At 41.7% G+C, this 1,012,603-nt stretch overlaps 4 protein-coding genes across 7 annotated transcripts in view; 3 read left to right on the forward strand and 1 right to left on the reverse strand.

Annotated features, from left to right (window-relative positions):
* Positions 1-8,113: 8,113 nt before the first annotated feature.
* LOC126235083 (juvenile hormone esterase-like) lies at positions 8,114-181,911 on the forward strand. The gene is made up of 11 exons (XM_049943816.1): positions 8,114-8,139; positions 8,257-8,377; positions 45,360-45,503; positions 79,298-79,454; positions 91,819-92,004; positions 108,834-109,045; positions 120,093-120,276; positions 134,408-134,574; positions 156,669-156,819; positions 168,420-168,555; positions 181,644-181,911. Exons 1-11 carry the CDS (start codon positions 8,114-8,116, stop codon positions 181,804-181,806), a joined length of 1,647 nt encoding a protein of 548 aa, XP_049799773.1. The 3' UTR covers positions 181,807-181,911.
* A 109,607-nt stretch (positions 181,912-291,518) lies between these two features.
* On the forward strand, positions 291,519-577,972 carry LOC126236320 (zinc transporter foi-like). 2 transcript variants are annotated; one of them, XM_049945534.1, is made up of 10 exons: positions 291,519-291,732; positions 486,373-486,538; positions 501,541-501,645; positions 532,010-532,231; positions 562,300-562,469; positions 562,556-562,660; positions 562,782-562,854; positions 569,421-569,696; positions 571,423-571,610; positions 576,094-577,972. In XM_049945534.1, exons 1-10 carry the CDS (start codon positions 291,607-291,609, stop codon positions 576,232-576,234), a joined length of 1,572 nt encoding a protein of 523 aa, XP_049801491.1. In that variant the 5' UTR covers positions 291,519-291,606; the 3' UTR covers positions 576,235-577,972. The 2 variants fall into 2 exon arrangements, with proteins under 2 accessions (XP_049801491.1, XP_049801492.1); XM_049945535.1 differs by lacking the exon at positions 532,010-532,231.
* A 5,225-nt stretch (positions 577,973-583,197) lies between these two features.
* LOC126236323 (T-cell activation inhibitor, mitochondrial-like) lies at positions 583,198-939,820 on the reverse strand. The gene is made up of 10 exons (XM_049945539.1): positions 939,677-939,820; positions 908,640-908,796; positions 870,503-870,635; positions 779,916-780,156; positions 750,920-751,140; positions 708,094-708,185; positions 661,137-661,237; positions 611,020-611,163; positions 599,744-599,875; positions 583,198-583,681 (listed from the first exon to the last, which is right to left on the reverse strand). Exons 1-10 carry the CDS (start codon positions 939,697-939,699, stop codon positions 583,447-583,449), a joined length of 1,479 nt encoding a protein of 492 aa, XP_049801496.1. The 5' UTR covers positions 939,700-939,820; the 3' UTR covers positions 583,198-583,446.
* A 40,992-nt stretch (positions 939,821-980,812) lies between these two features.
* Positions 980,813-1,012,603, forward strand: part of LOC126236321 (uncharacterized protein CG7065-like) — an 85,793-nt gene continuing 54,002 nt past the window's right edge. Inside the window, exons 1-3 of one of the 3 annotated variants that reach the window (XM_049945537.1) lie at positions 980,813-981,028; positions 988,843-988,948; positions 989,294-989,455. In XM_049945537.1, the coding sequence (XP_049801494.1) occupies positions 989,345-989,455 (111 nt within the window). In that variant the 5' untranslated portion in view covers positions 980,813-981,028; positions 988,843-988,948; positions 989,294-989,344. The remainder of the gene's footprint in view (positions 981,029-988,842; positions 988,949-989,293; positions 989,456-1,012,603) is intronic. The other 2 variants (XM_049945536.1, XM_049945538.1) reach the window with 2 other exon arrangements.

A 1,012,603-nucleotide genomic window follows, 5' to 3' on the forward strand; every position in this document is an offset into this window, starting at 1 on the left:
GTTTTAAAGAAAACTACAAAGTGTATTGCGAGTCCACTAATACTGCTGGGATCAAACTGACAACAAAGAGTTGTAGGCCTTCTCCATTTTGAAACATCATCTGCTTGGTTTAGAACTTATGATAAAATGATGTAAGAACTCACCAATAACACTGCAATCAAATTCACTGCAACAGTTAATTAGTAAACACACATATGTCTCAAAATTTCAGAAGTCAGCTACACTGATGACATGAAGCCCATCAACTGCAGTGGCACTCAACCTCAGTCAGAGGGATAAGAAACAGTTCACAGAAACATAAGTCCTAACAATTCGATATAAAAGTAGAAGATAATTCTATCTGGTCACATAATCATCCCATCAAAAGATCTGTGGGGAAGGTAGACCAAAATATGAGACTTTAGCAGACCTTGGGGTCTGCCTTACCACAACAGTTGGCAATTATAGAATGAAAATTGTGCTTTTTATGTTTCTTCCTGACAGCTGATAACATTTGTACATGTATCTCTCAGAAACTCTCACTTAGCAAACACTCACACAAAATGAAAAACAACATTAGGACAACATGGATTTGATATAGTAACACAGTGAAATCTCACTTTGATGATTTCTGCTGTAGCTTTATGTGTATGCCAAAAAAATGAGCTGTGTGGGGGTGCCATAGTGATCAAGAAATGTGCAAGTACAGTCAAGTGAGTAATGTTCAGGGGAAGACCAATTGGCATGTACATGTAGCTCATCAGTTTGTCATGCTGTGCTAGGTGTCTTCACAGTCCAAATTGGATGGATGTGTGTTTTAGATTAGATTAGATTTACTTTCATTCCAATTGATCCGTAGTGAGGAGGTCCTCCAGGATGTGGAACATGTCAGAAAAACAACAATACATGACAAATATTTACAATTAAAACAAATAAGCTAATGTACCATTCCACAGGTCCCAAGTGGAATGATCGTCATTTTTTAATGAACACTAAGAGTAATTTTACAAATACTAATGCACTGAATTTAAAATAAAAAAGTTTTTTATTTATTTATAAGGTAATACAACTACTGTAATACTTATTTGCAATGAACACATTACTGCACTGAAATGGTGCAGAAGTTAGATTATACTAACACACACACACACACACACACACACACACACACACACACACACAAATTTTCAATGAACACATTACTGCACTGAAATTGTGCAGAAGTTATGTTGTACTTATATACAAATCAGTTGGTTTTACTAAGAAATTCATCAATGGAGTAGAAGGAGTTGGCCACCAATAAATCCTTTAGGCTTCTCTTAAACTGAATTGTCTTGATATTATGCTTTTTGGTTACAATTTTCTTAAAAAAGTACCAAGCTCTCTCATAATGGAATGTCAGTCATACAAAAAGAGAAACTAAAGGCATGAGTTTGAAACAATCTTCTCTCTCAAAAGATATTCAGCTGCAGAAAGTCTGGATTACAAAATGACAGTGAAAAGTCCACATCAGTGTTTCAACATTTGCCATGTGTTTTTATTACACTGTATGCCCAATGGTTATGTTCATGGTGAGTGAACAGGAATTATTAATCTACCAGGAGAAAAACTCTTAACTACAGTTATCTGAAGCAAATATATTGATTTGTCTCCAGAAGTTATCAAATTATGTTAGAGTGAAAATTTTCATCCACATGGAATTTCTGAAGTAAATGATGAAAGTCAAAAATGCAGCAGCAACTCAGAAGAAGAAATACCACCAGCGAAACATTTTATCCACTAACAAGAATTTGCAAAAATAATTTTTATGTTATTGTTATTGTTGTGGTCTTTAGTGTGAGTACTGGATTGATGCAGTTATCCATGACAGTCTGTTCTATACAAGCCTCTTCATCTCTGCATAACCATAGCAATCTATAACCTCTTGAACCAGATTACTGTGCTGAAGCCTTGATCTCTCTTCATACCTTTTACCACCCACATTCCTCTCCATTAGCAAATTAACTATTCCTTAATGTCATAGGATAAGTTGCATCAACCTATTCCTTCTTTTAGATGAGTGTGCCATAAAGCTCGTTTCTCTTCAGTTCAGTGCCTCTTCATTAGTAACATGATATACACCTCTATTTTCAGCATTATTGTGTAGTACCAAATTATAAAAGCATCTAGTCTCATATTGTCTGTGCTGCTTGTCATCCATATTTCACTTCCATATAAGGCTAAACTACAGATGAATACTTTGAGAAAAGACTCCCTAACACTTAAATTTATATCTGATTTTAACAAAATTCTCTTTTTAGAAAAGCTTTTCTTGCTACTTTCGGTCTACATTTTTTATTCTCTTTACATTAGCTGAGGTCAGTTATTTTTCTTCTCAAATAACAAAACTCATCTACTATTTTAGTGTCTCATTTCCTAATCTAATTCCCTCAGAATTGCTTGATTTGATTTGATTACATTCCATCACTTATGTTTTATTTTTGGTAGTGTACATCATTTCAACTCCCTACTCATGCAGTTCATTTGACCTACAAAGTCCGTTGTTGTCTCTTACAAAAAATGTCATCATTTCATTTTTTAGATTTCTCCTTGGTTTCCTGTACTGTTCACTCTATGCACAAAATAAATAATACTACTGCATGCAACTACACAAAGCAAGAAGTAAGCTAGAAATATATTATGGCTTCTCCAAGGAAAAAAGAGGAATATAATACTCTTTACAAAAGAAAAATGAGAATAGTGTAGTTTCATCAAAGAAAAAGAAGACATTATTAATTGAGGCAGCTGTAGATAAAGAAGAGAATTATTCAACAGACATATGAAGAGAGAGGAAAAGTAACAAAATGGACCAAGGACATCTACCCACTGAAAGATGGCAAAAGTAATATAGATCCTCTAGAAATAGCAGTTACTCTTAACATATGTTACATAAACATAGCAGATGAATTAATAAGACAAAATAAAATAGATGAAGTAAGTACAATGTCAAAAATTTCACATATAAATCATACCATCACATTCATACCAGTAACATATATAGAAGTTTCAAGCCTAATATAAAAAACTAAAAGTCAAACATTCATGTAGCTTAATGTAACATCACTTCTCATAAAGGAATATGGGGAAAGTAGGGGCACCTTCTGGGGCAGTGTCACTGTGCTGTGACACCATCTGTATGGAAAAGAAAGAAAGGAAAGTGTTTCAGAATTGTGCATAAAACATTATTTCTGAGTATGTGTTCTCTTATCTGAAGAGGTGTGTTAAGAGATGTGTGCTCCTCCAGTAGTCTCCAAAGTTAGGAGCCAATTCCAGGTTGACACGATCTACACTCACAAGCACTGTGAATAAAAGCTAGGGTCTATGTTTCTACATGATTCTTATGGTAGAGGTGGAGCCGAAATTGTTCTGACTTGAAGCTTATGTTCCATCTATTAGAGAGCAGTAAAACACAGAAGCTACAGAATCACAATTCTTCCCTCTAGCAAGAATGGTAGAATACATTCTGTATTCAATGTTTCTTTAATGCAATGTTTCCATCTTGCTGCAAGTTAAAGATAATGCATTTGGAAACACAGATTAATTCTTAATAGAATCAAATACAGAAATAATACACTTAAATATCCTTGTAAATAAATATATATGATTCTGAATATCATTATGCCATTAGATTTTGAAAGAAAGTGGAATTATTTCAATATTCATATATTTTAAAGCATTATTGGTACAGAAAAAAGTAACATATTTACCATGTGTTGAGCATGTGTTACACATTTCTGAGCATGTAAATCACCACAACATTATGATTTGAAGCTCCAGGAACCCACACAACACACATGAACACATTTGTAATAGCTGTAATATAATGTTTGGTGTGATGTAATACATGATAGGGTGACTGGCTCATTTTTTCTTTGAAGATGAAACCATGATGGGGAATGTTTACCTGGACATGCTCAAACAGCTCCTGCAATCACATATTGAAGATCTGCAGCCATCCGTGACCTACCAGCGTGATGGTGCACCTCAATGTCAGATTTGGAATATGCAGGATGTGCTGAATGACTCATTTCCTGAGAGGTGGTTGGGTCTTGATTGTCCCATCGCATGGACCCACACTTCCCTGATGGCATGCCATTAGACTTCTATTTGTGGATAATTATGAAGGATTGTGTGTACACAGCATTGGTTACTGACATTATTATCCTTCATGCATTGGTCACTGAACAGAACTATTGATTCTGCCGTGCTGACCCTTACATGGCCAAAACTTCAATATCATGTTTATGTTGTAGAAGTAATGGGTGGGGAACACACTGAAAGAACTCTGAGAGATGCTAAACATTTTACAAGCAACCACAACACTTTGCCTCTGATAGTGAGACTTTATGGATAAACTTTATGGAAGAGGATATTACCTTAGACACAGCTCCATTAAAGCCTAGCTGTTTCTTTTGATACGTTGGCCACATGTTTGTATTCGGCCTCATGGATGTGAGGAACTTAACGAGTTCTTGGACCACCTCAACAGCATTAGTAGTAACGTGCAGTTTACCATGGAGGTAGAAGAAGACGATGTATTTCCCTCCCACAGTGTCCTGGTATGCCGCAAAGGAAATGGATACCTTGGTCATAGTGTCTTTAGAAAAGCCACCCACACGGATCTGTACTTGCACGCCATCAGCCATCATCACCTGGCACAGAAGTGCACTGTTTTACAAAAATTGGTGCATTGTGCAAGAATGATATCAGACACTGGTAACCTGCCCCATGAACTGAGCCAACTACAAAAGGTCCACCGGAAGAATGGCTGTAACGTCCATCAAATAAAGGAAGCGTTTCCAAGCAAGACTCACAATAAGACCACCAGTGGAGAGCAGGAAAAGAAACTTGCTTTTCTGCAGTTCTGTGGAGCCATATAGAGCAAGCTAAGCCGCCAGCTGAAACGATAAAAGACCAAATCTATCTTCACGCCTTAGACAAAAATCGAGACCAGTTAAAGACACGGCAGTCTCAGTACACCTGAGGTCTGCAAGATACCCAGCTAGTATGGCTAGTTTTATGTCAGACAAACTGTACACTCAGTGGAACAATTCAGGAAGGAGCGTGAGAGGTTATATCATCTATGCTACCCCGACAAATCTGCTTTAGCTGAGCATGCTTTAGAAAATGGACACCGGATTAAATTTGACGAAAAATTCGTCGTGGCTCGCACTAACGGCTTCTGTAATTGTGTAAGTAAAGAAGCTATTGAAATGAAAATGATGGATAACATCCTAGACAGAGACGGGGTCCTTGCAAGTCAGCAAAGCTTGGGATACAGCGATCTCGTGACTGAAGTGGGCACATCAAACGCCGAGACAATGTATGCCCATATACGATGATGCCGCAAGCGCTAGTGACGTCTCATTCGGCAGCTAGTGTATGTAGGGGTGTGCGAACGGGCCACTGGCAGTCATACCACTTGACAATGGCCAAAGAATGCTTCTCCGAAAGATTGTGTAATTTTAGTCACTTGACAGCATGAAGGTGGTTCATTGAACCCTCTGCCGGGCACTGAATAGCAGAGTAATCACATAGGTGTAGATGTAAATGTAGACGCGGTTGGAAACCCGAGGAGTTTTATTCAATGTTACCAACACGAGATTCTGATTCTTACACTTTATTGGTAAGTTCTGTGTTCACCTCTGTAGCTGAGTTGTCAGCTTGGCTGACTGCATGTGGGGAACCCCAGGTTCAAAAAAAAAAAAAAATGGTTCAAATGGCTCTGAGCACTATGGGACTTAACATCTATGGTCATCAGTCCCCTAGAACTTAGAACTACTTAAACCTAACTAACCTAAGGACATCACACAACACCCAGTGATCACGAACCCCAGGTTCGATTCCCAGTATTGGCAGGGATTTTTCCTCGGTGGGGTGGCTGGTATTGGGTGCACTCAGCCTTGTGAGGGCAGCAAAGGAGCTACTCGACCGATTAGTAGCGATTCCAAGGTCAAGAAACCTGATAAAGAGGGGGAGAGCGGTGTGCTTGTGCCCTCTACACCGTATCGGATGACGCCGTTGGCAGAAGATGGCAAGGTGTTTGCTCGGGCCCCATTGAACTGTTTAGGGCCAGTACACGGAACTTTACCTTATCTTTACCTTAATAAGTTCAATGGTCTCTCAGTTAGGATGAACAGCATAAAAATGGTTCAAATGGCTCTAAGCACTATGGGACTCAACATCTGAGGTCATCAGTCCCCTTGACTTAGAACTACTTAAACCTAAATAACCTAAGGACATCACACACATCCATGCCCGAGGCAGGACTCGAACCTGCGACCGCAGCAGCAGCGCGGTTCTGGACTGAAGCTCCTAGAACCTCCGGTCGAGCAGCATAAGACTCATGTCTAAAATCAAAAACTCTGTTTAGAACTTGCGATATCCTTCATTTAAATACGGCTAAACCATTGTGCTCCAGAATAAATGTGAAATGAATGCGATAAAAAAAGACTGCAAGTCTACACTGGCGGGAAAAAATCGCATGAATAAGAAGTTGTGCGACATAAACGAAAGTTGGTAGGTGTGTTTCTACATCTAAAAGACGATGTCTATTGAAATTTCGTGCCAGTCGCATAAGACTGGCTGTAGCAGCGCCATTACGAGGATGCAAATCAAGTGTGCTTTAAATAAACGTTATAACAGTTGTGAGCTTTAGTTACCTTTGAGACTGGAAGTAATGAGTTGCTGTTAATCGAGAATGCCTTTAAGGCGAGAAAGACGCCATTATCAACACCTCACTGAGTTTGAAAGACGTTCTGTAATAGGGCTACGAGAAGCTGCAAAGACTTGGCAGGAATGTAGCTACTCTATATGACTGGTGGCAGCGGTGATCACGGTCGCAGGAAGACTGGGCTCCAGACGGCTATGTGGCACTACGATCGTGTTCAGCGTGTGTCTCTGGCGCATCGTATTGCACCTACAGCAGCGATTTCAGCAACAGTTGGCATCACAGCGACACAACAAACCGTTACAGATCGGTAATTTCAAGGACAGCTCCGGGCCAGACGCCCTATAGGGTGCATTCCATTGACCCCAAACCATCGTCATTTGCGACTACAGCAGCGTCAAGCGAGAGCTCATTGGAGGGCAGACTGGAATTCTGTTTTTTGATGAAATTTGGTCGTGCCTCAGTGCCGATGACGGCTGTGTTGTTGATTAGGAGGAGGGCAGTTGAGGGCCTGCAACCAACCTCTGTGTGTGCTAGATACACTGGGCCTACACCTACAGCTATGGTCTGGGGTGCGATTTCGTATGACAGCAGGAGCACTCCCGTGGTTCTCTCTCGCACCCTGACTCCAAAATTCTACATCAGTCTGGTGATTTGACCTGGTGTGTTGCCATTCATGAAGAGCATTCCAGGGGTCTTTTCCAACAAGATAACGCTCGCCCAAATGCCGCTGTTGTAATCCAACATGCTCTACAGAGTGTCGACGTATTGCCTTGGCCTACTCGATCAACAGATCTGTCTGCAGTCGAGCACTCATGGGACATCATCGGACTACAACTCCAGGGTCATCCACACCCATCTGTATTGACCGACCACGTGCAACAGAGACGGAACCCCACCTCAATCCGACATGTGTACAACACCAAGCATGGACGTTTGCATGCTTACATTCAACGTTCTGGCGGTTACACTTGTTATTAATGTAGTAATGTACTAGTATGTCACATTTGCAATGGTTTATGTTGCGCTTACATTAACCTTAAATACGTTACCTAGACTAAGGTATTCCGGAAAATTCATTTTTTTATTGTTTTTTCCATTGGTGTACACGTAGGAGATCGCCAGGGACGTATGGATGCGAAACAAATAAAAAATCTTCCTCGCGCCGGGATGAACGAATATTGAGCTAAGAAGAAAGCAAGTGGTACATTGCAGGGTAAACGTAAAAATATAAAAAGTATAAGAGGATTCGTTCCGTATATTCTGTCGCCAAGTGAGAGTTTACGTATTTGGTCATTAGCTAGTTATTGCCATCTGGGTGTAATGGGTGTCTGTATAGAGGACATACGAGCCAAGTGATGTTCCGGTGATGGAACAATAAAAAACGGAGGCACCGGAGCACAACGCTTCCTGTGCGGCTAGCGGATGCATGAAAATGGCGAGAGTGGCCAGTGTGTGTGAAAATTGGGAGCGAGAATGTTGTGGCGGCGGCTGCTGCTGCTACTGGTGGTGGCTGCGAGCGCGAGAGCGGCTCCCGAGGCGGTGGGCGGCAGCGGGGACGGAGGAGGCGACGACGGCGTGGTGGCGCTGCGGCACGGGGGCCGCGTCGCGCCCGTCAGGCTCGCCTGCTGCCTCGCCTATTTCGCCATCCCCTATGCCAAGCCGCCCCTCGGCCACCTACGTTTCAAGGTACGTATCCAAAAGGAGCAAAACGAAAATAGTCAGATCGCTGCTATTCCTACTTTTATCGTAGGAGAAACTGCTTCAAATGGAGAAGAGCACAGCCACCAAATAGTGTCAGAACAAGACTGACCTTAAATAGTGTTGCAGATCCCTGGTCTGTGATTTGGGCTAATGCCTTTGGTTAGAAACAAGATGTCCAACACTGATATTCTTGAACTGAAAGCTTTTAAAGCCTTACTTGTACACAGCCACAGATAATCTTTTATCAATTAGTGGAGCTGAACGTTTATTTTCCACAGTAATATAAGAACAGGATTTTGTTCATATCGACAGCTCTTCTATTCGAGAAACCAGATCACATGGCAGAAAGGAAAAAATCAGGTGTGACTGCCTTACCGGCACTGTCAAGCACAATGAACATATATTATATCAGTTGGTTTTACTGAGAAATTCATCAATGGAGTAGAAGGAGGTGGCCACCAATAAATCCTTTAGGCTTCTCTTAAACTGAATTTCATTGGTTGTGAAGCTTTTTATGGCTGCTGGCAAGTTATTGAAAATGTGTGTTCCTGAATAATGCACGCCTTTTTGTACAAGATTAAGTGACTTTAAATCCTTGTGAAGATTATTCTTATTTCTAGTATTGATTCCATGAATTGAGCTGTTGGTTCGAAAAAGTGATATATTTTTAATGACAAATTTCATTAAGGAATAAATATATTGGGAAGCAGTAGTTAGTATACCTAGTTCCCTAAACAGGCTTCTGCAGGATGTTCTTGAGTTCACACCACATATAACTCTTACTGCACGTTTTTGTGCCCGGAAAAATTTAGCTTGGCTTGATGAATTACCGCAAAAAATAATCCCATATGACATTATGGACTGAAAGTAAGCATAGTATGCCAGCTTTTTCATTTTTATATCCCCTATGTCTGACAATATTCGCATTGCAAACGGAGATTTGTTAAGACGCTTCAGCAGTTCTGTGGTGTGCTCCTCCCAGTTGAATTTATTATCAAGCTGTAATCCCAAGAATTTAACACTGTCCACTTCTTCTATCTTCTTGTCATCGTACGTTAGACATATACTCGTGGGACACCCCTTACAAGTTCTGAACTGCATGTAGTGTGTTTTTTCAAAGTTTAGTGACAAGGAATGGGCTAGGAGACAGTGGTTAATGTCCAAAAATATTATATTAGCTGTTCTTTCTAAGACTACACTTGATATGCTATTTATTGCAATGTTTGTATCATCGGCAAACAAAACGAACTTGGCATCTGGTAATGTTACCGATGGAAGGTCATTGATATACACAAGAAAAAGTAAGGGGCCCAAGATGGAACCTTGTGGGACCCCACATGTAATTAGATCCCAGTTGGATGATGACTGATAGCTTGATACATGTCTCTTTCCTAACAACACCCTTTGTTTCCTGTCAGAGATATAAGATTTGAACCATTTTGCAGCATTTCCCGTTACACTATAATATTCTAATTTACTTAAAAGGATATTGTGATTTACACAGTCAAATGCCTTTGACAGATCACAAAATATACCAGTAGCCTGCAATTTTTTGTCTAATGAATTAAGCACATTTTCACTGTAGTTTGTCTTGGGGGGAAGGAGGGATACACTTGTGGGTATGGAGTATTTTTAATATTTTGAAGGCAGATGGCGACTAGTAAGTAGCCATAAAAAAGTTTCAGTTTGAAACCTCTTAAAAACCTGCTTTATACCGACTTTTAAACCATTATCTTGAAAGAAAAGCACCTGACTACAGTATACCTTTTTCGTTCCGCTGAGAGCTAAAGACGGGGGTGGGCGGGGGTGTGGCTCGCTTTGCTTCTGAGTCTGGGTGCCAGTGGCTATCAGTACATGTAGCAATGCAGTCACTCGAGTCCAGTATCTTGAAAGAAATTGTCAACAGCGGCAATTACATCAGCTCCAGCGTTTATTGTCCCCAGTTCTCGACAAAACAGATGTCGATCAATAATTTCTGATCCGTAAAAGAAATCTCACAAAACATAATAATTGAGCTTTCCCGTAAATGTTAATGTTTTCAAATAACTGTTGTGCAAACTGCGTGTTTGTTAAGTTTTCTGTAGCATTACTCTGAATATCAGCTGACATGCCCATAACGTGCCGATGAACTGTATCATTTGTCAGAGGTACTTTCGAAATCTGCTCAACTACTTCTGGCCTCAACATAGTAGCAACAGTTTCTTTACATGTCGCTAAAATAAGCTCGTCGTTCCAGAAATTTTAAATGATGCCAAAAGAACAGTTATAGAGCATTAAACGTTTCTCCGTCGTGACGGAAAATACTTGAATGGAATTATCAGGCGCTGAAAGTACTCTCGCGGTTTCTGAAATACGCTGTGGTGGTTGCGTTCCAAATGCATTTCAGTTTGTTACGTACCACTAACTCACTTGACAACACTGTGCCACACACCAAACATTTAGGTGTGTGCTTTCCACCCACACCTGTTCACGTGCTTTCCACCCACACCTGTTCACGTAAATCCAAAATTTGTACGAGTTTATTCTTCTTTCTAGTAGCAATTATGTTGGACATCGTTTGAGCCTGGATTTATGTTTTTCCGGTTAGTAGATGACGAAGACGGATCGATTTCTGTTTTCCAGAATACTGATATATTCATTTTCAATCTCCTCAGATGAGAAGAGCTATCGACATCTAAGGCTTTCTTTTTCCTTGTTACAAATCTGTTCATAATGAAAAGAGCACGCTAACAACTAACAATCGCACAAAATTACGGAATGTATTACAAAATTTTACCCATCAGCGAAACAAAAGGCACGCGGCGGCTGATTATCAAATAAGGATGTTATAATATTCTTGTTACCAAAAGATAAAACGACTGGGAAGTTGATGTCGGCCGTCGTATACAGGGCGGTCAGAAGCAGTCTGAAAAGCTTGTAAGGGTGGCTAAGGGTAGGTTTTGCTGAGAAATGCCTGTTAAGAAAAAAGTTCGACACGTTGCGCCATTTCCGAATTAATTATCACTGAAGTTAGCCAATCAAGACGCTGCGCACGCAGATTCAAGCGGCCCGCTGGGTACGGTGTCGCCAAACGTGTCCTTCGTTTGGTTTCCGCAAGCCGAACGAGATACCGATACAAAAACTGGATTTGAGATGTTAGTAACGATCTAACCCGAGCCAAGGGCTGAACAGTCTCATGCGCTACCATCTACGCTATGAGAACAACTGCCAATTTACTATTTCTGGCAGGTTTCTTGAATTTGCGCACACAACAGCCTGGTTGGCTAGCTTCAATGCTAATTGACTCGGAAACGGCGTTACGCGTTACGTATCGATTTTTTCATTAACAGTTATTTCTCACCGAAACCTATATTGGAACATCCTTACAAGCTTTTCAGACCGCTTCTTACCGCCCTGTATGTACAGGGAGTTACGGGTGTAAGTGCAGATATTGTGATCGTTGCCACCTTAAGATGTACCCACTTCAGTGTGTTAGTTGTTTTTTCTCTGCACCTAACAGTCTACCCACAAACACATCATATAATTTACTGCCGGATGTTTTCTACACAGACATAATTGCACCACTAAGTGAACTACGCCTGTCACTATAGACTCTCCTTTTTGCGTCCACACGTCCATACTTCAACACATGACACGCTGAGCAGGGGAAACCAAGGATTGATGACTTGCTCTTGCCACGTGTACTTGGAGGTACTAACCAACCTAATAACATGCTACTCCTAATAGCAACTATTATTAGTCTGCAAATTAAGTAAATACTGATGTAATGTTGTTCATTAGACTGACCTAACCACGAAAAAAAATATCTGTTTTATGCCCCTAACACCTTCTGCAGCGAACTGAAACAGGAATAATACAGGATTTCTAGAAATACGCTTTGAGTATCCACCGACATTTTTTACTGACGGAGCTGAAAATGCCGCCGGAGAGACAAAGATAACAACGGCCGCTCCCACAAAGGGTCACAGATACCGCACGCCGCAAAAAATGGGATTCTTTTGTGAAGATTATTTATGGAATGAGCGATCGTACGTTCCAGAGTCGAACGCAAAAAATATATAATTATTATGACATAATACATGTTTAAATTCGTATAATCCCGTGAAATAATGGGTTGTTCCAAGAAAATATATGGTGAACTTTGTTTTATGTTCTAGATATTTTATCTGCATTAAGAATCTCGCGACACATGATGTGTATTCGTGCCATACCAATGCGTCGCGACGCGGCGATTGACAAATACTGCTCTAGATCATTTGTATACAGTATACTGTAAATAGTAATCGCCCTGTAATATTCCCTTAGGACAGTCCAGAAATTACCTTTAGATCTGTTGATTTCATCCATTGTAGAATAACGAACTGAAGGAACAAATCTCGTCCAATACTAGGAAAGTTCGTACTTTGTTCACTAAACGCACTAAATAACAGTACAGTGTATCGAATGCCTTCTAGAAGTCAAGGAACACGGCATGAACCTGCGCGTCAGTGTCTGGGAGCTCTAGAGTTTATGGACGAACAGAGAGATCTGTGCTTCCAAAGATCTCTCTCCCCGGAATCCATGTCGGCTCTTGTAGAGGAGATTTTCGTTCTCTAGAATCACGTTTCATAATTCTACAGCAGACTGACATTTCCGATATAGGCCTTTAATTATGTGCATCTGTTCGATGAACCTTCATGAAAACGGAAATGACATGTGTTTTTTCCAATCGCTTGGTATCCTTCGTTGTTCCAGCGACCTACGATATGCTGTTGCTACAGGGAGAGTAATTTCGTTCGCGTAATATCTGTAGAAGCTCAAAGATATTTCATCCGGAATGTGTGCCTTTACACAAGTGACAACGAGCTATTTTAGTTTATTTTCTGTTCCACAGTCACATTTCGGCGTTCGTGAGATGATTGAAAAGAGGAACCGAATCACAATCGTCAGCCGTGAAACAATTCGGAATACTGACCCCAGTAATTCGGCCTTCTCTCTGTCATCTTCCATTACGACCACTGATTGACAGAACAGATTAGTTCATTCCGCTTACTAACTTGACGTAAGACAAAAACTTCTTAGAATTTTGTCAGATCGGTCGACAAAACTTTACTTCCGAATTCATTGGAAGTTTTTCGCACTGTGTTCTTTACGCTCGTTTTGACTTCGTCCTACTTTTGTTTGTCAGCTGATTTCGTTTAAATCTGTGATGAAGCACTCTTTACTTTCGTTGCAACTTTCTATCGCGGTTCTTATCCCATGGTGGGTCTTTGCAGTCCCTCACAATGTTGCTCAGTACCTACTTATTGAAAAATGCCTTTGAATTTTTTTCACTTTAGCTCTACACCTTCGTCCTCAGAGCTGAAGTTTTGTTGTTGAGCACTCAAATACTTTGTAATGTGTTTGATATTACTCTTCCTAAGTAAAAACGTTTTCCTAGTTTCCTTAACGTTTCATGTAATGCCTATATTCAGTGATACTTTAACAGCCTTATGATCTCTAATGGCCTTCTCTACACTAACAATTTCGAAAGGTCTGGTCTATATTACGTATTAGGAGGTTTAAGACATTACACTAACGAGGCTGTAGTTTCTGGTCGAAGTAATTTTCAGATATGATATTCAGAACGATCCCACACCTATCCCTGTCCCAAGCAGCAGTTTTAATAGCTTGATTTCTATACTTGTCAGATTGAAGTCTCCCTCATGGTCGGGATACGTACTTTTGGTATTCATGGTTTTCATGAAGCGTTCTGTCACTAAGGCTCCTAAGTCAGGCGGTCTATAAAAGCATCTGATTACCATGTTTAGCCTACCTTTACTGCTTACCTTTACCTACATTATTTCACATTTGGATGCTGTGATAACCTCGCTAGATATTATAGGGGTCCTTAAGGCAATAAATACTCAACCGCCGTTGGCGTGTAGCCTGTCCTTTCGATATACATTCCAATCGCAGTTCAGAATTCCGTTGTTATTCACTTCTTGTTTCAGGCAGCTTTCTGTCACTGATATTATGAGGGAATTATTACCTCTAATAATTCTGGGATCTTACCGTGGATACTCCGACAGTTTATTAATGTTGTATATTATTCTTCCTTTTCGATCTGCAAGAACAAAAGTCCTTCTCTAAGTATAATGTTACTGATCCCTCCGCGTTTCCGGCAGGCAACTCATCACTGTCGCTAAGTAGGAGTTCCTCAAATCTAAAAGAACCGTGTGTGCACGTCGCACGTGATGTGTTGCCCCAGTAGCAGCTGCTTGTGTGCAGCACTACTGTGACCTATTGACGGGGACCCTGCAATTCTTCAATCGGTAGCGTAGGTCGAGGTTCAAATGGCTCTGAGCTCTATGGGACTTAACATCTGAGGTCATCAGTCCCCTAGAAGTTAGAACTACTTAAACATAACTAACCTAAGAACATCACACACATCCATGCCCGAGGCAGGATTCGAACCTGCGACCGTAGCGGTCGCGCGGTTCCAGACTGAAGCGCCTAGAACCGCTCGGCCACAACGGCCGGCGTAGGTCGAGGAAATCGCATCCGAGATTGACGCAGAATCGCCTGAGCCTCTGGTTTACAGTTCTAAGTCGGCTGCAACCACAGGACCGTGATCGTTTCTGGGTACGATGGTGCAGGTAGAGAGCCGTGTTTCTAACTTGTGGGCAAGGCTAGCTGTCTTCACCAATTCAGACGACCTTCCAGAGGAATCGAGGATGGCCTCAGAATCTAGGCAGCAAGTGTTATTCGTGCCGACATGAGCTACTCTTTACAATTGGTTACACCCAGTGCCTTCAATAGCCACCGACAGAGCCCCCTCCACATCTGGGATGAGATCTCTCGGCAAGCACTTCAAGTGCACTCTGGCATTCTTTTTCGAACTGTCTGCTATTTGCCTGAGGGGATCCTTCACCTGGGTAATGATTGTGTTCTCAACGACCATGAAACCCACCCTCTTTGGATTCGTCCAACAGGCGAGGCACCTCTTGCTGGCTCAGCACAGGGCAGCACCATTTACCTGTTGCTATGGCGTAAAGGGGCAGCCGTCAGACCAGTTCGACATCGCCTTCCGCACATCGATTCGCGAACGCATCACTTTTTTGTATTCAACCTCTAACGAGGACGAATTGGCCAGATGTTATGCATCTGAAGACACAGTGACATCGAGGTTGCCAGAGGACTGTAACGGTACCAGAAGTGCCTCAACGTCCCTGGACTCTTCTTCTTCATCGCCTTCGTCCCGTTTCCCTACGGGCTCGGCATTGATATGCGGTTTTTGGCAAATGTTGGCGACATTTGGAAGTTGGGTGCCCTTCCTGATGTCACCACTCCCCCTGGGAAGGAATCTGTGTTTCCCATCTGTCTGCGTCTAGAGTTAGTCTCATGTTCAAGTGTGAGGACGTTTTCGAAATATTTGCGAAGCCTGTATCTGAGTCGGTAAGTAGGTACCAGTCCAGTGTTTACCTGACTGGCTGTGGAAAACCACCAAAAAAACACATCCAGGAGGACAGCTCACCATCTCTTATAGTATCCCGGGAGGTGAATTCACTCCAGGGCACTCTCACCTCCCCGATTCGTGGAAGCTGCTCGTTAACACGCTCGGCTATCCGGAAGGGTCCTCTGTGTCGCGGAGTATGTCTCGAAACTTTGATCCAACCGGAAGCCTACGGGTTACCAGATTTTAGTACGATGCACATTACGTTTTAAAATGACCTGTAATAATCTATAACATGGACAGCACAAAAACGTCAGGCAACTATCAGTACCCAATACTTGCCCGTAATTCGAGCTGAGTAATATTCTGGAATAATGCTAACCTTATTCTATCATTTAGTGGAAACAACAGTAAAAGCACGCTGGTCACTTGGACAGTGTCAGAGCATGCCGGGCCTTTGTACGTACCATCAATTTTTTCGGTTTTATTTTAGGGGAGATGTATCCACTAGCACTGATTTTTCTTCGCTGTGTGAATGAAGCTAATAAGAGTCCGCTGTGACGGTTAGTTTTAGTGTCTTGAGTGATGTTGCTTTTATTGGTCAGATATAGGTGCAAAAATCAAGGCGCATAGCTCATGTTATCGCTTAACTAGCTGACAAAATCGGCATTGCCCGGGTATTTATTTTTCCGACTTTCTTTTATAAAGGAAAACAAAAAATTAACTGTATTTGTAGTGTAATATCGAAAAAACTTCTTTTCTGTGTATTCCCGAAAACACCTTTGAAATTATAAACAGTCGTATGTACAAGTATATAACTAAAGTATCCCGGACGGTTTCTGTACGCTGGAAGCAGATACTTCAGGTGTCTACAACGCGAGCTCATAAACGTCTCTGCGGCAACACCTCTTCAAAGCTCTGTAGAGGGCTATATTTCTCGCCTACAGCCGTTTGCGTTTCGAAGTTGAAAGCTGTCAAAAGCGCTGCCAAACGTCAGGGATTTCCTTAAATTGACTCGAATGTAGGAGCGTATTATTACTAAAGAGAAAATGTATAAAAACTTCACTCATGACGTGGCATTCTTTTATGCACCTCAGCGCTTATGTCGTCATATCTCGCAGACTATGAGAAGTAGGTTGTTGTTGCCTGCCAGCAAGTAAGCTGTTCCAAGTTTGGCTGAAACCGGTCGAGTGGTTTAGGAGGAGATGTGGAACATGCACAAACATACACACACACACACACGCACACACACACACACACACACACACATATAGCGCGCACATACGAACATCCATTTTTATAATACACTCTGTGATCAAAAGTATCCGGAGACCCCCAAAAAATACGTTTTTCATAGTAGGTGCATTCTGCTGTCACCTACTGCCAGGTACTCATCAGAGACCTAAATAGTCATTAAACATCGTGGGAGAAAGCAGAATGGAGTGCCCCACAGAACTCATGGACTTGGAACGTGGTTAGGTGACTGGGTGTCAGTTGTGTCATACGTCTGTTGGGAGATTTCCACACTCCTAAACATCCCTAGGTCCACTGTTTCCGATGTGATAGTGAAGTGGAAACCTGAAGGGACACGTACAGCACAAAAGAATACAGGACGACCTCGTCTGTTGACTGACAGAGACCGCTAAAAGCTGAAGAGAGTCGTAATGTGTAATAGGCACACATCTATCCAGACCATTACACAGGAATTCCAAACTGCATCAGGATCCACTGCAAGTACTATAACAGTTAGGCGGGAGGTGATAAAACTTGGATTTCTTGGTGGAGCAGCTGCTCGTAAGCCACACATCACGCCGGTAAATGCCAAACAGCGCCTCGCTGGTGTAAGGAGCGTAAACATCGGACGATTGAACAGTGGAAAAACGTTGTGTGGAGTGACCAATCACAGTACACAATGTGTTGATCCGATGGCAGGGTGTGGATATGGCGAATGCCCGGTGAACGACATCGGCCAGCACCTATCCAGGCCAACAGTAAAATTCGGAGGCGGTGGTGTTATGGTATGGTCTTGTTTTTCATGGAGGGGGTTGCATCCCTTGTTGTTTTGCGTGGCTCTATCACATCACAGACCTGCACTAATGTTTTAAGCACCTTCTTGCTTCCCACTGTTGAAGAGCGATTCGGTGATGGCGATTGCATCTTTCAACACGATCCAGCACCTGTTCATAATGCACGGCCTGTGGCGAAGAGGTTACACGACAATAAAATCCCTGTAATGAACTGGCCTGCACAGAGTCCTGACCTGAATCCTGTAGAATACCTTTGGAATGTTTGGAACGCCGACTTCGTGCCAGGCCTCACCGACCGACATTGATACCTCTCCTCAGTGCAACACTCTGTGAAGAATGGGCTACCATTCACCAAGAAACCTTCCAGGACGTGGTTGAACGTATGACTGCGGGAGTGGAAGCTGTCATCAAGGCTAAGGGTACGCCAACACCATATTGAATTCCGGCATTACCGATGGAGGGCGCCACGAACTAGTAAGTCATTTTCATCCAGGTGTCCGGATACTTTTGATCACATAGTGTACGTGTAGATGTAGTGAAATAAAATTTTATTTAACGTTATCTTTACTTTTTTTTGAGTCACCAGTCTTCTAACTGGTTTGATGCGGCCCACCACGAGTTCCTCTCCTTCATCTCAGAGTAGCACACTTGCTACCTACGTCCTAAATTGTTTCCTGTATCTGTTCCGAACTCTATCTTCATCTACAGTGTTCACCCTGTACAGCTCCCTACAGTACTATGGATATTATTCCGTGACGTCGTAATACGTAGATGTTCTACTGTACTGTCCCTTCTTCTTGTTAGTGTTTTCCATATATTTCTGTCCTCCCTTATTCTACGGAGAGCCTCCTCGCTCCTTACGTTATCAGTCGACTTATTTTCAATCTACCTATTTTCAACATTCTTCTGTAGCACGACATCTCAAATGCTCCGATTCGGTTCCGTTCCGGTTTTCCCACAGTCCATGTTTCACTGTCGTACAATGCTGTACTCCTAACGTACATTCTCAGAAATTTCTTCTTCCAATTAAGGCCTATATTTGATACCAGTAGACTTCTGCTGGTCAGGAATTCTCTTTTTACCATTGCTAGTCTGCTTTTTGTCCTCCTTGCCCCGTCCGTCATTAGTTATTTTGATGCCTAGGTAGGAAAATTCCTCAACTACATCTACTTCGTGATCACCAATCATGATGTTTCTCGCTGTTCTCGTTTCTGCCACTTTTTATTACCTTCGTCTTTCTTCGATTTACTCTCAGTCCATATTCTGTTGTCATTAGACTGTTCATTCGATTCAACAGATCCTATAACTCTTCTTCACTTTCGCTGAAGATAGCAATGTCATCAACGAATCATATCACTGATGTCCTTTCCCCCGAAATTTTAATCTCACTTTCGAAGCTTCTTATATTTCTGTCATTACTTCTTCGATATATAGAGTGAACAGTAGAGGTGAAAAACTGCATCTCTCTCTTACATCCTTTTCAATCCAAGCACTTCGTCATTGGTCTTTCTCTATTACTGTTCCCTCTTGCCTCTTGTACATCTTGTACGTTATCCGTCTTCCGCTATAGTTTACCCCTACTTTTCTCAGAATTTCGAGCATCTTGTCGAACGTTTTTCCAGGTCGACAAAGCCTGTGAACGTGTCTTGCTTCTCTTACCAACAGCAACGGCAGAATTGCCTCTCTAGTGCCTTAAGCCTAAAGCCAAACTTATCGTCATGTAAGACATTCTCAGTTTTCTTTTCAATTCTTCTGTGTATTGTTCATGTCAGCAACTAGGATGCATGGGCTGTTAAGCCCATTGCACTGTAATATGGAACTAAAATAATACTTTCCTAGAAAAAATGGCATGCATTGCTGAATGCAGTCGTAGATCGCTCGAGCAACGAAGGGTACCTAACGACTGGAAAAAAGCGCAGGTCACTCCCGTTTTTAAGAAAGGCCGTAAGACAGATACACACAATTATAGACCTATATCGTTGACGTCAATCTGTTGCAGAATTATGGAACATGTTTTATGCTCAAGAATATGACGTTCTTGGTAAATGAACATCTCCTTTATAAGAATCAACATGGATTCCGCAAACAGAGAACCTGCGAAACTCAGCTCGCTCTGTTTCTCCATGAGATCCACAGCGCAATTTACAACGGTGCTCAGGTTTATGCCGTGTTCCTTGATTTCAGTAAGGCATTTGACACCGCCCCGCATTGCCGTTTAATGAAAAAAATACGAGCTTACGGAGTATCGGAGTAGACTTGCGATTGGATTCAAGACTTTCTTGCAGAAAGAACTCAACACGTCGCTATTAACGTAACTAGATTAGATTAGATTAGATTCAGTTTTCGTTCCATAGACCCAACAAATGAGATGATTCTCGTAGGTGTGGAACATGTCAGAAAGCATAACGTAAAAACATAAAACATTGGAATATAATACTTACTACCCTGATCATTTGTCGGGAGGTTGTCGAAATAGGTGAATACAATGCGGTACACTGGAACAGCTAATGTTTACAGAATTAACACGCTGTCGGAATGAAACACTGTTATGCACTATTAATAAATTTATCACGCACAAAATACCTAATCTTCACTGTTGTGACCAAGTGTTGTCAAAACTGAAATCCAACAGATATTTTTGCTTAATCTGGCTTAACAGTCTCTTTTAAGATATTCTTCTATGGAGCAGAAGGAGTTGCATGTCAAAAATTCTTTCAAACTCTGTTTAAACCGTGCTTTATCTGAAACCAAGTTTTTAATGGTTGCCGGAAATTTATTGAAAAATGTGTGTTCCTTAATATTGGACCCCTTTTGGACCAAGGTAAGTGATTTTAGGTCTTTATGTAGATTGTTCTTATTCCTAGTATTGATACTATGTATTGAGCTATTGGTTGGAAATAGAGATGTATTACTTGCAACAAATTTCATTAAGGAATAAATACACTGAGAAGCAGTGGTTAGAATACAAAGTTCCTTGAACTGGTTTCTACATGATGTTCTTGAATTTACGCCACAAATGAATCTTATCACACGCTTTGGAACCCTAAAAACTTTTGCTCGGTTTGATGAGTTGCCCCAGTATATGATTCCATATGATATAATAGAATGAAAGTAAGCGAAGTATGCAAGTTTTTTTTATTAATATCTCCTACATCTGACATCATTCTCACGGCAAATACAAACTTGTTTAGGCGCTTAAGTAATTCTGTGGTATGCCCTTCCCAACTGAATTTATTATCGAGTTGTAATCCCCGAAATTTAACACAGTCAACCTCTTTGATCTGCATGTCATCATTTGTTATACACATACTGGAAGCAAATCTCTTACAAGTTCTGAACTGCTTATAGTGGGTCCTCTCTAAGTTTATTGACAGTGAATTAACTTTAAACCACTTATTAATGTCAGTGAAAATTTGATTGACAGCTATTTCTAAATCTGTACTTGACTTGCTACTTACTGCAATGTTTGTATCATCTGCAAACAAAACAAACTTAGCATATGGTGATGTAACTGATGAGAGGTCATTAATGTACACAAGAAAAAGCAATGGACCCAAGATGGAACCCTGAGGAACACATGTAACTAATTCCCAGTCAGATGAAGACTGACTGCTTACTGCACAGATATTTCGCAGCAACACCCTTTGTTTCCTGTTAGATAGATAAGACTTAAAACCATTTCGCAGCATTTCCAGTGACACCATAATATTCTAATTTACTTAATAGAATGCTGTGGTTCACACAGTGAAAGGCTTTTGACAGGACACAGAAAATGCCAGTAGCCTCTAATGTATTATCTAATTAGTTAAGTACATTCTCAATGCAAGTGTAAATAGCTTTCTCTATATCAGAACCCTTAAGAAATCCAAACTGTGACTACAACAATATATTATTTGCAATCAGATGCTTAAGGAAACGCTTGAACACAACCTTTTCAAATATGTTTGAGAAAGCCGGCAAAATCTACAGATGTAAAGGTAATATCCGGAGTACCACAGGGAAGTGTGATAGGACCGTTGCAGTTTCCAATATATATAAATGGCCTAGCAGAAAGTGTTGGATGCTGTTTAAGGCTGTTCGCAGATGATGCAGTTGTCCGTGCCAACGTAGCAACGCCAGAAGATAGTAAGAATTTGCAGAACGACCTGCAGAGAATTGATGAATGATGCAGGCTCTGGCAGTTGACTGTGAACGTAAATAAATGTAACATATTGCACAGACATAGGAAAAGAAATCCACTACTCTACAGCTACACTATTGACGACAAACAGCTGGAGACAGCTTGTGCCGTAGAATATCTAGGCGTAACTATCCAGAGCGACCTTAAGTGGAATGACCACATAAAACAGATAATGGGAAAAGCAGATACCAGACCCAGATTTATCGGAAGAATCTTAAGGAAATGTAGCTCACCCACGAAAGAAGTGGCTTATAAGGCGCTTGTTCGCCCGATTGTTGATTATTGTTCATCTGTGTGGGATCCCTATCAGGTAGGACTGAAAGAGCACATACAGAAGATCCAACGAAGAGCAGCGCGTTTCGTCATGGGGTCGTTTAACTGGCGGAGAGCGTTATGGAGATGCTAAACAAACTCCACTGGCAGACGTTACGAGAGAGGGGCTGTGCATCGCGGAGAGATTTACTATTGAAATTTCGGGACAACACTTTTCAGGAGGAGTCGGAAAACATATTACTTCCCCCCACATACATCTCGCGTATTGACCTTGAGGAGAAAATTCGAGAAATTAGAGCCAATACAGAGGCTTACTGACAATCATTCTTCACACGCAATATTATTGAGTGGAACAGGGTTGGAGGGATCAGATAGTGTTACCTAAAATACCCTCTCACACACCATTAGGCGGCTTGCGGAGTATGATGTAGATGTAGATAGGGGCCCTATGTCACCTTAAACCGGCCCTAGTTCAGAAAAAGTTTTACCTTGAAAATGACCTCGTCATCATCCTGGAATTGCCTGCCACCCAGAAGAAAGAGCAAGACGTCACTGGGTATGCCATGTCAGGAGAATAAGGGGGACGGCTGAGGTAAAATTTGAGAGCCCAGAGAACATGTGTAACCGTGTCCTGAGAAGAATGAGTTGGGCTGTCGTCATATAGCAAAACTATCTCCTTAGACCGCATTCTGTGACGTTTCGTCTCGACAGCCTCCCATAATCTAGCCAGGCGATTTCGGTTATATGCTTCTCTTGAAAGGTGTCTCAGACACATTTCATGAAAGTATTGTTTGTAACGACTGACTTGGCTTTACCTGATGGAGCAGATTTGTTTTCTGCTGTTTGCTTGGCCGATACGCGCTACCCCTACTAAGTGAGGCTGCACCAGAGCGCAGCGTCGGGGATGTTTCAGAAAGTTTTTCGGTTACAGAAATCGCGGTCTGATAGTGTGGTCAGTAACACTTGCTGCTCTTGAGTGCAAATAGAATAAAACTTTTTGCACTGGAATATGGTTAGTCGTTTCGTTTCGTGTTATAGGTAATCCGTGCAGTCGAGAGAGTCATGCAGCAGAATTCTGCCTGTGCAAATTTAACCTGTTTTCAATTTAGTTTTCGGAAGGGCGACTTGCTTTTCAGTGATCAACTCCATTAGGATTTGCCAATTGAACTTTGCAGATTTTCTTGAGAGGACTGAATGGTCAGTAGTCAGGTTTGAGGTAGCCAATCGCTGTTTTTAGGAATTATTGGTGAATTTTTTTTTTCTAGTGTCTCCCTTCCACGCTCAGCGAGTGCTAATATTTTCACAAGAACAGAGTCCAATATTTCCGTTGGCACGATACTTCTGCTGACAGAATGATGTTCATAGCATTTGCTAAGACACTGTAATTTTGATGAAAACGGCATGCAGAACTGGTTTCCGTGTTACAAGCCGTCTAATCCATTGGGTGGACCAGGCATACAGATAGCAGCAACATTAAAGTGAGCTATGCACGAATAGCTACTAATTGTACTTATACCGGAGGTGAAAATGGACATGGCAGCCACTACAACAATTTTACGAGTGCAGCAGTACAAAAATTCTGACAGTAGAATCTTTCCTTCAGTGGTCACAGTGTACCAGCTTTACATAACGAAATCGCCATTTCCGCGCATTATTCGGACCATTTGAATGTTTGCGGAAGACATTCTGTTGACTTCATACTGGGACAACGTAACATTACATTTGATGAGCCTGTGAGGACGAGAACCACTGAGTCTTCAGTAGGCAACAGTGATGTAGAATGCGCAGCAGAGGACTCCTTTCCTCCAAATGCTAAACGTGACGGTAGCACACAGTGCGAATAATTCATTGGCACACACAACCAGTTGTGCAACCACGTAAGCTGATTTTTCTTTCATACTGTACGTTTTTGGACTTAGTGTTGAAGATGGTGCAAACTGGTGCACTAACGTGTTGCCACCAAGGCAATAAATGTCTGAAGAAACTCACGTTGAGCGAACCTAGTCAAATAAATCAAATAATATGCGACATGTGGCAATTTATCTGTACATAATTACAGCTGTCGCTGGGACACCTGCTAGTGAAAAATTTGAAACTTTCCCCTCTCCAGCCAATCACAGCCTTGTATTTTAGAGGTCATTAAATACAGCCAAGTAAAATCCAATACGGTGGGACCAGCTCATTTGTCCTAATGATGAAAAATCCAAGGCAGTGGAACTAGCCCAACTGTGGTTCGTAGCCCTTCCCCTCTTCTTCAATAAGCAATCATTAAAATTAATGAGCCACTTACTGTGTAACGTCCATCTTAGCAGTACTCAAAAATATCCGTGTAACCTAATTACTTGTCAAAAATGCCATTTACAGTATTTCCACATCTAAAATACATCATCAATACACACACACATTTAAAAAACACTTAATCTGCGCCAGAACTGTGTAAAGTAAAGGTAGGTTAGAGAAATATTGTGAATTGTGTTTTCATTCCTGACTACTAGAAATTGTTTATGGACTGTCTCGCCAGTCACATCCGCAAATTTCACTGCAAACTACTATAGTATTCACTATGGAATACGAAAATGTGTATAAAACTTACTCTCCATAAATAGCTGAAAGCTAACTTTTGCTCATGCAATTTAATTAACAAATTAGTAATACATATCTGACGAAGATGAGCTTTACATTAAATACTATTCCAAAAGCTACTAAAACGCGAAATGAAATCAACTGCTACTTTATGCTTCTATTGGTTAGCTCCACTGGTAAACATCCATAGTTCGATTATATTACCACAGTGGGTTTAAAACACAACAGAGCCTTGAATCAATTATTTTACACATCTGTGTTGCTTATCAATTGTCATAATGTTCCTTTGAAGTCTAAAATGTATGCAAAAATCCATCAGCAACGAAATACAGTACAATGTTTACGTCAAGTATCGATATCTTATTTCGACATACACACATATTCGTGAAGTTTGTTTTGAGAACATGATTGTGAACAGTAAAGCATGCACTGCTGAAATGCCCAAACCATCTTCGCCAGTCCACCTGCTTCAGTATGCTGATAACGCTGGTTTCTTTACTTTCTACCTTACACTCCAGAAACAGCAACAATAGCTCCAAACACTCCTCAAACAGTTCAGTTTCTTGTGCAGCTAGCGACTCCTCAGGGTCAACCCCTAAAAAACCGAGACAACATTACAGGACGAACTACCAACACCTCCTGTCTCCATGAGTTTTACCTTACCATTTATGGCCATCCCACTCAGTTAACTAACATACTAAAATACCTCGGAATAATCCCTGAACAGCAACTAACATGGAAATCTTACCTATTGACCATCCAACAGAAAGCCCACAGTAGACTAAAACTAGACCAGGATTCCACCACTCCACTATCCTCCACACCTACAAAACTTTGATACAACCCATCCCCTCCTATGCAAATTTTGCATGGATATTCGCCCCACCGAAGGTCAATAAGTCCTTCCAGATCCTGAATTTCATGCACTCCACTTCACTTTCAACATTCGTTTACCTCCTCAGTGTGGATCTTCTATCATCTCATCATATTCCCTCCTCTCCTCACCCACATTGGACAGCTCCGCAAATTCGATTCTGTAACCCTTTTGTCTCCCCCTCATCACCAATCTCGGTATGCTGCTACAACAATACAAACACATCCATGCTGCCACTACACTTATACTTACACATACACTCCATCTCCTATCCCAATGTAACTTTAACCAGCTGTATCGCCCAGACAGACAGACCTCTCCTCACCCACATCGGGCAGCTCTGCAAATTCGATTCTGTAACCCTGTTGTTTACCCTCTCATCACCAATCTCAGTATGATGCTATATCTCTCAGACAATGAGGCCCATCTCAATATTTATCCATACTGCCAACTATAACTCTTGATCATACAACCCACTCGACATCAGGGCTCCTGCCTGTCTTTCCCTTTCCATCTCCACCCTTCCCATCCCTCTTTATACTACTGCCCTAACCACACCACACTCCTCCTCACCTTCTGTCTTCCCCGCTTTCCACCTGAACACTTACACACTACTCCAAATTTTTCTACATAACAACCCCTATATTTATCCATCCATACCTCTCAACCAAGTAGAACACATTTTTCTCTCCTCAAATCCTTTTCTCCCAGTGCAGGTCCTTCATATTTTAACTGAAAGTGTAGTGCAGTTTCTAAGGGGAATGCCACATTTCTGCACTGTGTTTCTAAATTATACAACTATTTTTGTTTTCTTTTTCTTTTAGTACTATGATTTTAATTTAAAAAATACAACAGTCTTAACATTTTTATGTAAACACCAACAAAATTAATCCTTTTTATAGATTTTTAATCCATTTGTACACTATTCAGTTTTATTAGTATTTGTTTTCATCTTCGTTATATTTTTTAAAAGCTCTTGGCTGAAGTCCAGAATTTATGTATCATTTACAGCCCACACCCCAAACATAAGGGGCGAAGAAAATGAAATAACAGTGCAGGAAAGAGGTGTAAAGTACACCCCTTCAAATTACGGTCTTACTGACACTCCCAAAGACTCCTCAATTCCTGTTTTCCAACATCCATTTCTTCTTCATCAATACAACCCATCAGTTCTCAATCCTTATAGCCCCACCCTCCTACCATACTCAGTGCCCAACATTTCTCTCCTTCAATAGACGACTTTCCCAGTGTAAGTCTTTCCAAGTTTAGTGGTTCAAATGGCTCTGAGCACTATGGGACCCAACATCCAGGTTTAGTGACAGGGAAGTACTTCCTTTTAAGATCAGTATTTTATATCATGTTTTAAATGTATTCCTATTATTTTCATTTTGCAGTATGCAAATGTTGTCAAGCATAGAGGGATATAACAATAACTTGCCAGTAGCCATAAAAAGCTTAACAACCACAAATCTCAGTTTGAAAGGAACATAAAGAATTTATTAGTGGCCAACTCCTTCTACTCCATTGATGAATTTCTTATTAGAATCAACAAATATGTGTGTGTGTTACTAATAATATCAGACTTCTGTACAAATTCAGAGCAGTAATGTGATCAGTGTAAAAAAGTGTTGCAAAATGATTTTTCAATTTGGTAGTATTTATTACTTTTTTAAATGATAATATGTTTAAAATTTTTTGACTCATTCGAGATCCATGACGATCATTTCACTTGGGATCTGTGGAAGGTACATTATCATATCTAATATTTTAATTATAAACATTTATTGTGTATTATTGTTTTCTGATATGTCCTCCATCCTGGACAGTCTCTTTATAGTGGATCAATTGGCATGGAAAGTACATCTAATCTAAAAATAATTTGTTAACAGCATTGTGTAAGCAAATGCTGCTTTTTTAGCTATTTATGGAGAGAATGACTTACATCTGTTCTCATCTGTAGGGAGCTAACCTGCCTGTTTAGCATGTTATTTTTCAGCTGTAAAATAGCATTGGACACATGCTTTACATTTTTTCCTTTTTTGTTATTTCATCACTCTATTCTCATTTGGGCAGTGGATGCATTGGCAGCGGTACATTCAGCTCGATCTTCAGCCAAGGGACACATAGCCTTTATACGAAAAAATCACTAAATTAAAAAGTGAGATATTTACAAGAGAATTTTTTAAAAAATGTAAAGGTGGAATTAATAGACAGTTTCATAATAAAAGAAACTTGATTTTCTTCGTTTTTAATTTAAAACAGGAATAATAAAAAGCTAAATTGAAAACATCAAGAATACATTTAAAACATGATATAACACACTGATATTAAATAGAAGCACTTTACTAAAACTTGTAGGACCTGCCCTGGGAAGGTCTGTTGGTGAAATGGAAAAAGCTTGAGTGTTGGTGGATAGGAAGGTGGAGGCATTAGATTAGATTAGATTAGATTTACTTTCATTCCATTTGATCCGTAGTGAGGAGGTCCTCCAGGATGTGGAACATGTCAGAAAAACAACAATACGTGACAAATATTTACAACTAAAACAAATAAGCTAATGTACCATTCCATAGGTCCCAAGTGGAATGATCGTCATTTTTTAATGAACACTAAGAGTCATTTTACAAATACTAATGCACTGAATTTAAAATAAAAAGTTTTTTATTTATTTATAAGGTAATACAACTACTGTAATACTTATTTACAATGAACACATTACTGCACTGAAATGGTGCAGAAGTTAGATTATACTAACACACACACACACACACACACACACACACACACACACACACACATACAAATTTCCAATGAACACATTACTGCACTGAAATTGTGCAGAAGTTATGTTATACTTATATACAAATCAGTTGGTTTTACTAAGAAATTCATCAATGGAGTAGAAGGAGTTGGCCTCCAATAAATCCTTTAGGCTTCTCTTAAACTGAATTTCATTGGTTGTTAAGCTTTTTATGGCTGCTGGCAAGTTATTGAAAATGTGTGTTCCTGAATAATGCACACCTTTTTGTACAAGACTAAGTGACTTTAAATCCTTGTGAAGATTATTCTTATTTCTAGTATTGATTCCATGAATTGAGCTGTTGGTTTGAAAAAGTGATGTATTTTTATTGACAAATTTCATTAAGGAATAAATATATTGGGAAGCAGTAGTTAGTATCCCTAGTTCCCTAAACAGGCTTCTGCAGGATGTTCTTGAGTTCACACCACATATAACTCTCATTGCACGTTTTTGTGCCCGGAAAACTTTAGCTTGGCTTGATTAATTACCCCAAAAAATAATCCCATATGACATTATGGACTGAAAGTAAGCATAGTATGCCAGCTTTTTCATTTTTATATCCCCTATGTCTGACAAAATTCGCATTGCAAACAGAGATTTGTTAAGACGCTTCAGCAGTTCTGTGGTGTGCTCCTCCCAGTTGAATTTATTATCAAGCTGTAATCCCAAGAATTTAACACTGTCCACTTCTTCTATCTTCTTGTCATCGTATGTTAGACATATACTCTTGGGACACCCCTTACAAGTTCTGAACTGCATGTAGTGTGTTTTTTCAAAGTTTAGTGACAAAGAATTGGCTAGGAACCAGTGATTAATGTCCACAAATATTTTATTGGCTGATCTTTCTAAGACTGCACTTGATTTGCTATTTATTGCAATGTTTGTATCATCGGCAAACAAAACAAACTTGGCATCTGGTAATATTACTGATGAAAGGTCATTGACATACACAAGAAAAAGTACGGGCCCCAAAATGGAACCTTGTCGGACCCCACATGTAATTAGTTCCCAGTTGGATGATGCCTGATAGCTTGATACATGTCTCTTTCCTAATAACACCCTTTGTCTGTTGGTGAAATGGAAAAAGCTTGAGTGTTGGCGGATAGGAAGGTGGAGGCATAAGGATGGATTACTGCTTGGCAATATTAATGATGAAAGAATGGATCTTGGAGAACAGGAAGGGAAGAGTTGTAGAGGTGACTGTAGGGCTGTAATGTGAAGAGGTATACTTTAGACTTCACAATCATGTTTTAGGTACCAACTTCTTGGATATGTGTGTATGTGAAAAAAAATTCTTATTCTTGAATTAAACACTGCACTTTTTTCCTTTGGTGCCACGTTTTTGCAATCATTCTAGACATGGAAGAAACAAATTGACACTTGGCAAACATCATAGACAAGGAAAATAATTAATTTAAGCGTCTTAGATCCAGCGAGGTACAATAATCGAACTTTGGATGTTTACAAGGGCAGCCATCTTTTATGGCAATGGCAACCAACAGGAGCAGCAAGCAGCAGTTGATTTTATTTCTCATTTGTGGTGTTCCTGGATTAGTATTTAAACTAAAACTACATATTACTAACATGTTAATTACATTGCATAAGGAAATTTTGACTTTTACGTATATATGGAGAGTGTGAGGGTATAGAATTTTTCATAATTAATGCAGTAACCAGAACTTGACACAACCAGAAGACACTGGCCGACCAACCAAGGATGTCGATGATGAGTCGCTGAAAACCATGGAAAGACAACAACAATGATGGACAAAGAACAAAGGCAACACACCAGAATGACAACTTGGAGTGTGAACTGAATCAAGGGCCTAAACATAGAAGTATCAAGAACCAAGCAACGCTGAGTGCAATGAACAATATGAGATGCTGTCGGAACATGACTGAGGTCTTTATATTGAAGCCATGTGTCCAAGTAGTCTGGTGCATGGGGAGTGGCCCACACCTAGTGCTGATGCAGCGACAGCAGCCCCCACAAATATTAGGAACGCTGCCTAGCAGTTTTTGTCTAGGTCGATGTGTCTGGTGCGCTTTTAGACTCGTCATGCCAGGATACCAGATCCCTACCCTCCAAAATGGGCGCATAGGGCCTGAAGATCCCTGGGCGATGTTTTGCAAGGTGAGTCATTGACACAGTTGGTGTCTGGCACAGCAGCCAGCCAACTGGGAGAAGGAATATGGGTTGTCAAGCAATGTGCTGGAGAATGGAGGTATGGGAGACTACTGTTGGGCAGATGGATGCTGAGGTGAGGTCTCAGGCACCATACTTGCGTCCACAGGAACTACTGATGGTGTCCTGGAGCACAAATTGTACGTATGTGGTTGAGGAATATGCTATGACAGGCACTCAAACTCTGAGTGACCCATCTGTGGTGCAGTCAGTAGATGGAAATGGAGATGGTTGGTTTGCCAATGCTCAGAGTATCAGCTGTCACATGGCCACTGCTGTAGTTGGCACCTACAAAGGTTTTGCTCCATATGAACAGGCCCATACCACTGAATCTGGAGGGTACCTTCCAGCATGTCAGATCTGGGGTTCCGTGGGCTTTGGTGTCAAGAGGTGAAGGAGATAATGAGGCTGCCACCCAAGGAGGAACTCTGCCAGGCTGTGATCATGGGCAGGGGTGGTCCTGTAGGTACTCAGGAACATTGTGAGTGCCGCTGCGGTGGTGGATGAGCTCACTGCTTTCAACATTTGTTGTTGAAATGCCTGCACCATCTGTTCCCTGCCGCCATTCGAGGATGGGTGAAAAGGAGGGGTAAACAGCTGTTTAATGCCATAGCGGTACGTCATGGAGAAAAGGGCATATGGCAGGGGGCTGACCATAACATGTGCTTCAATTGGGTGAAAGCATGCTCACAGGCAGCCGACTACTGGAACTGAACGCCCTTCTTCTGCAAGAAATTGGGTGCATAATGTGGGCTGTTTGTGGGAATGACTTGAAATAATAAATCACTTTACCCTAAAAAGCCTACAACTCATGAGGTTCTTGGGATGTGGTAGCTACAGCGTTGTTGTGGGGGACTGAATCCCATCTTTGTTGAGTAAGCATCTGAGGAATTCCACTTGCTCCTGAAAAAACCGGTATTTGTGTAGGTGGCACTTGAGCCCTGCATCATAGTAAAAAGGGCACAGAGTTGTGCAGATAGTCTTGGCGCATAGCACCTGTAACTAATAAGTCATCCACGCAAATGGTACAATCTGGAATGTACATGCTTCAAACTGTTCCAGGTGTCTCTGGAAGACTGCCAGAATGGCAAAGATCCCAAGGGCAAACATTTGTATTTGTACAAGCAGAAGGCTGTACTGATGACCATAATGCATTTTGCTTCCTCATCCAATGGGATTTGTAAATAAGCATTGGCAAGGTCGATCTCAGAAAAATACTCACCACCAACAAGCATTGTGAGGAGGTCCTCCAGAAGTGGTATGGGGTATGTTTCCACATAAGCATGGGAATTGATTGTCATCCCAAAATTTCCACGGAGCCGGAGGGAGCCATTTGCTTTCTTAACCACCACCAGGGATGCGACCCAAGCACTAGTTTTAACAGGTTCAGTTACTCACATCTTCGTGAAGCCGATTGAGTTCAAGCTTAACCACCAACGACAGGGAGACCAGAAGTGAATATAACTGACAGAAACGATGTACTGCATTTGGATGTAGAGAAATATGCACCCGAAACTGGTGGCGCACCTCAGATGAGGTTCTAACAAAGATGTGAAAGAGGCACAAAGGTCATCAAGTTTGTGGAAGGGAACCGTTTCTGAGACGACATAAACTTCATCCATGATGGAGAACCCAAACAATAAGAAGGCATCCAAACCAAAAAATTTGCCAGCCAAGTGATTACTGTCAACAAACAGCGTTATCGGTCATGTAATCTTCTAGTATACTGCCGTACTTGTGCAATACCTCAAGGGGAACTGAGTTGTCACCATATAGAACCATCTTATGGGAAGGTGGGCCCAAAGCTGGGTAACACAGACGAGCATATGTTGCTAAGTACACCAGGGAAACAGTCACTCCCCTGTCTACTTGGAAACGAACATCCTGATGTGCAACTGTGAAATCAAAAAATAACATGGTGATGGAGGCATTGCCCTGGGGAACAATGGCCTGGATTTCATTCACTGTCCCTTGATGTAACTGTGGAGTGGGGTTCGACTGTTCCTGTGCTTGACAGCAGACAGTTTGGAGATGCCCAACCTTTCGACAGCGGATGCAGTATGCCCAGTGATTTAGACTGTCTGTACTTTTGCGGGACGTGAAACAGACATGACATAGTGGACGATCCCACTGCTTACGCCATCGCGGTGTGACTATCTGCTCTGAGGCCATTCACACATCCGAAAGTGATGAATCACGACGTTGCCGTCGGGAAAAGGATTTGCGAGAATTTCGGCACCTTGGTAGCTGTTGATCCGCTGCAGAAGCAGCTGTTTTTGTTGTTGTTCCACGAGTTGCACAATTTTCGCATCCATGAGATACTGTTAACCTTTCTCCTTATTGCCATTTCTGGCAGCTGGACTCGGACACGACCAGAAGACCGAGGGCGTCGATGGTGAGTCACCAAAAACCTCATAAAGATAACAACTGTGATGGATGAACAGCAAAGACAGCACGACAGAATGACAGGTCTGGATAGTGAACTGGACCAAGAACCTAGACGCAGCAGTATCAAGAACCAAGCAACACTAAATACAATGAACAATACGAGAGTGTAGTCGGAACACGACTAAAGTCCGGGCCCCTGCGCTGCAGCTTTACAGCAAATCCGGGAAAAATCGCAAGCAACCCTCCACCTATCATCCAATTAGCTTGCTACCGAACATTAGCAAGCTCTTCGAGCGACTACTTCTCAGCTGGCTGCAACGAATCATCGCACAAGAGGAGATTCTGCCGCTGGAACAGTTTGGTTTTAGAAGTGGACACTCAACCACCCAGCAGATACTCAGGGCAGTGGAGTACATCACCACTGCATTCAATCGTCGAGAATACTGCGGAGCTGTGCTGCTCGATGTTACTAAAAGCCTTTGACAGTGTCTGGCGCTCAGGCCTCATCTGGAAGCTTCGCCGATTCGGCTTCCCAACCAAGTACGTGAAGCTCATTGCCTCCTACCTAGAAGATCGTACCTTCGCTGTCAGAGTTGAAGATGTGACCTCTGCTGCAAAACAATACAAGGCCGGCATACCACAGGGATCCGTCCTTGGACCTGTCCTATATACCATCTATACCTCCGACCTGCCTGCAATTCCACGAGTCGAACGTGCCATTTACGCAGACGACACAATGATCTTTACCCGCAGCCGCTGGAATGAAGTACTTGTGCCACGCCTTCAACGTGCCTGCAATGCACTACAAGACTGGGCAGCAAAGTGGCGCATCAGCTTTAACCCGGCAAAAACACAAGCCATAATCTTCACATGAAAACGTACGATGCCTCAACGCCGACTCCACATATACGACACGGAACTCCAGTGGCAAGAGACTGCGTGCTACTTAGGAGTCCTGATGGACAGGAAACTCATCTGGAGACAACACATAGAAGAAGTCCGGCAGAAGATAAACCAGCGCATGGAGGCATTCTACCCCATTATCAATGAACACTCTGCCCTATCCGTCGAAACGGCCTGCTGATATGCCGATTGTACCTAAAACCACTGTTTGCTACGCCTGTGAAGTGTGGGGTGGTGCAGCGAGAACGTACATACAACGACTACAGAAGCTGCAGAACAAGATATTACGACGAGTCTATCACGTACCCCCGGAGTTCCCGCACTGCTATCTGCACGAAGCAGCTGAAGAGAAAGAAGTACTTCAGCGCCACCAACAAATCGCCAGAAGATTTTATCAAAAAGCGGCAACATCCACAAACCCCCTTATAAGAGCCCCTTGAATAGCGAGGACCACATAGACGTCCTATCGCACTCCTGGATAGGTAAGTATAGACATCACAGAATAAGCATAACCAACTTCCCCATTGATGTTTAAAAACACGTCCCACAAACACCCAAGCCAAACACTAAAATAAAGATGAACACAAACACCCATAACCATCATATGAGGAAGGAAATGCTCCCAGAGCAAAGCCATCATTACTTAGCTTGAAGAAGAAGCCAGAAGACTGTGGACGGAGAGCAGCCGCGGGCGTCGATAGGCTGGCGGGTGGGGCGTGGCCTGCCACTAGCGCTGAGGCGGCGACAGCAGCGCTCGCAAATATTATGCCATTTTTACACCATGAACGAACTTTTAATCGGTTGACAACCAGCTGCGTGAATGGCGGCCGTCTATCGTGTGAACAGGCTCACTATTATGATCGCGTTAAGTAGTGATGCGCGAAAATTCTAGGGGTAAAGGAATAGGGCCAGTTCTAAATTTGGTACTAGTGACATCACTGCGCAGGCGCGAGCTAGTAGCTGCCTGTTGTAGTCACTTCTCAGTTGAGTGCTGAGTCTGCCATGTTGCTTTCTAGTGCACTTACCGTATACTGAGTTTTGTTTCTGTTTATAGTCGTTTCGTTATCACAAGGAACCTTCCGAGCAAGTGAATATAGCGCACTTTTCGTGAATATTTTCACATAAATTTTTAAATCTTTGTAAATTCATAAATAATTAATGATACGCTAATGTGAAATCACGACTTTGGCACTGTTATGCTTGTAGCGGTATGCTGTGTTCTTTTACACGCTGCGACAATATCTTGTACGAGTTTATCGTTCTGGCCTAGTATGCTTGGAGCGCTTCAGTAGACTATAATCTTTCTTGAACAATTTCGTTCATCGTGTAAGAAGGACTTTAGGAGTGTCGCGTAGCAGCTGCTATCTAGGTCCATGTATTATGGCATGCTGTCGAACATGTTTGGCCGTTATACCAGAATTAAATTTTGAAACTTTCCTTTTTAAGTCAGAAGTGCAAAGTTTTCTTTACCCTCGTCATCTTATATAGATGAGTAAATTTTATATGGGTGTGTATAAGAGTGCAGAGGTCCATGTTTGACGTATAATGTTAAGTATTAGTACATACAGTCTGTCTCTATTGTTGTTATTATCTGTTTGAGGTACGGCTTGGGCAGCGTGCTGCATTTGAAATTAGTCAGCAGATGCCTATAAAATCACAGAAAGTGTGGCTCAATGCTTCCAACTCAGCACTGGTGTCATAATGAAGACCTCGGAATAAGAGGTTGAAAACTTCTAGGTTCTTTTAGTACTGGAACTGTTATTGAATTATCCACACATACAGTCTGTTGTATAAGCTCACAAACAAACGCAGAATGATATTAAATCCTGGAGATAATCATTTCAAGATAATGAATACTATTAATAACAATAATATAACAAGGAATATACGAGTATATTGGAAGGCAAGATACTTCAAGAATTACATAGTGTGATTTCGTCAGTCACTGAACCCTCTCAAGAGCATGTTTTTCATTCGTTGTAATATTCCACAGTGAATACTATATAGATTCCATTAACATTTATGTGTGTGATTTGGAAGACAGTCCATAAATAATTTTTAGCAGTAAGGAATGAAAACACAGTTGACAAAGTTTTTAACCTGGCATCACTTTACATTATTGAGGCAGGGATTAAATCTTTTTCAGTGTGTTTGTGTATATGTGTGTGTGTGTGTGTGTGTGTGTGTGTGTGTGTGTGTTTGTCGACGTATTTTAGATGTGGAAATACTTCAAACGTAATTGTTTGATAACTAGTCGATCAAACATTTTTGAACACAGCCAAGACAGGTGCTCTGGGGCTACATTACAATTAGTTTTTTCATTTTAATGATGGCTAAAATACTAGACTCTGATTAGAGAAAATGGGAGGGGTTACAAACCACAACTGGGCTTGTTTCACCATCATGGATGTTTTCCCACTAACACAACTGGGCTAGTTCTGCCATATTGGATTTTGATTGGCTGCTTCGTTTTAATGCCTCCTAAAATACTAGGATTTCCTTGGCTGAAAGAAGGAGGGGGGTATGTTTTAAATTTTACGTGAACACAACTGGGTTATTTGCGCCATGTTTGATTTGGTTTGGCCATTTCATTTCAATGGTTCCTTAAAGTGTAGGTCGTGATTAGCTGGAGGGGATGGAAGGAGGGAGGGGAGGCGGAGACAGATGTGGGCTGTAGTGAAGTGATGATGACGTCGTTGATAAGGAGGGCACGGCTTACCAGTTATTGCCTCCATATCTAGGCAACCCATAAATTTTGAAAAAATGGCCTCAATGGGTCCCAAAGCCAAAATCTCTAGATTCAAACTTAGGGCTAAGTGGAGCACTGGATTGCTTATAGATGTACTACTTACATAGTTTGCTTAACTGTTGGATACATACTTTAACCATGTGGGACCGCTGTAATTTATGATGATGAATATTTTAGTTTAAACTGTTGAATGTTTGTCGCTGGACTCGTAGCTCATCACTTGCACCTCCTACCGGCTATAACTTGTGTTTGCATAAGGGTAGGATGCCCTGAGGCCATCAATAGCACTTGTTCATGCACTTGCATGTATAAATAACTTTAAGTTCATCCTAGTATTGGAATACTCTTAAATGTGTGTTACGAACATCAGACAAGTCAACCATATTAGGTCCTGTTAGATTTTTTCTGTAAACTTGGTCTTCAGCCAGCTGAACCATTTATTGTTTCATTAGTGTTTTCTGTTTTATATTAACATATTAACAAGTCGAAACAAGGCCCCAGGAGTAGACAACATTCCATTAGAACTACTGACAGCCTTGGGAGAACCAGTTTCTGTAAACTTGGTCTTCAGCCAGCTGAACCATTTATTGTTTCATTAGTGTTTTCTGTTTTATATTAACATATTAACAAGTCGAAACAAGGCCACAGGAGTAGACAACATTCCATTAGAACTACTGACAGCCTTGGGAGAACCAGTCCTGACAAAACTCTGCCACCTTGTGAGCAAGATGTATGAGACAGGCGAAATTCCCTCAGACTTCAAGAAGAATATAATAATTCCAATCCCAAAGAAAGCAGGTGTTGACAGATGTGAAAATTACCGAACTGTCAGTTTAATCAGTCACAGCTGCAAAATCCTAACGCGAATTCTTTACAGACGAATGGAAAAACTGGTAGAAGCCGACCTCGGGGAAGATCAGTTTGGATTCCGTAGAAATGTTGGAACACGTGAGGCAATACTGATCCTGCGACTTATCTTAGAAGAAAGGTTAAGGAAGGGCAAACCTACGTTTCTAGCATTTGTAGACTTAGAGAAAGCTTTTGACAATGTTGACTGGAAAACTCTCTTTCAGAATCTCAAGGTGACAGGGGTAAAATACAGAGAGCGAAAGGCTATTTACAATTTGTACAGAAACCAGATGGCGGTTATACGAGTCGAGGGACATGAAAGGGAAGCAGTGGTTGGGAAGGGAGTGAGACAGGGTTGTAGCCTCTCCCCGATGTTATTCAATCTGTATATTGAGCAAGCAGCAAAGGAAACAAAAGAAAAGTTCGGAGAAGGTATTAAAATCCATGGGGAAGAAATAAAAACTTTGAGGTTCGCCGATGACATTGTAATTCTGTCAGAAACAGCAAAGGACTTGGAAGAGCAGTTGAATGGAATGGACAGTATCTTGAAAGGAGAATATAAGATAAACATCAACAAAAGCAAAACAAGGATAATGGAATGTAGTCGAATTAAGTCGGGTGATGCTGAAGGAATTAGATTAGGAAATGAGACACTTAAAGTAGTAAAGGAGTTTTTCTATTTGGGGAGCAAAATAACTGATGATGGTCGAAGTAGAGAGGATGTAAAATGTAGACTGGCAATGGCAAGGAAAGCGTTTCTGAATAAGAGAAATTTGTTAACATCGAGTATTGATTTAAGTGTTAGGAAGTCGTTTCTGAAAGTATTTGTATGGAGTGTAGCCATGTATGGAAGTGAAACGTGGACGATAAATAGTTTAGACAAGAAGAGAATAGAAGCTTTCGAAATGTGGTGCTACAGAAGAATGCTGAAGATTAGATGGGTAGATCACATAACTAATGAGGAGGTATTGAATAGGATTGGGGAGAAGAGAAGTTTGTGGCACAACTTGACTAGAAGAAGGGATCGGTTGGTAGGACATGTTCTGAGGCATCAAGGGATCACCAATTTAGTACTGGAGGGCAGCGTGGAGGGTAAAAATCGTACAGGGAGACCAAGAGATGAGTACACTAAGCAGATTCAGAAGGATGTAGGCTGCAGTAAGTACTGGGAGATGAAGAAGCTTGTACAGGATAGAATAGCATGGAGAGCTGCATCAAACCAGTCTCAGGACTGAAAACCACAACAACAACAACATTAACATGTTGGTGATGGTAGTAAGCCGAAGCCTGTCACTATTGTGAATTACATAATAACGTGTAACGCGCAGCGCATTATCATGCGAGACAGGGAGGTGAGTCAGACCTGGACAGATTAACGACTGTATACTTCTAGCCTGAGTGCAGTTTTTAGGTTTTCCACGCTCGATTAGGCAAATACTGGGGTGGTCCGATCTTTTCCATTTTAGAGATTTGGATACACAACACACAGAACATAGTTATGCGACTGGCAGATAGAAGGTGCACATTACTTTCCTCCCTTAGGTTCCTTGACGACTGTGGCAAGTGGAAGGATATCTGACCACGAAACTGAAAAATAAATAAAATTTGTCAAATCCTGGCAAAATGGGCCACATACTAGAAGGGATAAATGCTAGGGAAAAGAAACCTATTCCACGCCTACATCTTTGATGGTGATGCCTCGTCGTAAGACCAGTTAAAACTATTATTTAAAACTTAAAAGAAATTTCCAAAGACACCCTGAAAAACGCTGTGACAACAAGACCAGACCAAAAACTCGTGGCAGTGTGTTCTACAACCACTGGAAACCTTTCTAAAACAAGCTGGTGCATAACTTATGTAAATATACTCTGTTTATTGATGTCCTTGCTTAGAAGCTGAAAACTGAATTGGTGAGAGATCTGCTCTCGCTAACGGTCACGAACAATCTGCAGCGCTCTAAATGACTGAAATTTTTCTTAGGTAAGACCTAACGCACTTGAGTCCACGCATCGAATCAAAATCTGGGTCGGATAATGTACTTCTTATAAGGCCCATTCTCTAGATCAGGTCCGGTTAAGTTATGATATAAATTATAATCACTGCTGATATGTCTCGTAAACAGACTGCCCGTGCTGTGTTTAGTATCGACAAATGACGTACATTTTGGATGTACTGAGCGCCACGGTCGACATATTCATTGGAGGGACAAACAATTTTTCAAACTTACTCAAAGATTCCAGAACTAAGAGGAGCGAGATGTAGCGATTACACAATACCTCTCAGAGGACTGCATATTATGTTCCATTTGCTGATAATACGGCACACTGTTTGTGCGATGACGCTGCAGATCTGTGCCGCTAGAGGGCTCCGAATTGTAGTGGCATAACGTTAACTATGTCGGTGCGTGAGAAACAGCGTACTATAATCGGGTTTCTAACCGCAGGAAACGTACCTCCAATTGAAATCCTTTGAAGAAATGCAAGCTGTGACGGTGATGATTGTGTCGACATCAGTAATGCTCAACGTTGGGTTGTCTGTGCTCATAATGAAGGAAACGGTTGTGCTAACCTGGACATGTGTGACAGAGCTGGCATTGGACGACCGCGTACGGCAACTAATGAGACTCGTCGTCAACGGGTTGATGAACTCGTCAGAGAAAATCGTCGACTAACACAGACACAGCTCTCAGGTACGAGGATAAGTCAATTATTATCCGCAATTTAGTTATATTTTTGTTTATTTTGGTAGTACTGTCGCCTTACGTCGATGACGCAGGCTTTGTTTATTTGTTGTTATATCTTTGAAATTTTCAGGCTGATAGGTTAATTTCGTTATCGCTGCCATTCTGTTAATCATGGCTGCTCCGCTGTCTATTTGCACCAATGAAGAGCAACGTTCAGTGATCCGTTTTTTGTGGTCGGAAGGCGTATCAGTGCCGAAATTCATCGAAGAGTTTCGGTATAGTACGGGAACAGCGTTTTGCCACAACGGAGTGCCCACGAATGGATTGAAAAATTCCGAAATGGTCACACAAGTGTTACGCACGATGAAAGAGCCGGACGACCGTTTTACCGCCACAAATGAAGAAACCATTGAGCGTTCAAATGAAATGATTCTCTTAGACGACGATTAACTATTGACGAAGTGGCACATCGTCTCCAAATTAGTCACGGTTCTGCCTACGAAATCATCCACAGCAGACTTGGTTTTCATAAAGTTTTTGCCATATGGGTCCCAAAACAACTCGCACAGTTGCGCAAACAAACGCGCTTGGATATCTTTAAAAAAAAAAACATTTGGATCGCTATGGTAACGAAGGGGACAACTTCTTAGATAGGATCATTACTGGTGACGAAACATTTATACATCACTACGAGCCGTAGAGTGAACGGCAGAGTATGGGATGGAAACATCCAAATTCGCCGTGCAAGAAAAAGTTCAAGACCCAACCGTCCGCAGGAAAACTAATGCTTATGGTTTTTTGGGACGCACAAGGTCCACTACTGGAACATTATGGGGAAAGGGGCACAACAATAAACAGTATACGTTACAGTGAGATGCTCACTGCCAGGATAAAGCCTGCAATTAGAAGCTAACGCCGAGGATTGCTGTCAAAAGGAGTTGTGTTGTTGAACCACAATGCCCGTCGGCATACTGCTGCCCACACTGCTAAAACGCTCCAGAAACTCAACTTTGAAGTACTGGATCATCCTCCATATAGGCCCGATCTTGCCCCTTCTGACTATCACTTGTTTGGTCCACTCAAACAGGCATTAAGGGGCCGTCGATTTGCCTCGGACGAAGCAACGAAAGAAGCGGTGCATTCCTGGCTCGCAGGTCAACCGAGAACCTTCTTTTATGAGGGCATCAGGAAGCTTGCACAACGATGGACCAAGTGCGTTGAAACGAAAAGAGACTATGTCGAAAAATGATGTTCTTGTAAGTTTCCTATTTGATTACAATAAAATTTTATAACTACTTTTCGGATAATAATTGACTTACCCTCGTACGTGTGGTACATCAGGAGTGCGTATACAGGCCATCACTGCAGAACTGCAGTACCAAAATTGTGTGCGTTGTGGGTGCCTCGAATGCTCGCTCCTGACATGAAACAGAGACTGGACATTTGTCATCAATTTCCTTTGCGTTTCCAGTGTGAGGTTTATGGGCTCCATAACAGCATTGTGACAGGTGATGAAAGATGCGTACACCATTTGACCCAGAAAACAAGAGAGCATCTCTTTCCAAAACTTAAACACCTTCTAGTACTTCATTCTAACAGTAATGAAGCGGTGCAAACGGAGGTGAGGTTGTGACTCCACCAACAAAATCACACATTCTACGGTGACAGTATCAACAAACTGGTCTGATTGAGAGAAATGTGTTCGTCGCATTAAAAAAAAAAAAAAAAAAAAAAAAAAAAAAAAACTTCAAGAGTTTTCACATAAAAATTCGGAGGCATAACTTTTCTGCATGCCCTCAACACTAATGCATGCCTTGGTTTAGGATGTAAGATCGAACAGTGCCTTCGCCAGTTAACCAAGGAACGCATTGGCTTTATATATCGAGATCTATCACCACGATCAGTCCTGTGATCCTAGTTCCAGCTGCTGGCCACACAAGACAGAAACTTGGGATGATATTTAACTTACATATGCAACTAAATATATAGCTTGGCGTCAGTTGTAAGTTTCTGGTCCATGATCTAACGTGCGTCGAGTCGAGTTGACAAAACTGTAACAAAAGATGATACGTTCCCCGTTTCAACAGATACAATTAAGTCATAAATATGCGGCGTAATTTTCGTCGAGAGAGCAGAATTACATTCTACGATGGCAACATCGGTTTCAAGACACTGACTGTTACGTAAGAAGGAACCCACTACCGCCTCCCTCTGCTATTTCCAGACCCGGGGCGCATTAAACAGAGTTTTGTTCGTGGTCCGCAGAATTGGGCTCGTCGCGCCAGTTGAGAGTTGGTCCTTGCTCGTGTGTCCGTCTGGGACGTTTTGCAATAACGTATGTGTTTCCGATCCTGTAGGGTTCAGTTGCTACAAGCTCTTCGTGCTGGTGATAAGCAGCATCGTGTAGTGATGGAAAATAACAAATTCGTTTCGCGTTTAGTGTTCAGTGGTGAGGCTACGTGCCATTTGAAAAGAAAAGTGTACCGCCACAGCGGACCAATGCGGGGATCACAGCAACGACATACCGTAGTCGAGCACCAGACTGGCTCTTCAAAGTTTCATGTGTTTTACGCTGTCTCCCGAGAAAAAGCGTTTTCTTATGGCTTGTTCTTTGGTGACTATTACTGAAATCCCGTACCTGGTTATGATGGAGATCTGACCTTTTCCAGAATGGCGAGTACATGCCGAAAATTTTATATTTAACAGGAGAGATGTCAACGTAATGGTGTCTGCTTGTGAGAGAGCCTGGTAACAGTGAGCTGCCTACACGACGAATCAGTCGTTAAGGGGGCTACTGATCTTTACAAACTGTTGTTTCTTTGCTAAACAGACGATTGCAGCAGTCTCGTACCTGATCTCAAGACTTTTTATTTTCTTTTTTTTGTGAAAGAATCAGTTTATGCGGCTCCCCTGCCAATGACTTTGGGACGAGTTTGACTATCGTTTGCTTACCCAGCACATTGTGGAGAGCAAACTGAACGTTTGTGAAAGATAAACTGTTGTGTACATAGCTCCGCGTAGTCAGCGCGTACACAACTTTCTCACTAGAGCGTGCCCCGCTAAGCACAACAGCTCAGGCCAGCGCTTGTCCGTCTCCACACTACGAGATGGCGCTGCCTTAGAGACGGACCAAATTCTGCTTCCGCTGATCCGCGTGTAATATGTAACGCACCCAATGAGATTGCTGCTAATGTAGAACCTTTTCTCCTCGCGGATCACACTCACGCAGTGATACATGAACGTGCGAGGTATTATAACAAGTGTACAGACCTCTGATTAGTTAGTCTGCACTTGTCTGCACTAGTCTACACCAGTCTGTACCAGTCTGCATTAGTCTGTACCAGTCTATAGTCAAGTTTCAGTCTGCACCTAATAAGATTATCATATTCCTGTACATATCCATGAAGAGAAATGTATAGACACTTTGTCAAGTATCAGAGATATTTGAGAATAAGATTAACGTACCAAGACCAAAGGAACTTCAGATTGTCAATTGTAAACAGCATCCAGAATCAAGTTACGTAATGTCTATGCCTTTTTATTATTTTAATAAATGTGTGTGAAAATTAATCAAGTTCTGTTTAAAGTTGGTCACCGTCAATCTGCTACTCTAAGCGTGCAAGTGGCATTTCTATCATCTGACCTAACGACAGAAGATAAACACACCACGATAAGAGCACGAGACATATTGCTGACACTCGCCTACTTCGTTAGAGCGAAAAGTCAAATAATCTGATGGTGTGTGTACCGAAGGTCTTACAGTACGCACACCACATAAACAAAAACAAACGAATTTTAACTGTGAATCTCCAGGAAATGATCTGCTAGACCGTGACAGTGACATGTTGGTGGAGCCAGTCCACAAAACAGGGTCGTATACATCAAAGAGCGTGTACTGGATCATGCGGTTTGACTATAGCATGGCATTAGCTTCATACTGCCTGCCACGGCCTTAACGGACCTTACACAACTTGTACGTTCGCTTGACATGTTATCCATTAAAAATTAATTACAAATTCTTGGTCGCCAACTAATTCTCATGGTCTTACAGCAACCATTGCTTTGCCTTGTGGACTCTCAGGCAAACGGCGTGAAGTAAGAAATCACAAGTACATATCTGTGCACTCTTTTAGTCTATTCCATGTTTAGAGTCTCCCATTTGCAGTAAGTGGTGCTCCTTACTCACACTGAATTTTCATAAGTCAGACATCATGTACAGTTCTGTAATTCTAACTATTCGTGTATCGTCATGTTGCTGTTCTATTGCATAAAGTTCGTTTCAGTCGTATGGGTCGTGGTTAGTGTAGCAGTTTTCATAAAGGTTAATGTACAACCTTCCAGTTGCTATACGATTCATTGTTGTAAGTTACTTCGACTCCTGCTGATTTATTTGAGTGCTCTGTTGTACCCTGATTACTTCACTAGAATACCATTCTTTTTCCACATAAACCAACTTTTCGGCTACTGTTGCGCTATGGAACAGATCTTTCTGCACCGTACAGACCCTTGACATACTTCCGTCTGCTCTTTTTTTTCCTCCCCGCAGAGATTTTCATTTGTACCTTGTAGGTTAGCGCATTTTATTTTTTTCTTCTAGCAACCAAATAACGTATAATCTTCCTGCAGGCTGGGTCAGCTTTCTCTTTGACCATCTCACTTTACTTTATTTGTTATGTCTCACTCATTGGTTTTAGTCCCTGTGCACCAGCTGTTTATTTCTTTTTTCTAGGCAGCCTGGAATACTAAATTTATATTTCATCTTTTGCATTCTCACTCTGTCCTAAATAGTAAATAGTTTTCAGGAGGAGATATGCATTATTGAATACATGATTGTAATGCATTAACCTGATGATATATTTTTTTTAACAACAGTTTTTCAAGTTTTAAAAATATTTCTTCAATTTTGTGGTAACTTACCGTTCAATTTTCAAAGAGATCGTTATTGTTGTTAGTAACCGAACATGTGCTTAACTCTGACTAGGGTGAGCCCTTGATTCCTTGCTGTTAGATTTGTCATTACAGAGAATTTGGAGGATACATCTGCAACTTTGTACTGTAGGCACCGCAGCCTGTGGAACCGTGGTCCGGGGTTCGACGCCCAGAGCGGGAGGGCAACAACTGCGTGCAGGACTCGTTCGGCCTGCTACTGGGGCCCCTCCCGACTTCAGAAGACTGCCTCTTCCTCAACGTCTACACCGACACGGTAAGTCGAGACGAGGGAATTACGGCGTTGTTTTCCCCCCAGTTTCGATACGATATCTGTATTACAGATCTGTAGCAGTGGGGGAGTGAAGTTTAGTGCTGTAGATATACAGACCACAGGTAAATACTTTTATTGACTATGAATGAACAACAGTCACTTCTCGAATGATGTTACTGAATAATGTTTCATGGCTATAGTTCACAAATATATAAAACGTTTTGAAACACCTCATCGTCAGCTTTGACTTCTAAACTATTGGTTCATAAAGTCGACTACCACATGTTGTAGTCAATCATTAAACATGTAAAGTGTCTTACTATTATTTATGCAAGTGATGACAATAGTAGTAACATGAAATACTTAGCTAGCCTGTGGATGTGATGATGACAAATGCATTCTAGATATTTTGAAAATTTTGTCAATTCCTCAACCACAAAATATTTACTGCAGTCCACTTGAAAATTGCTAAACGGCCGCAATAGTAATAGTGCATAAATTGCTTAGCAATGAAACTATCAAAAAGATGTTAATGACTTACCAATTTGTTCCGCAGACAACATGATATCGTTTGAAGTAAAACTAAAGACATGTGCTGCTAGTAACTCAGAACATTATGGTATGTGTTATGCAAAGTGCCGCGTAGCGTTGAACAAATTAAGCTAAGAAAGTCTATTTGCTGTGGACATACCGTCGTACTGATTTTAAAGATTCGTGTAATGGAGTTTTATGAGAACTACGATGGCACGCTGAAAAGTAATGACTCCGAATTTTTTATGTGAAAGCTCTTAAAGCTTTTTAAATAAAACAGAAGTTTTTAAGTCTACATCTTTATTCTTCATGTCTCGTATTTGCAACTCCGCGCCACTAAAGGACCCCGAGCTGTAGCGTGTAACATGGCCGCGTATAACATAGCTACGTTGATGCGCGAGAAGCAGCGTGCTGTGATCGAGTTCGCCCACACATGGAGCTACCACTCCTTCAGCATGACAATGCCAAACTACATACGAGCGCTGCGACATCTGCACCAATCCTTCGCCTTGCGTTTGCTGCCATTGATCATCCTCTATACAGTCCTGATTAGGCCCCATCCGATTTTGCTCTGTTTCCAGAGCATAAAGAACACTTTCGAGGACTTCACTTTTATAGCGATGAAGCAGTGCACACAGAGGCGAGGTTGTGGCTCCTCCAACAAAGTCAAACATTACCGAGTGACGGTATCAACAAACTGGTATCTCGTTGGGAGAGACATGTTCATTACCAGGGTGACTACGTTGAGAAATAAATATGTAGACATGAAGAATAAACATTCAGAATGTTAATAACGTTTTGTTTAAAAGGGCTTGAGAGTTTTCCCATTAAAAATTCGGAGGCATTAGTTTTCAATACCCTGTCGTAGATATTTGTATTCTCGTGATCGCAGACTGAACGTAGGACCAAATTCCAAAAACAACATAATTAATTTCAACCGTACTTACAACATATCAAGTCAGCAGCATATTTATTTGTTCATCCATTCTTCACAATTACAGCCCACTGTCTGAAAAGCTAAAATAGGCCTTAGAAAACACATTTTCTTGGATAGTAATAAATAATGTATTAATTATTTATTTCTGATAATTTTTTCAGTAGTGTAACAATTAAAAAGACAACTCGAACAATAATATTAGAAGAATAAGGGAATAGATACTTACGTCAGCTGGTACTTGTACAGTACTGGCCTTTAAAACTGCATCATTAGGAAGGATAGCAAAAAAATTTTATATACTGTGCGTGTACAGTACTGTTTGAACAAAACATGATCGAATTTGTGGCTGATTTGAGATACAGAGGACGCGAAATTTAGTGCACAATTCCGGCAAATGCTTCTAACCAGCTGGGTATCGAACCGAACTGAGCTTGGACGCACATACGGGTGCGTCATTCCATGGTCCTACAGCTTCATGCCAGAGTTCTTCAACAATAGTGAAAGGTGCTTGCTTGGTGGTTGCCAATATTTCGGCAACGCGTGAATAGTTGTTTATTGAAATGTAGCGACAGTGAGACCCCGAAGACAAGGAACAGCAGTCTATAATAATACGTCATAAATATTTGGTTGTTGCATAAATTATTTTGCTTGCTGGCATTCCGATTGCTATGGATTTATTTATCGATTGTCACTTTTGTGTAGTTCACTGTTGCTATTCGAGTTTAGGCATTGTTATTTTGTCATCTGGAGGTAGTCAGCGGAGCTGTGGACCCTAGAAAATGGAGTGCCAGGTTGAGAAATCGGAACATTTACGACATATTCTTCTGTTTGAGTTCAAGAGAGCGGTGACACCAGCGGAGGCAGTCAGAAATATTTGCGCCTTGTCTGGGGATAATGTTACTGGACAGAGCACGGAAAGAAAATAATTTTCTCGTTTTAAGGAGGACCGTTTTGACAAAAATGACTCTCAACGTTCAGGAAGATATTCGGCGTTTGATGAAGCTCGTGTAAACGCATTAATCCGCAATGATTCACGCCAGTGTACTCGAGAACTAGCAAATGTCATAACTTTAATCATTCCACCGTCGTGTGACATTTGCATGCAATGGGGAAGGTTAAAAAATCGGGTGTATGAGTACCGCATTTTCTAAGTCAAAATCACAAAAATCAGTGGATGGCCATAAGTGCATCTTTGTTTGCTCCTGAACAACACCGACCATTCCTATCCTGTATCGTTATTGGTGACGAAAAATGTTGTCTGTATGTCAACATAAGGAAAACAAAGGGATGGTTGAGCCCATACAAAGCAGCAAGTACCCATACAAATACCTGAGAGCGTCTACAAAAGATAACGTTATACATCCGGTGGAACAGTGACTGTGTGATGTACTACGAATTGCTTCCCCGAGGTGTAACCATCATCGCTGGCGTTTACAGTCAAGAACTGAGACGTCTTCAAACGCAGTCCAAGAATGACCAGGAAGACTGCGTGAAGTGATGCTACTCCACGAAAACGTCTGCCCACCTTCTGCTAGACTGAAAAAAGACATTATACAGCACTTGGATAGGGAAGTCATTCAACATACACCTTATTCACCTTATTTTGCGACCTCAGATTTTCATCTTTTCGGCTCCCTATCGAACAACCTTCAAGGAACGTCCTTTCGGGATCAAAATGCGCTCCGAACATGGTTAGACGAGTTCTTCGACTCAGAACCACCTTATTGCTACAGTCCTGGAACCGAAAAGTTACCCCAGTGAAGGAGAATACATTACTGATGACTTACGTATGTATTATGTGTTTGTGTTGTGTTTATTAAACTTATGGAAAAACGCTACCAACTTATGCACCAACCCAATATAACGCCGGCTATGCGAACCAGAGGTGATTATGTTGTGTACCCAATGGTACCCCATACCATCGCATCGCTTGTTGGGCCCATATGGTGATGACGAATCGAATACTGTAATGTTCCTCCCCTCAGAGCTTCACATACAGATACGTGCATGGTGATGCTGTACGCAGAACTAAGAGTCGTCTGAAAAGACGGATTGGAGTCAAATGGTTCAAATGGCTTTGAGCACTATGGTACTTAACATCTGAGGTCATCAGTCCCCTAAAACTTAGAACTACTTAAACCTAACTAACCTAAGAACATCACACACACCCTGCTCAAGGCAGGATTCGAACCTGCGAGCGTAGCAGTCGCGCGGTTCTGGACTGAAGCGCCTAGAACCGCTCGGCCACCGCGGCCGGCGACTTGGAGTCACTCCTGTGTTGTAGACCTCTGCTGCTACCACGTCCATGGAACCCCAACAATGGTCGCCGTACTGACAGTCCGTGGTGTTCCAGATGTCATAGCATAGTCTGTCTGGACACTGGTCTGGCTGCACACAAGCCTATTTCCCCACAGAAGGTACGTGACGTGGCTGTAAGGAGGTGCGTGACCTCTCAGGCGCTAGTCGCGTCGGGCCTCGGCGTCCTGCATACTGTTGTGTATGACCTTCCTCAACCCAGTGACACCATATTATGATGACAGTCGTAGAGCCCCAACCAGCTCGACAGTAATCTTGCTGAATGGTAAACCAGATTACCGAGCGACGGAAAAATGCTCCTATCAGAGCACAAAATAGCCGAATATGCTCCTGGTTATTAAAAGAGTCTTTCCTCAGCACCTTTAAAATTTTTCCCAAAAATTCTGGGATGTGAAGATAGTTGTGCTCTTCTTAACAAGTAAGCTGCTTCTTACTCTCTCAAGCTCACCTAACTGTAACTCTCACTCACTAGTCTATGGCTCTAAGTCGCTCACGCCCATCCGCTCTCATTAGTCCATTTCCTTGACGGAATTTTTGTTCTGTCGTTGCAACTACAATAATGCCTGATTATTTTCACCAGACGCGTTTCACTTTATTGAGGTAAAGCATCATCAGTGGTCTGTAATTAAGTTATTTACATTTTTATTTGTTTTAAGATCGGTAAACAGTTCGTTAAGAATATGTTGATTTGTAATTACACCTGGTTTTCGCTTGATTTCTCGCTTACATCTGGAAATGCTTTCTGCTGACACATCATTGTTTTTCTGCGTTAGACACTGATAATTGTGGTCTAATTTTTAGTTGTTCTGCTGCACTATGCGTTTCTTATGATGATTTACCTCATTAAAGCGAAACGCGTCTGATGAAAAAAAATAACGCATTTTTGCAGTTGCAACGACAGGACAAAAATACCCTCAAAAATTGTAATGCAACTGTGGACAATATGGCCACACAAATGAAGTATAGTCCATTTTCACTCACTCGTTCAACCCAACTGTCACTATCTCCTTGTGTCTAACTGTCACTGTCCCCTGTCTCAGAGACACAGTCTCATTTGTTCTGGGCAATTAACACTATGTCCTGTCTCTGTTACTGTCTCCCTCTCGTTCTTTCTTGCTGCTGCTAACTCATTCATTCCTTCCCACTGCTACTCCCTCTTCTCAATGTCGCTATCTCTCTCTTCCTCGTTGTCATTGAAATATACCCTCTCTCTCATTATCACTGACTCTCACCCCCCCCCTCCACTTTCTCCCTCTCTTTATTCCTCTTCCACAGGCAATGTCTCTGTCACTCTTTCCCCAGCACTGTTCGGTCAACTACGTTCCACTGCCACTGTGTCCCTCTTTCTCTCACACTGCCATTGCCTCTTTCTCTCTTTCTATATCACAGCCACTGCCTTCTATTTTCCAGTGTTTATCACTTTTCCGCCTCTTTCCGATTTCCACTGTCTCCTCTCTCAGCGTAACATTGCGCGAATGTGTTCGCATGCCAATTTTTTTGGAAAATTTTTTAAAGGTGCTGAGGAAGGTAGAATAAGACAGCTAGTACCTCCCCCCCCCTCTTTTTCAGTCAGAATCTTTTAATAAACAGGAACACATTCGCATTTTTAGCGCTCCAACAAGAAAATTTTTCTGCTGGTTCCCTTCTTTCACCTGATAGAGTCAGGCATATCACTCATATGAAAAGAACTACATGCATCAGAAAAATTTTCGTAGTTCACTTATACGAAAATGAAATAAAGCAAAGCTAATTTTATATCTCAGATAGGATTTTAAGTGCCCAAAAATTCTGCGAGTGCTTCAGTACTTCAACAACATTATGTTCCCAGAGTCCTTCTGATAATAACGGAGACACTTTACAACTTATTTTTCCGTGCTATGTCACATTGTAAACTAAGTTTTCGCGTCACAGCGGATATTACATGCGTATTTTTCGTGCACAAGTACGGCAACTTTGAACCTCTTAACTCTGAAGCGGATAAATATATCAAGAACATTCTCATGGCTGTTCGAGATCGGAATCTTACGAACATCTCGTAAAAATGTCATCCATTTACTGTGTATAACGGTCTTGGAGTCTGCGGCTTGGTTTTAGTACCCAAAAACCATGTTTTTCTGATTTTCTTAGAAACCGCCCACGAACAAAACTATGCCGCCATAAGCCCCCTTAAGCCGCAGCGGAGACTATATTTAATACAAAAAGAACCAATCGATTGCTTCATTTGCCTAATCTGGAGGAAGTATGTGATATTCAGAGTTTGGCCCTGTGCTGTAAGACGGTCCTTCTGTTGGATAGTGAAATGGTCCGTAGCTCAAGGGCTATCCAAAACATTCACTCCTACCCTTCTAACACAAATGGAACCTGAGGTATGATCCTTGGAAGAACCCCATTATTATGAGCAGCGTTTTGGAATATATTTGTTGACGATCCTTCATCCTACAGCTGCCAAATTCCGATACGTGCTGCAAGACGTTTGTACCTGCACAAGGCATGACACGATCTCCTCACAAACAAACGGGATTTCAATACGATTTCCGAAGAAGAAACACACTGCTTAATGTTTCCTTATGCACAAAATGCAGATTACGTTAACTCTTAAACCGTGGAATTGCACTTTTAATAATCTGCATCTCCAAACAACGCCTTCTTCACTGTATTACAATTTTACTGTAAGCACAATAATTTTATAATAACATTCAATACAAATTTTACGAAGACAAGCAAAGCAATGATCAACAGATTTTGATTCTCCCATCTTGCAACACAGTCTGTTGACTATGCATTCATGATTGCTTTTTGTCAAGATACCAGGCACTTATTGCTCAGTTCTCATATCCTGAATATCACGATATCCTCTGTTGTACAGGTACAAAATTGTTTTCAATGTCCATTTGTTCATGCAATAATGTTCCCATTTTCCTAAACAAGCATCCGAACGATACATTAACGTTTGGAAACAATTGGAGTTCTCAAACATAATTTAAATTTAAAAAAGAATTTCTATTGTAGCTGTAGCTAATGCGACAACAGTTGCAGGTAGTTGTACAAATGCCTGTCTTCATGTACTCCTGCAGATAAACTCTCCAAAACCTGGATTATGGATCCGGTTGTCCAGAGTCTCCATAAAGTTCAGCTATCGCTTCAAAAAATCATACCCATGCAAACTCTTAGAGGCTGACATTTTTTGTACAACTTTAGCAGCTCTGATATTTTTTTCTGTTGTGCCTGAATTTCACTGTATGCCCCACTATTCGTTTGTAGAACATCTATATTTATGTCTAAATACATATTCCGCAAGCTACAGTACGGTGCATGGCGGAGGGTACCTTGTACCAGTACTAGTCATTTCCTTTCCTCTTCCACTCCCAAAGGGATCGAGTTTGTAAATGGCTCCGCAATAGCCTTAATTTCTCTTTATGTGCTTGGTTCTTACGCCAAATGTGCGTTGGTGGCAGTAGAATCGTTCTGCAGTCAGTCTCAAAGGGCGGTTCTCTAAATTTTCTCGATGCAGTGGGACCTCGCATAGCGAGCATAATTCGTTCCAGAATCTTACTCGCAGTGCGAAACACTCGTTGAGCAAAACAATTTTTCCCATATAAATTAATGTAAAATACGATAATGCGTTCGATGCAGAAAAAGTACTAGAAGTTTTATCTTATTCATGCATTTATCCTAACAAAATTATACATACTGTATTATGTACTTTATTAATCACGATATGTAACTAATTCTTTTTTTACTAGGAAGCTATCTATAGTCATTTGTTTCTGCGGACACTTCAACACTTGGCGAAAATGCGACATAGCATTATCGTATATAAATTTGTAGCTCGCATAGCCATTGCTTTATTGGGGTGATGATTTTCAGTGTAAGATGTAACAGACTCTCATGCTTTCAGCATTTCTCTTATTGCGCCAGAAGATTGCTGCTTCGCTGTTGCCGCCTCCTCCTCCTCCCCTGAAGAACTCCCCACCACAGCTTCGTGCCGTGAAACACACTGCTACTCCATAAGCTCTTCAGCGGTGATTTCTTGGTCGTGATCTTCCACAAGCTCATCGATATTATTGTTATTCACTTCTACACAACCTCGTTGACTATAGGCTCGACAGTCCTCAGAGTCACTTTCGACAACGCACTCCGGCCAAAGCTTTTCCAAGCAGGAGTGAGAGTTCTCTTGATAACACCCTCCCACGCCTTTTCGATGATCTTCACGCAGTCAGCGATGTTGAAGTTATATTTCCAAAACTCTCTGAGAGTCAGATTGGTAGCTTTAGTCAACTCAAAGCAATGCTCGGACAGTGCTTTCGTGTAGAGCTTTTTAAAGTTAGAAGTAATCTGCTGGTCCTTAGGCTGGGAGACAGAAATTGGATTGATGAATTTCAAGGATGTGGTCTTGCACGCCTGGAGAATGGACTGGAGCGTTGTCCATAAGAAGCAAGACATGGAGTGGCAGATTCATCTCCAGCAAATATTTTTTCACCGAAGGACCAAACACTTCATTGATCCAATCACATGAAAGATCACGTGTCACTTATGCCTTGTTGTTGGACCTCCACATCACAATTAACCTACTCTTCTGAATTTCACACTTATTGAAGGCTCGTGGAGTTTCTGAATGGTAAACAAGTAGCAATTTAATTTTCAAATCACCGCTTGCATTGGTACACAATAACAATGTCAAACGGTGTTTCATTGGCTTGCGTCCGGGCAATGCATTCTCCTCTGCTGTTGTAAATGTAAGCTTCGGCATCTATTTCCAGAATAGACCCGTCTCGTGACAGATAACCCTCAGAATCTAGAGCATTTTGAAGTTGAGAAGTTCTCTGCTGCCTTTGTGTCGGAGCTGGCTGCTGCGCCATGTCTCACAACGCTGTAGATGCCGGTTCTTCTCCTAAACTACTCGAACCATCCGGGGCTTCCCTTAACACTTTTTCGGCCAGGGATGATCCTGGCGTCTTCTTAACGAGGTCGGCGAAAATCATTCTGGCGTTCTCACAAATGATGTTTAGATAGTCTTGTCACTCCCTCCGAAGAATCTATCGCCTTAATCTTGTCCTTGTTCTTGAGGATAGAGCAAATAGTTCATGTAGACAAATTGTATGTGCCTGCTAAATCAGTAACACTCGCAACTTGTTCGAGTTTTTCAGTGATTTCATATTTGATTTCTGAGATCATTTTCTTTCTCTTATGGTCGTCTTCTAGCGGCTTTATTTTGGGGGACATTTCTACACACACAAAAAAAAAAAAACACTGAAACACATATCATACACACAATAGTGTTATGATCTGTCGCTTTGAAGGTCTCATGTTCCTTATGTCAATGATTCGACCTTTTTCTCAAAGTCAGAAAGATGGCAATAAGCTGGACACCCATCTTCTGCGTGTGCTATGTTGCGATTTCCACATAAAAAGTTCCAGTGGCGTTAGACACACGCGATAGCCGTCATGTAATCAGACTATGCTTGATCTGTAGGAATGGCTTTTTTCTGTACTGAAAATAAGTTCACGTGAGGATCAAATGCCGGCCGCGGTGGTCTCGCGGTTCTAGGCGCGCAGTCCGGTCCCGCGCGACTGCTACGGTCGCAGGTTCGAATCCTGCCTCGGGCATGGATGTGTGTGATGTCCTTAGGTTAGTTAGGTTTAAGTAGTTCTAAGTTCTAGGGGACTTATGACCACAGCTGTTGAGTCCCATAGTGCTCAGAGCCATTTGAATCATTTTTTTGAGGATCAAATTTTAATCAACACGTCCCACAGGTAACACTTGAATATCGCTATGGTAGCATTTGACGAATATGTTCATGGTGTAATACTTTCCATTTCCGTCAGTCTAGTATACATACTGAAATCTACTGATTACGACGTATGTAAGAAATGAAAGTGTCATTGTCATGTTGTTGTTGTTGTAGTCTTCAGACCTGAAACTGGTTTGATGCAGCTCTCCATGCTACTCTATCCTGTGCAAGCTTCTTCATCTCCCAGTACCTACTGCAACCCACATCCTTCTGAATCTGCTTAGTGCATTCATCCCTTAGTCTCCCTCTACGATTTTTACCCCCCACGCTGCCCTCCAGTACTAAATTGGTGAATTGAATATGCCCTACCAACCGATCCCTTCTTCTAGTCAAGTTGTGCCACAAACTCCTCTTCTCCCCAATCCTATTCAATACCTCCTCATTAGTTATGTGATCTACCCATCTAATCTTCAGCATTCTTCTGTAACACCACTTTTCGAAAGCTTCTATTCTCTTCTTGTCTAAGCTATTTATCGTCCATGTTTCACTTCCATACATGGCAACACTCCATACAGATACTTTCAGAAACGACTTCCTAACACTTAAATCAATACTCGATGTTAACAAATTTCTCTTCTTCAGAAACGCTTTCCTTGCCATTGCCAGTCTACATTTTACATCCTCTCTACTTCGACCATCATTAGTTATTTTGCCCCCCCAAATAGAAAAACTCCTTTACTTCTTTAAGTGTCTCATTTCCTAATCTAATTCCCTCGGCATCACCCGACTTAATTCGACTACATTCCATTATCATCATTTTGCTTTTGTTGATGTTCATCTTATATCCTCCTTTCAAGACACTGTCCATTCCGTTCAACTGCTCTTCCAAGTCCTTTGCTGTCTCTGACAGAATTACAATGTCATCGGCGAACCTCAAAGTATTTATTTCTTCTCCATGGATTTTAATACATACTCCGAACTTTTCTTTTGTTTCCTTTACTGCTTGCTCAATATACAGATTGAATAACATCGGGGAGAGGCTACTGCCCTGTCTCACTCCCTTCCCAACCACTGTTACCCTTTCATGCCCCTCGACTCTTATAACTGCCATCTGGTTTCTATACAAATTGTAAATAGCCTTTCGCTCCCTATATTTTACCCCTGCCACCTTCAGAATTTGAAAGAGAGTATTCCAGTCAACATTGTCAAAAGCTTTCTCTAAGTCTACAAATGCTAGGAACGTAGGTTTGCCTTTCCTTAATCTTTCTTCTAAGGCGAGTCGTAAGGTCATTGTCATATCAGTGCAGTAATCCAAACACAGGCTTCGAAAAAGGTGTTCTTCTTCTTCTTCGCTTCTAATCAGCAGGTTGTAGTCTTGTGGTAGCGTAGCTGACTCTCGATCACGTGGACCCAGGTTCGATCTCATCACGTCTGGTATTTTCTCCTTCGAGACTGGGTGTGAGTGTTCTCTCGTCATAATGTCATCATCATCGACATACAAATTGTCGAAGTGACATCAAATAAGAGGACTTGGACCAGGCAGCCGAACTCCTCAGAAGGCCACTCTTGTTAAAAATGCTGTATGCACATTTCAGTAATAGGGAAATGGGAATCTCACCCCACTCTCCATTGTTGCCTTATTTATTCAAGATGGCGTATGCAAGATGGCGACCATAGATACGGCAATGTCGCACTACGTCATGGCGAGAAATTCAAATTAGGGCTGAAAAATAGGTCAATAAAATTGGGCTACCTCCACTAACTTAACTCCATCCCCTCCCGCCCTCCAATCCCCTCCCCATCCGCATCTGGAAATTGGCGTGAAGAGGGGCGGGAAATTCGATCAGTCTGCTTTGAGCTGCTGGTTTGGGAGTACCTCATGACGGCAGGCTAATATAGCATGCACAAGTCATTGTTTAAACAATTTGTTTAAGAGTACTGTTTATTTTTTCTGAAATACCAATACACCTCGAAACTGACGCTAGTATTGAAACAATTTAGAAGATGTTAAACAATTGAGATACTATTTTTTTTTATTCGGATAGCAAAGGAACCACGTAAGTACACAGTTACAGATCGCGCAAAACATATCTGGAAAACCTTTTCACAAGCACTCTGTGCACCAGAGTCATGGCCACTGTAAGGAGCCACGCGCTGAACTGCTCCTTACCGGCCTCCAGCCACCGGCAACTGCAGGGCCATGCTAAGCACTACCTGTCACGCTGGAAGCACCTCAGCCTTCCTCCTCATCCCTGGTGCACTTTCATTCCTTGTGGCACACAGATACCACTTGTCATTGAACACAAACTGTTTCAGGATTTATTAAACCTGGTGTTCGAGCAATGTGCGGAATATTGTCACATATATATCTTGAAGATGTCACAAAACTCTGCAAGTGCTGCTGCTTCAGAAGGTGTGCCACAGGAAATATTAATTAAACAATATGCTTCACAAATTGAACATACTTCACAAGACTACTGCACGAAACACACTTGCATCCAAAGCACTGTGAAAGCTATAGTTAGAGCTGTGACCGTCTCCAGACTCTGGAATAACATGAGTATTTACTTTCTAAGCTAAGTCAGTGAGAAATGATTCAACAATGGCAAATTAGTTTACCTATCCCGAAACCGATATCAGCTGCAATATCCGTTTTTACTCAACAACACACAGATATTTGGAAGTCGGAATAAAAATCTCTGTAACGCTAAACAGGACGCTCAGCACTTTTCGAGTTTTAGCTGCTTGTTTAAAGTCATTGCCAGAAAGACAAAAATTTCTGAGTCCTACTGCTGCTGCAGTGTTCAACACTTTTCTGAAACGCTGAACAGGGCTTAGTTTATATTTGCTATTGGAGTCAAGAATGTTGGGGCTCTTATATTTTATTTTCCTCACTTCTCGGAGCACACTGGTGCCTAAGCATAGACTGGACAATAAGAACAACTAAATATCTAAAAGTTCATGACATGTTTTGAATCCCACAAAAGATGAAAAAAAGCAAAAGACAAAAAACAAAAAAAACAGAATTCGAAGCACTATCCTACAAGCGAGAGTGGTGACTGGAATTTTCGGTGAATTCTCGATGTCCAACGGCTGCCTGTCTCGAGATGCTGTAAGCCACAACAGTTTGTGGTGGACAGCATCCCGCCTGTCCCAACCGTGGGAGGCTGGTCTGTTTGGACTTGTCTCTGAACACTCTGACAAACAAGACATCACGTGAGCCTCAGACGTCACAGAACTTTCCGTAGATACCTAGCCCCTGTCTTGTTCGAATCAGTCTGTAGAGGCTCCTATGCCCCGCACAAGGAAGTTTTGTGACTCTCTGACATCATGGAACTCCCACGAATGGAGCATTCTTGTTGTTTTTTACTGAATTTACCCACCAAATTGCTGCTGCCGGTGTGGGAGCATTGTCCACCACTTTCTGCAGAAGAACAAATTACTAGAATTTCAGCAGCAAACTATTTTGTTCAGATCGAAAAACATACAGCACTCATATTGCACTGACAGTTAAACCCTGACAAAGTGATCTACAGATCACGAAATATGGAAACTACCACCAAGGACAATTCCTCAATTACACTGCTTGCTACTATAGAGGAAAGTTTGAATTTTTCGGCGCGAAACCGATCTCCAACCAGGCTATATCACCACAAACTATTGTACTACAAATACCGTATCGATGTAGTAAACACCATACGAAATCATCACTTCTGCATCCTACATACAACTATCGACCACCAGACACTCGTACTTATACCCTACAGACAGACAGATCCCCAAAAACATAATCACACGCACCGTATGTAGTCGCAGCACTAGATATTTCCCAAGAGGTCGCTTGGTCATCCACCGCTGCCAACGGTCACAGGCAACTGTCCCAGCACAGCTGACCACATACGCGATCAGAGCGCCCTTGGCGAACAGTCGCTACTCTTGGAATTGGTGTACAAAGGCTAGGCTGGTGCCCCCGACACAAAGGCGTCCGCTAACGGTTTGTTTCCGATCTGGCCTGCTTGCTGAAGTGGTTTCTGCAGTGTGTTGAAATGATCTCCAGACTCTGAAAGTACAAGAACATATGTATTTACTAATGGTTTGCAAGTATATCGTACCATTTTCGCGATAGTTCTCGGTATCAACAGCATAGCAGTAAGCTACCGATAACTTGCACAGTATAATTCCGACGATAAAGAATGGAAATTACATCTCTAGAAACCCAAAACCTCAGCAGGGTCATTATGTGCGATGTGCTGCATACCACTAAGTAACTAGAAAGTTATCTCGTCTCCAGAGATCTTTATGTGAAAACTCGAAAATAGAGGGAAGTGCTAGTTCCACTCGTATTTTTGAATGAATACGGATATCAATAAATGTGCTGTGAGTAGGGCTCCCGTCGGGTAGACCGTTCGCCGGGTGCAAGTCGTTCGGTTTGACGCCACTTCGGCGACTTGCGCGTCGAGCCGATATCAATGATATAAACAGATTCCAGAGAATCCCTGCACTTTACAAAGTTATCTAAGGTTTTAATAAATACAGTCGTACACGTTTCAGCGACAGCTCCCGCCGTAAGCCAGAAATGTCAATTCGTTCCAGCCACCGACTACCTCAGAGACGAACCTGCACACCAGGCAGAATCATCCTAGAAAACCAGCCACATACTTATCAGTTTAATTACAATTGAATATTACGGTAGTAGCGCCAATATGGCGACATTCGACAATAGGTGAAGAATCGGAAATACCTTCTCCTGACGACAGCGGCTCTGGAAACATCAGTATCTTTACTGTTCTTATTACTAGACATATTTTCTTCACGTTAAAGTTTTCATTCCCTCTCACGGCTATCGATGCGCAGGAAACGCAATTTTCTATGTCAAATCCATACCTCTCTTACGACAGGACATAGTCATTTTGTTTGCACACGTCAGAACACGACCACAGTAACTTTATATCCCAACACATACTTTATAAGCCTGCTGATAACAGCGAATCTATCACACATCCCCTACTAAGTGTAATATTTAGCCAATAATTGAATGCTGGTTATACCAAACAATAATGAGCGAAAATCTGCGGTGGATGGACATGCCTCATTTGGTTTTCTTGCGAGTGGTACTAGTGTGTTTTAGGAAGAGAGGCATAATCGCCTTATAATCGACAAGCTATTAAAAACACGATCGCAACGATTGTGTTACTGTCACCCTGCATAAAAAGCAGTCTTGATTCTACAGGCGCACACAAGTTCAAATGGTTCAAATGGCTCTGAGCACTGTGGGACTTAACTTCTGAGGTCATCAGTCACCTAGAACTTAGAACTACTTAAACCTAACTAACCTAAGGACACCACACACATCCATGCCCAAGGCAGGATTCGAACCTGCGACCGTAGCGGTCGCGCGGTTCCAGACTGTAGCGCCTAGAACCGCTCGGCCACTCTTGCCGTCCGCACACAAGTGTCACTAACGATATCCATATTAAAATACTATACAATCTTTATAAATCCAGGTACGATATTGTTTCCAAATAAAGTGGTCTTCCACACAAATACCGCGATACTGGATACAGATGATGATCGCTGGGGTGTGCACTACCAGACCAAAAGCACAGGTACACGTCGTCGGCGGTGTAACCTCGTAATCCAACACCATTCTCAACGAATTTAGAAAGTGATTCTGCTAAGAAGCGTAGTATTAAGCCCACATTTGCAACTCCCTCATGCCGCCGTTAGATATTACCCAAGGTAACAAACAGTATTTGTAGCGCATTCTATCTCGATGCCATGTCAGAGGTTCCGCGATATATCCACTAGGTTCTAGGCGAGGGAGGATGATAGTTGATTGAGAATGATCACATAAAGTAGATGGGGCCCAATGTGACCAATCACATTAAAAGAAATGCAACGCTACATTGAGGTCGAAAGAAAAGTAGAAAATCCTACGACCAATTGACTGGTTTTGGGGACACAACTGGATTTGTGATCCAACATACATAAATTTATTACTCTATATTTGGTGGTCATCCACGTTAAATATTCTATTCCAGCCATCCCCCCGATTTCCACCGAGTGCAACGAAAATGTTTAACTAGTGGCTGTAATCATTAAAAGACATCTGCATAGGATCCAATGCATGCATGTAGTTGAATGCAGAGATTTGATTCCATATTGCAGACAGCATATCTACCAGAAAGCGTAATACTATAGATCTGGAAAGCCAGTGCATTGGTCATAGGATTTTCTATACTTCTTGTGACATCAATCTAGCGTTGCATTTTTTTAAGTGACTCGTCACCATCTATTGTATGTGATCATTCTGAATTAACCATCATCCTCCCTCGCCTACAACCCACTGGATATATCACAGAGCCTCTGACATGGCATCGAGATAGAATGCGCTACAAATACTGTTTGTTAGCGTGAGAAATATATAGCGGCGACATAAGCGAGTTTCAAATATCGGCTTAATACCACGTTCCTTAGCCGAATCACTTTCTAAGTTCGTTGAGAATAGTGTTTTATTATGAGCTTACACCACCGGCGACGTGTACCTGCGCCTTTGGTCTATTAATACACACCCCGGCAATCATCGCCTCTACCCAATGTCGTAGTATTTGGGTGGAAGACCACTTCCTTTGGAAGCAATATCATATCTCTATTTATAAAGTTTGTATATTTTTTAACATGGATATTGTTAGTGATACTTGTGTGCGCCTGCAAAACCAAAATCGTTTCTCATGCAGTCGTTGCGATCGTGTTTTTAATAGTTGGTCGCTTATAAAACGATTATGTATCTCTTCCTAAGACACACTGGTACAACTCGCAAGAAATAAAATGAGGCATGTCCATTCATCACAGATTTTCGTTCAGTATTGTTTGGTGCCACCAGCATTCAATTATTGGCTAAGTATTACACTTATTAGGGGATTTGTGATAGATTCACTATGATCAACATGCTTATAAAGTATTTGTTGGAATATAAAGTTACGGTGGTCAGTGTTCCGACGTGTGTAAAGAAAATGACTATGTCCTGTCGTAAGGGAGGTAACGATTTGACATCCAAAATTGCGTTTCCTGCGCATCGATAGCCGTGAGAGGGAATGAAAACTTTTACGCGGAAAAATTATGTCTAGCAATAAGAACGGTTTAGATACTGCTAATTCCTGAGCCACAGTCGTCAGGAGGAGGTACTTCCGATACTTCACTCATTGTCGAATGTCGCCATATTGGCGCTACGATCGTTATATTTAATTGTACTTACATTGATAAATATGTGGATAGTTTCCTAGGACGATTCTGCCTGGCGTGTAGGTTCATGTCAGAGGTAGCCTGTGGCCGGAAGGAACTGATATTTCCGGCTTCCGGCGGGAGCCGTTGCAGAGACGCCCAAACTGGACAGGCTACAATACAAACGTGCAGCTGAACTAATGTGTTGGGCAGCCTTCGTGATCGCGTGTGTGTTGCAAGTATTCTCTGTGGAAATTTGAGAAGATTCAATATGCGTGAGTGTTTGCGCTGGACAATTATTCCCTCCCATGTAAATTGAGCCGTTGACTGCTTGTACTGCCATTCTACATATTTCCCGTTTTTATTTAGTTGAGAGAACATCGATTATGATGTGTGTTGTGTGCATCCTGATGGTGAAAAATAGGCGGAAGACATTTGCTGATTCTCTATACATGAGAGACATATACGTTTATATGTATTAAAACCTGAGTTGACTTTGTAAAGTGCAAGGATGATCTGGAATCTGTTACGTCATTCACATCGTCTTCATTATAAAAATGCGAGTAGAACTACCACTTCCCCCATTTTCGAGTTTTTATGTAAAGATTTTCGCAGACGAGATAACTTTCTAGTTTCTCAGTGGTATGCAGCACGTCCCACGTAATAGCCGTGCTAATGTTTCGGGTTTCTAGAGATGAAATTTCCACTCATTATCTCCCGAATTATATTGTGCAAACGATCGGTTGCATACTGCTATGTGGTTAATATCGACAAATATTGCGTAAATGGTGTGATATTATGGCAGAAAATGAGAAAATAAATGTGTTCTTGTAATCCCAGAGTCTGTAGATGATCGCAACCCCTTGCAGAAACGGGAGCAGCAACCAGGCCAGATCGGAAAGTGAACACTGTCCGCGGAGGGCACTCTGGTCGCGCATCTGGTCAGCGTGTGCAGGGCTGTTGCCTTGTGATCGTTGACCACAGTGGATGACCGAGCAACTTCGTGGGAAATACCTAGTGCTGCAACTATATACGGTGCGTGAGTGAGGGTTTTTTTTTTATTTTTTTACCTGTCAGTCTATGCGGTATATGTGCGAGTGTCTGGTGGACGATAGCTATATGAAGGATGCAGAAGTGCATTTTGTATGGTGTAGGATACGAATTGCGTATACTACATCGACATGTTATGTTGGCGATATAGCATGGTTGGAAATCGGATTCACGCTGAAAAATTGAAGCAGTAGCAAGGCAGTATAATTGAGGGAGTGTCTTTGGCGGCAGTTTTCGTATTTGATGTTCTTTAGACCACTTTTGCAGGGTTTAACTGTTAGTGCAATATGAGTTCTGTATAGTTTGCTGCCAAAATTGTAGTAATTTGACCACACCAGCAATAGCAATTTGGGGGGTAAATTCAATAAGAACCAACCAGAATGTTCCACTCACAGGAAGTTCCATGACGTCAGGAGTCATAAGAGATCACATGTGCAGGGCGTAGGAGCCTCTACAGGCTGGCAGACACAAGTGTGCTTCGAGAAGTGAGGAAAATAAAAAATAAGAGCTCTAACATCCCTGACTCCAACAGCAAATATAAACTAAGCCCATTCAGCGTTTCAGAAGACTGTTGAACACTAAAGCAGCTGTAGGACTCAGAAGTTTTTCTCTTTCTGGCAGTGCCTTCAAACAAGCAGCTAAAACTCGAAAAGTGATGAGCGTCCTGTTCAGAGTTACAGAGATACTTATATCGACTTCCATATACCGTCGTTTGGTGTGTAAAATCGGATTTTGCAGCTGATATTGGTTTCGGGATAGGTAAACTAATTTTCGATTGATGAATCATTTCTCACTGACATAGCTTAGAAAGTAAATATTCCTGTTATTCCAGAGTCTGGAGATGGTCACAGCTCTAACTATAGCTCTCACAGTGCTTTGTGTGCGAGTGTGTTTCGTGTAGTAGTTTTGTGATGTATGTTCAATTTGTGAAGCGAACTGTTTAATTAATATCCACTGTGACACACCTTCTGAAGCAGCAGCACTTGCAGAGTTTTGTGACATCTTTAAGATATATATGTGACAATATTCTGTACATTGCTTAAACACCAGGTTTAATAATTCATGAAACAGTTTGTGTTCACGACAAGTGATATCCGTGTGCCACAAGGAATGAAAGTGCACCAGTGATGAGGAGGAAGGCTGAGGTACTTCCAGCATGACAGGTAGTGCTTAGCATGGCCTTGCAGTTGACGGTGGCCAGAGGCCAGTATCGAGCCTTCCAGCGCATGGCTCCTTACAGCGGCTGTAACTCTGGTGCACGGAGTGCCTGCGAAAAAGTTTTTCTGATTCGTTTGGTAGGATCTGTGACATTTTAATTACGTGGTTCCTTTTGCTATTGGAATGAAACAAGTATCACAATAGTTTAACTTTGTCCAAATTGTTTAAACACCAGTGGCTATTTCGAGGTGTGTTGCTATTTCAGAAATAAATAAACAACGTTCTTAAACAAACTGTTTAAACAATGATTTGTGCATGCTATATTATCCTACCGTCATGTGGTCCAGCTGATGTCCATCCTATCTGGCCACCCAGCGCAGAATGAGTCCTTTTCCTGCCAATTTCCAGATGGGAGAGGGATGGCGAGGGGAGGGGGTAGGTGAGTGGAGTTAGGTTAATGGAGGTATCTCAGCTGATCTGTTTTCCCACCAAAATTTGAATTTCTCACGATGACGTCAGTGAGATGTTGCCACATCTAGGGCCGCCGTCCTTGGCCCACCATCTTGAATAAATTCGCAACACTGCAGAGTGGAGTGAGAGCCCCATTGCCCTTTCATCTCTACATGTCATGGTCTGTACAAAATGCCTGTTCTGACTGCCACGAACTTTTCATCCTCGTGGCTTCTAAAGCCTTATCTGCTTTTGACAATCTATCTTCATTCGTTCTGTTAATATGTTATAATCTTGATGAAGTATGGACTTTTGCCAGTTAAGAGAAAAACTATCTCAAAGTCTGCAATAATCATGGAAGATTCTGCTGTCTCAGTAATATGTCATACATTAAATGTGGCTAAAGTGCAGTTAGAATGTCTTCATTCCATAATACAAGATTCATTAAAGGATCTCTCCGTATGTGAACATGGCTTCAAAACATTTAGAATATAAAAGTGAGTGCCTTAGTCATGTTCTACTTTATTAAATTTAACAAACGGTTTCACCTTTGCAGCCACATGACATCTAAAAATTACAGAAGTGACAGATAGGCACACAGTCAGTATTGTCAACACTTAATGACTAAGTGCCTACATATCACTTATGTAATTTTTAAATCTGATGATGGTCGCAATGCCAAAACCGGTTATCAGGTTTATTAAGTAGCATTTGACCAAGATGCTGTCTTTTATAATCTAGTCCGTGACTTAAGATTTCTGTTTCCTCCACAGGTATAAAAAAGTCCTTTGACTGTGCCAGAATTACAACCTTCAAGTGTCCACCTAAATAGCCCTTTTAAAACGTTCAGGTACCACCCTGTCCCAATACACAAGAAAATCGAGAAAAATATTTAAATAAAATAAACTCAATAATTACTCATGGAGAGGCACAGTAGAAATCCATACAACTTCTCAGAAGAACACATCCCGAGAAACACTGTATGAGCAACTATGTGACCAATAAGTAATTGTATGCTTGATCAAATTGATAATTGTATCTTCCAGTACTACTGCACACCTTCGATTAAATGAACCTTATTTAGTTTAAGCTCATGCATAAAAAGAAGCCATCACTTATAATGGAGTGAGTGCACAAACCAACTCACTATTAATGAAGCTTCTGCTTGACTATAACACTCATCAGTGATATTTGAATAACACAGTAATTGACATTAAGTTGTATCATTTACATTACTCTACGGTTTTTTGTGAAGAATTCACTTGGTATATGTATCATATGTACACAAGTTAGTACACAGCAATAATCCCTTAAATAAATTAAACATCTTTTCTCCCATTGAAATGTGAGCTTCAATATTGTGGTAGTTAAGACATAAAAACATTTATATACCACCAGTTTCTTACAAAACCCTAAACTGTTGAAAAGTTTCAGAATTAAAGCATTTTCGTAATATATTTTCATATCAAATTCCAGAGATACAAATTGTTACTAAAAGAACACAAATAAACTTCTTTAGACACCCTCTCTGGTTATTTGTATGGTTACTCATGAATGTTTAATATAATCTTTAGATATATATTAGTTCAATCCCTTGGCCAACCTTTCATAAATATTCTCGCCAACTCTAGTAACTAATTAATCGCAATATTTGAGCGTCAGCCTCTTATGAAATTGTTTTAAAGTTTCAAGCCATAAGGGGCTAGTCCCTGAAATGACGCTCTTCGGTTCAACTATTCTCAATTCAACTTTCTAGAATCAATCGCTGGCTTGAGTATGCTTACAGTACTTGCTAAATGCCAGAACTATAACTTTTGCTTACCATTTAAACTCATTCCTTTTCAAAATCAGCTACTGAAAGATACTCGTGGTTAAATGATAATTCAGGGACTAAAATTTATTTTTACCTAATGGAAGTTGATGTTCTTCCCTTTTTAAATTTAAGTGCTTTACAATGATCAAACATTGTTTGTTAAAGAGCCACTTCCAAAAAGCTAACAGCCCCACACTGAGATGAAAAAAAAAACTCAAAATAAATCCTAGGTACCCACTAGCAAATTCTAAATGTAAAGTCACTACTCATCACTTGTGTACAGAAATAATAGCTTCAGTTGGATTTTCCGTTTTAAAATGTTTCAACTAGGGCAATGTGGTTACGGCATTAGCAATACTTACGGGAAAAATACACTGTCTATAATAATTCACCTCCAATCCGTGTTTTCCTATGCTGCATTCCCAGATCTAGAAAAGCTTTGAGAATAATGCTGGGTGAGCAATAACTCCAAACACGCAACAACGTTTTAAACTGTAGTATGATTCTATACTCCAAAAAAATACAATAATGGTTGACACTTAACTACGTTAGAGTGTGCCTTCATAAATCTTCCCTAACAATTCGCAACTCCCAAATCTAGTAGCATGTGCCCTAACTAGTATCAATTGCAGCACAGCACGGACCACTTCAGACAAACTATCTGAAGTAAGAACTTTAGTATCATCATATTTTAACTACCCACGAATTCTAATATCAAATACTGATATAGCGTACAACGCACTCTTCAGTAAGTCCGTACCAACTTAAAATCGCTTGACCTTTCGTCAAATAATACGCAAAATACGAGGAGCCCGACAAAATCAGAAAATAATTACGCTTTCGTGCCCTAGACCAGTTACTGCACTCTTCAAACCTTGCATTTTAACCACAACTCCACCCAAGAACAGCTTCCTATACTCTTTAAACAAAATTGCGGAAAATTCCACACTGACGAAATAATCGACACAATTTTGCGCCAGGTAGGCATCGATCACGACACTTGTTAACATGCACCAACTCACATGCAGTAACACATATTTCATCTTACCAACCCAAATTCGCCATCTGCCGAGCTTCTCGATAGCCACTGACTGAACCCTCTTTCAGCATCATAGTTGAACCATTAATTCAGACGAACGTAGGGCGCTACCATTATTACTTAACAATTAAAACGGAAAATCTCGTGGCCGTCGGTTTATCTTGTAGGGGCCTGCTCGCGCAGGATCATCTCTGGTACGCCAAAGGTCTACTGTCAGCCAACGAGGCACGGATGATCTCTGCCGTCTCTGCACGAATACTTGCATGGCTGGATACAGCACGGATTTTTCTAAAACATATGCATCAACTTAGTTTTTAGTTACAATGAAATGAAAAATATCACTTACTTTTCCTTTCCTTTTCTTACTTCTTGGCTTCTATTACAACATATTGAAACGATGGAATCGTATCGTGATGACACGAAAAACGATAAAAATAATTTTGATCGGTCACATCTTCATTTCGCTTCAGTAAGTCTCATTTAATGAACACAAATCCTTTAATCCACAAAAAAGAATAGAAGTCCATCACAATAAAAAATCTGAGGCTGTGCAGAAGTGAAGTCACAAAACGTCACAAAAAAAGAAATAACAATCACTCAGTATAATGAAAAAATGGAGCATTTCAGACAAAACAAGCAAGTGATGCAGTAAATGTCGGAAGTTGTATCAGAAAATATAATCCATTTTGTGTTAGTCTTACTGCATCCTCAAGAATCTACAACATAATAAATTCTCTTAAGCTAAACTGTCGTCGATTTGTTAAACTTTCAAGCAGACTATTAAGTCATGGTCGTTTCTCAAAGTATTTGTGTGGAGTGTATGGAAGTGAAACGTGGACGATAAATAGCTTAGACAAGAAGAGAATAGAAGCTTTCGAAATGTGGTGCTAAGAAGAATGCTGAAGATTAGATGGGTTGATCACATAACTAATGAGGAGGTATTGAATAGAATTGGGGAGAAGAGGAGCTTGTGGCACAACGTGATTAGAAGAAGGGATCGGTTGGTAGTACATGTTCTGAGGCAGCAAGGGAACACCGATTTAGTACTGGAGGGCAGTGTGGAGGGTAAAAATCGTAGAGGGAGACCAAGAGATGAATACATTAAGCAGATTCAGAAGGATGTAGGTTGCAGTAGGTACTGGGAGATGAAGAAGCTTGCACAGAATAGAGTAGTATGGAGAGCTGCATCAAACCAATATCAGGACTGAAGACACGACAACAACATTAAGTCATGGTCTCCTGGTACCGTCGCTATACTCATTCATAAAATAATGTGTTACTTTCGCTACATACTTCCATTACAATATTGGTGACTGTTGTTGTCAGATTCCCTAAATGATAGGATATGAATAATTATGAACAGATTAATTATTGAGCACCTATCTCTGAACTTTAAATAATATAATGCATTCCATAATGGTCGAACATCACTGTGGCTCTATGATTATTGCTTCTCGGCAGTAATTTGCACTGAATGGACACACCCACATTTTATGTATCACACAATAAAATTTATAACTGGAAATTTCTGTCATTCATCAAAGCCTTAGATTCTAATGCATTTCTGACCAAAACAACAAAAAAAACAGAAAAATAAATTGATTCACTATAAACTTAAATTTAATTGCAACAAAAACCCAAATATTAATTGATTAACGAACTAATTAACTAACAGACAGCAGAGAGTCTTATTCAGTAGCTCTCAGTGTGGATCACAGATCGTTTTCTGAGTGGAGCAAATCATTGTTGATACTGAATACTGTACTATTAATATTACTAATAAATAACCTCTAATATTACATCAAAAAGCAGAATGTTCTGTTTACTGATGATGAGAGCACTATAGCGATATCAACAAAGGATTCGCAAAGGAGAAGGAAGAATAGGGGGCACTATTTATAAAATGTTTTACTGGTTTTCAGTAAATGTATGTGAATTAACTGAGAAACAGTATAGCTTCTATAGTTCAGTACAATGCATGACACTACATCAACGGTACTGGCAGAATACGGACAAAAGGTGACGTGTAAAATGCAGTAACAAAAATTTATATTTATGCATGGCAGAACTTCTTAAACGTGCCCCTCAGTATATGAAAAGCATAGAGCTTGCAGCAGAAGAGATATGTTTCATAATAATGAAGATGAAGAAGTGCTCATAGCCTTTAAGATATACTTTCTAGAGCCCATGTCTGTTTCGTATGATCTTTCCTGTCATATTCCTGAAAACTGACCATTCCTTCTGAGACATCCTGCATAAATACGCCAGGCAATGGGATCCAACATTTGCTGTACAACTGGCGCTTGTTACAAAGACCTTCAAACAAAGATATAACAAACTTTGCTCAGAGACATTACTAGTTTTTTCATTCTATATAATACAGTCAATGTGTCGGCAAATACTTTGATCAGAACTGGTGTCAACATGAAGACTCAAATATAAAATAAAGTATTTGTAGAGAATTACAGACATTTAGATATACATAAAATTTACATTTAAAAAACAAAAACAAAACTTCAAATGAACTGATATCTTATTTCTGTTTTTACATTAAAATGGTATGCAATATTAGGAAAACCAGGTTGTGTTAATCGTAGTTAAATAATAATAATTATAATTGTCTTTTGCTTGTATCGATTGGGATATTAAGCATGTGATTAACAACCATTCTGAAGAACGCTTTTTACGTTAGTCTGAACTTATTTTAACAATACAACACTTCGATATTTAGGTACACAATACAGGATTTATTCTGTGGTAGGTTATTGACATTAACATGAATGTAACTGGGATGTAAAGTGAAAGATAGAAGGGACAGCATGAATGGGGAAGGTGGACTGGTTGGCTGACTAGCTGTTTTCAGTTAATAACTCTTCGAAATTCTAAAGAAATCTGGTCATTCAGTAGGTAGTCTGATGCTGCGTTTCTGTTGTTAAGGATTTCAATTATTTAAGGAACAACAAGTCCCATAGCTTCGTTAGCAATGTGAAATATCTGGATGTTATGATCTATGCTGTTTGCAGCTGCATTTCTTCAGGCTGCTAAGATGGAGAGCATCCATGTGCTCTTGAATGTTGTTGCGAAGCTTCTGCCAGATTGTCCTTTGTAGCAGCTAGGACATCAGCTGCAAATGAATTTGTACTCACCTGATTTTTTTATTTTGTTGCATACTGGTTCTGCTGCTGTGAATGATTTTATTTTGTATTTTGTTGTTATTGAATAAGGTTGTTCTTACAGCACATGTCTTAAAGAGCTAGGCAGTTTGGTATGAAACCTTTTCTAGGAAAGGTTGGCTTATGAAAGGGGCTTCCTGTTTATGGGTGCTTGTTCAGCAATGGGTTGATTTAATTGTGTTGTATCGATTGGTTTATCTATTACAGCAGTATTTTACCTATAACTGGAGGCAATAGATGTGATAATTTTTGTTCCTTTGTCTTTTGCTTGTATCGATTGAGATATTAAGCATGTGATTAACAACCATTCTGAAGAACGCTTTTTACGTTAGTCTGAACAGCAAGAAGAGTTATAAATGGTAACAATGGTAGTTGTTGGTTTCCTGAAAATCTGAAAATTATGCTATTGATTTGTAGCTGAGACTTTTAAATCAAGGTAGTCTTGTCATCTGGTGTCTCGTCTCATATTCTGCATTGAATTGAATTTTGTGGTATCATTTATTAAGTTCTTTGGCTAGACTTTCTATTTCTACCATTCTTACATTAAATACAATTACAGTATCATCAACATAGTATCTATGGTAAAGCTGTTTATCTTCCACTTCTGTTTCACATTTAAAAAGTAGTTTTCAAGACTGTTAATATACATTTCTGCCAGAAAACTTGCAAGCTAATTTTCGATGCATTCAGATAATTCATTCATGGTTTGTTGTTCTATTTTGTCTTAGTGTGTAATCATGTGTATGAGTATTAATTTATTTTAACAATACATAATCCCTAATACGGGATTTAGTCCACTGTAAGTTACTTATGTACTTGGAATACAAAGAGAGGGAAAGAAAGGAGGGATAGGGGTGCTGTTTGCTTAACTGATGAGCTGCTTTGAGTTATTAAGTCTTTGACATTCTGAAGGAAAAATTTGTCTCTCAGTTCAGTGTGACCATGGAGTATGTCGCTTTAATTCTTCTGTATGGATTGGTTTATCTAATACAATAAAATTGTAACCATTACTGAAGGTAATTGATTTCATAACTTTTCTGTTGTTATAGCTTTTGCTTGTATCGATTGGTATATTAAGCATGCAATTTACCATCATTCTGAATAATGCTTTTTATGTTGGTCTGGATTACAAGAAGAGTTATGAATGGCAGGAATGGTAGTTGTTGGTTTCCTGGAAAGATTATGTTTTCCATGCTTATTTGAGATTTTTAAATCAAGATAGATCATGTCATCTGGTTTTTCATGTTCTGCATTGAATTGAATAACGTGGAGTAATTTATTAACCCCTTTAGCTAGACTTTCTATTTCTACCATTGCTCCAGTAAATACACTAACAGTATTATCAATATAGTATCTCTGGTAAAGCATTTTATCTTTCAGTTCTGTTTGAAATTTAATAAAGTTGTTTTCAAGACTGCTAATACCCATTTTTGCTAGCAAGCCTGCAAGGCTACTCCCCATTGGCAGTTCATCTTCCTGAATGTAAAACTTATTATTCAACTTTTTCAACAGGAAGTAATTGTGTATTATTCTAAGTTCCAGAGTATCTTTGAGATTGAAGATTTCAGCTCTATCTATTATTCTATTTTTAAGTACATCATTTCTTATTATATTTATTGTTTCATTGACAGGTATATTCGTATACAGGGTGTCCTATTAATCTTGACTGCCCTAAATAACTGTTTGTCCAGATGCAAATTACAAAATGTTTCAAGCAAATTTTCTTTAGCCATCAAGAGGACATCAATCAGCATGATTGCCTTCGTTGTATCTTTGTTTTTATTTTCGGATGTGAACAGCGGTATGACTTTTTTAAATGGCACCCTGTATTTTTTATTTGGTAATTCATTTCCTCTCTTAAAGACCTATTCAGAAATGTATCACAATGTACCATTCACTAAAACACAACGTTATTAATTACATAACACTACACTGACTTTGAGCCTGGGATTAAAAACCCGTCCACTTGCTGGAGTTGTCAGAGAACAAATGGAAACCAAGTAAAAACATTTTACAAAATTTACTTTGACTCTCCTGTACCATTGCCCAGGAGTAGAACATTCAAAGGTGCTCAAAGTGGTGACCCTGGACACCGATACACTCGTGCGCTGGTGAATTGTTTATTGCTTCCAGTGTTGTCTGATGAAGATAATTACAAGCGAGCATGATACGTTCCTGCATGTCCTCTGAAGTTGTTGTAATACCACGACAGACAACGTCTTTAATGCATCCCTAAAGAAAATAGTCCAGAGGATTTAAATCAGGAGACCTAGCAGGCCAAATAACTGTTCCTCCTCGACCAATACATCTGGCAGGATACCTTCGGTTCAGAACACGACGTGCACGCAAGGCATTATGTGCTGGACATCCACCGTGTTGATACCACATAAGTATTCTGGTTCTTAGTGGCACTTCATCCAGAATAGGAGGAAGAATTCGTCTGAGGAAGTTGGCATACGCTGTGCCGTTTCGACTACCATTGATGAAATAAGGGCCAATAATTGTAATGCTAAGCATCCCACACCAGGCGTTAGCTCTCCATTGACGCTGATATTCCACCTGTCCAAGCCATCGTGTGTTGTCGCTGGACCAGTAACGCATATCCCTCTATCGGTAAATAGAACACAGGAGAAGAAGTTCGGGTTGGCGAGGATTTGCTGCTGTGCCCACTGACAGAACTGAACACGATTCTGGAAACCATTCCCATGCAATTCTTGATGTAGGTGTACATGGTAAGAATGGAACCAGTGATGTGTAAAATTACGATGTACACTGGTTTTAAGAATGCACTCTCGTGTCCAGGCTGTCGTGTGTTCACCTATGGATTCATAGCAACGGAAGCGAGAACAGTAACTTCGGGAGCTTCGTCTATACGAATGCCCCGACGATTGCGTTGTCGGGGGGTTGAAACTTCCTGTTTCCTAAAGCGTCGCAACAAGTCGACAAAACATCCATCGGGAAGGTGGGTTCTTGTCAGGATATCGCTCTCTGTACAGTTCCGCTGCCTGCGTTGCATTTCGCCTACCTTCAACAACAACAACAATAAAAGAAACGTTATGTCGATTCAGTTTGTATGAAGGACAACCTTTACTGTATGCCTACTGTACACAACAGTATTTTAAAGGACTAAACTACTGTACTAAATGTACCCGTACATCAGAAAATATTGAAATTACTGTTCTGCTAACTTACATTCCCCGTAGATGAGTGCCATTTCTACCTTCCGTTCGTTGATGTACATTCTACTCACACAACTCCTCCACTGACGATGGTTGACGGAAAGACGCGTGTGCATTCTACTTAAGTTTACATTTGTCCTCTGTCAACATCAGCAGGTGGATGTGTTCCATTACGCTGAGTACCTGCACTAAGCGCTGGTAGCGTCAACGTCACTGTTGTGTTATGTTATTAATAACGTTGTGTTTCAGTGAATGGTACACTGTGATACAGTTTTGAATAGGTCTTTATGAGAGGAAATGAATTACCGAATAAAAAATACAGGGTGTCATTTAAAAAAGCCATACCGCTGTTCATACCTTTGTAAAAAAAACAAAGCTAAAACGAAGGCAATCATGCTGATTGAGTTCCCCTGACAGCTAAAGAACATTTGCTTGAAACATTTTGTAATTTGCATCTGGACAAACAGTTATTTAGGGTGTCAAGATAAATGGGAACACCCTGTATATGTTGACTGTATCAGAACATTCAAATTTAGCTGTGGCTGAGATAGGGAAATCCTTCATGCTACTGACGAGCTCGTAACTGTTCTTGATACAGAAGGTATTTTCAAATATGTATGTCAGCCAGAAAGCAAAAAAAAAAAAAAAAAAAAAAAAAAAAAAAGATGTGAGATCATTTGGTTAAAACAGCTATACAACATGCACCTATAGGTAAGCCATAACCTTATTGCTCATGTATTCATGCTTTTTCTAGATGTCAGTCAATATGACAACAAGGAACCTACTGTCATCTCACTTTGACATTAGGACAAGATACATGCCCTTACTCCAAAGAATGCAGTGAAGTCCCTAACAGTCTCTTCTCAAGTATAATATAAATTGTTTGACAAAGTGATAAATGCGATAGAAATATGATTAAACAGTAACGAATTAAAGCTGTTAAACAAGGCCTTGCTCCCATAGTAAATAAAAGCAATATTACAGATTTAATAGTGAGCACAAAAATAGCTTGGACAACTGTCAGATGAAAACTAAAAGAACAAAATTCTATAGCTCATAAGGTAAACAACATTATTATGAGAAATGTAGACCACAACAAAATGTGCAATAGGATGAATAATGAACAAAGGACATTATATGACTTAAACAAGAAACTTTCAACAAAAATGCTCTTGTTGTCAGAGCAGACAAGGGCAACACAGCTGGTAACATATGAATGAGCTCATATTAACAACACTCATGAATTTTTCGGAAATAAAACATAAAAGGAATAGGATACAACCCTATGATCGAATTCCAAGACAAAGTTAGAAAACTACTTAAAAATGGAAACTCCCTCTTCACACCAACAGAAGCGAAGCACTGTATAGTGATGAACTTATCAGCACCAAAATTGAAATCACAATCTAAAATTCACAAACCAAACTGCCCCACACGTTGCATCATGAATTCCATAAATGTTCCTAGCTATAAAATCACACAAAAGCTTAATGACATTACCTGAAAGGCATACGTATTTGAAAATAACTTCTGTGTCAAGAACAGTAATTTACATGTAGAGACAAGCAAATGGTTACAATTTTAGAAAAAACTGGGTGATTTATTCAAGAGAAAAAGCTTCACAAATTGAGAAAGTCAATAACGTGTTGGTCCAAGCAGTTGGTCAACACGGCATTGATTGATAGAGCTGCTGAATGTCCTCCTGAGAGATATCGTGCCAAATTTTGTCCAACTGAAGCGTTACATTGTCAAAATTCAGAGCTGGTTGGAGGGCCCTGTTGCAAACGTTCTCGATTGGGGAGAGATTTGGCCAAGGCGGCGTTTGGCAAACACGAAGACAAGCAGTAGAAACTCTCACCATATGGGGGCAGCAATATCTTGCTGAAATGTAAGTCCAAACTTGCTTGCCATGAAGGGCAACTAAACGGGGCATAGAATATCGTCGATGTACCGGTGTGCTATAGAGGTGCCGCGGATGACAACCAAAACGTTCCTGCTATGAAATGAAATGGCGCACTGGACAATCACTCCAAGTGGTCAGGCTGTTTAGGGGATGGCCCTGGATAATCACCCAGATTGTTGGACCATATAGGGGGTGACCGTCAGGTTGGTCTCCCGTCGCCCACTGGGGCGTTTCCAGACAAGTCTTCTCTGGTCATCGGGACTCAGTTCAGAGTGACCATTCCAGTCCGGTCAATGAGATTCCAGGTCGATAACGTGTGCGGAGACGTCCCAGCTAGCAGTAGGATACCAACCTGACTGACGCTTGCCACACGGTCCGGCAACCAGGAGTGATGGTCTAGGTTGCCATATCATTTCATAGCAAGACCCTTTTGGTTGTCATCTGCAGTACTCTTACAGCACAGCGGTATGTTGTCGATATCCTGTGCCTCGTTTTATGCCAATGGGATCACCAATCAGTGGCCTCCTAGCTAACATACTCATGAACAACCTGGAGAACATGATCTTCAGATACGTAATAAAACTAAAGAACTACAAAGTTATATACTGGTGCCGTTATGTCGATGATATAATATGCCTAGTTGATGAACCACATACACACATAGAACAGCTACACGATGAAATAAACAACTTACACCCAAAAATTAATTTCACATTAGAAACAGAAACTAACTGTATCACCATACAAAAAACGAACAACACACACAACTTCACAATAATCAGGAAACCGACAACCACAAGCAGCACCATTCGCAACCTATCAAACCACCCAATGACACATAAGCATGCAAACTTCAGATTCATGCTCCACAGATTAAACAGAACACCCATGAACAAACAGAACTACACACAAGAACTAAACACAATAAAACAAATAGCAGTAGAAAATTGTTATACTACCCATATGGTAGACAAGTTAAATAAAGAAATATGCAAACAGTATAAAACTGAACACACCACACAAACACAAACCCTCACCCAGCACAGAACAATACAAAACACAATGACCACACACAAAACACAACAGAACAACAACACTCACACAAAACGAAATGTCACGTACCCACCTACAATAACAAGATTGTTCACAGAATAGGCAACGTATTAAAGAAATAGGGACTCCAAATAGGATACAGGATGGAGAACACAACACAGAAAAAGATCAGAACACAAGAAACACCCATGGATAAATTAAACAGATCAGGAATACACGAACTCACATGCAACACTTCCCAGTCAGTGTACATAGCACAAACAGGCAGAAACTTCAAAACAAGATATTCAGAACATCTCAGAGCTTTAAAAAGCAACAGATTCCATAGCACGTTTGCTGACCACCTTGTAGCCAACAGTCACCACCCAACCACAATAGAAACAGAGTTAAGAATACAAAAATCCAGCCACAACCTATACAGCAAACTGACAATTGAGGGAAACTTCAATATACAGAAGCCAATAGCAGAAGGAAAACAAGTATTGAACGAATACACTACACTCTGCAAAGGCACGCTATTTAACACATTATAGGAACTTTACAAATAAAAACAGCATAAACAGATAAAGTCTACACACACGCACACACACACACACGAAAAAGATACACTAAAATGTGCAAAGACGCACCATTTACACACGAAAGGAATACCATATAAAAGACAACACAAATAGCTAAATACCACACAGAAAACACACACACAAAGATAAAATGCAAACGAAATTCACATTTGGCGCCGAACTCTCTGGTGAACAAATGAACACTGACTTTGCTGGGACACATAACAAACCACAATCACACTGTGTTCTGGTGTAGTGAAAAGTGTTTTACTACGTTATTTGTGGAAAATACTTGTTATAGTTGCGTGTACATCTCAGCATGATGCGGAGAATGGAAGTGCTTGCCACACGAAAACGTAAGTAAGTACGAAAATAGGCGCGAAAACATCGCGAAAAACTAAATTACATTCTAGAAGATAAGTTAACTCCCAGCAAAAAACTTTCTCATCAACATCGTTGCGTTGCAGATGACAAGCTAACTGTAGTAATTAACACAAAAGGGATCCTGAAAATTCATGCACACCAAATGTAAAGGTTTTTATAAGAAAAAAAGATCTGTTGTTTGAACTAAAAATGCACATAATTTTATAATCATTTAACAAAAATATTCATATTGCAGAATAAATAAAAACGAAAACCCACTGATGATGGCACAGTGGTGCCGAAACATGTTTGGGTACTGAGAAAAACGGTGTTTTGCATAACTGGCGGACCTCACATCCAACAATTTTAATTAGAGACAGTGAGTTTCGAACCAGAGAGGATTTTCTGCTGTTAGTGAATGTACGTCTATCTCAATGTGTTTTCGAGTGAATGTTGCAAAGGGAACGGCATGAAATTTAAATTTGGAGTCGGTTCCTTCGAGAAAGATCATTGGTTACAGCACCACATAAAGTTGCGTATCTTCAATGGGCCAAACGATATAGACAGTGGACAGGTCGTTAACTGCAAGCATGTTGTGTAGTCTGAAGAGTCGTGATTTCGTCTCTTTTCAATTGATGCAAGTGTTGAGTGCACTACTGGCCCAATAAGATGTTTAACTCGTAGTGTGTGGAGGGTATAATTTCGGCTGGTGGTGATACTGCGATGTTATGGGGGTGCTCTTTGCAATGTGACTTATTCAGGTCACAATGAATATGAACTAGGTTGATAATTTCATTATCGGCGAGCAGGTGTTACACTTCTGCCTGCATTCTGCCCCCAATCATCATCCGACCTTTATCCTATAGAAAATTCTGGTACTACTTTGAAAATTGGTAGCTCTGGGTATCTAATAATCAACGAGTGACCTCAGATGGCTCTAGCACACTTGAAAATCTTGTGGACCCTCTTCTACTCCAAACTGAGGTCATTTTCAAGTAGCAGCATGACGTCTCTTTGGGGTGACGAAGCCATTGTCTGGCGTGTTTCAGCCGAGCTATTAAATTTTGAGTTTCTAAGAGCCTTTACTAGTCATATTTCTTCTGTTAGTGATTTGTAGAGCGCATTTACAACCTGTTCATTCAACGTATACTGTTTTCTTCAAAGAGAAACCGGACTTTTGCTGGAGATTCTTCAAATGTTTTGGGATGTTACCCAAATACTACCAGAAACTGAACGTAGGAGGGAAGCCATAGTGCATGCAGTATGAAAAAACAGCTTAAGCACTGTGGCGACTCTTTTGAAGTGTTCCTCCCCCACAGATGCCGGAAGACGTGGAGCAGCCGCGGCCGGTCATGGTGTGGCTGCACGGCGGCGCCTTCGCCATCGGTTCCGGCAGCCGCTTTATGTACGGACCCGACTACCTGGCTGCTCGAGGGGTCCTGCTCGTCACGCTCAACTATCGCCTCGGGCCTTTTGGTACGCCGCTACCATCATAATAACTATATAACACGTTTCTGTGGGATGCTCAAAGGAAGTTTAGCATCACTTACTTATCTGATAAAGAATGTAACCTTAGATTCAAGAGGACAGAGTCTGGATAATTTACCCTTGTCATTGTTCTGGTCTTCAGTCTGGAGGCTGGTTTGATGCAGCTCTCCACGCTAACCAATCCTGTGCAAGTCTCTTCATTTCTCAATGCTGCTGCAACCTATATCCATTTCAATCAGCTTACTGTAGTCATGCTTTGATCTTTCTCTACAGTTTTTATCTCACAATTTTCACATCCATTACTAAACTGACAATTTTTAATGCCTCAGGCTGTCTCCTAACAAACGATCCATTCTTTCAGTCAGCCTATCCCATAAATTTCGTTCCTTCTCAATTCGTTTTAGCATTCGATCTAACCACGTAATTTTCGGCATTTTTATGTGGCACCACATTTCAAAAGCTTACATGCTTGTCTTGTCTGATTTGTTTATCTACCATGTTTCACTTCCATTGAAGGCTACACTCCACAGAAAAAACCTTCAGAAAAATATTTCTAACATTTACATTTATGTTCGATGTTGTCAAATTTCTATATTTCAGATATGATTTTCTTTCTATTACCAGTCTGCTTTTTACATCCACTCTGTATCACTCATCACCAGTTATTTTCCTTCCGAAAAAGCAAAACTCATCTGCTACTTTTAGTGGCTCATTTCCTAACCTAATTCTCTCAGCAACAACTGATTTAATTCACCTACATTCGATTACGCTTGTCTTTCTTTCGTTGATGATCACGTTATAACAACCCCTCAAGACATTATCCATTCTATTCAACTGTTCTTCCAAGTCATTTGCTAGCTCTGACGGAATTACGTCATCAACAAACCTCATACTGTTTTACGAAACTAAAACTTCCAATAAAATAACAACAAAAGCACAATTAAAATAAAAGCAGTTTGTTTGAAAGTACGCATTAGGGTGGCTCTTATTTTACAAGTTTGACTTTATTTATGTGTTAATGTCCCCCAACCCCCCACCTCCACCCCGCCCACCAATCTTGTAGTTTGATTCCATTGGACAAAAAATAAGTTGTGTCTGATCTGCGCTCAATACCAACACGCACCTTGCCCCTAACTTTTTCTGTATTAGGTGAAACAATACATCTAATAAAACTGCAATATACTGTGTCTGTAAGGCAAATATGACAGAGAAATCACATATTAATTTAAAATTGATATTCTCTCTTAGTGTAACTTTTTATCACCTGGAAATTTGTGGTGATATTCCTATACAACGTGACGCACATACTGCTTTGTTTTCCTTTTTTTCTAAATTATTTCTTGTAATCCTCAATGAAATTGACTCCTCTGTCACCCAGATCATACACTTTTCAGTTTAATAAACAGGTGCAGAACTTTCCATATCACTGAGAAAGATCTGTCTTAAAGGACTTGCCACCTGTATCAGTGTGGTAAGAAATTCTGATATTATATTAGATTCTATTATTCATGATTTCTGATTGTGATAGAGTCCTAAGTGAATTTTTCCAGTTTTTTCTTCGGTAGGCTTTGCTCATGATTCAGTGAACTGAGGATTTTAGTTTGTGGTTCAGATGACTAATTAATATCAAAGGTAGTAATTTGACAGAACGGAAGGCAGGACCCTGAAATAATTTTTAATTTTTTTGCAAACCGATAAGATATAATGATCAAATACGATCTGTAAAGTTTTGAAAAAATACTGAACTTTAAACACGATGTTCTGGCTTTAGAAGCCGCACAGAAATGTGCTCTGAGATATTAGTGATAAGGAAAATATAAATACACCAATATCAGTTCTCTTATTGTGGTCATAATTCAAATTCATCACGGAACACACATATTTTCAAGCAATAAATAGCTCTCACCACCTATTTTGCACAATGGCTTGACCTCCCAGCATGGGAAGACACTCAACAAGACAGAGCCTGCAGTTAATCCCAGAAATTCTTTATATTTCTCTCTAGGCTGCTATTCGCTCGAAGTAGGATCCCAGACACATTAACTTAATCCAAGTGTTACTTGACATTTCCATGCTGACTTCAAATTTGAATTTTGTCAACATTGATTCCAGAACAGCCGTTTAGATTTTTTTTTCAAGATTCATATTTTCAGGCGTGACACGTAGATCTGAATTATGATAAAAGTAAATGGTAATGTGTTCTTCTTGCTAACTCTGGTGGATAAATAATTGATGAATGGTGACGCCAAGCACTGTTACTTCCACCAAATAATGACTTGTGAGCCCCGAGACCATCATCATTAATTTAAAAAATGAAAATCAAGAAAAACTGTTGCTAGGACCACCTTAATGCTTCTATGGGTTTGAAAAATGTTGGCTACGTTTCCTTCCAGTGGTCAACCAACCAATTTGTCACTTTAACCCTAAATAATTCAGTCACAAGTTCATTATATGCAAGCAGCAAATTGGCAGTAAATTAATGTTCACTTCTCGAAGCATTTTAATGTTTAACAAGCTGAGTTTATTGCAGAAAAGCAAGGTACAATTTCACACAATTCCAATCGTTTGCTATTGAACTGTCTGTGCGAAGGTTTAAATAACTGACCAACATCACGCATTCGCATAAACTGCCGAAACTCCACAAAAAATTAGCTGAAGCTGCTTTATCAGAGGTCTAAAGTGGAAGTACCATGATCATGCACTAACGGAATTCTAAGTGCAGATCACCTTATATTGACTGCAGAAAAGTTTTTAAAGCTTACGCTAATTCGCCTAACCCGAAATATTCAGAGTCCGCAAGTTGAAAATATTTCAGATTATTTACCGACGGTACATCGAAATATTACAAGTCCACAACCAGATAATTAGAAATAATTCTGATACACACACAAGGCGACTTACCGCTGCTTACACACTGTGTCACTTACAGGTCCCAACCCTGACTGCCCGGACGTATGCACTGCGCCAGACCCGTTCGAAAATGGGCGCTGTTATTTATACCCTCGCATTAACGTGAGTCAAAATCACACACTTACGACTTCCGAAAGCGTACTTAAAATATAAATTTAATGTTATATTTACCTATTAGACATGAATTTTGACGCAAATTTCATCAGATTTTGTAATGTTGATAATATTTTTTCTGTATCTTTAATATTTTAATAACAAACAGTGTTTCTGTCCCTGTGGACGCTAATTTGCGTCGTTATGTCATCAACAAAAATAAACAAAATTAATTACAGTCATACATCCCTATTATATCTGTTTACTAACGCTGCCACCATATTCACTATTTGACGTTTCATTTACGAGAAAATTCACTTCTTCATCTGTGGAATATACATTCCTGCCTGTAATTTAAAATACATAATATTCACAAAAAACCTGCCATAATAATTCGATAGTACTCAGTGAGACGTATCCACAGTCACTAAATTTGTATTAATCGCTTATTGCGTTAATGAGTTATCAGTTTTTAAAGATAATTTTAAATCGTAAACATTTAACAATGAGTAACTTGAAAACTAAATCTCGTAGCGAGGGCGCTTTTTCACTCACGCACTCGTCAAAGTTATAAGTTTTAAACCATGTTACTGTCTTCTCTGTCACTGGCTGTATCTAGTTTTCATTTGAGTTTATCTTTTTTATATTTTCTCTATTCAGCCAAATCAGCCATGTTGATGCTCTTTGAAAGCCATCTTAACGGCCTGGTTTTTGCTACTATATGTTAAGGTCGTCCGACCCAGCATGTCCCTCGCAGCTGTCAAAACATGCTCTCTTGGCTGTCGTAACACTTGCCAATTCAGCCGCTAACGTTACAGGAAGACGTGCGTGTACGACCGCGTCTGTTGTTAAAGTTTCTCGTAGCCATTTCCGGGATGTACCGTTTCAGTACCACTGCCCACTACTCCATAAACGTAATGAATGGTATTGCACGTAGCACCAAACACTGTGATGTACGCACAAAATGTTGTGCTCATATCTTCTAATTCAAGAAAAACTTATCCAACTTGGCAGCATCTTCTATCCTAAACATTACCTTTAACATATTCAAATATTTGTATCCCCCTGCATACCAGAATTCAGTAGAAGTCTCTAAATGAAACAAAAAACATACGTCCTAGTAAATGATCTGTCTGGAAAACACAATAAACAAAATGAAAAAAAATTAAAATTAAACTTCTGTGGACACTGTCCCATTATCATAGTTGCTTAAAGCTCTCTGAAAGTTCCTTTTATCTTTTCCTAATAGCTCATCAATTAGACCATTTCTATCGTCTCACCTTTTATATACGCTGATTGAAAAAAATTGGAACACCAAGGTAGAGTAGCGTGACATAAACGGAAGTTAGTACATGTGTTTCTACATCTGAAAGATGATGTCTATCCAAATTTCGCGCCAGTCACGCAAGTGTGGCGCTAGTAGTGTCACTTTGAGGATGCCGCTAATAGTGCCACTATGAGGATGCACTTGGAAATTTGTGGGAAGGTCTTATGGGACCTCACTGCTGAGGTCATCGGTCCCTAAGCCTACACACTATTTAGTCTAACTTAAACTAAATTACGCTAAGGACAACACACACCCATACCCAAGGGAGGACTCGAGCCTCCGACGGGGACAGCCGCACGGTCCGTGACAAGGCGCCCTATACCGCGCGGCTATGAGGATGCAAATGAAATTTGCTTTAAATGCATGCTTTTACGGTCATGAGTCTTAGTTACCTGTGCGATTTGGCGCGGTGAATTGATGGTAGTCAATAATGCCTTTAAGGCGACAAAGACATCACTATTAACACCTCACTGAGTTTGAACGAGGTCGTGTAATAGAGCTACGAACAGCTGGATGTTCCTCCTGCGATACTGCAGAAAAACTTGGCAGGAATGTAGCTATTGTGCATGATTCAAAATGGTTCAAATGGCTGTAAGCACTATGGGACTTAACATCTGAGGTCATCAGTCCCCTAGACTTAGAACTACTTAACTCTAACTAACCTAAGGACATCACAACATCCATGCCCGAGGCAGGATTCGAACCTGCGACCGTAGCAGCTGCGTGGTTCCGGACTGAAGCGCCTAGAACTACTCGGTCACAGCGGTCGGCTGCGCTTGATTGCTGGCAGTTGTGGTCACGATAACGTACGCTCTCAAGATGACTGGGCTCTGGATGGCCACATGACAATACTGTGAGGGAAGACCGTCGTGGTCAGGGTATGGCTCTGTCGCACTGTACTGCATCTGCAGCAGCAATTTGAGCAGTAACTGGCTCTACAGTGACGCAATTAATACTTCAAGGACAGCTCTGTGCCAGACGCCCTGTAGCGTGCATTCCAGTGACCCCAAACCGCCACCTTTTGCGACTTCAGTGGTGTCAAGTGAGAGCTCATTCGAGGGTAGGATGGAGACCTGTTGTGTTTGCTGATGAAATCTGGTTCTCCCTCAGTGCCAGTGATGGCCGTGCATTGGTTAGAAGGAGGCAAGTTGAGGACCTGCAACCAACCAGTCTGCGTGCAAGACACACTAGAACTCATCTAGAGTTGCAGTCTGGGTGTGGTTTTGTATGACAACAGGAGCACTGTTGTGCTTATCCCTCGCACCTTGACTTCAAATTTGTGCGTCAATCGGGTGATTCGACCTGCTGTGCTGCCATTCATGAACGGCAGTCCAGGGGGTGTTTTCATCGCTCGCCCACATAGCGCTGTTATAGCCCAACATGCTCTACAGAGTGTCTACTTGTTGCCTTGGCCTGCTCGATTACCAGATCTCTCTCCAATCGAGCACATATGGGACATCATCGGACGATAACTCCAGCGTCATCCACAAACCGTTCCTTTACTGGTCGACCAAGTGCAACAGGCATGGAACTCCATCCCACAAACTGAGATCTGGCACCTATAAAACACGATGCATGCACGTTTGCATGCTTGCAGGCAACATTCTGGCGGTAACATCGGTTGTTAATGTACAAGCATTTCACGTTTTCAATTGTTTATCTCGCGCTTACATTTACCTGTGATCTTGCATTGTTAATCTTTTGAGTGTATTGCTTGGACAAATGTATTCCCGATATTTCATTACTCTACATTAATTATCATTTGTTGTTGCGATATTTTCCTGTACTTTTGCAGCACAAACGAACACTGATCTTAATACTTCGATGTCTTGCTATGTGCATCCAGTCTCGTAACAAAGATACAGTTTATACCAATGGTGCTGTTTCCAACTCTCCTTAGCCAGTTGACATGCCATCAACGAACAAAAATCTCTCAGTGAGTCATCTGTTATTTACAAGCATCTGAATACCAAGAACCAGACAGATCGAAACCCACCCCCTCTGCTATCCAGATTCGATACAGTCAAAACTACAGTGTCTGCCAGAAAAATGTATACACTCCTTGTCAGGCTCTATCGTGATATCGATATTGTAGTTCGATTTGAGTTACGATAGTGTTGTAGTATGGTCTTTGGCTCAATAGGCGTAAATACTTTCATCTCGGTATTGCGAAAACAAGATGGCTGGAGCACCCTTGACAGTCGAGCAACGAAAATGTATTGTGAAGTGGTTTTTCAAGTTTGATAATGCCGTTGAAGTGCAACGTCAGTGGAGGTGGGAGTTTGAAACAGAAGCGTCAACCCGCCTGACAATTAAATGCATCGTTGATAAGTTTGAACTGCATGGAACGATTTGTCATATTCACAAGGAAAGTCAGGAAGGCAGCATACTATACAAGTCCTGCTTCATCGGCAGTTTGAAACGTTTGTTAATTATTCATAGAAGTCTGCTACGCAATGTACATATGAAGTGGGCGTTAGCAGTACAAGTGTGCGACGAATTCTGAAAGCTGTAAAGTGGAAAGTTTACATTCCACGATTACTGCACGCGATTAACGATGACGATCCTTATTGCCAAAAGCAATTTTGCGAATGGTACCAACAAATGGTAACTGATGACGAACAATTTGTGAGGAAGGTTGTGTGGAGTGACGAAGCATAATTTAAACTTAATGTAAACGTGAATCGGCATAACAGTGTGTACTGGTCACCGCAAAATCCGCATGTTTATGTGGATAAAGTGGTCAATCTACCAGGGGTTCATGTGTGGTGTGCGCTATCATCTTGGGGCTTAGTAGGACCATTTTCTTTAATGCTACTCTCAATGGAGAAGTGTACCTCTAAATGTTATGCACATCGATTTTGCCAGGTATACGTGCGCTTTATGGAGCTGATGAAGAGTCTTCTGCCAATAGGATGGGGCGACACCACACTACCACCTAGTCATACGAGCTTTCTTGGATGACACTTTTATGGGGCATTGGATTGGGCGAAAAGGGCCCATTTAGTTCCCTCCACGGTCGCCAGATCTAACACCTATGGACTTTTGCCTGTGGTGAACTGTGAAAGATAACATTTACCGACGTAAGCCACGCACGCTGGAGGATCTACGCCAGGAGATTACAGCGACATGTGCAGCGATCTCCACTGTAACATTGACTGATGTAGTTGCAGCGACTGATCGTCATTCTGTTATATGTATAGCAGCCAGTGGTGAAGATTTTAAACATTTAAAGTAACCATGTGCTAAACTGTAGGTTGTACAACATGTGTGATCAATTATTAAATGTAAAATAAACACAGGAGTAATACTTTTCGTCCCTTAATGTGTGAATACATTTTTCTGGCGGACTCTATATACCTTAGAGTGAAACCCGACACAAACAGACAAATTGCAGTGTTCGCAAGATATGCTTGCTATGTACAGACTTTTCATTTCTGTAGCAACGACTTTTTCCACTGAAGTCCTGAATAACCCAAGCCATTGCCACTGAACTACATTAAGACAAAGGTTTTCCAAGCAAAATGAACCCAAGATGTGGCGTAAATAATTATCAGAATGCTAAACAGATGAATTGTGTCGTGAACAAGCATCAGCTAGCAAATTAGTCCTTCCTTTAGCGAAAATCCAAAAGAAACTGACTGATGTACCTTAATAGTTTACCAAAGCTTCAGGCCACCAATTAAAACATATTAAAGAAAACTGCACACTACACAGCTAGAACCTAATCAAGCCGACATGAATAAACAACCCCAAAACCAATATAACATCTTATGCAAAAAAAGATAGCTAATACATTTCATGCTACAACTTCATGCCACTTTAATTTCATTTTCTAATAATTAGCTGACTTTTTACCAGTTAATAGCTGGAGCCTCATGCACCAAGAGAAGTTTGGCGTGTGACCAAATTAAAATCAGCACTCTTGCAACAACTGTGTATAATATCAAGACTTTCATATTACAACTCATCCCCTTTGCTTATGCAAAGTATCCGCATTCAGATACCATACGATAATTGCAGCTGTTACAGCTTATTGAACAACACTTTTTTTGCCGCTTGATTTGTAACTCATAGTTTCAGTTCCCACATTCAAACAAGAATACGTATAGTTAACACGTGCAAAATCCTTAATCTAGTAAACCCGTAGTGAATGCACCCCTAAAATATTCATCTCGACAGCAGAATACCCTTCAAAAATTTTAAAATAAACATACGTAACATTCACCCATGACAATAAGAACCCCCACAAAATTCTTAACCAAAACACGAGAAAATTATTCAGTTCATATATATCTTCTCAATTTGTCACCATTGCATTGATTCTAAGCAGCTGCTGCTTGAAATAATATGGCCTCTCACTGCTTCGCCAAAAATGTTATCTCTAAACGCGTCTACATAATAATGTTCAAAAATAAAGCAAACAATAAACTCACCCTTAGCCTGCTATATACACTTATGTAATGGCCTGTTTTAGCTTAATCTATTCCCTCTTGCACTGTCTCCTTTCCACTTATCACTTACTCACATAAGCTGACCACCAAGTTCTTTCCAGTCAAAGTGCCCTTAATCTTAACTTTCTTCCTATCACCTCTACCATTTATTTCAAGTACATCTTCTTAACAGTGTCAATGGCCTTGCCGCAGTGGTAACACTGGTTCCCGTCATATCACCACAATTAAGCGCTGTTGGGTTTGGCTAGCACTTTGATGACTGACCATCCGTGTCCGCTGATTGCTGTTGGCAAGTGGGTTGCACTCAGCCCTTGTGAAGCCATTTGAGGAGCTATTTGATTGTGAAGTAGCGGCTCTGGTCACGAAAGCTGACAACAGCCATCGGCATGCTGACCACACGCCCCTTCATACCCACATCCAATGGCGCCTATTGACTGAGGATGACACGGCGGTCAGTCGGTGCCGTTTGCTCTTCCGATGCCTGTTTCGCCCGAGTTTAGCTCAGATTTTCTCTTTACAGTATATTCTTGGCTCATATTTACTCAGACAGTCTGTGCCCTGTCTCAAATTTTACATCTGAAACAACTTCCTTCTTTACTGGCTTACTGTAATTCCCAATAGAATTTTTTGTTCTTACTCCTGTAACTGAAAATTCAATTGTCACAAACAGAGCTCCCATTATCTACCAAAGCAGTCTCCCATACTTCTACCACTCTAAGATTTATTAGAGGCTGAACTTTTTCAAGTAATCATGTTTCAATTCATTTTCAGTTAGCAGATCCGCCCCTACCTCATGTACACACCATGGTCATACCTGATTTACACTAAATGGTTCTATCTTATGATACCATGCAAAGCTTAAATTAAAAGCGTCTTTAAATTCTGAATTTTCTACACATAATCCCGCTAAGTTTCTGACAACTTTATATATATATATATATATATATATATATATATATATATATATATATATATATATATATTTTCCCCTTCCAAGTTTCTGGTATCAATTGCTAGCGAAATTCTGCAAAGCCTACTGAGTCCTTGACTCAATAATTACAATCATCTTCCCCCCATCCATTCAGTATCTATGTATGTAGTTTGTAGAAATCTGAGTAGGTCGCAAGGTAATAAGTTATTCATTGGATGCAAAATGACTTTATAGATCGAAAATGAAGCGTTTAGGCGTATGCCATGATCAGATAGTCTGTCGAAAATAGAACATTATGTACAACTATACATGAAATGATAATCAAAAATAGTTACAAAATTAATATGCATTACTCTTCCAAACGTTTAGACATAAGGCATTTACCCTGGCACTAAAGGTAATCTTTGGACCTGATAATTACATGATATTAATGTAGCCAACATGAACAGATTGAACAAGAATGCTGAGCTGAGTACAAAGTAAATAAATTTTGACACCAGATGGTGTTATGTGCGTGGCTATGAGATATTAAAGTAATCTCAAACTTTGTGCAGACTTTATTATGAATAACAATAATTCAGCGCAATATTTCAAATTTGTAATACAAAGAGACAACAATATTCAGAACAAAAGACTTTTTGAAAAAAACTACAGGCTGCCTACAAGGTACCATATTGTTTCCCAAACTAAGGATGTAGAATATGTTTAGTACATGCAGTTGCATTCTTCTATAGTGTTTCAGTTTTTATATATGTAGCGCAATCCACGTGTAAAATACAAAAGTTCGAACAACAAATAAGAACAAAAACATAATTTTCTTGACCAAGCACTCTCGGTAGTGCACTTACTTTAGTGTGACGTTGGGTTCTCTCACCCCATACATAAGATCAGTGATCTTGTAGTTTAGGTCACATGTATTACATCCAACATTTTAATGATTATGTTTTTATTCTTTTTGCTGTTAGTGCTTCTGTATTTTATACATGGTATGTGCTATATACAAAAATTGTAACACAACAGAGCAATGCGACTGCATGTATAAAACATATTCTACTTCTTTATTATGGAAATAGTAATGCATCTTGTAAGCAGCCTGCAATTTTTTCATAGATCTTTTGCTCTGAATATTGTTGTCTCTTTCTATTATGAATTTGAAATATTATACCGCACTATTGTTACTCATAATAAAATCTTCACCAAGCTTGATGACACTGTAATATTCCGTAGCCATTCATGTAATGCCATGTGATGTTGAAATTTATTTACTTTGTACACAGCTCAGGATTCTTGTTCAGTCTGTTCATGTTGGCTATGTTAATTTCATGTAACGATCGGGTCCTCTTGCTTCCTTTAGTGCCAGGGTATGTGCCTTATGTGTACAGGTTTAGCAGAATTATGTTTATTGTTTTTTTTGTAGTTATTTTTTAAATTTAATTTAATTTTTTTATTATTACATGTGTAGCAGTATGTAATGTTCTATTTTTGACGGATTTTCTGATGGTGGCATACCCCGAAATGAATAATTTTCGATTATTGCTAAAGTTATTCTGTATCCAGTGAGTGACGTATTACCTTGCGACCTTCCGAGCTTTCTAGAATCTACAAGTATGGTTTACCACGGTCGCTTTGTCATTATCTAATTCAATCTCATCCATACCCAAATACTGTTCATCATTATAAAACAATAAATTTTTGATTTCATCATCATCTTCATCATTTCCACTAATGGACTATTATCCACACTACTATCATTCCCCAAATTATGTTTCCCCATCATAAATACATATTCGGCCACTAATAATTCAAAATCTTTATCACAATTAGATATCTGTTTGGAAACATTTTTGTTCTCAAGATTCTCCACACTTCACTCCCTGCTTTTCCCAGAAAAACCATGCTTACTAAGCTCCCAATAAGTGCCCGCTTCTGACACCACTTTGTCCCGGCTATCCATTCACTAGAATCAAATCTGTCTCCCTAACTTTAAGGAAATGTGCGTTTCCCACTTCTTAATTCATACAATTTGCAACAGAATTTGCATCATTAGGAATTAAACTATCTCTCACAGCTTCAAACAAAAAAGCATGATTATCTGCAGCTATCTTCTGCGTATTACAAAAAATAAAAAATAAAAACAACAAAATCACATGATTCAGCAAAACTTGCCTGGTCAGAATTAAATTCACACGTATCACTGGAGCATTTACACCCTTGCACACCCTCATTCACACAAACACTAGGTTCAGGCACTATTGCCTCTACACATTTACCATTGACTTCTACTGAAGTAGATGCCATTCACCTAAATCAGTATTATTTCTGTTGCAAACTGCTCCCTCGTTTTCAACGCCTCAATACGCATTTACTTGCTAAGGTTCCACAGTTGATCTTAATTCATTTTTAATATAGATGCCGCGAACCAACACTGTTTTCTTTTACGTTCATAAAGCTATCATCCCCTTCATTAAATCGATCCCCAAAATTAGTTGCAGGCCTTGCGTTCTAAGTTCTTTGCAAAAATTTCTCCAATAAGCACTTCTTTCATTATTCTCTTCAAACCAGCTTTCCAAATAAGTTATCGTTTCAGGGAACTGCCTCGATCCACAGTACCCCCTCTTCCCTTACTTCTTTGCGCAGGCTTCCTGAGCACGGCCGACGCTGAAGTTCCGGGCAACATGGGCCTCAAGGACCAGGCGCTGGCGCTTCGCTGGGTGCGCGACAACATCGCCGCGTTCGGCGGGGACCCACACAACGTCACCGTCTTCGGCGAGAGCGCCGGCGCTGCCTCCGTGCACCTCCACATGTTGTCACCCGCTAGCACAGGTAGGTCAGCCACAGCTACATTCTGTGTAACGAGACTGTGCAAAGACTGGAATGGCAGTGCATCTACTTGTCCTGTTCACAGACAACGTCCACTTCATGCATTACATATCTCAGTGCTACTATAAGACGGGATTATGAAAATAAAACTTACCCAAAAAGTGTCTTACGCATTTCGTGACAACGCAGTTGAACAGGGAAGAAATCACTACAGAAAAAAAATTAAACAAACCTAACCTAAACGAGTACTAACACGAGATACGGTTACTCAAGGGACAGATAGCGTACAGAAGTGTACAATAAGATTGCATTGGTGGTTGGTTGTAGAACTGTCGTGCCGGAACATTATCAAAAACAACCTGCATTTTCACCCTTACATATCCTATGTTATGCTTCAGTTAAAGCTTCCAGATCAATAAGCATTTGTTCAGTTCCGCCGTGATTTCTGCATGAAATAGTATCTACATTGACATGTAGATTTATACCCTGCAAACGACCTTAAGATGTGTGACGAAGGGTACTTTGTGTAGCCACTGTCACATGTACCTTTCGTGTTTTAACTGCGAATGACGCGCGGGAAGACCGCTTTTAGGTAAGCCTCCGTGTAAACTCAAATCACTCTCATCTTACCCTCATAGTCTTCCCACAGGATAAACGTAGGAGCAATCAATGTACTGACTTGCGCTTCTAGAAACGAACGATCTCGAAATTTTAACGATAAAGAAAAAAATCTTTATTCTTGATCTTTATGTATTATACGTAACTACCCACCACCTCGCATGATTAGTGGGTCCTTGAATGTTACAATATTATTTTTAGCAGCTGATTTACAGTGTTTAGAAGTGAGCTTACAGTACAGTACAGTACAGTACAGTGTATTACAATGGGCAGTTTATTTACTGTTGTTGATAATCTACTTATTCTGATGCCTACTTAATGGCTAACCTCTACTGCTTGCAGCGTCACAGGTGTGTCAGTGAAGTGTATAAACCTACTGCACGGCCTTGCCCACCGAGCTAATCCCGATGAGCGTGACCCTGACACTAGGCAGGCCGAGAATGACTTAGTCGCTGCAGGTTCCTACTTTTGTTTCCTAGTTCTATGTCCTACTAACTAGATTCTATCCTATATCAAGTCCGGTGCATGTCTCAGTTCGGTATTGTTGTACCCCACTCCCCCCCTCCCGCTAGTCCTGCACGTGGCGGATTCCAACTGTGATATTAGTCGACCTATCCATGCATGCACAGGCGGTACATGATCGGGGTACTGGGACACATTTGTTTAGTTGTTACTGTTCACGAATCGTCCCTCAGAAATTCTAATAGAACTTTCCGTGATACCTCGTTAGCTAGATTGTTTAAAGTACGAAATGTATCCACACGCCTCAATAGGAAGTACGTGCCATTATTTGGTAGTTGTCATAATGCGGCTGCTACATCACTGAAAAGGGGACACTCGTAAACCACATGGTCGGGAGTACCCTCCGATGCACCACAGTCACACGCAGGCGTAGCCCTCTTCCCAAACCGACATAGATATGTCGGATAGGGCCCATGACCAGTCAGAAAATGAAACAGTCCCCGAGTTGCCTCAAAGTATTTCATGCCCAACCTTTCTTTCACGCCTGGTAAAAGTTGAAATGTTCTTCGGTCAGTATATCAGCTTCCCACGATTCCTGCCATCGCTCCTCGCCTCTTCTCATAATCGCGCTCTTATCCCCAACCCGAAAACCCAGAATGTCCCCTGTTTTCTCGATGTTCCCTTTCTTGGCCCAAAACCATGCTGCTTGCTCTCTAATTTTGACTGGAGATGTCCTGTAGGCCCCCACTGACCTTAATATCATGTTTCTCAGTACCCTTCTCACTGTCATGGCGGGCACCACCCTCGTGAGCCTGTACGCCCAGGACGGCCGGAGTGGCCGAGCGGTTCTAGGCGCTTCAGTCTGGAACCGCGTGACCGCTACGGTCGCAGGTTCGAATCCTGCCTCGGGCATGGATGTGTGTGATGTCCTTAGGTTAGTTAGGTTTAAGTAGTTCTAAGTTCTAGGGGACTGATGACCACAGATGTTAAGTCCCATAGTGCTCAGAGCCATTTGAACCATTTTTGAGACTGTGCGCCCAGACTCTCGAGCCGTAACCCACTATTGATTTTAATATGCTATCATGATATAGTTCTATCAGATGAGGGGGAAGATGGAAACTTTTATGTTCAATGGAGATAAGGTTCTTGTGTACTTGTAGGGCTCTTTGTGTTACTGTTTCGATGTGCTTTCCAAAGTTCAAATGGCTCTGAGCACTATGCGACTTAACTTCTGAGGTCATCAGTCGCCTAGAACTCAGAACTAATTAAACCTAACTAACCTAAGGACATCACACACATCCATGCCCGAGGCAGGATTCGAACCTGCGACCGTAGCGGTCACGCGGTTCCAGACTGAAGCGCCTTTAACCGCACGGCCACACCGGCCGGCCTTTCCAAAGTTCCGCCTTTCATCAATGATGACTCCATTAGTAGTTTCGTAACATTTCTGTGCTAACTGTGCGAAACAGCGACAAAAAGTGCTGCTTTTCTCTCCATCTACAAACGCTATTTGATAACGGTCGCGGACTGACGAGCAAAACTCAAGTACCGGCGAACGAGCTAGCTCTTTCGTGCGTGGGCTACACAAAAGGCCTAGTTTAAGGCCCAGGCGACACAAGCGGCCGCTTGGGGCGTACATGTCCAAAATTCACATACAAGGTGTATCGCAGTTAATGGCGAAAACGGACACGGGTGAAAGTATCCGATAACAGAAGCAAAAACGTTCCAGTAAACACGGCTCCGCACGTTAACCACTCGAGAAGTAATTGTGATTGTACCTACCAGGTTAGCCGAGAGCGCTAATGCGCTGCTTCCTGGACTTAGGTAGGCGCACCGGCCACGGATCGAATCCGCCCGGCGGGTTACCGTCGTCGGTCGGTGTGCTGGCCAGCCTGGATGTTGTTTTTAGGCGGTTTTCCACATCCCGCTACGTGAATACCAGGCTGGTCCCCACGTTCCGCCTCAGTTACACGACTCGCAGACATCTGAACACGCTAGCACTATTCCATTCATTACACTCGACGCAGACAGCATTGGTACACTAATTCCGTCCCAGGGGCTACGGGTGGCGCCATGAAGGGCATCCGGCTACCCCTTTCCCTAACCTTGCCAAATACGTTCCTAACAATGCCGACCCTGCGTCATCGTGGGACATAGCACCAGTGAAAGACAGAAAGTAATTGCGAATGTGTTGAGTGTGTGACTCCAAGCTGTCACTGAATTCAATAACAAATACTGCCCTAGTTGATGTAAATGTACACTCCTGGAAATGGAAAAAAGAACACATTGACACCGGTGTGTCAGGCCCACCATACTTGCTCCGGACACTGCGAGAGGGCTGTACAAGCAATGATCACACGCACGGCACAGCGGACACACCAGGAACCGCGGTGTTGGCCGTCGAATGGCGCTAGCTGCGCAGCATTTGTGCACCGCCGCCGTCAGTGTCAGCCAGTTTGCCGTGGCATACGGAGCTCCATCGCAGTCTTTAACACTGGTAGCATGCCGCGACAGCGTGGACGTGAACCGTATGTGCAGTTGACGGACTTTGAGCGAGGGCGTATAGTGGGCATGCGGGAGGCCGGGTGGACGTACCGCCGAATTGCTCAACACGTGGGGCGTGAGGTCTCCACAGTACATCGATGTTGTCGCCAGTGGTCGGCGGAAGGTGCACGTGCCCGTCGACCTGGGACCGGACCGCAGCGACGCACGGATGCACGCCAAGACCGTAGGATCCTACGCAGTGCCGTAGGGGACCGCACCGCCACTTCCCAGCAAAGTAGGGACACTGTTGCTCCTGGGGTATCGGCGAGGACCATTCGCAACCGTCTCCATGAAGCTGGGCTACGGTCCCGCACACCGTTAGGCCGTCTTCCGCTCACGCCCCAACATCGTGCAGCCCGCCTCCAGTGGTGTCGCGACAGGCGTGAATGGAGGGACGAATGGAGACGTGTCATCTTCAGCGATGAGAGTCGCTTCTGCCTTGGTGCCAATGATGGTCGTATGCGTGTTTGGCGCCGTGCAGGTGAGCGCCACAATCAGGACTGCATACGACCGAGGCACACAGGGCCAACACCCGGCATCATAGTGTGGGGAGCGATCTCCTACACTGGCCGTACACCACTGGTGATCGTTGAGGGGACACTGAATAGTGCACGGTACATCCAAACCGTCATCGAACCCATCGTTCTACCATTCCTAGACCGGCAAGGGAACTTGCTGTTCCAACAGGACAATGCACGTCCGCATGTATCCCGTGCCACCCAACGTGCTCTAGAAGGTGTAAGTCAACTACCCTGGCCAGCAAGATCTCTGGATCTGTCCCCCATTGAGCATGTTTGGGACTGGATGAAGCGTCGTCTCACGCGGTCTGCACGTCCAGCACGAACGCTGGTCCAACTGAGGCGCCAGGTGGAAATGGCATGGCAAGCCGTTCCACAGGACTACATCCAGCATCTCTACGATCGTCTCCATGGGAGAATAGCAGCCTGCATTGCTGCGAAAGGTGGATATACACTGTACTAGTGCCAACATTGTGCATGCTCTGTTGCCTGTGTCTATGTGCCTGTGGTTCTGTCAGTGTGATCATGTGATGTATCTGACCCCAGGAATGTGTCAATAAAGTTTCCCCTTCCTGGGACAATGAATTCACGGTGTTCTTATTTCAATTTCCAGGAGTGTATTTCAGATGTAAACTATTCGATTAAGTCCCCATATATTTGGGATAAAATTTCATCCTAGGCCTACCTTAACAAGAAGTGCAATACTCCTCTAGCATGTGACGGGTTACAGTTTAATATGTACTTATATCTGTGAACGGAGGTTTCCCACGTGTCGTCCTCAAATTTAGATGAAATACTGCTGGTCTCTCCTCTGCAGTGAGTTACGAAATCTTTCGAACACCCCCAGATCTTCTCGTAAATCTTGACAATTCTGAACAGTTTATTGTCCCAGTTCTTCAACCGTATCAGTAGGTGAGCTATACACTTAACTTTTCAGATGACTGAAAGTTTACTACCAAAGCATATTTTTATGATTATTCTGGTGAATGTCTTTATTATAAAAAGTTATTGTTAATGCAACAGACGCATAGAAATGTGTAAAGCTCTATCTCTGACAATATTATGGTTATCTATAATTTTTCCCTGAAAATTGCTAGACTATCTAGTGAAACTTTATTATCATTATCATAAAATCTGATATGTAGCCGTACAACTTGTATTATGAAAACCCTTATTGCAGTATGTCAGTATTCAAACATTTTCTGGAACTTCCTACTATCGGACATGTCAGTATTCTGATAGAGAACAAAAAAACCGAAATTAATCACTGTTCTTATAAATCATGAAAAATCAATTCTCTTGTATCTAAGATTCTTAAAATGTTCTCTAACATCTCCTAACAATTATACTGTAATATTCCTTCACGCAACAAACAACTTATCTCGTCTTGCCGCTGCAATATGCTAAAATAATTCAAATGAAATACTGCGATCGATGCAAATTCCAATGCATAGTCACAACTACTCATGCAACTTCTCCTAGTTTTTTTTATAGAAATTAAATATTCAGGAGAGGTTTAGTCAACAAGCCTAAAGTGGTGGAAAAAAGTGAAAGGAATTAATAAAAAATTTTAATTTACTATATTTTGGAATTGACGATTTACACACTGACAAATTCTACTCAGACCTTTCTTTTCCTTGTACAGTTTGATTAGCAAAACCTTTCATTATACCACGATGTTCTTAATCAATAATCATGTATCTGCTCACAACAAAGATACGAATATTACTTTCAATGTACGCATATACAAGTCTGACAAAATTGCCCCAGGGCGCAAGTAAGCAACAACTACGCGCAACAAAAAGCCAAATCACCAAAAATCCTCGATTAATAGAAAAATCTCCTTTGGCGCCACTCTCACGGTCAGAGCGGGCTGCGAACTGTCAGCTTATCTCCACGCTAGGCTGCGTCCAACTATCCTCAACAACTGCTCGCTCGCTACCACTCGTAATAATATCTAAGACTCAGAGTTTGTGTATGCATGCAGCAGCAGAACCAACATCCAACTTTCCAAAAAAGGATATGACAGTCCGACTTTGATGACTCCAGACTGAAAAATCCAAAGGAATGACGTCAGGTGGCCGTGGAGACCGAGGTACAGCCCGTGCGCGGCCCATCCATGTTGGACAGTATTGGCGCGTTAGATGCCGTCTTGTATCAGCAACAAAATGCGCCATTGCTCCATCACACCTGCACCACATTCCCCAAAGTTCCGCAACGAAATTTGAACCCAATTGAAAGGGCACTTAATCGAAAAGTTAACCTTTCAAACACGGCTTTACTATGCACTGTATCCAATGTGGCTGATTTAAATTGGCCATTTGTGTGGATATAGTATCAAAGCAATCTCTTTCGCGTGAATAAAGAGCTAATTGTGTTTCACAAGAACAATATTTTCTGAGTCCTTGATAACTATTTGTGAAGAGATCGTTTTCTTCGAGGTAATTCATAATGTTCAAACGCAGTACATGCACTAAAATACGACTGCAAATCTACGTCAGTAATTTAGGTCTGTAATTCAGCGGATTACTCGTATTTCCTTTCTTGAGTATTGATGTGATCTGCGCAACTTTCTAATCTTTAGGTATGTCTCTTTCGACGAACGAGTGTGCTATATCACTGCCAAATATTGAGCTATTGTATTAGCATACTCTAAAACGAACTTAACTGGTATAGCCGGGGCTACAGCAGGAATGCCAATTTTTTTCCTGAAAGCAAGTTGGTTTTATTCAGGATTACAATACATTATATTATTCCCCTACTCTTTTGGCTACAAAACCCTGTTTTTCAACATAATCACCGTCCAATGCGATGGCCTTACGCCTGCGCACTGGTAAGGCCTGCGTGCCCGCATGGTAACACTACTGGTCGACCTTGCTGCATCAATAACCTCCCCATCATTCAAGCACTGCTTCCCATGGAGTGCATCCTCCATTGGGTCAAACAGATGGAAGTCGGAAGGTGCGAGACCCGCGCTGTAGGGTCGAGAGAGGCCAAGTGGTGTCATGGAGAAGTTCGTTTGCATCTTCGTGGCGACGAACACGCTGAAGTCGTTTCTTCAATTTCCTGAGGGCAGCAAAATACACTTCAGCGTTGATGGTAGCAGCTTGAGGGAGGATACCAAAGACATAACCCCTTCAGTGTTCCAGAAGCTCGTTGCCACGACTTTATAACGGCTGAGCGTGCGGCTTTGAACTTTTTTTTTTTTTTTTTTCGGAGGAGAGGTGATGTCTCGCCGCTCCATTGATTGCCTTTTTGTTTCCAGTTTCTAAGCGACGAACCAATTTTCCACCGCCTGTAACGATGTTCGACAAAATATTGTCACGATTAGCCTCTGCTTGGAACGCACCTCCATTACAGACGCCATTTTGATGGCTATATACAGCGTCGCCACCAACTGAAACTTCAACGAAACCGCAGAGGCTGGAGCAGGGATATTCCATGATGTCCAACAAATCTCGGAATTTTTAAACCGAAATTGGCCAAGAAAAAAAAGTGTTGCGTTACTTACAATATGCCCCACGTACAATCTGGACCGGTTTTATTAAGTGATATAAGCTACTTCAGTACACCGTGGTACATACTTCTACGTTACTCATATTGGCAGCCGTCTTGATTGTGGAACTTTTGCTTCGTCTTCCTTGGTGAAGACATTTCGGATAACCGTGCACAGTAGCTCAACTTTATTGACAATGTCATCAGTAACATTAGCATTAGCATTTGGTGGTCAGGGTAGGCAGCAATCTGCAATCTTTGCTGATGACGCTGTGGTGTACGGTAAAATGTCGAAGTTGAGTGACTGTAGAGAGATACAAGACGACTTAGACAAAATTTCTAGTTGGTGGGATGAATGACAGATAGCTCTAAGTGTGGGGTAATGTAAGTTAATGCGGATGAGTGGGAAGAACAAACCCGTAATGTTAGGATACAGTATTACTAGTGTCCTGTTTGACACAGTCAAGTCATTTAAATATCGTGGCGTAACGTTGCAAGGCGATATCAAATGGAACGAGCATGTGAGAACTGCGGCCGGCCGGTGTGGCCGAGCGGTTCTAGGCACTTCAGTCTGGAACCGCGCGACCGCTACGGTCGCAGGTTCGAATCCTGCCTCGGGCATGGATGTGTGTGATGTCCTTAGGTTAGTTAGGTTTAAGTAGTTCTAAGTTCTAGGGGACTGATGACCTCAGAAGTTAAGTCCCATAGTGCTCAGAGCCGTTTGAACCATTTTTTGAGAACTGCGGTAGGGAAGGCAATGGTCGGCTTCCGTTTATATGGTGAATTTTAGGACTGAGCAAATGAGACCGCATAAAGGACGCTGGTGCGACCTGTTCTTGGGTAGTATTCAAGTGTTTGGGATTTATACGGAAAGCATCGAAGCATTTCAGAGGTAGGCTGCTAGATTTGTTACCTGTAGGTTCGAACAAGAAGTATTACGTAGGTGATTCGAGAACTCAAATGAGAATTCCTAGAGGGAAGGCGACGTACTTTTCGAGAAACAGTATTGAGAAAATTTAGAGAACCGGCATTTGAAGCTGAATGCCAAACGTTTCTACTACCACCAACATACATTGCACGTAAGGACCACTGGGATACGAGAAGTTAACTCTCATACGGATGCATATAGATAATCGTTTTTCCTGTTTGCGAGTGGAACAGGTTAGGAAATGACCAATAGTGGTATAGGGTACCCTCCACCACGCACCGTTGGGTGGCTTGCGGAGCATCTATGTAGATGTAGATTACTATCGTGCAGTGAAGATACTGATTGTGTCTTTGCGCAGGCGTATTTCACATACGATCAGAATCTCTTTGGATTTTCTGCCAGGTTTCAGAACAGTTTCGTTCTGGAACCTATTAAAAGCATCTCGATTTGAAGTCCTCTCTAAATTTCGAACTTTAGTGAAACATTGCCAATCTTGGATATATTGCGTGAATACCGGATGGTATTCAGTCACATACTGAGCAGAGGTCTACACTATGACCGAAAGCACTAAAAACATCAGAAATAAATGTACGTTATTGCGACTGTTTTGTACAATGAAAAATATGAGATTGCAAAAGTGACGAATACACCGTAGTCTCGAACATCTGGTTCACGAAAAGAGGTTTGGGGGGGGGGGGGGGGGGAGGCCAAATGATATGTGACTAGTGTGGAAAAATGTACTCAAACTGTACCTGACTGTATTTCCTGTTGATTCTTCAAATGGATGTTAATCTGGCATCCGTCCCTCCTGCGACTAGTTCTATGTCGTAGTTTCTCTTTAAATCGATTCATACGCCGACCCCTTATATTTAACCGATGTGACTGCTCCCACTGATTTTTCGGCAATCGTGTAACCACACAACTCGTCCCTCCTCCGATGTGTGGACCGTATGTGTTTTTTTTTTTTTGTATGTTGAGAGTCAACTGTCAACTCGAGCAATAAGCTTCGATCCTCTCCAGGTCTTCAGCATTTAACTGATTTTCCAGCGTCGCGGCAGCCTTATGTCATTTACTTACCATACTGTGTTCAGTAATGGTCCTATAAAGCGCTGTTGAAGTACGCCCGAAGCTATTTTAACGTCTGAAGAGGTTCTCTCTTTGGAGTGACGCGATGTATTATATTTGCTAGGACGCGCTGGGCAGCCGCGCGGTGTAGGCGGCTTGCCACGGTTGGCGCGGCTCCCCCCATCGGAGGTTAGAGGGCTCCCTCGTGCATGGATGTGTGTGTTGTCCTTAGCGTAAGTTAAAGTTTACATTAAATAGTGTGTAAACCTAGGGACCGATGACCTTAGCAGTTTGGTCCCATAGGGACTTACCACAAATTTCCAAAAATATTTGCTAGAAAATCTTCAGTAAAATTATAAACCAGGACTGATTTTCCGTACGCTGCTACTTTGTTTATTAGGTGACAGTGCGGAATCGTATCGAACGTCTTCCAGAATTCACGATACACGGCATCGACCAGCTTACCGATTTATTCTGCTTTCTGGGCTCGCGGACGAACAGATTGAGTAGGATTTCACACGATCGCTTTTTGTGAAATCCCCATTGATTCCTACAGAGGAGATTTGTGGTCTCCAAAAAGTCTCTAAAACGCATACATATTAGAGTAGCCCTTATTTTTCAGCTTTCTAAAAGGTTAGCTCCCACCCTCCCCCCTATTTTGTTCCAGTCAATGAAAGAACGATATGCGCAAAATTTTACCTCTGTCACACAAATACAGGACGACCCTCATAGACCACGAAGTTTAGAATTTTGCTGTTCGTGTTGTGCTATGCCTCATCATTATAATAATAATAATTATTATTATTATTATTATTGTGGTGGCACCGCCAGACACCACACTTGCTAGGTGGTAGCTTAAATCGGCCGCGGTCCATTAGTACATGTCGGACCCGCGTGTCGCCACTGTCAGTGATCAGACCGAGCGCCACCACACGGCAGGTCTCGAGAGACGGACTAGCACTCGCACCAGTTGTACGGACGACATTGCTAGCGACTACACGTACGAAGCCTTTCTCTCATTTGCCGAGAGACAGTTAGAATAGCCTTCAGCTAAGTCCATGGCTACGACCTAGCAAGGCGCCATTAACCATATCTGGAGAGAGTCTCACTTGTATTATCAAGAGAAATGTACCACAAAGAATTAAAGTTAAGTATACGAGAAGCTCCGTTCTTTTCTTTATAGCTTTCATCACGTATCCTGTTTCAGACTTAACGCAAGACGGCTTGAGTTGACGCGTGCCCTTTCGGCTACCTCCCTTGTGTCTAGACTGTCTTGTCTAGACACAGCAATTATTATATAAAATTTTATTACAGATACTTATATTTAATAGCTCTGCTTTAAGACTTTAATCCTAATATTGTAATATACAGGGTGATTCACTAACTATTACCACCTAGAATAACTCCGAAAGTATGATAGTAGCTGAAAAGTTTGTGGGACAAATGTTGCATGGGACAACAGGGGCTATAATATGACGTTGGTTTTTTGTTGCTAGGTGGGATCGCGTTAGAGATATGAAGGTCAACTCTGTTTTTGTTTTAAATGGGATGCTATAGTTTGGTACTTACTTTCTGATAGCGGCTATCGAGACGAATCCAATGATGTGTAACAGTAAGGTCTTTGAAGGTCAACGAAGGTCAAAAAGGTGGCATGAACGTCCATTTACAGAAGCCGTTTGAAGTAATGACCATTGGTATCAATGCAGTGATGCAATCTTCTTATCATGGATTGAGTGGTATTCCTTATCTCTTCGGCACTTACCGAAGCACATTCTCTGACACTTCTCTCCCGTATATCATGCAAATAGTAAATATTCTCCGAATACGGCATATCCATCTAACGTGCCATTGACATGTAAACACCATTCGACGGTTTCGCAGTACGACACAAATAGGAACGGTAAGCCTAATATCGTCGAATGAAGCGAATGTGAATGGTGTATTCCTTCGAACAACAAGTCTATATGCTTCTCATTTACGGAGAACGCCAACGAAATTCAGTGAGAGCTAAAGGCTTATACGCTGAAAGATATCCTCAACGTACTCACCCTACACGTCGTACATTAAAATGTGTGTGTGATAAATTGAGAACAACTGATCTTTAACGTATCGGAAACATATCTGGCAAAGGAAAGTTACTAACAAGGAAACGGAAATTGATACTCTTGCCTCTGGGGTTCGAGATCCATGTGTTAGTTCTCGTCAAATCGCAAGGGAATCTGGTATGAGCCAGAGTAGTGTTGTTCGTGATCTGCATCGCCATAAATATCATCCTTACCGTATCAGTCTCCACCAAGAATTAACTGTTGCGGATTGTATGCGTCGCATTGAATTCTGCCGATGGGCTCAACTTCAGATTCAGAGGGATGACACATTTATTAATTTGATTTTATTTATTGACGAGGCAACAAGCACGAACCACGGTAATGTTAATTTGCATAATATACATTATTGGGCAACTGAAAATCCATGTTAGCTGCGGCAAGTTGCACACCAAAAACCGTGGTCGGTGAATTTATGGTGTAGGATTGTGGAAGACATAATTATATGACACTATTTCATCGAAGGAAATCGTAATGGTACGAGGTACACCACATTCCGACAAGAAACATTAGGTCTGTTATTAGGAGAAATACCTTCAGGAACAAGGAACAGAATGTGGTATCAACATGGTGGGTGTCCGGCACATTTCTCGCTGATGGCTCGAAATGAGTTGTAGAGACAATTCCAGAATCGTTGGATTTGACGAGGAGGAGATGTCTCGCAGCCAGCTTGTTCGCCAGACTTGACACCTCCTGGATTTTTTCTTGTGGGGATTCATAAAAGACATTGTTTGTAAAGACGTTCCAGCTACACCCGAAGATATGCGAGAGAGAATTGTCAGAGCATGTGCTTCGATAAGTGCCGAAGAGATAAGGAATACCACTCAATCCATTATAAGAAGTTTGCATCACTGCATTGATACCATTGGTCATCACTTCCAACACCTTCTGTAAATGGACGTTCATGTCACCTTTATGACCTTCGTTGACATTCAAAGATATTACTGTTCCACGTCATTGGATTTGTCTCGATAGCCGCTATTAGGAAATAAGTACCAAACTACAGCATCCCATTTAAAAGAACAAAGTTGACCTTCATATCTCTGAGGCGACCCCACCTAGCAACAAAAAAACCAACGCCATATTATGTCACCCGTTATCTCATGCAACTTTTGTCCCACAAACTTTTCAGCTCCTACCATACTTTAGGAGTTATTCTTGGTGGCAATAATTAGTGACTCACCCTGTATATTATATATCACATTTTTATTAATAGTAAAACATTAATATTATGATTGTAGGTAGTTGTAGTAGCCAATTGGGGATAAAAGCGGCCACTTCCTTTCACGGATTTGAAGAGCATAAATTTAATCTAAGTAGTACTGCACTGGGATGGAAAGTTGCTTCCAGAGCTCAAAAGTACTGAAAAGGTAGATAAACCGGTAATATTAGTAATCTTTCAAGTCAAGAAACAGTTGTTGGGAGTCCCTGGAATCCTAATATCTTCTGTAGAAGATCAACCTACGGCTGTTTACCAGGCGGCGCAGAAATGGGGTATAGCTGATAAAATTCAGGCGCTTCGCTGTGGTAAAACAGCAAGCAGTACAGGTAGAGTAAATGGCAGCTGTACAAATCCAGAAAAATTCTTCAATCGTGAGCTGTTATGCCCCCTTTGATGTCATGACACTTCTGATTTGTTGTTGAGAACCTGTTTTGACTCACTGATGGGGGCAGCTTGTGGCACACACATGGAACTTTTTAAGAAATTTAGAGTCACTTGGTTGAAATTCGACAAGAATGCTTACACTACCGGCACCAGTGAAATGCCTGACGATGTTGAGTCCATTATTCTCGGATTTCTTGAAAAACCAAGTTTCTATGCAAAAACAACTGTGAGATGATTACCGAAAACTGATGGAATTAACGGTGATCTTTCTTGCCGGCTTTCCACAGACTGGATTATCGTTTTCGCACCCCAGGATCTGTATCTCATTCTTATTGGATGGCAGAGGCCATGCATGCATTCAAGTTACACATGATTCAGGATCAGTTTCACTTTTGTGATATGGAGAAGAACTCACTAAAAAGAATATGTATTTTAACTATAGATGTGTACGTCGGGGTCTGGTTTCTATCAACAGAAGCAATTAAGGCTACCTACCATGATATCCTATTCATGAGCCAACTAATAAATTATCAGCATGTTGATCCAGCAATTAATAAGACTGCTCCAAAAGAAAAATCAAATCACCTCTAGCACTTAGCTTCTGAAACTGTGGATTCAGCTTTGTTTGATGACTATGTTCCAATAAGGGTCAAGGGGAATATAGAAGTTATATTGGAATTAGGAAAAAGGCGAAGAAGGAGACAAAAAACTAAAAAAAACATCAGACAAAGAAGTGACCTTTACTCTTTTAAGGATATTGACTTTTCATCATCTATAACACCTAACACGAAAACTTTCGTCACGAGGTTTTTTTTTCAATACCGATTTTCTTCTCAAAGGCACTTCAACATAGAAAGATGACTCCCTTTACAAATGTGCAATTCAGAAACTTCAGGAGATGGTGGTTGGAATGATGTTGCAGAAAGCGATGTCAAACTCATTCAGGACTACAATAACATTCTCACAAAATATGAAACTGAGAAGAAATTTGTTTTACTGATTGTTGCTGGAGACCGTAAAAAATACCCAGCTGCTACTAAATCTTCTCTAAGGAATAAATAATGATCAGTTTTCATTCAATCAAACTATGATTCGAAGAGACTTACCAACTATCGTTCTCCCCGCGAACCATTCGCGAATGGAACAGAAAAATTGGGAACTAACATTGTTACTTTCTCCGCGTAGTGTAGATGTAGTTGTAGATGTTTACGACAAAATAGTTTGTTATAAATGCAGTGCTAAAACTTTGCAACACGATTACAATTTGACCACTTGTAATTGTTTTCCAGACACAGTGTTCGAAACCGAATATCGAGCTTTTGCGAACGATCGGTTTTCCGAATGTTTTTCTCTTTTCATCATTTTCTTTTGACCTCATTCGTTCCATTTCAGCCCACCTTCCAGCCACCATAAATCACCTTTGTCGGTATTGGCACGTGACCGAAGTAAATCTCTTCTCGTGGAAGTTTTGTTTATGATAGCGGGAGTAATGAGCTGTATACACGATCATAAAGCATTAAAAACCAAACTAAAATCCTCCATCAGAAGTAGAATCCTTCTTGAAAACGAAAACTGTTCTCGGAAAATTAAAATTCCTCTCGGAGAAAATAGCGATTATCTCGTTAGCTAAAGATGGTTTCGAAAGCTAAAACCCCTACTCGAAACTGAAATTCGTTCTGTAAATTAAAATCCCTCTTAAATACAAAAAAAAGCTTTTTTAAAATAAAACATCTTCTCCAAAACAAAAAATTCTAAGAAACAGAAAATTTCTTTGGCCAAAGGTGGGTAAATGGGCTGTTATTATGGTGTATTACAGACTGTGTAATCCCGAAGTAATTCTGGAATGTTTTCTTAAATTTCTTGCCAAGGCGATTTTTCAAAAAAAAAAAAATGGTTCAAATGGCTCTGAGCGCTATGGGACTTAACTTCTGAGGTCATCAGTCCCCTAGAACTTAGAAGTACTTAAACCTATCTAACCTAAGGACATCACACACACCGATGCCAGAGGCAGGATTCGAACCTGCGACCGTAGTGATCGCACTGTTCCAGACTGTAGCGCCTAGAACCGCTTTTTTTTTATTCCACAAAAACAGTAACAAAAATGGCTGGCTACAATGAAATGATATAAATTAGGTGACAGATAATTGCAGTCATTAATTACAGCATTCAAAGAATGAGTCTTTCGCAATAGCACAATTTAGCATCTTCACTGTCACCTTCAACTGGTGGCAGTTCAGGATGCACATTTTCTTCTTCTGCAGCCGGTTCCTCATAATCATTTCCCAGACACCAAATTAATCATTCAGTTAATCCTTGATGTGTGTTCCTTCCAGGGTAAATTACGTGGACAGAAGAGAAGTCCCGAACAGCGACATCGCAAAATACTTCACTGCCTTGTTATTTTTGTCAGTTCCAGTTCCTAACCTATACCCATTCTGTTGAAGACAATTCGGAGCATGTTACCATATTTCTTATTGTGATTCTGATATTTAAGTGTTTTCTCGAATTTATTTTCCATATACATCTTGTATTCAATATGTTCATCGCTCCCAATATTGTTAAAAACATAACTTGTATATTTTCCCATTAACCAAATCACTGCGTTATTTTTTGCCTGAGGGTAGTAACTTTCCTCTGGTCTGAAGAAAATGTTAGTCGGTACATTGTTTGCTGAAGTTCTTGTTATTTGAGCAATTTTCTCCCTGGTCCACCTCCAGTTAATAATCCGATCTCCATATGTGTAACGATGAGGCACACTATCAACGAGGTTGCATTTGCTGCAGAGGTTAGTGTCACTTAAACCGATGGCAAAGGGACGCTCATTAGTGCTGATGATGTTATTGACTACTTTGTACCACGCTGTTCTCGCGTCAGACGAAAGAACATCACTACTGATATTTTTCCAGACCACATTCCATGCTATTCCAGCATATTTAGTTTCTATGTTATTTTTCCTTTCATGTTTCTGTCTTTCAGCTAAAATCGCCTTTGCTCGGCTATGCGGCCGGCGTGATTTTTCAGTTTGCACTGCTGTTGAAGTAAATAATGTTATCAGTCAGTCATTTTCAGATTTTTTCGTGTAAGTTACGAAACGTCGGAGATTAATTATTATATTTCGCTTCGGCAAAAATAGGTTTTTCACCTACCATTTTTCCTTCTCTTCCTTCCTTCAGTTTCTGCTTTCCACTCGTGTCCTGCCTAGGTTATCTGTACATATCGAATTAGGTCCACGTGTCGGAAAGCATTCCAAACCGAAAACATGCAGTTTTAACAGCTGTATCCAACCATAGCAATCTCGTGGGATCTTCTCAGTCCGTTCTTAACGACTAACCTAAAATGCACTTCACCCAAAAAACCTCGCACGCACAGTTTAATGGAAAAAGTCTCGTACGCTGGGTTTGTGACTGCTTTGACACGCGACGCCACGAGAGGCCACTGATTCCACAGCGCCGGCTGTACGCTTTGAGACAGGGGCGTTTTTGGGCGTGTTGCAGGCCTGTTCTCGCGGGCCATCTCGCAGAGCGGCAGCGCGCTCAGCCCGTGGGCCACAGTGGACGCTCAGCGGGCCAGAGAGGCGGCGCTCGCGCTGGCGGCAGCTGTGGGTTGCCATGGTAACCAGTCGGCGGCGCTGGTGGACTGCCTGCGCGGCGTGCCCGCCACCGACCTTAGCACCGCCGCGGCGCGCGCCCTCACCAACCGCCGCCCCGTGAGTTGGCAAAGTCTGCTCTCTCTACTTCAAGAGCTCACATAAAGTAACTTTGCGATGCCACATGGCAGTGGTGTAAAAAGGAGAAGGGGAGAGGGGAGCTTTACAAGCTGCACGTGCAGCCTCTAAGGCGTATATGATAACTAATACCGGAAATGGACACGGGTGAAACTATGCAGTATTGTTCCAGTTAAAATGGCTCCAAAGACGAGACTCTTGCAAGAGACTAATAATAAGCAACTGTATAATTAGACGAGGTAGTGTGGGTCATTTTCGGCAACTTTTGCCAAGCTGTGCAAAGTTTATTTGCCCTTTCTGTCACACCACGGCCGCGTGAACATCATGTGGATCGGTCACGTACTGTACACTTCATTTTTCTGACGACACCAAACAGCCAGAGGATTGAGGTCCAGTCAGTAAAAAAATATGTTTATTGTTTTAAGACATCACATCACATTTAACGACAATAGCTAAATAACTAGACAAATAAAAGCATCCTATAAATATTTTTGATGCTAGCGCGTAAATGTATATGCAGCTAGGCCCGCCCGGTTAGCCGAGCGTCTAACGCACGGCTTTCCGGAGTGGGAAGAGGCGCCTGGTCCCCGGCGGACTTGTGTCGAGATCCAGTGAACTGGCTAGTCTGTGGATGGTTTTTAGGCGGTTTTCCATCTGCCTCGGCGAATGCGGGCTGGTTCCCCTTATTCCGCTTCAGCTACACCATGTCCGCGATTGCTGCGCAAATAAGTTCTCGAGGTACGCGTACACCACCATTACTCTACCACGCAAACATAGGGGTTACACTCGTCTGGGCACCGGGGGCCTAACCACATAATAACCCTGAAAGAGCGGTTCGGTGTGGGGCGGCGGAGGGGGGGGGGGGGTTGGACTGCGGTAGTCCTCGTGGGGTTGTGGAGCACTGCGGCTGCGGTGGGGACGGTGCTTCTCCGTCGTTTCTACGTCCCCGGTTAACATACAATACAATATGCAGCTAAGCCTATGGAGTGTCCATCGGTGCGACTGCACTTCCATGAGACATAATGCAGGGTATCCAGTTTCAAAATGCTGTAAAAAGAGAACAATTGCTCAGAATGACGTCAAATTTGAACAAGATGTTATTAACGTAGGGGAAACGTCATGGAACACAAAAAATTTAGCGACAATTTTTACCAATAGTTGGTGCTGCAAGCATCTTAACTTAAATGGGGTCGGCTACAAATGACAGATGAATCGTAATACGACGGCTATGGTTGAGTTGCACTTTACACCGTCCGTACTGTTCAATGTGCATGACTGCACAAGTTCGACAGTCGACAGTTGTGGCATTGTTAGTTAGGTAAACCATCCACCTCGGCAAGACCGTACAACATCGGATGGGAAGAATCTGTTATTAATTTCCTGAGGTCAAAAACGGCATAAAAATCAAAATGATACCTGTTTCTATCGTTAGATTGTCGCAAGACATTTACAATATGTTGTCCGCCGTTTCCTGCCTCTAGTTGAAGTCGAGAAACAGCATGTTCCACGACAGGTCATAGTATCTCGGCGGTCACGTTCAGAATGCGTTGCGCAGTGCGTTCCTTCAACTAAGTTCGTATCTGGAGCACCGAGCACATCTTGCAGATAACCCTCCAGTCAGAAGTCACACGGATTAAGATCAGGTGATGTGGACGGCCAGGCTGCAGGGAAATGATGGCTGATTATTCTAACATTTCCGAAATGCCTCTGCAGCAGCCGCTTCACTGGCTGTGCAATGTGCGAAGGAGCGCCACATTGCATAAAAATTATTCTATCAACATATTCACGCTGTTAAGGGGTTGGAATGACGTTGGTATGCAAATTACTTTCATAGGGTTTACCAGTGAAGTGTAGGTAACAGGACCCTCAGGACTCATCTCCTCAGAAAAATACTGTCCTACAATAAACGATGCCTTCAACCTGCACCTTTGCGGAATGAAGTGGCACCGGTCGACATGCATGCGGATTTTCCGTTGCCCATATACTGCGCATTGACATGTCCTTGTAGACGGAAATGGGCTTCGTCTGTTCATAGAATGTTCCACGGCAATCATTATCCACTTCCATGCGAGCAAGAAATTCCGGAACAAAAGTTTGTCTTGCTGACAGATCAGCAGGAAACAATTTCTGAACAAAGGTGATTTTGTGTGTATAGCAATGCAGTATGTTTCGTAGGACTTTATGCTCCGTGGTAGCAAGCATGTCCAATGTTCTGGCAATTACCTGTGCACTGCACGTTTGCACCCATCCTCCAATACAGTGGCCACATCTTGACAAAGGTGTCGGATCAGCTACTTTCCTCCCTCTGGCACAATGCACTTCAAAAGAACCTTCTTTTTCGAATTTTGTAATCACTTTCTTCAGACCTTTAGCAGGCCTTGGACCAATGCCTTTTATCATATCCTTGAGTGTCTGGAACTTCTGCAGGGCTACTGGTGTACAGTCATCGTTCTTGTAAAGGAGCTTTACTAGTAGTGCGTGACTCTTCATGGAGACAGCCATGTTCGGCGTCTCCGACGCGAACTGAGAAACAGCCGTGCGCCGCCCAGCTGTTGGTGGGCATATTATGACGCATACAGCGCCATCTATTGATCAAATTTTCTTTTTTCCCATGTCGTTTCCCTTGCGTCAATACTATTGTTATAATTTGACGCCTTTCTGATCGGTGGTTCCCTTTCTATAGAGTTTTGAAACTCGAGCTTTAATTCTGGACAATCTGGAGTGGAGCCACTCCTGTTGCACGTCTGACGCTTCTCGTAGTTCTTCTGAGTGAGCTAGTGGCTCAAAATAATGAGTAGACGTGCTTTCTGTTGCCGCCGTCAAAACCCCCATCCAAGTCAGGCCTCTTTCCTTTGTACAGGGTGGGACAGACAAAAGTGGCCCAGACGAGTGGATACGGTTGGACGCAAATGTAAGCATATAACCACACCGCGTGACGCGCACACCACGTATACGTTCACCACGTGATCCACACCGGGTCAGACCGTAGTGGGAGATGTGTCAGTGTGAGGGGAGCAGTGAAAACGGGCGATGGTACTCACACTAGAGCAGCGGGTGTTCTTTGTGGAAAGTTATGTGGCAACAAAGTCGTGGAAACGGTGTGGTCAGTTGCTTTCTGAGAAATTTAATGATCTCAAAGTTCCAGCAGAGAGTGCCATGTAACGCGTAATAGGAAAATGGCGTCAGACAGTAACTGCTCTGAAGAAGTCAACAAACATGCCGTAAAGCGCCCGCGTACTAGTAAAGGTGGATACAGTTCACCGAAAATGCTTCAGAGTCCTACCAGATCAACCTGATACCGTCGCAAGAGACCGGTATATCACCTCAATCATACGGATGAATGCTCTACCTGGAACTGCACATGCATCCCTACCTACTGTCCGTTTTTCATGCATTAAAATCAGCAGATGCTCCTCATCGCCTCCAGTTTTGTGAGTGGCTGTTCACTGAGATAACAGTGAATGGCTTGGACATAGACCTGTTCTTTATGTCTGATGAAGCCTGGCTCCACCTGAGTGGTTACGTCAGCTCACAGAATGACAGGTTCTGGGCAGCGGAGAATCCGCATAAAACACCATGGCAGGATCAGAAGGTTGACGTTTGGTGTGCCACATTATTGGTCCCATCTTCTTCCACCAGACGCTGACTTTGGCGCGTTACATTGCCAAAATTTTGAAATCATTTGTGGCAGTATTAAGTAACCTACAATTATTTCCAACTGCTCGTGCAGCTGTCAGAAACTTGGACACTTTTACACAATCCTCAATTAAAGAGTGTTAGTAGAGATCAGTCTGGTAGCGGCCCTAGCTAGCCACACAGGTCACCTGATCTAACAGCGCGCTATTATTTTAGGTGGGGAGCCCTCAAGTCTAGGGTGTACCGCAACAACCCTCGCAGTCTTATAGAACTGCAGCAGAACACTTCGGATGAGACTGCAGCAGTTCCAGCAGTCCAGCTTCGATACGCCTTCATCAACTTTGATGACCAGGGCCGAAAAGCGACAAGACTACTTCTCAGTAAATGTACTCATTGATGTCCTGTGTCATTTCCAACATGTCTCTTTTTACACAAAATAGTGCAAAACATGGTTATAATACCAGAACCAAAAACAATCTGTGTAAGGACTATAAAAGCTTAATATTAGTACAAAAAGGAGTCAAATACATGAGTACTCATATATTCAATAACTTACCAAAGCATATAAAATGTCTTGTAAGTGATAAAGATCGGTTTCAGAGTGAATTAAAGAACTTCCTGTTGGCCAACTCCTTTTACTTCATCGATGAATATCTTCACAAGGATTATAGCTCATAACTCTGTCTGCGCCGGCCGGAGTGGCCGAGAGGTTCTAGGCGCTACAGTCTGGAGCCGCACGACCGCTACGGTCGCAGGTTCGAATCCTGCCTCGGGCATGAATGTTTGTGATGTCCTTAGGTTAGTTAGGTTTAAGTAGTTCTAAGTTCTGGGGGACTGACGATCTCAGAAGTTAAGTCCCATAGTGCTCAGAGCCATTTGAACCATCTGCCTGCTTTAGAATTGCAGACTCCAAGGGATCGATGGAAAACGATAAATGTAATGTAATGTAGTACAGGAGATCCACACTAGCAGTCCATAGGAAATGTGAGACTGGAACAGTCCAAAATATGTCAATCTGAAATAGTTAGGAGAAACTAAACGCCTCAGTTTCCACATTAGGTATGTTACCCTTGAAATTTTTTTGGTAATGTGACTGATGTGTTCTCCCCAACCCAGTTTGGAGTCAATATGGAATCCTAAAAGTTTAACTGTACTAGCTTCTATATCGTTAGATAGCCTTGACAGAAGATGCTGGGTCTTGTCAGGATTAAACAGCAGTTTGTTAGAGGAAAATCATTTTACTACAGGCTATAGTGATTCCAGCGACATTTATTGTTAAGAATATCAATATCTTCCCTAATAGCAACACTTGTGTATTTTGTTGTTATATCCATGTACACACATTTACTGATAGGAGCGACTATAAACATTGTATAACAACAACTGAAATACAGGAAAGTCTCAGACACACAAATAAACGAACTCTCATCCATACTAAAGTTAATCACAAAACAAAATTATTTTACTTTGAACAACTTCTATTTGCAAAAGGAGGAGCTGCCTATGGAAACCACGGTCAGTGGAACTTTCTTGGGTCATATAGAGGACATAATATTCAACAGCATTGTGAAACCGGAAGAGTACAAAATACGAGGTGCGGCTAGAAAAAAACCGGACTGATGCTGGAAAAAACATTTTTTTACAATTATTTACAATTTCATGTTATCTCCTTCAATGTACTCTCCTCCTCGGTCTCTACACCGCTCCATACGAATTTTCCACTGTTCATAGCAATGCTGCAGATCATTTTCGGTAAGTCCATACATTACTTCCGTCGCTTTTTCTTTTACTGCTTCAACAGTCTCAAATCTAGTTCCTTTCAAAGCTGACTTGACTTTAGGGAAAAGAAAAAAGTCACAGGGGGCCAAATCAGGTGAGTAGGGTGGATGATCTAAGATGGGAATGTTGTGTTTTGCCAAAAACGTCTTCACTGACAACGCACTGTGAGCTGGGGCATTGTCTTGGTGAAGGATCCATGACTTTTTTCTCCACAAATCGTTCCGTTTTCTCCGTACTCGCTCACGTAGGGTAGCCAGGACGCTAATGTAGTAATGCTGATTCACTGTTTGTCCCTCTGGTACCCAATCAATGTGCACAATCCCTTTGATGTCAAAAAAAAAAAACACAATCATCATTGCCTTGAATTTCGATTTTGACATTCGTGCTTTTTTTTGTCGTGGAGAACCAGGAGTTTTCCAATGCATCGATTGGCGTTTAGTTTCGGGATCGTAAGTAAAAAACCACGATTCATCGCAAGTAATAACATTTTGTAAGAAGGTGGGATCACTTTCAATGTTTTCCAGGATGTCAGAACAAATCATTCTTCGGCGTTCCTTCTGTTCAATTGTGAGACACTTTGGAACAATTTTTGAACACACTTTGTTCATGTTGAAACTTTCATGAAGAATCTGCCTAACACTTTCCTTGTCAACTCCTGTTAACTCAGACACTGCTCTGATTGTTAAACGGCGATCTTGTCGAACAAGTTTACCGATTTTTTCAATGTTTGCATCAGTTTTTGCTGACAATGGTCTGCCAGTGCGAGTGTCATCACTGGTGTCTTCGCGGCCATCTTTAAACCGTTTAAACCACTCAAACACTTGTGTTCGCGATAAACAATCATCGCCGTACACTTGTAACATTACAAACGTTTCACTTGCAGATTTTCCTAGTTTGAAACAAAATTTGATGTTAACACGCTGTTCTTTCTGTACACTCAACATTTTCCGACGCACAGACAAAACGTCAGCTACTTAAAACAGACGCCACGGGCAGACTGAGTGCAGGAGGCATATGAAACTCGAGCAGTAGGCGGAGCGAGAGTCACGTGATAGGCCACGCGACTTTCAGCCTTATTGCATTCGTTTTATTGTTTCACCAGTACTAGTCCGGTTTTTTTCTAGCCACACCTCGTAATTGATTGTTTCTGATATGTGGATGACGTAATTTACCTCATAGATGAAACACAAGGTAAGATACGTAGAAACGTTACACAATAACATCAACATATCCCACCCACAAATAAGCTTCAAAATGGAAACTGAAAAAAAAAACAAGATACAAAATTTTCTCGACCTCACGCTAACAATAAACAACCAACGCAAATTTTCCATCTACAGAAATTCTACAGGCACCAACAGTGTTATCCGTTACACATCAAACCACAGAACAGTACAGAAAATCTCAATTTCATACAAATGCTCCATGAGTTAAACAGAACACATCTCAAACATTGTAATGACACATAAACAAAGTAAAGATAATCAAACAAATTGTTCTTGGAAACGGATACAAAACAAACACCGACAATAGGCTCAGCCAAAAGATAAAAATGAAGCATAATCAAAGTGGCTGCTCACGTAACTGCACAAGTAAAGAGTCTCAGAACACCGAGGCAGGGCACATCACATATAAAAAACGAAACAAAATGGAAACACTAACATACAATAATAAAGTAATACATAGAATTGCAAACACAATGCAGGAGAAAGGGATCCCAGTGGCATACAGAACAAATAACAGAATATAACTCTATACGAACTCAGCAATGGGGGGATGTGCCAGTTCACAAGCAACTCCTGTCAATTCCAATATATAGGACAGACATGCAGAAATTTCCGAACAATGTACACAGAAGACTTGAGAGCTCTAAAGAGGGACAGGACACTTCGAGTTTCGCAGAACCTTAATAAATGAAAGACACCACTCCCCATATATCGAAAGTGATGAACACAATCTGAAACACGGAATTGTTGAACTCAAGAATTAGTCTCAATGCGTGCTCAGCCTACAAGTGACGAGCTGAACTGCGAAGTTTTTAGTGAGTGTTGTTAGTAGTGATTGGAGCCGTGTTCAGAAGGCCTTAAGATCGTTGTTTTCACAGTGAACTTATTCTAATCTTTTGTTTCATCGATGACGAAAAAAGTGGTTCTCCTACACACTCGCGCTTGTAACGTGACGATCACAAAAGTTTTACCTTCATCTTTGCGACAGAGTTAGTTTGCTGTATTGCATTCATATATTGCATGACTGAGACGCTGTCCATTGGTCCGGTTGTACGTATTGCCCCTTAAGATCGCCCCAGCTGAGAGACAGTAAAAAGAAGCATTTGAAAGGCAGAAGTATAGAGCAGAGGTAAGAAAGGGCACTGCAAGTAGCGGAAAGAAAACTTCAGCGACAGTCCAGATGGGTGGCAGAGCTGCTGAAAACAGCGACAATTCACGATAGGGTTCTATTGCGATCGGTGCTGAGGCACAGGTTGGCAAACCGTTGCAAGTTTCTTAAAAATAAGCTTCAGGTACACTTCTAGATTCTGAAGCAGTGATAAGAATTGAATGCAATAGCAATCTTCTTGAAGTTTCTCTCGATGGAACATTTCAGACTGTGATAACAGAAGTACGAATTGTTTGTCTTGCAGAATCACTACTCCACGGAAAATTAACAGAAAATCTAAGCACGGAAGGCCACACAGTAGAATGACAGTTTCAGGATCCACATACATTAGTTGGACATGATGCTGTGTCCAGGACGCCCAATAGTGGAGGCCAAGTCTGCGTAGCAATGACGAGAAGGCTAGTGGCTCCAAGTTACTATGAAGGAGGCAGTAGGTCGGCACGCTGGCAGCACATCAGCCCAAGGTTGGCAGTGGAACTGCAGGATGTTTTACGGAGAAACACTGAGGAACGCGGCGGCGGTCGGTGTAATTGACCAGTTAGCTCGTGGCGTGAACTACGGTTCAGTACTGCACTGCAAATCTCTGGTTACATCTACCAGGAGTGAGACAGGCTAAGCAGCGAAGCTGCTGTTCCTGTGTGGACCTCAAGAACTATTGTTTGGCCTCACGGTTAGGATTGGCCTATGTGAGCGGCCGCGTGGGGCGGACGCTGCGTCAAAAGCGGCATAGGGGCTGCGGAAGAAACTACTCCCGCAGCAGATCAGGCCAACGCGTGGTCGGCCTGCGGTGGACTTGGTGTCCCAGTCCGCGTATAAAACGACTGCCAGAGTGTTCTGCAGAGGCATAGAACACCCTGGCGGACTGCCTGAACCGATCCCGCAACAACGGGACGCCAGCTTCCTCATGAAGGAGCCTCGTGGAGTAACGAGGCGGCTTGTGGAGAGCGAGTCGCAGCGCCCGATTCTGGACACGCTGGAACATCGCAACGTGCGACGGAGCGGTATACCCCCACACTACGGCGGCGTACTCGAGTACCGGCCGGACGAGGGCCAAGTACACGGTCAGGCCGTGCCGAGGGGGGAGGGTGGACGTGGGGTTCAGCAGCGGGTAGAGCGCCCGGAGACGCCCCGCCCCTGATGTCTCGGATGTGCGGCAGCCAGGTGAGATGCCTGTCCAGCGTCACACCGAGGTATTTGCCGGTTGGTGACCACGGGATGGGGCCTCCCGAGATCGAGACAGGCGGCAGGGCAGGAGGTAGCCGTCTCCGAGTGAAGACTACCGCCTGGCTCTTGGCGGCGTTAAATTTGAGGCGCCACTTGGTGGACCACGCCCCCAGGACGTCGCACGCTAGTTGGAGTCGGCGGCACATCGCGACCACGTTCATGCTGCGGGTGAACAGCGCAGTGTCGTCGGCATAAAGAGCCAACTCCACGCGCGCCACCCGCGGTGCGTCAGCGGTGTACAAGGTGTACAGCAGGGGCCGAGAACCGACCCCTGCGGTACCCCCGCACGAATCGGCCGGTTGGTGGAGGTGCCGCCGGCGGCCCGGACGTGGAAGGTGCGGCCCGCGAGGTAGGACCGCAGCTACGGTTCAGTGGTTGTGCACCGGAATAAATACCGTCGCTGCGCAAGGATACGATGCGACGTGACATTGCGTAGGTAAAATAGTGCCAGCACTGTGGCCATTGTGTGCCCTGCTGACAGCGAACCAGACGCCTCTCGTGGCAGCTGCCAGAGATTCTGTGGATAGCAAGTCGGCCTGTTGTCCACCACAGAGTTTATTACGGTGCGGGGCTAGCGGGGATCGATGTTTCGCTTTCAGGCGTTTGTGCTGGTCGCAGCAGACGTGCCTAAAGCCTGGCCACTGAAATATTACTGTATCTCATTGGTACCTATCAGAACCCCTCGGAGAGCATTAAAGATAAACACCAGTCCTAATTGTCCAATTGTAAACTGACCTGTTTCCAAATTACATACAAAAATAACCACTATTTCAATATACATATAATTCGAAAACGATGCTTTGCTGAAACATGTGTATTTTGAATGTGCCAAAAGCATTTAACATTGTTTTCATGTGAGAAACACAATATAAATGTGAAATTAATACTGTAACTAATCGAAAGAAATTTAGCACATTGTCATGATGTACCAGTAAACCTATCATTATAAAATTACTACAGCAAATTAAATAGAACATATAAATAAAGCATGTTAATTGAATCTCCGATATATGTTAGCACTAAAATTCAGGCACTAGTTGATTTGTTATAAACAAATTTAGAAATGTAATTGTTACCTGTAACATAATTAGTCAGAAAATGTTATATTAACTCGTAACTAAGTTGAACATAGGTTCACCTTGTTCAGCACTGAGATTGTAAATTTTTAGCAATGTGTAGCTCATATTCGGTTTAACTTTTAATTGTGATTTTACATAAAATTTTAATTTTCATTGTAGGTAATTGTTAACAAAAGTATAAATAGAGGTCACGCAGGCACCTTGGAGCACTCGTTTTTTGGCTAGGGTTGCGAGCAAATGTATTGTAGGCTCACTCGTTTGCTGATTGTTGTGAACACTGTGTCGTTTGATGACAACTTTGGGTACAGGTGATGTAACCGGTACAGTTCACCAGGCTCGGACACCAGAGTCCTGGAAATATATTGGTATTAAAACTGCACTGTACTTTGGAATTTATTTGGGAGTTTTCCGCAATCCTTTTCATAGGCTGCACAGCGACGAGACATGAATTGGCCACCCACTGGACATGGGCGTGTGGTTGGCGAGTACACGAGACATTGTCGTTGGGCGCTGAATGTATATCGGAGCCCACCACACCGGTCTAGGCCCTGTAGCATGCCAAAATCATCTTCACAGAGATCAAGCTCTTTATAGATTCGACCACTCTTTGTAGATTCTCGTGTGGATTTTGTTTGTCATCTGTTTGGTGTCAACTTCCCAATGTCAACCTGATATTAGGCTGTAGTTGTGATGTTAATTTCCCAGATTCAGGATAAAGGGGTTATAAGACTGTCTAGAATTCCTATGTAGTAGTGTCATGAGTTTCTTTGATACTTCCAAGAGGTTTTGTTTTCTTAGATGTGCCCAACATGGTACAGTGAGGGCATTTGGTTTGTAGGGCGACGTGAGCAGCAACGTTAGTATTTTTGTATAGAGTTTTAATGCGTGTGTGCTGACGGAGACGTGCCTTAGCACAGGACCAGCTGGGGTACAGCCCGTTCCAGTTCCTGCCGGTGGTGGAGGACTTCCTGGCAGCGGGCGACCGTGAGGACGCGTTCCTGCACGGCGACCCGCGGGAGCTCATGCGCCTCGGCCTCTTCGCCGAAGTCCCCTTCATCGCCGGCATCAACTCCAACGAGGCGCTGCCCTTCGCTCGCTTCTGTGAGTCTGCGCTGGTCTTTCACGTATTATTACATACAGTTCATTACTCCTCATATTTTTTCAGTTTTCAACCCTTCTCTAATGACCTCTATGTCGACTGAATGTTAAACCCTAGTCTACCACTTTCAATTTAAAAACAAAATTTAAAGGCCTTTCGAGAAATGTCTTTATGCTTCTCTGTGTTACAAATAACGCCTAAAAATAGGGGTCTGCATGGATGCGGATATCCGCAGTAATAATGACCAACTCCATTGCAGATATCCATGGCTGCTTCTCAGGATGTCCGTAATTACAGTTACCTAAAAAGTTAAAGGACGGTGTGAATAACATGTATTACGTCTATGTTTAACACATTGTTATTACTCGTTTGTGATATAATGCCGCTATACTGGCTTGGATGCGTAGCATCCTGAAGAGGATAGTGCGTTCTCTTGGGACTGCGAGTGCTGAAGATGACGACTTGGCCATCTTACAGTTTTCTGCACAGTTACACGCACACCCTGCTTCTGCCATACCACCATGTGGCTTACGTAACTGCTGTTTCATTTGCATTAACATAGATCGCATACGTAACTACAGACAACTGCCACAATGCGACATGAAGGCTGTTGCAGGGCACTCCATCCATCGGAATTTTCGTTTCATGGTCTGATTCCTGTTTGTATGTCACACATATCACAAATATTATTTCTTACAAAGTCAGTCGATCTATTAACGTTTCTCATAAATGATTTAATAGTTTGGCGAATTGATGTATGTTTGATAGGCTATATGACTAAGATTTAATAGTGTGCTAGATGTGACGTCAACTTGCAAGATGACTTCAGTTGACTTTTCAATATTGAGAAAATATTCTGTAGAAAATTTCACACAATCGGTTTCATAATATGACAGATTACGTTGCATTAAATGTGGTCATGATCCGCATCTACATTCTTTGTCTAAGGAATATAAATCTGGAGCTCCGACTTCAGCAGAGGAAAGCTTATATCAAGCCCGAATCTACGGTCAGAGCTCCTTTGTTACTAAGACGTTAAAGCACTTAACCAAATTTTAATATGCGGCTAAGACATTTTGCGGATGCGGTACGGATAGCATATTTCTTGTGCTGTTAGAGACTTTCTCGGCGTAATAACTCCCTGAGTGGTCCACGGGTGCCACGCTGGATAATGTTGTGGCAGTTGCACAATATTTCAACGAAAGAGGTGCTCGTCATCTTCAGGTACTTACTGACGTGTTGCTGCACTAGCTCGTCCACATACGCGGGGCTCGCTAGAAAAGTGTAGGCGACTAGGCGTGGGGCTATAACTTCATCACAGACGAATCATAGAGGACATCGACACCCGGAGCCCCCTGTTGGAGAAACTTTCGCATGCGCTAAGCGGGAAAAACACGGGTGCAAATCCAGACCAGGTTCTTGAAAATGATTCTCTTGTACACTTTTTAAGAATACAAGATCCAGTTCCACCAGGACTTCGTAGGCTGCCTAAGATACGTAAGGAGTCCTACTTTGCCCAATTGTGAACAATATAGGAGCCACAAAACGTTCCTAGCAAAACATCAGGCTTCTCTTCTGAACCTTTTGGTAAGAAAATGTGAACACCATACTCAAAACTCTGAAGATTTTATACAGTGATTGAAGAATCCGCGTCTCGAACCATCTGACGTATTAGTGAGTTTCAATGTAGGCTCTTCGTTCACACGAGTACCTCTGTTGCGTTCACTCATAGGAGCTGAGCTGGAAAAGGACATCGTACATCTTTTCAACATGTACTTCCATCGATTTACTTTCTATTTAACAAACAATATTTCAAGCAAACTGACAGTGCTGCTATGGATAGCCCTATGCCTGCCATAGTTGCTAACTTTTTATGGTAGACTTTGTGGAAAAATCACTTCAGTCAGCTGTTTTGAAACCCAAATGTTTCTGGAGGTATTTTGATGACAGCTTTGAGGTATGTACACATGTGGCAGGAAAGCTTCCTGCATTTCTGGAACACCTTGACTGTCTCCATCCGAACACTTGCTTCACAATGAAAGTGAAGAAATGTGGAGACCACCCGTTTTTAGTTGTCTTGGTCTGCAGAAAAGATGACGGTTTCTTGGGCCACAGCGTGTTCCGTAAACCAATTCACACTGACCTCTATCTACGAACTACCAGCTGTTATCACCCACCCCAAGGTGGTGGTGTATTACCGACCCTCGTTCATTGGGCTACAGTTATCTCAGATCCAGCGAGATTATCAACAGAACTTAGCCAACGGGTGCTCTGATAAGCAGATTCGAAATACATTTCAACCTGCATGCATTAAAACCCAAAAGCAGTCAGGAGAAGCGGAAAACTGCACGAGGATGGTTTTCCTCTTCTATTTTGGTGGCTTGTCCTTTAAGATCGGTAGGCTGTTCAAGACACATCGAATAAAATGCGTCTTCCACCCTCTAGCGCGAGTGTAAACGATGCTGGGTCCTGTTAACGACAGGTTTAAGGAGACCAGGGATATTTAACATCCAGTGCCAGTGTCGGAAATCATATACTGGCCAGACGTGTCGCACTGTTAAAGATACACTGAAGCGCCAAGGAAACTGGTATAGGCATGCGTATTCAAACATGGTGCTGCGGTCATCAACGCCTATATAAGACAATAAGTGTCTGGCACAGTTGTTAGATCGCTTACTGTTGATACAATGGCAGGTTATTAAGATTTAAGTGAGTTTGAACGTGGTGATATAGTCGGCGCACGAGCGATGGGACACAATATCTCCAAGAGAGGATTTTCCCGTACGACCATTTCACGAGTGCACCGTGAAAATCAGGAATCCGCTAAAACATCAAATCTCCGACATTGCTGCGGCAGGAAAAACATCCTGCAAGGAGGAGACCAAAAATGATTAAAGAGAATCGTTCAACGTGACTGAAGTGAACCCTCCGCAAATTGCTGCAGATTTCAATGCTGGGCCATCAACAAGTGTCAGCGTGCGAACCATGCAACGAAGCATCATCGATATGGGCTTTCGGAGCCGAAGGCCCTCTCATGTACCCTCCATGACTGCACGACACAAAGCTTTACGCCTCGCCTGGCCCCGTCAGCACCGACGTTGGACTGTTGATGACTGGAAACATGTTGCCTGGTCGGACGAGTCTCATTTCAAATTGTATATTCAAGTCTGTAATGGTGTGGGGCGTGTGCAGTTGTAGTGATATGGAACCCTTGATACCTCTAGATACGACACCGACAGGTGACACGAGCGTAAGCATTTTGTCTATCACTTGCATCCATTCATGTCAATTGTGCATTTCAACGGAATGGGCAATTTCAACACGACAATGTGACGCCCCATACGTCCAGAATTGCTACAGAGTGGCTCCGAAACACTCTTCTCAGTTAAAACACTCCCGCTAGCCACCAGACTCCCCAGACATGAACATTATTGAGCATATTTGAGATGCCTTGCAACGTGCTGTTCAGAAGAGATCTCCACCCCCTCATATTCTCACGGATTTATGGACAGCCCTCCAGCACTACTTCAGACATTAGTCATGTCTATGCTACGCCGTGTTGCGGCACTTCTGCTTCTTCGCGGGGGCCCTGTACTATATTGGGCAGGTGTACCAGTTTCTTTGGCTCTTCAGTGTAGATAAGTTGAACATAGACGTCACACCAGATTGGGTCAGCCAGAAAAGTCTGCTGTTGCTAGCACTATCTAGTCACGGGACATGTCATGGAATGCGGAGAGACAACGATCCTTTCGTCCACCTCGAAATACTTGTACTACATCATTAAAGAAGCGTTCGAAATACTCATAAGTAACGATCTGATTAACAGACACACAGGATTTCAGCTTAGACATGGGAACCTGCATTGGCTGTACTAATGCATCATCGGCCGCAGACGAACGAATCCAGCGAGTCAGCATAGACGGGGAATAGAAATCAGGAGACTGTGGCCAGTTTCTCCGTCACGGAGCTTTGGATGTCGATTTCTCCTGTGATTCGTCTACGATGACCCGTTGGTGCCTGCGCTTGTCTAGGAATCCAGAGCACATACTGGCGAGCCATTGCAATAACACTAAATATGGAGCTTATTATAGGTCCACAAAATTTCGTGAGAAATTAGATCAACTCAGACATGTCGTGCAACACATTCGAGAAATAGGCAGCAGCAAAGCAGAACGCCGCCATCGGTACAGAGTCCCCAAGGCATTACGGAGGAGATACTTACGGATCTGTCGCCTTTACGTGTCCTCCCCAAGTGCAATAAATAAATAGGTGAAAATTAAACCTTACCCTGTCACCGAGAAGCAGAAATCGCTGAAGAAGTGATGGGTCTTTTTTTAAAGAATAAAAAGCAACACTTCAGTAAGCACCCGAAGATGACGAGTATCTGTCTCGTTGAAGTATCGTACAACTTTCACAGCATTATACGCCACTGAAGCAGCATATTTCTTATCTCATTAGCATCTATATTCATGAGAAATGATGTGCCCGCCGAAATTTAGTGTAAGATTATAATGGTGCATGGTGTGGGTTCTTGTAGTCATGTCCTAGTTCATGAACCACGGGAAACGTATGAGTGGCCAAGTAAGTGGTCCCGACAGTCGGGATACCAGTTACTTTGGAATAAGGCTGGGCATCTCGGACATATTCTGAGTCGTGGTCACCTTTGTGCTCATACGGCAAAGACTACCAAATCCACCGGTTAGTCCCTCAGCCGTTAGGGGTAAAACCCAATGGGACTCGGGGCAAGTAAGGCTAGCAACCTGCTTCCCTGATACTTTAAATATGATGCTGGCAACAATCAGAGCAAAATGCCTCGGACCTTTGGAGGTGACGGAGTCCCACCTCTAACTACAAACCAGGGACTCCTAAGATACGACTTGGCAAACAAATGGTAATGAGATGGGGAGCTATTAATATCAATGGGGGCTACTCTGGGAAGAAGGTAGAGCTGGCAGAGGCTGCAAGTAAGATGGGGCTGGACGTTTTAGCTGTTAGTGACATTCGGGTAAGTAGTGAGAAAGGAGAGGAAGTGGGAGAATACAAGGTCTACCTGTCAGGAGTCAAAGCAGGAATAGCACAATGGGGTGTAGGGCTTTACATCAGGAAAGAAATGGAACCCAGCGTAGTTGCAATAAGGTATGTAAACGAACGACTGATGTGGATAGATTTGACAGTGTCTAGCAAGAAAATTAGGATTGTGTCAGTATATTCACATTGTGAAGGGACAGATCAAGATAAGATGGATAGTTTTTATGAGGCACTCAGTGATGTAGTTGTTAGAGTAAAGGACAAGGACAGTGTTCTGCTCATGGGTGATTTTAACGCCAGGATTGGAAATCGAACAGAAGGGTATGAAAAGGTTATGGGTAAATTTGAAGAGGATATGGAGGCCAACAGGAACGGGAAACAACTCTTGGGTTTCTGTGCCAGTATGGGCTTAGTAATCACAAACTCCTTTTTTTAAACATAAGAACAATCACCGGTATACTTGGGAAGGCAGGGGAACCAGATCTGTCATTGACTATATAATAACAGATCATGAATTCAGGAAGGCTGTGAGGGACACACGTGAATTCAGGGGATTCTTTGATAACACTGATCATTATTTAATCTGCAGTGAAATTGGAATTGTGAGGCCGAAAGTGCAGGAGGTCAGGTCCATATGTAGGAGGATAAGAGTGGAGAAACTTCAGGATAAGGAAATCAGGCACAAGTACATAACAGCGATCTCAGAAAGGTACCAGTTAGTTGAATGTAGTCAATTACAGTCATTGGAAAAGGAATGGACAAGGTACAGGGACACAGTACTAGAAGTGGCTCAAGAATGTCTTGGAACAGTAGTGTGTAAAAGTAGGATGAAGCAAACAGCTTGGTGGAATGACACAATCAAGACAGCCTGTAAAAGGAAAAAGAAGACGTATCAAAAATGGCTACATACTAGAACTCAGGTAGACAGAGAAAGTTATGTTGAAGAAAGAAACAAAGCCAAACAGATAATTGCAGCATCCAAGAAGAAATCCTGGGAAGACTTTGGAAACAGGTTGGAGACTATGGGTCAAGCTGCTGGAAAACCATTCTGGAGTGTAGTTAGTAGTCTTCGAAAGGGAGGTAAGAAGGATATGACAAGTATTTTGGACAGGTCAGGAAAACTACTGGTGAATCCTGTGGATGCCTTGGGCAGATGGAGGGAATATTTTGAAGAGTTGCTCAATGTAGGTGAAAATACAATCCGTGATGTTCCAGATTTCGAGGTAGAATGGGACAGGAATGATGATGGAAATAGGATCACATTTGAGGAAGTGGAGAAAATGGTCAATAGATTGCAGTGCAATAGAGCAGCTGGGGTGGATGAAATTAAGCCGGAACTCATCAAATACAGTAGAATGTCAGGTCTTAAATGGCTACACAGCATAATTGAAATGGCCTGGGAGTCGGGACAGGTTCCATCAGACTGGACAAAAGCAGTAATCACACCAATCTTTAAACATGGAAACAGAAAAGATTGTAACAACTACAGAGGTACCTCTTTAATCAGCGTTGTGGGTAAAATCTTCTCAGGTATTATTGAAAGGAAAGTGCGAGTATTAGTTGAGGACCAATTGGATGAAAATCAGTGTGGGTTTAGGCCTCATAGAGGTTGTCAGGACCAGATCTTTAGCTTACGGCAAATAATGGAGAAGTATTATGAGTGGAACAGGGAATTTTATCTATGCTTTATAGATCTAGAAAAGGCATATGACCGGGTTCCTAGGTGGAAGTTATTGTCTGTTCTACGAGATTATGGAATAGGAGGCAAGCTTTTGCAAGCAATTAAAGGTATTTACATGGATAGTCAGGCAGCAGTTAGAGTTGACGGTAAATAGAGTTCATGGTTCAGAGTAGTTTAAGGGGTAAGACAAGGCTGCAACCTGTCTCCACTGTTGTTCATATTATTTACGGATCATATGTTGAAAACAATAGACTGGCTGGGTGAGATTCAGATATGTGAACACAAAATAAGCAGTCTTGCATATGCGGATGGCTTAGTTGTGATGGCAGATTCGATTGAAAGTTTGCAAAGTAATATTTCAGAGCTAGATCAGAAATGTAATGACCATGGTATGAAGATTAGCATCTCCAAAACGAAAGTAATGTCAGTGGGAAAGAATATAAACGGATTGAGTGCCAAATAGGAGGAACAAAGCTAGAACAGGTGGACGGTTTCAAGTACTTAGGATGCATATTCTCACAGGATGGCAACATAGTGAAAGAACTGGAAGCGAGGTGTAGCAAAGCTAATGCAGTGAGCGCTCAGCTACGATCTACTCTCTTGTGCAAGAAGGAAGTCAGTACCAAGTCTAAGTTATCTGTGCACCGTTCAATCTTTCGACCAACTTTGTTGTATGGGAGCGAAAGCTGGGTGGATTCAGGTTACCTTATCAACAAGGTTGAGGTTACGGATATGAAAGTAGCTAGGATGATTGCAGGTACTAGTAGATGGGAACAGTGGCAGGAGGGTGTCCACAATGAGGAAATCAGAGAAAAACTGGGAATGAACTCTATAGATCTAGCAGTCAGGGCGAACGGGCCTAGATGGTGGGGTCATGTTACACGCATGGGAGAAGCAACGTTACACAAGAGACTCATGGGTTCAGCAGTAGAGGGTAGGAGGAGTCGGGGCAGACCAAGGAGAAGGTACTGGATTCGGTTAAGAATGATTTTGAAAGTAATAGTTTAACATCAGAAGAGGCACCAATGTTAGTACTGAATAGGGGATCATGGAGGAATTTTATAAGGGGGCTATGCTCCAGACTGAACGCTGAAAGGCATAATCAGTCTTAAATGATGATGATGATGATTATAATTTTACAACTTCTTGACACGCAGATAAACTTTCTTCTCACCAGTATGTGCTTGTTTTGTGTGGACATCCTTGCACATCCTGTGTATCACACTTTTTTTTTTTTTGCTCAGTTTATGGGATTCCGCAATTATCAAGTAATGCAATTGAAACATGTAATATAAAATTGTCTTACAAAATTTTACCCTGTGAATATATCTTTCACTATGATATCCTTGTCGTAGCTCCGATTACGGGTCCCTGCACCTGTACGAAACACACACTATGCAGTATGTTCTAACACGATGGGAGCATGAAGCAGCCACAACGTGGTTGTAATCTATCTCAGGGAAGTACTAGATGAACAGACAGTGCTATTTCTCTCCAGGATAAGAAGCAACCTGTCCGTGGCCAGTCAGGGCCAGGCACGCACCACATTGTCTGAATAACTGTGCGCCTTTGTGTGAAGGGAATGCATGTGGTAAGTAGCTGACCATCCAGAACAGCCTCTATGCAGACGATAGACTGCACGAGAGGAGATATGTTTAGTACTTTCAACATTGCAGCCCAGTCAGCAGTCATGATAATCTAATATATAAGAAACTATCAGCCTCGATTGCGGTAATGAAACCAACCTTTACCTAGGTTTCAGATCAAGTAATTGAGCCTTTTTCAGAAGATATACCTGAATCTATAATATGTCTACGAGGGCATGGTCTAGAAATAAAAATGTGACTACGCCTACTCAGGCTGTTTTAGTTTTATTTCTAGACCATTCCCTCTCAGACATACACTCCAGGAAATTGAAATAAGAACACCGTGAATTCATTGTCCCAGGAAGGGGAAACTTTATTGACACATTCCTGGGGTCAGATACATCACATGATCACACTGACAGAAACACAGGCACATAGACACAGGCTACAGAGCATGCACAATGTCGGCACTAGTACAGTGTATATCCACCTTTCGCAGCAATGCAGGCTGCTATTCTCCCATGGAGACGATCGTAGAGATGCTGGATGTAGTCCTGTGGAACGGCTTGCCATGCCATTTCCACCTGGCGCCTCAGTTGGACCAGCGTTCGTGCTGGACGTGCAGACCGCGTGAGACGACGCTTTATCCAGTCCCAAACATGCTCAATGGGGGACAGATCCGGAGATCTTGCTGGCCAGGGTAGTTGACTTACACCTTCTAGAGCACGTTGGGTGGCACGGGATACATGCGGACGTGCATTGTCCTGTTGGAACAGCAAGTTCCCTTGCCGGTCTAGGAATGGTAGAACGATGGGTTCGATGACGGTTTGGATGTACCGTGCACTATTCAGTGTCCCCTCGACGATCACCAGTGGTGTACGGCCAGTGTAGGAGATCGCTCCCCACACCATGATGCCGGGTGTTGGCCCTGTGTGCCTCGGTTGTATGCAGTCCTGATTGTGGCGCTCACCTGCACGGCGCCAAACACGCATACGACCATCATTGGCACCAAGGCAGAAGCGACTCTCATCGCTGAAGACGACACGTCTCCATTCGTCCCTCCATTCACGCCTGTCGCGACACCACTGGAGGCGGGCTGCACGATGTTGGGGCGTGAGCGGAAGACGGCCTAACGGTGTGCGGGACCGTAGCCCAGCTTCATGGAGACGGTTGCGAATGGTCCTCGCCGATACCCCAGGAGCAACAGTGTCCCTAATTTGCTGGGAAGTGGCGGTGCGGTCCCCTACGGCACTGCGTAGGATCCTACGGTCTTGGCGTGCATCCGTGCGTCGCTGCGGTCCGGTCCCAGGTCGACGGGCACGTGCACCTTCCGCCGACCACTGGCGACAACATCGATGTACTGTGGAGACCTCACGCCCCACGTGTTGAGCAATTCGGCGGTACGTCCACCCGGCCTCCCGCATGCCCACTATACGCCCTCGCTCAAAGTCCGTCAACTGCACATACGGGGCATGCTACCAGTGTTAAAGACTGCGATGGAGCTCCGTATGCCACGGCAAACTGGCTGACACTGACGGCGGCGGTGCACAAATGCTGCGCAGCTAGCGCCATTCGACGGCCAACACCGCGGTTCCTGGTGTGTCCGCTGTGCCGTGCGTGTGATCATTGCTTGTACAGCCCTCTCGCAGTGTCCGGAGCAAGTATGGTGGGTCTGACACACCGGTGTCAATGTGTTCTTTTTTCCATTTCCAGGAGTGTATTATAGAATCAGGTATATCTTCCGAAGAAGGCTCAATTACTTGGGCTGAAGCCTATGTAAAGGTTGGTTTCAGTACCGCAATCGAGGCTGATAGTTTCTTATATATTAGAGGAGATAAGTGACCCAGAGACTGCTTTGAGGTTTTTAGCCACGCTAAGTGCTGTGCTGACTGGAAGTCTTCAGGCGGTTAAAACAAAATAACCATCCTGGTACTCTGTTTAGGACGTGGCCAACCTTGCACATACTGCTGTTCAAAAACTTCTTCTCCCTTGCATATTTTCCAGAGCCGTGTAAGAGTGACAGAGGCAACATTCAACAATGGATAAACTCTTTCCGACTGTCGCTGGTGTTTAGACTGCCAGTGACTCGTCAACTTGTAATACCTCCATATCTGTTCCCTGTGCCATTCTGCTTCCCTCGTACTTGAATACTTTTTGAAAAAAAACAGAAGACAAAATACAATAATCATATAGCCGAGACATCTACCGACATGGACTGTTCAAGCCGCACAATTTTCACTGGCAATGTAAGTATCTCACATGGTTTAGGGTTGTAGCACAATGTCGCCAAGATATAGTGCTGTTTAATAGGTTTTGAATAGTTCTTTATTTACTTTAGGGTAATAACAGGTTCTAACAAATTACACGCAGTTTCTTGACATCAAACCCGCCATAAAGTCACAGTAGTTTAGTGGCACTACATCCTCCGCCCTCAACAATGTATTTTACAGTTTCTGATCCTTTTACGCCTTTGCGTTTTATATTTTCTCTCTGTGCTATTTTCTAGTGTAACGTTGACTGCTACTGGAGGGTTCTGGACATACCTCTACAGCCTGTTTCTTCATGTGTTAAGGGTTGTCCATAGTCGTCGCTTCTCGTTTTTTCCTTTCTTTCCATTTAGTGCTTCGCTTCTCCACCTATTTTAAAGCAGCGCCACTTGTGAAATATTTCTAATTTCTTCCACTCCGATTTTTCCACGGAGGATGCTTCATTTCTTTTGGCTTTCCGTTGTATATCCTTGACCACCAGTTGGAGACTAATACAGTTGTTCACTTTATTCCAGACCTCTTTTTAAATTTCCTTATTTTCGTTCAGAATGGAGCATTATGCATATCTTATCATTGTTAAACAACGGTGGCGATACGTTACTAAGCTTTCTTGCACTGTTCATAATATTACGGTATGGATTTTTTTCCTCACGAAACGGTAGCTGTAGTGGTGGTGGTAAGTTATTATAGGACCAAACTGCTGAGTTCATCGGTCCCTAGGATTACGCACTACTTAATCTAGCTTAAACTAACTTACGCTAAGGGCAACACACATACACACCCATGCCCGAGGGAGGACTCGAACTTCCGACGGGGGGAGCCGCACGAACCGTGCAAGGCGGCTGAGACCGCGCGTCTACCCCGCGCGGTGAAAAGATAGACGTCTAAATGAGAAGTGGAGACGTCGGCACTCAGCCTGTTTCTTGTTGAAAAAGTCTTAAAATTTCCATTCGTTTGTCGTCGGAGCTTCCACGCAGACTCACGAAATCACACTCGCGGCCGCTGCCAGAAGCGACACACTCTTAGCAAGGTGCACGACTTAATTGGAAACGTTTACACGCAATCCCGGATTGATTCTCTGCTCTGCTTGCATTACCAAATCAGTCTAAGGTCGTCAGCGTCGCTTTGACCTATGTGGCATGGTTAAACAACTCACTACTCGAACGTCAATAATCAAAACCGTCTAGCAATCCAACTACTTTGCCGGTAGGGTTGCCCGTGCGGTTCTAGGCGCTTCAATCCGGAACCGCGCCACCGCAACGGTCGCAGGTTCGAATCCTGCCTCGGGTATGGATGTGTGTGATGTCCTTAGGTTAGTTAGGTTTAAGTACTTCTAAGTTCTAAGGGACTGATGACCTCAGATGTTAAGTCCCATAGTGCTCAGAGCCATTTTGAACCAACTACTTTCAGAAAGATTCCGAGATTCGACAAGTGCACGAGGATACGTACACCGTCTACAGTTCCCGTACCGCCCGTAACAGGTTTCTATCAACTGCCTCCGATAACCGCAACACTAACCAAACAGAACTAAAGTAAAAAAAAAAAAAGGGGGGGGGGAGAGTCTCACAAAACTCAACATTTACATTTTCACGAAAACAAATTTAATTTATTGGCTTCAGTGAAAATCTCGCTAAGCCCGCCCATTCACCAGACACCACCATCCAGCTAGCTCGCTGACGCGACCATCTAATTTGAGAGTTTTGCCTACTGAGCGAATGTACACACAGTAAATGGCAGCACTCGGCTAGAAAACCGAAATATTTCTACCCGAAAGTCACGCCCGCGTACGGAAACGCACTTCTGGAGTCCCTCGTAGTAAGAAAGAATTTGACTGATCGCGAAGGAGCACCTTCTTCCGACTTCTGAAACACACTGCGAAAACACCTCCTCCGCCCTACAGGGGACGCGACTGCTGTACCCCGAAAGAACTGCCGGTAGACTAGCCAATTTCGGAAGCTCCGCACTGCTACACGAAATTATTTAACATTGAAGGCTTTCTGAGTCTGTAATGCTCACGCTAATCACTCATATGCAAAATACTGCCAGGGTTTTTCAAACGTTTCTTCCCAAGCATGAGTTACTAAGCACCTGCCATCATGGGAGAATCACTGGCTCTTGAGCCACACTTTTCGGATCCCTTCTCTAACATTTGAGAGCAAAGACAGGCCCATAAACTCCAGGCCGTAGAAAGCTTGAAAGCTTGCTTCTACCAGAAACCGACCCTGACGTAGACAATAGTCACAGAAACAGCGCACAACAGTGATCAGGAGATGTTATGTTACAAGGAATATGGTTTTGTGACGAGTGGTTGTGGGTGGGAGGGAGGGGGGGGGGGGGCTAAGGCTTAAACTCTGGTGACACAGATCACGCCGAGAACGGTTTTTGAGCGCTGCCTTGATGTACGGGGAGAGGACAAAAATATGGAAACAGCAAAAACATAACACGTTATCATTCCTAATACTGTGTAGGAAATCCGTTGGCATTCAGAACAGCTTCTAGTCGTCTCGGACAGATTAAATGCATGCCCTGCATGGTTTTCAACGAAATCCTCCTGCAAAATAGTGGTAGATTCAGATGATGATGATGGAGCTGGATAGCGATCACGTATCCTTCTATCCAAAGTAGATCATAAAGGCTCAATAATTTTGAGAACTCTTGACTGTAGAGGCCAGGGAAGATGCGACAATTCATCAGCGTACTCATAAATCAGTGCCGGACGATACGATCTGTGTGAACAGCAGCCTTGTCTTGCAGCGCATCACCATTGGGGAAACAACACTGTACCATGAAATGGAGCTTATTAGCCAAGATAGCCATGTAATTCTTAGTAACGCAACCTTGCAGAGTAGCCATGGCCCCATGGGATACCATGATATGGCTGCCAAAATCATCATCGAACCCCCTCCACGATTCACTGTTGGGCTGGAGACTTGGCCAGAAGTTGCGAACAGTGTGAAACAAGACCCATCCGATAAAATTACTTTCTCCCGTTGCTCCGTAGTTCAGGTTTTGTGGGGTCGGCACAACGTTTTTCTGTTACGGGCATTTGCATCACTGATGAGCGATTTCGAAATTCCAATTCGCCCTGTAATTCCCGACATATAGGGCTCCTTTCGTGTTCGTTTGGTGCTGACAGGTTCGCGAAGGCAACCAGCAGTGTCTTTACAGCTGTCGTCCTCTCATTTTTCCTCACAATTCTCCTCAACGACACACTCTACATACACTTTTGTCCACGCTGTGGTTTAATGGCTGATGTTTTCCAGCTTTCCCTGTATGCGGTCAAATCTTCGATACCCTTCCCCATGAAACACAAAACACTTCGGCTACCTTGGTTACTCACCATACGAGCACCAACAATTTGATCACGTTCGAACTAACTTAGCTCCGACATAAGGTATTCACAATTACACAGAACACTGTTGTGACCACGAATGACACCGTACAGGTGGTGTTCGTGGTCAAATACAACTGCTCAACCTGCAGGTTTGCTTATCATGTGCATTTATGTTAAAGCATACATTTCTCGTGGTGTCCCCATATTTTTGTAGTTTGAAGTGTTGTTCCACTGCAGTGATGATGCGGCGGTCCTCCTGGGCGCCAGGGGGCAAGGGTTATCCCGGGCTGCTGCCGCCGCGTGTGCGGGAGAGCTGCGAGGGGCCGCGGCTGGAGGAGGCAGCTGACCGGCTCAGGAGCTTCTACTTCCACGGCGAGGACCTCGACGAAGACAGGTTCACCGAGGTACGTAACAGCCGCTCATTCCGTGCAGTCACAGCTAACACGCACGATTAACTGAAGAAACAGTCTGGTATCTAACAGTTCTCGAAATTTGAATACAATGTAGTTGTAAGGTGTCAGGCAAATCCAACACCTTCCATGAAAACCCTGACATGATAAGCAAATCCGGCAGTATGTCACATATCTCCGAATAAATCGTGACATTAAATTAACCAAAGTAATACGAGTAACGAGTGAGCAAATGGAATACCACAGACTAACACAAGAATGCCTAAATGCATGTCATACCTTCCCACCATGAGACAGACGCAGTTCCGAGGGGAGAAACGAGAACAGAAGCCGAGAGCAGAACCGTGTTAAGCTGGAACGCCCTATGATAAGGGACGGACACCCACGTCGCCAGCTAACCGCTAGGACCACCCCAGCCGCAAGTTTTAGCGTGAGACTTTTTCACGTCTGTTACGTCAGGACCACCCCCCAGCCCATATTAAAAGATAGAGCCCTCCAGAAGAACAGTATAGATCTTACTATAACACTAAAATGACCAGACCAGCTGCAAGTTTTAGTGTGAGACTTTTTCGCGTCTCTGTTACGTTGCAAACTTAAAAAACATTGCCCCACCACGAAAAGTATAACGTTTCTCATTGGATAGACGGAATTTTTGTAGGCGGAGCTTAAGGTTAACATTGAGACCCTGATTGGTCAGATGAAAACACAGCCAGATAGTTTTTTAAACCAACTTCGGTAAATTGTAGTAAGGAGAAGTTAGGAGATAGTTTCTTCCGAGACGGCGAGGTGAGCGGAGCTGTGCTGCCCGCTGCCCCCTGACGAACACCGACAAGGTAATGAACGCACGCGATGCCGCATAACAGCACATAAAGCTTCACTCAGAACTGCAGAAGTCTCATCTGTTACACCCCCATTTTGCGTAATACTAGTGCCGATCGTCAATTAAAGCTCATGGTGTTCACATTTGCCACCTGAAGTAAAAATCTGAAACGCGATGATTTTTCTGTTATATAGTTATTGAGAAACCACATCAGTCACTGTAATTTACGACAAGTTAGATAAGTAATTAAAGATAATTGAGGGTCACTGTAGACCATTTTGATAGTTTTCTCTTTTGTGAAACTTAATTTAAACCTAGATTACAGATGTGATATGGCATAGGTCATCCTTAGATCCATTGTAGAACTTGGAAACCCATTCAGGGAATATTCGTTCACATTTTTGTTGAACACAGTTGGTTTTTACCATCCTGTATTAAAACATTTCCTTTTATCAATAGTGCAATTTATAAACAATGTTTTGTGAGTAGAATAAAATTTACAATGGTAAACTTAACTGCTTTTGCGACGTTATTTTACCAGCTAACTAAAAATAGGAAAGCCTTGAACCCCTTCCACTAAATTTAGTTAGTCTTAAGATTCTTTTACAGGGAGTGCAGTGGAGCTGACGCTGAAATCATTAAGTATTTGGTTATATCATCGCTAGTCTCACTGAACTCTTCTGAACTCTACATGTCATGTGTGGTCTGGCGTCTCCTTACCAGCAACAGGTCCTAGGTTCAAACTAGTCAATTCCCTAAAAAACACGCTCAGAGCGGCGTTGCGCGAAAAGTGGTAGGGAGACACGATATAGAACAGACACCACGCAGAATGTTAGATAATATCGCTAGGTGTCTCTTCACGTATCCTCCTTGGTTTAATATGGCAAGTGGCTGCTCGATTCGGTTAGTTGTCGGTGTTGACGTGTTTCCATGACTGTGGTTTTGCAGTGCCTCCTCACCTAGAATGCTAATAAGTCTCCGTAATTTTTTGTTTTAAACTTGGGAAAATCGCTGAAAATCGCTGTAGACATTTACGAAATGTTGAAGCAGTCAAGGTTTTAGGTCACTAGTAGACATACGACTAGTAAGAGCATTCTATAGACGTGATCATGACGGCCGTTCAGGTCGGCCGTCAACTGGCATCAAAACAGAGAAAGTGAGGGACATGATACTGCGACAGACAATACAAGACATCAGTGTCATCTTGGGCATACGTTATCGGTATACGTGCCTCGGCATGCGTACAAAAATTGGATTTTCCCGTGCTCATACCTCGGGTTCTGTTGGCGATAAAAAGGTAGGGTCAAGTGTTTTCGATAGCCCTTGGGCTGGGAACCATTTGCATACTCTACAGAAGGATCTTCTGCGTGTCACTATCATACAGTACAGGATCGAAGTGTGGATATTACACACTCCCTCTTACTTAGGCAAATGGACCGAATCGGCTAGCTCTTTTTGCATTTGATGTGGTCCACTGTGGGCTTGAGGCACAACTTATAGAGGTACCATTAGTTTATGGGCTGTTCATCGGAAAATCCCAAGAAAATCGAAATTTTCGCCATCACCAGAGGACCAAAACCCAGCCGGGGATCCCAAGACGGATACCCTCAGCAGATAGCTGAAATTTTTATAATAATTCCTAAGATCCTGATCTCGAACAACCTTGAAAATTTTCTTGATATCTTCATACGTTTCCAAGTGATAGAGGTTCAAAGTTGCCGTACTTCTACACGTAAAATCCGGTATGAGAGGAAATCTAAATAATAAATAACGTCAGAAAATTGCTCAAATTGTAACAGTGTATTCTCTATGCATTTATCTAGAAGAGCTATCTCACTCTTTTCAAAAACATTTATGCGTTATCGAAAAACATCCTAAAAACTTGTTTTTTGTTTTGTTTTTGGTACCAAAACCCATCCGCGAATTCCTATACGGCTATGCACAGCAAATGGCTCTAATTTTACGATGTGTTCCTAAGATTCCGATCTTGTACAAATTGGAGATTTTTCTCCATACCTCTATCCGTTTCCGAGATACAAGGGTTCAAAGTTACCGTACTTGTACACGTGAAATACGCATGTAAAATCCGCTTTGAGGCGAAATTGTAGTTTATAAAGTGACATAGCACTGAGAAATACACTGTAAAGTGTCTCCATTATAATCTGGGACCCCCATGTTGTAGTACTAAAGCACATACAAAATTTTTATGCACGTAATTTCAATTTCACATAACTATCTAAATTTTACTGATCAATACATTTCTTTTCATTTGAGTTACATTCGTTGCTGCAGCAGGGAAGAGGAGCAAACCAGTGAAAAAATGCTCCTGTCGGAGCATAAAAAATTTTGGCATGCGAACATATTTATGCTTTTTTATGCTGGGAGAGAAGACAGTGGCAGTGACAAATAGACGGAAAAGTAGTAAATACTGGAATATGGTAGACAGTGGTTGTATTATAGGAAGAGCGAAGAAGACAACAGTAGTTTGAGAGGAAGAGAGGGATACAGTGGCAGTGGAACGTAGTTGACAGTGACAGAATAATGCTAGGAAAAGAGTGAAGGAGACCTGCTGGGAGAGGAGCAGGAATAAAAAGAAAGAGGAGGGGAAAGTGGGGGATAAATGCCAGTGATAATGAGAGACAGAGTATATGAGAATGACAACGAGGAAGAGAGAGATAGTGACAGTGAGAAGAGACAGAGGCAGTAGGAAGGGCGGAATCAGATATTAGCAGTATGAGACAGCAAGAGGGAGACAGCGACAGTGAGAGGACGCTGTAGTAGTAGGACAGAACGAAGAGGACTGTGGCTGTGACACAGGAGACAAAGAGAGAGAGAGAGAGAAAGAGATAATTACAATGACAATGAGCTGGGCTGAATGAGTGAGTGAGGAAGCTCAGCTGACAGTGGATGGGTATGAGCTACTTACAGCGATGCACTAGAGGTGTGAGTGATTTACAGTTAGGGAAGCTTGTGGGAATTTGAGGTGAGCTGAATGTTAAAAGAAGCACGAATATTCGCGCGCCAAAATTTTGTGAAAATTTTTGGAGGTGCTGAGGAAGGTAGAAAGAGGCAGCTGGTACCCCACTTTTCAGTCAGAATCTTTTAAATAAGCAGGAACGCACTCCCATAGTTTTTCCGCTCGTGATACATGTGAATGTGTTCTGTCAGAAGAATTGACTGCTTCAAGACGATCTGAAGTGACATCGCGTGGAAGTATGCAGGGAACTTTGAAGATAGTCAAACCTTTCGTCCAAAATGTGTCACTCGTGACGAAAACTGGGCTTCTTAAGCAGCAATTATCGCAATGGAAGAATCCTCCGTTGTTCATAATGAGTTAGTCCCTCCGGGTCAGGCGGTCGCGATATCTTAAGACTTCTGATGGAGGGCATGAGGAGAAAATATACACAGACGTGGCGTAGGGACGATTGGGTACTTCACGGTGTCCATAGAGGGTTGTATACTACCTACATTACTCAGGAACATAACACACATAAAAAAAAGTTTTGCATCACCCTGGTTCCCAGAACTCGTGAAGGTAGACGTTGACTGTGGATATTGTATTACAGACACAGTCCCTTTGACCGTTGAGAGATGTCACTAAACCTGTCCAAAGATGTAAACAACCATGCATGAGCAGCGCCTATTTGACGGAGGGGGTCTGACAGCCAATCAGTTCCAGTCACTCCACCAGGAAGGAGGTACACGGCACGTGTTGTCTGTAGGTCAACCATGCCTACACGGTCAATACCGCGGTTCGATCGCGTCTGCATTGTTTCTTTGTGCCAGGAAGGGCTCTCAACAAGGGAAGTGTCCAGGCGTCTCGGAATGAACCAAACCGATGGTGTTCGGACATGGAGGAGATACAGAGAGACAGTAACTATCGATGACATGCCTCGCTCAGACTGCCAAAGAGCTACTACTGCAGTGGATGACTGCTACCCACATATTATGGCTCTGAGGAACCCTGAGAGCAACGCCACCATGTTGAATAATGCTTTTCGAGCAGCCACAGGACGTAGTGTTACGACTCAAACTGTGCGCAAAGGCTGCGTGATGCGCAACTTCACTCCCAACGTCCATGGCGACGTCCATCTTTGCAAACACGACACCATGCAGCGCGGTACAGATGGCCCAACAACATGCCGAATAGACTGCTCAGGATTGGCATCACGTTCTCTTCACCGATGAGTGTCGTTTATGCCTTCAACCAGACAATCGTCGGAGACGTGTTTGGAGGCAACCCGGTCGCTGAACGCCTTACACACACTGTCCAGCGAGTGGAGCAAGGTGGAGGTTTCCTGCTGTTTTGGGGTGGCATTATGTGGGGCCGACGTACGCCGCTGGTGGTCTCTGAAGGCGCCGTAAGGGCTGTACGATACGTGAATGCCATCCTCCAACAGATAGTGCAACCATTTCGGCAGAATATTGGCGAGGCATTCGACTTCATGGACGACAGTTCGCGCTCCATCTTGCACATCTTTTGAATGACTTCCTTCAGGATAACGACATCGCTCGACTAGAGCCTGGGATGGATTGAAAAGGGCTGTTTATGGACGACGTAACGCACCAACCACTCTGAGGGATCTACGCTGAATCACCGTTGAGGAGTGGCACAATCTGGACCAAAAGTGCCTTGATGAACTTGTGGATAGTATGCAAGGACGAATACGGGCATGCATCAATGCAAGAGGAAATGCTACTGGGTATTAGAGGTACCGGTGTGTACAGAAATCTGGACCACCACCTCTGATGGTCTCGCTGTATGTTAGTACAACATGCAATGTGTGGTTTTCATGAGTAATAAAGAGGGCGCAAATGATGTTTGTGTTGATCCCTATTCCAATTTTCTGTACAGGTTCCGGAACTCTCGGAACCGAAGTGATGCAAAACTTTTTTTGGTGTGTAGTAGTTCTCCTCCCGCTGTACTGGCCAGACTTAGCTCTGTGTGTCTTCTACACCTTCCCGAAGATTAAAATAAAGTTAAATGAGCGAATATTTGATACAGTGCTGAGGACTCAAGCGTAATTACAGAAGATACAAAGCACCTTAACAAAGACGGATTTCCAGGATTCTTATCAAAACTGGCAGAGACGTTGGGATTTTCACTCCCAAGCGGGCTACTTTTAAGATTATGATGCAGGATGAAATCAAGGCAAGACATAGTAATTTAAATTAATACATTTCGGGAACATTTGGATACCACCTCGTACAGAATGATTAAAATTACTGGACGATTCCACGAGATCATATTTTCAAAATAATTGAATTATAAATACGTGACCTTACCGAAACCATTAAGAGGAAAGTTTTAAAAACTTTTATCATTCTTAAATGCAATCAGTGTAAGCCACATGGTGAAGGTGAATTACTCTCATTTTCATACGACGCCTCTGAGCGGGCTAGGTGTGATTTTCAGCTTACCAACAACGCGAAGAGCTGCAAACTTTGTCCTCGGCCAGACTATGCTCTAAGCAGCCATATTCGTGGAACAGTGAGATGCAGAGACGAGGAGGTAGTCTTTCAAAGTGGTACCATCAGTGAGCGCAAGAAGCTTAGGTCGAATCGAGAATATACGGAACTGCATAAGTAATTCCTCGAGCACGACTGGTCGATTAAACTTTTGTTCGGTAATCTTATTTAACACCCTAATTCCCTAGTAAAATAGAACGTATCCATCTCTATTCGTAACCATCACTACCTTTTTGTTTTGTTTTAACTGGTGACTGTGTCAATCATTCAGCTTCCTAGCGTTCTCCCCAACTCACCTTCAATATATTCCTTCTTGTTGATGGGTCTCGGATACGGATATAGGGATACTGGACGATGCGACATAACTCTGACAGGGTAGGCCGTCCCCAGTGCATGGCATGTGGTTGGTGTAATAGTTTCGTGCCTCAATATACCTACGAAGGCGTGATGAAAAATAGTGCATCCGAGTATTTTTAAGAGAACTCGGAAAGCTTTAAAGAATAGAAGCGTAATTAACATTCTAAATTATTATTCTTTGTGTCTACATATTTTCAGCCCTCTGCCGCTAGAGGATCCAGAATTGTAGCCTGTAACACGGCGGAGTATAACGCAACACAAAGTGCTGAGCGCTATTGACAAAGAATTTCAAATTGTTTCTGTATTTGTAGATTTCCAGAAGGCTTTTGACGCTGTACCTCACAGGCGGCGTGTAGTCAGATTACGTGCTTATGGGATATCGTCTCAGTTATGTGACTGGATTTGTGATTTCCTGTCCGAGAGGTCATAGTTCGTAGCAAGTGATTTCTGGCGTTCCTCAAGGTAGTGTTATAGGCTCTCTGCTGTTCCTTATTAATATAAACAGTTTAGAAGACAATCTGAGCAGTCATATTTGGTTGTTTGCAGATGATGATGATGTCGTTTATCATATAGTAAAACCATCAGAAGAACAAATCATATTGACAAATGATTTAGAAAAGATATCTGTTTGGTGCGAAAATTGGAAATTGACCCTAAATAATGAAAAGTGTAAGGTCATCCACATGAGTGCTGAAAGGAGTCCGTTAAACTTCAGTTACACGATAAATCAGTCATATCTAAAGGGCGTTAATTCAACTAAATGCCGGCCGAAGTGGCCGTGCGGTTAAAGGCGCCGCTGCAGTCTGGAGCCGCAAGACCGCTACGGTCGCAGGTTCGAATCCTGCCTCGGGCATGGATGTTTGTGATGTCCTTAGGTTAGTTAGGTTTAACTAGTTCTAAGTTATAGGGGACTAATGACCTCAGCAGTTGAGTCCCATAGTGCTCAGAGCCATTTGAACCATTTTTTTTTTCAACTAAATACTGAGGAATTACAATTACGAAGAACTTAATTTGGAAAGAACACGTAGAAAATGTTATGGGGAAGGCGAACCAAAGACTGCGTTTTGTTGGTAGAACACTTAGAAGATGCAACAAATCAACTAAAGAGACTGCCTACACTACGCTTGTCCGTCCTCTTTTGGAGTACTGCTGCGCGGTCTCTGGTCCTTAGCGGATAGGATTAACCGACTACACCGAGAAAGTTAAAAAAAAACAGCACGTTTTGTATTATCGAGAAACGGGGGGGGGGGCGAGGGGGGGGGGGGAGGGAGAGTGTCACTGACATGATACAGGATTTGGTACGGACATCATTTAAACAATTTCGTTGCGGCGAAATCTTCTCACGAAAGTTCAATCACCGACTTTCTCCTCCGAATGCAGTATATTTTGCTGATGCCAACCTACATAGGCATAAACGATCATTATATTAAAATAAAGGAATTCAGAGCTCGCACTGAAAGATCGTGTTTCCGTGCGCGCTTCGAGGTTGGAATAATTGGGAATTATTGTGGAGGTGGTTCGATGAACTCTCTGCCACCCACTTAAGCGTGATTTGCAGAGCACTTACGTAGATATACATGTACTTGTAGATGAATATGTATGTTTGTGCGTGAGAAACAGTGTGTTGCAACCATGTTTAGAATTCGAAAAGTTTGCTCATACGTGGAGCGCCCTCTCCTTCAGCTTGACCACGCCAGACCACACATGAGCGCTGTGAGATCTGCGACAATGCGAGGCCTTGGGTGCACTGTCATCGATCATCTCTCCACACAGTCCCGACTTAGCCCCGTGCGATTCTCATCTGTTTCCAGAACAACTTCGAGGACTTCATCTGTTAGTGATAAGCGGTGCAAGAGGAAAGATTGTGGCTCCGTCACAAAGTCAAACGTTCTATGGTGACGGTATCAGCAAACTGGTCTCTCGTTGGGAGAAATGCTTTCGTCGCCAGGTGACTATGTTGGGAAATAAATATGTAGACATGAAGACTCAAGATGTAGATGTTAATAACGTTTGGTTTAATTAAAATGTTTTAAGAGTTTTCCCACAAAAAATTATGAGGCTTTACTCTTCAGCACTCCTTCGTACATCTACATCTACACGACTACTGAAAAGTTCCCACTTAAGTGCCTAGAAGAGGGTTTTTTGAACCGCCTTCTGTTTCACTACCGTTCCACTCTCTATAAGTGCGTGGGAAAAATGGACACGTAAGTCTTTTCATATGATCTCTTTCTCCTATTTTATTACGATGATAATGTCTCCCGATGAGGGATGGCGGCAGTGGAATATTTTCTCATTCAGAGGAGAAAGTTGGTGATTGAAATGTCGTGAAAAGATCTGGCAGCAATGAAAAACACTTTTGTGTTAATAATTGCCACAGGAGCTCGCTTATTATATCAGTGACTCTCTCTCCCTTATCTCACGATAATAAGAAATTCACTGCCTTCTTTAGAATTTTTCGATGTCCTAAATACTTGACATAACCACGTCCTCTTCCGCTCGGGGAAACGTGCTCGGTTTTCACACACGTGCTCGGTTTTCATACAGCTTCGGTGTAACAACTTAATTGTCAGCGACTGTGATCTGCGCCGCTTCCTCTTCTCTTCATTACTGACGTCCATAAACTTTCAAGGTGTCGAATCTGTCCATTTTCTCATCTTTCCCAGTACTCCTGTTTTACGTCATTCATGAAATGTTGCACTAACCACAAGGCGTAAATGTCTCTGCTCCTCTTGTCAGTTGCACTCAGATATGACGCTTCCTGCGCGACTGGGAAATGTGTTGTGTGATGACTGCCTGTTACTCTCTGCTCGCCCGGTCCCCCAGCGTCGCTTTCCGTCTTCAAGTTACCTTCTTTTTCTCGCATTTCAACGTTGTTGGTCCGTCTATATTGACTTCCCAAACAAGTACAAAATCCTTGATTTGGCGGAGTCATAATAATCGCCGAACCAACATTTGTAGCTACACTCCTGGAAATGGAAATAAGAACACCGTGAATTCATTGTCCCAGGAAGGGGAAACTTTATTGACACATTCCTGGGGTCAGATACATCACATGATCACACTGACAGAACCACAGGCACATACACACAGGCAACAGAGCATGCACAATGTCGGCACTAGTACAGTGTATATCCACCTTTCGCAGCAATGCAGGCTGCTATTCTCCCATGGAGACGATCGTAGAGATGCTGGATGTAGTCCTGTGGAACGGCTTGCCATGCCACTTCCACCTGGCGCCTCAGTTGGACCAGCGTTCGTGCTGGACGTGCAGACCGCGTGAGACGACGCTTCATCCAGTCCCAAACATGCTCAATGGGGGACAGATCCGGAGATCTTGCTGGCCAGGGTAGTTGACTTACACCTTCTAGAGCACGTTGGGTGGCACGGGATACATGCGGACGTGCATTGTCCTGTTGGAACAGCAAGTTCCCTTGCCGGTCTAGGAATGGTAGAACGATGGGTTCGATGACGGTTTGGATGTACCGTGCACTATTCAGTGTCCCCTCGACGATCACCAGTGGTGTACGGCCAGTGTAGGAGATCGCTCCCCACACCATGATGCCGGGTGTTGGCCCTGTGTGCCTCGGTCGTATGCAGTCCTGATTGTGGCGCTCACCTGCACGGCGCCAAACACGCATACGACCATCATTGGCACCAAGGCAGAAGCGACTCTCATCGCTGAAGACGACACGTCTCCATTCGTCCCTCCATTCACGCCTGTCGCGACACCACTGGAGGCGGGCTGCACGATGTTGGGGCGTGAGCGGAAGACGGCCTAACGGTGTGCGGGACCGTAGCCCAGCTTCATGGAGACGGTTGCGAATGGTCCTCGCCGATACCCCAGGAGCAACAGTGTCCCTAATTTGCTGGGAAGTGGCGGTGCGGTCCCCTACGGCACTGCGTAGGATCCTACGGTCTTGGCGTGCATCCGTGCGTCGCTGCGGTCCGGTCCCAGGTCGACGGGCACGTGCACCTTCCGCCGACCACTGGCGACAACATCGATGTACTGTGGAGACCTCACGCCCCACGTGTTGAGCAATTCGGCGGTACGTCCACCCGGCCTCCCGCATGCCCACTATACGCCCTCGCTCAAAGTCCGTCAACTGCACATACGGTTCACGTCCACGCTGTCGCGGCATGCTACCAGTGTTAAAGACTGCGATGGAGCTCCGTATGCCACGGCAAACTGGCTGACACTGACGGCGGCGGTGCACAAATGCCGCGCAGCTAGCGCCATTCGACGGCCAACACCGCGGGTCCTGGTGTGTCCGCTGTGCCGTGCGTGTGATCATTGCTTGTACAGCCCTCTCGCAGTGTCCGGAGCAAGTATGGTGGTGTTCTTTTTTCCATTTCCAGGAGTGTATAAGAGTCGAAGAACATGAAAGAAGGAGCTGAGAAGGGAGTGAAACTGGGTTGTATACTATGAACGATGTTATTCATCCTATAATTGAGCAAGCTATGTAGAAAAACAGGCAGAACCATCGAGAAGACAACGTATCGCAGGGAAAGTCTAAGAGAGTAAAAACTAGGAATAAATTTTGAAACAGAATGAAAATTCAGGAAAAGAAGACGAAAATTTGCCACTGACCTTGTACTTCTGTTAACGATGACCGAAGATTCGGAAGATAACTTGAACGAAATCGATAGTACCTTGAAAAGTGGTTAAAAGATGAGGACCAAAAGAAGTAAACAAAATTAATGGAATGTAGGCGAATCAGATCAGGTGATACTAAGGCAATTAGATTAGGAGAGGGGAGGGTGTCACGAATATAATAGCTGAAAACAGAAAAAGTAAAAATGGTACAAAATGGAGACTTACCATAGCAAGAAATCATTTTCTGAAAATTAAAACTTGTTAACGTCAAATATAAATCACTGAAACTTTCATTGTGATGTCACTAGTGTAAGGCCTTGAGGCGTCATCAGTTCACGTAATGGTTAAGGCGACGGCTCACACAAAAAAAGTAAATGCGTATTCGAGGCCCGAAGTGGCACAGATTTTCGATTTCCACTACATATTCAATAATCTGTATATTCAGTGTATATGGAAGCTTTGTAGTGGTATAATTTCATGCCAGTGCGTCTTCATTGATAAAATGTGTGGAGGTCGGGGGGGGGGGGATATGAACTGCAGAAATAGACTAAGCTTGATCACAGTAAACTGGTTGAAGTGGCTGAAGTTTGCAGTACTTACGCAGAAATGAAGAATCTGTAACAGAACAGACTATCGTAAAGGCCTGCATCAAACGAGTCTTGTGACAGATAACCACAACAATAAGACCTTTGTACATTCATCTTAAAGGCAGATCGTGGTATGACAGTTGTCGCTATATCTTTATAAGTAAGGGGAGGAAGTTCGTTTCCTGGTCTGTTGTTATTGTTTTAGGCACTCCAAACTTCAATATCCAATTATTCACAAGAACTTGTGTCACTCTTGCTACCTGCTGATTTGACATTGAGACCTTTTCTGCGTATCATGAAAAATGATCTATGGTTGTATGTACCTATTCCCTGAAGGTGTTTTATTGAACGGAACTAAAACATCAATCCCAGAAATTCGAATGGTGCTAATGCTTCAGGCAATCTCTGCAATGGTACTCTTGTTCGACACAAATCCTCTCTCTGCGCACATTCTATGCAATTCTGCACATACTGGTTTACGCATGTCTGCCTATTCCTCCGTCAGTACCTTTCCATTACCCTCTTGTCGGTAGATCTACAACCTCCATGACCGGTTAAAATGAGATCATGAGCTGGGCGCTGATGACCCCGCTGTTTAGCGCCCGTAAACCACAAACACACACACACAGATCATGAGCTTCTTGTAGCACTCTATTCCTTAGCTTCGCTAGTACCACTACCCATGGTCCCCACTTGATTTCTGTGCATCACAACCCATCCTGAATACAAAACTGTGACTGCTTAAAATATTGATTACATTCATCATCCGCTCTTTGTGCTCCTTGCCATTCCTTATGATCATTACCCCAAATACGTAATACTGCTGCATTGCTACTTAAGCCATCAGCATCACCATGCTTCTTCCCAGGTTTATGTGTAACTTCGGAGTCAAATTCACGTAGTCTTACTGCCCATCGAGGCAACCTACTCGAAGGATCCTTTAACCCGAATAACCATTTTAACGAAGAATGAATTATTATTTTAAACTTTTTACCGTTCAGATAACATTTGAAACATGTAATTCCATAAATAAGGTTTAACATCTCTTTCTCTGTTGTGGAACAACTTCTTTCTGCAGAATTTAGTTGCCTTGATGGGTAAGCTACTGGATGTTCTACGTCTTCTACCTCTTGTAACAAATCATAGCCAAGTGCGTGATTTGGTGCATCACATGATAAAACAAATTGTCTATTAAAATCCGGAAATATCAAACTCAGACTTGATGTTTAAGCTTCTTTTAGCTCCTCAAAAGCAGGCTGGCACTCTTCTGGCGATAAAAATTTAGTTCCCTTTTTCAACAATTTTGTGTCAATGGTCTAGCGAAATCTGCAAATCCTTTTACAAACTGGCAGTAATAGTTCGTAATTCCAAGAATGGTTGCAGTTCCTTTACAAATTCTTGAAAAGGAAATTCAAGTACAGCTCTAATTAATCTTGAGTCCGTCTTAACCCCATCTTTACTTGTGATATGACCCAGGTATGCTACCTCTTCCATCACAAAATAATACTTTTCCATACTCCGTGTTAACTTTGTTACTTTTAACCTTAGGAATACTTCTCTTAGTCGCAACATAGGCTGTTCCATACCACTCCCAATTATGTAATCGAGACACACTAAGCATTGCTATGGTTTCAAACGTCTGAGTACTCCGTCCAGCAGCCTCTGAAACGTTGCACGTGCATTTTTCAATCCGAATGGCATTCTTCTTAATTGCGTGCCAGGAACGCTGTTTCCCGTCGATCCTGTGGGTCAGCCTCTATTAAGTGATAACCATTCTTCAGATCGATTGTTGAAAAATAATTGCATTGCCCTAAATGACCCAATGTTTCTGTGATGTTTGGCAAAGGGTAAGCACCCGTTATGGTTTTCGCATTTAGGTGTCTGTAATCACAAGAAAACCTATATTTTCATGTTCCATCCATTGGTTTTTTTTTTTAGCGCGACGACTATTCTTGGCCCCCATGGACTATTACTTTCTTCAATTATTACGTCTTTCAGCTGTTGGTCGATAAATTCCTTCAAAATTGTCTGCAAGTACCTAAGTATTCTGTATAGTTTGCGATAGACTCGTGGTTCATATTCTGTTGATATGTGGTGCTGTGTAACATACATGGCTGGTAATGGCCCTTCTGGAAAAAATTAATCCTTAAAAGTGCTTCACTTTCTTTTATAAAACAGTTTCAATGGTGTCCAGCTATTGTCCGGGGCTGACACCCCTCGTGTCCTATTCTTCTTCGCCGGCCGCTGTGGCCGAGCGGTTCTAGGCGCTACAGTCTGGAACCGCGCTACCGCTACGGTCGCAGGTTCGAATCCTGCCTCGGACATGGATGTGTGTGATGTCCTTAGGTTAGTTAGTTTTAAGTAGTTCTAAGTTCTAGGGGAGTGATGACCTCAGAAGTTACGTCCCATAGTGCTCATTTGAACCATTTGACCCTATTCTTCTTCCTCCAGGATGTTCATATTAGAGATTAACAACCCCTTTGTTAATACTATGTTATCTGCGCTATAATTATTTATAAAAACAGGTACCTTTTTTGGACCCCTTATTTATCGTATGCATACAATACCTCTTTTTAAGTAATCAACCTGCCTGATTCAATACTTCATTCTCTTCTAATGTTTCCACTACACACAAAGTTCCTAACTCCAAGCTAGACTCAACAGTGACCTAAAGTGATTTCCCAGTAGCCCTAGATTCACAGTTGCACAAATTAAGTTTTAGTGTGATCGTTCACAGTTCAATCGGTTTGTCTTTCGCAACAGAGACCCCTTGTGACATTGCAGCACTGGAAATGGCTTCACCTAATTGAAACATTTTTCCATCAGGTTCCACCGTATGTTTCTGATGATCGATTATGGCACAATGTTGAAATAAGAAATCTAATCCCAGTATCATGTAGCCTCAGTCACACGTGGCATAATCTCTACAGACTGTTTAAATTGAACTGTATCCAGCAAAAGTCTATGTCCGCCAATCCTAATGGTGTGACATCTTTATCCCCCACTCCATGCAATCTGTACCAGTGATAGGTCCCACTGCTTATGTTTCACCTGAACTCTACTGGCAACTGACACACGCGCCCCTGTGCCTAATAATATCGTGCAACCCTTTTTTCGTACTATTCCTCTTATCGCACAGTCCCACCTCTGCATATAGTTTTGTAGCACCCAGTCTCACTGGGAATAACCGCAGGTGGACCTGGGGTTCCCGTTGGTGTTTAAACCTTATCCCTTCCTGGTCCTCTACTTCTAAAAATATCATTTCCTCTTACTTTATTCACATCACCGTGAGACTGGCGACTCTTCTTCCACGCCTTAAACATTTTATATTATTTGCAAACACTGTACGTTTACCCTGCATTCCAGTTGACAAAGCAATCTCCTCACATTCTATAGCTAACTGCACTGCTGTGCGAAATATCCATCTGACTCCCTGACCGCACATCTCTTGACATTTCTACAAACAACCCTCTTAAGGAAGCATCGACCGCCCTCTGCTCAGATTCTTGCAAAATAATTTCATTAACTGCAGCATCCTGTCCTAATTCATAGATACATTCATTAATTTTACTTATCCCATTTGCAAATTGTTCCACAGTTTCGGTACTTTTTTAGTTACTGCCCCCAATGGTTCCCTGTAGTGCATGGCACTACCTCGTTCTCGTTTCGTATATCTCTAAATTAATCCCTCTTTAAATTCTTTGAATGTGTTGAGTCACTTAAGAGCTTCTGTATATCGTACGTAAGTTTTCGCTTCCCCTGTTAGTCTCAATTCTGCAACACCCAATAATACCTTATCAGCCCAAACTTCCATCTGAGCCAGATTTCAAAGGTCTCCCACGAAGGCCTACATATTCTCGGTTGCCTTACCAGAAACAGGAGAAATTAAACTTGCGACTTACAAATCTACACTCCGTTGTGACGATCGCAATTCTACCAACCCATGCAATTCTGTATTATCTGCTGTTAATTGTGCTACCTTTTCAAACAATATACATACTGCTTCCGGCTGTGACTCAAATTGCGTCTCTGGTTCCGCTTAGCTTTGTCTTTGACAATACTCATTTTGAAAACTAACATTCACAAAAAAAAAAGAAAACGAAATATATCAACCTAATTCTTGGGTCTAATCATGAGGCGTCTCGACTCCCGGCACTGCCTAGCCATGTACCCCCAACAATTACAAGTATAACATTTTACTGGAACGGAATTCGTTCATGGTTCCGAGTGAACCTCAAGACTACACTGTGCAAATCTAACAAGCACTAACTTTCCGTCATTCCCATTACCTTTAAAATTAGGCAAATTCACTCGTTCTGAACACGCAATAAAATCTACTTTACAAAATCCTCGACAGTCAAACTTCTTCTCCATGACCACAATATATATATATATTTTTTTTTTTTACTCATTGTACTGTAGGCTGTAGGTTCAGACATTTCTCTAAGAAGGCAACGTTAATGTTCTGACACAAGTGTTGAATGACCATTGGTTGTCACACATGGAGAGTGAAAGGAGACATCAGGATGATAGTAGATTTGTTCAATTAATTTGCCTATTCTGACCCTCAGTTGTAGTACATCATAAATGGCTTGTTGGAGGCGTCCAGTCGCCTCTCACGCGAAACCATAGACGTCTGGCCGAGTGTGGTGGCAGTCTAATGCCACTGTCAGCAGTGTCTGCGGCTGCGAACATGATGACAGTGTGGTGGCGCAGCTGACGATGGCCATCAACTTCCTCCAGCGAATGGGCGGCTCCCTTATGACTCAGGACAGGCTGCTCTGTCTTGTGGTTAAACAACGGACCCGGTATTGCATTCCGGGAGGTCGCTCCGGGTGTCACAGGCTCGTGGTGTAGGCTGTGATACTGAGACAAGAATCATTTAATACACAGATAACTGAGTACTTATACGCTCCAGACTATGTTCATTTACGGCTTAAGACATGTACTCTACATACTTCCACGGTGGCAAGTGAGGAAAGGCTTCTGTCCTTCTGCTAACGTATTGCAGTGTCGACTGTTGCTATACTGCACCCATCTGGCTCTGCTTTGCAACGCCAGTTTTTTTCGGCAGTGTTTTGCTTTGCAATGCATAACACACTCCCCCGTCTGTGGCTGGCTCTGTTGCAACTCACTTCCGCTCTGCCGTAGTTTTTGTCCAAATATGGTCGATCGACTATATCAGCTTCAGGCCCCTCGATGACACCATGTGGACAGCAGATAATCATCGCTATGCACTGCCGGGAAAAAAAGGCAACATCCACAAGGACTGTGTCCCTGGGCACCAGGGGGGGAAGGGGTGCGTTGGATACTGAGAGTTTGGGTATTAGTGATTCATTTGTCACTGTCATTGACGATCAGATGTCGATCAGGAAGCCTGTCCGTTTTAACTATGCAGGCAGTAACTGTGTTGAGCTTAAAGATGAACAGTGTTTGCAACATTCATTCTAGGGTAAACCATGTGCACCAACGTGTACGTGCTTCCTGTTGAAAAGCTACAGCCATATGAACGGGATGACATTTTGGCCTGCGGGAGACTGGATGGACGCTTCGATGGGTTGCTGCCCATGATGGGCACTATGCATCGGTATTGCGCCGTTGCTTCCAACAGTGTTATGTGAAACATTCCCTCAGCTACAGACCAGGTTCTGGACGTCCAGTTAATACAGACGCATGACAAGATAGACGCAATGCGCGACAGCAGCGGCCGACCGCAGGACGAAATGCAGGCAGATGTCGCCCCTGCTACGTCACCAGGCGCCACTGGGAACCTTCTGCTTGCAGCAGAATTAGAATCACTTGCGCGTCTGCTCAAGCTGCCACTGACACCACGGCGACGCCAAAATCTTCTATGGAGACGTGAAAGAGTCGACTGAAGCTCAGAATGGCGATCTGTTGTCTTCAGTGATGAGAATAGGTTGTGTCTGCATGTGAAAGACGGATGTACACATGTCTGGCGTAAACCTGGTGAGCTGCCTGTTCCAGACTGCATCCGTCCACAGCACACAGGTCCCATCCCACGCTTCGTGGTGTGGTGGGCAGTCAGTACAGCTAGCACTCACATCTGGTGTTTCTGCATGGTAAAGTTACCAGTCCCGCTACATTTCACGGGTTGTTATCGCCGTAATACTGCCTTTTCCGGTACAGGAACGTGGTCTGCTCTTACAGCAAGACATCGCACATCCACATACGACTTCTGTGGCGCAGCGTGCTCTCCGTGGTGTACAACAGCTGTCCTGGCCAGCAAGGTCACCAGATCTCTCGCCAGCTGAACACAAATGGGACATGGTGAACTGCGTGGTGACTCGTTCTCCAGGGACTTTTAAGAATTATTGCCGAATTGCAACAAAAGGCACAAGCTGCTTGGCACAACCGGTCACAGGATCTACTGTGTACTGACGCGACACTTTGGGCGTCCTTTACTGTAACAGCGGTGTTTCATTTGGTCGGAATTTGTTTTCACATACTCGTACAATGATTAATTACCTGCACCTCACTTGTCAATAAAATGACCTTGTTACTGAGGGTATCGCTTTTTCTTCCAGCAATGTACATCTCATAGAGTGTACAAAATGTCGGTGTCCGCTGAGATGAACCTTCTGTCCTAACATAGTGTGATCGGGCACCTCGTTAAACGACCTCCATTGTTTCTTTCCATAACATATGCAAGTATTTTCCTCTCAGTTAACACTTAAAAAGCTTGATAATTACTGCACAAATACCTTAATATGCGACTATGATACAAGATCTCGACCGAATAAATACGCCAAGGAAGAATACACATAAATGTAAAAACAGTATTTGTACTAAGGAATAAATTTTATAACAAATTACCTAAAGAGTTGAAAGATATTTCTAAAAACAAACTTCTTTAAAAAGATAGTCAAAAATACATATTAATCTTTAACTTATGTATAGTAAAGGGTTATTTAGCCCTTTCAGCCTAGTGATGCATATGGTTCAAATGGCTCTGAGCACTATGGGACTTAACATCTGAGGTCATCAGTCCCCTAGAACTTAGAACTACTTAAACCTAACTAACCTAAGGACATCACACACATCCATGCCCGAGGCAGGATTCAAACCTACGACCGTAGCGATGATGCATATGACATCATCATATTAACAGCTCCTCAAGACCAGGCTATTCTTCCAAAGATTGTAAAGAACATTGCAGGACTCTCCAGAATCATTGTGATTAGACTGGTTACCGTGAATTCGATAAAACAGATAGCATCAGGCTGAATTGCATTGAAAAACGTAGTGTTGCATGGTGTCTAAGCTATAGTACATGTAGCAGGACTTTCAAAATATCGTATCAAGGCAAAAGAAGCAAATAATTTGAAAATTATTATTGAAGGTGTAAATTAACTAGTAGACGGTTTGAAAATTGTCAATTTTGTTAAATTGTTACTTGGAAGTCATTGGGAATTTGTTATGATATCTAACGCAGTACACTATAATATACTAACTGATCATATTTATATTTTAATATAATTTACCAGTATTTTCCTGCTTTAGTTCAAATGGTTCAAATGGCTCTGAGCACTATGGGACTCAACTGCTGTGGTCATTAGTCCCCTATAACTTAGAACTACTTAAACCGAACTAACCTAAGGACATTACACACATCCATGCCCGAGGCAGGATTCGAACCTGCGACCGTAGCAGTCGCACGGTTCCGGACTGCGCGCCTAGAACCGCGAGGTAGTCCAAATATCTTGCTTGGTTACTAGATGATTCGCAACGATAAATCACCTTCAGTGGAATAAATATTGTTACTCCTCAAAGGTGATTTACCTGATTTGGACCTTGATATGTTTGATGTGGAGAAAGATACTGAAACCGCTAAGCGGCAGGCCCGTATTGAGTCAGATACACGGTTTGTTCAAGGGCTGGGTCTCGATATGGTTGAAATTCTGGACACCTAAGGCAATGTTGAAGATGATATTCCCTTGGCTTCGAGGTAGTTACTTGTTTGTCCCAACTGTGAAGCACATCATTCGGCTCAGAGAATTCAATGCAAGAGACGCCGGGAGCTACGATGGAGAATGAAGGACGTCTAAGGAGTGGCTACATCATGTACCGCAATTTTCTCTGACCCTTCAAAAGATGAACTGTCACCTTTAAATAAAATCTATACTGTACACAGAAAACTGGTGCATCTTTGGATACAAATGTTCGTGAAACGGAAAAGTATCTTGGGATACACACCCTTTCAGGTGTTGTGAAAAAGCCTAGATATGGAATGTACTGGCCAGAGGCTACAAGATTTCCTCCAATAGCTGACTCCTTGCTTAGGAATAGGTTTGATAAGCTAAGAATTATTTACAAGTGAACGACAACACTGCAATCAAACAAAGAGAAGCTCCTGATTGTGACAAGTTTTCAGAGGTGTGACAATTTGTTGACAAAATCAAACAAAAATTTTCACTTATTGAACCTGAGTATAATTCAGTGGACGAATTAATCATTCCTTTCAAAGGTCGTTCATTCCTGACATAATATATAAAAAATGAACTGCGCAAATGGGGTATAAAAGTTTTTGCCCGTAGAATTGTGTACGATTTTGAAATATACCGAGGTAAACGAACCATACCTAAAGAAGCTGATCTTGGTATAAGTGATGTAGTGATAAGGCTTGTAGAAGGACAATATGAAGCGTTTACGGACAATTGGTTCACCTGTTACAACCTTATTTCTGTCGTGGAAAACTATGGAATGTCGGATGTTGCCAATGTCAGCTCCACAACACCTCAAGATTGCAATCCAAAAATGGACAGAGAGCTGAAAAAGCAGGGACGAGGATCAAATGATTACAGAACTGAAACAGAAAGGAACATCATAGCGCTGAAATGGTATAAGAAGTCTGGCGTCCTTGCATCGTCACACAAAGTAATAAATCCAGTCGCATCTGTGAAACATTGGGCAGTGACCGACCGAAAATATTTTGATGTTGCATGGCCAGACGTTGTTACAGAATGGAAGTGCTATATGGGTGGAGTTGACTTAAACGCATGCTGATTATTATGTATAGGAGTTATGTTGGCGTGAATACATTTTATCGAAGAATGATACTCCATCTCATTGATATGTGTGTCGTGTATGCATGGCTCCTACATTGTCGATATTGCAGACAAAGAGGAATTGTGGTTCTGTGCTCACAGTGATAGATTACAAATGGGAAGGTTTGGGTTCAAATCTCCTGCGTACCCAATATTTCTTTACACAAAATTACGAACTGTCCGTCCGGTCATGGACGTGTTTTCGTTGTATTCAAATTTGTGTACGTGTCGTAGAGTAATGTCCGCATGCAACAACGACGTGTAACAAAGGGACCTCCAGACGTACGTACCTCCTATTTCTTCTACACAGGTACCACATGTAATGCCGCTTGCGTTCCGTTTTGTGAGTTTTGACTCTCGAATTCCTTTGTTGTAACATAGTTCACATCCGTTAATTTGTTGTTTTCATTTCGGTGAGAGGTCTATGCGACGTCTCGCCTGTTCTCACTACTCATCACCGAATATGAGTCATGTGCTAAGAATATGTTACCCTCGCAAGCAAATACATAGTTCACATCCGTTAATTTGTTGTTTTCATTTCGGTGAGAGGTCTATGCGGCGTCTCGCCTGCTCTCACTACTCATCACCGAATATGAGTCATGTGCTAAGAATATGTTAACCTCGCAAGCAAATACAAAGAAACCCAAATGAATTAAGTTTGGAGACCTTACTTTTGCTTTATATATTTCATCAGGATTTATTGGATGCATTAACTAACCATAAATCGATTATATGTCTTAGTTTTAATGTTTTCAACTGTGAGTAAGTAATCTAGATGCCTAAACCAGTGCACTACTTAGATGCATAAATGAGATATTAAAGAAAACTATTGTTAATACTTCACCTCCATAATATATTTATAATCTAAAATGTATTTCTAAGTGTAAACATACATGTTTTCACTTAAAAAAATCTCGTTAGTTTTGCGGTTTTTAGCATGCGGTGTATTACCCATAGCATAAGGAATAGACGCCGCAATGTAAAGATGTTATCATGGTCAAATATTATTTTTAAATGTTACATTGAAAAGGTCCACAGAATTTTATGAATGGACAACTGGTGCGTTTAGTTGTTACAAAAAAAGTTTTGCTTAAAGTGCGCCATGGTACATACGCGATTTTGAAAATGTGCGCCATCTCTCCTGGATTTCCCCTGTAATAGAGAATTACTGAGGTGAGCATCTTTTTTGCCTACAGATGATGACCGACGCCCTCTTCTTCGACGGCATCCAGGAAACCGTCGAGTTGTTCGCCGCTTCATCGAGTTCTCCAATATACGAATACCTCTTTGAGGTCGACGGAGAGCGAAACTTGCTGAAGAGACTGATGTTCAACGCAAAGAAAGCAGGTCATTTCTTGATGCCTTCAAACTCGTGACAATTCTGTTTTCAATTCAAGGAATCCTTGTACACAGTAGAAAATCATATGAGCTGCTGCGCTGTGCTGGAAAACGGAATACCTGCAAGCATAGGTTAGGATTCCTCATCGTGGGACTTTATTGCTGATAAGGGAATAGTCCGACCTGTCGTGTCGAAATCTTGAGAGTTACTAAAAACTAATGGAGCATCTTACATTTGCGCACATTATGTGTGTGAGACTTGCTGACGGATAGCCCTGAATTTTCGCTCTTCACGACACCTTGATTTTTCAGTACTTTGTTATGCTAAAGGCTGAATTCTCCGATTGAAAATAGTAAAATATTATTAAATTTATTTAGATAAGTACAACATATATGTCATGTACAACTTTCTTAATTTGTTAGGAGACAGCACAATAAATATAATGCAGTAACGGACGAAACTTGACAGCCATGTCAGCCACAAACATAATTCGACGATTTTACGCAAAACGAACTGTCAATGAGTCTGTATATGTCGCTAATTGTTTCCTGTTAATGTCCTGTAAAGTGCCTTCGACTGACGAGCTAATCTATGTGCATCGCATCACATAGAATCTGAAACGTGCGCCCTTCTTTGTCAGGGCAAGTTCGAATCACTGCACACAATGATACAAAAATCTTGTTCTCTGACAAAGAATCTAAATAGATAAAAGCGATTTGCTCCCATAAAACAGAAGAGTGAGATGAATGGAAACAGATATCTAATTCACTAAAATTCGTTGAGTATACCATCAGATTTTTGCACAGAACATTTTGCTTTTGAACATGTGGCCCAATTTTCCGGCCGACTATTGAAGATAACCGTATTCATTCATTAGTGAGTGTGAGTGTGCAGACATGTTCTGGACTTCTCCCCTTTGGTTGCCACCTTTCTTGTAGCGCGCATGTCTTTTTTGAAAATTATATTCTTCTGCATTATGTAGGTGAGATTTTAGTGAACCATACGTTTTGTTCTTCGCATCTGGAACAAAAGCTTCGATCGTTTTGGTTTAAATTTCTTTTCTGATTTTAAGTATAAATTTATCTTCGTAGATCCAATTTTATGTTGTTTCTAAATTTTTCGCACCTATATCTTTGGCGATATCGAAGGTCTAGTCACGTATCACAATATCGTTGGCTCTTCACGTGCCTCAAAAAAGACGAATTATTATTTCCCTTAAATGCTTACATCCATCTAAACCTTCATTTCTACGGGTGTAAAATTCATATTTAGAACACATGGAACTCCACTTACCACTTACATATCATCTGCATTCAATCAATGCACTATACAGTACAATCTTTCAAAAAATATATATGAATAATTTGAATGTTCCTTTAAAAAACCACGTTGTGGCACATCAGATAATATTCAAGTGTATTTTCTGTTGGTGGTGTCAGCTAGCGTCAGTTGTAGGTCTCCACAGCGAGTAGAAAATCATTCACACGGCTCCCTGTGAACTCTACTCTGCAAGATTATACATTACACAGAATATTTTTAAGGCCGGTGTATTTCAAATAAATACCTGAAATTAAAAGAAAGAAAGATAAAAAAATCTTGTTCACTTTAGTTTTTAACACAGTCTCGAAGTAATATTATTTCAAGGTAGAAAGGAATTAATGACATTATCTGCCAACGAGCACTGATCAACGAGGAAAGTTGAAAATTACTGGCAAACCTGGGCCTCCTACTTATTGGGCAGATGTGCTGGCCACTGCGCCATCCACACACAGTACTGATAGCAGCTTTATGGACTGCCCTAGACGCCTCCCATCAGACCTGTTGAGACTTTGGGTCCGACTTTGGCGAGGTAGGATAGTCCATCCAGTTGCGATCAGCACTGTTCAGGGTGGCGCAGTGGTCAGCGCATCTGCCCAATAAGCAGAAGGCCCAGGTTCGAATGCAGGTTTGTCTGTAATTTTCAACTTTCCCCATTGATTTAAATCAAAGCCCACCAGCAGTTAATGTCATTAACTCCTTTGTGCTTTGGTTCATAATGGCTGCGAGATGAAAATTGTGTCTGCTCTTTAGGAGATGTCCGAAAGAACAGACATCACATATACAGGTTGAACATTAATAAGACCGACAAACACCAGGGACGGATTCCTGCCTGGAAATGGAGGTAGACGGTCCTACGAACTTGGGTCTGGAAATGCATCGTTGGCTCGTTAGATGGCGCCGACGAATGACATTTCCTCTGGCCACGTGTGGTGTGTTCTATGTTGTGTTGCAGGCTGTATTATTGACGCAGCATACTGTAGGCAGCAGAATGTCGGGAACAAGCCAAGATGGTGTTTGTGTACGGTCAATCAGATGGAAACGGTCTAGAGACAGCACGACTATACCAACGACATAATACAACATTTCAAGCCCATTCTGGGCGTTTGTATAATCATGTATCTTTTCAGACAGACGAACGTGCAGGGAGGCGGCAGATTCAGCGTGCACCAGATTTGGAGGACCAGGTTCTATAGGATACTGATGCGAGCCCTAGTACAAGTGAAACGTCCAGAAAAATTAATGAATTACTGTGCTGATAAATCTCTTACATTATTTGATTTTCAAACAGCTGAGCAAACCTGAACGTACCCAGACATTTCGCTCTTTACCCACTCTCATCAACACTAAACTGACACACAATATTTGTAGCCCAACGCAATCTGACTTTCAATAATCCCTACAAAAGAATGGCCCTGACTAACATTAACCTATACCTTTCACAAATCACTTACCTCACAAAAATCTTCGTTACTCGAACTACTGCAATACAGCGAGCGCAGCTACTGCCAGCTAAATAAAAGATTCAAACTACCGAAGGCACTAACTACTGATAGGCATAGTTAGCAAATGAAAGATTTTGAAAGAGAACAAACAATGTATACCTTAATAGTGTTCAAAAGTCATTATATATATATATATATATATATATATATATATATATATATATATATATATATATATATATATATCAGTCCATGATGTCCAATATTACAAATTTACTCTTTCTGATGGACACACGTCCAGATCGTCCGCTCTCAAAATTCCGCCATCTCTCTCCCCACATCCACCACTGCTGGCGGCTCACTTCCAACTGCGCAACGCTACGCGCTGTTAACATCCAGCTGCCCAACACTACAATGGCAGACAACAATGCGAACTAGCCACAGACTGCACACAGCACAGCCAGTGATTTTCATACAGAGCGCTACGTGGCGTTACCAATAAGAAAACCTAAACAGCCTACTTACACAAGCTTCAGGCAAGCTGCCCACCGATGTGAGCCAAAGTACGATTAAGTGTCCTGAATGACAACCGCTACTACCTCCATGACCTGCTACGAGAGCAAGGATTATCAGCAGAGGTCAGAGGAACTTTCATTCGCCAGCGCCATCTACCGTGGCAACGATGCAGTTCTGGACACACGTACATACGACCTTTTTTCCTCGATTTCCAATCAGGAATCAGTCCCTGCAGTTTGTCGGTTTTATTAACGTTCACTCTGTATAATATTCTTCTGCAATGAGCATTGTGATGACAGTGAAATTTCCGCACATTCTCGACCATGATTGCAACGCTTACTAAAACAACTGCCGCGGGTTCCTAGCGTGCGCCACGTCGATAAATGAGTTACGTTTCTGAGGGATGGGGGGTGTGGAGGGATGACTTACAGTAAGAGTACGTATAGGCAGTTAACTTTTGGACTGGTACACTAATAAATTTAAACTAAAAGTATCAAAATAAATACGATTGGTTTCCACGTGGCATGACGGACCTCTCCCCTGTGAGCACGATTTACCTATCACAGAATCAGGAAGGTCGTTTTCTACATGGAAGGCCTTACAATTGTGAACTCAGAAACGTAAGGAGCATCACTTTAATGACGTTATCATTGGGTATTCAAAGAGCTTCATAATTAACGGTGCATTCTACCGTACATAAGACATCATCTGAGAGGTAACTACTTAAGTACAGCAATGACCCACAGGAATTATTTGCATGCCGGCTTTGGTTCTTTTTGCGATATGCAATTCAGGTTGCTTTGTGTTGCAAACAATGGCACCCGCAGAAAGGTCGGTTCCGTGTGAGTGAATTTTGAGAGCAATGCCAAAAGACTTACGATTTCTATTTTAAGTACCGTCCTTGGCGCCTCACGGATGCGCCGCGGTGCAGTATTTACCAATCTTTTTGTGCCTTCGATGAAACAAATTGCATCGCCGAGGCAAACGAGCTATTTTTTCGTTTCTTTTAGATTTCATTGTGTTTAATCATAGCGCTGTTCAATACTACATTGAGTACAGCTTACACGCAGATTGTTCTAGCCGTCTTTCAATCAACATTTCAGTTAGCGTTAAACTGATATGCATCAGAGACTAGCTGTAGACTCACTTTGGCGAGCCGGCCGCTGTGGTCGAGCGGTTCTAGGCCCTTCATTCCGAAACCACGCGGCTGCTACGGTCGCAGGTTCGAATCCTGCCTTGGGCATGGATGTGTGCGATGTCCTTAGGTTAGTTAGGTTTAAGTAGTTCTAAGTCTAGGGGACTGATGACCTCAGATGTTGGGCCCCATAGTGCATAGAGCCATTTGAGCCATCACTTTGGCGAAAATTAGGTATTATTGTGAAGACTTGAAATTTGTTTTTGGATTCAGACAATAAAGGATTTTTTTAAAGAAATAACGATGTGCTGTGTGATTCGAAACACGTTGTTATTTCGTACTGAGGACGCTATCAAAGTGTTACTGCGGTTCTCACAGCTGGGCTGCGACGGTGTGAGTAGTCACTCCATTGTTGTCATTGCTGGAGGACGCTGAGGAGCCAGTTTCTGTTCAACTGCGCCCCATACGATTAAATAAATTGTCTGCCTTCATCCTGTTGGACAAACACGATACGTGCATTCTGTAGGGTGTGATTTCCGCGTCAATAATTTTGTCGAGGATGTAATATAGCCGTGATCAGAGCTGCTCAATCAGAATCTCTGAGCACAGTCTCACAAGCAAACATAAAATACTGTCCGACTAAACAAAAGTTTTGTCCCGGACTGCTACATAATGGGAACATGCAGTTAAAGAGGCTGTAGGAATAAGAATGTGCGACAGGAACTTCAGTCGTGACAACTGATATAATTTGAGTGGTGTATGAAAGCGCGCTGTCGATACAGAGATATTCGTCGCAATGTTTACACTACTACGGTAGCGGTAGCGCCAGCAGCGCAGACGTTGATACCATCTGCGGCAGCGTTACGTAATTACGGACCAATCAGAAGTCGTTTATGGACCATATAAGGTCACCACAGCAGCAGTTAGACCATCAGTTGCTCCTGACAAAGACGATCGAGTTAATCGTCGAAAGCTTGAGATTCTGCCCTGAATTGACGAGGCAAGAAATCAGAGAATGTTTTATGCTACACGTGTAAGCTGACTGTCAAATGTCTATCTGTATGAGGGTGTCTTTCCGACGGAGTGCGAAGATAATCAGCAGTAGGTAGGAACGAGAAATTGGACGCTATTTGTCCCTTGCACACCTCTGGCGCCAGGGCTTATTTATGAGACACGTTAGATCTCCCCCTCCTCATTCTGCTTACTTCATTCAGTTTGCTCTGAGCTATGCACAGTTGGGGTACACAAAGAGGGCATCTAGGCGCCGTGCTTGACTTGATCTGGATTTTTATTTCGCACGTATCGAGTAAAACCACTAGAAGTAAATAATTCATTTCAAAATTATTAGAAACCATTACAACAGCCAAGATCGCATAAAATATTTTTTTTTAAATTTAAGACAACCATTTCAAAAGAGCATGCTATCATCTTCATCTCTTAAAGTCTTTTGTTGTGTAATATCTTCATTGACGCTGACCATGTAAACATGTTCTAAAAAAGATTATTTTAAGACCTGGAGATGACTCCATAGTCTGTTGAATCCGGTTGCCTTAAACAAAGAAAAAATATTTTATGCGGTCTTGTCTGTTGAATGGCTTTAACAATTAAACAGATCGCCCTTCAGTTCTCTCAAAATAAGAAAATTAAATGATTTCAAAATACATAAGAAACTATCAGCCTCAATTGCGGTAATGAAACAAATCTTTACCTAGGTTTCAGCCCAAATAATTGAGCCTTCTTCAGAAGATATACCTGAATCTATAATTTGTCTAAGAGGGCGTAGTCTAGAAATAAAACTAAAACAGCCTGAATAGGCGTAGTCACATTTTAAAAATGCAGTACATAAGTACTAAGTCAACATCAACACTTAAGCTCTAGCGCGCGCGCCTCGTCTCCATGGACACCGTGCGGTGGGCCTTGGGAGCTCACGTGAAACTAAGTAGGACTAAATCACGCGCTGCAAATCAACATGGAGGGGAACATTGCACATGTCTAACTGAGACCATGACTGTCAAAAATAAAGGACCAACGTGGTTATATCTTAAAACAAATAACTTATAGAAAGGTTGAAAATCTTAAACGAAAGCCTGTGCACTAGGTTATGACTAAAATGTAACAAACTATGCATCGATTTATACAAGTTCGAACACACTACCCCGACTTACACTATTAGAATACATCGGCCCTTTCACAACGAATGCTGCATAACGCATCCATCGTTATTAATGAAAGATGAAATAGGACATAAAACAGCGAAACTGCAGTATGTAAACGCCATAATGCAATAATCTCGGTTAACCTGTACATAGATGGTCGAGTAGGTGTTATATCAGTTGATTTATATATACTTCTTATTGCTGACACGCACTGAATGAAGAATATTATCAAGATTAATATTTTATCTTATTACTAAAAATAACGCGTGAGTGAACGAACAACGCCACTTCACCGCCATGTAAAAGCAAATGACCAACATAGGTCAAATTATGTTTTACGTGTAAAAATATGGTAATTGCACGTCCGTTCACGCAATTACCATATCAAGTTAAGTCTTAGTGTTGACTTAGTATTTATGTACCGCATTTTTAAAATGTGACTACTCCTATTCAGGCTGTTTTAGTTTTATTTCTAAACCATGCCCTCTTAGACAAATTATAGATTCAGGTATATCTTCTGAAGAAGGCTCAATTATTTGGGTTGAAACCGAGGTAAAGGTTAGTCTCATTAAAGCAATCGAGGCTGATAGTTTCTTATATATTAGATTATCACGATTGCTGACTGTGCTGCAAAGTTGAAAGTACAAAAATCATTTCAAAATGCCTTTCAACACAGTAGCACTCCTCTACGTTGATAAATTTTGCGAGCATTGAAGAGCGACCACGAAGAAGACGCCAGCAGCTGTAGGGAGAATCCGCCACCAGCTACAGTCGACGTAACCCAGCCAGCAGTGCGTTCTGGCTGTGCCTGACACGTTCGCATTCCTTCTCACTCACTTTACTCATATTTTTGCAGTAGCTGCGTTATACGGTTCTGCATTAACTGGACAGTGTTCACATGCAACAAGGAATTGGGCAGAGTAAGTCGGTTACAAGTTTTCAGGCTCTCATAATAATCTTTATTTTAATATTTAAACTTCATGATTGCAACTCGCAATTTACCTCTAGTCACTTATTAGAACAGGCTTTATTAATAGTGAAAACGAGTTTAGTAATTGGTACGCGGATGATTAAATTTGGAAACTTGCTATAAATGTACGCGAACTATTAAATGATTTAATTAAGATGTAAATTGCTTAGGGATTTCAACTCTCGTTTTCAAATGACAAAAAGGTCACTTTACAACCAATGGTTTATGTAACAGTTTATACCGAGAGCTGAAATTTTGAAATTAGTCCTGTCATTGATAAATGGTTTGACTATGTCTGTTTAGAGTAAGTTCATATCAAGTTTGTACATTTATTATACTGGAAGTTTCATGTCAGGTCACTGTCTGAAGAATTGTGACTTTTTGTACATCATGTTGTGGCAAGATGGGAAGCCCTTACACATTCTCCGTACAATCCCCAACTCTCCCTGTGTGATTTCTACATTCTTGGAGCCATAAAGAAAGACATTCGTGCCGTCGATTTGCTTCGGACGATGCCGTGCACGTCTGGTAATCGTAGTTCCGTAGGTAACTGCAAGCATTATTCCATGAAAGAACTGGTGGTCTTGTATCAGAAGGAGATAGACCTATTAACACTAGTAGTGATTACTTTTGAAATGTGTTTGGTTAGTTTTTTTCCAACTATGTCGTTTTCATATAACTGTACCTTATATAAGCGACGATCAAAACGTTTTCGTTCGAGAGCATTCCTGCAACGTAGTGCGATACGTTGCAGGTATGTAAGCAGCGACGTGTAGGCAAGGGATTAGAGCAGCATTCGTGTCATTCCGACGTGGGTACGGTGAATGCGGAAATGTGATGTACGGCGTCATAATTACCATGTGCGTCCAAACAGGATGGAGAATGAAGAATGTGTATAGGGCAGCACGTATGTCGAAATCACCGTTGTGGATGGTTGTGGAATGGTGCGCCAAGCATTCATGCTACTTCATGATAAAGCAAATGTCGTAGATGTTACGGGAACTCAAGACGGAGACACTGCACCATCTGCTCGATAGTACCGTTCTCTCCCCCATACGATTTAGGTCTCTTAAAAATGACGATGATTGCAGCTTAAGGGTACGGACTTCTTCACGCAGCAGGACACTGTTTTACCAAACGTGTATCTCCAACCTGGTGCGTTGGTGGGGCAATTGCTTCATTGCTCAGGACGAATTTGTATGACTGGCGTGTCGATTCTGGAGTGTACAGCTTTCTAACGGGAACTTTTTGATCGCCACTTACTTTTTCCTTACCGACACTTGCCTGCAACGCCAGCAGGCGGCATCGAGTCTTGCGGTGGACAGTGGTCGTAGTGTTTTACTCATAAGTATAAATTCCATGTGGGCTGTTAAATTATTGTTGATGTTGTGGCCTTCAGTCCAAAGACTGGTTTGATGCAGCTCTGCATGCTACTCTTTCCTGAGCAAGTCACTTCATCTCCGACTACCTACTGCAACCCTCATCCTTTTGAATCTGTTTACCGTATTCGTCTCTTTGTCTCCCCTACAATTATGACCCGTCACACTTCCCTTTAATACTAACTTGGTAATCCCCTGATGTTTCAGAATGTGTTCTGTCAACCAATCCCTTCATTTAGTCAGGTTGTGCAACGAATTTTTTTGTTTCCCCAATTCTAGTCAGTGCCTCTTCATTACTTACATGATCTACTCTTCTAATCTTCAGCATTCTCCCCTAGCACCACGTTCCAAAAGCTTCTATTCTCTTCTTGTCTATACTGTTTATCGTCCATGTTTTACTTCTCTAAATGGCTACACTCCAGACAAATATCTTCAGAAAAGACTTACTATCGCTAAACTTTATATTCGATGTTAACAAGTTTCTTTTCTTCAGAAAAACCTTTCTTGCCATTGTCAGCCTACAATTTGTGTCCTATCTACTTCGACCATCATCGTTATTTTGCTGCCCATATAACAAAACGTATCTGTTACTTTAAATGTTTCATTTCTTGATCTAATTCACTCATCATTACCTGATTTACTTATAATTCAACTACATTCCATTATCCTTGTCTTGCGTTTCGTTGATGTTCATCTTGTACCCTCCTTTCAAGACAATGTCCTTTCCGTTCAACCGCTCTTCCAAGTCTCTTGCTGTCTCTGATATAATTACAATGTCAGCGGCAAACCTCAAGGTTTTTATTTGTTCTACCTGAACCTATATTAGTTGCAAAAAATTTTCTTTGGTTTCCTTTACTGCTTGCCCAATATACAGATTGAATAACATTAGGGACAGGCTACAACCCTGTCTCATTCCTTCTCAACCACTGCTTCCCTTTCATGACCTTCGACTCTTATAACTGCCGTCTGGTTTGTATACAAGCTGTAAATAATCTTTCGCTCCCTCTGTTTTACCCCTGCTACTTTCAGAATTTCAAAGAGCTGATTCCAGTCATCATTGTCAAAAGCTTTTCCTAAGTCTACAAAAGCTATAAACGTAGGTCTGCCTTTCCTTAACCTATCTTCTAAGATAAGTCGTAGAGTCAGTATTATCTCGCGCGTACTTACATTTCTCTTAAATCCAATCTGATCTTTCCCGAGATCGCTTCTACCCCTTTTTCCATTTTTCCGTAAAGAATTCCTGTTAGTATTTTGCAACCATGACTTATTAAAGTGATAGTTCGGTTATTTTCTCACCTTTCAGCAACTGTATTTAAACATCAGTCAGTCAACTGCAGTGAGCAACAGCAGTTAAATTGCCTCACTGAATTTTCAGACAGTCCAGGCAGAAGTACTTTGGCAAACCGTTACTGCATAGCATAAAGGTAGTCAGTTGGCCTTTACCTTGACAGGCATGAACTGTAGGCGTCCCGGTGGTCCTGGTCGCCTACGGTGGACTGGAGGCCGGGCGGTGACCTCTCCAGTTGTCAGGATGCTGGGAAATGACTGTGGACGCACCAGAAATGCCAACGAAACATTATTAATTCGTGACGCCTTTATTCCTGGTGAGTACAATGTGGCCCGCGTAACACAGGCTGGCTGAGGTTGATGATATCAACAACCTTCCCTGAGTCCTCGCTGACTCGGAGCGATGACAGCACCGGGCCGCACCAGTCTTGCTAGCGCAGCGCCGCGTGCTGTGACGTAGCGATGGAATGCCCTCACTTCAGCCGCGTGTGGCTGGCGGCGCCCGGCAGGCTGGCCAGCTCGGCGGCGGACAGCAGGCCGCTGCGCGTGGGAGACTCCGGGTTGGAGTCCCGGCGATGTCGGCACGAGAGGCGTTCTCGTAGTGCGGGGTGTACTCTGTCCCACCCCATCTTCTTCCCTGCTCCTCCTGGTGGCTCGTCCGCGGTGGACGGGCGGAACGGGCTGCAGTCCCCCAGTGTCGTCGGCTCACCCGGTTGTGACGGTGGATGCACGGGGCCTAGGCCCCACACGATCTCGACGACAGCTCAGCATTGGCGGCGAGTGAGTCTGCCACGATGTCTGCTAATCCTGGGTCGATGATTGACAGCGGCAGCAGAGAGGACCAGAGCTGGTACTGTCCCCTCACGTCTGCTGAGCGCTACGCAGCGACCCAGTACACATCTAACTGCAAGTCTAACTGCGAGTGCCTTGTTGCTACCAAAGCTGGCGTATTTAAAGGAAGCACGAGCGACGTCCTGATGCCATGCTCGTTTGTAATGAACGCATTCGTTCCACTTATACTGCTGATTTCTCTGTCTTACTCTCCCCTTAGGTGTTCTTGTGACAGAGTTACGTGTTGTTACGGCAGACTTACGCGAAGTTGTGAAATGCAGTACAGCTGACGCTATACCTCTGTCTTACACTCTACGAAAGTCTCCGTCTAACACAAACCCGCATGCTAAGCAATTCTCTCTCGCATGTTTTGTGTAACCAGGCCACTGCACCCTGCGTGACGACACATTCCGATACATGTGCAATCCTCTTACCTCTTGGCTAACCTACTGCCTCTCGCTCTCGGCATAGGCAATGAAACTTTGAAAATACTCCACGTTTCCAACTCTTTACCATTCCGTGACACTACAGGACATAGTGGGCTGGAGTGCAGGTTATGTCGGTGTTCGCAGGCGCGTGCCACGCGGACGACCTGGCCTACCTGTTCTCGATGCAGCTGCCTCTGCTGCCGGCGCCGGCGCCATCATCGTTGGAGGAACTCACCATAGAGCGCATGACCACCATGTGGACCGACTTCGCTAAGACTGGGTGAGTTATATTCATCGGTTTTCAGCTACTTTTGATGCTCTGCATGGTAGTGTTCTTGCGTTTTCGATTATTTCATTAACTCACCAAATCTTTCTCGCGTGTAGGCTGGCTGGAAAGATTGACTGTGATGTGTGAGAATTGACATGGTAGCGACCAACACTATCGATGCTGAATTTATGGGGTCACATCTTTTTCAAGACATTGAGAACTATATTATGTGCCTGTAACTCTTGACGTTAGTCTTTCGTTCCCTACCTTCAGATAAGCAATTTCCCACCTCCAGGGAAATTCTCGTTTCACCATGTGGCAGTGTCGGACTTCTCGTCGTACTGCAGGTGTTTCTGCCGAAACTTGCTGCATGAATATACTGGGACAAGTGAAACAACTACAAACAAGAAAAAGTTACGAGAATTTTAATGTAATTTACATATATTCTTCAACTCAAATGAAATTTGAGGAAGTCTTTTCATTACGGGAGCCACTAATTCATAAAGATGGATGGTCACTGTCAGTAGACCAGTTACAAATGAAAAAATTAATTGAAAAATTATTAAAGAGATAGACAAGTCCGCTTACTCCAATTGTAGTATTACGAAACGGAACCGTAAGCTGGCAGTATATGAAGTAACTACAGCACTCAAAGAAAATAATTCGAATTTCAAATACACTCGAGAAGAAACCACACACATAAAGAAATGCAGTTTTTATCTCGGTATGAGAGGCCTTAGAGATTCGTCGCAGAGCCAGCATAGACCACTGCGCTTACCAGCAACAGCACGTAGACGGCCAGGTTCACATAGAGCCGACTCCAGGCGTTAGACTTGCAAAACTACCGTAAGCGTAGACTACGGTAGTTTCCCTTGTAGACTTGGTCAGTTAAGACCGTAGCCTCATTACCTATACTTCAGGTGTGTTGCAGACCAGTCGGGCATTGCCTCGTTTCAACCGCTTTGTTTGCGTTTGCGATCAGTATCTTACTATATTCCCCTAGAAACCAAATCGGGAAACCGTCTAGAAACTGAGTGAGGATCTATCAACGAGGCTCCAACACTTCGTCGAGCTTATATAACATATCTTTCTGTTACCCAAAACAACTTCCCCACTAATCATTAATAACGGGCGACTCTCGCCTTTCATTACGATCAAGAACGTTCTGTTGAGTACGAAGTAACAATAGTTACTACACAGTAGTCTTTATGTTCATGCATGTAAGCTGTACTTGCATCAAAAGTAATTCCTTTATCAAAAGCGCAGAAGTTACTCGATCAATTTTATGACTTATAAAATGCAGTTTATATTTTGTAATGATATGAAATGCACAATGGACTAACACTGAATGATCTGCGGTTCTGCCGGCCGGGGTGGCCGAGCGGTTATAGGTGCTACAGTCGGGAACAGCGCGACCGCTACGGTCCCATGTTCGAATCCTGCCTCGGGCATGGATGTGTGTGATGTACTTAGGTAACTTAGGTTTAAGTAGTTCTAAGTTCTAGGGAACTGATGATCTCAGAAGTTAAGTCCCATAGTGCTCAGAGCCATTTGAACCATCTGCGGTTCTAATTTTGTGAAAAGCAAAAGAACACACGAACGAAACAAAAAGAAGTCTTCGGTTCCCAGTTTCTCTCTTACCCATTCATTTACGTTTCTTGCCCTACAAATGCTACCTGTACTACTGGTAACCCTATCATTTACTACGTCATTTATGTACTGTTCCAAAACTATCCCGAGCCGTAGTTTTCGTGGAGCGCAACTCTACCAGGCGTGCGTGGCCACAATTCTGACGTCCGTCGATATTATTCTCGCTCCAAAATAATGGAGGACAGAGTGTACAGTTACCCAGCGGGGGCAGACTGCTGCGTCAACGTTCACGTTAACAAGGAACGAATAAGTCGGGAACGAGAAACGAATAAGATGTGACAGAGTAACGAATGAGGTGGAGCGCGGTATCTCCGACCGTTTTATAACTTGGGTAAAGTGCGCCCGTGGCTAAAGTCGTAGTCCACATTGCCGTATCTGCAGGAAAGCTGCACTGATCCACCTCTGTTGCGACTTTATGGTGGGGACGAGAAACTACATAGTTGTAGGGTTGCCCTCTCCACGTGACTCCAGCATGAAGAGAAGTAGACGACCGTTTCTCTACGCAGCCGCATGGACCACGAACAAAATTTGAAAGGACACATCTTTTCCTAGTGGCCAATACGATATTGAGATTTTTAATAAAAGTGATTCATGGGAATTATATAATCATTCTGACACCACTGCCCGATAGTCCTATTCTTCTCCAACATATTCAGAATTTCGCACATAATTAGTTTATTGGGAGGTATTTGCACATTAAGTTTATGGTCTTGATTAATATACGAGTACATGTCATAGATCTATGCTTGTCGTCATTCGATTCGTAATTTCATCAGTTGTCAGAATCTGGGATCAAACTTTAGTTGTACTGATTCATAATATTCTGTTTCTTTGTACGGACTAGATGTAGTGGTTTACTTGGCCTTGGTAACGTATGAACCGCTCTGGAAAAGTCTGTGTCGTAGATACTCCAAGCAAACAAATAATCGTGAAAATAGCAACTCCCAGGAAGAAGGATTCAAATGAATCCAAACTCTGTGGATGTAAGTAACAGTGTATCATAAATTGTAGATCACTGTTGCAGAGAGGTGGCGCACATGCTGGCGCAGCAGCGTTCTCTTTTGTGTGACGTTGAAGGTCAATATTACATCCCGCTCAGTCAATGCCGAGCCTCCAAACAAAACAGAAGCGTGAAATCAACTGCCGATGTCCATTGTTTCTGGAACACCCCATAATCATTTGTGGGCTGACACACCGAAATGTTGCCCAGATTTTTATGTGACACATCAAAGACGTTTCACAGTGTGAGAAACGTCTTTCAAACAACTTCAAGTGCCATAATTCAGTAGGACTATGCCCACATTGGTGAGGAAAGCCGAAGTCGTCTTCGAAGAGCGACAGATATCATTGCTTCTTTGCCTCCATGTTCGCCTGATGTGGGTGAACTGTGTTTGCTCGCGATCTTGTTAGTCATAATGAACCATCGGCCACTGTCGATTTTTTTGAGGACTGGTGTACAAACCACAAAAAAATGTTCAAATGTGTGTGAAATCTTATGGGACTTAACTGCTGAGGTCATCAGTCCCTAAGCTTACACACTACTTAACATAAATTATCCTAAGGACAAACACACACACACCCATGCCCGAGGGAGGACTCGAAGCTACGCCGGGACCAGCCGCACAGTCCATGACTACAGCGCCTAAGACCGCTCGGCTAATCCCGCGCTGCACAAACCACATGAAGGGAAATTCTTTGGGAAAATATCCTGGCTATCTTTGATTCGATGTTAAAAAATTTAGAACTTGTAATTGCAGAATGTTTGAATTCTTTAACTCATAGAGCATATATAGTTCTGGAATCACAATAATTTATGTATCATCATGCAGCTAATTTGTGTTATAATATTCATTCCAGCCACGTGTATCATCTTTGGTCTTTTAGTTTCCACGCGAATGTTAGTTTAAAATGATCATGTAGGTCACTACAACCCTCCATCCAATCTCCCATCCACGCGAAAGAGCTGTACTTTATCGTGGCAAGGGTTTTACAACTGAAGTTATATTCCAAAAGGATCCAAGTACAGATGACACACTTCTTGTAGGTTAGTAGGAGTTAGTTTTGGAATTGTGAAATGCCTTAGTAGGCATCCCAGACATGAACGATAAGCTGACATGTGCAGAATTTCTGGTGCTATACAGGGTATTCAGAAACCGTCTGAAAAGCTTGTAAGGATGTTGCAGGGGAAGTTGCGCTGAAAAAATAATTGCTAAGAGAAAAATTTGATACGTTTCACCGTTTGAGTTATTCAGCACTGAAGTTAGCGAATCATGTCGGCACACGAACAAATTCAAGCAGCCTGCTAGAGACATTAATCGACTTATCTCGCAATGGGGAAAAGTGTATCAACAGTAATGGCGATCCCTTTTGAATTAATAAGGAGTTTACTTACCTTTTTTCCATCTGTCTCGTTTTCATTTGACTGCCCTTTATAGTTTCTAGATTCCAGTCGCCAGGTAATCTCAATCTGTCCCATACGAAATATGCTATAATTATAGCTTTCCCTATCTGCGTATACTCTATCGGCTGAATTATTATTTTGCATTCATGAATCAGTTACACACTTTTTGCGTCACGCCATGACTCTTTCACGTGGATTGGGAGTTCTTTTGCGGTTTTTTTATGCCTTTGTGCTTAGCAACAGTCTCTTCAAATATAGAAAAAAGAGAGGAGAGGCAGATGCGTCATCGGACAGCTCAGTCTCTAGAGTATTTTCTGTAAAACATAGAGATTAAGTTCGACGTACAGTACAGGGCGAACATTAATAAAACCGACAAAATGCAGGGACGGATTCCTGACTGGAATGGAGGAAAAAAGGTCCTATGAACATGTGTCCGGAAACACACGGTGTGAATGCGACGAAAACAAATTGTCCCGGAACACAGTACAGAGCTGCAACGCATCCACGTCATAACAGACGTTCAAAATAGCCTACAAGGGATTGCAGATGACAGGGATAGTAGCGCGGTTGCCATGCAGGGTTCACAGAATCGTACTTTGGCATATACCATGTTGGCGGGCCACTTGCGTGGAGGTTGTACGAGGGTTCGTCTCAATATCCTGTAGAACCTGATTCTCCATATCTGGTGTACGCACAGTCCGCCGCCACCCTGCATGATCACACAAACGCCCGAAAAGGGCTTCAAATGTGTGATGTGGTTAGTGTCTGTGAGGATACTTGTTTTGCTACGGCGGTGCTGCTTCACGATCGTTTCAATCCGCTTGACCCCACGTAAACACCATCTCGGCTTGTTCCCGACATGAAACCGGACCATTCTGCTGCAATTTGTCGGATTTATTAACGACTTTAAAATTTTGATAGTCAGGGTAAAAAGCGATTGCTCAGCTATCTTTCGTTCATACTGTAACGTAAATCTGTCCTCAACCTGAAAACTGGTTTTAACATCGCAGAACTTGCCTAGACATGATCCTGTTGGATCCTTGTCTTTCTCCGACCTTCGAATTGTCTTACCCGGCCAGTTTGAGGGTACGTGGTCTACAAATTATGGTGCAACCTGGTATTTTCTAAATTAGCCACATGTCGCTGGCAGATGTCAAAGAAATAGCTGCTATTGATTATACAAAACCCAAAACTTATTTTTAGTGAAATGAAAGGTGAGATACTGACCCTGAATTTACAAATTCATAACATATATAAAAAAACAGGCTTGAACTGGAAGTTAATTTAAAAGGCAAACGAGATATAACCATGCTGGATTCAGTGTTGCTGATTTTGAAACCGATATGAACGTGTAAAAACGGTCTGGGTATTTTTTTTTTATTTTTTTTTTTTAGATGATCGGTAACGATCACATGAATCTTCTGCATATCTGATTGTATCGCTTACGACTCTAATCCGTCCAATTTCTATATAAAATGTTATCCTGTGAGCAGCCTTACCAATTTTGCTGAAAAGTAGGATGGATTACCCTTGCAACCGGTTCAACCAGCTCTGACGATGGATCAAATCAACCAAAACCGTTTTTTTCTTTTTTTTCTGATTAAACCAATATAGATGGGCAATAAAAAAATCTGCTTTACAACAAGTGATTGTTGTTCTCCTAGAAGAAGTAAACATTTTTAACTTCAAACCACATTTTACTTATATCTCGTGTGCATAAGAATTCTCTCCAATGCCTTGAACGCTTTTTTTTATACATTGCCTTCTGTCAGTAATTTTAACAGTGCTGAGTTGTAAAAGCGTTGTTAGATGTCACTGTCGCCCAACCGTCATCAAAATTTGTAGTAAGGGAAAAGGAAGAATTGTTGTATGTGCTGTTCCACTTCGAACATTACTGTTGAATTGTATCTCAACACTCATCTAGCCTCGCGATTTTCAGGTTTCGAAACTACTGAGATGTTAAAATCTACTACCGACTCGTAAAAAGTTAAATGCTTGGTAGGATGTAGAGTGTGATTTTACTAAGGATCTCTTTACGATTAGAACATTATTTTCTAGGCTCTTCTTTTATTTGTAATGTATATCATTCGACAGGCAACTTGACTTTCAGATCACGTCATTCACTGATAACGCATTTAGTAGTAACAAAGGTATGTTATGAGGATGGTATGTGTGTAATTACGAAATTAAGTATCAATTATATGTTCTTCGTACTGTAGTTATCTTCCTCTGGCCGAAAGTAAAACAAATAATAGGAAGAACATGTTTTTTACTTTGCTTAATCATCATGTAACCACTCTGCTTAGGAAATCGCTTTCGTCTGCGGTAACGCACATAATTTAAATATTTCAGGAAAAGGAAAGAAGAAAAATTAGTCTTTATCTCCCGCTGACAACGAGATTATTTGGGACGGAGCGCACACTCGGACTGCAGAAGGACGAAACAGGAAGTCCCCTGTCGCCTTTATAAAACAACCTTCCAGGAGTGACTGAAGTTCGATTTCTAAGAACCTTATCAGTCGTTGCATGCAAACTGAGGCAATTAAGACGAAATGTTGGCCCATGTAGAGCGAATTTGTAAGCTTCACCCGTAATATATTGTCCTTCATCGTTTACATAGCGTGTGCCACAGATGAACAAGAAATTTTAAAAAATTAAAGACCAATACATTTTAAACACCTGTGGCTTAGTAGTCCCCAGCATGTATGTTACAACACTAGGTCATTCAACATCTTATCAGACTTACTGACCAAGTCTTTCACAGTACATCTGTAATGTCGTGGTGAGTGACAGCGATCGCAGCAGCTAACACATAATTTTTGCCAGAGCGATTGCAATGTCACTCAGCCAAGACACTGGAATCAGGTCAAAGGCGGGCCGACGTTGCGAAGCGGCACGATTTCCGTCCGTCCTTCAGTGTCCTGTCAGCGTGGACGAAGTTCCAATCCACTGTAAACATTCGTAAGAAACTAAACTCCTCTCGAACAGGCCATGAAGACCCAACGGTGCCGACCAGCCACCGTGTCATCATAAGCCCATAGGCGCCACTGGATGTGGATATGGAGGGGCATATGGTCAGCACATCGCTCTTCCGGCCGTTTGGCAGTTTCCGAGACCCGAACCGCTACTTCTCAGTCAAGTAGCTCCTCAGTTTGCCTCACAAGGGCTGAGTGCACCCCGCTGGTAACCTCACTGGTTGCTCGAATACATAGGCGCAACAGGCAGTCCACTCACTGTATACATTACTGCTGACCAAGGCACGTCGATGTACGAAATTTCCTGTCCGATTAAAACTGTGTGCCGGAGCGCAACTCGAACCTAGAACCTTTGCCTTTCGCAGGCTAGTGCTCTACCGACTGAGCTATCGTGTGCGCCTCAGAGCCCGTCCTCACAGCTGTATTTCCGCCCGGACCTAAGGGTCGTGAATCGTACATGGATAGCTCAGTCGGTGGAGAACTAGCCCGCGAAAGTAAAAGGTCTCGAGCTCGAGCCTCGGTCCGGCACACAGTTTTAATCTGTCAGAAAGTTTCAGATCAGTACACACTCCGCTACAGACTGCTAATTCGTTGTAGATATCTAAGTACTTTTTACAAATGGTTTCATGCGGACGACTTACATCCAGCTGTGTCCGTGATACGTACCATTTAAATAGCATCAGAAAAAAGCGTTCTAAATGAGACAGACTCTATAGTAATTTGGTCCTCAAGCATCGTCACTTAGTTTCGGTTATTTACTATTCTACATCTTTGTATGGAGTGGTGGATGTCTTCTAAATAGCAGTCTTGTATGCTTGCTTCCAGTTTATGAGTCCACCATCTTCAGTTCTGGTTGTCGAATATAGACAGCGATACATAGCACTGATTCTCATACTAACAAAAAACTTCAAAGGTTCTATTAGAAGGAAGATTAATGGTAACGTCTCCTCCACGATGAGGTCGTTAGGCACAAAGCATGAGTATAGACGGAGGGAAGGAAATAGATTGTGCCTTTTCAAAGGAATTATCCTTGTATTTGCCTCGAGCGATTTCTCATTAGTCGGTTTACTCATTGCTGAGTGTCGTGACCTGATTTCTTCATTCATTCTTAGGTAGTTGAAACTTCAGACAGATGTCTCCATCCACAGCGATCTTCCGCCTTTCTTAATATGATGTGAAGAGGCAGGCTGGTAATCTCCTTCGCTTGATCCAGCCATCTATTTGCTGCTCTCCCACGTGGTCTTCTGCCCTCAGTTTTTCCCTGCACGATGGTCTTCTCTAAATTATCCCCTTTCCTTCTCAACATGTGCCCAAGGAACTGAAGCTATCTTTGGCTGACACGAGAACAATGTTCTCTTCTTCGATGTTGTTTACTTTGCAATACAGTGTTTCACAGTGTTGTTTCCACCTAGCTATTTCTAATTTCTTGTCGCTAATAATAGTGCCATCTATGTCTTCTACCATCCACGTGCGCGGTTTGAACTCTCGGGTGATGCTGTTTATCTCCTTGAATAGGTCATGTGTGGCATTTAGTTTTTGATGTTGTTCAATGTCATCACAAATTCTGATGAGATACTGTGTATTGTCAATTCGGTAGCTGCGCTGTATTTTGCGCCAAAGTTCTTTGCTTTCCATATTTACAGAGATTATTGTACGGACCAAAACAAAAACAAATTCTAGTAAACATGGGCTCTAAAATGCATTCGTTAAGAGTTATGATCACTTGTTCATCTTCGCCACTGTAAAATATATCTCTTCTACTGAACGAGTCTTAACAGCTCTCAAAGTATGCATTTTAGAGCCTATGATTACAACTCTTTTTTCTTTTTTTGTCCATATTATCACTTCTCAAAATATGGAATGTTTAGATCTCCCAAAATATGGAAAATATGAGGTTTCCGTTGAGCTGTTTAGCATAGCCTTGAGATGCTACAGATTATACCCTTGGTGACGTTCGGAGATGGAATTCTCCCCACAAGAACATGCAAAAATTTTTTTAGGAAAAACAAGGTCTCGTAACAGATAAAGACTTAATAAATGAAAATTGTTAGAGGTGGCTCAGTTAAGTATGAGAGTATGGGCACCGCCATCTCACACACAAATCGATACCGGAACCATCAGACTATGAAAGGAAACAAATGTCACTATAAAAAGCCGATTTATTGCCAAAAGAAATTAAAGCTGTTTTACCCACTGAATCAAAAATACAAAAATTAGTAAGTGGACAAGGGATTATAAATAGCCTTCGCACTGTCGGGTGGAGTCACGAAACAACGATATAAAGCTGTGTCGTAAATATGCCTAACGATTATCTAAAAGGTTAATGAATTAAAGACAAGCCCCACATAAGTGTGGAAGAACACCAGTACTCATGCCGAAGCGCATGGTAGATGCAACTAGCTGACTGTGAAAATTTGATCAGCAAAACGATACCCTGATGCAACCTCTTACTTCATACTCACCTCGTGTCGATGGATGTAAAGACGGCCCATGCTTATCACGCTAAAAATGTGTGAGGGTAGATGACGGCTGCAGTTGTGGCTGATAATTCTAAGCACAGCACAGCCTCTGTGTTCTGCTTTAAGCTGGAGACATCTCGCCCTGCTGCTCGCTGCAGTAACCTGTAGTAAGCATCTTCTATGGTGCCCTGAGGAGAAGTGTTCTCTTACTCTCCGCTATGCAATTAAGCTCGTTCTGCCAGCGTTGGAATCTCGCCAGCCAACTGCAGCAGACTTTGTTAGTTCCGACCAGCGATAATGTAATAAACAAGTTTAACAATTTCCTACTCTTACGGACTTCGTTGTGCTTAATCAGCGAGGTATATTTCTCACTTGGTGTGGGGAAGAAGAAGACAGAGAATCTCTCCCACTATGTAAAAGATTTCAAGTTACGGCCAATGTGAAGATGTCCACATACACATGCGTGGGAATTCTTCCCTGCTACCAAAGCAGTTAATTTGAGCCAACTGGAGAACCTGCCACTAAAATTAGAACAAACATTCCGGTTTGCTCATCTGGGCTTAACAGCTCTTCCCTTGCTTTGTAGGCTCGTGTTACCTCAAGACTTTCAGATTTTTATCTCTGCTAAAAAGCTCTCCTTCCATCCCTCACACAATGAAACTTTATAGCATGCTAACCATCCTCATTCCATGCCCCTGCTGTGCTGGGCCAGCAAACCGCTCTCCCTTGCACTTTATCTGTACAGGACTGGCTTTGAGCAGAAAACATCCTTACAATTTGTGTCATTCCCTAACGTGAATCCTGTCTTTCAAACAAACAGCTAAAAACATCAAGACTGTCGTCATTACAAGACTCCTTACAGTATCCGGTCAAAGAAAACCATCGTAACGACCGGGAGAGTGGTGTGCTGACCACACGCCCCTCCTAACCGCATCCTCATCTGAGGATGATACGGCGGTCGGATGGTCCCGATGGGACACTTGTGGCCTGAAGACGGAGTGCTTTTACAGTATAAAGAGGAAAAGAGGTGTAGAATTAGAGATGCATTCATTGGCAGTTGTTATTATTGATGGCAGTCTTCTTGCAGCGTTAGAGATTTTACTTAATTTACCAGTGACAATTTTTGGAAAAAGCTGTACATAAGGCAAGCAAAGAGACTGCAGTAGAAGAGATTTATTTCACAGCATCAAGGATGAAGAAGTGTTCATAACTCTTTAGGTATGCATTTCAGAGCCTATGTTTGAGGGACTGTGTTTTGCTTCGAATGATTGTTCCTGTCGTATCCCTGAAGACGTCCATTCCTCCTGTGACACTCTGTATGCACACCAGTGGACGCCTATGCATCTACTATGTGCAGTGTGCAGTGTGCAGGCCGTGAGTTGCTCATCCCCAGCACAATGATCCTGTACCGGCTGCTGATGAAAACCACTAAACTACCCCAGTAACAGTCTGCCACTCTGTTCAATTTGTCCGAAAGTCATACGAAGGAAAGCAATCCAGAAAGTTTGATTAATAGAATGGACATGTCATAATTTTTACATCTTAGTCTGAGATGGAAAGATGGGATTTTTTTGTTTAAATTCTTCAGAGTAAGGTATTAATTAATTTTATAAGTGGTGTCCGCTATCAATCTAGCTGTAGGCAAAACTGTTGACTTTAGAGCCGTACACGTCTTTAAAGCCCATAAGAGCGAAATATACTATTCGAACCAGAGCATACAGTACTGGACGATCACCTTGACATTGTGGATCTTTTGGCTGTTGAGTGATTTTCCTCTTAATATCGACTTATTTGATGGTCGTTTTAGGCTCTTAATTTTTCCAGGATGCCAGACAAGAGGATTTTATCTCTCACTCACAGCTGGATGATTCCTCTGCAGCTGTTTTTCATGCTGTCTTTCTTAAGTCGGATGCGTCATTCCAGTTTTTAATCTTTGGATTCAGTTTCCCTGTCTCAAAATTCCTCTATTTGCTCTCTGAAAATTTCCATTGCCCGTCCCTACGTTGAGGTGGTCTTAAAACCCCAATCTTCCTTTTCTTCAGTTGAAACTTCTGTGGTGTTCTACCAGAATTCTGCAGCTTTTAAGTAAGATTATATGGAGCTTGAGTTCATCTTCTTCTGAATACATGGATATTGATCCCTCTGTCTTTGAAGCTATTGTGGGCCTTTTCCCAAGTTACTAGGTTCGCAAATTACTGTGAAAGACTTTAAGTATCTTTTTTTGCGGTCATCGAATCACGATCTCTTCGTTGAGAGTGCCTGACTAAATCCTGTACGCTATTACATTCCTTTTATTGGTCCTGTTGTACTTCCGGTTACGTTTCTCAGAAGGCTTTGTTTCACTTTCTTTCCAGTCAAGGAAATTATCATGTCGATGTTTGCCAGTTCGATTCACACTCTTAGTTTGGGCTCGTAGAGTTTCATAAGTTTGTGACTAAGTCGTTAATATATTCTAATAGTATTGTTTCCCTCTTCAAACATACCGTTTAGAAACAGTTCGCAAGTGCCTTCGACTGATTTTGCCGCTTCCTCAAACTGCACAACATTTGATTTCAATTTGTTTGCACTAAGGAGTGTATCTGCTTTAGTAATTGCGATGAATTTTATGTAGCATACTTAGCGAAGTTGTTGTGTAGTGCCGGCCGAAGTGGCCGTGCGGTTCTAGGCGCTGCAGTCTAGAACCGCGAGACCGCTACGGTCGCAGGTTCGAATCCTGCCTCGGGCATGGATGTGTGTGATGTCCTTAGGTTAGTTAGGTTTAACTAGTTCTAAGTTCTAGGGGACTGATGACAACAGTTGAGTCCCATAGTGCTCAGAGCCATTTTTGTTGTGTAGTGATGAATTTCTCGTACCATCTAGCTTAGGAAGCCAATGTTCATGAAATGCATTTATTAATTCTAAACAATACCCTTATGTGTGCTTACAGTCAATAAAAATATACGGAATAGTTGTGCCAGCTTCAGGCATATAGTTCAGTTACACTACAATCGATTTTGTTTCCACAAGCTGCATCTATTTTGGTGAATGGCAGTTATCACTGATAATTACTTACTGCGAATTATTTGCATCTTAACCCAAGATAAAAAAGAAAACAATAATTTGGTTATTCTATTAATTATAATCTCAGAGTTCCTTCCCAGGATTTGAGAAACTACACTGAGATAAATGGAACGTTGGCAGGTACACATTTACTTAGGTACGCTGGTGTATTTCGTTATTAGGTACTGGTGCTGGTGTTCAGTTTAAAACAGCAAAACATGAGATGGCAGCGTATCGGATTGTTTGGTGTTGGTTTGAGTGGTTCCAGCGTGGCAGGAATGCACTTTCAGCAGTGACTATACACGATCGTCATCAGCTATTTTTCCATCGAGCAAATAGACAAGGCTACACTATAATGGTAATACTTACCACATTTAAGCTCGTGGGTGAATCACGCCACGTTCGTTTTGAAAGTGATATCCCCATTTGTCGAACCCGCCTGAAGCGAACACGCTGTTACGTACGTCGCGTCAGAAAAAAATATGAATCATTACTTTTAATGCAAACCCTGATAGTCCAAAAATTTCAGTCTGTCGCTTCCAGAGGCGCCGCCTGAGACCTGTGTTGTTCTCCACAGAGACCCGACCCCCCGAGCCCGCGAGGGGGATGGCGCCGTAGCCACCCCGTGGCTGCCTTACGACCCCACTTCGCAGAACTTCCTTCGCATCAGCCGGCAGCTCAGCCTGGAGCAACACCTGTGGGGCGATCGCCGTCACTTCTGGAGAAATCTCACCTGCTGAAAGCGTCGCTCAGCCAGGTCACTCTGTGGAGGCTACAGATTGACTGTAATAATAATCTATTGTGTCTCCCTGTTCGGAACGTCGCATGAAAACATGTTTCTGAAATAAAATGGTTTGTATATAACGTAAACATGCCATTTCTTAAAATATGTATTTCCACATGTCCAGTCAGGCTGACTGAGAATATACCGACACTTTGATAGGAATTCAGATTCCCGTTTGGTCATCCAAATACACGTTTTCTGTAGGTTTCCTGAGTTTACAGGGCAATTTTATGCTGTAGTTACAGAACTGGACTCCAGTTTAGCAAGAGAGGGACACAAATGCCTGTATGAACTTCCTGATTTGTGTTTCCAACGATTAACGAGGGTCCGAGCACACAGAGTATGTTCCCAAATATGGGAGTGGCTTGAAGCCTTTTTAAGTGAAGGAATCCAATATGTTGTTCTTGAAGGTGATCGGTCATCAGAAACAAGAGTATCTTCAGGACTACCTCGGGGAAGTGTGATAAGACGCCCCTGATCTCTATATACATAAACGATCTAACGTGTAGGGTGAGCAGCAATTTCTGATTTTTCACTTGTGACACTGTGCGTAGTATATGGGAAGATATAGTTGTTGACTGACTGCAGAAGGATATAGTAGGACTTAGAATTTCTACTTGGTCTGCTGAATAGTAGCTTGCTCTAAATGTAGAAAAATGTAAGGTAATGCAGATGAGTAGGAAAAAAAGTCCTGTAATGTTTCGTGTAATGTTTGAATACAGTATTGGTGGTGTACTGTTTCACATAGTCACTTCTATTAAATATTTAGGCTTAATATGACAAGGCACATAGGCACGGAAAAAGCACATAAAGGTGGTAGCAAGGAAGGCGAATGGTCGATTTCGGTGCATTGGGAGTATTTTAGGAAATTATAGCTCATCTATAAAGGAGACCCCGTATAGGACGCTAGTGCGACACGTTCTTGAGTACTGCTCAAGTGTTTGCGATCCTCATCAGGTCGAATTAAAACAAGACATCGAAGTAATTCACAGCTGTGCTGCTACACTTGTTACCAATCCGTTCGACCAACATGCGAATATTATGCGGATGCTTCATAAACTGAAATGGTAATTCGCGGAGTGAAGACTACGTTCTTTTCGCGTAACACTGTAGAGAAAACTTAGAGAACCAACATTTGTTGCTGACTGCAGAACGATTCTACTGCCGCAGACATACACTTCGCTTAAGGGCGGAAAAGAGCCCGAAATGAATACTGGTACAAGGTACCTTCCGCGATACGCCATACGGTGGCTTGTAGGGCATGTATATAGGTATAGGTTACCCCACACAAAACGATAATGCTGAAGTGGCTGTTTAAAGTTCCATTCCCCATCCGTACGCCTTCCGAGCTGGTGTACTGCCTTTACGTATTACGACAGGACGTTAAATTCTAAATTTCCTTCCATCCTTACTCCTGCGAGGCAACGACCCTGCTGCAGTGGATACATCGGTTCCCGTCAGATCCCCGAAGTTAAGCGCTGTCGGGCGTGGCCGGCACTTGGATGGGTGACCATCCGGGCCGCCATGCGCCGTTGCCATTTTTCGGGGCATCTACTCAACCGAATAGTAGTGGTTTCGCTCAAAGAAAACCATCATAACGAACGGGAGAGCGGTGTGCTGATCAGACGTCTTTCCCACCCGCATCCTCATTGAGGATGACACGGCGGTCGGATGGTTCCGATGGGCCACTTGTAGTCTGAAGACGGAGTGCTTAGTGATTACCCCTGCGAAATTATTCTGATGAACATTTTCTCGATAAAAGAAATGGTGAGAGGCTACGTGATAGAGATATTCGATAAAGTGCGCGGATGTTAGGTACGAATCCCATCTGAATCTTGAGGGGAGCTAACCAACAACTGCAATTAAAAGCGTCACCACTGACGAAGGCTCTACGGAGTTGATTGCTGTAGAATTCGTAAAAATTACAACCCTTAGGCGAATTACAGCCTATTGTCCAATGGTCATTGCCGAAGAGGGTAGGGGTTTTAATTTTTGATATATTTTATTATTGTACAATTACCGTTGATGGCGAATAATCTTCAGAATATGGAGCGAGTTATATTTTACGGGAATAATCATAATCACGCAAGCAAAACGACGCTTAACAGAAACATGTACACTGTTATTTACATTTAAAACAGTATAAGTAGAGTGCTTCTGCTGTTATAAATCACGACATAAGCTATTAAATTAATTAATAAATCTTAAAACTTCACGTAATAAGCTATAAATTACTTGAGACACGTCAGTTTTCCTAAAGTTACAATTTAGTATGTGGACTAATGTGACATTCCTCTAACACGATGGTTATCTACTCTTAATCATTTACATTGAGGAATTTACTACGCGACCAAAAAGATTTTACGAGATTTTTCATCACCTGGCTCTTAAATTCTGATGTACTAGAGGGTAAGGCGCTTGATGTTCATTGAACATTTTTGTGCCCTCAAGTAACGTACTCGTTGCTGCTTAAGACCCTAGAGGTTCCTTCTCTTCTTTAATCACTACCCAATACATGATTCAATCTCATACTGCAGCCGTGATAAGCACGATTTCTTTAATAGAGAGAGCTGTTCTTATCGCCGAAACGCATTAGGGGCAAGGTAAACTCCGACTTTATTGTATCTGTGTTATTCGGAAGACTCAGCCGAATATGAAACCCATCAGTGGCATTTCAACCCTTCTAAAGCTGCCCATGTCCACTGTTGGTAATGTGATTGTGAAGTGGAAACGCAAAGGAAATACCGCAACTAAACCAAAACGAAGCAGACCTCATGTACTGAAAGATGGGAGCCATCGAGCATTGCGGAGGATTGTTGTAAAAAAATCGCATGGAATTAGCTGAAGGCATCAGACGTGAGTTCCAGAGTGCTACCCGCAGTCCAGTTAGCACAATGACTGTGCGGAGGGAGTTAAGAAGAATGGGGTACAATGGCCGAGCACTTCCTCATAAGCCACACATTTTTGTAGTCAATGCTAAGCGATGCTTGAGGGTGTGTAAAGAGCGACACCACTGAGAATGGATGACTGGAAACGAATGAGTTGGAGTGACGAAACACGCTATATCCTGTGCCAGTCGTATGGGAGGGTTTGGGTTTGGTGAAAGTTTGGAAACGTTACTTGTGGAAGCCAACAGTGAAGTACATAGGAGATGGTGTTAGGGTACAGGGGTGTTTTCCGTAGTTAGGGTCTGGTCCCTTTATTGCGCTTCAGAAGACTGTAAATGGGGAGGATTATCAACACATTTTGAAGTTTTGTGTAGCCGAACGGCTCAGAGAAGAAGATTGTATCAATATAACAATGCATTCTGTCATAAAACAGCATCTGTGAGGGAAAGGTTTTTTGACAGTAACATTTCTGAAATGCTCTGGCTTCCCCAGAGTTCAGACCTGGATCCAGTGGAATACCTTTGGGATGATTCAGAATGTCGACTTCCCTCCACTGTCCAACATCACTAAGTCTCTGTTTTCGGCTCCTGAGGAAGGATGGGATGATGACATTCCTCCACAGACTTGCAGATACCTAATTAAAAGCATCCTCAGTAAAGATCAGGCCATCATAACGGCGAAGGGTGGCCCAACTCCATATTAATGTCCACTAATAGGCGTCCAGATACTGTTCAACAGAAAGCGTGAGTAGTAGGGAGATGACAGTATGAGCCCACTTTTGATATCAAATTGATATGCAAATTAATTAAATTGCTCAAGTAATTACCCCAACCACAAACACCCACACTCCAAAATGACATCATGTGTCTTCCTCAGCCTGCAGATGACTCCCTGCAGCCTCCCCCTCCCTCTCCACTACCTACCCTATTGGTGGGAATTCGAGTTTTGGTGGAAATTTCAAACTTTGTCGGGAATTTCTTTGTCCCAGAGCTGTACAGACATCAAACCTCACCCACCACCTGGGAATTGGTGGGAAATAAAAAACGGTGGTGCCCTTTCTGGGACATGAACATTGGTCCTTCCTGACAGAAAACCGAAGTGCACTCCCCAAACATATGGAAAATGCCCAGATGCAGGAGAGGAAGGTTAGGTTAGTGTAGTTTATTTATTTTGGTTGGGAAACTGAAGTATAGATCGGCCCTAATTATGTAATTAATCTCTAAAGGTCAGCCATAATTACTGGACTATTTGCATATTGGTACACAAGGGCTGCCTAAAATCGCAATACAGCTCAAAAACTGACAATGTCATACAATTGGTGTTATCCTGCTCAGAAAACAAATTAGAAAACCCCTCGAAACTAGTGGCAGACACACTCAGACTCTAACCTTCACCCACAAGCTGGTGGGCAAATGCAGGAGTGCAAGGTACTACCTTTTTTGTGGGAAATATATTCAACTGACAAGATGCTGGTTTTGGACAGAGAGGAGTTGAATAAGACTATTACCTGTAAGCATAAAGCTGAAGACTGTATCTATCGCTGTTTGACGTCAGAGTTCGCTACAGACACCGGCTTGACCATCATCCAGCAGCACAGACAATTGAAGCCAATACACACTACCACGACTGATAGAAAAAATGCATAACTGTTCTAATAACACTTCGAAATTATCATAAAAAAACAGCACTTCCAATGAACATGTCATAATGCAACACCTGTACTGGGGTAAATTGTCGTCCCAGAAGATTGCAGAGAGGGCGGTAGTTGGACGTGCGTTCTTATCGATGTGTGTTCATAAACTATCCGACTTGCAGAGAGTCTTACCTCCCCCCCCCTTCCCCCCTCCTCCTTTTCACTGTACGTTAGAGGCCTGTTCTATCTTGCTGCTGGTGGCCCACAAAGAGAGCCATCTGAGGGCATTGATATACTATCTCCAGTCTGCGTAAATCAGTCACAGATAGACAAAAGACAGAACAAGACACTTCTTGCAATCTGTTAATCTCGGAAAGACTTGAACCCCCTCTGTAACAACAACAACTTGGTAAACAGGAAGCCCTCCGCCTAAAACGACCACAGACTCCGCCATATCTGGGAACGTATCATCCCTCAGTCTGCAAGGCGTGATACGAGCTCTCCATGGTCGCTGACTACCTTGAGGTGACGGTACTTTGCCAACACAAAAGCGTATATAGTCAACTAAACAAACGTGCTGCCTCCCTGGTCAGGGCGCAGCTGCGTCGGCGACCTCACACAGAATAGGCATGCCTTTACACCTACACTAGGCCTGTTGTTCTGTGATGGAGAACACTTATTTAAAATCAACGTATCTCTTATAATCAAGTATCTATTAAAAAGGAAAACATAATTGCGACGATATAAAAGTCCTCTTTCCACAAAAAAAGGCACAGTCCATGTTCTTTTAATTTTAAGAGAAAAGTCTGTACAGTTATTACACTCGACTGCAGGGTACAATTTTATCTTATTATTTTGCGACTTCCTACATAGTGTACCACCGTCGATTACATTCAGATGTCAAGCTATACACCCCCATACATGTTCACCCTGAATAAAACTGGGGAAAAAATCCACTATTTTGCTGTAAAAATTACCGATCACTGCCGAATGTCCTCGTTATTTCGAAACAATCATCGGAGTAAAGAAAAAGCGAGAATATATACGCTGAAAAAAAAAATCTGTATTAAGCAATTTCTTTCAAATTGATGGACAAATTACATGAACTGACAATTTCCTTCGCGTTAAAATGAGTGTCTGTAAATAAACTTTCATGCATGTGTGTATTACAGACGTTTCAGACATGTGAAATAACATTAGAGAATACCGTCTTTCACGCCATCAGCTCACATGACAGAAAAAAACACGTCTATAGTGTCTTTCCCATCCCATCTCTCCACTAGTACGCTGTTGATTCCCGCATAGTGACTGACACTACTTGGTGGAGACGGTGGGAGCCTTGGCGGAACGCTGGATATCTGCCACTTGTCACTGTGTAGCATGGTATCAAATGCAGAGGTCATCACCTTCAGACAGTTGTTTGGAAGAGTTCCTCAGTACTGCAGACTCTTCCTATTTCCATATGTTGCGATGCCCTCCACATGTTTTTATTTATTTATTTATTATTTATTTATTTATTTATTTATTTATTTTTGCCACTATGAATCAGTACCTCATTTTATTTCTACTACCTTGCGTGTGTTGTGAACGGCGTCTTCCAGCGATGACAATACCAGAACTGTGATCATGTGCATGAGTGAAAAATGAGGAAACAATGCTCTTCGAAACGGAACACCGAGACATCCGCTGCCCCATCACTGTGGAAGATGAGGTTAACTGTATAGGTCACCACCTTCGAATAGCTGCTGCAAACGCTCTACAATGCCGCAAACGCTTACAGTTTCCATATGTTGCGATGTCTTCCACGTCTTTGTCACTGAGAGACATAGCCTCTGTGCTTTCTTTCTACAGAGCTGCGTAACGTGAGAGCTGCATAATTTACACTATGCAATGTTCAGCTTTCTAAGAAAGCCAGACGATTGAAACGTGTTAATATCGTTTGAGCACCTGACACGGACCCCAAAGTTGTGGTAGAAAAACTGATTGTATGGCGGTGTACATAACTGTATTCGTATACAGATGAAAAAACACTGTATTGAACTGTTTATGAAGGACCAATACAGGAACCCTTTCCTGTGACTGATAGTCTATTGGACATGGTCTTCCTCCAGTACAGACAACAAAACTTTATGCAGATCTGTGCAAGAGACTTCGAGCACTGGCCACTTGCTCCAATGGGGCTACATGTGTGTATGTAATATGCTCGATGCCAACATGCAGATGGTATTTTTTTTTATACATCAGAAGAGAGAGATGTGATAAAATCTTATAGCAGGTTCTTATATAAGGAGTGATGTAACTGGTTAATGTTTGGATGCAGATTGTTCTCTCAAAACTACACCGATTTTGCTCATAAGACTAATAGAAATCGAATGTTTATATTCCCGTGGAATCATGAATGTTTTGTTATTATCGTCACAATCGCGTTTTTAAAAAATAGGTGCAACCACTGTTGTGTTGGAAGAAGAGCCAACACTGTGTTACGAATGGAGGCCGAAATGCACGCGTTTTAGCTCACGCAGGCTGGCGTGAGTAAGGAAGAACTATACTGACGTGAGGTCTGGAACATGACAAGGAATGAGAATTCAGAAAGTGGACGAAATTAGTTTCATACTTAACTTTAATCCATTAATGATGAACGTCGCTCTTGGCGGTAGATGATTCACAATATTATCTGTTCAGAATACATTCATAGTAACTGAATATGGCGCCTTGCTAGGTCGTAGCAAATGACGTAGCTAAAGGCTATGCTAAACTGTCGTCTCTGCAAATGATAGCGTATGCAGACAGTGACCCATCGCTAGCAAAGTCGGCTGTACAACTGGGGCGAGTGCTAGGAAGTCTCTCTAGACCTGCCGTGTGGCGGCGCTCGGTCTGCAATCACTGATAGTGGCGACACGCGGGTCCGACGTATACTAACGGACCGCGGCCGATTTAAAGGCTACCACCTAGCAAGTGTGGTGTCTGGCGGTGACACCACAACCACAATCCTATGTTATTTCATACTTTATAACCTCTAATTATATGGTAGACACCACTTAAATTATAGCTCGTTGTGGAACCTAGAAATGATAGCGCTTTATTTTCCGACAAGTGAGTGGATTGCGTGAAACAGGCTGTGATGATGAAATTGCTTACAAAACTATAACACAAGAATCTACTGAGTGACAGAAAAGTTACAGACATGTCAGTAGAGGGAAGTTATGGAGCAAAAATGTCAAATGTAAGCACGCAGATGGTAACTGGTTTCAATGTAATGGAAGAGAAATACAGACGCAGTAAAATCTTCTAAGAGTTTCTATTACGAGACGGGCTCTCACGATCTGTTTTGTAAACGCAAGTGTGGTATAGCATCTCCTTGGTAAAATCGGACTTGCCATAGTGTACAAAAGAGCAACGTCCTCTTGAATTATAGCATGCTGGTTTTGAATGTAAAAATGATAGTCTCTTTTTCCGACGTGTGAGCTAATGGTTTGAAAAAATTGTATCATCTAATGTTATTTCACGTGTCTGAAACATTTTTAATACACAAGTGCATGACAGTTTATTTACAGACACTCATTTGAACGTGAGAGACATTGTCGGTTCGTGTAATTTGTCCATCAATTTGAAAGAAATTGCTTAACACAGCATTTTTTCTTAGGAGTTTAAATTCTCGCGTTTTCCTTACTCTGATGACGTTTCGAAATATCCGAGGATATTCTGCACTGCAGTGATCGGTAATTTTTGTAGCAAAATAGTGGAATTTTTCCCCAATTTTATGCAGGGCGAATGTGTATGGTGGGTGCATAGCCTGACCTCTGAATGTAGTCGGCGGTGTTGCACTTCCTAGGATGTCGCAAAATAATAAGATCGAATTGTACCCTGCAGACAAATGTAAAAACTATAAACTTCGGTCTTAAAACTAAAAGAAAATGGACTGTGCCTATGTTCGTGGAAAGAGGACATTTTATACCATTGCGATTAAGTTTTCCTTTTTAATAGATACCGGTACTTGATTATAAGAGAGGCGCTGACATTGAATACAAGTGTTGTCCATCACAGAACAGAACAACAGGCCTATTGCAAGCGTTGGGGGCGTCCCTTGTCTGCACGTAGGCTCGCTGACTCAGCTGCGCCCTGACCGGGAGGGGGAGGGGGAGGGCTGTGTCGCTATGTTTTAGACGAGCAAGTTGTACTTAGGGCGGCGCTTCATTTATCTCCTATTGTTTAATTGACTGTACATGCTTCTGTGTTGGTGAAGGACCATAGCCTCAAGGCAGTGAACGACCGCGGTGTGCTCTTGCCATGCCTTACAGGCTCCTCCAACCACATCTGAGGAACACTGTGCGGTATCTGCAGTCGCTTTAGGCAGAGGGCTTCCTGTTTTCCAAGCCATTGTTGTTCCGAGGGGGGGGGGGAGGGGGAGAGTCCAGTCTTTCCGAGAAATACGCCTAAAAGTTTGCAAGAAGCGTCTTGTTCTTGTCTTTTGTCTTTCTGTGCCTGATTTCTGCAGACTAGAGATATATATCAGTGCCACCAGATGGTTCTCTTTGTGGACCAACAGTGGCAAGATAGAACAAGCCTCTAACCATACCTACAGTGAGGAGAGGGAGGGAGGGAGAGGGAGGGAGGTTAGACTTTCGGCAAGTTGGTTAGTTTATGAGCGCCCATTGAGAAGAACACAAGACCATCTACCAGCCCCTCTGCAGTCTTTTGGGACGACGATTTGTCCCAGTACATGTGTTGCATTATGACCTGTTCATTGCAAGTGCTGGTTTTTCACGACAGTTTCGAAGTGCAATTAGAACAGAGATGAATTTTTTCCATCAGCTGTGGTAGCATGTATTGGCGTGGATCACCTGGGCTGAAGGGTGATTGTCGAGTAGTGAACTCAGACGTCAAACAGCGATAGATAGAGTCCTCAGCTGTATGCTTACAGGCAATACACTTATTAAACTCCTTTCTGTCCAAGAGAAGCCTCTCCTCAGGTGAATATATTTCCCACCAAAAAATAGTACCCTACGCCCAGCCTTTTTCCCGCCAGCTTGTATCTGAAGGGTAGAGTATGAGTGCGTCTTCGACTAGTTTCAAGTGGTATTGCGTCATTTTTTGCCAGTAGGATAACACCAGTTGTATGGCGTCGTCAATTTTTGAGTTGTATTGTGTTTTGGCAGTTCTTGTGTACCGGTAAGCATATAGTTGTGTAATTAGGGTCTATCTTTATGATTAATTACATAATTAGGACCTATTTTTACTTCAGTTTCCCAACCAAAATAAGTACACTGACCTAACCTTCTTCTCCTTCATCTGGGCAGTTTCCGTGTGTTGGTGGATGCACTTGGGTTTTCTGTCCAGAAGGACCAATGTTTGTGTCCCTGAAAGGGCACCACCATTTTAATTTCCTGCCAATTCCCGGGTGAAGGTGAGGTGAGACGTCTGTATAGCCCTGGGACAAAGAAATTCCCACCAAACATCGAAATTCTTGCAGAAATTTGAAATTCCCATCAAAATTCGAAATTCCCGCCAGTAGCGTAGATGGGGGAGAGTGAGAGGTGAGGGTGCAGGGACCCACGTGCAGGCTGAGAAAAACACATAAGTAATATTGGCGATGCAGGTGTTCGTGGTTGGGGGTAATTAATTAATCAATTTGATTAATTTGCATATCAATCTGATATCCAAAGTGGTGTGCCATCTCACTACTACTACTACTACTACTACTACTACTACTACTACTACTATAAAATGTACACTACTACTACTACTACTACTACTACTACTACTACTACTACTTAACGAATGATTACACAGCAAGTTTCTCATTCAGAAACATTTGTATCTCTGTTGCTTGCGAGAAAACTGTCTCTTATTTGGCGTAAGGAGAAGCATCTAGCACCACATGAAGTTCAACTATCGGAGGATCATAGCCTATTGAGACTACAATTTATCAGTCAGCGATGTTGCTGTTCGAGTTGATCAAAATCCCACTGCTGCCGTGCGAATATGTAATTAATGGGTTGCAAAGGGTCATACTCAACGCTATGGAGCATCTGAATGGCCTATGCCTCTAGCACCCAAGAAGACAGACACGTATTATTCGCTAGGCGTTGCAGGATCGTGCAGCAATGTCATGCATCTTCAGTCAGGAAATGAGTTCGTTTGCAGCAAGACAAAACAAGACGGCTTCTGGAGCACCATGGATTAATCTTGATCATGTTGAGCACCGCAGTTTGCAACCATGTTAATGATTAACTCAAACCACCTCAGCGGTATTATTGCATATTTATTGTGGCGACCGGTTTCGTTCGTCAATATCTTCAGATTACCGAGTTGTCCTCAAGTCATGACAGATTGTCTAGTTGACGTAGATAATGTTAAAGACCAAATCCAAGAATAATGATCATAAACATTCAGCCATTAGCCTGACGGAAGTATGGCGAGCAGCCACAGCATGCTATGTACAGACAGAATCGTTGCTTTTGGATTTAGCCTTTAACATTACCTCCGACAAACAGACCATTTGTGTCATTGCCTTAGTACAACTCGACAATTTGAAGCTGTTTATGAACGAAATCGGTTGTAAAACGATAAGCGAGTAGTAATATAGTGGATGTGGTTTTCATTAATCATTAGCACCACACATCGTCTACACTGCGATCATTATTGCGGCTTCCCTTGAGAGGAAATGAGAAGTACTCGCCGACAGTACCGCACCCAATGAGAACAATGGACGCAGGGGTGACACCACATCTTCTTTTCAGTCGAGTCCTAGTTCTGCGCACCCATGACGATGGACATCCACTCTAAGACAAAAAAAAGAAAGCGACGCACCGCGAAGGAATTATTCGAATGGAAGGGAAATCGGTAGATATGAAGTAGAGGGTGATTATAATTAAAGTTGATCTTTCAAAACACTGTAGAAATAACATAACTGGTCAGAATCACGTCAAATTGCAACGGAATATTATTGGAGAAGGGGGAAATGTATGGCAGAAGAAAAAAGTAGTGTGAAAATTGATCAATAGATGGCGCTGTATGTGTCGGAATAGGTAAATGGAAATACCTGTCATGCGCCGAGCGGTTCTGGGCGCTACAGTCTGGAACCGAGCGACCGCTACGGTCGCAGGTTCGAATCCTGCCTCGGGCATGGATGTGTGTGATGTCCTTAGGTTAGTTAGGTTTAATTAGTTCTAAGTTCTAGGCGACTAATGAACTCAGAAGTTGAGTCGCATAGTGCTCAGAGCCATTTGAACCATTTGAACCTGTCATGCGCACGACCATTAAAGTTGGCATAAACACGCCGGGTACACGGCTTTTCCTCCTTTGGCGTCTGCAACGTTCGCCATGACTCTCTCAATGCAGGATCGCGCTCTGCTTGTAAAGCTGTATTATAAGACTGATGACTGTGCACACGTTGCACTGCAGAAGCTCGGGACACTGAAGGGTTTGAAAAAAGGCGTTGGTCCGAAGACTGCCGTGGGTCTGGAGAAAATGATTCGTAAATTCGAAAAGACTTGTTCTTTTGGTGTGCAACCTGGTAGAGGGAGGAAACGAATTGATTCGACGTCAGTGGAAGCAGTGACCACAGCAATGCAGGAGGAGACGAGTGGTAGTGTGCAAACGTGTAGTGCACAGAGAATTGCCCAAACATTGGACATACACGTGAGCACGGTGCGTAAAAACCTGAGAAACATCCTTTGCTATGCATTCAAAATTACCCATGTGTACGAGGTGCTTCCTGTTGACCTGCCAGCAAGAGAGATATCTGCTTCAGAATTTCTTGCTCGAAAGGAAGTGGACAATGATGGGCCGTGGAAGATTTTGTGGACATACGAAGCCCACTTCCACCTGACAGGATATGTCAATACACAGAATTGTCGAATATGGGCAACGGAAAATCCACACGTAAACCACCCAGTACCACTTCATCCTGGAAAGGTCACCGTGTGGCGCGGGTTTACGGCATCATTTATCATAGGGCCATATTTTTTCCGTTCTCGCTTCCCACGCCCGGGTTCCCGGGTTCGATTCCCGGCGGGGTCAGGGATTTTCTCTGCCTCGTGATGGCTGGGTGTTGTGTGATGTCCTTAGGTTAGTTAGGTTTAAGTAGTTCTAAGTTCTAGGGGACTGATGACCATAGATGTTAAGTCCCATAGTGCTCAGAGGCATTTGAACCATATTTTTTCGAAAGGACAGGTGCTTCCGGTCCTGTTACCGGTACCGTCACTGGTAAGCGCTATAAGTGTCTTTTGAGCAACCACGTCATTCCAGCTCTCCAACAGTGTAGATGGGATCATTTTTATGCAAGATGGCACACCTCCGCGCATTGCAAATCCAGTTAAGCAGCTGCTGAAGTGCCATTTCGAAAATGTTACAATTATCAGTCGCCATTTCCCTACAGCCTTGCCGTCCCGATCACATGATCTTAATCCGTGTGACATCTGGCTGTGGGGCTATCTGAAAGATGTTTTGTTCAGTGTTCCGATTGCAAACTTAGCTGCATTGAAGGCACGCATTGCGTAACACATTCTGAACGTGAGCCCGGAAACACTTCGATCAGTTGTGGAACATACTGTTTCTCGATTTCAACTTGTTGCGCAAACGGTGGGCAGCATATTGAATATGTTTTGAGCCAGTCACACGGAAATTAATAAACCGATTTGATTTTAATTGATGCTTTTTGTGTGCTTTTGGCCTTTGTACAATAAAAAACCGGTTTTTCCCAACCCATGTGATACGACCTTGCCATGGTGGATGGGCTTACGTAACGAAGAGTATCACACCTGCACACCCATGCACACTGAGTAGTACAGTTTGTTTAACATCAAACGTACACGTTAGGCATTCCTGTATGATTCATTTGTCATTTATAGTCGACCACTGTTAAATTATGATGCGCACAGCTACATTTTGTAACTATTTATTTTTCTTCTGCCATACGTTTTCCCCCTTCTCCGATAATATTCCGTTGCAATTTGACATCATTCTGATCATTGGTGTTATTTCTACAGCGGTTTGGAAGTTTAACTTTAATTATAATCACCCTGTACATGTACAGACAAACAAATGATTAGTATCGGAAGAAATTGATGATTTATTCAAGAGAACGATCTTCACAAACTGAGCAAGTCAGTAATACGTTGGTACAGTTCTGGCCCTTATGCAAGCAGTTACTTGGCTTACCACTGAGGGTGACAGAGTTGTTGGGTCCCTTCCTCAGGAATAACGTGCCAGATTCAGTCCAATTGGCACGTTAGATCGTCAAAAACACGAGCTGGTTGGAGGAACCTGCCCATAATGCCTCCAGCATCCTCAACTGTGAATAGATCGTCGATCTTACTGGCCAAGGCAGGGTTTAGCAAGCACAAAGACAAGCAGTAGAAACTTTCATCGTATGAGGGAGAGCAATAGCGTACTGAGATATAAGCCCAGGATGGCTGGTCATGAAGGGTAACAAAACAGGGCGTAGAATATCGACAACGCACCTCTGTGCTGTGAGGTAACCACGGATGACAACCAAAGGGAACCTGCTATGAAATGAAATGGCGGCCCAGACCATCACTCCCCTACTTGTCGGACCACATGGCGGACGACAGTCATATTGCCATCGCACTGCTCACCGGTGCTTCAAGACATGTCTTCGGTCTGGGATCTCATTGACTCGACTATAATTGTCTCCAGCGATGAGTCTCGCTTCGAATTGTGTCCGGATGACCAGTGAAGACGTGTACGGAAATGCCTCAGACACCACTGGGATACCAACATGAATGTCGCCCGCCATATGGCCCAGCACCAGGAGTGATGGTCTGGGGCGGCATTTCATTGCATAGCAGGGCCACTTTGTTTCACCATCCTCCTCATTCTTACAGCACAGCGGTTCGTCGATGATATTCTATACCCCATTTTGTTACCTTTCATCCTGGGCTTACATTTCAGCAAGATAATTCCCACCCGCACACGATGAGAGTTTCTTCGTGCTTGTCAAACGCAATCTTGGCCAGCAAGGTCGCACCACAACTGAGTAAGGTCGGAGCATTAAGGGCAGAGCCGGAATTTTTACGATCTAACGCGCGAATTGGACAGAATTTGGCATGATATCCCTCAGGAAGACGTCCAACTACTCTCTTAATCAATAACAAGCAAAATAACTGTTGTATTGCATAAGGGCCAGAGCTAGACGAATACGTTATTGACTTGCTCAATTTATGAAGCTCGTTCTCTTCAATAAATCATCAAATTTTTCTGAACTCATTTGTTTGTCCTTGCATGTACATAATATCTACCGATTTCCATTCCATTCGAGTAATTCCTTCGTAGTGCGCCATGTGTGTGTGTGTGTGTGTGTGTGTGTGTGTGTGTGTGTTTATATAGAGATTCCATGGAGAAGGGATGTTGCCTATTGCATTTGTCCTCTTTATGAGGGTCCAACATGTGGCGTGATGGTTTGGGGTGATGGTTACATGCCATCTTCGAAGACTTGATGAGTGAGATAACACAAGATCGCGTGCTTACTGTGTTGTCCTGACCTACGTCGATATCGAGGGTGTTTGTCTGGCCAGCACACGATCCATATCTGTCATCTATTGGCAACCTATGATCATGGGTTGCCGAGAGCGTGGCACACCACCACTGGCCAATCACTCTGATGAACCCTGGCATAGAGTAGTAGCAAAATGGAAAAGCGTACACTTATCTGTCGTCCAAGCCAAGTCTGACTGATACTCTCCCGGGTGGAGCTATCAATGCTTCTAGTGGTGGCAGCCATTTGTAATTATTTTGGCACCCTGTGTACGCACAAGTTACCTACAAAGTAATTCATCTGTTTTTAGACTGTAAGAGATGTGAGAGAAAAGTTATGAAACGTTTTTTTATCTACCAAAACTTTTATTTTTTTGCAAACCACAGTACTGTCCCATTCAAATTAGCTGCGTTCGGCAGCTATACACTAGTGGATTCTTGTCCTCAGTCTTGGTAGCAGTTCTGAAAGACTTCAACTGGTAGAGCTATAGGGAGGCTTTCTAACAATAGGAATGGCCTTTTAGGTAGAAAATTCCGTGATCTAGGTAACTATGTGACGAGGAACGTTCTCGGAGTAGTGAAGCAACTTAAGTCACTTAATAAAAGCAAGTCTTCTGGTCCACATTGGATACCAATTAGGTTCCTTTCGGAGTATGCTGATGCATTAGCTCCATACTTAAAAATCATATACAACCGTTCGCTCGAAGAAAGATCCGTACCCAAAGACTGGAAAGTTGCACAGGTCACACCAATATTCAAGAAAGGTAGTAGGAGTAATCCACTAAATTAAAGGCCCATATCGTTAACGTCGATATGCAGCAGGATTTTAGAACATATATTGTGTTCGAACATTATGAATTACCTCGAAGGAAACGGTCTATTGACACACAGTCAACATGGGTTTAGAAAACATCGTTCCTGTGAAACACAACTAGCTCTTTATTCACATGAAGTGATGAGTGCTATTGACCATGGATTTCAAATCGATTCCATATTCCTGGATTTCCGAAACGCTTTTGACACTGTACCACACAAGCGGCTCGTAGTAAAATTGCGTGCTTCTGGAATATCGTCCCAGTTATGTGACTGGAATTGTGATTTACTGTCACAGAGGTCACAGTTCGTAGTAAATGACGGAAAGTCATCGAGTAAAACAGAAGTGATTTCAGGCGCTCCCCAAGGTAGTGTTATAGGCCCTTTGCTGTTCCTTATCTATATAAACAATTTGGGAGACAATCTGAGCAGCCGTCTTCGGTTGTTTGCAGATAACGCTGTCGTTTATCGACTAATAAAGTCATCAGAAGACAAAAACAAACTGCAAAATGATTTAGAAAAATTTCTGAATGGTGCGAAAGTGGCAGTTGATCCAAAATAACGAAAAGTGTGAGGTCATTCACATGAGTACTAAAAGAAACTCGTTAAACTTCGGTTACACGATAAATCAGTCTAATCTAAGAGCCGTAAACTGAACTAAATACCTAGGTATTACAATTCCGAACAACTTAAATTGGAAAGAACACATAGAAAATGTTGTGGGGAAGGCTAACCAAAGGCTGTGTTTTATTGGCAGGAGACTTAGAAAAGGTAACAGACCTACTAAGGAGACTGCCTACACTACCCTTGTCCGTCCTCTTTTAGAATAGTGCTGCGCGGTGTGGGATCCTTACCAGATAGGAGTGACTGAGTACATCGAAAAAATTCAAAGAAAGGCTGCAAGTTTTGTATTAACGCGAAATGTGGGAGAGAGTGTCACAGAAATGATACAGGATTTGGGCTGGAAATCATTAAAAGAAAGGCGTTTTTCGTTGCGACGGAATCTCCTGACGAAATTCCAATCACCAACTTTCTCCTCCGAATGCGAAAATATTTTGTTGATACCGACCTACATAGGGCGGAACGATCACCACGATAAAATAAGGGAAATAAGTGCTCGTACGGAAAGATAGAGGTGTTCATTCTTTCCGCGCGCTATACGAGATTGGAATAATAGAGAATTGTGAAGGTGGTTCGATGAACCCTCTGCCAGGCACTTAAATGTGATCTGTAGAGTATCCATGTAGATGTAGATGTAGATCTAGACGTAATGCAAGATCCACTTCTCTACAATGTCCAGTCTCACTCAACTCAACAAATTCACCCTTTTCCTGAGTATTTCGAGGAGATCTTTGTAAAACAATTGGTTGACAGTTGATGCTAATATTCTTTACGCACGACACACGTTCGACGTTTTCGTCGGTGCCTGAAGTTGAAGATCTCTCTGAGCGAGGTTCATCTTCAACTCGTTCTCGGCCTCCCAAAAATGATTTGTGCCAGTGGAAAAGTTGCGCTGTTGATAAGGAATTTTCCCCATATCCCTGCTTCAGTTATTCAAATATTACACTCTCGGATTTCCTAAATTTATCACAAAATTCTATGGCATAACGTTGCTGTAAATTCCGCTGTTCCATTTTCGTAACACACAATAAAAACACAACTTGATTGATGGCGGTCTAAAAAATCACGTGATGGCTGTACGGAGCTGAAATTCGGACTGAGCATCTGAAAGGGAAGAACATGTCGCTCTACAAAAGTAGAACAATACAGCGTTGCCAGATCGCTCGCAGTGTTCTCAGGATCACTACTATTCTCACTCACCTCGTGTACTCACACTAAGTCAAATTTCGTTGTTTGGTATGCTTGCTGCGTTGCATTCTGATGAACGGCCAGCAGTGTATTTATCTTCACCATAGATGTACCAGGTGTACCGGTATGAAATGAGCGTTTTTTTGTGAAAATGAAACACTAATTTTGAATTGAAAAGTAAAAACATTTTATTCAAAGTACTGACCATTGTTTTCTATACATTTTGACCACCTTTCTGGCAATTTGTGGATACCATGCCAATAGAAATGTTCGTCTTTTGAAGCAAACTAATCAGACACCCAATTTTCGACTTCTTCGTAGGAATCGAAGTGTTCCTCAGCCAATGCGCATCCCATTGATGAAAACAAATGGTAGTCGGAAGGTGTCAAGTCTGGTGAATACGGCGGGTGGGGTAGCAGCTCCCAGCCAAGTGTTTTGATTGTATCCTGAACCAGTTTTGGTTTGTGTGCAAGTGCATTGTCGTGTAAAAAAAATTACTTTGCCATGTCTTCTGGCCCATTCTGGTCTTTTTTTGATCAATGCATAGTTCAAATTGATCATTTGTTGTCTGTAGCGATTAGTATTCACAGTTTCACCGGGTTTTAGAAGTTCATGATACACCACATCTTTCTGATCCCACCTAACACAGAGCATTGTCTTCTTGCTGGTCGATCTGGTTTTGCAGTCGATGTTGATGTTTGTCCCGGATTAACCCATGATTTTTCAGGTTTAAGGTTCTTAAAATAAATCCATTTTTCATCGTCAGTTACAATTCGATGCAAAATTGATTTTATTTCATGCCTTTGAAGCAAAATTTCCATCTGTTTTCCATCTCTCTTTCATTCAATTCATGCGGCACCCATTTTCCTCACTTTTGGATCTTTCCCATAGCTTTCAAACGGTCAGAAATTGTTTTTTGTGCAACACTTAGCATTGCTGCCATTTGCTTCTGACTCGAAGTATCATCTTCATCCTATATTGCTTGCAATTCGGCATCTTCGAACTTTTTTGGTGGTCTTCCACGCTCTTCATTTCTCACATCAAAATCATATTTTCTGAACCGTTGAAACCATCTTTTGCATGTCGCTTCTGATAGAGCATGATCACCATATGCCTCGACAAGCATTCGATGCGACTCTGCAGCACATTTTTTTCAAATGAAAACAAAAAATTAATGCTTTCCGCAAATCATCACTTGCTGGTACAAAATTCGATATTGTTAACACGATGAAAACATACGATGTTGTTTGTTCCATGACTTGATGTATACTAAATATCTTTGATAGATGTCATACAACCAAACAAAAAGGAAATTAAGGCTCGTTCACAACAAATGTTCCCTATCGACACATTTGTATCTTAACGCTAATTTCATACCGCTACACCTGGTAAATATCGTCCAGTAATTTGTAATTGTTTTTTCTTTTGATATAAACATCAAAATATCTTGCAATTATGCTGCAAGCTGTTTCCAGGAAAGAGATCTGGCGAAGGCTCCAGACGGCAACGGCCAGCAGCAGCCGGTGCCAAACGCCGAGGCTCCGGCGGGGATGAGCACATAATCCCCTTTGTGGGCGGCGCCTGTCGCCGCAGACGCTATGCAAATGAGCCGCAAAGCAGTCCAAGTGCTCTCGTCCGTCCTGAGGTCCGCCGCTGACACACCACCGAGCACATTCTCTGCTGTACACAGCTGGCATTCAAATTGCCACACCAAGAGAACAAATACCGAAATTTTACTTATTTGCGCACGCAATAATGTAGCAACAAAATTTTACGTATTTGCGCATACGATAATGAAGTGAGAATACTTTATTATGTAGGTGATTAGAGGTTTACAGAGTGTGAAATTTCGTGCACAGAGGCTGCCATCTCTGGCAGCGACAGTGGCTCTAGTCTGGCTGGGCAGAGAGTCAAAATGAGGTTGGATGGCAGGTACGAGTAGCCCATTCCGTCAGTTCTAACGGCTGACGAGAAGGGGTGTGGTGGTGTGACCAGATCTGAGAGATGGTGAGAATGTGCTCGTCAGGACAACAGTCGAACACCCTGTGTATCGAATAGGGCAGTACAGCACAGGCAACAAGTGGTCTTGCGTTATCTTGTCGGAAGACAACGTCACGGAGACTGCAAAGTTAGGGTGCAGCCACCACCGTAACACAGCAGAAGTATAACGTCTGCTGTCCAAAGCACCAGGTGTGCGAACCAGAGGTTCACCACCCAGTGTACCCAGTAGGGTCCCATACCATAGCATCAGATACTGGGGCCATATGACGATGACAAATGCAATCTAGCAATATATTTTCTCCTTGGAGCTTCTGCACACAGTAACATCCGTCCTGATGCTGCGCGCATAGCAGGAAATTGTCTAAAAAGACGACGTGGAGCCTCTCCCGTCTCCAGTGTTGTCGTCGGAAGCGTCACTGTCGGTGCGCCTCTCTCTACTGCCGTATCAAGGGAAGCACCAGCAATGGTCACCGTGGGGCAAATGGCTCAAGCACTATGGGACTTAACAAAAATGGTTTAAATGGCTCTGAGCACTATGGGGCTTAACATCTGAGGTCCATCAGTCCCCTAGAACTTAGAACTACTTAAACCTAACTAACCTAAGGATATCACACACATCCATGTCCGAGGCAGGATTCGAACCTGCGACCGTAGCAGCAGTGCGATTCTGGACTGAAGCGCCCTGAACCGCTCGGCCACAGCGGCCGGCGTCACCGTGGTGACAGTCCGTAGTGCTGCATTCGTCAGCGTACTACCGCTGTAGGTATTTACCTTGCTCCAAACAAGCACATTATCTAAAACAAGGTACGTGTCGCGACTGTAGGATCCTGCACGGTCGAACGAACAAAATGCATGTCTCTTTAGGCGCAAGTCCATTTAGATACTGCATGACCTCGAGTATAACTCTCCTGAACTCACTGATGCCATTTTCGCATCATAGTCGTGCAATATCGACCAATGCGAGCAGCAATTTCACGCGATAAACTGCAGACTCGATAAACCGCAACCCTGCCACTTTTAGATTCCGACATGTGCTGGTAGTAGTTTATAATTCTTACTCGATCTTCTCACAAACAGTAACGTTAACATGCGATTTATAAATGAGAAACGCGTTGTACATTCTGTTGGGTTGGCAGAAGAGCCAACACCGTGTTACTAATGGAGGCCGAAATGCACGCGTTTTAGCTCACGCAGGCTGGCGTGAGGAGGGTTGAACTATACTGACGTGAGGTCTGGAACATGACAAGGAATGAGAATTCAGAAATCGGACATAGCTAGTTTGATACTCAACTTTAATCCATTAATGATGAACGTCGCTCTTGACGGTACATGATTCACAATATCAATATCAATACTAACTGAACATGGCGCCTTGCTAGGTCGTAGCAAATGACGTAGCTAAAGGCTATGCTAAACTGTCGTCTGTAGTCAGTGAACCATCGCTAGCAAAGTCGGCTGTACAACTGGGGCGAGTACTAGGAAGTCTCTCTAGACTAGACCTGCCGTGTGGCGGCACTCGGTCTGCAATCACTGACAGTGGCGACACGCGGGTCCGACGTATACTAACGGACCGCGGCAGATTTAAAGGCTACCACCTAGCAAGTGTGGTATCTGGCGGTGACACCACACATTCTTTGCTTACATACTGAATGTAGATGACGTTACTATTATCTACATTGTCAGGCTGTGCTGAAACGCTGATCACTTGCGTAGCCAAGTAAGTGCAACACTTCGCAACAGTTTGACGTTCTCTACATGCCACTTTCATGGTGTTCCATCGTTAATGGTCAGCAGTGTAATGATATTAATTTCTACATCCACTTCTACATGATTACTCTGCAACTGACAATTCAGTGCCAGGCAGAGGGTACATCCAACCACCATCAAGTTCTTTCTCTACTGTTCAACTCTCTTGCAGAGCGAGAGTAAAACCAGCACTTAAATATTTCTGTATGACGTCTGTTTTCTGTTATGTTATTGCTATGACTATTCCTCCCTATATAGGAGGGCGCTACCAAAATATTTTCACATTCTGAGAAGGAAGTTGCTGACTGAAATTTCATGAGTAGAACCTGCCACAACGAAAAACGCCTTTGTTTTAACGACTGCCATCAGTTCGCGTATCACATTCGTGGCAGTCTATCCCCTATTTCGTAATAATAAACGAGTTGCCCTTCTTTGAACTTTTTCGATGTCCCCCGTCAATCCTGTTTGATGCAGATCCCACACCGCAAGACAACACTCCAGAAGAGGACGGATAGGCAATTTTCTAAATGTTCTGCCAATAAATCGCAGTCTTTGGTTTGCTTTCCTCCAGAACATTATCTATGTTAGCAGAAATTTAGCGGATTCCTTTTAGAGCTCACTGTGGATGATTTAATACTTTTCCTTGTTTAGAGCTGATTGCCACTTTTTGCACCATACAGACTTCTTGTCTAAATCATTTTGGAATTGGTTTTGATCTTCTGATGACTTGGCGAGAATGTAAATGACAGCACCATTTCCGAAACATCTAAGAGCGCTGCTCACATTGTCTCCTATAACATTTATGTAGATCACGAACAGCAGAGGGCCTATAACACTTCCTTGGGGAACTTCTGTTCTGGTGTGACCTTTCTCACAGGAAAACACGAATCCAGTTACACAACTGAGACCATACTCTCTAGGCATGCAGTTTGATTAGAAATCGATTGTGAGGAACGGTGTGAAAAGCCTTCTGGGAATTCAAAAAAATGGAAACAATTTGTCGATTGCAGTTATTACTTCGTGAGAATAAAGAGCTACTTGTGTTTCACATAGACGATATTTCCTGAATCCGATTGGCTCTTTGTTAATAAACCATTTTCTTCGGCATAATTCATAATGTTCGAACACAGTAGCTGTTACAAAATCCTACTGAATCGACGTTAGTGATATGGGTCTGTAATTGAGCGAATCACTCCTGTTTCCTGTCTTGGGTATTTGTGTGACTTGTGCAACTTTCAACTCTTCTCGTAGGATTCTTTCGACTAGCGAGTGCTTGTATACGATTCCTAAGTTGGGAGCTATAGTTCAGCATGCTCTGAAAGGGATCTGATTGGTATACAGTCTGGACCGGTGGCCTTTCTTAATCAACTGACTTAAGCTGCTTCGCTACACTTCTGAGTTACTTATGTTGGCGGCTGTACTTGATTCGAATTCTGGAACATTTATTTCGTCCATTTTGGTGACAGTATTTTGGAACATTGAGTTAGTAACTCTGCTTTATTGGCACTGTAATCAATAACACTACCATCGCTGTCGCACAGTGGAGGTATTGACTGCTTCTTGCTGTCACTGTACTTCACATATGACCAGAGTCTGTGTTTTCCGCCAGATGTCGAGACAGGCTTTCGGTTATAGAAACTATGAAAAGCATCTCGCATTGAAGATTGTGCTGAATTTTTAGCTTCTGTATAACTTCGCCCATCGTGGGGATTTTGCGTTCTTTTAAATTTGTCACGCTTTTCTCGTTGCATCTGCAACAGTACTCTGATCTGTTTTGTGTATCATGGGGGATCAGTACCCTCTCTTGCTGCGGGTACTGTAACAAGTAATTTCCGAAACTGAAACTGTCCTTTTCACTGCTCTGCACTTCATTAACCTAGAAAAACTTACTGTTTATTAGACCGCGCATTTTTTTCTGGGTCGTATATTTCTGTAGATGTTTCCGGACTACTTCTTATATCAAAGTGCTCCCCCGGTCAAGCCGACACCTATTTAAGAATTCTGAGCACGAATTCGGTACCGGTATTTCAAATTTGAGCCAGAAATGCGCATCATTTTGTCGCGGAGTTCGTGCTGTTTGTGACTCGTGACAGGTTTTCACTGCTGTCAATGCTGCAGACTCTCTGGCTCGTCCGCTTTATTCGTCTTACAGGTGTGTACAATAAAATGAGCGCTGACACACGTCTACCGTTTCCGCTAACACATGATCTTACTTACTGTGTTACTTACATCTCATTTTTTCCTTGACGGCGAATAAATGGATGATTAACACCACAGGTCTTTCTATCGAAGTTCACAATCAATAGCTTCTTCGAACATAGTTATGTCAATCAACATCTCCGATCTACAGCATTTAATCATCAGTGAATGACTCCAGAAACTTATGGCGACCCTGCAGAAAGTTTTGGACAAAGACTAAAGGCGATGTTGCACGATATTAGTGTGACATCTCCTGAAGGGTGTCAAATTTTTTCTTTTCAATGCATATTAATTCTTGCCGAATGTAAATGACTTCTATAGAATCCGAAAGACCTGTGAAAAAGAACGAAATATTTACATACCTGAGGACTTGAACCGAACTGTATATTCAACAAAGGAGGATAAGCTCAAATTCGCTGCGTGTTTTCCTTTAAATAATTTTTTACCCAAGATTCCATTATGAAAAATTAAATTCAAGTATCACTTCTAATTGAAAAAATCTAGAAAATTTATGATGAACCTGTAAACTTCATAACAAAGCCACTACTGTGAACTTTATTCGCTATAACTCTGAAAACAGTTTACTGGATTCCTGTCAGAGGTCTAATTATCAAGTATTTTTATTAGCCGCCACATTTAATGAGCGGCTTTGTCATTGGTGTACAACAAAATTTAGCAAGACAGTCAATACAGTTAATAAAAATACTTCCTAGATACAACAAATAATTTCGTACTATAAAATGGTTGGGTTCAGTATCTGTGTTTACACAGTGTCTGTATCTTCACTTTACAATGTCCTTCAGACATGCATGCTCGTATGAATGAAGAGACACTGTCTGCACGATTAAAGCTGTGTATTACGAAATGGGTTCGCATTTCCCGAATCCGGATTGGTGTGACGTATCCTTGTCTCGATGGTCTAAAATAACAAGCAAATATTTGTCTTTCCCTGTGCGGAAATCACGAAATATGTATGCGTGGGGCTTGTGAACTGCATGACACCTGGAAGTTTGGATCAATCCTGGAGGTGTGCTCGGGTAGCCGCAGCATTTAAGGCGTCCGCTACGATAGACGGGATATCCAGGTTAGAGTTCCGGTCCGACACAAAATTTCATTGTCGTCATTCCATTATTGAGCGGTGACATGTCCAAAGGAACAATGCGTCGTAGTTCGGAATAACACAGGCACTGCAATATTGTACGAGTATTTATCTGCGGACATCGCGCAAGTGACATTCAAGTACAATGCCTCGTCTGCACGGGAATATACATAATGGATATACGAGTACAGATGTAGACACACGGTTGACGACATAGGTAGTTTGTGTGTGGCCATAATCTCGTGCTCGGATAGCCCAATGGTAAAACGACCTCTCACGATAAGCTGGAGATCCGCGTTCAAGTCCTGGTCCGGCACAAATTTTCACTGACGACATCCCATTGTACAGCTGATGGTTGTCCATACTCGCAGTTGTGAATACATTTCGTGTATAGAAGTGCCCATCTTCTTCAAAGTCGGTAGCATTTGGTAAACAATACTAATAACAGTGGCTTAGAAAACTCGCAGAATAAAAGCTATAGCGATACGATGCCAGTAATACAGACCGTTAAAACCTATCACCGCACTAAAGGCAAGAGATTACACAGCTGAGTCACAATTTTTATTTATTTATTTATTGTTCTGTGGGACCAAATTAAGGAAAAGTCTCCATGATCATGGAATGAGTCAATACATGAAATTATAACACGATATTAGAAACAGATAAAATGAAATATAAAAAAACATATATAGGTGACAAGTCGTAAGTTTAAATAAAGAAAATCAACAACGTAACACTGGAATTTGCTTAATTTTTCAGCTCTTCCAGGAGCTCCTCGACAGGACAGAAGGAGTGAGCCATGAGGAAACTCTTCAGTTTAGACTTAAAAGAGTTTGGGCTACTGCTAAGATTTTTGAGTTCTTGTGGTAGCTTATTGAAAATGGATGCAGCAGAATACTGCACTCCTTTCTGCACAAGAGTCAAGGAAGTGCATTCCACATGCAGATTGGATTTCTGCCTAGTATTAACTGAGTGAAAGCTGCTAACTCTTGGGAATAGGCTAATACTGCTAACAACAAACGACATTAAAGAAAATATATACTGTGAGGGCAATGTCAGAATTCCCAGACTATTGAATAGGGGTCGACAAGAGGTTCTCGAACTTACACCACATATAGCTCGAACAGCCCGTTTTTGAGCCAAAAATACCCTTTTTGAATCAGAAGAATTACCCCAAAAAATAATACCATACGACATAAGCGTATGAAAATATGCGAAGTAGTCTACTTTTCGTGTTGAAGTGTCACTAATTACAGATACTGTTCTAATGGTAAATAAAGCAGTATTTAAACAAGATCCTGGACATGGGCTTTCCACAACAGCTTACTATCTATCCGAACGCCTAGGAACTTGAACTGTTCCGTCTCGCTTATAATATGCCCATTCTGTCTGATCAAAATATCGGTTCTTGTTGAATTGTGAGTTAGAAACTGTAAAAACTGAGTCTTACTGTGATTTAGCATCAAATTATTTTCCACAAGCCACGAACTTATTTCATGAACTACATTATTTGATACTGTTTCAATGTTACACACAAGATCCTTCACTATCAAGCTGGTGTCATCAGCAAACAGAAATATTTTTGAATCACCTGTAATACTAGAAGGCATGTCATTTATATAAATAAGAAACAGCAGTGGCCCCAGCACCGACCCTTGGGGAACGCCCTACTTAACAGTGCCCCATTGGGACTGAACATCACTACCACTCTGAAAATTGTGGAGAATTACCTTCTGCTTTCTGTTCTTAAAGTAAGAGGCGAACCAATTGTAAGCTACTCCCCTTACTCCATAATGGTCCAACTACCGCAGTAATATTTTGTGGTCAACACAGTCAAAAGCCTTGGTTAAATCAAAGAAAACACCTAGCGTTCGCAACCTTTTATTTAATCCGTCCAAAACCTCACAGAGATAAGAGAATATAGCATTTTCAGTTGTTAGACCATTTCTAAGACCAAACTGTACATTTGACAGCAAATTATGTGAATTTAAATGCTCCAGTATCCTTGTATATACAACCTTCTTGATAACTTTAGCGAACACCGATGGCATAGAAATAGGTCTAAAATTGTCAACATTATCAATGTCTCCCTTTTTATAAAGTGGCTTCACTACCGAGTACTTTAATCGGTCAGGAAACCGACCACTCCTAAAGGAAAAGTTACAGATATGGCTAAGTACTGGGCTAACATACATAGAACAATACTTCAGTATTCTGCTAGATACCCCGTCATATCCATGAGAGTTCTTGGTCTTTAGTGATTTAATTATTAACTCAATCTCCCTCTATCATGGAGGAGCATTTCAGGTAACAGTCTCGGAACACTTTTTTCTAAGAGCGCTATGTGGTTCCCTGTTGAGACTAGGTTTCTATTTAGTTCACCTGCTATATTCAGAAAGTGATTATTAAGTACTGTACATATATGCGACTTATCAGTAACACGGACATTCCCACTACGCACTGAGTCTATATCCTCGACCTGTCTCTGCAGACCAGCCACTTCCTTTACGTCTGACCATATGGTTTTAATTTTATCCTGAGACTTAGCTATTCTATCTGCATACCACATACTTTTTGCCTTCCTAATAACATTTTTAAGCACCTTACAATACTGTTTGTAATGGGCTGCTGCATTTAGATTCTGACTGTTTCTAATGTTTTGATATAATTGCCACTTTGTTCTACAAGATATTCTTATCTCTCTAGTCAGCCACCCAGGCTGCCTGTTTGTGCTAGAGCTCTGTTTTGAACGTTCTAACGGAAAGCAACTTTCAAAGAGCACGAGAAAAGTCTTGAGAAAAGCATTATATTTATCGTCTACTGTATCAACGCTATAAACATCTTGCCACTCTTGTTCCTTGATAAGGTTTACAAAGGTCTCTAGAGCAAGTGGATCAGCTTTCCTAAACAGCTGATGACTATATTTAACACGTGTTGTTGTACAAAAATATTTTAGAGTTAAAATTTGTGCATCATGATCTGAAAGGCCATTCACCTTTTTGCTAACAGAATGCCCTTTTAGTAATGAGGAATGAACAAAAGATGTTGTCTATGGTTGTTCTACTGTTCCCTTGCACTCTCGTTGGAAAGAATACGGTTTGCATAAGATTATATGAATTAAGGAGGTCTAGCAGCATCCTCTTCCTTGCACAATCACTTATACGATTAATATTGAAGTCACTACATATAACTAACTTTTTTTATTTCCTATAAAGTGAACCAAGAACCACCTCTAGCTTTAGCAAAAATGTTGTGAAATCGGAGTCTGGGGATCTATAAATAACAACAGTTAGAAGTTTAGCTCCGTTAAATTTAACCACACCTGCACAACATTCAAACACCTTTTCAGTGCAGTACTTTGAAACATCAATTGACTCAAATGGGATACTGTTTTTCACATACATGGCTACTCCCCCACACCGCAAAGAGCTCCTAGAAAAGCTGCCAGCCAACCTGTTTCCTGGTAAAGGAAGCCTCTGAATTATCTCCTTATTTAAGAAGTGTTCAGATATACCAATGATTTCAGAGTCAACATCTATAAGCAGTTCACTAACTTTATCTCTAATACCTTGTATATTTTGATGAAATATACTAATTCCCTCATTACTCGGATACCTAAGCTTTGTCAAAAGTGGTTCCTTTGTTAGAGAGACTTCCCTTAAGCAGGAATACCTATCAGCTGACTTCAATCTAAAAAAGGTGCAGCTGTAACACCCACTACTGCAGGAATTTTCCCATGAGTGATCCCACCAACCCCACCTATGCTGTCACCTATAAGCTTTGCCAACCTCTCCTTCCCAAACCTGTTGAGGTGCAGGCCATGTCTAGTGAAACCCGTCCTGCTGATAGACTCCACCGACACCACTGAAATGTGACCCATGCTTTCTGTCATCAGCGCACCCCGAAGTCTCATGTTATTACGCCTGACGGCTGTATTAAGATGAGGCCGATCGTGACGCTGAAACAGTTCCACGAAATGCACATTCGTGTTGCCAGTCTGAGCGGCTATCTTTTCCAGGTCACCATCTATGTCGTACTCCCCATCCCTATCAATACTATTACCAGCCCCACCCACAATCACTACCTGATCCTCTTTAGTAAAATCCCTACATAACCCCCCTATGTTAACAGTCACCTGAGACAATCCTGCATTAGGCTTCACAATGCTGGTGACCTGATACTCACTCCCCAGCACTTCCTGCAACTGCTGGCCTACACCTCTGCCATGAGAACTACCTAACAGCAGAACCTTCTTCTTCCTCTTCGACTTTGCAGCTGTTCTAGCCACCGTAACTACTGAGGTCTGCTGCATACTTCCTACATCTACAGCTACTAGAGATTCCTCTCCACTAGACTCTGACAGTTGGTCATATCTATTGTAAACACCAATAGTAAAACTATCTGAAAATCTTCTTCTCCTAGCAGATCTCTTGCCAACAGCCAGCTCCCATTCCCCAACCCCTTCTCCCTCCTCATCCTATCCAGCTCTTCCTGTGCGTTTTTCAACTGCACCTGAAGGGCACAGATCTTACGCTCCTGCTCCTCTATCAACTTACTCTTGCTACATAACCTACAGTTCCAGGAGAGGATCTCACCAGAATTCCCACTGGCTTCCCCACTGCATTCCCCCCAGTGAAACTACTTCGAACAAGTCTCACACCGCAATCCACTACTCACAAACCTACGGCAAAGCCCACTCTTCTCACTCATGGTAAAATTTTACTTTTTCTAAGTTCCGCTACTACAATAAGAAGATGTTAAAAACCTGACTACAATAATCACAAACTTACTCTACAAGGGAAGTAACTACTATTATTAACAGTATTAATAAACAACAAATGTGAATATAACAAAAGACTAATGCAGATAGAGAATCAAACGTCTAATGACACAGTAACGAAGCTGAAAACAGTTCCCAGACGGTTCTTCTGAAATTATTTCACTAGAAAACACAAAAAACTCCGGTTGAAGACTACTAAAGTTCCTAAATAAACCACTATACACAGACAATTAATTAGTACTTAGCTTTCGATGTGCCGCTACAGCTGCAACTGGTCAGCGCGGAATGTAAACACAGGTAAGAGGTTACGTTGCTCGATACGAAACACTCACAAATATCAGGTCACAACACAAGAAAGGCAGAGGTGAATGACGAAACCACTAATAAGTCACTTATATAGTAAATATTATCACAAAAACCGTTAAAATATGTATCTGAAACCTAAAAATATATAAAAACTTGGATAGCGATCTCACACGCAGTCACTCGCTTATGACGTCACACCCGTTAAAAACATGCGTAAGTTAAAAAAAATTAGGGATATGAGAAATGTAACAGTGCCACAAATATAAGAAATAAAAATTAAATAAAAAATATAAAACGAAGACTCGAATAGAATGGAATGGGCAGTAAGCGAAGCGCACAGAATTCGATGAGGGAATTAGGTGAGGCTTAGGAGAGGGGAGATGGTAAGCTGTATTTCGTCACTTTAAATCAAGTGAGGACTGCGTACCAGATGTTTATTAACCTCAAGGGCTTCCAACAGCTTCAGCTTCCGCCCTTTGTTTAACAAATGTTGGACATGAGACTATTTGATAGCCCTCAACTTCATTCAACAGGTGCAGCGTTAGATTTTTGCAATCACCAGCTACACTCATCCTCAAAGTAGCTGCTATAGCGTTGTATAACTGTCCAATATAAATCTTACCACAGCCTGGACCAAAAATTGTATATAGTCCGCTCTTATCCAGTAATTGTAGGCAATTTTTTTTTTTTTGGTTGAAAAGGTAATGAGCTGCAGTGTGGTTCCCACAAAATAAAATTTTGTTTGTAGTGGAACGACTCTGAATTTACGAATACTTTGAACTGAATGTGTCTGAGAAATACGGCTTCAGAAAGTAATACAGAATCTTTAACTGCAACGTACAGCACACTGAACTTTGCCTAAACGATCTGTCTTTACTACTAGCTTGTCTACAAAATATACTCTACGGAAAAAAGACGCGCAATTTAGGTATTATCTGAATGGGACGGAAATCTGTTGATTTGATGTACACGTACAGGGAAACAAATGATTACAATTCCAGAAAAATGGATGATTTATTCAAGAGAAAGAGGTTCATAAACTGAGCAAGCAAACAACACGTTGGTGCACCTCTGGTCCTTATAAAACAGTTATAAGAGTTGTTTCATGTCTTCCTGAGGGATATATTGCCAAACTCTGTCCAACTCGCTCGTTAGATAGTCAAAATCAGGAGATATTAGGAGGGCCTTACCAATAATGTTTTGAACATTCTCGACTGGGGAGAGACATTGATGACGTTGCTGGCCAAAGTAGGGTTTGGTAAGCACGAAAAAGAGCAATAAAAACTCTCGCCGTGTGCGTGCGGGCATCATCTTTCTCAAATGTATGCCCAGGATGGCTTGCCAGGAAGAGCAACAAAATATGGGGTACAATACCATCGACGCACCCCTCTGTTGTAAGGATGCCGTGGACGACAAACAAAGGGGTCCTGCTGTGAATAGAACTGACACCCCAGACCATCAGTCCTGATTATCGGGCCATATGAAGGGCGACAGTCAGGTTGATATTCCACCGCTGTCCAGGACGCCTCCACACATGTTTTCGGTCTATAATCTCTTTTACTGGAGTAGAATTGCCTTTAGTGATGAGCCCCGCTGTGAAATGAGCCCCGCTGACCAGTGAAACTGTTTGGAGACAGCCCAGACAGCGGTAAGATACCAACCTGAATGTCGCCCGCCATACGGACCAGCAACCAGGACTGATGGTCTGGGATAGCATTTCACTTCACAGCAGGACCCCTTTGGTTGTCATCCGCGGCACCCTTTCAGCAAAGCGGTACGTCGACGCCACGTTTTGTTGCCCTTCATGGCAAACCATACTGGCCTTACATTTCAGCAAGATAATGCTCGTTCGCACACGGCAAGAGTTTCTGCTGCATATCTTCGTGCTTGCCAAACCCTAAGTAGGCCAGTAAGCTCTTCCCAGTTGAGAACATCTGAAGTATTATGAGCAGGGATATCCAACCAGCTCGGTATTTTGTCCATCTAACGCGCCAGTTGAAAGGAGCATGGCACGATATCCCCCAGGAGGACATCCAACATGTCTGTCAATCAATGCTAAGCCGAATAACTGCTTGCTTGTGGGCCAGAGGTGGACCAATGTCTTACTGACTTGCTCAATTTGTGAATCTCTTTCTCGTGATGAATCATCCAATTTTTCTGAAATTGTAATCATTTGTTTGTCTCCTTATGAATATCACATCTGCCGATTTCCGTCCCATTAGGATAATTCCTTCTCGGTGCATTGTGCGTTGTTTCCTCTCTCTCTCTCTTTGTTTGGGTGAAAGGAGAAGAGCGCGTAAATTCTATATGAGAGACAAACGCTATGAAGATCTCACGGCTAAGTGGTGGACCCAGCATTTTGACACATTACGACTAAGATTAACTGACTGAATGTTAACGAGGACATTACATAACCATAAAATAGTAAGGAATGCTCCTCCAAAATATATATGAATTAATTTAGTAATTCAAAAACATTGGCGCAAAATGTGACAGACACAAATAATAAATCGCTAAGTTGAATAGTAGCATACAGGTGGGCCGGCAAGTAATTGAAACTGATTGCAAATTGCTGCTTGAATAATTTTAAAAAAATTGATTGCAAAAAATAATTGAAAGAAATTGGAAGGTAATTTATAAATCTGTACACATATCCTGGGTGAACTTTAGCTGGTACTAATATCAACAGACCTTCAATGTCAATACATTTAAGATCAATATTCAGATATTGAGTTGCGTACTGCTTCACATTAGTTCCATTGAGCGTAGTGCTGTTTATGACAATGCCGATACAGGATCGCCCCTCCACTGCTCGGCTAATTCCACTTGTCTGCTTCGAACCTCCTGATGCAGGATTCTCGGCGCTGGCGAAATGATGAACAGATGGGTGTTGTGTGATTGGTGTAAATATATGAATAAACTTGGCCTTCCTAATAACTTTTATAATACTTCTTAATATACGGTTGGAATACACATTTTTATACAATACTGATGCGACGGAGCTACGTCCGCCGCTACCACTTACAGAAACAAACAGTTGAAGATACTGGAATTTATCAATTGAAGAGTGCATCTCTCCTTTGTCTCAAAATATTGTCTTTGCTACAAAACAATTTGTTACTTTACCTTTCGCTTTATACATATATAGCTTACATGTATGAAAAGAAATGAACGAAGAAAGAAAAATAATAATATGATTCATCATAGAGCACTAGAACTCGATGCTGAATAGCAATGCTATCACATCACACAGCGCACCTCTTTAAAAGCGGCGAACAGAAAGAAAAGAAATGCTCTTACTCCCACAATTGCAACAGCACACCCTCTCTGTACTCAGACACAAAGCTTTACCAGTCTCTACAATCACAAAATGATAGCTCAACTACGGTTATCGAAGTGGCCGCTGCCTGCTTTGTGCAAAATAATTTAAATAAGCTGTTCAGTGCAAAGGAAAGTGAAACAATACTTAAAGAAAGTACTTTCAGTTCACCTGTAAATATTTGCAACCTTTCAAATGGAACTTCTATCAGTTAACAAGTGAAATAACGGTTGCTTAATTAGTCAGCACAGAGGAACTGACTTTAATGAACAGGGAAGTACTAACGAAATAGAAAACGTAATTGTTAATTGCTCCGCAACTGTAAATTCTCGAAACGTTGTTGTAATCGAGTGGTTCAGTGTCACAAACAAGATACCCTCGATGTGAAGTTGCAGAAATGACGAAACTTGTTACCAGAGTAGAAGTGTCGAAGAATGTGATGACCGAGCTGTCCTCTGTTCAAGCACCTTGGAGGTGTTTAGTAGGCCTGGACATCAATAACACATCAGTGAACTTTTCCAGTGCACTAATCGCAGTATTTGGCACAGAAATTTATTCTCTTAATGTTGTTATTTACTGGTGAAACGGGTCTCACACGTATCAGCCCGTAATTCGTAACTTTCTTTCCTTTCTTTGCTGTTGATTTACTGAGTTCTTGCATATTTCTCAGCTGTAGAGAGACAAAAAGTGAAATGCCCACTTCTGTCAATATCTACGTCTTACAACACACACCACTGAATAGTACAGCTGAGAGGATATGAGACATCAGTAATATTTCCCTCCGTTCCGCATCAATCAAAAATTTCGTGGCTAACAATATGCTTCCGTATTTAGTCAAATCTCTGTAACATTTTCACTGTGTTCCCTCCGATATGCTGGGTGTTCAGAAACCGTCTGTAAAATTTGCAAGGATGTTGCAGGGGAGACTGTACTGTGCCAACTTCTTCATCTCAGAGTAGCTCTTGCACCAGCGTCCTCAATAATTTGTTGGATGTATTCCAATCTCTGTCTTACACTATAGTTTTCACCCTTTACTCCAATCTCTGTCTTACTCTGTAGATTTCACCCTCTACAGCTCCCTCTAGTACCATGGAAATTATCCCCTGATCTCTTAACACATGTCCTATCATCCTGTCCGTTCTTATTGTTAGTGTTTTTCATACGTTTCTTTCTTCGCCGATTCTGCAGAGAACCTCCTTATCGAATCAGTCCATCTAATTTTCAACATTCGTCTGTAGCACTACATCTTAAACACTTCAGTCTCATCTGTTCCGGATTTCCTACAGTCCATGATGAAGTAAATTAAATCAATGTGATAGGGAAACAACATGGAAAGCGATTCTTTGCTTCAGTAATGGGCCAATGACGTATACAGACAACGAACCTTGATAAAGAAAAGGAGGAGCTAGAAATCAAACAGAGGAATACCCAGGACTGGAATGAGTCGAATTGTTGTGGGTGCATAAAAACGTGCAACACACGTCGAAGTGTGAAAGTGACTAAACTGACCAACTGGTTATCTACGCAAAGTATAAATCCAACAGACATAATGGAAATCCTGTCAGTTGACCTTATGAACCTTTACCAAACCCAGGAGCGTTTATTACATTTTTATGTGGGGAAGCCGCGGGGTCAAAGGCGTCTTGTCACGGTCCGGGTGGCTCCCTCCGTCGGAGGTTCGAGTCCTCCCTCGGGCATGGGCGTGTGTGTAGTCCTTAGGGTAAGTTAGTTTAAGTTAGACTGAGTAGTGTGTAAGCTTAGGAACCGATGACCTCAGCAGTTTTGTCCCATAAGACCTTACCACAAATTTCCAATTGTTTTCCAAGGTTATCAAAAAGGTTTAAATGGCTCTGAGCACTATGGGGCTTAACAGCTGAGGTCATCAGTCCCCTAGAACTTAGAACTACTTAAATCTAACTAACCTAAGGACATCACACACACCCATGCCCGAGGCAGGATTCGAACCTGCGACAGTAGCGGTCGCACGGTTTCTAGACTCCAAGCTTTCCAACCTGCTCCTTTAAAAGGGTGATACTCAGTGAACTGAGACGCCAAAGAGGGTTCCCTCTGATGGTGAACCACAATTTATTTCGAGAGTTTGGAAAGAGGGAATGGAACAAAATAAAGTAGAAGCAATATAATCACATATCTTCACACTACCTTGCTTCAAAAACTGTGGAACGATGTATGACGAAGATTGGGCAAGTATGTACGGCTTCCTTTAGTCGTAAACATAGTGTTCAAGCAAATTTCGTGACAGAAATCGAAGATGTACTGGACAATGTAGTACATGAGAGCACGAATTTCATGTCTCAAGAGATTATGGTCGAAGTTCAAAATCTTAATTTTATAGAAGAATAAGAGTATTTTTTTCTAGAAAGAAGGTGACTATATATGAGAAGAGAAAATTACTGAAAAAAATGCTTACGAAAAGATAAGAACACAGAAAGAGTGGTACGATAAGTGGGTTAGGTCAACTTCAAAGTAGGAGATTAGGTCCTGGTACAGAGAGGTGGAAAATTTGAAGAGATCGATTTGGAACTATCAAAATTCTTAAACATCTGCCATGGGGTATGCGAGATTATAAGGAGTCCACATCCAAATGCGTATTTTTTTGATTTACCCAAAGGCTAAGAAAACAAATGAGAACCAGAATGTGGTGAAAGTGATCTGGTACATTGTAAGGGTCAAGAAACTAGACAGAAAGAACAACCACTGTTCAAATCAACACAAACACACTAGAGGCAGAGTAAATAAAAGATATCGACGCTGGTCGCAAAAAAGTTATGACTGGTTCTATACCTGGAAAGAAGTTGTGGATCTACTGTAACTGTCTATAGTAGACGTAGGGTAATTGGAATATCCAATAGGCACTTAATCTTAATGGTGTCGCAGTACTCAGACCACTGACTGGTGGATTGCAAATCCACCACTCTTACCCAACGTAGGATGCTTAATCACTAATCGAGGAGAGATTTTAAATATTTCACGTTAGATTCCATTCTTTGGCAAAATGAAAAAACTGATTCCTTTGTTTGCGGGAAATTTAATGTGTCGAATTCGTCTCGGTTGTAGCTCAGAGTATTAACTAACGTAGATGGCAACTAAGCAACGTGAGAGGCTACTGTGAATGGAGAGAGTGTGTTACAGTTAAACAGGTCAGTGCCTGTGGAAGCAATTTTCCCACTGTGAAGATCATAAGGGTGTAGGAAGTGACAGTGACAGTGACTGAAATTATTTACCAACTGTGATAGAGTGTAATACTGTCAATGTGATGGTTGACAAAAACTGATGAACCGAGAATATTGTATAGCAATTGTTTATGAGTCTCTCCAGATTAATAACTGTTGGTTCTAATTAATCCCCAATAGTCCTTTTACAGCACATTTTTTCCCCTGGAACCACTTAATAAAAAATTTTACTTTCAATAATTAGTGAATGATCATTTTTTTTCAGAGCTCAGATATCTTTTCTGTTTGGGCTTAATTAACGTCCATATTTTTTTAATAATTTGTGTATAAAAGGAGTGAAGTAACTGTTTAAATGTCTGTAGTATTCAGTAAGTTACTAATTTTGAAAAGATGCATTGTCTGGTAGGGAAATGCTATGGAACGAATCTAGTTACAGGTCCAAAATACGTTCCTTCTCATCATTCTTCCTTGTAATGTGAAGATATTTGGGGCATATATTATGGTTACGACGGTTAAATTGCAACTAAAAATACACAAGATGTAAGACCTTCTACCAGTAATAGATTGGATGGCAGCAACAATATATAGATTTGTTTGTCATATTTCGATAAAATTTGTCCAAGAGAAGTATCAGTTTTCAAGAAAAACGAGATAGTGATTTCATTTTCAAATACAAATAACCTTCAGCATATTTTAACTAACAGTTTTGACATAAGAAGTATCTATCTCCATTCATGTGTGTATAACATTACTTGTTCAGATTGTGCCGTCTGTTGTGTGGGGCAGACAGAAAGAAAGAAAGGTAGGGGTTAGGCTTGTTGAACATGAGGCCTCTTATAGACGTAATATAGTTAAAAATTCAAACTTCGTTGCCCATCTAATAGCGTGTGGACGTAATATTCTATCCTCGCAGTCACATGTGAATTTGCTTCATAGAGCGGAAAAAGGCAGTTATTTGGACCTCCTCGAGGAAATCGAGATACTTTACCGTCCTAGGTCTTCTGGTATCCGCTTGCGCCATGAGATGGTGGTGAAGAGAAACAACGATTTTTAGGAGCTTGTCAGCGGCCACCTAGTTGGGGCAGAAGACGTCACGACCCAGGAGGAATGCAGCATGCCTATTTTCTTCATTTTCTGTTATTTTATCCTCTCGCCCCATGTGGGAGGGCTGTGCGGGGGTGGACTGTCCATTCTTCAGCCAAGAGCGTTTTTTAAAAATATAACCAAAATGAGAAGAAATGATATTAAGGAGAAATGTTACCCATGATTTTAAAATATATTAAATACGATGAATTTTGTTGGCGTCTACACAAAAACATTAAGATTGTTTTCGTCTTTAAATTAAAAATCAAAGGACTAAGCAGCTAAAATCGAAAATAAATACTTATGAAAATACCTCGGAAAAAGATGCAGTTCTTCAAAGAAAAGCACTGCACTTTCAGTTACAATGATGAGCCAAAGAAACTGGTACACCAGCCTAATATCGTATAGGGCCCCCGCGGCCACGCGGAAGTGCCGCAACACGACGTGGCATGGACTCGACTAATGTCTGAAGTAGTTCTGGAGGCAACTCATTACATGAAGCCTGCAGGGCTGTCCACAAATACATACGAGTGCGAAAGGGTGGAGATCTCTTCTGAAGCATCTAATCTGGGGAGTTTGATGGCCAGGAACACTCAGAAGAGTGTTTGCTGGAGCCACTCTGTAGCAGCTCTGGAGTTGTGGGGTGTCGCATGGTCCTGCTGGAATTGCCCAAATCCATCTGAATACACAACGGATATGAATGGATGCAGGCGATTAGACAGGATGCTTACGTGTCACCTTCAGAATCATATCAGACTATCACGGATCCCATATCACTCCAACTGCACACGCCCCACATCATTTCAGAGCCTCCACCAACTTGAACAGTCGCTTGCTGACATGCAGGGTCCGTGGATTCATGAGGTTGTCTCCATACCCGTACACGTCCATCAGCCCGATACAATTTGAAACGAGACTCGTCTACCCAGTCATCGTCCGACCAGTCATCAACAGTTCAATGTTGGTGTTTATGCGCCCAGGCGAGGCATAAAACTTCGTGTCATGTAATCATCAAGGGTACACGAGTGGGCCTTCGGCTCCAAAATCCCATATTAATGATGTTTCGATGAATGGTTCGCACGCTGATACTTATTGATGGCACACCATTGAAATCTGCAGCAATTTGCGGAAGGGATGCACTTCTGTCACGTTGAACGATTCTCTTCAGTCGTCGTTGGTCCCTTTCTTGCAGGATCTTTTGTGGCCGCAGCGATGTTGGAGATTTGATGTTTCACCGGATTCCTGATATTCGCAGTAAACTCGTGAAATGGTCGTGCGGAAAATCCCCACGTCATCGCTACCTTGGAGATGCTGTGTCCCAACGCTCGTGCGCCGACTATAGTACCACGTACAAACTCACTTAAATCTTGATAAGCTGCCATGTAGCAGCTGTTACAGATCTAATAACTGCGTCAGATGCTTGTTGTCTGATATAGGCGTTGCCGATCGCAACGGCGTATTCTGCCTGTTTACAGGGTGTTTCAAAAATGACCGGTATATTTGAAACGGCAATAAAAACTAAACGAGCAGCGATAGAAATACACCGTTTGTTGCAATATGCTTGGGACAACAGTACATTTTCAGGCGGACAAACTTTCGAAATTACAGTAGTTACAATTTTCAACAACAGATGGCGCTGCAAGTGATGTGAAAGATATAGAAGACAACGCAGTCTGTGGGTGCGCCATTCTGTACGTCGTCTTTCTGCTGTAAGCGTGTGCTGTTCACAACGTGCAAGTGTGCTGTAGACAACATGGTTTATTCCTTAGAACAGAGGATTTTTCTGGTGTTGGAATTCCACCGCCTAGAACACAGTGTTGTTGCAACAAGACGAAGTTTTCAACGGAGGTTTAATGTAACCAAAGGACCGAAAAGCGATACAATAAAGGATCTGTTTGAAAAATTTCAACGGACTGGGAACGTGACGGATGAACGTGCTGGAAAGGTAGGGCGACCGCGTACGGCAACCACAGAGGGCAACGCGCAGCTAGTGCAGCAGGTGATCCAACAGCAGCCTCGGGTTTCCGTTCGCCGTGTTGCAGCTGCGGTCCAAATGACGCCAACGTCCACGTATCGTCTCATGCGCCAGAGTTTACACCTCTATCCATACAAAATTCAAACGCGGCAACCCCTCAGCGCAGCTACCATTGCTGCACGAGAGACATTCGCTAACGATATAGTGCACAGGATTGATGACGGCGATATGCATGTGGGCAGCATTTGGTTTACTGACAAAGCTTATTTTTACCTGGACGGCTTCGTCAATAAACAGAACTGGCGCATATGGGGAACTGAAAAGCCCCATGTTGCAGTCCCATCGTCCCTGCATCCTCAAAAAGTACTGGTCTGGGCCGCCATTTCTTCCAAAGGAATCATTGACCCATTTTTCAGATCCGAAACGATTACTGCATCACGCTATCTGGACATTCTTCGTGAATTTGTGGCGGTACAAACTGCCTTAGACGACACTGCGAACACCTCGTGGTTTATGCAAGATGGTGCCCGGCACACATCGCACGGCCGACGTCTTTAATTTCCTGAATGAATATTTCGATGATCGTGTGATTGCTTTGGGCTATCCGAAACATACAGGAGGCGGCGTGGATTGGCCTCCCTATTCGCCAGACATGAACCCCTGTGACTTCTTTCTGTGGGGACACTTGAAAGACCAGGTGTACCGCCAGAATCCAGAAACAATTGAACAGCTGAAGCAGTACATCTCATCTGCATGTGAAGCCATTCCGCCAGACACGTTGTCAAAGGTTTCGGGTAACTTCATTCAGAGACTACGCCATATTATTGCTACGCATGGTGGATATGTGGAAAATATCGTACTATAGAGTTTCCCAGACCGCAGCGCCATCTGTTGTTGAAAATTGTAACTAGTGTAATTTCGAAAGTTTGTCTGCCTGAAAATGTACTGTTGTCCCAAGCATATTGCAACAAACGGTGTATTTCTATCGCTGCTCGTTTAGTTTGTATTGCCGTTTCAAATATACCGGTCATTTTTGAAACACCCTGTACATGTCTCTGTATTTGAATACGCATGCCTATACCAATTTCTTTTGCGCTTTAGTGTAAATTCTGAAGGGCCTTTATTGGAAGAGACGGATATCCCATGGGCCGAGGGGTGTGGTACAAAAAATTAAGGATCTGTTAGGAAGAAAACTATTGATATGGCAGATTGTGGAAAAAGCGAAGGTGGGAATGGCCGATGGTGAGGAGGGATTCGGTGTGTGGGTAGGGTAGTGATATCAACAGGAAAGAGACGGAGGTGGGTGGAGAGGGAAAAGTAGAAAGAAGCTTTGATATAGTATGGGATAGATGGGGAAGAGTTAAAGTTGGTAGGAGGGATATCAGGGTAGATCTCATTGCCTGGGAGTTGGTTGAAGCTGCATTGGGATGGAATACGGAGTGTGTGTAGGTGTAGGGATGGAGGGATGTGTTTGTAAAGACATGGCAGCATACTGTAGTTGGTGATCTGAGGGGAGGCAATGGGGTTATTGTAATCCAGTTTGTGGGTAGGTTAGGAGGCGCAGAGATGTTCATTGTGCGTGAGAACGGGTGGGAATTTGATTAAATGGTAGTGGATCCACGTGAGGAAGGTAAATGGATGCAGAAAGCGAGATGGAGTAAAAACTGTTCGAGGATTTGGAGGCACTTTTACAATTTTGGTTTAGTTTTGTTTTAGTTATGTCGTGTCCCGTAGATCATTTTCCCGATTATTTTATCGATTGATGTGGAACAAAAAAAATGGTTCAAATGGCTCTGAGCACTATGGGACTCAACTGCTGAGGTCATAAGTCCCCTAGAACTTAGAACTACTTAAACCTAACTAACCTAAGGACAACACACACATCCATGCCCGAGGCAGGATTCGAACCTGCGACCGTAGCGGTCGCACGGTTCCAGACTGTAGCGCCAGAACCGCTCGGCCACCAGCGGCCGGCTGATGTGGAACAAGTCAGATTACAAGATATACATACACACATGAATAGTGCTAATATTAATATTACTGAAATGTATAGTTCTACACACGCAACTACATTTAGAGATACAATTTCTTTCTTTTTTCCATTTCTGAAACGGAAACTCGTCCATGGAGCAGAAGGAGTTATCCAAAAGAAATGATTTTAAGCTAGATTTAAAACTTGATCTGCTACCTGCCAGACACCTTATTTTGTTGGGCGAATGATCAAAGATTTTTGTTGCTGAATAATTTACTCCTTTTTGAGCAACTGACAGCTTCTATAACGGATAGGAAAGGTCATTTTTCCCTCTAGTGTTGAACGTATGAACATCACTGTTCTTCGCAAATTGAGATGGCTTATTTGTAACAAATTTCATTAGCGAATATATGTACTCTGATGGTGCAGTTCAAATACAGAACTCTTTGAAAAGATGCCTACATGACGTCCTCAGGCGACCACCACTAATTTTTCTCACTGCTCTCTTTTGTGCAATCAATACTTTATGTCTAAGTGGTGAGATACCCAAGAAAACTATTCCATAAGACATCATTGAGTGGAAATATGCAAAGCACGTTAGGAGGCTGATCTGTTTATTACCAAGACTAGCGATTATACAAAGAGCGAAAGAAACTGAACTTAGTTGTTTGAGATGCTCGGTAACATGCTTCTTCCAGTTCAAGTTGTCGTCATTGTGAATACCCAAAAATTTGGAGAAATCTACCCTGTTAACTGAGCCCTGTTGATATGCTACATCAATTGTCGGTATGACTCTCACAGTGTACAGAACTGAATATAGTGAGTTTTTCAAAATTAAGGAAGAGTCCATTTTCTGAGAACAACTTAATAATTCATTGAAAGACATCCTTAACAGTATCTTCAGCTGCTTTTTCTGTAATGGGATTTATTATAACACTCGTGTCATCTGCAAAAAGTACTAGTTCAACTTATTGAACGTTAAGTGGGAGGTCATTCACATGAATAAGAAACAGCAGAGGACCTAAAATTGAACCCTGTGGGACTCCCTTTGTGATAACTCCCCATACAGTAAAATTTACCACCCTCCCAACATTATTTGTGCTATTCAGCACAACTTTTAGCTTTCTGTTCATTAAGTATGATTCAAACCAGCTTTGTGTATAGCCTCCAATTCCATAAAACCTGAGTTTTTTTTAAAAGTGTGACACGATCCATACAGTCAAATGCCTTGGAGAGATCACAAAAAATACTAACTGGCGATAATTTGTTATTTAGGGCTTGTACTATTTGATGGGTAAATGTGTAGATAGCATTCTCAGTCGAGTAACCCTTCCAGAATCCGAACTGTAACACACTGAGTAAATTATTTTCAATTAAATGTGAGACTACTCTTGAATACATAACTTTTTCGAAAATTTTAGAAAATGAAGTCAGCAATGAGATTGGTCTATAATTATTTAAGTCACTCTTGCCCCTTTCTTATGAAGAGGTTTGACAACTGCGTATTTCAATCTGCCTGGAAAAATTCCCTGTGCCAGTGAAGCATTACATATATCGCTAAGGGCTCAATTTATTAAATTAGAACAACACTTCAAAATTCTGTTAGAGACTCCATCTACACCACATGAGCTCTTGTTTTTCAGTATATTTATAATTCCATTAATTTCAGTGGAGGATGTTGGTGCTATGTCTAAAGGCCTAAAGTCCTGCAGAATGACATTCTTAACATATTTTTTTGCTTCTTCAGCTGAACCCTTTTACCCTATTTTTGCTGCTACAGTCAGAAAGTGATTGTTAAAAATACTTGCAACTTGTGAATTATCACTCACAACTCCATCATTTAGCTTTACTGCTATTGTATGCTGTGTACTGTCAGGCTGCCCTGTCTCCCATTTGACAATATTCCATATAGTTTTAATCTTATTATCTGCATTAGTAATTTCTGTTAGAACACATAAGCTTCTCGATTTATTAATGACTTTCCTTAAAATATTACAGTATCTTTTGTAGTAAGAATGTAAGGTCGGATCCTGACTTATGCTGGCCTGTCCATATATTCCCCTCTTCCTCTTACACGATATCTTAATTCCCTTAGTAATTCATGGCTCACTTGTCTTTGTAATGGCTTTTTTGGATAACGTTTCAGGAAAGCAGCTCTCAAATACTGAGACAAATTTACGGTGGAATACACTGAATTTGGCATCAGCATCATTTTCTAGCGTGCACTTAAAGCTCTGTATCCTGTTCGCATTAATAAGCCTCCCTGCCTTGTATGAACCTGCCTGAATCCTGTAAGGTGCTATATGTGTTATTTCCATTAACTGTTTATCATGATCAGATAGCCCATTAAGAACTGGATACACATGAATTGTTTCTGCCTGAGCACTGTCTATGAAAATATTATCGATAAGTGACCTACTATCCTGCTGCGCACGAGTTGGAAAATTTACAACAGATACCAGATTGAAACAAAGATCCTAGCTCATTTTTCCTGTCCATATCTTTTAAGAAATCTACATTAAAATCACCACTAACTGTTTCTTTTTGTCTGACAGGTAGCTCAATAATGCCTCAAGATTTTTCAAGAATACTTGAAAGTTACCTTGAGGGGATCTGTAGGTCGCTACAACTACTACAGAAGTATATTGCAGTAGCAATTCACAAGCACATGCTTTAAGGATCTGTTCTACACAAAAACTATTTGTTTCAGTATTTTGACTGTGTCCAGTTTTTTATATAAGTAGCAACTCCTCCTTAATCCATGTTGACTCTACATGAATAAGATACTAATCTGTAATCCCTTAAATTTAACTTCTCCATCCCTGCGGTTGGTTAGGCAAATATCTATGCAACATGTGAATAGCAGAGGATGAGTTGGACCACGATTACGTAGATGTGGAGAATGGTGGAGGGGTTTAATCTATAATTTCTACCAGTTAGTAGTTTGTCTATTGTGGGCTTCCTGTTGAATGGCTAGTGGGTGAGGTTACCAGTTAGTTCCTAGTCAAACGTCAGTCCAAGATATTTTAATGTGTTAGTTAGTTGGATAGGACAGTCGTCAATGGTAAGGTAAATGTCATGGAGACAGAAGGTGTGGGGTGGTTCATCCTATAATTATTGCCTGGCTTTTGGAGGGGTTGATATTAAGGACTATTGGTTACATTAGAAGGTAAACAGTGAGGTGGATTTGGAGGGTTCGTTGCGTTTCTGGAGTGTAGGACAGGGGGCAAGGAAAGCAGTGTCATCAGAATACTGAAGGAGGTGGACTGGTGGAGGTGGTTTGGGCATATCAGCAGTGTAGAAAAGACAAGAGAAGAGAGGACAGACACTTGGGCCACTCCTGCAGTGAGCTGAAAGATATGAGAATTGGTATTGTTAATAGTGACAAAGGAGGGGCGATTAGATAGGAAGGATGCAATAAGACAGACACAGTTAACTGGAAATGCATGTGTCTGGGGTTTCAAAATAGACCAGAATGCCAGACATGGTCGTAGGCGTTCTCCGGTGTAATATGACGTGGCAAAAATGTTTTTGTGGTGAAGTTTGGGATGTGTATCGTTGTTTAACACAAGGAAAACAATATACCACGTCTCCAGAATGAGATTTTCACTCCGCAGCGGAGTGTGCGCTGATATGAAACTTCCTGGCAGATTAAAACTGTGTGCCCGACCGAGACTCGAACTCGGAACCTTTGCCTTTCGCGGGCAAGTGCTCTACCAACCGAGCTACCGAAGCACGACTCACGCCCGGTCCTCACAGCCTTACTTCTGCCAGTATCTCGTCTCCTACCTTCCAAACTTTACAGAAGCTCTCCTGCGAACCTTGCAGAACTAGCACTACTGAAAGAAAGGATATTGCGGAGACACGGCTTAGCCACAGCTTCTGTAAAGCCAGAGCTTCTGTAAAGTTTGGAAGGTAGGAGACGAGATACTGGCAGAAGTAAGGCTGTGAGGACCGGGCGTGAGCCGTGCTTCGGTAGCTCAGTTGGTAGAGCACTTGCCCGCGAAAGGCAAAGGTCCCGAGTTCGAGTCTCGGTCGGGCACACAGTTTTAATCTGCCAGGAAGTTTCAATATACCACGAGTTATTACAGATATTCTCCACCAAATAAATAATACGTATCTTGTGCAATCCGGGGTTCTGCCTCTTGATGCTGCCATAGGTTCATATTGATGTACGAGGTGCATTCAAGTTCTAAGGCCTCCGATTTTTTTTCTAATTAACTACTCACCCGAAATCGATGAAACTGGCGTTACTTCTCGACGTAATCGACCTGCAGACGTACACATTTTTCACAACGCTGACGCCATGATTCCATGGCAGCGGCGAAGGCTTTTTAGGAGTCTGTTTCGACCACTGGAAAATCGCTGAGGCAATAGCAGCACGGCTGGTGAATGTGCGGCCACGGAGAGTGTCTTTTATTGTTGGAAAAAGCCAAAAGTCACAAGGAGCCAGGTCAGGTGAGTAGGGAGCATGAGGAATCACTTCAAAGTTTTTATCACGAAGAAACTGTTGCGTAACGTTAGCTCGATGTGCGGGTGCGTTGTCTTGGTGAAACAGCACACGCGCAGCCCTTCCCGGACGTTTTTGTTGCAGTGCAGGAAGGAATTTGTTCTTCAAAACATTTTCGTAGGATGCACCTGTTACCGTAGTGCCTTTTGGAACACAATGGGTAAGGATTACGCCCTCGCTGTCCCAGAACATGGACACCATCATTTTTTCAGCACTGGCGGTTACCCAAAATTTTTTTGGTGGCGGTGAATCTGTGTGCTTCCATTGAGCTGAGTGGCTCTTTGTTTCTGGATTGAAAAATGGCATCCACGTCTCATCCATTGTCACAACCGACGAAAAGAAAGTCCCATTCATGCTGTCGTTGCACGTCAACATTGCTTGGCAACATGCCACACGGGCAGCCATGTGGTCATCCGTCAGCATTCATGGCACCCACCTAGATGACACTTTTCGCATTTTCAGGTCGTCATGCAGGATTGTGTGCACAGAACCCACAGAAATGCCAACTCTTAAGGCGATCTGTTCAACAGTCATTCGGCGATCCCCCAAAACAATTCTCTCCACTTTCTCAATCATGTCGTCAGACCGGCTTGTGCGAGCCCAAGGTTGTTTCAGTTTGTTGTCACACGATGTTCTGCCTTCATTAAACTGTCGCACCCACGAACGCACTTTCGACACATCCATAACTCCATCACCACGTGTCTCCTTCAACTGTCGATGAATTTCAATTGGTTTCACACCACGCAAATTCAGAAAACGAATGATTGCGCGCTGTTCAAGTAAGGAAAACGTCGCCATTTTAAGTATTTAAAACAGTTCTCATTCTCGCTGCGTGGTGAAATTCCATCTGCCGTATGGTGCTGCCATTTCTGGGACGTATTGACAATGAACGCGGCCTCATTTTAAAACAATGCACATGTTTCTATCTCTTTCCAGTCCGGAGAAAAAAAATCGGAGGCCTTAGAACTTGAATGCACCTCGTAACTGCATCGCCACATGGGAGTCATGTAATGGTGTAAATAAGTTTCGGTACTTCTTGTTCACAAAGAATTTTATTTTGCACACTATATTTTGCGAACTATATGCGTGAAACTGACCTGAAGACTGACTTAAGACTGCCTCGTAGCGGCGTACAAATAGTCTCTATTTATATGATTTCAAACAATTACTGTTGTTGTTGCATTCTGAATTTTGCATATTTAACAATTAAAGTTTTACATACATCTTCACAAATTACATAGAAAATTACATGGAATAACACTTAATAATTTCATATAAAGGCAGGCTAGAATCTGATTCTATTAAGACTATAAATTAAAGTTTTATCGTTATATTTCGTTAATTTGCATATAATATTTTACTAACTAAAAGGAGAAGTATCCTATCATTTACAGGTGAACAAAGCGATTAGTTTTATTTCATGAAAGGCCTAGATTCAATTAATCAAATTTTGTACAAGAAAAATTTTACATTTTCTATATGGAGTTACGTACAGTTCTATTGACTAACATCAATAAGAATTTGACCATGTTTGATCCTGACTGAAAAATCATCGTGTCATATTTCTATTAGGGACACAAATAATTTCTGATTCAACAAAACATAAAAATAGCTGTCTCTCGATGATTTGAATTATCGAAACTTTAATCGTTAATTATTCCATAATTACAATAGCAATTTTATTCCTAACATGTGCCTGCAGTTTGTATTGTGTGCAAATTGTGATGGTACATTAGTTTTTAACCCCACATGTTTCCTTCATCTATATACTGGTGAGGCCCAACGTAAACAATGTGAAAGCAATGGTTTAAATTAGTATAAATTACTAACTTGCTGCACGAAAAATCTTCGGTGTATTCGGATCCAGATAACCAGAAACGGCAAAGTCAAAGCAGCAGTTTAAATTGGTGTCAATTGCTAATATTACATATATGCCCTCTTTCACAGAGTGGATATGAGACTGGATTAGGATACAGGATCCCAAAAAAGAGTTGTGGTATTACAAGATCGAGGGATACAAACCTAATAGATTCACAAGTGTTGACTTGGTTGGATAGGAGATAGATCATATGATGGAGCTGGTCGTATGAGGAGAAATATGGACAGAAGCAACACTCATTTGTGGGAAGAAGGTTGTGTCGATGCAGGTGATGATGGATGCTTCAGGAGAGGATGTATCTCTTGACTGGTTCAGAAAATTGTGTACATTTAATGTTAACAACCTGTTGTTAGTACCTACCACTTCCCTATTTTCAGTCTTAAACTTAACAGTACAATGACGTATGATATACTACAGAAAATTGCTGGCTGAATTTCTCTTGGTACCTATACGCCCCTCACAGGTTTCTTGCTTGTTGCCGAGTACTCTTTCCCCTCCCCTGCCTTGGTTCTCTACCCAAAAGCTATAAAGGCGTCCATCTTCTGTCCCATGACGTCACATCATAAAATATAAGTAAATTTTACAAAAAAAAATTATTCTAGCAACATAATCGTAATCGTAACAATATAGGTACACGGAAATGTAAACTCTGTTCTCGTAATAATGTCTAACTCCCAGCTTGAAAATTATTCAGTCGTGCCGATACTAGACATGAATACTGACAGCATGTATTATGAATACAGCAAGAAATGTAATGAAAGCTGAAACATATTCTTATTTGATAATATATAATCTTTTTTGTGCAACACAGTTCGTACTCTGAGTTAGAACATGACAGAACAAAACATTAGTCACAACTAATAGCAACTTCCAATATCTCCTAACATCTTGGTACATTGGTACAAAATGGATCGATTGTCAGCCTAGGAGGGGGGGGGGGCTGTAGATTACTGTTCAGAGTATACGCATTTCGACACAAAATACTCCACAGTTCATATTGTTTCTGCGCGTTCACAGTCTTATAACAATTTCTTACTGAATTCTCATACAAAATCACAAAAACAGCACTTCTGCTGCGGTACTGACTAGCGCCTGTGAATCAGTACATTTGGAGGTCTGCTTCCGCAGCTGCGTTATCTGAGCGACTGATTGTCATGTGGAGGGCTTGGGTACGATTCCCGATACATTTTCCGTTGGTGGGAGACTGGAACGCGTTGCATTCACCTCATGAAGCAAACTGAAGAGCTACTTGACCGAGCAGTAACGGCTTCCTCTCACGGAGAGCGACAACGGCCGGAAGGGTGCTGTGTTGAACCCGCGCCTCTCTATACAACACTCAGTGATGTCATTGGCAGATGGCGATAAGGCAGTCGGTCGGTACCGATTGGTCTGCCAAGGCCTGTGCTTTTACAGTCACTTAGAGAGACCTGGTAAATTTGATTGAACCAACTCCGTGGTCGCCGTTAACCCACCCTCACCACTGACGGACCCAACGACTACTAACGCAGTACATGACACAGACTCCACCGCGGCCAATGCCCCACTTAGCGCAAAGGCAAAAACTATATAAATTTCTGGAAACTCCCGAGATGAGTCACTAAAACGACCGAACGTAGACCAGCGAGTCAATACTGTCACCATTAAAACAATCGAGATAGCTAACGGCACTTAACAACTAAGTAAATTTATATGTCGATCATAAAATTGTCCATGATTAAACTGACTCTAGGAAATTCGCAGCTAATCAAATCAACCAGTGCAGCGGAGATAGCTGAGACGACCAACTGCGTTGGAGCTACAACTGAAGCTCGCCAGTTCAAATATTGGTGGTGGAGGAAGTTAGCACTATTTGATTATGGTTGGTGGCCTGACCGTGTGTACGTCCTAAGTTAAATCCAAAAACTCTCCGCAGTGTTGCACTCTGACACTGCTGCCTGCTGTGGCCAAGCGGTTCCAGGCGCTTCTGTCCGGAACTGCGCTGCTACAACGGTCGCAGGTTCGAATCCTGCCTCGGGCATGGATGTGTGTGATGTCCTTAGGTTAGTTAGGTTTAAGTAGTTCTAAGTCTAGGGGACTGATGACCTCAGATGTTAAGTCTCCATAGTGCTTAGAGCCTGTAATCTCCCCACGGAAAATTACCCTCTACCAAGCAATAATTAATAATTATCCATCAAATCATCCACATTTATTCCCTTTTGGAAAGTGTCTGATCGGATTTTCTAGTAATATATGCGCCGACAGCTCGTCGACGCCAAGGTATTTTTCTAGTACGTTTATTCTTGGGAAGAACAGAGATACACGTATTCCCCATGGTTGTTAGGGAGGAATAACGAGGACAGCTTCGGAAGTATTTGTTGGAAGATTATCGGGCTGCTAAAAGAGACATATTTGCTCTTCTTCTCGCTAAAGCGAGCTATTAACGTTTGTGCCACTAGCGGGTTATTTGGAGAGAGAGAAAAACTGTAAACGCAAATTAAGTAAGACTTGGAATCAACAGAAAACGGAACATGTACTGGAGATGGATTGAATATACAATTTTTCCTCAGAAATAAGGTTTGTGACCCTTTTATTCTAGAGTGCATGACGAATGAGTTCTCTGTCTGAATCATTGATGATTGTCTTGGCCCTGTAATTAGTGGGGAAGTTTCAGTTGTGACGAAGAGAGCCTGCAATCACCGCTATTTTATAAAATCGTCCAAAAAGGCTTCGGACACATCTGAAATTCTAAATCTGTCGTAAAATGAACGAATTGTTCAAACGATCGATTTTCCCAACTGAATGCAGCGCTTAACAATAATAATAGATATAAAGATCTTTTACAGCAAGCCAGCCGCTGAATATTAAGACGAAGGGCTCCACCAGAGATTCTATTGGGCTGAGTTCAAGTAATTAAACAATATATTTAAAACTGTATATAGATAAAGGACAGAGAGAGAGAGAGAGCGAATGAAATTAGAGAAAATACGCAGAATCCTCCATTAGTATAATTGTTTGCCTGTCTTATCACGGATCAGCCTAAAGATAGAAACAGGAGGCCCTTACTTTGCTGTACAGGTTCATGTGCGAGAGACATTACACCAAGTTAGCGGCAAGCTGCATTCACATACTTTCATCATTTACAGTATAATCACATTATAATGGCCAATCCGTGACAGGACACGTTTTTGGACGTTGTTAAAATAATTTTGTTCTCTGTTTCATGTGAACTACGACGAGCCAACTTAACTGACACTTGAAAAAAAAAAAAGAAGAAATACTCGCAGTCACATTAAGTGGATCTACAAATAAGAATATAAAACAACACGCTGGGCGCTGAGAAAAGGCCAGATCTATAATTTTATTATTATAGCTTGCTAGTATAGATGAAGTATACGCTTTTCTATTTAGTATTATTGGATATTTGAACATTGATTAATTGTGTTCATGCTAGATGTAGTTTGATTGACCTGCCCCAGTTGCATTTATCTGTACAAGTACAGTAAGAAACTAGCCACAGAAGTACTCTTGTGTGAACGGAGTTACATATAGTGACAGTAGAAGGGATATATATATATATATATATATATATATATATATTTTTATCCCTTCTACTGTCACTATATGTAACTCCGTTCACACAAGAGTACTTCTGTGGCTAGTTTCTTACTGTACTTATACAGATAAATGCAACTGGGGCAGGTCAATCAAACTACATCTAGCATGAACACAATTAATCAATGTTCAAATATCCAATAATACTAAATAGAAAAGCGTATACTTCATCTATACTAGCAAGATATATATATATATATATATATATATATATATATATATATATATATATATATATATACGGTAGAACATTTATATGGTTTTAACTAGGGCAATGTTTAAGATGAGTCAAGCAGAGCAGAGCAGCACGCAACAGCCTTCAGCTGTTAGCACTGATAATAATGATGTAGTAAGAAGTGTTGTAGAACCGATCGCTACAGATAGCGCAATAGAACGCCCTGTAGATATGGCTGGAGATGAAACGGCAAGTACGCAACATGGGTTAGATCCATTGGTCATTATCATGAGACAGATGCAGATGATAACCGAGAGCATGAATAATATGAATACAAAATTAGCCTCAGTTACTGAAGGGCAGGAAAATCTGAAAACCGACATTAATGCGAAATTAGCCTCAGTTACTGAAGGGCAAAATGATTTGAATACAAAATTAGCCTCAGTTACTGAAGGGCAGGAAAATCTGAAAACCGACATTAATGCGAAATTAGCCTCAGTTACTGAAGGGCAAAATGATTTGAATACAAAATTAGCCTCAGTTACGGAAGGGCAGGAAAATTTGGAAACTGAGATTAAGCAGCAGTTACAAGACAGTTTTTCCGAATTAGAGCAGCGGATAGAGGCGAAGACAAAGGAACTTAAAGATCAGGCCGAAGAGACGGAACGAAAATTAACTGCACAAATAGAATTGGTGAAAGCTCAATGTGAGGAATCTACTCACCGCGTACGTGTAGAAATGAAGGAGTATGTGGCTATTAAGATAGATACCGTACGGGAACAGGTGGAAATGGTTCCGCAATTAGTACAAAAGCAAGATGCCATGTCATGTGCAATTGCGCAACTTCCTGAATTGGCACGTACGCAGACTAACCTAAAGGAAAGTGTTGAACATCTGACAGAGCGTCAAGATGTTATAGACCACCAAATTAATGTATTAACGGGTAAATTATCCGAAATTACATTAGAAAACAAAAGGCTAATGTGTGAAAACGTTGAGCAAAATGTTAAGGCAGCATTCCAGAGTCTATCTGGCAAACAGGAAGAGAATTTGTTTGCGAAAGGACTTGAGGAAGTGCGACAGCAGTTAGGTGCTGATTTCGAGCATTGGAAACAAACGATAGAAGAGTCGATACGCGTTTCACAACAAGGCTCAGAACAAATGAATACAGGCCAGCAGCAGAAGTTGCCAGCGACTATAGAGCCAGTTACTGCACATTCGCACACGATACCGACTTGTGCAAGTAACTCAAACATGAAATTGCCTCGAGCTAGTTGTTCGCGTGAAGTCTTATCTAACGGAGATTACGAAAGCCTTTGCCATGCCGAAGAAAAAATGATAAAGCATCGGCAATTCCAGATTTTTAACACTGACAAAAGGGGGTTCCATCCAATTGTTTTTATTCGAAGTTTCAGAGGAGTGCTACCCAGAAATTGGTCGGAGTGGCAGAAGATCAGTTTCGTTACAGGATATATACAAGGTTCGGGGGCGATTTGGGCCTCGGACATGACTTCTGTTTGCTCGACATATGACGATTTTGAGAAGGCGTTTTTAGCAAAGTTCTGGTCAGAAGGGGTACAGGAACGCCTAAGGCAGGAGGTGCTCTACCCAGAGCCTTTCTCCTTTTCAAAAGGAAGCCTTAGGACGTATTTTGAAAAATATATAAATAAAACTAGATACTGGGACAGACCTATGCCATTGCCAGACATAATAAACATACTTAAGGCAAGACTACCAATTAGCATCCGGAATCAATTGATTTATGGCAATGATAAAGACTTGGAGTCGTTCCTTACGACGTTAGACCATATAGATATTATTGAAGAGAACAACCAGAAAGCCCGTAATAACAGATTCCAATATAGGGAGATAGAACCTCCGCCAAACGGTAGGCAAGGGAATGGACAGAGATTGTTACATAGTGGAGAGACACCTCAAAATCTCAATAGTAATACCGGCAATAGTCTTCCGAGGGGCTATCCAAGGAACAACAGGAATGGGAAAAGATACAATCCTGTGTGGGGGAACGAAAGGAATTTCAGACCTCAAGCCTGGAATAATAACAGTAATAGAAAGTGGAATCAACTGGGGGGAATGAACTCAAATAACCAACATCAGTGGGGACGGACATCTGCGAATCAACCGGTAATTACCGAAGTGACGGATGATGTCAACCAGCAGGCAAATCAAAATCCAACAAACTTGTAAGGACCCACTCGTGCCCCGGAGGAGCGGTCAACAATTGGTTGAGGGGCAACAGGATATGTGTACCCATGCTAACGTATAATGATGGACGATTACTGGCAGATGAACTGACCGAGGACTTAGAACCACAGGATGAGGATAAGGAACAGGTGGCAGTAGCCGAAGTGCAAGTCATTTTGGAGACTGTACCTATAGTGGCGGTTTTAGACACAGCTGCAACCACAAATGTTATTTCGGAGGCACTATTCAACAAGATCAGAAATATAAGACGAGTACCAATTTTTCCAGTTCAAAATTGCAGAATAATAGGCGCCGTTGGGGCTAGATCGGCTAATGTAAAAGTGCAGTCACTACTTAGTGTAGAAGTCGGAAATGTAGCAATATTAAGCACATTCCTTGTTGTGAAAAATTTGGTGGTAGATTGCATTATCGGAGTCGACAGCCTACGTCAATACGGATGCAGAATAGATTTTAAAACAGGAAAAATTTGGTTGAATGTTAATAAACAAGAAATTGAGTTGGAGTTGTTGAAAAAAGAAAGCCTTACGAGAAAATATAATTGTGGGATCAGTGTGCAAGTAAGCAGGACGGCACAAAATTCTAAACAGCATGTAATTAGTGAGTTCCAAGTCAAAGGAGATTTCGGTCGATTAGTGTACGAGAAGTTAAATGAATCCGACTGCATTACTGAGGATCAGAAGAAGCAGCTAAAAGAATTATTATTAGCGTATAAAAACGTGTTTGATGAAAGGCCAGGAGTTATTAAGGGATACATATGCCATCTCTACGTTAAGCCGCACGAAACGTATTGTAGAACTTTCTATCCTGTTCCCTGGAGGTTAAAGGCTCAAGTTCAGAAAGAAATAGATCGCATGTTGAAATGGGGTTTGATCGAACCCTCTACAAGCCCATACTGCTCCCCATTGTTGGTCGTGCCAAAAGCAAATGGGACTGTGAGACTGGTACTCGACGCCAGAGAAATAAATAAAATTATAATTCCAGTGAGAACACATCCGGAAAACATAGACGAACTTATACAACGGTTCCAGGATGTCCAATATTTGACAAGCATTGATTTGCGGAGTTCTTATTGGCAAGTCAAGCTGGATGAGTCATCAAGGAAATATACGGCTTTCATTTATTCCGGAAGAAGTTACCAATTTACTGTAGTTCCTTTCGGACTCAACATTAGTGCTAGAATCTTTATAGCAGCTCTAGATTATGCACTAGGCCCAGAACTAAGAGCCAGGATAACAGTGTTTGTTGATGATTTGCTTATTGCATCGAAGACTTGGGAGGAGCATATTACCTTACTGAGCCGGGTGTTGGACGTGTTCAAAACCATGGGAATAACTGCTAACCTACAGAAATCCCAGTTTACAGTAAACAGAATCAAGTTCCTGGGGCATATAATTGACGCAAAGGGAATTTTACCAACCAAGGAGAAGCTAATTGCGATTAGTAAGTTTCCAACACCCAGAAATAGGAGGCAATTAAAAGGGTTTATGGGTCTTGCCTCATTTTTTAGAAGATTTATAACAAATCAGGCCATGAATGCAGCAGCTCTAAATAGTTTGCTGAAGAGGGATGTGCCCTGGCTCTGGACATTAGAGTGTCAAGAAGCATTCGAGGAGATAAAGAAGCAATTAGTAAATGCACCGCTTTTGTACCATCCGGACATGCAAGAAGAATTTTACTTGTCAACAGATTCGTCAAATGTGGGTCTTGGAGCGTGCCTTTTCCAAGTACGCAAGATAAATGGACAACTCACCTTCTGTCCTATTGCGTTTGCCAGTCGTGTTTTGTCCAACTGTGAACGAACTTACACGGCGACAGAATTAGAGGCTCTTGCGGTCGTCTGGGGTTTTAAAAAATTTCATTATTATCTATATGGGTCAAAGACTATCGTATATTGCGATCATCAATCATTAACGTTTTTACAAACGTGTAAACTGTTGCACCCCAGACTGGCTAGATGGACTCTCGCTCTGCAACAATACCAATTTAAGATCGTGCATGTCTCAGGACAACAAAACATTATTGCTGACGCTCTATCAAGGTCACCGCAGGGTTTAACCAAAGAGATTGAAGTAAATAATAACTCAGAATTCCCTGTATTGCTGCTGCAGGAAAATCCATTTAAGACGTACTACGTCAATTTGTGTGCGCATATGGCACAGTTACAGAAAAGAGATGCTCAATGGAGAAGTGTCATTCAGAGGTTACAACAGCAACCTTCGGATCAGATGGCAAATTATTACAAACTAGTAAATGGCGTATTATTTTTCCGCTGTGGAAGGCCAAACAAAGTCCGTTGGGGTGTTTTTTTATACCTGAGGCGCAAATAGAGAAACTTGTATGGTTCACTCATTTAACCTGGGGGCATTTTGGTGCGACAAAATGTGCAGACAAGATAAGTGGGTACTGTTATTTTCCCAACATAAAGCGCAGAGTGCATGAGGTTTTAAAGAAATGCATAATCTGTCAAAAAACAAAGACGGATTCAAAAGGGAGTAAGCACCCATTATGCTCTATATTAGTCCAAGAACCAAAAGAATTAATTTCCTGCGAACTTTGTGGACCGTTACCTACTTCAAGAGGTGGTGTTAGATATGTGTTGGCATTTCTCGATGTGTGTACGAAATACGTAAAGCTATACCCGATAAAGGCGGCTACAGCCAAAGTAATTGTATTAAGATTGATAAGGCATTATCTTCCACATGTTGGTACCCCTAAAGCGATCATAACAGACAATGCCAAGACATTCACGGGACTCCGATGGAAACAGACTTTGTCTCAAGTCGGTGTGAAACACATACTAACATCATTTTACCACCCACAAGGCAATTTGGTTGAGAGGATTTTTAGGGAGTTCAATCGATTTATGAGGACGTATTGCCATAATAAGCAGACTGCGTGGGCAAATTATGTGGAAGAGTTTGAGCAGATATACAATAACATGCCCCACTCCTCAACTGGATATACACCTCGTGAATTGATGTTCGAAGCAAAAGAGGAAAACTTCTGGACTGACCATATCCCCAAAACTCAGGAAACTGAGATGCCTTGGGAAGAAAAAATAAGACAAGCTATCATAAATATGACGAAAAAGGCTGATCAAAGAAAACAACGATATGACAAATTAATCAAAAGGGTACAGACATACCATGTCAGAGAGAAGGTACTAGTCAGACGACATACCAAATCATCCGTAATAAAGAAAAGTATCAAGAAATGGGAGTTACTATATACTGGCCCATACATTATCCTACAAATTCCGAATCCTGGGGCTTATCTATTAGCATACCCGGGATCGAACAAAATAAAAGGGTTATTTTCCCATAATGACTTGAAAAAATTTAATGAAGATTAGAAGATAGGGAGGAATGGTGTTGCGAGTGACAGAGATGAACGCTCATAAAAAAAACATAACAATAAATTGTGAGTGTAGTGTTAGAAAACTTTAAATTGAAATAATTAATCAGTGACATAGACTATAGAAATAGTGACTAACTATTACTATCGAGTGTTGCAAAGAAGATAGTGAGGATAGGCTTCACCTGTGTTTGGGTGAACATGGAACTTTAGCATTGCTAATGTCATCAAGATTTATAAAGGATCTAACTGACCTTCAAGAACAATGAAATGTTTCCCGTAAATGACGCTGAATAATCAAAAGAGGTACCGAGTGAAGGTTCATATATAATTTCAAGTGCACTCTTAGATGTGTAAACGTGTGAAGGGATGTGTTAAGGCAGTGAATCATGAGTGACGGTGAACGCCGCAAAGATAATTTCCCGCGCAAAACAGTTGACGTCGGCGCGAGAGTTAGAATCGATACAGACGACACAGATATGCTTTGTAAGAGACTCGCACCAAACGCGAGGGTAAACTGATTCATGTTGAACTTTAAAAGGAAAAGGTGTTATAATTAGAAGTTAAGAGTTTTTAATTTATTATTGAATGTTTAAAGAAAGTAATATTCATAGAATTAGTAGTTATTTAATGGATCGTGTTCGTTTGGAATTTTTGTTTGAAAGAGAAAAATCCATTTCCATATATGTGCATGTGTGAACGCCGTATGAATCAGAGAATAAATGAAAGAAGTGAATCCGCATTCCTTAATGCTAATAACTTTTACATTTCAGCAATCAATTGGAGAAATATGTGTATTTAGGATAAAAAGTTTTGGAGTATAGATAAATTATATGACTTTCAAGGAAATGAGGGATTATGTCTTTGTATAAAATGAACCACACTTTCCATTATTCGATTATTTGAATCCAAAATCTACTGTAAGTTGCATGAATCCTTTAAATTACGAAGAACAAATCACTGACAGAAATGTGTCAGAACTTTCGGACTTATAAGCACAAGTGGGGATGCAAAGTCCGAAAGAGTATTCAAACTAGAATAAATATGAGGATGTTTTGGCAACAGCATTAGTTAATGGTGAAATTCCTTGAAGTACGTCGTAAGAAAAAGGATGCATGAAGCCATAAGGATTTTGCTTTCAAAAAGGAGAATCTTGGACGGTGCAACCTAACCAGTTCTATTACAGGAAGAGTTTCTCCTTTGGTCATTGCTAATTCTTTCGGAATGAATGTTGCATGTGAAATCGGGTATCCCTGTTCCTTCTACTCTTCCCATTGGGGGCCACGTAGAAGACCGACTACAAAGTGGGCCACGTAGAAGACCGACTACAAAGTGGGCCGCGTAGAAGACCGACTACAAATGTGGACGTCGGGGACATGCAAGACCCGGGGGGAGTTTTAGCACCGCAAGAGATTGTCCTAGGAACAAGATTGTAAAACGAAAACTTACGTTATTTATTGTAAAATGTTTCTTTTTTTTTGCTAGAGGCACAAATCACTCTTCTCCAAAGCGTTATATAAATCGATCCCTATCTTTCCTTTAGAGATCTATTTCCAAAATTATTTTTTTTTCCTTCTATAGGCTTTCCTATCTTCTATGTACCGTAAGCTGGGGGTCTAGGCTTAAGAGGTTTTATAAGGTTTCCCTGCTTAAGAAAGTTCACGAATGGGTAGACCCTGATAACAGTTTCATGAAAGATCATCTTCCTTGGTTGTGCACAGCAGACATAACACCTTGATGCACGTAAAAGCAATACAGCCGCGGTACCTGTCTCTTCATTCCTTCTGTTTTCAATATTTCTTTTCTTCGTCTGTCTTAAACATAAGATTCTTTTTCAGTCGGAGGACTGACAATTATCACTTCCGGGTTATCCACACTAATAGATAGCTCGCGAAGTGTGTTCGGCAAATAAAAATTGAGCTCACAAACTTCGCTCGCTGCGAGGGGCGTTGTAATCTCCCCACGGAAAATTACCCTCTACCAAGCAATAATTAATAATTATCAATCAAATCATCCACATTTATTCCCTTTTGGAAAGTATCTGATCGGATTTTCTAGTAATATATGCGCCGACAGCTCGTCGACGCCAAGGTATTTTTCTAGTACGTTTATTCTTTGGAAGAACAGAGATACATGTATTCTCCATGGTTGTTAGGGAGGAATAACGAGGACAGCTTCGGAAGTATTTGTTGGAAGATTATCGGGCTGCTAAAAGAGACATATTTGCTCTTCTTCTCGCTAAAGCGAGCTATTAACGTTTGTGCCACTAGCGGGTTATTTGGAGAGAGAGAAAAACTGTAAACGCAAATTAAGTAAGACTTGGAATCAACAGAAAACGGAACATGTACTGGAGATGGATTGAATATACAATTTTTCCTCAGAAATAAGGTTTGTGACCCTTTTATTCTAGAGTGCATGACGAATGAGTTCTCTGTCTGAATCATTGATGATTGTCTTGGCCCTGTAATTAGTGGGGAAGTTTCAGTTGTGACGAAGAGAGCCTGCAATCACCGCTATTTTATAAAATCGTCCAAAAAGGCTTCGGACACATCTGAAATTCTAAATCTGTCGTAAAATGAACGAATTGTTCAAACGATCGATTTTCCCAACTGAATGCAGCGCTTAACAATAATAATAGATATAAAGATCTTTTACAGAAAGCCAGCCGCTGAATATTAAGACGAAGGGCTCCACCAGAGATTCTATTGGGCTGAGTTCAAGTAATTAAACAATATATTTAAAACTGTATATAGATAAAGGACAGAGAGAGAGAGAGAGCGAATGAAATTAGAGAAAATACGCAGAATCCTCCATTAGTATAATTGTTTGCCTGTCTTATCATGGATCAGCCTAAAGATAGAAACAGGAGGCCCTTACTTTGCTGTACAGGTTCATGTGCGAGAGACATTACACCAAGTTAGCGGCAAGCTGCATTCACATACTTTCATCATTTACAGTATAATCACATTATAAGCCATTTGAACCATTTTTTGTAATACGTGAATAGGAAGCAAATGTTAAGCACAGCACACCACCTGTTGATATTTTAGCAGAATAGTCCACGTACCATTACCACTTTCTTCTCTATCTGTCTAGACCATTAAGATTGTAATCACAACATTGTATTCTACACTGATGGCCATCAAATTTCCAACACAAAGATAGCTGCAGTGCAACAAACCGAAAATTGGGTGAAATTTACTAATTGCTTGAATATGCAACTGATTATCATTTCAGAGTTAGTAAAAGTACGTAAGGAAAGGTTACGCAACTGGTTTCTAATTCAGGAGTCACATTTGGATGTTGGCGGAATCATATTTATTGACTCTGAGGTCGTACTGAGCTGTAGTTGTCTGCAAGATACAATAGGCAGCAGCAGGAAAGCGCTCGAAACAGGTCAACAAATAGCACTCTCCATCGATTCAGCTACTCCCATCAGCCATCTCGCCGAGGATATGTTTATAGTGTAAGCAATATACAAATTACCAACACGATATACTTACAGTTAAAAAATTACATTTACTGTTCGTAAAATACAGATTCCGACTGAGATGCGAATAAAGACAAGTATCCATATTTAAGCGGCTGAATCCCTAGGCGAACAATGCCAAACGGACAAGCTAGTAGTCCTCTCACATTCATTTCTGATTCTGGACACTGATGAGTCATCTGTTTTATTTTATTACTTTCGACATACTGCACAAATGCGCACTCGACTCTGCATAACAATGGCAAAATATAATTACTTCTTCATTTACGTAAATGCTCGTAGATGTGGTATTTAGGTCATGGAACCAATATTAATTAATATGTCCTCACTTTAATTTTTCGTATTTAGATTATTTACTTATGTTCGTCCCCCCCCCCCCCCCCCTCCCCCAAGAACCATGGACCTTGCCGTTGGTGGGGAAGCTTGCGTGCCTCAGCGATTCAGGAGAAAGAAAACTGGTGTTCTACGGATCGGAGCGTGGAATGTCAAGATCCCTTAATCGAGTAGGTAGGTTAGAAAATTTAAAAAGGGAAATGGATAGGTTTAAGTTAGATATAGTAGGAATTAGTGAAGTTCGCTGGCAGGAGGAACAAGACTTTTGGTCAGGCGAATACAGGGTTATAAATACAAAATCAAATAGGGGTAATGCAGGAGTCTGTTTAATAATGAATAAAAAAATAGGAGTGCGGGTAAGCTACTACAAACAGCATAGTGAACGCATTATTGTGGCCAAGATAGACACGAAGCCCATGCCAACTACATTCCACGCTCCGATCCGTAGAACACCAGTTTTCTTTCTCCTGATAATGACGTCCTCCTGAGTAGTCCCCGCCCGGAGATCCGAATGGGGGACTATTTTACCTCCGAAATATTTTACCCAAGAGGATGCCATCATCATTTAATCATACAGTAAAGCTGCATGCCCTCGGGAAAAATTACGGCTGTTGTTTCCCCTTGCTTTCAGCCGTTCACAGTACCAGCACAGCAAGGCCGTTTTGGTTAGTGTTACAAGGCCAGATCAGTCAATCATCCAGACTGTTGCCCCTGCAACTACAAGTTTATAAGCTAACTAGCTCTGCAGATGACAAAGAAATTGAAGAAGTGTATGATGAAATAAAAGAAATTATTCAGATAGTGAAGGGAGACGAAAATTTAATAGTCATGGGTGACTGGAATTCGGTAGTAGGAAAAGGGAGAGAAGGAAACGTAGTACGTGAATATGGATTGGGGCTAAGAAATGAAAGAGGAAGCCGCCTGGTAGAATTTTGCACAGAGCACAACTTAATCATAGCTAACACTTGGTTCAAGAATCATAAAAGATGGTTGTATACATGGAAGAAGCCTGGAGATACTGACAGGTTTCAGATAGATTATATAATGGTAAGACAGAGATTTAGGAACCAGGTTTTAAATTGTAAGACATTTCCAGGGGCAGATGTGGACTCTGACCACAATATATTGGTTATGAACTGTAGATTAAAACTGAAGAAACTGCAGAAAGGTGGGAATTTAAGGAGATGGGATCTGGATAAACTGAAAGAACCAGAGGTTGTACAGAGTTTCAAGGAGAGCATAAGGGAACAATTGACAGGAATGGGGGAAAGAAATACAGTAGAAGAAGAATGGGTAGCTTTGAGAGATGAAGTAGTGAAGGCAGCAGAGGACATAGTAGGTAAAAAGACAAGGGCTAGTAGAAATCCTTGGGTAACAGAAGAAATATTGAATGTAATTGATGAAAGCAGAAAATATAAAATTGCAGTAAATGAAGCAGGCAAAAAGGAATACAAACGTCTCAAAAATGAGATCGACAGGAAGTGCATAATGGATAAGCAGGGATGGCTAGAGGACAAATGTAAGGTTGTAGAGGCTTATCTCACTAGGGGTAAGATAGATACTGCCTATAGGAAAATTAAAGACACCTTTGGAGAAAAGAGAACAACTTGTATGAATATCAAGAGCACAGATGGAAAACCAGTTCTAAGTAAAGAAGGGAAAGCAGAAAGGTGGAAGGAGTATATAGAGGGTCTATAAAAGGGTGATGTACATGAGGACAATGTTATGGAACTGGAAGAGGATGTAGATGAAGATGAAATGGGAGATACGATACTACGTGAAGAGTTTGATAAAGCACTGAAAGACCTGAGTCGAAACAAGGCCCCGGGAGCAGACAACATTCCATTAGAACTATTGACGGCCTTGAGAGAGCCAGTCCTGACAAAACTCTACCATCTGGTGAGCAAGATGTATGAGACAGGCGAAATACCCTCAGACTTCAAGAAGAATATAATAATTCCAATCCCAAAGAAAGCAGGTGCTGACAGATGAGAAAATTATCGAACAATCAGTTTAATAATTCACGGATGCAAAATACTAACGCGAATTCTTTACAGACGAATGGAAAAACTGGTAGAAGCCGACCTCGGGGAAGATCAGTTTGGATTCCGTAGAAATGTTGGAACACGTGAGGCAATACTGACCCTACGACTTATGTTAGAGCCGTCCGGAGTGGCCGTGAGGTTCTAGGCGCTACAGTCTGGAACCGAGTGACCGCAACGGTCGCAGGTTCGAATCCTGCCTCGGGCATGGATGTGTGTGATGTCCTTAGGTTAGTTAGGTTTAATTAGTTCTAAGTTCTAGGCGACTGATGACCTCAGAAGTTAAGTCGCATAGTGCTCAGAGCTATTTGAACCATTTGAACTTATCTTAGAAGCTAGATTAAGGAAAGGCAAACCTACGTTTCTATCATTTGTAGACTTAGAGCAAGCTTTTGACAATGTTGACTGGAGTATTCTCTTTCAAATTCTGACGGTGGCAGGGGTAAAATACAGGGAGTGAAAGGCTATTTGCAATTTGTACAGAAACCAGATGACAGTTATAAGAGTCGAGGGACATGAAAGGGAAGCAGTGGTTGGGAAGGGAGTGAGACAGGGTTGTAGCCTCTCCCCAATGTTATTCAATCTGTATATTGAGCAAGCAGTGAAGGAAACAAAAGAAAAGTTCGGAGTAGGTATTAAAATCCATGGAGAAGAAATGAAAACTTTGAGGTTCGCCGATGACATTGTAATTCTGTCAGAGACATCAAGGGACTTAGAAGAGCAGTTGAACGGAATGGATAGTGTCTTGAAAGGAGAATATAAGATCAACATCAACAAAAGCAAAACGAGGATAATGGAATGTAGTCGAATTAATTCGGTTGATTCTGACGGAATTCGATTAGGAAATGAGACACTTAAAGTAGTAAAGGAGTTTTGCTATTTGGGGAGCAAAATAACTGATGATGGTCGAAGTAGAGAGGATATCAAATGTAGACTGGCAATGGCAAGGAAATCGTTTCTGAAGAAGAGAAATTTGTTAACATCGAGTATATATTTAAGTGTCAGGAAGTCGTTTCTGAAAGTATTTGTATGGAGTGTAGCCATGTATGGAAGTGAAACATGGACGAAAACTAGTTTGGACAAGAAGAGAATAGAAGCTTTCGAAATGTGGTGCTACAGAAGAATGCTGAAGATTAGATGGGTAGATCATATAACTAATGAGGAGGTATTGAATAGGATTGGGGAGAAGAGAAGTTTGTGGCACAACTTGACTAGAAGAAGGGACCGGTTGGTAGGACATGTTCTGAGGCATCAAGGGATCACCAATTTAGTATTGGAGGGCAGCGTGTAGGGTAAAAGTCGTAGAGGGAGACCAAGAGATGAATACACTAAGCAGATTCAGAAGGATGTATGTTGCAGTAGGTACTGGGAGATAAAGAAGCTTGCACAGGATAGAGTAGCATGGAGAACTGCATCAAACCAGTCTCAGGACTGAAGACCACAACAACAACAACAACTTAAGTTCGTAGCTTTATCTCAGTAACGCTGCCACAAGAGAAATCTTTCCTCCGCCATAAAATAGAAATCTGAATTTGTAAATTCAATGCCACGTTGGCCTCATCACCATTTCAGTCGAAAAATCACAGTTAATTATTGGCACATTAAAATTTCAAGAAGAAGCTTGCAGTTGTGTTTGCGACAGTTTATGTGCGAAATGTTTGCTGGAAGCCCTTGACACTGCGCAGCTTGGATAAATAAAGAACTTTGTTTTCCCTGAACAAAAATATGGAGATTTCTTCGACTGTATGTGAAGAGTTACAGGAAGTGGCGGCTGTTGTGTAAGAGCACAAAACACGTGAACACCCTAACTTTTGACACCTTTCGCATTTTTGTAATTTTTCTTTGAATGCTGTTAAACGTAATGTCGATGCGGTAATCTGAAATACGCGTTACTAAATCTACCTCGCTATGTTACATTGCTACCACTCAGACTGTGAAACTTGGCCTCAGGGTCGCGAGCACAGCTTCAGTTGCACACGTTTTAATGAGCTTTTGCACATGCGCAACTGGCGTGTCGTAATTGCTTGCGGGCCAAATACATACGGATTAGATAAACAACGTGCATGGTTCGCGGCGTGGACAGTTAGCTCTTATCACTCAACAACAGGTTTACGTCAATGCCACAATGTGGTAGCATACTGCCGGCCGTTGTGGCCGAGCGGTTCTAGGCGCTACAGTGCGGAACCGCGCGACTGCAACGGTCGCAGGCTCGAATCCTGCCTCGGGCATGGATGTGTGTGATGTCCTTAGGTTAGTTAGGTTTAATTAGTTCTAAGTTCTAGGCGACTGATGACCTCAGAAGTTAAGTCCCATAGTGCTCAGAGCCATTTGAACCATTTTGGTAGCATACTGCTGCAGACTTTCTTCCCAGTCACTTCGCATAAATCGCACAAGACGGTAGTGTACTCCTTAGTCATTTCAATTCACTCACTAGATAGTAAAATTAGATCGGACATCAATATATGTTATATTTATAACGATAGAAGAACCTATTTTGTGGGATTCTGAATGAGATATAGTATATGAAGTTTTGGATTTTATCACACAGTAATCCGTTAGAGACGCTGAGAACCATGAGACAGTAGCATTTTTTGATGCTTCTGATATCTGTTGATCTTATGGTGGGTCAGATTTATCTATGCTGTAGGCCAACATTGTATACATGAACATTCACGAAAAGCTGTTTCACTGATCTTTTTTTTATTCACTTGAATGTGTGATCAACGACGGCGTGTTTTTGGCCCTTACGGTTCTCAGCGCCACGTTTCTGTTCTAGTCAAGCGATCATGTTGACAGACAGTACTACTTGAATTTAATCACTTCCAAAAACGGCAGTTTGTGTTTGGAGTTACTCGTTTACTGTGCAGAAACCTGCTTTCGTGTATGGTGTCAACACGAAACCTGTTGAATCTGTTATAAGTGATAACAGAAAAGAAATATATGAAGAAAAGTTAGCCGCAAAGGAACTAGGGCCTCCAAGGGCAGATCGGTTGACTGAGAAAGTGACGAAATCAAGAAGCGAACATAGCAGTGTATAATAAGCATAAGTTGTGTGGGTGCAACATAAGAATGTCTGATTTTCAGCCAGTAACTTAATTCGTTAAGCAATACATGTGTAAGGGATATTGTACATTTGTCCGAAAAAATAAAAAAGCATGAAACTCCCACCTACACAGAAATGCGAAACGGGGAGTAACTAAAGCTTAAACGTTATTTAATTCTTGCCCTAAATTGTACTTAATTATGTACAAAACAGCAAACTTCCCCAAAAACAACTCTTTCTTTTTTCAGACAAGTTATGCATATTATTACTATTATTATTACTGTTATTATTATTATTATTATTAGTAGTAGTAGTAGTAGTATAGGCAGCGGCTGTAGTTGAATAAATATGTTGATAAGCATAATTGTTATACAGCGTGTGCTGTTAATTACACAGGCTCATATTTATCTGAATCTAAAAATTTCTGAGCATCCAGAATGTATACTCAAGAGCCGCCACTGGTTACAGCCTGCTATTTCTTCAAGAGCTGCTACGTGGATACGATAACTAATGATATGACATGTGTCTTATATTTCTTTCAAATAGAATATCTTGACTTAACTACTGAGTATGAAACTGATTCACTAATTGTAAAACGATAAGAGATATAAGATTTTTGGGAGAAGCAACAGCAGACTCTCATTGACATTATTTTCGTGTTAGAACATTTGTTATTCTTTTTCGGGGCGTGGGAGTCAGTTACTCTCTTCTTCTCCGTGTTGGGTACGTTCTTGTCAGTATAAAGCCGAGATAAAGAAACAAATATATCTGTAATTAGATATGCTGTAAAATTTCCTATGTAGGGTTTCTCAGAAGGCATGGTCAATATGCAGGCACATGACAGGAATGATCATTCGAAGCAAGAAAGTCCACTAAACATGGATTCTAAAATACGTTAAGAGTTATGAGAGATTAACAAATGTTCAGAGCTCTTATGGTATGCACTTTAGAGTCCATGTTTGCTGAACATTTTTTTCTTGTTTTGGGCCTTACTACCAACTCGCAAAATATGGAAAGCAGAGAGAGTGCAGTAGAAGACATTTGTTTCACACTGTCGTAGATGAAGTTCTCATAGATCTTAAGGTACCCGTTTCAGATCCAATGTTTACTAGATTTCTTTGCTTTCGATGAACGTTCCTGTCATGTCCCTGAATACTGACCATTCCTCCTGAGACTGTAGTTCGGGTACACAGTACCTCAAACATAGATGAAAACTCCGGCCTTACATGGACTACATATCGTGTTTACATTTGCAAGATGTTCAGCTAGAAACCTTACAAGTTTTGTTTTGACATCTTGAATTGCTTATGAAATACAAGAGGAGAGTGACAAATGGTTCAAATGGCTCTGAGCACTATGCGACTTAACATCTATGGTCATCAGTCCCCTAGAACTTAGAACTACTTAAACCTAACTAACCTAAGGACATCACACACATCCATGCCCGAGGCAGGATTCGAACCTGCGACCGTAGCAGTCTCGCAGCTCCGCACTGAGCGCCTAGAACCGCTAGACCACCGCGGCCGGCAGGAGAGTGACCATTACGCGTTACACAATCTGTATTCTAAGCGTAACTGGTTTGGAATAACACCTGCCGCTAACAGTGCGTCGAAACACTTTGCGAGTGACACAGCACGTGGGTTTCGGCTACAAAGTAATCTGTTCCATTGTTCTGAAGCAGCTGAGCGAGAGACCGAAGATGGAAATAAGCCGGATAGAGGATGCTACACAACTTTGTTGCCACGACTTCACTGTCTGTGACGCTTGCTCCATAAATACCGTCTAGAATGTGAATGCCTAGTTTCTGCGGAAACGCATCGCATCAAGCGCATACTTCTTTGTTGACGCTATTTTGCGATGTTGTTCAACTATGTGACGCTTGCTCCATAAATACCGTCTAGAATGTGAATGCCTAGTTTCTGCGGAAACGCATCGCATCAAGCGCATACTTCTTTGTTGACGCTATTTTGCGATGTTGTTCAACTACTCCAATTGCTGGCCAGTTTCGGCAACCAAAGGGTTCAAGTTCACAATATGGATTTTAATAGTTGCGTCCTTCATCGAAGTAGTGGTTTGTGCTGCCTTCTGTCGGCCGCTTTGTGATATGTCCAACACGTTCCTTAAACATTTAGGGAGATGATGGCAAAGCGTTAACAGTGTGACGGGCTAACCCATGTTCTTTGTAAGTGTCAGCCACTCGCATTTCCCTGTGCTGTTATTTTAGTTCCTCAACCGTTTTCTTTATGTTTGAATCCCAGGTTTAGCCCCTTTCACCCCACCCCAGTTGTCTTATGCCATGTGAAATGGAGTGACTGTGTGCGTCAACGCGTGTGAGTGAGTGAGTGAGTATGATTTTGTAGGTTTACTTCTCTTGGCGTAATATTTTTAGCCCTTCTCTCTACATTTTTTTGCTTTAATGTTTGTAAGGACGCAGATAACATTTCCGTTGAGACAGTGTTAGATTTTAAATTCCCCTCTTAATATTTTAGATAATGTTCAACTATTGCAACATTTTAAGCAACGTTTATTTCAAATGAAGTGATCATATTTTAATGGCATTCGTGACACAGCACTAACTAACGTAGACGGGGACAAATAGCTGTCAAAAAACTGATTACATCTGCAGCAAAATATTTCTCAAAAACAAACGGGGAGCGCACTAAATATTACAACGAACATTCCCAAAACTGCGTATACATACTTCCATTGCCGAGTAAATAATAGCGTAATCTGCAACTGTTCTGTGGTGGCGGACCTCGGCGTCAGGTTTAGCGCATTTAACGATTTTTTTTCTAAACATTTAATATTGGAGGTAACAAGCGACTGCGAGTGTTGAACACGACTAAAACTTCGGGAGAAGTAGGTGCTCAGCATACTCTCACGAAATGTGTGAGCAAAAGTACAAAGAGTATCTGTTTTTTCTTTCTCTCATGGGTCTAGTGTAGGGTCTTTGGTTTAATCAAAATGTCTTCAGTCCCTGGTTCGTACGCCGCCGCCGCTTAAATTTTGAATAAAAATCATTAGCAGTGGCGGCCAAAGACTTCAGCATAAGAAGTCATCAAAAAAATGGTTCAAATGGCTCTAAGCACTATGGGACTTAACATCTGAGGTCATCAGTCCCCTAGACGTAGAACTACGTAAACCTAACTAACCTAAGGACATCACACACATCCATGCCCGAGGCAGGATTCGAACCTGCGACCGCAGCAGCCGCATGGTTCCGGACTGAAGTGCCTAGAACTGCTCGGGCACCGCGGCCGGCAAGAAGTCATCCTCATTCAGTCAACGACCTTGTCAAAGAGGGCGGAGAAGCGCTCAGATGTTCCGTGCACTCTCTTTCCCATAGGGTGGGAATCTGTGTACCTAAAGGCAAAAGAATCAGCAATGATCAACGGCATGATGATGTAGAAGGCTATGGAAATCACTGCATTAAAGACACATAATGTGTTCCACAAGATATTTGGCCTGTAATTGAAAAAGTGTCATGATGATCTCTCCATTGGCAAAAGATTCCGGACCAGTACCCTATTCAGATCTCTGGAAGGAGACTGCCAAGGGGAAGGTGACAATGAGAAAAAGCTCGAATAACCGACGAAAGGATAACGTTGTACAAGTTGTAGCGTGGAAAGTTCGAAGTTTGAACGCGGTAGGGAAGCTAGAAAATCTGAAAAGGGAAATGCTAAGGCTCAGTCTAGGTATAGTGGAAGTCAGTGAAGTGAAATGGAAAGAAGACAAGGATTTCTGGTTAGACGAGTATAGGGTAATATCAACAGCGGCAGAAAATGGTATAAAGGAAGTAATATTTGTTATAAATACGAAGGTAGAGCAGAGAGTGAGTTACTGTGGACAGTTTAGTGATACGGTTGTTCTCATCAGAATCGACAGCAAAGCAACACCAACGACGAATGTCCAGGTGTACTGCCGACGTCTCAGGCCAAACATGAAAGGACAGAGAAAATACCGGGTGATCCAAAAGTCAGTATAAATTTGAAAACTGAATAAATCACGGAATAATGTCGATAGAGAGGCACAAATTGACACACATGCTTGGAATGACATGGGGGTTTATTAGAACCAAAAAAAATACAAACGATCAAAAAATGTCCGACAGATGGCGCTTCATCTGATCAGAATAGCAATAATTAGCATAACAAAGTAAGACAAAGGAAAGATGATGTTCTTTACAGGAAATGCTCAATATGTCCACCATCATTCCTCAACAATAGCTGTCTGTAGTCGAGGAATAATGTTGTGAACAGTACTGTAAAGCATGTCCGGAGTTATGGTGAGGCATTGGCATCGGATGTTGTCTTTCAGCATCCCTAGAGATGTCAGTCGATCACGATACACTGGGAGGCCAAGCATGACGAAAGTGGCGGCGGAGCACACGATCAACACCAAACGACGCGCGAAAGAGATCTTTCACGCGTCTAGCAATATGGGGTGCTTTTTTTTGTTCTAATAAAACCCCATGTCATTCCAAGCATGTGTGTCAATTTTTACCTCTCTATCTACATTATTCCGTGGTTTATTAAGTTTTCAAATTTATACTGACTTTTTGATCACCCGATATGTGATGATATCGAACTGGTAATTCAGTATGTAAATGGTGATGAAAATCTAACAGTCATGGGGGATAGGTATGTGGCGGTAAGGGAAGCAGTAGAAGAATGGGTTACGGGAGAATATGGGCTTGGTACTAGAAATGAGAAAATATAAAGACTAATTTAGGTCTGTAATAAATTTCAGGAAGTAATAGCGAATACTCTGTTGAAGAATCACAAGAGGAAAAGATATACTTGGAAAAAACCGGGAGATACGGAAAGCATTCAGTTGGAATACTTCCTGGCCAGGCAGAGATTCCGAAATCAAATACTGGACAGTAAAATCTACACAGAAGCATATATAGACTAAGGCCATAATTTAGTGATGATGAGGAGTACGCTGAAGTTTAAGAGAGTAGCCAGGAAGGATCAATGCGCAAAGAAGTGGCATACGGAAGTTCTAAGAAATGAAGAGATACGCCAGAAGTTCTCTGAGGCTATAGGCACTGTGATAAGGAATAGCTCAGTAGGGAGGTCAGTTGACGAGGAATGAACATCTCTAAAAGGGGCAATCACAGAAGTTGGAAAGAAAAACGTAGATACAAAGAAGGTGCCTGCGAAGAAGGAAGCGGTAACAGAAGAAATGCTTCAGTTGATCGATGAAAGAAGGAAGTTCAAAAATGTTCAGGGAAATTTAGAAATGCAGGAATACAAGTCACTTAGGAATGAAACAAATAGGAAGTACAGGGAAGGTAAGGCGAAATGGCTGCATGAAAAATGTGAAGAAAACGAAAAAGAAATGATTGTCGGAAGAAAGGACTCAGCATACAGAAAAACCAAAATAGCCTTCTTTGAAATTAAAAGCAAGGGTGGTAACGTAAAGAGTGCAGTGGGAATTCCACTGTTAAATGGAAAGGAGAGAGTGGATAGGTGGAAAGAGTACACTGAAGGCCTTTATGAGGGGAAGAATTATATGAAGACTTGTCATAAGAAAAAACAGCAGTCGATATAGAAGAGAAAGGGGATTCAGTATTAGAATCAGAAATTAAGAGAGCTTTGGAAGAGTTAAGATCCAATAAAGGAGAATGGATGGATAAAATTCCTCACACTTTCTAAAATCATTGAGAAAAGTGTCAACAAAACGACTATTAACATTGGTGTGCAGAATATATGAGTCTTGCGATGTACCATCTGACTTTAGAGGAAACATCATCCACACAATTCCGAAGACGGCAAGAGCTGACAAGTGCGACATTTATACCAGAATCAGTTTAACAGCTCATTCACTCAAGTTGCTGACAAGAATAACACACAGAAGAATGGAAAAGAAATTGAGAATGTGTCAAATGGCGATCATTTTGGCTTTAGGAAAGATGAAAGATAAAAGCAGCAGAGGGGTAATTCCGACGTCGCGGTTGATAACAGAAGCAAGACTAAAGAAAAATCAAGACAAGTTCGTAGGATTTGTCGATCTGGAAAAGCGTTCGGCAATGTCAAATGGTGCAAGACGTTCGTAATTCTTAGAAAAATAGGGGTAACTTCTTAGGTAAAACGGGTAATATACAATATGCACGTACAAGAGCCAAGAGGGAGCAACAGAAGTGGAGGACAAATAACAAAGTACTCGGATTAAAAAGGGTGTGACAGAGATGGAGTCTTTTACCTCTACCGTTCAATCAATACATCGAAGAGGCAATGACAGAAATATGAGAAACGTTCAAAAGTGAGATTAAAAATTCGGGGGAAAATGATATAAATAAAATTAGCTATCCTCAGTGAAGAGTGAAGAAGAATTACATAATCTGCTGAGTGGGATGAACAGTCTAATGAGTACAGAATATGGATTGAGAGTAAATCGATGAAAGACGAAAGTAATGAAAAGTAGCAGAAATGAGAACAGCGAGAAACTTAACGTCAGGATCGTTGATCACGAAGCAGATGAAGTTAAGGAATTTTGTTACTTAGGCAGCAAAAGAACCCATGATGGATGGAGCAAGGAGGAAATGAAAAGCAGACTAGCACTGGCAATAAGGGTGTTCTTGGCCATAAGTCTATTAGTATAAAATACTTCAGGAAAAATTTCTGGGAATGTATCTTTGGATCAAAGCATTGTACAGTAGTGAAACATGGACTGGGGGGAAACCGAAACAGAAATGAATCGAAGCATTTGAGATGTGGTGCTAAAGAATAATACTGGAAATTAGGTGGAGTGATAAGGTAAGGAATGAGGAAGTTCTCCGGATAATCGGCGAGGAAAGAAACAGATGGAACACACTGACGACAAGAAGGGAGGGATGGCAGGACATCTGTTAAGAGATCACGGAGTAACTTACATGGTACTAGGAGGGAGATGCAGAGGGTAAAAACTGTAGAGGAAAACAGTGATTGGAATACATCCAGAAAATAAGTGAGGACGTAGGTTGCAAATGATATTCTGAGATGAAGAGGTTGGCACAGGAGAATAATTCGTGGTGGGCCGCATCAAACCAGTCAGAAGACTGAGGCTTTTAAAAAACAAAAATAGGAAAAATTGTGGGCTATTTTTAAGTTTACTTTTAAAAATGTTTGTGGTTCGTTTAATATACCGTTTCTCAGACAGGAAACTCATCAGAAGTGACTTTCCGCACTGGAGAACACCCAAGAAGCTTGGGTCAATAGTGCAATTGTCAAACGAGCCTTTGCAGCATCCCTGTAGGATTTTTAAGGAACCCTCCAAGATTCAAAATCACTGCTATCTACAGGTTACTAGTACAACTCTTCAAGACTGTAACGTTGCACTTAATGGAATGGTAAGTTGGTCTTTTTTGTTTTTGTAATTATGAATTAGGTTTGAAGTAGACACTAGAATCATATTAATGGATCATATGACAAACAGTACAAGTCACGTCTGCTTAAAGATGAAAAGCTTTTATGAAACATCAGTTTATCCAAGTTTCGGTAAATCTTCTGAGTGATATCAATGCTGAGGATTAATCGGCATGCTTTATCGACACTTCTGATGTATCGGTCTCTTTGATGTATCACAATCAATAATTTAAATTTGTTGGTTGAGTCATCTATAGTTGTTGATTTACACACTATTTTTGTCAAGAAATTTGTTTGTTATTTATAAATAAACGTATTAACGTCTTCGTTAATTTTAACGTAAATACATTAAGAAGTAGTTAATTGTGACAAACCCATAATAAACAGGGATGAAAATGATAACAGAGCACATAAAATAAAAGTATCTGGAAGTCATAAATATAAACTTGTTTTACTTTCTACCGAGTCTTGTAATGTGTTGCCACTACACCACTGCGTAAGTTCCACCAAATTGTGAAAAAATAAAAGGACATAATATATCACTTTTTCATCTGTAACACCACACATATTTGGTTAAACAGCTGAAATGAACTAATGGTTGACTACACACAAGTAGGAGAGTTACGGATTCGACGGGTTCATATAGACAGTGGTTCACTGGCTGGGCAGTTTCAAATACATCGGGAAGTAACCGAGTCGTTCAGTGTTTATATAGAGTGAGAGATATGAACAGGGGTAGTATATGTTATGTATCTATACTGCCATGAAGTTAAAATTAATTCATTAAAAAATAATTAATCACCTGTCATGTAGCTGTACAGAGGCATCGTCTAGCAAAGGTCTACTGGGAGAACTTAATGAATCTTGGTTTTATTCAATTTATTTAGGATGTTGTGCGAAAAAAAGTAGTTTGTTACAATCTAGTGACTACTAATAACTAATATAATTATAAAAGCCCAGGATATCAGGATGTATCGATTGGGGAATATCGATTGAGGAATATCGATATTTTGTACAAAATATAGATATTTTCAATATAACGTTGCTTTTTCTACGGCTGTCTGTTGGGAGACATGAACTGTCCCCTGAGTTACGACACAGACTGGCTGCAGCGCATGTGTCCAGCTAATCTCTGAAGGACGCCCGGATCAGCCCCTGTCTAATCAACTTAGCTATCTATCGTCACGTGTTGTCAGTAAGCTGGTCTCCTCTGTTACAGCATCTGCCTAACAACTTGCTGTCACTGTTGCGTCATCCTAAGACCACAACTCTAAAATCTGACAAACAACTTGTTTGCGTACAGCGAAAATATTCACGGACACTAGCGATTTCCATATTGGCTCCCGTCTGTACGTTGTGGCGCCAAACTATTGCAAAGACAAATCTAAGTTCGATCCCTCAGTCTTCGGATAGCCTGATCTACACATAACGTTTTGTCGTCGGTCTTGGATGATCGTGCAAGACTGACACAAATCCTGCAGCTGTACTATTCAAACTTTCGCCCAATCTTGTGTTCAGTCTTTCGCTCAGTCGTTCCGAAATCGTCATGGAGTAAGATCAGTTTTTAGTGATGACGATTGCACTAGGCGCTCTAAAAACTGAAGATAAAAGCGAAGTCTGCAGGTCATTCACGATTGTGCTGGGATCCCAGGTGATTCTTCTCCGAGAACTACAGTAGGAACCAGAAGACTGGCGCAGTTAGTTAAGTATGTAAAGAGAAACGAACTGTGAACTGTTAACACTAGTAACAACAGAAATTTAAAAAGAAGTTAGTGTCATGAGAGCAGTTATCAGCCCTGGTCAGACTCACCACAACATTAAAGTTTTCAGCGACTGGCAAGAGCTGCGAGGACCTTGAATTTACAACTACTATTTCTTTCGAAGCAAGCTTTGACATGCATCATACTAGAAAGCTGTGAAACCATATACAACGTTCTGAGAAAGGAATACTTAAATATATGTAAATAAAATGTACGAATGTTCCTCATTTTAAAAGAAAAGAGTTTAATTAAAATAAATGGAGGTTAGGCAAAATATTATATTAACACCTTACGATTTTAAGTAAACAATAACTGTTTGAAAAATTAAACGAAATAAAGCAATAAAATATGCACAAAATATTTACAGATAGATTATGGGTTGCACAATTTTAGATATCATTTCCGGAATTAGCAAATTACTTAGAAATTCCTTGTAAGCTCGAGGAATTTTCTACATTTATTATATTGGTATTTGAAGTAGTAATAGGTTGAACTGGATGACAGGGTTGTGGATAACACATTGTACTATTGGTGAGATTTGTCTGAGCCCTGTTGCATTAAACCCTGTCCTCCGGAAGAACTAGCTCGTTTAACAACGGCAAGGTCTTTTGTTAATGCTTCCAGTTCAGTTTCAAAAAAAAAAATAAAACATCTTTAATAAGCTTACACGCAAATACATTTTGGTTCCCTTTAAGGTCATGTAATCTATCCGCCATTTATTTCCCGTAAGCATCAAATTCATCGTCAGAACGAATAGCCTTCAATGTCTTCTCTGGCTAGTTTAAGTACTTCTGTAACTATATCAGCGCTTTTAAACTGGATTCTCTTCCTTTTGATCGAAGATTAATCACTGGACGATGGTGTATCACTGTTTGATAAAGTTATTGTTGCAGTTTCAGCTATTCCCTCTCGTGGTGTTAGAGAAGATGGAAACACAACCTCTATGTTCGATTTATGTTTGGTTATTAGTTCTTGTTCATCTTCCTCCTAAATAAAATAAAACAAACCCATTTATTTTTATCTATGACGCAAGACAAAAAATAAACGAAACATCTATTTAAGTTTCACTATTGTTTAACTGATCCAGTCTTTGTTCTTTTCACTTTCCAAAGTCCGAAAAAGATTGAAGAATCCCACTCGAAATGACTGTTTCCTCCTTGGTTTCGTGCAGTTGTCGGGAAGCATGCGAGAATCGTACCACCATGGCATAGTGGACCATACTATTTCAATTAAAAAAACACCCACAGCATTGTACTCATGCAATTGTCAGCGTTAATTGTGAGTTTACCTATGTCAGAACAAGTGACAGGATTTCGGATGGCGAGGTCATTACAAGTTCTATGATAAATTGGCACAAGGTAGCCTCAAGATTTCTAAAGCAGAGAAACTTTCAAATGGTAACAGAGTACTTCCCTTCCTGTTTGTCGATGATGAAGCCTTCGGACTACAATCTGATTTTTTAAACCATATCATAGAAGCATCTTAAACAGAGACACGCGAATTTTAAGTTGTCATTTGTCAAGAGCTCGACGTGTTGTTGAAAACACATTTGGAATAATGGCATCTCGTTCCCGAATTTTGCAAACTGCCATTAATTTACATGTAAATTATGTTGAAATCCTAATGATAGCTTGCTGTGTATTGCTACATTTTTTATGAAGACTATTTTCTCAAAACTCTATCATCTAGTGTAATCGATGCAGAAAATCTAAAGGATGGTTCTGTGGTATTAGGAGCAAGATGTAGTCCTGAAATTATGAATACTCAAGTCGGAAGGCGTGATGTCGTTCAAGAAAGCCAAAAATAGTCAGGGACAACATTAAAATATACTTCAACAATGAAGGATCAATACCCTGGCGGGACAAAACCATTGCATAGTTTAAAGCGTACATAATACGGTGTAATCCAAACGGAAATTTACAAGTAGTATCGTAAAAGTGCTTAAAAACGTGCTTAAAGAACTGAACACTAATTACAAAAAATTGCCATGAAGATTACTTTTGACTCCATTGTGTTGTTTGCTAACTACCCTGCACTATTTTCTTTTGTTAAAAATCCAGTAGAACATCACTATAATGTATAAAAATTATAATACACATAATACTTATAATACTCAAATGACCTAATTTTGTATGAGTGACGCAATAAATAACGGTTGCTGGCCGCAAAAATTAAAATTAACTTTTATTACTTACTCCTTTTCAGAATCTTCTATGTTTGATGGTGATCTTTTCGGGTGTTGGTCTACGACATTCAAGAAGGAAAGTAAATCAATGTACCGCAAAGAAGATTTATAAATTTCCTCCGTTCCAGCTACAGATCCCGTTGACACTTACTTTCGCACTTTCTTTGCGGTAAACTGTTCGAAATGAGTTGATCTTTATGATGGATAGCTGTTTTGTTGCTGCACGATCCATTCCCTTGTACTTATCAACCAAAGCGGCTTACGGCTGTTTTTCACGTCTCGGTTGCTGTAATCCTTAGATTTTAGTTAACAGAAGCAAGGAAAACTTTGATACAACTCTAGGAACTCCGTGAAAAGTTCATCAGTCCACTGTCGCAAGTCTGCGACTTTCTTTCGCCTCTACACGCACTAAAACAACAGTTGGAACCTCTAGCGCTATCTAGAGTAGACTGCTCGAGGTATTAAATTTGAACAATAATACTGATGTGCGCCTACATGCACAGACTTGTTGGCAGTCTTGCAAGTACACAAGGCTCCAGTCCGCCAGTCTTTTGCGACTTTGTCAAACTTCATTTACTTCACATAAGACTGCCATACTTCCGTCTATACGTAACGTTTTATTTGACAAATATGGCATGATCATGCAAAACTGACGAAAAAAATTTGCGTTTAGACCAGTTTTAAATTGACAGTTGATCGGTGGACAGAGTCAGTTACGTAGTTACGAACAAAACTCATAAATTACATATTTTGCTATACGTGATTCTAATTACGCTGTAACGTGGTTACATTAGTACATTATGTATAAGAAAAAGAGTTATAAAACTACCGTAGACTATATCATAATTATGTGTAGGCTACAGTAGTTTTCCTAGAAGCCGCATGTTACATGTACGTTAGGTGTGTTGCATACCTATCGGGTCTTACCTCATAACGGTCTCTCTTTTATGTATGCGATCAGTGTATTACTGGAGTCCCCTGAAAACCGGAAGTGGTGAAGCGTCTAGAATCTGATTCAGGATATACATACGAAGTGCAGGGTAACTTAGGGAATATTTCTGTCCCACATAGGTATCCTCCTGTCTGTTAATTAAAAATAAACAGTACTTATAGCAAAACTGAAAGTGTCGCTATTTAATTCAGGTTTTCTTCGAAAATTGTTGATTTGTAATTTGAACCAGAGGGATGTTGTAGTAAAAATACAGGAAACAATACAGATGTATCATATAGCGCTAGAAAACGCAATTTCCTCAACAAAAAGGTAAAATAAAGAGAACCACAAAACAACAGTTTACCATCATTGCTTAAACACTTCAACTAACTTATACAAAACATGTTTCTGTTACTCATAAACATCTTTTGCATTTATCTACAATAACAGGAAACTCTTGCTTTTGACCACGACGAAGAACATTCTACTAGGTATAAGATAACAACAACAATTATGTATTTTTTATGTTTTTCCATGTAAACCGTATTTGTATCAAAAATAATTGCTTTTGGTTACATAAAAGCTCAGAATGTATGCGATTAAGTAATTTTTATTACCTATAACATTGAGTTTATATTCTGTAAGGTTGTAAAATACGTAATGGACTAAAACTGAATGATGTGCAGTTCTAGTTACGTGCATAGCAAACAAACAAACATAAACAGAGAGAAGTTGTTGGTTTTCAATTTCTCTCTTAAAGATTCATTTATGTTTCTTTCGGGACCAATATCGGTAGACCTACAAATTACTACGTCATTTATTTAGCGTACTAAAACTAAAGAAGCGTATTTTTTTATAGAGAGCAACTTTCATCAGAAATAATCTTGTGGCGCTACAACATGAGCAAAGAGTACAAAGAATTACCGTGCAAGTAAATTGTGACAGAATACAAACCGACAACAATGTTTGCTGTACGCCACGTAAGAAAATGAAAAAAAAAAAGCGGTCTAAGAGTTCAGTCCTTATTGGCAACAACATGGTATACCATTTCTTCCAGACTACAGCAGATCAAATGACAAAAAAACGAAGAATAACTTCAGAGAAACGATGCAACGGCTACAGTTTTGCAGCACTGTTAACACTAAAACTTATTGTTGAGGAAGACTCTAATAATTGTATTAAAAAACGATATATTACAGGGATTAAGGAGAACCTATTAGGTAACTACGATACTGCAGTGCCTGTGTTATTCTGAATTATGATGCAGAGTTGTAGACGCGTGGTTGACGATACATGAAAGTTTGGGTGTGGCCGCGAGTCGCGCAGGGTAGCCAAATGGCAAGGCGACCACTCGGCTTCGAGTCCTCGTCTGGCACAGCTGCTGGTTGTCCATATTCGCAATTGCGAAAAACTTTAGTGTATTAAGTAACTACACCACGGTTTCCAACTAAACAAGGTCGGATTTTTTTTACGAACATCACTCTTCCAAACCGAACAAGTCAGGAGTTTTTTAGAAATTTACATCTCTAAAACTGGAATTTAAACCTGAAAGTGTACAGCACATCCTGGAGTTACTGGCTTCTTATTTTTAATCTTTTAAAGTGTTACAACGAGTCAAATAACGCAAAATAAACAAATCTGAATCGAACCGAGACTTTGTATTTTACCTTATTCATATTTCTGTCTGCATTCCAGCGTCTTTTACAGGACCTCCCCTTTTTCTCCGTCGAGAATCTGCAGGAACCGTTAATTAAGTTTGTAGTGTGACCACCGACAAAATATTTTTCTCAGATCAGAAAGAATTCTTTAAGTGATTACAATTTTTTTCTCAAGCGTAGTTAGAAAGAGGCTGAGGAAATAATAAAATGCGCAGTACCAGCTACTAAATGCTTTGGAGAACATGTGACCCGCAAATGAATGCGGGTAGATTCTATGTAACTGCTCTGGAGTTAGACAACTAAACTCTCTTCAGACTAAACGCTAAATTTTTCAGTTACAAGTACAAAACTGCCTATTCATTGCAAATACACAATGAACAAACTATATTATGTGAAATATTATGCGTTTGGTGTAGCCAGGACTTTTATGTATGCCGACAACGTTAAACCGGAAGTCAGGTCTTTAACAAAATAATCTCGAGAATCTCTCCTAAGTCGTGATACGAGCCATCCCTGCGTTAGAGCACATACTGTATTTCAAGTAACCGTCCTTATTCCAAATCTCCTAATGTTCTGAGTATATTTAATGTACCTCTGTACAATATATTAAACAAGGTTTGAACGACGACCCAGAGCTGGCGCCCTGGAAAATTGCGTGACTCGATTAATTTCTTTTGTAAAAGGTTATAATTGGGCTGAAATTAAAGCAGAGCTAATGGCACCAATTGTATGCGTACCGTTCGGAATTTACGTGCAAGAACAGTCAACCTCGTTCGGATTTCACGTGCAAAACCAGTCACCCTTACATAACTCCAGACTGGAACGAGACCGATGTTTCAAATTCGGTCCTCTGGTATATCGGACGTTGGTCTAAGATACGTTTTAACCGTTTGAAAAAACATTGCTTCGTTTGGATTTTAATTTTATGGGAGGTTTATGAAGCGCGCTTGTACCAATCGGTCCAAATTTTGCTCGAAGATAGATAAATGGATAAAGTCAAAACGATTTTTTTATCCACTAATCTTCATCCGTTGTCGAGAAATGATTAAAGTCGACCTAAATGTAGCACGTAAAATTCGGTCTTATTTGACTTGAATGCTGGGAAACGGTCTAAATTGATTCAAATAAATAAAAAAACGCATTCTTTCTATAAAGTTGAAAACTCGCTTTGAAAAATCTAGCTTCACACAGATTTTACATGCAAAAAATGTTTTTTGTGAGTTCTTTTATGCGTGCCTCTTCTAGTCTCAAATTTGTGTGAAACGGTTCAAATTTTGTAATAAGGAACACAAATACACGTAATTAATGGCCGTCCTCTTGTTATGTGAAAACTTCGTTCGTTGCCATGATACAAGCAACACGGTTCGAAATACAATAAAAAGCATATACCGGATCATTGTCACCCGAATCAACAAAAATCCAGAGTGTTAAAAATCCAGAGGATTCGCCACCCATAGCAAACAAAGTACAATATCATATGGAAAAAAGAGCGTACATGTAATAGCTAAAAAAAGCCTTTCTGAGGGGGATAAAATATCTGGATTTGAATTTGTTCCTGGGTGGACGCTAAAACAATTTTTTGATTTCTGGGTGGAGGGGCGTTGACTTTTTCCGCCTAGGAGAGCATTTATCCCCAAACCCATCCCCAGTACATGTATGGTGAGGGGCACAAGCACAAATAAACACCAATTTGTGTGCATCTAAAGAGTTGGATACATCTTCAATAGAAAGTATCCGAGAGTGAGGGTGCATCTACAGGAAGCATTAGCAGAAAGGGAATGCATGCAACATAAACTTTAATGACACGTTGTGTCATACTGCACGACATTACAAATGCGATCTTGCATGACACGATGCCGTGTGTCATGTTATACGACATAATATCATGTATTATATATGCATTATATTAAGATGATATGGGTACTAATACTAACAAGAAACAAAGCGCGAATATGTCAAGAAGTTTTGATTTAAATGTCTTTGGCGCTGTCAGAAAAGTTGAAAATCTAGTTCCTTTCTTTTACATCCCTAACTCTGGCCAGCACATATTCGCCTTTTTTCTGCATTTTTCATTCTTGTATATTTCTGTGCCACTTTAAGCCCAACGCCAAAATCTACCTTTTCTCCACACTGAGATCATCACAAGATTAGTATTCCATCTCTGAGTTTAACCTAGTCTCTCTCACTAAGAAAATCGTGTCGTTTTCTCCGTCCAACGAGAATTGCATGACAACAAATGGAGGACCAGTCAGATGAGGGAAACGCGTAGTTGCTGTCCCCTTCTACATGAAGTTTAGCGAGTGGCCAATCAAATTTTACCACTCATAGGTGGAAAAGTATGTTGTTTACCAGACTGTACGGCGTCAGTCTATCGCGACAACAGCTTCTTCAAGCTTAATACCTTCTCATGGCTGGCTGTATCGCAGACCGGATGGCTCCAGAAAGACCTATGGAGACAGTTGCGTCCGTTAATCAAAAATTGAGCAGCACAAACAAGTACAGTGAACCCATTAACTGTAAATGAACTGATCCCGGCGTAGGTTCGAGTCCTCCCTCGGGCATGGGTGTGTGTGTTTGTCCTTAGGATAATTTAGGTTAAGTAGTGTGTAAGCTTAGGGACTGATGACCTTAGCAGTTAAGTCCAATAAGATTTCACACACATTTTTTTTTGTAAATGAACTGTAGAATCTCAAAGTGTGAAAGCTATGACTAACAGAACCGTATAGTGAACGTGTGACATTCACGAACTGTGGTTAATAAACTTATGTACTTTGTGATAGGCAAGCAAGTGGTACGTCCACAACAACATTACATTTCTGTGTGGACATCCGATGGGGCGATATTGCGTCCCGTGGGCAGTGAATTCAACAAATCGTACATACGTAAAGAAAAAGTGACACTAAAAATTAACAAACAATATAAAAAATGAACAAACTCTGATATAGGTATATTTTAAGTAATTAAGTCAGATATTAATTATATGAAAGACGATCAAAGAGACTTAGAAGCAAGCAGACATACAGTATAAGAATAGCTGCCATTATAAATTAATAGTGTCTAAACAACAACTTACAGTTAGACTCTCTCTCTATTGATCTTTACTGCTCGTTTGGTTTTGATCCTGTTGCTCGCATGTCGTATCGAGCTACTTTTGCTTCATTTGTAATAAAAGCGATTGTTCTTATCTGGAGTTATAGGTCGGTATTGTGGTAAATGTATCACTGTTATGTTTCTTAATACATTGTAAAGCAACACTGAGCGTACATGTGTTCAATTATCATTATGTAATAGCCTGCATTTGCCATTTATCTGAGATTTTCCAACAATTTAGCACAGCTGCTGTGCAGGCGAAAAGGACTATCGCTGACCGCTATTTGATTCGCCATGACGCGGACATTTGAAAGTTCAGTATATTTAAAACCAAGGCGCAACAAATGCTTAAAATATCGAATAAATTATCCTGGCGAGTTTTTAAACATAAATACTTTGATTAAAATACCAGAACTTAACGTAAGTAGAAAAGGGTAAAACATAAACATACGATCCTGGCTCGACTGTATGAAACTGCTTAAGTGATTGACATTTAATTTCCAGTTGTACTAACAGTGAGAAGTGACTCATTTTACGACATTTCTTGCAAATCACTGCGCAAAGTAGCTGCGTATTGCGGTGGATATATATATATATATATATATATATATATATATATATATATATATATATATATACTCCTGGAAATTGAAATAAGAACACCGTGAATTCATTGTCCCAGGAAGGGGAAACTTTATTGACACATTCCTGGGGTCAGATACATCACATGATCACACTGACAGAACCACAGGCACATAGACACAGGCAACAGAGCATGCACAATGTCGGCACTAGTACAGTGTATATCCACCTTTCGCAGCAATGCAGGCTGCTATTCTCCCATGGAGACGATCGTAGAGATGCTGGATGTAGTCCTGTGGAACGGCTTGCCATGCCATTTCCACCTGGCGCCTCAGTTGGACCAGCGTTCGTGCTGGACGTGCAGACCGCGTGAGACGACGCTTCATCCAGTCCCAAACATGCTCAATGGGGGACAGATCCGGAGATCTTGCTGGCCAGGGTAGTTGACTTACACCTTCTAGAGCACGTTGGGTGGCACGGGATACATGCGGACGTGCATTGTCCTGTTGGAACAGCAAGTTCGCTTGCCGGTCTAGGAATGGTAGAACGATGGGTTCGATGACGGTTTGGATGTACCGTGCACTATTCAGTGTCCCCTCGACGATCACCAGTGGTGTACGGCCAGTGTAGGAGATCGCTCCCCACACCATGAGGCCGGGTGTTGGCACTGTGTGCCTCGGTCGTATGCAGTCCTGATTGTGGCGCTCACCTGCACGGCGCCAAACACGCATACGACCATCATTGGCACCAAGGCAGACACAGGCAACAGAGCATGCACAATGTCGGCACTAGTACAGTGTATATCCACCTTTCGCAGCAATGCAGGCTGCTATTCTCCCATGGAGACGATCGTAGAGATGCTGGATGTAGTCCTGTGGAACGGCTTGCCATGCCATTTCCACCTGGCGCCTCAGTTGGACCAGCGTTCGTGCTGGACGTGCAGACCGCGTGAGACGACGCTTCATCCAGTCCCAAACATGCTCAATGGGGGACAGATCCGGAGATCTTGCTGGCCAGGGTAGTTGACTTACACCTTCTAGAGCACGTTGGGTGGCACGGGATACATGCGGACGTGCATTGTCCTGTTGGAACAGCAAGTTCCCTTGCCGGTCTAGGAATGGTAGAACGATGGGTTCGATGACGGTTTGGATGTACCGTGCACTATTCAGTGTCCCCTCGACGATCACCAGTGGTGTACGGCCAGTGTAGGAGATCGCTCCCCACACCATGATGCCGGGTGTTGGCACTGTGTGCCTCGGTCGTATGCAGTCCTGATTGTGGCGCTCACCTGCACGGCGCCAAACACGCATACGACCATCATTGGCACCAAGGCAGACACAGGCAACAGAGCATGCACAATGTCGGCACTAGTACAGTGTATATCCACCTTTCGCAGCAATGCAGGCTGCTATTCTCCCATGGAGACGATCGTAGAGATGCTGGATGTAGTCCTGTGGAACGGCTTGCCATGCCATTTCCACCTCGCGCCTCAGTTGGACCAGCGTTCGTGCTGGACGTGCAGACCGCGTGAGACGACGCTTCATCCAGTCCCAAACATGCTCAATGGGGGACAGATCCGGAGATCTTGCTGGCCAGGGTAGTTGACTTACACCTTCTAGAGCACGTTGGGTGGCACGGGATACATGCGGACGTGCATTGTCCTGTTGGAACAGCAAGTTCCCTTGCCGGTCTAGGAATGGTAGAACGATGGGTTCGATGACGGTTTGGATGTACCGTGCACTATTCAGTGTCCTCTCGACGATCACCAGTGGTGTACGGCCAGTGTAGGAGATCGCTCCCCACACCATGATGCCGGGTGTTGGCACTGTGTGCCTCGGTCGTATGCAGTCCTGATTGTGGCGCTCACCTGCATGGCGCCAAACACGCATACGACCATCATTGGCACCAAGGCAGAAGCGACTCTCATCGCTGAAGACGACACGTCTCCATTCGTCCCTCCATTCACGCCTGTCGCGACACCACTGGAGGCGGGCTGCACGATGTTGGGGCGTGAGCGGAAGACGGCCTAACGGTGTGCGGGACCGTAGCCCAGCTTCATGGAGACGGTTGCGAATGGTCCTCGCCGATACCCCAGGAGCAACAGTGTCCCTAATTTGCTGGGAAGTGGCGGTGCGGTCCCCTACGGCACTGCGTAGGATCCTACGGTCTTGGCGTGCATCCGTGCGTCGCTGCGGTCCGGTCCCAGGTCGACGGGCACGTGCACCTTCCGCCGACCACTGGCGACAACATCGATGTGCTGTGGAGACCTCACGCCCCACGTGTTGAGCAATTCGGCGGTACGTCCACCCGGCCTCCCGCATGCCCACTATATGGCCTCGCTCCAAGTCCGTCAACTGCACATACGGTTCACGTCCACGCTGTCGCGGCATACTACCAGTGTTAAAGACTGCGATGGAGCTCCGTATGCCACGGCAAACTGGCTGACACTGACGGCGGCGGTGCACAAATGCTGCGCAGCTAGCGCCATTCGACGGCCAACACCGCGGTTCCTGGTGTGTCCGCTGTGCCGTGCGTGTGATCATTGCTTGTACAGCCCTCTCGCAGTGTCCGGAGCAAGTATGGTGGGTCTGACACACCGGTGTCAATGTGTTCTTTTTTCCATTTCCAGGAGTATATATTTGTTGTTGTGGTTTTCAGTCCAGAGATTGGTTTGATGCAGCTCTGCATGCTACTCTTTCCTGAGCAAGATTCTTCATCTCCAAGTAACTACGGCAACCTACATCCTTCTGAATCTGCTTAGTGAATTCATCTCTTGGTCGCCCTCGACGATTTTTACCCTTCACGCTGCCCTCCAATACTAAATTGGTGATTCCTTGATGCCTCAGAACATGTCCTACCAACCGATCCCTTCTTCTAGACGAGTTGTGCCACAAATTCCTCTTCTACCCAATTCTATTCAGTACGTCCCTATTAGTTACTTAATTCAGCATCCTTCCGTAGCACCACATTTCGAAAGCTTCTATTCTGCTCTTGTCTAAACTAGTTATCGTCCATGTTTCGCTTCCATACATGGTTACACTCCATAGAAATACTTTCAGAAAAGACTTCCTGTCACTTAAATCTAAACTCGATATTAAGACATTTCTCTTCTTCAAAAACTCTTTCCGTGCCATTGCCAGTCTACATTTTATATCCTCTCTACTTCGACCATCATCCGTTATTTTGCTTCCCTAATAGCAAAACTCATCTGCTACTTTAAGTGTCTCATTTCCTAATCTAAATCCCTCAGCATCACCTGATTTAATGAGACTGCATTCCATTATCCTCGTTTTGTTTTTGTTGATGTTCATCTTATATCCTTGTTTCAAGACACTGTCCGTTCCGTTCAGCTGCTCTTGCAGGTCCTTTAATGTCTCTGACAGAATTACAATGGCTTCGGCAAACCTCAAAGTTTTTATTTCTTCTCCATGGATTTTAATTCCTACTCCGAATTTTTCCTTTGTTTCCTTTACTGCTTACTCAATATATAGATTGAATAGCATCAGGGATAGACTACAAACTTGTCTCAATCCATTCCCAGCCACTTCTTCCCCTTTCATGCGCCTGTTTCTGTACAAATTGTAAATAGCCCCTCGCTCCCTGTATTTTACCCCTGCCACCTTCAGAATTTGAAAGTAAGTATTCCAGTAAACATCGTGAAAAGCTTTCTCTAAGTCTACAAATGCTAGAAACGTAGGTTTGCCTTTCCTTAATCTATCTTCTAAGATAAGTCGTAGGGTCAGTATTGCCTCACGTGTTCCAAAATTTCTACGGAATCCAAACTGATCCTCCCCAAGGTCAGCTTCTACCAGTTTTTCCATTCGTCTGTAAATAATTCGTGTTCATATTTTGCAGCCGTGAACTCATAGTTCGATAATTTTCAAACCTGTCAACAACTGCTTTCTTTGGAACTGGAATTATTACATTCTTCTTTAAGTCTGAAGGTGTTTCGCCTATCCCATACATCTTGCTCACCAGATGGTAGAGTTTTGTCACGGCTGACTCTCCCAAGGCTATCAGTAGTTCTAATGGAATGTTATCTATTCCGAGAGCCTTGTTTCCACTTAGGTCTTTCAGTGCTCTGTCAAATTCTTCACACAGTATCATATCTCCCATGTCATCTTCATCTACGTCCTCTTCCGTTTCCATAATAACGGCCTCAAGTACATCACCTTTGTATAGACCCTCTGCATACTCCTTCCACCTTCCTGCCTTCCCTTCTTTGCTTAGAACTGGTTTTCCATCTGAGCTCTTTATATTCATAAAAGTGGTTCTCTTTTATCCAAAGGTCTCTTTAATTTTCCTGTAGGCAGGATCTATCTTACCCCTAGTGAGATAACCCTCTACATCCTTACATTTGTCCTCTAGCTATCCCTGCTTAGCCATTTTGCACTTCCCGTCGATCTCATTTTTGAGACGTTTGTATTCCTGTTTGCTTACTGCATTAACTGCATATTTATATTTTCTCCTTTCATCAATTAAATTCAATATCTGTTCTGAAATTCAAGGATTTCTATTAGCCCTCGTCATTTTACGTACTTGATCCTCTGCTGTCTTTACTACTACATCTCTCAAAGCTACCCATTCTTAGTCGACTGTATTTCTTTCCCCTGTTCTTGTCAATCGTTCCCTAATGCTCTCTCTGAAACTCTCTATAACCTCTGGTTCTTTTAGTTTATCCAGATCCCATCTCCTTAAATTCCCACCTTCTCGCATTTTCTTCAGATTTAATCTACAGTTCATAACCAATAGATTGTCGTCAGAGTCAACATCTGCCCGTGGAAATGTCTTACAACTTAAAACCTGGTTCCTAAATATCTGTCTTACCATTATATAATCTATCCGAAACTTTCTAGTGTCTCCAGGCCTCTTCCACGTGTACAACCTTCTCTCATGATTCTTAAATCAAGTTTTAGCTATGATTAAATTATGCTCTGTTCAAAGTTCTACTAGGTGGCTTCCTCTTTCATGCCTTTCCTCCAGTCCATATTCGCCTACTACTTTTTCCTTCTCGCCCTTTTCTTATTATCGAATTCCAATCCCCCATGACTATTATATTTTCGTCTGTCTTCACTATCTGAATAATTTCTTTTATCTGATCATACATTTCTTCAATCACTTCGTCGGCGGCGGAGCTAGTTGGCATATAAACTTGTACTACTGTCTTGGGCGTGGTCTAGGTGTCTATATTGGGTACAATAGTGCATTAACTATGCTGTTCGTAGTATCTTACCCACCCTCCTATTTTTTATTTATTATTAAACCTACTCCTGCATTACCCCTATTTGATTTTGTATTTATAGTCCTGTATCACCTTACCAGAAGTCTTGTTCCTCCTGCCACCGAACTTCACTAATTCCCGCCATATCTAACTTTAAACTATCCATTTCCCTTTTCAAATTTTCTAACTTACCTGCCCAATTAAGGCATCTGACATTCCACACTCGATCCATAGAATGCCAGTTTTCTCTGTCCTGATAACGACATCCTCCTGATTAGCCCCACCTGGAGATTCGAATAGAGGACTATTTAACCTCCGGAATATTTTACCCAAGGGGACGCCATCATCATTTAACCATACAGTAAAGCTGCATGCCCTTGGGAAAAATTACGTCTGTAGTTTCCCCTTGCTTTCAGCCGTTCGCAGTACCAGAACAGCAAGGCCGTTTTTGTTAATGTTACAGGCCAGATCAATCAGTCATGTCCCGCAACTATTGGAATGGCTGCTGCCCCGCTTCAGGAACCTCACGTGTATATAGCCACTCAACTGACACCCCTCCGTTGTGAATGCATCTACCACACACACACACACACACACATATATATATATATATATATATATATATATATATATATATATATATATATATACTCCTGGAAATGGAAAAAAGAACACATTGACACCGGTGTGTCAGACCCACCATACTTGCTCCGGACACTGCGAGAGGGCTGTACAAGCAATGATCACACGCACGGCACAGCGGACACATCAGGAACCGCGGTGTTGGCCGTCGAATGGCGCTAGCTGCGCAGCATTTGTGCACCGCCGCCGTCAGTGTCAGCCAGTTTGCCGTGGCATACGGAGCTCCATCGCAGTCTTTAACACTGGTAGCATGCCGCGACAGCGTGGACGTGAACCGTATGTGCAGTTGACGGACTTTGAGCGAGGGCGTATAGTGGGCATGCGGGAGGCCGGGTGGACGTACCGGCGAATTGCTCAACACGTGGGGCGTAAGGTCTCCACAGTACATCGATGTTGTCGCCAGTGGTCGGCGGAAGGTGCACGTGCCCGTCGACCTGGGACCGGATCGCAGCGACGCACGGATGCACGCCAAGACCGTAGGATCCTACGCAGTGCCGTAGGGGACCGCACCGCCACTTCCCAGCAAATTAGGGACACTGTTGCTCCTGGGGTATCGGCGAGGACCATTCGCAACCGTCTCCATGAAGCTGGGCTACGGTCCCGCACACCGTTAGGCCGTCTTCCGCTCACGCCCCAACATCGTGCAGCCCGCCTCCAGTGGTGTCGCGACAGGCGTGAATGGAGGGACGAATGGAGACGTGTCGTCTTCAGCGATGAGAGTCGCTTCTGCCTTGGTGCCAATGATGGTCGTATGCGTGTTTGGCGCCGTGCAGGTGAGCGCCACAATCAGGACTGCATACGACCGAGGCACACAGGGCCAACACCCGGCATCATGGTGTGGGGAGCGATCTCCTACACTGGCCGTACACCACTGGTGATCGTCGAGGGGACACTGAATAGTGCACGGTACATCCAAACCGTCATCGAACCCATCGTTCTACCATTCCTAGACCGGCAAGGGAACTTGCTGTTCCAACAGGACAATGCACGTCCGCATGTATCCCGTGCCACCCAACGTGCTCTAGAAGGTGTAAGTCAACTACCCTGGCCAGCAAGATCTCCGGATCTGTCCCCCATTGAGCATGTTTGGGACTGGATGAAGCGTCGTCTCACGCGGTCTGCACGTCCAGCACGAACGCTGGTCCAACTGAGGCGCCAGGTGGAAATGGCATGGCAAGCCGTTCCACAGGACTACATCCGGCATCTCTACGATCGTCTCCATGGGAGAATAGCAGCCTGCATTGCTGCGAAAGGTGGATATACACTGTACTAGTGCCGACATTGTGCATGCTCTGTTGCCTGTGTCTATGTGCCTGTGGTTCTGTCAGTGTGATCATGTGATGTATCTGACCCCAGGAATGTGTCAATAAAGTTTCCCCTTCCTGGGACAATGAATTCACGGTGTTCTTATTTCAATTTCCAGGAGTATATATATATATATATATATATATATATATATATATATATATATATAGGGTGAGTCACCTAACATTACCGCTGGATATATTTCGTAAAGCACATCAAATACTGACGAATCGATTCCACAGACCGAACGTGAGGAGAGGGGCTAGTGTAATTGGTTAATACAAACCATAAAAAAATGCATGGAAGTATGTTTTTTTAACACAAACCTACGTTTTTTTTTTAAATGGAACCCCGTTAGTTTTGTTAGCACATCTGAACATATAAACAAATACGTAATCAGTGCCGTTTGTTGCATTGTAAAATCTTAATTACATCCGGAGATATTGTAACCTAAAGTTGACGCTTGAGTACCACTCCTCCGCTGTTCGATCGTGTGTATCGGAGAGCACCGAATTACGTAGGGATCCAAAGGGAACGGTGATGGACCTTAGGTACAGAAGAGACTGGAACAACACATTACGTCCACATGCTAACACCTTTTTATTGGTCTTTTTCACTGACGCACATGTACTGTACGTCCTCCACGTCCTATGAGACGCCCGTCGAACATCCTGTCAAGGGTCAGCCTAGTGTTAATTGCGGAATGTGCAGGTGCACCATCATGCTGATACCACATACGTCGACGCGTTTCCAGTGGGACATTTTCGAGCAACGTTGGCAGATCATTTTGTAGAAACGCGATGTATGTTGCAACAGTTTGGGCCCCTGCAATGAAGTGAGGACCAATGAGGTGGTCGCCAATGATTCCGCACCATACATTTACAGTCCACGGTCGCTGTCGCTCTACCTGTCTGAGCCAGCGAGGATTGTCCACGGACCAGTAATGCATGTTCCGTAGATTCACTGCCCCGTGGTTTGTGAAAACCGCTTCATCGGTAAACAGGTAGAACTGCAAAGCGTTCTCTGTTAATGCCAATTGACAGAATTGTACTTGATGATTAAAGTTATCACCATGTAATTGCTGATGCAGCAACACATGAAACGGGTGAAAGCGGTGACGATGCAGTATGCGCATGACACTACTTTGACTCAGTCCACCGGCTCTCGCAATGTCCCGTGTACTCATGTGTGGGTTCATGGCAACAGCAGCTAACACACCAACTGCACCCGCTTCTCCTGTGACGGGCCTGTTATGGACCCGTTTGCGTGCTACGACCATACCTGTTGCATATAGTTGGCGGTAGATGTTTTGCAATGTGCGGCACGTTGGATGCTCTCTGTCCGGGTACCGTTCTGCATACACCCTGCAGGCTTCAGCTGCATTTCGTCTACACTCGCCATAGATGAGTATCATCTCCGCCTTTTCAAAGTTCGAATACACCATTGTCACAGTTCCTACAACACTACACTATCACAGACGTCTGGTAACACGGTGTACTACAGTTGGTCTGCGTGCGGAGACGAATGCAGAATAACAATAGCAACAAGCGCTACATGCGGACACTACGACAGCTAGACCAAACCACAACAGTGCACTACAGCCACACTCGTGAACACGCTCGTCATCGTAAACATGTCCCTGCAGATGCTGCTCGCCGACCGTGGCCCGTGTTTGTTACAACACGCAACTGAACGTCGGAGGTTTCAAACGTCAACTTTAGGTTACAATATCTCCGGATGTAATTAACATTTTACAATGCAACAAACGGCACTGATTACGTATTTGTTTATATGTTCAGATGTGCTAACAAAACTAACGTGGTTCCATTTAAAAAAACTTAGGTTTGTGTTAAAAAACATACTTCCGTGCATTTTTTTTATGGTTTGTATTAACCAATTACACTAGCCCCTCTCCTCACGTTCGGTCTGTGGAATCGGTTCGTCAGTATTTGATGTGGTTTACGAAATATATCCAGCGGTAACGTTAGGTGACTCACTATATATATATATATATATATATATATATATATATAGAGAGAGAGAGAGAGAGAGAGAGAGAGAGAGAGAGAGAGAGAGAGAGCGTGAAGCGAAATTGGCGCACTCGGGCTTCGCAGCGCGACTCCCCACATGCCAGCGGTAAAAAAATGTCTCTTACAAAATTTCGTCCGGTGAGTACATCCGGCAGAAAAAGGACGTTAAGGAGCGACAATCTGGCAACACTGTAACCACATGTTGGGAAAGTATCTCTGTAAGCATATTGCACGTGCCATTCAGTTAGTGGCTAGAGTTTTTGGTTAGCATGCAGGCGGTCGAGGGTTCGATCCTAGTTTGGAGCGTATTTTTTTATTTGCTAATTCCATTCTGACATTTCATAATGTAATATACACCGTTTCTTAGGTCACATGTATCCTAAATTTACAACATCTTGTAACGCGGAACATAACAAATACGTGGAAACAAGAAATACACTCCTGGAAATGGAAAAAAGAACACATTGACACCGGTGTGTCAGACCCACCATACTTGCTCCGGACACTGCGAGAGGGCTGTACAAGCAATGATCACACGCACGGCACAGCGGACACACCAGGAACCGCGGTGTTGGCCGTCGAATGGCGCTAGCTGCGCAGCATTTGTGCACCGCCGCCGTCAGTGTCAGCCAGTTTGCCGTGGCATACGGAGCTCCATCGCAGTCTTTAACACTGGTAGCATGCCGCGACAGCGTGGACGTGAACCGTATGTGCAGTTGACGGACTTTGAGCGAGGGCGTATAGTGGGCATGCGGGAGGCCGGGTGGACGTACCGGCGAATTGCTCAACACGTGGGGCGTAAGGTCTCCACAGTACATCGATGTTGTCGCCAGTGGTCGGCGGAAGGTGCACGTGCCCGTCGACCTGGGACCGGACCGCAGCGACGCACGGATGCACGCCAAGACCGTAGGATCCTACGCAGTGCCGTAGGGGACCGCACCGCCACTTCCCAGCAAATTAGGGACACTGTTGCTCCTGGGGTATCGGCGAGGACCATTCGCAACCGTCTCCATGAAGCTGGGCTACGGTCCCGCACACCGTTAGGCCGTCTTCCGCTCACGCCCCAACATCGTGCAGCCCGCCTCCAGTGGTGTCGCGACAGGCGTGAATGGAGGGACGAATGGAGACGTGTCGTCTTCAGCGATGAGAGTCGCTTCTGCCTTGGTGCCAATGATGGTCGTATGCGTGTTTGGCGCCATGCAGGTGAGCGCCACAATCAGGACTGCATACGACCGAGGCACACAGGGCCAACACCCGGCATCATGGTGTGGGGAGCGATCTCCTACACTGGCCGTACACCACTGGTGATCGTCGAGGGGACACTGAATAGTGCACGGTACATCCAAACCGTCATCGAACCCATCGTTCCACCATTCCTAGACCGGCAAGGGAACTTGCTGTTCCAACAGGACAATGCACGTCCGCATGTATCCCGTGCCACCCAACGTGCTCTAGAAGGTGTAAGTCAACTACCCTGGCCAGCAAGATCTCCGGATCTGTCCCCCATTGAGCATGTTTGGGACTGGATGAAGCGTCGTCTCACGCGGTCTGCACGTCCAGCACGAACGCTGGTCCAACTGAGGCGCCAGGTGGAAATGGCATGGCAAGCCGTTCCACAGGACTACATCCAGCATCTCTACGATCGTCTCCATGGGAGAATAGCAGCCTGCATTGCTGCGAAAGGTGGATATACACTGTACTAGTGCCGACATTGTGCATGCTCTGTTGCCTGTGTCTATGTGCCTGTGGTTCTGTCAGTGTGATCATGTGATGTATCTGACCCCAGGAATGTGTCAATAAAGTTTCCCCTTCCTGGGACAATGAATTCGCGGTGTTCTTATTTCAATTTCCAGGAGTGTAGTTGAAACAAATGACCCGTCATAGGACAGAATAACTAGAAAAACATTATCAATTTCGAGATGCTAAAGATGGTATCACAGTACAACAACACAACATCTACTTGTCATTTATACTACGTGTAATATGGGGGTTCAGATGTCACGCATTAGCACCAGTGACAATAATAATGTCCATATTGATGTACGCATGACCTTCGGAACAGAATTCGTTGTCCTCAGAATAACAGGTTCTCAAAGCGACCTCCCTGCACGTCCAAACATTGGGCAATCCACTGGATCATACAGCTCTGTACCTTTCGCAGCAAAGCTGCGTTGACAGTGACAATAGCAACATGAACACGCGCTACCATTTCTTCCACATTCGTCGGTTCCTTCAGGTGTCCCCATAGGAAGAAATCCAGGGGATTTAGGTCAGATGAATGCGCTGGCCATACAACTGGGCCTCCACGCCGGAGCCATTTCCCTGAAAATGTTCTGTCCAAATACTGTCGCACATTAATTCCAGAGTGTCGAGGAGCACCATCATGTTGGAACCATATCCTCTGCCGAACAGGTGGTGGGACATCTTGCCGCTAATCAGGCAGATATTTTCAGGCGAATGCAGGATACCTTCGTGCAGTCAACCCGTCAGGAAATATGAAGGAGCCCAAGCACCTGTCGCCCAGTATTCCGGCCCAGACGTCAATACCAAAGCGAACTTGATATCTACGGCCGCGGGTGATGTGCGGGTTAACGTCACACCAATGGTGGGCACTGTGCATATTGAGGACACCCTCACGAGTGAATGCTGCTTCACCCAACAATATTACTGTGTTCACGAAGTTATCGTTGGCTTCCTGTTGTTGTTGGGACCATTCACAGAATTGCATCTGCTGATGGCGGTCTGCAGGATGCAGGTGTTGCGTGAAAGCATAGATAGGGTTGCAGCCCATGCTCGTGCAGCACGTTAACGACCGTGCGTTGCGAGACACGCAGCTGCCTTGCTGCACTACGTGTACCTCGCTTAGGTGCTCAGTGTATGGCCTCCAGAATAGCTTCCTCAGTAGCTGCAGTACGGCGAGTCCGTGGACGATCTCTGTCACGCGATAGTGGAAGGAGACAACGTGACTCCTGAAGGCGCAGCTCCAGACGAGGAAACACATTTTTTTCTGGATGGCGTCGACGAGGATATCTAGTAGCATACTCACGAGCGGCAACACCAGCCCGGTTATTAGATGCACTGAAAGATAATGATTTATTGGCAAACAGTCAGCAAGGATCTTTATTCAAATGACGTATTGACTGCAGCCGGCAAGGATCTCAGATTCCAGAAAGCAAATTTCCAGAAAGCTTTAATGTCTTTTCTAACAAGTGACTCCTAATTGAATTGCTTGCCTATGGAGCATCGTCCCTGTAGTGATTCCACCTGATTTCCTGTCAGAAAGATCACAGTTCGTAATGACGAGAAGTTATCGAATCAAACAGAAGTGACATATGGCGCTTCCTAAGAGAGCGTTGTAAGTCTTGTGCTGTGTCTAGTCTATACAAACGATTTAGGAGACAATCTTAGCAGCCCTCTTGAATTGTTTGCAGATGGTGCTGTCATTTACCGCCTCGTCAAGTCATCAGCTGATCAAAGCTAATTGTAAAATGATTTTGACAAGACATTTGTATGGTGCGAAAAGTGGCAATTGATACTAAATAATGAAAAGTATGAAGTCTTCAACATGCATATTAAAAGAACTACGCTAATTTCGGTTACACTATAAATCACCCAAATCTAAAGGGTGTGATTTCAACTAAATACTTAGGGATTACAATTACGAATTACTTTAATTGATACGACCACATAGATGACGTGGTAAAAGCGAACCAAAGGCTGCTACTCATTGGCAGATGACGAAGAAGATACAACAACTCTACTACAGAGAGTGCCTACACTACGTTTGTCCGTGCGCTTCTGCAGTATTACTGCGCGGTGCGCGATCCGCAACAGGCAGGATTGACGGAGGACATCGAAAAAGTTCAGAGATGGGGAACTCGCTTTGTATTATCGCCAAATAGGGAGGATGGTGTCACGGATCTGATACACGAGCTGGTGTGAAAATCAGCAAAATAAAGGGTTTTTACTGCGGCGAGATCTTTTCGCAAAATTTGTCACCAACTTTCTCCTCCGAATGCTAAAATACAGCCGGCCGGGGTGGCCGAGCGGTTCTAAGCGCTACAGTCTGGAACCGTGCGACCGCTGCGGTCGCAGGTTCGAATCCTGCCTCGGGCATGGATGTGTGTGATGTCCTTAGGTTAGTTAGGTGTAAGTAGTTCTACGTTCTAGGGGACTGATGACCTCAGATGTTAAGTCCCATAGTGCTCAGAGCCATTTTTTTTTTTTTGCTAAAATACACTACTGGCCATTAAAATTGCTACACCACGAAGTTGACGTGTTACCGACGCGAAATGTAACCGACAGGAAGAAGATGCTGTGATACGCAAATGATTAGCTTTTCAGAGCATTCACACAAGGTTGGCGCCGGTGGCGACACCTACATCGTGCTGACATGAGGAAAGTTTCCAACCGATTTCTCATACACAAACAGCAATTGACCGGCGTTGCCTGGTGAAACGTTGTGATGCCTCGTGTAAGGAGGAGAAATGCCCACCATCACGTTTCCGACTTTGATAAAGGTCGGATTGTAGCCTATCACGATTGCGGTTTATCGTATCGCGACATTGCTGCTTGCGTTGGCCGAGATCCAATGACTGTTAGCAGAATATGGAATCGGTGGGTTCAGGAGGGTAATACGGAACGCCGTGCTGGATCCCAACGGCCTCGTATCACTAGCAGTCGAGATGACAGGCATCTGATCCGCATGGCTGTAACGGATCGTGGAGCCACGCCTCGATCCCTGGGTCAACAGGTGGAGACGTTTGCAAGACAACAACCATCTGCACGAACAGTTCGACGACGTTTGCAGCAGCATAGACTATCAGCTCGGAGACCATGGCTGCTGTTACCATTGACGCTGCATCACAGACAGGAGCTCCTGCGATGGTGTACTCAACGACGAACCTGGGTGCACGAATGGCAAAACGTCATTTTCTCGGATGAATCCAGGTTCTGTTTACAGCATCATGATGGTCGGTTCCGTGTTTGGCGACATCGCGGTGAAGGCACATTGGAAGCGTGTATTTGTCATCGCGATACTGGCGTATCACCCGGCGTGATGGTATGGGGTGCCATTGGTTACACGTCTCGGTCACCTCTTGTTCGCATTGACGTCACTTCGAACAGTGGACGGTACGTTTCAGATGTGTTACGACCCGTGGATGTACCCTTCATTCGATCCCTGCGAAACCCTACATTTCAGCATGATAATGTACGACCGCATGTTGCAGGTCCTGTACGGGCCTTTCTGGATACAGAAAATGTTCGACTGATGCCCTGGCCAGCACATTCTCCAGATCTCTGACCAATTGAAAACGTCTGGTGAATGGTGGCCGAGCAACTGGCTCGTCACAATACGCCAGTCACTACTCTTGATGAACTGTGGTATCGTGTTGAAGCTGCATGGGCAGCTTTTCCTGGAAATTGGAAATTGATCCTAAATAACGAAAAGTATGAGGTCATCCACATGAGTGCTAAAAGAAATCCGTTAAACTTCGGTTACACGATAAATCAATCAAACCTAAAGACCCGTCTCTAGTGTATTTTAAGATCGCCCATCGCATGTCACCCAAAGCATTTCTTTCTTGTCTGTGGGTGGAAAAATAATCTGCCACTACACCGGATCTTGACATATGTTCGTCATCCCCATTCCACCTGTCGTATGAGAACTCAGTGGGCAAGGTACAGTGCCCTCGGCAGAAAACGGTTTGACGGAAGGTCCTAGCTGTAAAACGGCCTTTTATTTTCTGGGGTGAGTCTCCACAGGTCAGAATCTTTAGCGCTCTCCTGGGCTCTCTCATTGTGCGCTGTTTTCTGAAGCACGAGGAAAAAGTTTTCTACAAGCACCAGATCGACGCCGAACCAAAATTATATGGGCCGACAGCTTTTCTGCCACATTGGGCTGGGGTGAACACCCCATCGCCTCGGTCGGCGAGTTCTACACAAGTCGCCCAGGTCTCTAAAGAGTAACACAGCAGAGCATCTCAGCTCGCGTCCCTTGGTCCCGCTAACTTCTGACTTTCCGAAACCCAGCTCATGGAGGCGAAAAAGTTCGTTACATGCACAAAAACCTAATTAGACTATAGAGAAGAAGATTAACAGATGGCTTGATCTTTACGATGTCTGTTGCTAATGTCATAACTCGAATTCAAAAAGATGACCAGTCTCAACACGGCTATCACCGATGATTAATGGGATTTGCTTATTAAAAATGAGCAGTGTCGGGTCGTGAACTACTTGTCGCTTCTCAAGTGATAAAAGTGACTCATTTAAGTCAGAAGTTGATGAATGACTGCGTAACTATAATGATTACATTCTCACAAACGTGAATACAATAACAAATAATTATATTGATGAACGACTGTCCACCAGGAACGTTGCCGATTTATGCACGCCATCAAGCACAGGCCTTTATGAATATTTTCCAACCAACTTGGACACGGCACCAATGTTGGATATGGTACAGGAAGGGCGGGCATCGGCGCTCAGCGAGCAGCTGCCGGTCCGCCGTCGCTATTCGGCAGCCGGCGAACATTCGCTCAGTGCTCGTCGAATGCCTTAAGTCAGACATCACCTGTAGATCGAATGAGAAACTCAACAAAGGCTCTCTCGCGCATTTATAAAAAAAATAGTAAGTTCCTAATGTATGTTTGTGCTACCTAATTTGAATTCTAAAATGCAAAATTAGTTATGGATGTGAAATGGTTGGCAACAAACACGTACTCCCCTCCTCTCTGTTTTAACCGGACCTAAGGCATCGAAATCATTTCTGACTACAGGCTTAGATAAAGAAAAGGCACTGAAATGGGTGGCCAGAATATAATACTTACTGGACCTGGAGGCAGTACAAGGTCTCTGAAGAAAAAAAACTGTGCACATGAATTACTAAACGAAAGGAAGAAATAAAACACCTCACTGAGGGCGAGCGAGAGAGATACGGTCTAATGATGGCACACGGCAGTCAATCGAAACAGTTTAGCTTAGGGGCTGCATGGAGGTATCTGTGATCCGGCTGAGACTGAAGCCGTGAGTGGTGACCGTAATTTCACATGTTGCAACTAGCGGACAACGAAATCATGTATCTGATTTCCGACCAATCGGTAGCGGTTCATCGACCTACGACTACATCCACATCACTACTCTGCAATTTACAATTAAGTACCTGACAGACAGTTCATTGAAAAATCTTCAAGCTATTTCTCTTCTCTTCTACACTCTAACAACGCGCCGGAAAACCGAACACTTAAATCTATCCGTGAGGGCTCAGATTTCTCTTATTTTATTACAATGACCATTACTCAGTATACAGGTGAGCGGCAACAAAGTACGCTACTGGTCATTAAAATTGCTTCACCAAAAAGAAATGCAGATTATAAACGGGTATTCATTGGACAAATATATTATACTAGAACTGACATGTGATCACATTTTCACGCAATTTGGGTGCATAGATCCTGAGAAATCAGTACCCAGAACAACCACCTCTGGACGTAATAACGGCCTTGTTACGCCTGGGCATTAAGTCAAACAGAGCTTGGATGGCGTGTACAGGTAAAGCTGCCCATGCAGCTTCAACACGATACCACAGTTCATCAAGAGTAGTGACTGGCGTATTGTGACGAGCCAGTTGCTCGGCCACCATTCACCAGACGTTTTCAATTGGTCAGAGATCTGGAGAATGTGCTGGCCAGGGCATCAGTCGAACATTTTCTGTATCCAGAAAGGCCCGTACAGGACCTGCAACATGCGGTCGTACATTATCATGCTGAAATGTAGGGTTTCGCAGGGGTCGAATGAAGGGTACATCCACGGGTCGTAACACATCTGAAACGTACCGTCCACTGTTCAAAGTGACGTCAATGCGAACAAGAGGTGACCGAGACGTGTAACCAATGGCACCCCATACCATCACGCCGGGTGATACGCCAGTATCGCGATGACAAATACACGCTTCCAATGTGCCTTCACCGCGATGTCGCCAAACACGGAACCGACCATCATGATGCTGTAAACAGAACCTGGATTCATCCGAGAAAATGACGTTTTGCCATTCGTGCACCCAGGTTCGTCGTTGAGTACACCATCGCAGGAGCTCCTGTCTGTGATGCAGCGTCAATGGTAACAGCAGCCATGGTCTCCGAGCTGATAGTCTATGCTGCTGCAAACGTCGTCGAACTGTTCGTGCAGATGGTTGTTGTCTTGCAAACGTCTCCACCTGTTGACCCAGGGATCGAGGCGTGGCTCCACGATCCGTTACAGCCATGCGGATCAGATGCCTGTCATCTCGACTGCTAGTGATACGAGGCCGTTGGGATCCAGCACGGCGTTCCGTATTACCCTCCTGAACCCACCGATTCCATATTCTGCTAACAGTCATTGGATCTCGGCCAACGCAAGCAGCAATGTCGCGATACGATAAACCGCAATCGTGATAGGCTACAATCCGACCTTTATCAAAGTCGGAAACGTGATGGTGGGCATTTCTCCTCCTTACACGAGGCATCACAACGTTTCACCAGGCAACGCCGGTCAATTGCTGTTTGTGTATGAGAAATCGGTTGGAAACTTTCCTCATGTCAGCACGATGTAGGTGTCGCCACCGGCGCCAACCTTGTGTGAATGCTCTGAAAAGCTAATCATTTGCGTATCACAGCATCTTCTTCCTGTCGGTTACATTTCGCGTCGGTAACACGTCAACTTCGTGGTGTAGCAATTTTAATGGCCAGTAGTGTATTTTAGCAAAAAAAAAAAATGGCTCTGAGCACTATGGGACTTAACATCTGAGGTCATCAGTCCCCTAGAACGTAGAACTACTTACACCTAACTAACCTAAGGACATCACACACATCCATGCCCGAGGCAGGATTCGAACCTGCGACCGCAGCGGTCGCACGGTTCCAGACTGTAGCGCTTAGAACCGCTCGGCCACCCCGGCCGGCTGTATTTTAGCATTCGGAGGAGAAAGTTGGTGACAAATTTTGCGAAAAGATCTCGCCGCAGTAAAAACCCTTTATTTTGCTGATTTTCACACCAGCTCGTGTATCAGATCCGTGACACCATCCTCCCTATTTGGCGATAATACAAAGCGAGTTCCCCATCTCTGAACTTTTTCGATGTCCTCCGTCAATCCTGCCTGTTGCGGATCGCGCACCGCGCAGTAATACTGCAGAAGCGCACGGACAAACGTAGTGTAGGCACTCTCTGTAGTAGAGTTGTTGTATCTTCTTCGTCATCTGCCAATGAGTAGCAGCCTTTGGTTCGCTTTTACCACGTCATCTATGTGGTCGTATCAATTAAAGTAATTCGTAATTGTAATCCCTAAGTATTTAGTTGAAATCACACCCTTTAGATTTGGGTGATTTATAGTGTAACCGAAATTAGCGTAGTTCTTTTAATATGCATGTTGAAGACTTCATACTTTTCATTATTTAGTATCAATTGCCACTTTTCGCACCATACAAATGTCTTGTCAAAATCATTTTACAATTAGCTTTGATCAGCTGATGACTTGACGAGGCGGTAAATGACAGCACCATCTGCAAACAATTCAAGAGGGCTGCTAAGATTGTCTCCTAAATCGTTTGTATAGACTAGACACAGCACAAGACTTACAACGCTCTCTTAGGAAGCGCCATATGTCACTTCTGTTTGATTCGATAACTTCTCGTCATTACGAACTGTGATCTTTCTGACAGGAAATCAGGTGGAATCACTACAGGGACGATGCTCCATAGGCAAGCAATTCAATTAGGAGTCACTTGTTAGAAAAGACATTAAAGCTTTCTGGAAATTTGCTTTCTGGAATCTGAGATCCTTGCCGGCTGCAGTCAATACGTCATTTGAATAAAGATCCTTGCTGACTGTTTGCCAATAAATCAATATCTTTCAGGTAAGTCATAATGTTCTAGCACAGCATATGTTCCGAAATCCTACTGCAAATTGACGTTAGCGATATTGGTCTGTAATTTAAAAGATTTCTCCTATTTCCTTTCTTGAGTATTGGTGTGACCTATGTAACTTCCCAATCCGTAACTACGGATCTTTCGCCGAGCGAGCCATTGTGTATGATTGTTAAGTATTGAGCTATTGTATCAGCATACTCAGAAAGAAACCAATTTCGTACACAATCTGGACCGAAGAATTTGCCGTAATTGTTTTAAGCTGTTTCCCTACATCGAGGATATCTACTCCTAAGATACTCATGTTGGCAGGTGTACTTGATTTGAATTCTGGAACATCTACTTCATCCTCTTTGGTAAAGGAAAACCGTGTTTAGTAACTCCGCCTTAGTGGTGCTGTCATCGGTAACATTACCATTGCTATCGTGCAGCGAAGGTATTGATGTGTCTTGCCGCTTGTGTATTTTACATACGATCAGAAGCTCTTTGGATTTTAAATCAGATTTCTGGGCAGAGTGCTTGTAGCACACAGTTAAACTTTTTCCATCCAGCAACCAAACAGTGACACCATGTGGTCCAGAGACTGACTGTACGAGCCATGGAGCCGCGTCTAGACTGATCCGGATGTGACAGAGCTCCCGCTGAGGAAGCTATTTAACACCTCTGCCAATTGGGCAGAGGGAACTGTTTTTCATAGCAAACCTAACAGTGCCCATCTGCACAGTTTTGGATAGGCTACAAAGTTAAGTAGGGTGAGCCAGCACTGCCTTCCTCTGACGGTCAGGATCGCTCCTCTGGTGTCCTCGGTGTATCAATGTAGGAAGGACCGTTCACACTACGCACAAAAGCCGCAAATCTTGCCTCGTGGACATCCGCCATCGCGACAAGCATTAAGTCACAAATAATTTGCACATAATATTATATACTTTATATTCAAATATCTGTGATAGCGTCCTCGTGTGACCGTAATAGTTCGTCGCCCCTAGAGAGCGTAGCATAATAGGGACCCTACATAAGATACTTTGTGCGTTGTCGGCACCACAACAGAAAGGTGTCATCGCTGGGTTTTTAATTAGCTGTAATACAGGGCCTTGTTACCACGGCTTCTACTGCCAATCTTCCACAATAGTCAGGTTTTAGTACTATGGCCTTGCATGCGCCGACAGGCACAAAAGCGCGGACAGAAGGATGTCCACGAGGCACGATTTGCGGCCTACCCTCTGGGCTGCGGGCCGGAGCAGAAACTAGGAAACTAGGCCAACGGGCAAAACAAAGCGCCGCATACTCTCTGCGGACGGCTTTTTACCGGAGGGAACCACAGGGTCGAAACGAAAACTAGGAAGTAGCCGACAGCAGGTAACACAGGCGTTATAACAATGGTGTCAACACAATCGTGAACTGACCGCTCATGCAATAGGAATGTTTCAAGGAGAAGCAAGTCGTGAGTAAAAATAAATGGGAAACATCTAAAAAGCAAGGAAACGAGCAGATCTGCGACTCTGTTGATAAGAAGCAACGTTTACCCACACACGTAGGACACTGTGTCCGCAACAAGGTGACCCGCAGAGGAAAAAAGTGCCCACGTCACCTTAACATTCGCAGTATTTTGTAAACAGTTTGGGGTACAATGACATAAGCAACTTCACAAATTAAAATAGGAACTGGTTGATGTAAGGCATAAATCAGCCTCTGAAAAGAAATTAGATTGGCGTATCTTCATCTAGATTCTCACAGAAGTCAGAGAACAGTAATTTATGACTTGGTTCTGGGCAATTTAACAGTTTATCGCAATATTTTTCTATTTCCAGTATTATTTAAGTCAATTCTAAGTATTTCAATCTTGAAACAAACACTTGGTGCTTGGTAGCGCTTCAATTTATTCTGTAAGATCTGATAAAAATCTCTGGAACTGAAATAAAGATCTCTGGTTTCCAGCTGAGTGTATAACTGAAATAAAGATATCTGGTTTCCAGCTGAGTGTGCGTAACTGCCATCAGCTTCTTCGACATCGAAACGTTGAACCATTTCGACGACCTCAATAGTTGGAAATCCGAGAAGGTTTATATTAATTCGGCTCACTGAGAAAGGCAACAAGATCACATATCTGACATTTTTTCGACGTTTTCTTGTATTTCAAAAGTGTGATTTTTCCAGTACTCTTCCAATTCTCCGTGTTACCCTAGGTCTCTTTTCTTTATTGTTTAAGTTTTTCATAGTTTTAGATGATTCCAGAGCTTTTTCCTGTTCTCCATTTTTATGATCTTGCTATTCTGCCAGTTCATACTCTTCATTCTGCCATGCAAGTACCGGGTGATCAAAAAGTCAGTATAAATTTGAAAACTGAATAAATCACGGAATAATGTAGATAGAGATGTACAAATTGACACACATGCTTGGAATGACATGGAGTTTTATTAGAACCACAAAAAATGCAAAAGTTCAAAAAATGTCCGACAGATGGCGCTTCATGTGATCAGACTTGCAATAATTAGCATAACAAAGTAAGACAAATCAAAGGTAATGTTCTTTACAGGAAATGCTCAATATGTCCACCATCATTCCTCAACAATAGCTGTAGTCGAGGAATAATGTTGTGAACAGCACTGTAAAGCATGTCCGGAGTTATGGTGAGGAATTGGCGTCGGATGTTGTCTTTCAGCATCCCTAGAGATGTCGGTCGATCACGATACACTTGCGACTTCAGCTAACCCCAAAGCCAATAATCGCACGGACTGAGGTCTTGCGACCTGGGAGGCCAAGCATGAAAGTGGCGGCTGAGCACATGATCATCACCAAACGACGCGCGCAAGAGATATTTCACGCATCTAGCAATATGGGGTGGAGCGCCATCCTGCATCCTGCATCTAATAAAACCCCATGTCATTCCAAGCATGTGGGTCAATTTTTACCTCTCTATCTACATTATTCCGTGGTTTATTAAGTTTTCAAATTTATACTGACTTTTTGATCACCCGGTATATCTAGATGACGCAGTTGTTCTGTTTTCTGCAGTATTGAGCTGCTAGATAGCTTTTGCGATTAAGCAAGCTAAGTAATTATTATTTCATCTTGGAAATTTTTAATTAATTTTAAGTGCCCAAAGTGTGATAATTTATTAATTTCTGTTGCCTTTTTTGTGTTTTTATAAAGAAAAAATTCATTTTAATTTTAAACAGGTTATGATCGAAAGCAAATTCATCATTTATGACCGGCGTAACATTCATTATTTCTTTAGCATTTCTCTTTTAAATGGCCATGCATTCCAATGGTTTGTGCCTAATCTTGGATTTGACGACTGCAGTGTTTTATCTTTTTTGGAAGCTTTCTTCCTTTCCTGTTTTGCACTGCAATGTTCTAAGAGTTCAGATACTTCGGCTTCCATAAAATCCAAGACTGTCTCAGTTTTTCTGGATTCTTCCATGTGACTTCAGGCATGGATCCAAGGCTGAGTTCTGGGAGGGGGCCACAGTTCCTTCTTACTTTCTCGTCCCCTCCCTCTTCCCGAAAATGCTGGTTGTAACAGGTACAAGTCCTGATATTTTTATTGGTGACTGATGACCATTTACATCATCTGCAGACCAATAATTATAGGAGTAGTATATTTTTAGTTTGTTTACTGCCTCTCTATACATATGGCAAGAGTAATCTGTAAATGCATATTTTCCCTGGGGCAGCACATGGACACATGGATGCATAACAGGTAGTCTATATTACAGGCACAGTTCACTTAGTGATGCAGTTCCGACCATGCAGAAAACATCAAGTACTAAATTATTTTTGCGAAAACTGTTCAACGCAGAGAAAAAACAACCAACTCACTGATGTATCTACATATTAAGGTCCACATATAAAAACTTTTTAGTAGTCACCACACAGAAAACTCATTGCGAAACGAAAAACCTATAACAAAAAGGATGGGGGAGGGGAGAATGTCAAACTAAGAACTGCTAGGTGTTACATGCCATCGATCACATGACGTAGCAGTACCTTGAAAAGGTTACTGAAAGCGCTGCTATCGGTTCCAAATTTATCGACGATGGAATCCGTAATGTTGCCGAAAATTGCGAACGTTACAACTCTAAATGCCGTTGTTGTATGCCTAGTAGCAATATCCAGGATATACAAAAGACAAAGCGCTCACGATCAAGGTGAATCGAGAACTCATAACCATAAAAGCCGAAGCCACAGGAAAGGAACAATCCCAACCCATCACTTGCAAACAAGTCTCAACACCATTTAAGCCACGAAAAGCGCCAGCGTTTGACAATAGCCACTCTTAATTCCTAATAATGTGCATAAAATATGCAAAAGTATGGGTGACTCATTTCTACACAGACATTACGCAAACCGTCAGTATATCACAATAATTTAAACACTCTAAGGTAATCCCTATATCAGATTCTCGCAAACAAGCTGATAGCCCTGCATACCAATAACAATACTATCTATGACCAACAAGCTACCAGAACGACTTATTCATAATAAAATCAGTACTTCAATATTTGAAACAATCCCAGTCGGACAAGACGAACTTGTGGCCAAAACGAAGCTGCCACTTCCCGCATACCTCGGGGCAGGATTTCAAAGAAAACATAAAATCGCAGCTACATTCATCGACTTATCAGAGGCCTGCGTCAGAGTGACTATATAAGGCATTACATACAAATCGTGTAATCTTGCAAGCCATTCGCTCCACTAATCGAGAGTGTTCCAAGTTATCATGCAATCCGTGATCGGCTCCCCAAGAAGGGTATCAGACTTTGCTCCACTTCTCACAGAAGTACAAAAAGCATTGCTGAGGAAGTTCGGCTACGCTGACGACTCGATACTTGCAACAAGATTTAGCTCAATTGAAGTCAGAAGAAATCCTAGCAGAGCGCATATAAGTAATGGGAAAATACTTTCGCAAGTGGAGACACCAGCAAACACCACCAAAACTGAGATTTCCTGCTTCCATCTGAGTACACTCGCTGAAAGAAAACTCAATATACAGTTTCAAAATACTACAGCTACAATGTAACACAAAAAACTGATAGAACAGTCTCCCAGACAGCACCTAACAAAAACAGCCGAAAAATATAAAATAGTATCATCTAAATGCTATATGGGACAACTTGTGAAACTTGGGAATCCACCTTGCGTTCTTATGACCTGGTTCTTGTCTTTCCAAGCGTAATATCATAGCCGGATCGACTCTAGAACAGGGTTACACAAATTGTAAAGCGAATAAATGCTCCGCAAAGAACTATTAATAACTTGGCAGTTCTTTTTTCGACTTTTTGACGACGTCAATTTTTTTCAATTTCATTATGATTTCTGAGTTTCCAGTTATGATTTGCAACTCAAGTAATCACTGAAAAAAAAACAAGTTTTCCTAGTTCTTTAAAAAATTATAACTTTCAAAATAAAAAAGGTTTTCCATCAAAGCACTCTGATTCTCAAAGCCGTCCGTTAGAGGAAAGTTTGGAAATCCCTCCTCTAGACGACCAGTAACAAAGACAGCAAGGATAGCTGTAGAAGACCGAATTGAATCTTGCCAACAGATGGACTCGAGATTGGAGTGGACAACAAAGTTATCACCCAAAACATGGTTCTTGATAAAGAGAACTGGAACCCAGCCTGGCATATGGTTTTTTTTACATACCTAGAGTAAGGAACTATCCTCACTTTGTGATTGCAGAGAACCACAAAACAAGAGAGGCATCACCAATACGATGGTAGACCAGAAAAACCCCGTCTACGACCTCAGAATTGATAGATTACATAAATATCCCAGAAGTTCGATTCTAATTTGGTATATTATGTATATTATTCTGTTATTACTTCAAAGTTTGTATTTTTTGAGTCACCAGCCCGCCATGAATTCCTCTGCTGTGCCAACCTTTTCATCTCAGAGTAGCTACTTGCAATCTACATCCACAATTATTTTCTCGATGTATTCAAACCTCTGTCTTCCTCTACCGTTTTTACCCCCTACAGCTCCCTCTAGTACCATGGAAGTTATTCCCTGATGTTTTAACAGTTTTCGTATCATCCTGTCTCTTCTTCTTGACAGTGTTTCCCGCATATTCCTTTCCTCTCTGATTCCGAGCAGAACCTCCTCATTCCTTACCTTATCAGTCCATCTGATTTTCAGCATTCGTCTGTAGCACCCCATCTCAAATGCTTCGATTCTCTTCTGGTCCAGTTTTCCCCAAAGTCCGTGTTTCACTACCATACAATTCTGTGCTCCAAACGCGCATTCACAGGAATTTCTTCCTCAGAGTAAGGCCTATGTTTGATACTAGTAGACTTCTCTTAGCCAGGAATGCCATTTTTACCAGAGCTAGTCATCTTTTTATGTCCTCCTTGCTCCGCCCGTCATTGGTTAATTTTAAGCCGAGGTGTCCATTGCAGCAATTTTTCCTTGTCTTTTGCAAACCAATTACGCTAATTTAATCTTTATTAATGATCGTTTGCTGCTTGAACTACAAGTATTTCAACCACCCATAGGATGATGAAGTCTCGTACCACTCCCTCGCTCTGCTATAGAAGCAACTCACGTAAGTGGATAATGACGATTCAGTTTTTTAGGAGCAGAGCACTGGCTGTTAAGTACATTGTGTAGGGCTCGAGTCCTGGCGTGACAGACGGCTTCAACTTCTCAGAGAGTTTTTATAGGCAAGATGGACAAAAACATGTTCGTAGTTAACCGCAACGACGTTTACACGAACCATTATCTGGAATGGCATTGTGCCGGTGTCGTCGATGCGATGAGATTTGCATCTGAAAAGGGATTATACAACCGTTTCAGTTGAATGCTCATCTAATGAAACGAATTAAATATTTTAAGAAACTAAGGATTCTAAAGTCATGATTCAGGCGTATAATGCCCAAAAAATGTATACTACGAGGACACCCGAAGAACTCGAGGCCGCAAGACGAAATGCCACCTAGCGGCGGGACTCCTAAGCTATGCCGGCTACTTTCGCCGCTAGTGCTGCCACCAGCGGCAGTTTATGAAACTTACAGCATCTATGTCTCGGACGAATCCGGACGCAGCTTCAGTTTACAGCGGGCTGACGGTGGGAGTGGTAGCAGAATTGGAAGCGGACGAGATTTCAGAGGGACGCGCCTGACTAAGGGGGTGGTGCAGGGCCATGCGACTGCGATGACGACCGGAGCTTGCTGCGTAGTCGTGACGCTGTTAATAGCGGCCGCCGCCGCTGACAGCACAGACTTCTTCCTCAGGGAGATCTTCCAGAAGTATGGAAACAGCGGAGTCATAACCTACGAGGTGAGTTTAGGGCGCAGCCGGCACACTGCGGGGTGGGGGTAGCAACCCTCGCCTCCGGCGCGCGCTTTGATTTCCCACTACGTACCATGTCGCGAGCTGCTTTCAGTGTAATTGCAGCGCTGTTATATTGACTGCGTACTAAAGGTTGTGATGTCGGTAATTGTGCTTTCTGTTGGATATTTAAAGTGTTTGTGTGTGGCGCGTCTTGAGCTATGTTGAGAGGAGAACGTGCCGATGTTGGATGACACATGGAAAAGTATACGCCTGCATTGATAATAAAAATTATCACGTGATGACGACCGAATTGAACTAAGGAGATAATCATAGTAGCTGGTTGTTATTCAGAGTGCATTCCAATATATTCAGTTTCAGTGAATGAAAGTCGTTAGAAATAAACAATTTTTTTTATTTTTAATTAAGCTGTTAATTTTGTATATTATGCGTGTACACACGTAATATCACTTGCGTGCTGTAATCATCAATTCCTGTACATTGTTGCTGCTTCTAGCATTCTCCGAGAGCTCTGTTACAAAATGACTTTAGGAGAATTGGACAACTATATTCTATAGTTTAAATTACATCACTTTGCGCCTAACAATGACTTATTATACACGCCAGTTTTGATTCCTGCGTCAACTAAACAAGGAATCTTTTCGCCAAAAATAGCGTTACCAATTTGCTCAGAAGTGCATTCTATGTTTGTTTATCCTGCAGATCTAATGTTGTGTTATATCTGCGGATACTCTAAAATTTTTTAGAATTGTTAGGTTTATGCTTTACAAAACAGCTGCTTTATTAGCGAGAGGGTGGAAAAATAAACACGATAACGGGATTTATTTTATTGTTTTAGTGAAAAATCGATGTCAGGGCGATGTCCTGAACAGCGTCAAAACCCTAGACGAAAGCTATAACGAATTTAATGTAAATATAGAGAGCTAGAACTGTAAATACAGTGAAATAGAACTGAGAAAAATACACATCGTTGGCACGTACATGACAAAACGCCTGAAATGTTTCATATCCATTGGAAGGTATTACCTTGTTTGTTTTCTTGTGTTAAAACACTGAGACAGTGGATTCACGCTCTTCTGCATGTAAAACGAATAGCATTTTACAATTTACGCCGATGGGTAAGCAGGTTTGGCATATGAATATTTGTTGTCAGCTGATTGTCGCCGGAGATGTTTTGGCTGCCACCGAGGCCACGGCTAATGGCGGCCCCGACATTGCTGCGGACTCCGCCAGCTGTCCATAGAGTGATAGCGTACAGCGGCGCCCCCTCTGCTCGACGCTATCTCAGATCTCACCACGTCGAGAAGATGACAACGCCACTAGTCGCTCACCGACATTCAAGGCTCTGTTTGTAACTAATCATTTATTAAAAACGAAGGCACCGTAATTTCGAATGAACTTGAGCACACAAAAATTGGGGATTTGTTGACGTGACAGTATTTGTGTTGTTAATTTTGAAGCAACATTTGCACAACGGTGGAAATATTTCATCTGATTTCAATAATTCCAATTCGAAACTTTCTGTTCCTAATTAAATGCAGTGATGCATTCCGTACTGGCAGTGCTGATTTTATCTGTTACACAACAGCAAAACTCAGAATGAGAGGTTGAGAACCCTGTGTATTGGTTTATCAAAACGTATCGAGAGTTGGGTGGTGCGAAATTTAAACAGTGCACTCGTCAGTATTTTTTGCATCGTTGGGCCCGCGGCATCAAACGCAGTAGTGCCTGAGAATTGCGGTACTGCCGAAATAGGCCTATTGTACGAAATATAATAAAACTATTTGCAGCTAATTTGGAAGATTCATAGCACTCCATAGTGTATCTTCACTTGCGACAAGTCTATTATTCCTGCTGTAAAAAACATGTGCATTTGAAGTTGCTATATATTTCCGCGTTTAGAGGGCTGTAATTATGTGTGTGTTTATTGGAGTACAGCTACCAATTACATGATATGTTTCCACCAGATTGTTCACAAACTGGATTAGGGAAAAATAAATGATAAATATCTCTTTCGAAAATTTCGCTTCCACAAATTTTGTCGCGCTATAAGAAGTATTTTCGTCGCTACATAAACAAGAAACAGGGCAGAGGACAACACAAGCCAAACAATCCATTAGCTGAATACTGTACTTTGGTCAGATAAAATTTAAAAAAAGACAAAAAATGGTTATCTGAGTCAGTAGTACAAAGAAATTGTTTATATCAGCGGAATCCTGGAAAATGATCGAAAGAGATAGTAGCAGACTTGAAGTCGTGCAAATGTATTTTTTGGTGTAAGGAGTGACAGAGTTTCAAGGCGAGAGAAAATCCCATATACAGAAAACAGCAAGCGAATGAAAACCCCTTATACATCACGGAAGATGTGGACAAACGGCGTTTAAAATGGTATGGGCATATGATCAGATTATGGGATTACCTTAGGCAAAACAAATTACTATAAGCATTTTTGGAAGGTGACTGCCAACAGCTGTTAAGTAATGTATGAAATGCATATTTGAAACCAAAGATTTGTGTTTACAATAAAAATAGATGATGGTTCAAATATGCATTTTATACATAGAAAGTACTATGTTGGTAATCCCCACGCAAGAGAAGTTGACACTAAGCAGAATGGAAGAGTAAAGTGGAGGACGATGTGCAATGAAGAAATTTGAAAGAATATTTGTACAAGGCTCGAAAGACTTGGATACGAAGCTGAGGGAAACGGTCTAAAGAGCTGTAAACAACTTGGAAAAAACTCCGTATACCACTCACGAAAACTTATTTTCACTTTGAGAAGATGCCTAAGAGACCAACAATCGTGCCGATCATAGTATCTGTTACAGTAATAGCAACTTAGATGTCTGCCACATTGCTGCGGTCGGTAAATTCCTTCGTTTCCCTCGTTACGTGATGGTGTTTGAGAGCCGTGACGAAAGGAATAATTCAATACGGTTTTGTCTTCGGCGCTTGTCAGTTAATCATAACTTACTTCTATGAGTGATGGAAATAAGTACCACAAACAGGGGAGACCGAAGCTGCTATGCAAATCGACACACCCTAGTTACACTGATTAACTGGTATCGAAGAAACCAGGTGCAATATGTTGAATTATCGTCAAAAGTAAATTATGCACTTCTTAACTACCTAAACATCCTTATTAAAAATATCTAGTCAGTGTTAAAAATCAAGGAAAAATTATAACAGACGAGAAGAGTTTTTATGCTTAATCACTATAATATTTAGACTCTTTGAAATGTGACGATGGAAAACAGTAGAAAACGATCTGTCCCTAGTCATAAGCCTGAGCCACTTGTCAGCAGTATTGTACAAATTACAAGATATTACATATTTCCCTGAACAGTCTTTTCCTGGAGTGACACGTTATCTTCAAATTTATGCTACGTCTCGCGTTAGTTTAGTGAAATGGTGATTTAGATGTAAAAGGGAGATCATGTTTTTCATACAATAGCTGTATGACGCCAATTGGAGCTGCATCCAGCCTCAGAAAAGATGTGACAGAAACAATTGATTTGAAGATATTGTTTATGTGTGTCGCACGATGGAAACAATATACTAACTGTTACGAATTTCCGTAGCTTGTTTTGAGAGCTAAGTGTGCGGCTATCGTTAAAGACGAAACACTGACTGTATCGAACATCTGTCGCTTATGTCTGCAGAAGATTCATAGATCCTGATGTACAGTTCTGGTGTGATGTGGTAAAACGAGGGCGTTTGATTAAAGCATAGAATGGCGGAAAATTAGTGGTATTGGTGACGTTATGCTCATAACACTGATGTTGTGAACCTCTTGTTTTGTTTGATTTATATCTTTTCCATGAACGAAATGTAGACCTTGAGTGGATCCTTACGGGCTGGTAAACGGCGGCTTGCAGCGGCAATGAGGTGACAGTTTGGTTGGAGTTGGCTAACCGGTCGGTTCACCATCTCCAGAACGCATCCTGCTACCCTCAGTACACTTCTTTCTGATATTTCCGGCCAAACAACTCTCAACGCACACCCCAGCACAGTGCAGGGAGGACCCAGGAGGAAGGAAGAAGTTAATACCGGTTGAGAGACTGCTAAGTGGATCACTTTCTACAGTTTCTCACGGACACAAAACCATCGCGAAACCCGCCTTGGCTATGTACGTCCGTAATGAAGACTTTTCCTATCGTCGCTGCGGAACACGATCCAGACTATATCTCATCTTTGTTTCCGTGATTTATGGTTTTCTCTGATTTGTCAAAGTGGATACACGTTTGTGAATTTCAAGGTGCATCATATGAAAGAAACAGTTTTCCTTTATTCTTTGGATTCTCAGCTTTTACCACAAATAAGTAACGAACAATCTGCTAAGACGAACTGTCGAAACAGCGTTTGTATCGTAAACATTTCGACAAATAAATCTTGCGCTAGTTCTCTTGTTGAGTAGCACCAGAAAATTATACACGTTTTATGAAGTAAAATGTATGTCTGGGGCTATGAATTCTGTCAGTAATCTATCGTCTTCTCTGCAATGTATAGTGACCAGAATACTGGCCATACTTAATTATTGACTGAAAAGATAGATATTCCTCTAAATTAAAACTAAAGCAGACTACAGTGCAGAGGTGGATTCCTAAGATTTAGTTATAATAAAAATACCAGACTACAGAAATATTTTCCTTTGATTTAGTTTCACAGCAGAATTTGATCTCCAATCAAACTTCAACTCAAAATATGAATGCCCCATATTGTTTCTCAAATGATTACACGTTTCTGCTTATGAAGCACATATACGAAAATCTTTCTTATAAGAAGGCAAAAAAAAAAAAAAACACCGCTCTGGATGTAGAAAGTCTTTCCTATTAAAATCACGATCAGCTTCACGCCAATTTAAGTGCACCCTTAGTATTTTACTTTCTTTTTACACTGGCTTAGTAAATATTATATGGAGTAGAATTCTCCTGTAGATAATGTATTTTCACAAATTATGTTTGAAACACTGTTTTACGCTGTTCTGAAGCCTCGCCCCGTCCTTCACGTCACTGATAAATCAAAACCCGCCAGAAGAATTTGTCAAATTGATTGAAAGGCGTTCCTAAAATAAAATAATACGAGTATTTGGTACTACAAGTCCTGCAAAGTGTGCGAAAATGTACACATGTCAAAAAAAGTTTTGCATCACATCGGTTCCGAGAGTTCCGGAACCTGTACAGAAAATTGGAATAGAGATCAACATAAACAACATCTCTGCCCTTCTTATTGCTCATGAAAACCACACATTGCATATTGTACAGCGAGACCTTCAGAGGTGGTGGTCCAGATTGCTGTTCACACCGGTACCCCTAATACCCAGCAGCACGTCCTCTTGCATTGATGCAGCCCTGTATTCGTCGTGGCATCCTATCCACAAGTTCATCAAGGCACTGTTGGTCCAGATTGTCCCACTCCTCAACGGCGATTCGGCGTAGATCCCTCAGAGTGGTTGGTGGGTCACGTCCTCCATAAACAGCCCTTTTCAATCTAACCTAGCCATGTTAGATAGGATTAATGTCTGGAGAACATGCTGGCCACTCTAGTTGAGCGATGTCGTTTTCCTGAAGGAGGTAATTCACAAGATATGCACAATGGAGGGCGCGAATTGTCGTCCATGAAGACGAATGCCTCGCCAACATGCTGCCGATATGGTTGCACTAACGGTCGGAGGATGGCATTCACGTATCGTAGAGCCGTTACGACGTGTTATGTAATTAATTTTGTTCTCCAAGTTGATCAGCGAAATTCACGTTTTTTGCTGTTACAATGCAGAATTTATCCGCTAGATATTTCTGTGATGTTGTAGAATCTTTGATTATGAAACGCAGAAATGATCACATCTTGAGACCTTGAGATCTGAAGACAGGACTAGAAAAGTTAAAAGGGGGCTGCGTCGACAGTATTGTACCTGCTAGTACTTAGGTGAATAGGTTGCCTGACAAGAAGGAAAACTGTGAAAAGTGTGTGCGTGCAGACACTGAACAGACAGTTCGCGTTATGCAGTGCTTCGTTAATTATCAGCCAGAAGTTGGTGTAAAAGGATGTTTAGGAGTGAGGAACTGGTGAACAATTTATAATCTCGATCTGAAAAATAAATAAATAAACAAACAGACCTGAAGAAACTCACTACATCCCAGTTGTGTGCTGTAGAGGAAGAGGCAGATGGCTGCATTACCATTGCCATTCTGGACATATCTAGTTGACCCAATATGACTACAGAGTGAGATAATAGGTTAGTCATAATAAAAGCAACAGCGTGGACAAGGAGGAAAGTGACCATCGTTTAAGTAGCAGGCGACGAATACGGAAGTCAATAGTGAGCGTGAATAGCTTTAAATATATGGGCAAATAGGCGAAGACAATTGGATGAATGAAGGCGGGAAATAAGAAACAAAAAGTGGAAGTACCATTCCAAGCCACACGAAACGTTTCCAACAAAAAGTGCCTTTCCAAAAAATCAAAATAAGACATTGCAAAACCAGTGTTTCTATGCATAAGAATATCAGAATATCTTATCGTCTCTGAGCGCACACGAAAGGAAAGAAAGCGAGAGAGAGAGAGAAAACTAAAACAATATCCTTTGTTCAGATTATAAAAAAGTGGATCTACATCAGAGAAACCCAAACAAGAAATATAGTCTAAATAGAAAAAAAAATACGGACACAATGCGCAAGCGCAGATTTCGATTTCATGGCCACATAAAAGAAGTAATGACTTTAAATGGACGAAAGGTATTTTCGACATTTTTTACTCGAAACCGAAAAAAGAATAGCGTCGCATACAAACGCCAAAAAAGGCGGAGGAAATTGGTAAAAAATATCAGAAGACACACTAAGCCGAAACATCTTCAGAAAAGCTTTAGTAATATTTGGGTCTTTCAGAGATGAGGAATGAACGACTGGTGGCAAATGGTCAGATGGACGCCGTTCTTAGGTACTGTGTGTTCATGAAAGATATGAGTAAACAAAAACTGACAACGATTGATAAAAATTGGTCATAAGATTACCGTGATCTCTAGATGTCCGTGTAATGGAATGAGTAAGGCAGAAATAATATCTAAGTGAGCTATAATAAAATAGTTGAGGTAAAATTGAGAAAGTGGTAGCTTTAAAGAAGATGAAACTGAAAAATTGAAGTACAGAAGGAATACAAACCGGCAATGTAATTGATACGCACAGAATTCAACTGCTACAAGTCCTTGGAAGAAGACAGCATTTTGAAATACAGTGCAAACGGCTGTATCTCGAGAAGAGCAAATCAATCAAATGTTTTTAAAGCGTTGGGCGCTACTGACTATAATGTACGATACTTAATTCGTGGCGAATAAAAGTTTCTTTCATATCTAAAACCGTTGTCTTTGGGTAAAGCCTATGAAATGAAGTATCAATAAGATATTTTGGTACTGTTTGAAACAAGAAATGCACTGTTAATGGATACAGATCTTGCTGAGTGAAAAAAAGCGACATGTGTTCAATATACTCATCTATTAGCGCAAGTCGCTACGGTCGCAGGTTCGAATCCTGCCTCGGGCATGGATGTGTGTGATGTCCTTAGGTTAGTTAGGTTTAAATAGTTCTAAGTTCTAGGGGACTGATGACCTTAGAAGTTAAGTCCCATAGTGCTCAGAGCCATTTGCACCATATTAGCGCAAGTGTGATGTGCGACAGCCGCGTAGCGTTCGGGGTATCACTATCAGTATCGCTGTGAATTACGACAGTGCGCCCTCTGGATGTTGAATTTCATGTTGGTACTCTCACGTACCTGCAGTACGTCTTTGATTGACAAATTGTCTTTGACTACAACGCTTCACGGTTAGGAAGTGTACAATAAAATGAGGACCAGGACAGAGGAGCACGTTATCGTGATATACCAGAAGTATGGTGGGGAAGGCGAGTAGTCAGTGATGGAGAAACTGATCAGAACGAATAATGGCGTCAAAGCTCTACATTAAACGAAGCAACAAATATTAAAAGACAGTACACTCATGTGCAGAAATACATATACTGAAAGTGCTGCAAACAGAAAACAAAAGAAGGGAAACAATCATTGATTGGAAAGAATCTGAAGGAACTTACTCCTCGTCGTCAGAGACTGACCACCAAGTCAACTACGTTGCCCTCACTCATCTTACTAGACATCATTCTCATTGTATGGTGTTTATTAAAATCAAGAAGACGTAATGCTACTTTACCCAGAGACGTCGCTTTACATGTTTCTAGTCTATATTTTCTTAATTTAATGATTTTTAAAAGAGGAGTGCTTCAAAGCAATAGCATCTCTTAAGAATGATCATAGAATATATCTGACTACTCCATCAGTTGATGGTTACATCTTTCCAGGCAGTGTTCTACGTACTGTTATTCATTAAGTTTGCTACATGCGTCGTAGGTGGGTATGGTATTCTGCCGGCTAGGTAGTGTTTTAATCGTAGTACGAATAAACTATATTGTCACAATACACAGCTAATATGAAACTTTCTGGCAGATTAAAACTGTGTGCCCGACCGAGACTCGAACTCGGGACCTTTGCCTTTCGCGGGCAAGTGCTCTACCGTCTGAGCTACCGAAGCACGACTCACGCCCGGTACTCGCAGCTTTACTTCTGCCAGTATCTCGTCTCCTACCTTCCAAACTTTATAGAAGCTCTCCTGCGAACCTTGCAGAACTAGCACCCCTGAAAGAAAGGATACTGCGGAGACTTGGCTTAGCCACTGGCAGAAGTAAAGCTGTAAGTACCGGGCGTGAGTCGTGTTTCGGTAGCTCAGACGGTAGACACTTGCCCGCGAAAGGCAAAGGTCCCGAGTTCGAGTCTCGGTCGGGCACACAGTTTTAATCTGCCAGGAAGTTTCATATCAGCGCACATTCCGATGCAGAGTGAAAATCTCATTCTGGAAATATACAGCTACATTACTAACATATTCTGAAAAATTCAGCTCGCTTTCCACCTCTTCCAGTTCCCACCATTCTTTGCCGTTTGGTACACAATGAGATTGTTAAATCTCTGTTTACAGTTCTTCCTTGATTTGTTGATCGAGTATCATCGTGTCTTTTACGCTTGACACACAAGAAAAATAATAAAAGCAATGGCATGAACAAAGAAAGGTAGTGACCATCGTTAAAGTTGCAAGCGACGAATACGGAAGTCAGCAATGAGCGTAAGTTGCTTTAAATAGAGGGTATCCGGGAAGCAGGGTCGAATATTAAAGTGCTATAGAACATACAAAATTTATTGAAAACTTAATTTTTTTTTGACAGACATTAACTTCTCCCACTTATCTATGAAAAATTATATCCTCTAACTGACAACCCAAGGCTGCGCAGCAATGAGCAATGCTTTCATTGAAGTTCTCGATGAAGCGTTCACAACCAGCTGGTGGGATGCCTTTAATAACCCTTTTAATTTCATCCTTCAAGTGATCTATTGTTTGTGGTTTGTTCACGTACACTTTTGTTCTCACAAAACCCCACAAAAAAAAACGTCATAGGGTGTAAGATCGCATGATCTGGCAGGCCTTTCCTGGTTGTCACGCAAAGAGATGATTTTTTGAGGAAACTTTTCATTCAGCTGAGAAATCGTTCCACGGGATGTGTAACATGTCGCACCATCTTGTTGAAGCCGAAAATCGTCATTTTCGCCAATAAGAGAGAAAAAAAATCAGACTAATGGTAGCTCTCTCATCATTTTCAAAAATGTGCGGGCCGATCACTTCTACTGCCCAATCGTCCATTGTGGATGCTTCTCACCTTCCATAGTCACTCGCGGATTTTCGTTACCTTAGAGTCTGTAGTTCTGCTTATTGATGTACCAGATGAGGTGAAGTGCGCCTCATCTACGAAAATTATTCTGTTTTGAAGTTCTCGATCACAGCTTGTCAGGCCAAGACCCATTTAGCAAACCGATGTTTCTTTCCATGATCTGCTGTCTTCAACTCTTGTGTACGTTAGATCTTGTAAGCATGCATTTTCAGATCTTTTCAAAGGATTTCATGCACTAAACTTGGTGATAAATTCGATTGTGAGCTCGTCGGCGAACTGATTTTCTGTCACACTGTCATGCACGACAGCAATGTTTTCTTGTGTTCGAACAGAAGCCGGTCGTCCTGTTTTCTTAACGTTTGAAACGTTTGCCCCTGGTAGCTGAGTGGTCAGCGCGAAGATAAGTCATACCTAACGGCTCGGGTTCGATTCCCGGCTGAGTTGGAGATTTTCTCCTCTCAGGGACTGTGTGTTGTGTTGTCCTTATCATCCCCATCGACACGCAAGTCGCCGAAGTGCGTCAACTCGAAAGATTTGCGCCAGGCGAACGGTCTACCCGAAGGGAGGCCCTAGCCATACGGCATTTCCATTTCCGACGTTTAAAACAAACTTGTGGTCTCAAACTTCCGGATCAACTTCCGAACTGATGATTCGTTTTGAGCAGCATTACGTCCGAGTGTCATAGCAATTCACAAACGGTTGCCGTGGCTCTTTCACTGTTTTTGTAATAACTTTCACCACTAGGATACGTTGCACCGTTGTCATCTGCTCCATGACGAAAATAAACATCAAACAACAATGCTAACCACACAAAAGCTATGAGGCTACTAATAGGAAGGTTTGCAAATAACAAATACAAAAAAAACCACGGCTGCCAACCGTCATATGATGACAAAATGGCGCAAAATTCAAATTCGTCCTTACTTCCCGGACACTCTTTATGTGGGCGAATAGGTTTCAGATAGTAGGATGAATAAAGAAGTCTTGAAAGAAAAAAAAATGGAAAAAGGTTCCCAAACCACAAGAAACGTTTACAGCAAAAACTGCTTTTCCATAGAAATATAAATACATCATTGCAACTGTCGTAAGACCAATGTGTGTGTATGCATGTGGGTGTCTTGTCGTCTGTGAGCGAATTAGAAAGGAAAGATAGGCAGATAGAAAGAGACAGAGAGAGATAGAGAGCTAAAACAATATAATGTGTTCAAATTATGAAAACTAGATCTACGAGAAAATATCTAAGTATGAAATATATCCCAAAACACAAAAAATTACGGACACAATGTGCAAGCGCAGAGTTCGATTTTATGGTCATATAAGAAGAATTAATGGCTTTAAATAGACCAAACGTATTTTCTACATTTTTAGCTTTAAACCAAAAACAAGAATAGTGTCGCATACAAACGTCAAAAACAGCCAGTGGAAATCAGTCAAATCATCAAAAGACACACTAAACCGGAACATCTTGAGAAAAGGTTTATTTGGGTCTTTGGGAGAGGAAGAAAGAAAAACTTGTGCCAAATGGTCAGATAAACGCCATTCGTAGACGCTAAGTATTAATGAAAAACACCTGAGTAAACAAGAACCGACAATAATCGTCATTATGGTTGTAAGATTATCGTCATCTCTAGAACTACTTCTCTCCTTCATATCTGCCACATACTTTACAGACCTAGCTCCCGCTCTCTGTTCGGTGAGACTGTGATTCTTTCCAGAATTCTGAACAGCGATCGTGAAACTTCATTGCTCTCTACTCTTTTCCTTGCCTTATCATAGCAAGCTTTTTCGTTCTCCGAACAAGTACTGAGAAAGCCAACTTAATTCAAAGAACATCGCAATCTGTAATCGATTTATGTCAAGTCAAGCAGCCATCAAAATAATGAGTCAAAAATGGGTATTTTAGAGAACGAGAACTTCCGGTTTCTGTATAAAATAAGGTGTTATGACAGATAAAATACGATAAAAAGATTAAAATAAGAAAATAATACTGATATTGACGACGGTCTGTGCATCAACTCGCCAAAGTAACAATAAACAAGTTATATGTAAGCAAAATCTACAAGAAAGACGTGATCAGTAAAGTGAGAGTTTCTACTGAAGGTAAACACCGAAGATGGCCGGAGTATGAAAGAGCCTAAGGAGAAATAGATGACAAAACATTGCCGTTTACAATGCTTAGTGCTGACCTCTCCAGAAAGCGGGCAGAGGGCCAGTCACTCAGTATATTGTGAATAGTCCATTGTGCGTAGTAAGAATTACAAAGTACTTTTCCAGAAGAGAATTCCAGTAAAACAGCAAGCTCTAAAAATATCATCATCAATCAAACAGGATACCAAAATGAAATTAAAGTAAAACTTGCATCCGCTTCCACGACGTAGCTCCCATGATCGTAGTCAAATGGCACTGATCATCGTTGATAAAAGGATCAATAAATAAAATGAAACATCTTTTCAGAGTTCAACACTGTAGAAAACTGTATGTGACTGAAATGAAAAAGTGATGCCAAATTTTTCGTTCGAAAATCTAACAGAGGTTCATAAATATTCACCTAAATACGAAACTGACAGTTACTGAATTAAAAGGAAAGGAAGAAAAAAGAGGAGGTGAGACTCAGTGTGGGCCAGTAACAGGAAGAGTAGCTGAAAAAACGAAGGATTACGACGAAGCTCTGAATTACTGGGATCATTGGGTAAACTAACCATGACAAAACTATTCCACCTGGTACAAAAGATTCACGAGAAAGGCGAAATATCCTCAGACTACAAGACGAATGTAATACTTCCAGCTCCAAAGAATACACTCCTTGCAATTCTGAAGGTAACTGGGGCAAAATATAGGCAGGAAATAGTTACCTACAACTTGTATAGAAATCAAACAACAGTTATGAGAGTCGAAAGGTATAAACGGAAACAAGTGGCTTGCAGCAGAGTGAGACAGTGTGTGCACTGAGTAAGCAGTAGAGGAAATCAAGAAGAAATTTGGAAAGAGAATCAAAATTCAGGGAGAAGAAAATAAAATTTTGAGATTTTACGATGGCACTGTCAGAGACGACAAAGGACTTGCAAGATCAGTTGAACGGAAAGGATGGCTCCTTGAATATAATTTATAATATGAAAATCGACATAAGTGAAAGAAGGGGAATGTGGTCTAATTAAATCAAACGATGCTGAGATAATAAAATTAGGAAATAAGATACTAAATGTAGTGGATGTGTTGCTATTTTGGAAAAAAGCTGGTAATATCCGAAGGATATAAAATACAGACTGACAGTAGCGGGAGGATGATAAATCAAATAGAGAAAAGAAATTTATGCTACAGTTTGACGAAAAGAAGGGATCGATTGATAAGACATATCCTATATCGTCTAATCAGTTAGGTTATATATATATATATGTGTGTGTGTGTGTGTGTGTGTGTGTGTGTGTGTGTGTGTGTGTGTGTGTGTGTGTGTGTGGAGGGGGAGAGGGGTTGAAAATGGTAGAGGGAACCAAGGGGGTCAAACAGATATGACCTGCAGAATTTATGCAAGGATGAAGAGACTAGCGTGGAGAATTGCATCAAACTAGTTTTTGACCGAAGACCACAACTATAAAATGACGAAGCTCGAAGTGGAAGAGCCTGATACAAATCCTGTCACCGTTGAGATCATCATGGGCTGTGGACCGAGTACGCTATCTTTTAATGAAAGAATGCTTGGGAGCGGTATTTGTTTATGCGAACTTAGTACGGCAACTCTCTTAAAAACACGTTCAAGCTGGTTAGTTTATCAGCGGCAATAGGTTCTGCCACACTCGATAAGAGGGAGCAACACTTACATATCCAGATTTGAGTAATGATACAAAACCTTCCCGTGTCGTATCATCAGGGAAAAAGAAGGGACTGTTGATACCAAAGTAGGTCATACTACATCATGTCTCGTGCATGATAAAGAAAATAGAACTTGTTCTTTCGCGTTTACTGATATGTTCATTTTTAGATATGTGATGCGCTCGTTTGCTTGTTATAAAAGACTGCAAAACTAACAGTAAACAGAGCACTGTGTTTTCGTGCTACGCACAAGGTACGCCCCTTCTTTGCGTAGGATATTATTTTAGTGAAACCGAAGGTGAGTGCGGAAAAGTGCAACGGCAGTTAAGTGGCTTCGATAGTGAGCGTGTTAGCAGTTGGTGTGGAACATTTGTGAAGTTGACGTAGGCAGAAATGCGGTAAGTTTTGACGAAGTAAAAAGAGACAAACACAACACTCGTGACACAGTTACTAACATGAAGCAATTGGCTCTGTTTTTGCGTATTTTCTCAAGGCTGGAGTTTTTATTTGGCTTTCGTTCTACTATCGCAACCATGACGATCATACTCATTGTGTTGGTCTCAGTGAGACACTCATTGTGCTGGTCTCAGTGAGACAACGTAACCTTTGTTGCGTGTTCACTGGCGAAATTCCGTGTATCACAATAGGTTGTCTTTGAAAAAAGAGCACGACCACAAATTGTTCGTGCGTGTAATACTACATCAACATTCTATGATAAAACTGTATGTGGAAATGGCTGCGTTAAATGGAGATACGCAAATGAAAGATTCTGCTTTAATAAATCCCAGGTAACTGTCTCGACTACAAATTATGTAATAGCGATGGAAATACTAGATTTGCAAATTTATTATGCGATTTTTGTATTCTTCTCATCGTCAGTTCTGAGATACAAGCTGGAGTATCTCTGTTGCTTCATATTTCTAGACGGGACCAACACTAACAGGACGCTGGTGCGAGGAGTCAAGAATCCTACCGAGGTTTCGGTACGCTCTGGCGATTGTTTTATATCAAAGAAAAGCAATTTTCACGTATTTAATGACATCGTATTCAAAGCTAGACATGGATCGTGCAAGAAACTACCTCTGCTTTACATTAAGACGATCTACTACAATTATTTGTATATGTTTGTATGCAAGAGTCTTAACAAACTTAATAAGAAAGGCTTCTACATATATATTCTCAATTGTGGTTAAGACGTTCTTCTCAACACTGGAATGTTGATTATTCAATTAACCTCATTTAATATGCAGTAGCGGCAATTCTTCCATGAGTAGTATAACTGTGCTTTGTACTAACTTTGTGATAATCAGGCCTAAGCGTCTTAACGTAACATGTACCGTACACTTTCCTTGTGTTGTAAATATTCGTGATTTTCTTAGTACGAGTGAAATGTCTTGATTATTTTTACATTTTTCTTTAATTTTTTGGGTTAACTTGGCAAACTTACAGTATCCATAGGTTCTCTTTACCGACAATGATCTTGCCGCAGCTTACATAGGTACGCCTAACACGGTAAATTATTTCCTGCAAACTTTTTCCGAATGGTGAATCGAGGGCTTGAAGGATCTATTCTGGCATAGACCTGAACGTATCCTATTCTGTTGGACTGTTAATGTAGATATTGAGATTATATGTATCATCTGTGATATCTGCAAGACTCCAACTTGTGTACCTGAACTCTTTTTGTAAGCATCCCATATGGCGAATAACCAGGAACATGAGCTATAGCGTAAGTCGGAGTGTAGTACAATTATTTAATTATATCTTCAATGAATGTTTTGACTGATTAGTTTTTCTGCTGCAAGACAGAAGTTTATGAAAGAAAATTGCATTGTTATTTGAAGACTGCAGTATTCTGAGTAGCTTCGGGCTTTTTGTTTCCGTATGGGAATGACGTAGTATTTTATAGAGTCTTATACCAAATTTATTTCCGTGGTTTCCCTAAATGGTTTAAAGTAAGTGACGGGAAGGTTTCTTTGAGAAAAAAAAAGTCACCACCTTCTACATTCTTTCTAATCTGAGCTTCGTGTTCCGTCTCTAACAATCTCGTCATCGACGAAACGACATACTCTGATTTTCCTTATTTCCTCCCTTCCTTCAGACAGATTCGTTGTATTCAAATTATACCCTTTGTATTGATCAATTGAGATCACGTGATAACTTCAGTTCCTCATCTTTCATTGTTGTCTCTTATTTTTGCGGTATTCCTTCACTTTCTCTCCGTGTTGTATCGTATTCATGTTGTTTCCCAATTCTTATTTCCCCTGTCGTGACTATTTTATTCTTAAAAGTGTTTCTTTCTGTTATTTCCGATTATTTGATACTGTTTCTTTCTAGTTATTTTATTATTTATGTAATGGATATTATTATACATATATAGTTTTTTTTAAATTATGTGTATTCTTCTTCAAGAAGTAAGAAAAGCCACGTTAACTAATTGACCCATAGTTGCCCCAGTGGACTGGGTGGTCACTTGCATCTGTTTTATCACAGAAGAAAAATCACACCTTTGACGGATTCAATATAAAATGTGTACTAAAACGACAGCCAGGAAAATAAATTTCCAAAAATACTGCCCATGTTCTCGAAGCAATCATCGTAATTTGGTCATGGTGTTTGAAAAGTAGTACTTGTCTCTAGACTCTGTTGTGACCAAAATGGAACTACATAACGTCTCTATCAATTAAATTCTACATACCCCTTGAATAATTGTTGCAGTTGGGAAGTTTTTCTTTCTTCCATAACAGAAGAGTTGGCGTGTCCCGAAATACCTACATTATGGTTGTGAATATGAGTAACAAGTAATAGTCCAGCAGATCTGTCAGCCAAGAAAAACCTGCTGGTCCCTTTCCCCACCTAGGACGTTCTTATTGTTCTCTATAGGTCACCTTTACCCTGTTCAAAGTAGGCGAGTGTTTAAAAAATCTGTGATAATTTGCGGCCAGTAATATTGTAAACTACACGCTCATCAGTCACGGGTTACCTGCACCCCGAGAATTCTCGACCACCGGAAACGCTCCTTACGAACCACCGTCTATTTGCACTCGGGAATTCCTTGTCAGCCTCAGTAGATGATCCTTAGTACGACTCTTAACTTCAATAGTGTTCAGTTCGTGCGCAAGTGTGTTAGAGCCTATAGGTTCGATACGACAGTGTCAGTCACGATCCGAAATAAGCCATGTGACCATTACGAAGATTACTCGTATATCATAAAGAGAACAAAAGTAGATGGTCTTGGCATTTTAACACAGTCATTAAAATCTATTGGATGTTCATCATGTAGGTAATAGGCCTATGAATTCTGCCGGCTTAGCTGTTTAGTCCCCCCTTAAACATCCCAACAACCACCACCACCAATTCTGCCGGTATATCATCAACTGGAGTGGCTTTCTCAGATTTCAGCAGGCTGACTGCAAGATATGGTTCCCTAGTCTTCCGGATCGACTTCTTCAGCGTTCCCCAATTCCAGATCTTCATCATTTCCTGCATATTTCTTTTCAAATAGTTTCCATTTTTCTGCTACTTCTTTTGCTTATATAATACCATTCCTCTTTTCGGCTCCATTGATTTCATTCGTAAGTTTCCACAGAACTGTTTAACTGATTTATAGGCACGGTCCCGTTTCCATCCCTTGAACATTTCGTTCACGTCTTTGTATTCATTCTCCAAAATGTTCTTGACTCTCGGCTGATTTCGTTGCTCAACGCTCAATATTGCCATTGTCGTTCGTCAACGTTGTTTTGGAAAAAATTGGAAATTTGCGGTAAGATCTTATGAGGCCAAACTGCTGAGGTCATCGGTCCCTAAGCTTACACACTACTTAAACTAACTTGCGCTAAGTAAACACACATACCCATGCCCGAGGAAGGGCTCGAACCCCCGACGGGAAGGGGGTTCGGGGGGTGGTGGGGGGCGGGGGGGGGGGGGGGTGAGATGCCGCTCGCACCCCGTAACAAGACGCCTTAGACCGTGCGGCAACTTATTTGAGCTTAAATCTGAAATGTATTTTTGTTATTATGCTTTCTATAAGCTATTCTTTTTTATGCTTTGCATTTTGTCTTCCGACTACTCCATTTGCTGCTCGTAGAATATTATTTTTCAGGGCCTCACATTTTCCATCAACATTTCTAGTGTTGTTCGTAACTCCTATCACGTTTGTTTATTCAAAATTTACAAGTGCTACGTTAGTCTGTCCTCAAAGGTAAGTCGTAGGATCAGTGTCGCCTCACGTGTTCCTACAATTCTCGGAACTCTTAACAGATCTTCTGAAATGTCACCTTCTACCAGTTTTTCCGTTCTTCAGTAAACTAATCGTATTAATGTGTTGCAGCTATCACTTATTAGACTGATAGTTCGGTAATATTCACATCTGTTAGCATCTTCCTTTTTTGGAAATGGAATTGTTCCGTTCTTCTTGCCCTTTGAGGGCATATCGCCTGTCTCATAAGCTTGCACATCAACTGGAATAGTTTTGTAATGTCTGGCTCACCCAAGCTCCTCAGTAATTATTCCAAGAACCTCAGTAAATCTGAGGGAATGTTTCTAGTCCGCAGCTCGTGGTCGTGCGGTAGCGTTCTCGCTTCCCGCGCCCGGGTTCGATTCCCGGCGGGGTCAGGAATTTTCTCTGCCTCGTGATGACTGGGTGTTGTGTGATGTCTTTAGGTTAGTTAGGTTTAAGTAGCTCTAAGTTCTAGGGGACTGATGACCATAGATGTTAAGTCCCATAGTGCTCAGAGCCATTTGAACCATTTTTTTGAATGTTTCTACTCCAGGGGCCTTGGCATGACTTACGTGTTTCCCTGTTCTGTCCAATTCTGTTCGTAGTATCGTTTCCCATCCCATCTCCATCTGATTCTTCTTATCTTTTTATAACATCGTCCTGAAGTTCATTTCTCTTGCATCGCTCTTTGTATCTACATCTACGTGATTGCTCTGCTATTCACAATAAAATGCCTGGCAGAGGATTCAATGAACCACCTTCAAGCTGTCTCTCTACCTTTCCACTCCCGAACGGCATGTGGGAAAAAGCAGCACTTAAATTTTTCTGTGCAAGCCCTGATTTCTCTTATTTTATCGTGATGATCATTTCTCCCTATGTAGGTGGGTGCCAACAGAATGTTTTCGCGATCGGAGGAGAAAACTGGTGATTGAAATTTCATGAGAAGATCCCGTCGCAACGAAAAACGCCTTTGTTTTAATGATTGCCACTGCAATTCACGTATCATGTCTGTGACACTATCTCCCCTATTTCGCGATAATACATAACGAGCTGCCCTTCTGTGTACTTTTTCGATGTCATCCCTTCCACCTTTCAGCTGTCTCTCCTCTTCTTAGTACTGGGCTTGCCATCTGAGTCCTTGATATTCATACAGATGCTTCTCTTTTCATTAAAGGTCTCTTTAATTTTCCTATAGGCGGTGTCTATCTTTCCTCTCGTTATTCGTGCTTCTACAGCCTTGCATTTGCGTTCGAGCCATTCCTGCTGAGCTATTTCGCCCTTCCTAACAAGCCTTTTTGTACGTCTTTACTACTTTTCGCCTACTTTATTTGCTGCATTTTTGTATTTGCTCTATTTGTCAGTTACATTCTGTATCCTTTTCTTATCAAGGATTTCTACTACACCGTGTTGCTGCCTTCAGTACTTCAGCAGTCATAGCTACACATTCATCTTTCACTGCTTTAGTTTCCCCAGTTTCGGTCAATCGTTGTCCTATGCTCCGTCTGAAACTCTCAAAAAGCTCTGGCTATTTCAACTTATTCCAGATCAATTTCTTCAGTTTTAATCTAAAATTCATAATCAATAAATTGTGGTCAGAGTCCATATGTGCCTAGGCAAATGTCTAACAGTTTAAATCTGGCTCCGAAATCTCTGTCGTATATTATAAAATCAATCTGAACCTTTGGTGTCCTTGCGTCTCTTCCACGTACACAACCTTCTTCCATGGTTCTTAAATCAAATTTTAACTAAGATTAAATTATGCTCTGTAAAAACTTGTATCATACGGGTCCCGTTTTCACTCCTTTCCTTGCGTCCATGTTCTTCTACTATTTTTCCTTGTGTTCCTTTTCCAGCTACCCAATTCCAGTCACCCATAACAAGTAAATTTTCGTCTTCTTTGACTATCTGAATAATTCAGTTTACCTCATCATACATTCAGTCTATTCTTATTTTGCGATGCTGGTGGGCATAAAAACTTGTACTACTGTGGTGGGTCTTGGCGCCTTGTCTATCTTTACTACGATAACGCGTTCATTATACCGTTCATAATACTCGTAGCTTACCCGCATGCCTGTTTTCTTATTATTAGACGCACTCCAGAATTACTCTTATTTCTTTTCGTGTTTGTAATCCTCTACTCATTTGACGTGTACATATCTTCTTCCTGGCACTGCAGTTCGCTAATTTCCATTATATCGAACTTCATTCTATACATTTCCCTTTTTGAATTGTCTAATCTACTTACCCGATTAAGTGATCAAACATTCCACATCTTCCGATCCCTAGAACGCCAGTTTTGTTTTTCCTGATGACAGCGTCCTCTTCAGTAGCCCCGCTCGGAAATCTGAATAGGAGACTGTTTCACCTTCGGAATACTTTATGCAAGAGCGCGCCATCATCAGTAATAATCATAGTAGTACATTCCTGGCGAGGTATGATATGGAATCTCAGCCGTGTTATGTACAATTCTGTAGCAAAGTAAAAAAAAATTCTGAAACGATTTTGGAATGCGCCTACCGTGTTGCAGGGCCAGAGAGACAAATCAGTCCGTGTACACTGCAGTATTCACTACTCTTTGCTACTACATCAGTCGACGGATCCAGTATTTAAATGAGTTGAAATACGCATAGTTATGTCACAAACTATTTTTGGAGAGTCATTCGTCTTAAATGTTAATGAGATGTGTTATCCGCTATCGTTATTAAAAATCAAATGTGTATGTATCGTGGCATTCAGAAGCTGTGCTTGGCTAAGTCTAGTATGACGTGAAGGGCAGTCAGGTGAAAACGAGACAGATGTGAGAACAATAAGCGGCAAAATGTTTATTATTTCAAAAGTTATATTGCCATAACTGTTGATACATCTGCCTCACTGTGAGACAAGACGGTCAGTACCTTCATGGAAAAAGGTTTGCGGTTGGCTGCTGGACCATTGCTGTACCCAGGGGTGCACCTCATCATCCGAAGCAAATCGACTCCACGAATGTCTTTCTTCAGGGCTCCAAAAATATGGAAACTGCATATGGAGAGATCGGTACTGTACGAAGGATATGTAAGGGCAACCTGTGGGCAGGACCACTGGGGTACGCTGCAGAAGTTGCGCTGGGAAGCCCAGACACATCCTCCATACAGTCTCGGTCTCTCCTCACACCACTTCCATATTTTTGGAGTCCTGAAGAATGACTTTCGTGGCGTCGATTTGCTTTGTATGAAGAGGTGCACGCCTGGGTTCAATCATGGTTCCGTAAGCAACTGCAAACACTTTTTCATGGGGGCGTTGACTATCTCGTCTCACGGTGGGATAAATGTGTTAAGTTATGGCAATTACTTTCCGTTTTCCTTCGATTGCCCCTTATACATATCACCGCCATGTCGCGGATTGCGCGGCCCCTCCCGCCAGAGGTTCGAGTCCTCCCTCAGGCATGTGTGTGTGTGTGTGTGTGTGTTTTGTTCTTAGCATAAGTTAGTTTAAGTAGCGTGTAAGTCTAGGGAACGATGACCTCAGCAGTTTGGTCTCTTAGGAATTCACACACATCTGAACATTTTCACCGCGCATGCTGTCGGCCTACTAATGATGACGAAGAGTAAAAAGTATAATGACTTCACTGCGATAACTCTTAATATACGCATGGATGTATCAATAAATAAATAACCTCTTCATCACAAATCCGTATTATAACACTTACTAAATCTCAACACGAACCATCTCTATTATTATGATTATTATTATTATTGTTGTTACTCCTTTCCGAAGGAATGTGATTCACTGTAGCGATACAAGTCTTTCGAAAAAGTTACGAAAAAAAGTACGACGGGAGTCGAACGCAATACGGGGAGACTCCTAGGGTGTCACCTTAGCCAATTCCCGGCACACTCGGTTGGTATTAAATAGGTTCGTAAAATTTTGAACATCGGTTTCCTTAAAAAGCAATTGTACTGGTGCATAATTTTCTACGTCTAAATATGTATTACAGTCGCCGATAGATCTGCAATATCGGTGGCTCGTAGGTTGTATGCCTTGTGAGCCTTGTTTCGATACAAATCAAGGCGCTCTCCCTTAAGACCAGAAAATTTTGCGTCAGAAATTTTTCTACTGCGTCACTCGTCTGCCGGAGTACTACTATTTCTTTCGAAATTTTCCTTCTAGCCTCTAACAATCTCGTTTCGAGATTAGGCATCTAATTGCTCGCTTCTCTTCAGTGTTAACTCGCCAGCACTACGTCAACCCTTCGAATTGGAACGTGTACGGGAAGGGCAGGATTGGTGCGATAAATTGCGCTGATACACGCTGCGCTAGCTAGCAGTTCGTTAGCTGCCAGACAATAAGGTAAATCACCCCTGGGTCGCATTTATGACGCATTGTGTGGGGATGCGTATCCATTTGTTCTTTACCTCCCCTGCAGTGAGAGCTACAATGTACCAATGATTACACCGGGGCTGCTGTTTAGCCTCTCGGTGAACTCGTGGCTCTCAGGTGTTCTATATGGTGGTGGATCCGTGTGAGAGTAGCCCGAAGGGAAACAAAATGTTCGTTCCACACATCTCGGACTGAAGCAAACTTTCACAGCCTCTGTCTATAAGCCTTCCGTTAAAACTGCTCCAGCGAAACTGACGCAAAAATTGGTGAAAAACTTATCGACAGATTATCACTGAAAATACAGGGTGTGTCAAAAGATATGGTACAACTTTAATGTGTAATAGCATCCAAACTAATTAGGATATTATCACCACTTTTGGCTAATGTGACTGTTATGTCAAAAAGTTTTTATGCAATTCAGTCAACTTCAACGTGTGCTCCTTTGGTGGCAAGAACAACATTCATTCTGTATTGCAGCCCTATCCACACTCAACGCAACATATTCTCACCAACTGTGGCAATGGCAGCAAGTATTCGGTTCTTTGATTCACTGATTAGATTGACGTGCGTTTGGTAGACTCTGTCCTTGACATACACGCAAGGGTCGCTGATTCCTACGCATACCGTGTTTCAAAGTTCCTTTGAACCTGAGTGTCCGATTTGGCCTGAATAAATCACATCACACACCCAGTCTTTTCTTGAACCGTTGTCATTATGCTTCACACACGACGACTTGGAACACATACAACGAAAACATTGGGAGTTTATCTCCCACATAAGCAAAAAATGATGTGAAAATTTCAATTACTTTGGGTGCTACAACACATTGAAGTTGTGGCGTACTATCTGAGGTACCTTGTGTAATATTCAGTTTCTTTTGCGTCTCCCTCGTATGTCAGTATAGTATATAGTTTAAAGCGACGTGTGTGACAGCGTTTAGGTATCGTCAAGTATATTCGAAGAACTGTAGCGCGAGACAATTCGCAATTCACAGGCAATTATCTTGAAACAACAGTCATTGGTGAGCGGGACAATCATCCCTACAAGACTGAAAGTGATTTCCTAGACGGAGACTAATGTTCCCAAGGTGCCTCGCCAACTCAAACAGTCAAAGGGCAGGTCCATGAGAGATAAATAAACAACCTAAAGTAGCTCCCGTCGGACGCTTCTCAAATGCTCCTCTGAATTGGATAATCTCACAACAAAAGTAGCTAGCCGTAGTGACTTCAAAACAAGATTCCTGCTACCGCCTATAATTCAGTGGCAGAAAGTTTTGCATTAGCGCCGAATGTCCAGTAGACTGATCATAATGACGAATGAGATGTATAAGAAACGTGCATAAGAATTTGGTATAAAAGGTATTATCAGTGCAGTCAAAGTTATGTTGCATTTCGTTTCCTGTCTCCTAAGAGAACTACTTGTCAGTCTTTGAACAAAGTTTGTAAAATTCCACGCTGATTTTGTTCTAGAGTAGCAAATTTAATAAGGAACGACTGATACTAGATGACGAGTTTCCTTTTGATGAGATCCTCTTTCTTGTTGCCTCATAACACGGCACACAGCCTTCTTCCATTTCCATCTCGTTTCATTTCAATTACTTAATTTACGCCTTACTCTAGGCATCGATTATCATTTCCCTGTGGCAATCAAAATTTAAGAACGTCGCTGGTAGTATTCAACTTGCATTTTGATGTCATTCTGTAAATTATTCGTCTTCGTGTAATAGCTGTTGTGATCCGACAAATGCCTTGACCGATCCTGTTCTCGGAGCCTTCGTGGATAAGTTTTAAAACAGTACTCCTGTGGAATTTGCTGTGCTCTTCTCGCATTTTAACGTAGGGTTGTAAGTCGGTGTAGCCATAAATCTGTGTACATGTTTTCTTGTAAGAAGTGTGCCAGGCTCAGTAGGCTGTCACCTTCTTGGCTGAACTTGTACACCAAAGTATGCTTATTGCCGGGTAGTGATGCACCGGCAATGTTAGGGCTCTCGTGGCGCCACTGCGGAATGATTGAGCCACAGCCTCACCTCTGTTTGCACCTCTGCATCACTGTCAAACTGAAGTCCTCGAAGGTATTCTTTAAGAGATGAAAATCGGATGGGACCAAGTCGAGACTTTTCTCTCCGAATTCGAAACTCGATTACAGCGCGGTGTTTATAGCGCACGGGCGTCGTTACGTCACACACTGCCATGTTACACGCTACATTTCGGAGCCATCTAGCGGTACAGGGCTGTAAATGTGGAGACAAGAAGAATAAAGATGTAGAATGTTAATGGTGTTAGCTTTATTTAAAAAGCTGCAAGGGTTTTCACATAAAAAATTCGGGGGCATTACTTTTCAGCACGCCCTCGTTAAATTACGTATGAAGTTTATCGCGCCGCCTAACCTATGGTCTTCTCACAATCTCTTATCTGCCGTGTGTCTTTAGTCTTTATTACATCCGTCTTTCCTGAAAGTTTATTTGGAGTTTAGCCCTATACAGAAGTGAAAGGATGACGATAAGAAGCTCATACAACACGATAACCTAAGATTTGAAATTTGATTTTACAGAAGAATGCTCAAAAAAACTAATGAGGAGGTACTGAGTCGATCTGGGAAGAAAAGACATTTATGGTACAACGTGCTTAAAAGTAGGGATGTCTGGATAGGACGCATCCTGATACGTCAAGGAACAGCTAATTTGGAAATGGAAACGCGTGAGGAGGATAAAAATTGTGCGGGGAGACCAACACTTAAATGATCTAATCAGATTCAAATTACTATACGTTGCATAGACATGCGGTCTTGCACAGGATAGTGTGGAGAGCTACATCGAACCAGTCTTCGGACTGAAGACCACAACAAACAATTTAGTTTTAAATGTGAAGATACGACACACAGCTTGAAAATCTGGAATGGAGTACAGCCACATATTCTCCCCTTGTCGACTTAATTTCGGTGCAAATGTTTACTAAACAACGGGATTTAAAACTAGTTGCCTCGACCCGGCACAGTATTATCCTCGGACGACAACGATATAGCGGAAAACTTTGGATAATGGTTAGCAGAGAAATGATGTGCCATTTCTGGCACATGTTTGGTGCAATACACGTGTTATTCTGCGCCAGACAGTAACCATCCTGCAGTTGTCTTTAGGAAACCGCTCTAAAATGTTGAACAGTGGTAGCTTGAAAAAATTATATAGCGTTCATTCTTTCATATGTTCAGAGAGCTTACTACACGCGGCGCTTTACTGCTGACAGCTGAACAGAACCCGTCGTGGTAGGAGCCGCCTGAGGTTTTTTACGTCTGATCGCAGCCATGCTCAACGTGTGTTATCACGCTGAATGTTGACTGCTCTGTGCAACGTCTAGCGAGAACGTGTTCTCATACCGTCTGCATGCTCTTGCCGAATTTATCAGTCAGTTTATAAACTCGAGAGTAATAAAGACTGTCTGGAGCGTATTTCAGAGGCAGTGTGTTCGACGACTACAGCCGAGCTTCACAGCCAGCTTGTGAGGGTACATGCTGGTAGTGGATCTGAACTGAAGTTGAAAGTTTGCTGCAGCACGACGCATATGGGGCAGTTGCAAAATACCTTGGCTGTGGCTGACTTGAAACTACTGGTTTCTGTAGCAAGCTATTGCGAAACTTTTTTAAGACGGGGTAAAAAAGTAGACTTCAAAATTACGTCAGTTTGAAACGTCCCCTTTGAACAATTATACATGACTGTGCTTAAACTGACACACAATATTTTTAGGGCAACGGAATCTGACTTTCAATAATCGCTACAAAAGAATGGCCCTGACTAGCATTAAACTATACCTTTCACAAATCACTTACCTCACAAAAATCTTCGTTACTCGAACTACTGCAATACAGCGAGCGCCACTACTGCCAGCTAAATAAAAGATTCAAACTACTGAAGGCACTAACTGCTGATAGGTATAGTTAGCAAATGAAAGATTTTGATAGAGAACAAAAAATGTATTTACCTTAATAGTGTTCAAAAGTCATAATATATATAGCAGTTCATGACATCCAGTCTTACAAATGTATTGTCTCTGATGGACACACGTCCAGATCATCGGCTCTCAAATTTCCGCCATCTCTCTCCCCACATCCACCGCTGCTGGCGGCTAACCTCCAACTGCGCAACGCTACGCGCTGAAAACAGCCAACTGCCCAACGCTACAATGGCGAGTATTACAACAATGCCAACCAGCTACAGACTGCACACAGCACAGCCAGTGATTTTCATACAGAGCGTTACCAATATAAGAACCTAAACAGCCTACTTACAAGTTATATTAACAGATCGACTGCCGCGCGGGATTAGCCGAGCGGTCTAGGGCGCTGCAGTCATGGACTGTGCGGCTAGTCCCGGCGGAGGTTCGGCTCCTCCCTCGGGCATGGGTGTGTGTGTTTGTCCTTAGGATAATTTAAGTAGTGTGTAAGCTTAGGGACTGATGATCTTAGCAGTTAAGTTCCATAAGATTTCACACGCATTTGAACATTTCTGAACAGATCGACTGTTGAAAATTCTCCCTGGATGAACACCAAAAATATTGTACACCTTAGACACTGGACTCGCATTCGGGAGGACGACGGTTCAATCCCGCGTCCGGCCATCCTGATTTAGGTTTTCTGTGATTTCCCTAAATCGCTCCAGGCAACTGCTGGGATGGTTCCTTTGAAAGGGCACGGCCGCCTTCCTTCCCCATTCTTCCTTACTCCGATGAGACCGATGACTTCGCTGTCTGGTCTCCTTCCCCAAAAACAACCAACCAACCAACTATTGTATACCATGATAGCTAGAAAAATTATTCAATTACTAACATGAAAATCTAAAATGTGTAACACATTGTTTCACAACGAAAAAAAACTCTCTTTTTTCGTTATTAGCTGTTTTCTTTACGTGACAAAGATTGTATAGTGTGAGTTCATTTCGGATCTGCATTCGTTTGTGGAGGTTTCCGCAATGAATAAAACTTTAAACTTAGATTTATCCAGTTTGTGGAATTGGATGAAGTATGCGAGAGCCTTTCAAATTTTACGAACAACACTTTTCTCCTTTTGACTCTTGTTTATACGAATGTTTGTACTGACACGACGCGTTACGGCAGTATGCCGCCATATCCCGGCGACCAACTCACCCGTCCGGATAGCCAATCGAGTTAACTGCTGTTTCCGGGATTTGAGAAGGCGGGACCTGCCCCGGAGATTCTTCTAGTGGATTAACGATGAGGGCTGGTGACTGGACAAAAAAAAAATGGTTCAAATGACTCTGAGCACTATGGGATTTAACAAAATGGTTCAAATGGCTCTGAGCACTATGGGACTTAACTGCTGAGGCCATCAGTCCCCTAGAACTTAGAAATACTTAAACCTGACTAACCTAAGGACATCACACACATCCATGCCCGAGGCAGGATTCGAACCTGCGACAGTAGCTGTCGCGCGGTTCCAGACTGAAGTGCCTAGAACCGCTCGGCTGACTGGGCCAATCTGGATATTGTTCTTAGGCGGTTTTCTATATCTGTCTAGGTGAAAAGCGGGCTGATAACCCCAGTCCACCTCTTATACACACTACGCAAAAACTTCAAACACGTTCTCACACTTGAACAAGGGATTTACTCTAGACGAAAAAAATGGGGTACACAAATTCTCTCCCGAGGACAAAAGGGAGAGGGGAGTGGTAACGTCAGGAAGGGCAAGCGGCCACCAACTGTCACTAACACTGCCAAAACCGATGAGGCAATGCCGACCCCGTACGGAAACTGGACAAAGCAAAGAAAAAGAGGAAGATCTTGTTATCCATTTCTAGTTACAGAGTGCGATAGAAGCACTCTAACTGGCGTTTCTGATCGTCACATACGCTCCACCTCGTTCCTCGGACTTTGGTGGATAACTGTCGGTTTATTACCCCATCTACAACTTTTTCTGTCAGAGCTTCAGTTCTTGCCTGAAATTTTATACTGTAATACTGTAAGTCAATCATCACTGCCTTACAACTGATATGTCTTTCATGTTTCTTACCAATCTGCATGGGGACAAACGTGTTGAAACACTCTGAAGTGAATGACTGTGCGTTGCTTTGGTTGAATCAAATAGAATTACCTTTAGCGTGATGTTATGTTGTATAAGACAGCACACGTATACAGTAGCGAATGTCGTATAAAATACTTTTCCTAGTCCTCCACCCAACGTGTCCAAAACTTTATTAGCGCTTACTCTTCCACGCTCTAAGGTCAGTGTAGTAACATTTTTTTTTCTTTGCTTTAATCTTAATACCTCGCAAGTATCCAATTCCAAACGATCGCAGCACATTTCCCACATTCATAATTTTAAAAGGCAGAACCGTAATCAAATGCAGATAAAAGGCCGGCCGCGGTGGTCTCGCGGTTCTAGGCGCGTAGTCCGGAACCGTGGGACTGCTACGGTCGCAGGTTCGAATCCTGCCTCGGGCATGGATGTGTGTGATGTCCTTAGGTTAGTTAGGTTTAAGTAGTTCTAAGTTCTAGGGGACTGATAACCACAGCAGTTGAGTCCCATAGTGCTCAGAGCCATTTTTTTTTTTTTTTTTTTTTTTTGCAGATAAAAACAGTGCCCGACACTGGTTTGTACTGAATAAAATTAGTGAATGATTTCCTTCATTACAGCGTCACCTAGTGCAGACACGGTTTTCAGATTCATTTTGAAAAAAAGACTTTATTTCTAAAAAAATTTCGCTGCTTTGAGACTGTGTCAGTACAGGCCACACGAACGTGTAAAGAGAGATTTAGAGAAATTAAATGGTAATGTTCGGAAAAAACACACGTTGTGCTTCCGAAATTATTTGGTAAATCTAGAAAATCTGTGTTTGAGGAGGACTGTGCCACCATTATGCTGCAGCTACTGTGTGTCTCACGTATGGATAGTGAGAAAAAGGTAAGGGAAAGTAGAGACTACATACTCGTAGAGGAATTGTTCCTTCACTCACTGCACAAACTGAATGCAGCAGGAAGACGTTAATATTGTTACGAGTGCCCTCTGTCATGCAATCTAAAGTGGCTTGCGGAGTGGAGATGAACTTGTAGTTATTCAGTTTGAAGTTTGAAAATGGTGAAAGTTCCATTAATAGATCAACGAATAAACTGTCTTTGATGTTACGAGGAAATTAGCCTTACCGAAAAATAAATGTATGCGGTTACTGGGTAATTGAACTCTCAATCTTATATACAGAAAAATATGCTAGAGATTACTGATAATTTACAGGAGTGTGCCTTATTTCTGAAGGAGGCTACAATAATCGCTAGATGCAGCCTTCAAAGATGATGTTGGGTTAATTTTCATTCGCAATTTTAGGTAATATGTACACTTAGGTTATTTTCTTTTTAATCGTTTGTTTTTAACTGTTGATGGCTGAATGTTGTAGTTGCTGAAGGCTATTTGACTAGAGTACCGACGCTGAAGACCAAATAGGTTAAAAGAAAACTTTATTCCCAAGTGTTCAATCGAGCGAACGATCGCAGCAGTGACATTCCGCCGTGCGTATGAGACGGCGAAAAAAAGGCCACTGAAGAAACTCCTGGGTGGTCTGCGTTCTTTCTGTGTTAGACAAGTGCTCATGAAACAGCTATCAGCAGAAGTGCTTGCAAGTGGCGTCTCAGACAGCCCACCGAGAATCCGTTCTGATCGTAAAAACAAAAAATGAAACTAAAGGACGTTTTTCTGAGGGCCGCGGTGACCTCGCTCCATTGGTCCTGCCCATTACCTTCACCGCGAAAGTCACTGGCCTGGCACGTCTCGTTCTCGGCAGTCCGTTCAGAGAAGATTTGGCAGATTTGAGGCCTTGCTCAAGGCCTTGAGGTGGGAGGGTCTAAAACTGCGCCCAGAAGTGCATTTAGCATGGAGGTTGTTTTTAAGGATCTGCTATGTCTATTCAGGTTTAGAGAAACACTCTAAGGTACGCGGTAAGCAGTTCTGGTTATTGCAGCGTGTTCGGGCTTCTTCTTTTTCCAGTCACGAGTGGACTGTCAGCACTGTATTAATATTTGTAATAATATGAGAGAGCAGCGTTTGAAAGCCATGATTAACGCATTTCTTCTCAGTAGCAGATCCCGCATCAGCCTCTTGGGCTAAGAGGCGTGGAGAGAACTTGTTTATAGCTGGCAACAAGGAACCGACCAAACAATGAGTGCATCGATCCCGTCAGATTAGGGAAGGAAAGCGAAGGAAGTCGGCCGTGCCCTTGCAAAGGAAACATCTCGGCATTTGCCTGAAGCTATTTAGGAAAATCACGGAAGACCTAAATCAGGATGACCGGACTCGGGTTTGAGCCGTCGTCCTCCCGAATGCGAGTCCAGTGTGCTAACTAAAGCACCACCTCGCTCGATATACAGGAATAGCAGAAAAGAAACAGATGCATATGTTAATTTCAGTAACCTCTGTTGAAACATTAACAGCCTGTAGCCGGATCCGAGGAATGGTCTGTGTCTCTACTTCACCAACAGGACCTCTGTGTATTTTGATGTGATTCTACGCTGCAAAACATACGCGTTTCAGTGGATGATATCCTCATGTTAAAACTGCACTGAATCAACGCCTAAGATTTGCCAGAAACAATATAATCAGGTGCCCGATGACCAGTATGAGGGCCTCATGCCTAAAACAGTTGAGTGTGTCAGTTATGAAGCGTTTTTGAAGGTCCAGTGAACACCGCACTAAACAAAAGAATCGCGCCGGTGTGGATCGCTGCGGGATGCCTGAAACGACGTCCTTTGACGAACCGTCACCGGCTCACTGTATTGCATTTCCGCAGGTATGGAGGAAATCGCCTAGACGAAGTATGGTTCAAATGGTTCAAATGGCTCTGAGCACTATGGGACTTAACATCTGTGGTCATGAGTCCTCTAGAACTTAGAACTACTGAAACCTAACTAACCTAAGGACATCACACACATCCATGCCCGAGGCAGGATTCGAACCTGCGACCGTAGCGGTCACGCGGTTCCAGACTGAAGCGCCTAGAACCGCACGGCCACACCGGCCGGTAGACCAAGTATGATTTAAGGTGAAAGCCTGTTTTCCATTATCCAGTACAGGAATTACAATCGACTGGAAGGCTAAGGTCCAAGAACGTTATCTTACAAAGTAAATAAATGAACAAATGCAGCTGGAAATAATAACTGCTTATTTTTCGCTATACCAAATACTACTCTAATCGTACATCGCAGTCCTTACTCCTATAGAGGTTTTCGTCCCTAATAACTATTTATAAGAAGATTCTGACTAGATAAACTTTTTCTCAGAGCATCTGGTCGTAGATAAACAACTTTTCCTTTGTCCCTACAGTGAAACGAAACCTGCGATTGCTGTGCACATCGCAGAGAAAATTAGAACTTTACAGTGCCAAGGAAGTCAGTGACACAATAATCGATGTCCGACACAGGAACTGAATTTGAGACTATCAGAGGAAAAGCAAAAATACTGAACACTGTTTTCGTTGCAGGAGTGTTGCTCCAGTTTAATTCTAGCACCGCAAAGATAATGCATACCGATACTTGTGTCAGCGGCATTAAGAAAGAGCGGATGCCACTTTAAAACTGAAAACAATCCCAGGGCCTGGTGAAATTTCTGTCAGGTTCTGTATAGTGTTTGCGGCTGAGTTAGCCCATATTTTAACAATGATGTATCACCGATACCACGAAAAAACTGTGCCCAGAAGTAGGAAGAAAGCACTAGTTACACCCGTCTACAAGAAGGTTAGCAGAAGTGATCCACGAACTATCGTCGAGTATCACTGGCATCTGTTGTAGAATCTTAGAACATTTTACGAGCTCAAATACAGTGAAGTACACTCCTGGAAATTGAAATAAGAACACCGTGAATTCATTGTCCCAGGAAGGGGAAACTTTATTGACACATTCCTGGGGTCAGATACATCACATGATCACACTGACAGAACCACAGGCACATAGACACAGGCAACAGAGCATCACAGGCAACAGAGCATGCACAATGTCGGCACTAGTACAGTGTATATCCACCTTTCGCAGCAATGCAGGCTGCTATTCTCCCATGGAGACGATCGTAGAGATGCTGGATGTAGTCCTGTGGAACGGCTTGCCATGCCATTTCCACCTGGCGCCTCAGTTGGACCAGCGTTCGTGCTGGACGTGCAGACCGCGTGAGACGACGCTTCATCCAGTCCCAAACATGCTCAATGGGGGACAGATCCGGAGATCTTGCTGGCCAGGGTAGTTGACTTACACCTTCTAGAGCACATTGGGTGGCACGGGATACATGCGGACGTGCATTGTCCTGTTGGAACAGCAAGTTCCCTTGCCGGTCTAGGAATGGTAGAACGATGGGTTCGATGACGGTTTGGATGTACCGTGCACTATTCAGTGTCCCCTCGACGATCACCAGTGGTGTACGGCCAGTGTAGGAGATCGCTCCCCACACCATGATGCCGGGTGTTGGCCCTGTGTGCCTCGGTCGTATGCAGTCCTGATTGTGGCGCTCACCTGCACGGCGCCAAACACGCATACGACCATCATTGGCACCAAGGCAGAAGCGACTCTCATCGCTGAAGACGACACGTCTCCATTCGTCCCTCCATTCACGCCTGTCGCGACACCACTGGAGGCGGGCTGCACGATGTTGGGGCATGAGCGGAAGACGGCCTAACGGTGTGCGGGACCGTAGCCCAGCTTCATGGAGACGGTTGCGAATGGTCCTCGCCGATACCCCAAGAGCAACAGTGTCCCTAATTTGCTGGGAAGTGGCGGTGCGGTCCCCTACGGCACTGCGTAGGATCCTACGGTCTTGGCGTGCATCCGTGCGTCGCTGCGGTCCGGTCCCAGGTCGACGGGCACGTGCACCTTCCGCCGACCACTGGCGACAACATCGATGTGCTGTGGAGACCTCACGCCCCACGTGTTGAGCAATTCGGCGGTACGTCCACCCGGCCTCCCGCATGCCCACTATACGCCCTCGCTCAAAGTCCGTCAACTGCACATACGGTTCACGTCCACGTTGTCGCGGCATGCTACCAGTGTTAAAGACTGCGATGGAGCTCCGTATGCCACGGCAAACTGGCTGACACTGACGGCGGCGGTGCACAAATGCTGCGCAGCTAGCGCCATTCGACGGCCAACACCGCGGTTCCTGGTGTGTCCGCTGTGCCGTGCGTGTGATCATTGCTTGTACAGCCCTCTCGCAGTGTCCGGAGCAATTATGGTGGGTCTGACACACCGGTGTCAATGTGTTCTTTTTTCCATTTCCAGGAGTGTATTTCGAACAGAATGACCTTCTCCGTGACAGACAGCGTGGATTTCCGAAAACATTGGTAATGCGAAATGCAACTTCAGCTTTTCTCACATGACATCTTCAAAACCATGGGTCAACGTAATCAGGTAGGTAAAGTAGTATTTCTTTGCTTCCGGAAAGAACATAATTCAGTGGCACAACTCCTATCAACGAAAGTGCGATCACAGAGAGTATCAAACGAAATCTGTGGCTGGATTTAGGATTTCTTGGTAGGAAGGACGTAGCATTTTAATCTGGATGGAGAGTCTTCCACATATATAGAAGTAACTTAAGACGTGCCCAGTGTAAGTGTACTGGGACCCTTATTGTTCGCACTGTATGTTAATGACCTGACTACAATGTTAAGAGTAACATCAGACTTTTTGCCTATGATTCAGTTATTCGTAATGAAGTACTGTCTTCAAAAAGCTACACAAAAGTTAAGTCACATGTTGATAACGCCTCAAAGTAATGTAAAGTTTACAACTTGTGTGTGTGTGTGTGTGTGTGTGTGTGTGTGTGTGTGTGTGTGTGGCTTAACATTTGTGTAGCTTTTATATATATAAATTACACTTCACAAAACGTAAAGACACAGAATCCTATGACTACAATCACACCACTCAACAAGTGGCAGACTTTAATTCACTGTGGCGGGGGCAATGATTCTCCTCGCGCTCCATTTGTGAACTGAACGTATAGAAACCCTAACACGCAGTACAGCGGAAAGTTTCTTTTGTCATGCATATTACAGTAGTTCCCTGCGTACAAGTGTAGATACTCATGAGCAATTTAATCGTGTATTGGATAGCGAATATTACCTGCATTTTCCATTATAGTGGCGAAGGCGCGTCATTACATGATCTCCATGAGAGACCAAAAGCGCCGGAGAGCAATCGTGGTAGTTGACATCTCGAGCAGCGCCTACTACGCAGGGAGATTAGTTGAAGCTGGTTCTGAGACTTTTACATCGCGCTTGATTGCGTGCAGTCGTTCAGAGGTTATGGTGACGTAGGAGGATCCACACAAGCACTGTTAATGTACGTGAACTGTTCCTCAGGCCATTCTGAACAATTCTGGGAGCGATGATGGCGATGCATGATTACCTGAAAGTATTGGCTGCTTGCGGCGTACTTCAGCTGAACACATGTCCATAGTCGAATAGTGGTACCCGTAACGTTTTCCTGTGAGAGGTGGTGACAGACGTGTCAGTACTCGTTTCAACCTGTGTGAACATTCATCACTATAGAAAGCCACTACTTGCCCAGAGGATGCTCTATTGGCATCAGGGACGCATCAACTAATGTATACATCTGCACATTAAAACGTCAACACCATTGATAACAAATAACGAAAAATTCCTTTTTGTGCATATACGACGTAGTTGGAAGAGTAAGCGGTTCAAATTTGTGAGTGATGAGGTATACAGATTGCGAAATTTAGTAAACAGAACTGCCCCTGCTGGCAGCACCAGTAGGACTAACACTGCTAGGCATCGAGTAAAACTGAACTTGAATGACATACAGGTATACTGGTAGGTCGTTTCATGCTGCTTCAGCTCAGTCAATCCCAGTGGCTGGCGAGTGCTAGCCTGCCAGTCTCTAGCCAGAACAGGTGTATCTGTAGAACATACTGGACAAGGCAATAGTCAAACATCCTCTCTATCGAGATACGTCAGAACAGCACGGAAAACAGTCTTGCATTATCTTGTTGAAAGACAACGTCAAGGAGAAATACAGAAGGCAGGGAATAGCCACCGGCGTTAAAGTTTGAAAATGTTAAGGCTGCTGTCCGCAATACCGGTCGTGCAAACAAGAGGTGACCGTGTTGTGTACGTAACGATACCCCTTACCATCGTGTCAGGTGTCCAGCCCGCATGAAAATTACTAATGCAATCCTTGGAGCTCCAACGTACGAATATATCCATTGTGATGCTGTTTCCTGAACCAGTATTCGCCAGAAAGGACGCGATGCCGCTCCTGTGTCCGATTTTGACGTGTAGTGCACTATTTATTTAATCGTATGGCTAGGGCCCCCCGTCGGACAGGCCATTCGCCGGGTGCCGGTCTTTCAATTTGACGCCACTTCGGCGACCTGCAATCTATGAGCATGATAGAATGATGATGAGGAGAACACAACACCCAGTCCCTGGGCGGAGAAAATTCCGCGACCCAGCCGGGAATCGAACTCTGGCCCAGAGGTTTGACAATACGTCACGCTGACCATTCAGCTACCGGGGGCGGACTATAGTGCACTACACTAAGGTGTCAAAAGTCGTGGAATACCCCGCTAATAAAGCGTCGAGCCCAGCACAGTGCAGCAACTCGGCGTGGCATGGACTCAACAATTTGTTGGAAGTCCCCTGCAGAAATATTGAGCCAAGCTATCGCTATAAACGTCCATAATTGTAAAAGTATTGCCAGTGCAGGATTTTGTGTACGAACTCACCCTCAATTATGTCCCATAAATTTTAGATATGATTAATGTCGGGCGAGCTGGCTATCCAGAATGTTCTTCTAACCAATAGTGAACAATTATGATGCGGTGACATGTCGCATTGTCATCCACAAACATTCCATGGTTGTTTGGCAACATGAAGTCCATGAATGGTCTCCAAGTGACCGAACATAACCATTTCCAGTCAGTGATTGGTTCAGTTGGGCAAGAGGACCCAGCCCATTCGATGTAAACACAGCCCACACCATTATGAAGCAATTGATTCCATTGCTTCGTGCAGTCTTATCCACATTAGAACCCTACCGGCAGGCCTTACCAACTGAAATCGACTCATCTGACCAGGCCACGGTTTTCCAGTCGTCTAGGCTCCAACCCATATGGCCACGAGCACAGGAGAGGCGCTGCGGGCGATGTCCTGCTGCTAGCAAAGGCGCTCGCGTCGGTTTTCTACTCCATAGCCCATTAACACCAAGTTTCACTGCACTGTCCTCAAGAACACGCTCGTCGTACGTCCCACATTGATCTTTGTGGTTATCTCATGCAACGTTACTTGTCTATTAGCACTGACAACTCTATGCAAACGCCGCTACACTCTGTCTGTAAATGAATGCCTTTAGCCAGTGTGTTGTCTGTGGTGAAAGGTAATGCCTGAGATTTCGTGTTCTCGGCACACTCTTGACACCGTGAATCTAGGAATATTGAATTACCTAACGATTTCCGAAACGGAGCGTCCCGTGCATGTAGCTCGAACTATCATTCACGTTCAAAGTCTGTTAATTCCCGTCTTGCGCCATAATCACGCCGGAAACTTTTTCAAATGACAGCTCAGCCAATGCATCGCCCTTTTATACCTTGTGTACGACATACAGCCGACAGCTGCATACGTGCATATCGCCATACTGTGACTTTTGTCACCTCAGTGTAATGTCTGCGGCCGCGTCAAGGGAAGCCACAACAGGAGTCACTGCCAGTGCTCCAAGTCCGTGATACACCAGATGGCATCCTAATGCCCGTGTGAAAACTTATTTTTCAGCAAAACATCCGTTTCCTGACTCAAAGCACGTGGCAAAGCTGTACCATCAAGCTCGACCGAGGGAACAACACGGCTGTTCTCTCAGGCTAAAATCGCATGAGGTCATTGCAATCCGTCGATTCTGTATTCTCCTGGTAACCGTGGAATCCCGACCAAGGCAAGAAGTAATATCGCAGAACATTATATCACAGCTTGACAGGCCACAGACCTGTCGCCTTCCCATTCTGACTCGTGTTGGTACACGTTTCTCCTTCTTAAACGAGGCATAACAATCATCTACAAGTACGATTTCTTACTGCGGAACACGTTAAGTAATCGTGCATTATGGCATGACTCCCACCTACTTAGTGCGCTTGTGTTGAAATGCTAATCCTTAACACATTCAGACTTGTAATACATTTCGTGCCAGTTTTACGTTCGTCGCATGTCGTCTTCTTGGTACTGCAATGTTAATGGCCAGCTTTGTATTATAAAAATAAGTTGGTGAATAACTACGTAGCGTTTTTGTTTTACATGTTGGTATTCCCGTTGCTATGGGTTTATTTATCGAATGTCACTTTTTATTTGTAGTTCAGTGTTGCTATTTGAGTTTACATGTTGTCATTTGGAGAGATTGAGTGGAGCTGCAGACTCTTAGAAAATGAATTGCCGAGTGGAGAAATCTGATGGGGATAATGCCACTGGACGGAGCACGGCAAGAAAATGGTTTTCTCGTTTTAACGAAGATCGTGTTGACCTTCGGGGTTTGATGAACAACATTTGAACGCAATCATCCACGTCAGTGTATCGAGAACTGGCAAATGTGATGCACTGTGATCATTCCACCATCGACCGACATTTATATGTAGCGGGGAAGAATATAAATTTGGGGTTGGGTACTGTATGTCCTAAGCCACAATCACAAAACTCAGCAAGTGGCCATAAGTCGTTCTCTGTTTGCTTGTCATTAGTTGACTCGTGAACAACGCGAGCCATTCCTATCCCGCATCGTTTCTGGTGAGGAGAAATGGTGCCTTCATGCTAACAAAAGGAAAGGAAAGGAAAGTAGAGGAATAGCATGGCGGAGCCCAAACAAAGCAGCAACTCCCCGAACAAAGACCCAAGCGCATCCACAAAAAATAATTGTATGCATCTAGTGGAACACCAACGGTGTGGTGTACTACGAATTGCTTCCCCGATGTGTAACCGCTACTGCTAATTTATTTATTTATTTATTTGTCAACAACCGAGACGTCTTGCAGACGCAGTCCAAGAACAACAACCAGGAAGACTGCATTCTGACAAAAGTCACCACACAGGTGTTGGCTTGGGAATGCATTCCACGTTATTCACCTCATCTTGCACCCTCCAGATTGGGTGCAAATCCGCTCCGAACATGGTTCGATGAGTTCTTCGCCTAAAAGCCACGTAATTTAGTAGCGGAATCGTAAAGTTACCCCAGGGTTGGTAGAATGTTGTAAATAGTGAAGTTGAATATATTGTTGATGACTAAAGTCTCTGTTATGTGCACCTGTTGCGTTTATTAAATTTATAGAAAAACGCAACGAAGTTATACACCAATCTAATAGTTTCGTACGTCTGGCACTGGCCTTTGACGACGTGTACAGCTACGTTTCAGCCAAGGCGTCTTTTTTCTGTGCATCGAGGTGCAGTGGCGGTAGCCCTATGCCCAGTCTATACTCCGATTAAAATTACTATGCTATTGACATTTCAGTGAGCCGAGTGGCAGTGCCGGATGTCAACCAATAGCAGCTGCTTCTCGGGCTCCACTGGTCGCTGTGTTGCCTGTTCTGGGGCACAAGCAGCAGAGCTTTGCCAGGTGGCGCGACATGCGAGGGGGATTTGCATCTTATGTATTATACACTACTGGCCATTAAAACTTGCTACACCAAGAAGAAATGCAGATGATAAACGGGTATTCATTGGACAAATATATTGTACTAGAACTGACATGTTATTACATTTTCACGCAATTTGGGTGCATAGATCCTGAGAAATCAGTACCCAGAACAACCACCTCTGGTCGTAATAACGGCCTTGATACGCCTGGGCATTGAGTCAAACAGAGCTTGGGTGGCGTGTACAGGTACAGCTGGCCATGCAGCTTCAACACGATACCACAGTTCATCAAGAGTGGTGACTGGCGTATTGTGACGAGCCAGTTGCTCGGCCACCATTGGCCAGACATTTTCAATTGGTGAGAGATCTGGAGAAAGTGCTGGTCAGGGCAGCAGTCGAACATTTTCTGCATCCAGAAAGGCCCGTACAGGACCTGCAAATCCGCTCCGAACATGGTTCGATGAGTTCTTCGCCTAAAAGCCACGTAATTTAGTAGCGGAATCGTAAAGTTACCCCAGGGTTGGTAGAATGTTGTAAATAGTGAAGTTGAATATATTGTTGATGACTAAAGTCTCTGTTATGTGCACCTGTTGCGTTTATTAAATTTATAGAAAAACGCAACGAAGTTATACACCAATCTAATAGTTTCGTACGTCTGGCACTGGCCTTTGACGACGTGTACAGCTACGTTTCAGCCAAGGCGTCTTTTTTCTGTGCATCGAGGTGCAGTGGCGGTAGCCCTATGCCCAGTCTATACTCCGATTAAAATTACTATGCTATTGACATTTCAGTGAGCCGAGTGGCAGTGCCGGATGTCAACCAATAGCAGCTGCTTCTCGGGCTCCACTGGTCGCTGTGTTGCCTGTTCTGGGGCACAAGCAGCAGAGCTTTGCCAGGTGGCGCGACATGCGAGGGGGATTTGCATCTTATGTATTATACACTACTGGCCATTAAAACTTGCTACACCAAGAAGAAATGCAGATGATAAACGGGTATTCATTGGACAAATATATTGTACTAGAACTGACATGTTATTACATTTTCACGCAATTTGGGTGCATAGATCCTGAGAAATCAGTACCCAGAACAACCACCTCTGGTCGTAATAACGGCCTTGATACGCCTGGGCATTGAGTCAAACAGAGCTTGGGTGGCGTGTACAGGTACAGCTGGCCATGCAGCTTCAACACGATACCACAGTTCATCAAGAGTGGTGACTGGCGTATTGTGACGAGCCAGTTGCTCGGCCACCATTGGCCAGACATTTTCAATTGGTGAGAGATCTGGAGAAAGTGCTGGTCAGGGCAGCAGTCGAACATTTTCTGCATCCAGAAAGGCCCGTACAGGACCTGCAAATCCGCTCCGAACATGGTTCGATGAGTTCTTCGCCTAAAAGCCACGTAATTTAGTAGCGGAATCGTAAAGTTACCCCAGGGTTGGTAGAATGTTGTAAATAGTGAAGTTGAATATATTGTTGATGACTAAAGTCTCTGTTATGTGCACCTGTTGCGTTTATTAAATTTATAGAAAAACGCAACGAAGTTATACACCAATCTAATAGTTTCGTACGTCTGGCACTGGCCTTTGACGACGTGTACAGCTACGTTTCAGCCAAGGCGTCTTTTTTCTGTGCATCGAGGTGCAGTGGCGGTAGCCCTATGCCCAGTCTATACTCCGATTAAAATTACTATGCTATTGACATTTCAGTGAGCCGAGTGGCAGTGCCGGATGTCAACCAATAGCAGCTGCTTCTCGGGCTCCACTGGTCGCTGTGTTGCCTGTTCTGGGGCACAAGCAGCAGAGCTTTGCCAGGTGGCGCGACATGCGAGGGGGATTTGCATCTTATGTATTATACACTACTGGCCATTAAAACTTGCTACACCAAGAAGAAATGCAGATGATAAACGGGTATTCATTGGACAGATATATTGTACTAGAACTGACATGTTATTACATTTTCACGCAATTTGGGTGCATAGATCCTGAGAAATCAGTACCCAGAACAACCACCTCTGGTCGTAATAACGGCCTTGATACGCCTGGGCATTGAGTCAAACAGAGCTTGGGTGGCGTGTACAGGTACAGCTGGCCATGCAGCTTCAACACGATACCACAGTTCATCAAGAGTGGTGACTGGCGTATTGTGACGAGCCAGTTGCTCGGCCACCATTGGCCAGACATTTTCAATTGGTGAGAGATCTGGAGAAAGTGCTGGTCAGGGCAGCAGTCGAACATTTTCTGCATCCAGAAAGGCCCGTACAGGACCTGCAAATCCGCTCCGAACATGGTTCGATGAGTTCTTCGCCTAAAAGCCACGTAATTTAGTAGCGGAATCGTAAAGTTACCCCAGGGTTGGTAGAATGTTGTAAATAGTGAAGTTGAATATATTGTTGATGACTAAAGTCTCTGTTATGTGCACCTGTTGCGTTTATTAAATTTATAGAAAAACGCAACGAAGTTATACACCAATCTAATAGTTTCGTACGTCTGGCACTGGCCTTTGACGACGTGTACAGCTACGTTTCAGCCAAGGCGTCTTTTTTCTGTGCATCGAGGTGCAGTGGCGGTAGCCCTATGCCCAGTCTATACTCCGATTAAAATTACTATGCTATTGACATTTCAGTGAGCCGAGTGGCAGTGCCGGATGTCAACCAATAGCAGCTGCTTCTCGGGCTCCACTGGTCGCTGTGTTGCCTGTTCTGGGGCACAAGCAGCAGAGCTTTGCCAGGTGGCGCGACATGCGAGGGGGATTTGCATCTTATGTATTATACACTACTGGCCATTAAAACTTGCTACACCAAGAAGAAATGCAGATGATAAACGGGTATTCATTGGACAAATATATTGTACTAGAACTGACATGTTATTACATTTTCACGCAATTTGGGTGCATAGATCCTGAGAAATCAGTACCCAGAACAACCACCTCTGGTCGTAATAACGGCCTTGATACGCCTGGGCATTGAGTCAAACAGAGCTTGGGTGGCGTGTACAGGTACAGCTGGCCATGCAGCTTCAACACGATACCACAGTTCATCAAGAGTGGTGACTGGCGTATTGTGACGAGCCAGTTGCTCGGCCACCATTGGCCAGACATTTTCAATTGGTGAGAGATCTGGAGAAAGTGCTGGTCAGGGCAGCAGTCGAACATTTTCTGCATCCAGAAAGGCCCGTACAGGACCTGCAAATCCGCTCCGAACATGGTTCGATGAGTTCTTCGCCTAAAAGCCACGTAATTTAGTAGCGGAATCGTAAAGTTACCCCAGGGTTGGTAGAATGTTGTAAATAGTGAAGTTGAATATATTGTTGATGACTAAAGTCTCTGTTATGTGCACCTGTTGCGTTTATTAAATTTATAGAAAAACGCAACGAAGTTATACACCAATCTAATAGTTTCGTACGTCTGGCACTGGCCTTTGACGACGTGTACAGCTACGTTTCAGCCAAGGCGTCTTTTTTCTGTGCATCGAGGTGCAGTGGCGGTAGCCCTATGCCCAGTCTATACTCCGATTAAAATTACTATGCTATTGACATTTCAGTGAGCCGAGTGGCAGTGCCGGATGTCAACCAATAGCAGCTGCTTCTCGGGCTCCACTGGTCGCTGTGTTGCCTGTTCTGAGGCACAAGCAGCAGAGCTTTGCCAGGTGGCGCGACATGCGAGGGGGATTTGCATCTTATGTATTATACACTACTGGCCATTAAAACTTGCTACACCAAGAAGAAATGCAGATGATAAACGGGTATTCATTGGACAAATATATTGTACTAGAACTGACATGTTATTACATTTTCACGCAATTTGGGTGCATAGATCCTGAGAAATCAGTACCCAGAACAACCACCTCTGGTCGTAATAACGGCCTTGATACGCCTGGGCATTGAGTCAAACAGAGCTTGGGTGGCGTGTACAGGTACAGCTGGCCATGCAGCTTCAACACGATACCACAGTTCATCAAGAGTGGTGACTGGCGTATTGTGACGAGCCAGTTGCTCGGCCACCATTGGCCAGACATTTTCAATTGGTGAGAGATCTGGAGAAAGTGCTGGTCAGGGCAGCAGTCGAACATTTTCTGCATCCAGAAAGGCCCGTACAGGACCTGCAAATCCGCTCCGAACATGGTTCGATGAGTTCTTCGCCTAAAAGCCACGTAATTTAGTAGCGGAATCGTAAAGTTACCCCAGGGTTGGTAGAATGTTGTAAATAGTGAAGTTGAATATATTGTTGATGACTAAAGTCTCTGTTATGTGCACCTGTTGCGTTTATTAAATTTATAGAAAAACGCAACGAAGTTATACACCAATCTAATAGTTTCGTACGTCTGGCACTGGCCTTTGACGACGTGTACAGCTACGTTTCAGCCAAGGCGTCTTTTTTCTGTGCATCGAGGTGCAGTGGCGGTAGCCCTATGCCCAGTCTATACTCCGATTAAAATTACTATGCTATTGACATTTCAGTGAGCCGAGTGGCAGTGCCGGATGTCAACCAATAGCAGCTGCTTCTCGGGCTCCACTGGTCGCTGTGTTGCCTGTTCTGAGGCACAAGCAGCAGAGCTTTGCCAGGTGGCGCGACATGCGAGGGGGATTTGCATCTTATGTATTATACACTACTGGCCATTAAAACTTGCTACACCAAGAAGAAATGCAGATGATAAACGGGTATTCATTGGACAAATATATTGTACTAGAACTGACATGTTATTACATTTTCACGCAATTTGGGTGCATAGATCCTGAGAAATCAGTACCCAGAACAACCACCTCTGGTCGTAATAACGGCCTTGATACGCCTGGGCATTGAGTCAAACAGAGCTTGGGTGGCGTGTACAGGTACAGCTGGCCATGCAGCTTCAACACGATACCACAGTTCATCAAGAGTGGTGACTGGCGTATTGTGACGAGCCAGTTGCTCGGCCACCATTGGCCAGACATTTTCAATTGGTGAGAGATCTGGAGAAAGTGCTGGTCAGGGCAGCAGTCGAACATTTTCTGCATCCAGAAAGGCCCGTACAGGACCTGCAAATCCGCTCCGAACATGGTTCGATGAGTTCTTCGCCTAAAAGCCACGTAATTTAGTAGCGGAATCGTAAAGTTACCCCAGGGTTGGTAGAATGTTGTAAATAGTGAAGTTGAATATATTGTTGATGACTAAAGTCTCTGTTATGTGCACCTGTTGCGTTTATTAAATTTATAGAAAAACGCAACGAAGTTATACACCAATCTAATAGTTTCGTACGTCTGGCACTGGCCTTTGACGACGTGTACAGCTACGTTTCAGCCAAGGCGTCTTTTTTCTGTGCATCGAGGTGCAGTGGCGGTAGCCCTATGCCCAGTCTATACTCCGATTAAAATTACTATGCTATTGACATTTCAGTGAGCCGAGTGGCAGTGCCGGATGTCAACCAATAGCAGCTGCTTCTCGGGCTCCACTGGTCGCTGTGTTGCCTGTTCTGAGGCACAAGCAGCAGAGCTTTGCCAGGTGGCGCGACATGCGAGGGGGATTTGCATCTTATGTATTATACACTACTGGCCATTAAAACTTGCTACACCAAGAAGAAATGCAGATGATAAACGGGTATTCATTGGACAAATATATTGTACTAGAACTGACATGTTATTACATTTTCACGCAATTTGGGTGCATAGATCCTGAGAAATCAGTACCCAGAACAACCACCTCTGGTCGTAATAACGGCCTTGATACGCCTGGGCATTGAGTCAAACAGAGCTTGGGTGGCGTGTACAGGTACAGCTGGCCATGCAGCTTCAACACGATACCACAGTTCATCAAGAGTGGTGACTGGCGTATTGTGACGAGCCAGTTGCTCGGCCACCATTGGCCAGACATTTTCAATTGGTGAGAGATCTGGAGAAAGTGCTGGTCAGGGCAGCAGTCGAACATTTTCTGCATCCAGAAAGGCCCGTACAGGACCTGCAAATCCGCTCCGAACATGGTTCGATGAGTTCTTCGCCTAAAAGCCACGTAATTTAGTAGCGGAATCGTTATCCTGCTGAAATGTAGGGTTTCGCAGGGATCGAATGAAGGGTATAGCCACGGGTCGTAACACGTCTGAAATTAACGTCCACTGTTCAAAGTGCCGTCAATGCGAACAAGAGGTGACCGAGAACTGTAACCAATGGCACGCCGTACCATCACGCCGGGTGATACGCCAGTATGGCTATGACGAATACACGCTTCCAATGTGCGTTCACCGCGATGTCGCGAAACACGGATGCGACCATCATGATGCTGTAAACAGAACCTGGATTCATCCGAAAAATGACGTTTTGTCATTCGTGCACCCAGGTTCGTCGTCGAGTACACCATCCCAGGCGCTCCTGTCTGTGATGCAGCGTCAAGGCTAACCGCAGCATTAGTCTCCTTGCTGATAGTCCGTGCTGCTGCAAACGTCGTCGAACTGTTCGTGCAGATGGCTGTTGTCTTGAGTCCCCATCTGTTGAGTCAGGAATCGAGACGTGGCTGCACGATCCGTTACAGCCATGCGGATCAGATGCCTGTCATCTCGATTGCTAGTGATACGAGGCCGTTGGCATCCAGCACGGCGTTCCGTATTACCCTCCTGAACCCACCGATTCCATATTCTGCTAACAGTCATTGCATCTCGACCAACGCGTTCTCCTCCTTACACGAGGCATCACAACAACGTTTCACCAGGCAACGCCGGTCAACTGCTGTTTGTGTATGAGAAATCGATTGGAAACTTTCCTCTTATGAGCACGTTGTAAGTGTCGCCACCGGCGCCAACCTTGTGTGAACGCTCTGAAAAGCTAATCATCTGCATATCATAGCATCTTCTTCCTGTCGGTTAAATTTCGCCTCTGTAGCACATGATCTTTGTGGTGTAGCAATGGCCAGTAGTGTATATATAAACTAAGCAAAATTGTATCTATTGCTCAAGTTAGTACTTTGGTAATCTGCACAAAAATACTGAAAAGAACAACGTCAGATTCACAATCTTTGTCAAGCAGTGATAAACAAACTGGTCAAAAACTTTCCCATCTTACAGCTTCACATCGTCACTTGCCATTAGCGCTCATAATTATTATGTTGTATTTAAATAAAGAATCCAAAGGCAGTCAATTCGGAAAGCTTGCAGTGAAAACTAAGGTCGCTTTGTATTTTACACCGACGTCACAAAAGTTATGGGATAGCGATATCCACGTATACAGATGGCGGTAGTATCGCATACACAAGATATAAAAGGACAGTGCATTGGCGGAGCTGTTATTTACACTCAGGTGATTCATGTGAAAACGTTTCCGACGTAATTAAGGCCGCACGACAGGAATTGAGTTTTTCAACACGGAGCGTCAGTTGGAGCTAGACGCATGGGACATTCTGTTTTAGGAATCGCTAGGGAACACAACATTCCGAGATCCACAGTGTCAAGAGCGTGTCGAGAATACCAAATTTCACGCATTACCTCTCGTCACAGACAGCGCAGTGGCTGGCCGCCTTCTCTCAACGAGCAGCGGCTTTTGCGTAGAGTTGTTCAGTGTGAAAAGCAACGCTGCATGAAATAATCAAAGAAATCAATGTGGGACGTACGACGAACGTATGCTCGAGGACAGAGCGGCTCAATTTGGCGTTAACGGACTATGGTAACAGACAACCAACGCGAACGCCTTTGCTAACAGCACATCGCCTGCAGCGCCTCTCCTGGGCTCGGTTGGATCCTAGACGAGTGCAGAACCGTGGTCTGGTCAGATGAGTCTCTATTTCAGTTGGTAAAAGATGATGGTAGGGTTAGAGTGTGCCGCAGATCCCACGAAGACGTGGGCCTAAGTTGTCAGCAAGGCTCGTGTGAGGTGGTGGTGACTCCATAAAGATGTGGGCTGTGTTTACGTGGAATGGACTGTCCTCTTGTCCAGCTGAGCCGCTCACTTACTGGAAATGGTTATGATCGGTTACTTGTGGACCAGTTTCAGACGTTCATGGACTCCATGTTTGCATAGAACGATGGAATTTTCGTGAATGACGATGTGCCTTGTCACTGGGCCACAACTGTTCACGACTGGTTTGAAGAACATTCTGGACAGCCAGATCGCTAGACACGAATCCCATTGAACATTTATGGGACATAATCGAGGGGTCAGTTCGTACACAAAATCCTACACCGGTAACTTTTTTACAATTATGGATAACTATAGAGGCAGCATGGTTTAGTATTTCTGCAGCGGACTTCCAATCAGTTGTTGGGTTCATGCCACGTCAAGTTGCTGGACGATGCCGGGCGAAAGGAGGTCCACCACGATATTAGGAGATATCCCATGACTTTCGTAACCTCAATGTATATTGTTACACATGAAATGCAGTCAGCATACCGAAGTTGTTTTTAAGGGTGGAAGGAGAGCACTATCTCATTACAGTGTCGAGTAAATATTATTTGCGTAGTCGCAGGACATCACTATGCGCCACAGTCAAAGTTTAACGAAGGAAGGAAAATTGGGTTTAACGTCTCGTCAACATCGAAGTCATTAGGGACGGAGCACTAGCTCGGTGTCAAGGATGGGGAAGGAAATCGGCCGCTCTTTCAAAGGAACCTGGGGCAATTTATGGAAATCATGGAAAACGTAAATCTGGATGGCCGGTCGCGGGTTCGAACCATCGTCCTCCCGAATGCGAGTCCAGTGTGCTAACCACTGCGCCAGCTTGCTCGGTGGAAGTTTAAGAAAACTATGTACTCGTAGTAATGGTGTCATAAAAATAATGGCTCTCATTTTAGTTAGTATTAACCCTTGCATCAACAAACCGAATGCTTTATTGTATTTCTAGATCCACTAATGTAAAAAACTGAACATTTTAGCTGATGAATGTAAAAATGCCATGGAAATGTCTCGGCTAAAAGAATATAGAATTGGAATCTGTGCATCGTTCTGCAGCTCTTGTTGATATCGCAAGAAAATACATTTTACTTCAGAGTAATATCAAAATTTCGGATTTCCTAGGCATTAATTCTTCGGGAAGCGGGTAAATATCATTGACAGGAATTTAATGTGGCATATTTATGACGATATAGTACGTGACCTGCGTAGCAGAGTCTAAACTCTCAGAGCAAATACGCTGGTAGTTTACGGTAATTTTGGAAAAGGGAGAGAAGTAACATTTTGTTTAAGGGTCAGTTGGATGCAGACTACAATGGCCACAGAGATAAAGCTGCAGTTCCACGATTAGTTGGCTTTAGCGGCGACATGGAAGTAGTGTAAGGCTGCGGGGGTAGTGGCGCCATGTCACGAATTGCGCCGCCCCTCTCGCCGGAGATTCGAGTCCTCCCTAGGACATGTGTGTGTGTGTGTGTGTGTGTGTGTTGTCCTTAGCGTAAGTTAGTTTAAGTAGCGTGTGAGTCTAGGGACCGATGGCCTCAACAGTTTGGTCCCTTAGGAATTCGCACACTTTTTGAAATAGTGTAGGCCGCTGAGTGATAGCTGATTACGGTATCGCAGGAATAGCCGTCCTTACACCAACAGCGACCCCCACCACTAGCCTCCCAACAGTCGGTAAGTAAACGCCATTTTCCTTTTTGGGTGCGCGCGCAACTATCGATCGCATGAGCACGTGGCTTGTTGTGTACGGGCCCGCAGCTCTGCTCCCCACCACTCCCGTCTATCAAAGTAATTATAATCGGAGTATAAACTCTGTGCTGTGCGAATTTCAGTAGGAAGTGGAACACTTATGGGGCGGTTGGTTCTGCACCCCATTGCGTGAAGTGGTTCTGCATTGCGTAGCTGGCTTGTTGTCTAGCTTGGATTGGAGCGAGATTTGCTGCAAGGTTGCCAGTCTGTCCACGGTTACAATGAGCAATAGCCGACAACGTCGTTGCTCGTAACAGTTAATTGACGACGGCGTTTTCTCCTAATCTAGATACTCACTTAACACAGTTGCACGTGAGAAGCCGAGTGCTTGCACCTCCTCGGAGATGGATCTGTCACACTCTCGCAGTACGGCCGTGAATTAGTGCAGCAATGTTGGGCGTCTTTCTCATCTGCGATCGATTGCGATGCCGACGGCCAATACAAAACTCTCGAGGAGAACACGGCAAGTGTCATACCCGATTTCCCAGGAACTTCTTAAGGTGGAAGAGGAGTCAAGGTATGCAAACACATGTCTTGGTTTATCCTTGGATACTCGACTGTTTCTGAAGAAACGAAGATCAAAGCTTTAGAGAATTTTTGAGGTACTTCATGTGCCTTTTACCGCGTGATATCCTCAGACGAAATAATGGTTCTGTGTTCGAAACCTGATTGTTATTCTTATTTATTTTATTTTTATTGTTTTCATTTATCTACCTACACTATGTGATGAAAAGTATCCGGACATATGGCTGAAAATGACTTAAAAGTTCGTGGCGCCCTCCTTCGGTAATGCTGGAATTCAGTATGGTGTTGACCCATTCTTAGCTTAGATGACACTTCCACTCTCGCAGGCATGCGTTCTATCATGTGCTGGTACGGTTCTTGGCGAATGGCAGCCCATTCTTCAAGGAGTGCTGTGCTGAGGAAAGGTATGGATGTCGGTCAGTGAGACCTGGCATGAAGTCGGCGTTCCAAAACATCCCAAAGGTGTTCTTACAGGATTCAGGTCAGGACTCTGTGCAGCCCAGTCCACGACAGGGATGTTATTGTCGTGTAACCAATCCACCACAGGCCGTCCATTACGAACAGGTGCTCGATCGTGTTGGAAGATGCAATCGCCATCCCCGAATTGCTCTTCAACAGTGGGAAGCAAGAATCTGCTTAAAACATCAATGTAGGCCTGTGCTGTGATAGTGCCACGCAAAACTACAAGCGGTGCAAGCTCCTTCCATGAAAAACAAGACCACATCATAACACCACCGCCTCCGAATTTTACTGTTGGAACTACACACGCTGGCAGATGGCGTTCATCGGGCATTTGCCATATCCACACCCTGCCATCGGATCGCCACATTGTGTACCGTGATTCGTCACTCCACACAACGTTTTTCCATTGTCCAATCGTCCAATGTTTACGTTCCTTACACCAAGCGAGGCGTCGTTTGGCATTTACCAGAGTTCAAAAATGGCTCTGAGCACTATGGGACTTAACATCTACGGTCATCAGTCCCCTAGAACTTAGAACTACTTAAACCTAACTAACCTAAGGACATCACACAACACCCAGTCATCACGAGGCAGAGAAAACCCCTGACCCCGCCGGGAACCGAACCCGGTAACCCGGGCGTGGGAAGCGAGAACGCTACCGCACGACCACGAGCTGCGGACCATTCACCAGAGTGATGTGTGGCTTATGAGCAGCCGCTCGACCATGAAATCCAAGTTTTCTCACCTCCCGCCTAACTGTCCTAGTACTTGCAGTGGATCCTGATGCAGTTTGGAATTCCTGGGAAGATGTTTGCCTGTTACACATTACGACCCTTTTCAACTGTCGTCAGTCTTTGTTGGTCAACAGTCGACTTCGGCCTGTACGCTTTTGTGCTGTACGTGTCCCTTCACGGTTCCACTTCACTATCACATAGGAAACAGTGGACCTAGGGATGTTAGGATTGTAGAAATATCGCGTACAGACGTCTGATACAAGTGACACCCAATCACCTGACCACGTTCGAAGTCCGTCAGTTCCACGGAGCGCCCCATTGTGCTCTCTCACGATGTTTAACGACTACTGAGATCACTGATATCTCATAGTCTTCTTAGTCTTCTTTTCCCCTGGCAGTAGGTGGCAGCACAATGCACCAAATTATGTTTTTTTTTTTTGGGGGGGGGGGAGGGGGGGTCCGGATACATTTTATCACATAGTGTATGTAAGTAGGTTACTGCACAAATGTTTCTTATCGCATTAGGCGATAAAAGGTCGTTATATTGATTGCAAAATTAGAACTGGATTTCACAATAAATGACACATGTTAAGTATATAATATATGTGTGTGTTATGTTACGTTGAAGAGATACAAACTTTGTAAATACTAATATTATGACATTTCATTTTCATATCAGTTCTTATATTAATTCACGTACTTCATTCATAGGTTTATTCTTCAGGAACATTTGGAACATTCCCGTGGCTGACACCGATTGTAGAAACATTCGAAACACATATTCCAAACACGAAGAGTATCGTTCCAAGGCAGGTTTGCCACAGTGACATTTCTTCATATGTATGTCACTCTGGAAAGAAACGTCGTTAACATTGGTGAAGATTTCATGCGTTGGCAATAATTTCGCGACAAACCATATATAACGTATCACTTCTCCGAAAACTACCGCTTGCAACTGATTATGAATCAAGTTTCATGTAGGAATTTCTCTGAAAACATTTTCTCGTTTCTTTTTTTTTTTTCTTTTTTTTAATTCATTCATCTGACATACAGTTAGTAGACGAATAAGTACAATGTTAAATCGATATACACTGGAAAGCATTCGTGTAGCAATTTTCTACAAACAATGGTATACAAACGAAAGACAAAAAAGTAATAATCGTTTTTCGAACACTGGGGACGAAGTTGATAAGCTGCGACGCTTAACCACAGTGCCACCATTTCGTCTGCGGCTATCGCGCGGTAAAAGGGACATAAAACACCTGGAAGATGCCTGTAAAACTTTGAGCGTCGTTTTTACAGAAACGGCTAAGTGTGTAGGGATAAGCCGTGGCACGATTCGCTTATTGTGATCCTTCTTCCACTGAGTAAAGTTTCTGGGAACTCTGGTTATCACACTTGCCGTGTTCCCGTAGTCAGTCGGATGACGTGCCGAATGTTTCATTCTCTGTGTTGTCAGATAGGCGCTCTCTCCAATACATCAGCTGCCTCCAATTAGCCCAGTTCACCTCTACCTCTATTTCCTTGCCTAAAACATAGACCTGAAAAAAGAGTAACGCATTTCGTCTAATCGGATTTCGCGGTTGGCAATGGAATGCGGAAACAACTGGCAATAGGTAAGCATCGTACTCAGATACTTGTGATACAATTGACACTATCTACAAGAACAACGCTTCACATTTTCTCTATTTGGAGTTTCCGATGGCAACGGCTACGAGGCCATTAAAGATTACGGTTTGATGAAGTTTGTGGGTTTCTCGGCCGTGACCTCCTTAAGGCGCTTATTCTGTAGATCGGCAAACGCACTAAATGACCTCCTTCCTCCTGACAAAAGCTTTGTTTTCTAATGATGCGTCTTTACTAGACTTGATTTAGAATATCTCTATATGACAGATTATCGCGTGGCGTTAAACCTTACAAAGCCATGCTCACAGTATTACTTTCGTAACGATCATGCAGTCGTTGCGAATAGCACATATGAAAGTAATGCTCAGTGAGACGGTGCTAAATGAGTCACAGGAACTGTCAGAAGGACAAAATCCAATGCGGCCTGTCTACAGTAACCTTATTCAGTGCAAAGAAGTGTCCCCATCATGCTTACAACAGCTAAATTCCTACCGGAAGGCAGACGCCCAATGGTGGCAGTAATAGTCCCCAACAGCAGGTCAAAGATCGTGAAAATCACTCAGCTGTGCGATAAGCGTGCCACAGGCGTAGAAACTCTCACTGCAGATATCACTTTATTTGTAGGCACTATGTACTTTCCGTACTATGAGAAATTAATCCATAGATGCACAGCAGGTGTCTTTGTAGACCCGGTAACTTTTCATTTTCTCTATGATTCGTCTTTTAATTTGTTTATTTTAGTTGAGATCCTATGTAATCTTTGGAAATGTAATTGACTTTCTCTGGAAAGAACATTACTGATTGCAAGTCAGATTAGTTACTTTATTTTATCTACTTTGTAATCGTATGTGTGTAGAAGACCCCTTAAAAACTAGCTGTCTTCCCAATAGGTTATTTATGACTGATCTGAGTGGCGTATGAATGTAGTAACTTACTGATGACAGTTATCAGTTCTGCACAGTTATATTCTTTGTTGAGAGGTCAGTGGAGCACGCTTATGAAGGTAAGTGTATTTTCTGAATGTCAAAATATTTGAGATGTGTATAAATTTAGTTTCATAAATACAATAATTGAGTTCAAATGGTTCAAATGGCTCTGAGTACTATGGGACTAAACTCTTAAGGTCAGCAGTCCCCTAGAACTTAAAACTACTTAAACCTAACTAACCTAAGGACATCATACACATCCATGCCCGAGGCAGGCTTCGAACCTGCGACCGTAGCGGTCGCGCGATTCCAGACTGTAGCGCCTAGAACCGCTCGGCCACCCCGGCTGGCAATAATTAAGTAAGACTAAGTCATATCATACTACCAGTAAGAAGCAAAAGAACATCTGAAGTCAGCAAAAGTGATGGAAATTTTCAGTCGAGTATTACTGATTGGCGTGAAGTTGAAGCTCTCTTTGATCAAGACACTAATGGACCCCAGAACTATGACCTTCCGACCCAAGTGAAACAAGCAGTGAAGAATTAGATGATATAGACTACAGAATTGCTGATGTCCTTAACGGTCATGATGGAACTCCATAGACTAAATCACTACCACCACTGAGCAAAATACGTATACACAGTATCGTGAGCATCCCCCCCCCCCCCTAGTAAGGGGTAGCGTAAAAAAACAAAAAGGAAGTTCCACCAGAACTGAAGGGTTACACTTTCAGAGAAATTCTATCATCATTTTTGTTTGAAAGACAATTTGACAATTGTACGTTATGTGACCAAAATTAACAAAAGTGTGATGCTAAGTTCTCAGCAACAGAACACTGTAAGTAAGGACTTAAAAACAGATGAGAGAAAGTTTTGTTCTATAATCAATGTAGATCACGGTAAGTTTCTCTTGTCCAGAAGACACTTAGGTATACCTGAAAAGGGCAGCCAAGAAAATGGTATTTTGTCGTATGGACAGAAGCATTACACATAGTAGCAATAAATGTCTTACGGTTATTTTGTCAACCGCTTCCCACCTACATGGGAGGCAGATCTTACAAAAGGAGAATTTTTCTCATGAGGAGTGGAGAACCAAAAGAAAAGTCAGCAAGTCATGGCACGGCTCGCCAATAGACGAAAATTGCTGGAACTGGAAGATCACCAAAAAGAAGATGCTACATGCACCCGCATCGATTATGCAGAAAATGAATTAAACACCTTGCAAATGCATGAAAAATATGCCCAAAGAATAATGTGAAACTACTTATAAGAGGATTAAAAAATAGGCAACTCTTACGGTGAGTGTCAGTTAACGTAAGATAGTTATACAGCCTCAGGAAAATTGTATCGTAATTTATAATATTGTATTCCATATTATACTAAAATAAGGGTCATAGTATCATAATAAATAGTTTCTTATTCGTTCTGTGCTACTAACACCTTTTAATATCCACCTTTTGCGTTTGTTTTCGCGAGTCCAGCCGCTTATGCACCCAAGAGTTAAAACATGTTTCTCAGATTCTTTATTGTTCTGGCCTTCCACCCGAAATCTGTTTTAATACAGCTCTGCACGTTAGTCTATCTTGTGCGAGCCTCGTCATCTCTTGCATAGCTGCTGCGACGTACATCCGCTTGAACCTTCTTACTGCGTCAAGCATTGATCTCGCTCTATAATATTCATCCCAAAAACGTCCATCCATCACCAAATTGACCATTTCCTGCTACCCAAGAATGTTTTCTGTCAACCGAGCCCTTGTTTTAGTCAAGATGTGCCTACAATTTTGTTCTCCCAATTCTATTCATTACCTCTCATTAGTTATGCTATTTATTCATCCAATGTTCGGCATTCTACTGAGGACCGCATTTGAAAAACTTCCATTCTCTTCGTATCTGTACTGCTTATCGTCCACGTTTCACTTCCGCACAGGGCTGCAATCGAGACACATGTCTCTAGATTAGATGTCGTAACACTTAAATATTTCATGTCTGATCGTATTTGATATTAACAAATTTCTCTTGATCAGGAACGCTATTCCTGCTTCTTATATCCTCTGTGTTTCTGCCAACGTCAGTTATTTTGCTATGCAAATGGCAAACCTGTCTCCCCCTCAACTACTATCTCCCATTCACGTTCTTCGGCTCTTCTGACTGAAGTCTGATTTCTGCACAAGATGTTGATAACACCGCGCTCCCTGTACTTCATCAGTGATGCCTTCACTATTTCAGAGATTATAACTTCCAAATACCCCGCTTAAGAACTTGATTTCTACACATATATAGTAAAATATCAGCACACACTCCGCTGCAGAGTGAAAGCCCCATTCTGGAAACCGATAATGTTCGAATACAGTAGTGTACTGCTTGACACACTCACGTCGATTAAACATCGAGGCACATCGTTGCAAAGCAGTACGATATGGAATGAGCATGTAAGGACAGTAGTAGGGAAGGCGAATGGTCGACTTAGGTTTATTGGGTGAATTCTTGGAAAGGGTGGTTCATCTGTGAAGGACACTATGCGAATCATTGTTGAGTACCGTTAGAGAGTTTGTGATCAGCACCAGGTCTACTTAAAACAAGACATCGAAGTAATTTAGAGGCGGGCTGCTGGAATTGTTATCGATAGGTTCGACAAACACGCAAGTATTACGGAGATGTTCCGGGAACTCAAATGGGAATCATTGAAGAGAAGTCTATGTTCTTTTCAAGGAGCACTATTGGTAAAATTTAGAGAACCGGCATTGCAGGCTGAGTGCAGAATTGTTCTACCGCCGCCAACGTACATTGCACGTAAGTACCATGAAGATGGCCCGCCCGCTTAGCCGAGCGGTCTAATGCACGGCTTTACGGAACGGGAAGGAGCGCCTGATCCCCGGCACGAATACGCCCGGGGGACTTGGGTCGAGGTTCGGTGAGCCGGCCAGTCTGTGGATGGTTTTTAGGCGGTTTTCCATCTGCCTCGGCGAATGCGGGCTGGTTCCCCTTATTCCGCCTCAGCTGCACTACGTCGGCGACTGCTGCGCAAACAAGTTCTCCACGTACGCGTTCACCACCATTACTCTACCACGCAAACATAGGGGGTACACTCTGTGAGACGTTCCCTGGGGGGTCCACCGAGGGCCGACCCGAACAATAACCCTGGGTTCGGTGTGGGGCGGCGGAGGGGTGAAGTGGACTGCGGTAGTCGTCCTGGGGCTGTGGACCACTGCGGCTGCGGCGGGGACGGAGCCTCTCCGTCGTTTCTAGCTCCCCGGTTAACATACAATACAATATCATGAAGATAACAGATATCAGGGCTTGTAAAAGGGGGGGGGGGGGCATATTGAACTCGTTTTTTCCCTCGCTCTGTTTGAGAGTGGAACAGAAAAAAAAAACTGACACTACGTAGTAGAGGTACAGAATACACTGTGCCATGCACCATACGGTGACTTGCGCAGTACTAGGTAGGCGTAATATAGTTTACCTGTTTTTATGACATGAAACGCACACTGGTAAAACGATCCGCAACTAAGCAGTCGGCAGAAGCAGCAGCGGCAGCTTGCAGCGTAACAAAGTGGCTATTACAGCTGTAAAGGACCCGCCAACTAGGCCCATCTGCGCCGTCGTTAGACTAGTAATGGCAGTGCGCCTGCGCGGGAGTGGTCCGGGAAGCAGAGGCTGCGTGCACGCCAACCAACCAGCCGTCCGCCCGATAGCGCCCACCACAGCTATTAGGCCTGCGTCTACAGCACTCTAATCAGCTCTCCAATGTAGGTCAACCAGACCCAGAAATCTGTATCGTAACAACGGGAATGCTGCGGATGCCGCTCTCCACAAGCACTACTTCCCTGCTGCCCTAGCAGTGCCGGCAGGAAAGGTATCTGCTTTGAAGTAGGACTAGTAAGGAAATCTGGACGAAGATGAAAATAATCTGACGCAGGAGCAAATGGAAATATTAGGAAATCTGCCGAGAGGATAGGAATGGGTACAAGGTAAATAAAAAGAGAGCTAAGAAATTAACAAAAAAGTGTAAGGAAGAGGAATGGGAAAGAGAAACGGAGGTACTGGCAGAATTGCAGCTGTAAGGACAGGTCGTGAATCGTGCTTGGGTAGCTCAGATGGTAGAAGACTTGCCCGCTAAAGGCAAAGGTACCGAGTTCGAGTCTCGGTCCGGCACACAGTTTTAATCTGCCAGGAAGTTTCATATTAACGCACACTCCGCTGCAGAGTGAAAATTTCATTCTGGAATGGTGCACTCGCTTGGGTATAGGAGATCGACAGAGGCATGAAAGATAAGAAGAAAATGGGCTTAGAATAAATATGAGCAAATCAGAACATCTAGTAATGGGAGGAGATAGAAGGGATATAGTGCTACCCCAAGGAACTATCAGTTCTGTAAAGATGTTTAAATACTTAGGATCGATTATCCATTCACAGGGAATCTGTGAGACAGATAAAGACGCGGGGTACAGAAAGAAAGAGGAGCAATTAAAATCCTATACAGAGTTATGTGAGCCGGGGAATACCAAAAGAAACAAAGAATAGAATTCTGCAAGCAATAGTGGAAACTATAGCAATGTACGGTGCAGAAGGATGGACTTTGGAGGAGCGGCAGATTAGCAGAATACAGACAGTGAAGATGGATGGAGGGCAGCCAGTTGCGCAAAGGACCGAGAATAGAACTCTTCAGTGATATGGCCATGTACGGCGAATTGAGTAAGGACGATGGTCAAAAGCAATACTGGAATGGTCGCCACCGGGAAGGCGGAAGTGTGGACGGCCGAGGTCAACATGGAGAATGGGAGTAATTACAATGATGAGCAAGAGAAATCTGAAAGAGGAAGACTGCCATGATCGTGAGAGCTGATGAAAAGTGATACAGGGAAACTGTTGAAGGGTGGAGAAGCCCTTAAAAGTAAAATTAAGGGAACTTAGGAAAAACACAGACGTAGAACTACATAGAAATAAATGTAGAAATGTACCAAAGAATGACGACAACGCCGTCATTGGATTTATGGTGCTCAACAGCATAGTCGAGAGCGTTCTTACTGGATACTAACATACACATCCTTTGATTTTGGCGACGTCTGTTTCCACTAGCGACATTCTGCGACGATTCCTCGGGAACAAATATAAGCAGTTGTCTTCAAAATTTCGAGCTATGTCAACATAAATGTGCGGTTCGTCGCTGACAAAATTAGTTGATCAGTTATGTTGTGATTTATTAAAATCCACCAGTTATTTTGGGAAAAAAATCACACAGTGTACTATGACATTTATAATATTCAACTCATTGATTCCACGAAGGGAATTTAATTAATGTTTTCTTCCATACTGGAGACTTTACACGCTGACGGAGAAAGAAATCGCAACATCAAGGAGCTGAGCAACATAAACGAAACTTGGTAGCCGTGTTTATACATCTGAAAGATGATGTCTATTCAAATTTGAGATTGGGTGTGTTGAGCTGATGTTAGTCAAGAATGCCTTTAAGGGACAAAGTCGCCATTATCAACACCTCACTGAGTTTGAACGAGGTCGTGTAAAATGGTTCATGCCTGCCCTTGCTCGATGGTTTGGCCTGGTTCCTGCCATTATCAACCTTTAAATTCTTATTCTTTTCATCTTCCGTTGGTTTTCTGTCTCCTTGCCGTTGACCTCTTTCCTGAGATTTTACCAATTTGTCTGTGTTGCTAGTTTTTCTTGGGGGGTTTGTGACCCATCGCATAACATGTCCTGGGGGCCTCCAGGTGTTTTCTGAGCGGAGCAACTCACCCATCTTCACACTTTACCTCTCTCTCACTTCTACGTGTGTCTATCCCTTCCTTTTATTGGTTCTCGGTTACAAACAGGTTTATCAGTATTTGTCTTCTGTGCCCATTCTACTTGAGTTCTCTTCCCGACTTCATGCATATAGGATGGAGGGATTGATGACCTCGCAGTTTGGTCCCTTTAACCCCCATCAAATCGGTCCGAACTTCGTGAGCGTCATTCCTTCCACTGATACATGATCCTCCTGTTTGACAATGAGACATTAGAGATGGCGGCGCCCCACGTCCAATTGCCTCCTCCACACGCTTCCTTTGGTTCAAATGGCTCTGGGCACTATGGTACTTCACATCTGAGGTCATCAGTCCCCTAGAACTTAGAACTACTTAAACCTAACTAACCTAAGGACATCACACACATCCATGCCCGAGGCAGGATTCGAACCTGCGACCGTAGCAGTTGAACGGTTCCGGACTAAAGCGCCTAGAACCGCTCGGCCACAGCGTCCGGCCCTTCCTTTGGTAGTTTGTCTGTCGCCTCATTTCCCAATGTCCGGACGTGCCCCGTATTCTGCAGTACATCCCCTTTCCTTTTGTTTTTGTTCGACTGTTCAAAAATGGTTCAAATGCCTCTGAGCACTATGGGACTTAACGTGTGAGGTCATCAGTCCCCTAGAACTTAGAACTACTTAAACCTAACTAACCTAAGGACATCACACACATCCATGCCCGAGGCAGGATTCGAACCTGCGACCGTAGCGGTCGCGCGGTTCCAGACTGTAGCGCCTAGAACCGCTCGGTCCCCCCGGCCGGCGTTCGACTGTAAATCGTCTGAAATACGATACGTTATGCGATTCGATACGAAACGCGATTCGCGATACGACTCAGAAACATCCCGCACTGATGAAGCACATACAAAGTAGTTGAAGGGATTTATCTGGTTCACATTGGACACTAGCGGTACGATATCAACACGTATCTCTGTCGTATCGACCGGCTCATCGGCGAGTGCTGGTTGCTCCATGCACCTGTATCGTACGATACGATTTCGTGTTATCACCTGTGCCTCGAAAAAAAAATTTCTTTTCTTATGGAACCAAACTGCTAGGGTCATCGGTCCCTAAGCTTACACACTACTTAATCTAGCTTAAATTAACTTACGTTAAGGACAACACACATACCCATGCCCTAGGGAGGACTCGAACCTCCGACAGGTGGAGCCGCGGGAACCGTTGACAAGACGCGGCTACTCCGCGCGAGGGAAAATAAAACTGTTTACTGTAAAAGAAGCAAAGCTAGATCTGTCTCTCCAGTTTCTCAGCAAGACTTTTAAATTTTGGTGTAAAAAAATTAAAAACTACGGTTTTCAGATCCGCATGCGTTGTTTGGTGTGTAGTCTTTCTCATTCGACTCTAAGGAAATATTCGGGAAAAAAATTATTTTTCTGCGTCTTGTAGTCCCACATCACAGCTAGGAAATAAACTGGTTTCTTTTCCCTATTGCCCACAGTTATTATACTTCGCAAATAAATGAACCACTGGATATAAGTTTGCAGTGAACAATGTTGTCGCTCACCAGTTTACTTTTGGCGTTTATTACGTTACACACTGCATTATGCGAAATGTTCCTAACATATAGAAATTGTTTTTGGCGGTGAAAGGAGGCGTACCTCTTCCCAAATGGTTCAAATGGCTCTGAGCACTATGGGACTTAACATCTGTGGTCATCAGTCCCCTAGAACTTAGAACTACTTAAACCTAACTAACCTAAGGACATCACACACATCCATGCCCGAGGCAGGATTCGAACCTGCGACCGTAGCAGTCGCGCGGACCTCTTCCCATTCTCGAAAAAAATGCGTGAGATATACTGAAGACTGTCCGCGATGAGGCTGGCAGCTAGGCGCCACTTGCTGCCTCCTTTGGTCTGCTATGTGGAGTGCGGAGATGCCTTGTGTTTCTGTTTTTCGTATGGTCCCGATACAAGCAGAAGCTGAAAATAAAAATTTACTGTAATGAAAGGACACCGGGAATCATCAGCTGATGATGCTGACTGATGTTTTTTTCAGTTTTTGCTCCCTGATTTCCGGAAAGTTTGTGGCAGGTGTAAAAATTACTCCTGTTACTTCTGAATGAGCAACTGGAAGAAGCCGAGGAGGACACGTCGGGCTTTTCCTTATCATGCATGGGCTTCTTCGACTTCTTCAAACACACTGTCTACCACTACGCAGAATTCACCGTCCACTGCTATACCATCGAAGGTGACTGATCTCATTTTAGACCCAGCAACATTTCTTCTGAACACTTCTAAAGCAGAATCATGTACTAGTTTGCAAAGTTTAACTATTGTAGATATATACAATAGGTTATTCATTTTTAATCGTTATTTAGCAAAATTAACATGTTATTTAGCACATTTAATGAAATAATATATTAAGTGGTCTTACAAAAAATTAACTTTTCAGTGTGGTACTTTTAACGTCATTCACACTCTTTCACTTACTTTATTGTTATGAATAGCTTCTCAGCAGGAGGAGTAGTAAGTCGGGCTGGGTGGGGGGGAGGGGGTGGCGGCAGGGTGGTTGGAGTTGGGGCCTCTCTCCCCACATAACACCAAGTCTGGGGGTCCCTCGACTCTACCTCGTTCCAGCTGTCTTGGTCATCCCTCTTTTAGTCTGTTTTAATTGCTATTACATAGTTTTTTTTGCTGCACCATATTTTCCGTTTTATGGGGTAGCACTCCGACGAATAGTGGGTGCTGTTCCCCTCTTTACACATTGAGGATGGGACGGTCACCGTCACGTGCAGTCCCAGGGCACACACTCCTGGCCCAACGCACCTACTTATCTGAATATTTGCCGCGTCTTATTTCATTCCATTCATTTGTTAACATCGAGTATAGATTTAAGTGTCAGGAAGTCATTTCTGAAAGTATTTATATGGAGTGTAGCCATGTATGGAAGTGAAACATGGACGGTAAATAGTTTGGACAAGAAGAGAATAGAAGCTTTCGAAATGTGGTGCTACAGAAGAATGCTGAAGATTAGATGGGTAGATCACATAACTAATGAGGAGGTACTGAATAGGATTGGGGAGAAGAGGAGTTTGTGGCACAACTTGACCAGAAGAAGGGATCGGTTGGTAGCACATGTTCTGAGGCATCAAGGGATCACCAATTTAGTATTGGAGGGCAGCGTGGAGGGTAAAAATCGTAGGGGGAGACCAAGAGATGAATACACTAAGCAGATTCAGAAGGATGTAGGTTGCAGTAGGTACTGGGAGATGAAGAAGCTTGCACAGGATAGAGTAGCATGGAGAGCTGCATCAAACCAGTCTCAGGACTGAAGACCACAACAACAACATTTCATTCCTGTCACTCCACCTGACGTCCATTATGTTCTTAGCCTTTTTGCTTATTATTACAAATAATCTGGCTAGAAGGCATTCTGTACTCAGTAACTGTCTTCGCCCTTAATCGGATCGGCAGGGTGTCGGATGGGAGTGGAGCGTTCGGATGCTAGTGGGTTCTCTCTCCCCATCGATAGTCTCTGGGAGACTTCTCGTCTGAACTGGCCCACCTACAGGCCCCCTCTGTATACTTCTCCATAAATTATTTCTTATCTCTGGCATCAATATTGCTTTCAATGCCCCGATTTACCACTTCTACATACTTTCATAATCCGATCAAATTTCTGACAGACATCACTAGCTCCAGGTGAACTATTATCTTGACCAAGGGACTGAAGACCTCCTCACTGTTTAGTCCCTTAATTCTAACTAACCAACAAATGTGTCAGTGTTGTCACCTTCACCTTAGGCAGAATTCACAGCTCCAAAACATATGCACGTTTGTCTCTCTGCTATCGTCTGCTAGCTATACTCGTCGATTTTGTGTCAGCACTGTAGCACCGCAAAGGGGTTCAACCGACACCACAGGGTTATTTAAGAAACGTCGATTAGCGCTATTAGCTGTGATCCAGATTTGTGACAAGCATGCTACTGCGCCTGTTGCTGTTATTTGTAAACCAGAACTGCCCCAGATTGCAATAGGCACGTCAACGCCACTGTTCGTGTGTTGTTTCTATCTGAACTTCACAGATGACTCCATACTTGTTAGAAGCTACCTTGGTGACTGTTAAAAGAAATCCACTAATACAAAACATAGGATACACTACGCGCAAACATTTTTGAGAATGGGTGTTTGCAGCACACCACTGTATGGAAACGAATTATAGACTGTGCGAAAACCGGAAGAGAATCGAAGCGTTTGAGATGTGGTTCAATGGAAGGACTTTGAAAATTAGATAAGAAATGAGGAGGCCCTCAGCAAAAGCGGTGATGAAAGGGAGATGTGGAAAACACTGACAAGAAGAAGCAGCAGGATGTTAGGACATGAGGGAACAACTTTAGTGGTCTAGTTGGAAATGTAGATGGTACAAACTGTACGGGATGATAGATCCAACAATTAATGGAGTTGGTCAGGTGTAACTGCTAATTTGAGATGATGTTGACACAGGAGATGAATTCGTAGCGGATTGCATGAAACTATTCATTCTGATGACACATTTCTGAGCAACATATTACTCCAAACGCAAAGTGTACCTGTTTCGGGTATGTCCTTCGGACATGTCCCTCGAGCATGTGCGGGGTATCGTAGGTCGATAACTTGCTAGTCACGGTCGTCCAGAAATCGTTAGAACGGAACGCTATTCATATTGATACCGTGTGAACGAAGATTTCCCAAGAACACGTCCAGAAGAACTTGGATTCCATGTCATAACTTTAAGGAACTCAGGTTGCAGCACGTGGGAGATTCTCTCCACAGTGAATTCCCAGAGACAAAGTACAGTTCTGTAATCCTACTTTTTTGTGTACTCGTAATTTCATGTACCCATCATCGTGTTAAAATTCTCACTACAATCGTGTGTTAATATATTTATTGAGCTATCGCCTGATTAACCAGTTTAATATTGCACTTAGTGTTACTTACTTTGAGTTTATTTTCAGGAAAAATTCGTCCACTTTACGTTTATGTTTTTCATTCCTTGTTTCTCCTTTTGGCGATTCTTATATTCTTGAGAGTTAAAACATCAGTATAGTCAAACGAATTTTGTACTGCCTAGTGTAATAACAGATCGACAGACGTCGTCGTCTCAGTCGCCTCGTTCTCGGACTCTTTCTCTAGCGAACACATTTTGTTCACTACGTCAGTTAGCTGCTCAAAGCACAGTTCACAGACATCGCTATGTAACCAGTTGCAGATGTTTCTGTCATCAACGGCTTCACGACCAGATAACTGAATTCTATACGAACATGTTGCTTCTATTTTTCCAAAAACTGGCGACTTGCGCACGGATATTAAGAAAGCCGGCTAATTCGCACCAGGAGGATCGAGCTTTGAAGCTCTAATTAGTTACACGACTGATAATTTTTAAAATGTTCCGTGCGATCTTCAAAATCAAGATGCTTCACAACAAATAATTTACGATACCAGTTCCCTTCTCACTTGCTTTCTTCTAACAAAGGATGTAGTCTCATATACGCACATGGTTACCAGGTCAGCAGAGAACAACACGAATATCAGTGAAGAGCGCACCCTGCGTCAAAACAGTGGTACACTGTAGGAGGACTCAAAGTGCTCGCTGGGTGACCCTATTCCCAAAACTGTCACGTATTCAAAGCACCGCACTAAGCACTGCTGTCGCAAACAGTGCTAATGAGAAGTTTTCCAAGAAGCGATCGTTCTGCCGATGTCGTCTGTCACTTATGGGCCAATGGTCCCAACTACCGGCGGCACATTTATACCGCGTATGGAAAATAATAGTTACTGAATTTTTCTAAAGTGAAAACCATCTGGCTTAAAAATAAGTTGCATTCCATTTGCACGGAAAAAATGGTTCCATTATCCTCTGAATATCCGAATCGAAATGCTTGCCTTTGCTAAATGTGACGTACGTTGCATTGAGAACAATAACCAGAACAATGTATGGGGAGGGGGAGAGGAATACTATTGTGTGGAGACTAGTCTTCCACCACAGAACAACAGCATACTCGCTAGTGAAAAACTGATTGTGAACAATTCAGTTTGAACTTCGGAAACTGCATTATCATCTTAGTCGGCAGTACTTTAAATTTCAACTTTGCCACGCGTTGTGTAAAACCCCGCTTGCCATCTGTTACTCCTGGACTACAGCCTCCCTCAATTTTGTTCTTTCTACTTCGGCCTCCACCGTTTACGATCAACATTACTTGGTTTTCTTCTCGGTCTTTCTTCCGTTCCCAGTGAAAACGTTTTTGTTTTGCCCTCGTAGTCTTCGTGATTATTATTTCATAGATACGCTTTGCAGTGAACTACACAGCTCTCTATTGCACCTGGAATCTCTTTTTTAATGTAAACATTTTTGCTGTTTACATCATGTCTTGTTTTACCGACAAGGCTCGAATGTAAAATTACTCATGTGCTTTGGGGAATGAGGTTCAGAATACCCGTCTGTCAATCGCAAATGAGGTTTTCCGCAGTCTCTCTGGCACTTATGGCGAATGGGGGAGGGGTGAGGTCGTTCAATAAAGGTATCTCCATTATCCTTCCCCCCGCCCCCCTGCCCGTGCACACGCACACACACACTGCTACACAATAAAACTTGTGGTCTGGGCTTGACTGCTAATGTTGGCATGATAGTGATCTTTTTCTTATTGAAGCACAAAAATATAAACCGACGTTGGTAAATGACACTCGAACCGGAGGTAGCCAGATAGTCAGTCCGCTGTTGCTTGTGGGTTGAGGGCACATGACACTCCTGAGAGCGATAAGGCGGCAGCATTTTGGTGGTGGATTACAGTTGTGGCTGTGGGGCAACATCGGAATGCACTCGTTCTCCTCTGTTGCTCTGCGTCACCAACAACGTAAAACAAGACACGAAACACTCTCTCTCTCTCTCTCTCTCTCTCTCTCTCTCTCTCTCCTATGCTGGAGTCATGAGACTGTTATGAACGAAGTAAACCTTTCTTTTTACCGGTATGCTGCGTTGTCGAGCTATAGAAGAACAGTATAATAGGGAAACTGTCACAAGATCTTGAGTACATCGTGGCACTGAACAGTGCAGATTTCTTTGAGGCTAAGCTACTTCGTTGGCTCTCAAAAATTATGTTGCAATAGAGGCGTCTGTCAAAGTTAACGTAGTTAGGGTTATCGGGAAGGACATATCCAACAAAGGTATGCGCTGTTGGTGGAACTGTGCGTGCTACAGGTTACGTTAAGTTGGCACACCTTTCCTTCGCTCGTGACAGGGCAGCCAATAGGAGCAGAGCGAAGCTGAGAAGGTGTTGCCAATAGCAGGCAGTTCCAGTGTTAAGTTCACGAGAGTAAAAAGAATACAGTCTCGTTGCGTACCCCAGGATGAAACGACGAAACGGGTTACAGACAACTGAAGATTGTCACACTGACAACGCCTGTCATCGTAAATCTGAGACTATTTTTGGTTCTTTTCGAGAACATGTGGAAATGATGAAAGCAGCTATCATCAATCGTGATATCTCAGCATTGCTGTCGATTTGCATCATCATTTCGAGTAGTGATAGAGAATCTGATCTGATGCCACTTGGTGGGTCTAAACCAGAGGCCAGGTTGGTTCTCTGTGAGATTCTTAGGGCCCTCATTACTGCGGCGGAAAGTTCTCGCATTTGCAGGATGTGAGCAGTTCATAGTGGCGTCGCATGAAATAGTATATGTTATAGGAATCTGCAACAGACGGAGGTTAGCATTATTGCTCTTTAATTTTGTGCATACGTTGTTTTATCCTTTTTGTTGAACAGCTGCATTGCAGTAACGTCTCGATAAAATTGAACTAGGAAATGGTGTAATTCCGCAGTGTATTGAAAGTAGATTCCTGCAGGGTGTGGCTCCTTACTTTCTTTGAGTAATTGTTTTCTTGTACAGAATGTGCTTATTTCAGCAGCCCATTTGTTAATGTGTGCGGCGGTCTATCCTCGGTGTGGTACGGTATCCTATAGTGTGTAAGCCGATTTATAACTGTGGGATTTAATATTTAAACACTGATCAGGTGAAGTTTCAGACTGCTTTAGTACTCTAAAGTAGGGTTGACTTTTCGACAGGCAGCGTGGCAATGTGGTAGAATGCTTGTGTTCAACTGAGTGACCTGGTGATTTAAACAAAGTTGCATATTCTACGACCATTAACGTGGAGAGTAAAACACATAAAAATTAAAAAAATAATTTGTAATGTTTTTTAATTCGAACGCTCTGTATTAATAATCTGTCGTAAATGCTCGGGAAATAAAAATTAATGTTTGCAATCAAAACTGGAGTTCTGTGTAAGATACGTAATTAGAAATTGTGAGACGTACACTTTTTCTTAAACGTGACCATTAAATACGTGTTAATTATCATATATTTGATGAGTTTTACATTTAAATGATGTAGATATTCGAACTGAACGAAAAAAACGAAAAATGACCGAAACGAGGCGCGAACTAGTGATAGAGTTTTTACTAGTCTCAAACGTTATCGATTTTTTCCATGTTACTCATTTACGTTTCATGGAAGTGCCTGCAGAATTAAATTTTGCAGAGCCAAGAATCAATCCCAAACCGCCCATTTGTAGGCGCACATTCTACAGCAGACCCATGCTACCTGGTGAAAATTGACCAACCTTAGGGTACTAAAACCACTAACAAAAAAATTACAAAAATCCCATTGCCGTTTGGCTCCTTTTTAGTATGATGTTTCCTCTTAAGTTATTTCCGCAGTCCCGCGCCCGGGTTCCCGGGTTCGATTCCCGGCGGGGTCAGGGATTTTCTCTGCCTCGTGATGTCCTTAGGTTAGTTAGGTTTACGTAGTTCTAAGTTCTAGGGGCTGATGACCATAGATGTTAAGTCCCATAGTGCTCAGAGCCATTTATTTCCGCAGTGTAGAGCTATGCAAGTTGTTTTCCTCCAGGAATATCGTTATGAGCAAATACAGAGGTGATAGAGAATTACTGCTTATGACCCGCCTGCTTCCGGGTAGAAAATGCCTGAGGATTTGTCGATTTTTCATTGACAGTAGTATTGTGCCTTGTGGCAGTCCAACCCCATTTTCGACATTTTACTATTACGGGAAGGAGGTATAATAGCGGAGCTTTCCGAGCTCCAGCATTTTTCCTTTGCTGTTTCCCCATTTGGTTAGTATTTTTGTTGCCTGTGTCCTCAACTGAACAATCTTGTAATTGCTGTGTGATTCTCTCTGTGCCTGACTCATTACCTCTGCACTCTCTTCGCTATTTACTTCGTCACTGGGAGGAGCTTGTTAGACTACCAATTTTTCGCGTTCTTTATCGAACCTTGCCTCTTCAGGAAACTTTTGTTCACATACTCTGCCATTTTTCTGAAGACTTCCGCCTTTTCAACTTATGCAGCTATTTTTCATTGCCCATGGCGGACTGCTCATACAAGTGCATGAGATTTGTTTCAAAATTTTCCAATATCGACCGGATCTTCTGTAGTCTATCGTCGTACAAGTTTCTCTTGGAATTCCGCCAATTCCTATGTTATGGTCCGCGGTAGCGTTCTCGCTTCCCGCGCCCGGGTTCGATTCCCGGCGGGGTCAGGGATTTTCTCTGCCTCGTGATGACTGGGTGTTCTGTGATGTCCTTAGGTTAGTTAGGTTTAAGTAGTTCTAAGTTCTAGGGGACTGATGACCATAGATGTTAAGTCCCATGGTGCTCAGAGCCATTTTGAACCTATATTATGGGTGTGTTTATACTGTCACATTCCGTCCGTATTGGTCGTTTTTGGGTTCGTCTGCACAGTTTGTACATGCGTCGCTTTAACGCAGTGTTTTTCTTTTAATGTGTAGAATCCTGTTCTTTCGTGTCCTTGGCCTATGTGCCCTATTTACTTTTGAAGGGCATCTTCTCTGGTGCTGATTTATGTTGCTCTTGTTATACTATCGTTGTAACCTTAGAGTGATTCTGAGATTGTAGTATTCAGCAGTCTATTGTTTACAGTTAATTAAACTTCCTCTGATCGATTCTGCTTAGATTGTACACTATTTAGCTATTTTTTACAGTGGGCAGTTTTCGTTAGTTCTACGGTAAAAAGCAGGGGAAGGTGATCCGCTTCTTGTACCGTCTCCTATCCACTTCCGCTTCAGTAGATTTCTAAGTAGTTGCAACAGTCTACGCGGTTGGCACTGAGCTGCCAAGTTGAAATAAAAATTGTCATCTTGTTTCCGAAGCGCATGGCCCTTGCGACCTGAATGAGGTCTTCTATATCACTCACATTAGTGTTTCAACTTTTAAACGTGATAGTCTAGAGCGCGACTTCAGTGTTTGAAATCTATATCAGAAAGCCTGAGAGAAGACACCGTAGAAACTCGGAGAACCGGCGCTACGAGCTACGAAAGCATAACAGACCTCAGTGAACGTAGATACAGAATGGAATCGATTCACTATATTAGTTCATGACTGGTTCCAGAAAGTAAGTCGGACTACGCAGCTAAACATTTGTATGGTGAGCCAAGGAAATATTTAATGAGTATCCCTGAGCATGGGTAACGTCCTTGCAGTTCGATCAGATGAAGCGGGATACGTTAGACACTGACTGCGTTGTATCACGCCAGTATCTGCTTTCAGATGGCCCGTCACATTCAGAAATTGGCTTGATTTGGAGTCAGTGGCGATCGCCGCAGAACAGCGTTGGACAGGCAACGTGACCCAATGCGTGCTGGGGGAAGACGAAACCAGACGCCAGACAGGTTATTAGAGTGACAATCTGTTGCCGGCGGAACTCTGTACTGGACTCGGGGGAATCGCTCGAGGTGAGGTATGGGTCAGAGTTCAACGTCCCATTGACTTCTAGGGCAATAGCCACCAAGCACTGGCTCAATTCGATAGAGTCGGTAAAATAAAGTTGTGCCTCTACCAAACGAACTGCCTCTTCGTCAATTACTGCAACATTTCGTTTGGTATGTTGACACAAAGAAAAACATTTCTCTAGTAAGTGAGGTTAGAAGAATATAAGCGATATGAAATAGAAGGAGCACGTAAGGTCTGTCGTAGGGAAGGCGAATGACAGACTCCGGTACATTGGGAGAATTTTAGGAAAATGTAGCTCGTCTTTAAAGGAGATCGATGGCGTGTAGAACACTAGGGCGACCCATTCTTGAGAACCACGCGACTGTTTGGGATCCTCGCCAGGTCGGTTTAGGGAAGACGTTGAAGCAATTAAGAGACTCGCTGCTGGATTTGTTACCGTTAGGTTCGATCAACGCGCGAGTATTACGGAGATGCTCCGTGAATTCAAATTGAAATACCTGGAGGAAAGACGATGTTCTTTTCGCAAAACTCTGTTGAAAAACTTTAGACAACCGGCATTTGCTCCTTATTGCGGAACTATTTTACTACCGCTAACGTACATTTCGATGAGTACCACGAACACAAGTTAAGAGAAGTTAGGGCATACAGACAGTCGTTTTTCCCTCGCTCGATTTGCGAGTGGAACAGGAAATGGAATGACTAGCAACAGTGCGAGGGTATCCTCCGCCACGCACCTTACAGTGGTTTGCGAAGTATGTATGTAGACGTAAATAATGACATTCTTGTTATTGGAAATGACAGTGCAGAGATTGATGGAAGAAGTTAGAGGAGGACTCTGCCCAGCAAGAGGCGCTAGCGACGAAACAATAATTGAAAGTTGTTCCAGAATCGTGGCACAAGTAGCACTAGTGTTTTGTATATGCGCTTCTGGTGAGCTCTAAATGTGGTCACTGTCATTGCAGTGCGTGTAAAATGAACTCCTTGGGATGACTTCTAGCTCAGCCTTTTATGATGAAGGCAAGCGATAGTTTCAGTTAACCTGGCGAGGGTGGTGATGGAGTTGTTGCTGTTGTTGTTGTTGGTGGTGGTGGTGGTGGTGGTGGTGGTCGTCGTCGTCATCGTCATCGTCGTCGTCTTGTGTGAGTCATGGACGGCGGTGGTTTCGAGATAGCTTAATTCACGTTTGATTTCGCTTATGTACGACCTTAAAATGGAGGGAAAAGAAACTGTAGTCAAAATATTCAGCTTACGTTTTTCTCTCTTCAGGAATATTCCACAAAAACCGGTGTTGTAGAATTAGGTATGCCACTTCTTCCTGCGCAGTATTCATGAATGGCATAGGACATAAGACAAATAACTCTGGTTGCAATAACGCCGCTTTTTAATTGAGCTATCGAAACATAAGAGAAAATGCAGCAACCAAACATTTTTAACTGGTCAAAAAATTTTCCGGACAATACTCAGGTAGCCTTTTACAACAGGCTATATAAATTATTATTACTGGTTCCAGGGGACTAGACATCCATGGTGATCAGTCTCATAAAAGACAATGTCCTGACTGCCTCGTCATCGCCCAGCCCAAACCACTAAAAATACAATCTTGAACTTTGGAGAGGGCTTGATCTTAAACTGTAAGCGTCGATTAAGACAGAATTTTTCGAAATTCTACTCCTAATGGAATGAAACAGGGGACGAAAGCCTGTTTGTAAACATTTCGTTATTAATGCAATTTTAAAGCCAGAAGTACGAAAATTGGTTTTTGGTTTGCATTTTTGGCAACTCAACCACTAAGGGGGTAAAACAGTGTCTCCGTTAGACATAAAAAATAAAAGAGTCACAGTTTTCGGAAATTCAACCCCTAAGGGGAAGAAATAGGGGATCAAAATTAAGAAAGTATTTCGTTAAATTAAAAAAAAATTTTGAAGCTAAGTTTATGAAAAGTGGTATTTCATTTCTCTGTTAGATATGAAGAAATGTGTGTTAAAAGATGAAAGTTTGTGTGGAAATATCACGACAAGACAACATTAACGAAAACCTTGGACTCTAGCTGTCAGAATCGCTTTTTAGTCAGAAGCACATGTGTAAAAGACCATGATTCTGTGGCTTTATTTAGTGTGAAAAATGTAGGTGTTGCTGTTTGAAAACAACATAAAAATTGGATTAAAGAGGAAAAAAGAAAGATCTGCGTGGGGACTACACAGTCCCTGCGAGTGAAGCACCAGGCGCTAAACTAGTCAGTTCATATAGCTTGCGCTCGCTTCATGTGCATTTGTCTGCAAAATCAGTTTTGTGTCAGTTCGGTAAGACTGCAAATTACAAAAAAGTATCTAGGAAACTACCGAGCGAGGTGGCGCGATGGTTAGCAAAATTGGAGTCACATTCGGGAGGGGGCCGATTCAAATCGTCGTCCAGCCATCGAGATTTAGGTTTTGCGTGATTTCCCTAAATAGCTGCAGGTAAATGCTGGGATGGTTCCTTTCACATGGACACGGCCGATTTCCTTTCGTAATGGAGCTTGAGCTCTAATGATCGCACTGTCAATGGGGCGTTAATCTCTAATCTTCCTTCTTCCTCTTACGAAACCTACTCTAAAAACAACTTCAATAAATACCTATAATTTACCTGTATTGTCCTTCCTTTGGTGACCAGAGAGCTGAAAATAATTACTTATTTTCGCAGATAAATCTATAAATTTGAAGACGCTGATTAGAACAATGACTGGTTTTTAATATCGTAGTAGTGTGTATTTGAGCTACTCTCGACGTCAATCGCTTCACGGAGTGCATCTTCCTAACATTCCACACTGTATTCCAAATGGAGGCATTCACATCAACTAACAGAAGGGAACAACATAAAGCAAAGTAAACGTCATGGATTCTCTGGAAGAAATTTTTGATACAGGCGGAACAATGTTTTCATGTATGACCTTCTCCTAACATTTAATTGAAACTACTCTCGTTGCATTTAAGCATCATCAATAAGTTCTACTCTTTTGTGGCTTATTAATCTTTATTTTATTACTTGCTTTCCTTTCATGACACATTAGGAATAGTTGTACAAGAAGTCGATATTTGTTTTCCCGGAAGATACGCTGTATCATTGACCCAGTGATATTCTTTCTATTGCCAACTTGACAGTTTTGGCATCGCCACATATATCGCCATCAAGCGGAACATATTTTTAAATATGCATACGCAAATATTTGTAACTGCAAAAATCGTAATACATTGTTTGACAAGAAGGTGAAGCCCCGGAAGGGGAGGAGGAAACTAAATGTAAGTATACGGGTTGAGAAGATGTGTAATGTTATGTTAATTGAGTACAAATTCGAATCAAAATTACAAAAAACTTGGCTGCATGAACCCACTTGTCAGTCTGACGTCCCATCCTGCCTAGTCTGAATGTATTCACTGATTCGGTTAGGAACGTCGTCATAAAACCATTGTATCCTCTTCTGAGGCAAGCTGGCCCACTACTGCGACTTAGTCCCACACATGCTCTGTTCACGCAGACGATTCATAGAGACGCGTGCCACGTGTTGACGAGCACTGTCGTGTTGAGAATTGGCACAACGGTACTGTCTCAAGAGAGCTAACACACAAAACACGCAGGATCTTCATAAAGTACCTTCGTGCCGTTAGTTCCCTCAGTCACTAGCACCAGTGGCTCCCCACACTATGACGCCAGGAGTAACACCACTGTGTCTCACCAAAACATTGACAGAATTGTACTTCTCCCTAAGTTGCCGCCAATCTCACTGTAGATAGTCATAAGGGGAAGCGCAGGAACACGCGATTCGTCAGCCCGGTCACGGCACTACTCCAAACGCAGCCGTTCGTGTTATGTTTTTAACAGCAGCGTACACATAGGATAATAATTTCCAGTTCCAGCTGCTGCTAGTCTCCGTCCAGTTGTGCGGGATAACAGGATGTAGCAGGGAATCCATCACTTGTTCTCGGATGGCAGGTGCATATATGAAGGTGTTACCATATGCTTGGTGCACAGTTCGTCGGTCCTACTTTGTAGAGGTCAGAAAAATGGTCGATCGGAACTGACGACGAGTCTTGTAGTCATCATTATCTTTGGCGTTTGTCCCGCCTGTGGCAGGGTCCGTTAGGTGGATTCGCTGGCTCCATTTTGTTCGGTCGCTGACCGTGTATGAATGAAGACTCACGACCCGCAGGTCGTTGAGCAGTGTGTCTGCCCATCGCTGTGTAGGTCGTCCCTTGGGTCTCTTTCCCATGATTTCCACTGTGTACGCTGCCTTTGCAGTGGTATCTCCGTCTGCGCGCAGCACATGCCCAAACCATAGCAGACGGTCATCTCGCATTTTCTTTTGTATCGGTGCGACCCCAAAACGTTTCCTGGTAGTAATTCGAAACGTGATACAGTCGAGTGATGCCACCTTTCCGTCTAACATCTTAGTCTCCACGATGCCCAATCGTCGTTTTCCCTGTTTTGCAGCTGGCCAACACACTATGCTGAAGAGAGCAACAGGGCGGATGACAGTCCTGTAGATCTTTGACTTTAGATGGTGCTTAATCCGTCGATCGCAGATGACGCCTGTAGTCGTTCGTCACTTCATCCAGGCTGTCTGCGTCCCTTGCGTTGACCTCTTTCTAAGTTGGCCATCGCTAGAGATTGTAGATCAGAGGTAATTAAATTCTCCTACTATTATTAGATCTTCTCCGTCAACGTTGATGGTCCCAACCTCTTTCGGATCTGACGTCACCTACTCAGTTTTCTTTGTTTAACCGAAGACCATATCGCATGAGTCGGTCGTTCCATTCATGGTTTGTTGCTGGAGATCAAATTTGTTCTCCGCAGCCAACATGACATCATCGGAACGGAGAAGTGTCCACGGTAGTGACATCTGCAGACGGTGCCCATCACAATAATAAACAGCAGTGTATGGTAAGGCCAAACATAGGTGTACTCCTGTGATGCGAAAATCATTAGACGCTACTGCAGCTGCTTCGACAAAGCTCCTCGGTTATAAGTACAGAAGCCGTACCCAGTTAACAAGGTACTCCAGAAAGCCATGGTCTCGAAGCGCTAACTAGATTAGGTCATGTGTTACCCGATCGAAAGCATTTTCGAAGTCTAGAAAGACAAGGTGCAGTGGCTCGTTCTTTTCGAGGTATTTTTTCAACCAGCATGAATTTCATCGATTGTGCCATAATTTTTCACAAATCCGGCTTGATCCCTTGTGATTTGAGCTATCTCTCGAATCCTTCAGTCAAAAATGCGTTCAGTGAGTGTTGTAGTGTAAGAAATAAATAAGGAGCAAGAAAGGATAAGAAAATTCTCGTATACGCTCATTTGCATTTTTATTTATTTTTTCTTCGTCACAGCAAGATTGCTTCAGCGCAAATACAGTGACATAGAGACGTGCATTCGCATATGCCGTTATTTAAATGTTAACAAGGTTCTCTGAAAAAAAGTATGTGCAAGAGCACTTTCACATTTTTTAGATCAGAATATGTCTTTTGTTCTTACCGACAGGGAAATATGTTGCTGGAATATTAACAGTATTCCCTAAGTGAAAAAATAGCTTAAAGTTAATGCAAACATATTTTGTCAACCGATTTACTACAACACGCCGGAAACTAAGCCATTTACATGGTCTGTATTCTAAACAAGATAAAAAAAATACACCCAGGTGGCAACCAGCACGTCATAAAAACCATTAATGTGAAAGTCATAAATCCCTTTTATAATATGCCTGCTCTGCAAAGAAATTTTGGGAATTTGTTACTGTAAAGAGTAATGTTAATGAAATTGTACTTTATCTTCCCCTTACGATGCGCACCATAGGCGTAGCCACAGCTCCTCATTGTAGTGTAATTTCACGAGTGGAACGTAATAATACAGTCCACATATCTACATAATTCGAAATTTTCTCAGTCAAAAAAACTGTCTATAATAAAAATTATCACTTTCTAAAATTAGTCTACAGTATGCCTGTCCTCACGTTCCATAGACTCCAACGTCGGGTGACTGTTATATCCGAATGCTTCACAGTTGTGATAATTGCACGATTCGAGCAGCCAACCTAATGGATAGATATGATGATCCGTTTGAAACCCTACCAAGTGCTGATAACACTGTCTCACACGAGTAAGCGGCGTCTCTGGCTCCTTCAGTAATCACTCACAAACAGAAGCTGTTCACGCCCCTTATATGCCTTACCAGGACTGGTAACAACACTGAACACGATCAACATTAATGCACTCTGGTGGCCGTTCTAACTACCACACACTATTGCAACTCTAATCACTTACATATGAGCTAATGCCGTGTACGAGTACGATGTTACGTTAACATATCGAAGGTAGGCAATGAAAACCTCGTAACTCCATTCCATTCAATTTTGCAGGTGACGCAAAAAAGGTTTCTTAAAAAATAATATAAACGGATACTGAAGGTTGCTACATGTGTAACTGTACAGTTGAAGCCTAGTTATTGACAGATTAGAGAAAACAATGAACTTTCAATTCTCTTATGTTTATGGAGTTACTGGAATTAGATTTTTCACAGACTGGTGGAGTTAAGAGGTTTTTATTGCCCACCAACGATATGACTGTCTTCTGGACACTTCACTTCTGCTGTCAGGCAGTGTATTAACTTCAAGAAATATTGATAGTACTCAAGACATTACAATATTGGCGTCCTTTTTAGGGTCTTTAGGTAGAGATGACGATTATCGCTAAAACAACCGGTTTTAGATTATCTCGTTTCCTTTTTTTTCACGTCAATTTAATCTGACTGTTAGAACCGCTCAAAATAATTAGTTTCTGAAATAACAGATTTTCGTTTTTTTATTCCTACTATCTTTTGTGATAAACATAGAAATCGAACAAACTTCGAAAAATTTTGACTCAGTTTCAAGATACACAGAATCAGGATGTTAAATTAACGAGACAAATAAAGAAATACTTAGTCCGTCCACCGGTCGCTGCTTTTCTCGAAAAGTAATAAGCGGTTGAGTACTAAAAAAAATCATGAGTAGTCTTCCATAGATTCTAATTTTTTGAAACTCTCCTCGAAAGCATTGTAACAGGGGATCATACCACTATTTGGGCATTACGAATACTCAGTGCTAAAAGATGAAAACTGTTTTTCGTGATAGTTCATCCGATTTTAAGGGCTACAAGCAGATAAAGGCGTATTATTTAGACACTGGCAACACATCAGCTGCTTACTCTTTTTATTGTATACTACGAATTAATTGTTAAGTTTTTAATTTATTGCTGAATCAATAGAATCATAGAAAACAATCTTTTAAGAAAATGAAACATTGTACTTTATTGCTACGACATTTTGTAAAACTATTTCCAGACTATGCAGCGAGAAACTACCGTGCAGACTAGGTGGGGGCAAGTCTCGCACATTGCACGAAAACGAGTACCTTAAGCCACGACACACGGCAACAGGGACGTTCTTGTCCCAGCAATGCTGTAACAATTCTTATGCCATGTGTTTGTTTCTCGTCTCTCTCGGCATTGCTATTAAAATAGCACTGATCGCTTTTCCCATTTTACGTAATAACGTAATATTTCAAACCAATGCATATTTTACGAATAAAATTTACTTCTTTAAAAAAAACGTTTAGTTAACAACGAAAAATGTAAGCACTGCTACGGCTAACTAAAATTTTCGTTTTTAGTAAAAATAATAAAGTCCTGTTATAACCGGGACCAAATACCGAAAATACTGGTTTCTCAGAACTAAAATACCAGTATCGGATTTTACCCATCGGTTTTTCCCATCTCTGCCTCCAGGCCGCACAGCCAGTCGCACCGCTCTCTGTAGAGCATTCATAACGCGCGCTACGCTCTGTCGGCGGTGGAGCACGGTATGACGTACAAACATCTGATGATCGCGCTGGCCTTTCCAGAGCACAGCTATATTTACATCTCAGCGTGCACAGTTCACAGCTCGCTGCTACTCCGTCGCGTGAGCAGTGAAGCTGCACGTGTACTCACTTGGAAAAATCGGCGTCTGGTATTTGCCCGTAAATTCCAGGACCGCAGCTACGATTATTCGAAGCGCTACCAGATTCACGAACAAAACTGTAAAGAATTGTAATTAACAAATGATCAGGTTCACGTGGAGTTTGATTAAAAATTACGAGGACTCACCCTCTCCCCAACCTCAGTCGTACGCAAATTTGAATTGATGTAAAGAGGTATGTGACATTGGTGGTTGGAGAGACTTAGAAATGTTTAGGCACCTACTGAGAAAGGGCTTTTCCTCCACGCACAATGGCCTCATTTCTCGTGGAGCGTGAGATTTTTATCTTGAGTGTATGTGTTCAGCGCAGCTAACTGTAACAGGTGTGAGAATAGTGTAGTGTGATGTTTGTGTTTGTGATGATGAGGGAGGGGAGAAAATGAAACCTGGAGGCAGCCCATAGCCTACTCCTCTCGTATAGCATCAAGGAGACCACCAGCCTTAACGTCCCCATCCTATGGAGAGATCAGTGACACGTGCAGCGGAGAGACTCAACCACTGGCGGTCAAAATTTCTTCCACCGCTAAATTTCGAACAGGTTTCCACGGAGCTGAGCGCCACCGCACAGCCGTGCGTTAGTGACCTTTGTCTGGGCTTCGTTAAACTGTCATACTATTCCTGAAAAACGCGGAATAATTCTGTAATCATTGTGCGATGTGCGACAATCGACATGAGTTTATTCAAATAAATTACGGGAATGCATACGGGAAATGTTCTCGACAACCACCAGTGCCGTGCACAGCCATCTCACGTTTCATTTGTGACTAATGTGTTCTTTAGCCGAAATACAGATGTGTGTTGGGGACATTGGAGGTGGCGCATACCAAGACATTGGTCTGCCGTTCGGGACGAGCGGGGTTCATATACCCATTGGGCCACCCACTAACTTTGTTTATTTTCAGTGCGTCCCTAAATCGCTTAAGTCAAATGCCGGGATGGTTCCTTTGAGAAGTACATGGCCAGTATTCTCCCTTAGTCTTCCCTAGTTCAACCTTGTGCCCTTCTTCTGATAACCTCGTCGTCCACATTATGTTAAACCCTATTCTTTCTCCTCCTCCTTTTAATACTGTTACAGAAGGGTTGAAGCAATCTATATATAAATACAGCCGGAATTCATATAACTTCAGTTTCAAGACAAGAATGGCACAAAAGCAATAAACAGATTAAATATTGTCAGGAATAAGGATCCTTTTAACAGAAACATTGGGCTAGGTTTGCAAAAGGTTTTGCTAATATGGGACGGCTTGATTTGCAGCACTTGACCCTTCTCACAGGGTCGTTAACTCCTCGTAGTGGCCCTCAGCGCGGGAACAAAGCCATCATCCGCTTATCTCGACACGCACAGTAATACCGACAGCTAGCGATATTCACGGACATCGCGGGTTGACGGCCGTGGATCCAGCTGCAATGTTGCACCCAGCTCAGTGTCCGACGAATCGGCAACTGATTCGTAACACGTCTGTCTCCAGACAGAATTTCTCAAGCATGCGCAAGGAAAATAGCAACAAATCAGACATAACAATGTCAGCGCGATAAGGCAGGAATAAGCATTAATTATTAGCTTCTCTATGTTCGGAGAGTACTACTGTTCCGCAGCTGTATACGCAGATAATGAGAGGTCGCTTCATTTCCTGATATACAGGGCAGCTCTCCTCAGAGTCGTCAGTAGCATTTTTTCTAGTGTTTCGGCAGATATTTGCAGTTTCGTTTATGTGATACGTAGCCGAAGTCAGCGTAGACAAGTACCGCTCGTCACGTGTCTCATACAACGCCCAGTGTCGACGGAAAGCGTCGGTTTCTTTCCCGTTTCGAAGAAAATGATTTTTAAATGGGAATCTTACATTCGCGTTCGACAGACAGGTCTCAAATTTGTGTAGTGCGAGATTCGTTTTATCGACATATATTAACATGAAAGTAAAACACGAAGAATAACCCGTACTCCAGCAGCAACACCACCGCCCGTGCCCACAATGACTGCTACCGCCTTGCAGCAGTGCTGCCAAGTCGCTGCTTGAGTCCTTCGTGATTTTACTGTCCCTGTCAATGCATAACTATAAAACGAATATCGCACTAGACTCATTTGGGACCGCTCTATCGAAAGGGCATGTAAAATCCGTTTTGAAAATCATTTTCTATGTAATTGGAAACAAAGTGACGCGCAGTAATTGTTTGGGCTAGCTCCAGTTACACATCGCATAAACAAAACTGCAAATATCTCCTGACAACCGATAAGAGAGACACACGGTATACTTTGAAGTTCACGAGTGGTGTCGGCCTTCACATCCAGGCCATTTTTAGTTTTCAGCACTGTTTTCAGATCCATTTGAAAATGGCCTGGACGTGAGGAACATTACCAGTCTTTGATTTAAATAGTATATACCAGAAACTGGAGCGGACTTTCATTAATTGATAAGGGCTAAGGCAATAAGACTGTCGCCAGTGCATGTGAAGTCTTTCACCACCTTACGTTTCCCCATAAAGTCTTCTCTCGAGGTCTTGTGATTAAATTTTCGGTATTCTTGCGCTCTCTCTGTCAATTTCAGACGTCGTTTCTGATTATTATCGTTGCTCGTGGTTCTCGTCCATTACCTTTAACAGTTTTTACTGCGTTGCAACCGATTTTCTGAAAAATCCATTATGCACCCAGTACGAGACACTTTCTGTTGTATCGTATGGAACTGGGGACCTAGAAACGACGGAGAGGCTTCGTCCATGCTGTAGCCCGCAGTGGTACACAACCCCACAACAGGCTACAGTAGTCCACACACTTCACCAACCGCCGCCCCACACCTAGCCCACGATTATCAAGATTTAGGAAGTTATACCTGGACAAGCTTGCCAACAGTCTCTTCATGAAGTTAACATTACCACTAATGAATTGAACTGAGTCTTAACGTTGTCCTGTAGCTCCTCGTTAGTTTGGAAGCGCTGCTCTCGTGGCCACTTTTTCAGTCCTGGGGGAAGATGGAAGTAAATATATGGCGGTTGCTCGAAATCATCCAACTGACACCGCTCAGGGGGCTCCAGAGCTTTACCAGCACTGTGGGGATGTGTGGTGTCACGGATCAGAACAATTCCAGAAGTCTGCATGCTTTTTTTGTTTTGAATGGCTCTCACTCGTTCTTAGATGAATTTCTACTTGCAGGAAACGAATAACATATCTAATTTCCGGTAGCAATTGATTGTCGGCAATATTTTATGAAGAAGGTTATGGAAAGCTTGTATACAAGTACAAGCTCCAGAGCTTTACCAGCACTGTGGGGATGTGTGGTGTCACGGATCAGAACAATTCCAGAAGTCTGCATGCTTTTTTTGTTTTGAATGGCTCTCACTCGTTCTTAGATGAATTTCTACTTGCAGGAAACGAATAACATATCTAATTTCCGGTAGCAATTCATTGTCGGCAATATTTTATGAAGAAGGTTATGGAAAGCTTGTATACAAGTACAAGCTCCAGAGCTTTACCAGCACTGTGGGGATGTGTGGTGTCACGGATCAGAACAATTCCAGAAGTCTGCATGCTTTTTTTGTTTTGAATGGCTCTCACTCGTTCTTAGATGAATTTCTACTTGCAGGAAACGAATAACATATCTAATTTCCGGTAGCAATTGATTGTCGGCAATATTTTATGAAGAAGGTTATGGAAAGCTTGTATACAAGTACAAGCTCCAGAGCTTTACCAGCACTGTGGGGATGTGTGGTGTCACGGATCAGACAATTCCAGAAGTCTGCATGCTTTTTTTGTTTTGAATGGCTCTCACTCGTTCTTAGATGAATTTCTACTTGCAGGAAACGAATAACATATCTAATTTCCGGTAGCAATTGATTGTCGGCAATATTTTATGAAGAAGGTTATGGAAAGCTTGTATACAAGTACAAGCTCCAGAGCTTTACCAGCACTGTGGGGATGTGTGGTGTCACGGATCAGAACAATTCCAGAAGTCTGCATGCTTTTTTTGTTTTGAATGGCTCTCACTCGTTCTTAGATGAATTTCTACTTGCAGGAAACGAATAACATATCTAATTTCCGGTAGCAATTGATTGTCGGCAATATTTTATGAAGAAGGTTATGGAAAGCTTGTATACAAGTACAAGCTCCAGAGCTTTACCAGCACTGTGGGGATGTGTGGTGTCACGGATCAGAACAATTCCAGAAGTCTGCATGCTTTTTTTGTTTTGAATGGCTCTCACTCGTTCTTAGATGAATTTCTACTTGCAGGAAACGAATAACATATCTAATTTCCGGTAGCAATTGATTGTCGGCAATATTTTATGAAGAAGGTTATGGAAAGCTTGTATACAAGTACAAGCTCCAGAGCTTTACCAGCACTGTGGGGATGTGTGGTGTCACGGATCAGACAATTCCAGAAGTCTGCATGCTTTTTTTGTTTTGAATGGCTCTCACTCGTTCTTAGATGAATTTCTACTTGCAGGAAACGAATAACATATCTAATTTCCGGTAGCAATTGATTGTCGGCAATATTTTATGAAGAAGGTTATGGAAAGCTTGTATACAAGTACAAGCTCCAGAGCTTTACCAGCACTGTGGGGATGTGTGGTGTCACGGATCAGAACAATTCCAGAAGTCTGCATGCTTTATTTGTTTTGAATGGCTCTCACTCGTTCTTAGATGAATTTCTACTTGCAGGAAACGAATAACATATCTAATTTCCGGTAGCAATTGATTGTCGGCAATATTTTATGAAGAAGGTTATGGAAAGCTTGTATACAAGTACAAGCTCCAGAGCTTTACCAGCACTGTGGGGATGTGTGGTGTCACGGATCAGAACAATTCCAGAAGTCTGCATGCTTTTTTTGTTTTGAATGGCTCTCACTCGTTCTTAGATGAATTTCTACTTGCAGGAAACGAATAACATATCTAATTTCCGGTAGCAATTGATTGTCGGCAATATTTTATGAAGAAGGTTATGGAAAGCTTGTATACAAGTACAAGCTCCAGAGCTTTACCAGCACTGTGGGGATGTGTGGTGTCACGGATCAGAACAATTCCAGAAGTCTGCATGCTTTTTTTGTTTTGAATGGCTCTCACTCGTTCTTAGATGAATTTCTACTTGCAGGAAACGAATAACATATCTAATTTCCGGTAGCAATTGATTGTCGGCAATATTTTATGAAGAAGGTTATGGAAAGCTTGTATACAAGTACAAGCTCCAGAGCTTTACCAGCACTGTGGGGATGTGTGGTGTCACGGATCAGAACAATTCCAGAAGTCTGCATGCTTTTTTTGTTTTGAATGGCTCTCACTCGTTCTTAGATGAATTTCTACTTGCAGGAAACGAATAACATATCTAATTTCCGGTAGCAATTGATTGTCGGCAATATTTTATGAAGAAGGTTATGGAAAGCTTGTATACAAGTACAAGCTCCAGAGCTTTACCAGCACTGTGGGGATGTGTGGTGTCACGGATCAGAACAATTCCAGAAGTCTGCATGCTTTTTTTGTTTTGAATGGCTCTCACTCGTTCTTAGATGAATTTCTACTTGCAGGAAACGAATAACATATCTAATTTCCGGTAGCAATTGATTGTCGGCAATATTTTATGAAGAAGGTTATGGAAAGCTTGTATACAAGTACAAGCTCCAGAGCTTTACCAGCACTGTGGGGATGTGTGGTGTCACGGATCAGACAATTCCAGAAGTCTGCATGCTTTTTTTGTTTTGAATGGCTCTCACTCGTTCTTAGATGAATTTCTACTTGCAGGAAACGAATAACATATCTAATTTCCGGTAGCAATTGATTGTCGGCAATATTTTATGAAGAAGGTTATGGAAAGCTTGTATACAAGTACAAGCTCCAGAGCTTTACCAGCACTGTGGGGATGTGTGGTGTCACGGATCAGACAATTCCAGAAGTCTGCATGCTTTTTTTGTTTTGAATGGCTCTCACTCGTTCTTAGATGAATTTCTACTTGCAGGAAACGAATAACATATCTAATTTCCGGTAGCAATTGATTGTCGGCAATATTTTATGAAGAAGGTTATGGAAAGCTTGTATACAAGTACAAGCTCCAGAGCTTTACCAGCACTGTGGGGATGTGTGGTGTCACGGATCAGAACAATTCCAGAAGTCTGCATGCTTTATTTGTTTTGAATGGCTCTCACTCGTTCTTAGATGAATTTCTACTTGCAGGAAACGAATAACATATCTAATTTCCGGTAGCAATTGATTGTCGGCAATATTTTATGAAGAAGGTTATGGAAAGCTTGTATACAAGTACAAGCTCCAGAGCTTTACCAGCACTGTGGGGATGTGTGGTGTCACGGATCAGACAATTCCAGAAGTCTGCATGCTTTTTTTGTTTTGAATGGCTCTCACTCGTTCTTAGATGAATTTCTACTTGCAGGAAACGAATAACATATCTAATTTCCGGTAGCAATTGATTGTCGGCAATATTTTATGAAGAAGGTTATGGAAAGCTTGTATACAAGTACAAGCTCCAGAGCTTTACCAGCACTGTGGGGATGTGTGGTGTCACGGATCAGAACAATTCCAGAAGTCTGCATGCTTTTTTTGTTTTGAATGGCTCTCACTCGTTCTTAGATGAATTTCTACTTGCAGGAAACGAATAACATATCTAATTTCCGGTAGCAATTGATTGTCGGCAATATTTTATGAAGAAGGTTATGGAAAGCTTGTATACAAGTACAAGCTCCAGAGCTTTACCAGCACTGTGGGGATGTGTGGTGTCACGGATCAGAACAATTCCAGAAGTCTGCATGCTTTTTTTGTTTTGAATGGCTCTCACTCGTTCTTAGATGAATTTCTACTTGCAGGAAACGAATAACATATCTAGTTTCCGGTAGCAATTGATTGTCGGCAATATTTTATGAAGAAGGTTATGGAAAGCTTGTATACAAGTACAAGCTCCAGAGGTTTACCAGCACTGTGGGGATGTGTGGTGTCACGGATCAGAACAATTCCAGAAGTCTGCATGCTTTTTTTGTTTTGAATGGCTCTCACTCGTTCTTAGATGAATTTCTACTTGCAGGAAACGAATAACATGTCTAATTTCCGGTAGCAATTGATTGTCGGCAATATTTTATGAAGAAGGTTATGGAAAGCTTGTATACAAGTACAACTAATGCCACAATCTTTATGGTGATTATGTGGAAAAGTAACCGGAAGTTCACGTAACTTTCAGTAATAAAATACTTTTATATACATGTATCTTTTTATTTATGGCCTATCGTAGGGTGAAAAAAAGCTCTCGTAGATCTGACAGCAATCGATAAATGCAATTTTCTTCAAATAAATCTTCAGAACAGTCTTCCCAATTACGGCTTATCACCCCAGGGTAGAGCTGTTCAGTCGGGCCGCCCCAAAAAGCTGTTTGTCGATACATCTGCTTTTATTCACTACTTGCAGTAGTTGTCAGTGAGTGCTTCAACGTACATGAACAAAAACGAAGATAAATATTTTGATGTTTTTTTCTGTTTAGGAGAAGCACTGAATATAAAATTCTGCTGTAATTTGTAACATGTACACCGAAATATCATCTCCTCCTCCTCCTTTTCATCTTCAGTGATGTAGCCATTATCTCCTTTCTGGTTACAAGAAATCTGTCGCTACCGTCAGTGCCTATCTTCTGCCTTTATCTTTCCAATCTATGGCTGGTATTCTGCTAACACTCTTTCTTTCAATGTGTTCCTTGATTTTTCCCTTACATTTACTTATGCGTTTCAGTACTGATTTCACTATTTGTTCATAATGCACGTCTCTTCTGTTTATTTATATCACTATCTAAAATATTGTTGCGTCAAAACCTTGAGAAATAAACGCACACGTGGGGCTTAAAAGCTCTTGTAATAAACCCTATTTGTGCATCCACGTAGACACAACATGCGCGGTTTACAGGGAGTATGTTAATCCCCAACGGGAAAGGATTGGGAAAGAGCAGTCCGTCAGAAAATCACGTTTCTCCATTGTCTGGCTGCTGTACGAAGAGTCACGTGATGTATGACGCCTCCATAAATGTATGACGCCTCCATAAAGAAACGAATCTCGTAAATAGGACGATCGGGGATCAGACTTATTTGATGAAATAACTGCCGAGAAGTCACACTTCTAACTAATAAGAGAAATTAAGTCTGAATTTTGTCTGCAAACACAAGGGGTCAAGCGAGATGTGCGACGTCGTGACTTTACATTGCGAAGGATATAAGCACCCTGTTACTAAATGCTATCGTGGTTGTCGTAGTAACGCGTGTAAACTGTGCTCCAAATATGGCGTAATGGGTCAAAGAAGATGGGTAGAATCGGACCTTGCTATATTCCCGACACAAGCGTGCGTTTCCACTGCCCTTACGGGAGTTACATTAAACTGTGGTTCGTGCACTGACTGCCCCTCGCAGCAGACAAAACTGCTCGCCGGCCTATGAATACGCTATGAGCTAGCGCAGCACGTCACATGAACAGACAGGAAACGTCTGGGGGAAAACTAAGTGGATTGTTCAGACTCCACAGTCTCATTTCTGCACTGTCGTCTGCTCATTAAAGTTTCAGCCTAGGGATTGATTCGGAGTATATTGTTCATTGCGTGCTTCCGTGTGGGCGCGTGGAATCGCGGCCGATAAAACATCCCGCTCCTTCCTTCCCCGTGCTAAAGTACAGTGTGGAAATATTCCGTGTCGCCCTGCCTCGCTGGAGCCGGTCTCATTATAAATAGCCGAGCCTGTGGAGACTCAGACCTTTGTAGCGTCCTTGGTTAGTTACGAGCTGCCAATAGAGAAAGCAGTCTCACGTTTTATTTGATTGTAGTTAGTTACAAATGAGGAAAAGCCTTAACAAGCTTGATTAAAGTGACGCTAGACATGTATTGAAGAAAACTTGGTGACTTTTCTCAGAACAATTTTGTTCTGTCGTGCAGTCTAGCATCAGTTTACTCGTTGTTAAAGCGTAAGAAGAGAATCTCCACTACATCCTCTGGTGTAAGTTCAACATATCATTCTGCACTAGGCAGGAAAAATGTGTTTCACCTTTCACGTTTTCGTAAATTTCTTCTGAATAGTGTTAATCATATGTTTTGGGATATTACCAGTTTCGATAGCTAGATCTGGGAGAGTTGAGTTTGCAACTCACAGTATCCTTTGCTTTCAACAAAAGATCCAACTTATTTTAAAATTTTTTTTGTAGCGGTATGTGTGTTTATAATGATTACCGGTTTCCTTCCGTCTTAGAATATCTAAGGATATGTTACAGCAAATAACACATACTAAGATTTGTCGTACACAACTAATCTAAAACACACAGTTGGTACATACAGGGTGTTTCAAAAATGACCGGTATATTTGAAACGGCAATAAAAACTAAACGAGCAGCGATAGAAATACACCGTTTGTTGCAATATGCTTGGGACAACAGTACATTTTCAGGCAGACAAACTTTCGAAATTACAGTAGTTACAATTTTCAACAACAGATGGCGCTGCGGTCTGGGAAACTCTATAGTACGATATTTTCCACATATCCACCATGCGTAGCAATAATATGGCGTAGTCTCTGAATGAAATTACCCGAAACCTTTGACAACGTGTCTGGCGGAATGGCTTCACATGCAGATGAGATGTCCTGCTTCAGCTGTTCAATTGTTTCTGGATTCTGGCGGTACACCTGGTCTTTCAAGTGTCCCCACAGAAAGAAGTCACAGGGGTTCATGTCTGGCGAATAGGGAGGCCAATCCACGCCGCCTCCTGTATGTTTCGGATAGCCCAAAGCAATCACATGATCATCGAAATATTCATTCAGGAAATTAAAGACGTCGGCCGTGCGATGTGTGCCGGGCACCATCTTGCATAAAACACGAGGTGTTCGCAGTGTAGTCTAAGGCAGTTTGTACCGCCACAAATTCACGAAGAATGTCCAGATAGCGTGATGCAGTAATCGTTTCGGATCTGAAAAATGGGCCAATGATTCCTTTGGAAGAAATGGCGGCCCAGACCAGTACTTTTTGAGGATGCAGGGACGATGGGGCTGCAACATGGGGCTTTTCGGTTCCCCATATGCGCCAGTTCTGTTTATTGACGAAGCCGTCCAGGTAAAAATAAGCTTCGTCAGTAAACCAAATGCTGCCCACATGCATATCGCCGTCATCAATCCTGTGCACTATATCGTTAGCGAATGTCTCTCGTGCAGCAATGGTAGCGGCGCTGAGGGGTTGCCGCGTTTGAATTTTGTATGGATAGAGGTGTAAACTCTGGCGCATGAGACGATACGTGGACGTTAGCGTCATTTGGACCGCAGCTGCAACACGGCGAACGGAAACCCGAGGCCGCTGTTGGATCACCTGCTGCACTAGCTGCGCGTTGCCCTCTGTGGTTGCCGTACGCGGTCGCCCTATCTTTCCAGCACGTTCATCCGTCACGTTCCCAGTCCGTTGAAATTTTTCAAACAGATCCTTTATTGTATCGCTTTTCGGTCCTTTGGTTACATTAAACCTCCGTTGAAAACTTCGTCTTGTTGCAACAACACTGTGTTCTAGGCGGTGGAATTCCAACACCAGAAAAATCCTCTGTTCTCAGGAATAAACCATGTTGTCTACAGCACACTTGCACGTTGTGAACAGCACACGCTTACAGCAGAAAGACGACGTACAGAATGGCGCACCCACAGACTGCGTTGTCTTCTATATCTTTCACATCAATTGCAGCGCCATCTGTTGTTGAAAATTGTAACTACTGTAATTTCGAAAGTTTGTCCGCCTGAAAATGTACTGTTGTCCCAAGCATATTGCAACAAACGGTGTATTTCTATCGCTGCTCGTTTAGTTTTTATTGCCGTTTCAAATATACCGATCATTTTTGAAACACCCTGTATAAAAGTGTATACGATACCTACTGCAGTGGCAGAGCAACCTGACAGGTACACATTCTGCTCTCAATCTACGTAAGTCGCTGAAATACATACATTATAAAGTTACGAATTAAAAAAGAGTGTGGGTGAACATGTTATGAACTGTCGATCTCTATATGTTGTACATCAAAATGATGTATGTTTAAACAAAACAAAGGTAAAATAAAATTACGAGTAGAATAGAAGAGACTCTCTCAGATCACTTGTCGAGCACATTTTTTTCAGTTTTGCATATGAGTATGCTTTCTCTGCGAGTATTCCACCAGAGGGTTTTGTTTTTGTTGGCCCAGGAACACACACAGCCTGCAGTTCAGCTACCATGCGGGGCTGATCTCGTCGCCGGGCTTCATCATCATGATGTAGCACATATTGAGGGCGACATCTCATAACACGCTCGCCCACACTCCTGTACAATTCCCTACTATGTGTCGCATGTACTCGTAAATTAGTGAATCATCGAGGCTGAACTCAGCAATATAACTTTACTATCAGATTGCTGTGCGACTGCAGTAGGTATCGTGTCTACATATTTATCACATGAGCGCTTCACATTATTTATGTAAAATAAGGATTAGCGTGTCTTTGTTTTAACAAATCTGAAGATGTTCGAAAATGGAACGAACCAGTAGTCATTATCAACATAAATGGGGCTAATGACTGAAATAAATAACTAATAAAATAATAGTTGTCACTGATGTCTCGACTTGTCATGTCAAGCTTTCATCGAACCAACTTATATTTGTTCTGCAGCAGGGGAACGAATAGAAGGCATAGTTACGGGAGAATATGGCCTCAGCAACAGGAGTGAGGGGGAAAAAGATCCCTTGGGATCATCAATAATTATCAGTTAGCAAATACAGTGCTCAAAAATTGCAAGAGGATAAAGTATTTTGGAAAGAGGTACCGGCAGTTCCCAACTGGATTACATCGCTGTGAGATGGAAAATCCGAAATTAGCTAATACTGGAAATAGACTCGGGGCTGAAGTTTTAAAAAATGGCCAGGAACAATCGACGCACAAGAAGATGGCTCATTGAATTATTGAAGTACACTGATATGCGCTCGAAGTTCTCCGAGGCTGCGGTTACTGCGATAATGAAAAACACACAGGAGGTAATTCGTTTTAGTAAAACTCTAAAAAGTGTATCACTTAAGTTGGAGAGGAGGTATAGGTACAAGAAAGTAACAGGGAAAGTAGTTTTGAGTAACAGAAAAATACTTAAATTGTTCGACAAAAAAGGGGAATACCTTATGACGAAAAGAAAAGGAATGAAACAATATATGAGAACATGCGTAAAAAGTACTGCCTCTGAATTTTTTATGTGAAAATCTTTCATGCTTTTTGAATAAAGCAAAATTTATTAACGTCCTACATCTTTGTTCTGCATGTCTACATATTTGTTTCTCAACATAGTCACCCTGGCGACGAATACATTTCTCTAAACGAGGAACCAGTTTGCTGATACCGTCACTGTAAAATGTTTCACCTTGATGGAGCCGCTGCTTGCACTCTTCGGCTCTGACAAACAGATGTCCTCTAAGGTATTCTTTAAGTTTTAGAAGCAGCTGAATATCGGATGGGGCCAGACGGATGACAGATAATAGATGGATGGCGGCTGATCGATGACAGTGAACCCAAGGCATCGGACGACTGCAGATGTCGCAGCTCTCCTGTGTCATCTGGCATTGTCTCGCTGAAGGAGAGGGTGCCCCATGTGTGGCCGAACTCTTCGAATTCATGCTTTCAATTTTCAGAGCTATAACTCACACGTCAGCACAGTTACATTACACACCGTCATGTTACACGATTCAATTCGAAGCCCTCTAACAGCAGAGGATTGCAATTTGCATCAGCGAATTGGAAAAGTCAACCGAGTAATAAGCATATGATGTAATACCTCAACCGATATTTAGAACAGAATAAAAAATTCTTAGCCATTACTTTTCTGCGCGATCTCGTGCGCCACTCATGAATACCGTTAACAGAAATTGCAAGGACGCTGAATTGAAATGGCTGCGGGAAAATCGCGAAGTAATGGTCGTCGAAAGGACAAAAAAAATGGTTCAAATGGCTCTGAGCACTATGGGACTTAACTGCTGAGGTCATCAGTCCCCTAGAACTTAGAGCTACTTAAACCTAACTAACCTAAGGACATCACACACATCCATGCCTGAGGCAGGATTCGAACCTGCGACCGTAGTGGTCGCTCGGTTCCAGACTGTAGCGCCTAGAACCGCTCGGCCACACCGGCCGGCCGTCGAAAGGACAGATTTAGCATATACAAAAAGTGGAAACGACTCCTGATAAATTTAAAAGGAAGTGGGCCTGCATTAAGAATTTAAAAAGAATTCAGTGATAACAAAAAAAAGTGGTTTTAAAACTCTGGGTGAAAAGAGACCAAGAATCGCTGATAACTTTGCTATCCTTTGTTATATTGTAGGAGGATTACAGACCCTATTGAACGGAATGAACGGTCGAATGAATACAGAATATGGACTGAGAGAAAACCATATAAAGATGAAATGATGAGGAATAGCAGAAATGAGAGCGATAAATACACCACCAAAATTTGTGAACACGAAATAGACGAAGTGAAGGAATTATATTACCTTGGAGCAATAAATGCATGACGGACGTAGAAAGGAGGATACGTGAAGTAAATTAACATACACAAAGCGAACATTAATCTCCAAAATAAATCTACACGTATAAAAGACAGACTTTTATTTGAAAAAGAATGAGATTGTACGTCTGGGAGCGGTATAAGGAATGTGGGGAAAACTGCGTAAGAGAATCGACGCTTTTGAAACATTCTGTTAGAGGAATATTTGGAAAACACTAACGAGGAGAAGGAACAGGATGGTAGAGCATGTATTAAGATATCGGGGAATAACGTACGGTAGTAGAGAGAGCCGCAGGGGGCCAAACTAATGGGCCATACTAATCTGTCTTCCTCTGCAAGAAATAATTGAGAACGTGTGCTGTTGGTGGTATACTGAGATGAAACTGATACAAGAGATGTAATCGTGGCAGGTCACATCAAAACAGTCAACACTGATCAGCCAAAAACTGGTAATCTTATTGAATACGTAAATTTATAACTTCAGATTACTGTTACTGAGAAAATTATGGGCATAGCTGATTGTTAGGAATCGCTGTGACATGCGCTTGGAATTATTTGGAAGAATCTTTGAAAATCAAAATGGGAAGAGCTATTCCACCGTGAGTCACCAGACGTAAAGCCCGCTTTCCGTACTTCGAGCATCCAGACGCAGTGTCCGCCCGCAATAATACGTTGGGCAGAGGCAGACTTGTGCTGCGATCAGCCCTGTATCCGACAGAGGCGGAATGTTTCTGAATTACATGCTTACTGATCCCCTGTAGTTGTCCTTGTGGTCGTCGACGTCCAGCTTTGAACTGGAAAGTGGTTTTATGAGCTGTGCTCATCTATCCACGATTACTTGTCGAGAACGCGTCGTTCTCCACAGCAGTTCACTTTCAGCTGCCTTTTCACCGAGTCTAGGTGCTTAAGGCACACCCTTGACCCGGTTTCACAAATTCAGAGATGGAGTACCCCATACAGAGGTCACCTACGATCCGGTTGCAGTCAGAGTCACCCATACTTAGAGTTTTTTCGACTCTGCGTCGGATTACCGCAGTACAGTGCCTGGTGACATCGTATTCATGTGAATCGCCGAATAGTTCCATTCTCTGCGGCTACAGGAGCGTCGAAGGCAGCAGCTGCCTCAATGGTCATGTGTATACCATAAATTTCTTCCATACCAGTAAAAATCCTGTCGAAACGTAACGTTACCTTCGAGCACGATAGACAGTAGCCGTATTCATTGGACGAAAATATCTATTACTTTCAACTATGTGCATCATTTTACCTATAAATCTGAAGAGAGATGATGGACGGATACTGCTTTGTGAGATTGTTGTTGTGGTCTTCAGTTCAGAGACTGGTTTGATGCAGCTCTCCAAGCTAATCTATCCTGTGCAAGATTCTTCATTTCCCCAGTACCTACTGCAACCCACATCATTCTGAATCTGCTTTGTGTATTCATCTCTTGGTCTCCCTCTACGATTTTTACCCTCCACGCTGCCCTCCAATACTAAATTGATCCCTTGATTCGTCAGAACATGTCCTACCAACCAATACCTTCTTCTAGCCAAGTTGTGCCACAAATTTCTCTTCTCCCAATTCTATAGAATACCCCCTCATTAGTTATGTGATCTACCCATCTAAACGTCAGCGTTCTTCTGTAGCACCACATTTCGTAAGCTTCTATTCTCTTCTTGTCCACACTATTTATCATCCATGTTTCACTTCCATACATGGCTACACTCCATACACATACTTTCAGAAGCGACTTCCTGACACTTAAATCTGTACTCGGTGTTAACAAATTTCTCTTCTTCAGAAACGCTTTTCTTGCCATTGCCAGCCTACATTTTATATCCTCTCTACTTCGACCATCATCAGTTATTTTGCTCCTCAAACATTAAAACTCATTTATTTCTTTAGGTGTCTCATTTCCTATTCTAATTCCCTGAGCATCACCGGATTTACGTTCCATTATCCTCGTTTGCTTTTGTTGATGTTCATCTTACATCATCCTTTCAAGACAGTCCATTCCGTTCAGCTGCTCTTCCAGGACCTTTCCTGTCTCCGATAGAATTACAATGTCACCGGCGAACATCAAAGTTTTTATTTCTTCTCCATGGGTTTTAATACCTACTCCGAATTTTTCTTTTGTTTACTTTACTGCTTGCTCTATATACAGAATGAATAACATCGGGGAGAGGCTACAACCCTGTCTCACTCCTTTCCCAACCACTGCTTCCCTTTCATGCCCCTCGACTCTTATAACTGCCATCTGGTTTCTGTACAAATTGTAAATAGCCTTTCGCTCCCTGTATTTTACCTCTGCCACCTTCAGAATTTGAAAGAGAGTATTCCAGTCGACATTGTCAAAACCTTTCTCTAAGTCTACAAATGATAGAAATGTAGGTTTGCCTTTCCTTCATCTATCTTCTAAGATAAGTCGTTGGGTCAGTATTGCCTCACGTGTTCCAATATCCCTACGGAATCCAAACTGATCTTCCCGAGGTCGGCTTCTACTAGTTTTTCCATTCGTCTGTAAGAATTCGCGTTAGTATTTTGCAGCCGTGACTTATTAAACTGATAGTTCGGTAATTTTCACATCTGTCAACGCCTGCTTTTTTTGGGATTGGAATTAATATATTCTTCTTGAAGTCTGAGGGTATTTCGCCTGTCTCATACATTTTGCTCACCAGATGGTAGAGTTTTGTCAGGGCTGGCTCTCCCAAGGCTGTCAGTAGTTCTAATGGAAGTTGTCTATTCCCGGGGCCTAGTTTCGACTTAGGTCTTTCAGTGCTCTGTCAAACTCTTCACGCAGTATCGAATCTCCCTTTTCATCTTCATCTACATCCTCTTCCATTTCCATAATATTGTCCTCAAGTACATCGTCCTTGTGTAAACCCTCTATATACCCCTTCCACCTTTCTGCTTTCCCTTCTTTGCTTAAAACTGGGTTTCCATCTGAGCTCTTGATGTGAATACAAGTGGTTCTCTTTTCTCCAAAGGCCTATTTAATTTTCGTGTAGGCAGTATCTATTTTACCCCTAGTGAGATATGCCTCTACATCCTTACATTTGTCCTCTAGCCATCCATACTTAGCCATTTTGCAGTTCCTGTCGATCTTCTTCTACTGTATTTCTTTCCCCCATTCTTGTCAATTGTTCTCTTATGCTCTCCCTGAAACTCTGTACAACCTCTGGTTCTGTCAGTTTGTCCAGTTCCCATCTCCTTAAATTCTCACCTTTTTGCTGTTTCTTCAGTTTTAATCTACAGTTCATAACCAATAGATTGTGGTCAGAGTCCACATCCACCCCTGGAAATCTCTTACAATTTATAACCTGGTCCTAAATCTCTGTCTTACCATTATATAATCTACCTGAAACCTTCCAGCATATCAAGGACTCTTCCATGTATACAACCTTCTTTCATAATTCTTGAACCAAGTGTTAGCTATGATTAAGTTATGTTCCGTGCAAAATTCTACCAGGCGGCTTCCTCTTTCAATTCTTACCCCCATTCCATAATCACCTGCTAAGTTTCCTTCTCTTCCTTTTCCTACTATCAAATTCCAGTCACCCATTTCTATTAAATTTTCGTCACCCTTCTCCATCTGAATAATTTATTTTATCTAATCGTACATTTCAAAATTTCGTCGTCGTCTGCGGAGTTTGTTGGCATATAAACTTTTACTACTTTTGAGATTATGTAGCTTATTAAATGGTCTGCACGAGGTTTATGACTTAGCAGAACAGAAGGCCATGCAATAACAAGTTGACCTAGTATGACTTTAGGAAAAGAGAATCACATACAGGTGCTGACCGTGGACAATATGCGATGATCCCTGATCAGACGTCAGGTGTTTCAGATTAGCAGCTGCTGCCAGTATGGAAATGGAAGCCAGCTCACGGAGCCATCATTACGCCACGCCCCTGTCATTCCCACAGTAGCATATTACGGGACACTTGCACCTTGTAAAACTGCTCCAAGCAATAATACCTTAAATCTAGCATAGCCTCAATACCTCTCCCAGGGCTTATTTTTACAGACGATAGCTCTTGCATTAATCGTTATAGTGAAGTATAGTTTCGTAACAGAACTATTAGTTGTTCTCATAGTTTTGTGAAAAGATAACCAGACTGCCCTTTTTCCGATGTATTACAGTTAGGAAACATTTCCCTATCTGAAATGACAAATATCCAACTTAATTTTTCGTTAACCCCATCCTGAAAACTGGATGCGCTAACTGATTGCATTAGAATATTAAATTTTTACAGTCGTTATGATCTTGTTCGAGCGACCGTAGCTGTCGGTTTTAATTAAAATGACAGATGTTCTAATGTTTCTTATTTAGCTTGGAAAATATTCAAAACAATACACGAATGTGTTAAGAAGGTTGCACAAGAGGCATTGCAGGATGTCGTTTCTGTTTAATTTTTGTTATTAATAACAGCAAACGTTTCTTTGTCCCGTTCTGTATCAGCTGGAGTGGGGACGAGGTAGGAAAGACTTGTCACGGGAGTCGACTGCTGCCAGCCGCAGTGACCTGTTCAGCTACAGCCTCGGAGTGTCCGATAAATAGAGTAAATAATCACTCTCCGTGCCATACGGGATGAAAATGAGATTAACCGTTGTAATATGTCTCAGCTATTTTGATGGTAAATATGAGTAAGTTCACCTTCTAAAGGCGAACATGATGAAGTGCCTTGAGTCTCCCATCTATTGATAGTCTCAGAAATGTGATAGTTTTGCTTTTGAGTAGCCTACCACCTTCTAATGGAAACCACCTCAAGTTGTGTGACGGGAGGTAACGCTTTTCCCCCTTCCAATCCCAATCGCGAAAGATGCGTGGAAGGAACGGGTGTCGGTAAGCCTTCGCATGAGCTGGAATTGCCAATACAGGACTGAGCATATTGCCGCAGACGGACTTGTGCGTCAAAAATGTAACGAAGTAGCGAGCAAAAATTGAGAATGGGAGTAAAGTGCAAAGGGAGCATACTTTCGCAATTGAAAGTGAGGAAGAGTTTGAAACAGCTGTAGTCTGCAGAGAATAACCAACTTGCCACAAAATTTGCATTGAGCTTAAAAGGTAGAGAAATGCGGTCTAATTTTCATGTAAACAGAAACGCAGAGGAACTAATCAAATAAGATCGCTCAAGAGGACTGAAGTAAGACAGAGATTAACAGCGGACTGATTCCAGCGAAGAGAGCTGTGGTTCATAAGTGAGGTTTGCTGGAACGTTATTGATACGGAACTGATAAATATGTTTCTGAAACAGTGTTCCAGGAGCGGAAAATGTTGTGGAAGTGAAGGGTGGACGAATAAGAACCTGAAGCAGTAATTTAAAATATATAAGCAGTAATTTAAAATATATAAGCAGTAATTTAAAATATTTACTTCAGGAAGTTAAAGAGTCAATTGGACATATTAGGTATGAAATAAGAAGGAACAAGAAACGATGGGGGGGAAAAAGATCACTTTATATAAAACCCTATCACAAGAACAGGGTTAATCAGGTATCTGCTTGGTCATCGAGAAACAAAATATGGGCTGGGTGTTGCAGTAGACGGAGGGAGTGGAGGGAGGAAGTGCGAGATAGTACAGGCACAAAATGTGGAAAACGCAAAGCCCGTTTTGGAGAACATTGGGAACTGCAGGAGAAAAGACTTAGTGTAAAGAAGGCGATGGTAGACAGTCAGTTCTCGTAAGCGAAACACATGGCAATCGGATTTTTGTAATTTTTTTATATTTATAGTACGTGAAGTTCAGAACTCAGATATTAATTCCCCAAAATAGCTCGATGCGACTCTCAAAAATTTTCGATGAAATCGACTTCGAAGTTTTCTGACCGTCCTTAATATGCTAAAGCAGAATCGATTTTTTTCGACAGGCTGTGTGGCTGTGTGGTAGAATGCTCACCTGGCACGTAGGGGTTTTATGTTCTATTCCCCGCTGATGCAAGTTTTAAACAGAGGTTCCTATCCCACTAACAATTCCATGAAATTTATAATACATAAAGAAAAAAAACAGTAGCAATCGAGACAGGTAATCGTTGATTCGAGTTTCGAAAAATGCATCCCTTCTTATTTCTAATTACATATCGCGCACAAAACCCCTTTTTGATTGTATATATAAAATTTTAATTACTGATCATTTATAAAAGATTGTTTAAATTTTAAAAATACAAATTAAATTCTTTTTTATCCTTACATATTTTACGCATCACGGAAATGTTCATAGATTGCGCACGTTTGTTTAAAATTTTGCCAGTGTTGGAAACAGAACCCACTGCACACACGTGGTAGGTTAACATTCTACCACACAGCCACAGGACCAGTAGAGAAAAATCGGCCTTGTTTTAGCACATTGAAGACGGTCGGAAAACTACGAAGTCGATTTTATCGAGACTTTTTGAGAGTTGCATCGATCTTCTTATGATAATTGATATTTGAGTTCTGAACTTCACGTGCCATATACGTAAAAAAAGATTGCATGTGATCCCCTTGTCAGTAAAATATATTTATTAAAATAGAAAGAAAACAGAATGATAAACAAGCAGAGAGACTGCAAAGAAAACCTATCTCTACCATTTGCACTGTTAATTTGGAGTCTGAGAGCTACTTTTTTTCTACAGTACTATCATTCTCTGTTCCTTTTGTGTGTTAGTCATGAATTTTAACCACATGGAAAAAAGTAAGAGGGTAAAAGTTCATAATATCAGATAACTGAACATTTTGACTCTATCAAAAGGCTAAAGTATCCACATATAACTATGGTTATCATGTAGATAAGGATGAATATTGTCCTTAGTTTGCAACTGAATGTTCATTTAGTTTTGAAACAAATGTGTTTCACCTGTTTAGACCCATCAGTGGCCTATAAAATAAAATAAATCATTGTTTATCTTTTCATATGATGCTATATGTCGCGTTTCCTGGCAGCACATTTAGCTCGTTTTACTACTTACAGTTTGTGATTTAGCACTTACTTTTGTTTCCTAAGTGATAAGTCACAGTCCCATACTTTTAAATAGTAAGACAATCTAAATGTGTTGCCAGGAAACGCTTCGTGTCTCATGACACGATATGTATAGTTAAACAGAGATCTACTTTACAGACACTGATGATGTCTAATACTAATAGGTGAACACGTTTGCCTTAAAACAGAATAAATATTCACCTGAAAGATGCAGATAATATTTGTTCTTAGTTACACGATAAACGTAATTGAAGTAGCAACAGGGGAAGAGTAGCTACAAGTATAAACAATAGCATAGTATTAATCAAGGAAACTGTATGAATTGGGAGGCACAAGTAGTAGGGGTTGTAGAGGCACTGAATGGTTTCAAACGAAATGCAGCGTACGACAAGCGGTTCTTGTGCTCCTTTGCTGTTTTCAGTGTCTTTATCATGTCAGGCTGAAGGGAGATGTCTGAGAAACTGATACACGTGCTGCATGGTCGAAAACTGGCGTTTCATCGCACTGAAAGTTTTGAAGATGAGGTAACTTGAAAACAGAAATGGAAGCTATTCTAGCTAAAAACTGTGGTATACGTTTAGAGAATCAGTATTCCAGGAAAACCCTAAAGTAGTTCTTCTTACGAATATGAAGAGTTTTAAAAGCATACGAGGGGATAAATTTCTGCCTTTCTCTGAGCAGGAAATGAACGATAAAGGGCGACTAACAATGTTGGAAAGTAATCCCCCCCCTCCCCCCACCTCTTCCTGTCATATAGTGCTTTTATGAGGGTCGTTGTGAATCTAACGCCTTACATTTATTTTTATGAGACTAAAATAGATATAGTAGGCACAATAACACAGTTAATGAGAGTGAGATTTCATCAACACACTATCATTGTCCACAAAGTGCCCGCCATTCGTTATTATTTTGTGTAGCCAACAATGATCTAGAATCTACAAGCTGCGTTCGTAGCAACCTGAATCAGCTGGTGTTAGCCGCTGTCCTACCACTCTGACGACAGCATGTAAGTCAGGAATATGTTGGCCACGTAGTAAAACTCCTACAGTCTCAAAGAGACGGAAGTCTTTTTGATTGGCGACTCCATGGCGTGTTGTGTGCACCACGACCAAATGGTGGATAGAATTGGAAGGAAAATCAGCATTGGCCGTATTTTGTTGTTTTATTGTCAGCAAAATCGAAATTCGGTCACTTAGAGACCATCCTCAGTGCTGTAATATACAATTAAAATTGGTAGGCATTGGTATCAAGCTATAACCATAAGCTTACAGCGATCACATAAACTCGCTCTAAGCTTGTGGTTATAGCTGGATACCAGTGCCTACCAATTTTAATTGTATATTACAGCACTGAGGATGGTCACTAAGTGACCGAAATTCGATTTTGCTGACAATAAAACAACAAAATACGGCCAATGCTGATTTTCCTTCCAATTCTAGACGGAAGTCTGTTGGTGCTAAATCAAGACTGTACTGCGGATATGGAAAGACAGTCCAGCTGTGAGTTCCATTCTCGCAAAACTGTCTGGGGCCTGGCGTTATCGCGTTGTAAGCGCAAGCTTGTCTTGTTCTCTTACCCGACTATGGAAATGCAGATGCTCACACAAGGGAAAAAAAATCATCGAACAGAAATTAGTCGGAGCCTGCTCAGCGAATAGGAGACTAAGGGTTATAAGTTTCTGAACACATCAGTGGAGATGAGGCGTAGTGTCATCACTAAGAGCAGGAACCCAATAGACAGTCCGTAAAGAAGCGGTATGTGAAGGAATTTAGGACAACATTCTGGCACCAACATTCAACTGTGCACACGACTGTTTGGTCTAATCCACCGAGCATCACGGATGGGTTGATAGAGGCAGTGTTGCTTACGAGGGTTACGAGCTGACCAGGTTCGACTGGGGCATTGCTAGTCGTGCACGTTCTTTTCGCCGCTACAGAAACGTAGTACCCAGATCTGGATCAAAGGGGGAGGAGTTGAGACGATTTTTTTCTGTGGGGTCACGACCTTCCTCAAGAAACATTCCTTAGAAAAAATGGTTCAAATGGCTCTGAGCACTATGGGACTTAACATCTGAGGTCATCAGTCCCCTAGAACATAGAACTACTTAAACCTAACTAACCTAAGGACATCACACACATCCATTCCCGAGGCAGGATTCGAACCTAGAACCGCTCGGCCACCAACATTTATTAGAAGCGTTTATATTTTCAGATACGGCAATTTCCATATTTCAGAACTAGCTTGACGAGAATTAAAGATCACGAAGACTGGAAATCGCAAGGATTTTTAGATATTTCAAGCTACTTTCAACACAGGATACTTTTCATTTGCTTTTGTGAGGACCTGCCCACGCAGTGTGCTTGCATTCTGACTGGTAACTTCCCAGGTAGATAAAGATTCACATTCACATGCTGATTGTACCTGCTGTCGGCAACAATCCTGATTCAGAGTAAAGCAGATAATTTTTTATTTCGTCCGTCTCAGTTACATCGATATAAAATTTTTGCTGCAATGGTTACCAATTTCGGGCTGACACGCCCATTCACAAACCACACGCTGTGTTATTAGCCGTAACTAGTCATACAATATGGTGCTTAGCCTAAGTGTCTGTTGCACGTGACTGACACAAATCCAAAACATAAAGAACACCATCGTGGCAATTTTATAGTGATGAAGCTGTGCAAGCAAACCTGAGGTTGTGGCTCTGTCGAAAGTCAAACATTCTACAGTGATTGTATCAACCAACTGGTCTGTCGCTGGGAGAAATGCGTTCGGAACCAAGGTGAATTTCGTTAGAAATAAATATGTAGACGTCAAAAAAGACGATGCAACACGTTAATAACGTTTGCCTTGTTTAAAAAGCTTTAGCAAATATCCTAAAAAACTGACTAGAAGGATTGGCATCCTGAACCTAGGCTTAAATATTTGAGAGAAACACGTTGACACGTTAACTGCCGCGAGGCCGCAGGCGTGAACAAAGTCACAGGGCACCGTCTGATTGCCGGGACCACACGCCCCATTCTGTTCAGGGTAGGTGGGCGGGTGCGCTCATACTCGGGGGCCTAGCTCCCAAGGAAAGAAAAAAACTACCGTGCAGTCAGGTGTTTTTCTTTCAAGAAAATTATTTAAAACACGGTATCACGTAGGTTTTTAACAGGGTCTGAACTGTAAATTTTTTATGTGGCTACTTGCAAGTCGCCATCAGTCTTCCAAAACATTAAAAATACTTAAAAACCCGCTCCCCCCCCCTCCCGGGTTGCACTCCTCTCACACATTAAAGCCTATCATATGGCTGCTCTTGTAGGCGCCCCGCGTGCGATAAAAACCCGGTCCGAGTTTTTGAATTGACTGACTTGGAGAAAGCCTATGACACCTGCTGGAGGACTAGATCCTCCGTGCTCTTTACACGTGAGGCTCCCGTGGCCGCATGCCCCGTTTCCTTCAGTAATTTTTAGAAGACTGGGTATTCAAGGTATGTGTAAGTTCTGCCTTGTCAGACACCATTATCCACGAAAATTGTATGCCCAGGGTTCCGTCTTGAACGTCGTCCTCTTCGCTATCGCCATTAATCATATTATGTCCCGTCTCCCGCCAGGCATCTCCCATTTCGTTGACGATTTTGCGATCTGTTTCAGTCCTCGACGGACTTGTCTCCGTGAGCGGCGTCTTCAGCGATGTCTCGATCGTCTTTCGTCATGGAGCATCAACAATGACTTTAGCTTTTCCACTGACAAAACTGTTTGTATGAATTTCTGGCGGCGCAATTAGTTTCTTCCGCCGTCTTTACATTTTAGGCCTATCTCTATTCCGTTCGTTGAAACTACGAAATTCCTGGGGCTCAAGCTCGATAGAAAACGTTCTTGGTCCTCCCACGTGTCTTACCTGACTGCCCAACTTATGCAGTCCCTCAATGTCATACGTGTTCTCAGAGGTACTTCCTGGGAAGTGGATCGGACCACCCTCCTACGTTTGTATCGGTCCCTTGTCCGTTTGAAATTACAGCGTGGATGTTTGGTTTATGCATCTGCACGTCCGTCCATCTTACGCTGTAATACTATCCGGCATCGTGGCATCTGTTTGGCCAATGGCACCTTTTGCACTAGCCCGGTTGAGAGTCTGTGTGCAGAAGCTGCCGAACTACCGCTGTCATACCGCCGTGACTTTCTCCTCAGCAGATACGCACGCCCTTGGTCTGCCATGCCTGGCCACTCATCCTAAGCCTCCTCCTTCGATAACTCCTTTGATCGCCAGTATGGGGTGCGTCCTTCTTCTCTGTTATCTCTTGGAGTTCACTTTCAGCTCTTGCTCTGACAGCTTCACCTCACGCTACGTGCACTTTCCCTATGGCTGTGAACCCTTTACCACTTTGGATTCGTATGGCGGCTCGTGCTCACCTTGAACTTCATTCGCTTCTTAAGGTCACTACTCCAGACTCGCTTTATCGCCTTTAGTTTCACGACCTTCGCACGAAACTTCGCGGTAGTCCCTTTGTGTACACTGATGGCTCTCGGACTGGCCGTGGTGCCGGGTGTGCCTTCGTCATTGACACCGACGATTTTCGGTAGCCGGCCGAAGTGGCCGCGCGGTTCTGGCGCTGCAGTCTGGAACCGCGAGACCGCTACGGTCGCAGGTTCGAATCCTACCTCGGGCATGGATATGTGTGATGTCCTTAGGTTAGTTAGGTTTAACTAGTTCTAAGTTCTAGGGGACTAATGACCTCAGCAGTTGAGTCCCATAGTGCTCAGAGCCATTTGAACCATTTTGATTTTCGGTATCGGCTACCGAAACACTGCTCAGTATTTACTGCAGAGCTCTTCGCCCTGTATCACGCTACGCAGTACATCTGGCGCCGCAGGCTTTTCAATTGCGTCACCTACTCCGACTCTCTCTGTGCCCTTCAGAGCCTCTGTGTGCTGTAAACCGTCCATCCCTTTGTGCAACGGGTCCAGGAAAACAGTCACTATCTCACTCTTGATGGGGCCACTGCGATGTTTATGTGGGTTCCTGGTCAGGTCGGCCTGCCGGGAAACGAGGCCGCTGACGCTGCTGCCTAGGCTGCAGTCATCGTACCTCGGCCCGCTAATTCTTCCACTCCCCTCGATGATCTCTGTGTTGCTGTCTGTCAGCAGGTGGTGTCACTTTGACATCACCACTGGTCCTCCCTTCGTGGGGACAAGCTTCGAGGAAGTAAGTGTCTCCCAGCGGCTTGGACGATCTCCTCTCGACCCTATTTAGATTGGGCACTGCCTTTTTAGCCATCACCATTTGTTAAGTGGTGCTCCTCCACCACTCTGTGCTCATTGCCCTCAATCTTTGACGGTTCGCCATTTCCTTACGTTCTCATTTATGTTTTCCGTCTGAGTTACCGGTCGTTTTAGCGAACGACGCGCGGGCTTTCGACTGCGTTTTACTTTTTATTCGTCGTAGCAATATGGTGAAGGATGTCAGTTTGTGTATGACGTGGTTTATGGACCTTTCTCAAAGTCCCTCTTTTTAGCTTTTTCTTCCCTTGATTGGGCTTAACGTTTAGTAATTTTTAACTCCTTTTTGTCTTCGTGTTCTACTGTTCTGACATGGGCGCATATGACCGTAGTTGCTTTTGCTCCCCAAAACAAAACGAACAAACAAACCACGGACAACGCAGTGACCGATGGCCTTCACTTAACGACCGAGAGCAGCACGTATGCTTAGAGTTGTCATTGTTAACAGACAAGCAACTCTTCGTGAAATAGCTGCAGAAATCAGTGAGGGGCGTACGAGGAACGCATCTGTTAGGTCAGTGCGGCGAAATTTGGCGTCAGTGGGCTATAGCAGCAAATGACTGACAAGAGTGCCTTTGCTAACAGCACGACCATATTGGTTGGACCCGAGAGAGCTGAAAAACCGTGGCCTGGTCAGATGAGTCCTGATTTCAGTTGGTAAGAGCTGATGGTAGGGTTCGAATGAGGCCCTGACCTTACGGAGCCATGGGCCCAAGTTATCAGCAAGGCACTGTGCAAGCCGGTGGTTATACTGGTCTAAAGAAACATCAGTGTAGCCTCACAATACAGTAAAAGCTGTCCTGCTGTTACATATAGGTTAAAAATTTTACACCATGATTTATTCATTGTAAAGATCATGGTGTAACATTTTTTTAAAACATAATTGTAATAGCAGGTCAGCGTTTACTGTGTAATGAGGATACAATGATGTTTTTGTTGTTACCAGAGTACCGGGACGCATTTTCCTAATCATCATTACCTTACATATGTTTAAGTTCTTTTTGCCTATTGCCATATTGTTATTCATTAATAGCTTATTTTCTTTCCTTTTACTCAATTTTAAATTTTATGTTATCGTTTGATAAAGCTTATTTGTATTTTCGATATGCCTATGGTCTGGAAATAAATATTGTACACAAATAATTGTATTTAGACGTTATTTAACGTGTTTTACGGCCATTGGCAGGCAATGACGTAATATCGGAGACGGTGGGTGGAGCTTCCACTATGTAAGTGATGTAAATTGCATGTTATGCAGCGTGGTTGTATGCCTTCTAGAGTGGTGCAAGCTCTATGAGTATAGCTTTCTTTCGTATACGTATTTGTTGACGTACATGTTTCTTTATGTGCTTGTAGTTTACATTCCACTAACTACATCCATGTTACTCTCTTCAAAGAGTAAGTATTTTGATGATGACCAGAACACTGGTCGAAAACTGTCACCAGAAAATAAACAAACATTTTTATGCAGTTGCGACTGTTTTATAATAAAAAAAATTTAACATTCGTAATAACCGCTGACTTTCCAAAAATAAACATGGTAAAATGTTTCAAAAAATGCTATCTGATACAGGTTTTTCCGTAATTACACAAGGTATTAGCACTCTACGAAGTTCTGTATTATTGAAAGTTGGTCAATTAGATATTGGTCATTTTACATGCTTCTGGGTTATGCTATGAAAAAATAGCCCTCGTATAAACGTCACAGCAAGTTCAAAGTACAACGTTGTTTTCATTTCTGCGATAAAATCGATGTAACATAATTCATAACAGATGCCAATTACATTTTGTTAATTTACAAATACACATTATGTGTAGCTTGTGACGTGGCGTATTTCGGAAAAATAGTTAATTTGTAGAGCTGTTTCTAGTTCATGACGATATGATACAACAACCAGTATCAATTGTTTTCAAGATATAGTCTTGGCTGTTTTGCAGTCAAGCTTGTGTATCCCTAGAAAAAAATAATTTGTTACCAAAATGAAAGCTTTTGTTTATATTATATTTCTAAAAGTTTTTATTTCCAAAAGAATAGTTGGATTCAAATGTCTCATAATTCTTAAAAGTAGAAATATTCTAATTTTTAATTTGATTTACCCAATGTTCTCGGTGTTTCTAGAATAAAATGTAATTTATATACAGGTACACTGGCGCCAAAGATTTCAGTTAATCACTTCTAGTCAGTCAGTTCAGTTGTTCACTTCAGGACGGTGTCCCCTTCTAAGCCTTTGTAACAGCGAGATACAGCGCAACATGCCTTTGATTAAACATTAAAACATAGTCTACACGAAAATCCTTCTGTGTCATGTGAAAATCTTCTTTACGAAAAGTGATATAACAGTAAAATATGTTAACACCAAGTTTTATTAGAGCAAACATCCTGGATCAACGGCATATAGCCCGAATTAAATATTCGTGCGGCCTGCGGTTCTCAGCCGTATTTTATAACACTGTGTATATAGCAGCTAATAGTCCAATCCAAAAAAACTTCAACTGACGTTAAGAGCTTCTTAAGTGTGTGGTTTTCCCGCTCAGTAACAAATAAAAATATATACAGAGAGAGTAATATTTTAACATATAGTAACCTTTAATTGATGCTGGTGAATTCAGCTTACCTCAGGAGAGAGGAGGAATGTTGTACTGTTCGCCTTCCGCTACTGACAACTCACGGGCATGCTCGACTCGTGGCGACCAGGTACTACTGTATAAATTTTGAAACGGACGTAACTCGAATTCGTCAAGGCGCATTACAGAGCCGGTGTTCTTCAAATGTGGTACTTACGTGTAGCAAATAACATTTAATTAAGCTGTTGTAATTAAATGCAGTGAGTAGAAGAAATATAGTATGTCATTTATCAAACTACTACTTCTTTCATCACGGCCTAGGCAATAGGCCTGTTCCGCCTTCTGACTATCCAGCCATCTTTCCATTGGTCTTCCAACGGATGTTCTGCCGAAAAGTTTAAAATTTAAGGGTCGTTTTGGTAGTCTCGTTTCTGGCTCCCTTTGTAGATGTTCTAGCCAGCTTTGACGATTAGCCTTGATCTTCTCAATTGTAGCATATATCCCAATACCTGCACTTATCTCTTCGTTTCTTGGTCTATCTAATCTTGTACACGCTACGGTCGCAGGTTCGAATCCTGCCTGGGGTATGGATGTGTGTGATGTCCTTAGGTTAGTTAGGTTTAATTAGTTCTAAGTTCTAGGGGACTGATGACCACAGATGTTAAGTCCCATAGTGCTCAGAGCCATTTGAACCATTTTTTAATCTTGTACAGCCCCTAACTCCTCTTAGAAGTTTCATTTCTACCACTTGGATTCTACTTTCTTGCTTTTTAGTTGTTGTCCAGGTTTCGTTTCCAAATAGCAAAGTGAAGCTGGCCATTGTCTTGTAGAACTTGGTTTTTGTGTCTTTTCTGACTTTATTTCTCAATGTTCTGTTGATTGTTCCGCACATCATTTGATATTTCTTGAAGTTTGTTGTCAATGTAGAGTTCACTCTGGTAGCCTATAATACTTCAAAGGTAACTGAAGTGACCAACTTTTTATCAGTGGGTTTGTTCCCTACTATGATCTCAGCTGTCAGTGGTTTTGTACATTTGAAAGCGAACACTTTAGTTTTTGGAGTGGATATTTTCATATTATATTCTTTAGAAATCTGATTCAGTCTATCGGTGGATCTTTGTAGTGAAGTCACGCCTTTCTGTAAATTTGCAAGGCCATCTGTGAAAAGCATCATATTAAAAATGTCCTGTAATAATCTCTAGCCAGGATGATTTTGTTTCCATGTTTCAATCATATCGTCAATGTATATATAAAAAAGTATGGGTGATAAGCTACATCCCTATAGAATCCCTTGGTTTACCGATATGTCTTCTGATATAGCATAGTTTGTCATTTATTTTTGTACCTTTATATCACTTTTATTATTTGCTGAGGATATCCATTCCTGTGTAATATGTTCCATAAGATTTTCCTATCTGAATGGTCGAAGGCTTTCTCTGACTCAGCGATATGTGTTTCCCTGTTGAACTCTTTATTTTTCTATAATTTGTTTAATGTATGAAAACATGATCAATACAGGATCTTGCTTTTCTGAAACCATTTTGTTCTTTAGATAACAGATTTTAGACGATAATTTGTAGACATAGCTGTGTCAGCTAATGTTATACCACGATAATTATTGCATTCATTTCGTTTACCTTTTTCACAGATTGAAATGACTTCTGCAACGGGCCATGGTTTCGGGATTTGGTATCTTTGCCAAGACATGTTGTATAAATAAAGAAGTCTACTAAGTTTTAAAAATAAACCTGCGTATTTAAGTATCTCGGCGGTTATGCCGTCGGGACTGTTGCTTTCAGGTTTTTTGTTTTATTTAAGGTCTTGTTTAGTTCTTGGGTCATTATGAGATCACCGTCATATGGTTCACCCATTTCAGCAGGGGGGAGGTCTTTTCTCTAAAGCGTGGTTTTCGTTATATCAGAGATGTTTGTAATGTGTTACAGGTGTAGATTCTGGTATTATATTTAGGTTTGTTGTATCTTTTTCAGTTTTCTTTAAATGCTATATGATCTTGCAAGGTATGGACTGTCTCCATGGATGTCATGTTCAATTCTGCTTACGGAGGTATTCTGCGATTCTTCATTTGTTTTCCTGAGATCGGATTTTGCTGTATTTCTTTTCTCTATATTCTTATTTCACAGAATCTGTTTTCGCCTGTAAATATATCTGACACGCTCGTTTATTTTCCTCAACTGCTTTTGTGGTATCCTCATTCCATACTCTATGTCCCTTCTTACTTCTTCACTTATTATTTTTTCCTAGTGACTCATTTGCGGCCTGTCCAATACATTGCTTTATATTTCCCCATTCGGTTTCTAAACTAATACTTGTGTCTGTCTGGTTTAGGCAAAGATTCAATCTGTTTCGGTATAGATGTTATATGCTCTCATCCTGCAACAGGTAGACCTTAAAACCTTCATGCCTTCTTGCCTCAGTTCTTTTTGTCTTCATCCATCCAGCGATCAAGCTATTTTCATTACTACTAGGTGGTGATCAGAGTAAACGTCATTTTACTTATAAACATTATACGGACACATACTATTATTAATTCAAGTCATCTGCACACATGGTGAAACCAACATCACTTCATCACGCGCCTGTAGCGTCTCAATTGTTCGACTGCTCAGGTTGGCAGTAATCTGAAACAGACCACAATTAATACGAAGTGTTCCGAATGGTACCGACATCTAGCGATCAGCACTTTGGGGCTGTCGGCCAACTTCTCGCGTTTCTGTAGTGTGCCGGCCGCGGTGGTCTCGTGGTTCTAGGCGCGCAGTCCGGAACCGTGGGACTGCTACGGTCGCAGGTTCGAATCCTGCCTCGGGCATGGATGTGTGTGATGTCCTTAGGTTAGTTAGGTTTAAGTAGTTCTAAGTTATAGGGGACTGATAACCACGGCAGTTGAGTCCCATAGTGCTCAGAGCCATTTGAACCATTTTTTTTCTGTAGTGTAATAATAGCATCAATATTAAAAATGGGTAATAGTTATTGAAGTTGTAATTTCCGAGCATGTGAGGCCTAGGTTTTATTTAAAATTTTGTCGATGTACTTACCACAGGGTAAATGCCTCAGTTTACCTAACGTGTTGTCGATGTTAATTGCAACTACAGTGCGATTAATATTACATTGCACTTGAGGGTTAAGAGCACGTGTTGCTTACATCTGACTGGGCCAGTCATATCTTGCAGTCTAGCATACGAACTCTCCATCGTTGACATCTTCCTCATGTGAGCTTTTTACAACTGTGGGCGCGCCGGTACAGATGGCAACGCAGTGCGTCCATTTCGTCGGTTGCAGGTATAAAGTAATTTTAATCGCACTATGAGAATGCTGTCTGATCGTGAAGTATTCCGCATTTAGGAGACGCAACATGGACTGTATACATTTGAAAAGGTGCAAATATGGACGAGAAAGCCAAAAAAGTACATCACAAGACACAGTAGTTAAGTAATCTTTATACTTAAATTTACCAGTAGAGAAGAAATACTTACTTTTTACAGTTGATGGCGAAACCTGACTCCGTTGTCGGAGTGCGATTGGGCTACTACAGGCCCGAATCTACGATATTTCCGAACCGGGGAAAAAACTTGCTGGTGGCACCCCTCCCTCCCCTCCAAATGGAGCGTTTGAGATAGGACGTCAAAAAATTAAAATAGATTTTCAAAAATATGTTCATTTTATAGCGCGCATCTTTCTGAAGAGTATGACATATAAAATATGTATGTTCGAGGAAATGTAAGGCATGTTGTTCGGTCTTAAGTGTACCAAAGTGCAGTGCCACGCTTCTTCACACACCATTGTTCTATCGCACGTCACTGTATTTCGCTCTGTGGAATTCAAACGTATACATTTTGTAAAGGAAGTCATCAAACCTATATTCAGGACAGTGGAAATTAAAATGTCCTGTGGTGCCTCTCCTGCACAAACTCGGCCGGTTTGACATCCTACTTCCCTCAAAAAGAAAAAACAGAGCAATTAATACTGTATAGGATTATTTGTGACCGGGAGAATAATAACTCGTCAAAAAATTTACACCCTTTATTGCCTATTAACTAATAATTGTCACTACTGTGTGACATAAAATTAAGTATAGGAAACATAAAACCAGTAAAGACAAGCAAGACAGTACACATTTCTTCAATCTTAGGTCCCAGCATTTTTTTCTTTCTATCTTGGCACAGCCTTAGATGGCGTGCTTTCCTTTATGCGAAAGACTATTACCTCATCGCAGTTCGTCAAACGTTTTGCTGCATGAAAAATCAAAATGTCGTTGTCAAATACTGAAAAAGCTGTTAATACGAATAGTGCCAAAGACTAATGTGGTTTCTCGATTTGATTACGTTTATTTTGTCACTGCTCGATAAAACTAAATAGGCTTTCCTAATACTGCAGCAATTGTAGTACACGCCAAATAAGCAAGACTGTTTTGGTAAAAATGGCTATTTTTATATACCTCATTTATGTAAATAACACGACAGAACATGATTCCCGAAGTGCCAATATCAAATGCCTATAAGGCGTACAACAAGCAGAAAGTTTTACGTTAGGAAATAGTTTCACATTTCATTCATACGACCGAGCGAGGTGGCGCAGTGGTAAGACACTGGACTCGCATTCGGGAGGACGACGGTTCAATCCCGCGTCCGGCCATCCTGATTTAGGTTTTCCGTGATTTCCCTAAATCGCTCCAGGCAAATGCCGGGATGGTTCCTTTGAAAGGGCACGGCCGACTTCCTTCCCTAATCCGATGAGACCGATGACCTCGCTGTCTGGTCTCCTTCCCCAAAAAACCAACCAATCATTCATACGCTCCAGTTTCTCATGCATGAGATCGAAAAGTAGTAGTACGAATTTTTATACAAATTTGAAATCGTCATAATCTTCCACATAACAGTCAATCTTGTCATCACTAATTCTGTAATTATTCCTGCCAATGGCAAAACTTACTCTCCGGTTAACTTCACTAATCCTGCCAAAATCACCAGTTTAGTTATCCAGCGTTTATTCTGCGGTGAGGCGTTATTACGTGTTCGTGCAACACATTTTCCGCGCCTATTCCGAGAATAGAACTTAAGCGGATGCTAACCGGGGACTACACAACTGGCCCTGAGCACTGTATCAATCTGGCAAAACTAAATTTTTTCGAAACGCCTAGAAAATTAATACGTAATCTTTCTTATTTGTTATTCCTGTTAGTCGTTTATTTCCACTCGGGTAGTCTCATTCTATGAATTTCGCTAATGATTATAACCACGCTGATCATTCACACTCCCAATCAACAACATAAACAAAACAGCGATTGGCATTCACCTGTTAGGGGTTACTCGGCTCTGGTCATATAGCTCCGCCTCCTTTTGTCTGCGGGAAAGTTTTTATTTGTAGACGCGACGGGGATTCCTCCGGCAGAGATATCAATTATAGTATGCACGCATTCAAAAATGAAATGATTCGTTCAGAAATCAACTTAGAATGTGTTCAAAAATGTTCAAAAACCAACTGGGATGCGTTTCAAAATCGTATGATTGATCTACAGACCAACGTGCGCTGGGTGCTAGTACAATAAGGTTTTCTTCTTCAAAAATATGAATTTGCCCCCCCTCCCCCCCCCCCCGAAATAGCCGCTCGGGGCAGATAACCCCGGTTTCCGGTTTCCCTCCCCCCTTCGCCCCCCTTTCCCCCAAAAAAAGTCAGGGCCTGAGCTGCTATGAAGATTATAGTGAACGTCTTACTGTAGCCAAAATAGTCACGAATACAACACTCGCCACATTTTAAAAAGTGTGATGTTTTACCGCCAAGAGCTGCAGCTAAGTATTCTTTATTGAACAACCTGTTTCGGTCCAAAGACCATCAACACTTTCGTAAAACATTGACATCTTCCTGGGGGATATAAAGTGAATGGCGCAAAATAATTAAATCCATGAATTCGTCACTGTTGTCAAACAATAACATAAATTACACCGTTAATCATAAAAATGTGCCGAACAGTCCACTGGTTCATATTATATAAACAATCAGCATTAACGTTACGTAGGCATTCTACATACTGCAATACTGACTAATTCATGGATTTTATTATTTCGTGCAATTGATCGTCAGGACGAACAAACTTCACGAGCTTTGTATAGTTTCCAACACGAAGTTGTTACAGCAAATAGGTTATTAAGGAGGAACCTAGTGGAAGTAAAAGAAAGTAACTTGACGGTTCCATATGAACCTGTATGCATATAATTAAACAAGTAACTGCACATAAAGTAAATACACTTGGATTTGACGTTTTGTCAAAAAGTCCGTTCAGTATAGGCGGCAATTCGTCACATTGCTATGAACACCAATAGCGTTATCCAGTGAAGTACAGACTCAAATTGGACGCTTTATTTTGAGAGTGGTGTAAGTCAATTGGTAATCAATTATTGTGCCGCCCTAACATGATTCTCCGCCAACGGCAAATGAGATTGAGCGGCAGGTCTGATTACCTCCCAGCTATGCTACCAGCGAAACAATAACGTATAACGTATTACTTATTAGCCAGGCGCAACGAACCGCTGTGAATGAAATTATTTTCTGCGACTCTTCAACGAGAGAGCGTTTTGAACAAATGAGATATCGCGTAATTTGTAGCCATTTTAGCAATAGGTCGGTGTATTAAAATAGAAGCCTCGAGCGTTTGAATACTGTCGACGCCCCACGATGAGAAACACGAAAAGCATCGCCGCCAGATGAAGTAAAGTATGAATAAGCGCGCCGCCCCACGGGGAGAAAAACCATTTATCAGCACCGGCGTGAAAATGTTACATATAAGGTCCATTACTGTTAAGTTAAGCAGCTGCTCACACAGCAATACAACGCTTTGTCAGGCAGTTACAATGTCACAGTTTTGGGCCTGTGAGTGTGGCAGCAATCTGAAACAGAGGACAGTTGATCTGAAGTGTTTTGATTGATACCAGCTTTTAACTATGGGGACCGTCGACGACAATATTGCAGTCTTACCATAGGTAGTCATTTGGGGGCTCGTAACATAGTAGTTTATGGTTGTAGCAGTTATTGTTAATAACATTGGTACATTAGCGGCCCGAGGTGTGTCCACACAGTGTCATTATTGGCCCTTGAGCAAAGAAGTCTGACGACCACTACCCTGGATCATACCCAATTTTAAAAGGTTATGCAATGTAAGTTATGCCTGGACGCTCAAGCCAAAATCAAAGTTATGTTAATAACGTATTGTGTTCCCTTTGAAAAACGTCACGTTTGTTGCAGGAATAGTGTATAACACTAGACTTCAGCAAGACTTTGTGTGTAATACGAAGTATCTAAGGGAGGGTGGGGGGGAGGAGAAGAAGGGGATTACCACCTTTGCCCCTCTCCCACCTGAACCGAACTAAGAATGGAAAAAACCGACCGGTTAAAAGCGGCCGGCCGTGGTGGCCAAGCGGTTCTAGGCGCTTCAGTCCGGAACCGCGCGACTGCTACGGTCGCAGGTTCGAATCCTGTCTCGGGCATGGATGTGTGTGATGTCCTTAGGTTAGTTAGGTTTAAGTAGTTCTAAGTTCTAGGGGACTGATGGCCTCAGATGTTAAGTCTCATAGTGCTCAGAGCCATTTGAACCATTTGGTTAAAAGCGATACCGGTATTTTAGTTCTGAATAATCGGTATTTTTCGACATTTGTTTGGTCGAGGTTATAACAAGTGCGTTTTTATTTTTTCGTAATAAACAGGTAAAAAACCGAAATGTTAATTAGCCATAAAAGAAGTGCTAAATTTTTGGTATTTTTAATAAACGTTAGAAACATTACAAATGGAAGCTGCTCCTTTTTTCTATTGCTAGGTTGGTTGGTTGGTTTGGGGAAGGAGACCAGACAGCGTGGTCATCGGTCTCATCGGATTAGGGAAGGATTGGGAAGGAAGTCGGCCGTGCCCTTTCAGAGGAACCATCCCGGCATTTGCCTGGAGTGATTTAGGGAAATCACGGAAAACCTAAATCAGGATGGCCGGACGCGGGATTGAACCGTCGTCCTCCCGAATGCGAGTCCAGTGTCTAACCACTGCGCCACCCCGCTCGGTCTTCTATTGCTTCGACACATTATTATAGAAGATGAGAATAGCTACCAGTGGTGTTTTAATTACAACAGAAACACATGGCATAAGAATTGGTGTAGTATTTCTGAGAGCATAATGTACCTGTACCATGTGGCGTGGCCTACTTGATGATGGTGTGTATACGCAGTGTACGAGACTTGCCCCATGCTATCTATACTGTAGTTTCTCGCTGTCGTCGTCGGACATTTGTTGTATTACAGAATGCCTCCAGCCCTAGTCTGGAAATGTTTTACGTCGTCGGACATTTGTTGTATTACAGAATGCCTCCAGCCCTAGTCTGGAAATGTTTTACAAAGTGCGGTATCAGCAAAGTACAATCCCCCATATGCTTTAAAAGATGAAGAACGAGAGGGTTAACAACAAACTTGAGACATCATATAAGGAGAAAACTTGAAATATAACAATGCGGTCATACTTTGTAGTAAATATAGAAAGTAACTGATATGCTGCCTATGTCTACATAATACTCGTTTATCTGCTTGTGAGTTTTGAAAATGGACAAACTAACATGAGAAACTTACTTCATCAGTCCCAGTTTTCACTCTTTAGCACTGACTCTTCGTAAAGGCGAAGTAGTGGTATGATCCTCGATCACAACATGATTTCTAAGCAGAGTTTCAAAAAATTAGAATCGGTAGGATACTTTTTTTTTAATATGAAATCACTTCTTACTTTCTGAGAAAAACAGCGAATGGTGGACTGACTAGTTGTCTTTTATTTGCCTATTTAATTTAATATTTTGATTCTATGTATCTTGAAACTGAGGGAGTCAAAATTGTTCAATCTTTGTTCGATTTCTACGTTTATTACAGGAACTAATAGGAACAACAAATTCGAAAATCGGTTATTTCAGAAACTGGTTATTTTGAACAGTTTTAACACGGGGTTAACTGGCGTTGAAAGAGACCAATGTAACCGAAAACCGGTTGCTTCCAAGATAACCGCCATCCCTAAACCGCTTCTCATCCGCGTCTACTGTGTGTCGTCTCCTTACAGCTTTAGCATACGTTGATGGATTTCAGTCGGCGCAGTTTGTTCAGCAATGACGAATTCGGTGACACATAGGTTTTATACGCACCTCAGTGTCTGACACCACTTTGTAAAGCTCTCTTGCTATTACCTTCGCATAATACCGCAGGACAACGAAACCAGTTGGACATTAGTGACAAGATTTTTTATTATTTTATTTTTTGTAAGTAATACAGCAACATAATGTGGCTCTGACTGTCAACACAAAAAAGTAGGCGGCATTGGTTTCGGAAAGACTTCGTATGTGCAGAGGTAGGCAGCTGATGTTGGTGTGTGGGTACCTCCCTCCCGCTTCACCGGGGACGGGGGACAGGCCGCTGTCACCGCCATGGGACAAGTCGACGTCTCGCTGGCTCGCCAGCGTCATCCTTGCCGCCTGGCGGAAGGCAGATAGCGCCACTGCCCCTCCCCCTCTACACCCCTCCTGTGTCACAACACAACACTGTGGCTGGTGAAACATTCTCCCCCCACTTGCCTATCGTGCGTCCTCCAATAAACATCTGCTCTTTCTCTAGAAGCACTCAAGTGTTGCTAACCCATAGTGTTCTGCTGTGGGTGTGAATGTGAAAGATAAAAGATGTTATGCCGATAAACGAACTGCAGAGTGTACACCGGAAAGTACAGCGTATCATAGACTGTACAGCGAACAAGCGAACACTGCCGCCTTTAAGAGTGTTGTTTGCGGTTAGCCGGCCGGTGTGGCCGAGCGGTTCTAGGCGCTGCAGTCTGGAACCGCGCGACCGCTACGGTCGCAGGTTCGAATCCTGCCTCGGGCATGGATGTGTGTGATGTCCTTAGGTTAGTTAGGTTTAAGTAGTTCCAAGTTCTAGGGGACTGATGACCTCAGAAGTTAAGTCCCATAGTGCTTAGAACTTTTTTTTTTTTTTTTGCGGTTAGCTTAGTAACCTGTGCACATCACCTCTAATGCGACAAGTACTCTGGAATAATGACAATCATTTCTTCAAGCTTAGTGTAGTCCATAAGTTCCCAAAACACATTAATTAAAATTAGTACATCTTGGTTAGGTCTTATTTGCACCTCCACCTTCTAAGTAGTCAGTTTGGGAGTTGATACACTGATCCCGACTTTGTCTCTCTTCGAACGAATGTTGGAACGCTCTGTTTGTATAGGGCATTTAATATCTTAAACGATTCCGCTTGAATCTCCTCACTTACATCAAATCTTCGCCATTTCAAATTGACTCTTACCTCGGGAAAGAGGAAATAGTCGCGTGAAGCTAAATCCGGTAAGTACAACCGGTCCTGAATACTTTAACCAGTACGCGGTCGTGCATTGTGATTGTGGCATATTGGGTCGTTCGTGCGCCACTTCTATGGGCATTTTGACGATTGCTGCTTAATTTCAGTGCATTATACTTCAGACCAAGCGAGGTAGCGCAGTTTTTAGCACACTGGACTCGCTTTCTGGAGGACGACGGTTCAAACCCGCGTCCGGTCATCCTGATTTAAGTTTTACGTGATTTCCCAGATCGCTTAAGGTAAATGTCGGGATGATTCCTTAGAAAGGGCACGACCGCATTCCTTCCCCATTGTTCCATAACCCGAGCTTGTGCTGCGTCGCTGAGGACCTCGTAGTCGACAGGACGTTAAATACTAACTTCCTCCTCCTCCTCCTCCTCCTCCTCCTCCTCCTCCGCCGGCCGCGGTGGTCTAGCGGTTCTAGGCGCTCAGCCAGGAACCGCGCGACTGCTACGGTCGCAGGTTCGAATCCTGCCTCGGGCATAGATGTGTGTGATGTCCTTAGGTTAGTTAGGTTTAATTAGTTCTAAGTTCTAGGGGACTTATGACCACAGATGTTGAGTCCCATAGTGCTCAGAGCCATTTGAACCATTTTCCTCCTCCTCCTCCTCCTCCTCCTCCTCCTCCTCCTCCATTTAATGTTCAGTGAAAAGGAAATCATTATTGAGCCCATCATTCAACCAGACCTGAGAACTGATAGTTGCAATGGCAAATGCAGGGAGCCTCGCGAAATTGGAAATGCGGTGAGAAAATCATAATAAAGATCAGTTACAACACGTCAGCGATCAGGTTCTGGTCATCTATTCAGATAGACAGCACTACAGTAGCTTGGACAGGCTATAAGCATAATAAAATTTGTGGCTTTCACTGCCAGAGGTCGCGCCATTTAAAAGGCCATAATAACCGCACAAGCTAACCAACTTTTAATTATTTGTTATTCCTCAGTTTCTCATCATGTGTGCAAGAGAGTTGTATCTCTGAAATTGTTCCATACAAATCTGCTATTGTGGTGCAAAAAAACCGCCATCGTTCTATTAAAGAAACGAAGTTAATGACTATACATCCGTGATAAAAGTAGTGGCGTAAACCCGTTCGTCTGTTCAAAAAAATGGTTCAAATGGCCCTGAGCACTATGGGACTTAACATCTGAGGTCATCAGTCCCTAGAACTTAGAACTACTTAAAGCTAACTAACCTAAGGACATCACACACATCCATGCCGGAAGCAGGTTGGTTCAAATGGCTCTGAGCACTATGGGACTAAACTGCTGAGGTCATTAGTCCCCTAGAACTTAGAACTAGTTAAACCTAACTAACCTAAGGACATCACATACATCCATGCCCGAGGCAGGATTCGAACCTGCGACCGTAGCAGCCGCGCGGTTCCGGACTGAGCGCCTAGAACCGCTAGACCACCGCGGCCGGCGCCAGAAGCAGGATTCGAACCTGCGACCGTAGCGCGTTCGTCTGTATTTCATATGTCTCTGCTCACTGTTCATCCAGGTGAAAATGAAGTTATTTGAGGTAAAAAAGTGAAGGCGAAGAGACAGGCGGCTATCCAAGCGATACACGCAACAGCGCTGTCGTTGCCAACTTACCCGACTGGGTCTTTGGCAGCGCGGTTATCACCGCCCTCGCATTACCACAGAATATCTGCTGCTCACTGTGTGTAGAACGCGACCCCACGAGTCTGTTGAAGACAGAAGCAGTCGGCTATAGTCAAATGTTGCAGTGTATCCCAAATAATAATTCTTTTACAATACATTGTATCTTTCTGACCGACCAAAGATATGTGAAGATGATACAGTGAATATGGATAGTCTCCCAGATTTCACGACACATGTCTTCAAAGGGCCTCACAGGAGCTGTAGATCTCTAGGACGACTCTACACACTTCTTCGAAACTGTTTTGCAGCAGTATTACCGATTGCAACTGCTGCAGTCAGTGATACCCGTTGACGAGGTACAAGGAACGGAATTTTCTATGAAAATAAGAATTGTTGTGTCCTAAAGAACGTGGCATTTCCCACCAAATCCACTTTTCACGTATGCGGTGTGCCTGGGCACAAACAATCGGCAATGGTAGGCGACAGCTCTAAAACGAATGTGCGGCCGTGTCTGATGGTTGATCGCATTGTTGGGCAATTATTTTACTTTCATAAACTTTTCTTGTAGAGGGTTGATGACACTCATCACGTCCAATACATTTTTTCAATACCGTACCAAATCAATTCAGTATTCGCTCTCAAAAGACGAAGGTTACACACTGCTCACACCTTAGGTTCTTAATAATAGTATCAAATGTCGCTTTGAGAGTGAAGAGTAAAAACGTATCCTTTGTTCATTGACAGCTAACGACTTCTGGTGCGGATAAGCTCTTCTAATTGAGCTGAGAACAAAATGGTATCACGTCTATTACGTTATTACCACAATTATCCCTGCAAGTTCTCGAGGAAACTATAGTCTACTGAAATTTCCATTTTATGCTTCGTCACAAATTCATATTTGATGGTATTCAATTATCCATTAAAATACCACTCGCATCATGCGCTCATTATAATGAAAATAGTTCCTTAGCGCTCGGCGTTTCAGATACGGCAGAAACCTATATATCACTTATCGCAACCTGCTTATCCTTCAGTAGTGCTATCAAGCATATTCTGGTACCAGCTGCAGCTGCCATTTCCACGCCGCGGTGCAATACATGCACATTAAGAAAGAAAAAGTGTTTATATTGAGCTGCTTAAAGTATCACTAGAAACAGCACAGTATAGAAATTATTGCCCACAAAATGTTTGAACATTTATAAGAATTCGATTTGAGTTGATTTGTACACTGTCGGTGTAAAGTTTCTTAAGTTCACCTAGTTAAATATTCCTTTCACTATCTGTTTGTAAGTTACAGACGAAAACATCGTGTTTGGAGCACCCTGAATATGGTTTAGAATATCTAATATTTAAGAAATAAAGATTTTGAATAAAATGCTTTCTAAAAAAGGGGAGGAATGGTTTGTCGTGTACTTTACTTAGTGAGGCAATGAGGCATGTAGGATCCTTCAATGGAACTAGATATTTTTAACGAATTTTTATAGCTGTTGAAAAGGAGATAATAATACGATACTACTTGCCGATGAAACTTTTTGCAAGAAAAGTAGTTGAAGTACTCCAGCAGCATCGTTACCGGATATTTACGTGGTGAAGTAGGGCAGACCACGCTGTGTGTATAGCTTTGCTCTTCACATTCACACTTCTGCAAAAAATTTTACAGCAGAATTAAATAAGGTTACGCACCTCTTCTACTATTGACACAATAGTGCAGGCTATAATTGTATATATTTGGGAGGTATATACGTCATACTGTACATTTCCGTAAGAGCGCGACGCTTATTGACTTTTGCTTCAGCGCGGATGCACTAATAACGTTCAAAATCCTACTGCAATCAATAATTCCCGAGTAGGGGGTTAATGGACGAGGGACGCTGCATTGCAGCCTACGATAAGTTGGAAGTTTGAGTCCGTCAGGGACCGTGTCCGGATGGCCGAAGCGGTTAAGGCAACCGCTCGTGAGAAGCCTTAAATCCGGGTTCGAGTCCCGGTCCAGCACATTTTCAACTTTCTCCGTTGCATTGCCACAATGCCCTGCGCGGCTGGAAGTCACGAATTCCCACCCGTCCATTCCCTTTTATTCCCATTCTCTATTTCATATCAGCGGATAAAATGAAGAACACTAACCATGTATCAAAGTACTGAACCACCAACCCGCGCTCTCCCTCTATTCCAAAACCTGATGCTCATGCCTTGAACTAGTTATGGAGTAACAGGGATGTCTCGTATAGCCTTATTTAAATTAGTTGTTATCTGACATTTAGGATCTGAAATTGCGAAGTTGCCACACCAGATACTGTCTGAAGGCGGTCAAGAGAGCGTTCCCATATCAACAATGATAGAAAACTGCTTTCTTTTCCATCTACTACAAAAATTTATTGTAAACATTAAAAAATTCACATTTGGTGTATTTCTTTAGTGCTTCATAATATTTTAAAAAAATCAGTTGTTAATTTTAAATAGGGCCAGAGTTAGGTTTTTTCTTGAAAAAGGTGAAATTTTTACATTCGGAAAAGTTGAGGACTGGCATGCGGAATGCTTCGTGCAGTGGAAGTGGGAGCCTACAGTGGTTGGCTGCCATTGGTGTATTGATGGTGGGAGCAGTTAAATCAGTTAATTGTAAAATGACAACTACTTTAAATCGGATTATGGAGGTTTTGGTCATAAGGAGGTCAGTATTTGGCTCATCGCTAGCGTGTGTCACACACTTTGCGCAACGGTTTCCAGAAATGCTCCAACTAACATGTCTGGAACGCTCTCTTAGCTAACCGTGACGCCGTCACTGCTGCGCAGAGCCTTTGATTTGACTTTACCCAAAGTTTTCAGCGCCGCCTGTGGCTACGGGCTTCGCTGCATGACAACCAATTGTCGCGCTGAATACCCACGCTCAAGCAGCGGGCGTTTCCACAAAAGCTGTGCCAAATCAGTGCCATAGGTATTTTTTTTTTTAGCTTCGTTTTCCTTAGAAACTGTCCCGGAGCAGTGTGGCCTTCAGAAAAAAGGAAACATTTAGAGTGAAAAGGTGAAACATAAGCTAAACAAAAGAGTTATAATTGAGTCCCCTTGAACGTATCTCGCCGTGAGAACTGTAGGTGACCAGGTGTCCAGCATGCAGGTTTCCTCGAAACTTTAAGTGGAAAATGTTTCCCTTCTTAATAGATAGATTAGATATTTACGAAGTGTGAGGACATCTGAAAAGAATTAAGGTCGGTAAGACGTTTGCAGTTTACACTTAATCTTCATAAAAACGCAACGGTTTATTTTAAAAATTAGTTTTACATGGAATAACACGACTTCTACGATAATCTACACATAGAAATTTGATTGGTTTTGGCGTAGACCTTACTCTCACTGAAGCGGAGAGAAAGGCGACTCCACTTCCAAATGTTATAGTTTTCGCTACAATTTTGGTCTTCAGCGGTCACCAAACAAGGTTAACGGTGGTTAAGGCACTGGATTTGTGTTTGAAGGAATGAGGTTCGAAATCACAACAAGCCATCTAAATTTAGTTTTGACAGATGGCCTTTGTAGTCTGGTCCCTTCAACCCCACAAACCAACCAACCAATTTAGTTTCCCGGATTTCCCTAAATTCATTAAGCTGAATGCTGAAATGACTCACTTGAAAAGGGCAAGATTGATTTCCTGCTAATCCTTCTTCAATTAGAGCTCGCCGTTCGTCCGTATTTTCATTATTATGCATACAGAATGACTTCAAGAAGAATATAATAATTCCAATCCGAAAGAAAGCAGGAGTTGACAGGTGTGAAAATTACCGAACTGTCAGTTTAATAAGTCACGGCTGCAAAATACTGACACGAATTCTGTACAGACGAATGGAAAATACTCGTAGAAGCCGACCTTGGGGAAGATCAGTTTGGATTCCGCCGAAATGTTGGAACACGCGAGGCAATACTGACCCTGCGACTTATCTTAGAAGATAGATTAACCCTTCGGTGGACGCGGCTTTCATACTTCCATGAGTGGGCGCGTTGCGGCTTTTGCACCGCAATTAGTTTAGATTTTTAACCTAAAGAAAAATAATTATCCCATCAGTAATACTTAGGTAAAATGCATCAATTTCTTTTTCCGTAATTTCAGCACTTGCTTTTGGTCCTGACAAAACTTTTAGGATGTTCTTGGCCTTGGTTTTAGGAGAAGAAGGAAGCGGTTCATTTATCCAAATAGTTTCTTTATTTTTTCCTACGTAAAATCGGTAATCCTCTGTTTGTTGTCTCCCCTCTTCAAACAGGTGGTCATCTGTTTCGTCTGTTGATTGTTCGGAGTCACTGCTGTGGTTTTCTTCTTCAATAACTTCCTCTTCTGACTCAGAACCACATGAATCTGACAACTTTTGCAATTCTTCTTCTGACAATTCCCGCAGTACTTTCTCATAGTCTTCAGGACATACAGTTAGATGGTACCTTCAAATGCCTTCTTTTTCTCCATTTCCGCGCTTTTATGAGACCTAATGAAACACATGTTTTTTGTAAAAGTAATATATTGTGGAAGATTAATATCCAAGATTGAAAAAAGTATTGAAAATTGCATATGAGAACTTTGATTCGATTCGAATATTCATTATATACTAATATAAAAGAAAGATTGCCTTGAGGCGAAAGAAAAACACAAGTATAGAAAATACTTAAGTCACGAGGCGCATAACGGCGAACACACCGCAAACGCAACACTCACGTTTCAAACAACAATAGCGACCAAACTGCTGAAAGCATGAATAGCGCAAATGTAGTAAGTGGTGACATCTGTTGAGAACAACAAATACGTATCTGGACGTGGACACAACTGTAACGGTATCTGTGATACTAACAAAACTAAATCTTGCGGCTATCTGCCGCAGGCGCGCCCACTGAAGGGTTAAGAAAAGGCAAACCTACTTTTCTAGCATTTGTAGACTTAGAGAAAACTTTTGGCTATGTTGACAGAAATACTCTCTTTCAATTTCTGAAGGCGGCAGGGGTCAAATGCAGGGAGCGAAAGGCTATTTACCATTTGTAAAGAAACCAGATGGCGGTTATAAGAGTCGAAGGGCATGAAAGGTAAGCAGTGGTTGGGAAGGGAGTGAGACAGGGTTGTAGCCCATCCCCGATGTTATTCAATCTGTATATTGAGCAAGCAGTGAAGAAAACAAAAGAAAAATTCGGAGTAGGAATTAAAATCCATGGAGAAGAAATAAAAACTGACATTGTAATTCTGTCAGAGACAGCCAAGGACCTGAGAGCAGTTGAACGGAATGGACAGTGTCTTAAAAGAAGTATGTAAGATGAACAACTAAAACAAAACGAGAATAATGGAATGCAGTCTCATTAAATCAGATGATGCTGAAGGAATTAGATTAGGAAATGAGACACTTAAAGTAGTGGATGAGTTTCGCTTTTTGGGGAGCGAAATAACTGATGATGATCGAAGTAGAGAGGATACAAAATGTAGACTGGCAATGTCAAGGAAAGCGTTTCTGAAGAAGAGAAATTTGGTAACATCGAGTTTAGATTTAAGTGCCAGGAAGTCTTTCGAAAGTATTTGTATGGAGTGTAGCCATGTATGGAAGTGAAACATGGACGATAAATGGTGTAGACAAGAAGAGAATAGAAGCTTTCGAAATGTGGTGCTACAGAAGAATGCTGAAGATTAGGTGGGTAGATCACGTAACTAATGAGGAGGTACTGAATAGAATTGGGGAGAAGAGGAATTTATGGCACAACTTGACTAGGACAAGGGATCGGTTGGTAGGACAGCTTCTGAGGCATCAAGGAATAACCAGTTTATTGCTGGAGGGAAGCGTGGAGGGTAAAAACCCTAGAGGGAGACCAAGGGATGAATACACAAAGCAGAAACAGAAGGATGTAGGTTGCAGTACTTACTCAGAGATGAAGAAGCTTGCACACGATAGAGCAACCTGGAGACCTGCATCAAACCAGTCTCTGGACTGAAGACCATAACAACAACATACAGAATATATGTTGGTAGGGTTTCGTAATACTGTAAAGTAGTCCATTAGCTTTAAAATGAAGAAATGTATGTTGTCGGACTACATACACGGTCTGATCAAAGATGAGAAAATAAGCAAAAAAAAACTGTAATATCGACGAGAAAAATATTGTTAAATAGGTATGGTATCCATTCTTTCGGAAATGTTTATACTCTCATCTACACTGATCTCTCGCAGTGCTCGCCGCGCTCACGGTTGCGTGTGCTTTTTTTTTTTTTTTTTACTGTTCACAAGAACTTTGACACTGGTCTTCATGATTTACAAATGCTTTGGAGTTTCATGCAGAATACAGCACTCACTTCTTAAAGATGACATCATTCAAATGAGCACCGCTTTTATCGGAGTAGCTACTCAGTGTGTCCTCCAGTACGGTAAAACGAATACCGGCGACTTGTCTACGGATATCGGCCTCTAGCGTCTGCAAGTGTTCGGGCGATCTTCGAACACTTTGGAAGAATGAAGAGGAAGAAATTGGGAACCGTCAGATAGGGTGGACGTGCCGGCCAAGCCATATCACCAAATCGGGAGATGGGACGTCCAGGAAAAGGTTCACGCAGATGGCCATTGACAGGTGGGCGCTGTGTGCAGTTCCACCGTCCTGCTGATTGCACGTAATTGAATGGGGATGCTGTTGTAGCGCAAGGACGTCAAAATTTTTAATCACAGACCCAAACCGCGTTGCCACATGGACACGGTCTTGCACACTCCTTTTTTCCATGGTAACTGATTTTCACACTCCCTTGCAATGCTGCTAGCGTGGCACCGACTACGTGCGCGTGCACTCGCAGGCACAGTAACCAATAAAAAAGGGGCGTTCTTTCTGACTCAGCCTGTATATGCGCCTGATAGCATATCGATCTTTCAAAGCAGACACACAATAATGTCCGACCTCTCGCGGGAATACAGTAGCGCCGCCAGCGAAAAGGAATAATGAACAGGAGACACTACGCTGTAGTATGTGGCATATGGAGATTTGGGTCGGGCGGGAGACGTGCTCGGATAGCCGAAGCGATTAAGGAGACCGATCGCTTAAAGCGGGAAATCAGAGTTCGAATCCCGGTCCGGCACAAATTTTCATCTCTCGCCATTGACGTACTTAAAGCTCCAATGCAGCAAAAGTCATAAATTTCTTAGGTCAAGTAGAAAATATTCTCAGAATGAGATTTTCACTCTGCAGTGGAGTGTGCGCTGATATGAAACTTCCTGGCAGATTAAAGCTGTCTGCCGGACCGAGACTCGAACTCTGGACCTTTGCCTTTCGCTGGCAAATGCTCTACCATCTGAGCTACCCAAGCACGACTCACGCGCCGTCCTCACAGCTTTACTTCCGCCAGAACCTCGTCTCCTACTTCCCAAACTTCACAGAAGCTCTCCTGCGAACCTTGCAGAACTAGCACTCCTGGGAGAAAGGATATTGCGGAGACATGGCTTAGCCACAGCCTGGGGGATGTTTCCAGAATGAGCTCAGATGGTAGAGCACTTGCCCGGGAAAGGCAAAGGTTCAGAGTTCGAGTCTCGATCCGGCACACAGTTTTAATCTGCCAGGAAGTTTCAGAAAATATTCTGCCAGAATATAGTTTCATCACTGGCAACTCAAGTGGTGATATTGTTGGGTGTAGTCGACAGATGAAGAAAACTAATAGATGACTGCGTTAAAATCTGTAAAAAAACTACTTTCTATAGAGGTATATTTTTTAATAAGAGTGTGTCCTTCGTATTTCGTACGTCATGTTAATATATATATCCAATAGAGGCAACATTCGGTCACGTAAATTTATAGCATAGCTTATTCATGTAATAACCATAGAAGTCCAGTGACATTTAGGTCATTTAACAGCTAAGTAAGAAAGGCTTATTTACGGGTCAAGATAATATTTCTTCTTTTAGAAGCACGGTTTTTGTTAACACTTTGAAAACTTCCCTTCCGCAGTATCTTTTTCCGATTTTTTGGAATCTTTAACTTGGTCTTCATACACATACTGTAAGCTGGTCTAGAACATAACTGACGATGTTACGAGAGAACCATCGGCTTACACCAGCAGTCTCCAGTGATGTAGATGGTCAGTCAATCTGTGTACGCGTGTGTTCAGCTTATATGTTTATAAAACTAAGTGAGCAAAAATGACAACCGTCCTTTCGTTTTTACGAATGCACTTAACACAACGAACTTTAAATTTAGCGAGGCGGTGAATATTATTGAACAACCTGCACTTTTCAGCATATGTGTTCTTTAATACAGCGATTCACTATCGCTTCTCGTCCGCTGTAGAGCCTTCCATGTAATGTGTACCTAAAGAACAAAGCTGCAAAAAAAAAATAATTTCTTTCTCTGTGGGTAGTCGTTTACATTAACTATTAAACACTGCGCATATGATCGATGTCCCCAGTGAGTGCATGTATTCTTGATGTTTGTGCGCTCATCTGCTCTTACATTGATCTTTCGTAGATTTTGGCGTGCGCTTGTGTATACACTGGTATCCAAAATTAAAGCAGCAAACGGAAATTTCGCAAGGTTGCGTTTATTTTGCCATTAAACAGTATAAACAGGTGATGGTGAAGTAGAAACACGGTAAAAAATACAGAACGTAAACAACCACAGCAAACAAAACGTTATACAAAAATGTTCTTCGTTTTTTTCCAGCTTAACTGATTTACACACACATTCCGACAACTAGTTAATGTGCTCAGTATGGGGTGTGACCACCTCTGGCAGCAATACAGGCCTGACAACGACGGGGCATGCTGTGAACGATGTGATCAGTCTCGTGTTGAGGCAATAACGCTCATTCTTCCTGCAGAGCTCCTCGCAGTCTTGGAGAGTGGTTGGTGGATGCTGTCGTGCTACAATCCATAGCAGCTCACGCCATGTGTGCAATATCTTCCGTTTCCAAGAAAATGTCAATCAACCTGTGCTCTATTAGGTCGCGCGTTATCGTCCATCAAGTCTGCGCCCACAGTAACTCGCAACAACCGCAAATGAGGTCCCAAGATCTCGTCAAGATCACCTTGTCGATTCACCCGTACAATTTTATGAAGAGAAGTTAGAGTGGTAAACGTAATCCCTGCCCACACCATTAAGGATTCTCCTTGATACCTATCTCTTTCCACAATGTTTGGGTCCACAAATCGCGTTCCACGTTCCCTACAGATACGAATTCATCGAGAATCCCTCTCCAGACTAAATCGGGACTCATGTCTGAAAACTATACTGGCCTACTCTCCGACCGTACGGATGGCATGTTTATGACTCACTCTAGACGTTCCCTTCTGTGAAGACGCGCCAGATGTAGACATACAGCAGGTCTCAGACAGTAAAGGCCACTCTGCCGAAGCCTTCTGCACACGTTTGTCTCGATACATCGAATGGATGCTACGAGCTCACATGTCAGTTGCCGTGCAGTAATAAGGCGGTACTGTCGTGCCCTTATAGCCAAATAATGGTCCTTTTGCAGTCATACATGGTCGACCCTGCCCTGGTCTTCGGGATGCAATTTCGATCTCTATAAGCAGTCGCAGAAACTACATAACGATTCACATTAAGCCATCGAGCCACATCAGTCTGCGACAATCCTGCTTCCTTTCTTTCCATGGCCCTCCACCGCAGAGAGTCTGATAGGCATTTTTCTGCGTCATACTGCACCGTCTGTGACTGTGTACACAGCGATTGTGGATTCGGGGCTACCCAGCAAACACTACTTCGTTCAAAGTTGCCCTGAAGTCATCGTTGGCATGGATGCCCGTTGACCAGAATGCGATCTTCCACACAGAGCACCATCGTACGGACATCTGGTTGACATTTCGTATGGTTATATCGTGAATGAAACACAGGACGGGGAAATAGCGGTTTGTTGCTTTAATTTTGGACACCAGTGGGTGTATATATATATGATGGTCTGTCTCTTCTCACATCGGCTGACTTTGTCGTAACTGTAGTGGAATAAACAGTCATTTGGTGGGCAAGATGCATAATGTAATGGATTATGTGGATTAATATCGTAAAGAGGAGATCAGGAGAAGAAAGTGTGAGAAACTGTCTGGGAGATTATTCATGTAGTTAAAGATATAACTTATCCAAGATTTATCATCGGCATGGAGCTAATCAGCACAGCGCGTGCCAGTGCCAGTCTAGTAACCTGAAGTGGTTATTGGATCAATGACCCTGCTTTATCTTTCACGATGAGTTCCTGTTTAGTCTTGAGAGGTGTTCTATATAGCGTATCTGTATCTCGAGAACTTCCAGCGAAAGATAGAGCCGCAAGTGGTTCATTATACGTGGGACATCATTTTTGTGCCTATGATATACCCTGTACTCAGTAAAACGTTACTTGCAACTACGTGGATGATTTTTTGAGCGTGTAACCATTCGGGGTCTGGTTTTGTGGAGAACTGAGTGTCAGATTGCAAATGCCGGCCGCGGTGGTCTAGCGGTTCTAGGCGCTCAGTTCGGAACCGCGGGACTGCTACGGTCGCAGGTTCGAATCCTGCCTCGGGCATGGATGGGTGTGATGTCCTTAGGTTAGTAAGGTTTAAGTAGTTCTAAGTTCTAGGGGACTGATGACCAGAGATATTAAGTCCCATAGCGCTCAGAGCCATTTGAACCATTCAGATTGCAAATCCAAATATTCAGAGTTCAGTAATCAGTGACCTAGTACTTTTTATCCCTCGTTGCTTCCTTCACCTCTGACGATTTTTATAGAGCTATGAGAAAAGTAATGAGACTGGCAACTGTGAGCGAGCAGACAAGCTGTGTTGAACAGCGGAATTTAAAGCAACGTTATGCCATCAAGTTTTGTATTAAACTTTGGGAATCAGCGAGTATGACCTTTGAAAAGTTGAAACAGCCCTGTGGGGGACATTCCTTACCAAGAGGGCAAATTTTTCGATGGCACTAATCATTTCTGGAAGGCCGAGAATACATTGAAAATGAACCTCGCTCAGGGATAACTTCACCTTCAAAAACAGATGAAAACGTCGAAAGTGTGCGTACTGTTGACAAATTAGACAAAATTTGTTCCTCTAGAACAGGGGTTCCCAACAAAATTTTCTCGAGGACCCGTCATCGAGCATGTTTGGTACCTTGTCATATCACAGTATCAAGTACCTAAAAAAGCCAAATTAAGAGTCTTTTTATACGTTTTCTATGTTTGGTACTTAGAAAAAACATTGACATAGTCATTATTGAAAAAATATTGAGCTTAAAACTCTTTCAATTTAGCCATCATTCTTATTGTTAAATTTTGGATTATTGCTCAAAATCTTTGTCTTCAAATCTGGGTGTTTAGTATAACAAACTCCTTAAAAAAATAAAAATTGAGTATGAACTGAAAATGACAGGAACAAATTAAAACTGAGTGTATTGGTCTTTCAAGTGTACTACACTTGAGATTGCATTGAGTAAATATGTGTGTTAAATAAGAAAAGCGCGCAGTCTAACGGCATACAGCAAAACTATTTGCCTCTCTCTAATTCTAGTTTTGCGCTAGAGTGTGCTAGTGTCAGCTGGCTCTAGGAACACGCTAGACGCAGAAGTTAGCGTTCGCTGAAGCTCTGCTCATGCAGGAAGCGGCCAAAACAAAAAATCTGTTATCATACGAAATATATTTAATATATTTTTTTATTCTAATAGCATCTTGCGGACCCCTCTGGCATAGCTCGCGGACCCCTGGGGTTCCTCGGACCACCTGTTCGGAACCACTGCTCTAGAACAAACTGTCCTTCAAGTGCTTCACAAAGATGTCCTTGATAGGCTCAGGAAATGATGGACCGAGTGAGACCGGAAATTGCAGACAAGTGGATGCTGCATCATGACCACGCCCTATGTCACATGGCTACTTCCATCACGGAATTTTTGACCTCAGAAAGCCTTCCTGTTTGTTCCACAGACCCTCTATTTTCCTGATCTGAATCCTTGTGAATTTTTTTCTTTTCTCAAACTTGAAAAATGTCTTAAAAGGACGTCATTTTGGAACTCTGAAGAACAATGAAAAGAATGTGACTGACATGTCAAAAGCCCTATCAGTTAAAGCCTTTGCCGGCCGGAGTGGCCGTGTGGTTCTAGGCGCTACAGTTTGGAACCGAGCGACCGCTACGGTCGCAGGTTCGAATCCTGCCTCGGGCATGGATGTGTGTGATGTCCTTAGGTTAGTTACGTTTAATTAGTTCTAAGTTATAGGCGACTGATGACCTCAGAAGTTAAGTCGCATAGTGCTCAGAGCCATTTGAACCATTTGGTTAAAAGCGATACCGGTATTTTAGTTCTGAATAATCGGTATTTTTCGACATTTGTTTGGTCGAGGTTATAACAAGTGCGTTTTTATTTTTTCCTAATAGACAGGTAAAAAACCGAAATGTTAATTAGCCATAAAAGTAGTGGAAATTTTTGGTATTTTTAATAAACATTACAAATGGAAGCTGCTCCTTTTTTCTATTGCTTCGACACATTATTATAGAAGATGAGAATAGCTACCAGTGGTGTTTTAATTACAACAGAAACACATGGCATAAGAATTGGTGTAGTATTTCTGAGAGCATAATGTACCTGTACCATGTGGCGTGGCCTACTTGATGATGGTGTGTATACGCAGTGTACGAGACTTGCCCCATGCTATCTATACTGTAGTTTCTCGCTGCATTTGAACCATTTTGAACCAGTTAAAGCCTTTCAACGTCGGGAACAACGAATCCGCCGCCGTATAGGTGCAGCAGGTAATTGCTTTGAAGGGAACAATATTGTTGTTTGGGATATATATAAACTTTGGTAGATAAAAAAATCAGTCTCGTTACTTTTTATCACACACCCCGTATGTGAGAAATGCTGTGTTGTACCGTGATTCTTTGAGTCCATTTTAAATTGTAGGTGCCGTATAATTATCTGGGTAATGCAATTTAATGATCCGAGATTAAAGCTCTGTAGTGTTTAAATGAACTTTCGGGTTCAGGGAAATTGTAGTTAATCTATCGGGCATCTTACATGTTGGCAAACTCACTCACTTGAGAGCTGGATGGACCACAGCATCTTGTTTACAGTTTGCGGCAAATGTTCCAACAAGATGAAATTACCTATCGACAACATAGTTGGCTGCCCTATCCGCAAAATGGACACGTTTATAATCAGTATCCAATACACTGTAATGACGGCATTATTATTCAGGGATATGCTAAAGGTTTTTTGTAGTTTAATATTGCCAGAACGGCTAAGTTTAGACAAAGTAGTTTTTGCTCTTCCTAAGTGATTCTGTGATTTGCTTTACTGTTGACAGATACGATAGGACTACCTACTGAATGTACTCGTGTGGTTCTCTGTGAAGTTAGAACAGTTTGGTAGTGCACAGAAACAATGATGATTTACAAAATAATCATGTACAGGGTGTCCCGACCTCTTGCGACAAAATTCAAGGGGTTGTAGAGGGTGTCTTGGGGAACAAATCGAGGATAGGGACCCGTGTCTGGAAATGTCATCCAACGACGCTACAGAGCGTCGAAGTTATAAGCGCCGGCGTCTGTCACTAGGCCATCCCTTCTGCAGCAAACGTGACTTGTACGCCGAGGAACCGTAGGCGGAACGCCTCGCAACGTTTTTTGTTATTCAGAGATCGCAACTGTTTGCCACGATCGCCCGTGGAGAAGATGAAGTTAGATGCTGCGTAAAAAGGCTTTGTCGCCTATGAATGCGATGCTCTGTTGCCTTGGTGGGTGACAGTTTCAGACATAGGTTTCCATTCACAATCTGTTTTTCTCAGGAAACCCTCTAAAATTTCCAACGCTTTTCTGTATAAAGGATAAAAATAAGCTGTAGATAGAAACCCGAATCAGAAACCATCGTCAAGCAAGCCAAAAGAGCGTCACATTAATAAGAGAGAAGGCCTGTCTATGTAGGAGCTACGTAGCTCCATCTTCTCCACTGTCGATCGTGGCAATCAGTTGCGATCACTGAATAACAAACGACATTGCATAACGTTCTGCCTACGGTCCGTTTACGTCACGTTTACTGCAGAAAACGTGACCTAGGGGGCAGGCGCTGGCGCCTATAATAACTTCGACGCTACAGAGCGTCATTGGATGATGTTGCAGAAACGTGTTCCCATCCTCGATTTGTTCCTCGAGACACCCTCTACAATCCGTCGAAGTTTGTCGAAAATTTCTGGGACAGCCTTCACAACTTATGTACCACGTGTAGGCTTACTGTTTATGTATTCTATGCAAACCTCAAAATAGTAGAGTCTGGATCACAGCTTTAAAAAATAAGAATTCGACCTATTAAAGCAAGATAACTGCACCAAAACTGTAATCAATAAATCCTATTTTAGTGTCTGGAAATGTATAACACTCAAAAAGGAGCGAGTCACGCTATATAAAATTCACTGTAAGTAAAATTTGACTTGTTTCGATTGGAAGTAAGTTATCAAACCTAGTTTAAATGTAACAGTTGTTGATATTTTGGATTTTGCAAACCGTGGACTGGACTTTGTATTTTATAATTTGTATATTTTACCAGTACCAGAATTATGCAGGGTGGTCAGAGGCAGTCAGAAAAGCTTGTAAGGATGTTGGAGGGTAGGTTGTGCAGAGAAATAATTGTTAAAAAGAAATTTCGATACGTTGCGCCGCTTCAGAGTCAATTACCATTGAAATTAGCCAATCAGGACGTTGCACGCACAAATTCAAGCGGCCTGCCAGAGACAGTGTTGTAAAATGTGTTCTTCGTTTGGTTTCCTAAAACTGAACAAGAAAGTGATACAAAAAAATGGACATGGGACTGTAGTGAGGATGGAATCAAAGCCAAAGGCTAAGCAGTCTCATGTGCGATCACCTTCTCTATGAGAACAACTGACACTAATTATATCTGCGCGCGCAGTGGCTTGATCGGCTAACTTCAGTGGTAATTAATTCGGAAACGGCGTAACGTACCGACTTTTTTTTTCTTACCCGCTTTCCTCAGCACAACCTAACCTGCTACAACTTGAAAAGCTTTTCCGACTGTTTCTGACCACCTTATATGTGTATCCAGTAGTACAACATTTTTATAAGAAGTTAATGCATACTGACATGTTGTCACGTCACAGGCAAAAGAATTATCTGCTAACAGAAACGTAAGGTTGTTGCATATTCCGGTGCAGGTGCTCATTTACAGAGCCTATCGAATCTTACTACTGCTGCTGTCTGTCCCACATTGAGAACTTCCACTGCTCAGGGAAACGCTGCTACATAGTTGCCACATATGGAACATCGACTTTCACAATCGATGCCTTTGATTCGTTTGACTGTTTCATTTCTTCGATAACGTCGCCGTTATGCTGCTTCTCGAGCGCTTAATGGCGTCCCCGAGCGGACATTAAATGCCATCAGTCGTAATTTCTGACAGTCGTTAGTAGGTGCGGGCCAGCAGTTTTATCAAAGAATTACAGGATTTCTGAAGTTAAGGGCAGCGAAGGTGACGTGCTGCGCGTACTAAGAATTTTATGGGTCTCCAAATCCGACTTATACGTACGTAGGAGGTGTGTGATAGGAGGCGCAGCTTAACGGTGGCTAGTAACTTTGGTTCATCACTAATACCCACGTATTCGATTATGTCGTTACTGTAAGCAGTTTTGGGGGGTTGTTTGCTGTTGAGGAGTCCAAAGCACACCACAGAGCCAATGGGAAGAGCTAGCTGGGGTGTTACGTGACGAATTTTAAATAATTTTGTCGTTACATATAATGAACATAATTATTCTCAACAAACGTTTAGGAATGTTAACTTTTGAAGGCATGTCGAAGTGCTAAAGGAAACTTCAGAGTTTACGTAAATACTTAGTGCATTTTAAGTACCTCTGCCCTTAATTTTTTTTAGATTTGACCATTTAAAAATACATGGGAAACGTGCTTTTTTATTTTATTGTATTTTAAACAGGCACAACGATTATAATGTTGGATAAATTGAGCCCACGGAACATAGAAATGCCTTCGCTTTCTTTTCTGTCATTTAACCAGACGATAATCAAAGGTTTTGTTCATACAGTTACGGGCTACATCTGTAATCTACAGTTACCTTCATATGTGATTAGTTTTCAGAAGGTGATACAGCATGTTGCGCTGTTCGTTTCCAGGGGTCTTACCGCTAAGCTTGTTGGTAACTTATCATTTGCCACGTTCTTGTAGTATTGCGCACTCGAAGCATTGTTATTAAGAGATAGCTGCAAAAGTTGCAATTTTATTTATTGCAGTCAATGACTGCCACAGATAAATCACAATATGGACAAGCTTTTTAAGATCGTACATTGTGCAAAATCAGTAACGGTTCCTTCCATCCTTTTAATTCGCCTTCTCCCCTCCCCACAACCACTTTACTAAAAATGTCCTTCCTGTCTTTTCTACTTGATTTACGTAATAAAACTATCTGCATTCTTTTGTGAAATTTGAGCCCCATCTGATGGCGACTTAACCAAAAAATTGAGACTTCATATAAATATGTTGTAACTATGACAATGTTTCATACTGAAGTCAATAGTGCCTCGTATCCATATATTCGCAGTGACCTCGCAAACAACTCGCTTATGGAGCACTGTTTACTAGAACATTTTTGCTTCTGTTATCGTATACTCTCACCAGTGTTAATATTCGCTATTAATCAATGTACAGCGCTTTATGATCGAACTGTCTCACTCTAAAGGATGCGCTCATTTACGGTGATTATCGTTTTAGGAGGCAGCAACGATTGTCTCCGTATCTAGCGGCGCCGTGTCACAGCTGATTAGCAACCTCGACGGTGGGGGTGGGTTAACATTTCATAAGTGGAGCGTTGAGCAGCTAGTCTGGTCTCGAGATATTGTGTGTGACTCCGAGTAGCAACTACTGCGCATTAGGCTGTACGAACTCCACGGCAAGAACCGGCACCTATTCATCGCCATGCTATGCGCGAAACCACTACCTGAACCTCAACTTATCAGTAACTTATGTCATTATAACGTCGTAAATGAATGGTCACAAAATATCACCCAGACAGAAGTAGTTCGCACCAGCGACAAACAAGCGAATGGAGAATGTAAACAAACATATAGAATTAAAGTTTCAGTACAGCAAAAGATGAAAACGAAAGTTGAAAATCCTAGCAATGCTTTCGGGATAACTATGTTCAAAATGCTTTTAGAAGGGTATTTATTAATTTTTGTTGATATAAAATTGTTTAAGTAGTTCCAATGTTCCAATGTGTGTGAAATCTTATAGGACTTAACTGCTAAGGTCATCAGTCCCTAAGCTTACACACTACTTAACCTAAATTATCCTAAGGACAAACACACGCACCCATGCTCGAGGGAGGACTCGAACCTCCGCCGGGACTAGCCGCACAGTCCATGACTGCAGCGCCTGAGACCGCTCGGCTAATCCCGAGGAAGCCCATATTGCATGTTTATGACCTTCATGCGCTATTAAGAAGTTTAAAATTACAAGATTCACCGAGATATATAAGACACTGTTACGCCAAATATTCAGTTATATTGCTAACGACGATGAATATAACAGTGAACATGATGAAATAACGAACATTGCACAAATTTGCTCTTTGAATTTAGTATGATATTATGCGCAAGAGGATAAAGTTTCTGTAACAGTACAAAATACATGAATTTGCTACTGTAAGCTACGTATAAATCCAGTCTTTATAAATCTGAAGGAAAGAGGACAATCGACTGTCGTCGTCGTCGTCATCAAAATCTTCATGCATTAAATCCTTCGACGTGAGGGGATGATTACTGCCTCGATTAAATATCCCCAAAAGAGGCGTAACAGGCGTAAGTATTCTCACCCGATACGAGGTTTATAATCTCGGACGATCAACACTGCTTCACTCCTGTGTGGCATAAACACAATAAGATTATTGATTCGCTTGTGCCGGCCGCGGTGGCCGTGCGGTTCTGGCGCTGCAGTCCGGAACCGCAGGACTGCTACGGTCGCAGGTTCGAATCCTGCCTCGGGCATGGGTGTGTGTGATGTCCTTAGGTTAGTTAGGTTTAAGTAGTTCTAAGTTCTAGGGGACTTATGACCTAGGATGTTGAGTCCCATAGTGCTCAGAGCCATTTGAACCATTTTTTTGATTCGCTTGTATAGCGCTGTACAGTGGCTTGCGGAGTACGGCGCACCGATGCCCTTGGTTTAAACGCCAAACATCTCCAGCAGTTCCTAAACGCAGTGAGATGCTCGTTACTTCCCGAAAGGAATAGGTTTTGTGCCAGCACCAGATTTACCCTCACCACTTTCTCATCAGCAAAAACACGATACTACACTCATCACTATAGTCAGTCTCCGCTAAATAGGTATGCTCAAGACACACTTATCGAAACTGAGATGGCAATGTGTGCGTAAAGCCGGCCGGAGTGGCTGAGCGGTTCTAGGCGCTACAGTCTGGAACCGCGCGGCCGCTACGGTCGCAGGTTCGAATCCTGCCTCGGGCATGGATGTGTGTGATGTCCTTAGGTTAGTCAGGCTTAAGTAGGTCTAAGTTCTAGGGGACTGATGACTTCAGAAGTTAAGTCCCATAGTGCTGAGAGCCATTTGAACCATTTTGTGTGCGTAAAAATTATTTCTTTCCCATCTGACGGCTACACCTAACCTTCAGTCTGGCAACCAACAGTACAATACGACGTTAATTTAATGAGATTGCTGATCGTTACCTGATGGGCTTCTTTTTTTAAAAAAATTCAGGAAGAGCTTTGAAGCAATCACGAGTAGACCTGATTTAACAACAGTGCTGCTTTCCCAAGAATAACAATTCGTCTCTAATGACCTTGATGTGTTGGCGGGACGTTAAACCTTAATCTTCTTTACGAACAACAAGTACTCTCAACGAGACTGAAGTCGGTCTGGTGGTGCGGCCTTCCTTCTGAGGAGATAACTAATTTATGAATCCCGAGACTGATTAAATTCACTTGTTATTTATTCCCTCTAGCTGTCTATAGTAAATGTGTTTTAAAGAAAGTGATTGGATTTCGTAGTTTGACATTTTTGCTCATAATCTGTAGCAGCAACACGGCAGGGTAGGGACCTGTGACAGTTGAACTATCCATATTTAAATTAGGTGGTTCTTAAAACTTTTGTGACAGATATACCTTGATGCAAATATCATCAAGCTGCCCAATCTAGTAAATATGCTCAATTCGGTGTAGTGAATTATGTAATTTGATTCATTACACTAAATAGTTTAATCATCTTGTGGTGCAGTATTTCTTGTTATGTCAGTGCTTGCTACGAAAATGGGATGAGAAATTCCGGCTTATGCAAGACACTTTTTTATAGAAAAACAAGAAAAAAAGGCGGAATTCCTCATCCCACCCCCACTAAATAGTTCACTGATAAAATTCTTTCCTCCTCCTTATCTTGTTTGCACGTGAGACAGGTTCAAAGCCTTTTACTATCAATGGGGAAATAAAAATGTTACATGTAATTTTGAACTGTATCTCTGCAACACTTTTAAGTACTAAGCCGAAATGCTAAGCTGAAGATGTAATAACATTTGAAAATACACGTTAAATGTCGGTCAGGGAAAGTCCCGACACACCAACCAGCGTAATAGTAACCATCCAATTAAGCTGAAATTATTAAGCAAATTCAGTCACAAAAACGCATATTAACAGCGCGTAGAATGTATTCAAACATTCGTTGAACCCAGTCAGTCTCATGGAGCCGTCGCGATAGCTGCCTCAACAACAATACTGTGCCGCCGTTGTAAAGTTATAGTAAAAACTAAGCACATAGTTAGAATGCTTATCTGGCTTGTTTGCGATCTCCTTCTGAACTTTTTTTAAAAACTGGGAAGTTTCAAATTCCCGATTATTATTCATGTCAACGTTTGCTCTATTAGACGCTGCAGTAAAGTCCTAAATCAGCGGACTACGCAAATATGGGTTAAATGTTTTCAATGACCAATTAGCCCTATCTGGTCCTGCATGCCGTCATAATCTTGAAGAATAGAAAAGAAAAAGTTTGCAATCTGAAATGGACGTACCGTAGCAACTTACCTAATCGTTCAACGACGATTCATCTGCGACCGATAATTTTGAAACAAACAACTCTAAATAATGGCTTCTTCTTCTGGTCTTGGTCATCAACACACGCCGAACCCTTTTAGATGCAAATCATGAATTTTCAAAGACCACGCAGCATACAGTCGCCTCTTCTTTACTTACTCGAATCGAGTTCAGCTGTTTCCAAAGATGCTCTATTTTCTTAGCAGTTATCAACATTTCCTTAGTTCAGGCAATAAGGATTGTAAGCCTTTCGTCGATATTTTCATAATTAGAACAACAAAAGCAGTAAATAACATTTGGAAATGGTTACTCACGAACGATGGCAACACAATTTAAAAAGTAGATCTGAAAAAAGTGAGGAAAATATCTACATAAAGTTCAGGTTGTAGTTAAGACATGTTATGTTAAAGAAGAAAAAGTTCGCCACTGTAATCGAGCGATATCCTCACCTTTCAGTATGTTGTTACATTTGCTTTGTCGTAAAATCTTACAGGCGGACCGCGCCTACCCGTTATTTCAGGGCTTGGCCACAAATGAAAAAGTGAGAGGTCCAAATGGCAACACTTTTAGGAAAAAATATCATTTGTAACGGCGGTCGGGCGAGGCATGATCCATTTATGGTGGCATGGTTTCCAGAAAGCTGTTGGCGCAGCGGAAAGGAAAAACAAACTGTAATCCGAGGATAGTGGGCAGACTTTTTATTTTTATTTTTACATTACTCACATTGCAAATTAGCCGAAATATTGCTCGATATATTGCGTTTATTGAAATATTTCAGAAGTCACTCAGCGACCATACTGGCACCGACAGAAGGTAATAGAAAGCCGAAATACTGCATTCGGTCTTCCGAAATTGTTTCACCGCGGAAGGTCGTAACACGATATCTCCTTTCAATCGTCGCACGAACGTTGAAATGGCAGATACTGAGATAATCGATCGCGGAATAAAATCGTTAAGTAGTGGAAAGGCGTCAGGACTAGATGAGATATCTATAAGACTCTACAAAAAATATACGAAAAAACTTGCACCCCTTCTAGCACTAATTTATTGTAGATAACTTGAACAACGAAGGGTACCTAGCGACTGGAAGAAAGCGCAGGTCGTTCCCATTTTTAAGAACGGCCGTAGTACAGATGCACACAGTTATAGACCTATGTCGTTGACGTCAATCTGTTGTAAAATTATGGAATAAGTTCTGTGCTTAAGAACTATGGCATATTTGGAGAATGAAAAAGTCCTCTATAAAAATCAGCATGGATTCCGCAAACAAAGACCCTGCGAAACTAAGATCATCTCTCTCTGTTCCTTCATGAGACCCACAACGCCGAAGTCAACGGCGCTCAGATTGATGCCGTGTTATTAGGTTTCAGTAAGGCATTCGACACCGTCTAACACTTCCGTTTAGTGAAAAAAAATACGAGCTTATCGAGTGTCGGAGCAGATTTGCTACTAGATTCAAGACTTCCTTGCAGATAGAATTCAGTATGTCGCTCTTAACGGAACAAAACTGACGAATGTAAGGGTAATTTCCGAAGTACCCCAAGGAAGTGTGATAGAGCCCTTATTGCTCACGACATCTATATAAATGATGTAGTAGAAAGTGTCGGATTCTCTTTACGACTATTCGCAAATAATGCAATTGTCTGTAACAAAGTAGCAACGCCAGAAGATACTATTTCCAGAATGACCTCCAGGGAATTGAGAACGGTGCAGGCTCTAACAGTTGACACTGAACGTAAGTAAATGTAACGTATAGCGCATACTTAGGAAAAAGAAACCTACTATTGAACACCTACATTATTGATGACAAACCGGTGGAAACAGTATCTAGAGTAAAATATCTAGGCGGAACTATCCAGAACGATCTTAACTGGAATGACCAAATAAAACAAATAGAAAAACAGACGCCTGACTCAGATTCATAGGAAGAATCTTAAAGAAATGTAACTCAGCCACGAAAGAAGTGGCTTATAAGGCCCTTGTTCCACCGATTCTTGACCTTTTTCGACCGATTCTTGAATATTGTTCATCTAGCAGGGATCTCTACCAGGTAGGGCCGATGGAAGAGATGGAGAAAATCCAACGAAGAGCTACACGTTTCTTCACGGGTTCGTTTAGCCGGCGCGAGAGCATTACCGAGATGCTCAACAAACTCCATTGGCAGACGTAATAAAAAAGCCGTTGTGCATCGGGGAGATATTTGCTCCTGCAGTTTCGAGAGGGCACTTTCCGGGAATAGTAGGACAACATATTACTTCTCCCCACACACATCTCGTGTAATAACTGCGAGGGGAAAAAGAAAACGAGAAATTAGAGTCAATACGGATGTTTGCCGACAATCATTCTTCCCACGCACTAATCGCGAGAAAAACAGGGTTGGAGGTCTCAGTGGTATAAAAGTGCTCTCCGCCACCCACCATTAGGTGGGTTGCGGACTATGATATAAATGTAGATCAAGGAAAGGCGAAGGAAAATGTGATATTGCAAATAAATTTACTGAAAGGTATTATAAGGTGTTAAAGAGATTTTCGGATATAAAATTACTTTTATTATTTTATAGTTGATGATGCTGCGGTGAAATTCATCGTAAAAACAGGGGAACAGTTATTTCCTCGGTATCTTGCCCAGGTTACAAACTCCGCATTCTTACAAGTACGTTTTCTATAGAAAAAACAAACTTGGTTTCCATTCATAAAATGCTCTCCCTCATCACACTGACATATCGGTGAGGATAGCTGGTGGCCGACAACGGAATTATTTTGATACAGTTTTTTCAGGAAGTGATTTAGTTTTCTCTCACGATGTAACAAGAACAGCTTTGAAAATTTTGATCAAATTATTTACGTTACAATAAAAATAGACATTGCAGGGTTCCATTAGTGGAATATTTAGGGGAATCGGTTTAATACTGCACAAGACAATCCACCTTTATCTTACAAAAAACTTTTCGCATAGTTGCGGATTTCTCTCCTCTCCCAGTGACTCAATTAACGGAAGAAATTTGTTCCCCTGCATGTAGGGCTTCATCACATTAGTCAAAAATTTTTTGTAAAAGTCTGTTGTAAGTTTCATTTTGGCGCATACTCATCCACCGTTTCTTAAACCCACATTCCAAAAGAGTCAATACTCCCATCTAGGCCCGTAGGCTATTAGCAATAATTTTCCAGAAAGCGTTATAGCACGTTTTACTATATACTAGTGGTTTACTTTGTTGATTCCTGTTTTTTCACGAGATGTACTTTGGCCCATTGATGGTCCAGGATTCGGTTATAAGTCGATTGTTATTGAAAACCTGGAAATAGAACAACGAATTGAAAAATTTTATTACAGTGACATTAAAAAGAGTATTTAGACTGAAGTCGATGAATGGGAATCTTCGACTCAGCTGTTTGATCGGACGTTTTTATTACAATCCCTTATGGGAAAGTTCTTTGCAGAGTGCTCGTGGACGCTGTTAGTACAGCCCATTCTTCGAAATTTATTAGCAATACTAAATTTTCGTTTGCCTTTCCTTTTCGTGCCTTTTATGAAAATATTAATAAATACAAAAATCTGAGCATTATTTCGGTTTGTTTGCGGTGTGTGTAACGTACAAGAGAAAAATAAAAAAAAATTATTTCCCCCAGAGGGTCGCGAACTGACGACCCTCTGATTACTGCTCTGTACTCTCTGCTTCACCAGCCTCTGCTTGGAAACTGCATGAGATGAATGACTATTGCATCGCCCGACCCGCGTCAGAAATGTCGTTTTTTTTCCCAAACGCCTTGGCATCTGGAGCTACCACTTCTGTCTCTTTCATTTCTCGCCAAGCCCTGCATATATCATAAATTTGGGATGACATCGGTTATGACGTAAGCGCAGCCTCCTTACTAATCGTCAAAAATAATTCTTGTTATTTATTCGTCTTGGCCCTGACATAAGTTAAGCATTACAGTATCTGATATTTTCATGCTTAAATGTGGGATTGTTTCGCATTGTACGTCTCTGGAGTACAAACATCAAAGTCTCTAGCTCAATACTAATTCGTGACTCTCCAAAGAACAAGACACAGGGCCTATTCGTTGTGTGCCTGACCTCAGTGTACTTCCGTCCAACGTCTTCGTGTTCAACCCACCTTCACGAAGATTATTTCGGACGGATATTATGAACCTTGTTACTGATAGTATAGCTCGCTGCAGCTGAATTGCATTTTGCCGCCTATTCCGACAGACTGGGCGCCAGAGCTGAATGCCATATTGATGTATTTGCTCGAGGACGACCTTGCCTCTTAGTGAACGTTTAGAACTTAATAAGCGGCAAGTAACCAAAGGCAAAACGAGAAAGATTAAAATATTATCTTTGAATGTGCGTTTCAACACAGGCATCAGTTTGTAAGAAACCTCCTGAAAGACAGCACCGAGAGACACCTCATAATTAAATCCGGGCCAACGGAATTCTCAGAGGAGTGCAGGGACTACTCTTGTATCAGAGCCATGGCTGAATACAAATTCGTCATCAACAGTTGTAGCTATCGAAACTTGCGAAAGTTAACTTACAAATGGCACAAACAAATACGCACCACACTCACAAAACAAAAAGGAAATCATAATTTTGAAATACAGGAAGGTCGTGATAGCTCAGATCTTTATTTAGCGATACGTGTTTCAAACTTTCATCATCAGACTGAAGCCGTGGAATATAGTGTACAAAGAAATTAACAAGAACAAATATTTTCACACCAACAAAATTATGCATCTTAGTGACGCGTATACAGAATTATCATTTAATATTGTACTTACATCTTCGGCCATAAATATAATAGACTGGCCCTGACGTCATTTTCGTGGCTCCAACATCTCTGGGCTAAAGTCACGTGAATGTTGGCAAAACATGGTTGTTTCGTGTTGCGCTTATGGCTGTACTCAGCGTTTTGTCGGGGGAAATGGCATTACATTTCACGTGTGTTTCTATGATAGTGCAGATGCGTTTATTGAAATCTGCTGAAGTGACTTTTATATGTTTTTTACACGTGAAATAAAGTATCACGTAATTAAAGTGTTGAAAGTGATGCCTGTAAAGTCAGACTCATATTACGTTTTGGAAAGTATCTGTGATAATTCGGTTACAGAAATAAGTATAACTGTTTCTCGTTCCTACTCATAGGTTCCCTAAGGATGAAAACAGGCTCTGAAACGGAAAAACTTTAAGCCATCTACACATACGCGCATTTTTGTATATACAAGTGAGATTATAATAAGGTAAGAGCACCTATAGTCGAAACATGAAGAGAATTTTTTCTACCTTCTAATACTATTAAATAAATGTAGGCTCCAAAATTATTTTCTGAAACTTCAAAGTCTCACCTTTCATCTAAAATGTCATTTTTTTTAAACTGATAGTTTAAACTTTTGTAAAAATAGTAGGAACTGCACCTTTGAAGTGCACCTAAAATTGATACTCTAAAATGGACCTGCTCCTAAAGTCAACAATTTTGGCACCTATAGTTGACATAATTCCCATATCCCATTTTCTTTTATAAGTGACTAGAGCTCAAATCGCGGTGAATCCAGTATTTAAAGTTTTGACACGAGCCCACTCTTATTGTTCAAAAGAATTTTAACGACATTTTACTTTAATTGATAGTTTATAGTAATTTCGTCCCGCTGCCCACCAGAGGGGCGTTCGATGTATTTGTTAGATTTTATAAATGGTACTGTGAACAAATCCAGGTCAGATGTAGTTCTGACATTCTTCGAAAATAAAAAAGTAATTTTTGTTAGAAGCGTTTGGCAGTCAATTGAGAAATGTGGGTAAAATACGATACAAACATAGAATGGTCACGTGGTTTATGTTGGAGCCACACCAGCCCTATAGCTTCTGCACAGCAAGGCCAGTCTACTAGTATCTATGGTCGAAGACTTACATTTAAATCAGACTTGAGTGAAAAATTCAAGAAAGTAAGCACATAGACTGAACATAAAACAGATCTCATCTCGTTTAGGCATATTTGACAGTGCCGTTGTCCATTCGAAGAGAACCAATGCCAACTGACTGTGGCGATTAAGCTATCTAACAAGTAACAAAACACCGGTAGGTGGCGCCAGACCACAGAAATGAAGTCGTGTGACTAGGGCCTCCCATCGGGTAGACCTTCCACCGGGTGCAAGTCTTTCGATTTGACACCACTTCGGAGACTTGCGCGTCGATGGGGATGAAATGCTGATAATAAGGACAACACAACACCCAGCCCCTGGGGGCCGAACCGCACAAGAACCCCGGGGTTCGGTGTGGGGCGGCGGTGGGGTGAGTGGACTGCTGTAGCCTGTTGTGGGGTTGTGTACGACTGAGGACTACGGCGGCGACGAAGCCTCTCCGTCGTTTCGTCGTTTCTAGGTCCTCAGTTCAATACATACATACATTCATATTAATTATATTGTACGAAAATTTACAACATACATTCGTTATTGGAGAGAGCTGCGTGGAGAACAGTGTGCGACGTCTAAAATCAGCAGACACGCATGCCTCATGAGGTGTAATAAAACACAGGAAAAATCCCCATCTTGTAACGTGTTAAGAAAACTAAATTACATTCTGATAAGTTGACCATAACGACTGTGCCACTCCGACACCTCTCTCGACCCTATCTGAGCAAAAGTATGCAGACATCTTTACGCAACACCAAACTGACCGTTAAACGTCACAAGAGGCAGACGCGCCTTTATAAAAGGAGGCAGCAGAAAAGCAGTAACAGCAGATTGGGTCGACCAGCAGAGCTCAGCTACTTCGAACGTGGACCAGCTTTTGGATTTCTCGTAAGTAGCAAAATCCATCATGGATACTGAAACCGTTATGAAGATGTCCAATTCGATTGTTTGTGATGTAACTGCGAAGAATAAACGCGAACAGCAGCAGCTAAATCGAGACCAGGCGGACCTCGTGTACATGACGGACAGGAACCGTCGAGCATAGCGGTGGATGGTTAAACTAATCGCATGAAATCAGCGGGAAGAATCATTCGTAAGTTTCAAAGTGTTCCCAGTAATCCAGCTAGAACAGTGACTGTGCACAGGGAGTTGAGAAGAATGGGGCATAACTGTCGTGCAGATCGTAATAAGACACACATTTCTGTAGTTAATGCTAAACGACGTTTGAGGTGGTGCAAAGGGCAACGCAGCTGGACAGTGACCGGAAACGAGTGATTTAGAGCGGTGAATCACGCTTTATCCTGTGGCAGTCCTATGAACAAGCTTGGATTTGGCGAATACGTGGAGAATGTTACAGTCGCGTGTAGTGCCAACAGTGAAGTGCGGAGGAGGTGGTATACGGTGTGGCGGAGGTTCGTGGTTAGGGTGTGGTCCCCTTAGTGCAAGTAAGATAACACTAATTCCGAAAAGATATGAACACATTTTATAGCATTGTGTACTGACGAACAATGCAGAAACCACGACTGCATCAGCGTAATAATGCACCATATTATAAAGCAGCATCTTTGAAGCAATGGTTTCAGAACAATGTTGTTGTTGTTGTGGTCTTCAGTCCTCAGACTGGTTTGATGCAGCTCTCCATGCTACTCTATCCTGTGCAAGCTTCTTCATCTCCCAGTACCTACTGCAACCTACATCCTTCTGAATCTGCTTAGTGTATTCATCTCTTGGTCTCCCTCTACGATTTTTACCCTCCACGCTTCCCTCAAATTGGTGATCCCTTGATGCCTCAGAACATGTCCTACCAACCGATCCCTTCTTCTAGTCAAGTTGTGCCACAAACCCCTCTTCTCCCCAATTCTTTACGCCGGCCGCGGTGGTCTAGCGGTTCTAGGCGCTCAGCCCGGAGCCGTGCGGCTGCTACGGTCGCAGGTTCGAATCCTGCCTCGGGCATGGATGTGTGTGATGTCCTTAGATTAGTTAGGTTTAAGTAGTTCTAAGTTCTAGGGGACTGATGACCATAGATGTTAAGTCCCATAGTGCTCAGAGCCATTTGAACCATTTTTTCCCCAATTCTATTCAATACCTCCTCATTAGTTACGTGATCTACCCATCTAATCTTCAGAATTCTTCTGTAGCACCACATTTCGAAAGCTTCTATTCTCTTTTTGTCTAAACTTGTTATCGTCCATGTTTCACTTCCATACATGGCTATGCTCCATACAAATACTTTCAGAAACGACTTCCTGACACTTAAATCTATACTCAATGTTAATAAATTTCTCTTCTTCAGAAACGCTTTCCTTGCCATTGCCAGTCTACATTTTATATCCTCTCTACTTCGACCATCATCAGATATTTTGCTCCACAAATAGCAAAACTCCTTTACTACTTTAAGTGTCCCATTTCCTAATCTAATTCCCTCAGCATCACCAGACTTAATTCGACTACATTCCATTATCCTCGTTTTGCTTTTGTTGATGTTCATCTTATATCCTCCTTTCAAGACACTATCCATTCCGTTCAACTGCTCTTCCAAGTCCTTTGCTGTCTCTGACAGAATTACAATGTCATCGGCGAACCTCAAAGTTTTTATTTCTTCTCCATGGATTTTAATACCTACTCCGAATTTTTCTTTTGTTTCCTTCACTGCTAGCTCAATATACAGATTGAATAACATCGGGGAGAGGCTATAACCCTGTCTCACTCCTTTCCCAACCACTGCTTCCCTTTCATGCCCCTCAACTCTTATAACTGCCATCTGGTTTCTGTACAAATTGTAAATAGCCTTTCGCTCCCTGTATTTTACCCCTGCCACCTTCAGAATTTGAAAGAGAGTATTCCAGTCAACATTGTCAAACGCTTTCTCTAAGTCTACAAATGCTAGAAACGTAGGTTTGTCTTTCCTTAATTTATCTTCTAAGATAAGTCGTAGGGTCAGTATTGCCTCACGTGTTCCAATATTTCTACGGAATCCAAACTGATCTTCCCCAAGGTCGGCTTCTACCAGTTTTTCCATTCGTCTGTAAAGAATTCGCGTTAGTATTTTGCATCCGTGACTTATTAAACTGATTGTTCGGTAATTTTCACATCTGTCAGCACCTGCTTTCTTTGGGATTGGAATTATTATATTCTACTTGAAGTCTGAGGGTATTTCGCCTGTCTCATACATCTTGATCTCCCAAGGCTATCAGTAGTTCTAATGGAATGTTGTCTACTCCCGGGGCCTTGTTTCGAACAATAACATTCCTGAAATGGACTAGCAGCCCAGACTCCTGGTCTGAACCCAATGGAACATCTTTTGGCGAAGAAAGTGACATCCGGATAAACTCTGAAGAAGGGACATGTTGATAGGATATGTATTAAGACATCAGGGAATAATTTTCATGGTAATAGAGTGAGCTGCGAGGGTAAAAACTGTGAGGGAAGACAGATACTGGAGTACATACAACAAATAATTAAGGACGTAGGATGCAAATGCTACTCAGGAAGTAAACAGGTTGCCACAAGAGAGGAAGTCGCCTCAGATCACTCAGACGACTGATGACTCAAAATCCAAGTTAGAGGAGATTGTTACTCGGTATTAGCGTGATAGTGATCCCCCGGGGAGAGAGAGTCAGAGGGGGGGGGGGGGGGAGGGGAGAGGCAGGGAGATGACAAAGTCTTTCTCCGGTGTGGAATACCGCTATAGACAGACGCACGTGATCGATCCAGTATAAGTGGGAAGTGTCTGAAATGGAACAAACTGGTTAAGAGCAGAGACAACAGAAGTGGCAAAATGTTACTCTACGCTAGTGTTTTACTTGGTATAAGTGAAAACCACTACCGAAGCTAAGAGCTTAAAGCAGTCATGCGATGACTGGATCGCCATAAAAGTTTCTTTCACTCTGATTGACAGAATTTTTTTCTTTCAAATCAACATATTCGCACATTGCAAAAATTACGGTGGTGATAATATACAAACTGCGAAATACGACGGTGTCATGTTTTCCTATGAGGTACATAGTCGAATGTTTTGAATCAGTGTACTTACATTTACTAGTATTTCCCTTATGGACTGCGTTTCTTTTTCAACATCCAATATCTTGGTTAATGTGCATTTATGTTTACCGCGTGCGGTCATTCCTGAATCAATGTCTATTTAATGGAAGTGTTACTCAAAAAAAGAAAGGAAATGGGTCGGCATGTCGCATCGGACAATCAAGCGATCGTAGCTCCAGTAACACGCGTAGCCTGTGGACGGCAACGGACGGTTCCGTATCAGTTGGCTGCGGCTGTTTGTATTCCCAGAACTGGGCGCGACTTTCGCTGCTCGCTGCGGTGTTTTTCGTTGGCCCATCCCCGGACCCCTTTCGCCGCCGCCCGCTCTCAATGCCATACCGGCGCATGCTCGAGCGTCGGGATTTGGGAGCTTTTTGCATTGTCGGAAGCGCTGCGTTGCAAGAACGAGCTATATTTCATTCTTAGTGGAATTTGGAAGGTAAGGAGAGCAACTAGGGCCAGTCTGAAGCCTTTGATTCGGTCTGCGAGGCATTTTCGGGCAGCGCAATTATGGTAAGGAGTGCAAGGGAAGGATCCGGGCTTAAGTCCCGATCCAACATATTTTCATCACAATTGTGTTGACTTAATACTCTAACACACATTTCTTTTTTTTCTTGTTTTCTTTTTTTTTAACGACATGTTCATCTCGCGCATTTCGTACCAGTTCTTCGATGTTTTTGCACCTACAGCTTGCATTAATTCAATGCCAGTATCCATTTAACGTTACTTTGCTGTCATTGCCCCATGAAAGGAAGCGGAGTGTAGTCTAGCCATTTATAAATTCTCACACTGAGTGGCAATCGCTAACTTTCTTTCGATCTAGGTTTTCCAAATCCCTGAAAAAAAAAGTACCTTTCACAGTGTCACACATTTTGGTGTCGTCTCGTTCCCTTTGTGTATGAAATTTGGGCTGAATTAAGAAAAATCAGTAGCCGGATCGAAATCGTATATTCAGTTGCTCACCGAAACAGAAGATAACGGAAGACGAAACACTAAATTCGGTCTTCTTAAATACTTTGGCTGCGAAAGATCGTATCACGGTTTCAGTTGTTCAACAGACGTCGAAATGGCAGATAGTGAGATTAAGTTATCCTAGGACAGAAAAACAAAATCGCTCAGCAGTAGAAAGGCATTTGGATCGGACGAGATAGCGATGAAATTCTGAAGTACATGCGAAAGAGCTTGCACGCCATCTTGTAGCAGTTTATCATAGGTCACTGGAGCAACTTCAGCGAAAAAAAAGTGCAATTCGTCGGAAAGATGCACGTAATTATAGGCCGACTTCGCTCACGTCAATGTGTTTATGCTCAGCATTCTTATAAACATCATCATGGATTTAGCAAACACACATACTGTGAGAATCTGCTTAGTGTGTTGTGTAGGCAGCGGCGCAGAGATTCATGCACTCTTATTTGATTTCCGGCAGGCATTCGATAGCGTTCCACACTGTCGATTAACGAACAAAATACGAGCAAGATCGGACCAGATTATCGAGCGAGGTGTCATATTGGTTATCACATTGGTGTCGGGAGGACAACGGTTCAAATCCGCGTCCGACCGTCCATATTTAGGTTTTTCGTGATTTCCCTATGTCGCTCCAGGCAAATGTCGCTCTAATGACCTCGTTGCCGACGGGACGTTAAACACTAACCTTTTTTTCCCTCCTTCGCACAAGACTGTTGATCGGATTTGGGACTTCCTTCTTAACTGAACAAAATCAACAGATGTGAAAGTAATTTCGGGAGTGTCCAAGGGAGTGTTAGAGTGCCATTACTGTTTACAATATATACATATCAATAAAAGTTTTGCATCACCCCAATTCCCAGAATTCCTGAAGACAAGCGTTGACTGAGGATATTGTCCCATTGACACCGACCTATATAGTGCGGAACGACCACCACGATAAAATAAGGGAAATCAGTGCTCGTACGGAAAGATATAGGTGTTCATCCTTTCGCGCGCTATACGAGATTGGAATAATAGAGAATTGTGAAGGTTGTTCGATGAACCCTCTGCCAGGCACTTAAATGTGATTTGCAGAGTATCCATGTGGATGTAGATGACTGTTCAGAGATGTCACTAAGCCGCCCAAACCATGCAAACAACCATGCATGAGCAGCGCCTATTTAGACGGAGGTGGTCCGACAGTCGATCAATTCCAGTCATTCCACCAGGAAGGAGGTACACGGGTCGTGTTGTCTATGGTTCAATCATTCCTAGACGGTCAATACCGCGATTCGATAGCGTCCGCATTGTTACTTTGTGCCAGGAAGGGCTCTCAACAAGGGAAGTGTCCAAGCGTCTCGGAGTGAACCAAAGCGATGTTGTTCGAACATGGAGGAGATACAGTGTGTCAGGAACTGTCGATGACATGCCTCGCTCAGGCCGCCAAAGGGCTACTACTGCAGTGGATGACAGCTACCTACGGTTTATGGCTCGGAGGAACCCTGACAGCAACGCCACCATGTTGAATAATGCTTTTCGTGCAGTTACAGGCCGTCGTGTTACGATTCAAACTGTGCACAAAAATAGGCTGTATGATGCGCAACTTCACTCCCGACGTCAATCGCCAGGTCCATCTTTGCAGCGCCGACACCATACAGCGTGGTACATATGGGCCCAACAACATGCCGAATGGACCGCTCAGGATTGGCATCACGTTCTCTTCCCCGATGAGTGTCGCATATGCCTTCAACCAGACAATTGTCGGAGACGTTTTTGGAAGCAACCCGGTCAGGATGAACACCTTCGACATATCGTTCAGTGAGTGCAGCAAGGTGGAGGTTCCCTGCTGTTTTGGGGTGGCATTATGTGGGGCCGACGTACGCCGCTGGTGGTCAGGGAAGACGCTGTAACGTCTGTACGATACGTGAATGCCGTCCTCCGACCGATCGTGCAACCATACGGCAGCATATTGGCGAGGCATTCGTCTTAATGGGCGACAATTCGCGGCCCCATCGTGAACATCTTATGAATGACTTCCTTCAGGATAACGACATCGCTCGACTAGAGTGGCCAGCATGTTATCCAGACATGAACTCTATCTAACGTGCCTTGGATAGTTTGAAAAGGGCTGTTTATGGACGACGTTACCCACCAACCACTCTGAGGTATCTACGCCGAATCGCGGTTGAGGTGTGGGACCATCTGGACCAACATTGCCTTGATGAACTTGTGGATAGTATGCCACGACGAATACAGGCAAGCATCAATGCAAGAGGACGTGCTACTGGATATTAGAAGTACTGGTGTGTACAGCAGTCTGGACCACTACTCTCAAGACCTCGCCGTATGGTGGTACAACATGAAATGTTTGGTTTTCATGAGCGATAAAAAGGGCGGAAACAGTGTTTATGTTGATCTTTAATCTCGGAACCGATGTGATGCAAAATTTTTTCATGTCTGTATATCAGTGATGTAGTGGGAAGCTTCTTGGAACTGTTCCCAGACGCCGGAGAATTACGCAGATTCTCAACAAACAGATGTGACAGCCGTTACAAAAGGGGCTTTGTGTATCACGGAGAGGTTTACTGTTAAAATTCCGAAAGCGTAAATTTAAAGAAAATTGGGAAACATGTTACTTCTTCCCACATGCACCTTTCAGCCTGACTACGAGAAAATCAGTGAAATTAGAGCCAGCCCGTACTGAGGTCTACCGGCCGCTATCCTTCCCACCATCCGCCGATGGAACAGGGAAGGGGGTGATAGGTAGCGCTACCACAAGTACACTCCGTCGCACAGCGTATCACTGCTTACGGATGTAGATGTATGTGAGCCTCTGTGGCGCCTCGTATGAAGCCAACTCTACACGGCAGTTCTGTGTAGGACGTTTGTCTTTGCAAGCACGTGAAGAAAAAGGAGCTGTGACATCCAACAGTAAGAGTCATAAGAAAAGTGCAAGCGCTTCAAATATATTCCATTAGTATGGTTGCCTTCTTTGTCCTCCCAATTAGAGAGTCTGGAAACGTCCTCTATGGATGCTGAGAACAATTTTGGTGAGCTTTAGTCTCCTTGCATGGGTGATCTTCAAATTCTGACTTCCCCGGTACCTCAGTGAAGCTTAACCCTGAACATACCAAGCGGGGTCCTCACTCAGTGAGTGATTTTTGGTGACACTGCTGCAACCGTAAGAACCAATAAATTCTTGACATTTTATGTGCATCCTGCATCTGTTAAAGATGCATGTTACGTAATTAGATCCACAATGTGTTCTTTAAAAAATAAAAACACATTTGGGGTCCACTACGTTACATATTTTGATGGATTTTTTTGTTTCATTATTTTTCATAATTTAAACATCATAAATTTTCAGATATGGTCCGCAAGCAAATCTCAGACGATGACATCCTTCAGATGCCGGATAATTGTAATCTCAGTTACCCGGAAGATGTGGGCAAGTTGAGTACCCCAATGGCTTGCTGTCTTCAATATAACATTGCCAAATGATCTCCTGAGCCAACGAATGCAAATTACTGTGCATCCAGAATGTCTGAAGTTTTCAACGTGTTTTTTTGATGAATGAAGTGTACATACTATTTTCACCTTCAACAATGCTGAAGCTTCACATTTTCTTCAGCATTACGATTCAAATGGTGTTCTGAACAGAATGCGAATTAGGACAGATGTAGATTCTGCTCAAGCGTTTCTCGGTGTGCTACTGATTGCCGTAGCTCATCGCTGCCAACAGGAATCAATTCATAAAATGTGGATAACGAACGAAAATAACAGTATTGCAGTTTTTACTGTCGCCATGGTACGTAATCGATTCGCTTATATCGTTCAGTTTATCAGGTTTATCGATAAAGCAACACATCAACAGTGCTTATTTAACTTATATATTCTTTTAGACACCCAAATAATCAAACGTGAGTAACTTTTTACACCACTATGTTGAGAAATTAAGAAAAAGATTGAGTTCCCAGAAGATCCCAGCTTTGCAAACAATATTGTCCACTTGGGCTTGGTATGTTTAGGGTTAGTGGAAGCATTATAATTGATGCTTATATTTTCAGTGTACTAACACAGATTTAATCAGTGCCCTGTTTCTCGAGAGTTGTTACTACTCATTTCGTTGGAACCGCATCCAAACCTAACTCAAAAATCTAAGAGGGCATACTGATAAGTATTGCTTCCGAACCTTTTACGTAGAAAGTCTTAAGGCTTTTTAAATAAAACAAAAGTTACTAACATTCTACATCTTTATTCTTCATGTCTACATATTTATTTCTTACCCTGGCGACGAACAAATTTCTCCCAATGAGAGACGAGTTTGTTGATACCCTCGCTGCAGAAGGCTGACTGTGTCGACGGAGCCACAGTCTCACCCCTTTCTTTAAACTGTGGGAACAGATGAAAATCGGATGGGTCCAAGTCGGGACTGTATGGACGATGATCGATTGTAGTGAACCCAAGGCGTAGGATTCTTGAAAATGTCACAGAGCTCGTGTGTGGTCTGCCATTGTCATGCCGAAGGAGACTATGTTCTCTGTATGGGCGAACGCTTCGAATTCGAAACTCGATAACAGCACTCTGTTTCTCACGCATCGCCATGTTACACATTGCAATACGGAGCTCTCTAGCGGCAGATGGCTGCAATTACGTAGACATGAAGAACGAAGATGTAGAATGTTAATAACTTTTGTTTCATTTAAAAGGCTCGAAGAGCTTTCACATAAAAATTCGGAGGCATTACTTTTCAGCATGCTGTCGTTTTAATCCAGTCTGCAATTTCTTTCTCACCTTGCGATAGGACCATTGTGCTAAATCTACTCTTAACGCTAAAGCTATCTCGTTTTTTTTTTAATTAAAAATTCTTTGTATTTATTCCATGGAGTCAATGACAGAAAAAATATTAGATTTTTTTTTTAAATTAGGCAGGAAAACAAGTTGGTTTTGAAACTGGACAGAACGCAATGGACCATTTGCGAGTCTTGAAAGAAATCCAACAAATATCCATTTATACTGCTCTGTAACCCTGTCTCGCTGCCATCCGCGAAGGCCGGCCATCTGAAAACCAGGAAGCAGACGACTTGAAACCCACATCAGGAAACGTGAAACTCTAAAACTCCATCCCCCTTCCCTAAGCAACGTATTTTTATGTATTGCCCTAATGTTGGTTATGCTTTGCTCCGACCTAATGTCAGTAATGACTGTTTAACAAATAATATGTAACCAACGAACTGATAAAATACTATCACGATATTCCTACGCAGCTAACATGATGAACCATGATAACTGCCCTTGACTATGTGATAATTTACTTCCATTACTTTCGTGTGCGTGAGTATAACTACTAATCAGTATTTTAGGACGTGGTGAAACCCACGTGCGGTTATTTATTCACTGCAAGGCACGTGAAGTAGGCAACGTTTCCATCCGCGGAACTTGAGCCGGTATATAAGAACTGAAGGCGGAACGGCTTTTTCAAGAGACGTTGGGTCTACAGAGAGGAAAATTGGAGCCAGAAGACCGGAACTGGAGGTCAGTTTCCCGTCGCACCCCACAGCGGGGTTTGGGGCAGGCGGTCGCTTGCGGAATGCGTCGTGTGCCGGTGCTTTCCACGCACTTTATGGCCTCCACTCAGAGGCACTAAAAGTTCCACAAAACTGGCTTACCGCGAAATAGTTCTCGATAACGGTAAGTAAATACTTCTCTTCCAGTTCTAAAAAAAGCAAACTTCTTCGAACTCGAGTTCAATTGTTTTGTAGACTGATAACAGATTTTTTACTCTTTTCACAATGTAGTTAAAGCACCAAAGCGAAAACTCTGCGAATCATTTTTAAGATCATCGTACAGCATGTGTTTTGTTACTTATCGACTCAGATTCGAAAAGAACACAGGTAACGCCTATTCCAAGAAAGACGTCACCTTTAACTTTCTATACCTTTCCCCTATGTTTGCCTCAGAACTGCACTTGTATGTTGTGTTCAGACAGTGATTTACTCAGCACAAAATTACTGCAGCAGGAATTAGTAGAACACCGATCATGTGAAACGCTATGGATGGGAGGAAGGAAGAAACATCAGTTTCGCATCCCGTCGACAACACAATTATTAGAGACGGAGCTCAATCTCGAATTCAGGACAAATGGAGCCCCTCTAAGGGAATCATCCCAGCATTCCTTATGTGATTTAGGGAAACCACGGAAACCGACATCGGGATGGCCGGACGGGGATCTGAGCTGTTGTCCTTCCGAATGCGAGCCCAGATTCCTACGGACAGAGGTAACAAGGCAGTTTCGTTGATCCTAAATTTAAGTAAACCTTTAGATTCTGTACCAAATCGTCGCCAACTTAGACATTACGTTCGTAGTCGATAAATAGCATGGTTTATGACTGAAATGAAAACTTCTTAACAGATACAATGCTTATCCATGATGGATGGTCCTTCGCTGGCAAGGTAATTTGAAGTTTGCCCCACTCGAGTGCTATGCGACCATTACTTTTCGTAATATGAAGCTTATAAGTTGCAGTTCGATGAAACCTCTGCCAGGCACTTGATTGTAAACTGCAGAGTAATCATGCAGGTGTAGAACGACCACATAGTCGTAGTTGTAGGTAAATCAAATTGCAGGCTTCAGTTTATATTTAACACTGTGGAAAACATCAGTTTTTTCATAGCCTAGATTACTTATAAGAAATTTGTGCGACCTAATCGGAAAACTCATCATGTGTGGGATGCATGTAAGATCGATCATTGTGGAGGTATCAAGCATTTGCAGAGGAGGAGACATGTCGTAAACATAATCAGTCATTTTTTCCATGATCTACCCGTTAGCTTGTGACGTTTTCTGTGCTTCGGGTCGATAGAAATAAAATCTGAGCTCCTATTCAATAGTGCTACAAATTAAACTTATACGTTTCGTCAGTGTCATGTGATGAATTTCAGTGGCTGCAATCAAATTCCAGGTTCTGGCCACAGAGTTTACTTCTGGTGTCAGGTTTTTCTATGTACCATGTAAACGTTGGTAAGTCAAAACATTTCTTCGTAGGACAATAGTTATGTAAGTAACTCTGAAAAGAAATTCATAGTAATAACTGGCATCGGACATGTTTTTGTGCTGTTGTCATCCTTACATTTGAATGATAGCACGTTTTCAAGACATACCACAACATCAGTTCACTCTTAACTCACCTTTGGCGTATCTCTAAAATCAATGTATAGCCTCTTCAGCTGTCTCAGTAATTTTTTTTGCTCCTCTTACTGCGTCATGGCGGCCGCTGCTGGCGATCTTTCTGTAATGTCTTCCTGAAAGAAACGTAAGTGCAAATGTCACAATCAGCGTTATCGTCTTTGTTGTTGTAAACAGATTAAGAAATTACGTTACAGTCCGTGTAGTAACCTAACACTGTTACTCCTTGATTATAGCCAAGACTAAAATATGAAGTCCAGCCGGCTGAACATAGGAAAATCTTTATCCGTATGAGTAGTAACCAAAAACTATCATTACAGTGCTCATGTGTGACGTCCATATGTCACGCCATTATCATAAAATGTTTGAAATAATAGAAAAATTTGGCTTGGATGCGAAGAGGTTAGACATCCCTCTTCCCACCTCCTCTCTCCATCTCCTCCTGCCCTCTGTGTCTCCCTCTCTCTGTCCATCACCACTTCCCCTTTTCTCCGTCCATTTTCTTCTCTCCTTGCCCCCTCTGTCCATTTCCTCCTGCCCCCCCCCCCTCTCTCTCTCTCTCTCTCTCTCTCTCTCTCTCACACACACACACACACACACACACACACACCTTGTTTATTGTTATTGCAAATTCAGATTCTGTAGTAATATTCTGATCATAAACCAATAAGTTATAAATACAGCTTTTGTGTTAGCTAACAACATTACTTCAAAATTTCAATGCAAACTGGTAAGAACTTTTGGAAATGCACAGTTTTGAACAAACGAAGGTTTACATCTTTATTTTTATAGATTAGCTTCAAAGAGTTTTTCTTTTGCACGTTAAATGTAGATTACTGTGATAGCCACCACACTTCAGTCGATTAATATTTTCTCTACACTGTCTGTTATCTTAGCAAACTTAAATAAATGCAATTTTTACGAAATTTAAACGGCTGAGAAATGATGTGCAAAATGTTTCGTCTTGAAGGAATTTTCGTGCTGATTCCAAAACTGGTCTTAGATTTTGGGAGTCTGCAATATTTCCGAAGTTATAAATAATTTACTATTATAATTTTTGTATTAATCACTTATAAGCGATCAGGCCCAGAGGACCGCGCGCTGCTACAAGGTTCCTCCTCCAGTGGGTTCCGTTTTGCGCCTCCTGACGCCAATCATTCTCTATTCCAATCTGCAGCAAGTCCTCCTGCATTCCATTCCTCCATCTCTTCTTTGGTCTTGCTAGTGGGAATCTTCCATAGGGAGTGTAATCCATAGCTTTCAAAGGCCATCGGCATTTATCCATCCGACTGACATGTCCTGGCCATACTAGGCGCTTGGTTCTCATCAGTCCTACAATGTTTGGTCTATTGTACATTTCGCCTAGTTCACAATTATGTCTGATCCTCCATTCTCCAGTGATGTAAACTTGTACCAGGCAGTCTTCCTTAAGACTTTCCTCTCAAAAACTAGAAGATTGTTCAAATCTTTTTTCCGGACACTCCAAGTTTCACAACCATACAGTACTACGGATTTGAATCATTGTTTTATACAGCTGGATTTTGAAATTCCTCGAGAGACCACGTGATGTAAGAAGTTGACAGAGACCAAACTATGCTCGGTTGGCGGCTTGGATCCTCGCTTTGATTTCTGCTTAACATGCTGTGTCTTCTGTAAAGATTACCCCCAGATATTTAAATTCACAAACTCTTTTGTATGAACGGTTTCCAACTATCAAAGGCTTGAGTGGGTGTCTTGAATAAGCATGGGTCCTGATCATCACCAGATATTCCAAGGAGTCGAACTTTGCTTGCTTCCGCCTCCACGTTTTCACTCATCCGCATTAGTTCCTCCTTAGGTCTGGACAACAGGGTCATATCATCAGCAAACGCGAGATGTGTGATTTTCTCATCCTATTCTTCTGTACCCTCGAAGCTTTTACGAGAGACTTCTCTCATTACCTTTTCAAGTGTTAGATTTAAAAGTGCCGGTGACTCACTGTCTCCTTGTCTCAACCCTGTGTTTATGTTAAAGCTCTCCATGAGTTGGTTCCCGAGCTTCACTTTGCCTTTTGAATCAATGAGGCAAATTCCAACTAGGCTGACGAGTTTCTTATGTATTCCAAACTCCGTTAGGCAGTTCCTTAGGCTCTTCCAGTGGATGCAGTCATACGCCTTCTTAAAATCTATGAAGAGCACATGAAGTTCTTCGCCATACTCCCACAGCTTTTCGGTGAGTCGTCGCAGCACAAAGATATTGTCGTCAGTGGAACTGCCCTTTCTGAATCCCCCCTGATATTCACCAATCACTGCTTCTGCAAATGGCTGTATTCTATCCAGTATCCAGTTGGACAAGATCTTGTAGCAGACACTCAGTAGGGCGATTCCTCTGTAGGTAGTGCAGTTCATTTTGTCACCTTTCTTGTGTATAGGGCATATGACAGCTGTCTTCCAATCTTCTGGGATCTCCTCCAAAATCCAGATCCCCTTGATTAATTGGTGAATTTTCTTGTAGAGTCCCTCCCCTCCAGCTTGAATGATTCCTGCCTGGATTCCATCTTCTACTGGGCTTTCGTTCTTCTTTAGCATCATTATCTGTTTCTTTATTTCCTCCAATGTGGGTGGGGAAGTCTGAATCTGCAATTTCAAGAAACTGAAATGAAACAGGTCTTTAGGTTCATCACGCTTGAGGAGTTCCCTGAAGTATTGTTTCCACCTTTGAGCAATGTCAAGCTCATTGGTGAGTATGCTCCCATTACAGTATTTGATGAATTTTTGGGGCCTTTAATATCCCTTCTTGAAGAATTTTACTTTCTGGTACATCTTTCGCGCCTCTTTCCCCAAGAAATCTTGTTTCATCTATCAGTTCTTAAACGTACATTCTCTTGGCTCTTCTCAGGGTTGCTTGGGTAGTTCTCCGAACCTCTTCGAACTGCGCTTTGCCTTGTGCAAAATCAGCCCCTTGTAACCAGCTCTCTTTGGCTTCTCTTCTCTTGGCTAATGCCGTAGTACATTCATCCCCAAAACAAATCTTTTTTGTCTCTGGCCCGCTTCTTGATGACTACATTCGCCACCTCATTTACGGCATCCTTAACTTCTTTCCACATTTCATCTGGGTTATCTTGTGAAACCTCTTCCTACAGATTTTCAACGAGGTTGTTGAGCTGGAGCTGAAATTCTTCTTTCTTTGTGCTGTCTTTCAGTGCATCGATATGGTAGTGGACAACTTTTGTAAAGTTCTTTCTAACTTTGGTTTTGGATTGTACTTTTAGCCAGCTGTTTACGAGGAAATGATCACTCCCACACTCTGCACCCCTTGCTGTCTTTACGCCCCTCGCCCAGTTCTTTGCTTTGATATCTACTGCAATGTGGTCTATCTGATGAACTGTTTCACCATCTGGCGATACTCAAGTTCCTTTATGTATATCCTTCCATTGAAAATTTGTGCTGATTATGAATATCCCTTTGGATGTTGCAAAGGTAATGAATCTGATGTCATTGTCATTGCTGGGTTCATGAAGACTGTGTCTTCCGTTTGTTGACTGGAATACGTTCTCTCTTCCAACTTAAGCATTCATGTCTCCCAGTAAGAAAAATCGCTCTGAGCACTATGGGACTTAACATCTGAGGTCATCAGTTCCCTAGAACTTAGAACTACTTAAACCTAACTAACCTAAGGACATCACACACATTCATGCCAGAGGCAGGATTCTAACCTGCGACCGTAGCGGTCGCGCGGTTCCAGACTGTAGCGCCTAGAAACGCTCGGCCACTCCGGCAGGCTCCCAGTAAGACTTTACAATTACTATTTGGAATTTCATCTATGACTACCTCCAGTTCCGCGTAGAATTCATCCTTCACTTGGGATGTACTTTCTTCTATGGGTGCATAGCAATTCACAAACGATATTTTACATCTCTCTACGCCAATTTTAAAACTGCTATTCTCTGGCTCACAGCCTCAAGCCCACACACATTAGCAGCCAGAGCCTTACACAAAATGCCGTACCCAGTTTGTGTCCTGTCTCTCAGCCTCCATAAAAGGTTGTTTACTTCTCGATATGCAGGGTACCAGTATCCTCCCAAAGGACTTCCTGGAAAGCGACAAGATCCATCTTATATCTTTCGATCTCCTTGACTAGACTCATTGCGGTGCCTGTTTTATATAAACTGCGAATATTCCATGTTACAAATCGTAAACCTTGTTCTCGCTCTTTTCGTCTATTTTGTATTACCAAATTCCGAGGATTCCTTGTAGTCTGTTTACCATTAACAAATTTTCCGTTATGGTGTGGTAATCCATTGCCAACCCCAACCTGGAGGACCAGGGTATTTGATTTTGAGGTAACCTTTCCCTAGATGAATTGCTTTCTCTTCAGCTGTCGAGATTCATCTCCCCTTTTCTTATAAATGTGAAAGAATGAAGGACAGGGAGTGGAAAGATTGGTCGTTGTGAGACACACTTCATGTGGTTCATCGACTAAGACCTGTCCGGCTTGGGAGGCCCTGCCAGTAGCTACGCTACCGCCGGCGCAGCTCTTAGTGTCATCTGAACACGCAAACGTCTCCGTCCATGCGGAAAGTGCTTCTTTAAGATGGTGTCTCCTGGAGAGGATAATTTCTGTATTAGTAATATTAATTCAGCTGACGCGTTTGGGTTGGAGTTATACGTGTAAAACATGATCTTTTGTCCTCCAACATCCGCTGAATAAATATTAGCTTTCGAAAGCAGTCGTTTAATTGAATTTTAATGTTGCACAACAGTTTCCTTCTGTGATACAATTCAGGAACCCTATTACCTATTACGGTCTTTAGTTGCTGTGGATCCTCAATTGATGACGGAAAAATATGTGGGGATAAATTAACCTGTTTTCAGAATTCGAAATATGGATTTCTTATGAAAATCCTAATATACAGTTTCAAAAGATTTTTATAGTGATTATGGTATCAGCAAGGAACCAGCAATGATTTGCTGTTATTATAAATACCTTTTATATGTAAGAAACAATGGTATTCACCTAATATAATTTAGGTTAGGATCAAGGAGGTTGTTGCAAGGTTTCGCGATCGACTTTGCTTCGATAATCGATCGTGAAACTGTATGACAAGTGGAGTGGCACCATAACTTCAATTGCCGGCCGCGGTGGTCTCGCGGTTCTAGGCGCGCAGTCCGGAACCGTGGGACTGCTACGGTCGCAGGTTCGAATCCTGCCTCGGGCATGGATGTGTGTGATGTCCTTAGGTTAGTTAGGTTTAAGTAGTTCTAAGTTCTAGGGGACTGATAACCACTGCAGTTGAGTCCCATAGTGGTCAGAGCCATTTGAACCATAACTTCAATTACTACTGATCATTAAAATTGCATCACTAACAGAGATACCGAAATTTTATTTCTCATACACAATATGTGAGACATTGTCCAAAGATCGCGGTGCCACGCCAAAGTCTGCAACGCACATCGATATCACAGATGTTAGCGAGGTCTTTCTGCAATCCACAGCGACGAATGGCAGAAGCTGAGGAGGACACGTCCTTCCTCTCTCTCAGCACAGCAGTTCTCTCGCACGGAAGTGAATATAAAGCTGAGCACGGAAGCGGTCGGCCCAGTTCGTGACCTCAGCTGAAGTAGTCAACATCATCGAGTAGGACTAAAGAATTATTAAAATCTCAGATGGAAATGTATTTGTAAATTTTGAAGATTGTACTTCAACGGAACAGTCTGTTAATTAGCGCATTAAGTGATGCTTTAATAGTCAATGACAGGTGTAAAGTATCAGGCACTCCTGTGGCACAGTATTATATCAAGTTAAGTAAATCTTTTTATCATTCATGTAATAAAGCGAACTAGTATTTAGTATGTTGTAGTTCGGTGAGCCCTATCCCAGAGCAATCAACCAATTCACAGCTGTGGCCGGAAGATTGTAGCGTTGTTTTGTCATAACAGTATGTAGGAAGAATACATTATTTAATCTGTAAATGTTAAGGGGTTTGCAGGATGCGAAAGCTAGTGCACCAAGCTGCCACGTCTGGCAGCAACAACGGCTCTGACCTGGTTCGGCATAGAGTCTGAGCTCGGGTGACAAGACGGTACCTCATTCCCCGCTGCTTCACTTTTATGCCAGAGTTCAACAAAAAAATGGCTCTGAGCACTATGGGACTCAACATCTGTGGTCATAAGTCCCCTAGAACTTAGAACTACTTAAACCTAACTAACCTAAGGACATCACACACATCCATGCCCGAGGCAGGATTCGAACCTGCGACCGTAGCAGTCGCGCGGTTCCTGACTGAGCGCCTAGAACCGCTAGACCACCGCGGCCGGCAGAGTTCAACAATCAAGTGGCTGCACGCCAGGGCAACAGTTGAACACCATGTGTATCGAGGTAGGTCAGAACAGCATGGGCGACATGTAGTCTTCCGTTATCATGTTGAAAGATAACGTCACAGAGGTCCCGAAGATACAGCAGAGCAGTTGATCTTAACAAGTTAGGAATGTCACACCTCTTATCCAAATTACCAGTTTTCTGAACTAGGAGTGGTCGTATTTTGTACCCAGTCGCACCCCTTACATTTACGTCAGGTTCCGAGGCCCATACGACAATGACGAAAGCAGTCTTGCAATGTTAGTTCCCTAGGGGTCGTGATGCTGTACGCAGAATAGGAACTAGTCTGAAAAGATGACGTGGTACCTCCCCTGCATCGTCAATAAAAACCGCAATAGTGGTCGCCCTGCCGACCATGGTACTCCACACGTCGTCGCACTGTCCGTGTAGATACTTGTCTTGCTGGAAACGAGCTCATTCCTTGGCTCAAGGTACCTGACGTGGCAGTACAACCCTGCACGGAGGAACGAATAAACTGTGTTCCTTTCGGGTACTAGTCGCGTGGTGCCGTTGACATCCTGCATGACGCAGAGTAAGGCCCTCCTCAACCCATTATATTCATATTCGCATAACAGTTGTGTAATCTCAACCAGTGCGAGCTGCAATATCGCGAAATGTTCAACAGCTGTTTCGATAAGCCACGATCCTGCCGCTGTCGAATTCAGACTGTCACTGACAGACATTTCTCCTTCCTAAGAGAGGCATGACACAATCTTCTCACAAGTAAAAAAACATTCAAATGCGATTTATGAATGAGAAACCCGCTGCGTTATTATCCCTTGTATACAGAAAGTATACGAGGTGTGGCTAGAAAAAAACCGGGCTAGTACTGGTGAAACAATAAAACGAATGCAATAAGGCTGAAAGTCGCGTGGCCTGTCACGTGACTCTCGCTCCGCCTACTGCTCGAGTTTCATCTGCCTCCTGCACTCAGTCTGCCCGTGGCGTCTGTTTTAAGTAGTTGACGTTTTGTCTGTGCGTCGGAAAATGTTGAGTGTACAGAAAGAACAGCGTGTTAACATCAAATTTTGTTTCAAACTAGGAAAATCTGCAAGTGAAACGTTTGTAATGTTACAACAAGTGTACGGCGATGATTGTTTATCGCGAACACAAGTGTTTGAGTGGTTTAAACGATTTAAAGATGGCCGCGAAGACACCAGTGATGACACTCGCACTGGCAGACCATTGTCAGCAAAAACTGATGCAAACATTGAAAAAATCGGTAAACTTGTTCGACAAGATCGCCGTTTAACAATCAGAGCAGTGTCTGAGTTAACAGGAGTTGACAAGGAAAGTGTTAGGCAGATTCTTCATGAAAGTTTCAACATGAACTAAGTGTGTTCAAAAATGGTTCCAAAGTGTCTCACAATTGAACAGAAGGAACGCCGAAGAATGATTTGTTCTGACATCCTGGTAAACATTGAAAGTGATCCCACATTCTTACAAAATGTTATTACTTGCGATGAATCGTGGTTTTTTACTTACGATCCCGAAACTAAACGCCAATCGATGCATTGGAAAACTCCTGGTTCTCCACGACAAAAAAAGCACGAATGTCAAAATCGAAATTCAAGCAATGATGATTGTTTTTTTTTTTTTTTTTGACATCAAAGGGATTGTGCACATTGATTGGGTACCAGAGGGACAAACAGTGAATCAGCATTACTACATTAGCGTCCTGGCTACCCTACGTGAGCGAGTACGGAGAAATCGGAACGATTTGTGGAGAAAAAAGTCATGGATCCTTCACCAAGACAATGCCCCAGCACACAGTGCGTTGTCAGTGAAGACGTTTTTGGCAAAACACAACATTCCCATCTTAGATCATCCACCCTACTCACCTGATTTGGCCCCCTGTGACTTTTTTTCTTTTCCCTAAAGTCAAGTCAGCTTTGAAAGGAACTAGATTTGAGACTGTTGAAGCAGTAAAAGAAAAAGCGACGGAAGTAATGTATGGACTTACCGAAAATGATCTGCAGCATTGCTATGAACAGTGGAAAATTCGTATGGAGCGGTGTAGAGACCGAGGAGGAGAGTACATTGAAGGAGATAACATGAAATTGTAAATAATTGTAAATAAATGTTTTTTCCAGCATCAGTCCGGTTTTTTTCTAGCCGCACCTCGTATGGCGCAACTGCTACCTACTTTTAGCAGTACCGCAGAAATGCTTATCATTTGCTTATCCAGGTTTGCAGTACATATCATCACTGTTTGACGTTTGCTGCTTGCCGTCTTAATGTTACTACAGTTCTAATAGCCATCCATAAGGATGTATGGTGTAACACGCTTCTTCTACCATGCACTATGCAGTTACTTTTCAGAGACTAGATGCGGACGCAGATGTAGAGAAAACTCGTACAGAGCCCCCAACCAAAGTAGAAGAAATTCAGTTAAAATGTTCCATTGACAGTAAATGAACAGTTAGTACTTAAAATTAAAGAGCCGAATTCATATCATCAGTGCTTGAATATTACATTATATAGATGGCGTACTCCGCCCAGTTTGTCTTCTGAGACTCACAATGAATCGCTCCGTGAGCTCTGTCAGGGTGCACTTAATATAAACTTATGCAGTATGTTTTAGCGGAGTCGTGCACTCTTTAAGGGAAAATATCAAGCGTTAATTATGTATATAAAAGAAAGGAAAATGAGGGGAAGAGGGGCGGAAACCTAGTAACTTCCAGTCGCACACAGCACTGTGGAAATGCAACACCGGAAGTTGAAAATTTGTGCCGGATCGGGAAACGAATCCCAATTTACCCCATGAACGGTTGCCTTAACCGCTTCAGCCATCCGGACGCAGTCCGTGACCGATTGAAATTTCCGGCTTGTCACACGCTGCAGTGCTGTGTCCCTCGTCCATTAGCCCCCTCCTCGCAGATGAATGATTCCCGTAGGAGTTCGGACGTGAATCACTCGATGAGCTCAGACGCTACGGAACACCATCAAATTTTGAGATGATGTGACTGCCGAGTATTTATTTAACCTGCAGAACAGTTGCAACAACTGCCACAGGTCATCTTGCTCCCTGCAACGTTGCACAGCCCTGTAGTAGCCAGGCCTTACGAAGTTCCAGAAAATTGTACAATTTAGATGGAACAAAAGACTTCAGCGCAACTGTGCACTGATCCTAAGTGAGACATTGCGGTCCGCTATCCATTTTTCCCAAAAATTGAGGTACGATATTTCTGTGTGAGGAAACTGCATGTCTTACTGTACCCTCACAATTATGTAAATGATGACAACGAAGCGCATTAAGGTTGTTATGAGCTTCGTAACAATGTTTTTCCTTGCTCATGCGAACGTTGACGTAATGGTTCAAATGGCTCTGAGCACTATGTGACTTAACTTTTGAGATCATCAGTCCCCTAGAACTTAGAACCACTTAAACCTAACTAACCTAAGGACATCACACACATCCATGCCCGAGGCAGGATTCGAACCTGCGACCGTAGCGGTCGTGCGGTTCCAGACTGTAGCGCCTAGAACCGCTCGGCCATCCCGGCCGGCCCTTGACTTAATCTATCGTCTTTTGCTCTTGTATAAATTCAGTGTCCTAGCTTACATTCCTCTTAATCAGCTATCATAAAGCTAATTAACTAATGGTTGTTCGTTTTCTTGAAGCTGCAACTTATCCATAAGAGCTTAAATAAACACGATGAATTCTGTGAACACCTCTTATTTATGTTAACGCTGTGGGTTCCGTAATACTGAAACAAGTACAGATTCGATGTAAGTACCGTACGTGTTCCTCCCAGTTGTCCTCTTGGTTAGTTTTTCAGAGTTGAGCCAGTCTCTTCCAAGTTTGTAACCCACGTTCTTGTCGTGTTTAGAGTGCAATAGACCAAGACGCCCTAAATGGAAAACACGTCGGAATTTCCTTTGCGCAACTTCCAAGCTATCTTTTCTTTTTACGAAACTTTTTTATGGCGAAACAGTGGTGTTAGCCGTTGCACTGCTCCACGGTTACCTTTGCTCACTCTCCCCGCTCCGTGAAGCAGCCAGCTGCAGATGGCCGCCGTTGCGTATTCTAAAAGTTCCACCTTTCTGTGTCGCACTCTTATCACGTGTCAGAGGCTCTTTCTAATCCATTCATTGCGTAATGCCCCTAGCAGGGCTCTGATTGGTATAGTTCTGCACAAGAGCTGCAGAAATGTCATAGATCAAGCGACGGAAATCGGATTCTGAACTCTTACAAGCAGACTTTAGTGAAATAAGCGGCCTCTTCCTTAAATCTGATGTCAATTCGGGTTTTTCGCCGCTTCCATGACAATTTTCTGTGAATTTAACAAATATGTGACCATTGTACGTCCCAATTTTCTCCGATTTGATACATCTCTGACACTTCAGTAGTAATCAGTGAATGGACGCAAAGGTTCTACATCTACATATACACAGAAACCCCGTAAGCCACCGTACGGTGCCTGGCGGAGGGTATGCAGTTCCACAACTACTGCTTGTGAGCTTGAACACAAACTGCGGTTTTTAGTATTCCAAAAACGAACTAAGTTTTGTGTGGTTGAAGTTTTCGGTTTTTCACGATTCAGCATCGATCATCGAAATATTCTGAACGATAGATCGAACTGTCTGGGATCATAGCTTTATCCCGAACCAGTGAAACCTTGCCGTCTCCTCTATATCTCTTTTTTTTAACGCAACCTTCCCTTCTACAATAACCTATGAAACCTTCCCTTAGGATTTCTACCTCTTGCTTAATAATAACAAATGAAATCTTCCCTTTGAAATTAATTCTCTTTCTCAATCTTCGCATACAAATTTAATTGCTGCTTATTAAAAGTGATTTTCTGATTATTTCGACGAAACATAGAATGTGTGTCGTCGTGGCCCTCAGTCGTTATCTGCAATAACCCAAAACTTTTCCTTACCTTTTTTACTGTTAATGGATCGCCTTCTGACTGCTACATCGAACTGCGACATGAATATACTTACTCTGTTTTACTATACTCTATTAGCTGCTGGTGGGCTGTCATAATAAGTGACTGTATTTATTGCCAAAGCTGACGTTATTCTTTAATAGCAAAGCTGACGTTATTCTTTAATTAATTTGACTGAAGTTACGTAATTCACAGTTAAACTTTTTCTTGACAACAATAAAGTGTTGCAAAGTTTTACGTTGATGGTTTCTGGAATGGTTATAATCAGTAATGCAATATTGCTGGCAAAAATTAATTATATTCTGAATGAAATGATTTTACAAACGTTCAAAGGGGCTTACTTTTTACAATAATGTTACAACTGGCAATGCGCAAACATACCTTCAGTAGTCTTGAGTTTCTCAAAAAATTAATTCAATAATATTAGTTCCTCTTATTATAATAGTTAGCTGATGTCTCTGTGCATCCCTTTATAATCTCTTGTAAATCATAGCTGGTGGCTGGCTGGCACACCGCTCCTCTCAACCTCTCGCTTCAGACCTGTTACCGACTCGCCTCACTTCTCGGTTACTACTGACTTCCTACGAACGCTAAAGCGCCGTTTCTCCTGCCAACAATGCTTTCTGGTGCAGACAATCCCTGCTACCATTACAAAATGTATCAATGCGCGGTCTTTCCCGCTCTTTTCTTAAAATGCCACACGCGGTTCTCCCGCCCTTCTTAAATTATATCAATGTGCGATCTCTCTTGCCAACAATACTTTGGTGCAGACATTCCCTGCTACCACAATTATTTCCAACATGACAAATATTAATTATTCGTACTTAATCCTATTAATAAAATATAAACATCTTTCATAAATTGTGGTCTGACAATAGACAATAGAAATATACACGTCTCACACCAGTATTGAACCTATTGTGCAGCGCATTAACATCATTGCCAACATTCAATTACTAATTATACAAGCATGTACTAAAAAGTGTATATATGTAAGTTTATGTTGGTATTAGGTTCTAGAACTACATAGAAAATGCAAATCTAAGTATTGTGGAACTTACATTACTGTAAAGAAACTTGTTGAGAAAATATGCCAGAGAAAAAATGATAATTTTTTGGAAGTGCGACACACCTTCTTTGCCTAACCAAAGAAATTAATTTCATTGAGCTGCAATACGTTAATATTTTTAATTTTATGTAAAGGTGTACTGTATGACGAGTACTGTACTGTCACGGAAATTTTAAATGATAAAGTTAATCTTGCTGTTAATTCGTGTGAGAAATGGGATATCTTTGTTTCGTGCATTCTAATAGGAAGAAATTAGTATCAAAAATTTGAAAAAATTATATGTTTTATTCTGAGTATTCCAGGACGTAATGCCCACACAGTAAGAATATTTCCATTTATGAATAATAGTGTATTGATGTGAGAAACAGAGTCCCTGTTCAACTCCTTAAAGCTGAACTGTAAATTGTAACAAATTTAAAATAAAATGTTAAGCACTGTTCATATATGTGAAAGGTGATGTTAAGTTTCCTTCTGAAAGCAAATCAGATTGCAATTGTTTGTAACCAGGTCTGTACATGCAAGTGTGTTATGTATTTTAAATGTGTGGGAATAAAAATTGCCTTGGACTTTAAAGGACGTTAAAATCTAATTTGCTTCTCTAGTCACTGTCGCACGTTACGATTTCGTGCAGCTACAAATTTATCAGTTTAATTGAATTTTCAATCGGTTCTTGCTAGAACATAATAACATTAAGGCAAAAATATTTTCTGATTTTCTGCAAGATGTTATTTACTTGATCAAGACCCGGCTTTCGGCTTTTTTAGACGAGGGTCGGTGGCAACTGAATGTCGCAACCACAGATAAAATGACGTGCGACTTAAGCCCGTTTACTGATACAGATGATATATAAAATGATAAAATACAGACTGTTTACAAAGGAAAGTGTCACGTTTATATGTCCTTTCGAACACAATGTCATTACACACGGACCACAAGCTTGTATTTAGGAATTGTGAGGAAGGAAATCGGCCATCTTCTTTTCAAAGGAACATTTGCGACGTTTACCTATAGGCCAGGTTTTGATTCAAAATGGTCGAAAATTCGATTTTTTTTTTGTAATTGCATTATATGAAAGGTGTATGTATCTACAATGTTGAGACGAAAAGCTTTTTTAATCCGTACGTTGTTCGAAGCAGTGTCGCGGCCGTCGTGGGACGCTCTCAGCCGGTGATGCGCGGCTCAGGCAGGAAACTAGTCGTGCCGTGACGCACGTCCACAAAATGAGTTACCAAGGAGAGTCTGATAGAACTACAGTTTTTATGCTCTACCTGAAGAGAGACAACAAATTACTTTAGTGAATAAAATACTGATGTCAGAGAAGATTATTTTTCCTTCAATTTTTTGATTGGCATCTCGTGTACATATCGTCCAGCGAACATCATGTCACCAAAGCGCTACATCCCTGAAACAAAATTATGCCAGTATAATAGACCGTAATACTCCTTGATACTAATGGATGACAAATACGGGTTTTTTAGAGCTTTAAGAAAAAAAGAGAAAAAGAAGAGTACAATTACATTAACTTGTGCATTAATGTCGTGAGATCTTCTGTTTATACGATGGATCTCGTAAGGTGTTGAGTAATCAATACGTAGATATGCTATCATCACCTGTAGACAGTCCTTGGTATGGTACTGAAGCTCTCTGTGGTAATAGACAGTTATATGGACATTTTAAAATATTTTAAAGGGTTCATATTCCATAAGTTTTGCAGAATTTCTGATTCGAGGATTGTGGTGACGGTACTAAAAATCAGTGTTTCAGATAACATAGTTTCTTGCACGGAATTGCCTGTCGATCGCAATACCTAATGATTATGCGTTTTGAATACCCTTTTTATGTTGAGTTGCACGGCGAAGTTGGGGAGTAGGAAGGCCTATACCGCAGACGTGACTGGGGAACACACCCTTATGGCCGCGTGGGATTAGACGAGCGGTCTAAGACGCTGCAGTCATGGACTGTGCAGCAGGTCCCGGCAGAGGTTCGAGTCCTCCCTCGGGCATGGGTGTGTGGATAATTTAGGTTAAGTAGTGTGTAAGCTTAGGGACTGATGACCTTAGCAGTTAAGTCCCATAAGATTTCACACACGCACACCCTTATGAAGGGCTGTCTACCGAATCTCCAATCCGTGACCCGCGGTCTTGCAGAAGGAGCATATTAGGCATTACACTCTGCTCATCAGTAGCGTATCAGCACGACTGGAAGAACTGGGAGCGATTCACGCCACCTAAATTCTGTACACTGAGGTGACAAAAGTCATGGGATAGCGATATGCACATATACAAATGGTGGTAATGTGGTGCACACAAGGTATAAAAGGGCGGTGCACTGGTGGACCTGCCCGCAGCTCGTGGTCGTGCGGTAGCGTTCTCGCTCCCCACGCCCGGGTTCCCGGGTTCGATTCCCGGCGGGGTCAGGGATTTTCTCTGCCTCGTGATGGCTGGGTGTTGTGTGATGTCCTTAGGTTAGTTAGGTTTAAGTAGTTCTAAGTTCTAGGGGACTGATGACCATAGCTGTTAAGTCCCATAGTGCTCAGAGTCATTTGAACTGGTGGAGCTGGCATCTGTACTCAGATAGTACACGTGGAAAGGTGTTCGACGTGATTATAGCCGCTCGACGGGAATTAACAGACTTTGAATGCGGAATGGCAGTGAAACTAGATGCATGGGGCATTCCATTTCGGAAATCATTCCGGAAATCAGTATTGCGATGTCCACAGTGCCGAGTGTGTGCCGAGAATACCAAATCTCAGGCATTATGACTTTATCAAAGACAACGCAGTGGTCGATGGCCTTCACTTAACGACCGAGAGCAGGGGCATTTGCGTACAGTTTTCAGTGATAACAGACAAGCAACACTGCGCGAAATAACCGCGGAAATCAACGTAAGACGTACGATGAATACCGGTACATCCGTTAGTACAGTGGGCGAAATCTGGCGTTAATGGGCTGTGGCAGCAGATGACCGACTCGAGTGCCTTTGCTAACAGCACATCACCTGCAGCGCCACTTCTGGGCTCGTGGCCACGTCGGCTCACGGTAGACGGCTGGAAGACCGTGGTCTGGTCACATGATTCCTGATTTGAGTTGATAAGAGCTGTTGGTAGAGCAGAGCCTATGATGCCATGGAGCCAAGTTGTCAACGAGGCACTGTGCAAGCCGGTGGTGGCTCCATAATGGAGTGGGCTCTATTTAGATGGGATGGACTGGGTTCTCTGGTCCAACTGAACCGATCATTGACTGGAAATGGCTATTTTGGGCTACAGTGAGACCATTTGCAGCCATTCATGGGCTTTGTTCCCAAAAAGCGATGGAATTTTTATGATGACAATGCGCCACGTCACCGGGCTACAGTTGTTCGCAATTGGTTTGAAAATCACTCTGGACAGTTCGAGTGAATGATTTGGTCACCCATATCACCCGACATGAATCTTATCGAACGTTTATGGGACATAATCGAGAGGTCAGTTCATGCACAGAATTTTGCACCGACAACGCTTCCGCACTGACGGACAGCCATAGAGGCAGCATGGCTCAATATTTCTGCGGGGGACTTCCAACTAGTTGAGTGGATGCCACGTCGAGTTGCTGCACTACGCCTGACAAAAGGAGGTCCAACGAGATATCAGAAAGTGTATGAAAGGAAAGGTAGAGGCGGCAGTTTCCTCATTCAGATGTCGCATTTGAATGTCGTCTGTAAGAAGAACGTATTATGCTTCATGTAGGGAGAAAGAACTGGCTGCAGGTGTCTGAATTCAACAGCGGCAGGATGGTGGTCAATGGAGACTGCGGTTTATCGTTGTATGATATTTCTGCTCGCATTTGTCGACGTCGAAAGACATATTACGAGGATATGGCGGTAGTAGGTTCAGGTAGGCCATACTTCATGCCATGCAGGATTTCAGCGATCCCACTCGACAAGTGTCCGAGACGACAAACGTTGCTCTCTCGGCCGTGAAGTATCGTTCAGTCACGTGACGCAGCTCGAGTTAGGAAGCGGGAGGAGAGTGCGACGACATCTGCAGCACATACCAACGTCTGCACGACGACCATTGTTGCGACATCAGGATCACGCTTGCCGACAATGGTGCGCCCAGCAACAACACTACTGGACCCAGGAGTATCATCACGACCTTTTTTTTTTTTTTTTTTTACGCGAGTCTTGATTCGGCATACAATCCCACAATGGACACATCTGCGCGTGGAGGCTCCGAGAAGATGCATTCGTCATCGTCATATGGGCCCAGTACCTGGCGAAATGGTATGGGGTGCCATTTGGCGGTAATCTGGCCAGCTACCACTACACTTCTGAGGTTTTAGTACCTTGCGCGATTCCGTGACCTTATCGCTCAACGAGATAACACAAGACCGCATGTTGCCCGCGCTGTTGAGGCCTACCTCGATACAAACAGCGATAACTGGTTGCCATGTTTAGCTCGTTGTCCAGATCTCTCAGCGATTGGGAACATGTGGTCAACGGCTGCCGAGAGACCTTTGGCACAACTAGACTACAAAATGGAATAGGTTTAACCCTCTCCAAAAGGGCGGGGGGATCTCTCTCCCAACATTTTGAAAATATTGTAATCTAATTATGTAATCTATATTTTAAAATTTTGAAAAAATATGTATTGTTTTAATCATTTCTTATAGCACATTCTGTAATTATTTTGAATTTTTCAGTGACACATAGCTGAAAAATTTTAAGTCTTAGTAACAAATGTGACTTTTCATAACAAATGTCAATCATATTTTCTAAGTTCTGGAGCAATCTTACGCATCTATGTATCTTTAAATAGTACGTTGTGAATAAAAGCAACAGTTAACGAAATCTATTTTTTGTCTATGTGTATCCCTCCTCTCTTTGTCGCATTGTGGAAAACGCTTTGGTACTGCTCAGATTCAACTAAAAGATATTTTCAGGTGCCGGCCGCGGTGGTCTCGCGGTTCTAGGCGCTCAGTCCGGAGCCGCGCGACTGCTACGGTCGCAGGTTCTAATCCTGCCTCGGGCATGGATGTGTGTGATGTCCTTAGGTTAGTTAGGTTTAATTAGTTCTAAGTTCTAGGGGACTGATGACCACAGATGTTAAGTCCCATAGTGCTCAGAGCCATTTGAACCATTTTTTTATTTTCAAGTTCTAGACCGGGACTGTCCAACCTTTTAGTTTACCTGGACCATGTTGGTAGAAGACGAGTATTTTTTGGCCGCCCATAATATACTTACGGTTCTTTTTATCTATCGTGTGATAGATGCTCAGTTTTTAGACCCCACTGAAACTGGCTTTGGGCCACTTGGGGCCCACGTGTTAGATATTTTTTTCTAGACCCTACTTAAACATCACGAAATAAAAGTTAACAACCAGTAATGAAATTTATTTTCTCTTTAATTTTTTTGTGCTGGGCATAAAGTATCCGCTCCCCTTGGTAACAAGCATTATGGAAAATACGTTGGAATCTCTGGGGTTAAAGGACACTCACTGTGGCATTTAGGCACAGTCAGGTTGGTTATGGAGGGGCGTGTGGTGTGGAAAAATTGTGTAGCGATACCAAGGCTCAAGTACAGTGAGCATGCCTAATGGATGCAGGATGTTGTAGTTATGCAAAGATGAAGAGGCTTGCACAGGATAGACTAACATGGAGAACTGGATCAAAGTCGGCTTCGGACAGAAAACAACACCAACAACTGTATAAAATTTATCCGTGTGGTAATTCTAGAACCCGTGACTGTGTATCTGTTGAATACCAAGACACACAACTGTGATCAGTGTCTTTTTCAATATTCATTTATTTCTGTAAACTAGTTTCCGGTCGTTGCAGGCTAATCCTCATATGGAGGTTGCAGAAACCTCTCGTTTTTGTAGGATGAGGCTGGATGCAGACTCTATGACAAGACAGAAAACACTTTAATCTATGGCCATAGTTCAGGCAAAAATAAATTCATTTTCCGACACAACTTGCCATTTCACCGTCACCTATGGTTATACATTAAAGTCGATATGATATTGTAGTGCCTGTGTTGCTAGAACAATGCAGTGTTCCCTCAGGCATGCATGCAATGACTGAAGAAACATTGCCTCGTACTTCTTAACAATGCTAGCCCTGCAATATTGTATTTATCCAGAAAGTGACTTGCAATTAAACTGACTCCCCCCCCCCACCCCCTGTACGGGAATTACATAATATGTACGAGTGCAGGTTGTGACGCATGAATGACGAAAAGTAAGTTTCCGGATGGATTGAATTGTGCATGGCTAGCCAACGCTGTTAAGGCGACAGTTCGCGTAAAGCGGAAAATCCTGGTTGGAGTCCCAGTCCGGCATAAATTTTTATTGTCGTCGTCCCATTATACAGCTGATGGATGTCCGTATTCGCAACTGCAAACCCAGCCTCATGCTACAAAAAATGCGAGATTTCTGCCTGCCGCATCTGAAGAAGAGCCTAAAAAGGGCCGGAAACTAGTTAACGGAAATAAATCTGCATTTTGAAAGTGAGTGGTCGCCAGTTACGCGTATTTAGATTGAGCAACACTGCACTTTGTAGGAGTGTGGCGTTTGAGACCTAGCAGACAGGTGTCAGCTGGCCTGCAGTGCCGGCGCGTCGTGCTCGCGCCACACCGCCCGGCTGACGGAGGCGGAGGCGGCAGCTGCAGCTGCAGCTGCAGTCGAGCGCGGCGCGCTGATTTACGGCCATTAGCGGCCCTCTGCTGGCGGGCAGGCCGCGAGGCCGTGTCCGTGTGGCTGCTCGCCGATCACCGGCTTCACGATCCGCTGCCGTCCACCACGCCCACACTGTTCTTTACAAAGCTGTCGCGCTGGCAATTTCCTTCACTCTTTTAGATAAGTTACATGGACAAACGAAGAATGGTTACGCACCTTGAATCGCAATAAGAAGTTCCATGGAGACAATTCCCGTTTTTGTCGCTGGTGGACAGCACCGGGCGACGAACTAAAACGATTCGCCGGTGATTATCGATAGAAAGATTCGACAGTCGAGAGATATGAGAAAGAAGGGGGAGCGACAGGAATTGGGACGGAATGCTGGGCAAGGATCGAGTCGTGATCTAATGTGTTCTTTATAATTTGGTTTCACGTATGGCTATTTCATTATTTCTTGCGAGAAGTATACTTTAATTAAAATTTATTTTTGAATATTTAACATTGTCAGCGCATCTACATATGTGGTATAACAACAAAATCACGTAAAAGAAAGTAGTTATTTGTGACAATCAGGCAGTTTTCTCTTACTTTCCTTGATTATTAATACTTTAAAGAATAGTGTTCATTAGAGTTACCATGAAATATTTTTATATCATTTTTACAATTTCAGAAACCTATTTATTACCAAATAAATTTGTTTAACAAAGTTGATGTCATGGATTTCGAAATTACGGAAATTAGGTTGTTCTTTATCAGCAGTTTAGTCTAAGTAACAAAAAATTTTATTACTTACATTTCAAAGCAGTAACACAGATAACGAGAATGAGTAGTTTGTGACGTGTGTTAAAGGGACCAAAGTGCTGAGGTCATCGGTCCCCATACTTACACACTACTTACACTAATTTAATCTAACTTACGCTAAGAACAACACACGCATCCATGCCCAAGGGAGGACTCGAACCTCCGGCGGGAGGGGCCACGCAATTAGTGACATGGCGCCTCTAACCGCGCGGCGCCGTGTGTTAATTATTGCTTATCTTCACATTTCGCGTAATTTATTTTTACGTAGCGAACATCCTGTTCAGAAATACTTTCTATTGACCGTTTTCGACAGGTAACGCTGTCATCTTCAGATCTTCAAAAACTGTTTTACTTCTACTTCATGTTCCATAGTGCGTTCATTACTCATGTCATGTTAACATTTTAGTGAAGATTATATTGCACATTCCACACAGGTTTGTCCAAAATAAAATTACAAACAGGTCTGTCACAAGTAAAAATATACACACAAAGTGCAACGGTCCAGGTTCGAATCCTGCCTCGGCCATGGATGTGTGTGATGTCCTTAGGTTAGTTAGGTTTAAGTAGTTTTAAGTCTAGGGCACTGATGACCTCAGATGGTGCTTAGAGCCATTTGAACAAAGTGCAGCTTGCTGAACTTTTCATGTTTACATATGTATCAATCCTTTGATGCTTGTCAGTTGTTAAAATCCAGAAAATATACAAAAAAATGCACATTTATGCCAACGTATTTACATGACGAGTGAAGCACGTCTTAGAAACTACATATTACTGGATAACAAATATTCCGTTACAAGCTGTCGTCTCGAGGCTATGCAATTAACAGTCAACATTTTAATTAGCACCTAGGAAAAATAATACATTAATAATAAATGATTTTTTGTTTGTTAGCAGATACACGTATGCAGTCCCGGATATAGCCACAGAACGCTGCTAGGTGATCCGAAACAAAATTCCTCAACCATCTCCACCTTATCACCGCGCTGCATCACTTTGCTTGATGTCCTCTAGCGGCGTACTACGGCACTATAGCGCGGGATTTCAGTGTATACCAGAACCGCAGACATTAAGCTGTTAAATAAAAAAGTCCAAAATGAAATTTTCACCCTACAGCTGAGTGTGCGTTGATATGAAATTCCCTGGCAGATTAAAACTGTGTGCCGGACCGAGACTCAAACTCTGGACCTTTGCCTATCGCAGGCCAAGTGCTCCACCGACTGATTTACCCACGCACGACTCACGACCCATCCGCACAGCTTTAATTCTGCCAGTATCTCGTCACTGACCTTCTAAACTTCACAGAAGCTCGCCTGCGAACCTTGCAGAACTAGCTCTACTGGAATAAAGGATATTGCGTAGACATAGCTTAGCCATAGCCTGGGGGATGTTACCATCTAGAATTAGACAACTATTTTTTTCGGGGTCATAATTGAAACTTTATGACTACCGCTCTGTGTAACACCTCAGGCGCTTGTAGAAGAACTTATGCAGTGCTGTATTATCCGATCCGAATTTTCATATGACCTGAACAGAATGTTACATTTTATAAGCAGCGATCAGAAAGTTTCCGTTTGAGGGTGGTGCAGTCCGGAATCGGCATGCCAATCAGGCAAAATCCCCGTGAGCACTATGGCAATCACCCTACAGTCGCACCAGGCTGAAAACAGACATTTGGTAAAACACAGTGTCGTGCTCCGTAATTGTCCGCTGCACACGGAATCGTCAGAACATCAATTAGAACAAGACTGAAATTATATATAATGAATGGACCGAAAAGAAAGTAAAAATTTATTGAGGGTGTAGAAACAGCTATGGTTTTTTTTTATGTAGCCAGTTGCAGTCAAGATATCCTAAAAAGACGTGACGGGAACCTAATGGGATGTGGGTAGAAAACATACTCCAGCAACATGTGCCCGTACTACTAAAGACCGTATCGCGTGCTACGCCTACAAGCGGGATTAACCCAGCAGTGGTTATACGTACGCAGGGACACTGGTGGCCACTGAGCACAGTATTGTTGTTCCCGCGTACAGTCGCTCCATGCAGTATCGCTACTAGTCAGTTAGACTTCATTACCTCAGAGACATTGGTTGCATCGTCTTCCACCATTAAGAAAGTTCGCCGTAAGAAACTTAATGAGACGTGGTACAAGATCGTCGGCAGTGTGCCAGCTATTAAGATATCGCCTCTCGTGTGAATGCGAGATGCAGCAGAAACATTGAACAAAGGTGATCACATGTCATAAAAAACAATTAATACGAAGCTCCTCTTAGAAAGTAAAGTCTAATAACAATGAAAGAAAAGTTATTCTCGTCAGTTAGAGACTCTTCCGCTTTCTCCGGAGCCTGCATGACGCTCCAGTAGTTATTCGTTCTCATTTGTCGTGTTCCGAAAAATGGCCGTTTTGATCCCGTAATAAAGTGCGAATGTATGAGGCAACTGATGCTGAAATTCGTCGTTAACTTCTCTATGGGCTTGGTGGACACGTACCGATAGTACACAAAACATGCCGAACTGATGTATTTCTTTTCAAGACAGGAGATACTATCATCTTCTAGATATTGTAACTCACCATAATTTCCGTGATTCCACAGAGAAGCTGCAGAAAATTTTCGCCTTTCGCAACACACAGCTCATTTATTTTCCTTTTACCCATACATGTTTCATCTCTTTAGTAGCCACTTTGTGTGTGTGTGTGTGTGTGTGTGTGTGTGTGTGTGTGTGTGTTTGTCTGTGTGTTTGGATCTTCATTATTATTCTGTCTTACATGACAATAGGAGTGATTTTGTGTTGGTAGTGTGACATGAAATATGCTTCATACTGTTGAGTACAGCTTGGTAAGCAACAGTAAGGAGAGGTGCTGTGGCAACTTGATGTGTAGGAAAGCTGGACAGAAGCAGAAATGATGGTTCAATGGCTCTGAGCACTATGCGACTTAACTTCTCAGGTCATCAGTCTCCTAGAACTTAGAACTAATTAAACCTAACTAACCTACGGACAGCACACACATCCATGCCCGAGGCAGGATTCAAACCTGCGACCGTAGCGGTCGCTCGGCTCCAGACTGTAGCGCCTAGAACCGCACGGCCACTCCGGCCGGCAAGCAGAAATGATTAGCGAACATGTTAACATAGTAAACAGAAGATTTAATTAGCTTGTATTTCTCCAAGTGTACAAAGACTCGTTATAAGTAATGCAGCAAGAAATAAGTGTCCAGCTATCCCAGTAGCAACAAGGATGAGGCTGTATGCACCATCGATGGAGTCTGAGCCGCAACTAGGCGGCACCTGCGTAGCGTCACGTAGCGGCGGCAGAGGGCGCTCGTAGTTCTGAGCTGTCGCAGGCGCGGCTCAGCGGGCGTGCACCATTGGGTCCGCCAGATTCCCCGAGACTGTTGTCTGCGTCTGACGGAAACTTGCAATTCCGTTACCGTCTTTGACGCCCTTGGGTTGGTATTTGATACTGGTACCTCATATACAGCTTGTCGTCTGCAAACGACGAAATGTTTTAGTTTTTGGCGCTGCCTTCTTGTTTGCAGTTCTGTTAGAAGGGTTAAAACACTGTTTTGCCTATAAAATGTTTGGATGGACATGTTTCTGCAAAAGCTGTTACGTATCTGGTGTATCTATGTTTTAAGGCTACAGCACTTTAACACGTATACACCAAACATTTTGCTTTCATTGTCGAAGCATTATCGATGGTGTTTCTGTAAATACAAGGTGCATAATACGTCTGTAGACCGTGATTCATATAGATTATAAAAAAATTTTCTTTGTGAATGTGGTGTACTTACGACGTTTATTGCTCCATTTTACTTGCTTTGCCGTCGAAAGGTTTTCCCTCGTTGCTAGGAGACGTTGCAGTCGAAAACATTTGGTCTGGTTACACTTTCAACAACCATCATGATTTTTTGACTTTCAACGACACGTTTTCTTCATTTACGTTGTTTGCATTTCACTGCACTGTAGAAAACATCACAAATTCTCTTTACAGAAATTTTACTGTGGTCTCACGTGTTTCACATTCAGCAGTGTGGTATTCTTTGTTCATTTGCTTTTCGTGTGTGTTGCAAGTAATACCATCAATGCGAATGCAATGATTTTAAGAATACTTTCGCGCGCTCGCATATATATATATATATATATATATATATATATATATATATATATATATATATATATATATATATATATATATAATGTGTGTGTGTGAAAATTAGAAGAGATGTTTTAAGAGTTCAGTGAAGATGTGATGTAGTGAAATAAGTAACGGAGGTAGAAGAGGAAGTCGAGAGTGATTGGAGAGGGTTGAAGTGGAGTGGAAGAGCAGAGGTGGTTGTAGGTGAGGCGGCTGGAAGAAAGAAGAGTGAAGTGCTGTTTGTCCACTGTAAATTGACTATTCGCGCGTTGACTGTCGGGAATGTCAGAAGTGCCTAGACCTCGGATTAGGACGGCCGAAGTGATAGGAGCAGTGAGGGAAAGGCAGCGTCAGCTGCTTGCCACAGTCCTGGCAACGTTACCTTAATAACGTGCACAGTAATACTTACTGGCCTGGGGCAGCTTAACGCTGGCAGTGCTCTGAGACAGTGAATACGTTTTAACTAGTGCAGATTTTCACAGTTTCTGGCAGCACCAGTAAAATCGTCAAGCTGTCGCGGACAAACGGAACTGTGTGGGGATAACAGGATGTGACACAGGAAGATGATGGTTCAAATGGCTCTGAGCGCCATGGGACTTAACTTCTGAGGTCATCAGTCCCCTAGAACTTAAAACTACTTAAGCCTACCTAACCTAAGGACATCACACACATCCATGCCCGAGGCAGGATTCGAACCTGCGAACGTAGCGGTCGCGCGGTTCCAGACTGTAGCGCCTAGACGCCGGCCACGGTGGCCGAGCGGTTCTAGGCGCTTCAGTCCGGAACCGAGCGACTGCTACGGTCGCAGGTTCGAATCCTGCCTCGGGCATGGATGTGTATGATGTCCTTAGGTTAGTTAGGTTTGAGTAGTTCTAAGTTCTAAGGGACTGATGACAGAGCCATTTTGTAGCGCCTAGAACCGCTCGGTCATCCCGGCCGGCTGACACAGGAAGAGATCTGATATCTATTACCTACACTTCATAATCTGTTCTATTAACCTGTTGTCAAAACATGTAAAAAGAAGTACTAAATGTCGTAAGTCAGTCACATACACAAGAACAAATCGTTTTTAATCTAGAAGAATCAAAATGTAGAATCGTGTTACATATGCTATTTTGCATAACTACCGCTGATGGTGCTTTGTCAGTAAAATCCAAACGTGTCTAGTGCAGCACACTTAAGCAGAAGTACGCCAGAAACCGACAAATACAATAATGGTTATTTTGTTCATTTTCGTTGTCTTCAGTCTTGCACACGCTAGCTGATTCGTTTATTTGCTACGAAAACAAAGTTTTTGCAGTCACTAGTGTGATATTGTATACAGTTTCCGGACAGTTTACGAGATTTTGATGAATTTTATCCAAATGGCAGTTTGCTTTCACACATTGTAATTATAGAATCGAGATCGTTTTTGTTGTACCGGACGAAATGACACTCATCGATACAGTGGCGCGTTCTTAGCTTTACACGTGGAGGGAGCTGAAGATATTACAACAGAACAAAATATTAGATCGCTTCATTATAACATGAACTATTTAACTTTGTTACAATCCATGTCCACAGGAATGTCATTAGTAACATTGCTATCAATGAACACTAACTTCTTGTCACAGAATACAATTGACGATAAACTTTTATGCAGAGTTCTGTCTAATACAACGATCGCACTGTTGGTTCGGTAGAGAGACGATGTTGTCGTCTTCGACGAGATTGCTGAGTGGACTGAGCGGTACTGCGCTCAGACGTACTACTCAGCCACGACATTGTTGCACTTGACTGTCATCGGAAACACGCCGTGACGTTACAGTAAACAAGTATAGTGGTGAATAAGAAAAACGCATCGCACTGTAAATTAATTCAGATCAGTTGTGCGTATACTATCGTCTCCGATTACACGATGACTCACAATAAGCCAACCTAAACGCTCTCACTCACAAGTGCAGTAATATTGTGGGCGAGTAATAAGCGAGGGAGCTGATGAGACGAAATACTGGCAGAAGTAAAGCTGTGAGGATGGGGCGAGAGTCGTGCTTGGGTAGCTCAGTTGGTAGAGCACTTGCCCGCGAAAGGCAAAGGTCCCGAGTTCGAGTCTCGGTCCGTCACACAGTTTTAATCTTCCAGGAAGTTTCGTATCAGTGCACACTCCGCTCCAGAGTGAAAATCTCATTCTGGAAACACCCCCCAGGCTGTGGCTAAGCCATGTCTCCGCAATATCCTTTCTTTCAGGAGTACTACTTCTGCAGGGTTCGCAGGAGAGCTTCTGTAAAGTTTGGAAGGTAGGAGACGAGATACTGGCAGAAGTAAAGCTGTGAGGACGGGGCGTTAGTCGTGCTTGGGTAGCTCAGTTGGTAGAGCAGTTGCCCGCGAAAGGCAAAGGTCCCGAGTTCGAGTCTCGGTCCGGCACATAGTTTTAATCTGCCAGGAAGTTTCAAGGGAGCTGATGCCGTGGCGTGTGGAAACTCTTACAGGCGTGTCTACGCCACCGTCGCTCATTCGCCGTTGCTTTTGACAGCGACTTCGTTTACTTGTGGTTCCGTCGCGAGGTACACCTTGCCATCTCGTTCTTCGGACGACACCACAGTTTGAAGTAAAATGACTGTTCTGTTTCTGACGCACATTTTACAAGTCGGCAGGGTCAGGCTTTCCATGACAGTAAAAACAGTAGCAACTCCTCCTTCCAGGAATACGAATGTGTGGGAGATTCAACTAATCGAGCTGAGATGCTGGTGTCATTGAGCTGCTTTTGGCTGGACGTGGGCCGAAGTCAGTGTGATCGATTTGCCGCCAGAATACTTAAGTTTGGAAGCAGGAAGCTGAGAGTGGAGCGTCTCGACAAGAGTGCAGACGGGTTCCGGACGCGGCGAGGGCAGATCCGCGAGTCGTTATGCCCGCTGACGCTTGAAGAAAGCGAAGCGCGGCCCGCGGCCCGCGGCCCGCGGAAGGCCGATCGATAAGCGATGGGCGTGCTGGGCTGGACAAGCGAGACCGCGCTCTGCTCTGCTCAGTCTGTCCGCCGGCACAGTCGGTATGGAAGCCGCCCCGGCTGTCCAGAGACGCTCAGAGAGCTGCAAGTGCCCGATCAGGCAAACGGTTGGCTAGTCGATTGTTTTTAGTTCAGTCTTTTTCCTCAGTCGAACGAAACCACCCAGTGAACCTAGTCTCCGCGGCTACTTCAGCTGTATGAATGTTTTCCACTCACTCTCTGGGTTTAAGTAGTTTCATTTACGTACCTTTTCGGGCTTTTCTGTTGTACATAAACCATTACGGGGGTTGCCAACCGTTTTTAGAGACAAATAACGTATCTCGCTTAAGGGAGGTGAATATTTTAAAAATTTATGTATTTCTTTACTTGAATACAAATGTTACGTATTTATGTCAAAAAATGGTTCAAATGGCTCTGAGCACTATGGGACTTAACTTCTGAGGTCATCAGGCCCCTAGAACTTAGAGCTACTTAAACGTAACTAACCTAAGGACATCACACACACCCATGCCCGAGGCAGGATCCGAACCTGCGACCGTAGCGGTCGCGCGGTTCCAGACTGTAGTGCCTAGAACCGCTCGGCCACCCCGGCCGGCGTATTTATGTCATTAAATATGTTTTTTTCTTGGTTTTAAAAGGCTAATGTCTGATGCTCCATTATAAATTTATATTTAAATAAAAGAAGAATTATTGGTTTGTTCAAATGTACTGAAGTTCTGTCCGTCTCTCTCTTCCCACTGCTTTGCACCCGCCACTGGCAATTCTCTTTCGGTAAATGCTGAGGTGATATGAACAGGATACATACGATACAATTTTTTTTTAAATTGTGTGGTGACAATCACTTGCTTTTCAAGTTTCTTTTGTCACTTGCCGGAAGAATACTTTTTATGGGAGAAATATTTGTCATCATCCGTTAATTTTCCTTGTATTCCTTCAACTAATACAGTTTTATAATATGAACCATCCCTGCAGTACTGTAATCGCATTGAATTTATCTCGAGTTTCACAGTTAATCGAGTTATGTGATTACTTGTATTCACACGCCACTGAGTGTTTCGCCATTCTGGTCCAGATAGGAAGTTCACTGTTAAGGAAACGCCATTGATAAAAGTGGATGAAAAATTGAACTAAAAGCTGTTTATTAGCATGCAGTAAGAGGGAAACATCGAAATGGCAATAACGTAAAGGCAAGGTGTAGCAGTGTATCATCAACAATAATGATTTAACAATGCCAAAAAACGGTCGAATGTTTCCCTTCAGAACTGAAGACGCAGGGTAATCGGCGACTCCCAACTGTTGCTTCCAGCTGTCCAGAGCAGTGCGAACATAGTTCCGCATAACTGTGAAACTGAAGTACCAGTGTGTGAATGTGAATCCCTGTGAAATACTATACCTGCTACTTTTTAAAGGCTGTAAAATGTAACGTTTTATATCCGTGATTATGATATGCAAAACTACAACGGACAGTGTTGCTCCTACAGACTGGTTTCACTCGAAAGAAATGGCTCAATAATAATCCTGTAGATATGTAACACTACGGTCGACTAAATCGATTGTTTTATTCGATTTTTTCCATCATTAGTGCCCATACGGTGGGCAGCAAATGTCGTAACAGTGGACGGAAAGCTCCCCTCCCCAAGTAAAAAGTATCCACATTTGTCACACAAAATTGTTCTTATTAAAACCCAGATTGGAGTATGTTTTCATTAATTTCGGAGGTTGGTCAGAATTATTTTCCGAGTATTTTTATATGTGGGACCTGTTGCTCGTTACGGAGTATAGTAATTGCATTTCGTTTGATTCCTTCTCACATTTATCTCTGTACCTGTATTACACTGTATCCGCACTGTGGTATCGATAGCTACGATGCCACAGTGTAGGTACAAGTTCTTAGGTTGGCACTACGACAGACACCGACGACAGCGCCTTTTTGCCGGCGCTGTGCAGCTCTACGAGCGCCGCTCCAGATTCTACCCATTTGATCACGAGTAGACGACCAAGCAACATCGTTTCTATTTCATAGTGGGCGAGCCACTACAGATTTTGCCTTTGTAACTTCTAGTAGCTGTTAGCTTTGATACGTGTGCGGCTTCGCACCTACGTGCTCATCTCAGCCAAAGTTAAGTAACCATTTACGTACGCATATTTGTGCCTATAGTAAACTTGTAAAATCTACAGGCAGTACCGAAGTACTTCACCTTTTCCTGCTCCTACTCGCATCCTTCACTCTCGGCCTATTTTGCAGAAACAGTTCACAGGAGCAGATCATGCGCCGCTTATCCAGGCGGGATACAAAACGCCCAACAGAGCAAATGGCGCAAGTATGCGCTGTGTGTTTTTTTGGAAGAAGTTTGTTCCATTCACTCACGCCACTTGCTGTTGCAGGGCCGGTTTAAGAGATAAGCTGCCGCTTGGCGCGCTAAGCTGAGAATGGTGCCAGAGGCATCAGAACTGTAAGATTTCTTTGCTATTAAAAACAGTCTTGATCACGATTTATTTATCAAGGTGACCGGTTTCGACCACTGCTGTGGTCATCTTCAGACCATTGAGTAGGAACCTCTTTCTGTTGGAGAATCACTACGAAAGAGGTCTGAAGATGACCACAGTAGTGGTCGAAACCGGTCACCTTGATAAATAAATCGTGATCAAGATTGTTTTTAATAGCAAATATCTGTAATACATTCCCATAATGTATTCAAATGTAAGATTTCTGTCGAGAACGTACCACAATTAGTAGCGACCGCCTGGGATTCCAAGATCAGAGGGACGCCAGCGGGGACCCAAGGGCAAGATTTGTATAGTACAGTGCGTATTGCAGTCAGTCACGGGTGAAAGAGTAAGAGGGAAAAGGGAGGGGGCGCCATACACAGCGTGGTTATAATCAAACCTCGGGCACTTCTAAGGGCCACCATGAAAAACAAGAAACAATGTGGAAACATTTAGAAGATCATAAGGAAGAGAAAATAACGAATAAACCATTGAAAGAAGCACAATTTAATTTCCACATGAGAGGGTAACATTTGTTAAATGCGGACCAAGGTTACTTTCCAGGTTACGGACGTTGCTCAGTGTGAAGACCGTCTGCATTCACGACAGTCTGGAACCGTACTAAAGATACCATTTGACAACTGCTCGCAGCACTTCTCGAACGGTGGACCATGGAATGTTCAGCTATTATGATACAGCTCGTGGACTGCTTCAGATCGCACGTTGGGTCTCTCATTCTCAGCCATCAGTAACTTCTTCTACAAGTTGTGGCGCAGTTGGCCGTCGGCCTCTCTCAGGAGTAATCCGCAATCGCCATTTAATTCGAAGTACCGGAATCACCTTCTCCAATCGCGATGCGGGACGAGAACCTCTCGTGTGCCTTTAATGAGTCGATGCTCGCGAAGAGCAGCAGCAGTACTGTTGTTTTGATAAAACTGCGAGTAAAGCCCTGCCCACCTATCCAGACCCATGTTGACTGTCTACAACCGTAATGCACACTTACGCCTTTGTTTCAACCCTACGTCGCCGTACCAGTGTCGGCGCCTAACGGCAGATCCTTACACTAACACTCGTAATATCGCAAATCCTGCAGCACATACTCTGAACATCATTACTAAAAAACTGGATAACCACACGGTAAATAGTCTTCCGTCTACACTGGAAAATTGTTTTCTAACAGGCTTTGTGCTGTTGACAACAGTAACGCCCTCTGTACTCTTCGCGTCCATGTCTTCATTCAGCACTTCTCGTTTCTGTCTTGGCGTTATTTTCACCGCCAGTGTCAGTCAGTTACTTGTTCTCTAGATCATTTGACCTATTATTTTATCGCAATGATGTGGAACGAATCAGTTTTCAGCCTATGTACATGTGATTTCAGTGATTAATGCTGACATAATGATCATATTACTTTTTAGACCCACTCATGCGCTCTTAAAACTACACTTAAAAAACTAAATCCTTTTTTTTTTCACAAGCTACCTACCAGTTTTTAAATAAAAATTCGTCCTTGGAAGGAAAGCTTCTCAGGAGAAATGATTTTAGATAGGTTTAAAACTTACTTTGATACCGGTCAGATATTTTATGTAATTGGACAAGTGATCAAAATTTCTGTTGCTCTATATCTAACTCCTTTCTGAGTCACTGACAGCTTTAATAATGTGTAATAAAGGTCATTTTTCCCCTCTAGTGTTGTAGGAGTCGCCAATGGTTGTCGCGGTGGTAACACCGGTTCCCATTAGACCACCGAAGTTAAGAGCTGGCGGGCTGCACTCAGCCCTTGTGAGGCCACTTGGTCGAGAAGTGCGGCTGAATCCACGTCCTGATTGCCTGCTGCTTAGTCTACGTATTATGTCAAGCGATGGAGAGCTCTTGTAGTGTTTTTCCGTGTGTTTTACTTGGTTGCGTGTCCCTATTACGGACGACTTTAATGCAGTAGAAGGGACCCCCATAAGGCAGTAAGACAATAGGTAAAATTTGTCTTGGCAGAAACAGATGAAAGAGGTGAAAATTTGCTATATTTCTGCAATAACAATGATATGGTTATTACAAACACATTATTTCAAGTTCCTCTTAAAAGAAGGTTCACATGAGAGGCACCAGACAAAAGACGATTTCAGTTTGATTATACTTTAATGGAACAAAGATAGGGAATTGTATTATATGCCTAGAGTCATCATTTAAAGCCAGTTCTTGAAACTTAGATAGACTGCTTGGGGATAGTTTACATCTATCTTGAAGAGTCTCCCAGTTCAGTTTCATCAGAATATCTGTGACAGTCTCCCATGGGTCAAACAAACTCTGACTATTCGTGCTGCCCTTCTCTGTATACGTTAAATACCCCCTGTTAGTCTTTTTCGTATGAGTCTCAAACTCTTGAGCAATAATCTAGAACCGTTCGCAAGAGTGATTTGTAAGCAATTTCCTTTGTAGATTGACTGCACTTCTCCAGTATTCTACCAAAAAACCAAAGCCTGCCACCCGCTTTACTCTCAACTGAGCCTATGTGATCATTCCATTTCATATGCCTATGAAGTGTTACACTCAGATATTTGTATGAGTTGGCCGATTCCAACAGTGACTCACTGAGATTATGATCATAGGATACTACATTTTTTTCATTTTGTGAAGTGGAAAATTTTACGTTTCTGACCATTTCAAACAAGTTACCAATCATTGCACCATTTTGAAATCTTATCAAGATCTGACTGAATATTTATGCAGCTTCTTTCAGATAGTTCTTCACTATAGGTAACTGCATCACCTGAAAAATGTCTGAGGTTACTATTAATATTGCCTGCAAGGTCATTAATATACAACATGAACAGCAAGGGCCCCAACACACTTTCCTGGGGCACACCCGGAGTTACTTCTACATCTGACGATGAGTATTCATCTAAGAAAACATGCTGCGTCCTCCCTACCAAAAAGTCCTCAGTCTAGTCACAAATTTCGCTTGACCCCACGTGATCGTATTTTTGATAATAAGCATCAAATGCTTGGCGGAAATCAAGAAATACTGCATCTACCTGACCGCTTTGATCCAAGGCTTTCAGTATGTCATGTGAGAAAAGTGCGAGATGGGTTTCACGTGATCCATTTTTTCGGAATCCATGCAGGTCAGCATTAAGGAGGTCATTCTGTTAAAGATACCTCACTATGTTTGAGTTCAGAAAGTGTGCTAAGTCTGCACAACAAATCGATGTCAAGGATATCTGATAGTAGTTAACTGGATCACTTCTACTATTCTTCTTTTAGATGGATGTTACCTGTGCTCTTTTCAAAGACTTGGGAGCTCAGAAGTAGAATGTAAAAGTTGATAGAGTCGAAAGCTTTGCTGAAATCCAAAAACCGGTAATAGTCGTCTGTTGTTTGTCCATAGCTTGTCTCAGTTCATCAATCACTTTAATAAGAGCGGTCGTCACACTGCACTTTTGCTGGAAACCGGACTGGTATTCGTCTAAAATGTTATTTGATGCTAAATAATTAGCAATCTGTTTGTGAACTATGTATTCTGAAGCCTCGGATAATGCTGGTAGAATGAAAATGGGCCTGTAGTTGGAAAGCTGTACGGCAGATTCCTTCTTTGGTAACGGTTTTATGCGTCCCTGCTTGCAGACTGTTGGGAAGATGGTGGATGTCAGAGAAAGGTCAAAAAGTCAGTTATTTTGAGCAGTAGAGGATCGACGAGAAAATTGATCATTTGCACTGTCATATTATCATTACTGGCAGCTGCCGATTGAATTCACGCATTTGATTTTCTGACCGTGTTAGGGTTTAGCGGGGAAAAAAATGTTTGTTTCCACCAACCACTGACACTTGAAGGGCAGATGTAGGGCAAAATTGCTAAAAAATCGAATTTTTATAGCATAATTTATTAGACTGATATATTAAGAATAATATCGCAAAGTTTCGTAATAGGATTCTGGCTATATATAAGTTTTAAAAAGTTTGTTAGGGCGTCTGCACCTGCCACTGCTCCTCTTTCTATGCTATGATCCACACTTTCTAGAAATTTTTTGTGCGTTAATTTTTCGTTCACACAATTGAAACGAACTGCAGCTGTCTGGGAGGCTATGAGAAAAATTGTCTTTGCGTGTTCCTTTGTTTACAACGTGTTTTTGTTTAAAAAAGAGCGTGTGCTACAAGCTTACTTCGGTTGTTAGTTTACATACATTTGTTTTTGTTCAAAATGGCTCTTAACGGTGGGGGCATAGTCAAAAAAAGTGAGGAAATGTCGAATTTTACATGTAAAAGGTACAGCAAATTTAAATAACTGTGTGACAGATGCATCAACTGTGTAAAGCAATTTTCGACAAAGTCACAGAATTTATCAAAGAAGAAAATTAATGAAGGAATTGATGGTATTGTGTACAGCGCCAAAGACCAGTTTTCCAGTGTACTTAGGTTAACTGACTTATAAATACTTGCCCATATGATTGATGTTTGCCTGCACCAGTGACTAGATTCAGCGATTACGACAGAACGCTCCTCAGTGCTCTTGAAGTTGAGTGCAAGGAGGACGTGAAAGCAGCTGTTGAGCAAGCTGTAGATATTAACAATGAAGGGGAAGAGCCGGCCGGTGTGGCCGTGCGGTTCTAGGCGCTTCAGTCTGGAACCGCGTGACCGCTACGGTCGCAGGTTCGAATCCTGCCTTGAGCATGGATGTGTGTGATGTCCTTAGGTTAGTTAGGTTTAAGTAGTTCTAAGTTCTAGGGGACTGATAACCACAGATGTTAAGTCCCATAGTGCTCAGAACCATTTGAACCATTTGAAGGGGAAGAAGGGCACTGTGTAGTGAAAACAGATCTATGTCCCTTGTGATGGAACGTGGATGGAGAGCAGTCATGCATCAATCCATGCTGCACCATCTGTCATTAGTGTCGATAGAGGGAAAATCTTAGACTTGAAAGTAATGAGCAAATAGTGCTATCAGTGCGACACAAGAAAGAACAATGATTGCTGTGAAGAAGAAAGGTGGCAGCAGGAACACAATAGAGTGCACCAAAAATTACCAGGGGTCAAGTGGTGGGATAGAAGCAGCTGGGATGAAAGCAATATTCCAAAGGATAGTTGAGCAATATGGCGTTAGGTATATGAAGTATTTAGGTGATGGAGATTTGAGACTGGTTTAGGGAAATGCTTATGGCTCACAAACTAAAATAGAAAAACTGTAATGTGTGAGACATGTTCAAAAGCGATTCTTAGATTGAAGAAAGAAATTAAATTCAGGAAATTAGAAAATGGAAAGCCACTGAGAGGTGTTAACAGACTGACAGACAAGGAAATTCACACATTACAAATATATTATGGAAAAGCTATCAGCGATAGCTCAAATAGTGTGAAATCAATGCAGCAAGCCATGTGGGCAATATTCTTTCACAAATTTTCACAGATGATAATCCTCAACATTCCCTTTGTGACACATCATGGTGCAAATATCTTCAGGCAAAAGCCAGTGGAAAGCCGTAACCCACAAACATAGTTTGCCACTTGGCTGTTTTGGATGTTATAGAACAAACTCTCGGGTACCTAGCCAATCCTGAACTGCTGAAAAAATGTGTACATGCGAAATCACAGAACACAAATGAGAGCTAAATCACCGTATATGGATGGGTTGTTCAAAAACAGTATTTGTGTCCTCAATTATTGTGAAGATAGCTACATGTGATGCCTGTCTAGTGTTCAGTAGTGGAAACGCAGGTGCGTACAGAGACTAGGCTTCCATCCAGGTGCTTTCGCACCGAAAATACAAGCATCGATGAAGTGCGACTAAACAAAGCCCAGGCAGCAGAAGAAAAAATGCAAAAGTTGGCTAGGCAAAGGAGGGAGGGGAAGCGATTACTCCAGGAAGACGAGGAAGAGAATAAATATTACGGATATGGACAGCATTAGTCATTAGAGGTATAGCAATATTGTCAAAAATTGAAATAAACAGCGAATTACTGTAAACTGACTTTTTTGAGCTATAATGTACCTCTCAGGAAATATAAAAGGTAACATCCTGAAATTTGGCACAGTTCTTAAGAATTACTTACTGAATAATCCTGTGCAGCACTTTTCCGTTGTCTTTTCTCTGAGAAAAGTTCTCCTTTAAAATTTGAGAAAAATAGAGCAGTCCCGGATAACACAAAACTGAAAAATTAATTTCAAACCAACTATAACCTAAAGAAAAATCTGTTCAACACGCTTAATTAGCCACTTATGCAGATATAAACTGTGAAATTCCATTTTTATTGCTTGATTAGTTTACGAGAAAAGGTACATTATAGAAACATTGGTAATTAAAAATTCAAATTCTTTTAAAATGTATGTCTATGTGCATTTTAAAACCAATATTGCACAGAATATCAAGCATTATGTTGTACATAATAGTCTCAAGTTTTACTATTACAGGTGCAACATTTTTGGAGATATATACGTCTAAGTACAAGAATGCATTTTGCCCTACATCTGTCCTAAAGGGAATCGATGGTTTGCGCTCTTGTGCGTTGGTAAAGTAAAGAGATCGGCGTGGCGAAATACTCAGTTCGAGCCTCAATAGGAACTAGAGGTTCAGCTGCAGATTTGTGTTTGTCTATTCTTAGACCTCGTAGATTTTTCCACAGGACGGCAGATCTGTGAAAGATCTCAGCTAGACTGGCTAATTCGGTTGCTTGGTTACTTGTACGTTACATGATTATCAAAGGTCAGGTGCCCTTCTTATGTCCTTTGTGGCGTATCTCTGGGACGCATCAGATTCATTTTTAAAATTATACCATGCCAGACCGGTGCCTGGCCCCACATCCATCCGCAGCGACTCACTGCAACTATAATTATGACATAACAGTCAATCATGAAATGCTATCCAGGCCGGTGTAGTGAGTTTTAAAACAAACTTTTTGCACTCTATGTCGAATTTCAGTCACAGTGAGAGTCCTTCCTTTCTAACCGCCTCTAAATTTGATTCTTGCACTCTGTCTCGTCAGAAGACCAAAAGTGTTACCACTGCGCAGGTGACAGATGCCGGATGAGCGCCTGCCTGCCACGATGGAGTTGGCAGAGCAAGCAAAGACGAGGCACCGGCAAACTGCCTCCGGAAGGAACTCAATTATCGCCGAGCTATTTATACGGGCGCTTCATGCCGTGTCCTTTAGGACTCGCCGACCCTTACGCTAGAATCGAACTGTGAGTTTACCTGAGAGCCTTGATTTGACAATAATGGCAAAATCTGAAAAATAAATGGAGCTATGTTCCCTCACCATCGTCTTTCCGACTGATGTCAGAGTGGCACAGAAACCAGTGCACGATTGTCAAAATATCTACTTTGACGGGAATCTCTGTAGACTGAAAGAGACACGCATGCCATACATTCAATATGAGAACGCCTTGAAAAGCGAAAATTTGTACCCGACCTACATTAGGACCCGGATTGCTAGCTTTTCGTTGGCAGTCGCCCTACCGTTTAAGTTATCTCTGCATGCCTCCAGGCCTGAATGTATGTTCGAAACTCATGGATGTTTGCCCCTATTACTTCTAAAGTTCTGCGGGGGAAGTGGAACTAACACCACTGGTGTACGTATTTGGTGGAATGCTGTGGTTTTAGCGACCGTCTGAAAATTCAGTGGACTGAAATGAATGTAATGGAATCAATTGTTATGAAGACAGTGAAATACGATGGAGTATGAAATAAATCTGCGACATCCATTCGTAAAAGCGGAACCGGCAGACTTTCAATTGTAGCGACATATTTATTACTTTACGGCTTCGGAACTTTTGAATGGAATTCTATTAAATCGTATCACTGCGTTTCTTTGGCGTCATCCCAGTTGATTCCATTCACTTCATTCCAGTTAATTTCATTCAGCTACTACGGATGAAATACCCAGGTAGAGTCACGAAAAACACAGTCGTCAACCACACTTTATCACCATTTTGTAGCTTACGGTGCCTTTCATCCGCTGCTATTGTACGTGCTGAAGACTGTTCATCTGAAGCCGGACTAAATCACTATCATGTAGTTCTGTATCAGTCGTTCTACATTATGTCCTCAACAAAGCAAAAGGAGCTATTTTCGGATCATCCCAGTTATTAAAATTATAGCAACGGGGTAAATAGTCTGGAGAACCATAGACAAATATGTAACGGGATGTCAACGATTTTTATCTTTAGTCGTTGAAACTCATTTGCGATGTTATGTTTTCTCTCGAAGCAGCTGTTGGTCAAGGGAAGAAAACTCATTGAACAGTTTGTAATATATCAGGCCATTGAAAGGTCCATTGTGTTAGTATTTCACTATGCAGTACAGGAAGAAATTTTCCACAGTTTACAAATCCAAAGCGGTTTCCTGTAACATCAGTTTATTAAAGAGTCCAAGATGAGCATCTTTTTTACGGTTAAGGAACCACTCCGGCGAAGTTACAGTAAGCACTGATTTACGAAAAGTGAAATATAACGTACAAAGGGACAATGTAAAAGGAGATTTACTCTTCAAAATGGCAGTGTATAGTGATGACGCTAAGTTTACCGTGAGAATCGTCAGTTATCTTGTGAGAGATGTCCCACGTTTCGCAACGTGTCCGTCACTGAGAGAAGCGTAGCCATAAAATTTCTGGGTACAACCACATAAACTCTCTTTCTTTTGGGACCGATGATCGTAGCAGTCTGGTCCCTTCAATCCCACAAGCAACCATCTCTTTCTTTATATAGTGTATAACTTTCGTCACTCCCATTGAGTGTCTTAGTAAGCCTCGAAAAGTGTATAGTTTCTGAATTAGCTGTACGAAGCACAACAAAGGTTTCTTGTTAGTGACTATAGACTTCTTACTTCGCTCAGGACGACCTGTGTAAAACGATCATGAAAGCTATGTAAAGTCGTCATATGGAAGGCCAGAGTTTCTTCAGTACTCAAGCTATGCCTGAAACCATAGTTTACTGAGTGAGGTGGCCCAGTGGTTAACACACTGGACTCGCATTCGGGAGAATGACGGTTCAAACCCGCGTGCGGCAGTCCTGATTTAGGTTCTCCGTGATTTCGCTAAATCGCTTCAGACAGATGGCGGGATAGTTTCTTTGAGAGGACACTGCCGATTTCCTTCCCCATCAATCTCTAATCCGATGGGACCCATGACCTTGCTGTTTGGTACCCTTTCCCAAATGAAGCAACCAATCAAACCGAAGTTACAGAACATCTCAAAACATCGAGGGTCGCGTACATTACACATGATTCATTGCATTTAGCCAGTGAATCTGTCGGTTTCCAGTAGTCTAACAGGAAAAACGAAATAATCTTACCAAAAATAAAAGTTCAAATGTGTGTGAAATCTTATGGGACTTAACTGCTAAGGTCATCAGTCCCTAAGTTTACACACTACTTAACCTAAATTATTCTAAGGACAAACACACGCACCCATGCCCGAGGGAGGACTCGAAATTCCGCCGGGACCAGCCGCACAGTCCATGACTGCAGCGCCTGAGACCGCTCGGCTAATCCCGCGCGGCTTATCTTACCCACAGAGCTGTGGATATTAAGCGTTTACAGAATATGTGTGATAGTTTCTTGAGACATGTAAGTTCTAATGTACTTGCAATCAGTTCTGAAGACTAAATTTTGGGAACAGAAAAGTATAATGTAATTTCTAATGATAATTAATTTCCGTACAGTTTTCGGCTTTGTAATGTTACGATATGCAGCAATGTACTGTTTTCATTGAACGTAGACGTATGAGTAAAGGGGTCTTTGTGGTGTACAGGGCTTCGAACACTTGCTGGAGAACCTGGGCATCGGCCGGCTGGAGTTCGACAAGTCGCACAGCGTGGCGCTGCATCGCATCAACGGCACCTTCCAGGAGGTGCACGACCAGCTGCGCCTGCACACGCACCACCACCACCGCCGGCGCAGGGGCATCCCCGACACAGGCGAGTACAGGCGCGCCACGCGACGCTGCCCCGTGCCTACTCACAAGGCGCGTGAAAGTGAACAAGGGCGAGAAGCCGGTAGAGTTTCGTGACGCCAGGCAGTGGATTTTCAACTTTTTGTATGTCCTTCCTTGTGGTAGATAGTCTTTGGAACTTCCGACATTCATGTATGCAATAAAATGAAACACTTGTAGCCGTTGTTTTGATGTTATTTTCGGTGACTCAGTGCACCATCTTCAGGCTTGCATGCATAAACAGTAATGATAGCATCGTCAGCTTACCAACCATCCAAATACAGAGAGAGATTAAAGCACAATGAAACTCAAAAACAATACTATATCAGTGAATTTACAGTAATCATTTCATAAAAGCTAACAGATGCATCCATTATCACATACCTAAAATAGAAATATATATAATATACTAGAACAAATTTCCACTCTATACGTTGTACCAGTCATTGATGAAATCATTAAATAAATACCCCATGATAAAAATTAGTCAGATGACACAGTAAATTGCAAAATCCTGAAGTAACCTACCAAACTAAAAAAATAACGTTAGAAAATTATAGAGATATGAAAGAAAGATCAGAAATAAGTAAACCAAAGAAATATGCATCTATGTGCAAAGGACAGTATCAACAATATCTAATTGTCGATACAGGTAAAGCTATCAAAATGTTGATGTGAAAACCGTATATGGGCATATTTATGTCACATGCGCATTTTATTCATATGACATAAACATGTGCATATACGGTTTTCACCTCATCATTTTATAACTTCGACGTGATGGCGGCTGTAAGTGTTTCTTTTTAGTAAGTAAGTGGAATTTCACGTTCTGGGGCATTTTCAGGTGTGCAAGACAGATTCAAAAAGTTAGATTTTAGCTTTGTGGAGAGGAACATGATCAATAAGATAAAAGATTACTATTTTATTCGTAGTTTCTGTTTTCTCTCTAGCTGTGGTATACGAGTGTATTTCAAAATGAAATTCAGTCGGCAGTTGCACAAATTTCGCTTTACCGGTTTCAACAGATTATCTGTCGTCTTCAGAAGCTTAATAGTGGTTTAGCAGACATTAATATATTCATAATGCCCCATCATTGTGCTAGGACAACAACTTGATTATGTACATAAATGTGATTCATTGACTTAAATAATCAATCTGTGTTTATAATTATCACATACAATATGTTCATTTTTGATGTATCATGACATTTTGCCTCTGTGCCTATGATATTGACATCTGCTAACCCAATACCAACCTTCTGAAAACAACATATTAATCTGTTGAAACCGTTAAAGCGAAACTCGTGCAATTGACTTCTGAATTTTGTTTTGAAATAACTTAGGAAACGGCATATTGGATTAAGTCGTTTGTCGTTGAAGCCTTTGATAGGTTGTTTTTAAATTACAACTAATGTGCTATATATAAATATATTGGAAATAAACTGTTTCACTAATAACTTATTAGTACATGAAGTGTCTGTATGTAAATACGAAAATGGTTATATGTTCAGGCTCGAAAATGTCGGATAAAATTTTAATAAACCAAGATGTTTAACGGTGTAGTCTATCACCCACTTTATTTATGTATTGACGACGTAGTTATGAAGGGCAAACATGCAAGACAATTAGGAATGAAAACAGGATAGCATACCATTACCTACACTATTATATACCGATGACCAGACGAGTACACAGGAAACAGAAGATAATTTACAAAGAACAGAATGTAGATTGATCTAAAACGAAATATACTACAAGTTACTACATCTGCGAACAAGATAAGGGTTTTCAAAGAGAAGAATCCAGTCGTATCGATAATAGCAATTAATGAGAAAATTTTAGAACAAGCATCCCATTCAGTTATCTAGGATGTGGTATTAATTTTAGCTATCACAAGGACATTGAAAAAAGGGTTGATAAATTTCGAGGTATCTGCAGAACACTCTGAAGGACTTCGGGAAGAAAAACAAGAAAGGAAATGCAGACAAAATTCTAAAAGCACCTACTGCTACTGAAGAGAAGTAATGATCTCATCAGGATGCTCTTATAGTTTTAGTAAAAAGTGAGAATGATTTTATGTGCAAGACTATTGTATATTTGTATCGCACTTACTGAATGGACATCAGGACTTTTCTTTTTGCCTTAAACCATTTTCTTGAGCATTGGAGTTCTTATTTATGTGTACTGCAGACATAACGACATGTGTAGCATATGCATACGGAGGCAAGTGCCCATATTAATAGCGCGTATGCAGTAATTTGACGCGCGTTGATTTTCCTAGACAAACAGTATGATGTGCGAGCCTGATAGAGCCGACAAGTGCCGCCGGAGAGCGCTGCCATCGTAAATCACGATGAGCAGGACGGCACACCAGCTCTCTTCCGATCTTGCACCGATCACAATGAAAATCACTTTTGGCATGCTTTGTGACGCAAACCACAGAGTAGGTTGAATAGGCTTATCAATACAATGGCATATTTAACACTGATAATTGTAACTGGTGTTACCTTCAGTACTCATTTAAGCAAACACCACTACATATCACGATATAGACCAAATCCGGCTACATGTTACATTAAATACACTCCTGGAAATTGAAATAAGAACACCGTGAATTCATTGTCCCAGGAAGAGGAAACTTTATTGACACATTCCTGGGGTCAGATACATCACATGATCACACTGACAGAACCACAGGCACATAGACACAGGCAACAGAGCATGCACAATGTCGGCACTAGTACAGTGTATATCCACCTTTCGCAGCAATGCAGGCTGCTATTCTCCCATGGAGACGATCGTAGAGATGCTGGATGTAGTCCTGTGGAACGGCTTGCCATGCCATTTCCACCTGGCGCCTCAGTTGGACCAGCGTTCGTGCTGGACGTGCAGACCGCGTGAGACGACGCTTCATCCAGTCCCAAACATGCTCAATGGGGGACAGATCCGGAGATCTTGCTGGCCAGGGTAGTTGACTTACACCTTCTAGAGCACGTTGGGTGGCACGGGATACATGCGGACGTGCACTGACCTGTTGGAACAGCAAGTTCCCTTGCCGGTCTAGGAATGGTAGAACGATGGGTTCGATGACGGTTTGGATGTACCGTGCACTATTCAGTGTCCCCTCGACGATCACCAGTGGTGTACGGCCAGTGTAGGAGATCGCTCCCCACACCATGATGCCGGGTGTTGGCCCTGTGTGCCTCGGTCGTATGCAGTCCTGATTGTGGCGCTCACCTGCACGGCGCATACACCTTCTAGAGCACGTTGGGTGGCACGGGATACATGCGGACGTGCACTGACCTGTTGGAACAGCAAGTTCCCTTGCCGGTCTAGGAATGGTAGAACGATGGGTTCGATGACGGTTTGGATGTACCGTGCACTATTCAGTGTCCCCTCGACGATCACCAGTGGTGTACGGCCAGTGTAGGAGATCGCTCCCCACACCATGATGCCGGGTGTTGGCCCTGTGTGCCTCGGTCGTATGCAGTCCTGATTGTGGCGCTCACCTGCACGGCGCCAAACACGCATACGACCATCATTGGCACCAAGGCAGAAGCGACTCTCATCGCTGAAGACGACACGTCTCCATTCGTCCCTCCATTCACGCCTGTCGCGACACCACTGGAGGCGGGCTGCACGATGTTGGGGCGTGAGCGGAAGACGGCCTAACGGTGTGCGGGACCGTAGCCCAGCTTCATGGAGACGGTTGCGAATGGTCCTCGCCGATACCCCAGGAGCAACAGTGTCCCTAATTTGCTGGGAAGTGGCGGTGCGGTCCCCTACGGCACTGCGTAGGATCCTACGGTCTTGGCGTGCATCCGTGCGTCGCTGCGGTCCGGTCCCAGGTCGACGGGCACGTTCACCTTCCGCCGACCACTGGCGACAACATCGATGTAGTGTGGAGACCTCACGCCCCACGTGTTGAGCAATTCGGCGGTACGTCCACCCGGCCTCCCGCATGCCCACTATACGCCCTCGCTCAAAGTCCGTCAGCTGCACATACGGTTCACGTCCACGCTGTCGCGGCATGCTACCAGTGTTAAAGACTGCAATGGAGCTCCGTATGCCACGGCAAACTGGCTGACACTGACGGCGGCGGTGCACAAATGCTGCGCAGCTAGCGCCATTCGACGGCCAACACCGCGGTTCCTGGTGTGTCCGCTGTGCCGTGCGTGTGATCATTGCTTGTACAGCCCTCTCGCAGTGTCCGGAGCAAGTATGGTGGGTCTGACACACCGGTGTCAATGTGTTCTTTTTTCCATTTCCAGGAGTGTAATTAGGCCTAATGCTGTAAATATATATTAGGCCATTCTGCTACAATGTATTGAACTTTATGGTTACATTAAATAATTAGGCCTAATGCTGTAAATATATATTAGGCCATTCTGCTACAATATATTGAACGTTATGGTGGGGAAGATCTCTACTGCATTAGGTTTTTCCATATGTATGTGTGTGAATTTCAGTCTAGATGAAGGACCTGCTTTGTGTGGCCTTGGAATACAGGGTAACATGTTACTGGCTTGTTTAAATGAGAATATAACCTTTGTGACTATGTTTAGTAACAAATACTTTTTATCTATAAAGACGATCATGTATGGTGCAGAATATTTACTTTATGAAAGGAAGAAACGGAACAAATATTACACTCGGGGCAGTATAATTACAGATGTCATCTCAGTGGCAACATGTAACATGATTCAATGGGCTACAGTTCAACTACCACTGTAAATAACAGTGTAATGTCAAATATCTAAGTACAAACATAGAGCATTCCTTCTTACAAATGATAAAAACGTAACAGCAGTTACCCAAATGTGTTCACACATTATCAGTAGGTTTATTTATTTATTTTATTTACACGTCAGGTGCCGTAGGACCAAATTGAGGAGCAAATTTCCAAGGTCATGTGTGTGTCAGTACATGGAATTATAACATAAAAGTAATAACAGATAAAAATAAAATGTTTATGAACCCGAGAAAGTCTATCCATAATTTTAAGTAAACGCAATCAACAATACAACAAGAATCAGCTTAATTTTTCAAGGAACTCCTCTACAGAATAGGAGTGAGCCATGAAGAAACTCTTCAGTTTCTATTTGAAAGAGCGTGGATTGCTGCTAAGATTTTTGAATTCGAGTGGTAGCTTATTGAAAAAGGATATAACATATAGCAGTATACTGCACACCTTTCTGTACAAGAGCTAAGGAAGCACGATCCAAATGTAAGTTTGATTTCTGTCGAGTATTAACCGAGTGAAACCTGCTTATTCTTGGTAATAAGCTAATATTGTTAACAAGAAATAACAGTAAGGAATATATATATATATATATATATATATATAACGATTGTTACCCTTTAGGAGAGCGATTGAACTTGAATTCATAATTTCATCTTCGTGTGTTTTTCTTCTTTGTTTCCCAAAACCTCCTCATCCTCTCAGAATGCTCCTTCTTCCGTTCCTCTGTCCATTTTTTACCAGGCTGACGCGATGTTCTTTCCCCAAACTTCACACTTGTGATTTTATGCCGGCACTCGGTGCGATCTTCGAGATTTTTTATGTTGATCTGCTGTAGGTCCCTCTGGACTTCTTTCAGCCATTCCGTGCCACATTTACTCCTTGTTATATTATTGAATAATTTCTTTGCTGTTCTGGAGTCTTCCATCCTGTAGATGTGTGTATAAAATTTGGCTCGGCGCTTTCTGATTTCATCTGTTACTATGTTGATCTTTCTATAGAGCTCGTTTTGTGGTCTCTTCATCCAAATGCCATTTTTGTTGATTGGACCGTAAATCTTCCTGAGAATTTTTCTTTCCTGCTTTTCTATTTCCTTAATTTTAGAATGACCATCAATCACCATTGTTTCAGCTGCATAGATTGCTTCTGGAAGAATCACTGTTGTATAGTGCCTTAATTTTGCGTCTGTCGAAATGCACTTCTTGTTGTAATGCGTCCATGTTAGCTTGTAGGCTTTCTGGAGCTTGGTGTTTCTTTGTTCATTGGCAATTCGGTTTAATCCTGAAATGGCAGACTTGTGCAATTTTACCATGTTTTGTTATTAAAGGGGATTTATTTTCTGGCTGCCTTTCCATATATTGGGTTTTTTCATAAGATATCTGTAGTCCGGTTTTTTGTGAAATTTCATGTAGTTTTTCCACTGCGTGAATCGCATCTGTTCTGCTATTGGTGATAATTGCAATATCGTCAGCGAAAGCAAGGCACTTGACTTTAATTCGGTTCTCTTTCTTGATACCAATTTGGATACCCTTCACGTGAGGTTCCCATTCCCTGATTATCTTTTCTAGAACAATATTGAAAAGGATTGGGGATAGTCCGTCCCCCTGTCGGACTCCAGATCTGATTTCGAAGGGTTTCTGATACTTCGCCCATGAATTTCACTTTGGCCGTTGTTCCTATAAGTGTCTGTTCTGTGATTTTTCGTGTCTTTCGGCCGATCCCAAATTCTTCCATGATTTTAAACAGGGTTCCACGGTCCACTGAATCATATGCTTTCCTGAAGCCGATGAATGTAACTACTGTGTTTCTGCATTTCCTCATTTGTAATACTGTCTTTAAGCACCAGATCTGTTCCGCACATGACCGTCCTTTTCTGAATCCGGCCTGGTATTCACCAATTAGTGTATCTGCTTGGGATTCTATCCTGTTTAAAAGCGCTTTGGAAAGGATTTTGGAAGCGACTGGGAGCAGGGAAATTCCTCTGTAATTGTTCATGTCTGTCTTGTCGCCCTTTTTGTGTAGCGGGTGAATTAGAGCGCATTTCCAGTCCCCTGGTATCTGCTCCGTTATCCACATGTCTGATATTATACGGTGTAATTTCTGCATAAGTATAGGATCGTTTAGTTTCCAGAACGCAGCAATGATCCCATCTTCTCCTGGTGCTTTGTTATTTTTCAACTGCTTGACTATCTCCATAATTTCTTCAAGATCCGGGGCATGTGAGTCTGGGTGTGTGAATACTGGAGAAGAGAAGACAAGTTTTTCTTGGGGTGGTTGGCAGTTGAGGCGGGAACTGAAATATTGGGCTAAAATTTTGCAGTTATTTTTCGTGTTTTCCAAAGAGCCATCGGGTTTCTTGAAGCACAAGCTAGGCGCTTGGTATCCCTGTAAGTTTTCTCTGAAAGTCTTATAAAAATTTCTTGTATTATTTTTGATGAAATCCTGCTGGATTTCAGAGAGTCTGTTGTTGTCATATCCCCGTTTTTCTTTTCTAATTATTTTTGAGGTCTGTTTTTGGGTTTTAAGAAAGTTCTCCGAGTTTTCTTCAGTTTTGTGACTGCTAAATTTTTTCCATGCAGTTATTCGGTTGTCATCTGCCTCATCACAGGTTGCATTCCACCAGCGATGTTTCCTGTTGCGAGGGGGTTGTCCTAATTTGAGGGCTTCCTGAATTTTCTCTGTTAGTTTCTTCCAGTCTGTTGATTTTTCCTGATTAATTTGCATGATGATTTTTTCTTTGTTCAGTTGCAGATATTCCGGATCTGGTTTGGTACTTTTGGGTGGCCTTTTTAGCATTCTGTTGGGTTGGAATTTTGTTTTTATTTGGAGAAGATGATGATCTGATTCAAAGACACCTTTGCGGGTTCTGATGTTTTGAATTTCTTTTATGTTTTCTTTGGAAATTGCGACATGGTCTATTTGGTATTCACCCTGTCTAAGACTGGGTGATCTCCATGTGGTTAACTTATGTGCAGGTTTTTGAAACTGGGTACTCATTATTTTAAGTCCAAAGTTTCTGCAGAAGTCGATTAGTTTTTCACCATTCTTGTTGGTACGTTTGTGTTTGGTGTGGGGTCCAGTGGTATCTCTGAATTTTTTTTCCTTCCCTAATTGTGCATTAAAATCGCCTACTAAGATTTTCACATGGTGCCTAGGTACTTTATTTGTTGTTTCTTCTAGTGTTTCCCAGAAATTGTCCACTGTTTCAGGGTAGATTTTATTGTGGTGATTTGTGGGGGCGTGCACATTGATCAGAGTGTATGCTTTATTAGCTGATTTTACTGATAACAGGGAGACTCTTTCATTGGGAGACGTGAAGTCAATAACTGAGTCGAGTACGGAAGTGTGTACGGCGAATCCTGTTCCGAAAAGTGATAGTTTGTCTCTTACTTTTATGGCAGGTTTGCCCTTGTAGATCCTGTAATTCTCTGTGTTAAAGTGTCCTTCATCTGTGAATCTTGTCTTTTGCAGTGCAGTGATTTTCAGGTTAAATTTTCCCATTGCGTTGGTGAGTTGCTTTAATTTGCCTGTTTTAGTGAGGGTGTTCACATTAATTGTACCAATAAAATTTTTACGTTTCGTTTTGAGAGTGTGACGAGTTTTTGAGAAGCTCCGATTCTTCTCCGCATGGTGTCCCTGATCCCCCAGAATCCGATGATCAGGTGAATCCAGTCTATCGACTGGTGCCTGGGGTAGTGACTCTGTGGTCGTCTTTTCCATCATGCGTTCAAGTTGAATTTTAGTTTTTGTGGTGATCTCTGTTGAGACCACAGGTATACGACTCGATTTTTGAGTTCGAGAAGATTTTGTGCAGCCGCCTCAACTAGAGGAACAGACGCTGACCACTGGCCGCCAGATGCTGAACAGACACCACTGGGTTTATTGGTTTTTGGTCCACCCTGGGTATTTCATTTCCCCAGTACCACCTATATCTAGGAAGCTTTCCCCTATCCACCACCCGGGGAGGCGCCCGATGGGGGTACCAACAACCCCACACGGGATATATATATATATATATATATATATATATATATATATATATATAATTTCACATGATTAGTGAAACTGAACAGTTCAAATCTATATATATATATATATATATATATATATATATATATATATATATATATGAACTGTTCAGTTTCACTAATCATGTGAAATTAAAACGTCAGGTTTTGTTGAATTGTGTTTTAGAAACTGAAAAAACTGATTCTTACTGTGATTTAGTGTTAGTTTATTTCCTACAAGCCATGAACTTAGGTCACGAACTGCACTAATTGAAACCGAGCCAGTGTTGCACACAACATTCTATCCTACCAAGGTAGTGTCATCAGCAAACAGAAATATTTTAGAGTTACCCGTAATACTAGAGGGCATATCATTTATATAAATAAGGAACAGGAGTGGCCCCAACATTGATCCCTGGGGCACCCCCCACTTGACTGTACCCCAATGACCCCACATCACAGCCATTCTCAACATTGTGAATAATGACCTTTTGCTGTCTGTTGCTAAAGTAAGAGGTGAACCAATTGTGAGCTACTCCTCGTATTCTCTAATGGTCCAACTTCTGGAGCAATATTTTGTGATCAGCACAATCAAACGCTTTAGTTAAATAAAAAAAAAATATGCCTAGCGTTCGATACCTTTTGTTTAACCCATCCATTACCTCACAGATAAAAGATAATATAGCATTTTCAGTTGTTAAGCGACTTCTAAAGCCGAACTGTACATTTGATAGCAAATTGTGTGATATAAAGTGATCAATTATCCTTATATACACAGCCTTTTCAATAACTTTAGCAAACATTGAGGGCATAGAAGTAGGTCTAAAATTGTCTGCATTATCCCTTTCTCCCTTTTTATAAAGCGGCTTTACCACTGAGTAATTTAATCGTTCAGGAAACTGACCATTCCTAAAGGAAAATTTATAAATATGGCTAAATACAGGGCTAACATGTGCAGCACGGTACTTAAATATTCTGCTAGGCACTCCATCATAACCATGAGAGTCCTTAGGCTTCAGTGATTTGATTATTGACTCAGTCTCCCCCTTGTGTGTATCAAAGAGGAGTTTTCAGTCATCAATCTCGGAAAGGCAATCGCCAAGAAAGTTATATGATTCCCTGTAGAAACTAAATTTTTATTTAATTCGCCAGCAATGCACAGAAAATGATTGTTAAATACTGTACATATATCTGAATTATGAGTAACAGAAATATATTTTTTCTTCGAACTGACTTTATATCGTCGACCTTGTGCTGCTGACAGACACTTCCTTCACAACTGACCATATGGTTTTAATTTTATCCTGTGAATTAGCAATTCTCTTTGCATACCACAAACCCTTTGCGTTCCTAATAATATTTTTAAGTACCTTTCAATACTGTCTGTAATGGGCTACTGTAGCTTGATTGTGACTACTTCTAACATTTTGATATAATTCCCGCTTTGTTCTATATGATATCCTTATCCCACTAGTCAGCCACCCAGGCTGCCTATTACTGCTAGTACCCCATTTAGAACGTTTTAATGGAAGGCAACTCTCAAAGAGAGAAATGTGTTAAGGAAGGCATTATATTTATCATCTATGTTATCGGCACTATAAACATTCTGCCAGTCTTGTTCCTTCACAAGATTTAGTGAACTCTCTGTTGCTATTGGATTAACTTTCCTACATAGTTTGTAAATACATGTGACATTTGTTTGAGTACAGAAGCCTTTTAGTATTAAAATTTGTGCGTTATGATCACATAACAATACGCATTAGCAGAAATCAATGCTCCCCTTGCAAAGAAACTTTCGAAGCGAATAATACCCCTGAAATATATAGCACTTCTGCTCACTGCTGTCATGTTTTAATCATTGGATGTACTACTGAATTATGTGTAAGTTAACTAAATGAAGTAGCATTCAGTATCGTAAAAGGACGTTCACACACTACTTTACCATACCATGTAACTTCCGTGTAGAATATGTAGAATACTTGGTACCAGTTTTATTCGCCGCTGTTACATTTCCCTGTACTTCAACACAGCAAAGGTATTAAGAATGGCGCATTTTGGAGAAATCTCTAATGTGTTGTAGCACTGAAATTGCATATTTTAGCATTATGTACGTATAACTGCAAAGACCACGAAATATTGCACGTGAGCTTCGTAAACACTTAAATCAACATGGTGTCTGCACGGTTTGGATCAATCAGCCAATCCCGTTACAGAACACATGACAGGTTGTGGCTATTTTGGGACTTAACGAGTAGCAATTAAATTAATAATCTTAGTTGTCACAAATATTTCACTGACTTTCCGAATATATTATGTAGCCGAAGTTGTGGTTAGTTGGGGGGGTAACAGTAGAGCTACATTTTCTTCTCCGTTTCGAAAATACAACGGCGAAGTATCACAGTGCATAATCTTAAAGCGTAGCAAGGTATCTTTCTCTGTTCCAAGGATCAGGAAAAGGGAAAGCACCAACATCATTCACGACTGTTAACTACGCTGAGACTATATGAGGCCAATTGTGTTTCCTAGCAGGCACATGTAGATCTAAATATGCCCAGTAATGACATTTTTACCCACTCGCAAAAATTCCTACATAACACCATCGCTTCTTTTATACTGATGAGATTGTCTTAAACAAATAAATGAAATTGACTGTTTAATTACCAATATTTGATTGCTCCTCACTGATTACCTATTCTCTGTTAAATATGTACCACAGTGACCCATGCAGAACACAGCCCAGCACCGAAAATAAAGAAGTTCTACTCACAATGAAGTTGCATTTTCAGAGGAAGTGTTGTAATAGCCTCGGCTGGCACTATCGGCTCTTTCTGAGATGGACACCCTCCTTAAAGCTTCCTGTCCTCTCGTACTTTCGGACGTTATTAACCTTGACCTCTCCCTTATTCACTGTGATTTTGGTCAAGCTACTAAAGGGAATTAAAGACAGGTACGTAAGTGAAGAGTTGTAGGAAGATTCAAAGAAACAGGTGTCTTGAATGAAACCGTCAGATACAGAGACAAGCTCACTTTATCAGTTGAAGTGATAGCACTAAAATGAGTATCAGAGGGTGTTTAGATTTTTCGGTTTATCAGTCTGGCATTCACTGATCGCTCATCAGGAGAAATTCAAACATAATAAGTGCTGAAATACCCCTATATGGGGAAATAAAGGCAGACAAAAGTGCATTACTTTTTACAGCCAACCTAACTGCTTCTTTTGCTGCGGCACTGGAGGGACCACATTCGGATTGCAGTGTTATGAAGTATTCTAACGACCAACTTCACCTTGCAGGTGTATCTCTGAACGGGAAAATTTTTTTTTGGTAGAAATGACCATCTTTTTAAAATAAACAGGTATCGACTCAAAAGAACCTCCATACCTATATGTCCTGTTTATGTATCATCTTTCTGTCGCTCTCGCATCAGACATAAAATTGTTATGCAAATTTTCCGAACTCTTAATTACAAGTTTCAGAATTTATTTTATAGTATCAAATGTCCTTCATTTTCTTTGGCGGAATTAATTCTCAACAACCAACGTTAGAAACACCGGTCGCAGCAGTGGTGTCTCACTGAGAGACCTGCAACAGGCAGTGGGCCGTAGGATATTATTATTATTATTATTATTAATTGTAAAGTTTGATCATCGACCTTTGAGAGTGTGGCTTTATATCGTAACTTACGAGGGTTGGGCAAGAATATCGAAACAACGCGAGAAAAAGATGCTAGCCAAGGCCACAGGTTGAGCAGTTGTGGTTGACCACCTGTGTAATGTCCTCAATAAGTTGCATATCTCAGTCGTGATCAGAGCAGTGCTCTATGTTGCTGTGAGGCCACTATGTTGAAGATAAGTGAAATCGAAATTGGGCATACTGCTGGTGCGCGTATGGTGGATGCTTCCTAACCAAGGTAACCGAAGTGTTATTTATATCGCATACAAGGAAAACGAAGAAAAGCATCCGCTAAGTCACAACGTGGTCGAAAATATGAATCGAGTGATAGTGACGGACAGTCACTGAAGAGCACTGTGACGACAAATAAGACGACTTAAGTTTCCTTTAATTTACGTCTATGGTCACTAAGGTTAGTGGCCATAGACGTAAATTAAAGGAAATTTATTACACATACGGGTCACTGTTTTTCCGCGACGATGTCGCAGCTTATGAAAATAAGAGGACGACAGCTGCAAAAGTCACTGAGGAACTGAATGGTGCACTTGCGAACCCCGTCAGCACCAAAACAACACGAAGGGAGCTCCATAAACAGGGAATTGCAGGGGAAGCTGGAATTTCAGAACAATTCATCAGTGATGCAAGTGCTTGTAGCAGAAAAAGTGGTGCCCAAGGCATAACACCTGGACTGTGGAGCAATGAAATAGTCATTGGTTCGGATGAGTATTGTTTCAGACTGTTTCTGACCTCGGGCCGAGTTTGCGTCCCAGGAGTGAAACATGGCGGGGATTCGGTGGTGATTTGGGCAACCATATCGTGGTAAACCGGGGGTTTTACGGTTATTCTGCAAGGTCGCATTACTGCCAAGGATTACCTTACCATTTTGATTGATCTCGTCCACCCCATGATAATGTTTGTTCCTGAACTGTGACGCTGTGTTCCAAGACTACAGGCCCCCTGTTCACGCAGTTGGCGTCATCCAGGACTGGTTTCGTGAGCGCGAAAATGAGTCGTCACATTTCCACTGGCCAACAGTCAGCAAATCACAATTTTACCGAGTCTTTGCGGTCTACTTCGTAAAGAAGGACGCTTGATCGATATCCACTTTCATCATCTTTACCTGAGCATCATTTGTAGACTTAGAGAAAGCTTTTGACAATGTTGACTGGAATACTCTCAAATTCTGAAGGTGGCAGGGGTAAATTACAGGGAGCGAAAGGCTATTTACAGTTTCCACAGAAAGCAGATGGCAGTTGATGGCAGTTATAAGAGTCGAGGGACATGAAAGGGAAGCAGTGGTTGGGAAGGGAGTGAGACAGGGTTGTAGCCTATCCCCGATGTTATTCAGTCTGTATATTGAGCAAGCAGTGAAGGAAACAAAAGAAAAATTCGGAGTAGGTATTAAAATCCACGGAGAAGAAATAAAAACTTTGAGGTTCGCCGATGATACTGTAATTCTGTTAGAGACAGCAAAGGACTTGGAAGAGCAGTTGAACAGAATGGACAGTGTTTTGAAAGGAGGGTATAAAATGAACATCAACAAAAGCAAAATGAGGATAATGGAATGTAGTCGAATTAAGTCGGGTGATGCTGAGGGAATTAGAGAAGGAAATGAGACACTTAAAGTAATAAATGAGTTTTTCTATTTGGGGAGCAAAATAACCGATGATGGTCGAAGTAGAGAGGATATAAAATGTGGACTGGCAATGGCAAGGAAAGCGTTTCTGAAGAAAACAAAAATTGTTAACATCGAGTATAGATTTAAATGTCAGGAAGTCGTTTCTGAAAGTATTTGTATAGAGTGTGACCATGTATGGAAGTAAAATATGGACGATAAATAGTTTGGACAAGAAGATGATATAAGCTTTCGAAATGTTGCGCTACAGAAGAATGCTGAAGATTAGATGGGTAGATCACATAACTAATGAGGAGGTAGTGAATAGAATTGGGGAGAAGAGGGGTTTGTGGCACAACTTGACTAGAAGAAGGAATCGGTTGTTAGGACATGACCTGAGGCATCAATGGATCACCAATTTAGTATTGGAGGGCAGCGTGGAGGGTAAAAATCGTAGAGGGAGACCAAGAGATGAATACACTAAGCAGATTCAGAAGGATGTAGGCTGCAGTAGGTACTGGGAGATGAAGCTTGCACAGGATAGAGTAGTGTGGAGAGCTGCATCAAACCAGTCTCAGGACTGAAGACCACAACAACAATAACCTGAGCATGCCACTATTTTGCAGATAGAACAGTACAAGGCTCCCTTGAAAACCATAGAGGAACTGTATTTATCCATTCCGAAGTGACTGGAAGCTGTTTTCAATGCCATCGGGTTTCGTACTCCGTATTAGGTGTGGTAATGGTTTCGTGGTGTTTCCATATTTTGTACACTCCCCTGTATGTAATTTGTAAAACAACTAAACTTTTCAGATAAATTGCTGATGTTGTTTCGAAGAATTTGAATTAAATGTCGGAGACCGTGTAACTGTTCAAATGACTGTAGTTCTGGTGGCTACTGGCCACGCAGGTCTTGTACATTTTTGTAACGGCACTGTTTGACACTGTCTTCCAGACTCGCCACTTGAGCTGGATTTGGGTATACCGCCGTCTGGAGACGATGGAGACGTCGGAGACGGTGGAGTCGATGGTGAGACATCGGACGTCTCGCTTCAGCAAGGTTAGTGTTTCCACTTTTCGTCTCTAACCGTTACTAAATGTAAGGAAGAATCTATTATGTCAACTAATAATTAGAGACCAGTTTGGAAGTAACAAACATTTGACAGCGAAAGACATGACATGCTTCTCTTGCACGCATTGGGTGTAAATACGAGGATGAGTCCAATGAAAACCTTAAATTTGTAATAACAAATCGAAATTTCGCGCCGTTATCCTGTAAGTTGCTAAGCTTGCTACAAACAGCTTTAGGTGGCAGCATAGTGCAGATGCACACATACCGTCGCAGTATCAGTATAAAGATGGTCGCCCCACTTGCGACTTGCACCAGGGATGAACAGCGTTCTGTTATTCGGTTTTTGCTTAGTGCAGGTGTGAAGCCTATTGAAATTCATCGACGAATGAAGGTTCAGTACGGTGATGCATGTTTGTCACTTCAGCAAGTCTACGAATAGAGTAGGAAGTTCGCAAATGGTGTGACTTCAGTGGAAGATGCTCCCCGTCCAGGTCAGGCACAACGAGTTGTGACTCCACAGAACATTGCAGCAGTTGAAGCCATAGTGAAGGAAAACCGCCGAGTGACACTGAATGACATTGCAGCATGTTTACTGATAAGTCATGGGTCAGCACATCACATTGTGCATGATGTGCTCCAGTTTCACAAAGTGTCTGCAAGATGGGTGCCACGGCAGCTGACTCCTGAAATGAGAGAACGACGTGTTGATGCTTGCGAAGAACTTTTCGGCGCTTTGAGCGAAGCCATCACGGCTTCCTTGCAAGAATCGTTACTGGGGACGAAACCTGAGTTGACTTCCACCAACCGGAAACGAAGCGAGCGAACAAGGAATGGCGCCATTCCTCATCACCAAAAACAAAGATGTTTCGAACAGAACCAACAGCAGGGAAGGTTATGCTGACTCTCTTTTGGGACGAAAAAGGCGTCATTTTGGAGCATTACATGCCTAGAGGGACCACTGTCACCAGTGCTTCATACACAGATCTCCTAAAAAATCATCTGCGGCCTGCAATCAAATCAAAGCGACGTGGATTGCTGTCAGCAGGTGTCCTTTTGCAACATGACAGTGAAAGGCCTCACACTGCTCGTAACTGTTAGTTGCAACAATCACAGACCTGCATTTTGAGTGTCTTCCTCGTCCACCATACTCACCGGATCTTGCCCCAAGTGATTTCCATATGTTTGGACCACTCAAAGACGCAATGGGAGGAAAGAAGTTCCGCTATGATGAAGAGGTACGCCACGCGGTGCATGAGCGGTTGCACGGAGTACCAAAAGAATTTTTTTCTAAAGGAATTTATGCACTTTGTAATCGCTGGAGGACTTGCATTGAACGTGGGGGAGATTATGTTGAAAAGTGATACAGCTTTGTACCACTTCTGCACAATAAATAATAAATTAAAAATATTTAAGGTTTTCATTTGACTCACCCTCGTACACATGTAGATAACCAGTTAGCATAACATCTCTCTAATGGATGTGTTCGTCGCGTGACTGAATGCCGACTTTGTCATCTGTACTTTCCTCTATAGCTTCCCTCGATGGCCGTGTGCCTACATGGCTTCCGATCCAAGTAGGGACAACTGCAGAGTCACGTATCAGCAGCATAACGTCCACAAGCGCCCCCCCCCCCCCCCCCTCCCGCCACTTCCAGAACCCAATCAGTAAGGAAGATTCTGCAATATCGCGACCATAAGTAGATCATTAGACGTGGAGAAAATTCGCAATTAATAAGAATGGGCAAGAAAATCGAACATGGCCAATTTACAGAAATTATATCGGCATTTTCCTCAAACGATAAACCTAGGCGGCCGGAAGGGGTTGGCTCCCGTTCATTGCGAACGCAAATGGAGCAGCAAGTAGTCCCGCGTAACTAGGAAATAGTGCAGGTTACTTCTGTTTGCCAAACGGTTAAAAGATTGTATGCAAAGAAGTACAGGCCAATGTCGCTGACGTCAGCCTGTTGTAGATTCCTGAAACGCGTTCTAACCTGAAATATTATGCTTTTCTCCTGGAGGCAGTAAGCTTCTCTCAAAGAATGAGCGAGGATTCGGAAAATTCCACTCATGTGAAACGCAGTTTACTTTATTCATGCACGACACCTCGCAACAACTTATGCAGATGAAGGAGCGAATCCAGTCTTCCTAGATTTCCGAAAGGCGCTGGACACTGTGCGCTTTCTCGACTACTGACCAAGATACTGCCGTATGCAGTAGCTTCACAGATACGTGGTTGGTGCGATGAACATTCACGGCAACGAAAGTAACATCAAGTGTGCCCCGAGCAAGCGCAAGAGCGTCTCTAATATTCTTGGTATACGCAAAAGATTTATCAGATAGTGTCAGCAGAACTATTAAATTGCTACCTGACGATGCTCTTATATTCAGGAAAGCATCGTCGTTGAATGATTGCAAGGAACTGCAGGAAGACTTGGAGATAATTTGCAAAACAATACTGTTCCAATGTTCGTTCTTCATTAGCATGACCATTTCACAACCATAATCAGTAAAATTGGATGTCATTAGGAATTCAATTCACGACAATCTACTTATCTGTAGGCACATTTACACCTTGTTTTGTTCTGCGCAGTACATGGAAATAACTCCCGTACTGATTTCGTACTTTATTACGGAATAAATGTTACTGTGAATCGAACTTTACATCGTTTATATCAGAAGATATCAGTAGAGAAAAACCACAGGTGTCAAATGACAGTTGAACACACAACCATGTCTGAAGATGAATGACTAAACGGCCATCAGTAAATATTCATACAATTACTCACTTGTTCGCTGGTATCTCAAGCCCATCGATATAAAAGTGGTATCCATACTTTTCGGAGAAACTGTTGTAAATTTATTAAGATCAATAACATTGTTTTTTTTTAGTTTTAGAGCAGTAACACATATGTTTACCACTGTCGCTTAAAGGGTTAAATATGGATAAATGTAAGATTATATAACAAAGAGAGAGCACCCAGTAGTTACGATTACAGGATTAGTGGCGAACATCTTGAGTTCGTTACAGTGTACACGGATTTAGGGAAACATAATAAAAAGTGATATGCAATGGGACGATCACATAAAATCAGTATTGAGGAACGCGATTGGAAAATTAGATCCGTTGGAAGGGTCTTGACAAAATGCAGTCCATCAGCAAAGGAGATCGCACACTGGACGCTAGTGCAACTAATACAAGAATACTGTTCCGCTGTTGTGAATTCAGAGACCCGCTCCTAGGATCTTAACAGGTCGTCGCAGCGCATACGAAAGTAGAACAGAAATGTTTGGGGAACTCGAATAGGGGTCCTTGGAAAAATGACTACATAATTCTCGCAACACCCTGTTGGAAAAATTTAGAGCAGATTTACTTGCTGCCACCATCGGATATCTCGAAAGGCGATCATGAGGATAAGAGAGCGTAGTACACGTTCAGAGGCACATTGTCACAAGTTAGGCGAGGGAAAAATGACTGAATTGTGAAGGAAACAGATAATACTGATACGATGTACCCTCCAGCATGCACTTTACAGTGCCTTATGGATCACGGATGTACATGTAAAGAGGAAGACGTAGAGTTCAGTGCGCTCATCACTGCTTCAATTTGTTTGGGCTCCACAGCGAAAGTTCAAGCCGCCAGCTCAGGTAAGACTATCGGGACGACACAGCACAGAATCTCTATAAAAATTGTGGTTATGCTGCCTTTTAAACTTTTCACCTATCAGCGTTGCAACTACTTTATATGCAGTGGTTTGTTAGACAATGAGGTGAGCTTTTTGCCCGACAAATTGGGCACGGGTGTCGTAAATTCCTAAACGTAACCCAACATTGCCGTTTTCTAAAAGAATTGCCTCTCCGTTGAGGATTTACTTCGCTGTTGGTAATGTTTATTTAGAAGCCAAATGGGAAAGAAAAGACCAATGTGGAACTGGTAGGATTTAACGTGAAATTTGCCTACCACTCTATGGGTACCCTCATTGAAGACCCAAAACTCTTTTTAGTGAGATGTCTCGTGTAGAAATTCTTGCTTTATCCCGTGATAGTTGCAGAAAAGAAATAATTAACCGACATTTAGTCTGCTGTTTCAATCTTTTTCGTATCAATTACTATTCGTTTATATTAACTTATCAGTTTTAGTGGTGGATTATCTCCGTATTGTTGGTTGGATTATTTGGAGAAATACAGCAACCAACCACATTTTGTATAGCTTTATTTATGCCAAAATATGTTTCGGCGTTTCGTCGTTCTTCAATTTGCTTAGTACATCTGTATCTTCATCAACACATTTGTGTAGTGCATGTGTCACTCTGGAGCTGCCCTGTGCGAAATGACAAGTTCGTCGAGTAGTCTATTTACGTTTAATTAAACGTTGGATGCCCTTACTTTTGTTTTGTAACGTATGACTCATTTTTCTGTCTTTATATACATAGCACAAACACTTTAAGGTTCGCTGATGCACTGATGCTATGTAATCAATGATATTCGCTTAAAAAGTTTACTTTTCTATACACATAGGATAAACCGGATTACCCCGCCACTAAAATTTTCTTGCTATTATGAGAAATTTTATTAATCACAATGAAAAAAATTTTGGAGAGTTTTTACATTTTTTGTATCAATTTGATTTCGAAGGAAAAGAAAAAAGATAAGACATAAGATCTTACAATGGGTGTAATACTTAAAGCCAAACTTCCTTTACATTTATGAGAACTCCAGTTTATTCGCTGTGTATATTTTTATTAATTGTGTGGTAACTTCACTCTGAAATTCCTGCCACTTTCATCTATGTTGAAATAGTAGGAGTTCTGGCAGATGATCTTTCTTATTCAAGACTGTCAGTTTGTGTTATTTTGTTTGTTCAATATCTGCAGCGTCAGTTTATTTTTTGTACAAAAACTAATATTTATATTAAACTGCTTAAATGTGTTAGCTGTATTAAATGAGAGATGGCCAAAAAATTTCCAGACTGTGCTATATCATGATGTTACAGTCAGCGCTGTTTGGCGATGTAAGTGTTATCATTCTTTTTTGCAATTTTTTGATAAAGAGAATTTGTTTTGTATCAGATGTACACAAGCTTTTGACATAAACAGAAAATTAAAAGAACACACAACTCCACTGGCACTGAGGCAAAAATGCCATGGCTACTATTGGTGTATTGTATTAACAAAACAAATCAGAAAACACGACACCATAGAACTTTTAACAACATTTCAGTCACATAAACACACAACCTCACCACAAACTTAACTAAAAGACAAACAGCAAATACACTGAAATCCTGAAAACTTTCTTGTGACTTAAAGTATACCACTCAGTGTAAGCTCTTACTTCATCTTATCGTCTTCTCGTCCTTTAAAACCAACTCATCTTAAAAATTAATTGTAAGAACATTCAGTACTTCGTTTCATTAGGATTTATGTAGTTTCTCACAGTGACTTCACAGCAACTTTGTTTATCCAGTGCACCTTACCTATAGAAAAGCAGTACGTTAAGCGAACACCTTTGTTCACATACCGTGTTTATTCTCGATGTTTTCATTCTTTTGACTGTTAATGATAAATCTGTGTAATGAAAACTAAAAATCTTAGAAGACTTTCAGCACTGACCATCAGTGAAGCAGGTTCTCGTAATATGCCTTGTAGTTTGGGTTTTACTTGCCTCAGTTGCTGAAAATGACGAAAAACTCTCAGTGAATTCTGAAATATGTATAGGAAAGAAAATTCAAATGCAGACAGTCGAAGGAATTATATCGGTAAAATGTCTTTCACTGTCTCAGTGTGCCACTTGAAACTAATACAGATTCGTAAAAAAGAGAATGGTAATTAAACAGGGAGTAGACTGTGTATAGCGAAGTGTCATACCAGCGCAATTAGAAGTGGCGTGGGTGAACATTACGGGCGCTGTGGGATGAACACTAGAGGGGAGAGAAAGCTTGATTTGTACCGTAGAAGTATCGGCGACGAAGAGCGCTGTGGGCGGGATTAGCCAGGATGAGCCACTTAGGCGCGTCCGCGCGGCGGAGGAGCAGACCACGGCCGTGTCGCAGGTTGTCTGGTTGTGGGGGCCGCCACGCCGAGTATGAGATCCATTTTCGTACCAAGAACTCAGCACAAAAAGTATCGAATTCTTTCTCACAATTCCTTGTCACGGTATAAAGAAATTTCTGGACTGACTGTCCTATAGATAGTACTAGATATTAAGCAAACAGTGAATATCGATAATAGTAAATACTCTTTTTTCGTTATTTGTAAGCACAGGACTTGGAGAGATGTGTCTAATAATACGTTCACACTGTGCCTCCCTCTGCTGAATGTAGATGTACAACCACATGAGGGCATGTGTCTGTTGTTGTTGTTGCCGGCCGCGGTGGTCTCGCGGTTCTAGGCACGCAGTCCGGAACCGTGCGACTGCTACGGTCGCAGGTTCGAATCCTGCCTGGGGCATGGATGTGTGTGATGTCCTTAGGTTAGTTAGGTTTAAGTAGTTCTAAGTTCTAGGGGACTGATGACCACAGCAGTTGAGTCCCATAGTGCTCAGAGCCATTTTGTTGTTGTTGTTGTTGTTGTTGTTAGGTCTTCAGTCCTGAGACTGGTTTGATGCAGCTCTCCATGCTACTCTATCCTGTGCAAGCTTAATCATCTCCCAGTACCTACTGCAGCCTACATCCTTCTGAATCTGCTTAGTGTATTCATCTCTTGGTCTCCCTCTACGATTTTTACCCTCCACGCTGCCCTCCAATACTACATTGGTGATCCCTCGATGTCTCAGAACATGTCCTAACAACCGATCCCTTCTTCTAGTCAAGTTGTGCCACAAGCTCCTCTTCTCCCGAATTCTATCCAATACCTCCTCATTAGTTATGTGATCTACCCATCTAATCTTCAGCATTCTTCTGTAGCACCACATTTCGAAAGCTTCTATTCTCTTCTTTTCTAAACTATTTATCGTCCATGTTTCACTTCCATACATGGCTACACTCCACGCTAATACTTTCAGAAACGACTTCCTGACATTTAAATCTATACTCGATGTTAACAAATTTCTCTTCTTCAGAAACGCTTTCCTTGCCATTGCCAGTCTACATTTTATATCCTCTCTACTTCGACCATCATCGGTTATTTTGCTCCCCAAATAGCAAAACTCCTTTACTACTTTAAGTGTCTCATTTCCTAATCTAATTCCTTCAGCATCAACCGACTTAATTCGACTACATTCCATTATCCTTGCTTTACTTTTGTTGATGTTCATCTTATACCCTCCTTTCAAGACACTGTCCATTCCGTTCAACTGCTCTTCCAAGTCCCTTGCAGTCTCTGACAGAATTACAATGTCATCGGCGAACCTCAAAGTTTTCATTTCTTCTCCATGGATTTTAATACCTACTCCGAACTTTTCTTTTGTTTCCTTTATTGCTTGCTCAATATACAGATTGAATAACATCGGGGATAGGCTACAACCCTGTCTCACTCCCTTCCCAACCACTGCTTCCCTTTCATACCCCTCGACTCTTATAACTGCCATCTGGTTTCTGTACAAATTGTAAATAGCCTTTCGCTCCCTGTATTTTACCCCTGCCACCTTTAGAATTTGAATGAGAGTATTCAAATCAACATTGTCAAAAGCTTTCTCTAAGTCTACAAATGCTAGAAACTTAGGTTTGCCTTTCCTTAATCTATCTTCTAAGATAAGTCGTAGGGTCAGTATTGCCTCACGTGTTCCAACATTTCTACGGAATCCAAACTGATCTTCCCCAAGGTCGGCGTCTACCAGTTTTTCCATTCGTCTGTAAAGAATTCGCGTAAGTTTTTTGCACCCGTCACTTATTAAACTGATAGTTCGGTAATTTTCACGTGTGTCAACACCTGCTTTCTTTGGGATTGGAATTATTATATTCTTCTTGAAGTCTGTGGGTATTTCGCCTGTCTCATACATCTTGCTCACCAGACGGTAGAGTTTTGTCAGGACTGGCTCTCCCAAGGCTGTCAGTAGTTCTAATGGAATGTTGTCTACTCCGGGGGCCTTGTTTCGACTCAGGTCTTTCAGTGCTCTGTCAAAGTCTTCACGCAGTATCATATCTCCCATTTCATCTTCATCTACATCCTCTTCCATTTCCATAATATTGTCCTCAAGTTACATCGCCCTTGTATAGACCCTTTATATACTCCTTCCACCTTTCTGCTTTCTCTTCTTTCCTTATAACTGGGTTTCCATCTGAGCTCTTGATATTCATACAAGTGGTTCTCTTTTCTCCAAAGGTCTCTTTAATTTTCCTGTAGGCAGTATCTATCTTACCCCTAGTGAGATCCTTACATTTGTCCTCTAGCCATCCTTGGTTAGCCATTTTGCACTTCCTGTCGATCTTGTTTTTGAGACGTTTGTATTCCTTTTTGCCTGCTTCATTTACTGCACTTTTATATTTTCTCCTTTCATCATTTAAATTCCATATTTCTTCTGTTACCCAAGGGTCTCTACTAGCCCTCGTCTTTTTACCTATTTGATCCTCTGCTGCCTTCACTATTTCATCCCTCAGAGCTACCCATTCTTCTTCTACTGTATTTCTTTCCCCCATTCCTGTCAATTGTTCCCTTATGGTCTCCCTGAAACTCTGTAGAACCTCTGGTTCTTTCAGTTTACCCAGGTCCCATCTCCTTAAATTCCCACCTTTTTGCAGTTTCTTCGGTTTCAATCTGCAGATCATAACCAATAGATTGTGGTCAGAATCACATCTGCACCTGGAAATGTCTTACAATTTAAAACCTGGTTCCTAAATCTCTGTCTTACCATTATATAATCTATCTGATACCTTTTAGTATCTTCAGGGTTCTTCCAAGTATACAACCTTCTTTCTTGATTCTTGAACCAAGTGTTAGCTATGATTAAGTTACGCTCTGCACAAAATTCTACCACGCGGCTTCCTCTTTCATTTCTTAGCCCCAATCCATATTCACCTACTATGTTTCCTTCTCTCCCTTTTCCTACTCTCGAATTCTAGTCACCCATGACTATTAAATTTTCGTCTCCCTTCACTACCTGAATAATTTCTTTTATATCGTCATACATTTCATCATCTTACCATATGTAGTAATGCAAGTGAATAAAACACCGATACTTTAGATATTCTCTCGAACATAGTGTTCAGACGATCTGGAAATGTCTCCGTTGGGTGCTGATGGGTCTTCAAGGATGCCTCATTTCATACGTTCTGCAGCCGTTGAAGGGTGCGTGGTAGAAAATTCACACAAAAAACACGACGATCGACGCAGTCTCACAGATGTGTAACTCTATCGAAACTGGAGAACTTGGAGGCCGCATGTTGACACACTTCTATTTATGTGACAAAAAGCTGCAAGTTTTCATTCTCTCCAGAGAAAACAATTATTATGTAAAGCTGAACGTAATTCAAACCACTCGTAGTCAGATTGGTAGAAAGTTTCAGTGGTCCCAGAGATTGCATAAAATATTCTGCATACCTCAACGATATCCTCGTCTACATACAGACACTAGTGTTCCATGACATTCCACTCGGACATCAGTTTTACGTGGAGTTCCACAGCTAACACGATATAGTTTCTCAGTGTGTATCGTTAGCTCGCCCGTTATTCAAACCCACACGATCACTGTAATATGTAAGGAAACTTTTGAGTGCCAAAGTAATTTGTAATGGAGGGTTGTTGAACATAATACAATATATCAGTGATTTATACTGTACTTAATCCTTCAGTCTCAGAATATTAACACAAATTGTTACTGAGAAACTGCACTTTACAAATAAATGTCACTTTACTGGATTGTTGCTATGACGTTGCTGTTTAGTAGCAGATAAATAATTTCCTTTTACTGTCATGTTACATTAATTACTAGGTAGTGGCACATCTCTTCTTCTAGTATCTCAATATACGGGATGTGTGAGAAAGTAATGAGACTGACAGCAAGCGATCTGGCAACGCTGTGTTGTTCTACTTGTGTAGACTGGGGTGTTCAACCCTTCCCGATGCTCAGCTCCGTACAGCCATCACGAGATTTTTGAGAGCTCCGTTAGCGAAGTTGTGTTTTACTTGTGCGTTACGGAAATGGAAAAGCGGAATTTACAGCAACATTATGCCATCAAGCTTCGTTTTAAACTTGGGGAATCCGAGCTTGTGATGTTGAAGCTGGCCTCTGGAGAACATTCCTTATCAAGAGCACAAGTTTTTCGCTGTCACAAAGCGTTTTTTGAAGGCCATGAACATGCCGAAGATGAACCTCGCTCAGGGAGACCTAAAACCGACGAAACGTCGAACGTATGCATACTCTTATGAGATTGTTTTCTTCCATACAAACAATCAACCAAGTGTTTTGTAAAGATGTCTCTGAAAGACTAAGGAAATGGGCGAATCGAGTGAGACCGGACATTACAGAAAAGTGGTTGCTGCACCACGACAATGCCCCATGCCACACGGCCACTTCCAACACTGAATTATTGGCCTCAGATGGCATTTCTGTTGTTCCACAGCACCCCTATTCACCTGATCTGAGTTTCTGTGACATTTTTCTTTTCCCGAAACTGAAAAATGTCTCAGAAGGACATCATTTTGAGAAAATTCAAAAGAATATGACATATTAAAGACCCTACCAGCTGAAACCTCTTAGCGCTGTTACCAAGACCCAGAACAAAGAATCCGCCGGCGTATAGCTGCCGAAGGGATCTACTACGAAGGGGACAATACTGTCGTTTGAAAAAATAAAAACTTTGGTACATAAAACAGTCACTCCATACTTTTCTCACACACCTCGAATAGCCACGTTATAGATATTCCTCCATTTGTATTTCATCAGTCATCACGGAATGCTCATAATTGCACACACAGCGCACACCACTGCCACAACAGACAACCACAGAATTCTACTCTCAAAGTTGTCACGGTAAAGAAAGACTCTGTCTAGCTAGTGCAGTTCTCTTACAACTACAATAAACGTTTTGCATATTTTTAATTGATTACACAAATCATATTACCCGAAAATACTTAAGTGTTCTGTCCGAAACTCCAGTGTTTATGCAATCAGTTATGGTTACAGAATAGTGGCGCATACTTCGAAATATTCCAGATCGTATTACAAACTGACATTAATAAACTCACAGATAAAAATTATGCTGTACTTCTATGTTTCGCAAGCGAATGATTTTAAGTGTATGTTACTACCTTGAAATAACTGTGTCGTTACAATGGTACCGTGACCCTCAAAGATGTAAGTCATGGCAGTAACGTGGTGTGTACTCTGTCAGCGCAGTAAGATGGGTCGATGTGGAGACGTAGCAGAATGGCAGAAACGAGGTCCGTATTTGAACCTGTCTATGAACACACTGTGAATGAAATGGCGCGCTTTGTTGGTGTTGTATCAACGCAGACTTTGCAACATGTCTACAAGAAATGGTGTACCTCCCGCAACTATGTAGCACTGCGTAAGAAAGGTGTTCGTAAAAACATCCTAACCGACAGAGTCCAGAGATGAATTTCACGCCTTGTCAATGACAATCGGTGTCAAACTCGACAGGAATTGCTGCTGTCAGTGAAAGCAGATCCTTCTCAACCAGTTTCCGAGCGTACATTGCTAAGGGAATTATGTGCAATGGACATTTAAAGTGAAGTACATCTCAAGAGCCCATTGTTCACAGCAACACATAAAGCTGCAGGTATACAATAGACCATATAGCACAGGAATTTGATTGTAGCTGACTGGAGACGTGTAGTGTGGTCCAACGAGTCTCTATGTTATCTCTTCCAGAGAACTGCATGGTATCGAGAGTGTAGTTCAGGGTGGAAGTGGTTCAAGAGCCAGGTTGTTTGTTTCAGCATTACCGGTGACCAACTGATGGCCTCTTCTCTACATCTCCACAACGCGTACGCTGTGGACAACATCGTCTCCCTAGATTACGAAAGCCATATTCACAGAAGTGCAAGCATACGTTGTTCTTCGAACACTCTGGCGCTCTACCGCATGTCAACTGGCCTGCTGAATCACTTGATCGTAATATGTCTGTAATTGTTTGCAACTGCGGGTGAAATGTAGCAACCAACAATTTCGCAATCAGGCAGCTCTGTGGGCTCTAACCATTGAGCTGGCTTCATGGCTTCAGGTGGGAATGGTGTGGTAGTGTGGATTGCGGTGCTGTGTCCTGAGGGAAGGGGGAAAGTGACAATTTTTTTTCGATGTGCTTATTTTCATCAAAGAGACATGAGAACACATTACAGATTCCACTCTCAAATACTGTCTTGCCGCGTTCAGTGTAACCGTCCCCCATGCACCCCCACCCCACCCCCCTCTCTCACTTTAGTAGCATTAAGGCACAGCCCCTGTTCTTATTATTGTATTAGCTTTCCCTTATTCTTAACAGCCTACGCAACGAAATTTACTTTGATGTTCGTAGTTACGCAGTTATTAACATTTGTTCATGCGCGAGCAGAACGGGCATACTTCTTGAACTCTATCCCCCTGTGCTACTCTAGTAGCAGACTTCGATCAATACATAACACTGTTAGTCCCTGGAAAGCCTATATCTTTTGATAACAATATTCCTGGTGTGGTGGTTAAAAACATCCACATTTTTCACAGGGGTCTCTAGTCCCTGTGTAGCAAATACGTACCTTTTTACCATTCCTGTAAAACCCTTGAGACTTTTCGACTGTGTGACAGTCACATTTTTAACGTATTATGTCAAAAAACAAATACTGAAGAAAGTTTTAAGTGAGTGGGTTAGGCAAATATGTAGGGACATTTAAAATATGTGAAAGGAATTATTTTTAACTAAACACACAACTAGATAAAAATATAATGATAGATGTTGTATTTTAATTCAGAAAACTACTCCATTTGTTACAAAGTTAAGAGGTCTAAACTCGGTGTGTGTTCTCTAGAAAGTTATAGAATCTAGTTCGGTCTTTTTATAGTTTTGTCACCAAGATGAATTCTCAATATTATGAAGATTTATTTATCTTTTCTATCATTACCCAAGATTCACTCCCATGCATAAATTACAGGACAGAGAAATAAAATTCCTCAGGAATATAAGAAGAAACACACGGCTAGATTATAAATGAAATTATCTGTTATGAAGGAACTGAAAATATTTCATATAAATGAAACGGTTGAAATAAAAAGGCAAAAATGGATATCTAATCAGTTGCGAATGGATGAATCAAGGTTACCACTATATTTTTGACAACATACTCCGCAAGGCAAAAGATGTAGTCAAAAGATGAGACTAAATGTAGCTGCAACAGACCGAGCAAGGCCTAATAAATTAAAACAGAAGAAGTAAAGTATTACGAAATTGCGAATAAATTAATGTACAGTAATTCTCTAACATCGTACACTTGCTTAAAGTTGAATTTTAAGTTGATAGTATTAGTGAGTAGCTTACCACGTTTTGGAATACGATCTGTCGCGCTATTTTGAGCCAGGGCTCTTTCCCTAAACAGAAAATAATTTGGGACTGAACTGGCTATGGTTAGACCCGAAGTTTGCTTATTGCGTTTTAAGGGGCGAAAGAAAAAACTCATTTACAGCGACTGGGAGCAAAATGAACCACGTTTCCTCGCAAACGCTGCAGCAACGTTTGGCACTCGTCTTCCTGATCTGACATTTCTCTTCATTCAGTTTGCAGATATTTGTTAACCTTGTAAAGTGTCTGTTGGTGTGATGCATTTAGGCTGAAAAGGGGCCCGCGCATACTCGTCACCACCGTTTACGTTCAGATTTATGGTATATTCTTGGAATAGCCAGAAATGAAACCGGCAGAAGTGGGGGCTCCAGATGGCCAAGCATTTTGGAAAAAGTGGCATTTTTGGCGCTGGTGAGGCGAGACATGGGCCGTTTACGTGGGTGTAGTGGGAATGAGTAGTAAACGGCCATCAGAGGGGCGTGTGCAGATACTTTTTTGTTTTAAATTTTTGCGTTATTTACACTGCAAATAAACCGAAACAATGATAAATATGTTGCATATATTGTTTTCATACAATGCATGAAAAGGAATGGCAGGTGATTATTTGGGATTGCAAATAAATTTCCAGGAAGAGATTGTAAGGCGTACACGAGAACCTCGTATATAAAATTTGCTGCTTCTTCTATTATGCAGTACACGCACTGGGTTATACTGTTCGTAAAAACAGAAAACTAATAATTTGCTCGGCACCTTTCATAAGGTACAAGCGCCGCATTTTTACAATTGCATGATTGTTTAAAACTTTCTATAAAAGTAAAAACTCGGCTAAGGTACATAAAAGATTCTCTCTGATGCACAGTTTGGCTGCAAACTATGTGTACAGCATCGTTTCACCAAATATTGACTAGGATAGCTGGTGATGTACTGCGGTATGAATTCTGATGCAATCTTTTCGGGATGTGATTTCTTTTTCTTTCTCGATGAAATAAGAGCAGGTTTGATGCTTTTTGGACAAATTCTTTACCTGACGACATCTCCACGAATCAATTAAAAGAAGAAAATTGCTTTCCTGCACTTACGGGCTTCGTCACAGTAAAAAAGTTTTTGTATAAGGCTGTTGTAACTTTCCAAAATTTTGATGAAGTATCGATGACATTCATATTTTTTGCGCGTGCTCATCCACCATTTTTTGAATATTTGGTCCAAATAAGCCAGTACTCTCTTGCAGGCTTATGTAGATTGTTGGCAAAAAAATTTTCCAGAAAGGGTTATAGCGTAGGGCATTGTATACGAGTGGGTTAGTTTGTTCATTTCCTGACGTTTCACGAGAACTACTTTTGCCCTTCGATGGTCCAGAGTCCGGGTATAAGTTGATTGGTAGAAAAATTAATGAATGACTGTGCTGGTAAACCCCTTACGGTATTTGATTTTCAAACAGCTGAGAAGAACTGAACGTACTCAGACATTTCTCTCTTTACTTATTCTGATCAACACTAAACAGACACACAATATTTTTAGCGCAACGCAATCTGACTTTCAATTATCCCTACAAAAGAATGGCCCTGACTAATAATAACCTATACCTTTCATGAATCACTTACCTCACAAAAATCTCCGTTACTCGAACTACTGCAATACAGCGAGCGCCAAAACTGTCAGCTAAATAAAAGATTCTAACTACTGAAGGCACTAACTGCTGGTAGGCATTCTTAGCAGATGAAAGATTTGGTAGAGAACAAACAATGTATTTATCTTAATAGTGTTCAAAAGTCATAATATATATATATCAATTCATGACATCCAGTCTTACAAATTTAGTGTCTCTGATGGACACACGTCCAGATCATCCGCTCTCAAAACTTCACCATCTCTCTCCCCACATCCACCACTGCTGGCGGCTCACCTCCAACTGCACAACGCTACGCGCTGTTCACATCCAACTGCCCAACACTACAATAGCGAATATTCCAACAATGCCACCCAGCCACAGACTGCACACAGCACAGACAGTGATTTTCTTTCAGAGCACTACGTGACGTTACCAACATAAAAACCTAAACAGCCTACTTACACCTAAACAGCCTACTTATACTGGCAACCTGGAAAGAAAAGAACGAATTAAATATTTTTATAATACGTGACGTTAAAAAGAGTATTTTGATTGTAGTCGACGAATTATAATTCTCGACTCACATCTACATCTACATACTCCGCAAGCCACCTTATTGTGTGTGGCAGTGCACCATTATTATTTTCCTGTTACCTGTTCGATCTGACACTTCAATTACAATCTCTTCTTGGAAACCTATTTGCGTAGTCCTCGTGGACTCGTGTAAACCTTCCTTGGAAATTTATTTGCAATCCCAAATTTTCCTTTCCTTTCCATGCCTTTTATGAAAATATGGCCATGTGGAACTCCCACATCTGACACTTTAATTTCTGGCCAAGGCATATAACATAAATATGACGAAATCTATGATGACAAGCAGACGCGATCTCCTTATTAGGATCACTGCTCGCTGGATGGTGAGAACCCCAGAGAGCGCTGGAGATGGCCCCGAGGGGTCAGAGACCGGGAGTTGCGACACGCGGCCGCTTTCCCACGGCCATTGGCCGCACCGGGAGCCACCTCGTCTCCAAGTTGCGTTCCCTCGAATTTGGCCATGGCTGCGTACGTGTGCCACAAATATGACGCCATAAGCTCGAACAGTCCACGGGTGTACTGCCGGTCCATGGTGTACGACGGGTACAATATTTCGGCGATCAGACATGTCGCCATCGTCAGGTGCGCTGACGAACTTATCGCCTAAATATTGTGCCCGTTGGACACTATGGACCGGCAATACACCCGTGGACTTTTCGAGCAAGAAATACGCCGGGAGAAACTGCAGAATCACATGACGCCATAAGTTTTTACTTCCCAAAAGTTGGACAAGTTTGGTACACTGTTGTCGTCGTCGTCTTCAGTTTGAAGACTGCTTTCGAACCACCTTACGGTAGTCACTACTTTGCTTCCCTTTACAACCAATACCAAAGTGATGATTCCCAGACGCCTCAGAATCTGTGCTTTCAATCGATCGCTTCTTTCAAATGCGCCGTTATTTTCTTTTCTTTCAGTTTGATTCACATCCTGTTTACCAGTTATCCAATCTACACATCTAATATTCATCATTCTTTCGTAGCACCACATTTCAAACGCTTCTGCTTTATTCCCTTCTCGTCTTGTCTGATTATCATCTAGTGTCACTTCCGTTCAAGGCTTGCCCTCAGCATCGCCCGATTCAATTGGACAACAGTCCGTTATCCTTCTTTCTTTTTTCTTGATTTTCACTTTATATATCTTCAAAAAGTTATACATTTCACTCAACAGCTCTTCCACGTTCTACCCCATCTCTAAAGAAATTAAAATGTCGTCTGCAGATTTTTTCAAATGGCTCTGAGCACTATGGGACTTAACTTCTGAGGTCATCAGTCCCCTAGAACTTAGAACTGCTTAAACCTAACTAACCTTAGGACATCTCATCCATGCCCGAAGCAGGATTCGAACCTGCGACCGTAGCGGTCGCGCGGTTCTAGACTGTAGCGCCTAGAACCGCTCGGCCACGCCGGCCGGCTCGTCTGCAGACCTCTAACTTTTAATTTCTTGCTTTTTAACATTAATTCTGTTTTCAAATTTAGCCTCGGTTTCCTTCAGAGCTTGCTCAGTACACAGATTGAGTAACATGGACGACAGGCCACAACTCTGTCTCACTCCCCACTAAATTCCCGATTCCATATCATGCCCGTCGATTCATAACTGCAATCTGATTTCTGTACAACTTGTAGGCAACATTTAGTGCTCTCTATTTTGTCCTGCTACCTTCAGAATTTCAAAGAGCATGTTCGAGCGAACTTTGTCAAAAGCTTCCTATACACTACAGATGCTACAAACGTATATTTGTCTTTCTTCAGTTGTCTTTTAAGATAACTCTTAGGATCAATATTGCCTCGTTGTACTCCTATGGAATCCAAATTGATTTTCCCATATCTTCAACTACTGGTCTTTTCTGTGCATAGTTCTTCTCAGTATTTCGACATCACAGTTTATTAACCTAATGGTTCGGCAATATTCACACCTCCCAACGCCTGCTTTGTCTGGAATTATTACATCCTTCTTGAAGAATGAGGGTATATCGTCTCTCTCATAGAAGGACGAGCCAAAACATTATGATCACTGCTGACCGCGAAAATGAATGAAGGCTGGTGGCATCGTAGGCACACGACGCGGCAAGGAATGTATATAAGCCGAGCAGAGACGAATGGGGAATCGTTCTAGCGACGATACGAGAAACAAAGGAGGGAATCCGCTGACATAAGGGGCTCTGACAGACGGCAGAGTGTTGCGACCTGGTATGCTACCGTCGTGAGCATCTGTGTTGAAGTGGTTGAGGGATGATGAAACCACAAGCACGCGGTAGAGCATCTTGTAGCTCATCGTTCAGTGCACATTACTGAGCATGGGACTTGGCACATGGGATAAAATAAATAGTCTTCGAGGACCAGTAGCTTTCTCTTGTGATTCCCGGTTCTTCACAGAGAAATGGTATGTCACATCGATCTGAAATTGTAGGCAAGCACCTGTAAAAAAAATACATAACACTATTCTTGAGGGGATAATAAATTGTTATTGTTGTATTGTACTTTTGATGCAATCGCGCGACCGCTACGGTCGCAGGTTCGAATCCTGCCTCGGGCATGGATGTGTGTGATGTCCTTAGGTTAGTTAGGTTTAAGTAGTTCTAAGTCTAGGGGACTGACGACCTCAGATGTTAAGTCCCATAGTGCTCAGAGTCATTTTTTTGTACTTTGGAGACAACCACAGCAGCAGATTTTACGAGTAGCCACCCACAATATTTACAGTGCTATGAGGGAAACTCTATCGGAGGAGAACGAGGAGAAAACTGAAACAGTAATAATGATTAGTGACCAGAACATACACACACATTTATTAGCGGATAATCACCTTTGTACAAATCGGCTCAGGCAGCAGTTCCTGAAGTAAAACTACTATTCCAGGAACTAAGGCTGGGTAATAAACAGTTCTTGTTCCACTAGATTGTTCACTGAAGACGGGCTGTTGTGGACTCGCCAGAGGCAGACGATGCAGCGCGGGCGCGAAGTTCACAAGTAGAAGGCGGTCTCCTCGGTGGTCTGAGCTGAAACTACAGCTATGCAATGGCGTCGGCGCACATCACTTCTCTGGCGGCGCCACTGCTGCCACTTCTTGGTGCGACAATCGCTGGACTGTACGAGAGGGGGTCGAAAAGTTTGTAGCCTAACAAATAAAGAATGACAGAACTTTCATAACACCAACTTATTTCTCAATATAATACCTGTGTACGCTAATACACTTGCGATTTCGAGTCCAGCCAAGCGTTGACAGCATCAGTCACTCTATCATCGTCAGATCGTTGTCCTTTGAGGTTGGTTTTTAGGTTTTGGAAAACAAAAAAGGCTGATGGAGCCAAATCTGGAGATTATGGCGGAGGAAATAACAATTCGAACCCGCAGTCACGCAGTTTTTCCAGTGTTGCGAGGCCTTGGTGCACCGGTGCGTTGTCCTGATACAAAAGAACTCCGTGCGCCAATTTTCCGCGCCTTTCTTCTCTCAAACGGAGCAGGAGGGTGCAATAGTATGATGCATTGATACTTACGCCCTTTTCGAAAGTAATCCACCATAATTACCCCTTCTGCATCCAAGAAGACCGATGCCATCCAGGTTAATTTTTGCGCCTGGAAGTTTTTTGGGGTAGGGGATGAAGGATATTTCCATTGTTGTGACTGTTCTTTCGTCTCAGGATTAAAGTGATAAACCAACGTTTCGTCCATTGTCATATATCTTGCAAGAAAGCCGTCCTCATCCGCTTCAAATTGGCGGACGATTTCTTTACAATACTGCACATGCTCCCGTCTCCGATCTGCATTCAAGTCTTTCGGGACCCACCGAGGTGAAACTCTCCGCATTCTGAAAATATCCACAACAATGCCATGAGCACTGACATGGGAGATTCCAAATGTGATTTCAATGTGCTGAAACGTTGTTCAACGATCCTGCAAAATCGTATCGTGAATTGCAGTCACTGTTTCATCAGTGGCAACGGTGACAGGCCTTCCGCTCCTTGGCGCATCTTCCACACTCGCTCTTCCACGTTCTAGGACACCCAGTTTGTCACTGTTGCATAAGCCGGATCACTGTGTATTCCGCATGTCCTCCGCAATTTCCTTGGGCGTCATTCCCTTAAAATGAAGATATCCAATCACAGCACGGTTCTTGATTCTCTCGATATTCGCCATTTTGCTTACGCTATGGTATACAACGCATCCTAGCGGCAAAACTAACGAAGCTGGAACCGTGAAATTTGACTTGCGTACCCACAAAATGGTCGCCATAAAAGTAGGTGGTGTTATTTGTGCCAGACATTACAGTAACTATCTCGGTCTAGAAACTTTTCAACCGCCTCTCACACACCGTCTCTGTAGTGGGATGTTGACCTATCGACCCCTGCGATGCTGCCCGGTGATGCTTGGTGCTCTTACGACACCACAGTCATGATGACACTCGTATGTAAAACATCACATAGAAAATTGCTGACTGTCTTCCTTCGTAATAATAACAAATTACATTTTTAATTCCCTAATGTTACGTGCAGACACCTCATAAAAAGGTTAGTCTCAGGAAGATAGTTTGACCAAATACTCAAATTGTACGTTGCAAACTATCAGATATCAGACCTAATTACCCCTATTTCCACGCCATTCATAATACCGAGAGCTGTGTGACAGAAATGTTCAGTAGCGGCTAGTGTAGCTGGCTGGCGTATTGCGGGTTGCCAATTCAAACCTGATCACCAGCAAATATTTATTACTTAGTATTTATCATTTTAGAACGTTTCTTATGTTTGTAATGTTTACATATTGCGTAATATTCCATGTTAGCATAAACAGCAGCACTAACTGTGCAGGAGGCAGTTGTGTTTTGTCTTACATTGATATCTGCAATAAAAGTGGTTTCAGTGCAAAGTGTTGTACTTAACAGACGACCTTGCTTTCGAATTTGGACTTGATTGTGGATACGACATGACGTTGTTTGGTGGAAACTCCGGCTACTTCGAAATATCTACATCACCGTGGTCCTAATTACGTGATGTAAAAGCCGTCGCCCTAATGGATAGGAACCGGAATACAAGCAGTATCGTTCCCAAGATCTGTGTATTTCGATCAGTGGATTCCAAAACAGCAGTAACTGAGGTCAGCGTCAAGCATCCGTCAGGGGTTTCGGAGACGTTGGTCAGGACCCGACGAAAGTCTCATATAATTCGAACGAGTAGTCACCAAATCCAGTATGTGGTATGACATGATGGAAAATCGCAAATGGGAAATACGTTCAGCCGACAAGACGATGTATTAGACGAACAACTATCAATGACAGAACAAAGCTCTTTGAATTTTTCGTTTCAAACAAAATATAGCCTCAGTAATATTCTCAGATGGGACTTTACAACTTCACAAGCACCCATTGAAAGTGGAAATCATATCTCCAAACTGACGAAGCGATTCCAACAAGCACGTACAACAAAGATTGCACGGAACGGTTGCTTGCCATCAAAGAAGTTTTCCTGCCGTCACCAATGGGACGAGTTCCATTCAATCCATGTGCTCAGTTAAACTGTGAAGCTTTATCACTTACAAAAAGCTACTCGGACTCACAAAAGAAATCTACATTCCAAAAAAGCGTTCAGGAGCCTTGAAGGTGGTCAGGGGGAACTTTGGATCACTAACGTATACGAGCAACCACAACCCATCCCTAAAGATGCGCTATCTGATCAAAAGTATCCGGACATCCCTGCTGAATTGACCACTAGATGCCACGAGAGGCGGACACGACGGTACAAAATCAGTTGGGGAGCATTGGTCTGTCGTTAGAGAAACAGTAGCAGTAGATAAGGGTCGGTCAGGAGGGCCCGTTGTCTTAGAGTGGAGTAGAAACAAATCCAACAGGGCCTTTCAACCCTTCTAAAGCTACTCAAGTCGACTATTGGTAATGTGATACTGTAGTGGAAACGCAAAGGAATAACCACAGCTAAACTAGACCGACATCAAGTACTGAAGAAGAGAGACGGAAGAGCACTGCGGAGGGTACTAGTAAACAATCGCATGGAAAAAATCACTCTAGAGTTCCAAACGTTTACCAGCAGTCCAGGTAGCACAATGACTGTGCATAGCGAGTTAAAAAGGCACTTAAGTGTGATCTGCAGAGTATCCATGTAGATGTAGAATGGTTACAATGGTTAAGGAGCTTCTCAAAGGCTATACATTTCTGTAGTCAATGCTAAGCGAAGCTTGAGGTGGTGTATAATGTGACGGCACTGGGCAGTAGATGACTGGAAAGAAGTGATTTGGATTGATGAATCACGGCTGTATCTGTGGCCTAGAGAACGTTACATGCCATCGTGTGTACTGCCAACACTGAACTACAGGGGCGGAGGTGTTAGTGTGTGGGACTTTTTATCGTGATTAGGCTGTGGTTGCGCTGTAGAAAACGCTAAATGTGGAAGGATATGAACACACTTTATATCTCTGTGTACTGCTTATAGTAGAGGAACACATCGGAGAAGATGACTTCGTATCGGCATGAAACGCAAGCTGTCATAAAGAAGTATGCGAGACAACGGTTTGTAGAGAATAACATTCCTGAAATGGTCTGGCTTGTCGAGACCTGAAGCCAATGGAAAACCTTTGGGTTTAGTTAGAACGTAGATATTATCTGGTTTTTGCTGTTAAGGGAGAATGTGCTGCCACTCACTCACAGAAATTCAGACATCTAATTAAAAATGTCCCCAGCAGAGATTAAATCGTCACAAAGGCGAAAGGTAGCCATGTCCCATATTAATGTCCACAGGCGTACGTCAGGATACTTTTGATCAGATAACGTATACAGCTGGCCCAGCTCATTGCTAGAGACGAAGAATCATGCATCGCTACAACTACACACACTGCAGTGGAGGAAGCTGCTATCGAACTGCTAATAGGATCTTGCCTGATCCAGGAAGAACTTCAAATGGTTCAAATGGCTCTGAGCACTATGGGACTTAACATCTATGGTCATCAGTCCCCTAGAACTGAGAACTACTTAAACCTAACTAACCTAAGGACATCACACAACATCCAGCCATCACGAGGCAGAGAAAATCCCTGACCCCGCCGGGAATCGAACCCGGGAACCCGGGCGTGGGAAGCGAGAACGCTACCGCACGACCACGAGATGCGGGCGGAAGAACTTCGGCGAGTGTTAACCATTCTGCGACAATTCTCGGATGCCTCCAGTTCTGGATCGGAGAAAAGGCGGACCAAGCGGCCAACGATAACATACCGCATCAACGCTAGGGATCATCCACCAGTTAACCGGCACCTTATAGGGTTCGTCGGCTGAACAACGCATTATTCGGGAAGAAGTGGAGAAGATGCTGCAAGATGACGCCATTGAACCTTCAGAGAGTCCTTGGTCCTCTCCTGTGGATCTTGAGGATGAGGATGGCGCATGGTTTTCTGCATTGATTAACGACGACTGAACAAAATCACAAATAAAGATTTCTGTCTTTTGCAGGTAGCCAATCACGCATCCAGGAGCTCCATTGGCTGCTTTTACACACCACCTAATAACAAAGAGCCTCACTTTAAACGTAATGCACAAAGACTTCAAAGCTACAAAATCTTGAGACATCGGCAGCGTTATTTCAAAAATATTGCATAATATCACGTTTGTCAATCCAGTTAAGGACTGCTTTTTTCCGTCGTCGTTTCCAGTGTACGCTGGTTAAGGAGTGCATTAACACGTGACCATTGAAAACACATTTGTATTGGTATCGTCGTCGCCCATTACAGTCGTGAAATGATTTCCTTGTCGGCCACAACATCCGTATTTGCCGGTAAAGCACGACGATAAACTTGAGAAATTGCCAACTTCCTTCATGTTATGACCACTGACAGGAGTTGCCTTCTTTTTGACAGTCCGTCACATCGGCGCTGCATGTGCTCGTTAGCACTCTTAAACGCAGTGTCAACGTAGTTGTTGGCAACCAGGAAGACATTTGCCTGAGCGAGCAGCCGCGGAGACCAAGGACCCGGCAACCAATCTAATGGCTGGAAGCAAGCCACGTGTGCGCACTTACTTTAGCAACCATAGTGTTAGTGAGTTGTTTTTCGGAACATACATAGCGCTGTATTGCCCAACTGAACGTCGTAGAGCGATAAGGAACTTCTTTTTCACTGAATATTCAAATCGAGGATTGAAAATAAGTGTCAGTGGGAGTGAATAAGTGATATCGTTACGGACGAAGGAATGCGTGACAAAAAAATAATCGAACTAGATAATCAAATATTTAAATGCACAAGCAATTTTTTCTCAATATACAACGAAACATATTTCACAGAACGAAACATAAATGTTCAGCCTCAATGTTATCAACAGTTTTCCTTTGGTAAAATGCCATGTCTGAAATGGGTGACCCTTCGCTGAATCAATGGATAGTCTCACCAAATAACCTCATTGACATCTCAAGTAATTCGAAAATTTAAATTAAAAAAAAGGTTCTGTCATAGCCTTACAAGGGAACCTCCCCATCGCACCCCCCCTCAGATTTAGTTATAAGTTGGCACAGGGATAGGCCTTGAAAAACTGAACACAGATCAATCGAGGAAACAGGAAGAAGTTGTGTGGAACTATGAAAAAAATAAGCAAAATATACAAACTGAGTAGTCTATGCGCAAGATAGGCAGCATCAAGGAGAATGGGAGCTTACGAGCGCCGTGGTCCCGTGGTTAGCGTGAGCAGCTGCGGGACGAGCGGTCCTTGGTTCAAGCCTTCTCTCGAGTGAAAAGTTTAATTTTTTATTTTCAGACAATTATCAAAGTTCAGGCACTCACACATAATCAACTTCGCTCTCCAAAATTCCAGGACATGTTCAGATTTGCTTGGACATATGCAGGATTTGACGGTCTACACACGGAAACATTTGAAAACGGAAAAACGTATGTTTTGACAGAGCACAGGGAAAACTGTGCGACTGTGAAACTGTTGCATTTATTTGTTGCAGTTTATGTGACAAACTCTTATGTTTTCATCACTTTTTTTGGGAGTGATTATCACATCACTGCGGTCGCAAAACACAGCCAGTAGACTTATTACAGTGAGCAGAGACGTCTATGAATGAACGGACAGATCGTAACTTTGCAAAAATAAAGAAAGTAAAATTTTCACTCAAGGGAGGACTCGAACCAAGGACCTCTCTTTCCGCAGCTGCTCACTCTAACCACGGGACCACGGCGCTCATGAGCTCAGATTGTCCATAATGTTGCCTATCTTGTCCATGGACTACTCAGTTTGTATATTTTGCTTATTTTTTCATGGTTCCCCACAACTTCTTCCTGTTTTCTCGATTGATCTGTGTTCAATTTTTCAAGGCCTATCCACTGTGTCAATTTATAACTAAATCTGAGGGGGGTGCGATGGGGAGGTTCCCTTGTTAGTATTTCATTCTTACAGCAGATAGTGCACTAAATTTATTTTTTTTTTTTTTCGCTTTCTTAGCCTGGGCAGTCGGAGAAGCTAACATCGAGTATAGATTTAAGTATCGGGAAGTCTTTTCTGAAAGTATTTGGATGGAGTTTAGCCATGCATGGAAGTGAAACATGGACGACAAATGGTTTAGACAAGAAGAGTATAGACGCTTTCGAAATGTGGTACTAAAGAAGAATGCTGAATAGTGTTGGGGAAAAGAGAATTTTGTGGCAAAACTTGACTAGAAGAAGGGATCGGTTGGTAGGACATGTTCTGAGGCATCAAGGGATCACCAATATAGTATTGGAGGACAGCTTTGAGGGTAAAAATCGTAGAGGGAGACCAAGAGATGAATACACTAGGCGAATTCAGAAGGATGTGGGTTGTAGTAGGTACTTGGAGATGCAGAGGCTTGCACAAGATAGAGAAGCATGGAGAGCTGCATCAAACCAGGCCCTGGACTGAAGATAACAAAAACAGCAACAAAATACTACACTTTTTTTCATTTTTTGAAGTGCACAGTTTTACATTTCTGAGCATTTAAAGAGAGTTGCTCATCTTTGCGCCGCTTCCATATCTCATCAGCATCTGACTGAATATTTCAGCAGCTTTTATCAGACAGTACTTCTTTATAAAATTATAGATGATTTCAGGCTAGTATTAATGCCGTCTGGGAGGTAATTAATGTGCGGCATGAACAGAACGGTCCCCAACACACAATCGCGGGGCACAGCTGAAGTTACTACTACATCTGTCGATGGATATCCATGCAAGATGAAGAGGCTGCCTCACTGTACACTGAAGTTGTTCCGTGGTCTCCTACTTTTGCTCGGCGGCAACCAGTCGGCACTGCGACAGGACACTGCACTGCAGCCTCGCAGGAACTACCCGCCGGCAGTGGTTACGCTGGAGCTACTCACATCGCTCGTTCAGTCGATTATTTGTGACAGTATGAGTCGAAAGCGATGTTGTATGGATCGTATGACGAAGGTGGGAGCTAATCGTTCACAACAAAAATTTTGTTATTGGCAAGAAGAAAGAAACGAGGTATGGTGTGCCTCCTTTTATTGTAGAGCGTCTACAGTACGTACACTGTCACGTAGTCTGTCAAAAGTTCACAGATTACCCAGAGCACTTTTTCACACGGTTACAGTTCAAGTAGCTATCTTTTAAATAATATTGAACAGAAGTAGTTACACGCAAAGAATCTACCATCTACAGCTATACAGGGTATCCCAGAGACACTCACAAGCTGTAGGAACAGGTTCCTCGCACGAAAACAAGAAAAAAGTCCTGTAAACACGAGGTCTAAAGTGCGTACTTTAAGAGTTATGACCACTTGTTCACCTTAAATACTATGAAATACATCTCTTCTACTTGAAGTTTGCTGATTTCCATATTTTGGGAGGAAATAATGTGGACCAAAAAAAGAAAACAGTTTAGTAATCATGAGCTTTAAATTACACATCTTAAGAAATATGAGCACTTGTTTAGCAGAAGAGATGTTTCACAATTAATATACGCATTTTGGAGTCCATGTTTTCTAGGCATTTTTGTCTCGTTTTGGTTTAAGGAACCTGTCCCTAAAACTCGTCGGTGTTTTCCTTGTGCATCCTGTATGTATACTCTGCAAACCCCTGTGAAGTATGGGACGAAGAGTACTTAGCATGGTACCATACGTTCCAATGGCGCATGAACCATGAAACGCGAGGACAGAGACGGTTGAAATGCTTCTGTGCGTGTTACAGTGAGTCTAATCTTGGCCTAACGGGCCCTACGGTAGCGATACCTAGAAGATTGGAGTATATTTCTAGTTTCCTCCTAAACACTTGGCCTTGAAATTTTATAAATAGGCTCTCGCGATGTAATTTGCTTCTACCTTCCAGCATCTCCTTGACGCTCTTCAATGGACCAAGTAGACCTGTACCCATTCATGCGGTTCTTCTTTGTACACGCTAAGTCTTATTTTGTATGGGCCCCACACACTTCAATAATATTATAAGATGGGTGCCATGAGTGTTCTGTAAGCAGTCTTCTTCGTACTCTGATTGCAATGAACTGAAGCCTGCCACCTGCGTTACCTACTATTGGGCATATGTTGTCACTCCATTCCGTAGCTCTACAATCTATTGCACCCAGGTAGCTGTAAAAGTCGGCCAAATATTGTCATTGGTATTCTCGCGAAAGCGATTGGTACTCACTCTGGGAAAATGTTCCGTCAGTTTTGTCTACATCTATTTCGCGTATTTCATCAACATGTAGATTACAGTCCTGATATTTTACCGAATAAAAGTATAGTAGATAAAACTAGCTAATACAGGATGGCGGACGATAAACCGCCCTCGAGCACTAGACTGGTCATTGTCGCTCGCCAGTTGTCTTCTGTTATTTCGAAACTGTTGCGACTACGTTTTGTATTGTCAGTACGTAAGCCCTTGTAACTTAGTTAGTGTGAAGAAGGTATCTCAGCGATATGTATCCTCTTCAAGAAAGAATCGCAACAGTGGAGGCGTACGCGTCTACTGGCTAATTTAAGGGCACGCGGGACATTTCTGCAAAGAAATTTCCTGGCGTTTCCACACCAGTAAAAAGCAGCACACATGATTTGGTGACAAAGTGGCGTACTACTGCGTCAGATGCAAATGCATAAAAGAATAGAGCTCCGTCCGTTCGTACACCTGCTGTGATGATAGAGTCCAAAGAAGTCGACACATAAATTTTCGCAACAAGTGGGTGTTTCGTGTAGGGCTTGACAACGTGATTTACACGTATTAGGGTATCAGCCCTACAAAGTGACATGCGTCCAAGAACTGAAGGAGGAAGATAAGGCAAAACGTGTGCATCAGTGTATATGGCTATGTCAAACAGTTGAGAGCGGAATGTTGGATTGCTGCTGTATTTCATGAGTGGAGAAGCATGGTTCCATCTGACAGGACATGTGAACTCCCAGAACACCAGTTACTACTCAACAAAAAATCTCTATACGATTAATGAGGAACCTCTTCACGAGCAAAACATCGGAGTGTTGTGTGTCGTGTCAGAAAGTCGGATTGCGGGATTGAAACTACAGTAGACGCTGCTGTATATATGCGAATCTTTTACAAATTTTACGCACAGTTTACCCCGCACCCCCTTACCCATGACGTACGTACGCTGTCTTTTAACAGACTGGGGCCACCTATCATACTTCACTTGAGTCAATCCCATGATATCATGAATGACTGACAGAAGAAAAAACTGCAGCAAAGGATTGCGGTCGCCGCGATCGCTGGACGCACGTATTCTACTTGTGACTTTTATCTGTGGGGCAGTCTACAGGGAAAAGTGTGTGCAAGAAACCTAATAACGTTACAAGACTTGAAGGACAATATTCTTAATAAAATTGTGAGAATTGATGCCGCGGAGTTGCGCAAAGTGTACATTAATGTTTCGGGCGCGCGTAAAAGTGCATTAAAGCACAAGGTCATTTTCAGCACCTAATATAATGTAATGCAAAAGACAAGATCAATTCAGTTAGCTAATTTGTTATTTCTTTATTATCTAATTATTACATGTTTATCTTTTTGTTGCTGTAACTGCTCGTGGAGGGCAACAATTCGTGCGTAATTGGCGAGCGACTGTACTCGGGGCCGGTTTTTCGTGCTCCACCCTGTATTATCCTATACGACGCACTTATAGTGACCTGTAAGCCGCTGATCCACATAGCTTTCTGGTTAAATATAGCCTTCTCTTTACAATCGTTATTAAGAGTACACTCTCTTGAAATTACTACCGAAGCTCACAACAACCGGTGCCTTCTGCATAAGGTGCTCGAAAAATGCATTACTGGCCATTAAAATTGCTACACCAAGAAGAATTGGACAAATATATTATAATAGAACTGACATGTGATTACATTTCACGCAATTTGGATGCATAGATCCTGAGAAATCAGTACCCAGAACAACCACGTCTGGCCGTAATAATGGCCTTGATACTCCTTGGGATTGAGTCAAACAGAGCTTGGATGGCGTGTACAGGTACAGTTGCCTATGCTTCAACACGATACCACAGTTCATCAAGAGTAGTGACTGGCCTATTGTGACGAGCCAGTTGCTCGGGCACCATTGAGCAGACGTTTTCAATTGGTGAGAGATCTGGAGGATGTGCTGGCCAGGGCAGCAGTCGAAATTTTCTGTATCCAGAAAGGCCCGTACAGAACCTACAACATGCGGTCGTGCATTATCTTGCTGAAATGTAGGGTTTCGCAGGGATCGAATGAGGGGTAGAGACACGGGTCGTAACACAACTGAAATGTAACGTCCACTGTTCAAAGTGCCGTCAATGCGAACAAGAGGTGACCGAGACATGTAACCAATGGCACCCCGTACCGTCACACCGGGTGATACGCCAGTATGGCGATGACGAATACACGCTTCCAATGTGCGTTCATCGCGATGTCGCCAAACACGGATGCGACTATCGTGATGCTGTAAACAGAACCTGGATTCATCCGAAAAAATGACGTTTTGCCATTCGTGTACCCACGTTCGTCGTTGAGTACACTATCGCAGGCGCTCCTGTCTGTGATACAGCGTCAAGTGTAACCGCAGCCATGGTCTCCGAGCTGATAGTCCATGCTGCTGCAAACGTCGTCGAACTGTTCGTGCAGATGGTTGTCGTTTTGCAAACGTCCCCATCTGTTGATTCAGGGATCGAGACGTGGCTGCACGATCCGTTAGAGCCATGCGAATAAGATGCCTGTCATCTCGACTGCTAGTGATACGAGGCCGTTGGGATCCAGCACGGCGTTCCGTATTACCCTCTTGAACCCACCGAATCCATATTCTGCTAACACTCATTGGATCTCGACCAACGTGAGCAGCAATGTCGCGATATGGTAAACCGCAATCGCGATAGGCTACAGTCCGACCTTTATCAAAGTCGGAAAGGTGATGGTACGCATTTCTTCTCCTTAGACGAGGCATCACAACAACGTTTGTATATGAGAAATCGGTTGGAAACTTTCCTCATGTCAGCACGTTGTAGGTGACGCCACCGGCGCCAACCTTGTGTGAATACTCTGAAAAGCTAATCATTTGCATATCACAGCATCTTCTTCCTGACTTTGATGCATCCAATAACAGCTCGATTTTTAGGATGGCCGGCGTTGGTAGCTGCTCCAAAAACGAACCAGCTCGAGGTCTTCGCCTATCACAGAGTGTAGGTTAAATACTCCTGTAAGACTCGGTGCGCTTCTTTCGCCGTCGCGTGGCCCGTGCAGATGAGGTGCCAGCAGTGAGGCTAGAGCAGGGAGTGGCCCGGCCTGAGTTGCGTGGTGTCGGCTGCCCGCAGAGACGCCGCCGGCGGCACTGCCGGGCCCCTGCCTGTCGGCGCAGGAGCTGCTGCGCTCGCACGGGCTGCCCACGCACCACGACGTGCTCATCTCGCAGCCCGTCTTCCTGCACCTCTGCCCCGCCATCGTCTACGAGATCGACCAGCGCGCCTGCTACGCTGCCGCCAGCGCCACAGCCGAGAGCCACGTCCACCAGGACGTCGTCGGTGCCACTGCGGCCGGTGCGTACCCAAGCCAGCAACTAATTTACGAAATTTAACCTAACAAGCAGTAACCAGCTTCGAATTTCTTGTAAATATTTATCTAATACTAAAATGTAGACTTTCACGGCCGGAAATGTCATGTCCATTATAATTATCCGGGCTGTTGAGACAGCCACGCAGAAATCATAGTGACGTACAGGCTACTGCAAAAACTAAGGTTTTCCTGCGGTGTGTTAAAAATGTAACGGAAAGAATAGGGAGGATCTTGACGAAGCGGAATATTACCGTAATTTACAAGCCCACCAGGAAGGTCTGGGATAAGGATGCTCGCAAACCATTGGAAAAAGCTGGAGTGTATAGGATCCCATGCAGCTGTGGAGATGTTTATGTGGGTACCACTAAAAGAACTGTTTCAAAACGTTTGGAAGAGCACAAGGGCAATTGTAGAAGAGGAGAAACGGAACGATCAGCTGTTGCGGAGCATGCTTTCCAGCCAGGGAACCACAATATTCGTTTCGAGGAGACGCAAGTACTAGCGGCCACAAGCGGATATTACGAAAGGCTCTACAGGGAGGCAATCAAAATCGTCAAACACCCTAATAATTTCAATCGAAAGGAGGAGGGCGTGAAATTAAACGGTGCATGGATGCCGGTGTTGAAGAAGGTGTGTACCACCCGTCCACTACTCGGTGATGGCAACGGCGATCGACGGCAGCGGACAGCGGCCAATTGAACTGACGTTTTCAAAACACGTGACGTCACGCCTCGGCGCGGGAGAGCGCGGACACGGAATTTAGCGGCAGTCGGTAGCGAGCCAGTGGGTGTGTTGGACCTTCCATCGAGCTACAGACCCCCTTGAAGTTGTCCTCCGCAGACGGAGACGAAACGTTGGGAATTGACACAGAATTCATCAACCGACTACGGCATAACAGCCCGGATAATTATAATGGGCAAATAATTATCTACAGAAGCAACGCATCCACTCTGGACGTGGTAAGTCCGTCGCCAGAAGCTCTTAGACTTACAAGCTCACCAGACAAACCAATAGTCACCTCCTATGAGAGCACTCCGGTCACTGTGGAGCGATGCAGCACTTCTGTACCTCTATACTGCAGACACATGACCCTCCATCGCTGGCGAAGTCATGGCAGTGGATACGAGCGAGCACGCGCGCTCCTATGTTTGTGCGTATGCGTGTGCGTTTGTTTATATGGAGTCATAGGTCGACATGGAGACAGGGCCCGTTTAAGGCCCAGGGCCAAACTCAGAGGGACGTCAGATGCTCCCAACCTACACAAGGTGTTCGGAAATTACCGTTACAAACTTCTAGGAAGTGCAGAGGAGAGTGATTACATAACATTTTTGAATAGGAACCCATGTCTGGAAACGTCATCCAATGACACCACATAGCTTGAAAGTTGTAGCCGGCCGGGGTGGCCAAGCGGTTAAAGGCGCTACAGTCTGGAACCGCGCGACCGCTACGGTCGCAGGTTCGAATCCTGCCTCGGGCATGGATATGTGTGATGTCCTTAGGTCAGTTAGGTTTAAGTAGTTCTAAGTTCTAGGGGACTGATGACCACAGATATTAAGTCCCATAGTGCTCAGAGCCATTTTTTGAAAGTTGTAGGCGCCGGCGCCTGTAAATGTATTTATGCGCAGGGTGATTCCGCTCCCTGCCGCCGTTGGATAAGCAGCTGCAGCAGCAAGTCGTATACTCCTAGCTCACTCAATTGTTACATAGTTTAATTCTTAATTTCTTTGCGTGTTTTTGGTACTTGCATTGTTTAATTCATAAATGTCGGGCGTATTATAGTAGTTGAGAGTTGTAGCATCGCGTTTTAGTACCTGAATAGTGTAAATTCGCGTAGTCGTTTGCCTTCTGTTTTTGTTTTGAACGGCCAGTGTCGGTTGGTCACAGTCAGTGTGCTCCCTGCCGCCGTTGGATCAGCAGCTGCAGCAGCAAGTCGTATACTCCTAGCTCACTCATTTGTTACATAGTTTAATTCTTAATTTCTTTGCGTGTTTTTGGTACTTGCATTGTTTAATTCATAAATTTCTGGCGTATTATAGTATTTGAGAGTTGTAGCATCGCGTTTTAGTACCTGAATAGTGTAAAATCGCGTAGTCTCCTTCCGCCGCCGAGCAGTGTGTCAGCAGTGCGCAAGTAGCAGCATTAGTGCATTTACTAGGCAATCTTGTATTTTAATAACCGTTTAAATTTTGTAGATTTGTTTGCGCTCTCTGTAGATTAGTTCAGAAGTTCTTTGCACAACAGTTTTTAGCATGGATAGGGACTGCAACTGCTGTGTTCGGATGCAGGCTGAGTTGGCATCCCTTCGCTCCCAGCTTCAGGCAGTGTTGGCTTCGGTCACACAGCTTGAGGCTGTTGCCAATGGGCATCACTGTGGGGGTCCGGATGGGGGTTTGTCGGGGACGGCCAGCTCGTCCCACGCATCCCCCGATCGGACTACGACTGTGGTTGCCCGGGATACTGCCCGCATTGAGGCTGATCCCTCACCTGTGGTAGAGTGGGAGGTCGTCTCAAGGTGTGGCAGGGGGCGAAAGACATTCCGGAGGGCTGAACGGAAGGCCTCTCCCGTTTGTCTGACGAACCGGTTTCAGGCTCTGTCTCAGGCTGATACTGATCTTCGGCCTGACATGGCTGCTTGTCCTGTTCCAGAGGTTGCCCCTCAGTCTGCAAGATCCGGGCGGTCGCAGAGGGTGGGCTTACTGGTAGTTGGGAGCTCCAACGTCAGGCGCGTAATGGGGCCCCTTAGGGAAATGGCAGCAAGAGAGGGGAAGAAAACCAATGTGCACTCCGTGTGCATACCGGGGGGAGTCATTCCAGATGTGGAAAGGGTCCTTCCGGATGCCATGAAGGGTACAGGGTGCACCCATCTGCAGGTGGTCGCTCATGTCGGCACCAATGATGTGTGTCGCTATGGATCGGAGGAAATCCTCTCTGGCTTCCAGCGGCTATCTGATTTGGTGAAGACTGCAAGTCTCACTAGCGGGATGAAAGCAGAGCTCACCATCTGCAGCATCGTCGACAGGACTGACTGCGGACCTTTGGTACAGAGCCGAGTGGAGGGTCTGAATCAGAGGCTGAGACGGTTCTGCGACCGTGTGGCTGCAGATTCCTCGACTTGCGCCATAGGGTGGTGGGATTTCGGGTTCCGCTGGATAGGTCAGGAGTCCACTACACGCAACAAGCGGCTACACGGGTAGCAGGGGTTGTGTGGCGTGGGCTGGGCGGTTTTTTAGGTTAGATGGCCTTGGACAAGTACAGAAAGGGCAACAGCCTCAACGGGTGCGGGGCAAAGTCAGGACATGCGGGGACCAAGCAGCAATCGGTATTGTAATTGTCAACTGTCGAAGCTGCGTTGGTAAAGTACCGGAACTTCAAGCGCTGATAGAAAGCACCGAAGCTGAAATCGTTATAGGTACAGAAAGCTGGCTGAAGCCAGAGATAAATTCTGCCGAAATTTTTACAAAGGTACAGACGGTGTTTAGAAAGGATAGATTGCATGCAACCGGTGGTGGGGTGTTCGTCGCTGTTAGTAGTAGTTTATCCTGTAGTGAAGTAGAAGTGGATAGTTCCTGTGAATTATTATGGGTGGAGGTTACACTCAACAACCGAGCTAGGTTAATAATTGGCTCCTTTTACCGACCTCCTGACTCAGCAGCGTTAGTGGCAGAACAACTGAGAGAAAATTTGGAATACATTTCACATAAATTTTCTCAGCATGTTATAGTCTTAGGTGGAGATTTCAATTTACCAGATATAGACTGGGACACTCAGATGTTTAGGACGGGTGGTAGGGACAGAGCATCGAGTGACATTATACTGAGTGCACTATCCGAAAATTACCTCGAGCAATTAAACAGAGAACCGACTCGTGGAGATAACATCTTGGACCTACTGATAACAAACAGACCCGAACTTTTCGACTCTGTATGTGCAGAACAGGGAATCAGTGATCATAAGGCCGTTTGAGCATCCCTGAATATGGAAGTTAATAGGAATACAAAAAAATGGAGGAAGGTTTATCTGTTTAGCAAGAGTAATAGAAGGCAGATTTCAGACTACCTAACAGATCAAAACGAAAATTTCTGTTCCGACACTGACAATGTTGAGTGTTTATGGAAAAAGTTCAAGGCAATCGTAAAATGCGTTTTAGACAGGTACGTGCCGAGTAAAACTGTGAGGGACGGGAAAAACCCACCGTGGTACAACAACAAAGTTAGGAAACTACTGCGAAAGCAAAGAGAGCTTCACCCCAAGTTCAAACGCAGCCAAAACCTCTCAGACAAACAGAAGCTCAACGATGTCAAAGTTAGCGTAAGGAGGGCTATGCGTGAAGCGTTCAGTGAATTCGAAAGTAAAATTCTATGTGCCGACTTGACAGAAAATCCTAGGAAGTTCTGGTCTTACGTTAAATCAGTAAGTGGCTCGAAACAGCATATCCAGACACTCCGGGATGATGATGGCATTGAAACAGAGGATGACACGCGTAAAGCTGAAATACTAAACACCTTTTTCCAAAGCTGTTTCACAGAGGAAGACCGCACTGCAGTTCCTTCTCTAAATTCTCGCACAAACGAAAAAATGGCTGACATCGAAATAAGTGTCCAAGGAATAGAAAAGCAACTGGAATCACTCAACGGAGGAAAGTCCACTGGACCTGACGGGATACCAATTCGACTCTACACAGAGTACGCGAAAGAGCTTGCCCCCCTTCTAACAGTCGTGTACCGCAAGTCTCTAGAGGAACGGAGGGTTCCAAATGATTGGAAAAGATCACAGGTAGTCCCAGTCTTCAAGAAGGGTCGTCGAGCAGATGCGCAAAACTATAGACCTATATCTCTGACGTCGATCTGTTGTAGAATTTTAGAACATGTTTTTTGCTCGAGTATCATGTCGTTTTTGGAAACTCAGAATCTACTCTGTAGGAATCAACATGGATTCCGTAAACAGCGATCGTGTGAGACCCAACTTGCTTTATTTGTTCACGAGACCCAGAAAATATTAGATACCGGCTGCCAGGTAGATGCTATTTTTCTTGACTTCCAGAAGGCGTTCGATACAGTTCCGCACTGTCGCCTGATAAACAAAGTAAGAGCCTACGGAATATCAGACCAGCTGTGTGGCTGGATTGAAGAGTTTTTAGCAAACAGAACACAGCATGTTGTTATCAATGGAGAGACGTCTACAGACGTTAAAGTAATCTCTGGCGTGCCACAGGGGAGTGTTATGGGACCATTGCTTTTCACAATATATATAAATGACCTAGTAGATAGTGTCGAAAGTTCCATGCGGCTTTTCGCGGATGATGCTGTAGTATACAGAGAAGTTGCAGCGTTAGAAAATTGTAGCGAAATGCAGGAAGATCTGCAGCGGATAGGCACTTGGTGCAGGGAGTGGCAAATGTAATGTATTGCGAATACATAGAAAGAAGGATCCTTTATTGTATGATTATATGATAGCGGAACAAACACTGGTAGCAGTTACTTCTGTAAAATATCTGGGAGTATGCGTGCGGAACGATTTGAAGTGGAATGATCATATAAAATTAATTGTTGGTAAGGCGGGTACCAGGTTGAGATTCATTGGGAGAGTGCTTAGAAAATGTAGTCCATCAACAAAGGAGGTGGCTTACAAAACACTCGTTCGACCTATACTTGAGTATTGCTCATCAGTGTGGGATCCGTACCAGATCGGGTTGATGGAGGAGATAGAGAAGATCCAAAGAAGAGCGGCGCGTTTCGTCACAGGGTTATTTGGTAACCGTGATAGCGTTACGGAGATATTTAATAAACTCAAGTGGCAGACTCTGCAAGAGAGGCGCTCTGCATCGCGGTGTAGCTTGTTGTCCAGGTTTCGAGAGGGTGCGTTTCTGGATGAGGTATCGAATATATTGCTTCCTCCTACTTATACCTCCCGAGGAGATCACGAATGTAAAATTAGAGAGATTCGAGCGCGCACGGAGGCTTTCCGGCAGTCGTTCTTTCCGCGAACCGTACGCGACTGGAACAGAAAAGGGAGGTAATGACAGTGGCACGTAAAGTGCCCTCCGCCACACACCGTTGGGTGGCTTGCGGAGTATAAATGTAGATGTAGATGATGTTACAAACTTTCATGGATGATGGAGGAGGATAAATGTATCAATTTGAGGTAAGAGCCTCAGCACCGGAAACGAACGAGTCGAAAGTTGTAAACGAGAAACCTTTCTGATACCTCTGACAGTGGAATACATACACTGGTAATGTTCAAAATGGTTCAAATGGCTCTGAGCACTATGGGACTTAACATCTGAGGTCATCAGTCCCCTAGAACTTAGAACTACTTAAACCTACCTAACCTAAGAACATCACACACATCCATGCGCGAAGCAGGATTCAAACCTACGACCGTAGCAGTCGCGTGGTTCCAGACTGTAGCGCGTAGAACCCCTCTGCCACCGCGGCCGGCTACTGGTACTGTTGTTCCTAAGACTTCAAATTGATACATTTATCCTTCTCCATTATCCTACAATGTTTGTAGCATCATCGCGGAATCACGCTATATATATATAGAGGCGCCGGTGACTATAACCTGAGTTTTGCAGCGTCATTGGATGACGTTTCCGCAGGTGGGTTCCTATTCAAAATAATACGTACTCACTCCCCTCTACAAGTTCTTCAAGTTTGTAACAGGAATTTCCGAACACCCTGTATGTATAGGGCCTCTACCAAGTGCAAAATTTGTATATGGGGTGTATCACAGTTATTAAAAACAAAAAATGACACAGATGAGAGTACACGATATGAGAACTAAAAAAAATCGCAGTAATCATGGCTTTAAAACGAGCCACCTGTAGGATAGTTGGGAATGTGTGGTTATGAGGCACCACTGACTTCGGTATAAAATATTGTCCTGTCAAGTGTAAATATGTTTGAAATGTTAATTTTCGTTAGTCACCTTCTAACTGGGCTCAGATTTCACCGCCGCGCGTAGTGGCCGCGCACTTTGACGCGCCATGTCACGGACTGAGCGGCCCCTCCCGCCAGAGGTCCGAGTCCTCCCTCGGGCGTGGGTGTGCGTGTTGTTCTTAGCATAAGTTAGTTTAAGTAGTGTGTAACTCTAGGGACCGATGATCTCAGCAGTTTAGTCCTTTAGGAATTCACACACACCATCAGATTTCACCCAAGGCCTATGTTAACAAGAAATGCAATACAATACAGTAGTAGAATTCAAAATAAAGGCTGGGTTTCTGCTAAAGAAGTAGTACAATGTTTAAGGCTTGAATGTATCGAATTTATTATGAAGATAGTAGACACATATAAGACGGAGTCACGTAGTTTCTTAAAACGAGTAAGAAAATAAAGCGTTTGCATGTCCTAGATGAAAATTGGTATGAAGGCAGTCACTATCCTGGTGTGTTACAGCTCTGTTAGTACTTTGTGCAACAACAGTTCTTCCTAATTACCTCAAAATTTTCTTCGGTATTGATTTTGTTAGGGCTTCTAGTTCTTGCAGTGCAATTGTGGCGCACTTTTCTCGTATCACTCTTTTCAGTTCACATAAGGCCTCATATTGTCTTACGTTGCGATAAACACGCCTTGTAAGTATTCCCCAATGATTTTCCATTAGTATCATATCCGGGCTATGTGCAGGCGAGAGCAAGACATAGATATCTTTATTTTCAAACCGCTTTTTGGTTCTAGCAGAGATATGAACGGATTCATTACCTTGTTGAAACATTAGACTTTCGTTTCCTAGGTCGTCATACATTCTAACCAATTCTGTCTTCTAGCATCTCATTGTACGTGTTAGAAGTATTGCTTGGCTGAACTCTAGAGTGCACTAAATCATAACACTTCCACCACCAAGTTTTCTGCTCATTCTTACCTGAACATGCCGACAATACTGAAATCCTTGCGGCCCATCTAAATTAAACTACTCCCCATCACTGAAGACCACGTCATCCCGATCTGAAGACCATGACATATGTTTTTCAGCATACTCCTGTCCATTATGTTTACGTTTGGTTGTTAGAGAAGGTTTCTGCAGCATTTTCTTGAATGCAAGATGTTTGTCATTTGACAAAATTTGTTTTACACGTCTGGCAGTTACTGGCAACTGTAAAGCAGTAACAAGTTGAGAAGAGTAATTGTTTGAGGTCCTTGCTTTGCGCAAAAGTAACCGTTTCAATGCCACAGATAATTTTCTGCTTTGCCCATCTTTTCCATTCTGTCCACATCATGCGCCCAGTCTTACAAAATTATCAGTCACTGTAGTTGAACAGTTCAACTTCTTGGCGATTTTACGATTAGAGACCCACTTTCTCGTTCACACCAATTTTTGCTTTTTCATTACATAATGACTGTATTCCACGTGGCATTGTCATAATCGTGGTTTACGCAGACAACACACACTATCACGGTGTCTGTTTCCTGTCTGCAGTAAACACACGTACGCACACACTAAAACTGCGCAGAGCCAACTGCCTTTTTACTGAGTTCCACCCTCTACCACCTGAATCGTTGATGTCTTATTATATACCGTACTACTGACATCAAATGCCATACCATTTGACTGCACTTACCTGTTTACTGGATCTCACATTATTGCATAAACACTGTGCGCAACTATTCCAACCGACAATGTCAATTTTCCTACAAATATCCATGCCTTTATTCTGATTTCCACTAATGTAAAAATTTGACAACAGTACAATACTACATGCTCAGTTTAATGTACACTTCCAAATACGTCCGTACTAATTAAGAGCGCGGCTAGCCCCGTGGGAGGTTCCAGTCCTCCCTCGGGCATGGCTGTATGTGTTGTCCATAGAGTAAGTTAGTTTAAGTTAGATTAAGTAATGTGTAATCCTAGGGACCGATGACCTCAGCAGTTTGATCCCATAGGAACTTATCACAAATTTCCGCACTAATTAAGACACTATTTTTTACTGAAGCCAGTGGCAGCTCATAACAACACATTCGCAGTTACCTCATAAATGGTTTGTTTGCAGACACATGTTTTCCATAACGTTTTTACTTCTGCTTTCACTAAAAGCTTTTAATGATCTCAGGAATTATCTGAAATGGAAATGAATTATATTGCTTAAGCACAGGAACAAGATTTAGAAAATTTATTTCTGTTACAGATGAATGCCTATGTATCACTTATTTTTAAAAGAAAAGAAGCAATTCACGATCACTGAATTTACATTTATTTTTAAGGATCTTACCAAGAGTCCAGAAAAAGGCAGGTAAAAAAGTGCCGTACAGAAGGTTGGGGGAGGGGCTGGAGGATGCTAAATGATACGTCACTTGTGTAGAGAAAATGTTCTCGAACCAGCCCTATGTGGAGACATGATCCAAATATAGTATTGTGTTGGGCTGTGTAATTGTTCGCACCGTGAATGAACAAAGTTGTTACATGCTGTATCAGCACGGACTGTCCATCGTTTCTACAGCAACGCTGTACTACTCGCAGGTACATAACGCGGCGTAAGAACAGTAATCACAAAAAAAATCCTAATCGGACAGCTACTGGAGAAGAGTTTCACACCTTTTAACTAAGGAGTGGCTTCAAACCAGACATGAAACTGCTGATGTCAATGAATGCAGGTCCATCTCCATCAGTTTCTAAGTGAAGATTGCGAAGGAGACTGCGTGCAATGGACATTTGGAGCCGAGTATCTCGCAAAAGGCAGTTAAACGCACAACAGCACATAAAGCGGCACATCTTCAGTAGACCAAACAAAAAATGGTTCAAATGGCCCTGAGCACTATGGGACTTAACAGCTATGGTCATCAGTCCTCTAGAACTTAGAACTACTTAAACCTAACTAACCTAAGGACATCACACAACACCCAGCCATCACGAGGCAGAGAAAATCCCTGACCCCGCCGGGAATCGAACCCGGGCGTGGGAAGCGAGAACGCTACCGCACGACCACGAGATGCGGGCATAGACCAAACAACACACGTACTTAATAGGAGCTGACTGGAAGCGTCTAGTGCGGACACAGAAGACACTGTTTTGGTTCTTCTCAAATGATGAAAGGTGAAGAGTGAATCGATGGACCAATGAGGTTTTTAAGCCGCTGGGTGTGCGAGGTGTAGTTCCACCCAGAGGTGGTTCTGTGACGATTGTGGGGGTATTTTTCGTGACATGTCCTGGGCCCACATTTTCTGTTTACAGTGAACATGAACCGAGATGTTTATTTCAGTGGTATTAGAGACCAAGTGTTGCCCTTTTCTTCTACAGTTTCATGATAAGTAGGGTATCAACACATGCGTCTTCAGAGATATCAGCCGTGATCACAGGGCTGCACGCGTATGCTCGTGGTGTGACAGTCAATCGTGCACCCTGTCACTCCTCAACTGGCCTGCTAAACCACCCTGTTTTAATTGCGTAGAAAATACACTCCTGGAAATGGAAAAAAGAACACATTGACACCGGTGTGTCAGACCCACCATACTTGCTCCGGACACTGCGAGAGGGCTGTACAAGCAATGATCACACGCACGGCACAGCGGTCACACCAGGAACCGCGGTGTTGGCCGTCGAATGGCGCTAGCTGCGCAGCATTTGTGCACCGCCGCCGTCAGTGTCAGCCAGTTTGCCGTGGCATACGGAGCTCCATCGCAGTCTTTAACACTGGTAGCATGCCGCGACAGCGTGGACGTGAACCGTATGTGCAGTTGACGGACTTTGAGCGAGGGCGTATAGTGGGCATGCGGGAGGCCGGGTGGACGTACCGCCGAATTGCTCAACACGTGGGGCGTGAGGTCTCCACAGTACATCGATGTTGTCGCCAGTGGTCGGCGGAAGGTGCACGTGCCCGTCGACCTGGGACCGGACCGCAGCGACGCACGGATGCACGACAAGACCGTAGGATACTACGCAGTGCCGTAGGGGACCGCACCGCCACTTCCCAGCAAATTAGGGACACTGTTGCTCCTGGGGTATCGGCGAGGACCATTCGCAACCGTCTCCATGAAGCTGGGCTACGGTCCCGCACACCGTTAGGCCGTCTTCCGCTCACGCCCCAACATCGTGCAGCCCGCCTCCAGTGGTGTCGCGACAGGCGTGAATGGAGGGACGAATGGAGACGTGTCGTCTTCAGCGATGAGAGTCGCTTCTGCCTTGGTGCCAATGATGGTCGTATGCGTGTTTGGCGCCGTGCAGGTGAGCGCCACAATCAGGACTGCATACGACCGAGGCACACAGGGCCAACACCCGGCATCATGGTGTGGGGAGCGATCTCCTACACTGGCCGTACACCACTGGTGATCGTCGAGGGGACACTGAATAGTGCACGGTACATCCAAACCGTCATCGAACCCATCGTTCTACCATTCCTAGACCGGCAAGGGAACTTGCTGTTCCAACAGGACAATGCACGTCCGCATGTATCCCGTGCCACCCAACGTGCTCTAGAAGGTGTAAGTCAACTACCCTGGCCAGCAAGATCTCCGGATCTGTCCCCCATTGAGCATGTTTGGGACTGGATGAAGCGTCGTCTCACGCGGTCTGCACGTCCAGCACGAACGCTGGTCCAACCGAGGCGCCAGGTGGAAATGGCATGGCAAGCCGTTCCACAGGACTACATCCAGCATCTCTACGATCGTCTCCATGGGAGAATAGCAGCCTGCATTGCTGCGAAAGGTGGATATAGACTGTACTAGTGCCGACATTGTGCATGCTCTGTTGGCTGTGTCTATGCGCCTGTGGTTCTGTCAGTGTGATCATGTGATGTATCTGACCCCAGGAATGTGTCAATAAAGTTTCCCCTTCCTGGGACAATGAATTCACGGTGTTCTTATTTCAATTTCCAGGAGTGTATCTCGGATATTTGGAACAGCGGGTGAAATGTAGCAACCATCATTCCCACAGTCTGGAGGCTGTACTTGATCTAATCACTAATGAGTGGCTTCTACTGGGTATAGCGTACCAGAAGAAACTAATCGACTCTTCTTCTCGGAAAATTGAGGCCACTATCAAAGCAACGCGGTATTAGCGCGAAGCCTCCTGAGGGTGACTAATTTTTATCCTGTGTGGTTATTTTTAAACCATGTACTGCAGTATTTTTGTGGCACATTGCCTCGATACGAACAAAAACACATTGTGAAACTTCCTGGCAGATTAAAACTGTGTGCCCGACCGAGACTCGAACTCGCTGCAGAGTGAAAATCTCATTCTGAAAAACAAATTGTAATGGTGATGAAACCTACTGACCTGCCAAAAGAACTCTAGTTCCTTATATGTCTCTGTTTCCTAACAAAGTATCCTACCACAGTAGACTGTGCATGTAAAACAAACGAAAATGGTACGATCTCTAAAGTTAATTAATAAAACTTATTTCTCCTATCCTGCGCCCCCCCCAACCCCCCCCCCACCCTCCCACCCCACATGAACGATGGACCTTGCCGTTGATGGGGAGGCTTTGCCTCAGCGGTACAGATAGCCGTAGCGTAGGTGCAACCACAACGGAGGGGTATCTGTTGAGATGCCAGACAAACGTGTGGTTCCTGAAGAGGGGCGGCAGCGTTTTGAGAAGTTGCAGGGGCAACAGTCTGGATGATTGACTGATCTGGCCTTGTAACACTAACCAAAACGGCCTTGCTGTGCTGGTACTGCGAACAGCTGAAAGCAAGGGAAAACTACAGCCGTTATTTTTACCGAGGGCATGCAGCTTTACTGTATGGTTAAATGATGATGGCGTCCTCTTGGGTAAAATATTCCGGAGGTAAAATAGTCCCCCATTCGGATCTCCGGGCGGGGACTACTCAGGAGGACGTTGCTATCAGGAGAAAGAAAACTGGCGTTCTATGGATCGGAGCATGGAATGTCAGATCCCTTAATTGGGCAGGTAGGTTAGAAAATTTAAAAACAGAAATGGATAGGTTAAAGTTAGATATAGTGGGAATTAGTGAAGTTCAGTGGCAGGAGGAACAAGACTTTTGGTCAGGTGATTACAGGGTTATAAATACAAAATCAAATAGGGGTAATGCAGGAGTAGGTTTAATAATGAATAAAAAAAATAGGAGTGCGGGTTAGCTACTACAAACAGCATAGTGAACGCATTATTGTGGCCAAGATAGATACGAAGCCCACGCCTGCCACAGTAGCACAAGTTTATATGCCAATTAGCTCCGCAAATGACGAAGAGATTGATGAAATGTAAGATGAGATGAAAGAAATTATTCAGATAGTGAAGGGAGACGAAAATTTAATAGTCATGGGTGACTGGAACTCGACAGTAGGAAAAGGAAGTGAAGGAAACGTAGTAGGTGAATATGGAATGGGCGTAAGGAATGAAAGAGGAAACCGCCTGGTAGAATTTTGCACAGAGCATAACTTAATCATAGCTAACACTTGGTTCAAGAATCATAAAAGAAGGTTGTATACTTGGAAGAAGCCTGGAGATACTGTAAGGTTTCAGATTGATTATATAATGGTAAGACAGAGATTCAGGAACCGGGTTTTAAATTGTAAGACATTTCCAGGGGCAGATGAGGATTCTGACCACAATCTATTGGTTATGAACTGTAGATTAAAACTGAAGAAACTGCAAAAAGGTACGAATTTGAGGAGATGGGATGTGGATAAACTGAAAGACGCAGAGCTTGTAGAGAGCTTCAGGGAGAGCATAAGGGAACGATTGACTGGAATGGGGGAAAGAAATACTGTAGAAGAAGAATGGGTAGCTTTGAGAGATAAAATAGTGAAGGTAACAGAGGATCAAGTAGGTAAAAAGACGAGGGCTAATAGAAATCCTTGGGTAACAGAAGAGATATTGAATTTAATTGGTGAAAGGAGAAAATATAAAAATGCAGTAAATGAAGCAGCAAAAACGAATACAAACGTCTCAAAAATGAGATCGACAGGAAGTGCAAAATGGCTAAGCAGGGATGGCTAGAGGACAAATGTAAGGATGTAGAGGCGCATATCACTAGGGGTAAGAGAGATACTGTCTACAGGAAAATTAAAGAGACCTTTGGAGAGCAGAGAACCACTTGCATGAATATCAAGACCTCAGATGGAAACCCAGTTCTAAGCAAAGAAGGGAAGGCAGAAAGATGGAAGGAGTATATAGAGGGTTTATACAAGGGCGATGTTCTCGAGGACAATATTATAGAAATGGAAGAGAATGTAGATGAAGATGAAATAGGAGATATGATACTGCGTGAAGAGTTTGACAGAGCACTGAAGGACCTAAGTCGAAACAAGGCCCCGGGAGTAGACAACATTCCATTAGAACTACTGACAGCCTTGGGAGAGCCAGGCCTAACAAAATTCTACCACCTAGTGATCAAGATGTATGAGACAGGCGAAATACCCTCAGACTTCAAGAAGAATATAATAATTCCAATCCCAAAGAAAGCAGGGGTTGACAGATGTGAAAATTACCGAACTATCGGTTTAATAAGCCACGGCTGCAAAATACTAACGCGAATTCTTTACAGACGAATGGAAAAACTGGTAGAAGCCGACCTCGTGGAAGATCAGTTTGTATTCCGTAGAAATGTTGTAACATGTGAGGCAATACTGACCCTACGTTTCTAGCATTTGTAGACTTAGAGAAAGCTTTTGACAATGTTGACTGGAACACTCTCTTTCAGATTCTGAAGGTGGCAGGGGTAAAATACAGGGAGCGAAAGGCTATTTACAATTTGTACAGAAACCAGATGGTAGTTATAAGAGTCGAGGGAAGGGAGTGAGACAGGGTTGTAGCCTCTCCCCGATGTTATTCAATCTGTATATTGAGCAAGCAGTAAAGGAAACAAAAGAAAAGTTCGGAGTAGGTATTAAAATCCAGCGAGAAGAAATAAAAACTTTGAGGTTCGTCGATGACATTGTAGTTCTGTCAGAGACAGTGAAGGACTTGGAAGAGCAGTTGAATGGAATGGACAGTGTCTTGAAAGGAGGATATAAGATGAACATCAACAAAAGCAAAACGAGGATAATGGAATGTAGCCGAATTAAGTCGGGTGATTTTGAGGGAATAAGATTAGGAAATGAGCCAGTTAAAGTAGTAAAGGAGTTTTTCTATTTGGGGAGCAAAATAACTGATGATGGTCGAAGTAGAGAGGATATAAAATGTAGACTGGCAATGGCAAGGAAAGCGTTTCTGAAGAAGAGAAATTTGTTAACATCGAGTATAGATTTAAGTGTCAGGAAGTCGTTTCTGAAAGTATTTGTATGGAATGTAGCCATGTATGGAAGTGAAACATGGACAATAAATAGTTTAGACAAGAAGAGAATAGAAGCTTTCGAAATGTGGTGCTACAGAAGAATGTTGAAGATTAGGTGGGTAGATCACGTAACTAATGAGGAGGTATTGAATAGGATTGGGAGAAGAGAATTTTGTGGCACAACCTGACTAGAAGAAGGGATCGGTTGGTAGGACATGTCCTGAGGCATCAAGGGATCACAAATTTAGTGTTGGAGGGCAGCGTGGAAGGTAAAAATCATAGAGGAAGACTAAGAGATGAATACACTAAACAGAGTCAGAAGGATGTAGGTTGCAGTAGGTACTGGGAGATGAAGCAGCTTGCACAGGATAGAGTAGCATGGAGAGCTGCATCAAACCAGTATCTGGACTGAAGCACACGACAACAACATTTCTCCTATCAGGTGTTTACAGAATACACCCATACCAAATGCAGCAGCAAGTAAGAGAGTTGGTAGTGTCTTACTTAAAAACTGTTCACGCCTTAAGCATGTAGAGAAATCACAGAAAACCTAAATCAGGATAACCGGACGCGGATTTGAACCGTCGTCCTCCCGAATGCGAGTCCAATATGCTAACCATTGCGCTAACCAGCTCGCTGTCACGTGGCAGGCTTATTAAATCATCGTACTCGTATTTGAGAGAAGCAGGATTAGAACTGCTGTCTGGTCATTTGCGCTTGTGTTTCCCACTGTTTTTGTAAATAGGTTCAGACAAATAGTACAATGGTTTTATGAATGCATGATCTCGCGCCAATAAGAGTTAATAAAATCTTTTCGAGCTTCCAGCTGTGGCAGGTGGTAAAAATCCTACGAGCTTTCGACCGAGCTCTTCTCGGCTATTTTCAATCGGTAAATGGACTGTTGTGTCGCCACGGCTTCGCCATTATTATATAGACGGGCTGCCGGCTGTGACGTCACTGATGCTCTTCCTCGCCAAATGTAGCGTTTCCGTCCCGCGTCCGTCCCGCCCGCCTCGCGATGTCAAGGTGATATAATGGGCAGTTTTGATGTGGTCTCCCTATTTACGCGTGTTCATGTCAAAATCTGCATAGTTCTCCTCTCCCAGTTATTTGATAGTCCAACTTTGACGTCACAGTATTTCCTATTGGTGGCCAGTATTTCGACCAGCTTGACGGTGTGGCGATGAGAAGCCCGTTAGCTCCATCTACAGCTAACCTTTTTATGGAAAAATTTGAAGACGTCGCTTTGGATGCGGCTCCAGATTAGTCAAGTTGCTTTTATCATTACGTCGAAACACTTTCATCATCTGGCCCCATGGACATGAAAAACTGCGAGAATTCTAAGAACACCTGAACATTAGGTTTAGGACTGAAGTAAAGAATGATGGTGCATTGCCCTTCATTGACGTCCTTGTTCGCCGGAAAATCAATGAACACCTCAGCCATAGTGTAATCAGGAAACCTACACACAGGGATTGGTATCTACACGCTCTTAGCCACCACCATCCGACATAAAAACCATGTTAAAGTCGTCTCAGACGCTGAAAATCTGCCACTAGGACTAAGCCACCTCTGAAGCGTTTTCAGAGAAAACGGTTACAGTCACTGCCAGGTACCATAGGCTATATCTGGTGAGACACGCAGGAAAAACACCACCGAAGAAAACAAAAAACTTGCGTTTTTGCCTTCGTGTGACTTAGTATAGGAAAGATTAGCCGGCTCCTGGAGAGACACATCTCACCAACAAAAATAGGACGCTCATGAGGCCTGTGAAATACGATCTAGGGCTCAGAACGCTTAGTGTGTACAAAATATCATGTCCGTGTGGCAGTTACTATGTGGATAAACAGTACGCATTGTGGAGCAACGCGGGATGGAGCACGTGAGGTGGTTACACAACTACGCTTATCCTGAAAAATCACAGAACACAGTTTAGAAAATTGACACAGAGCTCTATTCGACGAAATATCTGTCATTATGAGGACGAAGGGATTTTGGCATAGTGTTCCAAAAGAGGTGGTAGAAGTAAAAAAGCAGCGCCGGCGACATGGCAGTCATTTATCACTTATCAATAGCTGAGGAGAGCTCCGTCGAAAGCTCTTCGGATTTTAACGACCTGATGCGGCTGGGAGCACGAGAAGATTATACATACATCAAAAAAAGGTTTGCATCACCCTGGTTCCCAGAACCCCTGAAGATAGTCGTTGAGTGTGGATATAGTATCATAAAAACAGTCCCTTTGACTGTTCAGAGATATCACTAAACCCGCCCAAAGATGTAAACAACCGTGCATGAGCAGCGCCTATTAGACAGAGGGAGTCCGACAGCCGATCAGTTCCAGTCATTCCACCAGGAAGGAGGTACACGGCTCGTCTGTAATTCAACCATGCCTAGACGCATTGTTACTTTGTGCCAGAAAGGGCTCTCAACAAGGGATGTTGTTCGGACATGGAGAAGATAGAGAGAGAGAGACAGGAACTGTCGATGACATGCCTCGCTCAGGCCGCCCAAGGGCTACTACTGCAGTGGATGACCGCTACCTACGGATTATCGCAACGCCATCACGTTGAATAATGTGAATAACGCTTTCCGTGCAGCCACAGGACGTCGTGTTACGACTCAAACTGTGCGCAGTAGGCTGCATGATGTGCAACTTCACTCCCGACGTCCATCGCGAGTTCCATCTTTGCAACCACGACACAATGAAGCGTGGTACAGACGAGCCCAACAACATGCCGAATTGACAGCTCAGGATTGGCATCACGTTCTCTTCACCGACGAGTGTCGCGTATGTCTTCAACCAGACAATCGTCGGAGAAGTGTTTGGAGGAAAGCCAGTCAGGCTGACCGCCGTAGACGTACTGTCCAGCGAGTGCAGCAAGGTGGAGGTTCCCTGCTGTTTTGGGATGGCATTGTGTGGGGCCGACGTACGGCGCTAATGGTCATGGAAGGCGCCGTAATGGTTGTACAAAACGTGAATGCCATCCTCCGGCCAATAGTACAACCATATCGGCATCATATTGGCGAGGCATTCGTCTTCGTGATTGACAATTTGCGCCCCCATCCTGCACATCTCGTGACTGACTTCCTTCAGGATAACCACATCGCTCGACTAGAGTGGCCAGCACATTCTCCAGACATGAACCCTATCGAACATGGCTGGGATATATTGAAAAAGGCTGTTTATGAACGACTTGACCCACCAACCATTCTGAGAGATCTGTGCCGAATCGCCATTGAGGAGTGGGACAATATGGACCAACAGTGCCTTGATGAACTTGTGGACGAATACATGGATGCATCAGTGCAAGAGGACGTACTACTAGGTATTATAGGTACCATTGTGTACAGAAATCCGGACCACCACTCTGAAGGTCTCGCTGTATGGTGGTATAACATGCAAAGTGTGGTTGTCATGAGCAATAAAAAGGGCGGGAATGATGTTTACTTTGACCTCTATTCCAATTTTCTGCACAAGTTCCGAAACTCTTGGAACCAAGGTGATCCAAAACTTTTTTTGATGGGTGTATTAATGCCATGGTTCATTTCAGTAGCCATGTCTGAGCCCCTTGCATAAATCAAAGGACACTAAACTCTCATCTCTCCTCTACCTTCCTTCCCATGAAAAAAAGATGAAGTTACGTAAGAGTTTCGCATCTCATTAACTGCAAATTTATTACAGACAGCTCATCCTCTCCCCAAAGGGACAGAGTCATGTCTATTGTGTGAGCACATGATGATGAACGTTGGGCTCTGAGGCTTTCCAATATTGTTTCCATTTACATGATATAAATCTAACCACTGACCTGTTCTATATTCCCCCCCCCTCTCTCTCTCTCTCTCTCTCTCTCTCTCTCTCTCTCTCTCTCCCTCCCCCTCCCCCTCCCCCTCCCCCTCCCCCTCCCTCCCCCCAGTCCCTCTCCCTACCCTCCTGTTTGGTTAGTACTGCCACATCTCTGTTACTCTACACTTGCCACATGCTTCAGCGACTATCATGCAATGTGGTGGTGGGATATTGTGTGTTTGAAAGACGAGTCATCTTAGCTTCACTGGGTGGATCATAAAGACAGTATAAAACATCATTGCTAAAAAAATATCACTCCCAAAATCCACTACATTACGCTGATAAGAAGGGCAGCTGTCTAGACAAAACACTCATTAATGAGCAATTTCTGCTGAACTTGCCACATTTCAGTTGTATAAGGCTTCCCATGCAGGTGGGTGTCTACGTGCATGGGCTGTATTGATTCCTTGCTGTTCCACGAATTCACAACAAATCTTTTTATGGTACCCCACCCAGGTAGTCACATGCCAATGCTCCACTTTTTTGATTCAGCGAGATAGATCAGCCCAGATCGAATCTGCCATGTGGATTAATGATGAGGGCAGATGTGATGGACAGGCTGGATACGGGTTTTAGGTGGATTCCCATATCAAAGTACATTAACACTTGGCTGGTACCCATGTCTTGATTTGCAAACATTTTGAAAATGTTCTCACACTTTTATCTGGGATAACAGTAGACACAGACAGATGAAGTACACAAATTCCATCCTGGAGAAGGAAGGAGTGTTGACAGTAAGGGCATCTGTCCAGCTTATGCCATTAGCATTGCCTAATCAACATTAACACACCAACCCCATGAAGATGTGGGATAAAGGCCAGGAAAAAGAGAAACAAACCTCTCTGTATCTTACGGGTCATGTTTATAGATCATCACCACAAAACTAGGAGGCCTTGATACAAAAGTCAACATAGAAATGTATTAGAAAAAGTAAGTGTTCTTTATTGTGACAGAGCACAGCTATGTGAAAATGATATGGTTGTATAAAGAGCAAAGAAGGGTGTTTCAGCAGGTATCCTGCTTCTACATAAAAAAAGACACTGTAAAGTATTAATAGAGCTGTAAAATCTATTGACTATTCAACAGTATGCTCCAGGTTGATACTGCTATACCATAGCATGAGAAAAAAAAATATTCTGAACTTCAGCAAAGGAATCCTAAATTGTAGAGAAATCATTGGTATTATGTATTTGCTGAACTGCAAAAATAATAGGAAATGGGACTCATAACGAAAGTTAGAAATTTGATGCAAAGAGTGAACGGTGAGATGCAGACTTCTGCCTTCATCTTATCTTGTAGTTTGAATATCATACTGCACATCAAGGCCAGATTTATTCAGCTAAAGCTAACACCTTATGTACTTGATCCAATTAGTGCTTTAAATACCAGTGATACAGTCACATGGCAATAGAATGTAATGGCAAAACAATATGTGGGAAATGCCGTCATGAAGTAAGATCATGTTAGACACCATATTTCTGTGTAAATTGCTCAGGTAATCATCCTGCTTGGGGTAGAGGTTGCCTCATGTATTTAGAAGAAATGAAAATTTCATAAAGTAAGTGGCTAAGATAATCTGACATCAAAACTCCCCTTAAATGCATCTGGCAGACCAGAATCTCCAATCCATCACACATCCAACTTATACAGGATGTTTCACAGTTCATGCTACTACACACTTCTAGAGGTTGTAGAGGGGACTTAGCAGATCAAGTTTTACATAGGAACACATGTCTGGAAATGTCATCTAAAGCCTTGCCTCTTCCTTCTACATCTACATCTACATCTATACTCCGCGAGCCACCTTACGGTGTGTGGCGGAGGGTACTTATTGTACCACTATCTGATCCCCCCTTCCCTGTTCCATTCACGAATTGTGCGTGGGAAGAACGACTGCTTGTAAGTCTCCGTATTTGCTCTAATTTCTCGGATCTTTTCGTTGTGATCATTACGCGAGATATATGTGGGCGGTAGTAATATGTTGCCCATCTCTTCCCGGAATGTGCTCTCTCGTAATTTCGATAATAAACCTCTCCGTATTGCGTAACGCCTTTCTTGAAGTGTCCGCCACTGGAGCTTGTTCAGCATCTCCGTAACGCTCTCGCGCTGACTAAATGTCCCCATGACGAATCGCGCTGCTTTTCGCTGGATCATGTCTATCTCTTCTATTAATCCAACCTGGTAAGGGTCCCATACTGATGAGCAATACTCAAGAATCGGTCGAACAAGCGTTTTGTAAGCTACTTCTTTCGTCGATGAGTCACATTTTCTTAGAATTCTTCCTATGAATCTCAACCTGGCGCCTGCTTTTCCCACTATTTGTTTTATGTGATCATTCCACTTCAGATCGCTCCGGATAGTAACTCCTAAGTATTTTACGGTCGTTACCGCTTCCAATGATTTACCACCTATGGCATAATCGTACTGGAATGGATTTCTGCCCCTATGTATGCGCATTATATTACATTTATCTACGTTTAGGGAAAGCTGCCAGCTGTCGCACCATTCATTAATCCTCTGCAGGTCTTCCTGGAGTACGTACGAGTCTTCTGATGTTGCTACTTTCTTGTAGACAACCGTGTCATCTGCAAATAGCCTCACGGAGCTACCGATGTTGTCAACTAAGTCATTTATGTATATTGTAAACAATAAAGGTCCTATCACGCTTCCTTGCGGTACTCCCGAAATTACCTCTACATCTGCAGATTTTGAACCGTTAAGAATGACATGTTGTGTTCTTTCTTCTAGGAAATCCTGAATCCAATCACAAACCTGGTCCGATATTCCGTAAGCTCGTATTTTTTTCACTAAACGTAAGTGCGGAACCGTATCAAATGCCTTCCTGAAGTCCAGGAATACGGCATCAATCTGCTCGCCAGTGTCTACGGCACTGTGAATTTCTTGGACAAATAGGGCGAGCTGAGTTTCACATGATCTCTGTTTGCGGAATCCATGTTGGTTATGATGAAGGAGATTTGTATTATCTAAGAATGTCATAATACGAGAACATAAAACATGTTCCATTATTCTATAACAGATTGACGTAAGCGAAATAGGCCTATAATTATTCGCATCTGATTTATGACCCTTCTTGAAAATGGGAACGACCTGCGCTTTCTTCCAGTCGCTAGGTACTTTACGTTCTTCCAGAGAGCTACGATAAATTGCTGATAGAAAGGGGGCAAGTTCTTTAGCATAATCACTGTAGAATCTTACGGGTATCTCGTCTGGTCCGGATGCTTTTCCGCTACTAAGTGATAGCAGTTGTTTTTCAATTCCGATATCGTTTATTTCAATATTTTCCATTTTGGCGTCCGTGCGACGGCTGAAGTCAGGGACCGTGTTACGATTTTCCGCAGTGAAACAGTTTCGGAACACTGAATTCAGTATTTCTGCCTTCCTTCGGTCGTCCTCTGTTTCGGTGCCATCGTGGTCAACGAGTGACTGAATAGGGGATTTAGATCCGCTTACCGATTTTACATGTGACCAAAACTTTTTAGGGTTCTTGTTTAGATTGTTTGCCAATGTTTTATGTTCGAATTCGTTGAATGCTTCTCTCATTGCTCTCTTTACGCTCTTTTTCGCTTCGTTCAGCTTTTCCTTATCAGCTATGATTCGACTACTCTTAAACCTATGATGAAGCTTTCTTTGTTTCCGTAGTACCTTTCGTACATGATTGTTATACCACGGTGGATCTTTCCCCTCGCTTTGGACCTTAGTCGGTACGAACTTATCTAAGGCGTACTGGACGATGTTTCTGAATTTTTTCCATTTTTGTTCCACATCCTCTTCCTCAGAAATGAACGTTTGATGGTGGTCACTCAGATATTCTGCGATTTGTGCCCTATCACTCTTGTTAAGCAAATATATTTTCCTTCCTTTCTTGGCATTTCTTATTACACTTGTAGTCATTGATGCAACCACTGACTTATGATCACTGATACCCTCTTCTACATTCACGGAGTCGAAAAGTTCCGGTCTATTTGTTGCTATGAGGTCTAAAACGTTAGCTTCACGAGTTGGTTCTCTAACTATCTGCTCGAAGTAATTCTCGGACAAGGCAGTCAGGATAATGTCACAAGAGTCTCTGTCCCTGGCTCCAGTTCTTATTGTGTGACTATCCCATTCTATACCTGGTAGATTGAAGTCTCCCCCTATTACAATAGTATGATCACGAAACTTCTTCACGACGTTCTGCAGGTTCTCTCTGAGGCGCTCAACTACTACGGTTGCTGATGCAGGTGGTCTGTAGAAGCATCCGACTATCATATCTGACCCACCTTTGATACTTAACTTAACCCAGATTATTTCACATTCGCATTCGCTAATAACTTCACTGGATATTATTGAATTCTTTACTGCTATAAATACTCCTCCACCATTGGCGTTTATCCTATCCTTGCGGTATATATTCCATTCTGTGTCTAGGATTTCGTTACTGTTCACTTCCGGTTTTAACCAACTTTCCGTTCCTAATACTATATGCGCACTATTTCCTTCAATAAGCGATACTAATTCAGGAACCTTGCCCTGGATGCTCCTGCAGTTTACCAATATTACGTTAACTTTTCCTGTTTTTGGTCTCTGAGGACGGACGTTCTTTATCAACGATGCTGATGTTCTCTCTGGTAAGCCGTCAGGTATTTTATCGTTTCGCCCAAGGGGGGGGGGTCCCTCTAACCTTCATCTTGTCTCCCCTTGTCCTCACATCAGTGATCACTTTCAACCAGGGGACAGAGTGAAATGCCACACCTTTCATACAGTCTAGTCACAGCCAATGTCATGTGCAATAACCAATCACTAACAGAAGCTGGCAGCACTAGCAGTGGAGTGCATGTAAAGTATGTCGGGTCTGACCACGTGCCACCATGGTTAAAGTATACTGTGATGGCAAAATGGTAATAATAATAACCAGCACTGTGGAAACTGTGGTGCACCATGGGCCATTCATCACAGGGGTGAACGATGGCTGCAGAGGTGTGCAGGGCAAATAGACATGCAAGTGTTGAGCAACTCACTGCTCAAATGAGCCATGGGGCTACTGACAGTGTCTCCTCAATGACCATTCAATAAACTTAGCTGAGTATAGGCTTCAGTAGCAGGTGCCTGGTTCATGCACATGTGCTGATTGCTGTTCATGGGTGACAGAGGCTGGAATTTGCATACTATTATCACAACTGGATGTTCACTGCATGGTGACAGGTAGGTTTTTCAGATGACAGTTGGCCGTTGGCATGTACAGTGTGAATTGTCTGAAAGCAAATGCCCTGAAACAATTGTCAGAGGGATCCAGGCTGGGGTGGGGAGCATTATGGACTGGGGAATGTTTCCATGGCATTCCTTACGTGATCTCATCATTCTGAAAGGCACAGTGGATCAACATAAATGTGCGTTTATCTATCCTTGGGACCCACGTCCACCCCTACATGCAATTTGTTTTTCCTGCACACCATGACATCTACCAGCAAGATAATGCAACATTTCACACAGCTCACAGTGTGTGTGTGTGAGAGAGAGAGAGAGAGAGAGAGAGAGAGAGAGAGAGAGAGAGAGAGAGAGAGATTCGAAAATCACCAGGATGAGTCTACTGTTTTGCTCTGGCCATCAAACTCCCTGGATTTGAACCAAGTTGAGAATCTGTGGGACACTTCAGTTGGGCTGTTTGGGCCATAGATCCTCAGCCAAGAAACCTAAAGCAGCTGGCCATGGCACTGGAGTTTGCATTGCTCCACACACACGTCAGTACATTCCAGAACCTCACTGACTGTCTTGCTGCATGACTTAGAGCGTCCATGCTGCAAAAGTTGGTCATTCAGGCTTTTGACAGGTGGTCCCATTAATGTGATTGGACAAGGTATATGTCTAGTGTGTAATGCAACTGTTTACTACATAATTACCCTTCATAATTAGGAGTAATGACCATGAGTGTGTCACACACACCCAAAACCATGTTGAAACGAAAATTTTATAAGCACACGTAGTAGGAGTACTTTACTTTTATGTACAGTTTTGAAATTGGGAAGTAGGAAAATAAGTAATTTCCATTCATATAATAGGAAGGTTACATAGGTATGGTCAATAATTTAGTATCCTCCAGCACTACATTTATATAATAACGATTTTACATTTCAATAGAAAAGCATTCATACTAACTACATTATTAATCATGTAAAAAAATAACTCATTAATCAAAATTACCCCAGAGGGATTTTATCTATATATTTCAATGGAATAAATAGTATTTTATTTTGATTGGGTAACAAATGATTAATAAAGGTAACATTGCTAAAATCCCTTTTAATGAATTCAATAAAAATTCTTAAGAGTTGCACTTTACAGAGTTTATTGGTCAATTTACACTGGAGTGCCAAAGAAACTGGTATAGGCATGTGTATCTGAATACAGAGCCATGTAAACAGGCAGAATACAGCACTGCAGTTGACAGTGCCTACATAAGACAGCAAGTGTCTGGCACAGTTGTTACTGCTGCTATAAGATTTAAGTGAGTTTGAATGTGGTGTTATAGTCGGCGCATGAATGACGGGACACAGCATCTCTGAGGTAGTGATGAAGTGGGGATTTTCCCACACAACCATTTCACAAGTGTACCATGAATATCAAGAATCCAGTAAAACATCAGCTCTCCACATCGTTGTGGCTGGAAAAAGATCCTGCCAGGACGGGACCAACGACAACTGAAGAGAATTGTTCAGCATGACAGAAGTGCAACCCTTCCGCAAATTGCTGCAGATTTCAATGCTGGGCCACCAACATGTGTCAGCGTGTGAACCATTCAATGAAACATCATCAATATGAGCTGTTAAAGCCAAAGGCCCACTCGTGTACCATTGATGACTGCATGACTCAAAGCTTTACACCTTCTCTGTGCCCATCAACACTGACATTGGACTGTTAATGAGTGGAAACATGTTGCCTGGTCGGACTCAAATTGTATCGAGTGAATGGACATCTACAGGTATGAAAACAACCACGTGAATCCATGGACACTGCATGTCAGCAGGGGACTGCACACAGTGGTGGAGGCTCTGTAATGATGTGGGGCATGTGTAGTTAGAGTGATATGGAACCCCTGATATGTCAAGTACGTAAACATCCTGTCTGATCACCAGCATCCATTCGTGCCCATTGTGCATTCAGACAGACTAGGGCAATTCCAGCAGGGCAATGCGACACCTCACACATCCAGAATTCCTACAGAGTGCCTCCAGGAACCCTCTTCTGAGTTTAAACACTTCCACTGGCCACCAGACTCCCCAGAGAAGAACATTATTGCACATATCTGGGATGCCTTGCAACGTGCTGTTCAGAAGAGATCTCCATCCCCTCATACTCTTATGGATTTATGGAGAGCCCTGCAGGATTCACCGTGTCAGTTCCCTCTAGCACTACTTCAGACATTCGCTGAGTCCATGCCATGTTGTGCTGTGGTACTTCTGCATGCTCGTGGGGGCTCTACACAGTATTAGGCAGCTGTACTAGTTTCTTTGGCTCCTTAGTGTATATGAGTAGATGTATTGCTGAATTAATGTCAGATTCATTCATTCTCTCTCTCTCTCTCTCTCTCTCTCCTCCTGTTAATGTTTTATTAGTCTGATTCAGATTTGAGTGCAAAATCTTAGGGATAATTCATCACAGGGGTCTTCTTCCTCTTTTTGTAATATCTCCCTGCTTTCTTAAAAGCTGTTTATCCTTATTCTCAAAGTTTTGGCACATGCATGTACATACAATGGTGTCCAAAATTAAAGCAAAAAGCTGAAATTTTGCAAGTTTATATTTATTTTGCCACAAAACAGTATAATCAGGCGATGGTGCAGAAGAAACAACATGAAGAATACTAAACATAAATTACTTCAACATGCATAATTGTAGACAAAAGTGTTCTTTATCTTTTCCATATTAACAAATTTACACACACATTCCGACAAATGGTTAATGTGCTCAGTATGGAGTGTGACCACCTCTGACAGCAATACAGGTCTGATAAATGGCGGGGCATGCTCTGAATGATGTCGTCAATCTCATATTGAGGCATTAACACCCTGTCTTCCTGCAGCTCTGCTCGCAAGTTTTGGAGAGTGGTTGGTGGATACTGTTGTGATGCAACCCATGTTCCTAGAGCATCCCAAACGTGCTCTATGGGATTCAAATCGCAAGAGTGATCAGGCCACGCCATGTGTGCAATAACTTCAATTTCCAGGAAAACATCAACCACATGTGCTCTATGAGGTCGAACATTATCATCTAGCAATACATCTAGCAGGGCCCACAGCAGCTTGCAACAACTGCACACTAAGTCTCAAGATCTCATCATGATGCCTGAAAGCAGTTAAACCTCATTGATTTAATCATAAAATTTCATGAAGAGGTGTTTGAGTGGTCAACATAATCCCTGCCCACACCATTAGGGATTATACATGGTATAAGTCTCTTTCCACAATGGCTGGGTCCTGAAATTGAATTCCACATTCCCTCCAGATGCAAATCCATCAAGGATCACTGTCCATACCAAATTTAGGACTCGTCTGTGAAAAGGACAGTGGCCCACTGTTTGAGTATCCAGGTGGCACATTGGTGGCTCCTCTCTAGACGTTCCCTTCTGTGAAGACACATCAGAAGTACATATGCAGCAGGTCTCCAGCAATAAAGGCCACTCTGCTGAAGCTTTCTGTACACCTTTTGCCTCACTACAACACATCCAGTGGATGCAGTGAGGTCAGATGCCAGTTGTCATGCAGTGCTAAGGCAGTATCATCATGTACTTACAGCCAAATAATGGTTCTCTCTTTCTGATGTTACACGTGGTCGGCCTAGTCCTGGTCTTTGGCATACATTTTTGAGCTTTATAAACTATTGCCACATCTAAAAAACAACAAAATTATTCTCGTTAAGCCATCACATCACATGAGTTTGCAACTGTCCTGCTTCCATTCTTCCCATGGCTCTCCATTTCAGAGAGACTGGTTGGTGTCTTCTCTGTGCCATACAGCACTGTGACTGTGTACACAGTGATGATGGATATGACACTACCTGGCAAACATTAACCCATTTGATAGGTGCCCTAATGTTATCATTGGCAAGTTGTCCATTGACCAGAATGCCATCTTCTGTGAGAACATGATTGTACGGACATCCATTGACAGTTTGTACAATTATATCGTGAATTAGGCACAGGATGCACAAATAGTGGTTTGTTGCTTTAATTTTGGACACCAGTGTAGGTATCAACAACAGCCTTTCAGAGCTTCAAGCTATCAAGCTCCTCTAGTGCAAAATTTGTATAAAGATGTAGCATAAATAATAGGACAAAATGATACCAGTAAACAAGACTCTGCAAATGTATGTTCATGACCTACCACTGACTTCAGGATCAAATACTGCCCTAGTTAATACAAATGTATTTGAAATGTAAATTTATCGATTAAGTGTCTACCTAATAAGAATTTCACCAAACAATGAACTTTTATCGAAGCACACATTCTTTTTACTGAAAGCTCTTCGAAAAGGTAATTATCTCACATTCCAAAAAGCTATTTGTTTGACACATTTCCAAATACTTTTGTAATCTTCCAAATCCTCTGGACTTTGCTTATATCTGTAGCTAAATATGGAAGAAGATTTTTTGAAGTCAAGACCTTAGAGCAAAATTTGCTCAAGAATAAACTGTAAACTTTAGCATTGAAAGTGATACTTTGATGTCAATAGAATCAGATGCTGTTTTGATAGATTTTACTAACTAAAGTCTAGAAAAATTTCCATATAACGTTTTAATCCAAGGGAAAAACTGCTAGTCCATATATTGAAGAACTGTCAGAATTATACATGGCTTTTTTAACACAATATTTTTCTATTGTATCGTACACAAGTTTTCCTTTTTAGTTACATACTTTGAAAATTTTGACCATGTTCACAAATTTTCAACTAGTTTTGTGGCAAATTTTGTAAAATTTAACTACTTCCTAGTGAGTTTTCTTCACATATAACACACAACTGATGCAGTTAAACAGTATGTCATGTTTAACACAAAAGCATAAAATTAGGTGATGTTTTTGCATTTCTGTTCCACTTTTTTCAATTGAAAGTTAAGTAATTCATAAATTACTGAATTAATGAGTTCCATTACTAAATTAAAAATTATAAAAAATTATATATTTTCATTCTTTCAACTCAATTTCATAGAAAGCACGTTTTTATTGAAGCTAGAAGAATAGAATAAGTCTTGTCCTTTCTGTTCAACTAAAAACTCTCAAACAGCTTATGAATCACCTTCAACAGACACAAATTGTTTCCTTTAACATGTAGTGCTGGAATGTTAGAAATATATTCCTGTTACAGAGAAATGTCTGTGTGGGATTTATTTTAACAGAAAAAAACAACCCATTTCAGCAAACACTAGATTTAGTTCTATTTTCAAGGGTCAGGCTAAGAGCCCAAGGAAAGGCAACTTACGTCTAAGGGTGAAAGGAAGGGCACCAAATCACATGTCGCTTGTATGGAAATATGTTTCTGAACCAGCCTTGCATAAACTCGTATACAAACTATTGACATTAGCATCAAAAGGTAGTAAGTCTGTAAGAATGTAGACCACTTTTGATAATTATCCACTCAAAATGTAAGAAAGGTTATGAGGCAAAAAAGCCATATTATAAGATATTCCTTCAAAGCAAGTGTAAATGAATGCTTTATAAAATTTATATACTGGGAAATGTACTAGATACCTTAATTCTCAAGTATTTCAGATCATAAGTTTTCAGTGAGTATGATGATACTGATATGTTAGCACACTTGCTGAAATATAATCTCATTTTGAAACAAAGGTGAAAGTGAGGCAGGCAGTAGCGTTTTCTTCTATATTTATTCTTAGCCATTCAACTTCTTGTTTAGTTTCTATTTTTGTGTATTGTGTGTTACTGCATATTTTGATTTAAAGTTGATATTTGCAGTGTTTGAGGAAGCTCTGCTGTACCCAATTTGTGCAGTTTGTTAACTTTAGGAGATAGATGCTTATATGCATACATTTTTGTTGCAGCATGGTTGTATGCCACTTTAAGCATTGCCATTATAAGTGTGAGTGGCATAATAGGACTCATTGTGGTGCCTTTAGCAAGCAAGGCATATTATCATCAGGTGCTGAGCTTCCTGATTGCAACAGCAGTGGGAACTCTTTGTGGTGATGCATTGTTACACATGCTTCCACATGTATGTACCGCGTAATTCAAAACATACAATTTTCTTCATTAGTAGGTAATTAGAGTAATATTTAATAGTGTCTTCAATTGCTGCAGGCATTAAGTGTTGGTGATGACCATGTGGCTCATGCATTTCACAGTCTAGTTGTATTTGGAGCCATGATGTTTTTCTACTGCATGGAAACTGTTCTGCGGATACATGTAAGTAGGTCTTTTGAATGACAGATATTAAAAAATATATTTTGCCTGACATATGTTTTGATGATTATTCAGTGATTTAATGCCAGATTATAAAGATTTAACACTACACTTAAAATTTTAGCGAGCGAACAGCTACAAGAAAGAAATTGCCACCAAAGATTTGGACGTGCAGCAGAAAATAATTAATTCTGGTGGTAAGTTAAAATTTCATGTATTTTTATTTTGTTCACTTATTGATAGCAGTCTTTCCCTTTCCATCATTTGATAAATATGCATTCACTATTGTGGAACTGTTTCCTTGTTTTGAAAATTGTACAGCATTTAAATGATCATCAGCTATGATTGTAGAACTTAAGGCATACAGGATGGTGTTTATGAGGTCTGTTCAAAAAATTCAAGAACATTCATAATTTTGCATCAATAGTGAGTTGGAGTAAAATACGGTTAGCATCCCTGCACATGCTTGTGTTTACTGTGTAGCTGCTGGAAGTTTCATTGTTATATGTCTGTTAGTTATTGTTCACTGCTATATTGAGTAGAACATTGTGTCACACAGCTTGCGAATTTAGAGATGGTAGAGTTAGAGAAGCAATGTGTCTGCATTAAATTTTGCATGAAACTCAAGAAAACCTCTATAGACACCCTCTAAATGATGTAGAAAGCCTATGGTGATGAATGCTTAAGCTGAACTTGGTGTTACAAATGGTTCACATGTTTTAAAAATGGCCAGATAGAAGTTAAAGATGACCCTCATTCAGGATGCCCTTCAATATCTAGTGATGACTCATGTCAAGAACATCAATGAAATTGTGTGTGCCAATTAAAGACTGACTGTCTGAGAGATTGGAGAAGAATGTAACATTCCAATTTGAACATGTCATAAAATCCTGACACAGCATCTTGTACTGCATCATGCTGCTGCCAAGTTCATCCCGTGGCTCATGAGTCAAGACCAGAAAGACCTCTGCCTCACAATCTGTGAAGGGCTTTTGGATCACGCAAATAAGAACAAGATGTTACTTAAGAGAATTGTAACTGGTGATGAGTCATGGGTCTACAGCTGTGATGTTGAGACCAAGGTCCCATCTTCACAATGGCCCAGGAATATTCCTCCAAGACCAGAAAAGCTTGTCAGGTCAGGTCAAATGTCAAAGTAATACTGATAGTTTTCTTTGACTTTGAAATATTAGTTCATCATGAATTCATGACACAGGGAAAAAATGTGAATTGATAGTACTATCAAGACATGTTATGATGACTGCGAGAAAATATGAAAAGGAAACTGCCTGAAATCTAGCAAGACAATACATGGCTCTTGCATCATGAAAATGCATCTGAAAATTCATGCCTATTGGTACTTACTATTGCACAAAAAATGAAATCACTGTGCTGCTTCATCTTCCATACTTCCAGACCTGACCCTGGCGCCTTCAAACTTTCTTTTTTTTCCAAAGTTGAAAATCCCATTGAAAAGATGAAGATTTGCAGCGATAGACAAGATAAAAGAAAATTCAAGATGGTGCTTCACGCAATCCAGCAAGAGGCAATACCAAGACTGCTTCTGGTAGAGGAAACAGTGTTGGGAGTGGGGTCTAAATTGTGGAGGAGAGTATTTTGAAGGAGACCATGTACAAATAGTAAAAGGTAACCATAGAAAAATTTTGTGGACAAAGTTCCGGGATTTTCTGAACAGACCTCTTACAAGTGAAAGCTATCAGTAACCTGTTAATTCATGTCACTGATGAATATTCAGTTAATAGTGAAAATATAACTTAGATCAGTTCATATTTTGTACAATATTTTTCACCACTTTCATAATGTTTCTGTGTGTGTTAACAAATAGGATGAGGTAAAGAAATTTTGGAATATATTTTCTTTATGTCACCTTTTCCAATATCAGCTTACTGCTGTAGTGAAGTAGAAGACATGAAGCCAAATGCAAATTCAACACCTTGTTTTTTGTTAGCCATTGCTAATTGAGAGTTTCTTTCAATTACCTGTGACAAATGTAAACAGGTCCATCAACCAATGACACTGCTCTACATTTTCGGGAAAATATGTCCAATTGTGACACAAAAAGGGGAAAGTTTATACTAACAGTTTTTCACTTCCTGCTGTTTTATTATTCTGCTTATCTCTTACCATATATGACAGTTAAATAAAACAATAAATACTTCCAGGTGTAGTGGTCAGATTCCAAACATTGGATTTCTAAAGTAATTTTTCAATTTGTTTCCTTCCTTGCAAAAATTTTTAGAGTTCGGTATTCCTGTTATTGGAACTTTTGGCTGCAACTACTTGGTAAGGTGAATGGGGAAGAGGAAGGGTAGGAGAAGGAATATATACACACATCCCTGACAAATGGAGCAATACATTAGGAAATTGGAGTAAGAGTGAGCTACAGTGAATAATAGAGTCACAAAATTAATATTCTGATAGTAAAAACAAGAGAAAATTAACTAGTTTATATGCACAATTTGCAAGGTGAGATGGAAAAAATAAACAAACATTGATGAATCAGTAAAACAGGTGGCAGATTGATGAGGACATGATATCCATTAGAGTCTGAAATGTTATCATTAAATATAAAATAACGAAATAAAATTCTTAAAGTAAGGGAAAGGCAACCAAAGGTCAACTCCTCACCTACAGCAGATCAATGCATGGAGCACAGTAACACATAATAGACAAAAGCACGTACATTTGCTTTAAATAAGAACTAGCTCTTTCTCCAGCCACAGTACACACATTCATACACACAACCACACGGACACACAAATGCACACTCCCATGGTTGTGTGAGTGAATATGTGTACTTTTGCTGCCCTTGGCCATGGGAGTATGCATTTGAGTGGCTGTGTGTGTGAATGTGAGTACTATATCAGGAAAAAGAGCTAGTGCTTGAAAGCAAGTGTGAATGCTGTTTTCTGTCGTGTGTTACTGTGCTCCACGCACGAATCCACTGTAGGTGAGTGGTTGTCTTTCCCTTATTTTACATATTGCTCCAACCAGGAATTTCCATTATTGTTATAAAATTCTTAAAGAATATAGGACGGGGAATGGAATGGGAGAGTATGGCAGTGAAAGTGTGCATATATTCTAATGAGTTAATACAGAATCAATTTATGCTAGAAAAAAATTAGCTCCAACTTTGACCACCAGGTGCAAATCTAGTGCTGTGAATGTAAGAAAGACATCTAGAAATGTTTCCATTTTCCCTAGCGGTAGACAAATTGTCCTCTGTGTCAAATAATATTGTTACCCGTTTTTGACCTTGATATTTTGTATTCTACTTGTTTAACGTGTGTTATGCATTAGCACACATTGATTATGTGTGGTTATAAGTGTCGTATTTCCTGAAATAGGTACTGAAAATAATCCTGAAATAGGTATTGAAAAAAATCTGCAGCCGATACAAGAGTACCAATTTCCTTATCCTAAATAACTTTAAAAATTAATAATAATGAAAATAGATTACTATTATACTTTATAAGAATTGCAGGCTATTCATAAATGAAGGGCGTCAGAGAAGAAAATTTCATATCATCAGAACTATTTGTAGCAGCTCTACAGGATACATACACTGGGTAAATGAGACAGTATTTCTAATGGCACATATCTGAATCACAGGCATTTTGCAGCTGACTTTGTACTGTTTACTTCTAATGTACATAAACTTCAACAATAAATGGAACAGTTTAACACATCAATTTTGAGAGCAGGACAGGAAGTTGTTATAATACAATTAAAATTAAGTACAATTAACAGATCAAAAATGAAATATAAAAAATAACAATGTAGTAGTAGAACCGTTTTAAAATTGAAACTTGGTCATGAATAAAGAAAGATGCATATTGGAATTACAAACAAACAGAAAAACAATGAAATATATAGTCTATCAATAATATGATGAGAGAGCGGCAGAGTCCTCACTCTGCGCCCAAATACGTCACAAGGAACAATTACGGTATGTTTCATAATATTATACTGGGCCCTTCTCCCTTTTAAATGAATGGCAAGGCAGTGTCCAGACATGCATGGAAGTGTATATTTTCCACTAAATGTTTTGATATTACACACAATACAGAAATTAGTAACTAATGAAGCTAACACAATAAACACGCATCAGAAACATTTATGCAAATCACCACATGCTGCTATGCGTTGCTGGATGAGAAACTGATTTTTAGTCATCTTGTACAGCAAATACATCATTTGTCCACAAAAGGCCACTTTTCCCACAAGCAATGTTTGTTCTTCAGTCTGCCAACAAACTATATCACGGAACACACTATCATGGCAGGTGTGATTACGACTGTAATGAAAACAAAATTGAAATGTTTGGAAAAGGTAGCCAGGCGAACTTTCAAAATAGCTAAATGGAGCTGTATCAGTGCTCTTCATCAGCTCCTTCTAGTGGAATTTGAAGGACGCTATTTTGTTAACTGTCTCAATCTTTCTGCTACATTTGGTACCAAAATTTCCTGTATATGTTTCAAAATAAGACACTGAGCTCTTATTAAGAGTGTTCCTGACATAAAAGAAAGTGAGATGAAATGATGTGTTACATATGTGATCTTTTTCCCATTTCCCATTAAATACTTTAAAGCACTCTAGGTTAAACAGTTTCACTTCAATCCTCAGATGGCAGAAATCTAAAATCAGAAGTCTTCGGTCAGATGGCATATTTGCTTCAGCATCACCTCACCAGCCTTTGAGATTCTAGAATGCTGTAGCAATAATAGCAAAAACTCTGTTTTTGAACATGAGCTTGCTGAGTAGGCAGCAGTATGAACCAAGCGCACTTTTGACATATGACCAATGTCAAATATCAACATCAGTAGTCATTTCTTTATGATGCATCTTGGATGAAATGACAAGAGTGTGTGTTTACAATCTCTGGCCAAGGGAAAGACTTCTTCTCGTAGGCAGAACAGAGGAACATGTGGGACAGGAGATTTACGTACCTCTCCCAGTTAATTCTTAAATCATCTTTATTTTTTTAACCCCCTCTTCCCCTCTCCGCTTAGTTTTTGCACATCTCTGTGTGCACCTTGGGTATGACCCTGCTGATGCATCAATGATTTGATGGCATCTGCTATCTGGAGATATACTTTGAAGCAATATTTTATAGAAGATGAACTTGCTCTGAAGTAACAGATGTCTCAGACCAGTGGGCCCATGAACATAGACAGTAATGTAATAATAGTCACCTTTCTGCACAGTTGTTGTTTATTTGAATGGAGAGATGTACGACTTTGCATTGAATGATAGTGTTGTCGATTACAGATCTCAGCATGTTGTTTTGAAAACCATAACTGCTGAATGCACACACCGCAAGTGTTTTTAGATAACTCCTCCTGGAAACTGCAGAAACAAACACCTTTAAGTGTTTCTAGATAATTCCTCATGGAAACTGCAGGGACAAACACCTTTGTGTTGTATTCCAAAAAGACAATGTCCAATGTTCTTTCCGAGTAAAGTAGATGTAGCTTTGTTCCCAGCCTGTCAATGTTTTAGTCATATTGACTGTTGAATGTGAGTGAGATTTGCTTCATTATTATCCTCCAGTACTCAGTATTAATAAACTGAACTTATAAGAAAGCAGTCTGACAGGCAGTACTCTAGGAACCCATCCATTCTCCATTTCAGTTGATACTATAACAAATGGAAGGTGCACCCTTGGCTCATCAAGGCTTCATCAACTACAAAATTTGCTGTCAATAATGTAATTTGAAACTTTGCTTCATAAGTATAACGCTACATATCCCCTTCTATCAAAAAATTTTTGTAGATGTACAGAAAGTAACTATCCTACTTTGAACTAACTATTCTAGTGTTGTCAATGTCTACATAATTTCGTAAGGGCGGAAACATTATATTAGCAGATAAATGTTACTTATCTTGCTATGGTTGTCTGGTTGTCTAGTATGTCGGTTCCTTTTTATGCTTGTCATTTAGTAGGCCCAAGATATTTTCTTTCAGTAAAATTTGCTGGAATATTGTTGCTTTTTGACATCATTAGTATTTATTCATAAATTTTTGACACTTTCTACAACACCACTCATTAAGTAAGTGCATTGTGCAACATTTCAATACAACATAAAAAACTTGATAGTTACATTGACCAATCTCGACAACAACTGAAACTGTTATGGCGCTTTAGTGCCTAAAATTTCTGTAAGTATTATGTACATAGCTTCCCAATCCATCTAGAACAGGATGTAGTTCAAATGAATTTTTTTATGACTATCTTAATTGAAATTACTTTTCAGGTATAATTAACAAAATTTTTTCCTGTAAATAATTATTTATGTAAAGATTTATGTGCCTAATAACAAAGGTTGCAAACAACTCATTTTCATGGTTCAAGATCAATTTTGCTAAATGGACTGATATGAAATAAAATTAAGTTATCAGAAAAATAGTGTTTTGGTGATAAAATATATGCAAAATTATCTTTAAATGTTGAATATATAATTTAAGTAAAAAAATTAAGTCACACCAAAATTTATATGGAATCAAACATTTCAGTTGAAGTCGAAAGGTCTGAGAAGCCAAGATTCATTATGTAAAACAATTAAATGTAATTGTCTTTTATGTTTGCTTCTTGCAGTTACACTTTTGAGATTAGAAAGGAGAGGGCCCTTACCAAGCTTCACCGTGAAATTACAGGGGCACCAAGCAGAAAAATTGTAACTGTGATAGAAATACAGCAAGTATAAAAAAGTGGTAACTGAGAACATTTTGACCATTGCAGAGACTGGAAGCAATCTGGAGGTGGGCATCATCATGCAGGGCCCAGAGAGAAAAAACAGCTTCAGCCGAAAACACACTCACAGCCATGGCCTGTCCACCAGCATAGCTGGCAGCCATGACCATGATGTTTCATCTGTAGCATGGGTAGTGATTGTGGGTGATGGACTACACAATCTAACTGATGGTCTTGCCATTGGAACAGCATTTGCCGGAAGCACAGCTGCAGGCTTGGCGACTGCAATAGCTGTTTTCTTTCATGAATTGCCTCACGAATTGGGTAAGTGTTCACATTCTTCTTTCAGGGAAGTGATGTCCATAAATTTGTAAGAGCCTCTGTAACTGAGTCACCACAGGCATCATCATTGGTTTGTAGTGATATTTCTCAACTTCTGCCAGTAGTAGTGCTTTCACATTCGTCAGTAGCTTTTGGAATTATTAACTGCAAAGCAAAAGCTTTTTTTTTAAATGTATGATGAAGAAATTTTAGTTGCATAAGAAACATAAATAGTAGAAAACCATCACATGAAAGAGAATAAACCTGTCACAGTTAATTTCTTAATCAAACAATGGAAAATCCAATATGGAATGTAACAATACGAGAGAAAGAAAGTTGCTACTCTCCATATAGCGGAGATGCTGAGTTGCGATAGGCACAATAAAAAGATTCACACAGTCATAGCTTTCGGCCGTTAAGGCCTTTGTCAGCAGTAGACACACACACACGTGCACACACACACTCGCACAAGCGCAACTTGCACACACATCTGCAGTCTCAGAGATCTGAAACTAATTTAATTTCTTTGTTGTGAGGATTTAGAGTAATTATTATACAGATCAGCTTTGAGGTTAAGATGATTTGCTGTTAGAATTATGGAAAGGGAACAGTACAGAATTAAAACATGGCCCATATAATTACAAATTATGTGGTTTACAGATAAATAAAGTCATATAAAATGAAAAAGACATCTTCTTGATGAGGTTACCCGTACTCTCTCTCTCTCTCTCTCTCTCTCTCTCTCTCTCTCTCTCTCTCTCTCTCTCACACACACACACACACACACAAACAAACACATGCACATGCACATATGAATGAGGACATCGTTAATGATAGACTAACATCTCCTGAACTGAAATTGACTAAGGAACACTCTAAATCCTCAAGCCTAGGCAAGGTGAGTTGACATCTGTTCGAAGATCATCGCATGCGCTTAGTCAGTGAATCACTTATGTAACTACTTGGATGCAGAGTCATTTCAGCTCTGAAGATGAGAAAAATTACTTGTCCATGAGTCTACAATGGTCCTATCTCCCATATTAAGTGGAGGAGATCCATGGAAATTTATTTACCATTTTCTGCAAAGTGTAAAAACATGCTTTCAACACATGTTGGCAAGCCCATGGCATGAGCAATGCACAGCATGAGTCCCTCATTAAAAAGCAAATAGTGGTTTAAGTTCATTATCAATGAAACTGTAGTCACGGCTGCTTTCTCTGTGACTGTTCTGTAGCAGCACAAAGCTGAAGCTTGGCTAGAAATGGCAGTACTTTACTCTGTTCTGGTAATATACATTTCCTGAGCTTGTCTGCAGAGATTCATCCTTTATTACAAATTTACAGGACACCTCGGAGCTCTTTTTGATCTTTTTTAAGTTACTATAGAGCATGGTGAGGCCTATATTTCTGCTGATGATGAAAGCTGGCTGTGTACTTAAGCTCCTACAAGCAAATATGCAAACATATTCGTACAGAACAACTCGTATTGTTATTGTAAACTGAAAAAATAATTTCCAGTTTTTCTTTTCCGTAAATCATCAAACCTCAAAATTTGCTTACAAAATAAAGCAATTAGAGAGACATTCTACAGAGATTTTAAATGACTTTAAGCATCTTTTAATTTCTTTCTCATGGTGCAACTTCTGTCATAGAAAGTTCATATTTGTCTGATTAGTGTGTTATCATTTCAGTGTATTGTGCTTAACTTCAAAAAGTCTTTCTCATTACAGGTGATTTTGCAGTGCTACTGCAGTCAGGCATGAGCATTCGTCGTGCAGTGGTTTACAATATTCTTTCTTCAGTGCTTAGCTTTTTGGGCATGGCGTGTGGACTTTGGGTGGGTGAATATGAGGATGCTGCCATGTGGATATACTCTGCCACTGCTGGTTCATTCCTGTATATAGCTTTAGTAGATCTTGTAAGTATTACTTTTAGAAGTAACTTAGATAGAAGTAACACATAAGTGTTTTTTAATATATTTATAATACTCCATGTAAATGCTTCACAGCACTGTGATAGCTAAGCTGTTAGAGTAAGCTGAAAAGAGCAGTTAGATGAAAGAAAGAAACAATGTTGCAGAAAATTGATAGGAACAAGGGGGCAGGCTGTAATGATAAAAATGATAATTGTTTTGGCAAAACTAAGTTCTTTTCATACAATCTTCCATCACGTTTTGACTCTAGTCTTGAAATGTGAGATACCCTTTAATAAATTAATTTGTATGTGTCAAAGGGTCCAAATTTGAGTTCTGGTCCAGCAAACAGTTCTTTTAGGAAGTGTGGTATTGTACCACCAACTTTGCAGGGCTTGAGTTCTGCCTCTTACAGGAACAAAATTAAAATTACAAAGTGGGAATATTGCATGCAGTTTGTCTCCATATTTGGTACTTTATCCTCTCCTGGCTCAAAACTGAAAAAAAAATGTTATACCAAAGAGATTACAGTATGGTACCTACATTGACGGGTACTAATAATTACTGGCACTTTTCTTTGGCTTAATCCCCATAACAATAGAGAAATACCATTCAAGCACAATTTTTTGATATCTACTGGCAGCACACAGTTCAGGATCAATTAGTGACTACAGTATGTGTTATGAAACAAATATTGAATTGTTTCTTACAGTTCTGTGTGTTTTTTTTCTGATTGGCATAATCTGCTAATTCTATGATTTAACATGCCCTGTCATATTCTATTGACACTACCACTGCCTTCTTGCATTCAACTTTTGTTCACAAGAAACATAAAAAAATCACCAGTAAAGAAAGAACTCTTGAATGTAAATTGATCAACATCCAATTTGCATAGCATCTTGAATATGTATTTTATACCATATGTATGAATCTGCTTTAAATAAAGCCAAAGTCATTTCCAAACACAAGCTTTTCAGCTGATTTCATTGATACAATATTCTCAATTTACCATCGAAGTAGAATATTCATTCTGAAGTGTCAGTTTTTCAAGTTTCCTATTTTTCATCTTTTCCAGAACTCCATGAAACAAAACATCAGGATGAAGCTGACAGTCAGAAGATAATACAATAATAATATGTCAAAGTCACAGCTGTGCATGTGTCATTTCATAGTTTAACTTTTAAAGTTATTTTACATTCATCACTAGTTTGTGGTGGTGGTGGTGGAGGTGGAGGAGGAGGAGGAGGAGGAGGAGGAGGAGGAAGAATTGTCGTCTTTTAACTTACGGAGTACAGACTGGGGTGTCTACACATTCACTAGCAGTGGAAATGATAACTAGTACTGCAATGTAATTTTGTAGGTTTTCTTCAAATATTGGCTTTAAGAAATAGACGGCCTAAACATCTGAGCACCAGCGACTACAAACAGACCATTCATTTTTAGCAGTGGCAGTAAGGATACAGGGATTGGCAACTTCAGTTTTTATAGCTCCAGTAATTACAAAATGCAATAAATCCATTTAGAAATCTAGGAGAGATTCATTTCACTTGGCAGAGCAGATAAGCTTGCATTAACATCCTACCTAAAAATGAATGTGCATCACTTAGCTCAAATGTGATGGACAGTGCGGATCTCTGGGGAAAGTTTTAACTTATCATACATTGCGCTCTGAACAAGAATGTACTGACTAATTTTATTAAGGACGGGAAAGATGCATCTTGGTTCAATAGTATTCAGAACATGCTGATGAAACAGATTGTTGTAACTGTAGTTCAAAAAAGGGGCACTAAAATGCAGACAGGCAAGCTTCTATGAGCAGAGCTACACTGATGAGCCAAAATATTATGACCATATCCTTAACGGCATGTTTGTTCACCTTTGAAACACAATACAGAAGCGATTCTGCTGGCATGGATTCAACAGGTCCCTGGTAGGTTTCCTCAAGTATGCAGGACCAAATGTCTCTGCACAGGTAATGTAATTCCCATTAAACAGGCCGACAGTTTGAAGGTCTGAAACTGGCCCTCACAGTGGCCCACATGCGTCCATCAAGCTCAAGTCTGGCAAATTTGGCGCCCAAGTCATCAGTGTAAGTTCACTATCATGTCCGTCAAACCACTGTAGCATGATTCTGGCCTTGTGACATGGATAGTTATTGTACTGGAAGATACTGTCACTGTCGATGAAGGTATAGAGCATTTAGTAGTGCACACAATTTGCTGTAATGTTCATATAGTTCACAGCTACTGTGTTGCCTTCGATTACTACCACAGGTTCCATGGAAGCTCAGGTGAATATCCTCCCATGGGCTGCTGCACCTGTGGTGGGTGCATTTTTTGAGTGGCAGTTCAGGTGGATGATAGCCTATCCAGACATGAGTATTAGCTTTGTGTAGCAAGAAACGTGATTCACCTGACAAGGCAACATGTTTCCATTGATTCACAGTCCACTCTTCATGATCCAATGCCCATTGCAATCATATCTGATGATGACATTGGATCAACATGCAAACACATGGGCGTCATCTTCTGTGGTTACCCCATGTTCAACAACATATGCTAAACTGTGAGCTCCAAAACACTTGAACCTGCATTGCCATTGTACTCTTTTCATCAGATCTGCCCCTCATCCCACCTCTCCTGCTTTGGTACCAAGTGAACAGTGGACCGGCTTCACCATTTCTCACATGCTCATTTCCAGGTGCTGGCTATTACAAACTAACCATTGCCATAGTTGCTTATGTCAGTGAATTTCCCCCATTTGTGATCTGTGCTATTAGAATGATTCTCCATTCATTTCTGTTCAACTTATATACATTCCTTACTGCATCCCATGCTCGCAATGCAATCAGGTGACATTCAGTCTTATGATGGTAGTACTGTTTGGCATTGGTCCCTTTCTAAGTTTGCATTTCTTATAAAACTTCCATGCAGTGAACAGTTCCAAGCAGCCGAAAAAAAACAGCTTATCCCATATATAATATCATCAGAAGAATGTATAAAAAAATTACATATTTAAAACCCTTAATGTCAGTTTGTTGCAGGATCCTCAAGCATAGTCTAATCTTAAACTGAATGAGTTTTCTGGAGGAGAAAAGCTTTTGTCGATAAATCACCATGGATATAGGAAGCACTGCTCGTGTAGAAGACACTCTTTTTTTTTGGACACATCACAAAACATCCTGCACACTATGAATGCAGGTCAATGGGGAGATGCCATATTTCTGGAAAGGGTTCAACACTGTATCACACAGTACAATTTTATAAAAGCTTCAAGCATACAGAATAGCTTCTCAGAGTGACTGGCTCCATGAGTTTTTGATTACATTAATAGAAACCAGTACATTCTCCTGGAAAGGATGTGTGCTTCAGAGAGAAAGGTAATGTCACCATTGTCCCAGTGCGATAGGCCACTCTTGTTCTCCACACAGATAAACAACTTGTCAAATAGGATGAGTAACAATGAGTCTGTTCAATAATGATCTTGTTCTGTACAGAGAAAGTCATTTTGAATGACTGTAGGGGATTCTGGGTCACTTGACTGAAGTTCTATTTGCCATGATGAATGGCAGCTTGCATTATATGTAGGTAGATGTAAGATGGTCCAAATAAGTAAGACAAACATTCCTGTAATGCTTTGAAGACAGCATTAATCATCTGCTGATTCATTCAGTCACATTAATTAAATACCAAGGTGTAATGCTGCAAAACAAGTTAAGGTGTAACAAGCACATAGTGTCAAAAGTAGGAAAGGCAAACTGGAATCTTTAGTGCACCAGAATTCTGGGAGAGCTTACTATGCCTATATAGGAGACTGGACTTATGCAACCCATTATTGACTATTGTAATGTTTGAGATCATCATCAGGTGAGACTAAAGGAAGATAGTGAAGCATTTCACAGGTGTGCTGGGTCCAAAGCCAAGGTCCTAGGTATAATTTTCTGCCCCATGTTTCATGTCTTACTATGATAGGTTATACAGAGAAGTACTTAAATTCTGTGACATAAATTTATTCAGACAAAAAAAAAATTGAACATTTTTCCATCTGAACGAAGTCGTGTTAATGATCATCAGTGTTTGGTTTTGAGTACACACGGTATTAGATCATAATCAAATATGAAACATAATTTTTATAGCATATGTCCTTTTCATGCTACTCAAACTGAAATATGAATATTACAAGAGTTATCTTTTGTGGTATTGTCTTGATTTAAGGAACAATGGACATGACAGTTTGCTAATACTCACAACTTCTGCTATTTTCATGCTTATTATGACCGAAAAAAATCATGTCACCAAGAAAGTAAATGCCATTAATGGTGTGCTTTTGGGTATTCTGCCAAATCGTTGTGTCCATTTTATGCAGTGCATAATCAATTACACTGAGATCATAAGTAAATACCATCTCTGAATTCTTGTACATTAAGGTTATGCTGTCTTCAAATCTGTCTCCTTTCATGTGTAACAAACCTGTGTGTTTATTGTTGCAGTTGCCGGAAATGAATTCCAGCTGTGAAGACCCTCCTACCATCAAGGATCTTATCATTCATATTTTGGGTATTGCTGTCGGTGGTGCAATAATGCTTATTATAGCACTGTACGAGGAGAAGCTGGGAACACTTTTCAATTGAGTTCCTTGACTGAAAGAGCAGCGTAAGAAAGATGACATACTCTATCTTCAGTCTTCTTCATTTTATTTTCATCCAACTTACTCACACGCGTGTATAAAAAACTGATTGGAGACAGAGCACTTTTCATCACTTACACAATTCTAAAATAATTGCTGATGACAGCTCAGCATACCAACCGAACATTTCTGTACATGTCCTCAATCATGGTTTTGAGGATACATTGAACTATGTTATATAAATTGTTTGTAAATATTAAAGAAGTACTGTGATAAAATGTAATATAAGATGTTATTTCCTCTGTTATGTGTGTTTTGGAACATTGGCTGTGTTCTATACTTCCCTGTGCAGTTGATTCATTAATTTCTTGTTTTAATGCTTACAATCAAACTTAAATTTTTGAGATTCTTCATTGCATTAAATTTTGTATCTTCTCTAATGAAGCAGTAAATTTAAAAAAATACTAGTGTCTTCAGTGTACAGTAATTCTACAGATTTATTTTTCTTTTTATTATGATTTTGGTACCTGAATTGTACAGTTATTTTTTGTCTTTCACTTATTTTAATGCTCACAGAAATAGGGCCAGTTCAGTCAGCTGTGTGTTATCAATGTGACCACATTGTGTGTTTTACATATGAATTTCTGTTACTTGGATTATCTCATTTTATTTAATTTTTCATAATTCATTTCTTAGGCTGTGCTAAACAACTTTAGAGATGAAATTTCCTGTTAGTTTAAAACATACATCTCTTCTCAAAGATCTGTACCAAATTAGAGTGATAAAATGCTGTACACAATTTTGTAATTGAAGAATGGGAAAGGAAACTGTTGTAAGTGTCAAACCTGACATTTTCCAGGAGAGTGAAAAAAACAGTGTATCTCTGTACATAACTGATAAGGTATTATGATAAATCAAAATTATATGTTCATCATATCACAGCAAAAAATTAGACAAATTAAAAAATAATACTTTATTAAGAAAATTTTAAGTGCCATACCAGGAAACTGAATGATTCTAACTGTCAAAACACAGTTTGCACAAGTTTCTTCCTGCAAAGAAGAAAACATCATCCAACCATTGTTAATAATGCTATTTATTTACACAAATAGTGCTAACAAGTTCTATCTTCAGACGAGAGTTCATGTTTATATTACATTAGTTGCTGGTTGTTTCTTCCGATGACTACTGTAAACAACATCAGGTGTAATATAATTGTGAACAGCTGTCTGAAGGTGAACCTGTCACTTTGAAACTGGAAACTCTTTGTCTAAATAAATAGCATTATTAACAGTGGGTGTTTTCTGTTCTTTTCCTTTGGAAGAAACAACGTGTATTAAATTTAGGAACTCCAGCACAGTTTGGCATCAAGTCCCTGCATGGTTTGACATCTATCTCAAATCTAGGAACATGTAACAGATAGCCAAGAATGCTAACACTGAAAAACCATTTTGTAAAAAATGGCACTTAAAATGTTTTCCATTTCCACTCTTCATCTGATTTCATATCTTTTGTTTACATTTTAAGAACACAGAAACTGAGTGAATCTGCTGTCCGCGTTGTACATTGTATCATCTTTCTGAATGTTGTGTCTTACTTAGCTTCAGACTATAATTCCCCTGCATATGTTATATACCAGAATATGGCCATATGTTCCTCCGTGTTCAACTGTATTGTATGTGACAATTTGTTTGCTACATGTTGTGAAGATTATATTTTTAAAGTTTCTCAGACATTGTAGAAATAAATATATTTCCTAAAAATTGTATACCCTTTTATTAAGAACTGTTTTCCTATACTCCCTTCTCCTTCTGACAAACGAAAACTTGCTCATGAGTGATTTGTTTCAAACATTAATTGACTTCACATCTTCATGCAGTCCACAAACAACATAAAGCTTGAATTAAGGAAACCATTGTGCTGATTAGTGTTGGTATTAAGGCCTCAGTAGCAAATACAGCCCAAAGAATCTTAGAATATTTGAGCAGTTACTTGTATCTACACTCCTGGAAATTGAAATAAGAACACCGTGAATTCATTGTCCCAGGAAGGGGAAACTTTATTGACACATTCCTGGGGTCAGATACATCACATGATCACATTGACAGAACCACAGGCACATAGACACAGGCAACAGAGCATGCACAATGTCGGCACTAGTACAGTGTATATCCACCTTTCGCAGCAATGCAGGCTGCTATTCTCCCATGGAGACGATCGTAGAGATGCTGGATGTAGTCCTGTGGAACGGCTTGCCATGCCATTTCCACCTGGCGCCTCAGTTGGACCAGCGTTCGTGCTGGACGTGCAGACCACGTGAGACGACGCTTCATCCAGTCCCAAACATGCTCAATGGGGGACAGATCCGGAGATCTTGCTGGCCAGGGTAGTTGACTTACACCTTCTAGAGCACGTTGGGTGGCACGGGATACATGCGGACGTGCATTGTCCTGTTGGAACAGCAAGTTCCCTTGCCGGTCTAGGAATGGTAGAACGATGGGTTCGATGACGGTTTGGATGTACCGTGCACTATTCAGTGTCCCCTCGACGATCACCAGTGGTGTACGGCCAGTGTAGGAGATCGCTCCCCACACCATGATGCCGGGTGTTGGCCCTGTGTGCCTCGGTCGTATGCAGTCCTGATTGTGGCGCTCACCTGCACGGCGCCAAACACGCATACGACCATCATTGGCACCAAGGCAGAAGCGACTCTCATCGCTGAAGACGACACGTCTCCATTCGTCCCTCCATTCACGCCTGTCGCGACACCACTGGAGGCGGGCTGCACGATGTTGGGGCGTGAGCGGAAGACGGCCTAACGGTGTGTGGGACCGTAGCCCAGCTTCATGGAGACGGTTGCGAATGGTCCTCGCCGATACCCCAGGAGCAACAGTGTCCCTAATTTGCTGGGAAGTGGCGGTGCGGTCCCCTACGGCACTGCGTAGGATCCTACAGTCTTGGCGTGCATCCGTGCGTCGCTGCGGTCCGGTCCCAGGTCGACGGGCACGTGCACCTTCCGCCGACCACTGGCGACAACATCGATGTACTGTGGAGACCTCACGCCCCACGTGTTGAGCAATTCGGTGGTACGTCCACCCGGCCTCCCGCATGCCCACTATACGCCCTCGCTCAAAGTCCGTCAACTGCACATACGGTTCACGTCCACGCTGTCGCGGCATGCTACCAGTGTTAAAGACTGCGATGGAGCTCCGTATGCCACGGCAAACTGGCTGACACTGACGGCGGCGGTGCACAAATGCTGCGCAGCTAGCGCCATTCGACGGCCAACACCGCGGTTCCTGGTGTGTCCGCTGTGCCGTGCGTGTGATCATTGCTTGTACAGCCCTCTCGCAGTGTCCGGAGCAAGTATGGTGGGTCTGACACACCGGTGTCAATGTGTTCTTTTTTCCATTTCCAGGAGTGTATATACAGATCTGACTTCATCATAGCTATCATTATTTTACACTGCCTAGCAAAAAAGAAAAAAGAAAAAAAGAACAGGCAAGGAGGACACAAAATTAAACTTCATGGGTTGAGTGAGAAGGTATGATGATATTTCAGTGATTACACTATTGAGTCAAATTTAAAGAGAACTGTATGGGCCACTTATCGATGTGGCAATGCACACACTCTGGGCTACATGCATGCACTAATTTGGTTGTGAAGGGTGTAATGAAGTCGTCATATTCTCTCCTGAATCAAGCTGCCACACAACTGCAGTTACTTGTCCTTGATACTTGCAGTGGGATGGAGCTGCTCCCACATGTGTTCTATCAGGTTGCTGGCTACAGGAGTACCTCAACATTACACAACTAGTCCACAGAGAACTGTGCCCTGTGTGCACAAGCATTATCCTGTTGAAAAATGGCTGTGGTAGTCAAATGGGTGACCAAGAACTTGACGAAAAACATGCCTGTCCCCACATTCCCATTCAATCCAACATCAGGCCATAGTCACATATGTATGTCCCACAAATAATGATTTTGCGCAACTCAAGCAGCCAGCCAAATAAAGACACACAATGAGGCCCCTTTCAAGCTCTGTCTGGTATTAACACTGTCTAACATGAGTATGTGGCATCTCCATGTCCTTCACAATTGTTTCTCAACATCTTACACTGTTCATGACCCTTGTACATCCTACGAGGCCTGGTAGCAACACTAAAAAAAGAACAGTAATAATGTACTCTGGTAGCTCTTCTACCTGTGTTTCAACCAATGACTAATGTTGAAACCTGCCTGATTCAGTACACTCCTCCATCCACCTGTGACCCACCCCAACTATCCCCCAAATCACTCCTTCCTAACTTTCCAGAATTTCTTAACCTTGAACCTTGCCTCACCAGGATTCCCAAATGCCTGAACATGTAAACTAACCTTACATCAGTGGAAAGAGCCGCAATCCACCACCTAAAAATTGATCAGAACCTTGTAATCTTACCTGCTAACGAAGGCTCCTCCACTGTTTCGAACCACAAGTATTACCTGGTGGAAGGACTCCTCCCGCTGTCAGATTCATCCACTTACAAACCCTGCCACAGTGACCCCATTCCACACACACACACACACACACACACACACACACACACACACACACACACCCCTACCACTCCCTGCACTCGTACTTTCTACATGCTACCTAAAGTTCGTAAACTCAACCACCCAGGACGCCTCTTTGTCACCAGTTACTGTGCCCCCACTGAGAGTATCTCTGCTCTTGTAGACCAATACCTTCAGCCTATTACCCGCAATCTACCCCCTACCCTCCTATATAAAAGATACTAACCATTTCCACCAATGAATCTCCACAGTTCCTGCTTTTTTCCCCCTCCCACCTCAATGGTGCTCTGCCCGTCACTATTGATGCCACCTTCCTTTATACTTATGTCTCTAATGCTCATGGCCTTTCCACTACTGAACACTAGCTTTCCCAATGCTCGACAGATTCCAAACCTACATCCTCCTTCCTAAATGCTGTGATCAACTATATCCACACCCACAATTATTTCTCCTTTGAAGCCATTTCCTACAAATCAATCTGGGGTACAGGTATGGACAATGCATGGCACCATCCTACGCCAACCTATTCATGGGCCATCTACAGGAATCCTTCCTAAATGCCCAGAATCCCAAACGCCTCACCTGGTTAAGATTCATTGACGATACCTTCATGGTCTGCCAAGAATCCCAAACCACCCACTTGGTTAAGATTCACTGATGATATCTTCATGATCAGGATTGATGGTGAGGACACCCTAGCCACCTTTCTCCATCACCTCAATGCCTTCTCCCCCATTTGCTTCACCTGTTCCTAATCAACCCATCAAGCCACCTTCTTCGATGTTGACTTGCATTTCAAAGATGGCTACATCAGTAACTCCAGCTATATCAAACCTGCTAACCGCCAGCAGTACCTTCACTTTGACAGCTGCCACCCATTCCATTTCAAGAAGTTCCTTCCATACAGCTTTGCCACTCATGGCCGTCACATCTGTAGTGATGAGGAGTCCCTCTCAAAATACACCGAATGCCTCACTGAGGCCTTCACAGACCATAATTATCCTCCCAAGCTTGTACAAAAACAGATCTCCCATGCCTTATCTCTCTAATCACCCAACTGCTCCTAAAGTGTCACTGTCCAGCCACAGAAGAGCATTGCCCTTGTGACTCAGTACCACTAAGGACTGGAGCAACTGAATCACATTGTCTGCCAGGGTTTCAACTATCTATCGCCGTGCCCTCGAATGAGGAACATCCTACCAACCACCCTTCCCACCCACCCCACAGTAGTATTCCACCGCCCACTGAATCTACACAATATCATCACCCATTCCTACACATCTCCTGCTCCCAACCTCTTGCCTCATGGCTCATATCCCTGTAATAGACCTAGATACAAGGCCTGTCCCATCTAGCCTCCCACCACTATTTACTCCAGTCCAGTCACTAGCATCATCTTCCCTTCAAAGGCAGGGCTACATGTGAAACCAGTAATGTGATCTACAAACCAATTGCAACTACTGTGCTGCATTCTATGAGGGCATGACAACTAACAAGGTGTCTCCCCAGGAATGATAATCAACAAACTGCAGCCAAGAAACAGCAGGACCAACTCATTGCCAAGCACGCCACCCAACACAATGTCCTTCATTTCAATTACTGCCATCTGGATCCTTCCCAGAACACCAGCTTTTCTCAATTGTGCAGTTGGGAACTCTTCCTGCAGTAAATCCTACATTCCCATAACACTCCTGGCCTCAACCTTTGTCCTTACCCTCTAGCCCCCTCCCTGTTCCTATTCCAGCACTACAAGGCCCTGTATCCCACCAATGCACGCAGTCTTTTTACCTCCCTGTTTTACTGTTAAACCTCTCCCCCTGACACTCTCCATCTAATCTCCTGACTGTACCTAGCTGCCCTACTCTGCTATACCTGCCTCTCCCCATCCCAGCCTCCCTTACCCCCACTACCCAGTTGAATCTCTCATCACGCACAGCTTTTTGCATGTGGCCTCAGCATCCAGAGAGTGTGGTCGTGTGTGTGTGTGTGTGTGTGTGTGTGTGTGTGTGTGTGTGTTCTATCTCAGACGAAGGCCTTGTTGGTCAGAAGCTCATTTTCTGACAGTCTTTTTCTTGTGCCGATCTGCGAGTCAGCATCTCCACTATATGGTGAATAGCAATTGTGCTTATCATAGGATGGTTAATTCCATCCTGAATTTTCCACTGTAAAAAATAAATTAATTTTTTAAAAAGTGTACACATTTGCATGGTGAAAATGGTGGATGGTGAGGCAGGAGGAGGGTGATATTTTCAAATGGTTCTAAATGTCAAGAAAATAAATTAATTGAAATGGTCCAAATATTAATCAAACAGAATTGGCAACTCAGTAGCAAGATTTGTGTTCAGCAATATGACAATAATCTGGACATTTTATCAGAAAAATTTTTTCTATAAGAAGAAAAAAATATGTTCAACGTATACAACTATTTTAATTTTCAGGTACACTGTGATACAAAAACATATTCTGTAACAATTTATCTTTCCTTTCACATTCTGAGCATTCATGTAATACTATACAGATTATATTTATATGGTTCACAATAATTTACTTGCTACAGAGTTAAGTAAAGCCATATTGTCAAATAACATTATCATTCTTCATTCTACACATATTTAAGATATTTCTCTCATTAATCAAGAACTCTATGATAAAAAAAATCAGAGTTTCCAATTCCACGGTATACACATTTCTCCGCCAGAGAGAACTGAATAATAGTTTGTAACCCACAAGTGCACACCTTTCAGGACTGGTACAAGGACATCCAAGTTCTTCAGCAACTGAGTACAACATTCTATCATTAATTCAGGTGTTATGTTGTCATCTTTCTGTAGGGCTTCCAATTGAAATACCTCTTCACACTGTTTACAGAGGTCTCGTTCAATATGCTTGTCACTGAAATACAAAAGAGATGTGTAAAAGAAATACCAATAGCAATAGTGGAGAGTATATAAATATACTTGCATTAACTTGCAGGCAAATTTAACCAGTTCTCATCAATGTTCATTCCAGTTTTTAAGGATGCTGGTTGTTATAAGGATGAACTGACAGTGCAAAATACTATAAATGTTAATCATAGAAAAACTGTTTGTGTATTGGTTTCAAACACTGACAATGGACATTTCATTGTGAGTGGTGACAACTCTATATTTCAAAAAAAGTTGATTTTTCACAGTCTCCATTACACATATATGCAAATGAGACAGTGAAAATAAACATTGTTTTCTTTTAGAATATTTTGTCTGCTACAATGGTACAGGGAAGTCCTGGGTGCAATACATACAGCGTCAAAGAATTGAGCAGGTAACAGGCACATAAACAAGACAGAAAGCATTTGGACAATATGTTCCAAGCAAAGAACATTATCCAAAACCTTAGCAATCATTCCAATCTTGTTTATGTTCCTGTCAACCATGTAATAGCTCCACTATACAATAAGCAGTTACCTTTTTGCCTTCCAGAGTGATAATCACGGTAAAAAACACATGAAAGAGGCCTGTTACAACATGTACTCACTTGAATGACAAATATACTTAACATATATAAAAAACAAAGATGCTGTGACTTACCAAACGGGAAAGCGCTGGTAGATACACACAATAAAAAACACACGCACACATAAATTTCAAGTTTTTGCAACCCAAGGTTGCTTCATCAGGAAAGAGGGAAGGAGAGGGAAAGACGAAAGGATGTGGGTTTTACAGGAGAGGGTAAGGAGTCATTCCAATCCCGGGAGTGGAAAGACTTACCTTTGAGGGAAAAAAGGACAGGTATACACTCCCTCCCTCCCTCCCTCCCTCCCTCTCCCTCTCCCTCTCTCCCTCTCTCTCTCTCTCTCTCTCTCTCTCTCTCTCTCTCTCTCACACACACACACACACACACACACACACACACACACACACACACACACACACACACCCATCTGCACACATACAGACACAGGCAGACATATGTAAAATTCCTCAAAGGCAAGTCTTTCCGCAACAGTGTACACAAACATTAAAGGTCAGTTCATATGGCAGAGTGCCACAGGACACAGGAAACTACTCTGGGTGAGCATAAGCACCGATGTGCCATATAATATATTGTGTGTGGTAGAACCATTGGTGGACAGAACCATTGGTGGACAGCAACAAACTGAATACATACAGAGGGGCTGGAACATGTATATATGTAAGAACAGGTATCAAATCAAAAGGAATTAGGTTTAAAAATATCTGCTGTATTGAAAAAGATTTTGAATGTTGTTTATGTGAACTAACAGATAGTAAAATTATAATTGCATGTTCATATATGTCCTCATCTGGCAATTCTGAATTGTTCTCTGAAAAATTGGAATATCTTCTGAACTATCTAAATAGTCAGTCAAAATACATAATTGTGCTTGGGGATTTCAATGTTAATTTCAAGGACAACTTTAAAGTACAGAAACTGGTTAATCTACTAAAAAATACATTATGGACATATGTGTAGAAGATACCACCAGATATGGCAGCAAAATCGAAAGTACTACTGACCAAATATTCATTGACAAATCAAAATGTGGCTTTAAATCTGAGGCATTGGATACAGGTTTCTCTGATCATCATGAACTTAAACTGACTTTGGAGAAATCTCATGACAAAAGTGACAACAGGAGATATATTGATAGAAGATTAATTAATGATGACAAATTTAGGGTCTTTAATCTCATGTTAAAAAATGTAAACTGGAACATTAAAACCAATAGTTCTGTAGATATAAAATTCAACAAGTTCTTGTCCAATTATAAATACAGCTATGACATTTCATTCCCTCTGAAGACAACGAAAATAAACAAAACATCAGAGTCACCAGAAAGTCTTAGAATAAACACAATGATTCATATATTAGAAAGAATAACAACACAATGAAATCTATGTGGAAAGATATTAATAATAATACAGGCAAACATGAAAATGCAAGTAATAAAATTACCATAAAACACAGAAATGAAATTGTTGATGATCCACTTCTAATAGCTAGTATATTTAATGATCATCACATTAATGTAGCCCAAAACTATAATCCAAAGACAAAGGTAATAACTCCAGTAAATGACAGGACAATGTAACACCCAAAGAGGTACAAACAGCTAGCAGCAAACTAAAGAGTAGAATGACCTGCGGATCTGATGGTATCCCTGACAATATTATTAAATATAGTACCAATAACATTGTCTCTCAACTTATGGACATAACCAACGACTCCTTTGAAACTGGTGTGTTTCCAAGTAAACTTAAGCAGTCAAAAGTAATACCACTTTATAAAAGTGGTGACAAGTTTGACATTAAAAATTTCAGACCAATATCATTATTATCTGTATTTTCAAAAATAATTGAAAGAATAATGTATGATAGATTGCTAGACTTCCTACACAAAAATAAAATTCTTGTAAATGCATGGAATGGTTTCAGAAAAGGCAAATCTATACAGACAGCTCTCTTCAGTTTTCTAAAACTTGGTTGCAAAGCTACTGAGGACAAGGAATTGATCTATGGGTTGTTTTTGGACCTTTCCAAAGCATTTGATCTAATAAATCATATTCTACTACTATTAAAACAATATAATTATGGTGTCTGTGGTGTTTCCTACAAGTGGTTCAAGTCATATTTACCTGGTACAAAACAAAGAGTGCAAATGTGTACCATTCTGAACATAAAAGAGTTAACTATGGGGTGCTCCAGGGCTCAGTATTGGGACCATTGTTATTCTTGATTTTTATTAATGACCTACCACAACAGTTTTCAACAGCTGATACTATACTATTTGCTGATGATACCAGCTTCATTATAAAATGGAAGAATGATTATGAGATGCAGGAAAAAACTGACAAAACAGCAGAAGTGGCAGAAAAATGGTTTAAAGATAACTATCTAGTTGTCAATGACAAGAAAACTGTATGGATGAATTTCAACCATATAAGGAACCAAAAAAGGACCAATGTAAAATTCACATTATCAAATAGTCAAATTCAGCAAAAGAATCACATAAAATTTTTATGATTATGGGTGGATGAGCATCCAAGATGGGAAAAACATGTAGAAATCCTTAACACAAAATTAAGCAAGTACTGTTACATATTAAGAATGCTTAAAGATTGCTGCAATACCGGAACAGTGTTAAGTGCTTATTACGCATACATGCATAGTCTACTGAAGTATGGTATAGTATTCTGCAGAAATACCTCTTTTGCAAAGCAGTCTTTTAAGCTGTAGTATTAATAAATGATGTTGCTTACAGAGCAACATGTAGAGGTACCTTTAAGGAATTAAAAATCATGATCTTACCTCTATATTTATATTTGAAAGTATCTGCTTAATTAAAAAACATGAAGTTTCAACTTTGAATAGTGAGATACACAATTATCAAACATGGGACAGAAATGACTATCATAGGGATGTGCCCAGAAAATCAATATATCAGGACTGCTGTTTACGAACCAAAAATTCTTTACAGTGCATTGCCAAACAGCATCAAAAAATGCCAATCATTAATGCATTCAAAAAAGAACTAAAAATCTACTAATAAACAACAGCTTCTACAGCATTAATAAATACCTGCAATTTTGCTCAAAGCTATAGGTCTACTTCAAAGCTCTCTAAAAAAATTCATAATTATCAAACTATTCCCAGATAAAACTGAACTACTTTTATCCATGTATGGATCTACTTATGCACCTAACTTTTGGCCATATGTTACTGTGCCTATTTAACAAAAGTACTGGTATTTAATAGTTTTAGTAAAATCAACCAAGTGTTTCACTAGATTTTATTTTATCTGATTGTATGTATATAATTTTAAAATCTAATTAAGCAGAATAATGTTTTTGTCATGAAGTATGTTGATACAAATGATAAGATTTTGTACATGATGTAAATATTTAATATTTTATACTGTTTTGTACTTTGTCAAGTCCAATATCATGAATGTGATAATATGGGTGATAAATAAATAAATAAATAAACCCTATCAAAGGAGTAACACTGTACTATATACACAATTCCCCATATAATATTGTTATAAGTGGCTTTTCCATTAGCAGGACTATATGTACTGTTGAAGTATATTGTTATGAGTGCTGAATCTAGCTCACACATGGAGAAATAATAGTTGTAGGTCTCAGAATTGTTGGACTTGAACCCCAAATCATCCCTTTCCATGTACACATTGTTGCAGCTGAAGCTGGGTGATAGCTATCAGTGGCAGTAGTCATTGCAAAATACTGTGCAGTTGTCTGGGCAGCATTTCTGGGTGGTGTTGGGTGACACCCCTGTTTCAGCATTGCTGCTTTGGGTAACTGATTAAATTTGCTGAAAATCCTTCTGATGGCTTCCCATACATTCATAAAACAATTACAGTGTTTGATACAGACCAAGAATGCTTGCCATGACTTTTTCTTGTTCTACTGGATTGTGTGTTGAGCTTTGGCACTTACTGTTCAAAAGGTTGCAAGGGTTTCTACTGTTGGACAGAACTTAAACCATCGCAGAGACACACACCTGACCTGGAGTGATGAGTGGCACTCATCGGTCCACCAAAGTACAGGATGATTTCCAAGATGACTTGGGGACTTTGGGAGGTGGCATGGTGGACCATATGTGTGACATGGCCTACCTCTTACTGAATACTGCTTCAGTCTTCAAAAACAATCAGCTCACCCCGTTTGTCCAGCTGATCATCCATTTTCGTGGCTTCCTTTCAAGGACTACTTCATCGGGTATATCAATTCAGAGTGGGAAGTGGTCACTGGACTGAAGGTCATCAGTAACTTCCCACTGAACAGAGACTGAGGACTGAGAATGACACAGCAACAGTGATCAAATGAATGAGAGTGCCCATGTCAAGGATGTGTAGCTGCTCAGATATCAAGAGGCTCCCTAAAACTCAACCCCTTTAGCAAGTAAAGTGTGAACCCCATAATGCCTTATTGGCACTGAAGTCTCCCAGTAAGAGAAAGGTCAGAGAAGTTGGAAGCTTCAGAATCCATTGTCTCCTCAGGTGGTAAATAATGGGAGCATACAGTAACTCTTCAACCCATGTGAACTTTGGTGGTAACTGCTTGTAGATCAGTAACCAGGGACAGAGCAGAGGAATGAAGTGTGTCACTGACAAACACAAGTGCAGTGGATGTTCCCCTTCACTAGGAGTTTCAGTTCCTCCGTATGTATCCTGAACCGACTAATATGGTAACCTTTTATCAGTAGGTTTTTGTTTTACTCTGTCTCTCACTGGGTGGGGACCCTGCAACATTTGGAGGCTTAGTCTAAGGGCTAGATGGTGGTCCCAGACAGACTTCATATTCCATTGTCTCTGAAGCTGAATCATTGGAATAATCAGAGAGAATGACATCTATATAGTCTGACAATGTATTAATTGTCTTCTTCTGTGGTCCACACTTTCCGTCAGGTTTAGTTGCCGAAGGAGATTTGGAGGAACAGATGTCGCAGTGATAGGTGGCAGTAGTGCCTGTTTACTGGGGTCAGCCTTTCAGGCAAGAGTGCCTTTTATGATGTTCTGGAGGGAACTAAAGGTACTGTAACAACAGACAATTGCAACTGCACTTATAAACATTAGTACTTGTGCTACCAATGAGAACTTCTGTTTGTGTTGAGGTATCAGCTTTCTGAACAGATTTGTCTGATAACTGAAACAAACAAAGTTGAGAAAGCTTGTGGTTGTATTGCAGTACAGATCCTTTTAGCCTCACAGTACGGAACACACTTCATAGTTTTCAGCTCCTGTACCTTCTGTTCTTTAAGGTACATACTGCAGTCACTACAATAGACAACTGATGCCTTCGTGGACAGCCTTATGACATATGCCACAAGTGGCTTCTCCCTTACACACTACAGTGGCGTGCCCAAAGTGCAGGGATTTAAAAAAGTGTATTGGACTGGGTACATTATGCCTCATGAATAGGAGAATGAAACCTACCTTGATAAGTTCTGGAAATGAAGCACTACTGAATGTAAGAACAAAGGAGTCCAATTTCCCTTTTCATGATGTTTTTCACATCAGTTATACCTACATATACATCTACATCCATACTCCGCAAGCCACCTGATGGTGTGTGGCAGAGGGTACCTTGAGTACCTCTATCGGTTCTCCCTTCTATTCCAGTCACATATTCTTCATGGAAAGAAAGATTTTCGGTGTGCCTCTGTGTGGGCTCTAATCTATCTTATTTTGTCCTCATGGTCTCTTCGCAAGATATACGCAGGAGGGAGCAATATACTGCTTGACTCCTCGGTGAAAGTATGTTCTTGAAACTTCAACAAAAGCCCATACCGAGCTACAGAGCGTCTCTCTTGCAGAGTCTTCCACTGGAGTTTATCTATCATCTCCGTAACACTTTCACGATTACTAAATGATCCTGTAACGAAGCACACTGCTCTCCGTTGGATCTTCTCTATCTATTCTAGCAACCCTATCTGGTACAGATCCCACACCGGTGAGCAGTATTCAAGCAGTGGGCAAACAAGTGTATTGTAACCTACTTCCTTTGTTTTCAGACTGCATTTCCTTAGGATTCTTCTGAATCTCAGTCTGGCATCTGCTTTAGCGACAATCAACTTTATATGGTCATTCCATTTTAAATCACTCCTAATGCCTACTCCCATGTAATTTCCAGTTGCTGACCTGCTATATTGTAGCTAAATGATAAAGGATCTTCCTTTCTATGTATTTGCAGCACATTACACTTCTCTACATTGAGATTCAATTGCTATTCCCTGCACCATGTGTCAGTTCGTTGCAGATCCTCCTGCATTTCAGTACAATTTTCCATTGTTACAACCTCTCAATATACTACAGCATTATCTGCAAAAAGCCTCAGTGAACTTCAGATGTTATCCACAAGGTCATCAGTCCTACGACATTCCCCTGTGGCACACCTGAAATCACTCTTACTTCGTAAGACTTCTCTCCATTGAGAATGACATGCTGCATTCTGTTATCTAGGAACTCTTCAATCCAATCACACAATTCGTCTGATAGTCCATATGCTCTTACTTTGTTCATTTAATGACTGGGGGGAACTGTACCGAATGCCTTGCGGAAGTCAAGAAACACGGCATCTACCTGGGAACCCGTGTCTATGGCCCTCTGAGTCTCATGGACGAATAACGCGAGCTGGGTTTCACAAGATCGTCTTTTTTGAAACCCATGCTGATTCCTACAGAGTAGATTTCTAGTATCCAGAAAAGTCATTATACTCTAACATTATAGGTGTTCCAAAATTCTACAACTGATTGACATTAGAGATTTAGGTCTATAGTCCTGCATGTCTGTTTGACATCCCTTCTTGAAAATGGGGATGACCTGTGCCCTTTTCCAATCTCTTGGAACGCTATGCTCTTCTAGAGACCTACGGTACACCGCTGCAAGAAGGGGGGGTCAAGTTCCTTCGCGTACTCTTTGTAAAATTGAACTGGTATCCCATCAGGTCCAGGGGCCTTTCCTCTTTTGAGCAATTTTAATTGTTTTTCTATCCCTCTTTCATCTATTTCGATATCTACCATTTTGTCATCTGTGCGACAATCTAGAGAAAGAACTACAATGCAGTCTTCCTCTGTGAAACAGCTTTGGAAAAAGATATTTAGTATCTCAACCTTTAGTCTGTCATCCTCTGTTTCAGTACCATTTTGGTCACAGAGTGTCTAGACATTTTGTTTTGATCCACCTACCATTTTGACATAAGACCAAAATTTCTTAGGATTTTCTGCCAAGTCAGTACATAGAACTTTACTTTCGAATTCACTGAATGCCTCTCACATAGCCCTCCTCACACTACATTTCGCTTTGTGTAATTTTTGTTTGTCTGCAAGGCTTTGGCTATGTTTATGTTTGCTGTTAAGTTCCCTTTGCTTCCATAGCAGTTTTCTAACCCGGTTGTTGTACCACGGTGGCTCTTTTCCATCTCTTACAATCTTGCTTGGCAAATGCTCATCTAATGCATATTGTATGATGGTTTTGAACTTTGTCCACTGATCCTCAACACTACCTGTACTCGAGATAAAACTTTTGCGTTGAGCCGTCAAGCGGGTCTGTTTGTCACCAGAAGGTCTAATATGTTATCACCATGAGTCGGTTCTCTGTTTAACTGCTCAAGGTAGTTTTCAGATAATGCACTTTAAAAAAGCACTTCAGCCCACTCATCCTTCAGTTTTTCCTTGTGAATATTGATAATATCCCTGCATGACACAACACACTTGCTATAGTCCAAGGTGTTGTACTGTTCTGTTTGTGTGGTGATACCATGAAAAGCAGCAACATACGATCATGACAATGCATGTCTCGGTTTTGGCACCATTGTTGTTGTGACTCTACTTTGCATAAACTGTACCTAGCTCAAGTGGAAAACTGCAATCTTAGAAAACATCATTCAAGTTATTAAGCAGCCAATGAACCATGTGGTTTACATTGAATTAAAGTAGGGAGAGCAGGGAATATTGTTTTTTATGACAACTCATGAAACACATGTTAATATTCTCTTGTCCAAAAATGTAAATTAGCCACAAACCAGTGACTGGATTTTTCAAATGGGGTAGGAGTATTGCACCATGACTTGGGGGGCAGGGGGGGAGGGGGGGGTGATGAACGTTTCCTATGCCAATCAGCAGAATGGCATTGTAGAGAGATAAGTGTTCATTAATCTGATGACCTGTTGCTATGGGAAAAAAGCACATATTCAGGAAGCAAGCACACTCATTCAGGACACTGACAAAGAGGAAGACACCAGCCAGTGTCTCTGAAATCCCAATCTGAAACATCTTACAGGTACTGCACAGCTTCCAAAAGAGCTGAGTAGAAGGAAAACTGGAGCATATGAAGTCGCTATTGCCCAACAGTAGCACCCGGCTTGTACAGCCTGCTATGGTTACTGGAGCATGGAGCAGTCAACCTGGCACCATCGCACAGTCGAGTTACTCACTGGATCACTACTTTCTGCTGACTGCCACCTTGTTGGTTGGCCATGGGTTTGAGCCTGGGCCACCTAGCTGTCCAGCTGTGCTGTCCCTATCCACTGGCCAATGTGGGCCTACACTGTTGCTGTGCAGCACCCAGAACAAGCTCATGGTACACTCTTCAGCCATGCCAGAAGATGTGGGTTAACATTGCCTAATCCAAAGCGTTGCATGCTGTTGCAACGGGAGCAGCCAGATAGCCTGGGGTGTTTCCTTCCACTCATCGCCAACAATGCCAAATCTGTGGTTGCACTGGCACAAGCACAAGCAGCCCCCAGGACACATCACCATCCTAATGGGTTACCACTGTCGCTGATTAACTCCAGTGACTGAGGCTGACTGTGTTACCAAGGGCACCAGCCTCCTCTCAAGCTAAAAGTCCATCTTTGTAATTGTCATAAATAAAGAAGTGTACTAATGAGGGATGTTTTACTGACCACCACCACTGCACCCATGTCCCATCACAGGAAAACCACTCCATCCTGACTTTCCAACAGCCCAATTCACCCATCATCCTTTCAGGTCACATCGTGACCTCAATATAATCTTAGCAATAGCAAATTACATACTGCCAGACATTAAGATCATATGTCAATTAAATTAATGAAAACTGACAATTTCCAGGAAAGTGGCTGAAAGTCATTGCAAACAAAATAACTGAAATAAACTTATATAAAAAATTACTTTCCAGTTGAACATTTGAGAACTTGTCATTCTTTAGGGGTTGCCTTGCCTTTGTTTCATTAAGTTAAAGTTTTGAATAGACAATTCCTTCACTGACTGGAAAAAATGAAGGAGGTGAAACCTTAAGCTTTAGAAAGTCTAACTTCAAATTGCTAATGTTAAATTTCCATAGATTGTAATACAATGAGATGTCTTAATTAAAGGCAATTAATGTAAACTACAGCTAGTTCATTTATTTATACATTCAGTCACCAAAGTACAAAGATCTCATCAGAGGACGACCTTGAGGCATTTGGTATGAGTCAGAGTAGACACTAACAAAAAACTTGCAATAAATAGAAACAGCTATTGTCAATCAAATAAATTCATGTTTAACAACTGCCATCTCCCAACACTGCGACGCATCATCTCGAGCAATTACATACTAAAATTCAGCTCTTTTTTCTGTTCTGTCTCTTAGCATCTCAAACTCACCACATACCGGTACATAACCAAATAAAATTTCATATTTTTGTGATGATGACATTGATTTTTAATAGATGAAAGACAATCTCCAAAGTATTAAAACAATACCACAAACTTGTCAGGATATAGCCCCCTCAAAAATTAAAAGCAAAATGGTTACTAAGAATTAGCAGAAGATACTTATGAACACTCAGAGGGATGACCTCTTTTTTTGTCCTTTTCTTATGAGGTGCTCTGAAAGTCAATGTGAAGAAAATCAAGCAAGCGTGTATACTAACTTGACTCTCGAGTATCTAAATGATGTGCAATACAAATTACCCTTGGTGTTCCCCAGTCCCCTGTATCTTGGAGATGTACTGGGAACCAAGGCAACCTTACTGCATTCCAAGACCCTTAGCTAATAGTGATGGGTTGCAAACCCACAATTTAAGGTGTTAGAAAGTGTTAGGTGTCCCAGTACCTGATAATGAGCCCCAATCTGCCTAGGTATTCAGCTGTACAAAACAAGGTTTTTTTCCCTGGCCATACCTTCTCCAGGAAAGTGGAAGGTAAAGGAGGAGGACTAAGAACTCCTGCACAAGGTCTCCACCTCCAACACATCATTTGTTTGCACAGACCATCCATTGTTTGCACAGCTCATCTGGTCCCTGTCCACCTGTCTCTACACACTGTCCTGTTCCCATCCCATTCAGCTCCCCTGCCCTCACACCAGACTTATACTGACACTGGTGCATTTCTTCTACACATTTCCTCATCCACATTTTCCTTTCCTTACCTCCTTAGTTCTGGATCCTTCCTTTTTGCCCTGCACTACTTTTTTAGTGATTTTCCTAGACGTTTCCTGCACTACCATAAGCTTCATGTTCTGCATCAACAGAAATTATCCAAAACCTTTCCTCTGCTGTCCTTCCTTCTACCCACACCACCCCTCTACCATGTTCTAACCTGCTCTCCCCTCTCCCTTTCCTACAAGCAAAGACTTCTTAGAAAAGACCCCACAGTGAGATGGACCCTCCTGTAATGAGAACAAGATGGGTCCTACAGATTCTGGAGTCTGAGTGACCTCTCTGTCCTTCTTTCCCACACTATCCCTCTCTCCTCCCCAAATAAGGAACTAATAGTGCCAAAAGTTAGGATAATGTCATCATTTTACTTTTTTGTACTAACAGTACTAAACATTCTACCTTCTGAAAATAAATGCTGAGCAGTAATTCTGACCTATATTTATCACTTTTTCTTAATATAATTCTATCTTTACGGAAGTCACAGTGGATTGTTATTGCTAAATTGTGAGTTTTGTGCTGCAGTGACTTTTATTACAGGACTGCAATCTCGTCTTCCTTCAAATTAATACTAGAGGTGGTGTTTATTTTTTACTGAAGATAGAATTTGATGTAAATACATGAAACACCAAGTACATTGCAGTACATCTGTGTTATCATATTCCATCCAAATGTTCTAAAGCTGACAGGATAGCTCAGACAACGTAATAAAAACCTAGTGAAACATTTCACAGTCTAGTACATTATGTGTGAGACTTGACTGAGATTTTCATATCTTCTGGTGAATGGGCTGTTTTGTTCAATAGTTTGGTCAGCAATCAACCATTACACGCATACTGTAGCAAGAGGCTGCTTATTCTATTACTGACTACTTGAAAGATGTTGTAACAAACTGCTGACTATCAGAAACTATTTTGGTTTACAAATTTTGACTGAAGCAGTTCTGGATTTCTCTTATTTTGCTACTTGTATACTACTTGACTCTTCAGGAAACCATATACGCACCATGTAAATATTCTGTATGAAGCACTAATGTTGTTCAGTATGCGTGGATATCAGGATAGAATGATAAATCAAAAATGTTTACATAACATTCACCCAAGTGCAGAATATATTTACATTTATATCTGAAAACAAAGATGATGTGACTTACCAAATGAAAGTCCTGGCAGGTCGACAGACACACAAACAAACACAAACATACACACAAAATTCAAGCTTTCGCAACAAACTGTTGCCTCATCAGGAAAGAGGGAAGGAGAGGGAAAGACGAAAGGATGTGGGTTATAAGGGAGAGGGTAAGGAGTCATTCCAATCCCGGGAGCGGAAAGACTTACCTTAGGGGGAAAAAAGGACAGGTATACACTCGCGCACACACACACATATCCATCCGCACATACACAGACACAAGCAGACATTTGTAAAGGCAAAGAGTTTGGGCAGAGATGTCAGTCGAGGCGGGAGTACAGAGGCAAAGATGTTGTTGAAAGACAGGTGTAGTAAGAGCGGCGGCAACTTGAAATTAGCGGAGGTTGAGGCCTGGTGGATAACGGGAAGAGAGGATATATTGAAGAGCAAGTTCCCATCTCCCGAGTTCGGATAGGTTGGTGTTAGTGGGAAGTATCCAGATAACCCGGACGGTGTAACACTGTGCCAAGATGTGCTGGCCGTGCACCAAGGCATGTTTAGCCACAGGGTGATCCTCATTACCAACAAACACTGTCTGCCTGTGTCCATTCATGCGAATGGACAGTTTGTTGCTGGTCATTCCCACACAGAATGCGTCACAGTGTAGGCAGGTCAGTTGGTAGATCACGTGGGTGCTTTCACACGTGGCTCTGCCTTTGATCGTGTACACCTTCCGGGTTACAGGACTGGAGTAGGTGGTGGTGGGAGGGTGTATGGGACAGGTTTTACACTGGGGGCGGTTACAAGGGTAGGAGCCAGAGGGTAGGGAAGGTGGTTTGGGGATTTCATAGGGATGAACTAAGAGGTTACGAAGGTTAGGTGGACGGCGGAAAGACACTCTTGGTGGAGTGGGGAGGATTTCATGAAGGATGGATCTCATTTCAGGGCAGGATTTGAGGAAGTCGTATCCCTGCTGGAGGGCCACATTCAGAATCTGATCGAGTCCCGGAAAGTATCCTGTCACAAGTGGCGCACTTTTGTGGTTCTTCTGTGGGAGGTTCTGGGTTTGAGAGGATGAGGAAGTGGCTCTGGTTATTTGTTTCTCTACCAGGTCGGGAGGGTAGTTGCAGGATGCGAAAGCTGTTGTCAGGTTGTTGGTGTAATGCTTCAGGGATTCCGGACTGGAGCAGATTCGTTTGCCACGAAGACCTAGGCTGTAGGGAAGGGTCCGTTTGATGTGAAATGGGTGGCAGCTGTCGTAATGGAGGTACTGTTGCTTGTTGGTGGGTTTGATGTGGACGGACGTGTGAAGCTGGCCATTGGACAGGTGGAGGTCAACATCAAGGATAGTGGCATGGGATTTGGAGCAGGACCACGTGAATCTGATGGAACCAAAGGAGTTGAGGTTGGAGAGGAAATTCTGGAGTTGTTCTTCACTGTGAGTCCAGATCATGAAGATGTCATCAATAAATCTGTACCAAACTTTGGGTTGGCAGGCCTGGGTAACCAAGAAGGCTTCCTCTAAGCGACCCATGAATAGGTTGGCGTACGAAGGGGCGGCCAGGATGATTGGGTTTGTGAATTTTAGGAAGAAGGTAGAAGGTAGGGGTGCAGGGTGTCGGTGGGGTCAGGAGGTTGATGGAGTCAGGTGAAAGGTTTTGTAGGGGGCCCCATTGTAGCTGGTTACCAAGCCCCCACAGAACGTATCTCTGCCTACGTAGATCAAAACCTTCAACCCATTATGTGCAGTCTCCCATCCTTCATCAAAGACACCAACCACTTTCTCGAACGCCTGGAATCCTTAGCCAATCCGTTACCCCCAGAAACCATCCTTGTAATCATTGATGCCACTTCCTTATACACAAATATCCCACACGTCCAGGGCCTCGCTGGGATGGAGCACTTCCTTTCACACCGATCACCTGCCACCCTACCTAAAACCTCTTTCCTCATTACCTTAGCCAGCTTCATCCTGACCCACAACTTCTTCACTTTTGAAGGCCAGACATACCAACAATTAAAGGGGACAGCCATGGGTACTAGGATGGCCCCTTCGTACGCCAACCTATTCATGGGTTGCTTAGAGGAAGCCTTCTTGGTTACCCAGGCCTGCCAACCCAAAGTTTGGTACAGATTTATTGATGACATCTTCATGATCTGGACTCACAGTGAAGAACAACTCCAGAATTTCCTCTCCAACCTCAACTCCTTTGGTTCCATCAGATTCACGTGGTCCTACTCCAAATCCCATGCCACTTTCCTTGATGTTGACCTCCACCTGTCCAATGGCCAACTTCACACGTCCGTCCACATCAAACCCACCAACAAGCAACAGTACCTCCATTACGACAGCTGCCACCCATTCCACATCAAACGGTCCCTTCCCTACAGCCTAGGTCTTCATGGCAAACGAATCTGCTCCAGTCCGGAATCCCTGAAGCATTACACCAACAACCTGACAACAGCTTTCGCATCCTGCAACTACCCTCCCGACCTGGTAGAGAAACAAATAACCAGAGCCACTTCCTCATCCTCTCAAACCCAGAACCTCCCACAGAAGAACCACAAAAGTGCACCACTTGTGACAGGATACTTTCCGGGACTGGATCAGATTCTGAATGTGGCCCTCCAGCAGGGATACGACTTCCTCAAATCCTGCCCTGAAATGAGATCCATCCTTCATGAAATCCTCCCCACTCCACCAAGAGTGTCTTTCCGCCGTCCACCTAACCTTCGTAACCTCTTAGTTCATCCCTATGAAATCCCCAAACCACCTTCCCTACCCTCTGGCTCCTACCCTTGTAACTGCCCCCGGTGTAAAACCTGTCCCATGCACCCTCCCACCACTACCTACTCCAGTCCTGTAACCCGGAAGGTGTACACGATCAAAGGCAGAGCCACGTGTGAAAGCACCCACGTGATCTACCAACTGACCTGCCTACACTGTGACGCATTCTGTGTGGGAATGACCAGCAACAAACTGTCCATTCGCATGAATGGACACAGGCAGACAGTGTTTGTTGGTAATGAGGATCACCCTGTGGCTAAACACGCCTTGGTGCACGGCCAGCACATCTTGGCACAGTGTTACACCGTCCGGGTTATCTGGATACTTCCCACTAACACCAACCTATCCGAACTCAGGAGATGGGAACTTGCTCTTCAATATATCCTCTCTTCCCGTTATCCACCAGGCCTCAATCTCCGCTAATTTCAAGTTGCCGCCACTCACACCTCACCCGTCATTCAACAACATCTTTGCCTCTGCACTTCTGCCTCGACTGACATCTCTGCCCAAACTCTTTGTCTTTAAATGTGTCTGCTTGTGTCTGTATATGTGTGGATGGATATGTGTGTGTGTGCGAGTGTATACCCATCCTTTTTTTCCCCCTAAGGTAAGTCTTTCCGCTCCCGGGATTGGAATGACTCCTTACCCTCTCCCTTAAAACCCACATCCTTTCGTCTTTCCCTCTCCTTCCCTCTTTCCTGATGAGGCAACAGTTTGTTGCGAAAGCTTGAATTTTGTGTGTATGTTTGTGTTTGTTTGTGTGTCTGTCGACCTGCCAGGACTTTCATTTGGTAAGTCACATCATCTTTGTTTTTAGATATATTTTTCCTACGTGGAATGTTTCCCTCTACTATAACCATATATTTACATTTTATTTACAAAATATAAACCTTGTGATCTGCAAATGATTCCATATTTTCAGTTTTGATAAGACATAAATATTCTTGATCCTTAAGATATTTAATTTGAGAGACCTTATCATGTAATCTTTCTGCATATGAAATAAAATGGAATACAGGAGAATGTATCTTTAACTATAAAATTTCTGAACTCAGAAAAAAATTCAGTTTAGTGGCCAAAGTGAAACAAATGAGGAGAGCTAAATGTAAATGAAATTACTTACTGTTGGTAGCAGACAAGGAGTTGTTCAGCTTTTTCCATGTTTCCGTCTATAAAATTGACAACAAGAAAACCAGGGCATGATGCAGGAACTATGAACTGCCCAGTAGGAGACAGCATCAATGGGCCTGCTTCCCTGGGTGATAAATAGGAACAACTATTACACCATCATCATCATCATCATCATCATCCCTACGATCAATCTGTTTATAATAAAAACTGAAATGCACACAAAAACACAATTCACACACATGAAGACATTAGTTTCATACACTAATTTTGGAAATTACACATGACTAAAATGCTCAAAAGCTTGTACAGAAATTATTCAAACAGGTAAAAGTGTTTACTTTGACATATAACAGTATCATTATATACACAGGGCCACAAAAGTGATAAATGACAACATAGAATCAGTGCAGTATCAGAGGGGTAACACAGGTAGATGTCGTCGCCCCACATTTTTTTCTGATGACTAAACTGTGCCCTTACTATTTTGTATGGAGAGCAACCAGTGAAGTCAACTCAGCATTGGTAAATGTAATAAAAGAAGTACAATGAACATGAGGCATGTGGCTGTCTGGCATACACTGTGCTAATATACATATAACCCCTTTAACCATCCTACTGGTAATATTTTTTTCTCTCACTTAGTACCTCTGGGGTCAAATAGACCTCTAGTAATTTATACCAGGTATATTCATAATACTTTAAAGAACTAGCATCAAAATGTATATTACAATTTTCAGTGTAACATTAAGGATTCTATTTTCACACATACTATATTCAAGAAACAAAAATAAATTTAAATTGTGGTCATATTGGCCCCTAGTCATACTCATCATTAAAGACATAAAATAAATTATAATGTGTTGTAAATATGAAACTGAAAAAAGTATAATTGGACACAACTGATTCAGAGAGAGAATGCCATGTATTTAGAAAAAAAAATAGCTTTGAAAACAAGGGGTATATGATTTTATAATGTGCTTATAGGTTCATATTGACCACAGTGGTACCAGGTAGGTGTACAACAGCTGATCCAAGAAACCCTAACAATGAGCACAAAAATAAGTAGGGAACAATATTTTCGCTGCTGGAAGTTTTTTGTATAACAGCTGTTAATTATAACATTCATCATTCTATTTTCGCAAATGTTACATTCAAGAAACAAACAAACAATTTAAGCTGGGGTCATACTAACCTTCATGGTACTCAATGCAAAAACCATGAATAAACTTTAATTTGTTGTAAACATAAAAATGAATGAAACATCGCTGGGTACAAGTGACTCCTAGGGACAAAGTCATATATTTTGAAAACAATACTTTGGAAAACAAGGGAGATACATATATTGTCAGTGTGCTTTTGGAGTCATATTCACCCCCATGATAATGAGGATTAAACAAGCATAGTTTGGTTTCTGAAGTGGCAGAAGTACAATACTGGCCATCACTGAGTTCACAATAGTGGTACCCGAAGCTCTTGACAGGTATATTCTTAGACGTGCACATGGCTTTTGACACCCTTGGCCATAAAATACTGTGAAACAAGCTAGAAGCACTAGATGCAAGAGAAATACTGAAAGAGTGCTTCCAGTCTTACTTGGAAAGCAGTGTGCAAAAAGTGGAAACAGTCCACATGTCTATTGATGATAAGTTTTTAAATAGTTGTCAGACAAGAAACACAAACATAGGTATTCCTCAGGAGAGTATATAGAGTCTGCTCCTATTCTTAATATATATGAATGACTTCCTACATAGTGCAAGGCTTGGAGAAAAATTCTCTTTGGTAGTGACAACAACATCATAGTCACTTATATAACACCAGGGCTCCTATTAGGGAAAGCAAAAGAAACCCTCTAGAATGTTTACTGTTGGGCATTAAATAATAGACTGAATGTTTAAAAAGTGAACAATATGTACTTCAATACAAAGAGGGAAAACAACTCCATCACATTAGGAATAGGTGAAAACACTATAGACTGTGTGACAAGCACAAAGTTTTTAGGTATGAATACTCTTAATCAATCAACATGGGATGAGCACAGAAGATAATGGCAAAAATAATGTCATCAGCATGTTATGTAATTAGCATTTTATCATCCATTTGTAAAAGCCAGTAACTCTTGGTGACATACAGTGTGTCCAGTGAAGGGGATCCTGATTTCAAGATTAGATATCTTAAAAACTAAGACTGATAGATGAGTGCAAAATGAGGCGTGTTTATTGTGAAATTCATACAGAAGTTTCCAAGTAGTTTGAAAAGCTGCTAACAGGTGGTACTGTATGCTGTGCACCTCATACAGTATCAGAACCCATAATTAAACTCATCCCCTGCAAACAGTCATTGCAATCATATCACAAGCTTTTCAAAATGTCGTCCACTCACATTAAGAGGTGATGCATATGAACAACGAAATTTACCACCACATACTGTAGTGTCTGTACATAAATAGATTCACAAGCCACACAGATCGCCAACTGAAGCATGTTCAGCAAGGTGAGCTGGTTCCAATAAACTGTGTCTTTCAATGTACCCCACAAAAAGTAGCCACAAGAAGTCGGATTGGGGGAAAATGGAGACAAATCCATCCCTGCACCACTAAATTTGCAGTAATCCATTACAACAACTTTATTCCCAAAGTATTCATCATGAAAGCAAAACACCTGTTTGGTGTGTTGTGGTCTGGCCCATCTTGCATGAACCACTTGTTGCAAGGTCGATCCTCTAAGGTTATTTGTGTGAGACTAACTGTCCAAAATTGCAACATAATGTTCACTGGTGATCATATGTCACATGGAAAAATGGCCAATAATGTCTCTTCTGCATACTGCAGCCAAAACAGTACCTTTGAGAGATTACAGCGGTTTTGCTACAAACAAATAGGGATCTTCAGAACCCCAAATTCACCAGTTTTGTTTATTCACAACTTCATTCAAGTGGAAGTGTGCTCCATCTGTGAACCAGACACAGCCAACATCAAATCCTTCATTACCAATTGTTTTGAGAATCTGGTTTGCCAAGTCACCCCACTGTCGCACAGCTCGTACAGGTATGGCCTTATGGCTTTGGATTTTGAATGGAAACATGGTAGTCTCTGTCTCAGTATTTTCTGCGCTCTGGAATGCTTCAAAGCAATTGGTGCTGCAATTCTTCAGATAGATTTCCTTGGATTTTGCTGAATAATTCCAGAAACCATATCGACATTTTCATAAGTAACTACAGTTTACCTGGGTCCTGCTAAATCATCAGCCACGCTACCTGTCCATTGGAATTTGACAATGAGTTTGCGAATGGTTGTCACATTGGGTCTTTTTGTAACACTAAATCATGTTTGAAAACTTTGCCTTGTTACTATAGGACTGTGTTCTAATGTGTGGTATTCCAGTGCCAAAAACACATTTTGTTCAATGGAATACACGATTTCAAGCTCTTTCTTTGGTACGCTAACCTCCTTTCATGTTTCGACAGTGGAACTGATCGTTCTGAGCTGCACCCCACTATTTATAGGAACTGTGCATTTTCATTACAGTGCCATCTTTTAACAGAGTTTCAAACTATTTCAAAACTTCTGTATCAAATTTTACAGCTTTCATGATATACATGCTGTTCTTGCATTCATCTCTCAATCTTAGTTTTCAAGATATTTAATTTTGAAATCAGAGACTCCTCTGCTGAACACCCTGTACTATTCTTACTATTCTTGGTTTTTTTTCTGGGCATTGAAGGCATGAAACATGGACACACATTTTTTAACTTCAGAAAGAGATCATCAGAATAATAACTAGAAGCAGTAATTGGGCTCACTGTAAGTCACTGGACACCCTTACTGCACCAAGTAAGCACATCTACCAATCTATGGTGCATATCAGAGGTAACACTGCTGAGTATTTCACTAACAGTTCTACACATAACAAGAAAAAAGGTAATATGGGGTTACCCTTACCAAGGAGAAACAAACAAAAAGTTCAAAACAGCATTTTCTATTTGGTAATAAAATTTTATCATAAATTTCCCATGGAAATGAAAGAAATTACTAAAATTCATCTTTTCAGAAAGGCAGCTAAAAAATTCCTCAAAACTAACCCATATTCTGCAGTAAAAGATTACCTGGAGTACTCAGAGTTGGGGGTAAAAATGACAGGGGTTAACTATAACACACTGTTGCATTTCCATATATGATAACGGTTTTTGCAAGAAAGTCATGTTTCAGGATCTACAGTGCATCATAATAATGCCTTGCTGACAGTTTCTTCAAGTGAGAGAGGAAGACAGGGAGTACAGTAAACATGGAGCATACATGTATTGGTTGTCCGAACAGGTTGTAGTCATCACAAGGGGCATAGCAACAGTTTCACGGTCCAGAAATTATCAATGGGTGTCCTTCATGTGTTTGGCAATAATGAGCAGAACTATATTTTTATGTTATTAGTCATCATAAGCTATTTGTGTGTAAAACAAAGAAAACTGTATAATAGCCCCAACCAAATGAGGTAGTGAAGCTCTAGGGTTCAAAATGGTTCAAATGGCTCTAAGCACTATGGGACTTAACATCCGAGGCCATCAGTCAGGCAGGATTCGAACCTGCGACCGTAGCAGTCGCGTGGCTCCAGACTGAAGCACCTAGAACCGCTCGACCATAGCGGCCGGCGCTCTTAGGGTACTGACCTAATATCTGGATCGGGTTCACTCTGTCCAGCCATTCAGATTTGGGTTTCCATGGTTTTCTTACATCACTTTGAGTTTATTCAATGGAGCCAGCGGATAACACAACTGCAACCATTCTACACTATTTATGACTGAGTGTCCATAGCTTTCTGGTACTAGTATGCATATTACTTATCAATAATCATGTAATATGTTCTGCTGTAAAATGCTATATTACTCCCATGAAAAAACATCAGAAATGGCTGTAGATTCATAACTACATAACGGGCTTCCTGATATAAACTCTTCTGACTAGGTATTCTGTTATTGCTATGAATACAAAATGAATGGCTAAAATAGTTTCTTTAGATAGTTGGTTAAACTGGTGAAAGTAGCCAGCAATGCACATGGGGTGCAAGCACAGTTCCCTAGTTGCAAAATTTTACCCAGCAACAATCCCAGTCTCTGGTTTGAAGCCAAGACATAGTTCTAAGCCAGATTCTCAAAATGATTTCCCTCAAGACGTATTCTGCAGTCAGCACTCCAATACTTTAGTGTGTGTGTTTTTTTTAGTTATGTCATTCATAATTGTCTGCCCCCGGTAGCTGAGGGGTCAGCGAGACAGAATGTCAATCCTAAGGGCTCGGGTTCGATTCCCGGCTGGGTCGGAGATTTTCCCAGGCACTCTTTCACTACAATTGGATGAGACACTGCATTTGATGCATATACTTTCAGAATTTCATGGTGAATCTGAGCACAGTTAAGACACTTTGCCCACAAGAACTGTACTGCTCCATGTACTTCAACTTTGGAGTTTGTTTCCTGTTCCTACACAATTTCGATCACACAGTGTGAAGCACCTGTTAGCCTCATCATAGCAGAACTGTGACTGCGGGAAACCTAGAAAATGTACCCTCTTTTGACAATACACCATGCTCTTGTGCAATGGTCTTCATGTTAAATGATGTGTAACTTACTTTCTGAAGTCCCTACATATTTCTCTAATTACTGTAGTGAGAAACATGCTACTGAGAAGAGATTAATCCCATTCAATAGCATACTTCAAAGAAGAAATCAATCCCCCCACAATAGTGATAAGTGATAAGATTTGTGTGCATCTGCATTCAGTTCTGATTATTGGGCATCACAACACTGGTGAATTTCACAAGGCAGGCAACACAAGAGTCAGAATAGTTCGAAACACATTATGCATGTCATGAGTAGATGGTTTGAAATTAAAATTGGCATCACTGATTAAGTTATATTCAGCTGCTACAATTAATGTAGAAATACACACATCAAAAAACATTTGGATTACCTTGGTTCCGAGAGTTCCAGAACATGTACAGAAAATGTGAATAGAGATCGACATAAACATCATTTCCGCCCTTTTTATTGCTCATGAAAACCACACATTGAATGTTGTACCACCGTACAAAGGTGGTGGTCCAGACTGCTGTACACATAGGTACCTCTAATACCCAGTAGCACACTCTCTTGCACTGATTAATGCCTGTATTCATCATGGCATACCACCCACAAGTTCATCAAGGCACTGTTGGTCCAAATTGTCCCTCTTCTCAATGGCTATTTGACGTAGGTCCCTCAGAGTGGTTGGTGGGTCACATCATCCATAAACAGCCCTTTTAAATCCATCCCAGGCATGTTCAATAGGGTTCATGTCTGGAGAACATACTGGCCACTCTAGTCAAGTCATGTCATTAACCTGAAGGAAGTCATTCACAAGACGTGCACGATGGGGGCACGAATTGTCATCCATGAAGGCGAATCCCTCGCCAATATGCTGCCAATATGGTTGCATTATTGGTCGAATGATGGCATTCACGTATTGTACAGCCATTACGACGCCTTACTAATGGTGTATGTCAGCCCCACATAATGCTACCCTAAAACAGCAGGGAACCTCCACCTTGCTGCACTCGCTGGACAGTGTCTCAGGCGTTCAGCCTGACTAGGTTGCCTCCAAACACATCTCTGAGGACTGTCTGGTTGAAGACATATACGACACTCATCGGTGAAGAGAACATGATGCCAGTCCTGAGCGGTCCATTCGGCATGTTGTTGGGCCCATCTCTACGCTGCATGGCTGCATGGCGTCATGGTTGTCTGTCTGCATCTCCTCCATGTCTGACCAACATCGCTTTGGTTCACTCCAAGACGCCTGGACACTTTCCTTGTTGAGAGCCCTTCCTGGCATAAAGTACAATGTGGACACAATCACACCGTAGTATTGACCATCTACACATTGTTGAGCTACAGACAACACAAGCCGTGTATCTCCTTCCTGGTGGAATAACTGGAATCGATCAGCTGTCAGACCCCTTCCGTCTAATAGGCACTGCTCATGCATGATTGATTACATCTTTGGGCAGGTTTAGTGACATCTCTGAACAGTCAAATGGACTGTGTCTGTGAGACAATATCCACACTCAACGTCTATCTTCAGGAGTTCTGGGAACCAGGATGATGCAAAACCTTTTTTGATGTGTGTATGTTCTAATAATTATACCTTGATAATTCTCATATGAGTATTCTGATAGTCTATAGGGGTCTTCAATACGCCCCACACAAAGCTTGGTGAGCCTCTAATCATTACGTTGTATTTTCTCTCTCTTAACTTACTGCTGACACTTTTTGCTTTTGTTGCTTAAGTGTCAACAGTTATTATATTGAAATTACAGTAATCAGATGATACTCTCATTGTTATGTGTGATTACTACAGATGGTATGACTGTTCTGCTTAAGGGTGACATAGTGTAGACATTGTTTTCAGTGTTTTGTGTTCATAATGTTCTGAAGACACCTATTTCTCCTTTCATGTTAGTAGATCTCCTGTATATATGGTTCCACAGGTGCCGCAAATTTCTTCATGAAAGTCGTCGTCCTGCAGAGGCCGTTTTTATTTTTTAAATAAACACTTTATTTCATGATTTCTCAGTATTAGCTATTTTTGCCCCTTGTGTATTTGCAAGCTACACAGATATGAAATCAGTCTGTAAAATGATAAAAAACAGCCATTGTTGCCAGGCCAGCGACAGCCCCACTAAATCCATTGTTTCACATTCAAAACATGATGGTTTGCTGGGAAGTAAAGCCTCTGAATTTTTTATGTGAAAGCTATTAAAGCTTTCTAATTAAAACAAAGGTTATTGACATTCTACATCTTTATTCTTCATGTCTATATATTTGCAGCCCTCTGCTGGTATACAGCTCCAAATTATAGTGTGTAACATGGTAGGGTATAATGTAACTATGAGAAACAGCATCCTGTAATTAGGTTCATCCACACAAGGAGCACACACTCCTTCGGTATAGCAATGCCAGACCCCATACAAGTGCTGCGACATCTGCAACAATCCAACACCTTGGGTAGCTACCATTGTTCATCATCCATACAGTCCTGACTTGACCCCATCTGATTTTCATCTGTTTCCATAATTTAAATGACTTCGCACTGATATAAGTGCTGCAACATCTGTAACAATCTAGTGCCTTGGGTTCCCTACCACTGATCTTCGTCCATACATTCTTGATTTGGCCTATCTGATTTTCATCTGTTTCCACAGTTTACTGAACACCTTCAAGGACTTCACATTGATAGTGATGAAGAAGTGCAAGCTAGGTGAAGTTGTGCCTTCATCAAAGATCTTCCCAATTCATGAAATACTGATCAATTTACCATGCACCTGATTAAAATCTAGAGAATCAATCTGGGTAAACAAAGGCCCAGAAAGCTATGATTTAAGAGAAGAACAGATAAATCCATGGACACCCTTCTGTGGACATAAGAAGTTAGGTAAAAGAGACCTGACCTTCCAGTAACTGGGAGTGAACCTACCAAGAAAAATATGAAGCTCCAACACTTGTGTCAGAACTGGCCACACCATGACAAAAGCAACACTACATGTATATGGAGAATAACCAGTGCAGACCAATGTGGCTTCAAAACACTGGAACAAATGCTGGGGCACATTTTACGTGACTGCTCAGAAAGAAAATTCATGGGTATCTGGGAAGAGATTGCCGACGCAACATCAGCAGTAATAAACTGGCTAGTGTCATTCCATATCCAGCTATGACGGAAAATGGTTATCTCAACCTCTTTTAGCTAATCCTGGTTCTCCAGCTTTCATTACGTACTTTCTCTGTGTCATATTATTTTGTCTGATTTTGTATCATTTTAACATATGTACTTGTGACCTATAATTCTGTAAGCCATATGTTAAAAAAAAATAATAACCCCTGTATGATATGCCACAACCTGCAAGAGTTGTGGTAGATACCAGTGTTGCAGAAACCGAGGTCATTCTTTACAGAGGCTAAGGGCCATAATCTTCTATGGTGACCGAAAAGCACATTTCACATCATGTTCCTGCAGAATACAACCAACTCTGTTCAAAATGCTACATGAGTAAAGCTGCAAGATCACAGACTTAAGTATCACCTCTTTATGTTCACCACTCACCCAATTCACAGTTGGTCAATACCACAACATATCTTATCTGTCTTGCACTAAACCCATTCTGGCAAAAGGTGAGTGAGATGGGCTAACTCAGCTGACAAACTTTCATGGTCTGATATGACGTGCCCCCTATGAACCAAAATACGAGTATGTAGTATCTCATCACGCTGAGCCAGGTGATGAGAACTATCAGTCTGTAGATACAAATCAGTGACAGTTGGCTTCATATAAGGCATGCAGGTTTCAGCATTGCTGGCTCCAGGGCACATTTCTCACAATCTTCCATAAAAAAAATTGGCAATTATAGGTGACAAAAGGCTCCCCATCCAAATCCATCTGTCTGATCATAGTAATGGGCACTGAATAACATATACGTGGATATTCTTGCATGTCAAAACAGCTTAGTTAATTCAAGAGCAAACTTAATCTGTACCCAGCTGTAACAAGTGAAACAGAGGAATGTGCATGCTGAGAGAGAGAGAGAGAGAGAGAGAGAGAGAGAGAGAGAGAGAGACCACATCAAAACTTACTAAAATATCAGACTCATTCAAGCACAATCTCTCTAACTGATATATGAAATCTGCCAAGTTCCTAATGCGGTGTACACACTGACTTACTAGAGGGTTTAACAGAGTAGCATGATTTTTTGCTACATGTATGTCAAAGCACCAACGTTACTGACAGTAGGCCTAAGCTGAATCCCTTCCTTGTGAATAAGAGTTATGGCTCTTGAGAGTCTGTTGTGATAAGGAACATTTCTTCAGGAGATTGTTTGTCTTCCTCTCAATCCTTTTTGTCGGATCAGCACTGACTCTGCGATAAGCTGGATCAGATAGTAAACACTCATCTACTGAACAAAATCCTGTTTGACTAACACAACTATAGCATTGCCATTGTCCCTAGGTAAGATAACAATTTCAGAGTCTTATTTTGCATAAGGCTAGGGTCTACCATATCCCATGCAGTTGTGATGTGTCATACACTGGTCAGAACACAGGACTGCGGAGAGCCAGCATACAGAGCATACGCACTACACACACTTACAATAGCTGAGCAAATCTGCTATTGCACAACATTGCCTTGGTAGTGGTCATCCTATGGAACACAACACAGAGATTCTTGCATACACTTGTAGCTATTTGGAGAGCGATATTAAGAAGATGTTGAGAACTGATTCTATAACAATATTATGAAAAGGAAAGTTGTTACTCACCATATAGCAGATATGCTGAGTCACAGATAGGCAGAACAGAAAGACTTTCACATTTTTGACAAAGGCCTTACTGGCTGGAAGCTTTTTTATGACAGACTTTTTGTTGTGCCTATCTGTGACTCAGTGTCTCTGCTATATGGTGAGTAGCAACTTCCCTTTTCATAATATTGCAACTGATTTTATAAATAGGGATAGAGTCTTTGTTTAAATCCCACTTGGAATCCTACTCTCTCCTTGGTCAAACAACAGAGAGGCAGTGTTAATGATGCTTGTTTACCCAGTGTTAACTGACACTCACTATTGATAACTGCTGATGTTCAGCATTTTTGGTTGTGTGGTTGGGTATGGTGTGTGTGTGTGTGTGTGTGTGTGTGTGTGTGTGTGTGTGTTGTTTTGCTGCATATGCCTTAGTATGGTTCTTTTTTGGCATGGCCCTCATCCTAGCACAGCACTCTCTTGTTGCACTTGTGCCTTGAAAATGATGAGATGATTACCTGTTGAAATATTGAGAGTTGTCGAAGACATAACCCAGCTGCGTTCCCATTACTTGTGTGGACCGCGACATAGCAACTCACCCTACAAATTTGCGTTCTTCTCCAGAGCATATTGTGTGTATACATACGTATGTACATACGTACATACACACACACACACACACACACACACACACACACACACGCGCGCAACTTACATCATGGTACTGCAACCCAACTGTATCTTATAATCCTTGTCACATCACTCCCCAACAGATCTAGCCAAGTACTGAATTTTGTAAAATTAATGTGTAGCATAAAGTTGTTACGTATAAATATAACAGACATACCTCATCTGGCCTACTTTCATTGTCATAGTATGGGGTTATGAGTGTGAAAGAAAAAAATAATTAAAATACATAAAAGATTAACAACTGTATTCTACAAACACAATCACTCACGTTTCTACAACTAATTCATAGTTTTCCAGTGTGTTGGGCCAGTGCCTAGGATAGCCAGTTCTTCCTCTGTAGTCACCAAGAGATGTCATAAGACGACGTAAATGGTTTTCATAGTGCTTTGCCATCACTTTTGGCTGAAATTTCCTGGGAAAATAAAAGTTAGATCTAGTAAAGAATTGAAAAGACAAAATAACTTCTCAACAAACAAAAAATTATGTCCAGAACATACAAATAATTACATTTCAAACTGGCAATACAATGAGGGTCTAATGTCTAATACACAAAACAGATTCCTTCTCTCTCTCTCTCTCTCTCTCTCTCTCTCTCTCTCTCTCTCTCTCTCTCATCTATCAATCTGTCAATCTATCTATACTATGAGGGTTGGAAATTAAATAGTGGCAACTATTTATTCACAACCATTACAAAAGAGTTAGTTGTTTTTACCTGTTACTGTCCTTCAAAGTAGTCACCAGTGTTGTGTAGAACCCGTTGCCAGTGATGTAGAAGGCTTAGTATACTGTTAGCAGAGCCTGTTCTGTTGACAGTGCAAATGGAGCAGTCTACTGCCTGTTGAATCTCTGGAACAGTTCTGAAGTGAATGCCACGAAGTGGTTCCTTCATCTTCAGAATCAAATCAAAGTTACTTAAGTCCGGGAAGTATGGTGGATGGTACAGTACTTCCCAGGCCCATCAATCAAACAGAGCAGCCACAGCTAGCACTGTATGCGCCTGCGCATTGTCATGCAAAATGATGGGTGGGTTGTGCAGAAAGTGTTGCGCTTCTTTCGCAAAGCTGGTCACAGGTGATGCTCCAAAAATGAAAAGTAATACTGTGCACTGATGGTCTGCTGTGGAGGAACGTAATGCGTTAGGATAACACCATCACAGTCGTACACGAGACTCACCGTAACTTTCACCATACTGCGGCTATGACGCACTTTTGACTTTTACGGTGACCCATAATGCTCTGCGAAAGAAGCGGTGACACTTTCTGCACAACCCTCCCATCATTTTGCACGACAATGCGCGAGCGCATACAGTGTAAGCTGTGGCTGCTTTGTTCGGTCGATGGGACTGGAAAGTACCGTACCATCCACCATACTGGTTTGTGGGATTAAAGGGACCAGACTGCTACGGTCATCGGTCCCTTTTTCCAAATCCTAAAAACACCCACAGAGAATAAAAACGATTAACAGAACAGAACACAGATGACACAGAACAAGAGAAACAGAGATAAAGACCAGGCAAAACGAATTAAATCACACAGAGTGTGACGGTGGTTGGCCGACCATAGGAACAAAAAAAAGGAAAAGCCAACCACCGAGAACACATTAAAAACCGAGTTTAAAACCGTAGGCCAAAAGCCAGAATGAACACAAAACAATAAAATAAAACACAAACACTCAGATTAAATGATAAAAACCCCCTGCCCGAATAAAACGTAATACTAAGCCAGCCATAGCAGGGTCATCAGATAAAAGGGCAGGGAGCGTGTCAAGCAGTGCGAACGTCTGCCTGAGCACAGCTAAAAACGGACACTCCAATAAAATGTGCACCACAGAGAAAATGGAGCCACAGCGACATAGAGGTGGGTCCTCACGGCGCAATAAGTGGCCGTGTGTCAGCCGAGTGTGCCCAATGCGCACCCGGCAGAGGACAACAGACTCCTGGCGGGAGAACCGAATGGGCGACCACCACACAGTCGTCGACGCCTTGATATGACGGAGTTTGTTGGGTACGGGCAGGTTGCGCCATTCAGTGTCCCATAAATCAAAAATTTTGCGGCATAATAGTGCCCGCAAATCAGTCGCCGGGAGGCCAATCTCCAGAGGTGGTTGACTGGTGGCCTCTTTCACCAGGCGGTCAACATTCTCATTCCCGGGGATCCCAACATGGCCTGGGGTCCAAACAAAGACCACAGAGCGGCCGCAACGGTCAAGAGTAGACAGGGACTCCTGGATAGACATCACCAGACGGGAACGAGGGAAACACTGGTCGAGAGCTCGTAAACTGCTCAGGGAGTCGCTACAGATAACGAAGGACTCACCTGAGCAGGAGCGGAGATACTCTAGGGCACAAAAGATGGTGACCAGCTCAGCAGTGTAAACGCTGCAGCCAGCCGCCAAGGAACGTTGTTCGGAATGGTCCCCTAGAGTGAGCGCATAACCGACACGACCAGCAACCATCGAACCGTCAGTGTAAACAATTCCAGAGCCCTGATACGTGGCCAGGATGGAATAAAAGCGGCGGCAAAAGGCCTCTGGAAGGACTGAGTCCTTCGGGCCCTGTGCCAAGTCGAGCCGAAGGTAAGGGCGAGGAACACACCACGGGGGTGTACGCAAAGTGGCCCGGAAAGGAGGTGGAACAGGGAAAAATCCAAGCCCGGAGAGAAGCTCCTTGACGCGCACGGCGATCGGACAACCCGACCGGGGCCGACGTTCTGGCAGATGGACGACTGACTGTGGGAACAGCACACGGTAATTTGGATGCCTGGGCAAGCTAAAAACATGGGCAGCATAAGCAGCCAGTAATTGTTGGCGTCGTAACCGCAGTGGAGGGACACCTGCCTCCACCAGTATGCTGTCCACAGGGCTGGTGCGGAAAGCACCAGTGGCAAGGCGTATCCCGCTGTGGAGAATTGGGTCAAGCACCCGCAACGCAGACGGGGATGCTGAACCATAAGCCAGGCACCCATAATCCAGACGGGACTGGATTAACGCCTGGTAGAGCCGTAACAGGGTAAGGCGGTTGGCGCCCCAGCGGGTGTGGCTCAAACATTGCAGAGCATTGAGATGCCGCCAACACGCCTGTTTGAGCTGCCGGATATGAGGCAGCCAAGTCAACCGGGCATCAAAAACCACCCCCAAAAACCTGTGTGATTCCACCACTGAAAGAAGTTCGCCGTTAAGAGAAAGCTGCGGCTCCGGGTGGACAGTACGTCGCCGGCAGAAATGCATAACGCAGGTCTTGGCTGCCAAAAACTGGAACCCATGAGCTACAGCCCAAGACTGCGCCTTGCGGATAGCGCCCTGTAGCTGACGTTCAACAGCTGCAATGCCAGTAGAGCTGTAGTAAAGGCAGAAGTCGTCAGCATACAGGGAAGCAGAGACTGAATTTCCCACGGCTGCAGCGAGCCCGTTAATGGCTATTAAAAACAGGCAGACACTTAAAACAGAACCCTGTGGCACACCGGTCTCCTGGATGTGGGAGGAACTATATGAGGCCGCGACTTGCACGCGGAAGGTACGATACGACAGAAAATTTCTGATAAAGATCGGCAGAGGGCCCCGAAGACCCCATCCATGAAGCGTAGAAAGGATGTGATGACGCCATGTCGTATCGTACGCCTTTCGCATGTCGAAAAAGACAGCGACCAGATGCTGACGGTGGGCAAAGGCAGTACGGATGGCCGACTCCAGACTCACCAGATAGTCGGCGGCGGAGCGGCCTTTACGGAACCCACCCTGAGACGGAGCCAGAAGGCCCCGAGACTCCAGTACCCAATTCAAGCGCCGGCTCACCATCCGTTCGAGAAGCTTGCAAAGAACGTTGGTGAGGCTAATGGGGCGGTAGCTGTCCACCTCCAAAGGGCTCTAGCCCGGTTTCAAAACGGGGATGACAATGCTGTCCCGCCATTGCGACGGAAACTCACCCTCGACCCAGAGACGGTTGTAAAGGTCGAGGAGGCGTCGCTTGCAGTCCACTGAAAGGTGTTTCAGCATCTGACAGTGGATGCGATCGGGCCTGGGAGCGGTATCAGGGCAAGCGGCAAGGGCACTGTGAAATTCCCACTCACTGAATGGAGCATTATAAGATTCAGAAGCGTGGGTGCAAAAAGAAAGGCTCGGACGTTCCATCCGCTCTTTAATGGAGTGGAAGGCCTGGGGGTAATTCGCAGAAGCGGAACTCATAGCAAAATGCTCTGCTAAGCGGTTTGCAATGACGTCGGAGTCAGTACAAACTGCTCCATTCAGTGAGAGCGCAGGGACGCTGGCAAGGGTCCGATAGCCGTAGACGCGTCGAATCTTGGCCCAGACTTGCGATGGAGTGACATGGAGGCCAATGGTGGACACATACTGCTCCCAGCACTCCTTCTTGCCTTGGCGGATAAGGAGGCTGGCCCGCGCACGGAGCCGTTTGAAGGCGATAAGGTGGTCTATGGAGGGATGTCGCTTGTGACGCTGGAGCACCCGCCGGCGATCTTTAATCGCTTCAGCGATCTCAGGCGACCACCAAGGCACAGCCCTCCGCCGAGGGGACCCAGAAGAACGGGGAATGGCAGATTCGGCGGCAGTAACGATGCCAGTGGTGACCGATTGAACCACCGCATCAATGTCATCAGTAGAGAGAGGCTCAATAGCGGCAGTGGAGGAGAACAAGTCCCAGTCAGCCTTATTCATAGCCCATCTGCTAGGGCGCCCAGAAGAGTGACGCTGTGGTAGTGACAGAAAGATCGGAAAGTGGTCACTACCACACAGGTCGTCATGCACACGCCATTGGACAGACGGTAAGAGGCGAGGACTACAGATTGAAAGGTCAATGGCAGAGTATGTGCCATGCGCCACACTGAAGTGTGTGAAGGCACCATCATTTAACAGCGAGAGATCGAGCTGCGACAATAAATACTCAACGATGGCGCCACGACCTGTTGCCACTGACGCACCCCACAGATGGTTATGGGCGTTGAAGTCGCCCAATAGCAAGAAAGGTGGCGGCAATTGGGCCACCAGTGCAGCCAGGACATGCTGCGAGACATCACCATCCGGTGGAAGGTAAAGACTGCAGACGGTAACAGCCTGTGGCGTCCACACCCGTACAGCGACAGCCTCTAAAGGTGTCTGGAGAGGGACAGACTCGCTGTGCAGAGTGTGAAGGACATATATGCAGACGCCACCAGACACCCTTTCATAAGCTGCTCGGTTCTTATAATAACCCCGATAGCCACGGAGGGCGGGGGTTCGCATTGCTGGAAACCAAGTTTCCCGAAGAGCAATGCAGAAGAAAGGGTGAAGGCTGATAAGTTGGCGGAGCTCAGCAAGATGGTGGAAGAAACCGCTGCAGTTCCACTGGAGGATGGTGTTGGCCATGGCTGGGAAAGGCGTGACGGGACTGGGAAGGCAGATTACACTGCTGGGTCACCTGCTGCCTCCGATGGAGCACCCATGCAAATGCCATCCATTGCGTCCGAGGGACCGGCCAGATCGAGGTCCTCAGCGGACGCCAGAATCTCCACCTCGTCCTCAGAGGCAGAGCTTGTAGGAAGCGGTGGGACGGGTGCCACCGCAATGTTGTTATTCTTGGGGACTTTATTCTGGGTCTGTTTCTGTTTCTCTCGTTGTGCCTTCGGTGGTTCAGGCTTGGAGGGCTTAGAGGGCTTCACAGGGTCAGTCTCAGGGACAGACGATGACCGTGAGGCCCTACGACCAGGGACTGGTGGTTGTGTGAGCCACTTGCGGGTGTCTGCTGTCCCGCTGGTCGGAACTTGCGAAGGGAGGTCCCCAAGGGACCCCTTCCTTGCGAGAGTAGCCGAAGAAGTCTTACTCTTCTCCGGCTGGGAAGGGGGAACTGATGTCCCCGATGATTTGGGGGGTGTTGCTCCTGAAGTAGATGGAGCAGGAGCAACAGGTTGTGAAGTGCCCCCCACAAGCAAGGGGGCTGGTGGATGCTGACCGATCTTAGAGCTGATTCGTGATGATGGGAGAACCTTCGTTGCAGCAGCGGCGTAGGTTGACGTCATTGCCACAGGATGGAGCCTCTCATATTTCCGTCTAGCCTCGGGGTAGGTCAGGTGGTCCAGGGTCTTATATTCCATTATCTTCCTTTCTTTCTGGAATATCCTACAGTCCGGCGAGCAGGGGGAATGGTGTTCTCCGCAGTTAACACAGATAGAAGGCGGGGCACATGGAGTATCGGGATGCGAAGGACGTCCACAATCCCGACACGTGATGCTGGAAGTACAGCGAGATGACATGTCCCCGAACTTCCAGCATTTAAAACACCGCATCGGAGGAGGGATATATGGCTTCACATCACAACGGTAAACCATCACCTTGACCTTTTCGGGTAAAACATCACCTTCGAAGGCCAAGATGAAGGCACCGGTGGCTACCTGATTATCCCTTGGACCCCGATGGACGCGCCGGACGAAGTGAACACCTCAACGTTCTAGGTTGGCTCGTAGTTCATCGTCGGACTGCAGAAGAAGATCCCTGTGGAATATAATACCCTGGACCATGTTGAGACTCTTATGCGGCGTGATGCTAACGGAAACATCCCCCAACTTGTCACAATTGAGCAACCTCCGTGACTGGGCAGAGGATGCTGTTTTGATGAGTACTGAACCAGAGCGCATTTTGGACAAGCCCTCCACCTCCCCGAACTTGTCCTCTAAATGCTCCACAAAAAACTGGGGCTTGGTTGACAGAAACGATTCCCCATCAACTCGCGTACACACAAGGAACCGGGGTGAATATTCTCCAATGCCTTCTTTTGCCATACGTTCCTCCCATGGAGTGGCCAGGGAGGGAAATGATCTCTGATCAAATTTCTTTCCATTGAGGTTAGACCTCGATCGCTTAGAGACTACTGGTGGAGGCCCACCAGCGAGAGATGATGTACCACGCTTCATTGCGGGTCATCTGCCCTGATGCCACCTACTCCAACCAAGGGCCCTCCCCACGGGCGCCACCCAGCCGCAGCAATAGCCACCTGGCAGGATGGCAATTGCCGGGAGTCCCGATGCCCCAGGGAGATGGGCATCTACTCCTTGGCATACGTGGGGAGGTAACGGTGCAGGCATCAGTAGAGCGATCCCTGTGTTGTCAGGGGGCTACAACCAAGATGGTACATGGTGGCCCCACCACAGCGGACTGGCTACCGTGCTGGATCTTAGGTGCAATAAAGTCCAAGGTCGTCGTCGCAGTTAAAAGCAACACTGCAGAGTGCAGCGTGGTAATCGTACCCAGGGACGTATCCTCGCCCAAGAGATGGAAAACGAGCGGGACACCATTGCAACGACGAAAAAGCCGGCTAAAGGTCTCAATGCACGACGGATACAGTGCACCATGTAAGGCGCCCTTCCCCAATTGGCTCGCTCTTCGGAAAAATTTAGAAAGATGGAGGTCAAACCCGAGAGGGGACCATCACATAAGGCCGAAACATGTGAGACTCCTTTTAGTCGCCTCTTACGACAGGCAGGAATACCGCGGGCCTAGTCTAACCCCCGAACCCGCAGGGGGACCATCCACCATACTCCCTGGACTTAAAGTGACTTTGATGTGATTCCGAAGATGAAGGAACCACTTCGTGGCATTCACTTCAGAACTGTTCCAGAGATTCAACAGGCAGTAGACCGCTCCATTTGCACCATCAACAGAACAGGCTCTGCTAATGGTATACTATGCCTTACCCATCGCTGGCAACGGGTTCTATACAACACTGGTGACTACTTTGAAGGACAGTAACAGGTGCAAACATGTAACTCTTTTGTATCGGTTGTGAATAAATAGTTGCCACTATTTAAGTTCCAACCCTCGTATCCATCACACACACACACACACACACACACACACACACTCTACTAAATAAAGTGCAACAACTGATAAATTAAAAATTACTATGGTGACAAAGTTAATGGCTAGACTGTTGTGAGACTTCTACTCAAAAAACTACTCAAAACATAATGTTAGACTCTACAACTACAGTCTGTAAAGCACAATACTGGATAGTTCTGGTATCAATACAGCATTCTGTTTCCAAACTAAAACCATAAGCAATGTTCTTCAATTTTTTAACAATGGTCTCGACTGGGGTTCCACATAGGCAGAACTTTAGAAAGTGTCCCACAGTTCATCCTCACAATGTGACAGGGTCAAGTAGTTTCTTTTTTGACACTTGGCTCTTTATTACAAACATTGCAGCTTTGTGTAAAGTGCCTTCTCCTGAATGCAAGCATGGATAAGTAATGAGTTAGTATCAGCCTTCAGTGACTGATACATAAAAGCAATGGTGAATGGTTTATCAAAACATGATGGTCAAATGCTAACAATAAACTATGCAGATCATATAACAAAAGTGTTGTATCACAGAATCATAAGTAATGATTTGATCACAGTATTGGAGAGAGGTCAGAACAATGGAAAGAGATTTATGAAGCATACAGTGCAGTTGAAAAATTTAACTAACATTTAAACATACTCCTATAGCACTTCGAATATTGTTTTCTCCAAAATAAAAAATAGTAATATGTAACACAATCAAGAACAATGAATGGATAATTGGTGGGTGTAAAGTATTTTGTGCAAGGCAGAGAGATCTGAACCTTCACAAAAGCAGTGGTCAAGAGATGAATTCTATACCCATCATTATGGTAAAATCGCCCAGTCTGTCATTAAAAAAGTGAAATACAAGCTCTGTGCTCAAAAAATAAAACTCTTTGGAACATTATTAAACAACAAAAAACAAAAATAGCAATACAAATAAAACTGAGTCGCAAGTAAATGGCTGAGGTGTAAATGGGGACACACTGAAAAATAATTAGCCATAAAACTAGATTACTGCCTTCTCACAGTGACAAGAAACATTGCACACACCCATACACAACCAAATGCAGATACATCAAGACATCAAGTTTACTTCATCAGATCCCATATTCACTAACAACAGATATTAGTTTTAAAAATACATCTCGAAAGAAGATAGAAAAATTCATTGCATCACTAAAATAGAATAGTTCTACTAGTTACCAAAGTGTGACACAAAGTATCAAGACTTGATTATATATGTGCATGTTTTTACTTGAAACCAATATTTAATGAAGGTGTATTTCTGTTTGTTGGCTGGCTAATGTGGGGGAGGGGATCAAACAGCGAGGTCATAGGTCCCACTGGATTAGGGAAGGATGGGGAAGGAAGTTGGCTGTGCCCTTTCAAAGGAACTATCCCAGCATTTGCCTGAAGCAATTTAGGGAAATCAAGGAAACCTAAATCTGGATGGCCGGATGCAGGTTTGAACTGTCATCCTCCTGAATGCAAGTCCAGTTTGCTAACCAGTTTGCCACTTCACTCAGTTTCTTTTTGTTTTATCTTGAATGAACAACCCATGAAACATTTAGATGGCAGTATCCTCACATGCTGAACCAGCTCCCATCATAATAAATGTGACAACCATGATGGAAGAAACTCCCAGAGTTCAGTGTTGCAGAACTCTGCATTTATTGCATTCTTATTTTAAAAAAGAGCTTTGTATTCTTTTTAACTGAAGTATCAAGAAAAAACTGAAATGAGAGTATTGTAGCATGATCATGCATTCTGATATTGTAATATCTTGTATGTCGAGTTAAGGTTTGTGCATTTCTCTGTTAGCAACACCTGAGAGAACATGAACAGTTTAGTAAATGTGATGTAAATGCATAACACTAAAAATCAATTTAACTGATATTTACAATATTTACTGCAATTAAAAATATGGATAATTAAAGCCATTATGAATGCTATTGTGTTCTATAACTAACAAATTACAGGAAAAAGAACTATTTAGCATTGGAAGCTTTTGAGAGCTATAAGAGGATCCCGGAGTTATCAAAACAATGAATTTAACAGATAAAAGGGAATAGCTGTGGTTCAAATAACACAAAAGACTAAGGTTATTTAAATATTATATAAACCAGTCTTCTTGTTTCTTCGTCAAACAGAAAAATGATTTATCAAAGAAAAGCCAATTAAATGATCAAGTAAAAAGGAGAGAACGCTGAGAGTGGTGTTGTGTTTTAAAATCATGAGACACAAATAAAACTCATCATTTTTCTGAGCAACAACAGGATACGTTCAGATAACCGTAAATTAATCAAATTTCTGGGCATAACAACACACACAATGATCATGTTTGCTACAGATTATTAAAATCTTGTGGTTACATGATAGATCAACCCCTAAGCTAACAGTGTAATCAGTCAAACAACTGAGACTATTTTCTGACAGTCTTAAATATGATGCAGTAACATGCAAAACTGGAAATAAGAAAATTTTGAAAAGTATTCGAGGAAGACCTAAGATAGAATACAGCAGGAAGGGGGACGTGGAGGAGGAAGCAAAAAAGGAGAGAGGTAAAAAGACTGTGGGTGTGTTGATGGGATAGAGAACTATGCAGTGCTGGAATAAGAACAGGGAAGCGGCTAGAGGGTATGGACAAAGACTAGCGAAGGTTGAGGCCAGGACAGTTACAGGAACATAGAATATATTGCAGGGAGAATTTCCACCTGGGCAATTCAGTAAAGCTGGTGTTGGTGGGAAGGAGCCAGATGGTACAGACTGTGAAGCAGCCATTGAAATGAAGAACAGCGTGTAGGGTGACGTGCTCAGCAATGCGGTGGTCCAGCTGTTTCTTGGACACACGGTGGCTATTCATGCAGACAGATAGCTTGTTAGTTGTCATGCCCACATAGAATGCAGTGTAGTGATTGCAGCGTAGCTTGTAGATTACATGACTGGTTTCACAGATAGCCCTGCCTTTGTGGGATAGGTGATGTTTGTGACCAGATTGAGTCAGGTAGTGGTGGGTTGATGTATTGGGCAGGTCTTGTATCTAGGTGTATTAAATGCATATGAGCCAAGAGGCTGGGAGCAGGAGCTGTGTAGGGATGGACAAGGATACTGTGTAGCAAGCACGGACATAACAAGAAGAAGAAGAAGAACTGCAACACCACAATATTACACTATGTAGGTTCGGTGGGTGGAATACCACTGTGGGAGGGGTGGGAAGGGTAGTGGGTAGGACATTTCTCATTTCAGGGCATGACAAGAGGTAGTTGAAACCCTGCCGGAGAATGTGATTCAATTGCTCCAGTCCTGAGTTCTCCTGAGTCACAACTGGAATGCTCCTCTGTGGCCAGACAGTGGGACTTTGGGAGGTGGTGGGTAATTGGAGAGATAAGACACAGGAGTTCTGTTTTTGTACAAGGTTGGGAGAGTAATTATGGTCTGCGAAGGTTGCAGTGACACCCTTTGTGTACTTTGGGAGGGACCGCACATCACTACAGATGCAATGGCCATGGGATGGTAGCCTATATGGAAGAAACTTGTTGGTATAGAGTGGATGGCAGCTGTTGAAGTGGAGGTATTGCTGGTGGTTGGTAGGTCTGATATGGATGGAGGTACTGATGTAGCCATCTTTGTGGTGGAGGTCAACATTAAGGTAGATCGCTTGTTAGGTTGAGTAGGACCAGGCGAAGTGCAATGGGGAAGAAGGCGCTGAGGTTCTTGAGGAATGTGGATAGGGTGACCTCACCATCGATCCAGATCCTGAAGATGTCATCATTGAATCTGAACCGGGTGAAGAATTTGGGATTCTGGGTTTTTAGGAAGGATTCCTCTAGATGGCCCATGAATACGTTGGAATAGGATGGTGCCATGTGAGTGCCCACAGCTGCACCCCGGATTTGTTTTTAGGTAATGCCTTCAAAGGAGAAGTAACTGTGGGGTAGAATATAGTTGGTCATGGTGATTAGGAAGGAGGTAGTAGATTTGGAATCTATCGAGCGTTGGGAAAGATAGTGTTCAATGCAGTAAGGCCATGGGCATCAGGAATGTTAATGTAAAGGGATGTGGCATCAATAGTTGTCCACCCAAAGACCCTATTTTGCATATTTTCTCTCCTTTATCTTGTGGGGCAAATGTAGCTACAGTAAACAAAGTTTTTATTCAGTAGATTGGAGCAATTACAATATTTTGTACAGCAGATAGATGCACATATTGCAGAGAATTTTTTTAAGGATCTTGGATTTCTTACATTCACTTCTCAATTCATTTACTGTTTAATGGTTTTTGTTACTGATGATATTCAGTCACTACATAAGACACTAAAATTATTATGATACTGCAGTCCCTCTATTGTTAACAAGAACAATGCAGTGTTCTTTCACACATGCATGTGTGTTCAAAGAACAGGCACTATGGTGACTACAACCACTATGAAATACATCAAATGTATTCACAGCTGCGAATATGAACAGCCATGACCTGTACCGGGAATGACAACAGTGAAAATTTGTGCCAGACCAGGACGCAAAACCTGGATTTCCCACTGTTATGGCAGAGAAAATTAATGGGTAGAAATTGGAAATTTTTATTAAGACTCATTCATATTGCCACAGGCAAACTCAAGGTATGCCAGAGACAAGTTTGGAAGTGAGCCAGAATGTCACAAGCAGGTCAGGTCGATGACATACTACGACACCATATGTCAAGTGCGGATACACACTAAGCAGAAAGGAGACTGTGACAGAAAATTGAAGGAAGTGATACAAGCACATTTGTTAGCTTGTAAGACATGTTGCAAGATTATCTTGTCTCTTTCACAAGAGTACATAGCAAGGAAATGACACAGCAGTTAACAGCCTTTTAAGTTAATATAGCAGACTAAGGACAATGCATGTGGTCATTGCGAACCAAGCCTCACACTAGCTTCTTTTAAATATTACAGCTCTCCAGCTCTCGTCATGAGATAATCATTGGGATCGATTGCATTCACTCTAATAGCATTCGATGCCATGATTACCACACTGTAGTGAATCTATGTCCTAGATGCTCCAGCACAGTCTATGAATAGACCAAGATTTACTCAAGAGATGGCCTTCACATGATGAACTTCATGCTGCTCACCACCTACCAGCTACTGATGGAGAAACTGATGGTCTTCCAACAACGCCACATTGCAGAGTGCTGCCAGTAGCAGATTTCAATCTGGAAGCCAGCAACAGGGCCTGTTGGGGACCACGTTCCTGCTCAACACTCAGGTGCCTTTGAGTACTGACATCTACCAGGGGTTAGGAGGAGATCAACCTACTGTACAACTACAAACACCAGGTACATTGTGTATGGGTCATCAAGGGGCATTGTAGAATTCGGAGTGGGACCGAGTGCATTCCAGCAGCCAGCACAAAATCACTTTGTCCTGGGCAATGTTTGTGCCTGGTTGCCGGTTGTCTGCCGCAGCGCCAGGTTCACTAACATCACATCCTGGGCACGCAATCACTGAGCTGAATCAGCCGACGTCAGCTAGAATCCAACATGCAGCTGAATGAGCAACTGTTGAGGCTGGTGCGGAAGAACAATGACACTGAGAATAAAAGACTGAACTGTAATAATGTTTTACTAGTGTTATTGATACTTCAAAGGTTCCCAACAACTATCCTAACCACACATAGCGGCGTCTCTGTGTGGGGCTCTGTAAACTGCTGGCAGAAGTGTGCATTCCGATACCATCATCATAACTGTTTGACTCCAATGCCTGAAATTCAGAGGCGGCGGTCTGCAACCATGACGTTTACACACTGCAGCAGTAACTGTAATGCAGGAAGCATGAAAGATATTTTTCTTTGGTTGTGATATGGTAGAGTTAAGGTACACTGATGGGTGTGCTATGTCCAAAGTATCTTTCGTGAAAACTACGAAACCTGTTGATTTGTCAGAATTCAGAGAAAATTCCAAAGACACATATTTAGTACTGGTGAGATGTACTATTTGTCATTCCTTGGGTCATATTGAACCATGCACTAAGTTCATACCAATAGCTTGTTCTACTTGTAGATGGTATGGTCATGCAGCAATTGAGTATAGTGAGTGTCGCTGTGCAATGGTCAATGTCAAGAAGCATTCGAGAAACTCAAGGAGATATTAATATCAGATCCAGTGTTAATATTTCCTGATTCTGAACAGAAATTCAAACTTGCATGTGATTCCTCCAACAATGCTTTTGGTTGCATTTTAAGGCAGATTGTTGATTGGATAGAACATGTGGCATATACCTGCAGACAACTGGATGAAACTAATTATTTGACAGTTACTTACGGAACCTCTTATTTTCGTTGCTGTTTGTGTGGTTCTAAATTCAAAGCAATTGCAGGTTATGCATCTTTAAAATGGTTATTTGGGTTGATAGATCCATTAAGTCGATTAACAAGTGGGCATTAAAATTAAGTGACTTCGAGTATGAAGTAATTCTTAATTCAGGAGTTGAAGATAAAAATACTGATAACCTAAGCGAGAAGATAGCAGTTTTACAATTAGTAAGTGGAAGCCAGGCAGATCGAATAAAGGCATAATCAGCTGACAGTGAGTGTCAATTGTTTCATGCCAAACCCCAGTCTGAAATGCAAGTAGGCTTGCTATGCAGATCTACAATTTGCAGAGCTTGTGTTGTAATGCCCACAGCACTGTGAATAGAAGTATTATGTCAGGCACATGACCAAATCTTATCAGGTCATGGAGGGAAAAGAACAACTCACGAACATGTAGCTGAAAGATTTTAATGTCAAATGTAGATTAGTGATGTAGAAAAGTATGTAAGAAACTGCATTCTGTGTGCAAAAAGACAGACTGAAGTCACCAAAAACTTCAGCTACAGAGACTACCAGAAGCTGATAGACCATTTTCTAAGCTAGGATTGGATGTTTTAGGATCTTTTAACACAACACAAGTGGGTAATAAATACCTCCCTATGATGTTAGATCATATTTCATGATATTCAATTATGGCAGCCATCCCAGATGAGAAGGTGTCCATGGTAATACAGTAAACAACTTGTTACTGAAATTTGGTGTGCCAGAGACCATCATTGCAGACCAGGGAACTAACTCTGCATCTGAACTAATGTCACAGTTATCTTGCTTATATTTGTTACGTTCTAATCCAGTCCATCCTCAAATGAATGGACAGACATAATGTTTATGCTTGCTACGAACTAGTCCATTTCACTCTCAAATGAATGGACAGACAGAATGAGTTCACCATACTTTATCCAAAATATTGAGTCATTACATAAATGCATAGCATTCAGATAGGGACACATATTTAAATTTTGTTGTGGGTGCATATAATTCAAAAGTTCATCCTGGACTGGCCTCTCACTGTACGAGGTAATATATGGGTGAAAAATGTCATCACCTTCTGATGTAGTTCAAACAAAACTGTGTCCACAGGGTGAACCAATGAAAAATTTTGCAAAGAAATTCTGAGAAATTTGGCAAAGTGTAAAGCGTGCCAACACAAAAGCTTTACAAAAGCAAGAACATATTAGGCAATGAACAAGTCAACTGCTACAATGCACAATAGGACAGTGGGTACTACTAGGTAATCTATATATCCCAAAATTTAAAAAATTTAAAAATAAAAATTATTGAAGTATCATGGACCTTACCAAGTTATCAAAATGACTTTACCAATCAACATAAAATTACAGTTGTCATGTACAATTCTACAGTCCATGTTAAGTAGAATCAAACCATTTGGATGTGAGACTCATGAACTGCCACAGATTCCTTCAACCATTGCATAAAAAGAAAATTACAAAGGAAAAAGGAACATCAGAGAAACCAATCTTATGCACTTAGGTCTAAAAAATAGGATAAATTTCATGTAAAGTACATATATAGTATTTTTCAGTTACTTAGGTTAGTCTTACTTTTCTTTACTCGTCACGTTCTGTGTTTATTTACATGTGTAAAGGAGGGAGGGGATCGATGGTAGTTCCTATTCTCTAAGGAATTAAAACTCTCTTATTACAAACTGAGTTTTCAGTTTCAACAGTTAACAGAAATAGTACCACAAACACTAATATGTAGAGAACAAGGTTGGTCAGATGCAGGAAGGAAATTGTTAAAAACTTTTTTTGGAACAGTGGATAATGAGATAATGAAGATATCAAAACTTTAAACACCACAACTGGGAAATGGATACAGATAAAAACTCACAAAGTAATATTAGTTTCTACACAGTGAGATGCTTATGTCAGTACATCTGTAGCAGATTTATAAGACTGTATTACAGAAAATATTATTTTTCCAACAAGAGTGATACAAACGAACAGCCAGCATGTAAGATGAAGTTGTTTTTAGGAGAAATGGAAGTAGTAGACTGTGATAAAAAAAGTGTTAAGTTCCCCAGTCAAAATACCAGAAAATCAAAGATCACTGGATTTAATCCACATTTACAACTGAAACAGTAATTATTGCTTGCTATAAAAACAGTAAACCAACCAGGAATATGAAACTAGAATTGCAAGTCAATGGATTGTTAATTAATAGAATTAGATGTGAATTACCAGGAAGACAATTTTATCTTCCAGCTACTATCATGGACATGTTGTTGTTGTCTTCAGTCCTGAGACTGGTCCGACGCAGCTCCCCACACCACCCTATCCTGCGCAAGCTTCTTCATCTTCCAGTACTTACTGCGACCTACATCCTTCTGAATCTGCTTAGTGTATTCATCTCTTGGTCTCCCTCTACGATTTTTACCCTCCACGCTGCCCTCCAATGCTAAATTTGTGATCCCTTGATGCCTCAGAACATGTCCTACCAACCGATCCCTTCTTCTGCTCAAGTTGTGCCACAAACTTCTCTTCTCCCCAATCTATTCAATACTTCCTCATTAGTTATGTGATCTACCCATCTAATCTTCAGCATTCTTCTGTAGCACCACATTTCGGAAGCTTCTATTCTCTTCTTGTTCAAACTATTTATCGTCCATGTTTCACTTCCATACATGGCTACACTCCATAAAAATACTTCCAGAAACGACTTCCTGACACTTAAATCTATACCCGATGTTAACAAATTTCTCTTCTTCAGAAACGATTTCCTTGCCATTGCCAGTCTACATTTTATATCTTCTCTACTTCGACCATCGTCAGTTATTTTTCTCCCCAAATAGCAAAACTCATTTACTACTTTAAGTGTCTCATTTCCTAATCTAATTCCCACAGCATCGCCCGACTTAAATCGACTACATTCCATTATCCTCGTTTTGCTTTTGTTGATGTTCATCTTATATCCTCCCTTCAAGACACCATCCATTCCGTTCAACTGCTCTTCCAAGTCCTTTGCTGTCTCTGACAGAATTACAATGGCATCGGAGAACCTCGAAGTTTTTATTTCTTCTCCATGGATTTTAATACTTACTCTGAATTTTTCTTTTTTTTTTCTTTACTGCTTGCTCAATATACAGATTGAATAATATTGGGGAGAGACTACAACCCTGGCTCACTCCCTTCCCAACCACTGCTTCCCTTTCATGCCCCTCGACTCTTATAACTGCCATCTGGTTTCTGTACAAATTGTAAATAGCCTTTCACTCCCTGTATTTTACCCCCGCCACCTTTAGAATTTGAAAGAGAGTATTCCAGTCAACATTGTCAAAAGCTTTCTCTAAGTCTACAAATGCTAAAAAGGTAGGTTTACCTTTCCTTAATCTTTCTTCTAAGATAGGTTGTAAGGTTAGTATTGCCTCACGTGTTCCAATATTTCTACGGAATCCAAACTGATCTTCCCCAAGGTCGGCTTCTACCAGATTTTCCATTTGTCTGTAAAGAATTCATGTTAGTACTTTGCAGCTGTGACTTATTAAACTGATAGTTCGGTAATTTTCACATCTGTCAACACCTGCTTTCTTTGGGATTGGTATTATAATATTCTTCTTGAAGTCTGAGGGTATTTCGCCTGTCTCATACATCTTGCTCACCAGATGGTAGAGTTTTGTCAGGACTGGCTCTCTCAAGGCCGTCAGTAGTTCTAATGGAATTTTATCTACTCCCGGGGCTTTGTTTCGACTCAGGTCTTTCAGTGCTCTGTCAAACTCTTCACACAGTATCGTATCTCCCATTTCATCTTCATCTACATCCTCTTCCATTACCATAATATTTTCCTCAAGTACATCGCCCTTGTATAGACCCTCTATATACTCCTTCCACCTTTCTGCCCTCCCTTCTTTGCTTAGAACTGGGTTTCCATCTGAGCTCTTGATATTCATACAAGTGGTTCTCTTTTCTCCAAAGGTCTCCTTAATTTTCCTGTATGCAGTATCTATCTTACCTCTTCATCCTTACATTTGTCCTCTAGCCATCCCTGCTTATCCATTTTGCACTTCCTGTCGATCTCATTTTTGAGACGTTTGTATTCCTTTTTGCCTGCTTCATTTACTGCATTTTTATATTTTCTCCTTTCATCAATTAATTTCATAATTTCTTCTGTTACCCAAGGATTTCTACTAGCCCTCATCTTTTTACCTACTTGATCCTCTGCTGCCTTCACTACTTCATCCCTCAGAGCACCCCATTCTTCTTCTACTCTCTACTACTGTCTTCTTCTACTGTCAATTGTTCCCTTATGCTCTCCCTGAAACTCTGTACAACCTCTGGTTTAGTCAGTTTATCCAGTCCCATCTCCTTAAATTCCCACCTTTTTGCAGTTTCTTCAGTTTTAATTTACAGTTCATAACCAATAGATTGTGGCCAGAGTCCACATCTGCCCCTGGAAATGTCTTACAATTTAAAACCTGGTTCTTAAATCTCTGTCTTACCATTATTTAATCTATCTGACATCTTCTAGTATCTCCAGGATTCTTCCACATGTACAACCTTTTTTTATGGCAAAGCAATGATAAATGTGTCCTGACCAGTGTTGTTTTTGCCAGAGGAACCACCACACATATTTGAAGGTAGTATCTGTTCCCTAAAGAACAGATACCATTGATGACCTTGCAGCTTCTCTAGAATGAAATGATAATTAAGTCGACACCATAGCTGCAAACAGGCATTGTTATAAATCATTGGGGACATGTTGAAAATGTGTGCCCTGACCGGGACTCGAACCCGGGATCTCCTGCTTACATGGCAGATGCTCTGTCCATCTGAGCCACCAAGGGTACAGAGAACAGTGCACCTGCAGGGACTTATCTCTTGCACGCTCCCCAAGAGACCCATATTCCCAATATGTCCACACCACTATATTCGTAGTGCATCTAATAGATGTCTGTCCATCACACACATTGCTCGTGGCAGATTAATCTACCAACTCCCATACGAGCTGAGGCATAGCATGTACATTCGCACAAGAAGGTCAATGGTCCAGTAGCCATATTTTAACTATAGATGAAGGTAGTATCTGTTCCTGAAAGATACCACTGATGACCATGCAGCTTCTCTAGAATGAAATGATAATTAAGGAGACACCCTAGCTGCAAACAGGCAATAAGTCCCTGCAGGTACACTATCCTCTGTGCCCTCGGTGGCTCAGATGGATAGTGTGTCTGCCATGTAAGCAGGAGATCCCGGGTTCGAGTCCCAGTTGGGGCACACATTTTCAACATGTCCCCAAATATATATATCAATGCCTGTTTGCAGCTATGGTGTTGACTCAATTATCATGTCACCACACACATTACTTACACAGAATCTAACCTGTGTTAATGATACCTTAGATTCCACTCTGCTACAATCCATAGACAAAACAACAACTTCAGAAAAAGGACAAATTTCAGGCACTCAAGTAATACAACCTGTGATACAATATCGCAAGGAACATAGACAAATACTATTGTTTTCGGTGTATTGCATGTGTTTGGATCTTATGGGCACTCGATGGTGAGGTTATCAGCACCTTTACAGTCATTAAAACAAACAATTGTGGGGATAATCTCTAAAATTGTTGCACACTCATACACTCAAAATGACTGCACAGTCACTGTATCTCGTATGTTAAAACAACTTAGAAAGAGCAAAAGTAGCTACACATGAAATTAGTGCACAAGTAAAAGACAAAGAAGCTAAAAGAAAAGCACAAGGAAATGTCACTTGTTGACCACTTACAATAAAACTTGGATGAGCCAGTCAGCCAGTTAACACATTAAACCCCTCTCCTAAAATCTTGGGAAAAGTGTTGGACAATTCACAAAACTTTAAAACTCAAACGACATTCGTTTTAAAGTTAGCTAAAATAGACAGCAGATCCAGCAGCCAATCCACCATGGCCCGTTGGTTGGAAAATAAAACACAGTCCAAAAAGATGTGGTGTGATGTGATCTGTACACCACAAGCAACAAACACTGGAGAGTCCTCTCACTGAAGCAAGAAGCCATGCTTCATAGGGCTGTGGCATATGCAAAGGTGACTAAGGAGGACCTCATCCCATCAGCATGGCAGAGGTTGAAAATACCACTTCAGTTGTAAATTACTTTATTTTCACATGACTGCTTTCGGACTGTTATAAGCCCATCATCAGGAGTTGCAGCTGTGTTGTGGTTCCTGAGCGCCGCCTGTATCAGGCGCGGTGTGCTGCCTATGAGCGCAGAACATGGTTTGAAGGAGGTATGCCAGGACCATACCATGGGCTTTACTAGACACAGATTTGTGTCTGTCTCTTACAACCATTTGCCTTCTGATCAACACATGACTTTGAACCTCAACAGTGTTGTGATAGCATGCAGGAGGATGCCACAATGAAATACCTGAGGATCACAGCGCTACTCCTTGGCTGCTAGATCCGGCCTTTCGTTCCCTGCAATACCTGTGTCCTGATACCCAGCAGAAAGACATCTCTTTCCCCATTTGTCGTAGTTGGACAAAGGCATCCTCGATATTCTGGACTACTTTGTCTGCTAGGTACAAATGTTGTACTCCATTCCAAGTAACTCCAGCACGTCACACGTAGATCCCAAATGGCCTTGTTGCTCATGGACAATAGTAAAAAAGGCTTTCTAGAGAGGGATGAGTACCAATAAAGTGTGTGGGTGAATTTGTAGCTGCAAGAAACATACATGCCTCACGCACCATGAGGAGTGCCATCAAATTGTAAGTGGCAGTTCTCCAGCCTCAGCACAGAGACTGGGTATGGGGATGGTCCTATAAGCACCTTTCTCCAGTCTAATCCCCTCGTGATGAACAGTGTCAATGACTTTCAAATAAGAAGGCCTCATCGATCTACACACCGTGCACCCATAGTCTCACCGCAAATGCACAGAAGCTCTATAAAACAGGAGCAAATACACCCTGCCCACTCCCCAAGACCTGTGGCTAAGGTACTTTATGATGTTAGTGCCCTCAGGGTTCTGGCTTTCAGATCTCTCCGGTGAGGCAACCATGACCAGTTTGAGTCAAAAATGAGACCCAGGAACCTCACAGAGTCTCTAAGATGGAGAATGGCATCCCTCACGTAAATTATAAATACGGTGAGAATGATTAAAATAAACATACACACTCATCTGCAGAAAACTGAAAACCTGTTTTTGCAGCCCACTCCTCTAATAAATGCACTGTAAGTTTCAATTGATGGATCACTGTTGCACCACTAGCAGACGAACAGAAAACAGCAAAATCATCCACATATAAGGAGCACTTTACAAGACTCTTTACTGTACATTGTAAGGGATCCGTGATCCCACGAACATAGATGCTAGTACCCAACGCCCAGGTCGATAGTAGACAGGAGTCGATTGTCAAGCACTGCAGGAGGCAGTGAGACCTATTGTCGTGTGCGGAGTAGTACTGGAGAGTGTCGAGTGAAAAGGAGTGCGGGAAAGACGGGCAAGAATGGTGGTCGAGTGAGTTGTAAACAGTAAAATTCACCGGAGTATGACGAGTGAGCACGTCCCCCTGATCGTCGTGGGGTTGACCCTCATTAATACCAATTCCAAAGTGATATGAAACAGAAACTGACAAGTGCTGAATTACGTGTTTCACGTCGGCCAGCAACAACCATGGATTGCAGTTAGGATTGTTGAGAATGTTAACCATCATCATTACGTGTGACAAAGTACCTAAAATCAGCAACCAATAAAAGATATAACCGTAATTAGACGTGTAAGGCAAAGGTAGTAGCTGCCTCAGAATTTGTATGTTAGTAGGAAATATTTATCAGTTTGTACATCACAACCTTTGTGGTCCTTAATAATAGATAAACTTTCGATCATTCCACTGTTCAATCTCAGAACAGCCGCACTCGGTTGAAATACCCCCGAAACCACAGCCGATAGCCTTTCTTCCATTAAGCACACGGTCATATAAATATAATAATTAACTGTTTGGCAGCTTCGGCAAATTACTCTAAACCCAATAAAGGAATTAAACGGGGTGTTTCATCTTGGCTCCCATGAAAAGGACAGCGCAATATTCGGATCCGAACAATGATTTTTAAGCACCATTTTTGGTTCAGTGGAAAGACATTGGCAATTATCGGATGATTTTAGTGCAAAAATAATTTGGTATTGTCGTTACCGTGATTAAAATTATAGTATTCCAATTAGAAACAGTGTAATATAACATTTATGGTGAAATTAGAAAACGCCGGAACGAAGCACATTATTTAGACAATTAAGTGCAAAGTGACTGAGAAACAGTAAACAATTTGTTTTTATGAGTTCAAGTGACAAGAGCAGTATTAATAAACAATATATTGAAGTATGGGCATGAAAACCTGCATGAATTACTATAAAATTCATATTCTAAGAAAAGGCGTGTTTGTGCATAATCACGAGTGAACCAGCCAAAATTCCGTTACGAAAGTATGAGGAGCATGTTCTGAAGTGACTTTGTATCCGAAATTATCTTTTGAATGGTGTAATTCGCTCAATTTGATGTGGACCCATAAACTGTTACTGCGTTTGCGAGTGTTGACTGTGGCGTAATTGTTGGATGACGTCACGCAGACTGTGAGCGGCTAGCCAAGGAATCTGAGGCAGTGAAGAAGTTCCACACGCTGCGACAGCAAGGATTTGGGTAGCGGAGATGTACCACACTGACCAGTGACTGCAGCGGAGCCAAGTGGCTGAAGTTGAAACAACGATGACGCGGAGTTCAACATCTAGTGGCGAACCCCCGAAGTATATGACGCCTGCGCCATTTACCCGCCTATCAACGAAATATGTGACCGCAGCTCCATCCTGTCGCCAACCACCAAACTACAAGACTGCGTCAGCACGATATGTTACAACAAGTGTACGGCGATGATTGTTTATCGCGAACACAAGTGTTTGAGTGGTTTAAACGATTTAAAGATGGCCGCGAAGACACCAGTGATGACACTCGCACTGGCAGACCATTGTCAGCAAAAACTGATGCAAACATTGAAAAAATCGGTAAACTTGTTCGACAAGATCGCCATTTAACAATCAGAGCAGTGTCTGAGTTAACAGGAGTTGACAAGGAAAGTGTCGAACAAGTTTACCGATTTTTTCAATGTTTGCATCAGTTTTTGCTGACAATGGTCTGCCAGTGCGAGTGTCATCACTGGTGTCTTCGCGGCCATCTTTAAATCGTTTAAACCACTCAAACACTTGTGTTCGTGATAAACAATCATCACTGTACACTTGTTGTAACATTACAAATGTTTCACTTGCAGATTTTCCTAGTTTGAAACAAAATTTGATGTTAACACGCTGTTCTTTCTGTACACTCAACATTTTCCGACGCACAAACAAAACGTCAACTACTTAAAACAGACGCCACGGGCAGACTGAGTGCAGGAGGCAGATGAAACCCGAGCAGTAGGCGGAGCGAGAGTCACGTGACAGGCCACGCGACTTTCAGCCTTATTGCATTCGTTTTATTGTTTCACCAGTACTAGTCCGGTTTTTTTCTAGCCACACCTCGTATTTGCGTATTTTCTCTGAAGCATGATATGCGAATATGCGTGTTTTCATGCTGTACAGCACAGAATAGTGTCTCATTTGCATTATTTATTGTAAACTATATGTGTATGTTACTTCGAGATTTTGTGTATAAATTCAGTCATTGATGTTTGATGTGGATAGGCTTCTGTAATTTATGGTGTTCAATGGAGAGGTCTATTTTGCCAGTCTGGGTTAACCGAATACAGTGAAGGATTATTTCGTTATTAGCTAATTAGTGAGTGTTTGGGTTACTAGGAGGTTATTTTAATTTTATTTTATTTATTTTTTGTCTGTGCATAGTGAATAGTTAGAATGGATCCTGAACTGAAAGAGAAGGTTGTGGAGGAGGTAGTTAGAAAAATAGAGATAGGGCAGGAGGACAAGGATGAGTCAGGAATTGGTAGTAGTGCAATGTCAATGGACAGCCCAATGGGTCATTCGACCGGTTACCCTGAGACACCAGTAAAACCTATTGGAAAGGAACTGAGTCTAGAGGATGGAGAATCACAGTCAATAATATTCAAGATGTTCCAAGAAATCAAGAAAGTCAATGAAGAAATCAAGAAAGAGAACAAAGAAATCAAGAAAAGTATAGCAGAGATGTTTCAAGAAAGCTTAAGGAAAGGACTGCAGGAATTCCAGGAACAGATGAGAATAACTCTTCAGGAGAGAGATGACAAGCTTCAGGTGAAGGTAGATGGACTCCGAGAAGAGATGAATGATATGAGAGTAGAGATAATTGGAAAAGCTGAGGGAGATGTCAACGACCTCAAAACTGAATTGGAAGGGAGAATGCGAGAAATGGAAGCACACCAGAACCAACAGATTGAAGACGTGGTACAGGTGCAGCAGTTGTGCCAGGTTAACATCGGTAAATTGGGAAATAGGCAAGTGAAATTGGAGGAGGTGGAGGAATATATAGTCACAAGTGAGATCAAACAGCTGCAGGAGGGAGTCTGACAGCTAGAAACTAAAACCAAAGAGATTGATAGGAAGATAAATAGTGCCACCTTAACAGTAGGAGAGAGCAAGCTCATTACATTAGTAAATGCTGATAAAAGGTATACCCAGACCAACATGGGGCAAAAATATAAACCCAAAGGGGTACTGCACCCAATGATATTTACTAAATAGTTATGGGGAGTTTTCCCAGCACACTTACGAGATGCAGATAAAATTCAGTTCGCAATAAACAGAATGGAAGGTGAAGCTTTCACGTGGGGAGTTAGGAAGAAAGAAGTAGTTACCAGCTACAGTCAATTTGAGGAAGAATTTTAAAAGAAATACTGGTCCAAAAGTCACCAATGTGCAACACTTGAAGATTTACTGCATCGCAAGTCCCTTAATACCTGGAGAGATACCTTGAGAGAATTTGCTGAGCATCTATGGGAGTTGAATGAAACATTGGAGCAGCCATTAAACGACGACATAATGATATCAGCAATTAAAAGGAGGTTAAGTCGTAGGATGCAAGAAAACTTATCTGGAAGCCTGATTAAAGATAAAAATACTTTAATGGATGTATTGGACCAATTAGAAACGATTCGAGCACAGGAAAACAATCAGATGTGTGATCAGAACCGAAATGGAAATAATTACCATCATAGTCATTTTAATGGCCCACCAAATTACAGAGGTAGAGGTGGGGGTAATGAACATAGGAACCATGGCAATGGTCGACAGTTTCACCACAATTATGGGAGAGATGATGATGATGATGATAATGACAGGAATTATGAGAGGGGAGAAGATAGACGAAGAGATCATGAGGTACGAATTGAAGAAAGTTAGGTATAGGGAGCCAGCAACTCTTTTGCTGGTATACCAAGTGGCGACTGGTACACTCCCAGCTGGGTGAGACTTTATTTCTTATTTCAAGTTTCACTCCTCTACCATCTTTCTCCATCTTTAGGTTAAGAAAGTTAGTGTGTAGTAGTTAGGATTGGTAGTGGTCATCCAAGTAATTCAGTCAGGGATTTATAGTTGACTTAAAATAAGGATAAGTAGTTACTGTTGATGTAGAGTATGAGATGTCAAAGAATCAATAAGTTAAAAATCAGCTTAGTGTCAGTACATTGCAAAATTATTAGTGCCACAAGTAATAAAATGAGAACCAGATCAGAAAGCTAGTGTTTATAAAATGTGGTGGGAAGCTAATTGTTCAAGTTGTTTTGTGAGGCATAAAAAGGTCAAGCAGTTGTAATAAAATTGAAGTAATGTATTAGCTTATAATTAGGATGGCATATAAAGAAACAAATACATCAGGAGATAGTTGTTCGAATAAATGACATGAAATATGATGAACGGAGAGGCCAAGGAGCCTGGAGTAGTATTTGTATGTGGTTATTGCAGCGAATATGGAGGGTTGATGTAGTTTGAAGATGTACATTTATTTGCAGTTGAAGTTGCTGTTAAGTTGAGAGTGTTATGTGTAATGAAGTGTATTGAGTATGAGATGCTTGAATTATTGAAGTATATGGAGGATTGATGTAGGTTGAAGATATATATTTATTTGCAGTTGAAGTTGCTGTTACGTTGAGGGAGTTATGTGTAATGAAGTGTATTGAGTATGAGATGTTTGAAGTATGTCATTTAGCACATGAGCAACATCTGTTTGCAAGTTATTTGTAGGTATACATTTTGGAAGTGAAACATGGACGATAAGTAGTTTAGACAAGAAGAGAATAGAAGCTTTCCAAATGTGGTGCTACAGAAGAATGCTGAAGATTAGATGGATAGATCACATAACTAATGAGGAGGTGTTGAATAGGATTGGGGAGAAGAGAAGTTTGTGGCACAACTTGACCAGAAGAAGGGATCGGTTGGTAGGACATGTTCTGAGGCATCAAGGGATCACAAATTTTGTATTGGAGGGCAGCGTGGAGGGTAAAAATCGTAGAGGGAGACCAAGAGATGAATACACCAAGCAGATTCAGAAGGATGTAGGTTGCAGTAGGTACTGGGAGATGAAGAAGCTTGCACAGGATAGAGTAGCATGGAGAGCTGCATCAAACCAGTCTCAGGACTGAAGATCACAACAACAACAACAACAACAACAACAACATTTTGATCTGAGATATGCTGATAAAACAGAAAGTGTAACTCATGAGTAATGAGTAATTCATGTATCCAATTAGCTATCAGAGTCAATTATGGTTATACTTAGGTCAAGCTTTAGAAGCAGAGTTTTGGCAATGTGTAATGAATAATAAATATCCATATAGCAGATATGGATTAATGTCAGTATAATAGAAAATGTTATATTTTTCATCTGAGCATTAGCGATGGCAGTAAATGTTTGGCAAAATGAAATGAACAGTAATTTAGAATTTTCATTGGGTGACCACATTAGTTATAGCAATGCAAATAGTTATGTAAGACATATTTAGTGGTATAATGGAGCATTTAATATTATTGAATCTGTAGAGGTATGAGGGATTGTAAAATAATTGCATAGGTCAAGGTGTAAATGCTATATTTAGTTTTGATATTCAATTTTGCTTGATTCAAGACTCAAATGAATAAGTTGTGAATTTCTTCCTTAAGTTTGATGTGTGTTGGCCAAGTGAGTTATAAGTTAGAGTGATAGTAGTATGGACGGCAGGAACCCCGCTGAACAGCATACAACCTTTCTGGTCCTTAATAATAGATAAACTTTCGATCATTCCACTGTTCAATCTCAGAACAGCCGCACTCGGTTGAAATACCCCCGAAACCACAGCCGATAGCCTTTCTTCCAATAAGCACAACGGTCATATAATTATAATAATTAACTGTTTGGTGGCTTTGGCAAATTACTCTAAACCCAATAAAGGAATTAAACGGGGTGTTTCAACATGTGATACTGTTTATGGCTATGGCAAAAAGGGGAACAGTTAAAACACTGCCTTGTGGGACACCATTATCCTGCTTAAAATGATCTGACAGCGTATCACCAACTCACGTCTTAAAACACTGCTGGGAGAGGAAACACTGTATGAAGATGGAGAGGTGGCCACAAAAGCCCCACTGATGCAGTTTTATGAGAATACTTTGTCTCCAAGTAGCATCGTATGCCTTACTGAAATCTAAGAATATGCTGATACAGTGATGTTAACTTAGGAAAGCCTACTGAATAGCTGCCTCTAGCAGGGTCACGTTGTCAAAAGTGGACTGAAATCTCTCGAATCCAGAATGAGAGTGGCTAAGAAGTTGCCTGGTCTCTAACAACCAGACTAGACAATGGTTAATCATTCACTCCAATGTCTTTCCTACACAGCTCATTAACACAATATTCTGATAACTACTTGGACATGAGTGGTCCTTTCCTGGGTTGAGGAGAGGTATCAGAATAGCCTCTCTCTGTGAGTTGGGAAAGGGAATTGACTGCCACATCAAATTAAAACATTCGAGGAGGATGTCCTTTGACACTGCTGGCAAGTGTTGAAACATGCAGTACTGGATTTAGTCATGACCGGGTGCAGTATCATAAGTCTCAGACAGTGCTGAACCAGCTCCAACATGGAGGAAGGGTAGATGTTAGACTCAGAATCTTTGGATCTGAAGTCCAACTTCCCCCTCTCTACAGTTGTATGGTAGTGGAAATACGCCATACCAGATCCTGGCTTGCTTTGGTGGTAGTTTTTGCAAAACGTTCTGCCAATATCTGAACAGTGTGTCCAGGCAGTGCCTGGAGTCACTGCTCAGTTACTGGCAGTTCTGCTGCTAGTGGTAAATGAATGTGGTTATCGGAAATCCTCTGGATGGCTTCCCATACTTTTGTAGGACAAGTGGAACGATAAATGCAGTGCAGGAACTCTTGCCATGATCTTATATTGCTCTCCTAAATTATGCATCGAGCTCTTGTTCTTGCATCTCGAAAGGCTTTGAGGTGGTTTGCTGTCAGGCATCATTTAAACTGGAAAAGAGCCACACGCCTTTCCCTGATTGTTGAATGGCACTCAACAGTCCACCAAATATAGGTCTTCTCCTAAGATGACTGGAAGACTTTGGGACAAATAAGTCAGCAGCATGGTGGATCACTCGTGTGATATGGTCCATCCATTCCTGAACACAGTCGCAGTGTTCAAACACAGCATCCAGTTATACCTGCTGTTCATCCAGTTTAGTGGCATCTTTCCAAGCAATCCTCCATACAGTAGGTGAATGGGGAATGAGAAGAAGTCACTGTAATGAAGGTTGTCAATGACTTTCCAATAAACAGAATCTGCAAGGGCTGGAGAGCAGAGAGATAGGTCAATGGCTGAGAATGACCCAGTAGCAGCACAGAAATGTGTGGGAGCACCAGTTTTCAGGATGCATAGCTCTTGAGATGTCAGAAGGCTCTTCAAAACCTGACCCCAAAGGCAAACAGAGGTCAAGCCCCACAGGGCATGATAGGCACTGAAGTCTCCCAGTAGGAGAAATGATTGGGAGAGTTGTACCGTAAGATCTGTGAGACCCTCAGAGTCTACTGTATCTAGCAGAGATAAATACAGTGCGCAAATGTTAATTCTCCAAAGTGCGTGGTGGGAAAGTCCCTGAGCTTCAAGCGCTAACAGAAAGCACAGAAGCTGAAATAGTTATAGGTACAGAAAGCTGGCTAAAGCCTGAAATAAGTTCTGCAGAAATTTTTATGAAGTCTCAGACAGTGTTCAGGAAAGATAGATTAGGCAGAATTGGTGGTGGAGTGTTTGTGTCTGTCAGTAGCGGTTTATCTTGTAGTGAAGTCGAAGTAGATACTCCGTGCGAATTGGTATGGGTGGACGTTATACTTAACAGCCGAACTAAGTTAATAATTGGCTCCTTCTACCGACCCCCAGACTCCGATGATATAGTTGCTGAACAGTTCAGAGAAAATTTGAGTCTCGTAACAAATAAATACCCCACTCATACGGTTATAGTTGGTGGGGACTTCAACCTTCCCTCGATATGTTGGCAAAAATACTTGTTCAAAACCGGTGGTAGGCAGAAAACATCTTCCGAGATTGTCCTAAATGCTTTCTCTGAAAATTATTTCGAGCAGTTATTCCACGAAGCCACGCGAATTGTAAATGGTTGTGAAAACACATTTGACCTCTTAACCACAAACAATCCAGAGCTAACAGAGAGCATCATGACTGATACAGAGATTAGTGATCACAAGGTCGTTGTAACTAGGCTCAATACCATTTCTTCCAAATCCACCAGAAACAAACCCAAAATAATTTTATTTAAAAAAGCGGATAAAGTGTCACTAGAAGCCTTCCTAAGAGACAATCTCCATTCCTTCCAAACTGACTATGCAAATGTAGGCGAGATGTGGCTCAAATTCAAAGATATAGTAGCAACAGCAATTGAGAGATTCATACCTCATAAATTGGTAAGAGATGGAATTGATCCCCCATGGTACACAAAACAGGTCCGAACGATGTTGCAGAGGCAATGGAAAAAGCATGCGAAGTTCAGAAGAACGCTAAATGCCAAAGATTGGCTAAAATTTACAGACGCACAAAATTTGGCACAGACTTCAATGTGAGATGCCTTTAATAGTTTCCACAACAAAACATTGTCTCGAAATTTGGTAGAAAATCCAAAGAAATTCTGCTCATATGTAAAGTACACAAGCGGCAAGACACAGACAATACCCTCGCTGCGCAGTGCCGATGGTACTGTTACTGACGACTGTGCCGCTAAAGCGGAGTTATTGAACGCAGTTTTCCGAAATTCCTTCACCAGGGAAGACGAATGGAATATTCCAGAATTTGAAAGACGAACAGCTGCTAGCATGAGTTTCTTAGAAGTAGATACCTTAGGGGTTGCGATGCAACTCAAATCGCTTGGTACGGGCAAGTCTTAAGGTCCAGATTGTGTACCAATTAGGTTCCTTTCAGATTACGCTGATACAATAGCTCCCTACTTAGCAATCATATACAACTGCTCACTCACCGATAGATCTGTACCTACAGATTGGAAAATTGCGCAGGTCGCACCAGTGTTTAAGAAGGGTAGTAGGAGTAATCCATCGAACTACAGACCTATATCATTGACGTCGGTTTGCAGTAGGGTTTTGGAGCATATGCTGTATTCAAACATTATGAATCACCTCGAAGAGAACGATCTATTGATACGTAATCAGCATGGTTTCAGAAAACATAGTTCTTGTTGCAACGCAGCTAGCTCTTTATTCGCAAGTAATGGCCACTATCGACAGGGGATCTCAAGTTGATTCCGTATTTCTAGATTTCCGGAAAGCTTTCGACACCGTTCCTCACAAGCAACTTCTAATCAAGCTGCGGGCCTATGGGGTATCGTCTCAGTTGTGCGACTGGATTCGTGATTTACTGTCAGGAAGGTCGCAGTTCGTAGTAATAGACGGCAAATCATCGAGTAAAACTGAAGTGATATCAGGTGTTCCCCAGGGAAGCGTCCTGAGACCTCTGCTGTTCCTGATCTATATAAATGACCTGGGTGACAATCTGAGCAGTTCTCTTAGGTTGTTCGCAGATGATGATGTTATTTACCATCTAGTAAGGTCATCCGAAGACCAGTATCAATTGCAAAGCGATTTAGAAAAGATTGCTGTATGGTGTGGCAGGTGGCAGTTGACGCTAAATAACGAAAAGTTATTTCCAAAAGAAATCCGTTGGAATTCGATTACTTGATAAATAGTAGAATTCTCAAGGCTGTCAATTCAACTAAGTACCTGGGTGTTAAAATTACAAACAACTTCAGTTGAAAGACCACATAGATAATATTGTGGGGAAGGCGAGCAAAAGGTTGCGTTTCATTGGCAGGACACTTAGAAGATGCAACAAGTCCACTAAAGAGACAGCTTACACTACACTCGTTCGTCCTCTGTTAGAATATTGCTGCGCAGTGTGGGATCCTTACCAGGTGGGATTGACGGAGGACATCGAAAGGGTGCAAAAAAGGGCAGCTCGTTTTGTATTATCATGTAATAGGGGAGAGAGTGTGGCAGATATGATACGCGAGTTGGGATGGAAGTCATTAAAGCAAAGACGTTTTTCATCGCGGCGAGATCTATTTACGAAATTTCAGTCACCAACTTCCTCTTCCAAATGCGAATATATTTTGTTGAGCCCAACCTACATAGGTAGGAATGATCATTAAAATAAAATAAGAGAAATCAGCTCGAACAGAAAGCTTTAGGTGTTTGTTTTTCCTGCGCGCCGTTCAGGAGTGGAATGGTAGAGAGGTAGTATGATTGTGGTTCAATGAACCCTCTGCCAAGCACTTAAATGTGAATCGCAGAGTAATCATGTAGATGTAGATGTAGCACTTCACAGAGATTAAAAGTCTGTCTCAGGGTGACTAAATTTGGACAGTTCAGCAAGATGTGGACCATTGTCAAACGTGAAACACAACACACTAAGGTGGCTCCTTGCAACATAGGAAGTGACCGTGAGTTAGCAAAGTGCGGTCAATGCAGAGCCAGCAAAGGACATTGGAGTCCTTGTGAGAGGCTCGCATGGAGGACCTCCACACATTCATCATCTCCTTTATCATACATAACTTATTCAGCAAAGTCAGGAAGCACCATTCAGTATTCCAGAACACAAGAACTTTGTGACGTAATACTGACTGAAGATCAGATTCCAGTAGGCCTATGCCGATCTCCAGACTTTGGTTATGAGTAGCCTCTTTGGCTAGCCTGTTGACACGTTGCACTTCTCAGGATTCAAATATGTCCTGCGGTCCATATGAAGACCACTAACCATACACGTTGTCTGAGGACGTAAACACACCCTTGGATGGCCATTACCAAAGGATGGCAAGGATAGCACTGGTCAAGAGCTTGTAAGGTGCTCAAGGAGTCACTACAAATGGAGAAAGATTCTCAGGCACTGCAACAGATGTGCTCAAGAGTGCAAGAGATAACTACCAGCTCTGCAGTGACAACATTACAGCTCTGGCAAGTAGCACAAGTCATTATTTCCTGCATGGGTAAGCAAACCCAACATGACATCAACCATCGAGCCATCTGTGTAAATGCCTCTGAACCCTAGGTCACGTCATCTGCAATGCTGACGGCAATGCTGAACCATACATCGGGCTCCCATAGTCAAGACAGGACTGTACAAGGGCTCTGTACAGCTGCAACAGTGTATGGCAATCTGCACCCCAGTCAGTGTGACTGAGGGAACGTAGAATGTTAAGATGCTGCCAGCACTTTTGCTTCAGCTGACAAATATGGGAAAGCCAAGATAAGTGGGTGTTGAAAACCAGTCCTGAAAAGTGATAGAGTCCACTACATTACGGAAATGGTCATTAAGATAAAGTTGTGGGTGCAGGTGAATCATACAATGGTGACAGAAATGGATGACCTACGTCTTGGAGGCTGAAAACTGAAAGCTGGGGGTGAGGGCCAGTGACTGCGCCTTTCGTATGGCTCCCTGCAGTCGACATTAAAGCCACAGCAACAGTAGATGAGCAAAAGGAAATACAAAAGCCATCAGCATATAAGAAAGGTGACACTGAGGACCCCACAGCTGCTGTATGATCAGTAACGCCCACTAAAAAGAGAGGGACGTTCAGTACAGAACCCTGTGCGACCCAATTCTCTTGGATATGCAAGGAATTGTGGGAAGCACCATTTGTAAAGGTGTCTGATCTTAGTCCAAATCTAGGAAGGAGAGGTTTGTGTTCCAATGGCAGAGACGTACCACTCCCAACTCTCCTGCTTTTGTATTTTGGTTAGTTGACAGACCTGGGCACAGAGCCGTTTGAATGCAATGAGGTGCTACATTGATGGGTGCTGCTTTTGATGTAGGGCCCACCTACAATCTCTAATGGCTGCAGCACTTACCAGCAACCACCATGACACTGTCTTTCACCAGGGTAGCCTGAGGAAGGGATTGTTGATTCAGCTGCAGAAACAATGGTCATAGTAATATTCTGGATCACAACATCTACGTTGCCATGCAATGGAGATCCAACGGTGGTAGCAGAGGTGAAAGCACCCCCAGTCAGCCTTGGTAAAAGCCCAACTGGGCAAGTGTCCAGGTGAGTGATGCCGGAGGGAACAGGAAGAGAGGAAAGTGGTCAGTACCATAAAAGTCATCTTGAGCTCTCTGGGGTAAAGATGGTAGGAGGCAAGAATTGCAAACTGAGAAATCAATGGCCAAGTGTGTGCCATGTGCCACACCGAAATGAGGAGCGCACCTGTATTTAGGAGGCAAAGGTCAAGTTGAATTAGTAGAATCTCAATATCTTTGCATGGCCAGTAATCTTGGTTCCACCCCTCAAAGGGTTATGAGCATTGAATTCACCCAAAAGTAGAAGAGATGGGGAAAGTTCAGAAATTAGTGCAGCCAATACATTTTGCGGTACTTTGCTACCTGGAGGGAGGTAGAAATTGCAGATGATAATTTTCTGTGTTGTCCTCACCCTGACATCCAAAGATTCTAAAGATGTTTGAAGGGGCACAGGTTGTTTACATACAAGGTTGAGGACATATACTCCACCTGACAGCCTCTTATAGTCATTATGATTGTAATACCCCCGACAGCCACGAAGGGCAGAGGGTCCACATTGCTGGAAACCAGGTCTCCTGAAGGTCAACACAGAAAACAACTGCCGTGCTTAAGAGTTGTCATAGCTAAGCCAGGTGGTGGAAAAAACTGCTGAAAGTCCACTGGAGGGTGATGCTTTCTGTAGTCCGGGAAGACATGAAGGGACCAAGGATGCAGTTTACACCTCTGAGTCAACTGTCGCCACTGGTTGTTGAATGCACATATGTAATACTATTGCTTCTGAGGCATCGGTGAGATCTAGGTCCTTGGGGGACACTAGAATCTCAGCCTCCTTCTCAGACATGGAACTTGGAAGGAGTGGTAGTGTGGGGACCACCCGAGTCCCTTGTTTCTCAAAAATTTTTTTCTTCATCTGTTTGCCCTCCTGCTGCTCTTTAGGGGCTTGCTGGGCGGGCTTCTCTGTAGCTTCAGAGACAGAGGAAGAGTGTGAAGCCCTTCGACCAGCAGATTGTGCCTCCTTCAGCCACCGCTGGTGCTCACTTTTCCACGGGTGGAGACATTGGAAGGTAGAGTCCCAAGGGAACCCTTCCATGTGAGAGGAGCCAGAGGAGGCTGTTGTTTCTCCGGTGGGGGTGTGTGGGGACGAATATCCCTAGCATTTGGGAAGGGGGGAGGGGGGAGCTTTGGGAGCAATGGAAGAAGAAGTGCCCCCAACCACCAAGACGGGCCACTGTAGGAGGCAGAGATGAGGGAACCACCATCAACAGTGAGGGAGACATTGTTGTAGCTGCAGCATAGGATGATATCAATCAAACAGGATACAACTGGACATATTTCTTTTTAGCCTATTTGTAAGTCAGCCTATCCAGGGTCTTGTATGCCAAAATTTTCCTCTCCTTTCAGGAAACCGTGCAGTCCAGAAAGCAGGGGGAGTGGTGCTCTCCATAGTTGACACAGGTGGAAAGAGGGGGAGATGGAGTATTCAGATGAAATGGACATTTTCAGTCTCTACATGTGGTGCACAAATTGCACCAGGAAGCCATGCCCGAATTTCCAGCACTTAGAGCACTGCACATGGGGGGAAGAGACGTATGGTTTAACATCACATTGGTATATCATCACCTTGATCTTTTCAGGTAATGAATGATACTAAAGGCCAAGATGAAGGCACCGATAGCAAACATATTATCTTTTTGTCCCCTATTGATGCTCTGGACAAAGTGGACACCCTGCCATTCTAAACTGGCATGTAGCCTGTTGTCCGATTGCAACAGGAAGTCTCGATGAAAAATAAGCCCCTGGACCATGTTTAAGCTTTTATGTGGAGTGACTGAAATGGGAATATCATTCAGCTTGTCACAGGCAGGCAGACCATGTGTCTGGGCTGGAGATGCTGTCTTAATGAGGACTGACTCATTTCTCATTTTCGACCGCCACTTCCCCAAACTTATCATCTACATTTTTCAAAAAAAAGGGATTTATAACCAGAAAAGAGTACCCATCAGTTCTGGTGCAAACTAAGTAATGAGCTGAATATGGCTGTCTTGTTTCTGTAGCCCTACATTCCTCCTACAGGGAGTGGAATGAATTGGCGTCATACTTCTCGGTGTTCAAATCTAGCCTTTCTTTCTTAGAGACTGCTGGGGGTCATCTGACTACCAGCAAAAGATGGCTTGGCCCACTTCAAAGCATGTCATCTGCCCTGATGCCACACACTCTGACCAGGGGCTTTCTCCATGAGTGCCACCGCGCCTCCACAAAGGCCATCTGGCAGGATGGTCATTGCCTGGAGTCCTGATGCCCCAGGTAGGTGGGCATCCATTGCAAGCTTGCAGCTCAGGCATCAACAGTGCTATCCCTGAGTTGTCAGCAGGCTATGTCAAGAGGGTACATGACAACCCCTCCATGACGGACTGGCTACCTTGCTGGATATTGAGTGCAAAAAGATCTATTATTGTCATGAGTGCAGAAGATGACAGCGAACAACAAATATAGATTATGCACCCTGTACGATATCCTCACCCAAATAGCTGGATTATGGGTGGAGTTGCAAAGCCATGACAATAACAGGTACAGAAGGTCTCAGTGCATGATGGATATAAGATGGTTAAGGTCAAAAAGTAGGAGATCCCTTTTAGTCCTCTCTTTCGAGAGGCAGGTATCCCTTCGGCCTATTCTAACCCCCAAACCTGCAGGATGGGTCATCCTTGTGATTGAGTGTATAGCTCTCCATAAGACAGGGGCACCATATACTTTAAAATGTGTTTCTTGCAAAAATAAGCACAGGGGGTGTTCCTGTGCTATGGCCTTCAATTCCTCCACATGTGTCTTGAACCCATTAATGTTCCACTGGAGGATAGGAGCCATCTATCACGGGATTACAATATCATCCTGACTTTCTGCCGTGGAGGGGAGCTCGCAACAGGTGGAGGCTTAGTCTTGGTGTGAGATGATTGCCTGAGCCTGATATCAAGGTCCATCACCTCTGAAGAATAATCAAGAGAGACGTCAGTGAGGAAGACGTTGACATTGTCAGGCTGTTTACTTCCCGATTCCATCTGCGGTGGACATTGCACCTTTGATTTTTTTCCCTGTGTAGGCTTTGCAGCCACGGCTGTGGTTGTGGCAGCACTGGACGGCATACCAAATGGAACCTTTTAAGGGGCCTGAAGCTCCACTCAAAATGACTGCAGCAGTATGTAGTTACCAGTGCTGACTCCAGCAACTTCCATTTGTGTATCAGCATCGGCTTTCTGCACTGGCTGTTTAACAACAGAACCAAAGGAGGTAGCAAATGTTGGGGGGTAGCAAGCCTTTATACATTATTTTGGCCTCGTTATATTGGATATGCTTTGTAGTCTTAAGCTGTTGCATCTTCTGTTCTTCCAGGTATATGCTGCAGTCCTGGCTCCAGACAGGGTGAGCTCCAGAGCAAATCACACACTTCAGCGGAGAAGAAAATGGGACACCTTCATGATGGCCTAGCCACATTTGCCACAAGTAGCTTCTCCATGAGACCCAAGAGTAGTATGCCCAAATGCTGGCATTTGAAACACTGCATCGGATTTGGTATATAAGGCCACACGCATAGGTGACGGAAACCTGCCTTAACACGCACAGGAAGTTTCATGCTATTAAACATCAAGGTAAAGGAGATGGACTTTAGGAGTCAGACTTTACAAGATCCCCATTCATCCTCTTAACATTATTTTGCATACAGAGCGAGGTGTCACAGTGGTTAGCACATTGGACTTGCATTTGGGAGGACAACAGTTCAAATCAGTTTTCCTTGAGTTCCCTAAATCACTTCAGGTAAATGCTAGGACAGTTCCTTTGAAAGGGCACAGCTGATTTCCTTCCCCATCCTCGACACAATCCGAGCTTGTGGTTTGTCCCTAATGACCTCAATGTTGATGGGATGTTAAACCCAATATGCCTCCCTTCCTTCCTATTTTGCACATTGACTGTACCTTTGTGAGCCCATTCACCTTTCATTTCCTCTTTACGAATGTCCATCAGATCCCTACATGTGACAACACTTTTGCTGTAATTCAAGGTGGTGTGCAGCTCAGTTTCGATGTCATATGCCCCAAGGCATTGCGCTTTCTGTAGGCGCTTAACTTGTTGAGAACTTGCTGTTTCCACCAACAGTGTCCTATCACATAATAACTTAACTGATTTTTAAACTGTCAGCAATGCCTTCTAAGCCTTTTTAAATATACAAAGGCAAAACTTCCTCGAAGCTGCCCTCTTTTCTTTTCTCTATTAAAAACATATTCCAACTGTCAGCATGTGTTCTTTTACTAAACCTAAAACTCTCAGACTTTACCCCCGAGTCAGGAGGACTGGCTACACAAGCCCTCTTATTTGGCTTAGTGTTAGTACCTATCAGTGGTCCACCCTTTCCGCTGGGAGGAGGAGGAGGAGGAGATAATTCAGAGGGTTCCATCTTGGCCCCACATCCAGCTCAACAGCCATGCACCTCATCAGCGTGCAGCACACTCAGAGAGTGAAGGTTTTTTATAGATGTTTTTACCATCCTTGCAATTCAGGTGTCTAGCCAAGATCTCTGTTCTCAATGAAACACAAAGTTCCACTACCACACTGTGCAATGGTTGCTAAAGTAGGCCTGGAGCTTACAGTGACAGGGGTTTGGTGGCGCTTACAAGTCCCCAGCTCAGAAAACCCGGGGTCACCAAGCTTGAACCCAGCAAATGAATAGTGAGCCCCTGAGGGCTTCAATGTATCAACGACAAGCATAACCTTGGTTCTAGTGTTCATTTGTGCAACTTACCATGTTTGTGCAAAGCATCAGATGTCTCGTTCAACTGAGTTAACTATCCACCAGATATTTGTGGAATGAAAACGAACTAGTAAAAAGTAACGTAGACAACAGTTGTAGACTAATCTTTTTTAATACAAGGCATGTATACACTTATTACTAATAACATTTTTGGAAGGTGACTATTAAAGGCCATCAAGAAATGTATATAATGCTTGTTTGACCATCAGCTTCTTTTATATTTAAAACCCAAATATCGACCGGTTTCAGACAGACTATCTTCAAGGATTCTACCCAAAGGTACAAAAAATACATGTACTACACAGGAAATGTTATAAATTCTTTTCCCAGGAAGTGTAAAATATACACGAATACTTACAGGATTAAAACAGTTTACGCAACATCATCACATTTGGCCACATCTCGTATGTAGATCATGTCATGAATTCCTGTATACCACATAGGACTTTTGAAAGAAAATATACTAATAACATGTGTAAATATAGTAGTACTGAAGAAAACTCTTGGTCAAAGATCTTTAGACAGTAGTTTTGTTATATGGTTCAAAAATATCTTGACGATAAGTTTCTCGCTAAGTGCAGTGGACTGGACTATCTTTGGTGAACATTTATGGTATAGTTTCACATGACCAACTCCTAAATATTTTATGCAACTGTAACACTTATACCTCTGATCTTCTCTTCAGCACTACTCTGTTTACACATGTAATTAGAAGTCCTCTGTCGTGTACTGGAATTCATGATATGCTCTACATATGATATATGGCCATTACTTATGTAATGACAGCTCTTCTGTTGTGGCTTGAACTGTTTCAATTCCATAAGTATTCATGTATATTTCGCACTTCCTTGAAAAGACTTTGTAACATTTCCTGTATACTACAGGTATTTTTTTGTGTCTTTGGATAGAATAGGGTCATTATGAACCAAGCTTCACCTCACAGCCTCATGCTAGCTCCTTTTAAATATTACAGCTCTCCAGCTGTCATCATGAGTTGATCATTGGGATCGATAGCACTCACACTAGACTCAATACCATATCACCACACTGTAGTGAATCTACAGTATGTCCTATATGCTACAGAATACCGTATTTACCCGAATCTAAGCCGCACCTGCAAAATAAGACTCGAAATCAAGGAAAAAAAATTTTCTCGAATCTAAGCTGCACCTGAAATTTGAGACTCGAAATTCAAGGGGAGAGAAAAGTTTTAGGCCCCACCCAAATCGAAACAAAGTTGGTCCATTGTAATATGAGACACAATTTAGGTTGAATGACTGACGATACAGCTATAGGAGTTTGGTTCGAGTCGTAAGCTTAGCAGTTAAGCTTTACCAGGTAGTCATTGCTATGCGTCAGGCGCTCCATCCGTATTTGTACGGATACCCTTCCTTTTTCACGTTCGTGTCTGGTTTGAATTGATTGCTTATTTTTCTTTGATCTGATAACTGCCAATCTCTTTTTTATACGTGTTTACGACACTCTAAGCTGAAAATGCATTACTGTACTGTGTCATGCATTGTTTGTCACATTCTGATAATGAGTGTTTACGGCCTGTCGCCGCTCGCGGCATGGCTTGCTTTTGTGCATGCTACCGCCACTTACAATTAAAAAGAGGAATCGTCTCATTAGCGAAACAATGGCAACAGACTGCTATTTGTTATTACTTACACTGCTGCTTTCTTTGATAATGATCAACAAGAACCAAATAATAGACTGCGTATGATAGAAGATGTTCTGAACGAGAGTTTAGCGAAAATTTTTCTCCGTTTAAAAATCTTTGCAGAGGCCTCTTTAGTGCATTACATTCTGCACAGAAATTAGAGTCATCTTAGCTTTAAAATCTACTCAATTGCCTTGCTTCATTTCTGACTGTATCACTATTACGCATAAGAATAATACGAATATAAACATTACATGATATGTATATTCTTCCGCGTTTGCTGTTGTGTCATTCTAGTTTCGTAGTTCATTAGGCAGACCGGATTTAAATGAGATAGCAGCAAACACGAAAGAATACATGGCAAAATGTTTATATTCGTATTATTCTTATGGTGAAGAGAATACTGCATGTGACTCACAATTCATAAAAGTTCCTATTAGCGACCATCTCTTCTCACAGGTAGGAAAAAATTCAGAATGTAGAGTTGGCCATATTGACAAACATCACAAACAGTCTTGCCAGTCGGATTTTTGTAGTACATTGAAATGCTGCTACATTCGAAGATGAACAATACGGAATTTGTATTTACTTCGTTGGATAATGTATGAAAATGCAGTGGTCGAAACTAGGGGCGGAGAAAAAAGCTCGTCTTCCACATTTTTTTAAAATTTATTTACTGACGAAGATGTTTTGGTGCCAATATTTATCTTTGTGCCTACAAAGCATGCCTGTGTAGCGCTATATATATACGACGGCAGCAGTTAGTTGTGGCGGCACCTACCAACATTTTTCAGAACTTCCGCTTACTTTGCACTCGATTCTAAGCTGCAGGCGATTTTTTGGATTACAAAAACTGGAAAAAAAGTGCGGCTTAGATTCGAGTAAATGCGGTAGTCTATGAACTAGATGAAGACATGCACTTGATGAACTTTATGCTGCTCGCCACCTACCAGCTACTGATGGAGAAACTACCTGTCTTCCAACAACACCACACTGAAGAGTGCTGCCAGTAGCAGATTTCAATGTGGAAGCCAGCAACAGGGCCTGTTGGGGACCACGTTCCTGCTCAACACTCAGGTGCCTTTGGGCACTGACACCTACCAGGGATTGGGAGGAGATCAACCTACTGCACAACTATGAACACCAGGTACAGCGTATATGGGTCGTCAAGGGACATTATAGAATTCAGAGTGAGACTCTGCATTCCAGCAGCCAGCACAAAATCACTTTGTGCTGGGCAATGGCTGCGCCTGGTTGCCGGCTGTCTGCCACAGTGCTGGGGTCACTGAGATCACATCCTGGGCATGCAATCATTGAGCTGAATCGACAGAAATTGGCTAGAATCCCATGTGCAGCTGAATGAGCAACAGTTGAGGCTGGTGCAGAAGAATAATGACTTGCAGACACCGAGAATAAAATAATAAATAATAATGTTTTAGTGAGCCACCAATGCATCACAGGCTATCAACAGATATCCTGACTTTATGCAGGGGTGTCTCCGCCTAGCCCTCTGTACTGCTTTACAATAGCAGTCACCTTAAATGCAATGGCTATCCATGCACAAATCATGACCAGGCACCAGTTTCCATATCTCATCATTCCCATACTTGTACACACATTACATAATGTCCATACAGAGAAGGGCATTTTAATTGAAAGTTGCTGCCTGGTATTGGTGAATAAATACAATATTGCAGTGCTTGTGTAGTTAAAAAGAATGATGCAATGTTTCTTCAGACATGCATGAACGGGCACTTGGGTGAATAAAGCTGTAATGAAATACATAAATGTATTCACATTCACGAATTTGAACACCCGTCAGCTGTAGAAGGAAACTATGACAATGGAAATTTGTGCCAGACTGGTACACAAACCCAGATTTCTTGCTTTATGCAAGTGGCCTCCTTAAGCATTTTGGCTATCTGTGTGCAATTCACAGCCAGACTCAAACTTGTCTTGCATATGTCATTGTTCCTGCATCACAACCTGTACTTGTGCACACATTATGTATTTCTCATTCATGGGAGGAGTTTTAACTGGAAGTTGCTGCTTCTTGGGTCATTTTAGTTTACACCAAATACGTATTTGAATGTAGATACCTTTTTTCATTCTTCTTTTTCCAGTTTATGGAAGGGTGGCCATGGAGAAGAAATCCAGGACAAAGACACTAGTATTAATTAAGATCTGGTTGATGACATGCTGTCTGAGCAGCACACTGTGGTGCAATGCTGATCTTCTGTTATGATGGAACACACAAACTCCCAGTTACAGAATCTTATCAGTGTTAACTTATTTCAAGACAACAGTCATAAATCTCCTACAGATATCCAGAGACTCTGTATCTAGCTCCACGAGAGCAAACAGAGTTAATGAGAAAGCTTGGTCCGATAACTATGATTGAGGAAGAAAAGTCTAATATATGCATCTAGAGAACAAGCCACCACAGTCTAAACAGTTCACTTGGAAACAAGTACATCTGGGAAGTTTTGTGGTGCAAAGACCATTTACATAGTTGTTGCTACATGTATCAAGTCTGCTTTACAACAGACCTGTAGTCCACAAATTATAAAGCAGTAGAGGAGGATAATATCAATGTAGAAGAGATGTCAACCATTGAAATGAAGATATTGCTTCCTGTTGGCTAACATAATGTGAAAGTGGCTAACAGACAGGCAAATATCAACATGAAGTAAAGTATCATGCAGTCTGTAAAAGGATAAAATGAATTTCACAACAGAACTTTTGCACATAATTAAAAAGTTTCAGTTAATCATCAATCCATGTCATCTGTGAGTGACAAAATTAGAATAATAATAATAATAATAATAATAATAATAATAATAATAATGTAAGGAAAAGGATAGACTGCTACTTGCCATAAAGATGACTCACAGAGCTGCAGACATGTACAATAAAAACACTGTTCCACATTTACATTCAGCCAAAGCATTTTCCAGAAGAGGAAACACATATACACTCATTCACACAAGCAAGCACAACTCAGGCACGCATGACCACCATCTTCAGCAGCACAGACCAGAATGCAGTTGTCACGTTGAATGAACACAGAAATCTGGAGGGGGCAGGGAGTAGGACACGGGTGGGGCGAGTGTAGAATGCTGTCTGGTGGAGCATGCAGGAACTATACGGAGGCATGAGAAAACTGCCCCCAGTACCAGTGTTGAGTCGGGAGGCTGTAGGGCAGCAAGGTGGGGAGTGGGTGGGTGCGGGGACAGCCATACACAACCTCAAAATAAATCCTGACCTAATTGTCCTACCTGTAGGCAACGGTTCCACCACTGTCATTATGAATCACAGTGACTACCTGGTGGAGTGCTTCTGCCAATTATCTGACTCCTCCAACTTAAAACTGTGCCAGTAATCCTGTCCCAGAAGTCCAACATAACCTCCAATCCCTACTTAAAGTCTTAGGCTCTTCCCAGAACCTCTCCTGTGAATCTACTTCCCTCCTCACCCTTATGACATCCCCCACACCCATCTTCTACATGATCCCCAAAATACACAAACCCAACATTCCTAGATGCTCCATTGTTGCTGGTTATTGTGCCCCCACTGAAAGAATTTCAGACCTCATTGGCCAACACCTCCAACCAATTGCCCAAAATCTAGGCCCCACATCAAAGATGTCAACCACTTCCTTCACCGACTCTCCACCATCCCCATACTCCTTTACCTCTTGGACACCTACTCATCACTGTTGTTGCCTTTTGCGTATAGACCAACACCCCTCAAGCCCACAGTCTTGCCACTATTGAACACTATCTTTTCCAACATCCTTCACATTCCAAACCTCCTACCTCATACTTCATATGCCTTACTAACTTTATCCTAGCTCACAACTACTTCTCCTTTGAAGGAAAGGTATACAAACAATCTGCAACACAGTCGTGGACACCCACATGACACCCTTCAATGCCAACCTGTTTATGGGTCATGTAGAGGAGTTCTTCCTAGCCTTCCAAAATGCCAAACCCATAGTCTGTTCATTGATGATATCTCCATGATCTGTACTCAGGGCCAAAACAACATATCCTAATTCCTTTACAACCTCAACACTTCTCTCCCATCTGCTTCACATGGTTCTCCTCAACCCAGCATGCCACATTCCTGAACATTGATTTCCTCATCTCTGCTGGCTCCATCCACATCTCTGCCTACATTAAACCCAACAACCACCAAAGGTACCCAAATTTGGAAGCCTTCATCCCTTCCACAGCAAAAAATCTGCAGTGACAAAAACTCCATTGCCCAGTATGCTGAAGGTCTCATGAAGGCCTTCACAGACAGGCACTAACCCCCAAACTTGGTCCAAAGACAGGATCTCCCATGCCATTTCCCCATACACCCCCAATTCTCCCACGACCCCCAAGAACCAGCTACAAAGGAGTGCCCCTCTGTCACTCAATACTACACCAGACTGGAACAACTGCGCCACATCCTTTTTCAGGGCTTTGATTACCTATTATCATGGTCAGAGATGAGGGGACATCCTATCCAACATCCTTCCGATGCTTCCTAGTGTTACATTGCCCATCAAGCTTACACAATTTCCTAGTCCAACCCAATGCCACATACAATCCCAGCCCCTTATCACAGGGATCATATCACTGTGGAAGAGCCAGGTAAAAGAGCTGCCCAATTAACTCACCAAGTGCTTCCTATTCCAGCCCTGTGACAGGCTTATCCTACCCCATCAGACCAAGCAACCTGTGAAAGCAGCCTTGTTATATGCCAACTCTGTGCTATCATGCACAGTGTATTATACTGTTATGACTACCAACCAGGTGTCTATCAGGATGAACGGCCACCACCAAACTGTGGCCACGAGCAAAGTGGACCAATAGACCCTTATCCACAACATGCAGCTGAACATAACAAACTTGACTTCAATGGCTGCTTCGCAGCCCAAGCCACATGTATTCTCCCTTCCACAATCAGCTTTTCTGAACTGCAGAGATGGGAGTTATCCTTACAACACATTCTCCACTCCTTAAATTACCCTGGCCTCGAAAAACAGCAACCTACTGTCCACATACCCTCCGCTCAACAGTTTCCACACCTTCTGTCCTATCACCTTCTACCTGCTCAAGCCCCCTCATCCCCATTGAACGCCATCCTCTGCCAATACACTCACTCATCTTTCCTCTTCCCTGCTCCTCTCCTCTTCCACTCCTCATTCCCCCATCCCTCCACACCTCCCTGCCCCACAGCCTCTCGACACTATGCCTGGTGACAGTCTTGTCATGCTGTAGGCCTTACAAAGGCTTTCACAGAGAAGTAATACCCCTCAAACCTAGTCCACAAACAGATTTCCTGAGTCATATGCCCCCAAGGACCAGCTACATAGGAGTGCCCCCTTTGGCCCCCTTTGACATCCAACACCACCCCAGTCTGGAACAACTGAGCCACATTCCTTCATTAGCACTTTTACCATCTCTCATCCTGCCCTAAAATGAGGGATATCCTACCCAATATTCTTCCCATCCCTCCTAAACTGGTGTTTTGTCACCCAACCTACCTACACAAGCAGCCATGCCATACACCAATTCTGATGCAAGCACTGCACAGCCTTTTATGTTGATATGAATACCACCCAGCTGTCCACCAGGAGGAATGGACACTGCCAAACTGTTGTCGAGAAAAAAGTTGACCAACTGGTGGCGCAATATGCAGCTGAGCACAACATGCTCAATTTCAATGACTACTTCATAACACATCTGGAGCTTACCCTTCACCATCAGCTTCTCTTACCAACACAGATGGGAGTTATGCATACAACACATCCTCTGTTTCCGTAATCATCCTGGCTTCACTCCATGTAGCCCACTATCCCTGCACTCTCCATCCAACAGTCTCCCATTCCTCCGTTCGGCCAACCCTTCCCAATTCATGCTCCACGTCACTTTCAATGTGTGCCACTTCCCACTGGCCACTACAAGCGTGCCACCCCGTATACCTGCTGCCCCTCCTTCCTGCATTCCTAGCTGGCAAACTGGCCGCCATTCTGTGCAGTGGCATTTGCTAGCCAAATCACAACAGATTGTGAACATGCTTACATGACAACAAAATTAGAAGCACTCGCCATTATCTGGTCTTCCTGCAAATTCCACTATTATCTGGCTGGTACACATCAAAGTCTTATCAGGCTTAAAGTTTTCTTCAGACGTGCAGGCTGTTACAACCATGTTTAGCACATTGGACATTAATCCTACAAGAATACAGGTCTCAAATAGTGTATGTAAAAGATAGAATAATGTTATGGGTGATGCTCTTTCTTGACTTCTGGAAGGATTGAGGAATACAGAGGATGCTGATGAACAAATGTCTGAGTTCTATATTTTTTTAATGAAGAACAAAAATTATCATAAATACTATTTAGAAATCTGAAGCAACATGTATGACTTGCAGAAGGCACATAATCATTGGAATCATGTTATTCAACAACTTTGCACTGGAGATAATCAGAACATTACCACTTTGTACAAATTGTACCAACACATGTTGGATCATGGGAGTAACTCCATAATCCAAACAATGGTCCGTATCTATTCCATCCAATTACAAAGCAAAATTAATTTGGCATACACATATTGCTTGGGGCACTATGGAATTATTTGGAGTTTAGAAAAAATCTGACAGTACTGCAACATACCAAATCTACAATATAAGGTACAGAACGTGCTATGAAAATGTCATCATTATCAGAAGGTTAAGCCATTGAATCACAGTTTGAAATCTTTTTTGCATCTGATCATAATACAAATCAGGGTTCGAAATATTTTTTGCATCTGATCATAATAAAGAAACCTCTGCAAGTTGTCAGTATTGATGTAACAGGCCCATCAGTTAGACTAGAGGAGAAGTGAAACACATCATACAATTTTATGACATATTCAGTAAATATATTAAATCAAACCATGTAACCATCAAAATGGTTACATCCCAAGTGATTATTAACAAGCTGGCGAATGATTAGATTCAGTACATCAGTAAGCTGCAGAACTTGCTGTCTGACAATGCTGGTAATTTAATAGGCTACCAGTGGCAAAGATTTTTACAAGCAAAATAATAACAAACAAATCCTCACATCTTTCTATCATCCTGAAAGTAACCCAGTCGAACACCTCTTTTGAGGATTAAATCAGTTTCCATGTACTTATTGCTACCACAAGCAAACACACCGAATTAATTGCATTCATCAGTTCAAAGAAATCTACAACTAACACTATCCCAGCGAAGTTAATGTTAAGAAACATACGGAAGAATGGGTGGTTTAATTGTCGACCACAAGCACCAAAGAAAATCGAGAGATGGGAGGTGAAAAGCTGTGAGATGCTAATTACGTTGATGCATAAATCTCCTCAACAGAAACAGCAATACGGCTGACTGATAAGGAACAGGCAAAGCTACACAACTGGGACGAAAATTCTGTTGGAAACCAATCTGAAATCATTATTATTACAACATAAAAATAAAAACTGGCAGCCATTGTTCTAAGGGCCATATGAAACCAAAAATAACCCAAATCGTGTGCATATGTGTTGGTGTATCCACCCAGTATGAGGATAAAATGACTGCATCCTCATACAAATGTTATTTAGTACTTCTCTTTTCTAGATGGTTCTTGAAATTTTTATGTCACACCCTGGAGGTGGGGTGGGAGGCAGCTTTAAAATTTCAAATGGGACGCCCCATTTTTTATTGCAGAATCAGATTCTACATACAAAACTATGTATATTTTGTCTCAAACATTTGTTTTGATTCTTGGTGGTTGGCACTGTAATTCAAGAAACTCCACCCTATGGGGAGAGAGGGAGAGTTTTAGTTTTAGCGAATCAAAATTTATGAAGTAAATAAGTACTTTTTATTTATCCGTAACCATTTTCCACTCAAAAATGAGAACATGGATATTCTTGAATTACAGCACCAACTACCAAGAATCAAAACAAAATGTCCACAGTTTTTTATGTAGAATCTGATTCTGAAATAAAAAATGGGGGTTCCCATTTGAAATTTTAAAGTTGCCTCCCACATCACCCCCAGGGGGCTGGGTTGGTGGGCTAATTTTAGCACCAGCAGATGTCCCCCTCGAAAATAATCAACTTTGGATTCTACACATTTTTTCGTGTGAAGATTATTTTTCGAGTTATTCTGGTTTGTCAGCTTAAAATTTACACCTTGTATACCACCGAGGCTCCAACTAGGCAACATAAAAGCCACAGCCCACATGGACAGGAATTGGAATAAAAGACGTACATCTTTCCCAAGGCTTGTATATTCAGAATGTCACTGGAGTCCAAAAAGACAGTAGAAGTCAGCTGCAATCAGGTAACCATTAGTCAAATGAAAGACGTTTGACTGAGTCCCAAATGTCTCTTTGGCTGTCGGTGTATGCATGACAAGGTGCGCAGAACAAGACTAAACTTGACAGCCATCATTTGTGACTGCAACTATAGTTAGAGAAGAGATACAACAGTTCATGGCTGCTAGCAATGTCAGCTCATGTAAACAAGAGGTAGTAGCCCTGAATATCAATCCCATACATCAAGAGGCAAAAGAGCACGTTGAAGAAGAGGTTTCTCTATTTTAGTACCAATCTCCACCACCAATCGAACGTGTCATGACTAATGAACTCTGTCAACTGGAACTTACCTCACAGACATCAAACAACAACCCAGCATCTGACCAATGCAAGTAAAATCAACTCCTCTGCCAAGTATAATGACCAATAGAACAACAGACATTCTGAGGATGGAGGACAACATGCTGATATGTTTCTATTGTGGAGTACTGTCAAGACACTGTATACTATTGTACAAAAGGAAGGCAAGTTTTCAATGACTACTATGCCACCAGACTTCAACTATCACTACAGTTCTGTTCACACCAATCACCTGCACACAGTTATAGTTGACATGTGACACAAAGCCCATTGCCATGCCCCAGACAAAGTTCCTGCCCAATGTACCATAGTCATTCCCCAATGCTGTGCAGAAGTAACAGCCTCTCACCTAGCTGCTGATTTCAGAAATAACTAACCAAGGCAACCGTCTGTGGAGGTGAGGTCACTACAGGTGAAAATCCTCCATGGATGATAGTTAGCAAGATGTTAGGAGGATGATAAAGAAAGCTCTACTTCTCATCCCGTACGGTAAGTCTCCCCTAACCCAGGGTTCTGAGCAACTTTTTTGAACACTACCTCTTTTCCTATACCTATCCAGTTCTTTTCCTTTACCCCTTTTACTTCCCCATCAACCCTTCTGTTAGAAGAAGGAGCTACTGGCTGCAAAAGCTTGTATCCATAAAACCTTCTTTTATATGAGCGTTTTCCTGCCACCGTTTGGTGAGTAGATTTTTTATCCATCCATTTACATTATATTGTCAAAAATTGATTATTTTCTGCATTATAGTACTTAATTTAAGATTTTTTTATTTTGAGCACTGCAATGATAACTTTTTACGATAATTTTGCTTTCCTGTGTATCTAATGGGTTTAAAGATGCATAAAAATTTTAATTCATGCTTCAGCCTGTATTACCACACAGAATTACACTTTCTCAATTAATTATGGTACAGTTCATGGCATTTTAACTTCTTTTGAGTTTTTCCTGGTTCTATAAGATTTTTTACTTTCTTTTATTATTTTAAATCACAAGTCTACATTTCTTTTTTCTTTTATCCGGGAATGTATGTTTACTGCAACATGTTCATGACAGAATCGATTTGCTCTACACTTGTTAATGTTGCATAGGCAGAATATACCGCAATAGCAGCATGGCACTGACACAAGTAACTGCTGCTAACAATAGAAGCTATTTGTTTATTTACAATGCTGGCTCCACACAGGGACCAATCCTGCATACATGGCAGAAATTTTCACACCGTGCAAATTAGAGTATGCTTTCTTATATATTAGCCAGGGAAACTAATCAATTACTGTTATTTTTGTCGAAGTGTATTTTACTGAGGTTTGCTGTTTAATAAGTCAATATGCCTACAGTATTGGTCCTCCCCTCCCTCCCTCACTGGCTGTTGTACAATTGTAGAGTTTAGACATACTTTCCTGTGGATCATTCTTTTATGTTGTTTATCAGAATAATTTATAACTTCTCTATTAATAGAGAGGGTGTGAAATTAGGAACCATTTATTTTCCACACAAATTTACATAGTGCTCCTGGTTAGTAGATATTATAATCTACTATCTACCCTGGTTCCGTGAAGATATTTTGTTCTTTCTTACCTTCTTACAACTTTGATATCCTTAAGGACCCTTGATACAGCCTTTTCAAATGCAGGGATGCGTAGAAGAGCATCATCTTGTTTGTGCAAATTTTTTATTAGCTGGAAACAAAATACACAGACAACATAAATTAAAAACAAAAAATGTAGGAGAAAAATAAGGTATGGAAAACTCTGGCAGACTGTAAATAATTTACAAGTGAAGTTAACAACACACTGAATAGCAGAAGTACTGAGTTGTCAACATGTACACATAAAAGAATGAAAACATTGCTAGATTTCAGACAAAACCTTTTTTCAAGCTATAGTACACACACACACACACACACACTATTTTCTGGCTGAATATGCAGTTGTTTAAATGTAGAAGGTGGAATATTTTGTATGAACACACAAAAAGATTACCAATATAGAATAAATAACTTACATAAGAATTTAAAAATGGAACCTACCAAAACAAGTGATTCCCAACAAATGGTTTTCCTATCACAAGCATGTATTTCAATACTGTCAAAAGTAAATAGTGGTTAAAAGAGAGCAATAATAAACCAAATGGATGATGATGATCGTAAGATTTGGATTTACAGTGCACTATTTAGTGTTCTACGGTATTTTGCAAGACCCAAAAAGTGACAGAGCACTAGAAGCATAAAATACATCAAGTCAGTCTTAGACATACACAATGCACCTATTTTTCAAAAAGTAGCAGTAAAAAAGATAGAATTCTGAAATGGCCAATAACATGCTGGTGGCTTGTAGAATTCCCTTACAGAAAACACTTTGCAGAAACACACAAGGGGGCTGTGCATGTGTTTTATTTTGAGATGTCCAATTCTTAGTACTTGACAGAAAAGGTGTTCATTATTCAGGAACATACATTTTGAACAACTTGCTAGCACCCAGAAAAAGTTTAACAACAAATTCAGTTCAACAGGAGCCTAAGGATTTATTGGTGGAAAACTCCTTCTACTACACTGACAAATTTCTTAATAGAACAGAGTGATGTGTATATGCTACTAATGACATCAAATAATGTATTAGTCCAATCTGACTTCCATACAAATTCAGTATAGTAATGTGATCATTGTATATAAGTGTTATAAAATGATTTTTCTATTTCAAGATGTATGGCTAAGGTAGTGTAAGAATCTCAATGTATTGAACATTTACATGTTTTGTGACAAGTTATTTATCAACTTTTAAATGAAAATATGTTTAAGGTATTTGAACTTTTTCCATGTCCATGAGGATCATTTCACTTGAGACCTTTGAAAGGTACACTAGCATATTTGTTTTCCTCCATAAATATTTATTGTATATCCTTGTTTTTCTGACATATTACATATCCTGGAGGATAGGGAATCCAATCTAATCTATTTTGGGTACTCCACATCTTGGAAGTGATCTGCCCTTATCGCACACAGAGATTCCTGTGTTCACATTTGCCCTCCTTCTCCTGCATAGTCCTACCCTCAAACCTCTCCTCACTTTGAGGACTTAGTTAAAGTCTGTCCACCAAGGGGGGAATTCAGCAAGGTAACATGGTGTTAATGCCAATGCCAAAACTGCCTGTCTTCTGAGAGCTGTTAGCCCAACACTGGACTATGAAAGTGAGCTTATGAGGGATAGTCCTTTTTTTAAAAAAAGAAAAAAACAATACCACCACTAAAGAACTAACAAATGTGGTAGTTTGTTGTTAATGACCCAAGCCAAATACATAGTGGATCTTTTTGACAAAGATCATGTGGCACATTCTCCACAGCACTGAGAACAAAGAATAGTAGAATAGTGTAAATATTGTCCCTATATTTCAAAATGTCAATATCTATTCATCCAAGAAAATATATACATACAAATATATCAAAAAGTATTTAGGAAAAAGTACAAAGTACCTTTTTATTTTATGTTTTGTTTTATTTCTAAGTGCCAAATAACGTTCAAAACTAACTTGCCCCTTCAGTATAGCTGAACTTTTAACTATTGAAACAAATGCCATTAGATTTTTTTAAATTTACTTATTTACATCCTTATCTATGTAAAATGTAGGCATCTTCTTTGTCTTGTTGTTGTTGTGGTCTTCAGTCCTGAGACTGGTTTGATGCAGCTCTCCATTCTACTCTATCCTGTGCAAGCTTCTTCATCTCCCAGTACCTACTGCAACCTACATCCTTCTGAATCTGCTTAGTGTATTGATCTCTTGGTCTCCCTCTACGATTTTTACCCTCCAATGCTAAATTTGTGATCCCTTGATGCCTCAGAACATGTCCTACCAACCGATCCCTTCTTCTAGTCAAGTTGTGCCACAAACTTCTCTTCTCTCCAATCCTATTCAATACCTCCTCATTAGTTACGTGATCTACCCACCTTATCTTCAGCATTCTTCTGTAGCACCACATTTCGAAAGCTTCTATTCTCTTCTTGTCCAAACTAGTTATCGTCCATGTCTCACTTCCATACATGGCTACACTCCATACAAATACTTTCAGAAACGACTTCCTGACACTTAAATCTATACTCGATGTTAACAAATTTCTCTTCTTCAGAAACGATTTCCTTGCCATTGCCAGTCTACATTTTATATCCTCTCTACTTCGACCATCATCGGTTATTTTACTCCCTAAATAGCAAAACTCCTTTACTACTTTAAGTGTCTCATTTCCTAATCTAATTCCCTCATCATCACCCGACTTAATTTGACTACATTCCATTATCCTCGTTTTGCTTTTGTTGATGTTCATCTTATATCCTCCTTTCAAGACACTGTCCATTCCGTTCAACTGCTCTTCCAAGTCCTTTGCTGTCTCTGACAGAATTACAATGTCATCGGCGAACCTCAAAGTTTTTACTTCTTCTCCATGAATTTTAATACCTACTCCGAATTTTTCTTTTGTTTCCTTTACTGCTTGCTCAATATACAGATTGAATAACATCGGGGAGAGGCTACAACCCTGTCTCACTCCTTTCCCAACCACTGCTTCCCTTTCATGCCCCTCAACTCTTATAACTGCCATCTGGTTTCTGTACAAATTGTAAATAGCCTTTCGCTCCCTGTATTTTACCCCTGCCACCTTCAGAATTTGAAAGAGAGTATTCCAGTCAACATTGTCAAAAGCTTTCTCTAAGTCTACAAATGCTAGAAACGTAGGTTTGCCTTTTCTTAATCTTTCTTCCAAGATAAGTCGTAAGGTCAGTATTGCCTCACGTGTTCCAACATTCCTACGGAATCCAAACTGATCTTCCCCGAGGTCAGCTTCTACCAGTTTTTCCATTCGTCTGTAAAGAATTCGCGTTAGTATTTTGCAGCTGTGACTTATTAAACTGATAGTTCGGTAATTTTCACATGTCAACACCTGCTTTCTTTGGGATTGGAATTATTATATTCTTCTTGAAGTCTGAGGGTATTTCGCCTGTCTCATACATCTTGCTCACCAGATGGTAGAGTTTTGTCATGACTGGCTCTCCCGAGGCCATCAGTAGTTCTAGTGGAATGTTGTCTACTCCCGGGGCCTTGTTTCGACTCAGGTCTTTCAGTGCTCTGTCAAACTCTTCACGCAGTATCTTATCTCCCATTTCGTCTTCATCTACATCCTCTTCCATTTCCATAATATTGTCCTCAAGTACATCTCCCTTGTATAAACCCTCTATATACTCCTTCCACCTTTCTACCTTCCCTTCTTTGCTTAGAACTGGGTTTCCATCTGAGCTCTTGATATTCATACAAGTGGTTCTCTTCTCTCCAAAGGTCTCTTTAATTTTCCTGTAGGCAGTATCTATCTTACCCCTAGTGAGACAAGCCTCTACATCCTTACATTTGTCCTCTAGCCATCCCTGCTTAGCCATTTTGCACTTCCTGTCGATCTAATTTTTGAGACGTTTGTATTCCTTTTTGCCTGCTTCATTTAGTGCATTTTTATATTTTCTCCTTTCATCAATTAAATTCAATATTTCTTCTGTTACCCAAGGATTTCTATTAGCCCTCGTCTTTTTACCTACTTGATCGTCTGCTGCCTTCACCACTTCATCCCTCAGAGCTACCCATTCTTCTTCTACTGTATTTCTTTCCCCCATTCCTGTCAATTGTTCCCTTATGCTCTCCCTGAAACTCTCTACAACCTCTGGTTCTTTCAGTTTATCCAGGACCCATCTCCTTAAATTCCCACCTTTTTGCAGTTTCTTCAGTTTCAATCTGCAGTTCATAACCAATAGATTGTGGTCAGAATCCACATCTGCCCCTGGAAATGTCTTACAATTTAAAACCTGGTTCCTAAATCTCTGTCTTACCATTATATAATCTATCTGAAACCTGTCAGTATCTCCTGGCTTCTTCCATGTATAAAGCCTCCTTTCATGATTCTTGAACCAAGTGTTAGCTATGATTAAGTTATGCTCTGTGCAAAATTCTACAAGGCGGCTTCCTCTTTCATTCCTTCCCCCCAATCCATATTCACCTACTATGTTTCCTTCTCTCCCTTTTCCTACTGACGAATTCCAGTCACCCATGACTATTAAATTTTCGTCTCCCTTCACTACCTGAATAATTTCTTTTATCTCGTCATACATTTCATCTATTTCTTCATCATCTGCAGAGCTAGTTGGCATATAAACTTGTACTACTGTAGTAGGCATGGGCTTTGTGTCTATCTTGGCCACAATAATGCGTTCACTATGCTGTTTGTAGTAGCTAACCCGCACTCCTATTTTTTTATTCATTATTAAACCTACTCCTGCATTACCCCTATTTGATTTTGTATTTATAACCCTGTAATCACCTGACCAAAAGTCTTGTTCCTCCTGCCACCGAACTTCACTAATTCCCACTATATCTAACTTTAACCTATCCATTTCCCTTTTTAAATTTTCTAACCTACCTGCCCGATTAAGTGATCTGACATTCCACGCTCCGATCCGTAGAACGCCAGTTTTCTTTCTCCTGGTAACGACGTCCTCTTGAGTAGTCCCCGCCCGGAGATCCGAATGGGGGACTATTTTACCTCCGGAATATTTTACCCAAGAGGACGCCATCATCATTTAATCATACAGTAGAGCTGCATGTCCTCGGGAAAAATTACGGCTGTAGTTTCCCCTTGCTTTCAGCCGTTCGCAGTACCAGCACAGCAAGGCCGTTTTGGTTAATGTTACAAGGCCAGATCAGTCAATCATCCAGACTGTTGCCCCTGCAACTACTGAAAAGGCTGCTGCCCCTCTTCAGGAACCACATGTTTGTCTGGCCTCTCAACAGATACCCCTCCGTTGTGGTTGCACCTACGGTACGGCCATCTGTATCGCTGAGGCACGCAAGCCTCCCCACCAACGGCAAGGTCCATGGTTCATGGGGGGGCTTCTTTGTCCAGGTATTGTAAAACCTAAATAATTTTTTGGGTCCAGATTATTCATTTCTCTTGTTGGAGAACACTCACAGTATAAATATGAACTGCTTATGTAGACACTGGTATGTATCACAAAAACTAAAGCATATAACAAATAATAAGATTCAGAAGACACAAAAGCACAAAATCTATTACTATAAAATTAATGAATGGAGTGAGGATTAGTTAACTTTAGATATTGGCAGGTGGCACATAACTTTAGATATTAGCAGGTGACACCAACCTTCCCCATTTCCGCACACGCATAGTATTCACCAAGCTCTGGATTTTGGCATACTAAATTTGATACAACTGACTGGTCACTGGCTTGTGGTTGATTAATGCACTGGCATGCAATGCATAACCAGCAGAACTAGTCAACACAGATTAGAAAGCTGATTGTATAAAATAGGCATAGTACACTAGATTTCCATTCAGGAGGGGGGAGGGGGGAATGTTTCACATTCCAATCTGGCCAACCAGATTTATACCTAATAAGGTTTCCAAAAATGACTTAAGCCAATTTTTGATAATTGTTTCTTTGCAAAGTACATAATTGATTTCCTTTCCCAGCCTTTGCCAGTCTGAGTATGTGCTCACTTTCTATTAATCTTGTCTGTGAAAGTTTGTTAAACCTAAACCTTCCAGTGTTTTTTCCATCCTTTCTAAGTGGGCTCATCACGTAATGCTTGTCTTTGGAATTCAACACAACAACAAACACTGGGCATATTTCATTTAACATTCTCAAAGGCAGAAGAATAACAGAAACTGGTACATGATGACAAATTCCATTACAAAATAATACTGGGGGTTTTCAAAAAACTAAAGAACAATTATTCTTAATCCTGAGAATATAATATTCTGACTGAAATGCCTGAGAAGGTGTCTAAACCACTTGAGGATTAAAGGAATGATTGCAGCTGGAAGACAAATAGAAGAAAAGAAACGAACAAAATTGCAGTATTTACAAAATGTCTGTGGAAGAAGACAACTGCACAAAGCTCAAACAAAGCTGTAAAAGTTTTACTTCACAGGATAGTCAACAGATAAAGACATAAAACAATGCATCTATCAGCCTTATGTCCTCCATTATGCCCACAAAATAATGCAACAGTGGACTTTAATTAAAAAAGGAGCAAACAGTATTTTTTTTCTTTGTAAATATTCATTATGTATTCCTGTTTTCTGACAAGTTCTACATCCTGGATCATCTCCTGACATGGAATGAAAAGAACATCTAAATAATGGCCTCAGTCACATGCCTATCATTGGGCCAATACTTGTTATCTCAATTGTGCTTTGTAAATAATATTGCCATAATGAAGTCTTGCCCAGTTCAACAGCAGGCCGACTAGCACAGGGTACAAATAGAGTGGATAGATCACAATCTGTTACAGCCACTGGTTATACATTGTCATCAGTATCAAGTAGGGTACCATTTCCAGCATTTTATGCAATAGATCAGCTTTTGACTTTGTTCCTGTAGGTGACCCAACTCTTCAGAGAGTGTTCTTTTTTATTGAGCCAGGATCCTAGAGAACTGTCACTGCTTTAAAACCTTTCTCTGGGATAAAGCCAATGGATTGACTATTCACTAAAATTTGATATTCCTTGAGAAACTATTTTTGTATGAAGTATGTCAGTGCATGAGCTCATTGCTCATTCCTTCCATGGACAACAGCAGCTAATTCAGTGTTTACAATGTCGCTATCAAACTTTGCGTGGTTCATGGTGTGGGTTCCTGTTGTCATGTCCTAGTTCATGAACCACGGGCAACGTATGAGTGGCCAAGTAAGTGGTCCTGACAGTCGGGATACCAGTTACCTTGGAATAAGGCTGGGCATGTCGTACATATTCTGAGTCATGGTCACCTTTGTGCTCAGATGGCAAAGACTACCAAATCCACCAGTTAGTCCCTCAACCGTTAGGGGTAAAACTCAATGGGACCCGGGGAAAGTAAGGGTAGCAACCTGCTTCCCTGGTACGTTAAATATGACGCTGGCAACAATCAGAGCAAAATGCCTCAGACCTTTGGAGGTGACGGAGTCCCACTTCTAATTGACAAACCAGGGACTCCTAAGATACGACTCGGCAAACAAATGGTAACGAGATGGTGAGCTATTAATATCAATGGGGGCTACTCTGGGAGGAAGGTAGAGCTGGCAGAGGCTGCAAGTAAGATGGGGTTGGATGTTTTAGCTGTTAGTGACATTCGGGTAAGGGGTGAGAAAGAAGAGCAAGTGGGAGAATACAAGGTCTACCTGTCAGGAGTCAAAGCAGGAATAACACAATGGGGTGTAGGGCTTTACATCAGGAAAGAAATGGAACCCAGCATAGTTGCAATAAGGTACGTAAACGAATGACTGATGTGGATAGATTTGACAGTGTCTAGCAAGAAAATTAGGATTGTATCAGTATATTTGCATTGTGAATGGACAGATCAAGATAAGATGGTTAGTTTTTATGACGTGCTCAGTGATGTAGTTGTTAGAGTAAAGGACAAGGACAGTATTTTGCTCATGGGTTATTTTAATGCCAGTATTGGAAATCGAACAGAAAGGTATGAAAAGGTTATGGGTAAATTTGAAGAGGATATGGAGGCCAACAGGAACGGGAAACAACTCTTGGATTTCTGTGCCAGTATGGGCTTAGTAATCACAAACTCCTTTTTTAAACATAAGAACATTCACCGGTATACTTGGGAAGGTAGGGGAACCAGATCTGTCATTGACTATATAATAACAGATCAGGAATTCAGGAAGGCCGTGAGGGACACACGTGTATTCAGGGGATTGTTTGATGACACTGATCACTATTTAAACTGCAGTGAAATTCGTATTGTGAGGCCGAAAGTGCAGGAGGTCAGGTCCATATGTAGGAGGATAAGAGTGGAGAAACTTCAGGATAAGGAAATCAGGCACAAGTACATAACAGTGATCTCAGAAAGGTACCAGTTAGTTGAATGTAGTCAATTACAGTCATTGGCAAAGGAATGGACAAGGTACAGGGACACAGTACTAGAAGTGGCTAAAGAATGTCTTGGAACATTAGTGTGTAAAGGTAGGATGAAGCAAACAGTTTGGTGGAATGACACAGTCAAGGCAGCCTGTAAAAGGAAAAAGAAGCCGTGTCAAAAATGGCTACATACTAGAACTCAGGTGGACAGAGAAAGTTATGTTTAAGAAAGAAACAAAACCAAACAGATAATTGCAGCATCCAAGAAGAAATCTTGGGAGGACTTTGGAAACAGGTTGGAGACTTTGGGTCAAGCTGCTGGAAAACCATTCTGAAGTGTAATTACCAGTCTTCGAAAGGGAGGTAAGAAGGAAATGACAAGTATTTTGGAGAGGTCAGGAAAACTGCTGGTGAATTCTGTTGATGCCTTGGGCAGATGGAGGGAATATTTTGAAGAGTTGCTTAATGTGGGTGAAAATACGATCAGTAATGTTTCAGACTTCGATGTACAATGGGACAGGAAAGATGATGGAAATAGGATCACATTTGAGGAAGTGGAAAAAATGGTCAACAGATTGCAGTGCAATAAAGCAGCTGGGGTGGATGAAATTAAGTCGGAACTCATCAAATACAGTGGAATGTCAGGTCTTAAATGGCTACACAGGATAATTGAAATGGCCTGGGAGTTGGGACAGGTTCCATCAGACTGGACAAAAGCAGTAATCACACCAATCTTTAAACATGGAAACAGAAAAGATTGTAACAACTACAGAGGTATCTCTTTAATCAGCGTTGTGGGTAAAATCTTCTCAGGTATTGTTGAAATTAAAGTGTGAGTATTAGTTGAGGACAAATTTGGTTGAAAATCAGTGTGGGTTTAGGCCTCTTACAGGTTGTCAGGACCAGATCTTTAGCTTACGGCAAATAATGGAGAAGTGTTAAAGTGTTATGAGTGGAACAGGGAATTGTATCTATGCTTTATAGATCTAAAAAAGGCATATGACTGGGTTCCTAGGAGGAAGTTATTGTCTGTTCTATGAGATTATGGAATAGGAGGCAAACTTTTGCAAGCAATTAAAGGTCTTTACATAGATAGTCAGGCAGCAGTTAGAATTGACGATAAATTGAGTTTATGGTTCAGAGTAGTTTCAGAGGTAAGACAAGGCTGCAACCTGTCTCCACTGTTGTTTATATTATTTCTGGATCATATGTTGAAAACAATAGACTGGCTGGGTGAGAGACACACAAAACAAGCAGTCTCGCATATGCGGATGACTTAGTTGTGATGGCAGATTTGATTGAAAGTTTGCAAAGTAATATTTCAGAGCTAGATCAGAAATGTAAGGACTATGGTATGAAGATTAGCATCTCCAAAATGAAAGTAATGTCAGTGGGAAAGAAATATAAACGGATTGAGTGCCAAATAGGAGGAACAAAGTTAGAACAGGTGGACGGTTTCAAGTACTTAGGATGCATATTCTCACAGGATGGCAACATAGCGAAAGAACTGGAAGTGAGGTGTAGCAAAGCTAATGCAGTGAGCACTCAGCTACGATCTACTCTCTTCTGCAAGAAGGAAGTCAGTACGAAGACTAAGTTATCTGTGCATCGTTCAATCTTCCGACCAACTTTGTTGTATGGGAGCGAAAGCTGGGTGGATTCAGGTTACCTTATCAATAAGGTTGAGGTTACGATTATGAAAGTAGCTAAGATGTTTGCAGGTACTAGTAGATGGGAACAATGGCAGGAGAGTGTCCATAATGAGGAAATCAAAGAAAAACTGGGAATGAACTCTACAGATGTAGCAGTCAGGGCGAACAGGCTTAGATGGTGGGGTCATGTTACACACATGGGAGAAGCAAGATGATGATGTCAAACTTTGCTACTCTTTTAAGAAATGCCTTTACCCTCTTCTTGTAAAAGTTATTTTAGGCAACAAAATCAGTCCTGTTTTCCCCATCATCAAACATAGAAAGTGTGTTAAGCATGACCACATTTCAGCAATATGGTACTGTAAACAGGTATGACATACTTTTCCTCATGCGAGAGAGAGAATGATTATTAATGGAGCCACAGCATAGTAAATCTGTTGTACAGCAGTTCTGGAGCCACTGAATATAGTAATTTCTTTACGGAGCCATGACTTTACATTTTAAGTGGAACACAGAAGATTTAGCCACACTGATTTATTTGATGACATTCATTCATGTATTGAGTTCCATAAATCCCATCCCAAAGGAGAGCCTGCAGTGATGTTCTAAATTATACACTGACAAGCAGAAGAAGACACTGCATGCAACTATTATAAAGTAAACCAACAATAAATTATAACTAGTGCCCATCAACATGGCCAATGGCCTTGCCACAGCAGTAACACCAGTTCCCATCAGATCACTGAAGTTAAGCACTATTTGGCTGAGTGACTGTCTGGGTCTGCCAAGTGCTGTTGATAAGCCCGGTGCACTCCACCCTTAAGAGGCCAATTGAGGAGCTACTTAACTGAGAAGTAGCAGTTCAGACTGCAAAAACAGACAACAGTCAGGAAAGCGGTGTGCTGACCACACACCCTTCCTCCTTATCCACATCCAGTGACACTTATTGGCTTAGGATGAAATGGTAGTCAGCCAGTACCATTGGGGGTTCTGAGGCCTTTTCAGACAGAGAGAGAGAGAAAATCTATGTGCAATGACATTTACTTCTAGATTACTTTATTTATGTACTAGTGATCCTGCAATCCTTCACAATTGCTAAACATGTACGGGAACTGGATGTATATCCTAATATCCTTCTCCCCTCTCTTTGTGTCCATCTCCTCCTTTCTCGTGTCTCTGTCCATCACCTCCTCAGCCCCTCTCTCCATCCCATCCTCCCCTTCTCTCTCTCTGTCTTCTCCAACCCCCTGTCTCTCTCCACTTCCTCTTCCCTCCTCCCTCTCATTCCACCTCCTCCATCCCTCTCTCTATGTCCATTTCCTCCACTTCCTCTCTCTTTCCATCTACTTTTGCCACCTCTCTCTTGTTTGCTGTTATTGGCAATGGAACTTTGATTTGGAACTGAAGTCACTTAAAATTAATGGGAAAATCAGTTGGGATCATTGGTATATGGGTACGAGAGACCTCTCTAGCTCCTGGATCTGTGAGGATAGAAGCTTCAATGACAGTATTTTGCACAGTTTTAATCTATTAATGGACAGGATTTCAAAGTTTCAGACAATTTAGATTCCAGGCAGTATTTTAATCATAAGCCGATAAGCCATAAACACAACTTTTCTGTTTTCTGTTAAAACCAGCTGTGAGGAAGCAAACAAAACAACACATAGTTGTGTACACAATTTTTTGTTTCAAATTATACATAAGGAGAAAGAATATACATGGAAGAAACAATTTGTGAAATGGTTTAAATGCCCTGCTATCTTAGAATAAACTGACTGCAACAAAGAAAATGAAACCTCTCATTTCACAGCATAGCATTTTCTTTCTCACAATCAGTTTTAACAGAAAACCTATACATTTTTGTTTAAAGAAACACATTACCCACATGCATCCAACAGTTTAATAGAGTATTATGTAAAAATCTCAAATGCACTCACAAAAACTACGTACCATGAAGGAATTATCTGAATGCAACTGATTTTAGCAGATGTGACATGCATCTACAGACAAACAAATCATTGCAATTCCAGAAAAACTGGACAATTTATTCAAGAGAAAGAGCTCCACAAACTGATCATGTCCATAATGTGTTGGCTCACTTCTGGCAAACAGTTATCTGACTTGGACTTGGCATTAGTTGATAGAGTTGATGGATGTCAATAAAAAGGGGTGTAGAACATTGTCAATGTACCACTGTGCTGTAAGGGTCCCATAGACAACAACCAAATGGGTCAACCTATGAAATGAAATAGCACTCCAAACCATCACCCTTCAATATCAGGCAGATGACAGTCAGGTTGGTATCCCACTGCTATCTGGGTGTTTCGAGATCTGTCTTTGCTAGTCATTAGGGCTAACTCAAACCAAGACTTATCAATGAAGGCAATTCTACTCCAGTCAATGAGATTCCAGGCCAAAGACTTCTCTGGAGATGCCCCAGATAGAGATGGGATACCAACCTGACTGTCACCCACCATATGACCTGACAGCCAGGAGTGATAGTCTGGGGAAGCAATTCTTTTCATAGCATGATCCCTTTAGTTTTCATCTGCAACACTCCTATAGCACAGCAGTGTGTCGACAGTATTCTATACCCTATTTTGTTACCTGCTTGCTAAGTCATGCTGAGCGTACATTCAAGCAAGATAAAGCCTACTGCACACAACAAGAGTTTCTACTGCTCATCTCCATGCTTACCAAATCCTAACCCGGTCAAAAAGGTTGCTGGATCTCTCCTGAATTGAGAGTGTTTGGAGTATTATGGGCAGGTCCCCCAATCAGCTCAGGATTTGACAATCTAACGTGCCAATTAGACAGAATTTATCACGATATCCCTCAGGAGAACATCCAACAACTCAATCAATCAATGCTAAGTCGAATAACTGCTTGATTAAGGGCTAGAGGTGGACCAACATGTTTCTGGCTTGTTTGTCTGTATGTGTAAATCATGTCTACAAATTGCCCCCCCCCCCCCCCCCCCCCCCAGTGTGTAAATCAGTTGAGGTTAAAGATTTTTGGCAACAAGGTTACACATTTTTGCTAACCACATTTCTCCTTTATATAGAAGAGATACTTTTAGATATCATAGAAATTTAAAAAAAATTTAGCTACGTCGTTCTAAACATTTATATGAGAATTGTGTAAATATTTGAAGTAAATCAGCCACAAATGTTTCAAGATTTTTGGTAACAACCTTAAACAATGGCTTGTCTGTATATATTAGTATTGACTTTTTAGATATACTGACTATACACCCATGTTCACAACAGAAATGAAAGAAGCACCTTTGCATATTGTTACTTTGAGGATTCTGTACCTGAACTGGTAAAAGGGAACCCTTATAGGATCACTTTGTCAATAAATTTATTTTTCCTAGCCAAGAACACAAATATAAATAAAACCTATTGAAAGAAACAAAGCTATTTCATTAAGTTTTTAATAGACAAAGTGATATCAGTAAATCCATATATTCTAGCCACATAAATTCATTGCTGGTTTGTATTCGTAAACATAAGACTGCGGCACTTAGTTCTGTCACTTCTGAAAAATATTTCTGTCACTGAGATTTAAAAAACCACAGCATCACCTTTTTTGTGTGTAAATTATGATATCTTTCTTTTCCATGATCCAATTTTGTTGAAATAAAGCCTATAAGCTGCCATTAGCTACACTCAAGTATCCTGTGAAAAACCCAAGAAAATTCATATAGTACTTTGGTAGATTAGCACAAACAAACTGACTAACTTGACAGTTTTTCAGTTTTATTCTTAGTCTAGATAGCTATATAACTGACATATTAAGGAAATGTGTAGCCTATGTGCATCTGAGTGTGTATTAGAGTATCATGTAAAAGTGGAAATAAATCTGTCAGGAACTTTTTGATATTTTTGGTAATGTGTTAAGCAAGGACTTTTATTTATACAGTAGTACAGATGTATAACGGAAGAAAGTAGCTATTTTCAAAAGCGCCACCACTAAACCTGTTACACTGGTCAGTTGCTGTTTTTATCTGAAACTTCTAACAAAGCATTAATTTATATCTAAAAAGAAAGATGATGAGACTTACCAAACAAAAGCGCTGGCAGGTCGATAGACACACAAACAAACACAAATATATACACAAAATTCAAGCTTTCGCAACAAACTGTTGCCTCATCAGGAAAGAGGGAAGGAGAGGGAAAGACGAAAGGATGTGGGTTTTAAGGGGGAGGGTAAGGAGTCATTCCAATCCCGGGAGCGGAAAGACTTACCTTAGGGGGAAAAAAGGACAGGTACACACTCGCGCACACACACACATATCCATCCACACATACAGACACAAGCAGACATATTTAAAGACCAAAGCATTAATTTAACTTTACAAAGAACACTATCAGGTGCCTATATAATAGCAAAGTAAACAACTTCTTAATACAAACAGTGAAGTTAAGTGTAAGTTACACCTCTGTGCCCAAATATTCTTATAAATTATAGGCATGATTATTAAGGTATTCTTTTCTTTGCTTTTGACCATCTGTGGAGTTAGCATTTTCTACTAGATGACTACCAACAATTGTTACGGACTTTCACACAAGAACATAAAATTCCATTCTGAGCCCTATACTGGGGATGCGTAGTGTATATGAAAGTATTTTTACTTGCAGTATTATGTTTGAGAATTACACAGTTCATCCTACATTCACTCTCATTATTTAAAATAAGTATCATTGATTATAAATTAAATGAATTGGCACATGAGTGTTAAGATCCTTAGACCCCTGAAGAAGCTTCTGCAAAGTGAATGGTTACTAGCTTTACATAATATGCATCTGTAGAAGCAACACTTTTTTTGACCTAATCTGAATTACCAGAGATGATGATATTTACTGCTTTCCTACTTTCAATTTAGACTTATTTCAGCAGTATCAATAGTCAGTGTGATTGACTGTTTTCTATTGTTAAGATACAATTCCAGTCTTTCAAGGGGGATGCATGTAATACCATAAGATTTTACTTTCTCTAGTAGAGTATTATGATATATACCCCTGAAGAGCTTGACAAGATCACAGATAATGCCAAAGGGGTAGCTTTCCTTGGTTGGTTTGTAATGACACATTCCTATGCAGAGACATACAATATCTTAAAAGCTGCGCCAAAGATAAATTGAGAGGCATGTTATATTATAATCTTTGTAAAGTTCACATTGGATTCTCTTTTGTTTGATACTCCAAGGAGCTAAGGGACACTTTCGATTGTTGCCTCGTGGAGGATGGACGTAATTTTTGGTGTCTGCGGAAATGCAGCCATATTGTTAGTAATTATGGTTTGTGCAACGAGCAGAGCAAGTTTTATTGTCTTGTGAATAAAAAATAGTGAGAAGTATCGAAGTGTTACGAAAATTATTTAAAGCAACGTAGCATCGTATTCCTTGGTTTCCACCGTCTTCGTGAAGTGAACCGATGCCGACTTAGGAAGATACACACGGTCAACAAAGAGAAGAGCTTCGATGGCGACTGATGAATTAATATTGTGGCAGAATGACTAATTCTACGTCTAAGGTGAGAACTCTGATTAAATCAACAATGACGTGGAATTTAAAATGTAAAATGTTTTTTATTTATTTCGCCACACTGGCGACTGTGACAGGACAGTGCTGGTGGAACAAAGAGTAAGTACTTCATTGTTGTACTACAAATGTACTTGTACTAATTACTGTTTCTCTGTTACATGACGCACATGGAAAATGGCTCTGAGCACTATGGGACTCAACTGCTGTGGTCGTAAGTCCCCTAGAACTTAGAACTACTTAAACCTAACTAACCTAAGGACATCACACACATCCATGCCCGAGGCAGGATTCGAACCTGCGACCGTAGCGGTCGTGCGGTTCCAGACTGTAGCGCCTTTAACCGCTCGGCCACTCTGGCCGGCCGCACATGGAAAATGACGAATAAGGTGAAACAATATTAACTGTATAAACGGATGGCACAATAACCAGAAGGAACAAGGACAAGGATTTACAAACCTAACGTAATCGTGAGTGACGCAGCTCAGCCGTAATTAAGGTAGGAAAGCGCAAACGCATGCCGTGGCTGCACCTGGCTTAGCTCCACTTAAAGCAGAACCTTTTCCTTTCCATATTAAAATTCTGGTAGTGTTTGTGGCAACACACAATTACACTTTGATAATTACTTTTTTATGTTCAACAATCGCAGAATTAGAAGACGTAGTGCGCCATATTGTAAATTTCCGACGCGCTACAAATAACAATCGCGAGATATTTTTATTAATTCAACTGCGAGAGAGCTTAAGGATTTAGATTCAGTAATGTACAGATAAAAACAATATCTTCGCAATGGAATCAGAGAATTTTAATTTGACAAATGTTCATGGACACGTCACCGATTCTGACAATAGTGACGTAAATGATGACGCAATTAGTTTTTCAGCACAACATAATGTAGAAGTAAATACAATTCAATTGCACTCCACAGGGATTAACAATAACGAACCACTTGCAAATGAAACCTTGTACACAGTCGATGAAGCATCGATTACCAGATCAGATGAAAATATTTCGCGTGAAATCAGTGAAACTAGCCCGGTTTCGATTCAATCAGACCGTGACAGAGAAACAATGGCAACAAATAATGGCATAAATACAAACACACAAGCTTCGTCAGTTACGCTTGAGGCACTATATAGTCTGATGTCAAACGTGAGCGAGCAATTATCTGATTTAAAGATCAGTCACAACACAACGTACACAAAACTGGCGAATCTAGAGATCAGTCACAACACAACGAACACAAAACTGGCGAATCTAGAAATCAGCCACAACATGACAAACACAAAATTGTCAAACATGGAAATTGGGTTCCAACAGCAGTTTTCAAGTGTAAACACGCAATTTGAAAACATGCACAGACATTTCGATCAACGCTTAAATAAACTCACCAATGAAATCGATCAAAAGATCGAAGACAAAGTCATTAAAACAGTCAATAGTGTATACAATGTATTGGCAAATGATTTAGAAAAGAAATACTCAGATCTTACAAACAAACAGGAACAGGAACTGTCAGAAATAGTAGAAACACACAATCAAACACAAACCGTACAAAAAGAAATACATGAAAACGTACAGGCTATTCAATTAAATTTAACAAGAGTACAGTCCGCATGTGAAGAAATACCTGACCAGGTTAATAAAGTTAATGAAAAATTGTGCAAAGTAGTGCTACATTGCAAGTGTCAGCGAGCCTAAGCAAGTGACATCGAAAATTGAAGTTTGTATCGTCAAACGACCCATGGCGTCACAATAAGAAAAGACAATGCCAAACAAGTTTGACATGGTACGCTTCTTACCAGGAGCTGCATCGACGGGATCGTCCTCCGCCTCGCACATAGTGTGGTGTGTTCTTCGGGGCACATATTCCAATGTACCTCATCGTATCCAGTCTAAGTACTGGAAGGAACTACAAAAAGCACACGCATACTGAGGTTCGGACGTCTCGACGGTACCCGCACGTCGGTGTATATTCAATGCACTGGCGCGCGCATTCAACCAACGTCGCCTGCTAACGGACGACCAAACAATCAGGCGCGCGTATCACACGCCCATATTCAACACTGCGGATAGCGAACAAAGCTCGTCGCCCCAGAATAAATACAGAAAGCAATACAAGGACTTAATTTTCACCTCTGATGAGGAAGGAAACATTTGCATGTAACGTTGTATTCATTGTATATTTTATTGTACAAACTTTACTACATGATGTCATTTTCTCAGTATTAACCAGAACTTTGTATATTAGGATTAAGGTTTGTAAATATTAGCATAAGTATACCAAAAAACTGACACACACTCAGAAATACCAAAGAATTCACAGTGCCATGAAAATGAGACAATAAAAATGAAGTTTGTAAATAAAAGACCCCCAAACCTATCAATTGCAAGGTCGACTACTGTATCCTGTCAATCAAATAAAATTTTCTAGTGACAGTATACAGTAGGGGGGGGCAGTTGTAATGACACATTCCTATGCAGAGACATACAATATCTTAAAAGCTGCGCCAAAGATAAATTGAGAGGCATGTTATATTATAATCTTTGTAAAGTTCACATTGGATTCTCTTTTGTTTGGTACTCCAAGGAGCTAAGGGACACTTTCGATTGTTGCCTCGTGGAGGATGGACGTAATTTTTGGTGTCTGCGGAAATGCAGCCATATTGTTAGTAATTATGGTTTGTGCGACGAGCAGAGCAAGTTTTATTGTCTTGTGAATAAAAAATAGTGAGAAGTATCGAAGTGTTACGAAAATTATTTAAAGCAACGTAGCATTGTATTCCTTGGTTTCCACCGTCTTTGTGAAGTGAACCGATGCCGACTTAGGAAGATACACACGGTCAACAAAGAGAAGAGCTTCGATGGCGACTGATGAATTAATATTGTGGCAGAAGGACTAATTCTACGTCTAAGGTGAGAACTCTGATTAAATCAACAATGACGTGGAATTTAAAATGTAAAATGTTTTTTTATTTATTTCGCCACAGGTTCTACCGGAACAGATTTTGTGGGATCATGTATATTGGTATCTCTGTAGAGAAGCCTTTAGCCTCTTGACTACCACAGCAGTTGAAGTGTGCCTTGCCTTGAATACAAGTGACTGCAGAGCAGTTCAGTGTCTAGTTTGCACATATCGATTGGCCAATATGGAAGTAAAGACAATCACCAGAATAAACAAGTGGAGTAAGATAAATGTCTCAAAAATTTATGTTTTTATTGCATCTGTATCCTTATAGCAAACATAAAATAGCTAAAACTGAGTGACCATTGATCAACAGTTCCCTTGTTGCACACATTATTTTCTTCTAAATTACTCTATAAAGACTGATATCTTCTGTTGCTGAGTTTGTTCCACTTTCATGATCATTTGCCTCGAAATGCAGATTTCAGTATTTGTCAAAAATATGACTAACAGTACAACATTTTCAAAAGATTTTTGAGGAATCTTTTTGTATTTTGAAAAAATATAAATAGATGAATCACTGATGTCATTCAAAGACCATTTAGAAATAAAGCAATAGTCCCAGGTGAAGGCAAGTAGAGATGGCATAAAAATTTTTATAGTTTGCAATTGTGAGGAAAGTATATAATACATTTTATCATTTATTTTGGTGCAGAAACTGTCAGTGACAATCTCAGTATGAAAATATCTGGTAATAATGTGAAGGGGGCAGTCTGTGTATGATCATGTCAATGAAATAATTATTTTTTGGGTAATTCATCAAGCCAAGCTAAAGTTTTCCGGGCACAAAAACGTGCAGTAAGAGTTATATGTGGTGTGAACTCAAGAACATCCTGCAGAAGCCTGTTTAGGGAAATATGTATACTAACTACTGCTTCCCAATATATTTATTCCTTAATGAAATTTGTCATTAAAAATATATCACTTTTTCAAACCAACAGCTCAATTCATGGAATCAATACTAGAAATAAGAATAATCTTCACAAGGATTTAAAGTCACTTAGTCTTGTGCAAAAAGGTGTGCATTATTCAGGAACACACATTTTCAATAACTAGCCAGCAGCCATAAAAAGCTTAACAACCAATGAAATTCAGTATCCACATGGGGAAAAATATATCTAAAAACAAAGATGATGCGACTTACCATACGAAACCGCTGGTAGGTCGATAGACACACATAAGCTTTCGCAACCAACGGTTGCTTCGTCAGGAAAGAGGGAAGGAGAGGGAAAGACGAAAGGATGTGGGTTTTAAGGGAGAGGGTAAGGAGTCATTCCAATCCCGGGAGCGGAAAGACTTACCTTAGGGGGAAAAAAGGACAGGTATACACTTGCGCACACACACACATATCCATCCGCACATACACAGACACAAGCAGACATTTGTAAAGGCAAAGAGTTTGGCCAGAGATGTCAGTCGAGGCAGAAGTACAGAGGCAAAGATGTTGTTGAAAGACAGGTGAGGTAAGAGCGGCGGCAACTTGAAATTAGCGGAGGTTGAGGCCTGGCGGATAACGAGAAGAGAGGATATACTGAAGGGCAAGTTCCCATCTCTGGAGTTCTGACAGGTTGGTGTTAGTGGGAAGTATCCAGATAACCCGGACAGTGTAACACTGTGCCAAGATGTGCTGGCCGTGCACCAAGGCATGTTTAGCCACAGGATGATCCTCATTACCAACAAACACTGTCTGCCTGTGTCCATTCATGCGAATGGGCAGTTTGTTGCTGGTCATTCCCACATAGAAAGCTTCACAGTGTAGGCAGGTCAGTTGGTAAATCACGTGGGTGCTTTCACATGTGGCTCTGCCTTTGATCGTGTACACCTTCCGGGTTACAGGACTGGAGTAGGTGGTGGTTGGAGGGTGCATGGAACAGGTTTTACACCGGGGGCGGTTACAAGGGTAGGAGCCAGAGGGTAGGGAAGGTGGTTTGGGGATTTCATAGGGATGAACTAAGAGGTTACGAAGGTTAGGTGGATGGCGGAAAGACACTCTTGGTGGAGTGGGGAGGATTTCATGAAGGATGGATCTCATTTCAGGGCAGGATTTGAGGAAGTCGTATTCCTGCTGGAGAGCCACATTCAGAGTCCTATCCAGTCCCAGAAAGTATCCTGTCACAAGTGGGGCACTTTTGGGGTTCTTCTGTGGGAGGTTCTGGGTTTGAGGGGATGAGGAAGTGGCTCTGGTTATTTGCTTCTGTACCAGGTCGGGAGGGTAGTTGCGGGATGTGAAAGCTGTTTTCAGGTTGTTGGTGTAATGGTTCAGGGATTCCGGACTGGAGCAGATTCATTTGCCACGAAGACCTAGGCTGTAGGGAAGGGAACGTTTGATGTGGGATGGGTGGCAGCTGTCATAATGGAGGTACTGTTGCTTGTTGGTGGGTTTGATGTGGACGGACGTGTGAAGCTGGCCATTGGACAGATGGAGGTCAACGTCAAGGAAAGTGGCATGGGATTTGGAGTAGGACCATGTGAATCTGATGGAACCAAAGGAGTTGAGGTTGGAGAGGAAATTCTGGAGTTGTTCTTCACTGTGAGTCCAGATCATGAAGATGTCATCAATAAATCTGTACCAAGTAAGTTTTATTTACATTTACATTTACAAGTAAGTTTTATTTACATTCCCTCCGCAAACATGCCTTCGCCCTAGCCAGATTACGCTCCCATATTTTATTTTCTCAGGCTTGTCTGACATTTGGCATTACCCCCAAAGGCCTCACACTTCCAAGTTCCCATCTCTGGCTGCAACCCTTCTTTCCATCAGTCCCTATACCAGTTCCAAACTGAACAATCCATTGTCCTCACCCACCTAATCCTTCACCTACACATCAACTCAGCCAATGAACACACCCGTCAACTCCTATCCTTAATAAAGTCCTCACTCTTTCCTCGCCCACATCCACACCGGCTGTTCAGAGCATCCTTCTACAGGCCAACCGCAAATTAGAACAGCATGCCACCCTCCACCTCAAAAAACTATCCAATCTCCTGGTTTCCCACCTCCGGAAAGGCAACTCACTCACCCTTCACAACCTTTCCAGCAAACCTCAACCTCCTCTCACTGCATACAAATCCAGTCTCTCCCATCTACTCAATCTCCCACTTCCAGCTCCACTCCCTCCAAAACCTCAAAATTCCAATCAACACAATCTGGAACCACAACACCCTAATTCAGTAGTTAACCTTTCCTCCAAACCTCTCTCCCAATCTGAAACCTCTGTCCTATCCAAAGGCCTCACCTTCAGCCCCACTCCCAGATTCAACCAAACAGCCCTCGTCAAAGATTTACTGTCCTACACTCGTACTCTCTGCTGGAAATATCACTTTGCCATGAAGAAAAATGATCCTAATCCTACTCCTAATGATCCAACTCCCCAAGACACTATCCAAATTGAACCCTGCCTGGAACAGTTCCGTCCTCCGTCACAGCGGGAACCACCTCCTCTTCCTCAAAATCACCCTCTCCAAACCTTCCAGGAATTTCTGACTTCCAGCCTTGCCTCTCAATCCTTCTGAAAAAACCTTAATCCTACTCCCAACATCACCACTGCTGAAGCCCAAGCTATCCGTGATCTGAAGGCTGTCCGATCCATCGTCATTCTTCCGGCAGACAAGGGTTCCACGACTGTGGTACTTGATCGTCAGGAGTATGTGGCTGAGGGACTGCATCAGCTTTCAGACAACACCACATACAAAGTTTGCCAAGGTAATTCCATTCCTGATGTCCAGGCGGAGCTTCAAGGAATCCTCAGAACCTTAGGCCCCCTACAAAACCTTTCACCTGACTCCATCAACCTCCTGACCCCACCGACACCCCGCACCCCTACCTTCCACCTTCTTCCTAAAATTCACAAACCCAATCATCCCGGCCGCCCCATTGTAGCTGGTTACCAAGCCCCCACAGAACGTATCTCTGCCTACGTAGATCAATACCTTCAACACATTACATGCAGTCTCCCATCCTTCATCAAAGACACCAACCACTTTCTCGAACGCCTGGAATCCTTACCCAATCCGTTACCCCCAGAAACCATCCTTGTAACCATTGATGCCACTTCCTTATACACAAATATCCCGCACGTCCAGGGCCTCGCTGCGATGGAGCACTTCCTTTCACGCCGATCACCTGCCACCGTACCTAAAATCTCTTTCCTCATTACCTTAGCCAGCTTCATCCTGACCCACAACTTCTTCACTTTTGAAGGCCAGACATATCAACAATTAAAGGGAACAGCCATGGGTACCAGGATGGCTCCCTCGTACGCCAACCTATTCATGGGTCGCTTAGAGGAAGCCTTCTTGGTTACCCAGGCCTGCCGACCCAAAGTTTGCTTTCGCATCCCGCAACTACCCTCCCGACCTGGTACAGAAGCAAATAACGAGAGCCACTTCCTCATCCCCTCAAACCCAGAACCTCCCACAGAAGAACCCCAAAAGTGCCCCACTTGTGACAGGATACTTTCCGGGACTGGATCAGACTCTGAATGTGGCTCTCCAGCAGGAATACGACTTCTCAAATCCTGCCCTGAAATGAGATCTATCCTTCATGAAATCCTCCCCACTCCACCAAGAGTGTCTTTCCGCCATCCACCTAACCTTTGTAACCTCTTAGTTCATCCCTATGAAACCCCCAAACCACCTTCCCTACCCTCTGGCTCTTACACTTGTAACTGCCCCCGGTGTAAAACCTGTCCAATGCACCCTCCCACCACCACCTACTCCAGTCCTGTAACCCAGAAGGTGTACACGATCAAAGGCAGAGCCACATGTGAAAGCACCCACGTGATTTACCAACTGACCTGCCTACACTGTGAAGCTTTCTATGTGGGAATGACCAGCAACAAACTGTCCATTCGCATGAATGGACACAGGCAGACAGTGTTTGTTGGTAATGAGGATCACCCTGTGGCTAAACATGCCTTGGTGCACGGCCAGCACATCTTGGCACAGTGTTACACTGTCCGGGTTATCTGGATACTTCCCACTAACACCAACCTGTCAGAACTTCGGAGATGGGAACTTGCCCTTCAGTATATCCTCTCTTCCCGTTACCCACCAGGCCTCAACCTCCGCTAATTTCAAGTTGCCGCCGCTCATACCTCACCTGTCTTTCAACAACATCTTTGCCTCTGTACTTCCGCCTCGACTGACATCTCTTTGCCTTTACAAATGTCTGCTTGTGTCTGTGTATGTGTGGTTGGATATGGGTGTGTGTGCGAGTGTATACCTGTCCTTTTTTCCCCTTAAGGTAAGTCTTTCCGCTCCCGGGATTGGAATGACTCCTTACCCTCTCCCTTAAAACCCACATCCTTTCGTCTTTCCCTCTCCTTCCCTCTTTCCTGATGAAGCAACTGTTGGTTGTGAAAGATAGAATTGTGTGTGTATGATTGTGTTTGTTTGTGTGTCCATCGACCTGCCAGCACTTTCGTATGGTAAGTCACATCATCTGAGGTTGTAGAGAGTTTCAGGGAGAGCATAAGGGAACAATTGACAGGAATGGGGGAAAGAAATACAGTAGAAGAAGAATGGGTAGCTCTGAGGGATGAAGTAGTGAAGGCAGCAGAGGATCAAGTAGGTAAAAAGACGAGGACTAATAGAAATCCTTGGGTAACAGAAGAAATATTGAATTTAATTGATGAAAGGAGAAAATATAAAAATGCACTAAATGAAGCAGGCAAAAGGGAATACAAACGTCTCAAAAATGAGATCGACAGAAAGTGCAAAATGGCTAAGCAGGGATGGCTAGAGGACAAATGTAAGGATGTAGAGGCTTGTCTCACTAGGGGTAAGATAGATACTGCCTACAGGAAAATTAAAGAGACCTTTGGAGAGAAGAAAACAACTTGTATGAATATCAAGAGCTCAGATGGCAACCCAGTTCTAAGCAAAGAAGGGAAGGCAGAAAGGTGGAAGGAGTATATAGAGGGTTTATACAAGGGCGATGTACTTGAGGACAATATTACGGAAATGGAAGAGGATGTAGATGAAGATGAAATGGGAGATAAGATACTGCGTGAAGAGTTTGACAGAGCACTGAAAGACCTGAGTCGAAACAAGGCCCCGGGAGTAGACAACATTCCATTAGAACTACTGATGGCCTTGGGAGAGCCAGTCATGACAAAACTCTACCATCTGGTGAGCAAGATGTATGAGACAGGCAAAATACCAACAGACTTCAAGAAGAATATAATAATTCCAATCCCAAAGAAAGCAGGTGTTGACAGATGTGAAAATTACCGAACTATCAGTTTAATAAGTCACAGCTGCAAAATACTAACGCGAATTATTTACAGACGAATGGAAAAACTGGTAGAAGCGGACCTCGGGGAAGATCAGTTTGGATTCCGTAGAAATGTTGGAACACGTGAGGCAATACTAACCTTACGACTTATCTTAGAAGAAAGATTAAGAAAAGGCAAACCTACATTTCTAGCATTTGTAGACTTAGAGAAAGCTTTTGACAACGTTAACTGGAATACTCTCTTTCAAATTCTGAAGGTGGCAGGGGTAAAATACAGGGAGCGAAAGGCTATTTACAATTTGTACAGAAACCAGATGGCAGGTATAAGAGTCGAGGGGCATAAAAGGGAAGCAGTGGTTGGGAAAGGAGTGAGACAGGGTTGTAGCCTCTCCCCGATGTTATTCAATCTGTATATTGAGCAAGCAGTAAAGGAAACAAAAGAAAAATTCGGAGTAGGTATTAAAATTCATGGAGAAGAAGTAAAAACTTTGAGGTTCGCCGATGACATTGTAATTCTGTCAGAGACAGCAAAGGACTTGGAAGAGCAGTTGAATGGAATGGACAGTGTCTTGAAAGGAGGATATAAGATGAAAATCAACAAAAGCAAAACGAGGATAATGGAATGTAGTCAAATTAAATCGGGTGATGCTGAGGGGATTAGATTAGGAAATGACACACTTAAAGTAGTAAAGGAGTTTTGCTATTTAGGGAGTAAAATAACTGATGATGGTCGAAGTAGAGAGGATATAAAATGTAGACTGGCAATGGCAAGGAAATCGTTTCTGAAGAAGAGAAATTTGTTAACATCGAGTATAGATTTAAGTGTCAGGAAGTCGTTTCTGAAAGTATTTGTATGGAGTGTAGCCATGTATGGAAGTGAAACATGGACGATAACCAGTTTGGACAAGAAGAGAATAGAAGCTTTCGAAATGTGGTGCTACAGAAGAATGCTGAAGAGAAGGTGGGTAGATCACGTAACTAATGAGGAGGTATTGAATAGGATTGGGGAGAAGAGAAGTTTGTGGCACAACTTGACTAGAAGAAGGGATCGGTTGGTAAGACATGTTTTGAGGCATCAAGGGATCACAAATTTAGCATTGGAGGGCAGCGTGGAGGGTAAAAATCGTAGAGGGAGACCAAGAGATCAATACACTAAGCAGATTCAGAAGGATGTAGGTTGCAGTAGGTACTGGGAGATGATGAAGCTTGCACAGGATAGAGTAGCATGGAGAGCTGCATCAAGCCAGTCTCAGGACTGAAGACCACAACAACAACAACAACATATATATATATATATAACTTCTGCACAATTTCAGTGCAGTAATGTGTTCATTGTAAATGTGTGTGTGTGTGTGTGTGTGTAAGTACAATCTAACTTCTGCACCATTTCAGTGCAGTAATGTGTCCATTGTAAATAAGGATTATAGTAGTTGTATTACATGTTTATTAACTTATAACTAAATAAAAAACTTTTTTATTTTAAATTCAGTGCATTAGTATATGTAAAATGACTCTTTCATATAGTGTTCATTAAAAAATGACAATCATTCCACTTGGGACCTGTGGAATGGTACATTAGCTTATTTGTTTTAGTTGTAAATATTTGTCATGTATTGTTGTTTTTATGACGTGTTCCACATCCTGGAGGACCTCCTCACTACGGATCAACTGGAATGAAGTAAATCTAATCTAATCTAAAAAAGGAGGACTAGACTGGAACACGGTTTCCTGTATGCTGCACAGACTTCAGCAAGGAAAGTAAGATGAACAAGGTAGAAGGAGAAAATGCAACACTAATGGCAATCTGAATATATATAAAAATTTATCATAATAATGAACAAGGTGTGACCAAAAAGTAATGGGAATTTTTGTTTTTCTTAAAAAATGTTTATTTATTCAACAACATCAACTTTATTTCCTTCAAATTCATTCGCCTCAGATATTACACACTAGTGCCAGCAGTTTTCCGATGTGGAAAGTACTTCTGGAACTCACTTGTTGTTATGGTGTCCAGGTCCTTCAGCAATTCTGTTTTTATTTCATCAATGATGGCAAAACGACATCCTTTCATGGTTCTCTGCACCTCGGGAATAGAATGAAATCACAGCAGGCCATGTCTGATAAATAAGGTGACTGAGGTAACATCACAGTTTTGGTTTTTGTCAAAAATTCATGAACAAGCACTGAGGTGTAAGTGGGAGCATAATCGTGATGTAATTTCCATGAGTAGTTTTGCCACAATTTTGGTCATTTTCTTTGGATTTCTCCATGAAAATGCTGCACAACTTCCTGGTAGTATTCTTTATTGACCATATGACTACAAGGCAGGAACTCACGATGCACAATCCCATTGTAATCAAAGAAAACAGTGGCAAATACCTTCACACGTGATCGACCTTGTTTAATTTTTTTCGGTCTTGGTTCTTCATGCGGTTTCCATTGGGATGATTGGGCCTTGGTTTCACCTGTTATAACCTTCTTTAAAAGTTGTGGATCGTTGTTGACTTCATTCAGCAATTGCTGGGCGATGTCAATGTGATGTGGTTTTTGATCGAAATTCAACAACTTCTGAACAAACTTTGCAGCTACAAGTTCCATGCCCAATACATCCAAAAAAGCTGGTTGGATGAGCCAAAGGATATGCCGACATCATCAGCAACCTCTCTGGTGGTGATATGGCGATTTTTCAGAAACATTTTCTTTACTTCTTCCAAGCTGTTGTCAGTTCCAGGGCGGTCATCATTTTCAATGTCTTCTCGACCCTCTTTGAAATGTTTATACCACTTTTAAACTCTTGTCCTACTCATAGTAGCTTCTCAAAAAGCAACAGTCAACATTTTGAATGCAGTGTTGCATTTTATTCCATTTTTCAAGCAAAATTTAATGCATATTCTTTGATCCATCTTTTCCAAAAGTAAAAATTCATCAAGTATTCTAAAACACGTATAATCTTTTCAACTGTCAACAATAAACTAAATATTCAAAACAGGAGAGAATGATAACATACGTCAGGAACATCTGTATCAACAAAATAAAAAATAAAAACACTGAGAATCAGATTATAAAGCTCATGAAATTAAAAAAATTTCATTACTTTTTGATCACACCTTATATAACCTCACGACAATAAAATAACATAAACATAATTCATGTACTACTAAAGATGAGCTAAAGAACATCTCAGTAATATACATTTCTGAGCACTGATTTAATCTTCAATTAATTCAACATACAAAAATAACTAAATTCTTTTTGTCTTTCTACTGTTGCAGACATATTAGCAAGCACTGTGGAGTAGTGATTTACATAAAGGAAAACATCCTTTTTACTACTCTGCCTGAGTTAACTTGAACAAATGTTGAAAAGGACTGTGAGATTGGAACTATAAAAATTCCAAGCTAAACTTGGCAGTTTACCAATCAACAACTGAAAACTTTGACGTTTTCTTAAATAAACTGGAAACATTGCTAAACAAAGTAAATATGGAATGTGATTTGATAATTTGTGGTGACATCAAAACTGATTTTATTACAAAAAGTAGAAGTAGAGAGACCCTTTTGAAACTTACTACATTCTACAATTTAAAGGCTGAAGTAAAGTACAGCTCCAGGGTGTGGTAGAGCGCCAGCCTCCTACCAGAGCAGAGAGCGAAAGGAGTACAGCCTATCTGTTGCACACAGTTTGTATAATACATTATTTAGTTTAGTGTTACTCAAACCTATTTCTGAGTAGATGTAAAGAGTATATGATTAATTAGGTATTTCTAATAGTGTTGCTTATTATTGATGTAATGGTTAGTATATTGTTCAATTATTTGCACTGAGTGAATTTACTTCATAGTGTAGTACACAGTTTGTATACATTGTTTGCTCTGTCTGTATTTTCTGAGATCTTATGCAGTTTTCTTAAACAGTTTGACAACATGGACAGTGGCTGTGCTTTTGGTGAGTGGATAAAAGGAGAACTGCCTGCTGTCCATAAATAGCTGGAAGTTGCATTGGTCACAGTTAACAGGCTACTGGGTATTGCTCAAAGCTGTGGCAACATCGTGGCATCAGTGACAAGACATGCAACACCTCTGGTGCCACTCAAATCCCTGGTTACCAGGTTGTTGCTGTGTCTTCAGATACGCAACATCTGACCGATTCATCTTCACTCCATAGTGAGTGGCAGACAGGGGTGGGGTCACTCATCACTGGTCAGAAGGCAAAAGAGGGAATTGGCAGGGTGGCTGGCTCCTTACACCTCAGCAACAAGTATGAGATGCTACCCAGTGTTATAATACTTCTGAGCCAGCATAGGCTGTCTCTCATGGTGGACCAGCAGCCAATTTCCCTGCCCAGTCTGGATAAGTGCAGAGTGTGGTATGCTAGTTATTGGGAGCTCCAATATTAGGTGGGAAATGGAGCTCCTTATGGAAATAGCATGCAGGGCAGGAAAGACTGCCAGTGTGCACTCAGTATGTTTGCCGGGGTTCTCATCCAAGACATGGAGGAGGCCCTACAGCTGGGTGCAACTGGCTACAAACAGTGGCACATGTTGGCATGAATTTTGTCTGCTGCTTGGGTTCTGAAGCCATTCTCAGTTTCTTTCAGTGGATGGCCGATTTGGTGATGACAACTAGCACTGCACATGGGGTACAGGCTAAACTGACTATTTGCAACATCATACCCAAGGTTGATCATGGTCCTCTGCAGGTGCAGAGTGCATGGTCTAACTCAGAGTTCAGACGATTCTGTGACAGTACTCAACATGAATTTCTCAACCTCCACTATCGGGTGGAGAATTTTAGGGTTCCCCCTTAATAGGTCATATATGCACTACACTCAGGAAGTGACTATTAGAACAGTGGAACTCATGTGATATACATGTATGTGTTTTTTAAGTTAGAGGAACCCTCCCTTTGGGTTTCAGATACAAACTGCTGCCAAAATCAAAAATACATCAGCCACAATGTTTTCAGAGAATGCTCGCTTCACTGATAGAATATAGAAAAGTTTACTATATTAGTTAACAGCAGGAGCATCCAAGGAAAGCTCTCAGAATTAGTATCACTTATTAAAGTTATAATATACACATAGTGTTAGAAACAGAAGTTTGTTGAAATTGTAAGTGAATAGCAATGAAATCCTAAGTTCAAATTTTTCTTCCCTTCTTATCCTGTCTGGTAAGTCTCCCCTGACCCGGGGTTCTGGGTGACTTTTCTGATCTCTCGCCATTTCCTGAACCTCAACAGCACTTTTCCTTCAGCCTTCCCCTTCAACCTGAATGTCAGAAGAATGAGCTACTGGCTCCAAAAGTTTTAAATTTAAATACATTTACATGCGTGCTGCTGCCGCTTGGTGATTAGATTTTTTTAACTATCCAATTACATTATAAGTTCAAACTGGAATATTTATTGCAGTTATAGGTTAGTTACCAATCATGGCAGTGTATTTGTATTAGAAAAGAATTCGATAATATCTAGTTAGATTATCACTGTTTCTGAATGTGGATTAATCGGGGTGAAGTTAAGCAAAAAAGATCGATACAAAATCTTAATAAGATGTTTTTATAGGCTGTTTGGGTCAGGGGCTGTAGCAGTCAAACACTTCAGGGCGTAACTGCAGAATACTGTTAAGAACTTTCGCTATTGTGCTGTTGCAACGGGGTAATTTCAACTTGCCCGGTATAGATTGGGAAAGTCATGCCATCAAAATTAGAGCCCCACACAGGGATTCATGTGACATTATTCTGAATATCTTGTCCAAAATTACTTCGAGAAATTAGAAAACCAACTCCTCCTAGCAACAAACAGACCTGAATCAGTTAACAAGGAACGTTAAGAAAGGCAGGAGGATCTTTTTGCTTAGCAAGAGTGATAGTATACAAACTGCAGGTTATCTGAGCAGTCAGAGCAGCAAATACTCAGAGATGAGTACAAAGATGTGGAGCACAAATGGAAAAAATTCAAAAGCATTGTTCAATATGCCTTAGGCAAATATGTTCCAGGCAAGGTCTTATGGGACAGGAAAGACTCACCATGGTTTAACAGCCATGTTAGAAAATTGCTACATAAACAAAGAGAGCATCAACACAGATTCAAGAGAAGTCTAACCTAGCTCACAAACAAAAGTTGAACAAAGCAAAAATGTGAGTAAGGAGACCAATGAGAGAAGCATTCAATGACTTTTAAAATTTTGTCAACTGGTCTGATTGAAAATCTTAAGAGGTTTTGGTCTTATGTACAATTAGTAAGTGGGTCGAAATCATTTATTCAGTCACTCAGTGACCTTACAGGCACTGAAACAGAAGATAAGAGAGAGAAGGCTGAAATACTTAACACAATTTTCTGAAAATGTATCACCATGGAAAACTGTAATACAGTCCCTCCTTTCCATCATCATACAAACATCGAAATGACATATACTGAGATAGTCAATTGAAGAATAGAAAAGCAACTATAACTTTTTAGTGGAAAGGCATCAAGACCAGATGTGATACCTGTACGATTCTACACAGATTAAGTGAAAGAACTTCTCCCCTTCTAGCAGCAGTCTATTATGGGTCGCTGGAACAATGAAGGGCATCTACTGACTGGACAAAAGTGCAGGTCACTCTCATCTTCAAGAAAGATCATAGGACAGATGCACATAATTATAGGCCTCGCTTGTTGACATAAATCTGCTGTAAAATAAAGAGCACATTTTATGCTCACGAATTAGACTGTTTTTCAAGAATGAAACTCTCCACTATAAAAATCAACATGGATTTTGCAAACAGAGGTGTTGCAAAACTCAGCTGACTGTGTTTTTCCATGACATCCATAGCACTGTAGACAATAGTGCTCAGATTGATGCTATATTGATTTACTTCGGGAAGGCATTTGACACTGTTCCATACTACCATCTAGTGAAAAAAATAAGAGCTTACCGAGTATCAGACCAGATTTGCAAATGGAGTCAAGACTTCCTCGCAGATAGAACTTAAAATGTCACTCATAGCGGAACAAATCTACAGATGTAAAGGTAATTTCTGGAGTACCACAAGGAAATATGATAAACCGTTACTGTTTACAATGTGTATCAGTGCTCTACTAGGAAGTGTCTGAATCCCTTCAAGACTGTTTGCATATGTTGTGGTTCTATATAAGAAAGTAGCAATGCCAGAAGACAGTATCGGTTTGCAAAATGACCTACAGAAGATTGATGAATGGTGCAGGCTCTTGCAGGTGGCCCTGAACATAATTAAATGTAACATCAGGGCAAACAAAAGAAAAGAAATTCACTACTGTACTACTACAGTACTGATGCAAATTGCTGGAAACAGTATATACCACAAATATCTAAGAGTAACTATCCAGAGTGACCTTAAGTGGAATGGCCACATAAAACAAATAGCAGGAAAAGCAGATGCTAGACTGAGATTCATAGGCCAAATCTTAAGGAAATGTAACTCAGCCACGAAAGATGTGGCTCACAGGGTGCTTGTTCAAGCAGTTCTTGAATACTGTTCATAAATCTGGACGCTTATCACATGGGACTGTTAGAAGAGACAGAGAAGATCCAAAGAAGAGTGTTGCATTTCATCATGGGGTCATTCAGCTGGCACAAGAGTGTTACAGAGATGCTAAACAAACTCCAGTGGAAGATGCTACAAGAGAGGTGTTGTGCATCACAGAGAAGTTTACTGTTAAAATTTCAAGTGAGTACTTTATGGGAAGAGTCAGGCGACATATCACTTCCTCCCAAATACATCTCACAAATAGACAACAATGAAAAAATTTGAGAAATTAGAACTAATACAGATGCATACTGACATTCATTTTTCCCACGCACTATTCATGAGCGGAACAGGGATGAGGGAATCAGTTAATGGTAACAGAAGTACCCTCTGTCACACACCGTCACCTGGTTTGCAGAGTATAGATGTTGAGGTAGATGTAGATGCTGCCACTGAGTAACAGACACTTTTGAAACAGTTTTAGAGCAGTTTATAGCCAAGAATGACTTACACATCATTCACTAAAAATTTTCAGTGCATGGTTTAGTGACCATCTAGCTTCAAAGTTTGAAAGTAAAAGGTAGTATTGAGAATAACATGTCTTCAAGAACCACATGTAGATGATACAGTGAGGATACCACAAACTACTTCAACAGCTTACTGAACAAAGATAAACAGCCACAAGTTTATAAAATTAATGACATAAATGAAAAATTTACCACCTTTATTAACATATCAACCAGTTGTTTTCACAATGCATATCCACAGAAAACAGTAACCGTATTGGGTAATTCTAGAACAAACAGTTGGATCACAAGAAGAATAAGGGTTTCATGGCAGAAGAGGAGACCACTACATAAAATGTGTACTTTGAATAATTCCTCACATGAATTCCAAGAATACCATCTAAAAAGTAATAAGAGCAGCAAAAACAATGCATAATGAGAAACACTTTTTCTAATTCAGCAAATAAAGTGAAGGCCATGTGGAGTGTTATAAAAAGAAAAAAAAAACTGGTGGAAAGAGAATAATGTGTAAAAATATAACACTACCACAAGAAAATAAAAAAGTAACAAATCCCTTAGAAGGAGCTAACACACTTACAACTCTTTCACAAGTGTTGCTGATAATATGACAAATTCAAACAATAACAATACCAAATCCAACAACAATAGAGACAGATTGCTTTTCGCAACATAGAGGAGGCATTGCGACATAGACAGGCACAAAGAAAAGAAAACTATAAATATATAAGCTTTTGGACAACATCGATCCTCAAAAGTAGGATTCTTACACATTCACACACCTACAACTCACAAACATGTGACTTCTGTCTCTAGCCACTAAGAACCAACTGTAACTATGCCTGATGTGAGCAGTAATCTGATGGGGTGGATGGTGAGGCTAAGGAGGTGCCATATGTCATGGAAGAGGAGGAATGGCAGGGTATGGGTGGGCGAAGCTGGTGCATGCAGGCACATGGTGGGGACAGATACAGCTGCTAGGTGGAGTTGCTGGAAGACTGTGCTTGGGGGTGGGGGGAAGGAGGGGGGGCGGGAAAGGGGGAGGGAGGTGGGGTTAAGAGAAAAGAAGAGGAAAGGACTTATACGTGCATTGTTTGGACAGAAGGTGTGTGTGTGTGTGTGTGTGTGTGTGTGTGTGTGTGTGTGTGTGTGTGTACTGTAGAGGGAGAGAGTGCATTGAAGGGGACATGCAGGTGGAGGGCAAGGACTAGCAAAGAAAAGACTGAGACTAGAGGCAGGGAGGGTTACAAAAACGAAATATTTGTTGTAGGGAGGATTTCCACCTGCATAATTTAGAATACAAGTACTTGTGGGAAGAATCCAGATAGTCCAGATGGCATAGGCTGTGAAGCAGTCATTAAAGTGAAGCACATTGTGTCGAATGGCATGTTCAGTGACTGGGTGGTACAGCTGCCTGTCAGTTGCAGTTTGGTAGTGGTCATTCATGTGGACAGACAGCTTGTTAGTAGTCATGCTCATCAGACAGCTTGTTAGTAGTCATGCTCATGTACAATGTGGCACAGAGGTTGCAAGGTCTGTAGACCACATGGCTGCTTTCGCAGGTGTGTCTGTTTTTGAAGGGGAAAGAGAGACAATGACAAGACTGGATTAGTGATAGCAAGAGGATGTATGGAGCTGTTCTTGCATCTGGGTCTTTTGCGATGATATGAGCCATGAGGCAAGGGGTTGGGAGCAGTGGTGGAATAGGAACAAATAGGTGGAATACCACTATGGGAGAGGTGAGGAGGGTAGTGGGTCAGGATGGTAGGTGACTGGTGAGACAAGGCATGGGAGATGCACAAGACTAGTCCCTTATATCCTCCCACTATCAACTACTCCAGTCATTACTGGCATATACTCTTGCATATCCTACTCCATAAAAGGCATGGTCATCTATGAAAGCAGCAATGTGAACTACAAACATAGCTGCAATCACTATGCTGCTGCATTCTACATGGGCATCACTACTAGTACGCTGTTGGTCCATACGAATGGTCACTGTCAAATTGTGCCCAAGAGACAACTGGCACAGACAGACACTGAACATGCAGCCCAGCATGATGTGCTTTACTTTAATAACAGCTTCAGAGCCGTTGCCGCCTGGATTCTTCCCATACAACACTAACATTTCTGAATTGAGCTGCTGAAACCTCTCCCTACAATGTATACATTGTTCCTTTAACCTCCTTGGCCTCAACCTTTGCTATTCCTTATCCTCCATCTGTCCATCCCCTTCCACTACAATATACACATATTTCCTATCCTACAAGTGCACCTACAAGTCCTTTCCCCTCGCCCCCACTTCCCTTCTCTCATTTCCCCCTGCCAATACACTCCCCTTCCCACACACACACACCAGCAGGTAGTCCCCACCATGTCCCTGCAATCACCAAAGGCAGCACTAGCAGCTTCCCCCACCCATACCCTGCTATCCCTCCCCCTACCTGTCCCATAGCTCCTCCTTAGTCCCACCATCCACCCCAGCAGATTATTGCTCACATCAAGCATAGCTGCACAGTCACAGTCAGCCCTTAGGGGCTAGAGAGAGTAGTCATGTGCATGTGAGTTGTTGTTGTTGTTGTACGAATGTGACAGAGTTCTACTGCTAATGAAGCACTTTGTCCAAAAGCTTATATACAGGGTATATCATAATTAATGGCATAAACGCATACAGTTGAAAGTACATGAGACTAGAACCAAAAAAGTATCAGTAAACATAGGGTCGAAAATGCATACCTTAAGATCTACAAGCAATTTTTAATCTTCGATACTGTGAAACAAATCTCTTCTACTGCAAGTTCTTTCCTTTCCATGTTTTGGGAACTGGTAGTATGGACCAAAACAAGAAAAAAAAGCCCAATAAATCTGTGCTCTAAAATGCATTCCTTAACAGCTATGAGCACTTGTTCATCTTTGCTATTTTGAAACACAACTCTTCTAATGATCAAGTGCTCGTAAATTTTAAGGTATTCATTTTAGAGCACACGTTTACTGGACATTTTTTCTTGTTTTGGTCCATACTACACTTCTCAAAACATGGAAAGAAAGAACTTGCAGAAGAAGAGATTTGTTTCACAGTATCGAATAAGAAAAATTCTTCACGGTAAATGATAACAGCCAAACAGTTCCAGGATAAAGATTTATTGAAATCCTTGACCACGGTTTCGGTATATTTAAATATACCTTCATCAGAAGCAACAACACACCTGTTTTCAGGATTTTAAATGAGATAAAAGCAGATATGGCAACAAATAGATAAACATGTAATAATTAGATGACAAAGACATAACAAATAAGCTAATTCAAATGTCTACACTTACTGAATCGACCTTATCTTTTACATTACATTATGTTAGGAGCTGAAAATGACCTCCTTATGCTTCAGTACACTTTTGTGCAAACCCTAATGTATTAATATACACTTTGCACAACTCTGTTGCACCAATTCTCAGAATATCTTTATTAATATTGTCCATCCAGTCTTCTGATATAATTGGGCAATTTGTGTACACTTTTCCCTAAAGTGTCTGCTCCAAAGATAGAATTCACATCTGGTTAGGTCTGACTAATGTAGTGACCACAATCCTTTGCTGACAGTTCTTTCTTCTGTGAATCTTTCATGAATTCATGAGACTGACTTGCATGATGTGTGACAGGTCATCCCATCCTATCGAAAGACAGCATATATATGTTCATGGGGAGTCAACTGTGTGTAAAATCCTCAAAGATTCACATACACATAGCAGTGCTTACTGTTATTTAAAAAAATATGGAACTCACAGTCCGACTTGCTTAATGCCACACCCTATTCCAATTTTCTTCAGTGTGAAGAGGTTTCTCATTAATGGCATAGGGATTGTTTGTTGACAAGTATCTGGTGTTCTGGGAGTTCACATTTCCTGTCAGATGGAATCAGGATTCGTCACTTTCAACTGTTTGACACAGCCACGTTTTGCCTTATCTTCTTCCTTCAGTTCTAGGACACACACCATTTTGTATGGCTTCATGGTACTCCCTGGAACCCAGTATACATGAACTAAATAGGCCAAGTTGTTTGATAGTTTGCTTGGCTAGTTATGTTCTGGAAAGCCTTTAATAATAGCAGCAAATGAACCACAACCCGGAACAGATGCAGTGCTGTCACGCGACAACCCTGGTGGTGGAGAATAACCAATAATGTATATCTTGAAAATCTTAACCTTGGCCCACAGAAATTATCTGAAGATGAAGAAATAGGCAAAGGTCATCATTCACACATTCATACAAATTTCGTACTCTTGCTCATACTGAGCCCTGCAGATAAAATTTGTAACAAAACATTATAATGGTTACAAAGTAACGCATTCTCTCTTGGTGTATATAATTATGACACTGACTTTCAATCTACAAGATACAATGCAAATAAGAATCCCTTATTCCATCTACTATGACAGTATTGTTAGCTATAACAGGCAGAAGATGAACTTTATTGGTGCTGCACATTTTAGCAATTTTGACTGAGATAAACTCACACTGCAGGGTTCTTCTTCAGCATGCATAAGTTGGCATACAAACAGCTAAGTGAAAAGACCATGCAATTACCACAGTTATTTATATATAAAAGCCGATTTTGGAATTTTTCTCTGTGTGAAACTGCACGTACAAAATTCATGTACCAATATGAAATTCTAGATACGCATATTTTCCTGTTTGTGTCACTTCTGCATAATCTTTCCTTCCTTGTGTCAGTACTCATTTGTAGTGTGATATATTGTGAAACTTTGAACATTTGCAAAAGGCGCAATAAGCTCTACTGGTATTGTCAATTGTAGGCTTGAATTTATTTGTCCTCTTCCAAAATTTTTAAGAACAGTATGCCTATCCTCATTCAAAACAATCATTCTCTAATTTCATTATATGATTACATGAGAAACAGGTTATTTTTTGAGAATTTTTGACATTTCCAAAACTATATTTTGGAAAGTTACTAATATGCGTGCTTTTGATTACTTATTTCACAGCAAATCAGCATTTGTGGTTCACAGTTACTGCCAAGGAATACAGCCCTGAATTTCATTGTATATCAGTGCAAATAAACATGCGTTTCTGAGAATTTTCGGGAGCTACCACTGTCCTGTGCATAATCTATGAGTAATTTGTAGTAAATTGGCATTTGTGATTTAGTTACTGTAGCAGATATTCTAACTAACATATTGTGTTACATCTAGATTTCCCTGAAAGAGGAGTAGTCCTATATATTATCTACATTTACCAAAAATTAACTGTGTTTTCAGGTTTTATATAAACCATAACTAACCTCAAAAAGTTAAAGGAAACTGTAATTTTTGTGTTGACTTAAGAGAAATATTTTTTTGTGTGTATATTTGCTTCATTTCTTGCAGGAAATTAGCAATTTTTTAGCTCAACAGATTAAAAGATAATCAGCAGGCTTAATTTGAACTTCCTGGTTCACTGTCCCGTAATACATCACCCCTCTCTTAAATCTAAGGTGGTGTCTTTCACTGAAACTAAAACTAAGCCATCAGGACTCACTTCACCTGTTTTGGGAAAACCTGTTTTGTCCGATGGCATGAGGAGACCAACGCAAAAGGTTAGGGGACTATTAATCATCAGCAGTTCAAACATACAGTGAATGATGGTACCCCTTAGGGAAATGACAACAAGGAAAAGGAAAGGACATCAGGTGCAATCAGTGTGTATGCCTAGGGGGCATGAGGAGGAGGCCATTCAAGCAGCCATTGAGGGAACAGGGTGCAAACAACTGCCGATTGTGACACATGTTGCGATGAATGATGCCTGTTGTCTGGGCTCCGAGGTCATACTTAGATCATTCCAGCGACTGGCAGGGAAGATTGAGATCAGTATTGTGCACAGAGTTTCAATGAAGGTCACAATTTGTAGCATTGTCCTGAGAATAGATTGTAGCCTTTTAGTTCTGAATGGAAGAACTGAACCACAGACTTCAAAGATTCTGTGACAAGCTAGGCTGTGATTTTCTAGACTTGCGCCACAGGGATGAGAACTGTAGGGTCCCACCAAAAGCGTCAGGTGGGCACTACACATCATAGGCTGCTACTCAGGTAGCTGACTTTGTGTGGGGTGCACACAAGGGTTTTTTTACATTAGGTGACTGCTTATCCAGACCAGGATAGCTGCAGGAAACCCATAAATATCAGTGTTAGACTGAAAGAAATACCTCCCCAGGTGAGAGTATTAAGATTCTAATGGTTAACTGCCAAAGCATTCACAACATAGTGCCAGAGTATGAAGCCCTCCTGAAAAACACTGAAACTCACATAATATTAGGTACAGAAAGCTGGTTGAAACCTGAAATTGATAGCAATGAGATTTTTGAGGAAAATTTCCGTGTATATCAAAAGCATGATGATAGATGCCACCTACAGAAAAATTAGAGAGACCTTTTGAGAAAAGAGAATCACCTGTATGAATATCAAGAGCTCAGATGCTAAACAAGTCCTAAGCAAAGAAGAGAAAGCCAAAAGATGGAAGGAGTATATAGAGAGTCTATACAAGGCCAATGTACTTGGGGGCAATATTATGTAAATGGAAGAGGATGAAGATGAAATGGGAGATATGATACTGCGTGAAGAATTTGACTGAGCACAAAAGTAGAAACAAGGCCCCGGGAGAGGACAACATTCTGTAAGAACTATTGATAGCCTTGGGAGAATGAGCCATGATCAAACTCTTCCATCTGGTGGCAAGATGTATGAGACAGGCTAAATACCCACAGCCTTCAAGAAGAATATAATAATTCCAATTCCAAAGATAGCTTGTGCTGGCAAGTGTGAAAATTACCAAACTATCAGTTTAAAAAGTCACGGCTGCAAAATACTAACACAAAGTCTTTACAGACATATGGAAAAACTGGTAGAAGCCGCCCTGGGGAAAAATCAGTTTTGATCCCATAGAAATGCAGGAACACACAAGGCAGAACTGACCCTAAGACTTATCTTAGAAGCTAGGTTAAGGAAAGGCAAACCTACATTTATAGCACTTGTAGACTGGAATACTTTCGTTCAAATTGTGAAGAAGGCAGGGATAAAATACAGGGAGCGAAAGGCTATTTACAATTTGTACATAAACCAGAAGGCAGTTATAAGAACCGAGGGGCACAAAAGGAAAGCAATGGTTGAGAAGGAAGTGAGACAGGGTTGTAGCCTATCCCTGATGTTATTCAATCTGCACATTGAACAAGCAGTAAAGGAAGCCAGAGAAAAATTTGGAGTATGAATTAAAATACAGGGAGAAGAAATAAAAACCTTGATGTCTGCTGATGATATTGAATTCTGTCAGAGACAGCAAAAGATTTGGAAGAAGGGTTGAATAGAATGGACAGTATCTTGAAAGGAGGATATAAGATGAACATAAAAAAAAGCAAAACAAGGATAATGGAATGTAATCGAATTAAATCAGGTGATGCTGAGAGGGAATTAGATTAGGAAATGAGACAGTTAAAGTAGTAGATGAGTTTTGCTATTTGGGCAGCAAAATAACTGAAGATGGCCAAAGTAGAGAAGATATAATATGTAGACTAGCGATGGCAAGGAAAGCATTCCTGAAGAAGAGAAATTTGTTAACATAGAGTATAGATTTAAGTATCAGGAAGTATTTTACGAAAGTATTTGTATGGTGTGTAGCCATGTATGGATGTAAAACATGGAAGATAAATAGTTTAGACAAGAAGAGAATAGAAGCTTTTGAAAGTGGTGCTACAAAAGAATGCTGAAGATTAGATAGGTAAATCACGTAACTAATGAGGAGGTACTGAATAGAATTGGGAGACGAGGAATTTGCAGCACAACTTGACTAGAAGAAGAGATTGGTTGATAAGACACGTTCTGAGGCATCAGGAGATCACCAATTTAGTAGTGGAGGGAAGTGGCGAGAGTAAAAATCATAGAGGGAGACCAAGAGATGAATACACTAAGCAAATTCAGGGGGATGTATGTTGCAGTAATTACTCAGAGATGAAGAGGCTTGCACAGGATACAGTAGCATGGAGAGCTGCGTCAAGATTAAATTGGGGATGGTGTATTTGTCGCAGTAGACAAGAAACTCAAATCCACCAAGACAGAAATTGAAGCTGCATGTGAGACTGTTTGGGCAAGACTCTGTATCGTGGGTGGACATAAAACGACAACAGATCCTTCGACCATGCATCGGTTCATTTCCTGATGAAACCAAACATTTTAGAGAAAACCTCAGTTTGCTTGTATGTCAGTTCCTCAGTCATACTGTAATCATCGGAGGAGCCTTTAATCCTCCAACAATCAATTGGGAAATTTACATTTTTGTTAGTGTTGGGCATGATAAGACGTCATGTGAAATGCTACTAAATGCTTTCTCTGAAAACCACCTAGATCAGACAGTTCAGAACCCCATCACGATGGCAATATGTTGGATCTCATGACAACAAATAGACCTGACCTCTCTTATTAAGTCTACACTGAAACTGTTATCAGTGACCATAAAGTGTCTGTGGCAGCAATGATTACCAAAGTACAAAGAACAACTAAAACAAGCAGAATGATATATATGTTCAGTAAACCAGATAAAAAGTCAATAACATCATATCTCAATGAGAAACCTGAAACTTTCAGCACAGGGCAGGAGCATGTATACAAACTCTGGCTCAAGTTTAAAAGACTAGTTGACCATGCAGTGGATAGATATGTATCCAGTAGAGCAGTTCATAAGACGAGGGATCCTCCATGGTACACAGTCACTGTAAAGAAACTTCTAATGAATGAAATGCATTTGGCTGTCAAGAGAGCAATGGATGATACATTCAATGACTACTGTACAGAAAATTCCCATATGACATTTCACCAAATCTAAAGAAATTATGGTCATATGTAAAGGCTGTTAGTGGCACTAACGTTAGTGTCTAGTCCTTAGTGAATGAGATAGCAACTGAAACTGGGGGAAGCAAAGTAACAGCCGAAATGCTTAAATCCATCTTCAAATGTTCCTTTACAAAGGAAAACCCAGGAGAATTGTCCCAATTTAATCCTCATAACACTGAAAAGATGAACGAAATAAGTAGTAGTGTCAGTGCTGTTGAAAAAAGCTGAAGTCATTAAAACTGAACAAAGCTCCAGGCCCTGATGGAATCACTGTCAGATTCCATACTGAATTTGCAGCTGAGTTAGCCCCTCTTCTAACTATAATCTATCACAGATCCCTCAAACAAAAAACTGTGCCCACCTGTCACAAGAAGAGTGGTAGAAGTGATCCATAAAACTACCATCCAATATCCTTGAAATTGATTTGTGGTACGGTCTTACAATGTATTCTGAGCTCAAACATAATGAGGTACCTTGAACAGAATGACATCCTCAATGCCAACCAGCATGGATTTCGAAAACATCGAACATGTGAAACCCAATTTGCACTTTTCTCACATGACATACTGAAAGCTTTGGATCAAGGAAACCAGGTAGATGCAGGAATTCTTGATTTCTGAAAAGCATTTGACTCAGTACCGCACCTACACTTATTATCAAAAGTATGATTATATGGGGTATCAAGTGAAATTTGTGACTGGATTGAGGACTTTTTGGGAGGGAGGACGTAGAATTTTATCTTGGATGGAGAGTCATCTTTAGATGTAGAAGTAACTTCAGGTGTGTCCCAGGGTATCTTGGAGACAATATTAATAGTAACCTCAGACTTTTTGCAGATGATGCAGTTATCTGCAAAGAAGTACTGTTTGAAAGATGCTGCATAGATATACAGTCAGTTCTTGATAAGATTTTAAAGTGGTGCAATAACTGGTAACTTGGTTTAAATGTTCAAAAACGTGGAAGTGTGCACTTCACAAATGAAAATATGTAGTATCCTATGACTACTGTTGGAATTATTCATCTCATACAAATACCGGGGCTTAACACATTGTTGGGATATGACATGCAATGATCACATAGGCTCAGTCGTGGGTAACATAGGTGGTAGACTTTGGTTTATTGATAGATTGGTAGAATACTGGGGAAGTGCAATCAATCTACAAAGCAGATTGCTTATAAATCACTCATGCAATTGGTTCTAGAATACTGCTCAAGTGTGTGGGACCCATACCAAATAGGATTAACAGGGGATACTGAACATATATAGAGGAAGGCAGCAAGAATGGCCACAGGTTTGCTTGAGCCATGGGAGAATTCCAAAGAGATACTGAAACAACTGAACTGGCAGACTCTTTAAGGTAGATGTAAATTATCTCAAGAAAGTCATTAAAACTGAACAGAGCTCCAGGCCCCGATGGAAGTTTCAAGAACCAGCATTAAATGATCACTCTAGGAATATGCTACAACATCCTACATATCTGTCACATAGGAATCATGAGAATGAGATTAAAATAATTACAGCACATACAGAGGCAATCAAACAATCATTCTTCCTGTGCTCCGTACATGAATGGAATGAGAAGAAACACTAATAACTGATACAATGAGAGGTACCCTCAGCAATGCATTTCATGGTGGTTTGCAGAATATAGATATAGATGCAAGTGTAGATATAGATGTACCTATGAACACTGACTGAAAAAAGCAAAGGAGCAGTTTTCCAAATCGCTGTGATATTGCACGAGGCATCAGAGAATTTTTCCATTATAGTGGCCACAGCTGCTCTCAAAACTAGACAAGATCACTTTCTACACTAGCCTCATAGAATATCGAGCATGGGAAGCCCACAACATTACAGAGGAATATATTACATACTCTCTCTGCCATATTTGTAATTCATTACCATCTAGTCCTATGAACAGCCTTGCCTTATTACGCAATGATAGACATGTCCGCAAGCCCTGCAGAGACCTACCATGGACCTCTTCCACCAGAACCATACGGGAATAACACAAATGAATAATACAGTGTGGTACCATGCACACTGGCCAGCAATTGACTGAGATATGGAACGCAAGATCAAAAAGAGCCCAGTAAATCAAGCGTCACCATCTGGAACACTTGTTTACTCCCTGGCCTACACTATAAATCTTTGTAGGATCATTTATAAAATCAATGTGGGCAGTGTTAGTCATTGCCTTGTCAAATTTTCCACAAGTTACCAATATCCCTTCTACCCCTGATGGCGCCACCATTTTTGGGCTTATGCAAATCCTTTTTACGGTGGGTGTCTCTCCATAGAGTTGTCAGGCACATATTCTGTGATGTTTTGGTAGAAATTTCAATTTTCAGTGTGTAGATAGAGTCAATGCAAACAAATACTCTTCATCAAGTGTTTCACATAACACCCAATATTGATGGGGAGTCAGATTTTGTCTTGTTTTCTAAAAGTACAATTTTATGTGCTCATCAGAAAACTAGAAAGGACAGGTGAAGCAAGGGAAAAGAATGGCCAAAAGGTTTTACCAATATGACAAGGACAGTGGAGCTAGAGCATAGCAAATTCAGTATGTATTTGCATGTTAAGGATACAGAAACTGGAACATAAGGCATTTCTACAAAAATGTTTTAAGAGCAATATTATCCTGGGTAGCATTAGTACATGGCTAGTTCTTGATCAGTTTCCAATGCAGTTGATAATAACAACAGACACTGAGGGACTGGTAAATGTTAGTCTTCTTTGCCTGATTTTCCATCTTGTGTGCCAGCCAGCATGGCACTGTCTGTCTGCCAGTGCCATGCAGCAGCACTACTTAATCACGGCTGAAGTTCTGCTCATTCTTCATACTTTACTGTCCCTGTTAATTATTGCTTCTTAGCCTTTTGCTTAAGATCAAAAACCTTAAGTAGGTGACTAGAAACAAAGAGATGCTTTATGGTGCAGGTGACACCACCTTAATTTAGCACTGACCATATGGGTAGAAAGATGTCTGTGTTCACATGAAGCTGACAGTTACACTAACAATGGCACAGTCACTGGAAGTTTAATGAACAGGCCCTCCCAGGGCAGCTCTCCAACCTGCACTGCAGACAGTGGGTTGAGTAGATGCCTGCAATGTTCCAGACATATGACATTACTTGCTGTAGTAAAAAACTGACTGACTGACTGACTGATATGACTGACCTGAATGACTGACTGACTGACTATAACTGGATGACCCTTTCCAACACATGTTCATCATTAAAACTGGTCATTTCTATCCTTGACATTCAGACGCAATCAAAAACAGGCTGTAACTTCCATAAGCCCTGTTCTTCTGAGACTACCAATGAACAAAACAGAATTTAAGAGTACACAAGGCTTCTGATGAAGATGAGAAAATAACTACTAGTATATGACGACCACCATCAGATAGGATTAATTGAATATGCAAAACTATTTAGAAATGTTATAAGAAGATGTTACGAATTATAATGATCAGATTATAAAGGGAGACAATAAAGAACACCCAAAGTATGAACAAAGCAAATGGTTATGCTGGTTAGACATCATATCATATCAGTCAAGTGTCAGGTGGCACTGTTACAATGAACCAGTACACCTTATTATGAGTAGATATGTTTTAATATTCCTTTACTCTGTACAGTGCACCTCAGTCAACAAAAACTGAGATAGTAGACTGTGAGAATAATGGAATGCCAGAAATACTACCACAACAAGGAGAGAAAGCAATTCAGTGGGTGGAATTGAAAAAAACTTCTCAGAAGTAGAAATGATAAAAGCAGAGGGAGAGATAGTGAAAGCAAACCTTGCACTGTTATTGTCGAAGCATGTATGCACTCTTTTCGATGTGTTTTGAGAACACTGTTCTTCCCTACAATGAAACTCTTATAATATCTGAGTGTGACCCTGTATTGAACTTTAAGCTATAGACAACATCTAACTGAGACTGCTGCAAAACCTTAAACCATCAATCCTCTGCAAAAACTCTAGGATCCTCAACTTCTGCTCTCTGAATTTCAGATGCAAGTCTAGTGTCCTCTGCTGCAGGATATAGTGCCCATATAAAGAAGGTTAATGCAGAAGTAAAATGAACTTTGCTCATAATATCTGTAATAATAAGGCCTATACTCACCCATTAGCTCCATATGCTGAACCACATTCATCCACCTCAAATACTGCCGAACAATGATGTTTTCAGTTAACAGACTGAAATACATAGTACTCCTTTACTTATATTTCAGCAACTCCCTAAAGTAGTGGAAATCAACTTCACACATTCCACAGTTCCTCTGTACTTAAATTTAAGGAAATTACTAACTAACAGTTTTAATACCCAATGGATGGCAAGAACAGTGAGAAAAGTCCTTGCCAATAAATGCTTATGACTTTCTCCATGCAACATTAAAAAATAGGCTTCAATGGATGCCAGAATGTATGGATCAGCCTCAATATGACAAGAACAAATCATAACAGACGTGAAGACTTGATGTACTGATGTGGGAAGGCAACCGCAGCAAAACGCAAATGTGGTGCCAATAGTTAAACCATCTACCACATTACAGTAGAATGTGCTTATAGTCACACTTGGCTAGCAATCAAATTTCTTCTTGATGACCCACGATGCTAACAAATACATAATAAATCTGGATGTTTGTGATACACGAGATGTATTTCCCTTTATTTTTTATTTCAACTTTCATACCTGCTTTTTAACCAATACTTCGAAAAACACTGTCAGTGATGTAATGCACAAGAAATAGAGCAGGGAAGATGTGAAGAACTACAAGTTTGTCAGTCTTTTGTTAGACATATTCTTGATTTTTACAAAAAACTCTTACTATTTGGCTGGGAAAATTTTTAGACTTCAACAGCAGAAAAAGAAAAGCCAGCTTCAGAAGTGTGTATAGCACAATGAACCACCTACTGAAAGGAAGCAATTAATCTGACAATTACATTACAAAAATGAACAATGTAAGAAAAGATAGATTGCTTCTTACCATAAAGAAGACATCACGCTGCAGACAGACACAATTAAAAGACACATTAGTGTCTTCGAATTATGCCTGCTGCAACTTGACATGTCTTCTTTATGGCAAGTAGTAATCTATCTTTTCCTGCATTGTTGATAGTCCTACCTGGGGTTTCCACTGTTTGACATTACAAAAATGATGTTACATAAAGATTACCCTACATCTGCATATTATATAACAGCGAAAAAATTTAATCCACATTGCTCTCATTTTTATTTTCATGTGTTTGGAATACAGACAGTTAATAAAAAACTCCTAAACCATGAGATCAATCTACTTATAATATCTACCATAAATACTGAAGTGTTTCTCAACCACAGTACTTACATCTAGCCAATTGTGCCTAACTTCTCCACTGTTGAGCATAATATGTCCATCCAGACTCACTCCAGTGTCATTACCAAACAGCAGTGTTCTTCCTGCAACAAAATGTTAGCTTTGATAGGGCTAGGACTTATATGACCTAAAAAGTGCCATAATATCTATACAAAAATATGCTGTTATGACTAAAAATTTACAAACATAAGACCTAAGAATATTAAAATGGGTGAAATTCTATTGTAAAATACACTAGTAGGTCATGTTACGAGAATGAACTATTTATTTAAGAATAAAATGCACATGAGAAATACGCTAAACTGTGGAGTCTGATGTTGTAGTATGCTTTTTATTAACATTATAGAAGTAACAAACTTCAAAATACCACAGTCACTTCTGTAGAGCATTTATTCAGATAACCGGTATCAGCAAATTATGTTGCTATCTTCAGATCTTATGTACTGCACTTCAACGTATCTCGTCCATGTGTCACATAATAAAAACACATTCCAAGAACATGCGTGGCATAGTACAGGGTGGAGATACATCTTACACTTGGGCTCCCCACACAAAGTAAGCACACACGGACAGATCAGGTGACCTGGGTGGCAGCTATGGACACAACCAGACTGACCTCTGCTAACAACTCTGTCAGGCGCGAAGACTGTGTAAATGTGCTCCAAGGTTCGACCAACTGTATGGGCAGTTGCTCCATCCTGTTAGAGGTAACTGTATCTCTTTTCCTCCTACGTTAATGCTGAAACAAGTGATTTCAAAATGATGGCAGTGTAATGCCACTTTTATTTGTCCCACTCTGTATATCGGCATGTCAAAAGTAAAAAAACATTACATAAAATATCAAAAAATGGAAAGTCCACTTTGGAATATCAACACTTACAAAAAGGACCAATTGCTACTCTTCATAAATATTACACTTTAAGTTGCAGATAAGCTCAATGAAAAGGCTGTTACACAGTGAGCTTTCAGCCAAAGCCTTCATCAGAAAGGAAAGGAAAACACATACACTGACACAAGTAGGCACACCTCACGCACACGTGAACACTATCTCCAGCCGCTGTGGCAGGGGGAAGATGGACAGACAAGGTATGCAAGATATGGGGGGTGGGAGCAGGAGGGAGGGGCGGGGGGGAGATAGGAGAGCTATCTGGCGGAGTGTGCATGGATCAGAAGGTAGCATAACGATTGTTTTACTTTTGACATACCATGCATGTTCTTAAAATGTCTTTTTATTATGTGACACAAATTATTGTACACATGGACGAGATTCCTTGAGTGTACTGCATAAGATCAGAAGATGGCAACATTGTTTGCCACAACTGGTTATCTGAATAAATTCTCCATAAAAGTGATCATGGTATTTTGAAGTTTATTAGTCCTACTTCATATCATCAATCTAGATTTCACCAAAGTGGAATAATGTCAAGCATATACAATATCAAAACATAGTTAACCTACAACCTTTTTTATTTTTACATCCTGTTTTATTTCAACTTATAATAAACAATGACTACCATGTGCAAATTTTCAAACACAAAAGATTTCCTATTGTCAGCCAATACAGCCTTGTATTTTGAAAAACTTCTTTCTACTTCAGCTGACACAAGAGGAGCACACATTAAAATGGACAATAGCTAAATGATTAAGAGAGAATGGTTCACCAGACAAAATCACTGAAATGGACGACACAGATTGATACTTTTCTTTTTTTTCCAACACCTTTGCCATTATGAAACAAATAGATTGCTAATCAACTTAATGATGACATGTTGATTTGAAGACAGGCACAATGAAAATACCGTTACATGCCGAGCTATTGGCTAAAGCCTTCTTCAGAAAAGAAAAGAGCAATGTACACATATTCACACAAGCAAGCACTCCTTACGCATATGTGACTGTTCTCTCTGGCCGCTGCAACCAAAATGAAATGGGATCATGTTGAGTGGAAGTCACAGTCTGGAGCGGAGTGGGGAATAGGAAGGGATAAGCAAGCACTCCTTACGCATATGTGACTGTTCTCTCTGGCCGCTGCAACCAAAATGAAATGGGATCATGTTGAGTGGAAGTCACAGTCTGGAGCGGAGTGGGGAATAGGAAGGGATAACGGGGTATGGGTTGGGGGAGAGGAGTCAGTGCTGCCCAACGGAGCATGCAGGGACTAGAGGGAGGCCAGCCAAGGCCACCTAGTATGGTGTTGAGAGGCTGTAGAGGTGGGAGGGGCAGTTGGGGATGCATAAAAGGAGAGCAGCAGAGATGGGAGAAGACTGATGGTGGTGGCAGAGAGTGGAGCACAGTGGGGGAAGGGGGGGAGGGGCATGAACAGGGAGGAGGTAACAGGGCAGAGGGGATGGAAACAGTTGGGTGGAGGGTGTGGAGACAGTAGATTACCTTAATTGAGGCCGGGACAATTTTGGTAGCAGAGAATCTCTTATAAGGATAACTCCTATCTGTGTAGTTCAGAGAAGCTCGTTGTTGAGGGAAGGATTCAGATGGCCTGGGTTATGAAGCAGCCATTGAAATCATTATTTTCAGCTGCATGTTGTGCCACAGGGTGTCTACTTTGCTCTTGGTCACCGTTCGACAGTGGCCATTCAACCTGATAGACGTCTGGTTGGTAGTTATAACAATATAAAAAGCTGTGCAACGATTGCCACAGTGTTGGTATATGCCATGGCTGCTTTTGCAGGGACCTGACCTCTGATGGGGCCAGACCACTTTATGTCATATATCAGCACTGCTGCAACCATTGCACAGCTTTTTATATTGGTGTGACTACCAATCAGATGTCTACCAGACTGAACGGCCACCCACAAACTGTGGCCAAGAGCAAAGAAGGCCAAGGAGCCATGTAGGGCCAGGTATGGACCAACTCTCAGTGAAATGCTTAAAGTGTAATACATATTGATTTATAACTCCAAAGTTTACAATGTCAACCAAACTTAAGATATGTCACTCACAGAAAATATAAGTAAAATCTGTCCACTTTTTCTTATTCCCAGAGTAGAGGGGAGATTGCCACACAAAACTTGTAGCAGCCAGTACAGCTAAGTACCCCATTGGTGGCAGGTGGCGCTTCTGCTGTACAAAGTGGATGGTAACAATGCAGCGAGTGGTTACAATGTCCCTCTCCCTCCACCCCAGTCTTCCAAAAGGTTTGATGTGGACCACTATGAATATCTCTCCGGCACTAACCTCTTCATTTCAGTGTAGCAATTGAATCCTATGTCCTCAATTGATTGCTGGGTGTATTCCAGCCTCCACCTCCCTCTACAGCACCCTCTAGAACCATGGAGATTAATCCCTGATGCCTTAACACATGTTCAATCATCCTGTCCCTTCCTCTTGTAAGTGTTTTTCATGTACTCTTTTCTTCATCAATTCGGCAGAGAATATTCTCATTCCTTTTCTTAACTGTGCACCTAATTTTCAAGATCCTTCTGTAGCACCACATCTCAAATGTTTTAATTCTCTTCTGTTCCCATTTTCCACTGTCCACTACTCACTACCATACAATACTGTGCACCAAATGTACATTCTCAGAAATTTCTTCCTCATATTACGGCCTATGTTTCATAACAGTAGACTTCATTTGCCCAGAAATGCCCTCTTTGCTTGTGCTAGTCTACTTTACATGCCATCCTTGCTTTGTCTGTCATGGGTTACTTTGCTTTCAAAGTAGCAGAATTCCTTTCACAATGAATTTTAATTCCACTCTTGAACCTTTCTTTTATTTCTGTCATAGCTTCTTTGATGTACACATTGAATGGTAGAGGCAAAAAACTACATACATTTCTTACATTCTTTTTAATATGAGCACTTCATTCTTGGTCTTCCAGTCTTATTGTTCTCTCTCAGTTCTTGTACATATTACAAATTACCTGTCTCTCCATATTGCTTACTCCAATTTTTCTCAGAATTTCAAATATCTGGCACCATTTCACTCTGTTGAATGCTTTTTCTCGGTCAACCAATCCTATGAGCGTGTCTTGATTTTTCTTCAGTCTTTGATTCCATTATGAAGAACTACACTCGTTCCCTACAGTCAAAGTGACCATCATCTAATGGCTCTTCAATTTTCATTTTATTCTCCTGTATATTATTCTTGCCAGCAGCTTGGATGCAAGGGCTGTTCAGCTGATTGTACAATAGTTCTCAAACTTATCTGCCCTTTCTATCCTCAGAATTGTGTGGATGACGTTTTTCTGAAAGTCTGATGGTATGTCACTAGTCTCATAGATTCTAAACACCAACTTGTATAGTCACTTGCTTGCCACTTCCACCAGCGATATTAGAGTTTCTGATGGGATATTATCTATCCCTTCTGCCTTATTTGGCCTCAGGTCTTCCAGAGACTTACATATAAATGCTGCATTTGTTAAAAAAAGTGTATAAACTGTCAATACCTATTTCATGCATCCATAGTACATAAAGAAAAGATGTCTATGGTCAGATACAAAGAATGCATGCTTTCCAACATGCCGTGGCCACTATTTATGGCTGGAAACAAGCAGTTTTGAAAGCACTTTTACTTATTGTAGCAAAAAGTAACAGTTAAATCCCAAATAAAGTTGATGGAATGTAAACAGTGTGAAATATGGCAAAACTGGATAAACTGATCGTGCATTGCAGTTAAGTTGCTCTAGTTCCAAAATAAAGTTTGAAAGGTTCTTTCCCCATATGATCTAAACATTAATATCTACTGATTATGGTTTCAACACTGAGAAAGGAAAAGGAATGAGTGTAAACTCAAAAGAAGTTACAGACAAAGCACCAAAAAGCTAATTTACAGGAGTGTGGCCAGAAGAAGAGCAATGTAAATGGTACTAATGACAGATCTAAAGAAGAGAGAGTGGTGGGGGAAGAATTTCATGCAACTTTCCATATGCGAACATTGCTTAATCACAATGTCTGGATTGAAAAGACTATGGTACATGACGGGCAGTGAATATTTTACTTATTCTTTATTTATTTATTTATTTATTTATTTACTACAAAGTATTTTTCTCAGTGATGCCACTATAAGTGTTTAAGGTTGCTGTATAGGAATGGTTAGACAGTCATATGCTGACATTTACCTTTATTTCTTTATTTTAGATCTTTTTGGTTCTGTAGAGCCTTTCAAGTGGACGTGTCAACAGTTCAATGTTATGCAGGTGCATGGTCAGGGACAGTTCAAGAACCTTTTTCCAGATAATCAGCTTTTCATTTTCCACACCCCTCTCCCTTCCCCTTTCCCTCTTTCACTTTCTACCCATGTCAGTTTTTACTACTAACTGTGATAATTACTGTATAGAAGTCTTACAGTTTGGTATCTTTCTCATATTGGCGCCTGATGCGTGGCTTGTATCACTTGGGCCTTAAACCAGCCCCACTCATGGTAGAAATTCATTTGGCAACATGAACACTGGGAAGGTTTGCTGCTTTGAAGGACACACCTAAGGTGACCAACTCCACCACTTCATTTGTCATCTGTTTCACAATACTTTAAATCATTTCCAGTAAGACATTAAATTTTTATGAGTGATCTGTATTTCCAACATAGTCTCACACTTCTTCATTTGTGCAAAACATTCATTGTCTTATTTATCAAAATGTAATATTTTACTATCCCCAAAAGACCACTGCCCTGTGAGGTGGCATGGCCTCACCTCCTGCCACACCCCCTTTACCCTACAGCTGTCCCTGCCTGCTGTCTTTTAATCTGTTGAGCTAAGAAATTACTAATTCTCTGTAAGAACTGAAATACATGCACAAAATGAGATATATATTATGACAACAGAAAAAGCTGTGATAAAAATGACTGTTTCCCTGAAACTTTTTGAGGTTAATTATAGTCACTAACAAAGTCAAAAACAGAGTTGATTTACCGTAAATCTAGATAACACATACTCCTCTTGAAAGGAAAAACTAGATGGAACACAATATGTTAGTTACAATGTGCTACAGTATCTAAACCACAACTGCTGATTTGCTTATCCACAGGGCAATAGGAACTTTTGAAAATTCTCAAAAACTTACATTTATTTATGTTTGTATAAACTGAAATCTGGGGAGACATATTTTTCTTTGGCAATAACTGTGAATCATAACCGCTACTTTGCTACGAAATAAGTCATCTAACACACTCATAACTTACGAAAATTTAAAAAAATATATAGTTTTCTAAGCATCCAAAAATTCTCCGAAATAACCTATTTGTCATGTAATTATACAATGAAGTCCATTGCTCTCAAAAATTTTGAAACAGCACAAATAACTTTAAGCCTGCAGTTGAGGACAACAGTGCCAGTATGAGTTTATCGTTGCAAATGTTTGCCATTTCACAATGTATCACAATACAAATGAGTATTTATTGATACAATCAATGAAAGATTATGCAGAAATGATGTAAACAGTAAAATATGCGAATCTAGAATTTCACATCAGCATATGAATCTGGCACACGTGGCCTCACGCAAGGGAAAATTCCACAGCCAGCTTTTACATATAAATAAACATGCAAATTGCATGGATTTTTTTACTTAGCTGATTCTGTGACAACTTCTAGACTGGCATGCGAAAGATGAATGCTGCATCACCAGTTTATCTCCAACAAAATCACGGAAATGTGCAGCACCAGCAAAGCATGTCATTTGCCTTCTTTGTGCAGCTAACAATGCAGCTATGGAACCAAATGAATCAATGATACTTTTCACAACATTGAAGTTCTGGCAGTAATAGTAGGGGATATCCATCTTGTCAAAACTGGAGATGGTGGTAAGGAAATGTCCGGAGTTAACAACTTAAATGTTGCAAGACTATAAAGGGGCTTCCAAAAATATCTTTCTGGCTCACTTAATAAATTCATAAACATCACCGAATTTATTACAGATCTCATCTGCCAATCTGTGTCAAAGTGTGAGCTAAATAAATCAGATGCACCATTTTACTGTACTGTAAAATGCTTTTAGTCAATTGGCAGCTTTCACCATATACTTGTAATGCACAGTATATGTTACAAAGAGTAGTACACTGTCATGCTTATCACTTTCAGATTATGTCACACAATTTATTAATGTTGGAAAAACTTACCTTTTCTAAATGGTCACAGTTAATTAGAAATTTTTTGTCTGGACAATCCTCTTCCATAGTTCCTACAATGACATTTGTAACTATTTCTTGCCACAGAATCTGTGGTTTCATCAACCGATACCTATATTTTTTTATTTGCAACCCGTCATCTGATTTTTTTGAATATTTTTTTTACAGTTTCAGTTGATTTTGACCTTTCTTAATGTGAAAGAATCAGGTCAGCATACTGTTCTAAGAAATCACAAAATTTTGCATGATTCAGTTTACTTAAGGGAATGCTAGCACAAAGGAAAGCTGTATAAAGTACTTCGCAGAATGGTGAATAAGAGTGGCAGGATTCCCCTAGAAGCATCTGCTGTAGGGCTTTTCCATTTTCAATCCATTGCAGTCCACATTTGTGTTTTCCTGTTGCCACATGCTACTGAACAGCAAATGACTTCTCCACAGTTACTCCTCTGTCACACAATTTGTAAGACAGTATTTTACCGTCAGTCTAAAATTCTTTCTCACCATAATGAGACACTAACTTTTATAATTTTACATGAATACTTTGCTTCAGTTTATGTACTTTTCTGAACTACCACTTTACTGCATATCCTTCTGACTTCAACAAGACTGAACAGCACAATGAATGGCTTAAGAAATAGGCGACACAATCTCACTGTTGCATAAGGATGAAGTCCATATCATGAATTCAGATGAAATATATGAAGAACGTAGATATTCGTCATTTTTTAGGAAACAAAATGAGATGCACAATACCAAGACATTTAGCACAGAAGAAAGAAATTGTGAGAGAAAAGTTCTTTGCTTCTTGAAAAAGTGAAAATACAATAAATATGACCATTTACTTATTAAAATATACTCTATTCAAGAGAAATGACAATATATCCATAAATACCCCTTAACAAATAATCGTAATTCATTTAGTTTTTTTGATAACAAGCATTTATACATATTCAAGGAACATGTTAGTCTCACCAAAAAATATATGCCCTATCATAAAAATCCTAGCCCTAGTTACTGATGTATGTCAGTGACCCACCCTTAAGGAAGCATAATAGCATCTGATGTGCAGAAGCTATGATCAGAACCAAATTCAATCAACTTAGAAATAAAAGCACATGGATGTCTTAACAGTATTTTTTATTTACCCTAATCAAAATAATAGATAAACATAGAAAGAGTGAACACTTTCAAGCTCATACAAAATGAACATGAAACCAATGAAAACAAAGGAAGCTAAGCTTCAATGAAGGAAAAAAGGAAGTCATGCACAGTGGCTGGTTGGTTGACTGGGAGGGGGGGGGGGGGGGGGAGACCAAAACAGTGAGGTCATCTGTCCCATTAGTTCCCACAGAAGTTGGCTATGGCCTTTCAAGCCAACAATGCTGTCATTTGTCTAAGGAAATTTATGGAAATCACAGAAAATCTAAATCAGGAAGGCCGCACACAGGTTTGAACCATCGTCCTCCAGAATGCCAGTCCAGTGTGCTAACCACTCAGCCACCTCGATCAGCTATGCGCAACACTGTGGAGGAGTGAACAGGAATCAGGTGATAGAACAGAAGAAAAGTGAAACTGTGGAGAAAAGGGTGTGAGTGCAGGATGAATGAGTCATGGGGGGGTGGAAGTGGTGTGGGTGTCAGGAAAGGATTAGTAGAGATTGAGGCCAGAGGGGTCAAGAAATCAAAACATTGCAGCAAGGACAACTCTCACTTGCGTAATTTGGGAAGCATGTAATGGGGGAAACACCCAGATGGCACAGATTGTGAAGAAGCCATAAAATCGATTTTGTTGCCTCTACAATGTGTTCTGCCAATGGTTGGCCAACTCTTCTCTTGGCCACAGTTTGAGTGGCCATTCATTCTCGTGAACAATTGGTTGGTGGTTATGCTCAAATAAAATACTGTGCAAAAATTACAGCAGATCTGCTTCCACAGGTGTCTAGGATGGAATGGGATACGCCTATGGTCAGACTGGAGGAGGATGTGCCTAGTTGTCATATCTGACAGCTCTTGCACCTGGCTCTTCCACACTGGTATGATCCATGTGGCAAGGGATAGTGAATAGCTGTGTCCTAATAATACACAGACTGGGTAGGCAGTGGGGTGGGAAGGATTGTGGGTAGTATGTTCCTCATTTCTGGGTATGAAGAAAAGTTATCGAACCTTTGGTGGAGGATATGGTGAAATTGTTCAAGTCTAGGATGATGCTAAGTGCAGAGAGGGATGTGCCTTTGTAGGCAGTATATGGGGGCAGGGATGGTGGCATGGGAGGGGAGGATGATTAGAAGCATGTGTGGATATAATACATGAAATCTATTTATGGACTATGTTGGGAGGGGGAGGAGGGTGTAATTCTTGCCTGTGAAATCTTAGTAAGACCTTCAGCTAGGGCAGTTCTCAAAATACAAGTACTTTTGATGATTAGTGGAGATTGTATGGTCCGACGTATGGGTGGAGCCATCAGGGAGATGAAGGTCAATGTCCAGGAATGTGGCACACTGAAATGAGGAGGACCAGTGGAGGGGAGAGGAGGAGTTGAGGATGTGGAGAAATGAGGATAGGGTGTCTTGGCCCAGGATCCAGATCATGAAGATACCATCAATAAACTTTTTGGGATCAGGGGTGTCTGGAAATGTTTCCTCCAAATAGCCCACAAAGAGTTTCGCATAGGAGAGTGCCATGTATGGGTCCACAGATGTGCTGCCAATTTGTTTGTATGTCTTCCCCTCCAAAGGAGAAGAAGTTATGTGCAACGCTGTAGTATGTTAGGTCTATAAGGAAAGAGGTGATGGGATTATAGTCAATAGGGTACTGAAAGAAATAGTGTTCAATAGGGACAAGGCCATGGCATGGGTGATTATGGTGAATAGGTAAGTGACATCAGCAGTGATGACTATTGTGGATGGGACTGGAATGGTGACTGGAGCAACTTAAGCATATCCTCTACAAAAACTTCGAGTATTTATCCTAGTGCGTACAAATAAGGAACATTCCTTCCAAAGTGAACAACATTCTAGACTATCTTTATAATACACCTACCCCTGTAGGAGATACAAGTGCAAGACCAATCACACACATCTACCAGCACGTCCTGCTCAAATCCCTTCACAGGCATGTCCTACATTATCAGAGGCAGGGCCACCTGTGAAAGCAGTCACATCACTTACCAGTTTTGTGTAATTTATGCAGAGAGTTTGATGAGGAGTAGTCATAAAGTTTTAATTAATGGTTTGAAAAAATTACTATTTGTGGGTACACACTTGCAATTTTGGCAAGCATTCAAATTACCATGCGACAGTACCACAGCACACAGCTAGAAGAAACAAAACAAAACAGCCCAACCCACTGACAAATGGGGGCTCTTTCAGCATATGAAGGAAACAATGCTGCAACAATCCATGCCAATTTGGTAGAAGTGTACAGCAGTGATGCACCATCATATGACAAAGCAGTTAGTGGTGTAAATGCTTCTAATGTGGTCAAACAAATCCGAATGATGAAGTAGCAGATTATTGCTCCATGAAGAACCTGAAACTATAAGATAGGTGGAGGCACTGATGCTCAAAGACCTGCATCTCACAACTGAAGAAGCTGTGGAAAAAGTGAAAATCAGTCACGAATCAGTTTTCAACATCTTGTGATATTCTGAACACGATAAAAGTCACTGCACAGTTGTGATCCATGATTGCTCTTGCCCTTGCACAAAGTCCGCCAAACTGAGGGAACAGTAGAAATATTGCACCTGTGCAGCTACTTTTTTAACTTCAAATTCATCCTGGATGAGTACTAGCTGTATCACTATGAGTCAGAGACATAGGAGCAAAGTAAGTAGTGGAAACACTCATACTGAGTGTTTTTTGGCAGTGCCACAGTGTGGTGCTAACAGATTAACTCTTAAGAGGAAAACCATCACAGGAGCATACTACAGGAATGTCCTGGTGAGGCTGTCAAGACAGTTCTCAATGGAAGCTGTTGAATGGGGCTTTTTTGTTCCAGAACAAAATTCCAGCTCACTCAGCATTGGACAGTCACAGGACAGTCACACATGCTGCTTCTTTGGCTATCAAATGTCACATTCACCCCATATTCTCTTCCATGGACAAGGAAAAAAAATGTATGGATTTTTCCTGAATTTCCCAGTTAAAAGTACACTTTCTCCTGAGTTAAGATACACATTTTCCTAGGTGACAATAAAAATTTTCTTACACATTTTCCTTGGTGAAAACACACTTTCTCTGTATTAAGCGACAGTATACTTTCCCTTGGAACTGTAAAACTTATCAGTCTTTTGAATGTTAAAAGTTTCATACACTGGCACTTTAGGAATCAAAACATAGCAAAGAAATAATATGTTTTGGAAATATCTTAAATGCGCAGCAACATATATGCTGAACATTTTCATATTACCAAAGTATAAATAAGAATTCTACCAAACACAGCACATTAGTGTCTGAAGCTCTGAAATCAAAATTGTAATGTGCTTTTGTTAGTCAGTTATAGCTCATGTCACATTATCTCACCAGCAAACGACAGCAGATATTAAGACCATAAGACACATGATGCAGTCAGTCAATACCAACATCACTGTTAAATAGTGCAAGCACATAAATAGGAAAGAGTCATGGTTTAAATTAATAGACATGCAGTACAGCTACAAGAAAAGCCAAGTTTTTCCATACACTATTGGTCTTTTTTTGTGTGTGTTACCCTTTAAGATATGTCAAACACAAATGCGCTAGTAAAATTTTGAGTGATGACAGAAATTTCTGGTCTTCTGGGCCTGAAAAGTGGCTGGTCCCCAAAATTTTAAGTTTTGAATGAGAGTCAAATGCTTTGTGATTTAAGAAATTCACCACACTTTCTAACACTAATCTAATTCATCTCACATAAAAGGAAATCTACTTTGAAGGTAATGCTTCTTAAATCACCATTCCCAATATTTTCCTGCAACCTGTTAGAAACAGGTTGAGCAGTTCCCATAGGGCACAGAAGACAGGTGTTACTGTGCTTGCACTACTACAAAGACATAGGACGCCGTGCTTCGTGTTTGCTTTGCTCATACACCTTATGTTGCATTTCTGTTTGGAATTTCATGTGAAGTGGGGCATCATGTGACCATGTGCAGCAGCACAGCGTGTTGTTTGGAAGGCACATACTGAGTTATTGTACTTAGGGCAATTGTTTTATCATATCTGATCAAAAAGGCAATACAAAATCAGAAATCAGTCCTTGACACAATATCCATCTCAAAAGTAGACTCTACAATTCAAAGTACCCTAATAGTTTGCTATGTGATGACTTTAACATAACTATATTTTTCTTTTTTTTCCATCGCAAAAAGCTTGCAAAATAAAAAAATAGTTATTTGCATACATGAGAACTAAGAACAGTAGGCTCTTTGTGACTTTTTCAAACTATAAAAATAACAAAATTACTTGTGAAGCCAAAAAACTGTATAATTGGCAGTTTATATTCAACTCCAGGAGTAAATATAAAGCCTTGTGGGGAGTTACAATGATAAAACATAGTATGCTGCCTGTCTGTAATTTACCAAAGAATGGCATTCTGTAAATTTAAGACAGAAACAACACAAATTAAGAAATAACATCAAGCCTACAAAAGGTACCAGACACAAGTTGAAGTATGTCTTGTGATTGAAAAACATTGTTTTTCATGGAAGGCAGATAGGTAAAATTTTGCTAAAGCTTTTTAGTGTGGTTTTCTGGAAGCCAATTTTCTTGGAGTATCATTAATGTATTATCTCAAGTTTGGTTCTTTAGCGTGACATAATGTCACATGTGCAAGAAGATCAAAATATGCACTTGAAATTCAGTAAACAACTGAAACTAGCTAATATTGTGCAATGAAACACTTCATATCAAATAAATTGACTGCTTCTGCACAAAAGATTAGTAAAAGCCAAATTTCTTGAGCAAAACTACAAAAATTACTTCACCATTCTGCAAAATGATTAATACTTGATTGCCTATTAAATGGAAATAAAATTAAGTCAAAAACTGAAACTAAAAACATATTTTAGTCTTCAGTTATGTGAATGTATTTTAATTCGTTTGACAACTCTCAGCCACAGAAATCCATTTTGTTTTCATTTGATGTGACAGCTGTAAACAAAGAGAGAATAGCAAAATCATGAAATGTAAATGCAGGTTATGTAGAGACTACTACTCACTGCAACTGTAATTGCTCTACACATGCATGAATCTGGCATCGATAGGGATGTCAAACTGATTCCTAATTTTTACACTCCCTGAAGACTTTTGACACCATTCCTCACAAGTACTTCTAATCAAATTGTTTACCTACAGAGTATCATCTCAGTTGTGTGATGAGATTCATGATTTCCTGTCAGAAAGATCACAGTCTGCGGTAATTGATGGTAAGTCATTGAGTGAAACAGAAGTAATATTCTGAGTCTCCCAAGGAAGGGCAAGGGCACTTTGCTGTTCCTAATGTATATAAATGATTTAGGAGACAATCTGAACAGCTGTCTTAGATTGTTTGCAGATGATGCTTTCATTTACCATCTTGTAAAGTCATCAGGTGATCAAAACCAACTGCAAAATGGTTTAAACAAGATATCTGTATGGTGCAAAAAGTGGCAATTGACTACAAATAACAAAAAATATGAAGTCATCTACATGAAATCCACAAGGAACATGGTAAATTTTGCTTACGAGCAACTTAAATTGGAATGTGTGGAAGGTGTACTAAAGACAGTGAAATTTTTGGCAGAGCACTTAGAAAATTCAACATTACTACTAAAGAAAGTGCCCACACTATACTTGTCTGTCCTCTTTTGGGATACTACTGCACAGTATTGGATCTACATCAGCTAGAATTGATGGAGGGTATCGAAAAAGTTCAAAGAAGGGTGGCTCATTTTGTATTACATTACACTTATCGTTTTCCATGGATCCCTTGGAGAGGAGTCTCTGGGATGTGGAAAGAGTCAAAGTTTTTTACTCAGATACAAGGATATTGTACAATTCTAATGCAGACAGAGTTATGAGCTATAATCCTTGTGAAGTTATTCATCAATGTAGTAGGAGTTGGCCAACAGGAAGTTCTTTAATTCACTCTGAAAACAATCTTTATCACTTACAGGACCTTTGGTATGCTCTGGTAAGTTACTGAATATGTGAGTACCCATGTATTTGACTACTTTTTGTACTAATGTTAAGCTTTTATAGTCCTTATAAAGATTGTTTTTGGTTCTGGTATTATAATCATGTTTTGTACTATTTTGTGTAAAAGGAGATGTTGGAAATGACAAAGGGCATCAATGAGTAAATGTGCGGAGAATGGAATAGGGGAGAGAATAATGTAAATGTATAGTTTCTTTCAGTATCTGTAAAATTTTACCATGAGAGAGAAGTGTGGACTCTGTCATAGTTTTGTGAGTAGTGGATTAAGGTAGGTGTGAGATTTGTTCAAAGTATTTTCATTGGGCGGGGGGGGGATGCAGTGGGGAAGTCAGTGGGCATTCTAACAAGATCCTCTCCTGGGAATGCAGAATCTGTAGAAGAAATAAGTTGATTGAGCAGGAGTATAAGATATGTGCTCTTCAGGTGCAGTTACAATGCACAAAGGAGGAACTAGATAGGTTGAGGAGGGTGAAGGATGGTGGGGAATGGGAACTGGAAGTTGGCAAGAAGGCAGCTAGGAGGTGGTGGTTTTCAGACATTTACACACTACTGGCCATTAAAATTGCTACACCACGAAGATGACTTGCTACAGACGCGAAATTTAACCGACAGGAAGAAGATGCTGTGATGTGCAAATGATTAGCTTTTCGGAGCATTCACACAACGTTGGTGCCGGTGGCGACACCTACAACATGCTGACATGAGGAAAGTTTCCAACTGATTTCTCATACACAAACAGCAGTTGACCGGTGTTGTCTGGTGAAACGTCGTTGTGATGCCTCGTGTAAGGAGGAGAAATGCGTACCATCACGTTTCCGACTTTGATAAAGGTTGGATTGCAGTTTATCGTATCGCGACATTGCTGCTCGTGTTGGTCAAGATCCAATGACTGTTAGCAGAATATGCAATCGGTGGGTTCTGGAGGGTAATACGGAACGCCATGCTGGATCCCAACAGGCTCGTATCACTAGCAGTAGAGATGATAGGCATCTTATCCGCATGTCTGTAACGGATTGTGCGGCCACGTCTCAATCCCTGAGTCAACAGATGGGGAAGTTTGCAAGACAACAACCATCTGCACGAACAGTTCGCCAATGTTCGCAGCAGCATGGACTATCAGCTCGGAGACCATGGCTGCGGTTACCCTTGACGCTGCATCACAGACAGGAGCGCCTGCGATGGTGTATTCAAAGACGAACCCAGGTGCACGAATGGCAAAACATCATTTTTTCATATGAATCCAGGTTCTGTTTACAGCATCATGATGAGCGTATCCGTGTTTGGCAACATCGCGGTGAACGAACATTGGAAGCATGTATTCGTCATCGCCATACTGGCATATCACCCGGCATGAATGTTACACGTCTTGGACACCTCTTGTTTGCCTTGACGGCACTTTGAACAGTGGATGTTACATTTCAGATGTGTTATGACCCGTGGCTCTACCCTTCATTTGATCCCTGCAAAACCCTACATTTCAGCAGGATAATGCACGACCTCATGTTGCAGGTCCTGTACGGGCCTTTCTGGATACAGAAAATGTTTGACTGCTACCCTGGCCAGCATATTCTCCAGATCTCTCACCAATTAAAAACGTCTGGTCAATGGTGGTCGAGCAACTGGCTTGTCACAATATGCCAGTCACTACTCTTGATGAACTGTTGTATCGTGTTGAAGCTGCATGGGCAGCTGTATCTGTACACACCATCCAAGCTCTGTTTGACTCAATGCCCAGGCGTATCAAGGCCATTGTTCCGGCCAGAGGTGGTTGTTCTGGGTACTGATTTCTCAGAATCTATGCACCCAAATTGCATGAAAATGTAACCACATGTCAGTTCTAGTATAATATATTTGTCCAATGAATACCTGTTTATCATCTGCATTTCTTCTTGGTGTAGCAATTTTAATGGCCAGTAGTGTACTTTGCATATATGCAATAGATATGACCAACTGTCAGAGTTGAGTGGAGAGACGCCTCTTGTAGCTGTAGATGTAGGGAACATGCAGCAGTCCACAGCAGTTAGGAGGCCTAGGTTAGCTGCAAAGTCAAACAGAAAGAAGAAGGTTCTGCTGCTAGGTAGTTTGCACAGTAGAGGTGTGAGCCAGCAGTTGAAGGAAGTGTTGGGGAGTGAGTACCAGGCCACCAGCATTATGAGGCCTAGTGCAGGATTGGCTCAGGTGACTGACAGCATGGGGGACTTATCTATGAATTTTACAAAGGAGAATCAGGTATTGACAAAAGAGTGGAGCATGGAACAGTCTTCATAGGGCTGGGGAATATGATGTAGGTGGTGACCTGGTAAAGATAGTTACTCAAACTGGTGGCACTAATGTGCATTTCATGCAACTGTTTCAGCATCATGATCAGCCTCATCTTAATGCAGCTGTTAGGTGCATTAACACGGGACTGGGGAGGCCCCTGATGGCAGAGGGCATGGGTCACATTTCAGTGGTGCAAGTTGGGTCTATCAGTAGATCAGGTTTCACTAGGCATGGCCTGCACCTCAGTAGGTATGGGAAGGGGAGGCTGGCAAAGCTTATAGGTGACAGTGTAGTGGATGCTGGTGGGATCACTCATGGGAAAATTCCTGTAGTAGTTGGTGTTAGAGCTGCACCTTTTTCAGACTGAAGTCAGCTGATAGGTATACCAGCTTAAAGGAAGTCCCTCTAATTAAGGGCTCACCTTCAGAGGATCTCATGTTTCCAAGTAGAGAAGGAATTAGCATATTTCGTCAAAATATAAGAGGTATTAGAGATAAAGTTAGTGAACTGCTTTAGATGTTGACTCTGAAATTATTGGTATGTCGGAGCACCACTTAAATAATTTGACAATTCAGAGGGTCCCTTTACCAGGATACAGATTAGCTGGCTGTTTTTCAAGGCATTCTTTGCGTGGTGGAGGAGTCACTACGTACATAAAAAACAGTATTCCATTTGAGTCCATAGACCTATCACAGCACTGCACTGAACAGATATTTGAATGTTGTGCAGGGGCAGTCGAATTTAGTGAAACTAAACTTCTAATTGTTGTTGTTTATAGGTCCCCTAACTCTTATTTTAGAGCATTTCTGCTCAAGCTGGAGAGGGCTCCTGATACACTTTGTAGGAAGTACCAGAAATTAGTTATATGTGGTGACTTCAATACAAATTTTGTGTATGATGGTGCAAGAAAGAGGATGTTGGTAGATCTCCTAAACTCATATGATCTGATGCAAACTTTCCCCCCCCCCCCCCCCCCAACTAGGGTGCAGGGGAACAGTAGCACAGCCACAGACCATGTTTTTATTCATTCTTCATTACTAGATGGGCATTCTGTTAATAAAAGGGTGAATTGCCTTTCAGACCATAATGCACAAATTTTAACGCTAGAAGGCTTTTGTACTCAAACAAACATCACATGTAATTACAAAGTATGCAGGAAAGTTAATCCAACAGCAATAGAGAGGTTTTTAACCTTGTCAAGGAACAAGAGTGGCAGGATGTTTATAGTGCCAATGACAAACATCTCAAAAATGAGATCGACAGGAAGTGCAAATTGGCTAAGCAGGGATGGCTAGGGGACAAATGTAAGGATGTAGAGGCATATCTCACTAGGGGTAAGATAGATAATGCCTACAGGAAAATTAAATAGACGTTTGGAGAAAAGAGATGGTTGGTTGGTTTAGAGGTGGGAGAAGGGACGAAACTAGCAGGTCATCAGACCCTTGGTCCTAATAAAACAATGACACAAGTGTGAGAATAAAATGGAAAAAACATATAATACAAAACGGAAAGAAAGGAAAAGCCACAAGAATGAAGGGAAGGCAACGAACATTAAGAGGATCAGAAGAGGACAAGAAAAGAACAGAGAGACGCTAGAAACAGAAGAGAGTAAAACATGAAAGCAGATTACAGTGGCTGGCCAGCCACGAGAATAAAAAGGGAAAGCCAGCCACTCTGCAATACATTAAAACCTCCACCCTAAAAGCAATAGGGTGGAGGACACAGAGGGACAATGGACATGCACTAAAACCTAGATAGAAGTATAAAACCCACTCTCATGGATAAAACGTAAAACTAAAGTTGCTGTGGAGTCACTGAGACCCAACACTGAAGGCAGGGTGCTGGGAAAGTTAAAAGACTGCCGCAGAGCGGCTAAAAGTAGGCAGTCCAGCAAGAGGTTGTAGTGCCCTCAGAATTTTACGAAAGTCTGGAGACACTTGTGTTCCAGCCATTTCGAACACGCGTTATTTTAAAGCAGTGCATAAGGATGAGCAGGTGATACTGCACCCATTTATTGTTTGTGCAGGCGAACCTGGAAGGGAGATAATTCGTCAGCGCTGGCAAGTGTTCAGCGTGACCTGCCAAGAATAATCAAATACAGCCCAGAAGCTACTTGGCTGGCTGCAAAGAGTAATGTAGCTTTGTATTGTTGAAAAACAAATGGAGTGACTCGAGATAGTGACTGGTAATTAGACTTTGAGCTGCTATTGGGAGTACATGGACTGGACGTGGATAGTCAGCCACAATAAAAACTTATGTATTAATTGTGTTCAAAAATGTGTAATTAACTGATTCTGGGTGCCCGGTAATGTGTGGGTTTACGTCATAAAGTTTAGTTGTTTTTTTGTACAAAGTGGAAATAAATATGTTCTGGTGCATTGAATGATATTCCAAGAGTAGCGTATTTTTTAAATAAGAAGAGCAAGAGAGTGAAAATTTCCCCTTCCTAGCAGTGAAATCTTCGGAGAAGCGTTGGGTGCTAGCAGAAGACATCGGCGCTGCAAAAGCAGAACCAGCATTCTTCAACAAATAAGTCCACGAAAACGCTTAAGCTGTATAGAGAAAGCTTAACATTACACAGGGCCACCGAAAGAATGTGGCGACCGTAAAGAAAGGACATGAGAAAGAAAGAAGGGGAAATATTAAAGAAGTTATAGGAAGGAGGGGGAAAAAAAGGAGAGAGAGAAGAAGAGGGTTGGGAGTTGCCATAGCAACCGATAACAGCGTGGCTGAAGAGCGAGTCCACAATACTTATCCAGAAATATCGTGTTGATAAATGGTGAAATGATTAAGGTAATCAAGAAAATTGCACAACGCAGCAGTTAGTCTCAAATCGCCAACACCGCTGTCTACAAACGCTGACGCCGCATCACACCAACGTCAACGCCGCCGTACACCAACGCCGACGTCGCATCACACCAACGCCGACACAGCCATCCACCTACGCTAATGACGCCGTCCATCGTCGCTGACGCCGACCTACACCGGTGCCGACGCTGCCTTCCACCGATGCCGGGTGAGCTACTACTGACCTTTGATTGTTTGGAAAGTGTGGGGGGTTGTGGAAATAATCAAGTGTACTTTTAATGATAACTAGATTAAAGGCAAAACAAAACACAATGGAAAAGTATCATCAATCTGTAGAGTCTGTTGGGGCTATGGGAATTGAAAAACAGGTGCCAGATTTAGGAGAATTAATGAGGTTTATCAAACTACAGTTTGAATCACAAAACACAAAACTAGAGACTCAAGTTAATATCCTGAGTAATCAGATGCAAGAATGGAAAAAAGAATTGTCCGATTCCCTGAGTGAACAGACAAATATTTTATTTAAGGATTTAGAACAAAGAAATGAAGCTAAACTAAAAGGGTTAGTTTGAAAATCAGAATATGATGTAGACCGTAAATGTAGTAATTCGGAAACACAAGTTAACGAAAAATACGACTCTTTGAGAAATGTATGTAATGTTACATTTGATGTGGTCGAATGAGAATTAACTATGCTAAAAACCAATGTCCAGAAACAAGATAAGTTGCTCCCCCCAGTACAGCCAAAAATTTCAGGGCTCAAATCATGGGTGGAAACTGTAGAACAGAACTTCAAAGAAAAGTTAATGACTGCAGAGCTTATAAATTTGAATGGCTTAGAAGAACAAGTAGAAGAATTAATAGGACGAAAGGTTGAAGAGAAACTAAGTGTTGATATCTCTTCGCCTATAGTAACTTCTGATTTATATAACAACAAGAAAGACTTAGAAACATTGAGGAAAGAATTCCAGCTTATGCAGGAGAAACTAGAGAAAGGCACAGTTTCCCAATATTATATTAAATAAGGACATGATAATTGATTTGCAGTGGGGATCAAATTCAGGCTTGTCGAGACAGTTTCCTAAATTCAAACCAGACGGGGAGGTACACCCCACCCATTTCTTAAAACAGTTTAACCAAGCCATACCTAAAAGTTGGGAGGATGCTAAGAAAATAGAGTTTGTGGTAGGTTATTTGGAGAGTGAAGCTTCAGAATGGGGCACTGTAAATACGGAAAACTTCACATCCTGGGAAGATTTTCAGAGAAAGTTTAAGGAAAAATATTGGTCTTCAAGTGCAGCACTGAAAAAAGAAACACACAATTTTTTTCTGAAATACACAGGACATCATCATATTCAATCAATAGTACACCAAAAAACCCTATATTTTGTAGATCCTGTGATGGGAGAGGAAAAGGGAATGTATAATGTTAAGGATATAAAACGATATGTACAAAACCCCCCGGGGACGTTGACGTTCTGTGTCAACAGGCGGAGTGACGTCCGCCAGTTCCCAAGTTGGGTTCGGTGTTACTTCCACATTAGTTTTCCTGCCCTGAACTCCCTTCAAATCTTCAACTACCCTGTAATAATCTATATATAGCCCTTACGCTATCCTATCATATTAGTATTAAAAGAGACCAATTATGACTACACGATTAGGACTAATTTAAGGAGTCTTAATAAACAGTAACCTCTAAGCATGAGATGAAACTAACAGGGTAACATTCTAACAGGAGATATAATATGATGGTACTGTTTAGGAAGAATGATACCTAGATGACATAAACTGAACATGTGTATGAAATATAAAGTGAAGTGACTAACTGAAAAACTATTTTATTATAGTGTATATAATTTCTATTTTTATAGAATGTTTTATATTTTTTGTAAAGTGTGATGTTATTGGGGAGGGTTTATATCTAATTTTGAAACGGGTGGGTAGCATAGGCACAGACACGACCTACACACCACGCCCCTCATACAATCCTCGTAAACAAGTGTGACTGGTTCTTCATCATTTGCTGTTGACTGGTTCTTCATCATTTGCTGTTCCATAGGAGTTGCTAAGATCTTTTCTTCGGGGACTTCAAAGGCGACGGTGAGAATGTCCGTTCTGCAGGAGACACCAAACATCATACCTTCTCTGGCTTCTCACTTAAGTACCGGCGAAGTGGGGATCCTGGGTAAGGGGGGGTGGGAAGGGTTTCCCGTCTTTGGGGCTGTCTTCTTTCTTTCTTCGATCTTAGCAACCAATTCTTTTATTTCCTTTCTTACTTCTCTTAAGAGTACCAATCTATCTTTCCTTCTGTCCACATTCATATACTTCTATCGCTGAAGTCCTTCTCTTCTCCGTGATTTCTAAAAATCTCCAACTAAGAACCTTAGTGGGCCGAAGAATCAGGACGCACAATCACAGTTCCACACTCAAACAATTAAATACAAAGACGCAGACAAGTAATACACAGGGAGATGTAACAACTCTCACAGATAAGGGGGGAGGTAGTGCTCAGGAAGGGCTCGAGCACATGTGCACATCTCAAGTGAAATGGTATAGTAAGCTTAAGCTAAAGGACAAGGGGGGACGAAGTGTATATCCTCCTGTGTTCATAGCTATAGTAGTACAAAGTAATATGAATGGAGATAAAAAGAAATAGATATTAAGCCAAAGGTATCGAGTCAAATAAGTTTCTGATGAATAATAGGAGTGTGCAGAATGAAAAGCCAGAAGAAAAGAAATAAAGTTACAACCATGGACAAAATATATTTAGTTATTAAGGCTATATAAGTGAGCTGTAAGCAATGAACAAGTGAAGAATTTAAGCAGGCAGGCTGAAGGACTCAGGAGGAGGAAAGGAGAGGTAGATAGAACTTTTAAATAAAATAGTGTGCAGAGGAGTATGAAAGAGGCAAGACTATGAATCCTTGTTAGAGGAGATAGGGAAGGGGCATCCGGTATAGATGAAATGAGAGAAAGTGAGGCAGGTAGGCAGACCCAGAGGAGGCTGACCTATCCTGTGTGGGCAGAGGCACGAAAAAGGGGATTGACCTGTACCATAGTTTAATATAAATACCTACCCAAGGATGAGGAAGAAGATGTTTCCATAGTATCAACCCTTACGTAGATTGGGACCCAAAGGGAAAGGGTGGTATAGTGACCTGAGATTGTAGTGGAAAGTTTCTCCTGGTAAATTTGAATTTTAAATTTTTTTTTAAATAGAAAAGATGAGTCCTGCGCAAGGAGATAGAAAAAAGAAAAAACCCCCAGTACAACTAATTTTTTTCAGACCCGGAAAACTGGTGGTTATCCTTGCAACAGCTTCTAAAAAAAAAAAAGGTAAAGACTCAACTCAGAATAACGCCTGAACTTTGAAACTGGCTAAGGGGAGGGATTTATTTTGGCTCAATCCTGGAATCAATAGTAGATAAATCTACTGGAAATAGCTAATACTTGTTGTACTATTAGTTTATCATACTACTATGTTTATTAAAGATATTACCAACAGCTTAATGAAATACCAGAGATGGAAGAGAGTTTTTGTACCTAATGTTTTTATGTAGTACAAAGTAACAAGATAAGTGTTAAGAAAAAAAATTATTAAAATATATGTTGTGTGCAAAATAACGAGTGTTCAAGCTAAGGGGAGGGATATGTAGTGCCCCCAGAATTTTAGGAAAGTCTGGAGACACATGTGTTCCAGCCATTTCGAATACGCGTTTAAGGATGAGCAGGGGATACTGCACCCATTTATTGTTTGTGCAGGCGAACCTGGAAGGGAGATAATTCATTGGCGCTGGCAAGTGTTCAGCGTGACCTGCCAAGAATAATCAAATACGGCCCAGAAGCTCTGTCGCCAGCTGCAAAGAGTAACGTAGCTTTGTATTGCTGAAAAACAAATGGAGTGACTCGATATAGTGACTGTTTATTAGACGTTCAACTGCTGTTGGGAGTACATGGACTGGATGTCGATAGTCAGCCACGATAAAAGCTTATGTATTAATTGTGTTCAAAAATGTGTAATTAACTGATTCTGGGTGCCCGGTAATGTGTGGGTTTACATCATAAAGTTTAGTTGTTTTTTTTTTTTTGTACAAAGTGGAAATAAATATGTTTTGGTGCATTGAACGATATTCCAAGAGTAGTGTATTTTTTAAATAAGAGAGAGAGAGAGAGAGAGAGAGAGTGAAAATTTCCCTTTCCTAGCAGTGAAATCTTCAGAGAAGCGTCTGGTGCTAGCAGAAGACATCGGCGCTGCAAGAAAGCAGAACCAGCATTCTTCAACAAGTAAGTCCACGAAAACACTTCAGTTGTATAGAGTGAGCTTAACATTACACTGGGCCACTGCAAGGTGGACGACTGTCATTTGGGAGCCACAGTGACACTAAGGTGGGTCCTCATGACGGAGTAGGTAACCATGCATTAGCCACGTATGGCCAAGGCGGAGCCAGCAGAGGACAACTGATTCCCTGCAAGACGCCTGCATGGAAGACTTCCACACATTCATTATCCCCTTAATGACAGGCAGTTTGTTGTACATGCTGTAATGCCATTCCGCCTCCCAAAGCCAGAAAACCCTGCGGTGTAAGACAGGACACAGGTCACCTTCAGAGATGCCTATCTCCACAACAGGTTTCTGCGTCGACTGTTTGGCCAGCCTGTCGGCAAGTTCGTTGCCGGGGATTCCGATGTGTCCTGGGACTGTTCCAGGGCATAGATGGACTCCTGAATGGGTGCTACCAGAGGGTGCCGAGGATAGCACTGGTCAATAGCTTGTAGGCTGCTCAGAGAGTCAGTACCCAGGAAAAATGACTCACCAAGGCATGAGCGGATGTACTCAAGAGCACAAGATATGGCCGCCAGCTTTGCAGTGAAAACACTGCAGCCAACAGGCAAGGAGTGCTGCTCAATATGTCCTCCATGAACATATGCGAAGCCTACGTGACCACCAGCCATTGAGCCATCGGTGTAAACCACTTCAGAGCCAGGGAAAACATCAAGAATCAAGAGGAAGTGACAGCGGAGAGCGGCGGGGCAAACGGAGTCCTTAGGGCCATGCAAAAGGTCCAGACGAAGCTGTGGCTGAGGTGTACACCATGGAGGCGCGCGTGAACGGATCACAAGTAGAGGTGGTAAAGGGAAGGACTCCAGTTTGGAGAGAGGGGACCGTATGCGAACTGCAATCGTTAGCCCCGATCTGGGCCGCCAATGCGGGAGATGGACTACCGCGGGCAGGAAAAGGAGAAGGTAATTCGGATGCTCAGGGGAACTATGAATGTGTGCTGCATAACTGGCGAGCAGTTGCCCACATCTGATCTGCAGTGGAAGGACACAAGCCTCCACCAGTACGCTGGTCACTGGACTCATCCTAAAAGCTCCTGTCGCTAATCGGACCCCACAGTGGTGCACAGGGTAAAGTAAATGTAATTCTAAAGGTGCTGCCGAAACATAAACCACACTCCCATAGTCAATTCAGGATTAGACAAGGAGCTCCAGCAGCATAGACCGATCTGCACCCCAATTGGTGTTGCTCAGGCAACGGAGGGCATTGAGGTGCTGCCAGCACTTCTGCTTAAGCTGATGAAGGTGAGGAAGCCAAGTCAATCGAGTGTCGAAAACAAGTCCTAGGAATTGATATGTCTCCACTGCAGTGACTGGATCGTCATTAAGGTAAAGTGCAGGTTCCGGATGAACGGTATGACGCCAACAAAAGTGCATGACACACGACTTTGCGGCTGAAAACTGGAAGCCGTGGGCTAGAGCCCATGACTGCGCCTTGTGGATGGCTCCCTGGAGGCACCGCTCAGCAACAACAGTACTGGAGCAGCAGTACGAAATGCAGGAGTCATCTGCGTACAGAGAAGGTGAGACAGAGGGCCCGACAGCTGCTGCTAGACCGTTAATGGCCACTAAAAATAGAGACACTCAATACAGAGCCCTGTGGGACTCCATTCTCCTGGATATGGATGGAACTGTGGGAGTCACCAACTTGGACATGGAAAGTACAGAGCGACAGGAAGTTTTGGATAAAAATCGGGACTGGTCCCCGGAGACCCCACTCATACAATGTGGCAAGGATATGATGTCGACAAGTCGTGTCGTATGCTATACGTAAAATGAAAAAGACAGCAATCAGGTTTTGCCATCTGAAAAAGGCTGTTCGGATGGCAGACTTGATGGACACAAGATTATCAGTGGTAGAGCGACCCTGGCGGAAGCCGCCCTGACATGGAGCCAGCAAGCCACGTGACTCCAGGACCCAACCCAACAGCCGATATACAATACGTTTCAGCAGCTTACAAAGAATGTTGGTGAGGCTGATGGGCCGATAGCTATCCACATCAAGCGAGTTTTTACCGGGTTTGAGCACCAGAATGATGGTGCTCTCCCGCCACTGTAATGGAAAGACGCCATTGCACCAATTCTGGTTGAAGATGATGAGAAGATGTCGCTTGCAGTCGGACGAGAGATGTTTAATCATCCGACTGTTGATGTGATCAGGGCCAGGAGCTGTGTTGGGGCAATGTGGCAAGAGCACTAAGGAGCTCCCACTCTGTAAATTGGGCGTTATAGGATTCACTGTAGCGTGTAGTGAATGAGAGGACCGGCCGTCGTTTGAGTGTGCGAAAGGCTGAGGGGTAATTCTCCGACACATAGGCTCGAGCACGGTGCTCGGCAATCGTGTTTGAGTTGGTACATAACTCGCCATTTAAGGTAATACTGGGGACAGTTGTTGGGGCATGGTACCCGAAAAGACGTTTGATCTTTGCCCAGACTTGGGAAGGTGCCGTGTGGCACCCAATGGTGGAGACATATCTTCCCCAACACTCCTTCTTCCATTGTTTGATAAGGTAGCGAACACGGACATGGAGCCATTTAAAGGCTATGAGGTGTTGCAGGGAAGGGTGCCGCTTATGCCGCTGTAGAGCTCACCGACGCCCCTTAACTGCTTCAGTGACTTCCGGCAACCAGCAAGGGACTGCCTTATGCCTTGGACACCCTAAAGAGCGAGGGATCGCCTTTTCTGCCACAGAAACAATTGTGCTAGTCACCTGCTCAACCACCACATAGATGTCACCATGTGGGGAAGATTCAGCAGTGACAGCAGAGGTAAAAGTTCCCCAATCCGCCTTGTTCAAAGCCCATCTGGACAGGCGTCCATGTGCCTGACGCTGACGCAGTAACAGGAAGATGGGGAAATGGTCACTACCACACAGGTTGTCATGTGCTCTCCAGTGGATAGATGGGAGAAGTCCTGGGCTGCAAAATGATAAATCAATGGCCGAGTAAATGCCATGAGCCACACTGAAATGTGTGGCAGCCCCAGTATTTAAGACGTAGAGGTCGAATTGTGACAGTAAAGTTTCAACATATCTGCCTCGGCCAGTAAGCATGGTACCACCCCACAAGGGGTTATGGGGATTAAAATCTCCCAGAAGTAGGAAAGGTTTAGGGAGTGCAGCAAATACGTTCAGGGGTTCTGCACCATCTGGAGGAAGATCTACATTGCAGACAGTTATTTCCTGTGTCATCCTTATTCTGACAGCCACAGCTTCAAGAGGGGTTTGAAGGGGCACATGTTCACTACAGACCGAGTTTAGGACATAAATGCAAACTCCACCTGACAGTCGATTATAGTCGCTGCGGTTCCCGTAATATCCCTTATAGCCGCAGAGGGCAGGGGTCTGCATTGCTGGGAACCAGGTTTCCTGGAGGGCAATGCAGATAGCAGGTGTAAAACTTTAACAGTTGCCACAGCTCAGCCAAGCGGTGGAAAAAACCACCGCAATTCCACTGGATGATGACATCATGAGACTGGGAAGGCATGTAACATTCAATGAGGCAGTTTATGCCTCAGAGTCACCTGCTGCCACCGATTTATTGCCTGAGCAGTCTATATCCATTGTGTCTGAGGGTCTGGCGAGATATAGGTCTTCAGCGGACGCCAAAATCTCCACCCCATCCTCAGCCGCAGAGCTTGTACGTAGCGGTGGTGTGGGTGCCATCTCAATTTCCTTGGTCTTAGGGGTTTTCTTTTTGGATTTATCTCACTGCTACTCGGGTTTCCCTGGCTGGGAGGACTTCACTGGCTCAGTCTCTGGGACTGAGGATGAGCGTGAAGCCCTACTACGAGCTGCTTGTGGGTTGTTCAGCCACTGGCAGGTGTCGTCTTTCCCACTAGAAGAAAAACCTGGGAAGAGAGTGACCCAAGGGAGCCCTTGGCATGTGATGCTGGAAGTACAGTGGGAAGACATATGACCGAACTTCCAGCACTTAAAGCACTGCATCGGGGGAGGGATATAGAGCTTGACATCACACCGGTAGACCATCACCTTGACCTTCTCGGGCAATGTATCACCCTCAAAGGCCAAGATGAAGGTACCGGTGGCAACCTGATTATACTTCGGACTCACCGGATGAAATGTACATCTCGCCGCTCTAAATTGGTGCAGCTCATCATCGGACTGCAGAAGAAGGTCTATGAGAAATATGATACCCCGGACCATATTTAAGCTCTTATGGGGTGTGATGGTTACAGGAACATCCCCCAACTTGTCACAAGTGAGTTACTCCTGTGATTTGCAGAGGATGCTGTTTTGATCAAGACTGACCCAGATCTCATTTTGGACAAGCCCTCCACCTCCCTGAACTTGTCCTCTAAATACTCAACAAAAAACTGAGGCTTCATCATCATGAAAGATTCCCCATCATCTCTCGAACATACAAGGTACCAGGGCAAACAAGATCCACTGTTATCCTTAGCCTGACATCCCTCCCATGGTGTGGCCAGAGAGGGGAACGATTTGGGGTCATTCTTCTGTGCATTGAATTGAGCTCGTGATTACTTAGAGACTGCTGGTGTTTCACCACCAGCAAGAGATGGTGGACTATGCTTCATCGTGTCTCATCTGCCCTGATGCCACCCACTCTGACCAGGGCCCCGCCCCCCCACAGGCGCCACCCACTCGCAGCAAAGGCAACCTGGCAGGATGGCCATTACCGGGAGACCCGATGCCCCAGGGAGATGGGCATCTACCCCTTGGTATACGTGGGGAGTTAATGGCGCAGACATCAGCAGAGTGATCCCTGTGTGGTCATTGGGCTATAACCAACAGGGTACATGATGGCCCCATCACAACGGACTGGCTACCATACTGGATATCAGGTACAAAGAAGTCCATGGTCATCATCGACGCAGAAATTGACACTGCATAGTGCATGGTGGAAAACGCACCCAGGGTGGTGTCCTCACCCAAGAGATGGAGAATGGGCAGCAATGCAATGTGACAAGAAGAAAGTAGGCTAAAGATCTCAAGACATGATGCACCTTGTAAGGCAGCCTTCCCCAATTGGCTCGCTCTTTGGGAAAATTTTGAAGAATGGAGGTCAAACCCTACAGTTGGCCATCACATATAGGCCAAAACATGTAAAACTCCTTTTAGTTGCCTCGTACGACAGGCAGGAATACCTCAGTCCTATTCTAACCCCCGGACCCGCAGGGGAGGAGAAAAGAGTTCCACTTGCATGAATATCAAGAGCTCAGATGGAAACCCTGTTCTAAGCAAAGAAGGGAAAGCAGACAGGTGGAAGGAGTATATAGAGGGTCTATACAAGAGCAATGTACTTGAGGACAATATAATGGAAATGGAAGAGGATGTAGATGAAGATGAAATGGGAGAGATATAATACTGCGTGAAGAGTTTGACAGAGCACTGAAAGGCCTAAGTTTAAACAAGGCCCCAGGGGTAGACAACATTCCATTAGAACTACTAACAGCCTTGGGAGAGCCAGCCCTGACAAAACTCTACCATCTGGTGAGCAAGATGTATGAAACAGGCGAAATACCCTCAGACTACAAGAACAATAAAATAATCCCATTCCCAAAGAAAGTAGGCATTGACAGATGTGAAAATTACTGAACTATCAGTTTAATAAGTCGCAGTTGCAAAATACTAATGGGAATTCTTTACAGACAAACGGAAAAACTGGTAGAAGCCGACCTTAGGGAAGATCAGTTTGGATTCCATAGAAATACTGGAACACGTGAGGCAATACTGACCCTACAACTTATCTTAAAAGATAGATTAAGGAAAGGCAATCCTATGTCTCTAGCATTTGTAGACTTAGAGGAAGCTTTTGACAATTTTGATTGAAATAGTCTCTTTCAAATTCTGAAGGTGGCAAGGGGTAAAATACAGGGAACGAAAGGCTATTTACAAGTTGTACAGAAACCAGATGGCAGTTATAAGAGTCGAGGGGCATGAAAGGGAAGCAGTGGTTGGGAAGGGAGTGAGACAGGGTTGTAGCCTACCCCAGGTGGTATTCAATCTGTATATTGAGTAAGCAGTAAAAGAAACAAAAGAAAAATTCAGAGAGGAATTAAAATCCATGGAGGAGAGATAAAAACCTTTAGGTTTGCTATGACACTGTGATTCTGTCAGAGACAGCAAAGGACCTGGAAGAGCAGTTGAACAGAATGGACAGTGTCTTCAAAGGAGGATATAAGATGAACATCAATAAAAGCAAAATGAGGATAATGGAATGTAGTCGAATTAAATCGGGTCTTGCTGAGGGAATTAGATTAGGAAATGAGACACTTAAAGTAGTAAATGAGTTCTGCTATTTGGGGAACAAAATAACTGATGATGGTCGAAGTAGACAGGATATAAAATGTAGACTGGCAATGGCAAGGAAAGTGTTTCTGAAGAAGAGAAATTTGTTAACATCAAGTATAGACTTAAGTGTCAGAAGTTGTTTCTGAAAGTATTTGTATGGAGTGTAGGCATGTATGGAAGTGAAATATGGATGATAAATAGTTTGGAGAAGAAGAGAACAGAAGCTTTCAAAATGTGGTGCTACGTAGGAATGCTGAAGGTTAGATCACATAACTAATGATAAAGTATTGAATAGAATTGGGGTGAAAAGAAATTTTTGGCACCACTTGACTAGAAGAAGGTAGGACATGTTCCGAGGCATCAAGGGATCACCAATTTAGTACTGGAGGGCAGTGTGGAGGGTAAAAATCATAGAGGGAGACCAAGAGATTAATACACTAAGCAGATTCAGAATGATGTAGGTTGCAGTAGGTATTGGGAGAAGAAGAAGCTTGCACGGGATAGTGTAGCATGGAGAGCTGTATCAAACCAGTCTCTGGACTGAAGACCACCACCACCACAACAACAACAACATAGGTGATAAATGTAACGCTTTCCTTAACATATTTCTCATGCTCTTTGAAAGTTGATTTCCATTAGAATGTTCTTAACAGGGTACTAGCACTAACAGGGAACCCGGGTTGCTTAGTAGTGAGATAAGGATATCATGTAGAACAACGCGGGAATTATATCAAAATGTTAAGTAGTCACAATCGAGCTGCAGTAGCCCATTACAAAAAGTATTGTAAAGTGCTTAAAAATGTTATTAGGAAGGCAAAGAGTATGTGGTATGCAAATAGAATACCTAATTCACATGATAAAATTAAAGCCATATGGTTAGTTGTGAAGGAAGTGTCTGGTCAGCAGCACAGGGTCAGTGTTATAAAGTCAGTTCATAGTAAAAATATTTCTGTTACTGATAAATCAGATATATGTACAGTATTTAACACTAATTTTCTTAGCATTGCTGATGAATTAAATAAAAATTTAGTAAATTTAGTTTCTACAGGGAATAATATAACTTTCTTGGCAAATGCCTTTCTGAGATTGATGTCTGAAATACACCTCTTTGATACAGACAAGGGGGAGACTGAGTCAATAATTAAACCACTGAAGACTAAGGAGTCTTATGGTTACGATGGAGTGCCTAGCAGAAATTTAAAGTACTGTGCTGCACATGTTAGCCCTGTATTTAGTCATATTTGTAATTTTTCCTTTAGGAATGGTCAGTTTCCTGAACGATTAAAATACTCAGTAGTAAAGGCGCTTTATAAAAAGGGAGAAAGGGATAATGTAGAGAATTTTAGACTAATTTCTATGGTATCAGTGTTTGTTAAAGTTATTGAAAAGGCTGTGTATATAAGGATAATTGATCATTTTATATCACACAATTTGCTATCAAATGTACAGTTCGGCTTTAGAAGTCACTTAACAACTGAAAATGCTATACTCTCTTTTCTTTGTGAGGTACTGGATGGGTTAAACAAAAGGTTTTGAACACTAGGCATATTTTTTATTTAACTAAGGCGTTTGATTGTGCTGATCACAAAATATTGTTCCATAAGTTGAACCATTATGGAATACAGGGAGTAGCCCACAATTGGTTCACCTCTTACTTTAGCAACAGACAGCAAAAGGTCATTATTCACAATATTGAGAATGGCTGTGATATGGGGTCTGAGTGGGGTATGGTCAAATGGGATGTGCCCCAGGGATCAGTGTTGGGGCCACTTCTGTTCCTTATTTATATAAATGATATTCCCTCTAGTATTACGGGTAAGTCTAAAATATTTCTGTTTGCTGATTACACTAGCTTGGTAGAAAAGGATGTTGTGTGCAACACTGGGTCAGTTTCAAATAGTGCAGCTCATGACCTCAGTTCATGGCTTGTAGAAAATAAACTAACGCTAAATCACAGTAAGACTCAATTTTTACAATTTCTAACACACAATTCAACAAAACCTGAGATTTTAATTTTACAGAATGGACATATGATCAGTGAAACTGAACAGTTCAAATTTCTAGGTGTTCAGATAGATAGTAAACTGTCGTGGAAAGCCCATGTTCAGGATCTTGTTCAAAGACTTAATGCTGCCATATTTACTAATTGTACGGTATCTGAAGTGAGTGATAGTTCGACATGAAAATTAGTCTACTTTGCTTATTTTCATTCGCTTATGTCATATGGTATTATATTTTGGAGTAACTCTTCCCGTTCTAAAAGGATATTTTTGGCTCAGAAACAGGCAGTTCAGGCAATAAGTGGTATAAGTTCATGAACCTCTTGTCAACCCCTGTTCACGATTGTGGGTATTTTGACATTGGCCTCTATATATATATATATATATATATATATATATATATATATATATATATATATAATACAGGGAAACATTCCACGTAGGAAAAATATATCTAAAAACAAAGATGATGTGACTTACCAAGTGAAAGTGCTGGCAGGTTGACAGACACACAAACAAACACAAACATACACACAGAATTCAAGCTTTCACAACAAACTGTTGCCTCATCAGGAAAGAGGGAAGGAGAGGGAAAGACGAAAGGATGTGGGTTTTAAGGGAGAGGGTAAGGAGTCATTCCAATCCCGGGAGTGGAAAGACTTACCTTAGGGGGAAAAAAGGATGGGTATACACTCGCACACACACACACACATATCCATCCACACATATACAGACACAAGCAGACATATTTAAAGACAAAGAGTTTGGGCAGAGATGTCAGTCGAGGCAGAGGTGCAGAGGCAAAGATGTTGAATGACAGGTGAGGTATGAGTGGTGGCAACTTGAAATTAGCGGAGATTGAGGCCTGGTGGATAACGGGGAGAGAGGATATATTGAAGAGCAAGTTCCCATCTCCGGAGTTCGGACAGGCTGGTGTTAGTGGGAAGTATCCAGATAACCCGGACGGCGTAACACTGTGCCAAGATGTGCTGGCCGTGCACCAAGGCATGTTTAGCCACAGGGTGATCCTCATTACCAACAAACACTGTCTGCCTGTGTCCATTCATGCGAATGGACAGTTTGTTGCTGGTCATTCCCACATAGAATGCGTCACAGTGTAGGCAGGTCAGTTGGTAGATCACGTGGGTGCTTTCACACGTCGCTCTGCCTTTGATCGTGTACACCTTCCGGGTTACAGGACTGGAGTAGGTGGTGGTTGGAGGGTGCATGGGACAGGTTTTACACCGGGGGCAGTTACAAGGGTAGGAGCCAGAGGGTAGGGAAGGTGGTTTGAGGATTTCATAGGGATGACCTAAGAGGATACAAAGGTTAGGTGGACGGCGGAAAGACACTCTTGGTGGAGTGGGGAGGATTTCATGAAGGATAGATCTCATTTCAGGGCAGGATTTGAGGAAGTCGTATCCCTGCTGGAGAGCCACATTCAGAATCTGATCCAGTCCCGGAAAGTATCCTGTCACAAAGTGGGGCACTTTTGTGGTTCTTCTGTGGGAGGTTCTGGGTTTGAGAGGATGAGGAAGTGGCTCTGGTTATTTGCTTCTGTACCAGTTCGGGAGGGTAGTTGCGGGATGCGAAAGCTGTTGTCAGGTTGTTGGTGTAATGCTTCAGGGATTCCGCACTGGAGCAGATTCATTTGCCACGAAGACCTAGGCTGTAGGGAAGGGACCGTTTGATGTGGAATGGGTGGCAGCTGTCGTAATGGAGGTACTGTTGCTTGTTGGTGGGTTTGATGTGGACGGACGTGTGAAGCTGGCCATTGGACAGGTGGAGGTCAACATCAAGGAAAGTGGCATGGGATTTGGAGTAGGACCACGTGAATCTGATGGAACCAAAGGAGTTGAGGTTGGAGAGGAAATTCTGGAGTTCTTCTTCACTGTGAGTCCAGATCATGAAGATGTCATCAATAAATCTGTACCAAACTTTGGGTTGGCAGGCCTGGGTAACCAAGAAGGCTTCCTCTAAGCGACCCATGAATAGGTTGGCGTACAAAGGGGCCATCCTGGTACCCATGGCTGTTCCCTTTAATTGTTGGTATGTCTGGTCTTCAAAAGTGAAGAAGTTGTGGGTCAGGATGAAGCTGGATAAGGTAATGAGGAAAGAGGATTTAGGTAGGGTGGCAGGTGATCGGCGTGAAAGGAAGTGCTCCATCGCAGCGAGGCCCTGGACGTGCGGGATATTTGTGTATAAGGAAGTGGCATCAATGGTTACAAGGATGGTTTCTGGGGGTAACGGATTGGGTAAGGATTCCAGGCGTTCGAGAAAGTGGTTGGTGTCTTTGATGAAGGATGGGAGACTGCATGTAATGTGTTGAAGGTGTTGATCTACGTAGGCAGAGATACGTTCTGTGGGGGCTTGGTAACCAGCTACAATGGGGCGGCCGGGATGATTGGGTTTGTGAATTTTAGGAAGAAGGTAGAAGGTAGGGGTGCGGGGTGTCGGTGGGGTCAGGAGGTTGATGGAGTCAGGTTCTGAGGATTCCTTGAAGCTCCGCCTGGACATCAGGAATGGGATTACCTTGGCAAACTTTGTATGTGGTGTTGTCTGAAAGCTGACGCAGTCCCTCAGCCACATACTCCCGACGATCAAGTACCACGGTCGTGGAACCCTTGTCCGCCGGAAGAATGACGATGGACCGGTCAGCCTTCAGAACACGGATAGCCTGGGCTTCAGCAGTGATGATGTTGGGAGTAGGATTAAGGTTTTTTAAGAAGGATTGAGAGGCAAGGCTGGAAGTCAGAAATTCCTGGAAGGTTTGGAGAGGGTGATTTTGAGGAAGAGGAGGTGGGTCCCGCTGTGACAGAGGACGGAACTGTTCCAGGCAGAAATTGAACCCTGCCTGGAACAGTTCCGTCCTCCGTCACAACGGGACCCACCTCCTCTTCCTCAAAATCACCCTCTCCAAACCTTCCAGGAATTTCTGACTTCCAGCCTTGCCTCTCAATCCTTCTTAAAAAACCTTAATCCTACTCCCAACATCACCACTGCTGAAGCCCAGGCTATCCGTGATCTGAAGGCTGACCGGTCCATCGCCATTCTTCCGGCGGACAAGGGTTCCACGACCGTGGTACTTGATCGTCGGGAGTATGTGGCTGAGGGACTGCGTCAGCTTTCAGACAACACCACATACAAAGTTTGCCAAGGTAATCCCATTCCTGATGTCCAGGCGGAGCTTCAAGGAATCCTCAGAACCTTAGGCCCCCTACAAAACCTTTCACCTGACTCCATCAACCTCCTGACCCCACCGACACCCCGCACCCCTACCTTCTACCTTCTTCCTAAAATTCACAAACCCAATCATCCCGGCCGCCCCATTGTAGCTGGTTACTAAGCCCCCACAGAACGTATCTCTGCCTACGTAGATCAACACCTTCAACACATTACATGCAGTCTCCCATCCTTCATCAAAGACATCAACCACTTTCTCGAACGCCTGGAATCCTTACCCAATCCGTTACCCCCAGAAACCATCCTTGTAACCATTGATGCCACTTCCTTATACACAAATATCCCGCACGTCCAGGGCCTCGCTGCGATGGAGCACTTCCTTTCACGCCGATCACCTGCCACCCTACCTAAAACCTCTTTCCTCATTACCTTACCCAGCTTCATCCTGACCCACAACTTCTTCACTTTTGAAGACCAGACATACCAACAATTAAAGGGAACAGCCATGGGTACCAGGATGGCCCCTTTGTACGCCAACCTATTCATGGGTCGCTTAGAGGAAGCCTTCTTGGTTACCCAGGCCTGCCAACCCAAAGTTTGATACAGATTTATTGATGACATCTTCATGATATGGACTCACAGTGAAGTAGAACTCCAGAATTTCCTCTCCAACCTCAACTCCTTTGGTTCCATCAGATTCACGTGGTCCTACTCCAAATCCCATGCCACTTTCCTTGATGTTGACCTCCACCTGTCCAATGGCCAGCTTCACACGTCCGTCCACATCAAACCCACCAACAAGCAACAGTACCTCCATTACGACAGCTGCCACCCATTCCACATCAAACGGTCCCTTCCCTACAGCCTAGGTCTTCGTGGCAAACGAATCTGCTCCAGTCCGGAATCCCTGAAGCACTACACCAACAACCTGACAACAGCTTTCACATCCCGCAACTACCCTCCCGACCTGGTACAGAAACAAATAACCAGAGCCACTTCCTCATCCTCTCAAACCCAGAACCTCCCACAGAAGAACCACAAAAGTGCCCCACTTGTGACAGGATACTTTCCAGGACTGGATCAGATTCTGAATGTGGCTCTCCAGCAGGGATACGACTTCCTCAAATCCTGCCCTGAAATGAGATCCATCCTTCATGAAATCCTCCCCACTCCACCAAGAGTGTCTTTCCACCGTCCACCTAACCTTCGTAACCTCTTAGTTCATCCCTATGAAATCCCCAAACCACCTTCCCTACCCTCTGGCTCCTACCCTTGTAACCGCCCCCGGTGTAAAACCTGTCCCATGCACCCTCCCACCACCACCTACTCCAGTCCTGTAACCCGGAAGGTGTACACGATCAAAGGCAGAGCCACGTGTGAAAGCACCCACGTGATCTACCAACTGACCTGCCTACACTGTGACGCATTCTATGTGGGAATGACCAGCAACAAACTGTCCATTCGCATGAATGGACACGGGCAGACAGTGTTTGTTGGTAATGAGGATCACCCTGTGGCTAAACATGCCTTGGTGCACGGCCAGCACATCTTGGCACAGTGTTACGCCGTCCGGGTTATCTGGATACTTCCCACTAACACCAACCTATCCGAACTCCGGAGATGGGAACTTGCTCTTCAATATATCCTCTCTTCCCATTATCCACCAGGCCTCAATCTCCGCTAATTTCAAGTTGCCACCACTCATACCTCACCTGTCATTCAACATCTTTGCCTCTGCACTTCTGCCTCGACTGACATCTCTGCCCAAACTCTTTGTCTTTAAATATGTCTGCTTGTGTCTGTATATGTGTGGATGGATATGTGTGTGTGTGTGAGTGTATACCCGTCCTTTTTTCCCCCTAAGGTAAGTCTTTCCACTCCCGGGATTGGAATGACTCCTTACCCTCTCCCTTAAAACCCACATCCTTTCGTCTTTCCCTCTCCTTCCCTCTTTCCTGATGAGGCAACAGTTTGTTGCGAAAGCTTGAATTCTGTGTGTATGTTTGTGTGTCTGTCGACCTGCCAGCACTTTCATTTGGTAAGTCACATCATCTTTGTTATATATATATATATATATATATATATATATATATATATATATATATATATATATATATATATATTGTGCTAATCATAAAATATTGTTCCATAAGTTGAACCATTATGGAATACACGGAGCAGCCCACAATTGGTTCACCTCTTACTTTAGCAACAGGCAGCAAAAGATCATTATTCACAATATTGAGAATGGCTGTGATATGGGGTCTGAGTGGGGTACGGTCAAATGGGATGTGCCCCAGATTTCATTTCTTGTTAACAATATTAGCTTATTCCCAAGAATAAGCAGCTTTCACTCAGTTAATACTCGGCAGAACCCAAACCTGCATTTGGATCGGGCTTCGTTAACTCTAGTGCAGAAAAGTGTGCAGTATACTGCTGCATCCATTTTCTGTAAGATACCATTCGAATAAAAAAATCTTAGCAGTAATCCATGTGCTTTCAAATCAAAACTGAAGAGTTTCCTTATGGATCACTCCTCCTATTCTGTCGAGGAGTTCCTTAAAAAGCTGACTCTTGTTGTATTGTTGTTTGCATTTACTTAACCTTATGGATTGACTTTTTTCTGGTTCTTAAACATTTTATTTTTATCTATTATTACCTTTATGTTGTAATTTCATGTACTGACACATTCCATGACCTTGGAGAATTGGTCCTAAATTTGGTCCATTGGAACTTGACGTGGAAATAAATGAATAGTCATGATATGCAAACTGGGGTCACAATCATTCTCATGAAATTTCAATCACCGACTTTTTCCTCCAAATGTGAAAATATTTTGTTGGTGCGCCTGCATAGGGGGAAATTATCATCATAATAAAATAGGAAAAATCACATCTCACATGAAAAATTTAAGTCCTTCCTTCCATGTGCTGTTCGAGAGTGGAACTGCAAAGAAATAGCTAGAAGGTGATTCAGTGAACCCTCTTCCAGACACTTAACTGTGAATTGCAGAGTAGTCTTGTAGATATGAACTACATCTGTCACAATTTTATTCTCTCTGGAACATCACAAAATGCTGCTGCAAATACCTGATGATACTGACAACATGTTAATCCAGTCATTATGTCAATTTCTGAGGCACGAACTGGAGCATGTTACTTAGTCGAAGCTGTGCCTCACTATTTTGGTCACTACTGCAATTCCCAGAACAGTCTCAACATTACTGGTTTTAACATTTGTTCTTCTTGCATACTGTCTATGTAAGCAATGCCATTTTCAGTGTCTCTGTGCAATATCCCACAGAGCATATATCTCCTCTGCAAGCATACGAAAACTGTAATGAGCCTTATGTTTATAATACTTGCATATCTTGTAACATTACGCTGGTATTCGTGCTAACCTACAGTGTCTCAAATATCTAAGATTGTCGTCACATTTATGTGAACTGTTACAGAAGATCCCTTGTAATTTTGTAGATGTAATTGCAAGACTCTCATAGATGATTTAAATTTAAATTGGATAAAATCATAGCACCTAGCTAGACAAAAAAGAAGGCTCGTAGTTTATATGGCACGAAAAGAACATAATGACCATTTGTTAATCAAGTTTAATAAAACACATATAAGTCATGACATTACACCAATTTACGCCAGAGTCACTATATGAAAAAGATCATACAATACATGATGTCTTAAAAAATTTGAAGTGCTATGGATTAGAAGTGAAATTGGAGCAGGCACAAGCAAAAATATTTGGCAATGTGTGCAACTGAAGAACTACTATGTTGACTCAAGGTCCTTCTCAAACCTCTGGTTTCCAGGAATATTTTCAACTTTATTTCTCATTTTGTGTCTAATGAAATAGAAATAATACAACGCAAGCATTGGTGGAAAAATCACTCGACTCACCAGCATGTGTTGTGAACTTAACAAATACATAATTTCCTGATAGAGTTTAACATTCTGAATAGGGGGATGAATTATAACTTCCCAACAAAGATAAGTGATTAGGTGTCCAAAAAATTTATTGCCAAAGAGAAAAGTGAATGTGAAATTGCAAAGGCACCCAAATTTGTAAAAACCAGTATGGTGGTTAGCATGTGAAAGCATTTGTGTGCCAAAATAATGTCACTGTAACTAGAGCCAATAAGAGTAATAAGTCAGTGTTAATTAATGATGATGAACACACTGCTAAAATAAAATAAAAATTTGAAGAAAATGATTTTGTAGAAGTAAATAAATGTGCTCTACAGACTTTTGCCAATGAAATTAGAATGACCATTAACAACTCGAATGTACTGCTAAACTCAAACTGGAGAGAAGAAAGTCCATTAATGATCAACCCTAAAATACCTTTCTTAAAAGCACAGATCAAGCTGCACAAAGATAATGCCCATATTCGTCCCACTATTGGTGTGTGGAAGAGCCCAAACTATTACGTAAACAGGTTGTGCCAATCAAAGATTAAAGAACTTGACACATTTCACAAACCATATAGTTTAAAAAACAGTTAGGAAATGATTCAGGCCATAAAAGATATTGTTTTACCAGAAAATAGTACATTACTTACTTCTGACATAAATAGCCTATACACAAATTGATCCACTGAGGATTGTGTATCAAATTTGTCTGCACTGCAAAAAGCCAAATAACCATACATTACTGAATTACTTGAGCTCACAAAATTAACACTACCTTTTAATTATTTCTCTTTCAATCAAAAAACATACTGTCAAAACAAGGGATTGACAATAGATTCAAGTCTCTCAGATATACTCTCAAAGATTTTCATGAACAATTTAGAAGTCAAATTTCTCCAAACCAATAGTGAACTGTGCAAGAAAATCTTGTTGTACAGGAGACATGTGGTCAATATTTTAAAATTATTCAGTGGTAGTGTAGAATGAATTGCAGAGATGGATGTTCATTTAAATTCCTTGTGTGCTAAATAACTTTTATGAAAGAACTGGAACAAACAGTTCACTCAATTTTCTTGACCTAATGGTGTAGGTTCGAGCCTTGTACCCAACATCTTTTACAATTCAATCACCTCTGACATAATTATTCCAGCAGATTCATTTTATCCGTGATCACAGCATGCTAAGTATCAATTAGATCAGGAAGATAAGAATAGAGAAATTGGCATCATTATTCAGATATGCAAGGCGAATGGCGACAGGAAAAGTGATAATAGAAAGATGGGTGAAAAAGTGTTTAGGAAAATAGAAAATAAAAATCCTTTGTAAATTTAATACTAATAAAATATCTCTGCCATATTATGGTTCATTACGTGAAAAAGTTGCAAATGATTTCAGAAAACAAAACATACAGGCAGGTTTCCAGACAATAAAAAGTTAGGCCAATTTTTACACCTCAGTTTAGAGCCCCCCAAATTAGTTAACTGTAATGCAGGAGTACATACAATTAAATACAGTTCATGCAGCTGCTACTATATTGTGCAGACAGGCAGAGAAATTGGAAAACAGTTTAGGGAACAGGGCTACATAAGCAACAGCCCCTGGGAGCACATCTACAACAGCATAACCATAAGCTAATAGAAATGGAAAAATAACTTACTGTATTGCACACTGAGAATAAGAGTAATAATTTAGATACATTAAAAGAGTTAGAAATTTACAATGACAATCATTAATCTCTTGCTAGTCTGATGAATGAACACCCAAAAAATACCTGGGACTGTTTTTTTGGAATATTTGATGGATTGCTTCTCAGTCGAAATGAATAAGATGCTTACTTTCCTGAATTACTTTGGAAACATATGATTTAATTCTCAATCAAAATGAATAATATGCTTACTTTACTGAGTTGCCTCAGGAACATGCGATTTAATTCAATCTCTTTTTAAAGTTTCTTGTTCTTAGACCCAAATTATCTTCATGAAGTAATAAATCTATTACAGTGACCTGATGTGAGCAAAATACTGTGCTTCGTAAAGTAAGCGATCCACATTTTATGTATGAACTTAATATGTGCTTTGGTCTTATCTTAAAACACATATTTGTATATTAGACAAACAAGTTATTGCATGATGTGTAGGCATTTTTATACAGGATTGCTTCAACTTTTACACTTATTTATAATGAATACAAACAATTTTATCCTGTAATGTTGTTCGGTATATTCCTTGTAAAAAATTGCCAGTGATCTGGATTGTGGACCACTCAATAATGTCCGGTTTTTGAATCATGTATACTAAGTTGTTTAATTGACCAGTACTTTCCACATAAGCCATGCAAAGAGATGGCACTCTGAAGACATACTGGGGTTCCAATGCCCTCTAACGGGTGCCATGTCTTCTTCTGCAGTGCAGACAGTTTGGCTTGACACTACAGTTCAAGCCTTATGCCTGTTAGGTTCTTTGTTGGCATTAAGCTTTTAATTGACAAAGCTTAAGATTCAATTGATGAAACATGACTGGTATGTCAAAGTTGTGTTGTACATATGTACTCTATGGTATGTATTAGAGGTTCACATTTTATTACTCTTTGCTGTTCTGACTGACCATTAAAAGACTCTAGTAGTATCTACCATATACAAAAACAAATTTTGTTCATTTATCAGGCCATGATATGATGGGACAATCCACAAACACACCATGACAAGAAACAATAAAGAAATTCTTAAAAACCAAGCGAATATTTTTGCATGACCTTACAGCATTTTTAAAGCTTATTAGATAATTACTGACTTAAATAGTTTTAAACATAAAAGGTAATAGTGTGCTGCGACCTGCCAGTTGACTTCATTATTCAATTTCAACTTCCTTAACCAAATATTAATTATAAAATTGGCATAGCTCATTAAACAGAACCTGACATACCAATTTAACAACTTATCATTCTGTCAGCTGCCTAAGCATGTGGTTAAAAATCACTTGTAATTCCAACTCTGATGAAACCTAGGGAGTTCTTTATCCCCTCTTGAAATTATGAAGCTGCATTTAATATTTTATTTAAAGAGAATAGGAAAGTTCATTTTATCAGTGGTTTTTGTAGTACACAGGTATTTTGCTATAACTGTAAGAGCTGGTGAATTGAAAAATTTCTAATTTACATCATAATAGCTTAATCAATACAGAATGTATGAACCTGTAATTCTCTATTTTGGCCCCATGGTGCCCTGTCCATCCATATTGCACTCAAAGGATGTCCCCTTGCTCTGTTGTTCAAGTTTCAAACATTAATGTTATCCTGTGAGCAGCTCCACTCAATCAAGCATCACCAGGCCTTTACACCATCACTTGTGGCACTATATGAGGCACTCCCACTGCATTGCTTCAGAACATTGCAAGGCCAGAGCCACTACCTGTTTTGTAATACAGCACCTATTTTCATATATGGTGTCTATTCTTTTGGCTATATGCAAAAGAACACAAACCTTATGTGATTTACCGGCCATACAACCATGACAATCAAAGATCCACTTTTCTCTTTTTGCTCTACCCTTCTGTAATCGGAGCTGCCTGAGCTCTTATTATAGCTACACATACACCGAGTAATATTACCACATCATCATCACTACCTCTAAACTTCTATTAATGCATACACATAACATTTTTAGATAAAATTTATAAAGTCTGAATATAATACTAGATAAAGTGGGTATAGTACACTTAAACAGGAAAAACAAGAATTCTTAAGTAAAACCATAGTTGAAATCAGAAAAAATACTGTATAAATATTCAACCTTGTAGAGCACCAACAATTTCAGGATGGTTTCGTACCAATGCCTGGAAACTTTGCAAGCAACCACGAAAGTGTGTCACATTCCAGCCACAGTCCCACAATATTGCTTTAAGGCCCAAAGATTTTCTTAATGTATCCTGTAGTCTTACAATTTCTGTTCTTACAGGCTTTCTAGCAGCCAGCTTCTCTCGAGCCACAGTTACGTTTTCCTCCAGCCAGGACCTACAAAAATTTAAAAATTTGTACATTTTGTACACTGACAAGAAGGGACAGGATGATAGGACATCTGTTAACACATCAAGGAATGACTTCCATGGTACTAGAGGGAGCTGTAGAGGAAAAAACTGTAGAGGAAGACAGAGATTGTGATACATCCAGCAAATAATCGAGGACATAGGTTGCAAGTGCTGCTCTGAGATGAAGAGGTTGCTACAGGACAGGATTTCGTGGCAGGTCACATCACACCACTCAGAAGACTGATGACCCGATGTATATTTTCCGAGTCATCAGTCTTCTGAGTGGTGTGATGTGACCTGCCACGAAATCCTGTCCTGTAGCAACCTCTTCATCTCAGAGCAGCACTTGCAACCTATGTCCTCGATTATTTGCTGGATGTATCCCAATCTCTGTAATCCTCTACAGTTTTTTTCCTCTACACTGTGTAACACACAGGCATTTAACTCACAACTGATAACAAATCACTGCAAGCTGAAAATATTTACAGCAAAAACATAAACCATCACAGGCAGCAACTCAAATTATACTGAAAGCACTATTAAGTTTGTCTCCAATTAAAAATGAGCAAAATTATCTTAGCTTGCTCTGAAGGACAGAAGCAACCATTATGTAATTTATTAACTAAACACACCATCTTCCAGAAAGCTGTATGACTTAACATATACATGAATAAAATAATGAGACCGTAGATAAACACAAAATCAGCACTTAGCAGTACAAGTGCAGGAAACTGCTGTCTGCAGTTTGTAGACCCTGTGGATTACTGAGATCTGTCACTTACTTTATTATTAAGAGAAAGTTCAAATTTCCAAAACAGTAAAGTGATTAGGTCAGAAATAGTAAGGTTGCGGATGTAATCAGATGGCTGTACTCTTAGCACTCACATTCTCTAAAGTCAGGGACCAACAAAATGTAACCAATTAATGTTGAAACTTGTTTTTTTGTGAGTTTACAATACACTCTAAATGGAGCAATGGAAAACAGGAAATTGAGAAATTTTCTGTGAATATAAAAATAATGCATCTCATTCACACCATGTTTAAAAAATATTGGGAGAATTCTTCATGATAGAATTTCCTTGATGTCAGAAGAAATTCTTCATGTGGAGGCAATTTTTGTAACCATACCAAACATTTTTTCTGTGTAAATACTGTAGTATAAGTAAGACTGACAAACCATACTACTAAGAGTTTAATGCAGACCTGATTTCATTTATACATACTCTTCAAGAAAAATAGGAATAGTCTAAGAGAAGTGGCTTCTGGTGCACAACTAAAGCCAAATTGGAATCATTATTTAGGACCAAGGGGGTTGAGCAATGCTTTTCATCATGAGTTCAAGTAAACTCAACTGCATTACGGGATTACTAATCAAAAAGCAGTAGCAATGCTACAAGACGAACATTATGCATCGTGGAGAAAATTAATGTTAAAGTCCTGAGAGCATACAATGGGAGAAGAGATGGGCAACATATTACTCCTGTGAAACCTCACTGCATGACCACAATCAGAAAATGAGAGATATTAGAGCGTATGTGGAGGTGTACGACTAGCATCATTCCCACACTCCATTTGCAAACGGGACAGAAAGGTGGGAAAATGGCAATGGTACCAGAAGTATGCTCCACGTGCAGAGTATAGATGTAGATGTACATTTTTAGGTCACAGTTTTGGTTGATCTGCTCTCTAAGATCTTCAGAAATACTAGATAATAAGGCAAATATTGTACTACTTGTCAGTAATATAAGGGCTAGCTAAATAATTACACGAGAAAATAAAAATTGAGAGTAAAATTAGACAAGTGATGGTACTGTTGATACTGGCATTCATACCCATGATACTAATGTCTTTATATGCTTAAAGTAATATACCAGAATTTAAAACATAGCTTTTCCCTAAAGAGCAGAGAAGTCACTGAACACAGTAACAATCTCTTCTGTTCTCCTTAATAACACAACCATACAGCATTTCTCTTATTCTGAAGGCAGCTGAATCTACACAGAGTCACTCATTTGCCCACTATTTTGGAACAACTCTTTTCACTTACCAGAGGATAGCCTGGACAGAACACTGTACAATGGAAGCCTAACTGGCCCTGTGAATCATGTTTGTTATACAGCATCCAACTCATCTTGCTGAGCACCCATCTCTATAGCTTGCTTTCAGACACTGTCCTGTCTAGTACATGAATCTACACTCCTGGAAATGGAAAAAAGAACACATTGACACCGGTGTGTCAGACCCACCATACTTGCTCCGGACACTGCGAGAGGGCTGTACAAGCAATGATCACACGCACGGCACAGCGGACACACCAGGAACCGCGGTGTTGGCCGTCGAATGGCGCTAGCTGCGCAGCATTTATGCACCGCCGCCGTCAGTGTCAGCCAGTTTGCCGTGGCATACGGAGCTCCATCGCAGTCTTTAACACTGGTAGCATGCCGCGACAGCGTGGACGTGAACCGTATGTGCAGTTGACGGACTTTGAGCGAGGGCGTATAGTGGGCATGCGGGAGGCCGGGTGGACGTACCGCCGAATTGCTCAACACGTGGGGCGTGAGGTCTCCACAGTACATCGATGTTGTCGCCAGTGGTCGGCGGAAGGTGCACGTGCCCGTCGACCTGGGACCGGACCGCAGCGACGCACGGATGCACGCCAAGACCGTAGGATCCTACGCAGTGCCGTAGGGGACCGCACCGCCACTTCCCAGCAAATTAGGGACACTGTTGCTCCTGGGGTATCGGCGAGGACCATTCGCAACCGTCTCCATGAAGCTGGGCTACGGTCCCGCACACCGTTAGGCCGTCTTCCGCTCACGCCCCAACATCGTGCAGCCCGCCTCCAGTGGTGTCGCGACAGGCGTGAATGGAGGGACGAATGGAGACGTGTCGTCTTCAGCGATGAGAGTCGCTTCTGCCTTGGTGCCAATGATGGTCGTATACGTGTTTGGCGCCGTGCAGGTGAGCGCCACAATCAGGACTGCATACGACCGAGGCACACAGGGCCAACACCCGGCATCATGGTGTGGGGAGCGATCTCCTACACTGGCCGTACACCTCTGGTGATCGTCGAGGGGACACTGAATAGTGCACGGTACATCCAAACCGTCATCGAACCCATCGTTCTACCATTCCTAGACCGGCAAGGGAACTTGCTGTTCCAACAGGACAATGCACGTCCGCATGTATCCCGTGCCACCCAACGTGCTCTGGAAGGTGTAAGTCAACTACCCTGGCCAGCAAGATCTCCGGATCTGTCCCCCATTGAGCATGTTTGGGACTGGATGAAGCGTCGTCTCACGCGGTCTGCACGTCCAGCACGAACGCTGGTCCAACTGAGGCGCCAGGTGGAAATGGCATTGCAAGCCGTTCCACAGGACTACATCCAGCATCTCTACGATCGTCTCCATGGGAGAATAGCAGCCTGCATTGCTGCGAAAGGTGGATATACACTGTACTAGTGCCGACATTGTGCATGCTCTGTTGCCTGTGTCTATGTGCCTGTGGTTCTGTCAGTGTGATCATGTGATGTATCTGACCCTAGGAATGTGTCAATAAAGTTTCCCCTTCCTGGGACAATGAATTCACGGTGTTCTTATTTCAATTTCCAGGAGTGTAGATTGGGAGGTCGCAAATGAAGTGAAAATCATTGAGCACTCACCACTGTGTAGAATAGAGTCATTGAGGATGAACAGGGTATAGATGGATTGAAAGCTCAGCATTAACACAAACTTTTTCCAATGCTTAAGTGCATGCTCTGCTGAGTACATTACATATCACTTTGCTCATAATAAGGTCAGCTCCTGGAGCAGCTGGTACCTGAGTCCCCGGAAGAAACTGTATGCACCAAATTTTTACATAAGATGAATGTTTGGGGGTTTATAATGAGTTCAGTGACAGCCACTTGATCTAAACATTCATACAGTTGCTTGTGAAGGTCATGGTTATCCTATAATGCACATGAATTGATTCATGACTGACTGTATGACTGTGCTGCGTGGGAAAGGATGTAAGCTTTTAGCACTATGGCACCAGTGCCAAAAATATTCCTCCACATGAAATCTGAATTCACTGGCATTCTACAGTGGTACCAAAGCAATCTTACAGCTGAACTTTCCTCTTTCTTCTTCAATCTTTTTACCCTGGTGAGGACTTTGGAGCAGAAGAGGAGGGGAATGGGAGACGTACTTAAGAGACTTGTTAATTCCCTGAGGAACTGATCGTAAGTCTCCCCCGACCCAGGGTTCTGGGTGACTTTTCCAAACTCTACTCTTTTTTCTAAACTCACCAGCCCTTTTCCTTCACCCCTCTACCTTCACCTTCAACCCTTCTGCTGTAAGGAGTCACTGGCTCTGAAAGCTTGCAAGCTGTAATATCTTTCTTGTGTGTGTTCTCCTGCTGCCTCTTGGTGAATAGATTTTTAATCTATCCAGTTACACTGTATCTTCAAAAACTGATTATTTTCATGAATACTAATTTTTGTGATTCCTACATAGACCTGATTACAAAAATTTTATTACTCATGAGTTTGATTTCATCACTTTCTTTGTGTGTTTCTAATAACAACTCTAATTTTTACTCCATTTTGTCCAGAATTCTGGGAAAAACTGTTAAAATTACAATCATTAACATGCTAGAATTTTAATTATAAACTGAGATGTTTATTTCACTTTTGAGTATCTTCACCACTGATAGCTATTTTATTGAACTGTGATCAACCATCATAATTAGCACGACAACTATAAGTCAAATAGAACTATGAGTTATGCAAAATGGATTCCCTTGGTAGAGCTGAAAGAGTGCACATGTTGCTAGGTGCAATCTGATCTTTGCAGCCAAGATCTTGCATTGAAAAATTTATTATTTGCTCAGTGACCGGTTTCAACATATCTAGCTGTCACCTTTGGGTATTCTGTAGTATTACAAGGTGCATCCAGAAAGTAAGATTCCTCATTTTTAAAAAAAAAACATTGTTGTAGGAAAAACTTTATTGACAACAGGTACAGCAATTTTTGAGCTATTTTTCAACAGTCACTGAAAGAAATGAGACACTTGCCTTGCCATATCATGGGATCAATTTTTATAATCCTGAGATGTAGAAGCATCCTCTCTGTGAATGGAACCAGTGTGTGACAGTCATCTTCAGCTCTTCATCATCGTCCAAACACTGGCCAGAGGACAGGAATTTCTTGAGGTCCAAGAAAAGATGGAAACTGGGGGGAGCAAGAACAGGACTGTATGCTGGATGATCAAACAGCTCCCAGCAAAATTTTTGCAAAACAGCTGCTGTGCACCGAGCCATATGAGGAAGAGCATTGTCACGGAGCAGCACAACGCCTGCAGTAAGCATTCCATGCACGGTCATCATTCAGTTTCACCTCTGGGCAAGAAGTCAATGAGCAGAATGCCCTTCCTGTCCCATAACACAAGTCACACCACTTTCTGCACTGACACTTATCCATTTGGATTTTGTCTTGACCAGAGATCCACTGTGATGTCAGTGCATTGACTGCAGCTTGATTTCCAGTGTCAAATGAGAAATCCATGTCTCATGCCCATAACAATTCTGTCGAGGAGCTCCTCACCATCAGCATGATACCACTACAGAAATGTCAGTGGTGCTTCAAAGCATTTTGTTTTATGATCAGGTGTCAGGTTTTTCAGCACTCATCTGGCACTCAATTTCTTGAACATCAGGTGCTTAGCGACAATTTCCTGCTACAAGGATCACAATATATGTGGAAAATGGCTGCTGAGCCTCGTAATCATGAAGCTATGTTTCTCGAAGATGTGCTGTGTCCCCCCCCCCCTCCACCGCCCCCCCAGCTCAACCAGGTGATCAGGTGTGATCACTTAGGAGGGACAGTTGCCCACTGCACTCTTCACCAAGGACACACTTACGAGCTTCGGAAAAAAAGTCTACACCAGCAATGCATCATCTGTTTGTTCATGATGTTCTGCCCGTAGACCTGACAGAGCTGCGGGGAATTTCAAAGGCCACTATTTTTTGTGCATTAGGGAACTTTATCACTGACCAAACCTCGCAGGTGGCGGGAGAATGAATCAGAGATAACACTTCAGGGGACTGCTGATGTAGTACTGGCACCAGGTGGGATCTGTCCAGCTGGCATTTGATTGTCACACCAACAGTTATGTTGCACATGTGCAATTTTCCTGGCCAAATACATCTACTTTAAGGGAAACAACATTGAGAAACTTACTTTCTGGATGCACCTCGTATTTCCACAATACCTTTCAAAACCAGTCACTGAGGAAATACAAAATTTTTCAATACATGAAATTGGCTGCAAAAATTCTTATTTATCACTATCAGAAAAGTTACTTACTTAGGGCACTTCATTGTTTGTCAGACATCACACATGATGTTGAGGATTTTGACCTTTCATCAAGACAACAAAAGCACAGACACACCACACATGTCCTCCGTATGAGATGCTACGGCAGTCCAGAGATGCGGATCAATGCTGGGAGGTTAAATGAAACTGAAGACCCACTCAATGACCATGAAGCCTCAATGGTATGGACAACCTTCTATGCTCATCATAGTGAAGAGGACATAACATGGCCAGAACATGAGGATCTGCCAGCACTATCATACAGAGGACCACTGGCAACATCTAGATCCAGGGTGCTGTAGTTGACTCCAATAAGAACTTCTTTAAGAGTGGATCACTGTTTCTTCAGGAGAGGGAGCAATGCTGCAAGCTATGTGTATGCAGTGCAGTGTAGTGATTAGCATTGCTGGCTGGCATGTTGCAGGCTGCCAGTTCAAACTCAAGCATCATTAATTATTTGTTATTTAACAATCATATTTCTAGAAGGTTCTTGAAATATCTTATGCTTGTAATGTTAGCACATTCTAGAATAGTCAATATTTGTACAAAAAGCTGCACTCTCTGACCAGGAGACCAGTTTTGGCTGTATATTTGTGTCAGTGACAAACGTGTTTTCAGTTCTACCTATTTTACTTTACTGATGACCCTGCCTTTGCATTTGTACTTGTTTGTTGTTTTGATGTGACAGCATTCCTGTCTCCTGTTTCAGCCAATCATACCACAACACTCCATTTGAAACTAAAAACAATCATAGGTTCTTTCAATTTACTCACATGCCATCTCCTCAGTTTTAACTTTCTGTTAATTTGCCAGTTTTAATCTGCAACTCATAAGGAGCAAATGGTGGCCAAAGTCCACATGTGGCCCTGGAAATGTTTTGTACTTAATAATCCAGTTTTAAAATCTTTGTCTTACCATTACATAACCTGTATGAAACATTCTGGCATCTCCAGATCTCTTCTATACATACAACCTTCTTTCATGATTCTAAATCACATGTTTACAAAGATTAAATGGAGCTCTATGCAAAATCTGCTAGGTCCATCTCATTCTTTTCACACAGTCCATGTTTTATTATTTTTCTTTCTCTTCGTTTTCCTACAATCACATTCCAGCTCCCCATCACAACTAAATCTTCACCTGCCTTAATAACCTGAATTATTTCTTTTGACTCGTCAGAAACTTTCACTCTCTTCATCGTCTGGGAACTACCAGGCATGTATACTGGTACTAATATGGTGAGTGTGGACTTTGTGTATGTCTTGGCTATGATAATGTGTTCAGTTACTGTTCACAGTAATTCCATTTGCATGCCCACTTTTCTTACACATTATTAGACCTACTCCTGCATTAGCCATATTAGGTTTTGTGCAGAAAATCTTGTTGTAATTTAACCAGAAATTCTTTTCTTCCTTCTTCACTAATTCACATGACCTACCTTTAACTTATCCATTTTTCTTTTGAAGTTCTGCAACCTACTTACACAGTTAAGGAATATAACATAAAAACTGAGACTTGAATGCTAGATTTGTTTTTGCTTTGGATGAAAATGTTCTCCTGAGTAGGCCCCATTAGGAGATCCAAATGGGGTTATACATTTTACCTCCAGAATATTTTATCTCAGAGGGAGCCATCAGTAAATTTGTACATAACTGCAAATCTCCATTCTAAATGGATTCTGAAACATAAACAACCTGTTTGAAACGTATCCACAAGCTAGAATCACAAAAATTGACTTTCTGCAAATTATTCTTTCAGAAAAAAATATCATCGTCATTTGCCTAATTGATCAGTGGCTATACCTTCTATAACAGTTTTAAATAAAATAGAAAATTTTAGGGTGTGTAGAGTTATGATGGTAGAATATTATCATCATCTCAATATACAGGATTCCAGATAGTGATGTAACCAAACTATATTTACGTAAATTCCAGTGCCTCATATATATATAAAACTTCTGATGATTTTAACACAGATAAAACGAGGAGAACAAGCAGGTCAACTAGATTTATTGACTTAAATGAAGACTCTGGTTTTAACCTAAATTTCACTGATTTTAGCAGTGTAAATGAGTGAACAGCAACATGCAGAGACAATACTTTAATAAATTACACATTTAATAACATTGTTGAATTCTCTTTGAACTTAGAAATGTCACACCTTGATGCTTATCAAATTACTGAAAATAAATAAAATGGAAGAAGAAAATTTCATGAAAAGATATTTCAGTAATGAAAACAATCACAATGTTATTCTCAAATGGGACTTCTACAGATTTCTCAGTCACATACTACAGGAGATTAGAGTACAGATTAAAAAAGCTATTTCAATAAGCACATGTAAAAAAGATTGGTCTGGTTGATTGTTTGTCAATGAAGATTTTATACCACTGCCATCAACAAGTTCCAGTCACCAATCTAGATACCCAGTCAAACTGTGAAGCTTTTGCCAATTGCAAAGAACTACTCAAGTTATGAAGTACATACTAGCAACAACCATAAGCATTCTAGGTGATCAAGGAGAACATTGGATATCCATGTGTCATCAACAGCCACAACTCACACCTAGATGTACATTCATGTGAACAGCTGAAACAATCCAGGATATGTACAGTTCTTGTGCAAATACTGAAAGATACTGTAAAGCTGGTAGCTTATGCTTCCAGAGTTCTCTCCAAGTCCAAGATGAACTGAGTGCTTTGCAGTTGTTTGGGTCATCAACACATTACGACAATATTTATTCACTGTTATGACAGACCAATGTTCTCTATCATACCTGATTAGCCTGAAGGATCTGTAGGGTCAATTGGCAAGATGGGCACATAGGCTTCAGTAGTAAAATGTCACAGCGGTAAACGAAAACTAACACAAACACAAGGATGCCAACTGCCTTTCAAGGAATCCTTTGCTGCAACACAGCAGAATGGATGAAATGTCAATAAATGACACTAGTGCTGAACAGAGGGACTGATTAAAACCCTTCAAGCCTTGATGATGGGGCAACCAACCAAGGGAGAATTTCAATTAATAAACAGAACACTGTACATAAGGAGCTATTATCCAATAGATCAGAAATGGTTGCTTGTCATTCCTGCTCATCTAAGGCCAGCTATCCAAAAGTATTTCCATTACGCTCCAACAACTGAACACACAGCATTCACGATGACTCTATCTAATCAGACACTGGTATAACTGGGCATGCCTTCACTGACCCATTAAACACTGTGTGACCCCCTGTAAGGAATGATAGTGACAGAAACACGTGCCCCAATTACCTCCACAACATCTAATATCAATTCTACTTGCAGCAGTGACATTCCAGTGGATTGGAATTGAAGTTCTGGGGAGGTTCTTGAAGTTGACAAATTGGAATCAATGAATAATAGTTTGCACTGACTACCTCATCTACTACACTGTTACCACAGCTGTGCTGAAGATCCAGCAACTGCAAAGATTTCTTGTATGAGGCATCATTGTGAAGCACAGAGCACTCTATGCAATGATCTTGGATTGTGGAAATGTTTTTCAGTCAGGACTAGTTGAGGCAAAACAAGCACTGTATCAGTGTAAGAGGTACAGAGGTGAGTGAGTGTGCCTGGGCTTACCCCAGTTCACTACTGCCAGCGCCACATTGTCATAGTGTGATATGCTTAACAAACAAAGGACAATTAACAGTTGCAAGTCTCCACCTGATCAGTGCAATATTTTGGTTAAAATTGACATCTTTATCAAAAATTGAAACCGCTAAATATTAGACTCAGAAATCTCAAAATTCGTATGTAACCACAGTTTCATGTAAAAACATTAAAATATGACATCAAAAGCTATCTCTACTAATTTTCGAGTTATTTACTAAAAAACAAATTTGGGATGAAAACATTCTTATTCATGGTAGATTAAGTATCATTTGTATTTGTAACAGAAAGTTATAATTACAGGATTCACTTACAAATACAAAATAATTCATTATGAACAGGATGACTGCCATGCTTGTAAATGCTATGAATGAGTTCTGTATTATGTGTTTCATGTGGATTAAAATATTCAATGCTTTGTGTTCCAATATTAATGAGAAATGAAATGTTTTATGTGATTTTTGTACCAAATGAGGGCTTACGGCCATATCCGGTAGTACTAATAAAATTCAGTAATACAGTTTACTGTCATGAGTTTTTTGAAACAACACTTTGTCAGTGACTAAAGCAAACTTAACTGTATTTATAAGAACAATAAGAAGATTGTAAATTGTTAAATGACAGAGCTATTAATCAATACAAGTACAAGGAAGGGGCCATTTAGATACTGCTACCTGTGCCTAATGTGTTTGATAGCACACGTTCCATTTGGTAGTTTGCCTGAGAGGCAGTGGTAGGACACACCGCACCAAGATATCAAACTGTCAGTGTCTGTATGAAGTCAGAGCTGTGCAGATTTGAGGGCATTTTCAGTAAAAGTAGGAAGTGGACTCAAGGACTGCACACCACACTGGATCCCAAAGATTTCACAGAAGTACCTGTTTGTGTGCCACCTGTAATGTTGACAAAACTGCGTGGCAAGTAGTGAGATTATTTTCCAGTTTTAAGGTGAGCAATTAACTTTTGGTGATTAGAAGTCAGGGTGATAGACCATTTTACTTGGAACTTCACATACATGTCACCTCTGAACTCTAAAAATGACGCTGTTTCCAACAGTGATATTAGTTAAGGCTTATATTTTGTGAGTGTGGACTTTAACAGAATATATCCATCAGTTAAAACTCAAAAACTTTTATTTGCTGTCATAGTTCCTGGTCTCACTGAGAAAATAGCTAATAGGATCAGTTTCTTTCAGTGAGTACAAAGACTCATGAGAACTTGCAGACTGGAAATTGTGGTCAGTATGTTCTCGATCGCTTTCTAGCTGATGGAAAAATATAGTTTTCAGGCTCTTGTAGACAGCGAAGGTAGGTGGAAAGCACACACAGACAATTTAAGAGTCTTTTCATAATGATAAAATGAAGTAATGAACGTCTGATTATTAACTGCGGCCCCACACAGTGTCAGAGGTAATTACATGTTACACCACACAGAGGATGGTAACTGCCTATCACTCACACACTAATGGCCCCAGAGTGTTTTAGTATGATGGTGTAAGATAAGCTCTTGATGTACAGCAATATCAAACAGAGAGGTTGGGATATAATACACCCAGAGTGACAATCGCATGTAACACAGTGAAGGAAGACACTACAGGCTTCACATTGTTCTTTCCACTCAACAGTTGCAAAGGTGAAAGAATGATAGATACACTTTTCCTGTCTCAACTAGATGATACTCACATGACTATGTGAAACACTTCATCATCACGACCGAATAAGCAAGACAGATAGCTTGGACACAGCCGATGAACAGGCAAGAGAAGTCCGAAGGAGCTATAATACCAAGCAATGGCCAGTAAGATACAACCTATACAGTTTTACACCTTTGCTGAATGCAAGACTGTCATAAAAGTTACTAAAACACTACTTTGGGCCCTATCATCTACTTTGTCATATCGGATGTCACAAACGAAGTGAAGGTTTACGATTCTTCATAAAGAAGACAAGGTGCAGAGATGTCACCTATATCATTCAGATGAAGCACTATTACAGATCTAAGGTGCAGATTGACAATGGAGTTCTTGTTCAAGGACACTGAAGACCCCACTTAAGAATATGAAGCATTGATGGGAGGGGCTACAACTGATGTTCATCATAGTGAAAATGATATGAGAGCATGATCTGAATACAAGTATTCTCTGATGATGCTATAAAGAGAACCATTGACAAGAACTAGATCAAGGGAGCTGTAGATGGCTTCAGTGAGAACTTCTGATGCTTCTCCAGGAGAGGGAGCAATGTCACGAACCGTGGTGCATGCAGTGTGGCACAATGGTTAGCATCACTGGCTGGCACGCTGTGGGTTGCCAGTTCAGACCTGACCACTATCAATTATTTGTTATTTAGTATTTCTCATCTCTTGAATTTTCTTGAAACATCTTATGTTTGTATATTCTGGAATAGTGGATGTTTGCATAAACAGTTGCAGCAGCTTCCCAAAAGTATGGAATTGTGCGTAGTGCTGTACCGTGGCATAAGCTGTATCAAACAGAGAGAAAGCAGAGGGTCCATAAACATATTAGCATCATTCAGTTTTATTTGGTGATGATACATCAGCACTGACGGAAAATAAAAATGCAGAACAATTCCCCGAAAATATCACAAATGCTCTAGTAAACCTAGATGTCTTTTTCCATCCAAATGGCCTAAAGTTAAATATTAAAAAATTCAGTTGTTGCAGTTTAAGATAAAACAGTCTAAAACAAATGATATTCATACTTCATTCAGAAGTCAGGAACAAAATGAAGCAGAACGTGTCAAATTCTTAGAAATGCAATTGGACAGAGATCTATCAGGGTCCTCCCACAAAGACTACCTAAAAAGATACTATTTTGTGTTTTGGGAAAATACTAGCAACATGCTGAGAGTACTAACCTTCCAGAAACAAGTGCAATGCAAGGCTAAGAGAATCTTGTCAGCCACTATTATGAGACCCAAAAATACGTGTTTCTTCATTACACTTGCATGAAATAATTCTCTTAAAAAATAATAATCCTGAACTGTTTCTTCTAAATAATTTCTAGCACACATATGAAACTACAAATAGAGGAAGTTTCATGTTCTCTAAACACGTACTTCCACTTTCTGCACGGACCCCACAATATACGGGAATAAAAATATGCACCAAGTTCAGAGTCACAAATTTTCAAAGGCTGAAATTTAGTTAATAAAAAGAAAATTATATAGCACTCTGGTACAGAAATGCTATTATGCTGTTGAGAAGATTTTAATGATGGTCTGACAATCTGAGCAGGGTAAAAAATTAAATTCATACTATGGAGCCATATGGTAATAAATATTTATATCACATACTAATAAAATAATAATAAAAATTTATAATCTGTTGCAGTTATCAGCTGACAAGGCTCCTGTAGACTAAATCAATTGACCATATATGTTATGAGACAGCAAAATTCTGATTCTGATAACAGCTGGAGTTTTCCCCTTACTTTCAGCTATTCACAGTGCTGCTCCTTTGCCAGCCGCAGTACACTCTCTCACAGGCAGTCTCAACATGGCATCACACTTAGTACGTTCAGCCGCCTCCTAGATGGCACACATACCACGACCTATTTTGTGCTTCCCCACAAGACATTCAAATAGGCCATTCATCCACCAATTGTTACATCTGCCACAAACAGAGTGCTGAAACCCAAAACTGTGTGATGCATGCGCCATATACTTCACAGAATAATATTCACACACCACATACATGATTTAAGTGGCTGTACACCAACACAGCCAGTTATCGGCCAATTCTCATCAGCCAGTTCCAGCAATTATCACTCACTTGTCAGCCACTCTGATCAATTCAAATTCAAGTACTCCAGATGTCAGACAATTTACATTGAGTATCGAACAGAAGTCAAAGTGACAGTCAGGGTTTTTACCTACCAAGAGCCTGAACTTAAACTCTCTGAATTTCAATTACATTAGTATTAATCATATACTGTGTTAGATTAGATTAGTTCCATTAATGCCATCCTTCTCACAAAGAAAAAGCTGATTATATTCTGTGACGTACATCTTTTAAAGAAACGATTGTTATTGTGCTTATGTGGTGCCATTAGTGATTCTGTTTTAGAGAAGCTGTCACTAGTGTGCAAGAAGGCCACTTCCATATAGCAATGGTTTCCTGCAGTAAGGGATTAGCTTCCTGCTACTTTTGCATTGGACACCTATTTTTGATCTACGTAACATAAGCTAGCAGTGAGGGAAAAGCAGACAGCACATTGCCAATTTTACATAAATTAGTGAAAAGGAAATGTGCCATAAATGAGGGCAAAAATTTCAAGAGGATTTCAGAAAGGATTTCTGCCAGTACATCTTAAATGGCAAACAACTTTTGGACAAGTGCATTGAATTTTCTGTGGTAATAGACAATAACTGTGTTTAGCTATTCAATTGATTCCTGATCTTTGTAGAAACTGCTAACCCCAAATCCTTTTCATGAAGATTTAATTGAATATTCTATACTATTCTGATTTATATTTTTCAGACATGGTCCAAACAGAACTACTGCAGCAAATAGTTTTGCTGCTATAACTACTTCTCAATATGCAAGAGCTATTTCTGGCATTTGACCAGAAACTTTAAGCCTGGTTGAATTATACTCTCATACCAAAACAACATTTCATCATACACCAGGTATCAGATGACGTTGAGTACAAAGCCTTCTTTATTTCTGATGTTGGTGCAGATATCTTTCAATTAGTGAAAAAACTATGTCCAGAAGATGACCAAGTGACTCTGTCCTATCAGCAATTGAAGATAAACTGTAATCAAATTTTTAGTCTCAAACACTTGTTTCAGCTGCCAAGCATACTTCTTTGATGTTATAAGAAACCAAATTGAGGCTACGAAGAATGGATAGCACAGTTACAAGGCTTAACTACAGAGTATAAGTTTCAGTGCAAAAATTTCATTAATAAAACCTCATATGCAGAATCTCTCTCTCTCAAAATATGTTTACCACGCACTCAGCAGCCAGTAAATTAAAGAAAGACCTGCTTAGCTTGATTAATCTGTCTCTGCAAGACTGTCTGCCATTAATATGGGCATATGAACAGACACAAGTATTAACTGACATGCTCACAGATGACTGTGGTGCAGAGACAGGCAGTCCAGCAACGCAATCAGGGCAGCTGCACCAACCAATCACAAGGCACGTGAGGATCATCACAATGGAATCTACATTTCATACACAGATTCTCTAGGTTTAAATAAAAATTTTGTGCACATGGCGGGGTAACCACAAGTGAGAATATTGTTTCTTTCAAAATAGTTTAATCATTATCACAAGTCAGGACATCTATCAGGAGTGTGTAAAGCTAAATGAATCAGGCAACAAAATAACACACTCACAATAAAGAATACAAAAGTGATTCAGAATTAAAATTCAAATAAGGTTTACAACGAATCTGCACAAATCAATAATTTTTCACAATGATAACGTAATATGAATGTGATATTTTCAGTAAATGATAAGGCTTTTTCTGTAATACTTCATGTTAACAACATGCCATCAAAATTTCAAATTGACATTTGTCAATTTCTATAATTTATCTACAGATGTGAAAGAAATTAGAATCATTGATACTACATGAATTTCAAATTCACTATTTCGCTAAAGCGATCAACAGGTACCAATTAAACATCAATTTCATTAAAAATGTTGCATATAAGCAATTAACTAGACAGGCCAAATTCATAGTTGTCAGTTCTCAAAAAGCAACAAATTTGATGGGCCTTGATCTCTTCCATGCACTTGGCTTCTCCATTCATGAAAGAGTGAATCAGATTCATTCTGAAATTCTGATGTTAAAGCTGCAACACGTGTTGCAAAAATATGATAACTTTTTTCCAAGTCAACAACTAGCATTGAAGATTAGCAAGCACACATCTTGCTGAAGCTGAATGCTGCATCAAAATTTTATGAAGCACATAAAATTCCCTTGCATTAAAGGATAAAGTCAAAACTGAATGGTATTATACAATCCATAACCACCAATCACTGGACAACACCAATTGTAGTTGTACAGAAACCAAATGGCACATTATGGACCTGTGGAAACTTCAAAGTGACAATAAAAGTGTAATCTATCATTGATTCTTATCGAATTCCAAAACTAGAAGAATTGATGTCTGAATTAGTGCATGTGTGTGGGAGGGGGGATGTGAAGGTGACCATATACTTCGCAAAACTTGATCTCAAGGAGTCCTATGTACAAATACCTTTGGATGACAACACACAAATATTCATGATCTCTACTGAAAGTTTGTTCCAGCATTATTTACTTAGGGAGTCTCCTTACATTGTGAACTACCTGGATGACATCACTTTCTAAGGCATATTTCCAGACCAGCCATTATGCGATATGGAAGCCGTCTTCAAGATTTTGCAAGCAGCAGATTTTAAATATAATAAAAGCAAATGCATACTCTGTCGCCATAAAGTACAATACCTAGGAAACCTTCTGTTTACGCACAGCATCAGGCCAATGCTGTTTCCTGCTGCCAAAGATTTCGAGCAATTAAGTGTCATATTACAACAAATAAGCCACTATATGACGTTTATCCCACATGCTGCACCTATAAGTGAACCACTTCACAACTACACAAATTATTAAGCAATGGCACAAAATGGAACTGGAACAGTGAATGCCAACATGCATTCAAAAACCTGAAACAAAATTTGCTCAGTGCCAAATGTTTAACAACATATGACACACAATATGTTGACAACAGCAGCCAATTCATCAAAATATGGAATTTGGCAATGCTCTGTTGCACTGACAACATGGTTTTAAATGGCCAGCAGCATTTTCAACAAAAACACTGACAGTTGCAGTTAGATTGAGAAAGAAGCATTTGTTGTTATTTTTTCTGTTAAAAAGTGTCATATCTACAGCCACAGATTCATTCTACTCACAGTCCACAAGGCTTTTGTGGATATTTTTGAACCACATAATACTATTCCATGGGACAGCTCAACAATTGCAGTGAGGGCACTACTTTTCTCCAATTATGACCATGAAATAATTTTTACCACCACAGCGCAACACATGAATGCAGAGTTGCTTTCACAACTGCCAACTGAGCAGGACAAAAATTTTGATTTTTCAGCAGATGTATTTTTTCATTAAATTCAGTCTAGACACTGTGGAAAATTTCCAATTGAATTCTAACTTAACTACAAAGCATGTGTCAAAGGTTCCAGTTTTATCTAACATTAAACAGTCCATTCAGAAGGAGTGGCCTATAAATGGAAAGTTGATTAATCAGCTGTAAATTAAATCTTATTTGGCATGAGACACACTCTCACAGTTACAAGGTGTCACTCTGGTACATTCAGAATCAGTAAAGACACGAAAGGTTATTTTGGAAGTGCTTCAATCCAAAAGAACTTCAAATGCTATATAAATGATACTAGGGCATAGTCCATGTCAAACATGTTGTCAGAGAGCACTGCTGCTGCATAGGTATAGAGAGTTAATACCTGATGCTCACTAAATTCCACGTATGTCAAAAATACCAGTCAGCTCATCCTTGACAATTTGTCATGGGTTTTCTCCACTGAAGGACTGTGAAAGCAATAGTTGCTGGCAAAGACAATCAATTTTCTTCTCAAGAGCTCAGACTTTTTTGTAAAAGAAAGGCTCTTCATACTTAAAAACCACACCTACTTGTCAAAAAGCTGACAAACTTGCAGAAAGATTTCTATGGGCATTCAAGTTGCAACTGACAAAGCTCACTCAGTAGTATAATAAAGACAATGCTTTGTCATTATTTCTTTCTCAGCACAGAATCACCCTAGATGGAGCAAAATCTCCAGCTAAAAGCTACATGGGAGAATGAATCATACTTTAATGTCAGTTTTAGGGCCGGAGCATTAATCACAGTTAAGACAAAAGTATTTTAAAATATATGATCCAGTACTGATTACAATTAACAAATCTGGAAAGAAAGTATGGGTACCAGGCAAAGACATACAGCAGCTCAGCTATCTCATGTATCAAATAGAAACTTTTCATGGTGTCACAGTATGCAACAGCAATCAGATGTAGCTGCAACACACTCATTCGCACATAGGCAGAACTTCTACGCTGTTCATATTCAGAAGACTTCAATGCAGCTGGCCATCTGGGGTATCTACAGATGCAGCCAGCAGTCACCCTCAGTGTCGTCTCCAGCAGTGAAGCCCATCTGCAGCCAACCAGTGATGACCAGATGGATGTGGAAGATGCAACTCACCCCACAGACAAGCCAATGGACCTGGGCAAGGCTTGATCAATCAGGCTAATGAAGGCAACTGCATTAGCTTGTCCCCCCCCCCCCCCTCCCTCCTCCAGAGAGGGATGATGTGTTTCTGACAGCCACCTTACACAGCACTAGTCTCACAAGCAGTCTCAGCATGGCACCACTCTTAGGTTTGAGTGACTTTTTGCATCAGACCATCTATATGGCATGTAGCGCATGTTGAAGTTACCACAATTTTGGGTGCCACCATCAAAACCCAACTTCCCATCTATAATGTTCACTCAAATGGCCAAATGAAAGCTTTCATCACTCCTACAGTTAAAAGATGTTCAAATAACTTATATAATGGCAATCATTAAGCTTTGTTTTAAAAGATGTTCAAATAACTTATATAATAGCAATAATAAAGCTTTGTTTGGCATTTGGTAATAATAATAATTATTGTTATCATGATATATTATTAATACAATAATTTTAAACAAAATTTAAACAAGTTTCATCCTTTTCACACTTTGTACAAATGAGGGTTCATTGGTAAGGTATATCTTTGATAACTTCCTCCATGAACCAATTCCAGCTAGGAGTATCTGGCAGTTGACTGAATGTGACATATGACCACAGTAGATCGGGTGGGGATGTTGATGTAGAATAATAGTATCCAGAGATGTTGGTGATGATGACAACTGCAAGCAAACCCAAATACTGTTGACCTTGATGGCTCCCAAAACTACAGAATTATCACTTACATCAAAATATTTCAATTTTACGGAGTCAGTGTGTCTAATCACCTCTGCTGAAGGTATTTTTACTAGTCACAGAATAAGGTCCTGAGATGGCCCAACTCCTCAGCTTTGAAATTGCACCAACTTCAAATGTGCTACACACCACACAGTTGGTCTGACAAAAAACATCAATGAGATCTGTTTTGTGGGAAATTTTATTCTCTTTATTTTTATAAATGGTTTCGCAGTTACAAGTAAAAAACCGAAAAAAGGAACCATTTTACTGTTTTTTCCATTTTGGCCTAGTTTTGGGCAAAAATTTTGGTGGGACTTTGAAAATTTGAAGTTAGAACCCCCAAAAACACCCAGAAAACTTGCCTCAAACTTCTACAAAACTTTCCATTATTTGCCCTATCTGAGCACCATCTGATTGGACATCTACACAGATTCTCCTTTGCTGTGATTGCAACTACAGAACATGCTGTGATTGCAACTACAGAACAGGTATCTGTATTGTTGAGACATGCGAGATCCACAGATTGATCATCACCTGTAGCACATACTCACACACTTCATACTAGGCAAAAATATCTAAAAAAAATGCAAAATCAACAGCTACAGAAATATTTTAAAATAATTTTAGAAGCTGACACAAGCACAATGGAGCAGTAATCAAATGAAAAAGCTTCACTGTTACTGGTAACAAAAGGGGACTCATTGTATAATACAAAACTATCTGGTAAGGTTAAGGGGAGCAGCAGAGAAAGCAAGTCTTAGAATCTAATTTGAAAGAGAGAGGTTGTTGTTGTTGTGGTCTTCAGTCCTGAGACTGGTTTGATGCAGCTCTCCATGCTACTCTACCCTGTGCAAGCTTCTTCATCTCCCAGTACCTATTGCAACCTACATCCTTCTGAATCTGCTTAGTGTATTCATCTCTTGGTCTCCCTCTACGATTTTTACCCTCCACACTGCCCTCCAATACTAAATTGGTGATCCCTTGATGCCTCAGAACATGTCCTACCAACCGATCCCATCTTCTGGTCAAGTTGTGCCACAAACTTCTCTTCTCCCCAATCCTATTCAGTACTTCCTCATTAGTTATGTGATCTACCCATCTAATCTTCAGCATTCTTCTGTAGCACCACATTTCAAAAGCTTCTATTCTCTTCTTGTCCAAACTATTTATCGTCCATGTTTCACTTCCATACATGGCTACACTCCATACAAATACTTTCAGAAATGACTTCCTGACACTTAAATCTATACTCGATGTTAACAAATTTCTCTTCTTCAGAAATGCTTTCCTTGCCATTGCCAGTCTACATTTTATATCCTCTCTACTTCGACCATCATCAGTTATTTTGCTCCCCAAATAGCAAAACTCCTTTACTACTTTAAGTGTCTCATTTCCTAATCTAATTCCATCAGCATCACCCGACTTAATTCGACTACATTCCATTATCCTCGTTTTGCTTTTGTTGATGTTCATCTTATATCCTCCTTTCAAGACACTGTCCATTCCATTCAACTGCTCTTCCAAGTCCTTTGCTGTCTCTGACAAAATTACAATGTCATCGGAGAACCTCAAAGTTTTTATTTCTTCTCCATGGATTTTAATACCTACTCCGAATTTTTCTTTTGTTTCCTTTACTGCTTGCTCAATATACAGATTGAATAACATCGGGGAGAGGCTACAACCCTGTCACACTCCTTTCCCAACCACTGCTTCCCTTTCATGCCCCTCGACTCATAACTGCCATCTGGTTTCTGTACAAACTGTAAATAGCCTTTCGCTCCCTGTATTTTACCCCTGCCACCTTTAGAATTTGAAAGAGAGTATTCCAGTCAACATTGTCAAAAGCTTTCTCTAAATCTACAAATGCTAGAAACGTAGGTTTGCCTTTCCTTAATCTTTCTTCTAAGATAAGTCGTAAGGTCAGTATTGCCTCACGTGTTCCACTGTTTCTACGGAATCCAAACTGATCTTCCCCGAGGTTGGCTACTATTAGTTTTTCCATTCATCTGTAAAGAATTCGTGTTAGTATTTTGCAGCTGTGACTTATTAAACTGATGGTTCAGTAATTTTCACATCTGTCAACACCTGCTTTCTTTGGGACTGGAATTATTATATTCTTCTTGAAGTCTGAGGGTATTTCGCCTGTTTCATACATCTTGCTCACCAGATGGTAGAGTTTTGTCAGGACTGGCTCTCCCAAGGCCGTCAGTAGTTCCAATGGAATGTTGTCTACTCCGGGGGCCTTGTTTCGCTCAGGTCTTTCAGTGCTCGTCAAACTCTTCACGCAGTATCGTATCTCCCATTTCATCTTCATCTACATCCTCTTCCATTTCCATAATATTGTCCTGAAGTACATCGCCCTTGAATAGACCCTCTATATACTCCTTCCACCTTTCTGCTTTCCCTTCCTTGAGCTCTTGATATTCATACAAGTCGTTCTCTTATCTCCAAAGATCTCTTTAATTTTCCTGTAGGCAGTATCTATCTTACCCCTAGTGAGATAAGCCTCTACATCGTTACATTTGTCCTCTAGCCATCCCCGCTTAGCCATTTTGCACTTCCTGTCGATCTCATTTTTGAGACGTTTGTATTCCTTCTTCCCCCATGAACAATGGACCTTGCCGTTGGTGGGGAGGCTTGCGTGCCTCAGCGATACAGATAGACGTACCGTACGTGCGACCACAACGGAGGGGTATCTGTTGAGAGGCCAGACAAACATGTGGTTCCTGAAGAGGGGCAGCAGCCTTTTCAGTAGTTGCAGGGGCAACAGTCTGGATGATTGACTGATCTGGCCTTGTAACATTAACCAAAACGGCCTTGCTGTGCTGGTACTGCGAACGGCTGAAAGCAAGGGGAAACTACAGCCGTAATTTTTCCCGAGGACATGCAGCTTTACAGTATGATTAAATGATGATGGCGTCCTCTTGGGTAAAATATTCCGGAGGTAAAATAGTCCCCCATTCGGATCTCCAGGCGGGGACTACTCAAGAGGACGTCGTTATCAGGAGAAAGAAAACTGGCATTCTACGGATCGGAGCGTGGAATGTCAGATCCCTTAATCGGGCAGGTAGGTTAGAAAATTTAAAAAGGGAAATGGATAGGTTAAAGTTAGATATAGTGGGAATTAGTGAAGTTCGGTGGCAGGAGGAACAAGACTTCTGGTCAGGTGATTACAGGGTTATAAATACAAAATCAAATAGGGGTAATGCAGGAGTAGGCTTAATAATGAATAAAAAATAGGAGTGCGGGTTAGCTACTACAAACAGCATAGTGAATGCATTATTGTGGCCAAGATAGATACGAAGCCCATGCCTACTACAGTAGTACAAGTTTATATGCCAACTAGCTCTGCAGATGATGAAGAAATTGATGAAATGTATGACGAGATAAAAGAAATTATTCAGGTAGTGAAGGGAGACGAAAATTTAATAGTCATGGGTGACTGGAATTCGTCAGTAGGAAAAGGGAGAGAAGGAAACATAGTAGGTGAATATGGATTGGGGGGAAGAAATGAAAGAGGAAGCCGCCTGGTAGAATTTTGCACAGAGCATAACTTAATCATAGCTAACACTTGGTTCAAGAATGATAAAAGAAGGTTGTATACCTGGAAGAATCCTGGAGATACTAATAGGTATCAGATAGATTATATAATGGTAAGACAGAGATTTAGGAACCAGGTTTTAAATTGTAAGACATTTCCAGGGGCAGATGTGGATTCTGACCACAATCTATTGATTATGAACTGCAGATTGAAACTGAAGAAACTGCAAAATGGTGGGAATTTAAGGAGATGGGACCTGGATAAACTGAAAGAACCAGAGGTTGTAGAGAGTTTCAGGGAGAGCATAAGGGAACAATTGACGGGAATGGGGGAAAGAAATACAGTAGAAGAAGAATGGGTAGCTCTGAGGGATGAAGTAGTGAAGGCAGCAGAGGATCAAGTAGGTAAAAAGACGAGGGCTAATAGAAATCCTTGGGTAACAGAAGAAATATTGAATTTAATTGATGAAAGGAGAAAATATAAAAATGCAGTAAATGAAGCAGGCAAAAGGGAACACAAACGTCTCAAAAATGAGATCGACAGAAAGTGCAAAATGGCTAAGCAGGGATGGCTAGAGGACAAATGTAAGGATGTAGAGGCTTATCTCACTAGGGGTAAGATAGATACTGCCTACAGGAAAATTAAAGAGACCTTTGGAGAGAAGAGAACCACTTGTATGAATATCAAGAGCTCAGATGGCAACCCAGTTCTAAGCAAAGACGGGAAGGCAGAAAGGTGAAGGAGTATATAGAGGGTTTATACAAGGGCGATGTACTTGAGGACAGTATTATGGAAATGGAAGAGGATGTAGATGAAGATGAAATGGGAGATAAGATACTGCGTGAAGAGTTTGACAGAGCACTGAAAGACCTGAGTCGAAACAAGGCCCCGGGAGTAGACAACATTCCATTGGAACTACTGATGGCCTTGGGAGAGCCAGTCATGACAAAACTCTACCATCTGGTGAGCAAGATGTATGAAACAGGCGAAATACCCTCAGACTTCAAGAAGAATATAATAATTCCAGTCCCAAAGAAAGCAGGTGTTGACAGATGTGAAAATTACCGAACTATCAGTTTAATAAGTCACAGCTGCAAAATACTAATGCAAATTCTTTACAGACGAATGGAAAAACTGGTAGAAGCGGACCTCGGGGAAGATCAGTTTGGATTCCGTAGAAACACTGGAACACGTGTGGCAATACTAACCTTACGACTTATCTTAGAAGAAAGATTAAGAAAAGGCAAACCTACATTTCTAGCATTTGTAGACTTAGAGAAAGCTTTTGACAACGTTAACTGGAATACTCTCTTTCAAATTCTGAAGGTGGCAGGGGTAAAATACAGGGAGCGAAAGGCTATTTACAATTTGTACAGAAACCAGATGGCAGTTATAAGAGTCGAGGGGCATGAAACGGAAGCAGTGGTTGGGAAAGGAGTGAGACAGGGTTGTAGCCTCTCCCCGATGTTATTCAATCTGTATATTGAGCAAGCAGTAAAGGAAACAAAAGAAAAATTCGGAGTAGGTATTAAAATTCATGGAGAAGAAGTAAAAACATTGAGGTTTGCCGATGACATTGTAATTCTGTCAGAGACAGCAAAGGACTTGGAAGAGCAGTTGAACGGAATGGACAGTGTCTTGATAGGAGGATATAAGATGAACATCAACAAAAGCAAAACGAGGATAATGGAATGTAGTCAAATTAAATCGGGTGATGCTGAGGGGATTAGATTAGGAAATGAGACACTTAAAGTAGTAAAGGAGTTTTGCTATTTAGGGAGTAAAATAACTGATGATGGTCGAAGTAGAAAGGATATAAAATGTAGACTGGCAATGGCAAGGAAAGTGTTTCTGAAGAAGGGAAATTTGTTAACATCGAGTATAGATTTAAGTGTCAGGAAGTCGTTTCTGAAAGTATTTGTATGGAGTGTAGCCATGTATGGAAGTGAAACATGGACAATAACCAGTTTGGACAAGAAGAGAATAGAAGCTTTCGAAATGTGGTGCTACAGAAGAATGCTGAAGATAAGGTGGGTAGATCACGTAACTAATGAGGAGGTATTGAATAGGACTGGGGAGAAGAGAAGTTTGTGGCACAACTTGACTAGAAGAAGGGATCGGTTGGTAGGACATTATTTTGAGGCATCAAGGGATCACAAATTTAGCATTGGAGGGCAGCGTGGAGGGTAAAAATCGAAGAGGGAGACCAAGAGATCAATACACTAAGCAGATTCAGAAGGATGTAGGTTGCAGTAGGTACTGGGAGATGAAGAAGCTTGCACAGGATAGAGTAGCATGGAGAGCTGCATCAAACCAGTCTCAGGACTGAAGGCCACAACAACATTGTATTCCTTTTTGCCTGCTTCATTTACTGCATTTTTATATTTTCTCCTTTCATCAATTAAATTCAATATTTCTTCTGTTACGCAAGTATTTCTACTAGACCACGTCTTTTTACCTACTTGATCCTCTGCTGCCTTCACTACTTCATCCCTCAAAGCTACCCATTCTTCTTCTACTGTATTTCTTTCCCCCATTCCTGTCAATTGTTCCCTTATGCTCTCCCTGCAACTCTGTACAACCTTTGTTTCTTTCAGTTTATCCAGGTCCCATCTCATTAAATTCCCACCTTTTCGCAGTTTCTTCAGTTTTAATCTACAGGTCATAACCAATAGATTGTGGTCAGAGTCCACATCTGCCCATGGAAATGTCTTACAATTTAAAACCTGGTTCCTAAATCTCTGTCTTACCATTATATAATCTATCTGATACCTTTTAGTATCTCCAGGGTTCTTCCATGTATACAACCTTCTTTCATGATTCTTAAACAAAGTATTAGCTATGATTAAGTTATGCTCTGTGCAAAATTCTACCAGGCGGCTTCCTCTTTCATTTCTTAGCCCCAATCCATATTCACCTACTATGTTTCCTTCTCTCCCTTTTCCTATTACCAAATTCCAGTCACCCATGACTATTAAATTTTCTTCTCCCTTCACTATCTGAATAATTTATTTTATTTCATCATACATTTCTTCAATTTCTTCGTCATCTCCAGAGCTAGTTGGCATATAGACTTGTACTACTGTCGTAGGCGTGGGATTCATGTCTATCTTGGCCACAACAATGCGCTCGCTGTGCTGTTTGTAGCAGCTTACCCGCATTCCTATTGTTTTATTCATTATTAAACCTACTCCTGCATTACCCCTATTTGATTTTGTATTTATAACCCTGTATTCACCTGACCAAAAGTCTTGTTCCTCCTGCCACCGGACTTCACTAATTCCCACTATATCCAACTTTAACCTATCCATTTCCCTTTTTAAATTTTCTAACCTACCTGCCTGATTAAGGGATCTGACATTCCACACTCCGATCCGTAGAACGCCAGTTTTCTTTCTCCTGATAACGATGTCCTCCTGAGTAGTCCCCGCCCGGAGATCCGAATGGGGGACTATCTTACCTCCGGAATATTTTACCCAAGAGGACGACATCATCATTTATTCATACAGTAAAGCTGCATGCCCTCGGGAAAAATTACAGCCGTAGTTTCCCCTTGCTTTCAATCATTCGCAGTACCAGCACAGCAAGGCCGTTTTGGTTAATGTTACAATGCCAGATCAGTCAATCATCCAGACTGTTGCCCTTGCAACTACTGAAAAGGCTGCTGCCCCTCTTCAGGAACCACACATTTGTCTGGCCTCTCAACAGATACCCCTCCGTTGTGGTTGCACCTACGGCACGGCTATCTGTATCGCTGAGGCACGCAAGCCTCCCCACCAACAGCAAGGTCCATGGTTCATGGGGGTGACTCTAATACAAGCACAGGAAAGTAAAGGATAAGTAAAAGCAATGGAGAGGGAAGGAGGCAGATATGAGGATTGCAAAGATTGTGAAAATGGAGGATGTGGAGGAAACATTCCCACCTGCAAAGCTCAGAGAGGTTTATGTTGTGGAGGAGTATCTTAATGACACAAATATTGAAAGACCTGATGAAGGCATTGATGGTATGGGGTGCAACAAGTTCATTAACTAGATGGGTAAGTTTGTTTTTAGCTACAGTTTGACAATGGTCATTCAATGGAGTTAACAGCTGACTTTTTGCCATACCTACATAAAAAGTGCACATCTATTATTTGCTATGGATGCTTCCAAACATAATTACCTTTGGGAGGGTGGGATATTTGTAGATGCTGTGACAGGATGGCAGTAGGAGGCAATGAATGAGTGTATTCGAAAAGTCTTGTCCTGAGTTGTTCATAAGATAATGATCATCAAGTGTGAAACAGGGAGCAGTCTGGCAAGGGGTGAACTAGAATATTCTGTAGGTTAGATGGTTGATAGAAAACAATTTTGGATGATGACTGTTGGATCTTTTGTAGTATATCACCTCAAGGCACAACAAGAAGTAGCAAAACCTTGGAAAAGAACAAGGCTGATCTTTTCAAGGCTTCGGTGATATTGGATAAGGGAAGTAAGGTAGATAGCTGAAAGCGGAAATGAGAGTGTTAGTGGCACAAGACAAAATGGAACAAGAAGTCTATTCCTAGAGTAAATGGGTAGGATACTGTGTGTAAAGGATATGGGAAGGCCATCAGCACCCATGGATAACTTCTAATTCCCACTCCAGATGCTGAAACTGACAAAATGGACTTGGCTGTTTCTATATCTGTCATTCACACTATAAAAGCCTGGCTGTATTTTTATACTGCTTTGTGAGTTAGCAATCTTACTAGTAAATAACAATGTGGCATGCAAGCAACCAGTTCAATGTCAGGACAACATAGGAAAGATAGTGCCTCATGACAGTAAGGTCGTGGAGATGGTGAATGTTGAGTACAGTCACATAGTATTCACAGTGAGAAGTAAGGATTATGGTGGTAATGGGACAGGGACTGTACAAAGGCTATAGATCAGGCTATTCAAATGCTGCAGGAGTGGGAGAAGGAGCAGCTAATACAGGCTGCCTGCCATGTGGCCCAATTCTATTTCTACATCTACACCCTGCAAGTCACCTTATGGTGTATGGCATATTCTGTGCATGCATGAGGAACTTGGCCAACCGGACCATTAAATGCAAATGTCAGAAAACAGGGTTTTATCTAAGAAGAGAAGAGCAGCTGAACAGAAGCCATTCTCAAAGTGAGCACAGTTTGACATTGTTACTGAATGTTGAATGCAATGCAGTTTCTCCAGCTGATTAAGCTGTTATTCAGGAAACTCTGGCAAATATTTAAATGATGGACGTGGTCTAATAAACAAATATTGACAAATTTATGCACATTCTATCATTTAAGTCAGCTGTGGGATTGACAGCATTTATGCTGACCACACATGACACTGCCAGTCCACAACTCCAAAATCAGCCAATTATATTAACTCCAGGCTGGATGCTAGAGGATGCTTCGCTCACTTCATTATCTCCATCACTTACTGCAAGACCAAAATGTGGTGCAAGAAATGCAGATAGAAGTCACTGCTAATAGCCACGCCTTCAATGGAGCAAACTGTATCCTCCCACACTTCTTTATAAGACAGAACACACAGAGATCTGGCGCAGAAGATATTATGAACCTTGGAAGACTGCCTTTGAAGCCTGTGCCATAATCCTCAATTACTAAAAATGACTAGTCGGAGAAACAATGACAGTATTCAGTCAGTCAAACAATTGTAAATGCAACAAAGGATGTTAAATATTTGCTTTTGCTTGCTTGAATATGTGTACATATTGTAATCAAAAGTATACGAATTTTACCCATGGAACTGTATGTCCTTGTGTTTATAGTATAAAGGTCTACCTTGTATCCACTTCCTACAACTGTAAGCACATCAACAATCATCAATAGCACCTTCTGCAGTAGCTAACAATAATTTGTACCTTCTACCAAAGCTAATATGCTTGTGCTGTATGAAAACATATTTATCCAGAAGCTAAACTAGTAAATGGAATAATGAAAAGATATTGAAGAGAAATACATGACATCTGTATTCTGATGTATGTATAAATAAATTAAAATATACACACACATATATAAAAAAGAAATAACACATGCAATCTGTAGTGAGCAGCAACATAACATACGACATGCTGAATGAACTCTGTACATTGTTTATTGCACATCTTTTTTTCCACTTTCGTCTTCTCTTCATCTTTTGACCCATATACTTTGTTTCTCCCTTTAATGTACACCTTAATACTCTATTAATATTGTCTTCAAAAAAATTGTCACTTGCCTTAATGTTTCTGTTTCCTTTGCTTTTTTAATTTTACTTTTAAGAATGTAGCTTCCATACATGGGATCGTTCTGTTCAAATTTTACTGCATCAAACTTGAATTCATTTGGACTTGTGGTTTCAGATTTTTCAGGTATTCTCTCTACATAGGCAGTTGGTAAGTTACACGTCTTTAAAATACCATGTACAGTTTTTCGTAAATCTCTGTGTGAAAGATTAATCTTCACTGTTCGAAACAAACCTAAAAAGAAGAAAAAGTGTAGGAAAAATATTATGTTTCGAATAAAATACCATCTTACATTTTCATTTTGTGTACTCAATATCTATACAAATCAATAAACCACAGAAAATATTTCAAGACCAAAGAAAGGACAGTAAACAAAAAGGAATATTTATTTCTTATGGCAAGTTAATAATCACTCTGTGAGACACATTAGCACAGTACACTTGATGTGTCCCATGTCAGCAACAGCAAGTGCAGAAAGGTAGGGGTCTGTACATCTGGTGAATAATAGTACCCCTTAGAGAAATGGCGACAAGAGATGGGAAACAGTCTCTTCAACACACTGAAGAGACTGTTCCAACAGCCACTGAGAGAACCGAGTGCAACAAACAAAAGGTTTTTCAGCATGTTGGAATTAATGATGCCTGTCGTCTGGCAGCAGCTGGCAAAGAAAACAGGGACACCAGCCTTGGTCACAGAATCTTAATGAAACTCAAAACCTGTGTCAATGTCCCCAGACTCCCGGCGAGAGGCCCACAGAGAGGACTTCCACACACTCGTAGTCTCCTTAATGGCACGCAGTTTGTTGTGCATACAGAGGCTATGCCATTCTCCCAAAGGCAAAAAGCCTTGCAGCGTTATACTGAACACAGGTCAATTTCAGAGATGACGATCTCCAGAAGCGGTTTCTGCATAGCCTGTTTGGCAAGCCTGTCAGTAAATTTGTTGCCTGGGATTCCAATGTGTCCTGGCATCCACACAAACACCTCGTAATGACTGGATTGTTCCAGGGCATAGATGGACTCCTGGATGAATGCTACCGAAGGATGGTGAGGGTAGCACAGGTCAATAGCTTGGAGACTGCTCAAGGAGTCGGTACAGAGAAGAAATTACTCACCAGGGCATGAACGGATGTGCTCAAAAGCATGAGATATGGCCACCGGTTCTGCACTGAATACACTGCAGCCATCATGGCAAGGAATGCTGTTCAATATGGCCTCTGTGAACATGACAAAGCCAATGTGACCATCAGCCATCGAGCCGTAGTTGTAAACCACTTCAGAGCCACGGAACACATCAAGAATCAAGAGGAAGTGACAGTGGAGAGCCGCAGGAGTAACTGTGTCCTTAGGGCCATGTGAAAGGTCCACATGAAGCCGCAGCCTAGTTATACACCATGGAGGCGTATGCAGATGGACCCGGAGGGGAGGTGGTAAAGGAAAGGACTCTATTTCACAGAGGAGGGATCGGGTACGAACTGTGATCATAAGCCCTGACCTGGGCCGCCAATGCAGGAGATGAACCACTGTTGGTGGGAAAAGGAGATGGTAATTCGGGTGCTGCTTATGTTGCTGTAGAGCCTGCCAACACTCCTTAATTGCCTCAGCGATTTTCAGCGACCATCAAGGTACTGTGTGTCACCTGGGGTACCCTAAGGAACAGGGATCGTGTTTTCCACCGCAGAAACGAGTCCTGGTGTCTCGCTCAACCATCACATTGATGTTACTGAGTGGGGGAGATTCAATGGTGACAGCAGAGGTGAAAGTTTCCCAGTCCGCCTTGTTTAAAGCCATCTGGGTAGGTGTCCATGGGCATGAGGCAGGGGGAGTGACAGGAAGACGGGGAAGTGGTCAGTGCCACATCGTGGGCTCTCCAGTGGACAGATGGGATAAGTCCTGGGCTGCAAAGTGATAAATCAATGGCCGAGTAGGTACCATGAGTCACAATGAAATGCGTGGTGGCCCCGGTATTCAGGAGGCCGATGTTGAGCTGAGACAGTAAATTTTTGACATCTCCACCTCGGCCAGTAAGCATGGTGCCACCCTATGGGCGTCAAAATCTCCCAAAAGTAGAAAAGGTTTAGGGAGTTGATGAATCAGTGCAGCCAATTCGTTCAGGGGTACTGCACCATCTGAAGGAATTGCAGGGAATTGCAGACAATTATTTCCTCCGTTGTCCTTATCCTGACAGCCACAACTTCAAGAGGAGTTTGAAGAGGCACAGGTTCACTACATACCGAGTTCAGGACATAGATGCAAACTCCACTTGACATTCTATTACAGTCGCTACGGTTCATGTAATATCCTCTATAGCCGCGGAGGGCAGGGATTCGCATTGCCAGGAACCAGGTACCCTGGAGGGCAATTCATAAAGCAAGTGTAAAGCTTAACAGTTGCCATAGCTCAGCCAGGTGGTGGAAAAACCACATTAATTCCACTGGAGTATGACATTATTGTGAGGCTGGGAAGGCATGAAATGCTCAATGAGGCAGTTTACGCCTCAGGGTCACTTGCCACCACAGACTGAGTACCTGTGCGATCAACATCCATTGTGTCTGATGGCCCAGCGAGATCTAGATCCTCAGCGGATGCCAGAATCTCCAATTTATCCTCAGACGCAGAGCTGGTAGGTAGTGGTGGTATGGGTGCCACCGAAATGTCTCAGTTCTGGGGGGTCTTCTTCTTTTTGGGTTTCTCTCACTGATCTATGGCAACTGTTAAGCTTTACAGACAGGTACTCAGTCTGTGGCGGCAATTTTTTTCCAGCTGGGAGGGCTTCACTGATTTAATCCCAGGGACTGAGGAGGACCGTGAAGCCCTATGAACATCTACCTGTGGGTGCTACAGCCACTGGCAGGTGTCTGCTTTCCCACTGGTAGAAACCTGGGAAAGAAGTGACCCAAGGGATCCTCTCCTAGCAAGAGGAGTCGAAGAAGACTTACGCTTCTCTGTCTGAGAAGTGGGGACTGATGTCCCTGATGGTTGTGGGGGGTGTTTCTCCCGAAGTAGGTGGTGCAGGAGCAACAGGGATAGAAGTGCCCCCGACCATCAAGGGGCAAATGGAGTCTGACTGCTCTGAGAGCCAACTGTACACGGTGGAACGGAAGGTGCTAGAACCGTTGTCATAGTGGTGATGTAAGTGGATGTCATACGTACAGGATGTAGCCTCTCATATTTTCTCTTAGCCACAGCGTAGGTCAGTCAGTCCAGGGTCTTGTATTCCATCATTTTCCTTTCTTTCTGTAGAATCCTATAGTCCAGTGAACAAGGGGAATGGTGCTCTCCACAGTTGACACAGATGGGAGGTGGGGCACATGGAGTATTTGGATGCGAAGGACATCCACAATCTCAACAGATGACACTGTAAGTACAGCAGGAAGACGTTTGCCCCAACTTCCAGCACTTAAAGCACTGCATCAGGGGAGGGATATAGGGCTTGGCATCACAGCAGTAGACCATCACCTTGACCTTCTCAGGTAATGTGTCACCTCGAAGGCCAAGATGAAGGCACTGGTGGCAAACTGATTATCCCTTGGATCCCGATGGACATGCCAGATGAAATGAACACCTCACCACTCTAAATTAGCACGCAGCTCGTCATCAGAGTGCAAAAGAATGTTCCTGTGGAATATAATACCCTGGACCATTTTTAAGCTCTTATGGGGCATGATGGTAACTGAAACATCCCCCAACTTGTCACAACAGGTGAGCAATGCCCATGACCAGGCAGAGGATGCTGTTTTTATCAAGACTGACCCAGATCGCATTTTGGACAATCCCTCCACCTTCCCAAACTTGTCCCCTAAATTCTCCACAAAAAACTGAGGCTTCACGGACACAAAAGATTCCCATCAACTCTCGTACATACAAGGTAACGGGGCATATAAGCTTCGCTGCCATCCTCAGCCTGGCATTCCTCCCATGGTGTGGCCAGGGAGGGGAACAATTTGGGGTCATATTTTTTTGCATTGAAGTTAGACCTCGAGCTTAGAGACTGCTGGTCGTGGACCACCAGCAAGAGATGACATACTATGCTTCATGGTGTATCATCTGCCCTGATGACACCCACTCCTACCAGGGACCCTCTCCCACAGGCACCATCCAGCTGCAGCAAAGGCCACCTGGCAGGATGGCCATTGCCAGGAGTCCAGATGACTGATGGTGACAGGCACCTACTCCTTGGCATACATGGGGAGTTAACGGTGCAGGCATCAGCAGAATGATCCCTGTGTAGTCAGGAGGCTACAACCAATAGGGTACATGGCGGCCCTACCACAATGGACTGGCTACTGCGCTGGATATCAGGTGCAAAGTAGTCCATGGTCATCGTCGGCGTAGAAAATGACACTGCACAGTGGATGGAGAAAAATGCACCCAGGAAGGTGTCCTCGCCCAACAGATGGAGGATGAGTGGAACTGCAAATCCACAATGATAAAGTGGGCCAAAGATCACCATGCACGATGGACATTATGCACCGTGTAAGGCACCCTTCCACAACTGGTTCGCTCTTCGGGAAATTTTGGAAAAATGGAGGTCAAACCCTATAGGGGACCATCACATAAAGGTCAAAATGTGTGAGACTCCTTTTAATCACCTCTTACAACAGGCAGAAATACCTCAGGCCTATTCTAACCCCCAGACCCGCAGGGGGCGGGGGAGGGGGGGGGGGCTATTGGAGACATCAACATAATATCGAAACAAATGCCATTCACAGATGATGCTATCAAAATTCTTTTGATGAATGGCTTTAAAATCCTGGTGATGAACAGCTGAAGAATTCACAACACAGCCCTTGTTTGAAGCATTGCTGAAAACCAGTGGAGCTTACAAAATACTAGGTACAGAAAGCTGGCTAAAGGCTCAAATTAACAAATGTGCTTGAAGTATATTATACTGAAAGGATACATTAATGGAAAATGGTGGTATAATATTTGTCACAGAATACAAGAAACTCATGGAAATGAGCGTATGGAATTGTGGGCTGGGAGTCCCCCATTCGGGGAAGTTCGGCCGCTGAGGGCAATTACTTATTGCAATTGATGCCACATTGGGTAACTTGCGCGTCGCAGATGGGGATGAAATGATGATGAGGACAACACAACACCCAGTCCCTGAGCGGAGAAAATCTCCTGCCCCAGCCGGGAATGGAACCCAGGCCCCTTGGTGTAGAATAAACTCAAATTTACAAAGATAGAATGTGAAGTTGCATGCAAGACTGTTTGGGAGAGACTTAGTATCAAGGGTGTTCAGAAATTTATAACTGGATATTTCTATTGACCATTGGACACAATCCCAGATGTAACCAAACACTTTAGAGAAAAACTTCAGTTCACTGGCACAGATATTTCCTATCATACTATCATCATTGGAGGTGATTTGATTCATTCAACCATCACTTGGGTTAACTACAGTTTTTTAAATGATGGATGTTACAAGACATTCTTCAAAACATTACTAAATGTCTTCTCTGAAAACTACCAAGGAGCCCATTAATGATGGAAACATATTGGATGTAATGGTAACAAACAGACCTGGCTGCTTTGTGAATGTCCAGATTGAAACTGGCATTAGTGACCATGACACAGTTAAAACAGACTAAGTGTAACAAAAACTAGTAGAAAGATTTTTATTTTCACTAGAGCAGATAAAGAATCAGTAGTGTCATTTCTCAAAGAGGAGCTTCGAACATTTAGCTCTGGGCAGGTGCTTGTAGAAGAACTGTGGTGGAATTTAAAAGATTAGTTGTCCATGCTCTGGATAGGTATGTATCTAACAGAAAAGCTCATGGTGGATTCGATATTTATAAAGACAAATTGCCTGCTGTACAATAGGCATACAACAAAATATCAGGCTATAGATACAGGGATGCTAAAAGAAAATAGTTTGGCTGTCACAAGGACACTACATATAGGCAGCAAGGACTATCGAAGCACAATTGTATCAGAAAAAATTCTGGTCATATGTGAAGACTATCAGTAACACCAAGGTTAGGGATCATAGAGTCATGGATTAAACTGTAAATGAAATTCATAATATTGTAACTGAAATTTAGGACAGAAAAGCAAAATCAGAAATGCTGAACTCAATGGAAAATCCAGGAGTGCTGTCTCAGTTTAATTCTCCCACCACTGCAAAGATGAATTTTATAGTTATTAGACTCAGTGGCACTGAAAGGCAGCTGAAATTGTAAAACTGAATAAAGCCACAGCACCTGATGAAATCATTTCGTGATTCTATACATAAATTATGGCCGAGTTAAACCCTATTTTAACCAAAACGTATCACAGATCCCACAGACAAAAAAAAAAAAAAAACAGCACCCACAGGTTGAAAGAAGGCACAGGGCACATCTGGCTACCAGAAGAGTAGCAGATATTATCCACAAAACTAATGTCAAGTAACTGTGAAATCCATCTGTTATAGTTTCTCAGCACATAACCTGTGCTGAAATGTGAAATCCCAAACAGAATGACCTCCTCCATGCTAAGCAGTGTGTATTCCAAAGACATTGGTAAACCAAAACCCAACTTGTGCTTTCCCTACATGACATCCTCGAAGGTATACATCACAAAGCAGTCATACAGATGCAGTATTTCTCGGCTTCTAAAAAGCACCTGACTCTGCATCGTATCAATGTCTATTACAAAAAGTTCCATCATTTGTAGGGCATTAAACCAAATTTTGGACTGGGTTGAGGGTTTCTTGGTAAGGAGGGTGCAGTACATTATTTTATACGAAGAGTCATCCATATCTGTAGAAGCAGTTTCAGGTGTGCTTCAGGGTGTGTTGGGATGTTTGGTAGTCATAATAGTAACCACAGGGCACAAATATTCATTCAGATCCTGATAAATTTCAAAGTGATGCAAAGATTGGAAACTTCAAATAACTTACGGGTTTGCAGCCGGGTGACATCATTGATCACCGCCGATATTTCAACAGGAGCACACCCTGCCATTCTCAAGGCACAACTGCAGGGTGTGCTCCTGTCGAAATATTGGCGGTGGTCGACGACGTCACCCGGCAGCAAACCCGTATGTTATTTGAATATTCAATAAGCCGGGAAAAGTTAAGGTCTCACATTGGAAACTTGTTTGAAGTGCTCAGAAATGTAAAATTTTGCACTTTACAAAATGAAAAAATTTTGTGTCCTATGATTACAATACTGTTGAATCACTCCATGCCTATGACAGCAATACCAACTAGTCACCACTGGAATCAATCAATGTACACAAATATCTCAGTGGAACAATTTGTGGGGATATGAAATAGAAAAATAACATAGTGTAAGACTTCTCCACCATTCACTGTACACAAGAGGGACTTATAAACCATAACCAGTGTGCCAGACAGGGCAGCTTAACCAAGGGATTTGCCTTCCTCATGAGGAGTTGCCCTGTTTAAAGTCCAACAGACAGCAAGAGGGATGCCGCTAAGTCATAGATACCTGAGACATAAAGTCCAAGTGTTCACATTACAAACAAGTGGGTTTGTTATTGTGTAGCTTCTTTCTTCACAAATGTCAACAAATGCTTGAAGCAATTCCCTGGGAATACTGCAGCCAACACTGGCAACTGCCACAACATACAGCACATGTGAAAAAGATGGGAGTTCCCAGGTCACACGCCAGCTGCCGCAAGATCGAAAACTGTCACTCTGCATGAAAATTATGAGGAATGGTTATGGAAAGTCGGTCAGCAAATGGGTGGGATTTCAAATTCAGCCTACAAAGCCATTAAAACAGAAAATTCAGTGCCCTGGAGGAGAAAAGGTGTGGGAGATGAGAAAGAAAACTGTAAATTATGAGATACAGATAGACTCATTCAGACAGTGAGTGAGTAATGTGAGCAGCCATGAGAGATTGAAAGAGAGTTCCAGTCTGAATGAGAGAATCAACTGATCAAGAGTTAGCAATTCAGACTCAGAGGAATCAGAAGAGACAGTGAGTTTGCCTTCTGGAGGCATGCCAACCTACTGTTGACTCAATCTTCAGATTTTAAGTCAGATCCCAAATTTCACTCCAATGTTTATTGACACTCTGTAACATATTCATTTTCACAACACCTCAAATGGATGAATCCTAATGGTTTGAAACTTGGGTCTTCACATATCCGACTGCACTTACTTACCTGTCATCAGTCTTGAAACACTGCACAACACCGCCTCTGTGAGGCAGTTATTCTAGACAACAGTTGCTGCAAATGCGAGCATACTAGTAATATGTCAAATACCAAGTGCTTGTTACCTCAAGGAAATTAAATGAACTGGCTTGGTCACAGGATGAGTTAATGGCTCAGGGTGTTACTGAAAAGTCATGGAAAATTGAATACAAAAGCTGCTGGCTGCCATACTACTACTAGATACAAATCAGGGGAGACCGTGTGTGCAAAACTGACTCCATTGAGTGATGAGACGACATAGTGAATACAGCACCATGCAGGAGATGAAAAACCTGAAGTGGTAGACACTGTAAGACAGATGTCAACTATCCCACAAAAACCTACATACAATGTCTCAAATACTACCATTACGTGAATAACCTAGGAATATACTACAGCCCATTACATATTTCAAAGATTTATGAGCACTGTTAAGTCTGAAATATTTCAAATATATTAAGAGAGTTGTTGGTAGCTGAGTGCACACCATGTAAATGTTGTAATGACTTAGTCACTGGTTCAATTCTCACTAGGAGCAACACTTTTCTTTCATTTAAATTCTTCATCTACCAAAAAATGGAAAAATTCATTAACATGTATTGCATCATAAATTTTAATTAAAGTAGCATCTTCATATTTTTAATTATTAATCATCTGAAAAAGTGAGTATTCATAGTACATTACAATTTGGAACAAGAAAGCACAATATCAAGAATAAGATTGTGGCGTAAACAAGTACAAACAACATATCTCCATCATCACAAGATCTTTGACTCTCTAACGGCCCGTGCCATCTTGCTTATTCAGTTCGCTCTATGACTTGCTGTAATGTGGATGTTTGTACTTACCAATACAAAAAATATTGAGTCTTACAGTATCAAGTGCGTTTTCCTTGGACTATAACCCAACCGAATTTCCACAGTGGTGACCCCGAGTAAGAATTCGAGCGCTGTTTCCTCGTAGTGCAAGTATTTTCTCATCTACCACACTGGCTTTGTTTATGCCTTCATTTGTTCCAATTAGCCATGTATCCTGCCGCATAACACATGGATATCAAAGCTCCTGCATCTACAATGGGACATTTCGTCACTTCACCACCTGGATTCTACAATACGTTTCTGTGGTTTTGTCACCTCAACACATTAGACACTCAACAGTGTAACATGTGACTGTGAACTTAGGTTTGCCTCTCCAGTGAGTGTGCATCAACATGTGCATTTTCATACTGAGGTGAGCAAAGTGTGAATTCTGCATTTTGTGCACAAACTATGTATCAGATGCCAGACGCCTGGCTGACCATTACAACAGTGCCGTGTGCAACCTCACCTTTGTTAGGACAGACCACATGCTTCCACGATGCCCGAGTGCTTTACCACTTCATCGGTTTACAAAGTGGAAAACACCCAGTGTATATCACGAACATTTCCAGGTATGTTTCCACCCTCAGTGATTGTTCGGCCCCTCAGTTCATTTTATGGGCTCCTACCTCACATGAAAAATGTGCTGCTGAGTGATACTAACTGTGGTTTCTGCACCTCTCAACATGCTCCAGCTCGTCTTATCAACAGCCCGGTGGGAATATTTAACTGTCCTCCTCTGCGCACGTCCAGTCTTCCACCCTCCCCACCGCCCCAAGTAAACTTTCAGGGGGCTTTGGTTGCAGCCGTTCACCCACCTGCTTTCCTCATGGAGCCGGCAATGCCTTCCACATTGGACTTCAGTGCCACGAACATTGCATCAGACAGTTCTACAGCATCATTTCCTAGTGCTTCGGTGCCACTCTCATCCGTTCCAACAGACTGCTCGCTCACACCCTACGCAGTGCCATCCGCGTTGACTGCACTGTTCCAGCATCCACGTTATACTAGTGATAAGAGGGATTCAGATACAGGACTAGTGCATCCTCATTACCACCACCAGGCCGATTACTGGCCCTGCCTCCACTATCCGAGGACAACCCAGCAACGTGGTTTGCACTGGTGGAGAACTTGTTCGAACTGTACCTCATCACTGACACCAGTTCAAAATTCCTGTGCCTCATGACTCATCTACATGAGTGCACAGACCTGATCTGCCACCTACTTTTGATGCCACTGCTAACTTCGAAGTAATATTTCACAAAACAGACTATCGCAGAGTGCCTTTCACATTCCTCACAAGAAATTATTCTGTTTATACTATATGAGGAACACCTCGGCGACTGCACCCTGTCCCAGCTTTGGCGCCAGCTACACCTCCTGGTCAGTGAACAGATGATGCCAGTCACTGACACCAGTTCAAAATTCCTGTGCCTCATGACTCATCTACATGGGTGCACAGACCTGATCTGTGACCTACTTTTGATGCCACTACTAACTTCGAAGTAATATTTCGCAAAACAGACAATCACAGAGTGCCTTACACATTCCTCACAAGATATTATTCTGTGAATACTATACGAGGAACATCTTAACGAGTGCACCCTGTCCCAGCTTTGGCACCAGCTACACCTCCTGGTCAGCGAACAGATGATGCCAGACTAAATTCTGTTGTTAGTGTGGTTATCAAAACTGTCTACAGATCTCCAGGTTCATCTATTCCCCCATGCTCTAGAATCCATCAGTTCGCATGTGCAGATGGCTGGTGAGGTCTATTCGCTCACACACCAGCGCCATCAGCAGGAGCTCATGCAATAGGTTGGCACTCCTGCGCCGGTAGTTTACCCAGCCGTTTGCAGGGGCAGGCCGCATGCCCATCCCTCAGACTGCTGCACCACCTGGCACCCAGCACACACACTCTTCATCCACCAAACCGCTGCATATCATGCTTGCGCCGTACACCCCGGCATATGAACCTGAACACATCAAGGACGATCAGTCACCTCCTCTCCCAACATACCCTCACTGTTGGTAGTACGCCGTATTGAGAAATCATGCTAAGAAGTACCGCCCTCTGTTCAAGCACCCGAAAAGCCAATCGTACGATAAGCGCCAAACCACACTACATTCTATTCATGCCTCCATCCCATTGAACGGCTACCTTTACGTCAAAGACTATCATTTGAGTCACATCTTCTTCATGGACACCAGTGCTGATGTCTCAATTGTACCCAAGTCGATGGTCACACACCCCCTCACATGCATATGCTCTCTCCTGGGAGCTGGGAACTCATCTGCACTCCACACCGGTGGCTTCGTCGAGCTTCAACTCCGCCTCTCTAACAGCCTCTCCCTCCCCTGGATCTTCCATGTGGTGGAATCACAGAACTAATACTGGAAATCCACTTCTTATCACACCACCACATGTCTCTCACATCCTGTGTGTATGTGCTCCGCCACTTTCTCCAAGTGTAAACATTGTTAACTGTTTAGTGCATCAGTGCGTGGCTGTCATGAGCTGGACTTGTGCAACCATGGATCGCGTCCTGGTGGAAAGTGTCAAGACATGTGCCCTCCGCTGTGAGAACACTGTTTTGGAGTATCACATTGTACGCACCGAGGACGAGCTTGCCGCGATCACCACCCACATCAATTCACACCGCTCGGCAGCAGTGACACCTGAGTTTTCCTCCACCACACCTGACAACTTCGCCAACAACAGCACACAGGTTAGCAACTCCACATCTATCTCGTATGACTCCAGTCTCAACCACACAGTGTTACCCCACCTCCAAACCCCTTTTGCCAACTGACACTCATGACAATCCAGCCGCCCGGGCTTCAACCATGCACCCCGCGACCAAGCACGCACCTGCCCAGTGTGTTGATAAATATCCCCCCTCCAACTCTCATACCTTCCTTGCATGGATTGCTCGAGAGCTCCATGGACCCCAGCAGCGCCGCCACCGCAGAATGTGTCTCTCGTGCACTACAGACAATAGACACTCTCTATGTGCACTGTTAGTGCCTGCCACACCCTTGGCACTCGCAAACTGTCATCTGTGCTGGCGTAAACATAACAAACATATGACGTTTTGCTGTCTTTCCCCTCCCAAGCAGACAACTACGCTGTTTTCAAGCCATGTGCACCTAAAAAGTCAACCAACACTGTGCCCCGCCCACACCCACTCATTGGACATTCAGTTTCCACCATCATGAATGGAACTGTTCATCGCATCATCAGTCCGAGGGCCCACCTATTCGCCATAAGGCACGCCACCTTAACCCACTTAAGTTATGCTCGGCTTGCCAGCAAATACAGGAACTTCTTGAGGTGGGAATTTTATAGCTGTCTTATAGTAACTGGTCATCACCTTTACACCTCAACCCTAAACAGGACTGCTTCTTTCATATGTGTGGGGATTACAAACGATCCAACACTAGAACTGTGATGGACAATTATCCTGTACCAAACATTTCCGACTTCACTCACCTTCTCACAGGTGCTACAATTTTCAGCCTACTGGACTGCAAACATGCTTATCACCAAATCCCAGTCGCACCTGAGAACATTCTGAAAACGGCACTTATCACTCCCATCAACTTGTATGAGTACCATTTCATGCCATTTGGGTTTAAAAATGCTGCCCAGATGTGGCAAACTTTATTGACTATCTCTTGCTCCAGTTCGACTTCTGTTTTGTATATCTCCACAATATCCTGATCTTCAGTAACACCATGCAAGACCACGAACACCACATCACGATAGTAAAGGACACACTCTCATCTAACAGAGTCGAGATTAGCACCGACAAACTGCAACTATGCTGACAATCTGTCCAATTCCTGGAGTATACAGTCTCGGCCGCCAGTATACAACCCCCTGATTTGAAGGTGCAATAAATCTTATCCATGCCACTCCCTACCACATACAAAGAGCTCTGTTAGTTCCTGGGAACAATAAACTACTGCCATCGTCATTTGCCTGCAGCAGCTGACACCCAGGACATCCTCACTAACGCCCTCGCCAGCAAGCAAACTTCAGGGACACACCCCATTCTGTGGACCGAACCAATGCACGTATCCTTCCAGGCCCTGAAAGACTCTCTCACAAGAGCTGTCACCCTCGCTCATCCAATTCCAGATGCTGAACTATTCATCAACATGGATGCCAGTGACTCCATGGTAGGCGTGGTCCTACAACAATGCCACAACTACATGGTCATGCTACTTCAGTTTTTTTCGAAGAATCTTTCAAGCACCCAACAAAAATACTCAGCCTTTGACCACGAACTTTTAGCAGTTTATGAGGAGGTGAAACACTTCCACCTCAATGTCAAGGGCTGACCTTTCCACAGACTGACTAACCCTAAACCAGTAGCAGATGCCATATGCAACCCCCTCTGGATGCCCCCACCCCCACCCCCACCCCCTCCCCTGCGCCCGTCACTTTCAGCATTTCGATTTCATCTCTCAGTTCTCTACTGACATCTGCCATATCAAAGTTGCTAACAACATCATTGCAGATTTCCTTTCCCGCATTAACACCATCTCAACAGTCGTCGACCTTTCCGACCTCACGTCCCTACAGAACCAGAACGAGGATACACAGCAACTCCTCAGCAGCACCTCCACTTCGCTGTCTTTAACCAAAGAAAAGGTTGCCGCTCCAAGAGGAGATCTGGCGCGATTGATCCATCGGCACCCTCCGCCCCCTCATCCCCAGCCCCTTCCGCCATTCAGTGTTTGACACACTACATTCTCTAGCACACCCCGGAATTAAGTCATTGACACACCTCCTGTCCAAGCGATTCACATGGGGAGACATGAAGTGCAATTGTCAGACCTGCGCCTGGAGCTGCATCACCTGCCAGCACAACAAAGTCAACAGCCACACTGTTCCACCTCTCTGCAAATTCAACATTCCATCTGGATACTTTTTCTACATACACCTGGACCTCATTGGCTCACCCTGTTCCCTCACAGGGCTTCCATTTTCTTGCATCAATCATTTATCTCAGTGGGTAGAGGCCGTACCTCTCACCAACATAACTGCTGAAATTGTGGCTAAGGCTTTTGTTCCTTCCTGCCCCGTTACAATCACCACCAACCAGGGCCGGTAGCTCAAATCAGCAATCTTCGCCAACTCTGCCACCTGTGTGGTATAAACAAACGTCGCACAGTTTCCTACTACCCCCAAGGAAACATACGGGTAGAGCGGTGGCATCGCACTTTCAAGACAGCACTGCACTGTCACAACAGTCTTTCGACCAAAGCCCTCCCATGGGTACTCCTCGGGCTACAGTAATCATACAAACCAGATATTGAGGGCATCACGATTGAGTTTGTCTATTGGGAAAACACTGTCCTCCCAGGGGAGCTGGGGAACCTACCCCCTCTGACGCACCCAGCCCCCTTCCCAACTTAGTAAGTGAGATCCTAACACATTTTGCAAACATTTCCCTGACCCCCATCTAGCCATGCTCCCCCCACTACTATGTGCCCTCCAATCTCCTTTCATGCAGGTTCTTTTTTCTTTGCAACGACACTGTCCGGGCACTACTCGTCCCACCATATTCAGGCCCATACGAAGTTATAAACTGAACTGCTAACATGATGGACATCCAGGTTAAAGGTTCGCCACTACCCCCTTGTGGTTCTGCAAACTGACATCCCGCCCGAACATGTGGGGGATGTCACCATCCTCATCGACAACAACCACGTCTTCATCCTGCTGCAAGACAACTTGCACCAGCTGACCGGGGACCCAGTTCATCAGTTATTCGCTGGCTCCCACCCACTCCCACGAGAGGTCAACCATATGCTCCTTTGAGCTACAGTGACCCCCTAGGGAGGGTTACAATTCAGATGCTGCCAGCCGGTTACATGGGGGACACAGTCCCTCCCCACACTGCTTCATCCTCAAGCGCGGGCCGATGCCACGTCTGTCAACACCACCTACAGGAGTTCCACATCAGCCTCCCTGTGTGGTCCCTGCCGCAACAACCTCCAGAGATGGAAATCCCCATCACATCACTGCTGTCATCGTCATCGCCTTCATCGCTGGACATTCCGCCCTTTCAATGTGCTCTACACTGCTAGGGGTGATTGGGGGGGGGGGGGGGGGGGGGTGGCAGGCTATGTGGTGTCGACAAGTATGAACAACATATGTGAGAAATTTAGGTGGCCTCTCATCACTTTTAATGACATTCAAAACCCAATCACAAAAAGTAATTCCAAAACAGAAGATTACTTTTGCTTCAGTAATTTCATTTAAATGTATAGCAAAGGAAATCAAAATGCTACTACTTTCACTGTCTAACAGAATACTAGATGAAGGAATTTTTCTAGAATGTCTTAAGCTCACAGTTACATTACCTATGTATAAGAATGATGATAAAAATCTCCCAAATAACTACGCATCCATTTCAGCAGTACCAGTCATATTCCAGATAATAGAAAACTGTATGTATAAACAGATATACAGCTATTTTGTAAGCAACAAAATTTTAAACAGGCAACAGTTGAATTCTGTTCTGGTCCATCAACTGCAAAAGCAGTTGAAGCTTTCGTAAATAATATTTATGAAGAAGATGAAAAAAAGCTCTCTGTGTCTGGAACACTTACTAATTTAAGCGAAGCATTTGACTCAGTGTTACACGACATAGTCTCAAAAAGTTAAATTATTATGACTTAGAAGGTAAATCATGCAATTTATTGAAACCTTATATAATCAATAGGTTACAGATTGTATATGCAAATAAGCAGGGATCAGCAATATTTTAAATAAAAAGAGGAATATCCCAAGGCTCTGTTCTTTGGCCTTTCCTGTTTATTGTCTACGTTAATGACTTTTCAAATTATTTCCATGTATGAATATAATATGTGCTGATGACATGACATTAATAACCACAGGCAAAAATTTACAAAGTGTACTAGCTAACAACAGAGAAATGATGCAAATGACTAATCACTGGTGTCATGCCAATCAGCTGTGCATGAACCAAACACCAAAAGAAGAAATAATTTTTAATCTAAAGGTAACCAAAAATCAAAATAAAACAGTAAAACTACTTGGACTGTTCATAGACGAAAAACTCTCTTAGGATGAACACACAATTACCTCTGCAACAAAATAGCTTGTACACTTTTTTTATTCTATAAATTAAGAAACAGTATGAACAAACAGTGGTTGCTCCAGTCATATTTTGCTTTCTTCTATTCTCATCCGCAGTATGGAATACTGCTCCAGGGCAGTTCCCCAGGAGTTAAACGTATTTTCAGATGGCAGAAGAGGACAATAAGATGTAATAGTCACCAGATTTGCCTTTTTCAAGATTCGCTATAGTCCATAATAACGTTAAATATTTGAAAATAAAATATTTCAATAAGCTACCATACTGAGCTCATACAGTACAACTAAATAAAAATAAGAGTGTATTACAAACTTGACTAAAATAAAGTGAATTTTATTCCACTGAAGAATTCCTAAAAGCTAATCATACATCTGTTTTTCCTGAGTTATAAAGAAAATCTTTTTATTTTTATATAAGCTAGTTATTTTCTGCATTATTTTATGTATATGTAATTGTTTATTGTATAAAACTTGACACCACTGTAAACTTTGATGAAGCCAGCTGTATGAAAAATACTGACAGGTGAATAAAACTATTCTATTCTATTCTCCTCAGTTTCTTACCCTCAAGGGCAAGAGGGTAACCTGAATGTCTATCCATTCCTCCATCCTTCCTGACTAGGTGGTTGGTAGAATGGTGATGACTCCTTATATCTGAAGCATTCAGCCACTATTGCTATTTCAAAATCTATGTGCTGGCTAGGACTGAGTTTGGGACTCAGGATGATTTGATCAATAGTCAAAAACATTACCAAAGGCTACAGTGATTTAACAGACTTAATAGCCTATAGTTCAAATAACAAACATAATTTTGGGACTGCTACATCGCAGTGGTGGTTGTGAAGGGAACTGAACCAGGGGAGGGGGGGGGGGGGGGGCTTGTTGCTAGTGTGCAGACAACCATGTTGGACAGAGTTCTGCACTGACTGCAAAAACAAGCACAACATCAAGAGTTTCACACTCCAGAAAAAACTATGAATGGATTGTGCTTGGCCCCTATCACCCGACTTGCTGAAATGTTAATCAAAAAGTTATTTTAATTCACGTACAGGAATTATTTTATGTATTGTAGCATATACAGATGCACCCCCCCCCCCCCACACACACACACACAAACACAGCAACAAGTATTGCATTACTTTCAAATAAAAATAAGTTTAAAAAAAAATCTCTTTTGCGCCCTGAGGACACAGTCACTATGGTAATGTATCATGAACACTATATCCAAGCATAATAATTCTTGTGGAACACTCATTCTGTATTTCCTGACATGTTACATATCAACAAGAATCCACTCACTATGAGTCTAAAAAAGGAAAAAAAAAACATTTTTAACATGATGTAATTCACACTCATGCTGCTTGTACAGACACAAGGCAGAATGGTCACTTCATCTTTTAATGGCCAATGAGTGTGAAGTAAACATTCATCACTTCTAACTTCTTCAAGTCCAAAACCTCAAATAGGCTACACACATTAACCAGCTATCAGCACACATGTCCATATCCATTGTAAATATATTATGTGCTTGATTTAACAAAACAATCTTTGTGTAACCACTCACATAAAAGTTACATACTTAACAACAGTTACACATTGTAATTGTCAGTTCATCATCAGAGCAGTTTCTGAAAATGTTTAAGGAATGTACTTGTATATCATCATTCATTATTAATCAAACATTCAAGCAATATTTTACACAGATATAAAAGAGTTATTACTTTCTTCAAAAGAAGATGACAGTGTAACACATCAATTACACAGCATAATAAAAATTTGAATAATTTGTAGCTGTGGGTCTATGTGATATGAAAATTAAATGAAAACTACCAGTGTCCTGACATAGCATCTGTACAGCTCGTATTTGTTTTGCGACAGACTATTTCTTGTCACTGCAGTAACACATGTAAAACACTTTTTTAATGACAGAAAATGTCAGTGTAGTTGGATATAGGGGGAGAGGGGAGACAAGATCATGTGCATCTGTCAATGCACAAGCACATTTTCCTTTTTATTTATTTTTTCTTCAACAAAATTTGTAGATATAAAAGAAAATATCATAGAGATTTTATACTTACTTCATACTGGCACTGGAGATGGCAAGTTCTCAAGAGCCACAAATGTCATCCATTCCATATTTAACTGCCACTTTTGATTTAATTCTCATGGAAATGGTGGGAGCTGCCAGCTATCATATCACCTGCAGTGGTGGTAGCAGAACCAAGTGATGATTTTGAGCTAATGAGTGTCTCATACAGCCAGTATACGTATAGAGCACAAACAAGACAGCCATTGATAATTAGTGCTGCCCATGCAAAGCTGGGACATGTTGCTAGTTTTCTGTATAAAATCACTGCAGGGGGTCTAATTCCTTGAAATATGCATTGAGTTATACGTTCCTTAGCATGCCTGTTGGCTACTTCGATTCCTATGTGCCTGTATGTCCTCTGACCTACAATAAGTTTACATCAACTTTTCTTGTAGTACGAGTTAAACTTGCTGTATCTTTTGTGTAATCAGGGTGATAGCATTACTATATGAAGTTTCTATCATCTGGAGAGTCTGTTAAGACTAAAACTTTTTGAAATTTTTTTCCTTACTTCATAGGTAGTCACTCTGCAAATTACTAAATTTCCACAGTGTAAATAGACACTTCATTAGGAATTGCATATATTCCCATATCATTTGTTAACAGGCAATCGAAAGCATATGCTGTTCGTTCTGGTGTCATGGAGTTCTGGTGACATGGAGCTGTCCTTGCAGATTTGAAATGTAAATTGGCCACCTGTTTTCTGGGAGAGACAATACTGTCTGTTCTCAACATTGTTTTTCTACATGGGTGAATAAAATAACTTGTTGCCCAAGGATGCTGACTCATATATATATATATAGAGGGAAACATTCCACGTGGGGAAAATATATCTAAAAACAAAGATGATGTGACTTACCAAACGAAAGCTCTGTCAGATCGATAGACACACAAACAAACACAAACATACACACAAAATTCTAGCTTTCGCAACCAACGGTTGCTTCGTCAGGAAAGAGGGAAGGAGAGGGAAAGACGAAAGGATGTGGATTTTAAGGGAGAGGGTAAGGAGTCATTCCAATCCAGGGATCAGAAAGACTTACCTTAGGGGGAAAAAAGGACGGGTATACACTCGCACACACACACATATCCATCCACACATATACAGACACAAGCAGACCTTCCCTACCCTCTGGCTCCTATCCTTGTAACCGCCCCCGGTGTAAAACCTGTCCCATGCACCCTCCCACCACCACCTACTCCAGTCCTGTAACCCGGAAGGTGTACACGATCAAAGGCAGAGCCACATGTGAAAGCACCCACATGATTTACCAACTGACCTGCCTACACTGTGATGCATTCTATGTGGGAATGACCAGCAACAACAAACTGTCCATTCACATGAATGGACACAGGCAGGCAGTGTTTGTTGGTAATGAGAATCACCCTGTGGCTAAACATGCCTTGGTGCACGGCCAGCACATCTTGGCACAGTGTTACACCGCCCGGGTTATCTGGATACTTCCCACCAACACCAACCTATCCGAACTCCGGAGATGGGAACTTGCTCTACAATATATCATCTCTTCCCGTTACCCACCAGGCCTCAATCTCCGCTAATTTCAAGTTGCCGCCAATCATACCTCACCTGTCATTCAACATCATCTTTGCCTCTTCACTTCCGCCTCGACTGACATCTCTGCCCAAACTCTTTGTCTTTAAATATGTCTGCTTGTGTCTGTATATGTGTGGATGGATATATGTGTGTGTGTGTGTGTGTGTGTGTGTGTGTGTGTGTGTGTGCGCGCGCGCGAGTGTATACCTGTCCTTTTTTCCCCCTAAGGTAAGTCTTTCCGCTCCCGGGATTGGAATGACTCCTTACCCCCTCCCTTAAAACCCACATCCTTTCGTCTTTCCCTCTCCTTCCCCTCTTTCCTGATGAGGCAACAGTTTGTTGCAAAAGCTTTAATTTTGTGTGTGTGTTTGTGTGTCTATCGTCCTGCCAGCGCTTTCGTTCGGTAAGTCACATCATCTTTGCTTATATATATATATATATATATATATATATATATAACCAAATGAAAGTGCTGGCAGGTCGACAGACACACAATAAACACAAACATACACACAAAATTCAAGCTTTCGCAACAAACTGTTGCCTCATCAGGAAAGAGGGAAGGAGAGGGAAAGACGAAAGGATGTGGGTTTTAAGGGAGAGGGTAAGGAGTCATTCCAATCCCGGGAGCGGAAAGACTTACCTTAGGGGGAAAAAAGGACGGGTATACACTCGCACACACACACATATCCATCCACACATATACAGACACAAGCAGACATATATGCTCTCAAAAAGTTTCGGAACATATTTCAACAGGACTTGAAACGCCAGCTCGTGCAAGCACTCGTTCTACCGAACCTCCACTATTGTGATGTGATTCAACAAGGCATGAGTAGTGAAAACAAAAGACGGCTAGAGCTAACCATGAATGCCTGTGTGCGTTACACCTGCAACATTCGCCGATATGATCACGTTAGTGCTTCATACTCCGAGCTAGGGTGGCTGCGGCCGGACAAATTGCGTGACTACCACACTCTATGTCTACTCCACTGACTCCTCGTCGCGCAAGCACCCCAGTACCTTGTTTCAGAGATTAAAAAACCTGTCATGTCATCATAATCGAAACACGAGGTCACTCTTATTTGGTATCCTAACTGTGCCCACTCACAAAGCAAAAACTTTTGCAAACTCCTTCTCAGTTGCCACTGTCCACCTCTGGAACAAACTGCCCCTTACCTTCTGCAAAATTCAATCTCCTGCTGCTTTTAAGAAGAAGCTGAAGCATTTCCTACTATCATCCTGATAAAGTTCTCCACAAAACTGATGTACAAGGCCAATCCTCTCATCCGTCAAATAGCAAAGCTAGCGTCTCCTATCTTGCTCCTGAGATGCCTTCCTCTTCATATATCTCTATTAGCCATGCAATCTTCTTTTCCTTTGTATTTCCTTAATTATGTTTCATCATGTCTCTCTATTCTTCTCCTCCCGTCACCATGAGTCTCCCTCATACTCCCTGCTGCCAGCACTCCTATCTAAAATCTGTCTCTTCAGTAATGTCTAATTATAACAGTACTTGTGATCTAAGAATATAAACTCTATATGTATGTATTTTTCCAGGTGTTCCTTTCAAATTGTTTATTTCACTTTTTATACTAGATGTAGTTTAACATGCCTACTAAAACATATGAATGTAAAATAAGTAGAATGCCTGGTTAGATGTAAGAGAGGGCCTGATGGCCCTAATCTTGCCAGGTTAAATAAATCAATAAATAAAAAATAAATAAATAAAAATATATGTGTTGTGATAATCTGCCATCTAGATATACCACTAAGAACTAGACTGATGGTTTATTATGGAAGACATATGGACCCAATCATATATTATCTGGGGTTGGCATCAACTTTTTACTTGTGAAGGTAACTAATTGTGATTAATCTGCTGATAGCTTATATATATATATATATATATATATATATATATATATATATATAATTTTTTTCTGATATACCACTGTCTTGTAGGGTTAATGGTAATAATGCTTGGAGCCGATGCTAGTTTGTTGTGAGGAGAGAAGTTCTTTGAGTATGTTTCTGTTTTTATGTCATATTATTTTATATAATTTCTTGCTTATAGTGTAATTGGTATCCATGTGTTGCATTAGTAAGTATTTCTGTGTTGGTAACTGTTGCTGAATGTGGACTGGCATTTCTTTTCCTTCTGCAAGCAGTGGATTGGTCGATGATGTTGACATGGCCCACAGACATATTCTGTATTGTAATTTGTCCAATTTCTTTAATACATATTTTGGCTCTTTCCAGTAGGACATACAGCAATAATCTAGTACAGACCATATTAAAAACTGGTAGAGAATCAGAAGTCTCTCTGGCTCAGCTCCACACCATGGGCGTGTGGTGGACAGGAGAATGTTCAGTCTTTGATTGATTGTTAGAACTGTGTAATTGATGCATTTGTGTTGTGATAATCTGCCATCTAGATATACCACTAAGAACTAGACTGATGGTTTATTATGGAAGACATATGGACCCAATCATATATTATCTGGGGTTGGCATCAACTTTTTACTTGTGAAGGTAACTAATTGTGATTAATCTGCTGATAGTTAGACCCCCATTTTTAATGATCACACATCATGCTCTCATTGCATCACTAAACCACAAATGGGTTTCCCTTAAAAATGATGAGTTAATATAAATGCATATATCACCTGCATACTTGATGACTTTGATATTAGGAGGAAATATATTTTCGTGGTCAGCTGCATACAATATATACAATACAGGGCTCAATATGGCCCCTTGCGGTAATTCTTTAGTTGTGATACATGGGTCAAAATGTGTGTTATCTTGCTGTCATATAAAAAGTATTTGTTTGGAGAGTATGGCACAGACCCCATAGATATGCATTTCTGGTAGCCCTATAATTTGTGAGTTACTGCATCAGTATTTCTATCTCCACATTATCATATGCTTCACTTACATCAAGAAATACCACTATTAGATATCCCTGTACTAAAAATGTGTGTTCTATGTACATTGTTAGAATACTGACATTATCCAAAAACCAAATAGTGTCTGCAGTAACAAGCTGTGTTTTTCTAGCCACAATTCCAAGCACGCTTTCAAACATCTTACCATTGCATGAAGACAAGGAAGTGGATCAATAATAGGAGGCCATGAGTGGATACTTTTCCAGTTTCCAGATAGAGATGATTATATGTGTGCTCCACTCTGTTACAAATGTAGTGGTACTCCACAGTGCACTACAGATTTTGATGAGCAGTTTTCCAGCAGTTGAGAGACCACTGAGTAGTTTAGATAATCAACTCCTGGTAAATTATTAGCCTTCGACTTCAATGCTTTTTCCAAATCTGCTATAGTAAATCATTTTTCCAATAGCTGTGCTGGGCACCATGGGTGTTAGATGACTCAAATGCAGGCACCCTATACACACTCATTGCAGAAGAAAGTCTATCCACAAATTCCTCTATTCAATATCTTAACAAACAATGTTTACTTGATTTCTTTTTCATAGATCTGATCACAGAGTACATATCAGACAAAGGTGGGATTTTATTAATATCCTGACAGTCATCACGCCAACTAATTTGATTTAGTTGCTCAAATATGCCTTCTGTTTGAGCATATGCATGTTTATATTTCATAAAGTTTTCCCAAGTAGAACTTTGTTTGGTTATTTTAAAAGTTTCTTTCTATTTTCTAATAAAGATGTCACACTCTCTACTCCACCAGGTCATCAATGTTTCTCTCGGTGTGTGGGCTGGATTAACTGTAGGGACTCACGTGATTGCTGTGTCATTGATACTGCTGTTAGGCAGCTGTAGAGAAACTCAGAAACAGCAAGCTTTCACCACTATTTTATCATATTTGATGCAGATGCAGATGAATCTAGGACTTCCCCTGGTGAAGAGGCATACTAAGTGACTGCAAACTACTGATTTCAACCTGTTGGGCGAGCATCTAAGTACTGTCTCCCTGGCTGTAAGTGGTACCACCTCCCTCACTATCAGCTGGCTTGCTGTTTGGGTTCTGCATTTGCACATTTGTCATATCCTCTGTCCATAATAAGGTGTTGGCACCAACTTAACAGCACATCCGTCTTCGAGAGCACTGGGACAGGTCAAACTAGCTGCTGGTGAGCCACAATAGGCTTCCGGAATGAGATTTCCATTCTGCAGCAGAGTGTACGCTGATGTGAAACTTCCTGGCAGATTAAAACTGTCTGCCGGACCAAGACCTGAACCCGGGGATTTTGCCTTTTGCAGGCAAGTGCTCCACCATCTGAGCTATCCAAATATGACTCACAACCCTTCCTCACAGCTTTACTACTGCCAGTACCTTGTCTCTTACCTTCCTAACTTCACAGAAGCTCTCCTGCAAAACTTGCTGAACTAGCACTGCCGGAAGAAAGAATACTGCGAAGACATGGCGTAGCCACAGCCAGGGGGATGTTTCCAGAATAAGACTTTCACTCTGCAGTGGAGTGTGTGCTGATATGAATCTTCCTAACAGATTAAAACTGTGTGCTGGACCGAGACTCAAACTAGGGAGCTTTGCCTTTCGCGGGCAAGTTTGGAAGGTTGCAGACGAGGTACTGGTGGAAGTAAAGCTGCGAGGACAGGTCGTGAGTTGTGCTTGGATAGCTCAGATGGTAGAGCACTTGCCCGCAAAAGACAAAAGGTTCCAAGTACGAGTCTCAGTCCGGCACACAGTTTTAATCTGCCAGGAACTTTCACAATAGGCTTGCACCTATGGACTTACTGTTCTGACTGCCTGCACAACACCACGATTGAGTACTGACCTACATCATGACTGCAATTGACAAAATGCTACATCCACATTCTTTGTCACACTCAAGTCACACTCCATACTGTAAAATCACAAGCAATAAATGTTTTTCCAGACAGTGTTGTTAACCGGTGCCTTAAGGCATATGACAGTCACCTGCTTCAGCTCTCAAGTTCAGCCTCCTGCACCTGTAGCATCACCACCTCATCTTCTCAGCCTTCATGCGCACTGAGAATCCCAACCCAAGTGGTGACTGCTGCAACTGGTGATCAGAAATGGGCCTCAAGACAATTCCCTACAACTGATGTCACAAGTGCTCACCACCATGACAACAGGTGACCACAAGTGCATCTCACACCACCACTGCTACAACTGACACCACTATAACCACAGCCAGTTTCTGACGTTGTCATTATCCCCATAGCAGCTTCGCTCAACTTGGAGTGAATGCTTCACACAATGCAGGTTGGCGAGTGAGATGCATTTTGTTTACCTTATAAATGGTTTTTTTTTTTTTTTCATTTTGTAATTCATTGGCCATGATGGATCATAGTGATGGGCATTTTTATCTGAGGGTAACTCATTTTCATTTGTATTGTACATTCCTTTATTGTTTAGGCAGTAGCAGAATATGCAAGATACCGGTAGAAACATGTACCACTAATATGGGTTATTCTGCTGCTATTTTGATGGAGCAGATCATTAGGTTACAAGTAACACACAAATTCTGGAAGTAGAACATTACAAGGCTCAGGCCCACCGTTACTAGTGAACAGTATGAATTTGCTTAAAACTGTACAGGCTACAAAGGCACATAACGCAGCTGTAGAGGAGAAACAAGGGTCAAAAAAGGTACAAAACATGATTGGCATTTTGCTACTCTCGAGGTACTACAGAAGAGCGAGTAAGAATGGGATGCTTGGTGGATGATACAAGCTGATAGGGTTAGGCCAGGAATAAGGCACACCATCACTATGAGGCAGCAGAAGCAATCACAGATGAAAAATGCTCATCTGAAACTAGACAGTGCGAACAAGTGTCAGGAATCAAAGTCTGTGGAAGTTCCTGTAAGTTTACATGATATGCGTAGTACTCGTGTCGTGGAAGTAACAGAGAGTAGTGTAGAAATGTCAGCTCCAATACCTTGTGAAAATGCGGGTCCTGAACTGGCCGAAGTACCAGTGGAAGTAATTTTGTGCTGTAAAGAAGTAAATGAATGATTGAGTAGCAACATGGGTGACACTGATTTAGGTGCAGTAGTATCTACACTATCTGTGATAATGTTTGTTGTTACGAGGCTGTGCAGCCGGGGCCAACTGTATGAAGAAGTACATGTAACCCTCGATTTCTGCATCATGCATAGTGGAACTGCAGCCAGTGATTTTAAGGTAGGTACTATGGAGAATGCACAGGGAGTTATTGATGTTATTTGTGTTGCAAATTTTGTGGATGATGAAGTAGTACAGATACATTTAGTCCTGAGGGATGCAGATTTGTCTTCATTCAGGTTGGTTAACACATTTTCCAAAGAGGGGGTGAGAGGAAGAGAAGGAGAAGGGAAAATAATTGTAAGGCTGATTATTGAGCCAACAAGACTAAATCATTTCAGACTGTGTGGCTGATGATTAACGTAAATTTGACAATGCTTACAATGTTACAGGTAACAAAGGTAGGAAAAAATGTTGTGTAATTGTTCTTAAAAGAACAGTCAAAACAAAAAGACAGTGTTTAAGTGAAGGAGACAGCTGCAAGTGAGTCAACATTGCACGGGTATGTTATAATGAAAGTAGAACCATTTAAAATGTGTATGTCATCACTAAGGGTCAATGCACACAGTAAACTGCCAAGGAGCACAAGGAAGTTGGTTGTAAAAGGGAAAGGTATAAGAAAGCACAATGTTCAAAGTCAATCTGTAAATAATTGTGGAACAAGAGAGGGAACTAGAGCTACTAACCAGTAAACTGTGGTTGCACAGCAAGTAGTAGTTGTGTAGCATGGTTGTAAGGACATGTGTATCAAGGGAATGTAATGGAAACCTTTATTTTGAAGGCAAAGTTTCACATGTTATATCAGAACAGTGGGTTAAAACACCATAGGATAGAATAAGAAAAACTGTAAATTAGTGATACAAGGACAGAAATGGAGACAGCATAGCCATGTTCCTTATAGCAACTTGTATACTTCTACCTAAGCTTAAGGAGTAAAGTTTCCAATCCTCCGGACCAACTTTTGACCAGATCCCTGCAGAACGGCTTTGTGTCAGAACTAAGGAGTAGGAACTGAAACCATTAGTACCGACACATGTAATTGAACTACAGCAAGTGGAATGACAAAGACATTGTCCATATTAGAATGTCAAACATAGGAGTTAAGTGGGAACAAGTAATGTAACACACTCTCATGAGATGTCGACAGAGATTTTATAGTATAGACCAGCGTAAAACATAATCTATGCAAAATGAAGTTGTTCTAGGGTGACACCAGAGTAAAATACTGGATGATTTTGTGAAGAAGGGATGACTGTTGCACAGCAGGTCCAATTCCTGGGTGAGCAAATATACATTTTTTTTTAAATTACTACTTGGCGCAGACAGGAGGGCACTAGATGCAGGGCACTAGATGCAGCTCATATCCTGTGTCATGATCGGTATCTGGAGCATGCAAAGAGTGTCAATGTTGCAGAAGGCAGAGCGCTGCTCATAATACATTTCCACACCAAGCCAAGCCAGAATCAAGGAGTTCAAATGATGCTGAATGACAGCCATTCTACGAGCCTTGCAGTTCAAAGCCATAACAGTAACACCTGAGCTCAACTGCTCTAAGCATCCTAGCACTGATAAAAAGTGTAGAAGCAGGGGGAACTTCACCTCTCAGATCGCTGTCTGCCAGCTGTAGTGGAACTTAAAAATTGCAAGCTATCACCACTGTTCTGGCATTTTCTTGACTGAAAGAAGATGTGGATGAGTCTGTGCCTTCCTTTGGTCAAGGACAATACCAACTGACTGCAAACTACTGCCTTCAACCTGTTGGGTGGGGCATTTGAGTGCTGCCTCCCTGGCTGTAAGCTGGATTGCTGATGTGGGTCCTGGGCTTCCACCTTCACAACACCTGCCATCTGTTATACACTGTTGGCATCCATTTAAATGCACACCTAATGAACAAAATACAAGTGTATGGAATATCAGACAAATTGTCTCACTGGACTGAAGAGTTTCTAGCCAACAGTAGTGTTACTTAAACATCAATAAATTATCGATTAATCAATACTGTCTGCACTATCATAGCCATCAGTAGTCTGCTTTAACTATTGATAGTCATGTCATTTAAAATGTAATTATTTTTTAATTGGTGTGCAAAAGATTGTCAGATCATATTACCCCCATGGCGTGTGGAGTGCAGAGGGAAAGTAAATTGTATGGAGGTATTTAGTCAACATCAAATATGGTGGAGCCTTAGCCAGTCTATGCAGTTTATAAATTACGTTGTTAATAGAATGGTGGCTGTGGGGAGAGGGGGCTTGAGAGTGAGAATTTTCTTGTTTGTCTGCCAATGATGACAACTCATGGTCGTGCACATCTCGTACTGATCACATGCTTAAGGTAAAAACTACACACGTAAACAACATGGATTAGTGAAGGCTCATTATACAGATTGTCATCTTCAAATGTGTGAGCTTGCTTACTCGTAGCAAGGAACAGAGATGTAAATAAGGCTGTTGTAATACAACTCAGTTAGTAGAGGAAAAAATGACATTTTAAAGCATTGTTAAGTGTTTGTGATTGTAATGTACAATGCATTTTAAAATAAATATTATTATTATTATTATTATTATTATTATTATTATTTCTTTCTTGTCTCAGATGTTATGTCTGGTTAAAAATGGAAGGTGACGCGGACCTTGATCAAGCGTGACTTCCTTTTAACTGTACGGTATATGTTACATTGCATTTAGGAACTTTCGGGTAATTGAACAAGTGTCAATAATTACAGATTTCTGTAGTTGTATATATAAGTTTGGATGTAGCTGTATTGCATTGATGTACTGGTGGATATTGTGTGGTATGACTCCTGTAGTTGATAGTATAATTGGTATGATGTCAACTTTATCCTGATGCCACATGTCTTTGACTTCCTCAGCCAGTTGGATGTATTTTTCAATTTTTTCTCCTGTTTTCTTTTGTATATTTGTTGTATTGGGTATGGATATTTCGATTAGTTGTGTTAATTTCTTCTTTTTATTGGTGAGTATGATGTCAGGTTTGTTATGTGGTGTTGTTTTATCTGTTATAATGTTTCTGTTCCAGTATAATTTGTATTCATCGTTCTCCAGTACATTTTGTGGTGCATACTTGTATGTGGGAACATGTTGTTTTATAAGTTTATGTTGTAAGGCAAGCTGCTGATGTATTATTTTTGCGACATTGTCATGTCTTCTGGGGTATTCTGTATTTGCTAGTATTGTACATCCGCTTGTGATGTGATCTACTGTTTCTATTTGTTGTTTACAAAGTCTGCATTTATCTGTTGTGGTATTGGGATCTTTAATAATATGCTTGCTGTAATATCTGGTTTTTAATGTTTGATCCTGTATTGCAATCATGAATCCTTCCATCTCACTGTATATATTGCCTTTTCTTAGCCATGTGTTGGATGCATCTTGATCAATGTGTGGCTGTGTTAGATGATACGGGTGCTTGCCATGTAGTGTTTTCTTTTTCCAATTTACTTTCTTCGTATCTGTTGATGTTATGTGATCTAAAGGGTTGTAGAAGTGGTTATGAAATTGCAGTGGTGTAGCCGATGTATTTATATGAGTGATTGCTTTCTGTATTTTGCTAGTTTCTGTTCTTTCTATAAAGAATTTTCTTAAATTGTCTACCTGTCCATAATGTAGGTTTTTTATGTCGATAAATCCCCTTATTATTAATTCCTTTACTTTCTCAGATGTTAAGTCTGGTTAAGAATGGAAAGTGACGCGGACCTTGATCAAGCGTCACTTCCTATTAACTGTACGGTATGTGTTATATTGCATTTAGGAACTTTCGGGTAATTGAACATGTATCAATAATTACAGATTTCTGTAGTTGTATATATATGTTTGGATGTAGCTGTATTGCATTGATGTACTGGTGGATATTGTGTGGTATGACTCCTGTAGTTGATAGTATAATTGGTATGATGTCAACTTTATCCTGATGCCACATGTCTTTGACTTCCTCAGCCAGTTGGATGTATTTTTCAATTTTTTCTCCTGTTTTCTTTTGTATATTTGTTGTATTGGGTATGGATATTTCGATTAGTTGTGTTAATTTCTTCTTTTTATTGGTGAGTATGATGTCAGGTTTGTTATGTGGCGTTGTTTTATCTGTTATATTGTTTCTGTTCCCGAATAATTTGTATTCATCATTCTCCAGTACATTTTGTGGTGCATACTTGTATGTAGGAACTTGTTGTTTTAAAAGTTTATGTTGTAAGGCAAGCTGCTGATGTATTATTTTTGCGACATTGTCATGTCTTCTGGGGTATTCTGTATTTGCTAGTATTGTACATCCGCTTGTGATGTGATCTACTGTTTCTATTTGTTGTTTACAAAGTCTGCATTTATCTGTTGTGGTATTGGGATCTTTAATAATATGCTTGCTGTAATACCTGGTGTTTATTGTTTGATCCTGTATTGCAATCATGGATCCTTCTGTCTCACTGTATATATTGCCTTTTCTTAGCCATGTGTTGGATGCGTCTTGATCGATGTGTGGCTGCGTTAGATGATACGGGTGCTTGCCATGAAGTGTTTTCTTTTTCCAATTTACTTTCTTCGTATCTGTTGATGTTATGTGATCTAAAGGGTTGTAGAAGTGGTTATGAAATTGCAGTGGTGTAGCCGATGTATTTATATGAGTGATTGCTTTGTGTATTTTGCTGGTTTCTGCTCGTTCTATAAAGAATTTTTTTAAATTGTCTACCTGTCCATAATGTAGGTTTTTTATGTCGATAAATCCCTTTCCTCCTTCCTTTCTGCTTAATGTGAATCTTTCTGTTGCTGAATGTATGTGATGTATTCTAAATTTGTGGCATTGTGATCGTGTAAGTGTATTGAGTGCTTCTAGGTCTGTGTTACTCCATTTCACTACTCCAAATGAGTAGGTCAATATTGGTATGGCATAAGTATTTATAGCTTTTGTCTTGTTTCTTGCTATCAATTCTGTTTTCAGTATTTTTGTTAGTCTTTGTCTATATTTTTCTTTTAGTTCTTCTTTAATATTTGTATTATCTATTCCTATTTTTTGTCTGTATCCTAGATATTTATAGGCATCCGGTTTTTTTTGTTTTTTTTTTTTTTCCATCGCTTCTATGCAGTCGCTGTGGTTATCCAATATGTAATCTTCTTGTTTAGTGTGTTTTCCCTTGACTATGCTATTTTTCTTACAGTTGTCTGTTCCAAAAGCCATACTTATATCATTGCTGAATACTTCTGTTATCTTTAGTAATTGGTTGAGTTGTTGATTTGTTGCTGCCAGTAGTTTTAGATCATCCATGTATAGCAAATGTGTGATTTTGTGTAGGTATGTTCCAGTACTTCCCCCCATGAACCATGGACCTTGCCGTTGGTGGGGAGGCTTGCGTGCCTCAGCGATAAAGATAGCAGTACCGTAGGTACAACCACAACGGAGGGGTATCTGTTGAGAGGCCAGACAAACGTGTGGTTCCTGAAGAGGGGCAGCAGCCTTTTCAGTAGTTGCAAGGGCAACAGTCTGGATGATTGACTGATCTGGCCTTGTAACAATAACCAAAACGGCCTTGCTGTGATGGTACTGCGAACGGCTGAAAGCAAGGGGAAACTACGGCCGTAATTTTTCCCGAGGGCATGCAGCTTTACTGTATGATTAAATGATGATGGTGTCCACTTGGGTAAAGTATTCCGGAGGTAAAATAGTCCCCCATTCGGATCTCCGGGCGGGGACTACTCAAGAGGATGTCGTTATCAGGAGAAAGAAAACTGGCGTTCTATGGATCAGAGCGTGGAATGTCAGATCCCTTAATCGGGCAGGTAGGTTAGAAAATTTGAAAAGGGAAATGGATAGGTTAAAGTTAGATATAGTGGGAATTAGTGAAGTTCGGTGGCAGGAGGAACAAGACTTCTGGTCAGGTGACCACAGGGTTATAAACACAAAGTCAAATAGGGGTAATGCAGGAGTAGGTTTAATAATGAATAGGAAAATAGGAACGCGGGTAAGCTACTACAAACAGCTTAGTGAACACATTATTGTGGCCAAGATAGATACGAAGCCCACACCTACTACAGTAGTACAAGTTTATATGCCAACTAGCTCTGCAGATGACGAAGAAATTGAAGAAATGTATGATGAAATGAAAGAAATTATTCAGATAGTGAAGGGTGCCGAAAATTTAATAGTCATGGGTGACTGGAATTCGAGTGTAGGAAAAAGGAGAGAAGGAAACGTAGTAGGTGAATATGGATTGGGGCTAAGAAATGAAAGAGGAAGCCGCCTGGTAGAATTTTGCACAGAGCACAACTTAATCATAGCTAACACTTGGTTTAAGAATCATGATAGAAGGTTGTATACATGGAAGAACCCTGGAGATACTAAAAGGTATCAGATAAGATTATATAATGGTAAGACAGAGATTTATGAACCAGGTTTTAAATTGTAAGACATTTCCAGGGGCAGATGTGGACTCTGACCACAATCTATTGGTTATGACCTGCAGATTAAAACTGAAGAAACTGCAAACAGGTGGGAATTTAAGGAGATGGGACCTGGATAAACTGAAAGAACCAAAGGTTGTACAGAGTTTCAGGGAGAGCATAAGGGAACAATTGACAGGAATGGGGGAAAGAAATACAGTAGAAGAAGAATGAGTAGCTTTGAGGGATGAAGTAGTGAAGGCAGCAGAGGATCAAGTAGGTAAAAAGACGAGGGCTAGTAGAAATCCTTGGGTAACAGAAGAAATATTGAATTTAATTGATGAAAGGAGAAAATATAAAAATGCAGTAAATGAAGCAGGCAAAAAGGAATACAAACGTCTCAAAAATGAGATCGACAGGAAGTGCAAAATGGCTAAGCAGGGATGGCTAGAGGACAAATGTAAGGATGTAGAGGCTTGTCTCACTAGGGGTAAGATAGATACTGCCTACAGGAAAATTAAAGAGACCTTTGGAGAGAAGAGAACCACTTGTATGAATATCAAGAGCTCAGATGGCAACCCAGTTCTAAGCAAAGAAGGGAAGGCAGAAAGGTGGAAGGAGTATATAGAGGGTCTATACAAGGGCGATGTACTTGAGGACAATATTATGGAAATGGAAGAGGACGTAGATGAAGATGAAATGGGAGATACAATACTGAGTGAAGAGTTTTACAGAGCACTGAAAGACCTGAGTCGAAACAAGGCCCCCGGAGTAGATAACATTCCATTGGAACTACTGACGGCCTTGGGAGAGCCAGTCCTGACAAAACTCTACCATCTGGTGAGCAAGATGTATGAGACAGGCGAAATACCCTCAGACTTCAAGAAGAATATAATAATTCCAATCCCAAAGAAAGCAGGTGTTGACAGATGTGAGAATTACCGAACAGTCAGTTTAATAAGCCACAGCTGCAAAATACTAACACGAAATCTTTACAGACGAATGGAAAAACTAGTAGAAGCCGACCTCGGGGAAGATCAGTTTGGATTCCGTAGAAACACTGGAACACGTGAGGCAATACTGACCTTACGACTTATCTTAGAAGAAAGATTAAGGAAAGGCAAACCTACGTTTCTAGCATTTGTAGACTTAGAGATAGCTTTTGACAATGTTGACTGGAATACTCTCTTTCAAATTCTAAAGGTGGCAGGGGTAAAATACAGGGAGCGAAAGGCTATTTACAATTTGTACAGAAACCAGATGGCAGAGTCGAGGGACATGAAAGGGAAGCAGTGGTTGGGAAGGGAGTAAGACAGGGTTGTAGCCTCTCCCCGATGTTATTCAATCTGTATATTGAGCAAGCAGTAAAGGAAACAAAAGAAAAATTCGGAGTAGGTATTAAAATCCATGGAGAAGAAATAAAAACTTTGAGGTTCGCCGATGACATTGTAATTCTGTCAGAGACAGCAAAGGACTTGGAAGAGCAGTTGAACGGAATGGATGGTGTCTTGAAGGGAGGATATAAGATGAACATCAACAAAAGCAAAACGAGGATAATGGAATGTAGTCGAATTAAGTCGGGTGATGTTGAGGGTATTGGATTAGGAAATGAGACACTTAAAGTAGTAAAGGAGTTTTGCTATTTGGGGAGCAAAATAACTGATGATGGTCGAACTAGAGAGGATATAAAATGTAGACTGGCAATGGCAAGGAAAGAGTTTCTGAAGAAGAGAAATTTGTTAACATCGAGTATAGATTTAAGTGTCAGGAAGTCATTTCTGAAAGTATTTGTATGGAGTGTAGCCATGTATGGAAGTGAAACATGGACGGTAAATAGTTTGGACAAGAAGAGAATAGAAGCTTTCGAAATGTGGTGCTACAGAAGAATGCTGAAGATTAGATGGGTAGATCACATAACTAATGAGGAGGTACTGAATAGGATTGGGGAGAAGAGGAGTTTGTGGCACAACTTGACCAGAAGAAGGGATCGGTTGGTAGGACATGTTCTGAGGCATCAAGGGATCACCAATTTAGTATTGGAGGGCAGCGTGGAGGGTAAAAATCGTAGGGGGAGACCAAGAGATGAATACACTAAGCAGATTCAGAAGGATGTAGGTTGCAGTAGGTACTGGGAGATGAAGAAGCTTGCACAGGATAGAGTAGCATGGAGACCTGCATCAAACCAGTCTCAGGACTGAAGACCACAACAACAACAATGTTCCAGTAATATTGTATCCATAATTTGTATTATTTAGCATGTTGGATAGTGGGTTCAGAGCAAGGCAGAACCAGAAAGGACTTAATGAGTCTCCTTGGTATATTCCACGCTTAATCTGTATTGGCTGTGATGTGATATTATTTTAATTTGTTTGGATATTAAGAGTGGTTTTCCAATTTTTCATTACTATGTTTAGGAACTGTATCAATTTAGGATCTACTTTGTATATTTCCAATATTTGTAGTAACCATGAGTGGGGTACACTATCAAAAGCTTTTTGGTAATCAATGTATGCTTAGTGTAGCAACCTTTGTTTAGTTTTAGCTTGATATGTCACCTCTGCATCTATTATCAGTTGCTCTTTACATCCTCGTGCCCCTTTGCAACAGCCTTTTTGTTTTTTATTTATAATTTTGTTCTGTGTTGTATGTGTCATTAATTTCTGTTTAATGACTGAAGTTAATATTTTGTATATTGTTGGTGGGCATGTTATGGGGCGATATTTAGATGGGTTCGCTGTGTCTGCTTGATCTTTAGGTTTCAGATAAGTTATTCCATGTGTAAGTGTATCAGGGAATGTGTATAGGTCTGCAATGTAACTGTTAAATAATTTAGTTAGATGTGAATGTGTTGAGGTGAACTTCTTTAACCAGAAATTTGCTATTTTATCATTTCCAGGGGCTTTCCAATTGTGAGTAGAATTAATTGCTTGGGTGACTTCATGTTGCAAAATTATCACTTCAGGCATTTGTGGAATCATCTTGTATGTGTCTCTTTCTGCTTGTATCCACCGTGCATGCCTGTTATGTTGTACCGGGTTTGACCATATGTTGCTCCAGAAGTGTTCCATGTCTGTTATGTTTGGTGGATTGTTTATTTTAATGTGTGTGTTATCTATTGTCTGGTAAAATTTCTTTTGGTTTGTGTTGAATGTTTGGTTTTGTTTCCTTCTATTTTCACTTTTTTTGTATCTTCTGAGTCGTTTGGCTAATGCTTGTAATTTCTGCTTCTTTTCGTCTAATTGCTCTGTCGCTTCTTGTTGTGAGATTTTACCTAACCTTTTTCGTTTTTTTTTCCGAGATGTCATTTCCTATAAATTGTGTTAGCTGTCCGATGTCTTTTCTCAGTTTTTCTATTTTGATCTGTAGCCTGTGTTGCCATGCTGGTTTTGTGGGTTTCTTCTGTGTGTTGGTTGGTTCTGATCTCTGCCTAGTGTGTATATTTAGTGTAGTGAGTGCTCCTATATAAACCAGTAGTCGTAACTCTTCCATAGTTGTGTTTTCATTTATTTTGTTGTGTATGATTGTGTTGATAGTTTTTATTGTTGTTTCGACTTGTGGGTTATTTGGTGGTCTATGCAAGAATGGTCTAATGTCTGTATTTGTGTCTTTGTATTCTATATATGTTAGCTGAAATTTTTCTTCTATATCTAACATCTGTGTCACTTCGTGTTCTATTTGTGCTTGTTCTGGTGGCTGTCTTAAGATTTCGTTTTCCTCTGATTGTTTAAATGATGCGTGTTGTTCTTTGTTTGTTTGCTCTGGGATGTTTGAGTCCATTACTGTGTTTTCTTCTTCTTCTGATTGCACATTATTTTGTTCCAGTATTTGTTGTACTTGTTGTTTGATGTTTTCTAATTCTGACTGGGGTATCCTGTTATTTTTGATTATTACACGGATCTGATCAGCTAGTCGTTGTTCTGTTAAAAATTTTAATTCTGGGTATCTGGTAATAAATGTTGTGTATACTTGTGATCTGTATCCAGTTGTGTTGGTTCCTAGGTTTGTTGCCTGGTAATAACAGAACATGAGGTGTCGATTCACTTCATCTGACCATCTCATCCTCTGTCTTTGTTTTCCTTCTAGGGTGGTTGCAGGAAGCATATCCTGCAAAACACCTCTATTTGCATTTAAATCATTTTCCAGTTGGCTAGCAGTGTCGTTACCATTGTGGACGGGCATAGGGTTCAAGCGTCGTCCCCGACCATGACGGCGCTTGTCCGAGGCTTCTTTAGTTCTGTCCTGAACCAACTAATCACACTAAAAGGGGGGTTAGCCCTATTAGTGGTTTGTTCTTTTCGTCACTTTTACGACTGGCAGAACATACCGGAGGCCTATTCTTAATTATTATAATTATTATAATAATAATTATTATTATTATTTCTTTACTTTCTCAGACGTTAAGTCTGGTTAAAAATGGAAAGTGATGCAGACCTTGATCAAGCGTCACTTCCTATTAACTGTACGGTATGTGTTATATTGCATTTAGGAACTTTCGGGTAATTGAACATGTATCAATAATTACGGATTTCTGTACTTGTATATATATGTTTGGATGTAGCTGTATTGCATTGATGTACTGGTGGATATTGTGTGGTATGACTCCTGTAGTTGATAGTATAATTGGTATGATGTCAACTTTATCCTGATGCCACATGTCTTTGACTTCCTCAGCCAGTTGGATGTATTTTTCAATTTTTTCTCCTGTTTTCTTTTGTATATTTGTTGTATTGGGTATGGATATTTCGATTAGTTGTGTTAATTTCTTCTTTTTATTGGTGAGTATGATGTCAGGTTTGTTATGTGGCGTTGTTTTATCTGTTATAATGGTTCTGTTCCAGTATAATTTGTATTCATCATTCTGCAGTACATTTTGTGGTGCATACTTGTATGTAGGAACTTGTTGTTTTAAAAGTTTATGTTGTAAGGCAAGCTGTTGATGTATTATTTTTGCGACATTGTCATGTCTTCTGGGGTATTCTGTATTTGCTAGTATTGTACATCCGCTTGTGATGTGATCTACTGTTTCTATTTGTTGTTTACAAAGTCTGCATTTATCTGTTGTGGTATTGGGATCTTTAATAATATGCTTGCTGTAATACCTGGTGTTTATTGTTTGATCCTGTATTGCAATCATGAATCCTTCTGTCTCACTGTATATATTGCCTTTTCTTAGCCATGTGTTGGATGCGTCTTGATCGATGTGTGGCTGTGTTAGATGATACGGGTGCTTGCCATGAAGTGTTTTCTTTTTCCAATTTACTTTCTTCGTATCTGCTGATGTTATGTGATGTAGAGTGGTGGTTATGAAATTGCAGTGGTGTAGCCGATGTATTTATATGAGTGATTGCCTTGTGTATTTTGCTAGTTTCTGCTCGTTCTAGAAAGAATTTTCTTAAATTGTCTACCTGTCCATAATGTAGGTTTTTTATGTCGATAAATCCTCTTCGTCCTTCCTTTCTGCTTAATGTGAATCTTTCTGTTGCTGAATGTATGTGATGTATTCTATATTTGTGGCATTGTGATCGTGTAAGTGTATTGAGTGCTTCTAGGTCTGTGTTACTCCATTTCACTACTCCAAATGAGTAGGTCTTCTTCTTCTTCTTCTTCTTCTTCTTATTATTATTATTATTATTATTATTAATGAAACACACTTGCTAGTGTCCTCTCCTGTTTCTGAGTCCTCATTATAGTTACAAGTGTTTTCAGTTGTACATGTTAATGTATAACATAATACACTGATGCAATCCTAACACCCCTGCGTCACTTCTGTTTTTGTAGAAGCACAAATATTGTTCAAATGTTGATTGCCCGTGTTCTGTTGGATTAGCGCAGCTTGTTTCTTCAAGGACACACCAGTTTCTGTAAAACTGAATATAGTAAAAGCAGAACCTGTAGAGAGTCAAACTTTTTAATTTTGTATGGTCATTGGACATAATCATTAAAGTATACAGCTGTATTTACATAGTATCTGCTTCCACAGTATCGCAGTGCATATTCGTAAGTAATTCGAGCAAAATGTAAATGTTTCAATGGATGTGAGACAAAACTAATCTCTCCATCCCAAAAGCTGGCGGTGAATGTCCGGGAATGTTTTCACGAAACTTATAATCCTGCAGATATTTCTTAAGCTCTTGTCTGTTAATGCGGAAACTCCTTGTTTTAAACTAATGCAGCAGGTGAATTAGCTCACCATTATTTTTATTTTTTTTTATTTTTTCGAGTTTACATCATTGTGCAACCTGATTAATAATTTTTCGAGCATCATGAGGAAGAATTCTGCTGTAAAGTTTCTAGCTCTTCGGGGTATCGTAGGAGCTGACCTCAATGTGACAACAACGGCTTCTTCATCGTTAATTTTGTTATTTGAATGCCACACAACAGGATTGTTCTTCATCATGCAACTATAGTGCCACAACTGCTGAATCGCTGTCGTTGGCAGCAGTGAGACAAAGAGCACAATAACCATGAGGTGTTCCGAAAGGTGCCAATATGAAATGATCAGTACTTTCTGCATGGCATCGGTAGTCTCTGCTCTCCAAGGAAATTCTGCGCTTCCACAATTCCAAGATTACTTTGTTTATCTAACAGATGTGTAAATAGAGATTTTTTGTTATTATTTGGAAAATGAATAGTAAAAAGCAATCATATGTGTGGAATTTTTTCAAGTAAGTGGGGGATAATAGTCAACTTGTAAAGTGTACAACCTGCATTAAACAACAACATGATCAGGGAATAGGACTAATTTAAGAGACCACTTAAAAAGAAAGCATGGTGAAAAACTAGAGAATCATTGATTAGTACTAGAACTGAAAGGTGAGGGATCAACTTGTGACCTAGATCAGGTGGAAGAGGCGCAACCAAAACAATCGAAAAGCTGAATAAAAATTGTTTTAACAGAAGTCAGTTGTACGACGTCAGCTCAAAAGTAAAAAAAAAAAAAAGAACTTGATTCTCTTTACACACAAATGATTGCTACTGATATGCTGCCGTACAGAACTTCCAACCATCAAGGTTCGAAAAAAACTGTTTATGCCTTAGAAAGCAGATATGAGTTGCCAGATGAAACCAGACTTAAATGTTCACTCATCTCATGGTAAAGAGAGATAAAAAATAAATTAGAGGGAGCCATTACAAAATGTAATTTTTTTATTGTTACAACGGACATGTGGTAAAACAATGCAAATGAAGGCATAATGGCATTGAATTGCCACCTTATAATGGACGAAAAATTAGTTTCACCCGTATTAAAAGTGACAAAAACTGCAGGTCATCACGTCATCTACGTACAAAATAACTAACATTTTTTTAAATGCTTCCTTCTTAAACTTATCAATGCCATGCTGAGTTTTGGTTCATTCTCATGACCGGTACATGTCAGCATAAGTCAAGCTGGCGTAACTTGTATAGTTTTTCTTGGCAGCTTTGCTCCCCCCACCCCTCCCCCCTCTCACCGCCTCCACTCACCCTCACCCACACCCTCTTGTCGACAGAAATCTGAAGCTGTCGTATCATTTGTGTTCTTTTTATGGACACTGCCAACTGTAACAAATCATTTAATAATTGCGTTACAACAGACTTCATATATTTTCTAATTCATGCCTACAAATAAGCAACACATTTGAAAATGTAAGTGTCTATAATGTGCTTTCTCGGAACACTATTACTTCTGTTCAAAATTAGCAAGGCACAGCAAAATCAGCTGGGTGGGGGGGCATTAAGTTACTGTATTGCTGTCTTCCGAGTATATAAACTATGTGCTTTGGTATGCGATTTATATGTAAGTTCTTCCAATGTGTTAGCAAATCAGAACAGAAATAAAACTTTTGGTACTTATAAAATGGCATCAATAGTAATGCATATATTTGTCAAGAAAAGACTAACCATAGCAAGTTGTAAATTTAGGCCGTATTAACCGAATCATAACTTTTCAGTGATAGAGGAAAACTCTCGGCTATTGTGTAATGGAAGCTGTTGCCACCACAGTGAAGCCAACGAAATGCTATCTATCAGGCTCTGTCATGTGCAGACTATGAGCGGCACAGGTATATTATAGGAATACATTGGTATGATGGGTGAAGGTGTCAGCACCGCTGTCTCTCGCCGTATCTTTCCTTAGTCTTCACTGATAGTGTACTCTTTATACCACTCCATGCACTTTCCCTGATGTACGGCAAAGCTTTCAACAGAACTTCTATATGCTACAAACTTTATGTCGACTGCATTAAGATAACGACTGCTGCCGACCTCAGTGACGTAGCAGGAGTGTGATGCCCCTTTTGTTTTGTACTGAGTGTCAACTCCGCTGAGAAAAAACTTAATGACTGATGAAGCTACCCTTGGTCTCTTCAACACAGTTTCAGTCTTGCTATTCCTGTGTGCAGTTTATACTATATCTACTGCACTTCATCAGCAAGCATGCATGCCTAAGGTACCAGCACTGCATGCCAGACCAGGAAACATTTCCCCTCGCGCATCCCTATTCCTTGTGGTGACCTTCCATTTCTTCTCCTTCTTTTCCTGCTTTCTCTGTTTTTCTAAGATGCTTAAACTCAATGTAACATCAACACGTAATATACTGGTCCAGTTTTTATAACAATTTTTTTTTCATATGAAAGTAATTTTTCAGATAACAAGACACTGAAAAATGATTTTGTTTGACAATAATATGCAAAATTTTGGACAACCTGGCAGGTGATCTCAGCATTACATTTTTTTCAGGTCGTCAATCAAATCTTACCAGAATATAATATTCGTGATAAGACAACAGTAGTGGTTACAGATACAAAGCTACCGAAATCTTAAGGATTTGAAATTCACTCTGCTTTGCCCACTGCATCAAGTTAATAGTACAATATTGTTTCAAAGCAGAAAAATTTTCCAAAAGTTTATTGAAAATAAATGCTATTGTGACTTTCTTTCAAAACTCTACATTGCGCAGTGACAAATTGTGCAATGTTCAGAAAAGAGCAAACAAAAAAGAACCAAAACCGATATTAGAGGTGCGGACTCAATGGAACAGCTCACACTACATACTCAAAAGAATTTCAGAAGTACGAAGTGAGGTTACGATTGTGATCAATGAAAGTTTAAAAGCACTGCCTACCCTCACAGCAGAAAATTAATTAGCTGTACAAGAGGTAATAGGTCTTCTTGAACCTTTTGAAGTAGAAACAACAACAATCTCAGGAGAATCATACATCACCTCTTTTTTAATTATACCTCTTACACGAGGTATTGCAACAAAGTTGTCAGACTTGGAAAGCACCTTAACCACTAACGAAGCATGAAATGTTCCAGATTCCTTGATTACATCAGTCAGTGAAAGAGTGAAACCACTGAACACATTGGCTATTAATATGCTTGTGACATTATTAGATCCTAGGTTTAAAAAACTTGTTTCAGGACACTTCAAGAGGCAGAGAATGCTGCACAAGTACTTCAGAAAGAGTATGTTGCTATCATCACATGAACTACAAGAATAATACCTGGAACAGAAGCATCCATGAAACAGTGGTAATACATCTACCAATATGTCTACCTGTTTGAAATCGGAAGATCTACTTTTTTTTGCCCAATTAGCAACAGTGTAATGTTACACCAGTCACTGATTCCATAATTGACCTACGTCAATATTTTGAAAAGCCTGTAATAGACAATCATGCTTCTGTGTTAGGATAGTGTGCAAACTCTAATAGTACGCCTGTAATGGACACTAAATTTTTGTGCTGTCCAGAAAATTCTGCTTCTGCGGAGAGGGTTATCCCCAATGCAGGATAAATAATTACTGAAAAACACAACAGACTAAAGGGGAAGAATTTAAATACCTTAATTTTTATAAAATAAAATTTGCATTTCTTTTAATTTTGTATTTTAAACAACAGACTAAAGGACAAAAATTTAAATACCTCACTTTTCATAAAACAAAATTTGCATATCTTGTCATAGTTTAAACAATAAAAATTCTTAGAAAGCTATTTTTCATTTGAAATACATGCACAAAAAATTGATAATTAATAGGTATATTGATAGTTTTAAAAAATACTATCAATAATATTGGATGCTCTAACTATCAATGTTTAAATAACACTGACCAACAGAACACAGCATGTCATTCAGAATGGAAAGAAGTCTTCACATGTAAAAGTAACTTTGGGTGTGGCGCAGGGTAGTGTTATAGGAGCATTACTTTTCACAGTATATATAAGTGACCTAATAGATAACATCAGAAACTCCATGAGGCTGTTCATGGATGATGCTGTTGTATCAACAAAAGTAGCAACACTAGAAAATTGTAGCAAAATGTAGAAAGATCTGCAGAGGATCAATGCTTAGTGCAGGAAGTGGCAAGTGACCCTCAATGTAAACAAATGTATCATATTGTGAATACTTAGACAGAATGACCCTTTATTATATGATTACAAAATTGCAGAAGAATCACTGGAAGCAGTTATTTCCACAAAATATCTAATAGCAAACATACGGAGCAAAGGAAGTAGCTTACAAAACACTCATTTGACCAATATTTGAATACTGCTTGTCAGTATGGGATGCGTACCAGATAGGACTTAAAGGAAATAGAGAAGGTCGAAAGAAAGAGCAACATGTCTCATTGCATGTTCACTTAGTACGCAAGAAAGCATCATGGAGATGTTTTAAGGAGATGCTCAGCCAACACTAGTGACAGATGCTGCAACACAAGCATTCCATATCATGTTACAATCTACTGTTAAAAGTTCCGAGAGTGTACTTTCTTATAAGACTCAACCAACCTATTGCTCCCTCCTATGTATATCTCAGACAACATGACAGATTTGAGCCCACACAGAGGCTTACCACCAGTCCTTCCCACGAAACATACATGACTGGAACAGGAAAGGGGGGAACTGATGCTGGAACACACAGTAACCTCCGCCACACACTGTAAGGTGGCTTGCAGTGTACAGGTGTAACGACCGCAGGGGTGGGCTGCACTACCTGCTGGTGAGCCACTGCAGGTTTGCACCTACAGACACCTGTTCCGGCTATTTCCGTGACACCACCACTGGATCCTGACCTATATCACAGCAGCAGCTGAGAAAGCACCACATCCACATTCTTTTCCGCACTTGAGTGGGTCTCAGCACGCCATCTGCCATGCCAGACAAGCCAATGCACACTGCAAAATCCCAAGCAATAAATGTGTTTCCAGGTAATGCTGTTTAACTACCGCCACCCGCTCCAGCTCTCGAGATTGGAATCCTGCACTTGCAATGTCATCACCTCACCTCACCTCACCTCACCTGCCCACTAAAAGATTCTGACCTGAGGGGTGACTAATAAATTACTATAAAAATTATAGAACTTTCCATATGTAAGGGTGACATGGTTAGTGTCTTAAGCAGGTCCTCTATTGTTTCTTAGTGTTTCACCTGGTCTGCTTTGATAACTTTTGACTTTCTTTGCGGGTTAGTGAGCACTGCCAAATGATAATCTTGAACTGTCCGCATTTTTATGGCACAGTGGTCTCATCCCAGGGGTAACTGATGATATTCAACTGAAGAACTGTAGTGAGGTTTGGTGACCACAGAGTTATCTTAATCACGGATAGTCATTTTTCCAGTTTCAGGATCTGTATTAGCAATCCACCACCCAAAACGTAAAGACGAAAGTCATACAAATTTTCAAGTAAAGCTGTTCCGTAAATGTATTTATAGTCACATCTCCAAGCATGACAGTGGACATGAAAATCTCCACAAATAATGGCAGTTCTATCTGGCTCATAAATGGTGCCATTCCTTTCTTGAAACAGAAGATCTCAATGTACAGTACAAAGTAGTAGTTGTTCCTTTTCTTGTTGTGGTCTTCAGTCTGAAGACTGGTTTGGCACAGCTCTCCATGCTAATCTATCCTGCGCAAGCCTCTTCATTTCTGAATAACTACTGTCACCTACATCCTTCTGAATCTGCTTGCTGTATTTATCTTTCTGTCTCCATCTATCACTTTTATTTTCACACTTCCCTCTAATACTAAATTGGTGAATCCTTGATGTATCAGAATGTGTCCTATCAACTGATCCCTTCTTTTAGTCAAGCTGTGGCACAAATTTCTCGTCTCTCTAATTCTATTCAGTACCTCCACATTAGTAATGTGATCTCCTCAATCAATCATCAGCATTCTTCTGTAGCACCAATTTCAAAATCTTCTAACCTCTTCTTTTCTAAGCTGTGTATCTTCTATGTTTCACTTCCATACACAGCTACACCCCAGACAAATACTTTCAGAGAAGACTTTCTAACACTTAAATATATAGGGTGGTTCGTTGATTGTAACCGGGCCAAATATCTCACGAAATAAGCGTCAAACGAAAAAACTACAAAGAACGAAACTTGTCTAGCTTGAAGGGGTAAACCAGATGGCAGTATGGTTGGCCTGCTAGATGGCACTGCCATAGGTCAAACGGATATCAACTGTGTTTTTTTAAATAGGAACCCCCATTTTTTATTACATATTCGTGTAGTACGTAAAGAAATATGAATGTTTTAGTTGGACCACTTTTTTCTCTTTGTGATAGATCGCACTGTAATAGTCACAAACATATGGCTCACAATTTTAGACAAACAGTTGGTAAGAGATAGGTTTTTTTAAATTAAAATACAGAACATAGGCACATTTGAAAATTTTATTTCAGTTGTTCCAGTGTGATACATGTACCTTTGTGAACTTATCATTTCTGAGAATGCATGCTGCTACAGCATGATTACCTGTAAATACGACATTAATGCAATAAATGCTCAAAATGATGCCCATCAACCTCAATGCATTTGGCAATACATGTAACGACATTCCTGTCAACAGCGAGCAGTTCGCCTTCCGTAATGTTCGCACATGCATTGACAATGCGCTGATGCATGTTGTCAGGTGCTGTCGGTGGATCACGACAGCAAATATCCTTCAACTTTCCCCACAGAAAGAAATCCAGGGACGTCAGATCCGGTGAACGTGCGGGCCATGTTATGGTGCTTCGATGACCAATCCACCTGTCATGAAATGTGCTATTCAATACCGCTTCAACAGCACGCGAGCTATGTGCCAGACATCCATCATATTGGAAGTACATCGCCATTCTGTCATGCAGTAAAACATCTTGTAGTAACATTGGTAGAACAATATGTAGAAAACCAGCATACATTGCGCCATTTAGATTGCCATAGTTAAAATAGGGGCCAATTATCCTTCCTCCCATAATGCCGCACCATACATTAACCCGCCAAGGTCGCTGATGTTCCACTTGTCGCAGCCATCATGGAATTTCTGTTGCCCAATAGTGCATACTATGCCAGTTTATGTTACCGCTGTTGGTGAATGACGCTTCGTCGCTAAATAGAACACATGCAAAAACATCTGTCATTGTCCCATAATTTCTCTTGTGCCCAGTGGCAGAACTGTACACGATGTTCAAAGTCATCGCCATGCAATTCCTGGTGCACAGAAATATGGTATGGGTTCAATCGATGTTGATGTAGCATTCTCAACACCGACGTTTTTGAGATTCCCGATTCTCGCGCAATTTGTCTGCTACTGATGTGCGGATTAGCCGTGACAGCAGCTAAAACGCCTACTTGGGCATCATCATTTGTTGCAGGTCGTGGTTGACATTTCACATGTGGCTGAACACTTCTTGTTTCCTTAAATAACATAACTATCCAGCGAACAGTCCAGACACTTGGATGATGTCATCCAGGATACCAAGCAGCATACATAGCACATGCCAATTGGGCATTTTGATCACAATAGCCATACAACAACACAATATCGACCTTTTCCGCAATTGGTAAACAGTCCATTTTAACATGGATAATGTATCACGAAGCAAATAGCGTCCACACTGGCAGAATGTTATGTGATACCACGTACTTATACGTTTGTGACTATTATAGCACCATCTATCACAAAGCGAAAAAAGTGGTCCAACTAAAACATTCATATTTCTTTAAGTACTACACGAATATGTAATAAAAAATGGGGCTTCCTATTTAAAAATACACAGTTGATATCTGTTTGACCTACGGCAGCGCCATCTAGCGTGTCAATCATAGTGCCATGTGGTGTCCCCCTTCAAGCTAGACAAGTTTCGTTGTTTGTAGTTTTTTCGGTTGATGCTTATTTCATGAGATATTTGGCCCGGTCACTATCAATGGACCACCCTGTATATTCAATGTTAATAAATTTCACTTCTCCAGAAACACTTTTCTTGCCTTTGCCAGTCTAAATTTTCCATCCTCTCTAATTTGGCCATCAGCTGTCATTTTCCTGTCCAAATAGCAAAACCAATTGTTTTAAGTGTTTCCTAATCTAATTTCCTCTGCATCACCTTATTTAATCTGACTCATTCCATTACCCTTGTTTTGCTTTTGTTGGTGTCCATCTTATATCCTTCTTTCAAGAGACTGTTTGTTCCATTCAACTCCTCCTCCAAGTCCTTTGCTATCTCTGACAGTTAGAATGTCATTGGCAAACTGCAACATTTTTATTTCCTCTTCCTGAACTTTAATTTGCATTGCAAATTTTTCTTTGGTGTCATTCAGAGATCACGATGGCACACCAAAGCTGGCATTGCAAATCTATATACCACAGGCATTGGCGAGTGCTTGCTGCAATTTTTAGTGACATATGGGAGCATTCCTGAAGACCAAGCCTCTGCTCATGGCACAGCAGCACCTTTGCACTGAAGGTCAGTACACTGCTGTGCATGCAAGAACGCCCAGTTTGTGGCCTCAGCTCCAGCAGTCAACTTCATTTAGTAGGACAGTGTTAGTTGAAGTCTCAGTGGTTCATGTAATTGTGTTAATATTGAACATTGTACTTCAAGAAAATAGTTTGTGATTCTATGCATCAAGTGATGTTTTCATAGTGAATGACAGTTGTAAATATTCTACATGCTCCTGTGACAAAGAACTGTGTCAAGTTAAGTAAGTATTTTTATTCATTCATGTAATGAAGTCAACTGATATTTCATCTGTAGTAGTTAAAAATTAACCATCTCCTTGAGCACTCAAGGAACTCACAGTTGTGACTGGATGAGTGTAATTTAGTCTGGACACAACGGTTTCCTATAGTCCTTGTTCAATGTACAAGCTACAACCCTGTCTCACTCCTTTCTAAACAACTGCTTCTCTTTCATACCCGTCAACTCTTTCAACTGCTGTCTGGTTTTTGTTCAAGTTGTAAATAGCCTTTTGCTCCCTGCATTTTATCCTGTACATTAAGAATTTCAAAAACAGTATTCCAGCCAACATTGTCAAAAACAATCTCACAGTCCACAAATGTTATAAATATACATTTGCCCTTCTTTCATCTATCTTTTAAGAGAATTTGTAGCATCAGTACTGCCTTGCGTGTTTTTACATTTCTCTGAAATCCAAACTGATCTTTCCTAAGGTCAGCTTCTCCCAGTTTTCCCATTACTCTGTAAAGAATTTGTGTTAGTATTTTGCAACCATGACTTATTAATTGATAGTTCGGTAATACATTTATCAGCACCTTCCTTCTCTGGAATTGGAATTATTGCATTCTTCTTGAAGTCTGAGAGTATTTCACCTGTCTCATACAGCTTGGATACCAGATGGAATGGTTTTATCATGGCTGGGTCTCCCAAGTCTATCAGTAGCTCTAACGGAATGTTGTCTACTCCAGGGGCCTTGTTTTGACTTAGGTCTTTCAGTGTTCTGTCAAATTCTTCTTGCAATATCATTTCTCCCAACTCATCTCCATCTATGTGCTCTTCCCTTTCCACAATATTGCCTTGAAGTTCATATCTCTTGTATAGACCCTTTATATATTCCTTCCACCTTTCAGCTTTCCCTTTTTTCTTAGTAGTGGTTTTCCATCTGAGCTCTTGATACTCATACAGCTGCTTCTCTTTTCTCCAAAGGCTTCTTTATTTTTCCTGTGGATGGTATTTACCTTTCCTCTAGTAATAAATACTTCTAAATGTTTACACTTGTACTCTAGGCATTCCCGCTTAGCCATTTTGGACCTCTGTCACTCTCATTTTTTATACATTTATATTCCCTTTTGCTCCTTCATTTTCTGGGTTTTTGTATTTTTTCTTTTCGTCCGTTAAATTCAGTATCTCCTGTAATATACAAAGATTTCTACTAGGCTTTGTCTTTTAACCTATTTGATCTTCTGCTGCCTTCACTTTTTCATCTCTCAAAACTACCCGTTCATCTTCTATGATACTTCTGTCCCCTGTTTTAGTCAATCATTACCTAATGTTTCCTCTGAAACTCTCAGTACAATGATACTATACATCCTTCCTAGTGGATTATTCTGGTCCTAATAGCCACTGTCTGATACATATTAATGTTTAAGTAATCGATTTTTATTTCCTCTTAAGGCAACCATGAATGTAGTGATATAGCTACTCTTCCTCCTGCACCTTCCCTACCATGTCAAAATATATGAAATCCTCTAAAATACACCAAACTTCACAGATAAATGCCAAGGAAATGTATCTTGTAATTAATTCACAATGTAGGATGTCTTAATTTGCCCATGTTGAATGAGCATTCAACTGCATAATATTGTATGTTTGTAGATAAGCAGCTAGCAAATAATTGTTGGACAGTTGCATACGAATGGGTCCTGATGGTACTTACTTAGCTTCTCCTTTTATGTTTACAATAAACTCAATATTTTTCTCTTTTCAGAATTCGCACCCCCTCTGAGATCATGCGGTTATGAGGCTGAGTAGGATTGGGTTATGTAAGGTAGAGTGAATGGGGAAGATGTTGTCACATATAAGTTTCTTGTTTCATCTTGCATAAGCCACATGCCATGCGCTGTTACAGCTGTGTGATTTGGACTGGTTTTGGGGTTTGGTGATATGCTTGATTGCTCGACTGCCTGTTCTCAAACCTGTTGTTGACCTGGGAATTGGATCGTATATTGTATACGATGTTGTGTTTGCTATTTCTGTTGTGATTTCGGCTGCATTACATCAGCTGGTTGATCTTGAGCTACTGGTGCTTCTATTGGTTGCCACACCCATGGTTGTAGGGATAGAAAGTCTGTATAACTGTTATACACAGGAGGCTTATTTAAAGTTTCTACGTATGTTGTCTGTTGTTGGAGCAGATTTCCCGTTACTTCTGTGGTCTTAGAATGGGCTGTGCTGTATTTTATTTCTTGTTGGTATTTATAAACTTGGCACAACTGTCTGTAGTGAGATGTGGGTCGTGACAGTATAAACAACACACTGCTTCTTCCAAACAAACATCTATCGAATGCGGTGCGTAGCATTTACTGCATCTAGTTCGGCTTCTATACTGTGGGTTGCTATGGTTATATTTTCAAAAATTCGTGCACTGTATTCCTGGAGCAATATATTGTTCTGCTGAGCATCTTGCTCCCTAAAATTACTACGGAATGTGAGAACTAAATGCAATCTTGCATACCAGTAGCAGCACATTCCTTTATGGGTTGGTAGTAAAACTAGTTCAACACTAGTAATTGGGTATTCATTCCATATTTCTATAGATTTCTTTATCTGTTAAAGCTGCATCACCATCACATATATTCCCATACACATGTAACAAGACATTATGGCTGTACACACAACTCTGTTTGTGCCTGATAAATAATATTTATAATATCCTTTTTAACATGGACACTGTACACATACATTAATTTCCCAGTAGCCATGGGATGTAAATTTCCAATATTTTTGTCTATGCTCTTCCTACTGTTCTTGTCTGATGTTCTGTTTAGTTCTGTGCTATAGATCAGGTTTTCTAGTACGCTCTGCTCTAGACTGTGATAACTACATGAACCAGTGACCATCAAAATTAAGGAATTCTATGTGTTGGTGAATATAGTAGGTACTGAAAAGAAGAAAGACTTTCTAAAGAAGTATTCACTTCCGTAGTCATGTGATTTATGTCATTTAGGTCATTATGTTATGCATAATTTTCTGCTTAATGTTTCATCTGCAGCAGCAGCAAGTATCTTCTACTGAGAAGTTGTGACGGGGGAATGCCAGAACCAGAACAGAACTCCTTGGTTAGTGAATACTACGTAATTAGTTTTTGAAAGGCAAGTGCTGGGATTAGTGATATTACTTTTAAGTTTTTTGGGGAAAGATGATTAAAGACAATTATGTAGTGACTATTGGAGCAGGACTAGGTGTTAAGTGGTTGGATTCTAATTTCAATTTCACAACTGAGAATGGCATCAAGCAAATCACTGGCAATGCTCCACACACAAATGTGAAAAAAGTGTACTATTTCTTCAACATAAACTCTAAATGATGCATTTCATTAAAGATGCAAATGCTAAACTCGAGAGGTCATTCAACAGGATGGGGTGACCACACACGTGTATGACTGAAGCGTTGCACCTTACGTAGTTGCATTGATTCCCAAGTAATATGGCAGCCAGTGCAAAAGTATGTCATGCATCTCCTCTTAAAAATGTAAATATTGCCAGTAAAAAGAAATTGTGTGCAAATTGTAAGGACGAAATATTGAAACTACACGAACAAGTATCCAGTCTACAGTTTATTATCAGTACACTAAAAATGGAAATTACTAAACTTCAAACACCAAAATGTGAAGCGCTGATAAAGAAAAGTGTGCCGAATATTCCGCCGGAAATAACGCCCTTTTCTGACGAGCGGCCTCAAGTGGTCAAGAACAAAGTTAAAAAAGTGTTGCAAGAAGAAAAAAGTGCTATGAAGATTAAAATCAGAAGCACAAATACCTCATAATGAGCAAAATGCAGTGGAAAACCATAACCATGTTTTCTGTGAAAAGTTGTGATCTGTTAGGCCTCAAACAACTGCCACAAAAGCAAATAAAGTTCTTGTTTTAAGTGACAGTCATGGCAGAAACTGTGGGAGTATACTACAAGATGAATTACACAAAAAATTCAGTGTGCAAAGTATTATAAAACCTGGGGTGTCAATTAAGGAAGTTGTGAAAAAGGCAGACAAATTAACTGATAACTTCTCCGTCAATGATACTTTAATCATTATTGGTAGCACAAATGACACTGATAAACCTCTGGAAGAATTGCAGAGGAACATGAAAGAGTCTTTGGGATACATACTTAAACTCACACAAAAAACAAATGTAATAATTCATGCAATACCGCTTAGACATGACGCACAAGGTCTAAACGGAAAATCAAAGCTGCAAACTGCATTGTGTTAGAAAAAATCAACGCTGCCACAGATGTATGTAGGAAGAGATTATCTGTGAATTTAGGAACCGAAAGCCTGCAAAAAAAATGAATATACAACTCATGGTTTACATCCAAACAAACAAGTAGAGATTCGCATTTGTAATAGGCTTGCTTCTTTCATAGACATGGCGAAAACTGAAAAAACAAGTACCGGTACAGGAAAAAAGCTTACACAAATGGACAATCAGATAGAAAGTGCAAGTCTCTAAGTGAAAGTGCCACCCAAGAAAAAACAGACAGTTATGGACCATTTTATAACAAAAAATAAGCCCAATGAAAGTCATAACAACACACTTACTAGGTCGAATTTCAAGCCATCAAATGCACCAACAACGCAGTCATTAACGGACAGACGGGTGAAAAAGGATGGGAAAAAAGTGAAAATTTGGAACATTTCGACAGAAGAAAGGCAGGAACCCACAAACGGTGAACCAGCAAGCCACACGGCAAACACCACGAATACCATCCCTGGAAAACATGAGGATTTTTTACCACTAAGCACACTAGCTCAAATTGTGAGGTAAGTGATCAAGCAAAAAATGATTCCCTCCCTGTCCCTAATTTTAAATTACTCCATCAAAATGTTCAGTCACTCCCAAATAAACTAAATGAAATAGAATGTTCAGTCGCTCCCAAATAAACTAAATGAAATACAAATAATATTAAATTATCTAAATGATATTTCTGTACTATGCTTTACAGAACACTGGCTCAAACAAGATATGTTAGAGCAAACATACCTTCCTCCATTCAAACTTGCAAGCATGTTTTGTAGGAAAATATCAAGTCATGGGGGCACTTGTATATATGTTAAAGAAAATATTGAATTCAATAGTGTAACTAAATACCATAAACTGTCCTGTGAAAAAGATATAGAACTCTCTATTGCTGAACTACCAAGGCAAAATACAGTTATTATTTGTGTATACAGGTCACCAGATGGAGACAAAAAAGTGTTTTACAATCAAATGGAGGAACTCTTGGAAGAGATTCACTCTCCCAAGAAAAATATAATTATGTGTGGTGACTTTAATATTGATTTCTCGAAATCAAATAAATTCAAAGATGACATTATAAATTTACAACAGTCATTCAGCATCAGTCCAACAGTAACAGAACCAACTCGAGAAACGCCTACCTCTGCATCTATTATTGATCAGATCTTGATAAATACGTGCAAATATGCCTATAACACACAAGTTGTAAACATGGGTTTTAGTGATCACTATGCTCAAATTCTTGCAATGAATGTTTCAGGATACCGAATTTCCAGTCGAATACAACACACTGTAAGGAATTTCAGTATAAAAAATGTGGAATATTTTTGTTCTCTCCTAGAGGGTGAAAGTTGGAAAGATGTATATGACTGCAATTAGACCAATGAGAAATATGATAAGTTTATGGCTACATTCAAACATTTTTTTTGAAATGGCTTTTCCCAAGAAAACAACTATGTTGAACTCTACTCAAAAAACAAACAAGTGGATTACAAAAGGGATAAGGATATCATGTCAAAATAAAAGTCCTGACTTTCTTGCATATTTCAAAAGATACAAAAGAATACTAACACGAGTTATTTCAAAACCAAAAAAACTAGAAAATGACAAAATATTGTGTGATGCCAAGAATAAAACTAAAGCAACCTGGCAAATTATAAGGAAATAAATAGGTACCAGGCCAGTTAATCACAGTAATGTAGAGCTGATTATGAATAAAAATAAACTGACCCCAAACATGTTGCTAGTGCTTTCAACAATTATTTCTCAAATATAGCACAGCAGTTAATAAATACACATCATCATGACAAACAGCCAACCAGTCACTCAGATCAAAAAATTCATTCAAACACATCATTCCTGTATGCAGCAACACCTGAGGAACTGTCAAGAATCCTAAAAGAATTACCTAATAAATATTCAGTGGGTGTTGATGAGATACCAGATGCTATTATCAAAGCTAGTGCAACATTTATTGTGGGATCACTAACAGACATAGTAAATTCATCTTTTGAGAGTGGTGTATTTCCAAATAATCTGAAAACTGCAAAAGTAACACCTTTCCATAAGAAGGGTAAAAAAAGTGATATTGCTAATTATAGACCAGTTTCAGTTTTGTCAGGCTTCAGCAAAATTATGGAAAAAATGTTCCTTAGAAGATTAACAGTTTTCGTAAATAGAGAGAGGCTGATAAGTGACTCCCAACATGGTTTTAGAGCTGGAAAGTCAACTCAGTCAGCAATTTTTGGCTTCTTAAACGGAGTATTAAAAGCAGTGGATGATAAACAACATGTATCTGGGATATTTCTGGATCTAAGTAAAGCCTTTGATGTAACTGATCATGGCATTCTCTTGTGTAAATTAAGTAATTATGGAATTAGAGACCAGTCTGAAAAAGGATCCAGTCGTACCTCAATAATCATCAGCAGATTACTGAACTAAAACACAAAGATAGTGAAACACAAAAAATTTCTAGTTTTTACAGTGATGAGCAGAAAATCAAGTATGGAGTCCCACAAGGGTCAGTTCTAGGACCTGTCCTATTTCTGCTGTATGTAAAGGACTTGGAAAGTAAAATACATGATGGAACCACTGTACTGTTTGCAGATGACACTAATATTCTAATTAAATCACAGAATGAGGAAAATCTGCAGGAGGCTGCAGTATCAGTTATGCGTACCTTAACACACTGATTCAAGACCAATAGGCTCATTATAAATTCTGAAAAAACTGTGGCAGTTAACTTTCATACCACACAAAACCTCCATCCTGCAAACCCTGTTTTCACTACCGAGGGAAAAAATGTGTTGAAGGTCAGTCATACAAAATTTCTAGGTGTACATGTTCAGGCAGATCTGAAGTGGGAGGTTCACCTAAACAATTTAATTAAGAGACTGAATTCACTAGCATATGCTGTTAGGATCCTCACTCAAAATACAAGCTGCTCATAAGTGCTGACAATGTATCATTGCAGCATACAGTCGCTACTTATGTACGGAATAATTTTTGGGGGGAATTCTACAAATACTACAAAAACATTTAAAATACAGAAAAATATTGTCAGGGTGATAAAAAAGCTAAATGTAAGGATTCCTGTAGACCCCTTTTTAAAACTCTGAAAATATTGCCACTGCCTTGCTTGCATATATATGAAATACTAATTTTCACAAAAGGGAGCGTCTTAAAAAAGGAAAATCTCTTCAAACACAACTATGATATACAAACATATGAAACTAGACAGAAGATGAACCTACACAGGAACACAGTAAATACAAACTTATTCAAAAGAGGAGTGTATCATTCTAGGGCTATGTTATACAACCATATCCCTTCTTACCTAAAATGCATACCAACATTAAATGCATTTAAAATGAAGCTAAAACAGTTCTTGCATGACCACTGCTTCTATTCTTTGTCTGAGTTTATGGAACATCATAATAAGTAAACCACATTTACCAAATTTCACTAATTGTCAATTCATAATATAGTTTGTGTTGTGTTGGCTGAAGAGCCAACATCATGTTACGAGAGGAGACCGAAATGAACGTGTTTTAGCTCACGCAGGCTGGCGTGAGGAGGGAAGAACTATACTGACATGAGGTCTGGAACATGACAAGGAATTAGAATTCAGAAAGCAGACGTAATTAGTTTGATACTTAACTTTAATCCATTAATGATGAACGTCGCTCTTTACGGTACATGAGTCACAATATTATCTGCTCAGAAAACATACTAACTGAATATGGTGCCTTGCTAGGTCATAGCAAATGCTAAACTGTCATCTCTGCAAATGAGAGCGTATGTAGGCAGTGAACCATCACTAGCAAAGTCGGCTGTACAACTGGGGCGAGTGCTAGGGAGTCTCTCTAGACTAGACCTGCCATGTGGCGGCACTCGGTCTGCAATCACTGATAGTGGCGACACGCGGGTCCGACGTATACTAACGGACCGCGGCCGATTTAAAGGCTACCAACTAGCAAATATGGTGTCTGGTGGTGACACCACAGTTTACATAGTGCTTATCATGTCATCTCACTTAATAACTGCTATTATCACATGTAGAAGCAATGTAGTACACCAACCTACATTATTATGCATTTCTATTATGTCAACAATGTAGTCAAAATGACTACTGAATTGTAAACTAACTAGGTTTACCACTGTGCTATATCACATGTACAAACATCCACATGTTCTTTGGACAAGAGGAGAAGAAGATTAGAGGGAAGAGGAGGTCAAAGATAGTACACAACCAAGCAATGTGTCCACTTAAAACCAGAGACGATAGAATAATAGAGAAAGAAGTAAAGATAATAACCAAGAGAAATAAAAAAGTGGAATGAATGAATAATGTAATTAAGAACTATGAGGAAAGCAAAAGGAGGAGGGGGGGGGGAGAGAGAGAGAGAGAGAGAGAGAGAGAGAGAGAGAGAGAGATCATAGAAAAGAGAAAGGCAGAAGTGGAGTTGTTTGTAAATGAAAGTTCAGTCCACAAAGATGTGTGGCTGCAATTGAAGATATGTTGCAGAAAAAGTTTCCATCTTCAGAGTTCAGAGAAACTAGTACTGGATGGGAGGATCCATATGGCCCATGAAGTGCAGCAAGCACTCAAATCTCTTGAGTGATGCCATGAAGCACTCAGCAACTGGGTAAGGAGGAAAGGGGATTGGAAGGGGGGAGGGGGGCAAAGCACAGAGTTCTCCTGTGTTCATTCATGCCTTCAGCTTAGTGGTACCCATTCCTATACCAAAATCAAAGTAATGTAAACGTGTTAGCAAACAATGAGCATAGTTTCACATGTTGCTCTCTTCCTTATGATTTTGTAGGATGAGGTTGAAGAAAGTGATAGTGGGTGAGTACATGGGTCATATTTTAAATTGGAGACAACTGCATAAACATGAACCTTGTATTAGGGTTAATGGTCTGCATATGCCATGTGGTTCAACAAGGTTGCTGGGAGGAATGTGAATCAAAGACTGTGTTTTATTGCCAGAACACTTAGAAGATGCAACAGATCAACTAAAGAGACTGCTAATATGATGCCTGTCCATCCTGTTTCGGAATGCTGCTACGCAGTGTAGGATATTTACCTGATAGGATTAATGGAGTACCTCAAGAAAGTTCAAAGAAGGGCAGCAATTTTTTGTATTATTGAGAGATAGGGGAGAGTGTGACACAGACATGATACAGGATTTGGGGTGGACATCATTAAAATAAAGACATGTCTCACTGCAGTGAGATCTTCTCATGAAATTTCAGTCACCAACTTTCTCCTCCGAATGTGAAAATACTTTGTTGACACCCACCTACACAAGGAGAAACGATCACCATAATAAAATAAGGGAAATCAGAGCTCATGTTTTTTCCACGTGCTGTCCAAGTGCTGAATAACAGAGAATTATTGTGAAGATTGTTCAATGAACCCTCTTCTTGTGAAGATTGTTCAATTAACCCTCTGCCAGGCACTTAAGTGTGATTTGCAAAGTAGCCATGTAGATGTGGATGAGATGTTATAGAGGTTAAGAGGGCAATGGAAAGTGATAGTGAGTGGTGTGGGGCTTGACTTGAGAAACTCATAGCTTGGTAGAGTAGCGTATTGAAGCAGTTTGGTCTGGGTATTACTGGGTGACAAGGAGAGTGCTTCTGAGTTTTTAAAAGTGGCAGCTGCATTCGTTAAAGGAGATTGCCCAATAGCAATGAAATAGTAGTATACTGAGGTACTGAGGCCAGGTGACAATGGTGATGCTTCTGAGTTTTTTGAAGTGGGTAAGAACAAAAGACTACCTAGAAGATTTATCTGTAGAAACAATCTGTGGGAGTTGTAGGAGAGAAATGCCTGGGAGAGACTGCTGGTATTGGTATAGAAAAAGACATCAGTGACTTCATTAGGTAATTAGAGAGAGTACTAATAAGATTTAGTAGAAGTAACAGTAAGTCATTATATGTGGTGATTTGAATATTTATTTGTTCTGCTTTGTTCCCCACATTAACATACCCATCAAAAATACAAGAAAATAACACAGTAATAATTGATCACTTGTTTCAAAGCCCAACTGTCTTTCATCAATTAGCTGTGAGGTCCCAAACAAATGGTTTGTCTGCCCATGATGCTCATATTTTAGCAATGCAGTACCTCCATTTGTCAGGTTTAGCTACAAAGGGAGAAGTACAGTTTTACGGAATCATAAACGCCAACTCAGTCACACTATTCAGAGAGACGAGTGGAAAGAAATTCACCACAAGCACACACAAGTTAAAAAATTTAATTCTTATCAAAAAACATTTCTAAATCACTACAATTCCAATTTTCCTTAACAAAGAGTCGCAAACATTTCCAGTAAAAGCAAAGAGAAATGGTGGCTAATGTTGGGAATCGCATTATTTTGCATCAGGAAGAGAGAGCTTTACGTCATGCACAGGACAAGTGCTAATCAATGCTCAAAGGAACAATACAAGTAATACTGTAAAATGCTTGACCAGGTAACTTATAAAAGAATACTGACCCACCTTTTTGACAATAATCTTCTGAAAACTTTTTAGTTTGGTTTCTGCATGGGATTCTCCACAGAAAATTCAATAAAAAATTGAAAACTCATTTATTGTCACAGAATTAAAGAAGAAAAATTATGATGGTGACTTTTTCTCTAACACTGGCACAGTGTATGATAGTGTAGATGATAAACGTTCACAAAGGTAACTAAAACTTTGTAGTGTTGAAGGCATCCCCCTTACATGAGTGGAGTCATATCTCGATAACAGAGAACAGACGGTTACGTTAATAAAGAATACCAAGAAAAGAAAATTACATTCAGAGTGAGGCAACATGAAATATTGTGCTCCACAGTGTACAGTATTTAGGTCACTTCCGTTCTTGATTTCCATAAATGATTTACAAAAGACATTGGTGGTCTCTTTGAAAACCGTTGCGCCCACTAAAACAATAAACAACAACACAACATGAACGAATTATTCAAATGGGACAGAAATTTGTTCAAAATGGTTCAAATGGCTCTGAGCACTATGGGACTTAACATCTGAGGTCATCAGTCCCCTAGAACTTAGAACTACTTAAACCTAACTAACCTTAGGACAACAGAAACACCCAAGCCCGAGGCAGGATTCGAACCTGCGACCGTAGCAGTCGCGCGGTTCCGGACTGAAGCGCCTAGAACCGCTCAGCCACAGCGGCTGGCCAGAAATTGGTAGATTTGATATACATATACAGACAAAAAAAAAAAAAAAAGGATTACAATTTCCGAAAAATTGTATGATGTATTCAGGAGAAAGAGCTTCACAAATTGAGCAAGTAAGTAACACATCGTTCCATGTCTGGTCCTTATACAAAAGCCTTTTCAGCTTGGTGATGACAGAGTTGTTGGGTACCTTCCCGAGGGATATCATGCCAAATGATGTCCAACTGGTGTGTTAGATCATCAAAATCCTGAGATGGTTGGAGGGATCTGCTCATTATGCTCCAAACATTCTCGATTTGGGAGAGATCCAGCGACCTTGCTGGCCAAGGTAGGGTTCGGCAAGCATGAAGACCAATGGCAGAAACTCTCACAGTGTGCAGGCAGGCATTATCTTGCTGAAACGCAAGCCCAGGATGGCAGGCCATGAAGGGCAAAGAAACAGAGCACAGAACATTGTTGACGTACCGCTACGCTGCATGGGTGCCACAAATGGTAACCAAAGGGGTCCTCCTATGAAAAGAAATGACACCTCAAACCATCACTCCTGGTTGTCAGGCCATATGAAAGGCAACTGTCATGTTGGTACCCGACCACTGTTCACAACATCTCCAGATATGTCTTCACTGCTCATCGGGGCTCAAGTCGAAGCAAGACTCATCACCGAAAACAGTTCTATTCCAGTTAATGAGATTCCAGGTCCCAATAACCAGTGAATATGTGTCTGGACACACCAACCCACCATATGGTCCAACAACAAGGAGGGACCTGGACCCCCTCTACTGTCATCCACAGCACCCTTACGGCACAGTGGTACATCGACGATATTCTACACCATTTTGTTGCCCTTTATGGCAAGCCATCCTGGGCTTACATTTCAGCAAGAGAAATCTTGACTGCACTTGGTGAGATTTTCTACTGCTTGTCTTTATATCTGCCAAACCCTACATTGGCCTGCATGGTCACCAGATCTCTTCCCAATTGACAACATTTGGAACATTATGTGCCAACTCACCAGACTCCAGCACGTTACCCTCTGTAGGATATCCAACACCTCTATCGATCAATACCAAGCCAGATAACTGCTTGCATGAGGACCATAAGTGCACCAATGCTTTACTGACTTCCTCAATTTGTGAAGCTCTTTATCTTGAACAAATCATCCAATTGTAAAAATTTGTTTGTCTGCAAATGTACATCACATCTATCAATTTCCATCACATTTGGTCTCTCTCTCTCTCTCTCTCTCTCTCTCTCTCTCTCTCTCTTGTGTTAGAGTGTACTTGCTGATGACATAATTATAATAAGGAGACCACTCAGTACTTAATCTTACAAAAACTCATATCATGCAGTTCTAAACAAATAAAAATTATTTCCAGGTACCAGAAGTAGATATCAATTGGCAGACACTGGGCAAAACTGCATTTGTGAAGTTCCTGGGTATCAATATGGATAATAAACTAAGGTGGCACAAGCATCTGGATAAGCTAACCAAAGAGTTCAGTTCTGCCTCCTCTCTCTCACAGACAGGATTGCTACCATACTTAGTGTACTCCCCCTCCGAACTGTTCTATGGCATAAACATCAGCAGAAAGGACACCAACGTGAAAAAATTATTTATTGTACAGAGTGAGCGGTAAGATTATTGTCTAAAGTAAATAACTGAATATTTCCCAGGAATCACTTTAGGAAACTTAAGATTCCTGCACTCACATGATGGCAAATTTACATTTGTAGTCAATAATAAGGATGAATTTAGGATGAGCTGTGAAATTCAGAATCATGATACCAGAAGTAAAAGTAATTTCCATATGCTCTTAAAATCCCTGTCTGGGGATCAGAATGGACTAATAAATTCTGATACAAAAGTGCATTTTTTGGATTACATCAGTCATGAAAACAGAAATCTTCAGATATTCAAGAATAAAGTAAAATTAGCCACTCTTATAATTTATCTGAATATCTGGATTCAAGGTTGTTAATTCTGGTTAACACCAAATGTGCCAAATAAACAAGCTTTTGTTTTCCCAGTCTACAGTATACAAAGCTGACAGTTTTTTCTGAAACCGCCTATGTACTCATGCAGTAGTTGCCCCAATGAGCATAGTTCAGGACATCAGCCTGATTAAAAAATTAATTAATTAAAGTTTGTATGGTCTACAGGGCCATGACCTATGCTGGATGAGTCAAGACAATAAATCCTAGAGAAATTCCTCTGTGATCTCTTAGTAGCTACGACAGCAAATCCCACTCCACATCCATGAAAGTAAAAGCTGCATAGCCTCTGGGCAGAGCACTCTATTGAAGAGCAGCAAAAGGGAAAGAGTGAAAGGCGAGTTTCTGGTGCCTCCAAACTGGGACTTTCTGGCAAAGGGAAACAACCCTGACAGAGATAGGTTGCAATAGAGTGCACGCAAAATAATGTGGCCGACAGATGCACAGTCAGCAGGGCATGCATGGGGAGAGCAGTAGTGGTGAGGGTTGCGCACGTGTGCTGTAAGGAAAATGCTGCGTGCTGGAGGAGAAGTGCCGTTCTAAACTGAAGCCCCTACACACATTTTTTGGTTCACTTTTTTGTAAATATTACGTGAAGCCACTCTTGCTTGGTGACCATTAAAAAAGGTCTACGGTCACCTCTGGTTTGGTCAGCATCTAATAATAATTCTGCTGAAAATGCAATAAAAGCAGCAATTTATTTTCATCTGGTTTGTTCACCATTTGTAACTTACAGAGAAGCATCACAGGTGACAAACTTTAAGTAAAACCTACATTTCTCTTATTTCCATGCTAAACTTTGTTTCTTTTGCCAAAACACAATGGAGTTTACACACTGTCACCTCACTAATATGTTGTGTAGATGTAATTGCAAGAGAATTCTGAAACAGTAGTTTATTAATTATATTAACTGAGGAACTGAGGACAAGTAAGGTCAGTAGCTTATGAAAAAGCACATCCTCAGTACAAACATAAATGTAAAATGTCTCCACTTATGCTGTTCCAAAACACACAGCATTTCTTATTTCACCAGCTGTCAATGGCCCTTAAAAATTACATTCTCTCACTGAAAAAGTATGTAGTTAGTGGAGTAGCATGGTAGATAATGAAGTTTTGCATGATAACCATATGGCGAAATACTCTCCCCTTCGTATGCTACCATTTTCCAAAATCTCATTTTGATATCTCAAACCTTTTATGAAATATGTGGAATGTTGTGCATTTTTTGTGATCGCAAATGTGTGTGCTGTGTCAGATCAGTTTTCTTGAGACTGCTGACAGATAGAGACCTCCACCCAAGTTGAAACAAAAATGCAATATGGTAGCTAAATTTCTTATGCAGCAACATATTATGCAGTATGTGCCAAACATAAAAACATAGCAACCCCTTTTTTCATTGCGTACTTTTTCATATTTCACAGTATTAAGTGCAAATATCACAATAACTATGACCATTAATGAATGTCACCATAAAGCTGGCATATAAAGCTATACAGAACTCAAATTTTATATATTCTGTCACCACAGCATGCCACTGGCCAGCTGATAGCAGGCAAACAATGTTGTCCTCCCGTGCCAAACAAATGAATGAATGAACTCACCAAGTAGTTTGTATGAAAACTGGTCAACAAGCATCGGCCAACCTATCCTGTGAGGACTGGACCTAAAGGTAGCGGCCCCACCAAGTGACTTATTCTGCACACTGCTCATAATTCAGTTGGGGGAACAGGTCTGAGTACCCTCAGACAGAATGAAAGGACTGACAGCAACCATGATGACAAGAAATGAAAAAAAAGGACAAAAGATTTGGGTTCAAAGATCATCTGAGAATAGTGACATAGAATATAGGAATTATTGCCACAGAATTGAGTTATTTTTTAAGCTATTTAAATATAAGAAAACAGATCCAGCTTTAATAAGAGAGATAAAAAAAACTAAGGCTCAAAAGATTAGGAGCATACACAATTATTTATAGCAAAGTTCCACAGGATACAAAAGCATTAGCAGGAATAGAAGTTTTCATAAAATAACAAATGGGATGAGAATATACACTTATAATCACAGATTTACAGTGGAAAGAGGATATGTACGTGTCACACGTACATACTCATCAGAAGATGAAAGAAAGAAGGATTTGATGAGCTTCTATGTGCTCTAGCAAAAGACAGTGAACACCATAAATAAAAATGACTTTGTCATAACTGGAGGAGGTATGAATGGTAGAATTGAAAATGACCATCACACCATATGGTGTGTGCCGTTAGGTACCCTGTACCACTACTAGTCATTTCCCTTCCTGCTCCACTCACAAATATAGCGAGGAAAAAATGACTGTCTATATAACTCTACATGGGCCCCAATTCCTCACATCTTATCTTCATAGCCCTTATGAGAAATGCATGTTGGTGACAGTAGAATCATTCAGCAGTCAGCTTCAAATGGTAGTTCTCTCAATTTTCTCAATGGCATTCCTCGACACATCATCATCTTTCCTCCAGGGATTCCCCTTTTGAATTCCTTAAGCATCTCTGTAATATATATGTGAACATGGTATCTGTTCTTTCGGACTTGTCCGAAAGAACAGTTGAAAATGAGGAGATCCCGGGTTCGAGTCCTGGTCGGGGCACACATTTTCAACTGTCCCCGTTGACTTATATCAACACCTGTATGCAGCTAGGGGTATTCATTTCATTGTAATCTCTGTAATACTTTCATGATGTTCAAAAATACAGGTAACAAATCTAGCAGCCCATCTCTGAATTGTTTCAATGTCTTCCTTTAACCCGACATGATGCGGATCCCTAATATTCTAACAGTACCAGAGGATAGGTCACAGTAGCGTCTTCTATGTGGTCTCCTTTACAAATGAACCACACTTTCCCAAAATCCTCCCAATTAACCTAAGTCAACCATTCGCCTTCCCTACCACAATTATTTGCTAACGGCAGTGATACATGTTGAAGCCTGATTCTTTAACATATTCCGAGTTCAAGTTTGCCCATGAATCAGTGTGGTTATAGGTTGACCTTCTATCACATGATGTACCACCAACTACGGATTAAAACCAACAGCAGATTCCAATTTACATATTTCTGAAAAGCATTTGACACGGTGCCCCACTGGAGACTGACAACAAAGGTAGGAGCATATGAATAGGTTTCCAGATATATGAGTACCTTGAAAACTTCTACGAGTGTTCATCAGTGACCAGGGTATTGTCAGGAGTGCCCCACGAAAGTGTGATACGGTTGGGTTGTGTGGGGGAGGAGACCAGACAGCGAGGTCATCAGTCTCACTAGATTAGGGAAGGACAGGACAGGAAGTCGGCCGTGCCCTTTCAAAGGAACCATCCTGGCATTTGCCTAGATCAATTTAGGGAAATCACAGAAAACCTAATCAGGATGGTCGGACGCGGGATTGAACCGTCGTCCTCCCGAATGTGAAAAGTATGATAGGACAAGTGTCATTCTCTACATAAATAAATAATTTGAATATAATAGAGGGAAACATTCCATGTGGGAAAAATATATCTAAAAACAAAGATGATGTGACTTACCAAACGAAAGCACTGGCAGGTCGATACACACACAAACAAAACACAAACATACACACAAAATTCAAGCTTTCGCAACCAACGGTTGCTTCGTCAGGAAAGAACAAACAACCGTTGGTTGCGAAAGCTTGAATTTTGTGTGTATGTTTGTGTTTGTTTGTGTGTCTATCGACCTGCCAGCACTTTCGTTTGGTAAGTCACATCATCTTTGTTTTTAGATAAATAAATAATTTGATGGACAGGATGAGCAGCCATCTTTGGCTGTTTGCAGATGATGCTATGGTGTACAGGAAGATGTTGTCTTTGACTGACTGCAAGAGGATACAAAATGACTTAGACAAAAATTCTAGTGGGTGTGATGAATGGCAGCTTGCTCTAAATGTAGAAAAATGTGGTTTAATGCAAATGAGTGGGAAAAACAATCCCATAAAGTTCAAATGTAATGTTAATGATGTAGTGCTTCATAAAGGTACTTAGATTAATTATCTAGGCATAACACTGCAAAGTGATACGAAATGTAATGAGCACCTATGGACATTACTAGGAAAGGTCAATGGTCAAATTTGGTTTATTGGGAGAATTTTGGGAAAATGTGGTTCATCAGTAAAGGAGACTGCATAAAGGGCATCAGTACAACCTACTCTTCAGTACTGGTCGAGTGTTTGGGGTCCGCACCAGGTCACATTAAAGGAAGACTTAGAAGTAATTCAGAGGCCGGCTGCTAGATTTATCAGTGAGTTCAAGCAACATGCAAGTGTTAGAGAGGTGCTTCAAGAACTCAAATGGGAAAAGTTATTGAGAAAATTTAGAGAAACAGCATTTAAAGATGACTGCAGAACAGTTCTACTGTCGCAAACATACATTCCACACAAGGGCAACAAAGATAAGATACGAGAAATTAGTGCTGATACAGAGGCACAGAGGCAGTCATTTTTCCCTCACTCCATTTACAAGTGTAACAGGAAAGGAAATGACTAGTAGAGATACAGGATACCTTCTGCCACACGCTGTATGATGGTCTATGGAGTATGTATGTAAATATAGATGTAGATGAAGAACAAGGTTTCTAACAACCACGAGAATGAGATATGGAAAACATATTTGCTAAAAGAAAATTTCATCGAGAACCTTTATGGGTAGAGACTCAGTAAACTGCGAGATAAAATAGAAGAAAGCCAAGAACTAGAGAAGGAACAGAAAAATATTAAAACTCTAACAGACAGGCAGCTGCAGAGGCTCCAAGACAATAAAGTCAAAGAAAGAACAAAAAAGAATTGATCTACTGGAACGACGATATAGACAGATCAATGAAAAGAAAAAAAGATTAGGACAGTCCATATCAATTCAGGCAAGCTACGAAATAATCTTACCTCCATAGTCTCAGATGTTACTGAATTTAGTATATGTTAAAATGAAGGCCTAAGTAAGGAACATGTACTTTTTTTGTTTTCTCAAAAAAAAAAAAGTCTGCTCTGAGATACAGCCCTCCAAAGATGACACTGTGCATACCATTTTGAAGATGCGAATTTTGGAAAAAAATTTAAATTGCTGTGTCTCTGGAACAGTTCTATATATTTGGTTCTTTTTTATTATTATAATTTGAAAGATAATTGCTTTATGATTACAAAGAAATCCTCCATTTGGACTTATCTGTCAAAGTTCTTTTACTACAGCACTCTGAAACTTTTTATAATTTATGGAAAAAACACATTTTTTTTTTTTCAAAAATGTAAGCAATATGAGTTCACCCATAACTATGAGTCTAAAAATGTGTCTTCTGAATTCCTTTCACAAGAGTAGTTTGTTTGGACCATTCTTCTTTTTTCTGCTCACAGAACTATTCGATTTCCACTTTGGACAAAAGAATGAGGGCTGTGGTTGTGTAAGATTTCACGATTCTCATACAATCCTTAGCATTCTAAATCACAAGCTGTATTTGGTCTGGAAAGATTTTGTTTTGTGGCATGGTGTTTCTGCAGGCCTCCCACACCTTCACAAGGGCTCTTCCCGTGACTAGTAGCACTGTATACAGAGTCAGTTGGCACAAGCGACATACTCAATTCAAACAGCTGGTAATGATTTTTAATATGATTACAAGCACCATCAGAAATATTGATGATCTTCTCTGCCCCTGTTGAAGAATTTTGCGCACTGGTAGCAAAGCATGTGCTGACTCATGTCCTGTGTCATCACTTATAACTGCAACACTTGTGGTCTTGTTTTGAAAATATGTCACTCCTGTAAAAATTGAAACCTGGTCATTGCTCCAATGATACTTTGTACTTCTTGTGGGAGAATTACAGACCAGTTCTCAGCAAAATCACAGTGAAGCACTAAACATAGTTCTTCAGCCTGTACACACCCTTTCACTTCTGCAATGTGTTGTTGTTGCAATTTCTTTAGATGCTGGTTTGTTATTGCTTTCACTGACCATTTACCAAGTTCATCAATGAAACTGTCAAAGGCAACAGTTTTCTTAATTAGTTTATTTTCCTTCTATGTCACATATGTAATTTCTACAGAGTTATCTGCTACGTCTTCCAGGCCAAGTGTCCGTAAAGACAGTCCTCCCTTTCCAGGCCAGTCACCACATTCTTGAAACAAACAAATCTCTCACTTTATGTCACAGACTACTAATGACATCACACATCTAACCAAGGTGTCATATGTTATGTGCTTCAGTAAGTTCTTCAAAGTTACGAGACAAAGTTCAAAATTTGCGCAGTGCACACATAAACAGACATCTCTATGTGGATGTAGAACTACCCACTTCAGTTGTAGTGCATAAACTTTTGATCTTCCAGAATGTGAAGTTGTAAGTTGCTCTTATAAATTGCAGAAGTTTCTTTAATACTGCGAGTCATGTACATCTTCACTTTCACAAATTTTTGACCTTCAACTGTTACAGTTAAAGTGTCTTTTTTGTTGGCACTCAGGCAAGAACAGTCCCATTTATCTTCCAGATAAAATGACTGCACTATTTGAACTTGAGCTGCTTCTACACAATGATCATAATAGGGATCTGGTCTTCCAAAGACTCCTTTTACAGACCTCACATTTCTTGATTGGTCTACCATATACTTTGATACTGATGGAATGTGGTTCAAAATTGTTTTCTTTGAAAATATATCTGGAATAATAGTTAAAATTTGCACCTTTTGCACTGTAGGATGCACAATATTCAACAGCTGAATTGATATTTCTGAAAAATTCCTGGCAAGAGGTCCAAGAGTGCTTTGGTTCATTTTCTTCTGAAGATGGAATTTCTACTTAGAAGAGTGTGGTCAGTTTTGCTGTAGTGTATTCATCCACAGCTTTAGTAATTTCTCTGTGCTTTCCTGATGCATACAGCTTGTGACGCGACTTCAGTGACCACAGTTTCTGGACTAACACCTACCTCTGTAATTGACTGAGTCAGCGTATTTAAATCTTTTTCAGAGTCTTCAACTGAGAACACTCATTCACAACCTGAACAAAATCTGTTTTTTTGTTTGTCTTACATATCACTCTTCTATGGATATGCAAATAGTCAGCACACTTCACTCCCCTATGGGCCCAGACAGAAGACATTTCAAACAGTCCTTTTCACATAACACTGCAACAGTGTCAACTGGCAAATTGCTCACAAAAACACAGAACTCACTGGATGGTCTCAGATTTCTTAGAAGCCCCTTCAGTAAATAAATTAGCACTGAACAAATGCAATACAGAAACCTGCAATGAACAACTACAACAAAGAAACTGTCAAAAGACTACAACAAAGTGTAAGAAATATCTGCAACAATGAAAGGGAAAATAAATAACTGCAACAAAGACAGTGATAAGAAATAACTGCAACAAAAACAATAGAAATAAGCATTATAACAAAGAAATTAGTAAGAAACAACTTCAGTGAAGACATAAATTACCCTTGAACGTTAAAAAAAATGATTTTTTTAAATAAAACCTGTCCAACTTAGAAGTAGGAGCTCTCCTTTACATGGTACTAATCAACAGAAAAAAAATCTAACTTTTCTGGATTGGCATTTTTGATAAAAAAATTTCTGTAAACTATAAAAAAATTCAAAATGCAACAATAAAAGAATTTTGACAGATACTTCCAAACAGAGGATACCATTTTAATCATAAAGCAATTATCTTTCAAATAAAAAAAAAGCTTTAACAAAATATCTAGAACTGCTACAGAGATACAACATTTTTAAAAAAATTCTGAAATTCACATCTTCAAAATGGTGTTCACAGTGTCATCTTTGGAGGAGGCAGGAATTTTTCTTGGAAAAAATGAAAAAAATATGTGTTTCTTACTTACTCCTGAATTTTAACATATGCTAAATTAAATAACATCTGATGATACTTTGTACTTCTTGTGGGAGCTGACAGCTGAAAATACTATATAAAGGAAGCTAAGGACCTATGAAGGACAATTAATCAAGAAAGCTGGCACAGATTCATTCCAGAAGTGAAAAACAATGTCCATAGTAGACAGGAATGTGCTTGCAAAATGATGAAGAACTTGAACAAAAATATAAAAGATGATACGAGAACTGGAGTGACGCGAGACTCAATGACTAGACTACTATAAGATTGGTTGGTTGGTTTGTGGGATTAAAGGGACCAGACTGCTATGGTCATCGGTCCCTTTTTCCAAATACTAAAAACACCCACAGAGAATAAAAAACGTTCAACAGAATAGGAGACAGACGACACAGAACAAAAGAAACGTAATCAAGGACCAGACAAAATGAAATAAAATCACACAGAGTGTGACTGTGGTTGGCCGACCATAGAGTAAAAAAGAGGAAAAGCCAACCATCAAGAACACATTAAAAACTCAGTTTAAAATCAGAGGCTAAAAGCCAGAATCAACACTAAAAAACAAACATTCAGATTAAACTATAAAAACCCCCTGCCCGAATAAAACGCAAAACTAAGTCCACCATGGCAGAGTCATCTAGGAAAAGGGCAGGGAGCGTATCAGGCAGCGCAAATGTCTGCCTGAGCACAGTTAAAAGCGGACACTCCAATAAAATATGGGCCACAGATAAAACGGAGCCGCAGCGACATAGAGGTGCGTCCTCACGGCGTAGTAAGTGGCCGTGCGTAAGCCGAGTGTGTCCAATGCGCAGCCGGCAGAGGACAACAGACTCCTGGCGGGAGACCCGAATGGACGACCGCCACACGGTCGTTGATGCCTTGATACGACGGAGTTTGTTTGGTACGGGCAGGTTGCGCCATTCAGCGTCCCATAAATCGAAAATTTTGCGGCGTAATAGGGCCCGCAAATCAGTCACTGGGAGGCCAATCTCCAGAGGTGGTTGACTGGTGGCCTCTTTCGCCAGGCGGTCAACATTCTCATTCCCGGGGATCCCAACATGGCCTGGGGTCCAAACAAAGACCACAGAGCGGCCGCAACACGCAAGAGTATGCAGGGACTCATGGAGAGCCATCACCAGACGAGAACGAGGAAAACACTGGTCGAGAGCTCGTAAACCGCTCAGGGAATCGCTACAGATAACGAAGGACTCACCTGAGCAGGAGCGGATATACTCTAGGGCACGAAAGATGGCGACCAGCTCAGCAGTGTAAACACTGCAGCCATCCGGGAAGGAACGTTGTTCGTAATGGTCCCCTAGAGTTAGCGCATACCCGACACGACCAGCAACCATCGAACCGTCAGTGTAAACAATTCCAGAGCCCTGATATGCGGCCAGGATGGAATAAAAGCGGCGGCGGAAGGCCTCTGGAGGGACTGAGTCCTTCAAGCCCTGTGCCAAGTCGAACGGAAGGCAGAGGCGAGGAACACACCACGGGGGTATACGCAGAGGTGCCCGGAAAGGAGGTGGAACAGGGAAAAACCCAAGCCCGGAGAGAAGCTCCTTGACGCGTACGGCGATCGGACAACCCAACCGGGGCCGACGGTCTGGCAGATGGATGACTGACTGCGGGAACAGGACACGGTAATTTGGATGCCCGGGCAAGCTAAAAACATGGGCCGCATAAGCAGCCAGTAATTGTTGGCGTCTTATCTGCAGTGGAGGGACACCTGCCTCCATTAGTATGCTGTTCACAGGGCTGGTGCGGAAAGCACCAGTGGCAAGGTGTATCCCGCTATGGAGGATTGGGTCCAGCACCCGCAACGCAGATGGGGAAGCTGAGCCATAAGCCAGGCTCCCATAATCCAGACGAGACTGGATTAACACCTGGTAGAGCCGGAACTGGGTAGAGCGGTCGGCGCCCCAGCGGGTGTGGCTCAAACATCGCAGAGCATTGAGATGCCGCCAACACGCCTGTTTCAGCTGCCGGATATGAGGCAGCCAAGTCAACTGGGCATTGAAAACCACCCCCAAAAACCTGTGTTATTCCACCACTGAAAGAAGTTCGCTGTTAAGAGAAAGCTGCGGCTCCGGGTGGACAGTACGTCGCCGGCAGAAATACATAACGCAGGTCTTTGCTGCCAAAAACTGGAACCCATGAGCTACAGCCCAAGACTGCGCCTTGCGGATAGCGCCCTGTAGCTGACGCTCAACAGCTGCAATGCCAGTAGAGCTGTAGTAAAGGCAGAAGTCGTCAGCATACAGGGAAGCGGAGACAGAAGTTCCCACGGCCGCAGCGAGCCCGTTAATGGCTATTAAAACCAGGCAGACAATTAAAACAGAACCCTGCGGCACGCCGTTGTCCTGGATGTGGGAGGAACTATATGAGGCTGCGACTTGCACGCGGAAGGTACGATATGACAGGAAATTGCGGATAAAGATCGGCAGAGGGCCCCGAAGACCCCATCCATGAAGCGTAGAAAGGATGTGATGACGCCATGTCGTATTGTACGCCTTCCGCATGTCGAAAAAGACAGCGACCAGGTGCTGACGGCGGGCAAAGGCAGTACGGATGGCCGACTCCAGGCTCACCAGATTGTCGGCGGCGGAGCGGCCTTTACGGAACCCACCCTGAGATGGAGCCAGAAGGCCCCGAGACTCCAGTACCCAATTCAAGTGCCGGCTCACAATCCGTTCGAGAAGCTTGCAAAGAACGTTGGTGAGGCTAATGGGGCAATAGCTGTCCACCTCCACAGGGCTCTTTAATGGAGCGGAAGGCCTGGGGGTAATTTGCAGAAGCGGAACTCATAGCAAAATGCTCTGCTAAGCGGTTTGCAAGGACGTCGGATTCAGTACAAACTGCTCCATTCAGTGAGAGCGCAGGGACGCTGACAGGGGTCCGATAGCCGTAGACGCATCGAATCTTGGCCCAGACCTGCGATGGAGTGACATGGAGGCCAATGGTGGACACATACCGCTCCCAGCACTCCTTCTTGCCTTGGCAGATAAGGAGGCGGGCCCGCGCACGCAGCCGTTTGAAGGCGATAAGGTGGTCTATGGAGGGATGTCGCTTGTGACGCTGGAGCGCCCGCCGGCGATCTTTAATTGCTTCAGCGATCTCAGGCGACCACCAAGGCACAGCCCTCCGCCGAGGGGACCCAGAAGAATGGGGAATGGCAGATTCGGCGGCAGTAACGATGCTGGTGGTGACCGATTGAACCACCGCATCAATGTCATCAGTAGAGAGAGGCTCAATAGCGGCAGTGGAGGAGAACAAGTCCCAGTCAGCCTTATTCATAGCCCATCTACTAGGGCGCCCAGAAGAGTGACGCTGTGGTAGTGACAGAAAGATCGGAAAGTGGTCACTACCACACAGGTCGTCATGCACACTCCATTGGACAGACGGCAAGAGGCTAGGGCTACAGATTGAAAGGTCAATGGCGGAGTACGTGCCATGCGCCACACTGAAGTGTGTGAAGGCACCATCATTTAACAGCGAGAGATCGAGCTGAGACAATAAATGCTCAACGATGGCGCCTCGACCTGTTGCCACTGACCCACCCCACAGAGGGTTGTGGGCGTTGAAGTCGCCCAATAGCAAGAAAGGTGGCGGCAATTGGGCTACCAGTGCAGCCAGGACACGCTGCGAGACATCACCATCCGGTGGAAGGTAAAGACTGCAGATGGTAACAGCCTGTGGCGTCCACACCCGAACAGCGACAGCCTCTAAAGGTGTTTGGAGAGGGACAGAGTCGCTGTGCAGAGTGTGAAGGACATATAGGCAGACGCCACCAGACACCCTTTCATAAGCTGCTCGGTTCTTATAATAACCCCAATAGCCATGGTGGGCGGGGGTTCGCATTGCTGGAAACCAAGTTTCCTGAAGAGCAATGCAGAAGAAAGGGTGAAGGCCGATAAGTTGGCGAAGGTCAGCTAGATTGTGGAAGAAACCACTGCAGTTCCACTGGAGGATGGTATTGTCCATGGCGGAGAAAGGCGTGACGGGACTGGGAAGGCAGATTATGCCGCTGGGTCACCTGCTGCCTCCGATTGAGCACCTGTGCTAGTGCTATCCATGGCGTCTGAGGGACCGGCGAGATCGAGGTCCTTAGCGGACGCCAGAATCTCCACCTCGTCCTCAGACGCAGAGCTGGAAGGTTGCGGTGGGGTGGCTGCCACCGCGAATTCCTTGGGTTTAGAGCTCTTCTTCTTGGATTTCTCACGCTGCTCCTTGGGTTTAACTGGCTGGGAGGGCTTCACCGATTCAGTCTCCAGGACTGAGGAGGATCGTGAAGCCCTTCGACCAGCTGATTGCGGGCACTTACGCCACTGTCGGTCGTGAGCCTTCCCACTGGTGGAAACCTGGGAAGGGAGGGACCCAAGGGACCCCTTGCGAGTGTGAGAAGTCGAAGAAGTTGGACACTTCTCCGGCTTAGAAGCAGGGACGGACGTCCCTTTTGGGGGGGGGGATGGTGTTGCCCCTGAGGTAGGTGGCGCAGGAGCAACCCGGTGGGTAGAGCCCCCCACTGGCAAGGGTGCAGGAGGAGTTGTACCACTCAGCGATCCGGCCGGAAGTCGCGAAACTGATGGGGCGATCACAGGTGTTGTAGCAGCGGCGTAGGATGATGTCATTCTCACGGGATGTAATCGGTCGTATTTCCTTTTGGCCTCAGTATAAGTCAGTCGGTCCAGGGTCTTATATTCCATGATTTTGCGTTCTTTCTGGAAGATTCTGCAGTCTGGCGAGCAAGGTGAATGGTGCTCCCCGCAGTTGACACAGATGGGAGGCGGGGCACATGGAGTATTGGGATGAGACGGGCGTCCACAATCTCGACATGTGAGGCTGGAAGTGCAGCGGGAAGACATATGGCCGAACTTCCAGCACTTGAAGCACCGCATCGGGGGAGGAATATAGGGCCTGACATCACATCGGTAGACCATCACCTTGACCTTTTCCGGTAACGTATCACCCTCGAAGACCAAGATGAAGGCACCGGTAGCTATCTGATTTTCCTTCGGACCCCGATGAACGCGCCGGACGAAATGTACACCTCTGCGCTCTAAGTTGGCACGCAGCTCGTCATCAGACTGCAAAAGAAGGTCCTTATGGTAAATAACTCCCTGGACCATGTTTAAACTCTTATGCGGTGTGATCGTAACAGCAACATCCCCCAACTTGTCACAAGCAAGTAACCGACGTGACTGGACAGAGGATGCCGTTTGTATCAGGACCGATCCAGAGCGCATTTTGGACAAGCCCTCCACCTCCCCAAACTTGTCCTCTAAATGCTCGACGAAGAACTGAGGCTTTGTGGAGAGAAAAGACTCCCCATCAGCTCTCGTACAAACTAAGAATCGGGGCGAATAACTGCTACTGCCATCCTGAGATTTACGTTCCTCCCACGGTGAGGCCAGGGAGGGGAACGTTTTCGGATCATACTTCTGAGCGTTAAATTGAGCCCGAGAACGCTTAGAGACTGCTGGTGGCTGGCCACCAGCAAGAGACGATGTACCACACTTCATTACGGGTCATCCGCCCTGATGCCACCTACTCCGACCAAGGGCCCTCCCCACGGGCGCCACCCAGCCACAGCAAAGGCCACCTGGCAGGATGGCCATTGCCGGGAGTCCTGATGCCCCAGAGAGATGGGCATCTACTCCTTGGCATACGTGGGGAGTTAACAGCGCAGGCATCAGTAGAGCGATCCCTGTGTTGTCAGGGGGCTACAACCAACAGGGTACATGGCGGCCCCACCACAACGGACTGGCTACCGTACTGGATCTTAGGTGCAAAAAAGTCCAAGGTCGTCGTCGCAGTTAAAAGCAACACTGCAGAGTGCAGCGTGGTAATCGCACCCAGGGACGTATCCTCGCCCAAGATATGGAAAATGAGCGGGACACCATTGCAACGACGAAAAAGCCGGCTAAAGGTCTCAATGCACAACGGATACAATGCACCATGTAAGGCGCCCTTCCCCAATTGGCTCGCTCTTCGGAATAATTTAGAAAGATGGAGGTCAAACCCGGGAGGGGACCATCACATAAGGCCGAAACATTTGAGACTCGTTTTAGTCGCCTCTTACGACAGGCAAGAATACCGCGGGCCTATTCTTACCCCCGAACCCACAGGGGGGACTACTATAAGAACTTTGGACAACAGGAGAAAATGCAAATAAAAATCTGGATGAAAATAATATGCACAAAGAAGGGGAAGAGTCAAAAGTAGATAAAATGGAAATGAAAGAATTAGAAGATCCAATGTGTAAAGTGAAAAACAGAAAGATACCCGGCAATTACAGAACTAACACAAAACTGATTAAATATGTATCACCCATACTGAAATCAAGATTTCTCAACTATATTAAGAGATGCCGGACAAATAAAGTTCCAGAGGATTGGAAATTAGCTACAAAAATTCCTATTACAAGAAAAGAGACAGAAGTAATTGCAAAAACTATAGGTGTGGCTCTCTGCCAAACACAGGGTATAAAATATATTCAAAAACATTAAAACAGAGACTAGCAGTTGTTGTTCACAATATTTTGCTACAAGAGCAAATGGGCTGTACGACAGGTAGGTCATGCACAGACAATACATTCTCTGTTAGGCAGGTCATTGAGAAACACAAGAGTTCAATTAGATTTACACTTTTACTATCTACAAACTATGTGAATGCTTTCAATTAAGTAAATAGAGAAAAGATATGGAAGATAATGAACAAAAAGAGGAAGATAACACTGCTTCTATTCTCAGTATGTTGTGAGCTTTAATATAGCATGGGTTTTAGAACTTAGTTTCTTTTTTGCAATTTTGGTCCTGTATGCGTCATGAGGATGCTATGCATGGAATTACTATTCTCATTTTCTTATGTTGTGGGTTTAGATGTTTATTAACACATTATTTAAATTATTTTCCATCAACATGATAATATGAAATTATGGTTTCACATGAAATTGTAAATCACCATACTCAGTGTCATGTTAATAGAGATGTGTTGAGCTGTAGAAATATATTGAGATGTCAATACAGGAATACCAACAAAGGAGTCTGTAGACTGAGAAAGGGGGTGATTTCCGTGTCACATGAGTGTGGGACTGCTGTGTCCTTGGCCGATGTCAAAAAGACTGATCTGTGGATGGACAGACTGCAAAGCCACATGAATGATATGTGTCTATGGTATTAAGTGTGAACAGAATGAACTGTATAGTGTGTACCACAGATTGTTAAATCAATATAGAAATATGTTGTTGAACTTCCTCAAAATGACCTACGTCACCAGTGTAGACACATTAATCAAGAAGACTGAGGATTCTACAAACATTGCACATTCCTGCTGCATCCACAAAGGAATGGTTACAGTCAACGGGATTAGCGTGAAGACATTAGTTAACAGACTGTACTTTCGTGGATTAGGAACAAAATAGGAGGGCAACAATGAAATGCCAACAGCTCCAATTGAGTGAAGATTGACTATACATGACAAAAAGCTCAACCCTTGTGAACTATTACTGGAAATAATTTTGCAATAAAATTTTCATTTGTGTTAGTTTCTCATCGTCACTGTCATTCATGTAAATGAAATTTCACCCAATTTCGCACAGCACTTTTCAGCAACTTTCAGAAATATAATTAAAATCAGTTCTGTTTCTTAAATTACTTTCTATTTCAGATGTTCCCATTTTTCTCTTTTGACACTTTCCTCATTATCTATTTATAATTCGCTTTTATTGCAAGATCGCTACTTGTGTGTTTACAAGTATTATTTTCTGTATTTGCATGTTTTCAAGGTTTTGTGTTTCTTTTTGTTTTGGTCACTGCCATATGTTAAGAAAATACATGCATTGTACAGTATCCGCTATTAAGCTAGCAGGCAGCAGCCAATCACAGATAGCCAGTGTGCTCCCACTGGTGAAGTACTTAGCCAGCAGGAAAGTTTTGACTTTGGTGCATGTGTGACGATTTGTGTTTATTTAAATATCATTAATCATCATTCTATGGTTTTCAGAGCCAGAGTAAGGTCTTTTTTATGGATGTGTTTAAGATCAGTAATTATTTCAATCAGTAGGGACATAATACTCAATTAACCATTGGAAAAGTTAAATATTCTTGAGTTCAACTCTCTCCAAACTTATGTATATGAGAAACAAGGTATGTTCACAAAATTCCAGAACATTCGCAATTTCATGCCAACGGTGTGTTAGAGCAAAATTCGGTTGGCACCCCTGCACACATCTGTGTTTAATGTGTAACTGCTCAAAGTTAGTGCTGCATTGTGTAGAATGTTGTGTCACACAGTTAGCAAATTTCGAGATAGCAGAGTTAGAGAAACAAAGCGCCTGCATTAAATTTTGCATGGAACTCAACAAACCTTCACAGAGGCACAACAAATGGCGAAGGAAGCTTACAGTGATAAATGTTTAAGCTGTACTTGGTGTTACAAATGGTTCACATTGTTTAAAAATGGCTAGATGGAAGTTAAAGACGATCCTCATCCAGGACGCCATTCGACATCTACCAATGATGCTCATGTCAGCAATTGTGAATTCCAATTGAAGACTGGGTGTCCGAGAGTTTGAAGAAGAATGTAACATTTCAGTTGGGTCATGTCATGAAAACCTGACACAGCATCTTGGAATGCTTCGTGTTGCTGCCAAGTTCATCACACGGCTCAGGAGTCAAGACCAGCTGATGTTGAGAGCAAGGTTCAGTCTTCACAATGGGTCAGGAAAGGTTCTCAAAGACCAAAAAAAGCTCATCAGATCAGGTCAAATGTCAAAGCCATGCTAATAGTTTTCTCTGACTTTGAAGGATTACTTCATCATGAATTCATGACACAGGGAAAAACTGTTAATCAGTCGTACTGTTGGGACATGTTATGATACCTGCTAGAAAAAGGTGAGAAATAAATGGCCCGATATGTCGCAAGACAATTCATAGCTCTTGCATCATGAACACATTCATCCCTGTTGGTGTTTGATCGTTGCACACAAAATGAAATCACTGTGCTACCTCATCCTCCGTACTCTCCAGCCCTGGCCCCTGTGGACTTTTTTTTATTTCTAAAGTTGAAAATCCTGTTAAAAAGGCAAAGATTTGCAATGATAGGTGAGATACAAGAAAATTCATAGATGGCACTTCATACAATCCAGCAAGAGGCATACAAAGACTGCTTCCCTAAATGGAAACAGCACTGGGAGCAGTGCCTCAATTACAGAGGAGAGTATTTCAAAGGAGACCATGCACAATGAGTAAAAGCCAAGTGCAGAAAAGTTTTGTGGACAAAGTTCTGGAATTTTTTGATCAGACCTCGTATTGTGTATGCATCAGGGGAGACATACCAGGTTTTCAACACTTTTGTTACTTGAACACTGTCTTTTCTAGTAGATCAACATTTGAGGAGGTAACTGTTTCATCAGAAACTCTGCACGTAATAAAGGTAGTAGAAAGCAGGACCATAAAATGAAAAGGATGCAGCTTGTCTCAAACTTTTTTAATACCTATATGATTTTTTTAAATATTTATGCTTAGGCAATAGGTATGCAAACGACTTCAGCAACTGGAATTAGTCTATGACATTACCTTTGCTGATGATCAAACCATGACTGCTGATAGTGAGAACACACATCAGGCAGCTGCTCAAACTTTATCCACAATGGTTAAGTTATATAATCTATTAGTATCTTAAAACAGAACAAAAATGGTGGCTTTCCGGGGCTAAGGAGCCAATTCTCAGCATAATAATAATAAATTATGAGAAAATATAATGAGTAAACTCAATTAACTTTTCAAGAAATACTATCTGACTCATGACAGAAATGGACATATTAAAGAAACCAGAAATATTTCATTACATGAGTGGAACAATCTATGTAACACTCAGAACTCGAGTCAGACAGGAAACTCTACTTATGTTCCACAGAACTGAGGAAAAGGTGGAAACATCAATCATTTAAACCAAAGGAACGTAGAAGACAAATGTCAAACACACCTACATCTACATTATACTCCACAAGCCACCTAAAGGCATGTAGCAGTATAGACTTCTAGTACAACTAACTGATCCCACCCTACCTCATTCCATTTGTGAATGGCGAGTAGAAAGAATGATTGTTGGTAAGCCTCTGTATTAGTTATGTTTTCTCGAATTTTCTCTTCATGATCATTATGTCAGATGTATGTGGGAGAAAGTAATATGTTGTCCAATTCTTCATTGAAAGTACTTTTTCAAAATCTCAGCAGTAAACCTCTCAGTGATGCGCAATGCCTCTCTTGTAATGATTCACAATGCAGTTTGTTGAGCATCTCAGTGATACACTTGCGCTGGCTAAATGATCCCATAACAAAACGCACTGCTCTTCTTAAAGTTGACTCAACCAGGATTTGATCCCAAAACCTTCCACATTCTAGTTAAATGCTATACCACCAGACCAGAACACCAGCTGCAATGCAGGAAGAAGAAGAAGAAGAAGAAGAAGAAGAATTAAGGGTGTTAACCATAACAACCCAGTCAGTCTCTGAGGAAGAATTGAGCGTATTATCAAAACTGCTGGACTTGCATGGGCTTTAGTGAACAACATCAGTGCCACAACTGCTACATACCGTATGGATAGTCTACCAGCAATGACTCATGTAGTGATTGATATAAAGGGGCAATGCCACCAACTGCAGGCTTCACTGATGAGTGTGTCACATTGCAACATATAAACTATAGATCTTGGTATCTATCATAGAAGTTGGAAACAAGAGCATAGGTACTAAGAAGGAAACTGTGAGGAAACCATGGGTAACAGAAGAAATAATTCTGTTGATTGATGAAGGGAGAAAGTGTAAAAAATGGCTCTGAGCACTATGGGACTCAACTGCTGTGGTCATAAGTCCCCTAGAACTTAGAACTACTTAAACCTAACTAACCTAAGGACAGCACACAACACCCAGCCATCACGAGGCAGAGAAAATCCCTGACCCCGCCGGGAATCGAACCCGGGAACCCGGACGTGGGAAGCGAGAACGCTACCGCACGACCACGAGATGCGGGCGGAGAAAGTGTAAAAATGTTTAGGGGACTTCAGGAATACAGAAATAAAAGTCACTTAGGAATGAAATAAACAGGAATTGCAGTGAAGCTAAGGTGAAATGGCTGCATGAAAAATGTGAAGAAATTAAGAAAGAAATGATTGTTGGACTCAGTATACAGAAAAATCACAACAACTTTCAGCTAAATTAAATGCAAGGGTGGTAACATTAAGAGTGAAATGAGAATTTCACTGTTAAATGCAAAGGAGAGAGCGGACAGAATTTCACTGTTAAATGCAAAGGAGAGAGCGGACAGGTGAAAAGACTGCGCTGAAGGCCTCTATGAGATGAAAGACTCGTCTGATGAAGTGATACAAGAAGGAACAGGAGTCGATATAGAAGAGACAGGGGAATCAGTATTAGAGTCAAAATTTAAAAGAGCTTTGGAAGACCCAAAATCGAATAAAGCAGAGGAGAAAGATAACATTCCATCAGAATTTATAAAATCATTGTGGGAAGGAGCAACAAAATGACTATTCATATTTGTGTGTAAAATGTATGAGTCTGGCGATACATCATCAGACTGTCGGAAAAACATCACCCACACATTTCTGAACATTGCAAGAGCCAACAAGTGCAAGAATTATTGCACAATCAGCTTATCAGCTCATGCATCTGCATTGCTGACACGAATAATATATAGAAGAATGGAAAAGAAAATTGAATATGTGCTGGATGACAATCAGTTTGGCTTTAAGGCAGGTAAAGGCACCAGAGAAGCAATTCTGATGTTGCAGCTCATAATGGGAGCAAGACTAAAGAAAAATCAAGACACATTCAGAGGATTTATTGACGTGGAAAAAGTATTTGACAATGTCAAATGGTACAAGATGTTCAAAATTTTGAGAAAGATAGGGGTAGGCTACAGGGAAAGATGGGTAATACGCAATATGTGCGAGAGCCATTTGGAACAATAAGAGGGGAAGACCAACAACAGAGTGCTCAGATAAAAATGGGTATATCAACGGGATGTAGTCTTTCATCCCTACTACACATAGTAGAAGAAGCAATGATGGAAATAAAAGAGAGGTTCAAGAGTGGAATAAACTCCAGGTCAATCAAAGGATATCAATGATAAGATTCACTGATGACATCACTATCCTCACTGAAAATGAAGAAGAATTACAGGACCTGTTGAATGGAATAAACTTTCTAATGGATACAGAATATGGATTGAAAATAAATCGAGGAAAAACAAAAATAATGAGAAGTAGCAGAAATGAGAACAGTGAGAAGCTTAACATCAGGATTGGGGATCATGAGGTAGATGAAGTTACGAATTATGCTATGTACCAAAATAACGTATGATGGTCAGAGCAAGGACAGACTAGCACTGGCAAAAAGGCTGTTTGTGATCAAGAGAAGTCTATTAGCATCAAACATAGACCTTAAACTGATGAGGAAATTTCTGATAATGTATGTTTGGAGCACAGCATTGTGTGGCAGTGAAACACAGACTGTGGGAAAACTGGAAAAGAAGATACTGAAAGCATTTGAAATGTGGTGCTTGTGAGCTGATGAGCATTTCACTCTCATTTAAATATATGGCCGAAAGGGTCAGCCTTCAGGAATTGTGAAAAGAACATCTTCATCATGAGATGGGGAAACGGTCATTGTGCTGAATGAGGCCTAAGCACTGTAGTGTGCGAGTGAGACAGATGAGAGCCTACATCATAGGGAAATATTTACAACTAAAACAAATAAGCTAATGTACCATTCCACAGGTCCCAAGTGGAATGATTGTCATTTTTTAATGAACACTATATGAAAGAGTCATTTTACATATACTAATGCACTGAATTTAAAATAAAAAAGTTTTTTATTTAGTTATAAGTTAATAAACATGTAATACAACTACTATAATCCTTATTTACAATGGACACATTACTGCACTGAAATGGTGCAGAAGTTAGATTGTACTTACACACACACACACACACACACACACATTTACAATGAACACATTACTGCACTGAAATTGTGCAGAAGTTGTTGTTGTTGTTGTGGTCTTCAGTCCTGAGACTGGTTTGATGCAGCTCTCCATGCTACTCTATCCTGTGCAAGCTTCTTCATCTCCCAGTACCTACTGCAACCTACATCCTTCTGAATCTGCTTAGTGTATTGATCTCTTGGTCTCCCTCTACGATTTTTACCCTCCACGCTGCCCTCCAATGCTAAATTTGTGATCCCTTGATGCCTCAAAACATGTCTTACCAACCGATCCCTTCTTCTAGTCAAGTTGTGCCACAAACTTCTCTTCTCCCCAATCCTATTCAATACCTCCTCATTAGTTACGTGATCTACCCACCTTATCTTCAGCATTCTTCTGTAGCACCACATTTCGAAAGCTTCTATTCTCTTCTTGTCCAAACTGGTTATCGTCCATGTTTCACTTCCATACATGGCTACACTCCATACAAATACTTTCAGAAACGACTTCCTGACACTTAAATCTATACTCGATGTTAACAAATTTCTCTTCTTCAGAAACGATTTCCTTGCCATTGCCAGTCTACATTTTATATCCTCTCTACTTCGACGATCATCAGTTATTTTACTCCCCAAATAGCAAAACTCCTTTACTACTTTAAGTGTCTCATTTCCTAATCTAATCCCCTCAGCATCACCCGATTTAATATGACTACATTCCATTATCCTCGTTTTGCTTTTGTTGATGTTCTTATTATATCCTCCTTTCAAGACACTGTCCATTCCGTTCAACTGCTCTTCCAAGTCCTTTGCTGTCTCTGACAGAATTACAATGTCATCGGCGAACCTCAAAGTTTTTACTTCTTCTCCATGAATTTTAATACCTACTCCGAATTTTTCTTTTGTTTCCTTTACTGCTTGCTCAATATACAGATTGAATAACATCGGGGAGAGGCTACAACCCTGTCTCACTCCTTTCCCAACCACTGCTTCCCTTTCATGCCCCTCGACTCTTATAACTGCCATCTGGTTTCTGTACAAATTGTAAATAGCCTTTCGCTCCCCGTATTTTACCCCTGCCACCTTCAGAATTTGAAAGAGAGTATTCCAGTTAACGTTGTCAAAAGCTTTCTCTAAGTCTACAAATGCTAGAAACGTAGGTTTGCCTTTTCTTAATCTTTCTTCTAAGATAAGTCGTAAGGTTAGTATTGCCTCACGTGTTCCAACATTTCTACGGAATCCAAACTGATCTTCCCCGAGGTCCGCTTCTACCAGTTTTTCCATTCGTCTGTAAAGAATTCACGTTAGTATTTTGCAGCTGTGACTTATTAAACTGATAGTTCGGTAATTTTCACATCTGTCAACACCTGCTTTCTTTGGGATTGGAATTATTATATTCTTCTTGAAGTCTGTGGGTATTTCGCCTGTCTCATAGATCTTGCTCACCAGATGGTAGAGTTTTGTCATGACTGGCTCTCCCAAGGCCATCAGTAGTTCTAATGGAATGTTGTCTACTCCCGGGGCCTTGTTTCGACTCAGGTCTTTCAGTGCTCTGTCAAACTCTTCACGCAGTATCTTATCTCCCATTCCATCTTCATCTACATCCTCTTCCATTTCCATAATACTGTCCTCAAGTACATCGCCCTTGTATAAACCCTCTATATACTCCTTCCACCTTTCTGCCTTCCCTTCTTTGCTTAGAACTGGGTTGCCATCTGAGCTCTTGATATTCATACAAGTGGTTCTCTTCTCTCCAAAGGTCTCTTTAATTTTCCTGTAGGCAGTACCTATCTTACCCCTAGTGAGACAAGCCTCTACATCCTTACATTTGTCCTCTAGCCATCCCTGCTTAGCCATTTTGCACTTTCTGTCGATCTCATTTTTGAGACGTTTGTGTTCCCTTTTGCCTGCTTCATTTACTGCATTTTTATATTTTCTCCTTTCATCAATTAAATTCAATATTTCTTCTGTTACCCAAGGATTTCTATTAGCCCTCGTCTTTTTACCTACTTGATCCTCTGCTGCCTTCACTACTTCATCCCTCAGAGCTACCCATTCTTCTTCTACTGTATTTCTTTCCCCCATTCCTGTCAATTGTTCCCTTATGCTCTCCCTGAAACTCTCTACAACCTCTGGTTCTTTCAGTTTATCCAGGTCCCATCTCCTTAAATTCCCACCTTTTTGCAGTTTCTTCAGTTTCAATCTGCAGTTCATAACCAATAGATTGTGGTCAGAATCCACATCTGCCCCTGGAAATGTCTTACAATTTAAAACCTGGTTCCTAAATCTCTGTCTTACCATTATATAATCTATCTGATACCTATTAGTATCTCCAGGATTCTTCCAGGTATACAACCTTCTTTTATCATTCTTGAACCAAGTGTTAGCTATGATTAAGTTATGCTCTGTGCAAAATTCTACAAGGCGGCTTCCTCTTTCATTTCTTCCCCCCAATCCATATTCACCTACTATGTTTCCTTCTCTCCCTTTTCCTACTGACGAATTCCAGTCACCCATGACTATTAAATTTTCGCCTCCCTTCACTACCTGAATAATTTTTTTTATCTCGTCATACATTTCATCAATTTCTTCATCATCTGCAGAGCTAGTTGGCATATAATCTTGTACTACTGTAGTAGGTGTGGGCTTTGTGTCTATCTTGGCCACAATAATGCGTTCACTATGCTGTTTGTAGTAGCTAACCCGCACTCCTATTTTTTTATTCATTATTAAACCTACTCCTGCATTACCCCTATTTGATTTTGTATTTATAACCCTGTAATCACCTGACCAAAAGTCTTGTTCCTCCTGCCACCAAACTTCACTAATTCCCACTATATCTAACTTTAACCTATCCATTTCCCTTTTTAAATTTTCTAACCTACCTGCCCGATTAAGGGATCTGACATTCCACGCTCCGATCCGTAGAATGCCAGTTTTCTTTCTCCTGATAACGACGTCCTCTTGAGTAGTTCCCGCCCGGAGATCCGAATGGGGGACTATTTTACCTCCGGAATATTTTACCCAAGAGGACACCATCATCATTTAATCATACAGTAAAGCTGCATGTCCTCGGGAAAAATTACGGCTGTAGTTTCCCCTTGCTTTCAGCCGTTCGCAGTACCAGCACAGCAAGGCCGTTTTGGTTAATGTTACAAGGCCAGATCAGTCAATCATCCAGACTGTTGCCCCTGCAACTACTGAAAAGGCTGCTGCCCCTCTTCAGGAACCACATGTTTGTCTGGCCTCTCAACAGATACCCCTCCGTTGTGGTTGCACCTACGGTACGGCCATCTGTATCGCTGAGGCATGCAAGCCTCCCCACCAACGGCAAGGTCCATGGTTCATGGGGGAAGTATTTCAATATGTTAAAATGTAAAATAATGCAGAATAAGCTGTAGCCAATCAAATGAACGGCTTCAGGAAAGGGAACTGCCCTAGTCAGTTGAGCAAGGATATTCGGCATGCGGGAAACGCAGCCAGGGACAAGCAGAAGAATAGTACCAGGCCAGACACGAAAGCGGACAGTTTGGCTGGAGACACCATAGGATACAGTTGGGATGCAAATGCAAAAGTGGGCAGTTGGTTTTTAGGCAACTAGGAAGTGAAACAAGTTAGGAAATTTCGTGTTGTTTGGTGTCGTGGGACTTGCACTCTGAGCAGTGAGCAGCTGTGCGCCTGGTGTGAACTCTTTAACTTTTCGCACAGTTAATGAGGTGGAGTATCGAACTTGTAATTCGCAATGAGATTGTCAATGATTGAACTGTGTCAAATGGATATGTGCTAGAGGGTAATAGTAATTCTGAATACGACCACTTTCACTATTAGTTTGCTTTCTGAATAAACATTATTCTAACCAAATCACAACTGTGTGGCCTGCATCATTTATGGGTCATTAATTTAGTTCCCGATATTATCATCACTGTTATTGTATGTTATGTTAACTTCGTATTTCGCAAACTTGCCATCAGCCAGACAATTTAACAAAATTGTCTCAGGTGTCTAATTTAGGGCATGTAATGTGACACGTGCGGTTCAACCCCTAGATGAGTTTGAGCCAAGACATTCTGATGAAGAGGAACCGCATATGAGCCCGAACATCTTTGGTATGTTAGCTAGCAATTGGGGGCTCATTCGGGATAGGAACTTGGAAACTGTTAGTTGAGGGATAAGAATCTTGCAAAGTGTTGGAACAGGATTGGATTTTGTAAAGTGTTAGTTGCAGAATATGAACTCTGGAAAGTTTTAAAATTGGATTTGAAATCTGCAAAGCGTTTCCAAAAGTATTACCTGAATTTCAATAGGCAGGACCTCTCGCAAAAGTTAAATGTGAGATCGGTTCAGGACTGAATATTAGGTTTCTTTAATAGTTGTGAAATTAAAATTGTAATTCTCACAGTTAAAGACATTCTGTTGTGTGCATGGAGTTTCAGCAGTGGTTAGGAATGATAAAAAAGTAACGCAGAAGAAGAGGCGACATCGAAAGCACGTGGTTCCAGCTGGTAGCAGCATCTTCAATGGTGATTCATCACACAGCGGCGGTTGCAGTGCCACAGTAGAGGCTACGAGATCTTCTGTGTTGGCTTCAACTGCAACATCGGCAGCAATACTGTGGCAGAAGTATCCAGCACGACAAAGCTAAGTACCTGTGCTCATAGCGAGATTATGTATGATTCTGTATTTCAATTGCCAATAATAGAAGTCGCTAATATTAAGCAGTTGGCCAGTTCGTATGGGTCCGAAAATACTATAGTTCAGTTCTTTTATCTTGGGGGCTCGCGCATGCCCGCCCAGACGCGGATGATTGCTGCGTTGCCAGTTGCACACGACGCACGCGCCAATAGAAGCAGCGCCATAGTATAGCATAGTTCGCAAGCTTACGTTTAGGGGGGAGCGCGCAGTTCATGAAGTAAAGCCACCACGGCTGCATTAACCCTTTGGCTGCTACAGAGACGTGCTCCCCGCATTCCGCGCTGTGCGCGATTTTGTCACTGCACTGCTCGCCTGTGTTGACACATGGTGTTCCGACTGCTTTGACACTCTTATCATTCGATTTCACAAAAACTATTTGGCCCAAAAATTAGATTTTTACACATCTTCTTCACTGATACCTTTCCCCCATAAATGACTTAATTTTGTTTCGATGTTCAACGCAGTTATTATGCAGCATTATATATAGTAAACCATTGCACGAAATTTTGAAGAATTTGCAGAGGAAAAAGTCCTTAGAGTATACTTTCCGTGTGGTCGATTTTATTTGCCACAATGTTGCGAATGAAATGTGGACAAGATACCTAAATTTCATATAAAATTTACTGTATAACAATATCCCATTTAATTTAAGTAACACATAGGTGTCGTATGTAATATTGAGAAATATTCCATCTTTCGCGACTGTAATAAAAGTTTTATTTACACCGGGCACGTTTGGCTTTATTTTAAAGCACTTCAATCAATCAAAAGGAAGTAGACAAAATACATTAAACAAAATTGTGGACTTACAAAAACATTAGGACTTGAATATACCGTCTATCAGTGAAGTGCTCTGAGCTATGTCAAATATAATTTGTGTGTGTGGCACACACAAACAGCATTTATTTGCTAAAACACTGATCAGCCGACACAAACGTTGAATATTGTGTTACCGCAGCACAAAACTACGAAAGGTGACTTGGCAATGGAGGAGACAAAATACTGTCCACTGAAGATGATTCAAAAGAGAGAAACGCGTCTGGTCTAAATAAGTCGCTTATTACAGTTGCAGAAGAGGAATATATTTCAATACCATTCGTAAAACTGCGACTGTGGAACAAAAACAAGAAAGAGAACATGAGTACCATTGTGTATGTGCCATACCTTTCATTGATTGAAGCGATTTAAAATAAAGCCAAACGCGCCCGGTGTAAATAAAACTTTTATTCCAGTCGCGAAAGACGGAATATTTCTCAATATTACATACGACACCTATGTGGTACTTAAATTAAATGAGATATTGTTATACAGTAAATTTTATATAAAATTTAGGTACCTTGTCCACATTTCATTCTCAACATTGTGGCAACTAAAATCGACCATATGGAAAGTATAGGCTATGGACGTTTACCTCTGCAAACTCTTCAAAATTTCGTGCAATGGTTTACTACATTTAATGCTGCACAATAACTGGGTTGAACATCGAAACAAAATTAAGTCATTTATGGGGGGAAGGTATCAGTCAAGAAGATGTGTAAAAATCTAATTTTTGGGCCAAATAGTTTTTGTGAAATCGAATGATAAGTGTGTCAAAGCAACGGGAGCACCATGCATCTGCACAGGCGAGCAGTGCAGTGATGACAAAATCGCGCACAGCGCGGAATGCAGGGAGCATGTGACTGCAGCAGCGAAAGTGTTAATGAAGAGACAAAGCACTAGAAATTTCAAAAAATTGCATTCAAACGAATAAAATTCGTGATGTAAGTCACTTCGATATTGTTTTTAAATAAAGATTTAGCATCGCACAAGGTTTGAACTCTTTACCTTCCGCTTACTAACCCAACACCTTAACCGTTACGCTAGCGCAGCTCGTCCTACGATATCCCTGCATAAGGACTGTAACAGGTCATGCAAATTTCTGACAAACACTGTTGGTATGCATATGAATTACTCGCATTTCATCGAAGTACAATAGGAAGTAAACAATTACCGCTGTTCTTTATTGCGAAAATGCGGTTCGTGAAATTGATACAAACACCTTTCTTCGCTATCGCCTGAATTAGGAGTCTTATTGCTTGTTTGGTTTAATTAATTAATAGAATATGAAGCAATTGGTATAAAGAATGGTTTTTCCAAACTTTCTATAAAACAAAGTCTGCTATCAAGACATTGCTTTTGTTCTATTACTTTATTTATGAGTGAACGTTTCTAAAACTGAAGACACTCCTCCGTGCTCTGCTATGCAGTCGAGATCTGGCAACGTTGTTCTCTGATCATTGGCTGACTGTATTTTGTGACGTCAGATGCACAGAACGAACCTAAACTCGGCCGCCAACATAAATGACACGCACTGGCGGTGAATTTAGTGTTTTGTGTGGAGGAAATGATGACTTGGTGTTCTTAACTGAAAATACTGATAATTTAAATTTACTATATCTTTTAAACAAACACAGCTACAGAGTTGATGTTTACAATGTTTTTCATTTTAATGATGTGCTGTTTTATAACTTTGATTATTGATGTGGAAAAAAGGAGAACAGTTGAAATATTGTTAATTAATGCTAGTCTTGGATTGGAGAGGATAAGACGTTTGTACAAATTCAGGATGATCGGTTGGTTGACAATATACTTCCTAGATAGGGGAAACAACCCACTTGTTCCAAAAGTGTGATGGAAATAGAACTATTGAAACAGAGAAAGGCAGTTTCTGGAGCTGGCTGTGCGAGTACCTTTGTTTTTGGGATGTTAATGGTTAGGCAAAACCACTATGTACTAATGAAACAATTTACACACAGTTGCAGATCTGTGGGTGTGTGAGCTAGAGAACTACTACCATCTGCATGTTGCAGTTCAGTTACCTGGCTGAGACTTGTGAACCTCCTAGAATGGAGTATGGGCAGATTGCATAGTCCTCCATTAAATACATATATTGAGTTCTGTGCCTGTAGTTGCAGACATTTCATAAAAGATCGCTGTGAGGTACAGGGCAAACAGTATTGGCACAAGGACACATCTTCATTTGAGCCCATCAGTAATGGGAAATTTATTAGATGTTTCATTCTTGTATAGTATTTGCCCACACTTGTTATCATAGTGGGTTTGAATCAGTCCAACAAAGTGTTCCAGGCAGCCAAAATATGACCTTCCACAAAACTTCTCTTGGCACCATGTCAAAGGCCTTTTCTAGGTCAGAGAAACAGAATAGTTACCTCTTTATACTAAATGTTAATGCAGTAATTCAGAAGAGTATGTGTTATTAACCAAAACATTAAATTTTTGACAAAGAAAGTGTTAACCCTTTGCAGTCCATAATGCAGACACAGGGTATCTCTGGGTGCTCTCATTTAATTGCTGCCGCCTGCATGGGCAAGCACACCACAGAGAATTATGTGAATCTTTTTGTGGAAACAATGTGGTCACTGACCAACAATTAGGGTGTTCATAACAACAAAATGTGCACTTGCATTCAAATATATTTACATAAGGATTATAATGCAAAACTTTTCATTGTGTGGTATTTTTTGAGACACTCTGCATGGGTGACTGTTTTTATCATCACTTCACTCAAATTGTTTACAAATAAATCACTGTAATCATCAAAATCATTGTCATTCTTGTTTTCACTTAGACAGTCTTCTAAGAGTGCTACAATCTCTCCCTCATGAAGAACCGTATGAAAAGAACTAGTCATTTTGCACCTACTAAATTAAAAGCAATAATTACAACATTTCTCTCAACACAACTGCTACAGTTCGAAACCAAGTCAACACAGGTTTGCCTAGATGGCAGTACTACACACTATGCAGCACTGATGCCTACTGCTGTCAAATTCAAGAATGGAGCATGTGAGATCTACAAAAAATCGGGTCGGGTGGGGCCCAATATAGGAGTGGAAAACAAGTTTCACAATTTCAAGTGCCACTCACTGCTGAAGCATAAAGGATTAATTTGAAATATTAATGAACCCTGAGCAGTGCACCCCTATCAAAATTACTCTCTCAGGTGATTGATTATTATTTTTCTCAAATTCCAAGTAAAATAGTACTTAATGTTGCATATCATGAATACAACTCTCAAAAAGACTCAATGTACTAACCCAAAAATATCAAGTGCGCAAGTCCTTACCAGGTCTAGCTCATATTCACTCAGTATTTACACTTTTGGGTGAGAATTCAAATTTTAAGCAACATTTGGCTTCTGTTGAAAACAATATATTTTCAATGTACAAAGTTATGGGAATTATGGAATCTTGAAATTAAAATGACTGGTCTTTTAAACAAGTTCCTTACTGTGAACTTCAAACTGTATTTTCTCATTATTTACTTTTTTTATTTTTTTCACTCTGTTACAAGCATAATTGGCAAAGTGAAAGTACCTTAAAAGTAAAGATCTAAAACTAAGATCATACCTTTTACAGTGTTGTCATAACTAGGACTCTGAGACCTCAGATAAAAAGTAAGTGTTGCTGGCCTTGTTGGTCGCTTTTGCTGCAGCAGTTCGAGGTATGAATTAAGTTGTTTGAGAGAATTTTCATTCACAGTCTGAAATAAAGGTTGAAATATACTGGGAGTGAATCAATGAGAAATTTGAAACTTTAAAACAATATAAATGAAACGAAGACAATACTCAAACTATTCTTCAAAGTAATGCATTAAAGGTCTCACCATTTACTATTTTTCAGTGAAGACCACAAAAAAAACTATACATTAACTGAATTTTCCATCAGTGCATGACAGAATATGATGACAATATTAAACAGGCAACACTTCCTAATGTCCTGCAAATTTATATTTATTCAGTCATGAACCAGAATTTGGCTTCTTACATCACTAACATGTGGCAAATGACTGTCACAAAAACAGATAAAATAGCATGTGATTTACACAGATATTGTGTACAGAAGATAGAAAAATGATGACATGTACAGTGCTCACATAGGAAATTTTTTGGCGAACACAAATAGTTGCATTTAACTAAAACAGGAAAAGTAACACTTTTGTGTGAAGATACATTTAATAACAGATGAAAAACAAAGTTGAATTTACAATTGTAATCTAATATTTGTACAACTTAAAGTTAATTTAACAGGGCGAGGTGGGGGGGGGGGGGGGGGGGGAGATAAAGAAAATAAAGAAATCATGTTTCCTCGCTTTGTACAAAGCTGATATTCTGTGTCATATGATTCTTGATTTCCAGCAAGGTTGGCTTTCTTGTTTTCTGAAAAGAACATAAAAATTCACAAACTACATCACGTGGTTGTTATTCCATTATAAGATGGTTACAAAGGTTGAATCTTTCTTTCTTAATTTCCAGTTTCTCTCACATTCAGATAACCTGACTGCCACAGCTCTGCCTGACTGACCAATACATACATTTCCACTGTGCTTGCACGTGATTTTATACACACCACTCCATGCCAAGGGTCGGAATTTGTCTTTTCTATTAACAATTTTTTTTGTATGTTGTCAGTATTACAAAAAGCGAGATTATCTGAAATTTTGCCAACACTTGAAATGATGCACCAGTTTTTATAAGTACTGACTGTTTCCTTTTGGCTAGCGTACATTTACACATTTTATTTTTTCATGGTATGCTATTAATCAGGGCGGAGTCAAAGCCATCACTGGAAGTGGTAAGTCTGAGAGTCTGTAGTTCTGTTTGAAAGGCAGATAATGGAACAGATATAAGCTGATACACAACTGAATGGAAAACTGCATGTTTGCAACTGTGTTGGTGCTGGGAAGCTTGCATGGATTACCACATCTGTAGCTATGGTTTCTTTGAAAATAATAAATTAGTGTCTCTATGTGCTAATGTCTATATTAGGGTCCAAGAAATTAGGAGGGCATCCCAGCTCCATTGTGAACCAACATTTTCTTACGCTGGGAGTTTAAATGTTGTAAGAATGTATCCAATTGTCTAGTGGTACCAATCCACGAGCACAGCAAACCATCCACACATCTGATCCCATATTCAAGTCTGCAACTCATTGATTCTTTCTGCACAAAAATTTGCACAAAACTGCCCATTACAATTTGAGATAGTATAGGGCTAAGAGGGGAACTCACAGCTAGGCATCAGATGTGACTAAAACAAGTGTTCTAAAACTGGAAATAGTTCCGTTTTACACATATTTAAGTAGCAATGATTATGTCACATAATCCTACATGATTTGCTTTAGATTTGTGCAAAAATCCATCAATATGTTTATATACTCATTAGTTGGTACATTTGTAAATAAACTACTGATGTCAAATGATATTAGTTTAGAATTGGGTGGGATTTGTATATCATTAATTTTACCAATAGAGCTATGGAATTTCTGATGCCAAATTTAGGGATTAAAGTTTTTTTGACAACAATCTAGATCTCTCGGAAGCAAGAAACAGAAAAGAACGATATACTGGAGGTACTCAAATGCCATCTTAATGTAATACAGGCAAGCCCTATAATCCAGGACCCACAAGATTCATATTAACAAGCATAAAGCTGTTCATTTCTGATATAATACTTTTAAATATGACTGTGGTTTTAACTTGTTCACAGAAAGCTGCAGGTTGGATCTTTGTATAGATGTTGAAAGGCAGAACTGCTGCACTTTAATGGTGTAATCACTTTTGTTCAATAATGTTAAACTATTGATTTGTTGGTTTTGAGAGAGATGACTTTGTTGGAAATTTTTTTCTTCTTAAACTTCCTTACTGTACAAATTTCTCTGCATGAGATGGCATCACTATCAGTGGCAGTACTTTTTAAATCGTGGGCTACCAAATGTTTCGCAGAAACACCATCCTTTAACACAAGTCTGGTGTATGATGGAAGGCACATTCCCTAGTGACACCTTTCATATCCCTCTAACACTTGCAGGTCTTACTTTCTTTCCTCTTTCTTATCTTTCCTTATCTTGTTGTGCAAGTTCTAATAGTTAGATTAAACCATTTCACTTAAAATTACAATTCTTTCCCATTTTTACTTACATTCACCTAATCATTCATACCCAATCAACTCAGTCAATGTTAAATTGTGTTATTAAGATTCTAAACTATAAGATAAAAGTTAAAGAAAAACTCAGAAAAGTGTGGCTGGTGGACCACTTACAAAAACCCAGCATGGGTTACCAATACTGGTAGCACAGTAAAAACTGCTCCCAAAAAGTTTAGGGAGCAAGTATGACACCTCACAAAATGTAAAAATCGTACCACATTCATCTCATTGTTAGCTAGAATAAAGGTTAGATCAAACCTCTGCCCTCTTGTTTGAATATAAAACACATTCAGATAAATATGGCATACTGTAATCTATAAGCCACAAGCTCCACACATTGGGGGTCCTCCTGCTGGAGCAGAAAGCCATGCAGCTTTGGGCAGCCCCATCAAAGATGAGTAAGGAGAGATTCACAAAGCCTAAGTGGCAGGAAGGAGGTATGCCTACTAGTTGGTTTTACTGACCACAACTTACTGTCTGTCACTTCCAGCCACTCTTCTACCTACTGATGCAACAGTGAGATGTACCCCGTAAAGGGGTAGTGCACTGTGACACCCGATTTAGAATACTTACTTCGTTGGCTGACACATATGTCGATTCATTTTCCGAAATTCCATTGTGCCCTGCTACCAGCCACATGCCACCTCATTTCTCAGCCTTTGCAAGCAAACAAAAGAGTCCTGAACATATTTGTCTGCTGGGTACATTCACCGAATAGACTGCAGGGCACTTAGATAGTTAGAGCACACCAGGAATTTCTCAGCATGGATATGTCCCATCTGCTCCAGTGCCCTCAAGATTAGATACAACTCTGCATCACAGACAGTAAAATCATAAATTCATGTAGTAAACAAAGCTTGAGCACATGTTCTGGGAAAAGAATTAAGCAGCCAAGAGATTCTCACTGCATAAACACATTTGTAAATATAGCTACACAGTTGTGATGCTCATTTAAAATTACATTAGATCTTGAATTAAAAACACACACAGAAGTGCTGCCTCTCCTGTACTGTAAAAAGTCTAAAATAATTTTGGGTCACTTCAGCAGCCAAGATGGCCGTTGTCCCCAACCTTGTATCAGTGTTTGTATTTGACCCACATCAAGTGCCACAAGATGAGGCTTTGCACAAATCTCAAACAACCTTGCTGCTCACAGACAATTTGTAAAACCTGCTTTCATAGGAGGGCAAGCAACAGATTAGCAGTGAAGCTGGAACAGCAGAGAACCTGTGAACATGCCACACTATAAGGAGTTGTTGCAAGGTGGCACATGGCAGCTTCCCTGCCTCACCACAGATGCAAGGTGTGGGTAACCTGTGGCCACCCTAATCCCTTCATAGTGGATAGGAACAAGTATCTTGAGATAAGCCTTAAGAGTTTTATATCTTGAGATAATTAGATCTCGCTGACCCACAAATTGTGCTTCCAAATCTAGCCAGGATCATCCAAAAGCTTTACAAAACTGGAGCAGACGTGCCTTATCAGCTGCCCCTGACCACTTTAAAATGTTTAGCACCTTGAGCAACCTTGCTTTTAGGTCCCTTAGGTGTCATAGCAACAATTATTTTGTATCATATGTGAGGGCCAGAAACCTCATTGAATCTTTGACATTTAAAACTGTGTTCCTCATTTGCAGGCTATTTACATTAAAGTGGCAATGAGAATGGTTAAAATTAACATACACACACTTATCTGCAGAAAATCTACAATCAGTATGAGCAGTCCACTCTTCCAATCTTTTGATGGTAAGTCGCAACTGATAGTTTGCTGTAACAGGATTGTGAAAGGAACAAAAGAACGCAAAATCATTCATAAATAAGCAACAGTGCATTGGGCTTCTTACTGCAGATGTTATATTATTAATAGCAACTTAGAACAAAATTACACTAATGGTCCCAAGTTGACGGACACCATTCTTCTGCTCAAATCTGTCAGATAGAACTTCACCAAATCAGTATATTTAAAAAAATGTTGTGATAGAAAGGGGAATATGAGTATAGGTGACCTTCCTAGGAAATGCATGCCATTGATATAGCTGTCTCAGAGTATTGTGCCTCCAAGTAGTACCATATGCCTTATCTAAAAAAAATGCCTACCAGGTATCTTTCCTACACATCTATTTAATGTGACACTTCACTTCAATAACTACTAGGGCTTGTTTGGTCCTTCCCCGTTTTGAGGAGATGGATGAAAGTGCCTCCCTCCATGAGTTGAATACAATCTTGCATGCCATATTATATTGAAATTGTTCTAGAAGAATTACTTTGAATTTTTCGCTGAGTTGTTGTAGCATGTTGTGCTCAGTCTGATCATGACTTTAGAGCAGTATCACAAGTCTCAGACAGTTCTGACTCCAGTACCCAGGGGTAGTTATAGGGCTCAAATGTTACTGGACATGAAGTCCAACCCACCACTTTCTATGTTCAGATGGTTATGACACGGTGCTGGGTTAAGACTGGCAGTACAGGTAGTTGTGGTGATATGTAGTGTCATTGCCTGTGCAATGTCTCTGTGCTTTGTGTATTGTTAGGAGACACTCCTCCTCCATTACAGCTGCCATTGGTGGCCTACTTTGCCTTTGAGATATCCTTCTGGTGACTTTGCATTCTTGTTCTGTACTGGTAGAATGGCTTAAAGAATTAAGGAATCCTTTTCATTATCTCTTCCCTTCTTACTCCTTACAAGGGAACCTCACAATCGCACCCCCCCCCCCCCCCCCCTCAGATTTAGTTATAAGTTGGCACAGTGGATAGGCCTTGAAAAACTGAACACAGATCAATCAAGAAAACAGGAAGAAGTTGTGTGGAACTACGAAAAAAATAAGCAAAATATACAAACTGAGTAGTCCATGCGAAATGTAGGCAACATCAAGGAGAGTGTGAGGTTACGAGCGTCGTGGTCCCGTGGTTAGCGTGAGCAGCTGCAGAACGAGAGGTCCTTGGTTCAAGTCTTCTCTCGAGTGAAAAGTTTAATTTTTTATTTTCAGACAATTATCAAAGTTCAGGCACTCACACATAATCAACTTCGCTCTCCAAAATTCCAGGACATGTTCAGATTTGCTTGGACATATGCAGGATTTGACGGTCTACACACGGAAACATTTGAAAGTGTAAAAAACATATGTTTTGACAGAGCACAGGGAAAACTGTGCGACTGTGAAACTGTTGCATTCATTTATTGCAGTTTATGTGACAAACTCATATGTTTTCATCACTTTTTTGGGAGTGATTATCACATCCACAAGAAAACCTAAATCGGGCAAGGTAGAAGAATCTTTTTACCCATTCGCCAAGTGTGCAAGTTAGGTGGGTCGACAACACATTCCTGTCATGTGACGCACATGCCGTCACCAGTGTCGTATAGAATATATCAGATGTGTTTTCCTGTGGAGGAATCGGTTGACCTATGACCTTGCGATCAAATGTTTTCGGTTCCTATTGAAGAGGCATGTCCTTTCGTCTAGTAATCGCACGGTTTTGCGGTGCAGTCGCAAAACACAGACACTAAACTTATTACAGTGAACAGAGACGTCAATGAATGAACGGTCCGATCGTAACTTTGCGAAAATAAAGAAAGTAAAATTTTCACTCGAGGGAAGACTCGAACCAAGGACCTCTCATTCCGCAGCTGCTCACGCTAACCACGGGACCACGGCGCTCCTCAGCTCACATTGTCCTTTATGTTACCTATGCTGCGCATGGACTACTCAGTTTGTATATTTTGCTTATTTTTTCATATTTACACACAACTTCTTCCTGTTTTCGCGATTGATCTGTGTTCAGTTTTTCAAGGCCTATCCACTGTGTCAATTTATAACTAAATCTGAGGGGGGTGCGATGGGGAGGTTCCCTTGTTAGTAGTATGGTGACAATTGGCCCTCATCATGCAAAGAACTGAGAGGTTCTCTGCAGTTGGTTGGCATTTGAACCTGCACAATGCCACAGTGCCACCTAACACTGACTGTAGAGAAGCATTTTTCACACCGCCACAGCATAGGTACTGTTCCTAGACCATTAAAAAAGCTGGGAATGGCTGCATCAGCAGCTTCGTGGATCACTGTTGTAATGTGATACAGCCATTTCTGGATATCCTATTTGCCCTTCTGAGCAGCTATTTTGGTGGCTTACTTTCTGCATTCTTTGCTCTTCCATATGTATCCATATGGGGATGCGGTGCTAACTGCTGACCACCTCCCACTGAGCAGTATCAGCTAGGGCAGGAGAATATATCATGACATCTATGGCAGAAAATGACCCCATAGCAATGCTGAAGTGTGTGCTCTGCCCCATGTTCAGAAGACATAATGATTCTGAAAATATGAGATATTCAACAGCCTGACCCAGGGGCAGGTGGTCATTGATGCCCACTGCAAATTATGTGCATTAACATCTCTGAAAAGGAGCATAGGACAGGAGAACTGTGCAAGGAAATCAATGTTAGCCTCAGGAACTATATCATTTGGAGGTAGATATAAAGAGTAAGTGCAAGCCTATATGGCATATGTACTACTACAGCAACTGCTTGCAAATTGGTGTTGAGAAGAGGTGAGCAGTGGTATTCATCACTGACGAATATATCTACATTACCTTTAGCTCTCTAGCCATTGAAGTCTTCATTTCTGTGGAGGTTGTAACCACCATAATACTATATTCTCAGATTCCTTAAAGTTCGTCTCTTGAAGACACAGAAGAGTCTTAACTCCTTCACAAGAAACCATAACCTGCTCAGGTTCTGATGCAGTATGAGAGCCATTTTATCAGTGAGTTTGCCTTCTCTTCTTGCTGCCAAAATTGCAGCTGTATGGCAGTGGCAGGTAAAATGAAAGAACTTGTTGGTTCCTCCAACACTCTTAATAAACCATTTCACCCATAGTTGGGTCCTCTTCAGATTCATCAATCAAAACTACTTTCGGATGGTCTCATGACATTGGACTTGTCATTTTATATTTTTGACTGTCCACTGGATAACTCCCTTGCAGCAGCAATGTTGGCTGTGATTTGCATTTTGGCATGCTATCTGCTGTATTTTGTGACGCTCTTGGTTTTGGTGTGGTTGCCTTTTTAGCACCCTCAGTATTTTGCATAACTGGTTTCTTGTTGCTGGTGTGGAAGTGGTATGCTTGTTGTGACTCGATCTTTCAAAGTGCCGCCGTGCAGTTACGCGCATCCTCTACATGCGGTGCTGTCTGCCAGCAGCGCCACCTAAGTGGCCAGCCAGCCAGCGGCCGCTAGACTCGGATTCAGTTATGATTCGACTGTTAAAGTGACACACGTCTTACTCTGTTTACTTGATCTGTGACTTTCATGTATTGCATCATCCTTGAAATATATTTGTTCAACTTGAAGTTATAACAATTGGTGATGAGGTAGTGAATTTTCCTTTTTCATTGTTGACCCACGTGTTTCCATGGCTACTTCAGAGCAACTATTACAAGGTCTCATAGAACAGCAAACGCTTCTCACAAATTCAATTCGTGATTTCATCGCAGCATCAAATGCAGGGCGTCTCTCGTCGTTGTCTATACCTCTTTTTCCTGCTTACGACGAGACGGCAAAAGACTGGTCTGATTACAAAAAACGTCTTCGACAGCACTTCTTGGCATTTCACGTCACGGACGAACAAACATGTAAGTCTCTGTTCCTTTCATGGATTCACCTCAAATGTATCGGTTGTTGTCACAATTGGCTCCTTTGAAAGATCCTGCATCTTTGTCCTTTGCTGAAATGTGCTCACTTCTGTCCATCTATTTTTAAAAGCAAACACATATGGTAGCCTCTCATGTTGCCTTTTATCACTGACAAAAACAACTGAATCAATCCTATCGCGCTTGGGCTGCTGAACTTCACGGCCTCAGTAGAAAGTGTCAATTTGTTACTGACGTTCACAAAGAATCCTACGCTGATTCCAAGGCACAGGATGCTATTATCCGATTGGCGCCCAACAAAGAAGTTAGGCAATGTGCCCTTCAGTTGACAAGTCCGACTCTAGATGAAGTCCTCTTCATCGCTCAGTCTTTTGAAATTTCTCGCGCTGCTGGGGCGTAAATAGAAGCATGGGGTGACGTCAGGGAAATACAACCTCTGTGTGCTGTTGACAAAGCATGTGGCGTGTCCCCGCCGGCCAACGTGGCCGCAGTACGCTCCCAAGCGCAGCCTCAGCCTAACCGTAAAAAAAAAAACTCTAAGAAACTGCAGCAAAACCCCCGGCAAGTTCCTTCATGTCCGCGGTGTTTTATGAAACATTCACGAGAGGATTGTCCACAACGTTGGGCCGTGTGTCACAAATGCAAAAAAAAAGGGTCATGTGTCATCCGTTTGCAAATCCGAACGCATACATGATGTTCATGAACATGGCGCTGATTCTGATTCTGTGTTGTCTGTCAATTGTACTTCTTCCCTTACAGGGAAGTTATTCCTCACTGTCCAAATACTTGGTCAACATGTTTGCATGCAGGTGGATACTGGCTCTGCTGCCACTATCATCAATTCTCAGACGTATCTTCAGTTGGGTTCTCCAATCCTGTCACCTGCCACTAGGCAATTAAGGACTTAACAATAAACAGAAGATTTCTCCCTTGGGGCAATTTGATGCTGAGGTATCCAAATCTGTCATTCGCACTGTTCCCATATTTGTGGTCGACCATAGTAATGCGGAGAATCTTTTTGGTTTCGATGCCTTTCGCGTTTTTGGGTTCTCCATAAATGACTCTGTCAACATTGTCTCTGATGCTATTCCTTATGCTCAATTGGATTCCTTGTCGACGACATTTTCGTTCCTTTTTTCTCATGGGTTAGGCTGTGCAAATTATTTTGAAGCTCATATCACTCTCAAATCCACTGCTCGGCCTAAGTTTTTTCGGGCTCAGCCCATTCCTGTGGCCCTTCGTGATCAGGTCAAACGGGAGCTGGATTGTCTCAGGGGTCTTGCTTCCTGTCACTTTCAGTGAGTGGTCCTCTCCTGTCGTCATCATTGCTAAGCCAAATGGTGATATTTGTCTCTGTGGCGATTTCAAGGCCACTGTAAATGCTCAATGCCTTATCGACACTTACCCTATGCCTCGACCTGAAGAATTGTTCACTAAACTTGCTGGAGGCCAGTATTTTTTTAAACTTGACCTGACAGAAGCTTATCATCAACTTCCTCTCAATGCTGCTTCCCAGCAGTTTCTGGTCCTTAACACGCCTTTCGGCCTCTATCAATACCAATGCTTGCCATTCGGGGTTGCCAGCACCCCTGCTCTCTTTCAGCGATTCTTGGAACAATTATTGCTCAGTGTCCCTGGGTGTATAAATTACATGGACGACGTTATTGTCACTGGCTCCACCACTGAAGAACATCTTCAGAATCTCCGCACACTTTTTCATTTCTTACAGACTGCCGGTCTTAGGTGTAATCTTCAGAAATCAAAATTTTTTTTCAGGCATCTATCACGTACTTGGGGTTTCAACTCTCTCAGGATGGTATTCGTCCGCTTCAGCAAACTGTTGCTGCAATCGATGCCCTTCCTCGCCCTACATCTGTTAAGGAACTGCAGGCCTTCTTGGGGAAAATAGCATACTATCACAGATTTTTACCATCTGCTGCTTCGGTGGCCCAGCTGTTGCATCACCTGTTGCATAAAAATGTGCCTTTTCACTGGTCCGCGATGCGGGTTTCCAGAAATTGAAGACTATGCTGAAACAGGCCCCGTGCCTGGCTACTTATCGACCTGGCCAACATCTTGTTCTTGCCACGGATGCCTCTCAATACGGGGGTTGGTGCAGTCCTTGCACACCGTTTTTCTGACGGTTCTGAACAACCCATTCCTTATGCCTCCAAAACACTCAAGGATGCCCAACAAAAGTATTCTCAAATTGAAAAAGAAGCTTTGGCCATTATTTATGCTCTTCATAAGTTTGGTGTTTTTCTCTATGGATCCAAATTTCATCTTGTTATGGATCACAAACCACTTGTTTCATCCATCGACGTCACTTCCCGACAAGGCTGCACACTGCCTCTAGAGTTGGGCTCTTTACTTGTCTCGTTTCAATTATGAGACTCATTTCCGGCCGACGGCACAACATGCGAATGCTGATGCACTGTCTCGCCTTCCCATGGGTCCTGATCTGGCATTCGATAGGGACAAACTTTTGTGTTTACACCTGGATGTTGCCAAGTAGCGGGTTGTGGACGAGTTCCCCATCACCGGGGACCGGCTGGCGGCTGCTACGGGTTCTGACCCTACCCTCTCCCGGGTTTTATGCTGTATTCAGAAGAGTTGGCCAGATCGTCCGTCTGCTAAGACTTCTGATCCGTTGCGGAACTACTACACTTTGCGTTACCGCCTCACGGCTAGGGATGGTGTTATCCTCCTTTCCACCAAAAATGCTTCGCCGTGTGTTGTGGTACCTGCGTCTTTGCGTGCTTCGGTCTTGCGTCTCGTTCACCAAGGGCACTGGGGTGTCTCTCGCACAAAATCTCTGGCACCCCGTCATGTGTACTGGCCCGGCATCGACTCTGAAATTGCACACATGGTCGCTGCCTGCGGCCCTTGTGCATCACAGGCCGCCGCCCCGAAGTCATCTTTGTCACCGTGGCCTTTGCCTGAGAATCCCTGGGAGCGTATTCATGCTGACTTCATGGGACCTTTATTAGGTACTTATTGGCTTCTCATTATTGACACCTACACTAACTTTCCTTTCATTGTCCATTGCACGTCGCCTACCACCGCGGCAGCCACCAATGCTCTAGCTTGCATTTTCTCTTTGGAAGGCCTTCCCTCTACTCTTGTTACTGATAATGGTCCGCAATTTGCCACTTCCGATTTTGCGGATTTTTGTGCCCTTCATGGCGTCATGCATGTCACGGCCACTCCGTTCCATCCACAGTCAAACAGTGAGGCTGAATAACTGGTCCGCACATTTAAGGCTCAGATGAGGAAACTCCTGACTTCTTCTGCTGCTGATGATGCGCTTCTCCAATTTCTGGCTTCTTACCGTTTCACCCCCATGGGCGACCACAGCCCGGCTGAGCTCTTACATGGCCGACAGCCCTGCACGCTACTTCATCTTCTGCGGCCTTCCACCTCATGGCCGCGGGTGCCTTCGCTTGGCCGGTTCACCACTGGCGACCTTGTATGGGTATGGGAATATGGCAGGTGGCCAAAATGGAGTCCTGGCCGCATCTTACAATACCATGGCCAACGCCTGTATGAAATCCAGGCGGACATGGGTGTTGCAGTGCGTCATTTGGACCAGCTTCGGCCTCGTATGCCGGCAACGTCTGTTCCCGATGCTGCTACACCACCTTCGGCTCTACCTGACACTCGGGATCCTGGAATCTCTCATTACTCACAATGCAGTCCTCTCACCATCATATCGGTGCCAGCACAAGAACTGACACCAACAGGAGACGTGCCCATGCAGGAACCAGATGACCACCATCTGTCGGAGCAACTCTACTCGCCTCCTGCTCCTACAGACGTGGACACATCACCCATGTCACCTGTTATAACAACCAGACTTGCTGCAACGGGCAGATTTGTGCACGGGGCCCCAGCAGATTCAACCCCCACGTCTCCTGTCATCTCGAGCTGTTATCATCGGGGACACTTCCGTCCGTACGGGAAGCCTCCTCCTCGAGACTTTACGGCCAGTCAAACAACACCTATGGACATTATTAGCAACCTACAGGCCACCTCCATCAAGACCTGTGTAAAAACTTCAAAGGGGGGAAAAGTGTTGTGACTCGCCGATCTTTCAAAGTGCCGCTGCGCAGTTACGCGCATCCTCTACATGCGGCGCTGCCCGCCAGCCATGCAGCCAGCCAGCCAGCGGCCGCTAGACTCGAATTTGACTGTTTAAGTGACACACGTCTTACTCTGTTTAGTTGATCTGTGATTTTCATGTATTGCGTCGTCCTTGAAATATATTTGTTCAACTTGAAGTTATAACAATGCTGCTGGTCTACATCTGGGTGGATGTGTTGATCTCGGTGACAGGTTTCTTAACCACTGACGTAAAGGATGCTGTGAATGTGGGAAACCGCAATGCACTGTATAACCTTTTTGCCACTTTTAATCTTTTGCAACTCCTTTCCTCCTGACATATTTTGCAGCTTCGTACCACAGCAACCGACAGAGTTTAGAAAAGGAGCAAGTGGGCTGCTTTGCTAAATTTACCACAGACTTCCTGCACCTTGTTTGTGAGAGTTGTGTGCCCACATGACTGATAACTGAAATAGATTATGAGGTCTGGGAGATACGACCACACTTTCAACTACACGAAACCTGCCTAAACATACTTGGCAGGTTCAGAGAGTCAAAATTTATAAGTTCACCACTGATGTGCTTCAACACGTTGCACAAATCAGACCATTACATCAGTAATTTTTGAGTGCCTATATTCACAGCATCATGGCAAGAGAGCCCACCTTTGCTTGAGTTAAGGGATTTATATTTCTCCATCACAACAGTTAATTCCCCAAACTTCTTGAAATCAAGCTTCAATTGCAGCTGTTTTTAGGAGTAACATCCCTTTTACAAGTCAACTGAGTGATTTTAACAATGTTGTTATACAATCCAGCACTTTGTGAATGTAGAAAGGTGACATATTTTCAAATGTCTCCCATCCCTTTTAATAACAATAAACAGATTTTGATTCAGATGTACCCTGTCACTGTCCCCATTTCTCAAAGTCACTGCTGATAGCTCAAGACCAGCCTCATAAGCTGTCTTTGGTGATTAGGTGGTAGAGACATACAAACAGTTGTTTCTCCCTTGCTTCAGAAAAGGAAATGACTAGTAGCGATACAAGGCACCTTCTGGCACATAACATATGTAGATGTAGATACAATTAGTGGTCCATCCAACCCTCCAGAGGATACTTTTTTGTTTGAAAACAAAGAGCTATCTTGATCAAACAAACAGATATAGAGTCCATCAAAACAGAGCCCTTCTCGTCTGGGCATACCTCACACAACTGAGATGCGGCAGGGTTCCCAGAGGTTGCCCCCTTAGTGAATGTTTCATTTCAACAGTTATCTATCTGATTGGCATATAGCAAATCTTGGGGCTTAAGGTCTTTTATAGATGTCATTATCATCCCTGCAATTCAGGCAGTTAAGCCAAGATCCCAGTACCTGTGAAACATAGCATTCCATCAACATGCCACACTGTGGGCACTGCAGCTTATCCAGAGTTTACAGGGCTGGTGGCATTCACCAGCACCCAGCTCAGGAAACACAATTTCAACAAACCCGTACCCAGCCAACAAAGACCAAGCTTCCTGACATACTCACTATTTGGTACATTCCAGGAGGCCATTTGGCTAATCAAATTCATAAACATAGTGAACCTTAATCCTCTATGAAGACAGCAATAACTACCAAAATATATTCAGTTTATTGGTGAATAAAGCAAATAAAACTAGGAATGAATGGCCAGAATGTACAGACTTCAGTTACAGTTTATCATGAAATGTAATGTTTCAATAATGCAGATTAGAAATCAAAATTACATTTATGTTCTTCAAGTTAATTGAAGAACCACGAACAAATCAGCAGAGTGGAGATAGACACTGATTACAAATGGCTACAATAAACTTCTAAAGACTCAAGCAACACAACCACATTATGATAAAATTAGCAGTATTTGCAAAGCTGCTATTATGTCTACAATGAGAGTCAACATATTGTGGTACTAAATCAAACAGATATTGGAAGTGTTTGGGAAAAACAGTCTGTGCCACTGCATACAGTACACTGACACAGATTGCTCCACAATATTTATGGTTTTCATACCACATGACATGTTCAGTGTCTGGAAAACCAAAAATCGGGGAAAAAACAATACCAACTGGTCTGTGGACACTATAAAAAACATGTATTTTGTCATCACAATGGTTTACTAAGACATTCAGTGTGCCCTGATGAGAATCAACATTCCCATCATCTCACAACACAACTTTTAGCAATGTTTCTCCATTTTTCCATGTAACTGAAAGATAAACTAGACTTTACATCACTGTGTCACACAGAGACTGCTGAAACCATGTGATTAACAATCAAGGAGATTCTTATGCAAATGATTCTGGGAATTTTTGGGAGAAAATACACAATCCAAAGTGACTGGTCTGATGAGTGTCCTTATATAAAGCAAAAATCAATTCACTCACATTATTCAACCACTCTACAGATTTGTGTTAAACCTGACTACAAGAAAGCCAATACAGATCTCTAACATCTTGTTCATCTACATCTACATCTACATCTATGCTCTGCAAAACAGTTGTTAGGGTTTCTTCTTATTCCATTCACATATGTAGTGCAGGAAGAATGACTGAATGCCTCTCTGCATTCAGTAGTTATTCTAACCTCATCCTCATGATCCCTAAGTAGCAATACATAAGTGGTTGTAGTATATTCCTTGAGTCATCATTTAAACCCAGTTCTTGACACTGTTAACAGAACTCTCAAGGGATAGTTCACATCTACCTTCAAGAGTCTTACAGTTCAGTTTCTTCAGTATCTCTATGACAGTCTCCCATAGATCAGAAAAACCTGTGACCCTTCTCTGTATATGTTCATTATCTCCTGTTAGATCTATCTGGTACAGGTACCAAACACTTGAGCAATATTCTATAACCGATCACGAAAGTGATTTATAAGCAATCTCCTTTGTACACTGATTGAACTTCTCCAGTATTCCACCAATAAACCAAAGTCTACCACATGTTTTACCCACAACTGAGCCTGTATCATTATTCCATTTCATATCAAATGGTTCAAATGGCTCTGAGCACTATGGGACTCAACTGCTGTGGTCATAAGTCCCCTAGAACTTAGAACTACTTAAACCTAACTAACCTAAGGACAGCACACAACACCCAGCCATCACGAGGCAGAGAAAATCCCTGACCCCGCCGGGAATCGAACCCGGGAACCCGGGCGTGGGAAGCGAGAATGCTACCGCACGACCACGAGATGCGGGCCATTTCATATCCTTATAAAGTGATACACCCAGGTATTTGTATGAGATGGCTGATTCCAACAGCAGCTCATCAATATTATAGTCATGGGATACTATGGTGGTGTTTTTTTTTTTTTTTTTTTTTTTTTTTTTTTTTTTTTTGTGAAGTGCACAACTTTACATTTCTGAACATTCAAAGCAAGTTACCAATTTCTCTACCACTCCGAAAACTTATCAAGATCTGAGTGAATATTTATGCAGCTTCTTTCATATAGTGCTTCATTATAGATAACTGCATCACATGCAAAAAGTCTGAGGTTACCATTAATATTGTATGCAAGGTCATTAATATACAACAAGAACAACAAGGGTGCCAACACACTTCTCTGGGGCACACCTGAAGTTAATTCTACATTTGATGATGACTCTCCATCCAAGATAACATGCTGTGTCCTTCCTCTCAAAAAATCCTCAGTCCAGTCACCTATTTCACTTGATACCCCATGTGATCATACTTTTGACAATAAGTGTAGGGGTGATATGGAGCCTAGGATTTTTCAGAAAGCAAGAAATACTGGATCTGACTGCTGTGAAGCAATACTTTCACTATGTCATCTGAGAAAAGTGTGAATTGGGTTTCACATGATCAATGTTTTCAGAAGCCATGCTGGTTGGCATTGACATGGTCATTCTGTTCAAGATACCTCATTATATTTGAGCTCAGAATATGTTCTAAGATTCTACAAGAAAGCGATGTCAAGGATACTGAATGGTAGCTTATTTGGATCACTTCTACTACCCTTCTCGTAGACAGGTGTGACCTGTGCTTTTTTTCCAATAACTGGGCACAGCTTTTTGTTTGAGAGATCTATAGTAGATTATAGTTAAAAGAAGGGTTAATTTGGCCACAAATTCAATATAGAATCTAACAGGTATTCCATGAGGCCCTGGAATTTTGTGCAATGCTGCACAAATCAATTTTATACAAGTCCCATTGTAGATCCATGCAGCCAAACCACAAATATCTCATTCAGTGCTGTGTGAATGAATCTTACACAAATCTCTACAGGTCCATTCAGTACAATCATGATATTGGGGACTTCCAGATGCGTATGAAGGCATCCGGCACTTGAATGGTTTTAGTGTCAGATACTGAGCAGTTGTCAAACACCTAAATGGGGCAGCTAGAAAGACAGGCATAGAACGAATGATTAGGCACTGAATATATTGCCAACTTTCGCCATCACAATGGAAGTGGATGATCCCCACCAACCTATGGCAAACTTCATCTTGTTCTTAAAGGACTAAATATGGAATTAATTATAACAGAAAGCACCTACCTACAAATATGTGTAAGACTCCAGATATGAACTTCTAATGCACTGCTGGGATGAAGACACAATACAATATAAGGTAAGAAATTATAGCAACACAGCCCAAATGAAAAGGAAACTAAAGTAAATGCAACACTTGTAGAAGACTGACTTACCATCAAAGATAAAAAGGAGATGCTGGCTGAACAAATCTACCATGAGACATAGTGTGTACTTTGAACCAGCTGTTCCACAGACAATACAATATCTGTTCTTTGACAACTTCAGAAGAAGGGCCAAGCCCTCACATGCATGGCCTTTGTCAACCTACCACAACCATAAGCCTTTGATGCTATTGGCATGGAAGCCCTTTACAGTGATTTGGATATAACAGCTTGTCAACCTGTTGCACCTAAGTTGGATCCCACTGCTGATACAGAGAAAAACTGTTAGCAGACTAATTTGCTGGCAGCAGCTGATTGGATTTATAAGAATTATTATACACATTAACAAGGTAAAAACTGTTACATAAATTTTTGTAGAACACAGTCCATGGAATAAATAAAGGAGTGTCCATAACAACTCAAAAGATATTTATACAAGCAAGACATAGATTCTAAAATCTCACACTCCATTTACAATCATGCCTTTAATGGAAAAAACTACTACATTTTCAGTCTAAAATCTTGTAGCAAACAGATCATGGCAACACTTTGCCGCAGGTTTTGTCAACATGTCAGTCAGCATCTGGTGTAAAGATATGTGATCCACAGTGATTTGGCCAGATTCTATTTTTTGCTGTAATCCACAGTGACTTGTCCTGATACTGCCCCCCCCCCTTATAAAGTGGTGTCTTCTAACTACATGTATAGTGCGACACTTGTAGCCACTTGTCTTAGACAAGTCAATTGCTGATTTGTTGTCACATAATAGTTTGATAGGATGATTTTTGTGGTTTGGAGATATTTCACTGTCTAATCTTTGAAGCCACAGGGCCTCCTAACATACTGAGGTCAGGGTCATGTATTCTGCCTCAGTTGTGAATAAGGGTACGGTTGGCGATTTCTTACTCTGCCAGGATATTACTGGTCCTTGAGATTTAAACAGATATCCAGTTGTTGACTTCCTGTCTCCAGACTATCTGGCCTATCTGTATTGCAGTAACCTATTACAAGCCAGTACTCTGCTTCAGAAAACAACAGCTTCATATCCTTGGTACCTTTTAGTTATCTAAAGACCCTTTTCACTACCTGCCAGTGGGGTATGCCCGTATTGTTACAAAAACGGCTGACAATTCCTACTGGATAAGCTAGGTCTGGCCTTGCTCCTAAATGAGCTTACATTAAACTATGCTTCACGATAGTGTATTTCTTCATAGATTCTTGTTATTATTCTGTTTTTGTACTCATGTAGTGAGCACCCAGTTATTGTACAGTGGTGTAGACATTGGGTTACACTTTTTCATATTAAACCTGTTGAGAATTTGCTCCACATAGTGTGTCTGGTCTATCCACAAATTACCTTCTTTGTGGTTCCCAGTAATTCAGATACCTACACAGTTTGTAGATTCGCGAAGATATTTCAGCTTAAATTTTTCTCTTAAACTATTTTTGAAAACTTTTTTGTCTCATGAAGTGTTGCTGAAAACTAGCAATCATCCACATAAACAGCAACTATCAAAATGTGTGAACCTTGATTTTTGTAATAGATACAAGAGTCAGATGTGATCTTTTGAAGTTTAGATTTAACAGTGTACCATCTAATTTCAAGTTCCAGCCTTGCTTTAAAACATATACTGCCTTTTTTAGTCTTTTAATACCACTATCTTTCACCATCTTTGTAACAGTGTCTACTTCTGGAACTTCCTCATAAATCTCTTCATATAAATCACCTTTCAAGAAAGCCATGACAAGATCTAGATGATCACTGTCAAGATCATATTTAACATCTATAGCAAATAAATATCTTACAGAGTTATATCTTATAACAGGTGCATATGTTTCATCATAATTCAGGCCTTGCTTCTCAGTACAACCTCTTATTACTTGCCATCCAGCTTGAGATGCTGGAGCTGGTGGTCATGTGTGCATGAAGAGTGTGTGCTTGTGTTTGCGAATGGTGTGTGTTTCTCTTTTACTGATGAAGGCTGTGGCCAAAAACTATATGTAAGTATCTTTTCATCGTGCCTGTCTGCAACTTGATGTGTCTTCCTTTTCGGTAAGTAGCAATCTGACTTTTCCTACATTGTTGATATTCCTACCTGGAGTTTCCATTGTTTGATTTAGCTATACTTTATTGTACACAATGTTGCTTTTCAAATCTTTCTTTGTTTTAAACACCCGTTTTGCACTTGTTTTATACCTGAATGTAAAACAGCAGACATCCATGTGTGGTTCTCTTTGTGGGAATGCAACCCTTCTTATATTGCTTTCAGCCAGTTTCCAGTGTTGTCTGGCATTGATGCTTCTTAAAGCAACAAAAGGTCCATGTTGACTGACTGTTTAGACTGATGAGTTATTAAGTCATCCAGCTTTTTTGGTGTCTGAATTCTAGATGACTTTCATACTAACTCAAGTTGCTGCAGTTGATCGTTACCATTATTTGCATTGTCTGGACTTGATTCCTCATTGCCGCTAGTACTTCATGAACTACTATTTGATGTGAAAGACTCAGGTATGGGTTCAATTTCTTCTAGTTCAGTCATTATTTCAATTTGCTTCTTTTCTGTCAGTGGCAGAAACAACTGACTCGATTCCTGTGACTCGGTTTCTTTTGTTTATACTGTTTAAAACTAACTTCATCAAAAATATTGTGCCTCATTTTTTGGAATTCTTGGCAGTTAGAGTAAAAAAAGAATTTATGCTTTTGATTCTTCATAGTACCCTCCCGAGGTACATTCCATACCTTTTCAACCATTTTCATCAGTTCGATCTCTGAAATGGAATATGGACAGAGGCCTAGCTTCCAAACATTTTGAGGTGTTACAGATCCAGCTTCTTGTTTGTCTGAGCTGCTTCTGCAGTCCTGCTTTTTAGTGTCTTAGTCAGACATCTGTTAATTACTTAGATTGTACTGAAGACTGCTTCTGTCCATAAGTTATTTGGCAAATTTGCTTAGAAGAGCAGGCATCCTGTTTCTTCTGCTATTGTACAGTTATAAGGCTCAGTTACTCCATTTCTGGTGTATATGGCACTGCAGTCTGGTGTCGGATCTCTTCTTGTCTGAAAAAGTTTATCAAATTATCGCTCACTTACTCCATGAAATTATCTGTACAAAGTGTGCAGATCTTTGTTTCAGTTTGCCTTTCAACTAGATTTTTAAAGTCTCGAATCAGCTGTTGTACTTGATTTTTATTTCGGAGTGTGTATACAAATACCCTCATGAAACAGTCATCAACTGAAGTAAATATTATTTGGCTACTCCAATTGGCCTAATTTGCTTTGGTCTGTACAAATCTGAGTGAAGCAGCTTGAAAACGTCTGTGGCTCTTGAGCCAGATCTTGAAAAAGAAAGTCTTATTTGATTACCCTCTAAGTAAATTGCACATGGAGTATTAACAGCTTCCTCAAATGAAATTCCATAAGCCAGACCCCAGAAAAATCTTCAGGATGCAGATGACCTAGTCTTTTATGCCCCAAGTCTGGGGTATTTGACTGTAATACTGGTCTTGCTTCAAAGCTTAGATCATACAGGGTGTCCAAAAAGTCTTTCCCTAATTACATAAATTGATAACTCAGGCTAGAAGTAAGATACAAATATGAAACTGATGTCTAATTGTTTACAAACTATCAAAGTTTTTTTCACACATCGTTCAGGCCTTGTTGCCCAATGACAGTATACGTCGATATGACTTGGCGGTCGAAATGCTATCACGTATTGAGGACAATGATGGTTATCTCAGACGAATTGCCTTTTCTGACAGTGGAGTAGTGAATTGCCATAATGTGCACATTTGGGGTTCACAATCCCCTGGCGAGGTCATGGAGTGCACCAGAGGCAGTCCAAAGGTGAATGTTTGGTGCGCGCTATTGCACGATCGAATTATCGGACCATTCTTCTTTGCTGAGGCTACCATCACATCTGCAGTGTATCTGGACATGTTGCAACTGTATGCTGTTCCTCAGCTGCTTCAGTATCACCCGACGGTGCATGCCTCATTGGGGTTTGGACGTCCGAGCCTATCTCAATATGACCTTTCCTGGGCGATGGATTGGTCATGATGGGCCAACAGTTTGGCCTCCACACTCTCCTGACATAACCCCATTAGACTTCTTTTTATGGGGTTCTGTCAAGGACAAGGTCTACCGAACATGTGTACCAGATCTTGAAACCCTGTGGCAATGGATAACCACAGTTGTTGAACCGATCCCTCCAGTGATGTTGGCTAATGTGTGGACGGAAATTGAATATCGCCTAGATGTGCTACGTGCTACAAAGGGTGCTCATGTGGAAGTTCACTGATGTGTGCAAAAAACTTTGATAGTCTGTAAACAATTAGACACCAGTTTCATATTTGTATCTTACTTCTAGCCTGAGTTATCAATTTATGTAATCAGGGAAAGACTTTTTGGACACCCTGTATATCTGGTCTGCTCAGTACATAGCATTTACTAATGACACCGTGGCAACCGCATAAATATGACAACCTTGTCTGTTAAATAAAATCAAATTACTTTTGTCTATTACTTTATTCACATAAAGCAGATTTATGCTTAGTTGAGGCTCATAACGGATATCTTCTAATTTAATTTGGTGTTTATTACTGCCCACAAGAAGATCTGCAAATGAAGAGCCTATGCCTTTTACAGGTAAGCTGTCATTATTTGCTATTATAACTTGTGAGCCTATAACTGTTTAACAATATTTTCATCACATGAATATTTAAACATGTGCACACCCGAGCCCACATACCATTCTGTCCGTGCACCTTTACCTGCAGTTGCATTTGAAAAGAACATCTGGTAGCTTGCTGACTTGGCCAATGTTTTCCTCGTTTTTACTTTTGCTGTCACAATTTTGTGCCACATACCCGTAAAGTAACATCATCATTCCTTTTTCCTTGATAACTTGCAAGGCAGTGTCACTTATCGATAGTTTATTACAGGCTATGTCATTTATTTCTTGCAGTAATATATTTTTTGTGGAATCTCCTGTGGTTGGCAAGTTTAAATTTTCTAAACTCATAATCATAGGTTTGTGTTTGCCTGGTACCCCTGCAAGTAGAATGCACACAATCCATTCTTCAACATCTGAGCTCAAGCCATTTAAGTTTTGTGAGATGGAACTTATCTTTGACATTTATTCTTCAACTGATGAACAATTTTCTACCTGGAGTTTCCATTGTTTGATTCAATTTTCTGGTCTGGTTATCAGCAGTTTCTTCAGTAAACCTGTTCCTAGGAAGAGGCTAGAATCTTTGTAGACTTACTTTACAATGTGACACACTTCTTAAGGTGTAGAAGTATCTTGCAAATGAACATATAAATACAAATGGATGGAGAGTATAAAATCACACTCAATGATTTATTGCACAAGAACTAAACATTGTACAAATATCATACGTAATGCATTTTGAAGAGAAACTCTGAAAGTTTTTTTTTAAAAACATTCAATATGTGAACCATGAGTGACCTGGCAGACGTCAATACGGTAACTGAATTCTTGCCATACTCATGCCAGCATGCCATCGTCGACTGTGCAGTCGCTTTCCTTATTCTCTCTCGGAGCTCTGCTACATCACATGGTAGAGGCGGTACATATATCAGATCTTTAATGTGTCCCCACAGGAAAAAGTGACACGGAGTGAGATCTGGTAATCAGGAAGGCCATTTCATGAACTCCAACACACAGAAAGCTCACTCCGCACCTGAACTCACCATGTTTGCGACTAGTGCTGACTATCGGCAAATTACCAAACTACGCTGTGGCAGTATACATGAATAAAACTTTCACGGTTTCTTTTCAAAATGAAATATTTATGATAACTGTACAATGTTTGGTTCTTGTGCAATAAATAATTGAAAGTGTTCCCAGACTTTTTGTACACCGTGTATAAACAAATGGACGGAGAGTATAATGTTGGCTCTCACTGTGCGAACTTCAGTTACATCCATCATTTTACCACTGATGCAATCCCACAAGTGTTCATGTTCTAGATATGTACACATAGCAAACTGCCATGTACTACAGTTTTCTCTTCCCATCAGTTTCTCAATTGGAAGCAGTGAATTATTATTTAGGGACATCATTGTATTAGCTCTTATATGGTTCCAAATTGCCGTATCCTGTCACTAATTTTTTCTAGCCAATGATCTTGTATATTTTTTATAATACTACAATAAATTATACGGCTTGCGCCAATAACCTGTTAGCATAGTAATTTGCTGGTGATATCAAACTGGAACTATAAGATTTATTATGCACATTAATAAGTTAAACACTGTTACACAAGCTCTTGTACCAATACAGTCCATGCAAATAACAAGAAGAGCTCCCACAGCAATGCAAAAGGTATTTAGACAAGTGAAGCATAGATTCTAAATTCTCACAGACACATACAAACTCTAACCCATTGGGGCAAAGGGGGAGGTATTCAGCAGTGTCAGTCCACTGGGCAGCCAACTGTGACCCCTGTCCTAGTGGAACTCATCCGGGAATGAAAGGGAACTTCGGAAGCGTGTCCATCACGACAAGTGACAATGCAATGAGAAACAGACAAGTGAAATCAAAATGTAGGAACTTCCATGGTTTGCATTTTGTAGGTCATCATGACTTTGTGAGACTGAAGAAGCACCACTACAGAGTCACATGATGTCAGTGTCAGTCCACAGCTAGTATGGTACATGGCTACAGCTTCATTCTTACTGTGCCCTAATGGTTGTATTGGATTTAGGGTGCAGGGATGACCACTTGCTGCTTCACCTGTTCAGTGATGAGAAAGAGGCTGTTGGTGCCAGTCTGTGCTGCCAGAGAGAACTAGGTTGGTTGAGACAGACAAATGCCACTTGTGCCTAATATATTTTGTGACTCTGTTTGGGAGCAGATCAGTTGTTGTTAGCCGAGACTGGAAAGTCCTCTTTCCTCTTGCTGCAGTCCATGGGCTGGATACAGTATAAATCTCATGCTATTCCAACAAAACATGGAGATGAAAGAAACTGTCCTACAAATGTTTAACCCTCGAGTGGGCATGCCTATGTATAAAGTGTGCCAAGAATAAATAACATTGTCTTTTACAATGCCATTGTTGTTTTACAATTGCAAGCCCACACCTATTCCTTCATCACTGCTTCGGCTAACACATTGATACACTGTGTTGTCATACATCCAGTGAGCATCAGTAATATAAAATAAACAGCTAGCTAGGTGACAAAAAATCTACATCTACATCTACATCCATACTCCGCGAGCCACCTTACGGTGTGTGGCGGAGGGTACTTATTGTACCACTATCTGATCCCCCCTTCCCTGTTCCATTCACGAATTGTGCGTGGGAAGAACGACTGCTTGTAAGTCTCCGTATTTGCTCTAATTTCTCGGATCTTTTCGTTGTGATCATTACGCGAGATATATGTGGGCGGTAGTAATATGTTGCCCATCTCTTCCCGGAATGTGCTCTCTCGTAATTTCGATAATAAACCTAGATTATGAGCTAGCAGCACAATCCCACAATAAGGCAGTTGTCTACAAGACAACATATAATTAAATAAGTGGCTGGCTGGGATCTCATGCAACTGCACTGTTTAATGCTTCGATATGGTCATTACTGTGGGATAACACTTGTATGCAGCAAAAGATTGATATAATGAAGGTTTATTTTATTATTATTTAATTAAAAAGTGCTTTAGCACACTATGTTAATTTATTTTACTGTTGTATTAAACTGACATTAAACAGTGAATCTGTTCATACACAATTACCTTGGTAAAATAAAGGCAGCTGTTCTGACAAATGTACAAAGTATGTCGTGCACCACCTCATATGAAAAACGGCATGCTCACTCGAGGGTCAACAAAATATCAGATGAGTTGTGTCCCTGCCCCAAAATCTAGAGAATGACCAAATGTCTCTCAGTAACTCTATAGGAAAGACTTGAGCATCTATTAATCATCATACAGCATAGACCCTCACAACCAGAGTATTAACAAGATGTTTCCATCTGGTTAGATGTTTCCAATCTGGTTTTTAAAATTAATATTAACACTTACCTACCTCATCCAACTAGAAACCGTCATACAACAAACTTCTCTGCACAAACAGCATTTTATTGGCCTTAATTTTTATTTGCAGAAAGCATATGTCACCACTTGACGACATAATACTTATGTCAACTACATTAATGTAAATTTTGTGAATGTCTCTTCATGTTGCTGCAGTCCTCCTTTGATGAGTGGAATGTTTAGTATCTGACTAATATCAACCACACAAGTGATCCGTGTGGTGCTTTGATATGAACTAGAACGCACAACTGCCTCCTTTTTGTCCTGTGAGGGGGCACATGTGCTCTCCACCACGCTGACTTAAAGGCATTGCGGATGAGCTTCCACTCACTTGTTTATAACTGAATGATAGTCATCAAAGGACAAATGCAGTCAGCCATGGGGCTCACAGATGCTACGAGCATTTGCTGAAGTTAAATACAATTTTCAGCGAGTGCATGATTCTCTATTCTACCAACTTAAATGCCCGAGAAGTGTGATTTGGTAAAAGATGACCTTGGAACTTGCTGTTTGTATCTACAGAATTGATGGACAAAAAGGGGATTAATGTCCCAAGGTAACTGGCACTTGCTACATTTATTTGGTGTGTCTTAGCGAGCAAACTATATGAACAATTACTAAGAGCTATCTGCTGTACCGTAGGCTTCTTTAAACAGTGTTTGAATTAGCCCCACTTTTATTTAAAATGTTTATCATTTCCAATGTGGCTAATGTGCAGTGCTAAAACTGTTTATTCATTTATGCAGGGTGAGTTGTCTAGTTCCAGTGTATAAGATTTCAGCCCTCTTAGTAGCTCTTATAAAAATTATTTATGCTGGTTCTGTGCAATTTATTTTGTACTCAGGGGTAATGTATGTTCAATTTTACTACCAGTTGTTTTAGTTCAAAACATGTGGGCATTACTGTTTAAATTTTATTTATACGTTCTTTTATATTACTGATCTGAGTTGTCACAACTTAAAACCAAGCTACATGCAATGGTATATTCTCTCTTGACTAAAATTTGCATTCTAACCAATGCCATGTTTGGCTATTTGTTCCCAAACTCGGGGTTTTTAAGGACGCAACCACTACCTATTTATGAATGTTCCTCCGATTTATGTGAATCTTACATTTCACTTTTTTAAATTACTTTTCTGTGTGTTATCTGGTAGATTTATAGGTGTTAATTGATGTGTTAACTAAATATTTATTGATGCTTGATGTATTTATTCTGAAACATTTGTTAGTTGAAATGTTTTTCTGTCTGCCATAGTAGCACTTGAATTCAAATGTGCTTCATTGAATTTGTTTTGAGATAGTACCAACTGATTGTGAAGAAAATCTACACAAAGTTATGATTTGAAATCTCAAATTAATATTAACCAATTTTGAAATACTAAATGTTTATTGCTGATTTTTTTAATTGTTTTAAGTAACTGCATTCATATGAGATTGTTCATTTACATGCTCAAAAAAAAATCACAGTTTGCACAACTTGCTTGCAACCATTTTCAAGAATGGTGTCTTATGTGTTCTACATGTTACTCTTTTTCTTACAGCTATGTATTTAATTTCTTTCACAATAGGAAATCCAGTTTAGTATGTACTATTTGTGCATAACTGTATTTGTGAAGGCTGTCTCTATGCCCATATGTTTCAACTATTGGAATAAAAAAGCCTCCCATAATTGGTAGTTAAGATCTATATTTATTTATCATATAAGATTTGGATAATTAGCTTCATCTTCAGATAATAGTATTAAAATAAAGTGAGTCTGCATACTTCTATGAATATGGCAACATTGCAGGTTTTGTAGTTTGGCCTCATTTGCACTGTGTCTTACACTTCTGAACTTTGGATTTGTAACTCACTAGGATAACATACAGCAAAAATGGGACAAAACTTCAGCAAATCTGAATGAGACTTTATTCATAGGAGATATGGTGACAAATTTAAAAGTCCAATATAATCACCTGCAGACGGGGCTAAATGATTCAATTGAACCATCGCTAATAAACATAAATTTTCTTTTTCACATTCTATTGTTCATCTGAATTGAGCCCCTATTCTATGCAGCGCAATGAGCAAATAGGAAGTGGTGGATATGTGGAGAATAAACTGCATGTAATAGTTTTTCTTCCACAAAATTAAATGGAGCTCTTTCAGATTTAATGATTTAGGGAGATGATCTACTGCTCTGCAATGCTGTTGGGTGGGCTGAATGTCTGCCTTACTCAAAACAGGTCCAAGTTCCTAACAGAAGTGTGAAAGACATGCATTTCAAACCAGCTGTGTGAAATAGTGAGAACAGAACTTGCACATTCTGCATGTAATCTTTCTTTGTGATACAAGTGATGATATTTTCATTCAGGTAATTTGCAAATATTTGTGTGTTGCAAATCAGTATTTCCAAGAAATGCAGAAATTGGTGGTCACAGTGGTTACTCCATATGGCAAACTTTGGCTTGGATACTGGCTGAAAGACATATTAGTTACCATGATGACTCTTCATCTAGAGGTAGCAGGAGATATGTGACCAATAAATTCCTTTTAAAAAAACATTCATCCACCCTATGAATGTGATAAGAGCTGCTCACTGCTTGTTTGTTAATAACTACCCTAAAACCATCACTCTGTTGGAAGAACCCATTTGTTTTCTTAATAAATACAGGAGGATCAACTTGCACACAAGATTTGGATTTTATCAACCCATCAGAAACAATGGTTTAATTCTGCATTTACATTGTGTTTAATAGTATGGGTCATGGGATAGGTGTGGCTGTACCTACGTACTGTTAATGGGTGTGATGTTACATAGGCTTTGAATGACAATGCCCAACACAGTTAAGCTGTGAAAAGGTTTGCAGTTTTGTGATTTAGGTCATACTGGGCCTGTAAAGTTATTGCTCTGAGCTGTTAATTTATTCAGAATTGAAAGGAATTTAATGAAACTGATCCAAAAATATTTGCAGTCATTTGACACTAAAGAACCAAGAATGATAATGAATGAACAGAAGATTTCCATAAAAATTGTTCCTTGATAAAAATTTGTTGGCCACTTGCTGCATTTTTATATTTTCTTCTTTCATCGATTAAATTCAACATCTCTTGTGTTAACCAGGGATTTCTACTAGGCTTCATCTTTTTACCTCTGCTGCCTTCACTATTTCATCTCTTAAAGCTACCCATTCGTCTTCTACTGTATTCCTTTCCCATGTTCTAGTTAACCACTGCCTAATGCTCCCTCTGGAACTCTCTGCAACAGTGGCTTACAAAACACGAACCCTGGAGTACCTACATTTTTGATTTCACAGATCTATTTTTGAATGCACTGTCACTTGCCACGATGGATACATTTTCAAAGTTCCCTTTCATCACCTTATAGTTTCCATCATGATAGAGGCCACATATGTGGTGCTGATGTCATAAAAAATGTTTGCCCTGGGAACAATGTAACATAGCAAACAATAGCGTACAGTTCACATCACAGAAGTAATGGCAGTTTCTGCATCTAAAACAGTATATGCCGCATAACTGCAGTCCCAATTTAAGATGATGATTATGGTGTTCATGGCACCCATACTCAAGGCAATGCAAGGATCTTTGTCACTGACATCAATGTCCTATTTATGAGTACTTACAGGAAGGCATTGGTGGGAAGACCACATACCAGTGGGAACCTTCTTTCTGTGGTCTCCTGTACCATCCTCCATCTGTTGTAGGAAACATGTCAGAAACCTCGCAAGCACTACCCCACGTGATACAGTCACCGAAGAGATGTCTGTTCCTGCTGATGTTTTGGGCAGACATACAGACAGACGCTCACCACTATGTTAAGTCTTTTAGCCACCCCAAATTTGTGGTCTCTGCAAATGGTCACCATATTTGTAGCTACATACATCAACTGCACACAGATCAAGTCAGTAACCACTGCAACCAGTTAGCAAACAAATGGTGTGTTATGCATTCACACTCTACCTGCACAAGACACCAATAGGCCATCGCCAGACTACATGGCTCAGTGCCAGCTATTTGTGACTTCTGTGGACCTTAGGCCTCTTGTCTCTTTATGTTGGAGTTCACTGTGGGCCCAATGCTGCCACCAGTCTTTTAAGTCATTCAGGTCATTCTAGTAGTAATTCCAGTATCACCAATGGCATCTGGATTGAATACTGGTTCAGAGGCAAAGGTGTGTGCAGATATGGAAGGTGGCCTATATTCAAACAAGAAGCCTCTAAGGAACATAGCCCTCCCCCTTTCCCCCAAACAATGATATGTACTGTCAGCTTTCCTGTTTGAAAAAGAAGGAAAATAAGTTTAACATCCCAAGAATCATTAACGTCAGAGTAAAAATTTGGATGGGACAAGGATGGGAAAGGAAATTAGCAGTATTTTTTCCAAAGGAACCTTCTAAGCGAGTACATAATTGATTCTGGAAAAATACAGAAGAACCGTCAAATGGAGTGATTTCGGACAGTTTTGTCGTTATTTTGATTCTAACTTTCTTATATATTATATCTAAAAACAAAGATGATGTGACTTACCAAATGAAAGTCCTGGCAGGTCGACAGACACACAAACAAACACAAACATACACACAAAATTCAAGCTTTCGCAACAAACTGTTGCCTCATCAGGAAAGAGGGAAGGAGAGGGAAAGACGAAAGGATGTGGGTTTTAAGGGAGAGGGTAAGGAGTCATTCCAATCCCGGGAGCGGAAAGACTTACCTTAGGGGGAAAAAAGGACGGGTATACACTCGCGCGCACACACACACATATCCATCCACACATATACAGACACAAGCAGACACATTTAAAGACAAAGAGTTTGGCCCAAACTCTTTGTCTTTAAATGTGTCTGCTTGTGTCTGTATATGTGTGGATGGATATGTGTGTGTGTGCGAGTGTATACCCGTCCTTTTTTCCCCCTAAGGTAAGTCTTTCCGCTCCCGGGATTGGAATGACTCCTTACCCTCTCCCTTAAAACCCACATCCTTTCGTCTTTCCCTCTCCTTCCCTCTTTCCTGATGAGGCAACAGTTTGTTGCGAAAGCTTGAATTTTGTGTGTATGTTTGTGTTTGTTTGTGTGTCTGTCGACCTGCCAGGACTTTCATTTGGTAAGTCACATCATCTTTGTTTTTAGATATATTTTTCCTACGTGGAATGTTTCCCTCTACTATAACCATATCATTTCTTATATATTGTTAGATTAAATTGATTGTTATGGAAGTGGTAGGATATATGTGTAACGAATAAAATATCCCAGAACCAGAAACCTTATGTGTAGGTATAATTATCTGAGACAGTTAAATAAAGTGTCTGAAGTCACCCCATGGATTGGGGTGATTTCGGACGCACGTGTTTTTTAAATCTCTGTCCGAAGCTACAGCATATAGAGGGCAAATTCGGACAGTTACTGCCTTTTTTTTAAATTCTACATGTTTTTTATTTGATTTTGGTGACATTTTACACATTTTAAAGGTAGCCCTTTGTTATGAACAAGTGATATGGAATGATATAATGAATTTTATATGTTCCAGATAAGTGTGGCATGAGCTCGTTTAATATTTTCTCTTAAGCGAACGGAAAGATCTGACTGTCATTTAGGGAATAAATGCACCCATTCTTCTCCTGGCAAATTATTACAAAATTTCTTTTCTTTTCGGCCAGATTTATCAAGGTAGCCTTTAATTAAATGTCTAATATCCAATTTAGAGAAGGGAAATCCCCCAATGTGCAGCCCTCGAGATACCTTGCTTCAACATTTCTTCTTCTTCTTCTTCTTCTTCTTCTTCTTCTTCTTTATTTAGCACTGGCTGTCCTCCCATTTTTTTCGGATGTGCTTTCTGCACTTTATTTTGTAGGGTTGATTTAGGTGTACCATACAAATCACACACTTTTCTGTACGATAATTTACCACTCTGAATATCACGAACAGCTTTATCTAAAAGTTCTGGGTCATAATTACACTGTACTGTAGCATCTCTCCTGCTCTTATACGTTCTTGGCATTGTTCAAAATCACCCCACACAGTACACAGTTATACAAAAACCGTCGCTATTTTATAACCTTGCACGAGAAACTCGACAAACTTGTGCAGAAATTGTCTCAATGCTGTTAGCTACTGAGCGCGTCGACAATTACGGTCACAATAACTTCCCACTCGGCGCAACAATAGAAAGTTTATACTTTACAATAATGCATGGATTTTTAACACTGAGACTGTTCATCAATTATTCACCTAGGGAAACAATTGACGCAAAATAAAAGTTGTGGAAAGCAATAAATGCAATCTTGCGCGTAAAATAACTGGTGCACGGTGATAAAATAAGTAACTCTTTGTTTCTATGCAGTGGCAAAGTGCAAATAAGTCATACTGTCCGAATTTGTCCCAGTGACCGAATCACCCCATTTGATGGAACTAAATCTCAATTGCCAGATATAGATTTCAACACTGCTCCTCCTGAGTGCTAGCCCAGTGTCACTTGAATCATGCACACCATTGACAATACTGTTGCAATCCATGAAAGACTGATGACTTATCCTCGGCATGTCAATAAGAAGTCATCATCAGAATTCACAAATGTATTGTAGCCATGCAAAGATACACTGGTATCAAATAGGGTCCGTGGAATTGGAACATCTGCCGAGCAATTATCTCTGATCACACATCCAATGACTCCTCACATTTTTTATTTCAATTGCACACCAAATAAAAAGTTTAACTGGTGAACAATGGTTACACATGCATTATTGTACAATATATATGCTGGTTCTGTTTTCTGTATGCACAATCAGGAAACATACTATATAATTAATGGGGATAGGCATACAGTGTCAGATTTGAACATACAATACTCTGTCATAAAAGCATCTTGTGGCACAATGACAGCACACTTGTTGTTGTTGTTGTTGTTGTTGTTGTTGTTGTGGTCTTCAGTCCTGAGACTGGTTTGATGCAGCTCTCCATGCTACTCTATCCTGTGCAAGCTTCTTCATCTCCCAGTACCTACTGCAACCTACATCCTTCTGAATCTGTTTAGTGTAGTCATCTCTTGGTCTCCCTCTATGCTTCCCTCCAATACTAAATTGGTGATCCCTTGATTCCTCAGAACATGCCCTACCAACCGATCCCTTCTTCTGGTCAAGTTGTGCCACAAACTCCTCTTCTCCCCAATCCTATTCAATACCTCCTCATTAGTTACGTGATCTACCCACCTTATCTTCAGCATTCTTCTGTAGCACCACATTTCGAAAGCTTCTATTCTCTTCTTGTCCAAACTGGTTATCGTCCATGTTTCACTTCCATACATGGCTACACTCCATACAAATACTTTCAGAAACGACTTCCTGACACTTAAATCTATACTCGATGTTAACAAATTTCTCTTCTTCAGAAGCGCTTTCCTTGCCACTGCCAGTCTACATTTTATATCCTCTCTACTTCGACCATCATCAGTTATTTTGCTCCCCAAATAGAAAAACTCCTTTACTACTTTAAGTATCTCATTTCCTGATCTAATTCCCTCAGCATCACCCGACTTAATTCGACTACATTCCATTATCCTCGTTTTGCTTTTGTTGATGTTCATCTTATATCCTCCTTTCAAGACACTATCCATTCCGTTCAACTGCTCTTCTAAGTCATTTGATGTCTCTGACAGAATTACAATGTCATCAGCGAACCTCAAAGTTTTTATTTCATCTCCATGCATTTTAATACCTACTCCAAATTTTTCTTTTGTTTCCTTCACTGGTTGCTCAATATACAGATTGAATAACATCGGGGAGAGGCTACAACCCTGTCTCGCTCCCTTCACAACCATTGCTTCCCTTTCATGCCCCTCGACTCTTATAACTGCCATCTGGTTTCTGTACAAATTGTAAATAGCCTTTCACTCCCTGTATTTTACCCCTGCCACCTTCAGAATTTGAAAGAGAGTATTCCAGTCAACATCGTCAAAAGCTTTCTCTAAGTCTACAAATGCTAGAAACGTAGGTTTGCCTTTCCTTAATCTAGCTTCTAAGATAAGTCGTAGGGTCAGTATTGCCTCACGTGTTCCAATATTTCTACGGAATCCAAACTGATCTTCCCCGAGGTCCGCTTCTACCAGTTTTTCCATTCGTCTGTAAAGAATTCGCGTTAGTATTTTGCATTCGTGACTTATTAAACTGATTGTTTGGTAATTTTCACATCTGTCAGCACCTGCTTTCCTTGGGATTGGAATTATTATATTCTTCTTGAAGTCTGAGGGTATCTAGTGCCAACGGACAGGGTATACAGTGCTACTGGCCATGGGAAGGGGCTTTGCAATGGCGTAGGATGCCTGCTGAAGCACCATGCTACAAAACAAAACCTTTCCAGATCATATACAGCAGCAATTCAGAATGCTGAGGATTTTACGAGAGTCGTGAAAACTTACACATCCACAGCCCTCATTCTTTTGTCCAAAGAGGAAATCGAAGAATTCCGTGAGCAGAAAAAAGAAGATTGGTCCTAACTACTCTTGTGAAAGGAATTCAGAAGACACATTTTTGGACTCGAAGTGATGGGTGAACTCATATTGCATGCATTTTAAAGAGCAAGAAAAAAGTAATTTCGTTCATTTGGCCAACACCTCAGAAACAGCAGGATAATATTCAGATTCACAACCAGAGAAGGGGGTTGTTTGTGGCGTGTGTGTTTGACTGTGACTGGTGGATTACAGAGATAACAGACACCATTTATGAGTTAAATTGTAGTGAACTTTATGCTACCACTTGGACCAGCTGCTGGATATAGTTTCCAGCTGAAGGACAGCAACAACGTCATCAGTGCTCACTTCCTGTTCACAATGTTTTGAAGATTGTAAGTGCTCCGGTTCCTATTAATTCAACAGGAAGGCATCACTCTATGTCAAAGGAAGATACTGAAGCAGTGGAACCAGGTTTTAGTTCACTTACTGTCTGATTTCAGTACAAAACAGAGTGCACAGAAGTTGTATAAATTGAAACCTTTAAGTCTTTGGACCTTTCACATACATTTTGGAACCATTTAAAATATTTGAAAAATGAGTCTCTTACTCATCTTTCAAAACTTAAATTATGTTAAATAAGGCTAGGTTTTGATTTTTATGAGCCCGTTATGTGATAATGTGGTAATAAAACAGGCTTTATGTATGGTAAAAATTTCAATTGTTTGTAAAACCTGTTCAACCTAAAAGTGGAAGCTCTTGTTTTCAGGGAATGTAGAACTATATGGTACTAATCAACAGAAAAAAATCAAAATTTAATGGATTGGCATTTTTGAAAATTTTTTTTCTGTAAATTATAAATGCTGTGGTAAAACAACTTTGACAGATAATTCCAAATGGAGGATTTCTTTGTAATCACGAAGCAATTATCTTTCAAATAAAAAAAAAAGTAAAATATCTAGAACTGTTCCAGAGATAAAGGATTTTAAAATTTTTTCCAAAATTCACATCTTCAAAATGGTATGCGCAGTGTCATCTTTGGGAGGCTGTATCTCGGAGTGGAAATGTTTTTGGAGAAAACTTAGTCCTTCATGTTAACATATGCTAAATTCAATAACATCCAAGACTATGAAGGTAAGATTTTTTCTTGGCCTGCCTGAACTGATATGGACTACGCCTCGACTAGATCCACGGGTGTCGAAGCAAAAAGGGAAGAGGGCAGTTTATGAGCTAGATATAAGAATCCTCCAAATTGTGGTCTAAACCTGTATTTGAGGCTCATGTGAAAGGTGATAGATGGTGGAGTGCATCTTCATATGAATTTTTAAAAAACTCAAGAAGTCAGCACATCACTGTGCAGGAGTTGTGATCAGTAAGATAGAGATCAGAGAAGGAAAACCTAAAATATAAATGTAATCAGAAACAAGAAGAGACAGAGTTAGTAAAGAAATAGTGCAGTAGATGGTGAAATTGAGATTTCAAGGTTAAAAAGATGTCAGCAGTTGTGTGAGAGGTAAACCTTATATACCACTAATTGATGGACAATAGTGTAACAGATTCTTGAGCACAAGATTAAAACTTTATTGTTGAATATAGATTGCAAAGAGAAACAATTTATATTATCACAGTGATAAAGGAAAAATTAAGTGTGCTGTTGTCTGTGGTAATTGTTTTTAAAATGACTAGGAGCACCATCAGAAATAATGATTATCTTCTCTGCCCCTGTTGGAAAACCACATCCTTATTATGGTCATCCTGTAGAAGCAGATCAAATTCAAATAATGCAGTCATTTCATCTGGAAGATCAATAGGACTGTTCTCACCAGAGTGTCAACAAAAATGATATTATAACTGTAACAGCTGAAGATCAAAAAGTTGTGAAACTGAAGGTGCACATGACCCGCAGTATTAAAGAAACTTTTGCAATTTGTAAGAGCAACTATACAACTTCACATACTGGAAGGTCAAAATTTTATGCAACTACAGCCAATATCAAAGAGTCCATTCCTTAATACCAAGAGTATTGAGAAAGATCTTTTTGCATACTTTATGTTTACCCAGCCCATTTTCCAAATGATAAATGCGCAACCCTTTTCAGCTGGATTCGCCAGTGTTTTTCCCGGACATTTGGTTGGAATTTGTCCACAAGGTTTATAACGTAAACCTTCCTCTAATCCCATGACATCGTTTCCCAGAATGTGTTAAATACTGCCTGCCTATCATCAGCAGAAAACTGATGACACTTCTTTTGAACAGCTCTCTGGTGCATCTTCGAAGTACATGTTGGACCTAATTTTTGTGCCTCTCTCGGAGTATCATAAGTGATTTTACCAATTCGACTTCTTTTGTAACCAATACATGTCTGTCCACGCATTCTCAGAATTTTATTGGCATTTTTCTTCCAATCTTCAGGATGAGGTTTAGACTTCCTTTTCCTGACACTGCTTACATCACAATAAAATTCTTGGCCTTCACTGTCAGCATCATTATTGCTCCCATAATCTTCCAATAATTTATCCAGAGTGTTTGGCAAACAATGAGCACCATCGCATAGCAATGAGTCTGAAGTACTGTCGTCTCTAGTGGAAACTGTGACTGAGGTTTCATTTTGAACATTGTTGGATACAGCCACTGATGTTTCTACATGGAAAAATATTTATAAATTAATTTAAGCATACAAAGATGAAGCTCAAATTCCTGTATTTATGAGAACGACAGCATCAGTAATACTATTAACAATAATCCCAAGAAAATTTACCTGCGTCATTAGACGTTGCAGGAACAGTAACCAAGAACCCCATATATGAAATTAATTCTTCTTCAGTAAACGTAACTTCAGCATTACAAATTTTCTCACCTATTGCTTGTTCTGCGTTTTCGTGAGATCCTACAAGAAAGTGTAGAGTCTACAAATCTTTGGCAGAAATGAATAAGGCACAGAACGAGTGAAGTGGGGGCTTTCTGATTTATATCACAATAAGACACTTGCAGTGCTACTAACATTCAAAGGTGAATAATAAAACAATTTTCTTACCACTGTCAGTCACTCTCAGAAACGATTCTCCACTTTCATAAGCTGATTTCAGCTGCGAAATAATTTGTTCTTCAGTAAAAAGATCGTCATCTATATCACTGTCCATTATCATGAATGAAGCTACAAGCATGGAACCACTTTCGAGCACTGTTAAATACGTAATAAGCCAGTAACAATGTGCTGTGGCTGAGTGCGCTTTTGTATTTACACGGTATTGTTTACAGACACGTGGTATTTAATTCTCTACAGTTCCGCAGTATTACCATCTATTTATTTACTGTGTCACGTACACAGTATTATTTTAGGATAATTTTTTCATGGTAAATAACTAAAAATTTGGCATTATGTCATTAAGAGCAGATGCGCGTATGGTCAACATCATCTGACTGAACAATAAAAAATCAGCAATTCGTCAATTACGCTGCATTGTTTAATCATCGACGATATTATATTGGTTGAGAGTAAATGTGACTCTTTGGCTGTTGTCGTGCAATTACATTGTTGGAAAATGCTGTCCTGTAATATTAAAGTCATTAAGAAAGGATTTTCGGAGTACCCTTACTACTACATTCCCATATGTTGTACTATATTTGTTGAATGGTGTGGTGTCACCGCCAGACACCACACTTGCTAGGTGGTAGCCTTTAAATCGGCCGCGGTCCGCTAGTATACGTCGGACCCGCGTGTCGCCACTGTCAGTGATTGCAGACCGAGCGCCACCACACGGCAGGTCTAGAGAGACTTCCTAGCACTCGCCCAGTTGTACAGCCGACGTTGTTAGTCATGGTTCACTGACAAATTACGCTCTCATTTGCCGAGACGATAGTTAGCATAGCCTTCAGCTACGTCATTTGCTACGACCTAGCAAGGCGCCATTACCAATTTATATTGAGCTTCTTATTACTGTACCGTCAGACCGATGTTCTACAGTTATGGATTAAAGTTAAGTATTACATCAACTACGTACTTTATTTGCTACTAAAAATTCCCTTAACTGTTCCAGACCTCACGCCAGTCTGCGTGTAATTAAACGCGTGCATTTCGGCCTCCTCTAGCAATACGGTGTTGGTTCTTCTGCCAACACAGCAAATGGTATCTGGATTAATTAAAAATTTGCCTAATATGTAATATATGATATCTCATCTCATCCCTAATTATTTTCTCCAGTATAGCTTTGCTGCACTTTAAATGTCACTCTGGCTGCTCTTCCCTGAAAAAATATTTTCTCACTTTCCAACACAATAATAATAACCAATTTTCATACATAGTTCTAAACAAAGAGATCATCTCTGAATCAAGAGTAAGTAACTAAAATCATTATTAACACAAATATATCAACAAGAACCCAAGCATGTATCATACAAAACACCAAAAAATATTACTCTTTTTATTTAGAAAAATCTTCTTGGAAAAAAAAGAACAAAGATTAACCTGCGATAGTTACATGCTATTAATTCAGAATCTGACACCTATAATACCAACACATTCAACAATTTTGTTCTATGTTTGCTATTTGCTATTCACTGTGTCATCTGCCAACCTAGAAACAACCTGCTTTTAATTTACACTTAATGACAGGAAAAATTCGCAGCAAAAAAAGAAATCAGCTAATCTTACCCTCTCAGTTGGATACTGACCAAAGAGGTCAGGATGCACAGAAAAATAAAATGGTCGCAAAGCTGTCGAAACTTCTGAAGAACTTAATAATCGGGAAAATCTGCATCTGTGTGTGCCAGTGGACCAAAAATACAGTGTCTTCTTTTGAAGTGCAAGCCTGCAAGGAGAACAAGTAATACAAAATTAATTTCACTATATTTGCACAAACAGGCTGCTTGTGAAGTGCTGCCTAGCTGAAGTATAATAATTCAAAACAAAGTGGAACGACACCAGTGTGAAGTAGTTACACAGCATGCAATTATTTCTGATCACAGCAGCAAGATGTAAACACAAACTGCCTTGTATAAATACATTACCTGACATAGTCAAGTTTGAAAACTTGGAGATAACTACCAGAAAAAGTGAACATCTAAGGTCACGTATCGAGTTGTAGGTGGATAACTATATTTGTAAGAGCACTGTCCACGAAAGGGACTGAGTTAGGTTTGAGTTTGCTCTGCACAATTTTAATCTACCGGTAAGTTTCATCACTCACATACATTTCTTCACAAAATCAAGGAATAAGCTCCAGCCGTGTATATTAAAAAACTAAAAACCCACCTAGATTTCGCAATCGAACGGGTTTTTAGTTTTTTAATATAATAACCAACGATTGCTGATGCGCTGTGATGTTGAAGGTTCCAGCCTTGTATGTTAGGTGACTGTATAAATGCAATTTAAAGAGTAGGCAAATATGCAGCTCGTTCATTATACGTTTAAATTTGATAATCATGTACAGATTCAGTCACAAACAAAAGGGAATTTCAATATGACACTCTGACAACATAAACTTAGAAAAATATATGAATCTGATACTGCACAAGCAACTAAGCTTTATCAGAGATACTGGATGTTCAATACAGCATAGTTTTGTAACTTTGAAAGTCAAAATTGTATAACTCCAGTAAAAGCTAAATATAATGTGTCATGCATAAGACTGCCATTATCTTTTTTTTTTTTTTCTTATTGAGACAGTTCTTTTTTCACTCATACAGATGAAGTACGAACAAAAGCAAAAATTGCACATTGGTCACAGCCTCACAGAGAGGAGAGACAAGCAGGCAACCAAATTAATAATTGTGTCCAAGTCATTCAAGGGAATATCCTAAGAAACATACAGAAACCAGACAATTTCAGAAATGATTTAAACATAGTTTTTGATGCAGTCTCTCTTTCAACTTAATTACTACTATTTGTACCTGTGGTACACCTACTTGTCAAACAAAAATCCACTTCTGAAACAGGTTGCATGTTTGGCCATATCTGGACCTCTAAATACCTCCCTGTTAGAGTGTCTTTATTTATGAACATGGTGATTGCTACAGGTACATCACTCTTGGCAATCATAATAAACTTCTGTATATAAACAAACAAACACCATCCGAACAGGTCTTGGGAGGCCCAACAGTACTGACCAGCTGCTGTGTCATCCTCATCCCTTAGGTATCACCAGATGCAGATACAGAGGGGCACATGATCAGACCACCACACTCCTGATTGTTATCACTTTTTGTGACCAGTGCCACTACATCTCAATCAAGTAGTCCTCAACTGGCCCCACATGACATGAGTGCACCCTGCTCGCCAACAGCACTCAGCAAATCTGGACGGTGACCAAACCAAGTTCTAGCCAAGTCTCACAGCACTTAACTTCACAAGGTCTGACAGGAACCAGGGCTACCACTTTTATATAGAACATTGTAAGGAAGAATCATCATATCATCTTGATTTGCTTTTGCCTTACGTGGAAGAGGTTTTTTTCAAATCTGGCTCAATGGAAGGAAAAGCATATCAACTCCAAATGAGAAAGTACATGTAGAATCACCTACCTGCATGAATTTGTGAAGAGAAAAGATCATAGCAAGCAAATCTTGAGTATCTACCACAAGCTAACACACACAGCCCTACTGTGTGTACCAGATGGAACATGGACCCCATTTGCTACTCACTGGTGCCAAATTTCTACCCCATTTCACTGTTACTACTCTTCACTCCACCTTATTTCTCTCAACACTCTATCTCACACAACCCTTCAACCCAATCAGTCTGCCACATGGGACAATGAAACTGTTACAACAATGTAGCCATACATTCTTATCTGAGTGTTTTGTTAGTCTGTGAGCTTCAAAGAAGGACAGTGTCTAAAAGATTCACAATAATTTCAATCTCTTTACATGCCCCTAAAAAGTAGAGTTCCAGTTCCACATTCACACATGCCCCTACATCTCCAACAGCGCTCAAGAAGCATCTGTAAAAGATGACTCTCCCTCCAGTTGCCCAATTTCACCATGAACAGGAACAACTAAACTCCATGTGGGCTTCCCCTACCTTTCACTGAAATGATGAGTTCTATTCCCACGTCCCCCAAAATGTTGTTCTGCCACCCAATCAATGTACAAAATATGCAGGTCCATGCTTATGGCACATCTACCTCAAACCCCTTGGCAAATGGGATATGCAAGATACAGGTGCAAGATATGTATTCATTTATTTATTTAACCTGATCTGATTAGGGCCATCAGGCCCTCTCTTACATCGGACAGGGTTCCACACATACAATATCTTTTTTACATCATAGTTACCTATAAAATAACAATTTTAATCAGACAAACAGTATTAAAATGATATGATATGATGTGTGTAAATAATACTGATTATGAACTAATAATGTCAACACTGGCAGTACTTCTACAGCTGCTGTTGCTGCTATCACCGCTATAGTTGGAGTCACGAACGATGGTGGTTGAGTTTAGGCTTGTTATGCACACCTACATCACGCATTCTCTGACGGCAAATGAGAGTTCAGTAGTGATCCAAGCACTCTGCTCTGAATGCTGTAGCTAATGCAAGCATTAAGTGTTACTGTAGCAAGTTCTTTGGTGAATTTTTATGCCATTTGTTGTGAGTTGTCATGGTTGATGGTGGTGATAAGTGATACATTCTGCACAAGCAAACTAGAGACTTTATTTGCAGGATATATGCTTTCTTCAAGGAGAAATCACACACATGCGCATACTGTCACTTGGAATCGTCACCAACACAATCCTTGTCCATGCCTCAACATGTGTGAATGCCATCATTCATGGATCAAACTATAATAATAATAATAATAATAATAATAATAAAAGGCGATGAAAAGAACAAACCACTAATAGGGCTAACCCCCTTTTAGTGTGATTAGTTGGTTCAGGACAGAACTAAAGAAGCCTCGGACAAGCGCCGTCACGGTCGGGGACGACGCTTGAACCCTATGCCCGCCCACAATGGTAACGACACTGCTAGCCAACTGGAAAATGATTCAAATCCAAATAGAGGTGTTTTGCAGGATATGCTTCCTGCAACCACCCTAGAAGGAAAACAAAGACAGAGGATGAGATGGTCAGATGAAGTTAATCGACACCTCATGGTCTGTTATTACCAAGCAACAAATCTAGGAACCAACACAACTGGATACAGATCACAAGTATACACAACATTTATCACCAGATACCCAGAATTGAAATTTTTAACAGAACAACGACTAGCTGATCAGATCCGTGTAGTGATCAAAAATAACAGGATACCCCAGTCAGAATTAGAAAACATCAAACAACAAGTTCAACAAATACTGGAACAAAATAATGTGCAATCAGAAGAAGAAGAAAATACAGTAATGGACCCAAACATCCCAGAGCAAACAAACAAAGAACAACACGCATCATTTAAACAATCAGAGGAAAACGAAATCTTAAGACAGCCACCAGAACAAGCACAAATAGAACACGAAGTGACACACATGTTAGATATAGAAGAAAAATTTCAGCTGACATATATAGAATGCAAAGACACAAATAGAGACATTAGACCATTCTTGCATAGACTGCCAAATAACCCACAAGTCGAAACAACAATAAAAACTATCAACACAATCATACACAACAAAATAAATGAAAACACAACTATGGAAGAGTTACGACTACTGGTTTATATAGGAGCACTCACTACACTAAATATACACACTAGGCAGAGATCAGAACCAACCAACACACAGAGGAAACCCACAAAACCAGCATGGAAACACAGGCTACAGATCAGAATAGAAAAACTGAGAAAAGACATCGGACAGCTAACACAATTTATAAGAAATGAAATGTCAGAAAAAAAACGAAAAAGGTTAGGTAAAATCTCATAACAAGAAGTGATATAGCAATTAGATGAAAAGAAGCAGAAATTACAAGCATTGGCCAAACGACTTCGAAGATACAAAAAAAAGTGACAATAGAAGGAAACAAAACCAAACATTCAACACAAACCAAAAGAAATTTTACCAGACAACAGATAACACACACATTAAAATAAACAATCCACCAAACATAACAGACATGGAACACTTCTGGAGCAACATATGGTCAAACCCGGTACAACATAACAGGCATGCACGGTGGATACAAGCAGAAACAGACACATACAAGATGATACCACAAATGCCTGAAGTGATAATTTTGCAACATGAAGTCACCCAAGCAATTAATTCTACTCACAATTGGAAAGCCCCTGGAAAAGATAAAATAGCAAATTTCTGGCTAAAGAAATTCACCTCAACACATTCACATCTAACTAAATTATTTAACATATCTAAAAACAAAGATGATGTGACTTACCAAATGAAAGTGCTGGCAGGTCGACAGACACACAAACAAACACAAACGTGTGTATGTTTGTGTTTGTTTGTGTGTCTGTCGACCTGCCAGCACTTTCATTTGGTAAGTCACATCATCTTTGTTTTTAGATATATTTTTCCCACGTGGAATGTTTCCCTCTATTATAACTAAATTATTTAACAGTTACATTGCAGACCTATACACATTCCCTGATACACTTACACATGGAATAACTTATCTGAAACCTAAAGATCAAGCAGACACAGCAAACCCAGCTAAATATCGCCCCATAACATGCCTACCAACAATATACAAAATATTAACTTCAGTCATTACACAGAAATTAATGACACATACGACACAGAACAAAATTATAAATGAAGAACAAAAAGGCTGTTGCAAAGGAGCACGAGGATGTAAAGAGCAACTGATAATAGATGCAGAGGTGACATATCAAGCTAAAACTAAACAAAGGTTGCTACACTACGCATACATTGATTACCAAAAAGCTTTTGATAGTGTACCCCACTCATGGTTACTATAAATATTGGAAATATACAAAGTAGATCCTAAATTGATACAGTTCCTAAACATAGTAATGAAAAATTGGAAAACCACACTTAATATCCAAACAAATTAAAATAATATCACATCACAGCCAATACAGATTAAGCGTGGAATATACCAAGGAGACTCATTAAGTCCTTTCTGGTTCTGCCTTGCTCTGAACCCACTATCCAACATGCTAAATAATACAAATTATGGATACAATATTACTGGAACATACCCACACAAAATCACACATCTGCTATACATGGATAATCTAAAACTACTGGCAGCAACAAATCAAAAACTCAACCAATTACTAAAGATAACAGAAGTATTCAGCAATGATATAAATATGGCTTTTGGAACAGACAAATGTAAGAAAAATAGCATAGTCAAGGGAAAACACACTAAACAAGAAGATTACATATTGGATAACCACAGCGACAGCATAGAAGCGATGGAAAAAACAGATGCCTATAAATATCTAGGATACAGACAAAAAATAGGAATAGATAATACAAATATTAAAGAAGAACTAAAAGAAAAATATAGACAAAGACTAACAAAAATACTGAAAACAGAATTGACAGCAAGAAACAAGACAAAAGCTATAAATACTTATGCTATGCCAATATTGACCTACTCATTTGGTGTAGTGAAATGGAGTAACACAGACCTAGAAGCACTCAATACACTTACACGATCACAATGCCACAAATATAGAATACATCACATACATTCAGCAACTGAAAGACTCACATTAAGCAGAAAGGAAGGAGGAAGGGGATTTATCGACATAAAAAACCTACATTATGGACAGGTAGACAATTTAAGAAAATTCTTTATAGAACGAGCAGAAACCAGCAAAATACACAAAGCAATCACTCATATAAATACATCGGCTACACCACTGCAATTTCATAACCACTTCTACAACCCTTTAGATCACATAACATCAACAGATACGAAGAAAGTAAATTGGAAAAAGAAAACACTACATGGCAAGCACCTGTATCATCTAACACAGCCACACATCGATCAAGACGCATCCAACACATGGCTAAGAAAAGGCAATATATACAGTGAGACGGAAGGATTCATGATTGCAATACAGGATCAAACAATAAACACCAGGTATTACAGCAAGCATATTATTAAAGATCCCAATACCACAACAGATAAATGCAGACTTTGTAAACAACAAATAGAAACAGTAGATCACATCACAAGCGGATGTACAATACTAGCAAATACAGAATACCCCAGAAGACATGACAGTGTTGCAAAAATAATACATCAACAGCTTGCCTTACAACATAAACTTTTAAAACAACAAGTTCCTACATACAAGTATGCACCACAAAATGTACTGGAGAATGATGAATACAAATTATACTGGAACAGAACCATTACAACAGATAAAACAACGCCACATAACAAACCTGACATCATACTCACCAATAAAAAGAAGAAATTAACACAACTAATCGAAATATCCATACCCAATACAACAAATATACAAAAGAAAACAGGAGAAAAAATTGAAAAATACATCCAACTGGCTGAGGAAGTCAAGGACATGTGGCATCAGGATAAAGTTGACATTATACCAATTATACTATCAACTACAGGAGTCATACCACACAATATCCACCAATACATCAATGCAATACAGCTACATCCAAACATATATATACAACTACAGAAATCTGTAATTATTGATACATGTTCAATTACCCGAAAGTTCCTAAATGCAATATAACACATACCGTACAGTTAATAGGAAGTGACGCTTGATCAAGGTCCGCGTCACTTTCCATTCTTAACCAGACTTAACGTCTGAGAAAGTAAAGAAATAAAAATAATGATTACAATGGCAAACATAAAAAGAATTTACAGGTCTATTAAAATAGATGATTTCTGATATAGTGAGTCTTGGGAAACAGAAATTTAAGGAGACTGCATCAGTGGAAAATGCTGGGAAATGAGGAAGATCTAGTTGGAAATAAGGATGTCATGGGTAATGAGTGCATACAGGGACAATGGTAGTCATTATTGTTCCTTCAGTAGACATGACATTAACTGCCTTCTCAGTACTCTAATACAATGTGTGAGGTTATTCCAGAGTCAGGTTATTGCTACTGACAAGGGAACCTCCCCATCGCACCCCCCTCAGATTTAGTTATAAATTGACACAGTGGATAGGCCTTGAAAAATTGAACACAGATCAATCAAGAAAACAGGAAGAAGTTGTATGGAACTACGAAAAAATAAGCAAAATATACAAACTGAGCAGTCCAGGTGAAAATAGGCAACATCAAGCATAATCTGAGCTCAGGAGCGCCGTGGTCCCGTGGTTAGCGTGAGCAGCTGTGAAACGAGAGGTCCTTGGTTCAAGTCTCCCCTCGAGCGAAAAGTTTTTCTTTATTTTCGAAAAATTATGATCTGTCCCTTTGTTCATTGACGTCTCTGTTCACTGTAATAAGTTTAGTGTCTGTGTTTTGCAACCGCACCGCAAAACCATGCGATTAGTAGACGAAAGGACGTGTCTCTCCAATGGGAACCGAAAACATTTGATCGCAAGGTCATAGGTCAACCGATTCCTCCACAGGAAAACACGTCTGATATATTCTATACAACACTGGTGACGGCATGTGCGTCAAATGACAGGAATATGTTGTCGACCCACCTAACTTGTACACTTGGCGAATGGGTAAAAAGATTCTTCTACGTTGCCTGATTCAGGCTTTCTTGTGGATGTGGTAATTACTCCCAAAAAAGTGATGAAAACATATGAGTTCGTCACATAAACTGCAACAAATGAATCCAACAGTTTCACAGTCACACACTTTTCCCTGTGCTCTGTCAAAACGTATGTTTTTAACATCTTCAAATTTTTCCGTGTGTAGACCGTCAAATCCTGCATATGTCCAAGCAAATCTGAACATGTCCTGGAATTTTGGAGAACGAAGTTGATTATGTGTGAGTGCCTGAACTTTGATAATTGTATGAAAATAAAAAATTAAACTTTTCGCTCGAAGGAAGACTTGAACCAAGGACCTCTCGTTCTGCAACTGCTCACGCTAACCACGGGACCACGGCGCTCCTGAGTTCAGTCAATCCTTGATGTTGCCTATCTTGTGCATGGATTACTCATGTTTGTATATTTTGCTTATTTTTCATAGTTCCACACAACTTCTTCCTGTTTTCTCGATTGATCTGTGTTCAGTTTTTCAAGTCCTATCCACTGTGGCAACTTATAACTAAATCTGAGGGGGGTGCAACGTGGAGGTTCCCTTGTGAGAAGGACTCCTAGAAAGTGGTTGAATGATTAAGTGGGATGAAAGGATTTTGTTCTGAAGGGAATGGTTACTTCTGCCATGTTGTTCAGACAAGAATGTTAAGGTCAAGGAAAGATATGAGGAACAGTGTATATTGATAAGACTGTAGAGAAGAAAAGGGGGGGGGGGGGGGGTTATGAAAATCCCTGTGCTTGCCTGCATCCAGCCATGATAGCTGTGCATATGATGGTGAAATATGATCACAGAGTCAAACATCACAGATATAACAAAGACAGACATTCATAACCAGTTCCTGGTGCTATGAGCTTTCCTGCAAGAGATCTTGCAAGATAACAGCACTGTAATCAACAATTGGAAGTGTAAGTGTTAGTCCAAATTTCTTTTTCATGTTAAGCGGGAAGAGCTTTTTATATTTTTGTAGAGCATGGAGAGATGCTGATGCCTTCTTGCACACTGCAGTTACGTGCAGAGTAAAATTTAGATTTCCATCTATTATTACTCCTAGATTCTCTGCTGAGGGAGTGAAGTTGATACGTGTCGTGTTTAGGATTAAAGATGGAAGGATTCCCGATATTTTGAGCTAATGAGCATAGAATGACCAACCAGTACCACTTCTTCCTATATTCTATGCCCATTTTGTTAGTGCTCTCAGGTCAGGATTGAGATTCCCGGCAGCTGTCTCCAGGTTTAATGGTTTTCCACTTAGATACAAATGGAGGTCGTCAGCATATTTGTGGTATTTGCAGTAGGACAAAACAGATGACACATCATTGATATACAATGAAAAGAGTATAGGGCCTAACACCAAACCCTGGAGGATACCTGACACTATTTGCATCCACTGTGACTGTATGGTGCTGGACATGATGCATTGCTGACAAGACGTCAGGCACGAGTGAAATTGTAGCAACATGACTGTCTCCATGAAAGATCATACACTGCTGTTAAAGCTCTTTAACAAGAACAGTGACTGTGCTCCAGTAGCCCTGCAGATGTTCCAGATACTCATGCGCATGAAAAAAGGCATCAGTCCATTGTCTGCCAAGGATCTAAAGAAACTGATTACAACATTCGAAAAGACGTGTTCTTTTGAAGTCCAGTGTGGCAGAGGGAGAAAAGCAACTAATGTGACATCTGTTGATGATGTGACAACAGCATTGTAGAAGGGGTCAAACGATGGTGTGCAAACATCTGATACAAGAGGAATTGCCAGAACACTGGACATGCCTGTGAGCATGAAGCATAAAGTTGTATAAAACATCCTGCATTGCTATGTTCAGGAGTTGCTTCCTGCTGACTTGCCAGCAAGACATATGCTTGATCTGGAAATTCTTGCCCACTTGGAAGGGGACTATGAATGGCCATGGAACATTCTGTGGAAGACAAAGCCCATTTCCACATCCAAGGACATGTCAATATGCAGAATATGGACAATGGAAAATCCACACACGTACCAACCCATACCACTTCCTCTGCAAAGGTAACAGCAGTATTGTGGTGCTATCTGATGGCATCACTTAACGTAGAGCCATATTTTTTCAAGGATTTGAGTCCTACAGGACCTGTTGCCTGTACCATCACTGGTAAATACTATGAGAGTCTTTTGTGCACCCACATTATTCCAACATCAACAGTGTGGATGTGTGGGTAGGACCACTTCTATGCAAGATAGCGCTGCTCCACACACTGCACAGCCAGTGATGCAGCTGCTGCAGAGGCATTTTAGAAAAAGCAAGAATTATCAGCCATCATTTTCCTGCTGCCTGGCCATCTAGATCGCCTGATCTTAATCCATGGGACTTCCTGTTGTGGGGTTATTCAAAAAATGTTGTGTTCAGTGCTCCAATTATGGATGTAACTGAACCGAAGGCACACACTGCGCAATGCATTCTGAACATAACCCCCTGGACACTCTGATCTGTTGTGGAACTTGCTGTTTCTTGATTTCAACTTGTCTCAAAACAATTAGAAACTGATATTTTCCTTTTTGTGCAGTTTTTGGCCCTAAGGCAATTGCAAATCAATGAAATTTTGCTTTTTATGTGGTTTTTGGTTTCAGGACAATAAAACCTGTTTTTTCCATCCAATCTGGTATGACCTTGACTTGGCGGAAGGACTTATCTAACTAATAGTGCCACAACTGTTGACTGTCTAAGTTGTGCAGTTATGCACATGGAACAGTACAGATGGTGTAATGTGCAACTCAAACCATAGCCACCGTATGGCGATTCATATATCATTTGTAGCCAACCCCATTTACATTAACATGCTTACAGTGCCATCTACTGGTAAAATTTTCGTTAATTTGTGTTTGTTCCATGACATTTACCCTGCGTTAATCATATGCTGTTAAAATTTGACATTATTCATGGCAGTGGTTCTCTTTCTACAGAATTTTGAAACTGGAACTTTAATTATTGACACCCTGTATATATTTTAAGGTTTTGAATGGTGCAGAAGAATGAAAATATGTCAATAATCAGAGGGTGCTGTGGCAATGTACTTTTTAGGTAGTGGCTTAACTAGTCCCTGTGTGCATGCCTCAGGGAAAACACATATTTAAGGAGTGGCTGAAGATATCTGCTGTAGTGGGCTATAGTGTGTCAAAAATAAGCTTTTTCTTTTGGACTGTAATGCCGTCACGTCCAGCAGATGCTGATCTGATGCGCTTAATGGATTTTTGGATACTATTGCAATTAACATGCTTCAGATAGAATTTTTCGTGGCTACAGTTGTTTACTCTCATGAAGTAATCAATAAGTCTCTGTTTCATTTGCAGTTCCATTTTAGTTGTAGGTAATGTGAAGTTCCAATTCAGTTCTTAGTCTGGGACAATGAGATCAGCTGCAGCTTTTACTTTGCCTATATCAACAACACACTTTATTTTCATAGGCCAGCTGGTCTATTTCTTTTGTTGGTTAATGTATGAGAACGCCTTAGTTTCACATTTCTCACAGCTTGACTAACTCTGTTCCGCTTCTGCTTGTAGGAAATATGATTCTGAGGCACAGGCCAAAGTCTTGTGCACCCAAGGAGCAGCACCCCTGAGTAAGTTGGTTATTAAATCCATGAAGTCTTCTGTTTATGTCCAAGAAGGGAATGCATGATGTCCCCCAAAATATTTCTTGCCTCTCAGTTGCAAATTCAGATAATTGTATGCAGCTACTAGCACAACCATTCCAGTTGTGTCATGTGCATGTCCTAGTAAGGTTGCAGCACCAAACAATGTAGCTGTTTGTGTTAGTTTGTTAGCTCTGAAGAAGTATTTTGACCACTACTTGACAGGAAAAAATTTTACAATGAGACATTTCTCAAAACCAACTTAAATATTTCCTTCTCTCAGAACAATGATGTCTTTTAATAAATGAGATATTCTCTGGTCTTTGTTTTAACTAACTGATCGTCAAGAACAGATCACTGTTACTCCCTTTACATGTTGGTTAAAATTAAAAAACTCATATTCATACTCTAGTTCAAGGACAACAATAAGTATTTTAATAAGAAAGAGAAAAGGGAGGGGGTAGGTTGGGGGGGGGGGGAGATAAGGAGAACAATGTTTACTATATGTACTGAAAGATTAAAACAGTGTTATCTACTTATATGTGGCTACTCACTACATCAAAAATGGATGAGTCAGCAACCATGTACCAAAAGAGAATGTCTTCCTACTTGAGGATGAGATCAGATAATAAAGAAAACTTTAAATTAATGCCCTTTATTATTTTGGTCAATTAAAATGGAGGACAACCCCATTTCAATGCGAATTTACAGCTGACTTGAATAAAGGCTACAAAATTGACTCTGTTAAAATGTGGCATATAGTCAATCATGTGTTAAAAGCTTTATAAATTGACGTCTCTGTATGGAGCATTGTAAATTCAGTGAGAAGGTGAATACTTGAGATGTAACCAGGGAATACTACTAAACAGTTAGGACAATCCCTGTGCATTGAGCCACTGAGTTTCTCCAAGTACACAGCCCTGTACACCAAAGTAGGCATCAACAGGCATGGTTTCAGTTCTTTAAAAAACATATGATTCAGTTAACAATGGACTATAGCTAAATAAATTGAAAATATACAATATCAAGGACTTACTCATGCATCCACCATACATCTATTTTTAGATAACTGTAAGAAGTGCACAAAACTTCTGTACAAAATAGATAAAATTATATTATTTCCAGTTGACTAGTGGTACAGTAATACAGGGTGTTACTGACGGCTTAAGTTTTTGGACCTTCCTCTCACTGATGTTGATTAATGATACTGCTAAACCATCCCCTCCTTATCATTCACACATGACAAGCTACGCAAATGACACCTCTTTTGTTTTATGGGAAAAAGACTATAATGAGCCCACATCAGTTGTGATTGGTTGTGTGACAGATATTAGCTTATATTCTCTTCGTCAGGGCTTAAACATTAAAGCATCAGAATTCCAGTTACTAGCATTTCAGACAGTTAGCTCACATCAGATGGAAGTGGACATTATATGCAATACCTCAGCATTGGAAAATGCCAATATTAACTTTCTTGGTTAATGGGTAAATCGCATTAACTTTATTTGGGGGAAAACTAGCAATGGATTGTACCCATTCACCTAACTGTCAAAGGAGTCCCCAGCACAACATTAAAAATGCAGTTAGGTTGGTGTGTGGACTAGGACACAGAGAGTCCTAAATCTAAGGTCACTGCTGATAAAATAGAAATAGTGTTTCAGGAGACAAGCTCCCATCAGCAGGATTAACTATCCAAGAAATGCTGCCCAGATGAACAAGTGTTAGTGTTGCTGGCTGTTGATGCAAAGGTCCTGATTTCAGTTCATGGGGCCATCTCAGATTATTCTTAGGTGGTAAAGTCTGGAACAAGCTCCACTCATCCTCACATTGAATTGGGATCAGATCAAAAGGCACATACCTGGCTGGAAGTCAAACATTTACTTGTTATCTATGAAATCAATTACTGAACATGTATTGCACGTAAGTTAAATTTACTGTCATTAAATTGAAAATTTAATTTTAAAAGAATCATGTAAGTATAGATGCAAAACAGTTATCCACAGAAAACTCCATGGTGGTCGTATGACTAGGTGAGCAGCACCGTGGTGATGATACTAAACTGTTGCATGCAGGGTGGCGAGTTCAAAACTCACCTGGACTGTAGAATTTTAATTTCTATATTCGGTTTGAGTACATTCGAGAAGTATCCACAAATTTCAAGAATCATTGTACTGGAATGTTCTGTAGCTGTATATATACTGTATGTGTTCCGGCCGGAGGCAGTTCGCTCCACGCTCTTGTATGTGCAAGTGCTGAATAAACCTTCGTTAAGTGAAGTCAGTGTTCCTTATTCATCTACTTACACCTTCTACGTGACATTATTCTAGTGGAGGCGCTGGGTATTGTACCTTGTGATAGTGCCCATTATCAACGACACAGTGGCTTCCATCGGGCCACGACAGAGCCGTTGTTTACGTGGCGAGAAACGCGAGTTCGAGCCATATGCAACAGATCCCAATCTATCGGAGACAAAAGAAGAAGAGGACATTACGATGACAGCAACCACATGAGACATCCTTCCGGGTTCTCTGGTGACGATGGCCAATATCCAAACAAGTGGCTGAAGGTACATGAGTGTATAGCCAAATTTAACAAATGGGATGACACTGTGTGTTCGGCTAACATATTTTTCTACTTGGAGGGCACTGTCAAGCAATGGTATGAGAACAATGAGGAGAAATTCACAAGCTGGGAAGTATTCCAGGCGGATCTGTGCAAGTATTTCAGCGACACACAACAACAGAAGCGCAAGGCTGAAGATAAATTAAACTGCAGGGCACAGCGTCCAGGAGAAGCTACAGTATACTACACTCAAGACACTTTGAAGCTGTGTAAGATAGTGGATCCTAGAATGAAGGAGAAAGATAAGGTTGCACATCTCATGAAGGGTGTGTATCAAGCCCTACTTCTGAAGGATGTTTTGACAGCAGACGACTTCATATAATGGTGCCAGTATATCGAGATGATGCATCAAAAAAGAATTACACGCAATAAGTTTGAACGGCTTCCAATCGTTGTATTGATGTCTGTGATGGAGGAAGCAACTGATTTCACAAGTGTTCTTCGTCAGATAATGAGAGAGGAAGTTCAGAAGGCACTTGGATTGCACAGCGAGCAAAAAACCGAGATGCTTCAAGGGACCATAAGGGAGGAAGTGGAACAGACAGTGAAACCAATTTCTCGTCCTTCATTTCCCTTTAAAACGGTGAAAAAAATCGAGACCCAGGTGGAGTTACATTCCTACAATGCCGCATGAGGAACCTGTCTGGGCACCAAGGACCCAGCATAACCAACCAGTATGTTTCCACTATGGACGAAGGGGACATGTGGTGCGCTATCATCGAGAAAAGCGGTGGATATTTGATGACGTCCAAGCCAGAAGACAGCAGACCGATCTTAGCTGACGCCAACGCTGAGATGATGAAGATGAACAAGATGTGGGTGCATGATGACGAAGGTCACCATCACCGCAAGCTGGCCGCTGGAGAGGACGCTCCCCAGCATGCTGATCAAGGTCTCCATCGCTGTTTAGAAGCTCCAGCCAATCATCTAGCCGCCACAATATGGAAAACTAAAGGGTGTGACCTTCCTTGGAGGTGAGGTCACTGAAGAGAAAAATCCTCCACTGTCAATCACTACAAAAATGATAGGAAACTACGTCAATATCCACATGGATGGCTGACCAGCCCAAGCTCTTGTGGACTCTGGAGCATCATATTCAGTCATTTCGGAGAAGTACTGTTGCCAGTTGCAGAAAACCGTATTCGTCAACAACAAAATATCTCTGCTGAAGGTGTCTAATGGGAAATACGTAAAACCTACAGGAAGATAGGTCATTTGTGTGAGTATAAGTGGCCATACACAGCCCTTAGAATTTATCGTCTTACAAGAGTGTATTCATGATGTCATTCTCGGATGGAACTTTTTGAAAGCTTCTCAGGCGATTATAGATTGTGGTCACTCGAAGATTATTTTAGACCAGATGAGATACTGTGGACAGGAAGATGTGCATCCGAGTGTGTGGAGACTATGTGTGCTGGATGAAGTGATCATTCCTGCAGTCAGCGCTAGAAAGGTAACTGTCATGTGTCATCCCATGCATCAACCCACGGATCTTGTAGTGGAATGTAAGAGCAGCATACCACTGAAGAATAACTTGGTCATCCCAGCCTCTGTTGTCTCGTTTAAGAACAGATTCGGTGAATTGTGAATAGTTAACTGTTGCCGCGAACCGCAGATCCTTCCAAGATGCAAGTGCATAGCAAATGCTGAGCCGTTAATTGCAGAACAGCTGAATGTCATAGAAACCTCCCATGCCGAGTCTGTGGGCAAAATTAGTGCTACCACTAGGAGACAAGATCTTCTAGCACGACTATCACCAGATCTCACTAAGGAACAACAGAAGAAGCTACTTGCCATTCCTCAAGAATTCTCTGAATGCTTCAATCCAGAGGTGAAGAGCAAATTAGACAAATCGATAGTGAAGCACCGGATTAGTACTGGAGACCATCAACCAATAAGCCAGAGAGCATACCCCAATAAGCCAGAGAGCATACCGTGTGTCAGCAATGCAATGTCAAATAATTCGCGACAAGGTAGAGAAAATGATGAAGAACGACATTGTTCAGCCTTCGCAGAGCCCATGTTCATCACCAGTGGTCCTCGTCAGGAAGAAGGATGGCAGTTGGCGCTTTTGTGTTGATGACAGGAAGCTTAATAAGATAACTAAAAAGGATGTTTACCCTCTTCCACAAATTGACGATACACTAGATTGTCTGAAGGGGGCTAAGTTTTTCTCAACCATGGACACTTACTCAGGATACTGGCAAATCAAAGTATATGAGGCTGATCGTGAGAAAACTGCATTCATCACCCTTGAGGGCCTGTGTGAGTTCAAGGTAATGCTGTTTGGTTTGTGTAATGCACCAGCAACTTTCGAACGAATGATGGATAATCTTCTAAGGCACCTGAAGTGCATGATGTGTCTTTGTTATTTAGATGACATTATAGTGTCCTCAGAGACATTTGATTAACATATAAAAAGACTGAGGGGTGTTCTTAAGTGTCTCCAACAATGTGGACTGAAACTTAATCAAAAAAAATTGTGTCTTTGGAGCAAAAGAAATCAAAATATTTGGACACCTTGTGTCAAACGAAGGTGTGTGGCCAGACCCAGAAAAGGTGACATCTATAACGAAATTTCCTATTCCTAAAAGCATTAGAGATGTGAGAAGGTTCCCCGGATTATGTTCTTATTACCGTCATTTTATCAAAGACTTTTGTATCAAAGCCAGGCCACTCCAAGAGTTGTTAAAAGCTGATGCTAAATTTGTCTGTGGTGGTGCTCAACAAGATTCTTTCGGTGTGCTGCGAAAAGCTCTGATGACTGACCCTGTACTTGGTCTGTATGATGAGAGAGCGCATACAGAACTACACACAGATTCCAGTGGGTATGGGCTCAGTGCTGTTCTGGTGCAAGTTTCGGATGGAAAAGTACTTTTATATTCCATGGATCATTTGCACCATAGATTGTAATAATGTGGAATGAGACATTTTATATTCACATTACAAATTATTTTGTAAATAATGCTACATGCTGATCATTTACTTAAAGTGGCATAATGTGTACCTTCATAGCTGAATGGCCAGTGTAACAGAATATTATGCGAGGGGCTCGGGTTCGATTCCTGACCAGGTCAGAGATGATCACGATTGAGCAGCACATACTATTCTTACAGCATTTTTTGAGCAATGAAGACTTTCTTTTTCAAATCTGACTTGCCCCAGAAAACTAGCCCATATGACATTACAGAAAGCAAAGACACAAAATGTCAGATTACTGATTTCTCTCTTACCAACATTTGCAATTATTCTGGGTGTAAATGTGGCTGAGCTACATTGCTTTAGGAGCTCCAAATTGTGCTTTTTTCACTTTACATTATCATCAATACATATCTTAGACTTGTCATTGGTGTAGTACCTTCTGATGAGCAGAACTAAATATGTTGTGCCTGTTTGAAATTGAGATAGAGGCCATTCACAAAAGACCTGTAAATATACTTTTAAGAACATTGTTTACCATTTCTTCTGTTACTGCATGCCTGCTTATATTGATTACAATACTAGTGTCATCCACAAAAAGAACTAATTCTGCTTGTTGTGTATTAAGTACTGCTTGAAAAATTTTGTGGGTTAACTTGTAAATGGGATTCTCAGAAGAGCAACTCTTCTTAAATCCAAACTGTGATTTGCTGAGGGTATTATTGAAGCTCAGGTGAGATTATATTCTAGAATACATCACCTTCTCAAAAATTTACAATAAAGATGTCAGTTGTGATAAAGGTCAGTAGTTACTGACATCTCTCTATCACCTTCCCTGTAAAGGGATTTAAGAATGCATATTAGTGTCTCTCTGGAAAATGCCTTGACTTAGTGATGCATTAAATATTTCAGATAAAACAGGGTTTATTATATAGAAACAAATCTTTGGTTCTCTACTGGACACATGATCACATCCAGTTGAGCATTTATTTTTGAGAGAATACATAATTTTCTTAATTTCAGGAGGAGAGCTGCTTTTTCAACACTCTGCTGTAATTTTTATCTTTAACTGTTTGTCCCTTTATTTAGGAAATGGTTATTAAACATAAATGGCAACTCTGTCTCACCTTTTACAGGCCTTCCATTTAATTCAATAGTGATGTTATCCCGTTCTATGCCTGACTGTACAGTCTCATTTCACTGCACTCCATGTGGCCTTAAGTCTGTGGTTGGAATTACTAATTCCTGACATAATGTGCAAGTTCCTCGATTTTTAATAACTTTTCTTGGTAATGTTTAGTAGTAGTAGTAGTAGTAGTAGTAGTTGTTGTTGTTGTTGTTGTTGTTGTAGTTGTTGTTGTTTGCAACTACTGCAGGATCTCTTAATTGTTCTTTGGTTAAAACAACAGTTGGGACCGCAATAACATTTGTTTTTTATGGCCAGTTTTGACTTTGTTAAAGCCATCCTCAGTTTTTATTTATTTATTTATTTATTTATTTTTGGCCCCTGTGGCTAGCACTGGCAGCTCCTCCGTTTTTCATGTGTTACCAAGATCCCAGTGTATGATTGTGGTAACATGTGGAAAACTGAGGAGCTGCTAGCACCAGCCATAAGGAGGCCAAAAATCTGAGGATGGCTTTAACATAAGTCGAAACCGATCATAATAAACAAATGTTATTGTGATCTTGACTGTTGTTTCAACGAAAGTATAGCACCAGATCCCTGCGCTCCATGGACAGTGTTGTCTAAATTTATCTACTTGATCTTGCCAACAGATCTACTTCCCTTTTCCTTTTACAGGATAGTTTACTCCCTCTAGTGATCCATGATTTTTTATATAGCTAATTAGCTTATGTGGAAAGCTATTTTCAAATAATGAAATTAATTTATCATGGAATAGATAAAATTTTATGCCACCATTTGGTTCGTTACAAATTTCATCCCAAGTCATCTAGAGTAAACCAATTTGGAAACATCTGTTATGGAGTGATTAATTATTCTGATTGCCACTGAATACCTATTGCAACTGTGTAGGGAGAAAATTTATTACTGGGTATTTAGTTATTTTCTTGCTTTGAGATTCAGCAAAAAAAAAAAAACAACAAACAATTGGGGTCCTACTGTCTTTACCCACCTGTATTGGAAACTTAATTACTGAGATCAAATTGCAGAATCAAAGAAAGGTTTCCAGATCAATTTTCCTATCAGAATCCTTTACAAAATCTACACTGAAATCACCGCAGACTATTAACTGTCAATTTTGACCATATATGTAATTGGATAAATTAAAAAATCTACTCATCAAGCGGCAGCATAACATACACATAAAACTATGATATAATAATGCAAATTTTCGAATCAGTGGCTCCTTCTTCAGGCAGAAGGGTTGAAGGGGGAGGAACAGAGGTGAAGGAAAAATTTCTCATCCTCTCCGGTAAGTCTCCCCTGTCCTGAAGTTGTGTGTGACTTTCCCCGAAATCTACCCCTTTTCCTAGACCACTCCTGTACTTTTCCTTCACCCCTCTTCCTTCCCCTTCAACCCTTCTGCATGAAGCAGGAGCTGCTGGCTCTGAAAGTTTACCTAATTATAACTTTCTTTTTTTTTTTGTGTGTGTGTGTGTGTGTGTGTGTGTGTGTGTGTGTGTGTGTGTGTGTGTGTGTGTGTGTGTCTTCAGCCGCTGCTTGGTGAGTATCTAGTGAGAAATCCAAATTCCTCATAGACACATCAAAGTTTCTCAGCAGGGATCTATATATAGTTACAATTAAAAGTGATCTATTTTTCAGTATTAATTCACAAGCAAACACTTCTTTGTGCTGATCACTAGAAAATCTAATTCTCTCAATGTTTCTGAACTTATGTTCTGTCTCAATATATACTGATAAGCCAAAACATTATGACCACTGCACACTGTGACACTGGATGCCCCCTGGTGGTGTAGCAGGCACGTATCGTGGTAACAAAAATGTGTGTAAGCGGAGCAGACCCAGACAGGTGATCACCCTAGTGAATATATGGGCTGCAAATGGGGAAATCCATTGAGATAAGCGACATCAACAAAGGGCAGATTATTATTAAGCAGATACTGAAAATGGCAAAGCTGATTGAATGTTTTCTTGTTCTGTTGCCATGAGCATCTACAGAAGGAGGTAAAAGGACAGTGAAACTAGCAGTAGGCACTAAGTGGTTGGGCATGCACGACTCTTCACAAAATATGGGATTTGGGGGCTTGCCTGCTCTGTAAAGTAGGATAGATGGTGATCTTTGGCATCTCTCCCAAAAGAGCACATTGCTAGTGCACACACAAGTGTTTTGGGACACACCATTCATTGTACATCATTGAACATGGAGGTCCACAGCAGACCACCCCTACCTGCTCACTTGTTGGCCCAACGACATCATGAATTAAAACTGCAATGGGCACAAGACCATTAGGATTCAACCATCGATCAATGGAAACATGTTTGCTCCTTGAGTGAATCACATTTTTGCCACACTAGATCAATGGTCGTCTCCACATACACCATCAATGAGGTGAACAGTGGCTCGAAACATGCAGTGTGCCACAAACACAGGCTGGTGGAGAAGTATTATGCAATGGGAGACATTCTCCTGTGCTTGCATGGGACATGTGGTAGTAATTGAAGACACGCCGACACTTCAAACCACCTGCATCCCTTCATAATTGATATCTTCCCCGACAATGATGTCACCTTTCAGCAGTATAACTGTCCATGTCTCAGATCCATCACCACCCTAAAGTGGTTTGAGGAGCATTATAGTGAATTCATGTTGATGTCTCTGTGACCAAATTCACCTGATGTAAATCCTATGGAACCAGTCTTGGTCGCTATCGGGTGCCAACACCACATAAGCAAATCAGAGGCCCGTTATTTACAAGAGTTACATGACCTGTGTGTAGACATCTAATGCCATGTACCTCCACAAACCTATCGACGAACCATCAGATCCCTGATACACAGAATCAGTGATTAATTTTCGTTCAAAAGATGCACAAACAAGCTATTAAGCAGATGGTCATAATGTTTGGGCTCATCAGTGTATGTAACAACTCTTGCTTTTCCCATATTAGTTCTACATGAGTAAGATGCAGGAATGCAATACTTCATATTTAACTTATCTAACTCTGTGGTTATGTGATGCTCAGATAGCTATAGGATGTCTGTCTTTTCAGAGTTCCCTAAATTTTCCAAACAGACAAGGAGCTCTTCTAATCGTATCACTCAATCTTCTAATAATCTGATGAAATAAGCTAATCTTAGTTTTCTGCTCATTCTTATTCATTTTGTGGTGCTCGTCCGTTATTTTAAATTCTTTCACAACAGGAGCTTAATTCTGATTCCAACCTAAAAAAAAAAAGGTTCTGCGACACTAGGGACCACAGAGATCTTGCTTTCTGTGATGGTGTGCCCAACCCCCTACCCTCCCACACATTTTCTGCAAGAAGCTCAGCCAATCTACATTTCCCCTCTCTTATTCAGATGTACACTGCATCTAGTATATTCCCACCTCTGAACTGCAACAACAGACACTGCTCTCAATTAAGTGCTCACATGCCTCACAGCAGTGTTAACACAGGTTGGTCACAGCACTGTAGGACATTCACAAAACTACTAAGTTTATGTGTGAAGGAGGAGGGGGGGATTATTATTCTATTTATTTCAGGTCACCCCTAATGCTGTAGAATAAATTTCTTTTATTTCATGTCTATGTTCACAAACCTGTAGGTCTTCAGACTACAGGTTTCAGTCAGCAATGAAAATCTTCACAATTAAGGTGATCTACGAACTTATGCAACTTATTTATAGTCTGTTGTTAGTTTTTTGTGTGTTCATTGGCTCACAATCATTATGTTTCAACATGCTCAGGAATGCCTCACTACACTTATGAAAACTTCTTTTCCTTGGTGGTAATACAACACCAACACTGTATATCTTGTATGTACATTGATGAACTCAGTCATCCACCTTTAATTAATATGAGAGGCAACCACATTTTTTATGGCTGCATAAGGACCTTGATCCTTTGCCAGAGTACAGTTAGTCATGAACTGGAAAGAAAATTTTGTTATAAGTAATATGTACATGAACTACTCTGTTTTATTAATTACTAACTTCACACAATGGTACATGTACTATCAGACTGTTGTCAGTTGGCCTAGTTAATTAAGAGTTGACACCAATAGGCTATGGTGTATTCACTGCAAACTATTATCACATCTTTTTCTGTATTATATTACTTATAAAATAATTGTGTAATTGCTCTGTAGTATTAGTCTAACTTCCTGACATTTGCATTAACAAATCAGTCAGCAGTTATTGAATAGCAGGTGCCAATTTTGAGTGTTAAATGATATTATTAACACATGTTTATAAATTACAACGAAAACTAACAGATTGTAGTAACTGACTCTCCCTTGGGCTACAATGTAAGTAATGAAGTCACATTCTATTACACACACTGTGGTACATTATGCATTTTACCCTAACTAATACAGTATCCTGCAGTAGAAAAATTCATTTAGTTTCTCTTCTGATGGGCATACATCATTAGCTAAACGGAAGGAGGTCTTGTATGTAACACAAACAATAGCTGACACAATAATGATATGGAAGTATGCCCCAGTAATGAAAAGGATATCAACCCAAATAACAGACTATAACCAGCCCTACAACATGATGCTTCCTTATGCCTAATAACTGGTGTATATAACTTAATACAAATATTAAATTAAACAGTTACTAATTTTATCTGCAATATTAAAAAATAATTAGTTGCTCTGAAACAATGTTGAGATTTGTGCGCCAGGATGCATTAGACAAATAAATTAAAATGTTATGTTCTGTGGTAAGTCCTTCTGGAATTCCATTCTTGATTGGTGTATTAGTTTACATATCTAAGAAAGTACAAATATTCCTGACAACAGAAGCTTTATCGGAAGTACAACAAAAGATATACTTAACACTGAAAATAGTAAATAATCCTGTTCATCATCTATCATAATACTTTAGCCATAAGAGTGAAGTCTCATGAAAGCCTTGCATTAGATGTCTGGAACTCCACCCTATACCCCCTCTGCATTTATACTCCACAGCCAACATATGGTGCATGGCAGAGTGCACCTTGTACCACTGCTAGTCATTCACTCTCTTGTTCCACTTGCAAATGGAAAAATGACTGTCCATATGCTTCTTTGTGAGTGCAGATTCTCTTATCTTGTGTTTGCGACCCTCACATGAGGGATTGTGTAAGTACTTTTGGATTAAAGAAGATCACTCACTAAAAGGCAGAAGCATTCAGAGGCACATACAAAAGAAAAAAAAAATGCCAGCTTTTGGAGTATTCCTTTTACGAGCTAGAGTAAAATATACATGGAAAAAAATGCGCGTGCACACACACACAAAATATACATGGAAAAAAATGCGCGTACACACACACACACACACACACACACACACACACACACACACACACACACACACACACACACACACACAACCCTATATGGTCAGCGCATTTACTGTTCATCCAGCCGGCACCATGTAGGGACATAGGCATATTTGTGGGTGTCTACTTGTTTCCTGTGTGTATTTTGGTCTAGCTCAAAAAAGGATACCTCTAAAAACTAGCAAGTTTTCTTTCTTGCGTGTGTGACATACAATTACAGTGCTTCTGCCTTTCAGTATGTGGTCTCCTTCAATCCAAAAGTACTTACATTCTACCTTCCTACATTTACATGTGATATATATTGATGGCAGAAAGATCTCCACGGTAGCAGAGCACAGAACACACATTTCAATTTGAAGAAACCAAGAGGCTGTGTACGGCGAAAGGTTTTGGGACTCTCTTATTAAAGAGGCAGTGGAGATATGTCAGTGATAACCTGGTCAACCAGGATAGTGGCTTCCAACTCAGCACCACATGGAACACAACATTATCAAGAATAAGATGAGAGCACACCGATGGAGGCAGGTCTGTGGCGGCGGATGGAATAAACAGGCCACACCGAGACAAGACGCCAGGACCTGGTGACCGCGGCTCCTCCCCGCCATGCGCTGCTACGCTGATTCTACTTGCACCTGATTCGCCCAACCGGTGCCGAGGATGCAGACAAGCTCGTAGTCCAGCAGCTACAAAGAACTGGACGAGACGTGAACCCGACACTTCGCCTGAAGGTGGCAAGTAAGGAACTTCCTGAAATGTTACTTGAGAACACATTGACTCAGCTGTCAACCCAAGAAGATTTTATCATTGGTGATAATAGTTCAAAAGAAAACGCCTTGCAGTACATGGAAGAGTCAGTTTTGAGAAATCCTTACCAGATTAATTTTCATCTAAGAACCTCCTGTTAAATAAGGAAAATCATTAAATCTTTGAAAAATAAATGTTCTGTTGGGGTAGATGACATCTATAACAAGATATTAAAAAAATGTGGAGCAGTTACAGCTGATATCCTGAATCACATCTGTAATGCATCACTAACTCAAGGTATTTTCCCAGACAGGTTAAAATACGCCACTGTCAAGCCTCTCTACAAAAAAGGGGACACCAAAAATGTCAATAATTACTGGACAGTATCCTTGCTCACAGCATTTTCAAAAACTGTCGAGGAAGCAATGTACCCAAGAGTGGTTGGCCATGTCAGCAGTAATGGGATACTTAGTAAACCACAGCTTGGATTTCAAAAATGCTGTTCCACTGAGACAGCAATGTACAATTTCACTGCCCACATAATAGTGTGTTTAAATAGTAAAATGTCACCAATAGGAATCTTCTGTGACTTATCCAAAGCATTTGATTGAGTGAACCATGGCATTATGTTAAAAAAATTGTGGTTCTATGGTATAAATCGAATAGCATATTAGTGGTTTAAGTTATATCTACACAACAGGAAGCAAACAGTTTCTTTATATGGTTTAAGTGATTTAAGGAAGTTTCCCACTTCATCTAACTGGGGTGAAATTACACTCCTGGAAATTGAAATAAGAACACCGTGAATTCATTGTCCCAGGAAGGGGAAACTTTATTGACACATTCCTGGGGTCAGATACATCACATGATCACACTGACACAACCACAGGCACATAGACACAGGCAACAGAGCATGCACAATGTCGGCACTAGTACAGTGTATATCCACCTTTCGCAGCAATGCAGGCTGCTATTCTCCCATGGAGACGATCGTAGAGATGCTGGATGTAGTCCTGTGGAACGGCTTGCCATGCCATTTCCACCTGGCGCCTCAGTTGGACCAGCGTTCGTGCTGGACGTGCAGACCGCGTGAGACGACGCTTCATCCAGTCCCAAACATGCTCAATGGGGGACAGATCCGGAGATCTTGCTGGCCAGGGTAGTTGACTTACACCTTCTAGAGCACGTTGGGTGGCACGGGATACATGCGGACGTGCATTGTCCTGTTGGAACAGCAAGTTCCCTTGCCGGTCTAGGAATGGTAGAACGATGGGTTCGATGACGGTTTGCATGTACCGTGCACTATTCAGTGTCCCCTCGACGATCACCAGTGGTGTACGGCCAGTGTAGGACATCGCTCCCCACACCATGATGCTGGGTGTTGGCCCTGTGTGCCTCGGTCGTATGCAGTCCTGATTGTGGCGCTCACCTGCACGGCGCCAAACACGCATACGACCATCATTGGCACCAAGGCAGAAGCGACTCTCATCGCTGAAGACGACACGTCTCCATTCGTCCCTCCATTCACGCCTGTCGCGACACCACTGGAGGCGGGCTGCACGATGTTGGGGCGTGAGCGGAAGACGGCCTAACAGTGTGCGGGACCGTAGCCCAGCTTCATGGAGACGGTTGCGAATGGTCCTCGCCGATACCCCAGGAGCAACAGTGTCCCTAATTTGCTGGGAAGTGGCGGTGCGGTCCCCTACGGCACTGCGTAGGATCCTACGGTCTTGGCGTGCATCCGTGCGTCGCTGCAGTCCGGTCCCAGGTCGACGGGCACGTGCACCTTCCGCCGACCACTGGCGACAACATCGATGTACTGTGGAGACCTCACGCCCCACGTGTTGAGCAATTCGGCGGTACGTCCACCCGGCCTCCCGCATGCCCACTATACGCCCTCGCTCAAAGTCCGTCAACTGCACATACGGTTCACATCCACGCTGTCGCGGCATGCTACCAGTGTTAAAGACTGCGATGGAGCTCCGTATGCCACGGCAAACTGGCTGACACTGACGGCGGCGGTGCACAAATGCTGCGCAGCTAGCGCCATTCGACGGCCAACACCGCGGGTCCTGGTGTGTCCGCTGTGCTGTGCGTGTGATCATTGCTTGTACAGCCCTCTCGCAGTGTCCGGAGCAAGTATGGTGGGTCTGACACACCGGTGTCAATGTGTTCTTTTTTCCATTTCCAGGAGTGTACATTAGGTGTTCCACAGGGTTTGATCATGGGTCCCCTTCTGTTATTGATGTATGTGAATGACCTCCCTCCTTATCTGAAACAAGAAGCTAAACTGACACTGTTTGCTGATGATACAAGCATCATTATTAATCCAGTAAAAGAAACTCCAATATAAAATGATACAAATAACATCTTTGGAAAATTTATTGACTGGTTTTCTGTGAATGGATTTTCTCTGAACTTTGAAAAACCACAGTATGTCCAATTTTCTACTGCAAGGAGTACAGTTCCTTCATCAAAAATATAACACATAAACAGAACTCGGTAGCCAGGGTAGATCATGCTAAGTTTTTGGGAGTATATATATGTGGATGAGAACCGCAATTGGAAAATTCATATTTTGGATCTCCTAAAGCGACTAGGTGAAGCAACGTTTGCAACCAGAATAATTGCTAATTTTGAGAATATAGAAATTAGCAAGCTAACTTACTTTGCATACTTTCAGTATCTGATGTCATACGGAATAATATTTTGGGGTAACTCAACATTTATTGCAAAAAGTATTCACTGCTCAAAAGAAAGTGGTTACAATAATGTGTGGGGCTCACAGTCGCACATCTTGTAGACATCTCTTTAAAAGGTCGGGAATTCTTGTAACAGCGTCACAGTACATTTACTCAGTAATGAAATTTGTTCTCAACAACATGGACCAGTTTAAAAAAATAGTGACATTCATGATACAATACCAGAAGAAAGAAAGACTTACACTATCCTCTACTTAACCTATTGTTGGCACGGGAAGGGGTAAAATATGCTGCTGTAAAACTTTTCGATAAATTACCAGACGGCAGTAACAGTTTTAAAAATAAACTGAAATCTCCTTGACAATTCCTTCTATACCACAGATGAATTCTTGAATAGGAACAAATAAATCTATAGGTATTTAATATATGTATTTTGTGCAATTTTTAGGCCATGGGGTAGCTAACAAAAATTTTAAGCTCTTCTTTTTAAAATAAATAACAAGAAGGAGGCCTTCATTCATGTGTGCATTTCTTATGCACTTGACACGTTCCACATCAAAATGGTTACTATGAGGTTGATCAATAGAACACTTAACTAACTAAATCAAGGGAAGTAGGAGTTGAGAAGGGAGTGAGACTGGGTTGCAGATTGTCTGGAACATTATGCAACCTGTATGTTTGGCAAGCAGAAACAGAAACTGAACAGAAGTTGGAAAAGGTAATTAAATGTTCAAGAAGAAGAATTAAAAACTTTAAAAGTTTGCCAATGCCACTGTACTTCTTTAAAAGACAGCAAATGACTTGGAAGACTTGTTGAAAGGAATGGAGTCTTGAGAAGAGGTTGCAAGATTAATGTCAATGAAAGAAAAATGAATTAAGTCAAACAATACCGAAGGAATTAGATGAAAGTGAGACACTAAAGGCAGCAGATGAGTTTTGCTATTTGGGCAGTAAAATAACTGATGGCTGAAACAGAGTGGCTATAAAATCCAGACTGGCAACAAATACAAGGAAAGCATTTAAGAAAGAGAAACTTGCAAACAATTAACATAAATTCCAATGTTTGTAAGTCCTTTCTGAAGGTATCTGTATGTAGTGTAACAATAAGCAACTCAGACAAAAAGAGAATAGATGCTTTTCAAATATTATATACAGAAAACACTGATGGTTAAATGGGTAAATCGGGTAACTAAGGATGGGGTACCAAACTTGACTAAAAGGAAGGGTCAGCTAATAGGACACATCCCGAGGCATCAAGAAATCACGTATTTGGTAATGTAGGTAAGTGGGTGGGGAGGGCGGAGGAGATTGTAAAAGAGAGACCACGGGATGGTAAGCAGTAGCTATGCAGAAATGAAAAGGCTTGCAGAGGACAGATTAATGCAAAGAATGTGTCAAACAGTCTTTGGAAAAAGGATCACATCAACCATTTGATGTCTGGAACAATTACTTGTTCATGTGGTGCAAAACACACATGGAAAGGTATTAGGGTAAAACAGGCACTTAAACTTTGCTTAATAATCTATCAATATTTAATAACTTTTTACGTTTTTGGGAGTTACAAGTCATAACAACCTCAACAGACTTAATGCCTGTTAACACTATTCAGAATGTAAAGATCACCACATGCTTTTTAGTCGAGTGTATTTAGCTATGTCATCTTACATGACAAGCTCTTTCTAAAAATGTTTTCTACACGTTTTATCATACAACTTGACCATTCCTTTTCAAAATCTACTTTACCCTGCTACTTGAGTAAATTTGTGTTTTCCTTTACATTAGTGGCTATTTTTTTACTTCACTCACAGAGTTATAAATCTTAAACATCCCTTTAAATTTTTTATAGCTTCTGTGAATGTATCAAAATTGTTTAAATGAGATCAACTGAAATTCATTGGCAGTTTACACAATAAGAGCTATTTCCTGTAGCAATTCCCAGTTTCCGTAATAATGCGTCGGTGTCAAGTTTAACTGATCAACTTGGTTAAGAAGGGTGAAGTTTGAGATATTATTCTGAATAAAGGATTTACTTTTATCACTGCAATCACAAACTATAAATTTTACTCTGTTTATTTCATCATAAACATTGGTGTTTTATTTGCCAACACTACTGTGTGTTTTCATGGCAACAACATGCATTAGTCTGGTGTACACAATGATACATTAAAATGTTACTATATTGAATTTCTGCAACATCAGTTTTATCAGGTGAAAGCAAATGATTTAGTTTAAATTGCTTAACTGTCATTCTCTGTTGTGAATCTTAAGAAATTACTAACACAACCATAAGCAGCCATACATTTTTTTATTTATTTCTCTTACCCACAAACGTTTGAAACTGTCAGTGGAGGTCTGTAAATTGTAATAATTTAAAGTGTGCTTGCAGGAAGTAACAGTCGACATGAATGCACTTCCATATGTTGATATACACAAATTATTGTCTACAGTTCTGAACTTGGACTCTTTGTTACCCATATGGCAATTCCGCGTTTTCCAAATGCCTTTTGCGAAAGCATACTACACATTTATGATCTTCTAGCTCCAATATTTGGGTTCCCATATTTAAATAACGTACAAGTTAGCGGAAGCAATGAATATGTTACACAGTTTACCAAACATTATTTACTTGCTTTCATTATTCTGTAAGATATTTATAACATTATACATAAGTTCCACACTTTCTCTGGTACACTAACATTTTTTTCACCTTGTTTATCTGTTTGTAACCCATCTGAATAACTGTTTGCGTGTCAATAATAGTCACACCAAACCCCCGCATTGCTTTGTATTTCCTCAACTACCAGTAGGAATTTCACTTGACGAGAAACACTTTCTGCAGTTGAACATTGAACTTCCATGTGACACACACACACACACACACACACACACACACACACACAAATTATGATCACAATCACTCTCAATGTAAAAATCTACATCCACGCCCATAGTATGTTAACCACCGTTAAGTTTATAGCAGAACATACTTTTCACTATATCAGTTACTAGCGCTTCTTTCCGTTCCATTCACATTGGGAGCCGGGGATTGAATTATTCATTAAAAACTTCGGGCACTAGTCTTTTCCTCGCAGTTCTTACAGTAGCTATACATCTTGGGGTTGTAGTATGTTCTTAGATTCACTATTTAAAGCTATTTCCTGGAACGTAATAAATAGAATTTCTGGGGTTTATCTGTGTACATACATATGGTTATTAAGAACACAATTTGAGACACCACAATAGGGCATAAACGCTATGAGGAAACAAAAACGACATGACCTCAAGCAGAAAGAAGAGTATTCTTACGTTGGAACCACCTTTCGCTAATAGGTAAATCAAACTATCTACACCATCCATTGCTTTCAATGTCTCATTCATTCCTGTGCCGTTAGCATCTAGATCCAACTTCTTGACCTACGATGGGAATGCTTTTAAAAAATTACATATTTTCTAACTTACTTTATTGTTATGCTTTCAAACATACGCGTTTACATAAACTTCGCTGTTCCGGAGATAGTACTATTTCTCAGTTATAGATGAGTGAATTTGACCTGGTTTCTGCCACTAGTTTCGAAAATGTTAGTGGGTGCCTTCAATAAATAATGTTGCACACCTCGAATGACAGAAGATTTTGCTACGGAGTCGCCAAACACGATTATTGAAGAACATAACACGTATAACCGGATGTGCATTGTGAAAAATCTTTTTCTCAAACACTGTGTGAATAAAAAATGTGTGACTGATGATGATTTTCACTGCAATAAACCACTGCTTTTTCCCTTGTGTCAGTGTACAAAATTATCATCAGTCATTTTTGTGTGAAAAAGTTTAAGTTTTCGCGTATTTATTTTCTTTTCCTGCTAAACTAATATTCTTGTAGCCTTTCATCAGCGAATGCGGTGGCGATTGTAAAATTTAATAGGTATGATACTTCTGCAATTATGTAAAATATGCTCTATTTCCAACAAGTACATGTTAATTTGCAACTCGTACCACTTCGTGAAACATTTCTCCATTGACAGTTACAACAAAACTGATTTTGAACGCAACTGCAGCGACAACGTTTAAGAACTCGAATGTCAAACTGCAACCTTAAGCTCTACGCAATAACACCACAGACCACTGATGTTTACAACCTGCACATGATACAAACACTGTCTATGACTGAATTTCTACATATCTTTCCAAAGTGTTTTCTATCAAGGCACTACCTTTTTGTTACTTTATTTTATTATGCAATAGGCAAGTGAAGTATCGTTTAACTATATACATTACAAATACAGTGCATTTCTTTGTAGTTTGGTTTGATTTATTACTTGATTAACTTTAGCACCAAGTCTGTGTTGTTCACCACCCATGGCTGGATAGACTGCGTCAAAACTTACAAAATTGATAAATACAAATAATTCGTAACAATACAAATTTTACCTTATATACATTAAGCTGCTATTGACATGTGAGTTTAAAAAAAGGCTGAATACCGTAAAGTGGACTAGTTTTAAGTCTCTTACAAATTTGTTCTTGAAAATCTCTCGTGGCAAGATCTGCACTTACTTGGATAGAGATCTGAACATACTCAGAGCAACGTACGGAACGCTATCTTTCAATCAACAGGTTAATATGTTTATTATCTCTTTGTTGTGGGTATTTTGGTCATGTTTGTTGTGCCTCTTGCTGAGGGAATCTAGATTTTCCTTAATCTGAAGTGACACAAAAGTACATAATAACTATAAACAATCATTATCTACAATTTTCTGAATAATGGCCTACATTTCTCCTATCTCCCACTTCATATCATGATCATTATTGTTTTTTTAAAAATAATAATACTTTCTTGCAGCCTGCAGAGTGACCCCATAGTAACACTCTACAGCTGATACAGTTGTGAAACAACGAAGAATATACTATTAGGAGATGCCGATCAGTTATCGAGTGTTTCAGTTTTCCCAGGAGGTATACAACTCATGACAGTTTGTCACACACACATGCCATAAGGTCTTGCCAGTAATTTTGTGTCCACTATGAACCCCAGAAGTTTCACAATGCCTACACAGCTTGGGTGTTCTTTGTCTTTGAGGCTACATATCCATTTTTCGTTCTTTTCTTCATTGATTTTCATTTTGGTTTTAACAAACCAATCTTTTGACACTTGAAACAACGCATCTGCTTCTTTTGGGCCTTGCTGGCAGTGATGCTTTTTGAGTACAAAGTTTTGTGATCTGCAAAGTGCAAGAACTACCCATGAAAGCTTAAGTCATTTATAAAAGCTAGGAACATGAGGGGGCCCATTACCGATCCCTGTGGTGCACAATATTCCATATGCTGTTAACATGATAGCACTCCTTGGACTGACACAATATGCCTTCTGTTTTCTGGATAAGATTTGAGGGCTGCCAGAACAGTGCCTCCAACACCATAGTGACTGAGCTTATTTGCCAGGATCTTATGAGGAATGCAGTCAAACGCCTTACTAAGGTCGCAAAGTGTCACTGCTAAAGATTCTTTCTCTTCAAAACTCTGTTTTATCGTAGCAACCATATTTATTGCTGCTGTTGTTGTAGATTTGCCTTCCCAGAAACCTTACTGTGCTTCTGAGAAGAATTAATAAATTTTAAAGAAATCTAAGATTTGCTCTTTCGTTGCACTCTTAATGAGATTGGCAAAGATTGGTGTCAGTGGTACAGTGTTAAAGTTTTTTCATTGCAGCAACATTGTTTTTATTTTGGTTTGTAGTAACTTCCATTTTCTGGTTGCTTTCGTTTTTTTGTTTATCCTCTGTGTGCGTTATTGTCCTCTGCCATCGTGTTGTAAGCTGTTACATACTTAAATAAACTCTGTACAGACAGACTTATTATCAAGCTTCATTTTCTGCACCCAATTATGAGTTATGAGCTCAGAAGTATAAGGCTGTTTTTCAGTGTAGTTTTTATTTATTTCTGTTTCTGGAACACCATATATGGAAATGTAGTATAATGCCTGGAACACCATGTATTGAAATCTAGTATAAGTCCACTGTAATAAAATTTGAAGTCTAAATAGTTTTGTACAGTAATCAGCTACACAGTGGTATGGGCACGTCAGTAAGCCATTATCCATTTGGACATTCCCACAGTCATATAGTGGTAGCCCCATCGGCAAAGATTATATTTGCAATTTGAGACCCTCGTCCTCAGCATGTTGAGAGCCTTCTAGGTTGTAAAGGATTTGTTTCTTCCAGCCCCAAGTTCTTCTTTCAGGTGCAGAATAGGATTTGGAGCTGCCTCCTCCCATAACTGAAGTCTCCTCTTTTCAATGATGATGTAGATTGGCTTTGACATAAAAAGGAAGCTCTTTCTTGGGCAAAGCGACCTGGGCTATTGTTGGTATACTTGTAAAGGGTGACAATTATCTGTCATCTGTTTCTTCCTCTCCACCTCGGCAGCTGCTTACCACCATATACTGGAGGGAGATATCCCTGTGAGAGGGTAGATCTTCTACATCGACATGAGCCTCAAACACTCTGTTATGAAGCATCATGACTGATTTACAGCCACATCGTGTGGGCCAGATTCTTTCACACAGGTGTGGGATACTCAGCTGCTGCCAAACTGAGTGCAACAGCTGTTGTTCAAAGCATCTGTGGGTCAGCATCCCAGTTTGTTTTGGTCAGTTTATGAATGATATTGTTCCTTGCACTGACCTTTTGCTTAGTATCCAAAAAGTGATGTTTAAACTATAGATCTCTGTCCAACTTCACACCTTAGCATTTGGGAGTGTAGCAGTACTCTAGCTCTTGTACTTTCCAACTCATATGGAGTTTTCTTTTGGCATCCTTATTCCTCTGGTGGAAACTACATCCTTGATTCTTGCTGGATTTGGTTTCAGGCGCTTTTTGTGATAGTAATCACCGATTATTTCAATGCTGCTAGTTAATTTCTTTTCCACTTCTTCGAAGGTGCTCCCTTGGGCAGCCATGGCCATGTCACAGCATATATAAACTGCCCGCCATTGGGATGTGTCGGCTAATCATTGGCATATATATTGAACAGCAATGGAGCTAATACATTACCCAGAGTGAGACCATTTTTTTTGTTTTTCGCCACATACTATTCTTTTTTCCTGCATGGTAACATAGAGGCACCTATTCTATAGCACACACAATACAAATCTTAAAAATCCAAAATCCTTAGTCACCTGGTAAACCATACATATCAGTCTATTGTGGTTAATAGTATCATAGGCTGCGCTCAGATCAATGAAAGCCACACCAGTCTCCTGCTTTCTTTCATATCCGTCTTCAATGTGCTGGGTTTCTCAGTGCAAGAGCGTCCTGGCCTAAAGCCAGCTTGTCCAGGCCTTAGGATCTCATCTCAAGTTTCAATATTCTACCCATCATCATTCTATGGATGGCCTGAAACAGGTGATATATAGTAATCAAAGATACTGTACAAAAGTTCTTAACATGGGATCCTTATCTGGTTTTAATAAGGCTACCACTCTTGCCTTTCTACACACCTTGAGGATCTGTATCATGCTGACACAGTTGTTCATTACGTCCAGACTTTTTGGCCCAAAGTGTTTAATTTATTTGATGTTTAAATCGTCTCTTTATTTTCTGCAGTTCATCAACTGTGATAAGTGCCTCAACTGATTTTTATTAATTTTCTAGGTCTCTTACGACAGAAAGCCAGGGCAATCTGTGGATGGTTGTCCCACTGAGTAGAAGCTGATGGGCGATTTGGTTTGGCAAAACACCAGTCTGAATTGTTTTGGGTCTTTTTGAGTCATTGCTGAGATTCCTGAGCAGACTCCAGGCTTGTCTGCTGTTGTGTTTCAAATCCAGAGATGTGGCTAAGTGTCCACATCTCCCTGCTCATCTTTAGATTTCTTCCCCATTAGAATCTGTCTCTCGGTAGCTCTATATTGTGGCAGAGTTTTAAGTTGGCATTGTGAGTGATAGAAAATTTGAGATTATCAGCGTAGTGCTGTCATAGCGCAATAGTACAGTCTACATATCAATGTGTGAAGTTGTCTGGAGGGGACAAAATGGGAGTATGGAAATTCCAAATGGAAGCGATTCTCAGAGGAAAAGGCTTTTCAGATATTATCAGTGGCATTGCCATTAAACACCTGAAAGAGAAAGAAGCCGAGGAAAAAACACTGATGGAAAAATGTGCAAAATCGCAGGAACTTATTATGAAGTAGTTGAAAGCACCGCCACTCACTCATCTACTTCTCGAACGACATCAGCTGGCATGTGGACTAAACAGAAGACCATGTATGACAAAGAGTCTGTGGTGTTGATGTTTAAATCGTCTTTTTCATTTCTGCAGTTCCTCAGCTGAGAAAAGTGCCTCAAGTGAACTATATTAATTTTCTAGGTCTCTTACGACAGAAAGCAAGGGCAATTTACTCCAGCATAAGTTCTTCCCTCTCCGATTTGCTGATGACTCAGTGGTTATAGTTATGTCGAAAACAGAAGAGATCAACACTAAACTGAAACTAGCAGGCGAATCATTTTCAGAGAAAATGATAATGACCAAGATGATGTCATTGCCAGAGAGATGTAAAAATTTCCATTCAGTATTGGAATTAGAAACCTTTGAGAAGCAAACACTTAAGGCATTAACTTCCAGATTGCTTATTGAGGAATACACAAACAAACCGTCGATTCTGCGAAATTTTGGGAGAGTTTCCAGATGTCTTAACTTGCTGGCAGTATATTTCAGCGCAGAGTCTTCTGACTTCCCTATTTAAAATCCTGCCAACACATTCATGGTGTTCCTAGTTGGCATTGCGCTTTCGTTGCTTAAGCCCATGCACTTAAGCTGTTACTTCTTGTGCTGCTCTGTGGGCCCTCCAACATGAAAGTTCGTGTCTTGTGTGGGGTCCTACCCACTCGTCTCGCATAGGGTGCCTAAAGGATTCTGTGTTCTCAAAATGCTACACAACAATTCAAGCAAATAACATTAATGGTTTTATATATATAAAGCATATTTGACAATACTTAACTTGAATGTACAAAATGTTGTCGCAAGCGATGGGCGACATGCAATATAATGCATAGTCCTTGGCTATATGCAATGTTCCTGCAAGTTGACACGAAGTTCGTGGATCATTACTATCTGATACCGTAGCTCTCTCTGCTAGGCCATGCTAATACTCCATGGATACGTTGTTTACTTGGCGTAGCTAGCGCATGCCACAGGTGAATGGGGAGATCACAAGCAAGGGACTCAACCCAGCAAATAGCTGGCTGCTCAAATGTATGAGCCGACAAGGCACACAATAGTGCTGATCTAGTATTTGCAGTACCTGCTGAAATCTGTTACTCACTCATGATAAGTTTGTTCTGACAGTTTTTTGCAATTAAAGAATTGATACCTAGCGACTACCACATTCACTTGTTGCTCTTAATAGTTAGTTAGGCACTGTACTACTTGGTCGTACGACAGTTCACTCAGAGTGGGGTTAGGATATAACTTCTGGATAAGTCTGAACACTGCACTTCCTACCATTGATAATAGGGAGGATAGTTTCACAATACCTGGTAACTTGTGAGCTAGGATATGTGCCTCATACTGGGCCAACCACTCGACCCATTCCTCTTCGTGTTCACAAAACTGTCGAAAACGGGGTATAGCAGCTGTAGTAGGTGGTGCTTGTTCTGTCGGGCGCGCAGTTGGCCAGTAGCTGCTGCACTGTGTTGAGCAGTGTAGATATTTGCTTCGTCTGAAACTGAAACATCTGCATTAGCTGTGTGGCAGCTAACGCTTTTGTCTGCGGCGCCTGAGCAGGGGGCGAGACAGGTGGTGGAGGGGGGCATGTTGGAAGACACAAATGCAACAAAAGACATGTACAGAGATTTTCTATAACGCCCACCTGAAAACACTGATTAGCAAGAACGGCAAGAAACTGTTAAATCAATTAAGCGCCCCTGTAAATTAAAGACAAGAGCGAACTAAGGCGCCAGCACAACATAAACGAAAAGTTCGTGTCTGTCGGGCACTGGGTTCAGAGGATTCTCATCGCCAGCTCTGGGGTACTGCCCACTCGTCTCGTATGAGGGGCCTAAAGGATGCTGCATTCTCAGAATGCTATACAGCAATTCAAGCAAATAACATCAATAGTTTTATTTCTATAAAGCAAATTTGAAAATACTTAACTTGAATGTACAAAATGTTATCACAAGCGATGGGTGACATGCAACATAATTCAGAGTCCTTGGCTATATGCAATGTTCCTGCAAGTTGACACGAAGTTCGTGGATCACTACTATCTGATACCGTAGCTCTCTCAGCTAGGCCATGCTAATACTCTGCGAATACGTTCCACTTAATTTCCAGACAAGGCCGGCAGGAGCGGCGCTTATGTTCACTTCTTGTAGAGGTCGCTCCTGGCATAGCGCGGTCCTTGACAGCGGGCTATTGGCTGGCATTGCCTTCTCTGGTCTTGTGTTCTTCCTCTTCGTTCCGGCGCTTGTGGTTATGCCAAAACATCTTCTATATCAAAACTATCGACTTTCCACAGTAAGACCACAGGGCGACGCCGATTACACACAAGCTGAAGCTTTTCTATAATCGACTCCCATGCAGAACTGAATTAGAAACTGTCATCTCGATTCGTAAGGGATTCAGACCATTATATTTCCACTGATTCATTGATAACTGAGTGACAAAAGTTTGATATGGGACACAATTTTTATTTCATTATATTTCATCGAACAACCAGTGAAAATACAGTGTTCTGTGATAGTGGACTTGTTTGCTTTGAGAGGGCGAGTATGCTGCTGATGCTCTATAATGTGATCCTGCACATTGCACGTTGTTTGCCCTATTCAGGACGTAACAAAAATGCACAGTACAAATTGCAGGACACATTCCTCACATGTGGATGAAGAAATTATGTTATATTGAAACTTCTTCATATCAAATTTTTTTACTTGGACTGAAATAACTGGGAAGGTGATACTTCTTAATCTGATTCTGAAACTGCTGAGTGACACTGAATGCAAGTGAACCTGCTTAAACCGCCGAATGAAACTGAACATAATGTCACTTTGCTTGTCTTTATCATTTTATATCTGACCTACAGAATAATTCCTAACGAATACCACTGAAACTTATTCTATTCATTTATGACCCACAATATACAGCAATATGCAATCTGACTGCTCATATAATTAACACAAAAGAATGGCCCCGAATTAGAAGAAATTCCAACAATAACCTACACATTTCATACGACACATACCTCACAAGAAATCTTCATTACACGAACTTCAGCGATACAGCAAGCACCAATACAACCAGTTAAATAATAGATTCTAAGTACTGTAGGCTCTAACTACTAATCGGCTTGTGGTTAGCAAAGAAAAGATTTTATCGCAGAGTAAACAACGTATTTAGCAAATTTTATCTTAATAATGTGACACTCAGTTCAAAAAATTGTATAATCGTCAATAATTTTAAATCTCTATGACAGACACGTCCAGACGACCCGCACGAGCTAACACTTCGGACCTCTAACCTCCATCTCTGCTAACTATAAACTTCCAACCTCCATAAATGGTGATGGGGGGTCCAGGTGAAGTGACAGTCGAGGGTCCCACTGCGCCTGTAACATCCTGCCCCTTCATACAGGACTCCTGTAGCAACATCATTTGGGAATGAAACGCACTTATACCTATTTACAAGTCACAATTCTCTTCTTCGGCAACTGAAACATGGGAAATATGTCATATTTTTCACAAATGTAATGCTCATTTACTTACCTAAACACAGTGTCTCAAGATGAAGAAGAAAACTGACCAGTCACCTCCAGTCTAGTCCAGCGCCATGTATGGAGTAAATTGTACACCTGAAGAGAAGGCCAGCTAAGAAACCACAGATCGTGACATCTTTCTTAAGCCTCTAATTCCGGTCACCTGACCATTCCCGCCGCCAGCTGCGACACAATGAGGCGCGACTCTGACTAACTCCAGTCCTGCCCCAGAGATAGACCCCTCAAATTTAAAAAAAAAATCCGAAACGGGGATGTTGTTTAGTCAATACACCTCGAATTTCTCATATGTACTGTAGATTTTCGAAGATAAGAAATCGGACCATACACGCGTTTTCGCATCGCTAAAGTATCGTTATGTGTTGTGAAAATCCTGTAAAACACTATAATCTATATTTCCTCTAAGTATTCTCTTAGAAGTTAGAAAAGTCTGTTCTTATCTGCCACGTCCTGCATTACAGGAAACCCATTTTTGGCTCATGATGGAGTGCTAAGAGCATGCTCTACCTCTGTCACAGGATGCCTTCTCACTTTCGAACTCTCTTAAAGTAAACAAATGTCTCGTCACATACGACGTCTCTCAAGCTAACAGCACAGGAAGTTGTAAATATCAAATTTATACTGTGTATCACTTTATAAATTCGATAATACATGGGCCCTCTATGACATCCCCTTCCCGCATCTTCTCTTTTCCTCAAACACATCCGCACCCTGTATATCATCCAGAGACTCGATAGCCCCCCTCTCCAACTCCTGGTGTCTCCTATCATCTGTATGCCCAGCCCATTTCTGTGCCTTTACTGTTGTATCCCGCCCTTTCTCCATCTCCATGCCTTCCACCTCCTTTACCAACATACCTTCCAGTGCCTACCCCTCCCAGATGATGAGCTTCGCGCTAACAGCTACCCCTCCTACCAACTCTAAGCCCACCATCCCCTCTCCTTTGGGCTTCCTCTCCCCTCCTTTTTCCTTTCTCTGGACGGTTTTTTTCTCCCTCCTACGCCCTCTCCCATTCCAGTACACCCCTTCCACATATCTTTACTCCCTCCTGGGTTGCCTTTCCTTTCCCTCTCCCACACCACTCGTCTCCTACCCCTTGTTGCTTCCCCCGACCCCCTTTCTTTTCCTCCCACCATCTCTAGCCCCCTCCCCCACTGTCCCTTCCTGTCCATTCTTTTCCCTTTTCTCAGGCCTCCCCTCCCTCAGCACGTCCCTCCCAGCAGTTTTTATACTTTGTCATGTGTGCTCTGTCTCGTGCAGTGGTTTTATAGTGTCGTCGTTCTGGTGTGTTTTAATGCTGTGGCCAACTTTTAACTTGTGTATGTGATTTCAGTGTATTTTACATGCTATGCAAATCGCCAACTGTATTTTTATCATTATGTGGTCTTTTTTAACTATCTCACAATGAACGTATCCATGTAAGTCTATATTTTAACACCCATTGTCTCCTCTTACTACGTGGGGGAGTTGGAAAATAAGTTTCCCCTGTCGACTGTGGTCAGAGTTGTGTGTGGAAGGAAAAAAAAAGAGAATGACACATTAAAGATAAGACATATCTTTATTTTTCGATATAATTTCCATGTACATTGAGACATTTGTCGTACCAATTTATAAGCTTCAAAAAGCCTTCCAAGAAACAATTAGGGCATTGCATACAGAAGAAGCATTGAACGGCTTGTTTGACGTCAGCATTTCTGCCAAAGCGCCTTCCGCCAAGTGTCTTCTTCAAAGTAGGAAATAGATGTAAGTCACTTGGTGCGAGATCCGGACTGTAAGGTGGATTGTGTAGCCACTCCCAACTAAGAGTTGCAATATGGTTTTGCGTTGCCATCGCCGTGTGTGGTCTCGCATTGTCATCCAACAACATAATGCCAGGTCTGAGAAGGCCAGGCTGCTTTTTCCGAATCAGCTATTTCAATTTCGACAGAGTAGCACAGTACCGCGCACCATAGATGGTTGCATCCTCCCGAAAGTCCAGCAGCAAAACTCCTCTGGCGTCCCAGAAATCGATGACTAGCACTTTACCTGCAGATGGAGTGCTTTTGAATTTCTTTTGCACAGGAGATGATGGATGTTTCCAGTTCATGTATGCAGCCTTCGATATGGGCGTGTAATGGTGGACCCACGTTTCAACCCCCAGAAGGTCATTGCCACATTCATGGTAACGCACAAGCTGTTCCAGGCTGAACGCCATCCGTTGTTCCATATATATCAGGGTCAGTTGGCGGGGCACCCATCGTGCTAACACCTTCCTGTATCGAAGAATGTCGTGGATGATCTTGTGAGCTCGCTCATGTCCAATTCCAAGTTCTGCCGCTACTCCATCGATGGTGATACGCCGGTTCGCTTTAGTAATGTCATCTACCTGCCTGACATTTGCATCTGTAGTGGCCGTGCACGTCCGTCCAGGTCTTGGCATGTCCTGCACTTGCTGACGTCCATCACTGAATTGCTGACACCATCTCCACACCATTAGCTGCGACATCACATGTGACCCATACACCTCAACAAGGCGGTTATGAATTTCTGTGCCTGATACTCCACGTGCCCATTCATAGCAGATAACAGCTCTCACTTCCGCCTTTGACCACGACTCCAAAATGCACCTTCTCTCCACAGCTCCAGGAAAAGACTGAGCGGCTGGCCTCCACTTTGCGCAGGCACTGCGACAGCACCATCTGCTTGATCGTGGTCAACCTCTACCCAATGGTGTATCGGTGTCTTGCAAGTGTGCCTTCACCTGGCGTGTCGTCTTTCGCCCATATAACACAACTCTACCCACAGTCGACAGGGGAAACTTATTTTCCAACTCCCCCTCAAACATTCTTATGCCCCTTTTTATCGCCTTTTATATGTATCATTTTCATCTTTTTATTACCTCTATCACCCGGCTGAAGAGCAGCGGATTCTACCGCTGCCAGCCCTCCTCTACCCACATGGAGCAGGGGAACGAAATCACAATAAAGAAAAAAGTGAGTCGCTGTTCTAATATTATTATTACTCATCCTTATATTCCTCTAACAGCAGCTATTCACTTGTAGTTTGGCAAGAGGCTACTCCCCTGTAATTCAGTGATAGCTTGCTGTCCTATTATTATTACCATCCATCCTTCCCATAGACCAACAGCACCTTCTGGTGGTGGTGGTGTTGTGATCTATGTCATTTGGTGTCCGAACATCAAGGTCAACACACAGTATTTGATATTCCTACCTATAAATATGAATTTCCCGCCATGTTTTGGATTTCCTGCCAAAATTTCAATTTCCCATCATTGTAGAGGAAGGGGAATGGGAAGTGGGAAGCGAGGAGAGATATGGAGAAGACCAACATGCTAGCCAAGGAAAACCATGGCATCATCAGGGGGTGGGAGTAATTAACTGATCAATTGATTAATTTGCATAATTATGTTGATAGCATACTCTGAGAGGAATCTGACTGGTCTGTAATCAGGATCAGTAAGATTGCCTTTATTAAGTTATTTAAGCTGCTTTACTACACTTCAGATCATGTGTTTTCTTTGAAATGTTCAGTAACTATGCCATCTGCCCCTGGAGATCGGTAAAAGGAACCAATTGTTAATTTAATCTGGTGGTCACGTATAACCTCTGCCCATACTAACTCATAGGTACTGTCTACTTTGATTTCACTACAAGGTAAAAATACTTCTGTCAGCAATAAACACTTCACCATCAGCTGTATTTAATCTGTCCTACCTGAACACAGTTAGGACCTCTATAAAAATTTCGACCTAACTTATTTCCAGCTTTAGCCAGCTTTCTGTACCTTTAACAATTTGAGCTTCAGTGTTTTCTATTAGCACTAGGAGCTCTGTTTCTTTTCCAACACAGCTATGACAGTTCACAACTGCAATGCCCATTGTTTCTAGGCCTCATTTCCTGTGTTTGCCCTGCACCCTTCGAGACTGACATCCTTTCTCTAGCATCCTGAGACCCTCTAACCTAAAAAAAAGAAAAACCATCCAGTTCCCTTGACTCAATCCCTCCCACTTGTGTAGCCATTTCCTTGAATAGTGGACCCCTGAACAAATAAGTAGAACCCTGAAACCCACGACCCTACAGCGCAAGACGAGAAATCCGGAGCCTACATGGTTGCAGAACCGTCTGTGCCTCTGATTCATACCATCCGCTCGGCTCCTGGCTCTAGTATGAGATGATTGTTGCTTTGATGCTTGATAAGGAGCTTGCATACAAGTACCATTATTTCTGTGTGTCCCTCAGTAGATGTGCAAGTGTCTCAATATTTCTTTCTATTACTTAACCAGTATCGTTGTTTGCTTCAGAAGTGATCAGTGTCCCTAGCCCGCTTTCAGCATCGCCAACATCAGAGGGTGGCGACTGGATGTCACACCTTGTATTTAAATGCTGGCCGCCCCTTCTCAGGAGAGTGGTATTGAGCCTCCTGATGGCTAGTACCAAATAGTGCCAGGGAAGAAAATGATAGAACTGATTCTCCACAGAAGTATTTCCTACGTGTGCATGTTTTTACTTAACCTGTGTATCATTCGTGATACTTTCTCCATATATATGAGTGTATACACATCTACTACATTTTTTTATGTATACATAACAAAAACATTATTGATCTAGTGAGCCAGACACAGCGTACGATGCATTTTTTGATGGGACGGTGGCTCCCAGCAAGCTAGGTGCCATGTGAGGACGATGATCATGAAGATGATGATGCTGCTGATGATGATGAGGATGCTGGGATGCTGAATTTTTATGTCAGTATCTCTTTTATTTGTCTGTGTGCATGCTTCTTTGGTAGTTATCTTCTGATACTCATGGGATGTTGTACTGTTGCACAGAAATGCTCAATGCATTTGAGGTGCCCCAGGTATCATTGCTGTCTGTAACACCTCCAATGAGGCAACCTTCAGTTCCAAGTAATAATGAGTTCTTGAGTAAAGTAGAGGAGAGGTTCGATGGGGGGCATACAGCCATGTGTCAGTTGGGCATGGTGAAATTCCTGAGTAACTATCTCTATATCTCTGTATAAATTTTTTTGGATGCTTATAGAACTGCTTGACTGAGCAGGTGTCTAAATTTTTTCCTGAAGTTTATGTTCTGTTGTTCTGTGGTATTTCAGATTTGCTTGATGACCTGGGACTGCTGTCCTTGGCACCATCAACGCCTGCATCGTCACTGTCACAAGCAGCAATGAAAGCAGCTGGAGCTCAACGAGCAATCCTGATTGCGTCGACGTCCAGACCAAAGCTGGTAGCGGCGGCAGAACCTCCACTGGCGGTTACACCTGCACCTTCAGCCGGACCATCGCAAGTGTCACCGACGCCTGGATCATTGAGGTGGTGTCTACACAGCAGTAATAGCAGCGATGAGATATCGACCAGCAAAGGCCCTGCACCCATTCTGATAGTGAGGATAAAGCATGTCTCGCAGAATTACTATTTTCAGTGATTCAAAGTTCACTTGGAGACAGGATCTTGCGTACTTGCATCAGTAATACAATTGGGTATCAAGACCCGATTTTTTTCCCTGTATAGGCATCTGCCTGTTTTGGAAAGGAAATTTCCAAGATCTTAAAGGATATGCAGTACCCCACCATTAAGTGCTTTGCTACAATATGCTGTGAGTTCACTCTCCCACCTAAGGAGGGCGTCTCGAAAGATGTCATCATACATAATCGAGGTAATACGGGTGAGATAACGTAGGTCACATCAACTGCGAAATGAATTGATGATGGTACCATGAAGCCTTTACAGTCCCACCTCTCTGATTTCCAACTAAGAGATTCGGGTCAAGCTCTCTGTGGTGTTCTGTATTTGGAGATTCACGTTCATGTGTACGATCTTTTCCACAGAGAGTCCTTGCATATCTACCTTCCAGAAAATATTTCTGATAGAGAGGCCGTTGTTAATGTCAAAATAAAGACCAGTACTGCTTTTTGTGGTCACTTCTGACCTGCAAAAGAAGCTACAAAAAAGATTCACATCATCCAGAACAATGCCGTGTGGATATTAGTGGATGTTATAAACACAATGGTATTGAATTCCCCGTGAACCTTCAGGACATTGGTAAATTTGTGAGCTAGAATTCCCACATATCTCTTAATGTACATGTCCTGAGAGAACGTAAATCAGATGATAGTGTTGTTACACACAATGTCATTGGACCCACCTACTGTTTTGAAGTCTCTGGCTGGTAAACAAAACACGGGGATTTATGGTTAGTCACTGAACATGACAGATAACATTACTGTTGAATCCAAAACATGTCCCGCCTTATCTATTCCTAAATAAGTAAACACATAGACAGCATTTTTGCTCTAGGTGCTTGAACTTGTTTACTATGAGTGAGCTGTTGATGAAGCATTGGCTAGATTACTCTACCAAGGACCTGGAATGTGTTATAATGCCTACCAAAGAGAATAAAACCTTAAAGTTTAAGAATTTTCTCCACAAGGAGCATGTACCCTTTGCTGTATACACAGACTACAAATGTCTTCTCGCTCCCATGGCAGGCTGTGGAGGTAACACTACTGCCTTACTTACTACTCTCACAGAATACATGCCTTTTGCTGCTGCGTATCAGCTTGTATGTTCGTATTATTCAAGTCTAAATCATTTTGGTTCGTACATTAGGGACGAACCTGCGGATGTGTTGCTCTCTGAGCTTGAAAGCCTTACAAGAAAAGTTGATAGCACTTACGACAGCATCATTCCAACAACTGAAACGCAAGAGGATAAATTACTGTATGAGAATGCAGTTGACTGTTACATTTGTAACCGTTAGATAAACAAGCTGGAACAACATGTAGGGATCATTGCCATCTAAATGGCAAATTCCACATGCTCCACATCATGCATGCAACTTGAATTACCAACTTCCAGGACACAAACCCGTTTCCACCCTCAATTTAAGTAGGTATAATGCTCATTTCATAGTCGAGCTATTGGCTCATTATGGAAAGAGCAGAGATCAGGTTAGAGTCCTACATGACAACACTGAGAGGTACATTTCATTTTTAAAGATTATCACCAAGAAAGTTACACTGACGTTCCTCGACTCACAGAGATTCATGCAGGCGCCACAACGGAAGCTTCTGAAATGATGCATCATGAGGACTGACATCTCACTCAAGCTGCATTTCTATATGATACAAAGCTTCAGCTCATAATGAAGAAGGTATTTTTTCCATACTAATATATGCATCCCTGGGAAAAACTCAACAAAAACACACTGCCTGACTTAACCACATTATCCAACAAACTCTCAGGCACTGCCATACTGTATGCGAAGTGTGGGCATATGGTGAATGTACGGCAGGAGTTCGCCATCCATAATTTAAAGGAATATGTGAAACTTTATATGGACATGGATGTGTACTTACTTGCAGATATTTTCCAATGATTCCAGAGGGTATGCATGGACATATACGAACTGGATCCTGCCAGTTACTACATTATGCCAGGGCTTTTGTGGGACACTTTGCTCAAAAAGACACATGTCAATATTGGACTCTCGACCAATGTTGACATACTGTTGTTTTTTGAACGAGGGATTCGTGGTGACGTTGACAGTGTGCCCATAGGCATGGAACATAAACAATTCAGTGCATCTGTTGATTTGAGCTACATCATGTATGTTGATGTAAATAACTTACAAGGGCAAGGCATGCAACAACCTCTACAGGTTGAAGGGTTTCGATGGCACTCTGATGAGTAATGCATCAGATCAGGGAAAAAAAACAAGTATGTACAGGCAGATTCTGAAAAATGGTGCACCCTAGAGGTGGATTTTATGTATTGTATAAGTTTGCATGATTTACCACTGTGTCCAGAGCACTGAGTTCCAATTCTCATCCCAAGCTGACGACAACGCTGGAGGGTAATACAATATGCATACTACATTATCACAATCTCCAGCAATGTTTCAAGTTGTAGTTGGCGCCATTTTCTTCCCTGGTTGAAGGAATACATTGATTTAAAAACCTAAAAGAGGACTCTCGCAGTGTGTACATGTGAGAAAGATTTTCATGAACTTATGAATAAAGCAGTTTTCGACAAAACTACGCAAAATATCAGAGAACATTCCGAATTCACTAAGTTACCCACTGGAAGGAGCTTTTTGGCACAGCAGATTGTATAGCCAAGCCAAATTTTAAACTGGCCAAAATCTTCAACAAGGATTCCATTACTCTGGAGATGGCTAAGGTTTCGGTAGATTTTATGAGATCTGTTTAGATTGGTATGTACATATTGGACCTATCGAAACTCCACATGTACCAGTTCCATTACGGTTTTTCGAAAGCTCACTTTGCAAATGCAATGTTGCTTCATACTTATACCAACAGCTTCATCTACTAGTCGGGGGATTGTGATCCATATGAAGCAATAAGGGGCCACCCTAACACTTTCGACATGTCTGGTATTGCAGCCTACAATCCTTATGGCGTAACACCTGCTGGCGATAAGGTTATTGGTCTCATGAGTCGAATGAGTCGCCTGTTGTGAAGTTTGGTAGTCTCTGCTTAAACATGTAAGTGCACTCTACAGACACTGGTACAAGGACAAATGGTGTGTGGTTTGCGACGAATTTGGCTCTCATGGTTGAAGATTACTTGAAGTGCCTGCACAGTGGTGCTCCACCCTACACTCTGCAAATGGTACGGCAGTTCAGTATTCAATGAGGTGCAAACTGTATTGAAAGTGAGAATCGATTGACATGACAAAAAGTGAGACATTTGCGGTGAACGGAGCGAAACCCTACAGTACGCTCGCTATTCACTTGGGCAAAATGTGCGTACATGTGTCGTATATATGTTTAAAAAATTGATTATATATATATATATATATATATATATATATATATATATATATCAGTTCCGAAAGTTATGGAACCTGTACAGATATATGGAATAGAGATCAATATAAACTTCATTTCCTCCCTGTTTATTGCTCATGAAAACCACACATTACATGTTATACCACCATACAGCAAGACCTTCAAAGGTGGTGGTCCAGATTGATTGCTGTACACACTGGTACCTCTAATACCCAGCAGCAGGTACTCTTGCATTTATGCATGCCTATATTCGTCATGGCATACTATCCACAAGTTTATCAAGGCACTGTTGGTCCAGATTGTCCCACTCCTCAACAGCGATTCGGCTTAGATCCCTCAGAGTGGTTGGTGGGTCACGTCGTCCATAAACAGCTCTTTTCAATCTATCTCAGGAATATTCGATAAGGTTCATGTCTGGGGAACATGCTGGCCACTCTAGATGAACGATGTCGTTATCCAGAAGGAAGTCATTCACAGGATGCGCATGAAGAGGGCTCGAATTGTCGTCCATGAAGACGAGTGCCTCTCCAGCATGGTTGCACTATCAGTTGGAGGATGGCATTCAAGTATCGTACAGCTGTTACAGCTCCTTCCATGACCACCAGCAGTGTACATCAGCCCCATGTAATGCCACCCAAAACAGCAGGGAACCTTTACCTTGCTGCACTCGCTGGACAATGTGCCAGCCTGACTGAGTTGCCTCCAAACATGTCTCTGATGATTGTCTGGTTGAAGGCATATGCGACACTCACTGTTGAAGAGAACGTGATGCCAATCCTGAGCAGTCCATTCGGCATGTTGTTGGCCCATCCGTACAGTGCTGCATGGTGTCGTTGTTGCAAAGATGAAACTCGCCATGGACGTGGGGAGTGAAGTTGCACATCATGTAGCCCATTGCACACAGTTTGGGTCCTTACACGACGTCCTGTGGCTGCACTAAAAGCATTATTCAACATGGTGGCCTTGCTGTCAGGGTTCCTCCGAGCCATAATTCGTAGGTAGCGGTCATCCAATGCAGTAGTAGCCCTTGGGTGGCCTGAGCGAGGCATGTCATCGACGGTTCCTGTCTCTCTGTATCTCCTCCATGTCCAAACATCGTCGCTTTGGTTCACTCCAAGATGCCTGGACACTATCCTTGTTGAGAGCCCTTCCTGGCACAAAGTAACAAAGTGGACGATATCGAACTGCTGTATTGACCATCTAGGCGTGGTTGAACTACAGACAACGTGAGCCATGTACCTTCATCCTAGTGGAATGAGTGGAAGTGATCAACTGTCGGACACTCTCCTTCTAATAGGCGCTCTCATGCATGGTTGTTTACATCTTTGGGTGGGTTTAGTGACACCTCTAAACAGTCAAAGGGATTGTGTCTGTGATTCAATATCCACAGTCAACTACTATCTTCAGGAGTTCTGCCATGTACATGAGCTAATCTTTTTTTTTTTCCACACCGTGTATGCTCTAGTTCATCTAATTTTTTGCACACCATTTGTGTGGGGAAATATAGTTTTCTGTGAGTCACACTGTTTTTTGCACATTGTGTATGTACAGTAGGTTAATTTTCAATGCTGCTGGCCATACCCAAAAAGAGATCACATTAGTTTAGTGTTGTATGTCGCAGGAGGAAGCTGTAAAGAAAATATTCCATGTCAGGCATATTTAAAATGTGTAATGCTTCCAAAATATAAATAAACATTCATGTGAATTACAACTGAAATGTAAAAGTCTGCCAAGAATTCCAAGTCGTTGGAAGACTAAAAGCTTATCAATTGCCTGTAAAAAAACTGTGAAATGAATATTCCAAGCTGCTGGAAGAATAAAAGTCCATTAACTATTTGTAAAACAAATGTGTGATATTCCAGTCAGTTGGAAAAATAAAAGTCTACCAACTGCAGAGAGTGAAACATAATCAATGAGATATATTTTTGTAAATATTTTTGAAAATTGTTATTTTGCTTATTGTAAAATTGCATACAGTTTTTTTGTTCTGTAAAAAGAAGATGTGAGAGACTTATAGTTCATCTATGCTAAAGGAAATAGTCCAGTATGTGGGATGTACTTCTCTGTATGAAAAATATTATCTGCAGTTTATTTTTTATTTTCAGAACAAATATGTTATGAGATAGAGTCCAATAAGTGAGACATATTTTTCGAAAAAAACATATTTTGAGGAGCAAAAATAAATCTTTTTGTTAAACTGTAGTCATTTATTTTCTTTCATTCAACCCTGTCATAAGTATATACATAAAATTGTTTACAATGTCCAGTTACATCTGCATTGCACATGTTGTGTCTACAAGAATGGACATACTTACACCTCAATTTAAGCAGAATCAACTGCATAAAGTTTTCAAATGGTTTACAATGATTAGTTACATGTGCAATGCACGCATCCGGTCTATAAGGATGATCACTTCCATTCTTTTACTACAGGCAGAGAGATTACTGCGTAAAGTGTTCAAATTGTTTACAATGGGCGATAACATCTATGTTGCATGCATCCTTCCTATAAGAAAGTATGCATTAAAACTGTTGAAATATGAACATTTTTACCTAAATGCCAGATAGACATGATCGAGTTGATGTGAGCACTCACTTATGACTCACAGCCCCAGCTAACAGTTAGCTGCCCACTGCAACACTTGTCTCTGGAGCACTCCACGCAGCCAGGCAGATAGCAGCAGCTGCAGACACATCTGGTCAGTTACTGTGGTGCCATGCACAGGGGTGGCAGTGGGAGCAGCAAATGGTAGCAAAGGCTGTGGGGTTGTCCATCCCTCCCAGCGTGGGGCTTAATTGGAGACAGGGTATGCACCTCTGAGCGAATAGAAGCTTGGAGGGAAAACATGTCAGCAGACAGGTTTGGACCTACACACAAAATTCTGATGTAATAGTTAGATTGGTGTCAGTATTCAGAGTCTTGATTCCCCCTCTCCAGTATTCCACATTGGCCATCTTGTATGCTGATGTCACAGGCAGACTGTGCCATTATTGCAAGAACTGGGTTGTGACATCATACTAAGACTGCACTTGAATTCCATGTTGGCCACGTTTTATTCAGGCCGGCTATCTTATGTCAGCCATATTTTGTATTGACCGGCCATCTTCAATCGCCATATTTTTTTTCTGTCATCATAGCAAGACTGCCAGTATTCTAAGTCTTAGCTTGTGGCATCAAAGAGCCTGCACCAGTATTCCAAATCAGCCATAGTGTGTCAGCTGTACACTGATAAGCCAAAACATTATGACCACAGTTTAATGGTGGCTTTTATTATTTATTATTATTATTGGGTTTTGAAATTAGTAATTATTTTTATATTATTTTGGCTTTTAAAATGTTTGAAGTCAAATGCAAGTCTGAATCAAATTAAAATTATCTTTGGCTAAATGAGTCGTCAATTAAAGCAAGAAATTATGTACCTGAAAAATCATGTAAACATATTTTTTTAATTATTGAAATTGGAATTTAATTACCGCTATATTTTTAATCTAGGCTCATCTACCGGAATTATCTGTCGGTCAGTATAATTTTGGGGCATGATATACACCTGAAAGCTATTGGACTTCATTTTGTGAAATTTTAGATGCAGCTTCTATTCTGAAAGCAAAACTAACGTATTACACTGATTGGTGCCATTAATACGCAATCATTTACCAACAGACATCCCCACACAAAGTGAGCCACATTTAATTGTCAAATTCCTGAAAAAAGCTGAGGAATAAAGGTGTGATTAGTCGTAATAACAAAAACAATGAAATTAATTAGGTATTATTATGCAAAATGAGCACAAATAACAAAATCTCTACGTAACATAGACCAAGAAATATATTTTATGACCATACCAGACAATGGTTGACCAGGAAGCGAGAGAACAAAGAAGCTGCTAGTCCTTGGCGCTTAAATTTACATAGATAATCCAATTACAAAGATATTAATTTCATTGTAACCGCAATCTCTATTGTCAACGATAAAATCGTCTCAGCGCTACTGCGCGAATACACACAGTCACGAAATTCGCTAACAAATGGTTCAAATGGCTCTGAGCACTATGGGACTTAACATCTATGGTCATCAGTCAATTCGCTAACACTTGGAGAAACGTTGCAACAGTCCACCATGGCATTTGACGTCACATGGTGGCGTTGCAGGAATATCATGCGGTAGCAAAAACATGCAAGCAGAGCAGACACAAAAGGCAGATCACCCTAGCGAAGATGCGGGATGCAAATGGGTAAATCCATTGAGGCAAACGACTTTGACAAAGGACAGATTATTATTACACACAGGCTGTAAACGAATATCTCGAGAATGGCGAAGCTCGTACAGTGTTCACCTGCTTCTGTCATGAGGATCTACAGAAAGAGGTAGAAGGATAGTGAAGTTACCATTGGGCGCTAAATGGTTGGAAGTCTACGACTTGTTATGTATCATATTATTATTATTTTTTCTTTTCCCCCTCCTTCTTTCTTATATATATATATATATATATATATATATATATATATATATATATATATATATATATATATATATATATAATTTTGTACCATAGATTTGGCATGGAAACAAACCAAGTAGAGATACACTCCTGTTTGTCACAATAAGTGATAGCGCACAGACGTATTACGAGTTCCGCCGAGTTAACGTTGTTAAAAAATGTGTATTCCAATCGTATAATAGAAAGTGTTATAGAAAGCTATCAGGATAGCAAACTTAATTCGCACAGTCATATTCTGTTTAATATTCCGCGACGCGCCGAGAATCCTTCGTCAACAGCATCGAAGCTAACAAGAAGATGGTTGGTTGATTGTTTGGGGAAGGAGACCAGACAGCGTGGTCATTGGTCTCATCGGATTAGGGAAGGAAGTCGGCCGTGCCCTTTCAGAGGAACCATCCTGGCATTTGCCTGGAGTGATTTAGGGAAATCACGGAAAACCTAAATCAGGATGGCCGGACGCGGGATTGAACCGTCGTCCTCCCGAATGCGAGTCCAGTGTCTAACCACTGCGCCACCGCGTTCGGTAACAAGAAGAATTAGCGTGAGCAGAGGAGGGGCGATCTGGAACCAGTATTGTCATACCAATCTCTATGCACAATAGTGCTAACAAGAAAAGGATGTATGTAAATTTACGAATTTTATTCTAATAATGTATTGAATATGATGGTCTGTTGATATTAATGTCAGCTAAAGTTCACTCAGAATATGAGTACTTTCAAATTTATTTCAGTTATTCTTTCAGAATTTCTTTTTTAATTATTTAAGCCGAAGATTTTAATTAGTTTCCATTATATGTTATATTTTATGCATGCCCCCCTTTACTCCTATTCCCCTTAGCAACTATTCAGACACTTCACAGAACGTGATGTTTGGAGACTTGTCTGTTCTGTAAAGTTGGAAAGATGGCGATCTGTGGCATCTCTGTCGAAAGAACACAATGCTGGAGCACGCACAAGTGTTTCGGAGCACACCGTTCATCGTACATTATTGAACACGGAACTCTGCAGCAGACCACCCTGTGTGTTCACATGTTGACCTAACGACATCATCATTTACGATTACGATGGGTACAGGACCACTGGTATTCGACCATTGATCTATGGAAAAGTGTCGATTCTTTGGGTGAATCACATTTTTGCTACACTAGGTTGATGGTCGTCTCCACATACGCCATCGTCGAAGTGAATGGCGGCTTGAAAAGTGCAGCGCGCCATGGGCGCAGGCATGTGGGAGCAGTGTTATGCTATGCGAGACATTCTCCTGCACTTGCATCAGACGTGTGATAGTAATCAAGTATACATTGAAAGCTGCGAACCACCTTAATCCTTTCATGCTTGATGTCTTTCCTGACGGCTATGTCATATTTCAGCAGTATAACTGTCCATGTCTCGGGGCCAGAATCATGCTACAGTTGTTTGCGGAGAAATTTCGTGAACTTACTTTGATGTCTCGGCGACGAAATTCGTCTGATGTAAATCCTATGGAACCTATCTGGGTCACGATCAGGCTCCATCAACGTGTACGCAAATCAGTAGGCCATTAATTATGCGAATTACATGACCTGTGCGTACACATCTAATACCACACATCACCAAAAAGCTACCAACAAATTATTGTGTCCCTGACAAGCTGAATCAGTGATGTATTTCCTTCGAAAGATGGGCAAATAAGCTATTAAGCAGTTGGTGATAATGTCTTGGCTCATGAATATGTCTTATCCAGGTCCACCATCTTGCATCGCCATCTTGTATTCTGACATCATAGCAAGACTACGTCAGTACTCCAAGTCAACCAGTAGGACAATGGACCATTTTGAATTTCTTGACATTATATACTTAAGACAACAACAGCTCTTCCTCCTCACTAGGGTAATTGGACTATTTTTAAAATTTTCTGCCAAAATTTTGAATTGGCCACCCAAATTTTGTATACCAGCTATTTTATATAAAGGGCACTTGCCCTTTCTGAAATGGGTGAGTGGGAGTGATGGGTTGCAGGGAGGGGAGGGATTTGGGATTGGGATGCCCAAGAATCATAAATGACATCATCAGTGAGGTCATCAGTGACACATTCTGCGCCAGAACTAGCACTACATACCTACTCATAAGATCTGGTCTGAGTCACAAACGTAGTTTTAACTAAAATAGTGAATACAGGGCAGTTAGTTGGTTGCGTGTTCCACTGATCAGTCGCATGGTACGGTAGCCGTTATGATGTGGAAAATGTCAATCAGACAAGAAATGCACATATGAAACAAAAATTTTTAATATGTATATATTACAATACAGAGTGAAAGATAAATATTTCTATCATTTACCCCATTCCCTTAAATGGCACAGAATGCATATACTGTATTTATAGATTTATGTATTCTTATTCAAGAATTCGTCTCTGGTATAGAAGGAGATGTCAAGGAGATATGATTTCAAATTATTTTTGAAACTATTACTGCTGTCTGTCAGACATTTTACTTCATCTGCTAATTTGTCGAAAATTTTATAGCAACATATTTTACCCCTTTCTGTGACAAGGATAGGCTGAGTAAAGGATATTGTAAGTCTTTCTTTTTTCTGGTATTATAATCATGAATGTCACTGTTGTTTTTAAACTGGTCCATGTTGTTGAGGACAAATTTCATTAGCGACTAAATGTACTTTGATGCTGTTGTAAGAAGATGCCTACAAGGTGTGCGACTATCAACCCCACACATTATTCTAACCACTTTCTTTTGTGCAGTGAAAACTTTTTGTCTAAATGTTGATTTACCCCAAAATATTATTCCGTATGACATCAGAGAGTGAAAGTATGCAAAGCATGTTAGCTTACTAATTTCTATGTCCTCAAAATTGGCAATTATTCGGATTGCAAAAGTTGCTGAAACTAGTCGCTTTAGAAGATCCAAAATATGAATTTTCCAATTAAGATTCTCCTCTATATGTATACCCAAAAACTTAGTACATTCTACCCTGTCTACTGACTTCCGTTGATGTGTTAAATTTATTGAAGGAACTGCACTTTTGGCAGCAGAAAATTGGATGTACTGTGTTTTTTCAAAGTTTAGAGCAAGCCCATTTGCAGAAACCAAATAATGACTTTTCCAAAGACCTTATTTGTATCATTTTTAATTGGAGTTTCTTTTACTGGACTACTAATGTTGCTTCTATCATAAGCAAACAGTGTCAGTTCAGCTTCCTGTTTCAGATAGGAAGGGAGGTCGTTCACATATATCAAGAACCGAAGGGGAGCCATGATTGAACCCTGTGGAACACCTAATGTAATTTCACCCCAGTTAGATGAAGTGGCAAACTTATTTAAATCACTTGACCCATATAAGGAAACGTTTTGCTTCCTGTTCTGTAGGTATGACTTAAACTACTCATATGCTATTTCATTTATGCCATAGAATTGTAATTTCTGTAACATAATGTCATGGTTCACACAATAAAATGCTTTGGACAAGTCACAGAAAATTCCTATTGGTGACATTTTATTATTTGAAGACTCTATTATGTGGGCAGTGAAACTGTATATTGCTGTATCAGTGGAACAGCATTTTTGAAATCCGAACTGTGATTTACTAAGTATCCCATTACAGTTGAGATAGCTAACCACTCTTGAATACAGCACATTCTCAAAGATTTTTGAAAATGCTGTAAGCCAAGGTACTGGCTGATAATTATTGACATCTGTGGTGTCCCCCTTTTTGTAGAGTGGCCTGACAATGGCATATTTTAACCTGTCTGGAAAAATTCCTTGAGTTAGTGATACATTACATATGTGACTCAGAACATCAGCTGTAATTGCTTCACATTGTTTTAATATCTTATCAGAGATTTCATCTACTCCAACAGAACATTTATTTTTCAAAGATTTAATAATTTTACTCATTTCACAAGAGGTTGTTAGGTGTAACTTAATCTTACTAAATTTTTTCAAAACAGCCTCTTCCATGTACTGTCTGGCTTTTTCTTTTGATCTGTTCTCGCCCATTTTTTCTCCTACACTTAAGAAATGGTTGTTAAATACATTAGCTACTTGTGTACTGTTGGTTAGGATGGTCTCGTTCTCTATAATAGTAATACTACCTACCCCAGTGGTTACTTCTTCTGTCTCCCTTCTAGCAACATTCCATACTGATTTTATTTTATTGCCAGAGTTCTTAATTTCTTCTCTAACATACATATTTCTTGATTTCCTTACGAATTTTCTCAGTATGTTACAATAATTTTTATAGTGTAAAACTACTTTTGGATCTTTACTAGTTCTTACTGTCTCATACAGTTTTCCTCTTCTTTCTGAAGACACTTTAATACCTGTAGTAATCCAAGATTTCTTTGAAAAGTGTGTGATGTTGCAGTTAGTAACTTTCTTTGGGAAACAATGTTGAAAAAGGGTTATAAATTTATCAACAAATATGTTGCATTTATCATTAGCATTTGGCTCATTATATTCATCTTACCAATTAACATTTCTTAAGCTTTTTCTGAAGTGCTCTATAAATACCAGGTTGAGTGACCTCACACTTTACTTAATGATTTCCGAACTGTACACCCTGTTATGTTTTGTAGGTTAATCAGTTGTGCATCATGGTCCGACAATCCATTTACTACAGGGAAAGAATGTGTTTGTTTTATATCCTCTTTCTGTAAAAATACATTATCTATCAGCATGCTACTGTCTTTAGCTATACGTGTAGGGAAATTAATCACTGATTCTAAGTTATATGTTGTTAATAACACTTCTAGTTCACTTTTCCTATCTGAATTACTTAGAAAGTTTACATTGAAATCACCACAGATTAATAACTTCTTTTTTTTTGTATGTCTGACAGCATAATAGGGAGTCAAACTTTTTTATGAACAGCTCCCAGTCTCCTAATGGGGACCTGTACACTGTTGCTAATCAATACTACATTATCTAGCTGAAGTTCACATGCACAAGCCTCAAAGTACACAAAATTTGCTTTCTTCTACAGTTTTGCATTTATACCCTTGCTTTATGAAAATGGCAACTCCTCCTTTATCCATCCTAGATCTACAAATGTAAGATGCTATGTTATACCCACTTATACTGACGCTATCGATGCCCACAGTTACATGTTCAGACTGACAGAATATATCAATCTCATTCTTATTTTTTATATCATCTACTTTATTTTTTATTCTCCTGATATTTTGATGAAATAAGTTAACACTGCCCTTAGCTTTACCCCTATTTACTGTACATGAAGTTTCTTTTATTCTGTTTACCTTGATTGTCATCTGTTTGGACTTTGGCTATAACCTAAAAAACCCTGTCTGCCTGGACCCATTAACCACAGGGATACCCCTTATGTGACTGTGGACTGTCTTACAGTTTCTGCTAATAGAGAAGCTAACTTATTTTTCCCCATCCTATTCAGGTGCAGGCCATATGTAGTGTATCCCCACCAACCAGTAGCATTTACTGGAACAAGACTTATGTGAGATTTTGCCAGTGTCTGGAGCATCCTGTTCACCTCAGTGTTAACATGCCTTACAGCAGTGTTTACCCAGGACTGATCATGACGCTGAAAGACCTCCACAAACCCCACACTTGTGTGCTCAGTTTCTGCTCCTATTTTATCCAGGTCAGTCCTAATACTGTATCTTGGATTCATAGCCAGGCTGTTTCCTGCTCCCCCATCTATAACTACCTGATCTTCCTTCTCAAAGTCCCTGCATAGCTGACCTAAGTTTTCTGTTACCTGGCCCTTTGCTTGGCTTCACAAAACTTGTGACCTGGTACCCTGTACGTAATTTCTCCTGAAGCAGTTGGTCCACACCCCTCCTGTGACTGCTGCCTATAAGCAGAATTTTTCTTTTCCTATTCTGGTTTGATCCCGACCTGTCTTTTTTCATTAAGCTAATATTCTGCTTCAACCTCCTTTCAACAACATTTGGATGAGGCCGTTCCTCCACTTCAGATAGCAAACCAAACTGATTTACTAATTGAATTTTTGGAGTTTTTTCATGTGTTTCCCTTTTTCGCCCTTTGCTTGCTACATTTTTCCAGTCCCAGTCTCTTTTTCCTCCCTTAACCTACATAATTCCAAGTTCGCGTTTTCTAATTTAGCCTGAAGGGCACAAATTTTTGCCTCCTGTTCCGCGATAACCTACACTGTCATGGAAGAACCTCATTTTCTACCCTCGTTTCCTCTCCGCTACATTCGCCCCGATGAAACCGTAACTTACACTCTACACAGAACACCCCGCCTTCCAAATTTCTACGGCGACCACCACATTTGTCGCACGTGGTTTGATAGACAAACTTGACACAAAAGTAGAGAATAAGTTGGCACTAGACCACAGTAGTTTCGTAACCTGCGGTGTACTAATTCGTAAATAAACACTAATGTAAACAAACTTTTAAACTTACTTCCGAAAGATTTAACTACCTAAACTCTGTATGACCTACACGAATTAATTTGTTTTTAAAGCGATAACTCTAGTCAAAAACGAAAATCTACCCACGCGTGAAGTTTACGCCTAAAAAAAAAACGTAAACAAAACTAGCCACTACCGGCCTTTTACGAAATACTTCCTTTTCGATCTAGATACGGTCATAAAAGCGACACCTTCAATAGATAGCCTAGAGGAGAAGTATACACACTAGTCTAAAATGTAACATTAACTAAATTAGGTCTTATTTCAATATTAATCACTTATCTCAGCGAGAGCTTCGTATGCGCGCGTCTGCCTAGCTCCAGAGATGTTCACACATGGGTTCTGGTGTCATCACAAGGTTTCTGAGGACACCAAATTATGTAATTATTTGACATTCTTTCACCAATAAAACTTTATTGTGCGCTGTCTCTGTATAGTGGGTACTCCTATACAAGCTGCCTTGTCCTGGAAATCGTTCGATGGTACTGCCTGGGGCGTAAGTACCTTACAAAAAATTATTTTTTCATACAAAATACGTTTTATTTGCAACATCAGACACAGCACATTTTGGTATACTACAGATGTAATCTAAAAATATTGTGCATTTTTATGTAAAGTAGTGTAAAGTGAACTTGCGTTGGATGGCAGATGATCTTGTGTTAGCCTTTTTGTCCATACTTATTTGTTGTTTATATGTGTGAAAGCATGTAAATGCGTCGAAGTATATTGATAAACTGCCAAAACTTTACTGATATAAAGAATTCGTTTTATATAAGCAGCACACCTGCTGTAAAAGAGAAAAGAAGGGAACCACCTAAAAAATGCTCCTTTCAGAGCACGAAAAGACGAATATGCTCCTGTTTAAAAGACTCTGACAGAAAAGTGAAGAACCAGCTGCCTAACGCCTCATTCCACCTTCCTCAGCTTCAATTTTGCCATGTTAACGCATTTGTGCTTTTCTAAGACAGAACATTCCAAACACTTTCACCCAGTCTCTCCTTCTCCCTCTTCCTGATACTGTCTCCGAAACATGGTAGCAGAGAGAAATGACGATGGGAGAGAGAGTAGACAGTACCAGAGGGAGACAAGGATCAAGGAGACAGTGATGGTGGGAGATAGAAACAGAGACTGATGAAGAAGTAGCACAGGGAGCCAACAGGTGAGATGTGATGGCCAGTGAGAGACATTAGCAGTAAAAGAGAAAGAGAGGTGGATGGAGATAGTGGCAGTGGGAGCAAAAGAGAGAGGAGACAGTGGAAATGAAAAAAGTGAGATGAGTGGTGACCTCACTTAGGCTTGGAGTGTCTGGACCTCCTTCCCCCGCCTTTTCCCTCCTGACACTGGCAAACTTTAACACAAAAAAGATTTGCCCACTTTCCTCATCCCCTATATGTACGTGTTAAAGTTTCCCAGTGTAGGGGTCAAAACCCCAAGCAAACCACCCTTAAGGACATGTGTGGAGAGGAGACAATGGTCATTGAAGAGAAAGACAGGAGATTGTTAGCGACAAAAAAAAAAAAAAAAAAAAAGGAAGTGGCAATGGGAGAGAGAAAAGAAATTGCATCAGGTCGATAGCAGAGGGACCGAGAGCCAGCGAAAGCAGCCAAGAAGAAGACTCTGATAAGGAAGAGCAAGAGGAAGATATGAAGACAGTGACAGTGGGAGAGATAGAGAGGGGCACGTGTTTGTGTAAGAAAAAGGAGGTAGTGGGAGACAGGCATATATAGACAGCGTCAGTGAGGTGGGGGTTCTGATTATGAGACTTTACTGCAAAGACAGAGTGGTTAAACGAATTTAGAATGTTCTGTGCTAAAATAACACAAATATGTTCGCATGCCAAAATTTTTGGTGAGGAAGGCAGAATGTGGATTGAGGAAGTGGACTGCCCACTTTTCTGTGAGAGTCTTTTAAAAAGCGGCACATTCGTCTTATATGCTCTGATAGGAGCATTTTTCAGCTGGTTGTGCATGCTTCTTTTCTGCATTGTGAAGGGTGTGGGGGGACTGTTGTCCATAGGACAGACTACGGATCCAAAAGTCTTGTATTTGAAGCTCGACCTTTCTTTCAATTTGTGTCTGCCACACACTACTTGCTTCATTTCTGAGAGTGTTTGCCAATGTAAAAAATGCCGAGTTTCAGAGTGATTCGTAGTCCATGTTAAACTGTAGTTCCCCCAATAACATTCTTAGTTGTGTAATAGGATGACTGGAGTGGGTGATATGGTCGGGGTTGTAGGGTGTGGCTGGGTAGAAGAAGGTGACTGTTTTTAGCAATCTTCCTCTTTATTGTTGGTTCTTCCAATACAATTTCCGGTAGCTCAGCCCCACCGCCCGTGTCATGATAGAGTCTCGCTGATGCATGAAGCCCGGGGAACGCAACGCCGTGATCGGTCAGTGGCTGCGCAGGCGGTAGAAGGTTAGCAGCACGAGGCCCGGCCTAGCTCGCCTCCTGCAGACGCTGCGGCTCGTGACGACGCTGGGAGTCGCCAGTGCAGCAGCGGGCAGCGCCCTCCGCCGGCCGGTCCTCGGGGACAGCGTCACTGATGACGACGACGTAACAGCGACCAAACACACAATCGGTCCAACCGATGCCGACGCCCACCTCTGATGCACTTAAATAGTGCAGGCCGCTGCTAAATCCGCCGGTTACGCGGCGGCGTGTTTATTAGAACGTTCTCGATGAGTTGGCTAACGCAACCGCGCCACACACGGCCCTCGCCTGCTTAATTCTGCTAATGCTGCGTTCTGGCTGTTAGTGGCTGCCGCACACGTACACACACACCAACGCTCGTTGCAAAACTGTTTCACCTGCATAATGTGCCAACCTTCGTACGCTGTCTGCCGTGAGACTGGCGCATCGGGCACTGAAACACACTAAATCACAATTTTGCACCATATATCCTAAAAATAACCCCTTGTCCTGTACAGTTGGTTCAGAAGTTACTACCTCTGGTGGGATCATGCCTTATAACTCACAATACACATAACTGCAGAATTGCATCACTTCTGAGACCATTACACTCTACTGGTACTATACTTGACCATGTGCAACACACGTTATACTCATTTAGAAATATTTCCATATTTAGCTGTTTGGTGTTATAGCTTGCACTATGCCACTTCAAGGTGATGGCTTACTGACACTTTATCTCAAACATGTCACCTTTATCATTAAATGTCACTTACTAATTGGTCAACAATATAAGGCTTTGGGAGAAACTGTGATAACCAAGAGAGAAAGTGGCAATCTTATGCCTCAAGCCTAACATAATGGATAATGTTGTGAATTGCAGAGTTGACGTCGATTTGCCTTTGGCAGTGCAACAGTGCAGACACGCTGTTGTGTTTCTGCACCTGATGTGACATCTATCCTTATTTAATTCTAATGTCTGTTACTTACATGCTAAACATTTACGATACGTGGTAAACTGTTACCATAAATCTACGCTCCAAGTTACTACTATGAGCACCGGTTAAATTGCTGTGAATTAAACGAGGCACAATAACATTCATATTACTCCTTGTCATAAATACTTTGGCATTTATACACCAGGATACATAATGATCATGAAGAAACAGATACTTCACAAGTTACAGCAAATGGCACTTCTGGTTGGTATATTTCTGCTGCTATCATAATGTGTAAAGGCAGCTTTCCATGGTCACAAATCTCTTATTCAGCCATCACCATGCTTACATGCACAATGTGCTGTCAACTGAACAAGAGCAGAATGAGAGCAGATCCACCTAAGGGCAATTGCTGAAGCTCACAGGTGATGGTGGGGATAGTGACATCATGCAAGAAAGCAGAACACCTTTCAATTTTCGTAACTTATGCATAAGTTGGCATGACAGTATGCAAATAGACTATTTCCACATGTAAGTTGATTTACATGAATGGTGTGGTGGGGATACATGTTTAACAAATTCTTTGCTGTGGAAATCTGGCGTTAAGCCGAGTTCGCATACGAAACTAATGCGCCACCACAAATTCAGTGTAGTTACACAGCTTTCAGCATGATGTCGACTGAACTCATATAGGAGGTTATTTATGTTATAGTGCAGGTTACGGCATTAGCGCTGTGACAAGAGAAGACGATAACTGTAGATCAGAAAATAGATTTCGCACGGCGATAAATCAGGGACCACAAATGCGTTTACGAAAGAAATAATACTCGAAGACGAAAATGCTGTCTGCTATTACAAACTAGCCAACAGCTGGAACGTACTGTAAATATCATCTGCAGATACAGCACTCTTCGAAGATTTTATAATGTTATTGTATTCGTTGATCTAGACTTTTCAAATAAACAATTTTTATGTGATTCTTCAGTTTCCCTCAGCTTATTTCTTGCTCGAACAGTCCACTGTGTGATAAACCTTTTGCATTTCTTTTATGTTTTCGTCTTCTTTAAAGGCAAAGAAAAAAGGTGAAGCGGTAGCCCATCATAGAGCCTATGCCTACCGTCATGTAATTTTGATTTTCAGTTGTTAAAAAAGAGAGGAGATTTTCTTGTAGCTGTAGGAGGAAGGAAGGATTCGCGCTCAGCTAGTGAAGGACTGAGAAGCCCGCCATTTTAAGCGAGTAATTGTAGACGGCCATTTTGGGGTCGCTATGAATAAGTGAGGAGTATGTATTTCATATGTGCACCGTTTAGAAAATACAATATTGTTTTATTAACAGAAAGATCGTGTGAGTTGTTATTTCAAATAGTACGATAATTACAAGAACTGAACCCCACCTGTGTACTTTGGAATATTACGAAGATCGGATAAGCTCAATGGGAACACGGTCAAGACTTCGAAGGTGAACATGGCGACCAAACGTAGCATTATAAAGAAGGGTAAGCACAAATCTACAGCGGAGAAAGAAACTACTTCCCCCTGCAAAATAATATGAGCTAATACGAACTTATTTCCAGGCATAGCTCAGCTTATTGTGCTTGTCATTCATGCAAAAAAATTAACCTCACTAACTCAATACATTTTAAAAAGCCACACATTTCAACATTTTATTATCATCTATTCCATTATTTTATTTCATTATTAACGGGTGTACTGCCGGTCTGTAGTGTCCAACGGGCACAATATTTCGGCGATCAGACATGTCGCCATCATCAGGTGCACTAACCTTTTTTTTTTAAGCACATTTTATTCCTTCCCATAAGGGGAAGGCGGGCCTTACTACAGCTTGCTTTGCTCTTTTTCAGCCGAGGGTGTACAGGGGTCATCATTTGGTTATTTTATTTTATTCATCTGCATATGTGCTAATGGGAATGGGGAGTACTTATATCTCTCAATTGGGAATTTATTTGCAGGAAATTCGGGGAACAGCTCCGGTATTCATCTTACAGCCTGAGGAAAACCTGCAAAACCAGGCCAGAGCTGCTGGTGTTGCCACGTTTGGTTGTTGTTTCTTCTCATCCCATGCGCTCCTCTTCAGGTCAATAGTGGTAGTTGCGGCAGTAGTTGTAGTAGCATCGCTTCTCCTCTTCGTCCCGGAGGCGAGCTTCTTCCTCTTCTCTCTTCCTTTGCAGCCGGTGCTCCAGCTGCACTGATCTCTGCCTCGCTCGTCGTGATTTGGGCATACTTATTCCATGATCTCGAGGTCAATTATCTATCTTCTGTCTGTGAAGACTTCTTTCGTCATCACTTCTTTGTCGATCAGCGTGGCGCGGTTTGCCTGCTCGGCTTGGTCACTTGCAACAGACGGTTGTGTTTCCGTTTGTACCGCCACCGCCGCCGTTCGCAGCTTGCGCTCGAATGCCTCCCGTAGCATGAGGCAAGTAGCTTCTATCTCCGCATGCAGCACGATCTTGAAGCGCGTTTCCGCTTCTTTCAGCGCGGCTTCGATGGTTGCGTGCGTTCCTTCTTGGCTGCTGTCCTCTCGTGCGCCGCCTTCTGCCACTGCGGCGTCTTCGACTTCCCGGCGGTCTGGCGCCGGCTGACGTCGCCTGTTCGCGGTCGGCCGACCCGCCCCTATGCCACTCTCACTGGCAGTGGGGGTGGCTGTTCGCTCAGGGGGACAGCGTGTTGCCATCTCGTTGTTCCTCTGCGCTGGGGACGAGCGTGAGGATATCTTGCGTCGTCTTCTCCGTCGTCTCTTTTTTTTGGCCTTGGCATGTTCTTCAGGTGCAGCTCACTGTGCCTTGTCGATTTTGGCACGGTCCTCAAAGGCCTTGCAGCCACGCCAGCTGGCCATGTGCAGCCCGCCACAGCGGACGCACATCGGTGCTTCTTCTTGTAGTCTTGTGCATGTGTGGCTGTATGGTTGCCAGCGCACTTGACACAGGTTGACTGGTTGTGGCAGTATTTTGCCACATGCCCCTCTTGTTGGCACTTAAAGCACTGAGGCCTGGTGCCCAGTTCCGCAGGCAGAGGCTCCATCGTCACGTCGAATCCCAGGATGCTGTTGATCCCGAGTACTTGGTCCACTGGGGTCATTCCAGGTGTGTTCACAGCCAGGATGAATAGTGGAGGTCTTCTCCTGTTGGTTCGGTTCTGTAGCTTTACCACTACGTCTCCGAACACGTTGTCTCATAGTGCTCTCCGTACCATATCCTTGGGGCACAGCCAGGGAAGCCCTCTAAGGAGGTCCTTGATGTTTCTTTCTTCTGTTTCGTCTGGGGCTTCTCTTGGGCCAGCGATCTGTATGCCTCCAGGATAGGTGCGAACACCTTGGAGCCATAGATGCAACTTGGTTGCACTTCCAGTAAAGTGTCATTATCCAGACACTTCACCTTCAGGGGGCCTGTCGCAACGTTCTTCAGTTTGCTGTATATATCCCACCAATCGTCCCAGCATCGCATATAGATCGGCGATGGCGGCAGCGTGAAGTCGTGGGCGGCTTGTTCTTCTTCACATGTTGTATCTTCTCCGTCGTTCGCCAAGTTTCCCTCCGCGGCGGATACATCGATCAAAGGACTCCTTGTTACTGCGTTCCTTTTCTTATTCGATTTTCTGCCCATGGTGCAGTGTGTGCTTTACACAAAAATTTTGTTCTTGCCGTTAGAACAGCAAGACGAAAATTTGCAATGTGCGCGCACTTTTCACCTGCCAAAAAATGGTTCAAATGGCTCTGAGCACTATGGGACTTAACTGCTGAGGTCATCAGTCCCCTAGGACTTAGAACTACTTAAACCTAACTAACCTAAGGACATCACACACACCCATGCCCAAGGCAGGTTTCGAACCAGCGACCATAGCGGTCGCGCGGCTCCAGACTGTAGCGCCTAGAACCGCTCGGCCACTCCGGCCAGCTTCACCTGCCAATCCGACAGCTCGGCCTCTACAGTAATGAGCGCTCGCATACAGCGACACTCTCGCCACGGCTGCAGAAGCGTAACTTAGGTGCACTGACGAACTGAGCCGTCTTAAATCCCCTCCTGCGAGGTGTTTTCTCAGCAGTCCGCGGCCGCGGCCGCGCGTCGGAGGTCGCTGAGACGCTGGTTTCGGCGTCCGTCGTGGCGTCGGTGAAATTGCCTCATCCGACCTGGTAGCCCGTTCGTTTTCTTTGCTGAGCGTCTTTTTAATTAGACACAATACTGTTTCCCATGCCTTGCTGAGGTTATAGCCGCAATCTCGGTTGATGACTACGAATTTCAATAGCCTCTCTAACGACGCTGTCCCAGTGTTTAGATGTCTGTGCCAAGACCCTGGTATGTTGGTAGTCCATTTCTTGATTTTCGGACAAACAGTGATCTGCGACCGCCGACTTCTTCGGGTACCTAAGTCGAGTGTGCCTCTGATGTTGTCCGCAACGATCTTCGATGGTGTTCCCTGTCTGTCCAATATAAGCGTTCCCACAGTAACACGGGATCTGGTATATGCCGTCTTTGACACTTGCCAATAATGCTCGTGTTTTATTGGGTGGGTGAAAGACAGTTCCTACTCGGTGTTTCTCCAATATCCGTGCTATTTTCGCCGATAGTGCGCCAGTATACGGTATATAGTCTGTGGCTATCGCTTCCTCCGTCTCCACACGCTATACTGTAGAGGTGGGGCGGAGAGCGTGTCTGATCTGCCATTCCGAGTACCCGTTTTTCCGGAATACAGACTTGAGGTGTTCCAGCTCATGGGGCAGACTCTCTGAGTCATAGATTGTGCACGCCTGTGCACCAGTGTTTTTAGCACCCCATTCCTCTGCAAAGGGTGGTGGCCACTATCCGCATGCAAATAGAGGTCGGTGTGCGTTTTCTGCCTCTACACCCCGTGGCCCGGGGTGCCATCTGCTCTTCTTTTGACCATGACGTCAGGAATGGTAATCTTCCTTCTGCACTTTACTAGGCGCAGTCTTGAGTGCAACTCCCAGGAAGTTCTTAACCTACATCTACAACTAGCCAATCATTCAATTCCGGGACCTGGTACTGGATTGATGGTGTTACATGGGTGACCGCCGATTCTGCATGTAAGAAGGCTTTTGGAAGTCAGATATCTAAACTCTCTCATCTCTCTGACAAACCATCGCTGGAGGCCCCACGCAAGACGGTCATCAATCTCACAGTCATTGAACTGACTGGGGATGCAGTTTCTGTTCTGTTCCCACACCTAATTTAACGGCAGTAGCGGACATTGTCAGTGCAGTTGAACGGGTTGCTGCACGACTACCACCTGAAGCAGCTGAAGAAGTACGGCAGGATACCTTCTGTACTCTGACGAGAACTAAACCGATCAAGTCGAATATTACCAGCAGGAAGAGGCAGCCATTTGAGACCTGAAACAGAGCGCTGAGATTGTTGTCTTACCGGCTGACAAGGCAATGCTATGGTTGTTCTTTCCCATAAGGACTACATTGAGAGGATGCAGAGCCTGCTAAATGACGAATCTTACAGGAGAGTCAACGCTGGCCCCACAAAGAAGGTGGAGAACAAGACTATGGCTCTTTTCAAGGACGCAGATTTACCAGTGGGGGGCGGGGGGTCACAAAGAAATTGACACCTCAAGGACCTGTACCGCCAAGACTTTATGGACTCTCTAAAGTCCACAAAGAATGGGGTGACGCTACGCCGAATTGTCAGCAACATTAGGGCAGCTACATATTTGCTGACCAAATACCTGGAAGAATTACTAAGCCCTTATGTGGGTAAATGCCCTCATCACGTTCGTAATTCTGTAAATTTCGTAAAACTTCTAGCTGAAAGACTCAGATATCCTGGTGAGTTTTGACGTTGTTTCATTATTCATCAGGATGCCTCTTTGAGAGTCAGTTGAGCTTATTGCACAGAGATTTGACGAGAGGGTGACTGACCTTTTCAGGCATGTTCTGACCTCCATGTCTTTTCTCTTTAATGGAGAATACTATGAGCAAACAGAAGGAGTTGCAATGGGAAGCCCACTCTAGCCTGTGGTCACGAGTTTCTATATGGAATACTTCGAGGAGGAAGCTTTGGTGTCATCCAAATGGAAACCTACTTGTTTTCTCCGTTATGTGGATGACATGTTCGTGATCGGGCCCCATGAAAGGGACAAGCACCTAGACTTTCTTACACACCTGAACTACATACATCCGGACATCAAATTCACTATGGAGACTGAATCAAAAGGAAGATTACCATTCTTGGACATCATGTTCAAAAGAAGAGCAGATGGCACCCTGGGCCACGGGGTGTACAGGAAAAAAACCGCACACTGACCTGTATGTGCATGCGGATAGTTGCCACCACCCTTCACAGAGGAATGGGGCGCTGAAAATAATGATGCACGGGGAATGCACCATCTCTGACACAGAGAGTCTGCCCCATGAGTCGGAACATCTCACAACTGTATTCCGGAAAAACAGGTATTCGGAATTGCAAAAAAAATGGTTCAAATGGCTCTGAGCACTATGGGACTCAACTGCTGTGGTCATAAGTCCCCTAGAACTTAGAACTACTTAAACCTAACTAACCTAGGGACAGCACACAACACCCAGCCATCACGAGGCAGAGAAAATCCCTGACCCCGCCGGGAATCGAACCCGGGAACCCGGGCGTGGGAAGCGAGAACGCTACCGCACGACCACGAGATGCGGGGAATTGCAGATCAGACGCACTCTCCGCCCCACCTCTACAGTACAGCGTGTGGAGACGGAGAAAGTACGGAGGAAGAGATGGCCATTGCCTATATACAGTATACTGGCGCACTATCGGCGAAAATAGCACGGATATTGGAGAAACACCGAGTAGGAACTGTCTTTTGCCCACCCAATAAAACACGAGCATTATAGGGAAGTGTCAAAGACGATTTTGCGGAAGGCCGGCATATACAAGATCCCGTGTCAGTGTGGGAAGACTTATATTGGACAGACAGTGCGCACCATCGAAGATCGTTGCCGAGAACATCAGAGGCACACTTGACTTAGATACTCCAACAAGTCGGCGGTCGCAGAGCACTGTTTGCCCGAAAATCAAGAAATGAATTATCAACATACCAGGGTCTTGACACAGACATCTAAATACTGGGACAGCGTCGTTAGACAGGCTATCGAAATTCGTAGTCATCAACCGAGATTGCCGCTATAGCCTTAGAAAGGCATGGGAACCAGCATTGAGTCTAATTGAAAAGACGCTCAGGAGAGAAAACGAACGGGAGACCAGGGTGGAAGAGGCAACTACACCAACGCCACCACAGACGCCGACGCCAGTGTTTCAGCGACCTCCGACATGCAGTTACGGGTGCGGACAGCGGAGATAACGCCTCGCAGGGGGAGGGGATTTTCTATGACTCCAAGGTGTTCACACCTATCCTGGAAGCATACAGAACGCCGGCCCATGAGAAGCCCCAGTTGAAAGAGAAGAAAGAAAGAGGATATGGTACAGAGAACACTACGAGCCGACGGGTTCGGGGACGTAGCGGTAAAGCTACACAATCGAACCAACAGGAGAAGACCTCCACTTTTCATCCCGGCTGTGAACACACCAGGGATGACCCCAGTGGACCAAGTACTCGGGATCAACAGCATCCTGGGATTCGACGTGACGATGGAGCCTCTGCCTGCGGAACTGGGCACCAGGCCTCAGTGCTTTAAGTGCCAACAAGAGGGGCATGTGGCAAAATACTGCCGCAACCAGTCAACCTGGGTCAAGTGCGCTGGCAACCATACAGCCACACATGCACAAGACTACAAGAAGAAGCACCGATGTGCGTCAGCTGTGGCGAGCTGAACATGGCCAGCTGCCGTGGCTGCAAGGCCTTTGCAGACCGTGCCAAAATCGTCAAGGCACAGCGAGGTGCACCTGAAGAACATGCCAAGGCCGAAAACAAGAGACGACGCAGAAGACGATGCAAGATATCCTCACGCTCGTCCCCAGTGCAGAGGAACAACGAGATGGCAACAAGCTGTCCCTCTGAGTGGACAGCCATTTCCCCTGCAGTGAGAGTGGCAGAGGGACAGCGGCCGGTCCCGGCAGAGGTTCGAGTCCTCCCTCGGGCATAAGTGTGTGTGTTTGTCCTTAGGATAATTTAGGTTAAGTAGTGTGTCAGCTTAGGGACTGATGACCTTAGCAGTTAAGTCCCATAAGATTTCACACACATTTGAACATTTGAACAAAGGGGCGGGCTGGCCGACCGCGAACAGGCGACGTCAGCCAGCGCCAGACCGCCGGGAAGTCGAAGACGCCGCAGTGGCAGAAGGCGGTGCACGAGAGGACAGCAGCCAAGAAGGAACGCACGCAACCATGGAAGCCGCGCTGAAAGAAGCGGAAACGCGCTTCAAGATCATATTGCATGTGGAGATGGAAGCTGCTTGCCTCATGCTACGGGAAGCATTCGAGCGCAAGCTGCGAACAGCAGTGGTGGCGGTACAAGCGGAAACAGAACCGTCTGTTGCAAGTGACCAAGCCGAGCAGGCAAACCGCGCCACGCTGATCGACAAAGAAGTGATGACGAAAGAAGTCTTCACAGACGGAAGATACATAATTGACCTCGAGATCATGGAATAAGTATGCGCAGATCATGACGAGCGAGGCAGAGATCAGTGCAGCTGGCTGGAGTACCAGCCGCAAAGGAGGAGAGAAGAGGAAGAAGCTCGCCTCCAGGACGAAGAGGAGAAGCAATGGCGAAGAAACGGATGCTACTCCAACTACCGCCGCAACTATCACTACTGACTGGGAGAGGAGTGCAAGGAATGAGAAGAAACAACAACCAACAGTGGCAACACCAGCAGCTCTGGGCGTGTTTTGAAGGTTTTCCTCAGGCCGTAAGGTGAATACCGGAGCTGTCCCCCGAACTTCCTGCAAATAAATTCCCAATTGGGAGATATAAGTACCCCCCCATTCCCATTAGCATATATGCAGATGAATAAAATAAAATAACCAAATGATGTCCCCTGTACACCCTCGGCTGAAAAAGAGCAAAGCAAGCTGTAGTAAGGCCCGCCTTCCCCTTATGGGAGGGAATGAAATATGCATAAAAAAAAAGAAGAAGAAGAACTCAGAATCTCAGGTCGTCAGTGCACCTGACTATGGTGACATGTCAGATCGCCGAATATTGTGCCCGTTGGACGCTAAGGACCGCCAATACGCCCGTGGTCTGTTCGAACTAATTTTTAGTTTAACAGCTGCAACATCACACTCGGTGCTCTTTCCCATATATAATAAACAATTTATACAGTGCTTGGTCACAAAGTTAATACGACTCGATTTTTTTTGTTTATATATTAAGTTTATTGACTTATTCATCCAACGAGTTTTCAAGACTGCAGGACAGGCCTAAATCACTGGTTTTCAAATGTTGTTCTCACACACACACACACACACACACAAACACACACACTGCTACAGAAAATTAAACATTGGTTGGGTTGTTCTTCTTGCAGTTCCAGAAGCTTCAAAAGTGTACCTGCCAACCACTGGTTTGACTTTTTTTCAGTAGTAACATGAAAACACAGTGGAATAGACTGCAGCAGCAGCAACTTCACGATAACTGCTGCAAAATGTATATGTTCAGAACTACAGCTAGTACGGAGCAAAGGAGTAAGAAAAGTGGCGTAACAAAGTACAACCAAGTTGAGCTTTTTGTTGGATGCCGAAAGTTGCATCTCTCCAGTTGCTTCACTGAAAACTGGAAATTCGCACATGCAAGTGCATTGCAACTGCAATATGCCTCTAAGTGTGAGGACACTTTTGTTGCATGTACGAACATTGCTTATATTACTGTAGTGTTCAGACCAATCTTAAGGTTGATTACAGCTTTACCTCTAAATTTCTAACTTATTTGGTTGTGAATCTTCAAGCTTAGGATGGATATAATTTTATTGTTTTGTTTGCGTGTGTATATATATATATATATATATATATATATATATATATATATATATATATATATATATATATGCAAGCCTAAATTGTCTTGTTTCCACTTTCAAATTAATTATTCGAAAATGTTAGCTTCTCATATTAAGAGATATCATTTGCAGTTCTCAATAGTTCGTATTTGTGCTTTAAGTATCTGCTGTAAGTAAGTTTTATTTATTTATTCTATTCATATGTATATTTCGTAGCTAATTTTTGCGTGTGGGACCCTATGACGTGTAAAAACTCAAAAAATATATAAATGGAAATTAAGTAGAACATGTAATTTGTATTTTATTTGTCTCGTAACATACACTGTGACATAAACAACTGCAGGGAAAACAAAAACGTGACTACTGCTAAAGATATGTGATTCACGTACAAGCGGAGTTCGTCTATGCTGTAATTCAATGGAGGCTGGATTATAAATTTCTTGGATGGACAAGATGCTAAGACCTTTGGTTTTTATCTTTCTGGGGATAGCCACAGTTGAAGAATCGATATTGTTGTTGGTGATAGTTGTTTAATCGGTGGTTGTAACTGTTTACTAAAAGTTAGTGTAGTTACGGAAGAAAGGAATGTTTGACGAGGTAAGTTTCGTGCCTCTGAAAATTACAAAATATTTTGTGCAACGAGCACATAGTAGATGTTTGGTGATGTTTTCATTTTCGTTTTTTTCCGAATAGAAAAGCGCTTTACCGATTCGTATCGTCGTTATGCGTCGATGTGGCGGAATAATCTGTTCTTGTAGATACCTATTGACTTAATACATTTCGTCGTAGTTGCGAGCATTGTATCGCCTGTTTCGGGAAATACAGTTGTGACGATATTACTTTATTTATAGAATGTACCAATGTGGTGCGGAATGTCAATGATATGTGCTATGCGCCTGCCGATGTGTGTGTCTTCGTTCCCCGATGATTGACACCTTAGCAACAACAACCGCTTATTGTGGTTTTTTATGTGTGTTTACAAATTTCTTCACAGTCTGAAGTGTTAAAGGAAATTTATGCTGTTTGATGCTAGGTAGACTCGTCTGATTTTATTGCGAATACTTCGTCTGCAATCTGCGTAATTTGTGTTCCTGTTTATCAACATCAGAGTAAATACTATGTTCAGTGTTGATAAACAGTAACGCCCATCGCACAGTGTGGTAGTGTTTCAAACGGGTGCTGTTAAATATATTTGGAGTATTTGGAAAAACGGTACCATGTATGATGCTTACTTTCTGCCGCTGACACCGATGCCATAGAAAATATCGCGTTTCGTATATGGCATCGCTTCCTGTTTTTTGATCCACTCACGACATGGTGTCTTAATATACTATATTCTATTTGAAAGTATTCATCTCCCCCTCTTTGTTAATGTGCATATAAAGTACATTGAATTTTCGTAGTCTGTGGATCCCTCTGCGTTTCGCTTGTTATAATTGTTCACATGTGTATGACATTTTTTTTTTTTTTTTTTTAAATAACTGAACAAGTTCGCCAAGTATTTGTAGCAGTTCCACCTGTTACAACATATAACATTTTTTGACCACTTGTAAAATTAATATATAACTTGTTGAAATGAAAATTTTGTGTAACACAGTAGGCTGTTTATAGCTTACGTGACAGAACGACATATTGTATTTTCAAGTACTGTACTGTAATTGGTCAGCGCCTTTCGCCAAAAGATTTCATTGTTTAATAGTGGTGTGCTGTTTATTTTGAACCTATGATGGCTTACAACTACACTTACATTGTTTTCATATAAAGAAGATACATAACTATTACACTGACAGAAAACTTTCAGCTGATGCCAATCATAGCAGTAATTTTGACAGTGCTTGTTGAATACTGGAAACTTATACACAGGTGATTTACATACATGGAATATGTGGCGTGTAATGACAATAGTGAATAAAAGTTATTTAATCATATTTCAGTTTGTTGATGTTGTTAATCCCTACTTTGTGTACAAACATGTCTAAAATTGATGACAGCCATGCTTTTTGTATTTTATTTGAAATTTCAAGATCATTTAATTTAACACTATTTGAAATGAAATAACAATTTTGCCTTTGTGGGCAACACTTCATGATTCAGCAATCTTGACTACATGTGCACAGTTGTCCCAAAGCTCAAACATTGGTTGTAATCTTCCTGTCTCTATTAATTTTTGTCTTCATACCCTGTTTTTGTTTATTTACAATGTTGTTTTTCTGTGTTTTCCCAACAAACTGTGGATATTAAAGAACTTACATGTAGCAGTATTTTACCAACAACATTCTGAATGACTTTTCTAACTCAGTACAGCAACAGCTTCAAATGTATCGTTATTTAAATAAAGCCATCCCTTTGTAGTTCTCATTTGGTTCATGAATTCAAATTGGTTATATACAGGGTTTATTTTACTTTCACTGCATTTGCTATGACGTAAGGTTTCATAATATCAACTGCCGCTAATAGCTCTTTCTTGTGGATAAGCATGTTTGTTTATTAGTGGCATGTGTTTCACCTGGCAAGATTCAGGCCCAGTCTTAATCAGACAGCTTTAGTTATTTAACATTACTGTGTACATTGTATATATGTTCATAGTGATGATGATTGATATAACGTTGAATATATGGAATTTCGGAAATGGGTTAAAGTTACTTATTGTAAATGCCTCCCCCCTGAAATCTTGGTTGTGGTGACAGACTGACCTGTAGCAGAGCCCAAGGTTTAGGTCAAGTGGAAAGGCATCAAAGAGAGATGTACAACAGCAGTGCAGAAGTAATCAGAAGTGGAGAAGTTGATTGAGAAATAATAGGATGAGGTTAGCAGCTGAGATGGAAGGACAAAACATAAATAGACAGTAATGCGAAATACATCAGTATTGTTGACAATTTGACACATACTGGTTCACTGTCGAACAAAAGGAAAATAGCTTACATGTACTGAGATGGAAGGTATGCCAATGATAGCAGGTGCTATCTCTTGAATGCATAGTGGTTTTGTATAGACACAGATTACTGGGCAGTTTGTTCCAGTGCTGTATGGCTGAAATCAAGAAAGAGATCACAAAAGACTTTGTTACCTCTGGGTACAACCAAGATGATCAGGGTGTCCCATGTGGTGTTGCAGTTACGGAATGAAGATAGGTATTTGATGTATGGGGAGAGATACTGAGGACATCAGTGACTAACAAGTAGATGAAGAAAACTGTGACTGTGTGTGTGTGTGTGTGTGTGTGTGTGTGTGTGTGTGTGTGCGCGCACGCGCTTATCCTTGGCACAGCAACTCAGAGTGCAGGAACGACTGATGTGATAAAACAGGTGATTAGTATGGGCTTAGTTTATGCAACTGTCATGCTGTGTGGAGTTATCACACAGTGTGCTCTGTTGACCCATGACATTTGTGTAAAATTTTGGCTGGCACTTTTTGTTGTGTGCTAGGTGGAAATTATCTAAATTTTTTATTATTTGAGAGAGAGATTTCGTGGATGGTGTGGCAGTTCGTTCTTGGCAATGGCAGTAGAGCACCATCATTCCTGTGCTTAAACCTGGTAAAAACCCGCGTGATGTCGATAGCTATCGGCCCATCAGCCTCACCAACATTCTCCGTAAGCTGCTGGAATGTATGGTGTGTCGGCAGTTGGGTTGGGTCCTGGAGTCACCTGGCCTACTGGCTAAATGTCAGGGCGGCTTCCGCCAGGGTTGCTCTGCTACTGATAATCTTGTGTCCCTCGGGTCTGTCAAGAACAAACTTTTCCAGATGCCAGCATCTGGTTGCCATCTTTTTTTGATTTACGAAAAGCGCATGACATGACCTGGTGACATCATATGCTTGCCACATTATACGAGTGGGGTCTCTGAGGCCCGCTCTCGATTTTTATCCACAATTTCCTGTTGCTTCATACTTCCCTTGTCCAAGTTGGTGCCTCCCATAGTTCCCCCCCATATCCAGGAGAATGGGGTCCCACAGGGCTCCGTATTGAGTGTATCTCCATTTCTAGTGGCCATTAATGGTCTAGCACCTGCTGTAGGGCCTCGATGGCTGATGGTCATGTTGGTTTTGCCTATGTTCATGGACTCCTTCCCAGATTGCTGCAGTGTTTTCACTGCAGAGCTGGCGGCCATATCTCGTGCTCTTGAGCACATCCGTTCATGCCCAGGCGAGTTATTTCTCTTGTGTACTGACTCCTTTAGCAGCCTACAAGGTATCGACGAGTGCTACCCTCGTCATTATTTGATACTGACCATCCAGGAGTCCATCTATGCCCTGAAATGGTCCAGTGGTGTTTGTCTGGACCCCAGGTGATGTCGGAATCCCAGGCAACAAACTTGCCAACAGGCTATGTGGAAACCGCTTATGGAGATCGGCTTCTCTGAAACTAACCTGTGTTCTGTATAATGCCGCGAGGTTTTGCGGCTTTGGGAGACTTAATCACTTAACCTCAGTACGCACAACAAGCTGCATGCCTATAAGGAAACTACGAATGTGTGGAAGACCTCCATGCGTGCCTCTCACAGGGATTCTGTCAGCTCTGCATTGGCCATACTTGGCTGATGCATGGTTGCCTTCTCTGTCGCGAGGACCCACTTGGTGTCGCTGTGGCTCACAAATGACGGTCATCTATCTCTTGCTGGACTGCCCACTTTTAACCGCTCTTTGGCGGACTTTTAACCTTCCCAGCAACCTACTTTCAGTGTTGGGCGACAGTGCCTCAACAGCAGCTTTAGTTTTACGTTTTATTCATGAGGGTGAGTTTTATCTTTTGTCCCTGTGTGTCCTCCACCCTAGTGCCTTCATGGTGGAGGTTTTAATGTGTTGCAGAGCTGCTGGTTTTTCCTTCTTATCCTCATGGTCAGCCAGCCTTGGTAACCTGCTTTCTTGTTTTAACCTCTTCTACCTGTTTCTTACGTCTTTGTGGTTTTCTTGTCCCCTTTTGTCCATTTAAGTGTTTGTTGCCCTTCAGTCCTTGTTGTGGTTTTTCCTTTCATTCTGTTTTGTGGTGTAAGTCTCATTGTCTTATTCTCACCCTTGTGGCATTGTTTCCTTTGGAGCAAAGGACCAATGACCTTGTAATTTGGTCCCTTCCCCCTTCTTTTAAACCAACCAACCAATCATGTTCTACAGTGTCAACATGTGGCCTTGGCATGCTCAGTCGCCAGATCTGTCTCCAGTCAAGCACATAATAGGCCGTCATTGGACGACAACTCCATTGTCATCCATGTACAGCATTAACTGTCCCTATATTAACAGGCTAAATGCAACAGACATGGAACTCCATCCCACAAACTGACATCTGGCACCTGTACAACACAGTGCATACACATTTGCATGCTTGCATTCAACATTCTGGCAATTACCACAGATTATTAATGTACCAGCACTTCACATTTGCAATGGCATATCTTACTGTTGAATTAACCTCTGAATTTTTTCGATGCAAATGCGGGGTCAGTGGGAGTTGGTGGCATGCCCCCATACTGCGGAAGTGAGATTGTGAGATCATGTGTGGTGGTGTTCATAGAAATACGCATATAGTGAGAGTTGAACCATGGAAGGCTGAGTTTATGTAAAGTTGTGTCCAGATTGGTGTGGTGATTTATATTGAAGCTACTATGGTGATGCACGACGGCTACTCATAATGTCAGAGCAGGCAGGGGTTCAGAGTCTGGAGAAGAGTGCGGGGTGAAGTTTGGTGATTGTGAGACTGAGTAGCTTGGGAGATGTATGTATAACACACAATGAAATTGGACTCAGAATTGTAGAGAGAGTCTGTCCTTATTGTCGATTAGAAGTTAATCAATTTGTACTTGGGATAATGAAATGGCTTTGTGAACGTACCAATGCCTGTTACTATGTAATATTAGCCACTTCACAGGAAAAGTCTGGAAGGCGGAATTCCTCCAAAATGATTAAGAAGAATGTTTCATGGAGGAGAGAAGCCTCGCACAATGTTACCTAGACAAATGTATTCCTGAAATTTCATTACTGTACATTAATTCTCTTTCCTTGTGGCAATTTTTTTCTCTCAGTGTATATTAGTGTGTGGCATGTGATGTGGTTCATCAAGAGCTATAATACTCATTTTGTTAGTATGGAAGACTGTCTATAAATTCTCTCTGCAGGAGGAATATTAATTGCAGGTCTACATTTGTGTCATGATAATCCAACTTTTGGTGGTTTACGTATATTTTGTGTCATGACTTTCATTGTCGTGACAATAAATCTGTAGCTGCAAGATTGTCTCATTTCTCTTCATGGTTTTGACAGTGAACAACTGTCCGTCCGTCTGGTCCTGCAGCTTTTTTTTTGTTTTAGAACACACACTACTACTCCAGATTTTGTTTTTGTTTTGGACTGTTAGGTAATTTTTGGGAGCTTTGTTTCTTCCTCTTCTTTGTTTGCTTTTGTTCTGTGATGCTATCCCTTCTTTTATACAGATATGCTAAATATTCTTTTTCAATTTTGGCTGCTTTCATTTGGTTATCATCAGATTTTCATGTTTGTCTTTTATTATCTGTGATTTTTATCAGCAGTTTGTGTTGCAGTAATTCAGTCTGTTTGTTTATTACTTCATTTCGTAGCTATTTTTCTAAACAAACAGGCTGTTGCATTGAGTTACATGTGTCTTTCACCTATTGTTCCTTGGTTTCTTTTTTTATTTATTTTTTTCAGGGGGGGGGGGTTACTCTATTTAGTCTACCTTAATTATCTGTTATGTTCATGCATATGCGAGTAATTCGGATAACTGCTTTGTTGGAGAGTGAAGACTCCTTTCATTGCCACAAATGGAATTGCTCTGCATATCATCTGAGTGGGTTCTAGTATGGCAGTTGAGCATAGGGTAGACAAGGTGTGCAACAGCAATATTTATGAAACTTCCTGGCAGATTAAAACACTCCACTGCAGAGTGAAAATCTCATTCTGGAAACATCCCTCAAGCTGTAGCTAAGCCATCTCTTCGCAGTATCCTTTCTTTCAGGAGTGCTAGTTCTCCAGGTTCGCATTAGAGCTTCTGTAAAGTTTGAAAGGTAGGAGACGAGATACTGGCAGAAGTGAAGCTGTGAGGACGGGGCGTGAGTCGTGCTTGAGTAGCTCAATGGTAGAGTATTTGCCCGCGAAAGGCAAAGGTCCCGAGTTCGAGTCTCGGCCCGGCACACAGTTTTAATCTGCCAGGAAGTTTCATATCAGCGCACACTCCGCAGCAGAGTGAAAATCTCATTCTGGAAGCAATATTTCTATTTTCACCAGAGGCTGGATGTCTATTGCATGGAACATACTATCAAAGAGGTCATACTGACGTAACGTTTTTTGTGTGCCATCATCTCAGTGATGTATTGTGGTTACCTTGATTTGGAGAAACCCGCCACTCTCAGATTTAGCTGTCAGGCTCTGCAACAAATTGATGTTGTCTGATCTTGATGACATTTATTGAAAGATGGGAGTACTAGGTAGATATGTTTCAGTGCAGCGACTCATAATTCAGAACTAGACAGTAGTTGGGTGAGCAGCTTTACTATTCACAGGAACCTCTTCGCTATGTAGTACAGCTTTTATGTATATCCCTTTTCTCTCTCCTTATGCCACAGAGGTTGTCTGAGTCTTGAAATGCTGTCATTGGTTGCTTGCAGCAAAAGAAGTTTGTCTCAGTGTATGTATGACAGTATACATTGGAACAAGCTAAGTGAGTACGAGTGCCCTATTGGACAGTGTTGGAACACCCTGCACTAGGTATTTAGACAAAGACTACAAAAAGACTTTAATGAATTTGCTACTGAAAATCTTCAAGCAAATGAAGAAAAAGCACCAACTAAATTTATCAGTAACTTCAAGATACTACTGATTTGAAGTAAAATGGTTAAACTGAAATGGTAGTTTTTGTTATTTGGCTTACTGTTTCCTGCAGTGAACTTTGAGAACCTTCATGACTGCCGAGTTACAGTTATGAACCCATAAAGCATCTACAGTATGGCATTATTACTGGTTAGCGTAGAAAAAAAATGAAAAATATGGATACAGATTCTAGAATTCATTGCTATGGTTTATTCCTTATGTAGTATACACTAAATGACATGACTAATCACATTGCAAATTTGTGTTCTTTCTCTACAGTTTATTACTGTGCTGCTGTTATTTTACATGAAGCTTAATATGTTGATTATGTGTTATTCAGTTAATTATGTGTTAGTGAATATATTGATTACTGTGAGCTGTATTTTGTTGCCTTTTGCATTGTTAAATAAAAATATGTTCAGCTTTTATGGAAGTCACAGATCTCTCAGTAGAGTCTGTGTCAGTTGATAAAACCATATGAAATTTAAACATGATGACAATCAAAAGAATCAGAATTTATACGCGAGATTGAGTTACAATTGAGAACTTTTCTTTATATTTGTGGATGTAATCTACACGAACTGTGTGCTACAAAGAACGAATAAATTCTGTTTATGGAGTGAAATACAGAGTTTGAGGAATTACATGAAGACATTGGAGGAGCAGAAGATGCCTCAGAACTTTACTCCCATCACAAAAGTGGTAAGTTTTAGATGCTGTGTGTTTGGTTGTACGTCCCTTTTTATAAATGAATATGATTGTTACAACATGACAAGTTTAGTAATAGTTATTTGTGTGTGTGTGTGTGTGTGTGTGTGTGTGTGTGTGTGTGTGTGCGCGTGCGTGCGTGTGTGTGTGTGTGCGCGTGCGCGTATGTGTGTGCGCGTGCGCGTATGTGTGTGTGTGTGTGTGTGTGTGTGTGTGTGTGTGTGCGTGCTTGATAGAGAGAGAGAGAGAGAGATTGATTATACCCTAAGCGGAACATTATTTGTACATACTTCTAATTTACTATTTCCAGAGTAGTATAACTACTACATTTTTTTCCAGTGTAACCAAGAAACTCCAGAATCTCATTAATTTGGACTGGCACCATATAACATGGAAGGTTATGCACGTATCAACCAGTCACATGAAGATTTTGATGATTTAAATATAGAAAGAAGATTTTCTGTTGGTGGCCGGCAGTTGGACATACATGAAAAAGAACGGGTATGGGGGCAAAAGAGATTTTTGTTATACTGTCCAGACTCAAATTCATGTTTGCATATAACTTTTGGAATTCGAACAGGTTTATCTTCTCTTACAGCATGGTACAAATAGCTTAAGCACTACTCTAATGTGGCAGTCTTTGTACATGCAAAATTTCTTGGGTAACCTTTTCCATCATCACACCTATAGACCATGCCACACAGCTATCCAGTATATAACTTTGATATTTTTGTTCCTGACATGGAACACAGACACAGCTCGTGGATACCTGGCAACATTTTCTTCCCAGATGGTCCTTCCAATTTGGACAACTGTTTCCGATTGTCACTTTATTTTCATTAATGATGTTCTGTACTTGTTACATACTGTTAAAGCAGAATAAAACCTTATCAGTAACAGCAAGTATTTCCCTTCGCTAGTTAGTGTCATTTCTTCCAAGTACATATTTAGTGTGTTGAACAAGAGAGATATCACTAATAATCGGTTGGATGATTATGGAAGAGAGCAATGAAAATGGAACAGGTACAACAGGAGAAAATGAGTTAAAGAGTTATAGAGTTATTGAGAGGGATAATGAAAGTACCCCAGTCACAGTAGATGGCATCATGTTCTGAAGAAATGAGGAATGCTGTTGCATAGGTAATAAAATGTTGATGTCATCAGAAAGTTTAATTTACTAATTTCATGTTAAAATGGGTATGGATTCCGTAGAAACACTGGAACACGTGAGGCAATACTGACCTTACGACTTACCTTAGAAGAAAGATTAAGGAAAGGCAAACCTATGTTTCTAGCATTTGTAGACTTAGAGAAAGCTTTCGACAATGTTGACTGGAATACTCTCTTTCAAATTCTGAAGGTGGCAGGGGTAAAATACAGGGAGCGAAAGGCTATTTACAATTTGTACAGAAACCAGATGGCAGTTATAGGAGTCGAGGGACATGAAAGGGAAGCAGTGGTTGGGAAGGGAGTAAGACAGGGTTGTAGCCTCTCCCCGATGTTGTTCAATCTGTATATTGAGCAAGCAGTAAAGGAAACAAAAGAAAAATTCGGAGTAGGTATTAAAATTCATGGAGAAGAAATAAAAACTTTGAGGTTCGCCGATGACATTGTAATTCTGTCAGAGACAGCAAAGGACTTGGAAGAGCAGTTGAACAGAATGGACAGTGTCTTGAAAGGGGTATAAGATGAACATCAACAAAAGCAAAATGAGGATAATGGAATGTAGTCGAATTAAGTCGGGTGATGCTGAGGGAATTAGATTAGGAAATGAGACACTTAAAGTAGTAAAGGAGTTTTGCTATTTGGGGAGCAAAGTAACTGATGATGGTCGAAGTAGAGAGGATATAAAATGTAGACTGGCAATGGCAAGGAAAGCGTTTCTGAAGAAGAGAAATTTGTTAACATTGAGTATAGATTTAAGTGTCAGGAAGTCATTTCTGAAAGCATTTGTATGGAGTGTAGCCATGTATGGAAGTGAAGCATGGACGATAACTAGTTTGGACAAGAAGAGAATAGAAGCTTTCGAAATGTGGTGCTACAGAAGAATGCTGAAGATTAGATGGGTAGATCACATAACTAATGAGGAAGTATTGAATAGGATTGGGGAGAAGAGAAGTTTGTGGCACAACTTGAGCAGAAGAAGGGATCGGTTGGTAGGACATGTTCTGAGGCATCAATGGATCACCAATTTAGTATTGGAGGGCAGTGTGGAGGGTAAAAATCCTAGAGGGAGACCAAGAGATGAATACACTAAGCAGATTCAGAAGGATGTAGGTTGCAGTAGGTACTGGGAGATGAAGAAGCTTGCACAGGATAGAGTTGCATGGAGAGCTGCATCAAACCAGTCTCAAGACTGAAGACCACAACAACATGTTAAAATAGAAAAGATAAAATTTCTTATCAAACCCAGAGTGACTTGCCCAGGAATGCTGGAGTCTTATCAGTGAAAAGTATGTTGCTATGTTTAGTAAAACTTGTTTGTTTAGCAGAACTACTTTCAATTTTATTTTCAAATCTAATGATGGAAACTCCAGGTTGCAATATCAACAGTATTAGAAAAGGATAAATTACTACTCACCGTAAAAATGATCCATTGAGTTGCAGACAGGCACAATGAAAAAACTGACACATTATAGCATTTGGCCAAAGCCATCTTTAGCAGTTAAAAAAAAAACACACACACACATTCACACAAGCAAGCACATCTCACACGCAAATGACTTTTGCCACTGACCAAACAGCTCCAACCGGAATGCATCTGTCATGTGGGAATAGAAATCTGGAGTGGGGCAGGAAAGGTGGAGGGATGACAGGGTATGGGTGGGGGGAGAATGGTACTGTCTGGCGGAGTGTACAGGAGCTATAGACTACCAGGTGCAGTGTCTGGAGGTGGGATGTCGGGGGAAAAAATAGGGAGTGGAAAAGGAGGAGAACAGAAAAGGAGAGGAGCAGGGAAGTGGAAAGCACAAGCAGCTACAGCGGCAGAGGATGGCACATGAAGAGGGTGAGAGAATGTGAAAAGGGAAGAGGTGATAGGATGAAGGGATGGAAACTGTCGCGTGGTGGAGGGGGGGGGGGTAGTAGGTTACTGTAGGCTGAGACCGGGATGATTTTGCAAGTGGAAAATGTGTTTTAAGGATAACTCCCATCTGCTTAGTTCATAAAATCTGGTGGTAGAGGGGAGGATCCATTGACCTGGGGTTCTGCAGCAGCAATTGAAATCAAGCGTATTATTTTCAGCGTCATGTTGTGCCATGGGGTGGTCTGTTTTGCTCTTGGCCACAGTTTTATGTTGGCTGTTCATTCTTGTGGACAGCTGGTTGGTAGTCATACCAATATAAACAGCTGTGCAATGCTTGCAGCATAGTTGGCTTACAACATGGCCGGTTTCACAGGTGGCCCAGCCTCTGATGGGGTAAGATAAGCCTGTTACAGGACTGTAGTAGTAAGTGCTGGGTGGGTGCATTTGGCAGGTCTTACACCTAGGTCTTCCACAAGGATATGATCCCTGTGGCAAGGGGTTGGGATTGGGTGGAGCATAGGGATGGACAAGAATGTTGCGGAGGTTGAGTTTGCTACAGAACACCACTTCAGGATAGGTGAGAAGGGTCTTGGTTAGGATGTCCTTCATTTCAGGGAATGATGAAAGATGTGGTTCAGTTGTTTCAGTCGGAGGTGGTATTGGTTGATGAAGAGGGACACTCTTTTGTAGCTGGCTCTCGGGGTTGATGGGATTATTGTGTTGTTTGGGGAAATGGCATGGGAAATTTTTTTGATGACCAGGTCCAAGGCAGAGCGCATGTCTGTGAAGGCCTTGATGAGAGCTTCAGCATACTGGGAAAGGGAGTTCTTGTCACAGCAGATATGCCATCCCCAGGTGGCAAGTCTGCATGAGAGGGGTGGAAGGGATGGCAGCTGTCCAAATGTAGTTACTGTTGGTGGTTATAATGTGGATGGATCCATCAGAGTGGAGAAGCTCAACATCTAGGAAAGTGGAATGCTGGGTTGAGGAGGACCAGATGATGCTGGTGGAGGAATGATGTCTAAAGGGATAGGGTGTCTTGGCCCTGAGTCCAGATCATGAAGATATCATCAATGAACCTGAACAAACCAGGTGTTTTTGGCCCTGGGAGGCTAGGAAGGTTTCCTCTAGATGTCCATAAACAGGTTGGCATAGGAGTGTGCCATGCAGGTGACCATGACTGTGCTACAGATTTGTTTGTATACCTTCCCTTCAGAGGAGAGTAATTGTGTGTTAGGATAAATTTATTAATATTTTTGAGGAATGGGGTGGGTTCCGAATGTGAAGAACATTGGGAAAGGTAGTGTTAATTTGTGGCAAGACCATGGGCGTGAGGGATGTTGGTACATAGGAAAGTGGCATCAGCAGTGAGCAGTAGGGAACCAGGAGGTAAAGAGATGGGGTTGGTGGAGAGGTGATGAATTGAGTGGTTGCTATCTTAGACATTGGGGGCTCAATTACGGGCAATTGATTGGAGGTGTTGGTCAATGAGGGCCAAAATTCTTTCATTGGGGCCACAATAACCACCTAAAGTGGGGTGTCCATGATTGTTGGGTTTGTGAATTTTGGGGAGCACACACAGAAGTTGGGTGTCATAGGGGTGAGGAGGGAAATGGATTCAGGGGAGAGGCTCTAGAAGGGCATAAGGCTTTAATCAGGGATTAGAGGTTATGTAGAACTTCCGGGGTGGGTTCACTGTGACAAAGTTTATAGGTGGATGAGTCAGATAGTTGGTAGTAGTCACTACGACTCATTACGACAGTGGTGGATCCTTTGTGTGCAGGGAGGATGATTAGCTCAGGATCTGTTTTGAGACTATTTATGCCTGTCCTTTCCTCTACTGAAAGGTTGGTATTCTTAGGAAGGGACCTGAGGAAGGATGGTGAGGCCAAGTTGGAGGTAAGGAATTCCTGGGAGATGACCAAGACGTAACTAGGTGTGAGTGTGTGTGTGTGTGTGGGGGGGGGGGGGGTGTCAGTGGATTCACTTTGGTTGGAGGGACTGGTAGCAAAGAATTGTTCCCTTAGCAGGGATTGGAAGTAGAGTAGTAGGTATTTGACATGTTCAGCTTGGTTAAATATGTGTGTAGGCTGAAGGTGAGGCCTTTGGATAAAACTGAAACTACTGTGGGGTTGAGGATTTGGTGGAAAGGTTAACAACAGTGTTCCAGGATTGTTTAGGCTTTGGATTTGGAGTGTTGGGAGGGAGTTTTGTAGGCATTTGGATAGTGGTGCCCCAGGGCAGCAGCTGAATGTCAGCAAGTGGGAAAACTTATGGAGGTAATGTTGGAATGCTCTTCCGGATGCTGGAGAGCAAGAGATTCAGTTTCAGAGAATGCTGTGTGTGTGTGTGTGTGTGTGTGTGTGTGTCAGGTGTACTTGCTTCTGTGTGTGTGGGGGGGGGGGGGGGGCGTGCACGCAACTTTCTTTCTTTTCTTCTTTTTTTTTTTGAAAAAGGCTTTGGCCAAAAGCTATAATGTGTAACAGTCCTTTCGTTGTGCCAGTCTGCAAAACTGCTACCTTTCAGTAGAGAAAAGGACACTTGATGTGTCATCTTTACGGTGAGTAGCAATCTAATCCTTTTCCTAATATCATGTTCAAAACTCTACTCACTTTTCTTCTGCCCTCCCCATTCCCTCACTTCTTCCTCTGCCCTCTAGCCCCACCTCTCCCTCTGCGCTCTTGGCCCACCCCTCCCTCTATGCTCTTGGCCCACCTCTCCCACTACGCTCGTGGTCACCCCTCCCTCTACGCTCTTGGCCTGCCTCTCGGCTTCTTGCTCTTGACTGATCCCACCTCCTCCACCCACCTTCTTGCCCCATGCTCCTCACCCCTCCCTCCCTTCCTCTCTCTCTCTCTCTCTCTCTCTCTCTCTCTCTCTCTCTCTCTCCTCTCTTCTTCCTCCCCCCTCCCTCTCTGCCCTCTCGCATCACCCCTCAATGTCCTTCTACCCCTCCATATCTAAATTACTATTGCTTAAATGTTCATGGTGCACTGTCCCAGTTGCAGGTTGCCTATCTAAGAACTATCAGGGCCAGTAAAAATTTACTTTTAAATATCTCACATACTCATTTTGTTAAAGATTTAACATATTAAGACAAACAATTAGAGGCTTTGCAAATGTCATGAGGCAGTGTAATACGTGGCACACCAGTTACCCTGACTATATTCACTCAGTATTTGAAGATGGGACCATTTAGCAACTTCCAAGAAACTTTAAACATAATTTGAAATATTTTCTAAGCGTTTTTTGCTTACATGCTTAACGTCAAATATTTAACACATTAACTCATGGGCCATTCCATGCTAAGTGGTCTAATTTCAAAAAACTTCCCCCATGACCATCACGGATTTGGCAACAGGAAACATGGGAAGAAATTGGGCAGATTCAGCCTACAGAAAAGTCAAAACATCCTTTGGTGAAATTAAAAGCAAGGGTTTCAATGTTAAGAGTGCAGGAGGAATTCCATTGTTAAGTGTAGAGGAGAGAGAGCAGGTTGATGGAAAGAGTGCAGTGTAATTGCGCTGTACATTAGGTCGAGGAACTGTCTGGTGATGTGAGGAAGAAGTAGTACAAGTTGGTTTGGCAGACATAGGGGATATATTATTACTGCCCAACTTTCAAAGACCTTTGAAAGACTTGTAGTCAAATAAGGCAGATGGTATAAATAGCATTCGTTCAGAATTTTTAAAATGCCAACTAATGTATTTAAATTAGTGTGTAGAATCTGAGAGACACCAGACATGGCATGAGAATTTCAGAAGAATATCATCCACAGAATCCTGAAGATAGTAAGGGTAGAGAAGTTCAAGTATTATCACACACAAAGCCTAACAACTCACGTGTCCAATTTGCTGGCAAGAATAGAAAAGAAAACTGAGGATTTGTTAGGCATGAGCAGTTTGGTCTTAGGGAAGGTAAAGGCATCAGAGGAACAGTTAACACTTAATAATGGAAACAAGACTTAAGATAATTTCAGATAGGATTGACCAGGAATTGAACCAAAGACTTATATATTTTTAATATGACACTTTACCACTGAGCCCTAGAAAAAATGTTTGGCAATGTAAAATGGTGCAAGATGTATGGGCAGTACATAGCATGTATAAGAACCTAGAAAGAACAATAAGTGTGGAAGACTAAGAAGATAGAGCTGTGGTTGAAAACTATTTAGTCTGTACATTGAAGAGGCTGTGATGGAAATAAAAGAAAGGCTCATGACTTAGATTAAAATTCATGGTGAAACAATATTGGTTATTAGATTTGTTGATGTCTTTGCTATCCTCAGTGCAAGTCAGGGAAGAATGCAGGGCTTGTTGAGTGGATTGAACAGTGTACTGAGCAATGAATATGAATTGAGAGTAAATGAAAGAAAGATGAAGGTAATGAGGAGTAGCAGAAATGAGATTAGTAATAAAATTAACATCAGAATCGGGAACTAAAAAATATACCAAGTGAATGAATACTGTAATCTTGGAGCAAAATGAGAAATGATATTCAAAGCAAGGACGACATAAAAAGACTAGCATAAGCAAAGAGAACATTCCTGATCAAGACTAGTTGTATGATATTGCCTTAATTTAAGGAAGAAATTTCTGAGAATGTACATTTCAAACACACCATTGAATGGAAGGGAATTATCGACTATGAGAAAACCGTTGCCTTAATTTGAGGAAGAAATTTCTGAGAATGTACATTTTGAACACAACATTGTATGGAAGGGAATTACCGACTGAGAAAACTGCGAAAGAAGAGAATCAAAGCATTTGAGATCTGGTGTAATGTCTGCAGAATTTACAAGAAGAAGAACATGTGGAACCCATCAACAAGAAGAAGGAGTGAGAGAGAGAGTGCTAGGACATATATTAATGCATCAGGAAATAATTTCCATGTTGTTATATGGAGCTGTGGAGAGTAAAGGGAAGACAGAGATTGTAATATAGCCAACAAGTAACTCAGGATGTAGTATATCCATGCAGCTCAAAGATGATAAAGTTGACACAGGAGAAGAAGTTGTGATGGACTGCGTCAAACTTGTCAGATAAATTATGACTGACGGAAAAAAATGTTTTGGTAAGGCAACTCATTACTGTTGTTTGTTCTTGTCAAAGCTAGCTAGTTGTATGATTTTAATGATTGATTTTGTTGATACTGGGGTCTAGTTCTGACAATAGAATGATGGCTGGTAATAATTGTAGAGAGACATTTATATGTTCATATAACTGTGTAGAATTCCAGGGCTGGAGTCCATTTCAATATATTTCATGTTATGATGTGATAAAACCACCGACATATTGGCTTTGGCTACCATTGTAGGATACCTTCATCAGGATAGGCTATCTGTAGTGGTAGTCAAAATCATGTTATCAGATTATGACAGGGTCACATGCCCAGAAGAGTTTTATTGAAATTTGTACCTGTGGATTTGTTGATGTTGCAGAACACTTGATTTATGTGGGTTGCCACTGCATTTCTTGTTTCATTGATGAGCTTAGGTAGTTGAGAAAAGGAAATTGTAGAAATTTCTTCATGGCAGATTTCATAAATGCAACCTGTATTGTCACTAAATATTATCTTCCTGGTTCCTGTAACTTGTCAGTAGATTCTGTTGTCATTAGGCTGCTAACTGTGTAGTTAGTGAAAATTTATATTCAGTTGATACTAAGAAGGTTCGGGTGGAATGCAAATATTAAGAGCAAAGGTAGCCAGTCGGTGTGTAGTTGACACATTGAGAGCTGGATAGGCAAAAGAGCTAATTGAAAATACTGCTGAACTTTAGTGCAATGCGTTTCCTCTGAGCTAACTAGTATGAAACATGCAGAAGGTTGCATATCAGTCATATCCCGTCAGCACGAGTATGTTCTATTGTATTGTGTGCGCGCGCGCGCGCGCGCGCGCGCGCACACACACACACACACACACACACACACACACACACACACACACACGCACACACACCTATAAAGCATTCATGTCGTGTATCAGCTATGCTTTAATTGTTGCACAACCATTTATGTGAGTATAACCAAGATCTTGAAATGTGGTTGTTGTAATGTTGCATTATCTATAATATGATGGTTTGGGTTTGCAGTTCTTCAGTTTCTACATTGGTGTTCTGGAAGCCACCATGTGCTTTGTTGTGGATGGTATATGTCGTTTTTGTTGTTGTCATGGCCACTGCCCCTGAAGACTGGGCTAATGCAGCTTTCCATGCTATCTTTTTTTCTACAAGTGTCTTATCTTGCATAACTACTGCAACATACATTCATTTTGACCTAGTTCCAGTATTCAGGCCTTGGCCCACCATTACAATTTTCACCCCCTGCAACCCCCCACCCCGCACCCCATCCCTCCATTACTAAATAGATGATTTCTTAATCTGCATCTACATCTGTAATTTGCAAACCCCTGTGAAGTGAATGACAGAGGGTACATTCTATTGTATCAGTTATTAGGATGTCTTCACATTCCATTCGCGTATGGAATGTGGGAAGAATGATTGTTTCGGTGCCTCTTTGTGTGCCACAATTAATCTAATCCTGTCTTCACAATCCATATGTGAGGGATACGTAAGGGGTTGTGCTTTATTGCTAGAGTCTTCATTTAAAACTGGTTTTTGGAACTTTGTAAGTAGGTTTTCTTCGGATAGTTTACATCTGTATCCAAGAGTCTGCCAATTCAGTTTCTTCAGAATCTCTGTGACACTCTCCCACAGGTCAGACAAACATATGACCATTCGTGTTGCCCTTTTCTGTATATGTTCAATACCTCTGTTAGTACTATTTGGTACAGGACCCACACATTTGAGCAGTATTCTAGGATAGGTCACATGATTGATTTTTAAGCAATTTCCTTTGTAAACTGATTACACTTCCCCAGTATTAACCAATAAACTGAAGTCTACCTCCTGCTTTACCCACTACTGAGCCAGTGTGATCACTCCATTTCATATCTCTCAATATGAGTCCTATCTTTTCAACACCCACGTTACATAGATTCCTTTCTCACCTCTGCGCCCCCCCCCCCCCGCCCCCCCTTTTTTACACTGTTCATAAAATTCACCAGTTTAGTCCATATAACATAGTTGTTGTTGTTGTTGTGGTCTTCAGTCCTGAGACTGGTTTGATGCAGCTCTCCATGCTACTCTATCCTGTGCAAGCTTCTTCATCTCCCAGTACCTACTGCAACCTACATCCTTCTGAATCTGCTTAGTGTATTCATCTCTTGGTCTCCATCTACGATTTTTACTAAATTGGTGATCCCTTGGTGCCTCAGAACATGTCCTACCAACCGATCCCTTCTTCTGATCAAGTTGTGCCACAAACTTCTCTTCTCCCCAATCCTATTCAATACCTCCTCATTAGTTATGTGATCTACCCATCTAATCTTCAGCATTCTTCTGTAGCACCACATTTCGAAAGCTTCTATTCTCTTCTTGTCCAAACTATTTACCGTCCATGTTTCACTTCCATACATGGCTACACTCCATACAAATACTTTCAGAAATGACTTCCTGACACTTAAATCTATACTCGATGTTAACAAATTTCTCTTCTTCAGAAACGCTTTCCTTGCCATTGCCAGTCTACATTTTATATCCTCTCTACTTCGACCATTATCGGTTATTTTGCTCCCCAAATAGCAAAACTCCTTTACTACTTTAAGTGTCTCATTTCCTAATCTAATTCCCTCAGCATCACCCGACTTAATTCGACTACATTCCATTATACTCGTTTTGCTTTTGTTGATGTTCATCTTATATCCTCCTTTCAAGACACTATCCATTCTGTTCAACTGCTCTTCCAAGTCCTTTGCTGTCTCTGACAGAATTACAATGTCATCGGCGAACCTCAAAAGTTTTTATTTCTTCTCCATGGATTTTAATACCTACTCCGAATTTTTCTTTTGTTTCCTTTACTGCTTGCTCAATATACAGATTGAATAACATGGGGGAGATTCTACAACACTGTCTTACTCCCTTCCCAACCGCTGCTTCCCTTACATGTCCCTTGACTCTTATAACTGCCATCTGGTTTCTGTACAAATTGTAAATAGCCTTTCGCTCCCTGTATTTTACCCCTGCCACCTTTAGAATTTGAAAGAGAGTATTCCAGTCAACATTGTCAAAAGCTTTCTCTAAGTCTACAAATGCTAGAAACATAGGTTTGCCTTTCCTTAATCTTTCTTCTAAGGTAAGTCGTAAGGTCAGTATTGCCTCACGTGTTCCAGTATTTCTACGGAATCCAAACATAGTAGTCTGTTCTATTACTCACTTTTACAACATATTTGGCTTCTACATCCCTATACTTTAATCTTTGAACGTACTATGGGGAACCAGCTGCCTCAATTCTCATTCTGTCTTCCTCACCAAAAATTTTGCCATGGGAATATATTCACACTCTTTTAACACAGACTATTCTAAATCCTTTTAAGCAGTCAATTTACAGTAAAACCTTGCTACTCAGCATCTCCCTCTCACTATGTATGTCTCGTTTTTCTCACATTGTCTCTTTCTCCTGTCATTGTCTCGTTCTGTCACTCTCTTCATCCCTTTCTCTTGCTTTTCCTTACCACACTCTCCTTTGCTGCCAGTTTCACTTTCCCTCTGCCCCACTGCCATTGTCTTTGTCCCTTTGTTTTCTGTCCCATTGCATATCTCTCTCTCTCTCTCTCTCTCTTCTCTCTTTATTTCTCTTTCTCTTCAACCATCATTGTCTTCTTTGCACACATGTACTTGCTTGGAGGTTGACCCCTAGACTGGGAAATTTTATATGTGGGTATAGAGGATGGGGAATGTGGGTAAATTTTTTCATGTTAAATTTCATTGGTGTGAGGTGTCTAGACCCCACAAGCCTACCTATGGTCTCCACTCAACTCACATTTTCACTGTCTTCTTTCTCTTTTGCTCCCACTACTTTGTCCCATTCCATCTCTCTTTTTATTTTACGGCCATTGCTTCTAACTGACCATCACTATCTCCTCTCTCTTTGGCTTCAACTGCACTTGTCTTCATAACCCCCCTCCCCCCCTCCTCTTTCTCTTTCATTGCCACTTCGTCTCTCCCATCAGCATTATCTTTTCTCTCCCAATGACACTGTCAACACTCTCTTCCACCGTCAGTTCACTCTGCTACTCTCTTTTAGCACATAAGTGTGAATATGCTTGCATGCCAAAATTTCTGGTGAGGAGAGTGGGAGGAGGATTGAGGCAGAGTCCAAACAGGAGCATATTCATCTTTTTTGTGCTCTGTCAGGAGCGTTTTTCAGCTGGTTCCCTTCTTTTCCCTGTTGCAGCACGGTGTGCTGCTTATATAAAACGGATTCTATGGATAAGTTTGACAGTTTCTTTATATACTTTGACACGTATAATGGAAAATTCAGGATGGAATGTTACAAAGCTCACTTTCTGACAGTCTTTTTGTTGTGCCTCTGTGCGACTCATCATCTCCGCTATATGGTGAGTGGCAACTATCCTTTTCATAATAATCACACATACAAATAACAGATAAATGTGCACAATATAATGTTAACGCAGAATAGTCTCCTGTAAAATGCAAGTTCACTTTACACTACTTTACCTGAAAATGAAAACATTTTTAGGTTACCCCTACAATATACAAGAAGATGCGGAGTTTGATTTACAAGTACAAAGAATTTCATGTGACAAAATAGCTATTTGTAATGCGCTTAGCTGCCGGGTGGCACCATTGAATAATTTCTGGGCAAGACAGCTTGAATTGTCATGAAGTGCCCATTATACAGAGACAGAGTCTCGTAAAGTTTTACTGGTGAAAAAATGGTGACCAAAAACAACAGTGTGACAACTTCAGAAAAATTGCAATGACTACAGAAATCTTTCCATGTGTTAACTATGTCAGTTAAATCCAAATTTATGCCTCAGACCGTATATTATTTGCGTAAGTATGGTAACTTTGAACCTCTGGATCTTAGGTAACAGATTATGATATTGAAAAAGTTTTGACGTTCTGTAAGAACATAACTTTAAGAACATTTGGTGAAAATTTCGATTATTTGTCACAAATAGAAATTATAGAAGTGGCTATCCCCACAATTGTTACTTTTGGCACCTAAAAGCCTTTTTCAGGCTTTTCTGAGGAACCGCCCATGAAGAAATAATTTTTTTATTCTAAGGTCCATCATAGACCATGCCTAATGCAGAAGAACCAGCCAATTTGCTCAATTTGCCCAGGCTGGAGAAGGTGTGTAATGTTTAAAATTTGGTACTGTACTGAATAGCTACAGTATGCCCATTCTTGTGTTAGGTATATAAATGATCGCTAGGCTAAGGGCAGTGTTGTGCATGGACCAGTGTAAGATTTATTTGTTTAGAGCTTCTTGGGCATTACATTGTGTTTGTGTTTTTGGATCGACATATAGTCGTAAAAGTCACATATCTCTGAAAAACTATCTTTGTACAGCTATGAAATTTCACTCTAGTTGTGTGGACTACATGTTTTGTATTGAGTTATCTGATGATGCCCTAGGAAGCCAAAAGCTGGTTCGTAATGAACTATTAAATAAATGTTATTGTTGAACATCAGTATGTATATTCAGGCTTTTAATATCGTATTTTATTATCAATTTTTAAACTTATTCTCACACTACCGCCGTTTCCATTTTGTACTCACCGCACCAGAAGCCCAGTTCTTTCTGCCACTGCACTTCATTAATTCCAACTCACTTAACTAATACATTCCCTTCTTAAATTCTTGAGCCTACTTACTTGATTGAGGGATCCCAACATTCTGCGCTCTGACCCCTATTGTGCTGGTCTTGTTGTTCCTGATGATGACATACTGCTAAGTAGTCTCTGGCTGGAGATCAACTGGGTGGCTAATTTATCTTCGGAATACCTTACCCAATCACCATTTAACCATAAAGTAGAGCTGCATGCTCTTTGGAAAAAAACTGTTGTAGTTTCTCCTTGCTTTCAGCCATTTGCAGTACCATTATAGCCGGATCATGTTGGCAAATGTTACAGGACCAGATCAGTGAATCATCCAGCCTGTTGCCTCTGCAACTACTGCAATGGCCGTTGCTCCTCTTCATGGAACTCCCCCCTGCGGGTCCGGGGATTAGAATAGGCCCGAGGTATTCCTGCCTGTCGTAAGAGGTGACTAAAAGGAGTCCCTCCCCCTCAAGGGGGTAGTTAGCACCTGCGTCCGGAGACGGACGGTTCCACGACCTCTATTTGCGGTCATTTTGCTTTTTCACTTCTCGTTTCTTCCTTCCTTTGGTTGGTTCCTTTCTTTGCTCTTCTCCACCTCACTGTCTTCCTTACTCTTTCCCCTGCAAAATCTCCTTGCCTTCTCATTGCCTTCTTCTCCTCGCCTTCTCATTGCCTTCTTCTCCTTGCCTTCTCATTGCCGTCTTCTCCTTGCCTTCTCTGGTCTCCGCCTCGGCGTTTGAGACAGTCTGTCCTCTCTCTCTCTCTCTCTCTCTCTCTCTCTCTCTCCTCCGCCTCTCCCTCTCTCTCTCCTTTTTCCTCTTCTTCCTTCCTCCCTGTGCGCGCCTGAAGGCTGACCCACGCGTCCGCACGCGTAGCCGGTGACGGGGTAACGCGTAATTCCCCGCCCTGGGTAGACATGTAAGGCACGCGCGTACCCCCTGGTAAAGGCCAGGCCCGGGGAGGGGTGATTGCCTGAGCTGATACCTTCTGACCATGCCGATTGGTCCCTCCGTCTGTTTCTCGGGAGGTGTGACCTGAGGTGTAAACATTCACCTAAGGCGGGAGTGCCCTCTGAGAGGGTCCCCACAAGGAAGGAGCGCGCCATCGGAGACGCTGGCAATCATGGGGGATTCCTCCGCAATGGATTTCACTCCATCTCTCTCGACTTCTGCCCAAAAACAGAAACTTGACCAGCTACCAGTGACAAAAGTACTACCGCCTGCCCCACAGTTCCTCGTCGTTTCTCGATCTGAGGACGGAAAGGATTTTTCCTCTGTCAACCCTTTCGTTATCCAGAAGGGCGTCGATGCCATAGCTGGATCTGTCAAATCTTGTACCAGGTTGCATAACGGTACCTTATTACTCGAAACTGAGAGCGCCTTTCAGGCACAAAAACTGCTTCGGGCCACACTCCTGTACACGTTCCCTGTCCGGGTGGAGGCTCACCGAACTTTGAATTCGTCTCGTGGTGTGGTCTATACTAGATCCCTCGACGGCTTGACTGACGAGGAGATTCAATCTTACCTCGCTGAGCAGGGCGTGACGGCTGTCCATAGGGTCATGAAAAAGGTCAACAATGACCTTGTACCGACCCGGACACTTTTCTTGACCTTTGACAGTGTTAAGCTGCCATCGCGCATCAAGGCGGGCTACGAGGTTATTTCTGTTCGCCCCTATGTCCCGACACCTACGCGCTGCTACCAGTGTCAGCGTTTCAATCACACTCGACAGTCTTGTTCCAATGCGGCTAAATGTGTCACTTGTGGCAGGGATGCCCATGAGGGTGACTGTTCACCTCCGTTTCCTCGTTGTGTGAACTGTCAGGGTGACCATGCCGCATCCTCCCGCGACTGTCCTGTCTATAAGGAAGAACGCTGTATCCAAGAAATTCGGGTCAAAGAGAAAGTGTCCACCTCGGCTGCTCGCAAGCTATTGGCTAGTAGGAAGCCCACGCTGCTCCCAGCGGGGAAATACAGTACTGTCCTCGCCTCTCCTCGGACTACCAGGGAGGTGGCAACCCAGACGTGCGATCTGACCTTCAGCACCACGGTCGTCCGTTCGGCCAGTGCTAAGATCGTGCGGTCGACGTCTCCTCTTCCTCCCATCACCCCACAGACACCAGCCCCTTCATCAGCTTCTGCTAAGACAAAGACCCAGAAGCCAGATGCACGGGCCTTCAAGAAGGAACCGTCCCGTGCAGACTTCCTACGTACCTCGACCTCCCAGCCTTCGACCGGTACTTCCACCAAACGACCTTCCGAGAAGGCTCATAGGAAGCACAGTTCTCCTTCTCCGCCACGGCGCATTTCTTCTCCTGCGCCACCCAGCGGTTGCCGCCCCAGGCCGTCATCCGTTTCGCCTGGCCGCACCGCTGGTAGCCGAACATTTGGCCGTTCACCGGCGGAGGAAGCTCCCCCTCCCGGCCATCTTCCCACGATGGCCGATGAACCTATAGACCCAATGGACGATGACTGTCCGCCTACTGATAGCGGCGGCAGTGCTCGCTCGAAGCCAGGTCCTCAGCGGCCTTTGAGGTGACCCCTTCTTTCATCTTCCTTTTTTTTTCTTACGATGGCACTTATTCACTGGAATATTCGCAGCATTCGCTCCAACCGAGAGGACTTGAAGTTGCTGCTCCGCTTGCACCGTCCGCTCGTCGTAGCCCTCCAGGAAACGAAGCTACGCCCGTGCGATCAAATTGCCTTGGCACACTACACCTCTGTGCGTTTTGACCTACCCCCTGTGGTAGGTATCCCAGCTCATGGAGGGGTTATGTTGCTGGTCCGGGATGATATTTACTACGATCCCATCACGTTGCACACCGGCCTGCAGGCAGTTGCCATCCGCATTACTCTCCCCACTTTTACATTTTCCATTTGTACCGTTTACACTCCATCGTCGTCTGCCGTTACCAGGGCAGACATGATGCAACTTATTGCTCAGCTACCTGCACCATTTTTGTTAACTGGAGACTTCAATGCCCACCATCCCCTTTGGGGCTCTCCAGCATCCTGCCCGAGGGGCTCCCTGTTAGCAGACCTTTTCAACCAGCTCAATCTTGTCTGCCTCAATACTGGCGCCCCTACTTTTCTTTTGGACACATCTCACACCTATTCCCATTTAGACCTCTCTATATGTACTCCCCAACTTGCACACCGGTTCGAGTGGTATGCACTTTCTGATACATATTCGAGCGACCACTTCCCGTGTGTTATCCATCTCCTGCAGCATACCCCCTCTCCGTGCTCATCTAGTTGGAACATCTCCAAAGCAGACTGGGGGCTCTTCTCTTCCAGGGCGACCTTTCAGGATCAAACATTCACAAGCTGCGATAGTCAGGTCGCACACCTCACGGAAGTCATTCTCACTGCTGCTGAATATTCCATCCCTCACCCTACTTCTTCTCCACGTCGCGTACCGGTCCCCTGGTGGACCGCAGCATGTAGAGACGCTTTACGTGCTCGTCGACGTGCTTTACGCACCTTTAAACGCCATCCTACAGTGGCGAATTGTATCAATTATAAACGATTACGTGCACAGTGTCGTCGTATTATTAAAGACAGCAAGAAAGCCAGCTGGGCTGCTTTCACAAGCACCTTCAACAGTTTTACTCCTTCTTCTGTTGTCTGGGGTAGCCTGCGCCGGCTATCTGGCACTAAGGTCCACTCACCAGTTTCTGGCTTGACGGTCGCGAATGACGTCCTTGTGGCCCCTGAAGCTGTCTCCAATGCCTTTGGCCGCTTTTTCGCAGAGGTTTCGAGCTCCGCTCATTACCACCCTGCCTTCCTCCCCCGCAAACAGGCAGAGAAGGCTAGGCCACCTAACTTCCGCTCCTCGAATCGTGAAAGTTATAATGCCCCATTCACCATGCGGGAACTCGAAAACGCACTTGGCCGATCATGGTCCTCCGCTCCAGGGCCTGATTCTATTCATATTCAGATGCTGAAGAACCTTTCGCCTGCGGGTAAAGGTTTTCTTCTTCGTACTTACCATCGCATCTGGATTGAGGGACATGTTCCCGCATGCTGGCGCGAGTCTATTGTTGTCCCGATTCCTAAGCCGGGGAAGGACAAGCACCTGCCTTCCAGTTATCGACCCATCTCGCTTACCAGCTGTGTCTGTAAAGTGATGGAGCGAATGGTTAACTCTCGATTGGTTTGGCTGCTCGAGTCTCGACGCCTACTTACCAATGTACAATGTGGATTTCGTAGGCGCCGCTCTGCTGTTGACCATCTGGTTACCTTGTCGACCTTCATTATGAATAACTTCTTGCGGAAGCGCCCGACCGTGGCTGTGTTCTTTGATTTGGAGAAGGCTTACGACACCTGTTGGAGGGCGGGCATTCTCCGCACCATGCATACATGGGGCCTTCGCAGTCGCCTCCCTCTCTTTATTCGTTCCTTTTTAATGGATCGACAGTTCAGGGTTCGTGTGGGTTCTGTCCTGTCAGACACCTTTCGCCAGGAGAATGGGGTGCCACAGGGCTCAGTTTTGAGCGTCGCTCTTTTCGCCATAGCGATCAATCCAATAATGGATTGCCTCCCAGCTGATGTATCAGGCTCCCTTTTCGTGGACGATTTTACCATCTATTGCAGCGCGCAGCGTACGTGTTTCCTGGAGCGCTGTCTTCAGCGTTCTCTTGACCGTCTTTACTCCTGGAGTGTCGCCAATGGCTTCCGTTTTTCTGCCGAGAAGACGGTCTGTATTAACTTCTGGCGCTACAAAGAGTTTCTCCCACCGTCCTTACGACTCGGTCCCATTGCTCTCCCATTCGTGGAGGCAACAAAATTTTTAGGTCTTACATTTGACAGGAAACTTAGTTGGTCTCCACATGTGTCATATTTGGCTGCCCGTTGTACCCGTTCTCTAAATGTCCTACGTGTTCTCAGTGGCATGTCGTGGGGAGCGGATCGAACCGTCCTACTTCGCTTATATCGGTTGATCGTCCGCTCCAAGCTGGATTATGGGAGCTTCGTATACTCCTCTGCACGGCCATCCATCTTACGCCGCCTCAACTCCATATAACATCGGGGTTTACGACTTGCGATCGGAGCGTTTTATACTAGTCCCGTCGAGAGTCTTCATGCTGACGCTGGTGAGTTGCCACTCACCTACCGGCGCGATATACTGCTTTGTCGGTATGCCTGTCGGCTACTGGCAATGCCCGACCACCCGTCTTATCGTTCCTTTTTTGATGGCTCTCTCGACAGTCAATACGGGTTGTATGTCTCTGCCCTGCTACCCCCTGGAGTTCGCTTTCGTCGCCTCCTTCAACACCTTAATTTTTCACTCCCTGCAACCTTTCGAGTGGGCGAGAGCCACACGCCACCTTGGCTCCAGGCTCAGGTTTGCGTCCACCTTGACCTCTGCTCGCTCCTGAAGGAGGTTACCCCCAGTTCAGTCTACCACTCCCGTTTTGTCGAACTTCGTTCGAAGTTCATTAATATGACCTTCATTTATACAGATGGCTCTAAGACCAATGACGGGGTCGGGTGTTCTTTCATTGTCGGGGCACAAAGTTTCAAATACCGGCTCCATGACCATTGTTCGGTCTTCACAGCTGAGCTCTTTGCCCTCTACCAGGCTGTTCTTTACATCTGCCGCCACCGACATTCTGCATATGTCATCTGCTCCGATTCCCTGAGTGCTATCCAGAGCCTTAGTGATCCGTACCCGGTTCACCCTTTCGTGCACCGGATCCAATGCTCTCTTCAGCAGCTGGTGGACGTCGGTTCTCCGGTTAGCTTTATGTGGGTTCCTGGCCATGTCGGTATCCCTGGGAACGAAGCTGCAGATGCCGCGGCCAAGGCTGCGGTCCTCCAGCCTCGGACAGCTTCTTGTTGTGTCCCTTCGTCAGATTGTAGCAGGGTAATTTGTCGGCGCATTTTATCGCTGTGGAATGCCGATTGGGCTGCACTTACAGACAACAAGCTTCGGGCCTTGAAACCTCTTCCCATGGCTTGGACGTCCTCCTCATGCCCTTCTTGGCGGGAGGAGGTAGTTTTGGCCCGGTTACGAATTGGACACTGCCGGTTCAGCCATCGCCATCTGCTGACGGCTGCGCCGGCGCCGTTCTGCCCATGTGGGCAATTGCTGACGGTCCGCCACATTTTAACGTCCTGTCCGGATTTTAACACCCTGCGTCTTGATCTTGGCCTGCCATGTACTGTAGAAGCCATTTTAGCGGATGACCCACGAGCAGCTGCTCGCGTTCTTCATTTTATCAATTTGACAACCCTCTCAAAGGACATTTGATTATGCTGTTTTCTTTTTTTTAATCCTATGCCTGTCAGTCTGTCTTTTATCGTGTTTTCCGTTTCATTGCTGTTTTAAACTTGTGACTTGCGGTGCATTCCTAACGTAGTCTGGGCACTAATGACCGTTGAAGTTGTGCGCCCTAAAACCAATATATATATTCATGGAACTACATCTTAAACTGGGTTCTCCACTGATATCCCTTCATTGCGGTTGCACGTACAGCAAGCCATTGAATCACACAAGCTACCCCACCCCACTTCACGAAGTCCATGGTTCACGGCCCATTTAACATTATGAAATATTATTGTATTGCAATGCTAATATTAATTATAAAATGAAATATAAACATTAATTTTAAGGATTTCTGTGAAGATAATCTTTAATGGAGCAGTAGCAGTCACCCAACAGAAAGTTTTTTTAAATTCAATATTGAATTCCAACAATTTTGATATGCTCTTGCAGATTATTGAATAGACATTTACCAGTGTATCTGACCCGTTTCTGACCCAACGTTAATCCGTTGATGTCCTTATAGACAATGCTTTTGGTTCCATTCTTATTTCCATCATTTGCAGTATTTTTTTAAGAAATTGATATATTGACATGTTCCTTTATTCAAAAAATATCGTCACCATTAGTTGAGTTTGCGCAAAAATAATTGTGTAACTCATTAGTGAATGGAAATGCACAAAATGACCTCATTTGTAAATCACCTATGACAGTAACCTCACTTAATGCAAATGTAACCTAGGTAAGGCACTTCGTTAATTCTTATGTGTGTATTTACCAGTTGAGATTGAGATATCTGTAGTCCCAAAAATTTAATACTTTCTGCAGTTTGTGTTTTATTGTTTGAATAGATTATTTTATAGCTTGTGGAGTTCTCAAAGTACTGAGTTGTATGGCTGGAGTGCTGTCAAAAAATAATGAGGATCCATTTGACTTACACAATCTGTTGTTATTTTCAAATATTGCATTAGCTGTGTTTTCAGTAAGATGACCAGCACTAAATTTTATTCTAATGAGTGCACTGAATGCAAAAAGAGGAGAATTTGCATCTTCTGGCAGAGCAAGTGGAAGATAATTTATATATGCCTGAGAAACAGAGGAGTGAGAATAGAACCCTACGGTACACCATGTTGATGTATGTACATATTCTTAACTATATGCTTCCAGAGACATTGTCATGTCTCGAGTGTCTATGACAAATGAAAATTCGTACCAAGTCTGGGATTTGCAGTTGGGTCTTGTGCTCACCAGGCAGATGTACTAAGCACCACGCCACTCCGGCACAGTGGCTTTGCACAACTGTGTGCATTCTCTAGTGCTCTTGGTATTCCCCCTGAACTTGAAGGCTCTCCAGTTGTATTGGAGTAGCACCTAAGCATCAAATGAAGTGAGGAGTCATGCCTGATAGCCAGCCATAGGTGCTTTAATCAAATGAAACTATATAGTTCCAGAGACCTTTTCAAGTTTCAGATGTCTATGATGTACTGAAGCAATGAATGAAAATTCTTGTTTGAAACATGAAAATGTCTCTGGAACAATATACACTGATCAGCCAAAACATTATGACCACCATCCTATTCTCAATATAAACCTGTCTAGGTGATAGCAGCGTCACCTGACAAGGAATGACTGGTAGTTAGACACATGCACGGTGCATGTGGTATCAGTGCACATGCTGTCTGTGTGTACAATGGGAAAGGCGCATGATCTATCGGAGTTTGACTGAGGAGAGTCTTCAGCACTGGGCTAAACCAAGGTGAAGTCATTTCCAGATGTCGTGTGGTTTGGCGGCCCCCTCCTCGTTAACAGATGTCGGATGTTGTAGGCTGGGCAGACTGGTAAAACAGGGCAGGCAGTGAACTGTGGGGTAACTAAATGGGCCCTCGCAGCTGGCGACTCGAGCACATGACAATGTTAACACAATGACATCGGCAACTGTGACTGAAATGGGCATGTGACTATCATCACTGGACTTTGGTGCAGTGGGGCAGAGCATTGCTTTTCCTGATGAATCCTGATACCTTCTTAGGCCTGTCGCTGGGAGGTTTCAAATCTTGTCATCTTCCAGAGGAACAGCTCCTTGACATCTGTACTAAGAGACGGAGACAAGTTGGCGGTGGCTCTATTATCATCTGGGAAACAGTCACATTGGTATCCATGGGTCCAGTGGAGCTCATGCAAGACGCCGTGATGGCCAAGGAGTATCGTACACTGGCCACAGACCATTTAAACCCCTTCATGACAATCATATTTCTCAATGGCAGTGGCATTTGTCAACAAGATAATGCACCATATCACAAGGCCAGGAGCATGATGGACTGGTTCGAGCAACACAGTGGTGAGTTCCAGTTGATGTGCTGGCCTGTCAGAGCTTATCACCCTCCTCCCTGGAATTGACAGGAGTTAGGTGACTTGTGTGTGTAGATGTGGAGCCATCTCCCTCCAGCGACATACCAAAGCCTCATTGCTTACATGCCATGATGCGTTGCCACTGTTATCCGTGCTAAAGGTGGACGTACCAGCTATTAGGTAGGTGGTCATAATGTTCTGGCTGATCAGTGTAGTTTCATTTGATTAAAGCTGGGTTTCAGGCAGGCACCTCTGTTTCATTCAACACTGAGGTGCTATTCCAATGCAGTTGGAAAGCCTCTGCATTGCTGTTCGAGTTTAGGGGGAATATTGAGTGGGCTAAAGTGCGAATGGCAATTTGGATTGAGGAGGGAGATATGCTGTGGTAGTCTCTGCATTTGTGCAAAGCCACTATGCCAGCAAATCTACTTGGTGAGCAGGAGACCTGTGTTCAAATCCCAACCAAGTTACAAATTTTAATTTGTCACTGCGCTTGCTTTTTGATGTCATATGGATACTGCTAGAGCAGTGCAAGACAATCTCAGAAGGGGAAGTTCAGCCACTGTGTCCTATCAGACTGTAAATAACAGGTCACGAGAAGGGACATAACAACCCAGACATCCTGTTTTGAGTACCTCATTATATTACTGATTTCATCCACAGTTACACATTCTGAGCTCTTCCTTATCAAATATAGTAGGAGGCCCTTATTGCTATTTTATTAGCTCTGATTTGCACTATTTTATTCGCAACCACAGACTGCTCTTTGTCCACTTTGTTTGCCAACATACTCTTTCTTCTCACTTGTTTCCAAGGCACAGTGATTATTTAACAGTGTCCACAGTACTTTTACCAAGTTATGCCACAGGTTCCTGACAGAGAGCATTATTGACGGGACTACAAATTGAAACCAATTTCTCAGCTGTGTGGCAATTCCCACACTTCTTTTCATTCTGACAGGTTTGTTTGCCTAAACAGTCAATATTTTGACAAATAAAGAAATAGTCATATGGCACAATTTGCTAGGAGTACCACAAGGTGGATGTTCAACCTCCTGCTGCAAGTTTGTTAATTGGATACCACTTCAATGACTTACTTGCACCTAACCTACCCCAATAATCCTACTGGGGAAAACAGACCTATAGTGTTAACATGGAATCTGAACCACATGTTGTTCATGGCATATCTTCAAATCATGGAGAGGTGAAGGCTAGGATAAAGGCAAACTGAAAATTTTAATGTCTGACTGGGACTCCATTTCCTGGCATGCACTGTACCATTAGACCAGCAAGCTCGACTTTTGCCAAATGAAAATTATT

This window comes from Schistocerca nitens, chromosome 2 (genome assembly GCF_023898315.1).
Source record: "Schistocerca nitens isolate TAMUIC-IGC-003100 chromosome 2, iqSchNite1.1, whole genome shotgun sequence".
Taxonomy (NCBI): Eukaryota; Metazoa; Arthropoda; class Insecta; order Orthoptera; family Acrididae; genus Schistocerca; species Schistocerca nitens.

Bases quoted from the DNA above. Each gene is read 5' to 3' on its own strand.
- LOC126235083 (XM_049943816.1), top strand. From the start codon at position 8,114: ATGCATGAAAATGGCGAGAGTGGCCA. The intron at 8,140-8,256 runs GTGTGTGTGAAA...GGACGGAGGAGG, and splicing joins GAAAATGGCGAGAGTGGCCA to CGACGACGGCGTGGTGGCGC. The intron at 134,575-156,668 runs GTACGTAACAGC...TTTTGCCTACAG, and splicing joins ACGAAGACAGGTTCACCGAG to ATGATGACCGACGCCCTCTT.
- LOC126236320 (XM_049945534.1), top strand. From the start codon at position 291,607: ATGACGACCGGAGCTTGCTGCGTAGTCGTGACGCTGTTAATAGCGGCC. The intron at 562,470-562,555 runs GTATGTACCGCG...CAATTGCTGCAG, and splicing joins TGTTACACATGCTTCCACAT to GCATTAAGTGTTGGTGATGA. The intron at 562,855-569,420 runs GTAAGTTAAAAT...TGACCATTGCAG, and splicing joins GAAAATAATTAATTCTGGTG to AGACTGGAAGCAATCTGGAG.
- LOC126236323 (XM_049945539.1), bottom strand. From the start codon at position 939,699: ATGGAGAAATGTTTCACGAAGTG. The intron at 780,157-870,502 runs GTATGATCTTAG...TCTTCTTTTTAG, and splicing joins TTATGACAACACTGTAAAAG to GTTTGTTTCGAACAGTGAAG. The intron at 583,682-599,743 runs GTAAGTAATTTC...TTTGTATTTCAG, and splicing joins CTCCTTGTCTGCTACCAACA to TGACAAGCATATTGAACGAG.